This window comes from Panthera pardus, unplaced genomic scaffold (genome assembly GCF_024362965.1).
Source record: "Panthera pardus isolate Hobbes unplaced genomic scaffold, ASM2436296v1 HiC_scaffold_1, whole genome shotgun sequence".
Classification (NCBI taxonomy): Eukaryota; Metazoa; Chordata; class Mammalia; order Carnivora; family Felidae; genus Panthera; species Panthera pardus.
The window spans coordinates 18,331,530-19,172,613 of record NW_026526654.1 but is presented as its reverse complement, the minus strand read 5'-3'; the positions used below and the strand labels follow the sequence as shown (position 1 = coordinate 19,172,613).

The 841,084-nt window shown below is 38.4% G+C and overlaps 2 protein-coding genes and 1 pseudogene across 6 annotated transcripts; 1 reads left to right on the top strand and 2 right to left on the bottom strand.

Annotated features, from left to right (window-relative positions):
- The first annotated feature begins 8,447 nt into the window (after positions 1-8,447).
- ITGBL1 (integrin subunit beta like 1) lies at positions 8,448-214,615 on the top strand. 2 transcript variants are annotated; one of them, XM_019443947.2, is made up of 11 exons: positions 8,453-8,804; positions 9,989-10,206; positions 91,103-91,249; positions 98,741-98,863; positions 102,584-102,724; positions 105,560-105,700; positions 116,235-116,381; positions 189,996-190,112; positions 205,451-205,597; positions 213,124-213,237; positions 213,722-214,615. In XM_019443947.2, exons 1-11 carry the CDS (start codon positions 8,707-8,709, stop codon positions 213,811-213,813), a joined length of 1,485 nt encoding a protein of 494 aa, XP_019299492.1. In that variant the 5' UTR covers positions 8,453-8,706; the 3' UTR covers positions 213,814-214,615. The 2 variants fall into 2 exon arrangements, with proteins under 2 accessions (XP_019299493.1, XP_019299492.1); XM_019443948.2 differs by lacking the exons at positions 189,996-190,112; positions 205,451-205,597; positions 213,124-213,237; positions 213,722-214,615 and adding an exon at positions 121,544-121,740 and having other exon boundaries at positions 8,448-8,804.
- A 396-nt stretch (positions 214,616-215,011) lies between these two features.
- Positions 215,012-831,841, bottom strand: FGF14 (fibroblast growth factor 14). 4 transcript variants are annotated; one of them, XM_019443953.2, is made up of 6 exons: positions 823,964-824,088; positions 821,971-822,005; positions 342,211-342,321; positions 336,160-336,263; positions 224,201-224,399; positions 215,012-221,098 (listed from the first exon to the last, which is right to left on the bottom strand). In XM_019443953.2, the coding sequence occupies exons 3-6, from the start codon at positions 342,260-342,262 to the stop codon at positions 220,962-220,964; spliced, it is 492 nt and encodes a 163-aa protein (XP_019299498.1). In that variant the 5' UTR covers positions 342,263-342,321; positions 821,971-822,005; positions 823,964-824,088; the 3' UTR covers positions 215,012-220,961. The 4 variants fall into 4 exon arrangements, with proteins under 4 accessions (XP_019299498.1, XP_053746380.1, XP_019299495.1 ...); XM_053890405.1 differs by lacking the exons at positions 821,971-822,005; positions 823,964-824,088 and adding an exon at positions 831,264-831,841; XM_019443950.2 differs by lacking the exons at positions 821,971-822,005; positions 823,964-824,088 and adding an exon at positions 389,348-389,601.
- LOC128776606 (U6 spliceosomal RNA) lies at positions 714,095-714,190 on the bottom strand (annotated as a pseudogene).
- Positions 831,842-841,084: the final 9,243 nt, after the last annotated feature.

Here is an 841,084-nt window from a genome sequence, read left to right as displayed (position 1 = left end):
CCAAAGCAACTAATGTAGGGGCAGAATTAACTAAAGGAATAAGTTGCTTGACCATTTCAGCCAGAGCTTGAAAGGCAAGTGTAATTTATAGTGTTGCTGTAGACAAGGGGAAAGCAGAAAGTGGGAGGAAAAATGGTAACTGAGTTACTCAGACAAGATAATGAGCTGCTCTCTTTTCAAAAACTGCCTTTATTGTTCTAGTTCTTACTCAGCTACTCAGTTTTTCTTCTTTTTAGTTACTGGCCTCATTTACCCCCTCTCCTTTTTCCTGAAGCAATTTAATTGGTATTTACAGGAATTTATCTGCATTGATTACCAGGTTTATATCAAATGAAATGTATAATATTGAAATTCTTCATTGTTCATGAGACTACAAAGTTTTGCTGACAATTGTCTTCACAATGAGAAAATGTTTGCAAGTTTCTTAGTCAAACAAATTACATCCAAGTCCACATAGTGCTTTTTTGACCCCTATAATTTCAGTTTATAAGTTGCATGTTATTGGGGGGAAATACTCAGCTCTGGTATGGGATCTTGTATCGCTGTTATAATTGCCACAGTGCTTATCACTCTCTCAGATGATACACTCAGGACAAGACTTTCTACCCAGGCTCCAGCATGCAACCAGCCAGGCATCTCTCTCCACCTAGATAATCTCCTAGATGATGTCCCTTCAGTCTGTTTATTTTTTCCGGATTTATGTAGAATGGGTCCTACTGATGTTGGAATGATGGTGCAAATAATGGAAGCAGTAGTATAATAAAATTAAAAAAAATTTTTTTTACCATTTATTTTTGAGAGACAGAGGAAGACAGAGTGTGAGCAGGGGAGGGGCAGATAGAGAGAGGGAGGCACAAAATCCAAAACAGTTTCCAGGCTCAGAGCTGTCAGCACAGAGCCCAACACGGGGCTTGAACTCACAAACCAAGAGATCATGACCTGAGCCAAAGTAGGACTGTTAACTGACTGAGCCACCCATGCGTCCCTGGATAAAAATTTTAAAATGGGGTAACCTGTGGTATACACTGCAGAAAACCCCTGAGTAGTGCTGCAGCGAGGAGGAAACCGGGTGGTTCTCGCTACTGAGCAGCTTTGTAAACCAGTCCACAGAATGCAAAAAGTCTCTGGAACAGAGTGCAAATAAAACTACACATAAATGAACTACTTTTAACTTCTGGAAACTTATGCTGTATAAACCAGCTCTATATAAAACCCCATTTACCAGAAAACTAAGTACTAATTTCCATCATTTCCATCTCTAAGATATGTATATATGTAAGCAGATATATAAATATAATGTATAAATATTCATATAATACTATGCAGAATTTGTATTATTTATATTTTATTTATAGAATATATTATTATATTATGTAAATATAAAATTTATGTAATAACATATATTTGCTTATATGTATATATACATACATACATATTCCTAGTCCTCTTTATACCTGGAAGGTTTAGACAAATATAGAAAGAAAATACAGTCACAGAAATTTAGAATTGAAGAAAACCAACATTCCCTTCAACCATGACATTTTGGAAACTGAAATTCACCTGGCTAAGGAAACCAGCCAAGATCAGGAACCTTTGGATGAAAATGTCAGCATCAGAAACCCTTCTCTGAACAAAATAGTCCAGTGTTCTACTTGTCCACTCCCGATTATAACCTTCTGGTTATTATTAATTGATTAACAGCTAAGCATGGCTTGAAGAATTAAGAGTTTATTCATTGGGATTAAATACTATTGAAGAGAGAAATCCCTTTTCCCCTGAAGTCAATGAAAACAACTTTCTAGATGTTTTTCTTTCCCCTAAAATTTCCCTTCAGCATCAACTAGAACTGCAAAAATACTCAGAAGACTGAAAGATTATTTCTTATCCCAAAGGTTCCTAATATTTCCAGGTGTTTTTACTATGTGGGAGGAAAAAAAAATGCCTCTGGTTCTGTACTAATGTCTGGAAAAGATGTTAACTAAACACCTTTTTGTTCCACAGCTCTGCCCTGGCTGAAAAGTTCTTTTTTCTTGGAAATTTAAACTTATTTTTATTGCTGCCCGGGAATACTTAGCCTTCCTGAAAGCTTTGGTGTGCCTTTTACCATTCGAAAACCTGGAAGCCTCTTTTTGGCTGAAAACACTATCCAAGTGGGTTTTGAGTAAAAATAATTATTTTTCACTTCAAATTTGACTCTAAGGGATTGAACTATTAGCTTGCCACACATGTATGGAGAGCTCAGTAGGAGCTGTTCATTTTCTGACTCTAGATTAGCATTCTTGATTTTTTTCATGACACATATAATTTTCTTGCTGATTTTTATATTTTAGTTGCCTAACTCATCTCTTAACCTATTAATTCTTTCCTTTCGTTAAACTTGAAATTCTTTCCTTTAGTTCAAATTGTTGAATTTAATCAAGGTGTATTAAACTTTTAAAACTCACTAATTCATGGGGTGACTGGGTGGCTCGGTTAGGCGTCCAATTCTTGATTTCAGCTCAGATCATGATCTCACGGTTCATGAGTTCAAGCTCCACATGGAGCTCTGCACTGACATTGTGGAGCCTTCTTGGGATTCTCTCTCTCCCTCTCTCTCTGCCCCTCCCCAGTTTGTGCTCTTTCTCTCTCTCTCAAAATAAATAAATAACTCTAAAATAATAAAATAAAATAAAATGACATGAAATAAAACAAAACTTATTCATTCATTCAATCATTTTCTAAGCAAATATTTGTTAAGATTCTACTCTGTACCAGGAACTGGAGTTATAGCAAAGGACAAGAGAGCAAAGATCCTCATTCTTATGGAAATTGCTTTTAAACAGGGAGCAGTAGGGGTGCCTGTGTGGCTCAGTTGGTTAAGCATCTGACTTTGGATCAGGTCACGATCTCACGGTTCATGGCTTCAAGCCCCACATGGGACTCTTTGCTGACAGCTCAGAGCCTGGAGCTTGCTTCAGATTATATATCTCTCTCTCTCTCTCTGCCCCTCCCCTGCTCACACACACTCTCTCTCTCACAAAAATAAATAAATATTAAAAAAAGTTTTAAAGGGGGTGTAGTAGCTTTTACATGGTGGATAAATAAATGGAAAAATGTAATGTTAGACTCTGCCAAGAAAATCAAACAGAACAGAGTGCTTGGTCAGGGAGAGCAGGTGTAGGGTATCAAGATTGTTGCAAGTGGGAATTAGGAGACTGTCTTGTATCTGAGTGATCAGACTGAGTGAAGGCTGTTCCGGAAGCATCCGGCAACTCCCAGTGAGGGGGGCAGCTGTGAACTATCAGCTGAGGATACTGAATCAGCGAGGGATGGGTGCATGGACCCTGGAGAGGGCATCTGGGTTGAGCATCCACTATGGAGATAGTCAGAGTCCAAACATAAAGTGTCTTGTGTGAAATTATTGAGTGCTTAAGCTTTGTGCTGTAAACAATGGAGAACCATTAAAATATTTTTCAATAAGAAATAGAGGTGATAAAATTTGTATGTTAGAAGAATCTCCCAAGGGCATTGGCTAAGGGGAGACACAAAAGGATGAGACTGGAGAGGCCAGCTGGGAGGCTATGGCCACGTTATACAAGATAAAAGCAAAAATAAAGGTAAAGATGTTGAAGGAGGAGGTTAGATTACTAAGAAGCAGAATCAACACGATTCAGGGGCTTACTGGATAATCCACATGAATTGTAGAGAGGAATCAAAGTAACTCTCTGAACTATGGCTATAGGAATTAGGTAAAAACTGGTATAATTAATAAACCTAGGCACATATGAAAAGGACCTGGTGTTATTCAGATTCATGTTGTACCTGTCTGATGGCAGGAGTTCACAAATGTCATCTGACAGCTGATCCAGAGTCCACTATATCCCCAGCATCATTGCTGACTCATAGATCTAGTTCACATGTTTTGCATCTTTTAATTTGTGTATACCTCCCATAGGTATTGAGTGTATAACATGTCTTGGGCACAGTTTTCGGTGCTGGCAGAAAAGGTATGGAAAACCCCAGTTTTCCCTAGTAAACTAACTGATGGGATCTGTCATAATATTTTTGTGAACAAAACAAAGACATGGGCTGATTCCAGACAACTCAGTACACTAACAAGAGGTTAGATTGCCTGTCCAAATACATGTCAGTTAGGGCACTGCTATCGTCTTGAAGAAAGGTCTCACCTACGTTTGGTCCTTCACCCATTTTTTTCAACTACGTTAGTAATTATGTGGATGAAGATGGGGGAAGTATGCTCATCATACTTACTTTTAGAAGGGTGAGAGAAATATGAAAACAGCAGCCATAATGACTTTGGATAAAATCTCCATGAAAGAGCTAAGCCCAGGTAAAATTTAATAAAGTAAACATCAACTTATATTTGGAAGAAAATACACTTGTACAAGCACATGATTGGAATGATGAGAGTGAAGAAGTTAATCTTCAGTTCATTAGTAGAAATATAGTATATGAAGTAAGGATGTTGAAAGCACCAATCTGTTCCTGTTGGAAAAGGTCATGGAGAGGACGTGACTGCTGGTAGACCCACAAGCCGGGTGCATAAAATCAAATGCTTGTCACCCCCTCTCCTGTTCTTGGAATGTATGTTTTGTCCACTGTTCCCACAGTAGGATTCGTTTTCAAGGACACAGACTCGAGAGAGCAATGTGTTGGTGAGACCATCTGGATGGCATACGTGACTGAACACAGTTAAGACCTCTGTATAAACACTTAAGATTGTGCCAGGTGGGTGTGGAGTTCTCCTTGTCCCGTGGCTCCCCAAGATAAGCCTTGTAGGTAAGTTCTTTGGTTACCACACCTGCCACCTGCCAACATGGAGTGGCCTTCTTTCTCGGTCTCTCCTTGCTTTCTGTGTTTGGGGGCCATTTTATGAAACAGAAGTTCCGCACACGTCAGACTACACTTACTTTATGGTCACACTTTACAGAAGCATCCACACCAGATACAGTAAAAGCACTTAGGAAATCAGGCTATGGAGGGTTTGAAGTTGTAACATGTGAGCAAGAGGTGATGGAAGCAAGAATGTTGATCTTGAGAAGGGTAGAATTATTTGGGGTGTATGTAGACAGGTGGTGGGACTTCAGAACACACACATTAGATCTTAAACTGTTTTGTAGCAAGGCTTATGGCCAGGATGTTATTTTGTAAAAAAATTTTTAATGTTTATGTATTTTTGAAAGAGACAGAGCATGGGCAGGTGTGGGGGGAGCTGGCAGAGAGAGAGAGAGGGAGACACAGAATCTGAAACAGGCTCCAGGCTCTGAGCTGTCAGCACAGAGCCCAACGCGGGGCTCAAACCCACAAACCGTGAGCTCATGACCCGAGCCAAAGTCAGACGCTTAACAGACCGAGCCATATAGGCACCCCCAGGATATTATTTTAAATGACCCCTTGGAGTAGATTTAAAAGCAAAGGTTGAGAACTTCAGAGCTGAAATCAGAGGGAGATGCGTTCCCTTTAACTTCTGTTTTCTTCTGAGTCTATCCGATCATTTGCCACGTGTGGTACATCATCAAAAAATTAATTTTGAACCATTCTGTCTTTAAAAAAAAAACGCTTGAACCCTGAGATTCTATGATTTTGTGACCTGAGGACTCAAGGACTCTGTTCAAGGACTAATACATTTTCAGTGCCTTTGAACTGGGTTCCAGGTGCAAGGAGTTCTCCTCCCAGCATCCAACTCAGGCACCCTCCACTGTGCATCCAAACCACCGCTTTTCCCCTAGCACTGCCCCAAGGTCTGCAAGGTCAGCGAGAAACTCAAGGCCCTGCAGGCAGGAATTGGGCAATACATCTGCCCTCATTAGGATGAATGTTGTTGAGGTTTCTGCAAACAGGGAGAAGGGAGAAGTAGACATTTCCAAGGCATTTATAACTTCAGCAGAAAAAAACACAAGTTTACTAGAGGGAGAAATTTTTAAGTTATTCTTTTTATTTCGCCAGAGTTTCTGTGGGCCCAAGGCTTTCTACTGAGTCACTAAGGCAGCCACGATGTAACTATTTCAACTTGCTGGGAGTATTATTTCTGAGTCACAGTAATATAATGATCTGAACATTTAAATGCTTTCTGTCACCTAGCACCTCCGATCTTCATGGCTGCACACTCTTAACGATGATATTCCTCACTGCACACCACAATGTATGAAAATACCACAGGGTAAAAGAATTGCCCTAATTCATGAACGAAATGTTCAAACATCAGGTCCGTATTTCACAATGATTCTTCTTTTCCCTCTCAGAAAAGAGGCAGAAAGTAACACATGACTCATTTGTTACAAGTTCCATGTTTTCACTGCAAATTCCTAGTCAGGCTTTGGAATTGATGCTTCTCTTCTACTCTTCCCATATTCTCTGAGTCACCAAGGTTTTTAGATGTTGGCAGGAGAGCCTGTTCCTACATCCTCATAGTGTTCCACGTGGCTGAGAGGGGATATAATTCTGGAAGTGGAACCAGGAGTGAGTGTAAATCCACCCTTAGATCTAGGCATCCGTGGCCCCAGCCCTGGGCCCTGAGCTTTGCAAGCCTTCTCAGATAAATTTCTCAGAATATTTTTAAAGGCCCCCTGTGATTCAGTAGGTCCGGGGTTAGGCCTGAGAACTTGCATTTCTAACAAGTTCCCAGGTGCTGCCGATGCTGCTGGTTCACAGATCATACTTTGAGAATGGCTTGTTTAGTGACTCCTTCCAAAGGAAGGATTTTAGTGTCTCTTGTTTAGTGTCTCTCCTCCAAATGCAACCCTTCACCCCCCACCCCCAGGATGAGTAGTTCATGTGACCCAGGGAACTTACCAACCTATAGCCTATGTCACTCCCTCTCAACCACACTCTTAGTACCCAGGACTCCAGAATTCCCTGTCTAGACCACTTTCTGACCCACGTACACCCTTCCCCAGTGCGTCCTCCTGATGGCAGATCCCCTCACCAGTGTGCACGTGCCTGGGCTTAAGGGTTGACAAAGGGTCAGCCATTTGGAGAAGGCTTAGCTGTGTGGGCTACTGTTGTGGCCCAGACCCCTCCTGGTGAGAAAGAGATTGGGGAGACAAGAGAAAAGGGGTAGGCTCTCAATGGAGGAACTTCTTTGCCTTCTTGCCTCAGAAAGCAAATGCTGGGGGTAGTCTTATGTCTGTTCATGTAAATAACAGGGAGATATCCCATCCTGTTATAGCTTATCTGGATGTTAAGGCCACACAACAGTAGCTTGGATGGTTCTAGTTGGTGAGGAGCCACTGCCTCTGAAGTGCTCTGCTTAGACCTAAGAAAGAACATTTTCTACCCTTTCATGCCACCCTCCACTACATTCCCCAGGTGACCACACAGTGTAGAGGACAGTGTATGGGCTTTGAGTTCCCAGATTTCAGCTGGAGCCCCCACTATAACTTCCTGCAGGAATCTGAGCAAGTCAGTCACTTTTGAGCAAGAGGTCATTTTTTGCTCTTGGTTTCTTGAGCTTGATTATGGGGATAAGAACGCTTCTCCCCCTCTTCCACCCCTTCCCCATTCCCACCCAATTTTCTTCTCTTCAGCCCTCATCCTTTAGCTCAAATGCCACCATCTTGATTAGCTCAGGCACGTCCAGCTACTCTGGAGGGAACTGCACTCTTTTTTCATTGCACTTTGTCTTTTATATTTGCTTTTGTTTGATTAATGTCCACTGGCCCACTGGATTCCAAGCACAGGGATCATGCCTCTATAATTCTCTAGTTGTGTCCGTTCCATCTGGCACGGAGCCTGGTACCTGATAGATGCTGAACCTGGGTTTGCCAAATGAGTATACCAATGAGTGGTTATTGTTGACATTGGAGATAAAATATACTAAGGGACTGGCGCATAGTAGGTGCTTCATAAGGGACACTGATGTTATTTCAGTGCAGTTGATGCCAGAATCTCACATTTTATTTTGTTTCTTCCTACTTGGTGCAGGGGGGGAGGGGGGGAAATGGGGTGAATTTGGGACAACTAAGATCTGAACCGTCCAAGACAAGAAAAAATGTGGTGTGATAAGCTACTGGCCCAAACACCCAGAATCATGACATACTTGTTAAAGGCTTAAGAAATGAAAAACCCATCACTTAAAACAAAGAGTAAAAAGTACAAGAAAAAGTTATATTCGTCCATTGCGCTGGCCCCCTAGAACTCATACCCCAAATAACACACCTTCTGAAAAAGCCCTTGGGGGAAATAATTCCCTACTAAGTGCTCACGCTGACGTCACTAGCCCTCCCCTTCTCCCCTTTCACATCTAAGGGACTATTTTATCTGTCCCTTGAATATCAACCAGCCCAAATACTCCGCATCTCTGGGGCCTGCACTGAAGAAAGAAATGATTTTCCTAAATCTGTGAACAGGACGTTTTTTTTTTTTTAATGTCAAAATAAACCATCTGCTTGTACAACTGTTTCTAATTACTCCTCTGCCTAGACTCCGCACTTGAGGGGTTTGGTACCAGCACCCCGCCCAGAGCGGTGCCGCTGCCCAAATCCTCACAGGCAGGCAGCTCATCAAGGCACTCGCCCCTCCTGGTAGAGGCCCGACCCGCGCGTCCTGGTGTCTCGTGTCTGTGTGTCCGTCTGCGGGACGGTCTGCGCCGGTGGCACCTCTCCCCACCCCCCGCCCCCCGCCCCGAGCGCCCCCCCCCAGCCCCCCACACACCGGGAGCCCCACCCTGCAGGAGCGCAGCTCGCCTGCACAGCCCCGGAGCTCAGCATGCGTCCTGCAGCCATCAGGAACTTCTTGCTGCTGGCCTCCTCCCTTCTCTTCGCGGGGCTGTCAGCTGTTCCTCAGAGCTTCTCGCCATCTCTGAGGTAAGTTTGGTTTGTTGTTCTTTGAGACCGACCTGCCTTGCTTTGTGTGGCAGGGCTTCGAGTTTGCAGGATGGCTGCCCAAAGCCAAGAGCAGTTAGAAAGTTGGCCACGGGGTAAACTCTTTCCAACCTGTTCTTATTCCTTATATGTCTGCACTGTGTGTTGCTTCGCGTCTGTCCTTTTACTTTTCCTTCGGAAAAATACAGTGAATAAATATAGATATATAATCTCCTCCTAGTTTAGTACATAGCAGGAGGAACTTCTGCCGTGAGATTGAGGAAATCCTGTGTACCTACCTGTGTGTGCTCATAGCCTATAAGGCAGAATTATTTCACAGGGTCTGCATTACATTATTGTATTGCCTTTTGAAAGGGTCTTTGAGGCACATGATAATAACTAAACTTTTTTAAAGTTTATAAGCACTGCTTAATGCAACTAGGAAAATATTATGTCCTACACTATCATAACATCTATAGCTCTTCCTACATATCCCTCTCTTCTTTTTCATAAAAGGCTGCTCCTGGCCATCAGATAGCAATAGGACTTTTTCTTTTATTTATTTATTACAATTTCTTTTAATGTTTATGTATTTTTGAGAGAGAGAGAGAGAGAGAGAGAGAGAGAGTGAGAGCAAGTGGGGAGGGGCAGAGAGAGCCAGAGACACAGAATCTGAAGCCGGCTCCAGGCTCTGAACTGTCAGCACAGAACCGGGCGAGGGTTCCAACCCACAAGCGGTGAGATCGTGACCTGAGCTGAAGTCTGACACTTAACCCACTGCGCCACCCAGGTGTCCCAGCAATGGGACTTTTTAAAGTGTACTGAAAAGTCATCCAAATGTCATGCTTTGCATTCATTTGCATTTAATCAAAATGTGCATATAAGATTCTGTGCCAAGCCATCAAGAGGCAGGGCTGGACCACCTCTGTCCACTTGGAAGGTGGTCCTTCCACTTGGAAGGTGGTCCTGTTCCTAGGTGTGCAGGTTACCCCTCAACGTTTGGGTCATTCTCTTGTGATGGCCCATGGCTGGTGCTCGCTTGGCCCCGGAGAAATGTGGAACCTCAGACTTCCTTTCTGTGAAGTTGAACGTCGCCAAAAGGGTGGTTGGGGGGAACGTGGGCTCAGAGCAGAAGTGGCTGTGTCTGCTCTTGACCATGGCCCTGCTGTGGTTTGTCGCCCTTGCAGAATTGGGCCGGGTGCAGCGTGCAGGCTGTCCAGGGCCGAATCGGAGCGCCGGTGTCGGGCGCCCGGGCAGCCCCCAGGGGGCGCTCTGTGCCATGGCCGCGGCCGGTGCGACTGCGGGGTCTGCATCTGTCACGTGAGCGAGCCCGGCGTGTTCTTCGGGCCCCTGTGCGAGTGCCACGAGTGGGTGTGCGAGACGTACGACGGGAGCACCTGCGCAGGTAAGGGGGGCCCGGCTCACCGCGGGCGCCGGGGGCGCACTCCCCGCGGGGGTTTCTGCCACTTCTCGGGGAGAGCCGGCGGGAGGGGGCCCCTAAGACAGCTCTCCAGGAGGTGACTGACTTCGCGCGCGCGGGTCCTCCTAACGCTCCTCCACTCTGGAATCACGTGTCTCAATACTTTCCTCCGCCTCAGGGTTCAAACTTAAATAGAACTAATAATGGTAAGATTCACTCAGTTGATTATAACTCTAGTTTGCCTCTATTTTAGTTCCTTATTACACACTTAAATCTCCAAACTTCCTCACCAACGGAGTTAAGCTGGTGGGCTCCTCTACCCCAATCGCGTATGTTAATCATATTTGCAGAACATAAACCGGTATTTTATTTTTACCAAGGAAACTCAGGGGGAATATTACCTTCCTAAAATCCAGCCGCGGTAGGTTGTGTCTTTGAACTCTGATTTGCCTTCTTCCTCTTAGGGTATAGTTCCCAGAGGGAAGTGCATATCAGAAGACTGTAACAAGGGAAAAAATAAGCAGACCCAAATCTACTTAGAAGTGATTGCTTTTGTGTTGTTTTAGCCACTTGGGTTTTTCAGCTGCAGTGAAGCTTGGTATTTTGGAAGGAGTGGAGTCAAAATAAATTCATTTCTCTTGTACATTTTTGAGGAGTGATTCAGGTTGTGATATTGGAATGGGTCAAGCTATCTCTTCATAGAGAACCCCCCCCAGCCTATACCACTTTCACATTTACTTAGGGCCATTCAGTTACTTAGGACCAGAACTTCTGTTGGGTGGCTGTGAATGATACAGACGCTCCTCTGTTAGTAAAAGGACAACACAATGGATTCTAACCAGGGTTTGGCAAGTTTGTGGGGGAAAAAAATCACAACGTATTTTACCCACAATGTAATGAAGAGTCCAACACTAACAGTGATGAAGAGTGAGTTTATAGCAAAATGGTTTTTTGCTTGGCACCTGGGCCCAGAAGTGCATACTGAGAATACTTAAGATGCACAATGGAAAAGTAGTCATGTAAGTCATTTGGAGGGGAACAGGTGCTTCTATGTGGCTTTGTTTACCCTGTGAAGGCTGTGGCTCAGCCCTTCAAAGGTACTGAATGCCACAGCTTGTTACTCTAACTTTGTCAGTCCCACAAGCTGCTGTATTATTGAGGACAGCCCTTTGGAATGAAAGCTAAGTATTGTCTAATATTTCGTTCCAAATTCCACTGTTACCTGACTTCTCTGGCTTGTATTGCCTCTGGCAAGGCCTTTTCAATATCACGGGTTCTGAACACATTTTTTCATTGGAAACGTAAGAAGAAAGATGCAGTCTTGAACGGGTGAAACTAGTTACAGGTGTCATCAGATAAAAGTTCCCTATTGAAGAAGCTTATCTGGGTCCTTTCTGCAAAACTATGCAGAGGGAATGCTATGGTATGTAGTGTTCTTGTTGATCTCCCGTGGAAAGTGATGTGTTGTTTCCTTACAACATCTCACTGCATTCTTTCCTCCCTGATACGAACAGCACTGAATCATGCGTGGTTTTGTTTGCATACGTGTGTGTTCCCCTGGAGGCAAAATGCTTCTCTTTATTTCAAGGCTGAATGAGATAACTGTGTTCATTTGCAGTTCTCACCTTTGTGACTGATGCCCATCGAGGCCTGCTCTCCTGGGCCTGGTGAGAATCTGTGCCCGCAAATGCTCTGAATACATCTCCCAGGCGAATGAGATCTTTACACACAGCACCTTCGAGGTGCTCACCAGCTTGCGTCCCTTGTTCTGTGCTTCAAATTGAGCTTTTCAATTCCGTCTTCAAGAACAAGTTCCTATATTATAGCGAGTAAGATAGAAACATAGCAAGTTGCCTTTTATGTTTTTATGTGCACCTGGGCCTTTACCTCTATGGTGCTTTCCAGAAATAGAGTAGCTTTCAGAGACCTCCCCCAACCCCTTTGAAGAAAAGAAAATCCTGCTCCTGGTAGTGTATCACCGAGTCATTAATACTCTGGGCTCTGGGGGAAAGAGTTCAGGAGGCCGATCCCAGCCCCACCACTTAATAGCTGTGTGAACTTTGGCAATTTCTTACACTTTCTGAGCTTTGATTTCTTCATCTGCAAAATGAGAGTGATAACATTACCTATTTTACAGGATTGTTGTGAGCATCAACACATGTAAAATACTTAGAATAGTGTTTTGCACAAAGTGCTCAGTACATATAAACGTGTGTGGATGCTTATAACGTAATATTATTACAGTGACACACAAAATGTGAACTCGTATGGATAGATAGATGCATAGGTAGATGGGTAGCTAGATAGCCTGGCTTTGTCTTTGTTGGACATTTGATGCAGTGAGAGCAGTTTGGTTTTTGTCATGTAGCCTGGGCCTGTTATTGATCCAAAGCTCAAAAGGTCGAGCAAGGATAGCTATTTTGGCCAAGCCTCAGAGCAGCTGTATTAGATACACCATGCCCTTTGAAAGTTAAGTCCTTTGGGATTTTTATACTGTGAATCATAAGAAAGATACTTATTTTAGTTTGAGCCTGCTTGAAAGTGATTTTGTGTATACTGTCATAAGTGGTTTATTTCTTCCAGTTTCCACTTGTTCGTGGCCCATGAATCTTCCTTGGACTTCTGTAGTGTAAAGATCTGGCTCAGAAGTTGTTCCTGTGTGTGTCACAGTCAAATGAGAAGTAAACTAATTTGGGTGGGCTATTTCTTTGAGAAGAGTAAAATGTTTGATTTTATAAAAACAAACTTTCAGCTAGTATTTGAGAGCATCTCTGAATAATCCCCTGAACAAGTATGATTACACTTAAATAAAATACTGTTTTTTTAAAGTTTATTTATTTTGAGAGAGAGAGAGAGAGAGAGAGAGAGAGGGAGCGTGCAAGCAGGGGAGGGGCAGAGAGAGAGGGAAAGGGAGAATCCCAAGCAGGCTCTGTGCTGTCTGTATGGAGCTCAGTCTCAGGAACTATGAGATCATGACCTGTGCCCAAATCAGGAGTTGGAAGCTTAACCAACTGAGCCACCCAGACAGACCTAAAATATTGTTGTTGGTTTTTTTTAATCTATTCGAATCATTTTTGAAATGTATCACTTAAATGAGTTTCAGTTTTAGTAACTGGGAAGAACTAATTGAATTGAATTTAGCAAATACTTATGAAGTTGTATATTTACTAGATCGTCTACTGTTGAAGGGGGTATAAAGATGTTGAAAAGAGGGGCTCAGTTGGTTAAGCGTCTGACTTTGGCTCAAGTCATGATCTCGCAGTCTGTGAGTTGGAGCCCCGCATTGGGCTCTGTGCTGACAGCTCAGAGCTGGAGCTGCTTCGGATTCTGTGTCTCCCTCTCTCTCTCTGCCCCTCCCCCGCTCACATTGTGTCTCTCAAAAATAAATAAACATTAAAAAAAAAGTTGACACAAATGCTTAGAACAGTGTTATTCATCGTAGCAAAAAAAAAAAAAGATGTGGAAAATATGACAACTTTCCATTGAATAGGGAGATGAAAAGAAATACCAAATACATGTAATGCAATGCAGAATATACTTTCTATAAATTTCTGTGAGAGTTCTATTCAGACAGGAATTAAATATTGTGGTTAAAACACTTGAGAAAGAGGTAGCTTTTGACATAAATCTTTGTGTGTACAGGGAGGTTTTTAGTCCAAAAGGTGGACTATTGGAATTCTCAGGGAAGAAAAATTCAAGCAGTGGTTTAGAGGCATAAAAGCATGTGGGTGTGCTTGGGAACTAGTGAGGTATCTAGGTTTGGCTTTGGCTGGATCTTAGGGCTGTGGGGAAACTACTGGAAGATATTTTGAGTTACAGTAGGACATACTTTTTGAGAGCTCTGAACCTGAATGTGAAGTCTGTGCTTAATTAAGCTGCATATAGGAGCCATGATGTGGTTTGAACATGGGAGCAATGGTTAGTACTCTGACCCATGAAAATTAACAGGCTGTCTGAGGGCATGGCAAGTTAGGGTAGACACTTGATGGGGAGGAACTCCATTTAGATGCTATTTAAACTGTAGCCCAAGGGAGTGAGAATAAGAACTATAACGATTTTTAAAAAATTTTTTCTTATTAAATTAAAAATTTTTTAAACCTTTATTTATTATTGAAAGACAGAGAGAGACAGAGAGTGAGCAGGGGAGGGGCAAAGAGAGAGGGAGACACAGAATCTGAAGCAGGCTCCAGGCTCTGAACTGTCAGCACAGAGCCCGACGCGGGGCTTGAACTCACAAACCGCGAGATCATGATCTAAGCCGAAGTCGAATGCTTCACTGACTGAGCCACCCAGACGCCCCAAAACTATGATGAATTTTAAAGACTATTGAAGGTACAGTCAACAAGCTTTAGTACCCACGGGTGAGTAAAATGATAAATCAGTGACTGGAAGTGTGATAGAACTGGTGGAATGAGGGTCAGGAAAAAGAACCAGATGACTCCTAATCAATGGCTAAAAATCTTTATTAGAGAAAAAACACTTCTTTGAAATCTGAAATTGCTGTAAAAATGAGGAATTATAGCTAGCCGAATGAATTTGGACTTTATTGGTGGTGGATCTAGGACTAGATGGATCATGTCTGAACTGTTAACTTGGGTTAAATTGTTTGTATCCTTCACGTTGAGCCAGCCATCTGATTTCTCTGAAACTTAGATTCTTTTTTTGGAACATCTTTATGGATATAAAGAACCTTGCATCCTGCATTGTATTATTCAGAATAATTTTTATATTTATGTATAAATATATTTAATACCCACATAATTATGCATTTATACACTAATTCATACTATGTATAAAACATTCTTATAAACATTGATTCATGTATATAAACTGAATATAAAAGTAATTAAAATACATGGAAATACCCCTATTATATAAATAGTAGCATTTTTTTTCTTGCAGATATTTCTTTTACACTGCTAAATAAATAGTATGAGGTTTTTTTTTTTTTAGTTGATTTATTTATTTTGGGAGAGAGACAGAAAGAGAGAACAAGCATCTCAAGCAGGCTTTGCACTGTCTGGGGCTCGAACTCATGAGCTGTGAGATCATAACCTGAGCCGAAATCACGAGTCAGACACTCAACCGACTGAGCCACCCAAGTGCCCAAATAGTGTGAGAATTGTATATGATTATTCATGAGAACTGGACTTCCTGGCTCTTTAGAGTCAGTCTTAGGACTCTTTGATCTGCTTTTCCTCACAGTTGTGTTTTTCTTGGATAGTTGTGTAATTCCCTCCAAGCCTATTTTGTGGAATCACTCTTTGGTTTTTCCTTTCTTAGTCATTTTCCATTTTCCACCTTCTCTTCCTTTCTTCAAACCACATTCTGTCTTCCTTGCCCACTCCTTTGACTGTGTCCAGCCTCTCCACCTTGGTATTTGCCATCATGGTTGCTTCTTTATATTCCCTCTGTGCCCCCGCATGGGGCACCAAGCATGTAAGACCATTGCCTCTTCTTTACTACCCCATTGAGTAAACGATTGTGTTGAACAGACAGACCCCACTTTCCACATCACCTCCTTTCTTGTGTTTTCATCATGGTCTTAACATGTCCTTAGTTTTGGAGAACACATTCAGGAGTTCCCCACCACTAGCTCACTCACTTCATGCAAGCCTCTTGGTTTTTTTTAGTTCTACTCTCTTAGGTTCATCCATGTTGGATAAGTACATCCTGTCTTGCCTCAAGGGACACATAAAAATGAAAGATTTTCATCTTCACTTTCTCCCATCTGTACTGCTTTATTTGTAGAGTACTCTGCAATTCAATGATAGAGACTGAAATACCTTGTCGTGGGACCAGGTCATCCCCACACCTTGTTAATCTAGAAGAGTGTATTTATGACATGATGGTGTTTAGATCAAGTAGTGTCAATGTGAGAAGTTCCATGGTTATTTTTCAAGTAGAATTTCCCCAGAAAGAGAAGGGGACATACGGGAGTGAGTTTATTTATATTACAAAATTTAAATTTTCAAAGTAAAAAAACCTCCTTCATAGGGTTCTCAGAAGCCTCCCCTATACTTTGAGACATGATGCTAAAATGGACAGCCCATGTCTCTTAATATCTTAACCCCCAAAGCTTCTCAGCTCTCTGGGTCTCAGACATAGATTGTCGAATCTGACCTTGTGATTCCTGATGCTCAAGGTTTGGAGGCACGTGATTAATTCCATAGCAGCAGAGATATTGGATAGTGTTCTCTGTCCTAAGAATTATGAGGAGTTATGAAGTAAGACATTTTCCTCAATTCCAACTCCTGCCATTGTATTCATCTTCTGTTGCCCTTATAACAAATTACCACAAACCTTGTGGCTTAAACGACACACATGTATTTTCTTATAGTTTTGTATGTCAGAAGTCCCACAGGGTCTCCAGGGCTAAGCTGGTGGCAAGTCTTTTACCCTCTGGAGACTCTTAGAAAGAATCCATTTCTTGGTCATTCGACACTGAAAGAGTTTAGTTTTATGTGGTTGTAGGACTGAGGTCGCATTTCTTTGCTGGCTGTCAGCTGGGGGTCTTCCTGAGCTCCTAGAGGCCTCTCTTGGGTCTTTGCATGTACACTTCTACATCTCAGAACCAGCAACGAGGTGTCAGATCCTTCTTGTGATGTCGTCTTTCTGAGTTTCTTCCATTGTCACATCCTCAAGATCCATAATTTTAATCACATTGGCAAGATCCCTTTTGCCATGTAAGCTATTGATGGGTTCCAGGAACAAGGATGTGAGCATCTCTGGGGGTCCTGGGACGTGCACGAGGAGGAATGCTGTAATGTGTGGATGGCAAGAGAGAGAAGTTCCAACTCCATTAGTACTTGGCTGTTCTTGTGCTGCATCTAGGATGCCAGTGCTGCATCTTTTCCTTCCTTTCAGTGCTTATCTTCATGATTTAATTTCCCTGGCCCCAGTTTTTCCCACACCACTGCTGATAAGAAACATCAGGCTTCTGGTCCAGATCATAAAAAGTGACTTATAGCCCAGCAATTACCTACATTCGATGCCTGACATTATCACTTGCCAACTGTGGGCAAGTTACTTAAACGTTTGCAACTTCTGTTTCCTTATTTAGAAACGGGGACAATAATATTATCAATGGGGGATAATAATATTATTTACCTAGCTAAATGCAGGAGTGATTAGTGAGTCAATGGAGTTAGGATGCTTACTTATGTCAGATGTCCCTCTTCTACCCTCGCTTGATACTCAGTCAAACGATATTGACTCCCAAAGAAGTGATTTTCCTCCCATGTTGTATCTTCTTCTGGATTTAAGTCTATGTTCACCTTTCCTCCTTTGACTGTCAGTGAGTTTTTGGAACTATCTCAGCTCAGTCAGCGTGCCTTCTCCATCGTGTCCAGGCTAGGTTGAGCACTCAGCCCTGGCCATCTCCAGCCTGAGACTTACTGGGTTAACATTCCAGCTCACTGGATGTCTAAGTTTTTGACCCTGGTTTCTATCTTTGGCCCAGGAGGTTGACTTTTGTGTTCCTGTCCCTGCAAACTTCACCCTGATTTATGGTTCTGGAACTTTCCTGCCCCTGCAGTCTTCACCCTGATGTATGGTTCTAGAGCCATGCCCTAAATAGTGTGTGGTTAGTCTTTGAATCTAGAATTTTTATTTTTTTTGTCATTTTCTTTACTGGAAACCCTAAGATTTCTGCAAATTTGCAGAGTTTACACTCAGTGCATTGTTGCTTCTGACCCTCACCTCCACTGAGATTTCTGAGTTTCCTGGCCGTTCCTTCATCTCCTCTGAAGCATTGATCTCAGATGGGTTGAACCCAGAACCCATTCCTTTATCTTACAAAAATGGGAGAAGCAACACAATACAAAACAAAGTCAAAACAACTTACTTTCAGAGAGTTTTTGAGTACTTAGTGAACATCGCTGAATGTTCTGGAGACACTGGAGATGGGCTTGTTGAATCTGAGGAACATAAATAACTTAAGATTCAATAGTAATCACTCTGGTTCTTAAAACTCCCACTTTTTCAACGAATCCCCTTTCTGAAAGCTAAGTGTGGACCTGTGATGGAATTCTGGTCGAAGAGATGTAAACAGAGACGTGGTGGGGGCTCCCAAAGGCAGCCAACTTGCAGGGAGGTGTTTGTTTTGCTCATATACCCTCCTTCCTGCCTCGAATGCACCTAGTTGCAGGGGCCCCCTTGCATTGAGAGATGAATATGGTGGCCACCTATAAAGATGGCTCACCCCCAAGACAGGAGTCCTGACTTTTGGGGACAATGTGGAGCTGCCACACTAGTCCTGAACTGCCTGCCTCTGCACTGTGTTTTAGACATAAAAATAATTAATTTTGTTTCAGCCCCTGTCATTTTGGGGTTTTCTGGCAGCTAAAAAATATAATCCTATCAGAAGCAGTGGTTTTATTCAAAAAGCTCAAGTCTGTTAAAACAGGGCCATGGGGGCATTTGTATAGGGGTTGAGAACTTGCACTGGTGACAATGGTAGGGCTGGGTTCCACCCCAGTTTACCTGCTGTGTGGATTCCAGAAGTTTGGGTGAATTCTGTAAGACTCAGTTTGCTCATCTCTGAAATGGGATATCGTTAATACTCTGTGGAGAGTTATTGCAAAATTTAAGTGAGAAAATACACATGAAGCATCTAATAAAACAGCCGATGTAATTGTCATTCTAAATGGGAGCTATTATTATCATTATTAAACCTAGAATCTCTAAGGAGATTATGCTAAGGCAAAAGGGAGTATGTCTTTGCTTTAAGTGTATTTGCTAGTAATCGAGTGGCCGGTTATGAATGTATATTCCCTGTACCTGTTTATATATTCAATATATACTGCTTTTTTTGCCTAGCTATTTTTATGGGGTTATTATTTCTATGCAAAGATGTAATTTTTCAAAATCTGGTTGCCAGAAATTAAATTACCGGAGAGAATACAAGCATTGTTTATGTATTTAAATGTTTTTTAAGTTTCCCATCTATTTAGTTATCTCTGTATTTAAAATTGATTAAAACACAACACATGTCTGCTACAAAAAGTCAAACAATACATAAATGCGTGGATAAAAATCAGTGCAGTGGGGTTGAATTTTATTCAGAGAACAGATTCTACATCAGCACAAAATCAGACAGTTGAAGTTTAAACATTCCCCTGACAAATCTCCAAGGAAGGCCCTGTGTTTGAGTTGATTACACCGTCTCTCAGTCTAGCACAGTAAACACTAGTAAATGAGTGTTTACTCCATGGCTGTTTCTGTGTTTACTCCATTTTTGGTTTTTGGCTGGGTATCAGAGGAGTATTAGCTGGATTGTTCATTTGGGGACCCTCAGCTGGGTGGGATGCTCACAGTAGAGACATATACCAAGGACATCAGCCCAGGGAAACACCATCTCTTTCACACTCCCCTCTTGTCCCCACTTAGGACCTCCACTCACTGGATGGAATAACAGAATCTCTACACTATTTAAGTTATGATTTCACTTTCCTTTACTAAGTATTTACCTCAACACTGAAACACATACGATTGATGTCAGGTAAGCTAAATATGTGTGTGCTGTGACTCCTCTTTAGTCTGTTCTTCGGCATAACCTCTGGCATTAATCAATATTAAATTTGGGGCATATACTTCCCTGTTTTCCCATGCTTGTATACACACCCATGTTATAAATGTGCATACACACTCACAGCCCTGTTTCTCTCCCTCTCTCTTGTTTTTTTCTCCTTAAGAATATATCACAGCTCTGATTCTAGCTTAATAATATATGTGGTGGAGAATTGGAGTGCCTGGCGTGCCTGGGTGGCTCTGTGGGTTAAGCGTCTGACTCTTGATTTCAGCACAGGTCATAATCTCATGGTTTGTGGGATCAAGCCCCATGTTGGACTCTGTGCTGAGCATGGAACTTGCTTGGGATTCTCTCTCTCTCCCTCCCTCTCTGCCCCTCTTCCCCCCGCCTCTCTCTCAAATTATTTTAATAGGTGTATAATATCCTATGGTAGGGATATATTGCTTTATTAATAAACAATTTGCCTATTAGTGAAAATTCTGGTTGCTTCTAGTTTTTGTTATTGTTTTATTCATTGATGTAGGAGGATGTTTTATTTGTTGATGTTTTATTTGTTGATGTATGTACACATACGTGTGCACATCTCCCTAGCTCCCTTATTCTTGCATGTACACACAGACATTTCCACCAAATGACTGAGTCCCAAGGCACATGTGAGGGAGTGATCAGCCAAGAGAACTGTTAATGGAAGTGTCTTCACACATTGCTGATCTTGGCGGAGGGGAACTTCAAATCAGGTGGATCTAGGAGATCCGAAACCTTTGTCCTGAGGGAAATTTAAATTCCAAGCCTGGTGTGGGATTCAAGGTCAAGAGACGTATCTGAAGGGGAGAAATATCATACAGCAGCGACCGAGAGTACCAGGGGGATTTACCAGGGCATTTTTAGGCCCCCTGCATGGGTACATTCTCAAGCTATTTTCCATTAACTCTTAAATTGGTAAAGACAGAGAGCTGCAAGGTGGTTGCAAATCTCATTTTCTTTGGAAAAGAGTGCTTTGTCTTTTCAAGGATCACATTTCCTGGCAAATAAGAAACTATATTTTGTAATAAAACTCATTCTTCTGTCTACTCTAAATCATCTTACTTAAGGCTGGGTGGAAGAATGATAGCTTTATAAAGGGAAAAGAAAAATAAGACCTTTAGAAGGATGCTCATTGGCTTGACCTTGAGTCACCTCACTGCTGACTTATGCCGGAAGACAAGTTTCTCTGCCAAGAGCCCTAGCCTCCTAATTGTATATAGTCACTAGTTCAAGCATCAAATTATTCCAAGTGAATAGTAGCCCACTCTAGTTTTCTGTTTTACTATTTTATCTGGATACTTTCTGAGGAAGGCAGGCCAAAAAAAGTTGTTGTTGTTGTTGTTGTTTTTTAAAGAGGTCGATGAGTTTTGGTATTGCTTAGAAACTTCTCCTATGGCAGGGCCTTAACGGCAAATTCATGATTTAGTCAATGGGAGAGAGTAAGGAGGCAAAATCAGAAAATCAAAACATGGTAAATTTATTTCCTAATTGGCCATTACTGCTCTTTGAAAGCTATCATTTTCTGCTGTGCAAAATACTTAGACGAAACTAGTTATTTTTCTAAACAAAATGACTTGGCCACTTATGCCTTTTCCTCTCCAAAATACAAAAGGCAAGTTATGGACTTTTTTTTTTCTTTCTTGGTCAACATCATTAGTTATATAAGCTCCAAGAGTCGTCCTGACATGAAATAATTCATTTGTTTTAAGAAGAAAAATATTTTATTTCTAGCTGTGTCCTGGATAGACTTCAATTGCCTGCTTGGATGGATTTGAGCCTTAAAATTAATGCTGTGTTAGTAATACAAAGGAGTAATGGGAAAATATCTATTTCTATTTGAGTATGCTTTGCTGGAAAATATTTTCATACATTTGAACTCTCATTCAATTCTCATATAACTTTTAAGAGGTAGTCAAAATTGTTGTTTTCCTGCTATCATATTAAGGAACCCTAAGAAAAATTTGCCCCCCAAATCCATAGGTGGCTTCTTCTTGAACATACTACAGTTGTTCTGAAACCACATATTTAGGGTAAATATTTTCATGAACTTGGAGTCCTGAAATAAAATAATTTTGAAGGACCTAATTTTTGTATTCAAAAATATATCTTCTGTTGATTTTTTTTCTTGGAAAAGCAGATTTTCATTCTCATTTCTGCCTTATGCCAGAGGTAGCAGGTGTAAAAGCTCCAATACTGGGCAGAAGAACACCTTATTCATTTAGTATCAAAAGAAGTCTCGGTAGCAGAAAGCATTGGGACTAAATGTCATACCAACAAAGAGCATTTCTCTCAGCTGTAATTGATATTCTCAGAGAGATTGCGTTTAGCACCGACTCTTATCAAAATAAAGTTCTCCAGAATCAGGAACGAGAGAAACTTTTCTATAACCTTTGATTTTCAGGGTCTATAAGAATGAAAGAAAACATAGGTAGGAGAGTTGAATATATATTTGTTACTTTCAAGGACATTAACTAGTTTTATTTTGACTAAGAAGAATAAATCACATTTGAGAGAATCTTTTGCTCTTATAAAATTATTCATAATGTGAAATCCAGAAATTAAAATACATGCCATTTTTAATATATGTATAGCCTTTTTGAGAACAAAGCAATGGGAATCAGCAGAAATGCACAGTGAGAGAATATAAGTGTCTATAGAAAAGTGAACAATTTTGACTGGGTCATCATGAGGGTGTACTTTACTCTTTGGAGGTGGGTATGTCACTCCTCAAGCTGCCTAGGATTTTTGAAATTCTAATCCTTCTATATTTCATCCCTGCTAATATGCCAGGTGTAGAATTTTAAGAGTTAGGAGTGGCAGTGCACTAATCTGTTGTTAATATAGTCTCTCGTGAAGTTAGTAATCTTTCCTTTGGGAAAGCTAAGGGAGCAGGTTTGGATAGGATGGAAATGTAGAGGCACACTGCTCTGGAGAGTGCCTGCGAATTGGAATTAAAAAGCAAAACAAACAGTTCGTTTTCCACTCTTGTTACTTCCTATGTGACCTTGCTTGAGTCACTTGCTTTCTCTCAGCTTCAGTTAGGTTAAATTCAACAAGCATTTATTAAACACCTCCAAAGAGGCGACTAGCAGAGGACAGAACATGGGTGGGTGGGAGATTGGAACCATCAGAAAACAGCAGGTGCTGAAATCCAGTGACTGCTGGTTCAGGAAAGGGGTGGAAAGATTTTCATGTCGGACAGTTGACCACTGCAGAAAGAAGGCCTATTGCCTTCAGCTTGCCTTGAAAGCTTTACTTTCTGAGAATTTTTAGAATTCTCATAATTTAATAGTTAATGAGTGCTCAATGGCATACCTGCATGGCATTCTACTACAGACATTAACATTCTATAAAGTAGACTTGGCATTTGTTAAATTCCCAACTGTCGGCACACAGCCTATGAGAATACAATAAAAGAATATCTGTGCACATCTTGAAATTTGCCCACAAAATAGATATCAAAAGCCATATCAGAATCATAATAGTCACATCAAAAACCACAACAGCCTCTGCTGCCCTCTACATGGAAGAGAACTAGTCAACCTGGGGAGAGTGTCTAGCATGAGATAGAAGAACATGTGGTGAGTGATGTGTGCGGGATTATTTGCAGGAAATAGCGACAGTATAGGAAACAATTCCTTTCAAAAGGGGCAGCGTTTTATGGGATACACTCTAGAGGGGGAGAGACAGGGAGGGAAGGAGAGTCCCAAGCAGGCTCCATGCTATCAGCACAGAGCCGGATGCAGGGCTTGATCTCATGAACCCGTGAGGCCATGCATGACCTGAGCTGAAATCAAGAGTCAGATGCTCAACCAACCAAGCCACCCAGGCACCTCTGTATGGGATATACTTTAAAAAACATCTGTTTAATTATAATAATGTATCTTACAGTGTTATTATGGAATTGAAATAAGGTAATGATGATACAGTTAATATTTATTTAGGATTTGCTCTATGCCTCTTGTGTTAAATTCTCACAGTAAACCTACTGGGTGGGTCATCTTGCCATTCTAAAGAGAAAGAGCTGGGCCTGAGAAAGATTAAAAAAGCTGTGCAGTCACTCTTGTGTTGACTTACCCTGTTTTGCATAATGCCACCAGGTAACAGATGCCCAAGAATGTTTAAATTCCTTTTCTGCAATTTCCAGGGCAGGAGTAAATGTTCCCTAACATTCTCTCTTAGGACTTTATTGCTATTGCTTCAAGAATTGCTGCAGGGGTGCGTGGCTCAGTTGGTTAAGCATCAGGCTCTTGACCTTGGCTCAGGTCATGATCTCACGGTTTGTGAGTTCGGGCCCTACATTGGGCTCTGCACTGACAGCATGGAGCCTGCTTGGGATTCTCTCTCTCCCTCCCTCTCTCTCTGCCCCTCCCCTGCTCCTGCTGTCTGTCTGTCTGTCTGTCTCTCTCTCTCTCTCTCAAAATAAGTAAATAAACATTAAAAACAAAAGAATTGCTGCATTACAAACTACCCCAAAATTCAGTGGCTTACCAAAAACCACCAAAAACAAATCTATTTCCCACTCTTGGGTGTGTAGTTCAGCCACGACTCAGCTGGGCCGGACTGGATTCCGGAGAGCGGGCTGAGCTCCCTGTCAGGGTGTGCTTTTGTCATGGTGGGTCACAGGAGGGCTAGAGGGTAAGAGGAAATGCTCAGTGGTCTTTAACGCTTTGAGTCACCTGCCCATCGTGTCCACGTACTGTTGGGCAAAAGGAGTCACATGGTCAAGCCCCATATCTGTGCTCTGCTTTCTCCTCCACATGGCAATGTGACATGGCAGGAGAGAGCCAAGCTGTTGACAGCAATTATTCTATCAGCCACAAGATTTAACATAGGTATTCCAATATCGTGGCTCCTCAGTGAAATTAGTTGATTGATGTGATTATAAATATCTGATATTTAAATTTAATTTGGAGGTAAATATGTTTCAGCTTTAAATGTAACCATATTAATTATACAGTAAATTATATTGATTTTTATGAAGGGGTAAGAAAATTAAAAAGAGAAGAGCAAAAATATATACAGAAGCTAGTATTTGATGAGGGAATTCATCCCAATCTCATAAAAATGAGTTCTCTAAATATAGACTTAATGTCCTGTGAGTCAAAGGGGAAGTGTTTCTCTCCACTGTACTTAAATATACCCAGTCTGTCATTTTTCTGACATGTTTCAATGGGTCTTTGCAGAAATGCATGCTCCAAATGCTATAAAATACGGTGGTTTGATGAAAACCAGACATATGTCATGAGGCAGATTCAATGGTTGTCTGTTTTCATGTGCACATTTAGTACACCATTGATCTACTTTTTGCTAAATTACACGTTTTAATTTTCACACATTTTCCACCTCAAAAGAATATTTTATGTAGGATAATGTGTTAGGTGACTTGAATTAGCTATTTTTGGAATTTTTTTTTTTTATCTTCTGAGAACTTCAAAAAGGCAATGGAATCAGTCAACATATTTGGTAGTATTCAGATTTCTCATTTTCAGATTTTAAACAACAGCAGAATTCAATTTATTTAAGACTCAAGAACTGGGGTACCTGGGTGGCTCGTCAGTTGGGCGTCTGGCTTCGGCTCAGGTCATGATCTCCCAGTTTGTGGGTTCGGGCCCTGCGTTGGCCTCTGTGCTGCAGCTTAGAGCCTGGAGCCTGCTTCGGATTCTGTGTCTCCCTCTCTCTCTCTGCCTTTCCTCCGCTCATGCTCTGTCTCTTTCTCAAAAATAAATGAACATTAAAGAAAAAAAAAAAAGACTCAAGAACCTAAACAGTTTTAAATTGTGTGAGCTGTCCCACAACCATTGATTGGTCAGGCAGACGTTGTAAACTGCAACACTGTTAGGTAGGTCATTAACTTAATAGAGAACGTATTTCTTATTTCTAATGAGGAGCCGTAGGTCCCTTAGGGACTAATTTTCCATAAACCTTGATTTTGAAACTCAAATTACTTACAGTTTTATTGGAAGTCCATATGAGAACAAATGTTTTTGAGAAAAATATGTGTATAATTATGAAAAACTGTGCCCGTATAAGTTAATCACTATCTTTAAGAGTTGAAACTCTGAAAATGGACTGCTTTATCATATATAAAGATCCAAGAATTTATATAAAGATAGATATAAAACAGAAGAAATACATATTGGTGTTGTATGTATATAACTGCCAGATATTTTTTAAAGCAACTACTATGAATTAGACTCTACCTTGGTAGCTGTATGGGGCTATAAAGATTAAAAGATATGAGTCTTGGGGCAGCCTCAATGGCTCAGTTGGTTGAGTGTCTGACTCCTGACTTTGGCTCCGGTCATGATCCCAGGATCCTGAGATCCAGCCCAGTCTCAGGCTCCGTGCTGAGTGTGGAGCCTGCTTAAGAGTCTCTCTCTCTCCTTGCCCCTCCCCCACTCACATGCTCGCTCTGTCTCTCTCTCTCTCTCTCTCAAAAATAAATAAAATGATACGATTCTTTTTTCTTAGGAAATGTAGTGGTAGGTTTGAAATATAGGACAATGCAGTATTAATTGCAAAGTGCCTTGCATAGGAGGAGTTTGAGCTGTTTTGAAAATAAGTAAGAGATTAACTAGTGGGTTTGAAAGGAACTGGGTTCTAGCCGGAGGGAGGAAATAAGCAAAATCTGGAGATGGGACTGAGGTCAGTGGGTGCTTTCCGAGGGGTTCTCAGGGAGAATTCTGCAGAGAACTGCGAGCAGCTCATAGGCAGCCTTTCAATACCAAAAAGAAAGGAAAAAGGACTGTGGACAGCCCTTGGCAGGCAATGGTGAGCAGAGAATTGGCTTTTCCAGATAGAAATTTCGGGACATAGATCTTGGGATAAATGGAAAGAGAAAAGCCTTTAAATGGACAGAACAATGAGAAAGCTATTTTAACAGCCAATAGTGAAAACTAAGACTATTCTGAGTGTGGTGGTGGCCGTAGAAAGAAAAGGGAAAGGAGGATGCTGGGTACATTGTTATATGCATGATGGAATTGGCAGGAATCAAGGATGGGGCTGGGGAGGTAGGGGCCAGACTTATTTGCTAAATATAAATTATTGTGGTCACACTGGTTTTTAGATACTCCAAGTCCTGGAACCTCCAGGGACACTTGGCCTCTTCATAATTGGAAATTAAAGGGTTAAGTCTCTGCCAACTAGGGAACGACTGCCTGGCTTTGGTGCTAAGCAGTGGTACTTCTTCCTCCTTGCTGGTTAGATACCTTACTTATATGCCACCTGGGAGGGTAGAAGGGGCGACTTTGGGGCCGTAAACAGGAAGTTGAGAAGATAATGGTTTTGAGGGCAAAGGGAGCAGGATCCATTGTTCCTAAAACAGCCATCTGAGGGTGGTGAGTGGTGGCCAAGGGACACATTGGCTCCCAAAGACTGCAGTTCATCCCATAATGAATGGGTAGCAGAACCGAGAAGACTAAAAATTCAGTGACTCCTGCACAAAATGTCACATCCAGATAAGTTTCTAAAAAATTTTTTTAACGTTTATTAATTTTTGAGAGATGGAGATAGTGCACAAGCAGGGGAGGGGCAGGGAGAGAGGGAGACACAGATCCGAAGCAGACTCCAGGCTCTGAGCTGTCAGCACAGAGCCCAATGCTGGGCTCGAACTCACGAACCACAAGATCATGACCTGAGCCAAAGTTGGATGCTTAACTGGACTGAGCCACCCAGGCGCCCCTATAAGTTTCTAGTTACTTAAACACGTATTTTTATTTTGGGTGTCTGGGGCACTTTGACTCTTTACATATAGATAACTATTTCTCATTAGAATTGCCAAAGATGAAGGAGAAATGAAACTATAGGTTGTATGTTAAACACTAGTTGCGACTCTTAAGTATAGTGTTTTTTACTATATCCAAAGTAAAACAAGATCTGTGTTGGTAATTACATTCATTATGTAAAAATAGCTTCAATTTCAGTCCATCGAAATAAAATTCCGTGTGAAAATATCAGAAACGTTCTGTTATACAGAAAAGAAGTCTAAGTATTAATTTTTTGTGTGTGTACCTCTAGTATTTGATTACAAGATGCTGAAATTTAACTGAAGTAGGTAAAACCCTTAAATATACTATGAAATGTATGTTATTCTGTGTAATAATTGCCTCGTGAGTTTCCTTCATATGCTTTTCATGTATGAACTCCAACATGGAATAATTCAGGCTTATTTGGGGGCCAGCTGTCGTCCATATACTCATAGATATTTCAGGTAGGACATCTTTTTGGGGTCCAAGTAATTGAAAACCCAACCCAAACATGCATAAGAAAAAAATTACAGGGGTATCTAGGTGGCTCAGGTGGTTAAGCGTCCGATTCTTGGTTTCAGCTCAGGTCGTGAGTTTTGTGAGTTCAAGTCCTGCATTAGGCTCCCTGCTGACAGTGCAGAGCCTTCTTGGAATTCTCGGTCTCCATCTCTCTTTCTGCCCCTCTCCTGCTTGTGCTGTCTCTTCTCTTTCAAAATAAATAAATAAACTTAATTTTTAAAATTACAATTTATCAGCTCACTTAAATGAAATACTTAGGACAGTGTTTCTTAAGGTGTGTTCTTGAGAACAGCATCAACTAGGTACTTTTTAGAAATGTGAATTCTGAGTCCCCCTCCCCTACAGTTTACTGAATCAGAAACTCTCGAAGGATACCACCAGGATCTACCTGTGGGCTTTGGCTCCCCTGGGACCCATTTCCAGACTCCACATTGTGGCCAGTGACAGCTTTAACTACCCATCATCACAACACCTTGTCCAGTAGACAAGAGAAATGGTTTCATCTTGAACTGAGTCTTTAATACCAGATAGAAATCTGGATAGTAACTACATGGATCAATATATATGGTATATTTTTATTTTATTCAGATCTCTTTAAAAGAGATAGTCAGAGGGGTAAGCATTTGACTACAGAGAATACCAGAAAAAAAGGGACGAGACATTAGAGAAAAGCAGGAGATGAGGTGACTGGGATGATAAAGACTATGTGAGAAATGAGAGAAAATGGTAAATAGTATATAGATCGGCAACATGGGTTTTAATATTTTAAAAATCTAGACCCCTTGCAGCTTTAAAACTTCATAAGCTATTTAAATATCATGTTTAATATCATAATCGTAATTATTCATGCTGATTGCTGTTCTCTATGGCTATATTACTGTTCATTTATTTAATCAGTGCATGTGTAACACTGTAAGGGACATACACACACAGCCAGTATTCACATCTTATTTTGGTGAATTTTACACAAAAAATAGTCAGCTTTTTAGTTTTTTTTAATGCTTTCTAAATTGCATCAACCAAAAGGGGAAGACTATATAAAAATACATAAAGAACTACCTAAATGCATTCTTAAGGTCAATATTTTACAAGAAAATACTCTTTATAATATCTTTTCATAATATTTCTTGCTTCAAGGTACTCCCAGTGATTTTGGTAACCCATCTTATTTTTTTGTGACTGTATCGACTATATCTTTAATAGATAAAAATGTGCAGGTTTACCTGAACACATTAAATTTCAAAAGAGAAATGTGTAGTTATAGCTCGAGGGCAGGTGTTGTGATCCTGTCAGATTGCTCAAGCTAATTTTGAGCCATGTCAGGTCAGTTGCTGGGAGACGTTTGAGGAGCACAGGAAATTATATGGAGCCTGTTGATAACAGCTTGTCCTTATACTGTGACCTAAAATAATACCAAACCTGCCACATTACCAACCCTTTTGTTAAAATAGAAGTCCCGTATTGGTGGTTTGCACCAACCTCACTAAAAAAGGAAACTAGAAGGATTTAAAAATACGGTTGCAATTGTTGACATGTTGACAGGGAAAATAAAGTTGGCAATTATCATTATGTTGGCAAGAAATTCCCTTAAAAATATACTTGATGTATAGTTAAATGATTTCAGTTGTGTTTTCCAAGCTTGGGTGACCCTAAGTATTCACTGTGGTGTTTTTCTGTTGTCGGTTCCTAAATCCTTCTTCTGGAGAAGTGCATTTCGTAAATGTGTCTGTCTAGCCAGTGTTCCAAGTAACGGTCATGCTCAGATGTAGCGGCAAAGCACTGGCCTAAAGTATGGGATTTGTATAGTTTTCAAGGAAGTGAATGTGGGGAACTTTTAGAAATATTTCCAACCTCAGCTTATACGTTTTATTTCCTTCCAGTTCATTCCGTTTGGAAAGAAGGGTTAACCTCCCTAACTCAAATGGTGCCTGGGAAGAAAGAGGAGTGGTCAGCTCGGTTTATGGTGTGTGTGCAGCTGACGTAGGAGGGGCCGCATACAGCCACGCAGAAAGCTGGAGGCCAAGGAGGTGGTGACAATAGACCTCTTGGGTTTGGCTGGGATAGGAGAGGGTTTACCGAGGAGGAAATTGGTGGGGGTCCCCAGTAAATAGAGATACTGATATTTTCCAAAGGATGTTTGGGTGACACAAGCCAGGTCTGTCAGACCTGGGAGCCAGCCTTGCGTTTGGCACTCAGGGGAGTGTATAATTCCAAATGAGGCTGAAGTCAAACGAGCAATAGCTTTCTGTATTACAAGGCATGGTCTTTTCAGAGCAATCTGCTCTCTCTCTCTCTCTCTCTTTTTTTTTTTTTTTTTTTTTTTTTGGTAATTTTAAAAGGAGTATAGGTTTTAGTCTGATATATACTCAACAGACTCTATATCTTAATTTAAAAGAGCAGATGGCATTTCAGAGTTCATCCCTTTACTTTAAGTGGGTTAAGGACATATACCTGCTTAGTTTTCCCATGTCCGTTGTAAAATTGAGATGCCTTCAGGGACTGACACTGAAGATTCCAGGTTATAGGCTTTGTAACCAAGAAGACTTAAGTTGACTCTTACCTCTACCTTGTAAGAGCTGTGTCAGGATGTAAAAGTTTCTGAACCTGCCCCATGGCTGTCCTTGTCTTTAGAAGAGTAGGAAATTTTTTTAAATGTTTATTTATTTTTGAGAGAGAGAGAGAGAAAGAGAGAGTGCGCAAGTGAGCGTGTGTGGAGGAGGAGCAGAGAGAGAGGGAGACACAGAATCTGCAGCAGGGTCCAGGCTCTAAGCTGTTAGCCCAGAGCCTGACACGGGGCTCGAACTCACGAATTGCGAGATCATGACCTGAGCTGACGTCAGACACTTAACCAACTGAGCCACCCAGACACGCTGAGTAAGACTTTTTTTTTACTAAAATTTTTAAAATTTATTTATTTATTCTGAGAGAGACAGAGACAGCATGAGTGGGGCAAGGGCAGAGAGAGGAAGAAAGAGAGAATTCCAAGCAGGCTCAGCCACAAAGTCTAGTGTGGGGCTTGAACCCACAAACCGTGAGATCATGATCTGAGCCGAAAGCAGGAGTCAACACTTAACCAACTGAGCCACCCAGGCGCCATAGGGCATTTTTGAAAAAAAAATTTTTTTTTTTTTTTTTGAGAGAGGAGTATGAGCAGGGGAGAGGCAGAGAGAGAGGGGGGGACAAAGGATTGGAATCGGGCTCCTAACTGACAGCAGCGAGCCCAGAGGGGGCTGGAACTCACAAACTATGAGATCCTGACTTGAGCTGAAGTTGAATGCTCAGCCACCTGAGCCACCCAGGTGCCTCAAGAATAGGACGTTTTAATTGAAAGTGCTATTCACTGAGCATATACCGTGTGCCCAGACATCATGCTGGGCATCCTATATACTGTTCATGAAACTCTGAGTCAACCTTGTGAGAGGAGCATTCTTGTGTCCTGACAAGAGCAATAACAGTATTCCTTACAGGATTTTTGGCAATAATTAATGTCACTAACACAAACAAACAAAAATCATGTTCCAAAAAAGGGATCAAATTCTACTTCTTTTTGACACAAACTGTGTACAGCTTTGAAATGACAGGGTTTCTCCCTCCCCAACTTCCACCCATTAAATTTTTATGGAACTGTTCCTCATCTATTAACACATGGCATATAAGAGGTGCTCAGTATATTTCAGTCCCCTTTCGATGTTTTGGTGTGTGACTTGGAAAACCCAGATGGTGTCGTTGAATATTTATGGGCTTCAGGGTTAGAAGAATACTGGGTACATAGAATCTTATCGATCTTGGATTGGCTGGGTGACACTGAGGGGTTCTTTTACCTCTTGTAAACCTATTTCTCTTGGGAAGAATGGAAACCATCTCACAGTGTCCTTAGGAAGATTCAGTGAAATAATGTAAGCTCACCTATCACAGGGATTGACAAATATTGGATAATATTTTAAATGGAATACACTTGAATGACAACGTGCAGAATAATTGTTTATAAACGCAAGTCTACATCCCGTAGCAGGAAGATTAGTTTTCTGAAAGGTGTGAATGTAAATAATGTTAGAGGACTATGCTTTTGAGTGATATTTGGTAAGATCCATTTTTTAAATGTTTATTTATTTATTTTTGAGAGTGAAAGAGAAAGAGATCGTGAGGGAGGGAGGGGCAGAGAGAGAAGGAGGCAGAGAATCACATGCATGTTCTGCATTGTCAGCACAGAGTCCGATGCGGGGCTCGACCTCATGACCTCGAGATCACGACCTGAGCTGAAATCAAGGGTCAAACACTCAACCGATTGAGCCACCCAGGCGCCCCTGGTAAGATCCAATTTGAACCGAGGGAGCTGGTGAAGTTTTGTTTTATTTTTTCACACTAAAGGAAGAAAGCCTGACTGTACTGCCGGGACTGAGGTCAGTGGCATGAAAGAACACTGAAATACTGATGCACACTGATAAAATAACATTCAGTTTGTCTGACTCTGGTGAAGAAAGAGAAACCAGTGAGAGGTAGACTAAAGATCTTGGTGTATGGATTGCTAGCTTTTAGAACAGGTGAAAAACCAATGTTTTCATTTTTGATTTTTGTCTCAAGCCCTTATTTAAGGTGATACCAGCATTTAATGAGGTAACTGTGTCTCATTCAATTTAGTTAGCTTTCTGTTATGGCTTGAAAGTTTGAAATTCATGTTGAAACCCTAACCCCCTGTATGATGGTATTAGGAGGTGAGGCCTTTGGAAGGTGAGTAGGTGATGAGGGGGGATCCCCCATGATGGCATTGGTGTTCTTGTAAGAAGGGGAAGAGATGCCAGAGCTCTCTTTCTCTACCATCTGAGGATATGGTGAGAAGTGAGTTATTTCCAAGCCAGGAAGAGGCCCTTCCCTAAAAGCCAAAGCTGCCAAATCCTTGATCTTGGACTTGCCAGCCTCTGAACTGTGGGAAATAAATTTCTTTTGTTTAAGCTGCCCAGGCTATCATATTTTGGTATACCAGCCCAAGCTGACTAAGACACACTTAAGGAGCTGCTTTTAGGCACAGAGTCCTCTTAAGCAAGAGGCAACAGTCCAACCCTAAAGCCGGTGAAACCAAGATGGATTAAAATGATGCTGTAAATAGAGGTGTGAGGAATTTGCTGTTCATGTATTGATTCTGCCTGGGATTATCGTGCAAGAGTACCATTTGGGTAGATCTTGAAGAATGAGAAGGATTTGTATCTCTGGGGTGTGATAGCTTTAGAGGGGTAGGAACTTGCAAATGAGTGCAGAGAAGAGTCTCCCCTACAAACAAATGCATTGACAAAACACGAAGAACCTAGAACTGTAGGGCAAGTCAAATGCCGTAGCTCTGGCTCTGTATTATCTTCTTGCTTCAGATTTTAGTCTGACAGATTTACAGAGAAAGGGAGCAGCGTTTCTTGGTCATCAGAGAAATCATCATCGAATAACATGTTCTTGTGTTGATAAGCCGGAATCCCCTAGTGTTCCCAGCATCAGCGTTGCCCAAAAGCCAAAGACATTTATTGACATTTAGTAAAGACCTTTCTAGTTTCTTTTCATACTGACTCCATTGTTCGTATGTGGTATAGTAGCATATCGCACGTGTAGGATCTTTCTTGGTTTGGGGCTGAAAAGTCTGTAGGAATGATTTTTTCTAAAGTTCTAATGATTTTTCTTGCTCATTTGTATGCACTCATATATCTTCAACTTCCAACTATGTAAATCGCTGTGAGTTAAATGTGTTTGCATTTTGCCGTTAATAAATCTCTGTCTGATTCTCTGTCTCTAATGAAACAATGTAAGTAAAATGCATTGGGCTCCTTCACAGCCTTCTCCTCTTCCAGGAGAGCAGGATGGTGGAGGTCTTTGGGGCCAAGTTGAGCATCATCTCTCGTCTTCTTAGACCATTTTACCTTCCTTGTCACAACAACTACTTACCTTATAAAGCTGAGAGCATCCAATTGACTCACTCTTTGTTTTGTTTTTGCTTTTTCATCATGAGGAGTTTTATATAAGTAGATTATAAGCTGTGAAGTTTTGTTCAGATCGTTGCATTTGAAGGGATCTTAACCTTAGACAAACTAGTAGGGGGTCCTGTCTGGACACTCATTCTAACTTCCCCCCATTGTCCATTGCCATTTTCTTAGGCCACACATGCCTTTGATGCGTTTTAATATTTCACTTTGTTTTACACTGATTTATAAGATGACAAATTCTGAGTCACCTGAATGAATGGTTTTCTTATAGAGGAATCTGGAATGTATACAGTGCCTTCTTTTTGAAGTTCAGCTGCTTCAAGTGCATGACTATATTTGTGGTCATGCCTAGCAGTTATTCATTTAGGAGGTGATTTTGCTATTTTTGGAGCAAAGGGGAATGGAATAAATGGAGTTGCTTAGAAAGTCTAGAAATCCACTTGACTTGATGGAGCTGACACACTTTATTGCAGTTTTTAGGGCCTCTTTGTAATTTACAGTGGATACTAATTTTCTTGCTCAGGTTTCCTTTGGCAGTGTCTGCTGAGTCTAAGAGGAGACTGGCAGGTTTATGTGGAACAACATCCTGAGAAGGGTGCTCAGGATTCGCTCTGTGGTTCTACTTCCTCTATCTTCCCTTCTCTGGTCTCCCTTTTCTTTGCCTTTCTTTTCCCAGAATTCCTCAGAGCTTGAAAGGATGAGATTGTCTTTTACTTCCCCTTCCTGTGCTTCTGGGAAATCCATTATCTAAAACACTAGGATTAAATCACCAGCCTTAGCCGTTGATAGGTTAAAAAGTGACCACCAAGAGAATGTAGAAAATTCTTCAGAGCTCGGCTCTCAAGTATGTTGTCTAACCATGTAGTTTTCTTTTGAATTTCGGAAGCTAAATATTAATTCCTTCTTTTCTCTTCTCTAATAACCCTAAAATTCCTTACTTTCACCCTCCAAATTCAAATGTAGAAGCCTTAGGCTGCCTAATGATAAATGCATTGATGAAGAAAACAATAATCCCTCTCTACACAGGCCTTCGCTGGGAGTAAATCCCAAGGTTTCTGGGAGTAAATCCTTTGTTAAGCACATAGTAGGTGATCTATAAAGTTTATTGCACAAATAAGTGGATAAATAAATAGGTGAATGAATGAGTGGTGGGGAGGTGGAAATGATGGATTTTGTGGAATGAACAGGTTTCAAACCGTCCTTGGAATTTTCAAAATTTGGCTCAGGGGAGTTGATATTGTAAGCTAAGAAAACATCTAGCAGTTCATAAATAAAGGGCTATTTGAATTCTCTTCCTTACCGGGTAAAAATGGAGCTCCTGTCATTTGATATTTTTCCCACTGTCCAATGATTTGATAAAGGGTGGTGAACCTAATGAAGGCTGGGAAACTTTAAGAAGATGCCGAGTTTCACCTCCTTTTTGGGAAAAACAACAAAAAACCAAAACTTTAAGCTATATCCCATTAAATCATTTGACTACGCCTTGTGTCATGTGCTCTGTTATGATTCCTGACGCTGCAGTCAGTTGTGTTTTGAGAGTGACTAAAACTTCCATTTTGCATTCGCTTATGTAGTGTGGAGTGGTTCTGACGTGGGTGGGGATGTGACGTCAGCCGCCCTCCTCTGTCCAGGACAGGCTTCAACTGCACAGCACTCTTGCCGAGTGATATGTGAACTGGGCCTTCATCACCTACTTCTCCTGCCAATATATTTTCCACTTCTGTCCTCTTAGTCACTTGAAGATTTATACTACATGCCTGATGGCAAAATGTCCTTGCACCTGGGGGACAGAAACCCGTAGAACATCGATCTCATCTTCTTCCTTTGACACAAGTCCATTAGCGTCATCTGTCTTGAGGACAATCCCGGCTCAGAGCCTATCTGATTTTACTTCTTTGGGGACCTTTCAAAATTTCAAGGTTATAGAGAAATTGGCTTTGTGTGAAGCATGTTGCCATCTGTTGCTGGTTTCTAATCTCAGATCCATTTAAGAGATTTGCCAGGCTCGATTTATATAGATGTTTTAACTAATTATGTTTCTTTCTATTTAACCCAAGAGCACATATTTAGATTTGTCTTTTCAGTATCATTTACCTAGATATCTCACCATTCAGCTCTTTTGTGAGGGGGGATGCAGTGTTTATGTGCCATTTGTGGTGAGAAGATGTAACATACAACCTGTGTGTATTTGGTAGTTATAAAATAAGAATGCACATGAATAGAGAGCCAGAAAGAAAACAGGGGATTTAGAGATTCCTCTTTCGTTTTGTTTGGCTTGTTCTGTTTAAAATGAGAAAATTGAAACCCAGAGATCTTATGTGGCTTCCCATCAAAGTCTCAGATGAAGTTTGCCTTCAATTTCTAAATAAGCTATAGCACTGAAGTGTTGATGACCGTTCATTTATTCCTCAAATTTTGCTTTATTCCTTGATGTATAAGGGATTATTTAAAAAGTTATGAACATTATTTTTTAGTAAAGATTTGAGAGGGGCCAAAATATAATGCTGTAGTCAGAATGTATAACTATGTAATTATGTAACTGTATAACCATATAACTATATAACTATAACTCTCCATATTCACATCTCTATATAGATATACACATGCCTCTATACAAATAAATGTGTTTATATGTTTGTATTTTGCTTTGTGTTATTATATTACATATGCTTCATATATACTGTCCCACATACAAAGTTCTAACCTTAGAGTCAAACAAAACAAAACAAAACAAAACAAAACACAACACGACAAAAAACCACCTCTCTTCTGGAAATTTATCCTAAGGAAATAATCCAGAGGAGGGAAAATGCTGATACATGAAGACACTTAATGAATCGATGCCTATAATAGTGAAAGTTGTAGGTGAATTGTTTATCCAATAATATAAAATAAATTATAGCACATTACCTTAGTGTGACAATTTATAGTCATTAAAATGATATGTGTAAGGTTTTGTATGTGTACATGTGAAATCAAGTTTAAAAACCTCAAACCACTATTGTAAATCCACTCTGGTCTCAACTATGGGAAAGGTATGTATGCATACATATAAACGTAGAAAGTTCTGTGAAATACTAACTGGATGGGGTTGGTCAAATTATAAGTGGCTTCTTGCTACTTTTAAATTTTTCTGCAACTTAATATTGGTTTATAATGAAGCACGATTACAACGGTATGATGCGTACCCTCAGGAAATGGGAACATGTTCGTTGAAGAGGGATAACAATGACAGAAGACAAGTGCTGTACTTCTCTAGCATCCATGACAGCATTCCTAGCTGGTCAGGGAGGGTTTTGAACCCTCAGTTGAGCCTTTGGGTCCATAGATTGATCAAGGAAGCATGGAAGGTTCTGACTATTTTAAATTCTCAACTATATATTTCAAATATATTAAGTTTTTAGGAAGATTGTTGACTTTAAAGGGACTCCAAAATATATAAGTATCAGGAATGATGGCTGACATAAAACCCCCTGCTGGTGTCCATTCCCTAGAAGTGTGTGATATTGAAGTGATGGGCCTGGTGGAGACTGAGTAAACTACCGGCATCACCGTGGAATAGCCCACATTTGTTTCTAGCCCCCACACAGGTAATGCCCTATGTCTATGCTCAGAGAGGTGAGTACCAGAGGGAAGATCTTTTTCAAACAAATGACTTTTAGTACTTCTCACATCAGGGAGGTGGAAGAGGCTTAGAAGGGTCTTTACTTGGAGTTACCAGAGATTTGTGGGATTTCATGGTCTCTTTTGGGACATGATTGGGAAGAAGCTTTCCTATTGGGGTAGTGAAACTTATATAGTTTCTATAACTGGCATAATTTTCCTTTATCTTTAGACAGTGACTCTAGGTAAAACGAATTCATTGAGCTAACGGTTAATATACTTTATCTTACAGTGTGTATTTTGTAACAGAGGAGGACATTTTCAAAAGCTTTATTTTTTTATGGTGTTTTTCTTAATGCTTTTTAATTTTCCCACCAGACTGTTTCCAGAACTTACCTACATGCAGATACCCTTGCCCTAAATCTATTATTTCCCAGTCTGTATTACTCCAGAGTTACTATTTCTCCCAGAACATTTCTACTGGAATGATTTACTAATATCTGAAAATTAACGTGTTGGAATCAGGGGTCAAAACCTATTTCTGTTGTGAAATAACAGTACTCATTATGAAATTACACACTCTCAACAAATCCCATTTGCTTCAAAGGTAGGGTGGTGGCCAACATGGGATGGATTTTAGGCTGGGGTTCCTTTTGCCTGAGCACTGCTATAGGAGCCAGCAAATCATTTAACTTTTCACACTTCAAACTCCCTGTCTGGGAAAGGAGTGGCTTGACCTATGTGATGTCAAAAGCTTCTTCACGCTTAAAAATCGTGTTTCTATGATTTTAATATTGAACAATACACATAATTGTGCTTATGCTGCATGATAATTAGCCATGAATGATAATCACCATGAATGACGATGATTAGTTATAACCTACGGAGTGGAAATGTACTTTTAAGTCTCTCCTTTTCTTATTTTATTGGGTTTTCCAATGTCAATAATCAGTGTCAGTGTCAATTTCCCTTGACATCTTACATCCTCTACTTATTTCCCTCCATCGTTTTCTGAGTCTATGTTAGGCGGTCCTCTCCTATGCCCTTACTCCCCTCCCATGAAGATACTTTAGTGGAAGCTTCCTGCCCTGTCTTGAACAAAGGTTTTCTTAAAAACCTGGAGAGGAACATGGAGGAATTAAGGAAACAGGATCTATGCAATGAGAGTGGACACTCTCGGGAGGTTGGAGCCTTGAGCATGTGGGTCACATGGCCACAGGGGTCCAGAAAGCCGAGGCAGCCTCCAGCAGCATGACAGAAGGTAAAGACCACAGTAAGAAAGAGTCTGGAACCTGCCTTCCCAATGGGAGTTCTGATGCAGTGGGAAAAGAGAGGAAAACAGCCTTATAGGGTAGAAGAATCTAGGAGTGAGGCCATCAAAAGTAAATTTACCTGACAAGATCATATTCATTATTATAACTAACATTAATTGGCCTCCACAAAGATGCAGGGGACTAAGGTAAGTACGTTAAAGGATTATTTTATTTCTCACAGTATTCATTTTAGGTAAAGTCTTTTTAAAAAATTTTTTTGATGTTTATTTATTTGTGAGGGAGAGAGAGACAGAGTGCAAGCAGGTGAGGTGCAGAGAGAGAGAGAGGGAGACACAGAATCTGAAGCAGGATCCAGGCTCTGAGCTGTCAGCACAGAGATCGACTTGGGGTTCAAACCCACAAACCACGAGATCATGATCTGAGCCAAAGTTGGATGCCCAACCAACTGAGCCACCCAGGTGTCCCTTAGGTAAAGTCTTTTTTAACTCTTAAATCATAGGTCAAGAATCTAAGGACTAGAGTGTTTAGGAAACTAAGTTATGGGCTCCTAGGTAGCAGGTGACAGAGCCAGCTTTAGGAAATGCATGTTTTTGGCACAAGGAGAAGACAGTTTCTTTCCCCTTCTGCTTTCCTCACATTACCTACTCCATCCCCAAAGGGTATAACTGCCATGTCAATTTTTCCTAATGAGGTGGGCCAGAACCTTAAACCAGGAAGGCACTGAGACTCTGAAAGTTCTGTGTAGTTGAGAAAACTAGTCCTAGAGTGAAGCTGGAAATGAAAGAAAAACTTTGATTCTGCTTGGTGCATTTTCAGTGAAATTGGCCACATGGAAGTCCTGTGCAAAGGTACTCTGTGTCCCACATGGCCGTGCCTTTGTCTTCCTGAGCTGGGAGCATGCGATGTCCCTGTTTACCCTTGTGACCATATAGCTCCCCTTAAGGGCAGTCCCTCGGATGATGACTGAGTGGTCTCTAGAGAAATTATCTGGAAATTGATTCTGATGTTAAGGAGTCCTTGAAAGAAATAGCGTTCCTCTCTTTTTTCAAAGTAATTCAGCTGAGATGGATTTTCCTTTCAGGCTGCTGCAAAATTCCACGCCATTGGCCCCAGAGATGAGGGTTCCTGATGTAGGGTTTAATACTTGGACAGTTTCAGTAGAGATGGGGGCAATTTTGATGCCAACCTCAGATTGGAATGTTTTTCCAACAGTAGCATCTGGTTCTGTTGTAGGATTTCTCATCCGTAAGGTTTTCCGTTTAGTCATATGATCTGGTACTGCTGATATTCACATCCTAATTTAATTTATCGGACCCATCGTTTAAAATTTTTGTTGTACTTCTTGTCATTTAGTACCAAAAGAAAAACGTTCTCTACCTGAGACCTCATATGACTTCTATTGGGAACGGTCTCCACTTTCAACTTAAATTTCCTTTGAAATTCCACTGGCTGGCCTTAGTTTCCACATGTGCTGATGAGAATTCTTTGTATAAAGGTGGCATTATATTTGCTTTGCAGATGTAAGCGTGCTTTTTTTAAACGTCTCAAATAGGATGCATAGTCAAAACTGTTAAAATATTATGTAAAGTGTGTCTTAGGGTGGAAATATAGGGTATATCTTTATATAAAGATAAACATTACAGCTATTCTTTTGCATATCATGTGAGACTTGTGAAATGCTTTACTACATTGGTTTGCTTCCCCAGGACCTTTGGGATGTGGTACTATTTGTGTTGGTTTATGTCTAGAGATCTGCAGTGAAGTATTCAGTGAGACTCATTTAGGATTCAAGTAATTTGGTTCACTAAGAATTTAAGATTTTACAAAACTAAGGGAATTAATTAAGAAGAGGTGAAACGTCATCTTCTTTAGAAATATACAGGTGATCTAAAATATTCATATGTGTACATGTCTGCATGGCTATGATATATGAGTCAGCTTTCTAAACTACCAATCCTACCTCCTTGAGCCCCAGATGGGGGTTCGCCTAGGTTCCCAAATGTCCATTGCTGGCTATGGCACCTTTGGTTCCTACTGTTTTCTTAACCCTCTCCCATGTCTTTACATCAGCAATTACACAGAGGCACCTGATGCAAAATTTATTGTACCGACAGCATAGATGGGGCCATAATAACTGCTTTACAGTGGAAGGCTGCCCAGTGTTTTTGTTTTGTTTTGTTTTGTTTTTTGTTTTATCTGGGGAAAGAAAGAAGACTGTTTACTAGCACTGAAATATTCTTCTCTTTATGTTCTTTATGCTCCTATTTTCCCCTTTGCTTTCATTATAGAATGCTTTGACCAAATTTTGGAACTAAATCAGAGAGAACAAAGGAAGTCATCTAGAGTTGCCACTCCTGGCTTGGACAGGAGATTTCTCATGTTGTCCGCATCCCCTTAATGTGAATCATACATAAATGAACAGTCTTTGGTAGTTGATTTTTCTGCTTGTAATCAGATGCTCCCATAGGGATCATTAATGGATGATCCTAAAAAAAAAAATTATGTGTCCTTGGAAAAGAGAGGTGGATCAGGGTTTGGGTGTCTGTATTTTAATTTGCTTCTCAGATGGAGCTTTGTGCCTGGTACACACTCCCACTTTCTGCTGTTTCAGCCATTGTCTCTGAGACCTCCTTCCCCTCACTTTGGCTATCCCAGTGACCTCCTTGTCACCACTCTCTACCCCTGATGCCATCTCTGGGCTACAGCAGCACCCAATTTCACTCAGCAGAAGTGACCCACTAGGCACTCAAATTCTCTGTGGTCTCTCAGGATATAACCAGTAGGATAAAGACAGTAGTAAATTCAAAATAGCCTTTATTTGATTTGTCATGGTTAGCATAATTTTTCACCATTGCCTGCAGGCTTGCACTAACTAGCATAAAGTTCAATAAAATGTATCATGAAGTATCTCTTTATAAATTGTTTCCTTGAATAGTTATGAACAGAGCTCTTTGGATTCTTATTTATAACAGTGTGTTTAATGTAGCGAATTTCCTGCTGACCAATATTGGAAATGAAAGTTTCACTTATAAGGATGCAATTAAATAAAACATTGCCAAGTTAAAAATGTCACGTTGCTCTTTGTCAATCAGATTCATTATGCTGTATTATTATATTTGTATAAATCCTTTCTTGTAGGGACCTTAATGTTCCCTGAATATTAATTGCCACAAAATTCTTGTGAGGTTATTATTATTCCAGATTACATAAAATTTACAAATCATTTACTAATTAATCCTTCGGCATCTCTCACAAGTAGAGAGAACTCAAGCAGATTTACCCACTGGAAAAGGAGGTCCCCTTTCCAATGTTGAGTTAGACAGAACCTCCCCCACACTTACCTTTCATTTCAATCAGTTGTAGATGCAGAAGAGGCGTCCTGATGGGGAATAGCATTTTACAGTCTTAAACAGCTTTTTCCAAACAAATAATAATCAGAACTACTTGGGCACATGTATATAAGTTGTCTAAGAGAGGGATTTGAATAGACTCCAGTATCTAGCCTGGAAATGCCTTAGAATTGTTTAAGATAAAAGCAAATAAAGCTTGGAATCCTACCCCAGGTCATTACCCAGTTGAAATCCCTCACAATTTAACTTAATTGCTCTTCCTGCTTCCTTTTGACAGTAAGTTATTTTTAAACACCAAAGTGGTATATATCTCAGTGGTTATACTGTGATTACTACCAGGTGCCTCTGGTTCTGTTTCATAGAAGAGATGGAGTTTGGTTTGACTTGAGTTCACCTCTTGGCTCCTGCCATTTGGCTTGAAGTCTTTAGCCTGTCCTGCGTCGCTTACATGGTAAGTCCTGGAATCTGTTCCAGGCAGGATTCAAGTAGCCTGGATCCGATTACTCTTCTGGAGGGAAAGTGGGTGAAACAGGGAAATGGTAGGAAGTCCTTCCAGAATGCCTGGTCTTTTGTGGCAGCCCAGCCTTCTGTAAACTCCTTCATGCATTTCTTTACTGAGCACTTCCAACAGGGGTTGACCATGGTGTAGTGAGTGGTCAGGCTGTCCCTGCCATCTACTGTTAGCCCTGCCAACCATACTTGGCCACCTCACCCTCTGGATCTCAGGGTCCTGATGGATGTGACTCTGTGGCATGCAGTGCCCTTCCATTCTTCTAGTGACTTAGTTTCTAGGCAGAACCAAGGAAGAGCTTTCCCATTGGAAGTCCAGCTGTCTGACAGTGACAATCTCACTTGAAATACATTGATCTTAGGAGACTAAAATGAAATCTTGTGCAAAGACAAATGACAGATACTACCCAGCAATAAAACCACATTGGTATGGAGACTCGTAATACCCCACAATGGCCCCTAAAGTCATTCCCCACTTAGTTTCTGGTTGAAAGATCTGTAAGTGCTGTATGTCCTTAGGCCCTACCTTCCAGTGGGATCAGTTCCATTCATAAAATATGTTGTACTATTCACTGTTGGGTCTCCATGAGGTCAAGATTTCTCCAGGGTCTGTCCCATGGACAAGTTTTTGGACCAGTGGTCAGCAGACTGCAGCTCAAGGAGACGTATATTGCCTAATCAGCTTCCCGAAGTGGCTCATGACCTAATTTTTGGAAATCCTTTATCATAAAGATGAAAAAACTGAGGACCTAGGATCACATATAAACCAGTTACATTCTGCTTACTCTGCATATATCCCTTTTCTCAAGGGCTCCAGTGATCTGCCTGAACAGAAAGGACTACTTGGATTAGTCCCATTAGTGGAATCAAGTGGATGAGGGCAAAATAAAGTGACATTGTGGACTGGGCCCCAAGAGGACACCTTAATGTAAGGATTGATTGGATTTCATAAGTACACACTTAAAAAAAATCGCTGCTCTTTGACAGATGGCCTTATGTAAAATAAGTACTTAAAGCTTTTAACAGTCTTTAATTTTTATGTAAATTAGTATTTTTATTCTCCAATTTAAAACATTGTGTTGTTAAATAAAACAAAGATTAAGAAAATCACACAAAACCATGTATGACATAATGCGATATCAGAAGGTTCAACTCTTGGAGCATCCAGGTGGCTCAGGTGGTTAAGTGTCTGACTCTTGGTTCAGCTTAGGTCATGATCTCACAGTTTGTGAGTTCAAGCCCTGTGTCAGGCTCTGTGCTGACAGCATGGAGCTTGCTTGGGACTCTCTCTCGCTCTCTCTCACTCTTGCTCTCTCTCTCTGGCCCTCCCCCATTCACTCTCTCTCTCTCTCTCTCTCTCAAAATAAGTAAACTTGCATTTTAAAAAAAATAGTATAAAGTTAAAAAGAAGGTTCAACTCTTAGGCTAAGAAATTGAATTCTGAAGCCACACCAGAAGCTATGTGCCCCATCCCAAATTTGACCTCATGCTCTTGCTTCAAAAGTAATCAATGTCTTGGTAGCCCATTCCTTCATTCATTTATTCATGATCTGGCAAGCATTTGTAGGGTATCTGGCATTCATCAGCTTTTTATCTTCCATTTGAAACATTTGGAATGGCATTTTAGGTTTCTAAGACATAGTTGTAAATATATTTGATTCTCCTGACCTAGAAACTCCTTCTTAAGAACTGCTACTTATTATTCTGGCATAGATAGGCTAGTTAATATATTTACTAATTAAATATATTTTTATTGGTAACTTTTAATATTCAATGCCTTGTGTTGGCATTTATGAGAGACAAATATGAATAAATCAAATTTTTTTTCCCACAGTACTTATACTGTAAGGCCAGAAGACATAATGTAGAGGGAATGTTACTAGTAAAAATGTCACAGGCTCTTTTCCCCCCCAAATTCTCATATGCATGGTTATAGCATTTGAGACAGAAGGAAAAACAAAAATGATTTGGGATGTTTCTTTTCTCCACCAGCCATTCCCTGGGAGAGAAGAGAGAATGAGGTAAAATGAATTGGATTGTTCCTCAGTCTTTTTCCATTATACCTCTCCATCTACAGATTATATTCTTTAACAATTTCCTTCCTCTGATTTAAATGCAGTGCTCCTGGGAACTTATTTTATGTGTACCCAATAAAACAGCATTAATCTGATAGTAGTTTGTTCAAACTGGCACAAAATTTGCAGCAAGTGCTATTTTCAATGTGCCAGATGTCATATTTGGTCAAAGAAATATGGGAGAGTCAATTTTAAAGTCTCTAGGGTTTGACTATATTGTAAAATTTAGGGAAGTAAAAATCAGGATACAGGCAGAAGGATCCAGAACACCAGAGGAAATAAAGTAGTGTTCTTAATGGAGCTAAGAGCACTTTTCCCCCCTAAATACGTGAACCCACTATTTTTAGGACTTTGTAGTGAGGGTTGGGGGGTAGGCTTTCATCTGTATGACCACTTCAGACACTGGGATATAATAGCGATTCACCAGCTACCTGCTTCCTAGAAGGGGCTCTTGGACCTGTGAGAAAATGGTGACAGGAATTTGAGCTGAGAGGCTACCCTCAAGGGATGGGAAGTAATATTCTGAAATAATGAAGGGAAATAAACCATGTTCCTACCATGGGGTCTGGGACCAAGAAAAAACTCAAAGTGAGTTGGGAACCCACCCTTTACCTGGATGGAGGCACCATGTCTATTCATGATGAGCAGAGAGCATGTCTTTGAATGTGACACAGTTGGGCAGCTCTGAAATGACTTCTAACATGGCCCCAGGGGGATGCACCTCAAATTTACCAAAATTTGAGGAACCACTAGAAACAGAGAACTGGTATCTTTTGGGGTGCTTAGTTCCTGGTGTGGAAAAGTCTTCCCTTAGCTTCTATAGCTAAAACCATGGGAAGGTGACCAATGACAGTGCTGAGACTTTTGCTGTTAAAGGTGACAGAATAGAGTCTTTGGGTATCAGAACAACCAGTAATTAAACAGCAGCACATGGTGGATGGTCACTGGGAAGAGGGAGACGTATTCAAGTCTGGCTCTCTGTAAATCTTGAACTTATTGTTCTAACCTTGATGGCCATCTTAGCCTCACGTGACATGGAAAAGCAAGGATTTTGTGAAGAAACTTAGATTGTAGCTAAAATATGGGCATGCCTTCAATCTTTAAAAGATACAGCCAATTAAAAAAATTTATTGTAAAAGAAAACATTTTTTGATGAATGTTGGAATAATCCTTAAAAATATTTTGCTTTATAAATATGTATTCCCAGGACAGCTGTCAAAAGCACTATGGTTAGGATAGATCCATTAAAAAAATGAAAAGATCTATTTTTGTTATAAAACTTTTCATCCCTTCAGTACTTGACGTGAGCTGCTGGAGACATAAAGCAGATGGAAAGGAATCATGGCTTCTCATAGAGTAAGTCAAATCTCAGTGAGGGGTTTGAACATGACAGTCTGACTCCCAAGCCCAGTCTCTTAACTACTATTTTTATATTAAGTCTCAGGGTTGTTTTAAGATTAAATAAGGTAACAAGAGTGCATTGTAATGTCATACGCAAGTAAAATACCATGAACTAATAAAGTGAATGTTTTGTGCATTTCCTTGAAAAGTATATTAAAGTATTCATCCAGAACATCAGACTGCTAATCACTAGTGTTTACAAATCAACATTTTCACAAATTTGTTTTAGAAATGCAAATCTCAGCATGTCCTGCATATACATTTTACGTGAGAGGAGAGTATTAACAAAACACTGAAATCACAAATGGTGCTTGATCATTCCACCTTTGCCAGAAGCCTCTTCTACCTATTTTGCAGGAAGAGAATTTGAAGAAGCCCAAGTGGTATATGGCAAATAAGAGCTGGCTGGCTGACTCATTGCTTTAACTTGTTTGGTACGTGCTGCTCCTATCTTGTCTGTGTTTAAGGGGAAAATATACCCAGCACATTGCTCTAATGTGCACTTTGCTATACTTGCAGGAAATCACATATTCACAAAATGTCAAAGAAAAAACAGCATTACACAGCATTTTTGTACAATTAGGGATAATTCCACGTAAGTGGAAGAAGGTGAGGGCAAAACAGAACGTTCAGCGGGGCACCTCTCCATGCAGTGTTTAATACTGAGACATTCTGGGTTTCCATGCTGTGCCTTACGCTGTTACCAACTCGCAAGCCTGCCTACTTATTTATTATAAACATTCAGAGCTGAGACCTTCACAAAAGGCCACAATTAACAGTGAGTGCATTCACACAAAGAAAATGTATTTGAATGAGATGTCTCTACTGTTAGATAGACTGTCGGTAGAATTGTCTAAAAGCGTATTTATACTTCCTTCCCCAGTCATTTGTCTTTGACAGTCAAGAACATGAAGATTCCTGTGGTGGAACCGTGCACATAAATGGCATTTTTATCGGTTTAGTGAATAATTTTTGAGTGCCTACTATGTACTAGGTGTGTATGTCTTTGAAGAGTTCATAGTCTAGCAGAAGATATAAACGAGAACAGATGTTTAGGGTACAATGTGATGAAACATTTGAGAGAAAGAAATACTCTTTGGGCCTTGGGGACCTTATGTGAGTTATAGCTAACTCTGCCTGGAGGATTTAGAGGAATAATAATGATTAAAATAATGCATATTAAAAATATTCTAATATCGTTATTTTATTCAGTCTTTACTGAGTGCTTTAGTATATGTCAGGCACTGTATTTGGTGCTGGAAACACACTGGTGACAAATATAACAGTGTCAAGAATGGAAAGGACCTGAGGTTTTTGCTTCCTTGAAAGTTAACAAGTTAGCCTGGCAGTGTCATGGGTGCTGACAGAAGATAGGAGTTTCCTGGGTCTGAGACAAAGAATTTTTTTTTTAATAGGAAATTTATTGTCAAATTCGTTTCCATACAACACCCAGTGCTCATCCCCAAAAGTGCCCTCCTCAATACCCATCACCCACCCTCCCCTCCCTCCCATCCCCCATCAACCCTCAGTCTGTTCTCAGTTTTTAAGAGTCTCTTATGCTTGAGACAAAGGATTTTTATTATTATTCATGTCAAAGCAGGCAGGCATAAATTCCATGTTGATATAAGTTCCTCTTGCTCCCCAGATCTTATGGGGAATTGCAGTGTGGGTCCAGGTTGATACTGAGCACGCTCAAGTATGAATTCAGTATTTTCTGCTTCCTAAGTAAATCCTATGAATTTATACTTTATCTCAAAATTACTTGTTACATTGAAATATTCAAATTGTGTTACCACTGAATTACTGTATAGCTCTTTATTACCAGTAAAAATGTTTTGATCTGCATTTACTTTTTTCTTTTCAACAATAATTTTATTTCATATGATCTTAGTTGTTTTTTCATCATAAATATCTGAGTCTTTTCCTTTGGTTAGATTTTAAATAACATGTTATTGAATGTATTGATAAATTTTACTAACTTTGACCAACTTATTTTCTTTCTTTTTATATTTTCTTCTGCTTTTATTAAGGCTTTGTGTTATCTAAATTTAGAGCTTAGTTGTTTTCTATTCTTTTAATTCATAATTGTTTAACACCACGGATCTCATTGTATACTGATTTGTTAGCATGTATATTAGGCCACAAGGTTTATATAAAACATCTTGCAGACGTTTATGTACTCAAATAGAGACATATAAACCTCTGAGTGCTTAGAATGGCATTTCTATCCTGCCTTTTGCCCTGATGAGTAGGCTTTTGTGATCAGGGAAATGGCCTTTTTCTTTGGATATAATAAATTGAAAAATAGGTACCGAATGAAATATATTTATTTTTGTACAGATCTTCCTCAACTTATGATGGAGTTACGTCCTGATAAATCCATCATAAGTTGAAAATTCATTTAATACCAAACATCATAGCTGAGCCTGGCCTACCTCACAGCAGACAGGCATAAATTTCAGATTCTCTTGCTCCCCAGATCTTATGGGGAATTGCAGTGTAAGTCCAGGTTGATGCTGAGCACACACAACTATGAATTCAATGTTACATATTAAATGCATTTAATACCAAACATCATAGCTGAGCCTACCTCAGAAGGTCTGAAGAACTGTCCTAGCTAGCTTTACTATCCTCTCCCTGCTTGCTGACACTCGAAGAAGCCAGGATACCACTGTTCTGCTCCACTGCGGAGCATGTGGACAAGGGCACTTTCAGGAGGCAGCAGTTCAGTTCTTCAGAAATGATTAAATTGATGGCAGAAGAAACTGGGCTTGCTGAGACTCGGTCTGCTGATTTCAAAGTTGTTTCTGTGGGCCAGTGTCTGAGTTCCCTTCCCTGGCTGCTGCCAGCCCCAGGATGACAGTACAGCAGGGACATGAGAGAGATCTGTTGCCAAAAGGCTCAGTGACTTCTGAAGAGGTGGGTTTTCCTACCAAGTGAATATTCTTTTGATGATGGGCCTACTGCAATGTGCTCGATGTGGAACTAACCGAAGGACATCTGAGAATACTTCAGATGTCCTGAAATGTGATAATGCACTGCTGAGCTAAACAAGACATTCCTGATGTGTTGCATTCTACTCCTCAGTTTGGTTCAGGACAAAATAACAGGAGGCATGTCTTTCTACTTTTATATAACGTCTGTGACATTGAAGATAGAAAAAAAAAAAGTTGATTGTTAAAGACAAACTAAAAAAGGTCGACTACAATGGCCTATTTTCTTCATTTTGCTTATTTTGGGATAAATTTCTGGAGTCATATGTGTCCGAATAGCAATGAGATTTTCATGGTAGGCCTTTTTTACCATAGCAACTGTGAAGGACCACAGGCAGCAGGGTATTGCTATACTTGGAAGATGTGCCAAATATTCAGAGTGAAGTAGCAGGTGCGTAAGCAGGCAAACAGGGCACATTCACATAGGCAGTGCTGATGTGTCCCTGTTCCATCTCCACCGTCTGTCTCAGCCTTCACAGAACATCTCCAAACCAGAAAACACAAGACACTCTTTGACTATGACACAGTTTGCCTCGGGTTCAAGGTCTCCTTTTTTTTGGCCTAGGACTTGCTTTTGGTTTCTGATTCCCTTCGACTTGTGTGACATGTAGGATTCTTGTCTCCTGAGACCTCTCATGACTCTGAACTGATCACCTGTGTGACATGAAAAAACGATCGGCTTTCCATTTCCAAGGACTGTGGATTTTAAAGAGAGTCGTTGGTTTGCTCGGTAGACATCATGGGTTTGAACGTGTAACTGGGAGAACGAAGCTTTTCTTTATGAGGAAAGGAAGTATAAAAACACTGGAGGAGGTCTGGGAGAGGAAAGGACTGCCTGGTTTGGAGAAGAGGGAGTGAAGGAAGCCCGGTGGCTAAAGAAGACGTTTGAAGTCTGTGCCCTCTTTGTGCCCTGGTTGGCTTTCCACATAGTGGACAGAGTAAACCCTTCTCCTCCTGGTTTCATGAAATCTTTAGGAAGACACTAGTTTCTCATCAATCTGATATGAAGTCAGGGCTATTTGTTTTCTGCTGGCCCCACCAGAAGTTCAACGAAGGGAGGCCAGTTTATTCTGGTCTCTGCTTCAACCCCAACACCAAGCACTGTGCTTGGCACGGAGTGGACACCCAGAAAATACTTGTTGAACAAATAAATGACTTATTTTTTTAGAACTGTAGTTATTTATATGATCATATGGAACAGATAAACTATTTTTTTTCCTGATTTATCATCCCACTTCAAATAATATGTTTCTAATACAATGCACTTTTCAAGCCTTTGCTTAGGATAAAAAATATAAAAATCCTTTAATATTTTTAAAATACAGAAAAAGATGTGAGACAGGGAAAGCACAATTTACATCTACCTTGGGAAACCACTAGTTCTTTGGCCTATGTCTTTCTAGTCATCTTTGTGTATGTTTTTATACAGATGATGTTAACTATAGCATCATTCTCACACTTAACTCCAGTGCTTTAAGGAGATATGGATATAGAAAGCTCACAGAAGCATTGACACAACTAAGCTTTCAGAAGAAAGCTTCCTCTTGATCCTATTGTTTTTCTAATCTGCTTCATAACAGGTTCATGTGTGAGGCATTGCTTGCAAGGGAGTCTGGGAAGTGTAGTTTTTAACACACCAAACTCTTACCTGTCTATTGGTCCTTGTAATTCTATTTCATTTGTCTAAAACCCTCTTCCTACTACTATTCACAAAACTGACCCATATTGACATATTTCAAGTCTTAGTTCAAAATCACCCTCACAGAGAGACCTCACCTGTCCAGTGAATCAATCACACGGGATCCCACCACCCAGTTCATTTTCTTTGTAGCATTTCTGACAATCTAATTATTCACTTGTGTCCCTTGGCTTTCTCCTCCAACAGAATGTAATCTCTGTGAGGGCAGGGACTTTGTTTCATTCACTATTGTATCCACCGTACCTAGCACTCTGTCAGGGCTTTAACACATTAAAAAATTTTTTTTGGGGGGGCACCTGGGTGGCTCAGTCGGTTAAGCGTCCGACTTCGGCTCAGGTCATGATCTCGCAGTCCGTGGGTTCAAGCCCCGCATCGGGCTCTGTGCTGACAGCTCAGAGCCTGAAGCCTGTTTCAGATTCTGTGTCTCCCTCTTTCTCTGACCCTCCCCTGTTCATGCTCTCTCTCTCTCTGTCTCAAAAATAAATAAACGTTAAAAAATATTTTTAATAAAAAAATTATTTTAATAAAAAAAATTTTTTTAACGTTTATTTATTTTTGAGAGGGAGAGAGGAGTGGGGAAGGTGCGGGGCAGGGCACAAAATCCGAAGTAGGCTCCAGGCTCTGAGATGTCAGTGTAGAGCCCAATATGGGGCTCAAACCCACAAACTGTGAGATCATGACCTGAGCCGAAGTCAGATGTTTAACTGACTGAGCCCTCCGGGTGCCCCAAGGCTTTAACATATTTTATATGTCTATTATATTATATAACATATAATATATATATATATATATATACACACTATAAATTATATAATATATAATATACATTATACATTATATAATAAAACAATATATAATATATAACTTATAATTTATGTATTACATATATTATTATGTTAACATTTTATATGTCTATTACATAAAATTTGTTATGTAATAGATTCACCCAAGGTTGTACCTTCAGTTTCTTTCCAGTTTACTATCATATGAACTGCAATGATACATGTCTTTGCACAAAAACCTTTGTCTAGCTTTCTGACAATTTCCTTGGGTCAGTTAATAAAAAGGAGAGATAGGATGGTCAAGTCTGGAACATTGTACATTTGCCAAACTACTTTATAGGAATACTATTTCAGTTCACTTTCCGGTCAACGATGTGTAAGAGCTTGCATTTTATCACATCACCACTGGAGCTGGGTATTTTCATGTTTAAACATTTTCTAGTCTTTTACCAGTGAATTTTAGAGTTTTTTTCCTTATAACTATTTATCAAGTCTTAGTATATTTTGGATATTCATTATTGGTCATATTTTTTGTAATAAAATTTACATTGTTGTATTCTATGCTAGAGGTTTTTAATGTCTGTGTAGTTGAACTGATTGATTCTTTAGTGATTTCTTCCATTGTTACAGTTTTTGTCCAGAGACAGGATGAACATTCTATTTTTAATTCATTGATGTCTTCAGTATTTCAATTCTTTCCGATACTTCCTTTTTATTTTTTTTTTTACAAACTACATTTTGGGGGCTTTTAAAATTATCTTCTTTATCAAATTTGAAAGTGACTCATATTAGTAGGTAAGAGAAAACATTACAGGCAAAAAGAAAGACCATTAAATATGGTTTTTATCTTATGTATTTATCTATTTTTGTACCTGTAGAAAACAAGTACGAAAATCACATTCAAGTACTCATCTCTTGTTTTAACTCTATTCACATATATAATTGTGCTCTTGTTTTAAATGGAATGATGCCATCAAACCTGGTTTGTTTAGCACGATGTTGTGATTTTTTTCAATATTAATTATTATTAAGTAATAATATTATCAGTTGGTAAAGTTTGTACATGGACCTGATTGTAGGTTTGAAACTGATCATTTGACTTCCCATAGGCTAGGAGGGATGGAGGGGAATTTGATTTTCATGATGCAGGAAGCCAGTCATCCTTAGTGTCTGACTCCAGAGTGGATAGAAGTAACATGCAGTTCTGTATTTCCTTCAAAATACAAACATATCCCTTAGCTGAAGCCCTTAGACTAATCTCTTTGAAAAGTACTCTTCTCAAATTTCCTGTTCAGGTGACAATTAAATGACCAATGTTTTGTAACTGTGATTTGTTACTATAATAATTGAATTTAACAATATGCCTGCCTAGACATAGATGATGCAGTGACCTGGAAACAACAAAGAATACTAGAGAAATTGAATCTGCCCTATTCTGATTTCTTAGTCTTCCTCACTTTTTGCCCCTTCCTTTTTTTTTAAATAGTCATTCTCTTCTACTTTAATTTGAAAAACAACAACAACAACAACAACAAACAAAAAACAAAACAAAACTCCAGGAATAGAATGAATGGGAGATTATTTTAATTTTCAGAAACTATGGGTTTACATCTTTGGGTATTACAAATGAGAACTCTGGAGGAAAGTGTAAAGGAAGAGTAAGTGAGTGTAAAGTAGTGTGGCAGACAAACCCTGAGGGAATCCTGATGATTCACACCTTTGCATAATCCATTTCCCTTGAATGGAGCCTGGGAGTTGCCTTTAACTGGTAGAATATTGCAAAGGTGATGTCACTTTAATGATTATGTTAATGTATGTGGCAAAGATTCTGTTGATGTATTTGTTCCCATTCTGTTGTCTTTGAGATTGTACTAAGGAAGATTGTACTAAATAGAACTGAAGTAATCAAGTTAGTCCTTTAAAAGAAGGTCCAGGCCTTCTAGGAAGTTAGAGTTTTGAAGCAGCAAAACTTTCCTCCTCCTTTGCTGGCTTTGAAGAAGCAGCTGTTATAAATCCAACAGCCACAGTAGAATAAATTTCACCAACAACCTGAGGGAGCTTGAGGGTGGACTCTTCCCTATCTGAGCCACCAGATGAGAACACAGCCTTCATGCCAGCCTTCTGAAATTGGAATAGGAGAATTCAGCTTAGCTGCCTCCACCCTGATCTATAGAAACTGGAGAAATGGGTGTTGTGGGTTTTTTTTCCCAATGTTTATTTATTTTGAGAGAGAGAGCAGGGGAGGGTCAAGGAGTGGGAGAGAGAAAGAGAATCCCAAGCAGGCCCTGCGCTGGCAGCACAGAGCCTGATACAGGGGTTGAACTCACAAACTGTGAGATCATCACCTGAGCTGACATCAAGAGTCAGATGCTTAACTGTTGGAGCCACCCAGGCTCCCCGTTAAGTCTCTCTGTGTGAATTTGTTATGCTGTAACAGAAAATTAAGGCAAAGAGACTCCTTGATGGCATTAGCCAAAGGAAGGAGAATTCCTTCTCTCAGACACAAAAATGGGCAATTCCTGTCTCAGTTTGCAGGTTAATTTGAAATTTTGTCCATGCCTGAAGAACTGGTCTGGTACGACTTCTTTCTTTGTAGACTCTTTTTTATTAAGGGATGCTGATGAAAACACCAAAGAGTATTCTTGACTTAATCCCCCTCTGATTAATGCCAGCACTTATTCCTCTGAGTTTTGAGTTTCCCTACAGTTTAATTTAATTTAATTTTGAACTAGATGACCTTTAAGCGCTTGAGCCCTGAGGTTCTATGATTTTGTGACCTCAGATTCAAGGACCTACATTTAAGGATGAAGATGTTTTCAGTTTTGTGCTCAACAAGTGATTCTGCATCTCCCCACTTCACTTCTACCTGGTCAGCATGGTCATTTCAGCCACCCTGTGTTCCTCTTTCCATTCCCATTCTGGATCCACTCCAGATCTCTGTGTCTTCCGTATGCCACTCAACATCCAAGACATTTTTGTCTCCTTTTCTCCTTAAGATTTACCTCCATTTAAGAATTTCTATTTTCTGCTTGACAGGTTTCAAATTTAGAAATGTGGAGCTAGGCCCATTCCTTTGTGAAATTCATGGTTTCCTGTTTATTTTCCTCGAGAAGAGGTGAACAAATGTGCACGCAGCTTTGAGTGACTGTGAAGTTTGCCTCCTTATTGGATATGGATCTTGGAAACATCCTGCCTGAGCTCTAGAACTGTGGGACAATTATTCAAAGGCTGTGAGTGAGTGGGCAGACCATTCCTAGTGGATGTGCCATCTTTTAAGAGCCACCAGCATTGCAGGGAGAGGTGGTTATTCTTTGACCAGAGGACATCTGCTATAGACTGAATGTCTGTGTCCCCCCAGATTCACACATTGAAAGCCTAAACCCCAACATGATAGTATTTGGAGGAAGGGCCCTTGGGAGGTGATTAGGTCATGAAGGTAGAGCCCCCATGATGGGGTTAGTGCCCCTGAAAGAGATCCTGGAGGGGCGCCTGGGTGGCTCAGTTGGTTAAGCATCTGACTTCGGCTCAATCATGATCACATGTTCTGTGAGTTTGAGCCCCATGTTGGGCTTTGTGCTGACAGCTCAGAGCCTGGAGCCTGCTTTGATTCTGTGTCTCCCTCTCTCTCTGCCTCTCCCCAGTTTGTGCTCTCTCTCTCTCTCTCTCTCTCTCTCTCAAAAAGTAAATAAACATTAAAAAATTAAAAAATGAAAGAGATCCCAGAAGGCAAGCTTGCTCTTTCCACCACATAAGGACACAGCAAAATGACAGCCATGTATGAACCAGGAAGTGGGCCCTTACTAGATACCAAATATGCTGGCACATTGATCTCAGACTTTCCAACCTCTAGAACTAAAAAAATAAAAATAAAAAAAATTAATTTGTTATTTATAAGCTACTCAGTCTGTAGCTACTCAGTGGTGTTCTGTTACAGCAGCCTAAACAGACTAAGACAACCTCCTTTCTGCTGCGAATGCTCTGGATATGTGGCTTCTCATCTATGATGACCTTCCCTTAAGTTGATCTGCATGCCACGGTCTCTCCTAGTCCTCGCATCTGTGCCTCATTGTCTGAAGCTAGGATTCAGAATATATTATAACTGAATATATTATAAGAATTGCTTGGGTGTTTCCTGCACCAGGATATAGCAGTGGCTTGGTGCTCTGCCCATTGGTGTGGCAGGAAATACTTTCATTTGTGCTGGTGAATTCATTTTGTCTGGGATTTCTTCCTTCACTAAAAATCTTGCATTCTTTGACTTAACAAACAAGTAGTGAGTAAATACAGCATTCCAGGGAGTGTTCAGAGGGCTATGGAAGGTATAAAGATTAAAAAGAGCTGCCTTTCTCCTGCCAGCTGTAACAAATGTGAAATATATTGGGAAGGTGACACTGATGTCTGGTGGGTATACATCTGCTGCGTCAGAAGGCTGGTGCATTGCAAGACTCGCTAAATGAGAGCTTCTGGGTATAGAGTCTGGAGACCCCAAAAGCCTCCAGTGTGATTCTTGTGTATACTAAATTGTAAGACCCTTATTACCTGGTATCCAAATAATGTCATTGTTGATGATGATAAGATAAAATACCAAAAAGTCCCCCAAGTTTTTATTATGTCTTTAAGAAAATTATTATCATTTCAATTAAAGGGACATCATATACTCCTTAAAATTATTTTTATTAACCAAAATGAACATTTGGTTGAGGGCTAGAATTCCTGTGTCTTTCTAATTCTCTTGTACTTGTAAGCCTAAGGCTTTTAAAATGGTCTTTCACAATTATACTTCAGCTTAATGGAGAACCATTGACCCTGTGAAATCAAGTTCTGAAATTGACCTACAAGTAATGAATTTTTAATCAGGATATATTATTCACATCTGCAGTAATTATTTTGGACTAATAATATTCTAGATTAAAATGATCTTGGAAAATGTCTCACATGCGATACTTCCTGATCTCAAAGCACAACTTTCTAATGAATAATGTACAGTTACCTTTATTTTCCTGCAGTGCCTGGATGAGGTACTGCTCTGAGCATAGGTAGAAGTACATTTTCAACATTCGTTTGTTTGTTTGAATTGAATCAAATGAAATTAATACCCTAAATTGTAATACTGTCTGCATCATTACTTATTGCTCTGTATCATGAGATTTTAAACATGTCTAATGCTTAATAGATATCCTGTGTTTTCATGTGCTGGTATATAAAAGAGGACCCTTCTAAAATTAGAAGCAAAATAGCCTGTATCTAAATTTTCCTTCCTACATACCTCCATCTTTCTGCATTATATACAGCAACGTGCTGATTGCTTTATGTAAGTTTAATAATTAAGTATACATTTATTTCTGGATTGAAGATAAAGGGAAATATGTGCATCTGAAGGTGGCCAAAACATTGTTGACATCTCTTAAAAACTTGCTAAGTTTCATCATTGAAATGACTTAATATCCTCCAGTGTATAAACGTCTCCTCTGGAAAAAAGTAATCACTTTTGGAAGTGCATTAATTCTTCCAGGTCACCAAGGTGCTCCTTAATGAATCACCTCTAATCATTAGTATTATCTTTTTAGTTATGAGCTATTTTTAAGAGTTAATTTCCTAAAGACTGTCATTTCTTCTTTTGGTGTCATTTGTGCAGTGAGAGATAAATATTTACAAGTTATGATAAATATAAATTAATTATAACTATTAATATTATGATATCCTCAATTTTTTCTTTGTAGCTGTCATCGAAATCACCTGCATTCAATATTTGAAGTTCAGTTTTTCTGATATCCTTTTCATATGAAAGTCTAACTCTGAGTCTGAAACAACCACTGAAAATACTGTCTTCAAAACATGAAGATGTGAGCACACTCTTACTTACCTGAACTTGGGTGACTTCAGTTCCTTGCACCCAACTTTGCTCCAAATGCCCCAGGCTAGAGGAATCTGGGTTGTACTAAGGAGCCCATTAATATTGGCCACCAGAGGGCTCCCATATTCCTTCCAAGTATAAAAATACAAAATGCAACTAACATAAAGTTCATCATCAAATAAAAAGTCTTGCAGGAATTTATGATATAGTATCTATAGAGGAGAAATGTCCCCAAACCACTGTGTACTTATGCAAAATTATGCTAATGAACAAACTTGAGAAACTAAGCACTTTCTGTAGAACAAAGTGATTAAATTGTGTGGTTGATGTTGGTTTTGTTTCTGGAGCCGTGGTGCAGACTTAAAATACTTAATATTGACAATAGGAAAATTGGGTGCAAACCTATTATGTGTTTATGAATGATGTAAAGTATAGCTGATTCTAGTTACGGGAGTACAGTTTTTGATCACACACAAGCTATATAGATTATCCTGTTTTTTGTTAGCCCAGTTTTTGACATTACACAAAACTTTATAGAACCAATGGTTGGGTTTTTTTGGGTGGGCATTGGTGGTAAGAGGAATAATGTCATAAACTATGGACATTTCCACTGGAGAGGGAGAAAAGGATTGCTTCTCCTGAGGGCTCTTCCGCTAGTTCTTGTTGAGTTGTGTCGGCTGAGAACCAGTCCCCGGAGCTGAAGCTCCACAGGATAAGTCTCTGGGTTTCTGGAAGCAGCAGAAGCATTTGTCGTGTGTCTCTTTTGGTATGGTCGTTTCTGGCTCTGACAACCCAGGTGTTGTCCATAGAGTTTATGTAGGCAGGCGCATTGCTGCATTAAATACAGAGTAGAGTCAGCAGTTAATGGCAATGTTATAATCCACAGCAGAACAAACTTTGAAAACAGTATCTTTAGGAACTCTTTGAATGCCGGTGAAGCACTTCAAATGAGTCATCAGATTGGTCTTCTCTGTGATGTTTTTAAACCACAATTCATTTATCATCAGTAGCTGAAGATGCTGTTTAGCCATATTCTACCTCTTTCAATTCCTTTTTTTTTTCTAGAATACATTAGTTATTGCTGCACTTAAATGTGCATCAAAGAGAATAGCAACGTGGAAGGCCTGATTAGCTCAATTATACACCCACACCTAGATGCTGTCTTTTTGACTGTAAGACTGAAATATTGTTGCAGAAGAAAATAAAACAATCTGTTCCCCCCTTTATTTTCCATTATGTTCTTCTGGTCTAAGAATTATTTTGTGTTTTCTTTAGAGAAAGAGAATTAAAAAATAGAGCTAATTTTGGTTTATCTTGTACTTCTTGAAATAGTTTAAAGCAGTTTTATGAATTCTGTTTCAATCTGGGATTTTTGATGCTATTTCTCCAAGCAAGCTTTCTCTGAATCCCCCTCTCCTATCCATTGCTTTCCCTCCATAAGACCATGGTGATTAAAAAAACACTCTACTCCTCAGGCTTAGATTACCATGTCTAAATGAGACATAGATATGAAATTATCAGAGTGTAGAGTCTATTTTAGAAATTCAAGTGGAGTTGGTGTTATTTACAACCACGTAGTAACCAATCTAGTCCAGCACTTCTCCGTGATTCACCGGATTTGGATTTGACTCCATTTATGTTCCAGGAAACCCACAATATTGCAGCTGGTAATTAACTTCATTTTAAGACCATTGCTAATCTTGAAGATCAGTTGCTAAGTTCAGACTATGCATGAGCAAAAGAAAAGATGAAATTTTTTTTGATAGTGACTGGGTATCACAATAACCCATGAGCTAATTATACTATATTTCATGTTTGTCATGGAAGTCTTTGAATTAAAAATCAAGGACATTTTTCTGGGTCAGATAGATAGATTTTGTTCAGTAAGGTCTTTGCTAATTGCCATACTACTTCTAAGTTTCTATTTTTTAGGAGTAAAAATATCTGGAAACATTTTAATTAAAATGTCCAAACTATTTCACATACACCAATTGGTTCCTAGGTTTCTTGAATAACCACTTAAATTATGAAATTCAGCATGTATAGATACTACTCCAATTGTAGGTATTTACCTTTTAGAAAGAAAGTTTGTTCCTATCTAGACTTTGTGAAGTTGAATTGGCATAAAATGAACTTTGGCTCAAAAGCTTCTGACATTTATTTGCAAAAGTTTCTATGGCCGGTATTCCTGTAGCTGAGGTGACATTAAGCCTTGTTGGTCACCAGGGAGGAATGTGGCTTTTCTCTTCACTCATTCTGGGTGTGAGAAGAAAGGAACTACTAGTGGATATGCCAATCTTGATATGCCTCTTTCTGCCCCTAGCAATACTTGATATTTACATTTCAGGCAAAAGATGAGAAAACTGAATTCCCAGCATAGGGAGACAGTGATCAGAGAGAGAACCTGCCTTGCCCAGCTCTTAAAACCTGCATAAGCAGCTCTTTTTAAAGCCACTAATGATACCTAGAGGCCTTCTAATCTCAAGATGTTGATATATGTACTTATTTCCCCAAGATTTGGTGATGTCTTTAACAAAAAACAAAATATAAACATTACCTTAAGACACTGGTGCTCAGTCTTGTCTGCTCATGATAGTCATCTGGGAGTGCTTCTAATTCCTAAGGCTCAGGCTGCATCACAGACCAGCTAAATGATAATGTCTGTGGTTAGAACGAGGCATCAGGTTTGTAAACCTCCCCCAGGTGACTACAGTATGGAGCCAAGTTCGAGAATCACTGCCTTACAAACCAGTATCCCTAAATGATATTGTAATCGTACATCTGAACATGTGTAGTGGACAAGGATCTCAGTCTCCAAGCTCAGATGTTCCAGAAACACTCATTATTTTCTTACAGCCTAATTGAATTTTGATTATGAGTTGCATGCCAACTTCTATAATTCAACCAGTGTGGTGGAGGATTGATATTGGCCCATTTAGGATTCTTTCTTTCCCTGGGATTGCAAGTGGCTTACATGGTACTGAAATGTTTGTGGGCAGGACTGGAGAGGGCTGTGTTCTGCATTGCTACTGAAACACACACCAGCACTGTCCCACAGTGGATCGGAGGTCCACCGAGTTTCCATAGCATGGCCCCTCCACCCTGTTCCAACCCTTTCCTTCTCCGTGTCACATCCTGGTGTGAGGCACTGAGGTGAGCTGACTCCAGTCTGTCTTAAAACACCATCAACACTTTCTCCTTCCCCATCTCCCCACCCTTGGGGAAAAGGCTAAGCATTTGCTGTTTCTAAGAGACTGAGTGTGATGTTGAGGGAAGATGTTAAGAAAGGAACCAGTATTAAACTGCAGCTTCTGGTCGGCAAAACCAGTGTCTCTTCTTCTTTATGCAAAATCCTATAAATTTCTTTTTAGTTTATCAAGAACCATGAAATGATGCCTCTTGTCTTGAAACAACTTTTTAAACATGAATTGTTTGGTTAAAAATGATCATTAACAAGTATATTCACATAAACATTCAACTCCAAGTTATTTTGCCAGATAAATCTAATTTGTCTCTGTCTTCCTCAGGTAATTTTGTCATCTGTCTACACAGTATGAATCACCTTTAAAATTGTATCAACTGGTGCCACCACCCTAGCACAGGGCAAACTTGTCTTAATCCTATCAGTGCTACCTCTCTTGTCATTCAGAACCTTTCCTTAATTATTGGTTTATATTAATTACTTCAGTGTACTGAACATTTGAAGCCAATTCAAGGGGAGAAGCACAGGTTATTGATGGGTACATGACTGAGTACATATTCTCAGTTTGTCTGATTTAGGAAACCTCCAGATGTGTATCACCTTGGCCCTAAGAAAATATGATTCTTGGAGTGCCTGGGTGGCTCAATGGGTTAAGTATCTGACTCTTGTTTTTGGCTCAGGTTATGATCTTGCAGTTCCTGAGATAGAGTCCCACATCGGGCTCTGTGCTCACAGAATCCCCCTTCTTGGGATTCTGTCTTCATCTCTCTTGGTCTCTCCCCTTCCTCAAAATAAATAAATAAACTTAAAAAAAAAAAAGAAAATATGATTGTCCCTTACAACGTCCAAGTCAAATACTCATAGATAGAATTTGTATTACCATCATTGTAACAACAACATCCATACCATGTTTATGCCTAATAGAAATTGTCTTGTCTAATTTGACAGTCTTCATTTCACAGATTAGGAAACTGCTCAACCCACTTGTTCAGGTTCACTCAGCTAGTTAATTGTAGTTATGACGTGCTTCATCCACCCTCTTAACCAGTATACTTAGACATACAAACTGAAGACAATTCTTTTTTTTTTAGCTTTTAAGTATTAATTCCAGGATAGTCAACATAGAGTGTTACAGTAGTTTCAGTTGTACAATATAGTGATTCAGCAATTCTATACATTATGAAGACAGTTCTTGATGTCCAGAACTGACTATTATAATCTCCTTTCTCATCCACACATGATAAAACAGTCCTTTTCCTAGAAGGTAATAAACTTAGAAAATAAAATTAGTGACATCCACTAAAAATAAATATGTTCAAATTCATGATGGAATATCAGGAGAAGCTTGGAAATATTTTGGGAGGAAACCTTTCGAAGGGAATATGATAGATGCTATCCAGGCCACCACCAAAGTATCTTGATACCCGCGTGTCAGATAGAGGGTACTGTCCTCAGGAGACCATGGCCTAACCCAATGCTGCCTGATAAAAAATATATGCAGTGATGGTTATTTATTAGCACTGTCCAATATGGTGTCCAGTTAACCTCTCTCTCTCTCTTTCACACTTTTCTTTCTTCTCATTTCCTTTCTTCTCTTCTTTTCTTTTCTTTTTTTCCTTCCTTCCTTCCTTCTTTCAAATAAAGGGAATAAATACAAGCTTTGGAGTAGACAAATGAAAGTTTAATTTCTAGTAAGAATATGAGCAAATAACTGATTCTTTCCTTCCTAAGTGTGCACAGTAAGTAATAGCATTTACTAATATGGTTATTTTATGATTAATGGGATGATCCATGTAAAGTTTCTAATGGTGATCCTGTTGTAAATCATCTCTTGATGATTTGGTTATGATGATGGTCGTACCGATGCTAATAGTGTGTCCATTTAGCAAAAGGGATGAAAGTGTCATCTGTGTCTCATGTGTTACGCTGTATATTTCCTCATTAATATAGGAATATCTCACGTGCTGTTAATAATGTCATGTGTGTAAACAGTGGCTTGTGAACATGGAGGAGTTTGTCATCCATCAACATGCACATGTGCATTTTGAAGTAAGAGTTGAAATATTAGGCATATTAGCAAGAGAAGGATTTGCTGCAGATCACATGGGACCTGCTCTCAAATTTCCATCTTCTGTCTTCATCTGCTTTCCTCTCTGCACTATCATACTGCCTCTTAACACATAATATGGAAGAGTCTAATGCTCACTGAAAAATAGAAATGTTTGTGGGACTTCACTAAAACTCTCTGATATGAAAGAAGGACAATAATTTGTTAGAATCAGTGCTTCAGTGTGATCAAAAATTTCAGACGAAATGATTTTTCAGAAACATCTTCTGTTTTTTGAACAGACCGTTAGCAGTGTTTTTCAGAGGGAAGCTTTATTTTGTTTTGATCTTACAATTGGAAAGTTTCAGGCCAAGCCCTTGAAATGAGCAAAATAGTGGCAAATGGTAGAGAAAATCCAGTGTTCTTCAGGGATAAAAATTAAAGACGCAGTCTTTGGGCCAGGACACACGCCAAGTCACGGGTCCACTTCCATCTTGCGCCATTGTCATAGCTCCGTGGAGGAGACAGCGTCTAATCGTGTTCTTAAAGGGTAATCACTGTCCTGTTCAGGATGTCCTGCTGACTCCACGGGGATGCTAGCAGGATGTGAGAGACATCACAAGGCTGACTCACTGAAACCGAGGGATTTAGCAAATGCAGGAAAGGAAAGCAAGTTTAAGCTGAGAATGTAAGTGATTTGCTGAGAAGCCAGAGCAACAGAGAAAACCTTTCTTCACAAGGGTGCCCGGCGCATTTAAAACAGCTCTAGCTATTAGAATTTTTTTTTCTTTTATTAAGCTGAAATATGTTCATGTGGTGGGGCTCTTAGGTGGTTCACTGATGGGGGTTTATTCGGTCAGCAAATATTGAGTGTCTACTCTGTGCTAGTATCTACTGTATCCTGTCTGCACAGTTCTGGGTCTCAGGAGCAAGTCGGGGGTCTTTGCGCTCATGATAGTTACATTTAGTGAAAATAACAAAAAAAGTCAGATTTGAGAAGCTTTAAATGCAGACACAGGAAGACATTGTTTGATCTAGGCAGACAGGTGGCAAAGAACAGAAGCAAAGAGGAGCAGGAACATAAGGTCTTAGGAAAATGAAGCAACATCTTCAAAGGAAAAGAAAGCATTTGGTTGTCCAGCTGCAGGCAAAATAATGCTAATGGACAGACATCTCGATACACGTTCATTTCTCATCCAAAGATTTCATGCAGAGCTTCCCCCCCCTTTTGTGTAAACTAAATGGAAATAATGCTGCTTTATGAAAATCGACTCTTTAACTACCTTTCCCAGACCATAACTGTTCTGTGAAACAAAAGCAATTGCTCACCCTAGATCCTTTGTCCTTGAAATAAATATTTGGTCCTACATCCAAGATTTTTTAGGAAATTGATTTAAGTGCTGGAACTGTTTCAGTAATCTGTGAATGACCCTAAATTACCTATTCATGGGAAGAGAAGGCCAGGGCTGGATGGCAAACAAAGTAGCCTTTTCATTCCTCCTATGACTTCCTCTCCTTGGCAAACCATCCTGTTCTCTTCGCAGGAGCCCGGCTCCCTGCCTCTCTGGCCCACGACGCTGGTTCAGAAGATGGCCTGGAGCGCATGGCATGCCACCCACTATATTGGAAGCTGAAAGTGTTTTTGCTAGCTGAATGTCAAATTAATGAGGTTTTACTATCTAGATAGCATGCATTGACAAAAATACCATGTACCTTTACTGACAGTGAACCTCCTGTTCTGGATTAATGCTAATCCAAGGTTGCTTGTTTTTCATATTAGAAAACCATGGCCTTGTCATTAGCGCAGGTGACTTCTCAAATGTCAGAAATGAAACACTTTGCTTATTCACGGAAGCAGTGTGCGTTGTTCATGTTCAGGGTCACTTATTTTTATTTTCTTAACGGCACTTTGAACTTAAAACAGATGTGCACCAGGCAGCTCTTAGAACATCTGTGGCTGTAAAAGAAAATAATGCCATGCGCTCCTGGGTTGCTCCATTATAGAGATCCTCAGTTTTGTCCCTGCACCCGTCTGCGTCACTCGCAGTGATTCAGGACCAGCTTGTGGGAGGGACAGCCATTCCACACTGCCGTGAGCAATTGCTGCAGACTATGATGGCTTTCCCCAGAGCTTTCCTCACTGCTTCTCAGACTGGTCTGCGTGGTGGAGGCAAAACTCGAGGGCTGAGAATTACAGACTGTGGCCAAATGAGTTGTCACTCCCTGGTCCAATGTGGGCGAGAGGGGGGAGAATGTGACAGAACCATTTTTACTGCAGTTAAGTGTGATTAATCGATGCCTTTCTAATGAGATTAAGGGGGGAAAATCTTTTTTTTTTTTCTTTCTTTTTTTTTTTTTTTTGCCAGCTCTCCTCTACTCTGGGAGTTAATTTAATGCATTCGGCAGAAGCTATATGGCAGGGAACAATTGCTCCCTTGCTGGAAATTCTCCCAATTAAGCATAGACTATCTTAAACAACAACAACAACAACAACAATACTATTGATGATATGCTTTAAATCATATATAAATATGATCATTTCACATTGCCTCATCATGATTTACTTTTTTAAAGAGGAAATAATTCCATTTTTTTATTGGTGAGAGATTGAGATAGATTGTAAGAGTCAGTGTTTTCTCACTCATTCCTTTTGTAATTATTGTTCAATCAAAACTTAAAATATGACACTAGAGCTTGATACCCAGAGTATGGAATGTCAAAAAAATGAAGCCATCTCATGTCTGGGAAAGATATTGATGGTCATTAGACAAACTGATTATTTGTATAGTTATCACCATTGATGTAATTTTACATGTGTTTGTGTAATTACTTGATTGCTAACTGTCTTCTCTACTAAAGTATGAGGGCTATGAAGACAGGACTCATAGATGTATGGGCTCATCACCTCTTTCAGAGCATCGAACACAGCCCTTGGTATAGAGTTGGCACTCTGCTTTAATGTCTGTTGAATTAAAAGAATGAATGAATGAACCTAATACCTATGATTAGAGTTTTACAGAGTTTCTTTTAAAAATGCTTGTCTAAACTTTTTTGAACACCTCTAGCAACAGAGAAGACCTTTGTTCACAAGGGGACCCAATGCATTTTAAACAGTTTTGGCTGTTAGAAAGTTTTTTTCTTTGGTTAAACTGAAATATATTCATGTATAGACTTTACTATTCAAAAATAGAATCTGATATTGTGTAGAGTAGCATGAGTAGTCATCAGAGACCATCTTCTTTATGTCATTTATGTCCAGATACATTTGTTTTTATTGTTTGTTATTCCTTCACGTCATTTAAGCACTGTTCACAAAGCTCGTTTAGTTATTAATTACAATTAGCTAAAACTGTTTTTTTAATTTTTTTTACATTTTATTTATTTTTGATAGACAGAGAGACAGAGGACAAGTGGGGGAGGGGCAGAGAGAGACAGAGACACAGAATCCGAAGCAGGCTCCAGGCCTGAGCTGTCAGCACAGAGCCCAACGCGGGACTTGAACTCACAAACCATGAAATCATGACCCGAGCCGAAGTCGGATGCTCAACCGACTGAGCCATCCAGACGACCCAGCTAAAACTGTTTTAAGAAAGGATTTTGTTGGGGAAAAAATGTGGGTACTATATAAAAGTCATTCGTAATTAAAATGAAATTGGCTCAAAGCTACGTTTTCTTAAGCTCTTTTTCCTACCTGTTTTCCTGGCCACCTTATTTTGTCCACAGGCTACTCTGCCAATACAGTGGTTCCTATTTTAATATCTGGGAAAAAATTAGGTCTCTTACTCTTCCATCATTCCAAGTGTATTTAAGTTCTGTTTTATTTTCAAAGCATTAAGTATTCTGAAGAATATATGTCAGTTCTTTAGAAGACAGAAATGGCTGCAATTATATTATTTCTGTTTGCTATATTTCTATATTAAGAATTTCTATATTGCTAATTTCTATATTAAGACAGGTGATATGTGCACATATGAAAACATTCTCACTATCTGACATTAAAACTTTACAGATAAAGCTAAAGACCTCTTTAAACAGTAATACCTCATTCTGTTTTCCATCCCAGAAATAAACTAGTATCAATTTCATGTTTAGTCTTCCAGTTATTTATATATAATTTAAGTATATAATTTATAGAAATTAAAGATGTTATATATAAATTATAAATGATATATAAATTATATAAATATAGTATATAAAATATATATACTATATAATTGATTTATGGATTATTTTATATTATATATATATATATATTTCACATGCATACATGCCCACACATATACATATGTACATATATACACACAAACACACGCACACCTACTTGTAAGCAATAGAAACCAACTCTTGTTTTCTTTTAATTTTTAAAAATTTTTTAATTTTTTAAAAATCTTTTTATTTTTGAGAGATGGAGAAGGAGAGACAGAGTATGAGCGGGAGAGGAATAGAGAGAGAGGGAGACACAGAATCTGAAACAGGCTTCCGGCTGTCATCACAGAGCCTGATGTGGGGCTCAAACTCATGAACTGTGAGATCATGACCTGAGCCAAAGTTGGACACTTAACTGACTGAGCCACTCAGGTGCCCCAGAAACCAACTCTTTCTCACGAAATTCACTAATCAACTAAATTTATTGAGGCATATCATGTGCTAGGCACTGTTGTAGGGACAAGAATATGGCAATGAATCAAGTGCCTGCTCTCATCAAGCTTATATTTTAGATTAGGAGGGCAAAGACATAAGCAAATAAAGTAATTTCAGAGAATGACTCTTCAGAGAGTGATACCTATGAGAAATTTCACGACAGAGATGTGACCGTGGCAAGAAGAGCTACTTCTGAGTGGCTGATCAGGGCAGGTTTCTCTGAAGTGACACTATTTTTATTGGGAAGTAAATTGTGACAATGAGCTGGGCCTGCTAATGTCTGTGGAAGGAGTAGTTCAAGCAAAAAGAACAGCAAAATAGGAGACCCTGATGCACGCATAACTTGGAATGTTGAAGGCATAGAAAGGATAGTAGGGCAGGAGCAAAGGAGAGTTAGGATAGGAAATCAGAGAATCCATCAGAGTCTGTTTGCCTCCATCTAGACAGGAAATTTTTGTCACAAGAGTAATGGGAGGCTATTAAAGGATTTTAAGCAAGAGTGTGTTGTTACAGGATCTGATTTGCTTTAAATTTATCACTCTGGCTTTAGTGTAGAGATAAGAATGAATTTTTCTTGCTTATTTGTCAGAAATCAATTGACCATGTGTTTGTGGGTTTATTTCAGGACTTTATTCTCTTTCACTGATCTGTGTTTCTTTCTTTTTGCCAACCCCACACTGTTTTGGTTAAGGTAACTTTATAGTAAACACTGAAATTATATTATGTAATTTCTCCTGGTGGTATTTTGCAATTTTTACTGTACATGCATTTAGCATTTGGATACTATTCTAAATGGATTGTATTATTGGTTTCATTTTTCAGTACATTGTTGGTAGTATATGGAAATATATTCAATTTCTGTGCATTGGCCTATGTGCTACATGCTACATTCACTTAGTTTTAGGAGCTTTTTTTTTTTTTTGAATTGAAGATTCCTTAGGCTGTGACAACCTAAACAATCACGTTGTTTGCAGAAAGACAGTTTTCATTTTTACTTTCTTATCTGGATGCTTTTAAATCCTTTTTCTTGCCTCATTACATTGGCTAGGACCCCAGCATAATGTTGAACTGAAGTGGTGAATAGATATGCTTGCCTTGTTCTCTATCTTAGGAACTCTTCACCATGATGCATAATGTTAGCTTCAGGTTTTTGTAGGTGATCTTTATCAGGTTTAGGAAGTTCCCTTCTGTTACTGTGATCTTCAGAGTTTTTGTCATGATTAAGTGTTGAATTTTTGTCAAATGATCTTTCTGCATGTTTTGTGCTGGTATGTGGCTTCTTTATTCTGACAACTTGGTAAATTATCTAGTTTTATTTTTGAATTTTAAGGCCAGTTGAATTCCTGGGATAAACCTCAGTTTATCATGATGTATTATTCTTTAAAAATATGTATGGATTCAATCTGGTAATCTTTTTTCATGAAAAATCAGTCTGCAGTTTTTTGTTCTTGTATCTTTGGTATTTTTATCTGTGTTGCTGGCCTCATGAAATCAGTTGGTAAGTATATCTTCTTTCTCTATAAATCAGAGAGTTTACATAGGAGTCATATTTCTTAAATTTTTGATAGAATTCACCAGTGAAGCCATTTGGTCTGGTGTTTTCTTCATGCAAAAGTACTTCATTATAAATTTGTGTTTTTACCAGGGCTATTAAGATTTTTCCTCTTTTGTCAGATTTTGTTGTTTCTATCTTTCAATGAACTTATCCATTTCATCTGCTTTTTAATTTATTGACATCAAGCTGTTCATAATATTGTCTTATTTTCCTTTTCGGCATTCAAAGAATCTCTAATTGTGCCCACTCTAATTTCTGAGATTCTAATTTGGGTATTCTTTGTGGTTTTTTTTCTTAATGTTTGTTTATTTTTGAGAGAGAGAGAGAAAGAGAGAGAAAGTGAGTGGGGGAGGGGCAGAGAGAGAGAAGATGACAGAGGATCTGAAGCAGTGTCCAGGCTCTGAGCTGTCGACCCCGATGTGGGGCTCGAACCCATGAACTGTGAGATCATGACCGAAGCTGAAACCAAAACCATGACCAAGCTTAACCATCTGAGACACCGGGTACCTCTTCTTCAAGTTTTTAACAGTGTACATCGTTACTTAATTTCATTGATCTTTCCAAAGAACTCGCTTTTGGTTTCATTAATTTTCCCTATAGTTTTTTATTTCATTTATTTTAGCTCTTATATTTATTAATTTCTCTGTGCTACTTTGCACTCTTCCTAGCTTCCTAAGGGAAGCATCTATTGTATCATTGATTTTAGAATTTTCTTATTCTGTTTTGTTATTATTATTTTACTTCATATATTTCTAATTTGTTTGTGATTACTTGATGCATGGTTTCTTTAGAAATGCTTATTTTCTAGATATTAAATTTATATCATGAACATTTTCTGATATCATTAAGTAGTTTTTAAAATGAAAACCACAGAAGAGGGATCTCTGTGAAGGTAGCAAAGATATTCTGAACTTAAAAGTTATGGAAAGAGTAATTTTCTATTAAAATTGAGACCAAATTTCCTCATAAGATATTGTAGGACAAAGGAGAATAAAGAGAAAAATAACATCCTTAGATGTAATTAAGAACAGGTCAGATGGACCAGACAAAAATTGTAACTTTGTATTTCAAGATTAAGACATTAAGAAAATAATGCAAGACATGGAATGATATTATAAAACAATTAGGAAACCAAGAAATTAGGTACGAGGACATGGAAAAATAGAAATAAAAAATATATTTCAGAAATGAAGACTAAGCTAGTAGTATACCACAGGAGCAAATAAAAACTTAGACAATGCCTTAAGAGAAACTGAAGGTGAAAATTAGGAAAATTTTGAAAATGAGAAATAAATGAAGAGAGATAGAAGAATTTGAGAGAAAGTAATATGTGCTGCAGAAAGGTAAATAAGTTCTGAAATATGGGTAACAGGAATCCCTAAAGAAGAAAATGAAAGCAAGGGACAGAACAGATTGTAAAAAAGTATAATTTGAGGAGAAGTTCCTGCAGTGAAAAAAAGAAAGAAAAGATTTAAAATACATATTGAAAGAACATACCGAGTATCTGAGATTATTGAACCAAATGAACCAAGACCAAGACATGTTTTAATATAATTACCGAACTGCTGAAGAAAAAGAAACTTCTTTGGGCATCTGGGAAAAACAGTGACCTGAGGAAATGAAAATATGATTATCATCAGAATTTTGACAGCTGTGTCTTATTCTAGAAGAGAATAAGGTAATATATTAAGATAATCAAAAAGAGAACATGTCAACCAAAAATTTTATACTTAGCAAAACTGACTTTCAAATATCAAAGACACAAATTGTTCTGTTTATGCGAGAACACAGAGAATAATGTTCTCATGAATACTTCTTGAGTAATCTAATAAAGAATGAATCTCAGACAACCAAAATGACAAGAAAGAAAATTGATAGGTGGTAAGCTTTAAATTTATTGTTACCCATGTTGAATAAGTCTTATTGCCATACTAAGACTAGATTAGAATGAGCCCTAGTATAGAAGTATGAATAAATGAGGTTTGAAGGAAAAGAGTATGGTGTGTAATGGCTATATATTTATACAATGCATTACTAGAGAATCAAATGACATTTGTAATTCCTTTTGTGTATGTGTGTGTGTGTGTGTGTGTGTGTGTGTGTAATATATAGTAATGACTACAAGTAGATCTTATACTTCTTAAAGAACAATTTCAATGATACTGGTAATTATATTCTTGCTTTTGCTGTTTGGAATTACCTTCCAAAGCATAAAGGAATTCCAGGTATCAGGGTGATACTTCTTTCCACACTCCTATTTCTGCACAGGTTTTCATTTAGATAGTTTCTCCCCTAAGATTGTTTTTGCCATTATTTCCTAGCTCCCAGAACCTTCCCTTTTGATGGCAGACCTCCAAAACCAGGACTGAAAGTAAGATTTGTTTTACTAGTGTGTATTCCTAGGGCCTTTTCGTTGTAATAGAAATTAATATTATTTTTGTTTCACATGCTGATATTTTTAATATTTTATTCAACATTGTTTGTATATGTTTGGTAATTTCATATATAGCTCTCAGTTTACAAAAAAATTAACACAAGAATGGAATCTAATTTACTTCCTAAATTTCATATAATCTGTAACTCAGCATATATGATGGATATTCATGACAAACTGCATGATTTCACTAATGCTGTTGGCAGTTCTTCAGAAAGTTAGGCATGGATCTGTGGAATATACTGATGAGATTTTGACCCATTATGGTGGTTATTGATCTAAAAACACATTTCTGGGACATGTTGTATGTGAGTAACAATAGTTTCCAGTGAGTTGTTCTTGGGCTGACCATCTGTTCCAAGTTCTTGTAGGGCAAACCACACATACGGTGGTGTTTGGTTGGGCCTGGGCTCATGTCAAAATAATGACTAAGAAAAGTCAAATCACATGTTTGAAAGCATCCTGAAGATTGTTTTTTCCCTTCCCTCTCTCTCACTCTTTCTTTGTCTCATTTTTTTTTTCAGTATTGAAACTGCTAGAGGAGTTCCAATTCATTCTATAAAGATATATTATAGGAATATTCTGTTGATTTTCAAAACTTTTGGATGTATATGAGATAAACTATAAATGATAGCCAAGTTCATGAAATTCAACTGAAATATCTAAATTATATACTTAGCTTCAATTGTTAATTAAAAAAATCTTATAGTAGTTTGTTTAAATCAGAGCTCTTCAATATTACTTCATATCATTAAAAATTGACTAAAAACCTCAGTATCACTTCATGAAATTAAAAAGTGACTAAAAGAATTTAGAAAACAAATAACTGTTTACATGGTAAGACTTCAGGGCTTGCTATTTCTACTAGGCCACTACTGGACTGAAATTCCTTCTTGTATCTTACTTTCAGTGTTAGCTTTCCACAGTCATTACTGTTCGTTCACTTATTCAGTTGTCAAGTATGTATCCAGGTCTTCCTATTTTTTGGGGGGTAGATACCATGTTTCTTTTTTCATTTTATTGAGCTATAATTGACATATAATGTGATTATCAGTTTCAGGTGTGAAACATGATTCAATATATGTATATATTGAAAAAAGATGTCCATAATCAGTTTAGTTAACAGATACTGTGCTGTTTTAAAGTATACTGAAAGGGATAAACATTAACCATCAACATTATCTTGGGAAGGCAAGCTCCTTGGGTGTGTTTTCACGGAATTAGAAGGGTGATGTGTACTGAAAACAGGGATTGTTGGTGTCTGCAATACCCATTTACTTCATAGTTTTGTTGAGAATGTACCTTAATCTATTAAGTAATTTAGGCACTTCATTAGTGATTTGGACTTTTCTTGAAGGTTTTATACTTTTTAATTTGCTCTCAAAGATTCAAGACATGTAAAGTGTACATCTGAAAATAAGGTATACACCTCTATTTAAAGAACTAATCTTTTCAAATTATCCCCTGGAAGTAAGCTGTTTATTTGAAGAGATGTTAATTTTTAAAAAAGGATTTGAGTACCATTAGGTACAGTTTTAAAAACCAAAGGTAAATAAGTACAAAAAAATCACTTGCAATAATTCTCTACTTATCTAAGAAGCTAATTTCTATTTTAAGAACATACAGAGTAAATATTCCATGTGTTATTTGACAAGTGGTGTGTTTATTCATGGCAAATTAAAAATCATCAAGTTCACAATTGTTCTGCTTAATAGATACTTAAGTATATTTTAACAGATTCCAAATATAGGTTAATGTACATTTTTGGAATTCTGTGTCAGTACATTTTATGCTAATTGCATAGTAACCTTCCTTTCTTTCTAAATTGTCAGCTCCATAGATTACAGACAGCATTCCTGTTGCAGATTTTCTAACTAGTGTTCTCCTTAGAAAGTCCTCTTCACTCCCTGGCACTTAAGATTGGAAAGAGGAAAAGAAAGTTGTTGAATGTATGAAATTCTTCCCTGAATATGAAGTTATAAAGTGAGAATGTATTGATGCAAAACAATTTTAAACTGTTACCTTGCAAAATGCTTTGTTTTCTATTACACTGTTTTAATAAGGTGGAAAGATTGATCAAAGTAATGAATCTAAATAATAGTGTTATCATAAAGATGATTATAGTTATCGGTGGGAATCTAGAAATATTAGGTCCTAACTCCTAGCATTAGGTCCAATTTTTATTGCATGATTATTTGAAGACATATAATTAAAGTAACCTACAATAATTTGGAACAGAAAATAATAAAAAAAAACTCCTCTTAAAAGCAGTATTAACAATACAAAATTGAGGTACCATATTCAATGGATATGTGTTACTGTCAACATTCAGCTGAGTTTAACCCAAAGTTGAATACCATCATCGCTGAACAAGCTTCCAGAATGACAAGAATCAATCTGAAAATTGACTAATTAAAATCAAAATGATATTAATTTTAATTATTAAAAGTTTTAGTGGTCAAATTTGAAAAGACATCCTGTTCACATTTGTTTAGTTTGAACTTTTAGCCCCTTTCCAAACATCCTTGAACCCCTATGAAAATCATGACTGGAGAAAGTTTTCTGTACTTCTTTGACTGCCAGAATCTAGGCTAAGTCAGTGTGTGTCTCTGTGGAAACCATTTACACTCTGTCTGGGTCTAGACTCATTCCTTAAGGATATGACAGTTCTCCTGAGTACATGAGATCTGTCCAGAACTAAAACAAGTTGACACACATTGCCATAATCTTCACAAACAACAGCAACTACAACAACAATAAAAATAAAATATGTCTCAGGATGTCCTTAATCTCTTTGGAGACAATTTGGTTTCTCAAAACTTAAGTAGAGAGAATTACAAAAACATTTTCCTTGCAACATTTCTCAATTCAAAGCCCTTCTTCACAATCATGCTGCTAAAAGTTCAAGCTGAATCGTTTTATATGAGTCTTAGGAGCTATAAACCAAATATCGACAGTAGGTATAATTTGTGTTGGGACAGAGTTTCTGGAGTGTTTTTCCTGGTGAGTTATGTGTTTTAGCTTCTTGACATAGATTTTGCATTTGGCCTTCAGTTTATTCCCTTGTACTTAAATGTGGATACCTAGGGAAGGTTTGTGATCCTAAATTTATAAAGATTCTGCCTTAGCAAATAATTGGAGGATAAAGCTATAATTTTTTCCTCTAAGTTCAATGTTAACTGCCCTTCTTTTCCCAAAGTCAGGATTACTACTAGAACAAGGTTGCATTTTTTTTAAATATCTAGAACCATGCAGTTTCCAGAAAAAGAAATACATAAAATGATGTCCATTTTCTCTAACAAAGCAATCAAGGTAAGATTAAATAAAACAATTTCTCAACAGACATAATTTTAAGTACCCAGCCATGGCAGTGTGTGCATTCCTGAAAGTTATGTTGGAAAGAGGCAAAATTGATAGTGATTGTTGAAGGAAGTGTGGTAGGAAAGACAAGATAATGGGTATTGGGTTTGAATCAAATTTTATGACTTGAGACAAGCCATTTGCTCTCCCTGAGCCTGCATGTTGGCGTTCTCTTTCTCAACTCATAAGGTTGTAAATAATTCATTGTGCTGACCAATGGGTAGGATCTAGTATAGCCCCTGGCATATAATAGGTACTCAGTGAAAGTTAGCTTCCTCCTTTCTTCCTTTCTTACCCTTGTTTTTTTACCTTATCTGCCTCATGAAAATTTCTAAATAAATTGATGGAAGCCCTGTATTATTTTCCAATATGGTCATTCACTAGCTAATATCATCTTAAACACAGAGGGTGATTTCTGGTCAAATTAACTTATTTTAATCTCTTGTTAATCATTGTTCCCTGAAAAATGTTTAGGACAGATGATATTTGTGCATAGTCAAGAAACGAATGACACTTAATAAACTTGTAATATATAAGCCTTTCTTTATTTATTGCTACCACCTATGAACATAAGTGGATATTGTTATCTATGATTCACATAATCTGCATTTTCAATAAATTATTTCCTAAACCTATTCTAGTATCCAGTGTTTCTCTTCCTAACTGTGATCATAAATATTACTAGGGTGGTGTGTATATAGAGGTGACAATGTTAAAGTGGTACCTCCTTGTTGCATTCCATGATCAGTTTCCTGAAACATGTGACATTCGTAATATTCTAATCAACTTAACTACAAACAGCCCTGACTATAGAAAAATGATATCAGCTCTGACCATTGGAAAGCACATTTTGGAAGTCAAAGACTTGCTATCTGGGATATTCTATTTGAAAACAATAAGAATTAAAATTTTGGCGAAGTAACTTAGCTAATATTTAAAATATTTAAAACCAGGGATAGAACTATATTAGATTAAAATAATTTTGTATACAACTTAATCTTTGGAGATCTATAACATTTCAAAGAAAAGCTTTGAGTTCAACCATTAGGACTAAAAATATATGGCAGTTTGGGGTGTTGTTGCCCATGGTGTGACTTTGGCAAAAATTATGTTGAAATGGAAGTATAAATTTTAACAACTGGGCAGTTTACTTCATTCAACATGCAGTAATATGATAATCTCACTGAATTTCCTGGATTCAAGGTTGAACCAATGATACTAATTAGATAGTAAAATTAAATTTTACTCATATTTATCTATAGTTGCCTAGTTGGCTAGATAAAACTATTGATTTTAAAACACACATATCTTTTCATATAAAGCAGTAATATTCCTCTGCTTTCTGAGAGAATTAAAGTTGTCCTATGGATCACCAATTATTAACTTAGTGTAACCAATCTCAGGCATTTTATCATAGAATTGACTCTAAATGTAGTCTGTATCTTCATTTGAAGAAGAAATAAGAGGTTCTATAAGATTGTTTGCATGAGGAGCAATTGAATTTTACTCAAAATTATCTAGAGTTGGCTAGTTGCAGCTTAATCAAAAACGAATTATGCAGTACTTTCTCGAGGGTTTATTAATTCCATGGCAAACTTTGGTTACACAGGTAGAAACTATATTTGAACCAAGCTGTAAAATCTCATAAATTAAAGCTTATTATTAATATCTATGCAAACCATATACCATAATTTTATCAGTGTTTGGATGAATAAGGGTCATTTGCAAGAGTCATGTGAAAGATAATTATGCTTTCAAGTATGTAAAACAGATTTTGACCTAGACTCGCGTCCTTTAATTTCTATTGATATAACGTAGGAAAGTTATAGTGAAAAAGAACATGATTTGTATGGGAAAAACTGGATTCAGATTCTACTTTTACTGTTTACAAGCGGTGTGAACCTGGACAGTAATTTTATGCAACCTTTGCCATTTATGTATTTATCAAGTATTTTGTAGGGGCAATTACTATATTCCAGAAAATTGGGTGGGAACCAAGGATATAAAATTAAGATGACAGAGTCCCAGTTCTAAAGAAGATAATAGTTTAGCAGGGAGAGAGCCACGTAAAGAGATAATTATGGGTTAGTGAAGTAATAGATATGTAGTTGGTATAATGGGAGCCTGGAACAGGTTCCTCTCCCACTTGAGATTCACAGATCTTTTCCAGCAGAAGGAAAGCATGCACAATGCAGGGCAAGAAGAAACACTGAGTTAGAACTGTTGGCAGAAACAAAAGTCACGTACACCATTTTAGAAAACATTATGGCCATATCTATTCAACTTACATATTCATGTAACATCTAGTTCATCAACGTTACCTTTAGAAATTAATAATCAAATATTTACCCACAGGTGCAAAGAAATATTCATAGAAAAAGTTCACTTATCCGGTTCCTTTCCACATTATCCTTCCAAAATGATGGATATGATGAATAATAATTGAGAAATGAGCATGAGAATTGTGAAAAAGATAATGCAAGAAAGAAATACAGAACATGAATATAACAAACAAAACAGATAGTCAATACCTGAAAGATGATCGTACTATGGAGCTGATAAAAAATATGAACAATTTTCATGTTATGAAATTAAAAAGAAAGAGTTCTGTATAAAAGTAGCTAATGTCTATATTGCTTCTAGGCAACAGGAGCTCAGAGGGAAGATGCAAGTATTCAAGGATAAAATTACAATAAAACAGAGAATTGTAAGGATTTAACAAATACTCGTATAGTGTTTTATTATGTGACAGGCACTGTCTTTAGCACTTTACAATTGTCTACCAATTTATTCTGTATAATAACCCTATGTGGCAATTATTGTTATTGTTCCCATTTTACAGCTGAATATTCTGAGATACATAGAAAGATTTAGTAACTGGTTCAAGTTCACACAGTAGTTACTGAGCGGGGATTTGTACACCGGCAATACAGTTACAGAGTTTGTGACTTTAAGTTTTCTGCCCTGCTGCCTCTGAAAAAGTAAAAGGAGCTGATGGTGTGTGTATGTGAGAGGATACAGGAAGAAGAAACAACACAGGAAGGAATACAGAGAAAAAAAGAAGAGATGCTTCTCAGGCCAATCAAGAACAAAGAAAATTAAGAAAAAAATGAAAAATAACCAAGTATTATACCAATGATCAGAGAGGAAATAGCATATTAAAAGGGTGAAAGGGGATCCAGCATAATTGATGTACCTATAGAAGAGAAAAAACATGAAATTGAATGATTTTCAATAATATAATTCAGGATTACTTTGTTGAGAGTATGGGCGTGCGCGTTAATCTAGGGTAAGAGAACAACATATCCTAGAAAGAAATACAGATCAACCAGCAGCAAAATATAATATTGGTGAAGTTGTTGAGTTGAAAGATAAAGAATCCTGGGGGAGAACCAGGCTAAATACAAATAAGCAAACAAAATTCAACTTGTTCAGGGACATTTATGTGATCAAAATTGTTCAGATATGTGTACAAAAGACAGATATTTTCAAACACGTAAGAAATGAGAGAATATATGCTCATAGCATTTTTTGAAGAAACCATCAGAGGGAAAAATTCTGTCAAGGAGTAGACAAGAATCTTTAAGAAACACCTTTCCTCAGCACTGTAGATACAGCAGTGAACAAGATAAAACTTTCTTGGTTTTCATTGAGCCACCATTTTAGTATATGACGGTATAGAGAAAAATAATCAAAGAAGAGGAATTCTACAGTATATTCAAGAATGTTTGTAGTCAGGGCGATATTCAACTAATCTGTGCTGATGAGATTATAACAGTTGTTAATATTGAAATACTTCTCTAGAAGTTGATAAAAAGATGTGGCCCCGAGTTTCCTAAAATCCTCTGCCTTTTTGTCCACTGCAGGCCTTCCCCTGGAATTTCTCTATGATCTCAGATCTGTCTGTGCTCCAACAACTGAGGTGTTAAGGCAGAAGCTAGCAGGGAGCTTTTGGGTTGGGCTGTGTTCTGATGGGTTATTCTAGTGGTTAAAAATTTCAAATATTTCACCTGTTTTAGTCACATTATTGGGATTGACAACCACTGGAAACAAACCCAAAGTCCAAAAGCATATGAAAGCATAATTTAAAAAATAATCATGTAATGAAGTGTATTAAATGAAAAGAGTGAAACACAGTCATATATGACAAGATGGATGACTCTTACAAACATAATATTGAGTAAAAAGTATGTTATAAAATTAAATATAACATTAAGTGACAAAATTGATACAGTATTCTTTTATAAAAATCAGAAAGTATTTGAAGTTAAACCATTGTTTATGCATGTATACAGATGCAATAAAATTACAAAGAAAAGCAAAGAAATCATAAACAAAATTCAAAGTAGTTGGTGCAATTGTAGTAGGGCATAAGCGGTTCAGTACTCACTATCATCTTATTCTTCTTTATCTGGGTGGTGGGTACAAAACTTTTATTTCATTGATAGATGTTAAACCCTATGTAAGTCTTATACCCTTTTTTGTTTATGAGATTGCTTAACAAAACAATTCACATAGCAAAAAATGAAACCAACGGAAACAAGCTGAGAACATTTTAAGTGCCCAAAGTTAAAGTAAGAAATACAACAAAAGAATAAAATAAAAAAAGCAAAAGAAAAAGGTAATGAAACAGAAAACAAAAATAGAATAAGGGTGCCTGGGTAGCTCAGTTGGTTAAGCATCCAACTCTTAATTTTTTTTTTTTTTTTTTTAACATTTATTTTATTTTTTTTTTGAGACAGAGAGAGACAGAGCATGAACGGGGGAGGGGCAGAGAGAGAAGGAGACACAGAATCGGAAGTAGGCTCCAGGCTCTGAGCCATCAGCCCAGAGCCTGACGCGGGGCTCGAACTCACCGACCGCGAGATCGTGACCTGAGCTGAAGTCGGACGCTTAACCGACTGAGCCACCCAGGCGCCCCAGCATCCAACTCTTTATACCTGGTCAGGTCACTATCCCGCAGGTTCGTGGGTTTGAGCCCTGCATTAGGCTCTACAACTGACAGTATGGAGCCTGCTTGGGATTCTCTCTCTCCCTGTCTCTCTGCCCCTCCCCTCTTGCATGCATGCCCATGTGTGCTCTCTCTCTCTCCCTCTCAAAATAAATAAATAAACTTAAGAAATTAAAAAAAATAGTAGAATAAAGAAAGCCCAATATTAAGTTTTTGAAACTAGACAATCCTTTTTTTTAAAGTTTATTTGTTTATTTTGAGAGACAGATCATGAATAGGGTAGGGGCAGAGAGAGAGGGAGAGAGAATTTCAAGCAGGCTCTGTGCTCAGTGCAGAGCCTGATGCAGGGCCTGAACTCAGGAACCGTGTGATCATGACCTGAGCTGGTATCAAGAGTTGGACACTTAACAGACTGAGCCATCCAGGTGCCCCGAAAACTAGACAGTCTTACTTATTGCACACATGATCAGGGAAAAAAAAAAAGCCGAACTAGTAACGAAACAAACAAATGAAAAACAACAAAGAAACAAAACACAAAAAAGAAAAATATGTTATGAATGAAAATGCATACATTAAGTATAGAATTAACATAGTTTTAAAAACATAGTGAACAATGTTTCTCCAGCAAGATTGCAAATTTAGATGAATCTATCAATTTCTAGAAATAAAGTTTATCAATCTGATTTAAAAAAATAGGAAATTGCTCTCTATCAGGAATGAGAGGAGGATGTTCACAACATAACTCTAATCGGTATTTTACTTAAGGTGCCAGTAAGTGATATAAAAAAAATAGTATTAAAATTTGAAACAGGGGCACCTGGGCGGCTCAGTCAATTAAACGTTCTACACTTGATTTCAACTCAGGTCATTATCTCACGGTTGTGAGATTGAGCCCTGCTTTAGACTCTGTACTAGTGTGGAGCCTGCTTGGGATTCTCTCTCTCCCTGTCTGCCCCTCACCCGCACGTGCTCCCTCTCTCAAAATAAATAAATAAACTTAAAAAATTTTTGAAAGAAAAATAATTCAGAAATATTACAGTCAGTTCTCTATAATTTTAAAAATAAAAATCAATCTAAAGCAAATAAAACACAAAGCAAGATCTTACTGACTATAAGTGTTAAAAATCTCTCTTGAAAATTTTTCAAAAAAGGAAAATAAACTCAAACTTTAGACTACCAAGACTAATAATCAAAATACTCAATATTAGAATTTTGCATATATAAAACCTATCTATGTATCTTTTATGTACTAATTCAGTGATTTATTTACTTTTCTCAGAATTTGTTGCTAATTTTTCCTTTTTCCTTATGTATTTTGTGAGCATCTATCTTGCATATTTTTGTATTTATCATGATGGCTAATGGCTTTGACTTTTTACCAGCTATTAATTAGCTCACTTGTTTGTGTGACTATTTTCTAATTTATTAATTCTACTTTCATCTTTAATGGTCCCTTCCTTATTCTTTCCTAAGGATTGTTATTTTATGACTTACTTTTTAAAGTAAAAGCTTGATTTGTTTGTGTTCTTTGTTGCTTAGTATTAAAGATATTCAAGGAGTTGTTTTCCCCTTAACATTTGTTTACATATATACAAAAGGATCTGATAATGTAAAACAACATAATATCTGTCCATATAAATTTTAAAGCCTAGATGAACAAAATAACTAAATACATGAAAAATAGTTATTTTTATTTAATTTAATTCAAATCTTATATATCTAAAACAAAATAAGACAAAATAACCATCTGAAAAATAATTCTTGTAAGTAATGAGTAATAAGTAATCAATTACCTGAAATTGGCATTCCTTTTTTATATTATATATTAGTGTATATCTGTGAATTTATCCTAAGTTGACCTTAAGTGTAATTAGCTCCTCTCTCCAAAAAAATAATTTTGTTTATAAAAAATAATTTATAAACCAACAAAAAGGTTGAACTTCATCCACAGTTAACACATGCCAACAAAAATGTCCATTATAATTTTTAATGCTCAGATTGATACAGGTTATTTGATAATACTCTGTGTTATGTGTTGGCAAGTGTATCCTCACACATTGTTAGTGATAATGTATTTAATATAGTTTGGAAACAAATCTTTCTATATCTATTAAATTTTTAATGGTATGCAATACTATTTCATCTATAAACTCCACCTATAATGATTTATCCTATGATATATTCATACTTCTGCACAAAGATACATGCGTAAGGAAAAATGCTTATGATGACTTTGTTTATAGTGCCAAATGATCAAAACTAGCTGAATGCACACCAATAAAGGATAGCTAAATTATTGTGGCTACATACAATTGAATATTATGCAAAGAGTAAAGAGTTAGAAAGAGTAAAGTAGATTTATACGGGCTAAGATACTAATATCAATAGCTGTAGGGAGATAATTCTCCATGGATCTCTTCTATTTCTGTACTTTTTAGCAACAGAGACACGGATTATTTTTATTATAAAGTGTCTTTTCATGGATATTTGTACAGACAGCAGGCTTGGAAGATAGACTTAGTGTCTCCCTCTGGAGCAAAGAAAACTTTATAGCTTAGTATAATAAAATAATGTCTCCTTCTGGGGCAAGTTCAGGTGTACTTACGGCCCATTATAAAAGAGTCATGGTCCCTGTCTCTTCCATTGTTCGCCTCCTCTAACAGAACCCACTGAATGTGCAAGCATCATATGACCCTCACTGTGTTGTCCTGTGGGAACTGGCATTTGGTAAGTGACTCAAACGGATATTTAAGTTACTGCTATTGATGAGTAATAAAGTCCTTTGACTCTGACCCAAGAGTCTCATGTCTTCTGCCAGAAACCGTGAAACTCTAGCAGGTTAATTTGTTAGTTCCAAATAGGGTAAAATTGAATCTAGCCCCACTTCAGATTTCTTGATAGAAGTTCTCCAAGATGTGTTTTAGACTTAAAAAGAATTAAGACTTAGAACAATGTAAATGTTTTATTGCTAATTTTAAGAAAACTGATAAGTGTGTATATGTGGCAGATTTAACCTTACATTATTTATCTTGCACCTTGGGTATATGGATATGCAAAAGAAATATTGCTTGTAATTCCTTTTTAATTTTCTCTGTTATTCCTTATGAGCCTTCCTCCTATTTTCCAACTGCTCCCTGAATGACAGGGGAAAAAAAATAAAACATAGTTCAAGCTTGCTTAAAACCTAGTATGATTCAGAAATGTAAAGACTATCAGGTTTAATGAAGTCTCTTCAGAATAAATGTGCCAGAGTTTTTTATTCCTCTTATTTACCTTATCTTTTCTCAGATGCATTGGGGAATATGGATTTTACTGATGCTATATCTTTAGGCATGATGGAGGGGGACAAGGAGGCAGAGAAGGACATGGCAAAGAATACATCAAAGAATAGAGAAGGAACAGATAAGATAAAGACTTAAATGTCAATTGATTTAAGGAATAAAAAGCTTAGTAGTCATCTTAGACAAATGTCAGTGTGATGGTGGGATTGAAATCTGATTGTGGAGAAAAAGTGAGACTGGGAGAGAAAACTACCTTTTTGGAGATTGGAATCAGAAAGGAAAAATGAACAGGAATAGAGATTAAAATTAGAGACACACGTTTAATAGAGGCAGTCTTGATTACATTTTGTAAAGAAAGAACAGGACACACTTGCTCAATTTTATGGTATAAAGGGAAGGTGCTAATTAATGAAGCTGAGGCTGAAATAAAGGAGAGAGAGGGACTATGCCTCCAAAGGACCAGAAGGCAAAGCAGTCAAGTCTTCTTGAAAGGAATGGACAGACCTTAATGTGGCCTCTGGGGCTGGAGAGAAGGAGACGAAGTGGATGAGGCAGGTGGGAGGAGGCAGGACAGGAAGTCTGGGGATTTCACTCTTGCTCCTGAGTCTCAGGGTACATGAGCTGAGTGGGAGACTTGAATGCTCATTAAAAATTTGGAGGAATCATTTAGAGACATGAACCAAAGATTTCCTCTTCTGTAAGTGAGGTTGGTAATACTTGTTTTCTACTTTTTCATGCCATTTTGATAATCAAATAAAATATTATGAAGTAAAGTGATATGTCACTCAGGAGTTTAGTATACATTTGTTATTTTATGCATCATAGTATACCTTGGTAAAGCTATTTTCCAAAGTAAATAAATATCTGTTTGCCAGTCCCAAAAGGAAGATGAGACACATTATCTAGAATGATTAAAAAGGAGACACTTTGTAAATTTAATGATAGGTGAAGCTTATCTATCATACATTATGATAGCTGTAGACTTTCAGAATGGGGAATGACATGGCTCATGAGTCAAGAACAGGGAGGGCATTCTGGACTGGAGTGCGTCAGGTTTGAACTGATCATATTTTCACATGAAGATATTCCCTTTGTTTGGAGCCATTGCCACCACTGTTGTCACACTGTTTTTCTACTTCTCCAGATGGTTTGGCTTTAAAGGTTTCAAAATAAACTGAGTGAACTGGCTGTTACAGCTACCTTGCCTTTCCTTTTGATCACCTAAATGCACACCTCAGTACAATCTGCCTTTCCTCCTCCAGGATACATGATTTCTAAAAGAGTTCTACTTGTCAGATGAGCTGTGTCTAGTTTTTACTCCTAAGGAAATGAGGTAGGGGTATCCCAACAGAGCAACAAAGTATTATATCCTAAAAAATAAAAAAAAATTTCTTACCCAATGGCTTTATTCACAATTTAATTTTTTTGTCTACCGACTTAGATTTTTAAAAAATTTTTTAAAGGAAATGTAAAATGACAACTCATTTTTAAGTATTCGTACCTTGTCCATCAATTGCTTTTTAAATTTTATAAAATACTTCTTGAGTTACTGAAGAGTTTTAAAAATGAATAGTAATGAGCTCAATTTAGTCTCCATGCCAGCTACTGATAAATATTTTTCTGGTGACTGATCTTTATATTGTAGAAAATGCACGATTTAATGTCCTTTACCTGCTTGAAGAGAAAGTTTTCGTTTTTTTCCCCAATCAAGTCAACCAAATTGTCAACAACTTTTATTAACTACCTACTTTATAACAGCTTAGAGCAGAGGTATTGTACCCTAGGGAGTTACTGAGTTAATAGAAAAGGAAATCATTGCAATTAGCAGATTTATAATAAAGTTAACTGAACATACAATGTTTGTTAATTTTTGAACTGAGAAGGAAATAAAAAAATAAATTGTTGCCATCTGCTCCTTTTTAGTTGTATGAGGAAAAAATAACATTCCAGAGAATTGCTTGATCATAACATTTGAGGATTATGAGGTGATCATAGATAATCTGTGATTTTAGCCCTGGCACTGACTTATTTAAGGAGCAATAAAAGAGTTCTTTATTAAAAAATAGATTTTATAAAAAGTAGACTTTACAAACACTCTTTATAAAAGTTCAGACTTTTTATAAAAAGTCTACTTCTTGGGCATAGCTTGGAACCTTTATATGGGGGACAGTTTGCACAGCCCACAGGAATTTAGTAATGCAGTTGGGCCAGAAGGAGAGGTGTGGTATTCTTTTCACATGAAGGAAGTGGTTTTATTTTCTAGGAAACATGATTTGGGGAATGGAGGAATTTTAAGTAGAATGAACAGAGATATACACCATAAAGAATCATTTGGCCTGTTTCTCAGTGATTGCCTAGGGAGTGTGTTTCATTAGAGGGGGGATTTCTACTAAATTGTTTTCCTATCTCCTTTGGACACAAGTTAATGGAGAGCAATATATACTGTTGTTCAGAGATTTTTGCCTGGGAGGTTCAGAGATGGCCTTGGCCTCAGCCATTATTTATGGAGTCATCTCTGAAGCGTATGGATTAAAATTACTTTTCCAAGCCACAAACTCAGACGTGTAAAATGATAAGCCTTTATTTTTCTGTAATTCTTTGAAATCATTCCTTGAGCTCTCCTATATTACTCTGTTAGGACTGCTATAACCAAGTACCAAAACCAGATGGTTTAAATTACAGACATTTTTGTCCCTCATTTCTGGGGGCTAAAAGTCTCAGATCAAGGTATCAGCAGGGTTATGTTATGAAGGAAATTTTGTTTCATGTCTCTCTCCTGGGCTTCTGGTGGTTTGTGGTGAGCACTGGGGTCTAGAGAAGTTAGGTGACTGGGGCCTGAATTCTTTTATCTACCAACTTTAGCATTATCTAATTTTAAAGAGTAAAGTCTGATAACCTTACTTTTAGGAGTTCTTTCACCAAGGATTATCCATAATCCAGTTCGGGGCCTGTGAGTTCCAAAAGGAAACGGCAATAAGTAGACCAGTAGTGTCAAGCCACCAATCCGTGGCTTTTACGGACACCACCTTTGCTAGAACAAAAAGGGTCCTTTCAAGTCTGTTGCGGTGAAACTAAACAGATAATGTTGGCTGTAATGGAAAAAACACAGCTTTTCAGCTTGTAAACTATGTGACCTTCAGCAAGCTAATTATACTTTAGTCCTCTTCTTTGTAAAACTGGGAAACAAAATCTCACTGGCTCCTTATGAAAATAAAGCAGACTAGCCTGTATAAAGTACTTATGGTACCTGGAAGCTAATAATTACTGTTGTCCTTTTCCTCTCTTCTAATTTCCTGATCAGGGTCACGTGTCTGATTAATGTCAAGGCAGGACTAGAGCCCAGACCTTTTATTTTCTAGGGCAAAGCTCTCTGTTACACAGAATTTTTCCATTGTTCTCTGGATTGGAAGCAGAAGTATCTAAGAAGTCATGTTTTGTTGGCCTGAGAAGCAAGTCAGGGACTGGTGCCCCTGTCCTGAAAAGGGTCAAGATTCTATTGCAAACCATGAAATAATTATAATATTCTATAAGGGATCCTTTCACAATCTTTTGTTAAATTCTAGGTGTGGCATAGTAAGTTCTTTTGTTTCTTATACCTAGAGAAGGCTGGGGAGCGTATAATGGCTCCGAAAGAATAGAAGAAAATTTGAGCCTATTAAGTGAGCTTCTTTGAATATTCTGGAAAGTAGGACACGGTGCAGGTCATGGGAATTTGCCTATTTGACCAACACAAATAGATTTGCAGGGCCAACTGAGTGCCTAAATTAAGATAATCTCTTTTGAGGTTACCATGAGGTTCTAGAGTGGTATACCTAGCTTATTTGACCCCCAGAGAGAGTCAGTTTTTAACATCTAAATGTTAAAATCTAAATGATAAAGTTTTTGTTAGTAGTATTCATGAGATAATAATTAATAATCAGGATTTTCCCAGTTTTGTTGCAATGTAATTGATAGGTGACACCGTGCAAATTTCAGGTGCATGATGACATGACTTACGCGGGTTGGGAAATGATGACCACAGCAAGTGTAATTAACATCCATCATCTCATACAGGTACACAGACAATGCTTCCTTGTATCCTAGTCCTCGTGTTGTACATTGTATACCGAGTACTCCTTCTAACTAAATTTGTACCTTTTGACCACCTTCCTCCAACTTTCCTCCCTGACCCCCTGCCTCTGGAAACCACAAACCAGATCTCTTTTTTCCATGTGCTTGGGTTTTCTTGCTTGTTGGTTGGTTGGTTGGGTTTTTGTCTTTTGTTTTTTGCTTTTTTTAGATTTCTCCATATAAGTGAGATCATACAATGATTGTCTTTCTCTTTTGGATTTAGCATAATGCCCTCAAGAACCATGCTTGCTGTCCTAAACAATAGGATGTCCTTCTTTCCCATGACTGAGTAACATTTCATGTATGTATTTTTATCCATTCATCTTATACCTATACCTACCTATATGTACATCTATGTACGTATGTATGTATGTATGTATCTATCTATCTATCTATCTATCTATCAATTTTTCCCCTTTTGAGACTTGAAACCACAGATATATGGCTAATCTGATAGGCACATTAGTTTCAGCAGTTTATTTTTACCCAAAATATCAGTAGACTTGGAAGAGAGTTCATTGCTATCTTCTTTGTCTCTATTATTATTTTTTAATTTGGAAAAGGTAGGTACAATTCTTTTTCATTGGTATATACAAATGGCTAATAGATTTTTTTTAAGTTCTTCAATCCTGGCAAAGTCTTTATTTCCATTTGCAGTTTGTTTTAATTTAAAAATCAAAAGCAACCACTTCTGCATTGCTCACTAATGTAACAAATTTGTCACCACTGCCCCTGGCATAAGTTAGGCTTCCCAAGGTAAAAGTGATCCAGAAGTAATGGTGGAGCTGCTGATGCGTGTTAGAGAATCACAAAAGCAACTTTATTCTGTCTTTGCTGGGGTGGTTTCCTTTATCAGTGGAGATCGAAGCAAGGCTTAGCTCACTTCAGGGAAGCACTGGAGAAAGCAGGCCAGGCCTCCACATTCTTACCTGAATACGATGCTAAACTACTGGATTTTACCCTCCACTATGGCTTGTCTGTCCTTTCCAGCAACTGGCTACTCGACTGCCAACCTGGAAACAGCAAGAATGGCCTTTTACTTTTTCTTCCTTGTTACTTTGGCAGGAGCTGTTTTGGCATTTCTGTGACATACTTGTTTTGTGTGTGTGTTTTCTCCTGACTCCTTGGGAACTTATTTGAAGGGCAACAGACATATTGCCAAGCATCTTGGATTGTTCATTTTAAGACCACATTTTATAAGGGTTCTCTGGAGAAGAAACAGACCTGGAGAGGCCTACACAGCCAGAACGGTGAATGCTCTGGTGGTTAGGATTTCAGATGGCTGGCAAAGACTACTCTTCAACCTTGGACAATAGGAGCCCTCTTCTGGGCCTTAAGATACAGGGGTTTTGCTTTGGTTCTCCTGGGCCATCATTCCCAGCAGATAAATTATTTTGAAAAATGGAATGTTTTTGAAGCCATATTGTTGATGCTGTAATGGAGATGACCTATAATATAAATACAATAAGATAGCAACCCTATTCCTTGGGGTCTGCTCAAGAAATTATTAACCAGAGAGAAAGAGTAAAAAAGGTCTGAAGATTTTCTGTCTTAAAGAAATTATATATTTACCTCCAAATTAGGTCATGCAGGGTATTACTTGATAATTCTTGACAGTGAAAAAAATTGATTTCTACTCACTTTCCTAAATGGGAAAAAGTGAATCAAGGACACCTTTACTGGGTATAAAGTTTAGAAACAATATAAAGGCATATGACCCTGTCCTACATTGACTATCTTCTTCACCTCTGATCAGATGCTAAATGAAAAGTTGAAAGCACATTATCTAATAGAGTGTTGCTCCAAGTGTGGTCTAGGAAATTTATGTGCTTTATGAGAAAAAGAGGCATCTTAGTAAAAAAATATTATGTATTCTGAGTGAAAATTAAATAGCTTTTTTATGACAGGACATTAAGAAGCTTCAGTGTGCTGATTTATATCATGACACACTAAATATATAGTGGGACTCTTTCCCATGTTTATTTTATCACAGAACCTTTTATGGAAGAAATTTCTGAACCTGGGCCTCCATGAGCTAACTTTGGGGTGTAAGCACCCTAGAATATTGCTCCCCCTAATGCTTCTTTGGGTCAATTTGAGATGGAGGGTCCTTTCCTATCATCTGTACATTTTCCTTAGTTTCCCTATATTTTTAAAATCTCCCACCTTTAAAAAATCTGTAACCTTTGGCCTACCCACCACCACCCATCTCTGTTATATATACCGTTGGTTAGGATCCGAAATGTCCCATCCCAAAGAAACATTGAGTATTCTTTTATTCCAGATTCAGCAAATCATTGCTACTGCATTTCATTATCTTCTAAATCATTTCTATTTTCTCTGCTGTTTAGATAAAGCCGTTTTATTGAGATGAACCATAAGAAATAGCTGGTATTAAACTAATAATAATGGTGATCTCATGTGGTTCAGCCTAATACGCTAATATTATAAAAGAGTAATTACAGTTACCGAGATACTTCTTTGCAAAAAGAGACTTAGCCACTTCAAGAATTTGGCTTAATACTTTTATAAATAGACTGGATGGTTGGCAGGAGAGATCACTTATGCTTGTAAATGATACCAAGTTGGCCGAGATTGACAATATCGTGTAGGGCCAGACAGGAATGCAAAATGATACAATCAATTTGACAGTAATGTGCACTGGATAAAATGAATTACAATTAGGGTGCATGCAAGGTTTTGTTTGCAAAATAGAATAATTAATTTGAAAAATGCAACAGGAATAGAAACATTTACATGGACTGGGCAACATTCAGAGGAGTTTTAAAGTCACAACCAATCATAGATTCAGGCTCTGCTGAACATGCCCAAATGGGACACCTCCGAGTCATTCATTCTGACTGGCCATCTGGACCTCATCATGTGGATTTTGGCTGCCACACTGAATGACTGCTGGCACTAGATCAATGATTCCATTCCACTCTGGTCTATGAATTTCAGGCATTGGGACATAGCATTATTATTTTGAGTAATGTAAGAATATTCTCCCTGCAGCCCATTCAAACTCTGCTCACCTTTCAAGGCTCATTTAAAGGTCAAGAAAGTTCACAGAATCTCTCTCCTGTTATTTCTATAGGAGACTATATTGCTCCACACAAGGTCTGACGAATATTTCTGGCTGAAGATAACCCCATCTTTGTTTTTTTTTAAGTTACTTTTTAAGTTACTTGAGGACAAGAGCCAAGTATTGTACATGTATTACACACTTGGATCTGACTAGTGTGTAGTCAATATAAACATTGGTAAGATTCATTAACCAAGACTTAATAAAGTTAATTATCATAAGAATAAAAATAGCACAATGTTGACTCAAGAACATGAAAAGTTGAGAAACTTCTGTGGAGGTAGATGACTATGGCTCTTAACCCTTTTGATTCTTGAACCATATTTTCTTATTAAGAAACAAAGTATGTGCTTCTTTTTCATGTCAATCTTATCCCAAGGTGGTATTTAATATGTCCATTAAACTTTATTACATGCTAAATGCCAATAAATCAAAGGCCAGTGTTTAGTTTAGTGGAGTTTCATATAAGACTTGTTACTCAGAGTGGTGGCTTTAAGTGTTATAAAATGCAGTTAAATGGAAATAATTTTTATTGGGCTGTTTTGTCTTAAATGTGGAGGTACTAGACGTATCTTTGTTTTTTAGTGTTAAATTTTCTGACAGAAATTATACACTGGAAGTGTATAATTAAACTTCTAGTTTATGGTCTAGTGTCTCTACAAATTAATTGATGGTTTCAGAGTGATTTATCAACTTTGGTTATTGAAATAAAATCCACATATTCCATTATACTGTATGCATTAGCATTACCCCTCGGCCTCCATAATGTACATGTTTTTGAATTCATTGTAACTCAGTCCTGAACCAACATCACCCTTAAGACTTTCAGTTACAATAACGGGTTTCTCTGAAAAACAATTTGAGTCTGACTGGATGTTGTTAAATCCTCAGGCCATGGTAAGTGTGACTGTGGCAAGTGCAAATGTGACGAAGGATGGTTTGGGGATGCCTGCCAATACCCAGCTCACTGTGACCTGACAAAGAAAAAGAGTAACCAAATGTGCAAGAATTCTCAAGATGTCATCTGCTCTAATGCAGGTAAGAAATCTATGACAATCCTTAAATAATCAAATTTGGGTTTTAATGGAAATATGTAGGCGTCAAGAAATGTGGAACCTCTGAGAGAGAATGCTTTTGAGTATATATTTTTGAAATGAAATTCAGATAAATCAATAGGGAAAAAATGTCATCTTGCTGAGACTGGCAAGTTTGATGCTCTCCAGCTGTTCCAAATGCCTTCTTCAAGCAGGATATTCACAGGAAACAACACCCCAACAACATTTTATGTAAATTGTGAGCTATGATTTTGAATGCTGGATTAAATCTTTTTAAAAGGATTTATATAAACTGATTTAATTATTTTCTATTACAGGTCAAGGGTGCTTTGAATTTATACCCTAGTATCAAATAGAAGCAAATCTTTTTAATTTGATAGAAGCTTTAGATGCACATAGAAGAATAGAGTGACGTCATGATTTTACATTTGGCTAAAATATTTTTGCATCTCACAGAAGTCATTTAAAAACATTTTTTAGAAAGTAATAGTGAAGCTGTTAAAATTAATTACCAAAACCATATAAAACAAAACAACTGGTTTTGGTTTCAAGAATACTAGGATGGTATTACTATAATTTAATACTCTTTTCATACTTGGGCGCATGGAGCCTCAAAAGTCAGCTTTTCTCAAAGCTGGCTGAACTTGAGAATGCTCCCTTACAATGCTAGAGGCTTTATTTCAGTTGTTTTGGTGGGTATGGTCTGGCCTGAGGTGGGTTTTTAAAGCTCTCCAGGTAATTCTTATGGAGATCAATGGGCATGAGCCATTGTTTTGTGTGCTAAAGACAAGTATTTGACTAGAGTGAGAATCTTCCCTCCTGAAGTTCCTCCCCTTGTTGGTAGAGTCCTTCTATATTCAGAGCTAGAATCTTTCTACAGTCTTAGATTGCATTGAATTGCTCTGTGTAGATTAAATGCAGTAAGAGGGTTTTGCTAGTAGAAATCAAGGCCATACCCAAAGCAAGGTGTGAGTGGATCGGTCAAGGACCATGATAAATGTCCTTAACAATCAGGTCACTTTTCGTGTTCACTGATATTCTCCTTCTCTCCAGCACATCAGTCTTTTCTGTCTTCTCAGGAGGATTTTTCTACCTCCAGTTCCTAACATCCACCCCTCCCAACACACACACACACCACAGAACCTCTTCATTTTGAAAACGTCCAGCTTTCCAAACTTCTTTCAGTAGTAAGACTTGAATTCTGTTTTGTTTGTTTGTCCTTTATTTTTGGATTTATTTATTTTTTATTGCTTATTTTTCAAATAAAATCTAGGTTTTTTTCTTTGTAATAATACATTATAACTGAATAGGGGTTAGACTAGGAATCCCAGTGTTTCAACATTATGGGAAAAAACATGTGATTTGCTACATTAGCATACCTTAAAGGAGAAAATTTACAGAATTGTTTCAGTAGATGATCAAACATATTTGGTAAGATATAGAATGCAGTTTTAAGATATCTGAGTCTCTATCTTTTTTTTTTTTTTTGTAAAAGTGATGAAATTCTTTTATGTAATCTACCGTCCATATTCCAGTTTCGTTTATTGGCCCAACAATGTCCTTTACAGCATTTCCCTGCCTCTGTAGGATCCAGTCTAGGGCAGAGTTATCTTTAGCTGTTATCTCTTGTTAGCCTCCTTTAATCTGGACCATTTCCACAGACGATGGTATTATAGCATTGAAAATTTTGAAGAAAATTGTCTCCATCCTTTTTTTTTTTTTTTAAGTAGAATGTTACTCATTTTGGCTTTGTCTGATGTGTCCTCATGATTAGATTCATGTCATACATTCTTAGCTGAATTGAAAGATAGATTATTTTGTGTTCTCAGGATTTGTCATCTGGAAATCTATGTTACCCATCTGCTCTCAGTGGTGAGGTTAATTTTGATCACCCGGTCAAGGTGTTGTCTGATGTCTCAGCTCTGTAATTACTGATTTTGCCTTTGTAACAAATGAGCAGTCTGTGGGGAAACACTTAGAAATTATAAGATATCACATCCTTGTCAAAATTACCCCTGATTTACCATCCATTGATGACTTTCACCTAACCCAGTATTTACACTGGTGATTGAAATATGATGATTGCCAAACTCCAACATTCCTTCCATATTTACCAGTTGGTACTCAACATTCTACCACAATTAAGAGTCTTCTCTCATCAACCAGTTATTTGGTATTTCATTTACTTAGTGATTTATTATCACTCCAGTATCATAATTCCCAGTATTTCAATGGTTTATTATTCATTATTGCACTCAATTATTCTGGTGCTCAGATTGTCTCAGATTAGGCAATTGGAACCCCTTCAAGATAGCTTCTCAGTCTTTGTGATGTGCCTCCGTTGTTGTGTTTTATTTTGTTTCAGCAAATCTTTCCTTTCTGACATAACAAGATATTCCAGAATCATATTGTATCTGGCTTGCCACAGCTTTGGAATCAACCATTTCTCTAAAGAACCTTGGTTTCTTTAGGTTAAGAACGGTATTAGAATAAAAATTGTGAGCACTAGGGATGTTTATTTCTACTGGGGTGAATTTGCTTGTTGACCCTTTCTGCAAACAGGCTAGTAAACATGCATGAACATATATATATATATATATATATATATATATATATGTACACATTCATATGTACATGCACATGTATATGCATATACATACACATACATATTTTAGAAATCATGAATTCACACCAATACATCCAACTTCAGTCCACCCCCCAACAGGGTTACTTCCTATTTTTTCCCCTTCCATATTTGCATGTCTCATTTTTCATGGTGAGAGGACTCTGGCTTCCAACATCATGGCTATATTTGGTCATTTGTTCAGTCTTATGCTACACCTAAAATTGTTTTTAAAATTGCTTCATGCATACCACTGTACAAAGCAAATCTACCAAAAAATTTTAGGATTTGTTGGCAATTGATCTCCTCTCCCACTTCCACCCCACACCAGTCATGCTCCAGATTGGGATACTTAGTTAATTGCTGTGTTCATAAGTTACTTGGATTTCTTTCTTTTTCTCTCCCTTTAGTGTAGTGATTGTACTCTTTTGAAATACATTGAGCTTGTTTACTTCAGATGGCTTTCAGTTTTAGAGTTTTTCCCCTCCCTTCCGTCCTCACTGATTTTGTTTTGCAATATGTAGAAGATGAACATGCTTCCAAAAGTCAAAACTATATTAAAAAAGCCTTCTTAATTAATCATCACTCTCTTGCTAAACCTTCCCTCCTGCTTATTTTCATACCTGATAGGTAACCAGCTTTACTGCATTCTGCTTTATCTGTGTATGTGTTTATTTTTTCTAAAGATAAATAGATGTATTTGTTATTATATTTTTAGTTTTTCATTCATTCCCTATACAAAAAAATAGCATGCCATATATGTTCTTTTGCACTCTGGCTTTGCCACTCAGCATCTCCTAGAATTCACTCCACATCAGTACACAGAAATCTTCCTCATTCTTTTTTTGGATGTATAGGACTCAGCTCTATACAGGTGACATAATTTATTCACTCAATCTCCTATGGTTGGGCATTTAGACACTTTCCAATATATTGAAATTACAAATATTAATGCAGAGAATAAATTGGTATGTGTCTGTTTTCATATTTTTAGAGCATACCTTCAGGATAAACAACTAGATGTGAGATTCTACACCAAAAGGTTATTCATATTCAGTGTTACATTTAATCTTTTCTCTCTTACTGTCTATTCAGTATAGAAGCCTTTCAAGTTGACTTTAGCAGGCTGTGTCGTACATGGCTTCTTTTTTTAATGTCTATTTCTACCAGCCTAGTTCTGGACCACTCCCCTACAACTGCATTAGGCTCTGAGTTCTCTCTACTAATATTTCCCCTTATATTATGATGTGGTCTCTGGAAGCAGCTTGGAGCAGAAGGGGAAGAGGAGGCACCTGACTGGCTGGAAGACCGCAGGGCAGGATGAGATGGAACTGGGTCTAACGGCATTCCAGAAGCTGACTCTACAAGGGTGCGGAAGGCAAGGCACAGTCTGCAAAGTGGGGCTCCAGCACCATCGCACAGGAGTATGGATGGTGGTCAAGAGAGGGAAGTCCTCCTAGAGAGAGTTCAGCTGTATTAGTCAGAATGAAAAGTCAGAGCAAAAATAATCTAGCATAAATCAGAAGACCAATCCCAGAGCCCGAGCTCACTGGCAACCAAGAAGAAGAAGCAGTATGACATAACATGAACACAGGAGTCTGTCACTTTTGCCTGGGCTTCCATATGCCATATCTTGGAGCCTCAGTTGTGAATTCTACTTGGTGGGTGAGAGAGGAAGTCTCTGAGCTGTTGTAAACGTCCCACATTAGCCAGGAATGGTTCAGATGTGTGGATGGGAGGGAGCTTGCCTGTTGGGGTGTCAGTGAGATATAGAATTCAGAGGTAGAGGCTGTTCCTTCCTGTCTTTCCTGAAAACAGCTTACTGTGTACGCTGCCCTGACAAGGTCACACCTTGCTCCCAAACCATGAGAGGCTCTTGGTATTCTGACAGAGAAATTCTAAAATCCTTAGCCAATATTCTTGATCCTCTACTCTCTGCCTTAAACTGACCCTCTTCTCCAAACTCAAGCCAGACTCTGCCCTGTTCTTAAATTCCACATCCTTTTTCCTTAGCCGAGCCTCCTTCCTCAATATCACAAGCCTTTTCTCCATCTCCACGTGTTGAAATTCTATCCATACACCAAGTGTCAACTCAAGAACTTGCTCCTTTACTGTGCCTTTCCTCCTTTGCAGAGCCAGACTGAGGTTTATACTTTCTATATAGCATCTGTCACAAATCTGTTGCAAAGGCCCTTGTGTCATCTGGTCCCATATGTATGTGTAAAAATTATTGGTCTTCTAACTCTATCTTCCTGCTCTATGATTTACTTAGTTTCAACTTTATGCATCTTAATATCTCCTATAGCACCTGGTACTTTGCTAACAATATAATCGGCAGCAAGAAAATGTAATGAATGGACATGTGGATGGGTGAAAGATAGCATGAATAAACGTGAAAATGAAAAGGAAGGGTGATAATTAGAGAGAAAATGCGATGAGACAATATCATGCATTACAGAATTTGATTTGAAATGAACTTTTATAAATTAGTTTTCAGGGAAAAAAACAAAGAAAGTGAAATTTAATAAATGTAAAATTCATATGAGTATTCTCAGGGAAGAAAAATAATTAGCTCAAATTCTGCAAAATCACCGTTTCTATGTAGCTGTGAGAGAAAAATCTCTTAAATATAATATCTAATTGCAAGTGACCCAGGTGACAGAATCATGCGGAGCATATGGAGACAGGACGTTGTGGGGCCTATCAATATAAAGTGAGTCTGGAGGAAATGTTTGGGAACACGACTCTTATACTCAGTATCTTCATGGAAGAAGACGAAGATCTCAAAGTTTTCTGGAAACCTATGGCATAACTGGACAAATATTGTTTTCAGAAATATGGCTGGGTGATACACTTACCACTGGGTTCTCATAACTGCTCTATGGAGCAGATGTTATTTGCAGATAAGGAATTTGAGAGTTAGAGATGAACATAACAGCCTCAGAAATGTATAGCTACTGATTATTAAAACCTAGATTTGGATACAAATCCCCTTTATCCATGTGTTTTGGGGCACACCACATACAGACTTGCGAATACCCAGTAGCTCAGTCCAAATATCAGTATCATCTTTGGTTCCTCCTGATTCTTCACCACATACACTCAATCACTGAGTCATCTGTTCTTTTCCCCTGAAGATACCCCCAAGGGTATTTGCCTCTTTCTAACTCACTGCTGTCACCCTCTTCTGCCTCTGTCTTCTTTCCTGCAGACAAATGTAATAACATGTCCTCATGTCCACTGTGCCTCATTTCAGTTCATTCCTCATGTATTAACTAGAGTAATCTGGTAAAAATGCATGCCTGATCACATGACCCCCTGGTAGAGAATATTTCTGTGGCTTCTCATTCTTCCTGGATTAAGGTTGGAAATCTTTAACATGACCTTATAATAAGACTTCCATAAATGGCACCTTTAGTCACCTTATTCATTTTATGCCTCTTTCCACATCATTTTCTATGTTCCAGCCATCTTTGACTTTTTCTTCTAATTTCCTCTTTTATCACAGAGCCTTTGCTATAGTCTCTTGTGGGAAGTGGGCCTCTCCACCATCTCACTTCTCTTGCCTATTATTTTTACTTTGCTCTCAGTTCCTTATTTAGGAGCTACTTCCCCAGGGGCTCTGTCTGACCGCCATGTCACAGTCAAATCCCCTGCTAAGCTCTTCTGCAACATTTTGCACTTTTCCATTTATTTTATCATATCGGTTTACTCATATAAAACTCTGAGAGGAGGATTATGGCTGACTTGGTCTCCCATTGCATTTCCAAAGTCTAGGAGGCTATCTGGTGAGTGGTCAGGTCTCAGTGCATGTATGTTGATGGCTATGATTATAAATTACAAATGGAAAAATAAGTATTAAAAAGGAAGTTCCTTAAATGGAAATTCTATTTTTCAATATCATTTTAATGCTGTTTTACTGTCAGTGAAATCACTCTCGAGGGTTGTAGTCAAATCCACACACACACACACACACATATATATATATGGCATATATATATATATATATATATATATATATATATATATATATATAGTAAGTGGTAGACCAGATGATTCCAGAGCCTCTGTGTCATCCTGAGCTGCCCTGAGGTTTTGGTGAGGTTCCAGAACTCTATACCTATGAAAACTTGCCCTGGTCCTATTGTCATAAGGATGTATGTATCAGTTTTAACACTGTGCAAGTGAAATTACTAGGAGATTCTAAGTTTGTAATTTATGCATTTGTTAATGAATTCCACAAATATTTATTAATAAATGTTATGCTCAAATATTGTGCAAAGCATTGAATAAATACTGGTGAGGAAGATAAGCGATGCTACTTCCCTTACAATGCTTAGAATTTTCTGCTTTAGTTCACTTCAGACCCAGGTGTAATCAGAAGATAGTCATTCATGCATTGATTGGATGGCCATGTATAAAGTAGCTCTGCACTTGGGAAGGTCATATTTACATTAATGAATAAATACATCATACATTAATGAAACTATTAGAGGTCAATCATAATAGTTATGTGTCATAAAATATAATTGCTATACTATAATCACCAAGAAAGAACTTTGTTATCTATCTCATCATACCCACAGTAATACACAATTGAAAATTAAATTGATTTGAATTGTCTCTGTCTTTGAAAGAGATAGATTAAAAAAAACCATTGGTTATCAGGGTGCCTGGGTGGCTCAGTGTGTTGAACATACGACTCCTGATCTCAGCTCAGGTCTTGATCCCAGGATCATGAGTTCAAGCCCCGTGTTGGGCTCGGCACTGGGCGTGAAGCCTACTTAAAAAAAATTCATTATCATTTATATGCACCTAACAAATACTTTTTGTTTTGTTTTCATGGTTTAGGTACATGTCACTGTGGCAGGTGTAAGTGTGATAATCCAGATGGAAATGGCCTTGTTTATGGCAAATTTTGTGAGTGTGATGATAGAGAATGCATAGATGATGAAACGGAAGAAATATGTGGAGGTAGGTACACTATGCAGAAATTAGTAAAAGTAACTTGATTTTTGATCTGTTTTCTTATACTTTTATCTCTCTATAAAGGTTCTGCACTAAGTTTACTCATTTAATCTGAATTTGTGTTTATTTGGAAAACACTTCATATGAGGCATTTAGGGTAGACTAGAACTTCATAAATGCAAAATCAGACTGCTTCCAGGGGAGAGCCAGATCATTATGACAATAGGCAACTGTGTGGTCCTGAAGTCGTCCTACTGGTACTTTATCTTCTCTGCTTACCACGGCTACTTTTATTCTGTCTCTGCTCTCCCAGTCTCTCAGTTGCATGTTTTAACTTCATTCCATTTCCCTTTCTAAATCATCAGCCTTTGAGTAGTCTCATGTCCTATTGGAGACATTGGAGGCCAATAGAATTATTAGCCTAGAATCTCTCCCTCCCCACCACATACCTAGATAACATTTTTCATGATCTTTGCTATGTTCCTATGGCATTTCTATGAACAGCACGAACAGTTTTCTGTTGTACCAGTTATTATATGTGCCACACTTGCTAGTGCCCAGCACTGTAATAAGTTCTTCCCATTCACTAGGTAATGCACCCAGGGTCATTCCAGCAATTGCATAGACTCATGTGTCTGATACTGAAGACTGTGCTCTTGACCCCTCCCCATGGAGAATTGCATCAGGGCCCTGGAGTTTGGATCTCCATGAGAAGAGCCCCTCCTTATCACCCAAAGTGTCTTCTTCTGCTTACCTGTCTGCCAGCCTGTTCCCAGAGTTTACATTTGCAACTATGGGTAGCACAGGAGAGGAGAGGAGAGAGCAATGAGCATCCCTTCAGTTTACATAAACTCATCTCTGCTGTTTGTTAAAAGTTTTAGCCTGGTTACCCCTGGCCTCATCTCTTCATTAATAAGCAATTACTTATTTCATTTATCTCTGGCAAGATTCCAATCCATGGAATCCTATTCTGCCTGCAGAATGAGTGATTTCAGAAGAGCATTTTCTGTGGAAGGATCAGGGGCCAGTGGGGCAGGGGGAACGAGAGAGCCATAGGGAAAGTGTCACTGACTTAGGACAAGCGGTCCCTCTGTGTGTAAAAAAAAAAAATGCAGCTTCAATTCTTGTGATCATTCAGATACTCTTATTTTAGGTCTGTTTGGCTCTCTCTGGCTTCCTTGCTGTACAACCCACCAAAATAAAACAGACAAACACAAAAATTTACATTTTTCAAGGCAGTGACCTAAGCTAGATGCTGCTCAGACAATTCTGCTAATGGACTCAATCCAAAATAATTAGAACAATTAGGTAAATCCACCCACAAATATTATGCATTTATCCTCCTCCTGATGTTTCATTTCCAATTATTATGGACCAAAAACAAAGAGGAAGGGAACATGCTTGGGGCCATTGTGTTCTGATACACATCACCAGAGCAAAGTCTATTTGCATGTGTAAATACAAACATTTAACATGAAGTCACGCAACAGGAAATGTTTAACTCCCAACCTTGCCATTTACTATTTCCATTTGTTTGAGGCTTAAGCTATTTCATGGCGTAAAGGTTCAGACCATAGACACCAGCACTTCGGTAAATATCCTCTGGGAGTGACTTTGACTGGGATTGTAGATCTTTCCACATATCATTCATTCGCATGAAACCAATCTGTTAAGAGGTGATTCTACAGCCCATCAGTAAAACAATTTAAAAGGAGATTTTCTTGCTCCATCGGTTTACAGAAAGCAAAGAATGATATTTATTGTGAGGAATGTGTATTGCCCCAAGCTTGTATTTTATCTCCATTATCCAAATGTGTCCTGTTAACAGTATTTTCATTTGGGTTGTGAGGATATCTGCTTAATTTTTCTGATCTACATCCAAGTGTAATTTCACATGATTCTTCTTTCCTTATTCACCTATATCTCAATGATTTTTTAGTAAGACCCTGATTCAATTATGAATTTTATAAATATACAAATAATTTGGATGTAAAGAACATAGATTTGGGATTATTTGTTAATGTCATGGTAATCCTTACATATGTGGCACCTTATATAAATTTCCTGAAATTACAGAGGAAATAAATTCTAGTTTAAAGGTTAATCAAGTCTTGAAAAAACCAACTTCTAGAAAAGCTTTTAGCACACAGTTGTCTTGCTATTTTCCAGTGTAATCCTCAAGTTCCTGAGGACATAGCACTGGGATGTGATATTTTGTGTGGGTACTTGAGAGATAGGTACTGTTGAGTTCATAAATAAAAGGTATAGCTTTTATATTTTATCACTGATGAAATAATTTAATATCCTTTACATTTGCTTCAGTGAACAAATTAAAATTTGTTGTAGAAATGATCATTGACTATTCGGTTAATAAGAGGTTTTCCATGGACATCCAAATCACAGCTCACTTAGGTAGAAAACATGGCATCTTGTGCTTGGTTCCCTGTGTCTTTCTTATATCTCACTGTAGCACTCTTTTTCTCTCTCTCTTTGTCTCTCTGATGTGTGTCTGCTTTTTTTCATTGACAAGAATAGGGTAAGAGACAAGAATATTCTATTGTACATTCCCCTTTCTTATGTGAGTTCTGCAGGCCCTACTGACACTTTTGCCATGAGCCAGAAATGCCATAGTGTTTAGGAAGAAAAAATAGCCTCACGTTGAGTTTCCCATGGGCCCTCTGAAATTATGGCTGCAGGAGAAGAGAGAGGGAAGAACGACTTTAGCTACAGACTCTGAGAAAACATAATTCTATGAAATGGAAAGAATAGACTAAGCAAAATCCAGCGTGGCCCTCGTTTTCATCATATTTACAAGAACAAACACACATTCATGGTTGGGTGAATACATAACTATACTCCTAGGAATTTACATAACCACAAAAAGGGAGGATCTAAGAAGTAACTTGAGGTACATAGAATTACCATCTTTTGGGAACTTGTAGGATTGCTAGATAAGGATGCAGAAAGTGATGATGTGACAGTTCAATAGGGGTTGCTTGGATGTAAGTACAAACAGGCCGGGTAAAATTTAAAACGAGGCAGGAGTTGAAGGGGTGTGGTGGCATCAGAACACAAAATGATGGGTCATCCTGTCCCCTTGACGAATAGGAGGGGCTTTGATTGTGAGGCCAGGGGTCCATGCTATTTTATTGGCCTAAAGGAGTAATAAACACTGGTTTAACTGAAAACCTCTTTTCTACGTGGTGGAACACAACAGCTTGTAGGACACAGTTGAACGAAAAGGTGAAATATCTCCTCTGGTTTAGGAAGCGTTCAGTCATTAATGATGTGCTTCCAAGTAAATATGTACCACTGGTTTCTCAATGGTTGATTTCAAATGAAATCCTTGGATGACTAATTCAAGAAATGCCCTTAGCATGAATGCTTACATACATTTGACTCTGATGCGTGCATTTGAGATTGGAGGGTAGTAGACCAGCCTGTCATTTCTTCAAATTTCTTTCATTTTCACCAGCTACCTGGCTAGGACAAGTTACAAGACACTTGCTCTTGCTTTTTGTGTATGATTATGGAGGTATATGCGCACCCATGGTGTGCGGGGGACAGATCTATAACTTGACTGTTTTAAGCAAGGATTGTAGAACTGGTATATTATTTCAAAAGGCAAAAATGATCACAAAGAGGTAGAAAGTTAATTTTGCTTTTAAAAGTTGCTTTCTCCCCCCCCCCGCCCCCCTCACTCTATAAAATTCATTTTGGGTAAAGGCCATGGAAAGTGTTACTGTGGAAACTGTTACTGCGAGGCTGGTTGGCATGGCGATAAATGTGAATTCCAGTGTGATATCACCCCCTGGGAGAGCAAGCGAAGATGCACATCTCCAGATGGCCAAATCTGCAGTAACAGAGGTGGGTCATTCATCCACGTTACTATGAATTGGGAGGAAAACAAAGCTCTTCATCATTAACCCTCCTTTTCCTTGTATTTCCTTGGGTGTGGGGGGAAGTGGTCTTTTATAGTGTTTGACTTCGATGTAAGTCAACATTTACAATGCCAACAGTCTTCTCTTTCTTATTCTTTATTGAGTAACAAAGCAGAAAGATAAGAAAGTTGCTGTAGTTATTTAAGCTTCACTGCACAAATAGTTAACATAGGGACTGTAATTTCTTTGGCGGCCATCCAGAAATAGCATAGTACAGCTAAAAGGCAATTCTTGTAGATACTTCTGTTAAATGTCTCTTGACTAACAGAACCATCTACAGCACGAGCATCTAATTATCTAGAGAACATTCAAGAAACTCTTTTGTCTTAATTATGAGTAAATCGAAGGCTTGGTTGTAATACTGAATTGATCTGGAGTCACTTTTATCTGCAATAATAAAAATGATATAGAATAGGTATAGAAACTGTGTCAGACAACCAGATAAAATTTAGATTGACCTTCGATATGAATTTTAAGAATATGTTGGTATTGCTAAAATGTCCTTTAAAGTGAGTTAACTAACTGTTGATATCAAATCAAATTAGTTTTATTTAAATGCTTTTTAAAACTCCTTGAAAACACATGGGGTCTGGGTGATTCAGTTAGTGAAGCATCTGACTCTTGATTTTGGCTCAGGTCATGAGCTCACAGTTCATGGGTTTGAGCCCCACCTCGGGCTCTGCACTGACAGCATGAAGCCTTCTTGGGAGTCTTTCTCTCCCTGTCTCTCTCTGCCACTCCCCTGCTCTCTCTTTCAAAAATAAATAAATAAACATTTTTTTTAGAAATCCTTGAAATTACTTGTCATTTTCCAGCTGGACCATTTGTTGCCTGCCTGAAGATATATATAAGTGACCATATTTCCTTCTTCTTTTTTTAAAAAAATTTTTTTAGTGTTTTTATTTATTTTTGAAGGAGAGAGAGAGAGAGAGAGAGAGAGAGAGAGAGCATGAGCAGGGAAGGAGCAGAGAGAGGGAGACACAGAATTGGAAGCAGGCTCCAGGCTCTGAGCTGTCAGCACAGAGCCCAATGCAGGGCTAGAACTCACAAACTGTAAGATCATGACCTGAGCCGAAGCTGGATGCTCAACCGACTGAGCCACCCAGGCACCCCCATATTTCCTTCTTTTAATATTATAAAAGTCTGGAAAGTTGGAAAATTATATTTTTTTAATTTCTGTAAATGAATGGTGCTTTTTATCAGGTAATGCTTATGTGGGAAACCTTAACATACAACCAATTTTCTCTTTTCAAAAAATGGCGTAAGAAATTAATGCAGAAGAGTAAAATGGGCCAAATTTCTATACATAGGGAAAGGAAAGCAAAAGGCCTGAAGTTGGAAGAAAAATTATAAAGAAAAGTCCTCTTTTTAATGTATGCAGAATAGGTCTGACTATATATCCCACTAATTCATGTTATGTTTTCCTTTTCTATATAAGGACGTGTTTCTGTCTGCGTCCTTCTTATTCAGTAGGTCCAGTCATCACTGTCATGATGTTAGTATAGGAATCTTGGGCTGTGTTCCCGTGAGATGTTGAAAGGAAAGAGGAGAAAAATGGCAATGGTTGGGCTGTGGATCAGGGCCGGTTCTGCAGCAGGGATATGTGGGCTCTGAGAGAGACACACACTACTCGCCAACCCCTGAGGTCTCACCTTCTGCCTGTCCTTTCCTGCACTTGGAGCTGTCTGATTTGGAGATCTGGCAGAACAGACTGGGAGGCAGCATGCTCAAATGAGGCTGGGTAGCAGTGAGATTTCAGGGGTTCCTGAAGGCAAGTCGGGAGGAGGCACAGCAATATGTCTTTTTTTTTTTCTCAGAAGGTACCATCCGCGTCTCCCCTGGCACTCTTCCTCATTATTGCTTCCGGGGCGGGGGGAAGGTGGGGGGCGGGAGAGAGACACCAATCCCTGCACAGGCTTACCTCCTTTTCCTTGTTAGCCCATCTCCAAGGACCAGAAAACCTTTGTTGTAGACACAGCTAATCAGGGATAGAACAAGTGTCCTGTATTGCCTAAATCGTTTATTCAGTGTCAGGTTGGACTCACCTTAGCATATACCTATCCTTATCCCCTGCACCCACATCAGTTATACTATTACGAAAGCCAAGGGTATTCATTTTTTAAAATATAGATACAGATATTTATTTATTTTTATTTTTTTAAATGTTTATTTTATTTTTGAGAGAAAGAGAGAGTATTTGAGCATGGGAGGAGCAGAGAGAGGGAGACAAAGGGTCTGAAGCAGGCTTTGCACTGACAGCAGAGAGCCTGATGCAGGGCCCAAGCTCATGAACTGTGAGATTGTGACCTGAGCCGAAGTCAGACGTTCCACCGACTGAGCCACCCAGGTGCCCCCAGATACAGATACTTTAAAAAATCCAGGCACAACCACCTTTTACATTTTGGTACATGACCCTACAGTCATCCAGTAGCTTTCTTTTGTCAGATAGATTGCAGATTTCTTGAGGGCTGGGATTCTAACTCGTATTCATTGTTTTGATGCTGTTTTGGAAAGAAACCACTACTGTGCTAAGGGCACATCCCACAACCCACACAATAATAGACACAGAAAATAACTTTTATCTATTAAAGAATCTCTGCCGTCCACATTAGATGGTGTTTTTCCTTTGTAGAATGTTTTTATCCAATATATGTATTTTCCAAATACACAGTAAGCAAAAGATTTTAAAAAGCAACATGTAAGATGCTTTCTTTCATGGTTTTTCTTCGCTAAAACCGTATACAATTGTTTTCTCATCTAGGGACTTGTGTGTGTGGTGAATGTTCTTGCCATGATGTTGACCCAACTGGAGACTGGGGAGATATTCACGGGGACACCTGTGAGTGTGATGAAAGGGACTGTAGGGCCGTCTATGACAGATACTCTGATGACTTCTGTTCAGGTATGTGCTCTCCTCGCTCGCTTTTTTAAATTAAAAAAAATTCATTTCCCTATTTTCAAGCTTCTTTCTGATTCTCACAGAAACTGTAAGAGAACTGAATCTGTGCATGGAAAGCGTTTGATATTCACAGTGCTCCTATTGGTGCCTTGGAAAGTCTTCAGAGAATTTACACGTTGGGCAAAGACAAGGGATGAAAGGGCTCACTTTCCTAAAATTAGTCTAACTCCTCCCCCCAAGGAGAGCCATCTGCTACAGATATGGGTTGCTCATCTCTAGGCCTACGAAACCAGCAGTCCAGGTGACAGTGTCCAGGATGGAGACCGTGAGAACAGCTACAGTCATATATTACAAAACTTCAGATAATATGGTTCTCATGGGTATTTTATTTTATTTTTTAATGTTTATTTATTTTTGAGAGAGAGACAGACAGAGTATGAGTGCAGGAGGGCAGAGAGAGAGGGAGACACAAAATCTGAAGCAGGCTCCAGGCTCTGAGCTGTCAGCACAGAGCCCGATGCAGGGCTTGAACCCATGAACCATGAGATCATGACCTGAGCCGAAGTCGGACGCTCCACCAATGGAGCCACCCAGGCGCCCCTCTCAAGGATATTTTAATGAATTAATTCCTTAGTATAATTTATATATTAAAATTATTCCGCAGATTAGTGTAGGATTAAATATCAATAATTGGATTCCAAAATTTTATTCTATAAACATTTATAGAGCAGACACCGTTTACCAGGGTCTGGACTGCATCTGGGCTCCTGGCTCTGGCAGTGAAGGAGACAAACATGACCTCTGACTTTACAGAGCTTGCAGCCTGAGTGCAAAGGCCAAAACACACTCTGCCAGAACTTCTAACGGTGCAAAGGAAAAAAAGAAAGCGGTTGGATTTGTTTGAAAAAGTGTCACTGAGCAAAAATGGAGTTATGGATTTTCAGTCCGGTCATATTTGACAATCCAGAAGACAGAGACATATATACATACATCTTTTTAAGCCTGACTGCTTGATTGGTGTGTAAGTAGATAGGAAACTCCACTGTCTCCTGAAAGTTTGCCAGCAAAAGGGAAATGAAAGAGCTGCCCTATTTAATCACGATTCCACAGCCGCAGAGGCTTGTCTGGCCTGGCTGAGGGAAGCCTGCTGCTAACACTGTGCTCCCAGAAGGGTTTCCCTGTTCTGATGATCCCTGATGCTCGGGAGAGTCTCCTGAACATTTTGTCAACACTGTTCTTTGGGGGAAATGCCCTTTTCAGATTTTTCTCTGTTATTCATTATATACGAGTGTTCTTTATTATCCCCATCATCTGCACGATGGAAATGAGACAGCTGGCATCTCTTGGGTAGGTCTCTATGCCAGACACTGTGCTAAGCACTTTCCAGGTCGTTGCACTTATTTTTCTTAAAAGTCGATGAGGTGGGGATATTTTCTCATTTTACTATTGGGGTTATGGAGGTTCGAGGAAGTTCCATAACTTGCGGAGGGCCTCACAGTTAAGAGACAAAATCAAATGTTAAAGAGGTCTGTGAATCTGAAGAAATGTAAAGGTTCTTTCCTTACTGAAAAAAGTCTTCGTTTAAACTTGAATTTAATATGACAAACATTTATGGAGAGCCAACTATGCTGGAGGCACTATGTGAGATATTATGGTACAAAAATGCAAACACAAAAAATCGTAGCTTCTACCTTCAAGAAATTTACTGTTTAGCAAAATATGAAACAAAAAAAAACCAATAATGACATGGGGTGCCTGGGTGGCTCAGTCGGTTAAGCATCCAACTTCGGCTCAGGTCATGATCTCATGGTTCATGGGTTCAAGCCCCATGTCAGGCTCTGTACCGACAGCTCAGAGCCTGGAGCCTGCTTTGGATTCTGTGTCTCCCTCTCTCTCTGTCTCTCCCCCACTCACACTCTGTCTCTGTCTCTCTCAAAAATAAACATTAAAATTTTTTTAAAAAACAATAATGACAAAACTGCCACATAAACATGTAATTTTAATACACGGTGCTATGGGAGATTTGCTTAGTCATGCATTTGTTACTCATTTGGCCATAATGCTGGGGATATAGCAACAAACACAGATAAAATCCCCCCTCTCATGGAATTTACATCCCAGTGGGCTGGAGATGCAACAAATAAACTGAATAAGTGAGATATGTTAGAGAAAGTTGGGCGTGGGCTTATTTGACACTTTACTTAGGGTGATGAGGCTCTTCGCAGAGGTGGTGACATATGGCTCATGCGTTGCTGACATTTTTGTATCCCCATGCACATGTCTACCCCTACCCTACCTCAAAGGTAGGCTTACACGTAAAAAGAAATGAGAGAAACATGTCCTAGGCAAAGAGAGTAGAGGTGTGTGATCTGTGCAGGGGACTAGAATCATCTTATTTACTCCCAGAATGCCCAAGTGACGGAAGGGAAAGCTGGCGAGACACAGAACTGGTGGTCTTTTTACCTTGCTGTGGAACTGGACTCTATTCCAAAGGCAATGGGGAGCTAATGATGGGTTTAGGCAGCAAAGTGCTACAGTCACAGGTGCCCAGTCTGGTTGTCTGGATAAGAGTTGTTGCCATTTACTGAAATGGGGAACATAGCAGGAAGTTGTCAAGTTCATTTCTAGATATATTGAGCATAAGGGACCAATGGTGACCCAAAGTTGATATATTTTTTTTTCAGCCTGTTGAGTGTGTGAGCCTGAAGGGTCAGGGCTAAATGTGAGGTTGGAGTCATACACATGGAGTGGGTAATTAAAACTAGACTGGGGTTCAGGAAGTGCCATGTAAGAATGCTGCCTTGAGCTTGTCTGTGAGATAAAACATGAATTCATACAATTTTAAATGGGGAAATGAAGGAGATAATCAGGCTATCTATAGAAAGTTATAAAGTTTGGGACTTTCTGATAGAATGTTTTTGTTTTTGTTTTTGCATAGGGGACGTTCATCCTTGATCAACCCATGACCTTGCTTTTGGAGTGGGGTTGAAAAATTCAGAATTGCTACATTACAGTGACTGCTCAGGGTCCCAAGTGCTGTTCTGTTTCACTGTGAGGGAGGGGGCTCACAGGGTGAAGATGGACAATGACACTTCAGTGGACACTTCAGTCCTTTTATAAGAGCACGATTCCCTACTGCATGTCATTTGGGCTCTGTTACCCCAGTAGGTTGGGCAGGTGAAGGTCATCAGGAGGCCTCCTTGGAACCTGAAATTTTCCCCTTCGTTTCTTCCTTCCCTCCTTATTCTGCCCAATTTTCCTCTTTCTCACATTTTCCAATCCTCCCTATCCTTGGAGATTTCAGGGACAGTGAAGCAGTTGGGCAGTGATGGCTGTGGTTGGTCAGGTTTGTCGTGGGAGGAGCTGAGGAGGAGTGCTTAGCCCTTTACACGGGGTCTCCATGCTGCGGGGGTAGACCCCTGGGTGTGGGAAGGGGGGCTGGTTCAGACATCAGTCTGCAATCGTGACTTTATCATTCTTTTGTTGAAGTGAACTGAACATGGCCAATGCCCACAGCCAGCCTCCCACATTTAAAAGGAGGAATTTGGATGGGGTGCCTGGGTGGCTCAGTCGGTTGGGTGTCTGAAGTCGGTTGACTTCGAGCTCTGCGTTGGGCTCTGTGCTGACAGCTCAGAGCCTGGAGCCTGCTTCACATTCTGTCTCCATCTCTCTGCCCTTCCCCTGCTCACGCTCTGTCTCTCTCTGTCTCAAATATAAAAAAAAACTTTAAAAAATTTAAAAAACAAAGGAGGAATTTGGGGCTCCTGGATGACTCAGTGGGTTGAGCATCTGACTCTTGCTCTCGGTTGGTGAGGTCGAGCCCAGAGTCTGTCTCAGCGCTGATAGCGTGGAGTCTTCTTGGGATTCTCTCTCTCCCCACCTCCCCCTGCCCCTCCCCCATTCTTGCTCACTCTCCCTCTCTCTCAAAATAAATATATAAATGTTTTTGTAAAAAAGGAATTTAGGGAAGAAGAAATTTGCTTTGAGACTCCACACTTTTAGTCCGTTTCACACACCTTATTCCATTTTACCTTCACCCTAATTCAGAGGGGGAGACATTGTTACCTGCATTTTAACAGGGGAGGAAACAGGTTCAGAAAGATTAACTTGACAGAGTTCATGTGGCCATTAAGTGTCATCAGGAAACACATCCAGAGCCTAAGTATTCGTGTAATTTAATCTCCAAGTGATGCAAACAAAATTCTTCAATTTTACTCCGGATGCTCAAATTCTTATAAAACTAAGCTTCTCTGCATGTCATTATGATGTGAGGCAGGTATCCACCCCCAGTATTTTTTCATTCTCATTAAATCTGTTGAATTCTGTACATTCTGTTTAGCGAATTATTAGTCTCCACAATTTTCCTAATTGCCCGTCTGAGTTGCACCACAGAAAGGGTGCCACGTTGGTGCCTCTGTGTTAGGAGACAGAAGTAACCCAACTATGTCAATGTTCTCTAGTGATTTATGTAAGGCTGGAAGGTAATAAGGCTCAGCTGAAATGCAGCTTTATTTTTAGCTCCCATTGTTACCATCCTGACAGTGTTCGTCTTATTTAAGTCCCAGGGATTCTCCTGGTGGGTTGCTCTTTTAATTGACATTCTCATTGTATTCATTCATTTCCACCTGTCCATTCATCTATTCAGTAATACAATGAAATGTGAATATTTTGTGCCTACTACATCTGCTGCATCATGGATACAGAAGATAGTATTTTAAAACCTGCTCCCTGCTCCAAATAAATCAGTTTTATTTATTTCTTCTTTCTTTCTTTCTTTTTTTTTTAATTTTTTTAACGTTTATTTATTTTATTTTTGAGACAGAGAGAGACAAAGCATGAATGGGGGAGGGTCAGAGAGAGGGAGACACAGAATCTGAAACAGGCTCCAGGCTCTGAGCTGTCAGCACAGAGCCTGACGCGGGGCTCGAACTCACGGACCGCGAGATCATGACCTGAGCCGAAGTCGGCCGCTTAACTGACTGAACCACCCAGCCACCCCTCTTTCTTTCTTTTTTAATGCATATTTATTCTTGACGGTTATGGGGTGAGACAGACAGAATCCAAGGCAGGCTCCAGGCTCTGAGCTGTCAGCACAGAGCCTGATGCAGGGCTCAAACCCGTGAACTGCAAGATCATGACCTGAGCCCAGGCGCCCCTCTTCTTTCATTTCTATTTGTTGCTCATCAACCACATAGTGTGTGTGTGTGTGTGTGTGTGTGTACGTGTGTGTGTGTGTGTACCAATTCCTTCATACACAGATATAATTCATGCACACACTTGTGTACACACACATCCACAACAACTCAAAGATGTTACTGTTAACAGGATTTGAGTGTCACTAAAATGACCAGGGCATGACCAGCCATCCTGAAGTGTGCCAACTGTTTGTTTTGTTAGTTATATAAGCTGCTGCCCCCCGGAATTTACTTCCTGATTCTGAAATAACTTTTATTCCCGATAGCTGTTTACACTCTGGTCTATTTCCCCAAATCCCATAATTGTTAAAATATGTTGCTGTGTGACCTTAAACTTGATCTTTCAACTTGTCTTCTCTACCCGAAAAAGTACTGGCTTAGAGTTCCATTAATTTGGAAAGTGGAATCATTTGAAAGAACTGTATTATGTGAGGAAATTTATCATTGTGGATTACCAAAGCATTATGGAAAGAAACTGAAGGAAATGATTAAGTATATTCAGTTTGCATTATCTTGAAAGAAAAATCAAATATGTCAAATGTAGCAAGTACTAGTTAGATCTAATTTATTCCCCCAAACTTTTCCTATTGATGGTCCTCATATTACTTTGTAAGAAGCTACTTGAAAAAGTCAGATTGCAGTTCATGAGCAGTCTTGATCATTATAAAAGAAAGAAATGTCCTGTACAGCAAAAGAACATTTGTCTGGAATGGATGCAACTACATTTGTCCTGGATTGATATTTCTGAAATGGCTTCACTCAAAAGAGCACAGTGATTACAAAGGAAAAAACAAGTTTCAGTGTCAACACCCTCTCCTGTAATGGCCTGAGAGCCTTTCCAGCTCCTACACGCTCAACGTGGCCATGGTGCCACGTAGTGTCTAGCCGTGCCGCCCACTGCCTGACCATGTGGTACAGACGGGGCTACCATCCATTTACCAATGCTAGGCACCGTGTTGTTCTTCCATTGCTCTGTGTGTGTGTGTGTGTGTGTGTGTGTGTGTGTGTGTGTGTGTGTTTAATGTAGGTCATAGGTCTTCTGAGAGCTATTCTTTAATGTGAATTCTTCACATGTTTTGTATCAAGGATAAACAACAACATTCTGTATTTGTTGATCCTCTGTTTACAGAGTTTCAGAGTTTAGCGGAATACTGTTTAGAAGCCATGAAATTAACTCCTGGAAGCCATATCTATCTACCTATCGATCGATCAATCAACCTATATATTTAAAAAACTAACACAGAAGTATGAAATTTCAGTTTGGTAAAATTCACTTCTAATTTTTTCATTTGAAAGATAAAAGGAGATAAGGGCCAAGAGGTGGACTAGTGACATATTTAGATTAAAAACACAGATGTAATTTTTTCTTTTATGCATCTTTCACTATTTATTTAGAAAAGATTTGTTGTAGTATATTATGGCAGTCTAAAGGATTTTCATGCTAAACAAATAATCATTTCTAAACTCTTTTTTATATATCAAAACCAAGCATTTTCATCTTTTTCATTTTATCCCTATAAAATAATTCATTCTCTCCATCTTTGGCATAAGTTTTATACTGCACTTGAGAAACTAGTAACTCCAGGAGAGAAATTACTATTTCATTTTACGATTTCCTGTCTCCTCTGAGAGGCTCAATACCGGCTTCAGAATCTGATATCAATACCATGCATTTTTAAGTGATTTCCTAATTCCACTGATGAAATATCATAAAGGATTTTATAGAAAAGGTACAATTTCATTTAAAATGAGATCCATAATATTCTGAAATATATTTGGACAGCACATGATTTGGAATTGTTGAAACATGTAGGACATAATCTTCATTACTGTGAAAGTAAAAGTTAGGTTGATGCTTTAACTTAATTGCTAATAAACATTTAGATTCACAATACTGCTGTCAATACTATTTTTCATCATATTAAACTAGAATTGTTTAAACCTTGCTTTATTACTTCCACATTTGCTTCTCTGTGATCCTCACTGGGATATTTGATTGAGGTGTTTCTACTTTCCCCAAACGATGGAACCTTTAAGAAACGGTCTATATCCCTGCTATCACCATTTAGAGCCGTTGCCGTACATTTTCTGACTCTCAGTAATTTCATTCATTATGGATGGTTGAAATATGAGAAATATTTAAATATGAAATATGATTCATATTTTAATAACTCTTATTTCCTCAGCCCAAACTTGTTCAATTTATATTGACTTCAGATGGCATAGTGTAGAGAAGACTCATAAGTGGGTGATTTGGGGAGGAGCTATGGCCATCCTGAACTGGATAATATTCCCCATTGTGATACTTTCCTATTTAAAGGCAAAAGCTTTCGGTCTGCAACCAATCACAGTAGTGATACTGTCTCATTAATTCATTCCAGTGCATAAGCAACAGACTACAGCGGGGTTCCTGAGGGTCAATAACCCTCAATAACACTCGATGACTGGGTGAAGGCTGAGGCTGGGGAAGCCTCCAGAAGTTAGGTAGGGCTCATCACACAAGTGGCAAAAGTGAGAACACATTGTATGTGTTCTTCCCAGTTTTGCTTGGAGTTGGTGATGCCTGGGGGTGATGCATAACTTTATAGGACTCATTCTTGAGAATGTTCATTATGCTGCTCTAAATGCACAGGAAATAGAGATATAGGACCACATAGGCTGCTTCCCCACCCACCCCCACCCCCAGTGATTGTATTAGAGCACAGAGATAGCAAAGGGATAGAAAAATCGCATAACATTAGGGAGGAAAGTGTAGAGATTAAACACTGAGTGAGGAAAACAATAAGAGAACAAAAGTGAATTTGGAGCATAAAGGTGAAAGAGTTTCAGAGATTTCGTCTTCTAGGTCTAGAGCAGCCGCGTTGTTTTGTTTTTTTTTTTTTTTTTTCAAACTGTGTCACTGCATTCATAGCTCGTCCCACTTCTTTTGATCTTCATTGGACCAGATCTTAACTCTAAAAACTTCTTATTCATAACTTCTGACTGTCTTCATGAATTTTTTATTCCGCCACCAATTTTGTTTGAAATGTTGACATGTGAACAAACCTAAGATAGAAAACAGTGGCTGCTCTGAAGGCTGTATTCCAGCTACAGAACTTGAGAAGGGTCTGTCTTCGGTCACTGCTTTCCCTCCACACAGGCTCCTGCTTCGTTCCACGCCTGGGGACCAGGCCTCCCCACCAGGTGTGTGAGGGCATTCTCCTGGGTAGTTAGGGATTGCCTGGCATCCTTGCCTACTGAGTGTTTTCTTCTAACATTCCCAGCTACTTCAGACTTTTAAGAGTAAAGCTTTTTTCCCCTTTCACCACAACCCTGTTGTTCACTGTTATTGTTAAAGTGTCAGCTCGTCTCTCACAAATGGCAGCGTGTTCTGTTCTTTGTTCAATATCCTCATGACAGATCTGACTGTCCTCAAAATGAGACCTCTTATCTCCAAGAATTTGGCCTCTATAAAAAGCAGGATTCGTTGTACTTCAAATGTTGAAATCTGTTTTAGCATTGTTATTTATCTATGTTTTTGCAATGTGGCTCTGTTTAGAAATTTGGCTTTAAATTACATGAGGGTTGAGAAGAAGGGTAAGGACTTCTAGGATAATAACAAAGAGCCACGAAGTCCAACAACCTCTGGAATATAACTGCCAATAAGTTAAACTAGTACAATAGAAACTCTGATATTTGAAGGTTTAAGTGACCCCATTGACATGTGATACATATTTATTAGCAATCTTAATTTTCTTTTCCTTTAAAATGATGATCTCAAAGGCAGAGTACTAAGGACAACAGCAATTTGTTGTTTAGAGTCTGTTACATAGTAAGTGATCAATAAATGTATGTTTAATTGGATGTAGCATTGAATGCAAAATTTGGATTCAGTGATCCCTAAGATCTCATTCCACTTTGACCTATGATTTTATGATTCGTTCCATGATGAACCAGGTTAATAGGTGGTGAAAAGCTTCCAGATATGTGGATTGTCCAATTCTTCCAACTCAAATGATAGATATCTGCCCACACACCTCACAGACTATTGAGAAAACACACTAGTCTTCACTGAAGGACAGTTTCCTTATTGTATGGTTTATATTAATATCAGATGCCAAAAACGAAAGAGCATGGAATTTCATTCATTAGTATTATCTTTGATTTACTTAAAAAAAGTACAATTCCACTTCCTTTAAAATCTTTCATGCATTTTTTGCAGCAATTATAGAAATCCACAGTGTTCTGCATCTGTAATAATGAATATCTGAATGCTGATTAGGAGTTAAGGAAAGCTCAACTCTGTTGCTTTCCTTTCTATTCCTACTTGTTTACATATGTGGACTCAAATGAATAAAAATAACAATAGCTCATTTTTATGTAGCATTTTAAGATATATTATGTACTTCCTGATAAATGTGGATAATGTATTATTATCTTCTTTAAAAATGAAGAAACTAGGGTCGCCTCGGCAGCTCCATTGGTTAAGAGTCCAGTTTCGGCTCAGGTTATGATCTCACACACGGTTCATGAGTTTGAGCCTTGCAGTGCAGAGCCTGCCTAGAATTCTCTCTTTGCCTTTCCTCTGCTCATGCGCAGTCTCTCAAAATAAATAAATAAACTTCAAAAAAATGTGAAGAAGCTAAATCTCAGAGAAGTTGACGTTTGACCAGCCCTACCCTATAGATAGCAGGACCAGGATTTAGATCCACTTGTTTGATTGATAACGTAGGCCATTTTTTGTTTGTTTGTTTTTTCGCTTTACCACGCCACTGCTCATCACAATTCTTTACAGGCCCTGTGACCATGTGTAAAGAACTTTAATATCTTTCCTGACCTCTTTTGTGTATATTACATTGATCTTCAGGGAATGTGAACTCCACAGACGTTACTTGTTTTAGACTAAGCGTCTCTAGGCTAAGCATGTCGTGTGTAGAAAAATGGTAATGAAAATAAAGTGTGGGGGCCTCTACAAGATAAGACCTGTTTCAAAAGCAAATTGTTTTCAATTTCCTATGGCTCTCCTCCACATGAATTAATTACCAGATCCATCACATACTCCATTTAGGCCCCAGCAGACCAATGCCATTGCAAGCACCTGGATTTTGATGGATTCAAGTTTATAGCCCTACGAACCCATCTATCTTATAGGGAATTGTTGCTTTTCTTTACTCCTCATGATCAATCAATGTAAACCAGGTATTAAAGAACTTGAGAAAAATGTGCCTTTGCTTTAATGTTTAATATGGTGTTAACGAAGATCCTGGTTATTTGTGATATTCACTGTTGAAAAGAAAACATTCATTTCTGACTTCTGACTTCATTGTCTATTTTTTCGTATTTTTTATACTCTCATTGTGAAGGTCACGGCCAGTGTAATTGTGGAAGATGTGACTGCAAAGTAGGCTGGTATGGGAAAAAGTGTGAGCACCCACGTTCCTGCCCACTGTCAGCAGAGGAGAGCATCAGAAGGTGCCAAGGAAGCTCAGATCTACCTTGCTCTGGAAGGGGTAAGTGAGGGCTCTCAGGCCTGTTACCACCTCCTATGAATCAAATGCACTCAATTCATATATATCTTATTTAACAGATAGCTGAGATCCCTGAATATGGAAAGGTTAGTCTTTTCAGAACTAATAATACATCCAGTTTGCATGACTGAAAGTACATGGAGAAATATAATATCTCTCTTTTTCCCTCTCTATTGTATGCGTGCAGGTGCACACACATGCCCACACCTACGTGCTCTTACATGATCAGTTTAGCTTTGAGGTCTGTTCAATTTCAGTTCAGTTTAGTTCAATGCTACATTAAAAACAACAACAACAACAACAACAATAACAAAAAAACAGTTTTTCCCAGGAAACAAAACAAGCAAAACAGAAAAGTAACCTACTGAAAGGAAGAGGAAGAAGATATTTGCAAATGATCTATCCATGAGGGGTTAGTATCCAAAGTATATAAAGAACTTGCACTCTCAACACCAAAAAAACCCCAAACAAATAATTTGACTTGAAAATGGCCAGAGTATCTGAACAGACATTTTTCCAAAAAGACATACAGATGGCCAACAGACACATGAAAAGATGTTCAACATCCCTCGTCATCAGGGGAATACAAATCAAAACCACAATGAGATATCATCTCACACCTAGCTGAATGGCTACAATAAAAAAGACAAGAAATAACAAGTCTAGGTGAGGATGTGGGAAAAAAAGGGAACCTTTGTGCACTGTTGATGGGAATGCAGATTGGTACAGCCACTGTGAAAAATAGAAATTTAATTAAAAATGTAAAAAATTAAAAATGAAATTATCATATGATACAGTATTTCCACTACTGTATATTTACCCAAAGGAAATGAAAACACTGATTCAAAAAGATATATGCACCACTGTGTTTATTGTGGCATTATTTACAATAGCCAAGATATGGAAGCAACCTATCAATGGATGAATGGATAAAGAAATGGTATGTATGTATGTATGTATGTATGTATATATACATATAAAATGGAATTTTACTCAGCCATAAAAAAGAATGAGATCTTGCCATTTGCAACAACAGGGATGGACCTATAGGGTATTATACTAAATGAAATGGATAAAGAAATGGTATGTACATATGTATGTATGTATGTATGTATGTATGTATGTATATATATAATGGAATTTTACTCAGCCATAAAAAAGAATGAGATCTTGCCATTTGCAACAACAGGGATGGACCTATAGAGTATTATACTAAATGAAATAAGGCAGACAGATAAAGACAAATAGCATATGATTTCACTCATGTGGAATTTAAGAAACAAAACAAATGAGCAAATTAAAAAAGAGAGAGAGAGAAACAAAAATACCGACTCTTACAGAGAATAAACTGATGATTGCCAGAGGGGTGAGGTCAGGGATGAGCAAAATAGATAAACGAGAATAAGAGTACACTTCCTAAAAAAAAAAGTTTGGACATTTGCTCAAAACTTTCTGAATGAGACATTTAATTGTCCACTGACATTTCTGAAACTCATTAACGTTACATTGAGGAAGTTGTTGACTTTTGAGAAAGCATTGTGTAAATAGATGGCTGAATAAGCTGATGCTGTTTTAGAAGGCACGTAGCCTCAGGTGTGGTCTTGGTTCCAGATCGGTGCACCCTGGAAGAGGAGAAAAGCATCTAGAGGAAAGCTGGTTCCATTATTTTCATTTATCAATATAAGAAATAACAATTTCACCTCTCACATGAACATGGCAAAGTTAATATGAAATATGCCTTTGGAGGAACTAATCATTGAGATTATTACAGATTTTGTTCATGAAAGAGGAAAATGAGAAATACTTTCTTTTACCTGAACGCTAGACCAGAAATTTCATTTTGTTTTGCAGTTTTGTTTTTGGAGAAATGAATTTTTTTTTTATTGAGATATAATTCAAATACCATAAAATCCACTCTTTTAAAGCATAAAACTTAGTGGGTTTTAGTATATTTGTTTATTTATTTTAAGTTTGTTTATTTTGAGAGAGAGAGAGAGAGAGAGCCAGTAACCCTGAGCAGAAACCAAGGGTTGGCCGCTTAACCAACTGAGCCCCCCAGGTACCCCTGTTTTCAGTATATTTATAAAATTACGCAATCCTCACCACTACTTCATTCCAGGGCATTTTCATCACCACTAAAAGAAATCCCGTCCTGTGCCTCCTCACCAGTCACTCCCCATTCTCCTTCCTGCTCAATCCCTAGAAACCACGGATCTACTTCCTGTCCCGAGGGATTTGCCTAATCTGGGTATTTCAAAATATGTGATCTGTTTGTCTTTGGTTTTCTTTGACTTAGCATAATGTTGTCAGGGTTTATCCATGTACATCATTTCTTTTGCTGGCTGGATAATATTCATTTGTGTGGATTTCCACGTTTATTTATCCATCCATCTCTTAGTGGACATTTGGGTCATTTCTACTTTTTGACCATCACGAATACTGTTCTATGAACATTCACAAATAAATTTTTGTGCGGGTATGTGTTTAAATTCCTCTTGGACATACAGGTCAAAGTGGAATCGCTGAGTCATATGGTAGCTCTGTTTAACTTTTTGAGGTACAGCTAAACTGTCTTTCAAGTGGTGACACCATTTTACATTTCTACCAGCAGTGCCTGAGGGTTGCAGTTTCCTTACATCCTTCCCATTCTTTGTAATCATTTGTCTTTTTGACTACTTAGAGTTTTCTTTATGTAGAAGACAAAGTCCTTAAGATTATTTGCTCTGTAGGTATTTTCCCATACTCTGATATGTATCCCTAATGGTTATAAGTAGAAGGTTAGGGCATGGGTAGAAGGAAATTTTCATTTCAGAGATTTTATTTCTGACTTGCCCCATTTTCACCAGTAACCCCAGAGGGGAACTACTGTTCTGTCTGCATTAATAAAATATCATCAGGGTGCCTGAGTGACTCAGTTGATTGAGCATCCAGACTCTTGATGTCAGCTTGGGTCATGATCTAACAGTTCATGGGTTCAAGCCCTACATTGGGCTCTGTGCTGACAGTGCAGAGCCTGCTTGGGATTCTCTCTCTTTCCCTCTCTCTCTGCCCTCCCCCACACTCTCTCTCTTTCTCACAAAACAGCAACAACAACAACAACAACAACAACAACAACAACAAAACACTTTAAAATATTGTCATTAGAAAGCTTGAGTAAGCCTGTCATGCTTTTAAAGGAACAAAGATTAAAAATTAATGTCCCTCACACTACTGTCATCCATTCATTCATTGTTAAAAGTAACAAATTATATGATAGAAAAATAAGAAAAGCATATAAAGTATCTCTGAAACACAGAACATCACTCTCTACATATTACCAGTTGTTTCTCATTTGTCTCTAAATTTTTTAATGCAGTGTTAGTGCAAGAAAAGTCCTGTGGATTTTAATTATTGTGGATGTCAGTCTTCGATAACTCTGACAAACACGTATTTGTCTCTTACCTTCCTAGACAGTCACTAATGTATCAGTTACATATTTATAGCACATATTTAAAGTTTATCTTATTAAAAAGTAGTTGAATAAATGTATAGAATTATGATACTTTTTATTTCATTTAAGCTTTTTAGAGTACTTTAGAGATCAATAATAAGCTTCCCTAGTGTCCTTGCAGGGAAAGGAAGGTATTGATGAGTGGAGTGATTTCCCAGGGAACCATCACAAAATATGAGGATTCTGAGAATGAAGACCAAGGATTTAGGAGAGCCAGTCCAATGCTCAGACCAGTGATCAGAGACCCTTCTTTTCTCACAGCTGCATCTGCAAACTCATTGGCATTGGATGCTGTAAAGCAAATGGCCAATCTGAAAACTTTTAAAGGATTAGTTTTGCCATTTATGAATGACAACTGCAGCTGTGGTTACATGAGTGAAGAAAGCAATTACAGGGCCCAGCAGTTCTCAAGACGGAGAGCCTCAGCAGCTTGCTTGCTGAGGCCAAGGAAAAAAAAATTCTCCCAGCAGAATGTATTGATGCTCTTCAGTGTAGTCCACCTGAGGGGCTAGGTGAAGGCATTTGTGCACCAGAAATTAAATTAGATCACTTGCTTCCGCTAGGGATGACTAAGTGTGATCATTACATCTTGAAAATAGGGGAATAATTTAGATAATCTCTTAAACTCTCTATTAATCCTGTTACTCCTTGATTGCTTTTTTTTTAAAGTGTATTTATTTTTGAGAGAGACAGAGTGCAAGCGGGGGAGGGGCAGAGAGGGAGGGAAAGAGACAATCCCAAGCAGACTCCGCAGAGCCAGATGTGAGATCATGACCTGAGCTGAAATGAAGAGTCAGACACTCAACTGACTGAGCCACCCAGGCACCCTTATTACTCCTTGATTTCGATTCCTTATTGCCTATATATATCTTTGTTTAGAGGACTCTCATCTAGTCGATTTGAATACACAGTTACTCATCCTAATTTCTGCTCCCAGGGACTGGAGCTAGGAGATAACTTTCTCTAGTCTTATACCAGCGTTCTGCTCAAAAACTTGAAATGGCTTCTGATAGGCTACACATTACTTTTAAATTCTCCTTGACCTAAGAATAAATTTTTATTTTTATTGAGTTTCTCCTTCTGAGTAGGTGTCTGGCTTTGGCCAAAACGTGTGAGCAAAATTGATGTGTGTCGCTCCAGAGCAGAAGTTTGAGAGGCAGTGAGAGATTTGCCATCCCTCCTGTCCCCGTGTGGGGACTTGCAGTGTTTGAGATGGTGGCTGATTCGGGAGGCGGGGTCTCTGAATGAGGATTGAAGAGACTTCTGCTGACCCCTGAGGAACTGTACCCCAAGTGCTGTCTTAAGCAGCTGAGATATTACGGTTTTTTGTTACTGCAACAGAACTCCTGACTCATACTCTTGCACATCCAAAATTTAGCGAATGAAGTTAAAACAAACAAGCAAACACAAAAAATCATGCTTAAACTCCAAGAGATCAGGAGAAAAAACAGTTGAGGTTTATAACCATATGCATATCTTATCACTATCAATAAACGTGTATATTTTACAAATGATGTATTTATGCTATTCTGTGAACAGCATTCATATGTACTTCTTCAACAGGGAAAATGGTAAGAACATTGAACGTATTGTCATTTGTTAATATCCCCCAAACACAGTGAAGTAGGATGTATAATTATTCTTCTTTTTACAGAAAAAGAAACTGGAAATTTGAATAGTTTGCCATCTTACATAGTAAGTGCCAGAGTTGCAAGTTTTTATACAAACTTTTATTACAAGCCGTCCAACTCCAGAACTGTTGTTTTAGATCGTGTATTCATTCTTTTAACATGCCAATTGGTTGAGCGATATGTAATGACTACATTTCCTTGTTGAAAACATTTTTATGCAAAATCGTTGATGTTGCTGCATCGTATTCCCTAGCATAGTTGTAGTATAGTATCTATAGCATAGTATGATAGGATAGTACATAGTGGTAATGTAGTATAGCATTTATACTATAGATTTATACTATAGATTCCTTAATATAGTTTAGTGTAGTATCTGTAGTATAGTATCTACAGTATAGATACCCTAGTATAGTTGTAGTATAATATCTATAATATAGTATCGTATAGTATAATCAATTCCCTAGTATAGTTGCAGTATAGTGGCTATAGCATATTATACTATGGTATCTACAGTATAGTATAGTATCGTATGTTATCTATAGATTCCCTAGTATGGTACAAGTATAGTATCTGCAGCATAGTAAAATATAATATAGTATAGTATAGATTCCCTTGTATAGTTGTAGTATAGTATCTATAGCATAGTAAGATATAGTATAGTACAGTATAGCATAGCATAGCATAGTATAGTATAGTATAGTATAGTATAGTATAGTATACTATCTATAGTATAGATTCCCTAGTTTAGTTGTAGTATAGTACCTATAGCATAGTATGGTATAGAATAGTATAGCGGTATAATATAGTATAGTGTAGTATTTATAGTATAGATTACCTAGTATAGTTCCCAAGTATAGTTGTAGTATAGTATCTATGGCATAGTAAGGTATGGTCTGGTATGGTATGGTCTGGTATGGTATGGTATGGTATAGTATCTATAGTATAGATTGCCTAGTATAGTTGTAGCAAACAAATCTAATCATTCCTCCTCTATTAGATAATCTAAATCATCTCTTACTTTGTTCAAGTTCTAAATGCTGTAATTTACATTCTTGTAGCAGAAAATTTGCACAATTTTTTCTTAGATGTAGAATGTACATCTAAATGTATACCAATATAATAAATATTTTCAATAAAAAAATTACCCAAACAAATCATTTTCTCTAGAAAAAGTGGACTAGTATACCCTCCTACCAGGAACATAGCAAAGGTTCCCTTCACTCACCAATGGTGACAACTGCAATACTAAGTAAGCTGTTCTTGATACATTTTGCTCTTAGTTTTATGAGCTCACCATTTATCAAACTCCTTTCATTGACTTCTGTAATCATCAAACAAATTATGTATCTACAGACATTATTATTCAGAAGCTTGTGTTTGCTGTATTTGCCTTTTTGGATCATCATTTGTCCTTGTGTCTAAGTCATCTTTTTGTTTGGTCTGTTCTCACATGTTTTTACTTGTCCTCTCTGCCCTTTGGTTTTCTTTCATCAGACTTGTTCTAAGAGGTTTTGCGTATGTTTTAGTCCTTAAACACACATAAGCATTTACTCCCACAAGGGAAAGTGGGAAGTGGAGGAAGAATGATAAATTAAAGCTAATTATTTAATATTGTAGCTTTTAGAAAATAGAAACTATGTCCTCATTTTTATCAATTAGTACATTTTAATTAATGAATTAAGCAAGTTGGTTCAATTCCCTTAGCTAGAAACATACTTTCAAAGAATAATAGCATGCCAAATTCCCACCATCTGGAGATTTTTCAATTTGAGAGATAATTTATCTCTTTTACTGGCAAAAGACATCTTTAAATTTTCGTTTTATTTTATCAGAGAAGTTTCCCATTAGGCATGTATTTTTTTAACCTATGTGATTTTTACTCTGACTTTTTGACAACTGAAGCATAATTTTTCTCATTCATGTGCGCAGAGATGTTTTTTGGAACAGACAAGGAAAGTCCTCCAACGAACGTATTTTAAAGACTTTGCTTGGGAAGGTGGATCTTTGTATATTTTTACTAAATTATTTTGTAGCTTTATTGAAGTATAAATGATAAACCAAAAGATAGCACATATTTAATGTAAACAATTTATTGAGTTTGGACGTATGTATACACCCATGATGTCATCACCACAATCAAGGTCATAAATATATCTATGCCTCCAAATACAGTAAAACCTTGGTTTGTGAGCGTAATTCATTCTGGAAACATGCTTTTAATCCAAAACACTCATCTATCAAAGTGAATTCCAAGAACTATTGGCTCAGTTGTGATCATGTGATGTTGGGCATCACATACTACTGGTATTTGCAAGTCATCGCTCGTGGTCAAGTTAAAATTTATGAGAAATGTTTGCTCATCTTGTGGAATACTCACCGATTAAATTGCTCACAATCCAAGATTATGTCCTTGTGTCCCTTTGTATTTGTGTATTTGTATTGTGTCTACATGCGTGTGTGTATGTGTGTGTGTGAAGTGCATTCGGGATACTTAACATGAGAGAGATGTCTACAATAGTCAAACTTATAGGAGCAGAAAATAGAGTGGTTGTTGCCAGAGGGGGAAATGGGGACTTGTTTAATGGGTATAAAATTACAGCAACACAAGACGAGTAAGTTCTAGAGATTTGCTGTACTGCATAGTGCCTATAGCAAACAATACAGTATTATGGACTTACAAATTTGTTAAGAGAGTAGACCTCCAAACATTTAAATTAAGCACCACACCACCTATTGTGATTTTTGATTCTATTTTAAAAATTCTCAGTGGCGTAATTAAGTATCTTATTATAAGTTAGCTGCAGTGAGAAATGCCCGGTTTTCAAGAGACAAGGGAACCCAGTGTGTTCTTCCCGCAGTATTTCAAGACAGCATGCAGGATTCAGATTTACTCTGTTCTAAGTGTTTAGATGGATTGATCACTACATCATCTGGTGCTCGAGGAATAGTCATGGTAAATTATAGCATTTCAAACATAGTTGTTAAGGACCGCAGCCAAAGGAGAAGAAGAAATAACCCTGTAACATTAACGTCTTACTCTTCCTTATCCAGAAGGAAAGGAGCTGATTTTAGAGATGTACCAAATGGGGAAAATATCAGTGAATTGGTAAATCGTGCCAGAAACAAGTCTGTATTTTGTCATATTAAATGATGACAAATCAGTCTGTGGATCCTCAGGCAGTCTTCCATGGATCTCTGAGCACATTGTGCTGTCTACTATGGCTTTTAGTTCTATTGTCATGGAATGACCCATAATAGTAGGATGGTACCTAGGAGGAGAAAAGCATGTTTATTATTTGCTTTTTTTGTACTTAGGCACACTTACTGGAATGTCTGAAATTGTATATGCATCCTATATTTCACAAAACCTCAGGAATGTAAATGTTATTTATATGACTTTTTATAAGATAGTGCAGAGACAGAAAGTTTGGGATACAGAGAGAAGTAAAAATGATGCTTCCAGCATTCTTTCTCTGTGTTCCCATGAGGTGCCGGGACTTCTGTGTGTTGGGTCATTTTCTATCCTCAAGGAGGCCAAAGATGCAGGTGCCCAGAACTGGTGGCTTCCTGGAAGGCCCTGATTAAATCCAGTGTTAAATCTCTCATTTATATGAAAAAGCAGCGTTCACTAAAGGCATAATTTGCATATATTGAAGAGAATTGCTAAAAAGAATTTAAAAGAACCAAATTTCATAGAAATGACAATCTCATACAAGGTGATTGTTTAAGGACTCCTTTTTCCAGTGGGTAAATAATTATCCTTGTTCCTTATTCCCCCTTCTTTATTTTATCTTGCCTTTCTTCTTGCTATTTTTATATTCCACAGAACCTAGAGGAGAGGAAGAAATTCAGAAGTTGAAGTTAATAATTTTGAGTTTTTAAAAGATGGTAGAAGATATTTCAATGGAAAATTACATAGTATTTTTTTAATTACCTGAGATTTTTCTAATCTGTAGTCCAGAATACTGTATCACTTCCAAGATAGTGTGAATATTTTTTGTGTGTTCCAGTCAACAATCTTGTTTAAATGTTTTATCTATGGCAACAGAGCATATTGTGTCAAAGATAGGAATTGATCCAAATAAATAGACAATTTTTATTACATTTTGCATAATTTTTATGTGATAAATTGAAAACCAGTGAAATTCTTTGGCAAAGAAAACTTCCTCATAAGGCCTGCAACAAATATTGTCAAAATCTATTTGAAATGAAAATAGAAAATTGAACATGAATTCAATCCCAATTTCTTTAAGTGAGCTTAAAATGAAATGTGTGACAACTATGACTATTTTGTTACTACAATTATTTATTTGTTTCTATTAAAACACTAAACACATAGTGAAAGAGGTAGTGTGGTGCTCTAGCAATTATTTACTTAATTTTATTCAATATAAAAACGCAAACCAGATAGTTTTAATAAGAAACAATCTGGTCTGGCTATCAGCCATAATCTTCACGGAACCATATACTCTACAGATTTTCTTTTTAAATGTTTTTTTTAATGTGTATTTTTGAGAGAGAGAGAGAGAGAGAGAGAGAGAGCATGAGCGGGGGAGGGGCAGAGAGTGAGAGAGACAAAGAATCTGCAACAGGCTCAAGGCTCTAAGCTGTCAGCACAGAGTCCGACGTGGGGCTCGAACTCACGAACTGCGATATCATGACCTGAGCCGAAGTCGGATGCTTAGCCGAGTGAGCCACCCAGGTGCCCCTAGATTTTCTTTTTAATAGAAAGCCAATGAGCCAGAATTTCATCATTTTGTCTAGGCTTTAAGATCATATAGCTGATCAGAACCCTGTGATTTTCCTCTTGGACACATAAGATATTATTAAAAATTGATAGGACTGGCCCTTGTGCAATATTTGCATAATGGATGTATTCAATATATAATCATATGATAGCACATAGCTAACCCATACATCCTACTTTCATTAGTGATGTTGTTTATAAGATTTAATCAACCTGATTTTTACTGACCACCCTACATTGTATTTCTATGCTAACCCAGAGGTCAGGAAACTAGGACCAGGAGGCCTGCATTCTGTGTTTACAGATAAAGTTTTATTAGAACACAGACAAGCTCATTTGTATGCATATGGCTGCTTTCTTGTTATAATGGCAGAGTTAAATAGCTGCCACAGAGAACGTATGGCACACATAGCCTAAAATGTTCACTATTTAGCCCTTTGTAGAAAAAGTTTGTTTGCTGCTCCCTACACCAAGTATTTGTGGTAAATGTGACAAAATGTGGTGGGAAAGGGGATTGAGTACCTTGAGAGTAAGAGGAGGAAGATACTCTTTTCTAAATAAATTTGGGTGCAGATATGGTTCATGAAGTGAGTGAAGCTGGAATTGAGTCTGTAGGGATGAGTAGCCTTAGACAGATAATGATTTTGAAAAAAGTGTGTCCCAGGTAGAGGGAACCACATGAAGAGAAACACTGAAACACTGAGTTAACCAGAGAGTAAATTTTGCAGGGAACAAGAAGAAAATTCACTTTTGATGATAAATAAAGAAAAAGAAAATAGTGGGTGACAGCCTAGGGGCAACTGTCATCCTCCCTCCCCCACTTCTCCCCATGTTGTGATAGGTTTGAGACAGAAAAATCAACTTCTTTGCAGAGCTCTTGTTCTCATAATTTTCTTAGGAGGTTAATTGTTAGTAAGAAAGACACACATTGTAAACACAGATTGTAAATATGCTAAAATGATGTCATAGAAATGCCAGGTTAACCTTGCTTAGTGCCCACTCCACCGTGTCATTGCTGAAATGCCAAGTTTAACATAACTACAGTTACCAAGATTCGGATCTTTCCATGAATGAGACAAATATGTTAGTGTCTCTCATGTATCTTTCTCTCTCCTTCCTGCCTCTCAAATCAGGTTTACTTATTTACTGACAGAATAGGAAAACACAAGCACAAATCAAAAGTGGATGTTTTATTAAAAGTCATTCATGATAGCAAAGTAGTAACATGACAGGATTTTAGCAACCAGATTAGTATCTTGAGGGACACATTACCTGTACTGGATATTTATACACATACCCATGTGTTTTATTTTTAAAATATTTTTTTCTTGAGTTTTTATTTAAATTCCAGTTAGTTAACATACAGTGTAATATTAGTTTCAGGTGTAGAGCTTAGTGATTCCACACTTGCATGCAACACCCAGTGCTCATCACGACAAGTTCACTCCTTAATCCCCATCACATATTCCACCTATCTTCCCTTCCTCTCCCCTCTGACAACCATCAGTGTGTTCTCTACAGTTCTCTCTGAGTCTGTTGTCTCTCGGCATCTTTGTTTTTTCCCCCATGCTTGTTTATTTTGTTTCTTAAATTCCACGTATGAGTGAAATCATATGGTATTTGTCTTTCTCTGACTGACTTATTTTGCTTAGCATAATACCTTCTAGTTCCATCCACGTTGTTGCAAATGGTGATATATCATTCTTTTTTATGGCTAAGTAATATTCCATTGGAGATAGCTATATATAGGAGATATCTATCTATCTATCTATCTATCTATCTATCTATCTAGATATATCACATCTTATTTATCCATTCGTCACACCCATGTGTTTTAAATGGCAAAGGGTCATCATGTCATGAAGCAAGATAGTAGGTTATTGGTATGGAGGTAGGTGACTCTAAGTGTGGGCCCTACCACCAGCTAGGTATCTGAGCTAGCAAGTCACAGGCTAAAGTGGCAGCAAAACCCTGATGGTGACTGTGGACTTAACTTCTTTAGGCTACTTTCCCTCTCCTTTCTTTTCTGTCCACAGGAAGTGAACTTGACTGTCTTCTGACTCATTTGGATGCTTAAATTTTCTGTCTGTTCTCATGGGCTCCATGCCTTTATTTTCTGAATCACCTTCACAACAGACTCTGGTTTTGCATAGCTAACTGGATAGACAGAGCTGACTATTCCTCACGAGAATCAGGTGACTAGCCAAGTATTCTTCTAGGCACTGCTTTCTGCAGAGTGACTGTTTGGGGTACGAAGTAATGTATTCTTCACTTATGGCATCCTTTCATTTGGAATATAACAGTTAAGATGGATGAGATATTGGTTCTCCATAAATATTTTTTTCTCATGTGATGCCTTTTATTTGGATAAAGGAGGAAAGGCGGGATTCTTTGGCTTCTTATTTAAGTTTCTAAATAATTCTGGCCTCTATGCTGCTGAAAATATCCATGCCATGTGGATGCTTGTAAATAGTACCAAATGGTCTGGCATAGTACAGTTGTGAGCCATTTAAGGTTTGAATGGTCTCAAGGATGAAATAGCAAATATTTGAGGTCATATGTAAAGTGCTTTATAAGGACATTAAATTCTTTGCTAGGATGTCTTTCTCTGGATTTCTTCCTAAGGCCCTATATTGTACAATAGTTAACCGAAGGAGTTTAAAAGAAATATGAGTCATATATATACATATATATGTATATATGTTATATATATAACATATATATATGTTATATATATGTTATATGTATATATAACAGACTCTTAACTTAAAAAATGCAAGCAGATGTGAAGTATATGGTGACTGGAAAGTCTCTTATACTGCTTCATTTGATTAATTTGCCAGAAGTCTGGGTATGATTAATGTTACTATTCAATTATAGTCACAGTGGTGAGACAGACTTGCATAACTTTATGCTCTTGAGTGTGGTTTAATTATGAAAGAGTCAGTAGCAAAATCCAAGTGGCATAATTCATGTTTGAGTCTAGATGCACTCTTCTGGATGCTCCTACTACATAAAGAGAAAAATCCAGAGGGATCGCTGGGAAATGAGATCTTAGTTTTGCTGGGAAGCCTGAGGTCTTGTGACTACACAAGGGTGGGAAGAGGGTTGCTACAAGCTGACATTGTTCAACCCTGTTCCCAAACGTTACTAGGAACAGGCATCGGTTTCTACTTGTTTGGGTAGAGAGGCTCACACACACTGCCACCGTTGTGCTTCCTCTCTGTATCTATAGCGTTTCGCAGCCGGCCACCTTCCTTGTGAGGACATGTGCCTCTGTAGGGGCAACAATTAGGGAGATGGCCGTATGGCTCATGACACCTTCACAGTGAAGATGTGTTCGTGCCATTTGTTGTTTGTGTGCCCCTGGAACATTTTTTTTATAGCTTTTTGGACGCTCAGTTATGTTAGCTATAAAATTAGTGTTGTAACTTCTCTGTTTCCTCTAAAATGTTGTTGTGAGGAGCAATTAAGATAGTGCATATGAGATTGTTTTGTTAACTTTAATATGCCATTGTAAGGGATTACAAGGGTTTAACTAGACATAGTAGATGAACTCAAGGACACAGAATTTAATAGAGAAAACAAGATCAATATTTACTCACTCATTCATTCATTAATTCATTCACGCATTCAACATATACTTATTGGCATCCTGTTATGTGCCTAGAACCAGTCTAGGTGCTGAGGAAAGAATAATAAATAAGACAATTAATGTCAGGGCCCTCAGCATTTCCAGTGAGTTTGGCTGGAGAAGTTAAATAAGAAAACAATTTCCATTAGAGCCAGAAGAAGGAAGTCAAGATAATACATTGAGTATCTGATGTAGAGTTTGGGATAAGGTGGTCAGGGAACTTCTCTGAGGGGGTCCTGTGTGGCCAGATCTGAGTATTGAAAGGGAGCCAAATGAGAACAGAGGGAAGGTGGCCGGAAAACAGGAAAACAATGGTTTATACAACATTTCAGACGCAGATGATGGTCGCCTGGAAGAGATCCAAGTCAGGTGGGCTTTGTCCTTAAAGAATCCACAGAAGAGACTGAGAGCTTGTTGAAGAAGAATTTTTAAAATGCCACTGCGAGCTCCTACCTAATTTAATTTGTTCGTGATGTACCCCGGACATCAGGGATTTTAAAAGCTCCCTGGTGATTCTACTATGCAGTCACATTAAGAATCGCAGTTCTGCAGAGTGTATAATGGACAGTCCTGCAGCAAAGGATGGGCTCTTTTGCTTTTGCCCTACTTCCCACAGAGCAAACAGGGCTTCAGGGAGTGCTAGGAATTGCAGAAAAATTACTGTCATGTGGGGTCTTTTCCTGATTTCTGTTGAATAGGTGGGAAGGCAATGAGGCAGAGGTAGAGGGGTATGCTCTCGGAGAAGGGGGGGAAATACTGGAAATCACCTCAGGAGGCACAGAAAGATGAAAGAATATGGTATGTTTGTTCAAGGACTTGCTCCATCCCAGATTTTGTATATCTGCATTTTTAAATAGATCTCCAGTGTAATTTTGAAGCACTTGGGTATGAATGCTGGGTTATATCTTTTTCACAAAAATGTCCTTCCGTGGTCCTCAATTACTCAGAACCCTTAGAGCTGCTTTCAAACTTCATAGATTGTTTTCTGAGAACTAATCTGTGGTGCTTCCCTGACCTGAATAATTTGTATTGTGATGAAGGATTTTTGCAATTCTCTATCAAGGGATTCTTAAGCTGGGATTCATGCAACTCTGGAGGTTTATGGCTGAGTATCAGGGCAATACGAACCTCTTAAAATAACACAAATATGTTGTGTGTACCTTTTTATATTTTTATGAAGAGAGGGTCCACGGTTTCTTTTACCAGATTCTAGACGGACTGCCTACTGTCAGTTAAGGGTGGCAGTGACTTAGAAACCACTGCGTACAACCAAACAAACCCTTTTAGAGAGAGATCACAGATTATTGAGGAACATATTTTGAGCTGGCTGTGCCTTAGCTATACACTTATAGCTTAATAATTAAATCAGTAAATTATATTTCTAGCAATCAAATATAGAAATGCTTTGTGGTATCTAGTTGTATATGGAACTTATGATTTGGCTTATTTAAAAAATGTGTTCATAAGATTTAAATTTGGAATAAAAAGTGGACCAAACCCAAAACCATTTTATTCTACGTCATGAGAATTTATCCACTGAAGCTTCTCATTAGGATAACTGGGAACACAGCCAGAAGTTCAAGCAGAGAAAAAAAACTTCCATTGCTGTTTTTCTGTCAGAACAGAATGTCATTGCTTTGATAATGCTTTAGATTTTAATCTCTAGCCATGAGAGATGCCCATTCTGATTAGTAAATGTTTTAAGTATTGGATGCTTATAAGAGTACAACCTGGCATTCTAGGAATAACAGGAGTATGTGAATAAGAACAGAAGGAAATTTAATTTATATGCTAATCAGTTTCATTAGGAATTGTTTTATGGAGACCCATCTCATTATGTAAAAATAAAGTCTTTTATTAACAAATATAAAAATTTAATAAAGAAATATAATTGGTGTTTTCCTACATGACTCCAAAGGAAGACTTAATGAGTCTATAAACTTATTTCCAGTTAACATTCAGCCATATTATTATTGCTTTAACTTCGGCTAGTTAATGTGTATGAATGTCTGTGAATCTTGGGAACGTGCGGGATAGAGCTAAATTATCAGAGAAAATTCCAAGCAGTGTGACAGAGCATATAACCTGAGGAAAGAGTGGAGCAGACAGATGGATAGGTCATAAAACAGCAAGAACCATTGGTTGTTAATATTGAATGATCCGGGGCTTACTTCCTGGGCTTACAACTATTCATCTTATATCCATTCATATATTCATTTATTCATTCAATGCACTTAATTACAGTGGCAATATAAAATGACAAGGAAGGTTTCCCTAATATTTACCTTGATGACGTAATTTGGGTAGCTGTCATTTTACTTCTGATGTTGCTTTTAGCTTCTGGTTGAATCCGAAGGCTTTATTTTTATGTTATAAACTGGCTACACTAGGGAAAAGATGTTTAATGAGAATATTTGCTGTTTGTTTAATGTAAGCGATAAATGTGGAAGGTGTTCAAGAAACTGTAGCTGATACCGTAGATCAAAGATTGTCAGTAACACAAAGGTGTGTAGCATTGTTGCCTCCAGATCAAGTGCCAGTTTTAAATATCTTAAGAGTTGTTTGGGATTTGCATCCTAAAAGAAGTCTAGATTTTCTGATTATGTTTTTAATTCGTTTGTCATTAATTACAGCGCTGAACATATAACAAAATTACACAGCATCTATTTTGACTAAGAGTCTTTTGGGTACAAAGGACAGAATCTTAATTCCGTCAGAAACAAACAAATGAGTTATGTGCTCACATAACCAAGAAGGACAGGGATAAAGATGACCCTCAGGATGGATGTAAATGGGACTCAGACAACCTCACATCGGCCTCTCTTTCTCTCTCTTTCTGCCCCCTCACCCACCAGTCCACACATTTCTGCTTCTGCCAGGTGTTTGGTTTTAATCTTGCCTACTGCAGATAGATTTTCTCTGTGTAGGAGGACATGGATTTTAACCTCACCTAAGGTTATGTTTTGACTGTGGCCTGATCAAGGAAGATGAGAGGCTCTTCCCTGGAAATCCAAGGGATGGGGAAAAAATCTCAGGGAAAAACTCCGATTGGCTTAGGTTGGAACCACAATCAATTGTGAACCGATACCCATGTCCAAACAGAAGGATGATGGAATATTAAACTTGGCCCTCCTTGGAGCAAATCTGAGGTGGTGATATGGAAGATTTTAAGACTTCAAAGAGCCCTTCTGAGCAGACAAAAATAATTTTTATTGGCTACAACTGCATCTGAGATTGCTATTGGCCTTGAGAATCTGTGATTACATGTAGAAACTTCTTGGTGTAGCAAGGATGATATATAGCATGTTTTCAGATTTTAAAGGACAGCACCACATTACGAGGCAATTCATTAATGGTTGTGGTACACCGAAGAAGGGTCCACAGAGACATTCATGTCCTGGTCTGTGGGACCTGTGAATATGTTATATTATACGGCTGAGGAAGAAAGCTGCATTTGGAACTAAGATTGCTAATCTGGAGATTGTAGTGGATTATCTGGGTGGGCCCAGGATAATAACAAGGGTCCGTACACGTGGTAAAGCAGACAGAAAAAGACTCAGAGTCAGAGTGATTCAACCTGAGAAGGACCTAACCTTCTATTGCTGACTTGGAAGATAGGAGAATGGGGCCAAGAGCCAGGGACTGTGGTCAGCCTCTAGGAGTGAAAACACAGGGGAATATTTGCCCCTAGAGCCTTCAGAAGGAATGCAATTCCTTGATTTCAGCTTAGTGAAATCCATTTAGACTTCCAATCTCCAGAGCTATCAGATAATAACTTGGTGTCATTTTGAGCCACAAAGTTTGTGGTAATTTGTTATAGCAGCAGTGGAAATAATACAGTGATCTGTGAAAATATTCTTTGCTATAGTTAATAGAATATACATCAGAATCTTTTCTGAGTGAATGTATTCCTGTGAATTGTTTTAAACTTTTTATAGACAATCCGAGAAAGAATAATATTAAAAATATTATTTCTTTTACTGCTAGTACTTCATCTGTCAGCATAAACATAAAAAGATTAGCTAAGATATAATTTCCTTGTTGAATTTTCTCTTGCATTATTTTAAAATAATGGAAATTAGTTTTAAAGTAATGGAAATTAGTTTTAAAATAATGGAAATTAAATACAACTTTTCTGCACTTGATGAGAGCTTACAGATTATTCCTTGTTGTAATATAATGTGGATACATTGTTCTAATTGCTGTATACTGTGTTAAGGTATTTTGAGCAAGCATAATATACATCTTTATTCCCTTATTTAATACATTATTCTACTTAAATGGCCCATGAACACAATTATAAGATTTTAATATTATGGCCTGAAATTTTTTTCTATTTCTGCATTGTAATTCAACATTGTAATTCTGGATGTACATCATTATCCAGAATAAATAAGTAGATCCAAGTTTTGCAGGGCCTAAATTTTGGGAGCCTTTCATAATAAAATGAATGCAAACTTACAAGTACAAAATTAGTTAAGGTGAGTATTTATTTAGGATGAAAAGGAAATAAATATACACTTTTTTTTAAGAGAGAGAGAGAGAGAGAGAGAGAGTCTGTTTGCTCATGCAGGAGAGTAAGGGGGGGGGGGTGGAGGGAGAGGGAGAGGGAGAATCTTAAACAGTGTCCACACCCAGTACAGAGACCATCACAGGGCTCGATCTCACAATAGTGAGATCATGTGTCCAATGCTTAACCTACTGAGCCACCCAGGTGCCCTCAACATACATTTTTAAAAGCAGATAAATACCACAAACATTATGAAATCCAGAATATTATGTAATTAGAATTTTATGTGTCTGTTGTAAATGGCTCTGTGTATTTCAAAACCTGTTTCTTTTCAACTTCCCAAGTGTGGGTTGGGCTTCATAGAAAACATTCAATATTATGACTTGGTTTCCGGTCTCACATTGTCATGAGCCAGTATTTACTTCAGGAGTATTCCTAGAAGCCATTCCTATATGGCCAAAAAGCCATAAAAGTGGCTATACCCCACTAATCCAAAAGTAAACGTATCCTCAATTCAACTTCTGTCTGGCCAGATCCCCAAGATGCCCAGAGTTATTCCAGTGTCACTTGACATGAGCAGAAGTATGGCTAAGTGGAGGTTGGAACAGAGAGTGTAGTCTTCATTAAGTGAAAATTTCTTATTTTGGGAAATTTTCCAAAATATCTATCACCTATTGCCAGGGTGCTCGCTAGCACTGTGGAAGGGACCCCCACAAATAAAAAAAATTGTGGATTAATTGCCACTCAACTCCATGGCCAACGTGCCTCTGACTCTTGATGGTCGACACTGAAGAACTGTACTTGGGGTTGTAGCCAACGTAGAAAACAAACAGTGAGTTTCTACATCCTCTCATTGATTTTGTGTGCTTTCCTCTCCAAAAGAATGATAAGCAGATCATTTGCTAAGGTGGCACACTGGCTGTGGCTTCAGCCTTTCTCCAGATCACTATCAAGGCAAAGTCTGTTGTAACTATTTATGATGCTCCCCCCAAGGATGCTTGGCACTTTGTGGCCTGGCAGCTGTCCGTTTCATGATGTTGATACGAACATTCTTCTGAACTATCAGCAGGGAAGTATCTGCTTAGATAGACAGTTCTGTGTATGTGAGTGCCTCCAGCCCAGGCAACTTTCCATTCCCTGGGCATGTGTGGAATTAGAAGTATTTGTCACATTATCAGCTTCCAAATACATTTAAAACAACAACAACAACAACAACAACAACAAAAAAACCAAAAAAACCCCCTGGAAGTGGATAGCCTGGGGCCTCAGTGTTTCTATTTCTGTTTGTCATCCAGAATACGTCACTTCTCACCTGAACCCTTTGCAGACTTCAAATGCAAAATGTAATAATTCAATCATGACCTTGAGTCCTAGTTTCATACTCCATAAAGAACTAGATTTTGTGTGATAGAAATTCAGAGGCAGAGCCCTCCTGACTATTTTTTCCTCACTTAAAAAGAGATAAGGAAGTCAATCCACCCCAGATTGATGCTAAGCCTAAAATGAGCTTTGCATACTCATTGAAAAGTGTTCCCACACTGTACAGTCTTTATTCCATCCTTTTAAATGCACTTGTCCATCTCTTCACAAGACTTTGGAGACAGGGGATTTTCAGAGTCTTAATGATGATATGAAGATGAACAAAAAGAAAGCTTTCTCAGAACTTTTTTTACCCTCTGCGACATCTCTCCGGGAAAAAGCAGACCTTTAGTTTAGTCAAAAGGGAATAAGACTGTTGGCAATGACAAATTAAAGTTTCAGGGGATAATTGAAACAAGGAAGTGGGAAAGTTTGGTGGACTATCCCTAAAGCTAGAATCAGACAAGGAAATAAAGCAGAGACAGCACAGATTTAAGTGAAGATGTGTGCTCTCAGGTCAAGCACCTACACCAGTTGGGAGCAAAGAGATAGAACAAAAAGAAATGAGAGGAAATGCTTTAATAGATTGAAGACAGTGGTGTGTATATATATACGCAGGGCTTTTGCAAGCTGAGGATATGCTTTTTATTTCTTTTGCCGGCACAGAGCCCAGGAATGTACTAGAGGCTTATGTGTTGAGTGAATTAACCTTTCCCCATATGAGAAAATCTGTATGATTAAGCTTTGGTTCTTATGCAGTGCTTCTAACACTAGATTGGAGATTTAGTGGGTGATAGTAGTTAACATTTAATAAATATTTTCTATGTGTGAGGTACTGTGCTAAGTGATATATCTCATTTAATATTCTCATGACCTCGTGTGTAACGGTGGTATCATGATTATCCCTACACCGCTAAACAGCATCTGTCTCTCTTTCTCTGTCTATACAAATTCTCTTGTTTCTGTTTGCATGGATACTATTCTAGTCCAAGTTCTTGGGTGTATCCTCTCTGCCGAGGACATCCACCGACACATTGTAAGCTAGGGTAAATCAAACCTCACATGTAAATGTAGTTACATTTTTCGTGTCACATCTACACCTGTGTACACATTCATTTCTGCATTTACACTACTGTAATATAACTTTTTGTTTATGTTCTCTTCTGTTGTTGGCTCCAGGAGTAGTGGTGTTTTTCTTTGTATTTCTAGAATCTAGCATCAATCAAGTACCTGACTGAGCATAAAGAGCAGTGATTAAGTGTGCAGTACATGACTAAATGAGTGCCCCAGATGAATCCACTGTTTCTTCTTCTAAGTAAATGATCATGTGCAACCAATTAAAGAACTGATTCTTACCATGGTTCCTAGGTACCTATAGACCTAGGAGGGGAAAACCTTTATTTCAGTGGATAGAGAACCTCCTTCCCGTGGGTCTAGTTCTGAATTCTGTCACAGTGATCTGGAAGGGAAAAGGAAAACTGAGTCCAGAATGAGGTTGGGGTGTGTGTATATGTGTGTGTATTTTCCTGTACTGGTGATCAGCTGGTGATCATATGGGAATCAGTGATAATATGGGAATTTTCTACTATTTATGCTTTTTATTCTCTAATTGAGAGATTATATTTTTACAGAGAGATGAACAAAATTTTAATTCATTAATAATATGTAATTTCCATAAATCACCAACATTTGATAACATTAATGAAGATGGGATTTTATTCTCCATTTAAATTGTGCGTTTTAATATTTTCTGTTAAAAATAATTCACCACAAATTTGAAGAAAACTTTAAATATGAAAACAGTAATGCAACCTATTATTTATTACTTTAGCTTGATCCTGTGATAGAGTGATCCAATATTTAGTATATGATCAGCAACCTGTAAGAAATTTTTAGGGGTTACATCTTCTGTTTTTCTAGGGAGATAACTTTTCTCTATAAGGCAAAAAGTTTGTTAAATGAATCAAGTCTCATATTTTCTTATTCTGAAATGATTTTCTTATTTCAATGCAAATCCCTAATATGTAATTCTTTTTTATTTCTCATTCCACATAGAGAAACACTATGTCATTATCTTAAGAAGAGGCATATAAATACATTTAGTTACTCCTACGTGGATGGTTCTGTATAAATTCCTGACAAAATTATAAAACCCAGGTCTCCAGCTGACTTTCATCTGAGGACAGATAATGAAGTTCATCCATGAGTCACCCTAGTTCCAAAGATGTAAAGAAATCTCTTGCAATCACATGTAACCTTCATATAGTATGGACTTAAGGGGAAATGCAAGATTTAAAAATGGACAGTTAACAGAAGAACCTTCTCTTTCACCTTGGATGAGATCATCAGGGCAGTCTGGCTAATAGTCTTTTGATAGAGCATTTTAAAAGAATGAAATAGTGTTTTCTGAATATACACTTTAGCCTTTTGAGCCTGCTTTAAATCTCATTTCAAAATACCCCATAAGATAAAGGAACAAATTTATAACTATTCCATTAGACTGGTTAAACATGCCCCTCTGCCGTCTGTTTAGAAGAGCAATGTATACAGGCCCTTGCTTTCGTTCAGAGTAGTGATTTGTGCAGGGTGTCCTGGGACCCCAGGGTTCTTAGGTCACTTTGGAGAGAGAAAAATCTGGGTCTGTTGCACTTTGCTCACCGCTACCCCTTGCTTCTGCCAGACAGATTTCACTTTAAAAAAAAATTTTTAACGTTTATTTATTATTGAGAGACTGAGACACACAGAGTGTGAGCAGGGGAGGGTAGAGAGAGAGGGGGAGACACAGACTCTGAAGCAGGCTCCAGGCTCTGAGCTGTCAGCACAGAGCCTGACGCGGGGCTCGAACTCACAGACCACGAGATCATGACCTGAGCCGAAGTCGGACGCTCAACCGACTGAGCCACCCGGGCGCCCCCACGTTTCACTTATTTATGTTTTATTTAGCAAGGATCTTTTCATGATTTCATTTGGAATACAATGTTTCTGCTGGTTGCTTGTTGTTATTGTGGTTCAAATGTGAAAACCTTTGCTTTCGTGAAAAGCAAGCACCATTGCTTCCAGAGTCACATCTTCCCTCTGAGCAAACATTTATATTCTATGCTCCAATAACTGCAACACTTTTAATTTTCCCTGCTCTGAGACTTTAAGTGTCCACCTGAAAGCATTTAAAAATAGCCTGTCACTCCAAAAGGAAGTAAGTGTCCGAGGCAGGGAGGTGGGTTCAGGCAGGGTTCAGGATCCCAGGTTTACCTGTGGTTGGTCATAGATGGAGAACAACAGAAAAGCCGAGGTAGAATAACACCAAAGGGAGAAGAATCAGCAGTTATACCTTCTTTTTGTCCAGTGCTGACACCTGGCTCATAGACACTCTGCATTTTATTCCTGTTACATCATTGACTTCACTGAGAACTAGGTGGGAGAGCTGAGCATCAAGGATTTCCTCTCGCCTCAGATCCTGGTTGCTACTAAGAGCTGGAACCACCCACAGATTCCTTTTGTTGATAAGTGGTTCAGGAAGGTAAGGGAAACCCTCCCCATCAGTAGGCTGCAAATGAACGGAACTGCAGCCCCGTTTACAATGTGTCTAACATTTACCCTCGCTTTTGCAGGGGGTGGAAAAGGTATTTTTTCTAGTAATAAAGTGCAATCTGTGAATCCTGCCATGTACCAAATTAAAAGAGCTTCTGCCGGTACAGCAGTCTGGGGAGAGAAGAAGCAGGTAATTATTCAGAGATGACGCTTCTGCAACAGAATATTGTCACCGCATAATGGTCCCCTGCTGATAGATAAATGTAGAGGCAAAGGCAGTGTACTTATTTTTTAAAGCAAGAGACATTTTTTCGGTGACACAATTGCAGCCCTTGTGATTACCTTTCCTGTTTTACCAAATGAATAGTTGTATGGTTTAATCATCATGCTTCACGGAGGGCTGGTGGCACAAAGTGACAGTGGTGAGCCCAGTGACAATAACCTGCTGTGTGCAGATTGACTTGGTAAACACTCTTGGCACAGACTTTAGCTGCCGAAGAGCTACTTTGTTATAAATGGGTAGATTCCTGATTATTAGTTATATTCCTGCCAGTTAAGACTTAATATGTCTTTCCTTTGTCAATGAAAAGTCAGCTAGCCTGTAACATACAAGATGATAGTTTTAATTTGATTTTAGGGAATGACTTTGTTTCACCTGTAGGTTGAAGTTTCCATGTAGTGGCTAGATAGTTCTAAAACTGCCCCGTAACGTTCATCTGGTTCAACTGTGTATTTTATATCCAGTGATAGTAATAGCCAGTTTTTACTGAGCAGTTAAAATATGTTAAACACTATCCTAGGAATTTCACATAATTTTTACATTACTCCTGTATCATTTACAAATCTGTGAAGTATTTTTTTTAAGTTTGTTTATTTTGAGAGAGAGAGAGCGCCTGCGTGAGCACATGAGCAGAGGGGGTGGAGAGAGGGAGAAAGAGAGAATCCCAAGCAGGCTCTGTGTTATCAGCTCAGAGCTGACATGGGGCTCGAGCCCACAAACCATGAGATCATGACCTGAGCCCAAATCAACAGTCAGACGCTTAACCAGCCAAGCCACCCAAGCACCCCCAAATCTGTGCTGTATTTTATTCAGGTCAGACATAGGAGAAGGTTGGTGATGTGGTCAGAGATGGGATAGGAAGTAGGTGCTGCTAGGTCTTGTTAAGGATTTTTCGCTTTTACTTTGAGTTACCTGAGAAGTCATTTAAAGGTTGAGAGCGTAAGTGCTGTGAATAATTAGTTCTAGCAGACCGTTCTGGCGATTGTGTAGACAAAACACAAAAGTGGTCAAGGGAGGAGAAAGTTGTAAATTAGGAATCATGCAGTATTCCAGGCCACAGATGACTGTGGCTTGAACTAAGTTTGTGGCATTTTGGGTGAAGAGAGTGTGTCGGGTTCTAGATTTTTCTTCTGAAAATAATAGGATTTCCTGACAGAACATATAGGGAATATGAAATAAAGAAAGAAATCACAGATGGATCAATATTTCAATCTAAGGCCTTAAGCAAATGGAAAATGGAGTTGTAATTAACTGAAAAAACAAGAAACCCCCAAAACGTGCAGTAATTATTCTCGTTTTACCCAGGAAGAAATTAGAACTCAGGGGAATCCGTTTTCCATTGCGGGGATAGTATTTCAACTCATCATTTTGAACAGACCTTGAAGAAACATAATATTGCATGGTTTCAGATATCATACACTGAAAGCAGCGAGTGCAAAGCCTGTAAAATAAGCCTAATTATTTTTGTATTTCTTAATATTACTTTTATTGTTAACTTTAATTATTTGAACACTCGGTAGAAATGAAACTGATCTATCAGGCTCTATGACGCTTGTCAACTTTAATATCACTATCCTAATAAAGTAAATCTGAGCTGGAGTATTCAGTGAAATAACCACAAACTGAAACTTTGAAAACAGGTAGAAATAAATGGATATCAAATTCTGATGACAGTTGTCTAGAAAGGGAGTGTGGAGGTCATAGCGTGCCCACATGCCTGGCATAAGCAGTTTCCTAGAATTGAGACATTCGGTGATGATTGGCAGTAGTTGAATAACAGGTTCCAGGTAAAAACACTATATAAAATGTCCACATTAAAAAAAATTCAAAATAGCAAATATCTATCAATTTATTATATGCAAAAAAAAATAAATTTCATCTAAACTTTCTTCATAAACAGTGTCCACAAATTGTTCAGAAACTTTTTTTTGCTGTTTTAAAATATGCCTCACTATGACCCATACAATTTTATGACCTTTCCCATAATCCTTAATCTGTTAAGCATTTGGAAAATGGCAGTATAATTTCATGGCCCAAGAAAAGATTAGCAGAGTTCTGGGGGCATTTCAATAAAAAAAAAATGTAATTATAAATGAATAACAATTTTCTCCAAAATAAGCAGCTTACCATAAAAGTTAATTCACATTGATTGGTGTTAGTACCTGAGTCACAGTCCTTTTGAAGAATCAGTCACATCTCTCACCTAGCTTAAAAAGTACCATCTACTCCAGGAAACTTGGAACTTTTCTCCTGACTTTGCATTGATTTTTGTTTTGCCTGATAGTCTTTTGCAGGTACCATAACTTTCTTGTGGTTCATTGCTTCGTAAAGACATTTTAAACACAAATGAAGGATTTGAATTTAAATTAAAATCCAACTGCACACATTCTTAATAAAGTTACTAATTCAGTTAGGAAGATCTTAATCAGTAGGCGTTTTCCATTGATGTCCATTTGCCGATTCTCCAGCAATGAAAATACATCATTTTTCTTTTAAGAAACCATTTTAAGACTCATCCTACATCCTAATTTCACAAACCTTAAAGTATGAAAAAAAATTTTTTAGAATCAAGTAGGGCTTGGCTACTTAAATGCTTTCCAATTACCATCTCAGTCATTCGATAGAAATCACATGGAGTATCTTGAAAATCATCCTGGAATAGGAGACAAGATCTGGGTTGAGGCCCTGCTTCGGCCATGTTTAGGCTGTGTGACTTTGCAGAGGTCACTGAACCTTTCTGAATCTCCTTTATCTTGTCTCCAAATAAGGATAAAAGTCTTACTAGGATTAAATGAGGCTGAAGTGGTGGAGTTTTCTCTTCTGTTTCACTAATCTCTCTGACAGGTTGTATGTTTTACTTTCTCGAGCTTCTCAAAGTCTAGTCTGAATTGTAGGAATTCTCTTTCATTTCCATTTGGCTTTGTTCATTTCTTCTAGCTTTATGGTATTATGATCACAGAATGGAGCTTATAGCAACCCTGTTTGGGAATATTCCACTGATTTTTATGTGATGTAGTATAATGAGATATATATAACAAGTTTGGGTAAACATTCTATGGATAGTTTAAATTCTATTTAATGTTTATTTATTTTTGAGAGAGAGACAGAGACAGAGCACAAGCAGGGGAGGGGCAGAGAGAGAGAGGGAGGACCAGAATCTGAAACAGGCTCCAGGCTCTGAGCTGTCAGCACGGAGCCTGACGTGACTCTCAAACCCATGGATCATGAGATCATGACCTGAGCCTAAGTCAGACACTCAGGTGATTGAGCCACCCAGGCACCCCCTATGGATACTTTAAAGAAAAGTAAGATATTTAATAAATTAGCCGTATTGATTATTTTGTCCAGATCTTATTTGATCCTATTTAATCTACCCAACATGGAAATAAAAATACTAAAAGTTCCCATACCAATAATCAATTTCTCATTTTGTTTCTAGCAGCTTTTATGTCACATGTATTGGTAATGAATGACATGGACCAAAAATTCATGGCTTTACAGTAATCATGAACGTTGAAACGTTAAAAGAAGAAAATCATGATCTTCTTGTTTAGTTGTTTTGTATTAAATTTTACTGGGTCTGAATTATATTTTACCATCTGCCATTTTTCCTATGTACTTGGTAAATTTTTGCCAATGCTTTTCCTTATATTCTTCATTCTTTTGAGTCAGATTTGCCCCTTGCGAGCATCACACTCTTGGATTAATTATTTTGTTTTTTTAAATCTAATATGTAAGTCTCCTCGATAGGAGGGTGGAATTAAGCTATCTGAGTTAATTATCCTCACTGGTACATTTGATTTGAGTCCTGTCAACTTGTTTTATCTTTTCTTCATGTCAGTTTTTAGTTTCTGTGTTTTGTTTCCATTCCTGTATGAAACACACTTTATAGGTTTCAGTTTCAATGCTTTGCAAGTAACTAGATTTGTTTTTATTTCTCCTAATGGTTATTTTATATTAATTTAGAAACATTGTCAGTGTTAATTCTGATAAGGGTCTCAAATTAAATGGCATCATTTGCCCATCTATTTAAAATGGAAAATTTAGAATCTTTTTATTTTCCTCTTGTCTTTACTCTCTAGAAATTATTAATGTACCTTTGGATTTTAGAACTAGGTAAATAAAATAAAATTATTAGCGTATAGAAATGCAACTGATTTCTCTATACTGATTTTGTACCCTATGACTACTGAGTTCATTTAGCAGTTCTAGTAGTTTTTCAGTAGAGTTTTTAGGGTTTTCTATATATAGTATCAGGTCATCTGCAAATAGTGAAAGTTTTACTTCTTCCTTACCAATTTGGATACCCTTCCTTCCTTCCTTCCTTCCTTCCTTCCTTCCTTCCTTCCTTTGATTGCTGTGGCTAGGACTTCCAGTATGATGTTGAATAAAAGTGATGAGAAAAGACAACCTTGTCTTGTTCCTGATCTTAGGGGGAAAGCTTTCAGTTTTTCATGACTGAGTATGATGTTAGCTATGGGTTTTTCATATATGGCCTTTATTATATTCAGGTATGTTGCCTCTAAACCTACTTTGTTGAGGGTTTTTATCATGAATGGATGTTGGACTTTGTTAAATGCTTTCTCTGCATCTATTGAAATGACCACATGGTTTTTATCCTTTCTCTTGTTGATGTGATGTATCATGTTGATTAATTTGCGAATGTTGAACCACCTTTGCATCCCAGGAATAAATCCCACTTGATTTGGTTTGCTAATATTTTGTTGAGGATTTTTGCATCTGTGTTCATCAGATATTGGCCTGTAGTTCCTCCTTCTTTTTTTTTTTTTTTTTTTTGTATTTGTCTCTATCTGGTTTTTGATATCAGGGTAATGCTGGCCTCTTGGAATGAATTAGGTTTCCTTCCTCATCTATTTTTGGGAATAGTTTGATGAGAATAGGTACTAAATATTCTTTAAATGTGTGGTAGAATTCACCTGTGAAGCCATCTGGTCCTGGACTTTTGTTTGTTGGGTGTTTTTTTGATTACTGATTCAATTTCATTGCCAATCTAAGATTATTTTTTCTGTTGCCCCAAACCTGAAGATTAGTTTACCTTTGTTAATCAATATCTTGAATGATAATATTTCATCTCTAAATATATTATTTTATTTTCATGTATTAGTTGTAAAATACCTGATCCTTTGTAGGTGATCTTCATTTATTTCCCATCTATATATTTAAATTCTTCCATTATGTGAATCTCTTTTAAGTGATCTTTCCGTGGATCATGGTAAATGGGTCTTAGCTTCATCTTGAGACCCAGTTTTAAATGCAATATGTGTTTTTCAGTGATTTCTTCAATTGCACTTCTGGTACTGCTGTGCCTGACTATTCCTGGGGAAGACCCATGCTTGTTGGACGGGTACTTCTACATTTAGCAGAATTTAGTATCACAAAGATGTTTTACCTTCTTTGCTTCACTGCCTTTCTCACCCTGTTGCCTGCCTCTTAATATCATTTGGCTTTCCTGTGTGGCTTTTCTTTTTTTAATTGAAGCTATATCTTTTTTTTTTTTTGCCATCAATAAAGACAAAAAATCTCCTTTTAGGGCTAAAACGCTATTTAGAAGCATGTGTTTTCTTGATTTGATTTGTCGCTTTGCTTGTTTTGTGGTTATTCTTCCCTCCCTACATTGATTACTCTGTCTTCTTCTTAGAAATACCCAATGCCCAGGGCTCCAGGGTGGCTCAGTGGGTTAAGCATCTGACTTCAGTTCAGGACAGCTCGGAGCCTGGAGCTTGCTTCAGATTCTGTGTCTCCCTCTTTCTCTCCCCCTTCCTCTCTCTGTCTGTCTGTCTGTCTGTCTCTCTCTCTCTCTGTCTCTCTCCCTCTCAAAAATGAATTAAAAAATGTTAAAAAAAAACTTAAAAGAAAAAGAAATACCCAATGCTCATCAGGTGGTTAAAGTCACTAATGCAATTCCATAGTAGGAAAACTCTTTCACTCTGCCTAACCCAACATCTCCTAAAATTAATTGATCCTGGAACTTTCTTTCATGAAACAGTTCACAGAGTTAGTGTTTCATGAAATTATAGTTGACCACAAACAGCTACAAATATGCCATTTTATAATTTGCAAATATTATGAGAAATCCTGTGGCCACTATAATTACCCACCGCTACTCATTTCCCTGCAAGGACAATTCATTATAATTTTATATTTAGTTATGATTTCTTTACAAATGAAAATAAATGGTGATGCGCAGCTTCTCATTGTTTTTTTTTCTTATTGTGTGAAAATAATATGTAGATGTTAAGTATGTATCTTATAATTCATTTAATGAGGTTTTTATAGACACATTTCAGACACCCACATAGAGAAACCGCTAAAGAAAATTGAAAGCATTTATCACGTGTGTTGTATTATCATAAGTCACATTGAAATATTGCAAGGGAGTGCTAAAAGGTGTCAAAATTAACTAATTTCAGGCTGTGAACTCATGGTTGTGCTTATATTTGTCAGTCAAACAACTCTGTATGTGGAGAGGGAGTGTTGCAAAGTGTCAGTTGACTTAATTTGTGTGTATCAAAAAAACACGCTGTATTACTTTGTAACTACATACACTATGAAAGAGGTTTACGCAAAAACAAATAAAAAATAAGAGTGAAGAGAGTCTCCACAACTACAGCTAGTCATCATGGCAAGCTAAGGAGGACAGGACGCCTTTTCAACAAATGATACTAGAACAATGGAATAAATGTATGAAAAAGAACGAATGGACCCCTGCTATGCAGTGTACATAACCAAATGTAAAACAACAGAGTTTCTAGATAAAAACAGTAGAAAATATTCTTGTGACCTTGGGTGAAATGGAGATTTTTACAGGAGACACAGGAGGCACAAACCATAAAATAAATGTTGATAAAATGAGCTGCTTCATAATAAAAGCAATGAATTCTAATTATCAAAAGACACTATTAATAAAATGAAAAGAAAGTCACACATAAAATATTCTCAATACATATATATATCTGACAATAACTTACTTATACTTAAAATATATAAACAACTTTTATTACTCAGTAATAAAAACAAAAAGAACCCAATTACCTAGGAAAAAGACTTGCCTTGACCTCAAAAGAAGACACATGCTTGGCATAACCATATGGAAAGGTGCTCGGTGACGTTACCAGGGAAATATAAATGAAAACTCTAGTGAGTTACTCCTGCACAACCAATAGAATGGATAAAATTAAAGATACTAAAACACCAGGTGTTGAAGGTATGAAGCCTGGGACTCTCATACATTGCTGTTGGGAGTATTAAAATAGAACCCGTCCATTGGAAAAGGGATGTTCTATTCTATGACCCAGCAATGACACTCAGGTGTTATCTCAAGAGAAATGTCTGCAAAAAAATACTAATAGGTACATAAATGATGGTAATGTATAAAATGAAATGTAACTAAGCAGTAAAGGGGAATACACAATACACCCCAAAATATGGATCCTGTGGAAGATGAACACAAGTAATATGCATCCATGTACACAGCTTTTATTTCATCTCTCCTCATCAAAAATAATTTTGGGAGGAAGAGATATTTTTTTCTTTGCCTGAGATTTTCTTAATAGACACTATCAGGTTTTCAAGTTTGGAGGTAAGAATGCTGCTGTTGGAAAATCATCGATTCAGAAGAGGGGAATTCCTGAATCACAAAGTTCAGCCTTTAGTTTAATTTCACCTGGTAGTATAGTGTTTTTATCTGATAATTGCTGTTAATGACAAACCAGTGGTTCTCAAATTATACTGTACCTCAGAATCCCCTGGAGTTTCAGATTCAGCAGGTCTGGGGAGGGGCCTGAGAATTTTTTCTTTTTTTAAGTTTATTTATTTATTTTGAGAGAGAGCCTGAATCGGGGAGGGGCGGAGAGACAGGGAGAAAGAGAATCCCAAGCAGGCTCTGTGCTCTCAGCACAGAGCATGACATGGGGCTCGATCTCACAAACCATGAGATCATGACCTAGGCAGAAACCAAGAGCCGGTCACAACCAACTGAGCCACCCATGTGCCCCAAGAATTTTAATGTCTAACAAGTTCCCAGATGAGGCTGATACTGCTGGTCTCAGAACTGCTGGATAACGGGCTCTGGGGATAATGGGTGAAGAACTCAGAGTCGTTAACTTTCAACTTTGTATTTCAGAGAAGACACAAATATCAGAGTATGGTGGGGGCATCTGCTGAGTCCTGGCCTTTAAGATGTATCACTGATCTGACTACTGAGTCAGTTCTTATAAACTGCTTAAGGCACACTCATAATGAATGTATCTTCTTTTGGTCAAAATTTACTTTTTTCATCTCTACTTGATCTGAGAAGAAGCAATTGTGAAATGTTATTAAGCCATGTCATTGATTTATTGAAGGGGGTGGGATGTTGTGGTAGATTTCATTACTGTATCCAATTCTTCCTTCCATGCTTGCTGCTGTGTGACTTACACATTGCTGGATGAGGGGGAGGTACCTGGGAAAGGAAATTTTCTCACCTGACAAGCTTAGTCATGTGAGTTGTCTTGGCCAACGAAAAGCGAGTGGAATGTCCAGTTCTGAGTATATTTGGGAATCCTCCTGTGATCTTTCAACTGTCCCCCCACACCTGCCAAAAGAATGGCATATCATCACAGATAGTGTCTGCTCCTTTGGCCAGAGTGAGAAAAAGACACGCAGGAGAGTTGCGGCCAACATGGAACGTGAGCAAGAAATAGATATGAGCAAGAGATAAATATCTGTTAGTGTATGTAAGTGAGATTTGGGAGCTATTATTATAGCAAAATCTAGAGAAAATCGTTGAATACTCCATACCTCATACTTGATGTCAGGTGTTGTCATCAAGTATGTTATTTTAGTTTTAGTTACCACAGTAATCCTATTAGTTAGATGTTCTTCTTCAAATTGTAGGGAAGAAATTAAAGTTTACAGAGACTATACTAATTCTGGTAAGAGATTTCTTTCAATTATACCATGGTGTGGTAATGCGTAAAATGGTGAAATAGAAGTAAATAAGATGATGTACATAGACAGTAAAGTTTAGAGAGTATTAAGAAATATTATTTAACCTTTCTCATCCCAATATCTTAGTCAATGGACAGCATTAATGCAGCTACAGAAAATAACAGAACTGGGGCGCCTGGGTGGCTCAGTCGGTTAAGCGTCCGACTTCAGCTCAGGTCATGATCTCGCGGTCCGTGAGTTCAAGCCCCGTGTCGGGCTCTGTGCTGACAGCTCAGAGCCTGGCGCCTGTTTTGGATTCTGTGTCGCCCTCTCTCTGACCCTCCCCTGTTCATGCTCTGTCTCTCCCTGTCTCAAAGATAAATAAAACGTTAAAAAAATTAAAAAAAAGAAAGTAACAGAACCTCATCCATTGGAATTGGTTTTTCCATTCAAAGTTGTTGAAATATGTTTTTAACCCCTCAAATCGAAAACTCCAGTTAAAAACATTCACTCTTCAAAACTCTAATTTAATTGTTTTTGGGGGGAAAGTAGAGAAGTTAAGATTTTGATGTTTGAAAATGGAAGGTAGACCCCAAAAAGGTGAATGAATGGAGAGACATTAGCCTATTAAAGACACATTTATTAGAATAAATAAGCGTAACTTGATAGACCATTGAAAGATTGATTGTTAGTGAGGTAATAAATGAGAAATGCAAAGGAGAGATGATAAAGACCCTGGAAAAATCCGAGTTTGTGCCGGTCTGTGTAAACAAAGAGTCTAAACTTAAAGATATACAAGGCAAGGTATTTACCCCTAAGATGGGAAAGACCGCGATAAAGATGTTTTATGAGGAAAGATTAAAGAATCGACTGGATAGTCATATGGGACTAGCTTTCTCAAATGTTTCATTTATTCATTCTTTAAATAGTGTTTATGGTGCACCTGCTCTTTACTAAATGTGCTAGGTGTGGATTGTACACAGTAAATAGGAAATAAACCTGTTCTCACAGATCTCTTACATTCCAGTAAGGGAAACAAAGAAACAGAAGGACTAATCTTTTGGAAATCATAAATTCAGTGGGGAAAATGATAAAGGAAGATAAGACTGAGTGCGAATATTTGCAGGAGGAAGAGAGGCAGTTGGGGCGAGGAGAAAAGGACTTTGATGAGAACCTGATGCTTGAAGTTCCGCTAGACAAAGGTCTAGGGGAAGAGTGATCCTGGGTGGTACCAGAAGGGACATGCCTAAAGGCAGCAACCAGGTCCTCAGTTTCTATAGCACGAAGGCCTATGTTTTCTACATTGAAAAGCATATATAGATGTAGTATCTATCTATATATAGATATAGATATAGATATAGATATAGAATCTCTATATAGATATAGATTGTTTTTTTTTTTTAATTTTAACGTTTTTATTTTATTTTTGAGACAGAGAGAGACAGAGCATGAACGGGGGAGGGTCAGAGAGAGGGAGACACAGAATCTGAAACAGGCTCCAGGCTCTGAGCGGTCAGCACAGAGCCCGACACGGGGCTCAAACTCGCAGACCGCGAAATCATGACCTGAGCCGAAGTCGGCCACCCAACCGACTGAGCCACCCAGGCGCCCCATAGATTGTTTTGAATACAAGGATGTGTGTGTATCTGTTGTTGGGCTCCTTTAAAATAACTAGTTTTATAAGCAAGTATGCTCAATTTCTATTTTAATTTCCTTTTTTTCTTTTTCTTTTTTAGCTTCATGGGCATGTCTTCACTCTTACAGCTATATTGGGAACATGTTAAATTGTATATTATATAGTCAAAAAGAAAATGAGAATGTACAATTATCTGGGAAGTTTCATATCACTCATATAAACTTTTGAAAAATAATTTTAGTTGCCTAAATTATCTGTGCTGCCTCTGCAAATAAGAGTTTCTCAAGCTTTTATGGCACAAAATATTCTATGGAGCAAAAGATTTAGTCACTGGGCTATTTCTACCCCTGATCCCCTTAAAAAAAAAAAAAAAACTTCCCCAAAAAACAAAACAAAAAACCTCCCTCAAACCAAAGAAAATAAAACACATGTTAAATATCTATATAAATAAGCCAATAAAAGAACCAAAATTAATGTCTGTTTCAATAGACTGAATATGAATATTGTCTCTTTGAAATAAAGTCCAATTTAGTCCTAAGCAAATTATATTAGTCACAACAATATTATTCCATGTCATATAGTTGTATGCAGAAAAAAACATCTGTCTCAAAGCTTATTAAAGGAAGTGTAATTGTGTTATATGTTTAAAGGGTTAGAAATACATAAAACCTGGCCCCATTTCAATTAGTGCCATTGTATAAATACTTTGCTAGTGCCTGTGGTATGGACAGAAGACACATTCCTTAATCGAAATGCACTCAGGTAGAGAAAATTAAATGTGAAGCTCTTTGTGTATTTGGATTAGCTCCAATAACTAATGTAAACCTGAACTATATAGAATATAGTGATTGTATATGAATGAAGATGAGCATATTAAGGTTTTCCAAATACTTTAAATAGTCCCTGGGTTAATTTTCCATTTTGATATGAGGATATGAACTGAAGACAATCCAGACTATAAAATGCTTCACTATTTTTATTTATCATAGGTTAATTTTGGCATAATTCAGTCAGTATCAAAAAAAATTGAGGAAATAATTATTGTTGATCTAACCGCCAACACCAAAAAGAGAAAACCATGAAGATATTAAGTGACATATTTTCCAATGAACTATTAGAAAATATAGAGTATATAGAACTCTAAAAATTTATTTACTCAATGATGAGATTGAACATTTTTTCCAATGTATAAGACAGTGCATTTTTGATGCTTTTCCTTCCATTTTATTCTTTTCTGTAATACATTTAAAACTTTCAAACTGTGTTTCCTCTTCAGTTTGCCCCCAGTGTTAGCCAAGAGATTCTCAATAGCAATTCAAAACAGAAGAACATTTAAATCTAGACATAGTTTGGGCATCAGAACCTTTTACAGATGCTTTTTGGGAAGAAAGTCTATTTTCTAATTAGCCAGTGGCAAGTTCACCTGCTCTTCTATCATCTGACATATATCTGTTTAGTGGGAAAGTTACCTTGGGTTTATTATCATCTGATCTTATGACTCATTTTCAAGCTGAATGCGTCAGAAACTTGTGTGACCTGTTGTTTAATGAAGGACTAACCAGAGAAACCATAGTACCCTCCATAAATAGATTTTCTATATTTGATTAGAAGCCTCTTCAAACATTTATAGAGCACAGGCTTGTAAATATATTACTTATATCTCCTCCGTATTTTTTATAACAAGAAACTCTTTAAAAATTAATTGGAACCTTTTCATTGACTTTCTTTGGAGACACTGAGTTCTAATCCTAGATTAGCAGAGTATTTTTAAGTGCATTGAGCTACTTAAAAATAACTTCAGCTGTGCTCTGCAGAGGTGGGAAGGAGAGGCTATAGCAGATCATTATTCCTCCCTTTCAGTGTGTAATAAATGGTCATGATGATTTTTAATACCTCAGAGTGCTCTAGGACTTCAGAAGGTACTGGAAATATCATGCCATAGTATTTGTTTGGATACCAAAGGTTCAGTCTACTGCTTTGCTAAATTTTGTCCTAGCTCATTACATCAAATATGTTTTATGAGGGAATTTAATTGGAGTAATTTTATATGTGATGTGATTAAATAATCATATCCAACTTAATTCTGAAATTAACTCCTTACTGAGGCTAAGGTTTGAATCTGCTAAATTTAGACAATTCCATGGGCACTAATGAGAAGATTTCCTTTTCACAGTCATAAAGAGTTTTTTTCTATTGATTACCAAAAATAACAACACGAGAAAATGCACCAGAAGTGGTTCAGAGCAGCCTTTACTAAACCTGGCTTCTCAGTACACGCTGGCATTATCAGTGACTTACCGATGATGTTTTCAAGTAAAATCAATTTAGACCTTCAATTCAATATATATTGTATGCATACATAAATATATGTATATGTATATATATGTGTGGGGGCATACATTTGGCTTTGAAGTCAACTCAATGATGGGGGAAGCAAAGTCAAAATGATTGGGACAGTTTTAAGACCATCAATTATTGTTATAGGGGCTGCATCACGCAAACAGAAATACTCCCAGTAGTATATGCCAAGTACTTCTCTTATCCTTAATTTACATGGAAATCCCATATCTAAGTATGCAGAAATACATTTCCTAGGAACGGGTAGTACACTTTCCCATTGTCCAACACCACTAGCACTTAAATTAATCTGATACCATTTAGCAGTTCGTGGCTGAGCTGAGTTGATTTTGTTCAGTAAAGCTTAGTTCCATAACAAAAACAAATCTTCGAGTACTTGTGCCATTTAATTATTATTGAATGAAAACTTATTTACATTTCTATTTAAATAATTTATTTAAATAAATCCCATTAAAAGGAATATTTCTTGGGTGCCTGGGTGGCTCAGTTGGTTAAGTGTCCGACTCTTGATTGTGGCCCTGGTCATTATCTCACAGTTTGTGAGATCGAGCCCTGCATCAGGCTCTGCTGATAATGTGGAGCCTGCTTGGGATGCACGCGCCTGCTCTCTCTGTCTCTCTCTGCCCCTCCTCTGCTCTCTCTCTGCCGCTCCCCTGCTCTCTCTCTCTTTCAAAATAAATATTTATAAATAAATAAATAGGATATTCCCAGTATAACAAAATATATTACCAAATACTAATGTAGATTTAGAAGAAAGGAAAGATCTATAATGAAACAATATATCAGAAAAGGTTTTCACCTGTCATTGCACACAATTTCAGGGTGTTTTGAGAGGTTCTGATGAAAGTGTATTGCTCATCTTTGGAAGCTCAACTCCCTCTCTTCAAAGAAAGTCAGTGGCATTATTTTATAGGTTATTTGATAGGAATGAAATCTAATTTAAAGCCACATAAAAGCAAAAGCATAATATTTGCAATTACTCCATGGTGTGTATATTACAGCTGCTGCTGCCCTTAAAGGAAAGCATTTGAATTACAAAGGGAAGAGAACACTGTGTTACATCTTAGTGTGATGTGAGGATTCAGTGAACTAGCACACAGCCTGCGTGCATTTAGTTTTCAATATCTGCAATTGCAAAATAATATTTTCTCTAAAAAGTCCGCCATGGTTTGGAATAATTATCATGAAGTGCAAAATGAGCCAAACTGAAAATCTTTCACAATAATTTCTTTTGGAGTAAAAAAGTAATTTTGTTTTTTAATAATGAACAGTCCTCGTACGGTGTGTTTTACTTAATTGTTTGCACACATTAACAGTTTTTGAAGCATTACGAAGACTAACCGACTTGGAAAAGAGAGAAGGGAAGTGAACACAGTACTATATGCAAGTAGATGATTCGGTTCACAGCGTATGGCTCTCACTCTGAGGGTCCAGCCTGTGTCCCATCTGGGAGACCTACCACTGGGAGCCCACATCTCAAGATCAAGCTCTCCTTCCCTAAGTCAATACCTAAAATAGCTGTTTACACTTGGAAGATAGTCTTCTAAGTATCTGTTACACCTGATCCTGAAATGAAAAAAGAAACTTTTTTTTTAAGTTCAGACATCTCATAAATTTTTATACCATGTTTTCCACTGATGGCCAGTGACCCCCTAAGACAACATTTTCTTTTGTTCTGCGATTCATGGGGTAAAATTGCTTGAACAAGTGCTAATTTGAAGGTACTGATTAATGTTTCACAAGAAGCAAAAATGCACGTATTTCATTGTCACTGGGAGTTGGATGAGTCATCTTCACATTATTTAATATGAAATATGATCAAGTCAGTTACTTCAACTACAGCCTACAGACGTTCCTGAAATTTCTATCCTATGTTTTAACAGGAATTAAATCTTTACTTTTAATATTTATTCTAAAACAAAATTTTACTACATTGAAGACATGAAGATTTCAATTTGGATTTTTAGGTATGAGGAGGGTTTTTCTCCCTGGATTTTTAAGTTCTATATAGTATATCTTAGAATATTTGTCTGCATTTCATGCACAATCTTTGTGCATTTCTGATTATGAGACATCGTTTTGTTGGATTCTTTCAGTCTTTTACAGCATTTTGTTTTTGTTTTTGTGTTTGAAATATGTTGTGGTTGCCTCTCGTCTAAAATGCATTAATGCAATTTCACTTAAACTTCAGATCATCCAATTATCAGAATAGCACTATGTAGACAACACATGAAGAAATGAGTCATTCACCCATTTCCCGTCTTTTGTTTCCTTTCCTGATTGAGGGGCTCAATAAATTGCTTTGGCTCATAATGACTATGAAAGTTACATACTATTTTTATCCATTCAGCTGGATTTTAAATGCAGCATTTGGACCCATCATTCTGTCATGGGCAGAAGCTCTAGAAATTCTTGACAGCTTATAATCTTCCTTGTTCATATTCACAAGTGAAAATGATTATACTTAAAAGCAGGAACTTTACACACTAATTTCTGAATCAACTTTCAGAGAAGCAACCGCCCTATAAAGATCAGTGCTCTCTACTGCTTTGGGGAAAGTTCTTAATCGTGGAGAACAAAGCATTCAGGATTTAGGAATTAAGTTTATTACTTGTTATAATTTAAGAACAAAATATATGAAATCTAATTATCTCTGATAACACTTGCTTAACTTATGTGTAAATGTTCTAAGATTAAAGCTGAGTCAAACATTTGGGAGTCTATTTGGTAGCAGACATTATTTCCACATTAGGAGAAGAATAAAAAATCCCAGCCCATTCAACCCAACTTGCACCAGGCCCTCTCACTGTTTATTCTCTACCCTGTTGTGTGTGTGTGTGTGTGTGTGTGTATGTGTGTGTGTGTGTGTGTAATTTTTTTAATGTTTATTTATTTTAGAGAGAGACAGACAGAACATGACCAGGGGAGGGGCAGAGAAAGAGGGAGACACAGAATCCTAAGCAGGCTCCAGTCTCTGAGCTGTCAGCACAGAGCCCAACATGGGGCTTGAACCCACGAACCTTGAGATCATGACCTGAAGTAGGACACTTAACTCACTGAGTTAAGTTCCCTGCTGTTAAGGCACCACGTTCCCTGCTGTCTTGAAATTCTTATACTTTTTGAAGTATTTCATTGGGCTTCATATTTCCATTTTGCACCAGGGCCTGCAAATTATGCAGTCTGTCCTTTGGCAGGATGTTTTAAAGATTAATTTTAATGAATTTTAATAATATTATATTACAAAGTATTTAGAATAATATTTCATTAACAATGAATTCTCTTTTCACTTATTTCCCTCTTCATTTCCTAACATGTATAGATTTGTGTATTTCTATAGAATATTCAATAATTCAATGACCAATAGTTGTGTAAAATAATAATCATGGACTATATATAATACTTTCCTCAATGATTTGGAAACCTTTCAATGTGGGAAGACAGCAGTCTTCTACAATTTAGTTAGGTACTTAGAGTTTTGCAAAGGGCTGATTATTTCCTATTGTTTATTATTGAAGGAATTGCAGAGAAACAGTATTCAAATTTCCTTTCTTAGGATGATGGCTAGTCTTAACCTTTCTCATTGAACCATTTCTTTCTGTTTTCTATTTCTGTATTCATATCCTGTATTAAACAAAGTTATATAATTATATATTATATATTTATAAATGCATATAAAATAAATGGCTGATATAATATGATACTACAAAAACAACCATTAATACTCAAGTGTCTCTTTTCCATGTTAAAATAACATAAAATGGAAATAAATATAAATAATATAGTTTAAATTAAGCAAACCTAGACAAAGTCTTAAAAGAGCATAATTACAAAATAAGTGATAAGTATAAAGAAATAAAACCAAAACTTTCAACTCTATACTAGTGTGTAATGAATAAAATAGAACAAACAAATATAATAAAAATAAATCCAAACTAAGGAATATGAAGTGTCAATAACATAAGTAAGTAATTTGAAATCTGTTAAAATCCCAGAGAGCTTTGCTCTTGTAGCGTAGTGAACAACAACTTCTGTTGGAGCCGAGCAAATTCCAAGGCTTCACACAGTCTGTTCAGGACATCTGAGCCCAGGGCTTCAGTTGTCTTGTGGACTTTGGACTTGATCCGCTGCTCCTGCCTTCAGAGTCTGGCCAATGGTTCCTAAGAGCCGCGCTCTTCCCTGTGTGTGGCTCAGGGTGTGGGATGTTAGTGGCCCTTGCGTTCTCCCTCAGGAATCAGTGAAAAGTGTGGCAGTGAATGGGTGTAATTTCTTGGTAAGCACCAACATTTTTTTTCTCCTCTTCCTGAGGTTGTAACCCAGTGATCATCCAGATAGGCCCATGCAATGTAAGCTTGATTTCAAAATCGGGATCATCATCTAGAGTTCTGGGAACTCACGAAAAAGCAGATCTGGCACAGTTGGCTTAGATCCCTGACTGGCCACATCACTTCAGCCAAGAATGGCTGTATGGAAGGTTACGTGCCTTCCCCTCTGGCCCTGATCGTCCATGCTGCTTCCTCACCTGAACTTTGACGGCAGCTGCCCTTTGTCTTCATACTTGCTTACAGTCGAGAGGATGAGGAGCTCCGGGGCGGCTCAGTCGGCTAAGCGTCTGACTTCAGTTCAGGTCACGGTCTCACATGTCAGTGAGTTCAAGCCCCACATCGGGCTCTCTGCTCTCAGAATAAAACACACACACATTTAATAAGTTAAAAAAAAGAGTAAAGTATTTACTGTGCACATTCACTTAATTCATAGGCTTGGTCATTGTAGATATCTGAGTTTGTCCTTTCCCCACCACAGTGCAAAATAGTGGAATTTTATGTGTGAACTAGAGGGAGATGGTTAGGTTTAATTCTATTCATTTTGTAGCATTTGGAGGCTGAATGATGTTCATGGAGAGAACAAGGAGATTAAATAATAGAAGTAGTGTCTAATAATTACTACAGACAATAGTAATAGTAAACACTTGTGATATATATAGATACTGACGTAGCATTAAAGTATTAAGTAAAATATTCTCAGATTTCTAACTACCCTATACTATAATGAGATTACATCTAAAAAATAAAATTTACCAGCTTGCACTGAAAAGACCATTTTAACCTCAAATCTGACATACAAAGATTCAAATTTGTCTTTTAGGGATTCAGCAGTCACTTAGAAATCAAAGCCATGTTTGTATGTAAATCGTTCATAGTGGGGAAATACAACCTTGTAGTTTATGAAGGACTCAGTTACTATTATATCTTCTGGATATCTTCCCGATTATAACACCAATTTATTCTCCATCTTTTTTCCCCATTCCTGAAATAACCATGCCTCAGATTTTCTGTTTCATAAAAATCCAGTAACCATTTTCAGATGAGTAGTCAGTATTTACTCATTTATGTAAATAAGCAATTGACAATAAAGGAACAAATTAGATGAAATAAAGTAACTGATGAAAATATTAGCACAAGTAAGAAGGATTTCTGAATTATGTGATACCTTAAGCACTAGATTCTAGGAGAGAATATTTGAATATTAAATAGAACAAAAAACATAATCAAGATGAAGAGGATGCAGAGAAAAACAGAGACGAGGTTGTTAAGTGAGTATTTGGAAAATTGCATGTCAGGAATAACTTTTGGCTGTGATTAACAGATGTCCTTCCTCCCAATCAAGTGGTAGTTTAACCAGATGTGGGGGAGGTCTCATTTTAAAGAAGTCTGGGAACACCTGGATGGCTCAGTTGGTTAAGTGTCCGTCTTCGGCTCAGGTCACAATCTCGCCGTTCGTGAGTTGGAGCCCCATGTTGGGCTCTGTGCTGACAGCTCAGAGCCTGGAGCCTGCTTTGAATTCTGTGTCTCCCTATGTTTCTGCCCCTCCCCCACCTGTATTTTGTTTCTCTCTCTCAAAAATATAAAAATATTAAAAAATAAATTAAAAAATGAAGGAGTCCGAAGGTAGGCAGTTTGGGATAGTATGACAACTCTACAATGTCATCAGAGGCCCCAAACTTGCTTTGGTTCTGAGATTCTTAGGGTAGGACCACCCTTGCCCTCATGCTCTTAGGGTATCTATTGAAACTCCGGAAATCATGTCTGTGTCTCAGGATGGAGTCTAAATGCCAAGGGAAACAAAGTTGCTTGCCAACTTAACTTCTTTAAAGGAGCTATCTCAGGAGCCTACCCAGCTTGTTTTGCTTGTGTATCATTCTGTTATATCTCATTGGCTTGTATCTCTTTAGAAAGGATATTAGCCTTGCCTAGCCATGGGTGAGCCTTGGAATAGAGCTTTTTATTCAGACATCTTGCAAACATGAGTAAAATAGGAGTTTCGTCAGTAAGAAATGTTTAGGGCATCATGTTGCATTTCTCTCAGGGTGATTATATAGTACCTTGATGCATAGGTCGAGTTGGCAGGCTCTTTGCAAGAACTTTATCCGGTTTGAGCCTGGTGGGAGCGGTGGGAATGACTCAGAACATTGAGACACAGGCCCTTTAAAGAGAAAGTTCAGGAATGGGCTGTAGCATGGCCACCACATGATACAGACCCTGGGACTGCCTCACACAGGAGGGACACATGATCTTTTCTGACACTTGTATAAGGATGTTGAATTTTGAAAAGTGAGTTTTGCTAGTGGATCTTTCATTTTTCATATTTTGTTTGCTGGAAGAGTTTCTTTTTTTTTTTTTTTTGAAATTTACATGGGAGAAAAGTTTATTATGTAGCTTTTGATGGTAAGGTTTTCTCTTTTCCTCGGACTGAACCTCTCTTCCACCTGACTCCAGGGGCAGAATCTCATTTTGCTGTAGGAGCAACATAATGCTGTTCTCTCCTAATGAAAGCAGGTAATCATGATTAATGCCTGTGAGTGTGTGCTCAGTGGGAAGAACAGAACTGCTGGATACTGTCCTCAGCTGTCCATTAGATTGATGTGTTTCCATTGGCTTTAACCCTCCACTTCCTTACGTCCACAGCACTGTGAACTTTAAACACTGTATTGACAATAACTTGCCTTTTGTTGGAAGGCACCAAGTAACATGTATTCTACCACTCCACTGACTTTTTCGATGAACAAAACACTCTTAGGGTAATTGGTATAATTACTTTCCTGGTGGGAGTTGAGTAGAAAAAAAAATGTTATTCTTAATATGAAAAAAACCGTAAATTTTATGTGAAAAATACAAATTACATGAAAAAGTGTGGTCAAAGAGCTTAAACAACTTACCTAAAGGAAAACGTAAACTTAATTAAAAGTGTATGAGTCAAAGTTCTTTTGAATTGGTAATTTGAACTTTTTGACATGTAAATTAGGAGTGTTTTTTCATGATATCCAGTGTTGCTAAGGCTTCACTATGAGAGCATGCCTTGGCTTAAAGGCTCTTAGGGTAATTTGCCAATGTGCATTAAAGAGCCTTAAAAATCTGTACCTAGTTTTATTCAAAGTATTTACCTACACAAATACCCCCAAATGCAAAGATGTGTATATGTGAAAATACTCTTTAGAGTTTTATTTCAATGGTGGAAAAAAGAAAACCTAAATATCGAATAATAGAATTAAATGGTCAAATGCAGTAGAATTCAGAGCCACAGTAAAAAATTAGTTTTCAAAGAATACTTGAAAGACATGAACAATGGTCATGGTATAAATAAAATAAGAAAGATGTAAAATACATTCTTAAGTTTTATAATATATATTAAATATAATCTGTTTAAAAGAATAGAAACAAATGAATAGAAACAAATACACCAAAAATTTCAAAGGGATCCATTCTGAGTGGTAGACTTATAAGTTATTATTTTTGGTGGGGGATTGAGAGAGAGAGAGAGAGAGAAATAATATTAAGCAAGCTCTGTGTTTAGCGCACAGTCTGATTTGGGGCTCTATCTCACGACCCTGGGATCACGACCTGAGCCAAAATCAAGAGACAGATGCTTAACAGACTGAGCCATGCAGGCACCCCAGTTATTACTATTTTTGTTTTTCAAATTTATATTCATTTAGTAATTAGAATATGATGAAATATCTTGGTTAGCATGATGTTTATTATTCATTGAAATATTACATGGCAATTTCTAGAACAAGTGATAGCAAAAATATCACACGATTATGAGAACTAGGAGGGGTTTTAAACCTCTATTTGCCAAAGTTATGTAAATCAATGAATGCCAAGTTTGTGTTTCAGTAGCAATAGAAATTGTTACCTCTTTTAATATTTTACACTTTCAAAATCTTCTGTGATGAAAAAAAGTCATGTTTGCCTACAATTAACTTGTAATGAAGTATAAGATTTCATGCGGCAAAAATTCACTATAAATATTTTAAAAATTAATAGTTTTATTTCTCACTGTGATGGAATCATTTTAATAGACCAATGCCGTGGCCAAAGATAACAGGAAAAGCTGGATAAATCTGTCTGCAGGAATTGGGATGCTATTGAGACAACCAGGGTTCAAGGAGTCGAGATCTCAAAGAGAAGAAAAGCTAATTTAGATGTGAACCTGGTATTCTTTTTTGCTGATTTTTGCCTTGTACAGGGAAGGAGGGTGAGAAGCCAGCAGACTGTATAAAAACACAGAACTTCCTGGAATCTTAAAAGCGTGGATACACAATACTTAATGTTGAAGCTGCTGAGACCACCAGGACCTGAGGGGTCAAATCTTGGAGATAAGGGAGGTGCAGAGAAGTGAGCCAAGTACTCCACCCTAGTTTTCTTTCCAAGGCACTTGCCAGTTTATGGGCAGTAAAAGATTAGAGAAGAAAGTGACTAACAAGCTAACAGCTTTAGGGAATCATGGTGCTTAAGAGACAAACATTGAAATTTCAGGACCCACTGGGAACATGGATCCCACATCCTCATAGAAACCTGGAGAAGGGGGACGCCTGGGTGGCTCAGTTGGTTAAGCATCTGACTTTGGCTCGGGTCATGATCTTGCAGTTCATGGGTTTGAGCCCCACATCAGACTCTGTGCTGACAGTGTAGAGCTTGCTTGGGATTTTGTCTCTCTCTCCTTCTCTCTCTGGTCCTCCCTGACTCATGCTTTCTCTCTCTCTCTTTCTCTCAAAATAAATAAGTAGAAAGAAAGAAAGAAAGAAAGAAAGAAAGAAAGAGAAAGAAAGACCCAGAGAAGTGTTTGTGAATCAGAGACAGATCAACAAATCGAACCTTGCGAAGATTACAATTAATTGGACTCAGCTCAGTTGGTGAATTGGGTGGGATCTATCTCTAACATTGATACCTGCTAGAGAATAAGATAATTTATCTCAGGAGAAATATTACACTGTTCAGAGCCTCTTTAGCATCCTGCACACTCAGTGAAAATATGTCCACACAAACAACACAGACAAACAACAACTAGCTGGGAACATTTGGGAACATAGACAATAGAAACAGACCCATAGGGGACACTGGAATATAAGGTATATGTGATCTGTTTTTGCAAAAAGAAAGGACAAGATGTAGAATTTCAAAGTATATTTAGAATCAGTATGGGAATATAGTTACTGACAGCAAGAGCTCAAATGGACTTAACAGCAAATTGGGCATAACCAAAGAAAGAATTGGTCAAAAAGAATGAAAAACATGTATTTAATGGTGAAATGTTGAAAGCTTCCCCCCCAAGATTAGGAACAAGACAAAAATGCCTGATCGTACTACTGCTATTCATCATTGTTGTTGTTTTTTTTTTTTTTATAAAAAAGCATAGGGATGGAAAAGAAAAAATAAAGCCATCATTGTTCACCATGAAATGAATATGAATGTATGTGGCTGTATCTGTATATATCCAAAGGAATTTCAGGCAAACCATTAAAACTATTAAATTTGGAAAGTTCCGAGAAAACAAGAATATTAGAAAAAACATCAAGTGTATAAGTTTATTCCAGCCACAGTGCTAGACACAAAAGAATATATCCCATATGATCCATTTACACAAATCTCAAAAAATTGATCGCTAGTAATGGACGCTAGATTAGCGGATGTGTTTGGGGGCCGATGAGGGAGGCAGAAGAGGGATGTCTGGAAGCGTAGGTGATGTTTTATTGCTTCATTTGGGTATGACATGGATATGTTCACCTCATTCATTGGGTCACACGTTGATGATTTGTGCACCTCCCTGTATGTGTATTATAATGATTCTGGGATTAATATGCCACAAATATGAGACACCTACATGAAATCTTAAAGTTTGAAAAGAAGAGCCATAATTAAAATTATGCTTAACACATTTTCCCCTCTTAATAAAAAGGAGTATCCATTAGAATCAAAAAAAGGATAATTTTAGTTTCAGAATCTTATTGGCTTTTGAACATCTGCTCACTTTTGTCGTTCACAGGTTTTTAATGTTTATTGAAATTCAAATGTGAAAACACATCTGTTTCTCTGATTCATATTTTTATGGTGAATTCTGAAATGAGGCAATTGTTGTGAACCAAGAAACCATTCAAAACACAAGTACGTGTCTTCATATTATTTATGGGAAAGAAGTGTACAATAAAGTCCTGAAATCAGCAACTTGTATGTTGGCTTGTTTACATGAGAATTTATATTAAATATGTACTTTTCTACTCACATATTTACTTTTCATTTAGAGTATAAGACCAATGTAAGTAGGGTCCCTAAATAAAAGTGAAAAAAAAAGGAAGCATGAAGAGCTGGGTTATCTTTTGAATTAGAAGTAGATTTTTAATAGTGTAATATATTGGCCTTGTGGATGATAATATTGCTTGTGGGAATTTTATAGTTCTTTGTACATTCTCCTTTCGAGTCAAATGAAGAAATGTCCGATCCGCTGCACACTGCTGTCATAACCTTAACGTGGACCTTAACATAACCTTAACATCATCTCTCAGTGTGTTGCTCTAAGAACCTGTCACCCCGGGGGGCACCTGGGTGGCTCAGTAGGTTAAGTGCCGTCCAACTTCGGCTCAGGTCATGATCTCACAGTTCATGAGTTCGAGCCCCACGTTGGGCTCTGTGCTGACAGCTCAGAGCCTGGATCCTGCTTCAGATTCTGTCTCTGTCTCTGTGTCTCTGTCTGTGTCTGTTTCTGTTTCCTTCCCCTCCCCCACTCATACTCTGTTTCTCCAAAACTAAATAAACATTAAAAACAAATAAAAAAAAGAAAAAGAACCTGTCACCTGGTTCCTCTGTTACTTGTCTTGTGCACTTTGATTTATGTGTTCTCCATACTGCTGTCAAGGCATTCTTGCCAGAATCCAAGTTTAATTTTCGAATTTTCCAGCTTAAAGTGCATTAAGCCTTCAGGAAAAGTCTAGACTCCTTTCCTCTCCCACACCCACTTAGGTGGGCTCCAGGACTCACTACAGGTGCCACCTTTTCCAAGAAACTGGCCAGATCCCTGTTCCCCCAGCTGCTTTTGCCACATTCTTACCATATTTTGCTGTAACAAGTAGGCTTCTTTGTCTGCTTAGCCCAATAAAGTGGGAGATGCCTGAGGAGTAGAGAGAGGAGAATGGGAAAGAGAGAGACTGGGAGACACAGTTGGCAGTTTTCCGAAAAATGCATGACTCTCTTGGGTTCACAGTGCTAGTGGGCCTCAGTTTTGTCATCAGATCCTCAAATGCCCAGGAGATTTGTGACTAAGGTAAATACAATTGATATCCCATACCATGGTTTTATATTTTGTCAGATATATACTCATAACATTAGAGGTGTGCCTTATTTTCTTTCCTTTAAGAAGAAGCAATAGTGTTGGTAGAAGGATGGGTGAAATAGGTAAAGGGAATTAAGAGGCACAAACTTCCGGTTATAAAATAAATAAGTCTTGGAGATAAATACAGTGTAGGGAATATAGTCACGAATAATGTAATAACATTGTGTAGTGACAGATGGTGACTGCACTTAATGTGCTGAGCAGTACATAGTGCAAAGAATTGTTGAGTCAGTGTGTTGTATACCTGAAACTAATACCACATCTCATGCTCTTAGACTTCAATAATAATAACAATAATAATAATAATAATAAAAGTGTAGGGGCAATAGGTTAGTTTGTGTGTAAAATGAGCAAACTGGTTTGTGAATATGTTTGTAAGGACAATGGAATAAAGTTTATTTCTCCTATACTTGATAGTAGATACTTGGATGTTTCGTTAGACATTTCCCCAGTCCCTCCCTTTGCATTGAGAGTGACTTTTATAGCATGACCCTTATTTCATTTTGAAAAGCAAGAAATACATTTTATGCTGTTACTATTAATTACTTATTTGGTGGATGAAGGACTTAATGTGAGACAGGAAACCATCAAAACCCTAGAGGAGAAAGCAGGAAAAAACCTCTCTGACCTCAGCCGCAGCAATTTCATGCTCGACACATCTCCAAAGACAAGGGAATTAAAGGCAAAAATGAACTATTGGGACCTCATCAAGATAAAAAGCTTCTGCACTACAAAGGAAACAATCAACAAAACTAAAAGGCAACCGACAGAATGGGAAAAGACATTTACAAATGACATATCAGATAAAGGGCTAGTATCCAAAATCTATAAAGATCTCACCAAACTCCACACCTGAAAAACAAATAATCCAGTGAAGAAATGGGCAGAAGACATGAATAGACACTTCTCTAAAGAAGACATCCAGATGGCCAACAGACACATGAAACGATGCTCAACATCACTCATCATCAGGGAAATACAAATCAAAACCACACTGAGATACCACCTCACGCCAGAGTGGCTAAAATGAACAAATCAGGAGACTGTAGATGCTGGTGAGGATGTGGAGAGGCGGGAACCCTCTTGCACTATTAGTGGGAATGCAAACTGGTGTAGCTGCTCTGGAAAACAGTGTGGAGATTCCTCAAAAAATGAAAAATAGACCTACCTTATGACCCAGCAGTAGCACTGCTAGGAATTTACCCAAGGGATACAGGAGTGTTGATGCATAGGGGCACTTGTACCCCAATGTTTACAGCAGCACTTTCAAAAATAGCCAAATTATGGAAAGAGCCTAAATGTCCATCAACTGATGAATGGGTAAAGAAATTGTGGTTTATATACACAATGGAATACTACTTGGCAATAAGAAAGAATGAAATATGGCCTTTGTAGCAACGTGGATGGAACTGGAGAGTGTTATGCTCAAGTGAAATAAGTCATACAGAGAAAGACAGATACCATATGTTTTCACTCATATGTGGATCCTGAGAAACTTAACAGAAGACCATGGGGGAGGGAAAAGGGGAAAAAAAGTTACAAAGAGGGAGGGAGGCAAACCATAAGAGACTCTTAAATACTGAGAACAAACTGAGGGTTGATGGGGGGTGGGGAGAGAGGAAAGTGGGTGATGGGCATTGAGGAGGGCACCTGTTGGGATGAGCACTGGGTGTTGTATGGAAACCAATTTGACAATAAATTATATTTAATATAAAAATAAACTTAAAAAATTGCTTATGTGGGGCATTTGTCTAAAATAAAGAGTAGGTATAATCTAGTTCTTTAAAATATACATTTTAAAATATACATATATAAAATGTACATTAAGCCAGATAGTTGATTGAATCCTGGCTCCACTATTTACTGACTGAATGACTGAGTAAATTACCTAAACTTTATAAGTCATGTGTCTCATCTGCAAAAAAGGGACAAAATCAAGGCCTTATTCCATGAGGTCTTGGTGGAAGAGAAACAGCGGCATAGAGTATTTAGTTCAACGCCAGGAAACTGGTCAAATGGGCATAGTCACATCACTCCCTCAGTGTAGAACTATTTTCTTGCAGACAGTTAACTTCAGGACATTTGCAGAAATTTCAGTCCCAGCCACTGATATGTGGAAAACATGTGGAAAAAAATAAACCATTTATTTAACATCAGTGAAGGTCTCAGTGAATGTCCACTCCCTTACAAGTGCTTTGTTATAATTATTTAAACATATCGGCTTCTAGAAAGGAAAAAAAGTGAGAGAAGGTTCAGGAAGTGTTCCCTCAGAAACACAAAATGTATAAGAAGGAAATGGGCTTTCCAAAATTGCCACTTTGATAACATAGATAAGTGTTTGGTTTATCTAATCTGTTTTCTTATGTGGGAGGAATGGACATATTGCAAAAAGCAGTTGTTAGACATGCATATTTAAATGTAATAAAAAGCGAGGTGGTAGACGAGATAAATTTAGTCAAATTAATGCACTAATAATTTATCCTCAGAAAATGCAAATCCTCTTTATAGTTCTCCTCCTGCTCTACAAATGTGATTAAAGCATTGATAAAGCAGAAAAGTCACAGAACTGGAATTGAGAGAAATCTGATGTATAAGAGAAAGAAGCATTGACAATTTTAAGTTCCTCTCTGCTCTGTTTCTTAATTAATATCTCTTTATCTGTAGACCCAATTTTCACTTTCCCTTTCTCTGAAATGAATCAGTAGATCTTATCTCTGTCCCTACATTTAAAACATCCAGTATTACTTCTAAATTCATTTGCTTCTCCTTTGTCAAACCAGATGGTCACATCTTACAACTGATGGGCCACAATGTGATGCATGAGCTGACTGGTTTAGTGGCAGTTCTTGTTACCATGGCCACGCCTTTCCCCACTGATTGCCACAAGTGGTAATTGGTAATGCCCTTAAAATAAGCAATTGGAAACCTTATTATCCAGAAAATGTGACGCATCTTCATAGAGGAGCTTAAGGATCACCTTACTTAAAAAAAAATGTTTATTTATTTTGAGGGGGTGGGGAAGGGCAGAGGGAGACTCCCAAGCAGGCTCCACACTGTCAGTACAGAACCCAATGCAGGGCTCAATCTCACAAACCATTAGATCATGACCTGAGCTGAAATCAAGAGTAGGACCCTTAACTGACTGAGCCAACCAGTTGTCCCAATACTCTACTTTTTAAAAGGTACTCATATTCTAATTTGTCTGCAATAGTTGACATTATTTTCCTCTCCTTTATGGAGAACTAGCCCTCGACCTTACTGAATATGCTCTTTGAGTAGCATAATATTTTTATTGCAGTTCCAAGTCTATGTAATATATTTTCACATCCTCCTCTTTTATTCCCCCCTTTTTGTCACTAAAATACATCTTAAACATATATTCGAGCTACTTTTTAGCTCAAATAGTGTTATGTTTATTAAAATATGTTTCTTGTATCACCACTGATAGAAAACCACCCCAAATGCAGAAAGGAAAGCACTTTGTCCTGGCCATACACATAACGAAGCTGATATAGTGCCCATTGAATTTGAACTCTGCATATGAATATAATTGCTGTATTTTTATTGTTTGAAACCAGTGAGCTTTTAGAATTATGGGGGCACCTGGGTGGCTCAGTCAGTTGGGCGTCTGACTTTGGCTCAGGTCGTGATCTCGCGGTCCGTGAGTTCGATCCCCGCATCGGGCTCTGTGCTGATAGCTCAGAGCCTGGAGCCTGCTTTGGATTCTGTGTCTGCCTTTCTCTCTGCCCCTCCCCCGCTCATGCTCTGTCTCTCTCACTCTCAAAAATGAATAAATGTTAAAAATTTTTTAAAATTATGCTTAGCCTGGTTTGTCTTCAGTTTTTAATTCAAATTGCATGAAAATTTATCATTTTGTCTCTTAATAAAATTATTATTAACATTTCATTTAACTCATTGTTTTAGGCCATTATCAAGTGTGACCCCTGTCTGCTGATCTGATGATATACTGACCCTGGGTAAACAGTCTAGTTGAACACATATACCAAGTCTACAAACAAAGTCTAACACATACACCAAGGGTATGATTCTACCTTTGTTCTGAACTGCTCATCACACAAAAAATAAACATTGTAAAAAAGCATCTTATGATACATTCTTATCCCCATTCTGCATGTTACTATGGGTCCCTTTCTTTGACTTTGATGTATTTTATCATATGGAACTCCCCTTACACATTAGCTAAGTTTACCCAAACTATAGTAGTGGTTTCCTTTACAGTTAATAATATTTTCAGGTCCATTTAGCTTCTGCAAAAATTGGAATTCATACCGGAGTGTCTCTTTCGCCTCCTTGAGGCCATCAGTCTTTGTAGACTCGTTGGTTTGATTTAGAATTTGGACATTTTCTCCCCATGTTCTGTATGGTACCTAGAATGCTTTCCACATGTTTGAATATTAATGATTGTCTTTACAGATGATAAAGCAGAGTTCTCTATTAACTAATCTACATTAGAACAGTCCTGAGTGAAGGGAGTATAGAGTTCCTCCAGATCCCTACATCTCTTCTTATCCCTTGGGTAGCACCAAGACAAAGCTCATTTATGAGAGTCCATGGGCAATTTTAAAAAAGTAATGTAGAAAGATGATTTTCTTTTTTCTTAGAGATGGCCTACTTACTGATTTAAGTGACTAAATCAGCGGTATCTCTCCACTGGGAGTAAATGCCCAATTAGTTAAGCTTTAAGTAAATTAATCTACACTTGAAATTCTGTCAAGGGGAATTCAAATGTGTGCAGCAGAAGCTTTGGCTGGTACTAGGTATATCTACTCCTTTAAAAAAAATAAAACCATATTTTGGGATTAAGTCCAAGCACAGCTTAGGTCGTGAAACGGCTCCTGGAAGAATGAGCTTAATTAAAATGAGTAACTTTCAAAGTGTTCCTAACTAAAATATTTATGTTATAATTTAAGATAAAATTATGTTGCATTGTTTACTCACATATGTAAAAAGAGGTGTAGACGAAAGACTGGAAGGAAATTCATTGCAGCATTAACTGTAATCACCCCCGAGTTTAATGGGAATTTTACTGCCTTCTATGTAGGTATTTTCTCTTCATTTACATTGACCCTGTATTGACTTATGATTATGTATTGTTTCGATAATAATATGTTTATATCATTTGAATTTTAACTTAAAAAATAAAAGGCACTCAGTATTCTAGTGCATTTATATGTGTGTATATATAATATTTTCAAAATCTTGATTTGAAACTAGGGAAGAGATTTTTTTTAATAGATGGATAAGGGGAGTATACATTAAATAATATAATGAATGGGAGTCTTATTAGGGGCATAGAAGTGATAATGACTTGCAAAAGCACTGCATTCAAGATGCAAATAAGCAGCTGAGATTAAAAATTATAAAACAGACTTTAACACCATGCAGCACATTTTAGAACCATATCTGTTAGACTAGAGCCCTGCCAAGGTTCTATTTTAAACATTTTAGTGATACCTAAGTCAAGCCTGAAGTAGTGATCAAATGCAGTGTTGAGGGAATGGCAGGCAGTGCTTCTTAGAGGAGGTAAAAACCATTGGTCATAAAGGATAAGTGTAGACTTGGGTGAAGTAATTTTCAGGTGAGATATGACGTATCTGTCATATGTATGTATGTGCATGATGCCAGTGTGTTTGCACTTCTTGGGGGGGAGCAGTAAACAAGGGATAATGAACCCAGCCTTAGGTGAGCTCTGTTGCTAACTAAATTAAGGAGATGTGTCCTCACTGTTTTTAGCAGCCCAGCGAACATTTTGAACTGGACAGTTCTTTGTTATGGGGGCTGTCCTGTGCTTTGTAGGATGTTTAACAGCATCCCTGGCCTCTACCCACTAAGATGCCAGTGGCACCTCCAACCCGTTGTCATACCCAAAAATGTCTCTAGACACTTGTTGCCTGGGATGAGAGGCTGTGCTCTGTCTGGTTATCAGAGGTTAACTATTTCTAGGAAAAGACTATCACCCAGAAGCTCTGTAATCTTTTCATATATAGTTCATGACATTCAACCAAAGAAATAGGAAACAGGACTAAGGAAATGAACAACAGGCAACAGAAACGGATGCATAAATGTCTCCTAGTTATTGGGATTATCAGATACAGATATTGGAATAACTATAACAAATATATTCACAAAAGGATATGTCAAGATGAGTAGTTGACAATATCCAGTTTGTAGCAGAGAGCTAAAAAAGGTTAGTTTTTATTTACTTTCACTCATGGTGGTTTGTTTCCTTGTGCATGCTTGTATTTCAGTCATGTGTTTATACATACTTAATCTTAGTTTCTGGAAAATCTTGAAGCCTAATTTCAGGACACTTTTCTTCTGCAAAGATTTGTGTTTGTTTCTCACAGGATACAATTGATCTTGGGTCTCTTTATTCCTCTTTATCCCTCTTTTCATGGTCCCCAGATAACTTGAGGAATCTCAGGTTCAACTTCTCTACTTTTACTGCTTCAAGTTCTCATACTTGCTTTGGGGTTTCTTAGAGAATTATATATCTTGTGTACTTCATTGTAATATATCCTTTGTAATGCTATTTCAAAAAGTGAAAATTAATTTTAAAAAATCACATTTAAAATCACATGTCCCCACCAAAACAAGAATTAAAGTTGAAAATAAGTGGAGCAAAAAGAAGAAACTAGATTTGGAAAAATTTTAGTTTAGAATGTTTTGTTTTTTAAGTTTATTTATTTATTGAGGGGGCGTAGAGAGAGTTTATTTATTTATTTTGAGACAGAGTGGGAGACAGAAATTCCCAAGCAGGCTACACACTGTCAGCACAGAGCCAGCATGGGCTTACAAACCGTGAGAGCAGGACCTGAGCTGAAATCAAGAGTTGAATGCTTAACAGACTGCACCACCCAGGCACCCCAAGTTTTAGTTTAGAATGTTTATTAACTATACTTCCCACAAAGCAGTTGTCATTTTCTTGCCAAAAAAAAAAAAAAAGGGAATGTGCAAATTAAAATTGCCAGGGGAATTAATGCAATATCTCTTTACATAACACATCATGAGCAAGCAATCAATCCCTTGGACTCTCAGGCAATCAGATGTATTTAAGCCAAAGATGATTCAAGATAAAAGTAATCAGGGTTCCTCCAACACTGCTTTTTGTGTGATGTATTATTGTTTAAAACATCTAATCGCTTAGCCTTTATTTGTTTTCTTTTATTACCTCATTTCATTCCCTGAATAGCTTTAGCAGTAGTGATGTTAACTATTATTGCTGGAACTGATTGAATAGTCTCTTTCTTTTGATACATCAGGTGAAAGCAAAAGTCATTTTACTGTCAAGCTGATACTGCAATTTCCTGTTACTTCAAAGAAGACGTTGCTTTCAAACAATGGCATGAATGTTTTTGACAATTAGCAATTACATGTGATTTTGTTTTGTTTTGTTTTTATTATCCCGTATTCACTTTTTGATTTTATTGAAGATTTGGATGAGAGACACTTATAAGCACAGTTTAACTCATAATATAAAGGGACTCAAAGTAAGCTTAGTTTCTATTTCAAACAAATGATATTTATCCTACATTTTCCATAGTCAGGGAGATGTGAAGGCTTGCATGAAGGACCAGCATTGCAAATGCCTTTATTTCCTGACATTTTTGCCATTGCAAATATAGACAGGTAGTCCCATGTAATTTGAGTGTTCTTTTTTTCCCCAACATTCTCCTTCTCTTCCTCTTCTCTTAATTGAAAGAATATTTCCCTCTCTTCCTCCACTCCTATCTGTAAAGTACCCTTTTGATATTCTTATCAAAATTGAATGTTTCCACTTATTTGGTAGAATCCCAGGAATGTAGAACACCCTGATTTATCTGGTCATCATGCAGGTTTTCTAGGCAGCCAAGTTTAGCCGTGGACGTCTTTGTGGTCTCTCCTCTATTTAATTATCTTGAAAGTGAAAAAGACGCCAAGCAGTTTTGTTCTCATGTCTTCCCACAGTCTCTGAACTGTTTCCATGAGTTTTAGCCACGTTTTTTTTTTTTTTTTTTGCCTTTACTGGCAATAATCATTAGGACATAATTTGAGAATTTATATATTTCCATAAATGTGGATCACTTATGACCCCAGTAAGTTCCATCGTTTGGAATTGTATTTCTGTTTAACTATTTTTACTTCATAGCCAATGGCAGGAAGTCTTTCTCTATCTTAGTTTATCTAGAAAAGAAATTGGGAATCACAAGCAGTTGGCTTTCTATTTGTGATGAAAGGCAACAATTTTAATATCTAAATATAGGTTGATTAAATTCATATGATTTTTATATGTGCATTGCATAGTAATATTCTTAGAGGAGAATATTGCTGGTAATACCATAGTAGCTGCCATTAGAGTCTAACAAATTATCCAACCTGGTCAGACATATTTGGAACATTTAACTCGAAAACAGAACTGGTAGCTATAACTGATGCAGGTTTGTGAATGAAATGCTATAGCTACACTTGAGACACTTTAGAGATCATTTAGTCTAATGACTAAAGATCATTAGTCATTAGACTAATGACTAAATTAGACTAGACTAGAGATCATTTAGTCTTTGCACAGAGAAGAAGAAACTGAATCTGTGAAAAGCGAAAGTGACTAGTGCAGGCTAGATAAAAACATTTATTGAAAAATAAACCTTTCTCAACTGTAATGTGATGTCACCTCTGTCATAAGTCAACTGGCCTTATACTGTATAGGTCTTCTTCCAGTGTTTTCATTTTGTTCCATTTGTCTATTTTTCTGGTATTTTATCAGCAATATATTCTTAAATACCATAGCTTTATAGGAAGTCTAGTATTGTAATCTCTTCACCCATTTTTCTTCCATAACAATACTCTGGCTATTTTCATCCCTTTGCATTTACATACTATTAATGATAACTGAATACTTAGGGATGCATTAAATCTATACAACAATTGTTGGAGAATTAACACTATTAAGGTCCTAATTAATTAACATAGCATACCTTTGCTCCTACTTATATGTTCTTTAATTTCACTTAGTAGTTTATAGCTTTCTACATAGGAGACTTAACATCTTTCACGAGTATTCCCATTTTATGTTTTTTATGCTATTAAAAATTAAACCTTTAAAGAAATTTCATGTTTATGCTATGTTAAAATGCAACTAAATTTTAAAATATTAACCACTTATGTCTTATGACCTTGCTAAATTTACTTCTTAATTTTAATGGTTTATATGTAGTTTTTTTTCCTACTAGTGTAGTCACTCCATAGGTGAATAATGACAGTATTATTTCGTCCTTTTTTATGCTTTTTAATTCTTTTTCTTGCCTTAGAATACTCTATAAGACACCTGTATGATATTTATTAGAAATAGAGATAGTGGACATTCTTGTCTTGCTCCCAGTCTTTGGTAAAATGTTTTCAGTATTTTGCTTCTAACTATGATGTTTGCTATAGATTTATTTTAGATCATAATCAAAATAAGGAAGATAAGAAAGTTATCTTTTATTCTTTATTTTTTTTGCATGAAAGAGTTCTGAATATTATCAAATATATAATATGTACCTATTTAGATGACAATATTTTTTCTGTTAATGTGATGAAATATTTTGATTGATTTTTAAATGCTAAACCAGCTCTTTAATCCTGGACTAAACCCATTTGGATATGAATCTTTTTAAAAATGGCTGGATTCCATTCTTCACAGAGCTAGAACGAACAATCCTAAAATTTGTATGGAACTGAAAAAGACCCCAAACAGCCAAAGCAATCTTGAAAAAGGAAACCAAAGCTGGAGACATCACAATCCCAGACTTCAAACTATACTACAAAGCAGTAATCATTAAGACAGTATGGTACTGGCACAAAAATAGACACTCAGATCAACGGAACAGAATAGAGAAACCAGAAATTGACCCACAAATATATGGCCAACTAATCTTTGACAAAACAGGAAGGAATATCCAATGGAATAAAGAGTCTCTTCAGCAAATGGTGTTGGGAAAACTGGACAGTGACATGCAGAAAAATGAACCTGGACCACTTGCTTACACCATACACAAAAATAAACTCAAAATGGATGAAAGACCTAAACGTACAACAAAAAGTCACCAAAATTCTGGAGGAGAAAACAAGCAACAACCTCTTCGACCTCAGCCACAGCAACTTCTTAATTGACATATCTCCAGAGGCAAGGGAAACAAAAGCAAAAATGAACTGTTGGGACCTCATCAAGATAAAAATCTTCTGCACAATGAAGGAAACAATCAGCAAAACTAAAAGGCAACCGACAGAATAGGAGAAAGTATTTGCAAATGACATATCAGATAAAGAGTTAGTATACAAAATATATGAAGAACTTATCAAACTCAACACCCCAAAACAAATAATCCAATGAAGCAATGAGCAAAAGACATGACTAGACACTTTTCCAAAGAAGACATCCAGATGGCTAACAGGCACATGAAAAAATGTTCAACATCACTCATGATCAGGGAAATATAAATCAAAACCACAGTGAGATACCAGCTCACACCTGTCAGAATGGCTGAAATTAACAACTCAGGAAACAATAGATGTTGGTGAGGATGCAGAGAAAGAGGAACCCTTCTGCACTGCTGGTAGGAATGCAAACTAGTGCAGCCACTCTGGAAAACAGTATGGAGATCCCTCAAAAAATTAAAAATAGAGCTATCCTAAGACTCAACAATTGCAATACTAGGTATGTATCTAAAGGATAAGGAGTGCTGATTCAAAGGGGCACATGCACCCCAATGTTAATAGTCACACTATCACACTATCAACAATAGTCAAAGTATGAAAAGAGCCCAATGTCCATTGACTGATGAAAGGATAAAGAAGATGTAGATTTATATATATATATATATATATACACACACACACACACACACACACACACACACACACTCACACACACACACACACATACACACAATGGAATATTACACAGTGATCAAAAATAACGAAATCTTGCCATTTGCCACAATGTGGATGGAGTTAGAGTGTATTATGCTAAGCAAAATAAGTCAGAGAAAGACAAATTTCATATGATTTCACTCATATGTGGAATTTAAGATACAAAACAGATAAACATAAGGGAAGGGAAGCAAAAATAATATAAAAACAGACAGAGAGAGAGAGAGAGAGAAACCATAAGAGACTCTTAAATACAGAGAACAAAGTGAAGGTTGCTAGAGGGGTGTTTGGTGGGGGAATGGGCTAAATGGACAAGGAGCATTAAGGAGGACACTTGTTGGGATGAGTAAGTGATGAATCACTGGGTTCTACTCGTGAAATCATTATTATACCATATATTAACTAACTTGGATTTATTTTTAAAAATAAATAAATAATAAAAGAAAATGGCTGGATTTAAAGTTTGTGAGAGATTGATTTGGAACATCTGTTTTCTATGATGTCCTCGTGTGATTTTGTTGTCAAGGTTATTATACCACCATGAAATTTAAATTCTAACCTTTGACTTTTATAAGAAATTACTTTGATTCTATAGACATTTTTCATTTATATTTTCCCCTATATTTTGGGCTTTATTTTTCATTATTTTAGTGTTTATATTTTGGATCATTTTCATAGTGTGTGAGAAACTTTTCTTTAGTATTTTTTCTGATAAGGCTCTTCTGGTCATCGCTTCTTTTAGTTTTTGTTTGTCTGGGGGTGTCTTCATTTTGTAATCAAATTGGAAGGATATTTTTGTTAGGTATAGAACTGTAATTTGACAGTTTCTTTCAGAATTTTAAATGTCATTCCGTTGCTGTCTGGCATAAACATTTATTTTGATTATTCAGTTGTCAGTGTTCTTGATTTTTTTCTTTGAAGGTAATGCATCTTTTTATCTCTGACTACTTTTAAGACTCTCTCTTTGTCTTTCAGCAATTGACTATGCTGTGTCTCACCTAAGATTTGTGGTTTTCTATATATTTATTCTCCTTAAGCTTCATGAAGCTTCTCGAATCTATAGTTCAAATTTTTTGGCACTTGTTTTAGTTTACTAGGGCTGCCATACTAAACTACTACCAAGTGCGTGGCTTAAATAATAGAAATTTATTTCCTCACAGTCCTAGAGGCTGTAAGTCCAAGATTAAATGGGATCAAGGTTGATTTTTTCTGAGGGTCTCTCTCCTTGGCTTGTACATGACCATATTCTCTCTGTGTCTTCACATGATCTTCCCTTGATGTGTCTATGTTCTAATCTTCTCTTTTATAAAATCACCAGGTTTGAGTCTCCCTTGAATGGCCTATTTTAACCTTAATTACCTCTTTAAAGATCCTATCTCCAGATATAGTCACATTCTGAGGTACTGGGGATTAGGAATTCAACAGATGATTTTTTGGGGGGGAGTGCACAATTCAGCCCATATTAGAAATGTTTTCTCCATGATCTCTTAAAATATTACTTCTGCCTCATTCTATCTTTTATTTCTCGGAACAATGCATGACATATTATTTCATGTCCAGTAGGTCTTTTATGCTCTCTTCCCCTCATTCTTTTTGTTTTCTATGCTTCAGTCTAGGTATTTTCTACCAACTTACTTCCACTTTACTGATCGTCTCTTCTATGTCTAATCTACCATTGTATCTCTTATTCAATTTTAATTTCATTTACTGTATTTTTAAACTCAGAATTTCCATTTAATTTTTTTACATATAATTCTCTGGTTGATTTCTCCATTTAGTAACATAGTTTCTTGAATATATTAATCATAGTTATTCTAAAATCCACTACCGGTAATTCCAGTTTAGTCATCTGTATCATTTTTGGATCTCTTTTTATTGTCTATTTTTTCTTTTTCATTTTTGGTCACTCTAGCCTATCTTTTGACATATGTGGGTTTTTTTTTATTAAGCATAAATACAGTTTAATAAAATTGGTAGAATTTTGTAAGTTATGCTATCTTTCTTGAAGAGATTTTTTTTCTAGAAGACATGTGCGAAAGAAGATAGATAATATTAATCCAATTAGGATTTGAAATGATTTCTAAAGTGAAAACCTGGGATGTTTATATGACGTCTGTCAATGCCCTCTTTTTCAAAGTTTCCTGAATTCCAATTGCTATTTTTCTAGTTAGATGAAGTCAAAGCTCTGTTTAGTTTATTCACCTGTTAGATGTTGCTTTTTCCTTGCCCTAAAAAGTTTCAGATTTCACAATACAGGAAGAGGATTATTTGCAGAGAAGGTGGAACTTACATCCCTCTGGTTTCTTTTTCTTTAGGTTGTTGGCCACTTAAGTCCAGGCTGCCTTGGGAGCCTTTGACTTAATCTTATAGCTGGATTTTTGCTAGTCAAAAATGATTATTGAAGCTAGAGACAAAATGGAGACAGGAATTTCAGGTGCAATAGGGTTTTGTTGAAAAGTAATGCCATTATAAAATCCCTTTTAAAGAAATAGCATTATTTAATATAGAGACCATGAGTTATCTGAAAGATATTGTTGGCAGAGGAAAAAAAAAGAAATTGGAAGTTCATACAGAGGTAGAAGCATATTAGGCTCTGAAAAATGGAATACTACTTCCAATTATATAAGAAATATAAAAAAAATTATTATATATGTGGATCTATTTAGGGAAGCTTTTTACTCTTTAAGTTACATGTTTATTTAATTTTGAAATGTTAAATACTGTGCCACAAACCAACATCATAGTGGTACTTAAGAAACCCAAACGAATACTTAAAAATAGATTTTTATTTCAGTATTTTTAGAGGTACTTATTAAGTAGGTATTCCCAATTTTGAAAATTTTTAAATTGATAGGTTAAGTTATTCCCTAGGTTATTAAGCATATAAGTAGTCAGTATTAAATTCTGTCTTGGGTCTTCCTGAGTTAAGAACACAAACTCTTAACTCTTATCAAAGATTCCCTTCTTAGGGAGCTAACCCCTGTCATGGCAGTGCCTTCCGTTAGGGAATACTCTGACAAGTAGGATGTTATTTATTACAGTATACTAAGCTCTGCTTCCTTATTACTCTAACCTATTAATTCTGAATATGCTAACTGTGCTGTAAAATACCGAAGTTCAATAAGTTTTCTATATTTATAAATTTTAAGTTTATTGAATTTCTAACATTTTTGGCTGTGCAATTCCCAGGCCTTGCATATGTTTGACACTGCATTATTGAAAAAATTGGCTTAAATCCTGAATATGATGTTAAAGAATATTTCCCAAAACTGAATGTAAAATGCGTGGGTCGGTATATGCATAATTATTGATAAGACTTTAGTTTTTAAGAAAATTTAGCTACTTAGATACATTATGTCTAGAGTTTTACTTACATATGTTTAAATTTTAAAATATTTTTATTTTTAAACAATTTCAAACTTAGAAGACCTAAGAATAGTGTAAAGAGCTTTTTTACATGAACCATTTGAGGATAAATTGCTCACAAGGAGTTCTGTCACCTTCAAATTTAAATGTACTTGTATATATACATTCTCATATTATGTATACACTTATATATATACACAATGTTTTTTCTAATGTTTTATGATTTGGTGAAATCAGTATTAGGAAGCAAAAATAATACAAAAAAAGCTATCATTAGGAAATATTGCTTTTTGGTTAATTTTTTCTAATTTTAAAAGCCTACCTTGTCATTCATGGAAAATGTATTATTTATTGTGACATATATTTCATTGTTCAATTTGTTAAATAAATTTCCTAATTATCTCTGATGTGGGGAGAAAGTTCACAATTATTTCAAATCAATTTAATTACCACTGAAATGTGTATTAAGGAAGTGATATATTCACTCACACTTTGGAATTTTTTTTTAAGTGACAAAACCCAAGGATTTAATAGTGACTAGGGCCTGATTCCACACTACCCTTCCATTGCCCAAATAAAGTTTATTTTCAAGAAACTTTCTGTAAAAACATTTCTTTGATTCTATCAAACACAGCACTCTCACTGGTGAATGGCAGTTGTTGCCTATGACTACCCTATGGCATTTGTCCCATAGAGTCTTTCATGGTGAATTACAGTTGTATGTGTTTATTTACGACCTAGAATGGGATAATTAAAGTCAATGCCAAGAAAAGGCCCTGATATGATAGGATTTATGTTTGCAGAATCTCCAGATCTTGTTTCTTAAACAAGGTACTATTCATTGTCTAGCTAATAGGTTCACCCGCTAGGAAGAAGGAGATTCTTATTTTAATTGATACTGGGCACTTCATGATGGGCCACACTCATCAATTACTTAAGCTCCATATTTTTTAACCTCAGTCATTCACTGACTTTTCAAACCTTTGACCTGCTGCAGAAGGTTTCTGACTTACGTTGACAAATGAGTGTGATATTTCTCCCTAATTTATAAGTGTCTTTGTTAGAAAAAAAATGAATCTTGAGTAATTGTTATTTTAGAAACTATCTTAAGGTTGAAACAGTGCCATAATCTAATTTAGAAGCCTAATGGATGTCCTCAGTGATGCTTTGTTTGATACATTGGAAAATATTTAGGGAAAAGTGAGACCTGGTACACAATTTCCCATTTTCAGTTTTAGGCACTTTAGGGCAGGCAACAGAAAATTATATTAGTTCTACGTTTGCTTAAATGTCTCATTTCCTCACATATTCCATGATTGATTACTCTAATCCTCGTGTACTAAGACAGTACAAACAGAAGAATTGACATTTATCCATATTTTTAAAAGTCATGAGCAACTCTTCCTTGGCTGATAATTGTGATGTCAATGTGGCTTGAATTATGAGAAGTCTCACCTCCCATTTTGGGAGGTGAAACGTTCTTCTTCCCTTTCAAATGTCTGATGGGAGATTACTTCATTCTCACACACAAAATATTTGTACTCAGATGAAATGGTACAGAATATTATAGTTCTCAAGTGTTTAATTCCATCTCATAGAAATTTCAGGAGAACTTAGGATGCATTTGGCAGGAGTTTTTCTAGTGCAATCAGGTTGCTATGGTAAACCTATTATTTTAGGCAAAGGAGGACTGTGTTAGTAAAGTGCTAATCTCTTTTCTGTTTTATGTGAGCCTCTAATTACTATCTAGCTATTGAGCATGTACTGCAAGTGTGGTTTTTACCATTTTAAAAAGTGAAAGAAAATAAGGTCATAGAGAGTGTGCCTGCTGTTACTGCACTAACAGGTGCATTTGAGAATATAGTGCTCTTCCTAGTTAATCTCATTCTGGATCAGGAAATACAGGTGTTTGTTTGTTTGTTTGTTTGTTTGTTTAGAGAAATGGAATAGGAAAGGAATGGATTTTATGTGAGTAATTGAGATGCAAGCCTCCCAACATGTTTTCTATTGTAAAAATGTAAGTAACATCTATTGTTTATTGAGCACTTACCTTGTGTCAGGCCTTGTCTTATGTACTTTATATGCACTACAACGTTTAGCATTTGCAATAACATTGTTACCAGTTTTATTATTATTCCCATCACACGACCACAATAAATTAGCTTTAACTGATTCTTCCAAGGAATTACATTTAATGGTGGACATGCCAAGATTAGAATCTAAATTTATTTAATGTCAGATCCCATGCTTTTAGTTGTATCTGGGCCACAAAATGTATCTCCCTTTCTCTTTACCTTACTGACATTTAACAAACACTTTGAGACTTATTGCCACATCCAGGTCACCTTTATCAGAAACTTTTTCTAACCTTGTCAGGTGTGTGTGCTTGTATATTTCACCTTTAGTCCCTCCACTAATGAAAGTTTTTAAATGTTCTCCATTATTTTGTATCTTCCGTAGCTAGCATAATACTTAACCCATAGTTGATATTCAAAATGTGTTTGTTGAGTGAATGAATGAGGGAGTGATCAAATTGGTACAGATATTCAAGGTTGATGAGCCCAGTTGAATCTATTCTTGAGCACGAACATGTTTTCTATGCGGTATAGTTTGAAGGAAGTGAGAATCATTCTCCACCTAAACACCTCAAATGTCAGCATATAAGGTAGAAATGATTTTGTGTGTTTGGTTGTGTGTTGTGTTTTCAGTTATGGTCGCTGCAGATGTTTTCAGTCTTTGTTATTCAGGTCCGTATATCTAACGTGCGGTGTCTGAAAATTTCAGATTATAATCCTGCACAAATGCACAAGCATATTATTGGCAGTAATGGAGAAGATTCAGTTGGTCATTAGCATCTAATGCAGTATGGGTTTACCCAATTGGTTTATGAAGGGGCTCTTCCTTAACTGTTAATACATGAGATGAGGGATTAGTGTCTATCTTGTTTATCTTTGTATCTCCTCATCTAGCATATAGTAACTAGTCACTGATGGTTTGAAAGCTGTGCCCTGTGGAAATGAGGCCTTAAAAAGAGAAGTTTGAAAAGAGTGAAGGGTAGGAGAAGGCAGAGTCTAAAGATTTAGAGATTTGTCATGGTTAAGATTGTATAAGAAGAGGAATCCAAGAAGAAAAGAAATTCCCAGAAGAAAGAGGGAGGGAACAAACATGGTGTGTGTGTGTGTGTGTGTGGAGAGAGAGAGAGAGAGAGAGAGAGAGAGAGAGAGATGGAAGAGGTTCGTTGGAGGACAAAGAAGGGAGTAGAGGATGAAGAGGAGGAATAGGAGGTAAAGGAAGAAGAGATATATAGTCTAAAACATAAATGTCACCCTCACAGTTTCACATTTATATCAGTTTTGGGAAATCAGCTTCTAGCAGAGATAAACACCTTTTCTTCAGACAATGCTTGTAGATCTCTCTCCATTTTCATTTGGAAAGAGTCACCCAAACATCCCTAAATATTAAAAAGGACAACCAACAATAGTTCTATAAACAATTGAGGAATAAGAGTTGACCTTTCCATCCCTTCACACACTCTGTGACCTTGAGAGATAACCTTTTCACCCTGTGTTCCTGAGAAAGTAACATATTATCTCATTCTCAGAGACTCATTTTCCTTATCTGTAAATTGTAGGGCTAGTTGGACTTGATCATCCTCCATGATTTTCCATCTCTAACAATCTCCAGTTTTATGAAATAATTAAACGAATATTTCTACCATAGCTGTGCTCTGGTAGTTAATAAGGATGAAAACTAGTGAGATTAATAAATAAGGAGTATTTTTTAGTTTTAAATTTTTATTTAAATTCTTGTTAGTTAACATATAGTATAATATTAGTTTCAGGTATAGAATTTAGGGATTCATCACTTACATACAACACCCAGTGCTCATCACAACAAGTGCCCTCCTTAATACCCATCACCCATTTAGTCCATCTCCCGCCCACCTTCTCCCTGGTAACCATCAGTTTGTTCTCTATAGATAAGAGTCTATTTCTTGACTTATCTCTCTCTTTTTTTCCCCATGTTCATTTGTTTTGTTTCTTAAATTCTCCATAGGAGTGAAATCATAAGGTATCTGTCTTTCTCTGACTGACTTACTTTGTTTAGCATAATACACTCTAGCTCCATCCACATCATCGCATATGGCAAGATTTCATTCTTTTTGATGGCTGAGTAACATCCATTGTCTGTGTGTGTGTGTGTGTGTGTGTGTGTGTACTCACACCAATTCTTCTTTATCCATTCTTCAGTAGATGGACTCTTTCCATAATTTGGCTGTTGTTGATAATGCTGCTATAAACATATTTATAAATAAATAAAGTTTTAATCTTTTAATTTCTAAAAATGTAAATGAGGCAATCTACCTTTTATAAAGGTATCAAGCTGCTCTTTTATTTCATCTTATAATTTAATGGTACGTAGCTATCCTATAGGTAGAAAGAAAGTCCTATTTTCTCTTTCTACTTCGGTATTAAAATAAAGGTATTTTATTTGTCTATTCCTTGAAGCATCTTGTGAGTAAAATCTAAAACACCGTAAATTAGGGTTTCTCCAGTCTATATCAGGTAAAATCTTATTAACTTGAAACTTTCGGAGCTTTCAAATATTTTAATGAACCAGGTGACTTCCCTTCAAAGTATAATTATTTTAAATTTGCAGTTTATTTCCATGAGATTCACTAAGAGATATAAATAATTTATGTTAATACTGATCATCATGTAGTATTTCTATTTTGAATTATCCATTTTGTCCTTAGTCTGTTTTTCTCATGGGTGTGCATTATTGGTAATTTATATATGAGCTCATATGTATAGTCATTTTTTTTGAGAGAGATAGAGAGAGCATGCGCTTGGGGGAGGAGCAGAGAGAGAAAGGTAGAAAGAGAAATCCCAAGCAGGCTCCACACTGACACCACAGAGCCCAACACAGGACTCAAACCCACAAACCATGAGATCATGACCTGAACTGAAACCAAGAGTCAGACACTTAACCAACTGAGCCACCCAGGTGCCCCATATAGTTATTTTTTATTATGTTTTATTTGTGCAAATATTTTGTCTCCATTTATTGTTTATGTGTCAGTCTTATGTTATTGTTTTAAATATTGTTTATGGTAAAACTTGTCAGTTTTTTAGTGTTTCTGGTTTGTTGTCATGTTTTGGATAGTCTTTCCCACCCGAGGGTTATGAAAACTCCCACCTATATTCCTGTCCAGGATTTTATGTGTTAAACTTCTACATTTAAATGTTGAATACGTTGGGAATTTATTTAGTTGCAATGAATGAGTTAAGTAAAGGGTCTGATCTTTTTGCAACATAGCTCACTGGTTGTAGGAGACTTGTTTGATAAATAATCCATGATGCCCAAGAAAATATATAGCATATTAACTTATAACATTATGAATCGTTACAAAGTAGTAACATACAAAGCCTTGACCTGGGTGCAAAAATAGAATAATTCCAGGATCCCAAGAGCTCCCACCCACCCCTCCTCAATTACTACCAACACCCTCCTCTGCAAAGATGACCATTATTCTCACTTTTAAGGTGTTCTATGCCTTTCTTTAAAAAAAAATTATTTTAGAGAGAGTTGGGGAGAGGGGCAGAGGGAGAGAGAGAGAAACAGAGAGACAGAATCTTAAGCAAGCTCCACGTGGAGCCTGACATGGGGCTTGATCCCAGGACCCTGGGATCATGACTTGAGCTGAAATCAAGAATCAGACACTCAACTGACTGAGCCCCCCAGGAGACCCTCTATGCCTTTCTTTAAAGTTTGCCTCCTAAATATATATCCCCAAACACTATGAAGTTTAGACTTGTTTGTTGTGTTGTGAAATATTTCAAACAATATATGTCATTTCGCGGCTAACTTCTTGCACTCTACATTATGTGTTGAAGATTCAAGCATGATGTGGCAAGTAGCAGTGTCTCCTTCACTCTAATTGTTGTACAGTGATCCCCTTAAGAATATAACTGACACTTATATATTCTGTCACTGTTGGATATTTGAGTCTCCTTTGAGACTCTTAGGAATAGTGTTGCTATGATTGTTCTGGAACATCTCCTGGTACAAATGAGTATAATTTTCTCCAGTGAATATGACCAAGAATTGAGTTGCTGGTTCATAGATTATGCATATTGACTTTACTAGATAATGCTAAGCAGTATTCCAGAATATTCTGCCAACTTATAACTGTACCAGCTGTAAAAATATGCCCTGTGTTTCCACGCCATTTTCAAAACTTGTTACAGTCAGTTCTTAAATGTTTGCTCATGTGGTTGGTTTGGGATAGAATTTCAATATGGTTTTACTTTGCATTTCCCATATGATTTAGAAGGGAGTATCTTTTCAAATGTCTACAGACCGTATGAATTTTCTATTAAAACAAATATTAAAAATGTTGCCCATTCAGTTTTGTAATTATAATAGTAAATTTTGTCAATAATACTCAAAACAAGTGTGTAATATTTGGAAATATCATTCTCCAACACTGTTATTTGGAGTTAATACCTTGTGAAATGAAATAGGATATAGAAGGATAGCAGAAATTACAGACTTACATATCCCTTGTTTAGAATTATACTCCCATATCTGATTAGGTGCTTCACACAAAACAGATCCTTCATATTTGCTGAATTTCAGATGTGAAACAGTTTGGAATCTGTCAGTTTGGAATAAGTGCATGAGGGTTTTAAATTTTAACATGGTACTTACAGAAAAGTATACTCCAAGGCCAACATATGCACGTGTTTAGCTCTCTTAGTGAGTGTAAGAAAACTTAAAGATGATATTAAAGTGAGGTGTATTTTATTTGTTAAAATGACTAGTTGTGCATAGCAGTATGAACTGCATTTTGTCAGTCTTGGAGTGTTTCTTTATTGCATGGAAGTGTCAAATTAGAAATGTTTAAGTAAAATCTTTTTAAATCAGAACTTCTAGATACCTGCATTAGGTCATTACTCTATGCTAATGTATAAGCCTTAAAATACAGTACATAAGGATTGCCATACCATGTATCATTGGACTGACTTTTTGTGTGCTCTTAAAGGTTATCTGCTTTTTTAAAATGTAATAGGAATGGACAGACTCAGTGTAAAGTTCACGTAAGTTTTGGTTGGATGATATTGATGATATTGGCTGAATTAGTTTCTTCTCAGATGGTTATTTCTGTCCTTTCCATCTGTTCTTGAATTATCTTTTCAAAAATTACTCGGCTTATTTGTATTTCTTTGAGTGTATCTTTCATTAGATTCTCCTCCCAATTTGTTATACAAAATGGCACTTATTAGTACTAGAAGTACAAACTTCCACCATCCTTCATTCTTACTTCTGTGAATACTGATAGTCATTTGAGAAGCTACATTTATATCTCCACAACACTAAAATAGCCATTGAAATAATAATATCATTTAGCAAATAAAGGAAGGAGATTGGATTCAGTCTCTTGTTGAAAAAGTGAAAGACAATAAATCTGTCAGTGTTTCCTACTCCATCAACAGAGAACTTTGCTGGCTGCCAATAGGTTATTAATCTCACTGTCAGCCTGGACCACAGAGAGTTCAGTATTTGTGGTCGATTCAAGCATGCGCTTATCTAGTATAAAGTTTACATTCAGTGATCTACTAGGGGTGTGTACAAATTACTGTGGGATCAGAGAGAAAGAACAACTCATTGAGGTAACCCAACAGGGATGGCGAGGAAAGTTTCGTAGAGGAGAGGAGATCTGAGTTGGCTGTTGAACATTGGATTGGAAGGTATAGAGAAAGTGGTAGAGTGCACAACAGAGAGAATAAGTGGAGCAAAAATCAGTCTCTGAACATGAGTGTACTGTGAACACTGGATGTGTACTGGGAAAGGTGAGTTGGACCAGGGGTGGAGAGCTCTGTTGAGGAATTTGATCTCTGCCTTGAAGGTCCCGTGGAACCATTAATTGAAAAAGGGTTACATAATCATAGACATGTTTTAAGAAAGTGGATCTGGGGCGCCTGGGTGGCTCAGTAGGTTGATCCTTGATTTGGGCTCAGGTCATGATCTCATGAGCCATGAGATCAAGTCCCACATGGGGCTCCACACTGACAGCATGGAGCCTACTTGGGAATCTCTCTCTCCCTCTCTCATTGCCCCTTCCCTGCTCATAGTCTTGCTTCCTCTCCCTTGCTCTTGCTCTCTCTCACAATAAACAAATGAACTTAAAAAAAAAGTGGATCTTATGAAATTTCAAACTGGAAGGAGAAGAATAGCTTATTAAAAGAAAAAAGGAATCAAATATATATATATCAAATATATATATATTTGATATATATTTTTGATATATATATCAAATATATATATATATATATATCAGATATATATATATATATTTGATATATATATATCAAATATATATATATCAGATATATATATATATATAAAATATATATAAGATTTGGTGACACATCAAATGATGGTGACCTTCTCCTGATAACAGGATACAGGAAGAGAAGTAGGTTTGTGAATAAAGGTGATGGGCTTGCTGTGGGACATATTTCACTGATGTAACTATGGGAAGCACAAATGAAGTTTTTCTGGCCAATTGGAAAGGCATATTTATTCTGGAGGAGACATTCTAAATTTAAGTTCTATCATTAAAGCTCATGTGTTGTGGGAATATTACTAAACTATTTACATGCAGTGATTGTTTAGTGCATCTGTTCAGTAAGTATCGATTCAAACATCATAAGGACACACAAGAAGGTAGTTGATTCTGCTGTATTTGAGAAGGTACATGAGTAGCAGGGTGCAAGTATCGTGGATTTGGTGACATTGGATATTGAAAGATGAGCAGAAATTTAACTGGCAAGTATGTGTCTTGGTTGGGACTGGACTGAAGCTGTGAACTAAGACAGCAAAATAAGGCACTTTAATATGTGGACTGTATGAACAACTGACTCTTCATTAATTTTCTGTAATAAATTAGCCTGTCTTGATTTATGATTTTTTGCCTTTCCATATGAAGTTTCTATAGCCTATGAACTGTATTACAGCTGTAGCTATAAAGTAAGTCAGCTAACAGTTGGCTTGATATAGCTTTTTAAAACCCCAACAGATTCATGACCAAAAAAAACCCCAAAAAACAAAAAAACACACCAAGAAATGCAGAGTGGCTAATTATTCTCCAATATTTGAAAAAGGATACCTGAATTATAATCTGCTAGGGAAAAAATGAACCTAGGGCTGAGTATGAACACTTTTCAGTGTAACTTTATAGAAGAAATACAAGACAGAAACTGTCCATAATGAAATAAATGAAACGTTGATATCCGAATCCATATGCCAGCATTTCTGTCATCCTTTCCAGAGAGGCACAGAAACCAATAATGCATATCTGGGAAACTTCCCGAATGCCTTAAAATGTTAATAAATTATCACCACAAATACATATGCCCTCAAACTTAAAAATTGATGATGATGTGATAACTGGACTGCATTCCCTCTCAGGAATAACGTGGTGGAAGGTTCCCATATCTGTCCATGCAGGACTAGTTAACAGTATGTGGTTGTGCTGCTGATGGTTCTGTGGTTAGTCTCTTTGTCTCCACAGTCAAAAAAATGACATTTTTTGTCATTCACACACACACACACACACACACACACACACACACACACACTCATAATGAGGGCGGATGTGTTTATGTACACCAGAAGGTAACTGGGGCTCAGTAAATCTGGGTTCCGGTACCAACCTTGCTAATGTCTACTTTGCTGGCCTTAAATAAATCATTTAGCCTCTGCTTGCATGGGCTTCCTCATCTATTAAGTACACTGCAGAAAGTCATGGATCCTCTTGACATTTTATAAAAAAATAAATGAGTGCTGGTGTATTTTTCCAAGGAGAGATCTGGGGTCTACCAGTTAGAGTTCTTGTCTGTGGACAACAGAAACCAACCTCATTAACTGGGATGGAAAAGGATTTTATTAGAAGGGTTTAGGTGCAGAGTGCAAGCTTGGACAACCAGTTCATGCAACAGCCCAGGGAAGCAAGGCCCTGCCGAGAACTAGCCCCTGCTGCCATCACTTTGGAACTGGGTGCCGAGTTCCTCCACTCGTGGACACTCATTTCTGTGCTGTTGCTCTTGCAAAGTCTGCCACAGACCCTGTGCCTTTTCTTCCACCCTCAAGAATCAAAGCCCTGGCCAAGACTGTCTGGTGTGTCCCTCTTCTGTCCACCAGTGCGTAGGAAGAGGGAGTATCCCTGGGGAAGGGGAAGAGCTCTGCCTCCTGCTGAACCTGGACCCATCTCCAAGTAGGAAGACAGGTTGAAGGGCAGCCAGAACAACACTATCTCTTGCAATGTCTTCCACCAGATTCTCAAAGGGACCATGACCCCCACCTCTGCTGCCAGAAAAGATTATGAATCACTGCATTAGATTATCTTTAATTACAGCTCTGAAATTATATGATTCGAAATACTAATTTTCCTTTCTTCCATCATCTACCAACTCAGAATTTCTTTAACAAGATACAAACGCAGCAACAGAATGACTAACAACATTGCAGGGTCAGCCCCGAAGCATCTTATGATCATTTCAGTGGGTGTGTAATTATGATGGTTGGGCTAATGACAGAGAGGAACAGATGTCTTGGAGTAGTCACCCAGCTGAATTTCTGCCAAACCAGCACCGATTCCTCAGACAAAGGGAAATTTTCTTTCTTGTATAGCCTCCCGGTGCTGCGTTGAGTATATTAAAATGCAGTCTGGCTTCATGGCTAAGTGCGCAAATTTTAAGGTTAATAAGAATGGATATAAATTTTGAATCTCTTCCTTATGAGCTGGTTCACCAGGGAAAGGAACTTGGCGTCAGTACGTGTCTGTTTCCTGTTTAGTAAAATGATAGTAATAATGCTGGTCAATGTGTGGTATGGTGAAAACAAAATGATGGGATTCAAAGAATTGCAGTATTTGACACGTAGTTACAGCTCAAGAAATAATGATGAAAGCCATAACGATAGTAGTTAAGGAATTCCCAAACTTTGAATCCAACTCATTGCAAAGACCGCTTATACTTTAAAATTTCAAGTCAAGAATAATACTGGTATTAAGGTCGTGCACTTTGATACGTGGTCCCTGTTAAAATGAGTTCTCTGAATTACAAAATTGATGCCCAATTGTCAAAAAACATCACCTCAAAATGTACCTATGAACATCGTTTGCTTATGTGGCCGATAGAGCCCCAGTAACAATACATAAAATATTTTTTTTAAATGACAACGTTATCCTAAGTTATGTCAAAATATGTATGATTTGGTATCATCAGACTAAGTGGAAGATGAAACGCCCAGAGGGTTTAATAAGAGAATTCGTCTTGAAAACCGAACGAAACAAAAGCATCACTCCAGCTCCCGGCCTCCTCGGCACTTGGCCTTGGTCTTGCCGGAGGCGGTAAGAAAATTATCTGTGGAACTATTTCCAGGCGCAGCAGGAACAGGCTTCATGGTGTGTTAGTTGTCTGTATCCTTTGGAAGCCTGGCCGATTCCATGACCCTCCTAACAAGTGTGCCCTCCCTGTGCGTTTTGCAGGTAAATGCGAATGTGGCAAGTGCACCTGCTACCCTCCGGGAGACCCCAGGGTGTACGGCAAGACGTGTGAATGCGACGGCCGCCGCTGTGAAGGCCTGGACGGCACGGTCTGTGGGGGTAAGCACTTCTCACAGCTTCGCGGCCAGCTTTGCCTGCCTTTCTTACCCTACTTCTTCTTCTTCTTCTCCTTTTTTTTTTTTTTTAACAGAAGGAAACTCTGTTAAAAAAGAAGATAAGATAACCTGAAGGCAATATACAAGTAAACCTAAAAGCATTATACAATTCGGTTTGTAATGATCTTTATTTTCTTGGACTCTTGACTTAGGGATATGTGAAAATACGCAGCCTGCTGGTCACAAAAGGTCATTGAGATTATGCTAAATCTTGTGAAGATAGTGACAGGTTTTGCTGCACCTGCTCAGTGAGAAATGACGTTTCTTGCTCTGCTAATAAAAACTGGTAGGGGAAGCATGTATTACCTGCAAACGTGGTGGTAAAATCACACTCTACTTACAAAAGCACAGAAGATAGACATTCCATTTCCATGATGGCTGGGAGACCCAACAGGAGCTCACCGAAGGTAATAATCTTCAGAGCAAGGGGGACCTAGGGAGAGGCCAGGCAGCAGAGGGAGTGCAGCACAAATGAGGGTCCTTGAGGGCGAACGTGACAGTGTCTACCCGAGCTTCGTGCAGCCAAGGGGATGGAGCCAACCCTCATTGTCCGGTTTCAGTCTTGCAAAACTTCATGTTGTAGAGATGATGCCTGCAGACTGCAGCTCCGTGCAGGTGTCCAGAACCAGCAGATAATGATTGTAATGTGATTGGGTGCTATTATCAGGAAAAAACCAAAATGCACGGACAGCTCACTGAAGGCGGGGATGCCATCTACCTGGCATCCCTGTGTGTCTTTCTCTCTGTTCTCTCTCTGACCAACTATAACACACTGGTGATTTGAACAAACATCCTTTGTTCTTTTCTTTCTCTGTGAGCCAAGGGAAGAGGCCCTTGCACAGCCCCAGAGATTGCTCCTGCTTTCTGCAATTCACAGATGCGACAGGGAGTGAGGTTAGAGGTGTCAGTGTCCCAAAACTAAAAAGTGGCAGAACCCAGGATGTGGGCTCTGACGTTCAGTTCACAGATCTTTCTCGATACCACAGTTTTCCCCAGGGTGACATCAAACTGTTTGGACTTTTTGGCAATATTATTTTTAGTTTAGATTTTTTTTTCGTCATTGGTATCAGTTACCAGAAATATCTAAATTGATTATAGTCTTTTTATTTTTCTGGTAAGTGCTCTATGTTTACTAACTCATTTAATTATTATTTTTAAGAATCTTTATTTATTTTTGAGAGAGAGAGGGAGACAGGATCCCAACCAGGCTCTGAGCTGTCAGAGAAGGGCCCGACATGGGGCTTGAACTCATGAACTGTGAGGTCATGACCTGAACCGAAATCAGGAGTTGGACACTTAACCGATTGAGCCACCCAAGTGCTCCCTAACTCATTTAGTTCTTACAGTGGTATCTAAAGCCCCTACAAAGAGCCACATACACATCTTTGCTCTTATTATTAGCATTGTCATATCTCTGACATGGAGCGTCTATCTCACATGGGTCTCCCTGCCCATCTGCCTCAGTAACTTGGTTGAAATGGCTGATATTGTAGAAACCTATTGCATCTACATACCCATAAATTATAGGCCCCCTCCCCCCAGTGCATCTCTCTCTACAACTTTGGGGAGGAAATCAAAGATGACAACAAATCTGTATAACTCCCTGCTAGATGAAATCAAACATGTGTTAGGTAAGTGAGAGAACATCTCACAAAGTAATTTTTTACACTAATACTTGACTCTGCTTGTCTATACTCTCTGTATTTTGTCCATCTGCCCAGAGTTATCTGTGCCCCCGGGAAAACTGATTTTCACTAGCTAAACTAGTAAAACACCAATGTATAAACCAGGATACCAGTTACTTGACATCCAACGAGAAATGTAATTGTGCTGGAGACTAGAACACTTTGTAGGGGAACTCAGTGGGAAGTAAGATTCAGAGATAAGGATTTGAATGCAAGGAATGTATTGAAAAGGTGAAGGATACATTGTAGGAGAGTGGGTGAGGGAAGGCAGTCAGTTACGATGGTGTTATCAATCCAGTTACCACGGCGGTCAACTGTAGCTTCATCCAAGGACAGGGGATGAACCTCTGGGAGCCCAAGTGAAGCACACAACTCTGATTTTTCCATCAGTCATTGGTCGAGGACTGCTTCTAGGAGCCATGAGCTCGCCTGCCACATCCAGTACGCCTCAAAGGTACACGCATGATCTCAGAGCAGTCTTCTCTGGCTAGAGACACCCTTGGGGCCGAGAACCCCAGGTGGCACCGGGTGGAAGTCCCCAGAACAGTAAGGATGATATTGGTGGGCCCAGCTGCGGCTGCCAAAATACATCTGCCAAAGGAACAGACCACTCATGCCAGGTGGCCTGAGTGTCTTCTCTGGATAGTGCAGCAGACAAACCAGCACAGTCTTATTCTTCAATACTGGTTAGATTCTGCCAACCATCCGATCCAGCCTTTCTTGATACAGGATGTAACACAGTAGATTAGACAATAGCTGTAGACATGCTAACACCCCTTATCTTCCTGCTATAGCCTTGGTTACAACTTGGAAGATCCTTACTCACACAGTGAGAAATTAATTCTTAGGTGGTTGATCTCACCGAATAGAGATGGTATCATGGAACTTAATTATCAGAGGACAAAGGCATTTTTGAGTTTGGACAGAACTTTGCTGCTGCTCCCGTGTGCTCAAAAGAAGAGCACAGCCCAGCCAGCAGCAGGCACGTAGCAGCCAGATATGCATAGTATCTTTGATCACTATAATCTATAATTGGATGCATCGTCTCAGTGCTTTTTTCTTAAATTGTAAAAACCAGATCTAAAAAAAAATCACCTATGCATTTAATTTCATATTTTAAATCTTATTAAAAACACTTTATCCACCAAAGATTTCCGAATACCTTTCAAGTATGTAAAGGAAAACAATTCTTGGACATTTCCCTTGAAAATATTGTATGTTATTCATAATTTCACTTTCATATGTGAATAATGTCCTTGAGAGATTTAGGGTTGGGTAATACTGGTATTTTAAAAGATTGTCTTTAGGTAACAATGACTTGTTTTTCCTTCCTTCTTCTGCTTCATCAAAGCTCCTTGAGCTGACCAGCCCAGTTGACAGTGTGGGACATTAAATTCTGCCACCATTTCTTCACTAGGACTTCTGCATGCATCTTTATACATACAAGTCAGTGTGTTTTCTGCTTTTCTTGTCATTTACTTGAGTCTTTACTCTGGATGGTCAATCCTATTGTTTGGAGAGGGATAGTTCCAGGACGGAGAGGGAGAGATTTCCCCATCAATGGCCTACTCATGTTTATCCTAAGTAACATACAGCTAGAAAAGCTACATATAACTCACAGCCCACACACACACTCTGTTTAGTATTCCCCAACAAGGCACTGTCTGGTCTTCTCATTCATGGTAGCTATAGTCTATCAAGTTTCCGTGAACACTGAATTAGCAAATACTGAATCATTGCTCCTAAGAAAAATACGGGGCCAACTTCCTGCCTCTGGTCAGAGGATTTTTCATCAACAGATCGATAGATACCATTGTATTATGTTTATTTCTGTTTAAAGACCTTGTATAATGCATACTTGATTCATTAATATGGAACTCATGGCCAACAGCCCTATGACTCACGCCTGAGCAGAGATTATGTGACAGGTGTTTTCTCCGTAAGGCACATTACAGCCTTTTTGCCCTTAGGTACACGAGGCATTTCAGCACTATACTTAGGGGACATCTCAAACATCAAAATCATCAACAAAAAGCATGAAAATGTGAAAAGCATAGCCCTAAATACACTGCAGAAAGGACACTTCTTTACAGTGTAAGAGCTAACACAAGAGGCAAAGCGTGATCTTCTTTGGCCTTAGCTGAGAACGTGAACCATTCTGCCTGTGTGCTCAAATGACCTGGAAAACTTTAATGAGTATTGATTTCAGGGATACAAATACATTTCAGTGAGTAAGCAAATTCTCAAATACAGAATTTTCAAATAATGAGAATCAGCTGTAATTCATGTTCTCACTGGGAATATTACCTCCCACCGCAGCTTTGCGCGTGGGCTCAAAGTGGGATTTCTTTAGGACAGCTAATAAAGGTACTGTGATTTTAATTCTTTTATTGTCGGAGCACTGCTTTAGGGGAGGAATTACTTGAGCCTTGGTTATCATAGTCTTGAATTTCATCTCTGTCTCCGCTCTTCTCTGGAAAGAAAATACAAGAGACATGACATTAATTGACATGTTTGAACCTGTGGTAACTTTGGTACTAAAGTATACAGCATACTAAACCAGTGGATGAGGCGATCACAAGTTCCTGTGTTTTTCATGCAAATGCAAATGTACTTGAATATTAAGAAATATAAATGGCAATACGGTGAAGCAGTCAAGACTACAGATGGGAGCATTTTTTCCCCAGCCCTGGCTCTGCCACTTACGAACGATTTTACTTGAGACGGTTTACATAACCTCTACTTCTCACTTATAAAGTGATAATCATAATATACCTCTTTTGTAGAGTTACGATAACATTAGTGGAGTTAATGCAGATAAAGTAGCCAGCATATAAGTGTATATATGTATGGCATACACTTACATATGCACACATCATGTATTATTACTGGTGTTAGATACATATAAAGAGAATGGCACACATAACAAACTCAGGCAGAAGTTTCTGCTGTGGACTACAGTAAACCCTAAGGGATGTGTAACAGGGCTCCATGTTTGCTTATTAATGCCTTTTGTAAGATCAGTTTATTATTCAGAACTGTGACTTTCTGATGTTCCGTTTTAGACAGAATGAATGTTTTCTCCTGTCTACTTTTTGCATAAAGCCGTCTTTCTCCTCACACTTGACACTGAGCTACCAAATCAAAGTGGCCGCCATATTTTTAGTGGCTCTCACTCAGCAGTGCAGCTTCTGTGGGGGAGCTTCTCATAGATTTTCCCAAGCATGGAAGAGCATAATTAACAAGACACTGGCCATTGGGGTTCCTCGGGTCACAGTATGCATTACCAAAGTTTCTGTATTTCTCAGTCTTATCTAAAAATATCCATTATCCTAGTGAAACCCCTCTTATCATGTATATAGCACATCACAGTAATTGAGTCAGCAAATACTCATTGCATGCTTATTCCCTGTAAAGCCCTGCTCTGCCCTTCAAACCCACACATGCCCTTAAGTAATTTTATCTCCTTGATACCATCCCCTCTGGCCTCTAAACTTACAGCATTCCTCTTGGTTCAGTGTTAAACCCATGTAAACTTGGTCTATCCTCAACGATTCCACATAACTGACTCTCCCTAAGGTTATGATAAGTCCTAGTCACGCACATCCTTGGTGATTTTCAGTTCTCCCAGCATGTGACCAGGTGTAAACACAGAGTTGTGGGTACTCTAAAGCCCCCATTGAAATGGTCTCCCCTCTGAGCCTCGGAGACCCCTGTCCTACCCATTTCTTCTCCCACTTCTCTTATAACCACTTTATTTCTTTCCCTTGTTCTTCTCCCAGAGCCTACCAATAAATCTTATATTTCCCTTGAAGTGGCTCCTGGATGTCTTTCTACTTGCTGTGTGTTGCCCTTGAGCGATCTCAGCATCTCCCACGTTGATGTTCAGGACAGTCTCTCCAGGTGATTTCTTTGCTCCATTCTCCTCAGCTTCAGACTCTTCTTTTCAAACTCTAATTAAATGTTTTCATATGGAAATTCTTCCAACCTCTGCCTGGTTGAAGCTGAAGTTATCATTTATTTCTTCATTAATTCATCAAATATTTATTGAGCCTCCACTATTTGCCAGCACTGGAGATTCGGTGGTGAGTCTGCTGGGGCTTACAATTAAATTTGAAGGGCAGACATTGACAAAGGAATGACAATGAATTGGGTCCTGCTGAAAGGAGAGCCATGGGTTCAGTGGGAATATACATAATCGGGGGCTGTAACCATAGACTCTATTGCCTCCATATCTGGGTAACACTATATGGTGCACAGTATGTGCTTCACATGTATTAATCAACCGAATGTGACAACCACCATACTTATAATAGGCTGCATACAACTTAGCCAGGTGCTGGCGGCAGATGTGACACAAACAGTCACAGAGAACAGCACGTGCGGGGCATCTGTGGATAAAGCGAGAGTGATGTATTCCAGGAACATTTGAGAACCAGAGAGAAACCCTGGCTGGTTGGAGATTGGAATGCAAAGTGGGGAAGGGTGCAACATGTTTTGAAAACCATATTAATGATTTGAGGCTTCCATCAAAGGATGATAGGAAGCCATCGAAGAGGTTTAAACAAGGCAGTAACATGACTCCTGCAGTGAAAAAGTACCTCTAGCTGTGGGGTGAAGCGTAGATCGCTGGGAGGAGTTTGTTCGCAAAAGCTGGCGGGTGGAGATGTTTCCGAGAGGAGACCTGGAGAGAGGTGAAGGCGGTTCAGCCAGGCAGGGGACAGTACAGATGGAAAAACTTGCTAGTACTGGCGACAGTATTAGATGTGGACAGCAGGCTGCCAAACCCTTACTTTGCTACAAGAGATGCTGACCCTCAAGCTCCTGGCTTGGGTTCCCTGGAAACAGATGAAAATGGTGTGTGCCAGGGTTACCAGAAAACACTTCTCATGGCAATAGTGACCTACGATTAATAAATTTCAACCAATTTGGGAGGGATTATGACTCAACTATGAATGTCTGATGGGGATGTCATTCCTTCGTGGGATTTCTGGGAGCTTATGCCCAAGGAATCATTAGGAGAGGTTTTGGCTCCTCTGGGACATAAGGCTTCCTCTAAGTCAGGGAAGCCTCAGCACCTGTGCAGTATGGATCTCATCTCTGGACATCTGGGCTGTGTTATCCGAAGAGAAGGAAATCCCCACACCGCTATATTGAGCTGTCACCCTCATGAATTGCTCAAGGACTGGCATGGAGAGGAAAGCCTGGTACCATCCTGCTGCCAGGATGGGGTTCCTGACCCGTTTCCTTCCTGGGAGATTGGTGCTGAGTGTCAGCCAAATGCTTAGACGGACCTCCACTGCCCCAGGAGTCTGAGCAGCATTTACAGAAGCCCATGATTAAAGGATGTGAGTGAGAGCGGGGTAGGTTCAAGGATGAATCCCAAGTATGAATCCCAAGTTTCTGATTCGAGTAATTGGATGGGGGGAAGGAGACAACGCTTTTGTGGCACCAATTGTCTTCATCTCATTTTAAAACAATGATTTCTTCATGGAGGTCCATGGAGATGGAGAATTTTGGATGTGTTATGACTTTGTCCCTTTTACCTGACATCATATTCCTTATCTTTGCTTCTTCTGGAACAACTCCTCGTCATTCTTCTATTCTTCCATCAGTCTTCCAAATTATCTCCTTTAGAGAACCTTTCTGAAATTATTCTAGACTTCCTCCATACTGCAATACCTTCATTATTATAACATCGTGACATGTCATTGTAAGTGTGCTTATGTGTCTTTTCTTCAAATGTGTACACTTCCCATGGGTGTAATGAAAGTCTCTCTCTCTCTCTCTCTGTCTCTAATTATTGTATCCTCAAGCTTAGGATTAAGATATCAAAAAGTTTTTTTTCTTTGAATAAATTAGAAATTAAGAGAACCACAAATAAGGGAGGGAGCGGTGGGCAGGGAGAGAGAGAGAGAGAGAAAGACAGAGAGAGAGACAGAGAGATCTCAGTTTGAAATCAGAGAATTCTTCAAGTTGGAATGAACATCTGACTGGGGCCTTGAACAGCAAATATTTAGATGTATGAAGCTTGGGTGTGAAGAACATTTTGGGTCTGGGAAAGCTAAGTGAAGGCACAGAGATGAAAAAATATTTGACATGTGGAAGAAATATACTGTTTCATTTTCTTACATCAGAACTCTTCTCTACTGCTCTTTAATCCATCCTTGGGAAGGATTTTTTTCAAACTACTCATTTATCATTTATGGTATAAATTACTTCACTTTGTTTATTTTATTTTGCTCATCTTTAGATGTTAAGACATTATTAAATATTTCACTTTGCTTTTTTTATTTTTCAACCTTTAAAAAAACTAAAATATAAAGGACAAAATAAAAATCACTCATAAGTCCATCCTTCGAAAATGATATCTGGGAATCTTTTGTTGTATTTCTACATTTTTTTTGGAGGGGTAGAACTTTTTAAAAAATCTTGGTTTATGAATCTTCTGTGGGTATTTTGATATTTTGTCTGGAGAAAGTCCACAATCTATGGTGTGTGTGCGTGCACTCTGCTGCATTTTTTCAAGGAAAATTTAAGTGAAAGAGGTCACCATTTTCTTGGAAGCTAAGTGAGCAGTGCCACACAGCAAGCTGAATGTGAACTTCATACTCGACCGACCAGGAATTGGATTCTGGCTCCATTTCCTACTAGTTGTAGTAACTTGGGCAGGTTATTTGGTCTCTCTGCCTTGGTACACTCATGTATGGTAAGGATTATAATGCCCACCTATTGGCTTTATGATGAGAAGGGGACATAAAGAATGAAACGTGACTGGTATTACATGCCAGGAAGGCATCAATGCACGCCCTGGGTACTAGGTGGAGAGTGAAAGATTGAAACGTCCATCTTCAGAACAGGAGAAAACAACATGTCTGTCTTGGCTATCATAAAGCATTAGCTACGGAGGTTTTGGAAGGAAGTTGGCATCATATGAATCAGCAGTCCTGTGCCTCAGAGGAGTGAAGGCTATGTGTTCAAAGCTTTTAGCTTCCCCATGCTGTGGCAGCCAGTGGTTGACAAATATTACTACCATGAGTACGTGAAACTCCTTAACATCATCCCTCTGGTGTGGCTTCAGAGGAGAATGAAGCAGAATCACTAATTCGGGTCATTTTCTCAGTGCACTACCAGACACAGAGCTATAGTTCACACGGTCTTTCATGGGGAGGAATGAACTAGAACCCTGTGCAGCCAGTGTGTGGCCAGAGAGCAAAGCAGGGACTGCCTGAGTATTTTAGCAAACAAGGAATAAGTAAAATCAAACACATCCGTAAACCTACCTAATCAGCATGCACCTGAGAAATAATAACTAACACTGTTTATCCCCTCCTAACAATAACGCTGGAGAGGATTAAACCAGTTCTGGTAGGCTGGGGTAAATTAGCAATTGTACCTGAAGGTGAATGTAAGTAATTACATAATTTTAAGCGGTTCCGTTTTGATTACACCAAAATCACGACCTGAAAATGACTGGCAAGCGGAAAATCAGTATGAAGTAAGACCATTCTTCATTTAACTAAATTATTGGTTAGTCATGTTCAATGATCATAGACCACATGTAGACCTTCTCAAAACATCTTTATTAACAATAAAAATTGTGTGTGATCTGTAAATGCACGGATTTTTTTAATCAAATAAGTCACTACTGAAAAGAAAAACAAAAATGCTGAGTCCAGGGTGATAGTCCCTAAGTATTGCTCACTTTTTAGTGGATTATGACTTTAGGATTTCATAAACAAAATATATATCCACGCATTGGCTCAGGTGTGTCTAATTGTCTTAGCCGAGCATAAGCTTAATCAGAGACCTCCCTCCTGTCCTCCATTTACCCAGGATGAGAATAAGAAATGGACTGCTTATTGCTTTCCTTCTTTCCTCTGTGCTCCTGGAATAAATGCTGCCCATGAGTCCAGTTGAAGAACAAGAAGGGGTAATGAAGAGCCACCTCTTAATTACACAATCAGTTCACATTTCTCCTGGGAGTTGTTTAGTTCAGAGCTGCAAATTAGAGAGCATACCGCCGAGAATATGAACGTGGCGACCCCCAGGCACTGCTGGGTTGCTCACATTGGCAAAGGCCTCCACCCACTGACTCAAGCCAAGCCTTTCGTAGCTAGGGGTCGCAGTGCGATTTGCATCTTAAGTTACTGCAGAGATAGATAAGGAGGTGACTACCCGAAAGCCATCAATGTCCCACACACCTTCTGTATTCACTTCTGCCCTTCCAGTGTGACTTTTATTGTCATGCTCAGAGAAAGCCTCCTGTGTGTCTATCAACTAGGGAAAGAAAAAGGGGAGAGAGAAAAGGGCAAAGACCAAAGGACACATACATGCTGGCTGTGTCCCATCGGGTTTTCTTTGGAGGACAGCAGCTATCCTAGAAACTAGGAAGGGATTTTCTCTTGTATCTCACTTATTAGAGGTAGGTCCTAGGTCAAAAGGAGCCTGGGTAATCAAACATTTTCAGATGGGCATATTATCACCTCCCTGAAAAAAAATGAGTGTCCTCCTAATATTAACAAGGGGAAAAGCATATGGGGCAGGCAATATGTAGTATTTGATGCAAAGAGATCCACTCCTGGGTCCGTTTCCTAATTGAGAAACATCATTGCTGTGGTTTAAGGAAATGTATCTCAGAGCCAATGAATTTCACTGGGAAAGGTCTTTGTCTAGAGCAGCACTGTCCGATAGAATTTTCAAAGCTAATGGGAATGTTCTGTATCTGTGTCATTCAACACAGGAGCCACTGGCCACATGTGGCTACCAAGCACTTGAAATGTGACTTATGCACCTGCGAAACTGAATTTTAAATTTTACTTTAATAAACTCAAACAGTCATGTGTGACTAGTGACTACTATACTGGGCGACACAGGTCTAGAGCATCCTTGGTGAGAGAAGGGAAGAGAATAGGAAGAAGAAGCAAGGATGAGGATACCAGATGCAAGGAGGTAAGCATCTGGGAGAGGTGAATGGCTCTCAAAGTGAAAGTCCAATGGAAAATTACTCACCTATGTGAAGACTTGAGAAGTCAAGTGGAGGCCAATTTAGTGTACTTCATATGGTTTATTAGGCTGGATCTTTCTAAGGTTCATTCTAGAATGACCCACTATACATTTATTATATGAAGATAACTTACCATTATGGATTCTGCCACCCGGCAGGCATGTTCTTACTGAAAGGTGTGCACGATACTCCAGTACATCTGCCACTGCTAGGTGTTTCATTTACGAGCCTAAGCGACAGCGTGGTACAGTTGGTCCGGCAAAATCTGACTGAAACTACTATTATGGTCTTTTTTTTTTTTTAACTCTCAGTTTTCAGGAACATTGCACTCAGTAGGCCTCCTTTATGGAATACTTTCCTTTGTCATTTTATAAAATCATCTCGTTTTCCTCCTTCTTTCCTAGATGTTCCTACTTGTCTGACTTCACCTCCTCTACCCTAGCCCTAAATATGGGAGTTTCCCAAGATTTATTTCTTCCTAGATGGGTTCATGAACTTTCAGAGCTTTAAGTGCCATCTATGTTTGGCAAGTCCAGAATGTATAAGCTTAGCCCTAACCTGTCCTCTGAGTACCAGATTTGTGTCATCTGATTACTTGACCTCTCTACATAGTTGTCTTCAGAGTATCTCAGACACACAAGATTCAAAACAGAACGGATTTTCTGCTCCCAACCTCTCCGTCCCGCAGTTTCCATATCTAACAAATAGCATCATTGTTTATAATATTTCTCTAGCTAGAAAACTAGTCCTTTCTTTCTCACCCGCCACGTCCAATCCAATAGGCACCTGCCACCAAAGTGGATCTCTGTCTACCTCTCTCCATTAGTACTGACACCACCTCTGTCACCTTTCACTTGGACCACTGCAACATCCTCTCGCTTTCCCCACACTCCGTGCCTCCCAACACACCTTAACCTCTCTCACACAGCTGCCAAATTGAATTTGCAGATTGTGAGTTATATCATCTCACTCTCTCGCATAGCACCCTTCTATGATTTCTCATCCCTCTTAGAATTGAAACTTTTTACCAAGAACAAATAATTTCCTATGCTCTCATTCCTGAACATTTCTCCAGCTTTGCTATTTATTCCATTTTTTCTTACTCAATTTTCTTCGAACACGTTGACCTTTTTTTCACTGCCTATAACATGCCAAGCTCTTTCTTATTCCAAGAACTTTCCATTAGCTTTCCTAGAACATTAGCTTTCCTCTCTGGCTTTGTGTCATCCCTTGGGTGTCACAGAGCTCTTCTCTGACTACTCCAGTTAACAGTGTTCTCACTGTTGAATACAGTAGTGTCCTTTTTAGTTGTCCCATAGCTCCAATGCATTTGTTTGTTGGTCCTTGTTTTCTACCCTTGTGGGCTATAGGAACCATGAGAGTGGAGCTAGTATGGTGCCTGGTACCCGGTAGTTTCTTGAATGGATGCCTATGTTATTAAAGCTTATTAAAAAATTTTTTATTGAAAGGTTTTCAAAATTTTTAAGTAAAGAGAAGCCATGTAGATGGCAAAGCAAAACATTTGAATACCAATGCATTCTGACCATTGTCTGGGCTAGATGCCAACTTAATTTTGCAGAAGGATGTCATGAATGGGCTAATAAATGAAAAACAATCTCCTATTTCCTTGAATATAAATTCTACATTAAATTACCTGCTGTGAGGAGCCATTTAGTTATTCTCAGTGATATCCTAAGTTAAAGGGAAAATGGCTTTCTCTGCAATAGGGATTAAATGATTCCAATTATGTCCAATTGATGGTAATTCCTACTAGCCCAGGGTCAGTAAGAAGCAAGAGCATTTGGAAAGTCCATAGCTTGATGTCCGTGGTCCACAGAAGCTCTTTCTCAATTTTTTGTATCCCAGGTTATCTGCCTCCAGAGATGGACAATTTTTTTGAACATCTTAAATAGATCTCACTTTAAGCGGACTTTTGTTTTATTGGTGAAGTCAAGATATAATCAATTTAGTAACTATTTTTTGTGTATGTAGCTCCTAGGGGGCACCAATTCTCTAACTTCACTCCACCCTACTGAACACAAAAGTAGAACAGCCATCCAAAAACTGTCCATTGTCCTTCAGTGGCCTATAATAATGTCCTGGATTCAGTTTATAGTTCTAATTTGGGATTTGGGGGTGGAGGTGAGGGAATGAGAAGGAGATTTAAAAAAAAAAAACAAATTATTTCAATCTAGAAGATCTTTTTGTTTGTTTGTTTTTTTTTTGAGGATCCACTATGTCTAAGGCAGTGTGCTTGGACTCTGAAGGATTGCAGTGATGAATCAGAAGTGATTCCTATTCTCAAGGAATTCACAGTCAAGTAATGGGTTTATTTGATACATAACTGGGTATCGCAAAGTGGAAGACACTGTTCCACAATAGAAGCGAAAAATAAAGTAGTATAGAAATTCAGAGGAGAAGATGAACTTTACTTGGTGACCTTAGAAAAATCTTCACAAAGGTGTAGTCACCTTCCCTGAGCTTTGAAATTTATCAGGAGCAGGCTGTGTCAGGTTGGAAGAATGGATTCCCATCTCAACAAATGCAAGAAGTCAGAAAAGCCCTGGAAATGTACAGGGACAATGAGCAGATCAGTTCAAATGGTGAAGTGCATGAAAGGGGAGAAGAGGAGAGAGAGAGAGAGAGAATGAGGTTGGAAAAGTTGGGTGTGTTTCAGGAACCTCAAACATAAGCAAGACTAAAGTAGGTGACCTTCATCCCACAAGCATTAGGAAGCTGCATGGGGCTGGTTCTCAAGGCTGTATGTGAGTAGACTCGTGCTGTGGGGAGCGGGGAGCACAAATGTTGGAGAGTGACCTGATAGAAGGTACTCTCAAAGGTTGATGATGGTGACATGGTGGACATTTTGGAAGGTAGTTTCAACAGGTTCTGGCAACTCTTTAGAAGAGGGGAGTAAGAGAGATTCAAATGTGATTCAAAACGTTTCGAACTGGGTAACTGGAAGCAGGGTTGTGCCACTGAAAGAAATATGCAAAACAGAAGAGCAAGTGTGGGAAAGAAAATTGCATATGCAAGTCTAGAAGTATCAGTTTGGATACTAGTGGAATACAGAGTAAGAATCATGGGAGTGGCCTTTAGGAGGAATTTAGAGGCTGGAGATATAGCCCAGTAATTATTGCAGTTATCTGACAGCCTGTGATTTATGACTTTTTCAAAAGAGAGATCAGAGAAAGAGAAAAGAAGGTTAAGAATAGACAGTCGGGGTGCCTGGGTGGCTCGGTTAAGCATCCGACTCTTGGTTTTGGCTCCAGTCGTGATCTCACAATTCGTCAGTTCAAACCCCATGTCGGGCTCTACGCTGGTAGCGTGGAGCCTGCTTGGGATATACTCTGTCTCCCTCTCTCTCTGCCCTCCTCCACTCACTTTGTCTCTGTGTCTCAAAAAGTAAATAAATGAAAATAAAAATTTAATTTAATTTAATTTAATTTAATTTAATAAAATTAAAATAAATAGAAGAGACAATCAGGGAACACCCACATCAATGGGATTAGGGGAAAAAATGTGGAAAAATGGGCAAAAGAGAAGTGTTGGAAGGAGACGGGGGCGTCCAATGTCATGAAAACCACTCTAGGAGAGACTTTTTAAAGAAGAAAGTGCCCATGAATGCCAAGCGTATACCTTAAACTGTGTAGCAGTTCAAACTACCTGTCATCACTGCCGTGCTTGATTTGGTATGCCCTGGTACCTAGCAAAATGCTCCGTTCATAATCAGTAAAATTTTGCCAGACATATAGTTTTTTGGTGGTTCTGTCTGGAGATCTGGCTGTAAGGTGATGTGCATATAGGTAAAAGAATAAAGCATTGGTTGGAAATAAGAAATTAAAAGGGGACGATGTGACAGTGTAATGGGGGTGTTGGCGGCCATTAGACAGACTTCTATGCCGGTGTATGACTGTCATAAATACGGTGTTGTATACACACCCCAAGACAAACATCCCCAGAACTGGGAGCCAATGACAAAAACAAGTGGAAAAAAATTCCCAGACAGGAGTCAAAGCCTCAGGCTGTTTTTAACATCTGTACCATAAATCTACTTACACTAACATCTGTTCTTCTTAGTAAGGGGAGAGGTACACAAAGTAATATGGCCATAAGCCATTCCCCTGGAAGTTAACCTTTTGTTTTTTATTAGTAAACAATAGGAAAGCAGTCAATAAATGCAGCAAGCGATGGTGACGTGACCAGCCTTGCAAGCTGGTCTGGACATCCCTGGTGTGTACAATTAGGAAACGCACCGAGACGTCGTACTGACAAAAATGCAAATGAGGAAGCATTTGGTACCAAGAAAGGTTGATGAAACTCCATTTTAAATTGTCTCAAGGTTTCTTTCTTTCTTGGTCCATCTCCTATGCTGCATTCAAATGTAGTATGTTAATCCGGAACTCCGTTGTGGAGTTCTTTTCAACAATGACATGCCAAATTGAGTCTGTATAAAGGAAAGCACGTTCGCTTGACAGGAAATGAGGTCCTATGGTTTGCATATTTCTTTCTTAAAAACTGTGATTCAGCTGGATATTTACCCACCTCCCCCTCTCGCCGCCCCTCCCCCACCCCGCGATTGCTTCGCAGGCCACGGCACGTGTTCCTGTGGTCGCTGCGTGTGTGAGAGAGGCTGGTTCGGGACACTCTGCCAGCACCCGCGGAAGTGTAACATGACGGAGGAACAAAGCAAGAGTTTGTGTGAATCAGCAGATGGCATATTGTGCTCGGGGAAGGGTGAGTATCTCCTGCCGGAGCTTGGACTGGGTCCCTGTTCTGACACATGGTCTGTACAGCCGCACGTACAACCTTTCACACGCCTGCGTTTTGCAGGAATGGAACCACTCTTGCTTGTACCAGACTTCAGACTTGAAAGGTAACCGCAGGAAGTTTGGGATCTAAGGAAATGAAACGCGTGGGAAGGTTTTCCTGCAAAAAGGGCCTCAGCCGCTTGTATATATCCTCATTGCTGAGTGACACAGAACTAATAATTGCATAAAGAAGAAAAGGCAACAAGATACAATGAGCAATGAATGGAGTGAAAAAAAGGCAAAAGGGTAATTGTTGAGTTCACCTGCGACGTAGCACAGCCCAGAACTCGGAAAAGTGATCACAAGTATCTGAACTGCCAACAAGCACGACTTTGGGAACTTCAGAAGCTAGATTAGGTAGATGGGTGTGTGGAGGAGGGGAGGCTTGAGGGTGGGAGAAAGACACAAAGAGAAATAAATATTTTGTTTCATGAAAAAAAGGAAAAAAAGCATATATGTATCCCCAAATTCTGGTGTCATTTTCTTTGGCCTAAAAATCATTAATATTCCAATCAAACATGTATATGTGTGTGTGTGTGTGTGTGTATACATATATATATGTATATATATGTATAGTATATATATATGTATAGTATATTTATATGTATAGTATATTTCACAATATATATGTGTATATATGTATATACACATGTGTATATATATATGTATATATGTATAGTATGTATATATATATATTTATATATGTGTGTGTGTATATATATATATGTATAGTATATATCAAATTAAGCTTGCATGGAAGTTGTAATTTGCAAGTCAATTGAAAAGGAGCCACCAGCTCAAACATTTATCAGAGAAACAAATTCCAGAAGAAGAATCTCACCCATTGCCCCCACCCCACCCACCCCACTGCCCGAGAAAAGCAGAACAGATTTTTTTTCTGAGACAGAATATGAATAAATTACATTTCAGATACCTTGATGTTGATGTTTCTGTATAAATTCTGGAAAGGACTTTAAAAATTCTCCTCTCATAGTGCATATGGGCCCGTCTAGGAGGCTGTCACGTTCCTCCCTGCCAGTGCCTAGAAAAACACCAGGAAGGCTCTGGAAGCTTGCCTGATTCTCAGTAATGTTCTGGAGCTGCCCTCTGTGGAACTAGATGGCATGGAGCAGACCAGCTTCTTCAATGCAGCGGCCTCCTAGCAGAACAGACAGCCCCCTCCCTCTCCTTTTCAGACAAGGTGCTACTGGACATGAAACGCCTACCCTGGGTCTGGAATAGCACGTAAATATCTTTCTGAAGGAGACAGAGTCAAGCAAAGAGAATGGCTGAATAGGAGGTAGGGGTTTCTGAAGCAGGAGGTGCTGTGGGGCTGTGCCCCTGGACAGTGGCTGTTCCTTTACCCATCGCCAAAGGCCAACGCTATCAGGTGCAAAGAGGCTTTTTGGCATAACTCCAGAGATAAAATCAGATGGAATGCTGTGACCACATGTGGTTCCTGGAGGAAGGCTGAAAATTGGAACAGGCTCAATTTTAATAGACAGCCGTGCTTGCCCTTGGTTCCCAGGAACGCTATGTTTGAGACCTTGTGCTTGCCGTGGTCTGCCAAGGAGGCCATGCCTTCAACCTAATGCAGTGACAGCCGTCAGGTGACAACCCAATGGGTTTAAAGCAACCTCTTTGTTCCCCGGTTATTCTCTTAACAAATTCATTCTCATTCCAACTCCCCGAGGAATCTAGCACCAGTTTGGCTCTCGGGGGAGGAAGGGTTTTCAGCTCCTGGAAACACTTGCTTTAGGTTCGAGCTCTGTTGGGAAAAGCAAAAGTGAAGGAAGGAATGGTGGAGAAGGAGATTGACAAAGAAAACAGGAAAGGAGGTGGGATGGAATAAGCCTTCGAGGTTGGAAGAAGGAGGGAAGAAAAGAAATGTTACCAGATCAGAAGGTAGTGTCCTGCATATAACAAAGCAGTGAGAATGACTAACCTGAGTTAGATTTCTTCTTTCTTTTTTTTTTAATGTTTATTCATTTTTTGAGAGAGAGAAACACACACACAGAGTGTGAGTGGGGGAGGGGCAGGGAGAGAAGAAGACAGAGACTCTGAAGCAAGCTCTAGGCTCCAAGCTCTGAGCTGTCAGCACAGAGCCGGACACGGGGCTCAAATTCACAGACAGTGAGATCAGAACCTGAGCCAAAATCGGATGCTTAACCAACTGAGCCATCCAGGTGCCCCTAAATTTCTTCTTTCTGAGTACAGCTCCAAACACAGAGCCCTAAAGCTTAGAATTTTTTAGTTGGTCTTCCATAATGCCATTATCATTGGAATACGGATATTAATTTTTTATAGAAATTGTACAGAATGAGGATGCCCATCTGCATTGAAACATTAGTATGCTTGGGGCACCTGGGGGGCTCAGTCAGTTCAGTGTCTGACTTCAGCTCGGGTCATAATCTCACGGTTTGTGAGTTCGAGCCCCGAGTCAGGCTGTGTGCTGACAGCTCAGAGCCTGGAGCCTGCTTCAGATTCTGTGTCTCCCTGTCTCTCTGCCCCTCCCCCGCACACGCTCTGTCTGTCTCTCTCGCAAAAATAAATAAACATTAAAAAAATTAAAAAAGAAAACATTAGTATGCTTGTTTATATTTGTTGACTTCAAAAATCAGCCACTTTGTGTGTGTCTGTGTGTGTCTGTGTGTGTTTTACTAGATACGCTATTGAATCATCAACATTGTCCACGAGCAGGCCTTGGCTAAGTCATATCCAGCTACAGGTACAGGAAGAAAACACAAAGCCAAACATCAGTAGCAGTCTGTCATTCCTACACGGAATTTCATACAAAGAGGAGTAGTTTCTTTTGAAGAAATGAACATCCTTTTTAAAGCCATTACTTTCTGAGCAGGGTCTTACTTTCCAATATCATAAATGTAGAAAGCGCAAAACAAACAAACAAACAAACAAAAAATGTTGACTAAATATTGACCCAAAGGCATCTCCTCGAAACAAAACACAACAAAACAATACAAGGAAATCTCTCTGTGCTTGATGCCTTTTCAAATTGTTTGCTTTGGGTGATGGAAATATATCCAGAGATCAATGAAGGGTTGAAAGTATATTTGTCTAAACTGTTTATCCTTCAGTGAGTGGAGAGGTTTAGAGTCATTAAACTCAAAGGGGAATGTACAAGCTGCCTGGAGGGTGTACTTTTTGAGGCTGGTGTTAGTGTTGATGGCGGACGTGCGTACTGTAGGCAGCAGCTGACTGTGGGCTTCTTTCTCTCCTCCTGTTCTGGAACCATCAGATTATAGAGGAAGGGTTATGGAGGAAGAGGGGTCAAAACCAAGATCATGAAACCGTAGGCACAGAGGAGAGTGGGGCTACAGGAGTTTTTCCTGTCCCCACGAAGGATGCCACCCCATCTCCACCCCAACAACCACAGGAGAAGTAGTGCAGGAGATAGACTAACATAACAGCCTTCTAACATGGTGGCGAAAATGAGAAGGCTGTTCCAAGGTACTTGACTAGGGCCATGTATTTCTCAATCTCATGGACTTACCAGAAGTGTATGTACTTTTTCTCAAATTTGTAAATGAAACCCCCTCACCCTGATTATCACAGAGGAAATTGGAGCCCTTCTTTTTGTCCGCTTATGATGGGACAGAGGCACCGGGTAAGCCTGAGGTCACAAGGCTGCCAGCTCACAGCCCAGAGCCAGCCGGGTGTGTCCACCAGAAAGACAAGTCCAGAACGTGCGCTTCCCGTGAGCTGTGAATAAAGTTGTCACCCCCGGAGACGATGAAGAAATAGCGTTTATTTCTTTACAAATTGATAGCCAAGACAATAAATCACTCCATAGAAAAATTTAAAACAAGATACATCGTTGTGACCTTCATAACAGATGGAGTAGTTAGTACAATAGTGAAAACTGCCTGCGGGGATGTCTGGTTGCAGCATTTTGTCAGGCTTGATGAATGGAAAAGAAAATCCAACTTTATTAATGGGGCAGCTAACAAAGGTGCCTTGCCCTTAGACTCAAGTTGTTTCTGTGAATGACCGAGGGATGAGCTTAGAGCCAGGTCTCCCCTGAGTTTAGCCACCTTTGCAGAATATGTGACATAATTCATAGGCTCTTTGGGGATTTATTTATTTGGATCCAAGAGTACACAGTAACCTTTTTATGTTCATAACTTCAAGCTAGATACAGGCTGTCGCCTGTAGTACCCTTAAAGATGCTGTTGTGTGACAATGAGTGTAATTGCAGATCATTGACTGTCTCCTCGAGCTCTCCAGGGGTACACACTGAGTCCCACATCAGCCCTGGAAGTCCACGGTGCTCACGCCCACCCACCTGTCCCACCATCTACCCCACCCCTGCTCATCCTCCACCACCAGGAAAGGGAAAGGGTACCAGTGGCACTTCAAAACCCACCTTGGGCTGGTTGCCTCACCCAATGTGGCTGTCTCGTCAGAGCCGAGAACACACAACTTATTTTCATGAAATGACATGAAAGTTTTTCCTGTGAGAGGCATTACGGATAGATAGGTAGATGGGTACAAAAAAAGACCGAATCAGATTGAAATCTTGGGATAACTATTGTTTCTGGGCCATGTGGTCATGAGAAATCCTCTTCTCCTTCCTGTACTTCCATTTTCTCATCTTTGAAGAAGGCAGAAGAATTTGATTTCCTTCTCCTTCTTAAGTCCTAAGGATGTTATGAAGACAAATGAGAAAATGTGGCTGGTTACCCAGGAATGGAAGCCAGTAAGAAGCACAGAAGGGAGATTGGAATTTTCTTGGGGGCCTTACACGGAGAAGGAAAATAAGTGGGTTAGTGATGTTGTGGTCCTGAGGTAACTACCTGAGAGTCCTACCAAAATGGGCCGGCTGCACCCTGTGGCTGGACTGGTCTCATGGGTGTGAGTGGGTGCTGGCCAGCTGAGCTCAACACTTGATCACCTCTTGACAGTCAGGTGGCCTATGTCTGTCTGACAGAATCTTCTCCCTAAGTTTTTCCCTTTGCAAAGACAGGCAATTTGACCTCTAGCTATTGGTGAAACCAGCCAGAGCACTCCACAGCAAAGGCTATAAGAGGTCCTGATAACTATCCCACTGTGTATTTATTATTACATGCTAGGTTATGCCTAGTCTCACCAGCCATAGAAGAATTTCCAGCCTCTAAGTTGCACTGAGAATTGACAAACGGGAAGGAACAGCACAGCTGGGGATGATGCTGACTGAGAAAAGCTATTTTTCAGAGAACACACAGAAATCAATGCCCATTTTTCATTCTAAGTATTTCAGTAACTAGTAGACGTTGGGGACTGAAATTTACTTGTCAAACAATCTATCAATGTCTACTATATTGACTTTAGCTGAGCTTTCCAGTTAGGAAAATACTTTGATATGGCTGGAAGCTAAGTATTTCAGCAGCTATAGCAGTAATTAGAAGAGTTCCAGAATCAAGGGAAAAGTTTGAAAATGAAATGTGAGATCTTCTCATGAATTGTGACCAAAAAAAAAAAAAAAAAGATATACTAGGTGTGATACATGAATATCACGGATATACAAAGTCATTTGCTTCTGCTGCTTTGTAGAAATAATTTTGCAATGCAAAGGAGGTACTATTTTAGAAACAACTAAAAACAGTCAAATTCTTCAAATAATTGAGCTTCCTCTACTCGTGGAAGTAAGGCACTAAATATGGTGCCTTCTGAAGAAATTTCAATGAAAAGTCAATGGCATGCCCCAAGTTTTCTTTGTTGCAGATAGATCGCTAACCATGTGCTAAATGAGCAGTTGAATGTTGAACATTTCTGTGCCTAAGAAAATTGAAAAAAAGTCTTTAAAATGAAGATAAATAAATTTCTAAAGGAAACACTGTACCTTGACATGACCAGGAAGGAGCCACCCTCCCTCACAGACGGACCAGCAGGCTCAGTGACTGGCAGCAGCCTGCCAGTCACTCATCAGAAGTGACAGTTGTCTGAATTGTACTGAAGACTGTGTAGATCAACCCAGACCCTCAGGAAAACAGTCTAGACTAAATGAAATCATGCTGTGGTTAGGCAAGAAGTTAATCAGTGTAAACACAGTTGTCAGCGTATCACTAATTCTGACTACTCCCTTACCTTGAGAAGTGTGACAAGGAATGTCACACATTTAATTTGGCCATTGGGGATTCTTGTAGCTAAATGCATATGCCAGTTTCCACGTGAAATATCACAAAGTGCCTAAGGCCTGGGACGCGTTTATACAAATCCTTTGATGATATCTGTGACAAATGCAAATTATTTTCTGTAACCACTTTACCCTCCAGCTTGCTAACTCATTTTGCAATCACTAATGTTTCACGGAGGCACTAATTCGTGATTGGTCCCAGTACGTTTTGAACTGAGCAATATGGAATTTTGTTAAACATGTCAAAATACTTCTTCTCCTTCACATTTTCCTAAAGTGATTTTTGATCTGAAAAATTTAGTGATACCCTTCATTTAGTAAAAGGAAATCACACTGGGAAAGAAAAACCAATCCAAGGAAACAGAAGAAAAGGGGAGGTCCTTTTTATATGTGCTTCTGTTTTAATTTTAAAGTTCTCTACTGCTGCTATGTAAGTAATTTTGCCGTGTGAGGGTTTTTTAGCCTGTTGTGTAAAGACGTGTAGACCAAGAGAGCTTTCTTCTCTTTGTGACATCATTTAATTCATGTATATTCTTTTCTTTTAAATAACCGTTCATAAAATTGTTTTCCAGTAGGTCAAAATAGTTTTAATAACAGAAGAGGATGTTTTTCATTAGGGAGGAAGGACAAAGGGGAAATGGGTGAAGTAATGAGAAAGTTGGTTAGACCCAGAGCCTCGGAGGAGATGAACATTTTGGGAGGATCGTATGTCTCCTCGACCATGGCAGGAGGCCCCGAGGGTGAGATCCGATAAGTCACATGAACACAAGTGAGCGTGTGTACGTTTTGAGCACTTTTATGAGCCACCCTATGCAGCACTTTTACGAGCCACCCTAAGAAAAGCATGCAGGCAAAAATCCAAAAGGAGCAGCACAATAATTTAGTGGTACTTTTAATTATAAAATGCATCCTTATTTAATGGACCTTACCATTCAGTTCCTTTGAAGAGCAGACACTTTTAAAACATGATTCAATTAAGGGGGGAAAAAAGAATAAAAGAGGGAAAAAATCATGTATTTTTGAACACCTTTTCGGAAGGCCATCTCTAAGAATCAGCACATTCTGCTCTTATTGACATTTCAACCAGCCCGGGCCATGGAACATTTGCTCAAGGCTAATTGCAACTGTCTAGATCCATAATGAAGCCTTTCCCAGATGACCTTTATGAATGACGGTAAGTAAAGCTCCCCTCTGAGCAACAGGCTCTTCGATAAACTTTTACCTTTGGAAGGTGGGTTATTAGAAGCCCGTTGTCCGTGTGTTGCCGATGTTCTATTCTAGTCAGAAACCCTTAGTGATGATGCCCTTTGTGATTTCAGGTTCTTGCCACTGTGGGAAGTGCATCTGCTCTGCTGAAGAGTGGTACATTTCTGGAGAGCTCTGTGACTGTGACGACAGGGACTGTGACAAGCACGACGGCCTCATTTGCACAGGTGCAGTGTGACCTGCTTGGTTTGCTCCGCACTCCCGGTTTGTGAGAAAGACAAACGGCCCCCCACCCCACGGTGCTGCCCGTGGCTGTGTGTGTGGTAGATACTGCTGTCCCAATTACCAAGTCCTGATAGATGGTTAGACACGTGTGCTAGATAAGTTAAAGGCGAAGTGGGGACGTAGAGAAAGTTCAGCTGGAGTGATACAAGATGGTCACTGCTGAATGGATACTGCATAGTTGGTGCTACCAAGTAGGTGCTGTTAATCGTTTGAAGGATCAGAGGTCCCATAGCTGTTTAATAAGTTAATAGCAACATGGCCATGCAGTAAAATCTGCAGAGGATGAATGAAATGGTTTTGGTTAGGAACGGTTATGGTTTATAGTAACATACTTGAACTTGGTGCATGGTTTATAGTAACATACTCGAACTTGGTGCCTTTCGGTCATGATGATGACCCCCCCCCCCCCCCCGTATTTTATTGCAGGGAATGGAATATGTAGCTGTGGAAGTTGTGAATGCTGGCGCGGATGGAATGGAAATGCGTGTGAGATCTGGCTCGGCACAGACTATCCTTAATGACCCCGTGGGACAGGACTGCATTCTTATGTTTGTAGGCCATTAGGACACATAAACGCAAAGGAAACCATGTATAATCACCACTAGGACAGGTCAAATAGACTATTGCATGTTTTTCTATTTCTGAATGCCTGAGTGAAGGCTGGGCACCCATTAAAAAACAAGTTAGGCAAAAATCTGATGTAAGTAAGGCCAGAAAGAATTTTTCCTCCAGAATTTACACCTGTGGTTCTCAACAAGGGTGACTTTGCCACCCCAGAAAACATTTGGTGACGTCTGCAGATAATTTCGATTGTCACACTGGGTGGGCTGGCAGGGCATGCTACCGGCCTCTAGTGCATGGAGGACACAGATGCTTCTACGAACATCCCACGGGGCACAGGACAGCCCCATGACAAAAAGTTCTCTGACTCCAAATGTCAATAGTGCCAGAGTTGAGAAACACTGAATTACATGGTGGTTAGAAAGGCCACAAAAAAAGTGGTCACGAAAAAAAACACATTTGAATCGAAGGAAAAGATATATCCTCACATAAATCCATCCATCATATTTTTTCAGATTCCTTATCACTCAGCATTTCCATTTGGAATCAGTAAAGACAAACGGGCACAAGGGCTAGTGTCGGGGGTGCTAAAGGCTGGATCACCAGTGCTTTTTAAAGAAGAAGACTGGTCAGGTTTAGCCAGTAAGTCATGCGTCTGGTCTCACTTTAAATTCACAAAAGAAGATTCCCTTATGAAGGAAGTATGAAAAGTGTACAATTTAACATTTTTAATAAATAGTGACGTTAAGTTGCTTACAATCTGTGTCAATATATATTTACCTACTGATGATTAACAACAACAACAACAAAATGAATTGGTATTCAGGGGCACCTTCTGTTACTAGATCATTTTGTAAACTGGGCAGGGAGGGGTTAGGTGTAAAAGGAATTTGATTTCTCACTATTTTAAATTGCGTCATGGTAACTTGCCTTTTAGAAAGAATATCTAATTGGACATAGGATGGGCCTGAAATATGCATTCATTTCCCTTAAAATATTCTTATTTCTAAGCATACATTATTTACTGAAAAAGCATCATGCAAAGAAGTCAAGAAGAGATACTGTGATCAAATGGCACCAGTCTCAAAGCTCAGAGGATAAAAAAAAAAAATCTAGAAATGTCTTAAGTAGAAATTACAAATATTCACTCAGCGATAGGAACAAAATGTTTATTTTCTTAATGGTGAAATTTTGCTCTGTATGAAATTCACATTGAATTATGAAAATGTACAATAATTAGGACTTCCCTTACATATTTACAGTTAAATCTACTTACACACATTAGTTTAGGCAACCTTTAATTATTTGGAGCTAAAAAAACCCACTTTTTTTCTAAATGTGAATTATATTTTGTAAAATCCTAGAGTAATGTAACAAAATCATTTCCGCATTGTTTAAGATGAAAATTTTTACTTGGAAATTTTACTTGATGATGTAAATATCCTAGAGTCATGGCTTGGACTTTATTAAGTCAAATCACCAAAAAATAAGGAAAATATGCATTTGCCGAGTTACTTAAAAATTTAATATTGAAAGTTATTTAAGAGAAAATTTGTCTGATGCTGACTTTGATAGTACTAATAGTGTTCTCATACTTTAATAGATTTATAAAATTGTTATCTCTATCCTGAGATGATGGAAGTGCAACCATATTAGTTGTATCTCTATTATTGAGTATGTCCGTTGATATATCAGTTTTGTAAAACGAGGGAAATATAAGCAGTTCAGAAATCATATAGATGATATTCTTTCCTCCTCTCTCTCTAATCATTTTTAGCCTCAAACAAACATATTGTAATTATTCAGTAGCAGTTTTGATGACCGGACGATGTGCAATCATCAGAATTCACTACATCACGCACACTGCAGAACTCTGCTTTCCATAAAGGACCAGTTAGTCAATACTTTAGATTCTGTGGGCCACTGACCTCTCTGTTGCGTGTTCTTCTCTGTTTGTTTGTTTTTAACACTTTAGAACTATAAAAGGAAAAACGGAACACTCATTCTGAGCTCCTGGGCCATACAAAAACAGACCGCATGCTGGATGTGGCTCCCAGCTGAGCAGTAAGTAGTTTGCCAGCCATGTTCTACTGGAGATGCCCTTAATTCATTCCCTTTGTCTTATCCTGTATTCCTGGGTGCATCTTAGTTTTCTCCTAACTCCCTCTGTTTGTTATCCCTTTGTATTAACAACTAAAATGAAAGGGCTTCAATTTTTATGTTTTCATGTAAGGAAAATGTCCTCAGCATGTATGGTTTTTTTTTTTTTGTTTTTTTTTTTTTGAGAAAAGGTTTCAATATGGAGAAATTATTATACTATGAAGATTGAAATGTGATTTGTCCAAATTTTTTGACAAGGCTGAAAATACAGTCAGCTATATTCCGGGTTCATTTAGCTACAAATTATTGAACCAAAACTGAGTGATAGCCTAAGTCACATGGTACCTAATCTCTAAGGAATATTTTTCTTTTAAAACAGAAATATTTTCTTTTTACTTCTTTCTGTCTGCTATATTTCATATGTGTGTATGTGATTTTGACTCTAGCAATGCAAACATCAATAGATATATTAAGAAGTTATTTAATTTACATGTTTAAATTGGAAAAAATAAAATATAGTTACATGTAAAGACGTAAATCCTACCCTTCTTCAATGTGATTTTGTATTTTGACTTTCAATCCCGTTACTAAGATAAAAACTCCCTCTTTCAAACAAAGGCAGGGCAGGAACCAACTTGTAACGGGTGAAAGGGGAAATGTGCGAATCTCTTCGGCTTGTTCGAGTTCCTGTGACAGGGAGATTAACGTCAGTTGGGAAGGGATGTGACAGGACACGTTTGCTGCTGCTGTTGGCACGCACCATGCTTGTTGGCAAACCATCACCGAGGAATTCTTCCCCAAGGACTTTTCAATATAATTCGAATTGGGTCCTAAGACCCAAGAGGACATTTTACCCCATTTTCTCCCTGCACCCTTCAGCTAATCCAAATGCCTGCAGCACCTTGAAAGGAACGGCCTCCACCACGTCAAATACAAACACAATCTCTGCCAGCAAACATCGGGATTAGACCAAATGATACAGAAAACTGAGAACAAATCAAAACAAATCACAACTCAGCCTTTGTTTGCAGACTCCCTGTCAAAACTTTGAAGCCCTACTCAGTATCCAAGGGTCCACGGGCCCTGTGTAACCCCCTTGTAAGCTAAGAAACTTAAGCTGGGAATTGTATTTTTCTCCAAAGCGATACAGTTCTCATCCGGATGTTGGTATATCGGCATTTAGCCAATTGCTTTCCCTGGAAATAGTCTTGTTCTGAAATAAAATTGGAAATAGTTTTCAATTATTTTCTTTCTTTCTAAAACGGAACTCTTAGTCAATCTCTCCCTGAAGCATTAGTTCTCTCTGTAATATTAGGACTAAAACCTTAAGTGAAGCGATACGCACGTTCTAACTTAAGGAACAAGAAGTTTTCGTTGTTTGTTTGGGTTTGGTTTGTAAAAGAAAACCAAATCTAACATTGGTCATCTCGAAAACATCTGACTGTTTTAATGCTTTAGGCATTAATTGAGCAACTGGGCAGGTGTGCTAAAACTACTCCCTCTGCTCACTCTCCAGGAGGTAAATAACGAGAAGGATTCCCCAGGAGGTAATGAGAAGGACTGCAGCAGGAGTCTTGCAGGCCCCATGTGGAGCTCCTAACGCCACCTCCTACCCCAAAACCCTCCGGGGAGCACACATTTAGAGCAAGGATCTCTAACATCTGCAGGATTTGTAAGGACATGTTGCTCGGTCCCATTTTACTCTTTACACAGGGTGCACCACCTGCATTGCTTCTGCAGTTTTTCCAAGTAAAGTTGTAGCAAAACATTGTAGAAAGCAAACTTAAAATAAAACCGGTGTCGCCTGGAATATCAAAACAATGAACATTCCCGAGCATTGCTGAGGGATGGGTGAAGCCATCAGCTACCATAACAGATCAGTAGAAATAACCCTCCCCTACCAGATATGCATGCAAAAGGAATGTGACATTAGAGACTCGATGCAATTGACATATGTACATGGAGGTACAAAACACACAGTCTGTAGATACAAATGAATTCCATCGGATTTACTATACAGAACATTGATAATGACAGACTGCACTTACTTAATAACAGCAAACTTAATTTTTGAGGGGAAAACTGGTGGAGTCTTATCCCAGAAAAATAGCAAGAGAGGTATCATCAAAGAGCTAAAATTTTCTTTGGCATGGTAAAGGGGGAAATTGAGTGTACCAACTTATTTACATGATATTTCTCTATATTTGTGGGTGAAGCGATGCCATTTTGTTACATAAAGTTGTTTGATGTTTTGTAATATGCCTTCATATCAATATTTTATTCAGTATGTTGTATGTGTGAATACAACAAATGGTATTAAACACAGAAACTGTACAATGCAGACAAACTCTTTGTATGTAAATTGAATAATACATACCACAGTTCTTGATACGTAGGTCCTACTACATGCAGTTCACCAGTGCTGTCCTTGTCCCATTCAACAGGTGAGACCAGACACAGAGGAAACGGTCTAATTTACAAATAACAAGGACCCGTCTGCAATATGTCTAAACATATATTAGAAGAAAGTATTTGACATCCATTCATAGGGATAAATGCCCTTAGAGACAACTCATATAAAAAACAAAACAGAGATGCACATTTACATAAGTCTCAGTCATTTACAAAAATAAATCTTGTCTTAATTTTAACCAATTAACAGGCTTGCAGTGGGAAAAAACCAGCAAGTAGGGCTGATTACCAAAAACAAATAGGTGGGGTTGTTTGGTGTGTGTGTGTGTGTGTGTGTGTGTGTGTGTGTGAGAGAGAGAGAGAGAGAGAGTTGGGGCGAGCGGTGTGTATAAGCCCATCTAATTGGAATGTCAAGTTAAATAATTCATAGTTTGCCACATATTATAGAATATATGTCTTCCCTAAATAGTTGGTTCATGAAACTCATCTAACATATTTTAACTCATCCTGTTGAAAATGATAGGCCTTAAGATGGTGTAACAGGAAATCAAGAATGGTCAAAGGAATGATTTTGTTATGTTCGTACTTTAGCATTATTGACAATAAATCTACCCAAACGTTATGCTAACTTTTTATTTATTAAAATGAAATCCAATATGAAAATGAAGTAAGGCATAAACAGTTAAATTTATACTAAATCTTTAATCAGCTAAGCAGGCCAAAATTTTTAAATGCCGGGCAAGGGCTGTCATGGAGACTTAGGAAAGCAGTGACAAAATAATTTCCAAGAAAATACAGTGCAGATGGGGGGAAATGGCGACTGGGTCAGCCTTCCACGTGGAAATAATAACAAGAGGCCAGTACATAATCCCACATAGAGTTTTCTATAAATGAGGTTCAGTTTGGTCTCAGTTAACTCTTCGGAGGAGAAAACATTGAATTTTATTAAGTATACACAGAGCTAACAAATATATTTCCAAACAGTTTCGTATCAAACATTTTGAAACTCTTTATATCCAATACCGAACGTTTTGCTTGGTTTCTTCCTTGTGCCGTCAACTATATTCATGGCCTTTCTTAGCAGTTGTCTTCCCTAAGCTCAGAATTATGCAAAAGGAAATTAAGAAAGCAAGATAAAACAAATGCAAATCAACTGAATGGACCGAAAACCTGATGTGTGAACGTGTTGGTTTGCCTTGAATTTTATCCAGAATAGTTCAACAGACTGCATTCTGAGATCATGGCAAGGCACCTCTACCCCAGCCACTGGGCAACTGGGGCCCCAAGAAGCTGAGTTACAGGTTTGGAGTGGCGAAATACACAGTACCTGACTCAGCATGCTGAGCTAAAAAAAATATTTTTTCCTAATAATATGTCCAGTTTTAAAAACTTGTCATTAAACACCAAAAATATTAAAGTCTAATTTATAACTAACGTTTGCATTGCTGCTGCAGAAAAAGAACACAACAGCCGCCTTGCCCATGCTCTGCTGAGTATGAGTGGAACGCAGCCAAAACTGGGGATGGCATTCAGTTCGGTTCATTAAAAACAGGTAGGATTATATCTGAAATGGATTTAGGTAGCGCAATTCTTGTAGGTTGTAATTATTGAATTTTCTTTTTTTTCTTTTTTTTTCCCAAATAATGAGGATTAGTAGATGAAAAAATGAACCTTAATCAGGCCTACAAGGCCTACAGAGTTCTTTGGACCCACTTTCTCAAAAACCAGTGGGTCTTGCTCGCTGGGCAAGGCAAATGTTACCATTAACCAGTAAGCTTGTGATATGTATAAAACACACACACACACAAAGGAACTATAGGGGGGTGTCAAACACATATCTTTAGAGAGCTTCCCCTGGACTGTGTTTGACCCATTTCTCACCCCGGCCACGCCGACCAGAGGAGCACAGTATCTGCTACTGGACAGAGCATATATGTGTGTTTAATTGAGAGTGGGAGCCGGAGACAACACTCTTAATCTTTATAGATGCAATTTGTACTAATAGGTTGAGAAGGCTTCCTGATTCCCTGATCGCTCTCCGAACTAAGCCAACTGCAACATTTAAGATTTAGAGGAATACAATCCCCGCAAAAGGTCACGGACAGTGGAGCGGGCAGCCCTGTAAAAACGGGGGGAAGAGAAATCCATAATAGCACAGGTTTACAGCGTCTAACTAGAAATTACTCAATAGTATTTGTGTGCTACAAAATTGAACTTAAACACATGGATTTCGCTGAAACAGGACTCAAAAAGGATTATGGGTAGCTGTCAGCAGGCAAGGTATCGAGTGTACTTGTGAAGTATGTCATTCACATGAAGTGTCACAGTCACAGAAAAGATATTAAAAAGGCATTCCATATCTGGTAGGGCATTCCATGGTCTGAGTTGAGCTGGTTGTCCAGGTGTCTTCTTGTTCTGGGGGTGCAACAGGTTGAAGATTTATCCACTTGCAATCAAGAAGTTCGAGACAGCAAAGAGCAAGCATTGGCTTACTTCCGGCCGCTCCTCAGCCTCGGGAGCAGGAATGTCTGGCAAGGATAAATCACTCAACTGTGCTCAGGACGAGTAAGTCACAACACCTGTGAGGATCTGGCTATGTTGTCTTACTTTTGTTGACTGGTTTGCCTCCATTCATTATTGCCGACGCACTTGTGCTTTTACTTGGCGTCACCCCGGCCTTCGGGACCGTTTCTCCCACGTCGTGCAAAGATGGTTCTCGGTACATGGCAACTGGGGATGGGCGGCGGGGCGTGAAGAAGGGAGGAAAGGAGACATTAGGGCGGTTAGGCTCAAGAGTGGCCAGGCCTGACACACCGGAAGTAATGCAACCCCTCGTAGAGGGGACGGAAGACAGTACTTCCTCCACATTCTCCAGCTTGTGTAACTAATATGTGCACTTGAGTGAGTGTGGGTTTTTGTCTAGGAGAGAGGGTTTAAATAGGAGCAGTGGCCTCTTTGTGGGGCTCAGATATAAAGTACACACACACACACACACACACACACACCAATGGCAAGCACTTAGATAACATATCTGCATATCTCCTTTAGGGGGGGGCACAAACCTGGTTCTCTTTGTCCAGTCAGGAAGACTCACACTTCCCTTCCACTGCACCCTGTTGTCAACACTGAAACCCCTCACTCCCATTCATCTTTTCGAGTCCTGGTATTTACCCTCTAGATCATCACGTTATTTTCCACTCAAGTGGTTCAAAAGCAACATAATCACACTCGCGTCAACTTCAAAAGCTATCCAAAGCAATAATAACTCACTTTCCTTACACCAGGGACTGTGGGAGATCATTCTTTAGATTTCCTCTCCCACCATCATGGAAAGAGACCCTTAAAAATCTGAAGGCATGTGTGGGGCATTTTGTATTTTTATGTCTCATTCTGATATGTTATTAAAAACCTAATAATTGATGTCATATAAGGCAGAAGCACAGAATGGCAAGAGTGCATGTGGGAAGGATGCCCGAGTAAGTCCTGAGCAATTGCTTGAATAGTGTCCAGTGGCTCAGTTAATCACAGCAGTTCATGTGGGTTTTTGGAAAATAGTTCTAGGGAATCCTGCAGAAGGACATTTCAGGGGGACTGATGCTTGGGGGAAATTAGCTGAGTTAAAATCATCTGCTATCAGAAATACTCAGGAATTAGAGCTGTCTAACCTGCTTTTTAGGCTTTGGAAAGGGTCTGATATTTTATGAAGAGACTCTATGTTTGGTCAGGATGGACCACCATATGCGTTCTCCATGCTCAAGGTGGTACAACCTCTTTTGCATCAATGCAGCATGTGGATTTTCAGCAGCACACACATTTGAAAGTGCATGTGTACACCAGACCTGCCTGAAATGACTTGGCAAGGTAGTAAAAGGGATTAATCCATATCCTTGAAGCACTGTCCGATTTCTCCTCTCTCACTACTAATTCAATTAGGAGACAATAGCAGCAAAGCATTAACCTTGATTGTCTATGTGGTGAAGTTGTGTAAGAGATAGGAATGCCCCAGAGCATCGATAATTAATCAAGTACCTAATTTGCCATAAACATTTCCAATCATATAATTTACATCCTGTAGGGGTTTTGAAATTAATTCTCCTCTATAACTTACACTACGTGATAACCTCTGTCATTATAATTAATACCCCCTTAATTGTTCTTAGAGTACCTCTGTCTGCTAATTATTTGAAAATACTGTTCCTCTTTGCCTGAAAAATACATAAATGCACAACACACACACACGCACACACACACACACACACACACTCAACTCTTCAGTGTATGATTCAAATACCAAGTGATATTATTACACCTCATCTCAGTCTCCGATATTTCCTGCTAGATATACAAAAATAGCAGGTCTCCAGATTTTGCTTCAGTTAAGAGACATAAAGTCCCTTTTGATTTTCATTACATTTATGTAGCTAAAAGATAAGATTTTAGAAATTTGGTTAATTCTCATCTGTTCATATTCAACACGAAAGTTAATATAAAGAGACAAAGCGAGATGGCAAATAAACCAAGATTTTTCTAGAACTGCTACGGACTTAGTTTTTTAATTTTTCACTTGCATTTGAATATTGGTGAGTCTGATGGTCTCAAAATTCATCAACAAACATAAGGCCAAATCATAGAGGTGTTACTCTGGAAGAATAGCCAAACTCTCTCATTTCTTATTTCTACTCTAATTGCCTTATGATCTATCATATAATGAGAATAATTCACTCCTATTTCAGATTCTGGCATAATTCTTCCTTTCCTAGATGGGCCATGGTGGCTAACCAGTTAGGTTTCAATGGCTTTTTCTGTAGGCAAATTGAGTTAAGAGGACAGTAAGCCATTATTGATGAAATCATACAGATGGTATTAACCAGTAAGAGTGGTTTTCCAAACTTAGGCGAACTGAAAGCTGAATTATGCATTCACAGATAATTAATAATTAACCTTTAATATTCCAAATTATCTCATTCCTATATAAGGAATATGGATTATAAAAAACCAGTGTACATTTTCTCTTGATGGCTAAACCTTTCTTCTGGGAACAAAAAAACAAAAGGAAAATCAAACTAAGTTAGATGAAAGTGTTTATTTAGTTACTGTAGATCTGCTTTTTTGTCAAAGGTAAGCAAAAGTATTTGAATAGACAACGCTTTTGAAATGCCTCCATGTCAATTTTTTTTGTAGTTCTCAAAAATTATGTAGATAAGGTAAATGGAACTTTTGGCAGAATCCTTAATGAGAAAGGCGCAGATGCTTCTGATTAATTATCAACACTTTGTGGTCTGCTCTCTGTGAATCTGATCAAAGTAAATGCCAAGGCTTCATTGTTTTCAAGTGAATATATAAGAAGGTGGTACCAAAGTTTACTAAACAATTTCATAGTTGGAAGGGAGATCTGTGATATCAACACTCTCTCAAGGCCAAGTGATTAACCCTTCATTTTCTGTAATTACAATAATTCACAAGTATGTGATTACTTTCAGCTAAATACCATCAAAATGGGCAAATACTGGTATTCCATAATTTTCAAAACAATTGTGTATGTATATATGTACGTATATATGCATATATTTTTATAAACCCCATAAATCTTTATATCTATGTTTATGATCTATGTGTATGTGTATATATATACATCATACACGCACATATGTACAGTAAAGTGTACAAACCTTAGATTCATGGCTAAAGTAGATATCTGTGTGATTACCACCCAGATCCAGGTACAGAAAATCTCCACCATTCCATGAAGTTCCTTGCGGCCAATGTAGAGTTAGCAATGGGGAAAATAAATGTGTGGTAAACTGAGAAGGATAATGTACACAGAACACTCACCTTCCAATGGCTTGGGTAGAAAATGAGCTGCTGGTTTGGTTTTCTTTACTCTGTTTCCTTTCATGACTTGTCCTTCCTTATTCAATCCCAAAAACCAGGCTCTACCAGATTCCTGTTGTCTATACAGCATAGATGAGTAGATGACATAATAGTTTTCAAAAACAGATTCTTTAAACTTGCATTCAGGGGTAAACAGTTCCTGTTGAGACAAGAGGAAGAAAAGACAGTTAGAGGAAGGAATGGAAGCCTCCCCAAAATTTCTCTTTATTCCTCCAGAAATTTGTCTGCCGGGGATGAATGAGATGGGCAGAGATGACCAGCCTCACCTCGTATTTGCACACTTTTTAAATATGCAATGAATATTTGCACACTTTTTAAATATGTAATGAATAGAGAAGAATCTGCTACTATTGGAAAGATATACAGAGGCAAGAGTATGGATGTCCTTTTGCGAGAAAATAGGAGACACGCACAAACTCAGAACAGTCTCAGTGAAACAGTATACAATTCAGCCAGAGTACAACCAGAAAAAGCACAATACTCACAATATGCTAAACAAAAATAAGATTTATACTTATGGAATTTGTTCATCTATTTTCACTATTTCCATAGGAATAATTATATGCTCCCCTAGTAGCTGCTAGCCATGCATTAGATCATTGATATGATAGGGTGTTATGTTTTACCTACAAAGAGACAGACCCAAAACTCAAAGGAAAACCATGACAATCAGCTGGCACACAAGCCAGCCACGGGAGTTGAGGATGGGTGTTGTGTCAGCTGCTCATAGAGATGGGAGCTGGAAATAATGACCTAATTCCATGCTTTGGAGACCCACTGGATTTATTATTTTTAAAAAAAATTTTTAAAATGTTTATTTATTTTTGAGAGAAAGAGACAGGGCACGAGTCAGGGAGGGGCAGAGAGAGAGGGAGACACAGAATCCGAAGCAGGCTCCAGGCTCTGAACTGTCAGCACACAGCCCGACGCGGGGCTCAAACTTGTGAACTGTAAGATCACAACCTGAGCCAAAGTCAGACACTCAACCAAATGAGCTGACCAGGCGCTGCACCCCAGCTAGAATTTTTGAAGAGAAACATTAAAAGCTGCCCTGACTGCAATCCACCTGGCTTTTCTGGAAAGGGTAAAGTGAATTAAGTGCCCTGAGTCTCACTGCCATGATCTCCACCAATGACCAGCCCAAAGCTCCCTACTATATGATTATCATTAATGACATAAATATTCATAGATGACTTTTACACACTTCTTTTTTTTTAAATTTTTTAAAAAAGTTTATTTTTGAGAGAGAGAGAGAGAGAGAGAGAGAGAGTGTGTGTGTGTGTGTGAGCTGAAGAGGGGCAGAGAGAGAGGGAGACACAGAATCCAAAACAGGCTCCAGGCTCTGAGCTGTCAGCACAGAGCCCAACGCAGGGCTTGAACCCAAGGACTCTGAGATCATGACCTGAGCCGAAGTCGGATGTTTAACCAACTGAGCCACCCAGGGGCCCCATATGCACTTCTAAACTTTAATCAAGAAAGGCATTTCTGACAGACTTCTATTAAAAGTAATTTAAAACTTCAAGCTTCCTAGTTATACACACAGAAATGACTTAACTAGTCTTTGTGGCTATTTTAAATAGTTCAACACTGTGCTATTCTATATATATATATATATATATATATATATATATATATATGAAATATAGATGCAAAATAGAGGTTTCTTGTCATTGACCTTTTAAAAAATATCACTGTACTTGAAAAAATTTTCACCTGAATAGATTTTTATGACTGCAGAAAATAACTTGTTTCTTTTTTTATACATTGTTTTCTTTATGCATTCTGAAAAACATGTCCTTTAGGGACCAAAAATTAAACCTGTAAGAGTTAAAGTTATGCCAGCTATAATAAGGAATGTGACATTACTGCCTGTGGAAAGGTTCTTTCAATATTTCCCATGAGAGTGTGAATTATCAAATGGTGTCCCTTGCAGGATACAATTAATTCAGAGTGCCCCATAACTTTAATTCACTGAAAGCTAATAGTTTTCCAAGGGGAACAGGTTTTGTTAATGGCAGACGTTTTTCATGACAAAGATAACAGATCCAAAAGGTGATTCATTTGATGAGATGAAAGTAGCCAAAAGGTGGGCTTAGCCCCTCCCAAAGGAATTTCAGTAGGTCTTCATTTCTTCTATATGATGCCAGCTCAGGTTTGAATGAGATCCCACCCAAATAAATATTCTGGCCTTCTACAATATCTTATTTTTCCAAATATCCTCCCATTAGTTCTCTTGCTAATAAATGACAGTCTCTGAGTTAATCAGGCCATGCTGTAGAGGGAGGACTGACTAAAGGATGCATGCTCACACATTTGTGGTGGGGAAAAATAAAGTGGAATGCTGTAAATCTGGCTTGCCCTCAAAAGACTAATGAATACAACATACTATTTGCATGTGCACCTTCTATGACAAACAAATTAGACTCTGTGTGTCGCTGGCCTTTTATTGAGACAGGCCAAGGCATCCGGTTTTACCTGTTAAAACCTGTCTCAAAACCAGCTGGGAGGGGGGTGGAGAAGAGCTGACCCGGGAGGCCACTCCGGGGTCACAGGAACTGGCACCTGCCATCTGGGATAGCCAGTCTCTGCCCAGAGCCTGGCTCACCTTACTGACAGGATTACTGACTGGCCTTTCCCTAGAGACACCAGGGCCTCCAGTGTTGGAAAAGTAGTTACACAGAGTAGTCAATCCCTATCCCCATCTGATCCCCACTGCTCAGAGGACATTACCAATAGCAAATTAGGAACGTGTCACATGGTCTCTACCCTAAATTATATATGAAAGAGAATGAAGATCCTAGATGTGGAAGAAATCATTTGTTCTTAGAGTATACTTCAGGACCTCGGACACTAGGTCTTTCTCTTTTTTTACTTTAAAAAAATTAATTAATTAATTATTTTTAACATTTATTCATTTTGAGAGAGAGCGAACAAGTGGGGGAGGGCAGAGAGAGGGAGACAGAGGATCCAAATCAGGCTCTGCTCTGTAATCACAGAGCCCAGTGTGGGACTTGAACCCAGGAACCGTGAGAGCATAACCTGAGCTGAAATCAAGAGTCGAATGAGCCACCCGGGTGCCTCTGACACTAAGTCTTTTTAGATAAAATGTTTGCCTCTGGCCACTCTGAGGAAGTCATTCCACATCCCCCTTCTGTGAGGTGGGCCAGTGACTTCACAGATATGTGGATAGGAAGGTAGATTAGGGAAATGTGAAGGGTTTTGGACACTTTGATAATTACTTAGATTCCTTATGAGCAAGAGGTAGATATGCAGACAGCCCTTCCTGAATAAGCAAGGGAATAATAATTTAGTCTGGTATTTTGCAGACACATATCTGTTGTCAGTGTGGAGGATGGTTCTGAGACATTAGTAACACTTATACTCTGATGTGTTGAAGCCCAGTCTCTTGCAAAATGGACTTGAAGATTGTACATGCATATATGTGCGTTCACCTTAATAATCAGTGTTGATATCATTATCAGAGACACACAAAGTAAGAAGAGAAATAGCACCGGAATTGTGACACATTGCTAAATTGAGTTATGAACTTCCTTGCAGCCCAGACAAACAGAGAAAGGCTCTATGTTCTAAAAATTATTGAAGACAGAAACCCTTTTCTTTTTCTTGGTCCTACCTTCTAAAAGGTATTTCCTTGCAAGGGAAAACTGGCATTGACCAAATGAATAAAACATAACCCATAAACATACCTGCTCTTGATAACGACTATGCAATTAACATGGCCACAGTGTTGTGTCTGAGTCCCACAACATGCTTTAGGAGGACAGATGGAGTGAATAGTCCCACAGGTGGACATTGTTGCTGATGAGATCCCTAGGGGACATGTAGACAGCAGGGGTCACAAACTCGGTACCTCTACTGACCAGGTAGACACAAGAGTGAAGCTGGCTGTTGGAACCCTGGCACCATTATGAGGCTAAATGCTCCCCAACTCAGGCTCAGTGTTGAAGAGACAGAGTGGTGGAAAGAATGATAAAAAAGAACAGCTGTTCCTCACACGGTTCTCATGTGAAAATAGAAACCTTAGAGCTTTAGTAAGCCCGGTTTTCCAAAGGAAATAAGACATCAGGTTTCTAGATACAATTTCCTTTTAATAGTAGCAACTATTTCTTAATTCTTGTTTTTGTTTTTCAGTATCAGATAGACCCAGGGTCAGAGATGGGCCCATGAGCCTGTAGTTTGAGACCTCCAATGTAGAGGAGCAGAAACACTAAATGAAGAAGGGAGCCCAGGTGGCTTAGCAGCACAGCCCTAACCTATCGTATGGTTTTTATACGTTTGAGTAATACGATGATTGTGCCAGTGAACTGCTCTAAAACCGGCAGTGATAAAATGAGAATGCTTATTTAGATGTAAGCTTAAATAGAAACTCTCCGAAACTGCCAAAATGAAACAGATAAGGAGTTTGATGTGTCTTTTTCTTATCTTGCCTGCCTATATTTAGAACCATCGATACCATAACAACATCAACAATGGTTGAGTTCCAGCAGAGGCTTAAATATTAATTTGTATCATTGCCAAACTAAATCGTCAACTCATAGAATAGAAAAACAGAACAATTAGACAAAAACTTTCTATCTCCTTTTATGCTGTGGTTGTTCTGAATTGAAAGCACCATCTGTGGTGCACTTATTATCTTAACAGTAGGGGCAGAATCCCTCTTCTCAGGGAAATGCCTTTGTTTAGGAAAATACCCCGATAAGCCATTTGCATATACTAAGGCAGGCTTCTGGGTTCTGGATGAAAGAAGAGGGTGGAGGGAAGGGAAGGCCTATGTTCTGTATTTCATAACTAATGAAGAGCTACGAACCCAGATAATTAAGGAAAACCATAACCAAAGTGCTGAAAGTGACCGTGAGGCTGTAAGTCAGTGGTCCAGCAAGCTGTAGCCCAAGGGACAAATGCAGCTACCATCTCCTCTTGTAGCCCACATTCCGAAGTTCAGGAGTGAATTGTTGAGACAGATTGTATGGACCGCGAAGCCTACAACGTTTACTGTATGGTGATTTGCCAAAAAGTTTTACCAACTCTGATCTAAGGACTTCCCAACCTAGATAAATGTGGAGGGGTTGTTCATTAAAATTCAAATTACTAAGGAGCTAAGTGTTGCCAAATTGAACTTGGATTCTACCTATTTTCACATATACAAGCGTAAACAATTTCAATCAGTTTCATGAGTTTGTCCCTGGAAAAGCCCATACGGTGTGTTGTGAGCTTGGGTTTCTGGTTAGGAGACGCAAGTAGTTAGCTCACAAATTCCTTCAGTCACTGCATCAACTAGGAGAAACGCAAATTTGCATTTGGTTAATATCTAAGTGTTTGCCTACCACCAGCATCACCACCACCTCCGCTGTTTCAAAGGAAAATATATAAACAGGCATTCCAGATAAATGTACAGCATCTATTACAAGGTAAGGCAAATCTAAAATAGATTAAAAAGAGAGGGTAGAGAAATGATATTAGATAGACACTAGCAAATAGCACATGATCAATGCATAATAAATAATACCTGTTAATATTATGTTAACTTCTATATTTTCAGAGTCATCAAAAAGCCCAGTCTTCTCTCATCAATATCTCAGTAATGACCCTGACCCTGAACTTTGGAGTGTTTCTCCCCAGACTTAAACAGAGAAGGAGGGAGCCAGACTCCAAGTTCTTCCTCGGAGAACAGTAACAAATCATAAAGGTTTCTTGCAAACCTCAAATAAGATAATAGAAGTGCAAAATAATTGGTAAAGTGTACATTGAGCTGTAAACTATAGGCATATTTATATTTATATGGGTAATTATATAATATATAGAACTCCAATGTTCACTGTTACTATGGCCAGGGAAGTAGTGACTTAATTATTCTTCACAGCTTTCAGTACAATAGACATTTCTACATACAGGAATCCCAAAGATCCACGTGACCTGAATTCTCAGGGTTTTTTTTCTTCCTTTTCTACTCCTCAGAGACATCACATACTAGAATTTATCCTGAGATCAGTAGAGACCTACCTGCTCTCCTTCACCTTCTATGGTTTCAAAATCCATGGTTTGCATTAATGATACTGTTCTGATGCTACTCAGCTCTTTAAAAAGAAACTGTGGGTACCCTGAAGACTACATTTAAGGAAAGAATATTCTGACCTTTTAGAAGAGTTTACAGTTGTGAATCTGGGGATAAGACAGAACTTGTAGTTAACTCTCAAAAACAGACAACTGAGGTGACTAATGTAGTTATCTGAAACTCTACATAATCAAATATTCATAATATTAGACAATGACTAATACCCACAGGAAGAAAAAAAAATAGTCAATTGTTTGTGCATGTACTTCAGAATAAAGCATAATTACATTTGTGTTTAGGAGACAGCTTTTATTTGATTGTAAGACCCAGTGGTTTGAAGTATATTGTTACCAATAAAGCAGGCTCTCCAGTGCTTATATTTATACATCCAAAAGCTCTTCCTGAAGTAGTTTCTAGAGAAAAAAATTGCAAATGAAGACCCTTTCTTTCTTTCTTTCTTTCTTTCTGTCTTTTCTCTTCTTTTGCCAGGAAAGACACTATTTGACATTTAGAGATGTTATTATATAAACACAGATTTATCTTTAGACATATTGATTTATTTATTAAATATATTTTTAACTTATTATATTGAATAAATATTTTCTTTTTTATGACTTATTGACATATTTGTTTAGAACTGTGGCAAGAATGTAATTTGTTTATTATACTAAATAATTGATTTAGTTAATCTATTGATTTATACAACTATGTACTTTTATGTATGTTCACGCATGTTATATATACACATATATAAAATCTTTAACTATCCATAGGAGAATATATATATCTGCTTGCTATTCAGGGACCAAATAGCAACTTCTTCACCTGGGAACTTGTCAGAGATGCCAAATCCTGGGCTCCACTGCAGATCTACCAAGTCAGAATTTGCATTTTAACAAGACTCCAGATGATCTGTATGACTATTAGAGCTTGGTAAATATTGGAATATGTTCCTATTCCCATTAGTAAATTAATAAATGATCAGAAAATTTTAGGAAATATCAATTAAACTGGTATTATTCATAAGCTTACTACTATTTCTTAACATTAGTATAACATTTATTAAAGCAAGAAAATGGAAACAAATAAGAAAGTAAGAAAGTTTAAGATTAAATAAAAATATATGCCAACTGGTTCTAGAATGTTAAATCTGTTTTCTCTAGAATATAGACATGGATAAATCCCTAAAATAATAATGCTTGTAACATGAACAGATGGTATCAGTGCTATAAATATTAGCAAAAAAATTACAAAATAAATATGCTTAAGAAACTGCGGATCCAACTGTACACCATCCTCACACATTTTTCAGTGCTCAACAGTGAAATCTTTACCACAATAATGATGATAATAATACTAATGTTAACAACTTTTACTCTTACTTAAATTATGTATACTCTGCATCAGGCACTGTGCTAAGCACTTTACATAATCAATGATTTTAATCTTCACTATCATTCTACAGGATTGGTGCCATTATTATCTCCATTTTAGAATGGAAGATATTGATCATGGAGAGTTTCGTAACGTGCCCAAATACATTTATTTTCATCAAGATAAATACATCTAACTATTCCTACTCATTTATCATGGAATTTAGCTGAAAGTATTTCTTCTTTTAGGTATGCAATCAATTGCCAAAATGGCCCAAATGCTTCACCCTCCCCTGAACAATGCTCTTTAGCATGTAATTTGACATGTCCTCCCACCGTGAGTCAAGGTGAAGAAAGTAGAGGTCTGATGACCTCCTGCACAGTCTCTCCTCCTCCTGCACAGTCATGACAGCATGCCTGGCTAGCCTGCTTGAGGAGAGACATCGGTGGAGTAGAGCCAGCTGTTCCAACCTAGGCTGGCCCATTCCCAGACACACAGTCAAGTCCTGCCCGAGATCTACAGAGTTGCTTAGCCAAGCTCCACCTGACCCCCACGTGTACAAGCTGTATGCACTTAACAGTTACGTGCCACATCAGCTCTTGTGGTTGTACATGGTGTCATAAAGGCGATTGATAACTGATACAGATAATTACTTTATCCTTCAGCTAAAACACAGAAAATATGTATCTTATCTGCTGATCTTTATATCTATGCCTGCATGCAAAAGAAAATATAGATGGAAAACAGTAATGAGTGATACATGCTATTATATTGACAGAGGTGACTCATCTCTCTATATTATTGTACAGAGGGAAAGAAAGCAAATTCTTAAGAGAGTGTAAAAAAAAAAGAAACAAGAAAACATACGGGTACTCAAAATGAATCCCTTCTCCCCTTCGCCCAACCTGTATACAACATTTCTCCCCATTGATCAGTTAAAGAAACATTGAACAAAACAGAAATTGGGTTGGCTGCCATCTGTTGCCAACCATCCCCCCAGAAAAACACAGTCCACGGCTGTCATAAATTCCCAAGGAAAGGGCTGGAATCGGATGAGGGTGTCATAGTGGATGATGTTGTGAGTAAAAACTGAGCTCTCAGATCAACTGTGTTCTGGTGTTTTATCACACATCAGCTTCCCAACGGTATACTTCTCCAACATATGTAGGGTCATATGCTAACTGTACTGAACTTTGCTAAAAGAGAAATGTAAAACCGACAGTGCATTATGTGAAGGGAATCACACTGAATATATGTAAGCAAATCCAGAAAAAGTGCTGCTACAAGTTTTAAAATCTTTTCTGGACGATCTAAGTGAATGATGTCAACAGATAACATATGCACACAGTGATATGCAAGCTTCTTGGTCTGACAAATACAGGCTTCATCAAAGCAGAGATTTGTGGCATCTCAATGTCAGATTATCAGCATTGCCTCATCCTCCATTTTAAGGATTTTACAGATTCAGTTAGTGATTGGTACTTTTGTTACAGCAGAAATATCAAGTGAAGTCGAAGTTGTAGATAAACCAATCATGACAATGTCAGGGAATATTTTAGAACATTTTAGAAATAGGGTCATCTCATTCAAAAGGTAAATGACAGAATATATTACATAGTCTCCATCATAGGACTACTTAAAGTTTGGTTCAGGGACCTGTGCCCGGCTACAAATTATTTATTCCCTGTCTGCAATGAAACAAGTACAGAAATTGAGCAAAAGCATTTTTAAATTTCTGTAGCAATTTAAGAGTATTTGTTGAATGTAAAATTAAAAATGCTGCCCTTTTATTTGTATTTTTAAAAATAATTTTTTAGTAATTTAAAGTTCTTATATTTTATGGAAATACCTCTCTGCAAAAGATTAAAAATTAAAAAGATAAATACTGCTGTCTACCACAGATGTCTAGGGAACACTTCTCTATTATAGACTGGGTTAAATGTGAGTGTAAATCTAATTAAAGCAGAACTAAAACGCATCTTAGTAATAATTAACACATTTTCATTTATCAGTGTAAGTTGGTCACAAAGCTAACTGCTTTACATGTATGATCTCATTTTATTCCTTTTAGCAAACTATGGCATTAAAGTTAAGCATCTGGGTAAGAGTTTGTGCAGAGCAGGGTTTGATCCTCAGCTGTCTGACTCTATGGCCTGGGCTCTAAATCACTAGTTATATCATTGGTCAACCCAGTGTAGTTCTAAAAGGGAATCTAAGAGAGGAATGTGACTTGATAACAACTAGGGCGACCACAAACCCAAGTTAAGAGAGTTCCAGAACAAATGTTCTCCTTCAATTGAATGACCCTCAGGAAAGGACTGGAAAAGATTATTAAGTAAATTTGGATAAAGTATTTAAAAATTATCAGCCTTGGGGTACCTGGGTGGCTCAGTCAGTTAAGCATCAGACTCTTGATTTCGGCTCAGGTCATGATCTCATGGTTTGTAGGATTGAGTCCCACTTGGGAAGTCTCTCTCTCTCTCTCTTTCTCCCTCTGCCCCTCCCAAGATTGTGAACACATGCACTCTCTTTCTCTCTCTCAAAAATACATAAATAAATAAATTAAAAAAAATTATCAGCCTTAGCACTTGTTTTATTCTTAATTTATTACTCGTCCTTAATGTCTCAGGAGTGTTGGGTTTGGAAAGGAACTTGTAACTGCTCTGGTCCTGTCAGGTGTCATATTTACCTGAGAGAGAATAAAGAAATGCAGGGAGTTAGCATTTAAGACATAAGATGGCACAATTAAGGGCTTCCAAAATAACTGGAGGGGAAAAAAACAACAAAAGCCTGTGTTCCCAGAGTCTGGTGCCTCTGGCCTTGGTGAGGGTGTGAGTGGGGGAGGGGTACAGCAGAGACATTCCTGAATGGGACAAAGGCTGCTGCGGAAGATATTCATCTCTTTTACACCCAACAAGACAAAGGCATTACCACTGACGGTAGCAAACATTTTCAAATCATTGCACTAGAATTTTTGTTAGCCAAAACAAGCAAAATTTGCTTTGCAAAAAAAAAATAATAATAATAATAATTAATTTTTAAGTTAACATAGTTAGAATAGAGGTATTCAGTATCTCATCATGCCCTAGCAAACCCAGTCCAGTTGCTTATTCTTTCTTTATTGTGTTCTTTCAAAAGGTACTTTTGAATGTACTTGCTAGCCCATTCTGTCTTGACTGAGTATAAAATGTCAAATACTTAGCTGTGACTGTTATTCTGCCGAATTCTATGAGTGAGTATGTCCTTGTTTTCTTCCACTTACCTCCTTGAACTGCATTTTAATACTATTTCTATGACTGTTCATGTTTCTTTCTTTAGGCTAATTTCAACACTCACCTGCAAGCTTTTTCTTTTTCCTTTTTTCTTTTTCTACTTTCCTTTCTATAAACCCCATTTAAACTTTTTTTATTAATTTTTAAAAATGTTTATTTATTTTTGAGAGAGAGAGAGACAGAGTGCTAGCAGGGGAGGGTGAGAGACAGAGAGAGAGAGACACACACAGAATCCAAAACAGGATCCAGGCTCTGAGCTGTCAGCAGAGAGCCCCATGCGAGGCTTGAACTCATGAACCATGAGATCATGGCCAGAGCCGAAGTCGGATGCTTAACCCACTAAGCCACCCAGGTGCCCCTAAACTCTAAATTAGACCTTTCCATTAAACTTCTATTTGGTATTAAGTGCATGTGTTGTCGATGTTTCCTAATAAGACATACCTAGTCAGAACCACTTACCTGTATAAATAAAAAGCAAACCAAAGCAAACAATCAAAAGTACCAGTTTATCCAACCTTTAAAATGCAAGCTTCCATAGAAAAATGAGTGAACTATAAGCAGGTTCTACAATACTTCTAAAATGCTGTATTTACTGAATAACATTAATTTATATTGAGCCCTAGGACTTTCAAAGATCATTCACACATATTTTGTTTGAACCAAACAAATGGAAAAGATGTTCTTATTTCTATCCATTTGACATTTTACATATATCATACTGCTACTTAGAAAATATTTGTTCGTAATAACAATGTTAAAAGTATGGAGTAATTTGAAGGGGCTTAATTTTTTCCCAGAGTATCCAATAAATCACCTTGCTGGACTAAGAAGTCAGGGTCTGATAAGAATCACCAACAGTGAATGTATGAAATACAGAGGAAGCCCACATCACACTAAGATGAAAACCTGAGGATTATCTTCTCTTGATTTTGCTTTATTAGCTAGTAAGACATTGGGCATGATTTCCCAGATTCTGAAACAACTTGTTTGATGATTCCAAAGGTTAACACACAAGGACAAACAGAGTCCAGACAAGTATGAAAAGATACAATACCTTCCAGGGAAGCAGAACAACCAAGGAGAGAAAAATGTCAACCTATGGCTAACTCTTAACTAGGTGAAGCCAAGGCCACTGAAGCTGGCCTCCTATGGATTCGATTCTGTCTAAATTTGCACTGAATTATTTTCATATAATATCATGAAATTTTATAGGCATTAATGAGTTGCATTATCTTACTTTCCAGGTTGTTGGTTGAGAATATGACACTATGAAATGGAAAGAATTATATATGGAAAGAAAGAAAGAAAGAAAGAAAGAAAGAAAGAAAGAAAGAAAGAAAGAAGCCTACCATGACAAGTACTAAGTTTCCTGTTTCAGATATGATATAATACATTTGAAAATCTGAGTACTTTGACCATATGGAAACAAATTTGCAAAATTCTATACTTAATGATATGTAAAAGTCGTGCATTCATTGATCCATAAAAAAAAAATCAGTGAGTTTCTAGTACCTGCCAATCACCTTTCTAGCTCTTGAGACATTACAATGAGCAAAAACTGATACAGGCTGTCCTCTTTTGGAGTATACAGTCTAGTGGACAACAGATATTTACACTAATGATTATATCATCATAAAATAAGTTCTTACAAGAAAAGGAATGATTTGTCTGAGAACATACAACAAACAAATCTGATCTAGCCTGGGTTGGTAAGGAAAAACATTAAACTCTGAGCTGAAATCTGAAACATTATCAGGAGTTAACTAGGCTTAGAGCGAGGTGAAGAATATTCCCGGGAAGGGCAATATCATGTGCACAGCCCTGGGGCAGGAGCAGAGACAGATCATTTGAGGGATAAAATGAAAACAGTGAAGGAGGCAGCATGGAAAGTTATGATGTGGAGGCTAGACATGAGCCGAAGCAGGTGGTCATGTTCAAGGTTTTAGTCTTTCCCCCAAACAAGGGGAAGATTTTCCCCCAAACGAGTTTAATGCAAGAGCATGCCGCAGTCGGTTAGGCATTTGAAAAGACCACTCTGGCTGAAGTGTGAAGACTGGGAAAGAAGTGAGTCGCTTTGGATACAAGAATGCTGATTTGTCTACTGCAGTGCCAGAACAGACTATTGGCAGTGGCTGGACAGAAAAGGTCAGGCTTGAGAAGTTTTTAGGAGGTCAAATAGCCCGTACTCTGTGATCCTACGTGGTAATGAAGGGTGAGGGAGTGTCAAACACAATGTGCATGCTTCTTGCTTGTGGAAATGGCTGACATTTGGCGTGTGTTCCTTGCTGTTTCCAAAAGGTCAGACATCCCAGTTTTGTATTCTTGAGCAAAATTAAGTTTACGTGTGTAACAGAAGTTTACATAGTACTTTCTGTCCTTTTATAGACTATTAATTCTAATATCTATAGAGTACATTTCCACAATGTTGTGTTTTTTCATTTTTTTCTTCAGTTGTGTGTGTGTGTGTGTGTGTGTGTGTGTATGTTTTCAATTCCCAATTACTTGATAAAACTGAATGCATTCCTAAAACAAAGACAAATCGCAGTTGAGGAACTATTAATAGTTGCAGAGCAAATGGAATTGGAAGAGAAAGGACTGGAATTTAGTGGGGGGCGGTTCCTTTAATTTCTTATAGTTGTACTCCTTTTAAAAGAAGTCTCAGTCAACAAGCAAAATGACTCCCAAATCACCACTAAAACATAAAAGCATGACGGCCATTATAGACTTCTGGGTGGAGGGCAGAAACATTTGCGAAAGGTTTGCCTCATAAGTTTACTATGGCAGGAAACTATTCTATTCCCAGTCTGTGAATTAGTTAAATACATAAGAATGACCCCAAAACTGCCAAAGGAAGTTACATTTGTGACTTTTTCAGAATACTACAAAACACAATTATTCTTACTAATGTCAGGGCAAGAGGTTAGCAGTAGGCTCCAAGATACTTGTTTCTTTAATAGTTGTTATTTATCATTACTCATGAACTCACCTAACTCTTTTAAAAATGATTTTCATTTTTATGTGGTAATACAGTAAAACAACAACACAAATTCCATCAGTACATCCCTCTGCCTTCATTAATCTATACACTTGAGCCTACACTTGCCACGTTTATCTTTCCAGATTGAACTGCATAAGCTTTTAGGTCTCGTTTCATAGATCAGTTCTTCCATTCACTCTTTCAGTCCAATTTGCTGTCACAACTAAAAAGGCCAAGCAAACAGTAGGCCCTCTGAGGAGGCAAATTGAAAATAAATTAACAAGTATCACCACACCTTGTTACAAAGCTCTCATGAGCCTGCCCCTGAGGGACAGTGTGCTCTCAGAGTCACTACACTTTTAAGGACAATATAAACATGCAAAGAAAGACAACTCAATCAGTTGAGAGGTCAAGAAGTGGTTCGAAACAGATCAATAAATTTGAATGAGACGCATTGAAGTCATCAGGAGAGAAAAGTACAGATGACAGTCCAGTGATCATTGTGTATCTCCCCGTCCCCAAGCACAGTGCAGGGGTTAAGTTTGAATATTTGGAAACTAAATAGATCTTTGTACTTACTCTGGCCTCTTAATTAAGAATGATCTTGGAGAAGTCACTGAACCTGCAAAACAAAATACCTCTCTAGAGGCCAATGTTTCAGTGCAGGTGGCTGGAGACACCGAGGCGAACCACATATGTGCGCCTCCCCTGCCTCATGGTAGCCATGTGTCAAAGAAGCTTGGCTTCTTGTTGCCAAGCATTCTAACAGAGTTCTGTCCAGAGGGTATCCTTTCTTGGTGCCCTCTAATTATTAGCGTTTTTAATGCTTTGGAGCCACATAGTTAGACTACACCTTTAATAAAGATTAAAATTAAGTTGCCTTAAAAAAAAATCTGACATTGCCCATGATTTCCACTTTATAAATGGAGAAACTGACAATCCCAAATGCCACTAATAATGATAAAGAGGAAGATGATAGCTCTTGCACCTGGTGAAAAATCAGTAACTAGTTCTCCTCATTGAACTATAAAGTAGACTTAAGATATGCAGTGGGATGCACTTGCCCAGACAAATGGACGTGAAGGTAAAGTATGTAGACAGGAGGATGGATATGCCACATCAGCACTGTTGGAAGAAAACCTGGAAAAATGAATGTCTAAGTATGTACATATAAACCTACACAAATACCACAGAAACATCACTACTTACAGAAATCATAAAAATGCCTGGAAGCAGAAGTGGTTGAAATTATTTCTGAGTTTTGTCCATAAGGAATGCAGAGGAGGGGTGCCTGGGTGGCTCAGTCGGTTAAGAGTCCGACTCTTGGTTTCCACTCAGGTCGTGATCTCACGGTGTGTGAGTTTGAGCCCCGCATCGGACTCTGTGCTGACAGCGCAGAGCCTGCTTGGGATTCTCTCTCCCTCTCTCTCTGCCCCTCCCCCACTCACTCACTCTGTCTCTCTCTCAAAAATAAATAAATAAAACTTAAAAAAAATTTTAAAAAAAGAATGCAGAGGAGACATTTCAGTAAATATTTGGAAAAGCCGTCATTTCTGGGGCACCTGGGTGGCTCAGTCGGTTGAGCAGCCGACTTCGGCTCAGGTCATGGTCTCGCGGTCCCTGAGTTGGAGCCCCGCGTCAGGCTCTGTGCTGACAGCTCGGAGCCTGGAACCTGCTTCTGTTTCTGTGTCTCCCTCTCTCTCTGCCCCTCCCCCATTCACGCTCTGTCTCTCTCTGCCTTTCAAAAATGAATAAATGTTAAAAAATTAAAAAAAAAAGAAAAGCTGTCATTTCTACGTTTTCTCACAATGATGAATGAGGCAAAAACTAAACGAGATAATCACCCACACTATCCATCCACCCTGCTTACCCTCACATAGTCTCTTCCAGTAGCTTTCTGTATGCCTGCCAGCCCCTTAAACTTCACCTTAAAAAGGAAGAGTCCAAACAGTTGGCTGAAAATAAATAAATGAAGCCCTAAACTTTCAAGGAGTTCAGAAAAAGTTGGGGCAATCTCATCTTCAAGTGGGGAGAGAACTGAAGACCCTCTCTGATTGGTTGCTCTCCTTGTACACAGGAAAGGTCAGATCTTAGCAGGGGACAACAGACAGGGGTGTGTGTTAGTCATACAGTTCAGCCACAGTTCACCATTGGAAGGAATGTTTGAGGCGACCATCATGAAGTGATTCAATGACATGTTCCTTTTCCAATTCTAATTTGCAAAGGAGAGTTTAACTCCCTATCATCCGTAAGCTGGCGCAGTTGCAAGACTGCACACTTATGCATCACCCCACAAAGCTGTCAGGAGTGTTTTCTATTGTTTGAAAATGGAAGTTGTTTAATTAATGGAAAAATACCTGATCTTAGACATAGCAGTAAATGTTCACAGGTTAAAAAATGCATTAACTGGAGAGAATTGTAAAAGTTATTGGAATAGTTCACACCCATTCCGTATGAAAACACACGCAATTGTACATGGATACTATTTTAGTATGAAAGGACAGCAGGCTTATTTTTCTGGAATAAAGGTTTCAATTCAGGCTGTGATCTGTTCCCTGAAGAATATAATAATGATAAAACCACCCATCCTTCAAAGAAAGACTACCGTCTTTCCAAAGGCAATCTTTCCTTGTAACCTTAGATGAAAGTTAAGAATTAATTGAGACTAACTCATGCCACAGAAAAACTTTCTTCGTATTTTAGTAGTTATGCATTTCATATGACAGTGTTTTTCTGGTTTATGGAGGTGGATAAAAATGAAAACCATTTGTATCTAAAAGTCCTGGCTAATTACTGTGGTCTTCTTTTACATGAGGTTAATTGATTTTCTTCTTGGTAAAACAGCTATCCAGTGTTCTAGAAACATTCTTTACAATAATCTGAAAAAAGAGGAAAAGAGTACAACCGACGTGTTTTAATTCAGTTGGCACTATCCCATGCCAAGCTTTTTTTTCCTGTTAAAATTATTAAAAATCAAGGTAGAAAAAAATCACGTTAGTAAATCAAGCATCCAAAATACATAAATATCACTTGAATTCACAGTGTTGAAAGTTTTGAGTTAATTTTACATGCTACAAAGAGATATTTATTAAGATGGTTTTTAAAATCACATTGAACTCTGGTGTCTAATTGAGATTTTTAGCAGAGTTACTAGTATAACATTTGCAAATATATTACTTCCTAAATCTAAACTGTGGAAGGGAACCTAAATCTGGTGTTCAATATTAACCTCTTAGGGTTGGATCTGAACTGCACTCCTTGATCATGGCCTGAACATTCTGATTGTGCCTTTCCTTGTTCTTTGGTATCTAGAGAAAATACTGGTCTCATGTTTAAATTGCTACATGGAACTTAACAAAATCCTCCGGCCTCTTTTGTTCTATTTTGTTTCTAAAAAACAAAGACATGGTTGTCTTTTCTCATATGTTCATTTATGTTTTGTTTTTGTTTTTTTCTGAGGGTGGGGAAGAGAGGGTATTTGAGAAGCAGAATTAAAACAGATAAGAATTTTAAAATTGAGGCATGCATTTATGAGTAAAGAATTTGCCCTGCGATCCAAACCGAATGTAAGCAATGGCTCAGTTCTAAATGTTCCCAGCAAACTACTGGGTTGTTTAGAAATGGGCAGCTATTCAGGTCTGAGTCAGCCTGAAGTGGTGCCTTGGGCCTCTCTCTCACTTTGAATAAACAGCAGCACAAATCTAATGCTGAAGAAGCTGCTGAGGACACCCTGCGTTTATCTGCGCCCTGCCTTAGATAAAGGTCACCCTCTAGTGGGGTTGACACGTATTTCAATCTCAATCCTCACTCTTGGAAATGTCACTTGCCATGAATTTGAGTCACAAAATGAGGCATTTTGAAAATCGAATGCAAGTTCAGAATCAGGGATTTTTATCTGGGTGAAATAGATAAAGAGGTAGAGATTATGGTATTTAGCCCTAAGAAACCCTGGGATTAAGAAATTGAAAGACCCACTAAGCCTTGTCAATGCCATGTTGAAGTCATCTGTGAAGAAGTCTTGAAATGGCTTTAAATGACAGTAGAAAAATGGACAGGCTGGTCCTCATTTTAAAAATGGGAAATAAAAAAACCTCATTTTTCTTGTCAAGTGCTACAGCTTTACAACATCTGGATCCCTTCATAACCTTTACATGTGACTTCTAACGTGACTGCTTATATAGGCCACCTATGGATTCACTGGAAATCAAGCGATTAGAACCTTGGAGCAACATCAAAAAATTAAATATAGACTCTTGGATACTTTTCCTGTGTATCAAATCCTTTCTTTAGGCAAAGTGATTTTTTGCACATTAGCTTAGTTTTACAACAATAGAAAATAATGTAGGATATTATTATTAAAGGATAACAATGACATATAAATTATTATTTTTATAGCATGGATAAGGAAGCTTAGAGGAGCCACTCTCAAACTTTGGTGTGCGTCAGAATCACTTAGAAAGCTAGCCGAAACAGAAGTCTGGGGAGAATTTACATCACATCAGGGGATGCTGCTGATGCTTGCCTGGGGACCATACTTTGCAAATCTAAAGTCGTGACAGCTAAATAACATAATAAACTCTTAAGAGCCAAGTTGGCATGCACGTGTGACTTTTGGCATAGAAATTTCTTCTGCACAGATGTATGATGAGTGCATAGTGAGAACTTAATATACTTTATATTTTAAGTTTTTCTGCCCTTGCAAAGCAGAAAGACATAGTTGCTATAAGGAGATAGTAATTACAAAGACAGTAACTAATCACAGGGACTTGGTACCCAGGAATCCAAAGCTAAAACTTTCCCCCATTTCTGGAACTAGTTACAGAACTTTCTAGTTCTCTATGTGATTGACAACAAGTCAGAGGAGTTAGTGAAAGGATGTAACACCTTACCAACACATAGATATTGGGCCCTGAGTAAATCAATGGTTCTCAAAATTCAGTATTTAGACCCCACAGATTTTTATTCTACAGTTCTAAGTTGGGATAAGGTATTTGCTTTAATAAGTATGCAGATGATTCTTATGCAGGCAGTATCTTCTAACACGCTTTGAGAAACTCTAGCTTATAGGCTTAACAGGTGTCTGGTTGCTTCTGAATGAGAAAAACAATAACAGTGACAATAGTCACGAAAGCACTGTTCCTGTTAGGGCTGCACTTCTGAGCCAGTCTTGGTTCAGGCTGCCCGGGCATGCCCTTCCCACGCCCGGTGACTACTTTCCATGTCTAGTGCAAAACAGAGGTACTTGCAGAAGTCTACAGAGCTTCACTGTGTCCTTGTTGTTGTAACTACTCCAAATTTGGAGAGAATCTCAAGATAGACAAGGGGAAGGGACTCACCTTCTCACCACTCCACCCACCTCCCTGTCCCCTTCTCCCTGCCCTCGCCACTAAGTCATCACATATGAGCTATGGTAGCCAGTTGGATACTCTCACATAGAAGTCTGAATACAGAGGGAATGAAGCACAGGCCCAGTGTACTGGGAGGCAGGGTGGAGTAGAGACCGAGGTGGTGAGTCAGAGAGTGATCGAGGTGGCTAAGGACCATCATAGCATCAGTGCACAGTCAATGGTCAGTGAAAATGGCATCAATGGCACATTCTCATATGCAGACTGCTCCTGGTTGGACTCAGGGCTTGGTTATCTCAAGGTGTTCGACACCCTGCCAAACCTCTGATCCCTAGGCTGTGAGGCAGGTGTTCTTCATTTAGTGAACAATTTGTCTGACTTATTTTAATTTTACAAGAGACCTTTCTACGTGCGTTACTTTCAGGGAAATAATTTAATCTTTTACTCGGCTGTAAACTTGAGAGGAAGGACTCGATGATGTCTAAGACACTTCCCAATCCTCAAGATCCCATCCTATTTGGTCTTAGAATAAATTCCCTTGGGTGGGAGCTATCACCGTGGAGGAGAGAGGATCAGATTTATTATCTGGCTCTTTTCTGTAGAAGCAGAAATGGAATTTAGATAAGTGGAAGGATCAGCCTAGAACTTTCAGAGGCTGCTTCCACCTCTTCTTTTGGGCTAAACTTAGTGGCTGCTAAATAACCTAATAAAATCCTAATGGGGAAAAGGATTTCCCAACTGCCAGGGAAATCTCATGTCTCTTCATCTAATACCAAAATAGGGGTGATGTGAATGGTTCTTTTTGCACAGACTATGGCACCAGCAGCTCAGGGGAAAATCTACTTCTTTAGTCAAGGTAGGGTGACAAAGTGTCCTTAGATGAAACTATTTTTGACAGAGATAAATCTGAGTGAAATATGAACCAGTACCTAGAATGAAAGGCAAGACTATGCCAATTAAATTCTTTGGAACCATTTCAGTCCCTGGAGTCTGGAAAATAAAATACATCTCTTTGGGGCTTATTCTACGTTCACTGCTCGTCTCTCTTCTACCTTTTCTTAAAAAGGCTTTTGTCTAAGACTTCGGATTGTCTGGTGACTTAATATTCTCTCTATCAACACCTATTGTCAAATGTTGCCTATTTACATGATAATTTTCATAAACAGTATCACAGGAAGATTTAAAGTGCTAAGAAAATCTATGAGAAGTAAGCATAAAGTGTATCTTTAAAATGGCTTTCCAATGCTTTGGGTGCTCAAAGCACTGTTCCTGCTGTTCCCTTGATCAAAAGCCATCAGTGGCTCCCGCACCTTCAAGCACAAACTCTAAATTTCTTTTGACATACGATACACAGAAACTGCCTTAACCAACCATCTCATACATCCGTGTAGTCATTAAAATGCTAACAGGTACTTATGGAGCATCTATTGTATGCTAATTGCCTGCTAAGATTATTTTTCTTTGATTTCTTCTACCTCACCCCTGCCAGGACATGGCACTTTCTCATTACCATGTTTCCTTCCACCAAAAAGTTCTTACTTTCAACAACCACAGTGTTTCAAGCCTCACATCATGCCACCTGCTCCACAAATCCCTCTACAATGTCCCAACTATATTGAAAAATTCTCTGAGTTTTCCTGATAATGGTCTTATAATTGTATTATAATAATAATGGCCATGTTCTGAGTTCTGTCATATTTATTACTACATATGTTTCATCTCTAAATCTGAATTACACATTCTTGATTTACAAAAAGAATATCTAGTACCTGTAAATGGTAGTTTGCAAAATCAATTTCACTGCTGGGTATCTTGAAAAATCATTTTATTGAGGCTAAGGTAGGAATTACATAAATTGTAGCCCTATAACCAATTTTATAATATTTCTCTATCTTAATTTCCTTGATGAGTACAATAAAGCCTTATCTTCTGATTTTTCATCTTCTATTAAAATGAAGGGATGGAGCCTCTGGGTGACTAAGTCAGTTAAGCATCCAACTCTTGGTTTCAGCTCAGGTCATGATCTCATGGTTCATGGTTTTGAGCCCCACATTGGACTCTGCACTGACAGCATGGAGCTCGCTTGGGATTCTCTCTCTGCCTCTCTCTGCCCCTCCCCTGCTCACTCTCTCTCTCTCTAAATAAATAAATAAACATTAAAAAATAATAAAGAGGGTGTTGGAATTATAGTTCCAATTCCAAAAAATTTATGTTAAAAAGTCATGACTGCCCTCTAGAAAATGACCAATCACACTCACTGTTCAAAAGCAAGTCTAAAAAAATCAGGGCCATAGAAAGCCAAGGCCCTACTACTTTAATTTTTTCTTAAAACAATTGCTTGAACAAACTCTAGGACTTCCCTGAAAAATTCTAATACCATTAAATGGCAAGTGACAATATTATGTTAAATTTCATTTACTATTTTAATGACAAGATTTCTAGTTTCCTATTGTTAAATTTTGAAGGTCACCTGGGGAACAAAATGAATTCCAACAAATACTAGTGTTTAACTATTAATAGTTTTCTGTTTTATCAGAAAAACAACTCACACACCATCCCTGGTCTTTGTAGATCTGTGGAAATCAATAGTAACACCGGAAAATCAAGACAGTTCTACATTTCAAAATAAGAAAAAATGGATCCTTTAACTATATGCTAGTTATGTCATTGTATGGTCTGAGCAAAAAATCTAGAATTGATTATCGAAAGGTATGGTTTGTGAATAAATGAAAACTGTCAATATCCATAAAACCTAGAAATGTACAACAGAAGAAATTACTTCAGACGCTCCTAATTTCTTTCAAGAGGATTGCCAGACTGTGGCATATGAAGGCATCCATGAGGCATATGAAGTACAGCACATGAGACCTGTGACTAAGGAATTTACCTGCTGGAAGTGAACAATAGCTTGCATGATCTCATCTAAAGATCTTGAATCTGTATCAACCTGAGCAGGGCTGATAGTAGCCAGACATAAAGTTCCATCTTGTATCCAATCCACTTTAACACTTTTCCTAGTGAACATGAGATATTAAGCAAATTGAAGATATCATGAGGCTAAGAGTCTTGGTAAATATATTGAATGATAGAATCTAGATCTAAAAAGATTCTAAGAAGTTGGAGTGATAGGTTAGATATAATGAGATTCACAGAGAATAAAAATGAAGTCCTGGCCCTGGGTCCAAGTTCACTCTTCACAAGTCCCTGATGGGATACTCATAGAGAAGAGAATCTGAAACACATCAGAGGTGTGTAGCTGATGGTAGGCTCAATGACTCAACAGAGGGCTATACAACTGCCCAGCCTAGAATATACAACCTTAGTTAGGCTCTACTTGTAACAACTACTGTTAAAACTGCACTTCTCTGAGCACTCACTAACTAGATGACCTACTTGGGAAGTAGATTGGCAGTTGTAATGTTTGCTGAGCCTGCCTATCTGAGAAATTTCTTCTAAATAACACCTAAAGTTGTTTTTAACTCAACTCATGACTTCATAAGGATATGACACAGGTCAATGACAAGAATGAAACATGTATTTGTAATTAAGACTCTTTGTGTCCTAATGGATAATTTAATCTCCATGTATCTTACCTGCCTTTCAGCCTATGTGAAAAGGATAACTCCATTCATTCTCCACAAATCAATCCAGTCTACATCTATCCTTAAACCTTCAGGTCTTGGTTCCTCACTCTGAGATGTTAGATGATGCGAAAATAACACAGGTATTAGAGAGAAGGTAACATTCTCAGTTTATATAGTTCCATACACCTTCAACAGCAAGGGCCAGCAAATAAAACTTACATAAGAAAGTATTTTCTGTCAGCTGTCTGAGATGTAACATAGAAGTTCATGATCAGAAGGGAGAAAACCATGTGTCATTAATGTGGTAGGAAAGAGAGGTCAAGCATTTGATGAATGGTCATTGTAGGTGGTATATGGACTGGATGTTCATGCCTCCTCCAGCTAATATGTTGAAGTCCTAATTTCCAGTGTGATGTGACTTGGAGATGAAGCCTTTGGAAGGTAATGAGGTTTAGGTGAGCACATCCCCTCAGGATGGGATTGGTGTCCTTCAAAGAGGAGGAAGAGACCTGAGAACATGCTCCATGCACTCATACTGAGGAAAGGTCATGGGAGAACACCATGAAAGGGGAGCCATCTGCCAGCCAGGAAGAGAGGTCTCACCAGAAACTGACCATGCTGGCACCCTGGTTTTGGAATTCCAGCCCCAAGAACTCTGAGAAATAAGTATCTGTAGTTTAAACCACATAGTCTATGATGTTTTATTATAGTAGCCTGAGCTAAGATGGGTGGCTCTCTTCTGATTATTCTATCATTTTAATACTTCTCTATGGGCCTTTGTATTTGCTATTTCCTTTATATATAGCATTACTCTGAATGCTCTTCCACTCATACCCACAAGGCCCACCCTACTCCATGTTCTTCATGTCTCTGCTCAAATATCTCCTGCTTAGTCTTTCAGAATCACCCTTTATAAAATATACCCCTCCTCTCATCCCTCACATGCCCTATCTTGTTTACATTGCTTTCTTTTTCTCTTGTCAATCCTCACTGTGTGTGTTTCTTTCAACTTGTTTGTTGTTTGCTTCTTTTCACTAGAATTTCAACTTTAGGATAGCAGTGATTTTATTTATTCACTGGTATCCTAAGCATCTACAATGGTCTTTAACTAGTATTTGAAGAGCATTTGTTGAATAAATTAAAAGGCGTTACAAAAAATTCAAAGTCAGCACATTTGGTACTTTGTAGAATTAATTATTGTCTTGAAAGAGAAAAAATTGCATTATTTCACTCAACCCTCTATTGAGAATTTATGCCTTACAATTCTAATATAGTAATCTTACCTCTCAGACCAAAATATAAATTAGGTACATTCCTTTTCTAGTATTATTTATTCATAAAGACTTCTAAAGCCGGAGGCCTTAAATCAGTGACATTTGTTATATAAAAACAACAAAATAATGCTGTATATTTGTGTGTTTAATTTGTACTAAAAATAAATTAAAATTTTTTTGTAATGTTTTATTTGTTTTTCAGAGAGGGAGACAGAATATGAATGGGGGAGGGGCAGACAGAGGGAGACACAGAATCTGAGGCAGGCTCCAGGCTCTGAGCTGTCAGCACAGAGCCCAAGGTGGGGCTCAAACTCACAAACCATAAGATCATGACCTGAGCCGAAGTCAGATGCCCAACTGACTGAGCCACTCAGGCACTATCAAAAATAACGTTTAACTGAAATAAATACATTTTGTGAATCTCCAAATAAATCACAGAACTTGTAGGGGGAAGGCATAAACCAAACTCTCCATTCTAGTTTATATAATGTTTAAAAATGACGGGGGAAAAAAACAACACAAGATAATGACATATACAGAAATTTTCTAGCTAGTTGAAAAAAGATAAAGAGATATTCATACCACAATCTCTGTTGTACTTTGGCATATTTTAAAGACCCAAGTGACTACTGTCTGTCACTTGGCCAGCCAAGGAAAAGATCAAGGTTTGGAACCTACCTGACCATGGGTTCCTTCTATCAAGAGTCGTTCAGTGTTCTGAGCGCTACAGGAAAGCCAATGGCAGACACATGCTTATTTAGGTTTCTTGGTCAAGTACACAGCAATGAAGAGCCTTTCTATTCTAGTAGAATAGAATTCTATTTCTCTGCATTTCTCTGCAAATATTTAATTCACAACCCAATGGCTCGAAATCACAGTTAAAATCTCCCATCTCTGGGGAAATACCCCAACAGAAGAGTCACTGAGACAAACTGACGAAGAGTTAGCATTGGGGAGAAATCTACTAACTCTTGTCATTTTGACTCTGATTGCAGGTGACAATGAGCACAAAATGGTATGTATTCTTGATCTGTGTAGGAAGCAATATGACGTACCGTATTGTACTGTAGATAAAGCATTCTAGGTTGTTCCATAGCTACGAGACTTGAATAAACTCAAGGAAGCTGAAACCCAAATGGTAGGGTCATTTTGTCTGATTCCTAATAGCACTCTTAAAAAGGTTTTGAAAAAGCTTAGAGATGTGTGTTTACCTTGAGAGGGTCAAGTTACAGAGTACTGCATTAAATCTCACCCAGTAATAACAATGTTTTGAAATAGCATGCCTTAAATAGGAAATTAGTGATATTTGCCTTCAGCTGGGTAAAATCTTCAATGAACTCTTCAAATCCCATTGTGTAAAGTCTAGACTTTCTGAGTGAGTTTGAGATTGCAAACAATAAATTCACTAATTTGTTACAACAAAATAGCTTTTGGTAGAAGCATTATACTCAAGTAAAGTATAAGGCAGGCATCATTGTGCTTTTCACTCCACACGTTTTAATCTATCCATTCAAAGACTAACAAGAAATACAACTTTAGGTAACACGTATAAATAGAACGCCAACTGAGTCAGCTGATGTTCATCTGTGTGGTTACTGGTAACATGGCTGAAGACATTTTATTCATGTTTGTTTGTTTGTTTGTTTGTTTTGAGTGAGGGGGGAGAAAGGGAGGGTCGGGGAGGCACATACACACACACACACACACACACACACACACACACACACACAGGTTCAGAGAAAGAGAGAAAATCCCAAGCAGGCTCTAGGCTGTCAGCACAGAGCCCGACAAATCCCAATCCCGTGAACCGTGAGATCATAACCTGAGCCGTGTTCAAGAGTCAACTTGTGCTTGAACAACTGAGTTCAGTGCTTAACCAACTGAGCCACCCAGGTGCCCCTGAAGACATTCTGGAAATGGCAAGATCTAAACAACTTGACCCATAAGACACTGTTGTAAATGCTCTCCTAGTTAGATGGAGTTAATCATAGTGTAATCAACACAACTGAACGCTTTTTTTACACTTCAATACCTGTTGGGAGTCTGCAATGTGCCAGTTTCCATTGAACTGCACAGCATTAGCAATTGTCACATTTCATTTTCCCAAATCTGTATCACGTCAAATCCTACCTCCTGCCTTGTCATATATTTCCTCTTTCCCTGAGGAATATTTTCATGCTAGTCAACGAGTTGTACTTTGGCAGGCTGCTGACACAGCCATGGGGAATATCTCTTAGAGCTGCACCAAACGCACAGCCTGAATCCAGCCTCTAGCCTTCTGTCCCTTCGTGAAAAGGTCAGAGGTTGTCTCTCAGACTACCAACTGCCATTTCTCCTTCTCATCACAAGGAGAGTCAACATAGGACAATGGGGTCTGGTGGAAGTTTGTAAAATGCACAGAAGTGAGAACACTTGGCCTAGAGAGCTTGGTGGAGCTGGAATGTGAAAAAGCAATGATCGGGGACATGAAAGGCACAGCACAGGGACCTGTGATCATAGTTATAACACACTATTTTACCTGTGACAAAACAGAAGACCTGTAATGTTTCCCAGCCAGTCGTCCCCAGCTGTGGCAAAGCCAACAGAAAGTCAGGAAGAGATTTCGGTATCACTGATTGGAGTAAAAAAGATTGGTTGACTCAATTGGACCCGATGTACCACTATTAATATGTAATCTGCCCAACCTGTTGGATTTTAAGGATCTACTTCTTTCCCTAAAATAGCATAATACTTCAGTTATAAGCTTTAGACTGGAATAGTGCAGGAGCTTGTGTGTAGAGACTTGAGATGTGAGATTTGGTCCTACATCAATGCATTCCTAATGCCTCTCCAGTTTCATTTAGGGTTGACATACTTACCCTCCTAAAGCAATGATGGACCAAGGTAGGAGGGCTGGTAAGAGGTCTGTCTCATTGGAAAAAGTGTTTCTTCCCTGACATTGTTTAGAATGGTAATAAAAAGCAGAGAAAATTTTGGTTGGTTTTATTATTATTTCTTACATTTCTACAGACAAGGCTCTCTGCTGTTGCCAGAGCCCAGGGACTACTTCCACTGACCTGCTTCCTCCCTTTGGCGGGTCTCAAAGCTGTTCCAAGCTTCAGTGTTCCAATTTGCATGTGGCAATTTTAGTACCTGTCCCCACAACCTCCCAGAATTGTGAAGATGAATGTATAATGGCGAGAAAGTGTTTGTTAATTGTCAAGCAAATTGGAGCAGTTAAGCTCTTGATTATCTCAAGGTGTGGAGCAGAGTGAAAGAGAAGGAAAATGGTAGCTCACCAGTGAGGTCCCAACCCTATCTTTGCCCCTGGTTTAGAAGAGTCCCCCAAACCGTAAGTGAGTAACAATGCATGAGATTGACAAGCCTGGGGGCCAGCTTCCTCATTCTCTGTGCTTTTTCTAAAGCAGAGGATCTCAGCCTTGGCACCACTGACATTTTGGACCAGATAATTCTTTGCTGTGGGGCTTGTCCTCTGCACTGAAAGATGTTTAGCAGCATTCCTGGCCTCTACCCATGAGATGCCATCTGTATCTCTGTCCCGAGTTGTATTAATCAAAGGTGTCTCCAAGTATTGCCTAACGTCCCCCGGGGGCCGTGCCAGAAGCCTAGCCATCCAACCAGCCTGATGGCAGGGCCCCGGGTGGTGGACGGATCGGGACTACAGGGCGGCCCACCGACAGTGAAGCTTCTTGTACTCCCGCTTTTATGTAATTTGGCCTTAATAAAAGTACCTGGGGAGTTGTCTGTTGGGGAATTGCCCTCAACAGGCCCCCTGGGAAAAGAACTACTGGGGAAAGAAAATAAGGTTCTGCAAGGAAATTGTGCGGCCCTACATTTAGCCCTTGCCACCCCCTATAAAGACTCCTCTACCTAAAGGAAGGATAGCCTCATACATTTGCCAGCAAAGGAGGAATAAATGGATTTAAAAGCCCCACTCCAGCAACAAAGGAGTGTATCTATGGGCACAAGTTACTCCAACCCCTAGGCCCACTTGGCCCCCAGGAGGCATTCCAGATGATGATTGAACCTAGTCAGTTAAAGTACAGAATGGTTCATTAGTTCCTAGGTGCATTGTCTCTCTGAGAATGTATAAGGTGTGGGCTCCTAAAGCCCTCTTGGCCCCCTTCTAGCACCTCGGACCCAGGCGAACACTTTTGTTCCTCAAGCCACAAGTGGTTCAGGGAAACAACTAAGAGGTCATGTCCCTGTAACTGTTCCACTTGAGGTGTTGAGGGATAGGTGACCTTTCATGAAAACAGCAAAGCAAATGCTTTATAGATTATAGATAAATGTAGATACATAATGAAAATAATGAAAATAATATGAAGAAATTAATCAATAAGAAAAAGGCAGGAGGGAACTTTATGAGAAAATAACCATGTTATTCCTTAAAGGGTGTTTACACATAGGAACATTTCTAGAATTAGGTAATGCCAGAAAACATAGATGATGTACACTTCAAGGAAATTGCTAACAAATATAATGCCACATTTGCCACAATAAAGCGGCCAGTTCAACACACTGCTGTTGTCTGTATCCATTTTTATTTATTTATTTATTTATTTTATTATTTTTTTTTCACTTTTTCGCTGACACCGTTTATCCTTCGGGAACCCCTGGACCTGCTAGAGCTGGACTCCGGCAGGACGGGGGTTGCAAAATCATCCCAGGTTAATAACTGCTCTAAAGTAATGTCACTATTTAGAAACAAGATGGACAAAATTGAACTAAGAGAATCTGGAAAATTTTCAAAGTATTTATTTCCAAATAACCTCAAATGTACTTTTTTTAGGTGAATAATTCCAAATTTTTAAACTGCTTATGTGGAATTTAATTTGACCTTGAGTGAGAATTAGCATTTTAATATGCCAAAGTGATAGCCATACCCCAGGGTTCAATATAATCACTCCTAGACAGTAATTTCCCCCATCTAGATTCTCCCTGTATCTGCCATAAAGTGATGCTTTGTCCACACAATATATAATTGGCATTTTGTGAGTCAACAGCTCTCATCGTTCCATTTTGGTTTGGTTCATACATTTTACAATATATATGAAAGCAGTGGCTACCAGAAAACTCAGACAAAAGAAAAAACCCAGAAAAATAGCTTGAAAACCTCCTGTATATGACAATTATGTGCAAAATCCTACTTGGCCAAAGGCTGTAAATCCATGAAGCCTCTAAATGGCATGATCCAACAACTGAAGATGTTAGTCACTTATACCATTGCCATGGATTAGGATAATAGTAGTAAAATAATGCTTTGCTCTCAACCCTCAAAATGTTTTAGAAGATAAGGGAAGCTTCTATTACCTGCTATATGTTCCCACTCTTTCCCTGATAGAATCTCTATCTGCCAAGTCAATGTTTTACCCTACAGATTCCTAAGTTATGGAATGGACAATCACATAGATGGATCAGCATATAAAACAAAGCTTACTGAACACACATAGAAGCCTTTTACTTCTTAAATAAATCTATGGAGAATATGTTTCCAAAAGTCATGAGGTTCAGTAATTTGAAAAACAGGTCTCACTAGCCATTGACTTGGATCTACATTTGTATAACTAGACACTGTACTAGATAGCACACTATATTTCAAGTATAAGATATTTGACATGGGTAATGAATACCAATATTAAAAAAAATATTTGCAAGAGGCTCACCAAGGGAAGGTACGCTGATGTTTCCTGATGATGTTCCCTGTGGGGCAGGCTTATACCTTGTGCTGTATGCAAGTGAGTGGCCACGCATTCTTCTCTCTCTCTCTTTCTCTCTCCCTCTCCCTTTCTTCCAGTGCTTACCAAAGACTTGCATGAACCAGCACAGGTGCTAGATGTTCACAGACAAACCTGAATAAGTCATTCCCACCTGCTCTCAAGGATTTCACAAACCGTGGGAGAAAAAGGTATACAACGGACTTTTGCAGTGTGTTGTTAGCGGCATTATGACAGAAGTAAGCAAAAGATGCAAAATATACACAGAAGACATGTGTGGGAGAATTAGGAAAAGTGTTGAACAACATCAAAAGCTACAGAGAAGGCAAGTAATATGAGGGCTCAACAGCGTCCTCCCAAAATTCATGTCCACTTGGAATTTCACAATGGGACGTGATTTGGATGCAGGGTCTTTGCAGATGTAATTAATTAAGTTGAATTCAGGTCACACTGGATTAGGGTGGGCCCCCAATACAACTGACATCCTTATAAGAGAAGGACACATGAAGACATAGACACACACAGAGGGGAGGAGGCCATGTGAAGATGGAGACAGAGATTGGGAAGCTGGATCCACAAGCCAACGAATGCCCAGGATGGCCAGCAACCACTAGAAGCCAGGAGAAAGGCATGAGGCCGATTCTTCTTAAAGCCTCCAGAAAGAACCAAGCACACAGACACCTGGATTTCAGATATCTGGCCTCCAGAACTGTGAGGAAATAAATTCCGGGTGCTTTAAGCTCTTCCATGTGTGTGGTATTATTTTACAGCAGCCTAAGGAAACCAACACCAGGACTGAGGGGAGCGTGCTCTCTAGTAGCCTATGTTAGGCATATCCTCAATAAAAAAGGAGAATTTTCCTATCTCCAACATGACAGTCCTTACTTTACTGAGCTAGAAATGCAATTTATCACTCTGCTGGAATTTTTGTCTGTTTATCCTCTCCATTTACATCGACAAGGGATAAAACGAGAGCTCTTCCCAAGTGCCCTAAATCATTGCAGGCTTTACATCTCTCTCCTGTTGTTCTAATTTTTTTTCTGGACACCTATGTGATGATGAATTAATATAGACTATGATTAATACTTATAAGGAAGCCACCTGTTCTATTGTATGGTGCCACGGTTGGCCACCATCACTGCATTTGAGAATCACCCGGAGAACTGTTTTAAATACTGAGACCAGAATGCTAGCACCTGGAGATTCCAATTTAATTGGTCTGGTGTGATACTAGGTCATACTTTTTTTCTTTTTTTTTAAGGCTCCCCAGGGTTTCTGAAGTGCAGCCCCCAGTTGAGAACTACCAATATAAAGCAAGGCTTTCTATACTAGAAGCAGATAGGCTGAAGCAAAGAATGTTAAATGATTGTCTGAAAGCACTAAATTGAAAATACAAATCATATCCAAGAATAAGCTCTAAATTCACTGAATCTCTGTTACAAACTCATGCAGTATGATTGCATTGTTTTACCCCAATATGACTTCAATCCAAATGGGGGGAAATAGAAGATCATGGAATGAGATCTGGATCAAAGTTAGCAATATCATTGATTTGGGGCCACAGTTGGGGGTAGAGAGACTTGTCCTTCCAGACTAGTGGAAATAAGGGGGTGAGGGTTTAAAGACAATAATAAAATCACTATCATCATGCTACCCTTTGGAGACCCTTTGAGGACAAGCCTCTCCAGATTAACCAACCAAACAGAAAAAGGAAAATAGTCACTTTTGTTACCAAATGCTTTCTTCTAGAAAAGATTATATTGCCTTTTTTTACATTTTTAAGTGTGGATTTAAATTTAAGTATCTTGTTATACAAATGAGGTACTTTTACATACAAAATTGAGACTATATCCTCATGGTCTAAAATATCTTTCTCATTTCCTCTTTGATGCCCACATTTATATTTTATTGCTTTTGCAATTTAGAAGAAAAACACTGTTGTTTCTAAAATGAACATAAAAGGAAATCATAAAAGTCAACAATATGTAGACATTTTGGTGTGAGCAGGGAGGTCTCTAACTGCACATAAGATAAAATATCTGTTATTTTTAGAACCATGCATCCTTAAAAAACATTTTACTCCAAATAGAGTGCATCGAGCATTTAAAAATGTGACAAATATCCACATAGAAAGAAAATGTTTTTTTTAAAGAACATTTTTAAAGATTATTTATTTATTTATTTATTGAGAGAGAGAGGGTGGGGGGAGAGAGAGAATGTGAGTGAGGGAAGGTCAGAGAGAGAGGGAGAGACAGAATCCCAAATAGGCTTTGCGCCCAGCTGAGGGCCCAAACCAGTGAACCATGAGAACATGACCTGAGCTGAAATCAAGAGCTGGATGCTCAACCAACTGAGTCACTCAGGCGCCCCTAAGAGTACATTCGTGTTGAGGTTTTTATTCCTGCGAATTTTCCTACATTCAAGATGGTAGAATCCTTTATGAATGGTTGAATCTGACCAGAACTTTTGTCCAAACTATTCACTAGTTGGCCTATGTGTGTTGATATATTCAGAATAAACGGTATCAGTAATTTTGTCATCTTTGCCATATATTTGTTTAATTTCTTCTTTTTTAATGTTTATTTTTGAGAGAGAGAAAGAGAGAGAGAAAGAGAGAGAGAGAGTGCATGAGCAGGGCAAAGAGAGAGAGGGACAGGACCGAAGCGGGCTCTGAGCTGACAGCAGCAAGCCTGATGTGGGGCTCGAACTCACAACCATGAGGTCATGACCTTAGCTGAAGTTGGATGCTCAACCGACGGAGCCATCCAGGTGCCCCAGCCATATGTTTGCATATCCATCTCATCACAGTGCATATTAGTAAAACTTAAAGGTATTCAAGTATTTTAACTGGAATATTAAATATTATCTTATAAGTGGGTCTTATTGAAACAAACATTTGAATAGTATGTGACAAGTTAAATTGTATTCGATAATTAAAAAGTTAAATACTACACTGTAAAAAGAAATAGCCTGAAATATTTGTGTTAGTCCTATTGTCTAACCTCAGAGTTGAGAAGAGTTAAATTATCAATTAGACAAAACATTCCCCTCTAATTATTTTCTTGTATGAAGTTTCTGTAACTACAAGAAAGCATGTATATTCTATATTGGTAAGTAATTACTATTAAATTGCATAGTCTAAAATACCAAGTAAGAAGCTTAAAAAACCTACAATGACTTAATATGATGATTAGATATCAACCATGATACTTTAAAATCTTTTTTGTTGATTTGAAAAACGTGGATAGAATACACTGCATTTCTAAACAACCCATTTAATAGTACTCAAATATTGCACTGTGCCAGGAACATTATTTGAAATCAGATACTGACATAGAACCGACTATCAAGGAACTTACTGGGGAAATACACAACAAACAATAAGAAATAGAGACAGATCTGAAACCAAATGAAAATAAAAGCAATGCACCAAAAGCATTTTTAAACTGCCAATATACAGGTTTCCCCTAGTATCTGAAAGTAGAGCGCTTTTATGAAAACTTTTGTATGTTGAAATGGTGTAAAGTGAAGAAACAATTACCATTAACGTATATGGAAAATTTTTTGAGCATTCCCAGACCCAAAATGTCACCTCTCTTAGGTTTTCTGATACCTTAGAATACATCTTGCTAACAGATGCACAAAATAAATCGACATAAAGCCCAGATGCTCACAGACACAGTAAAAGCTCTGGTGGTCTGATCTTGAGATGCGGAGTGTGGTTCTTGGGGAAGAAACTTGGCGGGGCTACTCCTGCTGCTGGGGATGCCCGCAGTCTCTACAACGGCTTGCTGTGAAACCAACGCTGAATGCTATTTCCATTTTTTGCCGTTTTTTCATGAAAGTGAAAATTCTCTTCGTATTTGTTTCAGTTAGAGAAAACATGTACTAAGTTAAGTCTTCCATAAAAGTAAAGCTGTGTAACCAGAACTTTTGAAAAGTGGGGGATATTGAAATACATGTTGGGTCTAAGGAATTTTAGAGGATGCTTAGAAGTGCATAAACATCTTAACATGGCTGTAGTGCTGAAAGATGTTTTGGTGCAATCGTTGTGGATCTACATATTTCCCCAACAGGTTGAAAGAGTTTTCACAATAGGCTCATCTTCAGTTGGTATGTCATTAGTATCATGTTAGCATTCTATTGCCACATGCACATTTCACAAAGAGGGTTTAAGGAAGCCTCAGCAAATACATTGAGTGTAGTAAGACACACGATGAAAGGTTAATGCCATGGGCTACAAAGTTTTAATTATTTAATATGATAAATAGCCCTTTATTTTTTTCAAGTATTGACCGGAGAGAAAAGATTTCTTCTCATTATGGCTAGGCGAAACATCAACACAAGAGCATTAGTAGATAATTACCGTTTATGTAGAGCAATGTTACTAAACAAGAAGTCCATTCACGGGAGCCAAATGAAAACTTTGAACACGACATAGAGAACTTCAGTGAAATTATATTCACTCTGAATTGTGGACATTAGACACACATCTTTTTACTCAATTGGGGATGTTACAATACTGACTATTTACTTGGTACCCCATATATAACATATAGTCATGCTCTCTGATCTATGAAGTTAAGGCATGGCTTGACAAACTTTTTCAGATAAAACTCTCAAGTTTTCATCTTGAGTTTTGTAAACTCTAGGTTTTGCACATATTTGGTCTTTACTTCTTTTTTTTAAATTTTTTTAAACGTTTTATTTATTTTTGAGACAGAGAGAGACAGAGCATGAACAGGGGAGGGTCAGCGAGAGGGAGACACAGAATCTGAAACAGGTTCCAGGCTCTGAGCTGTCAGCACAGAGCCCGACGCGGGGCTCGAACTCACGGACCGTGAGATCATGACCTGAGCCGAAGTCGGCCGCTTAACCGACTAAGCCACCCAGGCGCCCCTTTACTTCTTTTTTTAAAACATATTGTTATGACTTTCAAAATAAAAATATAAAAAATTAGGGTGCTGGGTGCCTCAGTTGGTTAAGCGTCTGAGTCTTGGTTTTGGCTCAGGTCATGATCTCATGGATTGTGAGTTTGGGCCCTACATCGGGCTCTGTGCTGGCAGCGGGCTCCAAGCTGGCAGCTTGGGATTCTCTCTACTTCTCCTCTGTTCATCCCCTGCTCTCTCTCTCTCTCAAAACAAACAAATAAATAATTTAAAAATATATACAAAATAACTTAAAGGTAACCAACTTTTAAGAAATTCTTAAATTGTTAAGTATTTGTACCATTTTGATTTGCATATACATTAAAAAATAATGCTACCAAAAAGATGTTATTTGATGCCTGCCTTTGATCGATTTCAATAAAATAAATAAAGAGATAACATATTAAAATATGGCAGCATCTTACATTCACAGGAAAAGAGGTGTTGTTGAAAGAGGGAAGGATTATTGTGTCGATGAGGACATGGGATGCTCCCCAGACCAGACAGTTGACTGCATCATGGGAAACCTTCATAGAACTAAGAACTGTAGAGTGACAGAAGAAGGTTTTAACCGCAAAATCTAAAAGCTGATTCACTGTTATTTGTTAATTAATCCACCACAGTTTCATATAATTAACACGAACTCATCTTTGAATGGAGATATAAAAGTTTTCCAATACTGTTCTCACAGATGTGCCTTCTGAACAGGCTGTCTTTAAACCACTGTATCAGGACAGAACTTTCCATGCAGAGAAGAGTGGGGTGAGTGTTTTCTTTTCTCTTCTCTCAGGATAGAAAGGCTGTGGTTGCTATAATTACTTCCCATTTATCCTTAGTTGAAAGTGGGTGAAATTGCCTATTAATTAAATTTGAATTCTCTCAAATTGGCAAGTTTAAGACAATGACAGGAATAAATTGTACCACATATTGCAATCAAAACAAGGTTGATGTAGAACAGATACATTATGTGACTTAATGAAGCAATATTAAGAAAAGAGAATCCACAAATTACTCAAGTTAAAAGCATAAATAAATTGTAGCATTAGATAAGTTAGAAAACAAGAATTCCCTTTTATTGGGCACATTTTTGAAAGGAGCCTGGCAAGGGTGCCGCTTGTAGAATCAAAGATAATTTTCTTGTATAGAAGAAGAAAAGGAGACTCACTAAAGACCCAAGTGACAGACTATTACTAAATAAAGAATTTGGCTTAGTTCTTTATAACCAGTCTAGTCATTGTTGGTGTCTAAACATTAAAAAAAATACATAGCAGAAGGGTCTACTGGCGCATCATGAAGCCCTTGTCTTAGATTAAGGCACATTCTGACAACTGTTCCACTTTCACTGGTCATTTTGTATGGCTTTTGGACCAGTATTTATTGATTCGCTTCTTTCCATTAGTGTAGGGGGAGGTGATGCCCATTGGTTTATACCAGTGTATGTCCTGCATTTCCTCCTCTCCACATCCCGGAGAAAAGGATTTTCAAACTTAGCATAATCCTTTAAAACATATTGGATCATAAAACTTTCAATGTATGGAAATCCCTTTGAAATTCTCTAGCCCTGTTTCTTCATTTCACAGATATGCAGTCAGATGCTCTGGAAGAGGATGATATCTGCCCATGGTCACTTAGCTAAGATATTGGAAAACAAATTCACAACCAGTGACAAACGTATGCTCTTCTGTTCACGCCAAACACTTGTGGACATCCTTTGCCAGTGATATAGGTGAATAAATTTCACAAAACTTGCAGATGAATGAGAGGAAGAACGAATATGTTAGAGATGATCAAATAAGAGTTTGAGGGAATGTTGGCAGGTTGGAGCAATGGGAGAAAATGGTAAAAAAAAAAAAAATTGAGGAACTCGGATGTGCCATTTTCCTCTAAGTTGACCGTACACATGTGGACTATGCACCGTTCTACAGCTGCAGAATGGAGAAGGTCAAGCTTAAGAAAAGCTCATGCCAGAACAACTGATTGCCAGAAAGACTAATTTAATTGGACATCAATACAAGTGAATGTCTACTTGGTGACAGGAGTGGTTCCTATCACCAGGAACAGGTGACAGGCAGGCAGAAGACTTGTGCTAAAGTTCTAACTCTGTCACACTTATGACTATTGTCTGAGCATCATCTGTAATGATTTTTTAATCATTTGCTATCTCCACTAGATTATAAGAGCCACAGGGGCAACATCGTATTTGTTTTATTCCCTCCAGCATTCCAGGATTTTGCACTGTGCCTGGCACATAGTAGACACTCAATCAGTCTCTGCTGAGTCAATTAGTAAGGTATGTGACTTACCCCCTCTGTGCCTGGGCTTCTCATGTAAAATTAAGAACCTATAGTTGCTTCTGTGAGTGTAAAATAAGAAAGTATGTGGAAGGGCTTTGGAAACTCCAAAGAAATGACTACTATTGTCAATAAATACTACCAGTGAGGCATAAGTAAACAAACAATTTTAAAAACCTGAGATTAGTGAAATATTATAGTTGTCTCTAATCATTTGCAGAAGTATTGTACTAACCAGAGATTGGACCCACTTTGTGTACTGCTCCAGAGGGGCAGGCCAGGGGTCAACTGGCCAGGCAGATATGTCTTAATGTAAGGGCAATCTGTAATTAGAATGCAGTCTATAATTCTGTGTCAGCAAAAATCAGTTGAGACTCCAGAGTTTCTCAATATAGGGACTTAAAGGTAGAGCAACCTGGTGGTAGAGTGGAGTAGGGGGTGAGAGATCCATCTGGAAGCAAGCCCAGTACATCATGTCATAAGTACAATCTTTTACTTAGCTTTGTATGTATTTATCATGGCCAGAGGGGCTGAAGGAAATTATGTTGGTTCTGAAGTCCTGCCTACCCACTGCTTCCACTCCCGTCTCTGGCCTCACTTTGACATCATTATGGGTGAAAATGTTTAAACAGAGGCCAATATGGATGACAGAGTGAATCTTGCATGGGACAAGCATAGACCTTTGAACTTCAAGGTCACATCCAACTGTAAGTCTCTGGATACAAGCTAGAGAACCTAAAAATTTTGTATTTGGTAGGAATAAGAGTCTTAAAAGAACTGGAAAATAAGGGATATAAACTCCTTTTTTTGCTTCCTTGTAATCGAGAAAACAGAGTTTAAGCAACAATTTATATTGGTTACACCTCCCACCTTCCTGCAAAAAATCACTGTATAAAATTCTATATAAGAAATAATGTAATTTTGTATTAATATATAAACATGATTCTTTGTACATATAATACATAAACATGTAAAACCAAACACATATAACACAATAACATAGACGGTTCTCTAATTCACATATTTACTTTTGGCATTTATGTGAATCTTTGTACATATAATACATATACATGCAAAACCAAACACATATAACACAATAACATAGATGGTTCTCTAATTCACATATTTACTTTTGACATTTATGTGAACTTAGTTGTCAAGTATATTAACACACAGAAAACTCTTGAGCAATTTGATGAACCTTGAATCCACTGAGAATCTGTCTTCTCAAAAAAAAAGTAAAAAAAAGAGTGTATGTTTTTAGAAAACCATTTGGCCCAAAGATAATATAAGGGGAAGCTTTTTCCCATTTAAATAGCTGCTATTTTTATAAATGGAACCAAATCAACTTCTCCATAAGGAAAAAACACATTCTTATGAAGAGCTGAGAAATTCTGAGATGTGGGAAAAGGGGGTGTTAGAGTTGCCAAGGAGTTTTCTCTTACGTTTCAGCAACGTATCTTAGGGGAAAAGAGAGGCACTTAGACTTATTTCCTTGCCCCTGTGTAGATTAGTATAGCAAAGAGTGAAGTCTTAAGGGAGGAAGGGGATACTGGGGAAAGTGCCTGAAGGGTCTCACCAAAGTTGGCCAGTAATGTGAAATGAAATTGGAAAGGTCATTCCCCTCGATGCCAGCATACGCTTTCCTTTGATATTAATAGTCACTGAGCCAGGGAGGAAAAGCATCTTTACCCTTTACAATTATTAATTACTACCAATGGTAGGCACCGGCTAGAATGCTCAAGCCACATACACACACATCTCCATTGGAAACACTGTTATTTCCTTTAAAAAAATTTTTTTAATGTTGTATTTATTTTTGAGAGAGAGACAGAGAGAGACAGAGAGAGAGAGGGAGAACACAAGTGGGGGAGGGGCAGAGAGAGAGGGAGACACAGAATCTGAAGCAGGCTCCAGGCTCTGAGCTGTCAGCACAGAGCCCGATGCGACGCTGAACCCATGAACCATGAGATCATGACCAGCGCTGAAGTCGGACACTCAGCCGACTGAGCCACCCAGGTGCCCCTGAAACACTGTTATTTCTAAGAGTAATTCTAGAATATGTCACATGACAACATTTTTCCAGGACAAAGAAATTCATGAAAGCATTATACAACTCTCCCAGTTTAAAAAACCAGCCCAGTCAACAGGGACTGCTTGCTGAAGTTCCATTCTCATATTCACACGACACATTCAGTAGGCACATTAACATAGATGGAAATTACACACAGGTATCGGAGGAAAAGATGTCTCAGCCCTCAGCGCTTCCCGTGATTATCAGTGGGAGCGTCGAGGGCAGTTTTCCCTCTGCATTATTTCTCTTCCTGAGTGAAAGCTTGTTATTTAACTGTATCTGTCAGTCAGTCAGTCAGAACGTGAAGATATTAACATTCAGGCCTGGGCTCCAGAAAGGTAGCTGTTCCGTGAAACACCAAAATGAAATTTGCCTGGTGTAATTACGGCCATCTTAACTTGAAACCATAATTATCAGGACGCGTTTCTCAAGGGCAGTGTCCAGAGAGCGCATAGATAATAATGAGAGTTGATTTTCTCCTGAAACTTGCCGTTCAGGGACTCCGATTTCAGCTCAGGGATATTACACTAAATCCCCTCCCAATTTCTACAGATCAGTGTCAGATCTCAACTGGCAAAAGGCGGCTTTCAAGCTGACCTCTTCAAAATGCAGAAGGCCACCGCTCCAGACACAGTCACTGAAAGCTGAGAAGCGCTGAAGGAAATCCTAGCCACGGAACAAAACGCACACTTCAAAGCACAAGCCCGTGCTGAGTTCTGCTCACCCTCGACGTGTTCTAAAGCGATGCTTCTGGGTCCCCCCAATACTTCCTGTGCTATAGAAAGCCTTGAAACCTGCAACACTCCTCCTATTGAAACTTCTGTAATTAGAGGCCAAAGAACAAGGGCTACTGGCTACCGACAAAACAGCAGGCTCCAATTTCTTTCCCGGCCAGCTCAATGTCCAGGCCATTGCAGACTTTAAACAACATTTCCATGAGTCCAACTGCTCCCCAGAGGAGGTGTGAGAGCAAACGCATCTTTTCCTATCTACAGACGGACATGGAAAAAAAGTGACGGAAAGAATGAGAAAAGCATGCTTTGGTTCATGAGTTCCTATACTCCACAGTTTATTTAAAACAAGCAGGGGGCACCTGGGTGGCTCAGTCGGCTAAGCATCTGATTTTGGCTCAGGTCATGATCTCACCATTCTCAGGTTTGAGCCCTTGGGCTCACAGCGTTGGGCTCTGTGCTGACAGCTCAGAGCCTGGAGCCTGCTTCGGATTCTGGGTCTCCCTCTCTCTCTGCCCCTTCCCCCCTCACACTGTCTCTCTCTCTCTCTCTCAAAAATTAAGTAAACATTAACAAAATTAAAAAAAAAATAAAACAACAAGCTAGAAAGGTGATTCTGATGATCTACAGCAGAATAAAGCAAACAGCTTTATTTCTGAAAGGAGAGTCCTGATGTGGTGAGCTCTTTTGATGTCACACTTACACCACAAACTCTCTTTTTCCTGGTATTTGTCTTATCTCCTCATCTAATGTCTAACTTCCTGGAGCCGAGCCTCCCTGTCCTGTGGCCCCTCTTCCACTGAGATGTCTCTAAATGAGAGTCAGTGGAAACCTGCTTTGTTACCAAAAGGATTTGTTCTGTCCTCGTGAACCAAGGAGGAATGGTCGTGAAGGCTGGTCATTTGTTAAGCTGCTGGTCTTTGTTACGCGTTCTTTGTAATATCGTAATTGGCAAAACTCAGAAATTGATGTGAGACCTAGCGTAACCATATTACACTCCAGGGCTGTCACCCAAGAACCAGGTTGACATCTGAATTTAACTGACACCGTTTGCTGGCTCTGAGGCTGCCTTCCCATTGTGTCTGTGGCTGCAGATGACAACGGCTCCCTGGGAGAAACCTTTGGGATCACAAATGCGTAAACATCTGGGATTCAAATCTCTTTCAATTACATTAATGATCTACTATGTGCAGGAGAAAGTTTTGAGTTTAAAATAACAATTAATTCAATCTCAAGGTTAGAGGGAGAGATTTTAAACTTCTTCTAAGCCCCAAATGCCCTTTGAAGCCCCAGAGGGGAAACATCTACATGCACTCCTGTAATGAAACTGTGATTAGGCCCTGTGAAGGGAAGCGTATCCTCGAGCTTCTCGGTGACAGTAGCTGATAAATCAAATGGCTGTGACTCCGGTTTCCATAAATCAGTCAAAGGACAGTCTAGGCTGCCAAATTATTTACTTAAGAGGCGGTCATAATATGTCATTCAACCCTATAGCAATTGTTTGTCTACCCTGGCCTTGTGCTCCAATACAGTTCAATTCTGCTGCCTTTTTCTTTTTTTGAAATTTTTTTGAGCAAATGATGTCCATTGCCATCAGCCAAGCCAACCTCTTGCCCGCCTTTTGCCAATACCTCCCATGCCATGTGACTGTCATGGTACCACTTCCAGCAGTCCCTTCTTAAGTAAACGGTCCACCTATCAGAGCAAGCTTAGACCTTACTCAACCAGCCTCATCCTGCAGCCAACGCTCCTTCACACCACCGTGCAGGCAGCCAGCCCTCCTTGCTGACCCCTTGACGCTGACATGCAATAAACTCATTGACTCGAGTCTCTGCACCTACCTATGCCCCACCTCACCGACCATCATGCCCTTCTTGTTCTCCCCTGGTCCCCATTATCCAATGCTCATCCTTCTCAAAGCCTCCTTCATGCTCTACTCCATCAATGATCCCAGGCTCTTTTGATTCACACAAACTCTCCCCTTCTCTGTAAAGTGTTTACAGACTTTACGTAGGGTTTAAGTGTGGTTGTACATGTTTGCGAACATGTGTAAACATATGCATATTTATAGAGAGACACAGATTGTCATTTCTGAAAGGACGCAAATTCTTTTGTTTCTTCCTGAATATCTAGAACCAATGTGTGAACTCCTCTGTCTTCATAAAATAAGCCTGACAACCATGGGTTATATTCTACTACGAATTAGCAGAAATAAATGACTACAAAGGTCATAGAAGAAGTCAAAGCACCATCCCTTCTTCCCCTGGCCTCCTATTCCTGCCGCCTGCCTTAGTTTCCTCACCCCTTTATATGATAGTAAAGGATCCTTTCAAAAATCCAGTGATGGAAGCTGGGGTCAAAATGTCAGGTAGACAACAGCATCATTTGTACAGAGCTTCCTTCCCAATTTAGAAGCCAGAACATGGGCTCACTACAATAAAAAAAAAATAACAAAACTAACTGAAAAAAAGTTTCAAACTGTCAGTGTTTTAATCTGTTTCAGGGACTAATACAACTTTCAAAGAAATAACAATCGAGGGGAAACTGTGCCTTGCAATATCCTTAGACAGCAAACTGTGCTTAAATTAATATTAATTCCATTTTTAAATATTCTCCAAGTATTTCTTATATATGTAAAAAACCCTGAACATAAAAGGCATGCAAATCAGAGAATTTGCATGTGTCTAATACAAAGTTATTAAATATTTCGGTTTAAACTTTGATCTGAATATTCTATGGAAAAAACTCCTGTCATTATTAGTTTAATATGCTAATTTAATATTTATTTTAATATGGTGTTCAGCTTATTTAATATGCTTTAATGGTAGTTTGATTTGACTATTATATTTACAGAAAGAAAAACTAGCACCTTCTTCTCTAGGAAATAATAATGCTATGGAGGAGAAATGAGATAAACTATATGGGCCATGTGCTTCTCCAATAAAATATTTGGAGGGGGGAATTTAAAGTAACATCTCTTTATTTTCAATAAGTATATTACCCTGGATGGGGTGCCTGGTTGGCTCAGATGGTTGAGCATCCAACTCTTAATTTCTGCTCAGGTCATGATCCCACAGTTGTGGGATTGAGCCCCGTGTCAGGCTCCAACCTGAGCGTGGAGCCTGCTTGAGACTCTCTCTCTTTCCCTCTGCCCCTCTCCTTTAATTGCGCTCTCTCTCTCTCTCTCTCTCTCTAAAAGATAAATAAATAAGTATAATCCCCTGGAAAACCTCCCCACCTACAATTCTGTGTGAAATATCAAGGAAACGGACTCTGGATGAGCTTAAATTCAAGTTTTGGTTCAGCTCCTTACTAACTGATTGGCATTGGACAATTCACTTAATATCCCAGAGCATCTGTTTTCATATCTGGAATAAATAGGGTGGCAGTGTTTCCAGACTTACTATTTAAAGTTAAGATAAAGCTAAGATAAGTGATCACTAAGAAGTTGTCCTAGTCAATTGATGTATAGAATTACCATTAGTAGCTAAAGGGATACCACTGCCAAATTCCCCCAACTCTGTGCAGCTATAAAGGCATCCTCATTTCCTTTGTTATCCTGTATCTTTTAAAAGTTGTTGTCACAGTATCTCAGCAGCCAGAAATATTGCTGCTGATTTTGTGGTTTTCCAGCAGGCACTTGTGAAGCAACATATGCTCTAATTTTTTCTAAGAATTTCCTGCAACATTAAAAAAAATAGATTTGCTATGTGAACACCAACCTACAACTTAAAGTCTTTGCTACTTTTGTTCTTAAACATGAAGCCAAACTCTTTTTATTCATCATTAAATTAATTCTAATGACTGGTGTCTTCATCTAAATAGTAAAGCTGTGTGTAGTGATGTAGAGTGGGCTTTGTTTTTCTGTTATAATTGTATATTTGAAGTAGGGTAAGGAAAAGGTGTGGCACCCTGGAAATTTGTTTGTTTGTTTGTTTGTTTGTTATAGAAAAAAACAAGCTTTCCTAAAGCCTTTAAAATAGCGTTTTTTTCCCCCTCCCTTCAGACTTGGAAGAATCTTGGCTGCAGTTCAGCAAGAACAGAACTCACAGCATAGCACTGATACACAGGCTCCAGGGTAGGGAAAGAAATAAGAGGTTTAGAGAAGCACATCATAGAGGTTTATTAAGTATTTCTTTAACTGAATTTAGAAACTCTAACTTCCCTCCAAGGCAGATGGTGTTATTCCCTTGCCCTAAAATCCCTAATGGCTTCCTATCACTTTTAGCAAAAATGCAAACTCCTTTGGGCTCAGAGAGCCTACGTGATCTTCCCCTGCTGACAGGTCTGACCTCCACCCCTTGGCCATGCCATCCCAGCCACAAGGACCTGCACTCTTGCTATTTCTCACACCTGCCACCCAGCACAACCTCATGGACCACGCTTCTCTCCTCAGTCATCTTGCCATGGACAGTGTTCTCTCTCATTTCAATCTTGTGTCCCTTAAGCGTCGCATCGAAAATACAGACACCCCACGCAAATCTCATCATTCTTAGGCTGTCTCATTTTACTTCAGAGAGTTTATCACTGCCTGAAGTTACAGTATACATTTTTTTTTCAGTTTACTTGTTTATTTTTTCATTCTTCCACTAGTCTATGAACCTCAAGAAGACTACACTCTGTTTCTTTCTCTGATGGATCCTCCACATCTGGACCATGCCTGATCAAGATAAGAACTCAAAGACTAACTGAATAAATGCATGGATGGGTGTTATACACAAATATCAACCACTGGCCTTGTAATGCTGCATTTCCTAAGAAAGTAGTAGAGAATTAAATGCATCACCACATTTAATTTCTTGTATTAAAAAGAAAACATTGTGGAGCATCTTTTGTCCTCATTTTATTGCTGAAGCCTCATATTTTAGAATTTACAAAACTTGCCCAAGTACATATACTTAGCAAATGACTGTCATGATTTGAATCTTAGTTTCTAGATTCCAAACAATTTTGGAATTATTCCAGATAATTTTATCTATAAGTGACACAGATGTAAAAATAAGTTCTAAAGATGCTTAGAGAGCTTGATAGAATTCATTAATTTTTAGTTTAATGGTTAGTATCACAAGGAAGCTCTGATTTGGAAGCTGGGATGAGAAAGAAAGAAGTAAATGAATGTTTATATAAGCAAAAAACCAAGCAGCAAGGGAATTAATAAAATCTAGTATTTTTCATTCTTCTCTGGGTCTCCTTTCCAATATCCCTTGAATATCTGTATCTTTTAAAATTTAACATGTGTTCTTTTACATCCATAGTCTTCCCTTAGAGAACTCATCCTTTTTATGGATTCATAACCTTAATTCTGCATTTCTAAGACTGACCTTCCATTTAAACTCCAGCTCTGTCTCTTAATATCTAGTGAACATTCTCACTTGTGGTCTAACCATCATGTCCCCAAAGCCAGTATTTCTACATGTCCCCCGCTGGCTCAATGCTCTGAATTTTATCTACCAATGGTATCATAGTCTAGTCACTAAGGATTAGCCTTATTTAACTATTTAACCAAAAAGTGGTCATACTTTATCAATTCTTATTTAAATCATGTCTATGCCTTGTGTTCATCTCATCTTTACTATTCTCACTGATGATATCATATTTCAAAGTCATGTGTACTCACTGGGATTATTAGTTTCTTAATTGATCTCTGTTTCCTGTGTCTCCTTATTAGAGTTTATCCTGTACATCACTGCCAAATTATATCCCTTAAAGTTTTTTCAAAAAGTCATTGCTTTCAGTTCAAAGTTTGTATTGTGTGGCTTAGAAGTAGCTATCAACTATGTGGTCTGTGGAGGATAAGCTTAGGAATCCCCCAGGTTTACACCAATGGGTTAACAAGGCATAAAGAAATACAGAGACATAAAATGCTCACATTCGAGTTTGGGTACACCAGATTGGCACCCTAAGAATAGGGGGGTGCAAAGGCACCCAGAGAATACGGAGGCACAATGGTGCCAGGAATAGGGAGGTGCAAAGGCACCCCAAAATAGAGAGGGGGTGCAGAGCTCCCAGAATAGACAGGGAGAGGCAAAGGCCTAAAATAGGAACTGCACAAAGATGCCCAATACATAGATATATGAAATAAACAAGATTAGATATTCAGGGTGGAAGCACCTCCAATTTAGTACTATAGCAGAAAAGCTGCTTTCACAGGAGGATAGGGCCAAGTTAGGTAAATTGGTGAATTGGACTTTGGACTACAATGCTGCAGGCAAAGCAGCCCAGAGTGGAGATGGTTAACAAAAGAAAAGGTGCCTTGTTAACTGTGAGATTATTTCCTCTATCTGCCTTATCCCCTAGGTAAGATAAGCAGAGGTGCTGCCTCATGTCTGCCTTTAACAACAATCTACCCATCTGCCCGGGACCAGGATTTTGTTTTATATTGACCCAAACCCCAAACACTCTATATCTTCAAAACCCCCTTTCTCACTCATGTCCTCAAGTTAATGTTCACAGTTTCTTTGTCTCTTTATACATGCCTATCACGTTTGTAAGCCTTCTGATCTGAATAAATATGGGGCAAGGACCCTTATTTGGGACTCTTGCCTTTTCCTGGACATTAGCCATCTCTCACTTTAATCCTGTGTCTACTCTTTTGCTGGCCAAAAAAGAACTTTAGACTTAGAGTCTATGACAGTGGTCCCAATATGCCCTTTCTCCCTATTTCTTACTATTTCTTAATAACTTCCCAGTTAAAAAGGTCTTACAAATATTGTCTGTTCATATTTGTTGTCCAGAATTTTCCCACACTCTGGCCACTTCTAGGAGTAGAGTCCCTTCTTCTCTCCATTTATTCAGATCCCTCAGGAGCACCTATGACCCATCATCATGAAGACTTTTCTGATTGGGTTGCCATATGACTTGACTCCGGGAGATACATTAACATATATATGTGTCCTAGGATGCTCATTTCTTTTTCACTGTTGGATATTAGCACCTCTTCCTTTTAGCCTTTAATCTTATGGAATGCTTCACTGATGTCATTCTGACAATTCTTAAATCATTTCAGTGTTTTTATTATACCACATCCTGAACAGATCTCCCCAGTCCCCATCTCTTTGTTCAGTCTATCCAATCTTTCTCTTCTTCTATTTGCCAATTCCTGCCCTCACTTTTGGGATGGGTACATATTTATTAAACACCTGCTGCTTACCTTGGATTGTTTAAGGCAATGGAGATACAGCATTGAACAAATCAGACTGATCTTTGCTTTGAAGTGAAAAAAAAGCATCACTCATATCATTATTCATTAGTACACTGTTCATTAGCAGTCTACAGGACCAGGTGCTGAGAGGGAGAAGTACCCAAAGCTAGAGAAGCTGAGCAGTAAGCTGACAGGGTCATGAAAGCTTTAGGCTGGGTTTTAGCCATCTATTTCAGGAATAGCTCTCAGGATCACCTCTGGCTTTCTTCATACTGTTCCCTGTAAAGAGGGAAGAGTAAACTACACATTTGCAAAACATATCCACTTTCCCTAATTGCCCCCTAGATTCTCTTTCTATTTGAGCAGATAAGAAGTACAATCATTACACCCTCCACATAAAATTACACCTCTCCCCAATATACAAATGGAATGTGCACATGGATGTAACCTTGACATATCCTTAGTTTTCAATTTTTTGAATTATATATAGATCTGTAAACTACTGGAAGGCAAGGAGCATAACTTCTTTCTGCTTTGGAAGACACATTTGCAATGGGGGTCAGCAACCCCAGCTGATGGGGACAGCCTCTGTTTAAATATCCAAAGTTTCAAAGGCCAGCTTCCCTTGCAGTAGAGAGAAAAATAAGTCAGTCAAAAATGTAAAGTAAAACAATACTATTTCTGAGTGGTGAGCAACTTGACTTATAGGTTTTTGTGGCTTTAAATGTCATTTTAAGCCATTTTTAGAATTAGCTTAGTAATTAGGCACTGTGATTAGACACATCTATCTTTAAGCTAAAATGTATTGTATACTACAACCTTATCCCATTACCAAGGCACCCGGCTTGATAGCAATATATGTGTAGAATTCCTTCTTCCTTTTTTTTCTTAAATTGTTTGTGGGTCTTTTCTGGTGGTAGAAACAATCAAGTATAAGTGGTATTAAAGATTAAGTTAATTTATAGTGTTTTTGGGGGGTTTTTTGGCTATCAACATATTCCTAATGTTCTAAATAGTAACACCATGAGAATTCTACTGCCCATGCTTGAGAATATAGACCATTCACAACGCTTTGCTGAAGTTTCATTATTACCGACCATAGAACTCTAATGGACATAAAATTAATCAGTGCTTCCAAAGACCCTGGCTGTTTCTACCATCTGGCAGACTCCATGAGCCAGTTTCCAGGAGCCTAGCTGATATAACCAGCTGCTGGATGACACCCACTAGACAGGACTGGCTGATGTTACATGCCCATCACTGTCCTGATATTCCAGTACCAAGGCCTTGGCTCCTGGCCCAAATATGCATTTTACCCCAATTCACAGAATTATGAAAGCACTATTATTCACTAAGTCTCATGAACTGTCTATCCATGTTTGGTTTATCCATTTATCTACAAGAATAGGGATTTTACTTAGTCATTGACTATTTGAATATGAAGGGTTCCATTGATTCTAAATATGAAGAGAAAATACTTTCTGTATTAGTTTGGTACAGCTACCTTAACACAGTACCACAGAGTAGGTGGCTTAACCAACAGAAATTTATTTACCCACAGTCCTGGAAGCTTGAAGTGTAGATGAGGTTGATTTTGTTTGAAACCTCTGTCCTTGGCTCTCTTCTCCCTATGTCTTCCTATAATCTTCCCTCTTGTGTTCCTATGTCTTAATCTTCTCTTTTTATAAAGATACCTATTGTATTGGATTAGGGCTTTTCTCAGTGACCTCATTTTAACTTAAATACTTCTTTAAAGGCCATGTCTTGAGATATAGTCACATTCTGAGGTAGTGGGGGTTAGGGTTTCAACATATGAATTTAAGCGAAGACAGAATTCAGCATAACACTTTTCTTTTTCCAGTTTATCTGATTCTTGGGTTTCCTACTATGGTTGCTAACTATTAAGCCAAATAGCATTTATATAGGTTGTTATAAGGTTAATGGTATGCCTTTCAAGAAACTTAAAAAACACCAACTGTCTCCATCATGGATTTTATGACATACTTGCCAGGGAGGACAACACTGATAACTCAAGTCACGTTGCCATTTAATCCTGACCCACTGACTGCCATTGTGCAATCTGTTTTATCTTTCCAATTATACTATGTTATGTGCTATCTAAAAGCCAGAATCCAAGACTAATTCTGGATTTTATCCTCTAAGTGGATATTCCAAACATAGAATAAACACTGAACTATAATTCAGAAAATGTGACATCATCCACATTACTAATTAATGGTGTATCCTTCAACATATTGTTCAAGAGTATACTGCAGGGGTGCCTTAGTAGCTCAGTCAGCTGAGGGTCTGTTGACTCTTTGTTTCCACTCAGGTCATGATTCCAGGATCGTGGAATCAAGTCCCATGTTGGGGGCTCAATGGGGAGCCTACTTAAGATTCTCTCTCCTCCCATGCATCTCCCCATCCGATTCTCTCTCTCCGTCTGTTCCTTTCCTAAACCAGCTCTCTCTGTGTCAAAAAATTAATTAATTTTTAAAAAGAGTATATTGCAAAACTAAGCCAATAGTACTTTCCTTAACTTTCTAATACAGTTTTAAAAAAGAAAATTAGAATCTATAGGAAAGTCTCTTAAAAGCCATAACATATTGGATAGCTATTATTATCCCTTTTTATGATTCTTACTGTGAGTGAATGGATGACCCACTATTTTTATGCATCAAACTCAGTCATTTCCCGCCCCCCCCCATGTATTTCCATAACACTCTCCCTTAACTTTATTATAATTTTCATTATCCTATGGGGTTTTTTTTTGTTTTGTTTTGTTTTAAGTAGGCTGCATGCCCAGTATGGAACCAAATGTGGGGCTTGAACTCATGACCCCAAGATCAAGACTTGAACTGAGATCAAGAATCTGATGCTCAACCGATTGAGACACCCAGAAGCCCCTCATTATATTACGTTTTAATTGTGAATTCACTCATCTTTTTTTTCCCACTGGATTATAAACCCTTGAGGAAAAGGATCATGTGTACGTTAAGTTCTGCTTCCTCAATGCATAACCCTACATGGTTTTCAGTAGAAATTCGCTGTGTTTTCTGGTTACTGACTGCATCTCCTCAGAGCACGTCAGCTGGATTTTCATTCTGGGTGGCAAACATCCTGTCCTCTTTCCATCCTCCTCCCCAGACAGCTCACAGCCTCCATCCATGAGCAGTGGCTGTCTAGGCACACTTCCAACCCTCTTATACTGTCACCTCAAAGTGTGTAGGATTGTAATTGGGCTTGGTGTTTGTTTTCACCCCGTGCTCACCTCTGCCCACTGAGAAGATTAAATCACACATAAATGCCTGGCTGTTTCCAATTACCTTTCTTTTTCTTTTTTCTAAAATCACCAGGGCAGTTCTGCTGGTATGCAGAACATGCAGAATGCAGGCGCACTAGTGTTGGGTGCCTCAATGATTTGGGAAAACCACAAAGCTAATTTGAGGTTGCTGAGATGTCTGCCTTCTGATTTCCCTATCCAGGCTGCCACTGTCAATTTAGAGCAATTAACTGGTAATTACGATTCTGAACAGGAAAATTAATTTGGGGGACTGTAATCACCATCCTCCCTCCAGGAAATCTACACGTGTGTGTACGCACTGAAAAAAATTCTGAAATATTTGTCAGTGTAATGAAAAGCAGTAGCCTTGAGACAGAATACTTGGTTAATGAATTTATCATGAATCCAAAGCCTGTAATTATCAGAGAGACCTAATCGATTCTTTTAATGTGACTTGGACATTACATGCTTGCCTTCTTTGCTCACTTTGAATGTGATCAAGTTCAAAACCAAATGCAAGGAGGAGAAGATGCAGACATTTAATTGGATTTTTCAGAGTGTGTTTTCCAAGTAATTCCCCATTTTGGGGTTAGTAATATCAACCAGAAGGATTTGCTTTTCGGTTCTATAAGTATCAATAGTCTCACCTGTCTAAGGTTTTGGATATTTCTTCACCTTTTTTTGACCTCCAGGATGCTCCCTAATTTAAGGGAAATCCTACCCTTTCATTATTCTTTGTGCCTTTTTTGTCTATACATTTTTAATGAAAAAAATTAATGTTTGTTTATTTTTGAGAGACAGAGAGAGAGAGAGAGAGAGAGAGAGAGAGAGACATAGAGTGACCAGGGGAGGGGCAAAGAGAGAGGGAGACATGGAATCCAAAGCAGGCTCCAGGCTCTGAGCTGTCAGCACAGAGCCTGACACGGGGCTCAACTCACAAACCGTAAGATCATGACCTGAGCTGAGCTTGGACCCTTAACCAACTGAGCCACCCAAGGCCCCTGTCTATACATTTTTAAAATCTACATATTCATTGTAGGATCTTCTTTTCCCCATAGAAGGACCCATGATTTGGTTTGCTCTCCCGTCTACACATACACTGCTTTAGGGGTTTATTCACTAGCACCTTTCCAGTCACATGACTCACAAATTATCTCTGATTTCAGACCTTCCTACCTCTCCTTCCCTGTGCTGAACATATCCAGGACTTTTTCCATTTCAGTGTTTCAGTGGCCAGGATTGTGTCTGGAGTGGAATTCTCTCCTTTAAGATATCACTTCTCCTATTTTTTATGCTTCCCATCCCTCACATTGTTCTTTTATGTCCCCAAGCTTAGACTTCTGGAATCCACTGGGAATTCTTTCTCCCTGGCTTACCCTTGACCCTCAACAGGCACCAACTACCAAATATTATTTTCTTTCAATTTCCAACATTATAAGGTTTTTAGAGTTTTGCAAGTGCCTTCATGCCCCAGTTTCTGATCTCTGTGTTGGTTTTGTAAAGACTGTCTTCACTTCCCACCTCAAATTGTAACTTGTGACCCACTTAGAACACCACATTCTTTACTCTCCATCCAATCGGATCTGCTCTTCAAATCTTCCACAGATTTCCTGGACATCATGAAATCTCTTCATATATGTATTCTGAACTCTTCTCTGGTCATTTGGATAACTACAAAATTTAAGCATCGACTGCTATTCATTTGAGATTCTTGTGTTCTCCAATTTTAGAAGATTCCAGTAAAATTCTGAGGATCATAGGAGCCCAAGATACTATGGAAAACTGGAGTGAAAAGAATACTTTTTCGGAATAAACATATAAAAGCCCTTTTAGATATTATTAGTTTCATAGGATGGAACAATAAAGAGTACATTAAATTAAAATAATATGTGACATTTTATACACTTCAAATTAACAATGCAATTACTCTGTATTAAAAGGCACTTACCATTCTTTGATTCCTGTCTTTACTGTTTCAATGATTTTTTTTGCTCTATTGCAAATAACACACTTCTAGGGGCTCATCTTCCCTGCTTTTAGCCTTCAAGCAGATGTTAAATGTCATTCTGATGCCATGACCCTTACATTTTGCCTCCTGGCCTCATTTCTTCATCTAAAGTATTTCAGCTTCCATGGATGAAGGTCTAATTCTAACATTTTCCCAATCATTTCCCTTTTTAGGTTTACCTCTCATTTTTACAGAGCTTTGTTTTATTTTTCACAATAACCTCTTTTCACAATAAACTCTGCTGTCTGCTCTACCTCTCTTGTTTTCTTTGTAATTCAGGAGTCCCTCCTTTTTCTCATTATATCCTGCAGAAGTTCCAGCAATAAATGTGTAAGCACTAATCTCCTCATGTCCAGATAGGACAGTCAATTGCATTTGGGTGAGGCAGACCAGAACATGGGTAGTGTTATCGGCTGACTTTATTTGTTCTCTTGTAAATATCTACATTTGTTCCAGAATTTATTCCAGTACAAATTCCTCCTAACACATGAAACACCTAAACGCCAGAAGATAGCTGTATTTCTCAGGCCTCGGTGTGCTTCACTGTACCTTTTGGATAATTGGACCCACCATAGGGATGGTGGTTAAATAGTTTTGGGCTTATGCTCATGAATAAATATATTAAATAAGGATCCAAAGTGATTTTGACACAACTTGACTTTGGAACATATTACGATGAACACCAGTGGAGGACAGAAAAGAACAACTAGTTGTACATCTTAAGAGTATTGGCAACCTGTCATACTTGTATCATTATATTTATATATCATTTCATTACACAGCTATATTGTAGATTTCGGTATGGATGTTTTGTACCCCAAATTCCCAAGTTCTTTGCATCTGAGAGCACTCGCTCAGTCAATAAGCCAAATGAAGTTAGGGTTAGTCGTGTTGATGGAAAATATTTTCTGTGACTAACACACAGGTTAGCTATTCCAGAGGGTGGCTGTGAAGGAACCTCAGGTAGCAAAGAAATCCTGTCCTCTTTCCTGGCCTTCTTCCCAGTTGGGTGACCTTTGATAAACATAGAATATGTCAAAACTTGCTTCCCCTATGAGTGTAATATGGGAATGTCACCATTTACTTCAAAGTGTTGTTTTAAGGATTAAATGAGAATGTGTTATGAGGTGCTGTGAACAGAAAACAAGCCTTAGGGAGCATTAATATGTCAGGTGTGAAGCATCGGAAGATGTAATATAGTATGAGATGCTCTGGCTTTCTGCAACTGACGATTTTACCCTCGTCTTCATACAATTCCTCTTCCCCTTTAAATTATATATTTTTTGTAAGTTCAGAAAACTCATCTTACTCCTCAGGAGCTCTCTGAAAAATAGAAGTCTGTAGAGAATAAATGTTTCAAGTGAGTAATTTTACAAGCATACCTACTCTTCAGTAAATATCGTTTGCTAATGGTAATGCTATATTCAACTCCTTTATCCAATATCTCCTTATCAGAAAGGGGATTCTTTTTAATGAGTCTATCACAAACTCTTGCAATAGCTCAGACACAATAAGATGGCAGGTTTCTAGAAGCCTAGGCTCCAGTCAAAAGCCTTGATGTTGCTATCTTACATTATACCCATTTATGTAAAATTTTAACATTTTTATGGCCAGTTTCATGTGAAAGTTAATAAATGTGCACTGAAACCCACAGCGTAAAAAGGTGTCCAAAATTTAGGATTTACTTGCTCTAAGGAAATATTCAACTGAATATAACTCAGCCATTTGGAAAGTAAAGTTCCCTGGATGTCCAAGAACAAGCTGGATATGTTTATAAATTGGCATTTAAAAATAAAATTAACACAATATTAACTCTTCCTGAGGAATGAGTGTAATTCATTACAGCACCCAATAAAGGTAAATAGAAAATATTTTTTAAGCTTTGCTTGTTTTTTTCTTATCTGGCCTTTATGATAAATGAGAAAATAAACAGTCAATTGAAATGGTTACTGAAAAAGATCTGGAATTGTCACAGGGAATATTATTGAAACCAAAAGCCATCTTACTAACAATGCAGAGTTTAAGAAGAATTCAGGTAGAATAAGTAAAAAGAAAGAAAAACAGAAAAGAGAATCGGCAAGGGTTATCTAAAGATGAACAATTAGAGTGAATGTAAGCTACTTTCCTGTTGTCAGAGGAAATCTTTACATCAGATGTAAAGAGCCCTGATTCACACATAGATACCACCATCACTTTGGATCTCTGAAACAACAGGAAATAAAGGAAAGAGGTTTCTGCTAAAAAATGACAGCTTTTCATTTTAGTGTCATCTGGGTTGACAATTGTTACACAGGACACATGTCAAAACTCATCATTGCTTATCTTGCAGATATGGGCCTTGGAAGTTTCCAGCAAAAAATGAAAACTCTGAACAACACAGTGAAATCCTATTTCATGAGATGAGCTCAGACCAAGGTGATTTTAGTGAAGGAAAAAAATTATAGAAAATAGTCATTGATTTATGGCTCAGACTGCCATCATAAGAGGGCCATCAAAATTCAGGCTTGTTGTTAGTTGTAAATCCAACATCCTAAAACAAAGCTCATGCACAAATATTTTCTTTGCCCCATATTGTTTTTTTAACCAATGGGACTCATGTTTGAAAAGCAGAACTCACATAAAATTGAGTTTTCTAACTAACTTTGAAAAATCTGATTTAGCAACACAAGCCCTATACCTATGCACCTTTGACACACAATCAGAAGAAGCTGAACAGGAAGCTGCGTCTCTCTCTTGCCACCAATGCCTATTGCTTCCTCCTCCAAGACTGATTTCCTCATTTGCCTGCCTGAGCTCTTAGACACTTGAGTGTGAGATCCTTTGCTAAACCCTAAATAGGGATGTTTTGTGATTAATGGCCTCTACATTTTATTATGAAAATGATCAATTAGCTATACTTATTAGTGGAACTCTAATGTTAGCAGCTCTGTTGATTTCAGGTAATCAAGCTTATTGCAAGGACACATGGAGATACAGGATAGGTAAACACACTGAGAACCATATGACTCCCTCTGTCACACACACACACACACACACACACACACACACCTCCAATGTTGTATCAGCAATTGGAAATGTGTGTAGTCTGCCTCTGACCACCTTTACCATCATTCTTGTGACTTAACCTCTTTCTTTGCTTTACTGTTTCTACTTTATTTGCTCTTCCTTCCCATCCTTTATCCAGCTCTTGCCCCCCACCCCCTGCCCCGTATTTCCCTTTTCTGCTAACAACACCCAGGACTCTCTATAAGTCTCTGGTCATTCCTGACACTTTGTAGTCTGTCCTTTTTCCCTCTAGCTTTCAACTCTCCAGGGGAAGCACTGCTTTGGCCAGCAGTCAGATGGGATGCAGTGTAGAATGCTCCCATGGGCAGAGTTCTCATAGATGCTGCTGGGGAGCCTGAGATGCTATTAAGTAGCTCAGCTACCAATTCCTGGTCCCAATCAGAAGTGACTAAGATAGATGGCCTCACAGTGCAAAGCATGTAAATTTAGGCACAAGGAACTGCCTGTGGCTCCTTTCTCCTTATTCAAGTAGCAAGCATTTTGACACATGTCCATTTAATATATGGATAATGTTTCTCTGTTTTATCAGCAGCTCAAAGCTTCAAATTTCTTTTATTGTTACCATGTTTGAGCCCCTGGGAACTTCCTAGCAGCAGGAGAGTAAAAAATAAACCAAAACTATGATTCATTTAACTGGATATTCTGTTTTTTTTTTTTAATTTCAGCTTTACTGAGGTATAATGGACAAATAAAATTGTACAATAATTTAAAGTGCACATTGGTAATGTGATATACGTATACACTGAAAGGATTCTTTCCCATCTGGTTAATTCACAATCCATTACCCCTCTTATCTATTTATTTAGTTAGTTATTTAGTTAGTTACTAGGTGAGGACATTTTATTTCTATTCTCATAAATTTCAGTGATATAATACAACATCATCAGCTATAGTCACCATGTTTTACATTAGATCCTCAGACCTTATTCATCTTATTTATGAAAATTTGTACCCTTTTACCAACCTTTCCATATTTTCTGCACCCCCCAAACCCCTGGCAACCACTTTTCTACTCTGTTAATTTTTTCAAGATATCACATATAAGTGATACCATAAAGTGTTTTTGCCTTTTCTCTCTCTGCCTTATCTCACTCAGCATAATGCCCTCAAGGTCCATCATGTTGTCACAAATGGCAGGATTTCCTTCTTTTTCATGGCTGAATAAAGTTCCATTGTATGTATATACCACATATTCTTTATCCATTCCTTCATCCACGGACATTTAGGTTGTTTCCACCTCTTGATTAATGTTTGTTATTTCACTCCTCAGCAAATGGTGTGGAAGTGTTTCCTGGGAATTGGAATAACAAACATAAACAAAGGGCAGGTTTCTAGTACAATCTTTACAAAATATACTGTGAGGCTGAGGAGTGGGAAATGGATGCAACAAAAGCTGATTGCACAAATATTTATTGATTGATGACTCATGAAGATGGACCCCATCACATCTGCAGGCTGACCAAGCTTGGATTTCAGCCTTTGCTTTTTAACGTTTTGCACCTGCTTTGAGAATAAATTACACTCCACTTCTTCACTGGAAAACTTTGTTATCTGACCAAACACAATGATGATTATCAACCTCAGGGATAAGCTGAAGTAATTGTTATGAATTGGTGTGTGTGTGTGTGTGTGTGTGTGTGTGTTCACACTCAGTAGAAATACAGATGTTTAAAGTCAGTAAGGAAAAAATATCTTGGAAATGATAAGTCTCAAAAAAAACACAAAGTAATCTTTGCATTGTCTTGAAGTTGTTTCAAAAAGTAGTCTTTTCTTCAAAGACAAAATAACTATAAGGAAAGGCTGAATTAAGAAAATTCATAATGGTTATCAGTAGATGGTAAGATTTTCCAAAACTATGAAAGTGTGTGCTAACGGCATTTCCTACCCTTAGATAATCTCTGGTGTGAAATTTCTTCACTTCTATTTCCTCTCAGTGCTTTGGAAAGTATTCCTTCCTTCCTCCCTCCCTCCATCCCTTCTTTCTTTTCTTTCTTTCCTTCTTTTTTCTTTCTTTGGTTAGTTACTTGGTGAGGACAACGATTTGGTTGTTAAGGATCTCTAGATTGTCATGAAAAGGAAGCCTTGACTTGAATAGCTATTTTTTCCTAGAGCAATAATTAAAAAAAAAACATACGAAGAAAATGAAGCACACAGTTTAATTCCACACAGATGTCTTGTTGTGTTGTAAAATCAACAAATAGGGGAATAGGGGAATAAGATTAGTTTAGTGATGTATGCTCTAGAACAGCTCTGGTAAATTTTTTGGTTTTTATCTGAAAAAAATATCCCATGATAAAATCATTTGACATAAAAAGAACTCAATTGGGGCACCTAGCTGGCTGTTAGTAGAGTGTGCAAATCTTGATCTTGGGGTCATGAGTTTGAGCCCCCATGCTGGTTGTAGAGATTACTTAATAAAACTCTTTTTTTAAAAAGAACACAATTATGTTGATTCATAAACGACTGATTTTATTGACATTGTAAGTCATATGACACCTTGTTCAGAAAATAATAGGTGATAAAAAAATCTAAGCTGAAGTTTGAATAACACTATTCCACATCTCAGGTGTCTAACTGGTCTCTGGGGAGGAAATGGTGGTCAAAATTGAAAATACCGATGCAGGGCATATGGGTGGCTCAGTCGGTTAAACGTTCAGCTTTTGGTTTTGGCTCAGGTCATGATCCTGTGGTCCATGAGTTCGAGCCCCCCATTGAGCCCCACATCGAGCCCCACATCGTGCTCCACACCGGCACTCAAAACAAATACAAATTTTTAAAAATTTAATATGCCTATAGACCAATGAACAATCTTGCTATGAATAGACTAATACAAATTTTAAGTCATACACATCCTGCAAGTTGTCATTTTAAGTGCTGTGTGGGAACATAGGTTCTGTTCCTCTGTATCTAAGGGAAGACAGTTCAGCTATGTATCTAATATAAATAACTAAAATATGGGATTAGATAGAGGTATGTGCATGTGCATTACATTTATGATTGTGTGGTTTGGAGTGGATGGAGAGAAAGTCAGCATAAGCAATGACACTGGCATGACATTTGTAAAATTTTGAGTTAACTTCAGTTTTAAAGTATTGTTTCCTAAAACTAGTTACAGTATTCTACTATTAGATAGAGGTATGGTTAATTAGAACATTAATCACTTGGCAATGAGTTGATCTGAGGTAAAGATCATCTTGTACGGATAGGGTAAACACAAAATAACTATTTTCCACATATGAAAGACACCAGTCAATTTTTAATGCAACGTGAGTGTGCAGAATTGGTACGCATCTACTCAAATCTCAATGTTATTTGGCTTTTTACTGAACTCAAGTCCATTTGGGGATGGAAAGTTGGAGACATTTTTTTCCCTGTCTGATCCTTCTCATTTCACATTCAAGCTGTTCCCTCTGATATCCCTTTTGTCTTTCAAATCTGAGGTTTCTTAGAATATATAAGCCCAAAGGATAGAGAAGTCACGTCAATGCCTTGGTGTGACATTGACGTGATGTCTTATAAGCCTTTCTTCTCTCCTTTCCAGACTCAGCTGTTCTCTTGAAAAGCAAGGGAGTGCCTGCAAGCAGTGAAGGAAAATGCACTGCTGAGGCAATTTGCTATAGCAAAGATCTCTTTTCATAGTTAGTGCTGGGGAAAAAAAAGATTTAGAGCAGAGAAACATGGCTTAAGGTCAATCTGAATAATATGTGGCACTGCCAGACACACTAAGCAGTCAAATGTTTGTGGGGGAAATTAATACATATATGGTGTGTATGTATTATTTTGTAATTGTCATTACTTTTTCTCACCATGTTTATTTCAGAATTTTGATTCTGTTCTACCTGGGAGACACTCATTTCCCACTCCCTTCCCAAAGTGAGCTATTCTTTTTTTTTAAGTTTATTTATTTATTTTCGGAGAGAGAGAGAGAGAGAGAGAGAGAGCGAGCAGGGGGAGGTCCAGAGAGAGAAGAGAGAGAGAATCGCAAGCAGGCTCTGCATTGTCACAGCTCAGCCTGACATGGGGCTTGAGCGCACAAATGGTGAGATCATGACCTGAGCCGAAATCAAGAGTCAGATGCTTAACCAATTGAGCCACCCAGGTACCCCATATTCTTAAGCTAATAGAAAGACTATGTAAGAACAGTGAAAGAACAGTAGTATAGTAAAGCATTAAAAATAAGGCCTTTATGAAAATGCTTAAAGAGAATAATTCAAGGAGAAGACAACTAAACATTGTTTTCAGAATTGTCAACAGTAATCATTTCATAGAAGCTACATGGGGATTATAAGATACCATATATAGGAAGCATGCATATGGGCACTAGCAGCCTTAGCAGCTAGTGGGGGCAAGGAAATTGCCTTTAGGTAAGCTTTAAATAGAATTTCTATTTTTTAGGACATTCTCTGCCTAGTCCTCCACAAAGACTTTGAAACAGTGCCATGACACAATAAGCTTTTACTTTAATGAGGTAGTACTTTAGAATTTTCAGACACAAAGGTGTCTTGAATAAAAATTGAGTATCTCAAAAATCACCATTAGCTGCATGTCAGCTACAAATGTCTTTTACTTTCCTATAAGATGGCCTTCTCTTTTACTATTACATGGTTTTCAAAATGATTTATAACTCAAAGATTATTTCAACTCCCCAAAAGTGATTTAGAAGTATGAAATGTAAACACTAATGACAATTGCTACCTATTCTTCAAATTTAACTGCTTAATATAATAATCATAAATTTATATATAATATATATCAGCATATATTATAATCATAAAGTATATCCAAACCTAAAGACACTTATTCAACTGTTGGTTAAAACAGTGTAAATACTAGTGTAAAAATCTGGTCCTCAGTTGTCCCTGAAAATATAAAAAATGTTTCCATCTAGAAAATAGATGCCTGCTTCACCAAAATGAAATAAAATTTATTGGCAATTTTTATATTCTGTGTGTCTGTGCACTTCCAACTGGCATATTTTGGTGAAGTAGCTGGCAAGATAATTTGACAAAGTACAGCTTAGCTGTATCATGTGTAAGCTTCTACCTCCTTCTAGAGAGCTTTATTCAGAAATAGCATCTTAGTAGAACATCTCTTACAACTTTAATCAAAAGATAGAACATGTTGGATCTTTACAAATATTTACTTAATGACAAAACTGCCTGGAGGATGGTCCATTAAACTGCTTTAGAAAATCTGACATAATACCCTGGCTTAATTCCCTTAAAAGGAACATCAAAACTGGGTGTCAATGTACTTCTGAGTGGGGGACAGTGTCTCAGTCCTTTAGGGTTGCTGTAACAGAATCCCATAGCCTGGGTGGCTTATTAACAACAGACATTCATTTCTCTCACTTTTGGAGGCTGGGAAGTCCAAGGTGAAGGCACTGGCATATTTGGTCTCTACTGAGTGCCTGCTCCCTGGTTCACAGATGGCCACCTTCTTGCTGTGTCCTCACATAGCAGAGGGGTGAGGGGACTCTCTGGTGTCTTTTCTATAAGGGCACTGATCCTTATTCATGAGCTCTCCACCTAATGACCTAATCACCTCCCAAAGACCATAACTCTAAATATCATCACATTGCGCATTAGGATGTAACATGAATTTCTTTTGTGGGGGTTGGGGGAATGTAAACATTCAGTCTACAGCAAACAGAAGTTGTCCCCAAAAGAGCACACATCTGAAAGCTACTTCAAATAACTCTTTTGGGGGCTCTGTTATCACTGATGCTAAATGCATAATGGTTTTCCTTGCATGATTGAGTTTTGAACAGAACACAAAGTCTGAACTGAACACGAGGTCTTTGCTTAAGAAAAATTATAAAGACCATGTAGAGTCCAGGCAGCAGGGAGGCCTATGCTGTCTTCAGTGCACAGAACACACAATAATTCATTAAATATTTATTGTATATTTAATATTTACTGAATGTAGAGGTCAGCAAACTATTTTTTTACTAAAGAGATGGTAAATATTTTAGGCTTTGCAGGACATAAAGTCTCTTTTACAACTGCTCAACTCTGATGCTGTAACATGAAAGCAGCCATGGATAATACATAAACAAATGAGTGAGGTTGTTTTCTATTATTTCTTTATTTATAAAACCTGGGGACTTTCTAAATTTGGCCCAAGGGTCGTATCTTACAGACCTTGCTCTAATGTATCAAAGAAATAGGAAGGATAATATGAGATTTGGATGTTCTTGCAAGCTTGCTCTGACTAACCTGTTTAGAGCACGTGAGAAAACAGTTAAGGACTAATTTGCAGTAGAGACTCCATCAAGGGCAGAGGCTGACTTGGACAGGCTACCTTGTTGATGGTGGAAATGGAGAAGAGTTGATAGATTTAAGAGCTATGTAGGTGGTAAAATATACAGAACTTGGTTACCAGTAGACTATATGATCTGGGAGAGGTGTTCTGGATGGCACCCAGGCTTCTGGCACGAGGAATTGGGCAGATGTTGCTGCATTTACTGAGCCAGAAAACACTGGAAGAAGCCAGGTTTGGGGCAGAAGAACATGAATTCGGTCTAACACATACTGCATTTCAGATGCAGATGAGGCATTGGTGTGGAACTTTTGAGTAGGCAGTTGAATTAATATACAAGTTTGGAGCTCAGAAGAGAGGTCTAAACTATAAATGTAAGTATAGAAGCCAATGACATTGAGATGGAAATTTCAACTATGGAGGTAGATGAATAATATTGGAAGGAGCCTAAGATTAACCCCTAGGGAACCACAATAGCTGAAGTTTAACTGGAAGACGAGCCAGCAAAAAAGTCAGAAATGAGGGAGGAGCATAGAGAGGCATGATGCTGTGGGGGTCATCAAAGTGGCTCAGGTGGAGAATGAACGATCTTGTGTCTCAGGCAGTTGAAAAGTCAAAGATGATGAACACTCAGCAACTTGCAGTCTGCAGGAAGCTTTGTGAGAATGGTTTCCAAACTGCTCTTTGCATTCAAGCTGGGTAGGCGAGTAGACAGTGGAAGTCAGATTCAAGTGGGTGGTGGAGTAGATAGAAGGTGATAAAATTAAGTAGAGGAAGAAACATTCATGACGGCGGTAATTCAGGAGGAGTGCAATGCATCCCAGAGGCATTTTGGAAATTTATTGGTGCACAGAGGTTAAGTGCTACTTGCATTTAGCATGTAGGAGTCACGAATGCTGTGCCCCACAGTGGGTGAGGTGGTTCCACACGACAAGAGGGATTATTCTGCATCCTACACAACTGTTCAATGTCTTACAGGACATCCGTGCAGATGAAAACCTATTTATAAATATCTGTCTATAAATCACAGCTCCATTTCACACACACATACTCACACATATTCACCTCTTCAGAGTGATTTATTTTCCTTTTTCTAGAATAAAATACCAGTTAAAGCTTCCATGAGAGCTTCTATCCAGCCTAACATAGCCTGCTAAATTCAGAAGGAGCAAGAGGCAGAGAAGATTACAAAGAAAAGAATAATAGGAGGAATGGCACAAGGAAAAGAGTTGAGGAAGGGCCTTACTCTAAGTTCACTCCAGACAGCACATCACTTTTAGTGGAGTGGCCTCTAATGCTGAACATACAATTATATTTTTCATCAGTCCCTGGGACATAACCACTACTCATTCCCATTGCAATTATTGAGGAAACTAGCAATGCATTTTACCTCATTTCTTGAGCAAACCCATAAACTGATAAATGCCCCCCAGTTGTGAACCCTGCTGAGCAGAATCACTTTCTATGTTAGTAAAGAAAGTTAGTAGGCTCCATGGATTCATAACATTCTGATTTTTCTTAGAATTAGATGACGATTACTCGCTTTAAATGTTCTCTCTGAAAGCTAACAGGTATCAAAGCAATAGAATTCACATACTCACATACTACCTTCTAATAAGCAGGCTTCTTTTTTTTTTTCTTTTTGGTTCTAGCATTTTTTTGTGTGGGCTTTGAACTAAAGCATCGTATATTTCCTCTAGTATTTTATAATTTGGAACAAAATACAAGAAGAAGAATGTGCTGTGAGTAGGCACATAAGACTAATGGGCTAGAGAAAATAATTGCTGAATACCCATAATCTTTGAAACTGGAAAAGTATACTTATTTTACATCACCTGCAAACAAAAGAGCGGAAAGGTAGTAGTTGGGATCACAGATTTAAATGTGTGTGTGTGTGTGTGTGTGTGTGTGTGTGTGGTGGGGGATTTGGAGAGATTTTTACTTGTTGCCAAGTAAACAGGATATTTCAATTATTTTGAGCTCACCATTTTGTCTTTTGTAACTTTCACAGTAATATATCATGGAAGTAAGAAAAATGGTAGACTCCTAGGCCCTGAGCTGGGTGTTACCTGGTACAGTAATAATATTATTCTGCACAATGGTGGTAGAGCCTAGGAAAAAATATATGTCTGGTAATCTATTCTTAGTGGGGAATATAATGGTTTAAAGGTTAGCAATTAAAAAGCTGCAAATAGTCCCTTATGCTTAAAAACTGAAAACAAACAGGGTTGATGGAGGGTGGGGGTGGGTGGGTGATGGGTATTGAGGAGGGCACCTTTTGGGATTAGCACTGGGTGTTGTATGGAAACCAATTTGACAATAAATTTCATATTTAAAAATAAATAAATAAATAAATAAATAAATAAATAAATAAATAAATAAAATACTATTTGAAATTTCTCAAAAAAATAAACGTTAAAAAAATAATAAAAAGCTGCAAATAATGGATAATGAGCAAGAAATATGCTTTGTATTGTTCTCCACAGAGTTTACTGCTGTGCTTTCCATCTAGCAGGTACAATATATTTTAATGGAATAAGTGAAATAAATTAATGAATAAGGTTTTCAAAATAGCAACTCATAGCTCAAATGATTTGCGATGTATTATAAGTAATTAAATAAGAGAACACCATTTATTGTAACTTGCAGGTATGTGTGAATCTCTAAATATATTTCTATCTTTCTTTACCTCTCATCTCTAGTCCTTCCATTGTTCTCTTTTCCTTTTCTTCTGTATTTTTCTTTTTATGTGCTTCTTTACTTATTACACTTCTACTTTAATTAATCATTATTTGGAAACAAGGTGGTTCATTAACTATTTTTAATCTAATAAAAACTTTGCAAACTCACACTTAATTTTACAAAACTATTAATTTAATGTTTCCTATATCTTTAAAATTACAGTGAAAATTCATTTGAGATTCCTTAATATATTATAAAAAGTATTACCTTCACTACTGTCCCACGTGAGCAGGGGAGAGAGGCAGAGGGAGGGAGAGAGAGAATCTGAAGCAAGTTCCATGCTCTGTGCAGAGTCCCACACAGGGCTCAATCCCATGACCCTGGAATCATGATCTGAGCCAAAATCAAGAGCTGGATGCTCAACAGAACGAGCCTCCCAGGGGCCCCTTATTACTCCATTATTAATATGGGGAAACCACACTGATAAGATAGAGTAATTTAGTCTATGATATAATTCACAATTTCTTCTTTTCCGATATCATGTGAAAATTACATTTTGGGTCCTTGCATACAATCTTGGATAGTCTGCTATCAATTCATCTTACTCTCTTCTACTCTTAGTAATTACGAGAATGGACACAACATTTGAGTGCAAGTTTTACAACCCTCTGGAATTCTTGACTTTGGTAAATTGGGGAACTGGTCCAGTGCTATTTCACTTGCGTACTTGTCCTATATTAAAAGTATGACAGTGACACCTATATTTTCACAATTTAGGTAAAAATTTTCACCCATTTCATGTTATAGTGAAATTATATGTTAAGATGAATTGATGATAGTATACACAATTAGAAAAACACTTCATGTAGAAAATAGAGCTTAGTGTAGATTTCAGGATTTTATTTTTATTTTCAGAAAATATGATTAAAAATCCTTAACCACGTACTTTTTGACTGATGGCCAATAACCATCACAGCAGTCAATGGCCCTGTCACACAGACACCTAGCTGTCCCAGGTCCAGGCTCTGAAGGGCTTATCATAAAATCTAAGCACAATAAAACCCACAACAGTGAAACAGGATTTCATTTGCCTTCTCTAATTCACAGTTACATTATCTTACAAATGAACACAGAAGGCTGTCCTCAGTTGGAATGACCCAAACTGGTAAAATTAAACAGGTTAAAGGGACTTATAGCAAAGCAGCAACAACACATGACAATTTCACACTCCGGATCTAGGGTAAAAGATTCATCTAAGGTGCATGATAGACTAAGGGATTTTAATACAAGAGCGTGAAAAGTTCATTCAGAGTTCTAGGACTCTAAGCTTTGCAGTTCCTTAAATGCAGACTAAGTCTTGGCTAAATGGGTCATGGTGTCCATCAAGAGCTGCAATCCAACAAATGGGGCTTGCTGTCCAATAACTCATGTCGGCCTTATCAAAGCCTTATAGGCTGTTTCCACTATAATCCATATTTTGTAGAGGAAGAGACTCCCTAGGGCCACACACTAGTTTATCATCTAGTGAATTGGCAGCGTCTGTATTTGAATCAAGAGTTTGACCTCTTAACTAGTTTAGATCGTAAGTTTCTTGAAAACAGAATCCATATGCGATTCATTTTTGTATTTCTACAGTATTTACAAATTATTAGGCCCCTGGTCATTGTATACATTGGCAATTGTAACAAGATACAACTTCAAAAATACCACTTTGTCACTGCCTCCCAAATGTCCAATTATGACAGTCACAGCTTCATCCCTCCCCAAATTTATTTCAGGTGCATGACACCGTCATTCGCATTACATGCTGAGCAATCTAAGGACACAGAGGCGCTCACTGTTCCTACCCTACCCTGTGGCTTAGGAACCTCCGCTCTGCCAGGCAGGGTCACTCTCTTCTTACCAGGTGTCCACATCACTGCAGCTCTCTCATCCTGACTTGATTCAGGCTCTGCCTTACAGATTCCTCCCTCCCATTCCAAACCTGCTCAGACTTCATGTACATCACTAACCAACCCTCAAGGGGGCTCTTTCTTTAGGTTAGTTCACAATCTGTTCCTACAGACATTGGGCTTATTTTATAGTTGCCAAACTATCCTGTTCTCAAATATTTCTGTTTATAGAGACATCTCTGAATCTTGTCCTTTCTGTGATGAGACGATGATGGACAAAATCAGAAGAGCCTGGGCCATCTTCTAACTATGTGACCTTGGGCATGACACTTTATAAACCTCACTTTTTCAGCCACAAAATGAAAGGCGTGGCCTAAATATTTCTGCTTATCTTTCGGGTCTACAGTTTGAAGGTCTCTAACAAGTTATTTTTTTTTTAATATTTGAATAATACAGAGAAAGATAACAAGCAAATTCCAGTTATTTAATTTCCTAAATTGAAAAATGATATAAAAAAGAGTTCCAGAGATGTTCAGGTCTAGCTCCAAAGGATTTATCACTAACCAGCTATAGGACTTCTGCTACACTGCTTCAGGTTTATCTAAATTCCCTCATCTACAGTAAAAGAGATGAAAAGACATTCTATTTTCCCGGTAGGCTTGTTCTCTGGAAAATATGTGAAAGCATTCTAAATTATTTAACCATGTTACATGGTTGGAAACTCTTTAAATTATTACTCAAATCATCATCAGTCAATTGCTACATTTTAGATGCTGGAGAGCTTCCAGGGAAAATATTCTTAATCCAGGACCACAGACTCCCAAGCAGTGAGCAAGCAGAATTCAGAGGATTCACAAACCGAAGTGCAAAATAATGCATCTTTGTTTTCATTAGCTTTTTACTCAGTTTTAGCATTTTCTTCCACTGTAAACACAAGCAGTAAACCACAGTGGTATTGTCAATACCTAACATTTTGTTATTAATAGAAATTACAGGCATTTTATTTTTATATTTAGTTGCAGAGATTTCAAAGTATGTATGTTCATCACTACTTAGGTTTCTTAATAGATCTTATTTAATATGTTATCTTGAAAAATCACACATATTGCTACATCATTTTTTTATACTTTGAAAACTGTATTTCAATTTAATTGTTTTCCTTACCAATCCTATTGACTTTTATTTTGTGCATTTAAAAATGCTTTTCTTAGGAGGGGTTTAAAGACTTCAGCAGACTGCCAAAGGGGAGAGGTCCAGGGCAGAAACATTTCCAGTGTACAGGTAAAGAGAGATGTGATACCATCCTCACCGTAGCACATACAGAAAACAGCATAACCTCTACCTGAATCCAGATCTCCTGAATCAGAGTGGTGCTCTTTGTGCCATGCCAAGCCTTTCCTCTAAGTTCCCATTACAATGCCCTGGGTCTATGAACCCTAAATGCTGTTTGGTCAAGAAAAAAAGAATTTCAAATTGACTCTGTATAAAGTTCCTAGAAGCAGATGTGTTTAAAGTTAAAATCAAGGTTTCAGGTATTTGAATTATATTACCTCTAATGGAAAAGTGTAGTAGGTGAACTTCTCCTTCAGAACTGTGTTCTCAGAGACACTTGTTCCTAAAAGTCTTAACAACAGGTTTTTGATGAGGAATCAGAGGAACTAAAATGATCTTCAGTTTAATTTCAATGGCCAAGGAAAGCAGTACAAGGCTGCAACAAATATTTTAAAGGTCAAAGGACCTAGTACTAATATAGCTAAAGAACTTAGTCATCAGATAGGTTCTTCCCATCTGATAAGTTGTCATTCTGCTATCATGGAAATCGAGTAACCCCTACAGGCCAAGCAAGTGGAGAAACAACTAAACGCTCCCTCTGAAAATGTGGTCCCCAGACCACAAGCATGGCCATCTCCTGGGAGCTTGTAGAAAAGCAGAATCTCAGCTTCCACCCCAGAACCCTGAACCGGATTTGCATTTTAGCAAGATCCTCAGGTGAGTTGTGTGCACATGAAAGTTCAGGAAAGATTGTCCAAGGAACACTGGACTGAGGGGGAAAAAAAAGGTGGAGGGCGATATTTAAGTGAAAAAAAAAATAAAATGCAACTATGCAGAAGCATAGTTTTGAAGGACTTCAAAGAATGTATCTCCACAATTTTAACTGCTTTATTGAAGCAGAATTAATAGGATAGAGTTTACCCTTTAAGAGTGCAATTCAATGAATGTTAGTAAATTTAAACAATCATGCAATGATAACCACAATTTAGTTTTAGAATACCTTCCATCATCCCCATAAGTTCCTCATACCTCTTTGCAATTAATCCTCTCTGCCTCTGGATAACTTCTGATCTGCTTTCAGTGGCTATCAATTTGTCTTTTGTAGAAATTTCATATAAGTGGAATCATATATTACTTAGAAGTTTTTTGTCTGACTTCTTTCACCTAGCATGATATTGTCACGGTTCACCTAGGAATCAGTAATATGTTCCTTTTTATTGTATATCCTTGCATGAATATACCACATCCATTCACCAGTTGATGGTTGTTTTCAGTTCAGGGCTTGCTATGAATAATAATAATGCAATGAACATTTGCACGTGAGTCTTTACGTCTCCACAGTGTTTTTTATAACTATCAATGAGCAATCCAATATACAAGTGATGAGCAAGTAAAAAAGATGATAGATAGATAGATAGATAGATAGATAGATATCCAGACTTGTTAGTCTCTTCGACAGTTATTCTTACAATACCCATTTGGGCAGCAAAGTGGACATCTCCTAATCTAGAGAGAGCCGATGATGTCAAGTGAAGAAAAGAATAATGTCATGTTGTGTAATTCTAGAAAAGGATTAGAGAAAGTTTGCCTTTACTACCAGATATGGAAACTAATATTTGGGCTGATGTAAAGGAGGCAAAAATAGTCTATATTAAGAAGCCATATTTGTGGGAAAGTCCATAATTGGATTGATGTGTTAAGGGGGTGAAAGGGTGAAGTGATCACAAGTCTGGGAAACAAATGACAGATATTTGTGAAAGGCATCAAAAGAAAGGTTTCAGGAGGTCATTGTGAGATGAAAGGTAGGTTTACTACCAGTGTCCAAGCCCTGTGTCTTTAAAGAATGCTCATTGAGTGAACAATATGGCACCCCCAAGAAGCTAATCATGGAGAACCTCCATTGGCTCACTGATGCTCACCTGGGATTCTTTTGGGACACAGCAGCTACCAGGGATGTGACTCAAGGTACTCGAGGCTTCCGTTAATATTTTCAGAAGCACTGGACACAGGGGAAGAACCAATTGGAGATAATGGCAGAAGCAGATGATGAAGCCAATGAAGGACATCACATTGTTAGTTCCCTCCCCTACTGACTTAAAAAGGATGTGTCTGTTAGGCAGCTCACTCAAGATGTTAACCAGTTGCAGCTTGAGGAAGAGGATAATGGAGTCATTGGGGTAGTACTCCTTTATATAGCTTTCCCCTAAGCACTTTTCCAAGAAAAACTAGGTGTTAGCTGGGATGAGAAGGTTGCTGGTGCCTGCGTGTTAAAGTCAAGGAAGACATGAGAAACTATGCAGTGTAGTGCTAACAGGCGGGTAGTGGGTTATCAGCAGGAGAAGGGATAAACTCTCTCAGCCACAAACAAAAACAATTGCTTCAAATTTTACACAGGTGAATTCAAAACCTGATTATTCTGTCACGAATGTGAAGACTATTAAAAAGTTGGCTTACCTGAAACATAATAGGAGGTTTAGAGTTTACAAGTTTTGTTTGACATTTACCTCTTTGACTTTGAGAACTTCTTGCTCTCCCTTCCCTTCCTGACATGGTGAAAGAGAGGCATTAAAAATCCACATAAGAGAGAAATAACATAATTGACCAGCAAATAACATAATATCAGTTTGTTCCCTGAGATATAATTACCTGGGTCACCGTTTTGATCTAAGCCATGTACTAAAACAAAATTATGTAAAAGCCCTACAGCTACAGAGATCTGCAAAAAATTACAGAGCATAAACAGTACTTTAGTTTGACTGGATTGAAAAAATCAGTTTATCTCAGCATGATTTTTGCATATTTTAATAAGGAAAAATATGCTATTTTTGTTCTTCATTAACCTTCTTATACCCTCATGCATAAGTGTCATTCTATTGTATAGATGTCTCATTACAAAACTCTGGATTAGAACAAAGGGGAAACCAACGTGGTGTTAGAAAATAAGTCATACCTATTCAAACACACACACACACACACACACACACACATATATTTTTTAATGTTTATTTTTTGAGAGAGAGAGAGAGAGAGAGAGAGAGCGAGCAGGGGAGGGGCAGAGAGAAGGAGACACAGAATCCAAAGCAGGCTCCAGCTCTGAGCTGTCAGTACAGAGCTCAAACCCAAGCAGAGCTCAAACCCATGAACCATGAGATCATGACCTGAGCTGAAGTCAGACTCTCAACCGACTGAGCCATCCAGGCACCCCAAGAAAGCATATTTTTAAATGATACTTATTCCTACAACATAAAGATAACCACTTTTAACAAGTGCTAAAATTCCTCCACTGTGATGTTAAGCATAATTGTTACTTTGCTAAACTTAACTTCTTTATCAATTTTGACTAAATGGGCCAGTTTTAGAAACAATGTAAGGTCATTTTATCTTCTTTCAAAAGAAACATGTTTAAGGCCACATCTCACCTGCCTCTTCCTCTCATCTCTAAAGAATTTTGTAAGAGGATGAACAGAAATTTCTTGTTAGATTTTTTGGAGAACTTAAATAAATGGCTATTTCCAAAAATGTACGTGGGTTAGCCTGTGGTAGTAATCTTCTCTCAGGATCACAGGGCATGGATTCTGTGAACATCTGGAATACCAACAACATTCAGGCCACATTCACTTCATGTAATGATGAAGTTCCTCTGCCTCCACCAGCCTATCTTTCTAGTTTCTTGCCTTTAATAAATAGATGTCAAGTTTGTCTGCCAATTAATTAACAAAAGAATAAAGTGCTTGAAACATAAAGAAGGAAAAAACACTAAATAAACTTTAAATACAAAATGTTCTCTAAAATATAAGTCTTGGCTATTTATTTGGGTTTCCTCGAAACATAAAAAGACAAATGACATGTTATCAGAAGAGCAAGTCACTCAGTCAGTCTGTGCTCACACCTTCTGTCCATTGTATCTTTTGAGTACACAATTTCATCATTACAAATGCTGCTACTTGGTTTGGCAGTATCTTCTTTGAAGAGGCCCTGAAATTAATATTTTATTTTTCATTTTAATTCATTTTTTCCCCTTTTACTGGCAGGGAATTGGAGAAATAAGTGGTTCAGTCCAACCTCTGAAGTTCTGGGTAAGGGTATTCTATGAAGTTCCACTGCCTGCCTTTCTTCCTGGAAACATCACCAGCATCCTGGATGCTATCAGGATCCAGCTGCTGTGTGAGCAGGAGTTTATATAAAATAGAGAAAATGAGTAAAATTTGCCTCGCAAACCTAATAGTCTGAGAAACATCTTTTCTCTCTGATCTAATAGAGTACTGTCAGCTATGGTTTTGGTGATGAAAGCAACAAGACAGAGAACCAGACATTGTAAAGATATTAGTCCCCACACACAAGCGCACAAAACGTAGATGCCCTAAATGTAGTCATCCTCCTCACTCTTCACTCACTTGCTCATTCATTCACCCAGTCAAGATGGATTTACTAAGTGCTTGTTATACATTAGGAACCATATGCAAGGCTCTTGGAAAGTCAAGGTTACCAAGACATGAACCATGAATTGAAGATGCTCTTGCTTTCAGCTTCAAACAAAAGCCTTTTGTCTTGGGGAACATACTTGCTGACACATGAAACCTTCAAAAACTCAATGAAGCCTGAATCCACTAAGAATACTGTCAGTCTATCAGGAGTGAAAGATTAGTTTTTTCTTCTTTTGTTATTTAAAAAAAAACTTCTTTAGATTTAAAGATTCTTGGACCAAACCCAAACTCAGCAATTCTGATAAAGAAATCATTCTCAACCAAACTATTCATTTCTCCATCAGCTTTGGCTCTTTCAAAGGACTTGAGCTTAGAAGCCTGCCAAGGCAGATCCTCCCTCTGTTTTACAGGATATTTTGGATAATGCACTACATTCTAGATTCTATTAATCCTCCAGCTTTCTTATAATGGTGAGTTCATTGAAAAAAATGTATGTGTGTGTGCTACTGTCAACTCAAGTAAAAAGGAAACCAATGTGGAATCCCTGCTACAACCATAACATAAATTTAGAATACTCTTGGATTTTTGGGGGGTATTATAACTATACTCTTGAATGCTTGGTTTGGAGAGTTTAATCAATACTTACTAATGAGTGTCTTAGGCAGAATTATAATCCACCAATAACATTTCCCAATAAATTATATTGCTAACCATTCCAGAACAGTTTATAAACTTTGAGAGAATAACACAACTTAATCAATTTAAGAAAAACAAAGGTCTATTTTATCAGAGGAAGCACAACATGAATCTTTAAAATATCAGGATGCCTATGAAGAGCTAAGCCTACCAATTTGTTCTTATTTAATAGGATTTCCAATCTACCTACCTTTCCTAGCCCTGGCTTGTCTGGGCACTACCCTTCTATTACTCCAAAAATAACTTCTTTATTCATTTCTCCAGCTCCCTTCCTGTGAGGCTTACCCCAAGTCATCTTGAGCAGCTATCAATTAAAAAAAATATGATATAGTCATTTATTGAGCACTTACCTCATGCCAAGTATTTTGTACCCATTTATTCCTCCTAATAAGCCTATAAGGTTGAAAGTATTTATCCCAAATTGAGAGGAGAGAAAACCAAAGCTCAGATAGCTTAAGAAACTCTTCTAGTACTACAGAGCCCTTACATTAATTGAGGACTTAAATTAATGGGAGACAAATTAAAATTTAGAGAAGAACAAGAAAAAGGTGGAGGGAAATAATGGAGAGAGAGACAGCCAAGACCCTTCATTTATAGTCAGTTAGTTTTCTTATGAAAAATAAAATAAACTTAATCAAAAGACCCAGAAGTGGCATAAATTAATGCAGAAGTCTGCTATGAAAGCCATGTACAGCAGTGGGAAGGCTCACATCAAAACTGGGTTCAAAGATTATAGGTGAAGAGGAGAGAAATCCATGTTTCGTAAGGAAATAACTATCTACCTATCATTATATTCTACCTATCAATAACTTGAAAGGTGATCTAAATTGCAGGTAAATAGGAAAAGAATATTATGGTATAATTCTGATGCTCAAAATAATGTGAAATTGAATCTTTCAAGTAATAACTGCACCACCCACGATCAGCTGAATTTAAATTCTAGCACCAAAAACGATGCTGGCATCTGTATCTTTTCTAGTATTGCCCCCCACTCATTCCCCCAAATCATCATAATAATGAATTTTTAGAATTTTCATGAAGATACATGATAGATCAACCACAGGTCTTATGACTAGACAGAAAACATGCCGGGGCGCCTGGGTGGCTCTGTGGGTTGAGCGACGGACTTTAACTCAGGTCATGATCTCGCGGTCTGTGAGTTTGAGCACCGCGTCGGGCTCTGCGCTGACAGATCAGGGCCTGGAGCCTGCTTTGGATTCTGTGTCTCCCTCTCTCTCTGCCCCTCCCCCACTCATGCTCTGTCTGTCTGTCTCTCTCTCTCTCTCTCTGTCAAACATAAATAAGCATTAAAAAAATTTAAAAGAAAACATGCCTTTACAGCTTCTATTTTGGGACGTGAACCCCTCACTTTGGTAACATTCCCCTCTCCCTCTGATGCGGAGGCCCTCATTGATGTGAGTGACTGACAGTGATGCTGGGCAGGGCACGGGCTGTATAATTAGAAAAAAAGAACACTACTTGAGTCTCAAGTGTACACTCATCATTTTTGTCATCAAAGAGCCACAAGCTTTGGAGAAATCAGCTTTTCCTAGCTAGTTCTTGGCTGACAGCAGGTGAAAAGATTTACGATGAGAATTAATTACACTGATACAAAGCTACCAAGGGACATGCCAATGAGAGATGCTCATTGGCCCCAAAGGATATCAATGTCAGAGAAACAGCAGTGGCAATATATCAGCAAACGGATGTTTCTGATGCTTGACAAAACACATTATATCAATAAAAGATGTGTGTTCTGTAATGAGATTGTGTAAGAAAAGAAACCAGCACCACTTTTTTAACAGATATACTATTTAAGACAAAAAGGTTTCTTCATGGATAGGACAATGGTGAATAGATGAGTCCTATAAAGTTTTAATATTTTTGCTATTAGAAATGAGGGAAAATAGATTAAAATTTAAAAAGCATTGAATAATAACAAAGTTAAGATTATAAAACATAAGCAAAATTAATATGTCCAAGAGGAAGGTTAAGACTTCAGGTTTAGTTGGTGCTTCTGAGTTGGCCTATTACAACAAAGTCCCAGTTAACACATAAGAAGAAAGCTTAAAGCTGAATTTTGAAAAAATACACTGTATCTCCCATACCGAAAGCTTATCAAAATACAGTCATGCCATTTTTTTTCCATGTAACTGGAAAAATAATTTATGGCAATGCAAGAATGATTGTGAAAAGAAGCACTGAAGGTGATTTGGAAGCCACACTTATGCTCTCTTTTCTCTGTTCTATTGAGGTATGCCTGCATGTATTAGAGCATCCAAATATGAAATTTGCATCTACAGCTATGTTATACACATACACACATGCAACACACACACACACAGGTGTCAGATCAAGATATAAGGCACTTATAGCACCTCACTTGTACTCCTCCTAATTAATAATCTCTCCTCAAAGGTAACCACCATGCTGACATCTATCATCAGACTGGATTTGCCTGTTTTTGAATTTCATATATATTAAATCATTCAGCATGTACCCTTGAGTGCCCAGCTTCTTTTTCTCCTTTTATATCTATAAAATCACACATAGTTTAGTGTGTTGAGTTTCACTGCTGTGTGGTATTCTATGACATAAATATATGGCACTTTATCCATTCTACTGTCAATGGATGTTTTGGTTGTACCATATTGAGGCTATTATTAATAATGCTATTAACATTCTCATACATGATTTTTTTACTAGAAATAAACATACATTTATCTTGCTATATAGCCAGAAGTGTCAATGCTATTCTTTAAGATATATTTATACATATTTATTTAACATGAGTAGACCTTCTCAAAAAGTTTTCCTAAATGGTTGTACCAATTGGCACACCAGAAGCAATATATGAAAGTTTGTTTTGTTCTGTTCTACATAATTGCCAACACTGGATATTCTCAATAATGTTCATTTTATCCATTCTGATCAGAACCTAGAGGCGCCTCTTTGTCATTTTAATTTACATTGTTCTGATGAGCAATGATGCTGAAAGCCTATTCATAAACTTTTTGGCTATTTCAATACCCTCTTTCATGAAATTCTCTTCGCTTCATTTGCCCATTTTTAAGTAAAAGATGGCATCTTTTAAAGAGAGGTTTTGTATAGCACTAGAAAATGTCCTTCTTTACATTTAATATGCACATGGTTTGGTATTGATGACAAAACAGTCACCAGAGGTAATACGAACAACAAAAATTCAGCTCTTAATTAATGAAGAATAATAAAAAGTTATATCAACCTCCAACTGTGCCAGTAATTTGGCATTCCAACTTAAACATTTTTACATTTTAAAATATATTGTATAATTCTTATTAATAGCCATCTAAGACCTGCTTTCTATAAAGTCTCTTACAAGTGCTTTCTATACTTTCATTCATCTCCAGAAAGAGTAAAGATCTTTATAAGACATATATATATATATATATATATATATATATATATATATATGAAATCCATGATTACAATTATGTTTGTGTAGTTTATTTATAAAAACAGGTTGGACACTGAAAACAGTATAATTTAGCCTAGACTGTTTTATAATCCAGATTGCCTATCAGTTTAAGACTATTCATGGTAACCATAATTATGAAATACAAAAAATGATCACTGCTCACTTACTGGTAGTAAAACCAAGGTACAATGTTTCACTTTATTTTCATTGCCTGAATCAAGCCAATATAGATCTTTACTACTATAGGCACCTTCAACTGCTTAGAGACATGAACTTGAAGCATTGTAGGTAAACTTAAGTCATTCTCCTGCTACTCAGGGTAATTACTAAAAACAAAGAAACAAACAAACAAACACGTGGCACTGTGGCATGTTGACTCTAGGAATGTCGAGTTACATATTTTACTGTCATGTCTGAATTATTATGCAGTCAACTCCTTTATTTTCCTATCCCAAGTATAGCTCATTCAAATAAATTATTTATACATTACAAATTAAAGGCATACACAGATATACATCAGCATGTGCACGTAGATCCCATATGTGTATATTATCCTGACTACGTTTACAAGGATAAAAGCTGCGATGAGATGATATGCAGTTGTTTTAATGAAGTAGATGCATTCCCTACTACATGCCCATTTGCAAACCTCAATGTGTCCAAAATGCCAATAGTTTCGCTTCTACGTGGCTGACTCCCACACAGCACAGTAAATAATGCCCATCAGACTGACTTGGAAGGGTTCACTGAGAATGCGATATCCTCACTGGACCCTCCAAGCTGTTTAACACGAACATATTCATCACTGATAGCTGCTTCTGTCACCACACGCTCATTAACTGTGGAACAATTCCTAGAGCTAATTCAAAGATTTTTAAAAATAAAACACGGTTTTGGGGGCGGCGAGGATCTGAGGGAAAGCACTGTTTGTAATAACCATTCCTGAGTTCATCTGGTGATCAGTGTTATCATGAAGTTTCCACATGGAGGGCTAAGAGGATGGCTCATATCTTTAGTATTCAGCACAGCATGCTGAGTTCCACATGGCCAACACTGATGTTTAGATTGGATCCATAATAACCGGGCTATCCCAAATGGATGGGTTTAATCCATGGATTAATTCAATTCCTTACATGCTCTAATTTTATTCCAATTATGCTTGCTGGGTTGAAATAAAAATATCTCTGACTTCAAAAAAGGAGGAACACATTTTAAAGAAATTGCTACTGATTGGCTTTTGATGTGTTTATTTTTATATACACACTCAGAAAGGGAAAGCAGTGTGGGATCCCACGCTGGTTCTCTCACACCTTTCCTGCCCTCCCATTAGAAACCAGTGTCACACTGGCCAGTAGAAACTCCTGATGACAAACTAAATCAAGGGGAAGGAAACCTGTTGGTGGTCTCTGCCCATCAGGGTCTACAATGCTGTGTTCCTGGTGTTTCCACATTCAAACCTTTGCTATTTATCCCTGGGCTGAGACAGATCTAATTGCAGGTGAGCATTGACAACCAGGGAAAAGAAGGAGAATCAAGGAATAATATTATTCCCATACAAAGTCTTCACAGAAAGTTCAAATTAGTAAGTAAGTTGCAAAACAAACAAACTAACCAACAAACAAACAACAACGACAACAACAACAAAAACAGCTAGCTCATAGCCAGCCTGGTCTTTAAACATCCCTGTGAGGGAAGCATGTGTAAAGTGCAGGTGAGGTATTACAGAGCAGAGAGATATCAACTTTGACTGAATCTGTGTGAAATCACTTCTACACAATGCTGTAAGGTGTCATCACACGGTTCTCCTGTGTTCAATTTATAATGAAATGTCAGCCACAATAAAGGAAAGAATAGAAATTATATAATTACAAATAACAAAAGCCTGAAAACAAAGGTTTATATATAGTGGTTTAAAAGGTAGTGAATCACATTCCTTGGACCAATTCAGAGGACATTAACCAGTCAGCATTGCCAAACACTTGTCAAACTGTTCTATTCTTCAATTGTTCTGGAGGTATTAGGACCAAATGAACATCTGTCTTATTTAAACCCATTTCCAGCATCATTAAAAAAAAAATCCATGGTTCATTACAGGAACTGATGACACAAGGCTGAAGCAAACACCAGCATTGCTTTTGGTTGGGAGAATTTCATAAATAACTGAATGACCCCATCACTAACCCACAGTAGACTCATCCTCTAGAGGATAAGATTTCAAAAGTTATTAACATCCAGTTAACTTCTAATATGAGGCAAGTTTTTTTAACACATTATCCTATGTAATTCTTATAACTAACATGTGAGGTGGGATCTTTATTTCCAGTCTGTCTTTAAATGAGGCTTTAAAAAGATGACGTGATGTTTCCATGATCTTTTGCTAATAAGCACTATGACTTAGAATCAAACCAGCCTACAGACTTCAAAACCTTTGTCATTTTTATTGTATCCCAAGGCGCTGGATGAGGAAAACAGGTGTCCCTGTGACCACCTCCCACCCCTGGAGGATCTGAGGAAAGCTACTGAGTCTCCCTGAGCCTCAGTTCTCTCCCATGTAGTCTATAAATTAAGGACCATCTCTGCCTACTGCATAGAGTCATGGTGCCTGAAATAAAATACTGGCTATAGTTGAAACTTGAGAAAGCAAAAATGAGCTTCTAAGAAATATAGTCTTACCATTTAATTTTTCCTCCACATCATTACAACAATTTTGGAAGAGGCTCTTATAGGTATTTAGGGAGTAGGGAGAAGCAAGCAGTAAGAATGAAACCACCATGGCGAAGGATAGAAGGGGAAGAGGAGCAGAGATTTTATGTCAGAATCACCAGCTAGAGGTAGATCCCCTATCATTTGCCAGGTTCCCTGGGAGGTCAAGGTCTGTGGTGTGCCTCAATCTTTCCTGGCTCACAGCTTCTAAAACTCTTGGGATTTCCTAAGTGCTGAGAGTGATAATGGGTCTTTTGCTGTATTAATGAAGGTGATTGTCAGGTTCCACACAAGGGTGGGTGTCAGTGGCCAGAAAACCCAACTGTACTTGTAGAGGTTTGGAACGTTTAGTCCCACCTCCTCCCAACACCCAACTCCAGGGAGAAGAGAGGGCTGGAGGCTGAATCACCTGGTGATTTAGTCATAACTGTGTCAATAAGCCTCCATAAAAATCCAAAAGGATTGACTTCAGAGAACTCATGGGTTGGTGAACACGTGGAGGTGCCATGAGAGCAGTGGTCCAGAGAAGTCCTGGAAGCCTGGGCCTTTTCCTCATGCCTCACCGTATGTTATTCTTCATTTGGTTGTTGATTTGGATCCTTTACCATCTCCCTTAGTAAACTAGCAAGTGTTCCCCTGAGTTCTGTGAGCCGCTCTAGCAAATTAAAGGAACGTAAGGAGGAGGTCATTGAAATCTGTAGCTGGTGAGTCAGAAGCACAGGTAACAGTCTGGGACATGTGTCTGGGGTCTGAATTGGAGGGTGGAGGGGCAGTCTTGAAGGATTGGGCCCTTAACCTAAGGAATCTAACGCCATCTCCAGGTGCCTAGTATCAGAATTGCTTGGTCTTGTGGTGGGTGTGTGGGGGGAACCCTCACAAGAGTGGAATTTAGGGTGCAAGAACCCTAAAGAGTTGGTACCAGTAGAGAGCCACAATCGTTCCCGAGGGAAGATTGTAAGAGTAGTGGGATGAGTTTATATCACAAAAATTAAGATGAGGAAAGGCTGTGACCATGAAAGGGTTTGGAATTTATATGAAAACTTCTCAATGTTGCTGTTATCCTGAGGCTTTCTTACAAATTCTGGTCAGTTATATGTAAGTAAATGAATTATCACTTTGCCTGATCTCATTGACACCACTGCCAGAAAGCACCAGAAAAGCAGTCGTTCACTGTCCTGGAAGTAGAGGTTTAGCCTGGAAACCTGGGTTCACTCTCCTGGGAATAGGGGTCTAGCCTGGTAACCTGGCCTCACTGTCCTGGTAGTGGGGGTCTAGCTTGGTAACCCAGAGCTGAGGTTGTTTTCCAATCCTTGCTATCACTGAGGATGGCTGTGTCAGGCCAGTTTGGGGAAGAGGTACAACGTTTACACGTAGTATACAAACCCCTTTTACATCTTTCCAAAGAGGCATGGCATTAAAAGCTTATTTGCTTTTAAAGTATAAAGGCAATCATGATTCTAAACTACTTTTATATGAAAATACTTTTCAGAACTGCAAGCTTTTGTGTGGTAAGTGGCTATAAAAGACAGATATTTAGTAAGTACATTGCTCTTTTATATCCAGTTTTCCTTTTAACTTGTGAGGGAAATGAAGCAGGATTCCCACTTAGGAAACATTTTCAACTGTATTGACTGAATAGTTACTATGGGCATAAACTACCCAATGCTTGGGGGATATAGAGATGAGGAGGTTAGGGTTCTTACTCTCCTGAAAGAAAAAAAAATACAGAAATGTAAATTTAACTAATTTATAACTTGAAGACTGGAAGACAGTCTCTTGCAAGTTGCTCAAGTTGCAAGTTGTTGCATTTTTAAAAGTACTTGCATTTTTAGAAGGACTATATAGAAATTATAGCTATGTATCTATACAGGGAGAGATATCTCAGTAGAGAAAACCATAGACTTTATGGTGGTTAGTCCACACACAATTTAACTCTGTAAGTAATTCATCAACTCCGCTGGTTTAATTACAATTCAGCATCCTGCCAATTGCCATTAAAATTCAAAGCGTGTTGTTGTGTCTTGTTGCTTAATTGTAGACTTCAGCTAACTAAACTTAATGCTGAAGGCAGAAGTTAGCAAACCTCCTAAGCTGATAAATGCACTTTGTTATAGCCTGACATATATCCAAGAAATCAAAGGATTGTTCTACCCAAACAAGATCATAGTCCTAATTCATACATAGTGCTATTCAAAAGAGAACACCATAGCTACTTTATTTCTTAAACCAATAATATATTCCCCTAGTGATCAAACAATTGCCTCCAAGTGAGAGTATGGAATAGGTAGAAAGATGTAAAACATTAGAACTTGAGCTGAAATGCTAGAGCGTTCCTAGAAAATTTTGATCTGTGGGTAGCATATCTTTACTTGATACCCAATCTCTCTGATTTTACAAAATCCATTCATCTTATTTAGCAATGGTCTGTTAACATATCATAGCGTTTAATCTCCAGGTACTTGCCACGTTCTCATGAAAGCATTGTTATAGTCTAGGCATTTGGGAATGTGGGTACCCAGAAGATGTCTCCTTTCACAGAAAGTGAGACATTCCAAATCAGTAAGCAAAGAAATGGAAAATATGTGGTGGTCCATGGCTATACATAGGCACTACCTGAAAAAAGATCCACGCTTTTCATTAATTCAGGATTGCTTCATTAAATGAAGTCAAAAGTTTTCCAAACACCCATTTATATGTACTAAGTGGCAAGTAGTATGCATTGTTATTTTCAGCACTCACATAATAATACTGACTATCCTTCATGTTAAAATAGGACTTCAAAGAAAGATCCAAGAAAAGAACTGAGTACTTTTCATTCTCTATTCTCAACAGAACACATGGGATATAGTTCTTTCTTTTCATTACAGACAATTCAAGACAAAACAGGAAACATTGTAGAAGGCAGTCAGTCACTGACAACATCCTAGAGGTCAATGATGGTAAGCCCCAAAATGATTATATATTTTTACAAAGCACAAGAGTCATATATGAAGACTGCGTTAGGCACCTAAATATATTGGTTAAGATATCATGGCGCCATAACTTTCTTGCTAATCTTGATCAAGCCCAAGTAAATATGTAACGTTTCCATAACTAGTTCTCATATTTATAAGCCATACATGGACTATAAAGAAAAAAATATTTGTTGCTGCTTCCACAGGGAGATTCAAAGTTGAACTACAATGCATATAGACATTTGAATAGAGAAAGAATAGGCATAGAGAAAGCATTTTGTTAATTGTGACAAAGAATTACACTTGAAATCATGATAAATCTACATTCAGTTTCTCTTACTTATTTCAAAATAAGAAAGCCTCAAATCTGTTTTTCAAGTAGATGCACAGGGATGAGCAATAAACTTTTCCGAAGATAAATGGAGAACATTGAATCTACTCAGCTTTCCTAGGTGTGTGTGTGTGTGCATGCACACGGGCGAGTGCGCACGTGATTTGATTTTTTTCTTTTTCAATATCCTCAGTGTTTAAACAAACTACTTCTAAATTAACCCAGTCAGATCAGTTTAGATAACAAAGTTTTTGGCTCCAAGAGAATCATAAAGCATTGTGAAACCAAATATGACTTCATAGAGACCATATAAAGTTTTCCAAATTTATTTTAAAAAAAAGATAGAATTAAACTATAAAAGGACTAAAAAAATGTAGAACATTATTCCAGCATGTCATAAATCAGCTGCATTGGTGATAAACTGTACAGCTTCAATTCCAATCTCCCTTTGGATTGGTATCTCTCCCCCTCCCTGTATGCACACACAACACTACACATACCTATGGGGTCATGAGGATAATGATGTATCCCTATTCTGGTCACCACTGTGCCCTCAAAACTAGGAAAAGTGTCTGACACATAGTAATTATATAAGTATATAAAATATAAGTAAGTATTTGGTGAATAAATGAGGGAATACATTTCTCTGTATAAAGTCATAAATTTGAACATGCAAATTACACACGTTGATTGTTAGAGATAAAGGTTTCATTTGTGTTGATTCCATAAAAGAGGCAATAACTTATCTGGACTTGTTTAACTCCCTGTGACATAGGAGAATCCTGAAAGTTTTTATATTTTTCTTTTTTTTCCCTTTGGTATACAATTAATGGTATACGTTTGACTTTTTAAAAACTATATTCAAGTGAATGTTGACTGTCTAAATAGCCATTTATGAACATAATGGATTAATCCTAATCATGCAGCCATTAGGCAAAATATTTAAAATCTATTTCTCCCTCTTCTCTTTCTGTCCTTCTCTCCCTCTCTCCCTCCCTCCATTCCTCTTCCTCCCTCTCTGGCTGTCTCTGTCTCTCATCTTAATGCAGGCAATTCTGAAGATACTCACCCAGTCCTGTCCTCTGTCTGAACTTCCATTCCACATTCTCACTGCTTATGGGAGAAAGTAGTGCTAAGCTACTGCATTCTAAATATAAGCATTACCAAAATAAAATGTATTGTGGAAATCCTATGAATACTTATGGTTAGTCAAATACAGGTTATTCACAAACTGAACTCAGTCTTAATTATCAACTAAGTTAAAATTTCTACAGCAGGTAACCAAGTTCTTACTCTATTTATTCTATGTCTATATATCTATATGTTTGTTCTGATTGAATAGATCAAGTATATCAGATAGGTCTTATGTAAAATACTGAAAGATTGCACTCATGGGGACTATATGAACTTTTATTTGTTTCATAACAGAGGAATCTTCTTGAACAGGAAGACCCCGTAAAGCTCCAACAAACCTTCTATTGTTGGTTCATCAATTTCTTTAAGCTAAGATAAAACATCTGAGCTTACATTCTTTATCAATAAAAAAATCACACCACATATGAAAAAAACATGCAGTGAAAGTCAATCCAGGCCTCGATGAGCATACTATAAACCACCACAGTAATTAGTGATCTAAGGAATATTCCCCAGTTATTGCCAGCTGGGACCAAAAACATCTTTTAGGTTCCAAACATGTAACAGCCTTACATTTCGGAAAAAATTGCAGCAAAATGTTAAGCTATAGTCTGCCAGAATTCTTTGTGAAAATAAAGCACTTTTGCTCTTTACCATATCTTAAAAGAAAAAGAGATTATTTCATCATTACATGATTCAAAACAAATACAAACAGTAAAACTATATAAAACCTAACACAAACTATTGCACTTAACCATCCTTCCTCCCCCGCCCAGTAATATGTATTTTAATAGGAATGGTTTTAAAACACCAGGTGTTTCCAAAATATTCTTCTAACCTTTTTCTCAACTATAACAATAACCAATTGCAGAAAGGTAGATGAAGAAGGAATAAAAAAAAATTTCCTCTTACCCAAAGAACCCCCCCCCCCCACACACACACATACACACACACTACTTAAAAAAAAAGGAAACATGGAAAGAAATGCAAAATTCCTAATGCTGGATCAAGGATTCATACTAAATTCTCTCAATTGCCAAATTTCTTCATTTTCCTGAATTATTTAATTACTGTAAACTAGAGAATCAAGGAACACACTTTGGGTGCCTTCTACATGTAAATTCTGTGTTGGGACACAAATAACGTGTTGGACATACCTAAGTGAAAAACCACAGATTCTGAAATGGAAATGACCTTGTAAATGAAAGTTCTTAATTTTGTAAGCATACAACCATACCTAAACTTTGCATAGTACTTTACAAAGTACACAGTACTAGCACGTATCTATTGCCTTACTCAAATCACAACTCTAAGAGACAGATATTAAAAACCACCATTTCACATATGAAGAAAGCTCAGGTGAGAAGCCTACCCAAGGCTAGACAGTAGTTGCTCGACTTGGACTTTCTGAGATTGTTTAAGGAGCCTACCTCTACATCACAGAAGTTGATTAAATACTGCCAAGCTATTTAGTGGCATATGTAAAATTTCAAAACACGTATGCTCTATCATACTACCTTAAGCCAAATTGAAAGGTAAGCAGCAAAAATAATGCCTGCTATATGCCTGAACCTACACATACTGAATAAACACAGATGGTGGTTAAATAAGAAAAAAAAAAATAGCACCATAAGTATTTATACCCAAAGTAGAGGAATCATGGAAGCAAGGACAAAATAGTCTAAAACTAGAGTCAAATTTTTCACAGGAAAGCCAGTGGTTACCAACTTTTTGTGTGTATTTGTATCTGACATGCTTCCTAAAATGCAAACTACAGGGGCGCCTGGGTGGCTCAGTTGGTTGAGCCCCCAACTTCGGCTCAGGTCATGATGTCGTGGTGAGTGGGTTCAAGCCCTGCATCAGGCTCTCTGCTGTCAGGGCACAGCCTGGTTTGGATTCTCTTTTTCACTCTGTTTGCATTTCCCCCACTCATGCTCTCATCACTCTCTCAAAAATAAATAAACATTAAAAAAAATACAATCTACAGGATTACACACTCATCTGGGAAATCTGATTTAATAAATTGGGTAAGACATAACTCAGTGGTCCCCAAGTTTTGTTGTATGTGAGAATTACTTGGTTGCTTTCTTTTTAAAAAAATTTTTCTAATGTGTATTTATTTTTGAGAGAGAGACAGAGCGTGAGTCAGGGAGGGTCAGAGAGAGAAGGAGACACAGAATCTGAAGCAGGCTCCAGGCTCTGAGCTGTCAGCACAGAGCCTGACACCGGGCTCGAACTCACAAACTGCGAGATCATGACCTGAGCGGAAGTCAGATGCTTAACTGACTTAACCACCCAGGCACCCCAAGAAGTATCTGGTTGCTTTTAAAGATCCAATGCCCAGACTGTACTCCAGGGTGATTAAATCAGAATGTCAAGGGGTAGGAACCACACATCGGTATTTTGAAAGTATTTTTCTCAGGGGTTAACTGAGCGTTAGTATTTAAATGTTTCAATTTGAACAAAAATGGGAAAACTTTATTCCAAAATATATTTTAATTGTCCTCAACGGGAATTTCACCCTAACCCTGTTGTTCACATTCCCCCGCATGAGGCATCTTTGTGACATCACAGCTTTTCTCAATGCGCGGGAGTTTTGTTCGATTATGTTCTACTTCTCTGAAGAGACCTGGAGCCGGAGGGCTCCCCAGTGATTCCTGTCACTCCTCTGGTTGCTCTGTTCCATCCTTGACAAAGATTCTGCTCCAGGCACAGTGATTCATCCTGAAGCCTGAAGCCAAAATGTGCATGGAAATCACTTTCCGAAGATTAAAATTCATATTTGAAAGAGAAATGGTGGTAGAAATGAAGAGGGCTTATGCAAAGAATTTTGGTTGCTTGGCAATCACAGCACCTTCAAAAGAACCCTTCAGAGGTCAAAGAACTTTTTACCCTTTGCTCTTGTAAGGATCTAAAGTAAACAAACAAAAGGTTGTGGTGCTATGCAAAGCAGACCCCAAATAAAGTCCTGTCATAAATACACTTTGGTACAACATGTGCTTTCTTTTTTTTTAAATATAATTTATTGTCAAATTGGCTTACACACAGCATCCAGTGCTCATCCCAACAAGTGCCCTCCTCAATGCCCATCACCCACTTTTGCCTCTCCCCCACTCCCCCATCCACCCTCAGTTTGCTCTCTGTATTTAAGAGTCTCTTGGGGTTTGCCGCCCTCTCTCTCTCTGTATCTATTTTTCCCCCTCCCTTCCCCCATGGTCTTCTGTTAAGTTTCTCAAGATCCACATATGAGTGAAAACATATGATATCTGTCCTTCTCTGACTGACTTCTTTCACTCAGCCTAATACCTTCCAGTTCCATCCACGTGCTAAAATGGCATGATTTCATTCTTTCTCATCGCCGAGTAGTATTCCATTGTATAGATAAACCCAGCAATAGCACCACTAGGAATTTACCCAAGGGATACAGGAGTGCTAATGCATAGGGGCACATGTACTCCAATGTGTATAGCAGCACTTTCAACATGAGCTTTAACGAAGCAAGCAACTCAGGGACAACACAGTTACTCAGAAGGAGAAGTAGCGGCAGGTTGCAAATGATTTCTGCCTCGTTAGCACCCCCACAGCATTCCCCCCAAAATGAAGAAGTTGATAAAGAATGCCCAGGCAAAAGTTCCAACAGACATGTGTGATTGATGGGTCACAAACTTCTGTTTTCCAACTGTTCTCAAAGAGGTGTTTTGGGTTTTGTTTTGTGTTTTAACTTGTCTACTCTTAGAGCCAGAGGCAGACACTATTAGGATACCTACGGAGCTTTTGAAATGATCAGCCACAGATGCTCATACCCCTTCTCAGACCAGTTATATCATATTCTCAGGTGATGCAACCAGACAATGATATATTTTTAAAGTTACCCGAGGGACACCAAGGCTGAAATTCAGTTTTAGATTAACCTGAAAGATATAATACTAATAATGGTATATATCCAGAAGATGTTAACACTTATCTGTTTATCTGTCCTGTGCATTGTCTGAGGAAATATACAATTTTAAAACAGCATTTCAAAAGCTTTTTACGAACTTTAAATCGAATGCAAAGTTAGGTTCTCTTTGGTTCATTCTAGCAATAACGGCCTTTGAAATACTATGTGAAATGTAATTTGTAGCCCATATACAAATGTGATCCTGAGAAAAGCTTAGGTTTTTCAATTTAAAGGAAAAATTTCAGGGGCACCTGGGTGGCTTAGTCACTTAAGCACCCAACTCTTGATCTCTGCTCAGGTCATGATTTCACAGTTCATGGGTACGAGCTCCACATCAGGGTCTGTGCTGATGGTGCAGAACCTGCTTGGGATTCTGTCTCTCCTTCTCTCAGCTGCTCCCCTGCTTGTGCTCTCTCTCTCTCTCTCTCTCAAAATATATGAATAAACTTTAAAAAAAAATAAAAAGCTTCAGTATATGGAGAGGACATTTAGAAACAAAGAGAAAGATCAAATTAAGACTCTCATAAAAAGGTAAGATTAAAGTAAAATGCAGCTATCAGTGCTAGCTACCAGCTGGATAAAGGCCACCGCAAACTGAAAGGTGAGTTCAGGATAGTCTCGAGAAAGAAAATTTGAATTCAAAGCTTCATCATAGGTTTTGTCTACTGTGTCTTCCCATTGTCTCTCTTCTTGTTTAAACTGAATTCTAGATCCTGCGGTATTAAAGAAAGCCCTAAGTAAATGACACATCATTTAGAATATCACTCCCTGTGTACAAACTCAAAATGAAGAAATGTATATATTCACTGTAGGGATGCGTTTACATAGAGGAGTAAGACAAGAACCTGTTTTCCTGGACAGGGCCGGGAGAAGTCAATTCTACTCAGGAACAACTGCTGATAATGCTTTTCTATCCCCTTAACACTAGTAGTTTAATAAGTACTTGTGATTCAGTAAAGACATTTTTGAGCGAAGCCCACACCTCAGTCTCTCTGGCTAATGAGAAATAAATGTTCGGAAATGTAAATACCAGCTGAATCAACACCCGTGTAAAGTGGGTACCTGCTATTGCAAATCTGCTTTTATAGAAGACATAATTACTATATCTGTTTTTGAAAGATGCTAAATTTATTTTAAATTGTGGAATAATTTACAGTTCCTCTAGCTTATTCTTCAATTCATAAAACTTAATGTGGTCATTTTATATATGTCTTTTAAAAGACATATGGAAGGTATTATGCTGAGTGAAAGAAGTCAGAGAAGGACAGATATCATATGTTTTCACTCACATGTGGATCTTGAGAAACTTAACAGAAGACCATGGGGGAAGGGAGGGGGGGAAATAGATAGAAACAGAGAGGGAGGGAGGCAAACCATAAGAGACTCTTAAATACAGAGAGCAAACTGAGGGTGGACGGGGCAGGGGTGGGGGAGAGGGGAAAATGGGTGATGGGCATTGAGGATGGCATTTGTTGGGATGAGCACTGGGTGTTGTATGTAAGCGATGAACCACAGGAATCTACCCCAAAAACCAAGAGCACACTTTCCACACTGTATGTTACCGATTTGACAATAAATTATATTTAAAAAAAATAAAAAAAAATACATATGGAGAAGCAATTCCTAATTTCTGATATCTTATTTTTGTACTTGAAGGCAACTTTTCCTTATTTCTTAGTTACTTAAAAGAGGTATCCTAAGTGTCAATTATTTAATTTCTGTCACAATGTACAAGTATTTGTGAGTGTCTGTTCAGTGATGTGCAATAACCCCGATCCACTGATACAATGACGTACCTCCTAGTAAGGTGACCATATCTGTGATGTAAATAAAGATGTACATTTATAAATTTGTAGTTAAAAGATGCACAGAAGGATATTACTGAAGTAATACTGAAAGAAATCACGGGTTTAAGTCAAAGAATTTGACACTTATATTTAAATATTTCATGCAAAGTAGCAAACGCAGTGTTTTATACATGTGTAGCAACCAAATAGATAAAACACATAGGTAATTACATACATACAACAGATAATTTTTTTCTTTTTTTAAAAAATGTTTATTTATTTATTTTGAGAGAGAGAAATAGATAACGATAGGGGAAGGAGCATAGAGAGAGGAAAACAAAGAATCCCCAAGCAGGCTCTGAGCTGTCAGTGCAAGGGCTCGATGTGGGGCTTGAACTCACAAACCGTGAGACCATGACCTGAGTGAAACCAAGAGTCAGACACTTAACCGACTAAGCAACCCAGGTGCCCCAATAGAGCATTTCTTTTTCTAAAGTATCTTCTACATTTTTGTTGTTGTTGTTGTAACCTTAACTATTCAAACCTATCTATATCCAGAAACAATCAAGAATGTGTGCTTTTATGCTTTAATACACATTCTAACCATAGTTTAGTAGTTTAAAGTTTTTTATCTCTAGATAAAAGATGGACTGACACAAAGATATCATTAACAGGGCAACTGTCACCTGGATCTCCTTGTAATAAGGAGTTTATGGTTGCAAGTGTGGAACTGTTTACAATTTCAAGTGTGGGGCTCAAACAGAAAAGTCCTCCTGGGTAAATATAATGAATTAACTACATTTTCCAGTATGGACACAATGCATCCCATTGGTGTTTGCTATTTCTGCCATTAGTAATAGTTATCCTTTGATTTAAAACAAAACAGAACAGGGACACCTGGGTGGCTCAGTTGGTTAAGTGTCTGACTCTTGATTTTGGCTCAGGTCATGCCCTGAATTGGGTTCCACGCTCACAGTGTGGAGCCTGCTTAGGATACTCTCTCTCTCTCTCTCTCTGCCCCTCCTCTGCTCTTGCATGCATGCATGTGCACTCTCTCTCTCTCTCAAAATAAATAAGTAAACATTAAAACAAAACAAAAGTCTTATATGGCATATACAATAAGCACTGTTAACAAAATAACCTTTATGTTATTTTATTTTATTTTTGTCCCTTTGCATGATGTCATTCACTCAGAATACAATGGGAGCATAGGCCACGGGGATAGTGGTTTACCAGGAAATATCCCAACAGGCTATTGATTGAACTGAATAAGATAATCTCATATACTCTTATACTACTTTCAAATAATCAAAGCTCTGTGTGGATTTTGTTTTCAGAATCTAAGGTGCTTCCCAACTCAAAGAGATTATAAGTAAGCCCACGTTAAGTTACATTTTTAGCTGGTAGATTTGTTTTCCAATGTGACTTACTATTAAATGTACATACTATTTACTTTTAAGCATACACAATGCAAAATCCCATCACGTTAAACTCAAACAAATAAGAGTGTCTTCCCATGAAGTCATGAAACCTAGGACTAGTAGCAAGATGAGTATTCAGAGAGGGAAAGCTGGGTCCAGTGTTCATTGAGCCTTGGAATGGTAAACTATGTTCCTAGAATTAGTAGGTGGAAAATCAATAGTGACCCTGTGGAAACCGCAGGGGGGCCAGCTTCTCAGGACTCCTGCTCCTGTAGGACACACAAACTGCCATTTCTGCCAATTCTCTGAATCATGCCTCATAACTTCTCTTGGAACAGTGAATATTTTGATCATCCGAGGGCCCCTGAATCACAAATGCAAGAATTCCTGCTCCTTCCAGAACAACTCTGCCTCTCCTACAACAGACTCCAGAAATGTACTTTTTTGCAGGGGGAAAGAATATTCACTGTAGCCATTTATGTGAATCACCTGATTACTAGCTAGGATACAGCCAAGTGTGCATATAACTAAATATATACCAATTTTTAAATATTTCAAGTTTTCTTTCATGACGTTAGGATGTGTCTGTGGCAACACAGCTACAGTGTATTGCTTATTTGGTGTAGTTTAGGTTTATATCTAAACTTCCCTAGGAACCTCAGATGCAAAGGGGAAAAAAGCAAGCAAGCTCTGTAGGGCGCCAAATTTCCCCTGCCCTCCCTTCCCATATTCCTCTCTGCCCTCAGCAAACAGGCCTCCGCGATTATCCCACCATTCTCCTCTCTTCTTTGTGTATCCTCTTTCTACTCTCCATCTTGATAACATATCCGGACTTCGTCTCCCTTCTTGCTTAACAGTGCATTATTACCTATTCTTTTATAAGGGATCCTTTTATAAGGTTAAGCTTCACTTGCCAATGTTATTACCTGTGAAATATTAGTTTTACAAATGGCAAATGGAGCTATAAAGATGCTTCTGGACACAGAACCCCGCAGGGAAGGAATACCGATAGCCCCAGTAGGTCATGCAGGCCCAGAATTGACGGTGGGCGAATAAATGTCAGAACACATCCAGGAAGCCCCAGGGTAAGTGCTACTGGATGACTGGGTAGGAGATGTCCAAAGTGCTTAAAGTGGAAAGAAAAGTGCTGTAAAGGAGTGTTATCTCAGCATGAACAGTAATGGTGCTCATCTCTACACCATGTAAGGAAAAGGAGGGAGCTGACAAGAGGGACAGGATGGCAGGCAAGTGGGCACGTCTTGACCGATGTGGCTTGAAGTGCAATGAGCTTCACTAGGCAGGTCCTACCACATCTTTCGACCAAAGTTTTACTTATCCCTATTGCATCATGTGTGCCAATACTCAAGTTAATTACAGAAACAATTTGAAATGTAATCATACTGAGGGTGACTGCATAATATCCTCTAAACTGGGACACCTTTAAGAATGAAAGTGGCGCTATTCGTGTTTACACCAAAACCACTTGTGTGAACCAGAGCTGTCCCACTCAGACTAAGACAAATGGCTCTCCTAATTACTATTCTTCACTATGGATGCATACAATTGAGGCTTTTAATAACACATCTGTATTCCATACCTCTCATATGCTGGATGTGCAACAGAGTTGAATCTAAAATGAGAAGTGTTCAGGTTTTAAAATTAGCAAGCAAGGCAGAACTTAAATTTAATCAAAATTATTCTTAAGCACTTTTTAGGGCTATACCAATTTTGGAGATTAATATAGCATTTCTATATGTTCAACAGAGGCAGTTTTCCTCCAGCATTAGAACCAGTCACTCTAGGGCACCTGGCTGGCTCAGTCGGTTAAGAGGCCAACTCTTGATTTCGGCTCAGGTCATGATCACACAGTTCATGATATTGAGCCCTGCATCGGGCTCTGCGCTGACAGCATGGAGCCTGCTTGGGATTCTCTCCTCCCTCTCTCTTTGCCCCTCCCCTGCTCATTTTCAATCTCTCTCTCTCTGTCTCTGAAATAAATAAACATTTAAAAAATAAAATAAAGCCAGTCACTCTGGTTTTACCTCCTCATTGGGCCTCAGGAGGCTTGCATTTGGGGGCCAAAGTATATTAAAGTTTCCCATTGTTACATATATTGTACAGGGAATTAGAGTCACTGGACAGATACTCACAATATGAGTGCTCACAGAGCTGAATCTGACAAAAGGAAAGCAGACAAATGTCTCCCATCTACATTCAGTCTGGGCACATGCTCAAATGTCCCCACGCCACTTGTTAGGATTCCAAGTCCACATGTATGGTGGCCTTTGCTTAAGTTATGTCTAACGTGGTACTACTCACAAAGTTGAATAACGTATACTTGAGTAGTGTAGCTCTAGTTTTAGGAGGAGATAGCACGGTTAAACAAATCCTCATGATAAAATATAATAAGGAACAAAAGGATTATGTATCTCGATATAGGGAAAAACTAATTACTTGCTTCTGCAAGTTCAGGGAAGAGGCCCTTTGTCCTAGTCCATGACCAACGAATGGAAGTCTTCCTGACAGAGAGAATGAATGGCAGCTTGGGGAGGGGAAGGGGTGATACTGAAAGAGTAAATTTATATAAAAAGGAGCTCTCTCAAACTCTGTGAGACTTAAAATAAAAGCATGGGACATAAAAATGAAACAAATAATGTCAGTTGTCAACATAATTTTAAAATTATGAGAAAGAAAGAGCCTTCATATGAAACTTAAAAAATTAAAATGTATAGTGTCCTATTGTAAAAGCCTGTAATGGATGAGATAGGAAAATAATTTAAAATAAATGAGTGTATAGGGACAGTGAATTTCAGAGGTATAGCCATTTCAATTATGAAAAACACTCTGTATGTTCCTTTAAGTCTATCTACTACCATTGGTAGTGGACTTTAAGTCTATCCACTACAAATTGAAGCCATTAAAATAAAACACTTTTTTTTCTTTTCTTTTCTTTCTTTCTTCTTTCTTTCTTTCTTTCTTTCTTTTTAGAGAGAGAGAAGTTGGCACATGTGCAGAGGAGAGGCAGAGGAAGAGAAAGAATCTTAAGCAGGCTTTATGCTCAGGGCGGATCCTGACACAGGGCTCGATCTCACAACTGTGAGGTTACAACCTCAGTCAAAATCAAGAGTCAGGAGTCCTACCAACTGAGCCACCCAGGCGCCCCTAAAATAAAACATTCTTAAAATCATGACAAATAAGCGATAGAAAGAAGATTCTTGTATGGCTGATGATTATAGATATTTGCTAAAACCAGCAAGACCAGATACATAGAAAGACTGATGTCATCAGTGATTTTGACGTTACATCTACATAGACTCACTGTCTCCAAAATAGTGTCCTCTGCATTCTCATTCTCACTAAAAGACATCATTCCTTGAAACTGGCTTGAAGAATATGCATGAGAACACTGTCTTCTATAAGAACCTTTTTTGCTTTAGAAGCCTAGTGAATAAAGGACATATATTTAAAGCCCATTTTATCATTGTAGCCACATATTCACAGGCTCTAAGCCTTTTGTTCAACACATTTCACAGTTCTCTTACCATATGGTTAAGTTACTTTTGTTTTTGAATCTTTGCCTTTGACAGAACAGAATTGCCCATTTAAAAATGTATGGTACTCTAGACTTAGCATAGGTAGCGCCATTAGGAGTCTCCTCTTTTATAATTTCCAAACATTCAGTGATAAAATGCAATCACTGCATACATTCTCAATGTACATTCTCATTGACTTTTGCTTTAGGAAGAACGTAGTTTCCCTAAATCGCATGTAGCTATTTGCTTGGGAGATATTTCCACGGAGTTGTACAAGTGTACTTGAACACACCTTGGCAAGTCCAACAATGAACTCCGAGCATGGAGTTATGATGTTGGAAATCTACAAGATTGTGTTGTAAGTGCCAGGAGACCAATTTTCCAACTCCACTGACATTGCAGAAATTAACGGGAATGGATTTAGATCCAGAAGATCTTTCATTTGGGTTGGTTCTCTCTGCATTTGGTACAATAATGGCAAATCCCCATGATCTACTTAAAATGCGAACTTCTAGCCTGGAAGGACTTGTCAGATGAGGTACTTATCACCATACATCATCTAGTACTTTGTAAATGCCATGTAAGGACAGCAATGCAGAAAACAGTCAGCAAACGAAGAAGCGCATTTACAAAGAAAATCCTTATGCAATAACAAATATGATATTTTAGAGTTTAGTGATATTTTTAAATATCTGTGATATGAAAATTCACTATGGCACTTGGAACTAACACAACCTTAACTGGTGAAAGCAAAGTATCTTTAAAAATGTAATGTTGGTCAAAACTTAGACGTGTGTGAGATTTTTCAATAATCATCTTTCAACAGCTTTTCTGGCTTTTTGCATGTAGGAAGCATTTTTAATCCAAGACCTTAAATGTTTGCTGAATAAATAGTTATGCGCATACAACTTGCAAAACAACAAATAATGGCTCTAATGTGATATAAAAACTTGGGGAGCCAGGGGCACCTGGTTGGCTCAGTTGGATAAGCGTCCAGTTTGGCCCAGGTCATGATCTCATGGTTCATGAGTTCGAGCCTTACATCAGGCTCTCTGCTGTCAGCACAGAGCCTCCTTCGGATCCTCTCTCTCTCACTCTCTCTGCTTTTCCCCTGCTCACTCTCACAAAAATAATAAGTAATTTTTTTTTAAACTTGGGGAGCCATTCCTCAAATTATAATAGCTGGGTAGGGTGAATTGTTCCTGGCGTGGAAGAGAATAGACTTCTAATGTGACCATTTATAAAGATACATGTAAAGGGGAATGGTTAACTTGAAAATATCCAGTGGCAGAAACTAATTATAACTTGAAGGTAGTGGTGAAGGTCACACTGTAGAGACAGGGAGACAGGAACTACAGTGCAGGCATCCTGAGAGAGACAGGGACAAATCAAGGATGAGAAAGAAAGAGGTGATTATGGAAAAGGGTAACGAGGAAGAATCTGAGGCTTATAAACAAATGTCTACACGCAAAGGAAGAATGGCATCAGAACTATTAATGAGGTATGAGTCACATACCTCTGGGATGCTTCCTCTGGGATGTGGTAGGGATAAGGGCAATAGATCAGGGAAGACTTCACAGGGTATGTTGGCAGAAAGCTTTGTGTTCTTGGGAAGGAATCCTGAGTGTGGCAGAGATCTGAGTATAATTATAATAGTATGACTAGTGAATATATCTGGTCAACGCGCCAACAATCTGGTCAACATGCAACTGTGTGCATAATTCCGACATTTCCTCCTACTGCTCTGTGCCGCTCCTTTGAAATCCTGTGGACAGTAGCTTTATCTAATAGGACTTGTGTCTAACTTATTTGCCAAGTGTACACAATTCATTAGCAATGCTATCATGATATCTATACAAGCTTAGACATACAAGCTTAAAAAAAGAATACTAGAAACAAACTAGGTGGTCCAAGAAGAATGATATAAAACTATACAATCTGAAGTAGTGCCTCATTTCCCCTGTGAATACCATATTATGTTGATCATGTATCACAAGTGAAAAATCACTAACAGAAGATTATAAGTAAAAATCTGCACAAAGATTAAGTGCATAACAAGTACTAACCTCATGAAGGGTCTTGGAAGGAAGGAAAATGGAAATGGATTAAAATATTATTATCTGGGTTCCATCCCCTTTTAACTTGTAGGAAGTTTAGCTGAACTAACTAGGAAATTTTCCCCTTAATATTTTTCCATGTCTTTTACACACACACAAAAACTAACACTTCATTGATTCCGACAATCTGAATATCCAGAAAATTCCCTGATTATTTCATATGCTGAATAGGCTGAAAGTAATTATACACTCCTTCATTATGACAGAATTACAAGTGTTAAATGGGAAATATACTGAAACCCTGAGCGCAGCTAAATATGGATAAAGTACTTTTTTCATAATACATATACATCAGTGACTTGAATACTAGTATATTCTTCACAACATCATTATTTCTTTTATGCAAATATAAATAGAAATGTGGTAAACTTTTTAGTAGACGATCACTGTCAGGGAGACCCAGAGATGTATCATAATTAAGAATCATATTTTCAAAATAATCAATGTCATAAAAATACATTTATCTCTCTAAGATAAATTGGTTGTTTCCAAATGACATAAGATACCTATTGCCACAAGTTGAAATAAAAGTTTTACTGAAATTACCATCAAAATGAAGTCAAAGTCTATCTTTAAAATATTAAAAGCCACAGAATAAATGGATTTAATTGGTTTTAAAGTCAATAAACTTAAAAAGCAATCACAAGTTCCCTTTAGAATTATGAACATGTTTTTTAGCTTTTTCATGTTTTTATTTCTACTATCTTGACATTTTATCTGGCTTCAGGACATAAATTCATGGCAAGGAATGTTATTTTATGGGATCTACTTTCACAGGAATTTTTCTAGGTCACTTCAGTGACAGAGGGAAAGCCATCTGACATTCACAGAAAGATAGTAATAACAGTTGCAGGCACAAGATAAAGAAACCCTGAGGTCTACTAGTGAAGGGAACTGAGTTGTAAATCTTACCAAAAAAAAGAAAAAAAAATAAAGATTTTGACCCCAAAGCTCCAGAATTTCTTTCTTATGGGCTAATTGCTTTAATGATGGGAATACTACACAAGCAAGGCTATTTCATTTCTCTTGAAAACTCATTAGACTTTTATGAAACTTAGAAAATGTGGAAAACCATTACATCTGCAGCTCTCTTACAAGTATTCAAACCTATGTGATCATTCATGTGAAGGACCACGTATTTGAACGTAATCTTTACTCTGTTGGAGACTATAACAAGTATGTATATATGCTCACAGATAAATATAAATACCCTTTGCAATTATCATAATTTTAGTCTTCCTAAATTCTGAGGAGGGATCTTAAGATAGACAAATAGTGGACAAATAGAATCCACTCATTTCCTGCTGCCCCAGTATTTCAACTCTGGGCTTGCTCTGTGGCAGAAGAAGTTTCAGAGAGATTACCGCCACTGGCACTGTGCCCACCAGGCCAACTGCACAGCTGGGAAAATTCTGACTTGTTCTTAATGTGTATATGATAGGCATGGCGATGTTTGCTGACCTAATGTAATTAATTGCCATCATTCTGCCAGAACATAATCATAATATCAGAAGATTAAAGAAAACATAATTGAGTGTTTCATCTATTCCTTGGAAAGCATTTCAAATGTCATCATCACGTTATAAAAAGTCATTCAGAATCCTCAAGGTCACTCCGAGTGTCCAAATGCTTAAATTCGTGCTGGTGGCATTGCCAGATTTCATCTAGTCTTCTGAGCTGGCTATTTTCCCCTCACACTGTCCACTTGTCCACTTCTCAATCCCACTCTGTTGTCCATCTAAGAAACAGACTGTAAAAAGCATTTTCCTTTGGAGAATTAACAATAACAGGAGCTGGGAATTATAGATCTTATACAATGTCCCTAAAGGTGGATTTTATTTTCATAGCACTTCACAAATGAATAGGCAGAAAAAAAATGCCTAGGCGATAATGAAGAGAAAAACAGGTGCATGTACGTATCAGGATACTAGTTTCTATCTGTGTGCCATTTTCACTGGGTGGGAAAGAGTACGTCATAGTAGTTATGATTATAGAATAATCATACACGAATACACACACCACACAGAGCACCTAGTAAAATAACTATTTTTTCCCAGTGGTAACATAATTCAGATTATTCAGTTACCCTCAACAAACTCACTTGGAAGTGGGACTGCCCAAGAATAACTCATTAGGACCTTAAAACGACTCAGCTTTGCATACCCTACATTCACAAACTTCGGCATTATGTTTCTTTGCCATTGTATTGCTATTATCACCACTGTCTCTTAAATGTAAAATCACAAATAGCCGATTTCACAATTTACCACTTTTTCCACAGTAAAAAGTTATTTTCAAGCACCAATTGCTTCTTGGTAGAACACTGACATCAATAGAAAATGCAATTAGGTATTGAACAGAATGGTTAAGGTAATTTTAACATGCTACTATTGGATCAATTAGTAGCCAGTAATTTCCAAGATATGCAGAGCTTTAGCAGACCCTTAGGCAAGTCTCTTGTTAAGAAAATGATTGGGATATTAGATAATTGAAATTAACTACTGAAACGTGCCACATTTCATAGTGAAATTAACTACTGCAAAGTGCCACATTTCATAGTTTTCCCCAGTCATATTAGAAACACAATGTATAATGAAGTTGTTATTCATAAAAAATTTAAATAAATGATAGTTAGGTCCTGCTAGTTAATGGTGTAATGAGTCTGAGGAATTTCCAACTGGTCCCAAAGACTGACCATCAGGAATAAAATAAAGTTGAGGCTGGATTTTGTGACTCAGAAAATGAAAGTATGATTGAACATCCTGTGCTTCTTAAACAATGAGCTATTGCTGACACGGTTTCTTTCTTTCCTTCTTTTTTTGGTTATTGTTTTTCCATGAATGATGCATAAAAATTAATAAGAATTTTGTCTGCATTCAAATTCCTACAAGGTGTTATTTGATTTTTTTTACATAAACACAAGGGAACTATTGCCCAAGGCCATTCTTCCCATTTCAATGTGCGAGCCTTCTCATGTAATGTAATTTTAAATTAAATAAAGGTTCACTGCTATTTCTCCTGGGTATATATTTGGTTTTGCTTCGTCTATAAAACAGTCTTTCAAAAGCCTCACACTGCATTAGGAAAATAGCTAACCCATTGATGGTACCTGTGGACCAATTTCTTCCTCCTTTCCTCCTTTATTTTAATATGATATTGCACATTAGAGTTTATTTCTCCATGGACATTAAGAGAATGCCTCTTACCTTGTCTCTAAGTAAAAGTTGTCTAGAGAACTTCTGAACGGTTTAAAAGTTGAGTCTTCTGTTACTGATATTGCTAGTAATATAGAATTCTAACTGATATTGGAATAAAAACAATGTAGGAGTTAGGTATACTGGCCACCATTCAATGGTATGTAAAGTTATCCAAGTTGCAAATTCTTGATAAAAAAATAATTTCCTATTGTTTTTATTGATAACCTTAACTGATGGTTAGAGGATAGAAAGCAAAATGTTACATGAAAGTATTTAAATAATAATGCAGTAGATGCTCTGATTTTTTCCAAAGTTACTTAACTTTTTAATCATCATTTTACCATTTAACACAATAGCAAAAATAATATGAGTAATAAGTCTTGATTATAGAGGAGGTTCTTGTAAATTAATTTGCATCATTGCCTTGTGGACATTTAATGTCATTTTTAAGAAAAAACAATGTTTCCCATACCTCAATAAATAGGCAACTCTCAAGGTAACATATCTTCATGTCATAATTTTACTCTTTATTACCTACGAGTAAGAAAGAAAATTGGTTTTTTTTCAAAGCTGTGTCTGCGTACAGCCCAGGAAACCAAAACTCTTGAACTATAGCAGAGGATTGCTCACCATAGAAAATAAGTTGCCGTGACAAGGATCTCGGGTACTGAGTCTAAGGTTTATATAGTAGAAACAAAGCTTTAAAGGGCTCATGACTGAGAGACAGATGAGTTAATTGGAGAAGTTTACATTAATGGGGAGTCATTGAGAATCAACCCCTTTTCCTTATCACCTGGTGAAGGGCATTCAGAGTTAATTTATTAAATAGCATGAGTAAACACTTCTCTCATGACATAAATCAACACTCATCATTTGTCTGATTAGTACCATTATGTATTATTTGTACCAGCTTAAAAGTAGAATGTTTCCTGCTTACCCACATAACTATTTCTGCTAAACAGTGGCCTAGATCTAAGATTAATAACCAAATAAAATATTTCCACCTTGTTAAACATGCAGCACTTCCAAAAATATTTTGTTCCCATTCAGTCTCTACCTCTATAGGGACAGCAAACAGCACCCAATCATGATGCTTTTGCATGGCTAGGACATGTCAATAAAAGTGACTTATGTCTCTTCATTTCATATAGTCATTAGACCTTAAAAGCAATAAATATCTAACTCCAAGCGAAACTCTTAAGATCTACTAAGTCCTTGCTCAAGAAGTGCATCATGTACCTTTCCATAAACTTGCATTCCAAACTGAATACATTACTTTAGGACAAACAGACAATGTTCAGTGAAACCCTAAGTAGCTCAGAGCACGTAACACACTTCCAGAATCTAAACAAATCATTCAAAGTGAAAATGCACTGTGTATGGACCTTACATTTATAGAGACTGTAAGTTCCATGAGGCCAGGGGTTGTGTCTGCCTTTTTCATTAGGTTCAGGAATGTGTTGCATCAATATTGGTCAACAGGTAATATCAGAATGGAAATATGGCCCATATTTTCAGTCAAATAACTGGTCATCAATCTTTCAATAAAACTATAAGTCTAAAACCAGTGGAAACAAAAGACATAAAGAAGAGGTAACAAGGAAAATTATCACCAAAGGAGTGATTCTTATCAGTTGTTTGCATATAACATGTGGGGAGGAACAGCCAGTTAGGCTTTTCAAAAAAAGTTGCTTTAGTTCTTTCTCAATAGAAAAGAAAAAGAGAGTAGTTTTCATATTGCTGTGAATTATTTCATAAATTATTTTTCATTTTTATTCCTAAGTGAATAAAAACTTGGATGTAAATGATTGGGGCTGCATTGAGGAAACTGAAAGAAACACCCAACTCATGGTTCATGAATTCTCAGAGTCCCCGGCAGGTAGCTCACATGCAAGAAGTAGGAAGAGGAAGAATCCTCCAAAAGTAAAAAAATCAGAAAGAAAACTCATCCACTCAACTTGGATGGGTGATGTGTATCAATTTCAATCATGAGTCTCCCACATATGCAAACAATTTTTAAGGAAGCAGAATTTGGCCCCAAATTTTAATAGCTATTAACTATTGCTTTACTATTAGAGCTGGTTTGCCATTCACTATATGGTATATTGGCTTTGGCGTGTATATAGTTTTTGTGTAATATTTTTTTCATGACGTGGAAAATGAAAGCAAAGAGATAGTTCATTCTCAAATATTGTTTATCTATCATTTTAGGTAGGTATTGTTTATCTATCATTTTGAGGTAGTCTTTAAAACTCCTTACATGCAAACATTTCTTTCATTATCTCCCACCTATCATCTACCCTCTACAAATACAAATTTTGAAAAAGTAAAACATTTCAATCAAACATAAATTTTGTTACTCTTTACAGTATTTCATTTTGCTCTGGAGAAGAATCAAGATAAAATGGCAAACTTCAATGGTATTTTTTTTCTTTGACACTAAAAGGAAATAAAAAACCAAAGTATTTGATGTCATTTCATGGACATCTGTAAATAATAAAATCCTTTCTCTAATTATGATTATTCATGTGCTTGTTTTAGAATTTTTTTAATGTTTGTTCATTTTTGAAGGAGAGAGAGGCAGAACGTGATCAGGGGAGTAGCAGAGAGGAAGGGAGACATAGAATCCAAAGCAGGCTCCAGGCTCTGAGCTGTCAGCACAGAGCCTGACGTGGGGCTCGAACTCACAAACTGTCAGATCATGACCTGAGCTGAAGTTAGACGCTTAACCGATTGAGCCACCTAGGTGCCCCCCATGTGCTTGCTTTAAAATGTTCAAGTTCAAGTGCTAGCAACATTTACCAGGAGTCAGGTTTTATTTTCTTGCTCCAAGATTCTCTCATAAGGTGAAGACATTACCACTCACTTTATTAATGCAAATATAACCATGTTAGAGTGCAGACATAGCATATCCAGTTCTGTCTCTGTGGGTTTGTCATGCTCTTTCAGGAAAAGAATGGGTAAATAGTGCTTTTCTGCAATTCTAGCTTGAGAAATAAACAGGCTCCTATGTTCTTTGCTGATGCTTAATGTTTTCCAGCGGGTAAAAAGATAAATGACATTCATAATAAATATCATGAACAGGAGGGCACTTGAGGAATAAATTAATAAAATCTACCGGTGACATTTATTCCACCTTAGCAATAATCAATCAAAAGCTACAAATTAAAGACCTCCTACATATCCATCACTATTGAAAGAGTGATAAGAAATGTACAGATACAATCATGGAATCATAGAGTCTGAAAAAAGATAGGAGCCTTAAAATTCACCTCATCAAGATGTACATCCTATCCATTGGATGCTCAGGGGTTTTTTGTTGTTTCTAATTCAGCCCCATCTGATTATCTCTGAAGCCCCAGCACATACAGCACATTAGCTGTCAGTGGAAGGCATCCGAAAGTGTTTCTTGAATGAGTGAATAAATAAATTCATGATTATAGACATCCCCACCAAGTGCTTGATTCTTCAGCCCATATTTAAGTGCTAAGTAATTATATTGAGTAGAAGTAGTTTTCCACATATTTCTTGCAGACCCTTTTGTAATTAGACATATGCGTTTAATTTTTGTGAGGTAGGTATTATGGGCTTTGTGTAGTTAAGAAATCTGTAGAATGATGGGTCCATACGGGATTAACTCACTCTCTGTACTGGACCTGGAAAAGGAGTTCAAAGGTAGATCAAGCACAGGGACCTGCCGCTCACCTAAGAGGGAGGAGGAAGTCTCTCTAGTCCAGAAATGAGACTTGTGTGGAAAGACCCTGCTTAGAGGAAAAAAAAAATGTCTCGGAGGAAATAGGGGTTTAGGAAAAATAAACAATTTATTAAATAAAAATATTTACTTCATTAGTAAATTTTTTAATCTTAAAAGAGTTCATTTCTGAAGGAACCTAGGTTTGTTGTCTTTAGCAGCCTGCTCTGACAGGATGCCCTTGGCCTGAATTGGCCCTTCAATTCAACAGGTGCCCTGTGGCCCCCAGCTGACTGTCTCAGGCTGATTTCTCCCCTGAGCTTTAGGTGATGGAGACCACTTCTTCTTTTCAGGACTATAAACCAGCTGCCATTGGTTTGAAATTCAGTGTCTTTGTTTCTATTTTCTCAAGTCTCAGCAAAATAACACCTGTCCTTCCACATATTATCTTGATGCTCAAGGACACATTTCTTGTCCTATTCTTCCCCAGACTGAGTGGAGCAATCACAGACAAGGCTTTTCTCTTTGTGTATCCTCACAGGCCAGCTCACCTGGTCAACAGGAAAGGTGAGCACTACTTATGGCCATGTCTTTCTGCTTACTGCAGGGGCCTGAACCAGGCCGTGAACTTGTAAACATCAACATCATCATCATCATCATCATCACCATCATCATCAATGGTAAATATAAAATCATTTCATCTCAATGCCCTGGTTCCTGAGACACTGATGTAGACCCATGTTTATCAAAGTGTGCTCCTTCAGACATCTGCACTAGAAATGCCTGGGATACATATTCAAAATTCTGATTCTGGAGACGCACTGGATTCACTGAATTGGAATCTTTCAGGCTAATGTTCTATGATCTGGTTATCTGCACTGCTCTCTGAGTAAGTCTTAGGTATCTTATGTTGAGGGTTGTGAACCACTGTGAGAATATCTGAAGGCCTGATACTTCCCTCCCATATCTTTAGCATCATTTTTATACAGGTTAGGAATTTAACTCAGTCCTCTGCTTTACTATCCACTGTCCAAAATTGCCTGTACAGATGCTGTATACTTGGGAATTAATTAAAATACATTAGTAAGCCTTCTCAAGAAGTGTGTTATTTTATAAAGTTCTTTCTAACATCTAACTTCACTTATGCTGATGTCATTCACCTCATCTCTTCATTTTCTGTCTCACATTTGGGATGAAAAGGAAAATTATCACCATCCATCATAGAACATTCTTTCTCTATCTGCACGTCATTCTTAAAGACAGCCCTGAGACATGATTATTCCAGAATAAAGAAGCTTTGTCATCATCCAGTAGTCAACCAATAGGATTATAACCCACCTGCATATTCCGGGGACAAACCGAACACTTCCCGAACTGAATGCAGCAGGTTCGCCACCCAAGTATCCTCCTCCTTCTGGGTTTTGTCCTCAGTGAGGAGTACCACCGAGCACCAGGTTCTGAGCCAGTCCTCCCAGAGCGAGCCCACCCCGATACCCAGACCACCACAGACTTCTTTCCGTATCTCGTCAGAAAACACTCAAAATATCTCTCATCCGTTCCAATCCCTTAATCCAGAGGTTGCCAACACCACCATCTCCAGGTCCAGAAACAAAGTCAACATGTGCAGCATCTTCCTTTATAAAATTAAGGAGAAGTTGTCACTGTGGCTAAATAGTAGACTGAAGAGTGCATTCCCCGCCCCAGATCGTATGTGCACTTAATGCTGTCCAAACAGAACAAACATTCGTAGTTTGCAAGCTCTATTTGGTTTCTATCTTTTTTTTATCTCTTCTCCCCCTGTTCCCCCACCTCCCTGACCCTGGTAACCACTGCTCAAGTCTTACTTCTATGTATTTGATTTGTTTAGATTCCACAAGTAACATCATGCAGGTGTTTTCTTTATGTGTCTGGCATATTTTACTTCTGCGTGTTGTTGCAAATGACAGGATCTCCCTTCTTAAGGCCGAATATTATCCCTTTGTATGTCCTCAGCATCCCTCACCTGGCCTGTTGCAGTGCTTGTCACACCATCACTAGCCTCTTTCCACTAATCCTCACCATCACAGGCATAATCCTGTGGAAGCCAAGTATGGCCACACTTGCCTAGAGAATAACCAAGCACAGCCAGCATTCTGGAAAGGGGGCTAAGGGAAGGGAAATAGGTAAAAGTGGTCATGGGGCTGGAGCAGACAAGGTATTTTGGGTGTGGTCTGAAAGCCTAGACTAGGCTTCACCAGGGAGGGTCTTGTTTTCTCCACCCCAGAGTGGTGGGAGTCAGGGAGTCCCAGAAAGGTGATGGAGTGAGCACAAGACATGGTCCTCCCTCTCTCCTTTCCTTGTAACATGACTTCCCTGCTTCCTTCCCTTTGCTATCTGCTCCTCTTTCTTTTCTCCACTCTTTCCCTAACGCTGCCTAGTGTATCTCCCCACTGCTGGTTTGTGATCTCCTTTACATTTTCCTTTTCCCCCTCTTCTTCCTCTTAAGCTTCAGTGTCTTCTCTTCCTCAATCCCAGCTCCTGCCTTCACACTCCTTAAAATGACACTGGAACTTGGATAGCCTAAAAATACATTTAATTCTTTGTATAGCCTACTATCAACCTAACATAGGGTGTTTCGTATCTTTCTTTTGCCCAAAAGGCTGCTTAAAATTAGTTACATGTAGTTACCATTTGCATTTGTTCCTCAATTGCTTTTTCCTTCTGGCAAGTGACCCTAAGTAGAATGACAGCATCCTTGCCTTTGTCATAATCAATTACTCTGTGCATCAGTGTTCAGTGTCGTGGGAATTACATGAGCACTGGAGTGAAATTAACTAATGTGCCATACTTGCTTCCTTGTTACTATAAATTATCTTAGCCAAAATACCAAGAAAGGATAATAGCCATTTTCAAATTGGGCAATATATCCAACTGAGTCATAATGCAACAGGAACCATAGGGAAACTTAATGAAAAAAGAAATATTTTTTAAGCATAGCAAGTAAAGCTTTAAAATATGTGCAAATTTGAAAACTATTATTTAACATTTCATAAAAAGAAATAAAAACACTCTGACCAAAAGTATAATCATGTGAATAAATGTGTGCATAATTTAAGCACAATACCTAATTCCAATGAAACACACACAAATATATATGTGTATATATATGTATATATATATATATATGTATATATATATATACATATATATATATATTTATGTATAGTCTCAAAAGGTGTTAGAGATTGTGCAGAAGAACATGCATATCAAGTCAGAGATTGTTTGAAAATCAGAGATATTAATAATCATTTCAAATTTAATACACTTTTTAAAATAAAGAAACTGACCCATTCAGAGAGATCAACACTGAAGGATGAAAGGTGGAAACACTTCCATTCTGAAAAGGGCATCTCTGTGTATCCTGATGAACTTAGATTCCTGCTTGGTTTAGTTTTGCCTCCCTACTCCCAGGGGGCAGAGTATAAAAGGCTGGTCCCCAAGGTGAGCAGTTTTCAGATGCTACTGAGGCCCTTGGTTTAGGGACAAAGGATATTGATGGCCATTGATGGTAGATGTAGCTCAGATTACTTGATTAACCCCCTGCCTAGAGCCTAAATTTAAAAAAAAAAAGCCAGGAGGCAGGGACAAAGTACCTTAGCAACACTGGGATACGTAGTGAGCCATTTCCTGAGAATGGATGTCCATAGATGCTAGAGATAGGATGGGTATCAAGGATGGCCAAAAAACTCACACAACACCCCAAAGCATAGAAATATGGGTGAATGATTGTGTGTACCATATATGAGTAACTCTCAGGAAAGAATAGAGAAGCTGGAGGGAAACTGGGCACCACACTGTGAAAAAACAAGTCAGTTCCATTTCTAAACCCCAAACCTGAGTGATGAACAGAAGAATTGTCAAGAGGAAATGTCAAGAGGAAATAACGTTGTTCCGTCCAATTTTATGAGAGCGATGGACTCTGTAGGAAGATGTATGATTGATGGGAAGTGAGGCAGGGACTCTGAGGCTTTCCTGTCTGGGATGCTTTGGGACATTGAAGCAACACAAATCACCATATGTAAGAGACGCCTGCTGGCACAGAGGTAGGGAAGCAAAACCACCTTCTCAGAAGAGGCTCATGAAAATATTTCTGAAGGATGGGAGTACAATATTAGAAAACTACCTCATGTATAATAGATAAGATTTTGAGGTCCTTAAACGTGTTTTTGCAGAATATATGGCGTTTACCTTGTTTTCCTGAATTAAAGACCATTTCATACCCCCTCCTTCCACATTCATTGTCTATCGATAGTTGGGTTGCTAATTTAGTGAAGAAGAGGACAGAACTGCTTCACATTTCTGCAAACTTCAAATTAGAGGCAAAGGAAGTTAGGAAAACCAAACATTTTATTCTACTCAGTGTCGGGCTCTGCACCTAGGTACCTGCCTACCAACTCTACTCTTACTACCTTAACCTAAAGCTACCATCATCTCCCCCAGCAGCCATTTCAAAAATAATTGCTATATGGTTGGTGATGGTTGAGCTACCAGCTTTTGACTTACCCACTAGTGGGTGGACAGGGGATCCTTATTAATATAGATTCCTGGGACTCCTACTAAACCCACTGAATTGAAATATTGGGAGTCTGACCCAAAGAATCTACCGTTTCTCCCTCTTTCCAGGTGATTCTTATGAGCCCAAATATTTAGAAATCACAGTAGCAGTGTTACTTTTTTTGATTCATTTAACAAATCTACATGAAAAAGGATTGTCTTCCTCTCCCGTTGTATCACTTGGTTAAGAAACTCAGAGCAAATATTAATCTCAGGAGAGCCCCAGGGCTTACTGCCTCCCCAGATGCCTGCATTTGGGTAACAGAAATATTTATATCACCCTTTGGAATATGATATTCTCATAAATGTCAGCCTGTGATAAGATAGCAATAATGAGTCTTTATACATTTTATGTATGTTGCTTATGTCATCATTCAGAAAAATCAAACAGACTAAAACCAGAATTTTAAAACCCCCAAATTAACTTAAGTATCCAGGGAAACATTTTAATTGTATAGACGAGAAGCTTGAGAGGCAGAGACTGGGGCATGAATGACAACATGAGCCTTGGCTGGATCCGGGGTCCAGGTGTCCCGAGAAAGCCCATGGTTCTACTCACCATTAGTGTCTTTTCCTTCCTCGCCCCTCCCCCTTTTCCTCTTCTCATATCAGAAACACATTCTGACTTCCACTCTTCTCTATCTGTGCCCCAATGATGAACAATCCTTTCCTTCATTCTGAGTTCTTCAGTATTCAGAATTTACCTTCAAACCATGTCTCTCTACAGAGGATTTTCTTAGTCTTTCAAAGCTACAGATTGCTTGAAAAAAAATTGTTCCTCGTGGTGCTATAGACAGTTTATAGTTGTTCAAAATACATGTATTTCCCCAAATCATATTAAACTAATTCTTTAATGTAAGTATTCCCTTGTCAGTTTCTGTTCTACCATCTTGCAGCTTGTCTTCTACCTTTGAGAAAATCGTTCATATCTGACATTAAAGCTCTTGATATACATCTCTGAGGAACATATTATAATCATTATGACCACAAAAGAGACGACTATTGTCATATAAAAGGAAAGATTCCACAGGGAACATGTGCCTTCAGCATCAGAAATGTGTTTATTTTCATTTAGTACTTTTTTTTTTGTCCCACCTCCCCTACCGGAGGTGAAATTATCTGACAAATTGAATATCTTTATTTGGATGGCAGGGGCTTATGAGAGTTACTTCCTGAAATGCCAATAGAGAAATATGCACCTCAAATCAAAACTCTAATGTGATTTTCATTCAACAGAATTTATTTTGAATGATCTGTGTGTTTTATTGCCTAGCTCCTAAATCTATGGATCCTCAGTAAAATTGGTCCCATATTGGGCACTAGTTTTCACTGTGCAAACATTAAGTTGATCTTTTTAAAGTGGGCACAAACTTAAAACAGATTCCTTCATTTCCAAGACTTTAATCTTTATTACTTTTTTCTTTAAACCTGAGGTTGACTGGAGTTTTCCTTTTAAAGCATTTACTCAACTTAACTTCAAAACCTCTTAGCTGAGTTAGCCATGTGTGGCATGGCTTTTTAAAAAAATTTTTTTAATGTTTATTTTTGAAAGAGAGACAGAGACAGAGTGTGAGTGGGGGAGGGTCAGAGAGAGAGGGAGACACAGAATCTGAAGCAGGCTCCAGAATCTAAGCTGTCAGCACAGAACCAGATTCGGGGCTCGAACCCATGGACCATGAGATCATGACCAACTGGGGCTGAAGTCGGAGGCTTACCTGACTGAGCCAACCAGGCGTCCCCGGTATAGTTTTTTTAAATTTAAATTTCATAAGTTACATGTAATAAATTTTAATATTAAATGCTTAGTACATAATATCAACTTTTTCCCAGAGAGATGCAATTTTCTATGATTTCTTTTTTAAGTTTGAGAATCTCCAAAGGAAAAGGATCATGTTTCAAATTACACTTCTTAAAAATTGAAATGAAATCTGTTCCCTAGGTAGCAAATCCCTAAAGGTTTTCCTTACATCATCATGTGTTTATAACTTCTTGTTAGATAGAATAGGTGCCAGACCATATGATGAAAAATGTCTGGCACATAGAAGCATTATAGTGAAATAGTTAAAATGTAAGCTAATGAGTCAGACTATTAATGCCCAAATCCTGTGTTCTCTATTTACTACCTGGGTGACTGCACAGATTCTTAAACTCTCTGTGCATCAGTATCACCATTTTAAAAGCATTTGCTCAATAGGATTAGATGAGCTAATACTGGCCAGTGCTTAGAACAGTGTTGGGCAGAGTTTACTATATAAATACTAGCCATTATTATTACTATAGAAGTAGATCTATTGTTATTATATAGTATAGCAATTGTTATATTGTGTTGTGCTATATTATTAACCTAGTGAGTACTCACTACTTATGAAATAGAGGACTATGGAAATATATTCTTTTAATTTTTTTGAATGTTTATTTATTTTTGAGAAAGAGAGAGACAGAGTGCGAGCAGGGGAGGGACAGAAAGAGAGGGAGATACAGAATCCAAAGCAGGCTCCAGGCTCCGAGCTGTCAGCACAGAGCCTGACGCAGGGCTCGAACTCACAAACCATGAGATAACGACCTGAGTCAAAGCCAGCCGCCCAACTGACTGAGCCACCCATGTGCCCTGGAAATATATTCTTTTTACTGAAATATTTTAAGTTCACATTTCATTACATTGAAATAAATAGCACTTTAACTATGGAGTAATAGTAAATATTGGAAGTTGCATTTGATTTGCATTGGAGTCCTTTTCCTGAAAGATGGCTGAGGATTATAAGGGCCTGGCCTATGCAGTGGGGATCTCACAGGGTGGGGGATGGACAGATAGAATATCTTTTACCAGATCCTGGATTCAAAGCAAAGAGTCAAGATTGGTAGAGAAGAAAGGCAACATCTGTAAGTCAAGAATCAAGGCACCAAAAGGAAGGCACAGATGCCAAGGAACTGGAGAACCAGGGACACTGAGAACAGAAAATAACGGGTCAACAATAAACCTGAAGTTGTCACTGAAACAGATTGGAGCAGATGCTGTCACCCATAGCTAGCCTTATTAGACCTGATTCCTGGGCAGGAGGCCGTATGGACCAGCCATTAGTCCCTTCATCACTTCTATTACTGCTGCACTGTTTTCCACCAAACACAACCTGAACTTGCATTTTCGGCAAAGACACACACTCAAGATGATATTCATTACCTTAAAAAATGGTATTCGTGTGCAACTTCATCGCAAAAGAAATAGAAAGCACCTCCCTCAGTAGCAAAAAGATAAAATAAACATTCACATGTCCCTCTGACATCAACACATGTATCAGAGCACAACAAACAACATGATAAAATCATCAACAGAAACAGAGACCTAGAAGTTATGGCAGATACTGCAACTAATAATTTTTAGTTATGTCAAAGATGACCTGGGGGGAAAGAAAGAAACAAAAATAACAGAACAAATGTCAAATTCATAAAATTGACTTGTATCTGAAAGAAGGCATCTCCAGAAAGTGATCTTTATCTGAATCATACTTCTCTGAAAGGGGAGGATAGGGAATTCTAGCTTGATCTTGCTCTCAGTCTGTTGAATATTCATTTTGGGCAACAGAACACAATTTACATCATGTGAGGCTCAGGTCTGTGTGCAGGAACACCCTTTAGGGAACTCAGATGAAGCTTCTAAAATAACAAGAACATTTTCCAGTTCACCGCAGAGGGAATCCGAAGCTCGAATTTCATTTTCTTTGACAGGTTTTTCCAGATTTGCTCAAGAAAATGCCCCAGAGAATGATTCTGCTTAAGTTTTATGTGCGTGTGTGTGTGCATGCGGGCGTGTGCGTGGGTAATGTCTCTATACATGTTTACATGTAGTTTTTTGATGATAATATTTAGCAATAACAGAGTTTTAAAGAATTTAAATGAACATGACATGCAAACCCAAATAAGAGCATTTTTCTTTGAGGTACCATGAATTTAACCTGTCAACTTTTGCTCAAAGGAGAAAAGAAATACTTTCATCTAAGTCTCTATTGTTTGGTCCTATGGCAGAAATTAATTCTGACTCCACTATAATGTATGGATATAGCACATCTGAATGAGACTTATGTGCAAATAATAAATATTGCAGAAGAAGTCATATGGCTAAAAAGGTGCTCAACTTCTAGGATACATTAACACAAAACAGAAAGACTTGCTTAGATTTAAATTCGATACACGTTTTATAAGTATTTTTGCCTGCAAAACATTGACACAATTTGAATTCCTGGTTTCAAAAGAACTACTCTTTTTAAATTTTATTTTTTAGAATTCATAATAATTCTGTTTCTTTTTATAAAATCATCTTTTCAGGAAACTCTCTAAGACAAGTACATTTCTAAATGGAAATAAAAGATTATATTAACCTCAACCCTTTCAAAATTATTCAATTTTCTACAAACTAGCTCATTTTTTTAAAATACGCGAATGCACAATTTTAAGAGGTAATATTACTCTTCCACTTGACATATATACTGATATTATCAGACAGTGATGAATAATAAAGAAACAGCCCTTACAGCACTGTAGTAAAGATCAAATATTAAAGCCAAGATGGCAGAGTCAATAGACATAGATCCTTCTCATTTTTGTTGTTGCTACTACCGTTTTGGTTTTTTTTTTTTTGCAAACATTGAATGAATGGCCAACACCTTTGGCATGTTACTTACTGATGGGTAGAGGTAACCTTCTCCATTCATGGCTATATACAATCCTGTCTTCACTCCCTGGATGGCAACAACGCGCAGTCCCACTGGTATGAGGTTGAACAGTGCTGTAAAGATAAACATGGCCTGTCACAAATGGGCAGGGGAAGCAAAGCTTTGCCATCACTTTTCTGTCTTTCATTTCTTTTATTGAAAAAAAAATCATCTATGTTACAACCTTCTGAGAAGTTCCAATTAATTAAGTTTTATTTCTCTTTCTAATGAAGACGTATCTTCAATGGGTAAAATCAGCCCTTGAGCTTCAACGTATAGATATCAGCAGTCCACCTATAGCATTGCAAAGAATTGGTGGACCAATACACAGACTCAAGCCTGTAATCATGATTCCAGTATCACAGTCTCTGACATCATTTGATGCCAAAAGAAATCAGCTGTGAAGATTCTCAAAGAGTGGAATCAAAAAAGTCCAAGTTGAATGCTTAGTCTGGTCTTTCAAGTAGAAAGCATGTTTTATCACTGCAATGTAGGACAGGCTAGAAGTTTAAAAGGTAATTTCAAAACTAAATTAGTGTTGCTGAACCAACATGAGATGCCAGCAGAGCCCAGAAAAGGTGTGTACCTGCCAATGTGCTCAATTTAGAAAGAATGAATCATACTGAACGGCATGCACATTTTAAAGAGAGACATTTTTTTTTACTAATATCTCATAAAACTGTGAGTGATAACTAAAGTAAAAGAGGGGAAAGTGTTCAATTTTACCCATCTGTGAGATAAAAACTCATTTATGTTTCCATGTTTCATTTCTTCCCTTATTGACCAGAAAAGTATTTTTCTATTATTTTACATAGTACAGATAGCAATGTTATCACTGAGTTTTAAAAAAAAGTCTTAACATTCCTTTAACACATTGTCATCCTGGGGTTACATGTTGACTCTTTTGTGGGTATTCTAGCACCATCCTCAGTATTAACTGCTTCATGATTTGGGGGACCTTAACGTAAATACATTTTTAAGAGAGCTATTAATTATCCACAGTGAGGTTATCTGCTCCCACTCAAGGTCTTAATTCCAGAGTAGTTCCAACTAACTGGATCAGGCCAGAACAGGCAATGACAACCCTGAAATGTTGAAGTAAACATGTAAACAAAATACCTGAGGTTTAGGTTCTCAAATGTATTCCACAAAAGACAAATAATTTGAAAAGTGTGGGTAATTTTGGCTTCAATCTATGGGTCTATTCAGTGTATAATTAAAAATGTACTTTATAAATTAATTTCTATTTAATTCTGAGGCATCACATTTTTTCTCTGAAGGGTGGGGGAAATTTATAACTTCTTTTCTAAGTATTACATGTTACTGATCCCAAGATGTCAAGATGCCTGTGATGAAAGGAACATGGCAGGCCATGGTCATAGATAATCATCCCTAAAGGAATACTCAGGGACAAAATGATTAAGTGGATAATAGCTTTCATGATTTAAGCTATCTTTGGACTGTTTTCCATAGGATTCTAGAGGCTTATGTTATAAAAGAATGAGGCTTATGCTTGCTCACTTCTATTACTTAATAGTAAACATGAGTGGGAGTCATTGAACAGTACATGGTACTTGTGTCATTGTAACTCAGTATTTCTTCTTTGTGGAACAGGACCATTGGCTAATATCTCTCTTAGCCAGAACACCTAAACTCTCCTATCTCCCTTATATTTTGAAAGGATGGGTACCATAGAACAATTCCTGATTTAGGTGTAAAAGTTCTGGAGAAAAAAAACATAGTTGGATGCCTGTCCTTGAAAACTATTCTAACTTAACCCATTCATTCTAATCTTTACACACCTTTAATGGTATTTGTAGGTGCCATATATTTGATAGAGGCCAGATGGTATAATTCTAGAAAGTAAGTATGTCATGAACTCATCAAAATAATATGGTATAGGAAAGAGAAAAATTATAGATGATAGCCTAAAATGACCTTACCAAAAAATAGGTTTTTTTCCCTAGGATTTTGGTTGGGACCTGAATTCCAAAATGTCAGTTATTATCATTTACAGAAAGACAAATCAAAGCTAATCCATGTAACCACTGTCATGTGGAAGCCCATTCAGAGCTGATCATGATGAATCCATGGTGCTAATTAAAACTACAGATACCCATGTTAATTGAGACATCATTATATTTTCCATTCCTTTTGTATTTTATATAATTATAAAGCAATGTCACAAAGCCTAGGGGAGTTCAGAATAATAAGATGTTCATGCTACTTTATTTATTTTGTGGAACACTCTAGTTTTCCGTACAGTAGTGATTTTCAACCCCGGCTATACTTTAAAATTAGCTGTATTCATAAAGCAGGATATCCATGCCCAACCACAGACTAATTAAATTAAATAAGAATCTCTGGAAGTGGGTTTAGGGTTTAGGGCATAAGGAAATTTTTTAAAAAGCTCCTCAAATGATGCTAAAGTACAGCCAAGATGGGAACAGCCATCCCAAGGCCTGTAGCATGGTGGTAGCTGTGAGTGATGGGCAATTTTTACACATCAAATTATCAGGTCAGGAATTTCTAAGATGAGAGGGGTCCTTGTAGCATTTATTAAATCTGGTGATGGGAGCAATTAAGTTTAAGAGCACAGGAAAACCTCAGGACATCCCCAAAAGCAAACTAGGGGAAAAGAAAACTACACCCTAATCAAATGCCATAGTTCATGGTAAGGCTAATGTTGAGTAGATAGATGGGAAGCTCTAAGAATTTTAAATGAATATACCCTGAAAATGAGTGTGTGATGAAGTAACCTGTGTACTCATTTCTTTCTGTGAAAGATCTCTCCAGGGCACATAGATGCCAATAGTAAGCAGTCAAGTTGCTACAGTATCTTCTCTATTAGGACCAATCACCCATCATCAATCACTGTCATGGCACTTTCCTTCCCGGAGATTTCTAGATCTCGGGCTGGAAAACCCGGGGAGGATGTTAGGATCAGGCTCACCTGTCTGCTGGCCTTTCTCTCTCTTCTCAACTCACCTAAAAATCTTGACAAAGGCAGCTTAGTAGGGTCGTTCTGACTGTACCTAGTTCTAAATAAGCTCATGTTCAGTTGTGGGGATATGTGTCCAACTCAAATCATGAAGATTTGAAGGCTCAAGCCTCAGTTTTGTCATATAGTAACTTTCAAGGTGGCAGCATGGTGACCTTTAGATTATTTCTCCTTATTTTTCCTACTTACAGATTACTAGTCTTTGGTTTGGATTCAGAGGATTATCAAATATCTGGAATGCATTTGTGAATTCTTACATCACACCCTTCGTCAAACCAAAAGGGCAGTGCTGCCAGGATCCGCCTGCCAGCATCTCTAGTGCTCACCCTCATGTTTATAGAATACTTTTCATGGCTTATGATTTTCTGAAGATTCATAAGACTACTGTAATGAACCAGAGAAAAGAAAATATTCTTAAAATTCCATCTAAAAAATGTGTTTTTCTACTACAAAGTGATGACACACAAAAGTAGAGTGAATCAGTAATTCCCACGGCTTTTATAAAACTACCGCAGTCCTGCCATGTTTTATTAAGTTTTATGGTCGTATAATTTTTAATGGCCTTTTGAGGAGAGAACCTGTATCTCACCCTGTTTCTCTCTATTCTGCTATGTTTTGGAAAATGTTGAAATGGTAACAGAACTAACCCAACTGGCCAAAAGGGCACATAAAATGGAACAGAAGGTGTGGGACAGCTCTTTGCACAGGAATGCCAGCCCCTTGAGTGTGGGCACTAGAACTTGGTTCTGTGGCTTCTCTACAGGAGATCCTGTCCCCTCTTTATTGTTTAAATTGTTCCTCGACAGTATTAGGGGGATAAGAGAGGACTGCAAGTGCTGCCAGACTCTTGTTCCTTCAAGTGTGGTTACACAGTAGGAGAAAACAGGCCCCACACATTTAGAGAACAGAAGGTCGTGTGTCTTTTGGTGTCTAATCTCAGTTTTCCAGTTTGGTGTTTAATACTGTTTGCGTAACCAGATACAATTGTGTGTGTGTGTGTGTGTGTGTGTGTGTGTGCAGATAATGTATAAATCTGCACTTTCACAGTTTAGAAAATATTGTGCTCCTTATTCAATTCTGAAGCAATACGCTTTTAAAAGATAGTGTCTACCTAACACACCTTAATTTGATATTGATTCCCATCGTTAAAAATAACCAACTTGTTTGGCATTACAAAAACCAAAGAAGAAGGTAGGGGAAAAATGCATAAAACCTGTGAAGAGAATTATTTTTCTGAGAAACTAAGCAGCATTTTCATATAGCTATGGTTTATTTCCTTTCTTAAAAACTTTGTCATAAGGGATGGCCTCAAACTCTAAGTCAGAATGTCATAGTTTTTGCAGTAATCAGAGTTATGGAAAACTATTCCTCATGCTCCACTGGATTTTGGTCAAAGGAAATCAGAAAACATTGCAGACATCAGAACTTAACAAATCTTGAGAGTCCATGACTCCCACAAGTATAAGACATAAGAAAAAGAGAATGCCTTTTGTCAAAGAATGGGTAAGGAGATAAAGATAGGGAGAAGAAAATGAACAGACACACATGTATTAGTTTGAACCAGAAGAAACTGGCATCTTTCATAGGTCAAAGATGGTCAAGTCCTTACAATTTTAAAAAGTTCAATTCAATATCAAAATCCCAACAAGCAAACAATGGTTGACATCAGTCTTAAGAATAAAAATGCTTTCTCTTTCTTCCTTGTGTTTGAATTGCTTTACCTTCTCTTTTCTCTAAATCAAAGAAGGAAATAAACCACTTGACAAAAAAAATCAATGAACAAATACAATAGGGAAAAGTTTAAAAGGACAAAAGGACAACATAATAGACACAAAGACAGAAAAAGATCAGAGATTGAAAAGGAAGAAAATGCAGATAAACAGAACATTTTTAGGTTGAAAAAAAATTTAAATGATGCAAGGTCCAAATTCTAAAAGGTAAACACAATGGCTAGAAAAATATTGACACTTCACATAGTGACATCAAATGCAAAAACAGTCTGCTTTATATTATTAGATGATCTTGGGGCTACTAAAAATTGGATTACTAGAACTTAAAACAGAAAGTGCCTATAATTTTGTTATACGTATTCAAATCCTCCCTTCTTCTCATGGAATGATGTTCTATAAATGAAGGGCTAATGTTAAATGGAGGAAAAGATTCATATGCACTCCTGATCCACTGTTAATATGTGAATAAATATCTCCAATAAAATCAGTTTTTGCTTTTCATTCATTCTCCCAAGCATCGGAAAGCGTCTATTTTAAAACTGATGTGCTAAATTAAAAGGACTTCTATGCCAGAATAAACAGAAAATGGGAAGGGAAAACACAAACAATTAAGAAGAGACACCAGAATGAAAACCCAAAGAAGAATTATATATTAAAAAATAGTAAAGCGAAGGCAGACACTAATACAATGGAGGGTCAGTGGCTTTTCAACTAAAGAAAAATCATCACAGACCCAAATATATAATGTAAACATTTTGTACAATGTATTTAAAGGTACAGAACTTTCGCATCCTCTCTACAAAAAAGATACTATCTTTTCTGGTTGAATGCAAAGAATTTGAAAAATTCCATTTCCATTATTTGAAACAACTAATCCTTACAGCTCTTGAATTTCCACAATTATCATTAAAAAGCTACAAGCCTGATAAAAACAGTATTTCCAAAGTAAACATGGATTCAACTTTCATCTGGATGCACTGGTGTCCTTATTTCACTTTTAGGATAATGAAGATTAAAAGTAACAATAATGCTGGATGTAACAATCATTTTGAAAAAAAGAGAAAGAGAGAAAATAACCTCTAATTATCTTAAAATGATAGCTTTCTTTTGTTGCTGTTAATGTTTTCATCCATGTGGTCCAAGTACAATGGTAAATGGCATTCTAGTGTGTAACATTTGTAAAAATGAACCAACACAACAAGTATTTGTAAATGTATTTTAAGAAGTCATTTAAGCAGCAGCGTAGCTTCTACCAACTGTGTTAACGGGTGGCCTGAGGTTGTCACTTACTAGAATTAGTGCTGTCATCCTTGGTTCCATCGAGAGCTCCATCGGGATGCATTTGCAAGTAGTAGCCTTGCCTGCAATATAACCTGGTCACTATACCCTTGAGCTGGGGATCTGAAAGGCAAACATAGTTATCATAAGCCTCACAATGTGTCAGAATAGAGTTTCTTTTTTTCTTTTTCTGATTCTTTTCTTTCTTTTTCAGAAGAGGGCATTGGATAGAAGTAGCACCTTTCACTCTCTATCTCCCAGATTCCTCTGTCTGAATCAAACTTAGAGCATATTGATCAGTAAAGGTGAGGAAAAGGTAGTCATAAGTTGCATGTGTCAGCAGCAGAAAATAGGTCCTTTTATGAAACTAATGTGTGGATTTAAATTATTAATTAACACATTTGAGCTACTTAATAATCTATTCGTTTAATTATTAGCTAAGTCCTAAACTAATTAGTCTAATAGTCTAATATCATTCAGGATGGTAGTACAAGAGTTGTGCAAACTTCTGCTTCTAAGAAACCTTATTAAAGGCTTTTTAATGGATTTTTCTTTTTACTTAATTTGACAAGTAATCCCAAAAGGTGAAAAGCCTATAATAAAAAAAATCATACTAACATTTTGATATGCATTCTTAGAAAAAGCCCCATTATGGAGAATGCCTCTTTGATGTCTAAAGGGTCAGCCTGACTGGCATGGAAGCATCTAGTACTCATGCATGACCCACAGAAAAATGGGACAGTCGATTTCTGAGCTCAGGGTGAGGCACCATAACAAACCTATGCTGTCAGGTCAGCTCTGTGGCCATAATCTGGACGAATTAGACAGCTTACACACATTTATAACTAAAAAAGAGTGAAATTATATAACGTGGATTTTGATTCTTAGCCAAAAGGGCCAAGGATAGAGGACAGTGGAAGTTTATTAAAGCAAAAAGGGAAATTATATGGTAACAGACTTCTCATTTGATGATTCATTGAAAAGAAAACCATTCAAGTGACCCAGGCTTCAAAAAGAGCCAGCTGTACCTTTGAAAATAAATATTTACATGTGGCTTTTCAAAGGCCATCCTTGTTTTATGACTAGATATGATGTTGGACATCATATTCATCACCATGGCAACTGGCACCTCTCCACAATCGCTGAATGGGACATGCAAATACGATCATGCTATCAAACAGTAGAATGGCACAGAACGATGAAGGCTACCATCTTGTAATTGACAGAAAATTTGCGGATTTGCCAACAGGTGAACACAAACAAAAAAACACACATGTCAAAAAAAAAAAAAAAAAAAAAGTTCTTCCAAACCAGAATACCCTTAGTCTTTTGTTTAGTCCTCAAGAAACTAAAGACAATGTCAATATCTATTATTATGGACATATAATATAACTAATAATTTGAGAAATGACTTTTTGGTGCTTAGATTTTCTTCAAAGATCATATGATAGTGAAGAAAATCTGGGGGGAATACTGCATGAACACCACAGCATCACATCAGTGTGACTAAATATAATAGATGCTTCTAGAAGACTAGGATTAAAAAACAATCTAAGTTATTATTGGGATTGTGTGACATATGCTCCTTATTCTGTAGTATATACCTTTAAAAATCACACAATTCTAAGAAGTGCATTAGTGGGAAAAATTACTCTTGCACCTTAGTCTGCCATTCACTCAGTAAAATTTGACTGGGTTATTGACCTTCTACGTATTGAGGACTTCTTTTCTTATTTATGCTGCATTGTATTTATGCTCATCACTGCAAATAAATGGCATGGAAAAGAAGAGAACAAAGGTAAAAAGTCAGGTTTTTAATTGCCATGAGGACATACAAGGAATTTCAGAGATTGACAATCCTCTGTAAAAGCTTTATGTTTTGAATCACTTAGTGTTAATAATTCTACATTTTAGCTACTACTTGAATTAACTAGGTCAGGCAAGGCAGTAAAAGACACATAACCCCCACAAGCTCCCTCGCATTTAAAGAGAACACTTCTTCCTCTTCTTTTTTTTTGTTGCTTTTCCTATTATCAAAAAGACAAGAGATAACAAGTATTGGTGAGAATGTGGAGAGAGTGGAACCCTTGTGTACTGTTGGTGGGAATACAAATTGATGCAGCCACTGTGGAATACAGTATGGAGGTTCCTTCAAAAATTAAAAATTAAACAACCAATCCGCTTGATACCGCAATCCCACTTCTGGGTACACAGCCACAGGAAATGAAATCGGGGTCTCAAAGAGATCTACAGCCCCATGTTCACTACAGCATTATTCACAATAGCCCAGATATGGAAACAACCTAAGTGCGCATCAGCAAGTGAATGGATAAAGAAAATGTGGTATATGTGCACAACAGAATATTATTCAGCCTTTACAAAGAAGGAAATTGTGCCATTTGTGACAACATGGATGGGACTGGAGGACATAAGTCTGAGCAATGTGTGAGCAAAGAACGAAACCATAGTTTTGAGTTCTCACTCAATTTCAAAGAAATGAAACCAAATTGATTTCTATGCATCTAGTTTCACATTATTTGATGTTCTCTTTTTGAGGAACCATAATAACACTGACTGTGCTCTTCCCAGGCGCCAGGCACTGTGGTAAGTACGTCACAGGATTAACTCATTGAACAAACCACAACTTACTTATTAGAAATCCCACTTTGAAGACGAGAAGGTGGAGTCAGAATGATGGAGTAATTGACAAAGAACACAAAACTGACAAGTGCTCCACTGGGGTTTGAACATGATCTACATTTTAACCACTAAACTGTGTGGCCTCTGGAAGTTGAACAATTGGCCCCAACCATCTTAAGAATCTAAACTAAAATGCAAACCAATCTTGTTTTCTTTTTTTTAAACTAGATTTTAAAGATTAACCACAGCTGTATATAAACCCAAACCCTGCATACCTAGGGCCAAATCAGTGATTAAAACAATCACATGAAGTTAGAAAGAATCAAAGTGCTTGAAAATCTCTTCTATGATCCACCCCACTTTGCCATTGGCCACATTCACAATAAATTTCCACTCATGAAACCCTCACCAAAGTTGCAGATTTAACACTGTAGGTTTAAACTCATCTGTGTCATTCTCCCTCCTCCACCAACTCCAGCCGGAAGGTACTTGTATCGCTGACTCATCAACTCATGTGAAAGGTCTCAACACTGTGCCTGCCTTTGTCATTCAGCTAAAGAACTGCTCGGTTTTTGCAGATGCTGTCTTCAAGATCTCCCTCACTTGCTCCTTGTTCTATTTGCACTGCCAGCAGTTCTTCAGGCCCCTCATTGCCTCTCCTGGGTGGTCTTTGCACCTGCAGTGGGCCCTTTCCATCCAGCAGATCAGTAAACATGCAGGGGCTCTGGCCACTCACTGAACTACTCACATGCCCTGCATTGTCTTCTACTACTCCACTCCATCCCCTGTATAGCCCAGCCCCGGTCACTGTGGGCTGCCTACAAATATCCCATAATGTTCCACATTTATCCTGTCCCCTTAACCTTCCCTGTCTCTACATAAATATGCCCCCTTGCACATCTGTGTGCACATACCCACATGCACACATCTTTGAGTATTTAACTTCTTTTTCTCCTTCTGAAGTTCAGCTCCATCAATTCTTCTTCTGGGGCACTTTCCTGATACCTCAAGTGAGTTCAGATTCCTTCTTTAAACACTTTCATGGCAGCATTCTTCATGGGCATTACTTATTTTTAAAAAACTACAGCATTATTCACATTAGCCAAACATCAAAACTACTTCATTTTGAAATGTTTTTAATATATTAAAAGGTACAGGAAATAATACAACCTAAATCTGTGTTAACCATGGAGGTTAATAAATGTTACTATTTTGCTTTATAATTCGTTATTTGAATTTCACATTTATTTGTGCAATTATGTGATTGATGTCTATCTCCAAACTGTACTCTAAGTTTCACAAAGAAAACTGAGATGTATGATATGCTCACTGTTACATTTCCAGGGTCTAGACAAATAGGAACTGGGCAATATAGATTTCTTAAATGAATGCTGACTGGGTAATTATCTAGTCATTTCATATATTGCTAATAAGAGTGAAAATTGTAATAACATGAAATCCAGGATGGCAGTAAAGCCTAAAAAATGACCAAAAGTTTTGACCAGGCAATTGTATTTTCCAGACTTCTAACTTAAAACTAAATCCCCAGTATTATAAACTTTTGTGTAATGACGTATGTGTATATAATATGAGCATGACCACATAAGAAATACTATCCATAGGGAAAATACATGGGAAACAACACACAAAAATGTGAAATATAAATATATTTTGCTGGTTCCTATATGTTTTTCAGCATTTTATTATTTAAAAAATCTCCTATAATTTTATAATGAAAATGGAGATTTTTTAATAAAACATATTAATGCCTTTTGACAAAGGATGTGTAACGATAACATTTCATACATGCTTGCAAATAACCTAAATACATATTACTGTTGTAGATTAATTCCATTTGGGTTGCCCCAAATTTTCTGGAGTCCACTTATTAGTTTCTCTTTGTGCTTAGCCACATGTCCATAAAACACTCACTATGATCCTCACTAATAAAACTAGCCATAGTGCAATATCACCGTTTATAGCATGAGGTCACTCTTTCAAATAATTAAAACAGAAGGAAACAAGCTCTTTCCTCAAAGGCCAAAAGTATGAAGCCAAATATCCGTGACAAACACAAAAGAAAACAAAACAATTTTCCTGAGAAAGCAAATCACAGCAGCTATATGTGGTCCAGCAACGGCATGACTAAATTTCTCGATCTACCATGTAGAGGACAACATAACCCTCCATGTTTTCTCTCTATAGCAAGACTCAACTTCAGCCTAATACGTGCTGGACAGCTCACTTATACGTATTATTTCATGATTCTGTGAGGGAAACATTGACAGCAAAGACCAAAAGTATCTCACATGACTTCCAGAATGGACAAGAACCAGTCTGGGCAGCTGCAACAGGAGTACAAGTCTCTAAAAAAGAGCATCCATCATGGGCTGCCTCTCTCCCAAAAAGAAAGGAAAGGCAATGCAATGTAGCGTGTGAAGACCCAGTATTAGAACTTCCTGTTTGATTGTTATCCCCAAAACTGAGAAAGAAATTAAGCTTTGCTAATAGTTTACATGGATTGACTTTGGAGTCTTCAGGTTCACATGTCATATGAGGTCCTTGAAGTACCTGAGGCAGGTTCAGGGCATTCTCTAGTTCTGAGGGACTGGCACAGTGTCCTGCTGTCAGTCATTGTTCCCAATAAGTGCTCTGCAAAATGCAGAAGTTTATGTCTTCCTGGTTAAGTAGACTTATAAGTTCTATTATCTAGTTTAACTAAAGTTAAGATATTTTAGGGAAAAAATCTGACAGAGATAATATGGATTAATAGTGATACTCAAAGAAAAAAAATCTAACGCCAAGAAAACAGCAAAGATGACAATTCCTTCACAAGGATTATGTGGTTGAAAACAAGTCCACAAATGAGTAACGGAGCAATGACGACCTACCTATTCATATCTAACATGAAGTCAGTCAAAAGTATTTGAAAACGTTAAGAATACATCTACTATGATAAAAACAGAACATCACCCCAAATTAATAGTATGCTTGAATATAAAACAGTGAAAATATTACATGTGTTAAACAAGCTTATATTGATGAACATTCTCATTTGTTTTTCATAAAAATAATAGGATAAGAAGGTTTGGTGACATTCTTCTAGTGAATGTTAAAAATAAGCCCTTGTTTTCAGTACTGATATATCTGAAACCCCTACAAACTCGACTCTCAATTAATAATTGAAGGAAAATAAATATCTGAAATCCCACACTTACATTTTAGCTAGCCATGTAAAAAAATGCAAAAATAGTTTTCAATTCATAAGACTGTTAGAGTTCTTTATTGTCTTCTAAGATACACATTCAGAATATTTACTCTGCTTAGGAAAATATGAAAACTTTGTTTTAATTATCCTTTTTCCTTCTGTTTTCTTTTTTAAATACTGACTGTGCTTGCACATCTTACTAAAAATGTTTTGAGGATACTCCTTGTTTGAAACTCTGTACTAACTATGCTCTCTGACATTAATTAAAGTAGAAATAATGAAAGCTAATGTGCACATATTTCAAAAAATGTTTCATAATATATTAGCCTCAATACTCAGAACTGAGAGAAATGCAAAGCAGTTCAAGTGCCTTCAGATACAGGAAAAAAAAATACCCAATATTTTAAATGAAAACAATCACTCTCTCAGAAGTGAGTTCATTTAAATCAATCACTGTCACAAAAATTGTTTTCACGCAATGTGCAGACTGACAAAAGAGAAATCAGGATAATCCTTAGAATGATGGATATATTTGTAATCATTATTTAAATTGAAAAATGCACAATATGGCATGTGTTTTTACACAGAAAATATAAAATGTATATACATCACACATACCATGTTTGTTTACACATAAATTTCGGTACTAGTTGGTTATCAGTGCAGGTTCTTAAATGTCACTTCTCTATTAGCTATGGAAAAATCACATGTTTTTTATAGGGTAAAAAGCAACTTTTGGAATAGACATTTTTGTGGCAGATCTAATTAGATTTTGGCACTCTTAGTAGCAGAAAATAGCATTGTGAATAATTTACTCAAAGCCATAAATTATCATATAATTCAGCCATAAAAATAAACCATGTTCAAGAGCTCTTCCAAAGGGCTGAGGGAAAAGGGTGCGGTAGGGACATTAGGAAAGTGATAAATAAACTAAAGGTATGTGAAAACCTGCTATGTTTTTGATAATTCCTTAGGATGGCATTCAATCAATTTCCTCTGGAAATTGCCCCCATGCTACCCCCAGGGCCCAGCCTCTAAGAATCCTGTGTCAGCTACTTCCGAATGGTTGCCTGATCACCACCCCAATTCAATGCATTACTATGTCTGTTCAATTTTAACTGCTGATTCTACAAACTATAACAGGCTCTCCACCTCTGCCTACCAGAATCTTATGCCTGCAGGCACTAGAGATAGAACCTTGCATAAAAAAAAATAGTTCTTGCCCTCAAAGAGCTTGCTGTCTACTGAGGGGGGTAAGGGAAATGTATAATATGGTTCCATGCCAATTAGTCATGTGTGAAATTATTGGGTTTATGTGTCTTCCTGTCCTGCAAGTACATTATAAACCCCTTGATAATTTGTATCATCTGTTATTCAAAGTAGCCTATCACTATTCTTTGCACAGAGTAGCTGTTCAACAAATATTTAATGACTGAATTTATTTCATTCGTCTTTAAAAAGAATCTATATATAAACCCTAAATGGCATTCGAGGCAAGATGCATTTTTTATATCTTAGTTAAGAATTGAAGGAGCAGAGCATGCTTGAGATAAATGTGGGTTTTGAAATGGAAATTCTAATAATTAAACAAAAGATTCCAAAACAATTTGAGACAAAAAAAAAAAATCCCTCTTAGTAGTGTACATTAAGGAAACAACAGTGGGTAGAGCATCTTCTTGGGGAAGACACTTAAGAAGATGACTAAAGGGAAGGCAGGCCATAATATCTTGCTTAATATGTGACCCTCAACTCCAAGGAGCATACAGATCTAAGAGTAATTCTTGGGATTCCTAATGCAGGGTTGAACTATCACTAGCTTTGTGAATATCCAGTGTCTACAAGCTCCAAAAGGGAACACATCTCTGGATCTCAGTTAAAAGTATCCTCTTCCAATACTATTTTCCATTGAGGTTCTCTAATTGCAAGATTCTAACATATTAGAAACACACTGGAGGTCCTATGACCCCAACATAATTTGGAATTGAACAATAAAATGGCCAAACATTGAATCTACTGTTTCCCTTTATTTATTCATCACTTACAAAGATAAATAATGATAAAATACGTGTGTTTTGGTTTGCTAACATATTCCTTCTAAATTTTAATTATATATTTAAAAATAAATTATAAATGTTAATTATGTAATTGCAAAAGATAATATAAAAAATTCTTGTACATATTTAAGAACGAAAAATGTGTGTCCTTCAGTGACAACAAGTAGGGTTCAAGTCAATCATTATTATTGTTACATCTAAAGAAAGCTTTGCTGATAACATATTCTGTCAAGGATTCCTAATTTATCAATTATTTCATTTCCTCCTGGCCAGAAAACATACACGCAAATGCAAAGAAGTGGTATGCTCTGTCTCGTTCAGTGTTGATATGTCACTCTGTGTGGAGTCTGAAACACTTACAAATATGAACACATCATTCATGTTCAAATTCTTCATCAATGACATCAAATACTAAAAGAAACTTAACAATATTTTGACGATATTTTATAGCAATTTCCTTACATTAGCCTAGGTATCAGAAATGACCATGCTGCTGGCTTACTGAGGACATAATATTTCCTAGATTGCCAAGCAAATAACTAAGCATTTTACTTAAAATTTCAAATGCTATTGTCATAGGAAGAGTGGACTCTGAGATACTTAAGGTTAGTTGCTACCTAAATAATATTTATTTTTTTAACTCTATACATTTTGGTTTTTGTGTTCTTACTGCTGCTTTCAGACAAGTATCTCAAAGGAGTGTTCAAAATCTTAGCAATATATTTTCAATAAGCACATAATACTATGTATTTCTAGTTAAATTACTAGACTATTCCATGCTTATTCAACCAGTCTCTAAATGTTCAATGATAACTCTTCTTTCTATTTCTTCATTACAGGATTTTTTAAATTAAGAAAACCACTATTGGCAGTAACTACTACAAACCTCTTTGGAATTCTGAAAGGAAGCTGTGCCATCTTGAAATACTCACAATTTGGAAATTAAACTTGTGATACTCTTTTTCACAGTGTGGCATGCACACACACACACACACACACACACACACACACACAAGTACCAAAGTGTGGGACCACTTTGCCACTTAAGTGGTCAAAACGACATTCTTTGACTTTGATAATCTTTTCACTTCTTGCAGCTCATCCAAAAAGCCTTTTTATACTTATTATAAGATAAAATATAATCGCATATTATAAATATTAATCATGCCTCTCTCTATGTCCTTCATAAAGTTTGAAGTTAATCAAATATAACTGAATGGCTTGAGTAACAAAGGCCCAAGAGTAGTATTAACACTTGCTAATATTTTATATTCAAATACTATTACAATAAACAAATTTTGGTGCTGGAAATATGAGTGAAAAAGAATGTGAATGTTACATGAACTATATGGCATAATCTGAGAGAGTTTCATAATTATGCAGACTTTCTTTAAAAAGTGATTTTTACATCTAACCAAGATAGAGTAACAGGGACCAGAAGCACTCTTTCACAGGAAACAATAAAAAAATAACAAATTGAATTTTGCAAGACACTGGACATCAGGAAATGAAAAACAGTAGTCCCTGAGTGATGGTAAAGAAATAAGGTGAGTCCTATTATTTCCTGAGAGAGATTCCAGGGCATAGAGAAGGGCAGGGAGCCCAGTGGACTTCCTAAATTGAGGAAATTGAACTTAAAGTCCAGAGAGACCAAAGTAGATGGCATACAGTAGATTGGGAAAGAGAGAGCTGCTGAAAGAGAGAACATCTAAGATCTGCAGAGGGTTCCTGTGAGTATTCAGCTTTGTATTGATCTACAGTTTATGTGGGGAAACCATCCCTGTTTGGGGAAAACCATCTGAGAGGATTAGAGGTAACACTGCCTCAAAAACACACAGGACTGTAAACACTACCTGTTCCCACTAGTCAGACTGGAAAAATTCATAATTCATGGGGATTGAGCAGAGTATAAATAGGGTCTTACTTCAATAGGGAGAAAAATTAACCGTAGTCTGAGTCCTGCATTAGTCTCACCTAAAAAATCCTAAAAACAAGTACGAAAGAGTATACCATTTCAAAGGAAATTAACTGCATCCCAGAATAAGCTCAAGAATATTTATAGGAATACAAAAATTTTGAGCACTCAATAAAGTAAAATTAAAAATATTTGGAATCCAATAAAAAATTACCCATGTTGCTACAAAAGGCCATATTTCATGACAGTAAATTTCATATATTAAAAAATTAAAAAAAAAAATGTAAAAAAAAAAAAAAATTACCAAGCATGCAAAGAAACACAGAGATTTCACCTGTAACAAGGGGAAAAATCAATACATCAAACTGAACTAGAACATTCTCAGATGTTAGAATATTAGAAAAGGACATGAGGTCATTATAACTGTATTGCATAATTCAAAAATTAAGTAGAGACACAGAAGACACAAAAAGGGCCCCAAATGAACTTCTATAGATGAAAGGCACAAGTTGTGAAATGAAAAACAAAAACAAAAACATTGGTTGTGTTTAATTGTGGATTCCAAATTGCAGAAATAAAAGGGTAAACTTGAAGACATAGCAATAAAAATGGTTCCAAATGAAACCCACAGAGAAAAAATAATTAAACAAATAAACAGAGCCTTAGTTGTGTGATAACTTGAAGCGACAAGAGGCATGTTTAACTGAAGTCTCCAGAAGAGATTATCAACAGGACAAGAAGGAAAAAGATTTGAAGAAATAATGGCTGAAAAACTTCCAAATTGGTAAAATGTATCCAATATCCAAATAGCTTAACAAATTCGAAAGACAGGAAATATGACAAAAACTACATCAAGATACATCTTACCGGCAGTACTCAAAACCAGTGATAGAGAAACAATCTCTTCCCCCCCCCCCGCCATAAGGAAAAACACATTACATAGAGAAATAAAGACAAGAAAGACAGCGGATATTTTGTTTGTAACAATTCAAGCAAGAAAACGATGTAGCAATATCTTTAATGCACTGAGAGAAATATTTTAAAACTCTAAAATAGTGAACATATCTTTAAAAAACAAAGGTAAAATAAAGAAATTTTTAGACACACAGAAAAGAAAGAGTATACCATCAGAAGGATTCCATTACAAGAAATGTTGAGGGAAGGTACTCAGAGACAAAGAAAATGATATCAGAGAGCAATATGTATCTAATCTAAGATAATGAGCACTGGTGATAGTAAATGCACAGGTCAAGACATACATTTTTTGTTATTTATACCTCTTTAAATGATAATTGACCATTTAGGCAAAAATCATAATGCAATGTGGGGTTTATAACGTGTAAAAGTGAAACATAAGATGGCAATCGTATAAATACCAGGAAAGGAGAAATGGAAATATGCTACACACACTTAAATATATACTATATATGCTATTAGAAAGGCCCCACTTTGGTTTAATGTTCTGCTGATACCATCTTGAAATTATTATCAGTTTTTTTTTAACCATAGGCCTTGCATTTTCATTTCGCCCTGAGCTCCTTGAATGATATACCCTGTCCTGGCCTTAGAGACAACACCAAAAGCATGATCCACTGAAGAAAACATTGATAAGCTGAACTGTATAAAAATTCAAAAACTTCCACTCCAAAATAAACTGCTAAAAGACTTTAGGACAAGTCACAGACTGGGTGAAAATATTCACATGGTTTGTACCTCAATAAAGGCTTGTATCCACTAATACATAAAGACTTAAAACTCAATAATAAGAAAACAAGATTCCAATAAATCAAATGCACAAAACTATAGAGAATTTTATCAGAATATTTGTAGATGAAAACAAAGTTCATGAAAATATGCACAACATCAGTAGTCATTGGGGGAATGAAAATTAAAGCCATAGCGGGTTACAGTTACACATATTACAAGATTAAAATTAAAAAGAGTACCAGACAAATTGTTGGCAAGGATGTGGATAAACTGGAACTCACCTACACTAATGGGAGGAATAGAAATTACTCCACTGACTTTAGAAAGCTGTTTGCAGATTCTTAAAATGTTCAACATAAACCTGCCTACATAATTCAGCCATTGCACTTGTAGATATTCACTCACTAGCAATAAAAGCTTACGTCCATTCAAACCATGTATGTGAATAGTTATTTGTAATTATTTGTAATAGCCCCAAACTGGAAACAACCCAAAGGTCTATTTAACAGATGAATGGGTTAAAAAAAAAACAACACCAAAAAACAAACAAAAAAAAACCCCTGTGGAATAGCCATACAATGGAATACCACTCAGCAAAAAAAAAAAAAAAAAAAAAAAAAAAAAAAAAAAAGGAATGAGCGATTGATAAATGCAACAAAATGGATGGATGCCAAAATAATTGTGTTGAATAAAAGTCATATAATAATAATAAAAAAATGGGGGCGCCTGCGTGGCTCAGTTGGTTGAGTGCCCAACTGTTGATTTTGGCTCAGGTTATGATTCCAGGCTCATGGGGTCACCATGGGCTGCGAGCCAGGCATGGAGCCTGCTTAAGATTCTCAGTCTCTCTCCCGCCTGTGCTATCTCTCTTTCTCTGAAAAAAAAAAAATTAGGAGCACAAAGAGGCATAAGGAAATTTTAGGGTGATGGACATATTCATAATGTTGAGTGTGATTGTGGTTTCTTTTTTTTTCTTTTAAGTTTATTTATTTATTTTGAGAGAGACAGAGCATGAGCAGGGGAGGGGCCGAGAGAGAGAGGGAGAGAGGAAGAGAGGGAATCTCAAGCAGGTTCAGCACTGTCAGTTCAAAGACTGACCTAGGACTCGAACTCAAAAACGGTGAGGTCATAACCTGAGCCAAAACTAAGAGTCAGACACTCAACTGACTGAGCCACCCAGGTGCCCCATGATTATAGTTTCTTATGTCAAACTCATAGAATTGTACACTTTAAATACGGAGAGATTATTTTACAACAATTACACCTTAGTAGAGAGATTAAAACAAAAAACAAAAAGATAAAAAATATATATTAATAAGGACGAAAGAGATCTCAGGGTAAAGAATCTTACAGTGGATAAAGAGGGATTATTTCATAATGATTAAGGAGTCAGTTCATTAAGAATACATTAAAAATCCTGAATGTTTATGCACGTACTGACAGTTTCAACTACATGAAGCAAAAATCAATGTAACTTCAAGGAGAAACAAAAAAGTATAAAATTATAGTCAGAAATTTCAACTCTATTCTCAAAAAATTATGCGACAAATACACAGAAAATCAGTAAGGATATAGAGGAAAAAAGCCTAAGGCTTAGAGTGTTATCTGTGAAATTTAATATACTCTGTTAAATCACTACAAGGTATGATCCACTTCTCTGAGAAACTAGAAATGGGATTTCCTAAACGTAAGAAACCTGAAAACTAGTATTTGATTCATTCATAGAATTTTCACAGCCAGTCAGACCTATAGCAGGTTGTATGAATTTGCTTCCCAGCTGTGATCACATTATCTAAAATTGAGGATTAGCAGGACAAAAAGTATGATGTTTAAGAATCAAGAGCATCTGTCAAAATTAAAGTATCTAAAGGCTTCCAGTGAAAGTTATGTTGCAAACAATATAAAGTGTTGCATTAACCATGTAAACAAGATTCACGTTAGATGCATAGTTTTCTTAGCTTTCTTAAGAGAAATTGTAGAGGAAGAAACTGGGAACTTTACATGAAAAAAAGTGTTTTTGTCTTTTGAGCACACATTTGCTTCAGGGTCTGGACGCACTTTCCTAAGTGTACTATGCCAGGAAAATAATCAGGACCATAGGTGAATTTAAGAAAATAACCACATAACAAGGGCTGATCAATGCCTTCTCCAGAGCTTAGGCTCACACATTTGAGAAATAGTATTTCAAAGCAGGTATAATCTCATTTTGCCTGTTCACTTCTAGGGCTACAGAGAGATCTCCACCCAATGGTCAGAGCTGGCTGTAATGAACTTGTTGAAAGTGGTACTGATAATCCCATAAGGCTGCTTCTGTTTAGGGAAGGTACAGACATCTGAGCTCTCTTCCCTTCAAAGTTTCTGCTTCAGGAGCCTCTGGGTGGCTCAATCAGTTGAGCGTCCAACTTCGGCTCAGGTCCTGATCTCATGGTTTGTGGGTTGAGCCCCGTGTCAGGCTCTGTGCTGACAGCTCAGAGCCTGGAGCCTGCTTCAGAATCTGTGTCTCTCTCTTTCTTCCCTTCTGCTCATGCTCTCTCTCTCTCTCTGTCTCAAAAATAAATAAACATAAAAATTTTTTTTAAAAAGTGTCTGCTTCAGACATTTGTCTTCCAGATGCTTCTAGGAGGAGATGAGAGTCATAAACTCTTTTGTGAACCAAGGCTACTCTCTCCAGAACCTCTAAAGCAGCAGGGGAGGGAGGAGGAAGGAGAAGGTATTGAAAGATACCTATTCATCACAATTGACATGGACACTTCCAACTAGAGAGGTAAAACATTTAAACCAAAGGTCATGAAAACAAAACAAAACAAAACAAAACTGGAAATCAATGTGGAAGTTCCATAAAGGATGATGCAGAATTTAGTCTTGGTTTTAGAGTTCAATTGTGATGAGGTATGTGTATGTTGAAAGCCGAAAACTTCTGCATAATTTATCAGGAAGTGGTGCCTCTTATCATTTTTATTTATTACACTTAAAATAAATGACATTTCATAACAATTTCTTCAAAGAATCCTTAATGGTGCATCCATCACTGAAACTCCACATAGTATAGCTCCAGGAATAGATCGATTCATCTTGGAAAACAAGAGAAGAAATCCTCACCATGTTCTGTTTAAGTGCATTGCAAAAAGCCAAGATATTTAACTGGCTCACTCAAACAACTACTCTGTTCCAGGCTCTCTGTTAGGAGCTGAGAGGAATTTACAGTCAAAGCAGATTGCTGTCCATTATTCCAAGCATCAGCAAGCCAACATATGATGTGGGTCCTGAAATAATGAGGCTGGGCAAACAGAAAGTTTCAACGCTAAATGTAACAGTAGGAAGAATGACAGCTGTCATCTCCTGAGCCCATACTCTGGGCTGGAAACTACTCTAAGTGCTTCTTCCATATTGAGTCATGAATCCTACAGCAAACTTTTGAAGTAGGTGGCATTATTATCCTCACGTTACACATAAGCAGACTGAGGCTAAGAGGGGTATGTGCCTTGCCCAAGATAACACAAGAAGGGAATGATGGAGCTGGCATCAGAGCCTCTGGGGTCTGGCCTCCTGCCTATCCGCATTCCATTGAGCCGGGCTTTGGCTGAGGACCCTACTGTATTCGGAGCACCCAGAGGTCACAGTGATTCACTGAAAGCACACAATGAGAGCACTGACAGATTAGAGGACAATGACTGACATGGCGGGCCCTGGCAAAACTGTATTAGAGAACGTTTAATCTGAAGAAGGTGGAATTTCATTGTTTTCCAAAATGTATGGGGTTGTCACGGAGTCAGATAGTGGATTATTTAGTCTTGCCCTGGATGACAGAAATAAGACATAAGTAGAGTGACATCAAGATTGAATTTATGTGAAGGTGGTGGTGTTATCTCTGTGATAACTACTATGTTCCAGGGACCTAGAAGGGTGTCTGTCATATACTAGGCGTTCAATAAATAATGACTAACTGAATAAATGAATTAATAAGGGGGGAGAAATGCAGCTGTCCAGTGAAAGAAAGAGTGAACTCTCCCACGAGGTCACGGCTTCCCCTGCACTGAAGCGTTCAAGAAGTGATTAGATGGTTATCTATCCAGGGAACTGGGGAAAGCATTGCTACTTCGCATGCCCTAATTTCAGGCCTGCTTTTAAAAAAAAACAAAAAAAAAAAAAACAAAAAAAACAAACATTTATCTGAAGATACAAGACAAATATGAGAAAAGGACAACTTTATCTTAAAAAGTGGAAGCCATCATCATGGGCAAAGGACCACTTTAGGACCATGGTCCCTCCCCTCGCACACAGGCACAAGAATGGCAAGCTTCACCCCTTTCCTCTCCTAAGGGGTTGGACTGCTCACAATTAGGAAGTGAGGCAGAGTGGACACCAGTGAGGAGACTGGAGTGAGGGGGGTTGGAGGGGAATTTCTTACTAAGCTGTTAAAGGAAAACAGACAGATCTTGCTTATTAGAGCAAAGTTTAGAAGATGGAAATCTATAGCAGGTGAAAGATTGAGAATATGTTGATATGTCATAAGGTGAACCATGGGGTGCTGAGCTGTAGGCGAGCCAGGCATATTTCTACAGGAGCGAGACCTTCTCAAGTCTGGGAGGAAATTTGCAGGAGATTTTGTATTCAATTTAATTTTTTTTTTTTTTTTTTTTTTAGTATTTCAAGTTTCTTTAACTTTTACTTTAGTTCACAAATATAGTTGCATGGTTACAGCATGTTTACTCAATAACCAGTCCCATGATTTGGATACATTTTCAGGGTGCAGTGTAGGCAGGAGGAAGAGAAGCGGAGGCTGGGCGAGGATCTGATCCTCCTGCCCTCCCTATCCCTCCCCTCCTGAATGTACACTGAAGTCCTAAGCCTCAATTTTAAGTCCTTTGCTTAAATTGGATTTATGGTTTGTAGCTTTGGCATCAGATCCATATGTTTAACATCTAAAAGAGAAAAACAATGCTGAGAAAGGCACCACTCAGGCAGCCCGGCTCCTTTCAGTGTGTGAAGTTCCTCTTTGCCCAAAAGCCTTTCTGACCTGTAACTGAGCCAGAATGGGCCCCTGAAAAAAGTCACAATGTCCTAGAGAAGAGCCAGAGAGGCTGGCGTAGCTGAAGCCTCAAAGGAGAACGAGATCTGGAAGGTTTGCAGTCACGCCTCAGTGAGGCTAGTTTCAGATGACAAATAGCACGAGCAAAAAAAAAGGAAAAGCAAAACTTTAAAACACTACAGTCAGAAACACCACTTAACCACGTCCATGCTCATGTCTGTTATTTGCTCTTTTCTTTGACAATATAACTTCTTAGGGAACAGAAATCCCAACATTTTTACTAATTTTTAAATCCTGGTTCAGTCCTTGAACACAGATGTATGGAAGCAGATTTAAAACTCCTCCTTCAATTCTAACTCCATACAAAAGCCTGAAATCCTAGTGGATTTTGGTTTGAAGGTGTTTTATTTTTTAGGGAATTTACAACTTTATGTGGTCTTCAAGTTGGATAGGATAGAAAACAGATCAACAATAATAAAAGACTTAAGTGTTCATTCAGAGAATACCACCAACCAAAGAAGAGGGACATCTTTTGTAATGAACTGAAACGTGTGGTATAGACATAACTACTAAGGGCTGGTTATTCTAGCCTAGTTGGTTAGTGGAAGGCCTTGGAGAGAGTGTGAGGTGTGAACAGAGTCACAGATGGCCAGGATGTGGAAGGTGGATTGAAGAGAAGGGTTTTCCAGGTAATGGGAATATCCTTTTGGAGAAAATTATTTCTGAAGACATGTTGATGGACAGGATAGGGTTAGAGGACTTTGGGATAATGGCACACCAGGGTGACCACAGTCTGCAGGCAGCTCTGGGACATATGAAACACAACCTGAACAGTTGGCACATTAAACAGTGCAGAGATAAGAAGGTGTTGTGTCTGGTTTTGCTTAATTGAGAAATGATCTATGTTGTGACATTTTAGAGAACATATTCAACTACAGACTACTACTCTACACACAATGAATCCTCAGTAAAATAAATCTTAAAAATGTAATGTGAGAAGTGCATTTGGTTTGGTTCTAAATTTCCAAATTCAAAATTCTAAGCTTTGCTGTAGAGAATGTTAGCAGTGTGTGTGTGTGTGTGTGTGTGTGCGCGCTGCGCGCGTGCGTGTGCGCACATGTAATAAAATTTAAAGACTGGTTTTGTTAAATGCTATGACTTTGGGTCTTTAGGTCATTCAAGATTGTTCCCACTGACATTTCCGCAGGGATTAATTTAAATAATACTTTAAGCAAGAATGCTCTTGCTTCATGAAGACAGGCTATGTAATAAGATCATTAATAGAAAAGCAACAACAAAAAAGCCTTAAATTCTTATCAGTATTTCTCTGAAATACTTGTAGCTAAACAAATTGCTGTAGTATCTCCCTAATCAACTCAAAAGCAGACAACTTAAAAGGCCACATATTCTTTTTGAGATAACCTTCTGATGAAAGACAACAACAAAATACTTCTAAAAAGATATATTTCTACTTATGTACAATCGTGAGAAAGCGTCAAAGGGAATATCAATTAAAAACAAAGTTTAAGTATCATGATAATTGATTTAGTATAAATACAGATGAGAAAAATCCGAGCTGCAATTTTCACCTCCCTGGATAGCTGTTGTCTTTATTCATGTACTAAAATATTTGAAGAAATGAATTTGCTGTAAATTTTGTGCCGCAACATCAGGACTGTAATATATCTTCTAGAGCTTAATATTTAAAGAAATTATAAAATTATTCTATGTGACCAAATCTAATCATGGGATGCAGAAATAAAGAGACAAGACACAAAACTGAATACGTTTACAAAACCACACTTGGAGAAATTCCTCCATTTCCATGCTGGGAAACAAACCATAAACACTGATCAAAAGCAAAATGTCAAAATGATGTTTCATCAGATAAAAGGGTAATAGAGCTTTACTATATGCTTATCTGACCTAGAAATTTGAATGCACATTATCTATTTCAATCTTTAGCCCATAGTTTTCGGGGTACAGTGTATAACATGTATTACCCATGTTATATATGAAGAAAACTTGGATCTGAGAACATACATCATTTGCCTATTATTGTTCAGTTAGTAAGAGATGGCATTGGTTCTTTTTTTTAAGTTTTATTTATTTATTTTCAGAGAGAGAGAGAGAGAGAGAGAGAGAGAGAGAGAGAATTCCAAGCAGGCTCCATGCTCAGCACAGAGCCCAAGATGGGGTTCGATCCCATGACCCTGGAAAATGACCTGAGCCAAATCAAAAGTCAGATGCTCAACTGACTGAGCCACCCAGGTGCCCCAAGATGGCATTGATTCTAAATCTCACATGTGTTGGGCTTTGAAAGTGCCTTTGCTTTGTGGGGCTGTTATGCTTATACATCCAAATGTTCATTATACGCATATGTATTCAAACTAGCTCCAGTGCCTCTGCACCTGTCAAAATACTGCCCTGTATTAAGGCCTTGTCTGGACATCCCATTATGAAATGGTCTCTTTTCCTCCAAGGGGAGAAACAGTCTTTCTTTCCTTGGTTTGGATATTTTATGAAACCATCCTTGTTGAGTTTTAAAACTCAATTTATTTATACAAAACAAGACAAAACATAGTTTCTCTATAGTGAAAGTGTTACAGTTAAGTTCTTTTTTTATTATTTACTTATTTTCCCAGTTAAGTTCTGATATAAATCTTGACTTATGCCAAAGCCTGAACAAGGTAAGAAGTGTTTATGTGCAGATCCAAGCCTTTCTTGGGAGGAAGTTTTGGTGTTCTCGTTTCTGTCCTCACCAGCTCACATCTGTAGAATACCAAGAAGTTCCCTTTGCAAAGAGCACTTCCTGGCTCAGCTGAGAAAACATTGATCTTGTGAAACAGACTAATTCCAACTTCTCCGGACTCCTTTATGAAAGCTTTATGTCTGCTTTGCTCTGCAGTGTACCAGGGAGAGCCATTTGGTGACTGCTGTTCATTTAAATCCCTCCATTAAAATGAGATCTGTAGTTCATAAGGTCATCCCAGAAAGACAAAGCTTTAAATAAAATTGGAACTAAAAAAAGAACCCTCAAATCTCAGAGAGGACAGAATAAAATAGGTTTATAACAATATGGGTTGTAACAATGCTCTACTCCCACACAGCCTACGTGCTGGAACAAAATGTTTCCCAGGCGGAGAAGAGGATTTATGCCTCTGTACATTCATGAAAGCAGACAAGATCAATGGGAACCCTGTAACCACCCTGGTGATGCCACACACAGCAAAACATCCAGCCAGAAAGGCGCATGTGCTGCCGACAGCCCTCTGCTCAGACGTCTGCAGGACTGACTCCAGATAGTATGGATAGTATTTGGGGTGGAGGGTAAAGCCTGGATTTGGGGCAAAGGTGGAGCCAGTTACCCTCTCTCCAGATTGGTGAGTTGGATAAGTGCCTAACCTTTCAAAGCCCATTTTCTCACCTGCATGAACATGAGTGAGATCACGTCTACCCATCACAGTAGGACCACTAATGAGATCAGGTATATACAGATTTGAGAACTATAGCTGGCATTTAGGAGAGGTTAAATGGGGTTAAATTTCCCCCCTCTTCTACCATTTATTGTCATTGCTCCTTTTATAGGAATTTAAATTGGAATACCTAATATCCAAGTCTTTGGTGAAACTGGAAACAATAATACAGCAAGATAGGTAGTTCGTAGAGAGACCATCTACCATCTCCTCTGCTCCTTTTCCCCCCACAGGACTCCTACCCCCCAGTCACCATACTCTTGATGCCTGGACCCTCACAATACCCTTGTCCATCCCTCTGCTCCGCGTATGAAAAGTCACCTGATTCTAGATGCTCCCCAAATGGTGCCCTGACTCTGCATTCAGATAGGATCATCCCAGAGGAACTTTTCAGAGCTGCCTCTTTCCAGAAAGCTCCATCCTGCTTAGAGATACCAGGATGCACCCTTGTCCCTCCCCACTCTCTGTGTTTCCACACAGAGGGCAAGTCTCATGTTCTGCTCTGTATCTGCCGACAGGGAATAGTAGTGGTGATGGTAATGGTAGTAACTATAATAATGATAACCATCATTTAGTCATTATTCAGTATGTGCCAAGCACAATACTCAGAATTGGATAAACATTACTTAACTACTTAACATGATCCTTAGAAAACTATACAAATCAATTATTATCACTCAAATTTTATTTACTTAAATACATATGTATAATGTGAGACTTAAGCAGATAAGGAATTTGACAATGTTCAGATAGTACTTTGTAAATCTAGGTTTTGATCCCTGTTTGCAAAGCTATTGGATGTAGTAGTAAATAATTACAGAGTTTTCATGTATTCCATGCCAGTCACAGAGCAATCTTATGATCTAGACTTCCGGTGGAGGCAAAGGAGAGATGAGGCAGAAGATGCAGATGAGAGCTTTACATGTAAGCAAAGAGCACGAGAATGTGTATGTCATAGGTAGAGACTGAGCCATAGACAAAGAAAAGTCATCCAATCATTTGATAGAAGTTATAATGTCATTGTTAATACTATCAATGGCTAAGGTTTAAGATATCTAGAGTTTACAGAGCAGGCCAAAGAAAAGAAGGAAATGGACATCTCAACTGTCAATACAAAGATGCAAAAGAAACAGCTTCTGTTTTAGATTTATTTGCTTTTTAAAAAAATGTATCCTTATTCAAACTCATCACTTACCCCTAAGGAAAAGCACCATGTATTACAGAAATACTTTTGATATGAAGATTTCCATATCAGTTCTCTTCGTATATTCTTTAAAAAGTGTTTTAGAAACAAAGGAAAGTGGTCCTCACCCTAATTGTTTACCATTTAGCCACATATATTATTTGGGCATCAGAATAGGCTTAGTAAAAGCTAATTAAGATCAAGACATTCTTAACTTGATAATTCCCTTAACAGCAGAGAGGAAGTGCTATGCTTTGCAATTACGTGGGCCATTGAACACATGAAGTAAAAGGGATTAAACTTGTTATGACTCATGAACATGCCCCCAAATTACCCCAATCCCGGTGTTATCTGGTTTAAGGGAAAATGAATTTGCAGAAAACAAAGAGGTACTTTGTCCTCGAATCCCTGAGATCTTCAACAACAAAATCTGCAGTTTGACAGTGTACTGGCCTGACCACAGGGCAGTGGGAAGAACTCTGGGGGCTCAGCCATTTGTTGCCTGTCTGGTGAAGTCATAAGTCATAGGCTCCCAAATCTCTCTGTGAAGTGGACATAAAAGTACTTGGCCAACCAACGTCACAGGATGCTATATGAATCTCACACATTATTTTAAAGAAGTAAGAAGCAAAATCACGAACTGAGGCTGAAATGGTGGGTAAGCGTCCAAATCCTGAGAGGTGTAGCTAATTATGCCAAAAATGAGTTTTGTTCTGAGAATATGTAGTTCAATAAATTAAAGCAGGCAAGTGACAAGATCCTATGGAGATGCTTAAAGTATTGCTCTGGTCACTAGACTGCTGGATGTGAGGCATGCAGTTAAAATACCATCCCTGTGGACCATGCCATAGGTGGCAGGGCCTTTTTCTGAAATGGCAGCAGCAGGACGGTGACAAATGCACAGATGTGAGAGCTGTGGAGGAGGCAGAAATGATAGGATGAATTCTAACAGTGGCTTACTTTCTGCACTGGCTGCCTGCGGCCTAAAGCTGGCCTCTGCATCTTTTCCAATGTCTGTTTCCTGTTCACCGTCATCACCTCTCCATCCAGAACGTCCTTTCGCAGGTGTTTCCTGGCCCCTGCACCCAGAGCCACATGAAGTCAGCTCGCCTTATGCTCTCACAATACCTTTTGGCCAAGTGCTGCATTGGTCAGTGTTACATTACATTGTTGCATTAACAGTGTTGCATTGACAGTGTTGCATTTTGCCTACCTGTCTGTGGGATTGTCTTGCTCTGACTGACAGCGTAACAGTTCCCCAAAGACGTCCACATTCTATTCCCTGAAACTTGTGAACATGTTACCTTATATGGCAAAATGTTCTTTGCATGAAGGGTTAAGTTAAAAACCTTACCATAGTGAGATTACCCTGGATAATATGGGTGGGTCCAGTGTAATTACAAGGGTGTTTGTAAGAAAAGTAAAAGGGCGATATGACTATGGAATAATCATCAGACAGATGTAGTGTTGAGGACTTTGAGGCCGGAGGAATGGCCATATGCCAAGGAACCCAGATAGCCTCTAGATGTTGGAAAAGGCAAAGAAATGGATCCTTCTCTAGAACATCCAGAAAGGAATGTAGCTCTACCGACACCTGGATGTTAGCCCTATGAGACCCAGGTCAGAATTCTAACCTACAGAATCATCATGTAATACATTTGTGTTGTTTTAAGCCACAGAATTTGTGCTAATTTGTTACGGTAGTAATACTAAGTGATGATACTTGCACCAGACGGTTAGCATCTCAAGGGGAAGGACTACATCTTTGATCTCCTGAGGCATCCCATACATAGGCCCTTTGTGTTTGTGATATCACTTTCATTGAATACCACAGCCTCCCTCTACCTTTCCTGCCCTTTTAAAAATCATTTTCTTGGGGCACCTGGGTGGCTCAGTCGGTTAAGCGTCCGACTTCAGCTCAGGTCACGATCTCACAGTCTGTGAGTTCGAGCCCCGCGTCGGGCTCTGGGCTGATGGCTCAGAGCCTGGAGCCTCCTTCCGATTCTGTGTCTCCCTCTCTCTCTGCCCCTCCCCCGTTCATGCTCTGTCTCTCTCTGTCTCAAAAATAAATAAACGTTAAAAAAATTAAAAAAAAAAATAAATCATTTTCTCCCTTGTAGAGATATGGAAAAATAATTCAGGAAGTGTGTTGATAAACACAGTCTTTGGTTTCCTTTGCATTTGGAATGGCCTTGCAGCATTTTAAAGGTGCTTTCACCTTTAAATCCTCAATGGAAGATTAATTAATTAATTAAATCCTCAATGGAGATTTACTATCTCCAGCTAAGAGTGGACTTTATCCACATTATGATTAAAATAATGTACAAATAGGGGCACCTGGGTGACTCAGCATCTGACTTTGGCTCAGGTCATTCTCTCCTGATTCTTGAGTTTGGGCTTGCTGCTGTCAGTCTGTCAGCACAGAGCCCGCTTCAGATCCCCTGTCCCCCTCTTTCTGCTCCTCTCCTGCTTGTGCTCTCCCAAAAATAAATAAATAAATAAAAATAATAATGTACAAATAGGGCAGAGAATGTAAAAAATGAAAACAGTTGTGTTGCATGAGAAAGTAAAGCTTTAAATTTGTTTTTGTGTGGGGGCCACCTGGGTGGCTCATTGGTTGAGCATCCAACTCCTGATTTCCGCTCAGGTCATGGTACCACTGGTCGTGAGACTGAGCCCTGAGTAGGGCTCTATGCTGACTGTGTGGAGTCTGCTTAGGATTCTTTCTCTCCCTCTCTCTCAAAATAAATAAATAAACATTAAAAAAAATAAATTTGCTTTTGTGTGGTTATTGTAACAATACTTTGTCTTGTAGCCAGTACTGCTGCTGAAGGAACACCACCTTCATGGGCCCTTGGTTTATAAAACACTTGCAGTGGACAGTATCTTAGGGGTTATCTACTACTGCAGTGAACCCCCCAACTTTAAGAAGAACTGAGACCCATCTTTGTCTGCAGTAAAAGAAAGCAGGATCAGAAAGTCGTGCCTCACACCCAAGGCTAGTGGTCTGAAGCTACAAGTAGGAAATGTCAACTCTCATTTACTGCCTGTGCCAAGATGCTCTTTATAACTTTATACGGCCTGCCATATACCTGTTGACAGATGCTGCCATTAATTAACTTAGAGTGGGTATTGGTTGGGACATTGAGCTTCTCAAACTTCCTATAATGGTTTTGGATATTTAGTAAGTTCTCCCTTCACTTTAAGATTAAAAAAAAGGAAGACGAGGAGGGATTCTACTCAGTAACAATGGCGGCAGTCACAAAGACTCAAATACATTTGCATTTTTAATCTTGCCTTTTGGCACAATTCATATTTGCGTCATTGAGACCCTCTTCTGGAAAAAGAAAAAACATATAATTTCTAGTGTAACCTAAGACAACAAAATAAAAGAGATGACAAAACATTTTTTCCCATTTAAGGGTCCCATAAAGAATATTCATTTATCCACCATATAATTTTTTTCCAAATCACTAAATCTGAGACTTTTAAAATGAATTATATTTTAAAATACACTTTCGATATTTCGACATTAGAGACTCAGTTAATATTAATATCCATCTCTGGATTTCCTTACATTAAGGTCTATGCATATTTCCTTTTGTCAGAGATTTGATGTGGGTATACACTTCAGAGATTTTACACACCATTAATCTTCTAATGACTGCTTTTGAAGGATAATTTTATTTTTTCCAAAGTATATTAAGTCATATTTTTAAAGAAGCCATTGGATTTTCAATGATTTTTGAAGTCTGATAATTTCATTTCCTTTCCAATGCCTTGAATCCTTTATAAATACAAAGTGAAGGTCATCAATTTCAGTACATAATTCCATCAGGTGAAGGGCTTCATACACTTCTCTACTTCCCCCTTTATTTTCTCCCCCTGTTTATTCATTCAAAGTTGGTTTTTCATAGTACAAATGCTTGTTCTTATCCTGGATATGAATATCATGCATTCTTTCACATTAGCCAAAGAACCATTCAAATATATGAAACCTTTTAAAGGCAGATGAAAAATAATTATGCTCATTAGAAGGGGCACTGAGGTACAAACACAGTTGTCCAAGAGAAGTAACTTCAGCAAATTAAAATGTAGAAGGTAAGAATGCATCAATATGCAAAGAAGGAACTTTCTATACTTTGTATTGGGAATTAGAAAGGGCAACATCTGATGTTTGATAGTCAAAAGGCCAAAAAGTAAAGGGAGGGATTTGTGAGAATTATCTAAGGTGCCTAGGCATATTTTACAATACAAATTCTCCAGTGATTCTCAAATATTAAGTACTTTCAGTGGTAGAGGAAAGTAAGTAATCATGTTTACTGGTGAGTCTGAGGGATATAGTCTCAAATAGCACCTCATTAGTAGGAGTTCCTTTGGAATCTTGATTCTACCCAAATTCTTTAAAATTTGAATTTTGAAATTTTTATTCTAAATTTTAATTTGATATAAAATATTTTAATATACTTACCACAGCTAAAATTGATATTGCACAAAGATATACTTATGGTTTCTCATACCCCCATATACTGCTCTGTTTCCAAGGGTATCCATACACATTTGCAAAGGATGCTTGCCTCCAGAAAACACTTGTCTGCTATTGAGACAGAAAAATAATGTCCTCTGAACATTTTTATCATTTTGAGTTTATGTCACCAGGTCAGTCTCATCTACATATTTTGCCTTCTATTTTCTAAATCAATCCTCCCTCCACACCCAATGCAAAATTTAAACCTATCACTCACACTAAGGTGTTGAATCTTTTCTTTTCATACTTACTTACATTGTAGAGTTCCCTTTTCATTTTCAATGTCCTATGCATTTCACCTCTGCTTATCTAGCATCACTCTCCAGGCATTACACCATTCCTCAAATCTGTACAGACCCTATTCACAAACTTTGGGTTCTAACTGTCAGATTTTTCTCATAATGTGACTCCACCATGGAGAAAAATAGGTTAGCTGAGAGGCAACAAAAAATTCCAACAAGAACATACTAATGCCTCACCAGAGAGACATATGAATGCAAAAGAAATCCACATTGAAGTAGAGAAAGGAATGAGAAATGAAGTCAGATCTTTTCACACAGCTTGAGGAGAGTTTTTTTTTTCATGTGTGTATGTGGGTGCACACAGGCAGACATATGTGTGTATCTCTGCATGTTTTATCCAAAATGGTACGATGTTGTGCCATATTCATAGCACATCAACACTATGAATAGGAGAATCCTTTCTCATATGGCCCTAGCCATGACAAACCATGAGACCATAATAGGGGAATTCATATGCTGAGGTATTTGTGGTTTAGCTATAAAATAAGATGACTGAACTGGATGACTTTTAAAATTTCTTCTAGGCAAGACAGAAAAATACACTAAAGCACAAATAAAGATAAGAAATAATGAAGTAAATAACCAAAAACCTTTCTTTACCTTTTCCTCCCACTCTAGATGTTCAAACTGACTTCTGTTGATATTCCTAAGAATAAAATTAGAAATATGGTATGCTGGGAGATGTGTTGTTATGTGTGTAGAAGAGAAGGGCTCTAATCAAATAGATATGCTGAACATTTTTACCCAGGTCCAGGGTTTGCCCCTCATTGTGTGCATGGAGTGTGGTAATTTACAAAGCACTGTCATATGCATTATCTCATTTGAGGCCAGCGAAATAGACATAGTGACATTAATTTATATGACCAATAAGGACTAAAGATTAGAATGACCAAGTCATTGATTCAGAAGTACACAACTCTAAGCCAAAGGAGCTCTGCAAGACTAAGGCAGTTTGGATGGGGCCTCTGTTAATGCTGGCATCAAAATGTGCCATAGAATTCATTAGGAGTACTTTGATTTCTTGTCAAGACTATCCTAGCCTCTCCAGAGTATTTGTTAATAAGAATAAACCTGTTGCAGAGTATTTATAGCAGCATGGAGCATGGGCTTCTCCATTTCATCTTTCTCATAGACTTTTAGAGCTAAGCCAAAAATAGGACACATACAAATCTTTATTACTCTTTGTGAGGTAAACCTTCATGTTTTTAATATTATAGCAGGTGTTTTGATAATCTACAATTTGTTGCTGTTAGCAACTGTCAGGGAATAAATATGGAGAATGAAAGAATAACCCAATTTTTATAATAGAATACAAAAGGCTTAAAATAATCCCAGCTGGCAGTATTAGCAGTATAATAGCATGGCACATACAATATACAAAGATGTATATCTAGAAACAACTATTGACAAAAATATCCATCTTTGTCCCAGATTTTATTAGAAATTGGAACTTAAAATTAGTTTTAGTCAGTAATGTTTCAAAAAATCAAATCAGATCAAATCAAATCAAATCAAAACTGGTCAAGAATTTTCTCTTAAGAGGGGTACCGGGGTGGTTCCAGGGGCACCTGAGTTAAGCATCTGGCTCTTGATTTGGTCCCAGGTCATGATCTCAGGGTTCATGAAATCAAGCCCTGCATTGGGCTCCATGTGTTGACAATGCAGAGCCTGCTTGGGATTCTCTCTCTCCTTCTCTCTCTGCCCCTCCACTGCTCCTGTTGCCTTCTCTCTCATAATAAATACATAAAATTTAAAAATTAAAAAAAAAGAATTTTTTTTCAAATAATTTCTTCCAAATGACAAAAAAGTTGGGAAAAAATGGTTGGAACTGATGATTTGATCATACTTATAAATCATAAAAGTTCTCTCAAATTTGGTCAAGATACTGATTTCTTTTTCTATATTCAGGATACGTTGATTTAAAAAGAAGATAATATTTTCTAATTGCCAGTTTCTCTGAGAGCTAGGATTTAAAATTTGGAAAGCAATTTCACTGCTAGTTATGACCAACTAACCAGTATAAAATCAACTCTCTTACCAAATATGAAAGCTAGGTACTTTAAAAAAGAAAAGAAATGAATTTGATTAAAAGTACTATAAAGCTTCCTACACAATTAGGACTTGAGGGGTCAACATCTCAAAGAAAAGGAAAACACATAGAGGTGAGCACATTATTATATATCATTCATCCTCTTAAGAATTTGCTGTTTCAGAAGTAGAGAAAGGCAAAAGGCTGAAAATCAGAGCAAAGCTTTTGGCAGTCCACAATGCTGGAGACAAAAATTGGAGACAAAATTGGAGATTAAATTGGAACTCTAGTGTGCCAATGAGTAGTGCCCTTGGTAAACATCCAGGATTTCAATTGGAACCCCTAGAAAGCTATCCCTTAGCCAAAAAGCAAGCTAGAAATAGACACGCTAACACACACACACACACACACACACACACACACACATACAGGAAAAACAACTTCAAATATATTTCATGCTAGGATAAATTGGGATTTTCTGTCTCTACTGTAATTACCTACACACACACACACAAATCTCCTCTCCAAGGAAGATACAATCATAGACAATCTCTATGGATTTCTACCTAAAATGTTCAATACTCAAAAGTTGCCAAAATTTTTTTTACATGCCAAAATTACAAGAAGAAATACAAAAAGATCCAAGAGAAAAACAGAAAATAGAAACAGATGCTTAAGTCATCCAGATAGACATTAAAAGCATTAATATGTTTAAGAAAATAGAAGACATGATGGAGATCTAAACAGGGAACTAAAATAATCAAATGTAACTTTCAAGATTGAAAAAAAATATATAATAAAAAGGAAAAAAATCAGCAGATGAGTTAACAGCAAAAGGAGAGAGGACTAAATAACTGGAAAATATCTCATTTGAAAATATCTAGACTAAAGCACATATACATAAAATCTAGAAAATAGAGTAAGAATATGGGAGACATAATGAAAATTACTGACATAAATGTAATTGAAGTCCCAGAAAGACAAATGATAATGGTGAGGAAATATTTGAAATATGTTAATATAATAAAAAGATTCAGAAGCTGCCATAAAATCCCACATCCTAGACTCAGAACATGCTGCAAACCTCTTGAAAGATAAATACAAACAAAGCAACACCTTGGCAAATCATGATAAAATTACTGACATAAAAAACAAGAGAAAAATCTTAGAAGCAGCCATATGTACTCTTAGAAATGAGTACATATACCTTTCAAATGAGAAATGATAAGATTACCATGGAATTTTCAATAGGAAATAATGGAAGCCAAGAGACAATAGAATGATGGGGGGGGGGGGGGGGAAACCCCTCCAATCTAGAATTCCACACCCAGTAAGTATGCCACTCAAAGACGAACTACGAAATGTTCACTCAAACAAAACTGACAGAATTCATAACAAGTGGACTGCACTAAAATAATAACCATTATAATAATAAAAGAGATGTTTAGGTTGCAAAGAAAAGTGTTTCCCAGGTAGAACCCTAAAAATGTAGAAAAGAATAAAGAGCAAGGACCAATACTTTAATACGTATTGAGTCTATTACATAATAAAAATAATTTTATTATGTTTTATATACACATGGAAATAAAAGCATGACAATAAGAAATAAATAAACAACAAAAACTAGAGAGACTAAGTGATAAACCATTGTATTAAATGTGGTAGGTATTCAAATGTGTATCATACTCTATTAAGTCAACATTAAATGTGGTAATATCCAAGGTAATCACTAAAATATATTGTAATGGATTTATAAGCCTCAGGCTAATAATGGTGGAAAATGGAACAATAAATAATATTCTTGACACATTAAAAGAATGTAAGAAAATGAAGAAACAGGTAAATAGAATAGATTGGATGCTAGAGAGAATGTGGAGAAACAGGAACCCTCTTGCACTGTTGGTGTGAATCCAAACTGGTGCAGCTGCTCTGGAAAACAGTGTGGATGTTCCTCAAAAAGTTAAAAATAGACCTACCCTATGACCCGGCAGTAGCACTGCTAGGAATTTACCCAAGGGATAGAGGAGTGCTGATGCATAGGGGCACTTGTACCTCAATGTTTACAGCAGCACTTTCAACAATAGCCAAATTATGGAAAGAGCCTAAATGTCCATCAACTGATGAATGGATAAAGAAATTGTGGTTTATATACACAATGGATACTATGTGACAATGAGAAAGAATGAAATATGGCCTTTTGTAGCAACGTGGATGGAACTGGAGAGTGTTATGCTAAGTGAAATAAGTCATACAGAGAAAGACAGATACCAGATACCATATGTTTTCACTCTTATGTGGATCCTGAGAAACTTAACAGAAGACCATGGGGGAGGGGAAGGAAAAGAAAACGTTAGAGAGGGAGGGAGGCAAACCACAAGAGACTCTTAAAAACTGATAACAAACTGAGGGTTGATGGGGGTGGGAGGGAGGGGAAAGTGGGTGATGGGCATTGAGGAGGGCACCTGTTGGGAAGAGCACTGGGTGTTGTATGGAAACCAATTTGACAATAATTTTCATATTAAAAAAATTAAAATAAAAAAATAAAAATAAAAAATAAAAAATAGAATAGATCAAATAGAAAACAAATGGTAAAACTGGTATACCATTAATTTCACTAAATGTAAATAGACTGGATATTCTAATTAAAAGGCAGAGATTGTCAGAGTGTAACTAAAGCAAAAATTAAATCAAAATAAAAATAAAGTCATGCTTACAAGATGCCCACCTTAATTATAAGGATATAGACAAGTTAAAGGTATGAAAAATAGCCCCTACACAAACACTAAACTACATAAAGCTGATGTAGTTATACTAATAGCAAATGAAGTAAATATTAGAGCAAAAAGCAAGATGTTACGATAAAAGGGAATGTCCACCAGTGAGATATAATCATTTCCTATTAGCCTATAAAGAAGGCAAAAACTGACATATCTAAAGTAGATACAGAAAAATTCATATTCATAATGGGAGATTTTTAACATAGCTGTCTCAGTAACTGACAAAAGTGGAGACATACATGAAAATCAATTTTTAAAAGAAAATTTGAACTACACTGTTAACAAATTTAATATAGTTGGGTGTGCATAAATTGTTTCATCTGGCTACTGAAAAAAATGTATTTTCAATCTTCATATGTCATTTGTTCTCAGATTATGGTGGGTTTAGCCTACAGATCTAGTAATTTATTTTTATGAAAAAAGATAACTAGACAATTCCTAAATATTTGAAAATTAAGTGAGAGCTTCTAAATAATCATGAGTAAAAGAATAAGTCACAATGGGGATTAGAAAATATTTATCAAATGCAAATTAAAACATAACACAACACAACTCATGCAATGCAGCTAAAGGGAAATGCTTGGGGTGTCATGATTACAGATAAATTTACAGCACAAAATCAAATGTATGCTTAATGGTCTACAATTAATAAGCTTGCAATTTGTACACTCAAGAAGTTAAAACAAACCAGTAAATTTAATCTAAATAAAATAGAATGAAATAATAGTTAAGAACAGAATTAATAATGTGGTGTATCACATTGATTGATTTGTGAATATTGAACCAGTTCTGCGGCCCAGGAATGAACTCCACTTGAACATGGTGAATAATTCTTTTAATGTACTGTTGAATTCGATTTTCTAGCATCTTGTTGAGAATTCTTGCATGCAAATTCAGGGATATTGGCCTGTAATTCTCCTTTTTAGTGGCTTCTTGGATAGAGAAGACGTGAAATACTCAGTGATGAAAAAGAATGAAATCTTGCCATTTACAACAATGTGAATGGAACTAGAGGGTATTATGCTAAGTGAAATAAGTCAGAGAAAGACAGATTTCATATGATTTCACTCATGTGGAATTTTAGAAACTCAACAGATGAACATAGGGAAGGGAAGGAAAAATAAGATAAAAACAGAGAGGGAGGCAAACCATAAGAGACTCTTAAATACAGAGAACAAACTGAGGTTTTCTAGGTGGGGGGGGGACAGGGGGGTTAAAATGGGATGGCCATCAAGGATGGCATTTTCAGGATGAGCATTGGGTGTTTTATGGAAGTGATGAATCACTGGGTTCTACTCCTGAAGCCAAGACTATACTGTATGTTAACTAACTTGAATTTAAATTTAAAAAAGAGGAATAGAATTAATAAAACACAAAAACAGAAAATAGAAAAAAAACTGAGCCAAAAGCGGCTTCTTAAAGAAAGGTGAATAAAATTTAATACATGTTAACAAAACTGTTCGAGAAAAAAAGGGAAAAGGAAAAAATTATCAATATCAGGAAAAAGGGAGGATATCACTATAGATGTGATGAAAAATTCCCAGAGATAACAGTCATGAATCTCCAAACACTGTTAAGTTAAAGAAGCCGGACTCAAAAAGCACATGCTAAATGGTATCATATATGAAGTTCTGAAACGAACAAAACTAATATATTGTGTTAGTAGTCAAAACAGCAGCCACCTGTAAGGTTCATTGTTTGGAAAGCCCTGGGAGTGGGATTTCCGGGGCACTGTTCTGCTCCTGTTCCAGGTAGTCTCTATGTCAGTGTATTCTGCTTGTGAAAATTCATTAAGTTGTATGTGATGTGTGCACTTTTCAATGTGTGTGTTATAGTTCAATGAAGTACCTATTTTAAAATAGAGATTGTGTTGTGAACTTAATAAAACTAATATAAAGTTTATGAAATAGACACATGTCATCTTCAAGATATGGGTCACTGATAAACCTGCTGAGTGTTCGTGCCAGGAATGTTTTAATTCCTTCAGCTGTAGTCTTGCATGAGAAACACTCAATGATTTTCTGATCAACAGAAAAACAGTGTCTTAAAAAAGGAAAGCTAGGGACGGACAAAAAGAAGAATAGTAACGTTTCCCAAAAGCTGGGGAAGAACACTTAATCTGTTAGATTGTCTCCTGGATTTTATAGTCTTGCAAATTTTATGAACAATAAACATGAACAAAGTCCTTTTAAAAAAAATGGAGTGAAATTGTTTGTAATTAAATTGAAGCATGTATAGGAAAGAGGACGTGGGACCAGATAAACCAGAACTGCAATTCTTAGCATCTCCCTCCCACTTCCCAGGGTGACTTCCAACCCTGATTGGAAAGAATGTTCTCAAACTTGCAGCTTGTTCCCTACCTGGAAAGAGTGTTCTCTACACATTTTTCCTATTCATCATCAAGAAGACTTCAAGGAAGATGGTAGTTGTATCATAAAGGAACAGCCCTCATGCTAGATATCCAAAAATATAGGGTTGTAATCTTATTACATACCCTGATCATACAGACTGTAAGACCCAGGAAAAATTACTAATATCTGTAAGTTTCCATTCTTTTATTTATAAAATAGGCATAATGTTGCCTATGTTAAAGAGTTTTTGTGAAGCTCAATGTGGATGACGAAGGTCAAGTTTGATGAGCTAAGAAATGTGTTGCCTTATATTTACTCGCAACAATAGGAATATCTCAGGTTTATCAGTTTAGCAACCCCTTTAGATTATTCAAGGTAACAGATACTTAAACAGAAGCAGATACATACAACCACGTTGCCAGGGGAATACCTACAAAGTCTCAGCATTAAGACTTCTGCTTGTTGGGCCCCTGCATGGCTCAGTTAAGTGTCCGGCTTTGGCTCAGGTCATGATCTCATGGTTCATGGGTTCAAGCTCCACATTGGGCTCTGTGCTGACAGCTCAGAGCCTGGAGCCTGCTTCAGATTCTGTGTCTCCCTCTCCCTCTGCCCCATCCCCTACTTGCGCTCTATCTCGCTCTGTCTCTTTCTCTCTCACTCACTCTCTCAAAAATAAAACATTAAAAAAAAAGAATAAACCCAACATACAAGTATCAAAAATTCCTTTTTGTGTTATATAGTTTCTTAACTGCAGTTTGAAATCCCATATCAGGATACACAGTATATGGTTCATCCACATTTTCCCTCATGAAACAAGATGCTTGCCGCCAATATTGATACCACAGCCATGAAACCAGGATGTTTAATCAAATCACTTGTGTGTAATGCACTCTTTAAATGGAATCACCTTGGATACAGTACCAATAACCACAGAATAACCAACTCCCTGAAGCATAAAGGAATCCTCTTGGCTTATAATTATTTTCTTCACTAGGAAAATTACTATTTGCTGAGATTTTAACAAACGAATGTTTTTCCTGTTCCAAACTTTGTCATAGTTTTTGAGGCTCTGAAGTTTCATTAGCTCGTCACTAATTAGAAGCACCTCAGCCTGGCCTACTTTCCAAACCAGCACTTTTGATACAAATCCGATTGCTTTATTCCTATGTTTGATAAATTCAACTTCTTAAAATTGAGAACCTCATTTCTTTAGTGCTTTTCTTTCTCTTCCAAAGCGAACTTGCTGTTGCTGTCAATTCTAATTGGTTAATATCAACGGTTTTATTTTTCTTGTCCATCCAATGCTGCCACCTAGATTACTTCCTATTTTTTTTGTTTGATTTCCTTTCCTTTATTGCTCTCTTTAAATACATGCTGGTTGCTATTTAAGGGCATGAGATGCTGTTCTTTAAGAATATGTTCAATATTACTTAACAGAACTTAAAATGGAAGATTGAAATTCCTATGCACACCTTAACATTTGTTCGTGTCGCAGATTATGCTTGTGGAGATGATGATTGTGACAGGTATATATTTGTGTGTGTGTGTGTGTGTGTGTGTGTGTTCATTTTGTTATACCTTTCTTTCTAGACTTGTCACTGTTTCTATATTTCCTCATTGAAGCTTTAATTCCTTTCAAATGGGTTTTAGCTTACTTGTTAGTACGACTGGGTCTTATGTGTTAAAGCTGTAAAAAAAAAAAAATTCTGTGCAGATGCCAACTCCAAAAAAGTTAATGAGGTTTGTTAAGATAAAACAAATCAAATTATCTGAAACAACTGAGTTCTAGATGTACTGGGAGGCATTAAACTGACATTTACTAGAGACCTGAGCAGTCTTCTTTTTTTTTATTTCCTGTCTTAGTATTCACACCAGTGCATCTAGGAGGATAGTAGCTTTTATCTGCCAAAGGACAGAGTGGAATAATTACAGGGTGGGGGATGGGAAGCTGAGCCACCAATTTTTAAAAATATATATATTTGGAATTAAACATACTTAGTTCTTTGTTTTTATGCTTCAGGTTGTATCTGTATCACACAGCATTTTTCACGCGAATTTTCTTATTTACACACATGTACAACATACTTTTTCACTTGCAAACACACACACACAGTGAGAGAGGATTCTTAAATGCGATTGTTTCAAACTTAACAACAGACAAGATTGTTGGATTGTAAATCTTAAGAGGCAGAATAAATATAGTATACAGAAATAATTAGCCAACTGTTTTCAGGCTGTAATTAGTCAACTGCCAAGAGGAAGCATGGAACCAAAGTAAATCAGAAGGCACAGGGCTGAGGAAGAACTGAGGAGATGGGATTCTGGGGCAGGGGAATAGGGCAACAGACACTGAGAATAGACCATTGAGAGGATTGGTTCTGTTCCATAGATGGCCTTTTAATGTAAGCACAAACCCGTGCAAAGGAACCTGTCTCTGCCTTGATTTTTTAAGGCTCAGCCCATGTGGGCTTCTAAACAAGTGAGAAAAAGAATTTAAAGCTAAATGATATCTCCCAAATCATCTTGTCTGAGCTGCTGGTTGCATAGAAGTCCCTGTACATTCACAGACTCCTCTGAGTTGCTCAGCCAGTAGAAGTCAGAGGGAGGCCTTCTGTCTGGTGCCAGAGTCCACCCTCGTCCCATTAAGACCAGGGCATCACAGAGCCACTGTGCGTAGGGAGGGCTGGGCTGTACAGGGATCGAGGGAAATAATAGTGGCTAGAGGCAGTGCAGGTGAGATTGGGGTATATTTCGTTGCATTCACTTTTTAAGAAAAAAATCAACGAGCCTACCTCAGAAGATAATGACAGGCATCGTGTAGGGGGAGAAAACGAGGAAGAACAAACAGGATGAAGCCAGACAAGAACGATAACATTTCAGTTCATGTTAACCAGCTGTGATGTCACAAAGTGCTGTGTTTCCTTTTTCAAAAAGTGAACAAATAGGAATATTTATGCTCTAAACTAAGAATGTAGGGAGATGGTGCTAAAGTAATCTCTTGCTACTGTCATGGGGCAAAAGAAAAACCCACACAGACATGAAAATTTTACCTTTAGGCTGATTTAGTGGCATAGACCTTGCAAAAAAGTGCTTAATATTGTACCATGAGTCTGTTTCACTTGACCACACAACAATAAAGCATCTGGAAAGTAAAATGAAAACAGTCATGGGAGCATTTGGATACCAGGGACATTTCTAATGATTAAAAATTGTGTTAGCTCAGCAGCAGTAGCAGAGAAAGAGGAAAACTTTGCTTATTAATTCCATATTCTCGAAACTTCAGCAGCTTTTATTACTTTCACAATTTTCCAAAATGCAAAGGCCTGGGGATGAAGAATATCAAAATTGACAAACATAAAATATTCCAAACCTTATAGGAAAACTTCAGCATTGCCACGCAGTCTGTGGTGGCTCATTCCAAAAAGAAAATCTAAGAGACTACAGACTACGGAATGAATGTGTCTGAGCTCTGCTGTTCTCTACAATGTGTTGACCTGGTGTCCCAAGCATCATATGGAAATGGAAAGTAGAGGCAGAGCCAAAGACACACTTCTGTGGGAGGTGGTTATCATGGGTGTGACAACACTGGCCCTGGCAGCCACTGGAGCACCCATGTTCCCCCATCTGGAACCTGTAAGAACGAACAGAGGAAAACCTTGTGGTTGACATTCTAGCCCATCCGGGGGATAAATCTAGGAAGACACTGGGATATAATGCTGAAAACTATTATCATCTAAGATCCGCTGGGTCAATTCTAAAAACATACACCCTATATCAGTTAGACCTGAACTGCATTCAAATACTACTTCTGCCAAATACAAGTCTCTGGAAAAATTACTTCATTTCCTCTCATCCACGAAAATGAAAATAATACCACCTATTTCCTATCACTGGGAGAAGTAAGAGATGTAGGATATAATGCTTCTAATCCTAGCAGATGCAGTAAAGATGTTTGATTACTTTCCCTGCTTTTTCCTTTAATTGGTCAGGCATGAAGCCAAGACAAATACTTCTGTCTTGTGTAGACTTGTCCAATTTCCTCATCCCTCCATTCAAGGCAGAACCCAGCCCCAGAGAGAAGGGAAATGGAAGATGCCATCTTCTCCGCACCAAGGCTGGCCTCAGCATGAAATTCTCTTCATGAAAACAGCTTCCATGTCATTTGCTGGCATAAGGATGAGGTAATTATTGAACAATGTAAGCCACAGAAATGATTAAGGTGCTCGTGGCATTTACTTATGCAGAGAGATTAATAGAGTTAAACAATTGTAAGTTGGCCAAATGGTAAGGAGGATAAAAAGCCATGAACAAATATTTAAAGGGCATAATGTAGCTAGGACTAGGAAGAAATTATTTACATAAATTTAAAGAGATAAAATGAGGCATGTGAAGGAATAAAAAGACATCACGCGATGAAATTCTGACTATTTTAAAGATGTTTTCAAAAAGGAGAAAATTATTGGATTCTGAAGAAAATGAACAATTGCCCATCAGACATTCAAGAGTTTCCTGAGAAAAGACACTGTATTCACGTTGTAGTTACTGAACTCGGTTGTACATCTTGCCTTGGATAATCTAACAAGAGGAAATAATAGAACTCTATGAATTTACTCCCTGATTCTAATTGCCAGCACTTTGCACTTCTCCTATCTCAAAAGCTGTTTGTCATTCCAACAGAGGATTTTTTTAATCAAAAATGCAAATGTAACAAAGTAACCTTAACTTTGTCACCAGATCACATAACTGTGTATCTACATACAATAGGTAGATACGTAAGAGAACCCATTAACATTACTTAAAACTGACTATATCAGTGAAAGCATTTCATATACAGAAAATGAACTGTTAAATGGCCCTTCTTACATTTATAACTATTTCCTTCTGTATAATGCTTGAATATGAGTGATGTTTATCATTAAGCAAATTAACCAAATATTTTAATTTTCCAATCACTACTGGCTATGCTAGTAATTCAAGATTTTGTAAAACAGTGGTTACTTAATCACAAATCTATTATATTTGAACGCAAAGACAAAAAAGGAAAGACTAATTCTTAGACGATTCAAATTCTCTGTTTTATGAAGACAGGTTGCTCGGGCCCAATACAAATATATGTGATGAAAATAATGTTCTTCCCAAGTAAGGAAACATTAAGCATTGCCTTCTAATGAATGTACCTGAGTGCCAACTGAGAACTAATAGGGTTTGGCAGGGTGTCATGTTGTATGATCGCAATAGTTAACATGTTACCATAATTGTAAATACAGACCTATCGTAACTGGGAAGAGATGATCAGCACGAATGGTTTTCATGGGGTAAATGATATGTTAAAAGTATTTTGATGCTGACTTTACCTAATTGTAGTAAAAACTACAAGTTTATTATGAAAAGTTGAATTTCAAGTGCTGTACAAATAGGATTAAGGGCTAAAAGATTAAACCCTTGGGTCTGACCACTTGTAGGTTGTTGGAGACCTTAAGAAGAACAGCTTATTGGTGGGAGCAAAAACCTGATTTAGAAAGGGTTCAAGAGAGAACAGGAGAAGAGAACTTGGAGATCTATTTTTCAAGGAGTTTTGCTGACAAAAGACAATTGGTTTAATAGCTAGAGAAGAATGAATAATCATGAGGAGATTACTTTTTAAGATGGGATATGTCACAGCATATTTATATTTTGATGAGAATTATATTGTAAGATATGAAGATTATATGATGCAGAAGAGAGAGGGGCACTATTGCACTGGTGTCCCTGAGAAGGAGAAAAGATCTATCCCTCAATTTGATGAGGTCTTAATTTTAAATAGGAGTATTAAGAGTTCATCCCCAAGTTCAGGAAGAAAAAGGAGTAAGTGGTTAGATACGCAGATAGGCAGTAGTGAAGTGTGTGAAAATTTATTTTTCATTATTTCTATTTTCTCAGAGAACTATAGAAATATGCTCAGAGAACTAAGAGCATAGTTGAGAGGGGTATGGGGGAGGAAGTACAAGAGACAGGGAAGAGAGAAGGTATGAAAATCATCTGGTTAAGTAGAAAGTGATTTTTTGTTAAATGTCCCAAGGGCCCACTTGATGTAATTGACTACGAACTTAAAGTGGGAACAACCCATGTGTATGCATGTTTTCTCTTCAGCCGAAACCATCTGTGTATGTGCAGACACAAAGTAGGTTGACAGTTGGATTAACCAATTCATTTCACCATGTAAGTAAGGTAAACAAGAAAATAAAAGCCATGTAAGTCAATAAAATATCCAAATAACATATGACTAGATTTGTAAGTTTGTTTCAGAGATAAATATTCACCCATGTGCAATTTTTATAAAGCGAATAATACAATTTACACACAAATTAGACTTGACTACCTTATGTTCTTCTGGCATCAGTATTAAGAACAAAATCTGAGAACTCATTAGAAAATACATATGAACCATTGTGTTAATTCAAAAGCAGCATACAACACACATTATCTAGGTTTCTGACAGTCTGAAATTTTCATGATTAATTTGTGACTCTGTAACCTTAGTGGTTTGCTTTAGTTTATCATGTACAATGAGGCCAATAAGGAATGTAACCAATAAACATCTCATTAGAAATGAGAAATGTCTAAAATATATAATCTAGGAAAATTAACAAAAAAATAATGAAAGACTTAACATGAAATTCATTATATGCTAATGAAAGCACTCCAAATTAATCCTTTTCAGAGTTTCAGGTCAATGTTATAATTCACCAAGGAGACATCAACGAGTGTCTCATGCAAACACTTTTTGGGAAATGAAAGCTACATCCCTATGTGAAAAATATCATGGCAAAATTGCCAAAACCCACAAATGTCTCCACTTCCAGGCAAGCTTTCTTACACCCTCAATTTTAAAAAGTTAATAATACACTATCCCTTGAATCCACTCAACAGATATATATATTGAATGTCTACTACATGCCTTAAAGTTAGGTGTCTTTCATTAATTATGAGTTCACAACATTATGAAGAATGGGAAGGGTAAAGTAGGGGGAGAATAGACGATTTAGGGACAGGCAGATTTGTTTTTGAAATCTGTTTGTGTTATTTGCTCGGTGTTAAGTCTTTTGGCAAAATGCAAATTCCTTGAGCCTCAGTTTTCTTTGTGCTGCAAAATGGTGAAGTATCTCACCTAATTGGGATAAGAAATAAAATATGTGACAATTGAGAACTGGGATTTGTTAGGAGCAGGGACTCTGGTGTCAGCCTGGCAACCTGGGTTTCAATCTCAGCTCCACTCTTTGAAGATATATGAACTTGGGCAATTTACTCAAACATTTGTTTGTTTCAGATTCCTTATTTATAAAATGGATGGGTAGATAGTATTAGTGTTTCATCCATTAATAGGTAATTTAGGGTATCAATGGATAGATAATGTAATGTACCTACCATATAGATTTGTTATAAGGATGAGATAGTACTCTGTGAGAGTGCCTGACACAGAGTGCCATACAGGCAGGTGATAAATGTATTAATAAATGTCCAGTCAATGATAACCATTGCTATGTGGGCAGTGATTTCAACAGTCACTCTATGTTACATGTATATCCTGAGAAATAATACAATTTTTCATTCATTTAATGAATTCTTGTGCAATGTTATTTATATGCCAGGCACTGGTAAGACACTGACTTTTAAGTGGCTATACCCCATCATACATATGATCCTGTCATACCATAAGGGTCCCCGTTAAACCTGATAGCCAGGAACCATGAGAGTGAAGGTTGAAACACATATTCCACACACACAAAAATATTTCACACAATACAGCTTTATGAAAAGAGTCTTTTGTCTGAATGACAAAGTAATAACTATCATAAAATGTTTTTATAAGGTGTCTAGATTCCTACTACCACTCCTTACTGCTATCCTTCCAGTAAACATTAAATAGTAACATAGCCACATAATCTGAGTTTCTTAAAATGAACATTGGAATCTTTATAGGTAAAATTTCTAAATTAGTTGTTTCTAGTCATGCTAACACACTGTGATTGACTTTAAATTGCATCAATCTTGCTAAAATTGTCTTTTATATGTTTGAGTTTACCATTATGCTTTTGTTTTTGTGTTTTTCCACTTGAATGCTAGTGACAACATTTAAAACATCATATACAAATTTTTGTTATTGAAATATCATAGTCTGTTTTGGCTAAAGTTTCTCACTATTGGGGGAGAAATTAATACAAAATATACCTAGAAAGAAACCTAGATTCACAAAACTAAATAGATTAATCAGACTGAAAAATGTCATCTACCTTTTCCCTTGAATTCCTGCCATTAGTTTGAAGCTAACAAATAAAATCTAAAAGACATCATTTTACACTGAAGAGAGGGGAGGAGAGGTTCATGTCTACCTGAAAACAATTTTCTTATGGTAACATTATATAGATTAAAATTATTATGAAAATAATAAAATTTGTGGGCTAAACATAGAACTACACTAATAATTCTAGTAATTTGAAATGTAAAGTGAAACCGGTAATTAATAATGGTAACCTGGTGGGGAATTTAGGGGGACTGGTGCTCCTGAAATCTTTTATTACAAAATGTCAAAGGATTTCTTCACTACTAAACAGTATTATTTTCTCAATACACGTAAACTCAATCTATGACTCTAACTCAACCCAAAGCAAATCATCTTACCTAAACTTACTCACATCTTACCTAAGTTACTATGCTATCTTACACTTCACTCACTGCATCATTTCTTAATTTATTGCACCACGATGGTATTGACCATTTTCAGACACCTAGTGAAAATGTGCAAGGTTGAAATTACAACAATTAAGAAGAAATGCATAAGCAAGCAAGGTCAACTTTTTAAAAAATCTCAAACATTGTTTTGTTTATCAATTCAGCAATATTCCCAAAGATCTCTCATTTAGGAAATGTAGGGAAAACTCTACATTTGACAAAATATCCTTGTTAAAAAATTAGACGTCTCAATTTAGAAAAAAAACTATGACTTTGTCTTACCTTAATGCAGCTAACAAATAATAAAATTCTGATTGTCAACAGGTTAGCAACAGGTATTATCAAAAGACAAGTAGGAAGACTCCCATGTACATGACCTTAGAAAACTAAAAAAAATACACTTCCCAAAGAAAAGAAGGATGATACGTAGGGGGGAAAATATTCTCTTGTTTTATTTTGACCTAAACAGCCGACGTAAGCATGTGGTCTGTACTTTCACGGGGTAATGGCTCTGAAGCAGTAGCACAAAGAACAATGGTCTTTTGATTGATTACTCTTTGCTATTGACTATTTCCTGAGAAGGTGGTCACACCTTCCCTTACATAACATTTGGTAAGAAGACCACTTTTATAACTGATGGGTTTCACTATCCCACTAGAGCAAAGCAGGTTTGTTGATGTAGGTGTACAAATATTTATGCTTTTTACATTACAATAACTTGAAAACAAATTTTAAGTAGCTCCTTTTCACTCCTTGTTTCTTAAGACATCCTGTAATTTATTTTAGGTAAAATGTGTTTGTAAGAAACCCACACAACTATTGATTAAACCATACATGACACATGATACCATGGCTCCTATGACGGTAGCCAAAAAAAAAGTAGATTTCAAGAAACAATTGTATTAGCCACACTAAAAAATTTGAAAGGGTATTGCCTTACAAGAATAAAGTTTTTTGTTTTGGTTTAAAAATTAAAAACAAAAATATAGAACTTTTAGGATAAAGTGTTCATTATATATCATTGCTTGTAGTTTCTATTTGAATTTTCACTTTCAATAAAAAAAAGTTAAGATTCTAAACAAAACTATTTACAAATTATTGGTTTCCTTGTGTCCTCTTCTTTCTTTAGCTAAATTAATAGATACCATAAATATCTATTTTCATAAATTAGTTAAGCCTTAAAGTGAGGTTGGTCATATTCTTGGATTTTTGAGAATAACTCACAAATATGTAATCACCCTAGTCCCTTAAAAAAGGAGATAAGTTGTGTGTGTGTGTGTGTACGTGTATATATATATATACATGTATATATATATATATATATATATATAGAGAGAGAGAGAGAGAGAGAGAGAGAGAGAAGAGAGGGAGAGAGAAAGTGAAAAAGATATAAAAACTTGAAAATATATACTTTTAAAATGGTCTATTTAGAGCACTGTGGTTCAGTGACATTCTTTTATCTTTGGATCTGGTACCTTCCTTATTTCACTTCAATTCAAGGGCAATGCCAAGTACCTAGGACATGGCAGACACTCGATCAAGATTTGAGAGTCTATGAAAGTGCAGAAAACACAGACTTTGCTCTGAATGACAATCAATCACATCTTGGGATGTGGCACAATTAATTATTTTCAGGCATAAACAATGGCAGTGAGGTATAAAATGCCACGAGAGGAGTATTCTTACTTCACCACAATGAGGGAAGACTTCTTAGAGGTGATGGCATTTTCTCTAAGCTTTAAGAAATGGAGACAATTTCAACAGGTGAAAATAGAAGACAGAAGGTTCTATACACAGAGTAAAGCACAAACAAAAGAACAGGGATTTGAAAGCATGTGGCTAATTTTGGGAACTTTGAAAGGTGTTTGGAGTCTATGGAGGTAAGGAAGGTAGAGAGATAAATTTGGAAAGGTGGGGTACTCAGGGTTCCCACACAATCACCAAAGCCATCTTGTAAATTCCTGTCCTTTACAAGAGGACAAAATGGTACAACAGGTACTCAATTGGTACAAAAATGACCCTTCCATGGTGTGGGGGGGGGGGGGGGGGCGGGGGGGGGAGATGATCAGAGTGGGGGATAGAGCTAAAATAAAAACACATAAGTAAATATAAGCCATATCATTATATTAAATAAATTCCTAATTTAAAAAGCATGAAAAGGGAAAAAAGGCCCTACATTTAAGACATATATGTCTATTACTCTTCTCAAAACACAAAATGTGGAGCAATTTTTTATTCTGTTTGCCAACATGTCAAATGTATTTGAATTTACCTGTCGAAATGTAAACTTCAGCCAAAATGGCCTACAATACAAGATGACAGTGTACTTAGTGTCTATACCTCCTCTGCTTCTCTCGAAGCCCCAACTCAGTGGCTTCCATTGTTCTTCTCAGATGTCAGCTCTCAACCTGGAGTTCTCAGTGTGGCCCACCCTGCATACTTGATCTAATCAAGTTTCTCTCCACCTCCCTTGCCCCTGAAGCCTCCACCTCAGCCCTCTTTGTTCTTTATAGGACATTCAGTTTCCTAATTTCTTATTAATTTGTTCCTTTCCATATGCAATGACTTTCTACCCCATATTTGTAACCTTCCTGATGGAAGGGACTTAATTTGTTCTCCTCACTGCTCTATACAGAACACCTAGAACAGAACCTGACATATTAAGAAGATTCAATAACTCTTTGTCAGATTAATGACATTTCAGTATGAAGATATATGAAATTGTTGTACCTAAAAGTGGTATCTTTAAATGAACAAATCAGATTTTTAAAATTTCCTGAGGGCAATTCTTACTCAAAGAGTGAGTTTGGAGGTAAAGGTAACTTTGCTTAAAAATATTTTCTTAAAGATCATTTAATTAAATAATGAAACAAATATATATATATATATATATATATATATATATACACACACATACACATATATAGTTATGGTTATATGTAATAAAAAATCATATAATTATATATAAATATATAATTTATATAATATAAATTTTAATATTGATTTTGCTTAAATTAGTAATAACAAATTAATGTTTGATGTTCCAGGGATATATCTATATTTTTCTTTACAAGAGAATATATTTCTTTATATATGAGAAATATAAAGAGAATAAAAGGAAAGGTCTTGATCACATTTCTTTTTAGCCTATCTTCTGTTCCATTTTCCCATGGAAAATAAGAGAGCAAAAGTGACCTCAAATATGTTTTTCTTACAGATCATTGATGCACGCATATCATTTTGAACTCATGAATACCAAGAGAGCAGTCAGGGTTGAAATGGTATAACAGACCATTAGGAAACTCAGATATCTTCCCATACCTGGAAAAAAGTATATCCCCATCTTATAATACAGAAGCGTAAAGCACACCCTCCTTCATTACTATGACAAAACATGTATTGTCCATATTTATAAAATTATCTGCTGGTTGTATATTTAAAGAAGACACAGTAAGTTTTAATCATTGTTTATATCAGAGTAATCTTATTTAGAAGAGAATAGGTTTATTTACTTCAAGTAGATGGCATATTTGGAGCTCTACCTGGTAAAAACTGTGTTCTAAAACATAATCTGATTTAAAAAGGGGGTAAAGCAAACACTCTAAGTCATGATAATGTGACCCTTCATGGATCAACAATGTTTAGAACAACTGAGTTGCTCTTATAATACAAAGGTTTGCTGGATAAGGCTCTAGGCTAAAGTGGAAAATTAAAACCCATTTTTCTTAATAGCTTTTACACTCATTTGAAAATATTGTCCCCAAATACTTCATTAAGTCATATTATATTTATGCAATTAGGTATTATATCTGTATAATTTTATCTCCCTTAGAACTGCCATTCTAATTTTCCTCCAATGTTTGCCTTTTAAGTTTGATTCTAAGAGCAAATAATCTCCAATTTCCAATGTCATGATAAGCTCTTGTCCTTTAAAACCATATAGCTATGGCCTTAAAAAAAAAAAAAAAAAGAAAGAAAGAAAAACAAACAAGCATTAAAACTTTTGGTCATAAATTTGCAAATGTGTAGAACACACACACTCACATGGATACACATGTAAAACATATGCTTCTGTCCCCTGTGTTTGAAACAACAGGGTATTTAAAACAAATACAGCTGGGCACCAAGAATATAACGTGCTGGGCAAACATATACTCCTATTAATGTAAATATATTCTTCGATGTTTCCTGCCAAGCCCCCTTAGTTATGAAAAGCAAGCAAGCCCCATTTCTCCCACAGAACACCCCACATAGTCTCAAAACAATCGCCCTTAGCAACTGGATGTGGAAGCAAGCAGAGATGAACAAAAGCCGCGGGGTTCCGGCTCCTAAGTTGCCTTCTCAGACCCTGACATTTTACAGCAGCAAAAGCAGGTCATGCTGGGCACTAGTTGTTTCTCGAAAAAAAAAAAAAAAAAAAAAAAAATGTATAGTAAGGCAACTATTCTAGTCATCTGTATGTAGTAACTGCTTGTTTTGCCTCATGTAATTCGTGAGTCCTTGAATTTAAACTGAAGCATGTTAGGGATGTCTGTACCTCGCCAACCCCCCTCCCCAATTCGGGCTCATTATTCCTCACGCTGCGCCCCTCTCCGCATCCCAAGATGTGACCTCAGGCTTCAGCGCGCTCAGTGCTGCCCGCTTAGCAGCGTTTGGGTAAATCTCAATTGAACCAGCCCTTAGTTCACACACACCCTCTACTCACTTCTCAGACACCGGCCCCTGCGGAGGGCGCGGTGGAGATCGCCACATTTCGCCAAGGTCTGGGACCCTAGGATGTTTCCAGGAGAGCTGGGAGGCCAAGTGAGGCCAGACACACAAATTCATGACCCCTCGGATCAGACTGGAAGCAGCCAGCGAGACCCCGAGGTGCTGCGGAGATCTTTCCCTAGCATTCTAGACTCAGACGCTATATCCCCGGGGGAAGCCAAGACCCCCCAGAGTAGAAAGATTTTCCCTGGAAGCCAGCCCACATGAGACTCGGGGAGCAAGAGGCAGCCGGCGAAGAGCGGGCCAACTTGCCGGCTCCTGGCGGGGTTTTCAGTGGCTACAGGTTGCCTGAGAGCAGGTTCCCAGCTCCCACGGGCAGGCGGAAGGCGCTCGGAGCGCTCGGAAGGGGACTTAGGGGGTGTGGGGCACTGAGAGACGGAGGGAGGGAAGGGGGAGCTCGAAGAGGCCCCAGGCAGGTGGGGAGATGGGAGAGATCCGGGGGCGCACCTCCCAACAGTGACCCACACAGACCTTGGCGCCGCAACCTGCGCTTCTTGAGGCCGAAGATGCGCACTTTGGAGAAGATATCCACCAGGTTGCCGTTGCAGAGCCCGCGGTTCTTGCTGGGGCTGCTCCGCCTCCTGCTGGCAGACGGCCGGTCCCAGTGCTGCTCCCGCGCCTGCCGCTTCTGGCGGATCAAGCCGCTGGCGATGGCCGCGGCCATGGTGGCCCCGGGAATGGGTCCGGGGAGGGAGGGGACCGAGGGAAGGGGAGCTGGGGACACGGGAGAGGGAAAGGGCGGCGCAGACGGCGGCTCGCCCTGGACGAGGCGGGGGGAAGAGGCCCGAGGGGCTGGGGAGAGGGGTAGGGGCGCTCAGTCCCGACTCGGACCCATCGCCCTCTCCGCGGAGCGCCGGGCCGGGCGCGCAGGTGCTCCCGGGACGCGGCGGGGCGAGCCCCGGGAGCCGAGGTCGTATCGGCCGCCTCCCGGCCGCGTCGGAGCCGGGAGTGGGGCCGGGGCTGCGGGCACCGCCTCTCACCGCGCGCCGCCGGAGCCCTCTCGAGGGCCGCCACTGCCACTCGCACTGCCTTCTTGCCTCGCCCCCCTCCCGGGCTGGAGGTAGAGCCCGCTGCCTTCTTCCAGGGCACGGGATGGAGGGCAGGTCCCGGCCGGGTCTCGGCGCGTGCGTCCGTCTAGGGCAGGCTAAGCAGGACTCAGCGCCGGGCTTGCGCTGCCCCCCGGCCGGTGCCGCCGGTGCCGCCGCCGCCGCCCGCTCTCGGGTTCTGCCGGTGATTGTCAAGTGCTTTGGAAATCAGCATCTGGGGAGAGCAATCTTCTCCCCGGAGATCTCTAATCAAAGCGCTTCGTTCCCACCCCACTACACCTCCCTCCCGTTCCCCTCCTATGTCTTTCTTCAGAAAGAAAAAAAAAATATATATATATATATAGTAATGATTTAAAATAATAATAATAATAATAATAATAATAATAATAATAATAGAAAGCTAAAATGGATTCCAGGGGGTGGGGTGCTAAGAGGCTGAGCCAGAGCAGGTGGGGTTGAAGGAATATCGGTGCGCTTTTTCTTAGATGAAACTCGCAGGTTTCCGAGGCTTCCGCGGCTTGGCCAGGGCTTCTGAATCTTAACGTGTCTCCTGGTCCCCAGAAACTCTGGGCTGCGGTTGGAGGGCGAGGTGGTTTCCGCCCTCCCTGCTAATCCCTTCAGCGCCGAAACCCCTCCACCCCAGGAAGGAGGGGGAGGAAGCAGGGAGGAGAGTGTGTCCCGAGGAGGGAGGCGCCTCCACTCCTTATCCAGTCTACCCAAACTTGCTGGACTCTCCCTCTTGCTGTCATTTTGAGACCATAACACCGAGCAAAAAGGAGGGGGGTGGGGAAGGTGAGAAGCTATGCTAAGTTTGTACGTATGGAAAGACCCCTTTCCCAAATTTGCTCTCTAGCACTCAGAGATGCCAGCCGCTGTAGCTGCTACAAAGCAGCAGCTGGAGAGGATAATTGCCCGATAGCACACTGAAGAAGTCACCGCAGAAATATTAAGGGTGGGGGACGGTGTCACAGTATTCCAGGGACAACAAAAAGCAGCCAGACTGAGGAACACTCCAATTTGAGCTGTTGTCTTTGGCGTCCCCGGGTAGAGAAGCTCTGTCAGGGAGCGAAGCCATATGAACTGTGTCTGAAATTCAAATACAACAGCTGCTGCCTCCTCCCCTTGACTTCCTGTCTGTGTCCTGGCAGTGTTCTCTCTTGGATAACTGAAAATATAAAGGTCCAAGAGGAAGGGAGCAAGTGGAGGGCACCCTAGGAAGGAAGGTTGAGAGAGAAACACTTCATGCTTGGATGAATACAGATCTGTGGTTTCTAGGATACACTCGGAGTGACAGAGCCAAGTGTAGAATTTGCTCCTGTGGTTTAGTACCTTTTCCTCTTCCCTTTAAGCTGTTTGGCTTTGTCATTACAGGAAGGTAAAGAAAAGAAATGCAAAAACTAGACTTCTCACAATCCAGTGTTAGGAAGGATGGAAGAAAGAAGATTCATCTGGTAATCAAGAGACTTTTAACAATCACTTCGGTGGTGACTGTTTAGAGCTGGAGAGAGGAGAGGCACACTCTGGAAGCAGTCCTAGGAACAGTTCTGGACCAACACACACGTTCTCTTTGTCTCAGGAATAGGCAGTTAAGTCCCACAAAGACTTGCAACCAGGCAAGTGGGAGAAGCTCATCCGAGGGTTGATTACAGACTAGACACCTTCTGCTCTATAGAACTTATCCACAACCTCTCCATGTAAGCAATTAGTTCTCATCTGTTACTCATTGCATTTACTCCACATTAACTAGTAAGTTTCTTTGGTGGAAGAAAATTTAAAGGAAGTGTGTAGATTTGGGTCCAATGCAATTATCATTGGCTTTAGGATGATGTATATTTTATTTATTTATTTATTTTATTTTTTTTAACGTTTATTTATTTTTGAGACAGAGAGAGACAGAGCATGAACGGGGGAGGGGCAGAGAGAGAGGGAGACACAGAATCAGAAGCAGGCTCCAGGCTCTGAGCCATCAGCCCAGAGCCCGACACGGGGCTCGAACTCACGGACCGTGAGATTGTGACCTAAGCTGAAGTCGGACACTTAACCGACTGAGCCACCCAGGTGCCCCTATATTTAACATTTAAGAACGTACTCTGTAAGCTCATTTTCAAAACCTTGCTGTGTTATATCTAGAAAACAACCACAATTATTAAAAGGAATAAGCAGAAGTAATTTTGCCAGAAATTTGTAAAGCATAATAACCCATGAGATAGTAAAAGTAAAGAGGTGTTTTAACTATTTTGCTCTGTCTCTACCACTTTGTTTTCTGTTTTAGTGTCTGTGTTCTTATATTTTCACTAAGTGTGTATGTATGTTGTTTTGCCACGTTCCTGCTAAAAAAGGAAGGGTCATTCTGCAAAGAATGGCTATTTAAGTGTGTCTTTTTAAAAATTCACTGAAATAAATACCAATGAACATAAAGAGTAGGTACTCCTGCCTTACATTATTGAAGAAAGGTCATTTGGACATTTCAGACTTTATAGATTGGAATTTCCAAATGACTTTACAATTAAAATAAACATATTTATCTAAAGCAAGTGGTGAGTTTTTCAAAGAAGCAAAACGTTAAGTACAGTGACCTCTTACATCTAGTACAACATAATCTAGTTTGCCTTGAAAGGTTTTTTTTCCCTATGACATATGTGTCTGCTATATTAATTTGGACAGATTAACATTAAGCTTCTTCTTATTATATCTGTGTTAATGATTTCCTTTCCAGGCATTTTCTTATAGTGCAGTCTTTTCCCCAGCTCTTTGGATTGGGTAATTAATTGGGAGGTCGGTTTTTTGGCTCCTTCAGACCCCTCCTTTCACTGTTCAGTACCCTCCGGATAAGGCTGCGATTCAGCACCGCGGACAGAGATCCTGACCCGGCCCTGGGGTAGCTCTCTTAGCAAAAGCAAGTTCCCCTGAGTGAGGAGCGCTGGCTGGCTAGGAGAGTCTCTGATACTCTTCCTCTCTTAAAAGCAGCTTTCCACCTTTTTTTTTTTTTTTTTTTTTTTCCAAGGTGGAAAGGAAATTAATCCTCACAGCTTCCACTAACATTAATAACACTCCTCGTAGCATCAAGCCTTTCAGCTCTTTGATAACGAGAAATACTCTTTCTTTCCTGATGCTTTCCGCCCTGGCACAGCGTGGGGGACCGCAGGCTCCTCAGACTCAGGAAGTCTATGCAGACTGAATTTCACAAGCCTTGTGTGTGTGTGTGTGTGTGTGTGTGTGTGTGTGTGTGGTTTCCTGTTTTAAGGGAGCTTGGGGTGGAGACAACATTGGGATAATCAAGGTCCTTTAGCTTAATTCCTGTGTTTTTCTTTTACCTCCCCAAAACGCTGTTTAGTTGTTTACAGATCAAGGAGGTAAGGGAAAGAAAACGCAAGAGAGCCATCTGCTGTTTTAAGCTGTGATAAAAGTGTGTGCAAAGCTAGGGTGAAAACCCTTTCTGGGAGGGTGAATACAAATTCATATCTTGCTCTAATTCAGGAAATGATTTCTCATTCATGAGAACCACCCTCCCCCCCCCCCCCGGAGTTATTAATTTCACCTTTGACTTTGTAAAAACACACAAAAGTACCTTCTAGGTAGAGTGGCTTCTGACCAGGCTGTCAGGAGTCTAAACTCTGATTTCACAGCTTTGGTTCATTTCCTAACTCTGCTACTTCCCGGCTGTATAATGACCTCTAGTATGTTGCCTTAGTCTCTCTCAGCCTCAGTTTCTTCATCTCGAAAATTGAAATGATAATAGAATCTCCTTTTAAACTCTTGTGAGATCAAAGTTAGTAAATGAATGTAAAGATCCTAGTACAGTGTCTGACACTGTTAAGGTGCTCAAAAATTATAGCTCTTTTCATCATTATTATTTTCCAGATCACTCATTCCTATCTTGTAAATTATTTTCCAACTTCCATGCTTTTTTCAATATAAAATTATATGTATTTTCAATTGTATTTCTTCATGTCCTAAATGGGTTCATAATAAGATTTAAAGTATTCAGTGTATGTATGTATGTGTGTATATATATATATATATATATATATATATATATATATAGTATGTATATATATATAGTATGTGTATACATATATATACTGTATGTATATATATATACTGTATGTATATATATACTGTATGTATATATATATATATATATACAGTATATATATATATATACAGTATATATATATATGTTTTGGAGAGAGAAATGTGAGTTCAAATCTTAGTGTGTAATTGACTAAATTTGTGAACTTGGCCCTATAAAGCCATTTCCCCACCCAATGAATACTGATAATAAAATCATTTCCCGTCCTCATAGAGATTAATGTGTGGCTATGAGAACACAATTCCAAAGCTGTAAAGAATTATGAAGCAGTCATTCATGAGAAGGTAATTATTCAAATATCTTCCCTGGGATTGGAGGTCTCCTGAAGATCTCATGCTCCCTTTGACCTCTCTACATTGCATACATTGTTCCCTCTACCTAGAATATAATATGAAACAGTTGCTAAAATCACAGTTGGAATAAGGCAATCATAGGCTTGACTGTGTGTCCTTGAGCAACTCATTTAAGCCTCTCTAAGTGTCACTTCCCTCTTCTGTCATAATAACACAATAAGGTTATTATGAGAATTCAATGGCAACATTATGTTAGACACTTAGAGTGTGCCTGTCACACAGGAAAGTCAACATATAGTAGCTATTGGTAAAAACTCTTCATCACTCCCTTCTTCACTTTTTCCATCTTTAATAAGAGGTCTCACAGGCATCTCATGCTTAATGAGGCCAAGATTAAACTCTTAGTCTTCCTTCTCAAACGTGTTCTTCTCCCATCTTCCCTATCTGTGGAATGACAACTCCATTCTTCTTGTTCCACAAGTCAAAAATGTTGGCATCATACCAATATCATTTCTTTCTTTCATATGCCATATGTAACTGCTCAGAAAAATCTACTCAGTCTATTTTCAAAATACATTCAAAATATCGTCACTTCTCCTTTCCTACCACTGTCTCCACTACTACCTACCACCATCATCTTTTTGATTATTATAAAAGCAACCTGACTGGTCTCCTAGGATCCACTTTTGCTCTTCTTTGATATGCCCTCAACACTGTGGCCAAAGTGTTGAAAATATAAGTAAGATTTTATCACATCGTTGTTCAAAATCTTACACCTCAACAGAAACCAAAGACCTCATGGTGCCTACAATATCCCATATGATTTGTTTCCACATCTGCCTTCACTTGTTCTCTGACATAATGTCTTCTTCACTTTCTTCACTCACCAGTTCCTGTTCCTCACACCACCTGGCATGCTCCTATCCTGTAGCAGGACTTTTATACTTTTTCTTCCATCTGACTTTTTCAACCCCCTCAATTCTTTGCTCACATAGTATCTTTTCACGTGAGCTCTTCTCTTACAAATCTATGTAAAATAACACAGTCCATCTCTTCCTTTCTCCGTTTTATGGCCTACACAGCATTTACACCTTCTTAAAATTCTATATATCTCCTCGTTAATTTGGACTGTCTTGCTACTTTGAAATATATGAGGGAACATATTTTGTTTCTTTTGTCTACTGTCACATTATCTAGCGCTTAAGATGGTACCAGCGTAGGCACTCAGTAAATATCTGTTTATTGAAAGAATTAAGGAGTTGGATACGTAGATAGGCATTACCAAATAAGAGGAATAGGAATCATGCTTATCCTAGGCTGTCAGGGATGAATTACTCCGTGGTACTTGATCTCTTTAAGCACCAAGGTATCTAAAATTCTATCTGGATTACACATAATCTCAACACCATAAAAAGGATACACAGTGAGTACTTGAGCTTTTGCTTGATGACTTAGACTCAATCTATGATGACATGTAGTTTGAATTCTGAATTCTAACAGGGATACCCTTGTGCTTTACTGAAAGATATGAGACTGATTCTACTTGAACTGGAGAGAACTGTTCTAGTGATCTTTTTTTTTAATCCAGTATTATTAACGTAGAGTATTTTATTATCTTTCATGTGTACAATACAGTGATTTAACAATTCTGTAAATCACAGTAAGTATACTCTTCGTCCCCTTCATCGATTTCACTTATCCTTCCACCCACCTCCTTTCTGGCAGCCACCATTTTGTTCCCTATGTTTAAGAGTCTGTTTTTTTTTGTGTGTGTCTTTCTTTTTTCTTTTTTTTTTTTCTTAAATTCCACATATGAGTGAAATCATATGGTATTTGTCTTTCTCTGACTGACTTATTTAAGTTGGCATATTACCCTCTAGATCCAGCTATGTTACCCCAAATGACAAACACACTAATTTGAAAAAATATATGCACTCCTGTTTTTATTTCAGCATTATTTACAATAGCTAATATATGGAAGCAACCCAAGTGCCCATCCAGAGAGGAATAGATAAAGAAGATGTGGTATATATACACAATGGAATATTACTCAGCCATAAATAAGAATGTGCTACTGATCTTTGTGACTTATCCTCCCATACCCAATTTTCTTCCTCACTTTCACATTGCCAGTTGACAATATGCACCTTTTCAAACTTGATACATGTAATCCATTATAAATTAGAAACATTTATGGATGTATTTATCAGAAGTATCTGTAAATATAAAAGTAACTGAATTTTAATGGAGGAAAGTATATAAACAAGAAAATAAACAAGAAAATTAGTCTTATTAATATTAATTTCATTAGCAATGGTGCTTTTTCCTCCCGACTTCCGAGGTTTTGCTAAGCTCTAGGGGACTTTGTTGCATAGGCTGCTTATGTTCCAATGGTTTACTTAAAAAACGGTACATAATTTTTGAGTTTGTTTCAACTTTAAGTAAACAAAAAAGGCCAAAGAATATATTTTGTGACCTTGATATCTATATTAGATGCTATTTTTCACGAAGTAAAATTTTTGTTTTACTTTTGTTTCTGCCATTGCCACAGCCACTGTTCCAACTTAACCAAATCCATCAAATCTGCAAAACCATTGATTTTAGGACGCATTATTATTTTAAATATGACAATAAAAGACAAAGCTTTACTGAAATATACCATGCCATACATGATAAGATGTATACCACTTTCAGAGATGTTTATACATATAGTGTATTTGCATTTTATAATCAATGAAGTATGGTATAATGGCACCATATAACTCTATAAGTGAGAATTATACTCTTATAACCCTGTTGTATTCCATATTTTGCTTAGACATCACACATCTTCTGTTTAAAACAGACTGTGCTTCAGATCACCTGTAGTCTAAAACATCTTTGGTTTTATTGTTGTTGTTCTTCTTGTAATTTCTTTTTTTCTCAGTGTGTCTGAATTGGAGGGATAGATAGGGTGGAAAAATATTCTCCAAATATTTCCTGTTTACTTATTTGATCATCTGTATACAGTGAGTGACACATTCCATTTTGTCATATGGTTTCCCTTGTGAGTCAATCACTTGTGGACATTTTAAGTATCTCCTAAATTAAGGATTAAAATATGAGGATCCAACATTTTTTCACAAATAAATTATTGCAAACTAATTTGAGATGAGCTAAAGTGGAGTTAAAAAGGATATATTGGCATCTATGTTTTTATTCTTTTTTTCTGGATAAATGGGTTCTATTTGAAAATGTATAAGATAATTCTGATAATATAGTCAATACTGATGTCCCTCTTTCTTTTTTACTCATTTGGAAGAACATCAAAAAGTAATGTTAAGATGCACTTGGGACACATTTCCAGCTAGTTAATTAAGATTAAATACCTACCCACTAATTAAAGTTCAAATTCAAAATCATATTTTTTTTTCTGTGACAGTATTATTGACTTTTATTTTAGATTCAAAGAATAATCTAAGTGGTTATTAAAGTATCTTAAATTAATTTTGCTTTACTTTTGTTTCTGCCATTGCCACAGCCACTGTTCCAACTTAACCAAATCCATCAAATCTGCAAAACCATTGATTTTAGGATGCATTATTATTTTAAATATGACAATAAAAGACAAAGCTTTACTGAAATATACCATGCCATAGATGATAAGATATATACCAGAAATAACTGATTGCATTAATGTTAGAACAATCTTACTGATGCATTTTGCTGGATACATTTATTTCTAGTAAGCAACAGATTTCCATCTTCTAAAAAAACCTGGAAGGAATTTTATTGTCACTTAATATTTTGATTCAATAAAGAAAAAGTGAAAAGTATTGGTACCAAAAACTTGTGAACATTCTTTCCTATAGAAGCAATACCAGATTGATACTAGCAGATGGTTTAACTTTACAAATCTAGCGTATTTTTTTAAATCTGACTAATACATTGGAAAAATGTTCTCAGTGGCTTCCAGCCTTCTATATTAAATTAAACCCAAAATGTGCATAGCATTCATTTCAGAGTTGTGAATATGGACATATCTTTCCGTACTCTAAATAAGTAGTGGGAAATGATAACAACACTAATTTTAGTAATATATCGGTTAATTAGTTTTTTTTAAAAGACAAATATCTTAAAAGAAAAAAATATGTCCAAAAAATTGAGAAATAAACATGAATTTATAATCTCAGTGCAAAGATTCTGTGTGCACATATATATAATCTTACCTATAGTTGACATGGTAAACAATATCTGTGCAATGATTCTTAGAATGGCCACTTTGACAGCAATTAATTGCTCTAGACTGATTTTGTTCTTTGTATTTAGTATATACAGGCTAAACACATACATAAGCATGTGTGTCTGCACACACATGTATACATGTACACACACGTGCACATAAGCATGTGTTCAAAAACACATAACTCGATTCCTCACTCTGGCAAAAAGAATTATGAAGCAATTATTTTCCAAAGGAAAATGACTTGCAAACTCTAAGAATCAACTTCAAGACTCTTAGAAAACTAGTTTCATTACCACGTTAAGAGTGGGCAATATCTCTCTAAATTTACTTTTGAATTATTTTCGATAGTGGTTGAGTGGAAATTAAGGATATATTTATAGATTTTAGTCATAATCCTTTAAATGTAAATTAAGACTACATCTCTCTCAATTCTTAAAACACCGAAATAATATTTGCAGTATAGTCTGTGAAGAGTTTGCTTTACCATGTATTGAAGTAGGTATCCTGATCTCCATTTAGTAGAAGAGGAAGGTAAGCCCCTGACGTGTTAAATGAGTCCTGTGTTTACGCTGGTAGGAAGTGGAGGAGTCAGATCTTAAGCTCCTGCTTTTCCTACCACACTATGTCCACCCAGCACTCAGCTATTGACAGCGTAAGTCTCTGTCACAGCACCAAGTCTAGTAATGGGGACTCATATGGGATCTGAGGACTTTCAGCAGTTTCATGGATGGATTTTGTATTATCTGTGATTCCCCTGAATTTATACTAAAAGGAAAATGATGGTATGCAAGTGGACTTTATGCCCACTGGCTCACAGTGTTCATCCAATTCTTTTTTTTTTAATATTTTTAATGTTTATTTATTTTTGAGAGAAAGAGAGGGGGGCGGGTAGGGGCAGAGATAGAGGGAGACACAGAATCCGAAGCAGGCTCCAGGCTCTGAGCTGTCAGCACGGAACCCGATGCAGGGCTCGAATCCACGAATGGCGAGATCATGACCTGAGCTGAAGTTGGACACTTAACCGACTGAGCCACCCAGGAGCCCCAGTGTTCATCCAGTTCTTAAGGAGACCTCGTCTAAAGCAAGAATAAGAACCACAAGTGTAGAAGGAGGCAATAATAATAGTAATAGTAATATAACAGAATGGGCACATAATACCCATTGATAGGTTTTCTGACTATAAAAGTTATACATGCTCATTGAGAAATAATTGCAACATAAAAACAAATGATAAATAAAAACCAACTCTGATCCCAACATGAAAACTTTTAAGTGTATTTTTTTCTGTTTTTTTTTTTTTTTTAAATCATTACATGAAAATTTGCTACCCTATTTTTGGCACAGTTTAGTGACTGAGAAGACATAATTGAGTAAAAGCCAGTGTATCAAAGCATACATTTTAACTTTTTAAAAAAATGTTTTTATTTTATTTTTGAGAGAGAGAGAGACAGAGCACAAGCAGGGGAGGGGCAGAGAGAGAGGAAGATACAGAATTCGAAGAAGGCTCCACGCTTTGAGCTTTCAGCACAGAGCCTGAAGGGGCCCAAACATGAACCATGAGATCATGACCTGAGCTGAAGTCGGGCACTTAACTGACTGAGCCACCCAGGCGCCCCTCAAAGCATACACTTTAATTATATGACCTGGAAGTCCATCAGAAACTACCATACTCTAAACACCGGCAAAAACCTCTTACAACTCAGAAATCACTTTCTTCTAAGTTTTGCTGTACATGTTCTGAACTCTGGGACCAGTTCTCATCTTAGTGTTCAGACTTTTAGAAAGTCTAGCTAAATATCTTAAGCCTTAGGTTTCTGGAAAAGTTTACGTGAATCCTCTTCTGATCTTATAATCTACCTCCTAAGATGACACATGTGAAAATAATTTCCAAAGTACAATGCACCTACAAAATGTTATAAATCGATGCCGTATTCTTGAGCCTTGTCCTATTTAGTATGTAAGAACTAAAAATTTAGATCCTTAAATTATTCCCTTGAATCTTCCTCAATAACCTATATGTTTCCTATTGTTTCTATAACAAATTACCATAAAGTCAGTTACTCAAAACAACACACATTTATTCTCTCCCAGGTCTAGAGTTAGGAAGTCTTCAATCAGTCTCATTGGGTTTAAGATGTCTACAGAACTGGTTCCTTATGGAAGCTCTGAGAAAAGAGTCTGACTGCTGGCTTTTTTGTTGTTGTTTGTTTTCTAGAGGTGAACTTCATTCCACTGTTCACAGTCCTTCCTTGTTTCTGCTGTCACATATCCTACTATTGATTCTGATCCCCCTGCCTCCCTCTCACAAAGATGACGTTGGGCCCACCCAGGTGATTTGGGATAATCTGTCTCAAAATCTTTAGTTTAACAACATTGCAAAGTCCCATTTACTATATAAATTAGCATAACCACCAGTTACATAAATTAGGACTTAGACACATTTGGGGGCTATTATTCAGTCTACCAAACCTACCCTGTATCTAAAGCACATGGAAATAGAGCCCTGCCTACCACTTGACAATTACCCACCCAGCCCCAGTACCACAGACAGGATAACTGCTCCAGAATGACAGATTTTAAATTACAGTCCTGTAAAGACACATATATATACATATATACATATATATTTCATATATATACATATATATTCATATATATTCATATACATATGAATATATATGAAAAATATATATGAATATATATGTATATATATACACTTAATACCAACTGTTTGCTTGATTGAATCTCTGACTACCGTCTGCTTCTGTATCTCAGTTGCTTTATTCCCTGCTCAGGATGATGTCTTGTCATTGGCCACGCCTCTCTGATACCACCTGCTTACCTGAATTTCTTACGACTTTAATTATTGCATCTCTCAGGGAAAAAAAAAAAAATGTTGTTGAAACAGAGCCACTGTGCTCCCCCATGGGTTATGAGGATGCATTTTCTGAGTCCCACATAAATCCATGAAAAATTTAATTTCTTGAGTTTAAATCATGCCTTTCATGAGATTTAGGGCCATGGAATCGAGCTGAATAAAACTAAGGCCAGACATGTGATGCTCTACAGGATGAGGTTTGGAGCCTAAGGCTATCACCAAATGAAGGAAATAGATTCTGAAAGCCTTTTTTTTTTCCCTATTCCATTTTCATTTTTATGTGGCTGTAGGGGTAATAGATAATTGCTGTTTCCTTGTAGAAATTTAGACTGGCTCCTTAGGTAAGAATTTGCTTTAACTGTAGATTTGACACTAACTACAAACGAAAGGTATACTTCAAGTCAAAGATTTTTAAAGGAATCAAATATTTCCCTGAGCTTGATGTGGACAGGGAAAAAGGAATCTCATAAAAAGAACTCAGGCAGAACACAATGGAGAATTTTGCATAAGCAAAGTTTTGGGCCCTGGTCTCTAAATTTCTCTCTGCCTGCTCCTTCATCCCTGTTGCCCTTTCTCTGAGTTTCTCTGAGCTTTGAAACTGGTTTCCAGAGATGAGGTGCACAATGGTTGCAAGAAGTTTTTGGCTGTGAGTCAAAACCAGTAGATACACTGCTTTGCAGGTTTCATATTTTTATGCCTAATTGGCAACACCAAGACATATCAGCAAATGGATCTCTCCCCGATGGGCAGGGATGAACCGTTCAAACAATTATTTTTTCCCTGGATGCAGTCAGCTGGGCTAAGGAGAAGACAGCTCAGGCCACACTCACAGGCCAGTGCTCATCCCTCCATAAAATAGGCTTAGAGATCCTCTCAAGAGATTTCGTTCTAGCAGGAAAAGTCACAGCTTAGTTCGTACCAGACATCTTGGACTATAGACAGGAGACAGCAATTTAACAATGTTTATACTACAAAATTTCCATTTTAGCCCTTGGTGCCTTACTGAAAGAGTCAGACAGATATTCAAATGCTGCTTTCTGCTTTTTAGGTATGCTTTGGCAGAAATAAACCAGGTATCCTCATTCTCTGACATTTGTTGTAGCTTCTGTTTCATGACTGTAAAGTGCCCCTTGACATGCCCCTTTGAAAGGGGCATTTGACCTTCCCTCAGTGAATTCATGCCCCCGGTCATGGGGATAAAAGGTAGAGAATCTAGTGAAGGGTACTGTGATAGCATTGTCTGGAGACAGATGGTGGCTACACTTGTGGGCACAGCATAGCATTTAAACTTGTCAAATTACTGTGCTCTGCACTTGAAACTACCATAACACTGTGTGTCAAATATACTTCAATAGGAAAAACAAAAGTTCCTGCCCACCGACTCCAAGCTTCTCAACCTCCAGGGATGATCTCTTGGATCCTTAGCACTCCCAGCCATCCCAATGCAGAGCTCCTGACTTCAGAGCCTCGAACATGCCCACACAACACAGGTACTGGATCAGTGTTAGTCAAAGGGAGGAAGAGAATAAGAAAGGAATAGCCTTGGGTTCTAGGCTTTTGCTCTCATTTCCCCACTCCCACCATCTCATGGCAGGTGACATGGAAACTTTCTAAAAACAGTATCTTCTCTAAAGGAAGCTACTCTTACTCTTGGAGCACGAAAAGAAGAATGAGGCATGGGGACGTCCTCAGATCTCTGAATTTTTGCTAATCTCAACAGACATGGAAAATCACTATATGTGCATCAGAATTACATCCTGTTTCTCAGTGCTAATTATTTATGGATTTGAACTAAAATCTTAATTTGTTATGTTATATCCCTCTTTTCCATCTTTAAAAGTTAGAATAAGGAGTAACACTAGAGATGATTGAATTTAATAACCCCATTTTACTAATCAATAAACTCAGGCCAAAGGAAATTAATTAATTTAGTAAGTTAAATAAGAGTTAATTAATAAGCTAACTGGCCTGGACGCCATAGCTCCTGATGTCTTGTGCAAGGGCCTTTCTTTGCACCCTGCTACTTGTTCCAAGAGCTTGGCTTCACTGGAGAAAAGTACCCACCACACTGTCTCCCTTGCACTTCTGGAACACAACTAGCCTCTCTCCCTTCTTGCTAAGAAACAGACCATTATTTTTTTCTGTCTAGATCCTCATGTGATTCTTAAATAACCTGAGTTGTCTATGAATTACAGTTGACCCTTGACCAGCGTGGGGGTTATGGCTGTTAACTCCGCACACAGACAAAAGTCTGTGTTTAACTTTTGACTCTCCCCAAACTTTACTAATAGCCTATTATTGATGGGAAGCCTTACCAATAACACAGTCAATTAACACACACTTTGTATGTCATATGTATTATATACTGTATTCTTATAATAGCATAAGCTGGAGGAAAGAAAATGTTATTAGTAACATCGTAAAGAAGAAATACATTTACAGTTCTGTATTGTATGTATCAAAAAAAAATCTACTTATAGGTGGACCCATGTACTTCGAACTCATGTCGTTCAAGGGTCAATGCACTGTTATTTGACATTTGCACATAAGCTCATATAGGTCAATATATTCTTAAAAGAGATTATTTTTATAAAAATATATATTTGTTTACACGATCAATCTACATTTGTGCATCCATTCATTAATTCACTCAATTAACAAATCTATTGAGTACTAATTTTCCACCACTATGCTTGACCCCATATTCTAGATATTAGTAAAAAGTGCATCTACACTCGAGCAGCTCAGAGTATAGGGGAAGATGGTTGCATATGTGTGTGAGACCAAGTGTTACAGATGCTGTGTGTAAGGTCTTTGCAAGAAGAGTGGAGAGAAAAGTCAATTCTACCTGTGTGGGCCAGGAAGGGTCTCCTGAAAACAGTAACACTTCAAGCTGAGTTTTAAAATATGGGAGGGGCTCCTGGGTGGTTCAGTGGGTTGAGTGGCTTCAGCTCAGGTCATGATCTCACAGGTGATGAGTTCAAGCCCTATGTTGGGATCTGTGCTGACAGCTCAGAGCCTGGAGCCTGCTTCAGATTCTGTGTCTCCATATCTCTCTGTCTTTCTCTGTCTGCCTCTGTCTCTCTCAATCTCAAAAGTAAATAAACATTAAAATATGGGAGTTATTCACCAGATGAATGAAGGGGACATAGGGATTCCAGAGAAAAGATGTCAAATGAAGGAAATGTCAAGTTAAGACACCTTAATGTGTGAAGGCAGGTGAAAAAGCTCCGTGCACCCTAACCATCTAGTCTGTGTTGGGAGAGGGGTACAAAGAGCCTCAGCTGGTGGCCAAATTGGGAGTCATCCGTCATTTGGAGAAATTTCCACCAGCTGTAGAACCAGCTGAACAAATAAATATTATAGACTGAGTCACAGAGAAATGCTCTTCCATATAGATTTGTAACATGACCCATGAATTTACCTGTGTATTTTCATGTCATCTTACTATCTTCACCCTGTGCTTTCCCCATACTTTCCTGTTAATCTGAGCGGCAGGGTCGTTGGAGTTAAAATGTGCACAACATGGGATATATGTGTGATATGTGTCGCTCAACACATACATAAACACACATAAAAATAGACTGAAATGTTTATCAATGTGTGGTGGGTTAGCACTATTTATTTATTTTTATTCTTTGCACTTCCTCCCCAGCTTTTCACAAGGAGCCTGTGCTACCTTCATAATCATAAAAGGTTAACATTTTTAACAGAGATGTTTGTTTAGAATAAATAGGAGGACAACACATACATAAAGAAGAAAACCTTTACGTTGAGCTGAGGAACTAGCTGTGGACAGCCATCATATGATTAGATTATTCTTCTAAATTTCATACAAACTTAGAAATCCTTTCAACGTGAGAGCATCTTCTATTTTTGTGGTATCTAAAGCCTTGCATTTAGAATTCTTAAACGTCAACATTCTTCCCTTTCCTTTCCTGCTTTCAAAGATGTAAAATATTATTGTTCCAATAAGATTGTTTGAAACAAATAAAAAACCAAGAAAAACAATAACATATTTTTCCTTGAAAAATCAAGATTGCAATCTGTAAGACAGCCTTCAATATGGCTTTTTAGAATCTGAGTAACATTATTTATGGGTTGAGAGTATTTACAAGGTCTGGTGTCATAAACAGCAAATTTAATTTCCTGTAATAAAGTATTGCTCTCTTTAGGGCCACACCTTGGCTCCTTGATAAACAGACCTGATTTTATTTATAGCACACTCATGTCCCCGTATTCCAATATTAACATATACTGATAAACACAAATATAATCTCTGTCACTGGGACACTCGGTTCTCATGATGCCTTCTGTGTGGTTATATAATCACACAGGTTCTTTTTATTTTACGTAAGAGGGATGTAGTCACTTGCAAACTTTTCTCTGCCAACTTTCCTGGTTAGTTGGTATCAACAGTTCAATTTTATTTTCTTTACAGAAGTAAATTATTCTATACTGTGACAGTCCTTGCGCATTCAGTTTAGATTCACGTGTGTGTGCGCGCGCGTGCACACACACACACACACACACACACACAGACATGTAAACAAATATTGTTAAACACATTGGGTCTGTCAAGAAAAATAAAAATAACTTCTTCTACATAGAGTTCCAGAGACTCGATTGTTCAATTCATATTACTCTTCTGCTCAGAATTTCCTAGGAAGAAACCTTATAATCATCTAGTCCTATTTTGTTCTCATAATCCTTTTAAGAGGTCATCTGATTTCCATTTGAACTCTCCAATGACTTAGGATCCAACAGTTCAAGAATCCTCTCCTTTTTCACATGGCTTGAATTTTAGAAAGCTCCTCTTAGGATTGAACCCAAAGCCCGATTTTGTATTGCCCACTGGAATGAAATACGATTCCTTCTTCTACATGACCGTCTTTAAGCATTTTATCACAACACAAACCGTCTGTATTTCTGTCCCTCTAGTTTTAGTGCATACATTGAAATAACACTGACCCACCCATGAGAGCTATCGCCAAGGTCACACAAACCTACAGATGTTTTTCTGCTGGTCTCTAGAGTTCAAACAAACCCTTTCACTCTTGCCTTCTCTTCTTCCTTGTGTTTGGCTTCCTAAGTCCTTATACCTCCCCCCACATTGTCTCAGTTTCAAGACTTAACACGCATTTTTTTCTCTAGGCCTTTCAGGGACATTTTAGTTAGTAGTATATGCTCACTTTCCTTGGCACTTCAGAATATACATTTGGATATTCTCTTTAGTTGCAAACACTGAGACCTCAAAATGAAGCTGCATACATCCTAATTTTCTTAAAAACACTGAACTGGCTGTTCACCTCTCTCCTCCTCCATTATGTTTGAAAGATGAGGGAGATTCTTAGCTTCCCTCAGTCTTGTCTGTTTTGTTCACTGCTCATACAATGTGCCCCCAGAGTCTGGCATCATGCTTGGCTCACAATGACTCAGTGACTGGTTGTTGCATAATTTTGGAACATTTATTTCCTCTGGGTGAGCTGGACAGGGTGTTGATGGCCACAGTAAACCCTCAGGTCAGAGACAAGTGGGGTAAAGACTGCAGTGGGTATGCACCCATCACTGTGTCCAGTGGCTGAAGGAAATGGTTGATCCACCCTGAACCTTCCCAATGCATCCATAGTCTTTTTCATATCACTCCCTGTTATACATTTATTATTTTAGTCCAGTAGAGCTTACAGCTGCTGTTTGTGAGAATAACATAAGAAACTCATCAAACTAACCTCTGGGGATGGGTGGTCCCCAAGCATAAAAACCTTTTCTAAAAGCTCTCTGAGATCAATATTAAATTCTATGATATTATGTAAATGATCAGAACATTTCATTCAAATTAAGGGCACATTTTTTTCGAAGGTTTTGTGAAAACATATTTCTTTCATGTGCTGACCTGTAACCTTGCTCTGTAATTTTTCTCTTAGCATATGGAAAACAAAGTTCTTTAATGGAAGACAGTCTGACACTTATTTTGAACCCACTGGAAATGTGCACGCTGTTCTTTTCATCATTTTTTATATAGGAAATCATAATGTAAAATAAAAAATATCAAACATAATTTCATCAGAATAGTTCTGGGGAAACTTTGATTCTTGGGTCTCACGTAATGAGTGGCTGAGTTGAATTAATTCAAGCTATGGGCAAACTTCCTAGAATAAAGCATTTTTTTAAAATAATAAATTTTTTGTCAGTCAGTTATCCTTACCCACTTTTGCTAAGTCTCTCCATTTTTTTTTTATTTACAGGAAGTTAAATTAAAAAAAATAAAGCACTTAGGAAAATTTCTAAGGGCAAGAAGCAGGTTCTAAAATTCTAGGCCAAGACATTTTTGTCTCAGTTTTTAACACAAGGGACAAATTTAGAGGGAAGATAAGATTCCAAACAGACGATTTTTGTGGTCAAATTTGGTGAAGTGGATGTTAAAATCCAAGGGTGAAACAGGACCAGCTAACCAGCTATAAGTGACAACCTGAAGTACTGTTTTCTGTCATGTGTTTATTTTTCCTTTCTTAAAACAATGTTTTTCTTAATCTTAATTTTTCAGTCCATCAATCTCTCTCTCTCCTAATTGGTTCTTCAAAACACAACAGAAGGAAACAACACAAATGTCCATCAATAGGAAAATGGAAAAGAAACTGTGATATATTCATAGAATATAGTACATTAAAAAAAATACCAAATCACTGCAGTACACAATAACAGAATAAGTCTCAAAAAAAAACCCCCACATTATTTTGAGAAGTTAAAGAAGGTAGACAGAAACAAGTAAAATTGTGACTCCATTGAAAAAGTGCACCTGCTATCTGTAGACATTAAGAGTCTCTGAGGTAGGGGGGCCCCTAGGGGGCTCAGTCGGTTGAGCGTCCCACTTCAGCTCAGGTCATGATCGCACAGCTCGTGGGTTCAAGCCCCACGTCGGGCTCTGTGCTGATAGCTCAGAGCCTGGAGCCCGCTTCAGATTCTGTGTCTGCCTCTCTCTCTGCCCCTAACCCACTTGCATTCTGTCTCTGTCTCTCTCAAAAATAAATAAAACATTAAAAAAATTTAAGAGGCTTTGAGGTAGGGATTGGCTGGAAAGGGGTAGGGGGCTTTCTGGGCCACTAGAAATACTCTCTCTTAATTTGGGTAATGGTTATAGGGATGCATACATTTGCCAAAATTCATTGAGCTGTATACCTAAAATATTAGCATTTTTATTTGTGTATGTTATACTTCTATAAAGTCTTATTAGAAGAAAATTTAAAAAAAGCAGCAAAAGCAACCACTCAAAGGAACTGGTAGCTCTGAGCACAATTACAGCACATGGAGTCTCTCTGAAAGTCCACATTGCCTCACTCTACACCATTATCTCCATTCAAGATCCTCTGACTGTGGGCAGAGATGGGGGGCGGAGAAGGTGCAATGCCCCCCTGCCACAGACAGACCCCAGGTGGTTGGGTAATTCCATAGTCCAAACAGTTACAAAGGAAGCCCAAATCTAGCTTTTGTATTAGACTCATGAAGCTACAAAAGCACATTATAGAACCGTAGATCCAGTACATTGAAATCAAAGAGAAGGAAAGAAAAGGCAATTATTCCCAAGAATACATTTTAATAAAACATTTCCTGCTGAAGTTGAAAGCAGGAAGCTCATCACTTTCTATAAGTGGGTTTAGGCAAATTGTGACTGAGTTGATATAAGACAATTATGCTCCTTCCAACCCCTTCAGGGCTGCCTCCAGCAGCTCCTTGGTCTCCCGACATCCACTTTTGAGTGCCTACTGTCCAGGCAAAGTTGACCCCTCACATCCCACTAAGGGACTGGCCAGGTGCTTTCTGGTCTTCATGCCCGAACTGCTTCCAATCACAACCCCAGCATGCACACATTTACACAAAACCCAAAATGCACACCGATGTCGGTCCAGCAAATTGTTCCTTTTCCCCAAAGGGCTTCTTAGTTATCATCTAGTTATTGTGGTTGGTTCATCTGAGAATGCATGAAATGCATTCCCTTTTCCTGCTCAGGTAACGTGTTTTAGTTTTTTAAAAAAGATCTTTAAATGGTGCATAAAATCTCAAAAGAGTAACATATTGGTAGTCAATGAAGGAAAAGATTTTGAAGGCTGGAGGGTGATGATTGAAAGAGTCCTTCCATGATCCCAAGTATCCTGCACAAACTAATATTTATTGAGTGCCAGGCACCAACAGGAGCGGACCCTTAACATATATCATCTCTTTTAATCCTTGAGACAACCTTGAAAGGAATGATCCTCCCTTCCATTCCCTAGATGGGGAAGCAAGGATACTGCAAGGTCACAGCATCTGTACTTTCTTGAGGCCAGATCAAAACTGCTTTGTAATGCCCAAACCATGAAGGTTATGGGCATTTATGTGGCAAAGGAATAAAAAGAACTTCACAGTATATTTGCTTGGAAGGATACTTCTAGTAGGGATTATTGAGAAGAACTGAGTTTTGAGGGATGCACTAATCTGCCACTTGCCCCCAGGGGTTCCTAAAGTCATGTTTGAGGCCATATCTGTTCCCAGACACAGCTGTCACCCAGGTCAGGGACACAAATCACCCATCTCATCCTTCTAAATATGAGGGGCAGATCACTGTGGATAGCCAAACATGGGCATCTCAGGGGCATGTTAACTGTTTGTGGAAACCACGGGGTAGATTATTTTAGTGTCTGACACAAAAGATCTAGAATCTAGGGCCACATGCCCAGAAATCAGCATCATAAATCTATCCTCAGGAGCTTAGCTGCTCTCTTCCTATAGTTCCATTTCTCCTGTTTTTCAGAGCAGAATGAGTCATGTTGTCTGCCACTGTCTCCCCAATGCCCAGTACATACAGAGTGTCCATAGTATTTGTTGGAAGAATAAATGAAAGATTGAATGAATGAGAGAACACACCCATAACCCTGATCTAATCAGTTCTCCAAAGCCTTAATCTACGCTCCATGAGATGTTTGCAAATGCATGTTCTTTCTCTAGACATGACAATTAGTGAGTATACAGGGGTAAATCAGCTCAGCAAAGTCAGATAAAAGGGGTTGGATAAGGGTTACTGGAACCAGCAGAATGAAGGCTGCTTTTATACAACTCATATCTCTGTGAAACACACATAAACACAGCACCTCCAAGCCTGCCTCAGCCCTGAATAATGTGGTTTGAGAATATTTTAAATCCACTGTCACTGTGGATAAGATTCCCTCTCTGCATCTATCTCCTTGTATGGGTTAATGGAACTAATTAGAGATTATGAACATATTAGAATAGCTTCCCATTTATACGACATTAACATGCAAGCTGTTTGTTACAGCTGGAATTTATATGTTGAAGTCCTCACCCCCACTGCTCCCAAATGAGGCTATATTTGGAGCTAGGACTTTTAAAGAGGTGATTAAGTTAAAATAAGGCCCTTGTGTGGACTTTAATCCAATTGGACCGGATATTTAGACACAAAGAGAGACAGCAAATGCACACACGGAAGTAAGGCCACTTGAGGACACAGGGAGAAGGTGGCCATCTGCAAGCCGAGGGGAGAAAGCTCCAAAGAAATCAACCTGGCAGACATCTTGGCATTGGACTCCCCACCTCCAGAACTGTAAGAAAACTGCTTTCTGTGATTGCAGCCACCCAGTCTGTGGTGCTGTGTTAAGGAAGCCCTAGCAAACTAATATACTATGTGAAAACAAACTCACTCTTGGCAAAGGAAAACTCAAGTCAGGAAGGCCAGCCTTCACTGCTTAGATCCGTGATTGCTTTTTTACAGGCTCTCCTCCAAGGTGCCCCTGAGGCTGGGCCCTGCACGGGGCCTAGCAATGCACTGCTGTGCCAATATCCATGGCTGCAAGAACATGCAACTAACTCATCAAGTTTTCATTTGTGACGTCACAGTTCGGTCTTGGAAGATAAATCTGTTTGTGGCTCTAAAGCACCACCCCCATGCATCCAGAGACCACTTTCAGCTATTTGCTGAATGCGCAATAATGAATTTCATTGGCATACAGTGTATTTACCAGAAATGATTTTTCTTAATCAAGCACTGCTACAACTAATTATGGTGAATATCTGATGAAGAATGTCTTTAGGAAATTAATGTTTACCATGATTCCTTCTGCTCTTATCTCTTGGGTTGATACTAGATATAAACAGAGGAAGAACATTTATTTAGTCCCTAATAAAAATTGCTACTAAAAATGACACCATGGCATGTTTCTCCTGATTTAACCCAGGCAGAAAAGAAAACCTCACCAAAATAAAACTAGCATAGTTTTCTCTGTTATCAGTCAATACGAATTACATAACTTGTTTCCCTTCTAAATGTGTGTCCTTGGAATCTCAAAGTTAAACTTATTCTTTGACTATACTTGCTATCTTCAGCCTTACACATCTAGGATGGAGTGCAGAAGACTAGTTGAAAAGCATGGTTGGGAGGTGAGACGAGGTCACCTGTCCCTCTGGCAGTAAGGAGGGAAGCGATGTTTAAGGAGAGAGGAAGGGGGGCACAGGCATTTAGGGAAGCCATGATTCTCCACTGAGAGATAAATGAGAACAGTGCTCCCTGCACTCACCTGTCCCTTCAAGGTGAAAAGGAAAACAGCACAGGGAGATAGAGTGGCCTACTTTCTATTCTTTCAACACACAAAGCTTGAGGCTTTGGCACAAATTGCTCTTTTCTTTCTGAAATACTTGGTAGAACCCATCTTTTCCTGTCATTTAGGCTTCCACTCCGGTATTGCCTCCTCACAGAGATCTTCCCTGCCCAGCCAATCTAAGTAACTGTCTGCCCTCTTTAGATGTCATCTTACTTTCCTGGTCTGCAGAGATCTTTTCTCAGAGTGATAGCTTGTCTCAAATTTTTGTCTTTATGCACTCGTGACTTTTCTCCCTCCATGAGAACAGAGGCCTCGTAGGTCTTGTTCGTTGCTCTGTTCCCAGGCCCTGGCACAAAGGAAATGTCAATAAATATTTGTTGAACGAATAAATGCTTCAGAGATGCTGTAAATAAAATGTGCTTGTGGGAAGATCTGGAAGATAGAAAAGGGAAACAGAATATGGTAAGAATAGATAAAGTTCCTAGGGAGATAATACTCCCAGTGGGTGATGCCTGTAAGATGTAGAAAGAGGATGAAGTTTGATTTTGCTGGTCAAGTGACACCTGAAGAGTCAAGAAAGAAGAGCCTCATGAATTGAAAGCAGAAAATCGTGCAGAGATTGATATTATTAGCCTGCTCAGTTCTGGTGCCTACAGGCCAACAGCTTCAAATCTCAAAAACTGAGATTTACCACAAAGCAAGAACAGAGGAACAGGGACTGAGTTACAACATTTCCATATAATTTAACAATCTTCATCAATGTGCGTCGTCTTCACCTAAGGCTTTATGGTCCCTTTCATAGCTGTAGCTACCCAATCTTGAAGCTGATAAATACTGAAATTCTATAGTAGCTGTTAACTAGCTAAATGAGATTTCTTTCACTAGAATAAACGGCTATTTGTTGATTTCCATAAACTATACCAGCATAAGACTGTTTATCCGTGCATCCTAATGCTTTTTCTTCATACAGCAAAATAAAAGCAAAAACAAAAACAAAACAAAAACAAAAACCCACCTCTATCTTTCACTATATACAAGTACACATTTTAAGAAGAAATTTAAAAGAAGAGCAACGTCTGTCCTCGGTTTCAGCAAGTCTCCTGATAGGTAAAATTTGCTGGGCCCTCTGCTGCCTGTTTCTGGCATTGAAACCCATGAAGCCTCTCTAAAACTAGAAATCTTGGAAGAGAAGCCATCTCTAGTTAGGCTTTTATCCAACTGCCCAGTTAAATAGATTATATTCTTAGATTACAAAATGTGCTTCAGAGATTTAACAAGCTAAATTGTCCTTTAATATTTTGAACAAATTAATAGGAAAAAATTTCATTTCAGTAGTCTTCTCCTCCTCCTCTTCCAAATCTATGATGAATGTACTAAAAAGGATAAATCCAGGTACATTTTTGGTGAATTATTGTTCGAAATGATCAAAAAAATCCACCATAAAATTTTAGTTGACTCTGCTTATTTAACAACACTATGCATAATCTTTCTGGGATAAAATTATATTTTCTACTTTCTTAATACATTAAACTTCAATTATCTTAAAATAATGGTTACTCTGTTGTATTCTTAGATTTATAGAGTCAAGTCATTAATTGATTATTGAACTAATATAATGCTAATCAAAAAAACCCCACAGAGGTATCCTTTCAGAATATATGCCTTGAAGCTCTTATGTGAAATTGCATCCTGGTAAAGGTAAAATATTCCTTACATATAGGAACTATACAAAGTGCAGTGTACAAAGTGTGGTGCAATTATCTGATTTGCCAGTAGTGGGCAGTGTTACTCTAGTTATCACCACAGAGTGACTAGGGAAAACCCTGCTAAAATCTCAGAAAGTGCCTACTCTATTTCTTTAAATAGATCAGAGTCTGTAACATCGGTGACTATTCTGAAAAAATAATAAAATAAATTTGAGAAAACGATGTCAGTGTTGTTCTTGGACACCTGAAGACTATTAAGAAATAAATATTTACATTTAAAAATAAAGTTCTCATTTGATTTTGTCTTTTAATTTATAGGATATATCTATTAGCTGCCGATAACCCAGTAATTATCATTCCCAAGTATGCCTCATGCATCTAGAAAAGATTTCCATCCAAGAAAATGTTGACGATAGGGAAGAAACACACTTAACTGACAGCAGCCAAAGCTTCAGTTCTGGGCTCCCGCAAACTAGTTTTGAAACCCTAAACAGATCGTCAGGCTCTCTGATCCTGGTCATCTCCTGACTATAAAGGAAGTGCCTAAACTAGCAAATCACCAAAAACTCCTACCCCAACGTCTGTGTTTCTGTGAGTCTCAGGACAGACTCGAGCAAAAAGCTTTTGCTACAATTGTGCGATTATCGGGTAAGGTGTTATGTATTTAATTGCCATCCCCACCCACCCCCCTCCACACACACACACACAATATTCTTATAGAGCAGCTATTCCTTCTGCAGTGAGCCTAGAAACATAAACTCCAGCCCTCAGGGCAAGTATAATGAAAATCAAACTGCAGAGCTAATGAAAATCAGGCAACGGGCTCAAAATAGAAGCCACTTTCTACCCTGCAGGGCAGAAGAGTATAATTTGCAATGATCAGGGAATTTACCTTGTGCCAAACAGGTATTATTAGTATGCCCATTTTATAGATGAGGAAACTGAGGCACAGAAAATTAATATCTAGTCCATGGAGAATAGCTAATAAGTGCTGGCTCTGAATTTTGAATCTAGACAATCTAGTTGTAAAACCTATGCTTCTAAAACCACTGCGTTGTGCTCTTTTTAAGTTCCATACTGACTCTTGGCACAATACAAATGTTTTCTGCCGCGTGCTAGATTGGGAATCGCTTGAGGATAGGAAAGAGAGCAGCACGGTGGAAAGACACAGACCAGGGGTTCTCAACTCTGTGTGACATCACCCTCCCCTCAAGGGACATTGGTGATATCTGGAGACATTTTTGGTTGTTGCAATGCAGGGAGAAGTGTTACTGCCATCCAGAGGGTAGGAGTTAGGGATGCTGCTACACATTGTATAATGTTCAGGACAGCCCCCGCAACAAGAATTGCCCAGTCAAATTGTCAAGGATACTGAGGTTGGGAAACACTGCTTTGTAAGAGAAGCTGGGTTTGAATCCTGGCTCTGTCACTTACCAGTTGAGTGAACTTGTGCTCTTTATGAACTTGATCCCTGAACCTCTAAGTCTCTTCCCTTAAAAATGGATATAAAACAAAACAAAATAAAATAAACAATAAAATAAATCTATATCTATATTATCTGTCTGACAACTATTGTTGTGGGAAGGACTGATCGCTTTTTTTTAAATGTTTATTTATTTTGAGAGAGAGCGTGGGTAAGGGGCAGAGGGAGAGGGAGAGAGAGAGAATCCTAAGCAGACCCCGCACTGTTAGCACAGTGCCCGATGAGGGGCTCAGTCTCACAAACTGTGAGATCATGACCTGAGCCAAAATCAAGAGTCTGGACGCTTACCCAAGTGAGGCACTCAGGTGCCCTGGACTGACTGCTTTTTAACTATGAAGTTATTTATATGATTTTTTCAAAGATAGTGCCACAGAGTCTGAAGAGCAGAGGTTTTGGGGTCAAAGAGGCATGAGTTCTCAAACCTTCCAAGCCAGTTTCCTTCATCTGCTTAAAAAAAAAAAAAAAAAAAAAAATCGTGGATTTCTCCTGACAGTTTTCTCGGCATTAAATGAGGTGATGCAAAGAGCCTTCATAGTTTAACTCCACTCTCCACAGACCGCAGGCCTTCCTTCCCAAACCCAATCCAGTTTTGTTTAGGTATCGACCTTAGCTCGGGCAACCAAGTGCCTCAGGGAAAAAAAAAACCCACCCCTAAAATTCAGAAATCAACCTCCATTGAACTGATGCAATATCAATCCAGTGTAGTTCTTAAGTGACAGAATCAGTATCAGTCATGTGACCTAGTTCTGGTCAATGAACTCAGGGGACTAGAGAAAGTGGTTTTCATTCCTAGGAAGTAGGCCCAGAAAGAGACAACCTCACTTTCCCCCTAGATGTTACTTCTGTTTATGGTGCCAAGAACTGCTGTAGTCACTCTGCTACCAGGCTGAGGAGGAAACCAAGCCCACCGATGGCAGGAAAGGGAAATGGGCAGATCTGCCCGATGCACTTTGAGAGTAGAGTTGAAGTACGTGCCAGCCACATAAACTGGGTTCCCTTTGGACTTGCTGCAATGTTTAAGAATAAATGTCCTTATCGTTGAAGCCAATTTGATTCAGAGTTTTTGTTAGCCGAAGTCAAAAACATCCAAAGTGATACAGGGGGAGCCTAGGCCCTCGCCTCTGTCCAAGTCACCTGCACTACTCTTGGGGAATAGGTTTCCCTCCATTTCCTGCAACAAATGTGTACACCCAACTAGCCTAACAGTCATAATAAAACAGAATTGGAATAGAGCAGTAGTGAGGGGCCTTTTGCCCTTTTATTCAATATTTTAAAAATTATGGTAAGATATACATAAGATAAAATTTACCACTTAACCATTTTTAAGTGTACAGTTCAAGGGCATTCAGTACATTCACACAGTCCAAACATCACTACAATCCATCTCTAGAATTTTTTCTACTAGCAAGACTGAAACTCTGTGCCTATTAAACATTACCTCCATATTCCTCCTCCCCCAGCCCCTGGCAACCACCTGTCTGCTTTCGGTCTCTGTGAATCTGACCACCCTAGGCACCTCGTTTAAGTGGAATTATATAGTATTTGTCCTTTCGTGACTGGCTTTTCTCACTTAGCATAATGTTGTCAAGGTTCATTCACGGTGTAGGATGTCACAGTCTCCTTCCTTTTTAAGACTGAATAATATCCCATCGTATGTATGCACTACTTTTGTGCATCCACTGATGGGACACTTGAGTTGTTTCCACTCTTTGGTTATTGTGAGTACCGCTGCTATACCCATAGGTACAAACAGCAAGTTTTGATATGGCAATCCATTTTTAATCTTTAATGCATAGTTAACAGTCTAAATCTGGGGTTGTCAAACCATGACCCTTAAATTAAATCTGGCCTGATAATTGTTTTTATAAATAAAGTTTTATTGGAACACAATCAAGCCCATTTGTTTACATATCATCTAAGGTAGCTTTCCCCCTTACAGCCCAAAATGGAATAGTTATGACAGAGACCATCTGGACCGTGAAGTCTAACATATTTACTATGAGCACTTTTACACAAAACTTTGCTGACCCCTGGTCTAAATGGTATTTGATGAACCAGACTGCTAGCTGATCCTCTGCCTCCCGTATTGTTCACCTATCCCTCCTACCCCCAGTTCACCACCTGTAAGACTATCAGACTAAGTTTTCTAAAATGCAAATTCTACTCTATTAATCTGCTTTAAGAACTTCACTCGGGTCCAGCCATTGGCAAAGCTGGAGCCACAGCTCCTTGGGACACCATCTGTAACACCCATGAGCCCACCCTAGCCACTTCTCTCTGTGTCAGTGCGACTTAACTCCATCTCGAGTGTATCGTTCCCTCTAAAAAAGATTTTCCTTAATTCTCAAGAACCTTGCCTTGCACATAGTATTTGTGCAGCCAATGTTTATTGAATAAACAAGTGAATTCATAATTTTTACCATAAGATAGCTGATTCTTGGAGAGGCTGGTGTTTTGTTTTTACCTTTTTATTACTTTGGTATTTTTTAAGTTTATTTATTCTGACACAGAGAGAGAGAAACAGAGAGAGAGAGAGAGAGAGAGAGAAAGCGAGTGCATGCAAGTTGGGGAAGGGCAAAGAGAGGGAGAGAGACAATCCGAGGCAGGCTCCATGCTGTCAGCACAGAGTCCATTGCAGGGCTCAAACTCACAAGCCATGACTGATCAGAAGTCGGACGCTTACCCGACTGAGCTACCCAAGCTCCCCTTACTTTGGGGTTTGAATGATTGTCCAAGCCTGCTGAACATGCCAAACAGAAAGTGCATGAAAAAGACCAGGGGCACTGCTAATGGGCTTCATCATCCTTAAGGTCCTTAAAAATCAGAGTGGTCACTTAGAATGAATCTTTCAGAGATGGTTGGATGATATATGTTTGATAATTACCTTACATTTAAATGTTTGTGTTTTAGGGGCGCCTGGGTGGCTCAGTCGGTTAAGCATCCGATTTTGGCTCAGGCCATTATCTCATGGTTTGTGAGTTGGAGTCCCGCATCTGGCTCTGTGCTGACAACCCAGAGCCTGGAGCCTGCTTCATATTCTGTGTTTCCCTCTCTCTCTCTGACCCTCCCCCACTCACGCTCTGTGTCTCTCTTTCTCTCAAGAATAAATGAACATTAAAAAAAAATTTAAAAATAAATGTTTGTGTTTTAAAATTATATTTTCTCAATACAAGTAATAAGTATTACTCAAGTGTTTGTTCTACTTTGAATTCCATTCTTTGCCCTGAAAAGCAAACTGCTGCATAATATTAGGATTTAATACCATATCATGTCAACATAGCTGCACACCCATGAAATGCACCTGATAAAAATCTATGTTGTGCATCACTTCAAACTATAACATATTGTTTGTTATTTATGGCTGTTAAAATACTATTATATTATCCAGAGAGTTAACTTTAAAAAAATTTTTTTTAATGTTTCTATTTTTGAGAGAGAGAGAGAGAGAGAGAGAGCACAAGCAGGGGAGGGGCAGAGAGAGAGGGAGACACAGAATCTGAAGCAGGCTCCAGGCTCTGAGCTGTCAGCCCAGAGCCCGACGCATGGCTCAAACTCATGAACCGTGAGATCATGCCCTGAGCCAAAGTCAGAAGCTTAACCGAATGAGCCACCCAGGCGCCCCCAGAGAGTTAACTTTTACAAGTTTTTAACATTTATTTATTATTTTTGAAAGAGAGAGAACATGGGGAAGGGATGAGAGAGAGGGAGGGACAGAGGATCTGAAGCAAACTCTGTGCTGACAGCAGAGAGCCCAATGCGGGGGTTGAACTCAGATCATGACCTGAGCCAAAGTCCAATGCTTAACTGACTAAGCCACCCCGGTGCCTGACAAATATTTTTTATGTTGAACCTAGTAATGTTATTATGTGTTATTTCTAGAGTAAGAACTCTTTAGTTCCCAGAATTTTTAATCACTTAATGCTGAGATTTTTTTAAGAAAGTAGGTTTTCTTTAGCATGAGTTGTCTCCAAATACATAAAAGGAATAATCCAAGGGCGCCTGGGTGGCTCAGTCAGTTGAGTGTCCAACTCTTGATTTCACCTCAGGTCATGATCCCAGGGTTGTGGGATCAAGTCCCACACTGGGCTTTACACTGAGGATGGAGCCTGCTTGGAATTCTCTTCCTCCCTCTGCCTCTTGCCCCTTCTCTCTCTCTCTTTCTAAATTAAAAAAAAAAAAAAGCAATAATCCAACAATTTAATGGTGGGAAAAAAAAGACACTTTAAAATATGACAGTTCTTTCAGGACAATTAAAGAGTATTAATTCAAATAAAATTTTAAAACTTTTGGAGTGTCTGGGGGGCTCAATTGGTTAAGCATCTGACTCTTGATTTTGGCTCAGGTCATGATCTCACAGTTTGTGGGTTCAAGCCTTGTGTCAGGCTCTGCACTGACAGTGTGGAGTCTGCTTGGAATCGTCTCTCTCCCTCTCTTTCTGCCCCTCTCCTGCTCTTGTGTGCTATCAATCAATCAATCAATCAATCATCAATCTTCACTTTTAAGGAAAGGAAAAGTTTGTTGAGAAGCATTTATGTCCAAGTAGGCCATTTGCATGCATTTCCAATACAATTTTGTCTTTTGTCAACTCTGAGAGTTGTATTCAAGAGTTCCTTCCAACTTTGCTAAAATTGAGCAATGACTTATAGTAAAAATCAAGATGAAGCAAAGACACATGGTCATATATGGAGAAGGCATATTATGAAACAGTGTTGGAGTAGTTAATTTATTAGTCATCAAAATGACTACATTGCCCAAGGTATAGCATAACAAATGCACATTGAGAATTAGTGTTGTCAAACAAGTATATAGGGATGATTGAGAGAGAAAAAAAGGAGAGAGAGAGAAAGCTGCACTGTCAAAGGGGCAGACTTCTAGATTCTTCTAATGATGTCAGCTTAATTACAAATACTGATATTAAAATGACTTCTTTAGCAATGATATTAACTAAGTCCCCAGCAAACAAGCCTTGTTAATGACAAAGAAGCAAGAGTTACAGAGATTTTCTTTTTTAAAAAAAGAAGAAATTAAAGGAGTTTGACACACAGATTTCACATTTGCCTAAGTTTTTATAATTAATACAATCACGAAACACTCATAGAATAGGACACATACCAGCTCTAATTTGCCCTGAAATTTTAAGATACAAACATCATCTTTCTCCAACTTTGCAACAGGTTTTTTTTTTTTTTTGACTCAGTGTTCCATGCATTAAATCCAATTCAAGTGACTATGATGATCTCATTTGCAAGAATTTGAAGACATGTAAAAAAGATTAAAATTGATTTCCTTTCTCTTTTCATTGTGTGTGGGGGGAGGGTAGTGGGGGGGAAGTTACAAGAATTATGTGATGGTCTAGAATATAAGAACACTGTTCCTACCTCATCAGTGATTTTATTAGCTTACATTTAAATTAAGATTTCAGTGCCTCAGTTTCTCTTCTTTGAAATGATCCATGGACTTTCTGTGGAGGAGATTGAATTTTGGCCATCAATTGAGAACACAGGCCAACATTTCTCTCTGCCAGGAAACTTCTGTCCTAATCCTGAATGCAATCACTGCACAGTGTGTATGTCCATGATGTTATGGTCTGATGAGTACTAGTTGGCAATCTTATGTATCTACAGTTTCTTTAATATTCTTCCCCAGTGCTCAACTGTAGGCCAGCAGAAACCTGAGGGACCTTGCTCATAGCTCTATGGGGCCCCTGGGGTACTATTTAGCAAATGAATGCCATTTACAGATACTATTAATTTGGTAAGTGCTGAAAAGTAAACAGAAAACAAATCCAATAAAGTCACATTGGTGCTTAGAAATGCATGCCCTTTTGTTATTGTACCATGGGGATTTAATTCATGCACTTCCCCAAACGCCTCAATTTTCCCCCAGAAAGATGTTAATTTCAAAAGGTTTTGAATTGCTTGGTGTGGGAGACACAAAGTTTTCACCCAAGAGTATCCCACCCATTTTTGTTAAAAGAATCCTGATTTTATTCACTGTACAATATGCTCAGCCCCAAAGAATGAAACAGAGTGGCTCTAAGCCAGCTATGGCCAGCCCACTTCTTTCTTTGGAGAAGTGAGCAGCTATGGGACCCAATTCATTTTTAGATGCATGTTGTAGAACATAGTTACACTAGTAAAGAGGTATTGTTACCAATATGGAGCACAAGTTAAGAGGCTTTACCAGTTTGAGGAGAGACAATGAAAGTCCAAGCATAGACCATAGCAGTGGATATAGAAAGAGAGAAAATTTAAGCTCCTTTGCTCAGTTTTCTCAGTACCTAATTGTAATCTATAAATTGAACAATTTCAGAAATCATTTTAATAAACAAATCATTGTTTGTGTGTTAAATGGAGTCTCAGAGCTTGGAAACATTAAGGAATCAAATAGCAGAATTAGACCCAACATATATTTCCCAAGAAAATGAATATCCTGTTTCTTTAAAAGAGATGAATTTCAACATTTAAAGATCCTCTTAAGAATGCTCACACTTGGTGGTTTTCAAACTAGCCAATTCTGAGCCTTCAGATTTCACCAATATACAATTTGACATCATCCTCAAAAAATCAGGATTTTAATAAGAACTTTCTGATTTGGAATTTAACTGATAACTATGTGACCTTGTTCTCACAGCAGTTTGGTGAGTCATCATCATTATTCATTTATCATTATTGTTGTTACTAATAACATCATAACCCAGACTATTTTAATGCTTTCAATTATTCTTAAAGTCTTTAATATCTGAAGGAGAATAATATATCGTATTAAATTGTTTAAATCATCTATTTAATATTTGACAATGGCCAATATATCAGATCTACTATGTGTTTTCCAATTATATCAATAAAACTGCTCTAACTTTGTTTGATATAACTTGTGTTTCATAAAGTTGGTACAACTTATTTATTTAAATCCAGCCAACATTTATGAGATGCCTACAATGTTAAACAATGGATGATATTTTGTGTATATTTTTTTCTTTTCCTTAAAATAAGCATACAAACTCTGTATTATTACTCTACTTCATAGATAAGAAAATTACAATAACTTATCCATAATCTTATAATAATCAAGAGCTGGCTTCCTAGTCATTTCACCGCAAATTCAATGTTAGTTTATTTGCCATACTACATGGTCATCAAATGTTTCCCTTTGTGTTACCCCATGAAGCCAGCTTTGAATGACAGGGCTTCTCTACATCCATCTGTAATGCATTTTCCCCCCTGTCCTCATAACTTCTCCTTTATCCCTTTTATCATTTTCCATTCTTTTCTGCCTTCATTGTCTGAAAAGAAAAAGTGCCAAGCAAAAAATAAACTACATTCTAGATTCATTTAATCTATGGTATGAGAACAATAAATTTGAAGGATGAAGTGACATAATTGCCAAAAATAATTCCCATGGTTCTTTCTACAGATAGTTAAGGGCGTTATACTGAGAACCTGCCTCCACGTAGCTCTGGCTGTCTTTTATTTTCTGACATGTGATAGAACACTCCAGTTCCTGGGAGCAGTCAGAAGTACACAGCCTCCCCTAGATTTTTAGTCCCTGTACTTCGTATAATATAAGGAGTAGGTAGAATAACTTAATTAACATATGCAGGAAAGTCATGTAAAGGAAAGTCATTGTAAAGGTATTTGATCATGGTTTAGAATTCAACAAAACAGCCACCATTTTTATTTACCTCATTATTTGTATATTCTATAACATTGACCCTATAACATGTCCATATTTAAAAATCTATCCTTTTTAAAAAGAAAAAAGCATAGTTCTATATACATCACCCATGCCTGTGTATGGAGTGTGTATATTCCCTCTCAGCCGCCAAGCCTGGAGTAGTGTGACTAAACAGTAAGCCTTCCCGGCTCACCCAGAGATTAGTGTTCACCAGGGAATGGCCCCCTGCATCACTGTCATCAAAGGGAATAAGCACCTCTCCACAAATCCAATCTTATTAAATGGTAGGCAAATGACTACCACCAAGGAAACCTGGCACTGAAATAAACTGTACCTAGACTATTCATGAACCGATTTCTGATGAATGGGGCAAAATAAAATTTTAAAACATATCTTGGAAACTTGTGCAGATAATCCATTTGTAATCTTCAGGTATGACTTGGCCAGTGTCAATAGCCTTCTATATCATTTTGAGGAGTTTGTCATCATCTCAGACTTCCTTTTCTTATCTTTATCTGTTATGTTTCTGTAGATGGAAAATTATCATTCTTCAGATTCATATGTGCACAGTTTTATATTCTCTTGACTTTTTACTTTTTGATTCATTCCACTACTTACACATCTCTCTATTCAAGCAGGGTGGTGAACTCAGCATCCTGAGTGTCTCCAGGGTTGTCCTGATCCAGCAGAGATGAATGAACTTGATAGCAAAGTGACAGATGACCCCACTCTTGAATTTCAACTAGGTAATGTCACATTCACTTCTGGATCCCCCCTTGTCTAAAGGCTCCACTCACTACTCTAGATGCCATGAGATGCTGCTTGGCCAACTGCTATCTTGATAGATTTCATCTATCTGTTACTATGCATTTCAGTTCACGACATCCATCATCCTCCATCTGTGTCTCAACCAGAAAAGACTAATTGAATTCGGGTGAATAACTACAGATTGTTCTGATAGTTTTTACTTGTTAGAAGACAGACATCCTCTAACTTCTTGAATAAGCAGGTAAAAGCAAGACTGGATTAGGTTTTACTGCTAAGTATTTAGTGTGGAGAGCCTTCCTATAGAACTGAATGTGTCATCTAATCATTAGAAAAGCAGATAGTGTCAGATACAATCTACTCACATCAAGGAAAACCTGACCTGGCTTGACCTTGAGTTGTTCAGCTCAGTAAAATTAGTTGCTCTATAAATATTTATTGGAAGTAGGAACAATTTCAAGTTATAATTTATGCTTTCAAGAAATTGTAAATGAGGATATGAAACACGTTAATGGTGTCGATACTTATCTGTAGACCACTTTCTTCAATAAAAGGTTAGGGGAGCGCCCAATATGTAAACAGAGATAAACTGAGCTATGTTCCCATGGCCCCTCTAGGAGACTAAGCAGAACAGTTTAGAATTCACTGGAAGTGTGCATGTACATGTGCACGGGTGTATTTGTACATGCATAGTCCATAAGATAAGCACATATTACATGTAACAAAACAGTGGTACAAATGCTAATGGCTGTAGAAGCTCAGAGGATAAAGAAAAATTATTGTATTGAAAGCAACTAGGGGCACCCAGGTGACTCAATTGGTTAAGCATTGGACTTTGCCTCAGGTTAGGATCTCATGGCTCATGAATTCAAGCCCTGCATAGGGCTCTGTGCTGACAGCTCAGAGCCTGGAGTCTACTTCAGATTCTGTGTTTCCCTCTTTCTCTCTGTCCTTTCCCCACTCATACTCTCTGTCTGTCTGTCTCTCTCTCTCTCAGAAACAAATGAAACATTTAAAAAAAGAAAAGAAAAGAAAGTGACTATCAGGCTTCTCAGCTTCATGACATTTGGCCTGAGTCTGGAAATTCATTCAGGATTTGAATAGATTTAGCTTTGGAGGAGAATGTTTTAGGTAGGAGGAACAGAGTTAGATACTTTGGTCTCTATTGACTAATCACCCAACTCCCCAAATTAAATGTGAAATGAGGACTGTTTCCAAAATAAACATACTACAGACAATCTTGCTGTGGCTTTTACCAACTGTTGGCTAACATTCCTCACTTCCTTCCTTTGAACAAAACTGAGCTCTTGAATAGTGTTGGTTGAGGCAACCCCAGTGGGAAGCCAGAATTAGCAATCTCAGATATGATGGCGTCCTATCACTCTTGTTTTAGATATCTGAAATTGCAGCAACACTCTAAAGTTGTTCTCCTCATGGAACTCACTTTTTTGGGGAAATTCTTGAGCCAGTAAGAAACTGCCAAGAAATTAGTCTACACTGCAGGTGGTTTGGCTTCTAAAAGGAGAACCTAACATGGCTTCAGTGATCCTCATAGCCACTGGGTCCACAGCCTTCAAGGCTGTGGCTAGGCTCGATGGCTTGCTGTCTCAGCCATAGATAGCTGGCTCTTTGTGAAACTACAAAGGGATACAAATCTCGAGGCAAGGAAACAAATCCATTCAGACATAGGAATTAGCTTTCAAAAGGATTCATTCTACTGCTTCAGGTCAATAAAATGGGAAAGGACTTAAAATAGCATAAAATGCATATGTATTTAGATGTCAAAGTTGTATGGGCTTTAATGATGGACAGTGTTGAAAGTGCATTACACACCACCCTCAAATTCAAGACCCTTGAAAAGAAGGATGAGTCATAGTGGCCAATATTGAGCAGAAACTATGTGGACAACCCATTTTATAGTATTTTCTATAGTAAAAATTCTTATAATGGCATAGGCATTTCTGATATGATTTCTTCAAAATCAAGATTTTTTTTTGCTCCAAAATAATAGGAAGCCACATTTGATTTATAAACACTTGTATGGATATTTGATAGAGCTATTTGCCATCAAAGTTAACTTCTATCCAAAAACTGAATTTTTACACAAAATTAAACCTCACATTAACACATCTAAACCAAAGCTAGCTACTGCCTAGCACGACTCATACAAAGCATAAAGTAAAGAAGCAACTCTCATATTTTTATTTTTATTTTTCATTCAGATACCTGGCAAATAGATTCATTAGTGAAGATACAGGGAAAATATATGGAAGAAATTAAGTATAGCCTGTAATAATATTATGACTTCATCATCTCAAACCACCTCATCTGTCCTTTGTAACCCCTGCAACTCCCTAAGAAAACAAGTCAATTTTACTAGTCTCCCACACAAAAAAGAACTACGGCATGAAAAGTCTCTACTCAGGTAAAGCAAGTGGTCCATTGGTTCACAAATTCACATGATATATTATATTGCTAACATGGATATTGAATCTCTGATAGATACAGATCTTATTATCTCTTAACATCTCTCTTTATACACACACACACACACACACACACACACACACACACACACATTTCTATGGCATTTCATAATATTGTGTAACTCCTGGGGCACCTGGGGGGTTCAGCTGGTTAAGCGTCCAACTCTTGATTTCAGCTGAGATCATGATCTCACCATCATGAAATCGAGCCCTACATCTGGCTTTGCATTGACAGCATGGAGCCTGCTTGGGATTGTCTCTCTCCCTCTCTTTCTTCCCCTTCCCTGCTCATGCTATCTCTGTCTCTCTCAATAAATGAATAAACATTTAAAAAATATTATGTAGCTTCTCTTCCAAGTTTAGATTATAAAATTATATTATAGTAGTAATGTTGTTTTAGAGTAGTGAATACTTTTTAAAGCAAATAGAGGAAATTTGAATTTGTCCAATAGCTTTATTAGCAAGCAATCATGCCATGTGGCAGAATGCATGAGGCTTGAGATTTATTGGGAGACTAGCAGTTTATTGCTGGTTTCCCCACTCACCAGCTAGATTATCTCAAGAAATTTACCTTAGTTTTGAGCTTCAGTTCTCTACAAAACATAAACAACGAGGTCCAACCTATATATCTCCTAGAGTTGATGACATAAAAAACATAACAACCACATGCTACTGAAATAGTGAAATCTCCTGTAGAGTAACGATTGTAACTATTATTTGATTTGCAAATAGAGTGACAGTGGGTGGTCTTTAAATGAAAAGATCCCTGATACACTTCACTAATTATTCAGTTTGTAAGAGTGAAAGAGAGAGAGAGAGAGAGAGAGAGAGAAAGGAAAGGCCAAGTATTTTTAACGCCAATCTTCAAGACTATAAAGAAATAGGCGGCTGAGAAGCTCTCACAAAAGAAGAAAAAGAGATAAAATATTCTTCCTCTGTTCTTATTCTTTCTCTCTCTGTGTTATAGATTTCATTATTTCATTTTAGACATAGAAAAATTAAAGTCTTGCTACAATGGCATACTTGATTGTGAGACTAATGAGACCATAGCTAAATGTAATCAATATTCAAGAGAAGCAAGATAATATGTAGGAATATAATCAACAATCTGCTTCATGAATGCAGCTGGGTTCCAAGCTACAAAGAATATATGAACCCCAAGAAGCACCTATATGCCCAGTGTTTCCAGGTATTCAAATTTGCATTTAGATGTGAGAATTGGAATACAAAACAAAATATAAAGAAAAGAGATATGAATCGATATACCTTGAATGCTGTATTTGTCTTGTCTAATTTTAAAACTTAGGTCTGCTTTTTAGATGAAATACAAAAGTCACTGGGTTCACTAAGGTTATCCTTCGTGAGCAAAGAAAGCAGAGGTGAGAGTGGAAGAAGGGAGAAGAGAGACCACATGTGTCACACAAGCAGGGGAAACGAAAAAGAAAATATAGAACCTTAGGAAAAACTGAATGAGAGCTAATAAGGTATTTGACAGTCAACAAATTAAGTAAGTGCAAAGACAAACTGAGCCTTGCCACTCTTAGTGTGGTCTCCAGACTGGCAGTGTCCCATCACTAGGTAACTTGTTAGAAACACAGCAGCTCACCTTATGAAATGTATCTAATCAGAATTCACATTTTGAGATCTCCAGAGGACTCATATGCAGGTTCACATTCGAGAAGCTCTAGATCAGAGCATCTTTTTTGCCTGTTATGATTTAGAACCCAGCCTTTCCCTCTTTCCCATTGTTTCATAACCAGATAATCATTCCCCATAGGCAATCTTTATGCATTTACACAGGCCTATGATTGTTTATATGCAAGTGCATATGAGGCTCCATTCTAAAGTAGGATGTGTGGCATGGCTTAAGGAAATTATTTTCACTCCTTGATCCACATCATCTATGAGTACTTTTATGTTCACAGAGGGTCATTTCCTCCACCCATCTGACCATGACAAGAAAAAAAAATTGTCAAGAACATAGACTGGACATAGACTAGAAGTTCCAACTTCTCCAAAATCCAATGGCCCAATGAGTTAAAACATAATAAATAAAACCATGCCTGTGGCAAACCTGTTAACATCCCCAAACAACTCTCACCTGACTACGTATTAATTGGGAGTGTTGCCTTCTTCCTACCAGTTTCAGGGAAATTAAAACTTCTCTAAAACATGTTCTTCATCTGTGAAGCTTGGCAGTCTTTTAAATAAGGTGTTTCTATCGCTTCAGAATCAATATTCAGAACGAACTTCGAAGAGAGGGGTTAACCAAAAGTGAGTCAGGATCAGCAGCTCCTAGTGTTTGTGGGGATTTTAGGATGTCAAGTGTGTAGGAGTGCTGCAAGTAACTGGCCCAATTGTGAATTATTCCATCACACTCTTTACTTTGCCTCTCCTTCTTCCTGTCCTGCTTCAGAGTCCAAGGTCCTGTGGATCTTCCTAGACTCCAATGGGCTTGTACATTTGGTCTGACTTGGCCTTATTTCCTAGGTGGACTATTGCTACATTCTCTCCATACCTCACTGGGAGCTCTCCAAGGCAAAATGCAGTCAGGAGGTACTAATCCTTAGCTCTCAAGTTTTCCATCATCCTCTCTACCTGCAGAATGTTGTTTTAAGTATGGACAAAGAAAAAAAGAGGATCACCGACACTTAGAAGCTAGCCTGGCACTTAGAGCAAGGCCATGGTATTCCCTTGTGCATAAGGAATCTTACAGAAAAACCACCTCAGATAAAGGTTACTCTGGGACCATAATACAGTGAGACAAAGCAAGTGTACTTCATAGTTTTGTCTAAGAACTGACAAAAACAAGGCCACTGTTCTGCCCCAAAAAATACCAAACAGCACCTGTTGTGGTCAAAATGAGCACCTGCTGCTGCTTTCCCAGTTGCATTCCCATCTCCATTCAAGATTCCCCTCCCTAATTGGTAAGACTTAGTGAGCAGCCAGCCATAGACCTGCCCCCACTTCCTGACAGCATCCAACCCACATCACATCCTCAATGGCTTACACTTTCCCTCACGTCACCCAACCAAAGCTCAAATCCTATAATGGTTTCCTTCCTATGGAGATGCTCCCATAGTCCCCCATGGAGTATGTCCTTCCTCGATGCCACATGCAATAATACAACTTTTTCATCTACAGGTGTGTTTCTGGGCATCTTTGGCTGAAGGACATCGTGATGAATGATTCCCTGGCTTAGCTTTACAGTACTCTTCAGTCTCACATCCATCTTATTAGACTACTTGTGTTTCCCTCAACATGCGCTATATTTTTGCATCTCTCTTTGTGCTGAGCTCTTATTTCAACTTGGAGTTTCCTTTCCCTAACTCCTAACTATCAAAACCTTGTTTAGTTGTCAAAGCTCAGGTTAAACTCTACAAGCAAGTTTCTCTATTTTTCCAGTCAAAACCTATCACTTTCTCCTCAGTGTTTCATGCATATTTCATTTTTGACATTTACTCTATCTTGCACTTTAGTTATTTATCTACTTTTTTTCTTCTTCACTAGGTTTGGAAGCTCCTGGAGAATTCCAATCATGCCTTATCCATCTCTCTTTTCCCTAGGGATTTCCCATCTCTCCACCTGGTGTATAATACAATCATAATAAGTATTTGCTGAACTGGATTTGTAATTGAAGTTTCAGATATCTGAGTTAAAGTTGAGAATTCTGAAAGATAGATATGAATTCATGTAAGATTCTCAGCTGCTATCCTTATAAGAAAGGGAAATTGGAGCACAGAGACAGATGTGCACTCAAGCAGAACATTATATGTAGATGAAGGCAGAGATTGGGTGGTGATTTACAAGACAAGGGATGCCAAAGGTTTCCAGTGATCAACAGTTACCTCAAGAAACTACCTCCCAAAGAGGAAGGGGTTCTTCCATTCAGGAAGGAGAACAGCCCTACAAATGCCTTGATTTGGGATTTCTGGCCTCTTGAACTGTGAGAGAATAAGTTTTTGTTGTTTAAACCACCAATCTGTGATACTTTGTTAGGGAAGCCCTAGAAAATGCATACACAAAGATTATGAGACAGTTGGTTATTATTTGCAAATTGCGTCAGGAATCCTGGTCAGATAAGGGACTTAAGAACTCAAAGAAATAAAGAGAAGAATGGTGGTTGCCAGGGGCTCAGGGGTAGGAGAAATGGGGAGATACTGGCCCAAGGGTACAAACTTCTAGCTATAAGGTGAATAAGTTCTGCGGATCTAATGCATATCTTGGTGACTATAATAAATAATATTGTATTTTATACTGAGGTTGTGTAGAGACTAGATCTCTTCTTTCCTCCAGCTTTACTGAGGTATGATTGACAAAGTTCTAAGATATGCAAAGTGTACAACATGGATACACATATACATTGTGAAAGGATTCTCCCCATGGAGTTAATTAGACATTCATCACCTCACATATTTACCTTTTTATGTATGTTTCTGGTGAGAACATTTAAGCTTTATTCTCTTAGCAAATTTCAATTACACAATACAGTTTTATCAACTATAATCACCATGTCTTACATTAGATCCTCAGACCTTATTTTTCATATAATGGAAAATTTATACCCTTTTACCAACCTCTTTATATCCCCCCCCCCACCTTCTAAACCCTGACAGTCACTTGTTTACTCTGTTTCTATGAGTTTGATTTTTTTTTTTTTTTTAGATTCTCTATACAAGTGATCTCACTCAGTATTTGTATTTCTGTGTCTGGCTTATTTCACTTAGCATAGTGCCCTCCAGATCCATCTGTGCTATTGCAAATGGCAGGATTTCTTTCTTTTTAAAAGGCTGAATACTATTCCATTATATATATCACATTTATCAGTGGGCACTTAGGCTGTTACTATATGTTGGCTGTTGTGAATAATACTTCAATGAACGTAAGAATACAGATAATCTTTTTGAGACAATGGTTTCATTTTCTTTGGATGTACACCCAGAAGTGGAATTGATTATTCAAGAGATTATATCACCACCTCTCCCCACAATGGTAATTATATGAAGGGCTGGAGGTGTTAACAACCTTACCGTGGTAATCACTTAGCAACACATACATGTACCCAATCATCATGTTGTACACCTTAAGCTTACATATGTTATATGCCAATAATGAAGCCAGAAAAAAGAATACAATAAAATTTTAAAAAGGAAAAGAGGCTTGAAGGGATGCTTAAGAAAATTATCCTAGGGGCGCCTGGGTGGCTTGGTCGGTTAAGCGTCCGACTTTGGCTCAGGTCATGATCTCACAGTCCGTGAGTTCGAGCCCCACGTCAGGCTCTGTGCTGACAGCTCAGAGCCTGGAGCCTGTTACAGATTCTGTGTTTCCCTCTCTCTCTGACCCTCCCCCATTCATGCTCTGTCTCTCTCTGTCTCAAAAATAAATAAACGTTAAAAAAAATTTAAAAAAAAATAAAATTCTAGAAATATAAGTTTGCCCAATCAGTTTAAACTCACATCAATAGTTAATTAACCCAGTCATAATAAGAACCAAGCATCAACAAAATACTGTAATGTTTAGTTATTCAAAAAATAGCACCAAGCTAGCATTTCCATGACATTCATTAGGTTTTTCTATAGCAGAACATCTCTGCCTGTGGCCAGTTGGCTTCCTGCATCAAAGTCACATGGAATGAAGCTTAGCATTCATATTTCCAAAGTTATTCCAAGACCTACTGAATCATAAAGAAAACCTGAGAGTGGGGTGTCCTCTTCTATTGAATAAAAATGTATGGGGTGGGGTATTCTATTGAATCAGAACGTCTGAAGATATGTTTAATTACTCTTAGGTAATCATTGTGCATGTTAAGTTTGGGAACCACTTTTCTATATTTTTCTTGATTGTTTCTATGTTTCCCTTCTTACGACACTAAAGCTTAAATGTGTGCCAGTATCAGTTTCTGAAGAACAGGTAAAGCATGATCATTTCAAGGTCATAAGATGGGAAATTTTATGTTGTGTGGGAGGAACCTCCTATTCTTTCTCACAAATAAACTGCAAGAAAAACAATGGAAACACTAGAAATTATAAGCAAGAAAATACATTCTTTAAATACATTCTTCTTTCATAGCTTCTTCTAAATCATAGCTTTTCTTCTTCAAAGACTCTGCACATGCACCTGTGTTTTCACTTCTCTAGGATACTGTCTTCATGAGTGGGGACCATGTCTTGGCTTGTGATGCCTTCACATCACTTTTGAATCCTTCACAAATTCTATCACATGCCTTAGACACACACATTAAGAGCCCAATAAATACCTGCTGCCTAACTGGCAGGAGGAAATCTGATAAACTAATACTCTTGGGGTAAAGTGGGGTTATGGCTCAGACACACTGGTGACAGAAGATGACACTATTGTTTTCTGAATTTAAAGCTCACCTATGACTGTAGTGGAGATGAGTCACTGGGTCAATGGTTATATTGTGAATTTTTAGCTCTCTGCCAACATTTCCAGATGATTTGTACAACAATCTTCTGCATTTTATTAGCTCAGATTGATGACTTAAAAGGGAAACTATAATTGATGACATACCACAGCCAACCTCTGTTACTCAATCAAGTGAAAGTGCAGCAATAAGTAGATAAATATTATCTCAGAAATGAAGTTAAGTGAATAGAAATGAATGAAGGTGAAATTGTGATGTAATGGTGATGCCTCATTTATTAAGAGAATTGTCATAAACCCAACAAGAAGTCTGAAAAGTATTACCAAAAGGTAACATATCATTCCGACTGTTGGCTGTAGAAAATCCTGTTTTCTTGTAACAGCTATTGGACACATTTTATTTTTAAGATTAAAAAAAATAAAGAAAACATTTAGCAAGTCTGGAAGACCCCACTTCTCAAGACTTCTAATATTTACTATTTCAGAATACCCCATTGGCAGAAGAATCAGAGCACATAGCTGTTAACCTAAGTTTTCCTTACTGCTCCTTTGCTTCTCTCTTCATTCATTCTTGAACCAGTCATTTATTCATTCATTCCATCAGCAGGCTTTTTTTTTTTAATCTGGGCATTTCTTGAGTCGAACAGAGCTGGGAGTTTGAAAGTCAAGAGGGTACTTTCAGTGAAATGGATTTCTATAACTAGGTTGCTTTCCATCCAAAATTTCAACTTAGGATCCCCTAAGATCCTAAGAAGAGAAGGACATGCCTGGGGTGAAGCTATCAAAGAACTTATCAGTTGACAGATACAAAAACTGCTCAGGGAAGAAAGGGTGGGCAACATTTGGCTCATGGGCTACATGTTTGGAGACATTCATGGAGCTTCCTTTGCAAAGGGATAGACTTCCCAGGTCTTCTTAGCTACCTTTCCAAATACCTAGTGTATAGCTGACACTTATACTATGTTGGTAAGTTGCTAAATTAAGCTGGATGACATACAAAAATTCATCTGGTCTCATGACTCTGGCTGAAGGGGAAGACATAGGATAGCCTACTGCTTCTGGCTGCCCTCATTGGGACAGTCCTAGGTAAATCTCCTGCCATTGAAGTTCCCTGGTTCCTTGTACACATTCTGTTTCAAGGCAGCCAAAGGATGAGAGTTCAAATGAATTATGTGTGGAATGCAACAAGCTTCGGTTAGCCCCCTTTATTCCTTACATCACTATCTGCACAAAGCCCACATAACTGTTTTATTATGATTTTTCACTCCAGATTAAACTCAAAACTGGCATATTTCCACCTATTTAAAATTTTGGCTTATGTTAATTTTTATATGAAAGATTTGCTGCCTAAAGTAGAAAAGCAGTATCCAATTTGGCACACAGGAAAAAAAAAAGGATTCCTTACTTGATAGGGCACTGGGTGTGGTGACTGGCAATGAGTAGGAGTTGGGCAGAGGTTGTTCTTTGTTCTAGTGCACAAAACATACTACATCCCAACAAAGCTTCACCTCAAAGGGCCACAATGGAGTGTTCTTTTTTTCCCATTATTCATGCATGCAACAAACATTTATTGTTTATGGGTCAGGACATTTGGATGCTTTTTGTCTGGTTTTATCATTAGTTTGCTTCATAACAATCTCTTGCTCGCTCTTGACTCTCTTTTATTCTACTCAAAATGAATACCATAGAGCTTTCTAATTGGTTGCATTGGCTGTCAGTTATGGGGGACCACATTTGGGTCTCATATGTTGAAGATGAGGGCACTGAGGTTCACAGAAGATACTTATTTGTCAATGCTTATGAAGACAATATATGGGAGACTTAGACCTTGAAATCACATCCTTTCTTTCTTGTTTCTATGTTCAGTACAGCCAGGAAACATTTCTTGAACTCAATTTATTCTCAGTATGTGTTTGAAAGTACATCTCCCTACACACCATATACTTTACTCTTTGCATATGGTCCCTTGTACAAAAACACTTTTATATTCTCTTATAATTTGCCTGCCTAGAGGATCTGAGTGACATTTAAGGACTTCAGAGTAATCAAATATGCAGATACTGGAATCCTGGATGAGAGAATCGCAAAACATTGATTTTATAGCTTTCTGTGGTGATGTCTCCACTTATCCAATGGGCCACACAGAAATTGTCTATGCAAAATTAAAGTTTAGTTCAGTTAAGTGTTTTTTTTTAACTATATAGCACTTTTAGGCTGGGAGGAAATGTTTTATCAAATAATTCTAACACAAAATCATAGTTCAATTATAGTGGCTTCTCTAGTGAAAGCATGTAAGTGATAATATATTGCAGCAAATACATAGCCTTTGAAATTTTATAGTGTAAGCAAATAGATAAACATGTGTATTCTATACAGCAGGGGCAAGGGCCACACTTCCTACCTTTGCATTTTCCATGGAGATGGGGATCCTATGTGGGAGTTTGAGCTAAGGAACCTAAGGGGTTGGGAAGCAAGTGCCATTCTCCCAGCAACGTTAATCAGCAAATTCCCTGATGAATCAATCAGACTCAATACATAACAGGTGAGTATGATTATTCACTTCAAATACAAACAAGTGTGTTTCAGTAGTGCTCTGTTCTTTCATGGGTGCGGTGCATAGATTTCCTCCATCTGGTCTCACTCACACTCCAAACATCAAGGCAAGTTGGTGGCACAGTAGCAGCTATGCATGGGGCCCCATGAACACCTACCTGACTCAGGCTGTTTCAAAGCCACCAACTGGAAACATTAGAGCAAACTCAAAGGTCTCGTTATCTAGTTATGTGAGGATTGGCAACCAATTTCACGCCATTGTTTTTGCCTGGGGCTGAAATATTTTGACATAAAGAAGGCAGAACTTGGAAGCCAGGATGTAACTGCCTCACCTCTAGGATTGACTCCCTTCAAAATTTTAATTTCAGGATGTTTCAGAGTGAAAATGCCCTGAGAGGTCACAAAATCCAGCTTTCTCTTTTCACAATCGCAAAAGAAAAAAAAAAAGAGATTCTTCTTTCACCCTTATCACTCATTGCAATCTTCTTGACAGAGTCTTTCTTTCAAGGCATTTTGGGGTTGTTTTTTGGAGGGAGGGGTAAGCCAAGCCTAAGAATAATGGCGTAAGAATTCCTTTGCTGGAGGAGAGGTTCAGTTGTGATTAGAAAGAGTAGATGTGTCGGATAAGCTTTGGCAAAGAAAATAACAAAGGGGAAATCTGGGATTTATATTCAGAAATACCGGTGATGTGCTCGGTGGGTGGGACAAATAACCCTTTAGCATTGCAGTTTTTCTCCCTGTAAAAAGGGAAAACTTTCTCCACCTTCCTCATACACACTTTTCCTAGCTGACAGAACACTTCAGAAAGCACACTTCATTTTACTTTATTTCTGTTTAAAGTTCTTGAGAAAGCATTTAACCAGCTGGTTTGGTACATAATGTGAACTGAATGATACACATGCATGTTTAAAAAAAGTTATACCCGTCCTCCGGAGGTCATTGTCATAGAAACCTTGTAATACCTTTAAATAAAATACAGCCATTCTTTGAAAGGAAAACTTTAACATCATTTACAAAGATAAATACTTTTTGAAATAATGCAGGTTGGCTTGAAGATATTCTTTGTCACAGTAACTATTTTGCCTTCCATTGTAAACTTGGTAAAGGAGTCTCATTTTGGTGATGGTCGTTGTTCAGTTTGGCTAATTACTCTACTAGTTGCTTCCTTATATATTCCTTTCAAGGTCTGAATTTTTATTATCAGCATAAAAAATCACATTCAATATCATTCATTATAACCACTGAATGCTGTACTCTAGATGACCCTGAAGTATAGTTTATAAATGATATGTGTCTTATTTGCCCATTTTGATATGTTATAGCATCCACATCTAGTTGGGAGAGAATGTGTCTATCTCAGGACTCTATAGGAATACTCCTAGGACTCAGATATGGTTCCTAATCTTCATAAGAACTTTCAGAATTATGTATTACTTTCTCCATTTTTCAGAAGAGGATGTTGAGGCTCAGAAAGGTTAAGTAACTTGTTCAAGGTCACACAGCTAGGAAGTGGCAGAGCAGAACTACCCAGGACTGACTCCAAGGTTTACTATGCAGCATGTTTCTCATAGTAGATTGCAATCAAATACACCAAGCATTTAAAGTGTATTAGTATAAACTAGCTTCAGTGACTGGGGAATTCACATAAGAAAATACAATGCTGGGGTGCCTGGGTGGCTCAGTCAGTTAAGTGACTGACTATTGATTTCAGCTCAGGTCATGATCTCATGGTTTGTGAGTTTGAGTCCGCATCAGGCTCTGCCTTGACAATGCAGAACCTGCTTGGGATTTTCTCTCTCCCTCTCTCTCTCTACCCCTCTCCTGCTCACACTCTGTCTCTCTCAAAACAAATACCTAAAACAATATAGCTCAGGTATCTGAAATAGAGCCACCACACTGCACAATTCTGGGGCATCATTTACATCATATTCCATAGGAATGACCCCTCTTGGAGTCATGGACTCTAGACCCTGCATAACTCCCATGACCATCCTGATGATAAAGTCTTCCTGACTAACTGGTTAAAAAATAGCCCCATGAGTATCAGGGGAAAAAAGAGAATAACAAATAGTACCACAAAAATCATTTATTTTTGATAATTCTTAAGTCAAAGACCCAAACAATGTATTTTACAGATGTTCAATAAATTCCTGTTGAATGAATGTGTATGTCCAGGCTCTGACCAGAAATAAGAGATTTCTCACTGAAGGTGATGGATAAATAGGCCAAATTTCTTGCAGTAAAAGCAGTGAAATGTAAGAGAAGGTGTCAGGGACACAAGCCCAGGTACAGAAAAAGACAGCGAGAGCGAGAGCAGGCAGGAAAGGAAATGGGGATAATGAAAAGCATAAAGTTTGAGAGAGGACAAAGTGACGAGTTCTTTAACATGTCCCCGGTTTCCTGTATGCCTTTTCTGGGTATTCCCTCCACAAGACTGAAACCTCCCCAGCTCTGTTGAAGATCCTCAACTACAAAATTAAACCCAACCTCCAGAAAATACTAATTAACATCTACCCCATCTGGCTCTGGTCGTATTAACAGCCCCAGGTCAAGTTGCTCTGTTCCGCCTTCCCACCGCCTTCCAGCATCAACGATGCACACCTGGGCTGCTTCCTCCATGTGGGCCTGGCTTGCCTGTCATATCTGCCCTTCCTCAGCTGTGAGCCCTTGCTAAGTCTCTTCCCTTCCCCTCAAGAGGCTTCAACTCCACCTTTGCCTGGTGAGGTCCACTCCCACCTCAAACCCCACCATGGGCACCATCTATCCCAAGGAGGGTTCTCTGTTGGGGTCAGTCATCCTTATTCTTCTCTGTTCTCATCACACTTAAAATCTGCATACAACCACCCTCCACTTACAGCCTTAATTATTTAACGAGGCCCCAGCTCCCTTTATTGCATCTTTTTAGCATCTTAAAGACAGATTCAAACCATTTGAATCATGGTTTTAGCTTCCAGAGGATTGAGCATAGATCAGACATAGGGTAGCTATATTATAAATACTTGCACTGACAGTGTCTTAAGTGTCTGTCCCATGCCAGGCTTCTTGCAAAGTCACATTGAAACATGGGCCTTCTTGGCCTCCTTCTACCATAAAGATACTGAGTTTCAGAGAGGTAACTTAGTAAAACCAAAAGGTGAGTGCTAGAACTGGAATCCTAGTATAAGCCTATCAAAAGCCCATGACCCTCCCATTCCTTTATCCTGTTTTTCTGACAAAGGGAAACAAAAGCTTAATATCAGCCTAAAATATATACATGTCAACAGCCCCCCAAAGCCATTTTGGGGTCCTTTGAGCTACAATGTCTAGCCTGGTTCCATGGTGAAGCATCTGCAACTTGTGCTAAAGTCAGAAGTAAGGTTTGGTATTAGAATGATGAACCTGGGTTAGTATAAAAAATATTTCATCTGTTAAATATGCTCTACTTTACAAGGCTGGGGATTTTATATCACAGATCTTAGTTCATTAATTTCTTGACCGGATTGGACAGCAGTCAAACAGTGGAAGCCAGTCTCCCAATCCAAAAATAGCATAATCCAGTGATTCCCAAACTCCTAAATGTCTTAGGTAGGTATCTTGGTAGCCTTTTCACTATCCTCTAGGCCTAGAGAAAAACCTAACAGTCACGTTTATTAACAGCACATAATTAGGTCCAAACATCTTAATTAGCATTGATGTCCTAACAATTTCATACCAAAGTAAAAAAATAATAATACAATCATATTTTTATTTTATTCTTTGATAGTCATAACTACTAACAGGATATGTGTCTCCTATTAGGCACTGCACGACTTCATAAACCTTGGAATCAGACTGTACACCATGTCCCCTCCATTTCCTATATCTCATTGATTTTTCATGCAGTGTTTGCTTTTTATCAAAGCAACTTTCAACAAACCAGACTTTCAAAGACAGCATATCATCACAATGAAGATAGCATGTTCTATGCAAAAGTTCTAGACTACTCCAAGTTGGTAGTTTACAGTGTTCAGTAGATGTGGCATTTTCTGGGTATCATTCAAAATTTTAAAATTGCCCATGGCAACAAACAAACAAACAAACAAAACAAAATAAAATAGTCCATGGCATCAGTGTGGATTTGCTGTGGCATACTGGGGTGTCTCAGTGCATTTAGAACCTTGGTATAGTCATTGTATTTTATGTAAGTTATTTTATATAAGTAACTTTACAATCTGTTCTATTCCAAGTTAATGTTTCTATTTAATCTATTTACAGAAACCTAGTTAATACAGCAAGGTATAAAAATCATAAACATACAGCTAAATGAATTTTCAAAAATGAGTATATCCATGTAACCTCTACCCAGAGGAAGGGATAGGATTAACAACACTCCATGAGAGTCCCTCATGCCCATATCCTGCCCCTTCTCCCTAAAGGTTATCACTATCCTGACTTGTAACAATGTAACTGATATTTGCCTATTTATGAATACAAAGTACTTTTTTGAAATATAGCCATTTTTGAATCTCAGCCAAGAATACGGTTACTTCTCAATAGTTTTCCCCACCCTTTCCCCATGGCAAAGCAGCTATGAAGATTAATCCCAAATTGGTCTAATGGCTCAGGAATAGACTTTTTATCTAAACCAAAACCAATGACCTAATCTCACTGGGTGGCTGACCAAGGTGAGCAAGTGATCTAAGATGACCCAATCAAAGAAAGGTCCCAGAATTTCCCTCCCCTCTTCTTCCTTCCTTTCCTTTTCTTTCTTTTTTTTCTTTAATATGACACTTTCTCTGTTAAGCTGAACAAGAAAGTAGGTGACTTCAGGAAATTTTAACAGAAATCTTACGATTGGAAACCAAGCTTGCCTTTAAACAGAGTCAAAATCACAGAAGGCAGATTGGAGAAAAAAACAAACAAACAAACAAACCCACAAAAACAAAACACCTTCCCTGGTATGATTTTAGAGTCAGTGGGTCACAACTGGACTTTACATGTATGTGAGCCAATAGATTCTCATGTTGTATAAGTCCATTTGAGTTTGCGTTTTCTTTAACTTACATGCTTAACAAATCATAACATCAGCTAGATATCAGCTAATTGGAAATTTCACTAATGTTAAAACAACCCAGTTCCCAATGTAGACAACTTAGAATATAATTTTTTTCAACAGGAAAAAAAAATGCTAGTGAACTAAAATTCTCATTTGAGACAAAAATCAGCTTAGGAGGTTTTTGCTATAATTACTTTATCTTTCTAGGGCTCAGTGATTAACCCTCATCCCTCTTGCAAAGGAGGGAGATTTAAAATGATCCACAAAAATTAGGGTACTTTTTGATGGGTTTAATTATTCTATTTAGGACAACCTTCTGGCTGCAATAAACAAATCTCCTCTTTTACCAGAGTTACATTTTCAGAGCAAAAACCCCTCGCTGTATTTATCTTGCTAATGAAGTTTTCCATTTACCTATAATCTGTATAGAATGGGGATATTTGATGTGGGATTTTCTTGACATTCCTATCCTATTGCAATCACACTCTTTAATTGTGTCTGCCTTGTCTGCATAGTAAAAATGACACCTCATCCTAGTTTCTGATTTTAATCATAATTCCATGGAGCCAGAACTGTCACCAATAACATTCAGAAACCACTGTTATCAAGGACATTTTCCCAGTGCTTTACAAGGTCAAAGCAAACTATAATTTTCTAAAAAAAAATATGCCATTTGCATATGTGGCAAAAGAATAATGGCTCTTAAATTAAATACCATATAGGCTTGCTAAGCATTAAAATAGGTACCTGTCAAAACAGGCTAGGATGCATCTCTTAAATTATGGGGCTGGTAACATCATCTGAATTCATTAGGTATTTGTGACAACAATGATAATTCTAGTAAATGCCAGATCTACTTTAAGAATATCTCTGTTGAATAGATAATTTCTGTCAGGCCACTAAGAAATACTATGATCCTAAGCAAAATGATACCTCTAATGGACGAGCCCTCCCTTGCGGAGGACAATTCATTTCCTTTCACTCTACAAAGGCCAGCTGTTGCTAGACTTCACAGCACACCTGCCACAAAATGATGCAAAGACTTCCTAGGATAAATGGTCAATATGTGATAGAATTCTAAATGGAAGAAACAGAGCCAAATGATGCAGGACAGGACTACTGGTCAAGTAAGTGGCCATGGGAAGAAATACATACAAGAAAACATGTCACCTTAAAACCAGTTCTTTTGAGCAGGGAATAAAGAAAAGGCATGAGCCTCAAGGAGGGGGTCATGATGTGATTGGGACTATGACCTTGGAGGCCAGGATCTTCTACCCCAAATCCCACTTGGGGCCATCACTAGCTTCAACATGATGTTTAACTGCTGTGTGGTTCAGTTTTCTCAAGCATAAAAATAGGAAAATTGACAGAACCTATTTCTCAAAGGAGCTATAAGAATTGAATAAGCTAATATTTAGAAAGTACTTCTAACACAATTAAGTTTTATATATGTGTTTGGTAAATACATAAATTGGGAAGTAGGACTAACATTTCTGTGGCTTTTTTTTTTAACGTTTATTTATTTTTGAGACAGGGAGAGACAGAGCATGAATGGGGGAGGGTCAGAGAGAGGGAGACACAGAATCTGAAACATGCTCCAGGCTCTGAGGTGTCAGCACAGAGCCGGATGAGGGGCTGGAACTCACGGACCGCGAGATCATGACCTGAGCCGAAGTCAGCAGCTCAACCGACTGAGCCACCCCGGCGCCCCTTCTGTGGCTTTTTATGGCAGCTTTACCCTTTTAATTGTCCCCACAAAGGGGAAAGAATGAATATGTGTTGAATTTATTCAGTAAGACATATTTTACTTCCTCTGTCTGATTAAATTCCTCTTAACACATTTCAAAATAGGTATTATTATTCTTATTTTACAGAAGAGAAAAATGAGGAATAGAGAGTTTAAACAACTCTCTCCAGCACAGTATGATTTCCATCCAAGACTCCATGGCTCTAAAACCTGACGTGTTGTTTTCCACTGCAGAACCTTAATTCTGGAAGCTAGGGTAGCATGGGGAAGGCCTGAAACTGAAATACAAAAAAAGGATAAACAAAGTGAAGCAGATTAAGACAAATACTAAATAGGCTGAAGACAAAAGAGGATGGTCTGTCGATTCTATTGCCACGATCCACACTAGCATGCCCCATGGAAGAACGAAGAAAACACCTCTTTGTAGAATGGCTTAATGATGAAAAGAAGATGCCAAAAAGAAATCGAAGCAAGAACAATATGGGAATTCACGTTAAAGACAGTGCAGAACCATGTGCTACAAGCAAAAGGCAAAGTAGAACCAGTGAAACATCAGAAGTACAGAGACCTTCAGATTCTCATCTAAACTGTCAGTCAACATTGAATTGTTGACTGGAGAGAAAGCAGCTGACCACCATCAATAGTAAGTCAATGCCATTTTAAAGGACTTCACACTACAGAGAAGTGCCAAGACTCATGGTGTTATTGCTACTATTTATAAAGAATAAAAGGATTAATTATCTACAAGTAATGCCAGCTTATTACTTCTGGCATCCTGTAGGGGGAAAAAACACCTTGATGTTTCATAAACAGATAAATGTGCAATAAAGTCTGATTTAATTAAGGAAAATTGCAAAAGGGCAGATAGCTATTTCCAATAATTTCAGTTACCTAAACAAAAAGTATAGATAAAATAAAAGGTAGGATACTCATTCTGACTTATGGGGGTTTAGGAGTTAGTTTTATAATATTACTCGTTAGAACAAAAATGACAAAGAGAAGCAAGATATTTTAAGGTTTTCTACTATGGGAATGATTTGAAAGTCTCTGCATATATGAGAATGTAAAGTCTACCAAAAGTGGGAAATGATAATATTGAAACTAGAGCATCCTAATGATTTTTGATAAACTTTGCCATTAGAAAGCGTTGGTAAGGGAATAACTCCAAGTGTGGATCTATATTTGATTTGTTTAAAAAATTTCAGGGTCTCAGAAGAAAAGGCTATCTTCTCAAATATATCTCTCTTCCAGACTCTAAAATATTCAAATACATTTGTGGCAGTGGATCACGTCAGTATCTACAAAAAACATCTCTCCCCTATCAAATGCCACCATACCACCAGGGAGCATTACCACACTCATGTGTAAGCCCTAATGTCACACCTAAGTTCCACAGCACCAGGCAGGACTCAGAATGAATGGGAATCAAGACAAAGATGCTTTGGGAACAAACTTATTCAGGACATGGGACAGATACAGAAAATTCAGGTGAAGTCTAACCAACAGCCTAGTAAAGCAAACACTGCAAGGACTTTAGGTTTATAAAAGATGAGAGGATAAAAGCCACAGGAAAGAAAGTAATGAAAAAGATAAACTCAAAATTCTGTTAGGGTGGGGAGAGGAAACATAAACCACTGATTCTCAAGTTTAATTCAAGTTAAGGTCTTCAGGGGTCCACTGAAGATTAGGAATGCTGGTGAAATGCATCAGGCCAAGTTAGCAAGGTCAAACTTTGCAGGAGCCCATCTTGAGTTCCACAGACTTAGTGACCATGGTTAAGTCCCGTTTGTGGGATCTCAGGGAAGAAAAATGGTCGGGAAGGAGGCAGAGGGGCTTCAGAAATGGACAAACCTCCTCATTGCCCAGTGTAGTCACTGGATAACATATGGGTGGCAACCAGTGAATGCCTCTAATTTTACCAGTTAGTAGGATGATCGTCACACTTGACATTCAGAGAGAACCCTTTTGAGAAGTGTTGCTGATACACTTATGGTGGGAATCAGGGGTATTAAACAAACTGGACTCACTTCTAATTCCAAAGCTTATTTGATCCAGTTTGCTCCATCGTAGTTACAGAACACATAAATACATATTTCTAATTGACAAGTAGTTTTCAATTATGTCTTTCCCTTTTACACAGCAGGTTTTGATGTAAAAGTATTTGTTCTCAAAATTAAATTCATCCTAAAAATATTAAGGTTTGGCACCATGATCTCTTTAAAAATGTGCTATAACCTAAGACACAATCACAAAAGATATCTCCAACGAGGCTTTGAATACTGGAATACTCTGGAATAATGGTGTACGCATACTGCTACTGCAAAGTGATGGGTTAAGAGACAATATCTTTTATATGGATGTCTACCTTGTAGAATACTCTCTAAAAAAGTAGATCACAACAATTCATATATTATCTAAAGTGCAAATTTTCATTTTAAATATGGGAGCTAGACATGCTGAATCTCACAGAAACGTAAGGAATATGTTATAGAGACAAAACACCCTATTATTCATGTTATTTGAGATACTCTGTGAATATAGGTGGCCTTCCCTGTCCTGGAAAACAGAAAGAAAAATGACAAAATAAAACCTATTTATTGTCTGATCTAATTTCCTATCTTTGTAAGTCTGCAGACATTTCTCTTAAGTTACTTTACCCAAGCCAATCCCCGGTAAGCAGATGGAAAAGCTGGAAAGAATATTTTCCTGTATAAACCCATGTTACTTAAGAGACATGAGATACCTGAGCTGTTCAGATGCAGTAATACTGTGGAGTAGCCCCTCTATGAACATTCTACCTAAAAGTTATGGGCATAATCAAGCCAGATGCCCACGCAAAAGCATACCAATTGATTACCATCAACTAGTGATAGTTATTGTTTGTATTACAGTGTCTCTTCAGAGTTATAAATAAATGAATTGATAAAAAGCCTTTCAGACCTAACTTGTTAGGATGCAAATAAACTTTGTACAGCTACTTATTACACAGAGTCATTCATAGTCCCATTTCCCCCAAAACCAGCACTATTATTCCAGTATTCTTGACAAAGGAATTAACATATATAGGATTATTCCTTTTCTGTAATTCCTTCTACATTTCCTACTTCTATATCTCTATACCAGAATTATAAAAGATTCCACTAAATATTGAACTATCTGTGGGATTCATTACATTCTTTTACCATTAAAATATTTCCCAAGCTGTGTCATTATAGTTCAAGACTCGGGCTAGTTTTCAAAAACTAGTTGAAAGCTAATATTAATAAAAAGTAAATATGGTATCCTTATTAGGAATAGGATAAAATAATCAGTAATAAATTCAAACCAAAAAAAAAAAAAGAAAAATATTTTCATGTCTTTGACTATTATTAGCCCTGAATCCACTCAATAAGGTAGAAATTCGGACCCCATTAACTGCATTTTCTGTGGGCAATTTATAGTTTTCCTGGCCTTAGATTCCTCATTGGTTAGAACACATTATTTCTGTGACCCCAGGAGTTAACCCCCATATTTTCCCCAAGTGGCCATGAGGAAGCATTGACACAAGAAATATTTCAAAAAACTTGAACCCAGAGGGGTACTAAGCCATTTCTGGGTAGACATCAATTACGGGCTTGGATAAGGATTGGGCTCTCCATTGTCCACCTGTCACACACTCTTGTGAAGCAACTCACAGGCTGAGTTGTCCATAAGAGGAGAGCTTGACAACAAGTGGCCATACAGGTGATGGTGTTTCCCCATGATCTGGGTCCACTGCTTGGTCATGATTGTCCGTCTATACTTTGGAGTCAGTGACATCTGAATTCATTTATTATTATCACGTCTTATTCTTGCGAACTCAGATAAATTACTTAGCTTCTCTTTTAGCCTGTTTATCCATCCAAATAATGGAGATAATATCTTCCTCCTGAAGGCATTGTGTGGGAATCAAACAAGATAATACATGTAAAGTAACAGGCCCTCAAAAATATGACGGTCTTTTATACTGATTTCATAAAAGTCTTAGTAAATAAATCCCAAGATTGGCATTGTGATGCTTTTCAGTTTTCTATTTTTCCCGTAAGCATTTCACACCCAAAGCATGGGGGAAAATATTGCATCTAAAAGCCATTTTTGCAGTCATACGTTTTCTAAGAACTGAGCTGAATACAATCTATCATCTGTCACCATGAACTTGAAAAACTATAGATAAATCAAGTTAAAAAACTCCTTCTCTTTATCTATCTAGTACCTGCTTTATATAGTCTCCTCAATCAGATAAGGGTAAGCTCATGGAATTATATTCTTTGAAATACATATAAACATATATATTCAAATATATATATTCAAATGTAAATGAATAAAATGGATTCAGTTGAGCTCATTTTCAACTGTAAGTTTTAAGAATACTTGAAAAAGAGATTCATTCAAATCTACATTATTCAACTAATGCTAAACCAAAGTTATATTTTTAGGCTATCAAAAATCACCAACTCCTCTAAAATGTAGTACTGTCATAGGCGGGAGCCCCGCTTTAGGGACAATCAGAATCTCTATTCCCCAAAGACACACAGAAATTGAAAAACAGCTCATGACAACTACATTATATTAAAAACATGTGTTCATAAAAATTTAAGAAAAGTAGCATTTTGGGGAAACAGGCCTGAGTTGTTATAATTAAATATTATAATTAAATTAAATTAAATTAAATTAAAATTAAATATTATAATTAAACATATGCAGACAGCATCATAGACTCTAGAAAATCTATAATAAGAAAAGCATAAAAATATTTTTAAAAATATAAAGTTTTATAAAAATCATTTGAGCTATGGATCAGACTCTGTCACTTTACTATTAGGAAAGATAAACATTTAAAATGTTTATGAAAAATAAATGTTATAAAACATAAGTATATCAATCAGCCTTTTCAATAGTTCTGTGTGTCTAAGAACTAATCATGAATTCAAGATTTTCAGCACAACAAAATTATCTCAGAAATATGTTTTAGTAAACAGTTTTTCTAGTTTCTATATAAGCAGACCATCACTTCTAAAAGGACTTACCCATGAATGGATGCCTAGCCTATGGAGGGAGTTCCCAATATACTAGCAATTTTTAAGTTAGCTTAAGTAAAATGGTTGAATTCCCATATGTGTGTGTGGTTTCTGTTTAGAAAAAGAGGAGTTAAATTTCTTTGTGTTTTATTATTTTAATAGAATTCATTCTCATGTTAAATAACTTCTAGAAATAAAAAAAATTAACACACCCATAAAAATATCCCATGGACCATGTGTTAAGATGATTGCATTTCTAAAATGCAGAAAAATCCCATTATTTCAGTATCTTGCTGTGTTTCCTGAATCATCAGCATTAATCATAGATGACACATTCCTAATGCATTAGTGCTGTCCTTCATGGTGTGAGAACATCTTCCATGGAAATAGCTTTTTCTTTTTGAAAAAAGAAATCTATGGTTCAAATGAAGGAACCTGAAAATATGTGTTTTTCATCTTTATCTCTGGCTCTTTTTGTAGCTCCAAATGGCATTCTGTAAAATGCTATGCATAGATTTTTGAAGTTATTACTATTCAGTTCACAATAAAAATTACTCAAAGTATAAGCTGAATAAGCACAGAGACTTTGATGCAGCTTAAATATTTTAAATTAGAATAAAATGGTATGCCAAGTTCCCATTTCCTCCCAGATTTTGTCCAAATAGCTACTTCTTAAGATCTGTAATGTTCAACATTCCTGCCACATCTGCAAGGTTTCAGAAGACCTTCAACTTCCACCCAAGCCTGGGGTTACATCCATGATTCTTATGCACACAGAAGACTGATGAAGCAGAGAAAATCCAATTTCAAGGTTAAGAAATTAATTTTGCATCCCCCTCCCTTCCCTGACTTCAATCTGTCAGGAAATTCTGTGAGCTCTACCTTCGTAATATATCTAGGATTTAAGAATTTCCCATTACTTCAACTGCTACCACCGTACTCCAAGACCTTAACACGTCTGGTTTGGATGATCGTGAAAGACCCCTAACTGGTGACCCTAATTCCACTCTTGTCACCTACAGGCTGCAACCTGATCTCCACATACTATCTTTAAGAACATAATTCAGATGGCACACTCCTCTATGAAAGATCCTTTCATATTCACCCATTCCACTCAGGGTAAAATCCCACATTCTTGCCCTGAGTACCATTTTGACCCTGTCTCCTACCTGCCTTCTAGTTACAGCTTGTCACCTCTTGCCCTTCAACTCCCCGGAGGATCCGATTCAAACGTCACCTTGTCAGAGACAGTATGGCTGACCACTATATATTTTATTTCTTATTTTTAAAGTTTATGTATGTATGTATGTATGTATGTATTTAGAGAGTGTGTGCACACGTGAGGGAGAGGCAGAGAAAGAGAGAGACAGAGACAGAGAGAGAATCCCAAGCAGGCTCCGCACTGTCAGCACAGAGCCTGTCACAGGACTCGATTTCACAAACCGCGAGATCATGACCTGAGCCAAAATCAAGAGCCATATATTTTAAAAGTCTTTATCTCTTCACTCTCTTCCTCCTTCCCTGCTTTAATTTTCATTCACGGCAACATTTAGCCCTTAATTTTACAGATTTATCTTTTTATTAGTTATTATTTTCATTTTTCCTCTATAAAAACGTTAGATCCATGAAAGCATGATTTCATCTCCTTTTTCTTTTTCAGTTATCCTCAGTACGTAGAACAACACTTAGCATGTAGATGCTGAATTACCCACTGTGAATGCAATATTTAATATATTTTTGTAAAGAAGTATCTAGGGAGTCTTTTAAATCTGTTTCATTAGGATTTTTAAAGGCAAAGTCACAGTAAACATTACCTGAGTCACTGATTAAATGATCATCTCTCTCCATTAGAGTATAAGATCCACAAGGATGGGAATAGATTTTATCCTGCTTGTTGATATATCACCAGTGACTACAACTGATTGTGGCACATTTGTTAAATGTTGAGTGAATAGCTGTGATTTATTTTCATTCTTATCCTAGAGTCATCAATGAAATGCTTACAAAACAATATTTTTTTTGCACAAAAAGCCATAAGTAAATCTCTCAGAGATGCTTCCATTTAAATGGGAAACGACAATAATTCAGATTTGGGAAGATGAGACAAATCCTGAGTCATTAGCAAAGAAAGAGGATGAATCAGGGTCTTAGACGGTTGTAGCAGAAATGGAAACAAATGGTGATCGGATCAGCAAAAGTTAGCCTGGTGTTGAATAACAAAACAAGAGGACAGTTTAACTGCAGAGATGGTGACCACAGCCCAGGAGACTTGTGTAGAAGCTGGCCAGGGGGAACACAAGCTAGAGGCTGGGCAGTAAAAATAGCCCAGAAAGAAGAAATGAAGACAGGGTAACTAACTAATGTCATGGATAGTGCTAAACAAACCGAACTTATCCAATATGTTCAATCCCACACAAATAAATGCTTTTTATCAGCAGAGAGACAGCGTGTACCTGAAGACTATCCCCTGAGATAAAGCTTCATTGCTTTCAAAGCATCTGAGTGTATCACATTGAGTCTGACTCCCCAATGTCAGGAAAAGCCTGAATTTCCCCGATTGCTTGAGAAATGCCTTGTAGATCACACTTACCAGTCTTCCTCGGTCCTACAAGTTTTCTGATGCTACAGTGATTTAAAAAGAATCTTTTGATAATCGCTTACTTCACTTCAAATGTACTTTTTCCAAAACAGCTATATATGCTTACAGAGTTAACAGGCTTTACAGTAATCAGGAAATTTGGTATTATCTCTGGTTGTTTGTAAATTTCACTGTGTTAAATGTATGCGAAGTTGAAAATTTTAGTTTATAATTATTAAAAGCTCCAACTCACAAATGAAATCTGTCAGGTGGATTTTTGTGCCTTTCATCTTCACCTCCTACCTACAAAACAATTACCCATGAGTTTTTGCTTTTCTGAAAGACTACAGGAAATTCCCTACAGATTATAAAGAAGGGTGTTGTACTTTTGGCTTCCTACATCACAACATGTTTCCTTCTACTTCATCAATACTGGATGATTCTTAGTCAATTTCATAATGGCTATTTTCTAAAGCCACTAGACAGGAATAATTAACTGACTGGTGATCTTCTACAGCTAATCCTTCAATAAATGAAGCTTGCATAGACCATGCAATATATGCATGCATATGTATTTTTGTGTATGTAAGTATATAATTATTGGTTTGACTTATAGACACGTCACTTTGGATCATTTTTCATAGGTTCAGTGATATTTTTTAATTAATAGATATGTCTTAGTCTTAAACTGTTTGGTAAACAAGTAAGCATAAAAATTTCCCCCTACAACCACTTATGAGTTTTAAATGGGTTTTCTAGCATGGAGCTTCCTGTAAAAGGTAATCAGATATCTCACTGCACCTATTGTTTTTCATCCTTTTGGACATCATCCAGAAGTTCTTTCACTAAGAAATTCTAACTATAATCTCTTGCCAGCTTCTCTCTATTACTCATTCTAAACATAAGCCAGATTTATCAGAAGATTAATAAATTAGCTCTAAGAAAGCTCTGTCTCACAGTTTCTTCCAAGTATTTTTTGTCGATTTTTTTATTTGAGAGTAACTTTTCAAAATCATATGAGCTGTAGTGCCCATAAAATATTATGAGCCCAAGCTCAGAACACAAACAAGAAACACTCCAGTTGAATCTATGTCTACATTTCACAATTGGTGGCCTTGCTCAGAGTTAGGGCTGGCACATATAGGGTTTGAGTGCTGCCTCTTCCTAATCGGCAGACATGGTCCATGAATGGTAAACCTCTTTTGGCCTCACATTCCTTCTTCACACAGAACCACCGGCAGCTGTTAGAGATTGATTGGATGGATTTGCACACGAGGTGACTCCCTCTCGCTCTCCCTGAGCTAGCACCTTGATTCAGAGCTTAGTGATATTACCCTATGTGGTTAAGAGAAGACATGCTTTTCAACAATAATTTAGGATAGGTGGGTATCAAAACTCTTTTATATGTGTACTCTAGATTTTGTTCTAATTAAATGTCTGTTCAGATTTACGCCAAATTCTGTACTTATGTCTCAGTTTATTGCCCACCTCAAAGCCGTTTTGTACTTAGGAGTGATTGTAGTTCAGGTATGACATGATTATGAGTCCAAAAGGCGACAGTCCTTGGCACTGCCTTAGTGTGGGGCTGTGGGTGCCTCTACTGGACTGGATGTGCATAGGTTTCAGGGGATGCTGACTTAGACAAGTAGGATTGCAGCAGTGGGAGAGAGACAGCACCATAAATTAACAACAAATAACATTATAATCTGAGAAAATGGTTAAAATCAATCCCAGCTCATCAGGAGACACACGATCTTAATTATACTATTTTTAGCATCTCAGTTTTTCACATGTAGCATTAAGATAATAAAACACTTCACAAAGTAGTTATGATAATCCAGAAAGATAGCTTAAGTAAAATCAGCAGAGATCCTAGCACAAGTGAATCTAAATTTGAGGGAAAAGAAGTGATAGTAATGCACGTATATTAATGCTAATGCACTTCTTTAAATATGCAATCACAATACTTTGTTTTGTATCTTTCATAGAAGGTTAATTTATCAAGATTAATCACATACCATCAATATACACCTTTCTAAAAAATTATTTATGTTTATTTTTCAGAGAGAGAGAGAGAGAGACAGAGTATGAGTGGGGGAGGGGCAGACAGATCGGGAGACACAGAATCTGAGGCAGGTTCCAGGCTCTGAGCTCTCAGCACAGAGCCCGATGCAGGGCTCAAACTCACAAACTGAGATCATGACCTGAGCTTATATCGGACACTCAACCAACTGAGCCACCCAGGCACCCCTCTAATACATACCTTACGAAAGAACTTTATTGAGACACAATCTACTCACCATAAAATTCACCCAAAGTGTACAAATCAATGGCTATTAGCAAGTCACAGACTTGTATAACCATCGCTACCCAAAATGCAATATATTCTTGAATTTCCTTTGCAATATCACCAAAGGATGTCCTTACCATGAGGAAACAATCTGAGAAAATCATAATGTAAACCTTGTACAATGCAATTGGTGATGACATTTTTAAAGAACTTTGAGTTCAATTGAATAGTTTCTAGATTAAGGTGGCTACATGGGCATAATAACACTGATTGGTTCCTTGGTCACACATAGAAAAGTTTCTAATCTGACATACAATATACTTAAAAAAATGTCATTCCCACCCTCACAATAAGAAAAAGTTGAAGAAACTGATAACCAACAACCCTTCATAGATTCATCCAAGAATTGAGATCACAAGGCAAACTGCTTCCCTGAGAACTGGAAAAAACAGGTGTGTACAGAGAATCATATATTTTGAGAAGCAGAAGCCCAGGACCAGAAGTCCATAGATGGGGCCAGTATGGATAGGAACACTTAAACTGTAGTTGATGAATTGCTGGAGGCTCTGTGTGGACTAGTGTAAGACTTAAACACTCTAGGAAGTAGGGGACATAATTTCCTGAGTTTTACCTCCAGAAGTTGCACTTGGTTCTCAGAGAAAAAAAATTCACTTGGACTTTAAGGAGTTACAGGGGAAGTAACAATTCTGAAATATATCCAGAACTCTCTGTGCTCCTTTACAATGTCTGCCCTCAAAGTAAATTATTTTACCAGAGGCTAACCAATTGTGGTTTTACCAAATAACCCAAGTGGAGAAAGGGAAATACCCAACTCCTGTCCCTTCAACCCTTCCCGTGTCACCTATTGGGAAGGGGATTTGAAAAGTACTTATAAAGATGATAAGCCCGGGGAACAGGTTCACTAAACACAAAGTTCTAACCATAAGACTGTATAGAATGCTTCTCCTCCCTCTATACCTTACCACCACATTAATAGGGCTCCTATATAGAAAGAAGGGATTAAAGCTGAAAGAACTGCAACCTACATAAGAAGAAGTCTCAAGGGAAGTGCAATGACATCAGGGGAGAGAGGACAGTAGAAGAAAAGTTAATCCCTGACACCATAGCTATAGCAAAAAGGACACACAGCCTAAATCCTAGGCAGATAAATAGAAAAACCCACACCAAAGGGCCCTCTAATTCAGTTCCTTCCACTTGATGCATCATGTCTGGTTTCAACAAAAAATTACAAAGCATGCTAAAAGGCAGTCTGAAGAGACAAAGCATCAGAATAAGACTCAGATGTGGCAGAGAATTTTAAACGACCAGATGGCACACCTGGGTGGCTCAGTTGGTTGAGCATCTGACTCTTGATTTTGTTTTTTTTTTAATTTTTTTAACATTTATTTATTTTTGAGACAGAGAGAGACAGAGCATGAACGGGGGAGGGTCAGAGAGAGGGAGACACAGAATCTGAAACAGGCTCCAGGCTCTGAGCTGTCAGCACAGAGCCCGACGCAGGGCTCGAACTCACGGACCGCGAGATCATGACCTGAGCCGAAGTTGGCCACTTAACTGACTGAGCCACCCAGGCGCCCCCTGACCCTTGATTTTGGCTGAGGTCACAGTCCCAGGGTGGTAGGATTGAGCCCTGTATTGAGCTGCAGACTCACCATGGAACTTGCTGAAGACTCTCTCTCTCTCCCTCAGTCCCTATCCCCTCTCATGCTCTCTCTTTCTCTCTCAAAATAAATAAATACATAAAATAGAATGACCAGAAGTGAAATTTAAAATATCTGATTAATATGCAGGGCATCTGGGTGGCTCAGTCAGTTAAGCACCTGATTCTTGATCTCAGGTCAGGTCATTGTCTAACGATTTTGAGTTCAAGCCCCATATTGGGCTCTGTGATGATGGCATGGAGACTGCTTGAGATTCTGTCTCTCCTTCTCTCTGCCCCTGTCTTCCTTGTGTACTCTCTCTCTCTCTCAAAATAAATAAATAAACATCAAAAAATTTTAAAAAATGCATTAACTATAAATGTATATTACAAACTGTGGGCAACCACAAACATTTGTAAAACAAAAGTCTAATTGATAATCAAAGAGAAGAGAGAAGCTGGGATCATATACAATGCTCAGTTAAAACCTGAGAAGGCAGTAAGAATCAAAGAAGAAAAAAGATAAAGAAAAGAAAATCTCTGAAAGAAATGTTTGGAACAGTTGGGGAAATAAGAGTATGGGCTGGGTATTGTTTTATGCCATTTCTTACATGTGATATGGTATTATGGTTACATGGGAATGAGGTCTTATTCTGAGAAGATGCACAGTGATGTATTTAGAAATGAAATGCCATCATGATGTCTGAAACTCACTCTCAAACGACTCACAAGTGTGTGTGTGTTTATACACAAAGAAAGAGATAAAGAAAAAGAGAAAATTCTGATAATTATTGAATATAGGTAATGGTTAGGTAGTAGTTCCTTCAACTTTCCTTTGTATTCAAAATGACTAAAAATCATTTAATAAATTAAAAAATGAATGAAGGAAATAATAGCAATATATACCTCTTGTTTTTGTTCTAGGGTTGGCTGTACAGCAAAGATCTTGATAAAAATCTACATTTTAACTTTTATGATATCCTTGAAGAATCTAAGGCAGAGAGAATTTATTGTTAGTGAGCTTGATGAATTCTGTTCTTTAACTTTACAAATAACAAGATCTTTTGTGTGTGTGCTGTGGCTCATTTTTACTCTTAATTTCCAGAGAAATTGTTTTGGGCCACAAGAGATTATCAAATCATTAGCTACAGGTCACTTAAGCCCATAAATCACAAGTTGTGCAATTTTTATTTTACTTCCTAAGTAATATAATATAATTGTATAATGAGAAGTAATCTGAGGTTTATAGGAACTGCAGGAAATAAAATTAGTAGCATGTGAAATTAAAAATGAGCTAATAAACATATTTTGCTAAATTTACAATTATATCATGCTACTCCTCATGGAAAAACTTAGTGCCTCCTGAGTCAATTGCCTAGTTATTTGAAAGATGCTTTGCAATTCTATAGTACATTCTCACCATGATTAAAAGACCAGTAACAGCACCATCATGAATTGTTATGTAATTAGGCATGACACATTAATATATGGCTAATACAACTACAAGACCATTATAAACACGTATCTTTCTCCTTTAAATTCTTTGTACTAGTATCTTAACCACAAGATGAAAAATAATCATAGCAATTTGAAGAGAACATCTGCTAGTTAAAGGAACATAATATCTGTTATCAACTGTCATGTATAAGTGGTCAAAAAATCTGAAGGGCGGTAATTTTCTAAAAAATGCATTGAAAGCTTCATTTAGTTTTTTGCTTTTCCATCATTTTTGAAAGAAATTCATTGCATGCATGTTTTGTGTATATGCTATTCAATATAAAATGGATATGTGAGGAATTTCTCTAAGCAGCATGACCCTAAACCAAGAAGAATCATATTTTAAGAGAAAGAAAAAAGTTCTTGGTAAATAGAACTTCAGAAATATGAACGTAATGTTCAGGAAAGAGAAAATTGTTTTCCAGCCTCAGTGGAATAAAAGTGTGGCAGTACATCAAATATTCTGCTACAGGAAGAGCTAAATCATGTTTTTATTTTATAACATATAGCACACCAACTTCTAATACTTAATTAAATTCAAGTTAACAAGTACTTACATGTGTAACACTGTGCTAAGATTTGGAGTGATAGAAAAATGACTAAAACTAGTTGTTCACTCTAAAATAAGTCATAATGTAATTAGGATAACATATAAATCAACACCGAACTGTACTACAAAACTAAATACTAAATAGAAGAAAAACCAACTTGCTTCAGTAGAACAGAGAATACCCTCTTTTAGTTGGGAAATCAGGGAATCCTGCATGGAGAAGCTGGCATTTGAAATATACCCTGAATTTAAAAAGGAATTTTGAAAACTGGGTGAGAAAAGGATGGCTTATTTGGGTTTTGAACTGGTATAAGTTGTAGAACAGATGGGAAATGAGAGTGAAAATTAGTTTGAGGCCAATTATAGAAGGTCTTGACTTTGGGGGTGAAAAGATTGGACCTGAGCATTGTGTCAATGGAGAAACTTTTTGAAGAGGATTGTGACTAACACCCATGTTTTTGGACTCCAACTGTAGTGGGTGATGAGCTGGAGTGGACAGAGACTGGAGGCAGGGACATGAGTTAGGGGGGCTATTAGAACAATACAGGTGAAAATGATGAGAGAAAAAAGAGAGGACATAGTCACAGAAACATCCAGGGGATACAGCTGATGAACTTGGGTGTCAGACTGGAGGGGAAGAGAGAAAGAAAAGAAACAGGATCAAAGATAACTCAGGGTTCTGGTGTGATGGAACTCTTGCCCTGAAATGGAGCACAGAGATCTGAGAATAGAGAACTGGGCTTTATGAATTCATGCTACAGCCAGCAGCCACCCCCCAAATCCAGTTTGCAAATAGCTTAGGGATCAGCCGCTAGAAAATAAAAGGCACTCCTGATGCTCTACACTGTCTCTTCCTGGATTTCTTTTGTTCTTATTTCCAAACTTATGAGTGTCCAAAAAAAAAAAAAAAAGCTGTTTTTACAAAATAACTGTTGCATGGGTCTATCTTTTCCACCTTGCAAACACAGACCTACCTACAGAACCCACCAGCATCTAATTGCAAAACAATGCAGGATGAGCCTGATGCCTCCAGGCCTTTGTATCTGCAGTGCTCTCTGCCAGGGACACCAGCAGGACTGAAGGGTTGACATGGGGCATCTGTAAGCCAGCTGAATCAGCAGTCATCCCCCACCCCAGCCACTCTGCATCCTGTGACCCAGCTTCACAGCGCCTGATAGGACCTCACAGCACTGGTCTTGACACTATATGCTACTAAACATGGATGTATTTGATCTGCGTTTGTTGTCTGTTTTCCCCCAATAGGAAAAAAAATAAGAAGAAAAAAAAAACACCCCTGCTCTATGAGTGTAGGGCCTTTGGTTTGGCCCACAACTGTATCATCTTCTAGAATGGGGCTCGCTATGCAGTAGGTCCCAAATAGAAATTAATTGAAGGAATGTTGCTTTTATTATGGTCTTGGAGCTATCAGACCTCCTAGTATCAAGAGTCCTCAAGATGATTAATTACCACTTGTGCAAGTCTCAATCACCTGCACATATCATAAGGCAGCTATGTTCTTTTTTATTTACTCAATTTAAATACAATTATGTTGCATGCATAATACTATTTTTCTCCCAGAGACTGCCAATTTGACAGTTTCTTGGCATTACAGCAGTGGCTTTCAGACCTGAGCGTGCTTCATGGTCCCAGTCCTAGAGATTGTGATTAAGTGGGTCTGGGATGGGTCCAACAAGCTCCCAAGGGATGTTGATGTTGCTGGCTGGGTGACCACTCTTTAACAACCACTGCCGTTACCAACTGTAACATAATTTCAGCAGAAGCAAAGTCAGGGAGTTGAGATGTTTCAGTATTTTGGGAATGGAAGAGTGGGTCACAAAGGGGAAGAGATCACTGCTCCCCTGTTTGCAAGGCTTGCAGCTTTCTAACCTACTTTAAAAATACCTCAAAAGCCTTTTGGTTTTCCTAATTGGATTAAAATGTTACACTCCATTTCATTCAGTTGCATTACACTGCTCAAAAGAACTAAATTCACATTAAAAAGCATTGAGGGTGTAGCAGAAACTAATGAAAGTCATTGTTAGAAGGAAAATGTCCCATATGACTTCTAGTTACTATCAAGACAAGAAGGACAACATCAAAGACTGTCAGATATCCTGATGCAATTATGCCTTGGGATTTAATGTCATCTCTTGGGCCCTTGTTGATTTCTGACCTAGGACCATACAGACTTTAATAATTGATGACCAGTATAAATAGAAAAATCACATTATTTATCACAGAAACCAGGGCACTTTGGAGAAAATAGTGAGCTATTAATTTCACTGGGTTCATAGCTATCAAAGAGGACTATGGCAGGGGATACAATCATCCTAAATACAAAAGGAAATTATACTAGAGGAAAATTGGATCATAAAAATTCATTTGTTGTTTACTGGTTGGTTTTTGTTTTATCATTCTTAAGGATTTTTGAAATTAATTTACAACTGCTGTGTAAGACTTTCAGAAACTCTTCCCCTCCACCCTCACACACTGCAAATCTTCAGACATGAATAAAAGTTGGACCATCCCATTGCCATATGCATATGATCATGGTGCAACAGAAAGAACTTTGGAGTAAAGTAAAACATAGTTTACATCCCAGCTCTGCCGTATGGCCTTGAACCTCTCTCCACCAGGGTTTAAGTGATGGACAATGATACTTACCCCACAGAATTACTTATGTCAACAAGCATGAATCACCTAGATTCGTGGCTGTTTATACATCATGCTTAGCAAACATTCATTTCTTTTTTTTCCCCAAGATGTACATAAGGCAAAATTTAATCTTACTATCCTAAGAGATGCATATAATTTCTTAACTCCAGGGTGACATTTCAACTGTGCATCTGAGGGTATCTGAGCACAAGGGATAGGAGGGGGTAAGGTAGATAGAGGCATAATTTAGAAAGTAGCAAATGAGAAAACCTCAACTTTGTTATCTAATCATCTGCAGTATTTATTTTCTAATTTGAGATTTTATTAATGGAGAATATAAGTTTTTAAAAATCAAAACCCATTTTTTATTGAAGTATAATTAGCATACAATATTATATTAGTTTCAGGTATGCAACAACTGAGTTTCTGGATATGTTTCATAAAAGATGAAGAGAATCTACAAATGTGTACAGAGTCATTTAGAGGCCAAGGAGCCACAGTGTGATAAGCAGGTCACCTACAGTATCATGTAACATAAGCTGGTTCTGATTTTTATATCTTCTCTATTCCATTATCATCTTGCCATTCTCTAAAATCATCAAACTAATGTTCAAAGTGGATTCTTTTGGTAGAAACACCTGCCTGCCGAAGATGGGGGTTGGGAGGACAGCAGAATTCATTAATGGGTGGGGTTTGGTAAGCGGGACAATTTTTATCCTCATTCCAGGACCTTCGCCTCAAGTTTCATATCTCTGGGCTTCCATAAGAATTCCAAATATTCTTTATGCATTATCCTCAGTCACATAGAATTTTAAAAGGCCAGAGCTGAAAGCATCTAACAGGTAAACTAACCCAAGATTCTAATTTTATAGATAAAGAAAACCAATCCAGAGATGTACAGTCCCTTATCCAAAGTCATATAGATGATGAGTAAAGTGCCAGGCTTGGAAGCCCGTATCTGGTTCTTTTCAGTGGCTCACACTCCCTCTCCACCTTAGCCATTAAAGACCAACTCAAAAGGGCTCTCTCCGTGGGTCACTCAAATGGGTCCTTGGATTTCATGAAAGTTTTTCTTAAATGACCTAGACTTCCAACAATAAGAAATGTGCTAACTAAATCATGCAAACCTATATGCTGAACCAGTTTACACACAAAAAATTATATTCTACACTATTTCACAGCATGTGAAGACATTTATGATATATTGTTTAAGAACGTTACAAAAGGCAGTTAGTTATGTTACGATTCAAATATTTGTAAACATAAAAGAGGAAGTATAATAGGTTACACACAAAAATACTAACAACCATTAATTCTAGATGTTCATATTGCAGGTAAATTTGTAGTTTGCTATGATTTCCATATGTTTTTCAAAAGTATGTATTATTTTTGTAACTATAAGGGAGGAAATAACAACTGGATGGCAAGTAAATACATCTTCAAGTAAATATTCTGAGGCTTTATTGATCCTTTGTTATTGGCTTTCTCCCTTTTTCCTTGACCCTGATCTCTCCCCAGATTTTCAACCCTGAGACCTCTTATAACTGCTTTCCATATTTCTGAATACAAATGCTTATACCAACCTTCAGTTTAGCTATATACTACACTTGTAATCTCAGAGGAGCACAGCGCTCCATTATGTATTCTTATAATCTGACTATGCTAGGACATTTCAATGGAAATGTCCCGGAATAAAGTGAAACCATGAGTGAGAAGCTAGGGCTGAAGATGAAGACTGGAAGGTCACCTATGTGCAGAGAAGAAGAAGTCAAGAGAGAAAAGCCAAGGAATTCCTTAGAAGGCTAAGAGACTAGAACAGATATTCAAGGCTGGACTTTAGGGAGAGAGACACCATTGGGGTTGAGATGAAGAATTAAATCGGGAAACAAAGAGAAAAACAGCAAAAAGGGTTCTTATGGAAACCAAGAAGAAAGATGAACAGTACTGAAAACCGTTTATTTACATATAGTGGCAGAATAGGGACAATTAAAAATTAATTTGAAAACATTTAAAAGGAATGATGGCCCAAACATTGTTTTGATCATTTAAGAACATAGAAAAAAAAAACTCCAAAGAAAATAAAACACTGAAAAAATTCTTTATGTTGTCTTTTATGATTAGAAATGAGGAACATTACCCTAAACATAATACCTGATTCCAGAAACCAGAAAAAGGATAAAATCCAGGAAAGAAATTCTGTCTGTCATGGGTGGTCATCAAGGAAGCCTTATGCCAGGAAAACCAGCAAGCATTAGGCTTGGAGATTCTACTGACAAACATTTCATTGTAAAGAAGAGTCTTAAGGGTAATAGGAGACTATGGAAATACAATGCTAAGCTAAGAACATTCATATTTTGAGATCATGGACCACAATGACATCAAAGATGTCATAACCAAGTGGCTGCTTTTCGGTGCAAAAAAAGTTGGCTTGTTGTTGTTGTTGTTGTTGTTGTTGTTGTTAATGTGGGCATAGGAACAATTGGAAGCATGGTTACTATTAGAACCTGGAAAACACTCTAGCACTAAGAAACACCTGAAGGAGAAATGCATGACCTTTCCTGTGCCAGCTCTCTTTCTTCTGATTTCAAAAATGGTAACCTCTAGCTGAGACCAATGGATTTGTCAAACGTTTCTAATGCCCACTTGTAGGGGCAAAATAGACATTAAACTCAACAAAGAAACTGAAGTCACCATCCTGTTAATGATCAAGTGGAGTACAGAGCTCAGCCCTTCAATTCACTATCTGGTGTTTTTGTTGTCCCCTCTACTTCACTGTTCCTCTCCCTAGAGAGGTAAACTGTGTATTACCCCACTGACAGAAAACCACCAAGTTGAATCAAGCAGCGTGAGTCTCAGATCTCATCAGGGGATTTGGAGCCCCTACTTCTGCATTGACTGGCATTATTCGAGCAAAGGTGTATATGTAACATATTTGCTCATCAGGTTGGGAGGTAAGGCATCCAGTGCCTTCAGCAGGGGGAAAAGGAATTCCATATAGGCTTATACTTGAAAAGGAACTACATCTATTCCAGACATTTCCTATGAGTCTGGTTATGTTTGGGGAAAGAAAAGAGATGAGTCACTTTAGAATGTTATGTTTATGTGATTCAACACAGGAGTAAAATAAAGTTGTTTCATCAGGTCAGATGTGAATACATCAAGTTTGCTAATGTATAGACTAAGTCCGGGCATAAACAGATGTTTGACCTGGAACCTCCTTTTGGAAGCAGTGAGCCTTTGGTCAAAGCACACCCTAATCTCCATCTGAAGGCCTGTCAACTACAGCAGTGTTCTCCCTCCTTGACAAAGTATCTATCTGTGTTCATGGCCCTTCCAGGCATTGATCTGCCTTTGGAGAAACAAGCATTTATGTAGAAGCATCAATTCCTTTCCAGAGAAGATACTGCATTAGAACGTCAGGCAATGAATGATGTTTTGGTATTTTGGACATTTGATTTCATTTATTCCTGGGATTTATTCTAAGGAAGCAATCCAAAATTAAATGCAAATGGTGCTCGTTTTGCTTTACAATCTATTTTCCACGGAGAGGACTTCTTTTTAGTTCTTATATCCATTTAGGGACTCTGTTATAAAAATCTCCACATAGATACATAATCAAATGCAAATAAGCCTAAGAAATGATGATTTTGCTTTTGAATTACAGCGTTCTCTATGCAAATAGTAGCATTTAAACTCACACAGAGCTTTCTCTGTTCAATGCTGACACCATACAAAATACCTTAATGTGGCCTCAGCTTCAAGATTTCTTTCTTTTCATCTTTTTCTTTACACACAACAGGAACAATATCAGCTTGCTGATCTTTCCAATATGCTATGTGTGTTTTTTTCTGATTGGTTTTTGAAGGGCAGTGCACATCAGCATATGCTCTACCCTGGTGACGTGGCTAATGGCAATATTTACAAAGATGACTCTTAAATAAGAGTTCTAAAGCCCGCTGAAAAAAGACATTAGGTGGCACACATTCAATGGCTTCTCATTACTAACCAAACTTGAAAAAGTTTTATGATGTGAATTAATCTTAAAAACTAACTTGTAAAATGTGTTATGCAGATATCACATACGAGATAAATGTCAATCTTTCCTGACAGATTATTCCTGCTATAACTTGTATGTAATCAATTTGGAGAAATGAACCAACTTCTAGCTCTCTCAAAGTTTTAGGTAAAACCTTTGCATACTAAAGCCACCATTATAATCACCTAGAAAATAAATGATAGCATGTTCCTGGACTTGCCATTCTATTAGGTAGGTGCTGTGTTGTATTTGTAATAATTACAACAACCACTCTTGTTTATTTATAAAATACGAATCAGCTAAAATGTGCTTCTCCAATTGTCCATCTACCCTCCATTACTGAAATCCAATGAGTAAGTAAAAGGTACAAGTACTTAGTGCTAAGAGGGGTTTGAGAAATGAATGAGGCATATTGTATCCACAGAACTGGGGACAATGCAAAGAGAAACGCTAAAGAACGGGCACACATGAGCTCTCTGCACTGTCTCTGCAACTTTTGGGTAAAACTGAACTTATTCTCAAATAAGAAGTTTATTAAAAAACATCTTACTGGGGAGGGGCACCTGGGTGGTTCAGTTGGTTGAGCGTCTGACTTTTGGTTTTGGCTCAGGTCATGATCTCACGTTTCATGGGTTCGAGTCCCACATCAGGCTTCACACTGATAGTGTGGAGCCTGCTTGGGAGTCTCTCTCTCTCTCTCTCTCTCTCTCTTTCTCTCTCTCTCTCTCTTTCTCTCTCTCTCTACCTCTCCCCTGCTTTCCCTCTCTTTCAAAATAAGTAAATAAACTTAAAAAAAAACTAATTGGGCAAATAAAATACTGATTTTACCACTCCCTGAAAGTAGAGCATTCCTATGAAACCTTTTGTAAGTCAAAGTCGTGTGAAGCGAAGAAGCAATTACCATTTTGGAAAAGCAAAAATCCTCTTTGGATTTCTTCTGGTTAACCAAGACCAGTACCAGTGTAGGTCTTTCATAAAAGCAAAGTGGCCTAATGTGAACTTTCGAAAAGAAAATTATTACATGCAGTTATAACGAGTTAGGATATAAAGACCGATGAGGAAGGTAAATAGAAGGTGGCTGTATTTCACTGATTAATCAAGAACATCAGCAGTGAGTGATTTGTATTGTTAGATTAGATTATTTTATTACTAGATTTTTTTTTTTTTAACATTTTTTATTTATTTTTGGGACAGAGAGAGACAGAGCATGAACGGGGGAGGGGCAGAGAGAGAGGGAGACACAGAATCGGAAACAGGCTCCAGGCTCCGAGCCATCAGCCCAGAGCCTGACGCGGGGCTCGAACTCACGGACCGCGAGACCATGACCTGGCTGAAGTCGGACGCTTAACCGACTGCGCCACCCAGGCGCCCCTATTACTAGATTTTAATGATAACTTTTTATTTAACAATAAGTTCAGGTTTACAGAAAAGTTTCAAAACTTCACCACGTGAGGGCATCTATTTTTAATCCATTATAATTATGCCGTGAAACTCTGATAGAAAAACGATTTTATAAATACCACAAGTTGTTATAAAAATCTGATAGGAAATTCTCCACCTTTTATAAAAGGTGGTTCCTCCTTATCCTACCTAAGTGCAGAAACATACCAACCAAAAGTAACCAAGCTGAATTTTGCAATTTATAGGCCTTTTGATATCTGATATCAGGCCAAATAAACAACCAAAAACCTTGGAAAATACCAAGGTCTGAAATATGAGTCACAAAATCGTACTTCTAAGAGGTGGACAAATACCATTAGGTTAAATAGAAATTAATTTCCTAAAAAACTTAGGATATGACACTTAAAGAGTTTTTAACTGACATCCCCAGTGCAGTTATTTCAGCTAGCAAAACTGTGTGAATTTGTTTTAGAGGAAATAAAAAACAGAAAAGGAAGAAGGGCTCTCATGAATAATGATGAACTCAGGTTTCACTCTCTCTGAATCCCAAAATGGCCAAAACTGGTTAAAATGCACAGGGTCCAGTATATGTGTTCAAGTACCTCTGAGGCAAATGTGCCCACTGATCCAAGAGTCATGAATGTGTTTATAACACAATATAGATGTAAGAAATGGGATGAAGATAAGGGCGGGCCAACTACAAAACTGTGAGCATGTTTCTGAACTGGTAGTGAGTGAACAATAAGGCACCTATCACAGCTGGATGGGGAGAAGTGAGTCCCATCACTACTCTAATGCTATCCAACAGATAGGGACATTCAATGACTCAGTGAATCTATTTCTTTATCTGTCAAACAGGGTTGATCAAACTCTTCCCATCAATCAAGCTGTGCAGCAGTGAAATGCCCAAAGAGTTCACCTCTGTGAGGATGTGGGGGGCACACCCTACAGAGATAGGACGTTGGAAAATGCCTATGATTTTGTGATTCTTTTCATAATAACAACAGGTGGTTATTGATCTTTTACTCTGTATTGTTATATTCCAAGGACGTGATCCTCCTGGTGATGTACCTAAGTTAATGTAATACTGAGAGAGCTATAATGAGATCCTATTGTACTTCTAAGACATCTTGTTATCTGTTAGAGTAAACTGGGGCAGAAGAAGAAAGAAGAAGTGAGAGAAGCAGGATATAAAGTGATGATGAGCCTTGGATCCCACTGAGGGTCAAGTTAGAGAGGAGACCAGACTATAGACCACAAGTGAGTCATCCTATCTCACTGCATCTGTGCTTGTAATTTATGTGAAAATTACCACAAAAATAAAGAAATCAATTGTATGGAAGTTTAGACATCCTCTAATTCCATCTTATGAGACAATATTTTCATGATCACCAATAGAAAATTACAAGAAAATTGTATTACCAATTATCATCTAATTGGTAGTAATTGGTACGTGCTGGGTATACACCAGCTCCTGGGGACTCTAGTGAAAATCAGTTAAAGCTATGGAATGGTCTTCTGATCTATTTCTCTTGAAAACATGTTGATCCATTCTTTACTGCCCACAGTTACTGAACTTCTTCTTATTTCTCAAGTTAGGGTAGGGCTCTCCAAATCATTCTATCATTATTAAAATCATTTCTTTGAATGTCCATTTAATGAACAGACTTCAGTGCTTAATGGTGCTATTTATGCACTTCCTAAGGTATTCTTTAATTTTATTTTGCCATTAAAGAAGTCTTACCATTAATCAATACATATTTTAGGAAAGGGGTAATAGAAAGACCTGCCATATTACACTGGGAAAATACAACAATGCTGACGCTTAATCATGTAAATGTCCTATTGCCTTTAGGTCACATACTAGGACAACAGACTGCCTTTAAATAGCAAGACAATTGGTATATTTCTCAGTCCTTTCCATATGATGGATGATTCAATTGCTCTGTTGACCAAAGAAAGTATGTATCTGGATACATAGTAAGTATGTATCTGGATGTAAATGTTAGTGTTTGGTAGAATGTGGACAAATGTTCTCTTGAACTTGTTATGGGAACTCACCTATATAACATAATTTAAACACGTGTTCAGTAGGGAGATTTGAGATCAGTGAAACTGATATGCAACATCACAACCTAATTCATTTATGGAATTAGGTGGAAAAGATTGAGAGTCATTCGTCAGTTATCTCTGGTCTAGAACTTAATTTTATAAATTCTAGATCTATATTATATCATCAATGAGTATCAGATATATCCACCCTGATTTACAGAAAAGTAATTGAAAATTTAGACAAATTTGAATATTTATTGGTTCTGAGGGTAAAACTACAAAAAAAAAAAACCTCCCTTAATAAAAAAAACCCCTCCCTTAATACAAATGCCATATGTGTTCTTTGAAATAAAAATGGAAAGGAAAGTTTAATGAGAAAGAAACCATAGTTCCATATATATTACATTTTTAACACCTGATATATTCTTTCATACCTTTACCACATATAGTTGTGTTTGTATAAATAAGATCATATTGAATATTATATGCTAACTCCCCTTTAATAATATATTGTAAGTATCTTTCCATGTAAAAGACTCAGCTAGCTAGCTAGTTAGCTAGCTAAATAGATAGATAGATGATTGATAGATAGATAGATAGATAGATAGATAGATAGATGATAGATAGATACAACATCATTTTTTGTTGGCTAAATAGCATACTATTCTATTGGTTAATTTTATAACCAATTTCCTTTTGTCAATTGAAGTTTATTCTTTGAGTTTAGTGTTCATGAGTTTGTGGTTTCATTGGGCATTGCAGTAAACATTTGTACTTATAACTGTATACATGTTTCAAGTTATTTCTTTAGGATATGATTTAGAAATATACTTTGGTCAAAATAGACGTTCTTTAAACTATTTTTATAGAGACCTTCAAAATTTTCCACCAATTTTACACATCTATTATTAGGATAGGAGCTTTAAAAATGAGTTATATCTTGCTTTAACATTCTGATGCATTAATAATTTTAATAAAAGATTCAACTTATTTATAATTAAGTGTACTGTAGACTGATAATCAGATTCCTAAGGGCAGTGATCTAAACAAATAAGTACCTTGTCTTCTGTTTTCCTCTCCTTCCCTAAATACATACACTACAGTAAGATAAAGCTTATGAGTTAAGTTTTCCAAAGCTAGACAGAGATGATACAAAGAACATAGTCCTTTCCAATTCTGTATAGAAATGCTGCCAAAGTTGAGCACAAAATTTCATAATCTAAAAGCTCTCAAATTTTGAGTGATTAAAAAATATACCTGGATTGAAGTGGAGGAAAGAGTCAAGTCATTCTAAAATTAAGCGGCATTAGAGTAGAGAAAAAGAAAATGGTGTGGCTGCTACCTCAGGGCCCTATTTAGTTACTTTCACACTTTAAATGAACCATCTCTTTTTACTAAATACATTGTTGAAATAGCATAACTCCTCACTTCAGTTTAGAAACAGAACATTCTCTCACAGTGGGTTTATATTATATAACAGGTTTGAAACAAAATGAAATTGATGTGAAGCCATTAAACCAAACAGTGAAAATGGCAGCAGATGGCACCAGGCATGAAGGCAGGGGCCATTTCTCCAAAGAGAGAAGGAGTTTCAAAGACAACTTCAGCCTGGTTTAGTCTACATTTCAGAACACACAGATGTACCTATTTCCACAGAGAGAACACAGCTGGGTCTAGTCAACAAGTGTTCTGTCCAGAATTTACTTTTTCTCAGGTGTAAATTCAGAGAAGAAAAGAAGCTTGTGCTTATCTTTTACCAAAAAAAAGGGTTTAATTCATTTATTTATGTATACAATAAGCATTTACTAAACACTTTTTAACGTTTCCAGTGAAGAAGGTGATCCTGAGGAACCAACACATCTCAGTATGTGGAAGAAGCTGGGTTTTAAAAGTAAGAGACTTAAGTCCCAAACTTGGTTCTACCACTTACCAAGCAGTGCTTGCATATGTTAACTTCTCTCAAGTTCAGCTTTCTCTTTTGCAAAATAAAGATGATAATAACATTGCTTTCCTTGCAGAGTCACTGTATTAAAAATAATGCATCCAACACAGGGTACAATAGTGAAAGGAAATAATGAGATGGCGTATCAGAGTGACAACCATTTGCTGAATTTCCATCATCTGTGGGCAGGGAGGAAGGATAAGAAAATGTGGAGAAAAACACACTTAAGAAAATCAAAGTGGGTTTTTGTTCTCTTAACATTGCATATATAAATCAGAATATGCTAAATTTAAGAAATGAATATACTTAGACTAGGTTTTCTATTTTAATAATGTCATTCTTCATTTTCATGTATTATTTTGGTGATGTGCCCTTTACAAGAAGCTGAAAGTCCCATCTCCATGGGAACACAGTTTAAAAACTTGAAGACATCATCTTAATTACAGTGCATTCTTTTGGAAATCACTTAGAATGGCATTATTATAAAAACATTTTATTAATTGCTTAATTGTTCATTATATTCTCTAAATACTATATGGCTATACTCTATTAGCTTAGACACAGAACTTAAGGAACAGCCCAAACAAACACGGGCAAGAATTCTGCAGAATGCTTAAAAGATGTTTCGCTCTCCAGATAGTGGGAATCATAAAACAATGTTTCTGGAAAGACCATAGGAGTGCAAAGTCTTCAATTTCCCAGCTTACAGAGCATTTTCTGAGGTGATATGGTGGGGCACACTGATCCTATAAGTAATCACCTTCAGTCCACCATCTGCTAAGGAAGTATATTTCCTGCACCTGAGTTAAATGGAGAACAGCCTCCCTAAAAAATGGATGGAGCAAATCATCTATCTTCAGCTGTCACTCACAACTTTGTTCCAATGAATGGTAATTCATGGCAGTGTATTTACTTCTTTTTTGCCACCAAAAATAAATATTGTTTGTTGAGATTTTTCTGGGTTTAACTTGGAGATGAAATCAGGAACAGAGGTAAAATAGTAATGATAGCTTATGCTGCTGTAGGGGAGCAAAATTTGTCACCCTGTAACATGTCTTTTTGGCATATGGATTATTTTAAGCTAATTATTTTTAATCAAGAACTTTTTCTTTTTGACTCCCCCACAACTGCCTAAAAGAATTTAGATTTAGACCTGTTTCAGGAAGGGAGCTATAACCATAGATAACTATAGCATAATATGAATGAGGTGTGGTAGACAGGGAGGAATTTAGCAAAGTCTCTGTGTTAAAATTCCTGTCTATGTCCTGTTGGTTTTGGATGGCCCAGAAAACATTCGTTTACCAAACATTTACTTGTCCCATTCTTCCTATAAATTGCCTTCCTTCCCATTGTAGCCCCAGACCCCTACCCCCTTCTCCTTAGTCCAGAAGGGCATATATACCTCATTCTGCCTGTCTTTGGAATCTCTCTTCTTTATCTGGACTCCTTACACATATGTAATTAAATGTGATTTTCTGTTGTTAATCTATCTCGTGTCAGTTGAATTCTTCAATGAGCCACAAGAACCTTAAAGGGAAAACAAAAAATTCTCCTCTGCAACACTGCCACTATAAGAAATATTACATTAAGCCTTGAACAATTTCTAACCATTTAATGTAAATCAAACTCATCAGTTTGCCTATCTAGTGATCTGACAATGCCCTATGGAACAAGATAAAAGACAGGGATGGAAAGATAAAGAAAAGACCATGGCCTCAGCTACACAGTGCCATGAATATTATCAAAATTAAAATGTTACTATAATCATATTATTTCTCACTCTTTGTATTTGAGTGTGGAAAGAGAAACTGAGGTCTTTGATGTTAATGACACAAGTAGCTACTCTCATAATAATTTAGATCTCTTTGTAGGGCATTGCTATTTCTGGGATGCTGGGAAACTTTTTTCTAGATTATTTTATCTGCACGTGGAAGGTTCATACACACCCTTCTGCCAAAGCTAGTGATCCAGAGAAGCAGCTGTGGTCATCAGGATATAATAAGACAAATAGGAAATAGTTGATTAAAGACAGACAAGACATAATATCACATTGTTTCACAGTATATCGGTATTTGCAGTGAAATAAAATTGTCTTAAGAGCAAAGAAAATAAAACAAGTTAAATAGATTAAAAACAAAGTCATGTGGTAACATAATAGCCTGGGCTTGCAGAACTGAACAAAGTTAAGATGGTAAGAGAAAAAAGAGGAAGGGGTTTGTGAAGACGAAGAGAAGCTTATCTGTGCCACCATCTCCCTTTCAATTTTCAGCCTCTCCATCCAGGGCCCCTGTTCTGTCTCCTGTATGAAACCTGCCTCTTCTGGGTGCCCCATCCCACGCAGTAACCCCTCTCTGCTTATTCTCTCAGGGTGATGCCAAGTAATTAACTACTGATGTCATAGAAGTTGACGTGCCAATGGTGTGATGAATCACTCTTTCAAAGTATCTTATCATCCCCTTCAGAGGAAGAATACAGATATTAAAACAGAATCACTTGAAAACACATCCACCCCAAAACCTGCATGTGGATCTGTAGCAACTTTATTCATAACTGCCATAACCTGGAAGCAACTAAGATGTCCTTCAGTAGGCAAATAGATAAACTATGGTACATTCAGACAATGGGATATTATTCAATGTTAAGATTAAATGAGCTATTGTGGAAGGAACCTTAAATGCAGATTACTAAGTGAAAGAAGCCAATTTTAAAAGCCTACATACTATACAATTCCAACTATACGAAAATGTGAAAGACAAAATTATGGATATAGTAAAAAGATCAGTGGTTTCCAGGGATTCCCAGGGAGGGAAGAAGAATCGATGGAGCATAGGATTTTTAGGGCAGTGAAAATACTCCATACAATACCATAATGATGAATACATGTCATTAAACATTCATCCAAATTCACAGGATATGCAACACCAAGAGTGAACCCTAATGTAAATTATGGACTTTGGATGATTATATGTGTCAATGTGGGCTCATCAATTGTAACAAATGTACTATTGCAGTGAGTGATGCTGATAATGAAGGAAGCGATACATATATGGGGGCAGAGGATGTATGAGAAATCTCTGTACGTTCTGCTCAATTTTGCTGTGAACCTAAAACTGCTCCAAAAAAAGAAAAAATCTTAATAAAAACTTAAAAATAAAAACAGAATCATAAGCATGGAGAAGAAGCAGGAGGAGGAGAAGGAAAGAAAAGCAAGAAGAAAAAAATATTGAAAGTTTTATTAGCCCTACATTCCTAGAATTTCCAACTTAGCTGTGCTAAACTTTAATCTTTACAGATTGGCTAATCATAAGCTTTTCTGAGAAAACTATTGGAAAAAATGTCAAAAATACAGATACTTCAATAACGATTGCTAATTGGACCTATTGATGTTTTTCTAAGGATCATCTTCTTGGAAAGAAATGTTCTCAAATGGTACTTTAAGTTTCTATCATAAATTTTGACTTGCTCACAAATTCTCTGCTATTCTGCTATGGAGCTGTTTGAAATTTTCCATTGAAACATGAATTTATAAATAAACAGATTCTTAAACCCAAAGGAATTGTGCAATTCTTGAATTACAGATTCCACCAACTACATAATTTGACAACTTAAATGCAATGAGCTTAGATTTAGCCATCTTCCCTCTTAATCCTACAGGAGAAATGCAAATTTGCTTGGAAGGATTTATTTTTGACATTTTTTTTGTTTCATACATTTCTTCACCTTTTGTTCCCTACTACATACCAAGCACTGTTGTATGTTCCATTTTATTTTGTCCTTAAAACAATTGTATCTGGTCAAAATGTGACAAGACTTGCTTAGAGTCTAATAGCTTAATCAGGTTTACAGAAAATGTCTCCCAAAAAAAGAACAAAAAGGAAGATCAATAGCTAATATTTATTGAGTGTCTTCTATATGTCAAGTACTTTTAATGTAATAATAATTTTAATCTTCACAACAATTTTATTAAGTTCTATAAAAGTAGGGGCGCCTGGGTGGCTCCGTCGGTTGAGTGTCCAACTTCAGCTCAGGTCATGATCTCGCGGTTTGTGGATTTGAGCCCCACATTGGGCTCTGTGCTGACAGCTCAGAGCCTGGAGCCTGCTTCAGATTCAGTGTCTCTCCATCTCTCGGCCCCTCCCCTGCTCATGCTCTGTGTCTCTCTGTCTCTTAATAATAAATAAACATTAAAAAAAGTTTTTAAAGTTCCATTGTAAATGTGAATAAATGTGGCACAGAGTAGTTAAGAATGTATCTAAGGTCAAAGAGCTAGATGGTGGAGCCTGGATTTGAACTGTGGCAGTGTGACTCCAGAATCACCACACGTATTACACATACTGTCCGAACACATGAATGGAGAAAAAAAAACACAAGTCAATAGCAAACATTTAAATAAACTGTGCTAACTTCAAAGCTTTCTCGTTATCTTTTCTTCTCTAACTTTTTTTGGGGGGGTAGGGGGTGTTGTTGACTGACATAAGTAGAATGCAAAAGGCAACTTTTAATTTTTCAAATGAAACATTTATTTTCACGAGTTTAACAACTTTCTAAACTGTACTGTAATCTTACTTAGGTATACATTGATAATCCCAATAATGCACGTAAAAAATTTGAAACTCCTAGGAAAGAGTCCTTTCTAGAACTGCAAGGAATCAAGAGGAGAGGAGTTGTCCAATTCAGTGGCAAGACATGCTCTTCGTAAATATGTCTTGTGAGCTGGAAAGTGCTGTGTTCCAGTACAAGGGCTTGTAAGCTGGATGTCCTTATAAACCCTATGTTCTTCTCTAAGCATGAATGTTACAGTCTACAAAGTGGGAATAATAATTTCATAAGACTGTTCAGAGAACAAAATGAGAACATATACTCAAATGCACTTCAAAAACTGTTGTATACAACAAAAATATGAAGCGTTGCTATACACATTAAGGTGTTCTCCTAAAATATCTTCAGTATTCTCACCAGCCCTAACAGAGAAGCTCATAACTATTCTCTCCATCAAAGTTGTTCTGTTAGACCAGAAATTCAGATTAGACATTGTAAATATGGTTACATTGTCTATTCCAGGTATTAAACTCTAAATAAATAATGGATTAAGGAGAAAATGTATGAACAGAAAAATCTATAATTTATACAAAAAATATGTAACACTTAATCACTGAAAATGTGATCAGATAATGCTTTAAACAAAAATAGGTCAACCTCTATAAATTACAAGAGTTTTCAAACTCTTTAGTATGTGAATATGCATTGTGAATCAGAATGGAGTGAGAAGAGAAAGAAGGAATGAGAGGAGGAGGAGAAGAGAAAAGGAGTGGGGTGGCAAGATAAGAGAAACTGATAAGGTGTACAGATTTTCCCAAACTTTAACATCATGGTCCCTCAAAAAACCACGTCCCTTCATTAGCAATGAACATTCTGAAGGAGCATTATATCTAAGTGGCTAAGTATAAAAAGTAACCAAAAAGTCATGAAGAATGTGTCTATATATCTATATCTATATCTATATCTATATCTATATCTGTATCTGTATCTGTATCTGTATCTATATCTGTATCTGTATCTGTATCTATATCTATCTATCTATCTACACACACTTACAGAGAGAGAGAGAGAGAGAGCTTGACAGATAGATATCATGGCAAATGCACTGACCTGAATCCCAGGTCAACTAAACCAAACAAAAATAATGAACAATTCAGAGGGGCTGGTCATCAAAAAGTAATTTGTACATAGTTAAACCAAAACTACATTCTTCATCTCTTTGCTCAGTCCATAAATTAATAATTTGAATTTTAAAAATACATACAATGCCTATTGATGATTCAAAAATGTAAGCCTTCATTTTCTCTTGTATGATAATTCATTTTACAAGGTTATGATTATATCATAATAAAGAACAGGCAAAGAACACAATAAATAAAATATCACAATCTTGGGGTTTTTATTGCAATTGCCTTGATTCTTTGTAGCAAAATATGGAAACAAGTCAGAATTAGGAAAAGTCATCATGTGTAAAATATGTTTGAAGTGTCGATCCACTAAAAAAAATAATAATAACTACTTTTTTCATACTAAACGTCACAGTGAGGAACACCAGCAAAATTTGGTCTTTGTTTACATTTCAAACCACTTTTATTCATCAAATATTTATTCATTCCCTACATTGTGCTAAACAGTAAGGATTTCTTCCTTGGTGTTATTATAAGAATTTTTGTAACGCATAAATTTACATCAATCATCACAGGCCCCATAATTACAAACACTTGGATTCTAGAAAACTCACAGTGGAATAGGAATAAGTTTAAAAAATTATCTTTAAGCCTAGCAATAAAAGTATGTTCTATCAATTATATATGAATAGGTCTTCTTTGTCATGGTTCTCATGCATAGAAAGTCTTCAAAATACATTATTTTGAAGGGGATTTGTGATAGGCTGTTTCTAAGTGTTTTGTCCCTGGATATGGCATATAGGCTGGTTATCACAAATTTCTTCATGCACATCAAACATGGAAGCAATCTACGTCCAGACTGTAAACATCCTGTGAGGTCAGGGCATGGAGGATGATGTGATAGGAATACCACCACCTACTTCTGTGCTATTTTCCAAAGAATGTGAAGCAGCATTCTTAATAAAATTAAAGCTCACTGCATGCTGTTATCCGAATGAAAACAAATTTGGCTAAGAAACACAATTTGCATTTCTCCCCACAAAGACTCTGAAAATAGTCTTAGTTCAAGTTTATTTTTTTCAGCTTCAATAGAAATCTCAGCAAGAAATGTACTATATTTTCAAAAAATCCACCAAAACAAATAGAAATATTCTTTCAAATTTGATACTTCATTAGTGCTCAACACTGAGCTGTTAGCATATAGTCCATCATTCCAAAGCTCCCTCTGGAAGACAGGTATAAGGATTTTGGCATAAATAATATCTTTTCTCAATAAAAAAAAGTGAAATCCATTACTGTCATGAAAAACAACTAGCATTTGAGTGGCCTAGATAGTCAAGGCAGCATTTTAAGTATTTAAATGGGTGAGCTCATTTAATCTTAAAAATGACACTATGAAGTAGTTCAATTTTAATCTCCATGGTTCCCAGTTTACAGGTGACAAAAGTGAGGTATAAGGAGGATAAGAAAAACTCTGTATTTTTTCCTCCCACATTGTAATGTGTATGACAACACCTACTCAGAAATTTTAACTAACCTACTCTTAGGATAATTTGAAAAGGCTTTGAAATTTTGAACATAATGCAGAATAAACACTTTAAAACTGATAAATTGAACAAGGCCACCAAAAAACAGAGAACCATGTCAGAGAACTGAGATTAGTTATTGCCACAGCTGGTTTTCCTAGGAGTTTCATTGTTCTCAACATCTATACAAATACATAGGCCTAAATAACAGCATCATCTGTAGTGCACAGGTTCTAGAACCAGATAAAATATGGCAAATATGGCAGCTCTTTGTAAAGGTGGTACATCTGAATCAGTTGTAGAATACACAGAATTACAGACTCCCAAGTTACTATTCTAGATGTGCTGAATCAGAACTGCCAAGTATGGGACTTAAGCATGTACATTTTACAAATATCCAAAATGACCTTTATCTTCAAAGCAGAGAACATGTATCATTATAATTTCCACATTCCAGTGCTTCCTTATGTACCAATCCTCTATAAATGCAACATGCTAAGAGAATAGCACTAGGTTCTGGCTCAATGAAGACATTTTGCAGGGCATTGTAACAATATGCTTAGCTCTGGGGTGAGCCAACCTGACACAGCCATGACTTCAAGAATATAATTAGTGGGGTCAAGCTCTCTCCTCATATTCTAACCCCTCCCAGGTCTTCATCTTGAGCTTCAAGTGAATTAGAGGCAACCCAACCTTCCTCAGGAGAGAACATCAGTAATTCTTGCCCTACCACCCAGTAGGGTTTATGAATCATTTCTGTTGCTCCATGAACTTGAAAAATATGGCTCTGTCCATACTACTTCCAGGCATGACCACTGCATTCCATGTGCCTAACCATCTGCCTTCTGATGTTCAAGTCTTTCAGGATCCTGGGTTCCTTTTCATAGAGTCCTTCATGCCAGCCTTGTGCCCGTCTCCCTGATTCCCATGAGAGATAATCTTTCCATCTTTCCCTGATGGTCCTGCCTCTCCACTGGAGAAGTTCTAACATGCTTAAAGTCTTGTAAGGAATAAATTATAGAGCAGGTATGCAAACTCAGGTCTCTGATTCTCAAGGTCGTACTCTTTTAACTTTTATACCATTCTGATTTGATATTTATCTCAAAAATGAGATGTTTTAACAAAGCCTTTGACAGGTGGTGAATCTTAGGACATTTATAATTAAATTTTCTCTGTGTTGTGCTTCTATTTCAGGTATGCTTTTTTGTTTGTTTATGTAATAACTGCACACTTTAAATGCCAGAGCTGGGAGAGGCAGAATTGTCCTTCTGTTATAAGAGGATAAGACCTGGATTTGTATTCTTCCCCAGAATAAGGGTCATCTCATTTTAGCACAGGTCTTGATATTGCAGATATCTTCAGTTAAAGATGATATTTAGCTTAAAAAGGAAGAATAATTTTATTTTTGCCAGGTACTTGTTTACAGCAAAACAAATAAAAGCATGAAAGACTATACTATGTAAAAAATATTTAGAGAAGACATACATTTTAATCTTACTAATTTATAGAAAGTGTCTCTGATGATCATAATGCTAGTGATGATGAACAATATAAAATACACAGTAGTGTAAGTTTTTTGAGAAAAGGATGGAATTTGGAGGATGTATAGAGGGAATGGCCTTGTTGGAGGGAATATATTCAGTGGTAAAAAGTTGAGAGCACTTATTTTTTGAGTTTTCTCTAGGAACCAGGAGAGTTTAACAGAGAATAGTGGAAATGTCAGACATTTAAATAGTAGAAAAGTATAATAACTAGAGAAATGAGGCAGGATTTTGGGTATTGATGAGGGTGCAGTCAAGGTTGGTCATAATGAATTTATATTTTCCAGTGTTCATGACTTTCTCTACTAGCATTTGGCATTTAGTTCCTGGAATGCAGCAACACTGAAAATGGACCATTGGGGTGTTCTACTGTTGCAAGTGTTGCCTGACAAGGACAACAAGTATTCAGTAGCAAGTATGTTTAGGGCATTGCACCAGAATCATCAAAATAGTATATAGGAGAAGTATAAGAAGATGAGGTGTCAATGAACATGGAAATTCTAATAAGGTGGAAGAATGGTCTCAGGGGAGAATATAAACAAAAACTGGAGGGAGAGTATTGTGGTCAGAACCCATGATATTTGAAGTAGTGGTTTTGAAAGTGGGTAGTCTTAATGATCATAATGCTTGGTTATGACCACTGGGTGTGTGTAGTTTAAGTGGAATGAAAAAGATACTAGGAATGAGGGATTTGAAGAACTGAAGGCCAAGAGTATGATATATTATTTACCATTAAAGATGAAGAAGAACTTTGAATTAAGAAGACCATGAGTCTGATGCCAAAGTACTGGGTAATTGAAAAGCAGAAAATGGATAGTCTGTAGGTCTGGGGAAAGAAGAGGAGAATAATGACATGTTTATACTGCAACTATCTTGAAGGAGAAGAGGGTTTTAAAAGAGAATGAAGTGGTAATGGTCTCGCGATGGGACGTTCAAAATGTATATCAATTCACCTCCTGAATTTGGAAAGAATGTGATGGGGAGAGAAAGAGCCCTTGAGAGATCTGCAGAGGAACTCAGCTTTTCTAAATCTCATCCTTCTGTGATTCAGTCCTTTTGTGAATAGCTCTACACTGTGTTTCACTCAACAGCAACCCTGAGTCACAGAACACAGACACCAGACACCCTGGCATAATTGAAGCCAAGGGAGGGACAATCCATAGAAAAGGTAGAAAACTGGTGTGCTCTAGACCAAGCAGGGGAAACTGTTGATCAATCAAATTCAACAGATATTTACCAAAAAATTACCCTGGCAAAGAATCTGCAGATGGGACAATTCATATCCACTTCCCAAAATGCTGAAGTGTTTCCCTGAGTCTACCATCCTCAGAGTCCAATGCAATCATCTGATATACAAGGCAGTGTGTTTTCTTAGATTCTACAGAGGGAGGGACCAGGAGCTGTGACTCCTATCATTGGTTCTTCTACTAATAGATCTTGAGCACTTAGATTTCCTGAACCCCTGGCTCCCCACCTACAAAGTGAGTGATAATTGACCAGATAATCACTAATTACCTTTCGAGTTCTCAGAACCAATGACGCCATTCATGATTCACTGGGAATCCCAAGATTGACCAGCCACATGTACTTGACTTCCACTTTGGCAACTACCCTGGCTGACTTCTACCCCAGTCCACAGTTCCCTTCCCACAAACATTCAGAGTCCCATTGGCTGGGGCCGTCTTCACTTAGTGGTCTTTCTGCACAGTCCAGTAGAGCCTGCCTTTGTGTTATGGGCTAGGGAAACCCCTCTATTATTTAGAGGACAAAGCAGGCTACTGCTCATGGCACTCTAAAAATTGACAAACATGCAACACACATTTCTAGTGTCAGAAATAATCTCCTCAAATAAAAAGAAGAGGAGAAGAGAGAAAAGTCAAGCAGTTGGGAGATTTCCCAATAGGCCTTAAAAATTCCACAAAAATAGGTGGTCTTTTCAGATCATAAGAGCAAGTAGGCCCCCCAAACCAAGAAGAGGAGCTAAACTCTCTCAAATAGATTGTTAATAATATCAATATTTTTTTGTTGCTGTTTTCCCCCCTGACTCCATCTGCTCAGAGGAACCATATCTTCCTCTTGGATTGGCATGGAGACGCTAGATAATTAAAAATAAATGGGAGGGAATTCAGGGGAGATAAATAGGTGAACAACATGGTCTAGGATAGCCAATAATTTTGCCTTTACTCAATGTAACCCCCAAAGGGAAGGCAAAGAAGTCTCTCATTTAATATGTCTGAAATGCCACAAAATGCTAAGAAGTATAACATAGTAGGGATGCCTGCGTGGCTCATTTGGTTGAGCATCTGACTTCACTCAGGTCATGATCTCGCAATTTGTGAGTTTGAGCCCTGCATCAGGCTCAGTGCTGATAGCGCAAAGCTTGCTTCGGATCCTCTGTCCTCCTCTCTCTGCCCCTCCCCACTTGTGCTCTCCCTTTCTCTCAAAAATAAAAATAAAACATTTTTTAAAAAGTATATCATAGTAAAATAGTATTAAAATAAAATATATTCTAAATTCTATTTTAAAATAGAAAAAAAATCTTTGGATAAAAATTTGGATATTAACTTTGGATTCTATATAAGTGCTTTAAATATCACTTTTCACAATGTACATTCAAAATGTCCTTGTTTCCATCACAGGCTTTTAAGCAAATTTCTCATCTGTTGACAAATCAGAGCAACCATCTTGTGTGAAACCCTGTGCTGGTCCCCCTAGAGAATAGGAAAGAGCACAAGGTAGGGCTTCTGATCTAAAGTGATTTACACTCCAGTAAGAAAACTGTGCATATGTAGTAAAATGTTTTCAAACATGCACACATACACATGCCCATGCAAAATCAAGTAACAGGTTGCCAGGTAGTGCTTAACTGATTGCCAGATGGCTAGTAAAGAAAGCAATAGTGATATTTCAGAGATGGGATAGAGCAAATTGGTGTGAAAAGATCTCAGAGAAAGATTTGAAATAATTATACAAATTAACCAATTACCTTTTTTATTTAGTAGCCACTATGTACCAAGAACTAAAATAGATAATAGATAATAGATAGATAGATAGATAGATAGATAGATAGATAATAGACAGGCAGGTTGATATATAGATGAATTCTAATTTACTCTAAATATTAGCCTCCCAAAACTCATTTGATTGAATAAGTAAATTAATTCTCCAGGTTGTGTACTTGGTAAGAAGCAAACCGATATTTGAACTTAAAGTCAAATTTGATCTTCTTTTCACTGTACTGTGTTTCCAACCTAACTTTGTACAATGAAAAAGACTTGCTTTTCATTACTAATATATATATTAGTATTAGGATATAGGGTTCTTAATAAAATATTATAATTTTATAATAGTTTTTTGATATATGACTCACATTTTTAAAAATTGCCTTTTTAAAGTACAATTCAGTGACCTTGAGTATATTCAGAGCTGTGAAACCATGACCACTCTCTGATTTTACATAATTTGCATCACTACAAAAAGAAACCTCATACTCATTAGCAGTCACTCCCTACACCATGCTTTCCTTAGTCCCTGAGAGGCACTCATCCACCTCCTTTCTCTATGAATTTGCCAATAAACTAATATGCATGATATTCAAAGAAGGTTGTATCTTTGGTCTGCTTCCCTTGTCAATTCCAAAATCAAGATTGGGTCTAAAGTCACACTTTCAAATAAGAGTAACCCAGTAAATCAACTCTGTAATTCATGTTAATTCATTCTTATTAATATAAGAAATAAAATGAATACTCACACAGATACACTTACGACATACGTATATTACATACATACACATACATGCTTATAAAATAGGATAAAGTATGACATACATATAGCTATTAGAGTCCAGCAGAGGAATATGTTTTCCTTTTTAAGCTTAAACCACAAACATTCTTTTTCTTTTAGAATAAATGGAGAGTAAATGAGGAGAAAAGGAGATATGTAAGCAAATTTCCTCTAATCTATGTCTTTGCTAATATCCTAAGTAGCTAGCAGGAAAGATCATTCTAATGATACTTTGCACATTCACCATCTTCCAAAGGTTACAAGGATCTTGAATGTCCCCAATTTTCTTATTCTACACATGAAAAGTAAAAATGGCAGGTGAAATGTCCTAAATCTATGAAAAATGTCAAATCTATATTAGAAGCTTAGATACTCTTTAGCATACAGCTATCTCATGTTTTGAACTATCCATCCTTGGGGCACCTGGGTGACTCAGTCGATTAAGCATCCAACTTTGGCTCAGGTCATGATCTCATGGTCCATGGGCCTGAGCACCTGTCAGGCTCTGTGCTGACAGCTCAGAGCCTGGAGCCCGCTTCAGATTCTGTGTCTCCCTCTCTCTCTGTCCCTCCCCTGCTCCCCACCCACCTCTCTCTCTCAAAAATAAACATTAAACAAATAAAAATAAATAAAAATAAACTATCCATCCTTGCTTGACTTAGTATAACCTGATTTACCAGTTACAGCTTTTTAGAGAAGAGTTTAGATACACATAGAATTCAGGTGTGTGTGTGTGCACATGTATTTGAGTTAGGGTATTGGGTCACTCCTTCAAAACTCACATTTATTTATCATAGGCCAAGCTATAGATATTTCTATAGCAATATCTTTCGATGGTTATCATATTTTGTGTCACCAAAGAAGGTGACAATCTTAGGTAGAGAAACCAATAGAAGCAGTTATGTTTTCTTATTATTCATCACTCTTTATTTGGAAAAAAAATTCTGGGTTTTTATTTAGTATCACTTGATCCCAGGCATACCTACATTTCTCTCCTACTTATTCACAACTCACAACTCACTACAGTACACTACTTACAAGACAATTCTGTCAACTGTTACTAGTTGGTCATTCCCAGAAGAGGAAGGATAAGGGAGGAAGGAAAGTGAAGTGTATCTTTCAAAACAGCTATGTCAATACTTTTTCTTCCTTCCTTCCTTCCTTCCTTCCTTCCTTCCTTCCTTCCTCCCTTTCTTCTTTCTCCCTTTTTTTTCTCCCCTCCTTCTTTCTCCCTTTCTTCTTTTCTCAGATGCTTACTATGTAAAAATAAATGCTCCGTGCATTCTTCTTTTCTCCCTTCCTTCTTTCTCCCTTTTTTCTCCCTTCCTTCTTTCTCCCTTTCTTCTTTTCTCAGATGCTTACTATGTGAAGGTAAATGCTCCGTGCATTGAGGAAAGCATGAGAAAAATAGCCATTTCCCTGACCATTGAGTCTTGACAGTAGGGTTTTCTCTTTTTTAAGCTTTAAATAAAACAGAAGTCCTTATTTTAGAATAATTGCAGATTGAATGAGGAGAAATATGAACATGTAAACAAATCTCATCTAATGAACCATTTTACCTAAAACCCTCTCAGACTATTAATCCTGTGGACAGTGTCCAGGTTTCCCAGGCTTTGTGAGTCTCTTGCTTTGTTGGATCTAGGTTCTATGAGACAAGAAGGAGCTTTCTCTCCCACAGGAGAAGGAGCACTCAGCTGGAGACAAGCCTCAGCAGAATGCATTCCCTGAACATGCTAGAAATCCACAGCTCATCAGTGCAGAAATCAAACATGTCTGATTTATATACAAACAATGGTGACATGATTGTCACAGCACACATGGTGACTTCACTGGCTTGGGAAATTATCCAAAAATCAACTAACAAGCACTTCAAAGAGAGGGGCAAAGTAGGATTCTTTTGTTGTCTGCCATTAGTGTCTTTCTTCAAAGTCAAGTAGCTAGATCTAATCAGAACAGATGTTCTTATGTCTAAAAAGGTATATTTGCTTAATTCAGTGCTATTATGCACATCAGATATACTTCTTTTTATAATAGTATAACTTAGAATACAAAATTCCCTTAATCTCATCCTCATTAACTAGATCCTCTATCTAGTTCCCTCTGTCCATGGTCAATATGTTGCAGAATAAATCTGTAAAATGACACAAACATTCATTATGAGGTCTTGTAGAGCCCAATTGATTTTTGTAACATTTGGATCCAGCAGATATAGAGTTTGGTTGCTATGTATTCTGAAAAGCTCTGGGGCATAGGAGGAAGGTAATCAGTTTAAAACATTAATTTCATCCAATCTTATGATCATTATAAATTTCTGGAAATGAAAAAATATTGTCTATTTGAAAATTTATCTTGAAAAACTGAGTAAAGAAGCAACACAGAAAGAAGACCTCATCTATTGATCAAATAGTTATGTCATAAATATTTTATTTTACACTAGATAAGATAAAATCTGGTGTACTTGACACAATATCTCTTTCTTGCCTCTAACAAGAACATTGTGTGTATGTGTGTGTGTGTGTGTGTGTGTGTGTGTGTAGTTTGATCTAATCAAATGAACAAACTATTTCAAAATAATTACATTTGATAAATGAAGCAACCAGAGTCATTATAACATCATGTATGTAGACTGACACAAATTGTGTCATTACAAATAACTCTGAGCTCAGCAACATTAATCATCTCTAATCCCCATTGAAGCACTTCATTCTATGATATAAAAAACCTAGTCCAGAGTAGAAACCTACAGAAACATTTGACTTTGAGATTTTATAAGAGGAAAGAATTATAAATCTTTTTTAAATTTTTTTTATTTTTTAAAGTTTTTATTTAAACTTCAGTTAACCTACAATGTAATATTAATTTTAGGTGTACAATTTAGTGATTCAACACTTCCATACAACACCCAAGTGCATCACAAGTGCACTCCTTTTCAAAACAACATCTGGTATATGAGTAGTGACTTTTCTTGTAAACTAATAACAAGGCTGCATCTATATAAATCTTTCAAATAGTGTGATGAGTCAGTCACTCTATTTCTCTTTCCACTCTCATCAATTATCCACATAGAACAATGGCAAAAATGGAAATAGCACAACTATTTAATATTAATGATGGGAAAACGCTCTAGATTGTTTAGTTCATTAGATTATTTACCATATATTAAGCCTCCACTATGTCCTAGGCTCGACGATATATTCTAGGAATATAGGAGTAAACAAAAGAAAAATGATTTTTTTTTTGGTTCCCATAGAGATTATATAAGATCTTGTGTGGGAGAGTCAATAAACAAGGTAACTAACATATATATTCATCACGAACTCTCTTCCTGTTAGAAGGCATAAAGAGGTTATTATGTGTTAAGTACACAGTATAATTGTTTAAATATTTTTTACATTTATTTATTTTTGAGAGACAGAGTGAGACAGAACACAGGGGAGGAGGGGCAGAGATAGAAGGAGACACAGAATCTGAAGCAAGCTCCATGCTCTGAGCTGTCAGCACAGAGCGCAATGCGGGGCTCAAACCCATGAACCATGAGATCATGGCCTGAGCCAAAGTTGGACACTTACCACTGAGCCACCCAGGCATCCCCACAGTATAATTGTTTAAAACACTATATCAACTATGTTAGATATTTCCATTCATATTACCATTAATTATTGAGGCCCCAAAGAAGAATAAGAATAAATAATACACTTTAATAAAAGGAATATATCTTTGTCTACAGGTAATTTGTTTTCAGACAAACTTATTAGAAGTGAAAACAAAAGGTATACCCTGACTTTGTAAAGTCTACTCGATGGTAAAAGTTAATGTGCTAATTTAATTGATCCACCCAGTTTCCAAAGATCAATGTTCCAAGCAGGACATACCACCACATCCCTTCAAAGATGAAGCAAGGAGAACAGGGGATGGTTTGTGCAGACACAACATTGTTGAGAAACAGCTGTAACCAAGCAACCAATCTTCAACAGAAAGGGCTGCCAAGACCCCAGGGAGAGAGTTAGCTAGGGAAGGTCACCAGGCAGCGAGAGAGGGCTGAAGTAAAGGTATTCAGGGGAAAGGTTAATATAATCTTTGTGGTTCCAGACCAGAAAGGGTCTTTGGGGTAGTTTCTGACCCTTTTCTATGTAAAATTTCAAACTGTAAGAATCCATTTAAGAAGAGCTCATTCTCTGTCTTGCCAATGTCACAGGTCAGCCTGAGTACTGCGTCAGGACTCTGGAGCAGCCTGGAGGAAAAGTGACCAGGTGGAAGCAGATACAAAAGTCTCCACAGCTCCCCTACCCATTTCCCTCCTGTCCCAGTAACGGTCTTGCCCCTGCTCCCAAAACAATCCAGGCTTCTGAAGTGATTCTCAGTTGAAAATATGTTTTAAATGAATACCCAGTGTGAATTTCAATGGGATCACATCACAATTCTGTTCTTACAGGGGAAAATTAAGATCCTCATTGCACAGAAATGCACTAGACATTACTATCTCCATGTGAAGCATGACTTAAGCTCAGGGTGTTTGGCAACAGCTTTATAACAGAAGTCAAAATAAAATTGGTTTCCATGCCTCCCATATAGTTACATAAAAATCATAAGTAGCAAAAATGTTCATGCTTTACATTTATGGCTTACCAAGCCTTTGTGCATTGTCTTATTATGTAACCACCCACAAAGAATATATAAACTGGTTAATTTTCTCCCCTTTTATATACTCCTTTGCATCTTTTATAACTGGGACCGGATTGTGAAAAAGAACCAAGCATATAATATTTTCTGTAGTGAAAAATGAAATTTAAGCTGTGCTTTGTTGGAATGAGGTAGATTTTGACTTACAGTTAACAATGCATTGCACACCCTTTACTGCTCACAATGAGATAGGTATTATTCACTGATGATACTTGAGGCTCAGAAATGCTAAATAATTAGCCCACATTTGTATAACTAGTTCTGGGATTAGAACTCAGATCTGAGTCACCATGAAACCTCTTCACTAAAAGTTAGTTCTTATTCCTAATTTATTAATAGTTTTCCAAGTTTGGCGTGTTTATCCCTTGTTATGAAATTAGAAATGTAAATACTCCTCCAGATGAAAGACTGGAAAAAAAATCTGTATTGTCTTATTTGATTGGATTATGGCTAAAATTCCAATAGAGATACAATGAAAGCATAAAACAGCCAAAGAAAAGTACAACAATATCAACATTCTCCATTTGGGACCTTTGAACGGCTTTGAGTCCATAAATGAGTACCAAAAGACCTTAAGAATTCCTTAAGCCTAAAAGAGTGTGTAGAGCCCATAACAAATATCTATGGCTAAAATCTATTCACATAAATATTTAATAAAACATTTTATAATGAAATGAAACATTAATTTAAAGAATCATGATGGTGAGGTTTCCATTTATTCATCAAGGTTTTTTAAGGGTAACAATAAAATTAACATAGTTTGCTGTATGTTTCTAAAATTACAAATCTGTTAATTAGCTTCCTAAAAACAGAATCATGAAAATGATGCGGGATGGGAGCGTGAATTCATAACATCAGTATAAACGTATTATACATCTGCTACTTTTGATAATCTATACAAAGACAATGAGCACGGGACTCCACAGCTCCCTCCACATTCCCTTCACGCCAAGTAGCTCACAACACAATTTTCCTGCCCACCGGGAGCTCATATTAAAATGGAATAAAAATGCCATCAGCCTTTCCTGTCCCCTGCCCACTAGATAAGATTTCTGTGTAGCTCTATTCAGTTTCTTCCTTCTCTTCCCTTTCAAGAAGGGTCCTGGCTCGTGTGCCTGGTTGCTGCGCTCTGTGACTGAATCACAAAGAAACAGGAAGAAAATGGAGAACAGGATGGGTAAAAGGATGCAGCTGGTGGAATTTTACAGAAAAAGAAAAAAAAAACCTGGAAAAAAAAAAGAGAGCAGCCACAGTGCATGAAGGCAGTTGATGGGAGAGAAAAGGGAATAGACCTTAAGATATTTTGAGAAACTATGCATTCATTCCCTTTATAGTATTTGAGAGATTCCAGTATAGATCTTGAGTCATTTTGGAATACGTTTTGTTTGTATCTGCTGTGTTCTTTAATGCTTATACCCCCCTAAAGCTGCACTACATGAGTCGCTGGTACATGTGTTGTGCAGGTTGAGCTGTGGGGAACCAGGAGTGGGACAGACACTGTATGATGTTCTGCTTCTCTCCAGGAGTGGCACTGCCCCTCAGAGTTGCTTTGTCACAGCCATATCATGACGACATCATAGTGAGCCATCATCAACTAGGAAAGTCCCAAGGGAAGACATCAGCACTCCCGGATGTGCCCGACTCATGCCCCTCCTGTACATTCCACTCCCACCAGACAGGGTTAATTTCCTGAGAGTGTCCTTTATGAAATCTCCCTGAGAAGGAACAGTGACTAATTGCTTAGCCAGCAACTTTGGTCCAAGACTCTTAAGAAGAATAAACCTAGGGACAACATTCAAGACCTCACTTGACCCAAACTATGGATTTACTTTCTGGAATTTCCTCCTACCATTAAAAATGCCTTGCAATAAAAAAAAAAAAATCCTTGATTACTCTACTCACAGACTTTAAAAGTTGGACTCTCTTTCCATGAAAACACACGCTATTAGTCTACATTTTCATTGCATGTCAAACATTCTCTGGTTTATGGTACATTTGAATCATGTGTGATGATAACTAACCATATAAAACCATAAGGTGTGCAAGGTCACATAAGAGAAGCAAGAGTAGCAAGGTCACATAACAGAACACAAGTGAAATAAAATAGTTCTATAATAGGATCATCAAGAAGTGACTAGTTAGTGGAGCACTTAACAAGAAAAGGTTTAGGTTGGACCAAATCCTGGGAGAAAAGGTTGCTTTATATATTTTAAGAGAATACTCAGTTTAACAGACTCATCCAAATCAATGTTTCAGCCTATCTACACACACACACACACACACACACACACACAAGCACGCACAAAGCCACCATACCATTCAAAGGGGACTTAAAAGGCTTATGCACTTAGGCTTGTCACATTGGCATTACTTCCTCTTAGTAAAGCCCCTTTCAAAACAAGATCTGAGCTACCCATGCTGAAATACATGCTCAAGAAATGGGAGGAGGTACGTGGGCTGTATTAAGATGCAGTGTCTATTCAACAAGAATCTTCACTGGTTTTAAGGCATTTATACCAGTGTTAAGGTTTATATGCAAAGAATCATTTGGTTTCAGCAAAAACACAGACTGAAACAATCTCACAATTGCAATTCAATGCACTTGAAACCAACACATCCTATTGACTGTTCACCCATGTGGAGATGTACCTTATGGAGATGTGGGGCCCATATATTGCAGACTATCAGTACGCTGTCTGCCTGGAAAGCAAGATGTTGCATCTCTGGAGAGTGAGTCTATGACAATGAGGCCCCACATCAGAGGAAATGCAAGCTTTGTTTTTGCCTTGATTTCAACAGCTGCCCCTCCCTTCATTCTGGGATCGATGCACTCTTTCATCTAACAGCAGGAAAGGAGACGATCGTGTAATGTGGCAGCAGATACAAAAAAAGAGAATGTTAATGCAAGGCTACAACTCACTCCCCTAGAGACTGTACCTTCCAGGAGCCCAGGACTCCAGCATCCGACAGAATGAGATAGAGCTGGCTCAATCGAGCATGACAAGTCATTGCATTACAAGTCAGCTGGAGCCCCTAATGGAGTCACAGTATTTTCTGGTTGCTAGGGAGAGGACAGTGAATGAGAAGGCCCTTCAGAGTTAGAAGTGTAGCTATGAGGCCGGTGATTTGTACAGACAACTCCTTCATAATGCTGGCTGTTGAGGCAATCAAAGGGCGACAGCAGCAGCATTAGTCACTGCATCAGAACTTTCTGTCTGAAATAAGGAAAACACCCTTTCTCTTGTCTATCCCTCTGACCAGGGCAGGATGAGGCTGAGGCAAGTGAGGTATTAGGCTTGGGCACAACATTTAAGGGTAACCAGAACACTCAGGATCAAGGTAATATTCCAGTACAATGTTTTAAATGTAAATTAATGCAGAAATATCCATGATGAACAAAATATGACAACTTTAATTAAAAACAGGCTACAACCAAAGAAGAAGGAGGAGGAGGAGGAGGAGGAGGAAGAGGAGGAGGAGGGGGAGGAGCGCAAGGAGGAGAGGAGGAGGAATAGGAGCACATGGGTGGCTCAGTTGGTTAAGTGTCTGACTTCGGCTCAGGTCATGATCTCACGGTTTGTGGGTTCGAGCCCCGCACCAGGCTCTATGCTGACAGCTCAGAGCCTAGAGCCTGTTTCAGATTCTGTGTCTCCCTCTGTCCCTCCCCTGCTTAACTCTGTCTATCTCTCTCTCAAAAATAAATAAACATTAAAAAAAGCAGGCTACAACTCTGTTTGTGTACCCTTCAGCTCACCTGGCCCACCATCGACCTGGTTGTGTTCTTTGGAGGGATGTTGGGAGTATTAAATGAAGTGTATGCCAGAAAGTTCTGTAGGAAAGATTACTATTACCCTTGAGCACCTATTACGGTCTGTGCAGGAGACTACTAGGCTCTTTATAAAAAAGTATCCCATTTCATCCTTGTAAACTTTTGAAGTCACCTTTATTGTTCCATTTGACAGGTGGTGATAATAAGGTTCTCATAAGTCAAGTATCTGAGCGAGCGCTTCACCCTGTGTGTCAAACTCCATCTCCTGTGCTCTTTCCACCCATCATTCATTATCCACCAATAATGAAACTTGTATTGAAACTTGTTTGATGCATTCTAAATCCTTGAAATATTCCAGAGAGGCCAGGTGGGGGTTCTCTGATACATGAGCTGATAGTTAAACAATTGAATACTCCCCACCTTCCTCCAAAAGAGTCCTGTGTGCCATTAAATGAGCCTGTCAGCAAAATCCTGGTCAGAAATAAGACTCTAAGGAGACTTAAGGGTGAAATCTGATTTGGGTACAGGTAAAGAAGGTAGAAAAGAACATGGGGCTCCATTTTCATGTTTGTTTACTTATATTTTTTTTCTTTTGCAACAATGTGTCTGGATGAAGTTTGGTACAAAGAAAGAAGGTAGAATTTATGTAAATGTGAATCTTCCAGGAAGGCGCTCTCATCCCTTGCCCCATCTGTCCTGTCCTGAAATGCTTTCTAATACATTCAGCAATTTCTGATCTAGTTCTCCACTGGGCTAGCTTCGGGTTTTAGACTGCATGTGGGTAAAGAGGCCCCCATGGCTGGGTAACATCTGTGAGCACTGCTACCCAAGAGGTGGCTGGTCGTATTGCCAGTGTTCTGAGGGCCACTGTGCTAGGTCCTGCAGCTGACTCAGGGCAGTCAGTAAATCAGAAAGCTGACCCTGGATCTGTGCCTAACATTTTCATATGCATGGCATTGCTAGCTTTCATTTCTCACTGCCAGAACTATTCTTAGCCTCTCCTAGTCTCACGGAGAAAGAAGCTAGGTTTTTTGTGATAACATTTTAACATTTTTTAGCACTTTATAATCATTTAAATTCTTTCAGTCCACTATCTTTCTGTTGAGTCAGAGAATGAATATTCCTCACCCCATCTGTGTCCTAGGTGAAAAGACAGTTGCTCTACACGTGGAAATTTGTGACATCTGACCTGAGAGTCACCAGTGGTCTTTCTAGCTCTAAAGTTCTGTATCTATATATCTAGGAAGATATACAGAGGACAGAGACAGTAGAAGCAAAAATTGGAGCACATAAAGGGGAAATGAATTAGAAATAACAGCCTGGGGCGGGGGGAGGGAGAAATCACTCCCCATGTCATAAGTTAAGGGCAGAGGGATTAATTTTTAACAGGAGAAGAATAGCCAGCTGCCCTGTAACCTGGGCTGGGGTGGGGGTGGTGGCAGTTAGGTAGATGAAGGAGAGAGACTATTTTAGATATTACAGACACAAGGAATATGTTTTAACAAGCCCTTTAGATGAGTATCATGCCTGCTGAAGTTTGAAAAACACTGGGCTAAAGCATAGAGCCCATGCCTTCTTAGAAGACATTTCCATAAAAGTATATGTGCCAATATCAAAGCGATTATCAGGGAAGTCAGGGGGCTCTACGAAAAGGTAAGAGTATGGTTAGAGTTCTTGGCAAATGGGGATGTGACAGCTGGTCTGCATACCCGTTTCACATATATCTCTAGGAATGTGGTAAGCATGATACTCCTCCCACCATCTTGAGGTTAGATGAGCAACTACTGATCTGTCCCAAGATGGTGACTCTGTAACCAATAGGAAGGATAAAGTTGACCTCTCACTGCCTAGGGGCATCTCTAAAAGCCAGAGGAAGGAAAGCAGCTCAGGCTCAGTCTAGGTTGGCTGTGATGAGGAAAAGCAATTTTGAAAACAACATCGTCCAATGCTACCACTGGCACCAACTGATGTTGTATTTGTTGTAACTTATGAATTTATCTTAAATTCCTGAAGAGATGAAGAAACAATAACAAATTAAAAGTTTGGATTAAATAAAAGAAAGAAAATGAGAAGTAAACTATGTTCTCCGGATTCCCTACTGAACAAGTATAAAAGCATATCATGCCTTGAATCAAAGTTATGAACTTCTACATTCAGCTTCTGAGAAACACAAAATGCCATGTCGCAAACACGTTTGAAAGCAATGAAGAATGTTAATTTGAAAAAAAGGGAAAAGAATGCCAATGTTTGCTCTTATTTTTTAATAATCTTGGGAAGATGAGATTGAGAAAGAAAGGAGACACCCTTCCCTCTTACTAATCAGAAAATCTGAGAGCTGCCACATGAAAATACACAGAAAAGCAAATTTCCAGAAGGGCTTCTGGTCTGAATTCTATATGCTCTTCATTCTAATGAGTAACTATGTTGATCAGGTAGGCATTTTGGAAAAACCATCTCTTGAGTCCGTGAGAGTTTATTAGTAATTTATTATTATTATGGATCAAAACAAAAACTATAACTTTCTACTAGTTTTCATTATTAAACTCTGTCCTGCAGCCTTACTCTATTGCATTCATTTCCTGTTGTTGCTGTAAGAAATTACCACAAACTTAGTGTCTTGAAACAACATGAATTTTTTTAGCTCATAGTTCTGTATGTCCAAATCCTGATGGAGGTCTCACTAAGCTTAAATCAAGATGTGGGAAGGTCTATGCTACTTTCTGGAAGCTTAACAGGAGATTCGTTTCCTTGTGCTTTTCAGCTTCTTACGTCTGCCCACATTCTTTGACTCATGTCTGCTTCTTCTATCTTCAAAGACAGATACATTGCATCTTTCTGTGCCTTTCTTCCAAAGTCACACCTCCCTCTCTGACCATTCTTGGGAAAGGTCATCCACTTGTAAGGACCCATATGATTAGACTGAGCCACCTGAATAATCCAGGATAATCTCTTTATATCAAAGTTCTCAACTTAATTACATCTGTAAAATCCTCTTTGCCTTGGGAAGTATTATATTCAGAGGTTATTGGGTCCCAGGTATTAGGACATGGATATCTTTGCAGGTGGGGCAGGGAGGAAGAAGCACATTATTCAGCTGACCACATAGGCCTGCTTTTATTTGTAATAGATGACATATTTAGTTAACTACTATTTCTAATGAGTATAATGTTTTAAAACCCTATCCCCAAATGCTTAAAATTATGAGTTCCTAAATAATTCTACCCTGAAATAAAATATTGGAAGATTGAAGACAGAACATTCATCAAGCGATAGGAGAAAATAAGAGAATGGGGAAAAGATCATAATTAACTACAACTACCAACACTGAATAAGTAGTTAGTGTATGCTAGATTGTCTGTGAGTCAAAAGTCAGTGTTTTGATTCAGTCAGTGATTTAGAAGAAAGACACGTTCTAAACTGGTTACATAAAAACCTACTAAAGATCAGTTGCATGTTGTAAACCAGCAGCCAATGAATTGTGCTTCCCAATGAATTCATGTCCTTGAATCAGTGCTTAATTTGCATTCATGGTCATCCCCACAGAGTGAGTAACTCCATGACTAAGAGAAGGATCTCTTACATCAAACACTTACTGTTCCTCCATGTTTTACCTCCAATATGAACAAGTAAGCAACAAAGGAGAGATAATGCAAATGAGGCAGAAACATGAGTAAACCTGATTTCCTGCACCAGTCAAAGACAAGTGAGGGGTAGAGGGACATAATCCAGAATCGGAGATGACTGAGAAGCCACCTGAAGCTTTCTAGGCTGGGGACCCACAGCACACTGTCATCATTTTGCATGAAATGTTGCAATATTCAAGTTCAGGAATGCCCCTATTGAACTGCATGCTCACAAATTCATATGAAAGCCAAATACCAATGGTTTTGGGTTGGTCACCATTTAAAGTATCCCAACTTCTTTGATTCCAACATGGAAAAGGAATAATACTACTCGATGTTGTAAAGTTTGTTTCAGAATACATGTGATTGGTAAGCACAGCCATTTCAAGAAATCATTACATTGCTCTACACTAGAATCATGCAATCAAAACTAGAGCATCTTGATGGAAGCTCCATTCCTAGTTCATGAAAACCTGGAAAAATCAACATAAAGGGCATTTTTCATGAGCAGTTGAAACATGAACAGTTTTATTAGCTCTTTAGTTTTCTTAATGCTTTAAGTTCCCAATTATTACAATGTGAACCATAAATTTCCATTTCATTCATCACAGATAACATGTATTCAACAAATTTATTGAGTTGGGACTTGTGTTCACAGGAATGCAAGTGATTTCTTCTTATTTTTGCTTTATTCTCTATCCTACTAAGCTTTAGCTGACTATGTTTGATATGCGCACTAGTTTTTTACCCCTGCATAGGAGTGACTGAAAGACAGGCAGATCCATAGGCCTTCCTGTGTTATACAGAGAGTAAAGGCACTATCTGTTAACACAGTATGAAATTTCCAACATTATATCTCCAAATGATTAAGAGAGATGTACATTTTATTACAATTTTACCTATTAATACTTTTTCTTAGGAAACGAAGTGCTTTTTAAAAATATTACCTTAGGGGAGCTTGGGTGGCTTGGTTGGTTAAGCATCCAACTCTTGATTTCAGTTCAGGTCATGATCTCACAGTTGGTGAGTTCGAGTCCCATGTTGGGCTCTGTGCTCAGTGTGGATCCTGCTTGGGATTCTCTGTTTTTCTCACTCTCTGCCCCTCCCCACTCTCTCTCTCTCTCTGTCTCTCAAAATAAATAAATAAACTTAAAAAAAATTATTACATTAGCAGAAGCCTTATTATAATGTCTTTATAAACATTGCTTTAAATTTTAAAGTCATTTCTCTTTCTGTCAGTATAATGTATCTTACACAGAACATTCAAATGAACTAATTCATGTTCATGTAAACCCTTTCCCCCTGGTATTTACAGCATTAAAACAAACAAACCAGCAAGGATAGACTAAATAGTTATCTTTCTCAAAGAGTGATCACCAGACCAGAATCAAGATCTCCTGGGAGATGTGAGAACGTAAACTTCCAGTCCTTGAGGCATCTCTATTAAATCAGTGATCAGTCACTAAGGCCAACACCTAGCGCTTCATTATTTTATTCATACTTTTGGGACTAACTTATCTTTTTTTAATATTTATTTCTTTTTGGGAGAGTACAAGCAGGGAAGGGGCAGAGAGAGGGACAGAGAGGGGGACAGAAGATCCAAAGCGAGCTCTGCACTCACAGGCTGACAGCAGTGACCCCAATGTGTGGTTTGAACCCACAAACTGCAAGATCATGCCTGAGCTGAAGTCGGACACTCAGCCAACTGAGCCACCCAGGTACCCTTAACTTATCTTTATCTGATAGTGTGTGTGTCAGTGATCCGTGAACCTATGGTAACATCAGAGTCACCAGGTGGTTTTGTGCAGACACAGAGTGTGGGGCCAACCTCCAGAGTTCCTTCCAAATTAGGCAGGGAGCTCTGTGTCAAGTAGGTTCTGTGTGTACAGTAAGTGACAGGTCCCCTCTTCCAGATCCTTCCCCCTCTTCTTCTCACTGAGGGATCCCAAACCATCATGACATTACTATTACTGTCTTATCACTGTGGTCTTAGAAGTTGCTTTAGAAGCTTCTCCTGCAGCTTGGACCTGGTACCCTGTTTGGCTGTATGTGCCTACAGGGTTTTTTAGCCTAAAGGCAGAAACCATAGAGAATCTGAAGTCGCTACGCTTTTCTACGTCTTTCTGTTGATGGAAATGATTAAAGGCAGAGAAAACTTCCTTACAATGTGGCCAAAACTCCCAGAATGTAGCTAGATGAGACGTAAGTTTCACGGAAGTGACCCATGCAACTCAAAAAATCAAAAAGCGTGTGCACACCAGGACAAACTCAAGCACAGCCAGCATGATTGAGGAGGATCATGTTACGGGCAGAGGGACAGAACCAAAAGTAGTTATTTTTCCCCGAAGAACAGGTTTACCAAAACTGTTTGGAGCCTCTGATGAACACTTCCATATAAAGAATTTCTCGTCCCCAAACTGCCCCATCTATAAAGAATTACTTACTTATCCCCAAACTTCCCATCTACACTTGAAGAAACACATCCAATTAGGAATTGTTTCACACACAAAGCCACAGGACTGAGGAGGCTGAGCTCAGATTTGGGCTCCTGAGTTCCGGGTACAGTGGAGAAGGGGAGGTCTAACCCAGGACCTAACCGTGCACAAATCCTGCTCACTATCTCCTCTAATAGCATACTTTCCTCTAATCCTATCTCCTCTAATAGCATACTTTTATTTATGCATTACCAATGGTGGGTGTCCACAAATCAGATCAGCCAGACCAGGGGGAGTGACTGGCAACAGATGGGAACCCTCATAAGGGGGTGAAAGACAATTCCATCAACAACGGAACCTCATCACCTGCCCTTGCCACTGCCAGAACCACAATGGACTGTGACCAGGTAGAAAAGGAAACATAAGGAGACAGAGAACTAGAGCAGTTCCTCGTAAGAGGCGATGCCTCACCCTGGTGTTCAGACTTTATATATATATTTTAGTGTTTATTTATTTTTGACAGAGACAGAATAAGCAGGGGAGGGGCAGAGACAGGGAGGCAGAATCTGAAGCAGGCTCCAGGCTCTGAGCTGTCAGCCCAGAGCCCTACCTGGGGTTCGAACTCTTGAACCGTGAGATCATGACCTGAGCCGAAGTCTGCTGTTTAGCTGCCTGGGCCACCCAGGCACCCCCAGACTTTAAATCAAACCTGCCAGAATTTGTATGTCTGTCTCCTAGCTAGTCTTTCAAGGCCCTGTACCTTTCATGGGGGCTTCTAGGAGATCCTTTCTTGTCTTATAAATAGTGCTTCTGCTCAAGAAATGCTACCATAAGCACTGCTGGGTCACAACTGTTGTGTACCCCACATCAGGTGCTGTGCTTCTATTTACATGGACCTGCTTTTGTGTGCACAGTGGCAACTGAGACAGGGCCAATTATCTTTACTATTCAACAGGGAAGGGACCTGAGACAGGGTAAAGGACACAGATGGGTCTCTTACATGGTACAGTAGCAAAGCTACCTGAATTCAAAGCTACTTGAATTCAAGTCCATCTGATTTCAAAGTCCATCCTCTGACCCTCACACTATGATACTTTCACTGTTTTGGGTGCTCTCATTAAGGAAGCAAAGCTTTCTGAGTCACTCTGATTCTTCCTCCAGTTCTCCTGTTTCAAAGAAATGTGCCTTTCCTTTCACAAGGCAGAAAAAAAGACCAAACCCATGGAGCAGTAGTTTAACCTGGGAAGAGAAGATGCCCATGAGTACCATTTTGGTCTCCTAGGACTGCTGTAAGGAAGTGACTGCGTGGCTTAGAACAAACAAAACTTAGCCCATGGTTCTGGCAGTTGGAAGCTTGAAATCAGGGCCTCAGCCAGGCTGGATCCTCCTAGAGGCTCTGAGGGAAGATCAGCCCCATCCCTCTCTCCTGGCTTCAGGTACTTCCTCAGTGTGTGCAACCTCACTCCAGTCTCTGCCTCTGCCTCCATGGTGTTCTCAGTGTCTGTGTCCAATTTCCCCTCTTCTTTTAAGGACACTGGTCATATTGCTTTAGGGCCCACCAGTACAACTTCATCTTAGCCTGACGACATCTGCAAAGACCCGATATCCAAATAAGGTCACTTTCATAGGCACCAGAGGTTAGGATGTCAACGTATCTTTTGAAGGGACAAAATGCAACCCATAACATTTTCTTACTCCCTGGAAAGAGAATGAAGTTCTATTCGGTTTTACTACTTTTGGTGGCTTCACCAGCCACAGAAAAGCATCCTTTGCATAGACTCTAGAATTCTAGAACGTCACTCTGCCGTTCAAAGCCTTCATCCGTGATCTTTTTCCTTTCTGGAAAATCTCTTATTCTAGGATTTCCAAAGTCAAACCAAACTACTGCCCTCTCTGAAAATTTCACATGTGATTTGTTTCCTCAGTCTTGTCAAAATCCTGTGCATGTTTACAGCTCTTTTAAAATTGTGATCTTTTCTTATCCTAAAATTTTCTCTCTTGCCTCTCCATTTCCTGGTGTATTGTTTTCTCTGGGAGGTTGAGCTTTTTCTGTTCTGCCCTACAATTTCTGTGATCAAGTCTTTCTTCCTTATCATCTTATGTTTTTCTTGAACTCATAACAGAGATGAGCATTCACATCTGTCTTTGTATCTCTTACAATTCCTAATGCACAATACCTTTCCCGTAGTGGGTGCTGATTAACTGTTGGACAAGTTGACAGATATACTGTCAAGAATTTCAGAAAATTTTCCATTTCCACAAAGATAGTTGCTATTGAGAGAATAATGAAGAATCTAATGTCACTGTATAGCTTTGAACCCTGACTTTCAAATCCTTAAAATATAGATAACAACATCCACTCCACACTGAGGTGACAAATATCAAGTGAAATACCAGTAAAATTTCCTCCTAGAATACATTGCACGTGGTAGGTATTGAACAAATATTCGTTAGCTGTCAATGTGTTGGTTCCTGATTCTGTTACAGTTTGTTAAAGCCCTGAAAATTCTTTAAAAAAATTTTTTAATGCTTATCTATATTTGAGAAAGAGGGAAAGAAACAGAGAATGATGAGTGGGGGAGGGACAGAGAGAGGGAGACACAGAACCCGAAGCAGGCTCCAGGCTCTCAGCTGTCAGCACAGAGCCTGACGCAGGGGTCGAACCCACCAACCGTGAGATCATGACCTGAGCCAAAGTCAGACACCTAACTGACTGAGCCATCCAGGCACCCCAAGCTCTGAAAATTCTTGAGTCTTGACAGAGGCATATCAATGAAAAGGTACAGAATGCATTGTGACTACTTTATCTTCTTTCTAGGCAATCAGGCCAGTTGGACTTAGAAAAAAGAATCATAATTCTTGCCCATTGTTTCTGTAGGATTAAATGGCTTTTCATTTTATTATTCCTGATATCCAGATAAAGTCACTTTCATAGGCACCAGAGGTTAGGTTTACTATCTGATTCATTTCATAAAGTCTGTGACGTGGCTGGCTACCTATTGAGATTTAAGGCCAGCCACCACCCTTTATCTCCTATTAGGAGGTAATATAACTTCCCATGCCAGACCAGGTTGCTTGCTGAGGGCAGAGGTAGTGTTTATTTAGCCATGCTACTGCACCCAGCAGACACTCAGTAAGTGATGGACGGAACTGAATCTGTGGTTCCTCTCTAGCAGCCCCAGTGCCTTGTTTTAAAAAACAAATATTGGGGCACCTGGGTGGCTCGGTCGGTTGAGCGGCCGACTTTGGCTCAGGTCATTATCTCACGGTCCGTGAGTTCGAGCTCCGCGTAGGGCTCTGTGCTAACAGCTCAGAGCCTGGAGCCTGCTTCGGATTCTGTGTCTCCCTCTCTCTCTGCCCCTCCCCCGCTCATGCTCTGTCTCTCTCTGTCTCAAAAATAAATAAATGTTTAAAAAAAATTTGGGGTGCCTGGGTGGCTCGGTCGGTTAAGCCTCCGACTTCAACTCAGGTCATGATCTCATGGTTCCTGAATTCGAAAGGAGCATCAGGCTCTGTGCTGACAGCTCAGAGCCTGGAGCCTGCTTCGGATTCTGTGTCTCCCTCTCTCTCTCTCCGCTCCTCCCCTGCTTGCGCTCTGTCTCTCTCTCTCAAAAATAAAAATAAAGATTAAAAAAATTTTAATGAAAAACCAAATATTTTATATTGTATCTGTTTGCTGACCTGAAGTAAAATTCATAGAACTTTCCCTCACACACAATTTTTTTAATTCAATATAATGCTATAAATAGAATATAAAGGAGCAAGAGAAGAATAATTACTTTAAATGAAGCCAGATGTATCTCAGTATATAAATGATTAAGTATGACTATTCTAGAAGAAATAATAAAGAATCTGATACCTCTTAAACTACACGTTCTGAAGTCACAGAATTGCATTTAGAAACTTGGGGAGGAGGGAGTCACATTGGAGGCCTCAGATCTATGTGGAGAATCCCTCTGATGGTGACAGTCATAAATTCAAGCTGCTACACTTATCTTTAATGAGTGCTGCCATTCATAGTATGATTTTCCAAAATGGTGAACAACTCTTCATAAAGTTCTCAACAAAAAGGTAATGATCTTTGGGGTGCCTGGGTGGCTCAGTCAGTTAAGTGTCTGACTCCTGATTTCAGCTCAGGTCATGATCTCAAGGTCATGAGATTGAGCTCCGCATTGGGCTCCACAATGGGCATGAAGCCTGCTTGGGATTCTCTCTCCCTCCCCCTCTCCCTCTCCCCTGCTTGCGATCTCTGTCTTAATAAAATAAAATAAAATAAAATAAAATAGGTATGATCTTCTGATGTACATGGCAGGGTGTTCCTGAAAATTTCAGCTACTGTTAAAACCATCAAAAAATTACTTAGTATTTATAGTTTAAAAAAAAAGAGTTAGGCACAGACAACCCGATTTTAAAAATGGGCTGAAGGCCTTAACAAATACCTCACCCAAGGAGATGTGTGGATGGCAAATCAGCACATGAAAAGATGCTCTATCTCATATGTCACCAGGGTAATGCCAACTAAAACAACAATAAGATACCAGCAACCACCTACTAGAATGACAAAAATCCAGAACACCAACAACACCAAGTGCTAGTGAGGATACGGGGCAACAGCAACCCTCTTTCACTGCAGGTGGGAATGCAAAATAGTACATGCACTTTGGAAGACAGGCAAGTTCTTATAAAACCAAAATCATCTTACCATGATCCAGCAATCTTGTTCCTTGGTATTTACCCAAAGGGGTTAAAAATGTACATGTATACAAAAACCTGCCCAAAGATGTTTATAAAAGCTTTCTTCATAATTGCCAAAACTTGGAAGCAACTAAGATATTCTTTAGTAGGTGAATGGATCGATAACTGTGGTACATCCAGACAATGGAATATCATTCATCAATAAAAAGAAACAAGTTATCAAGACATGAAAAGACAGGGAGGAACCCTAACTGCATATCTGGAAAAGGTAAAGCTATAGAGACAGTAGAAAGAGCAGTGGTTTCCAGAGGTGAGGGAGGAGGAAGGGGTGAACAGGATGAACGCAAAGGGTGTTGAGGGCAGTGAAGCTATTCTGTATGAGACCACAATGGTGAATACATTTGTTTAAATTCATAGAATGTACAACACCAAGAGTGAACCCCAATTTAAACTATGGGCTTTGAAGGTTATGATGTGTCAGTGGAGGTTCATACATTGTGACAAATATACTACTTTGGTGGTAATGCTCATAGTGGTGGAGGCTAGCCATGAATGGGGGCAGGGGATATTTGGGAAATCTCTGGACCTCTCTCTTATTTTTCCTGTGAACCTAAAACTGCTCTAAAAAAGTAGAGTATAGGGGCACCTGGGTGGCTCAGTTGGTTGAGCGTCCGACTTCAGCTCAGGTCATGATCTCACAGTTTGTGAGTTTGAGCCCCGAGTCGGGCTTTGTGCTGACAGCTTGGAGCCTGGAGCCTGGAGGCTGCTTCAGATTCTGTGTCTCCCTCTCTCTGCCCCTTCCCCGCTCATGTTTTCTCTTTGTCTCTCAAAAATGAATAAACATTTTAAAAAATGTAAAAAAAATTAAAAAGCAAAGTATATTTTTAAAAAGAGTTGGGTTGATTACTATTAACAAGTGTTTTCCCCCATTTGAAGTACAATAGGAAACTTGACAGTCAGGATATGCAGAGCAATTAATTCTTCAGTGTGTAGGATTGTCCTCCACTTTAAAGACAGTTTGGTGGGGAAGCTCTTAACATTGTCAGAAGTCCTTCTCATGCTTCCTCTCAAGTGTCCAGCCCTCCCCTGGGACGGTAGTGCCCCCATAGAGAATCACTGGCCAAGTTCCTTCTGACACTTGCTCTCTGCATGATTTCCCAACCTTTCATCCCTATCCAAGTGCAAATGACTTATTTCCTTCCCATTTCTTCCAAAGTCCTATTACTTGAGGATACATATCCTAACACCCTCACAGGCCAACCAAAGCTCAATAAGGAAACTTATCTTGATATCCAACACAACAAAATTTATGACCAAAAATTGGACACACTTGAGAAGAGAAAACTTCTCTTGTTGAGTCATTTCCTTTTGCATAAAATAATTTTCCAAACCACGGAATCAATCTTCACATATGAGAGCTGGCTCACACACTATCTAGCACATGGTAGGACCCATATGTAAAATAAAAGATGACAGTGAGTTTGTTCACATTCGCATGACAGATGTTTTATGGTATGCAAATAAAAATATGATACCAGTAAGACAGGTCATCCATGTGTGATGCAAAACTACTAAATGTGTGGTAATTAATCTCACTACCAATGAATTAGTGCAATGTACTATTTTTCTCTTACTCGTTAGTCACTGTGGTCTGCCTAGCTCAGTGAATTGAGAACATCAAAATTATTGTTTGTGACCTTGTCTATTCTCACTCCTTGATATTCACTCCAAGAGGCATAGTAAAAACACTCCATCCACTGGAATAAATTCCAATAGGACCAAGTTTTTGGTCATTTCATTATGTTCCAGAATCTAGAAGGAATCTGACATATGATAGATGCTCAAAAAATTGTTTTGGATGAATGATGAATGAGGAAGTGGATATTGTGACTAGCATGTGTGAGGTACTGCGATAAAGAAAAAGTACAAAAACACAACAAAAAGTCTCTGCCCTCATGGAACCACCTGTCACCTGCGGAGATAGATGCTAATACTAGTGATGTACATGCTGATATGTATTGTGTATATTCCTAGGATAATATCAAGAACAGAGAACTGATACTTCCTGTGGGTCAAGAGACAACTAACAAAAATTTATTTATACTAAAGCAGGCTATCTTACGCTCAGCATGATTTATATTTGGGGCTGGATAATCTTTGTTGCAGGAGGCTATTTTGTGGACTAAAGAATGTTTTGTGTCATCTCTTGCCTCTACCCAGCAGACGCCAGTAGTGGGGGCAGATAAGTCAAATGAGGCACCCAAGGTCAATCTTAGATTTTAGTGGTCTTTGTCCTTTTCAAAATTTTCCTTCAATATTTATTGCATTTTGAGCCACACTGACCACTCAGATTACTTATTCTTCCAGTCTGTGTCTGTCTGTGTTAAATCACAATTGTTTAATAACTTCAACCAATAGACTGCTTCTATCCCACATGTTGACTCTATGCCAGACACTTTGCTTCATGCTGCAGACAAAACTCTGAGCACTAGGTTCTTGTTAGAATGGCAAATCTTTGATGTTGTATTGAAAATGGGGGCATTTTCCCCGCAAGGACACAGCATAGGGAATATAGTCAATGTTATCGTAGTATTGTTGCAAGGTGGCAGACCATAGCTACACTTGTGGTGAAGCACGGCATCTACACACAGACTTATGGAATCACTATATTGTATTCCTGAAACTACTGTAATATTGTTATGTCAACTATGCTTAAAAAAATTGTGACCCAAAAGAGGAAGGTCTTATAACTCTAAAATCAGGTTTGGAGGAGAAATAAAAAAGAGAAGAAATGTAGTCTGGCACATGAAAACTGAGCTACTTCTCAAATCTGGCCAGAGAGTGCAAAGCAGGATAGAAACAAGTACCTGACCAAGAATGACCCATGTAAGAGATGGGGGGCTTGATGAGGGACCCAGAAACCTGGCTTCTCCTCCAGCTGCTTCACTGTCTAAGTTGTTGATCTTAAGCAAGTCATTTGTCCTTTTCAGGTGTCATTCCAGATTATCTAGACCCTTACCTCTCAGGCAGTTTAACTGACATGGGATTGTCATTTCAGTGCATTTCCACATGCTACCTGGCTGCCGGGCTGTTGTCACTGCTGCTGCATTGTCCTTGTCCAGTGAGGCAACTGGAAGGAACTCCAAGCTCACAGTTTCAAGTTCTGTTTAGCTTTGACTCAGGGATGTTAGAAATGGGTTGCACAGAAATGACACTGTAATGTGAAAGCCGACATTCAACACAGAGTGGCTCCAGCCAGCTGTGCTAATTGATCTTGAAACCTATTTGCACAGGCTACACCTCCAGAACAATTGTGCTTCCCTGACTGAGTCTCACCTGGGGTCAAGATCAGGATGGCCAACTGATATCCTTGTGACTCTACAGGGAGTATTTTCTAATTGGATTCTCCACTTACACAGCCACTCTCCTCTTCCTGGCAGGCTCTGCCTTAATTGCCAATTATCCAAGAGAAGATTTCCTTCTTTTTGCTGCCTCCCCATCCCAACTGCAAAAAGAGATTGAAACTCTGAAAGCTGCTTTTATTAAGTAAATTACATGAATGTTCTATTTTGGGGAAGAAGGAAATATGTAAATAAACTAATATGTCCATAAAAACATACTCTATGTATTTATTGCAGAATGGAAATTATTTTTTAGATCATTGATCCTGTTGAGAAATGGATAAAACAAAGACACCTCTTCCCACCCCCCCCCCAAAAAGGCATATGCATCACTATGTGTTACTTCTAGGTGATATAGCTATACTCTGAAGCTTTGATTTAATCCAGTTTTGAAAGTGCTGCCTTGGCTATTGTAAAGAATGCTGCCAAGATATGGGAGCAATTCAAGTGTCCATGGATAGATAAATGGGATATAAAGTATGTATGTATGTATATATATATGTATGTATATATATATATATATATATATATATATATATACACACTATATATACTATTCCATTATATATACTATATACATACATTGTAATATATGTAAATGTCACATTGTATATCCTATATATATATATGTGTGTGTGTGTGTGTGTGTGTGTGTGTGTGTGTATATATATATATATATACACACACATATATATACACTATGTGGATACATAGCCATGAAAAATTATTAGATCTTGCCATTTGTGACAACATGGATGGACCTTGAGGGTATTATGGTAAGTGAAATAAGTGAGACAGAGAAAGAGAAATACCATATGATTATACAGTTTTTTGGAACCTAAAAAATAAAGCAAATGGACAAACAAAATAGAAACTGACTCCTAGATAAAGGAAACAAACTGTTGGTTACCAGAGTGGGAGGGATTGGGAGGGGGGCAGGCAAAATATTTGATGGGTATTAGGAAGTAAACATTGCCAGTTATGAAATAAATAAATCATGGAGATGTAATGTATAGCATGGGGAATATAGCCAATAACATTGTAATAACCTTGTATGGTGATGGTAACAGGACTTACCATGGGGATCATTTTATAGGGTATAAAAATATCAAATCAGTATGATGTACACCTGAAACTAATAGGATATTGTATGTCAATTATACTTCAATATAAGTAAATAAATAGAAACAAAAGGAGAAGTGCTGTCTTGAAGTTACTACAATGTTCATTATTTCTAAACTCACGCTCCCTCAAAGCTGTTTCACTGTTGCACAAGTCACCTCAGACTACTCTCCACTGTTCAGGAGCAGAGAAATATATTGTTAGTCCTCTACAACTCTCCCACATCAAATCGCAAATACACTATCTGACCAGATACATGCAGATCACTTTTAGTTTAATGAAAATATGGATAAAATGTGTCAAGCAAAACGTTCCAGATTTATTGGAGACACACTACTGATGCACTCTGACTCCCCACAGTGGCCTGCAAATCAGGATGTTTTCTTATCATCATGCTTCACAAGAACAGAATAGCAATGGTGACAAAAACATGTGGCGGTACCTCACTGACATTCCACATCCGTGTCAGTGAAGAAGCTGTCTTCAGAGTCTGAGGTTATCAATGGCTTTTGCTCATCTGATCATTGTTCTGTTCCATTTGAGTAGTTGAAATGTCCTCTGGGGGCGGGGGTGGTGGTGGTGAAGCTCCAAGAACTGTCTCAGATGTTTCAAAGCACCCAGGTGAGGACATAGGTAGACTAAGAACATCACAACATCAGCTAAATATGCATCCTTCAGGAATGATTTACAGGGAAATTCCTGTGCAGATAAAGGAAAGCTGTAACCCAGACCAGAATACATGTCAATACACACAGAAGTTTTAATCTCGCAGAACTCCTGTAACAGGAATGTTTGATCTCTTCCACAAACATCAAGTTTTTAGAACTTCACAGTGATGAAAATATGCAAAGTGGCACAAGGCTGAGATAGGAGGACTCCATTAAGATAAAAAGAGACCTTTAGCATAACTCATTTTCCTGATTACTATGCAGCACTGTAGTATCTATCATGTTACCCATCACGCAAATTTCTTAACAAGTTGGAAAATAATAGAAAGGAGCATGCAGGTGCAGGATAATGGGGCTTAGCACACAATACTGTATATTGTTCATAGGGAACTCCTAAAAGGAAGAACCACACATTTCATGTATCTGATTAGCAAGCACACTGATCCCTGATATAATTTGGAGAAGTGCAATGTGTATGTACATCTTTTTCCCCTTGAATCTGGTTGTATGTTTTAAATTGGACAAATAAATCGTATGATTCAAGTATCTTAATTCAGTCTGAAAAATCTTGCTCCTTGAACTCTAGATAACCTCGCTGGTAGCCACATGGAGGCTACTGGAGCATGAAGACAGTCATTCAGGCAGAGGGGTCCAGAGTCTGACAATCACGTGGAATAAGGGTAAAAAGAGCTGAACACCATGGTTCCTTGCCAATGTGTCCTCACAAGTGTGATCACTTAATAATCACTAAGTAATTACTGTCTTCTCCCTTCCCACTGAGGGACTCTGTTGATATGTCTACATCACCCCTGTAACTTCCACTCAACCTACAAGAATGAAAAAAGTGCCTTCTACCCTTGCACCGATCAAGACACCCTGATTGTCCAGCCATCCACCCCCTGACCCCTTTTTCCAAAGCCTGTCTGTGGTCTCTAGCTGATTGCTAGAATGATATTCAGAATAAAATTATCATAAAAAAGATACATCCATATAATATAATTACAAACACAAATGGATTGTGTTTAGCTGTACCCACAAACAAACTTTATTAATGTTAAAATTTGTCCACAATGACTAGGAAAAGTTAATGCATATATCCAGGAAATATATTTGAGTTTCATTAATACAAAGAACACCGATATAACAGCTCTCACAGTTATTAGTATTTTATAGGAAAATGAATTAAATATGAAGAACTACAAGGGCAGTAGTATGATAATACAGCAGATATGAAAAGTAAGCATAGATGCTCAGGCCCAAATTTAGGGACTTAGTCATCAAGCTTTATTTGACAGTTTAACTCATTGTTGTGTCCAACTACCATTTCACTCAAATGGCACAATGAACAAATTGTGAGTACTCTCTTTGATAACCAAAGAGAGTTGCAAAGCACAAGATAGCGTTGTTAGATTGAAAGACTTAATTTATTTTCTACCATCAGAAAGCAAGAAATAAAAAAAATAAACATAAATGAACGGATTTGCTTGAATGGAAGCATGATTTTCACATTGATAAATTAGTTCAGAATAAATGTTGCTATCCCACTAATTCAGTTCTCTCCATGACCACCACTGCCTGCCATATTTAATTTGGAAAAAAAAATCAATTGGGCCACCAAACCATCTTATCAGATGGATCTTTTTGGGTAGGCATCAGGTTAGTGTTACATTTTAGCATTAAACTATTAAGAGTATGTTACTTTATAGCATCCAAAGAACCAAACCCATGCAACTGTAGAGATGAATTAGAGAACTATATTCAGAATGCAAAATTTGCATATCAAAATAGATAAATATTACATATATTATTCTTTTGTTTGTAGTCTCCATAAGAAGTTAATGCTAAGACATTTAAAGGAGAAATTTAAAAGTGAAATGCATCCAGATAGCACGAAAGACCATCCAAAGGCTATTTTTGCTTTTATTAAACAAAATTAGCCAGTTCACGCCCCTCCACTCCTCTCTCTCTCTGACACACACACACACACACACACACACACACACACACACACACACGTATCTTGGCAGTTTTTAACTTGTGGTTTATTTTAGGAATATTTTAGGTGACAGTGCAAGCCTGAATGCTTTTCATTGTAATGATTTCTTCTCTTGAGAGATTTGTCAAGATACCCACTTTTTATCACTGCCTTCTTGAGGGCAAGAAGAATAAGGATTGGAATGTTTTAAACATCTGCATCTTTACAAGTATTTTTTGTTAACATTATAAAGAAAGATAAATCCATTCTCTTTATGCCTTCTATTTAGAAGTGAAAAAATATTTTCATAAGAAAAGAGAATGGGGGCACCTGCGTGGCTCAGTTGGTTGAGCATCTGACTTCAACTCAGGTCGTGGTCTCATGGTTCGTGGCTTTGAGCCCCGTGTGGGGCTCTGTGGGGACAGCTCAGAACCTGGAGCCTGATTCCGATTCTATGTCTCCCTCTCTCCCTGCCCCTCCCCTGCTCACACTCTGTCTTTCTCTCCCAAGAATAAATAAACATTTAAAAAATTAAGAAAAAAAGAAAAGAGAGTGGATGTCTGTAGTTTGTATGGTGACATTCCTTTGAGATGAGATTTTCTTAAGGCCGGTTTATTATTTTGTCAGTTAAAAGAAATGGTAACTGATATAAAGTTTTTCTTTTTTTAAATTTTATCTATCTATCTATCTATCTATCTATCTATCTATCTATCTATCTAAATTCAAGTCAGTTAACATACTGTGGAGTATTGGTTCCAGGAGTAGAGCCTAGTGCTTCATCACTTACACACAACACCCAGTGCTCCTCCCAATAAGTGCACACCCCACACCCACCTCCCCTCCAGCAGCCCTCAGTTTATTCTTTGTATTTAAGAATCTCTTACGGTTTGCCTCCCTCTCTGTTTTTATTCTATTTTTTCCTTCCTTTCCCCTGTGTTCATCTGTTTTGTTTCTTAAATTCCACATTTTGACTGATAAATGGATAAAAAAAGATGGCAATCAACAAAAAGGAAATCTTGCCATTTGCAACAACATGGATGGAACTAGACTATCGGAGGCTAAGCAAAATAAGTCAGTGAGAGAAAGGCAAATATCATATGATTGCATTCCTATGTGGAATTTAAGAAATAGTTTTTCTTCTTTAAGTGTTTTTTAAATGTTTATTTGTTTATTTTGAGAGAGACAGAGAGAGAGTGAGTGGGGAAGGGGCAGAGAGAGGGAGAGAGAGAATCCCTAGCAGGCTTCGTGCTGTCTGCACAGAGCCAGATCTGGGGCAAGAACCCATGAACTATGAGATCATGACCTGGGCCAAAACTTCAAGTTGGACACTTAACCAACTAAGCCACCCAGACTCCCCTAAAGTTTTTCTTTTTAACCAAAGTTTACCTTAAAGAGATTAGGAAAGCTTCTAGTCTATGAAATTACTTACTCTAGGCTCATATAAACAGATTTTTTTTTCCCAGAATGGCCTAGAACACGCTGTTTAATGATATGTAATAGTGGGAAGAAACAAGGCTTTAATGACAAACTCTGGGCATGCCACTTATAAGCTGTTGTGACCTTAGGAAAACTATTCAGTCTTATTTTTCTCTTCTGAAAAATGGGGTAATAATAAATATCTACACTGCATGGTCACTGTGAAATCTTATGGGATAATGAGTATGTGTAAAATAAGTATCAGAATGCCTGATATATTGTAGATTACTATATGGTAACTGTTAGGATGTCCTTGGAACCACAGTAGAGGGGACGGCCATCTTGCCAGCACAACCAATGAAAAGCCCCTAGTAGCTGCCAGAACGAATTGGAGGTCAACCAATCACCGAGCGACTGCACGACCTGACGCAAAAAAGGCCCACCCGGACCTAAACCCGGAACATCTGCAGCTTAAAAACCCCACCCCACCAGACCTGGGGGACTTCCCTGACTCCTCTCTCTCTCTCCCTCCCCGAGTCACGAACCTCACCGGAGACCTTAGTTCCCAAATAAAGCCTTTGACTGCTAAAATTTTTTAGCCTCTGACTCCTATCTTTACCCTGCCTTACGCCTGACCCTAACAGCAACTACCACTGTTTTATTCCCAGTATGGTTTCCCATGTTTTATGCTCACAGCATCACTAGGAGATTGATTATAATCTCCATTTTAAAACTCAGAGCTTAGAGGTTCAGTGACTTTCCTATTGTGTCATAAAATTCCTCTGCAAGTCTTTGGATTCTAAATCCAGAATCTATTTTCCCTGACTCATCCTGCATGGACTATGCCTTATACCAGGTATGTGTTAGCCAGGGACAATGATGTGCCTCTGTGTGACAAAGAAGCTGGCCCATGTTATTTGGCAACTAATTTCATGGAAAGACACCAATGAGGCATTGGCCATTGGGAACCCACAGTAGCCAGAGCTAAAGTCCAACTATAGACCTAGGTTGTCCTTGCTAGGCACATTTATAATATTAAGTGGTCTTTGCTTTACTAGCTATGGAGGAAAAATAGGTTCATTACTCTGGATTCCAACTTTTATTCCTCAGATGCTGTCACACTAATCATTTAAATCTGAATAACTAGCTGCCCTAAAACAGCAGTGTTTGGCATTTTTGTCTCTCTGCTGATAATGAGAGAAAAAACTTGGATTTGAAGGAAAGGCAAAAAAAATTATGATACGAAATTTAAAAAATAAACCTGTGTCTCCTGAGAAAACAACATGAAGAGCAACTCCAGTCAATCACACAAGAATATTTTAGGAGACAAACGCAATCCATACAAATCTGAGAAAATATTAATCTTGAAATTGCCAGAAAATCGTTATAGGCCATAAATAATTTATAACAAAAGGCACAAACATTGACTTGCACAATCCAATGCTCTTTCCTTTACCTCCACATTCTTGAGTTTAATGAATCAATAAATGTGTTCTTTCTCCATCTAAACAAATCACAAAATCCAATTCCTTTTTACTCTAAAATCACTGTTCCAGGACAGAGCACCCAGACTAGACACATTGTCATGGAACTTTGCTGTCACTGTGAGCCCTTCTTATTTCTTTGGATGGGCTTCATAATTTTGAGTCTTCTAACAATTTGTTCAGTTACAAACAAAAGGCTATTTAGAGACATAAATCAGTTTTTAAATAGTCCAATCCTCATAAACAACTGTTGTTTGCCTGCCTGCGTGTTGGGGTTGGAATTATGACCCCACCAAGATTCATGCATGTATGGAAGTCCTAATCTGCAACTCCAGAATGTGACCTTAATTGGAAACTGGAGTGCTGCACATGGATATTGGAGTATGGTAGACCCCTCATCCAGTATGACTGGTGTCCTTGTAGAAGGGAGAAATTTGGATGCACATACACAGGTAAAGGAATACCATGTGAACATGCATTCAGAGATCTTGGAGAGGCATCTGTAAGTCAAAGGACATGGAAAATTGACAGAAATCCACCAGAAGCTTGGGGAAAAGCATAAAACATATTCTCCTTCACAGCCTCAGACAGAGACAACCCCTCTGACGCATTGGTCTTGGACTTCCAGCCTCCAGCACTATGAGACAACAGGTTTCTGTTGTTTAAAACCCCAATCTATGGTACTTTGCATATGACAGCCCTCCTTGTAAACTAATACATGAAAAGTTGTCTTGGTCACAGGCTGCTGGGACTTGGTGTTCTGTTTTCCAGTTTAAAAAACTTAGGATATACATGGAAAACCAAGAGAAAGTCCAATGTAGTTTATTTCCTTTCAGGTCTGCGTAGATGATACAAACATGTTAAGAGGAAAATCAATGGGAAATTCCTGGGATGTACTTATTCTTCCTCTGTATCAGGAGCCAGTATAAGTCAATAGATTAATAAACTCATATACTAAACACTTTCTGGATCATATGCATCAAACCATCTTGCAAGTTGAGGGAAGCTCTCATAGCAAAGAAACAAAACAATGTAATTTGAGAACCATACTTCACTTGATTATACTGTAATCGTATAACCACTGACTTTTACAGATCACTGTAAACCTTGTAAAAATGCACCCGCACCTAGCACACTATAGACATTCAACAAACTGATATCCATTAGTGTACCTATATCTATTTTAGAAATAGATTGATATTTTTACTGATAATGGGGATTGGAAAATAAAACTGGTTGATAAATCCACTTAGTCTGTATCTTAAGAGGCAGTATATTAAACAGATCATGAAATTAAATGAAAATGAATTAATCTGTAAGCAACATATCATATTTTTTCAAAAAGGTATCATATGAAATGCTTCTTTTAAAGGTTAATTATAGAGTATTTTGAAAATTTTCTAGTCAAAACTTGGCTCAAATATTTTATCAATAGGTATCTGGTTCTCTTAAAAGTGAATAATTATTTAAAAATGAAATTTAGTGAATGATTATTTAAAAATCAAGTATACTCAAAGATGAAGCCATATGTTGTGATAGTTTAGATGACAGATCATCCCACAACCTGTGACATTAACTATTTTCCAATCAACCCTTATTTTTTTTTTTTTAAGTTTATTTGGAGAGAGAGAGAGCACATGAGCAGGTGAAGGACAGAGAGAGGGAGAGAGAGACTCCCAAGCAGGTTCAGTGCTGTCAGCACAGAGCCCGATGCAGGGCTCGATCCTACCAACTGTAAGATCAGAACCTGAGCCAAAATCAAGAGTCAGAAGCTTGATCGACTGAGCTACCCAGGCGCCCTGCAGCCCTTATTTTGATTGACAATGCTTTCAAGGAAACTTAGCACCTTGATGCTTCCTTTTTTACTTTCTATTAAACTATGGATGGTGGGACTCCAGTCTCATATTAGAAATTTTAACCTCCATTTGCTTTTGTACAACATAAGACTAAACAAACAAAAAACAGCTTTCAAAATTCATTTGTTTGGAAGGGTTATTTGTGGTACATAAATATGTAACTACCAGAATAGTACCTGTCAGGATCACCCTACATCTTTCTAAAAGTTTCACAATCCTATATCTACAATCAAAATCCTAAAATATCTGAAAACCAAAAGTTTTTTATTTTTTTAAATTTATATTCCAGTTAGTTAACATACAGTGTAGTCTTGGCCTCAGGAATAGAACTCAGTGATTCATCTCTTACATATGACATCCAGTGCTCATCCAGAAAAGTGCCCTCCTTAATGCCCGTCACCCATTTTGCCCATTCCCCACACACCCCCACCTCCAACAACCCTCAGTTTGTTCTCTGTATTTAAGAGCCTCTTATGGTTTGCCTCCCTCTCTGTCTGGGGGCAAAATCTGACCTGAACAGATGTGTTGCTCTTTACAGATCTTACTTATTCCACTTAGCACGAGCAATTATAGTTTTCCTGTGCATATATTAAAGTGTTGGGTTTTGGGGTGCTGACCAGATCCCACCAGTTATATATAGTCTATGGTACACTATCTGTAGCATATGGCAATATTTAGATACAATATGACAGGTACATCATTTTTTTAATCTTAATTTTAAAACATACCTTTCTGCCCCACGGTTTTTGGATAAGAGACTATGAATTTCATATTCTTTTAACACTGTCCTCTTCCCCCCAATAAAATAATCAAATTCTTCTTGGGTATCTATTTTGTACTAGATTCTTCAAATAAGACAGTCTTAATTTATTAACAGTTTACAATGTAATTGAGGTAATAAGACATAAAACCACTAAAAGAAAAGCTATGCTATAATAAATGTCATAGATTGTCCTCGACTAACTACCAAACCAGAGATGTAAAATCTGTTTTTCTGTTCCTCGTCCCTGGCAGCCATCATTCTTCCCTCTGAGAGAGAATTGCCAGAAAATACTCCTAAACTAGGCAATCTTACTTTGCACATAAGAAGAACCTATCTGTCACCCTTAGACAAATAAATGTAGAAAATAAGGTTATCAATTCAAAACACAATAAATGTATTAGGCTGACCTAAGTTTAACCAAGACCCATAAAGGTCCTATAGTGCTTAGCGCAAGCTTCCCCCACTCTGCCTCTCTCCCGTGAAGCAATATTTATTCTAACATTTTCTAAGTGCCAGATACTTGCTCAGTGCTTTATAAATGTTATATCATTTTAATCATAGATATAAATTATATTCATTTCCCAGAGGATAAATTCCAGAGAAATTAAACGTCGCATGCAAATGGCCTACAACTTGTTATCTGTAGAGTTGGGATTTGGAAATGGATTGATACATCTGGCTGAGAAGTTTATACTCTCTCTGCCACTTTCCTCCATAGATGACAGTCAAAGTGTATTACAGGGAAAAAGATAGAAAAGGTCCACCTTACATAATTATACTTTGAAACTCAGATCTTAAATTTACCCCACTTTACAACATCTCCCCTACTGTGACTTTACTCAATAGTTGTATCTTTACCTACATAAGTAAATAGAATTTCAGTTCTGTTTTTTGGTGTGTTCCATTTCCTTCGTTTTTACTAGATTGCAAATCACTTGAGAACAGAGGCTCCCCAACACTGAACACAGTGCCTGGCACACAGTACTCATTCAGCAAGTTTTAAATGAATGAATGAAGGAGGTTTCAGAGCTCAGGACCACAGACATGTGGACAACATGAACTTAGTGGCTGATGCTTATGTATCCACAGCTATGGACATTTACTCATGCTTTTTGCAGCATCCTTGGGAACAAGACAAGACAAAATGAACTAAATTTAAAGCAGTAAAAGCCAATCTGTTGTCACTTATGCAAGAGAATACTGAGTTACTTTTTTAAAATGTTAACTTGAAGTGTAAGATTTTGAGAAATAACAGTTAACTGTATTAGAGGTCTGCCAACCTTGACCACACGTTCATGGTATGAGCCATCATACTAGTAAGAATAATGCTTATTCTTACAAAAATAAAGTTTTAAAGATCGGTATACTTAGAGATTTTCCCCTCCTGGGATTTTAGCATCCCGTTTATAATGGGCATCGTTTGTAGACTATACATTTAAACTACACTTAACTAAACACCAGCCATTTTGTAATGTGCGGGAGAGGCTGATGTATCTGTGCTTGACCGACTCCCCTGTCACATAAAGGATGAGACAAAGTGAGCTGCAAAATTACTCCCAGGATTAGAAAGTGTTCAGTTGCTTAATCTCCTCCCCTCAGATCATCCCTCATTGGTTAGTTTTAACCAGACATCTGTTCTTTGTCCTCTTCTTCGTCTTCTATCTTTGCCTGGATTTTCTCAGCCTCTTTGATGACATGAGCTGCTATCACTTCTGATGATTCCCCCAGATTTCTACATCCTTATCTTCAGTATCCTTCAGGACACTGCACCTGCAAGACAGCCACCACTATCACCAGATGCCACGTCTGGTATCCAAACCATTAGCTGCCATATTTCTCTCCACTTCCCACCACGGAACAAGATGTCGCTCCTTCTACATTCCCTACATAGTTATCGGAACCATGCCTCCTTTTAACACATGCTCAGCATGAAACCAGACAAATAATAAACCGAAAAATGAGACCTGGCCTTAACCACTGAAAGGTGCTGCCAGTCCCGATTTGCTTCTCACAGTCCAGTGCCCCAGACGTAGCATAGACCAGAGGGTTTTCTCATCTGATCTCCTCCCTTGCACACATGGAAGGTTTTTCTAGCCATTTTGAATTTTTTTAATCATCTCTAATATTTGCTAGGCCTTTGCACATACTTTCCCCTGTGCCTGCAACACCTCTCCCTGCGTCAATGTCTGGCAAAACCCAACATATCCTTTGTGACCCAGATCACGTGTCATCTACTCTGAAAAGCTTATTGATTTCCCCTGGAAGAGCTAATCTCTATTCTTTTTTTTTTTTTCATTCTGTGCTTTCACAGGACTTCATTTATTCCCTGAACAGCAGTCAGTGGGATCACTCTGAAACATAACCAAGATTATAACACATTCCTGTTGACACTCTGCAATGGCTCTTTAGCCTACCTAGAATCAAATCTAAACTCCTTTCCTTGCCCTACTGGAGAGCCTCCCTTAGAACTAGGCAGTGGGGCCTCTGCCCTGGCTCCACCATTCAGCACATCAAAAACATGCTCATGGTTCATTTATCAAGGGACACATGGGTGCCTCTGTCACTTGGATCTGGAGTCAGTGATGGCATAGCAGCCAATCCATTCATTTACATATTGTCAAAGCTGCTTTTGTACTACAACCACAGCAGTAACTAACTGGTACAAATTGTATGGCTCAAAAAGCCAAAAATATTTGGCACTTCACAGAAAAATTTGTCACCACCTGGTGGGGTCTGTAACCCTGTGACTACCAACCTGCAGGCCCACAGAAACACTTCTCAGCTTCTGTTTACCTTTGCCCTCAAACGAAGGCTACTTTTTGTCCAAGTGGTGCAAAGAGCTGTAGGCTATGCGGCCACCATCATCAGCGATGAGCACTTATTTGGGGACCAGAGAGGATTTGAGTGCTTTGGCGAGAAGCCTCATTCATTATCCTATCAGATCCTTCCTCTAAGAGAATACAGATACAATAGATACTATTATATTATTTCCCCAAAGTGCTAAGTGTCCATTTACTTAACTTCTCTTCATGTTCTCATTTGTGATTCCAGAGGCACTCACGATTTGGCACATCATATGCAGCAGTCATACATGGCAGCCAAGAAACATTTTGTAATATTGAAGCATTCATTTTTGTCTTAAATTTATATATAAGTTGGCTCAGATGTAACATGCATGAAACATGATCCTGATTCTTACTCTCACAGCCTTTCAACAGTGCATACCAGCATTGTATTATAATTATAAAAAATTATAAACATATTATAAAACTAAAATGAACATAATTTATATTTGTATAAAATATAATTACATTTTAAATAAATAATTTTGCTACACATGTATCATTATAATTAGTATTTTCCCTTTTCTTATAATAGGTAATTCTGAATATTTTAGAAAAACATTTTTGAAAATATATATAAACATTTTTCAACTTTTTAAATTTGCCTCGACGTGTATTTTTGGTGACATATTTAAATTTTGTACAGTTTGAATACAATTATATTTTATTTTTAATTCTTCAGATGATTGCTGCCAATAAAATATGTTATGTGACTGTTTTTTGTCTAAGCTTGCTTAATTAGTGATTCTGCTAAAATGAAAGCAAGAAAGATAAAATCGAAGGAACAACAGTATAATTGCTTAGAAATTAGGAATGTTTTTATTATCTTATGAAAACAAGATCACTGACTCATTTACAGACATCCAAAAATAATTAATAGTAATGAAATTTCATCATCTTGAATCTTTTGCTAATACTTAGTCTTATGAATCTTATAGTTTTAGGAATATTTTAAAATTTGTCTTTGTGAAGGCATATATGCCAAGGTAGAAGAGGAGAACAGTTCAGTCAACAGTTTGTGAGTCTGACCTGTAACATTGGCTCTTCAGACCTACAGCATGTGGGTCTCCATTTGTGCTCCTGGCCTGAACCCCATAGTTAGACGGGACTGGTCTGCCTCTGGGGCTCGGTGTGGCCCCTGATCACCTTTCACCCTTCTTCCTAGGTTCCTGTCACACTCCTAGCAGTTTCCGCCTTGGAGCATTTGCACCACTGTCCCCTCTACTGGAGGGGTAGATATTCAGGAGGCTGGCCTTGTTTGATATTCAGACCCCAGGTTAAGAGTCAGCCTCAGTTTTCTGGAACAAAAGGGAGTTCCCTAGACTCCATATCATATGTCTGTCTCATTTTCCTCGCAGCACCCATGGCAATCTGATATTTCCTTATTAATTTGTTAACTTAAAGTCTGCCTCCTCCAGATAGAACACAACAGGTATGAGAACAGGAATCTTATCTGTCTTGCCAAACTGTATTCACAGTAACCAATGCAGTATTTGAAATATACAAAGCATGTAATAAATATTTGTTGAGTAAATACCTATTTATAGCACGAAAACATAATTATCTGCATCCATGAATTTCTCTTGATTGACACCAACTTCTGTCACTGACAACAACTCAGCATAATGCAGTGATGACTCAGAAATATGTCTTGAATGAATAAAGGAGTAAATAAATGGACTAATTATTGAATGGATTCATGAATTTGAAGGAGTATATTCCCAATTCAATTAAAGGAGCATTTTAGACTTGGATTAATTCTTTCAGCACCATAGTTTCTCCATGTGCTGAATCTCGGAATCATTCTCTCCAATCACCAAACATGTTTTTAACTTCATTTGTGCAAGCCCATGAAACTCCTCCGCTGATAATCATATAACTTTATTATTGTTGTGTCTCAGCCACCAGCTCAGAACATGTCCTTTGCCAAGAACATGTTCAAAGCAGATGGGCGTGAAATCTGTGAAGCTTCTATTATTTTTATTCACACTTGTTATAAAGGACACGAGCCGCTGTAATCAAACATTGCTACAGAGAGGCTGTGGCTCCCTGACAGACGCAGCCACACCAACCCCCTGCCTGACTTTGGTTGCTACTCTCACAAGCAGAGAGTTTAGTTGAGTGCAGAAAAATAAGGACTATTTTATGAACAATTTCTTGGCTTTCTAAGAACTTCCTTGCCATGCATGTGGAAATTGTATAACATGAAAATAAAATCTAGACACACTTAGAGTTCATTGGTACTGATTTTCTCAGTAACTCTGACTCCTTTTCTATCAGATAATAGACCAAAGGTTTACACATCCTTCATCTTTCTTAGAGGAAAATTAGCTACTTAACTTTGCATCAAGAGGTTTCACATAATCCCACAAAGTTAAGAAAATAAATTCTTTCTTTTAAAAAATAACATCAATAGCTTATTTAAAAAGTAGTATATGTGCAATATAGAAGATGGACAGATATGGAAAATGTACAAACTGAAATTAACACCTTCTCTCCATTTGGAGATTGCCACTATCACGTCTCAGGGTACGATTCCCCATAAACACACAAGGGTGTATGTATTTTGCTTTTTTTTTTCAAAATAAGATAATACAGTACATAGATTTTGTAATTTTTTTTCAATTAAGGAAGTTGATATCTCCTTTTCATAAATTCTCACATAATCAATACTGAGCCTTTTTTAAACTTTCAATTTACTCCTAAATTTCTGCTAGTGCTCATTTGTTTGAATCAGGATCCAATGCAGGAACATGCTTCCTTTCTAGTTGTCATGTCTGTTAAGTGCTTTTAAATCTACCATAGTCGGGGCTCCTGGGTGGCTCAGTCGGTTAAGCGGCCGACTTCGGCTCAGGTCACGATCTCGCGGTCCGTGAGTTCAAGCTCTGCGTCAGGCTCTGTGCTGACAGCTCAGAGCCTGGAGCCTGTTTCAGATTCTGTGTCTCCCTCTCTCTGACCCTCCCCCGTTCATGCTCTGTCTCTCTCTGTCTCAAAAATAAATAAACGTTAAAAAAAATTTTTTTTAAATCTACCATAGTCACATTTCTTATGCTATTGAATTGCTAAGGAGACCAGAGATTTTTCCTCTCTTAACTCAGAAGAAAGTAGGGGATTATTAAGATAGATAACTATTTGACCACAAGCAGATAACTCCATCCCATCAAATTCCTGATGAAACAATCAACAGGATTTCCCAAAATGGAGATGAGGGCTCTATCTGTTCTGAAAACTTAATGATGAATGCTACGTTCCGTGCAAGAACCAATAAAGAAGGTCTTCTAGACATAATGTGGATTGAATGGGATCAAAAGAAGGCATGCCTGGCAAAAGTCTAGTATGTCTAGGAGGTAAACAGAAGATACTGTGGCCCCATAACCCTTTGGAGCTAGACATGGGAACAGTCCTCAGTATAGTAGGGCTCCCTGTTTGGCATCTCTTTTGTCTCTGTAGACCAGTAGCCTGTAGAGTACACTCGTCCCACTGGAGAACAGAGGACTCACTTCTGCTGTGAGTGCCCACATCAGGCAGAGGACAAGCCATGAATCTCTGAAAGGAAAATACCATGGTTCAAAAGCTACCCCAAAACTCAGTTATTGTATAGCAATGCAGAGAGCAACAATAAACACTCATGCAACACTTAGAAAATGCACCACCTAGGAATGCTTCCTAAATAATCCAAGTGATGATCCATGCCAGAATAATAAGAAATAAAGTCAAGTCAGTAAAGGAAGAAAGAAGAAATAAAGCTATTGAGAAGTCATGGGGAGCATGAAACAGTTTAGTGTAAAGAAACAAATCCTAACAAATGTCCTAAATGGTGTTACAAAATTAATGTTTCACAATGTTTTGACAGAGATCATTATTTTTAAAAAAGTTTCTATCACTCTATATTAAATTAATGCAAAATGAGAAATGAGCAAAAAAGTCAGGGAAAACCCCTAATCTTCCAAACAGGAGACAAAAAAATTAGTGGGTTTTAGTCACTTTTATAGATGGGTAATATATGTTTAAGAACTTTTCTTTAACCATTAGTTATTATCTAATGCCTATCGTGGCAGATAACATTTTCCAAAAATGGTCACAACAATATATTTCCTATCCCACATGCGCTTCTAGAACCTGGTGGGCCTTTTTGATTGCCTCAGCTAAAAGAATAAGATGAAAGTGACCCTAAGTGACTTCCAATGCTAGGTCACAAAAGGCAACACTCCATCGTTCGTCCTGCACTTGTTCTTGGACCCAGGCACCGTTCTGTGAAAAAGCCCAGGGCACAAAGAGAGGTCAGGCAGGTGTCTGGGCTGAAAGCCCTGATGTGGCCCAGCTAACATCCAGTATCAACTGCCAGAGAATGAGAGGAGAAACACTTGAGAACTCTCTAGCCTCATCCACTATCTGACTACAGCCTCCTGAATACCCAGAACAATAGCCACCTGGCTGAGAGAGTCAGCCCCCTAGGATCATGAGGCATAACGATAATCAGCAACTGCTATTGTTTCATTCCATTCTGTTTGTAGTGGTTTGTTATGCGGCAATAAATAATTGTATAACAGCTAACAAAGAGTCTGTGCATAAAATAAAATGGATAAGAAGCAACAGAGAATCTAAAGTACAGAAAGCATAAAAACTATAAGCCAAGACCCAACTAAATACAGTTTTTAAAATAAATGCAAATAGTATAAATATTCTTATCAATCAGAAAAGATACTCAGACTGAGGTAAAATAGGAAATCCACTTATCAGATGCTGTTAACCTGCCTCCCCTAAATTACAAAAAGATAAAAAAATAATAAAATAAGGGCATTTGGCTGGCTCAGTCAGTAGAGCATACAAATCTTGATCTGAAAGTCATGAATTCAAGCCCCATGTTGAGGGTAGAATTTACTTAAAATACTACTACTACTACTACTACTACTAAAATATGTATTAAACTCAAGAAGAAATAATTTGGGCTTTTGTTATCGAACTGAAGAACTTCTGAGTCTATAATACAATAATGTACATTATGAATGTATAGAAACCTGTGTCTTCCAAAACTTACTATAAAATGCTTTGCTCGCAGAATATTATCAATGTGTTATAAAACAGTGGAATGAAGGACCGTAGGGCACAGTTTAGAAAATACTACTATAAACCAATTTTACTTTGATTTATATACTTTGAACTTAGATACAAAATATGTCAAAAAAAAGTTAACATTAAGGGCCGCCTGGGTGGCTCAATCAGTTAAGTGACCAACTTCGGATCAGGTCATGATCTCGTGATTCCTGGGTTCGAGCCCCGCCTTGGGCTCTGCACTGACGGTGTGGAGCCTGCTTGGGATTCTCTCTCTTCCTCTCTCTCTGACCCTCCCCTACTTGCTCTCTCTCAAAATAAATAAATAAACTTAAAAAAAATTTAATGTTGATACATCCCTATTCATAACATCTAAAAATTATACCAGAAATAGATACTTCTCTTATAAACTGGCAACATCACTCTTAGTGCTAAAACATTACACACAATACCATTAAAATCATAAACAAAATAAGGATGTCTATTATCACTAACATTTTATTTTGATCTAGAGATCAAGGTAATGTAAGATTAGTAGATTATTAGAAAAGAGGGATAAACTGAACAGAATTTGCAGGTGATACATCTATATACTTCCCCCAAAGCAAGAAAATCAACTGAAAAATAGGGTAACGATATCGTGCCAACGATGAAGTTGGCATATCCATGTGACAGGCTACTATGCAGCCACTAGAAATAATGTTTTTGACATTCTCATTTAAGTGGGAAAAAAAGATTAGGAAACTATAATTGCTTAATTCCAAGTTTCTTTTTCAAAGACAAATTAAAAAATCAAGGAAAATAAAAGTGATGTCAAGTTCATGAACTTATAGGTGATTTTAATTTTATTATTTATACTTTTCTGTATTTTTCATATTTTCTAAAGAATACACTACTAGTATAATCCATTTCTTAATTTTTATTAAAACAAATATTTTAATTTGGCTCTTTATTATATCCAATAACCCGTTAAGTGTAGTGTCATCTATGGATCTTTTCTTGATGTTCTATTTATCTCACTGTATGTATTAGGTGGCCTTTTTCAAATCCATAACTTCAACTACCCCATATCTACTGATGGTCTACATCCGAATATACTTAACTACTTTTCAAACATCTTCACTTAGTTAATGTGGATATAAAAATAATGTATGTCCAAAATTGAAATAATTTTTCTTCTAGAAGCCATTCTTCTTTTCTAAAGTTAACTATTTCAGCAAAGGACATTTAGTTTACCTGGACACCCAGGCTAGCAAAAGGATGTTGGGAAATCACTATATTATTTGAATGAAAGATGGATTTAGAGAAGAAATGACAGATCTGAAAAAATGACTAAGGTACCACCAGGTATAAAAGTGGGACGTGATTTGCTCATGAAAAAAAATGCTACACCTCATCAGAGGCCAAAGTAAAAACTGAAGTGAGGCATGAAGATAAAGCATCTTTAATTTGCGGTATCTAGAAGCAGAGATGATTGGCTTCAGAGGAGTTGCTACTTAGAGTATATTAAGCCAATCACCAACATCACTGAAAAATTACTGCTTATGCTCTTGAGTCACAGTGCAAAGTGAGCTCCTGCTGAGAGTGACCTGAAGACATCCTAAGCCTCACCTTTTCTTTCAGAGGTCTGAAGACCATGTGCTCCATGCAAAGACTGAGAAGGGGCTTAAATATCCCTTGAAATCTCAAAGGAGATTTATTGCTTAGGCTGATTTCAAGACGATTATACATAAACACTTGGATTCTGATATCAGAAAATATTCATCTTATATTGTCTTTGCTTGTATCACATTTAATACAAATTGAGGACCCTCTTCCAGACAGTTTTTAAGCAGGTCAAAAGAAAAAAATCTATTACCTCTATTATGCAAATTTCAAGAAACAAATATCATTATTATTGAAACAATTAATCAGTTTCAGCTCAGTCTACAGATTCATCATCACCCATTAGGCCTGGACAGACTTCATGTGAAGGAGAAAGAAAATTGGATTTCTAGATGTTTCTAGCATAGAAATACCCTTTCTTCTATCTATCTATCTATCTATCTATCTATCTATCTATCTATCTATCATCACTGTGAAGGTTTACAGTGTCCAACTCACAGGTCAAGGGAAATCATTGGTATTTAACAGATAATGTTCTGTCACTAGAAACTGAAGTCAAATGCAGCCCAGTACCCTTGGCTCCTCCTATCGTAACCTATTTCTTTTTTTTTTTTTTTTATAAATGTTTATTTATTTTGAGAGAGAGAGAGAGCAAGCAGGGAAGGAGCAGAGAGAGAGAGGGAGGGAGAGAATCCCAAGCAGGCTCCATACTGTCTAGGCAGAACCTGATGAGGGGGCTTGGCCCCAAGAATCCTGAGATCATGACCTGAGCTGGAATCAAGAGCCAGTCACTTAACAGACTGAGCCATCCAGGTGCCCCCATAACTTATTTCAATCAACAGGGAGTTCTGAATATGTAGCAGCATAGTTTAAAACACTCCTCCAAAAGATTTCTTCTACATTAGCTTCTCTGCAATTATAAAAATTCATTACAAAGATAACAGAGCTTATTTTAAAACACATGAAAGAGCAATAAATAACACATTCCTGGATAAAAATAAATATACATAATAAAAGGGTCACTCTGATTTGACCAGGAATTTACCAAATCATCAAGTAACTTAATAACAAACTATCAATCATCTTAAATACTTATGTATGGATATCTAATCTAATAAAAGAGTACTCAGGTGGTTCTATGTTCAACACATTAAAAATCATTTTCCTGATGAAGATTTTGAGTAGAGGAATGTAGCTCTTGGCTCTATCTAACTATATATTAGATGTAGCTAGTTAGGAAAGCCAGCGCACAAGAATACACTTAAATAATACATTAATAACATTTGGCTTAAAATATACTCTAATTTTAAGCAGGGGATTATTAATGTATTATGAATCCATACTAATTATCATGGTAGAATGCCTAGAATTTTAAATAGGAGGCCAATTCATAATAGTAATTTTTATTTTTTTAAAAATTAAGCTTAGTTCAATGTCTAATAAGTACCTCACCATGTATTTAATGTTCATTATCATTGTTACTGTAGTACATGATTTGAGAACATCTTAAGAACCTACTGCTTATTCTGACATCTAATTTGCATCAGGTTCTTAATATTCAACTGGAAACCAATTAGGCACTCAAAAACAGTAGAACCAGTGAAATTATCAGCAATGATGCTATTTTACCAAAGACAGTAAGCACTAGACACCAACAGGCATGAGTTTTCCACCATCAAATACATTTTACTCTTATAAGTTTGTGTTTACAAAGCTCCCACCAAAAAGCTTATGGGGCCAAAAACAAAACAAAACAAAAAGAAACCGCTTATTCCCTCCAATATGTTTCTTAATTTCTAGAAGAAGAAACATTCAAACTGTGTTTCCAAAGTTTCCAGAGGGAAATATTTCTCTTCACACACATTTTTCTCCATATTCTATGAGTCCTAAGTCTCAGTGTCTTTCTCTAATTATAGGCTAATTATTATTGAATCCTAACTGTGCTGCCATTAAAATCTCTCTTGAATCTGCAGAAAACCTTGCAGAAAGCGCTTGGTCCAAGCGCCTATTACTTTGTACCTAGGCTATTGCAGGAACCTCCAGACCCCTGCTCCTGTCTTGTTCCTCCTCAACCACACCATCCCTTGGTTCATGCCTGGATCATGAAATACGCCTGCTCAAACTCTGCATGGATCCCCATGGCTTTCAGGGAGAATATGTACACTCAACGCTGTCCGTGGTCTGACACATACTTGGCTTCTGACCATATCCCCTACTGACTCCCTCTTCAATCTTTGAAGCCATGCCTCCAGAACCTATCTTGGCTTCTTCTGAAGCCACAGGCTTCTTCGGGCCTCTAACAGAAATTTGCTCAATATGTATGTGAAGTTTGGTTTTATTCCAAGTCATAGGATCATCACATTTCTACCTTGAAAAGCCCATATGAAATTGTCTGGTTCAATTCTCTCATTTTATAAATATGAAGACTGAACTGCAGTGTAAGATATGAAGTAACTTGTATATGGACACCCAGCCAGATATTGATAAATCAGACTCAGAATTCTGCCTTCCAGATAACTACCTTTTTTGGTTATTACATATCATGCGAAAGATTTAGAAACATTGCTAATGGTGATGGTTAAGACGTAATGACATGCTTTCTCTGCCCATAGGAAAGTTGTTAAGACATTCTTATCTCAACTCTCAATCACTATATTTGAGCTATTACACAGAAAATGTTTCCACTTACACTGTAGGAGCAATATTTTGACACAGGAATTGTATTATACCAGTGAGTTTTCATGGAATATAAGACAACTATAAGGTATAAACTTAAACACAACGTGTTTTTTAAACAGGATTTAATTTTTGCTCTGTGGTGCATGATACAAAGACCTATTTTCATACCCTGTCTTCATGAATAATGCTATAAAGTCAAAACCTCATACAAATGTTAACTACAGTTGGTAACTGATTCTCTAAGAACTGCAAACTTGTTAGCCTTGGGGGGGGGTGCGGGGGGTGGTTGGAGACCAATGGAAAATTCTTTCAGCAAATCTGAGGAGAAAAGCACATGGATCAAATAACTTCCAACTGTAATACCAAAATTAGTAAGAGATCACACTAACAACAAAAACAGTCAGCCTCATTCCTATCTAAGTCATAGGTAAACAATCACAGGAGGAGAAAAAGAAATCAAAAGGCAGGCGTTATTTCCTGCCCTTGGAAGCTTTTGTGTGTAGACAGTAAGTGGCAAAATAACAGCAAAACAACAGCAAGGAAACAAAACAAAACAAAATAAAATAAGAGAGAGAATAGGATCAAGATGGTAGGGGTAGGTTTAAACATAGTGTCTTTGTAGATAAGTGAAGAAAAACTACCAAAGCAATTCTTCCATGACTCACATAAATCATAGTAAAATGTGTTTCAGGGAAGTTTGGGGTTGATGATCTGGTGCTCCAGTTATCTTCAGGAGATACTCAGTTTTAAATTAACGGCAGTAATTTATCTGATATATGACTTGCCTCCTTTTTACTTTCTCCTGGTCTCCCTCTGTTTACTATGCATCCCACTTTTCCTCTGTCTTTGTAACATTTTGTAGAAGCATCATGTCAAGAGTCAACTGCAAAGCACTCTCTCAAAAGCAACAGTAAACTGAGATTCATCATTGTCTTCCTTGTGTCGATCTGTATGCACAGTTTTCTCAGATGTAATAAAAAAGGATCAATTTATTTTCCCCCTTTCTGCATCCCATCTTTGCATACCAATGGTAGGTCACTAGTTACAGATCCACCCTATCCACCCCTATTCTTTATCCCTCCTTAGACAGTACCTACTGGTATAATACAGTGGCGATAGTTTCCATTTTTTATCATTGAAGGACAACTGGAATTCAAGAGATAGGAACAATAGGGAGAGAAAGAAGTCCAAGTTAGTCCTGAAAAATAACAATAAATGAAGGAAGTGTGGGAATGGCATGCTTGTAACAGACTTACTATTGGAAAAACGTAATGGGGCTAAATCTACTCCCCTCTACATACACAATGCAAATAGAAAATATAAATACAATGGTCACCATGCAAGCTAGGAGAAAATCCTGAAAACTGAGAGACAGAGCCCACAGCTGTGATACAGCCCTCTCATAAGGATGCAAGTAAATATAGTCTTTTGGAAAGAAGAACAGAAATCCATAAAGCAGGCAAAGGTGTACAATAAAGGCATTATAATAAGAAGCAGAGATCAGTGGTGAAGAGAGTGTTGAATTTCATGACACAGAATTGCCATCCTCGTTGAAGGCAGAAAAGAGTAGCATTAACCCTTGGGGCAAATTGAATCACTGATATAGAGGACAACCCACAGAACTATTCCTAGAAGTTACAGAAAACAGAAATTGATTTGTGAACAATACAGCAGAAGGGGTTGAAAAAATAAAGGATGGAGAGCAGAATCTCACCCTCAGGATTATAGGATTACTCAGTATCATCAAGAACAGAAGCAATAAGTGAAAGCCTAATGAAAGAAGTGTTTCCTAACTGATAGAAGTCCTTTGTATACAGGATTCTACGAGTTCTGAACAGAATTAATAACACTCCCCTCCCCAAATCCTTCCAGCATTGTCAACCAACTAATATGGAACAATGGAGCTTCGAGGCAAAGCTTTTACAACTCGGTAATCTTACACACAGTTGAGTTGCTTTACTGTGTGAGGAAAACAGAAAGACATTTTTAGGTAAGCAAGAACTGGACAGAATATCACTCATTTACACTTCTGGAAAAGATTACCTGAAACCTCACTCTGATGATAGAAATATAGAAACAAGACACTTATGGAATAGGGAAATAAAGTTGTAAATTGAGGTTTCAAAAGCAAATGTCTTACTGGAAGAGGGCCAGTAATATAAATGTGCAAATTGGCTGTTGCAAAGCTGAAGAAGTAGTGATATTTAGGCACACTGGAAATCTCATGCCCCACCTAAAGTCATGAAATGCTAATGCTGAAAATGCACCCACTGCGTTTTTCTAGTCAGAAGGGCATCATTGTTTGACCTCTGGTATGAAGACACAATGGAGTTTTCCCTCTGTGGGTCCCATTACTGAATGCAGCGGTCAGCCTGGATCATCTGGAGGATGTTTAATGTCACCAGCAACCTTTGGCCCTGAAGCATTTCCTGTTTGCCCCAGTTCACCATCCACCCCTCACTCACCATCTGGTGTGCAGTTGAAGAAGACTTTAGTACCACCTTTGATGATGGTTAAAGTAATCACAGGTTTTGGTCTATTCCAGTACTAGCTAATAAAGCCCACCATTTATACATGATTGGGACACTCGGTCAGGAAATTTAAAGATACCTGACAAAACATATTGCCCCCTTTTAAAGCTGCATAGAGAGACACTATTGTCAATAACTGCAGAAAATTTTTGCAATACATTTAAAATCAGTGATTCATTGGTTCCTTAAAGCTGATATTGATTGGCTAATTCTTTTATGCTAATTGGGACAAGCAGTAATGATCAAGCAGAAGATCTCTCTGGTTGTATAATATCTTACACCAAAGGCCTGACTGTACCTGCATTAATCATGTTTAAAAACCTATGTTAACAATTAAATTCGAGCTATGTAAAAATTAATGGAAAAAGAAAGACTAAGAAAATATAACAAAGTATCTATTTTATAAGATTCTGGGTTATTTTCTATATTAGTATTTCTGTGTTCAAAATTTCCTGCATATGTGTTTTATGTATAAGACAGATTAACATTTTTAAGTATTGTTCTAAAATTCTGGCAATGAATATGGATTCTCTTAAAATGGTGAAGTATCTTTTAATAACTTATTTATAATAATTTATCATGTAATAAAATAAGGTTCTAATCTAGTCATTGAACATGTAAACACACCATTTTCTTTTGGAATATGCTGACTTGAATTAATGGTATAACTGTGCATTCTGAATATCCCAAGCCCTAATTAACAGTCAATGTGTGACTGTTCAAAATTCTTTTCTTTTTTTTTTTTTAACAATTATTTATTTTTGAGAATGAAAGAGAATGAGCAGGGTAGGGACAAAGAGAGGGGAAGAGAGAATCCCAATCAGGCTCCAGATCTCCAGCACAGAGCCCGATGCGGGGCCAAAACCCACAAAACGTGAGATCATGACCTGAGCCAAAATCAAGAGTCAGCGCTTCGACTGAGCCACCTAGACACCCCTCAAAATTATTTTCTGAAACACCACCAGTGGAAAAGAAATGGTGAGGCATTGCCTCAAGCCTTTTGTGAAAATAAATTCTTAATTATGAAAAAGTTAAGTGTTAAAATAAATTAATGTATGTAAGAAAAGGTGAATTGGTAAATATATGTATGCGACCACATTACACATTCTAAGTGTAAACCAAAGGAAAAGGACAGAGAGTGAAATATCAACATCAGATGTGACAAATTTTGCTATCATTATTAGATAAAATCTTTAAAGATCCTTAAGATACATATCACAATAGGAAAGCATACAAAAGACATAAAAACAAATTCAGATAGGCACCAGCTCAAGATTCAAATTAAACATCAATACAATGCCCTTTTAAACATTGTTTTGCCTAGAATATTGGCAAAAGAATTTTAAAATCTTAATATTTTATTCTGGTAAGTACACAGAGAGTTTGATCAGTGTCTATTCTACTGATACAGAGTAAATTGTTATTTTATGAAAGCAACCTGGTGTGAAGAGTCTCAGATTCTCCTTATAGCTTTGGATGAGTAATTCTATATCAGGGAACTCATACTAAGGATACAGTCAGATCTGTACCTCTATTGCTATCTCTATCTCTCTCTCTATGAAAGAATGTTTATTGCAGCTTTTCATTTTGATATTTTAAAACAGTATATAGGCATCCAAATGTTTTCAAAATAATTGACTAATGATCATGGGAAAATCTTCATAATAAAATGTTAAGAAAAAAGGTGTATGTTTTTAATTACATAAGCAAATACACCAAAATTTCCATCATGGTTATCTCTAGGGAATGATTTGCTAGAAATTTTTTATTGTTTTTTTATATCCTTAAATATTCCATGATGAGCATCCCCAAGTTCTATAATTGTAGGCTTTGTGTGTGTGTGTGTGTGTGTGTGTGTGTGTGTGTGTGTGTGTAGGGTAGATCTTTCATTCATTCATTCATTCATTCATTCATTCACTTTATAAATAGTGTCTGAATGCTGGGTAGAATTTAACACCAAGTTCCAGGTTATAAAGTTCATTATTCTGTGTCTCTAAATTAAATATCACTAAAAGCAAACTCAACTATGACAGAATTAGTCCAAATTTAAAAGCATCAAACCTTTGTTATTATGATCCACTCATACAATAGAATACCGCTCAATGATAAAGGTGAGAGAGCACACCACTGGAACATGCAACAACATGCATGAATCTAGCTCTGTGCATTTAAAAAAAATTTTTTTTAAACGTTTATTTATTATTGAGAGACAGACACAGAGTGTGAGCAGGGGAGGGGTAGAGAGAGGGGGAGACACAGAATCTGAAGCAGGCTCCAGGCTCTGAGCTGTCAGCACAGAGCCTGACGCGGAGCTCGAACTCACAAACTGTAAGATCATGACCTCAGCTGAAGCCAGTCACCCAACCAACTGAGCCACCCAGGTGCCCCTAGCTCTGTGCATTTTTAATATTTATTTCAATCAAAATTATCCTGACAGTAATATTAACACCATGAGAAAAACATATTTGGAATGAGCTGATTGTTAAAAAATAATGGATTACAGGAACTTTAAGTTTTAGTAGTTTTAAATTTTAAAATTTGTGCTTAGCCATGGAAGATGCTTACTAACAGAATCCCAGGGCTCGTAAAAATGACCAGGAAAACAGTTCCAGAGGATCTGGAAATAGATGAATCACATAGCTCTCCTCCTAGTCTTTTCTTCCATTAGATAAACTATCGTAAAATACATGAAATACTGAAGAGAGGTGAGAACATCTTTTCCAAGTGCAGATTTGCTGGCTTTGCCTTGGTGAACCTTCAGGACATGGGGAAGCAATGCCTTAGGCCCTTGCCCTGCTCTTGGTCCAGGTGTGCTGGCCCAGATCAGGGCTTAGAAAGTAAACAGTGGTGGGCATATGGGAAGCCACAGGAGAAACTTTGGGTCTACTTCCCAGAGTGAGAATTTTACTCAGATATAAATAATTTTAGGGTATTTTAGAGTCATACCAAAATGGATATATTATAAAGTATAATTCAAAATCCATGCATGTTATTAGAATAGAATATAAGCTTTCAGGTACCACTTGGACTCTCTATCCTGATCCTGAAAAAATGAACAAACATTTCTTTCCTTTGCATCAGCCACTGGGGACCTTTGCAGAGGAAAAGGTATGAATCATACCCTCCGCAAGAAGGTGTCATCTATGATATGAGGGAACCCAAAGCCTTACCCACCACAATGTGATGTTCTGAATGGGGTACCGGGTCACTCTGGGGAAGCTACATGGGGTTGGCTCAGGTGCCCAAGCCAGCTTCAGGTCTCAGACTTTGTATGTGTGCAGGTGGTCTCAGACTTTGTGTGTGTGTGTGTGCGCACATGCATGCATGTTAATGTGCTGTGTGTGTGCCACATAGAAGCACTTTAACCAACAGGCTTTGTCAGTGGCAGTGTAGAGACTGCCAAATGATAAGGTTAGAGAAATTCCCAGGCACAACCAATTTCCCTTCTCCTTGATACTTGGCTTTCTGGAAACAACAGGTCTGCCTGCTAGGGTTCAACAATGTGGCACACAAATGTAGCATGACTAAGACTGCTTTTGGGAGTGGGCACCAATTTATTAGACATGGTAGCACTTAGCACTTAAGAGTGTTTCGATGGATTTATTTTCCTCCTTGAAAAAATTACCATTTTTTAAAATCTCTCTTGAAATTTATTTCTTTATTTTGAGAGAAAGAGAGTAAGAGAAAGAGGGGGGGAGTCAAGGGCAGAGAGAGGGAGAGAGAATCCCAAGTGGGCTCCCCAATGAAAGAACAGAGCCCAATGCAGGGCTTGAACTCACTGATCAGGAGATCATGACCTGAACTGACATCAAGAGTCAGATGCTTAAAGGACTGAGCCACCCAGGCACCCCAAATTACAATGTTTTACCTTATTAGAGAACATCAAAATTGCAACATATTTCAAAATTTAGGCAGCTGATTTTATGTAATTTTGACAAGTCAGTCACAATTCTGACAACTACAACCTTCTTACTAGAAGTTGCGTATTAGGGAGTTTTGGTGAAGTATCAGCAGTGCCTCATTCTTGTGGGTGTGTGGCCTACGTGTGAGTCAGGAACTTTGAAGCCTTACACAGCGTCACCCAAGGGACTGGTGTGACTTCATCTTTTGGGTCTCTCTTGACTGCTCCAGGCCAGTGCCTGTATGCACTCACATTGTAAGTTGTGTCTACCCCAGTAAGATGGCTAGATAAAATACAGGATGCCGGGGAAGATTTGGATAACAGATAAACAATGAATCATTCTCAGTGTAAGTATATCTCAAATGGTGTCCTGGTAACCCTATCAAGTGGCATCATCAAGACTGTAGAGGCATCACCAAGACTTCTCTTGCTGGTGAAAAGAATCACTGGTCCTCAGATCTGCAGGAAGAAGCCCACGTCTGAATTCTACCAGGTATACTCTACTGTGGATGGAGTGCTTGTATTGCAGGAAGCCGCCGTGGGTAGTGGATCCAGGACTATACCAACTCCTTGCTCACCTCCAGCCCCTGTAAAAATATGAATGTCCCAGAGGATAGGCAGAGGACCCAGCCTCTCTGAACACTGCCATTGGTCAGTGGGGTACAGGACCAACCTCTTTGCACATGAATCAGCTGTACCTTGCCAGTAGAGCTAGATGCTGACACACTGAAGAAATTGGGACTATGCTGTGACTCTGAACAGGAATCGGGCAATATTCAGGGCAGTTAGCAAGGAGAGGCAAAGACGTTGGGAATGGGAAACTCAGAAAATGATAATCAAGTTGTTCTCTTGGTGTCCATTCAAGCCTGTGAATCTTCCCTGTGGGCTGAAGAGCAGGGAGCTAAGAGTTTTGAATAAAAAGCCAAGTGACTCTCCACTTGCCCACCCTCAACCTCATCCACTGTCCATCTCTGTTCTTCCTGCTCTTCCCTCTGCCCACATAATATATGCAGAGATCCCTGTGGATTGCAGCACCTGGGCTTCCTTGGCCTCTGACTTCTAGCTTGGCTTGGCCATTGGCAGGCAGTTGAAGAAGACCAGAGTACAACAGGAGGGAAGATTAGGCTATTTCCTGCTCTGCTTTCTCCTGGCCATGGTCTTGGTAGAGGATGCTTTCCTCCAAGGCCTTTGCTTCTATAAATGGGCCCTCTGCACAGCTCAGGCTCTCACCAGCCCCTGGTCATGGGGCTGAACTCAGAGACAGAGGCTCTTTACCTTGCTGATTCCAGGGTGTTGGTCATCCCCTGCATGGAAGTTCCCTCAGCACCTCCACACCTCTGCAGACAGGATCTTCATCAGTGAACTTCGAAGTCCCAGCTGAGTGGGCTTCTGTTCCCTGTTCGGGGCATGAGCGATACACCATCCTGGTTGAGGCCTTGATCTGAAGGGGATGGAAGGTCTTCCAGAGTCAAGGAAAGACCCTGGTGAGAACTGTCTCCAAGGAAGGATGAATATTTGTATCCCTGTTTCATTTATCCTCCTTTCTGTTTCCCCAACAAGATTCAGGACAAAATTTCCCCAGAGAAGAGTCATTCTCTATTGGCCCCAAGTCTACAAATTTGTTTCCAACAGGGGAAGTCTTATTTTTTTTACCCATCTCCCTACATGGTGATATTCTCCTAGACTGTGAATTGCAGATATTGACACGTGGGGAAACAAAATCATTCATTCAAGTCTTGAACACCTAATATGTGGCAAGCATTGTATTAAGCACTGGAAACAACTGTAAATAAGGCAAATTGAGTCCACACCTTCAAGAAACAGAGTACAGAGGAAACACCAAAATGTAAACATGCAATTATAATACCAGGTGATCTATGCCCTCTGCATTGTAATGTATGATGCTAATGGACTCATAAAGACATCCAGCTCAGCTGAGTTTGTATTATGGAAGGTGTCTGATACCTTCAGATCAATGTTCTGAGAGAATATGGCTCACCTGAAGAATGTGAAAGGCTCGAAGGACAGTGAGCCATGAAATTAGAAACCCCTGTAAAATGTGTTAAGAACTTGAACTTTATTCTCAGGTTACAGGGGGAGCTCTGAGTTGTAACCAAGGACATGATCTCATCACATTCACATTTTAGGAAGAGTTCTTCAGCCCTGGTAACAAGGAAATGAAGCAAATTTGAAATTTTGGAAATCTGGTGGTGAGAACCTAGACAAGAGATCTCATGGACAATGAGAAGTAACAGGGAGGATAAAAAAAATGAGAAAGGCCACAGAGAAGTAAACCTGACAGACTCAGAGCTTCTCATGACATCACTGGATCTGAGTGGTGGTCAGAGCTGTCCCTGCCCTTCTCCTGATCTGAGGCATTTGCTGACAGTTGCCGGGAGTGCTCTTGGGTAGCTCATCTCAGTGGTCTTTCCCCAGAGACAGACAGGGACTCTTCCACTGGCTCTTGTCTGTCATGCTCCCTTTTCTGTTAAAATTTCCCTTCATCAGCACTTATGGTCTCTCAAAAGTCACTGTTTATGTTTTTTCGGCAGAATAAAATACAATTCAGTCTGAAACTTTCAAGGGTCAATAGAAAGAGGGAATTAACATGTTTTCATTCCCAGAGAGAATCATATTAAAGATGAAAGTAAGTTATTTATTGATCTATTCAATAAATAATTATTAAGAGTCTATCGTATGCCAGGCTCTGTTCTCAGTGCTGGAGCACAGCAGTGAACAAAACGGAAAGAGTTTGCTCCCATGGAGCTTCCATTCTCTAGAGGAGAAACAGACAATATAAATATGTGTGCATATATAATATGTATACATGTATAATTGTGTATATGTAATATACCAATATATAATGTGCCAGGTGGTGATAAGACAGGAGGTGTTGCTATAGAGAGCCAGAGAAAACCTGACTGTGAAGGTGACTTTTGAACAGAGACCTGAAGGAAGTGACAGCAGAAACACACAGATATCTGGGAGAAAAATAGTCTAGAAGCAGGATCAATAAAAGGTAGCCTGCCTGGCATGTGTGAAAAATGACCAGAGGATCATTACAGCTGGAGCTGAGTGAGCAAGAGGGACAAGGCCAGGAGATGAATTTAGCAAGGCGGTGGATAGGGTGGAGAGAGTTGATCGTAAGGACTTTGGCTCTTGTTCTTATGGACTTGGGAAGCCATTGGAATGTTTTGAACAGAGACGTGATGCCATCTGAATTGGGTTTTAACAGGTTCCATCTGCTTTCTGGACAGAGAATAGATTATGGAAAGACAAGGGTGGAGGCAGAAAGACCACCTGGGAAGCTTTTGCAATAATCCAGGGGAAGATGGTGGCTTGAGCAAGAGTTCTCATGATGGTGGCAGTCAGAAATTGTCACAATCTGAATATGTTCTGAAGTGTTCACAGATGTTGCTGAAAAAGCCAAGGTGGGGTATAAGAGAGGGGAGTCAGGGATGATACCAAAGCTTGGTGCTGTAGTCATCTCACATAAGTCTTTATACAAGTATGCTAGGGCCTTCCTCATGTCCTCCAAACCTGCTTTCTCATCCTGTGTCTGCTGGTCCCCTACTCACCATTTTCACCCGTCTTTTAAGACTAGCAAATTTGAACACCATTCTCTCAATTATCTATCCCATCTTCTTCCAAAAATCAATGTCTACCATTCCAAATGCTACAATGTTTGGGAAGGCTAAGCTATCTTTAAAAGTATTATAATTGAATAAGACCTAAAAGGATAAACGTTGATGTTTCATCTGAAACATCATCTGAACAAACATCTGAAATGTTTCTCCCCTCCAGAACTAATTCTCACTGTAGAGACAACAGAATAAGGAATAGCTTGGCTCCAGAGGAGTTTATCATGTTCTAAAGGTAAGGATCTAATTTACCCACATTTTTTAAAAAGTTCATTTATTAGATACATCATATTGTGCCATCAAATCAAAGACCAGATCAAATAAAACTTGCCTCCCAGCAAAAATCTAGGAAAGCAGAAAGCATCAGAAGACCACCTGAGGGAAAGCACTAAGCAATCAAAGTCAGAGAGGACCTGGTTGTCCTTCCATCTCAGAGGCAATGACCTATTCCTTTGGATGAGGATGCTCTGATGAATTTATTCTGCCTGGAACCTTCTTCTCTCCAGGACCATTGAAAACATTTTAAAGAGCAGACTAAAGTAGCAGGAGGGAAAATGGTAAAAAACAAACCATTGAAACAAAACCCTGAATTAATGTACATGAGGATGAGAAAGATCCCTCATGTATTTAGCCAAAATTCAGGTGTTCTTTCTCTCCCATCATTCAGCCAAACATAACCCTTCAACTAGGCAAAAAAGAGAATTGATTTTTGGTACCTTTAGAGGTCCATAGATTCCTTGAAGCTCTTAGTAGAGGCCTTATATGCTTTAAATATGTATCAAAGGCTTCAGAGAAAGCAATGAAACTCTGATTACAGAATTTAGTCATCAACCAATATGGGAGATTTCTAGGGGATCCCAAGGAATGTCCAAAACATTTTACATTTTACTTTGCCTTCACTCAGATTGCAATGTTTTACTCAGATCAACTCAACATTATTCAGCTCTGTGCAACTGCTCATCCCAGTGACCCCACTAACATTTGCTGAAATATTCCCATTGATATTTCCTACCACCTTTCACAACCTTTGATCAAATGCAACCTTGCATCCTTTTAATCCTTGTCTATTACAACCTAATTATTAATTTCAATAGATGCTCATGTTCCAACATTTATGATCATAGCAGCGTCACACAGTTATCATTTAAGTATCATACAAATTTTTTCTTACTTAAATTACTATGAATACAGTCCTTGACTTCCTTGTGAAGCCACAAATTTTTTATATGTAGGGACAATATCTGATTGCTAATATGTGTCAAAACTGAGGTAGTGCTATATAGATCTACATATTAATTGCAAACAGGAATGGTAAAAATTGCAAAAGCAAAAACTAGAATGAGTCTCCAAGTGTAAAATTATAATGTTTTGGACTTAGTATCTATAAATGTAATCCTATAGCAATGCTGTGTTTCAACTGAAATCTCTAAAATAACAATTGCTTTTTAAATTAGCTATAATTGTTCAGGCAAACAAAACAAATAAGGAAACCAGATATTCCATTGAAAAGGTTTGAATTTACTCATTCTGTTATTACTATACAGGGACCACAATTAAAATTATGGTCTGAATCTAAAATGGAAAAAGGAAGAAACAAAATTAAGACCATCACATCTTGTCAACAGTATTCTAAACAGATCATGATACAGATAAATGTGAAAAATTATTGTGAAATGCTATTGTCTGATAGCAGGGACTTAAAAAAAACACAAATAGAGTATACTTCAGTTCAGTTGGAATTCAGCAAGTCCTGATACAAAGCTAACCCTTAGTGTTATTAAAAACAAAACAAAACAAAACAAAAACCACACACACAAAACCCAGAACCCACGTCTTCTCTTGTTGGCTTGTGTTCACTGCAGAAGAGCAAGCTGTGATAAGAGACAAAATAGAACTGGAATTTGCCAAATGACTGTTATCTATCTTTCCAAAGAACAGTTCCCATTCATTTAAGGAACGGAATCACAACCAGAATATCAACAACAGAATCAAAACTCAATAAACAGCTACTTAAATGATGGGCTCCGAACCCTGTTCAATCCCAAACTGAGAGATGGGGAAACATTAAATACAAAAACTTATGTGTAAATTCTTGTGCTTTGATAAGTAAAATATTCTACACTCAAATTACTAGTTAATTTCTTGGAATACTCCCCAGCAATTTAGGTAATAATTTAAGTGAACCCATTTTCCTACAAATTCACTGGATGCATCAGTTCCTTTATCCAGTTTCAATAACCTTGCATGTATGGAAGCCAAGAAACCTGGATTCAACCTTGATGACTTCTTATCTCTCAACGCTTACACCTAATGCATCAACAATTTTGTCTACTCTACCCTTGAATATATCAGAACTACTTAATCATCACCTTCGTGGCTACCCCTCTGGTCCTAACTTCTACCGTCTTTGATCTGGATTGCTAAAGAAGGTTCCTATTTTCACCTTATTCTCCTTTAGTCTTTTCTCCACCCTGCAGCCTTTCAACAGCTGAGAAGATTGTCAGTCTTTTGTTGGAAACCATGAAATGGACAAAATAGTTTTCTATTTCACTCAGTGTAAAAGCCAGTTCCTATAATGGCCTTAAAGGCTTCTTAAGATCAGCGTGTCCTACTCTCATAGTTCAAATCCTACTTTTCTACCTCTCTTTTCTCCAGTAACGGTCCTCATTGTTTATATAACTCATATCACATCTTGAAGCCATTGCTCAGAACATTCTCTCATTCAAGACTGTTCCTTCCACTTGCCCACAAGGTGAACTCCTTCATGACTTTCAAATGTTCACTCAAATATCATCTTCCCAGTGAGGCTTACCATATTGAAAACCGCAACTTTCCCACATTCCCCAACTGCTTGCTCTGTTCCATTCTTTTCCCTTTCCACTCATCATCTTCAAATATATTCTATACTTTTCTTATTTATTGTGACTGTCCTTGCCCCATTAGACTATAAACTCCATGTTGATAGGATTTTTTGGTCTACTTGGGTTCACAGATATATCTTTAGCACCAAGAATTATTTGTCAGGAAGTGTTTGTTGACAAAAAAAAATTAGTAAGTGAAGGAATATCGTTTTTCTTTCTTTTTTCCATTTAACTTTCCTACTAACAAGCATTTTTAGTTTCATACTTTCATGTTCTAATAGGCATTCAGGAAGAAAAAAATTATAGACTAGTAATTAAAATGACTTGTGTTACCTGCTGATTATTTCAAGAGAGGGCATGAAATTAAGGCTGGCTCAAACACTGAGTGGAAAATATCATCATAATAATGGTGTGAGTTATATATAGTCAAAAGAAGCAGGAAGTTTTTGAGGTAATCACAGAAAGAAAAATGGCACAGGAAGGGCTTTGAAGATGTATTCCCCAGATAGCTTACAATCAAAATCAGCACAAGAGAAATGCATTCTGAAGGAGAGCCTCCTTGCCCAGGTGTGAATTCTCTCATTAGCATGTTAGTTGGATTGCTTTTTAAGTGAAATGATTATGACAGTCCTTACTACATACAATGAGCTGGGCTTTCAGAAATGGCTTCCCAAAACATTCATTGACATTGATTCCCGATGCCTCTACTATAACAATTTCTGGCCTTAATTCTTTAAGTGGAAAGTTCCCACAAATCTCCCAACATTTATCCTTTAACTGCATTTGAAATTCTTACAGGAAATACCACTGACCGAATATGAGACAAAAACAAAGTTAAACATAAGAAGTAGTGTGATTGGCCTTGTTTAACCTCCCCTGCCTTTTCCTCAGCACACTTCGGCATGCACTCTCTATACATTTTTTAATCAGGTAAATGCATTCTATTTGAATTAAAGCTAAGTTTCTCTCTCTCTTTCCCCCCCATCCTCCCCACCCCACACACGTGTTTGTGTATGCTTGTGTGTGTGAGTCTGTGTGTGTGTGTGTGTGTGTGTGTGTTTGTGTGTTTAGTGTATGTGATCTAGCAAGGTAGACCTGAGCTACCATTTATCAACCTCTTTGTATGTTGTATGTCATACTTTGTATGTCATACTTAATCCAAGTTTACTTCATCTGAAAATAATCCTAAAACAGAGGTTCCTTTGGCCATAATCCTTCAACTGATAAGTGCTGGAGAAGTTGTTTGATCTGTTTTCCAATTTACAATTTTATGTGATTTTTCTAAACCACCTTACTGTTTTGTTTAAAACAAAAGGGGTGATACAAGTCTATTTGCTTGTTAATTATTAAGAAGAGAACTCTGAGGGAATAAACAGTGACTATGACAATATGTAGGGATGGAAGAAATGGGCAGAATAATTGATCTCCAGGACAATAAAAGTGAGTTCACTAGTTTCCTTGACAATGTATATTCCTAGGGAGCTAACTTATATTTATTAAGGTGAGAGTAAATGTCATCAGGTGGGTAGAACAGCTTGGGCATCCAGTGTGTAATGAAACCAACAACCTATCTTCTTTGGCCATTGGAAGACCAGAGGTGCTACAATAGACTTTTTTCAACTGAACCTTAAGATAGTTGTAGGTTGAAATTTTTGAATGAAAAATCACTCTACCTCATATAGAGGGGAGAAGCCAAAGACATGGTAAAAACAGAGATAAGAAAGCACTTTTAATTTCTAGTCCTGGAATTCTATTCTAGGACCTGTCTCCATAATTGAGCCTCTGATATTTTCACAGCTCTGTTAACTCAAAGCTAAAAACAAATGGTAGTTTCGTATGCATTTACTATCCAGGGTCCCTCGAGCAGTTAGGACAGGCTACTATTTGGAAACCCCACACAGAGATTAATCAATAGTCAGAAGGGCTCTTACTACTGAGCTGTGCTGAATGATAAGTCTTGATTAAAAGTTAAAGAAAATGCTTTTCTTAAATTTAATTTTCATGGGCTGTGGTTAATCTTAACTTTAAATGCAATTTGCTAGTTAATTTCAACTCAAATTAAATATAATGTCTTAGGAGTTGAGAGGTACCTCAGGCCTTATTTTATCAAATCTCTTTATTTTACAATGAGGATGTAAATAATTTTTTAAAGAAAATTACAAAACAACAACAAAAAATAAGCAAATATGTATTTTTCAAAATCAGACTTGGAAGATCACAAATACTAGGATTTTTGGATATTAGATAAAGAATTGGTTCCTTTATTTCTTCCTTTTCTGGTTCCAGGTCAAATAATCTACCCAATTTGGTTGAAATTCAACAAGTACAATTGTAACCATCTTTGAAGTTAGGTTGACATACATAATTCTGTGCATTATGTTTTTTTAAATTTTTTATTGTTTTTTAGTTTTTATTTTTGAGAGAGAGAGAGAGAGAGAGAGAGAGAACATGAGCAGGGGAAGAGAAGAGAGAGAGGGAGACACAGAATTTGAAAAAGGTTCCAGTCTCTGAGCTATCAGCACAGAGCCTGATGCAGGGCTCAAACTCGTGAACCATAAGATCATGACCTCAGTCGAAGTCAGACACTCAACCAACTGAACCACCCAAGCAGTCCTCTGTGCATTAAGTTTTTAAGACTTTCCAGAATTATGTAGGCTGAACAAAGGCCTAGGCAGGAGGTAATCTAATGATGTGGGGTGAGTTGTCAGCCAGAGCAACCCCAGAGGTTACTGCTGCTGACATTCTGTATTACCTGGAAACTCCTCTACAAACCAGACTTATAACATCTAAGGCAGAAGGAACCAGTCTTTAGGAAACAGATGTGTCATTTGTCAGGAGCACATGCATTCAAAAATAGCCCTGCCATAATTTAGTTCATGGGAGTAGCTGGATCAGGAAATAGGACACAGGACCAGCAAAAGTTAACAGGATTGGAATTACAGAAGGTCAGGGTGCATTTCTAGCAATGATTTACTGGGTGGGTCCTGAAGTGTAAAGATGGGTGCAACCCAGGGGCACCTGGGTGGCTCAGTCAGTTAAGCCTCCGACTTCGGCTCAGGTCATGATCCCCTGGTTCAGGAGTTCGAGCTCTGCACTGGGCTCTGTGCTGACAGCTCAGAACCTGGAGCCTGCTTAAAATTCTGTGTGTTTCCCTCTCTCTCTGCCCCTTCCCCACTCTCTCTCTCTTTCTCTCTCTCTCAAAACTAATTTTAAAAAAAAGGATAGATGCAACCCAAAGTAGATGCAGTGCTGAGAAGGTGACACTCCAAAGGAAGAAAAGAACTCAAACAAGGAGGGCTTCCCAGCAGCGTGAACTGGGGCGAGTCTCCACATGTTGACCTTGCCCAAATGTAGTGAGAATTAAAGATTGTAAAGGTTGTAACTCTGAGCACAAGGCCTGGCACAAAGCAGGCAGGTTGTGAAAACCACATTAGAAGGTGTCGGGTTTTTGCACCTTCTCTGCTCCAGACACAACACTGAGCATTTTGCACACAACTCATTTACGACAACAACCATCTTACAGATGGAAATGTAAATTTCAGAAACAAGTATAGAAGACAGTATTTATACAGATGTTTGCCTGATTCAAAACCCCATAGCTTTACTACTTCTCCATATGTGTGTACAAATAGTATTGAGAATTAACTTACACTATGCACTTACTTTGCCTTAGATCTCTCATTAACACCTCTAACTGATAACTTTGAAACTATTATTTCCATTTTACATAGGAGAAACTAAGGTGTGCAGAGGCTGGGTCACATGCCCAAAGTCACACTTTAGTGAGTGGGTTAGTTTTCCATTCTTATTTGGGTTCATTTCTCCATGACATTCAGCTAACACAGGTATCAATCTGTCAACCTGAAATGAGCCAGACACCAAGTTTCCCCTCACATTTTGTCAAGTTTTAGAAATGCTATATTTTAATAAAAGCTCCTTTAAGAACAATCACCTCTGAGTGGGGAGATTTAATGGTAAACATTAAACACACATGGTAAATTTAATAATCAGAGAGATTCCTTTATTTAGTATTAATAAAAATGGATGTCAAGTGTAGCATATATATGTACCATGACTTAAAAAAAAGTTGGTGGTAAAATGTACAACGTACAATACTAAGAAGTTTAATGAAATTAAGTCACCAATGGAGTGTTCTTTTATTCCTCAAAGTACAAAGTGCCACTTGTAAGTGTTGTATATTGTCAAGCTTTATGATAAAGATGCTCTACTGTAATATCTCCTTCTTGAGAAATCAGTCAGTCCATAAGATAGTTGATATATACAAATTGGAAAATATAAATATGGCTTAATTGGACACATCTAAAGATGTGAAATCCTGAAGTCTAACATTTAGAAACACACATATCTTAATTAAAATGATTGTTTTCATATTTGAACACTTAATATTAAAAGACAAACTTGTTTATGTCATAAAACTCTTACCATAGCAGACATGGTAGAAAAATGCTTACCATAGGTCAAGTACAAAGATAAACACTTCATGCATATATACATTTAATCCTCATAATTACCATTTAAAGTAGATAAGGTTTTTTATTTATATTTCCAGCCTAAGAAACTAAGATCCTAAACCAGAATTTGGATCCAAGTCAGTATGATGTGAAAGGTTGTGCTTCCATAAAAAGCCAATGGTCAAACCTCTTTTGATTCAACGTTGGCTATGTATATTTGAAATATTTGTTCACATTTGTTTGAGCATAATGGGTAGAGTGTACCTTGTATGCTCACAACAAAACCAAATTATATTCTCTTATCAAGTATTTCCACTTTCAGAGGTGAAGAAGAAATTGTTTAGTCCATATGTAAAAACAGCAGATAATTTCTGTAAATGTATTATATTCTATCCAGAAGAGGGCACTGGCAGACATTCAACCCAATATCTGATATTTCAGAGAGAGGAAAGCAAAGCTCAAATAAAATAAGTGCCTATTTCAGCAAGATGTGCATACTTTTATGCCCTGCAATGCGACTGTAAGGAACATTAATACATCTGGGTAAAATGATGTTTTGAAAACCGACGCTAGTATTTTTAGCGGCAAGTTAATTTTAACAGCCAGCAAAACAGTGTGATTCTAGCCAGTGTTACTGCCTAAGGGTTCCACATTTTCCCCAAGCTTTACTTTCCAGGAAGTTTACATTTAGCATTCAGTTACAAAAGTCCTTTCTATTCATAACAACACAGTATTATGTAAGGTAGCTATAATAAAATGTTCATCATGATATCAAGGCTTCAGAAGTGATTCTGCTTCATCAAAGCTTAGAAGACACAGAAACAGAAAACAATGGTAGTTTTCATAGGTCTGATTTCCTGAGTGGTTGAGACAAGTGATTTATCAATCACATAATTGCCTCAGTTCATTTTAATTAATGCCTTTGTCTTCTAAGTAATTCTTTTCTGTGCTGTATAGAGATGAAAGAACTCATTATTTTATGTCCAAGGTTTATACTTGGAAACTCTCTGGGAATAACTGTCATTTTTAGGGCCTTGTCTCTTTTTCTCTTGCATTGCAAAATTCCACTTGCCATATGTGAGGTTCATATGAGGGGAGACCATATTAGAAGTGTCTTCTAGTGTTGGGTGGTTAGCTTTACTAGGTATGTCTGGCCTTTTAGAAAAGTTAGAGAGCTAATTCACTGAAGGTCAAAATGGATCAACTTGAAAACTATCATCATGACAAACATTTTTATCAATATATTAATATATCTTCAGCATAAAATAAAACCTTGGATTGCAAGTAACTTGTTCTGTGAGCGTTCTGCAAGACAAGCAAACATTTCTAATAAATTTTAACTTGATAAATGAGCGAGGTCTTGCAATGTGAGTAGTATGTGATGCCAAATGTCACATGATCACAACTGAGCCAATGGTTCTTCTCCCTCTCTCTCTCTCTTTTTCTCTGCGGGATTGTGGGTGATCACCTCCCATGCTGGGATGCTTGGTCTCAAGCTGCAGTGTTTGGCAGAAAGCAGTGATTTTTCAGAACGTTGGAAGGTGCCCACAACTGGCCCACATAGTGTATTTTTTGTCCCTTCAAAGCACCTATGGACAGTCCTTTGCTTTTCAGTACAAGAGTGGGCTTAGGAATGCTTTGCTTCATTCTAGGTCAGGCTGCCTGCAGATACAGACCCTTTCTTCTGCCTTATTGCCAGTTACATTCAATACAGTCTATGACTAGAGTTTATTAATACTGTAGACAACATCCACTTCAGTGTAAACAATGGCCCCCATGCAGGGAAGATTCCACTGAGTCAAGAGACAGCAGTGATTCCATTAGTGATAGTGAAAGTTGTCCTATACAATAACCCTCTTCTCTCCTGTCTCCCTCACAACAGCCACGAAGGATTTCAAAGGTAAGTGCAGGTTAATTTGTTTATTTTTCTTTATATTTTGTATTTTCTTTATTACTTTATATTATATGACAGTATTGTAATCAATTTTATATGAATTTTTTGGGGTTGTGGAATGAATTATCTGAGTTTCCATTATTTCTTATGGGGAAATTCACTTTGATATATAAACGCTTTGGATTATAAGTGTGTTTCCAGAATGAATTATCCTCGCAAACTAAGGTTTTACTGTATATCTACTGAGATTCTTATATGTACCAGGCATTTATATTATGGGTTTACTGAATCTTTCAGTTGAATAGTGTCAACTAATCTGTCAAGTAATTATACTGTTTGCAAAAATAACCCCTCGCATATAGCTAGTTTGTGTCTTGTGTTAGACTCGGGAGGCAGAGTGGAAAGGGGTTATAAGTTCTAGGAAACAGTCAGAGTGGAGCTGGGTTCTCTCACTTACTAGCTGTGCCGTCTTAGGCAAGCCCCAAGGCCTCTGCAGTCAATTACCACATCTATAAAATGGACATGATATTTCTTTCTTAGAAATTGTTGTGGGTAAACATGCTGTGTGTGTGACCCCTACCATAGTATTAACCGCTGTCGAAGCTCAACAATTGTTAGCTATTGTTATTAGACACAGTGTTCCTAAGAAGCTCAGGCCCTGACTTCAATGAGCACTCAGAATACTGTCACTGAAATAGCAGAGGTGGGAGCAGTGGAGAATGTCACTTCCCCCACGTGCCCTCATAGCATTGAAAAGTAGCACTGAAAAGCTAAGGACAACCAGGATGATGGCTAGGATTCCCATTCCCGTTAACACATGCCCACTCCAAAAAACAAAAGAAAAAGAAAAAGAAAAAGATCAGTGTATGGGAACTGGGAGCTAGTGTGTTCAGTGTGATGAGAATCTAAAAGCATGTGAAGTCCTTCTCATATCCAAGCCTTGTAGCTGAGATCAGATGGCACCGTCACTGAGTTGGTGAGGAGCCAACAGTCTAAACTCTAAATGTGTATTATACCATCTGAACCAAGATGAGGGGGTGTCAATACTGCCAGAGTCAACAGCCATTTTTTCCAACAAATAGTTATAATGTCTCCTTTGTTACCTGAAATGAAATTATTAACTCACTCTAAACATAACTTTAAATCAAGTTAATGGGCTTATTGTAATATAAAAGAATAAGAAACTGGGGCGCCTAGATGGCTCAGTCAGTTAAGCATCCGGCTTCCGCTCGGGTCATGATCTGACGGTTGGAGCCCCGCGTCGGGCTCTGTGCTGACAGCTCAGTGACTGGAGCCTGCTTCAGATTCTGTGTCTCCCTCTCTCTCTGACCCTCCCCTGCTCTCTCTCTGTCTCTCTGTCTCTCTGTCTCTCTCTCTCTCTCCAGAATAAACAAACATTTTTTAAAAATAAAAAAAAGAAACTAACACATGAAAGTTTAGTATATATGTAATATGCAAATGCCTAGCTACAGTGATACTAGGTGATGGGGTTATGAGTAAGTCTGGATTTAGGAAATGTATGCCAATAGCCATACGTGCCAATTGTTCACTCGTTGTCTCTCAGCTCCGATGTTCCTCTCCCGTCCTCTGCTTCCCGAGGCACAGCCTGGAACCCTGCAAACCACATTTCTGCCTTTGCCCAGTGTTTCCCTGCCAGGATCTGCCACTAGAGGCGCTGCCGGAGGACGAAGCAGCCGGCTCCTTCCCATCTACCTCCGGAGCCTCTTGGCCTCTCGCGGCTCCTGTGAGCATCACCCCACGATGCTTCATCACCCCAGAAGCAGCGGATCCTTCTCGTGGCAGCTCCTGAGCACAGTTCCGGGTTTTGTGGGACACTTGGAGAAGCAGCTTCATCGGCCCGCCTCCCTCAGACACCAGGGCGCCTTTGCTCAGCCATCTGGATCTCAGCTCTGAGGACCCTCCTTTAAGCTCAGACACACCAGCAGAAGCTCAGACACACCAGCACCAGCCCAGCAGCCCTACCCCCGAGGGGTCTGTGTTTAAGATTCAGGAGGTCATGCTTCCAAGTTTCTAAGTTTTTCCCTTTCCCCCTCAACTTTAGTAGTGGTAGCTGCTTCCTGAAACTGCTACTTGCATGATACCTTCGAGTTTCTTTTTTACCTTTTAAATTACCAGCTGACAGCTTTTTAGCAATTAAGAATTCTTTGTATTACATTTCATCTGTTCAAATAACTGGTGTCATTTCTCTCTCCTGGCCAGACCGTGACTGCCACATCTACTGAAGACTGTCAAGATTATTTCTTTTTACTTGAACATTTGAAATAAACACCAACAAATATGTTTATACGTACACATAAAATGATCATAAATACCAAGTGCAACCCATGTGGACTGATACGGGGGTGACACGCTGGCGATTGATAAGCCACTGTCTCTTTCAAAGGTGACGAAGGGCTCTTGACAATGTGCTGAACCAATCTCCCCAATCACAGTGAACTTTCATTCCAGGGAAATTGAGCACATTTATTAAAACAGTGAAAAAATGCTTTGTATTTATATGTAAAACACAGTCATGTGAGATACAGGCAAATTCGTTGTGCGGGACAGTCATGAACTGCTCTGCATCTGTAACGATTCTTACTCCGGGACACTGAGTGCCCGTGTACTCCCAGCCGTGAGCGACCATCGTGGTCCCCACAACCTCTGGAAACACCCCTAGGAGTAAGACCACATCTGCTGAGAATCCAAATGGCAATAAGAGGCAGGTGAGAAAATCCCCTTTATGAATTGACTTGCGGGGCAACTCACCCCAAAGTCCCTCCACAAGGACAGATGCCCTCTTATGTTTCTTTCCATGTGACAAGAGTCTGAAAGTGTGACTTAAAATGAAGTTGTTTTTCTAGGAGGGATAACATACTAAAATAAATCATTAGCTATCTATAAACAATTTAAAAATCATTTCTCACGTGTTAATTTCAATAGGAGAGAAATGAAACTACTACCAAAATACAATATTAATAATATCGCGTTAATATTATTATGAATGTAGTATTGGTAATATGAATGAATATTTGTGTTAATGCATAATAATAGTATAATATGCAAATACTTCGGCACAACTACATCCGATCCTGAGAGTGAATATGCGGATCAATGTAGCTGTCCTGGAGGGCAGGACACAGGACACCAGAACGGTACTGATGGATTGAGAAGGGAAAGGAAAAAGACAAATAATAATACTTTACAACCATGGCAAAAACTATGATTACACAGCCAAAGTGTTATGCATAGGAGGCAACATGGAAGCATACAGTTGGGTTAGGGGGCCCTAAAAATGAAGGTCGAGTTGAGTGAGAGCACATACATGCATGTGTATATCAATATATGTGTGTAGTTTAACTCTGGAAATCTAATGCGGACACAGATATATACATGTCGAATACAAATTGCACACATACCTTTACTTCTCTGGCATACACAGGATTTCAGTTTTTGTATCTTATTCAAAATTGTCAGAGTTGGGATATAACACTTTGTATATCCAGTATATTAAATACATGAAAGAGGAGTTATTAGGGCAGAATAGAAATAAAGATGGGTTTTAGCAAAGCCCAGATCATGAAATTATAAAATCAGGAATAAATGACAAGTTATAGATGAATGGTAGTGAAATGAAAAGAAACAAAATTGTGAATGCTGAGGTTCAAGTCAAACTGCTGCCCAGATGATCAGCAAGAGATAGTTAATGGTGAAGCGCTAATCTCACTTAGACACTAGAATTGGAGTTTAGACTCCATGAAGAATGGTGACCAATCTTCTGGTATGCCAAGGACAATGCTGATTTATGCCTGTCCTCCTGATATCTATTAATTTTTTTCTAAAACAAAACAATACAAAACCAAAAAAACCCTGAAAGATGGTCTCCCTTGCTTGAAAACTTAAGTTTAACACAAACAAGTAACATTCACTGAAAACCTAAGATGAGCCAGGGACTATACTTTCAGGTTTTCACCTGTGATCTTATTTACTCATTGGCACAACTAAGCCGGGAGGGGTGTTTTACCCTGTTTTACATCTCAGGACCCTGAGAGACTCAGAGAGGGTAGCCGACTTTTCCAAGGAGTAGTTTCCAACTATGAGAGGCAGCGTTCCAACCCACAGCCATTGGACTCCAAGCTGCCACTTGATGTGCCTGGATTATTCTTTCTGCACAAAGGGTGGGTGCCAAAGACAACTGACCAAGAAATGCAGACTTTTAGGTGGGCAGAAAGGCAAGAAACTGAACCTCAAGAGTGAATGTGCTTATTAATCTAGTTGTCTTGCAGGGCTTACCATAGGACACCAGAAAGGTAGTTACGATTTGAGAAGAGAAAGAGAAAAACCAAGACCTTGTTTGAATAATGACAAATTAAAAAAAAAAATTAGGAAATCATCCACGAGATACATTTTAAGCCAGGCTACTTTATGCCACTGCCAGCACCCGTAATCCCTATTTATATTCATAGCTCCCCCTTATCCGTGGAGGATACGTTCCAAGACCCAGTGAATGCCTGAAACCCCAGATAGTACCAAACCCTATACAGACATTTTCCTATACGTACATACCTATGATAACACTTAATTTATAAATTAGGTACAGTAGGAGATTAACAATAACTAACAATAAAATAGAATAATTATACTGTAATAAAAGTTCTGGGAATGCGGTCTCTTTCTCTCTCTCAAAATATCTAATTGTAGGATATTCACCCTTCTCCCTGTGATGACGTGAGATGATAAAATGCCTATGTGAGGAGCTGAGGTGGGGGAATGATGTCAGCACTGTGATGCACCTTCCGGCTACAATTCACGTTCCAAGATTGGCCAGGAGGATCATCTGCTTCTGACCCCTGCTGAGGGCAGGCAACTGAACCCCAGAAAGGGGAACCAGGGAGGGGGACTCCAGTACAGGCAACTGCATATGAGTACAAGAGTACCTAGAGTACATACTTGTAGTAAAACAGCTTCTGTCTGCCTCAGGCAAACAACCAGAGAGCATGTTTTCACCTTCATGGGATTGGGTCATAAAAACAAAAAAAAAGTTATGTTCTTGAATGTTCTTCCCAGGTAGAACTCCAAAATCCCAGAAAGTTGCAGCAAAATGCCTATGACAAACTTCCATTGCTTTGCAGTTTTGACTCTGTCAAACTCTTAGGTGGTCGGCATGTTCCTTTCAAAATACAGTCATGCATTGCCTGTTCTAAAATGGCCAATGCTTTTCGAGCAGAAAGATTCAGAATCAAGCATTTTCCCAAATCTCCATATAGTAACAGACAAGTGTTGGAAATCTACTATCATTTGGTGAATCTGTTTAGGAGAAATAGTTTTCCAATAAGCTTCTGGACAAATTTATGGTGAGTTTAATGAATGCTTTTGTCTACTTGATCAAAGTGTCAAATCAGATATATTTACCATGTCTCCTTTTAGTAAGCAGCAAAACAGACATGGCTGACACTGGGCCATATTCTTTATGATACAAGTTACTCCAAGCCCAATATCTTAGACCAAACCAATAGCACTCAGATGCACAGAAGCAACTTTGGAGCCTAGGGCCAAACTGTTGACATCAAAAACTCCCTGGGATATAAAATGATTGAAAGAGTTGGCCACCTTCCCCTTTCCAAATTACCAACCTCATCTCCTTCACAGGAGAACTGTTTCTGTCCCAGAGCACATCTGTCAAACATATCCCCATGGAATGTTTGAAGCCACTCTGTGTGAGACAAGCAGAAGCCAGTGGAAAAGATGGACTGCTGGTGTGTAAAGCTCACTACTGACTGAAGTCAGTGTCCAAACCATGAGCCAAGAGCCCTGCCTCCACTCATCACCATGAGCAACCAACTGAAAGAAAGCCCAAGTCTGGGAGACCAGCCGCTTACTGGAAAGCTTTACGGTTCCCAACACAGCCCAAGCTGCATCTTTAGAGTCATGTGTTGCTCTCTCCCTTTTCAGGTGAGGACTGAGTCCCATCCCCAGCATGACCTGGGCTTTTCTGCACATTTTTAAAAAATGTTTATTACTTTTATTTTTGAGAAAGAGAGAACACAAGCAGGGAAGAGACAGAGAGAGAGAGGGAGACACAGAATCTGAAGTGGGCTCTAGGCTTGGAGCTGTCAGCACAGAGCCTGACGTGGGGCTCACACTCATGAACCATGAGATCGTGACCTGAACCGAAGTGTGACGCTTAGCCAACTGAGCCACCCAGGTGCCCCCCTGACTCTGCACATTTAATGAAAGTACCCTGAAACCTAACTAGCTAGCTCTGTGTACCATCATCAGGAACAAGTAAGAACTTCCTTCTTTCTGCCTCACACACCCTGAGTATGCAGAAAACAAGCAGACAGTCTGTCACCAGTTTGCTTTTTTTTATTTAATATCCTATTTCCAAAAAGGCATGTCCTTGGACATTCATACTTAGCATGAAAATATGGTTGATATCTAGGTAACACCTAGATAATCTTCTAAGATTTGTTTCTCACAAAGGAGATATTGGGTTTTTTTCTGAGCAAATTGCAGAAATATGTGTGGACTTTTTCAGCAATTTACATATAACTTTCATGTTCTTATGCTGAGGAGGTATGTGACAGTTCAGAAATATGTTCTATTTATAGTAATTAATAATTTACCCTTGCTACATTTATTGCAATATTTATACAAATACATTGTGCATAATTAGTTTGATTAGGTTTAGATATTGAACTGTGAAACAAGCAAGAATGTATTCAGAAAGCAAGAGATGTTAAAAATGTTGCTGTTATTAAAAATGATTCAAACTGGTAGAGGTCAGAAGCAGCATATGAGCTGAATGCTGTGGTCTGAGTGCTCAAGGCAGGCCCTTCGCCCCTGCATTTGAGCTGACCTATCATTGGACATCAATTAGCATGCTTTTAGGACAGAAAAGACTACCTTGATGCCCAGGTGACCTCCAATGGACCAGATGTGCCTAAAATTATTTCACCAAGGGCAAGGCCTTTTATACCAAATTAAACTAGACTTCAAAATATAAATAACCTGAGAAGAAACATACTGACTTGAATCCACATTAAGATGTAAAGGGCAAAAAACAAAAATTGTTTCCTTCAGTTCTTTTTAATATTTTTTAGTTTATGATTTTTTTTTTGAGAGAGAGGAACAGAGACAGAGGGAGAGAAAGAATCCTAAGCAGGCTCCACACCACCATCAGCCCCTGATGTGGGGCTTGATCTCAGAAACCCGTGAGATCATGACCTGAGCCAAAGCAAAGAATCTGTTGCTTAACTCACTGAGCCACCCAGGTGCCCCATCCTCTCCCTCAGTTTTGATTGAATTAGGGTGGGAAGTATAAGCTACCGACTATAAACCTGGTAGAAAGGGGACCTCTAGAAAAAGATAAGAACATGACCCTAAGGGGCAAGACTCCTCAGAGCAGAGAAGCAGCCACCTCAGAGTTTAGCCAAGGAGTAAGGGATTCAAACTCAGCTTTCTCTAGCTCCAAAGCCAAAGTTCTTTCCCATCTGTCATACATACTTCCATGATCCAATCTCTTATTTGTTAATAAAATGTCCTATTTGCTATTAAATCATTTGTTAAATACAGTGGGATATTACTCAGCCATCAAAAAGAATGAAATCTTGCCATTTGCAATGACGTGGATGAATCATACACTTATGATTTCACTCATGTGTGGAATTTAAGAAACAGAACAAACCAGTAAAAGGGAAAAGAGAGAGGGAGTCAAATCAAGAAACAGACTCAACTACAGAGAACAAACTGATGGTTACCAGAGGGAAGGGTGGGCAGGGCGGGGTGGGGGGGGGGGTGGCGGGAATGGGCGAAATAGGTGATGGGGACTCAGGAGGGCACTTGCCATGATCAGCACCAGGTGTTGTGTGGACGTGTTGAATCACTACATTGTACACCTGAAACTAATATAACACTGAATATTAACTGGAATTAAAATAAAAATTTTAAAAAAGATTTAAAAAATTATTTGTTAATAAATGCATGTGTTTATCAGTATTTCATTTGCTGATAAGTTGTTTAATAAATAATATTTGTTTATAAAAGTATCAACAAAATAATGATGATGATGATGATGATGATGATGACAATACATGTAATTATTTGTCATAGGATCCTACTGGTGTGAGATTTGATATTCAGATATGTGCAGGTAAATTCCTCTGCCTAGAATATTTATTCATATCCACAGATTTATATAGAAGCTGAGGAGCCTTTTGAAGAAAGAAAAACTGTAACTCATATCTTTAATTGAAGCTTAGGTGTACATAGACATGCTTGATGTATCGAGATGAGCAAGTTTTTACATATCCTGGGGAAAATAATTCATCCTAAGAGAAAAGTGTGGTACAATAAGTCAGATGCAACACCAGAGCCTAAGAATCAAAGGAAGTGGTGAGTCGGGTAGAAAATGGCAGATGCCATGCACCACCCATGACCAAGTCATGAAGGCAAGTTGTGTATCCCAGGAGACAAAGGATTCTATGTGTAAACTAAAAGCCTGTCTTTCTAAAATCTGCATATTGGGTCACAAGCAGTGCTGCTGTGGGACCCTCCCTTCAACAGGGTAACACAAGGGTAGAGCCATTTCTTTCCCAACCTTCAACACACTGCCAAGCCACCCCCTTCGCCCACCATGTTGTAGAAAAGATGCTTGATTGCTCTAGGCCACAGCAGATCTCTGGCTTTGTAGAGCTGAAGGTGGTGCTTCCAAACTTACCATCCAGCTAACATTGTCAAGTGGAGAGAGAGGGCTTATCAGTGGTAGCAATGATATCAGAGACCCAAGACGAGCCCTAAGTGTCTGAGCACAAGGAGCTCACTACTCGGGAAGGCCAATATTTTGGTGAGAGTCAACAAGAGACAAATTGGGTCTTGGAGCCCCAACAATTTAGCTTCCAGTTTAGAGAGTCTTCCTCTATACCTCACAGGAGGTGCTACACTGGATTATGTACGTACATTAGCTCATTAAATTATGCAACAATATTTTAATGACATCAGATCATCCATATCTTGAGTAAGCTGCAGCTGAAGAAGATAAATTGACTTGCCTAAATTCACACAGCTTCTCCTCTTATTGCTGTATCATATGACCTCCCATGACCCTTCCACTTAGACCCTGACCTTCTAGCAATAACCTTTTATACAGAAAACGATTATTTGGGATCATGTCCTTTCCCTATAATTATATTTGAAATCAATAGAATATAATATGGTAAATAGAAAACCAAAGGTCAAGATGAGCAAACAGACACATCATGGATACACTGACAAAAGGGAATGGAGCACAAACTCACTATTTACATCCTTTTTAACTGCCAAATATGAGAATGGTGGCATAGTTTTCAGGCGCCTGGGTGGCTCAGTTGGTTAAGTGCCTGACTCTTGTTTTTGGCTCAGGTCATGATCTCACAGTTTTGTGGGTTCGAACCCTGAGTCTCTCCCTCTCTCTCTATGCCCCTCCCCGACTCACCCTGTCTCTGTTTCTCTTGAAATAAATAAGAAAACTTAAAAATTTTTTAAATAATTTTTTTTAAGTTTTTTAAGTATTTTTTTAAAAATTATCTTTGAGAGACAGAAAGACAGCACGAGTTGGGGAGGGACAGAAAGCGAGGGAGACACAGAATTCGAAGCAGGCTCCAGGCTCTGAGCTGTCAGCACAGAGCCCAACATGGGACTAGGACACACGAACCTTGAGATCATGACCTGAGCTGAAGTCGGATGCTTTAATGACTGAGCCACCCAGGCACTCAAAAAATTTTTTCAAAAACAGGATTATGGTAGAGTTTTAGAAAGACAATAGGGCATGCTCACTCTTAATCTCAGAGAAGCTTTGTGTTTTTTCCAAAGAAAAGTGCACTTCCAGGGGCACCCGGGTGGCTCAGTTGGTTGAGCGTCTGACTTCGGCTCAGGTCATGATCTCACGGTTTGTGAGTTCAAGCTCCACGTCGGGCTCTGTGCTGACAGCTCAGAGCCTAGAGCCTGCTTCGGATTCTGTGTCTCCCTCTCTCTGCCCCTAACCCACTCACATTCTGTCTCTGTCTCTCTCCAAGATAAATAAACATTAAAAAAATTTTAAATGTTTTTCCAGACAGTATGAAAACTGTAGATGCACTTCCAGACAGTATGAAAACTGTAGATGAATAAGAATCAGGTGTACAATACACATTCCTTAGGAACAGTAACTATGGACGTTCTTCCAGTTTCCTTTGTGACAGACAACCGCCAACAGAATTAAGTTGTCAAATACTTATTGTACGGAGCATCCTTTCAAAGGACAAAAGACAAACTCTACTGAAAACAGCTCATAAACTGAGCGGGAGTGATTGATTTTGCGCAAACGATAACATATGTTTCAGCCATTTTCTAAGTGCTCCCAGTTAAACCATTTTAAGGGAACTCTAGACCAATAGTAGCAGAACAAGTGTAAGAAGAAATGGCAGGAAAGTGTTTTCTTGCCCAAAGCCTTCAAGACATTTAATGGAGTTAGAAGTGTCCTCCTTACCTTCTGGACGGCTGCCGGGCTGACGCCTGACAAACTACCCATGGTATCTGACAAGCACTGGTAATGGAGGTGCTCTTTGTCCGGAGCCAGATCAGCTTGGTCCTCAAGGTAGGGAAACGTTGTGCTTATTTGCATGAAGAAGCACGGTTAGGGGGAGCTCTTTTCTCAGGGGTTGGGGACAGAGGCCAGCTTGCAACCTTGCAAGTCCTCATTCTAGTGCACTGGCAGGAGGAAAGAGATGCAGGAAAAGAGCTAAATCACAGGGGACTCGCTTTGAAGTCTTGCCAGGCAAACTGTCATTTCTGCAAAAATTCCATTTTTCAGAGATGATACTGAAGGTCTATTTGCCATCCTTAAAAATCAGGTGCACTTTGCTGAGGGGGGGAAGGAACAGTGAGGCGGTGGCAGTTAAAGAGTCCCCGATTCCACTCTCTGTAAAGGATCCACGCGAGAGACTGAACAGCGATGGTGAATCATGGGCTCACAGTTCAAGAACTGCTAAAAATATCTCTTCTCTGAAAGAAAATGAAAGTTCTTGAAGCAAAGAAACGTCACCTTTCTCACGGCGTAATGCAAATAACCGCATCGTCTTAGATCACAAGCCTCACAGGGTAGAAGGGAAAAGCTTACCCGATGACAGACTCGTAAGTATTTTGACTATTTACATGAGACCAACATGCTGGCACTCTAACGCTCTGTGAGGACATTTGTAAGGTTTTATTTGTTACGAACTGAATCCATACTCTTTTTGACTCAAGAGCCTCCATTTTCAAGTAAAAACATGTTTCTGTACCCTCCCAGATTTGATTGGCTTCTGTTAACAAATCATCAGTGTTTTAGGGGTGGCTGCCACTCAGTGTGGTCCTCATTAGCATCACCTAGGAACTGGCTAGAAATGCCAATCATAGGCCCCCACCCAGACCTGCTCAATGAGAATTTGCCTGTTAAACATCTTCAGGTGGTCTGGATGCACCTTACATTGGAAACACACTGTTTCAGAGATCCTTTACCTGGGTAGGCAGGTCCTCACCTGCCTTGCTGGAGACTTCCCCGTTGTCAGTCATGGAATAATGCAGAAGTCACCACCCATCTAGGAATCAAGGATTGCTAGCTATGCAAAAGTCCTTCTGCATTATCAGGGTCCAGGGACATTTACCCTGACCTTACAGAAAGTTAGTGATAGAGGCGGAAGTTCACTCTTAGTTCTCTAGCTCCCTAATTCAGGGATCTTCCCATTTATCACTTCATTGTTTGCCCTTTCTGTAATACCCATCCCCCCACTACTGTTTCATAGCCCAAACTGTAAAACAGTACATTTATTTTCAGTATACTCAAGGGCTAAGGATCCTTCTGGTACCATTCTTTCCCTAAACCAGTCATCAGCGCCATTGTCACGATCCTGCTCACCAACAAGATTCTATCAAGCTGTGAAGAAGTTCCAGTAAGAATGAAAGTAAGAGCAACCAACATCTAGTAAACACAGTGTTTGTCCTGGCACTCACTGAGTTAAGCTCCTTCCTGACTTAATCCTCATGATATCTCCATTAATGAGTGCTCACAATAACAGTTAATTATCTCATTATATTTTATAGGTGGGAAAACTGAAGGTAAAAAACTAAAGTCACTTGCACTAGGTCACACAATCAGTGACATTTATTCATTTATCCCTAGCTGGAAGTGACTGGTAATTTAGGTGCTCTCTCCCAAAGGCATTTGCATTTGAACAACATTAAAAACCTTAACAGAAATGTTGAGACTCCAGCAGCTACCAGCACGAGGACCTTCTTTTACCCCTGACGTCACAAGCCCTACAACAGGGCCTGAAGTACAAACACAAAGGGAATAAATCAAGAATAAAACCCATTTCCCAGCAAGGATTGTGTCCAAAACCCACCTCCAGGGTGTATGGCAAGAGAGAACGTATGCAGGGAAAACATCAATTTTCCAATCTAAGGAGGTACTGCTCTACCACAACACCATTGCCACGTGGCTTTGCTTGAGAGGACATTTGCTAAGGAGCTCAGAAAAAACAAGGCAAGTGGCTCATTTCTCATTGTCGGTAAACTAATGATTATGTCCTGAAGGCAGTCCGTGTATGATGACCTGCTGCTAGAAGTGAGAATTCTACATTTTGACTGAGAAAGGAGTATTTTTCCATTGTTTCAGGCAGTCTTTATTCTTTTTCCAAGAGAAAAGAAGAAAATTGCTGCCAGTATTAAGTAGGTCTAGAGGAATAATTAGGTATTTCCCCTGATCATTTAATTGACCATGGTTGACCTCTATTGGAGCCAATTAAATTTCTTTCATGAGGAACCACTGACCTATTTTATCCCATTTTCATGTATCCCAATATTTGACAAGATGGTGAAAAAGTCTGATTTGTTTCTAAATGTTTATTAATCTTTAATTGCTAGAAATTCTAATACATCTCTAGGCATTTTTATCATTGATAATCACTAGCTTCGATGGAGAGTTTTCTGCATTATTGGAGAGTAGGTTTCTAAAAGCATGAAATATTACAATGTTAAATATAGCTAACTGGGACATTTATTTTGTTTTTCCAACAGGGCTTGGCTGACACATTGTTCTTACAGTACACTCGACGATCCAGAACCAGTAGTTTTTTAAGTGGAAACAATTAAATGGGAAGTGCTCATCATTTTGCAAACTCAATTTTCAGAGCATTTCAGTGCGCTCAACCAGATGTGTTAGGTGGTCAGAATATCATGGGCGATTGGATTAAACACAGAATGTGTTTAATTTGAAATGATCAATGTCATCATTTGTTAAGAATGCTCAAGTGCCAACATATATTGCCATATATGATAATTAATATTTTGCATATTCAATGAACATTCCCTGAAGATGGTGATGAATCCCAGATTGTAGTAAATACATTGATTACAGGGCCTATACTGATATCATGTTACATTCAAACAGATCAGTGGCTTTTTGCATTGGATCACAAAACTGCTGAGAAGCACTTTAAAAAATGGTTCCACTTCAAAAAATTTTCTAGAGAAATAAAAACCTCCTTTACATAAAAACACTTAACCTGAATATTTTTATTCAGTGAACCCACGTAGTACAGAGTGATTGATGCCAAGATACACAAACAGCTAAGAATTAAAAAAAAGATCTAATGTTAAGTCACTCTTAATAACTGAAAAAGCTTTACCCCTAAAGAAAATGATCACAAGGTAAATAGCTGTGTGCAAACATTTCTATTTGTGTTTATAAATAGAAGCCTTACATATTTCCAACAGGGCTGGCTTAAGAGAAAATATGCTTACATGCTTTCTAAAAACATAGGGGAAATACATTATGCTTTTGGTTAATAAATAAAATAGTTACTTGCATGCTCAGTTTATCTTTATTTATACAAAAATCATATACCATTAAAGTACATATTAGTTGTGAATCAGAAAAATAATTCAGGTGGTCCATGCCTATACTGAAGATGATCTGAATAGCTTGTAGAACCATTTTTTAAAATGCATCCATGGTGTGGACTGTTCCAGGATATAAGCAAGACAACAACAACAAAAGAATATAAGCAAGACACAATATTCTGTTCCTTTCTCTCTTGATTAGGCCTTGTAACAAATAATTTGAAACTTTGGCAGATTTTACCCTCTCTTGAACTTCATTTTGATAACTACTAGTTGTATTTTGTATAAGAGACACAATTTAGGGACAACATTCATAAAAATTGGTCTGAAACAAAGTTGGATATAGAACTTTGTCAAAGTCCTAGGTGCTGACCCTTTTGAAATCTGGTTCCCTGGTATTGTTGAAAAGTTGTGGTAAAATTTATGTGAATGGCACAATATTTAAGTTTCAGGTCAAAACTGATAAAATCATGATGAAAAAGTAGGCTTGAATTCTACAGAAAAATAGCTGGAAATTTGCCAACTCTCTTTTGGTTTGATTTATGCAATTGCATCTTGACAGGAACATTTTTAATAGTGAGCAAATTCAATTCAATACACATTTTAAGCACTGTGGGGTATTCAAAGATGAGGAAAGCACAATGACTGATCTCTAAGAAAGAGAATAAGAGAATGAAGCTAAGGAAAGTGCTATATTTATTGAGCACTTACTATGCCTTAGACACTTCCAAGCATTTGTTCTGATTTAATGTATAAAAAGAGATGTAATGAGTGCCTGGGTGGCTCAGTGAGTTAAGTGTCTGACTCCTGATCATGGCTCACATCATGATCTCACAGTTTGTGGGATCAAGCACCAAGTCAGGATATGCGCTGACAGTGCAGAGCCTGCTTGGGATTCTTGCTCTCCCTCCCTCTCTCTCTGCTCCTCCCTTCCTTGTTCTCTTTCTCCCTCTCTTTCTCCATCCCCCCAAAATAAATAAATAAACTTTAAAAAAGAGAGAAGTAACTGTTGACGAATGTTTGTATATGGTTGGTGCAAGAGGAAAGGAACACTGATGTCTTACGAAGTAGCTAGTATTTAGACTTACTTTAAAGATGAGGTGTGATTTCAGAAGTAGAGAAAAGGATGGCATTCCAGGAGACTAAAACTACATGAGTAAAGGCATATACACAGCAAAAATTACAGAACATACTTAGGAAACAGTCTTCTGGTTTGACTGTGTGGTTGGCACGCTGGAGCAAAGAGAGAATTTTTGCCTTCTTTACCACCATAGAGTTATGGTGTGTAGTAAACAAAAAGATATCTCATTTGGGAATTCAGTATATATAAAATATTCCCAATGACTTTAATAGATTAAGTGAATATATTTTTATAGCATTTCTTTGGGACATTTATAAGTTATTTAGACTAAATAATGATAAAAAGTTGAATTACATTAATAGTAATGCATTATTCAAATTTTTTTTTTTTTCAACGTTTTTTATTTATTTTTGGGACAGAGAGAGACATAGCATGAACGGGGGAGGGGCGGAGAGAGAGGGAGACACAGAATCGGAAACAGGCTCCAGGCTCCGAGCCGTCAGCCCAGAGCCTGACGCGGGGCTCGAACTCACGGACCGCGAGATCGTGACCTGGCTGAAGTCGGACGCTTAACCGACTGCGCCACCCAGGCGCCCCAGTAATGCATTATTCAAAATGAATTCATTAAATATGAATTACAGTTTATGTGATGATCTCTGAAAATGATCAAAATGATTTTTGTGCTCTAAATTGATTTTCTTTTTAATTTTACCTATTGCATCAATTTGGGGGAAAGCCAATATGCTTTTCCCTATTTTCTTTCCATACCCTAAACTTTGTGTTACGCATGTAATTTCCTTCTTTATGAACCACCCAAATGTTCCTACTTTCATACAACAGGAGATGTGGTTTGTCTACTATTAAGTTGTCATCTGTTTGCTTCTGAGTAGTTTGCCCCAGAAAACTGTGCCTCACACATATTTGTATTCCTAACACTGTATCTGGAAGACACAGACCTTTGTAGTAGTAGATCCTGGCCAAAAGAGCAAAGGATTAGGAATATTTGCCGGATAGGAAATATTTGCTAAGAAGAGAATTGTGTTCAAAAAGCCAAATCTGGGATCAGATTGGCTGAACCATGCTAAGACACCATATCAGCTCAGCACATACATGTCTATTCTGTTCTCTCGTCCACCATGTTTAAGTTTCTCAGAGCAGAAATTGCATCGTATGCCGCTTCACATCCTCAAATCTTAGCACAGTGCTTTGGGCAGAGTTAAGTGGGAAATATATATTTTACTTGTGGTGAATATTAACAATAATGATAGCAATTATTGAATACTTAACTATACACCAAGACTGTATAATAGAGAATGGATTTCATAGGCTCAACAAAAAAATAATTAAAACAAAACCAAACAAACAGAAAAAGACCCAAATCTCCAGAATCTTATTGTCAGTCAGTTGGGAACATAAAAGTAACCATAAATTAAATTGAAACCAGTATGAAGAAATATATCAACAAGCTCAGAATGCTTTGGACTTCATGTTTTGAGAAGAAAGAATGAGCGATCAGAGTGAGATGAATTTAGTCAGCACAGATTTCTGTGGAAAAAGCAAAAAGGGTGAGCAACATGGATTGGGGAGAAATTAAATGAAAACATCCTTAGTAAAAAGGGGAGGGTGGATTCCAATGAACCCCCATATCAAGAAGGAATGGTCAACAGCTAATTGCATCAGTCAGTGTGTCCTTACCAAAACCTTACCTCTGCATAAACCAAAATGTGTGAAATCACAATGTATTATGCATTTTATCATCTACTTCATCTCCCAGGTCTACAGAGCCCTGCCTTACCCCAAACAGTGGCTTGGACCATTTCCCTTGGAATCGTCACCTCAGCCCACAGGCAACACCTCATGGTTCCAAGCACCTAAATTTGATACCAGGAATGTTCAACCCAGCTTTGCAATACACTTCTTGGGGAGCTTTTAAACATACTGATACTAAGGGTAGAAATCTACTTCGCAGATATAGTTCTAAAAGCAATGTGAAGAACAGTATATGTCATTTTTTGTAAAAACGGAGAATTTTGACTTTAAGTCATGTAGAGGTATTATACATCTTCAAGATATAAATTGTAATAAATGACAATAACCCAAATTGGTAACTAATCACAAGAGAAAATAATTATTTCAAGTGACTTTTTAACACAGAAGTCTGAACATATATTCAAGACAAAAGAAAACCTAGTGTGAAATTTTAACGTTTTTATTGTTAGTAGTAACACTGAAATTGCAATTTTGAAATTATAGTATTTATACTTATATAAAGAATATATATATATTTATATATGGAATAATTATGTAAGTATCTTGTTATTAGGAACCAAGATTATAAATATTAAAAAGAGAGAAAGTTAAGAAAAAACTTGTAGTTTTAAAGTATCAACTTTTTATTTAAAAATAAAGTTTTCTAACCTGACAACTAAACGGGCCTAGATGATTAGGATTTAAACATGTCTGTATCATGAGTAGTTTTATAGGGAGGAGATCTATCAGAGGAATTCAGGAGCTGGAATTCAGGGGAACGGACAGAAAAAGTGGATATACTTAGTCCAATAACAGTGCTTTCACCAGAAGAAAAAATAATTTTGGAAGTAGCACAGATGCATGGTGTGTGTTTCCAGATAATCTTCTGCCTCAACCACATCCCACAAAGCCTTCGTCCAGAACCCTGGTGAAATGAGGCTTCTCAAATAATTGGTTAATAGCTCAAAACCCATAAAAGATTGGACAGTGCAACATGGTGTTGCCTTATGGCTTATGTACCATAGAGAAGTGATCTTTAAATTATGGGATGTGTACCCCGGGGCATACACAAACACTTCTTAAGTTACTCCGGGCATGGATGGTGTAAGGAAATCAGATTCTGAATCCTTAGCCGCCACAGGAACGCTTTTCTAAAATTCTCTGCCTGAGACAGCACCTGCCTTGGAGGTCTCACACTATTCTTCAACTGCTTGCCCACTGCCCCCTCCCACGAATGGGCTTCCCCCACTGCACAGAGGAGAAGCACATCTTTCCCTGACCAGGAGCCTTCTGTGGCACATCACCTAGAGGTAAAACTCTGGTCAAGGTGCAATTCAACATAGCGGTGTCCTCCAAGTTTCTTTCACCATGTCCACACCCTCCATCCTAGGAAAATCCGCATACCTAAAACTTTCAGGTTTTCTATTTAGTAATTATCAATTTTTAAAATTAAAAAAAAGACTCAATTTTGAGTCATTATTTATTATTAATAATTGTAATGGGAACTCAGTACAGATGATTTAATCTGTGGAACCTTATTTCCCAAGAAAATGTTTAAATTCAGTTGTCATTCGTAATCATATTTTGTTGCTCAGAACTGTATGCTATAGGCTGTTAAGTATTTGGGTGGGAATGTTTGCTTACATTAATCTATACACCCTTGTATTTTACCCTGAAAATATTCTTAATTAAGTGTATAAATTGTGCATACCCAAATACTCCTCAGAATTTGTTAGATTCAGAAATGCCTTTGATTTGACAGTGGGAATGTAATGGGACCACTTTTGCTTTATAAAGCGTATTGAGAACATAGCTAATGGGGTGTCAGTATCATTGAGGTCCTAATCAAAGGTCTGTCTTGTCTGGCTTAAAGGCAACTAAATATCAAATTGGAGACATCTAACGTAAGCAAAACTATCAGTACAGCTTGCTTGGGGGGGGGGGGGTGCAAAGAAAATTGTTCTCTGCCATGGGAACCTTATTTTGGCATTTAAGAGTTATGTTTCAATTGGGAGAAGTGAAATATAAATTGACCAGGACAGAATGAGAAGTCACTAGTGACTGAAATATTGTTTGTAGTCACAACAAATCCACAGGCTGTATTAGAGTCACGAGTTTTGTTCTGCTGGGCTGTTTTTTTGCATTTAAAAACAACAGATTAAAAAGCAACTTATTTTATTCACAAGCTTACCAGAGCAAAATGTCATCCAACACGGTGAGGATGTCTAAATATTCTGGAATTTTTTTAGTTTTCCAGTATTCTATCAGCCTGCTATTTCTATATCAGCTCACACTGACATGTGTAGTAGGATTTCTTTCTTTTTTTTTTTTTTTAATGTTTATTTATTTTTGAGGGAAAGAGAGAGAGAGAGCACAAGTAGGGGAGGGACAGAGAGAGAGGGAGACAGAGAATCCCAAGCAGGTTCTGGGCTGTCAGCGCAGAGTCTGATGTGGGGTTCGAACTCACAAAGGGTGAGATTATGACCTAAGCCAAAATCAAGAGTCAGATACTTAACCGACTGAGCCAGCCACGTGACCCTAGGATTTCTGATCTTTGCTGGCATCGCTCTTATTATCCTTTACGCCTCTTCCACCTTTCCTCCCCTCACCACCTGGACCTTCAGACTCTCAACAGGCACCTTCACCTTCTACCTCATGACTTCCTGACATTAAGCCCCCAGAATTCATTTGTCCACATCTACCACTTCCTCATCTACAGATACAATGATAGCACGAGCCCCTCACTATAAACGGTGATTCTTTTCCTAGGTTTCCTGGGAAAACCCCTTTTAATGTCTTAAGAGACCACCCCTCCAAGGTTTGCAGTCTTTACCTTAGTGTGAAATCCAGTGGATATTTTTCAGTCTTTATGAACCCTGATTATTTGGTAGCATCTCATACTGCTAAAAATCAAAATGCAACATCTTATAAGCATTCTGATCATTATGGAAAGGTTTAGTTATTTCCCCTAGATTGTATCTATTCTGGCAGGAAAGTGAACAATTTGGTTTTTGAAAGATTATTGAAAAATAATTTTGCAATAAATATTTTCAACAAAATAATAATAATAATAATAATAATAATAATAATGACAAATATTAAGGACTTAAATGTCCCAAGGCACATTTTTTAAAAATATTTATGTATTTATTTGGGGAGAAAGAGAGAGTAGGGGAGGGGCAGGGAGAGAGAGAATCCCAAGCAGGCTCCATGTTGTCAGCACAGAACCTGATGCAGGGCTCGATCTCACGATGGTGAGATTATGACCTGAGCGGAAATCAAGAGTCAGACACTTAACCAATTGAGCCACCCAGGTGCCCCTCAAGGCCTATTTTAAATGCTTCATATTTAATAATGCATTTGACCCCAAAATAACTCTATGAGATAGGTCCTCATATTTTCTCCATTTCACAGGAGCTAAAGAGAAATCTTAATTAAATTGCTCAAGGCCATAGAAGTGGCATGTATATGAACTCAAACTGCTTGACTCCAGAACCTGCTCTCCCACCCACCAAATGATGTTATAACCAATAAAATTCCCTTGACCAGATGCCTCATGCCCAAGAAAGCACATTAATTGGGATTTGGTTATAAGGTATAGCATCTAAAAAACTGACATAAAGACGATGATGAAGAGAAAGGAGGAGGAGGAGGAGAGGAGGAAAAAGAGAGAAGGGAGGAAGGAAGGAAAGAAGGAAGGAAAGAAGGAAGGAAGGAAGGAAGGAAGGAAGGAAGGAAGGAAGGAAGCTTGGTAACAATGAGCTAATAAAGAAGCACCTCCATGTCAGGTAGCTTCCAGTAAGTAGAGCAAAACCAAAGCACAGAAAGAGTAAAGAATTTGTTCAAGGTCATAAAATTAAGCCTGCAACAGAGTTTTCTAGGTCATATGCAGCCGACCATGCCTGCTACCTAGATTGAGAAGAACCAACATTTTCTTTTAAGCATGTTGCTAAGTACAATTACAAAGATGGTAGAAGGAAAAATGAAAAGTTAATCAATAATTTGATTAAGTTAGAAAATGAACTTTTGCTTAAGAATAAGATACTTGAGAAAAGCATTAGGACAATTAATTAAAATGCATATAATGTTGCTGCTATAGGAATTTAGCTCAGAGAGGAGGATTAAGTAAAAATAGATTTTTCTTCACAGACAGAACATCGAGGGGGTACACAACAAAGAAATGGTAATAATTTTTTTAAAACCAGATGATCAAAGTTTTGCTCAATTTTCCAAATGCAAACAATGGGCAGGTTTCAAAGTCCCTACGCAAGGTCCTTCCGTTTTCACAGGGTCCTTTTACTTTTCTTTCATATTACTCTACATCTTTAAAGCAGCTTTTGCATCATGTGGCTGATGTCACCAACTGTTTTAAGGGTGAATGATCTTTGTTGAATCTCATTCTCCTACCCCCACCCCCAACCAGATTTTAAGCTCTTTACATGCTGAGACTCGGTTTGGATTCATTTTCAAAGACCTACTGCAAGGCTCTGCACCAAATAGGCAAGAAACAAGAAGGGCAACAGTCCTTTGTATGAATTTAATATTTTAAAGTGGAAGTGTTTGGACCTAGATATAAGTGACCTTAGTTCATGGAAACACTGCCATGCTTCAGATCATTCATCATTTCTCTAAATGCAAAGTACATTTTAGACACAGATAGTACCAATGAGACACAGCTTTACATAGGGATAAAGGATACTCTCCAGCCTATTCTCTAAAACCCAGGGAGTAGCAGTAGGGCAGGGATAAGAAAGAATGGTGACCAAAAAAGGATTTGAAGGTAAAAAGCAAGAATGAAAACTGTTCATGGGCAGGTAAATTCTGGGGAACAAGGTCTGTGCTATAAAAGGAGAGAAGAATAGAAAGTAGTATTAATTAACAGCGACTAAAAATTAAAAAGCTGCCCCATTTGAAAGTATTAACTGGGTTACTAAAAGAAACCTGGAAAAATTACTGTGGGCTGTGAAGTGTGGATCTGGGACAACAGAGAGTATAGGAAAATGCAATTTATAGAGTGGAAAGTTAGATGGGATTTTTTAAAAAGAACATTCAGTTTGACCACCATGATGGAGATATTTATGCTCTCAAGAAGAGAGAAATGTTGAGGTATAGCCATGTTGGGGTTCTGTCACAGCAAAAGTAGAAGACAATGGAATATTCAGCAGTTAAATTAGGGGAGAAAGGCCCATTTTCTTTACCAACAGATTTATTTGATATTTACTGAAATTAAAGAGATTTAAAGCAAAAGGGAAATCAGGCTCCTCTTACACTTACGCATGGAATCAGATCTAGAGATACTCTGTACTGCTCATCTGCTCAAACCTCTAATATGCTGGGCAGATTTTGCTTCTCCTCACCCAAGAGCAGGAGGGCTGGTACCTTCCTTACTTATACTAATCTGATGTTTCCAGTATTTCCTTTTGTTTTTTCTACCATGACTAGCTTTCTCTTGAGTCTACTTCCTTTTGCTCCATTTTCTATGTTTATGTCTATTCATCAAAAAGTCCTTTTTAAAAATGAAAAGTTTATGCTGGTAAATAATAATGTTATCTTTAGCTTCCTTTTCTCTATATTTAAAAATAATAATTCCTTTACCCTTTACACTTAGAAATAGTACTTTACACTTACACTTAGAAATAGTACTACTTTAATGTCGAGAACATGTCTCAATTTCTCCACATTGTTTCTGAAGGTCAGCAAACCATATGAAATTTCAATAATTCAATGTAAAATGTAATAACCATATAGTTCCATAGATGTTGTTATTGTTTTTAGTTTATCTCTTTATTGGAGTTATAAAACACTGCCTACTTCTTTTACTAAATAAAACCTTCAGATATTACTGTTTAATATGTAAACTTGATCAAATTTGCCCCATATTATTGCATCTCATCGATAACTTTTTTTTCCTAAGTTTGTCAAGCTAGTTCTCCAATTCACTAGTCAATTAGAATTCTTTGTTGTTGCCAAATTGGAAAGTTTTATCAACTTTTCTTACTATGTATGTGTTTATATTATAAAACAAAACATACTCATAGTAAAACTGATAGAAAATATATAAAAGTATTAAAAAGTCACTTATAGTGCCTTAACCTATAGATAGCCAGTGTTGATATTCTGCTGGGCATCACGTAGAATCATAGCGTTACTTCACAAAGACTAATAAACAAAACACTTGCTGATATACAAAGACCAGTCCATGAATTAGGAAGATGTTGGTTCATGGTAACTGTTGATGCAAGTGCATCCTGGCCAGCCATTGGATACTAGCCACTCTGGCTTGGGAGATCTTCCCTCAGGAAGATGGCAAGACGAGAAAGCCATTTTGCAGTTGGCTGTTTTGACCAATAAAGCAATAAACACTTGAAAAACTATTTGTGGGGCACCTGGGTGGCTCAGTCGGTTAAGTGTCCGACTTCAGCGCAGGTCATGATCTCATGGTTCATGGGTTCGAGCCCTGTGTCAGGGCCTGTGTTGACAGCTCAGAGTCTAGAGCCTGCTTCGGATTCTGTGTCTCCCTCTCTCTCTACCCCTCTCCTGCCTGTGTGTGTCTCTCTCTCCTTCTCTCAAAAATAAACACTTAAGAAAAATTAAAAAAAAAAAAGAAAAACTATTTGCTTGTTTGCTCTTAGTTTTTATTATAGATTGCAATGGATTGGAATTATTTCTTTTTAGAATAGATTTTGCATAATATAACATGGTATAATACACCCAAAAGTATTTCAACAGCTATTTATTGTCTAACTTTCCTTTGGGCAACTGTTGATGTGGCTATGAAATGGGTTAATATAAAAGTTTTACCTTATTATCAAGAGCTTAGAAGTTATGAGATTTCATTACTGTTCTCAGCTCTCGGGGAAAGCTTGCGTGGGGATTAGGCTGTTGGTTTCTCACCCAAACTTGCTCTTCTCCTTCAATTCCCACCTGGATTGTTAGCACCACCATTCAGATGGTGACCCACGCCAGAGAGGTCTTGACATTTTCTTCTCCCTCATTCTGACATCTGTCTCATGCACTTGCTTCACATCTTTAGATCATATCCACTTCTCTCTTACAATGTCTGGGCACTGTGTTTGAATGACAATCATCTCTCACCCAAAAGTCCTCACTGCTGCCTCTCTGTCTCACTCTGTTCTTTCTCCAAAAAAAGTATCCAGAAACAGATTTTATGATCTGCACCCACTCTGATCATGTCACTGTGGCTTAATGCTTGTCACTGATTCCTCATTCTTTGCTCTGTTCAAGATAAATTCCAAACTCCTTAGCAAGACACCCTGGGCCTTTTAATATATGACCTCTGTTCAACCCCCACGTTTTTCTCCTTCTACCCTCTAGCCTTGCCTGTCATGCTCCAGCCTTACTAAACAAGCTTGGGTCCTTGGAATGCAGGCTTTTTTTCATGATGTTGCCTCTGCCTTAAGCACTTCCCCTTTCTTCATGGCCCCCCTCTCTCCATGTGTGTCCTGCTTTGCTTTGCTTTGCTAATTCAGTATCAACCTCAAGCTCTGTATTTAGACATCATTCCTCTGGGAAGGCTGCTCTGATTCCCCACCACCACCACCACCACTGTAACCTGGAGACCTGTGCCCTCATAGTCCCCTGACTCTGTCCCTACTGCTATTTACCTGACCAGAAGGAGCTCCTTCTCCTTCCAGAAGGAGCTCCCTGGAAACACAGAGAGAAATGTTACCTCCCTGTGTCCTTTCACCCAGCACGATGTTGTGCTAACAGTAAGAGCTAATACGTATAAATAAGTTAATTAAAATTATTGCATTTCAATCCAATACCACTTTCATTATTAATCAGGATCACAATCCCATATCCTGATTCGTATCAACCAGCAGTCATTTCAGGGGGATGCAAAAGAGATGGGTTTTGTGATCAAAAACACAGCTCTTCCATCACCATGATGAGTGATTAATGGCTCATTACTCAACCTCTCCAAATTTCATTTTCTGTAAAATGGAGGAAACTAATACCTACCTCATAGGACCAGCTGGCAAATCAGACAGTGAAGTAGAGCCCCCACTTCTGGTCTGGATTATTATTTAGACACAAACTATATTGTCCACAGCACCCCCACCCCCACCCCCACCCCCACCCCAGTCATGTGCATCCATGGGATGAAAATCTGCCATTTCTTCAGTCAAATGCTCTACCCCTGGGCTATACCCCCAAGAATCTGCTGCTTCTGAGTGTTAGATGGTTGGTGTTTATTATTCTACTTTCTATAGTTTTCTGTATATTTGAAGTTTTCAATAAATAAAATAAATAGGTTTTTTTTTAACCGAAAAAATGAAATGGTAACAATTCTTCCTTTCCGTTGATGGGATTGAAAATAAAACCACCAACACTGAGCCTGTTAGGTCAAACATACAGTTGAAGTCTCTGTCCTACCATGTTAAGTGTAGTTTCTGTGCCCTTCATGCACTAATATTTTTCAGAGATTAAAATAGAATAAACAAGCAGCTGGATTAATATATTTTATATTTGTATCAATTTAAATAAAATAGGTATTGAAAGTTCTGGTACATGCTAGGTAGTGGTATAGGAATAACTTGTGTTATATACCTTTATAATTCACATACTGTATATTTCATGATATATTGTCATGATTTCATTTAAATCAAAGATAAATGTTTTAGAATATTCATATATCTTAATATAATCCATTTTTAATATATTATCACTCTTATTTTTATTGTAGTAAGATACATAGAATATAAAAGTCACCACTTAAACCATTTTTAAGTGTACAATTCAGTGGTATTAATTACATCTAAATCCTATGCAATCATCACCACTATCTATTTTCAAAATGTTTTCATCATCTCAAATATAAACTCTGTACCCATTAAACTCCCAATCCCTCTCTCCTGTCTGGCCCTGGTAACTAACCTCTCACCTGCTTGAGGTCTCTATGACTCTCCTATGCTAGTGACCTCATCTATGTATGGAATCATAAAATATTCACCCTTTTGTGTCTGGCTAAGGTATATGCATGTTGTAGCCTGTGTATTTTTACTTCATATATTTTACTTTACCTCACTTTTTTACAACTTGGATAAAATTCCATTGTACATACATAACACATTTTCTTTGTCCACTCATCTGCTGGTGGACACTTGTTTCCATCTTTTGACTGTTGTGAACAATTCTGCAGTGAACTCTGGCATACCAGTATCTGCTCAAGTCTTTGGGTATACGCCTCAGAGTGGAATTGCAGATCGTATGGTAATTCTATACCTAATTTCTTGAGGAACTGTCAAACTGGTATCAAGCATAGTCACAACCATATTCCAATTTTATGTGACAACAAATTTAATAATAGTAGTAGCAACACGAATCATGTTACTAAAAATGCCAAACTTTTATAGAGCACCTCCTCTATGCCAGCATTGCATCTAATTTTTTCAACAACTCTGTATTATAGTTATTAGGAATAACCCCATTTTACCATAGTTATTAGGATTAAGCCCATTTTACCAAAGAGGGAACGGGGGTTAACAAATGAAGCCATTTGTTTACATGGTGCTGAAGATGGAATGAAATCTCCTTCTCTATGAAACCCCTAAAGAAGATCTGACCGTTGATATCGTGTGGGTAGACTCAGAGTCCCAGTGACTAGAACAACCTGCTCAAGGTCGCAAGCTGAGTACTGCAGGGTCTACACTATGACTCACCGATCGATGACCTGTCCAGTGCTTTTCATTGCACCTGGCTACCTGCCCCAAACTCCTCAAATGTATAACATTATCATCCTTTTATATCTATAAATTTATATTCTCTTTTAAATGAAGCTCTGTGTATCTCATCAGGAGAAAATAAGGACCAAATTTAATAAAATAACAAATACCTATTTATTGAGCAATGTCTTTGTACTAAGCATTAGACCAAGTTTTTCACACCTATTTTCTCATTTTAACTTCACAACAAACCTATGAGCAATGTATCATCAATTTTTACTTTTCAGGTAATGTGTAAACTAAGTCTCAGAAAAGTCAAAGAACTTGCCCAAGGTCACACAGCTACTAACCTGTAAAGCAAGACTTTGACTCCTGGTTTGCTTAAATTCGAAGTCCATTATGTTAACTCTTATTCTGTAATACCTCTCCATCATAAAGAAAATCAGATCAAGCATCATGAGTATAAATCTTTACGTTCAGAACAAGAAACCATGAATCAGAACCACCAATGCTTATGGCTTTATTAATAAAAATCACTTGATTTCTTAAAGTTCTACTCTTTTTGTTACAATTGTCAAATTCGTGGAATGTTGGTTGATCCTAGATTCCTTCTGGGCAAAGCAAAACGGGAGAAATTTCCACATCACTGAGCAGTGCCAATGACTTGCATGAAGGACAGACTAAAGAAACAAATGAATGAGGTTTACAATAAGATTGTTAACAGAGCTACAGGTAAATAGTAATAACTATTTTCCTGTCCTGTTATATTAAATGGTCTCTGTTTTCAGCTGTCATGTGTCTCTCACTGTGAGTGACAGAACAAACAAGCATGGCTAAGCTGTTAGCTGTTCTAGTGCTTTATTCCTCTATCCCCCCTCTTGCAATGAACTTGCTTCCCTCACCAAGACAGAAGGACCGTTTTGGGAACACTGCCCACCTTAGCTGTCCTAGAGAGGCCATGTAGTGATCAATAGTGTGGTTGTTACTTCACACCGCCCAATACCAAATCCTGGCTCCATTGCTTACTAACAAGTGAAACTAGACAAGTTGCTTGACTTCTCTGCGCCTTGGTTTCCTCATCTGTAAAAAGGATAATTATAGGATTGTTTAACTCATCTAGTTGTTAAGAGGGAGATCTTTGGGGGGATGCGTCGGTGGCCCACTCTGTTTAGTGTCTGACTTCAGCTCAGGTCATGATCTCACGGTTCATGAGTTTGAGCCCAGCATTGGGCTCTGTGCTGACAACACAGAGCCAGCTTGGGATTCTCTGTCTCTGTCTCTGTCTCTCTCTCTCTGTCCCTCCCCTGCTCGTGCTCTTTCTCTCTCTATATTCCATAAATTAATTAAATAAATAAATAAACAAACAAACAAACATTAAAAATAAAGAGGGAGATCCTTGGAAGAGTAGCCTATACTAGGAGCTCAATAGTTGTAAGCTATTATTACTATTATTATTATTATTATTATTATTATTATTACTATTACTATTATCCCTTACTACCTTACAGAGAAAAATCAGTCTTTCCTGAACTCTGGCTTCTGTGAGAAGCTGGCCAAATATGACCATGTCTGACAAGAAGGTTGGCCAAGTAGGAGGCAGAAGGCCCCTTAGTCCCCAGAGCTTGCTGTTAACAGAAAACTAAGCAGGAATTCTATAATCCCCATTTGACTCTGAACATAAGTTCCACAGAAAGGAAGTTTGAATTAGTTCTAGTAAATCAAACTTACTAGATTTATTAACAAAGATGGGCCACATGGCTCACTCTAAGGTGACTGTTGATTTGGTAAAAGCCCATTCTCACCCTCCCATAAACATTTGTTAACACCTCCATGTCACAGAGCTGAAGGAAAAAACAGAAAATTTGAATCTCATTCTCAGGATCACTGGTCAATGTGTGGGGGGTCAATGCGTGGTCAATAGGTGCTTATTTCTAAAGAGAAGTGGCTTAGGGTGGGAGATATTAATGGCATTCTCCCCGGCCATAGGCAGGCTTTTATTAATGCTGAGTTCTCTTACAATTTGAAAATTACAACTCTCCTTTAAGGAATCTTTTCAATCTGTATTGAACCAATTTCTGAATACTGAGGTTCATTAATAATGTCATTGTGATATAGTTTTGTATCTACTTAGAAGAACTCCACAGAGTTGGGAAACTATTGACCAGGTGCAAATTCGTCTAATTTTACCAAAACATGGAGGAATCCCATCACAAGTAGAATAGATTTCTATTTGTTACCAATCAAGAATTGTATATTACATGAATATTTCCATTCCCCAATTCCTTATAATATATACATGCTAACCATTCTTTTTGGGAAGACAACAGCACAATGAGTATAGTAACACATTACTCTTACTATGAGTTCTTACTAACAAAGGATTAAAGGACAAACTGACAAACTGAAGTTTCCCATTTCAGATCTATTCTATTGGGTTATAACACATGATTTCTTTGACCTCCCCAAAAGCAATAAAGTATTATATTAGTTTTCTGTTCCTCCTGTACCAAATTACCACAAACACAGCAGCTTGAAACCACACAAATTTATTACCTTATAGTTCTGGAGGGAAGAAATACAAAATAGGTCTCATTGAATATTGTCAGGGTATCAGTAGAGCTGTGTTCATTTTGGTGCTCTAGAAAAGAATGGGTGTCCTTGGCTTTTCAAGCTTCTAGAAGCTGCCTGAATTCTTTGGCTTTTAGCCCCTCCTCTATCTTAATCAGAAATGATGAGCTGAATTGTGTATACATCACATCGCTCTGACCTCCTCCTCTGCCTCTGTCTCCCACTTTCAGGACACTTGTGATTACTTCAGGCCCACCTAGATAACCCAGAATAATTTCCCTATTTTAACGTCAGCAGGTTAGCAACTTTAATTCTATCTGCATATTTAATCCCCCTTTTGCCATGTAGTATTACATAGTTATAGGTTTGGGGGAATTAGGATGAGGACATATTTGGAAACATTACTCTATGTACTACCAGTATAAAGGAAATTGGAAGTGAATACAGGGGAAAAGCAAATGCCCTTAAATGACACTTACAAACATCCCATCCACCTGTCTTGATCTAAACTGTTAAAGCACACAAAAAGCTGAGTGCATGATATGCTCCTAAACTTCTTAAGGGAAGGTCACGCTCTGGTTAGCCTCAAGGATGAAATCCACTATACCTGCAAACTGTAATTACAGAGCAAATGCTTAGGGACTTTACTTGGAAAGGTTGTAGAAAAGGTCAATGTTGTCCCAGAACAATGAAACATGTTCGCCCCTGCTTCCTGCTTGCTTAGATAGAATTTACACAAAATGAATACATGCATAACAATACTAGGTGCATTCTTGCATTGTGGAGAGTCAACACATTCAAAGAGAGCAATTTAGAAATAATTTAAATTAAAAGCAAAAATCTCTAACTGATGTGTTTCTGATGGCCTCATTTAGACATGCATTCCTTCCTTTGCCCTCTTATGTTTCTGCCTAGAAGGCTAAGTCCTCTCTGCAAGTGAGCAGTTGACAAATTGGTATATGTTTCTGGTGTCCTTGCCACTTGTAAAACATCCCCCCTTGTCTTTTCAAACCGCGGAGGAAAAGCTAATTTTTATTAAATCAATGCCCTCACGTGAAGAAACCACGATAGCTTCCACCGTTTAACAAACATAGTTGAAAACAAAGCTTTCAGTTCCCTCAATCACATGGCTTCTTCCTTCCTGCTTCAGGTTCTCTCCTGCTGCCTTCTACCCTAGTCCTTTTCTCTCCCTGGTCTGTCCGCTCACCTTTCCACACACACTCACCTCATCCTCACCTCCTTGATCTCGCTCATGTTATCTGGCCTGTAATTGGTTCCTTTTCTCAAAACCATTGCAACATCCAGACTCCAATTACTTTAATCAAATAATACAACACAGATTAATCTCATATTCTGAAACCCAAAGTAGTTAAAGACATCGAGATTCCTAATTTGTTTCTATTTATTTTTGCTGATCTTCAAGCATGTCCTAGGTTTAATTACATTACATCCCACATCTTGTTTTATATTTCTCCCAGTACTTAAGACAGAACTAAATGCTCTAACTCATTAGTAGTCACAGAACCACAAATTACAACAGTGAAAAATAATGACACATTAGATTCATCAAAATAATAGAAGTTAGAAAAGTTGATAGTATCAACTATAGATATGAAGAGTCTAGAACGCTTATGCCTGTGTGGATATAAAGTTGCACAGCCATTTGGGCAACCAAATTGGCAGGATGTATGAAATTAAGAATTTGTTTGCTTTAAAAGTACGTCAATCTTACTCCTGGGTGTGTATTCCAGAGACCCCACAAATGTCATCAGGGACACAGATGAAAATATTTGCCGTGGACTTTAAAGTGGGAATGGGGAGCTGCAGGTGGCCCCAAGGTCCATCGTGAGGGGGCTGAACAGTAGGCTGTACTGAAAACACACTTTATAATAGTATGTAGCATAGAGAAGCAATATGGCAAGATAGTAAACACATAACGTTGCGGCAGAGGGGGTGGCAAAACCTTACAGCATAATGTGGTAGAACCCCTCCCTAATGAATATGGTGGAGGCCTTCTCAGAACAAAGGAAGGCAATGAGCAACGTGGCCCAATCAACTCCTATACACGTATGTATAACTGTGACACAACTCTGTAACTCGGACCGTGTCCAATCAGACTATATGTGTCACATATGTGGAAGACAAAGAAGTAGAAATTGCATAAAGGGCTACACCCCGCTGCACTCGGGGCTCAGCCTTTTGGGGTCATAGCCTGCTGAGCCCATGTGGGCATGAATAGAGCTGCTTCCTGGATAGAAGAGCTTCAGTGTCCTGTCTCTCTGTGCGAGAATCCTGCTACAATAACATTACTCCTTTAAATTTAAAACATATACACACTTATGCTAGGCAAAATAAGTCAGAGAAAGACAAATATCACATGATTTCACTTATATGTAGAATTGAAGAAACAAAACGAACATAGGTGAAGGGAAGGAAACATAAGATAAAAACAGAGAGGGAGGCAAACCATAAGAGACTCTTAAATACAGAGAACAAACGGAGGGTTGCTGGAGGGGAGGTAGGTGGGGGGATGGGTTAGATGGGTGAGTGGCATTAAGGAGGGCACTTGTGATGAGCACTGGGTGTTGTATGTAAGTGATGGATCACTGGGTTCTACTCTTGAAACCAATGCTACACTGTATGTTAACTAACTTAAATTTAAATAAATAGTTTTTTAAAAAATCAGAAAAAAAAACATATACACACCAAAACATTACATATTGGTATATTTTATATTTAAAGACAATGAATGTGTGCATTAGGAGAAAATAATAAGTAAGCAGATAGATGGTGCTGGATCAGATAAATAAGATAGATGAGTGACCTTGCAAAGACAATTTTTAATATACAGCTATCAAGCTCGGGCATGATTAACTAAATCTGAGGTCAGAACTAAAAAAGCAGATGAGACACAGACAGGTGCAGATACACAGACTCCAGAAATCCTTTATTTAAAAGTTACAAGCGGTTTTCTGTCTTTTAGAGGGTTTATTTTTGGCCAAAGGTACCATTATTTACCCTTCATATAAATCTAAAAGTGACCAATGAAACATTTTGTAGAACTGTTAAAAAAAGGCTTTCAGGTGTTTTGTTGACCTAAATATATTTCCATTTGAGCAGCTGCATTAACTTCTGAAAACATAGCCAGCAGGGAGCTTTGAAGCATCTGCTATCAAAACCATCAGAACAGAAGGCCTTTCTCTTCTATCTCCTACAATTACATTGAAATGAATTCCTGACCATTATTTCCTACCCTCAACACATTTAAGTTTCATCAATAGTCTCCCACAAGTATAGCGCTATAATATTTTAATGGAAGGGTTATTTTAAAATAATTATTTTTAACTGCAATTCTATGTCTGCACTGCTTTTAATCCAACAAACTGTTACAAATAGCTCCTTGTTCATAGTTATTATGCAAAATTTAGAGTAACATGACCAGTATGGAATTGCTTCTCTTAATTAAACAAGTGTGCAGAGAAAAGGGGCATAGGAAGGTTTGCTTATACTTTAATAAAAAAGAATCATGGACTTACAAAAGTCTTATCAAAATGGACTATAATTTAGGCCAGGCCAAATCAGTTCTCTGTAATATTTATAGATAGATAGATAGATAGATAGATATAGATATCTCAGTTCTCTATAATATTTATATATATTATATATATTTTTCTCCCAATGCAGTGTTGATTACATTAATATATATATATTATTTATATATATTATTATATATTATACTCCTAAAATATATATATATACCACTATATATCTATATGCCTACATTTACTATAGAAGACTATGTATATGTTAGAAGACTTCTCTATAGAATAATATATAAATTAAAAGAAACACAAGAAATGGAAATTGAGAAGGCAGCATTTCCAAAGGAAAATTCATTCTAATCTACCAATCATGATTCACTGATTTGAAAATCTCATGACAACAGTCCTGACATTTTTTGAGGAGTTAACTGACAACTGATGTAAACAGGAGGCAGGGTTAACTAGTTAAAAGTTTGACTTGGTTTCACTGAAAGTACATTTTTAGTTCTGTTTGTCACACAGCAGTGTTGACCAGGGGCTGCCTTGTTTGGAACTCCCTGATTTCTGCATGTGGGGGTTATATCCACATCATGTGCGTGGGGAATAGGCTGTGTACATGTTTCTTAACTAGTATGAGAAATCGGACACACTTCACTTTCCTTGATTTCTTTCTGAAAAAAAGCACAAATTGAGCAAATGTCTGAAGCTTCAAAAAACAAAAGCCACGAACAATAAATTTCAGTTTCTTTTGTCAACTTTTTTCTCCCAGTGCAGTGTTGATTACATTAAAACACTCCATTGTCTGTGCTCTTGAACAAGGCACTGGGCTAGACATTGTGTATCAAACACAAATAAGATACAGCCCTGCCTGGGGAAGATTAAAATCTCATCAGAAAAATGCAAATCTGATGCATTCCAGAGAGGGCCATGCAGAGAGGAGGCTGTATACAGGAAGGGCGATAAGTCAAGCTCTGGATTGTTTCAGTCTTGTCTTGCATGCCTCCTTAGTCTTTCCAGTGCTTAGGAAAGAAGATCCCCAACCAGCATCATCTGACCAGATCTGTAAGCGTTTCCTGAATGTGCTCAATGGCACAGGCATACATCTGCCACTTCAAGAAAATCAAGTCTAGTGGGTGGAAAACAGTACTTATGACTGGCATCTCCATAAGGCACACATCTATGCTCCATAGTACTCAGTGATTAAAGTAATTATGGGCATCAGATATTATTTAGCCTGTTTAGGACTTATGCCTTTGCACACAGCATAGTTAATAATCTTAATCACTTTAGAGTAGAAATTGTGAGAACCCACTAACAGTATAAGCTGGCAAAGAGGTCTCTTCTCCAGGGACAAGTGGGCTAATTGGTGGTGGCTGTTTGGAGCACCATGCTGAAACTCAACAATATAAAGTCATGAATGTTCCTTAATAATGATTGAAATGGCATCTGAAATGGAGTAACTCAAAATCAACAATTTGTGGTTAGCCTTTACGAAGTTGCTTCAATTAAGGATTTTTAACATTAGAGGCACCTGAGTGGCCCAGTCAGTTAAGTGTCCGACTCTTGATTTTGGTTCCAGTCATGATCTCACAGTTTGTGAGATTGAGCCCTGCATTGATCGAGCCCTAACAGAGCGGAGCCTGCTTGGAATTCTCTCTCTCCCTCTCTCTCTCTCTCTCTCTCTCTGCCCTTCCCATGTCCCTCTCTTTCTCTCAGAATAAATAAACTTTTTAAAAAAGTATTTTTAACATAAGTAAAACAAATGTCTCTGTTGGTACAAATGTTTCCTGGCCATATCTAAATCCTTAAACTCAAACCTCTTCAATGTATCCTTAGGCCAGTTTCTCTGAACTAACAAATCACAGAAGAAAATTCCTAGAAACTGCACATATGCTAAGAACAACAACAACAACAACAACAAAACGATAGTTGTCTCCTCTTAGAGTCCTCATTCCCATCTGACCCAAGTGAGATCTGGTATTAAGTCACTCATTTAAAACTAAGTCCACTTGCACCACGAAAAAGCTCAACAACATTTAGTTTCTATATGTCACACGGACACAGATCACACTTGAAGGAAAGTGATTACAAGAACACTTTATCTGAGCTATATTCTGAATTCTCTTAAAAAACCCCTTTAACTGGCGGTTTTTATTACAAGTAGCATAAAGAGAAATAAAAATGAGTAAGATACTAGGACTTTGGATGGCAGCTTTATAATGGAGTCTAGGATATTTGGAAAACTGCCTGTAAACAGTACTTTTCTACATGTGGGATTTGAAGCTCAATTTCAGTGGAATTTTAAATAAGACTAGCTATAATTCTTTTCTCTTATTTCACATGTCTCAATGCATTTGCATTGCAGAGCTGTGTTCCTCCCAAAAAATAGGATCTCCAAAAGTGAAATAGATCTTAACAGAGAACTCTTTAGTCAATGATAGTCTTTTTTTTTTTAATTCAACACTCCATCCCATATCATTTTACATCTTAACAACAAATATTACTCATCTGGAATGCAAACACTGGTAACTGATATTTATCATGTATTGATTAGACTTGAAACATTGCATTAACCATTATATGTCTTTCATAACATGCAATCCTCACAGCAATCCTATGAAGTAGGTATTACCATCACTATCATGATGTCTATTTTATAGATGAGGAAACTGAGAAACAGAAAGTTCAAGTAGCATGTCCGCGGCCATTATGTGGCAGGACTGAAGGCTGAATTCAGGTAGTCTCATTACAAGTTTGAGCTCGTGACTATTACATATTAATCACAATGACAAAAATTCACAAAAATAATCGGTTCCAATACACCCACAGCATTGCTTTGAAAACAGACCCCCCACCCTTATTCAAAAAGCTTTAATTGCTAAAAGCACTATAGCAACCAGAGTGGTCCCGCGGGAAGAATTAGTTCTCCCAGGATCAATATAGTCAGCAAGTCTAACTCTAAGGCAGCCCACAGATCAAATAAATAAATTCTAAGAAAATAAGCTGAGATTCATAAAGTGAGTTCACAGGCTTGAACACATGAAATAATCCCAAGAAGGATGACTGATATTAATATGAAAATTTACTATGTCCAGTGAGCGACCCCCCATACATAAAAAATACCCAAAAAGTAACTTAGTTTTCTCCATGATTGTTATCTTAACTAGCTCATATATATTTGATTTATTCTAGATAAAAATAAAGTAATGATCCAATGACATTCTCTTCTTGTCTCCCATACTTGGCAAATAGACCGGCGGCTGTGGAGTCTTTATCAAGGCAAGGATAAATGCATGGACATTAGATTCCAGTGGTCCCCCCCCACTCCCTCACCAATGGGGATATGTTCCAAGACCCCCAGGGGATGCCCAAAACTGCAACCAGTACTGCACCCTACATATGCTCTTTGTTCCTGTACACACACACCTCTGCTAAAGTTTCTTTTAAAGAGATTAATAACTAATAATAAAATAGGGCAATTATAACAATATACCATAATAAAAGTTATGTGAATGTGATCTCCCACTCTCGAAATACCTTATTGCACTGTACTCTCCATCTTCTTGTGATGAGGTGAGATGATCAAATGCCTATGTGAGGAGATGAAGTAAAGTGAATAATGTAGACATTGTGACATAGCGTTAGCTTACTATTGACTTTCTGATAGGTCAGAAGGAGGATCATCTGATTCCAGACCATGAAAAGTGAAACCACAGATAAGAGGAAGTACTATACCTATGCAGACAATATTTATAAAATTTGTGACAATGAGAAGAATCTGAAACTAGGCCACTCTCCCCATTATATTTTAGAAACAGCAATGAGGTCACTTCTAAACTCTGCTAGGTTTTGGATGCTAATATGGTGCCCTTGCTTCACTGTGTGGTTTATACAGCCATACAATCATTCCTTCAGTATCTGCTCTCTGTCTGCCACTTTTTAATAAACTTAATTTTTAATTGTTTTTCCAGTGGTTGCCATGTATTTGTGTTGAAGGCAACTCATCTCAGACATCTATTTCTCTTAACAACCAAATCAAAATAATTGACAAAGGTTAAAAGCCAAATTTTACAACCAAGTAATGCTTACTATCTTCACAAATTAACTAAACTTTATCCTCTGAAAATATAGTCTGCATAAATAAAATTATTTGAGCAAGAAAATCTGGAGGCTGCAATTAGACTTTGGATTATTCCATCATAATAAAATAATATGCAGCCAAAATATTTGTTCATATGTTTGATGTGTCCTGGATAAGACTGGACTCCAGTATTTTTTAACACTGGATGAGGAGTTCTTCGGAAGGAACTGCTTTAGGCTTGGTGCAACCCAGTTTTCTGGACTGGCACCCCAAATCTGTAGGCTGATGCATACATTCCAGTTTTTGTTTGCTGTCCTGGCATAGCTAGTAATATCCCTCATTTCACTCTCAAACATCTTGATTTGGGGGATAAATTGTATAGTCATCATACATCAGTACCCTACAGATCTGATAACCAAACTTTGACAATTGTACAGATGTTGTACTATTGTTTTTTGTCTTAGTAAAGCCAGAGGTCAGGTCCCATTCATCAGGTGGAGTGAGACTGTCTGAAAGGAATGAACGGTCTCATTGTCCATCAATGAAAGGTGTGAGTCCTGGGATAAGATGGGGTGGCACAGGAGGTGGGCCTTAGGCTAGGGTGACAAGGGAGAAAAGTACCAGACCTAGAATTGAGACTTCAGCCTGGCTGGACACCAAAGTACTGGGAACCTCTTATGGTAGAAAGTGGACTACCATGTGGAATAAGTCCCAAGTTGAGAATGGAGGCATGGCAAGACAAAAGCTGTGCATTATTCCTTTGGTGATCCTTCTGTCCCTATTATCAAGAGACTCTTCCATAATTTCTCATTGTTGGTTTCAATGTGGGAATTCAGGAAAAGAGCCTAGATATTTACATGGAAAACCATGTTAAGGTGGATGCCTGCCACCCACGGCTAGAGCAGCAACGGTGGGAATGGTCACCAATTCTGGGTACATCAATGCCTCCAGCAGCTCATTAACTGAGGCAGCCCTCCAGTGGAAGGACACAGGAGAAGGATGCCAGACATTAGTTCCTGAATACAGTGGCAGGCACACTTCAAAGGAAGCTAATTTCTTGCAATAAATCCAAGTCTCTTGCTCCCTTAATCAGTTCTACTTTCAGAAACTCCAGGGGAGGATTCCAGTTGGTTTGGCTTGGTTTAGATAAAAAGCCCATTTATGCACCAATCAGCTTTGGCCATGTAAGAAAATGGACATCTCCAATGAAGGCAGTGGAATTTCAGGAAGAGAAAAAAGAACTGGGCATTAATCCAGTAGAAGTCTACGAGAGCCATGAGGCCAGGATCTACTGCTATCTGGGTATTTTCTATCAGAGTCAATTCTTGCTATGTTAAACAAGACCGTTTCTTTTTTCATCTAGTTCTTTAAGGGTACTCATCAATACAAAAATAAGAAACAATTTATGGCCTAATGCATCAATTTAAAGAGTTTTCATAAAGTGGATTTTAAAACAAGAAAATGCATTTGTGAAAAATGTGCTTGCTTTTTTTTTTCAAAGAATCACAGCATTTTGCTGGACAAATGGATCATAAAAATCATAAGGAAATAGACTTTTGTGATCTAAGAACTTCCTCTGGCCAGACGAGTGGTGGGTTTATTTTATAAATATGTACTTTTGATACATTTTAAAAACATATCAAGCTCAGTCACATAAGATTTTTCTCTAAGTATGTGTATGGGTTAACATTATTATTTAGCTGTTTGGATGCTGAATCATTATGCACCGAAAGGAAGAAAAAAAAGCTTTCTCTAACTTCTTGCATAAATTTGTGTATCCACCACTAGAGGGCACAAATAAGGCTGCTTTCTGGGGAAAAAAAGGTTTTGAAAATGACAAAATTCCAAATTTGGAACAGTGACTGAGTAAGATATAAAGATATTGCATGTTTTCTTTAAATCTGAGAAGAAAAATCAAAACATACTCACATTTAAACATAGACCATTTAGTTCTGTTCTCTCCCTCTCTTTCTCAAAAAAAAAAAAAGTATTTATATGTGAGGAGAGTAAGAAATATCAATGGCTCACAAAAATATAGACATCCATAAAATTATTGAATTGAAATAGCTATCAAAAAATAGACTAAGATAAAATTACTGCTACAGCAATATGGCAAAATGCCACAAATTGACAAAAGTACTCATATTTGTCCAAACCACACTTTGAACCTTTGGGGTAATTCTCTCCTAAAATCATCAAGCACAATACAGTTCACAAAACTGATTCTAAACCTTATAAATATCAGGTATACATTGCATGTCTTCTTAGTAAACATGATACGGTGGTAAAAATAGGGTATGATTTGCTTGCTGTCTTCACACAATAATGTGCTTGAGTCATGCTTGTAGAATACCTCCATCTTCAACAGCTGTTTTACTCCTTTAAAAAAAAAAAGGAGGAAAAAAAACAAACAAAAAACAAAACCCAGCCTCACCAGAAAAAAAGCAAACACTCCCTAATCTTGTCACCCTAGATGTTTGACAAGTACTAATCACTATGGTTAGATATGATGTCTCTCTTGATTTGTTTTCAGGTATTTTGAAGAAAATCTTTCTAGAACCAGTGATTCTACTGGAAATAAAAGCAAAGGAAAGTTTGCTGAGATGCCTTTAGGTGGAGAGAGGGTGGTGAGGTGAATGGCACAATGATTTGACCTTAGTGACAAAAGTGAAAATGCTCCAGTGTTTCGGATAAAAGTGATGGGTGGGCAGTTTCTATGCCTTTTACATCTTGAATTTCCACCTGATACATTTCAAATCACTAATTTTCAGATAGCATCAAGAATGTATCAAAATACAGGTTACCTTCGCTTGATTGAAATTTCTCTAAAACACAAAATTTTAAACATTATAAACAATGACTTATTGATTTTCATGAAATTGCTCAGCTTAGTCTCTCCCAATGTCCTTTTTAAAAAACACACTTTTAATTATTTTTTTAAAGGTCCCATTCCACAAGCAACAAATCCAATACCTTCTTCAAATGTTTTCCTCTGCTCAAACCCTGCTTCCTTTCCTATAGGAGGACACAAACTAAATACACACACACACACACACACACACACACACGTATACATACACACTAGAAGACACATTATATATATATATGTATATATATATATATATGTATATATATATGCATATATATATACACACACACACACACAATAATGTTAATAATAATGTGTTATATATACATGACATATATGTTAGCATGTATTAGTAAGTTATATATAAGTAGGTGTGTGTGTATATATATGTATATATATACACACATACAAAGGCAGTGGGGCAGCATGGTTTCCTCTAGACCCTTAAGTATCTAGCCTGAAGGATGTTTGTACTTCCTGTCTTTACTGTCAAACCTGGAGTATCTAAGTTTATGTATCCCATAGGATTACCTAGGTCTTATAAGATAACTATAATTATTATTAAATAGTTTCCTACAAAGTAGTAGTGGGTCAGATTATCAGTAAAATGCCCTCAAGTCTTAAAACCAAGACATTATGCATCATGCATTTTATGATTAAGGAACAAAATAATCATATGTTACAATTTAGTTTCTGATAGGGTCTATTGTATCCATCATTACCCATGATTTTGTTCCTAAAACACACTTGGTTAAATCACTATATATAAATATAAGTGTAAGTATAAGTATATATATAAATATAAATATACAATCACTATATATATAATCACTATATATATAAAATCACTATATATGTGTGTGTATATATATGTATGTATATATATGTATATGTATATATGTATGTATACATATGTATATATGTGTATACACACACACACACACACACACACACACACACACACACACATATATATAGTGTTTATTCAAAGGAAAACATAAGTAGAGATCCAGGAAATAAAATTATTAAAGTGGTATTTGATTAATATAAATTAATTTTGTGTATACATACTTATGATGGCTCTTTACAGAATAAGTAAATTAAAACAGGATCCATATTTACAAGAAAATTTTAAATACCTACAGTTTTCCTTATGTCTATTCCTCTAGTTTATTTCTGGATTGTACCTTAGTCGTAGAGAGTCAGAAAAAAACCCTGAATTATTCAAGTAAGTGCTTGTAAATGGCAATAGTGTTTTTTTTAGCAGTTTGCCTTATAATTGGAAAATTCTTCAATTATACTGATCCAGGGGGCTCTCAGAAGAATATCGAGAAATGTTCTGTCTAAAAATTGAATCATTACAGTGTCTATCATCTAGTGTAATTCCGTATCATCTGCTATGGCGTGAATGTTTGTGTCACCGCAAAACTTATGTTGAAGCCCTAACCTCTGACACAATGGTATTTCAAGGCTTTGGGGAAGCAATTAGGATTAGGTGAAGTCACGAGGGTGAGGCTCTCATGATGGGATTAGTGACCTTATAAGAAGAGGCACCAGAAGCTCTTGCTCCCATGCTCACTCTCTCTTTCTCCCTCTCTTCCTCTTTCTCTCTCCTCACCATGTGAGCACACAGCAAGAGTCGGCCATGTACAAGCAGGAAAAGAGCCCTCACCAGAACCCAACCACACTGGTTCCCTGACATCAGACTTCCAGCCTCCAAAACTGTGAGAAAATAAGTTTCTGGTGTTGAGGCCACTCAGTCTATGGTATTTTGTCATAGAAGCCCCAGGAGACTACTACATCACCATTAACACAAAAGACTACTAGCACTCAACACCTTAGATAAGCACATAGCCACCAAAATTACAACAGTTCCATGATGTATGCATGGGTATGTGCATGGGCTATGACACAGAGTGCCCAAGGCTTGCCTGGCATCCGATTAAGCAAGGTGTACATAAATTGTAGTAGCAAACTGTACCATTTTACACACATGACAAGGGGAAGCCCAAATGAAGAAAAGTGAGACCAGTGTAAACTCACAACTTTTGCAATTAATGCCAGTACAAGAAAATCAATTATATGCAGTTATGTCTGAAGTCATGTATTAATAGGTTTGCCCACCAAAATAATTTAACCGGCAGCATGAGCTGATGGTCTCCAGCATGTTACCATTTGATATGTTATACATTACTGTGTGGCATTTATTATGGTTTTAAATACATTTTAAGATGTGCTTCAAAATAAGTTCAAATACAGTGTTAGCAGAATCTCTGAAGCATTTCTTCAGAATTGTATTATTTTTTGAAGTACAATTTGAAAACCCCTCAGTGAGATGATAAGTGTGGCCTTTCATGGCCATCGGATGGTCAACATGGAATGATACCAATTTCTATTTCCATTATTCTCTGTCCACTCAGGCCCCCTAGGTGAACCACATGTATTCATAAATACAGTATTCATCAGTAAGTCCCAATAACACTTTCTAACTTAAGTGCCTTACCCAACCCAGCACACTTTGTCCTCTACTCTCGATCTTATGCAACTCAAAGCTTAAGTCACCAATACCAAAGATACAGGTGCTTTAAACATTTTTCATCTGAATGAGCATCATGCAAACAAAGAAGGAAAAAGGATTCTAAAATTATGACCTAAATCAGAAAAAGTTAAATCATTTGAGCAATGAATATCTATCATCTACCTGTCTATTCAAATGAATACATGACTACAAAGTAATTTTCCAGTAATATCTTATACAAAAATTCCAAAATAAACATTTCTGGATTTTGTTATGCTATTTGACCAGTGAGACAGATGATCTTGATTGCCAAGAGCTACTGTGACCTTTTTTCGGTTCTAACAGAACCTCAATTTTGGTCAAGGTATTGTGAATAAGGATATGAATTGTGCCACTCACAGGAGACTGAACCCCTTTTTAGTGCTATTATGTGAATTATGACTAAGTTAAGGCAATGACTGATTTAGGAATTGGCTTAGGACCCACTTCTGATGAATGAGCTATGTGAGAAGCTCTACTGGGGATGGAGGGTGTTAGGTGATGACATCAGGGGATGCTGCATCCATCCTGCAGTCATGAGGGGAGAAGCCAACCCACCCATGTAACCGAGTAGCAAGATGGAAAAAATAGATCCTAGTGAATGTCATTTTGCTGCTGAATTAACTAATTCCAGAACTTCCCTACCTCCTGACTTCTTATTTATATTTAAGCAAATTTTAATTGGGTTTTCTAATTTTTCATTTTGAAAATACATTAAGTCATACGACCCACATCTATTATACATATGTACTCCCTTCAATGGACAGTTAAAATGGCTAACAGTCTTTATGCTCCAAAGTTACTGTCGTGTGCATGGTACTCATGAATAGGAGATGTGATAAACTTCTCCCCAGAGCTACATAGGCCCCAAAATCACCTCAGGAATTACTGCCACATTAATAAAATTAACCATTATGCTTTTACCCTAATACATTTTTGGAACAGAAAATCCTGCCAAAAGGGAGAAAGAGTATTTAGAGAAGTATATAAACATTATTTTATTTGCGTACAAGAGATATGAAATCCATTTACTGCAAAAGAAACACACAAGAAAACATCCTTGCAAAATCATTCCTATTTATTTTTCAGAAATGTTCTACTTAGGCTCCAAAGATTGTGCATCAGGGAAAAACAGCAAGTATGTCATAAAAGACCAAGTCCAACCTAACACTTCCAGAAGCAAAGCAAATTACTGAATTCAATTACACCAGAGCTTTTATATTCTGCAAGCCTTGTTCTTGTGAGTCATAAAAGTCTTCCTGGTTGCATATCCAAAGTCACTTCATGTTGACTATCAATGTCAGTGGGGGAAAGGGGGTTCTGTTCTGTTTTATTTTATCCTTTACAGTGCAACATGTAATTTATGTGCAGCACATGGTAGTTTAGATTGATTCTAGTAGCTCTTGATGGGGCCTTGAAGCATTAACCAGCTAATGAAGGGGATTTTGGTGGTTAACAAGGCATTTTGTGGGATGGCCACCAAAGTCATATTAGTTCTAACAGAAGCATAAATTGGGCATGAGAGCACTATTTTCCCACTAGCACATTTTAAAAGGTGGCCCTTTGTCTCTGTTTGACATGTGCTAGAGAACCCATATACAGAAATGTTTCATTAATTCCCTAATTCATTCAATGAATGTTTTGAAATTGCCTCTATGACAGGACTATAGAGGGAAAAAATATGATAGTTAGAAAATACTCTTTTCCAAGTCCATTATAAGTGGGAAAATGGAGGCCCAATGAGGTGAAGTAATTTACATCAGTAACATCAATACAGCTATTTAGTGGCAGCATCAGGGCTGGATTCTAGATCTCTTACCTCCCAGGCCACTGTTCTTTCAACCACACCATGCTGCTTAATCAATAATAAAAATCCTTCAAATGGTGGTCTATACTCAACTACAATGAAGAAAAACATGAGCTTTGAAGAAAAAGAATAAAATATTTTTTTCAAACTGGTCCTAATTACCTGATTCATTCATTAAAAATGTTAATGAAAATGAATTGTAGGAGGCACAGGGAAGACCATCACATAAAATAACAGTGGCCGGAAGGGAAAAGAGCAATATCCAAAGTGCTGATAGAAACTTAATTCTCACTCCTTGCTTCCATTTTCACTTCTGCCAGTGGGTTGTGTCTTAATCTCTGACACCACAAGAGTTACCAATGATGCTCATTGACCAAAGCCGAGTGATGAATAAATAGCATCCATTGTGACCCCCAAGAATGAATTACCTAAGCTATAAAGTATTTTGTTGAATTATTTTAGATCACATTTAGACAAATATTTATTGTAAAGCATCTTCCTCATGTCTAGTCAAGACTCTTTATTAGCAGATGGAGAAAATGAGAATCAGAGTGAAGCAACTGACCAAAAGTGAGCCAAGAAGTAGACTATAGAATTCCAGTTTGGGTTTTCTGAATTCCAAGTTCACATTTCCTTCTGTCCTGAGTTTGAACAGGTAAGATTCATGGGCTTATTGCAAAGGCAGGCGAGGCCTTATCAAAATATGCAGGGATGTACATTTACAGCGCAAACCATTTATCCTGCATTTCCATGTGCCAGACATTCACTCCTCAGGGCATGTGATATAAGGAGGAATAAAGCACAGTGTACTTTCAAGGAGCTTATGTGACAGAAAGGAAAAGAGACATATAAACAGGCACTTCATTATCATGTGATAAACATTACAACAGTGGAGCTAAAAGATTATCGAAAGGACAACTTTTAAAAGCCACCCGTCCTGCACATGTCAAAAATATTATCATCAAAAATATCACTCTTTTGTACTAATCATTGGCATACACATTGAGACCTTTAAAATGCAAATAGTCCTGGGGCATCTGGGTGGCTTAGTCAGTTAAGCCTCTAACTTCACTCAGGTCAGGATCTTACAATTCTCATGAGTTCAAGCCCCACTTTGGGCTCTCTGCTGTCAGCACAGAGCCTGCTTCAGATCCTTTGTCCCCCTCTTCCTCTGCCCCTCCCTTGCTCACGGATTCTCTCTCTCTCTCTCAAAAATAACTAAACATTAAAAATAAAATAAAATAAAATAAAATAAAATAAAATAAAATAAATAAAATAAAATAAAATAAAATAAAATAAAATAAAATAAAATAAAATAAAAACAATATAAAATAAAATACTCTGCATAGAGCCCAGAGTCTTTAGGGCTGAGGGTAGCTGGTCTGCCTGGCTCCCTGGAAAGGCAGGAGTCAGGAAAAGGCAGAAAGGAATAAGGGAGTCAAAGGTCACTTAATTCACCTTTCTGTCTGATCTCACACTTTCCCTGTGGAAAAGCTGTACATGTCAAAACTGGTTCTCTTGTTTAATTTTAGAGGGAAAAAACATGTGGGTTTTAGCCTATTTTGTATGCCACACCATGCTTTTCAAGAATTGCTGTGCTCACTCACAATGTAAGTAATAATCACTCTTCAAAATTTGGCAAATGCCCAAAACATAACAATTCTCACAGACTGGAAGGTGTGTGATTGTTAGCAAAATCTTTATCTAATAAATTGGAATTAAAATGTTTTACCAAACGTAGCGCCTCCAAGGCTATGATGGATAATGTGTCAATGTTCCCTGCATCAAAATTGTAAGTTTCACCATACATAAAAATGTTCATTTATCTTCCATTCAGTTACTTTCTAAAATCTTATGTTAAGATTCAACATAATTTCTGGAGAAGAACAAGTTATTTCAGAACTTCCAAATGAGAATTTGGTTGAATGATCATAATTATTTAAAAAAAATATATATATATATATATATATATATATATATATATATATACACACACACACATATATATATATACACATATATATATATATATATATACACACACACACACACATATATATAATCACATTAGTTCTCTTATTGACTTGCACACAAGAATTTTTGAACCTGATTTTTTCAATTATACTTTCTTATGTGTTTTTAATTTGATTATAATTTGGGCCAATATTGCTCTTTATAAAAAATAATGAAAAAATTATAATGACATGTAGAGTGGGGACTCAAGTATGTGTTAGGAATAGAGTTTTTAAGAAAAGTGTCACAAGACACAATTTGCTTTGTATGCCCTCCATTCCATTTTCATGATAATATTTTGAACAAATAAATATTTACTGGTTATCTGGACTAGATTCTAAATCGGAATCTAGATGGCGGTGTTCTTTGTGGTACTAACCAGCATATACCTTGAATATGTGATTGGTATTGCACAATCACAAGCAAAGTGAGCATGCGCACGCATGCACACACACACACACACACACACATTAGGATGTGATAAATTGATCATGGAAATAGAGAAAGCTGCAGTATTATAAGTAATATTTCACATTCTTCAAGTACCAACTCCATGTCAGGTTGGCTGCTAAATCCTTGTCCTGGATTATCTCATTCCTTATAAGAATGTAATTTGGTCAAAATAAAAGTTCTAAGGCCACATGTCACTAATAAAAATAATTGATTTCCAAATGGATGTTTGAAACATTTATTGACATAAAATGATGTCTCCTCGGCTAGATCCTGTGAAACACTAGTTTCTTTGACTACTACTAAATGTGACTTAAAAAAATGTTGTGATGGTTAATTTTATGTGTCAACTTGACTGGGCTAAAGAGAAGCCCACATAGCTGGTAAAACATTATTTCTGGGGGTGTCTGTGAGGGTGTTTCTGGAAGAGATTAGCATTCAAATCAGTAGATTGAATAAAGAAGATCCACCCTCACCAATGTGAGCAAGCATTATCCAAAATCCATTGAGGGCCCAAATAGAAGAAATAAACAGAAGGATGAATATTCTCTCTCTCTCTCTCTCTCTCTCTCTCTCTCTCTCTCGGGTTGGGCCTTGCTTCTTCTCACATTTTTGGACATCAGATTTCCTAGTTCCCAGATCTTTGGACTCCAGGACTTAAACCAGGGGTCACCTCCCTCCCCATGCCACACCATCCATGCCCCTGGTTCTCAAGTCTTCTGACTCAGGTTAAATTACACCACCAGCTTTCCTGGTTCTTCAGCTTGTAGACAGCATATGGTAAAATCTCTCAGCATCCATAATCACATGGGCCAATTCCCATAAAAAGTCTGGTCCCCTATATATCTATATATTTACAGATATACCTATTATATATATACATATATATATAGTATATATATTGTATATCTTCATATCTGTAGATATAGATATAGAGAGATATCCTAATGGTTCCATTCCTCTGAAGAACTCTGGCTAATACAGATGGCAAAAAAATAAGGTAAAGCAAGTCAGAGACTGCTCTGTACCATAGCACAACTGCATATGGAATTCTATGGGGGAGAGGGACTGCACACTCTGATGTGCACACTCACGCCAAGGTACACACTCCATCCCAGAGCATGTCTCCAACCTAGTGCCACAGAGCACACTTTTGGGAAACATTAATACACAAACTCAAAATGTAATATCGTGTCAGTGTCCAGTGGGCAGGGCATGTTCAGGAAGGAGATTAAATATGCAATCTGTTTGAAAGGAGACGTTCGGTCTGATTGATGGAAGGAAAGGGGAATGATAAGGACAAAGGCACAATGGCGGGCAGGACAAGGCAGATAAATGGAGGTAAGATAGCAAAAGCAGACCAGGTCAGATCCAGCAAGGCCTTATAAATCAAATTAAGGAGTGAAGTAATAAAGAAATCCTATTCTTATACACTCCTTCAAACCATCTCCTTTCCTTTACTGGAGACAACAGAAAATTACAGGACCCTGTTCAGCGGTCTCTATTCAGTTGTGATAAAAAGCACAGGACTTTTAATCAAAAAGTTTATAAACCAACTCAGAGACAAAAATCGCCATTGATTTATACACTTACAGAAGAACCAGTGTTGTTGAATTGCAGGTGTTGCTATTACCTTAGAATGGGAATTGAAGGGAAAGGCTAACTTAGTTTAAAAAGTATAAGACAGCAGAAAGAGCATCGACCAGGAATGGAGAAATTTGCTGTGGTCCTGGTTCAATCATCTGGGTGACCCCCCAGGCAAGTCCCTTCATCACTGAACCTCACAGGCCTCACCAAAAAAGGCAGACATTGTGGCTGGGTGGTCTACAGTTTGATGGTGTCCGAATAATCTATGCTTCCTAGAGCTTGTTTTGTTTATTTTTTAAATAGCAGCAGTGTTGTGATATGAAATGAGAAAGATAATACCTACCTGGAAGAAGTGCTACAAGTGCTATTTAATGTAGAAGATGAAAACCATCACGTAATTTGCTCCATTATTTCTTTAAGGCAATCAACTTTTGCTTTGGCTTTTCCATGTACCTGCCACATGCCACTTACAGACTTCCAAGTCACAACTCTCCCTCCATGTCCTGGGGTCACACCTGCCCCATCTGTCCCCATTCCTCTTGCCTCCTTTAAACATGACAAGTTGAGGAATAAGGCATTAGGGAAGAGAGACAGCACTGGATGGAGAGGACAACTAAAGGGGCAAATACAGAGTGTTTCTCATCTTGGAATTAGCCTGTTCTTCTCTAGGATTCCTCAAAGCATCATTTCCTTGATTGAGCCCAATGGTTCTCAATTGTGGGTGATTTTTTTTCCCTCCAGGGGAGATTCGGCAATGTCTGCAGACATTTTTGGTTGTCACAGCAGTGGGGGGGGGGGGGGGGGGGGGCGGGTGTTCTAGTACCTTGTGGGTGGAGACAAGGGATGCTGCTAAACACCCTGCAAAGCACAGAACCACCCCACACCTGGGCACCTGGGTGGCTCAGTAAGTTAAGCATCCAACCCTTGGTTTCAGCTCAGGTCATGATCTCACAGGTCATGAGTTTGAGCCCCATGTTGGGCTCTGTGCTGACAGCGCAGAGCCTGCTTAGGATTCTCTCTCTTCCCCTCTTTTTCTCTCCTCTCTCTCCCTCTCTCTCTGCCCCTCCCCCTCACATGTTCTCTCTCGCTCTCTCTCTCTCTCTCAAAGAATAAATAAATAAACTTTAAAAAACAAAAACAAAAAAGGAACTGTCCAGCCCCAAATGCAGCAAAGCCAAAGCTGAGAAATTCTGCCTAGTTGAAGTGAGTTCAGCAAAGCAAAGACTGTGTTGAGGATGTAAAGGAAAAGGAAACACTAGCAGTAGGTAGCAGACTTGTGAGGAGGATACCTTTTTTTTCTACTTAGCTCTTTTACACTTTAAAAAGTTTTTTCATGAGCTCATTTTAATTTTTTCCCCTCCTATATGGTGGAGCAGAGAAAGAAATACTGTTCAAAAGTTTCATGCCTTTTGTGATTTTTATGTTAGAGCACCAGGAGACAGATCACCAGACACGGATTTTCAAACTCTTTCATTCTTTTCCACTGTAATGAGCTATAATCCATGGAATAACCTCTAAATCCAAATGGAAGTGGTAGCTGCAGGCCATGTTGATTATGTGATGTGGAGGGGGGAAGCCCAGCACATCTGGAGTGAGGTTGTGAACCCCATGTTCTCTCACATTTGCTGGGACCTTCCCACCATCTTAAGCCTTTCTTAAAAAGTTAAAAAAAAAAAAGATGAGAGAATGTAACATCCATACTAACGTTAAATCATATGCTGAAGATAAGCTGAGTTTCAGATGCCTCCAGTTCTACTTTCACTGTAAAGCAAAGGGTCCACGTGAAATAATGACTCACATTATTATATAACACTTATATAACATTTACATTTATATAACTTTATCATTTACATGGTGCAGTTTTCATAGCCATTAGCTCACTTATTTCTCACAACAGCCTTACAATACATTATTAGCCCATATTCTTAAGGAGAAAACATCTAGGAAGTTCAAGCTCACACAGCTCACGGGGTCTTTAAGCAAATCCTGATTCCCAAGGAAGTGGCTACTTTTTCACACTGCCCAACATAAAGCACAGACGGGCTGATACATAAGATATTCTACCACACTCCACACTCAGGGACACAAATTGGTTTTCTACCCTGGAAAATGGGTAGAAATTCTGATTTTCTACCCTTGAAAATGAAAATGGTGGTTTTCTTCAGCAAAGCTAGGTGAGTGCTACTGCTAACAAGCTTTCATCTCACGTCACTGAAATGTAAGACCTAGAAAAACTCCTAAACACCATGACCAAGGCTTCTGGTCATTAGCTGCCTTAGTTTGCTGGGACTCCCATAACAAAGTATCACAACTAGGGGCCTTAAAGAACAGAAATTTATTTCTCACAGTTCCCGAGGCTGGAAGTCCAAGATCAAGGTGTTGGCAGATTTGGTTTCTCCTAAGACCTCCCTCCTTGGCTTGTAAATGGCCGTATTCTTCCTGTGTCTTTACATCATCTTCCCTCTGTGTGTGTCTGTGTCTTCTTCTCTTCTTAGAAGGACACCAATCATATTGGATTAGGGTTGAAGCCAATGACCTCATTTTAACTCAATTATCTTTTTAAAAATTCTCTCTCCAATACAGTCACACTCTGAGTCACTGGGGGTTAGGACTTCAACATATGAATGTGCCAGGGACACAAATCTTCCTGTAACACTGGTGTCAGAAGATTTTTTAGAGCTCAGATCTGGGTCCCATGCATGAATAGCTAAAACCTCAATTCCAAAATAGAAAGATCTTTTTAGAATTATGCCATGTTCTGCTTTCACCTATAATTTTTTTAATCTGTTAAAAAATACCTAAACAGTGCATTTTATTCTTAGAGCTTAGCTTTGTGCAGTGATGTAGAAAATGTATTGACATGTTAATCTACTAATGTTTCAAGTTCTGCTGAACATTTAATTTTAAAAGATGTGAGGGGGTTGTTCAAGAGGTCTGTTTTTGGCTGGTGGGAAACCACTTTTGACTTTCTATGTGACTTCTCTCTCCCTCCTACATCTATCTACACCGTGGCAGCCCTGGGTCCTTGCTAAAGTCAGGCAGTGCATAGCTTCAGTGGGAGCTTCTGGAAGCAGAGAGGTTCCTGCTCTCCTTTCTTCTAGGTACATTAACCGAGGTTCTCCTACATAATTCAGAATTATCTCAAATAAAACAAAGCTTTTCTAAACACACCTGACATTTTCCCAAATTTTGGGAGGCTGGAGGAGAGAGAAAGAACATCACAGAAAAGGGTACAGCTGAGGTTAGGGCTGCTCTGTTGATGGAGAATGAAAAAGAACTAGAATTTTACATGTATATATCTCCTGATATACACATGAATGTTTCTATGAACTAAAGATGGTAATTGATCTATAGAATAACTGTAGAATGACAGCATAGAACAACAGTAATTGTAGAAATAGAAGGAACTTAATTTGTGGATCATAAAGTCTGAATTATATCCCCAAATCTGCCATTTGTTTCTTTCATGCCCTTGGGCAAATTACTATCCCTCTTTGAGGTTTGCTTTTTCATATACAATTGGGTGGGTAATAATCTCAGTACTGCCTATTTTATTGGTTTCATATGGATCAAATGAGGTACAGTATGTGAAATGCTAATGCAAACTACCACCACTTTAAGAATGTTAGTTAGCAATGTATTTCTGGAAAGAGTAAATTCATTTTCTACAGCTTTTTCTCATTTTCTTGAAGACAAATTCTGTCTTAAGTAGCTAAACATATACCGTAAGATTTTAAGCATAAGCTCAACCCCAAATGTAGGGTAGAGTTTAAATGAAGCTTGTGTTTTCAAAATAGAATGGTAGGAATATTTGGTGCTCTTTTAAGGAACAAATTTACCACTACGGAGATTAGGGTTTTCAATCTTGCAATGGCTTCCATTTTTCTTTTCAACTGCGGGTACTGGGAGTGTGGCAGAGGGGGAAGGGCATTAACACAAGGTTGCACACCAAGCACACCAATGAACTTACTTCTTCTTCCTCTAGTTGGAGATCCATAAAATCTCAAAGAATGAGAGAAAAGAAGGAATTATATATACTCTTAAAGGAGATTATAACAACTGATACTTAATAACTTCTTACTATGTCCAAGCACTGTATTAAGCAATTTATAAACATTGTCTTATCTAATCCTCACAAAAACTTTTGAGGTAGGCATTGCTCTTCTTTTCTAGCTCTGAGGAAACTAAACTGACGTTTAAAGAGGTAACAAACACATGATCTGTCTACCTCAGTATCCCTGCTTTTAGATCCTACTAAAAGTAGATGTCCATGAAGAATGACACCTTTGAGAATGTAAACATAGTTAAACCTTTGAGATCAAACAGTGACTCTATTTTAAGGATTCCAATATGGATGTGAGGATCTACAAATTGATTTATAACTTTATATTCTGAGTCAGAGTGAATGCATACGGAAACTACAATAAATTATTTAATACCAATCAAAATTGTATTTTTCCCATTATTAACAAAATTCAAACTCACATTTGTTTCCATATGACATGTAAAATGCTAGCCACAATAGAATATGGCAAATTTAATAATTAGTGATATGAACAAAATATTATAAAGGCAAAGAGAAGGCATTAATTGAACCTGACACTGTCAAGAAAAAATTCATAGTAGTGGCACTTTGAGGCCCTCAAAGGAGAAATAGGTCTTCTCCAAATGGGGAAAGGGTACGGTAGCAAGAAATTAACATCAGTTCAGAGTCCAGAACTAAGAGATGGATGGCATAATGCCTTATTAATTATAGCTTAAATTGTTCCCCAAAGAAGATAACAGCTATTCTCCATTATTCTTCAGTGGGTTTGCAGGAAATCATGTCTACAATGGAATCTTAGATCTTCTATCAGCAATAAAATCAGGGATACATCTCATTGTTCACTTGTTATAGCACCCATCAAACTGTAGCATAATTATGTGCTTACTGCTTTATGAGATCCTGTCCTATTTATATTTGTATGCCAAGCACCCTGCATGGTACCTGACCCACAGTGGAATTTAACATACATTTGATTAATTAAGTGCCAATTGCAATCTACAGTCAATATTGGCTGAATTTCTCTTCAGGCTTTACTTTCTCTTTTGAATTTGTACTGTAAAACATCTTACAATTAAAAGCTTTCTCTGTCAGATACCAAGAAAATTAGCATCTGCCACCAGTTTACTGAAGTGCCTCATCTCAATGAGGTATACCCTTGAGCTTTGTATTTTCCTAATTAATATTCCTAGAAATGCAGTGTCAACCCTCCTTCTGTGCTGGGCAGAGTATTCGGTTATTAAAACTTCATCCAGGTAAGTTTAAAACTTCACTGTCCTTGATTCAAAGTTTTCCCTCCCCCTGAGCAGGACCACTGTGCTCTTGGCATACCTACTTCCTCTTCAGTTTTCTAGGCTTCACTGCTGAGACTCCAAAAAGGGAAGGAAGAATGGCACACATTGGGTCCTTTTTTTGTTGGTCCTTGCAGGCAAGGGAAGGCAATGCATGTGAGGCCCCCCTGTACAGTTCCTGGATGTGGGAGGTGTGGTGCATCCCCACTCTTAAGCCTCCACCATGTAGGGTCCACCCACTGTTTCTTGATATTAAAGTCTCTCCTCCCAGGGACAGTTCCCTAGATAGTCTCATAGTGAGATTGTTCTAGCCCAGCTACAGTCCACACCATCCAGCTCACGCCCAGGAGACTCAGCATCCTTGCCATGCCACATGTAGCAGGAGAGAGCTGGCTTCACCATACAGCACCTACCCTATGCCTGTGCTCCTCACATCCAGCTTTCTTCCCACCACTCCCTACTTCAGGGAGATATAGGGCTACATGAACTGGTCTCTGCTTGAGCTGATGTCCAACTAGGGAAAGATATATCTCTCCTTTCTGGCAGATGTCCTATACTTCACAAGGGCTTCTCTTGGAACCCCTCTTACCTAGCTTTGGGAAGATGAAACATGCCCCTCCAAGATGGGAGTTACTTCCCTTTCTTTAGAAACACAAACAATCCCCTCAAGATCAACAACCCCAAAGTCACTAGAATAGAAGAAAGGAGAATTCTAGAGAGCGCGGGGATTGGAGAAGAATCCTAAGGCTCACTGTCAGGCATGGCGAGGATGTGATTTAGAGCACACGAACGCCACAGTGCGTATCTATTTTTGGTGTCAAAAAAAGTGGTTATAAGGTGGTAAAACAGCTGGTGAAGAGCCTCTTCCAACCTTTACATCCAGCTGTAGCTCAAAGTGTGTTGTTAAATTATGACTCAACAGAGGAATTTAAAACTAAGCTTCAGTGCTTCAGCTGGACGATCTTCAAAACCACATCGGATCATGTATGCATTCTGCTCAGAGGACATTAAAAGTAATACTGATAATTACAATTATCATGGAAAAATTAAGAGAGGAAGATAAACAGAGGGTATTCCCGAGAGAGAGAGAGAGAGAGAGAGAGAGAGAGAGAGAGAGAGAGAGAGAGATGGAGGAAAGCAGAATGTAAAGGAGAAACTGTTCCTCAAAATTCAAGTGCATAATTAATACAAGAATGTCTTCTACAACTTACTAGGCATTAGGTAAATGTTTTGAAGAAATAAATGCATGAGTAAAATAAAAATAAACATAGAAAGGATGAAAGAAGGGAGGAAAAGAAGAGCGGTTGCCAGAATTCCACATCTAGTTTTCCACGGAAGATTCTCCTCACTCTAAACAAGGAAGTACTACCATTCTCAGGGGAAAATTGAGCCTGTTTCCACTCGTGTAACTGACTGTCTTGTCACCACTGTATCCCTGGTGTCCATCTAGCTAAACAGATCGGAGAGCAGCAAATACACCCTTCCGGGGAGAAATGCTACAGTGACAGAGTCAATATCATCGTGTCTTCACAAATGAAGGAAAACCATCAGGGGGAAGCTTTTCAGGAAGTCCTTTATATTTAATAATATTTTAGCTGTAAATATCAATATGTATGCAACCAACTTTCTGTTAGTCATATCATCCCAAGGAAAAGAATACAGATAATAGAAAATTGTTTAAGAATTCCTCAGCAAAGCTGTAAGCTCCATGACAGCAGGGACTGTTTAATTAACCCCTATATTACCAGCATGGTGCACCTAGGAGATACTAAAAAATATATGTTTGGAGAGTTAATGAATTCATGAATGATATTGCTCACTCTAGACATTGGCTTTAATCTTCTTATTAGACAAATCATAATTTTGCATTTTCCTTCATCCTGAAGGTAAATTTTGGTGGTTCAAAGCATGCCTCTATGAGCATTTCTGCTTTCTATGCCTCTACAACGTAATCTAAATGTAAAAACTAAATGGAACAATAAAAAACCAACACAAGGAAGACATCTTCATTATAAGCATTTTTAAGTATGCTTATGTCTCGTTTTTTTAAGAGATACTAAGAGAAGGAATTAGAATGAGTTGCAGGTTTCTTCACGTGGAACTACGTGAAAGCTAGTTAGTAGCTTTCAAACAATGCTGTTTTAAATGGCAACTAAAGTTTCAGCGAACACAGAATCTCTGGGTGAGAGGAGGAACAAGGCTTCTATTTTAGGCATTTTGTGATAAATTATAAGAATGGATCACATGAATAAATTTACTGGAAAGCAATTGAAGAGAAAGCTTTTAGAAAAACAGATTTTTGGCAAAAGCAGCCATGAGCTATTCTGGTCTTTGGCATTATGAAGCCCATAGAGCAAATTTCCAAAGTAATTAATATAAGTGAACATTACATTTTAAGAAATCAATGCTTTTATATGAAATCCAAGGATATAGAGCCTATAATCTAGACTTACAAATGAGCACTTTGCATCTTTAAAAGTATCACAAAGATTTGAACCAAAGGAGCCAATCAAGTTTATAATATTAGTAATACTGCAAGCATTACTGGACAGATGCCCTAATTTTCAAAAATAACCAGTAAAGTTTCTGGCATTTCCCAATGTAACATGAGACTCTGTTATGTGTTAATTGAGAGTGAACTTTGATTTAAAGATGGAAATAATAGAGACAGTAAATTATCCGGGGAGCCAGCTATGGTTCCCTGGGTCTCTCTTATGAGAGAGAGAAGGCTGTCAAAAATGCGCCCCCATATGAACTATGTTTGTGCTCCATCTTTGTGCGTGAGAAGGTGTCCAGCTTCTTTCTATTGTAAGTTCAGTAAAGACTTTTCTGGGGAGATGTTTTAAGTCTGTAACTCTATCTCTGGTCAGTCACAGTGGCTAGTGGTGTCTCTCTCATTTGTATGTAGGTTGGTGGTAAAGACAATAAAGGATAACGTGAGTGACATTTACAATTCTTAATTTTTTTAACATTTTTTTTATTTTTGAGAGACAGAGAGAGGCAGAGCATGAGCAGGGGAGGGGGGAGACAGAGAGAGATCAGAATCTGAAGCAGGCTCCAGGCTCTGAGCTGTTTGTCAGCACAGAGCTCGATGAGGGGCTCAAACTCACAAACTGCAAGACCATGACCCGAGCTGAAGTCAGACGCTCAACCGACTGAGCCACCCAGGTGCCCCGTGACATTTCCAGTTCTTAGAGAAACACACTTGCTTTGAAAATGTCTCTAAGTAAATAACTATGCTGTAAACATACATCCATATATTTCTTATGGAGGGATTCATAAAAATTTCCTGAAATATGTGAAACATTTGATTTCCCTTTTCAAAAAAGCTCATCTTGTTGCCAAAGTGCATAGCCTGGACTTCCAGTAAATGTAAATACTTTGAAAAACTTTCCCCCCAGTTCTATTAATGACCTTTCACAGCTAAGTTATATCTGTGGTGACAAATAAAGGCATGCTGGATAGTTTATGGGTATCATACCAATTTTGCTTTAATTTTATAAATTATCCTCTTCCAAAGAGATGTTATACACCAGGTGCATAATCTTGCGTAATATGTCATGTTTTACCAGATAAGAAATTTTTGCCATCCATCTTCCAGAGAGGAAGTATATATGAAGCATCTGCTGTGACACATACCATACTAGGCGCTAAGCTTACAATATGAGTAAATTAGTGTCAAGGCTATGTGGTTAAGGGGCTTTAGAGCAATTGGAAGAACAGCTATGTAAACACATGAAGAAATGCTACAGTTTCAGAAATGCTATAACAAGAGGTAGGTACTGTGTCTTACAGAAACAACAGTGAGGGTTCAACTCTCTCTGCAGGGCTGCTGGCAGTAATTCCCAAGTCATTTTGGGATAGGTCTCTGCAGGATGGTTATTGGGCATTGGTATTCTAGTAGGTGATCTGGCCCATTCCAAAGTCAGGCGATCCAGGGACATAAAACCACAGGGTATACAGGTGCAAACATGACCAAGGGGAAGCTGGATTATGAAGATTCACAAGTACTATGCTTAGGAGTTTAGAGTTTTCATAGAGGAAATGGGGAACCTTCCAAGGCTTTTATGCAGGGTGATGAAATGATCAGATTTGCATCCCTGCAAAACATTCTGGAGGCTACTTAAAGAAGAGTCTGGAGCAGGGAGAGATTAAGAGAGACGGATTAATGAAGCTATTCCAGAATTAAAGGGGAAATAGTGAAAGCTTAATTTAAAAATCTGATTTTTGTTGTAGATTGTGTTATTTTTCACCAACTCTTCTAATGTTCTCCATGCAGGAGGGTCATACATTCCCTCTCTGTTAACCCAGCAGTGGAATGTCACTTACAGGCACAGGTTTTATGAGGCTGATCAATCAGCAAAGACACTGGATAGAGTTATAGCCAGGTCACAATGAGGGTAGGGCATTAGCAAGAAATGAATCTTTGCACACTGCTGAGATCTGGGGGTGTTTATGTTCCTAGCCTACCCTGACTTCCACAAACCCCAAATAGCATACATTTTATTTTTATTTTCTTGTGCTGCAAAGCATTGCTGACAATCATTCAGTAAATATCTGTTGGATATCTACTTGGTATTAGACAACATTTTTACTGCTGACCATTTTTCACCTTTAGAGACTTTGCAGTCATGTTAGGAAGAGACGACATTAAATAAACCAGTATCTGTGGGAATCCGAAAGCATACAAATCCCTTCCATCTGGATGGGGTGGGCCATGGGTGGTTTCCCTCATGGTGGAATGTGAACAGGGAGAAATAAAAATGGTAGGCAATAAAGACCAAGATGGGGAACAGAGAGATAATGAAGTTATAGAGGTAAAGGCAAGAAAGAAGAAATGTGTGAGTCACCTTTGGGATAGAACGGATAGTCCATTCTTAGTAGGCAGTTAATGTCTGTGGCAAACAATATGTTGGCTGGTGCCAGAGTCCGACTTAGTGATTCCTCAGTCACACTAGCATGGTTCCAGTGCTCAACAGTTTGAGGTAGCTAGTGCAGGCAGATACAGAACATTTCCGTCATCACAAAAAGTTCTAGTGGACAGCACTGGTCTGTAGGAGAATAGAGCTATTGGATATTCTTTCCTGCTTTGTCAAAGATTAGTTGGCCATACTTTTGTGGGTCCATTTCTGAAGTCTCTAGCCTATTCCATTGGTCTATGTGTCTGTTTTTGTGCCAATACCATGCTGTCTTGAGGATTACAGCTTTGTAGTAGAGGCTAAAGTCTGGGATTGTGATGCCTCCTGCTTTGGTCTTCTTCTTCAATATTACTTTGGCTATTCAGGATCTTGAAATAAGTCATACAGAGAAAGACAGATACCATATGTTTTCACTCTTGTGTGGATCCTGAAAAACTTAACAGAAGACCATGGGGAAGGGGAAGGAAGGAAAAAAAAAAAACAGAGAGGGAGGGAGCCAAACCATAAGAGACTCTTAAAAACTGAGAATAAACTGAGGGTTGATGGGGGGTGGCAGGGAGGGGAAAGTGGGTGATGGGCATTGAGGAGGGCACCAGTTGGGATGAGCCCTGGGTGTTGTATGGAAACCAATTTGACAATAAATTTCATATTATAAATAAATAAATAAATAAATAAATAAATAAATAGAAAAAAAACAGAAAAATAAATAAATAAAAGTAATTGAAAAGATTAGTGATAGTGAGAAGGAGGAATAAACAAGAGACAAGGCTGTTGAGGGAGAAGAATGAGACTTTTTTTTGCAGTGAAACTGGAACTGAGTGACAGGGATCTAAATCAGAATGGTGATGGTAAGAATAGGGAAAAAAAAAAAAAAGGAATACAGTCGATTCTCATTATTTGAAGATCTTGTGTTTGCAGATTTACCCAGTGACTGAAATTTATGTGTAACCACCAAATCAGTACTTGACTGAAATTTATTTGTAACCAGCAAATCGATACTTGCTATACTTGCATGGCAAGCATACACCAACTGGTGCAGAGTGGAGAAAAATTAAATCGCTTGGTGGCTGTGCACATTTCCAGCTGAGGTTGAACAAAGTGATGTTCTGCCTTCTCGTTTCAGCTCATACTGTAAACAAGTGCCCTTTTCGTGGCCTATTTAGTGGCATATTTTCCGCATTTTTGTGCTTTTTGATGGTGATTTCACTGTTCAAAATGGCTCCCAAGTATGGTGCTGCAGTGCTGTTGGGGGTCCCTAAGCACAAGAAGGCTGTGATGTCCCTTACAAAGAAAATACATGTGTTGGATAAGCTCCAGCCAGGCTGTTGGTCATGAGTTCAATGTTAATTAACCTACATACTGGAAATAAGGCATCTTTAAACAGAAATACAAGTAACACCAGGTTATATATTGATCGGTTGATGAAAATGTTGAGACCAGAGGCTCACAGGAACCTACGCTTGTATTTCCCCTAGAAACAATGGTTCCATGTTCATGAATTCCATGTTCACAGTGACTCTGTAGACACTGTGAATACTGGGAACGGTGTGGAAGGGGTTGTGACAGAAGCTGGGCACTAGGAGGCTGACAAAGAGCAAATGAATGGACACCTCAGGTTGTACCCATTGAAGCAACATGGCACCATGTCCAGACCAGAATTTTCTTTCAAGTAAAGTGTAAGATATTCTCACACTCACTGGAAAGAAGCCACTCGTGACCGACTTTTTTGGCATGCATACTCAGACTATTCTTTAAATTTACTACTACTGACAGTGCAAACAATACTTTTAATAGTTCACCTTTTAAAATTTTTTTTCCACGTTTTTTATTTATTTTTGGGACAGAGAGAGACAGAGCATGAACGGGGTAGGGGCAGAGAGAGAGGGAGACACAGAATCGGAAACAGGCTCCAGGCTCCGAGCCATCAGCCCAGAGCCTGACGCGGGGCTCGAACTCACGGACCGCGAGATCGTGACCTGGCTGAAGTCGGACGCTTAACTGACTGCGCCACCCAGGCGCCCCGTATAGTTCACCTTTTAAACTTAAATAAAAATTGGATTGGGGACTTCTAATTTCTAAGTCTCTATGTGAATCATTCAACCTGTCTTAATTTTTACACTATTTCTCTATCTGAGTAGTTAGCAAATAAAAAGTTCGAAAAGTAAATGAAACACTGAACCCACTGAGCTAACAAGAATATGCATGTGGGACTTTAGTTCCAAAAAGCTTTGAAAAATCTATAAGAGAATCCTCATTAAAATATTAGAAAATATCTGAAATACCAGATCTTTTTTTTTTCAAAATATGGTTTGGAAGATGGTGAACATATTTAAGGAGGAATCAATTTGTAAGAGAAACAAAGGCCATAAATTGTAATCCTTCAGGTGATGAAACAATAAAATTAAATAAATGTTAAGAGCTGGGTTATTCTGCACCAAAAATAATCTGTAATTCAATTTTCTTGCCTTTATTCCATAGCTTGTTAGTGTATATGGCCACTGAATCCCTTTCAATAAAATTATAGTTTCAAAAACCCTGAACCAAAATTTAAGTTTCTTTGCAGACCGTGAGTAAAAATATGAAGCAAATCACTGCCTACCCTTAAACATCCCCACTGCTTTTCATTAAAGATGAAAGTTTATGTTTGCATAGTGTTGCTAATTTGCATATCAATAGAAATATATGCTTCTACAGTGTAAACAATTCCTGGAGAATGAAGAAAAAAAAGCATGGGGTACAGAGGGGCAGAGGTTACAAATCCCCAGTGTCTCATCAAACTCCAATCATTCTTCAATATCTGTGTGAGTCCCAACACCTTGTCAACTGGCCCATCACAATCTCATTCATAGCTCCCTGGGATCACCCTTCCAGATTCTCATGACTACTTGAAATTTTACAGTTGTGCACCTGTGTAATTAGTGATTCTCTCCCCAGTAGACTGCCAGGAGAGCTGTTTTGCTCACCACTGCGTTCTCAGCATTGAGCTGAATATCTGCACACAGTAGGTGCTTTCTCAAGGAAATTTTGTTCAGTGAATGAATGAGTCCATGAATCAGTGAATCTCTGTACTCTTTATGTAATCTCCACTCCTCCCGTAGGCTCTCATATGGGAAACAAAATAACACAGAAGGAAAGAGCATGCCTCATACGATCAGACTTACAAAAAAGCAGGGTTGAAATGTATGCTTGCTTTGTGTGACCTCTTCTGCCCAACTCAGAGCTAAGTGCACAGACCTCAGTAAATGGTGCAGACATTCTTATGTATAATAGTTGTTTCCTGGAACTCTGATGAACACGCATATTCAAAACTGCCCTAACTTTCTGAGCTTGGCTTCCATCCCTCACACCCAAGAATAGACTTTTTAGTTGAAGCTTGCTTTTTTTTAATGTTTATTTATTTATTTTGAAAGAGAGATAGAGAGTGAGCAGGGGAGGGGCAGAGAGAGAGGAGACAGTGAATCCCAAGCAGGCTCCACACTGTCAGCATGGAGCCCAACGAAGGGCTCGAACCCACGAACCATGAGATAATGACTTGACCTGAAAGCAAGAGTAGGATGCTTAACCGACTGAGCCACCCAGGTGCCCCTTCCCTCTTTTCCCCTGAAAAGAAAATATGGTTTTTAATTACTCGGGAGCATGAAGCTAACTAATGTGGCAAAAGAGTCAAGCAAAATTGGGAAAATGATGCATTGTAGTCACTTAGAGCTAAGAGGCTTGTTCCTCTGTCAGGCTAGAAGTACTCAAGGTTGGCATTTGGGTCTCAATGGAGAAAAGTCAACATAGATCATGAGGTCACACTCAAAATGCACAGCAGCCACACATTTAATTCCTCAAATGCTAACAGTCTTCTATACATCGTATTTTTTTTTGAGAGAGAGAAACAGTGCTAGAAGGAGAGGGGCAAAGAAAGAGAGAATTTTAAGCAGGCTCCACACTCAACAAAGAGCCTGATGTGGGGCTAATCCCACAACTCTGGGATCATGACCTGAGCCAAAATCCAGAATTGGATGCTCAACTGCCAGAGCAACACAGACACCCCTCTACACATCATCTTAAAAGGAAAATTATCTGTCACTTATTCTAGAAATGGTCTTGTGAATTTAAAGACACATGCCACATTTCCAAGTGCATGGGACCAGATAATTTGAGATATAAATAGCATTGACCTCTTACTCAGCTATTAGCATGCACAATGAGGATTATGCTCGTCCTTTTCTTCCTCCATCGAAATTCTCAAGGAATTGCCGTTCGTATGTCCTTACCTTTGACATTTTTGCTCATTCTGACACAGTTTGGATATGCTGGGAGGAGAGATAAGGCTTTTCTCTTTCTCTCTCTCTCTCTCTTTTTAATGTGACCCAAATTTCCACAGCCTACTATTTTTCCTTTTGTGGAACCGTGCCTTTAAATGTTGAATTAGAGGCTTCAGCTCTGCTAATCAATATTGTTCTCTCCTCCGTGAATAGCGCTGCCAACGAAGGACTGTGCACCCAGAGGAACTTGTGCAAAAAGGACTCTGAAAATCTGCGTGTTTAATGTGGCAGCGGAAACATTCATAACCGAAAATCAACCTGAATAATAAACAGTTATCGCCCCACTGCTGAACTAAGATAGGCCAGATGAGTGACAGAAACAAAGGAAAATGAGATATATTTTGTTTCATGAGAAAAAGCAGCTGCCTTCTTTATCATGCTAAAAAAAAAAAAAAAGAAAGAAAGAAAAGAGAAACAAAAATTGTAGAAAGGGAGCCAGACGCTGCTTTCATTTTATTATTTTTAGAAGTAATGAGCACAGTTGTGATAAGTCCTGTGAAGTCGGGGGGGGGGGGGGGGGACATGGCATCAATGCCATTAATTATTTCCGTGGGGCTGCATCAGTACAGACTACGAAGCAGAGCTCCCCTTTGGTTAATGTGGTGAAACAGTCTGTACGAACTGGAAAACACTTTAAGAAAGCTTTGTGTGAATCCAGTGCGCAGAGCGTGGTAATCGTTTTGGATTTCTTACAGAGGATCTTGAGCTCTTTTTCCCAGGGACCTGAAGCTTTCAGGATATGCTCTCTTGACTTCTCACTGTGGCCGATGGCATCAACAAGACGCACATTTGCTGAAGGCAGGCCCTTGCTACGCACAGCTGAGCCAGGGTATCAGGGCTTCTGGATGAGCAGAGGGAGGCTGACCAAACCCAGTGAATATGCTGCAGAGATTCTCAGGGGTGGGGGGTGGGGGGCAGTGGGAATTGTGGCGATTCCTAGGAGAGAATAACCCCTGGACCGATGTCTACTCCCTTTCTGAACTGCTTCTGTCAACAAACACACACTTGAAGATCAGGCCTGTGCTAAGTATAAGCTGCTGATTTTTAGCTTAAGATACCACATTATAGTGAAGAAAATAACAGAATTAGAGGCAGATGCTCAACTGCATCTGGAACAATGCAGAGAGTGAAGAAAAATACACGCCCACAGCCTACTCCTTCCCTTCTCTGAGACAGAGATACTGCTCTGTCATTCATCCTGATTCCTCCCTTTGGGTTTAGTCTGTAATGTGCAATCTTTAGACAACAAGATTATGCCAAGGGGTCTCTGCCTTTAAGCCAGCAAGTCTGCTCTCGCTCACAGCCTCGGCTCTTTCACAGACTCGCTGATGGAGCTATTTTGCCCTCAGTTTTGCTTCACCACATTTTCCTGACATCCTCAGTCCAAGAGCTCTCGCTTCCTGCTGCCTCCAATCTCCCACCCAACACCCGTCGTCCCTCCCAGCCTCCCTGAGACACTTGTCCTTAGAGCCGATGCCAGTGTCACTGAGGCCCCTGAGGACGGGATGCAGATCCGATCATCAGACCAAGTTTTGCGTGTTTCTTAACCGAACCAAGTGCAAAGGAATTAAGCCCCAAATGGGAAGTTATAAAAGGAGAGGCAATCATTATTAAGCATCATCCCCGTGAGATATCCCAGAAAGCAAAACTAATGACAAAGGCCTCTCTCTGCAGGGAAAAGAAATCACCCAGTTCTCTCAGTTTATATGACCATATTTGCAAATTCACACTGCTGCTTACAGATGTGCAAATAAAAAAAATAGTTTTCCTGTTTCTTATTATGGATCTAACCCTGCTTAAAAGCCTCAACCGAAAGTAATCTAATTGGATGACCTTTCAGGAACTCAGCTTCCCCATGAAAGCTTGAGACCAGCAGAGTCCAATAGACCTTCTGTGATGAAGGAAATGTGATGATAGATCTGTAGCGTCCAACAGAGAAACCACCAGCCACACATGGCTACTGATCACTTGAGAAGTGGCTAGTGAGACTGAATTCCTAAAATTAATTTAAATTTTTAGAGCCACATGGAACAGAGATACACATTTTAGAGTCATCAGGATATACACGATATTAAAACAATGAAGAAAAACCCACAGGTTTGATTTAGTCAAGGGGTTCTGTGAAAAGTTAGGTGCTTTGAGAGACCCCTTCACTATCCTGTTGATCTGACACCACAATAATGGAGCATTTGTTCAGGAAAACAAAAATCGATGAATTAATTAATATAGCCATGTGTGGCTACCAGCTGCCAAATGACCAACATGGCTGTAGAACATAAATGCGGTGCTACGGGTGTGTGGCTGACACAAGGTCATGGAGCCTTGTCCTAGAACAGTGGGCTGGACCAGAGCAGGCAGCTAGGGCCTTCCATTCCTCCTTTGGCATATCCTGTCTCACTGAGAATTGGGTAAAACTGTGTGATAGAGTTGTCTATATCACACAGGAGGTATGGTTACAGGAAGAGGTAAAGTAATTGAGATACTTTTTTTTTAATGTTTATTTATTTTTGAGAGAGAGAGACAGAGTGTAGTGGGGGAGGGGCAGAGAGAGAGCGGCACACAGAATCTGAAGCAGGCTCCAGGCTCTGAGGTGTCGGCACAGACCCTGACATGGGGCTCAAGCCCGTGAACCATGAGATCATGACCCGAGCCGAAGTTGGATGCTTAACTGACTGAGTCACCCAGGCGCCCCTAGATTATACTTTTCTTTTTTGATAGATCCTGCTATCATGTCTGTTATCTTGACAAGAACACAAAACTCCTATTATAGGATATCAGCTCTTCTTTTAATCTCTCTTATTTATTTTATTGAGGCCTAATTAACATTTAACACATTAGTTTCAAGTGTACAACATAGTGATTCGATATTTGTACACACTGTGAAATGATCATTATAGCAAGTCTAGTTACCATCCATTACCATATGAAGTTACAGGGTTTTTTTTTCTTTTGAGGAAACTTAAGATTACTCCCAGCAATTTTTAAATATGCACACAATATTATTGACTCCCCACGTATCTACCACTCTCCCCTCCTCCATCTCCTCCTCCCTTCCCTCTCCTTCCCCATGCTCCTTTCCTGCTCCTCCCACTTTTAGAGCAAAGATACTACTTCTGTCCTCAGCCCAAGCAGATGGCTGTCCTGGTCTAACTTACGGAGAGAGCCGTTTATAGACAAATTCGGCAGAAGACGCAAGGTATGGTATCTCTGAACACATCTTCTGCCACAATAGCATCTATTCTACAACCGGTTCATTGTTGCATTTCGGTGAAAGACCTCTGACGACCAAGACTAACAAAGCAGATTTTGTTATCATAAAATGATATGGGTAAGTCAGAATGTTCCTTGGCAATTGTTTTTAAAACAAAACAAAACAAGAAGGCTTCAGTGAAATTCTGCTACCCAGCATTATATTCTCTCAGACTATACAAACCAAACAAAGGTAAACCTTTGTCATGGCAAAGGGTATGGACTGTTGAGCTTAAAGCACTAAAATTATTCAGAAATGACAAGTGGTAACATTCTTTTAACATCAGACTCTTCATCAGAGTGCAGAAGAAAGTTTCTTCCTTTGACTTAATGTTTCCTTGATTGGAAAATCTTTTCAGGAAGAGACAGAGTCTATCCTTTTTAAGTATATGAATAAACAAACAAAATAAAAATTGCAAGTCTTAATGTCTCTTATTTCTCATTTTAATCTTGCTGAAAAACATTTAATTTGTATAAAAAAGAATGAATAAAATCATTGCAAGTGGCAAATAGTTCTTCAAAAGAAAGTTTCTTTTCTTTAATTCAAAAAATAATTCTATGTGTTACTGAATTAAAAAAAATCCATATTGGAAAAGGCTTACATTGCCCATCAATAAAACATTTTTAATGCCACTCTTTAAATAAGATTTACTATTCTCTTAAGAAGCACATCAAGGGGAGCCTGGGTGGCTCGGTCGGTTAAGCGTCCGACTTCGTCTCAGGTCATGATCTCACGGTCCGTGAGTTCGAGCCCCGCGTCAGGCTCTGTGCTGACAGCTCAGAGCCTGGAGCCTGTTTCAGATTCTGTGTCTCCCTCTCTCTCTGCCCCTCCCCTGTTCATGCTCTGTCTCTCTCTGTCTCAAAAATAAATAAACGTTAAAAAAAAAATTTTTTTTTTTAAAAAAAAGAAGCACATCAAGATAGCCCCCATGTATTGATGACTGGACATGCCCACCCTCAAATTATTCTTCAGTAAATAAAATTTTAAAAATCTTTCAGTTTTCTGTTTTGTTGCTGCACTGTATATTTTAAGAGATTTCAAAATAAATTTTGAAAAAATGTATAAGTGCATTTACCTTTTAAAGTTAAACGTATGTGTTTCTAAGTCATTATCATAAAATATTTCTATTTAACTTTAGGAAGAAGAACATGTTAACATTAAATCAATTCCTACTAGTTATTTAAAATAAGCATTTCTACTCAAATAACCCAGCCTCTCCCCTACACTAGTTTGGAATGATCTTCCTTTACTACTGTATTTTTAGACTGCCCTGGTACCTGAATTGGAATCAGCTAGAGAAATTTGGTCAGTCATTCTGGAAAAATGTTCCAAAGTCTCCTAATATGACTTTGCTTAGTCTTTTGGACACTTGTCCCCCTGAATGAACTCATCCTTTCGGGATGGCCTGTAGCTGCTGCCCTGCCCGCTTGTCACAGTTCTCTGCAAAGTGTTCAGCCCACAATTAAAGAGCGTGAGTCTGAAAGGCCCTTGTTTGTTCACATAAGATAGACATTTTCTCCATCAATACCACTTGTACTTTTTGCCTGAAGATCATCTTGCTAACAGGAGGCAAAGTTAGAGAGGCTCTGAAACCCAGGTGCACGCCCGGGTACCTAGCAGGTAATCTGGGAGTACGATTCAGCAAGCATCGTCAAGTATCACTGGCGGGGCACTTGTGTGGCTCGGTCGGTTAAGTGTCCAACTTTGGCTCAGGTCATGATCTCATGATCCATGAGTTGGAGCCCTGCATAGGGCTCTGTGCTGACAGCTCAGAGCCTGGAGCCTGCTTTGGATTCTGTGTCACCCTCTCTCTCTGCCCTTCCCTCACCTGTTCTCTCTCTCTCTCTCTCTCTCTCTCTCTCTCTCTCTCTCAAAAATAAATATATCAATCAACATTAAAAAAATGTTTTAAAGTACCATTGGCCTTTGTTATGTCAGTTACCAAGCACAAGGGACACTCAATATGTTCACCAGCACATAGACACAGAAACCAGTCAGTTTTTGCTGCTGTGAGTGGCCAAACTGGGGCATATCAGCTACAGACCAACATTGGACAATACTTTCTCTACTTGGATTTCCCTATTCCAAAGAATCCTATAGCTTAAAAACAAGCATAAACTGGAATAAAAAAATGTATCACATCTGAGGCATTGTGGACGTGAATATTTTTTAAAATACTTCCACAAATCTAAATGTATTAGTTGTCCCCACATTTTGCATGCTCACCATGTGCTGTTGCTGTGTCAGTTTTAAAAAAGGAAAAGTCATCTGTGAGCAAAGCGTTCACTGCTGCATCAGAACAGTACTGAATTGATGGATGAATGACTATGTGGCAAAGCATGCACAAGTACTTGGAGCTACTTAGCTCAAATCCAAAGCACACCATTGATTCTTAGCAAGGGACTGGTCCAGTGGGAACTCTGTCCTTCTGGAGCTTAGAGTTCAACAGTAAAAACAAACTGATTTGAAAGATTAAAACTTTCTAGAAAATTGATATTCTTTTTTTATTCATTTATAGGGTAGAGATGATAGTCAGACCTTGAGTCTACAGCTGGATCCCTCAAGAAATCTGATTGGAATCAAGCTAAATTCAAATGATGCCCAATGGTTACGATCCTAGTGTCCTTTCTACTGGTTCATGATGTGTCTGACATTCTCCGGAGTGCAGGCTCCTCGTTTTACTGAAAGAATAATGGTCAGTGCTCCTTTCCTTTTTTCAAGAAAAATCATTAGCTTTTTTAGTCAATATGGGACATGGTGACTATTACTTTTCAGAAATACCATCCTTTTCTGCATTGCCTCTTCTTCCCGATTTTGCATCTGCTGATGTCTGTGTACTGAATCTATCTTAAACTGTTTTGTCAGCAAGTTATTTCCAGAAAAAAAAATTGCAAAACTCTCAAAGGGTATTTGAGTGATTTCTCAGGAACCTATGGCTCATTGGAATCCTATATTCATGCAAAGGGGAGTCTATTACTAAGAGCTATTCAAAGGCAAGTGTGACACTGAAGAATTTATAAAGAAAATGAACTCCCATCTTAGAACAAAAGTGCCCTTCATTTCATAATTTCATAATGCCTGATACCACCACACTCCTTTAAATCTATTATTAAAGAAAATAGACAAATTTTAAATCATATCCCCAATTAGCATAAATGACAATAACACAAGCCATGGTATTGGCTCATCACTTCCAACACATAGCACCCGTGTCTCTCAGCTCATGCCCCATGCCTCCCCTGAGGTGAAACATAGCACCTCACATGAGCATCCTAAACCAGCAATCTCCAAACATCACACCCTCATCCCCAGCACAAATATAGGGCCAAAGCCTCCTTGACCATCTTCCCCAGCACCTTGACTGACCTATCCCCTTCCCTTGTCCAGAGTCTTGACTTCCAGAATGCCTGAAGTCCAGTGCCCCTGCTCTGCTTCAGTAGCCTGACAAAAGATAAAGTAAGGACTGCGGAAAGCTAAGAAATTGCCATTGGGGGTTGAAGAAACACCATTATGGCCGATGAGGTTGGAAAATGAAAACTCTGCAAACTGAATCATAATCCTCCCATTGTGTAAAACAAGGACCCGACAACTGCTAAAAATCAGCTGTTGATTTAAGTCACCAATTTTACTCAAATTCCCCAGTTCTCCAATATAACTATGAATACTCATGCATTTGTTATTTAACTTTAATTTTAAATTAAATGTATCATTATAACTTAAACTCAAATTTAAAATTTTATCTAATTCCCTTTGATCATGGAAGTACATATCCTCTGGGAAATGGGTATCATGGAAACAGTAAGTGATGAGGAAGAGATGCCAAGAAAATCACGTTATGGAAGGACAGAAAAAAGAAAAAAGAGGAGGAATTAAAGCTGAAAGAAACCCAAGGGTTACCTGCAGGATGGAATTCAGTAGGGCAGCCTATGGCAATAGTGTAACCACATATCAAATAGGATACAAGTGTGTCTGTAACATGACGTCCTCACTCTCTCTTGAGCGTCCTACAGCATGTGGTGAAGAAATGGAGATGCCATGGAGAAATAGCCAGTTTAACCCAATAATCAGTGCCGTCCATGTAATTGCAGAGGATGGCCCAATCTCTGCCTCCTCCACCATCCAGAATGCTTCTGGTCCCCATAACGGTCCTAGCAACCACTTGATGTGATGAAGGTTACGGACTGTTACAGGGTTGAATCATGTCTCCAAAAAGAGACATTGAAGTCCTCATCCCCATTATCTGTCAATGTGACATTACTTGGACGTAGAGTTTTTGCAGGTGTAATCAATTTAAGATGAGGCCTTTAAGATGGGCTCTTAATCCAAGATGACTAATATCCTTGTACGAAGCCCAAAGAGACAGAGACACAGGAGGGGAGAAGGCCATGTGATGACAGAGGTAGAGAGTGTAGTGATGCACCTGCAAGCCAAGAAAGTCCATGGATTGACAGCCCCCACCAGAAGCTAGTAAGAGGCCAGGGAGAATTCTACCTAAAGTCTTAGAGGGAGCATGGCCTGCCAAAATCTTCATTTTGCATTTACAGTTTCAAGAGCTAAGAGAGTAAATTTTGGTTGTTTAAAGCCACCCACCTTGTGGCACTTTGTTAGGTCAGCCCTAGGAAACTAAGTCACTGGGCTTCAGATGGGAAGATTGTCTGGATCATCTAAGTGGGCCCAACATAATCACATGGACCCCTTAAAGGTGGAGAACCTTTCCAGGCCATGGTAAGAAGGAGAAATGTGATGGTGAAAGCAGAATTAGAGAGATGGCACATTGCTGGCCTTGGAGATGGAAGAAGGTGGCCATGAGCGAGGAACACAGGAGGCTTCCCAACTGGGAAAGGCAAGGAGGCACACTCTATACCAGGGTCTCCAGGAGGAACGTGGCCCTGCCAGCACCTCAGTCTTAGCCCTAAAGAGATCCATGTTGGACTTCTGCTCTCCAGAACAGTAAGATAATACATTTGCATTGTTAAAGCCACCAAGTATGTGATAGTTTTTATGTTTTGTGACAGAAAACTAATACAATGGCCTATATTACAAAACAGTGTACTCAGTGACCATTATTATTGTTATTATTTGAATTTCATCACATTTTGTGGAAATCTGTCTTCTCTCTTGTTATGTAAGTACCTATTTAATGGCCTCAATTTTCCATCTTGGCCCACAAAGCCTAAAATGTTCTCCAGCTGGCTCTTTACACACAAAGTTTGATGACCCCCCATTTTTGATTGTTAGCAAATTTCAGGTTAGTTAAAAGGAAAATACTTAAAAAACATAAATTTTTCATTTTTCAATATTTCTTGCTGAATAGTTTCCTGAAGTTCAGATTTGAGAAGCAGATTTATTGTAAAGAGCTGTATAATTATAGCTTCCGGAAAAATCAAAACAAATGTACTCACTCTTACTATAACTATATTTATTCATTTTTTAAAGCCACTGGGGCTGTTTGTGATGTGCCACCACGGTGCCCTTGGAATGGCAAACATGTGAGTCAAGAGTCAGAAGAAGGTTCTAGACAACATGCAGTGAAGATGAGGACCGACTTCTATTTCCAGAGACCCGTGCAAGCCCACTCATGCCAGACAGATGGAGAAGATGCCATTTCTACCCACAGGTGGCTTTGTAGCACTGGGCGTAGGCTAGCTCTATATAAAAGCCAAGTATTTGATAAGAGTGTGCAAGACTGAGGAAATAATAAAAACTTTCCAACTTGAAAAATGAGATCTACCTATAATATGTTCAGAGTTCATTCCCCTAAGGATTCTTCAGAACTCAGAAATTCCAAATGAGATAATAAGTAAGTTAAATACAACGCTGTTCTCGCTTATTAATCATCTGTTCAAAGAGTTCAAAACTTATTCATCTTAATCACACCATTTGGAGTTTGGTAGCCTCATTTGGAAGAACTGGAATTTAAGAAGGTGTAAATGGATTGCTGAAGACAGACTGGGTCATTCATTAAGAAAAGTGATTAGCATTGCCAGATTGTCTCTGCCCCACAGACCAGTTAACCCTGTTCTTGTTTGAGAGAAGACGGTAGCTTAATGAAAAGCATCTTTTATTCAGTAATAACAAATAGCTGTTTAGCGTCTACCATGTGCTGGGAACAGGAAAGCCAGACTTGCCCCCGCTCCTCAGTGAACTCCGTCTTCCGCTGTCAGAACAGAGGATGTGTTTAACATTTGCCTCCCTCACACCTCACCACACCTGACCCCTCCTCACATGCGTCAGTCTGTGTGCCACATTAGCAGACAACAGGCACAAGCAGAAATATCTCCACCTATGGCCAGAGAGCTCAATAAATCCAACAGAGAGGCCATACATGTTCTTCAGAGTCAGACTTCAGTTCAAATCCACTCTCTCTATTGGCAAGGTGACAGTGGGAAAATAGTCTAACGGGTAGGCAGCAGTTTTCAGAACTCACACATAAAAGAAAGAGAATAGCATGTCTTTCACGGTGAGCTATGAAAACACAGAAGTTCACCCAGCTGGCTACCATAGAAGGTCATCAGTAAAATTTAGCCACCATGAATGATTTTGAAAGAGATAAAGTAGATGTAAAGAACACTTAGACTTCTTTGAATAGTTCCATAGGACTCTTGTTTACTAACTAGGTTTCTGTCTCAAAGGCGACTCAGTAAAGGAGCCCCTGATATATGCATAGGCATCTCCCACATAGACATGACAGAAACATCCTGGGACAGTGAAAATGTGCCAAGAAAGGGCAGAATGGCACATTAGACAACTCAGAACAAAGGCAATGTGTTGACCATTATCTCCAGAGACACACATAAGCCTACCAATCTCAGTACAATACAAGCATGTCAACAACTTTAAATTGAGAAGAAACCATATAGTGAAAGATGCATGGAAGGAAGGGAGAGAAAAGCAACAGGGTGAAAGGGCCACACAGGGACACAGGAGGCAGGCAGGTACACATCTCTAATTATGTAGAGCACACAGTACGATACCTCCATCCATCTGCACTCACGTGTATAGTGAATGGGCAACAGTCACATGTTTGGGGAGTGGGCGACCACACTCACTCTGCCTCTGAAGCTCTGTGATTGAGAAGATTCTATTCTTTGGAACTAGAGAAGTGATAAATGATGATGGAGAGGTAAGAAGGCAATTTAGACAGTTTTCAAAATAAGATAAATGGCTAGTAAATGTGAGCAAAACAAATGATCCATATTTTTTTAATAATGCAAATTCAGTCAGTGTGATGCAATGTTCACCTATCAAATGAACCAAGAATTAAAAAGCAGATGAGGGCAGAGTGAAACAGAGGCATTGAGACATTGCTGGAGGAAATGTAAATTGATGTTAAGAGTTTGAAAAGTAATTTGGCGATATTTACCAAAATAATTTGGAATGTTCATACCTTTGACTTATTAATTCTTCTTAGAAACAATCATAACATAGTTATAAGGAGATACAAAATGCTCACAAAAAGTTCTGTACAGAAGTGCCATACAACCGAGAAAACTGGAAATCCCCCAAAGTGTTCAATACTAACAGGATGCTTTAAAAAGCCAGAGCATATCCATATGCTGGGATACTCTGTAGCTATTAAAAATAAAGGCTTTTCAATAACACAGGGAAATTTAATAACATTAAAAATGTCAAGTAAAGAAAGCATATGTTCTCACATAAGCTAAAATGTATTGAGAAAAATACACCAAGAAATTAATATTGCTAGAATTATGAACACACATTTCCTGATTCCTCATATTGTTTTTCAAATTTTCTAAAAGCACATGTCATTATCCTTAAGTTCAGGAAGGACATAAAGCTAAAATAATTACCATAATAAGAAAAAAGATCAAAGGAAGCTGTTCTTGTCTGTATTCTTTCATAGTTCTGAGGTCTTGTGTTCATTGGAAAATAAGAAAATGACTATCGGGAAAAGAATTTTATTTATTGGCTTCAGAAAGGCCATGAGACAGTAAGAAGAGAAGTGAACAGGTGGCCACATAAATTCTTAAAGAGGGAGCTGCTCCTAAGAGAGCAAATTTTCTAAACCTCTCTTCAAAATAATGCTATGTAATGTGGCATTTTTCATTTCCATTTTCCAGACTTATTTTGATTGAAAAGTTACGCAATAGGGCTAAAGCTTTAGAATATACCTAGGCTATGCTCTCTTCCTAAATGCATTCTAAAGTCATTTCACCTCTAATATATTTCTTATAAGTTAGGGAAAGAAAAAGTTTCTGGCATTCAACTATGATATCCTGGGGTCCCTCAACTCTGACAGCAGAGACCTTTTAAAAAATTTATTTACTCCTATTTTCTTCCTCTATTGCTTGACTTTTGTATTTTAATCTGAGTTAAGGATCTGTCATATAGTACTGTGTTTTACCTAAATTCTTTTTGGTAATCACCATATATACATACATAGACACAAACAGAGCATATATGATTACATATATAATTTGTTACTTACCATATAATGTTATATGTAAAATATATATATATATAGTGACAACAATAATAATAATAAACTATATCAGGTGCAGAATAAGAACTTTTCTCGTAAAGATATCCATATGAGTTAATATCACACCTTCCCTTTAAAATTCCATTTCTATCCAAAAATTAGTTTAAATGTTATCTATAGAAACCACATGATAAAGTAAAAGGAGTCTGAAGCTGAAGCCCACAGACCGGTATTCAGAGCTAGATCCCCCAAGTTTATTATAGGGACAAATCACTCAATGCCTTGGCCCACACATTTGTCATCTGCTAAGTGGAAATGATACAGTCCTCACAGCATAACTGACATGAGATAATACATGTAGGAGTGAGTATGAATTGTAAAGCTATTATTTTAACCCCTTCACACCAAACAGGGGTAGGAAGCCTTTTACAGGACTTCTCCACTCAATTAACATGCTATATTTATTCAAATGGAGAAAAGATCCAAAAAAACTTTTATTGACCCACTCTGGAAGACGTTCTTAGCCTGGACTCATTATCTTGAATGCAGACACAAGAATTTACCAGTATTAACAAGGTGTAACTTTTTCCAGATAAAAGAAAATAAGTAAATATGTCGATAAGTAAAGCTGACAATTTACAAAACAGAGATGAAGCTATAGTAATAGTGAATGTAGTGAATGAAATTTTGCCATTAATAAGCTTAATATTTCTCTGGGTAACATAACCATTATTTTCTTATATTTGCTCATTGGATTAACAGATTAGGACTTGCATGCACTGCAGAATAGAATGGTATATAGTGTTTTTCATACTTAAGTAATGAAAAGATCTTTAAAGGAAAAGATCTTCTCATTAACTGCAAATGTTGACAAATCATGTTCATAACAATATTAATATATAAAACTTGGTATAATCTGTCTGCCGTATCCATATGACTTGTTTACAACTATAAAACTAAAAATTGATAAATGGAAAGCAAACAAAACTACAAAAAACAGTATGAAAAACAATAGCATTAATGTGAAATACTATATTGTTTGCTAAAACTAAACAACCATTCTCATTGTGAGTATAATAATACACACACACACACACACACACACACACACACACATTCACACACACATTTAAAGTCTGACATGTCTCTATATGCAATGTTCCTAACATTTTTCTCTGTTCAAACTTCTATGACATCTCCACTGGGATGGTACATGCCTGAGTTACACATGCACTGTCCAGATGGGCACACACCTGGGTTGCTCATGTGAGGTGCATGGGAAGCACATAGAGGCACACACTTGAATCACACATGCAGTATACATAAGAAGCATGTGCAGACACATGACTGAGCTACACGTGGAGGACAACTCCAGTCTTTCCCCATTAACCTAGGATAAATAAGTAGCACTCCTCAAGCTATAGTCATATGATCAACCCAACTGAAAATATGGGTAATAAAATTGCATGACCAAACTCCATTAGGAGTAATCTGACACATGTTCATACTATTTTTTTAGACTATAATCCACATGAAAGTATAAAATTAGTCCTTTTCTTGAGAAACACGCAAGCACTGGGAAAACGTTTATACATTCCTTTTTGAGGAACTCTAGTATCTATATCATAACTTAAATCTAAATACTTTGAAAAGTTTTTTATTAAATAGAATCACAGAATTACTGACTTGAATAGAATTGCCGAGGTGCCAAAATCTGCCATATCTGACATTGATTTTTGTTGCTGACTCAGACCAACGACATCAGCAACAGCATCCCTGGGTTGGGAGCTAATTGAGTCTAGTCTCCATCCTTGCCAACTATCTTCTTTCTTAGTTTCTCTCTTTGCCACCTTAGTGTCCTATCCTTGCTCTTTGTAAATAGCACTCATTTGGGACAAGCAAAACAGACACACCATTGAAACAGATTTGTTTTCTTACTGACAGCCCATAAAATAACTCCTCTGTGGAAGAAAAGCCACTGTTACAGTCAGTTGCATACCTAGAGATTCCAAATTCTTCTGTAAATATTTAAGACTGAGGCCTTTTCTCTGTTAACCACAAAACAATAGACTTCCAGGCCTGCTCACCTGCGTAAGTTAACACAAAAAGTAGTGGACATTCCTCATAAGTAGATGCTTACATAGCCTGCTCTTACTCACATAGCTATGGTCTCATAAGAGAAGCACAAAGAGAAATAGACACCCAACAAGCTGATCTACTGAATTTTCAGCAATTCATTCAATTTAACAAATTGTTAGGTGCCTGTTATCTGAAAAATACTATGCAGCTTTGAGTTTTTTCTTTATATCAATGATGAAATAAAAGAACAAGATACCTAGGCTCCAAGTTTTATTCATCCATCTCCTTTATTTAAAACATATATTGATCATTTATCATGATGTACTAGGCATTGTGTTGGATTCAGCAAGAGATTAAAGAGGGGAGAGATCATTTCTCAACTGAAGGACTGGAACACATGTTATAGATGAACTGGCATATAACTTTAAACTAGAAAACATCAGAACTGCAGCAGAGAGAAATGAAGAGGGAAAATAAAGGGGAGCAAAGAGAAAACAATGTAGTATTGTGGTTAAGAACAAGAATATGGTCAACTGCAAAGATCCAAGTTCATGTTCCAGTGTTTTCAATTACTATCTGTATAAGCTGGAGAAATTATTTAACCTCTTCAAGTCATAATGTCCTTTATGTGCCAGAAGGTGAAACAGAAGGACTTAACAAATTCATTTTGTTGACATTTCATTTTGTTTTTGTTTTGAAGAATTAAATGAGATTAAGTACAATATCTGGCACAGGATTAGTGCTCAATTAAGGCTACCTTTTTGAATTGTAATTATTATTTTAAATATTCTGGTGTCAAAAATAGCATAACAAACTTCACAGAGCCAGAAAATGTAGAACCTGCTGTGGAAATGATGAACATTCTCCTTTGGTTAAAGTTTAGAACTTAGAAGAAAAGCAGAGGCTAATAGATTTGAAAAGTTAATTCTGGTCACACTGAAAAAAAGGCTGAGAAGTTGGGTTTAATGTGTAGATGGTACAGAGAGAGACCTTGAAACTTCGTCAGCAGAGTAGTAATATAATAAGAGGGGTGCTTTGGGAAGAAGCTGGTAAGTGAGCTGAAGTGGAGAGAGGTGAGAAAGAGAGAAAAAGAGAGAGAACATTTCATAAAAAGTATTTCAATTAACCAATTAAAACTTACAAGTAACTAAAGATTTGAAGTGATGAAAAGGAGGGATTGGATGTGGGAGAGCCATTATGAAGGTAGAATCCCTTCCAACTTTTAGTGATGTCTTTAAGTTAAGAAAGTTTAACCTAAACAGTTCTTAAATGAAAACCAAAGGTCATAGCATTGACCCAATTGGTGTTGTAATAAAAACTCTAAATATCAGCTGTATGTCAACTGTGTGCCAGGAACACACGTTAGGTACCATTTTAGCTTCATGCTAAGGCTGGATACCCAATGGATTTCACATGCTCACACAATCCAACATAGAAGGAAAAAAGGAAACTTTTCCTCTCGTTGTTTCCAGCAATCTTCCCTCATACCTCCTTGGCTTGAATTGGTTATATCTCCATTCCTGAACCACTAACTGTGATCATGGGATCACCATGTTCTTTGAGATAAGTCCTGTTTGCCTGAATCAACTGTTTTGTCTAAAAGAATGAGACTATGTTATTGTGGTGATAATGGTGGTTTTCAACCAGGGGCAAGTTTGCCCTGCAATGGACATTAGACAATGTCTGTTGTCAAACAAATACTAACTGGGAAGGTGTTACTGGTATCTACTGGGAAGAGTACAAGAATGATGTTAAAGATCCTACAAAGCACAGGACAACCCCCACAATACAATTATTGGACCCAAAATATCAATAGTGTCAAGGTTGGAATGTCAGATTAGGGGAATCAGGGATTACCTCTGGATCTGATCATGGGATTGACTTCGAATCCAACTTCACATTCATAGAGAAGGGTAAAGTCAATGTTAGAAAGACAACCATTAAGTCCATTAAATTCATATACTAATCAAAAATTAATTGGATGGGAGAGCACTGCAAGAATATTAAATAAAGACTGCCACAACTATGCACCTTTGTAAAGGCAATGAGAATGAGACAACAAGCAATGTTGGCAAAATCAACTTTTTAAGAACTTTGGAAATATGCCACAAGAGGAACCGAAGTAATGTTTATTGAAGAGAATAAATTGAATCTCAACTGGAATAGTGAGTTTTGTGGTTTTTTAACTTGCCCTATTCCCATTCTCTCTCCCCAGATCTACAGCTGCCATGAAAACAATAGCTTTGCAAATATGATAACCATGAAAATGAGCAGCCTACCAGCTACTGGAGAGGGCAGAACAGGTTTGAATCTCCCAAAAGCATCATTACCAGGTATTGTTATAATTTGACCTGTGGCAGTTTCCTGAAAACATCCATTAGCAGGGCTTGCCTTCAGTTGATCTGACTCACATATCACTCACTGTAAACAATCTTTCTCCAGGGCTTTTTCAAAAACAATCAAGGGTAACTGTTTAACATCAGAGCTGCCTCAGAAAGTGGAGCAAACAAGAAGCTGACCAAAAAAACTAAAAAGAAAGTTTGGTGAATGAGTCATCCACTGGGTCTGTCTTAGTCTGTGTATAACCGCCATTGAAAAATAGCATAGAGAGGTCTTTGAAAAGTTCCAACATATTTCTGGGAATCTAGAAGGCCACACATGTGTAGGAAGCAGAAAGACCAGAGGATCTGAGAAGGCCCTAGTCTCTCAATTCTTTCTGAACTGGAGGCTCTGAGCAAGCAGTAAGTGAAAGCTATTGAAGGAATTGAAGGCATTCTCCAACCAGAAACACTCAGGAAACACTCAAATATCAAAGGAAATATCTTGCCAACCATTAGCTGACTATAAGCTAAGCTGCCACACATTACAACACATAGAAATCATTATGCCTTTACTACAGGAAAGTCACAAAACAAACAGCAACAGAAACAAATAAGAACAGCAAACATAGACAAATCGAACTGTGGGTGTAGGGCAATCTGATTTCCAGGGTTGCCACATTATTTTATTTAACATATCCAGTTTTCAACAAAGATCATGGGACATGCAAAGAAATAGGAAAGAATGGCCCCAAAATAGTAAGAGGAGGAATAGCCAATAGAAACTCCCTGAGAAAGCACACATTGGAATGCTTAGATGGAAGATTTTAAATCAGCTAATATAATTATGTGCAAAGAACAAAAGGAAGCCATGAATAAAGATCTAAAGAAAAATATGAGCATGTCTCAGCAAACAGTATCAATAAAAGCATATCTATTTTAAAAAATAGAGATTCTACGGCACATCCCCAAAGGCAAGGGAATTAAAAGCAAAAGTGAATTACTGGGACCTTATGAAGATAAAAAGCTTCTGCACAGCAAAGGAAACAACCAACAAAACTAAAAGGCAACCAACGGAATGGGAAAAGATATTTGCAAATGACATATCGGACAAAGGGCTAGTATCCAAAATCTATAAAGAGCTCATCAAACTCCACACCCGAAAAACAAATAACCCAGTGAAGAAATGGGCAGAAAACATGAATAGACACTTCTCTAAAGAAGACATCCCGATGGCCAACAGGCACATGAAAAGATGTTCAACGTCGCTCCTTATCAGGGAAATACAAATCAAAACCACACTCAGATATCACCTCACGCCAGTCAGAGTGGCCAAAATGAAGAAATCAGGAGATTATAGATGCTGGAGAGGATGTGGAGAAACGGGAACCCTCTTGCACTGTTGGTGGGAATGCAAATTGGTGCAGCCGCTCTGGAAAGCAGTGTGGAGGTTCCTCAGAAAATTAAAAATAGACCTACCCTATGACCCAGCAATAGCACTGCTAGGAATTTATCCAAGGGATACAGGAGTACTGATGCATAGGGGCACTTGTACCCCAATGTTTATAGCAGCACTCTCAACAATAGCCAAATTATGGAAAGAGCCTAAATGTCCATCAACTGATGAATGGATAAAGAAATTGTGGTTTATATACACAATGGAATACTACGTGGCAATGAGAAAAAATGAAATATGGCCTTTTGTAGCAACATGGATGGAACTGGAGAGTGTGATGCTAAGTGAAATAAGCCATACAGAGAAAGACAGATACCATATGGTTTCACTCTTATGTGGATCCTGAGAAACATAACAGAAACCCATGGGGGAGGGGAAGAAAAAAAAAAAAAAAAAAAAAAAAAAGAGGTTAGAGTGGGAGAGAGCCAAAGCATAAGAGACTGTTAAAAACTGAGAACAAACTGAGGGTTGATGGGGGGTGGGAGGGAGGGCAGGGTGGGTGATGGGTATTGAGGAGGGCACCTTTTGGGATGAGCACTGGGTGTTGTATGGAAACCAATTTGACAGTAAATTTCATATATTAAAAAATAATAAAAAAAAAAAAAGAAATTGTGGTTTATATACACAATGGAATACTACGTGGCAATGAGAAAAAATGAAATATGGCCTTTTGTAGCAACATGGATGGAACTGGAGAGTGTGATGCTAAGTGAAATAAGCCATACAGAGAAAGACAGATACCATATGGTTTCACTCTTATGTGGATCCTGAGAAACGTAACAGAAACCCATGGGGGAGGGGAAGGGAAAAAAAAAAAGAAGAGGTTAGAGTGGGAGAGAGCCAAAGCATAAGAGACTTAAAAACTGAGAACAAACTGAGGGTTGATGGGGGGTGGGAGGGAGGGCAGGGTGGGTGATGGGTATTGAGGAGGGCACCTTTTGGGATGAGCACTGGGTGTTGTATGGAAACCAATTTGACAGTAAATTTCATATATTAAAAAATTAAAAATTAAAAATTAAAAAAATATATAAATAAATAAAAAAATAGAGATTCTATAGTTAAACAGTATAATAACTAAAACAAAAATCCATTAGAGGGGTTTAACAAAAGATTTGACTTCAAAAAATAAAGAATTAGTGAGCTTGAAGATAAGTAATTGAGACTGTCTAGCCTAAGGAATAGAAAGAAGAATGAAGAATAACAAACAGAACCTAAGAGGTCTCTGTGACATCATCAAGCATAACAGCACACACATCATGAGCGTCCTAGAGGAGAGGTGAAAGAAAGGGACAGAAAAAATATTTGAAGAAATAATGGCCAAAAACTTACATCCAAGAAGCTCAAAAGATGTATGTTGGATAAACTTAAAAAAGATCACATCTAGACACATCATAATCAAATTGTCAAAAGTCAAAGGTAAAGAGACAATCTTGAAAGTAGCAATACAGAAGTGGCTCATCATATAAAGGAGATTTTTGATAAGATTAATAGCTGATTTCTCATCAGAAATAATGGAGGACAAAAGACAAGCAGATAACATAATCAAAATACTGAATGAAAAAATACTGTCCATCAATAATTCTATATCTACTTGCAATTTCACTTATATGAGGAATTTAAGAAACAAAACAGATGAACATGGGGTGGGGAGGGCAAACCAGGAAACAGACTCTTAACTACAGATAAAAAACTGAGGGTTGTTGGAGAGGAGGCTGGTGGGGTAATGGATTAAATGAGTGATGAGTATTAAGGAGGACACTTGCAATGAACACAAGGTCGTTAAGGGATGAATCGCTAAATTCTAAACTTGAAACTAATACACTGTATGTTAACTAACTGGAATTTAAATAAAAGCTTGGAAGAAAAAAGAATTCTATATCTAGCAAAACTATTCATTGAAAATGAAGGATATATTATTGCCAGATAAACAGATAATTCATTGTTCATAGAGCTATCCTGTAAGAAATACTAAGAAGTCCTCCAGACTAAGATAAAAGGATACTATACAACAAATAGAATCCACATGTAGAAATATTAAAAGTACCAGTAAAGGCAACAATTTAGGTAAATATAAAAGATAATATAAATGTACTTTTGGTTTGCAACTCTTTTCTAACTGAAAGATAACTGCATAAACAAACAATTATAAAACTGTGTTGCGGGACTTAAATAAATATTTGTACTTAAAATGCACCAGAGGACAAAGAAGGGGGAGGAATGGAGCTGTGTAGCAGCAAAGGTTTTATATTTCTGACCCAAACTAGATCTTTAAGTTAAGATGTTAATTGTAATCCTCAGAGTAAACATTAAGAAAATAACTCTAAAATATAATTAAAAAACAATAGAGGAGTTAAAATGATATGCTAGGAAACATTAACACAAAAGAAGATAGTAATGGAGAAATAAAATGAAAGATAAAACATATAAAATACAAGTAGAAAAATGGCAGATATAAAATCTACCTTATTAATTTTATTAAATGTAAATAGAATAAACACTCCAATCACAGGCAGAGATTGACAGAATAAACAAATATCACCCAATTATATACTGTAGTAGAAATACGTTTTATATTTAAGTCACACATCGTTTAAAAATAAAAAGACTGAAAAAGATATATCATGTAAACTATAACAAAAAGACAGCTAAGTGACTATATTACTATCAGAAAAAATATACTTTAAGGCAAAAATTGCTATTAGAGACAAAGAGCATTTTATAAGAATAAAACTTTCAATCCATCAAGAAGACATAACAATAATAGTACATATGCACCTAATAATAGAGCCTGGAAAAAAAAATGAAGCAAAACCTTACAGAATTGAAGGGAGGAATAGACAATTCAGTAATAATAGTTGCACACTTACATAATAGAACAATTTGGCAAAAGAGCAACAAGGAAATAAAAGACTTGAATAACACTATAAAACAGCTAGATCCAACAGACATACATAGATCAGTCCTTTTAAAAACATCAAAGTACAAAATTTTCTTAAGTGCACATAGAATATTCCCCAGTATTAGGTCACATATTAGCTCACATATGCAGTATATGACCATAATGTAGTATTAGGCCATACATGTAGTATATCCATATGTGGACAACTACTCAACCATAAAAAGGAATGAAATATATATGTGCTACAACATGGGTGAACCTTAAAAACATTATGCTAAATGAAGAAGTCAGACAGAAAAAGACCACATACTGCATACTTTCATTTATATTCAATGGTTACTGCAGGCAAATCCAGACAGAAAGTAGATTTGTGATTTGCCAGGGCTGGGAAAATGAGTAGGAGAATAGTGACTGCTGATGTGGAAAACACTTCTTTTTGCAAAGATGAACACTTTCTAGAATTAGGATGTTCACATGGCTTCATGAAAATAGTAAATGCTTCTGAATTACAGACTTTTGAAAGGGTGAATTTTATGGTATGAAAGGTTGGTTGATAAAAGAAAACATTGAAGTAATTTATTGAAAAACAAACTAACTGTGTGTTTTATAATGGCAAAAAGGACATGAATATGATGATGGTGATGATGGTGATGATGATGATAGCTAAGATTAATTAACCTATACAAAAATTCTATGCAGCAGATATTTTTTTACTCCCATTTTTTTTCAACGTTTATTTTTATTTTTGAGACAGAAAGAGACAGAGCACGAACGGGGGAGGGGCAGAGAGAGAGGGAGACACAGAATCGGAAGCAGACTCCAGGCTCTGAGCCATCAGCCCAGAGCACGACGCAGGGCTCGAACTCATGGACTGTGAGATCGTGACCTGAGCTGAAGTCGGACGCTTAACTGACTGAGCCACCCAGGCGCCCCTACTCCCATTTTTTAAATTAAGAAAATCTAGCAAGGAAGCCTGCTAAAGTCATCCAGCTAGGGAAAAATGTAGCGAAAATGAAATTCAATCCCAGGTCATTAGCCACTAGCAATGATGATGTCCCTACTCTTGAGATCACATTTTACTGGTAGAAAGAGACAAGTAGACATATAATAATAGACAAATGAAAAGAAATTTGTAATGGAGAAAAAAATAAATGGGGACAACACAAAGGATGAGCCCAAGCTTCTCAGGCAGAAAGGTCAAGAACATTCCTGGCAGATAACTGGAGCTAAAGTCCTACAACAAGGATTTCAGACATTTTCTTGATGAATTTTGGCATCTGTTCTCCCTCCCTACTGCCTTAACCCACTGCACTCCCCCTACACCACACACACACACACACACACACACACACACACAGGAGCATGGCATAGTCAGTTTAGATATTAGCTGAGCTTATAACTATATAATTAGCTGACACATGCATTATAAGGTGAATTGGTTTCTTAGCTTGGTTTAAAGGCTGTGCTCACATACTTTGTAGACAACCTTTAGGTACAGAGGCCTATCTCCTGAACATTTGGAACTCTTTCAAGTTCTTGTTTGAAGAGTTAATTGAAACTCATTTTTGCACACAATTATTAGTAGCCTGTGCAATAAACTACCATCCCTACCCTGAACAAAATGTATGTAAACAGCTATTAACCGCATAAAAAGAATAGCACCAAAAGTCTACAGAGACAATAGTCACTGTCTCAAACACAGAAAGAACATCACATTTGGATAATGATTTTTCTGATTAAATTTGTTGTAGACAGACAGAAGACAGAATTAGATCAGTGGTGAGTTTAGAGCGTAGCATTAACAATGAGAAAGGAATTGAATCCACAAATATCACTTTGGAGAGAGGAAGCAGGAGGTATACGTCCTCTCTTAATAGATTAATTAAGATAAACTAAACAGCATGTTCAGAAAGTTTATAGGATTGGCAAATAATGTTTTGGTAAGGTCATTATAAACCATTCAATGGCTATTATGATGGTAATTTACAGCCATGACAATTGTCTAGACAAGAAAATTAAGACATTACTGGTTCCAATTTTAATTTGAAACAAAGCTAACCATATCATATTAAGTGTCCTGATCTTGTGGCCTCCAGCCACTGGTTGCAAATGTTAAACTCATTTGCTGTTTTTCCCAGAACTGCTAACAGGACTGGGCAGAGACAGGAGAAAGAAATGAGTCAATTGTAAAGATATCTGGATTGAAGAAAAAAGACTCAGGGAAGAAGAAAGATTCTTCCTGCACAGCAATGTTATCCAAACAGCAGCGTTCTCAGATTGTCTGGTAGTGGAGGACATCCCATAAACAGCCTCCGGTAAAGAGAAGGGTAGGTGTTTCTCTTTGAAAAGAGTCCATAGCTGGGCACAGCCTCTGTTTCTCCTGCCCTTACAACTTAACCTTAAAGCAAAGTGGAGGGCAGTGATCTCTATGAATAGGAGAGAAAATAGAAGGGAAAGACCCATTACTGTGAGTGGGATCTGGTAGGACAGTTCCATAGGATCACAGTTACGGGTATGCGATTGTTAGACCTGGTATTCATTTGCACTTGATAGCAAGTTACTGTCACGTAGGCCTCCAGTTGAAGTTCTATGGACTCTCTAAAGGCAATTAGAGAAATTCTTAACATTTCTCTATTGGGCCTTCTACAGCGGATATCAGGTCAGAGTTAGAGGTGGAACATTTCGGAATCACCCTTAGGGTGTGCTATCAAGATCCACCACAGCCTCTCCCCTCTACTGTGCCAGACTCAGGGGTAGAGTGGGGGGCGTCCTGGCCTGGAAAGAGCAACGTGAGGTTTAGACAGGGTTGTGCCTTCTCCTAAGACTCTGCTGGCCCTCAGTTTCTTTATCTGTAAAAGGAGGAAGGTGAATTTATACCTTCAAAATTCTGCAGCTTTAGATGCCCATTCCATATGAAATAAATTCTTCAATTCCTTTTAAATAAATAAATAAAATATAAATATGTATTTACAGATATGTGTATACTTACTTATAAATATATGACGTAATAGTTTACATATAATAATACCAATTTATATGTAATTATATTACAGAGCAGAACATACCCAGATACACATATACCATATACACAAAATATATTATCATAAGGGTGTTTTCAGTCTCTAGCCCATACAAAATAGTTTTAGGTCAGTACAAAATTATTTTCAGTTGCTTAGAAATCATAAGACGGAAAAGCCTCACAGCACACAGTAGCCCGCTCCTGCCTCAAGCTGGTAGTTAGCCATGGGAAACCTCTAGCTGAGCAGGAACCAATGTTTGAAACATGCTGTCCCAGTAGGAATGGTCTCAGACATGGCGGTGAGATAGACCACGTTTTTTCCCACTTATCCACTTTAGCCCTCTCTTTATTGGGCACCAGCTCCTTCCTGCTTCCCTGGCTTTCCTCACCACCCACATGCCCTGACTGGGAATTGCCATCTTCTGGTTCTCAGTCACACTCCCTTCCTCTCCCTCACCCTTTGAAGTCGACTATGGCGGCAGCCGCCGCAGCAGCAAACCGCCATGCTTCTCTGAGACACCAACAAGAGCCAAGGCACATGCTAGACGAGAATCAAAGGAATTAACAATCTTCTGAGCCTGAGGGTCTGTTATCCCAGCTGGAGGAGGAAGTGACACTACTATGGTAGGTAAGTTCTCTTCCAACTATATAATTCCAGAAAAACTCAGTCCACACCGATGCCAAAATAGAACACATATAAATTTTAGTCGGAGCCTTCTAGAGAATATTACCCAGCCGCTGTTAATAATTCGAGGAGTGGATATTTAGGGTGCGTGGGCTTCTCTGCTTCCACTGACATTATATTCTGTTGGCAGCAGCCTATTCCTCTGATTGCCTTTAGGAAGCCATAGGAGACTGAACTGCAGTAGGCAGCCAGGCTATTCATGCTGAAATTGAACAGAGCGTTCTTCTGAGTGGGGACAGGGGGCAGGGGGGTAAGTTCAGTTCCTCCTTCCGAAGACCAGAGACGATTTCCATTCCACCTGGTAAATTCCATCTCCTTTTGGACTTTTTAAATATTGCTCCTGGAATGGACTGTTATTTATATATTGAGAGGAAAATCTGCCAGAGTGATGTGCTTATTGAAATGCTTTAAAGAATCACTAAAACACTGATCCTGTGAGATGAGAGGAGCCTCCCTACCCTTACTTGAGGCCTTCCTCCTGCAGTCTTTGACAGAGCTAACAGACATCCTCAGCCTGTCCATGGGGATCACATGTTTGAACTCACAGTGCAAATGGAGAGCACTTACTCTTCACTCTTTGCCAAACTCTAAATCTAAAGTTACCTCACTGAAGCCCCAAATTACCCTCTTCTGTCTAAATGTCGCAAGAGTGACAAAGGTCTTGTGATATACAAGGAACCAGCTCAAGAACACAAACACTATTATTCCACTATTACCTATCTCTTAAGAGATACATGTAAACATGTGTAGGCAGTTGTCTACTTTATTACCTTGGCACCCATTCAAATTGAAATAAACATTATCCACAGAGATGGCAGGTATTGGTTGCTTATTAGAACAGTCTAGTACCATCATTATTAAGAGCATTGTTCCTTCAAAAAATTAAAACACTCATAATCATGTGTCATTTTTTTAAATCTTACCTCTGCAATTTTACCTTTAATAGTAGTTACAAATACATATCTAACAGTTAATGAGGGTTTTCTAAATGCTAGGTCTGAGTTAAGATTAGCTTTGTGTGTATTATTTCATTTATCTTCAAAAGAGCCTGATAAAGCAAGAACTATTATGACTTGGTGAAGATAAAACAAGTTGTCCAGGTCACAAAACTAGTTAGGTAGAGGTAGAATCCCAATATTTTTTTAATGTTTATTTATTTTTGAGAGAGAGAGAGAGAAACTTTGAGTGGGGGAGGGGCAGAGAGAGAGGGAGACACAGAACCCAAAGCAGGTTCCAGGCTCTGAGCTGTGAGCACAGAGCCCGATGCGGGGCTTGAACTCATGAAACAGGAGATCATGACCTGAGCCGAAGTCAGACATTCAACTGACTGAGCCACCCAGGCGTCCCTAGAATCCCAATCCTTAACACCAGACTAGCTGATGGATTACCAAGTCCTTCAAAAGGGTCCTTATATTTATCCACCTTTGCCCATTGGCATTTCATGCCTGGAGGATGCAGAAGTCCTAGAACTCATCTCTCAGGCTCCATGCTGTAACCTATTCCACAATCTCCCCCAATCCTCCTAAAGTGCCAATTTCATCCTGCACCATATTACACTAGCTCATGTAACCCAATCCTTTAGAAAAGATCCAAACTCACACACTCTTCGCATTCACACCCCAAGTACCAAAACATTAGATCTTACTAGTTCCATGTAAAAACATTGAGTAAGTGTCTTTCTTCTTTCCCTAAATCACATTCAAACCCTATTGCATGCTCTTCTCCTTGCCTGAGATCCCCTTCCTTCTGCACTGGCCAAATCCTCAAGCCACACTTCCTCCAAGAAGCTTTCCACATAACTTAGCAGTTATATGGCACTTTGGGGACTCATCTTTACACTGGCTTAGGACAATAATTTCTGCTTCAACAGAAAGAGCATGGGGCTTGGAATGCAGAGACCTGTGCTGAAATCCTAGTTTTTGTGATTTTATTTAATATCCTTGTAGCCTCAGGGTTTGCATTTCTGATGTGGAGTCATTACTCTCTGTGTCACAAGGTTGCTATAAGGATTAAATGAAATTATAAATACACACATGTATATGTGTGTCAGCATATATATATATGTACATATATATATATGACTTATACATGAATATATGTACATATGCTTTTGTACACATACAAATAATAGCTTTGAAAGCTATGAAATCCTCTAAAGAAGTAAAGAAGCATCACTGTGTTTTAACTGGTATATAGAGGTAGAAAGAGATAGATCAGTCTTAGAGTCCTAGAGGGTAGCAAACTTTTTTGTTGATATCCTTCTCAGTTTCTAGCATAATGCTATATGTAATAAAGAATACTGAGAAGAAAGGCTTGAATAGGAATTTTTCTAAGACTCTAGGGAGAAATCACTATTCCTGTATTATACATTAGAAATATTGCAAGGCTAGACAAACACATGAGCGACCAGCCAACTAGTCGGTGGCAAACATAAATCTTTGAATTCTCACTTGAGATTTTTTTTTTTCAACCGGGCTCTTCTGTCAGCTTTTTCCTTGATGAATCGGACTTCATGTTTACTAATGACATTCAGAGAGTGTACTCACTGTTTGTGGATAGCACCAAGTGGGTGGACTGCCAACCACATTTGGAGAGTGTCACTGCAATTCAAAACAATCCTGACAACTTGAAGATGTGGGCAGATATAAACAACGGCATTGAGAAGACCAAACATTAAAAAAAAAAAAAAAGACTAATGTCTTCTTTATTGAGTCTCCTCAAAAATGTTTAAAGTGCGAACACTGAAATTTCAGATCTAGCAGACAACCTCTCCATGCTAATAAATATTACTTAGGAACCTTTGAACCTGTGTCTATTTTAAGATCTTCCAAACTGACAAACAGAGAGAATATGGAGAGGGTTGGAAAGAGAATAATAGCCAGACCTAATGGGTTAGTAAATTATGTTGGCAAACATACAGCTCACGGGAAAAGCAGAGGAAATGGTCTAATTGTACAAAAAAAAAGAAAAACAGCTACTGTCTTTTTCATATCCTTCCAGAAGGGTCTCTGAGGTGTTAATTCCACAATCTCAAATCTTCTGTTGTATCATCGAACATCCCTTCCAGGTCAGACCATGAAATCTCTTTTGAACACATGTATCTAATTGTTTTGCAAGAGTTTAGAGGACTCTGCATGGATGGTCCAGAGGTTGAATGATGAGTGATTGAGTATATTCATAAGAAAAAGTAAGAAAAAGTAGAGAAGATAGTGGGGGGAAATATTTTTAAAAACATTAAACTGACATGGCTGTGATCCTGAAGCTGAAGACATGGGGGACAAGTACCCAGAAAGAGGTAAGGACTGTACACTCAAAAGTAGCACCTATTTTGGTCACCGGTGACACAGTAACAGCTGTGCCTCCTCTAAGCCAGTGCACCAGAAAAAGCTATCACGGTCCCTGTTGTACTCAGCCAGGCCAAGGAGCCTACAAGTCTACCGATATTGACTAGCAGGGGCCTGCGGATGCTGATAAGACTTGTTCTCACTCACCTACGGGGAAAGGAGTCTCATTAGCAAGAAGCAAGGTTATGATACTCCATAGAGGTTCTGGGAATGTGGTGTGTGAGGGTGATTGCCAGGCGACAGGAGGAATCACAAGACTTCTAGAATCATCACTAACCTGTTGTTATAATTACATAAAAACAATCTTTTTTATGACACATTATATTTTGCTGTATTAGGAAAAAAAAATATTTTTTAGCTGTTTTCCCAGAATGAAACTCTATCATCCCAGCGGTATGACTGTTGCTGACTTCACAACCTTCCTGGTAAGGGCAAACTCATCTTGGAAAAGGTCTGATCCCAGTGGTTTTAGAGTTCTTGTTTTTTGCTTATAATGCCAGTGCTATCCTTAAGGAATAGACAATTTGGCAAAATCTCCATTTCCAAATTCATGGCATTACTCTGACCACTGGCAACAAAAGGACTCTTGAGCCAAAATACTGCAATGCTGATATTTTTTTTTTCCTTGCTCTGTCCAAAATTATCTGAGAGGTAGAGAATGAGGAAAAGAGCCAGTGGGCCTCTTTGTCAGAGCATCAGAGGTAGTACTCACCCAGACATTGCCTCAAGCCTCCCTGAAATCCCTTCAATCTCAGTATAGCTATCTCGTAACCAGATTAGGATTTCCCTATGTGTATCCAAGGCTGAGACAGAACAGGTAAGATAGGAGGCCCCAGTCCAGCATGCTTCTGAAGAGCTGCAGCTAAAATAATCCAAAGCACAGAGCAAATTCTACTTCGGTTTGACACTGTGAAATAATTCACGTTTTCCTTTCCTTTGATAGCAGTATATTTGCCTTCTCGATTCTGTTTTGTGTAAGTGAGCACTGTAAAAAATTGGTTTGCGTTGCCCAAGAATGTGTCAACTACGAATGAAACGAGGCAGCCCCCAAAAGGTCTGGATGGTGACCAAAAAATATCTGCTTTTTGCGTACATATTTATAAATCCAAAATTGAATGATGTATATGCAAATTTTTGGTATAATTTTCATAAGAAAAAATAAAAATAACTTTGGGAAGGTATCAGAGCAACTATGGAGTCCTCACCCCTGGAAAAAGGCACTGGGTGACTCTTCTCACATACTCAAGTTTTAATTTAGTGGCATGCATCTATTACCTCTGAAAAGATATGACATAATTCACTTATTTTCATGAAGAATGAGCCCAATGAGAGAACATTAGTGGAGTTAAATCATATTTATTATATTTCTCAAATCTGAGATGCTTATATTAAGACATACAATTCTATTGAAATAATGGATTTTAAATATTCTTCCACTTTGCTTTTAAGTACATTTCATGGAGGCTAATTTTTTTTTCCTTGTGGAATTGGGTTACAATTTCTTATTTTTTTCCTCCCCATTAACACAGTTTTGACACCAATTTGCAAATACAAGTTAACTCAATGCGACCTTTTGCCCCTCCCCCATTAAGTTTTGTGCAATTGGAAATAACTGCTAATTTAAAGCTTAATTGTTACCTACAGTGCACTTTCCACTTAATTAGATAGGTGGCTTCTGTCAGAACAACCAGCTTAACTGTGCTCAGTGGGAAAGGCCATATAGTCAGGTACTGCAGATGAGTGAGTCTTGCAGGGTTTTGATTGTGTGCTCCAATTAAAACTTTTCAATTAGAACAAGGCAAATTGAATCAATGGCAACAAGAACCACAAATGAGATTGGACTCAGCTTTCAAATTCAGGTGCCATAGGACCAACGTAAAGTGGGAGGTAGGTACTTTTTGTTCTTAGCACTCTGCCCCCTGACTCACTTGAGCCAATCTTGTCACACTATGATCGTCCCCAAAGAGCTTTTTCTTGGCCAACATAGTTCTATTTTCTGGGGAGACACACAGCTCCCCCCACCACCCTTCCATCTCAGATATCTCAGTTAAGATTTGGCCTGGATGAACAGAACATCCTTACTTTCCACCCAGCAAAACTACCACCTCCCTGGGCCATGCCTCATTTTAGTGGTCAGGAAAGCACAGGGATATAGAATAGGAAGAGAACAAGTTGGGCATGACACCATCCATTTGGTTGGTGTAGACTCAAGTATTGTTTTTATTCATCTGGGGGAGAGGTGTCTTTCTAATAAAACTGAGGGCAGGAAGGAACAAATTTGTTTTTAGCACAACAAAGCCACTGGTTGTATCACAAGGTGTAAAGTTAAAGTCACATTAACATGAGGCAATAAATTAGGTAATGTAAGCATGTCCTACAGAAAAAAAATCAAATGTCTAAGTGCAAGGTAGGTTGATTTTGCACTTCAGGATAAACTGATACAAATCAGATTGGAAGTATTCACCTTCTCTGCATACACTCACTCCAGCTCCATTGTGAAGACAGTAACAGAATAGCTTTCTTCCCTTCTGCTTATGGAGCCGGCAGAAACTGAGAGAAGGTCTTTGGCTTGCAGTATTGGTCTATGTGTATGTGTGTGTGCACAAGTGCATGTGTGCTAACTGGAGTTATTTAACCTCCATCTATAAAGTGGGGATTATTTCTTTTTTTTAATGTTTATTTATTTATTTTTTAGCGAGTGTGAGAGAGCAGGGGAAGGGCAGAGAGAGAGGGAGACAGAGAATCTCAAGCAGACTCCACGCTGTCAGCACAGAGCCTGACGTGGTGCTCAAACTCACAAACCAGGAGATCATGACCTGAGCCAAGATCAAGAGTCAGATGCTTAACTGACTGAGCCACCCAGGCCAAATGGGGATAATTTCTATTAGCGACCTTACAGAACTGATGGAATGACTACATGAGATGATGCATGTGAAATGCCTGGCAGAAAACAAGGTACAAAAAATAAAAACTCTCAATAGTACCTGTTACTATTATCATAGTTAATGAAAAGTGCCTAGAGATATTATACAAAGACATTAGACATTATATTTGTATACTATACTATTTGTGAGAGAGACAAAGTATAATACACGGTCTGTGACCTCAATTTGCCTTCAAATAGGGAGGAATTTATAAGACCTAGGAAGAAACTGATGATCTGAACTAAATTTCCCATATAGAAAGTGTCCTCCCCACATGGGTGATACTGGATTAGAAAATGATCTTCAGAAAGAAAGAGAAACAGGACAGCATATTGCCATCTCTTCCCCAAGAAGCCTTCAGAAAAAATCCACCTAAAGTTCTTCCGTGATCCAGTGAGTCTATAAAAATGTTTAAAGTGGAAAGTGAGTATCTGGCAAGCTGAGACTGCCACACTCCTGTTGGAGGCAGTGAGGATTACTGCCCCCCCCCCCCCACCCCACGGGGCTAACTTGCTGGAGATCCATGAACAGCGCCCTTAGACTTTGCTGTGGCTGCTACAAAGGTTACAGCACAAACCCACTTAGGTGTTAAGATGAAAACAAGTTGTTTAATTCACAGTAGTAAAAATTCAAAATAACACACACACACATACGATTATAAGGCGTTTAACTGACTCACACCAGTAAAAATTCAAGATACACAAACACACACACACACACACACACACACACACACAAACACACGCTCGGGTGTTTACTTTTTCCAAGAGGAAGTTGCTAGACCAAAAGAATTAGTATTTTCTGTCATTTCAAGGCAGTATAGAAGAATTATGTGGGGCATTGTGTCATCCTAAATTGCCCCACCAGCTACCTAAATGCCAATAATTCATTAAAGCTATACTCGACAAAATGTTCAGAAACAGACCTTCACCACAATTTTGGATTCACGTTTGCCAAATTCAGACTCCTAAGAAGCCTTCTTATACCTCTTAAACCTCTAAACCCAGGAAAATTGTCAGAAGACAATCATCAAAGAAAACAAGCAAACTGACCTCTTTCCAGACTGCTGTGATTATCCAAAAAATGAGGGAAGGCAGGCTTCTAGTTATTTTAGTAACCTTCTCCAAAAGAAACAGAGAACCAAAATAACCAAAAAACATCTGGGCTGGAAAAAAATAACAGGGAAAACAATTTGGACAATATTCTTCCTTAAGAAAGAAAAGAGGGGCACCTGGGTGGCCCAGTTGGTTAAGCATCTGACTCTTGGTTTTGGCTCAGGTCAGGATCTCACGGTTTGTGAGTTCAAGCCCCACATTGGGCTCTGTGCTGACAGTGCAGAGCCTGCTTGGGATTCTCTCTCTCTCTCTCTCTCTCTCTCTCTCTCCCCCCCCCCACCCTTTCTCTCTCAAAATAAATAAATAAACTTTAAAAAGAAAGAAAAGAGAGTCTAGTTTTTTTTTTAATTAGATAATGTTCATCTAGAACACAATTCTCTTTGGTAGGATACTGCCTTTACTTTATGGAGAAGAAAAATGTGTTTTCATGTTTTTCCACTAAGGACACTCATTTCACTAAGACTTTAATTTCTAAGGTAAGTTCCAAGGTTAGTACATCATTTGAACAACATAAAAGCAATCCCTCCTGGGGCACCTGGGTGGCTCAGTCGGTTAAGTGTCCTACTTTGGCTCAGGTCATGATCTCACAGTTCATGAGTTCGAGCCCCGCATCGGGCTCTGTGCTGACAGTTTACAGCCTGGAGCCTGCTTCGGATTCTGTGTCTCCCTCTCTCTCTGCCCCTCCCCTGCTCATGCTCTCTCTCTCTCTCAAAGATAAATAAACATTAAAAAAGTGAAAAGCAATCCCTCCTCATTCAGCTGAGTCAACACATAGTCACTGAGAAGCAGTGCTGGTCAGCAGTGAGCAGGAGGAAGAATCACAGTACTCCAATCCATTCTTGTTGTTTGCCATCAGAAACCAGTGCTGGCAAGCAGTCTGAGATCCTGGAACTGGTAAGGCACGAATCAAGTTATCGCTCACTTAAAAATAAAATGCCTGGATGCGCACAAGTGTCTTTATTTTTTGTGTTGCTATTTTCTTTTCTAATCTTCCCCATCCCTGGAGTCAGTACATGACATCATTCTTCCATAGAAACAGTCATTAAAGCACTTAAAAATATACATATTAGCAGATCACACACTCCTATCAGTTTATCTTGTGAATATCATAAATATCATGCACACAACAGATGGAAATGGCATAAACAGCAAAATTCTGCATTATTCATGAACTATAGTTAGCTTTTCCCTAGACTCCATGCTACTGAGGAATACGTGTACTTGGATATATGTTCCCTGTTAGGAACCAAGTCTTCAACAACAACAAAGCTTTTATTGGGGCAATTAACATTTGAGGTTTATGAAATTATTAATTTTGAGTATACAACACACTCCAGTTCAACCTACCTCTCACATCAGAATGAAAACAGATAATCCGAAACATAACCAAAATATTTTCGGTCATTAGGAAAATATCAAGGAACATATTTGTTAAGGATGGGTCATTTTTTCAACAGCTTTCCTCCTGTTAAATATAGATATTTCATACCACCAACACCACAAAAAAAGATGCTACCAGAAATAACCACAATAAGTGAAAGAAGCCCACTGTATTATTTCCATCCAAAATAGAGTGATTTTTTTTTTACTTCCTTCTGCAGAATCACACTCCTGAAGTGCAAGTTAACAAACGCATGTTGTAGGGTGGGTTTCCTGGGGATGGATTTGGAGATGGAGAGAGACAAGTGGAGTAGGAGAGTTGTTCCCAGGAATGCGCCTGCAAAGTGAGGGAGGCAGGATCCAGCAGAACAGAAAGTAAGCCCTCCGTACAGTAACTCCGAAAGCCTCAGGTCACTTCCACAGGGAGCTCTGGAGCTGGGATGACCCTGCAGATCTGTCCCCAAGTGAAGCAAGACTTTGTACCTCTGTACCAGCCAGATATTGGCTGCAGCTCTGCATGCTTAACCTGGGGCCAGCCAGGTCCCAGTAGCTGAGGACAATTCCAACCAAAGGGTACGGCCATGAGCCATCAGTGGCCCATGTTGCCAGCAGCTGAGAATGGTCCTTCTGACCTGAAGGAGTGATCTACAAAGAACAGGACAGTATCACCTACAAAGGGGGTTTTTCATTGTAATAAGAACCACCACATCAGAATTCAAACTTATGGCAATCTTGATTCAAACTTGGAAGACCTACAATGCTTTTTAAGGATGCCTAGCCAATGCACACGAGTCTACTCAACAGGAAACAATAACAATTTTTAAACTAAATACAAGGCAGAAAGGGAGGATAAATAAATTTTTTTATCAAGTCATTTATATGAACAAGTGTTCCTCAGCACCTAAAACTATAAAAATTAGAACTGACACTGAAACTTTTCTTGTTGTACCAATAAGTAATATTCACCCCAGACACATGAAATGATTGAGATTTTTTTAAGTGTATTTATTGATTTTGAGAGAGAAGGAGAGAGAAAGAGAGAGTGTGCACAAGCTGGCGAGGGGCAGAGAGACAGGAAGAGAGAATCCCCCAGCAGGCTCCGTGCTATGAGCACAGAGCCCGACATGGGGCTCCAACTCATGAATTGGGAGATCATGACCTGAGCCAAAATCAGGAGTCAGATGCTCAACAGACTGAGCCACCCAGGTGCCTCTTACTGAGATTTTTTAAAGCCCAGTCTATTTCATTAAGACATGCATTTTAATATAACTTTAGTTTTCATGTTCATTAAGCATTGAATACATAAATTATGTTGTTTTGATCAATAATTCTAATGAGAACCCAATTTAGAAAAAAATATTTTTAAGTGATATAAAGATTGTCATTACAGAAAGTTATGAAAGGCTAAAGAATAGAAGAGTTTCAAGCATGGATATGTGGCTTGAAGTTCTGTGCAAAAAGTTAAACAGAAATAGGAGTTCATGGAGGAAAAAAAAGCTATGGAAAGTCTCTATATGTCAAAGCAGATATTTTTTAAATGGAAAATGGTGATTAACAAATTGTTGTAGTTTCCAGGTATGATTGTTACTCTAAAAGGAGTGTGGTTATACTTTTATCTTAAAATGAAAATATTTAAAATATGCCAAAAATCATATACTTTACAACTATGTTATAAAATTTAGGCCTCATTGTAAATGGGCAAGGAATGGACAGATTTTCAAAACTTTTGGGGTGAGTGGTATGGAAGCAAAAGAATTTAAAGAGTCTCTCCCAACTGTTGGCCGCTCGTAATTATGTCCCTACAGACCTGAAACTCCTACTTAGGTAGCACCTCAGAACTACCAAACAGAAACATGTTTCACTAAATGTCAAGGAAGCATTTTAAGAATCCTACTCAGCACAGTAAAGGAGTGAAAATTGATCACATCAGAAACAATCGAGGAGAGATGGTCACTGAAAACTAAAGGCTTTGAAGGTAGACAAAAATCCCACTGGTCTAAATCAAGAAGGCCAAATGGTGCACTGTACTGAGTGAAAAGAATCATCCTCAGCTTCCCAACCATGTTGGAAGCCCAATTCGGTGTTTTTTATTGTAATCAGGCAAGTCTTGCTTTAGAAGCTGAAGGACCTCTCGGGGAAAAAGGTGGAACCCCCGAGTGACTTTGCCGTGGGTAAATGCAACCTCCTATCACAGCTACCTTGTTTATTTAGTTTTCTTGTTGTCCTTCCTCCCTTAATTTTCTCCTTTTCTTTCTAATTATCCTATTTCCTCCTCCTCTTCCTCTTCCTTCTCTTGTGCTCTCTCAAGACCCTGATCTCATTAAAAAAAGAAAAGGTTATGATTATAATGTAAAATGAGCAAATAAAAATCACTCATTATTTTGCCAATGCGAGAGACAGATTGGCCAACATAATTTTATGGGAAGAAAGGATATATTAACCACAGACCTTGATACGTCTCTTAGATCCTCACACATACCGATTCCTCAAAGCACTAATTCCATATAAACAATATGTATGTGATTTACCCCCAGCCTTATCTAACAAAACATTTAAAAATGTCTTGCCTTATTGCATATCTGTGTGCTCCTCTCATTCTGATCAGAATTTATATGTTGATGTCACTCCTTTATTTTCTAAGATTATTTTGGTGCCTGCCATTTTAGCTTGAAACTGATCAGATTTGTAATGCAATGACTTCTAAAATTTTTTGAAATTAGTATTAGGGGAAAACCCACAATGTCGGCAGATTTGCCTGGCTTAGTACCTCTTTTGCTACTTGGATGCAGCAAGCCCATCCTGATTTCCCATGTGCCAGGCACCTGCTAGCCCAGAGGAAGCATGGCTTGCAAATCTACTCTAAAATTTAATTTTGTTTAATAATTTTTCAATAAAATTTGTTTCCTCTTTTAAACTCTAATGCCCAAAGAGTTCAAGATTATTGATGTTACAGGACTCTGTTCTTAACCCAGAACAATTTACCAGATGGAGCCAAGCTGGAAGAGAAGCATCTCAGGTGGTCACCAGCTGAGGGTGTGTTTCAGACTAGCTTTCATAAACAGGCCTTTGATTTTGAGACTTACTTTTGTTATGAATGCTTCTTAGTTCAATTTGGTGTGCATGCAGTTTTGTCCTATTTTCCTATTTCAGTCCTAAATTCCTGTTCTGTTAAGTCAAACACTCTGATTTTGCTTAGATTTCCTTTTCACCATTGCTTGGATGTTTTCTGAGCGAGCATTTAGGGCCCCTTAATTTACAGGTTTTCTCTTATTAGAGGACATCAGGGGTGAACAGATGGCACAACTCTAATTCCCTAACTGGTTCCGTAATGCGCCTTCCCAAAGATCAGCCTTTGTGAATTTTATTCCACACCAGTTCCCAATGACTTTCTTCTCTGCACTTCCAGGCCACCTCCAAAACCGTGGTTGTTTATTTATTATCACGTGCTTTCCTGACACCACTAGTGGAGGTCAATCTGTTTCCCAAGCCAGAGGCAAACGGAAAGAGAGTCTCTGGATGACACATATTTCTTGCACACTGTCAAGTCTAAAATGCAATAGCTCTGAAATTTGCCAAAAGGAGCTCAAAGCATCCCTCAGCCTGGATCCCCCGCTCAGAGCTGGATGGTGCTGCCCTCCCTCAGCGGTGCTCTCCACCTGACATTGGGCTTACATCAGCATAAGACTTTCTCTATCACCAGACCTTTAACCTTGTTGAAGTGACACTATATCTTCCGTCCTTCTCTTGACTACTTTGTAGCTACACATGAAATACTCTGCACACAGCTTTGAAATATACATTGAATGAAGAAAACAGCAAATTATGATTCTGACATTATTATCAGATGAACAAGAATGAATTACAGGACTGACCATTTGGAGAAAAAGAAACCCTATCTTCCTCTTCAGAATGAACAGGTACTCTGAAAAGTTTAGGAATTGCAATACATGTTAGTGTAGTTGAAGCCAGACGGACTTTCGCCAGTACTGCGGGGCAAGGCTTCCAAAAAGCTCTGCCCAGGTAGAAGTCTTTATTCTAAGCAGGTAGTACGCCACAACTAAATCCAAATAAAGTCTGAACCTCCACTTCCCCCCACAGTGCAAACCACTCTTAGCTTTCCATGAAAGGGACAAAAAAGCAAGCTGAATACTGCCAGCCATCAGCTTTTTTTTTTTTTACATATTATTGCAACTGCCACTTCCAAAATTATTTAACACCTTGAAGGAAATAGTGACAAAGATGGGAGATTTCTTGGAAAAGATCTCTGAAGCAGTCCGCTAAGCAGGAGGTACAGGCCTGAGAGCCAGCGTTCACCCAGCCTGCTTTGCAATTTAAGGATCAGTATACACTAAATGAAGTGAAGTGCCCGGGGAATTCAGCCATTACCGTTTTTCACAAACAGCATAAATATTAACAGAGCTTTACTTCATTTCCATTCAAGAGTACTGCATGTTAATACAGAAATCACACCGGGGAAAATATGCATGGAAATGTTTAGAAACTTGTGCTTAGAAAATAACATCATTCCTTCTAGAACGTTCCTTTCGCTTTTGGATCTTAAAGCACTTTGCGTTCCCCAGCTACTGGTAGGGCTGGGAATAGGATCAAAGTAGCATTTACATGGTAGGGGAAAGAAATGTCATGGAGCATACATGTCAAGTTGATTTTTAGGTGTCTGTGAATAGATTCATTCAGTGACTTTAAAGTTAAGAATCTGCTGGAGTAACCACCAATAATCAGGGACCAAAGGAGAAAGGCCTTTGGAAACCCTGAAATACTGTTCATATCTAATAATCATTATTGTCATCAATGTTAATGAAAAAAGCATAAAGGACAGCATTAATGAGTGAGAATACACTCAACAATTTAAATGGAATCATTCTCTTCACCTTCCCAAATAAGCAACCTCAGCAGCATCTGCTTCTGCCTGTCAGACAACCAAGCCAGCTCCGAGAACACTGCTGTCTCTAAATAAATTCGTAGGTAGTTGAACTTCTTTAGACTGTACTAATGAAGAACAGCCAATAGTCTTCCCATCTCCTTGAATTAGAAAGCATTTCAGTCTATGGAACCAATCAATAGGCTTTGTTTAGAATGTCCCAGCCTCAGAAAGGAGGGAAGTCTTTCATCTAAGAAAGCCTGCAGGTAAGAATTTATTACTCAGAGTCAGGTCCTATAGATAATATGCCCCTTTCCTGAAATGACTGACAAACTGGGAAATAAGCATGGAGTCCATAATGGCAGAATGGTCTTTAGACTTGACCTAGCCTTTGCCTTCACTGTCTTGAATTGCATTGGGTAACTTCTACATTTTTATTTAGTTGCACTTGGCAAGATTACCAATGTTGCCCTATTGTTGTCTCCTTGGACAGACCCTTCCACTTTCTACACTTGCTCATTAGTTCCCTTCTTTTGCCATTAATTAGTTATAATCTAATGATGAAGTATTTTCATTAGAAAAGGTTGGGTTTATTCTGAAGTCATGATTAAGAGTCATTTCATTGTCTCTTTTTATTCTTAATTTGAGGATCTGATCCACCATTCAAGATTCAGAAGCTTGGGGCGCCTGGGTGGCTCAGTGGGTTAAGCATCCGACTTCAGCTCAGGTCACGATCTCACGGTTCTTGAGTTAAAGCCCTGTGTCGGGCTCTGTGTCGGCCTCTGTGCTGACAACTCAGAGCCTGGAACCTGCTTCGGATTCTGTGTCTTCCTCTCTCTCTGCCCCTCCCCTGCTCATGCTCTGTCTCTTTCTCTCTCTCAAAATAAACATTGAAAAAAAATGATTCAGAAGTTTTAAAAAGTTAGCTTTCTTTTCCTATAGTTAAGTCATTGGGTAGCCCCAAGAAGGGTCCACAATCTTCCGTGAAATTAGGAGAACAAGTTGGTCATCACACAGTAACCATGAAAAAACACCCATTCTGTTCATTGAGTTCATCCATCATACTCTCTTACTATCCTTTAGTCTGAGTCCTCAGCACTCCCCGGTGAAGTCAGGTAACCATCTGGAATGGCCTCCCCCACTAAGTTGTTACTAAGTTCGTTATTTATAATGTATTATTTCCAGATCAGGAATTCTCAACTAGGTGTGTCTTTGTTCCTTTTACCCCAGGGAACGTGTGGCTACTGCTGAAGACACTTTGGATGGTCACAACTTGGGGACTGCTCCTGGCATCTAGTGAGTAGAAGCCAGCAATGCCACTCAATATCCTACAGTGAACAAGATGGCCCCCAAACAAAGAATTCTCCAGCCCAAAATGTCAATAGCGTCAAGCTTAAGAAAGCCTATTGTAGATATTATGTCTTGCCTGCCTTGTTCATATTTGTTGTGAAAAGACTATTTTACTCATCAGCCTGAAGAGTTCCCATAAATCCTGAAAGAATGACTCACTTATAAATAAAGGAGTGGGAAAAAGATACACTCTTTGGTGAGAACTGAATGTCACCACCCACATTCTCTGAAGGAGAGGCATTTCACTATTCACTCTTCTAGGAAAATTAGGTTTAAAATTTCACAATTTCCTTCTTTTCAGTTCACATGCAAATTATAATGTGCGAAAGATGGGAGGCACTGACAGGTTAATTGCTCCCACTCCTCTGGTCCAGGTGCACAGAGGAATCACAGAGCAGGAAAAGGGCATCTGAGAGGGTCAGCGCGCTTGGTGCATCAGTGGCACCTGATACAGTGCTGAGTTAGAATGACTGGTAACATAAGACACATACTTAACCTTCACCGGTTTGATTCCAGCTCTTTAAAATGGTCTTTTAAGAAGCTGGTGCTGCTTTTACTCCTTTATTTTTTCCCTGTGATTCTTAAAGATAAAATATAAATGCAACATATGTTTCAGGCAAATTGGCTCAGAACTCCAAAAAAGGTAAAAAGAACTCTCCCAGACAGCCAGTGCTCTCAAATAAAAATCATCTCCAGTCCCCATGCCTGCATTGAGCCTTTCTAGTTACACAATACTTGGTCTCAATATCAAGATTAAACCATCACACATTTATCTTAGTCCCTAGTCCCTCCCTCATAGCCAACAAACAACATCTTTATCATCCATGCTGCCATGTATGTTTAGGCTATTTATATAATTCTGATTAGAACATTTTGTATACTTCTTGAAATGATGAGCTTTTCAAAAGAAAACTGAGTTTTTGAATCATCTCAAACCTTCCTTTTGCAAGCACAGGGTTATGTATACAATACTCAACACATGTCGGTTGATCATTTTTATTTCAGAGTGGAAAGGCAATAGGGATGCTGTGTACATTACTTTAGCCACATGCCTCCTCCTCTTAAAGCACTGTTCTTATTCAGGACTGGGTCTGAGTTGATATTGTAATATGCAACCGCTTGGTATAACTGGAAAGAAAAGTAAAAGTCAGAGAGGGTGGTGTGGGTTCCAGATCAATCCAGACATGTGAACTGAGAGCACAAGAGAAGCTGGGCTGAGCAGAAGAATATTCACAGAAAAGAGCCAAGACACTAGACAGTGCATAAAGTTAAGGGGTGGGAAGAACAGAAACCATAAAACCTACACAAGTTGGCCGGAGAGAAAAGAGGTATTTGCATGGCTTGGAGATACCCAGTATTCTCAGGTGTCATGTCAATCTCTCCAGACAGACCCCAGATCTACAATGTGCCCCATTCTAGGCTCTCAGTATAGCTTGGAGATAAAGCAGAATAAAGTTGAAGAAAATGATAACCACTGAACCAGGGAGAACAGATGCCAATGGCTGCACCACCTGCGAGCTGGGTAACGTCAAACAAGCCACTCAAAACTCCCCAAACACCATTTCCTCATCTTTAAAATTGGGACAATCATGATTACATAACAGGGCTGAGGTGACATGTGTAAGCAATTGGGTGCATTAGCAAATGTTCTGTGAAATATTTTATCATCACAGCACACAGTTCTCTAAGTACCTAAACCAAAACATATTAGTGATAGCAAAGGAAAAATTTGGATTATAAACATTCTTAATCCAATGGCAATTTAAAACTTCATGGGCTAACCCCTAAGTCCCAAAGGAGAAAACATTTTCTGAAGACTTTAAAGCACTACTATTATATATATGTAAATAATAGTCATGTATAAATAATATTTCTATTACATAGACATATGAGAAAAACTGTTTTCCTGCTATTTCCTTCCAGGAATGAAAAACAAGGCACTCTTAAAACCATCATAGCAGGACATTTCTGTTCTAAACAGAACAAGTCCTTTACAGAAATCTCCAAGCCCAACATCAGTGCTATATCCACTGTGCAGAGAATACTTCAATTTATTACTAGCCACAAAATTATTTGTGTATCTTAAGAAATCATGTGTTAAAAATGAGATGAGTAGACATTTCAATCCTCAGGAAATAATATTTCATTCTATCAATGAGTATCAAATAAAAGCCTACTCTGTGTGGGGTTTTTTAAATGTTTTATTTATTTTTGAGAGAGCACAAGCAGGGGAAGGGCAGAGAGAGAGGGCAGAGTATCTGAAGTGGGTTCTGCACTGACAGCAGCGAGCCCGATGCAAGTTCAAACCCACGAATGGCAAGATCATGACCTGAGCTGAAGTAGGACACTCAACCAACTGAGCCACCCAGGTGCCCCACCTACTCTGCTGTTGATATTAGAATTTAAGTTCCCAGAATAATGGCAAACATGAAACTCAGGGAAAGAAAATATTGACTCACAAAAATAAAGATAATTCATAAACAAAAGTCACCCCACCCCACCACCACCAACACAGCTCCACGGACAAAGCAACCTGCAGCCAGCCCCAGCAGATTCAAGGCCCTACTGTCAAAGCCTTACAAGTTTGGACAAACCCTGATGAAGTGCCACAATTAGCCGCCTGCGGTTGGCAGGGATAGAGAACCACACCCACTGGAGGAGGGAGTGAAAGCCTGAAGGACTGAAGATAAGGTTCAGAACCAGCTCAACCCAATCATGGAAGAGCAAGTCAATATTGCAGAGTCAAAAATAATGTTTAAAAATTAGCACTTAGAGGCACCTGGGTGGCTCAGTCGGTTGAGCGTCTGACTCGGATTTCAGCTCAGGTCATCGTCTCACGGTTCATGAGTTCAAGCCCTCCATCAGGTTCTAGGCTGACAGGGTGGAGCCTGCTTATGATTCTCTCCCTCCCTCTCTCTCTGCCCCTTCCCTGCTTGTTCTCTCCCTCTCTCTCTGTCTCAAAATAAATAAATAAACATTAAAAAAAATAGCACTTAAAACAGCTTAGCAAATTCTCCTCAGAAACAAAAATCTGATCCTTTGTCATGAGAGCCCGTTATAACATTCATGTGTTCCAGTTTTCAGTAGCTCTATCAGCTTTGGGGACCTTATCAACCCCAGCTTTACCCAACTCTGCAAATGCAGCATCGATTCTGGAGGAAATCAATTGCAGCTTGAAGTAAGATCTCTCATCAGATCCCCATTTTTCTCCTTCATGCTAGAGCCCTACTTGAATGAAAATCAGGGGCCACAAAGCAGGATTTCATTCCATCTGATTTTCTCAGCAGATATGACTGAGAGCTTAAGCTCTGACCGCATCAGAATGGCCCTTGGCCAAGGGACAGGGGGCCAGCACACCCACACCTGACATGCAGCATGTGGTAGAGCCTGTTTGGGCACGTGAAATTGGAATTGCAAGTTAGAGAGGAATTTTTGGTTTGGAAATTGTAACTGGGATGTGTAGAATTCCTAGCTGAATTTCAGAGAGCTCAGAATGTTCTGGGTAGTGCAAGAAAATTTAAAAGAAAGAAAATATTATATATTAAGGGGAAAAAACTCAGAGCTTATGTTTAGTTTGTGTTAAAAAGGCATCAGGTTAAGGGGGAGAGCTAATGACGCTCAGCCTTCTTTATCTTTTCTTTCCCCTCACACCCGTAGCTGCCAGTACCTGCTCTCCTCCCGTCCCACATTACCATCTTGCATGCTCTCATCCACACCTTTACACTTGCTCATAAAATAATATGCTGGCATATGAGTGTGTACAAATACACACATGTAGAATGTTCTTTCTCTTTACAAACCTGAGGTTATAAATAGATCTTGTCAATCAAGAGCACATTTGTGAGTAACTCATAATTTCATTACCGCCTAATATTCCAGTCACTCTTCTTTTTTCAAAAGTCTCTCTTACTTCAGAGGAACTGTACTGAACCTTACCTCAGAGGAACCGAATATTATCGTGTGGTTCATGAGCTCAAGCCCCACATCAGGCTCTGCACTGATGGTGCAAAGCCTGCCTGGGATTCTGTCTCTCCTCCTTTCTGCCCCTCACCTACTTGTGCTCCCTCTCTCTCTCAAAATAAATAAATAAATAAAGTTTATAAACAAATAAATTATATATACGTATATAATATACATGTATAACATATACATACACACGTGTATATATACACATACAATATATATACATACATATATATATATACATACATATATATATATATATATATATATATATATATCACCATTGTCCATTGTCCTTGTCGTTAAGTGTTGCTTTATAGATAGTCCATGCCCAGCACCTCAAGAGTCTGCCCACTGCCTCGAGACATGGAGACAGATTCCTTCATAGTGATTCCTGGCATCATTCCCTCCATGCAACCAATGGCCCAGACACAAAAAAAGGAATTCTTAGGTCCAGATTCTAATCATGTTCTCCTAGGTTGCCACCATCAAGTGAGATTGCTCTGTGCCAAGTCTTGTTACAATTGGTTGTTGACTTGAACCCTCTGAACTTGTTGTGAGGTTGATTTAGAACTTGGATGCATGATGTCCTTAATCATGAAAGAAAAAGTAATTTACTTCAGGTAAGAATTTATAATGTTTACCTTTTAACTTCTTTCTAGAAGTCTGGATTGCCATTTAGGTGGGTGCTACTCAGCTGTTGCAATTGATATTAAAATGCATTCACTGTATAAATCTCAGGCCCCAATTCACAAATTGGAGGATTTGATAAAATACCTCCAGCACAGTGCTCAGAATAGAGTCAAAAATGGCAATTAAAAAGCAGAAGATTTCCTTTTAGTTAAACCTGAGCCATATTCAGAGGTTCTCGAGAAATATTTATTCGTGTTGGGATGAGCATTGGGCGTTATATGTAAGTGATGAATCACTCAATTCTATTCCTGAAACAATTATTACACTATATGTTAACAATTTGGATTTAAATTTAAAAAAATGGGGCGCCTGGATGGCTCGGTCAGTTAAGCATCTGACTTCGGCTCAGGTCATGATCTCACAGTTCATGAGTTTGAGCCCCGCATCAGGCTCTGTGTTGACAGCTCAGAGCCTGGAGCCTGCTTCTGATTCTTTGTCTCCCTCTCCCTCTGCCTTTCCTCTGTTCTCTCTCTCTCTCTCTCAAAAATAAATAAACATTTTTAAAAATTTAATTAATTAATTAATTTAAAAATATATTTATTCACTGAACCTAATCCTGGGACATTACTTGTACTTTATAGCTTGGATATAGCTTAATTTATTTAACAGTTGTATTACTATAAATAATAATCATATGAAAACTATAAATGCATAACTTCTGGCAAGTGACCTTACATTATAGGTTTTAATTTTTTCCTTCCATAAAATCTAAAAGTTGGATGAGAATCAACTTTCTAAAATTTCTTCGTATTTTGCCTTTTTGAATTCTAAATTTCTAATATCCTATGACCCAGCACTGTACAGAGAAAGATACTTTTATCTGAGGGGTAATTGTAGTACTTCTCCTAACAAAAATATGTGGCTACCATTGTCATTTAAGAAGATAAATAAAGTATTATTCAAATAATTCAGAATCCAGATAGAGTTCAAAGAAAAAACTCACTTTCAGTCATCGGCAGGATAAACTCTAGATCTACACATGAAATCTAACATTGGATATTTTATGTAGTCTTTACTAAAAACACAGATGCAGAAATATAAAGAAGAGAGTAAATATCTAGAAGTTTCAAGACATTAAATGTATTTTTACTTATGATATTTGTCAAAATACAGTTCAAGTCGCTAGAGATTGTTAACATATTGCTATATTCTCCTCCGTAGGCTTCCCAGCCTAATGCACAAAAGTAAAACATCGGGTCATGTTCTTGTTGTAAAACACAGCAGAATTTTTCAAGGTATTAGATACATTTTTCAAAAACACATTTCGTAGGTTGCTGTAACTTGGCATCAAGAGGCACTTCCCACAATGTTCTCAGCTACCATTTACTAATGTGCTTCCTTACCGAATTCATGGCATGAGCACATCCCACAGCATGAGGGTATACACACTAACATCACTATTTATGGATGGCATTAGAGGGAGCTCAGAGCTGAACCCCGCTTGCTGGTCTCTCAGCTCAACCCCTCGTTAGCCATAGAATCTCAGACAAATCACTTTATCTCTCTGACATTTCTACCCCTTCTGTAAAATCAGGAAATGCACAGGCATGTGGGTATTGAGAAACAGCAGTAAAAGTGAAGGCAGTTTAAGAACTCTCTGTAAATGGGTTACGGTAGCATTAACATTCACCATGCTAGAAAGATAGCATGCATGCTGCGGATCCTGTGGAAGAAGTTTTCCTATGCATCCTTAGTTTTTCACGACCACCTAACTCTAGATAATCCAGCAGTGCAAGTAAGTAAAGAATGGATTTCTACAAACACATCCATATGACTTTAAGCAAAATTGCATCACAGAGGCAATTATTATCAGAAGAGAACTAGGCTTGGAGGTAAAAATGATGTTTTCCAGATGGAAATTTTATAAAATAAATCCAAACTGCCCATCACCTAATGAACCCAACCCACCAATAACAAAGGAGGAATGTTAAACTTTTCAAAATATAGTTCTTACAGGTAAAAGAACAAGTAAGTTTGTTGAGAGGCTAACTCTAAACCCATTGCCTGCCACTGCTCTGAGCAACGATCCCAAAGAAACAAGCTAGAGCCCCATCCTCAAGAAGCTGAGAATCTAAACAGGAGGCACAAAAATCCATCAATGAGTAAAAAGAAGACTGTACACCCCAGAAACTTATGCATGACCATTTCAGCCTTTCCGAATCTATATACTTCAGTTCTGGGGTAATGGGGATGATATCTTGTGGAGATACCACATGGAGAAAAATGGATCATCAATGAAAATGTGACCACACATTCTTTGAATTAACACATAATTTGTAAAGATGTGGGATGGAAGTCAGAATGGAAGTTCAAATGTACAATTGTGGTGCAATAAATGATTGTTAAACTTTTCAGTGATTATTTATCTCCTATCATTACTGACTTTGCCAACTAAGACCATAAGTTTCTTGAAGGTACATGTTTGTCCCTTGTGTTTTGTATCCCCACTACCAACTAGAAAATATTTGGCATCTAATAAGTAATGGTTGGCTGACTGTCTATCCTAATCACTTAGTTGTGCAGGCAGTAGGAATTTTTATCACGGGTTCAGAGATGATTAGGAGGCAGAAACGCCTTGCTTTTCTCTTCAGCAATAACGCTTTTGCACGTTCAATCACAAGCAGGAAAATTATGGAGTTGATTGTGGATTTCCAAAGCCCTCCCACCCCACACCAACAGTCACTGGGACCAGAAGGCTCAATTACACTCTGAGCACAGGACATAGTGAAAATCCCTGTCACTAACACGATAGGTGTGTAATAAATACTTGATGATTTCACTAACTACCATTCCCTGGGTCCTCCTGGGACTTCGTTTATACTGTTATTACACCACTTCTACCATTTCATACTTAGTCTTATATATGTCATTTCCTCCAGTTAGATTTCTAAACCTTTTGCCAGGTCCATTTTTTATTCAGCACTTTGTTTTATAGCACTAGTACAGGGTCTGGCATCCCCAGGGTCAGCAAATAGCTGTTCAGCAAATTACACAGTTTTGAAAAGGGGAAAGCATTGTTTAAAAGACATGCATTGCCCCCTGCTACCCAATTAAGAAACTCAGGCCAATAGTTTGCCAGCCCCGATTTAAGCACCTCCAGCAGCCATAACCCCCTGAGACAGCCCTGGTCATTGCAGAATTCTCTTCTGAGCTGAAATCGTTCTCCTTGTAGTGCGTGCCCTACTGGCTCTCTTTGTTAAGAGAAAGGCTGAATAGCTTCTTCTACTACTTCTAGAGGATGTTCTGTTGAAATATAGGTCAGCAAGACATTTCTTCCCCCAGAGTAAGTGCTCATTTTCCTTGAGTAGTCCTTGTGCTATATGGTCTCTGGATCAACGGCCAACCCAGTCATTTCTCCAAACACTCCTCGAACGAATATCCTCCCTGAAATGCAACATCAGAAAGGGACACGGTCCTCTTCTAGGTACTGATTACACACCAAAACCCAGACATAAGTCCTTCATTAACACAGCCCAAGACCCCACTTAAGAGAAAGAGAAGACATCAGTTTAAACCATATTTGAGGAGGCTATTTGGAAATTGGCTTTCAATAGATGTCTTTCATCATCTATTGGGATGCTATCTGGGTCAGTTAAACTATCCTGGAATACGCTAGCTTTCACTTTGTTTAAAATCTCATTTTCTACAGTTCTAAATATAGGTTTCAAATTATCTAGAGAAAAACCACCCTAGAAAAATGCTAAAGCCACACATGACACCTTTACCAAAATTTGGCACAGGTGAGGGTTAGGGTATATGTAAGACCACTTTACTAAAAGGTGACTGACTCAGTGCAAGCAACATCAGTGATTAGCCACAGAGATGGGTATTTGGCTGGGGGCAGAGGGCAGTGCCTGGAGACAGGGGCTTGTCAGTGCAAGAATGACAACTGTCACAGTTCCTGGAGATGCAGAAGGAACCAGAATCATCAACAGTTTTTATAGCTTCCAAATTTAATCTGCTTTCAGTGCTGACCCTCAGACTATAGTAAGTTCTCTTGACAGTTTTGTGGTTTAAATACTTTTAAGAAGGACTAGCATTTGTTAGGACCCCTCATCTAAATAGGATATGATCATTTTACTCTGCTTTCTTCCTCTGTACTGTGGCACTCATCTATAATGGTGATGGCTTTCTAAAGAGTTTTCCCCTATTTTTAAAATACTTTTAAATCATCCAGGTCTTGCCCTATCTCTTTAATATACTGTCATAATTAATATTTATACTGTTTCAGTCTCTATCAACATCTATCCCACATTTTGCTTTTGTGGTTTCCCAGCATAACATATAAAATGTTCTACTTTTGAATATGTTACAATATTTTTTTTTCATTATGTTGTAAAGACAGAATAATATAATGGTAATGAGAACTTGCACTGAGTTGCAGGTTAATCAGGATGGTGACAGGTGAGGTCCAGTCTTGAAAGGACACTTTAATTTTATCATCTGGCTTCTCTTTTCATACATAAACACATTGAAATTATATTGAAAGAATAAAAACATTTGTATGCAAAATGTTATGAAAATTATTTTCATCCTGAACTTCACCCCATTATTATTAACAGAAAAAAAAACAAAAAGATATAAAATATATCTCCAAAAATGTTTTCATGCATTAGTGTGCATTCAAATAGACTTCAAATTGAAAGAGGCTCTCTCCTGGGTCATACTAATGGGCTCTAGACAAGCTTGCAAGGAAATTCCAGATTAAAGGCTTTTCGTATTATGGAAATATGATTTCAGAAACACTTCTTCAATGGTATCTCTATAGGAAAACTTATTTTCTAAATAAGAAATTCCTTTAATTGTACTGTGTTATGGGGTCTTGGGGTATTGCACCATTATAGGATACTCGATTGTTGCTATGGTGAGTTAATAGATTCCATTTATCATTTCCACAGGTTGTCCTAGGACAAAGAGAAAGCAACATTCAGGGTCCTTTCCAACTGAAATGGAGACAAAAATAATAACTTTTTAAAGCACCAAGAATTGCAGAAGGCAGTATTTCTAGATGGTAACTTGTGTTATGTCTACCAAATAAACTTGAAGCTAGTAGGTAAGCTGCTTTATGTACTCACACCTCTGAGTCGAGCCAAATGGTACTACGCAATATATTTCCATCAAATATAAGACATAATACAACGACTCAAAAATTAACGACAGTTTCATCCCTTTGAGTAAATACTTTGATGATCAATAATTATGGCTATCTTAAAAGATGCTTTGGAGAGGAAGTGTTTTGGCCTGTTCTCCATCTCCCAGTTATACCTTTTTATACTATGTTCTATGTGTTTTGTTACTAATAAGTGAACATTTATAGTTTCCATTGTTTCCCACTCCCCAATGTCCATAGAGAAAAGTAACATTCTATTTAACCCATTCCCATCTAAGTTGATGTTTTAGATCTACAACTTGGTCCTTAATGCTGAACAGAAAACATATCACTGTCTAATTGATTCCCTTTATTCACAGAAATTTTCTCAATCTCTTTCTGCTTCCCAGTCCAAATTTGGCCCCAATTCCCAGCAGAAGAGTCAGTTCTTTCCTCCCTGGGAAGAAAGAAGCCCTTCTGAGGGTAACAGCGGCAGCATCCTCAAGCATTCACTGCCCAACATCTGTTGACTTTCCTCTTGCCTCGAGAAGCCTTCCTCAGCCCACGGACAAGACACTTCACTATCCACCTCTTCAATGTCACATTTCTAGACACAGTAACTATCACCTCTGTTTTTCACTGCACGCTCCCTGGTGTGAGCACCCTGGACCAGCTAACAATTTCAATGCCCTTTAGTTCATGATTTCCAGAGGAGACAAATTCCATTCATGCAAGCTGCATGCCTCTCTGTCCGTTCAAAATAGATTTATTTCACACACTCAACTTATGCAACTGTTAACTGATTTAGAATCGCCTTTCATCTGGCACTTTCTCAATCACCTCTAATTAATATGAATCTCTTAGAGTACACACTAAGGATAGAGGTAAATTACTGATTAAAAGACTGATTCAAAAAAAGTCTAAAATTTCTTCTTTTTTTTTAACTTTGAGGTCAGCAAAATATGTCCTTCCTTTGTTTTTCTCTTCTTTTAACAAACCAGACTACTTCTTGGAGGCATACTAAAGAAATTAATATTCAGATAATAAAGTATATCATGCTTTCCTTGCAAACAACATTCTGCCATGCATTTGTTTGGTTACAGAATTGTGACCAACAGCTCACACCAACTGTCCCAACTGGGACAGTCCCTGAGTTGGAGCTGGAGCCCCATATTTACACCTTTCTGCTTGGGGTAGCAGCCCCAGAAGAATGTTGTCATACAGCCACTTGAAACCCCTGTGGACTTCCACAGATTCTGTCCAATTGGCCTTGTGTCAATTACACAACAGTTCATGTGCACATCAATTTCCCCCAAATTGGCCCATCCTTTGCCACACCATCACACACGGCGTCACATCCTAACTTGCCACAGTCAGTCGGTAAAAGTTGGGCTCTGCAGCCAGACAGCATGGGTTTTCATTATAACTTAGTCATTTATTAGCTTTATGATTTGATGAAGCTGTTCAACTTCTCCATGTTTCAACTGGCTCAACTGAGAAAAAAATGGGTTCATAAGGAATCCTATTTCTTTGGGACCTTATAAGGATTTAAGTCAATGCCCCAGATGCCAAGGAAGGGCTCAATGAATAATTAGTTATGTTACTTTTAAATTCATTATCCTGCTTATCTGTGAAAACTATTATTATTATTGTCTGTGGGATGCCCAATCCAGTATTCTCTTATTTCTTATTTTTCCTATTCAATTTGTTTTATAACATGTAGTATTTTGGAAAGTGGTATTTTTGAAATGTTCTTTGACATTTCAGCTTCAATACTTCATCAACAATACTTCCTCCTGGTTTTTCTCCTTTGGTAAGTTCTGTCTTCATCCCTGACATGTACTTATTCCTTAAGTTTTTGTTCTTGGCCTTTTTCTTCTATTTGTACCTGAGCTGATCCCTTTAGGCAAAATCATCTACTCTCAGGCTTATAATTACTGCTGGGATTCAGATAATTCTCAAACCTATGTCTGCCAGCCCACTTAAACCAAGTCTTTATTTCTAACACTTGGAGCACATTTCCTCATAAATGGCTACCAGAATTAAATTTACACTTTCAGCCAAATGTTTGACCTTCAATCCTCTAGCCCCTGCTCAAACCTTCCCTCCTTCTGAATTACCTGTCTTGGTTAATGGCACCGAGTTTGTCCTACATGTCTAAGCCAGGGACAAGAGGGTCCTATTTGACTCCATACTGTCACTGATGTTCACATCCCCAGTATGCCCTTCACAGCCAATGCTCTCTCTACATTCTCAGATTCTACCATTTCAAGCTCCTGGGTGTTGCTTCCCAGCCTTACAGTCTGTGTCTTCCTGTAAGTGAGCCCCTGGTCATTTTCTACACTTCAGTTTAATAACATTGAACAGATTCCCATTTCCCTCAAAATAAAGTCTACATAATTATAATGCCTTTCAAGGCCCACCACTATCACCTTTTATCCCCTGTTGCATCCACCATGCAACCCACATGGGGGCCCCTCTAGGCTACTCCTTCAAGATTATCACACACTCTCTTGCCTCGTGGAATTTTGCTTTTTTGTTGTTGTTATTAGCTTGGCATGTTCTGCTCTGTCCATCTGTGAAGGGAGACCTGCCTATTCATTTCTCAATGCACAGGTCAAATGTCTAGTTTCCAGCAAAATTAATGACACAGATTTGAGGTGTTTGCAAGATTTTGTATTTTTAATATGGTGTCTTCTTCCACTACCTTGCAATCTCTTTGAGGGCAAAAATATACATACCTTGTATGTTTTTGTCTCCCCCCCCTCCAGCTGTTCCCCTCCCAGATATCATCACAATGTCTGACAGGTAGTCGGTATCCATGTTTGGCAAACAGAATCACAAATTCACATCACCACAATTACTGGTCTATATCACACAAATCTATCCATGTCAGTCATACATCTGCTTCCAACCAGAAAGTTTTACTAATCCTTGTCTATTTATAAAATTGTATTCTTTATCTTCTGCCTTCCCAAAAGGACTTGTTGCAACATAGAATGATACAGGTAATATAGAAACATTAAGTATTAAAAATAAGAGTCACCAATGAAGGGGATGTGAAAATCTAGGATTCTGCCCATTGTGTTCCCAGAGTAACAGGTGGGTGCTGTCTCATCTTGGGTGCCATTCAATCAAGCATACATACCATCTGGCGTCTTGTCTGCTGAGCTACGTAAACCACCCGCCCTTGTTTTACATCATATATTGCATGCACCGCAGTTTTGACTCCTAGACACTTGCAGATTTCTTTATTTGAAATATGCTCACAAAGGGAAACTTTGCATATGACACTCTCCATTGCTCATTGAGTAACAGCCAACTTTTACTGAGTGTTTATGTTGACCAATATTCTCGTTCATGTTTACTAACTGTAAAATTAAAAAAAATGGAAACATACTTTTTTTGTTGCTTCCTCATGGCAGTTTTTCCTATTTCAAAGGTGTGTTTTCATCAAAAATAAGTAATGCTAACTGTATCCTACTGTAGTTATCCTCAGGTAAGTTAGGTGATTTTACTTCTTTACCAACACAAATGTTTTCTAGTTGTTCAACAGGAGCTTTAAAAAAATTAAGATTCATTACCACGTGGCAGAGGTGCCACTTAGGAGATGGCAAAGTGGCGAAACCAACAGAGATGGTGAAACCAACAGAGTTCTAAGTCATTCAAAGTCCCAGTCCCTTCCTTTCTATTCTGACACTGAGAACGGTTAATTTACTCAGAACGGTTAATTTAATCAGATGTATGTGATTAAGAAAGGTTAAGACTAGAATTGCCTAGTTAACACTTAATATCTATTTCCCTGGGATTGAAAACAATCTCTGTCTATCTAACTATTGGTCTATCTATCCATCTATCATATTCTATTATCCTAACAATATCAATACTGATTAATCCTTTCTTATGCACCAGGACACTCTGTTAAGTTTTCTGCTAATATTATTTGATTTCATTCTTATAGTAGCCCAGTAAGTTACCTATCATAACTCTCACTTTACACATAAGAAAACTGAGGCTTGGCTAAGTTAAGAAACCTCCCATGATCACACAGTCAATATGTGCGAGCACAGGGATTTTTTGTCTCAGGTTTTACTGACTCTAAAAATGTGCTCTGAACAGCTCTGTTCTACTGCCTTCTAAACATAGCACACCTCTGTCCTGTGCATGCTGAATATTAAAATACAAAACCTCCTCCTCCATCATTAAGTGTATTTTTAAGAACAGTCTCAAATATATTTTGGGTTCATTTAAAAATGCTATTCTCAAGAATTTGATACTGAATTTGATCTTCACTGACTTCCTCCCCGTATCTCTTTATTTTCTACCCTTCTTCTCTTTGGAGGTAAAAAAACAAAAACAAAATCAAGAACAGCATTAGTAACTAGTGCTGATTTCACACTGACAATGTGGAGGGCCCCATGCAGGAAATTTCACAGGACTTCTCTACTTTCATCCCAATGACAAGCTAATGGCTTAGGAATGACTATTAACTCTGTTTCACACATGAAGTGAGGCTGACAGAAGAGATGTCTAACGAGGACATACACTCGTACTCTGTGGTCCCTGCCCAGTATTCCTCCCAGCTAATGATAGGTACAAAAGATTCTGAAGTTGTGATTAATCAGGATTTACTGACAAGCCATGGTCTTTTCCTGAAAACATGCTGCTCTCTTGGTGCTGGAGACCCCACTCCCCCAGCTGTCTTCCTCTCTTCCCAGTCGCACCTTTTCAACCTCCTCTTCTGTATTCTCTTCCTTTTTGCAACCTCAGGTCCCCTAACATCACAAGCTCTGCACTTCCCACACCTAATGGCCCTGATGGGAGACTCGGGGCCAAATAAAGAATAGGAGCCTAATTCCCAAATGGCCAGATGAACTGTGCGTTTTGACAGTAGATAGATGAGATGTAAACTTGGGTGAATGTCTGTATATACTGTGAATGGCTCAATCATGTGAGAAAAATGCTGAGTAGCCCTCAGTTATTCAAAGAGTACTTACTTATTTGTTCTAGACATTGTACTGATCGTGATCAGTACTAATTACCAATAAGCCAAGATTATTGAGATATAACTTTTGTCTTTAAAACACTCAAAGTCTTGGGGCACCTGGGTGGCTCAGTCTATTGAGCATCAGACTTTGGTTCAGGACATGATCTCGTGGTTCATGAGTTCGAGTCCCACACCGGGCTCACTGCTGTCAGTGTGGAGCCTGCTTGGGATTCTCTCTCTCTCCCTCTCTCTCCCTCTTTCTCTGCCTCTCCCCCAACTTGCACTCTCTCTCTCTCTCTCTCTCAAAAATAAATATTTAAAAAATCAATAGGGGTTCCTGGGTGGCTCAGTAGGTTAGGTGTCCAACTTTTGTTCAAGTCATGATCTCATGGTTCCTGAGTTTGAGCCCCACATCAAGCTCTGTGCTGACAGATCACAGCCTGGAGCCTGCTTCAGATTCTGTGTGTGTGTGTGTGTGTGTGTGTGTGTGTGTGTGTGTGTCTGCCCCTCCCCCACTCACACTCTGTCTCTGTCTCTCTCTGTCTCAAAAATAAATAAACATTTAAATAAATAAATAAAAAATAACTCACAGTCTATCAAGTAAACATATAAGTATTAATCAAAACAGAAAGAGTCTAATAATCGAGCTCTAATAAAGGTATAATGGGGGCACAATCTTAACAAAACTTTGGATATTCCCTCTCATACCTGTTCTTCCACAGTTTTCCCCATTTTAGTATGTGAAAGTTCCACCCTTCCAGTGGCTCAGGCCAAAACTGCAGACTCAGCTTTCTAAGATTTAGGCAAATTCTGTAGGTCTTTACCTTCAAACTATGGTTCACCCCCTTTATCACTACCAGCCTGATCCAAGCCACTGAACATAGATCAACTGAATCTCTGAAGCAGTCTCCTGACCTCCACTCTTGCCTCCTTCAGCAGCAGACTGACTCTTCTGAAACTTAAGCCAGATGGAGTCACTACTCTGCTAAGAACCGTTCAGAGGCTCCTGTCTCATTTCAAGTAGCGGCCAAAGTTCCATAAAATTGACTACAAGGTGCTACCTGCTCTAGCCTTCTGTTACTTCTCCAACCTCACCACCTTCTCCTCTCCCCTCACTCTTGACTATGGCTCCAGCATTGTCTTTGCTGGTCTGGGCATGTGCCAGGCTCCCCCACCTCAGAGTTTTTGAACCTGCTCTTTCCTCCATGGGAGACATCCCACACAGCCTCTGTCCTCCTCTCCCTGAATTCTTACCTCTCTCACCTTCCCTGATCCCACCTCACACCATCCCCTCTCCCTTTCCTTCTTTGTTTACTGAAGCATTCCTCACTGTCTAATACATGATATCATTTTTTTTTTTAATTTGGCTGAATTTTGTCTAGCTTCCGGACTCTAGAATGAAAGTTCCCTGAGGACAAGGATTTTTATTTGTTCTTTTCACAGCTGTCTCCCCGGCACCTATAACAAAGCCTGGCCAAATGAAGGGTTCAAATTAAATTGCTGGACAAATGAATAAACTTAGAAAATCATCTCTGGTTCAACCCCCTAGTTTTGTAGATGAAATATCTGATCCTCCTACCTGAAAACAGAGTCAGATGTGAGAGTCTCCGTGTCATTCTGCTTCCATGATTTCACAGAAAGCCTAGAAACTTCAACACAACACTTATCGTTGTTGACATGCAAAAGAATAAAGTCCGTGATAAACTGGGTTCTTGGATCTTTGTCTTGCATCATGCTGACTTTTAATCTGTTTTTTAATTGGTTTCCTGTCAAGTTTTTCAACATTTATACTCCAACCATTAAATAAACTATGTATTTCCATTCTTGACTACAAAAGTAGTAGACAAATTTTCCACTTGTATGAGATACCTAGGAGTCAAATTCATAAAGACAAAAAAGTAAAATGGTGGTTTTCAGGGGCCGGGGGGTGGGGAGGGATAGGCATTTGTTGTTTAGTAGGGACAGACTTTCAGTTTGCAAGATTTGGAAAGAGTTCTAAAGAGAGATGGTAGTAATGGCTGCACAACAATGTGACTGTACATGTAAAAATTATTAAGATGGTAAATTTTATGTTATGTGTGTTTTAACACAATTAAAAGTAAACATAAAAAAAATTAGAAGGTCATTTTCAGCACTTTTTAAATGGCTAGGTATTAAAGAGTTCAGAATTATTCTCTCAAGTTCTATATATATTGTATTTATACATACACATATATGTGTCATATATATGTATGTCAGACATATTAAATGCATATTACCCATAAATTATATCTGGGATTACAAAAGTTAATGGCTTGGTATCTCCCCAGTGGAGTACATGAGTTATAATATATTGAAATTTGGAATCACACTTAATTTTCTGTAGCTAAAGAGTGTATACAAAATACCCTGAGAGTCAGTGAAGATTTAAAACATTGTTGAGTGAGAGAAATCAAAATCTTCTGTGATTCTGACCAAAATGAAATAAAAAATATCAAAATTTTTTATTCTCATTTTTCATGTGTATCTATGTCAACAATTTAAACATACAAGATACTGTCCACATTCATACTGAGAGAGCCCCAAAGAGGGAGATCTCTCCTGTCTACTCAAAACCATGTATCATGTAACCATGTAATTTGATAATTATCTGATCCATAAATTTAGCTTATTCACAAATTCTATTGCATATATACACAGCAAATTTCTGAAACAGAAGTCAAAAAAACATTTGGCAGCATTTATTCATTTGGAAATTATATCTTTGGATTTATTTATATTTCTTGTAATATTTAATCGTGCCAAAATAATAACATTTATTAATCATGTAAGATAATATTAAAATTCCAACATGTCATTAAAGTTTTACAAATGAATAAATTAAAAATCATGAATAATTCATACATTTAATCTCCAATGAGCTAGGAATATAACCAAATAAAATTATTCACTGATCACCATTGTTACTCAAAGCTTGGTCTGGGGGTCAGCAACACCCAGGTGACGTGGAATATTTGTTAGCTGTAGAGAATCTCAGGATCCCCCAGACCTCATTTAGCAAGAGTCCCCATGAGATTTGTGTAACTCTAAAGTTTCAGAAGGACCACCCCAGGGATATATAAAGATATATAATGAAATTTTGATTTTTTAAGTGGTTTTCTTACCAAATTTATGACCATAGGGGATATGAATCAAAAAAGGACATTTGTTTATTTTTCTGATATCTTTATCCCTTATTTCTTAGCTAGTAAAACAAACTTTCTGGAGAAAAGTGTGTCTGTTTAGCACAACTGGATATTTTGACGTAGGATCCTTGTCCTTGAACTTTGGGATAGTCAGGTTGGAGATGAGAATAGGGAGAAGTAATTAGGAAGGGCCTAAAATAAAGTTTTCTCCAGAAAGAAAATGCTTCAAGAGACTCAGGAAGAATTCTACATATAGCAATTAACCCATCAATACTTACCATTTTATTTTCCTATCCTTGTTGTAAGCATACAAATCGATTCAAAGAGTAAAAATCCTGGCAGGAATAGGTCAAAGTGCATTGCCCTGGGAAACTGGACAGTACTCTGAGGGCTTTAAAATAAGTAGAGCTCTCCTAAAGAGTGGGAAGAAGAGCCTCAATTCTGGACTGTTTGCCACCCCTTCCCCAGCATGGACCATGGCATCCACAGTGACCACATCACAGGCTTACCCCAGGACCATCCCCCTCTAGGAAAGAAGTCCTGTGAGATAGAGTTAGAAGTGTGCCTGGTGCCCAGGACAGACTCTGAATAAAAAGAAAGAGGGCAAGAGCATTTTCTTTCTGCTGGTATCAATGGCTGTGTAGCATGTCAGCATGGAGAGAGTTCCAGAACCCTCCGTGTGCTGCCCAGTCTGCAGCAGGCAATGGGGACACTTAGTTCACTCGTGCTCAACTGAGTTCATCAGACACCAGAGAAAACTGGGCTGGTGGACACTGTGCTATGCCTCCACTCACTATGCCTCCCTACTGGAGGGACGTGGGAGGGGCAGTGGAGGAGTACAGGTGCGCAGGGCTGCAGGAGCTTGGGGCAGTGGCCCATCCTCCGTCTCCTGTGTTGCTCCCATGACTCCAGTTCTCCTGTGTGTCCTCATTTGGCAGTTCTCTTCCCAAATAAGACCTAGAGGAGGAAGTGCTGCAGGCTGCACTCTTGTAGCCTGTCGGTGCTCAGCCTCCCATGAGGAAGACTTTTCTCACACTTCGTAGCTCCTCAGAGACCTTCTTGCACACGTTTACCCATAATTAGGGACCCTAGACACTCATGTTCTTTCTCTGAGCACATCCGAAAAAATTACTCCATACAAGCCATGGGTTTGTGGGCACGGGTTTTCTGCAGAGGGCATTGGGCCCCCAGTGCCTTTCTCCGGTGCCAGGGAAAGTCCTGGAGAGATTCTGCAAGGGAGTAAGTCCAATGGCATAGTGGCCATTCCTCATCAGTGCAAGCAGGGCACTACCACCCCTTTGAGAAGTAGTGTCACACTCTAACTTATTTTGAAAGGGAGGGACAACCAGCTGGAGCTAACTGTATTTCTTCCTTCCTTCCTTCCTTCCTTCCTTCCTTCCTTCCTTCCTTTCTTTCTCTTTCTTTCTTTCTTTCTTTCTTTCTTTCTTTCTTTCTTTCTTTCTTTTTCTTTCTTTCTCTTTCTTTCTTTCTTTCTTTCTTTCTTTCTTGTGCTAACTGTATTTCAACAGAACCAGTATTTGCACCTATTTCTAAACCATCTGGGATTTTTCCCTTTTAGAAGGAAAGAATTCCAAATCTGATTCAAATCAAGCAAGAAAATTTTTTAAAAAGGTAATATTACCAACAATATTTAAGTCATCTAAGCCATAAATGAAATATATTTTTAAATTGCTTTCAGTCTTTCAAGGTAAAAATTTCACAGTGTAGAATTAACACCCAAAAACTCTAATCTTCTACAAATTCACAAACAACAATTACAAATCTAAAACATCTCTTAAAAGTAAAGTGTTGAATTCAAGAGCAAAGTGATTTGATTTACAATTAGAGATTGTGATTTGGATCACATATAATGAGAAATCAGTGTGTTGGCATCCACTCTGAACTTGTATTAGGGACACATATTACCTGAATAATCATGTTTCCAAGATCTACTTAAATTTTAATTATGCAGCTATTTATACTCCTCCCAGATCTAGTTAATCACCACTTATGTGCCCAGCTTGTGTATTAACGGGCGACACTTTCTTTATCATCATTAAATTGTCTCTTAACTAAATTGACATGCTTTACTAAATGAAATAATTGGGACATAAGAAATTCATACTGTAAAACTGCACCAGGTCAAAATACTGTGAATTATACTAAAGAGATTATTTAATAAGAAAATATGACTGCTTTGGGGCACCTGAGTGGTTTAGTCAGTTAAGTGTCGGACTCATGGTTCATGGGTTCAACCCCAACATCAGGCTCTGTGCTGACAGCTCAGAGCCCGGAGCCTGCTTCAGATTCTGTGTCTCCCTCTCTCTCTGTCCCTCCCCTGCTCATGCTCTCAAAAATAAATAAATGTTAAAAAAAAAAGACAATATGACAGCTTTAAGAGAATGAAATAAAGGTTAAACCAATGATTAACAAATACCAAACTTCAAGCTAAAACAGGTTGCAGGCACTTTTCTAGAGACAATTAAAAATGTGTTTAATATAAAGAATGTTTCCATCATCTGTACTATCTTGTATATCCTGTCTTTCTCCGTCCATGTAAGGTACAGAGACATTTTCTTTCTGGGATGTTATTCTAAACTACAAAAGATCCACATTTCATCGACATGCCTGGCAAGAGATATTTTCCAGTGAAAATTCATTTACATATCTCCTATCTAAATCAGGTATCTTTCTGATATTTCAGAAAAAAGCTAAAATTCCCTTTGCCTTTCTTGAAGACATATTTATGGACATAGTTTATAATAATGTAAATACTTAGAATGTGTCATACTCATACCTTCACCAGAAGTTTCCCCATATCGTTGTTATAGCCGGAAGTGAGGTTAGAAATAGACACAGGTGATCCAGCCAACAGCCGGGGTCATTGATTCATTTTTAGAGAAAATTGGCAAAATATTTCTTTGGAAACTTGTTAATGTAATTTAAACTATGAAAAGAGCTTACGAATGCTTTTACACGGATTTTCCCTTAGCTCAGATACATGTCTGTATGGCTGGTTTATGTCTGTACTTAGAAAGGGAGTACACAGAGAATAAAATGTAAGTAAGCTATTGAAAAGAATACCTGACTGAATATAATTTGTACACACATGAACTATTTTGCTCATCAGCGTGGCATCATGGAAGACAGGGTGGGGTCAAAAGACTATGGAGCTGAGAGAACACTTCATTTCAGCTGAAGGTGGGGAAAAGGATAAATCACTTGCTGGTAATGAAACTGGTAAGTCATAACACCAAGATTCCAGCCCAGGTTTGCCAGGGTGCAAAGCCCTGGGTCAGCAATTGCAATGAATAAATTTCTATTAACTGGTTACTGTAGATTCTTCCCATTCATCATATTCTGGGAAGCAGGGCTTTTTTTTCTTTTAATACATCGATACATATTTGATGTGTTATTTTTCAAATGAGCTAAAGACAATAGACATTAAGATTCAAGTTATATCTGGTCTACTCGTGCTGCAGAACAGTGTTTCTCAAACCTTAATCCTGTTTAAATGAATCTAGAATGTTGATCCACTAGGGCTAGGGAGGAGCCTTCCTAGCAAGCTCGCAGGTGATGCTGATGCTGCTGGTCCAAGAGCCACACAGAGCAGCAAAGCTATGGAAGACTACAACCAATTTTCCGCTTTGGGATTTGAAGGAGGTTGACTTAAATTGCTAAATTGGGTGTATGCACTTGTAGCATTAACTGCACATCCAACACAGTGACCACCTACAAGCTGAAAAAGAGACGGAGTTAATGAAATAAGGCTCTTATCTAAGAGAGCTTCCTTTGGCTTCCAGAACTACTCCAAACAAACGGAGCCGCTAAATGGCCAAGAAAATCTGGACACGGTTTTATTGGCGTCTAAAACGCATTGTTTACTTTTCTTACCGCAATCCCTCCAACATTTTCTTAATTATTTTTTATTCTTCACCCACTCCATTAGGCCACCTTCCAAAAGGGGGAAAAGAAACTCCTCTCCTCCAATAAAAATTTTAAGAAAATACACCTTTGAAAAAATGTCAGTGGAAGCAGGAAAGTCTTCCCAAAACACATCATTAGGACTGAATAATCTAGAATATAATTTCACAGGGAGGGGCGCCTGGGTGGCTCAGTTGGTTGAGCATCCGACTTTGGCTCATGTCATGATCCAGGCCATGATCTCGTGGTTCGTGGATTCCAGCCCTGCGTCAGGCTCTGTGCTGACAGCTCAGAGCTTGGAGCCTGCTTTGGATTCTGTTCTGTGGCCCCCTCTCTGCCCCTCCCCTGCTTGTGCTCTCTCTCTCTCTCTTTCTCTCTCTCAAAAATGAATAAACTTTGAAAATTAAAAAAAAAATCACAGGGAAAACACAAAGGATATATTAGTATTTTACTCTGATTAGAAAAAAGACCCTTTCTTTCAAAGGAACACTCCCAAAATGTGCTATTTTACAATGGAAACTTTAACACAATGCATCTACCACTTCAACAGCATCAGCCAGCCCATCTCAAGGATATTACCAGAAATGCTGGTGTCTTTCTTGTACCTGCGTTATCATGTTTTTATCAGCCTCCTGGGGAGAAAATCCTTCTTACAGATAACATACATAACTTTCAGCAAGATTGTGAACAGGAGCTCAGAGGTTACAGATAAAATATCTCTATGTATAGCAATCTTAACTCAAGACAGAATATAAAGCATATGGCCAACCAAATGCAGTCATTCTGTTATCCTTGCTACGCCCTGCTCCATAAAATCATGCTTTCCTTGTCTCACACGTTATATAATAGAGGCTTGTCTTCACTCTGAAAAACACGTCTTCCCTTCCTACCTGTCCTATATAACATTGCCCAGCTAAAATAAACATATTCAGCAAATCTGAGAGTGGATATTTGCATCTTTTAGAAACAATAGACCACTGTTGTGTGTTTCCCACTACATCCAGTCCCAGTCTCTTCTGTCACAAAGTAGCATCATAGGACATGCACAGCCTTTAAGTCCAGTGATGGCAGCCCCAGGTCTCCCCAGCTAGAGACCATTCTTTAGGTGCTTCTGGGTGAACGGCTACAGGGAAGGAAGATGAGGAAGGCAAGTAAACCCCTACCACAGGATAACACATGTAAATTCCAGAAGGCCTGAAGATTCTAACATCAATAAAATTAGGAGAAATAATACATTAGAATAATTTTTACCCTCTTACTGGGGAAAGTGTTATCAAAATATATAGAAGTCAAATGTTTAAGGTCTACAACAGGAAAAGCACTCACTTCTCCACAAATCATTAAGAGAATGGTAAACAATGCAACATAAAAATGGGCAAAATTTCTGAAAAGATAATTCCCAGAAAAAAAAAAAAGAAATGAAAGGGTCCAGTATAAAGAAGTAAGATTTTCAGTACCACAAATGTGGAAAATATGAATTAAAAGAATTGAAGGCCGTATTTCCCACCAGATTGACAATAACCTACGTTGGGTGGTTCTAGAGAAAGAGGCATTCTCACACATCCTGGCTACAGGACTGTCTCTCTCAGGCAACACAACGCCCATTTTATTCTTTGCGTAGAAAGAACAGCCTACACACGTGTGTGAAGCACCCTGCAATAAAGGGAGCACAGTTCCAAACTCCATATCCCTTTACCCTACAAATAAGGAATTCTAGGGGTCGCTTGATACCTTCACTTTCCCAGGATTGTCCTGGAATTGCACCCTATATGATCCATGCAGCCAAATATGGCAACCCTCTTCTTTCCTCATCATAAAAGTCCTCTTTAGAAGAAACAACAATAAAGTTAAAAGATGCAGATTTCTTTGTTGAGTATCAGTCAAAAGGAACTGGGACAAGCAACAAAGACAGCTCAGAATCTCCCTGGAGTTAGGCTAGAGAGAAAATATCTGTCCACCTGCTTTGCTAATTTGAGCTCAAGAACTTCAACATGGAGATAGTCTATTTTTTTCAATTATTAAAAAAGTTCTTTCCATGAGTAGCAGCCAACCTGTCCTCCCATTACCTACAGAACAATCCACTTAATGAAGAAGGAAAGTGTTTGTTTGGAGTACAATGAGGATAGACAAACCACTGGAGACAAGCCTTTGCCAATGAGAAGCCCTAAAGCTCTGATCCAGCAAATAGCTCCTGCCAGGGAGTCTTATTTTTAGGTAGGAAATAATTTTCTACAAGCCGTGCAAGTTTTGCTTGCTTCGTATTTAAGATTTAAAGAATCTTTATTCCTGGCAATCTGAAAATGGAAAATAAACTAAATGCTCTCTTCAGGCCCTGAGACCCCAAAGTGGTATTGGTAGCTTTTGATGACAGGAAACCAAGCCTTTCCTCCTTCCATTCATTGGCCTTAATTTCAAGTCTAAAGCATTTGTATAATGAGCATTATCAGAATAACCTAATTTGAGAGCCTAAACTAAAATGAAATACATGTAAAAGATTTGTAAACTGAATAAGTAAGTTTTGAGCTCACAGAGGTCTTAGCCAGCCCCACATCCACCACCTCCTCTTTCTCTTTTTCCTCCTCACTCTTCGTGCAATAGTGGTAATATTACATTTAAATGTCATATTTAAATGTTTATTTACATGTTAAATATATTTAACATTTAATATTGAAAGGTGCTTAAATCTGTGACTTTGACAAAAAGAACCTGGTAAGCAGGAAGAGCCAAGCCCTGGCCATGCCACAAAGTGACATGATGGCGTTTCCTCTGGTCATATCCACTTTGCATATTTAGCCTTTGCCCTTTCTCCCTTTCTCTTTGCTTGGAAACATATTTGTTACACCAATCGTATCTTTTTAGAGTAACATTCCTTCCATTGTGTGGCAGATTGCTAGCTTTGCATCGGAATCAATTCTTTGCTCTTGCCCTGGGCACATGGCTGCACAGCTAGATTGTATTTCCTAGGCTCCTTTGCTGTTGGGCACATTATGACTAATTTCCTATCAGTGGAAGGGAGTGGCAATGCATGCCACTTCCACATCTTGGCCATAAGACCATGGGAATGCAATCCACCATTCTTTCTTTCCCATTTCCCACAAACTAGAACAGGGATATAACAATGACCCAACTATAACCGTGAATATCACGACAAACCCCAGAAGAGATAGAGTAACAATATGGAAAGAACCTGGGCCTATGGATAACCTCCCAAAGCAGAGCTACGCGATCACAGGAAATTGGTTGGACTATTACAGAAGAAGAAGTAAACTTCTATGGTCAAGTGACTGTCGTGTGGAGTCTTTCTGCCATAGCAGCTTCTCCTTTACCTTAACCCAAAGTGTGGTAAAATGGTAAGGAGGCAGGCTAGCCATGGTTTAAATTCAAGCTCTCACAAATACTAGGCATGCTACTTAATTTCGCTGTAATGCATGTAACACAAGGATGAGACCACCCAGCAGAGGATGCTGCCGTAAGTGTTTAGTCTGGAAACCAGTGGATACTAGGCATTCAGCAAGGGTGGAGCTACTAGAAGCTAGTAGTTAGCTCATTAACCTTAATGAACACATTCACATACAACAGCTGTAAACAAACAACAGTCCTTCTCACCACAACACTAGTACAATCCTTTGACAACTATGTTGATGAGAAATCCTTCATTTCAAATCCCACTGTGGCTCCTACTTTTGAGTCATCTAGACTCCACTGATGCTACTGAGTGCTTTTCTTACTCTCATCCATACCTCTGCACTGGGATGTTTTCTTCCCCGTAGAAGCCCCTCGCCATTATATTTAGAAAGTGCCAATTCTTTATCCGCAATGGCCTCAAAGTTTCCCCTATGTTCTGGGTGTTTAGTGAGAGTTCTGTTAAAGGACACTTATATCTTCCATGTGTCCTGTGAAATCTAAACTGGTACTTGTTACTCTGGGGCCATATTTTCTCAGAATTTGTAGAGCACTGAAGATCTGCACTGGGTCTGAATTCTGCTGCATTTTGGATTCTGTATTTGGTCCTGAGTTCCTCCTCCATATGAGAAGTGTAACATGCAGGTTGGTTGTGAAATAAAAATCTCATCTACTGTGCGCAGGAATCGGGAGGCAATGGCCCCTTCGAGGCAGCTCCCATATCTGGTTTCTCAGAACTTCACTCTTTGGCCAATTCACACACACACAATTACATGATGTTAAAAAAAAAAGCTCAGCATTTTAAAGTAAAAAAGAAAAAAGTTGATCTTAAAATTATATTATCAAATTAAAAAGTTTTGAAGCTTTTTGCAGAAACAACAGATGAAAGAGCTGAATGTAAATACATCAGGGGAATCTATGAATTACCTTGAGTCCTTTAGGCTTTTCATACTATGGCACACAAGAAGATGAATCTTTTAATTAGGTACAAATTAGGGGTGTCATTTGATCATTCATTGATTACTTGACTACCCATGGCTTTGGGAAGCAAATATATCTTCTTGTAAAATAAAAGATATTGAAAATAACAGTGAAATGTGCCTGATCCCATGCAGTGAAGAAAACTATGCCCCAGTCCTGGCAGAATCTGTGTGGACAAGTCCCTTCCTGTGAATACCCTAGGACAGAAGAATACCCTTTCTGAGGAAAAAACATATATGTGTCTATATGAACACACGTAAGTGCACAAGGAAAAAAAATGGTTAAATGCATCTGAATCAGGGAATGAAATAACTTCACAGTAATAGCCCTTCAAACACATGGCAGAAAAACCACCAATTTATTCTTATTACATGAAATGTGGAAACTACCGACTACGTCTAATCAACGTCAAAAGGAAAGAAAAGCAGTTGCTCCCCACTTAAGGAATGGCACAGAGATATTTATTTCATCTTTTCTTCAGAAACCCCAACAAGTAGGCAAATCAAGCTTGCATGCTCCCCTTCTTTAATTGATAGCAGTGCTTTCCCCTGCCTGCCTGAACTTAGGTGAGTTATTTAGTCATATCTAAAAAACAGACATGATCCGATTTGAACCACCTCTCCCAAAGGTTACTATAGGAATTACTCCAGAAGAGTCAACAGAGGTATGTCTTGGCAAACTTAAGGCACATTAAGTATTCTTAACACAACAAAAATAATAATAATAATAAAAGACAACCTTTAGTTAGAAAGCACAGAGAACAATTATTGAAACTTTTCTTTGAAGTATTTCTAGTGAGTGTTCACAAAATGTAGACTCTTTCACTAGGGAAGGGACCATATTGGTCTTATCTACATTTGGATGACTAGGGCTTAGCAAAGGGCCTGATATAGAGCAGGATTTGATAGAATGGTTCCTAACTGAAGGAATTAATTGATTAAATAAGTCATGACCTTGGAAATAGAAAAAAATTACTCATAATGTCTAATTCAACTATTCTTAACATTTTTGTATCATTTCTTCTAGCTTCTATTACTATAGGGCCCTTATAAAAAAAATACAGAATATGATAACAATAATAACACTTACTGAACACACATTATCCACTAGAGTAAATCAACAGCTGACAGCATTATCTCATTTTATAAACATGTGTTTAATAAACTGCACATGTTAGAGCCTTCTTTTATCCTCAAAAAAATGGAATTGATATATGGATTTAAGGTATCATTGATGCCCCAAATCTCATCTTTTTTCAATATTCAAGGTCAGAGCCATGTGCAGGAGGGATCCACTGCATCCAATTCAAAAGTGTAATAAGGAAAACATTAACTTAGCAGCTTAAAATCAATTAAAATTTCATACCTTCATTTTTTCCTACTTACTACTTGAAAAATACCTGCAACTGAATATAGTAATAGTATATAAAACATTACAAATGTTTTGTTTTCTTCCTTTCTTTTTAAAACAGATTATGTAATAGGTGAACATTATCATTTTACTTCATCTTAGAAAAGAAGTGGGACACAGAAAGGTCAAGGTATCTTGCCAAGATATCCAGCAGGCTGATGGGAGATTTATTCCCAGAATCCATCTCTCCTTAATTTCTAAACTACTGCTTTCATTGCATGACCTCTCAAAAAAGTTAACAACAATCATAATAAAAATGAGCACTGAAAAAGCCAATGTTCATCCATGTTGTAAAGTTGCAGTGAAGATAATGTTGTTGAGATTTCCAAATATCAATTGGTTCTCAAATGTTGAACTGACAAAGGAAAGCACACAGTACCTCACAAATGTATGCGTCAGCTTTTTAAATCAAAATGAGTTGGGAAACGTTCATGTTACTCCACACGTGTGCAGAAGCACTTGAAAGACATGGAGGTGGCTCTGGTAGAGGAGGCAGAGCAAAAATGGAGACAGAGAAACATGAACCCCAGTTACCCTTGGGGAAAAGTGAGGACACTTCCCACCCAGGTTTGTTAGACCAATTATGATCAGCTCTATTACGTTTCAATCAATCAACATTAAATAAGCATATACTCCATTTGCAGGGAACTGCATTCAGCATTATGGGATGTATATAGAGAAGTAGAAAACATTTTCCTGTCTTCTAGACTCTTAGAAGTTACTAATGTGCACTTCTTTACCAACTAAAATAAAATGAGGAAACAGACAAAATGAGGAAATGCTATAGACAGTCACAGTTATAGAAGTCTAGAGTTCTTGTACACTCTTTAAGATATTCAAGATTCAATACTCAAGAGGAGAGTGCTGGGAAACAGACTTCATGTGTTCTGTATGAAAATGTGGAGGCCCGTGTGACTCCAGCACAGTGTCTGCATTAAAGAATAAGTGAGCGGAGCTTTGGATAGGAGAGGAAGGTGGGGCCAGATTACAGAGTTTTGCTTTCCAGGCTAGGTTTTGACTTAATTTGAAAGGAAATTGTGAGATATGTTTTGAACCAAGGATGAACAGAATCAAAGTTATGTTTTAGGTTGATTTCAAGTAAAACAATGCAAAACATCTTAGGTGCAGGAAGAAAACTGGAAGCAGAGAAAAATGTGCAGACCAGTCCCTCGGGATATCAAAAAATGACTGAACAAGATATGGAAAGAAAGAAAAAAGCCAAGAACTGTTGAGACTTCATGACTGATCATATATCAAGCAAAGAAACAAAAGAAGTCCAAACACTAACATTTCAAGCCGAGATGAGCAAGAGAGAAACAGTGCCACGGACAGACTAAGTAGCCCTGGAAGGAATGTCCTGGGAAGGAAATAATTTGGTCTAGGATATATGGAGTTCTAGGAACAGCAGGGCATCTATTCAGAAACATGTATTGTCCATGGGACATATTTATCTAGGGCCTTGTAAGTGGAAACCAGAAGGGCCTTCAAGCCCTGAGGTGAGAATTAAGAGCATCTATTACAACAGGTGAGATTTCCAGGAAAAGCAAAAAGACTAGCAAAGGACTGAGAGATTATGCTTGTATTATTCCCTTACTGGAGAACAAAAAAAGAGAAGACAAAGTGAAGTGGTTAGAAAAGTAGAGAGAAAACTTGACAGTATACAATGTCACAATTGAAAGGGAAAATTTTGAGATAAGTACTGAAGATAAATACACAGACCAGAAAGAAACTGGTGATCTTGCAAATAGCAGTTTTGCAGAACAATGGTAGAAGTCGCTGAGGACTGAGGACAAAATAGATGGAGAGAAATGGAGGCTATGTGTGGAAATCACAATCTATTCAGAAAATTCCAGTATGGTACTGAGAACAGCATGCAAGCGTGTGTCTTTCAGGAGGTACTTCTGTGGGGAGATACATGACACTGGATGTTGGAATAGGACTTCACCTGTGTCATCAACCTGGCAGTGCTCAGATAACCAAGTGAGCGAGAGGGAGAGGGTGCCCTCTCCCTGTCCCCCAATCCCTAAGCAGAATTTAAGAAGAGAACCATCCTAGAATGCTCATCCACATCTCTTAAACTGCTTGGTGACAGTAAAGATACAAAAAGGATCTTTTCAGAGTTAGAATGTAGTAGCATTTCCCTCTTCTTCCCCATGAAACACCTGAAATGGGACCTAGAAATGGTCATTGTGGGCTGGGAGAATGGCTCACCATTTCCTATGAAGGCAGACCTAGGGTGACCCAAGCTCCCAGACTCATTGGGGAAGGGAGGCATGGGTGCTACCTCCAGACCAGATATGAGCCAGGCAGGAGAGCAAGCAGGCCTTGGTCCCATCCACATAGGCCTCCTGATTGAAGTTTGCCCAAAGTTTGGGAAGAAATCACCTCCAGGCAGAAAGAAGCGTGTGTTCCGTGTCAGTGGAACAGAGGGAGAGGAAGCCTACGAAAGTACCATCAGGGAAGAAGATGAGCTTTAATATAGGCCAAGATGAGAGAGAGCAAAGCAAAGAGCCAGGCCACACCTGCCTTACCTACCCCCTCACCTACACCTCACCCTGTCAGGAAGTTCAGTGGCAGCTGCCAAAGGGAGCTGCTGAGCAATAAGGACAGCCACCACTTTCCTGGGACCGAGGCATCCAACCTGAACCACACCTGCCCTGAGCGAAGTCCGGGACTGAGTTACTGTACTTGTTTTGAAGTATGTTGCACATATGCTTTCTGAAATAAGTCTGTTTTCAATGCAACCAGAATTTTGTCACCTAAGAGTGATCAAACATCACGGCATCCAGTACCATCTGGATCTCCACCCAGAGGAGGAGGAGATCACCCCCACTAAATTTGGAAAGGGATGAGTAGGCAAAGTAGAGATGAGTTTTAATCGTGAGTTTTTACATGTGGCGGATGTTCGTATTACATTCTCTTCCAGGGAGCCACGATGCATGTTAACATATTACAAGCCCTAAAAAGTCTTACAACAAAGAAGTGTGTTTACTTTGTTGATCTTAGTATCTTCCAAATTCATTTATCCAAGGAATATGTTTTTTCAGAGAACTCTGATTAATGTCCTCATAATCTAATATGTCACTGAACAGATTTTGAGAAACATTGTTTGGGACATGTAGTGTGTTACTACATCTCTATCTCCAAAATGTATTTTGGAATATTTAATTATTTAATGGTTCATTCTGAAGGATGAGCTATACAATGCTATTCCTTTACTTACAAATGTTATAACAAAATGATAATTATACTACTTTACCCTGAAATTCTTTATGTATCTAATCTCATCAAGAAACTAAACATCCTAAGTAAGAGAATGTTCAAGATAACTAGAACTTACTCCTATACATGTTAATATTTTTAAATGCCAACCATTAAAAAATAAAACCTCTGAAAACAGTTCAGTGCTTTCATATACTTGGGGTAGTCATTATAAATATGAATGTTGTATACAGTCATTATTTGTTGGTGTAGTATCTATGCCCCATGACTGTGGAGGTAAAATAAAGGTAAAAGGTTCCTTCAGGCTGCTGACTTTTGAAGACTTGAGTATCTGTCATAAATTTTCTTTTGCCTCCTCTCTTGCAATCAATCGGTCAGCTGTTACTTGCAGTCAGTAGGTTCTGAATGGGACTGTTGGCATTTATGGCCCTCTAAGAGCCTGGCCTTTGTGAAAGCTTTGTTGGTTACCCAAGAACCTTTTCTGTTGGCTTGTTGGTTTTTGCTTTTACTCATTTCAAGATTCAATCTTTTTAAAATGTTGGGATATAGAATCTCATGATGAAACTCTTTCTTTAGCCCTCAGGCTACTGCATACAATACACAGTTCGTGCACTGTGTAAAGGACTGAGGCCAGGAAGTGAGTGAGACGAATATCTACCAGGGGGCCAGCCATGGAGTCCTGAGCTTGTGGGACTTCTTTTTTCCGGATTGAGCCCTGCACTCACAGGACTGCACTCGCAAAGGGGTATTTTGTCCAATTCACCCAGAGGCAGCCCACAGACTGGAGGCAGGCACACAGAGTGGATTGGGGAAAAAACCCCAGAAGTGCTGGGGTTTCAGTCCATATTAGCTGCCACTCCCTTTACATGAGTGTTTTTAGACTTGTCTTCCAAATTCCCCCAAATGAGGTTGCCAAAATTTCCTTCTGCCAAACCTCATTTAATCCTCAAACAATATCCCCTTTATTGGCAGAAGTACACCATTATCTAAGTACTGCTGATAAACTACAGCTGAAATATACCCATCCACAGAACTCATTTTCCTTGTTCTTCTGTACCAGCCTACGCAGGTTATGACCAACAAATGGATAAAATTAAGTCAACATAATGCTAGACTGGCCCAGTCACAACTGCATACTGATCCAGACACCTGAATATCTACGAGGCTAATCTAATCTGCCTGGACCATGTTAAAAAAGAAGGGAGCTGGCATTATGCACAGTTGCAACCAAATAGAAAAGATGAAGCACTTGCCAAATGCAGGTCGCATTGAGAGGCACTGAAGCAGGACAGATCCTAAGGGTTGACATGCACTTCTATGGAGGATCCACCGAGGTGAGGTCTAGCTCTGCTATAGTAGGAAATTCTCTGGTTTCAGAAGGAAAAGAAACCAGTGATTAGGTTCTCATTCTGCCACTCAACTACTGTATAACTTTGCTGAGTTTTAGTTCCCTCCTCAATAAATTGGGGATGATAGTTATACCTGTTTCCTAAGGTGAAGATTACTTGCAATACCAGAGGTGAAAGCTTTGTAAACTGTATAATAAATACAGTAAGACTCTTAAGCCTGGAACCTTGGTAATTAGAAGTAACCTGGACCAGGGGTGCCTAGGTGGCTCAGTCAGTTAAGTATCTGACTTTGGCTCAGGTCATGATCTCACAGTTTGTGAGTTTGAGCTCTACTCGGGCTCTTGTGCTGAGAGCTCAGAGCCTGGAGTCTGCTTCAGATTCTGTGTCTCCCTCTCTCTCTGACCCTCCCCAACTCATACTTGCTCACTCTCTCTTTCTCAAAAATAAATAATCATTAAAAATTTTTTCTGAAAAAAGAAGTAACCTGGACTAGAATGGCTTCCATTCATTATGACAGATCTCTATCCCCACAGGTAAATATGATGCAGATTCTTTTCTCCCACCTCATGTTTTGACATAATGAAGGTCAGGCAAGGGTAGATGAAACACAGCAAGTGTTGATATCACCTGAGTGCAAGAAAGATTTCTACCCCCAGCAACAGAGGCCAAGGGTGATCATGTTGGTGATGGTGAATTTCTCCATTATTTGGAAAAAATTATTATTATGTTAATGGACCCCAAATAACCCAAAAACTTTCAAAAATATATTATGACTTTATAAAGCTAATCCAATTAATACTGTTGTTAGTTAATCTGATGGTGAGTGCCCATGGCACAAACCCAGAATCCAAGGTGTGTGAAAGGGTCTCGAAATTGCTCCAAATTCAGGAGAAAGGCAAAGTCATTTGGGGGTGGGGGGGGGGGGATCTGCCAGGGTTCTGAATCAGTTCTGAGGTAACTGGAACATCAGTCACAGGTAGTCTCAGGGACTGAACAAGGATCCTAAAACTCCTCAGCACTGGGTTTACAGGAGATTCCAGGGGAATGTGGGAACCCCAAATAACAAATCACTCCCCAAACTCCAAACCCCAGAAGCAGTTTCCTATCTTATTAAGATTCCTAAAAAGCAGTGATGGCCACAACTCTCCAGAAGATCTCTATCTGAGCCAAGAGAGACCCAACATCTTTTCAGAGCTGTTGATACCACTCAGGGCTTCTCAAGAGCAGCACTATTGATATCCGGGGCCAGATAATTCTCTCTGGTGGGGCGCTCTCCTGTGCACAGTAGGATGTTTAGCAGCATCCCTGGCCTCTAACTACTACATGCCTGTAGCAGCATCCTCCAATTATGAGAACAACTAAAAATGTCTCCAGACATTGCCATATGTCCCCAAAGGAGCATAATGACTCCCAGTTGAGAACCATCAGTGTAGCTGAAGTCCTAGAGAAAACACAGTAAAGAGTCCATGCCACTGAACAACCTGCTGTATTTTGTAATTCATTGTTAATAGGCCATTTCAGGAAATGGCTGGGTGACACCTCTAAATCACTGATCATCTGAGATAGTTCCATTTAAATTGACCAAAATAGCTCTAGCTTTGGAACAAGAGTTCAAATTCTAACCCCTTTTATTCTGGCCATTGTTCTCTGTGCTCTGTTTCCATCAATTAGAACAGAATCATTTTGTTCTTGTCAATCAGAAATACAGTGTAGGCCACCCAGAATTTCCCTCTTTCAGTGCTGCCTTCCTGAAACAGCAAATGATTGTCCTATAATCTGCAACTCTTTTAGCCATTTATTCTGATTAAGTTTGAGCAAAACTTGAACTTGAAATGGACTGAATGAAAAATCAAGACCAAGAGCAAATACAAATGTTCAGCCATCTTGCATTAATAAATACAATGATAAGAAAACTCTACTGAGCTATTTTCAGGCAATTAAATGCATACATGCACACACACACACACACACACACACAGACAAACACACACACACAACAGAGACAAAAGAAATAAAGCAGAGTCGACAAAGAATCAATCCTTTTAAGGAAGTAAATTAGAATTATAAAACAGAAAGGAAAACAGACTACTGTGTACAGTCAGTTGTCTTACTAACCCGCAGGTAAGGACATCATCAGAAAGATGCTCTGATGGGAGCTGATTTACCATTGCCTGTAAATGAGGCAAGATTACAAAGTAATGTAATTTCCTAGATAAGTTGTAAGCAATTATCTCATCAAAGAATTCTGTTCCTGGAGGGCAATTAGATGAAGAAATACAGCCTTTTCTCTGTCTCAAAACTTCTACTGGGAGCCCAAAGGCTACCACCTGATACACCGTGTGTCTACTTAGGTTAAAACCAGATGACTGCAGAGAGAAAAAACACCACCCACCATCACCCAATCTCTAAAGGGCTTATCTTGTGACTCAGCATGTTCATCTGGGATGGTAACTCTTGGTCCATCAATGCATACCTCCTCTAAATTTTCCCACATCAGGACACCTTTACGAAGCATATTTGTTGTGCGACACATTCTGGCAGAGTAGGTAGGTTTTAGAAAAAAAAAAATGGAACTTGACAATGAAAAGAAAATATATTCATTGATTAGAAAAGTATCCAAGACCAATTGTTCTGCCACCTGAGATGAAAACTCAGGTTGGGCATGGCATTCACTCAAACTCCAAGTTATTACTGAGTGGTATTTTGATTTGAGAACATCACAGGATGGTACAAGTTGATGGAAGAGAGGTAGAAATGAAAAGACTGCGAACCTAGTCACACACATCCAAGGGGTCTTTAAAGAGTAACTGAAGTAGAAGCCAAAACAGAGGTGCAACTCATCACATTTTATTGGAATGGTATCCAAACTTCTCTTGGGAACCACTGTACTGGACGCTGTAAAGAGTTATCACATCTCCTGGAATTTCCCACGTCTTAAGCAGAACTTATGGCCTCCCCATGATCTGGTATAAATGACTATATAAATTACTAGCAATTGCTCATACTAGAGCATAAGAGAAGCTTAATAAATGGGTGGTACTGTTTGATTTAAAATAAAAAGCTGACACTGATAATAGAATAATATTAGTCGTTATAGAATATAGTTTGACTTTAAGTTATGTTCATGCAGTATCAAGGTTTTAAATTAAATTTAGGTAGTTTGAAATAAAATAGAACACGAACTGAAAATTTCTTGGAAAGATAAATGGTATTTTTTCCCAGTGAAATAACATTTATTTGCCTTCATTTTTTAAATGGAATTAATACATTTCTATCTAAATTTAATGGTTTGTTTTGAACTTGTTTTCTGGTATATAAAAAAAGAAAGACTGGCTTGCATACTAATTGGCATAATAAAGACAGTAAGATTATTGTACAATTAAGCATTGGCTGGCTTAAAATTGACATTTTTTTCAAGACAATAGCATCAGACTAAACGATGGTGGATATATGCAGTTTAATCACTACCAAAAAAAAAAAAAAAATACCCATCAACAGATAGAAACTGAGTCTTCAGAATAAAACCATTTTTCTACAAGTAGATTCTTTCAATAGTTACTAGAAGTAGATTCTTTTAATAGTTTACTTACTGATGAGTAAGTAAACATTGCCTGTTTTTTTTTTCTTTTTTCCTTTTCTTAGGCATGTGCATTTCGAATCAATAGAGTCCCCAAGTACCTATCTCGGGCTGAATGAGTACTCTTTCCATCTGTACTTCCATTTCTCATAACTGCTTCCTCTAGGCCACAAGGGAAGGGTAGAGCTTGCTGCAAGAAATACAGGATTTTGCCAACACCACCAGTCTGCAGTGTTTCTAGAGGGACCCCTTTCAGTCTTCCCATTTCTTTTCTTCCTCCCTGTTCTTCAAGTGTCTCCCCACTCCTGCTCCAATCCCTCAGCCAGTTATCCTTATAACTAAGAGCACAGACACAACTTCAGCCCACGTACAGACCAGGGGTGGTAATACATTACTTCTGTACCCTCCCCAGAGGTAGAGCCAGGAAGCAGGGAAGCCATGAACCCTGCTTGCTTTTCACACCCCACCATCTATCTACCACCCCACCTCATACCCCACCCCTGTTTGCCCAGTGTGCTGCTTCCTTTAATGATGCTCTCAGCTCACTCCATATTACTCCTTTGTATGATGGCACCCTTACCCTAAACACTGGTCTGCTTGCCTAGGATGCTAAAATCTTGCCTACTGCTTGCCAAACCCTTACTTTAGTGGACACATCTCCAGCCACCTTGTACCTTCCTTCAGTCTAGGGAGTGGGAGCATATGGAAGGAATATGGCAGCATATGGCAGTAGATTGATGACTCCAGCAGGCCCTGAGCCTGAGCCCCTAGAGTGACAGCTATCTCAATGAATTATTTATTCCACCTATTTTATGCTGTGGATAATGTCAGAGGGACTACACATGAACTTGTAAGAGATGTGCTCTTGGTTTCATTAACTGAATAGAGAATATGAAAGGTAACAGAAAATTTCAGGATCCATTAAGTAGGTTCAGGACAAATCCCGCTGAAGTAAAACTAATAAGGAGACTAAATATAGAATGTTAGCACTGAGAGTTCATCTACTGTGATCAATGGATGGGCTTCAGTGGCTCTCTGTGAACCCTGAAACTGTATTCAGGTATAATTTTACCTGTAGATGCACTTTTTATGGAGATAATTTTAATATTTAATATTTTAGTATTCTCAGAAGACAACATGATCTGAAAAAGTTGGAAGTCATTCTCTTCATTCATCTATCTTCTCATTTTATAAATGTTGCCTCCAATGCACAAAGAGATTGTCCCAAAATGAAAATATAATTATCCCACTCCCTATTGAAAAGATTTCAGTAGGTCCCTATACTCTCCGGATAAAATCCAAAGCATGACACACTTGGCCTGTGTGGGGATCTGGCCTCAGACACCCCTCCACAGTCACACCAATCATTCACCAACATGCCTGCCTTTTGCAGACAGACTGAATATTCACAGTTCAACCTCTTTGTGAGCAGCTGCCCCCTTCTCCTACATGACTTCAACGGGTCCCTATAGGCTCACCAAGCATCCTTTCCTTTGTAAAACCTTCCTATGGCCTCGAAGCTCCAGTGTCCATTAGGTAACTGTCTTCCTTGTTTTCAGCCTGTGAATACCTCTCTCATAGCACGTATCTTATCCCACTATTAACATGTATTTTCTTAACTCTGGATTTATCACTCCTGTGGAAGCCCTCATCCCCACCCAGCTCTTTGAAGGTAGAAGTTTTGTGCTTTCACGTTCCCCAGACCTAACACAGCTCCTGGAACCTTCTAGGTTCTTCACAAATTTTTATTCAACAAATAAACAAATGAATAAAAATTGAATGATAGGATATTAAAGATAGAGCACTGAATATTTTATACAGTCCAAATATTGTATTTTACAAATAAACCAGTTCACCCAAGATGCAATGTAGCTAGACAGAGCCAGAACAAGGAACCTACTTCTGAGTCCAGTGATATTCCTCTTTGGTGTCCTGGTGCTTTATGCCTTTATTCTGAAGAAAACATCAGGAGCATTTTTTCTGCATCTTTTAAAAACATAAAATGTAACTGCTGGCTCTGCAGACCTCACCAGACATTGACAGCTCTTTCTCACCTTCTCACCTTCTCTACAAGGCTGACTCCCTGCCTGAGCCCTTTTCATGGGATCTCTAATTTGAAAATTGGTTAAGAGTGAGCACATCAGTAGAAAAGCCCTTGATCTTCAGTGGAGAGAGAAAGAGAGGAAAAAGGAGGAGGAGGAGGAGGAGGAGGAGGAGGAGGAGGAGGAGGAGGAAAGGAAGGGGAAGCAGAGGAAGGAGAAGCAGAGGAAGAAGACAGAAGAAGAAGAAGAAGAAGAAGAAGAAGAAGAAGAAGAAGAAAGGAAGGAAAAAGGAAGAAGGAGGAGGAGGAGGAGAAGGGGAGGGGGGAGAGGAAGAAGAAGAGGCAGAGGAAGAAGCAGCAGAGGAGGAGGAAGAAGAAGAAGCAGAGGAGGAGGAGGAGGAGGAGGAGAAGGAGTTGGGGGAGCAGGAGAAGGAGAAGGAAAGGGGAGGAAGGAAAGGGAGGAAGAAGAAGGAGGAGGAGGAGAGAAGAAAAAGGGAAGAGGAGAGGAAACAAAAGAAGAAAGGAAAGAAGAGGAGAGAATAATTTTAGGTAAATTTTCTTAAGATACCAGTTGAAGCCTAATTACCTTTTATATGGAAAATTATAGGCAAATCCTCAGTTATTTATATCTCAAGTCAAAAACAAATCTCAAGTTATCTCAAGTACAAAGTAAGTTGGGTCACCATTGATCATGGCAATTCAACCATACTTTCTGAAGAACAGTGTTTCAGTATCAAATGAAGACTGAGCAAGTGTAGAGCAAAGCGATACCCTACAGACACCTTGATGGCCATATGCCAGTGTGCTGGGCTGTCCTGGGCTACTCTGCACTGAGCTTTAATGGCAGTTCCAAGGGGAGTATCACCAGTCCTGCTATGTTTTCATTCCTTCTGCAAACCTTCAGTTGCTTCTCTTCTCCAATTCACTACAACATACAAATCGGACAAGTAAAGATTGAAATGCATCTTCTCTCTCTGTCATGTTAGTCCAACTATGGTTCATTGCACTACAAGATGCCAAGAAGTAGAATGGACACCAGCATCGAGAGGAATATAACTGGCCAGATTTGAAGACATTCCATGAGTGCACTGAATCTTAGTCAGAATTTAGAGTGTCCCCGAGGCAGCCTGACCTTTCTCAACCCCCGTGTGGTTCGATGCACAGATCCCTCTGCCTCCAGTGCTCTTCGCTGCCCCATGTCCCTTCTCTGAATAACACTGATTTGACCTCATGTCTCCACAGAGAAGTTACTTCCCCAGGAAGGCTCTTATAACTCCTCAGGAGAGCTAGAGACCCCCACCCCCACCCCAAGCTGGGTGCTTCCGTAATGCCGCCTATAACACTTGCCCCTTCCCAAGCTTCCCTCCCAATACATTGTCAGCTACTCAGGAGCAGAGACTATGTTCACAGGAGACATTCAGAAACATCTGAAAAGTAGATCATTTAAACTGTTTGACCAATAAAATTCACGCAATTTTATTCTGGATGAGTATCTAGGTAAATGGCATCCCCTCTCAGGAAAAGGGCAGAGATGTCCTAGTAATATCAGTCAGGACTATCTTACAAGTGGACACAACTAATCACCAAAATCAAAGCAAACATTCTTCAAGAGGCCAATTAGAGGATTTTGAGAAGTATTTAAGGAGCTTTACCTTTAGCTTCTTTGCTGGTTTAACAAGTTTTAATTCAGCTGACTGCAGGTTGTAGAGAAAAATCCTTGAGATATTTAAACTCATAGCTGTGCTCCCAGTTATAAAGAAATAGGAAAAAAAATGAAAGTAAATGAAAACCGATATGAATGTAGCATCTTTAAAGAATAATAAATTAGCTGGGAACAGCGTCCAAATAGCAGTTCCCAAGATGTCACTATGTAATTATAGCTCATCAGCGTATGTCTTGCATATTCCAAAATAACCCGTTACACTACCCTCTTTTCTCCCCAATTGGGGAAAGGAAGGTGACAGCAGGCCTCAAAAATAATAACTAAATGGTTTCTTACTAACAAGGGAGGCTATCAACTTTGAATGTCCAATATTTTCTATAAATACATCACACACAAAGAAATCTGAAAGCATATTCCTAGAATTCAAATTACCCTTCGATGATTTTCAAGGATTTTCATAATGCTTTAAAGACAAAAATGATTTTTCCTGTTGAATTTCAAATAAAGGAAGAGGTTATTACCCTAAAAATAGAGGGTAACTAACAGGAGTTGGGGATACGGAGGAGTCTTTCTGTCTGTCACCTCTTTGATGTGATTATCCAAAGTGATTCTCAGATTATCCAAAATGAATGGCTTCATTAGCAAGCAATACCAGGAACCATAGAGAGTTGATGTCCACTTCAGTTCCCTGGTGTTTGACAGCGTGATTATCCCTAGAAGTAGTGGGCTCATGAGTTCACTCAGTAGCAGCTGTGGTGGAGTCCTTGGTAAATTCCAGTGGACAAACAGAGCAAAATGTTATAAAGCAGATGCTGATCTTCAGTATCAGATAGTTGGGAAACACTGCTCATCATGGATAGTACAAGAAATATTGCACTGTTTTTAGTATTGTAAATGCTTAGGAAAAAACATTTTAAGGTTTTTACATTTAAAAAGTGAAAATTGTAAATGCTTAGGATGAAATATTTATGTTACACATGCTAAAACTTTTCAGAAGTAATCATTTACCAGCTAAAATGGAAACAAAAATCCAAAATCATTATTTTCTATTTATTATTGCTTGGATCTCTCTCTCTCTCAAATGATGAAACTCAAAAAAAAATCTTACTTTGTTCCAAAGACACCCAGATGGCCTAACAGACACATGAAAAAATGCTAAACATCATTCATCATCAGGGAAATACAAATCAAAACCACGATGAGGTACCACCTTACACATGTCAAAATGGCTAAAATTAACAACTCAGGCAACAACAGATGTTGGTGAGGATGCGGAGAAAGAGGATCTCTTTAGCACTGCTGGTGGGAATGCAAGCTGGTGCAGCCACTCTGGAAAACAGCATGGAGGTTCCTCAAAAAATTAAAAATAGAATTACCCAATGACCCAGCAATTGCACTACTAGGTATTTATCCAAAGGATACAGGTGTGCTGTTTCGAAGGGATACATGAACCCCAATGTTTATGGCAGCCCTACTAACAGCCAAAGGGTATGGAAAGAGCCCAAATGCCCATCTACTAATGAATGGATAAAGAAGATGTGGTATATATATATATATATATGTATTTTATATATATATATATGTATTATATATATATGTATTATATATATATATATATGTATGTATTATGCTAAGCAAAACTAGTCAGAGAAAGACAAATATCATATGACTTCACTCATATGTGGAATTTAACATACAAAACAGATGAACATAAAGGAAGGGAAGCAAAAATAATATAAAAACAGACAGGGAGACAAACGAGAAGAGACTCTTAAATACAGAGAACAAACTGGGGGTTGCTGGAGGGGTTTGGGGTGGGGGATGGGCTAAAGGGGTGAGGGGCATTAAGAAGGGCACTTGTTGGAATGATCTCTGGGTGTTATATGTAAGTGGTGAATCATTAAATTCTATTCCCGAAATCATTATTACACTATATGTTAACTAATTTGGATGTAAGTGTAAAAAAATTAATAAATTTAAAAAGAAAGAAAGTGAAAGAGAGAGGGAAGGGAGGGAGGGAGGGAGGGAGGGATGAAGGAAGGAAGGAAGGAAGGAAGGAAGGAAGGAAGGAAGGAAGGAAGGAAGGAAGGAAAAGTTAGTACTATGATACTGGGGCAGAGATGTAAACTGGAGCCGTCCCAAGCAGACCAAGACAAATGGTCACCCTTTCTACAAGGGATTAAAAATAAAAATAAAATTTAAAAAAGTCTTACTTTGTATCCCATGTTCCTTCTGTCTCTGTAAGGAGCTATATAAAAGGAAATGGTGCCATGATCCCTATCTCTGAGAACCTTCCAGTCTTACTGTTTCTGCATGGACAATTGTTTTAGATAGTCTTCCTGAAACTCCCAACAGGAGTGATTACTTGCGACGGATTTTTTTATGCAAATGTAGCACTAAGAAAGCTTCATGTGCTCTTTTATTAAAGCATGTAATAATGACCCAATATAGCCAAGTATAGCTAAAAATTTAGCATCTACCATACGTTAGGCACTGGGTATTGGGACTTTTTAAAAACCCTTGATGGCTCATTTTTCCCTATATTGTATTGATGTTTTCATTCCATACAATCTTAGGAATCAGTGATTTATTTTTTAACAGGAGATTTGATAGATACTCCTGTGAGATTGGGTGGGGTAGACTTACCTTCATTTTAAAGATGGAGAAATGGAGCATGAGCAGTGAGGGATTACATGGTATTATGATTTGATGTGCATAACTAAGATTCAGTCCCAAGTGCTTCTGTAATACCATATTCTCTTCCTCACTCTTCAAAAATCATGAGGCACTCACAATAGCAATAATATTTTTGTGCATGAAGATTAGAGAGAGATTATAAGATTAATGAATGTCAATATTCTCATTTTATGCCAATTTTTATTCAAACATACAACTAACAGCTTTTTTTTTACTTTATCAGTATTGATAATTTAAACTCAGTGTATTTTCATGGACTCTGAAATGATATTCTATTTTTAGACAACAAATATTAGTAGAGATAAAAATATTCCTAGTACAGTGCTTCAGAACATAATATTGCCTTGAATTCATGAACTATCACTAAAACTCCGAGTTTTTAAAAAAGTAGCCTAGAGGGAAAATCACAATTAACACTCCCACAGAGTGAAATAATTTACTCCCTGGTATATGTCTCTGTTTAAAGTCATAGCAGAATGTTCAAACTAAAAGACTGGAAAAGAAAAGTTTACTGTCATTTAAAAGCTGAACCAATAGGAAGCTTTAGCTCAGGTTTTCCAAATTTGGCTGCATGTCAGAAATGCCTGGCATGTGGGGAAGAGGGCTAATAAAAACATATCCACAGGCTACACATCCAGAGATTTTTTTCATCAGATCTGAGGTGGTCCTGGCCATCTGGATTTTTAGAGCTCCCTACGTCCTTCTTAGGTACAGCCAGTCTGGGGAACCAGCTTTTGGTAGACTGAGATCAGAAGAGTTCGAGTCATAGCTTTGCCATTTACCAGGTCTGAAACATTGGGACAGGCAACTTAAGACTGTCTAACCTTCATGATACTCATCTATAAGATGAAGGAAAAAATACTATCCTTGCAAAGGTCTTACTAGGATTACATAGGATAATGTAATGTTGAGCACTGATACCAACATAAAATTGATGCTCAAAAGAGGTTTATGTCCTTTCCTCTTTTTCCTTAAAATTGGCATCTACTATTGACATTGAGGCATACTTCCTGTTCTATAACCTGTGAAGTAATATTATAGAGACCCCCATTTAAAGCATGGAATCCGACCAAAAACAAATGCTCTGCCCGTTTCCGTGGGTTGAGTTATATGGCCACCAGGCCATATGTGTTTGCTGTAGGCAAATTCCAGACACTATAAAAATACTTACACAAACTAAAATCCAAGGGCCTCCCACATGGCCCAGTATCATTCAGAGTTCCAGGAGAACACGATACACCTAAACTGGGTAACTTGAGAAAAGGGGGTTTATAAAAGAACGGTTTACTAGAGTCTGGGCAAGGCACACAGAAACCACAAGGGACAGTGACAGTACCCTGGAACTAAAGATGGGGGTCAAAGGGCTACAACCACACCTAAGCCAAAGGGGTGAGGCAGGGCATGGTTGTTCAGACCTGGAGTCACAGTTGCCCCACAGGAACCTGGATGAAGGGACACGGCTGGCCCACAGTGACCCTTCAGGATGACAGTATGAGGCATAGGTCCCTGACCTCTCTCTTCTCCCTCCTGCTAGCTGCTTGGTAATGCTCTCCAAAGGTCAGAAGTCAGGACCAGCCTCCCAGGGATGGGGTGAAGAAGAGTTAAGAGTGGACTTGAGCAGAAAAGGGAATTCATCCCACGTAAATCCTAAGTCGTTCATTCAGTATCACAACGAAACATGTTCTCTCACCCCAAGTAATTAAAAATAGTTCTAATATTTACTTGTAGCTTTTGAAAGCATTAAAAGAAATCCAATTCATAACCAAAAACACAAATTAAAATGCCTTTTCTCTCTTCCTCTGCCATTCACACCTTCCTCAAAATCTCCCTCCAGAATGCCGCCCTCACCGCCCTTTATGTGTGGATTACTTTTTCCTGTACATAAAACTGGCTCCTTCTGGTACAAACTCCCCAACCCCACTTCGGTTCCCTCCATCCCCAGCTCTGCTTTGCAAATGTGCAGAAACAGAACTGGCAGGCTCATTGTCTCTTTCAGCAAGCACAGAGGAAGGTGAGCTTAAAGGGAGGGGAACTGCAAGCAGGGACACGTTGGCATGTACTTTGTTTATCTCGGACTTAGAAAAAAATAGGAGCTCTTCTGTGGACAACACAGCAAAAAGCAAATCTGGGAAGGTCCTCTCTGTGAGCCACTCCTGGCTGTTCTTCCCAAGTAACTCATGGTAATATAACTATCAACTATATCTGGTACTTGCACTGGAACCAGCACCATTCAATATTTTCACGGGTTTTATTCTCCTTGATTGTCACAAAATAGTCCTGTGAGGTAAGTAGGAGTTTTTATTCCCTTAAGACTGAGGAATGCTAAATTACTAGATAGAAGAATCACAGTGAAAAGTGTGAAAGGGAAAATGCTAGACAGAATTCAGTTAAAAAAAAAAAGGGCTTAGGGTGCTTACCATGTTTTTGTTTGTTTTTTAGAGAGAGACAGAGCATGAGTTGGGGAGAGGGGCAGAAGGAAAGAGGAATTTTAAACAGGGTCCATGCTTAGCATGGAGCTCAATGCAGGGCTCGATCCCATGACACTCAATGGACTGAGCTACACCACCCAGGTACCTCAAAAAAGGATATATATATATATATATATTTGTCTCTAAGAATTGAAAACTCTCATACATATATACATATATATGAAAACGCTTATTTTTATTTTGCTTTATTTTTATTTAAAACATACACATATATTGATTTAAAACATATATATAGTTTTAATTCAAATTATTTTGATTTATTAAATAATCAAAATAATTTAAGTTAAAACACATATGCAATTTTTTTTTAATATTGACTTATTTTTGAGAGAGAGAATGAGAGAGAGAGAGCAAGTGGGGAAGAGGCAGAGAGAGAGGTAAACACAGAATCTGAAGCAGGATCGAGGCAATCAGCACAGAGCCCAATGTGGGGCTAGAACCCACACACCGTGAGATCATGACCTGAGCCAAAGCCAGATGCTCAACCAACTGAGCCACCCCGGCACCCAACATATATAGTTTTCAATCAATATAAATTCTCATTTCACCTGTTTTAGAGCATACAAATGGAGATTTCTAGGAAATATAAGAACAAAAATATTTGTTTCCTTCCTGCATTGCCACTCACAAACATTAGCGGAAGTAATTTAAAAATAAAATAAAATTGCAATGACAACAAAATCAGGAAGCTATGAGAACTCCATTACAAAGACTAAGAGGACTAGTGCAAAATACAATAGAATTGGAACAAAATGAGAGAACTCATGGGCAATTTATATTTCTCTAGATCTTGACCAAACTGGACATCTAATTAGTGATCCTTTAATTAGAGTGAGAAAGACTGGGGTCAACTTCTGCTTCCCTGAACAGCACAGGAGGCTGGACTAAAGGTACACGTTGCCCATTTAGATTTTTCCCACTAAGACTCCTAGTGCCAAGAAACTTCCCAAAAGGGAATTGGAAGGGCAGAAGGGAGAGGATCTTCCCCTCTGAAGGCATTGCCCAGACACATCAGATGAATTATAAACACTAAATTACAAAATTTTTAAAAAATGTGATTTATATGTTCAATAACAACAAGCCTAATCTTTTGAGTGGGTGATCTGCTCACCCCAAAGAGAAAATATAGGATATAAAAGAGAGAAAGAGAGACGGAGAAAGAGACAGACAGAGGCAAAGATCAAAGTAAATACTACATTTCAGGAAAGAATTGCCCCCAATAAACAAAAGGAAATTTAAATCAAATGATACTCTTCAAGAATCTAAAGGGAATGTGGATTCTGGGCAAAGAATTTAAGAAAGATATGAAAGAGATAAAAGAAGATAAAAGGTAACAAACAAAGATAAGAAGGGAAATGACCAATTTCAGGAAAGAAATGGAAAACAGCACAGGCAATTTCCATATGAAATCTATATTTGAAACAGCAAAGAGTAGAATATATACTATTAAAACCATTAAGAAACACAAAGGGCAATCTTCAAAAGCAAATTACGTAAAACAAAAATAAAATAGTGAAGGTACAAATTCATTGTAGAGAAAATAATAGACAAGAAAAAACAAGTTTAAATGTGCAAAACTTATTCCTGAAGAAAAATAATGGAACAGAAAAATTCAGAGATTTAGTGCGAAAAATCTTTCTTAAATAAAGGATAACTTAAAATTAAATAGTCATACTATATTTACAAAGAAATTATGCAGAAATACTAAGATTGAATATTCTGGTGAAATTTCTTGACCTCAAAGCAAAAGGTGAAATTTCTATTCAAAACTAATGGTTAGAATGATGTCCATAAGCCAGACAATTGATTTGGAACTTGACCACTCCTATTCTAGGAGCTTTGCAACGAAACAGTCTGCGATATTTTTCTATCCTCCAGCACCTAATACGCCCTTGGCACAGTGTAATGTAGGAAAAAAATTAGCATTTCAGACAAGTCTTAGATATTTCCACTTCAACTATCAATGACTAACTCAGTGGAGAAATACCTTCAAAATTCTAACAGAAAAAAATATATGACTCCCAAACTTTATACTCAGCCATGTCTTTGAGTCAAATATATAGATAAGAGAAATTAATTTTTAAGCATTCATGGGCATGAGTAATCAATTGGTGATTCTTTAAATTTATATAAATACTATGTGTGTGTGTGTGTGTATATATATATATGTATATATATATATACATATATATATATACACACATCCAAGTGATAAATCAAAATAATGTGTACTATATGAAGGATCAGTGCTAGATCAATATAAATTAAAAACTAGATCTAAATGCATATGGTAATTATGGTTATAGAACAGAATGTGAATGTTATAAACCTTGAAATGCAAAAATAATAATGTATAACACTTAGGAAGTAAAGGAAAATGTAAACATAGCAATTCTCTCATTTTTCAAGGCAGGCAGAAATTGTATAAAGTTAATAATCAAGAAAGAGTTATTCAAATTTATTATTTAAGAATATTTTAAAAACCACTAAAAGAAATAGGTTAGTTCAGCTGATACTTTTTTTGCCCCCAGAAGTGCAAAGAAAAATACAGGCAATTTAGCTAAAACTACGTAAGAAAGGAAGCAATAAATTATGAAATACAGCATTCTAAGACATCAAAAGACCAAATACACTTGTGAAGTCAATAAGTGTAAATGGAATAAAATCAATTCTTTTAAAAAACATTGTAATAGTGAAAAAGTGAGAGCAATATAATGCTCATCCTTAAGGGCACAAAAATGTGAACACCGGGAACAGAGATTTTGTCTGTCTTATTAATTATTGCATCCCTAGCACCTAGCATACATCCAGACACATCACAGGAAATCAACATCATCAACTATTGTACTGATTTCATAATAAACCATACAAAAGAATAATGTGTAGCTGTGAAAACGCTCTAAAGAACTAAGAAAGGTCTAAAAGTGACTGATGTGAAAAGTTTTGCGTGATGTTGTAGTAAGTGGAAAGAGAATACTGCAACACAATATTACACTATGATCTCCTTTTTATTAAAACAAGATATATAGATATTATGTAAAAGTTATATAAGTAATAATACATTATGCATACATAGAATGTTTATACAGGAAAATGTCTAGAATATAAAAATATATCTGAAAATCTCAACAGAGGTGCTGATGGAATTATAGGAGGAGAGAAGCAGAATTTCATGTTTCATTTCTGACTAGTCTGTTATGTTTTAACTATTTACAATGAACATATTAATTTTATAATTTCAATCATTTAGATTAAAAATAAATAAAAATGACAATGTCATCTGGAAATGTCTATCACTAATCCTTAGATCATAAAACATATGGGGAAAAACACATTGCATTATTCAAATAGAGACAAATTAAGAAAAATATTTACATCCAAAGCCTAATGATAAGTCTATCGATAAACCCACTATGGCAAACAATTTCATCTACTTCCATAACAAGAAGATGGTTCTTTGGTCCCTGAGAAGATAGAGATGTCATTTATGCTGGTGAGATAAGCTCTAGATTTTAAATCATATTACCTAATAGAACAATCTGGAGAAACATAACCTAAGTGTCCAACTCATACTCATATTCTATACTCATATTCTATACATATTCTCATACTCATTCTATATTCTGAAAAGAATATAATCAGAGCCTAATGTTTGGTTCATACAGAAAAAGTGGACTGAAACAGGCAATAAAAGATTTTTCAGGCACAAATATGCATAAAAATCAAAAAGAATTCAAGAAAAGCAAAAGCCCCATGGTACGAGATGAAGTCCAGCTGGACGTACGTAAAGTCGATAGTGGGGCAATTTCCATAAATACATCACAAACTGCATGGATCAGCAATTGACTGCAAAGGTAAAACTAAGTCCTTCTTGTTAGCTCCAAAAATGTCTCTCAATATGGATAGCATGGGATGGGGAGGTTATGTGGAGAATGTAATCCTACTCTTTACAGCAGGTAGGTTACTATATAAAGAATGGTAATCAACTTTTCATCATCTCTTATGAAGATAATATCAGGAACAATGTGTTTGAACTATGTAGTAGAGGATTTTATTCAGATATAAATAGGGAGGTGCTGAGTTTCTTGGATAAGTCAAATGATCATCCTGGCCATCTTTGAAAAATGGATGGATATCATCTGTTTAGCGCTCCTAGGTTATAATGATGTCCATGAGCTAGACGCCTGACCAGGGGCTTTGTACCTGGCCACACCAGAACCTGGGAGCTCCTCAAGGACAAGGACCAGGTTTTTTTCCATCATCGGCCACAGGCACCTAGTACTGTGCCTGAACAAGTACAGAAACAAGTCTCTGGTGTTAAATTCCTACAATAACAGGATTATTGTAATTATCAATAATTATGATTTAAATAAATCATTTAAATATTAATTAAATATTAACAGGATTTAAAATCCTATTAATCATCTGACAAGAGAGATGTAAATACCAGATAAAACTATATGTTATAAAATTATTTCTTATTCGAAGAAAACATGGAACACTCAGAGGGGAAAAAATGATCCATATCTCCTCACCTTAAAACAACCAATATAAATATCTTCAATTTTAGTCTCTCTGCCTAACATATTTCATATATTTTAAGCTTAGACATAATTTCTACCTGATTTTACATCAAAACATTTCCCATGTTATTACATACTTTCCACAAATCTTATTTGAAAATCTGTATCATAATACATGAAGTGACTTTACCATTGATTCCCAAAACGTTTTCTTATAGTTGGAAGTTTAAGTTCTTCCCAATTCTTTACAGTTTACTAGGTTTGTTAACTTAGAATACATCCCAGAAACAGAATTACTTAGCAAATACATAAAAACTTTTAAGGATCTTTATACATATCATCAAATTGTTTTCTAAGAAGTTAATTTGATAAATAATACAAGTTGAATTTTACTTTACACACTTTCAAGTAAAAGTTAGATATATAGGCATATAGAAGTATAGACCTATATGTAAATATTATATATCATATATGTAATATATTATATTGCATTATAGGTTTTAGCCTTTTATTTTCCCTTCTTTCTAAATTGTCTGCTCAAATTCTTTGTTCATTTATTTGTGTCTTAATGGTTTTGATCATGTATTGTTGTGAATTCATGATACAATAAATATATTAGTCATATTTGTAGCAATATATAATGTTTGCATATATACTTTGTATAAAAAGCTTTCAAATATTTTTCATGTTCAATAAATTTCATATAATGTCAGTATTATTGCTGTTATCATTGAATAAATACACGAAAGTATTACTTCCATGCTTAATCTATTTTTTTAAAAAAATGAGTAAATAAACTTTTGTACAAGTAGTCAGCATAACTATAATGGACAAATTTTATGTACTCATAAACTCTGCATGCCCTACAAAGAGATACTATTGGTTTTACCCTGTTCCATAGAGGAGTGATTTGGTCAATTGCCCTTGGCTGTGTGGTAAATTCTCATCAGAATTAAAATGAAGATAATAGCTATTGACTCGGTATTTGGTGAACTTTTTTTCTTGATAAAATTCTAAATCTTTGTCAAAGTTATATATATAACTATATATGTAGTAACTATATATACAAGATTTAGAATATAGTTATATATACATATATATAAATGATAAATATAATATTTGTTTGCCAATTCCTCAACACTTTCTTTCCTGCAAAATAAAACCCTATCACAGACAACCTTCTCTTCATAATTCTCCCTTTTGTCCATCTGGTACATTTTAGTCCTATCAGTTGATGTCCTTCTCCCCAAATACACCATAAATGTTCACAATTCTGGGTCGTGCTCTTCCTCCATTCTCTACCTACCGTGCATTTCTTCATTCCTCAACATAGCAAACCCCAAGCTATCATTTGAGCTACAATCAAATATCATCCCTTCAGTGAATTCCTGTGGATAGCCCCAGACAAGTGAGTTACTGTGAGTACTAGTGCCTTTTATTCATACACACTAAAGACATTATCACATTGTATCATATTAATTTTAATGTGTCTATTTTCCCTACCAGACTAAAACTTTAAATCTCAAATAGTGACTACAGTGTCTGGGTGTTCCATAAACATGTGATGGATTGTAAGTGCTTTCAGCAAGTACTTTTTGGTGCCTGTCTGACAGGTGGCCGAGTAGAGGGCATGGCATAAAAATAATCCAAAACTGTCATTGGAATCTTTCTTTTTCTATCTCTACTCGGAACTCCTTAGACCTGGTCGCCATCATTTCTCACCTAGCACACGTTGGTAGCATCCTACCAGTCTTTGCTTCCTTGTTTGCTCCAGCCAAATAGTCCTCTCCACTCAAAACTCAGAAGAATCATTTTAAAATATAAACATGGTCAGTCTTTTCTCCTTAATGGCTTCCAGCTACATTTAAGTAAAATCCAATTTCTTATCCTGGCGCCATGTCTCTCAACAAGCTGTTCCTGGCCAACTTTTTGACTCTCTACCTTTTGCCCACTCCTTCAAGCCATTCCCTCCCCCTATAATGCTCTTCCCTCTGACATTTTCTTGGGTTGGCTTTTTATTCCTATAAAGATTTGAGTTTAAATGTCACAGTCTCAGAAACTAAAGTATCCCCATTTTTTCAGTCTTAATACTTTATGTTAATTTATGCATTTCTCATTGTTTATTTGATTTTTTTTTTTTTTTGCTTACATATTCTCGCTTATTACTTGTCTCCTACCAGTAGAATATAAGCCCTAGGAGAGCAGAGACCTTGTCTATGTGTTTTTCATCACTGTAAGCCCAGTGCTTGACACAAACTAGGTACATAGTAGATAGGCCTCAATGAGTACATAGGAATAGTGGTGGCAGATTACACACAAAGTTGTGTTCTAAATGCTTCATACATGCTAACCCATTTATTTTGCACACAAACACATACACCCACGAAACTACACACTAGGAAAGGCAGTCATTGTCCTCACCCCATTTTAGAGATGTGAAAACTGAAAAGCAGAACTGTTAAGAAACTAACCCAAAGTCACACAGCTATTACTGAAGGACATAGCCAGAATTTGAATTATGTCACACTGACAGGGAACCTACTCTCTCAACCACTGCACTATTATATACATATCATTTTAAAAAACAAAAGTGGCAAACTCATTAGAAAGATTTTTATATCCTAGTTTTAAATCTATCTTGATTTAATTAAAATATGTTGTCTGTTGGGATGCCTGGGTGGCTCAGTCGGTTGACCGTCTGACTTTGGCTTGGGTCATGATCTAGCAATTCACAGGTTCTAGTCCCACCTTGGGGTCTATATTGACAGCTCAGAGCCTGGAGCCTGTTTTGGATTCTGTGTCTCCCTCTCTCTCTGCCCCTGCCCCATTCACACTCGGGTGTCTCTCTCTCTCTGCCCCCGCCAAAAAAAATAAACATTAAAAAAATTTTTTAATATGTATCTGATGAGTTCAAAGAAGAACATTTTAAAAAATAAAGCAGATTAGGTTATCACTGCTGAAATCATGTCTTAGGACCTGCCATGAGATGAATAAAAACCAGTGACATAAGAGCTAAATCCAATGTCTGTCCCTAGAAAAAAGGCAGACTTTCTTTCCCCGAAAGAAAGCTGCAGGGAATGCATGGGACTTCGCTGCACTGCATTATCTTGACAAAAATGTAGCAACCTGGACATATGGTGTGGCTCAAACCCGTGCTGAGTAACTTTTGGACAGGGACACTGAAGAATATACCTAGCCTGGTTAATAATAGCAAACCACTGATCCGTCAACTAATGGTGTTTATAGGAAATAGAATTCACGAGAAAAAGAAATAGCAGCATGAGACAATTAATCCACAACATGTAATTTCCTTCTCTGTGCATAGCCTTCACCAAGAGGAAATCTGAAGATTCACCACCTGTTCAGATGTGCCTTTTCTAAGATTTAGAATGGCCTCCCGCCAAAATGACTAAAGGCATTCATTTATACCACATAATAAAAATAAACATGGTGTTCACTGCAAGGTAAGTTCTGTGGTCTAAGAGAGAATGAAGTGGAAAATAGCAACATTCTCAACCCTCAATCTCCTAATTTTAGTAACAGGTATTTTATGTGTACTAATTTAGAACACCTGAAATTTAACACACAAAAAGTAGTGACTTCTAGTGCATTTGTTATGACCAAGCTGTATTCCCAATTCATGGCGAACACTCATCTTAAAATTTTTCAGCTTTCCTTTCTTTTTGTACAGGTCCAATTTTAATGCCTCCTTCAACTAAATGTTTCTTTCTCTCCTATTTTCCTCCCTCTTGGTTCTCTCATGTATTCCTAATAACTGTCTACTCTGCATGAAACTGAATCCAGTCAAGGGGCAATGTAAATCGGATCCAAATCCAGTTATCACCACTTCTAACCACATAACCATAAGCAAATTGCCCAATTCCTCAGGCTTCATTTTCTCATATGAACAACAGTGAAAATTATACTTACTCCATGGGGTTTTGTTAAGACTAGCACATACTTTGTAAAAAGCATCTGGCACACAGTGAATGCTCAGTACTGTATCTGTCCCTGCTGCCACTGACCACACCTGTCTACATGGTGGGCATCCCACTTCATGCTATAATCCTCATTATCATATAGTCTACCTAAACATTCTTTTTGGGTAGTTGTTACAATAACACCTCCAAATCTATAATGGTTTTAACACAGTGAATCTCATATTGGGGTACCTGTTCCTCTGAGAGGTAGAAATATTTGTTTTAGTTCTAAAAAAAGTTACATATATTTGTGAAACCTTGCAGAAGCCAACTAAAATCTCAAGGTTCCTTCCTAGTAAGTCTAGAATTTTATCAGTTGAACTATTTATTTGACACACACACACACACACACACACACACACACACACACCCCAACTATAATATTCATTGAAGTAAGGATGCTCTAGTAAAATGTAGGTGATCAATAAGTAAAAAGAATAAAATGCCAATTTTCTAATGTTGCTCAGAAGCTCTGATTAACACCTGTATATAATACATTATTTTAAGAATGCAACTTATTTAGAGGTTAAAAATCTATCAGACAAAGGATCCAAACACACACACACACACACACACTAAAAGGACCACTTAGTAGAAGAAGTATTGAAAACCACTTAACCCATTTAACCCATACTCTAGTTATATCTGACTTGACACACTATATCTTTAATTCTCAGCTACAGAGAATGATGCCTATACACTTTGTACCCTATGTGGAGTTTTTTGTTTTGTTGTTACTCATCATAATTTAATAAATTATTTTGATAATGGTAATAATAGCTTTCAACTCATAAATAACTGTGAAATCCACAATAATTAAATGCATATTGATTTTCCATAAGCACATCAAGATTATATGTCACCTATAACAGAATCTTAGCATACATTTGAGTATTTCCTCCAGAATGATTTTTGTTATGTCCTTGTATCTTCATATCAAATGACAAAGATTAACTATTTCTCTTCATGGGTAATACTTTCTGTAATATCCTGCAGAAACCATTCATCTGCTTCTTGAGACATCTCTTGTTTGCACTCAAAAATTACAAACAGTTCATCCTTGGTCTTTTGTATAAATTAAAAGATATGCAAAAATATACTGTCTAATGAAGAATTTAAGTCATGATGTCTGGACTAGAAGCATTCTTTTTTTTTATAATCTCTGAAAAAATTCTTGCATTTTCATTTAAAACATGAGGAATCTCCCTCTTAATCCTTAAAGTAAAAACAGCTTTTGAAATATTTGAAAAGTAAAAAAGGTAAAAATGAATTTGAGAGCAATGAGCTAAGGATTCAAACATGAAGTCACTCCATTGAGAAACACCTTGTTGATAATCCCAAGGGTTTACAGATACAGAATTTGGGTCTCAGACTTTTGTGATTGATGAACTCCTAGGTTTAGAACAGAAATGGTACTCACTGCCCTGTGACGTGAGTCCAAATACTGGATCCTTAAAGGAAATTCCCTTCCCAATGGTCACCTCTGCTTAGCCCAATAAAGTGTGCCTTCAGTTGAACTCCCTCACAATCTTCTCAAAACTAGTAAAAAGGCAGGGATATTTTAAGTGATTTTTAGCATATTACATTTCAGGTGTTCTACATTCACTTTGCAAAGTGAAATGAATAGATATGATCCTAGGTGTGTATCATTTGCATTATCAACCCAGATGATAATGACCAGGATGGACACAGTAAGGATGATATAAGGACACCACTGAATGGTCATGAGTAAAAACAACACATTCTCAAATTGAAGAGCAATAAAACAGTAAAAACAAACAAAAATCTTGCAGCATACCCACTTCTTGAGCTACCATCCTGCTACTGTGCAGATGGAGGGGATATGAAACAACTAGGAACTTCCAAGTCAGACTCAGACTGCTTTGCAACAAATTACTCAGTCTGAGATTGAGTTTTTGTTACTAACTTGGAGAGTCCAGGTTGTCTTCAGGCTTGCACCAGACGATAGAAGTGAACATCCATGCACAGTGAAGGTTCATTAACTGTGCTTTTCCCTTAACCACTGAGTTATACTAACTAGGGCTTTCTGGGAATTTCTGGCTGCCTACCTTGGAAATTGATACATACATGTAAAACATATCATTATTATATCGTGTTTAATTCTAGCCACTGTACCAAATAGTATTCAAATTACTATGCAATACAGGTTTACACAAGGAAAAGTGTGCCTTTTGTTATTTTATTTTTTTAGCATAGAAGTGCTAGTGTCTTATTTAAATAAAATTATTAGAGGGGCACCTGGGTGGCACAGTTGGTTAAGCATCTGACTTCGGACCAGGTCATGATATCACAGCTCGTGAGTTCAAGCCCCATGTAGGGCTCTGTGCTGACAGCTCAGAGCCTGAAGCCTGCTTCGGATTTTGCGCACGTGTGTGTGTGTGTGTGTGTGTGTGTGTGTGTGTGTGTGTGTGTCTTTGCCCCTCCCCTGCTCATGTTCTGTCTCTCTGCCTCTCAAAAGTAAACATTAAAAAAATTCAAAAATAAAAATAAAATTATCAGCAAAAGAAAAATATATAAATTATAAATTTGTAAAATCATAAATTCACAGAATTATGAATTTGTAAATTATATTAAACAATACCTATATATTTCTAACAGTATATATACACATATATAACATATATAATATTATACATATTGTTAATTCATGATCACTAAATCAAAAGCACTTCAGCGAAGATCTCAGAATCTTCTCTAAACTACTGACATATTTAGAATGGAGCCTTTCTTATAGATTATTACATTTACTGCAGGCCATCAAACAAAAATTCTGCAGCTCTGAAAAGACTGTTCACTGTCAGTTCAAAGAATTCTTTATCCTTTTAAGAGTTTTGAAGTCTTTGGTGCATTATTCAAGTTGCCTGAAAAACACATAACTGTCATAGCACACACAGTCTTCTCTCTGGAACACTGAAGAAAGATGTACGTGTTTGGCCCTTCATATTTTTGGAGAATTTTTTATTTAAGCAGTATCTTATATAAGCAACTAGAAACACATGAATGATGTGTTTAGTTACTAACATGACACTTTCAAGTTGACAGTAAATGATGCAAAAAATCAGAGGCTGCAAGGTCTTAGTGTTGCCATTAATAACAGGAGAATGTGACTTTGACTAATTTGGTAGTGTGTCTGTGGTATCTGTGCTGATAGTCACCCTTATAAAATTAATGGAGGCCAAGATGTATACATTGTGAAGTCAGGGATGCTTGCTAAAGGTATATCAGAAATGACACAAGGGTTAATACTTCGCCTGACTTTTTTTTTCAGTTTTAATTTCAACTATTTTATTTGCAGATTCATTTTATCAACTGCCACATTAGTAGAATATGGCCAATTTTACCAACCTTATTTTTAAACAGATGCTAGACAAAAGAGAGATTGTGCTTGATGAAAGTTTATTTTGGAATGCCTGTCAAGAAAATCTATTTTCGAAATCATTATTGACTTTATATTCCTATTTTAAACAACTGCAATGTGACTTTGCCTTAAATTCATACATCCCTGTTTAATTCTAAAGTTGTGTTTAAGCTGAAAGTTAATGCAAAACTTGGACAAGCCACCACTCGCTGTCATATAGGAAAGACTATATCAATCTACTTTCTGTGTCAGACTCCCCTCCCTCCCCTGGGGAGCATGCCATGCACTTGATCCCTCCAGATACATGTGGGAACAGCACTGGGGCCCATACTGTGCCTATGGGGGTCACTTAGAAGCTTTCTAATCAGCTTAACTCACCAGTCTGCTTGTGCCCTGCAGACTCACTCTTCCATTTCCCAGAGGAGGGACTGGGAAGGGCTCCAGGCAGGATCAGGAGGCCAGCCCCAGGCTCTGCTCTGTTGCTCTCTATTATCCCGCTGGAAAGCATCCCATGCTAGGAGGATCCCAGGAGAGAAAGGACCTTCCATAGCCTCAGTCATTTACCAAATCTCACCGAGGGGAAAAGGGAATAAAGTCGAATGCTAAATACCCTTTTCTGTGAATTTTACAACTGTTCAAACTCTTCCTTGATGCGAGTTCTCATCTGCTAAAGTGAGCCCACGGAGGTGCTCCTGCACTCAGTGACTTCTTAGCTTGCTTATGTAACCGATCTAATTTAAGGCATGTATTTTTAAAATTTACATCCTTCCTGTCCCTGTCCGGGTCATTATTATCTGAGTTAGACTGGAAATTATAACACGGCCGGGATCCTATCTGTTCAGTTCACTTTACAAAATGATTGGCCCAGAACCAGATGTGACCCTTAGAGTAAAATGCTTCTGTCGGGCTGACAGTGGTCTTTGAACATCCCCTTCGAGAAATGCTTTCCAGGTGGGGGCCGCTCACCACTCAGCTTAAGTGTCTCTGCTACCAGGTTCCATAACTGAATTCTGATGAAATCGCACACGAGCAGCTCAAGTCCTGTCGGCAACCCCACTAATGCCTGCAGCCCATTTAAAAGAGGCTTCCTGGTCACAGGCTAAGATTTCTGAAGTGTCCCTTTCTTCACAGAAGAAGAAACAGAGGCCCCGGAGGTAAACTGGTTTGTGCGGAATTGCAAAGCTAATTGGCGGCTGTCTCCTGAGGCTCAAGGGTTTGCCCACCAGAGAATAAACAGTGGACAAGTTAAAAATTCTAGAAAAGTAGCTTCTAAGATAAGAGAGAACAAAACAACAATATATACTGACATCAGCTCCTAGCCATCCCTAAAGTTACTCTTTTATGAGCTAAAGCATTTAATCAGCATGCTGGGTAGTTAACTAAGTGGCTGGGAATGGATTTAAAATGCATTGTTCCTTCAAAAAATAAAAACCAAGATGCTCTAAAATGTAGAGTTTTCAACCCCCAAAAGTAAGCTTCACTCTGCATGTACTTTGTGTGCAAAAAGAATATATTTCATTAAACTCCAGGGTATGTGTTAGTCTGCAAAATTCCTCTCTGCTATCATAATGTGCCTTTGTTAATTTTCAAGATAAATGATTGAAAGCAAACAGCAATTGCGGAATTACATGTCACCAAATCCATCTGCTCTAGGGTTTAAAGATGAAGTGCACCGTGAACCCACCTGTAAACTGAGTGTGTCTGAAGCCCCTTCTGCAAGTGGTCTGCACAGCGTGTACAAGGAAGGAAGATGGAGTGACAATCTATGTTATAGACTTTGTGACTTATACACCAACTGGGCTTATTTTTTATTTTCTTTTAATTCGGGGGTTTTTCATAACTTTAAAAGTATTAAGAACTTATGAAAAACATTAGAAAAAAAAATTACCTGGAATCGCTTTATTAAGAAATGACTATTATTAACATACAGCTATATTTCCTCCCAGTATTTTATATGCATATGTATAGACAGACACATAAATAAAGACAGATAGATGGATAGATAAGATTTATTATGGTTTATACAATGTTTTAATCCTTTTCCACACAATACATTTATTTTACTAGCTACTGTCATATATAAGCTTATGTATTTCTTTATTGTTAGAGGTTTGGCTTATTTCCACTTTTTGGCTATTAAAAGAACACTACCATTAGCAATATTCCAACAAAATTTACATGTTATATTTAATCAATTCATTTCTAGAGTGTTCTCTTTTTTTGAAGTTTATTTATTCATTTTGAGAGAGAGAGAACATAAGTAGGGGAGGCACAGAGAAAGAATGAGAGAGAGAGAATCCCAAGCAGGCTCTGCCTTACCAGCGCAGAGCGTGATGTGGGGTTCAAACTCATGAACCACGAGAGCGTGACCTGAGCTGAAATCAAGAGTCGAATGCTGAACCAACTGAGCCACCCAGTCACCCTGCCAAGGTGTTCTTCCTATTCCAACTGAGAGTTCTGTGTTATATGACTGTCTTTATTGTCTATTGTCCCTCATCAACTTATAACACTAATAAACTTAATTGATCTCTTACTCTATGCCAAACACTGTTCTAAGCACTTTTCATACATTTGTACATTTTAATCTTTGCAATAACTTTATGAGACAGAACTAGTATTATCTTTTATCATCTTTAAAGAGAAGAAGAAACTAAACCACAAAGAGAGCCCTCTGTAACTTTCCTAAGGTCACATGGTTAACATGGGATGATCGGGTATTCGAACCCACGAGTCTGGGTCCCAGGCCCTGCTTGGAATCGTGAAAGCATATCATGTCTCTAAAGGATAAGATTGCATGTTTATTAAGCATGCTCTTTTAATATATTTCCCATTTTTAAAACTACCATGTAAGAACAGGAATATTCATGTATTGGAATAACAACTACTTTTTGAAGAAAATAAAGCATAGGAAGGAAATTGTCCTAGTGACTCAACCTGCTTCATTAAAACAGCTTCTTTCTGAACCTAAATGTCCATCAACTGATGAATGGATAAAGAAGTTGTGGTTTATATATACAATGGAATACTACTTGGCAATGAGAAAAAATGAAATCTGGCCATTTGCAGCAACATGGATGGAACTGGAGAGTATTATGCTAAGTGAAATAAGGCAGAGAAAGACAGATACCGTGTGTTTTCACTTATATGTGGATCCTGAGAAACTCAACAGAAGACCAGCAGAGAGGGGAAGGGGGGGAAAAAAGTTACAGAGGGAAGGAGGCAAACCATAAGAGACTCTTAAATACTGAGAACTGAGGGTTCGTGGGGGTTGGGGGGAGGGGAAAGTGGGTGATGAGCATTGAGGAGGGCACCTATTGGGATGAACACAGGGTGTTGCATGGAAACCAATTTGACAATAAATTTCATATAAAAAATAAAAATAAAATAAAATAAAATAAATAAAATAAAATAAAATAAATAAAATAAAATAAAATAAAATAAATAAAATAAAATAAATAAAATAAAATAAAATAAAATAAAATAGCTTCTTTCTCAGTACAATTGACATTTGTCTTACTTCTCCTCTTGCAGAATCACAATCTGCAATGTCTCATATTTTTTTGAGAGAAAGACTATAAAGTATAGTTCAAGAAGTTTTAAGTTTATAATATAAAGTTTTAAGTTCAAGAAGTGAATAATGGAGCATTGTGATTCCCATATTTGGGACTATCCTGGCAAGTTGCAGCTGAGATGAATTCTAACTTGACCCTTTTCTAGGCACAACCATAGAGGAGATGCTTATCTCTCTACATGCCACATTTCTAATCTGAAAATAGGGCCGTTAACCTCTCCCTTGGTGCTACGGTGAAGATGAAATCAAACACCACAAATAAAACCACAGGCACAGTGGCTAATGTATACTAAATGATATTTTTTTTCGTCTTCTGCCTTGTTCCCTGAAACAAAGCAAACAAAAATAAAACCCAGTTTTAAACAACACAGTTTAAAGTCTAAGATTTTATAACATAACGAGTACTGTCTCGTTGAGAATAAATCCTTCAGGAACTCCATTTGAAATGTCCCTAGCCCCGCCCCCCACCCCCGAAGAATATGCAAGCACCCCTTCTCATTCTCCCAGTGAATACACAGGATGCCTTCAGAGTCTGCTCCCAAATGTTACACTGTTTACAGAGTTTACATCTTACTGGAAACAGATGGACTCAGGACGTGATGCTCAGGGACCAGGCCTAAAACTGTATTAGGTGCTTGACCTAATATATCAGGGAGGAAGCTCTCTACATGGTAAATACCCATTACAAGCATCATTTGAGTCTATTGTGGCTGCAGCTGTATATGTATTAAATAATTGTTATTTCCTTCATTCAGTCTGTTCAAATAATAGTCCCTCCTTAGGCCACATGCTGCAGGAAAAATAGGCAATGATTTCAGCAGTCTCCAGGCATGTCAGCCCTGAAGAATAAATAACATATTTATCTTTAAAAAATTATGTAGCAGGTTGAAAAAAATGTCATTTTTAACAGCCGGCACCAGAGCTCCCCTAAGGGAGAGAACCATCTAAGAAAATACCTGGATAGACTGCTTTAAGCAGGGAGGAATGACCTGAGGGAATGCTCTATGTGAAGACAGCAAATCCAAGACTGCTCCATGAGACGTTAACAGAATCTGGGGGGGTGAAGGAGGCATCTAGAGAGGAGAGTGGGCGAGGCATCTGGAAGAGTGGAGGGGACGGTGGATAGCAGCAGGACAGAAAGGTTTGATCATGCAGAAAAAAGTGGGTAAAAAACAAAAAACAAAAAAAAAAAAAAACAACTCCAAGTGGCAAGGAAGTCAGGGCATTGAGTTATTCACTAAGTCAGAGTTTGGTTCTGCGACATAAACCGCCTTTATCACTGCGAACCTTCAGTAAAGCTGTCATACACACCAATGTCTCGTTTGAACAGTGGTTTTGGTTTCACTTCTGAGCATGCGAGCGACAGAAAAGGAAGAAGCTCCAGCGACTGAGATAAAAATCAGATGGAGAACTCAGCGGAAATATGAAAACACATCTAGGGTGAACATGAGAACATGAGCCCCTAGGAAATAAGAGACACTGGGGGGAGTTGGGAGTTTAAGTCAACTTTCTGTAAACTTCAAAGGGACCTAACATAAAGTCTACATGAATGAAAAGAAGCACTCTCCAGTTGACAAGCATAAAAAGAATAGGACAAAGAGGCACTTTCCAAGGGACTTGGGGAAATGAATTTAGACTTCATCTATTTCTGTTGCAGCCTTGTATTTTTTTCCAGATGCTTGAGCTTTCAAGAGTATGACTTATTATAAAATCATTTTATATGCATTCTAAATGAACTTAAGTCACTGTTTTGGTGAAAAGTAAGGCATTCCTTCTATAAGCTATGAACAGAGTGGTGTCAAAACTGAATTCCCTGGATGCAGGCTCTGAGTGTGCTCAGAAGGCAGTAAGTGTGGCCCATGGTGCTTCCACTGTTTCTTGAACACTTGTATGGAATTAGAAATGGCCACTGAAGGGTGGCTCCCTCTCTGAAAACCCGACTCAACAGCCCAGCGAAGTATGCATGTGTCACACACACAGTATAGCATTTCTGGCCTCACCTCATCTCTCTCTTCACAGTTATCCATCCTTCAAAGCAAAGCAACAAAATCCTCACCCCCTCCGCCATTCCTCTGACCTACTCCACCATGCTCACCAACAACCTCCTAATTGTGCACTTACAATCTGTCCTTTGTCCCCATCCCTTTCCTTGTTCCCTTAGTCCCAGAATATTAACAGTAGCCCTGTCATTAAACTAGTTACCCCAGCTGGGAATCCTTGACTTTGTTTTCATATGCATCCCATGATTACTCTGATCCTAACTTCTCAGTCATTATGTAGTTCTTCTTCCTCCACTGAAATGCTTTGTGTTTCCCGATCCGGTCCTGCATTCTGTTTGCTTACTCCATAAGCATGCCATGTTTCACCTGTCACTGAATACCTCTCCAGATATCTAATCTCTCCCAGATCCTAACCTCTACTTCCAATCTCTACTTCCCAAAAGCATGCTGCACAGGTCCCTCTAGGTATCTCATCAGATAACTCAGTATCTCCATGTCTGGACCAATGGAGACAACAAGAGACACCGTGCCAGGATTTAGCCTTCCTCCAACCAGGTGCATCTCAGAGCTATACCAAGGAAACAAAATCAGATATTTGGAAGGCAAAAACAGTATCTTCCACTAGCCATATAATAATGGATAAACTCCACCCATATGTGAATTAAGAAGATGCCAAAGATTCCAATCTTGCTGCCCCACTTGTCCCTATCTCATTATAAGTCATCACTTAAGCAACCATCTGAGCCACCTCTGTTTTTTAAATTTGCATTTAAATTCCATTTAGTTAACGTACAATGTAATATTAGTTTCAGGTGTACAATATAGTGATTCAGCACGTCAACACCCCCTGGCGCTCATCACAAGTGCTCTCCGTAATCCTTATCACCCATGTAACCCCTCCCCTCACCCCCTCCCTTCTGGTAACTTATGCAGTTATGGGGGCTGGCTAGCCAAGTCCAGTTCCTTCTTTATAGTTAGCAGTCTGTTTCTTGGTTTCTCTCCTTCCCTCTCCCCCCTTTTTCTCATTTGTTTTGTTTCTTAAATTTCACATATGAGTGAAATCATATGGTATTTGTCTTTCTCTGACTTATTTTGCTTAGCATACTATACTCTAGCTCCATCCATGTCTTTGCAAATGGCAAGATTTTATTCTTTTTTATGGCTGAGTAACATTCCATTGTGTATATATACCACATCTTCTTTATCCATTCATCAGTTGATGGACATTTGGGCTGTTTCCATAGTTCAGCTATTGTAGATAATGCTCTTACAAACATGGGGGTGCAAGTGTACCTTTGAATTAGTATTTTTGTATTCTTTGAGTAAATACCTAGTAGTGCAATTTCTGGATTGTAGGACCATGTCTTATTTAGAAATTATTTCATCTATCTTAATTATAATATCATAATTAACTGAGCAACTGTAACAATAATTGATTTCCCTTTCCTTCTAGAAAAATATATCTTTATCTCCACTACACTTGGTGCTCCCTAACAATATGTTTAATAGAATGGCTCTGTAGACCAAAACTTCCTCATACCCACTCTACTCTCAATGTTCTACCCTCAACATTTATCTTAAGCTCAGCCACTAAGAGCTTCCCAAAGTTGTGGTTCCTAAAATTTCAGTTCTCAAAATGCATTCTACATACACAAGTCCTCATAAGGTGCTCCATTTTTAAAATGATATTCATAATTAAAAAACCAGATGAACATAGGGGAAGGAAAGGAAAAATAAGATAAAAACAGAGAGGGAGGCAAACCAAAGAGACTCTTAAATACAGAGAACAAACTGAGGGTTGCTGGAGGGGATGTAGGTGGGGGGATAGGCTAAATGGGTGATAGGCATTAAACAGGGCACTTGTTGGGATGAGTACTGACCACACAGAGCCTGCTTGGGATTCTCTGTCTCCCTCTCTCTACTTCTCCCGTTTGTGTGCGCTCTCTCTCTCTCTCTCTCTCTCTCTCTCTCTCAAAAATAAATAAATTTTAACAAGGCAAAGGAGAGTCACCAAAGGCATAAAAGAAAGAAAAAAGAAAGAATAAATCCTGGATGACCATATAATTGGACTTGTTTATTCATTTAGAAATGACAGCTACAGGGGCACCTGGGTGGTTCACCTGGTTGAGCATCCGACTGCAGCTCAGGTCATGATCTTACGGTCAGTGAGCTCAAGCCCTGCATCGGGCTCTCTGCTGTCAGCTCAGAGCCTGGAGCCTGCTTCAGAATATGTGACTCACTTCTTTCTGTCCCTCCCCCCGCTCACACTCTGTGTGTCTCTCTCTCAAAAATAAATAAATACTAAAAAAATTTTTAATATTAAAAAAAGAAGAAATGACAGCTACAAACTTGTATCCTCCTGATGTCAGATAAAATTTTTCATAGAGCAAAGAATAATATTCATAGCCCTGTAATAGTCTCTTTAGTGATTTGATGAATGTTCTTGGTACACAGAATAAAACCATTCTTTTGGTTGTGAATGTTGCTTCAAGGGCTATTTCACTACTTCATTAAGAAGAATTTCCAGATTGTGTTATATGAAATACATTCATGGTAGCTGTTTTTCTAGAGATGATAAAAAATCTAGAAAAGTAACTTTTGTTGGAATTCTTTACACATGTGTATTTCCAGAAGCAGGGTGAGCTAATGATTGGTGTGATAAATGCTTGTTCATATTTTTATCAGATCAATAATAAACTTGGTTTCTGAATAACTTGGAAAGTTACACTAAGAATTAATATCGCACCATCTTTGCACAGAATTTTTCTCTATTTTGTTATTAGACTGAGAGTACACTATATTCCAACATCTCTAAGGATCTTCTTCATAAACTCTCCACTCTTTTAGGCCTGTGTTTAGTCAGGGAATAGATAAGCCAGAACCTTACAGACCAGCCAAGGGGCGCCTGGGTGGCTCAATCAGTTAAGCATCAACTCTTGGTTTCTGTTCAGGTCATAATCTCATGGTTCATGAGTTTCAGCCCCGTAGCAGGCTCTGTACTGACAACATGGAACCTGCTTGGGACTCTTTCTCTCCCTCTCTCTCTGGCACTCTCTCTCTCTCTCTCTCTCTCTCTCTCTCTCTCTAAATAAAATAAACATATGTACATACATACATAAGCCAAAATAATACTTTGATAATTTTTTGTACTTTCATAGTGCTTAGTAAGTTCCAGGCACTGTTCTAAATGTTCTTAACACTTACAACTCCTAATGAGGTAGGAACTATTGTTATTCCCACTTACAAATGATAAAATGGAAGCACAGAGAGGGTAAGTAATTTGCCCAGAGTTACAACAGCCAGTATCTCAGGGCATGAAGCCAAGGTAGAGGCTTCAAAGCAAACAATGGTAGTTGCAGAACCATGATCCAAGGTAGGGAGTCGGTTGAAGGATCAAGGAGAGGGAATGCTTCATGGACCAGGGTTCAACAGCAAAGCAGCAGCAGAAGGAAAACAAAAAACAAACAAACAAACAAAAAACTAGACTGTATGTCTCTGAGCCATGGCTTAAAGATTCTTAGAACATTCTCTGACTGAGGGCAAAATTGGTCTCATTGTTTAGGGCAGGCTCCAACCTTATAGATGGTATTTAGTAAACTCACTTGGGGATGTTTTACTTTAAGGGGCTAAGGATCCTAGACAATCACTGTGTATCTCCTAACCAAACATGTCTATATCCTCTCTTCTGACTGCATGATGAGCATTTCCTCCCCTCAATTTTAAGAATGAGCTGTTCCATTTTCTCCACTATTGCTCATCTGTCCACCTCGAAAGAAATTCCCTGCTCCTCAAAGTATCCCCATCACACAGAATCTGATCAAGTTACTCTTCTTCCATAAAATCCCTCTTTTCCTTTTAAAGGAGGAAATAGCCACAATATTTATTATCTGCATATTGCACACAGTCACGTATTTCATTGAAATGTTTTGTTTTTCTGCATGAGCATCTCGCCTGGCAAATCTCTGTGGCCAAAGACCATTTAGGATTACTTACCTCTATGACTGACTCATAATGCTCATTTGTGTGGGTAGCTTGTACAAAATGCCTAATGGGCATTTGTTAAATGAACATATCAATGGAAAGCATAATTTATGTGTTACCCTGCTTTTTCCATCAACCCATTCATGTGTGGTCCACAAAAAGTGCCCAATAAATCTTGATTGATTAATTCCTTCGCTGTTGAGTCAGAAATTGTGGAATTAACAACAAATACTATTATTGCAATCTAGTATTTGTTATTTTAAGTGAATAACAGTTAACAATATGAAGTGCCTCAACTGCTTTGTTTAATTGCACAGAACCCATGCTACAAACACTACCCCAGGGATTCATTTCTAAAGAAGGCAAACACTTTCTTCCTTCTTTCACGCCAGGGAGGACACACGGCATATGTTTTGGTCCTAGTTGGTCTTCTCTGTCTCTGACACATAGCTGACAACAGTTCATAAATTTGAGTTTTCATGGTGATAGCAATTAGAAAGAAGGCTTGTAACTCAAGGCTACCAAGTCCCTTTGCATCAATATATTCTGGGTTTGCTTTGACCTTTTTGAAAACGTTGCATATGTATGCTGCATGTTTGCATGTATTCTTTCTGGCATTACACTGAGACTGTGAAGTTAAATGTCATTGCAGCCTAGATATCCAAGCCACCTTATCATATGACATTATTTGGGATATAATCACAATGAGCAAATCTGTTCCATAGGAACTGTTTAAAAGGTAGGCATGTACCTTTTTTGGTAATTCTTTGTGAAAACATCTCTACTGATGCCATGTCCTTTTTATTCTTCTCCTCCTCAAATACTTTTTTACCTTATTTATTTAAATTTCAGACCAGAACTATAGGGCAAGTCACATAACAATTTATATCTCTATAATGAGAAGAGATATGAGTTGATCACACGTCTAATACTGAACGCTTAATTTTAAGAATGCTCTTACTTTTTAATACAAACGGACAAGATGACACAAAAATACACCAAATAGGATTTTAAAAATGAGACACTTCTAAAATTATTGTTACTATGCATAAAATATTAGTCTTTTTACTTCCCCCATTAGACCACTCGCCCCCCTCAAAAAAATTTTATCTCTGAGAGAATAATTCTTTGCTTGCTAGAAGTTCTACTTTTTTCCCTCTGTCTTTCCACTGCTCAAGCATGCTTGAAACTCGCTTTAATCATCCTCTATGCCAAGCATCAGGCACAGTGCCTGGCACACTGTAGCACTCAGTAATTGTTTGATCAGTGAATAAGAGAGAATCTTTTGAAGTTACACAAACGAACCAAAATCTTTCTTTTGAGGATGGATGATAAAAAAAAAACATTTGCATCAAAGGATAAAGTACTCTTTCAAGTTGAATCTGTCTACGAATCTAAAAATTCAAAGGCTCTAGTACATTACCTCGGCATTTTATTTTTTTTCCATACCACTTTGAAACAATAATTTTGTTTTATCTAGCTTTTTAATTTCCTTCAATCACAATCATGAAAAACTGAGAAAGTAGTCTGTGTTCATGTTAGCCTGAAAAATATAGCATGTTGCAAACTCACGAAAACAATCTGCCATAAATAGGACAGTGATAGTCTCACGTATCTTCATATTCTCAGTAATTAAGAGGAAAACCGATTCGAAGTCCAAAGCTGAATTCACACTGATTCAGTTTTGTATTAATTCTAAATGCAGACCAAGATATTTACTTCCTTTTTTATATAAGATTTTTTTAAATGTTTTTTTAATTTATTTTTGACAGAGAGAGAGAGAGAGACAGAGCATGAGCAGGGGAGGGGCAGAGAGAGAGGGAGACACAGAATCTGAAGCAGGCTCCAGGCTCCGAGCTGTCAGCACAGAGCCTGACGCGGGGCTCGAACTCACGGACTGTGAGATCATGACCTGAGCCGAAGTCGGTGGCTTAACCAACCGAGCCACCCAGGCGCCCCTGCTTCCTTTTTTTTTACTACACCATAATAACATTTTTTAAAGTTTACTTATTTATTTTGAGAGAGAGACAGAGAGAGTGAGTGGGGGAGGAGCAGAAAGAGGGAAAGAGAGAATCCCAGGCAGGCCCTGCACTGTCAGCCCAACACGGGGCTTGAGCTCACAAACTAAGAGATCATGACCTAAGCTGAAATCAAGAGTCAGCAGTTAACTGATTGAGCCACCCAGGCACCCCGCCCCCGCCCCCCACAATAACATTTAGAGAATCAAAAGTACTTCAAAACCCTCGGAAGAAAAGTATTATCTAACTTGTAAATAGTCACCTCCTCACACTGTAGCGACCACTTTTTGCTTATTGATGGAGTAAAATATATTTCTTTCATTTCATATATGTGAATGGGTGGTGTCTTCTCATTTTTATAAGTGTGTCCCCTTGGACATTTTTCCCTATAGTCTGAATTTGGCAATTCTCTTTTCCTGTTGCAGTGCCCGTAAGTGCCAAGGTCATCCCCATGGCATGGTACTAACACCACCACACCTGCTCCCCTACCAGCCCAGCCTCTGGACGCAGGACTCCCCAACCCTGAGGTCCAGAGCAACAGCTCATCTTTGGCTCTCTGGACCCAATTAACTTTGGTTTTGTGCCAGCTACCAATTTTCCCATTAAATTCTAGTGCTGTCCCTGAATCCAACCCGAACACAGCACCGTGTTTCTCTGCATACGCAAGTCTTGGCTGTGGTCGTGAACTTACGTCTGGAGTGAGTGATAGGGGACAACCTTGAGCTAGGTCCAAGGCCACGTCACCCTTCCCTAGCAGTTTCACTGCCTTGTCCCTCCCCATCCTCCCTTTAAATCACATCATTGCTCTACCCTATACAGTTGTCACCAGCCCTAGAGTCAACCTAGCAGTGGCAGAAAGCCACCCTGCCAGTGAGTACTGCTCGGTGGGCCAATCCAGACCTATATAGTTGGTAATTGTCCTTTAGTGGAACGTATACTGTTGCAGAAATCAAATAGAAGTCATCTAACCAATAACATTCTAGAAAACAACATCATTCTTTTCCACTCTGTACCGCTTTCACATAAAAATTTTGCCTGTCATCCTTGGGCCATGCTAATCTTCTCAAATTGTTACAATTTTAGTAAATGTGCTGCAGAAGCAAGTGCTCACAGGAAAAAAAATTTTAACTTTTTTTTTTTTGAGAGAGAGAGAGAGATGTAGAGCATGAGCAGAGGAGGGGCAGAGAGAGAGGGAGACACAGAATCTGAAGCAGGCTCCAGGCTCTGAGCTGTCAGCACAGAGCCCGACACGGGGTTCAAACTCATGGACCCCGAGACTAGGACCTGAGCTGAAGTCAGACACTCAACCGACCAAGCCACCCAGGCACCCCTTACATAAAAATTTTTAAAAATCAAAACAAAGAGAGGGTTGAAATTGCACAGTATTATTTTTTACTAAGCTGCATGTTTTCTTGGGTCTGATTCTAAAAGCAGAAAAAACATATGCTCTTGCTAAAAAAGGTGATTGATACAGATTCTCTAACTTTTTCGCTACAAACTATGGGAAAGTACTTACCGACTCACTAACTCAAAATAGCCTTATGAATTCCCTACATTCTTATGTGAACTATCATTTAAAAGGTAAACTAGGCATTTTTCTTCTTTTGAAATTTATAAATTTCAGGGCATTTTATACCCTGGGCTTGATCTTTTCTTCATAGCAGAGAAACCTTCTGAACCTTCTGAATATGCTAGCAAGTTCTTCTGTGTTCCACTGAGAGCCCTAAATACAGAAGGTCTGGGAGAAGAAAAGTGGGGAAGTTTGCATGGTGTTGCTAAGAGAAACCTAGTGGAGTTTATTAGTTCTCTGTCTCCAGAATCTGTTATCTGTTCACCAAAATATATAAATATAAATTAAAATAGATGGATTGATAAATAAAACTTTCTAACACAAGATAATTATCAACCACAAGCTAAGGGGCTGCACATGACATTAAGCTACGCTGGAGAAACTGAGGCCAAAATTTCAAGAACCTAATGTGAATATAGTGGGATCCTAAAGAATGAGGCTGGCAAAAAAAGACAGCACTCAGAAGCCGATGGCTACAGTGCGCCTGGAAGGATTCACGTTCCCAAGCAGGTGTCCGCCCCCTCGCTCTGGTTCTGACCACCATGATCGGCCACCCCTCCTGCTGTCCACTCGGGCTTCTCTGGCCACAACCTGGAAGCGCTTGAAAGAGGAGAAAAATGCTTCAGAGTCGCTGCAATGACTCAGCACATTAATGCTGACTCTACGGTTATCTGATTTAGAGCCAGCCTGGCTTGTGACCCCGGGTCACCCAATCCCAACCACTGCAGACTGACCAGCTGGCCATACCTGGTGTAAAACTTGTTCTTTGGGCTTGCGTCTCATGAGTTCGCATGAGTCAGTGCTCAATACTAAACTAGCCTTCCTGGGTTTTTTAAGCCTTTTGTCACACCAGAGATTCATGGATAGGTGTTTTGAAAATGGCTTGATAATATTCCACTAATGGCTCTACATTTTGTGGGGCTGTGCTGTTGTTAATAAAAGGTCTGTTTTCCATGAGTTCAAATTAACTGACAACAACTAAGGGAGTTTAAAAGAAGTCAAATTTTACCTGCCAAACATTTCCTACTATATGCTCCAGAGCAAAATAAATATGGAAATTTCTATGTGTTTTCAAAGCAGAAGATTCAAACATATTATTCTTCTCGAGGGTAAATCTTTCACCCTATTATCTTCCAGAATTTCAAATGTAACAGGAAAATGTGAGATCAGTATCCTAAACCACTTCCACAGGTAAGATCATATTACTATTTTTTTTTAAGGATTAGCACATCAGCTTGTTCTGGGTTTTCATATATAGAGTATTCACTACAGTGTCAACTACATGCTAAGTACTCAATAGACAAGAATTCTGAGCTTTTCCTTTAAGGCGTGGGTAAGACTTTGTGATTTCCAAGACAAAAGTTAGCAAAACAGGGACTCCTGGGTGGCTCAGCTGGTTGAGACTTCGGCCTAGGTCATGATCTTGCTGTTCCTGAGCTCGAGACCTGCATCAGGCTCTGTGCTGACGGCTCGGAGCCTGGATCCTGTTTCACATTCTGGGTCTCCTTCTCTTTCTCTGTCCCTCCTCAACTCACACTCTGTCTCTCCCTCTCAAAAATAAATAAACATTAAAAAAAAAGTTAGCAAAACATACACCAGATAGAAGATATCACTGTAGCTACAGCAGTGGCTTGAGACTCAGCAGGATAAGAAACATCTCTATAAGAACACATTTTTTTAAAGCATGGAGTCAACCAATACAATGAATGGCAGGGCAGGTAGAGTGCAAGACCACAGTGAAAACCCAGTGTGGTTCTGGCATCTCTTAGGAACACAGCAGACCACAGCAACAGCTCTGGTTTCTTTGGAGGACACGTGTGACTTTGGCCCTCTCTGGGAGATTGAGCTCACAGCGCTTTGAGCAGGAGTCACAGACATCAGCGGCACATGGATTGTACTCATCAGGCTGAGATGAAAATGACCTTTGCCCAGGGCCAGCCCTTTGCTCATGGTCTTTCCAGGGTCAGCAAATAAGAGAGGCAGTTTTTCAGGCAATAGGAAAAGAATCCACACATTGCTGTCCCCTGCCAACCCCACTTTTCCATCCACAAACCCCTGTCAACAGGCTCCATGTTTCTTCCTCCAGAAGACGCTGCAGGTGGGAGGTCAGGTGTTCAAAACGACTTCAGAAGGCTCCCTCTTCTCTGCTGTGACATTTTCTGGCATCCTGTCAGCTGGCTACTGAGTCTTCGGCATTCACTTTGTACAATGAGTTAATGTATAAGAAACTTGCTGATGTTTGCAGGCTCAGCACTCTTAATATTAGAAAATGACAAAACTTACTTATTGAATTTGTTTTTTTAATTGTCCTCCTTTGGAGAAGGGAACCTTCCATGCCTTCCATGCGCCTTGTTACTACCGCAAGGACTAAATTCATCCTGACTGGCCTCTTCCCATAAAGGGCCAGAGCAAAAGCAAATGTACGTGCGCGTATCATATCATGATTCTCCGGGAAGGGGACTGCTTACTTCCAGGGGTGTAAATGGCTGGCACCTGAATGAAATCAAACACTGAAGAAAAATGCCACTTGAGGCAAGAGAAGAGAAGGGGCACAAGGCCTCTGGGGTGGTATCTATAATGTGCTGCTGAATTTCACGTGACTTTCATGAACCACGAACTGCATGCTTTACAATATTTTACCAAGGCATTCTTTTTTTTTTTTTTTTTTTTTTAATATATGAAATTTACTGTCAAATTGGTTTCCATACAACACCCAGTGCTCATCCCAAAAGGTGCCCTCCTCAATACCCATCACCCACCCTGCCCTCCCTCCCACCCTGCCCTGCCTCCCACCCCCCATCAACCCTCAGTTTGTTCTCAGTTTTTAACAGTCTCTAATGCTTTGGCTCTCTCCCACTCTAACCTCTTTATTTTATTTTGAAGGCATTCTTTTCTAACAAGCATCATTTCGTTTTGCATCCTTTTTGCTGTATAATATGCAAAAGAAAGAGAAGCACAATCGCTGAAAGTTCCGTCTCTGGGATTTGAAGTGCCCTCACTTGCATGCTGAGAAGGGTTATAATGAATATTTTTGCCATCAGCTGCTGAGAGCAGCTTGGTACTAGCAGCGCTTGATTCAAAATGTCATATGATACAATAATACACAAATTGAGTGCACAGAGGGGAGAAAACATCATGCAACCTGTCATAGGTACAGCAATTTCTCGTGAGTATTCAAGGAGACAGAGGTAGAAGTAGAAACTTGAAATCTGAAAAAAATCAACAGTCAACATCCACAAATGCTAGAAAAACATTGTTAACAAATGGAACATAGCATTTTTTGCGTAATTGTAATACCAGTGGTTTCTTTAGTCAAAACCGTAGAATTCATTTATGAATGATCTGGTACAATTCAAGTGCTAAAGTCAGGGGCGCCTGGGTGGCTCAGTCAGTTAGGCATCTGACTCTTGATTTTGGCTCAGGTCATGATCTCACGGTTTGTGGGTTCGAGCCCCTGTTTGGGATCCTCTTCTTCCCTCTCTGACACTCCACTGCTCATTCTCCTCTCTGTCTGTCTCTCCCTCTGTCTGTCTCTCTCTCTCTCTGTCTCTCTGTCTCTCTCTCTCTCTCTCTCTCTCTCACACACACACACACAATAAACTTAAAAAAAATTACTGAAGTCAATGAGAAAGCATATCTACTTAATATAATCAAATACATTTCCTATTAATTTTTAATAACTGATTTTCTTAAAATAGCAGCCCTTTTCTCCACTGCTTAATTTTTGTTTTCAACTGGTCTTTCTTCAGAGGCAGATTTAAAAAACAAACAAACAAAAACAAAACAAAAAACCCTACCTATTCCTGAATACAATTTGGGTAACTATTAGAACTGCCTTATCTAAAAAATCCCTAAATATTGGCTATGAATTATCTAATAGCAACTTTAAAAATAAGTACATTCCAAATGTTAATTTCAAAGACAGTCCTTGAACACCATGGTGTCCCCTTGTCTCGTACTTTCTCATTTGTGTTTGGACATTTGGGTAGTTACCATGTTAGCCATTCCTCTTTTTATTTCCAGTGTTTTTCTAATTGTTCGGCTACTTCTGTTCCTTGCGTCAATTAGTGACATCTTCCCAAATTAATTTTTGTTTCATATTTATTATATCGACTACCTTTGTCCAAGTGCTGGCTCCCCAAACCAGTTGTTTTATTCAGTGTAGTTACTCCCTCCCTCTGTGCCTCAGTCCCCTTGTCCTCATAAGGCTTTGGTGAGGACTGATGAGCTAGGGGGGCTCTTACGACTGCATCTCGTGCATAGGGAGCTCTGTGTTCCTATTCCCATCTTGAAAGTGGAATTTTTTTAAATGTGAATACATATTATTAAAAGTATTTTAATATATCATTTTTTATTTGTTTCTCCCCCATGGGTCTACAGATTACTTCCGTTTAGGTCATTGGTTCGATTATTTTAAGTTGGCCATCTGTAGAATTTTAAAACAAGGAAGAATCCTAAAAATCATGTTTTCCAACTTTCGTTTACTATAGTAGGTTCCTAGTCATCATGATTATTGTCATCAGGCTTTTGTTAAACAACTAATTACACTACTCAGGGACTCTGATGCCACTAAAGTGCATTTGTCATCTAAGCTTTGGGCCTGGAGATGTCCTTGAGAGTATCGACTAATTCAATCTGTCCTTCTGATTCATTGTTTTCATAGCATAAATCTTCACCACATACTGCACTGGGATAACTAGTCATGGTATAGGTAGGAAGGATTCCTGTAGGCCTTCCTCACCCCTATGCAGACTTCATTCATTCTTTTCCTTTGACTGTCCAGCCCAACGTGGCTTATAACCCGTTCGCACAATTACCATGCACTGGATCCTGAAACCACCTTTCTGGAGGTAGGGACAAGGCAGCTATAACTGCCTTTTCTTCCTCTTGCAGGAAACTGGGAGTCAAAGGTTAGGATCATGCCCAGGGACAGAGAATTAGATGTGCCACAGGGATCTGTAAAACCCAGGCCTTAGGATTTCCCTTCGTAACATGTTTTTACGGTGCATGCTATTTCTCCCCAGATGTGTCACTACCACGTCAGCAGAAGCAAATATCCTAGTGAGGGGCACAGAACCAAAACAACGTAGAAACGGAAAAATGATGCCTGATTGGGCAGTAAGCCATTCACTCATTCAGCGGTTTAAGGTTAAGTTCACACTGGGGCTGTCTATACGATGTAGATATTGGGGCAACAGATGATTGAGTTCCATATTCAGCCAAGATGTGATTGAAAAAGAAAGTCCTTTGGGGTTATAGAAGAGAAAACCTATAAAGAATTGGCCTCGACCTCATCTGCCTATAGACAACGTAGGTGTTAAGTTTAAACTGTTGGGACTATGCTTTTTGTTCTTTACTGAGGGTTAGGAAACGATTATTGCGTAAATAAGGTAAATGAGTGTCATTTCTAAAATGAAATGTTTTCACATTCTTATCACAAAAATTTCAGTAAAAGGAAGTCTGTGTAATATCCTCATGATATCTCCAGGCCCACAAAGGCAACAGATGGTCTCTGGGTTTTAGAGATCTCTTTGTGTTCTATATTAAAATGTTTCCAAAAGATTGACATAGTGTAAGAGTCTGATTCCTTATTAAAAGATTTATTCTCAGGTTTTGTATGACTTCTACAAAGTATGAGATATGAGCCATTGTGGTTTGTGGCTTAGGTTGATGGCACAAACCTTTTCCCTACACCATACCGGAATTATTTTCCATCTCCCTACACCATATTGGAATTATTTGGTCTGCAAATAGGGCAGTGATTAGTTGCCAGGTCAATGATTAGTAGATTAGTGGTCATCCACTGATATGCTGCAAGGTGATTATCAAGTACATTTTTGCTAAAAGCACTCAAGAGCAGAAAAATGTTTAACTGCCATAAATTCTAACCACAGGATGAAACAAAACTGAACAAAGGAATGGTAAATTTAGTCTCAAGCTTAGAACCCTGAAGCATACAACTGCAGAAGCACAAGTGTGTGACCGTGGCACGCCATTTTCCTTCCAAACCAATGCCAAAAACAGCCTTGGAGCCTGTGTTTCCTTCAGTCAGATACTAATACTAAAGCTCAAGAAATGTAAAACAAGACAGCAAAATGGGAATTCAGTAGGAGTGCTGAGATGTCAGGAGTGCTGACATTAAGTGTATTTCTTTGGCTAGTCACAAAATCCTCATCAAGAGGCCAAACTGTCTAATTCTATCATGAGGAGAACATGGATGAAAGAACTTAACTACTGCACATATTCCCATTTCAATATGGTAAACCATCTGAGTATAACAGTCACCAGAGGCAATGGAGAGAAGTCTGACTACTAACTGGGCCAGGTGATGAAGGTCAACATTGACAGCATTACTTCATATTGGTAAGTATTGATAGGTACCCTGCATACGATGTGATGAAAATGACACCTTACATCTGAAACCTTCCTCCCCAAAATCCATAATCCTAGGCTAAACATGAGGAAAATGTCAGATAAACCCAAATTAAGGAACACGCTACAAAACATTTGACCAGTGTCCCTCAAAACTGTCAAGGCTATCAAAAATGAGGAAAGTTTCCCAAACTGCCCCAATGTAGACAAGTCTGAGGGGACATGATTAGCAAATGTGATGTGGTATCCTGGATGGGATCCAATTACAGAAAAAGAACCATAGGTAAAAACTAATAATATCCTAATAAAATACAGACTTGTATTAATAATAATGTATCAATATTAATTAATTGTCACAAAGGTACCACATTGATGAGATTCTAATAGGGAAAACGAGGGTATGGGGAACCCCCTGTATTATCTTTGTGACTCTTCTGTAAATCTAAAACTATTCTGAAATAAAAGTTTTCTTAAAAATAAAAAAGTCTCTCCTTCAATTCAACTGATATCTGTGGATCAGAATAATTCAAGTAAGCAACTATTTTTGTATTTCTTCTGCTTCACAGAGGAATGTGATGGGAGCCATGGGAAGCTGCCCGTGCAGCCAGGATGCCCTCACAGACTGCCCATGCAATGGATATCTGCTCCCCCCCTTATAGGCCCCCCATTTTATTTATGCAAGTTGGCCTTGTTATTCTAATTATGTAATTTAATTATTTTTGAAATCACAAGCATAATTGCAAAAGAGAGAGTTGCTATTTCTGTGAAAAAAAATAGATTGAATGATTTGAAAAAACTTGATAAAGGCAAATGGCTAAAAATACTCCTTTGAATATGGGTGTTCTTGTACCATAAAAGATTGGAAGAAAATGTCATGAAAATCAAGAAAGATTCTGCACTCAGATTGCTTACATCCTTCAAGTTCTGCTCCACTTAAAGACACCAAAATTAGAAATCAGAGATCATGGGTGTGATTTCTACAAGAACTCAAATCAGTTCAACCATAATCAAAGAAACCCCATGGGGGTCAAAGTACTGGTGAATGAGCATTAACATAAAGTGAAATGTTGAAGGCACATGTGTATCATTTTTAATAATTGCCCTGTTTTATTGCTTTTTTCATTAACTTATCTTTTCAATTAACCAATTACTACTGATCCCAACTGACTATCCAAGCCATTCTACTGAAGATGATTTTTACTTTCATCTTTTATGCCTTAATATTTTACAGCACATTTTCAGCTTTCCTTTAACTGGTAAGTTCAGGTTTTTATTTTGCACTGTTTTATAATGAGCCCATTGCACAATTCTGTCACCTTCCCCCCCTCCCACCCGTGGACTCTAGACACAAGGGCAATTGCCTAATTATGCTGTGCTGCTCTAAGAAGCACAGTCGTTAAAGCGCCTTCTTAGGGGAATGATGTAAAAGTGCCAAGGGAAAACTAAAGACAAAATCCCCAAGAAAAAAGAAGCTTATTTTTTTAATATAAATTCAGTGTCTGGGAAAACAATATCATTTCCTCTAAGTGAGTCTGTTTTCAAAGACCTCTAAGTTAAGAGTCGAGCAGAGTACTGATTAAATGTGACATGCTTCTCTCTTGGCTTCTAGATGATAAATTCTGCACCAGATGATGACACTGGATGTGAATCTGTTTCTCATATCGTGCTGAGAACAAGATCACTAAGACATACTTTACCTTTCCCAACAGAATCCATCTTTTCAACGATGGTGACAAAGCTGTTTCTTCCTACGTCAGTAGAAAACTCATTCTGATCAAAGTTGAATAGTACCAAGGGGTTAGAATTTTCTAAGTAAAAGAACAGCAAGATGCCCTAAGGACACAAAGAATGGAATTAAATGGTTATTTTCAAATTCAGCTATTCACCAAGTATATATTAAAAATTAGTGTGGTCCTGTCTGGAATATGCTTCAGAGGAGTAATTTTAAAAATAGGGCATTTGTAAGAATACAGTTGAGAAAGAAATTGAGGAGTTGAGATGGATGCGAACTATCCCTTAGGAATATAAAGCAGTGCCGAACATCCAGAAATCAATGCTTCTTGGGATTAAGAATTGTGCAAGTTTAAAGGTTAGGATTTTCAGCACGCACATAGGTTCGGTTGGACTTTTTATATTTCCATTATGAGCACTGTTGCCATAAATACCAGCAGGCAAGTAGACAAGAGATCAAGAGGGAAATCAAACAGGAAAAGGACTATTGAGGCTTTCTGGACTTCAACCCATGACCTCCTGTCTCTCCCAGTTTAGAGGAGGGGATGGACAGGGGAGCAGAAACTGAGTGGTAAAGACGCTGGGTGGGGGAGGGGGTTCTCCAGGAAGCAGAGCAGCAGGAAGGCCAAGGTTCCTCAATTCTTTCCTCTTCTTTGCTTCCCACAAGAATTAACCTTGAGACTCAAAGCACAACACAAAAGGGAAAGAAGCCAATGAGATGAGCTGGGCAACATAGCAGAAGCTCCCAAAGACCGAGGGAGGTCAGATTTTGAGAACTCATGTGCTAGAGTAACACACAATGTGAGCACCCCCCAATAACATTGTAGAACACCAAAGGGAAAACGAATCCATAAGCCAAACACAAAAATCCAATAAACTTTAAAAGCTCGCAAATCTGATCCCCAAACTGCTGTTTGCCTAGGTATTCCATCTTTCAAGTGCCTGAAATTAAAATTTATTAACGGATATTCTTAAGGTTACCTATTCTACCTTTAGAACATACGTCTATCTCCTGCTACATTCTCATAGAATTTCAAATCTGCCGTGTGAGGAAAACACAAACTTTTAATCAAAAGCAGAATCATACACGTAAAGGAGACCGCGCTGTTTTATAAATGCAGCAACGAAGAGCAGCCTTCGCTTCACAGCCTGGCTCATAACTCAACTCTCCCCCCAAGCTTCTTTGTTGGTTCCTCACATCCTTCTTCCCTGCACCTAAACTTACAGCAGCAGCATGTATATTCTCTGCCTTCTCACCCAATTGCCACTGGATGCTTCCGTACAGGTGTCTGCATGGCATGCATCATCTAAACCAGCATCTTTCCCCAGACTCTGTAGTCCTCTTGTTTTCCCTAAATGAGGGAAGTCAGCATCATCTGCTCAGGATCAAAACTTCCATATGATCTTCCATCACCCTCCCGCCCTGATCTCCCACGTGTGGTCAGCCACGAAAATCTGCCCACTCTGTCTCCACACCAATTCTAGCTCACAGCCCCATTTGATTTTGAACCTTATGATAATAAAAGTTTTATTTTTTATCTGTTTTCCATTGCCGTAGCCCCAGCACCTAGTACAGCACCACACACCCGAAGATACACGTTACATATTTGTTAACTAAAGTTATATAGTACTAGACCTCAAGACAATACTTTTAGTTTAGTTTTAGCCTTTTATGCTGGCCATAGTCACATACAGGATATTTTTTAAGAGATCCTTTGCCAATCACTCTGACGTAACAGCTTTTATATTCTATATTCTCCTCCTGACTCCACCAATCCCCTACCAACGTGCACACACATGCAAACACATAAGCACATAACTGTAATAAACACATAACTGTAACAAACACATAATGTAACTGTAACAAAATTTCAAATTGATAACCATTGTCAATATATTATTTTCAAAAGAAAAAGGTGACTGCCTTTCCTTTTTTATCTTCTAGGCTTTCCTCAAAATAAAACAGAAAACTGGCAAGCATTAGGTCACTTTGACTAAATGTACACAGGTCAAATCAAACAGTTCTAGCCAAATACCTTATTGAAATATTTTGTCTCTTCCATCTACTTAATTGACAAAATAACCATGTTGTCAAAAGTTTAATTTACCTCAGCCATGCTGATACATCTATAATCTAAAGTAGCACTTTGGAGCAGAATAGTTCCTTATACGTATTTATATGGAGCTGGCTTTTCAAAAAGAATTCTCAATAAAATTTCACATAATGTAACTGATATATAATGACTAGGAAAGATATGAAAACACAGTCCAATTGACAGTTATGGATTTCCTACCTTGGACAAGAAAACTGCTACAGAGTAGATTGAAAACATCAAAGAATGAGACAGGGGCTCACAAGGAAATGGGCGAGGCAGCGATAAATAGAAATTCATAGGGAAGGTAGGTTAGAGTCAATGGCAAATGGAAACAGGGAAGGCTCTGATTTCCAAGCTTCCCTCTTCTGTCCTCCTGCCCGACACCTTGCCTTTCCCACTTCGATTCCATAGTGGGTTGTCAGAGTTTCCCTTCCCTACCTTACCCCCTCTTGCTTTGACTTTCGAGCCAAAACCCTCTCCACACCTGTGCCTGTGGAGCTGCACATAATGGAGAGACACATGCACTTACCCCAACACACTCCCGTTATAGCCCATGACTGCTGACCTCGAGTGGGTTGCTAGTGCAATCTTACAATAGTCCCAGGAGATTCTTTCATACTTCTTTTCTTCTCAAAATTCCGGCACTCTTCCCCCCTACCTTTCCCCTCAGCGAATGACTTTACTTGTGACGTCACAGAGAAACCATCGGGAAGAGGACTACACGTTCCCGCCACCGTGTCTTCCAACCACCTGCACATGTGCCCAGACAGCCTGTCCTCCTTTCTGCTACTTTTGTTGAAATGTCCAACCTTTGACACAAACCCTGCCACTGACATCCCAGACCCTTTCTCATAGTGCCTGTTCAAGAGCATTGCCGTTGCAAGTTTTCTCCTGGAGTACCCTCTACTTCCTTGCCAGCTCATAGAGAATTAAAAAACCTTTGAAAATATGATATCTAGCACTTTTCATTGTTTTCTGCAGAAGATCTAAGGGAGTGCCTGGCTCACCATGTTGCAGATATATTAATGGTTAATTCTCAGTCATCATCTCACCTGATGTAACAGCCCTCAATATAACTGATCTCTGTCTTTTCCTCCATGTGGCCTCAGGAATCCAGCTTTCTTAGTTCTCATTCCTATCAGAGGCTCTTCCTCAAATGTGTGTTTTACAAACATGGGCTCATCCTCACTGCCTTCCTCTTCCCCTTCTACACAGATTCCCCAGCTGTGAATTCAATCAGCTACTTACAACCCCCAAACAGAAGCCCCCCCGCCAACACTGCCCCCTGAATTCCAGACTCAGAGACGCAATTCTACTCACCACCTCCCCTTAAATGTCTCCCAAAAGCTTTTCGAACTACGCAGGTCTGAAACCACACTGGTGATCCCAGCCGCCAGGCAATCCTTCCATAAACTTCCCCATCCCAGTAAATAGCCCCATCCCTCCAGTTGCTTAGTACAAAAAACTTGAGTTCTCCCCGACTCCTGTCAACTCTACTTTCAATACACTTCCAGAATCTGGTCTCTTTTCTACACCTTCCACCAAAACCTCCCTCATTCAAGCAACCATTATTTTGTACCTAAGCCATCTTATTAATACACATCACATTTAAACACTGGCCCCCAGTCTATTCCAACACAGCAGCTAGAGTGATCCTTATAAAATGTAGATCAGATCATGTTACTCCTTTATTTAAAATCCTCCAATTTCTTCCTTTCCCCCTAGGATTTAAAGGCAAACTCTTCACTATGACCTACAGAACCCTAAATGAGTTGATCACCAGCTGCCTCTCTGACATCATCCTCACCACTGATTTACCTACTCTGCTTCATCTGAAGCGGACCTCTATGTTTACCAATGTGCCAAGCATGCTTCTGCCTCAGGACCTTTGCACTTGCTTCTCTCTGCTTAGAATGTCTTCCAAGATACCTGCACAAACTCTTTCGTTCACTCTTTCAGCTCTCTGGGCAAATGTCATTGAGGATGTCTGTGACGATTGTGTATAAAATAGAATTCCCCAACCCCCACCCCCCAGACATAGCACTTGCTTTCATCCTTCTCTGATTTTCATTATAGAGTTTTTCACAATCTTACATACTTCATATTTATATTTTTGTGCTTACTTTATAGCTCTAAGCACCACACCGTAAGGATAGGGATCTCAGCCATTTAATTCACTTGTGTTCCCCAGAATCCAAAAACATACCTGGCAGATAAAAGTCAATAAATAGTTATTGAATAAGTGAATGAATTGAATTTTAAGAAGGATATTTATATGAATAATAGGAGCTAACATTTAGTAAGTGTCTCCTAGCAGGCATACTGAGTGCTTTACACGTACGGCCTTACTAAATCCTCACAACAGTCTTTGAGGTAGATTCTTTAAATCCCCAATTCCAATTTTACAGATGAGGAAATAGAGGCTTAGAGAGGTCAAATAACTCACTCAAACTCCCAGAGCCACTACGTGGTAGACTCGAGACTGTTTCTTGAGCCTGATTGACTCCACAGCCCATTGCGTTTCTAAATTGACTCCACACATCTCATAGCTGTGTTGCTGGGATGAATCTCAATAATGACCTGAGTGTGCTATAAACACAATAAATGTCAGCACTTAGTGTCACCAAAAAATCAAACACTACACAGTAGGTAGAACACTAAATGATAACTTACCAGATTCAAATAGCTATGTAGATTGCACCACGTTTTCCAACAGAGATTTTAGACATTTAGTATAACTTCACTGCCTTGTTAAATGGAGAGACGCCACCACTGTAACTTTGGAATTAGCACAGCTTCACTTTAGCTCCCAAAAGCTACTTGCTTTTTGTTGATGCTAACATTTAAGTTGTTAAACTCTATTTGCCAAGGTGCTACTGAACCCAGTTCTCCAGCATCACATGCACAAACCAGGGAAAACAATTAGATTAAATATCTTCGCTGGGATAAAGAGCAAAGTGTACCTCTTGCCCTCCTCTCCAGGACCCATTCCCCCCAGGACCTGTCTTCTCACCTAACCCCACAAATCCTCTTGCTCAAAGGAGGCAGTTGCCCTGAGATGTGCTTGGTTCAACACCTACTCTTTTCTGGACTTATCTCCATGACCCAGATTCCTGCTGCTACTCTGATTCTGAATCCAGTCCTACTATCTCCAGTACCATTAAACCTATGTTCTCTTAACTCCTGATGTTTACCTTAGCTGGGTTCTCAATTCAAGCCTAAATAAATAGAAATTATTTTTTCTAAGGATGAAGAATCAGCAGTTACACATCCAGATAGGCTTAGGGAATAAGAAAGAAGAATAAGTGTATGACAGCTGGCCTCCACGAGGACCCCAGTGATCTCGCCTCTGCATATTCATTCTTTTAAAGCTCCCTCCCATTTTTAATAGGGCAGACCTGTGTGGCTGGGGCTAGGTCCTGAAGGAAATTATAGGGTCTGCCTTATACTCGTAGATCATTCTTTCCGGAGGACACCCAGCAATTGTGTCAGGAAGACACTAAGGCAGCCCTGAGAAGTCAAGGTAGGAAGGGCTTATCAACGGCCAGCACCAGCTTGTCATCCACATGCATGAGCCATCTTGAAAGAGGATTCTTCAGACCCAGTCAGCTTTCAGATCACGGCATCTGCAGCCAATATCTCCACTGCAACCCCTCGAAAGACCCTGAGCGACTACTACCCAGCCAAGACACTCCTGAGCTCTTGACCCACAGAACCTGTGTGAAATGACAAATGTTTATTCTTCTTTCAAGTCGCGGAGTTGTAGGTAATTTGTTATACAAGAAACTGTGACTGAAACAACATGCATGCAAAATCTATTTGTAAGAAAAGTAAGCCTAGAAAGTCATGAGCTGTATAAGAAGAAAAACTGTGTATAAATTCAACCCACCATTCAAATATATGTGGTATATCAGACAGATATAATGTCTTTTTACAAAGCTTAGAGTTTTGATTATGGGTTATTTTTTTTTACAAAAAACAGCTATTAGCTGACTTTTCCTGACCTTTAGTATAGTCTTAAATGTCAGAATTTCAATAAATGTGCGTAATAACACAAATATCTTCAACTATAGAAAATAGAGCTCTAAAGACTTTGAACTTTGAACTCTGAGAAACATTAAGAACCATTATTTTCTGATATTAATGCAATGACTCTTTTTAAAAATATAATAATAATCAACTGAATTTAGATGGTATAGGACAGAAACAGAAGATTAAAGACAATGCCAGGCCATAACTCTGAAGAAAATATCAATATCAGGACCAAGAGAGAAACATGCACCCTAAGGCTGAAAATTTGGTGTTAATACCAGAATTGCATTGTAATTAATTAATTGTAATGGCTTACTTATACTTTTTATATAAATATGTTTGTTTTGTTTTGGGAAACTAATTAGAAATCTAAACATAAGTCATTCTGTATATGATATCAGTCATTCTCAACTAACCCTTCTGTTGCCTGAGTTACAAGACTGATGCTCCTTGGACTAATGTTAAAAAGAGTGACCTCTACCAGGTGAACTCAAATTGCCAACTGCAGACAATATTAAGATATTCAAGTAAGCGGGGTGCCTGGGTGGCTCAGTCGGTTGAATGTTCAACTTTGGCTCAGGTCATGATCTCATGGATCATGGGTTCAAGCCCCGCATCGGGCTCTGTGCTAACAGCTCGGAGCCTGGAGCCTGCTTTGTATTCTGTGTCTCCCTCTCTCTCTCTGCCCCTTCCTGCTCATGCTCTCTCTCTGTTTCTCAAAAATAAATGCTTAAAAATTTTAAAAAAATGATATTCAAGTAAACAGATGAAATGATGTACATATAGAGGCACCTAATATTGCCAGTATTTACTCTGACCATGATACATCATACATTACAGGAAAAAAACATGTTATAACTCTGAAATTGAAGACAGAAGACCTGAAACAATATTTGGCTTCCATTTTGAAGTTCTGGAAAAGCATTTCATAGATAAGAGTTAAATCATTTCAATGGCTTCTCTTGCCCTCAAATAAAGCACTTAGCATTCATCTCTTCATGGGAATATACCACTCATTTTGTTAGATGTATCACTTGATGCTTCCTTAGAAATTAGGCTGCAGACCCCTGGGGTGCCAGAACTGTGTCTATTAATGTCTCTGCCTCTGGTCCCAAGTTTTGCATCCTGTGTTTGGTCAATAGATAATGGTTATGTGACAGATTAGAGAAATCCTACTCTTCTAACCAGCTCACAGAATACGACCCACACATTTTCCCTACTTACCTTCTGCCAGCCACTGTATTTGGCACCAAGGACACAAAGGAGTTTAAGGAACCATCCTGGGGATGAAGGTGCTCAGAGCGCAGCAGGAGACCCAGACGTGTACATAGACCACTGCCAGGGAAAACATGTCACAACTGAGGGAACACAGATGATGGAAGCTAAGACAGAGAAGAATCCTAAATGCTCAAGAGAAATAAGGAATAGACAGGCTGAACAGAGCACTGCAAAAAAGGACATGATGGAACAATGACCTTTGATCTTGACCTTTAAGCAGAAGGGCTCCTGATGGATAGTTGACTTTTCACAAGGCAAGAGTAGACAGTATGCCACAAACCTGAAGCTTCTATGAAATTAGACTATGTGCTAGAAATGTCTCTAAAAGAGTAAGCATCAGATAAATGTGTCTCTAAGGGCCCATAAGACCAAAAGAATGAAGAAAGAAATTAGCATGTTTTCTGGCAAGGTATTAAACAATGAAATTTGGAGCTCATGCTATACTTACTTTGAACTCTGCACAATTAATGAGGTCTTCTTTATTTTTTTATGTGTTTTAACTGTAGTATCCAGAATAATGCCTCCCCACCCCAAAGATGCCTACATCCTAATCCTTGGAATTTATGCATATGTTATCATACTTTGCAAAAAAAGACTTTGAAGATGGGATCAAGGTTAAGGACCTTGAGGAAAGGAGAATAGCTTGTATGATCCAGGTGGGCACAATCTAATTACATGTGTCCTTTAAAGTGGAGAATGTGGAGCACCTGGGTGGCTCAGTCAGTTAACATCTGACTTCAGCTCAGGTCACGATCTCGCGGTTTGTGAGTTCAAGCCCCGCATCAGGCTCTGTGCTGACAGCTCGGAGCCTGGAGCCTGCTTCGGATTCTGCGTCTCTCCATCTCTTGGCCCCTCCCCTGCTCATGCTCTGCATCTCTCTGTCTCTCAGTAATAAATAAACTTTTTTAAAAAATAAAAAATAATAAATAAATAAATAAATAAATAAATAAATAAATAAATAAATAAGGTGGAGAATGTAACCTGGCTGTGGTCAGAGAAATGGCGGCACAAAATGGCATCTGGTACTCTGCAGCTAGATGTGAGATATAACCAGCTCCACGCAAGGAGGGAGAGAGGCCCTCACTTTGCAAGAACCCAAGTCCACAAAATTTAAAAACAAAAACAAAAACAAAACCCACACAAGCCACCACACCCACTGAGCCTTTAGACAACACCATCTATAAGAATCTCCAACCTCATGACTAAGAGCCAACAAGCAAGCGAAGACCCAGCTCCCACAACCACATGGAACTGAATCCTGCCAACACGTGAGTGACCTCTGGGAAGGAATGCAGACCACCACCTCCTTGATTTTAGCTAGATGAGACCTTAGTCAGTAGGACTTCCAACCTACTGACTTGTAAGATATTAAACTTACATTGTTTTATACAACTAAGCTTGTGGTAATGTGTTACAGCAATAATAGAAAGCTAATACACCAACACATTCTCTTTTTGTCTTAAAGAGGGAGTAACAAATACAGACCTATAACCTGTCCCACTAAAAACAAATGCTGTTCAAGATTCAGAAATGTTGATACAGTGATACCACTTAGTTTTATGGACCAGTTCTTCTAAAAGGAAAGAACAGATTAAAAAAATAAGAAGAGCTACTATTTATTGAGTTAATATCAGGCACTAATTAATGTACAAAATGCTCTATATAGCAAGAATAATCACTGATATTTTTTAATATGTGTGTATGTATGTCAGTAGGTGATAAGCATTGTCCTAAGCATTGTACATGTATTGATTCGTTTAATCTTCAATGAGGCAAATCCCATTATCATCCCCATTTTACAGATGAGGGAACTGAGACACAAAGGATGTGAGTAATATGCTAAATTCATGCAGATGGTCATCACTTAATCCCCAGAGCAGCTCTCTAATATCAGTGAGCATTTATCAGGAGCCTGCTGGGTTCAGGCACCAGGCCATGCAGCTCCCATTCATTCGCACACGGCTGCCCCAACAGCACCCTGTTTGGCAGACGAGTAACCCGCAACTTAACAAAGGCTCAATAACCCACTAGGCATCTTACAATGAACAAACAGCTGAGGTTGGAACTGACCCCGGAACAGAGCCTCTTAACCATCCAGTGTGTGCTAGAGAAGCCCAGTAAGTCTGGGCCAGCAGCACAAATGTACGGCTGGCTGCTCAAGGATGTCCTTTTCTGAACAATCTTCAGAAGAGTGTTTTAGTTAAAGCCTTTCCAAACACTTGAATCAAGCCAGATCTCTCCCGAAGGACACTCGAGATCCTCTCCGATGGCAGATGGTGGGCTTCAAATATGCCAAGTCAACAACTGGGAATATTTGTATTTAACAACAATAACAAAAAGCTTCAGTCATTTTCCCACTTGTCATTCAATCCTGATGACAAAACTGATTCAATAAACATTTATTGAGTACCTACTATGTGAAAATCAGTATGATGAGCATTAAGAAACACCTGAACAGGTATAATTTATCTGAGTGTATTGATTCAACCTTATAATTTTGAAGAGAAGTTAAAGGAGCTTCAGTGATCTGTTGGGTGACAGCCAGGGCCCCAAAGAAACTTACAGGATATATCAGGGGAAATTCAACCAACTTCTCATAATCTTCTAGAAAAGGCCAATGCAGTTATGTCAGAAAAAGAATCGGACTGAAAGTCAGCAGAGCCAGGTCTTAAATGAATGACCTTGAACAAGTCATTTCTCTTATCCACCTCCGACTGTAAAATAAGAAGACTGGTCTATGAAATACCGAATATCTTCTTCATTCTGACTTCTATTCTGGCACCAGAAGAACGTCTAGATTCAGGCAAGGTGCTGGACAGCAGCACAGGAGCAGACCTTGTACCTGGTGCCAGAGCCACTCACAAACAAACTAGGAGGGTTTCCTACGTATATTTAAAAAAAAAAAAAAAAAAAAAGACCCTGGAAAAAGAGCACTCCAAAGTATCAGCAAAAATGTAGTGAATTTTCCAAGACCTGAATAAAAATGGGACACCAGAAATAGTAACCCTGCTAAGTAAGTAACCTCAGATGTACTTGACATTTGGTTAATGGGATTTAAAGAAAAGTAAACAGGCACCCACACAAATGTATGCATGCATATAATACACACACATCCCCTCGCACATAAATGAGTGAGTGCTTCCCACTCTCTCGAGTGGAGCCATGAGCAGATCCGAGCATGGCCACGGAGCTATTACACAAGCGTGCTGCACTGCACCAAACTCCCTGAACACACAGCACGCCTAGAAATGCCACCACGTTTTCCTACGAGCACAAAGGAGGCCCTGGAACTCTTCCAAACCCGATGCTGTCGTCAGCTAGGTAAAGACATTTATTTAACCGGTTGAAATGACAGGACTACCGGCTGGGACTCAGCAGCTCAGGGAAAGGCAGCTTTTCAGCCCACTCTGCAGTACGGGAGAGCAAAGGGGGATTCTGCCTGGATCCTGCTAGCAATCCAATGATGGAGAAAGTTGAATTTTACTGCCCATAGGTGATATTTCTTTACACCAAAGCATCGTGCAGTCTGGGGACAAAGCATGAATCACAAGAAGGTAAATTCAATAGTAAATGGCAGAAATGGGGAAGAGCAGTGAATGTTTAGCAAACAGAATGCTGAAACCAGTGTTTCTATTGCAAAATTGCAGAAGTTGCAATAAAACTGTATATTCGCCCATTAAAGGGATGATATGAATGAAAATTCTACAGAATTAAATAATCATAAGCTTCCTAGAGCACAGATCTCAGTTCATTCCCCACTGTGCTCCTAAATGATGCCAGAGGCCTCTCTGAACCTTCACCATGCATTTGGCTTAGTCTTCGAATCTCAGTTACTGTTGAACCGGTTAAATGTGAATCCAGCATTCAATGGAAACCATCAATAAGGTCTTGACAACCTTCAGTTTTTTCACCCACACATAGATCTCTCTCACTAAATATACAGGGTGCTCTCTGCCTGCAACATCTCTGTGCGACCCTAAGTTTTCACTTCCCCAATTTAGAACTCATTTTCTTACCCTATAAAATGAAAAGTTTGTTTCCTTCGAGTTCTATGATGATTATATTTAAATGGCATGGCTTTTAAGTGGGGAAACCATGGAAGGTTCAAATCTAATGAGTCCAGAAGATGAAAAGAAGGGGAAATGAGAGCATAGTTTTATTCTTGCCTGATTTAGTCCTGGCTAAAGTGAAACACACACACACACACACACACACACACACACACACACACACAAATATACACCCTTTTCCCTTTCCTTACTTAGAGTCTTTTTGTTTTCTATTCTTTATTTGGATTGTCAGCTATTGAAAGTTAAGAATCCTAACAGACAGAATCCTAGAATTTGAACATCAGGAGTAACCTTGAAGAGTGCAAGAAATGAATGGAGCTGATAAATATTAGAGAAGAGAATTTACTTTTTAAAATTAGAACCGAGTCTTTCCCCTTTGAGTCTGAGCCATGCTTCCCTATGTGTCTTTGTTGCCGCTGTCCTCAGAGTGTGTGCACATGAGGCACAGGAGAGTGTCTTTCTGGGCCAGGAGATAGAGGGAGGCAAGGAATAAAACCTCCTGTCTTTCTCTGTTGTTCTCTTCAACTGCCAAGAGATACCTGCTTCCTCTGCCTTTGAGGTTACAAGCCCCCAAGTCCTGGTGAAGGAAGGTTGGTCTCCATCAGGCCTGAGGTTCCTTCTTTTAGGAGTTAACCAATCATTTGGGTCCAGATGCCAGACCAGATTGTTCCCCCTTGGGGGTGGGAAGTGACTGCCAGGGTTTCGTCTTCAGGAGCTGAGAACTGCATCCAGGGCATGACCTAATTCAAGCCTGTGTCCTTCTACTATGCCAGCATTACCTCTGTTGATATTACCAGCTGTGTCCCATATGGCCCACTTCCGTTCATTTACACACACATACACACACACACACACACACACACACACACACACACACACACAGACTTCAGAAAAGATTTGGTCAGCCATCTGAATAGACTAGCTGCATCTCTATTCATTCTGTTCTGTGTGGTCCAAGGCAAGAGGTTAGCTCTTAAGGGTATGAGGACAGATGCATCTGAAAATGCATTCCTTAGGGAGAACGGAGACGTTCTTTTCTAAGAAGGTCATAAACAGATCACATTGCATTAGGAGTTTCTCTTGCCCTGGTTTCTGGACCCTGGAGAGCTGAGCTTTATGAACTACAAGGTACAGTTATCTGATTAGTACTGAAGAAAACATCTTTTCTATGAGCTCTTAAAGCAAAACTAAGTTTCGTCAATGATTCTCCCCAGAAAAGTCCGGTATCTTTATTTGAGCTATAAGGCCTCTGCTGGCAAACATCCATACTTTCCCATAGCTGCTTCTGGCCGATTTAAAAGTCACCTCATGAATTGGGGACAGGACAGGTTGGAGGTATGGAAAAACACTACCATTGCAATTCAGAAGTACTGTCATACTACCAATAACCAAAAATAAAGCTGTAGAAAGGAGAGGAGAAGGGAGGTAGGCAGAAAAAATCAAGGGACTGGCAAAGCAGAGCATTAAAAAAAAACCTGTGTATAAAACAGGATGTTTTAAATGAACACAGCACTGAGCTATTCTAAAGCACAACAACAAACATACACTCTTCTGGAACATCTGGGAGCAAAGATGAGAGAAAGTTATGGCCTTTCTCTTCCTATTTCTTAGAAATACAGATGATGGATCACAACATTTACCAAATAAAACATAAGAATAAGTAGAAAACCTACCAATGTGCTTAAAAGTTTCTTTTGTCTAATGAAGCAAGCCAAACAGAAACAAGTATTTGAGTATTATCAGGGTCTCATACTTTCCAACATTTATTTAATATAACTCACACAAGAGAGCTTACACCCAAAAAAAGTGGGGGATGGAGATCCTCATTCCTATTTTCCAAGGTATTAACTACATTTCCCTCTTTCACGTTTATGGGTTCATAAAAGTTGCATTTAGGAAACAAGCGATTCGAGGGGCGCCTGGGTGGCTCAGTCGGTTAAGCGGCCAACTTCGGCTCAGGTCATGATGTCACGGTTCATGGGTTTGAGCCCCATGTCAGGTTCTGTGCTGACAGCTCGGAGCCTGGAGCCTGTTTTGGATTCTGTGTCTCCCTCTCTCTGACCCTCCCCCATTCATGTTCTGTCTCTCTCTGTCTCAAAAATAAATAAATGTTAAAAAAATTTTTTTTAAATAAAAAAAAAGAAACAAGCGATTCAACTTTTAGTTTAGTTATGCTGCGAAGGACTGCTTGCCTTTTTATAAGTTTCAGTTTGCCATCTGCTGAGTAAGGACTCCAGTCTTGGTGAGGTCCCCCCATCATTTACAGAAACATCATTGTCCTCCTTTTAGTACTCACCACATCTCCACCAGATTACATAACAAACCATGCACTAGACCTAGACAAAGAAAGGTAAGCCTGGCTTCTTAAAGCACATGAAGCAAGAAAAGGATACCTTAAGTGGGAGAGAATTTAGAACAGCATACATCTGGACAATACTATTATTTTGTTTTCAGAGCCTTCACTGACATAATGTCATTCAATTCTTACAAGAGATTCTGGAGCCTAAAGGTCATCAATGTTTCTGGGGCGGGGGGGCGGGGAGGAGGAGGGAGGGAATTCAGCAATTACCAAAGGTCAGCAAAAACAAAAATCTTTTATAAAAAAAAAATAAATAAGACTGAAACTTGGGCAGATGGTTTGAAATGTCTGTATATTCTTTAACAAATCAAATCCACCAGAAATTGTATTTCCCACAGACACTGATTGCTAGCAGTAAGTCAGTTCACTATCAATCCAGTACTGTTAGGTATTCCAACTACATCCTGGATAGTTTAAAACTAAAGACACTCAGTGCTAGCCTTAGGAAAAATATAACAGTGGTTATATATACTTGGAAGAGTTTATTTTTCTTTTCAGGGCACACAGGTTTGAGAGCTGCCTACAGCAGGAAGCTATTGCTGATTATTTTTGGTACCAACAATGTCCCCAGAAACATATAGAGAATAAAGAAACTAGATCTTACACCAAAGCACTGTTCCTGTCCCCATGCATGGCGTCCCTGGGCTGTGCGGAAAGAAGGTAGGTGAGTAGAGACGCAAAACCTGAGAAAAACGAGGGGGTCCTCTCCTTGGCCATACGACTGCATGCAGACCAGCCCTTCCCTTCCTGGGCCACAGCCACAGGAGCAAATTTATATTTAGTTCAAGGACAAAGGAGAATCTGCAAAACATTGATAGCTTTAGGTTTCTCCAAGGAGAAAAGAAGTAGCAAGCAAGGCTCTATAGCAAGCTTCTCACTAATCTAGCCAACAGTAAGTTCAACAGCGTATTAAAGCTCAGCTGTGAAGGGCACTTTGCCTTGAAGGTACAACCCACCATAAAACACAATCAGCACCAGAAAGAACTCACAGGCAGGGAAGGCCAGCAAGTAGTGAAATTACAAGCATGTGCTTGGTTTCTTTGTAAATTACAACAGCAACAGCTAGGAAACTGTCTAAGACCTGGAAGGTAACATTTGAGCTTCATCTTGAAAGATGAGTGGGAGTCTATCATCTGATCTGTGACAAAAGCATTGTACCTACAGGGAAAGGCATATAAGAATGAATATCAGCATTTAGGAAAGAGCCTAGATTTTATAGGAAATGGTGAGAGGTTTAGTGTGGGAATTGCAGAGTGATCCAAAGGAGAGATTCTTCAGGGGTTCTTTCAGCAATGCACTGGCTACATTGTTGGGTCACAGTGGGGGGTGAAAACACTTATAATTTTTGGTTTTAGCTGATTTTTTTAATGTTTATTTATTTTTGAGAGACAGAGAGAAAGAGAGAGAGAAGAGGAGGGGCAGAGAGGGAGACACAGAATCTGAAGCAGGCTCCAGGCTCTGAACTGTCAGCACAGAGCCTGACATGGGGCTTGAACCCACGAACCGTGAGACCATGACCTGAGCTGAAGTCGGACCCTTAACTGACTGAGCCCTGGTTTTAGGTGATTTTTAAATTAATCACATACCCTGGTACCCTGGTTTTAGGTGATTTTTAAATTAATCACATAATGACATTTAAAATGTCTATTTCTTTTTTTTTAATTTTTTTAATGTTTTATTTATTTTTGACAGAGAGAGAGAGATAGAGCATGAGCAGGGGAGGGGCAGAGAGAGAGGGAGACACAGAACCCGAAGCAGGCTCCAGGCTCTGAGCTGTCAGCACAGAGCCCAACGTGGAGCTCGAACCCAGGAACTGTGAGATCATGACCAGAGCTGAAGTCGGATGCTCAACCTACTGAGCCACCCAAGCACCCCTAAAATGTCTATTTCTATCTCCAACTCAAATATATTCTTTTCTTTTAATGAAAGGAGATATTTACTAAAAGCTTCAGATTAAATCCTGTGAAAAATCATCCATAGTCATCAATCCTTATGATTTCTTCAACTATTCAAATTAAAGAGTGAAAATATAACACAAACACTTCCCAAATCGCCCCACAAAATAATGCATGGCTATTCAAGACAGGGAAAAAAATATGCTTTAAAAGGAAATAATTAAACATGGATTTACCAAATATCAGTTCTTATGTCTGAAACTACCAAATCTGGTTTCTCTCATCACTCAGGAAGGAAATGCAGCAATTAAACAACAGCTTTGCCAGACTGAGGCAGAAAGACACAGGTGCCATGCAAATACCAAGATGTTTATTCCATTTAAGAAAACGCTCCATGTGCCATGCAAGCCATAGTCACAAAGCACTACGCATTGAAGAGAAATGGCTCATTTTACAAGAGGTCAGTTGGGGAAAAAAAAAGAGTGAAATGTCTTTTTTGCTGCTTATACAACAATGGAAAATGTATCTTGAGTTAAACTCAATTAGCAGCATGTGGTTTGCCTGACACAGTGATACTACAATTGAAATTATTGATAAAGTTACCAGCATCTCTACAACCAATCAACATGTATGATCACGTTTTAATCAAATGAAATAGTCCTTCTTCCCATGGATTTTCCAAGAGGTTTATTATATGCAAAATCAAGCAGCACACATCTTATTCTGACAATTTATTACTTCCTTCTGAGTATGACCTCAATGGATGCCATATCCATTTCCTGAAGTGAAGGGGCCATGTCCACACGTCTTCACAGCACAGGTCACTTCAACCAACCAAACACATCTTGAATGTCTATGTTTTTCCAAATACCGTACAAGGTACCAGGATCCAGCAATTCATCAGAAACCATTTCTGCCTGAGAGAGCTGGCAGCCTCGTTTTATTATAACAGTTACTCACAAAGCAATTATTCATAGTTAGCACCAAGAAATACTGGCTGAATAAATGGGTGAATATACATGTAAGTAAATAAATGCCAACTGCTATTTCAAAAATGTTTAGAACAACAGAGTTGCTGCTTTTATTTTGAAAGTTCGTTTCCATTGTCAGAAAAAAAGAATCATCTCATGTGTATTGACTCTTGGGAATTTCCCACCAAGCTCTGATCAAGCACTTGCTCATGCCCTGCTAGGAGGGTTTGGTGTTTGTGGTTTCAGGAGTGAGTATAATGTTTCATTGATCTCACTTCTATTAGCGTTAGCTACAAAATTACTCGTATATATAATGTATATATTAATATATATAATATATAGTATCCAAATAAGGCACATATATGCATACATATACAAACATATATATGCATACATACAAATACCTTTCCTAATAAAGAGGTCAAAGAAATCAATGGTAGTGGTAAAAAGAAAATATAAAACCTGCTCTTTCCCCTTATTACAAACTTTCAGGATCTTTGCTAAAGAAAACACACATTGTTTTAAAAGTCAGTCACACTTACATGGACATAAGAGACCTCTTCCAAGGTGCCTCCCAGACTGCACCCTGGTCTAAGCAGAGAAGGCCACGGTGATCCTTTAAAATCCTACTGCAAGTTCAAGAACTGTCATTTGCACAATCCCTCTCCTATAGGCAGAACTTTTAACATTTCGCTGCATTCTTTGATGGTCTTTTAACTTGACTAAAGTCCCTGAGGGCTGGTACTATGAACCACTCATCTTTAAATGCTTGCTACTCAGCATAGTCCAGGTCAGACCCCACCAGTGCAGGAAAGGAGACTCAGTGATGAGTTTTTGTGTATTAAATTAAATTTAAAAGGCATTTTCTTTGGAGATATTTTGTAATCCCCCTTGAAATAGCTGAGGATCCCCTAGCATATCACAATACAAGAGTTGGAAATTTCTGTCCCAAATATCATGCTTCTAAAATATATCAGCTTGTTCCTATGTACCTTAGGGAGAATCCCAGGCCTGAAATAAACTAGTAAGACCTCAAATACAGAAGGCAATGAGCCTAACACAGATTTATTAAAGCCTTAATTCCCTTCTCTTACCTTTCTAGCAAATTACTCCCCTTTACAATATCCCAGGATATTAAAAAAAAACTGTTATATATTACATTACACTCTTTCATGAATATACCAGTACTGTGAAAGAGCAGAAACTAGGACATAACTACTTTGATACATAGTAAGTACTGTGTGATCCCACAGCTACAAGGTTCAGGGAAGAATAAAACATTTGCCCAGTGCAATCTAATTAAGTGGAAATATGCCCTTCCAGACACAGGGTTCCAAACCAGAAGTCCCCCTGAAGTTCCATATCAAACCCCAGGGATTACAACATAGTGGAAATTGGCACAAAGGTTAGCCTTGTACGGGTAAAAAAATTAACTTTCTTAAATCCTAAATTCCTGATGCTTCAGCCATGGTACCCAACCAAGTTTTCATGACACACTACCATGGACGTGCTACTATAGGTGGGGGGAGGGTGTCAAAAACAAAGCTACCAATAATACTTAAAATATTAAAATTCATTAATAATGTATTTTTGATAAATTACGGCAGGTTCAAAATTATCTCTTCAACATCGTTACTGCCACTTGCATCCCAATAGGTTTTCTTGAGTGCAGAGAAGAGAGAAGAGTTATAAGCACATCAAGGATGGACCATGCAAAAGAGAATTCTTGCAAGAGGGTTCCTGTTTCTACTACTCGGCAATGAGAAAGAATGAAATCCTGCCATTTGCAACAACGTGGATGGAACTGGAGGGTATTATGCTAAGTGAAATAAATCAGTCAGAGAAAGACAGATATCGTATGTTTTCATGTATATGTGGAATTTGAGAAACTTAACAGAAGACTATGGGAGAAGGGAAGGGGAAAAATTGTTATAAACAGAGAGGGAGGCAAACCATAGGAGACTCAAATACAGAGAATAAACTGAGGGTTGATTGGGGGGCGGGGAGGCAGGGGAGAGGGGAAATGGGTGATGGGCATTGAGGAGGGCACTTGTTGAGATGCACACTGGGTGTTGTATGTAAGTGATGAACCACGGGAATCTACCCCCAAAACCAAGAGCACACTGTATAAACTGTATGTTAGCCAACTTGACAATAAACTATATTTAGAAAAAAAATATATTAAAAAATAAAAATAAGAGAATTCTTGCACATATGGGTTGCCATGTATCATGGAAGTTCACTGTGAAATTAAATACATTAAAACATTGAGAAACACTTAGAAAAATTAAACAAAATATACTTACAGATTGTCTGAAGCAATTCTCTTGGACTGTGTGTGTGTGTGTGTGTGTGTGTGTGTGTGTGTGTGTAAACATGGCTGAAAAACAGGGTGTTAGCATTTATAATATTTTTATATGCTTTTTGCTCAGATATCTGAGGCAGACCCCTTAAAGAATCATAATTTGTTAGAATTTTAATTACTTTTTTTCTAAGGCTGATCCTATAACCTCTGAGACACTGAAAAATTACAGTAAAAACAGTGTAGCCCTCTCTCAAAGCAAATATAATGATCATCAGTTTTAAACACTGACTTCTTCTGGAATGGCTGAGATGTGGAAGGCAGTTCATCTGTATGAAGTGAGTCCAGAGCATTGTACTTCTTTGGGTTTTATGGCTGCTTCTCATTGTTTTTGTGGGTCATTCCACATTCATTAATTCAATTCATGGAATCATTTTTCAGACACGTGATATAGAGAGAGCAGCTTGCTGTCGGTATACATGCCTCCAGTCATAGAAAATTCATTCTTCCTCAATATGGATGCATTCTTACTTTCTCTGTAGCTTGGAGATGTGATTTCTAAACCTCCTGGAGTGCCTGGGTGGCTCAGTCAGTTAAGTGTCTCACTCTTAGTTTCAGCTCAGATCATGATCTCGTGGTTTCATGAGTTCATCTCGCGTGGGCTCTGAGCTGGCAGCATGGAGCCTGTTTGGGATTCTCTCTCTCTCTCTCTCTCTCTCTCTCTCTCTCTCTCTCTCTCTCTCTCTCTCCCCCCGTGTCTCTCCCTGCCCCTCCCCCACTCATGATGTCTCGTCTCTCTCGAAATACATAAATAAACTTAATTTAAAAAATTAAACCTTCTTGGTTTCTTCTACAAAGTCCCCAAAATGTAGGAACAAATTCTCAACATGCTTGGGAGGCTTGGACAAGCACAGGAAGAAGAGAATGAGAGCTGCTGACCACTTCCCTCCCAGGTAGGACCCACTCCCACTGTCTATTGAGGAAGGTGCATCCCACCCATCTGACTTCTATTTCGTGCCTGGACTTACCTGAAGAGCCTCGCTTACCTGAACAGCCTCTTCCCAGCACCTGATTTCTCATCTCACACCCACGCCCCTTGGCTGCCACCCAGGCTCCAAAGTCCAGTTTGTCCATGAGAAACCCTTGTTTCATTCCTGCCAGGTCCTTTCAGTAAATCCCTCTATTTACAAGTGTCTTTCCTCAACTCAGGTAAACCCTCCCCTGCCCAATCTAGCCTCCTACAATTTTTTTGCAAGATTGCAAACTCCTGCAACAAGGAAGTCTAATGCTGTAACTGAGCCCTGCCTTTCACTCTGGATCCTTTAAAATCAAAATTGACCCCAATCATACTTGATTTTTTTTTTATGTTTGGCTTCTTAGACTGGTGTTTCTCCATTCTTTCACCATCAGGCATCACATAAAAATTGATTATAGTATTTGGCATTCTCTGTAAATGGAAGAAGCAGGAGGCTCCAGGAGTTCTGTGGTCCTTCCCAGTCACCTTGAAGGGATAAATACCTCACACTCCTATGGGCCATTCAAGGCACAGAGGTGGGAAGACCTAAATTGCTAGAAGAAGCCAGAGTTCAGCTTGGACTGTATCCACAGGAGAAGCCCCCTGGACACTATATTAGCTGCCAGACCTGAGGGTTTTGAGGGTAAATCCTGAAACTTCAAGTGCCCTTCCCAGCCCAAATTAGGCCTCCAGCTGTATTCATCTTCTAGGGTTCTCATAACAAAGTACTGTAAACTGGAGAATTTAACCACCAGAAATGTATTGCCTCACAGTTTTGGAGGCCAGAAGCCAAGGTCAAGGCATCAGCACTGCCAGTTCCTTCTTGGGTTATGAGGGACAATGTTTCATGACTCCCTCTCCAGCTTCTTCTGGTGGTTTGCTAGCAATTTCTAGTGCTCCTTGACTTATAGAAGCATCACCCCAATCTCTGCCTTCATCTTCACATGTGTCTCTGTGCCTAAATGTCCTCTTTGTATAAGGACTCCAGTCATTTTGGATTGAGGACCCACCCTACTCCAATATGACTTCATCTGAACTAATTGCATCTGCAATGACCCTATTTCCATCTACGGTCATATTCTGAGGTGCTGGGTGATTGGACATCAACATATGAATTTGGGAAGAATACAATTCAACTTATGACACCACGGATGACATTAACCAACACCTGTGGATTACCTGAGACAGGACCTGGCATACTGCAGGCGGTGTCCACTACATCCGGAATAAATGAAGACATGAACGCATAACCCTTACTGCAAGAACTCACTCAGCAAGGGCTGATTATCTGGTTTGGGGCGATGTGGTTTTCTTGATCACTACTGATCGCTGATTCCTACTGAAGAGAGAAGTACTTCAGTGGAAAAGTTGCTAAGACTGTTTCCTGAAAACTAGAGGCACTCCTTGCTATCTGATCACAGCAGAAGGCTCTGAATTTGAAGTTCCAGTGCTATAAATAGCAGTTAATCTTATCCTTCAAAATGTCATATATACTTATAAAAAAGATCTTAGTGTCATAGAAGAGTCTCTGAGTAATTCGATTTATAGGAAAAGAAGGCCAGAGAGAACAAACTATATTATAATTAATTACACATGCAAATGGCAGACTAAATTTAGATGCACAATTACATGTCTAATCACAGGTGGCAAAAGCTGGAAATCGCACGCTTGGACTAAGAAGTGTGCCTCCTGCTCCGCTCAGGTGCTCAGACACCATCAGTCACCTCGCTTAAGACCACTCTGGCTCTGGATGCTAAGGGGAAAACCTGGGAATGTAGTCCCAGAAGCGCCCGCCCTCCTGCCATGGTGACGTCACTTGGTCTCTCCGCAACTCACCCGCCCCAGCACACGTGCAAATATTGCACAGCGTGGCAGTTCTGCAGTGAGGACTTACCCCCGACTGCAGCCACCGGGAAACGAGGGGAGATAACAACTTTGTTATCACTGCTACTGGCCAAACAGCTGTGATTGTGTGCAACTGCTACTTAAGTGCAAGAAATGTCAGGAAAGACCTTCTGGATCCAAGAAAGAGAGTTTTCCGTGCACTCAAGTCATATGGCAGGTGGCCTTGTGTCCTTCCCCCAACTCTGAAACAATTAGCTCTGTAGGATTATGCTGATGGCCACAGTGCAGTCTGTGGAGGACAATTGCTAAAAATAGTGATTGATACACAGATATAAATATGTATGTGCTAAGCACTGTGTGTGTGGGTGCACATACACAGAGAGAGAGAGAGAGGCTGATGAAAGCCACTTTGCTGATATCCCCAAATCATTGTGCTATAGCTTCCAAGTGTACAAACCAAATTGTTGGCGATTTTTCTGAGGGTACCTACCAAAGTGTATCTGTGAACAGATACACACCTGTATGGTTTCCACATTCAAAATGTATGCATGTGCCCGTGTGTGTGTGTGTGTGTGTGTGTGTGTGTGCGCGCGCGCGCACGTGTGTGTGTGTGTGTGTGTGTGTGTGTGTGTGTGTGTGTTCTCCCAAAACAGCTGTAAGGTACTGCAAAGAATAATAGTTCGGGAGTTAATCAGGAGTCCTGATTTGAGTCCCAGTCCTGCCACTAATGAAAAATGGAAAGAATGATTTCTGCCACCCCAATTGTGAGCATGAAATAAAAGAGATCGTGTGAGAGCATGTGATAAATTGCAAAAAACAAAATGACACTCCTGAGTCTCACAGGTAAGATAAGAATCATGTGAAAGTTTCAGGACATTTTGTGCTCTTCCAGGTGGTGACATGATTGACCCTTCCGGACCCTGCAGACACTTTGGACACATCCCCAGCTTGCACCCAGTTGGTGCCACACTGGATTATCCTATCCTGAGACTTTGCTGTGGGACTGCAGTTATTCTAGAGAAAATGGTGAAGAGGCCAAGTTTCTCTTCAATGTTTTACACCTTGCCTTTTCATGCCCCTTCCCTCTTTTTTTTGGAGGCTCATTCTCTCATGCAACCAGAGAAGAGAGGGACAAGAATGTATCCCCCACTTACTGGCAAGGGATACCTCCCAAGACCCTCAGGGGATGCCTGAAACTGCAGCTAGCACTGAACCCTATACATACTGTTCTCCCTGCACACACATACCTATGATAACATTAATTTATAAAGAAGGCACAGTAAGATATTAAAAACAACTAATAATAAAATAGACACACTGTAATATACAACATAGAAATAATTGTTAGATACAATAATATTGTTATATAACAATATACTGTGATAAAATTTACGTGACTGGTCTCTCTCTCTCTCTCTCTCTCTCAAAATATCTAATTGTACTGAACTCATTCTTCTTGTGGTGGTGTGAGATGATAAAGTGACCACATGATGAGATGGTGTGAGGTGAGTGACGTAGGCATTGTGACCTAGCATTAGGCTACAGGAGGATCATCCACTTCCTGACAGCAGTTGACTGCACGTAAGTAAAACCATGGAAAGCAAAATCGTGGATAAGCGGGGTGGGGGGCTACTGTAAGAGGCTGCAGTCAAGATGGTATCCCTATTCGGAGCATGTGTTCTTTGAACAGGTGTCTGCCAGGACAAGCCAGGGAGCACAGGAGTAACGCTTACCAGCATTTAGTGACTCACCTTCATGCCCCACACCCGTGTAACCCCCACACCTACGTAATCCTTGAATGGGGCTAAAATCTGGAAAAGAGCAATGCAAGATTTGATGAGGCCATGTTGATTATGCATGTTGATTATGAACCCTTTAGGTAGTGAGACATCATTTCCTATTCCCTTTGTTCCCTCTACCAAATTCTTACCAAACTCTACATAACAGAGACTCCCCATGAAAATGAGTAGGGTTGTATTCTAAAAAGCTTTTATCAAATATGGGCTCAATTCATAACCTGGGTGGTTTATGCAGTTCAAACATACAGAAATTTGGGGCCATTCAAAAGTGTTAAAATTTTTTATTTTAATTTTTTTCAATTTTATTTTTTTAATTTAATTTTTTATTTTCTGCTTGCCACACTATAGATAGAAAGGGCACCAATGTGCAAGCCAGAAGGGCAGAGTGCCCTTCTCTCCTTGTCTGCAAACAGCTGGATGACCTTGGGAAAACCTACCCATGCTATGAATTGCATCTGTCTTCAATTAAATCACTGAATTGAAATCTATCGTTCTCGTATTCTTTGATTCAGTATTAATCAGATAAAGCAAATTCCTGTTGATTGCTAGAAAATTAAGTTATATAGACTATTTTAATTTCCCTAGCATAGATAAATAAGATGGCAAGGTATTTTAATTAACTTGGAGTTACCATATAATAATGATCAATTTTCAAGGAATTATAATACAAAAAAAATAATGTTTTTAACAATGCAACTACATCAGCATATAATTTTTAATGAATTTGAAGTTTAATACCCCCCAGGGTCATTATAAGTATAGATTTTCATTTACTGGTGAATCTTGAAGTTAGTGGACAATTTTTGATAATTTCATGTACATGTGCATATGAGATTATGACAGGTAAAGGTCATTTGGACTACTGTCAAAATGTGCTTACATTTCACTAATTTTGTTTAGGCCTCAATGTGTTTCCTAAAGCTGGGCAGGACATACTAAATACAAAATTATATTCCACATCTGATTCATAACCAGGAACATTCCAGTAGTTTGTGATTCTGTAACTAATAAAAAAATCATGGTTCATCCTTATTAATTGGTTCAGAATAATTTATACCCCCTCCTCATCTCACATTTTAATTGTCTTCAAACCCAAAGGTTCAAACTGACCTGAAATTTCTAAAACTTTTTTCAACCCAAACCATACCAGGAACAGACCAAATTTCCTAAGGCAGATCCGGGCCAGAGTGGTCTGATCCAGGCAGGGTTAGATGGAGCCCAGGAACACTGGGATCCAAAAGAAGCACCTAGGACACTAGGTGGCTCACCAAACACTTTCCCTTCCAGCATTCACTGGGATGAAAAGCTAATGGGCTGGAGTTATGCCTTCTAGGAAGAGCCTGAGTGTAACTTTTCTAAACACACCTACATACTGCTTTCTAAATGTCATGCCAACACACACAGAGTATTGCCATGAAACTCCTTGAGCAGTTAACTCAGTGGCTTGATACTCACAATTTAGCAACTTTAAACTGTAATTGCTTATAATATGCTTTACCTCCAAGACTGAGTCCTCACCACGGTAATGGAGGAAATCAATAAAATATGCCCGGGCATGGAGTACAGGAACACATTTATTACAAATAGGAAAGACCTATCAGGCCTGTCTATCACAATGCCAATATATAATGTATCCCTGCGGCTTTGGGGATCCCATAACTGCCACGATTTTAATGGTGGTGAGTCATGGGCATTTATGAAGATGGAATACTTCAGTGACTATGACTGGACCCTTGAGATGCACACACTCTTTAATTTTTTTTTTAATTTTGAGAGAGACAGAGACAGAGTGTGAGTGGGGGAGGGGCAGAGAGAGAGAGAGACATAGAATCTGAAGCAGGCTCCAGGCTCCAAGATGTCAGCACAGAGTCTAATGTGGGGCTTGAACTTACAAACCACAAGATCATGACCTGAGCCAAAGTTGGATGCTTAACCCACTGAGCCACCCAGGTCCCCCAGGACACACACACTCTTTAAAAAATTATCCACTTTGCCTAACATTTTAAGTCTACTATTTATAAATAAAGGTTTGATTTAACATCTCCTTCCCTGCCCCCTGCATGATTTCCCTTAGGTGCAATTATCATGATTAACTTTGCAAAAGTAATGTAAAACAGAAGGCCACATGGAATTTCCAGAGTTTCAGAAGATTAATGCACTTGTTGTGTCATACTAAAACGTGCATGAATCATTCCTAAAACAGACAGTAAAACATGGGTTCTAACCCCAGATAGCTATTAAAGAAATGAATACACATCCATTCTCCTTCTGTTCAGTCTCTAACTCTTCCCAATTCATCTTCAAGCAAACAAACAAAACAAACAAACAAACAAAGCCCTCAATATGGGATATTAAAAACAAAACAAAATAAAAGCTGGGGAAATGTTTTACTTTGACCTCTTCAGTCCTTGCTTTTCTCACAGATGGATCCTTATGCCAGCATTTCTTAACCAGGTAGGCAGCACAGATGTGAAATACGACCCCTGTGGTCTCTGCCCATAACATCAATTTGATTCGCATTGACTCCATTGATTTTTTCTATTTTTTTTCCCAAGTATAAGGTTAAAAAAGTTGCTGCAATGTCAATTTATGAATTATTGTTAATACTGCGTCAGCATTTGACATATTCCACTATATGAGAAATACTGAGAAAACTGCTACACGTCAGTCTGAGACCTTTTGAGCTGCATTAGTCACAGATTTCCCTAAGAATACCTGGAATTCTGAGTCTTCAAATGAGAACAGGATCACAGGTAGTTACAAAGGAGTTATAAAATCGTGTTTTCTATACTTCATTAACCTGCTCCTTTTTATTTTGTTTCCTGTCTTTATTGCTGATGAATAAGCTAACTGAGTACACTTAAAGGGTCTGTTTCATAATTTACATATGAATTATCTAATTAAAAAATACATTAAAAGCTGGTTTAATATTCATAAAGTATTGATATGACATTGGTAAGGACAAAAACCTTATCTTCGAGTCAAGTTGATATCATATTATTTGTACCGTAATCTAGATTAAATTTACCAAGAGTCTTTTCTTTTTAAAAAATTCTATCAATATAAGCAGTAAGTCCTTACCAGACATCTATTTTTTTTTAACTTCGAGCATTAAAAAAGATACATGGCCTACCATAACCGATATTTTATCAATAATCAAGGGAAAAAATACTGGAATAAAACTAACCTCCTAGCAGCAATAAAATGTTTTACCTATGGGGGATTTAAATCCAGGTTCTGATGTTAATTTGCCACTCTTTCACATGTTACATACAACTGAAGGAAACAAATTTAGTCCAGATCGGTGATTACTTCACGGAGCCTTCAAACTACCACTCAGCGGGACCTTAAGTGAGTTACATAGTATAAGAATCTTCAAAGGATCCCAATGCGCAGCCCGTGCATGTGTGCTATGTGTGTGTGTTGCTGTACGGGAGCATATGCATATGTTCAAAGGCATTACCATATTTACCATCGGCTGATGTTATGGGCCAAACAGAGACATGATAATATTTTTACACCCAAGGACTATACACATAGCTATTAAATTCACTGTGCCCAATGCTATATCTCAATCTGAAATAAAGGTGGAAAGGAGCGGTATACCTAACAGAATGGAGGTTGAGAGCCGTGTCTCTATTGCCCCACATACAACACTTATAAGAGCCTGCTGGTGTCATCATTAGGAACTTGGGCTCTGGGGCCAGTCCGTCTGAGTTCAAAATTGGGCTCCACCATTTACTCAGTGTGTCCCCTTGAGTCACTTATATGACATTTATAAAAATCTCACCAAACCCCAGTTTCTTCATCTGTAAAATGGGCTTTCTTTTCACTCATTCAAAAAATACGTATTCAGTGATTTATATGTGCCAAGCACTATTCTCCATGCTGAGTGTAGTCCAGTGAATCATACAGATGCTATTTCTTCTCTCAAGAAGCTTTCATGAGGATGGGAGCAGACCATGGATGCAAAGTCTTTAGCACAGTGGCTGGAACAGAGCAGGCCCTTGATAAACGTCACTTAACAGGATTATTATTTGGCCAGGTACCAGACACCATGCAAGACACTCGCGCACATGATCTCCAGTCTGCAAAATTAACCCAGTTTCATGTGTGAGGAAACTGAGGTTAAATGAGGTGTGGCATTTGCCCATTCCAGCTCTTTCTTTTTTCTCCATAAAAGACAGATACTACTCTTCTATATGAGAAACCCTGTGTGTTCTAAGCACATTACAAATATTAACACATTTCAATAATAGCTCATTAAAATCCACCATTTTTTCACTCTACCACATTATTTGGTAATCATTAATTGATATTTATCAATTTCTAATTTGATATATATAATTGTCATATGTGTTATTTCTGCTGATAATTTTAGAAATAGTAAAGGTAAATTTTTTAAAACTTTACTGATTCTCAACCCAATATCATAAATACACAGACACCCAGCACAGTCATAAATTAAAAAAAAAAAAAAAACAAAAAAAACAAAGAAAAAAAAACAGGAAATATCTTTGAAATCAAAGTACATCAAAGAGAAAATGCTTAAAGGAAATGGAAGGAACCTGAAAAAAGGAAACAGGGCCAGATTTCCACAAACAGCTCTCAAATATCACCAGCAGAAACAAGGAATAAAGGACGCCAGAGAAAGATGAAAGGGTTATACTGGGTTTTTTTTTAATTTTTTTTTAATGTTTATTTATTTTTGAGACACAGAGAGAGCACAAGCAAGGGAGGGGCAGAGAGGGAGAGGGAGACACAGAACCTGAAACAGGCAGGGCTCGAACTCCCAAACTGCGAGATCATGACCTGAGCCGAAGTCGGACACTTAACCGACTGAGCCACCCAGGTGCCCCAGGTTATACTGGTTTTTAATCATACCTGGAATTATTTTTTTCCAAAGAATTTTGAAAGGAGCAAAAAGTGTCCAATCAGATCAAGATTACCAACAGAAGAAAGTGTATATATATACATATATATATATATATATATATGTGTGTGTATATATATGTGTGTGTGTGTATGTATGTATATATGTACTTTATATGTGTATATATATGTGTGTGTGTGTATGTATGTATATACGTATACATATGTACGTATGTACGTATATACATATATGTATATACGTATGTATATACGTGCATACATACATACGTACATACGTATACACGTATATATGTATATGTATACATGTATACACGTATATACATGTTTTTTTAAGAAAAATATTACAAGGAAATAATTTTTATCTCTTGTTGACAAGAAACACTATTGACAGTCCACACAGGACCGCTTTGGGCCATTCCCAGACAGATGCCTCGCTTGGATAAGATCTTCCTTCTGAGGCTGTCTCCATCACACTCTCTTCCATTCTGCCCCTCAGCTATCCTGGCAGCCCTGGTACTTATCATCTGAATGTGCAGCCAGCTGCTCTCTGGCTGTTACCCCCACCAGGAATCTGTTTTCCAGATCCTGTCCTGGTGAATGCCCTTACCTTCTTGGAGAGACCTACCCCAACATTACTATTTAAAATCTAAAATCTGCGGGGTGCCTGGGTGGCTCAGTTGGTTGAGTGTCCTGACTCTTGATTTCAGCTCAGGTCAAGATCTCATGATTCATGAGATAGAGCCATGCATTGGGCTCTGCTCTGAGAGCACGGAGCCTGCTTCGGATTCTCTCTCTCTCTCTCTCTCTCTCTCACTCTCACCTGCTCTCTTTCTCTCTCTCTCTGTCTCTCAAAATAAACAAACTTTGTGGGGCGCAGTTGGTTAAGCGTCAACTTTGGCTCAGGTCATGATCTCGCAGTTCATGAGTTCAGGTCTGCGTCGGGCTCTGGGCTGACAGTGTGGAGCCTGCTTGAGATTCTCTCTCCCTCTCTCTCTGCCCCTCTCCTGCTCTCACTCGAAATCTCTCAAAAATAAACAAACATTAAAATTTAAGCAAATAAATAAACTTTTTAAAAAATTAAAAATTTACCACCTCATCCTCACTCAGCACTCCTAATCCTACCTACCCTGCTTTCCTTTGTTTCATAACTCTGCCATCCTCTATCACACCAGATACTGTACTTTACTATGTTTGCTTTTCATTTTGCCTATCCCCACCTCCCCCCACCAGATGCCTACTCCAAATTGAATATAGGCTCAATGGAGCAGATTTTTTTTTTTTGCTTTTGTCCACCTGTTCATTGGTGCATGCTGAGTGTATATAAACAGTACTTAGTGTAAACAAACAGAGAGTATTCAATAAATCTAAAATGCCAATTTTTTTTCATACTTGCTCCAACGGCCACAGGTGATGCTTCAAAGCAAAAACAAAATAAAACAAAATTAAAAAAATAGTCCTTGTACGTTTGGTTGGGCTTTCTTGAGAGAAAAGGAAACTTATACTCACTATTGTTAATGGGATTGAAATGTGAAATGATCCGCAGCCACTCAGAGTATTGTTTAATTCAAGTTTTAGAGCATAATCTCAAATAACAAATGCAAAACGTAAAGAATAAGCCCAGAGGCTCGGAGCAAATAATCAACATATCAAATGCAAATGATTGAAGAATAGAAACTTCACTGAAATTAGGGCAATGAAAATATTTTTTAATGTCATTTAACATGCTAGAGCTACAAACTTTCACAATGCCAAAACAAAAACAAAAACAAAACAAAACAAAACAAAAACTCAGTATAATCAGGCCAAACTTAGGAGAGAATTACTGCATAGTCTAAGTTACAGGGAAATAAATAAAAACTTAAAGAAGAATATTGACCCCCTTCTAATGATTTCTTTAGACTTGTAAGTTATTGTCCGGGGACAAGTTAATGATTAGCCAACAGGTGGGGAATAGGCATACCTAGCACTGTCTTCTCATCGCCGACAGGAGGCAAAAGTACTCAACTCTCATCACATTGGTTATGAAGCAGGGTTGGCTAACAGGAGGGACAGGCACACAAGAAAACCACTCAAAGTGACTATAAAGTATTTTAAATTCGATATGCTACATAAATCCTACATTTTAAATAAAAACGGGAAGGGAGAAAACACTAAGGGAATGAATGGTCCTGGGTCCTAGAGATTGTGACTAGAAAAGAAGTCTAAAGTAAAGACTTTAGTAAAGACTAAAACAGATAAACTACACACCCGTAGAAGGTGAATGGAACAAAAAGTCAGGGTAATAATCCCAATCATTCCTCCACACACGGTGGACCTCAAGTTTCTGTTAAACCATAATAATAGGTCAACCTAGCCTAGGATAAACACAGCAAAATCTAAAGGCTCCAACTAAAGAAAGTTAAGTAGATAATTAGCCTCCCAGCATCTGTGCTCACATTTCAAGGAATCTTCATCAAAATAAAGTCGAAGAATGCCAGGCAATCCACATGCCAGCTTAGGAAGGCTTCCGGGTCCTCCAAAATCACATAAATTATTTCTTTGCCTTCAGCAACATTGATGTTAATACAAAATTGTGCACACAACCCCTCATATTTGGCTGCTTTGTGATATGTCTGTTACAATCCAAAGGTTCAGACTATTTGGGAGGAGAGGGGTAAGGAGGGGAGCTGCTGAGAACAACATGAAGGCACTTCAAAATCAACACTAGTAATTATGGTTATCTCATAGAAGCTCTTGTATCAATCTATGGTGTATGGCAAAGTGTCCGTGAAGTTACTAAGAGATGTCTCCAACTAAAATGATTCTCTTAATTTAAATAAATATGTCCAGGTAGCCAAGTCACTTCTATAAATGTCTTTTATATGGTCTTTTATCTGATAGTACAACGGTACTTACCCTGAGAACAGAGATTGGGCTGATTTCCAAATAAATAAATAAATAAATTATAAGCAAAAGGCAGCATAAAGGCAACTGGAAGGATCAACAAAAAGATCTAGAACAGCCACCAGGATGTGATCCAAGGATCTATGACCCAGGAAGAGCCTCTCTTCACCAACATGGGTAACAAGTTAAAAGGACATTTCCTGAGCTTCCTCCCTATTTTCACCAATCAGAGAGTCTCCTGTCTCCTGTTGTCCATTCCCCCTTCTAGAGTTGAAGGCAATGAAGTTCAACTGCTTCATTCTATACTTGAATTGTAACATCAAGAAATGTTTGCCATTTATTCAAGTTAATAATCTTAAAAGTTGAAGACTTTCACAAGGACTTTATCAATCCATTCATCTATTCATTTATTGATCAAAAGTATTTTGATACTTTGGGGGCACCTGGGTGGCTCAGTCAGTTAAGCATCAGACCAGCTTAGGTCATGATCTCACAGTTCTTGAGTTCAAGCCCCACACTGGATGAGATCGAGTGCCCCTTTGGGCTCCACGCTGACAGTGCAGAGCCTCTCTCTCTCTCTCCCTCTCTCTCTGCCCCTCGCTCACTTGCATCCTCTCTCTCGAAAGAAAGAAAGAAAGAAAGAGAAAAAACAACAAAAAATGAAAACAATAACAAGTGTTTTGAACATGTACCATATGTGAACATTGTGAAAAGTGCTACAGAGCTTCCCCAAAATCATTCTTTGCAGGTGGCTGTAAAATTTTGTTAATGGTCTGACAAAAATGGGTGAAATCTGTCCCCCAGATTGAATGTTCTGTCTTCCATATTTCTAGGTAAACTGACCTCTAAATATGTTGTTATCTCTCCCCTCCCCCGTGCCCCCCTCCCCTTATAGATAATAGGTTTGCAGTTAATTGTCGTACGTTTGTTATCCTTTGTGATTTTCTTCCTTTGTGAGCACAGACTGCTACAGGGGAGAGATCTGCAGTTGCACAGCTGGGCGTCCTCACAAATGAAGAAAACAAGGTCCTTGGTATAAATGCCTAGTATAAATTAAGAGTGCTCTCTAACACTGCTCATGTTCTAGGAGTTAGAAGAGCATTCCAGATATCCTGGTGCTCCAAGTGAAACTGATTTTCAACAAGTCTTAACACCCTTGCTTGCAGTAACAGGAAAACCCCAAAGCCTATATGCTCTTGACAGACCTCCCTCCCTCCTCTCATCACACCCAGCCTCACCACTGCCATCTGCCTGGAGCCATGGCACCTAATTTGATTTTCCACGTTTAGGAAGCCCAGGACTTCCAGTTCATTCCGTCTCTGGGACTGCCATCCCACCCGGCTCTCCACCTGGTGGCCCTACCCACCATGCCCCAACTCCAGAAACCCTTCCACTGTGTCCACCCTAGCTCAGTATCCATGCTGATGAGCACAGCCCCTTCTTGCTCAAACCCTTCTCTGACTCTTCCCACTTAGCTTTTTGCTCCAGACTGAGAGCTGGCTCTCCTCTGAGGGCTCCACTCCTTCTTAGCCCTGGGAGTGAAGGCTGCTTCCTTTTACGCACCATCCAAAGGAAGGTGCCAAAAGCAAGGTTGGTGTTCTCCTCTCTGCCAGATGATTCTACCTTCCCTCCCTTCCCAAAAGACCCACAGCTCCTCAGGATGGCTTGTGAGCGAGACTCCGTGTGAGCAGACTGTTCTCCCTTAAAATGTATCGACAACCTGCTCCATATAATCATTGTTGACCCGTGGCCATGACTCCTCTGTTGTTGGAGTTAACTTTTTAACTTGCCATCAATCTCAAGAAAACCTGAAATTGGGGCACCTTTTCAGGTGGCTGATTTAGAGATTTAAGCATCAGTGCTTTAAGCATCCAACTCTTGATCTTGGCTCAGCTCATGATCTCACAGTTTGTGAGATCGAGCCCCCAATCACTCTGTGCTGACAGTGAGGACCCTGCTTGGGATTCTCTCTCTCCCTCTCACTCTGCCCCTCCCCTACTCTCTCTCTCTCTCTCTGTCTCTCTCAGAATAAGTAAACTTAAAAAATAAAATATTTTTTAAAAAAGAAAATTTGAAATAATTATTGGTGACTTCCCTTTCCAGGTAACTGTGGTCTTTCAGGCCCTTGCACCTTTTCCCCCAATGACTCTGCTCCCCACCCCACCTCAGTTGCTCAGACCTATGTTTCTAGCCAGGAAGACTTCACCATCAAGCATCCCACTGCCAGCTCCTTTTTCCCACCTCAGTCCCTCACCCTCAGGCCCTCCCAGGGCTTACATTCCATGAATCTCATCACCCACCCTCCACATCCTCACTTCCTACCTTTCCAGCTTCAATTTCATAATTATTACCTCTTTTTTTTTTCTTTAAGTGTACACTTTATTGAACTGGTCTCAAGTCAGTGTACAGGTGAGCCCTGACTGCCTCTACACCTCAACCCTACTCCCAGGGAGACCAAAAGCCTTCTACATTTCAAGTTGGGGAAATTAAAAGAAGGACCATGATGGCAGACCATTCAAAATAAAACAAAAAGAACAAGTATTCAAGTGAAGATTTAAAAAAGTTTGGACTACATAATTTATACAAAAACAGCACTCTGGCCCTTCCCTATGTGGACTTAGGCAAAGACTGGCCCTTCTCCTCAGGGAGAAATGGCTGCTTTGGGGAAGGCAAGGGATTTCCTGTAAGAATGCATCTCACAACATTCAGAATGACTGCTAAAAAAAAAAAGAAGAAGACCAATTTACCATCAGAGTTCTCGGCCACATTGTAGACCTCTTTATTACACTCTTCCAGCAAAACCCTGACCACATTTAAACCCAACTTCCCATCTGCTCTGTGCATCCTGATCCGGTGAGATGCATGCTTGCCCCAGAAATAACACTCTAAATGCACAACCGCAAACCCCAAGGGGACCCTAAACCTGGCAGGCAATGAAACTGTGGAGATGTGCTCTGGCCACTCTCCCACTCTTCCAGAGGACAGCTCTCGCTGTTCCCTCCTCGGGCTTCCAACATAGCCTCCCCGTCCGCACCCTCAGCTCAAGATCTGACTTCGCCATTTCCATGAGGAAACAGGAGCAATCAGAAGAGAAGGCCCTCGACCCCTACACATTCATCCCTCGGTCGGCCAGCACCATGCTTCCCTCCTATTTTCCACGTTCTGATCTGAGATCAAGATGCCCCCTTCCGGACTAGGCCCCATCCCATCTCCTCTGCTCTGGAACACTGGGGGGATCAATTCTCACATCTCACTCCTGCATCAGCAGCCAACTTCCCTTCTCTACTACACTGGCACATTTAGCGATTAATCACACACTGATAAAAAATAAAATCTTCACAAATAAAAGATCTCACACCCTTCCTGACCCAAGACCAATTTGTTGGCCCGTGACTCCAAGTAGTTGTCTCTACTGCTGCTCCCTCTGGTTCCGGTCTCTCCCTGGTTTCTCATGCCTTTGCTCCAGTGTGACCTTCTCAGCAAGGTCTTCCCAACTGCCTTACTCAAAAGTACCATGTGCAGGCCCATCACTTCCGACTCCCTCCTCTGCTTCTCTGTTCTCTGAGCTACTGTCACCATGCCTTCTCATGTGGCATCCTCAACATTCCACCCACTTCTTCACTCACCTTCTCACCTGTAAGAACAACAGTCCCATAAGATCAGGATTGTCTACTTTATTCTCTGCTTTCCTGGCATCCCAAGCAGTAATGTGCCAATAAACATGTGGTGAATAAATGAGTGGGTTGGGGAGAATTACAGCAAAGTGATTAAGAGTGAGGATTTGGAAGCACACAGTCCTCAATTTAAAACAGCAGCATCGAGTGCCTGGACATGTCGTTTCACCTTGCTGCAGCTCGGTGTTATTTTTTTGTAAAATGTGGATAATCAACTGTGCCACAGCGTCATTCAAACGAGTAAACAAAATGTTCTATGTAAAACAGTCAGCAAAATCCTTGGAACATAGCAAACAACCTACAGACAAACGGCCACCTTTGAACATTATCCCCTGTCAGAAGATACAAAGCAGTTCGAATGATTATATTCTGAACTGGTCTGTTTTCTAATACTTTAATATCCCAAGGCACCAAAAAGACATAGTTCCAGTTTATGCAATTTAACAGAGATGTTGGCATAATCCCAGTACCTTGGGCCCTGAATACAAATGTCATTCTACTCCATCACATATGTGCCTCATCAGCTTGTATTTATTAGCTAAACTTTTGCCTCATTATTATACATTCACATTTCACTAGGCCCTGAGGACAATGGCTCATGATGCTGCTGATGTGTGCCTGCACACACACCCGAAATGGCACAGAAAATCAGGACAGTGATACGAAGCCTGGCTTGTTCACAACATGGGACCCAAAGCAAAATGCACTCAACTGTTTAAAATAACTGAACCCTTCCTTTGATCACTGCATCAGAGAGGGACGTTGCAGCATTATTTCTCATGCCATCTTCAAGAACAAGGTGAAGCAGAAATAAGCAAAACACAGTGTGATGAACATAGCTACATGAAATGCACAATGAAGGATTTTCAGGGTTGAAATGTGTTTTTCATGTATAATTGATTAAAGGGTGATGGAGAGCATCAAGAAAGTCTGGAGCTGGTAGCACAACATCCTTGATTTATGAACGAGGAAACCGAGGAGGTCCGCTGAGCTTATGTGAGGAGAAGGGGCACTAAGAAAATGCTTCCCTGTGGAAAGAGGAGTAACTTCCACAGATCAAATCCCCCAGAGGAGACAGGCAGGCAGCATAATGGAATAGAAAGGTCACAGAAATAGCAACGAGCGCGGCATCCGGTATAATAAATATTTGTGCGAGAACTGAACTAAGTGACCTGAATTCTGGTCACGGTTCTGCCCAAATACTCCTTGAATGAGCTCCTTCACCTCTTTGGTCTCATTTTCCTCATCTTTGTACTTACATCACAATCGGGAGGCTCCACCAACTTACAAGCATGTGAGGTGGCTGACTGTCATTTGGAGGGTAGGAAAAAATAGAAGAGAGATTTTCTAAGTTTTTTGCACTAAGACTCACAGGGATGTTCTGAGATATCAAGGCCTAAAGGGCACATTCTATTTCCATAAATAGAAAATAAATAGGGACACCTGGCTGGCTCATTTGGAAGAGCATGTGACTCTGGATATCAGGATTGTAAGTTCAAGCCCCACATTGGGTGTAGAGATTACTTAAAAATACAATACTTAAAAAGAAAAAGGAAAAGAAAAAAATAAATATTTGAAAAAAGAGCCCATTACCCCAAAGAAAATGCATATGTGAAGCAGAAGTGAAACAACCATTATTTTGAGATGCCATTGTATGCTAATATTTTTTAAATGTGTCTTAAATCTGAGGTAACATTTTTAATTATCACAGATTTTATTCTCACTTGTGTATGTATGTGTGTGTGTGTGTGTGTGTGTGTGTGTGTGTATGTGGCATTAATGAGAGTCCAAAAATGCAAAACAGTGAGGATCCCTTCTGCCACATTTGTAAAGCTAAGGGAAAATTCCATTTTCCCAGAATTTAAGGCTGCAATCCACGACTTCTCCAAAAGAGCTTTACCAACATTTTTTTTTATAAATTCAACTGCTGTGCATCATGTCCTCAAATACATCATCCACAGATGATGACTAACTCACAGCAGACCTGTCTCTTCTCGAGCACTGGTAGAAATGTTGCCATCCTACTTGACAGTTCTAAGTATTTCAGTCATTAATAATAATTTTTACATATAAGCTCCTTACCTTTTATAAAGAACCCCCCCAAAGCCTCCCAAGTTAGACAGTTTTACTTTGCATATATATTTTAAGCATTAGTGAAGAGACATTATAAGTGATATTTCTCAAGAAACAACTCAGTTATAACCAAATCAGAAATGAGGCCAGAAGACCCACTTTGAAATCTCTGACCTGACTGTCCCATAATGCTTCTAGCTAAATAGTGAGACAACTTAAAGCAGATTACAACACAAAGGTCTTATGAAGATATTTCTATTTATGGTATTTCTAGAAACATTACCAGTTCTATGTGTCAAGCTATGTAAAATTTAGGAACTAGATTATCATACTGCACTAAGTAAGTCTTGGGATATCCAACATGCCACCCACGGGCCATATGAAGCTTTCAAATTTGAGAAGCCATATATATATCAGATTCATTCCAAAAAGTTAAACTTCCCTTCTACCTTAACCCAACATGGCTCTCGCATATGTGAAATGTTTATTGTTTGAAAACACATCAAGGTCCATGATTTATAGCTAGAAAATCAATTTGCATCTGTGAGAATATGAGGCATAGATTCGTAAACAAGGTAGGTGGGTCTTTATTCCAAATGAAGGGAAACTAAGCCTTAGAAACTGTCTAGTTCAGGGTCAACTTGTTAATATATCAATGATTAGCATTTAATCATGCAATGATTCTCAAAGTTTAAAAAATGAAAGATCCCACACTGTCCTGATCCAGGACCAACTTTTTGATGTGCGATTCTAAAAAGTTGCCAGGCTCAGGGTCAATTTGTTAATATTTGAAGATTACACAGGAACTGAAGTTTACATCGTTGGCCTTAAACTGAGTCCCTTGCTATACAGTTTCCTTTGAACTCAATGAGAATCAGAAAGATGGAAGTTACACAAGAAAAGGCCTTAGTACAGTAGGAACACAAAGGCACTGCCAGAGATATTCAGCATGATTCCTGTTGATGATTTCCTGTGTTCTAATGATGGGAGATGTAAACAGTTACCAACCAGTTACCAAAAATACTGAACCCAGTCACAAAGGACACAAAGAGTCTGGGAGTGAATAAACAATGCTCCCTCCAAACCTGCTGTTGTCCATTCAGTGCCAACATTTGGTCCCTGACAAAAAAAATGTCCTTTCTGAGACACAATTTGGCCATTTGTTATGTTAATCTCCAGTGTGTGAAGGGCTCTTCCTATCAGAGAAATCACCCAACAGCCACCACAGGATGTTTCTTATTTTGATGACTGAAAGGTACACGCTGGGTCTGGAGGAGGGAGCCATTGATTTATTTTCACCACTTTTCCCTGGCTGACAGCAATTTAAAAGAGAAGGAACAAGCCAGATCACTCATCTGCCTGCTTGGCATGCCTGGTAGTCATGGGAGCCCACATCGAGGCCATCTGTTCAGGTCCCAGCCTCTCCAAACACACACAGAAAGATGATGTCGAAAGGGGTGTGCTCCAGCCCTGCTAATGAGCCACCTGAGGTAAACCAGAAGACCCAGCCTGCGCAGTGCACCCACTCAGCTTCTCCCTCAGCAGTCCAGTCCAATCAAGTCACAGATTTGAACTGGCACAATTATCTTTAAGTTGATTTGCCTGAACAAGTGTTAAGTTGATTCAAGCATTTCTGGCTTAGTCCTATCTCCTAGATACATACATAGGCAGGTAGATCCGGCGAATCAATTGAAATTCACCTTGCACACAACCTACGAAATGAAACCAGCCTCAGAAGACGTCATGTTCGGCGCTTGCCTGATGGTGTATTAGTGCACTTTCAAACTCAGCTCTCAGATGCCCCTAAATCACTGCAGCCAGAAAGGCTGTCTGCAACAAAGCACGCAGAAGATGGCCACTCTTTGGAAATAGCAACGTCACGTAGCTCTACTCAGTGAAATAAAACCAAACAGGATGTTCTCTCTCGCCTCTAACATCACCCTGTTGCATGAAGATTCATGATCTGTTACGAAGAACTGCCAATCACTACAGATTAAGTTGGGATGAAAGAATGCATTTGTATAAGGTTTTTGTGATCAGAATTCTAACTTCATATGTCATGCACAGTATTTGTAAACTCTACTGGAAATAATTTCTCTTTCAAACATATTTTGAAGTTTGCTTTTTTGTACCCTAAAATGTGTTTTGCTTTTTAAATTATCTTTGGGCTGATCATGGGAAGGATGTCCTAGATTTTTCACAATAGCCCAGTATGACAACAAGCACACTTCTGGGATCTGGGGCCATTTTGGGAATCGTGTTGGTGGCACCCCTCCATCCCCAAGAAAGCACCATTTTTCACCCACACTGACACCTGGAGCCACCAGGCAGCACCCTGTCTAGCTAGAAACCACAGTGTTAGAGCCATCATCACATGCCCCCCCACCGCCACCTACTTTCCCATCTATGCCCATCATGATCCCATTCCTTCAGGGGTCTTCCTATATAACTCACTACAGAAAAAGCATTCATCATGACATGTGAATAGTGTACATCTCTCAGTGTATATATCTGTGTTTCCAGTTAGGTTGCCTGTTTACATAGCCCTATCTCTGAAGATACAGGAGACACAGAGAACAACTCCATCATAAATACACTAAAGCACCATAATGCTGACCTTCATTTCATTATCCTGTGATAATTTCCATACAGACTTTTTTGTTTAATCCTCCCTGCTGAAACTCCAATTGGTCGGATTTTGAACCTCATGGATTTTGTTCTGTTTTGTTTTGTTTTGGAGAGAGAGAGGGAGAGAGAGAGAGAGAGAGAAAGAGAAAGAGAAAGAGAAAGAGAGAGAGAGAGAGGGAGAAAGAATGTACAGGAGAGAAAGAATCCCACACAGCCTCCATGCTCAGTGTGAAGCCCAACATGGGGCTTGATCCCACAACCCTGGGATCATGACCTGAGCTAAAATCAATAGTCAGATACTCAACCAACTGAGCCAACCAGACACCTTGAACCTCATAGATTTTCTAAATTACTTCTAGTTGAGGTATCTATAACCTATACACCGATCTATTCCATATATAACCATAAGGCTTCTCAGTAAGAACAATCTTTTTTTAAGGTCAAATAGTTTCAGTAGACATACCCCAAACCTTATTCCCAAAAAGGAATGAGATGCAGCCAAAAATCTTCATAGAAGAGGAAAGTGAAACCCAAATACTACTAAAGGAGGGCACCTATGGGCTCCAGTTTCCCCTGCAGAGCCTAGAAAAAGCTCAGCAGTTGGAAGCACCAGATAGAATGTAAGGAAATTATATACTGGAGTAAGAAGGTTGAAAACGGGGGGATATTTTGAAAGTCTCTATAAGGAATATTTATTCTTCTGCATCCCAACCTCCAAACCAACCTATTCAATGATTACCCATCCCTCATTCCCACAGGAGTGTTGAGAAACATTCTATGGAAAAATGTAGTCTGAGAATCTCAGGACTCCAGGACATCGGGGACCGCAGAAGGTGGGAGTGAGAAAACACTGAGACATCCATGCCTTCCTCCTGCCAGCTCTGTGACGTCAACAGCCAGGTTTATGCTTCCTTGAAGGGAGACTGGAGGATCCCGCTCTAAAGAAATGAGGAAAAGATATGCACGTAGTGACTTGGTTCCTAGCCAAGAATAACGTGGCTGGTCACAGAAAAGCTGGGCAATCAACAAACCCACTTTTCCCACAAAGCTTCTCATCAGTGTTGAAGCACGAACATGAGGGGACAAGCAAGAATTACCAAGCATTTGAGAAGTCTCCAACTGAGAAAGAATAAAATTGAGGGTTAAAAAAAGGTAACAAAAATGAACATTTCAAACAATCGATCACTGATATCATTGTAGATATAAGACATTATTGATCCATGAATTAAGAACAAAGTGTCATAAAAGAAAAATCATAAAAGAATAAAACAGAGTTCTTTACAATCAAAAATATGAAAGTAAATTTTTTTAATCAAATAAGGGAATAAGAAGATTGAAAACAAGGAAAGTTGTCCCAAAAAGGTACAAAAAGACAAAGAAAGGGCTTATAAACAAACAAAAAAAGAGATGGGTAATTTAGAAAATCCATGGTCCAAAACCTGACTAATAGGGGGGTGCCTGGGTGGCTCAGTCAGTTAAGCGACAGACTTTCTTTCCGCTCAGGTCATGATCTCACGGTTTGTGGGGTGGAGCCCGTGTCAGGCTCTGCACTGACAGCACAGAGCCTGCTTGGGATTCTTTCTCTCCCTTTCTCTCCCTGCCCCTCCCCAGTACTCTCACTCTCCCTCTCTTTCTCACAAAATAAATAAATAAACTTAAAAACACTGACTAACAGGAGTTTTAGTAAAAAAGACCAAATAGCAGTCTATCTGGAAATTATCAAAGAAATACTATTTTAAAAAACAGTTGAAAAGTCCTTGAAAATGTGTCGAAAAACCAATGAAGATCCACACCATATACTTAAAAATTCCAGGAGGTAGAACAAGAAATAAGTCCCCATACAAAGAATTAGGAAAATTGACATCATATTCTCAACATTAACTTTGGAAGCTAGAAGATAACGGAGTGATGCCTTCAAATTTCTAATGAAAAATAATTTTCATCCTAAAAGTCTGGACCTGGTAATTCATGATGGCAAAATTATCAGCCCAGCATTAAGGGTAGAATAAAGACACACACGGTCACACATTTTTCATTTCTCAAGGAGTCACCATTGTAAGGAGTGGTATGAGATCCCAAAGATAGAGGGTCCCTATCATAACATAAAAAAGGTTAAGGAAGCTTCCGGCATGATAACATGGACTACATAACTCATAGTAAAAAAGAATAAAAAAAACACACCACGTGAAGGGTGTTGAGTGTCTAGCACGAGTCGTGTTCCATTTTTACTAGTTTGATAGAAGGCAACCTCAAATTTGAGGTAAAAGGCTCACTAAACAAGGAGGTTGTCTACTTAGATTTGGATAAAAGCTTAATAGAATTTCACAGGCACTTTGACCAGTTTACTTTAAGAAAATATGTGACAGAACAAGAGTGAGCATCTTTAGATCCTGGTAATCACGCAAAAATTCAACCAAATTCAGTTTGTTTGCAATTCTACCCACAGAGGCATGGCTCTGAATTGCTTTCGGATTTTTACTGTTTTTATATTCAAATTGCCCCCAGCCCAACCTTTTCTTGTTATTGTTGTCATTTTGACAAATCCCTTGAGGGAGTCATGTAATTTGGAATTAAAAGCAATTGTACTTCATACGAAAAAAATTTTTTGAGAGAAAGAGAGAAACCAAAGAGGAAAGCATCACGGTAGTAGTTTTAACCTTGCTTCTGCTTCTAGTTACATGTAGGATTATTAGCAAGCCTGGTCTCAGTGCAAACACACACACACACACACACACACACACACACACACACACTCCAAAGATGAATGTTAATGAGTTCTAAAAGGTCGACAAAATATGCAAGCCTTTTACCCTGAATTTTTGTTATGCTTCCCACAATATCTTTCAGAGACGCTCTGTTACCTAGTCAGTCCTTTTGTCTATCCATCATGTTTCCTGATTCTGAAACAGTAACTCACAATGAGGATGGTCTTCTTTATACGGTAAGGAATATAGTGATGTGTCCAACAAACAAACCTTAAAATCAATATATGGATCAAAAAGGCAGTCATAAAGATGCAAAGGGCCTCTTATTGTAATAGCTAAATCTCCTGTGGGAAGAAAAGGTAGTCAAGTAAATTAGCATGATGAATGTTCTATTGTGGGCATTCAGAGTCCTTAATAAAATGACAATCAGATTTAGTCAAAAGAGTTAGAGTCCCTCATATGTCTGTAATAGTTTAGTCAATTGAGTATTTATTAATTACCTACTGTGTGCCCAGCCCTGAATTAGATGCTAAGTATTTTTTTAATGTTTATTTATTTTGAGGGAGAGCACCAGAGGGGGAGGGGCAGAGAGAGACTCCCAGGCAGGCCCCAAACTGTCAGCACACAGCCCAGCTCGGGGATTCATCTCACAAACCTTGAGATGGTGACCTGGGCCAAAATCAAGAGTCTGACACTTAACCGACTGAGCCACCCAGGCGCCCCATAGATGCTGAGATTTTTTTTAAGGTAAAACATGTGCTACCAAGTTGCCTCCTGTAAATGTAGTAAGAAAATTAAACAAGCATCAAGGGAAACAGGAGTAAAGTAGAATAACCTTCATGGAGGAGGTGTTGTGGGGGCTGAATGTAAGAGGCAAAATTAAGAAAAGTAAAGGGGAAGAGAAGGGTTCCTCAAGCCTGGAGAGAAAGAAGACTTTTGTCTGTGACAATTGTCAAATCCAAATCATCATAATTAGAGAAACCACTTCTCAGTTATATCCCTACAATAAGCAAATATTAGAAACCCCCTTGCCAGGGAGTATTCTTTTTCCCTTTGAAAGAGCTCAGATATTCATCCTCAATGAGTTTCAGCCAAACTTAGCAGAATTAACAGGTCACTGGGAGGGATGGTGGCAAGCGTGTACCACACTTTTAAGGAGCTGAGTACTGAACAAGGAGAAATGGTATGTCAGGGGGTCTGGCCTGTCAGGGGGTCTGGGGTGCCCTGAAGGGGCCAATATTAGGACAGCTAGAGAGGTACTTGAAGGGTTGGGTCGCACAGAAGTAGGATGGAAAGTAACCCCCCCCCAAAAAGTAGATAGCTTTACAGAGAATTTTTTATAGGAGACTAGAGAAGAACAAAGAAGATAATTCTTGGGGTGCCTGGGTGGCTCAGTCAGTTAAGCGTCCGACTTCAGTCAGGTCATGATCTCGCAGTTTTTAGGTTCCAGCCCCACATGGGGCTCTGTGCTGACAGCTCAGAGCCTGGAGCCTGCTTGGGATTCTGTGTCTCCCTTGCTCTCTGACCTTCCCCCACTCATACTCTGTGTCTCTCAAGGATGGATGGATGGATGGATGGATGGATAGATAGATAGATAGATAGATAAAACAAAAATGTATAGTTCCTTAGATAGATAGATAGATAGATAGATAGATAGATAGATAGATAAAACAAAAATGTATAGTTCCTTCCCTTGAAGTGTTCTGGAAGTATAATTAAAGGCTGTTCTTTTCCCCTCCCCCAACCCTATCCATTGTCCGCTCATAGCAAGAAGGCTGACAAAGCTGCTATTTGAAATACTTTCATGATTGAAAGGACTACCTTCCTGCAAGGTTTTCCAAGGCTGGGCATTTTTCAAGAACGTTTTATGTCCTTCCAGCTATGAATAAAAGGCAGGAAGCTGACACAAAGCTACTGTATTACTTTTTTTTTTTTACTTGAAATTGCAAAATGATTAAAGCCACCTAGCAACAATAGTTGACCTATTGAAGAAGAATGCCAGCTAGGTGCCAGGCAGAGATTGGTGTGGAGATATATTTGGAAAGGACTCCCAGGACTATTTGCATCTGTCTCTGAGGTTGTTTTCCCTCCCTGGTCTGTTGTGAACCTATCTGTAGCTCCATGTTGCTACCCACGCTGACCCTGCTCAATATGGAGTCTCAAAAGCCATAGGGGGACACAACAGGCACACCTGCCAACAGAAGTAATTACAGATTTCACTCACTCACGGAAGTTTCTGGTAATTGATGTAGGAAAACAGCGTTTGGGACACTTTTAAGTCATCCCCTTAAAGTGTATAGACACTTTGATAAAGCTAGAACTTTTTTTTAAGTTTATTTTTTTATATATTTTATTTTTTACATATTTTATGTATTTATTTAGAGAGAGAGAGAGAACATGAGCACATGGGGGAGGAGCGGAGAGAAATGAGGAGAGAGAGAGAGAATCTCAAGCAGACTCCATGCTGTCAGCACAGAGCCCAACACAGGGCTTGAACCCACAAATCATGAGATCATGACCTAAGCCTAAACTAAATCAAGAGTTGGATGCTTAACTGACTGAGCCACCGAGGTGCCCCAAAGCCAGAACTTAATAAGGCAGTTTTGAGCTTCAATCTCTTAGTTGATTGAGGCCTAATTACTCATGTGGCACTGTTGTACAGGGGACAATAAAAAAATCAACGGAGAGCAAGCTGCAGTGTAACTCCCAGCTCCAAGCTGGAACCTCCTGAATAGTCCCTGCCCTGTGGTGCCAAGGGAAGATCTTCAAATACAAAAGGAAGGGGAGTCATTTGGAAATGCTTTGCATGGGACTCAGTGTTTCTCTGGCTTTGCCATGAAATCCTAGATAAGTGACTTAAGATTCTGGACTTCAGCTTTCTCAACTTTAAAAATAAAAGGGAGATGGGGCACCTGCGTGGCTCCGTCAGTTAAGCGTCTTGACTTCAGCTCAGGTCATGATCTCGGTTTGTGAGTCTGAGCCCCGCATCAGGTTCTCTGCTGTCAGCCCAGAGTCCGCTTTGGATCTTCTGTCCACCCCACCCCCCACCCCCCTCTGCTCCTCCCCAGCTCATTCTCTCTCAAAAATAAACATTAAAAAAATAATAATAATGAATAAATAAAAGGAAGATAAGCAAAATTAACTCAACACTTTAAGATTCTATTTATGCCCAGGGATGGTATCCATTCTTAAGCCTGTAGACAATAGCAATGACTGATTCTATAACTATACATGATACCTAACATGCTAATCTATGACTTTGTCATTGAAGTAACTCAGACACAACAATCATCCCGTAATCAAGATTAGTGACAGCTCAAGGAACAAAATAACACTGAAGCACTGTAAATCGTTAGGAATCTAGCTAAAAATGGTGATACCTTTCCTATCATATTTCATCTCCCCCAAATCCTAAACCCATCCCAAAACACCAGTGGAGGACAAAATGGGTGAATGGGCACATTTTGGAAGTGTGAAAATTAATAAGGGGAAACCTCATTAAAATGGAGTCGGAGGCTAGAGCAGGGGGAGATCCCCCCCTCGTACCCCCACGACTCTTAGTCAATTGCAGACCCACCAGGAAGGGATGGATTTGATCTTACAGAAACTTGACCTTGCATGTGGATACTACTATACTATCCCAGTGGAAGGAAGAAATGCTTTCCTTATCCCCACCCCGCCATAGCTCAGCCAATGACAGGCCACTGTATTTCAAACTCCCAGTTTACTCCAATAGGCTTTTAATTTCTAACAGCCTTCCCAACTTTTGTTCTCCAGACTCACCTACCATTTGCCACAGCTTATTTTTTCTGGATTGCACTTCTCTTTTATTCCTGAGTAAACCCATTTTTGCTGGTAAAATAACTAGCAGGTTTTTTTTAAGGTTAACAAAGGACACATTTCATGGGGGGAAAATAAGGTCAAAATTGAGAATTTTGCTGACCACCTTGGTTTTCTTAGCCTAAAGTATTTTCTTCTGCAAGAATGTAAGTATTTGAGGAAGAATTGAAATTAGAAACCAAAGCTACAGCTCTCCAGTGTTTTCAGCTACAACATTAAAACAAAATCAGTAAGTGTAATAAATAAAAGCTCAGGAAAACATCCCAAGCTGGAGGACATTTACGTCACAATTGTTGGCAAAACTTCCATGAAGGATACTGTTTTTAAGAGTAGGTATGTTCAGGGGCGCCTGGATGGTGCAGTCGGTTAAGCGTCCGACTTCAGCCAGGTCACGATCTCGCGGTCCGTGAGTTCGAGCCCCGCGTCAGGCTCTGGGCTGATGGCTCGGAGCCTGGAGCCTGTTTCCGATTCTGTGTCTCCCTCTCTCTCTGCCCCTCCCCCGTTCATGCTCTGTCTCTCTCTGTCCCAAAAATAAATAAAAAAACGTTGAAAAAAAAAAAAAAAAAACTTTAATAAAAAAAAAAAAAAAAGAGTAGGTATGTTCAATTTGTCTCCCAGGTATCAGCGAATCCATTAATAAATCTATTCAACCAGGTGCCATGCAGAGATAATAAGCGCTTAGAGTCTAAGGAGGAAGGGTTATTGCACACACAAAAAGATTAGGAGTAGCTTGGAGGAACAGTGCTGTAGAGGTAGATTATGGTTGCAAAGGAGGCACTGGTCAATTCCCCTGGGGGCTGCACAGAGACCAGGCCTTCCAGGCTGCAGGGATGGTTGCATAATAATAATAAGTAGCCAATGGCTGAGGGGTTCTGGGCACCGGGAAGGGCTCCTTAGAGCTCAAGCATGGATTTTAAGGGCAGTTATTACAAGATCTTTTTAGGGAGGACATATCCTACCAGGCTAAGATGTCTAGATTTCACTACTAATGGGCTTTAAACAGATGAATCACATAATCAGATTTGCCTTTAGAAAGATAACTGTACCAGCTGTATGGTGAATGGACTGGAAGAGTGTGATATTAGAGACAGTCAAATGCAAAAGTGGTGGCTTTCAAACCAAATTTAAGTGACCCCTTTCTACACATTCTATGGGTCAAACCTTTGGCTAAACATAGCTCTCATATTCTCATATTGCCTCTTTTAGAAGCGTAGCAAAATCTAAACATATTTGGTAGGTTAATATGTTTTTTAATATCCTGTTAGATTTCCTTAGCTGGAAAAAGAAAAGCCACGCAAGACTGACATTAAGATACATTCTGTGAGCAGCTGTTTTGATCATTCTAACCCAATCTTTCTCTGACTATACTACTGAATACAACGTGGTTAAGCTTTTGCAGGGAAAAATTCAAATAACCATATTCTCTGCCTTGTGTTTTTCATACTCTGTCACAGAAAGAATATGGAGTGCTTTTTAAGCTGATTATATAATTCACAGCAAGATCTGTTCCATTCTTAGTTATCAGTAAAATTATTAAGTTAGCAGCTGCAATCCACATTTTTTCTATTTCTACCAGAAAAGAAGGAATGAAATTCATCACTCATAAAATGATCTTCCATGAATAAATTATCCTGTGGGTATAATATTTTTAAACTCCCTCATACCTACTAAAATCTAAATTAATCAAGTCACTTGGATGTCAGAATGTTTTAAAAGATAGATATTGTCAAAATGCTACGATTTCTGGTAGATTCCTCCAACCTCTTAAGTTTTCTGAATTCAAACAGAACTGCTTCCTCAAAGAACCTTACTAAACCCATTAGCCATTGAAATTGTAACCCATGTTGCTTCTGGATAAAAAATACTCATGTTTGCCCACCTGGGCAAAGTGCTCATTAGATGTATAACAGCACAAACAGTGGCTATTGCTAAAGTAATCTTTGGAAAATTGTATTTTCAAAAATCAAACCAAATTTCTTTCTAAAGAGAATATGCTCTAAAAGTGTTTATTTGTCCGTTGACTTAGACTGACCCTCACCTCCTGTTTGGTACAGACAACCTGTCAGTTTAGCCCACTTAAACAATATGGGAGCCCTCACTCCGGGTAACATCCTGGGTGTACAGAGAATTTATAGCAGGGGAGAGGCACAGAAAGAGAGAATTGGAACATCAAGTGCCTTGCGATGCCAAAGTGCTAGGACAACCATGTATAAGCCCTATCCAGAGGTTCAAAGAGGGCTTCCTGGAAGAGTTTGATACAGGTAAGAATCTTCCAGGTAAAGAAAGGTGTGAAGGTCTCTTTACTTGGATGGACATACACAGACATTTACTTGTATGGACATATACACACAGGCATGGAGCAGCATTGGCATGGGGAAAACTACTGGCAGCTTAGTGTTCCTGAACATGAGCTAAAGTACAGAGAGTAGTGGGAAAAGGAGGCTATGGAAGTAGGTGGGAACTGGATCCTGGATGTTCTAGAACCAGCTACTTGGGCCTGGCTCACTCTCCCAGAATAGAAGGTGAGGAACTTCTACTAAATTCCAGGTGAGGATCCTGCTAATATAACCTCTGGTTTATGGTCTTAATTCCACTAATAACACGCTCTGAACCTCTGGGGAAAAATCAGCCTTTCTATGCCTCTTTTCCCTTTTGAGAGGTACCCTATGAACTCACTGAGGTCTATTAAAGAACTAAAAATGATAATGAGTGAGAGCATAACCACAATATTATTTAAAAGTCTTATGTTATTCTAATAATAATTATTATGCATAGAGTGAACCACCCCAGGTAAACATGAAATAGTAAACACATACAATTTATAAGATGTGTGGGCAGCATTCATTATGAGCATCTAGTTCTATAATGACTTTATTGAACATGGCACTACCATGGCATGTCCTTTCCTACAGTTTTTGAGATACAGTGCTGTCCCCAGGGAAAAATAATGAAGCAAATAAAAACTCTCCCCATCCTCCAACCTATCTTTTTTCTCCTTTCTTTCCTTTCTCCTTCCAAAGCATACCTTCCCTCAACCCCCCATCCCTTTCTAAACAAAAAGGCTGCAATGGATCTCTCATATTTTTATGTTGGTATGGATTTTTGCTATAGATTTTCCTTTTCCAGAGGAAATTAATGTTTTTAATCACCGATCCATAGCTTCTATATTATTAATAAAAATGTCAAAATTTCAAGGAGCCAGTATGAGGCCACTGGAAATTCATCAGACTAATCTAACTTTATCTACTTTTATGAAACTCTTACTGGACATACTGAGAAAGCCACAAAGATAATATATAGCTGACCCTTGAACAACACGGGTTTGAACTGTGTAGGTCCACCTACATGCAGGTGTTTTTTTCAATAAAGACAGAACAGTACTATACAATGTATTTTCTCTTATGATTTCCTTAGTTACATTTTCCTTTCTCCAGCTCACTTTCTTATAAGAATATAATACATATAACATACAAAATATGTGGTAATTGGCTGTTTCCCTTATCAGTAAGGCTTCCTTCCAGTCAACAGTAGGCTATTTGTAGTTAACTTTTGAGGAAGTCAAAAGCTATGCTCAGATTTTGGATGGGGCAGTGGTTGGTGCCCCTAACGTCTGCACTGTTCAAGGGTCAACTGTTTTCTAATTCCATCAGGGCTTCTGGCAGGATTTCTCTTGCCCTTGCTTGGGACCAGAGAAAAGAGACTGATCAAGAATATACCAGAGGTGCCTGAGTGGCTCAGTTGGTTGAGCCTCCTGCTCTTGGTTTTGGCTCAGGTCCTGATCTTGCAGTTCATGGGATTGAGCCCCATGTTGGGCTCTGTGCTGACAGTGTGGAGCCTGCATGGGCTTCTCTCTCTCCCTCTCTCTTTGCCCCTCCCCTGCTCGCTCTCTCCCTCTCTCTCTCTCTCAAAATAAATAAACTTAAAAAAATAAATAAAAATATATCAATCAGTTGGATTGATTCAACACTCAGTAACCTTAACCAAATCTGTTGGTTAGTGGATTAACATCCCCAAGACAGAAGCACCTGGGTGGCTCAGTTGGTTAAGCATACAACTTCAGCTCAGGTCATGATCTCATGGTCTGTGAGTTCGAGCCCCGCGTCGGGCTCTTGTGCTGACAGCTCACAGCATGGAGCCCGCTTGGGATTCTGTGTCTCCCTCTCTCACTGCCCCTCCCCCACTCGTGCTCTGCTCTGTCTCTCAAAACTGGTAAACTTTAAAAAAAATTTTTTTTTAAAGAAAACATCCCCAGGACAATGCAGCGAGGGTGTGCTACTGCAATGATAACAATGATAAAGCATGTAGTTCTCTATTACATTTACTATGTTCAACGCTTTTATCTGTAAATTGGATTAAATGTCTGATTATTAAATTTGTATATGACACATAGATTCAAGAGATAAATATTGAAAAGTATTTTTAAATTATCCCAAAGCCTGAAATATTGGGTCGATATCAACAAGATAAAGTTTAACAAATATAAAAAGATGAAATCCAGCTTTAGAGTTCAAAAGTTAAATCGTAGGATGGGGAGACAATCTAAAGATGCCATAAGTTGACATAGCCATAAAATGAAATGCTATATGCTCTATAAACTATATAGCTATTAAAATTTATTACATGATATAACTACATAACAGAAATTCAGAAAAGATAAGTAACCTACCCAGGGTCATATACCTTAGTAAGTCATAGTGGAACATAGGGCCCAGGCCCATCTGGATTCATACACATTGCTTCTCAAGGCAGAACTGAATTATATTTACTAACATGAAGAGACTTTGAAATAGATAACAGAGTACAGACGTATATATATAAAATGAACACATGAACTCATGGTATACACAAATACAAATACATACACACACACACACACACACACACACACACACACACACAGCAGCTCCTGGGAAAAGTCTTTAAGGTTATAAAATTTTAATATTGGATATTTCTGGATGATGGCATTATTTGGTGATTTTAAATTATCTTTTTTCATCTGAACTTTCTAGTTTTGTATAATGATCATATATTGCCTGTATTGTTAAAATACATCATGCAAATAGCTAAGGCACTGCAGTGATCAGTTTTAGTATTAGTCAGCAGTGTGACTCACATGGTAAAATCATTAAAGCAGTTCTGATGTGTATTACAGAAAGACCGTGCTCAAATAGAGGAAGAGAGAACTTCCATGTGTTTTGTGCTGATACCCAGAATGCTGTTAACTGAACATCCAAAGTGGGTAGTCAGGACAGTAGGAAGTCTAGAGACCATATCTTAAGAAGAAAAGCTAAGGAACTGAGCAGAGTTAGGAAATGAAAACAAAGGAGAAAACACAGAGCAAAAGTGATCACGGACAGTCAAATGGAAAAGTTTAGAAGGAAAATTCTATTTTTTTAAAGTGTTATTCCAGAGAGCACACAGGATGAATAGATTCACCAGTCATTAAACATGGAAGTCCCTCTAGACACCAGGCCCTATGATTGACACCAGACACTTACAGTGACCCAAAAATCAGACACTGCCCCTAGAGAATTCACAGGTGAGTTATTCATCATATTACTACGAATAGTTACATAAGTACAGTGTGCAAAGTGTCCTGAAAGAGAAGTACAGGTGCTCCAGGAGCAAATGGCAGAGCAGCTTGGCCTGGGTGTCATGGAGGGTCTCTCTGTGGTGAAAAGGTGGTCATGTACAAGCTGACACTTGAAGGATGACCAGAAGTTGGCTTGGTAGAAGGGGGCAATCCAAGTTGCCCTAGCAATGAAACACACCTGAACAAACATGCTGCAAGATCCAGAGTGACAGAACTGTCAGTTTGTGGTGATTCACTGGGGTCAGCTACAGAGGTGAAATCTGGTCTATGAAAATCAGGTGGAGCTCAAGAGGAAATAGTCTACTTTTGACCCAAAATTGGAATGAGATTGAAGGGTAGCAGAATATGCCATCCCAAAATATGCCACTTTGGTATAATGATTATTTTTAGCTATAGACACTTGAATAATAACAAATGCAGGGAGAAGTTTTCTCCAAATTCCTCTTATCTCCTTGAAGAGAGATTTTCCAAAAGGAACTCAATTGTCACAAATCCCCTTCCCTGCAGTTTTACCAACCAGAGAGGATTGATTCTTACCATGGAATGGAGACTAACCTCAACATTACACCCAGGCAAACTTTGTCACAAACCATCATACCTCCCATCTATTCTTCTAAGGGCCATTCATCTTTCCTAAAAATCATTTAGTGTCTCCTAAGATACCTACATCCTCACCCCCTTTCCCTATTAAGATGGTATTGAAGTCTAAATTCAGGTCTACCTCTGGGAGTTACTCATTTCTCCCTGTCTCCCATGTACACGTGAGTTACACCTATTAATAAACTGATTGTTTTTCTCTTGTTAATCTGTCTTTTATTACAGGGGTCTCAGCTAAGAACTCTGAAGAGTGCAGGGAAAATTTTTCTTCTCCTATTGGATCATGTGATTCTGATTTGTCATAGATAGGGAGTCCATTATCAACATAAGCAAAGGGAATGGATACTTAAAAACATAAACAGTTATGATCTCCTGAGGGCTAATCTATATCTATTTAAAACTGCAAAACATTTTAGTGATTGAGAAAGGATAGGATACAGTAGTATCTCTAAGAATGCAGATAACCCTAAGTAATCTTTACTCGGTAAAAAAATGCAATCTGATAGGGACATCTCAAGAGGACATGTGAATGAGCAGGAAATTCAAAGATAAGCTCTGATGTGGGCAACTATAAAATTATACATTTATGCAAAATAATAAAAATGTCCCTTGTAGAAAGATGAGTTCCAAGAAATCAGTTAGAACTCAGAAAAGGATCTAAAAGTCAGATATTCCCTAAAAATGTGTTACTACAATCCAAAGAGCATATCAAATGCTAAGTGACCCTGGATTTTTGACAACTGTGGCATATGTAAGTAACCTATCCTTAAGCCACAGATGTCCTGAAAGAAGGGAACCTTGAGAGATGGCATGAGATGAAGCATGAGGGAAACCGAGTCTCACGTGGTTTGAAACAAAGAAAAAAATGCCCAGGAAGAGAAGTAAAAGAAAGAGGAGGTATTTTCCCTTCATCCATCAGTGCAGAATGTGAATTAAGGAAGAAAAGGTAGGACCATGAGAAGTAAACAATGCAAAAATTAAATAGAAAGAGCAAATGCAAACAAACAAAAAAGAATATCTAAAGGAAGCAAGCCTGAGCATGAAAAAAATTACAGAGGTAATCAAGAAAGATCTACCACCAGATAATGCCAAAGATAGTTTATTCTAGAAAATTGGTTCTCAAAATATGGTCTCTTTGTGATGTAACAACATCATCTAGGAATTTTTAGAAATGCAAAACCTCTCTCAAAGCCTCAGATATATTGAATGAGATCTACTGAATCAGAAACTCTGCAGCCCAATAACCTGTGATTTAATAAGCCGTCTGGATGATTCTGATGCACACCCAAATTTGGGAACCACTACTCTAGAAACCAACAGCTATGAAGACACCATGAAACTTAAGAAGAGCACCCCCACCTCCCAGGTCTGGGTAGTAACCAAGGAAGTTGGGTTTATAGGCATCCTCATCAGTCAAAGGGCCTTTGATATTACTTTAGCAAAAAGATACTTCTTCCTCATCAATCTCTTCTTACTGCAACCTTAAATACAGGTTTCTATCCTAACACAATGCTTCCCACAGGCTATGTCTAGACCAGTGATTCTGAACTTGGGCCATTTTGCCTCTCAGGAAATGTATCACATAATGAGAGATATTTTTAGTTGTCAAAACTGGGGAGTGGAGGGGTGCTACTGGCATGTACTGGGTAAAGACCAAGGATGCTGCTAAACATTCTACAATACACAGGAAAGCCCCCCACAATAAGGAGCTATTCAGCCCAAAGTGTCAGTAGTTCTGCAACTGAGAAACTGATGTAGATCAATTGCCTGGGAACAAAATTCACACCAAAACTCATCTATTTTCTCCTCCATTCCTCCAATATAAATTGGTTTCACTACAATTTGTGAGATCCTGGTTCCATTGATATAGTCAAACCCCACTTTTATATCTGCCCTCCATCTATTCACCTTAATTATATATGGCTTTTCTCAGGTGATACAACCTTCCATGTCAACATTCATTCTGTCATTTAAAGATCCCGAAAGAGAATTGATGTCATGTTATTAGCACTTCATTTTTTCTGACTTGAACATGTTCTATCAACATAGAAAGATAGTTTCCATAATAATGCCACTTGGTAGGGAGTTGTAAAACTCTGCAAATTTCCACTCCACAGAGATAATACAAAATGTATACTTCCACAGATTTTTTTTTCCTTTTCATCAACAGAAATTTCAAAGCCAGGAAGCTGAGAGTTGAACTTTTCCAGGAATAAGGTTAAAAACCCTGAACACATCTAGTTCCTTGGTTTTACCTAAACATAACATAATATGAACCCACAGATTTGGGTTAAAGTGGGATACATTCTGAGTACTCTATGGGAATTTGGGTGCAACAAACCTGTAAAGTATCTTAAAAATAATACTTCCACTAATCAGCAGTCCCATAGAAATAATAAACCCTATTTTTCTCCTTCAGAGTGAATACTAAGTGATACTAAGGAGATATATATAGATATAGATATAGATATAGATATAGATATAGATATAGATATAAATTATGTATATATATATACACACACACGTGTGTGTGTGTGTGTGTGTGTGTGTATATATATATATATATATATATATATGCATCTAAATTAGATATATATATCTAAATTATGACCTATTTTCAGATAGAAGCCTGAGAAGGGAATGGAGGCAAGAGTGAATACAGACTATGGGTGACCTATTAAAACCACATGCTTGTGAAAATATTCATTAGCAGTGAATTAATACCATATTTACCAAAGCCCCTTGTGATAGCACGCAGCAGGAAATTTAACTTGTCAGTAATCATTTTCATCTGAGCATAGAGGTGCCCCCAAATGCTACCAGAACCATCTGCAAAAATTTACCTCTTCAAAGGGCTTAAAGAAAGAAGCTATCAGAGCATTACAGAAATTATCCCTTGAGCCCATTTGGAGCAAGACGGATTCATCTCTCTACATGCCAGCCTGGGTAGAAATTTCTGATGCCTCTCATTTTTAACGAACTCTGCATTCCTATATCACATAGTATAACTTTTACATCTTCCCTGGCAAATGGTAGAACTTACTGGGACAAGAAGGTCCTCTTTGTATTTAGAAAAGTCAAGTGCTCGCTTCGGCAGCACATATACTAGAAAAGTCAAGCTGGCCTTTATACAGAACACACAAAGGGGCAAATCAGTCCGTTGACAACCATTTTCTAACACTCCATGTATTTAGGTATACAACAATGACATGAGAATTTAAAGGAAGCTAGGTGGGAATAACAAAGTAAAGAGTGGTATAACATTCAGCCATATTTCATAAGTTAGTTTTCTACACATGTATGGTCATGACCACTGCCTCTTTCTCACCAACTTAAACTCAAGGTCATTCCAACCTAACTTGCCTCAGGGAGCAATGATTCTTCCCATATTTTCAGCATCAACATCACCTTTGTCCTTTTTCAAATGGACTTGCATTCACGCTGTTCTCCTTTCTTCTGTTTGTCCTCCTGCAGCCAAATGGCTTTCACTCCTTCCTTATACTTCTCTTCAGCCCCTTCTTCCTTCCTACCCCTCTTCCAACCATCGCCTCAGGAAAAGTGTTCTTCCTCTCCCACTTCTCAATATCTTGCTATGATTCTTCATTATGTGAGTCAAAGATAAAGTCCAGGATTTTGGTAAAATGTTGTAAAAATACAGTCGTAAGTACAATTATACACAATTTTAAAAATTGGAAAAAGTCACTGAAAATCCCCCAAATTCCCCTTTGGAATCTTAAAACAAAACAAAGCAAAATAAAAGTCCCATCTTCTTCCTGGTCTTTCTCTAGTTAGATGTGCTTTTTTCTCCTTAAAAATATGTTCAAATCATATTCTTTACACAATTCTACAATGTCTACTTTGCTTAAAATCATATTTTTAAATAGTGTTTCATGAGAAATTTTCAGAGTATTCCAGCTGATTAAACAGGGTTGGGGGGGGTGTATTAGTTATGGGTAATAAATTACTACAAAATTTAGTGGTTTCACAAGAAACAGACTCTTTCACTATAGAGAACAAACTTATGGTTACCAGAAGTGGGGGATGGGTAAAATAGGTGATGGCGATTAAGGAGTACACTTATCATGATGAGTAGTAGTAATACATTGAAACTAATATAACACTGTATGTTCACCACACTGGAATTAAAATTAAAAACTTAAGGGGCGCCTGGGTGGCTCAGTCGGTTAAGCGGCCGACTTCGGCTCAGGTCATGATCTCGTGGTCCGTGAGTTCAAGCCCCATGTCGGGCTCTGTGCTGACAGCTCAGAGCCTGGAACCTGTTTCGGATTCTGTGTCTCCCTCTCTCTGACCCTCCCCCGTTCATGCTCTGTCTCTCTCTGTCTCAAAAATAAACAAACGTTAAAAAAAATTTTTTTTTAATTAAAAACTTAATAAAATTACTACAAAATTTAGTGGTTTAAAATAACAAACCTTTATTATGTGACATGTTCTGTTGGTCAGGAGTTCAGGAGCAGCTTATCCGGGTGGTTCTGGCTCAGTCTCTCGTGAGGTTGCAGTCAGGATATCAACCAGCATATGACTTGATGGGAACGGAATAGTCCACTTCCAAGATGGCGCACTCAGAACCTATTTGCAAGAGGCCTCCATTCTCCATCATGTGGGCCCCTCCACAGGCCACCTAAGTGTCCACAGGCAGCAGGCTTCCCTCAGTATGAGGAAACCAGGACCAAAGGAGAAAAGGGAGTCAGGTTGCCTTTTATAACCTAGTCTCTGAAGTCACATTCAGTCACTTCTGCTTTTTTTTCCCATTCCTTAGAAGTCACCAAACCCAGCCAGCACTGAAGGGAGAGGAATTAGGCTCCACCATTCAAAAGAAGTGTCAAAGAATCTCTGGATGTATTTCAAACCACCTCAGTGGGCAAGGCTTGAATCCAAGTCCCACTTCTGATATTATTTTCCCAGGGGAAAAACATGTACTGTAATCTACCTACAAGCATATGTTTAAAACTCAACTTTTCCGCAAGGGGGATACACCCCATAATGGTAAATATGGCTAGGAAGTTGCCAAATATTACAATGTGGTATTGAGACTTTTAAACTTGAAAGCTACAAGTTTATAGCTTTCACATTACAAAATAATCAATATTTATATCTATATATACACACACATCTCCAACAGTTTAATTCAACAAGTTAATCTGAAAATTAAAATAACTATAGAACACCAGTTGGGTTCTAGAGAAAATAACGATCAGATGACTTGTGGGTAAAAATAAGGGGAAATTTTAAGTACCAAGGAGACAAGTTGTTTTAATAGTTCATAAACCTTGTCTACATTTACTCTAGGACAAGTCCATCATTAGCCATCATTGATCACATAATCACATAATCAGGGGCTTCTTTTAAGATACAGTGAATAAAATAATGTGACTCTTGGAGATTAAAGTTTTCCTCTCAACATATCCTCTCTTACAATATATTATTCTAATGCCCACTTCCTTCCCATTCTCTTTTTCTATCTTTCCTGTCCTGGAGGGAAGGAAGGTGCCTTGAAACAGAAGAGCTTGGATTTACTTTCCTCCTCTAAAAATACCACATGAAAGTCTGGTCTGAATTCTAAAATGTCTTGCCTAAAACAATTGGAGTCCAGTGTCCTTCTCACAATGAATCAAAAACTATTCTATCTAAAAATAAAAGCAATATACCTGGTAAGAAGGTATATTTTACTTATTAAAAAATATCATACAAAGCCCATGAAAGCATGAACATTTAGGGTGCTAATAAATTTTTTCTGTCTTTCCATATGTTCTCTCTCAATCTCTTTTGGGGGCTTTTTTTCACCATCCAGGTCTTCACTGTTGGTGTTACTTAGGGTTCTGTGTATGGTCCCTTCTCTTCTTATTTAAAATGCTTTCCTTGGTATCTTGTCAACTCCCATGGCTTCAATCTCAGCTAAATGTGACCATTCCCAATGCTGAACCCCAGCTTCAGTCCCTCCTCTAAGCTTCTGACACAGATATCCAACTGCCTATTGAAAAGCTTCACTTAGAAGCCCCACAGGTCCTTCAAACTCAAAATATCCTAACCTGAATGTTATCTTCTCCACAAAAACTCTTCCTCAGGTACCAACTGGTACGATTACCCTGGATTCAAGCTTCCCTCTCACACCTCCATGCTCCCCCTATTCAATCAATCACCAATACTTCCTCACTCTACTTTCTGTCCAAGTAGATAGATCAGATGGATCTTTTCAATCTACTCCCATCTCCAGGACCCCCATCACCCTCCACTTGGACTGCATATTACAGTAGCCTTTTAACTAACGGTCCCTTCTTACAGTCTTGACTCCTCAAATCCATTCTTCACATTGCAGCTAGAGTGCTTTTCCTAATTTTACTAGTTGTCTACTTAAAATCTTCTGTGGCTTCCACATTGCTATAGACTGACTGTTTGCATCCCCCTCAAAAAGATTCATATGTTTAAGACCTACTCTCCAAAGTGATGGTATTTGGAGGTGAGACTTTGGGAGCTCATTGGGTCATGAGGGTAGAGCCCTCATGAGTGGCATTAATGCCCTTATAAGAAGAGACAAAAGGGAAAAGATCTCCGTGTCTCTCTCCCTCCCTGCCTCCCTGCCTCCCCCCCCCCCCCCCCCCCCCCCCCCGTCAGCCATGTGAGGATACAGCAAAAAGCAGCTGCCTACAAGTCTGGAAGCAGGCTCTGACCAGACATCAGACCTGCCAGGACCTTGATTCTTGAACATCCCAGCCTCCAGAACTGTGAGAAATAAATGTTCATTGGCTAAGCCATTCAGTCTATGGTATTTTGTCATAGCAGCCCAAACTGACTAAGACACACTTCAACCATCAGACAGAGTCCAAATTCGTTTTCCTAGTTGTACAAGGTTTGCTTTGGCCTCATTCTAATTTCTCCTCTATGTTCCCTTCCAGCAGCTTCCTGCCCTTACCTCTCCACTGGTGTCACAATTGGTAGACACACTCAAATCAATATTATTGAAAGAATTAAATACACACCTCTGTGTGCATTCCCCCTTTGGAGATGAAGCCTTTTCCCTCTCATTCATTTGGTGCAATCTGCTCCCCCTCTGAGACTGAAGAGTTACCTTCTTTGTAAAAATGTCCTTGACCTCTCCTCACAACCCAGCACAACTGACCATTCCCTTCTCCATTTCATCATTGACCCATACCCTTAAACATATTCTCACCTTTTTCTCACTGTAATGTAACTTTTTTGCCACTTTGCCAGCCTTGAAGAAAAGAAGCATGTCTTTTTCAGCAGTATCCTAGTATCAAAGACCTATTACTTACAAGATCCCCAGTAAATCTGGGGTTGAAGGAAGGAAGTAGCAAAACCAATAAGAACAGAGCAACAGACTAGCATGTTTTCTAACAGAGATGCTGACAAAACATGGACTTAAGTAGATGGTGGGAAAGGAACAAACGTATTTGGCTTTTAAAGTCCCATTAGCATAATTTGCAATGAAATTCGCATGACAACTATATTTCACAGGTATTACAACACTGAAGTCTTCTGTACAAGTTTGCTTGGGTTCTGGTGACATGTTCCAAAGGATAAGTCAGTGGGGTGAGTGCAAATGTAATAATAGGGTTTGCTGTGTAACAGGATGTTGCTGTGCTGCTATTGCCTCCACCAGATGGTGAGTCCTGCAAAGTATACATCATTGGCTGGAAGTTGAGAGTGCTGATACAGTGGGAATGTTTGCTTAAGGCCAATTTAAAAGCCCCCTCTCATATGAGACAGGATGTGTGGAACTGCTACGTGAATTAACACAGTCTGCACATCCTCCCCAATTTAGACAAACATGAGTATTCTACAGAAGGAGTAGAATTTTAAGTAGTTCTACTCTCTAGTGTTACAAAATTATTATTTATTTACAGTATATTCCCCAGTGTGTGACTTGTCTTCAGAATGTAATACACTTTGAATACAATGTATTTATAGAATTCTTTATTTGTAAGAATTCTTCCTTAAAATTAATTTTTAAAAAAAATCACAGGAAAAGCTCATAGCAATTTGACAAAATGCAATAATAAATTACCTTACGACTAATTCAGTCCTAAGATTTTCGTTCCATCTCATGCCACTTTGCAGAGAGAGCACGTAACAGGGCCACGTCCCCATCCCTCCTGGACATCAATTTTATTGCCCCTTAGAAGTCACTTGCTCAGGATATAATTTATAGAGCTTTTCACAAAATGGTGTTACTACCTGAAGTGAGGTCAAAGCAGACTTTTAAGTAGATAATTGGAAAAAAAAAGAAAGTGATGAATATTTCAACAAAGGATGGAGACTTTTATGAATCCTTGCTGGGAAGCAATTGAAATGTCACAGCCATCTCAGCTGAAGGTAAAGGCAGACCCAGAAAGCATCACCTCTTCCTTAACACAACTTTCTGCTACTTACAACAGGTGAGACCTTATAGACCCAACAATGATGCAATGTTCAACAAGATTGCCAAGTTCCTTCCAAGAATAACTGAAGCAATTAGACATAAACTTGGAACTTCAGGTTTGAAATCCTTTTATTTGTCTGATCTTTACCAAACACAGTATTCAAAAAGCTCCTATCCACCTCTCACCTGACAAAAGAAAAGTGAGAATTAATGAGTCAAACATGGAGACTCCCCTAAGTTGTGTGTTACATAGAATCTATCATTAATAACGAGAAACCTTAAAAATTTTTCCATGTGGATAAAGATCTAGCAGTCCAAAGGGCAAAAACATACCAGCCTCAACACTTGAAAGTACGATTATGCCCCTTTACCCTAAATGTCACATATCCCACTGTCCACTGTCTCACTGAATGACACAACTGAAACGCAATTCCATTTCCATTAGTAGGGGACTGGTTAAATAAATTATCCTATTACTTTAAATACTATTTATTTTTATATTTACTTCATCTCTTCTAAGTAGATTCCTACAGTGGGAAATTGGCAGCTATTTTAAAAAATGATCCAATTCTCAATATACTGATATGGATTTCTGAAATTGAAATACAATTATAATTTATTAATTGAAAAAAGAAAATTTCATAACAATTTATAAAGTATGATTTGATTCTATAAAATACTAATATATATGTTTGTATATTCATTATAAACTATATAGAAAGAGAGGGAGATTCATTTGTGTAGATACTTATAAATATCTGCAAAATTGCATTTCAAACTGTCAAAAGTGGCTATCTCTACCAGTTGCAGAGGAACAGGGACCAATGTATGTTCTACATTGTAAATCTCAACTGTTCCATTTTAACAAACTTGGACTACTTTTATTATAGTGTTTTTTTTTTAAATATAAGTGTCCTAACTCTTGAGCAAGGTAAATTCCTCACACACCATCAAAGCCAGCAGGTTGCGTTCCTCCAGAGCACAGCTCACCACGTGCATTGTATTTATGTCCATGCCATTCACAGTGTACCATGTAAGATCCCCTCCAGGAAGACAGGAGAGGCACCTGCACACACACTCCAGAGATTTCTGGAGTGGGGACACAGAGGTCTACTGAGAGGGCCATTATGCTGTACGAGGTCACTGATCCCATGATACAGAAAAAACCCACCAATAGAACAGCCAAAGGTCCAGACATAAAAGAATACACTGCTTAATTCTGGAATTCTTATTCTTGCTCTAAAGAAAGCAAGTCAGTGTAGCAGTTAAAACAGCCTGTTTGAACCCTGAACCTGGGGGCTAAGCAAACTGCTTCCCTGTGCCTTCTTTCACAGCCTGTAAGCTGAGGACATTAACGAGGACATTGTGAGGCAGAAGTGAGTTAGTGCAGAGAAAGTGCTTAGAACAGTTCCCGGAACATATTAAGTGTTCAATAAACATAATTTTTTGATAGTGTTCTTGTCTCTATGCCAACAGGTGGGGGGAAGGGGTTTAAAATGGGGCTCCCCGAGTGCAGCTACTTTATAAATGTCTCAGACTAGCCAACTTCAGAAAGAAACATTCACATGAGCCCACAAGATCTGTCTTATCATTCTCTAGAGCTAGATGTGTATATCTGTAGGCATATATTAAATATATCAGCAATGACATGCCAAAGAATTGTATGATCAGGGGCGCCTGGGTGGCGCAGTCGGTTAAGCGTCCGACTTCAGCCAGGTCACGATCTCACGGTCCGTGAGTTCGAGCCCCGCGTCAGGCTCTGGGCTGATGGCTCAGAGCCTGGAGCCTGTTTCCGATTCTGTGTCTCCCTCTCTCTCTGCCCCTCCCCCGTTCATGCTCTGTCTCTCTCTGTCCCAAAAATAAATAAAAAAAAAAAAAAACGTTGAAAAAAAAAAAATTTAAAAAAAAAAAAAAAAAAAAAAAAGAATTGTATGATCAGAGATGTCAGAATGGAAAGGCTTTTCATCAACAGCACCCTGATCGTTTCTATTTTGATAGGAATATCTCACATCAGGAAAATCTTATTTCTAATGGGCAAAGGCTGAACTTGGTACAAAGAAAATTAGAGAGTGGCATTTGCCTTTGAAAATGATCATTTAAATTAACCGTAAATACCTTTGGTTTCTTCCACATAGTGACTGCCCATAAAACAGTTGACATATGAATCATTAACAAAAATCTGACCTGTGAATATATTTTCAGTAATACATCAATTATACGAAACAAAGAATTCCTCCATCATGACTGTCTATGAACTTCACTAAGGCTCAATTTAAATAAGTTTTTGATAGTGGGGTGCCTGGGTGGCACAGCCAGTTGAGCACCCAACTATTGATTTCAGCTCGGGTCATGATCTCACAGGTGGAGAGATGAAGCCCCACATCAGGCTCTGTGCTCACAGTGCAGAGCCTGCTTGGGATTCTCTCTCTCCCTCTCTCCCTGCCTCTCCCCATGTGCTCATGTCCTCTGTCTCTCAGAATTAAAAATTTAAAAACTTAAAAAAGTTAGTTTTTGATACTTAGTAGGCCAAAATTATAAGAATTTTCTAAAATATATTATTCTCTGGCAAACTTAGTGGATTTCCTTACGTATAGGCTCTTTACCATATACTGTCTTGCTAGGAGGCTTGATTATAAGCTAATGTTAACAAAGATTCAAGGGGTGCAGTGGAGAGAGTACACAAGCTGTCAGGACTCAGTTCAGCCTATGATTCGAGCACCTTCATGAAGGTTAACATACGGTGTGTGTATATGTGTGTGTGTGTGTACATGTGCAGGTATGTGTGCACACGTGTGTGTTCTTACCTGTCCACGTGAAAACACAGTAGGTGTGTTTTGGTACACATTTGCTTCTACTTCCATGACATGGCATTCTCCACATGGGCCACAACACAAAAATAGATTCCTTTCTTGGAAAAAAAATTTTTTTTGTTAATGTTTATTTTTTTAAAGGCAGAGAGAGACAGAGCATGAGCCTCACCAGGGAGGGGAAGAGAGAGAGGGAGACAGAGAATCCAAAGCAGACTCCGAGCCCTGAGCTGTCAGCACAGAGCCCAACACGGAGCTCAAACCCACGAACAGTGAGATCATGGCCTAAGCTGAAGTCAGATGCTTAACCGACTGAGCCACCCAGGTGCCTCCAAAATAGATTCCTTAACCCAAATTAGAGCTCTATAATGAAGGCATTGAAAAGAAGGACTCAGATGACAAAGTTTCCTTATTCAAATTCTATAAATGCTTATCTGTACACAACAATGAAAACTAGTTAAACCCTAGAAAAACATCTGTTAATCAGATTCAGATAAGATTTATAACCACCTAATATGTGCCAGACATAATGCAAAAAATATACTTGTACACACTGCAGAAAAGCATATAAACTAGTTACACCTTAATATTCCTCTCCATAGTCTTATCATTTTTTTTCAAAAATTTTTAATGTTTATTTATTTTTGAGAGAGAGATAGATCATGAAAAGAAGAGGGGCAGAGAGAGAGAGAGAGAGAGAGCAGAACCCGAAGCAGGCTCCAGGCTCTGAGCTGTCAGCACAGAGCCCGACTTGGAGCTTGAACTCACAAACGAGATCGTGACCTGAACCGAAGTGGGACACTCAACCAACTGAGCCACCAGGTGCCCCACAGTCTTATCATGTTTTCTTAACATTTATTTATTATTGAGAGACAGAGAGACACAGAGTGCAAGCAGGGGAGGGGTAGAGAGAGGAGGAGACACAGAATCTGAAGCAGGCTCCAGGCTCTGAGCTGTCAGCACAGAGCCTGACACAGGGCTCGAACTCACAAACTGCAAGATCATGACCTGACCCGAAGTCGGTCGCCTAACCAATGGAGCCACCCAGGTGCCCCAGTCTTATCATTTTTAAGACATAAAGTTCTTTCCACATTTGATGATTTACTCAAAATACCATAGAAACCTGTGTTCCTATATACCTTGCTAGTCTTCAGAATACACAAACTGGATTTTGAATAAAAATGTCATTTCAACCCAAAATACAATGATGTTTTCTAAAACAAAGCTAAAGAGCTATGAATCCTAGAAACAGCTATAACACACAAAATAACGGATTTATAAGCCACTTGCAACTTCAGCCATCCAAACTCTGCTTCTATGGAGCAATAATTACTACTACATAACGCAATAACTTAGCATACGTGAAAAAGGGAAGTGTTGTGTTTAAAAACCTGGTGTGAAGGGGAATTAAAGCCACGACGCATCATGTTCTTTATATGAAATTACAGACTACATGTAGATACAATTATAAGAAGACTTTCTTAGGAACATTCTACAGATTTAAAAACTAATCTATAAAATAATTAAAGTATTGACCCCCAAATGGGCACTGCTTGTACTACTTGAAGGCAAATAAACCCAAGCATTTTGGCCTGGATGTAAATATCTTGATTCAAAATTTTTAATGTCATGGAAGAGGTGGAGTGGGTTAAAAGGGAATAATAGAGCTTGTCTACAGCCTTTAAAGAGTAGGGAGATAATTTTAAGATAAACTGGTATTCCATGAAGTGCCAGTTACCTAGTGAACTTACTGCCCCAGGAGGTAGAAACCCCAGATGAAAATATACTCAATTGTAAATGATAAAAATGCAAACATCTCTGGAAGTCAATGTCAAGGAGGAAAATGGTCACTCGCCTTGGCTAACCATTCATATCTGTATGAGAAGACCTCCAGAGACGGACAGTGTTCTCCCTTGAAATATGATTCTGTTCTCATGCTTAGCCAACCCAGTTCCCCCCATACTCTATCCTAGATGTTGCACAGTCTACACACACATACACAACTGCACCAGCTGCAGACATGTTCCTTCTGATGTGCACAAAACCCATCTGTCGTATAAGTGATGAAATGGACCATGAACACCAAGACGTAAGCTATGGTCTCCACACCTGGGTCATAAACTGCAAAGCAAAGGAGATATTGGATTTCTGCTACATTTGAAGGTGATTCTAAAATGTCTCCTAGTCAAATTGTATCATTAGTCTAATTTATAGAATTTATAATGGAAATAAAAGGAGAGTGGGTGAAGACCTCCATTCAAAATTGCAGAAAAATCATATCTCAGTGTCTTAATAAATTAAGGGATAACTTCTAACATACTACAGCAGTTCATTCGCTCTTTTCAGAACATCCTATTTCATGATAGACAGGTCAGAGCAATTCCCAAAGAAAAATAAATTTGTCAACAGCATGTCAAATACTCAGCATTCTTGTCCTGCAATTATCTGTGACCCAGGAGGAGCATAAGTTTAAACATGATGGATTTTTTTTTCTCTCAAGTAACAGTCCAAGCGTAAGCCATCCAGGGTTGACATGGCAATTTCATAGTGTCAGGAACCCAGGCCCCTTGGGCTTCTTTGTCCTTTGAATTCATGTTCTCTCCTCTATTCCCATGACTACTGTCTTTAGTTCAGGACTTCATCTTCTCTTATTTGGACTATTGTCATGGCCTTTTTTCTGGGATCATTGCTTCATGGCAGCTTCCTTACTACTTCCAGAAACTGGTCTAATCTGATTATTTCCAGAAGAGTCTAAATTCATTACCAGGAGAGTGAAAGCCCTTCAAAATTATGGCCTGAGTTCACCATTTCTTCTCCATTTCCAGCCATTCTCTCCCACTGGATGTATCACCATTTTCCAAACACTTCACAAACTTTTGCTTCTTCCTCATTTTGCTAAATGGGAACTTCCCTCTTCACCTCTATTCTGTCCTTCTTCTGCTCCCTTGTTCTTCAAGGCACATGCTGAATGTTATCTCATTTGCTAAATGTTATCTCCTCTATGAGCTCTTCTGACTTCCGCCCACCAAAACTGAATTCAATAAATATTTAATGAGCATAAAGTAATGTAAGGCTGAGAGATCCTGAGATAAAAAACAGTGCTTCCACCCTAGAGGTTAAATATTTAGCAGATGAGATGGAAACTTTACTCATCATAATAAAACATTATCAACAGGATAGCTGCAATATGAATGGAATAATATGGGTGCACTTAATCTTGCCCACAGGCAAAATCAACTGTTCTATGTACAATAGCACTTTGTTCACTTAGTACTTGTATGTTCAATAAACATGTTTGGATCTCTCTTCCCTGCCGAATTACGAGTTTGTTGAAAACAGAAACCATGCTACCCACACCATTATTGTATTAGTTGCCAAAATAAATAAAATGGATTTCATTTTGACACTCACTTATAAACTCTGTACAATTACAGGGAAAAGGTTCAAACTTTAACCATACTGTAATGTAAAAATTTTAAAACCAGATTAAAATAATACTGAGTTATCTTTAGTCACATCATGAAGGGAAAAAAAATTACCAGTTAATTAAATACAAGTGGAAAAGATTTCTTTTCTGAGGTATTGAAAGAGAAAAAGAATTTACCATAGGAAAAATAGTTAAAAATAATGAACATGTTAAGAAAACTAAACCTTTACACACAATGCTTTTCAAGCTACTATAGATTGATTTGACTTTATCATCACATGAAACACAATACAAATTGGTTGCTTGAAGAAATATATACATGTTAAAGAAAAACATTTAAAAATCAGAGATATTTATGGGCTGCCTGGGTGGCTCAGTCAGGTAAGCGTCCGAGTTCGGCTCACGTCATGATCTCAAGGTTTGTGAGTTCGAGCCCTGCGTAGGGCTCTGTACTAACAATTCAGAGCCTGGAGTCTGCTTCAGATTCCACGTCTCCTCCTCTCTGTGCCCCTCCCAAGCTCATGCTCTGTCTCTCTCTGTCTCAATAATAAATAAACGTTAAAAAATTTTTTACATAAATAAAAATAATAAAAATCAGAGATATTGAGATGTAATTCAAGCTCTTCTAATCATATGCAAAACTAATGTACTCCAACACTCAAATAGTTAACTGACTTAGCATTTAGATGAGTAGATTGTGGACTTCCATTATTGTTGTTGCTAATTTATTTCTAGAGGAAACATACTCTTATTCATTTATTTAAAAAAAAACACTCATTTAGGTTGGCATTAATTTCCTCATTTTGTAAGAAAAAGAAAGTGACTCTGGGAGAGGTTCAGCAGTTTTCTGCATTTCGTATGGTAGGTCAACTGGGAAATCAGAAATAGGACTCCAGCCTATTCCACGAGACAATAAATGTTCAAAGAGCTTTGTAAACTATAAAGAGCTATAAAAATGTGGGTTCTGTACAAGCTCGATTAGAATACCATGTGTTCAAATATACTTCAACTAAATTATTACAAGAGACTCCTTTTCCCATAGCATGATACTGCCATTAAGATGACTGTGTATTGTTACTCCAAAAGGAAAAGCAAAAGGCATTCCCTTGAACTGAAGAAAATACGTGATTTTTTTTTTTTAATGTGATGTTTCTATCATCCGCTTGTGACAGCTGCTGGAAGCTCTTTATTTGTCCTATTGCCATTTTGAATGGTTTGATTGATTTCCTTTCCATCCACCCCCACAAGGTGATAGGCAAGATTCCTTATCCTCATATTTAACATTAAACAAGGAGATAATTCCATTTTTCAGGGGAATGGAACTCGGTGCCCTGCAGCATTCTGACAAGAGTCTCTCAGTGTATCTTGCTTTGAAGGAAGGTCTTACTGTGATTTAACTGCATCTGAATGTCTTAGCCCCAAAATATACTCTCAGCTGAGATGGAGGTAGCCAAACGAGTGATTTTAGATCCTTTGGAGACCCTGGTTCCTGGTAGTGAATCTGAGGGAAAGAATGTCATTGTTACTTTTTTATTACAGAGCAGTTGCTTAAGCACCCCTGGATTTTGTTCTCAGCTTTTCAAACTAGTTGCCGACAGCACGAATGTGCCCAACCATATTGATGTGATAGCACTGATTTCCTTAGGAAACACTCAAATGGTCAAGAACAATTGTTGTTGCAAAATACATTTCAGGGGGCCATGCTTGAGGTTAAGGGCAGTCAGAGAGGCTTTGCCCTGACACTACTTTCACACTGATTTGTTCTTATGGTTTCAAAAATTTTCTAGCAGGCCAAAACCACACAGCAGACTCCATTTAACCTTAGAAAGTTGCTAGCACATTCACAGTAACTCCGACTGAAGGATTCTTCTGTAGGCTCCATAGGTTCAGCAGTTTCAGATCGTAGCCCCTCTTTAGTTCTTCAATGTTTCATGCTTCAGTATGTCTACTATTTACTACTGCTGAGAAAAAAGGAATTGTGGCAAATGAAGGACTTAATAGGCATTTCCGTATTTGCCACTTAAACCTAATAATATTTCATTTTTGTGAAAATGAATCTTTGGATTTTGGATTATAAATGGCACAAATGGGCCCTTGACAACAAACTCTAAGCTTGCTTTCAATAAGAGGCACCCAGCCCTCACTGAAACCATCCCTAGCCCCACACTGACAGTGGCCCGGAAACCAGTCTCCCGAACGCCCCTGTTCAGCTCCCCCACCGTTGGTCAGCAGCACACAGCAGATGCAGACCCCAGTGTCTATGGGAGAACAGCCAGAAGGGACCTGAAACCCCATGATATGAGCAAGCTGCAAGCCTTATGTTTAGTCACAAAATCCACGTGGCCTAAGTTTTTAGGTCTGACCTGTTTTCCCAACTGGGGTGTGAGCTAGTCCAGCCCCAAGGAAAAGATCTCTGTTAAAAATTCACTCAATTCCCACACTCTTGCTCTGTTTTCTTCCTTCCTTCACACCGCCGGTGCCTCCACTCTGGGAACGCATGTTTCCATGATCTAATTATTAAGCAGGACTGGCCCTCGTACTACGTCATCCTCTACTCACACCGGCCAGACATTCACTCGGAAGAAACAGATTTCTTAAGCTCTGTTCAGTCATGACTCCTTGCCATCTTAGTACTCCAGGGATACCCAGAAGGCCATCCAAGGACCCCGAGCTGAGGCCTTGGAAATGGAAAGATCCGTAAGTTTATCTGGAGACAGAACCCCCAGACTCAAAGTCCAGTTTTGTCCCTTACAAACTATAAGGCTCTAAGCAATCAGTTAAAAACCTTTGCAGTTTTCTCATTTACAAAATTCTTGCTATCACCACCTCCCTGGGTTCTAACAACAAAAATTGTTATATACATCAAAATTTTATAATTATGTATACCTACGTAGCATAAAGTATGTCTTTTATTTAGAAACCTTGGAGTTATCTTTGAGTCATTTTCATTTATGTCCCCAAATCTGTTTATGCTCCTTCAACGCATCTAACTTTGACTTACCCATCTTGCTCCAGTCCTTATCTCTGAACCTCATTCTCTGCTTCCCAGCTATGCAATGTTATATATGAAAAAATAAACATAAATGCACACATACAAAGTCTCTATGCCTCTGTATGTAAACATATGTGAATAAGTATATGTGAACTTATATTCGTATATCCCCCTGACTTGGCTATGTTTCTGGTAGATAACCTTGTTTCCAACAATAATGCATTGTTTGATCTAAACAATGTTCTCTCTCTTATCATTTGCCCAAATGGCACAAAGTAAGCCAAGAGAGAAAATTTAGAGCATGTATATAAAGAGAACATATGCTAATAGGTGGAGGGAGGAAATGGGCATGAATAAACAATGAAGAGGCTTTTGTTAGGAAAATCTCCTCTCATCCAACAGAACTAAGATTTTGAAACAAAGATATTAAGGAAACGTTAAACAGAATAGTATCCTGTTGCCTTTAACAGGGGTTCACAGACTACTGACTCTGGCAAGAGCTGACCCACAACCCAACTGTCTTCTTCGCAGTACCTTGGGAAACACGGGGATCCCCAGCTTCAAGCCCACTTCTAAAAGACTGTGCAACATTCAAGAGTAAAATATGAGCACTTGAAAGACTTAAAGGCAAAATAATATTATACATCCCATACCAGCGTTCAGAATTCTGAATTGCGATATTTCTGAAATACACTTATAAATATGCCATGTTCGTTGATTAATAATCTAACCATCAACAAACAACAATATACAATCACATAAAAATGCCAAGGCATGGCATCTAGGACATAATTTAATCTGTGACCCACGCATAGATTTGGCGAATATTTTGTTGCATCAGTGGCGCCGGAATAATAGAGCTGACACGTGGCTGCCTGCCATCCACTGCAACATTACCCTTTTTACAAACCCCACCTTTCTTCTGCCCAGCAATGCCGCACTGACTGAAACACTGAAAGTACTGAAAACTTGTCCTCGCCAAGCAGCCAGCACCTCTCTCTCTATCCTACAATAAACTGTTAATAAAAACATCCTGGCTTGTTCCTCCTCAGAACTTCAACATGTGACTTAAAACATAATCTCAAGCAGGTAATACCTTAAAGCAGAAAAATACATGCGTTGGAAAGTAAATTACAAAACTTGTCTCTTCTGAACTTAGCACGGGGTTATCATTTTTTAGTACAGACCTTTACATTGAAGCTCCCTGAAACCTACTAGACTGAATAATCAGGCTTATTCAATTACATTTCCTTAAGATACTATTATGTGAGCATCACTGTGAAATGTACTCCTTTATAATTCGGCCAATTTTAAAACTCACTGTCAGAAATAGGAAGAATCCCAGAGTTGAAAGAAAAATATAATGAAAGGAAGCAATCCAAAAAGGCCTGTAGTGTCTATTTCTGCATGACAGACCACCCCAAAGCTCGGCAGCTTACACTAGCAGTAAACATTGATGGTCTTACACAGTTTCTGTGGGTCAAGAATTATGTCGGAGTATCTTTAGCCCAGTGGTTCTAGATCACAGTCTCTCATGGGGTTGCTGCCAAGTGACCTCAGTCATCCCAAGGCTGGTGGGCTGACTCTTCTTTCAAGACGGCTCACACTCGTGGATGGCAGGTTCTAGGCGTAGGCAGGAGGCTTCAGCTCCTGACTCTATGGAAACCCCGTAGAGCTGCTTTAATGGCCTTACATTATGGCAGCTGGCTTTCCCCAGAGCAGGTGATCCAAGAGAACAAGAAGGAATCACTAGGTCTTTTATGACCTAGTCTCCAAAGTCATACTTTGTCATTTCCGCAAGACTGTTATTTGTTACACAGGTTAGCTCTGTTGACTGAGGAAGGAAAATGTGTAAGGGTGTGAATACCAGCTCGGCACACCTCAGCTTGGAGGTTGGCTACCACAGATCCACACGTACCTCCAAACCACCAAAATATGCAGTACGTGTGGGAGGGTGGAGATAGAGGGTACAGAAATGTTCCTTGGGCTGGAAGAGACCTCATTTCAGGAAATAAGTGAGTTATGCCAATTACTAAGTGAGCAATTGGGGAACATGATCTAACTCCTTTGAACATCAGTCTTCTCTGTTTTACAATGAGGTTATAAGATTGTAGCAGACCCAGTACCGTTCACCACTGCCTATGTGCTTTCTTACATTCCCATCCTCCTGACTACGAGGTGGGACTATGTGACTAGCTCCTGCCAGTGGGTTTTGACGGAGAGTGATATGTGTCACTTCCAGGCTGAGGCCTTATAACCATGCCTGAGTCTCCTGTGACTTTTCCCCACCTCAACAACCGCTAACTCCAGACAGCAGAACTGCAACACGGTGGTATTTTCCCTTGACCCTGACTGGTAACAACCACAAGGAGAGACCACCTTGGAAAGTCAACCTGGCACCATAGTAAATTTGGTCTGAGTGAAAAACAAACCTTTATATTATCTGGCCACTGAGATTTTGGATCTGTTTGATACCATACATATCTAATTCGCATACCTAAAATAATGAAATTAATTTTGAGAATTAAATGAGAAAATACATAAACTCCTAACACAGTATCTAACACATGATAGGCATTTTACCATGTCAATTCCAAAAAAAAAAAAAAAGAAGTAATATTTACCTCACAAGATTAAAAGAAATAAAATAACTGAAAAATACCTGAAAAATTTTACCACAAATGAGGTAATGTAATAATAGTTTAAAATATAATAACTTATACTATAATATATAATATAGTAATAATATAATAAGTTTATAATATAATAAAAATACCTGAAAATGTTTACCACAAATGAGGTAATAAACTTTAGGGAGGTTTTTGTTTTTTCCTTCTTTCTTCTCACTTGTGATCAGAGGTGATTCACAAGGTCTTTTTGCTCTACATTCAAAGCTTCAGAGTTCCTGGAAAGCTAACATACCGCGCTTATTTGATAGTTGCAGCAAAATATCATGTTTTCTATTAGAACAAAAAATGCATGAGAGAAATGATCATAGTTTCAAAGACTTTACCAATGTTGACAATAATGCAAAGGCTTCATTTCAGAATGGCTCTAAATTAGTCATTATTTCCTTCCATATAAAGAAAACGTCATTCACTCTCTTTCTAATGTTGGTAAGTGCCACCCTTCAGGGCTTTTGTCCCAGGAGAACTACGTAGAAAGTGACTTGACCTATGGCACTTCTAAACTCAGTAACATAAAAAGGTGAAGTATAATTGGATCCTCGGGATCTAAATCAACATAAGACAATAATGAGAGTTGTTTTAAGAGAATCCAGCCACTTGTATGCCAACAGTCACTACGCCATTTCACAGGATTTGTTGCGGAGAAATTTCACCGAGAATGTATTGTGAGCTCTCAGGCAACACACTAGTACAACTCATCTGCTTCCTCACTGAAACACCAGTCACACGTATCTTTGCGATATAAGCCACGGGATGGTGAGCCCATCTGTCATGTGCCCAGACCACTCAGCCTACCAATGAAGCATTGGTGTCAGTGGGGTGTGGCTTCTCAGCCACATGGAGGCTCAGGACACTTCGGTGTTCTTCTGTCACGGTGCTTCACGGAAAGCTGCAGGCCATAGCCAACATGCCCACTGCAGCACAGACACAGACTCTCCTCAGCTCAAGTGAAAAGATAAATTGCCCAGTCCCTTCTGCTTTCCCCTGTGGTAGCCCAAGATCAAGGGAAATGAGAGGTGACTGTTGAGAATGCAGGTGCAGCATCTCAAACTCTCGGTGATCTGACAGACCAGCGTTGCTCTTTTCTGTGTGTTCCTTGTGCTGTGAATTCAGTGTGCAAGTGGTGCTGAGTCATGGTGACAGCATCTTACTGCAGACATCATCAAATGGGATGTTACAAGGTCGTGCTCTCGCCCTACTCTGTGGCCATGTGGCTCTTTACCTGTTCAAGGTTAAGCGCTCCCGCCTGAGGGCCTGGGTGTTTGAGGCCCTATTCAACACCTTCTCCACTGGTGTGCTTACCTTAATGCACCAATGTCAAATGAAACTTACAGTCAAAAAGCATTAGGAGGCATCTCAGTGAAAAAACTTGTACAGAAAAATAGAGTATAAGAATGCATGTGTAATGGTATTTAAATAGTGCATTGTTCTGTGTATAAAGTAATACACTTCTTGGAACATGAAAGGCCTTCTATTAGCATCACTGTTTGTTGCTTCTTTGTCTCAGGTTTTACGATTTAAGCATTGAACCATGAACTCAAAGTCCACAATTTGGTATGTCTCAAACTTCCCTAGCACTGAATTCTTTTCATTGCAAAATGGAAAGAACAATTGTATTGGCCCATCAAAAAATTAAAAGGACTGTAGACAATCACATTTTAAGGTAAATGGTAATAATTACAAAGCATGAAACATTATTAAACACAAAGATTAATTTTAATGAAATCATTATATTATCAGACACCTGGATTATTCTATTTAACATCAAATGGGGTGAAGAATGAATTTCCCATCATGCATCCTAGGTTATTCCTGTAATACTCAATAGATTTATCAAAATGATAATAAAGTACTGATATACAAATATGCCCTATCTTAGGCATTTTGTGTTTCTTGTTTAAATTTAACAAGAATTTACTGGGCATTGTTTAATGTGTTGTGGGGAAACAAACAAAAGTGTTAGGAAAGGGTTCCTATCTCTAATGATGTTAAGGGCTTGGAGAAATAATATACACACACACAGACACAGACACACACACACACACACAACTTATCTCTACCTTTTGTCCTCAAAACTTCTATCCCTATGCCCCCCCCAAAAAAATAACCAAAAAAATTGTTCAAATCCTAATAATTCTTAGAAATGTTTCCTACCCAAAATCCCTCCACTCTTACTACAACTGCTCTATTCCTATGTCTTCATATAATTGCCTGTAAACTATTGCAACAACTGGCCACCTGTCTTTCTATATTCCAGGTATGTTCCTGAAACATTAGCAATTAGGTCTTGCTGACTTAAAACTTAGGGTAATTCCCCATTGACTACACAATAAAATCATCAAAACTTAGAACCTGATATAAAATGTCTCTGTGGACTCATCTTACCTGTCTTTAAACCTACTATTAACTCCACATTCTATGCTGTTTCTAGAACGCTCCCTCCTCCTCCCCATCTTCTATTAACCAGTTACACCAGGTTCTTTCATAGCCTGGGTTGTTGGGTTATTTTTTTAACTCTCTCTATCTCTCTCTCTCTCTTTCTCCCCTCCCACTTTCCCCAAATGGCTTTAATTATCTTCTTGTCCAGCAAACTTTTATTCATCCTTGAAAACCAAGTTTAGACATCACATATTTAGTGAAGCCTCCATCAAGCTACTTTTTGTGGATCTGGAAGCAATTCATGCCATTTGTTATAACAGTTGCCACATGTTATTATAATGTCAATTTCACCTCTCTCTTTCTAGAGCTATACTATGAGTTCCATGTGGACAATAATTCTGTCTTACTTATTTTTATATCCCCAGCACTAACCACAATTCTTGGCATAGGGAAGATGCTTAGTCATGTTAAATGAATGAATAAATAAATGAATACCAAAGTAAGGACTTCAAAGGTTTACAGAAAGGTAAAAAAATAAAATTTTAAAAAGTTTAAATACTAAAAATAAATAAATGCTTACAGAAGTGAGAATTCAGTATGTTCTGCAGTGTTCAGGAATTGCTACATTAAAATAGATGTAAATAAAATGTTTGTCCATAGTATGTTTTAAATGCACTAATAAAATAAATTATTCAGAGCATGAATAATCATACTTTAACCCTTTTTAACTTCAGACTTTCTCAAAATAGGTTATACTTCTGCTACGATACATGCTCTGTAATGTGCTAGAAGTATATGGTCAGAAGAGTGTTAGGTTTCGGATTCACTTAAATCCTTGAGATTAGAGAAGTAAGAAGATGTTCTACCTGCACCATCATTGTCTAATTTTATTTATTATTATTAAACTGTAATAATTATATTATAGTATTTCAACAAATTAAGCCATTTTAATGCTATACTTTACCCTTTTCACTTATGTAAAGAGTATTTCTATTTCATTCAGAAATACTCCCATTTTACTTTAAAAAGCTACCAAACATCTAACCCAAAGAATTCTTATAGCATGTAGGTAGCATTGCCAGATTTAAAAAGGAAAACAAAAATAAGAAAACTACAGAATGCCCAGTTAAGTTTGAATTTCAGATAAATAATGAATACTCCTTTTACCACAAATATATCCCATGAAAAATTTAAGACATACTTATACTAAAAATAAAATTAGTTATTTATCTGCAAGTAAAATTTAAGTGGATGCCCTTTATTTATAATCTGACAACTCTACATGTAACATACAAGAAGACTAGCAATAAATAGATGCTGGGAGGGTCTTAGTTGACCAAAGAGTGCTACCTGTAAGGCTAGCTTTCCCAGTATCCCCAGGAAAACCTAAGGACCTCAACCATCACCTATGCTCTGTGACCTTAAAGAAACCCATCCCTACCCATGAGCCTCTCATGGGGCTCTCATGAGAGCTCTCAATAAAAAATTCAGTTTGGTGGAGGCATAATCCAAGATCATGTCTGAGGGTAGTTTTTTTATAAGGAAGTGCAAAGGTGATGTTCTGAACAGAACTAGTCTCAGGATTTTTTCTATTATTGTCTTAAAAGATCATATTTTACAACCATTGTAATCTACCCAGTAATAGTGATTACATACAAAAAACCAACAGGTATATGAAAAGGCACCCAGCATCACTAACCAAGGAAATGCAAATGAAACCACAACGAGGGGTGTCTGGGTGGCTCAGTTAGTTGAGCATCCAACTTTGGCTTAGGTCCTGATCTCAGGGTCAGTCTCGCTGCTGTCAGCGTGAGGGCCCGCTTCAGTTCCTCTGTCCTCGTCTCTCTCTGCCCCTCCTCTGCTCTCTCTCAAAAATAAATAAACATTAAAAAGAAAAGAAAGGAAACCACAATGAAATATCACCTCACACCTGTTAGGATGGCTATTAATAAAAAACAAAAGCTAACAACTGTTGATGAGGATATGAAGAAAGGGGGACCCTGGAAATAATGTTGGTGGGAATTTAAATTAATGTGAACATTATGGAAAACAAGTGTGGAGGTTCCTCAGAAAATTAAAAATAGAACTGCCATATGATCCAGCAATCTCATTTCTGAGTATTTGTCCAAAGGAACTGAAATCAAGATTTCAAAGAGAAATCTGAGTTCCCATGGATATGGCAGTATTATTATTCACAATAACCAAGATATGAAAACAACCTAACTATCCATTAGTGGATGAATGGATAAAGAAAATGTGGTCTGTACATACACAATGGAGTATCATCCAGCCTTAGAAAAGAAGGAAATTCTGCCATTTGTGACAATATGGATAGACCTGGAGGGCATTAGCTAAATAAAGTAAACCAGACACAGAAAGGCAAACGCTGTACAATCTCATTTATATACGGAATCTTAAAAAGTCATAATGATAGAAGCAGAGAATAGAATGGCGATTTCCAGGGGCTGAGGAGAGGGGGAAATGGGGAGGTGATGGTCAAAGGGTACAAAGTTTCACTTATGCAAAATAAGTAATTTCTGGGGATCAACTGCATAGCACAGTGCCTATAGCTAACAATGCTCAATTGTATACTTAAATTTTTCTAAGAGGACAGGTTTTAGGTTAAGTATTCTTACTGCTACTACTACTAATAATAATGGGGGCAAAAGGAAACTTTAGGAGGTGATAGATATGTCTCTGGCCTCAGTGATGGTGATAACAAGTGTGTTATTTATCCCCAGATTCATCCAGTTGTGTATAATATGTACAGCCTTTTACATTTCAATCACGCCTCAATAAAGTGGTACAAAAATAATTGAAGTTAACAAGCACTTCCTATAACCAAGGAGAGACTCACTACTTTGAGGCTTTTTCTATGCATTATCACTATTAATCCTCACAACATCCCTATAAGACATGTGCCAGTATCTCTACTTTATAGAGAGACCGAGGCTGAGGTGAAGTAATAATCTGCTATAGGCCAGATAGTGAGGAGGGATGGAAATGAGACTGAAATCCAGGTTTGTCTGGCTCTGCAACCACTTGAATATTTGATAATGATATCATATACTGACCTTTAGTGCCCCGATTCTACTAAAAACTAAAGGAAATGCAAAAGTGTTTAAATAAGTTGACACAGAGGTAAATGGTCTCCATATAGGCAAGCTTCTAAGCAAGAATATACGTGTGTGTGTGTGTGTGTGTCTGTGTCTGTGTGTGTGTGTGTGTGTGTGTGTGTGTGTGGTCAAATACAGCTTTCTCTAAAAATTCTTCTCTAAATGTGTTTTACAAAGCCGACTATCACTATTCCCCTAAGTTCTTTCATTATGTTTGAAGTTTCCTGAATGGCACATTACTGCCCTAAGAAGCGAGCACACTTCCAAAAGGGCCTACCCAACTTTTTGCTAGAAACGTTGTACAACAGTAAGGCACAGGCAGATAAATACAAAAACAATCTGCTCAGGTACCAGAAAATGAAATGAACATAATACTCTAAGAGCAGAATGTTCATCTGAGTCACACCAAGTAACCTGATTACTGTTAAAGTAAAATTTGAAAATGATTGAAGTGATTTTTATGATCAGCCTTTTGGAAGTCATTCAATAGTGTTGCAAAACTACTTCAAAGTAGATAATTCAAATTTAAATGCCACTCTCTCCTTGGTGTTGTTTATCAACAGTTAAGCATTAAATTGGTGAGCTTGATTTGTTATGTAATTCAACCTGTATATAATTCAAACATTCTTATAATTAAGTCAATATTTGAATAAATGGAATAAACACAAAATCAGACTCGAAAACTATTTGGGAGAGATTTTATAAAAACAATGGCTTTATAAAAACAATGGCTTTTAACCTTGAGTGCACATTAGAATCACCAAAGGAGATTTAAAAAACACTGATGCCTTGGTCACCTGTGGAGTCACCTGTGGAGATTCTTATACAATTGGACTGAAGTGGGCCCAAGCACTGGGATTTTTAAAGCTTCTCAAATCATTCTAGTACATGGCCAAGGCTGACAGCCAGTGCTTCAGCAGGAACTCAAGCATTGGGTGGAAAGTTGGGATGCACATTTCAGGACCCTTCCAACCCTGAAGTAAGTCTGATTGTTATGACCTATGCTATAATATTGCACTAGACTAGACCTGAAGTTTGTGTAAAGTAGGAATAAATTGTTGCAGTAATATTTTTTTTGCCACAGGTACTTTCAAGTACAAATAGGATGCTACTTTATTTACACCTCCTTCTCAAAGGTATCCTATCTTCTCCAGGTTCTGAAGAATTGCACATTGAAGAAATATTAAAACAAAGTTATTCAATGAATTAAATTTTTAAATATCTATTGAACATCTACTACCTGCAAAACACTCTTCTAGGTATCAGACATTCCATAATGAGCTAGCCAGAGTCTCAGATTGGGTTGGAACTTACAATTTAACAGGCACATATGGCTGTAATACAAAGGTAAGGTAAATGTGTTTGACATCTAAGCGCAGGATGGTTCAATTTAAGAGATTACATCCAGCTGTGAAGAAGGGGGAATGCAGGGAGGATTATGCTTTTAAGAGTATAAAAGTCCATACCTTATACATTTGATTGAAGGAAAATAAATAGCAAAGTAACATCTTAAAGTTGTAGATCAGATTTCATGAATATCCATAAACAGAGGAGGCAGGCTCCTCTCTTAACGGCACCAAACATTTGCTGACAGGAATTTTGTCACCCCAAATCAAACCAATCCCTTCTAGAGATTCTTTCAATCAAAGGCTAAAGTGAACTTTTCTAAAGTGACCCAAGATATATTGGCAATCTGTGCAATCTAACCAAATTCCCAATACCTTGAAGCAATTTCGTAAAAATACAAGCTTGCTGGTGCATTATGCTGATTCCACAGTAGAAAGAACACTTGAGAAATGAAAAAATGTCAGTTAATAAACAGATGTTTGCAAACTTCCATTTCAGACAACTAACCTTACACAAACCAGAGTTTAGAAAGGCAAAGCAATACATCAGATCTAGAGTTTAAGGAAGACTTGGACAAAATAGCCTATAACATCTGGCCAGGCATTTCAGCCGACTCTACCCCAATAGAACTGGAAATTTGGAGAGTGATAGGAAAAGTCATCCACTCAGAAAAAAAGTAATACCTCTGCAGCCATAATTACACCCCACACACAAAATCCACATCCATACATAATCTTACTCCTCATTACTAGTTGAGGATCAACCAAGGGGCAGGTGCTCAGCGGGAACCAGAAGTACGTTGTATTCCTCCTGCTCTAATAGCAGCAAGGTGTGCAAATCACAGCAGTGATCAAACCACAGCCAGCAGAGAGTGTGATTCAAATAAAATGTTTTAGCTGAAGGTATAAGATGTTGGAGTGTACTAATGATCAGTAAGTCAAGTCTTTGACACAAATTATAATTCTATAATGATAATGATGCAGAAGACTGAGAAAGGTTTTTTCACTTAAAAAAATTAAATTAAATCTATCATATAAATAAATCAAATCAAATAAATAAATCAAATTAAATCTATCATATAAATTTACCTTCTAAGTGAAGTAAATTAAAGACCTGATGTTCAGAAGATAAGACTGCATATATGAGAAGCAACATTCTGAAGTATAAAATTCAGTCTGTAATTTAGAGCTGTGTCCTCCAAATTCCATTAATGAAAAACATTCACATGAGTTTCCTTCCACACAAGATAACCAATCCTTAGTCTTAAGAAAACCCAACCTCAAATAAAATGTCAATAAAAAATTCACTGCCTTCTTTTTTTATTTTTCAAATCTGCTCCTTAAAAAGATCGAAAACAGGGGCACCTGGGTGGCTTAGTCGGTTGGACGTCTGACTTGGGCTCAGGTTATGATCTCATGATTTGTGGGTTCAACCCCACATCGGGCTCTGTGCTGACAGCTCAGAGCCTGGAGCCTGCTTTGGATTCTGTGTCTCCTTCCCCCTCTGCCCCTCCCCTGTTCATGCTCTGTCTCTCAAAAATAAATAAACATTAAAAAAAAATGATCAACAATAGATTAAAAACTACATGCATAAAGGCACAAATCATAACCAAAAAATAGGGTAGCCTAATGTACCTCCTTTTTTAAAATGTATCTTCTCTCTTTATTGAGTTCAAACCTAACTGAAATTTAAAAAGTCTGTTAATTCTGAAGCTGTAGTATCTAGAGTCCATTTCTCACGTTGATATTCAGATTTTAAGGAATAAGTCAGGGACGCCTTGGTTAGCTCAGTTGTTTAAGCATCCAACTTTGGCTCAGTTCATGATCTTGCAGTTTGTGAGTCTGAGCCCCGCGTGGGGCTCTGTGCCTACAGCTCAGAGCCTGGAGGCTGCTTCGGATTCTCTCTGCCCCTTCCCCCAACTTGTGCGCTCTCTCGCACGCTCTCTCTCTCTCTCTCTCTCAAAAGTAAATAAACATTAAAAATGTTTTTAAAAATGAATGAGTCAGTGACTTCTCTTGTCAACAAAAAATACCTGACTGATTTCTATGGCTTAAACACTGGAGTCTGTAAGGGGCTCTGTTCTAAGATGTCTTCTGTCTCTCCTCTATGCCCTCTTCATTCCTAAGCTTTCTGTTATTGGCCACACACGGGTGATGTCACCATGTCTTTATGTAGCCCAGGCCTCTGTTCTGACTAGCAGATACAATTCCTTAGTCTGTAATGCTCTCAAAACATGTTTTTCCTCACCCACAGCCTTAGAAAGAACTCCCACTACTATCAAGTTCTAAATAAATAGCAAAGGAAGTACAAAATAACTTTAAAAGAAACTTCATCATCTTGGTGTTATGTAAAAATATTCAATAGAAAATCACTTATTGTAGTTACTTGACTGACATTTTGAATCAGGCCATTCACCTTCACTTGCTAGGTTCGCAACTATACTTTCTCAGCACATTGAAATGTGTTTTCCCATGGCATTCTCAACAAAAAGAAAAGTCTGGTATTCCTTGCAGCTCCGGAATGATAAGTAGCCATCACAACAAGCCCAGTGGTGCAAGGACTTAGAAACAGCCTCAGTCACCTGATTTCTGCAGTGGCAGGTGTGTTTGCTAGGTCCAAACTCTTCTCCCACCCAACACAGGATTCTCATGAGGCAGGGCATTTCTTAAAAGCCCTTGAAAGAGGCAAAATCAAACTAGACTTTAAATATCTAGGTTATTTTTTTTCCTAAGGAGAAAAATGGAACAACAGAGCCCAAAGTCGTTAGGTAGGAACAAAGGAAAGGGCTATGATTTTCATGAATAATACAAAATTGACAAGACAGCTATTTATAGTGTTTGGGTGTGAGCAGCATCACCAACAGCAAAACAAAGAATTAAATACACAATAGAAGGGGAAGTGTTGAAAAAAAAAATAATAAAAGCCCAGTAGCAAAAATGAGAAGTTCAAAGCTACAAATGAGACTTTTACAACCGAAGAAGTAAAAGTAAAGAATAGTCGGGAGGCAAATCTCTTAGATAGCAAAACAAAGGCACACAAAGTTCACTTTAAAATGTGCTTTATTCATTCAGAACCAGGGTAAAAACCATTAGAGAATGAGAACAACCCATAAAATTCACTTCAAAGTTTTTGAGCTAATTACTGTTAGATATAAGCAGTTAAGGAAGATAATAAGAAGAATGAAGTAAAATATACGGAAGTTTAAAAATATTTTAAAATATTCATTTCGCTCTATAGAGATGATGAAGGCTCATCTCTACAATACAGACAGGAAAAAAGCAGGTACTGTAAAATTCTAGCACAGATATTGGACAACATTCTTTAGCTCAAGAACAATATAAGGACTTCATTTGGAACAGTCAGTCCCACTCTGGGCAAAATACAAAATGTTCTAGGCTCCTTTAGGCCCTGGAGGCTTAGGAGCAAAGATCTGGTTGGGCCCTTTGTACAAAGGAGGCTTAGTGAGTAAACACCTTCTACTAGAGCCTCTAAGTCTGTCTTCCTTCAACCTTTACTTGGACACTTATAAAAAATTTATTTATGAACCCTATAGCATTAGCTACGGGTAAAAGCTTGATAACATTATATTAATTAAAAAATAATAGTTATTTTAGCATAGGTCACCCACTGGAAAATCTAGGAAAGAAACTTTCTGACTAAGACGTGAGGGGCAAGGAACAAATAGGTAAGTGTGTGTGTGCTGGGTATTGGGTCAGGTACTTTACTGATTTATTCTCTTGTAGTCAGCACCAATATGTAAAGGAGATATTCTCCCTCCATGACCAAACACAAAACAAACCTAACAAATAAAAACAGCTCTGAGGTCCAGAGAAATCACAGCTAGGATATCAATCTTTATCTAAATCCAAAGTTCACACACTTTTACTGCGGTCTTTATCAGGAAAAAAAAAGGCAACAAAAAATTTTTTTTGAATATACAACTATCTAGCGGTCATTGTCAAAGGAAAACAATAACCACACAGAAGAACCGAGTGGCCGTTAGACAGAGTAACCCAAAACCAGCCCACCAGACTGATAGGATTGGGGACATCCTGGCTAGCACGAGCCAGAAGAAGAGAAAATCAGCTGGTTTGGACTTGCTTGTATCAGAAGATCCTTCTCTAACATGGAGGAAGGCATAAAGGACTGAAGTTTTCTATGCTTCCTTTAAGGAAAATGCCCAGGCAAATAAAAATCCAGATTTTTAAGTATTTCCTTTTTTATTTTTATTTTCTTTAATTTTTTTTAACATTTACTTTAATTTTTGAGAGACAGAGAGTGACAGAGCATGAGCCAGGGAGGAGCAGAGAGAGAGGAAGTCACAGAATCCAAAGCAGGTTCCAGGCTCTGAACTGTCAGCACTGAGCCCCACCCCACGCAGGGCTCAAACTCAGGAACCACGAGATTATGACCTGAGCAAAGTCAGATGTTTAACCAACTGAGCCACCCAGGCGCCCCAAGTATTTCCTTTTTTAAATATTATAATAACACCATCAAAAACCACTGTTAAAGCGGTTATTTGTACCTAGAGCTTCACTCCCAAATTTAGGTTAGAGATATCTTAATTAAGAACCTTAAGAAAAATATCACCATTACTTTCAAGGAAATCAAACTTGTTCTAACCTGCATCCATACAGCAAACCTACTAGGTGAAGCAGTATGTCTGACACTGGAGATGAAGAAATAGCAGCGATATCACTGTGGTATTCATTTGTATATCACCCGTACACATAGGTAATGTGCATACACACACACACACACACACACACACACACACACACACACCATTTATTATATGTTTCTAGATGTTAAATATGCATATAGATTAGGCAAAAGAACATCAGCATGCTCATATGCTGACGTTAACAATCCTACCCTGTTCTCAAGTCTGGGGACCGTACTCTAGCTAGAAAGGTGAAACAAAATCATCTCACATAACTGCACTCTTCTCTGGCAATGCACTTGAAAATAAAATATTTTTTTGATATCATCAAACAAAAAAATTAGCTTTGGAGAGAAAAACTATTATGTTCCTTAGAAAATAACACCAGGAACTTCCAAAGCTTTCACTGGAAAGCCAGCCAGGCCTTTTATAGCCTCAGTTGTGCCTCCTGAGATTCATCTCCCCTTTGGGTACCTCACTAATGATGGCCTCAAGGGAGAGAATACTGACATTTCTCTGAGTTTCATACTCTGGTTGAAGCAAAAGTAAACGGCCCTTCTCCTAATTTCCCAGCACACAGTCAAGGCAAGGCCATAATACTTAAATATAAGTTTATTAAATACTTGGACATAACACAAAGAGAATCAACCTAGAATGTCATGGAATCAGATAATCTAGCATATAGTTTACCTGTTTTCAGTTTAGAGTTCAATACATGAAAACCTCCCTACTAAGCTTCCAACCTGCCCCAAATGCCTAATTACTAGTAACCTAATAACCAAACCCAAGAGAAGCATTAGGGAGACTATGAAGTTTCTTTTCCTATGTAGTTTACTCCCACTCTCAAGGCTCAGGTTCATGCCAGAACCTTTCCTCAGATCATTGGACCTGAGAACATCCACCTGCTATGGGAGAGGCTCTACTCACACATGATGACAGGGCTTTGCTTTACTAGAAAATAGGGTGATTTTTTTAATGCAAAGCCACAGTAAGCTGTAGGAGCAGGATTGTTCTGTTACAACTCTAGATGACATTCATATCAAGGAATGTTTAGGTTTTGCGTGAGATATTTAAGAAGTGAACCAGAATATGTTTAATTTTTTTCTTTAACGTTTATTTATTTTTGAGACAGAGAGACAGAGCATGAACAGGGGAGGGGCAGAGAGAGAGGGAGACACAGAATCGGAAGCAGGCTCCAGGCTCTGAGCCATCAGCCCAGAGCCCGACGCAGGGCTCGAACTCACGGACGGCGAGATCGTGACCTGAGCTGAAGTCGGTCGCTTAACCGACTGAGCCACCCAGGCGCCCCAAACCAGAATATGTTTAAATAAAAGAAGTATAATTTATATCTCACAGTGACTTCTCACCTTCATTGCATTAAGTAAGCTAAATAGACAAATTAAATGTAAATATAGTATCATATTGTCAATATATTAATGAAATGCCCATGCTTTGAAAATAAACAGATGAGAATAGAGCAATATTTCAATCAAAGATAAATATATAAAAGTTGTTCATTCTATATATCTATAGCTAGTCTGTGTTCTATTTTCACAAGGACATGAATATCTTAAAAGTGTTTATAGGGACGCCTGGGTGGCTCAGTCAGTTAACCATCCAACTTTAGCTCAGGACATGATCTCGCAGTTCGTGAGTTCAAGTCCCACGTTGGGCTCTGTGCTGACAGCTCAGAGCCTGAAGCCTGCTTAGAGTTCTGTGTCTCCCTCTCTCTCTGCCCCTCCCTGTCACGTACTCTGTCTGTCTGTCTGTCTCTCTCTCTCTCTCTCTCAAATAATAAACATTAAAAAAAGTTTATGTTTCACAGGATATTAATTTTTTAAGTGTTTATAAGCTAAACTACAGTAAAAGTAGGCATGTATTGCTACTAAAAATTTTCACAGTACCCCTATTATAGTTTCATGTAATATACAACAAAATTCAATTCTTTGAAATATCAAGACATTTTACATTTTAGTTTGTTTTTCAGTAAAACAAATTAAGCAGAGTAAAAAGTTCTTTTGGTTATATATTAATTTAAAATAAGATTTATAAGTCTCATGAGATTTTCAACAAATACTACTTGGACAGTTGAATGTCCACAAGCAAAGGAATGAAGCTGGGCCCCTACCTTACACAAAATATGAAAATTAACTCAAAATGGACCAAAGACTCAAATGTAAAAGGGTTAAAACTCTCAGAAGAAAACTTAGGAATAAATATTTAGTTAGGAAATGGTTTCTTAGCAATGACACCAAATACACAAATGACAAAAAAAAATAGATAAATTGAACTTCATCAAAATTTAAAATTTTGTACATCAGAGGACACCATCAAGAAAGTGAAGAAACAGTTCATAAAAGAAAATCATTTGTAATTTGTAAATCATATACTTAATAAGAAACTTATATCCAGAATATATAAAGAACTCTTACAAATCAAAAATTAAAAAATGAATAATCCAGTTAAAAATGGGAAAAAAAAACTTGAAAACACATTTCTCCAAGGAAGATATACAAATAGCCAATAAGCACATGAAAAGAAGTTCAATGTCATTAGTCATTAGAGAAATGCAAATCAAAACCACAATGACCTACTACTTCACACTCACTGGGATGACTATAATCAAAACAACTGACAATAACAAAAGTTGGCAAGAATGTGGAGAACCTGAAACCCTCAGCTGTTGCAGGAGGAAATGTAAAATTGTGCAGCTGCTTTAAGAAACAATTTGGTGGCCTCTAAAAGTATTAACATACAATTATCATCTGACCAGCAATTCTGCTTCGTATATACCCAAGAGAACTGAAATTTTTGGGTAAAACTTATACACAAATGCTCATAGCAACACTGTATCTAGTAACAAAAAAAAAAAAATGGAAACAACCCAAATGTGCATCATGTGAAGAATGAAAAAATGTGGCATATCTACTACACAATGGAACGCTACTGGATAATAAAACAGAATGAAGAACTGATATGTTCCACAACATAGATGAACCTCGAAAACATTATGTTAATCAAATGAACTCATAGATTGTATGATTACGTTCATATGAAATATCCAGAATGAGCAAACCCCACAGAAACAGCGTATGAGGGGAGGCAGAAACAGGGAATGACTGCTGTATGGAGCTTCTCCGTAAGTCAATGAAAATGTTCTTAAGTTAGATAGTGGCAATGGTTGCAGTTGCACGATACCTGAATATACCTAACAGTTATTGAAATGTACACTTTAAAAGAGTAAATTTTAAAGTGTATGAACTATATCTCAATAAAGCTCATAAAAATGAGATAGGAGAAATACATTCACAACTATATTATAGTTGTATCACAAATTATTTTAGATTTCTTCTACTACAGAAAATGTTCTTCAGTTTTCTTATTAGTCATTAGACAAGTATGCCTACTGATAGCCAAGTAAGCATGTTAAGAAGAAGAAAAAATGCACAAAGACCCCCAACGGCATTTCTGGCGGGCCTTGTGGGCAGAAAACAATTTCCAGTCATAACATATTTTAGTTGTTACAATTTTTCATTGTATTTTTCAACTTAAAAATGTACCCTGCCTAACACGAAATGCTATGTAAGAACAGCCACGGACTCTGCATTCTGTCTGGAATACTGTAGCCCAAATCTATCCCTCATTTGGTCCAACATACAGAATCTCATGACACAACTGGCAGTGGCAAAGGGAAAAGGAAACAGGAGAAGAGGGGAAGGAGGATAATCAGTTCATTCCTCCACCTCTAGCAATATTGCTCCTTTAGCTCCAGGACTGACCATACCCAGCATCCTTTCTCTTTACCCAACCTTTCAATCCCCTCTATCCCCCTAGAAACACTAAGACCCCGTCTTCATGAATCATCCTCTGGGCCAAGCACACCATTCTTCATATAGAAGGAATTCAGTACGTCTTAGGTGTTGAATTGGCTGCCTGAAATGGGACTTCATGCTTTGAAAATGTTACCAAAAATTGCGATAGCTTCTTTTGAAAAAGGAAACGAATCCTCAGACATTAAAATCTAAAATATCAGTTCTCAATCATGGTGTCTGAATCACTCATATACCATGATCAGCTGTACAGTGTTGCTCAAGTAATTTGTTACTAACAACAAAGTAACAATATTTGTCAATGATTGACTTTTTTTAATGTTTTATTAAGTAATCTTTACACCCTACGTGGGGATCAAACTCACGACCCCCAGACTGTGTCACAGGCTCCTCTGACTGAGCCAGCCAGGTGCCCTGACATTTTTATATAATTAAAATATATTCAAAGTTATTGTTCTAATAATGTCCCTATTATATTAATTCTAATATCATTTCTTAAATAGAGAAAGGAGTAAATGACAACTAGTGGGCAGAGACAATTATTCAGAGAAGTGTATTAGACATGAGGATATTATCTATGGTGACTCAGAGTTTGATTCTTTCCAGAAAGCCCTCCGTGCCCTCTTGTTAGCCCCATAGCATCAGAGCCAGGGAAATGAAAGATCACACTGTCATATGACTACACCCTACAATATTAATCAAATAAATTACTTAGATGTTATACCCTATAGATACATACTAGAAGCCTACATATTTTATTTGTTTTATTAAACTATAACTTTGAATCCAAATGGGGGTCAGTCCCAAAGTGAACACAGGTAATTAATTTAAAGGAAGTCTTAGAATCAGGGCTATTATCTCCTCCTTCCTTATCAAATGAAGTAGTCAAAGGAAAACAAAACAACAAACAAACACAATAAACAAAAAAATAATTTAGATGTGAGAGCATCTAAAATAACCAGAGTTTCCCCATTTTATTTCTTTAGATGGATGTTTAATAAGGCGATATGGAAGAGTCATAGCAGCCTTTAGGAGATTATAAAGTAAAAAAGTATTGGCAACTACTGGCAAATACAGTAGCCCCCCCCCCCACCTTACATGTAGGGTATAAGTTGTTGCAACACCTCCAGTGGATGCCTGACAGCGTGGACCCTACCAAACCCTCTACAGGTGATTCTTCTTATACACACAGACGTAATTATAAACTAGGTACAGTGAGAAATTAACAACAATAATAAAATAGAGCAATTATAATAATGTACTATAATCAAAGTTGTAGAAATGTGGTCTCTCTCTCTCTCAAAGTATCTACCTGTACTGTACTCACCCTTCTTGTGATGATGTGAGATGAAAAAATGCCTACGTGAGGAGATTAAGTGAGGTGAACAACACAGGTGCTGTAACACAGTGTTAGGCTACTACTGACCTTCTTACAATTGGTCAGAAGGAGGATCATCTGCTTCTGGTCCACAGCTGAAACCTTGGGAAGCAAAACCAGGGATACTCAGGGACTACTGACCGGCTCACCATGGACAACGGGAATCAGCGATGATGGATATCTTAAAACTCCTGCATTGGCCATATGAAGACAACAGCCACAGAAGTCAGAGTGTTTTTCATTTCCTATTAGTAGGTTTTTAAATAGCCTAAAGTCCTATTCATTATATATATTTTTTTCTTTCGTGTCTTATTTTCTGCTTTTCATCTAATACTTGTCCATACACAGGGAAATCATGATAGAAAACAACACTGAAACCTATAAAAAACCTATAGTGGTAATTTAATATACCATATATTTGGAGGTAGCAACTCTACCTACATGGTCTACTTATCGGAAAGCAGTTTAAAGTGTATCAATCCTTAACTACCCAATACCAAGATGACTGACTAGCCAGCCTGATTTAGGAAGCAGATATGCTTTAAAATGTCTTGTTCAATCATTACATCCTATGCTGCAGATCTTGGTATCTAATTTTAATTGCAAATCATCTCAACAACAGCTACTTGAAAGCCATGAAATGAACTGGTGAAAATATGAAACATTTTGTTTTTTAATTTCAAAATCACAAGTTTAAAAACACAAAATATATAATCTAGTATTTTTATATTTGTGTTTCGTATTTGTATTTTGTATCCTACATCCTAGCTATTTTTTTTTCTGCTTTCAAATTGCTTTTAAAATGAACCCTTCTCTAATGGCTCTCTTGGGTGAAAGATTGTATCAGCCTACAGATTGGGTAAGTGTAAAAACATCCAGGATTTAGTGATAAACTAAAATACCTAGCATACCTTCCATAAATACATTCAACACACTTAGTGTTTACCCTTCAAACTTAAAAAATTCAAACCACAATTTAGTTAAAATAGTGTATCACTATTCAGCAACTCAAAATATGGATATTTTGCCATAATGTAAGATAGCAGTTAGGAAATAAATATAATGTGTATTACCCGAAAATGACTTTCATGCAATTTTTTGAAATTCCTTGTACCGGTATTGCCATATTTATTAGCAGTACCAACTTCTATCATTTTCCTTAATTTTCTTATAATTCTGAAGTGTAGATAAGAACTCCTAACGAGGGCCACCTAGGTGGCTCAGTCAGTTGAGCATCCGACTCTTGGTTTTGGCTCAGATCGTGATCCCAGGGTTGTGGAATCGAGCCCCACATCAGGCTCCATACTGAGTGTGGAGCCTGCTTAAGATTTTCTCTCTCTCTCTCTCTCTCTCTCTCTCTCTCTCTCTCTCATTCTCTCACTCTCACCCCCCCCCCGCCCCTCTCCCTTGCTTACTCTCTCTGTCTCTCTCATTAAAAAAAAGAATAGCTCATAATGAAATATATGATATTAAAAAGTATTTCTAGCAATTATAAATTTAAAAGAATACAAGAAAGAAAGGGTCAAGGATCCGCCTTACATTTAAACTGTTACTGCAAAAGGAAAAGCATGGACAGGCAAAAACCATTACCAACAGTCACAGAGATAACACCTCCTTCTGTTTGGGATAATACAAATAAGAGAGGAAGGTTATGATTCACAGAGTGCGTTCAGTGGCTCTAATGACCTTTCTCAAGGCTCTCACAAACACATGTTATTGGGCACCAGAAAGACTGGATAAGAAAGTGTGCACATATCTGTGCGAATCCTTAGGACGCAGTGTGGATTCTGGAGTAGCATCTTTATATGCAAAGGGTGTACATTTTAATTTTTTATTCAGAGCTATGCTAATACAACATTCAGGCCCTTTACTTAACTCTGCAGTATTCTGACCTTTCGCGTGGTACAACCATTACGTTTACCCTAATTTGCTAAAGGTTTGATTAGCTCATTTATGTGCGAATCCAGAGAAATGACAGAATTCAGGTTTATGCTACCAATTTGCTCCCGGTGCAGGGCATTTACTACTACTATCACCACCTAAAACGAACCCATTCCCCTTCTTGTATGAATTATGCTTGTGATCCTGTAAGTACCACTCTTACAAACTGTGACCTTTAATAAGGATCCCAGCTCTAAATCAAAGAAGCTGAACCTGCTGCTTTTAAGGCATTACTAGGTATGTTTTTATAAAGTTTGAATAGCCATTAATCATTTAATTAATACTCTTATTTTAACAAAAGTTACCTTCCTTAAAACATCAGTTTATAAAGACATGCAAGAAAGAGATATTGACCCCGAAAACACAATTCAAATTTCACAACATAAAGTGGAAAAATAAAATTTATTTCTAGCAGTTGTGCTTTTAAAAACTATTCCTTAATGCACTTCCCCAATAACCCTTGATCCACTAATGGTCACTAAGGACTGCCAAGACACATGTCCACTACCAGAGCTTGAACAGCACACTGTATCAGGACTCTTATAGAAAAAAATGTGGTCCTAGTTGTTGAAATATCCAAATAGCCTTATATCCAAATAGCCCATGACATTTTTAGTCCTTCCCAGCATGGTGTTTCACTGGAAAACATCATCATGCAGAGAAATAAACTGCTGTGATGAATACTTAAGTACTACCAAGTTGTTCGGCACTCACCTTGAAAGAACTGAAGGTCATTCTCACCTTATTTGGAAAGGCAATAAAGCTACCAGAGCTAGAGAATTTAAACTGGGAGTTGGCCTTAAATTACGTAAGACATGTGTTTGTCTATGTATCAGCAACATGCAACCTTCAAAGGTATATTAGCTACATTTCCTGTCACATTCTCAGCAAATCATCGACTTCAGGGAGTACACTGAAGCCACCTAGAGCCTCCCCAATGACATCTCTTTGTCCCATTTACGCCTTTTATTTCAGCCATCCCTCATTTTTTTTTAATTTGTTTATGTTTATTTACTTGGAGAGAAAGAGAGAGAAAGAGGGTTGGGGTGGAGCAAGAGGGACAGAGAGAGAATCCCAAGCAGGCGCTGTGCTTGCTGTCATCACAGAGCCCAACATGGGGCTCGATTCCACAAACTGTGAGATCGTGACTTGAGCCAAAATTGAGAATCGGGCACTTAACCGACTGAGCTGCCCAGGTGCCCCCTTTTAGCCATGCTTCAAAGCTCAGAGGACGCGGTGGCCTTACTGTTCCAGAGTGTCTAGATGTGTCTTTGCTTTATCCCTTCCCAAGCACTGAGACCTAGTGCTCGCTGCAGCAGCACATATACAAGCAGAGACCTATTTCAGCAGCCCACATTCAGTCATACTCAGAACCACACCTTAATCCGAGCTTTGTTTCCCATATCCAAGTAAGAAAGGACATTTCACTTGACTGCTTTTTACTATGAAAGGCCTCCCTCTTCCTAGTGCTACCCTCCCACAGCCAGCTCCACCAGTCACACTTTCCAGCTGTACTGGAACAATTCTCAAGCACGTCACTCCCCCTGCAGAGACATTCTCTAGTTCACGCATTTTTACCACATCCAATCTAACTCCTCTGCCAGGCTTTTGGACTCCAAACTATGAATCCTCTAATCCTTGAAAATATGGTTTTATTAACATTCCCATAAATTCCCAGACATGTACCTTTCCCCCAGCCTTTGACTTTCACTCACATTACTGCCCCTGCCAGGAATACACTTCTTTCTCTCTTCTGCCAACTGAAACGTGCATTCAAGAGTCGGCTCAGGTCACACTTATCTAAAAGATTTCCCTTTCCTCGCCTTACATCCCATATGGGTCTCCTATAGCACCCCAGTTAGCCTTCAGTTGTTTAGGACTCTCTCATTTCTAGTATTCTCCCTACATTTAGCTTAAGTACTCATCGGCCAAAGACCAAATCCTTACAGGATGCTTTAAATCTCTCCCAGTAACTAACATAGAACTTACCACATGCTATTTAGTAAATACGGGTAAGTTCATTGTATAGGATGATACATTGTCTATCTTCTCAAAACCTCAGGATCACTTTTGAATTTCCAAATAACAGATATCCTTCTATAGACTAACTGCATCTTTGGAACAAAAAAAAATAGCAGTCCTGAGAGAAAGAGAGGGAAAGAAAGTGTTGCTTTTCAGACACAGATTTAAATGACAACTTATAACTCATAACAGCTTTTGTCTCAGACTCTTTGCAAGGATGTTACAGCCTTGGAATCCAGGGATAGCGCCTCCTTCCAGGTTACAAGACAGATTTATTTCCTGACCGGGAAAATGAAGATAATGCCTCCCCACAGGGCAAAGGTTGGGCAGCTTTGCAAAGCACTTCTTAAAAGACAGGGGATTGCCTAACCTTGCAGTTCCTAAGCTGTGACACAAACCCTGTGTGCAAGCATCCACCTGGGTCACTCAGCATTGCCCCTGGAGAATTTGGGGCCAAGGGGAATCGATTAGAACATGAAGCTCATGCTGCCTGCTGTGCCCTAAGTAATAAAGTCCTTTATCTCTGACCCAGGAGTCTCCTGTCTTCAGCCAGCATCTATATAACTGGGGCAGACTAACTTGGTAGCCTGCAAACTGGGTCAACTCTCAAACCCTTTGTAGTTTTTGACAACTTCTGGCTGTTAGCCAAAAGCAAGTCTGTTCAATTAGGAGTTTCTAGTTTACAAAAGAAAACAGAAGCTACCACATCAGTCTACACATCTAACACACAATGACATGGGTGAATCTCCAAAACAACATGCTGAGTGAAAGAAGCAAACTCAAAAGCGTGAAGACACCATGATGTAATGATATGAGGGTCTACAGCAGGCTAACGTAAAGTGGGAGACATCAGAATGTGGTTGCTTCTTAGGGGAGTCACTTGTGGATAGAACAGGGAAGGAGTTTTCTAGGGTGATGGGAATGTTCTATGTTTTGACTGGGGTGGTGGTTACAAGGATACAATAGTCAAAAGACATCAAACACTACAGTTAAGAACTGTGTGCTTTAATGCATGGAAATCATGCTTAATAAAAAAGCATTACAAGTTCTAAATATCCAAACACTGAATACATTGAAGTCTGTTTTAGTTTCAGGATATAATGATTCACAGACCCACTAAGACAATACTGGTCACATTCTTTGAACATTGTCTTTAGAGAGGCAGTTACAACACAGGGATTTAACAGTCTGCACTCTGGAGTCATACTGCTCAGGTTTTTCGTTAGCCAAGTACTGTCAGGCATCTTCCTTAGCCTCTTCATGCCTGAGTTCTCTCCTGTTAAATAGTTTGACCTTGGCACAACACCTGGCTTGCAGGCACAGACCCCCTGCACAGCCAGAACTCCACGTTCAACTTTCGACCCCCCAAAAACCTACCTACCAATAGCCTGCGGTTGACTGGAAGCCTTACCAAGAAGGTAAACAGTTGATTAACACATATTTTGTATGTTATACTGTATTCTTATAATAATACCTAACTTTTTCTTAAAATTTTTCAGTCTTTCTAAGCTACACAGTTTGTCTGCCGGGTTTTTTTTTTTCCAATTGTCACAAACCTCAAAAAAATTTCCAATAGATTTATTGAAAAAAGTCCACATAAGAGTAGACCCACACAGTTCAAGCCCATGTTGTTCAAGGGTCAGCTGTATAAAAAAAAGTTCCTACCTGTGGTTATGAGAACTAATTAGGTAATATAGATAAATTGCCTTGTATGTAGAAAGCATTTACTAAAAAATTGGTTGTAATTATTATTTATTTAAAGATCATGATAACACAAGATTCAAAGTAATTCAGAAAAGGAATTCAGGATATTTATGTTAAAGCAGAGGAGCAATATGCTTTTAAAAATGTGGTAAGTTTAATGTACATTCACTGGTGGGAGTATGAGATAGAATATTTACTAATAACACCACCCAAAAGTCATTTTTATTATATAATCTAATAAAGCAATAGATCCAAATCATGTTTTTACATGATACTGAAAGCACAGAAAGAAGAAATTAAGCCAAATAAATTTCACTTCTAGCAAATATCTCAAGTCCAGATAGAGGTGTCTCATTTGCTTTCTGACAGCTGTATTGTTAGCCTTTTTTCCCCTAACGCAATACATGTGAAAGTAGAAGATCCAGTTGAATCCTAATCCAAACCTTGCCTAAAGAGTAAATTAGGACAAAACTTGTGAAAAACAGGCCTAAGGGAAATATGTGAAAGGATCAAATCCTGGGTATCATCGTACAAAGACAGGGAGAGTGGGACAAAGGGGTGAATTCGCAGCGATGGGAAAGCACTTTGGTAAAGGACAAAGCAAATAGGGATCAAACTTCATGGCTCTGCAGATCAGGCCACACTCTATCTTTAGTATATATGCCACTGGTTAATGTCCCCATCAAAAGGCACGTGTGCCACAGAATCACCTCAGCACTTGTGCTCTTTAAGATTATTCCCAAGCTTTTAAAAGGACGTATAATTAGAAAAGAGAAAGTAAACAATAAGCAATACTGATGTAAAATTTCTATCCTTTTAAAATTCATTTTTTAAATTGCTTGTTACTGCATCATTAAAATAGTTCTAACATTTAGTATCTACTCCATTAAAAGTCTTTCCAATATTTCATATCCATTATTATATGTATGACACGTGAGGAATTTTATGTCACTGAATTGGCATATGAGTAGAAAATTTCAGTGTAAAAGAAAATATAATGAAGTCAATGAAAAATGCAAATTCCTAGGAAACAAGTCAAGTCTTTGGATAATAAAGGAGGAACGAGCATATTGGGTTAGTGTTTTCAATCTGCCCCGCCAGGAAAATGTTGAGGCAGAATGGTGATTACTGAGTATTTAATTATGGAACTGACTCAGGCCTCCTGGCAAACAGAATCATTTCTCTGCTTAAGAATTACAATACCTGGGGTACAGCAGTAACACAACTGAAGATGAGTTTCAGACTTTGAAATAGGTAGCTACTAAAAAAAAATAAAAACCTACGATTATTTTCATCTTTAAGCCTTATTACATGTTTCTTCTTTTTTTAAAGTACAACAGTAGCGTGCCATGAGCTTCACCCAGGAAGTGGAAAGAATAGAAATTAAAATCCCTCCCCAACCACGATTTATGTAAGAGGCAGCATTACAGAAGAGGTTACCACATACTTCAGTGATCCACTGTGATCATGCAGACAGCAAAATGTTACAGGGGGAAAGGCATTTTAATTATAACTACATTCATTTCTATCTAAAAAGCAGGTGCACACACTTAACATATGTAAAGTCCATAAAGTTCACACTTCCTTTTCTTGCCAGACCTGAAGAGTTCATCTGAAAAAGTGGCATTTAATTGCACTCCTTGACTCCTCAAACCGAACAAAGTATTGTGTACAAAAACATCTACTCTCGACAAAGAATTGTACATAATCATAAAAAAAAAAAAAACTTCTTGGCTTTTCTTCATTGTAAAGAGCTTTTTTCCATCCCTGAGGACTTCCAGCTTTGAAGTGAAGAAAATGAACTTTCTATCATAGAGTGACCCTCCTACAACTGCCTATTTACGTTTTGATCTAAAAAGAGAAACTTGTCAGTTTTCTACCTGCTAATCACCGCTACCACAGCCCTCCTAATGTGGACAGTCTGGAGAGAGCCAAGTTTTTACCCCATGTTTCAAGGAGATGGAAGCATTCTATCTGGCCAATGGTCAGTGAATCCGGATCCACAGGCGTTGTCCAAATCAAAAACCTGTGGTCAAAACATTCTAGACTCCTCCCTCTCCTGCCTTCCCCAGTTCAGATTGGCCACTGAAGTTGACAGACTGCCCTTTCTCTCCAGCCCCTCTCACTGCGTTATTTTGGACCTTACCACTTCCACTTCAGTTGCTTCCTTTGTGGCCTTTCTACCTTCAGTCTTGCCCCACTCAAAGCTATTTTCCACGCTGTCGCCATAGCAATTGCCTAAAGAATAAATCTGACCGTGTCACATAACACATGATCTGTTCCTGACTACTGATAAAGTTTATTTGTATCTCAGGACCCACAAAATGGAGGCAGGCCCAGCCACCTGGTCCACATCACAAATCCAAAACTTAAGGCATCCTGCATGTAATGGGAAACACCTGTCAAGGAAATCTAACATTCACTAATCACAATCCTCCAGCTGGGCTTTAGCTAGCTTACTTTACCTTAGAAAATGGGACCTCCTAGCCCTGTAAGGGAATCCCTAACCTCCCAGTCAATCATGCTTGTTTCCTTGTTGCCTCTTCCAACGCCTCTTAAAACTCACACTTGCCCAAAATCCCTTGGGAAGAATGATCCAACTACTTGTGAGGCACTGTACTCCCCCAGTTGAGGATTGTTCTCCCTTGAAGAAAGGACATCAAACTGATTATAAATTGTTTCAGTTTTGTAAATTGACAGCTTGGCAATGAGATGGGCCCTGAAGACAGCTGCTAAAGATTCTGGGGATGGCTTCTAGAAGCAGGTGATTGTACCCACAGAGCCATTTTATTTGCTGCCTCTCCAGCTGCTCTGGTAAGCTTCTCTCTGATCAAGCTCTGCTTATTTTGCATTCTGAACTCCTCAAGTTTGTGCATCTTAATCCTTCCAGGTGGAAAACTGGGGTGTGAGACTCCAGGGGGTTTTCTTCACAAGGTGGAAAACTGGGGTGTGAGAGACTCCAGATTTTCATGGTGAGACTTAGTAGGCCACATATTTAGGTTTGTAGCTGAACTCATCTATGATTAAGCACGTTGTGGGGGGTGAGGGGCTTTCAAGTCTCAGGAACAGTGCACACAGGCAGTCAGAAACAGTAAGTCTGGCTGAATTATGATGGCTTATTTCAAGGGAAAATAATGGTTACCCTTCAATCTAAGGAAAGCAAGTTGGCAGCCGTTGGGGGAGCAGGACTCACAAAACTCAAGGCAAGTCCACAGCACAAAGTGCTAGGAAGGTTGGGGAAATAAATTAACACAAGAAACTCAGACTTTTCTGATGAATGGCACATCAAAATCTAAGTACGCACAAGTTGGACCATTAAAAGCCATTAGACTATCCACCACTACAAAGAAATAACAGATCTAGGGGTGCCTGGGTGGCTCAGTGGTTAAGCATCCAACTTCAGCTCCGGTCATGATCTCACAGTTCGTGGGTTCAAGCCCCACAGCAGGCTCTGTGCTGACAGCTCAGAGCCTGGAGCCTGCTTTGGATTCTCTCTCTCTCTCTCTCTCTCTCTCTCTCTCTCTCTCTCTCCTCTCAAAAATAAATAAACATTAAAAAAAGAAGAAAGAAATGCCTCCTACTACTCCCTTCTACCCTCCTTTACCTCAGTACTCAGTCTACTAATCCTCTGTCTGCACTGCCTTTCCACTCTAAACACACTGCAAGACTGTAAACAAAAACCTTCCAAATTAATGGCCTATGTCCAGAGGCCCTTATATCTACCCCCAAAGGAGGGTCTCCACATGGGCCCCTCTCAGGGTTGATGGGACTCCAAGGGATTCTCCAGTAAATCTCCACCAGTATTCCCTTAAACAACCAAGGGGAGACTAAAATAAAATTAATTTAAAAAACTTTGCCAAATTCTGGTATATGCCCAACTTCACTCTCTACTTTAAACCCCACTCACTCTGGAGACTTGGAGAAAACTGATCAGGGAAACCTGAGAGAAGCCAGCAAAGGGTGGAAATTCTTACCAGAATCAGCTCTCCTGGATCTCTGTCTGTAGTGCCTGGTCAAGAGAGGAAGGTAAAATTTCATGTTATCTCTTCCTTTTCAAGATGCATTGGTTATTGATCCTTTCTCTCCCAAGGACAACTATTGCCTTCTTACTTGTCTCATTTTGTGTTCTGACAACTGGGCTTGGCAACCATCAGGTTGGGGGCCCTCAAAAGATAGCCAGACAGAAATAGAAGTTGCATTGCATTTGTGGCTAGTGCCCTACAGATTATTGCCAGCTTTCAAGGGAAGTGGGTCTTTGTTTCAGCTATCTTTGGGAGTGGCTCTGGATCTTGGGAGAGAGGTATCTTTTGCACCTTCTTTGGGAATGCCTCTTGCATTCAATAGATTGTTCAATACTGCCAGGAATATTTACTGCTTGTCCTGGCCTAAACCTGACAAGATATTTAAAAGGATGATTTTTTTTTTAACTAGTTCTATGGTTAGAGCTTTGCCGATATTGGAGGCTGATATTCAGAACCTCATAGGAAATTTTTTAGGCCTTCTGTCCTAAGTCAAATGAAACTATGTACCCAAAAGGAAAGAAAAACATTCCAAAGACAAATAGCTCTAAATCTAGAACACAGGAATCTTTTGATTTCCACCTTAGTTGAAGAGCTTCTCCCTGACCTGAAGAAGCAAAAAGAAGATCTATAGTTGGATGGGTGGTCAGCCCTTTGAGATCATACAGGTTGCAATACCAATTGTTTGAGGAATTACAAAGAACTGTCCTTATCTTGTAGATTCAGTCTTTACAAGAACAGAATTGCAGCTCTAGAAGCAATTCAAGACCCATCTATCATTTTTAATCAATCCCCAACTCTCCCCCACCCCCCTGCCCTGGCTAATCTATTAAAGTTTGTAGGTATTGTGAAATTTTGGTTTAGGGGGCACTTGGGTGGTTCAGTCGGTTGGGTGACCGACTTCAGCTCAGGTCATGATCTCACAGTCCGTGATTTCGAGCCCCATGTCAGGCTCTGTGCTGACAGCGTGGAGCCTGGACCCTGTTTCAGATTCTGTGTCTCCCTCTCTTCCCCTCCCCCACTCATGCTCTGTCTCTGTCTCTCTCAAAAATAAATAAACATTAAAAAATTTTTTTTTGGATTTAGGAAACATGTCCTTGTTGGAGGAGCTGGCATTCTTTCCTTGTGCCTTTGCAGTGTAAATGTTCTACCCACTCTTCTCCGGGACCTGAAGGCCACCTCTTTGAAAAGCTAACTTCAGGGAGGTAATTCTTATCAGAAAGAAGGAAGAAAAGATAGAAAGGGACGGGAAGCTATCTGGAAACTAGGCCAATGAAAAATCTTTAAAACGTGTCAAGCCGTCTGAACAAGTAACCTTAACTTATTCCATCAATTTGGATCCAGCCGTTCTTTTATAATCTAGCAAGTTTTTCATTACTGTAGCCTGGAAATCATCTTTTTCAATTTCTAAATTTACAGTGAAGTTTTTTTCTTTTTTTTTTTAATTCAAAATGCCTGTCACCTGTGATTGTCCCCCAATAGCCCAAAGATAATAGAAGCCAATAGAGAGAGCCTCTTCCCTCCCCCAAAACGTTTAGAGACTGCAGGAAAAGGCATCTGGAGAATATAATGGTTATAATGGAAGGCCATCTATCTGTTCCAGCACCAACCACACAACTCTGTGCAATGCATGAAGAGCTCTTGGTGGTGTCACCGGTCAAATACGACGTGTTTCTCCTTCCAAGGCTCAGAGCTGCGGTGCCTCTACAATTCAAACCCGGCTCTGGGCACAGTCTCTTCCTGCACTGGGAAGGAGTCGCCACACCTCTAAGAGGGGCGGGTCACTGAGGATCCAGACGGGGCCCCTCCCTCTCTGACAGTCTCCGATTTTAGAATGCAATTTAAATATACTCAACAGAGTTCGGGAGAGACACAGGGGAGAGGGGAGAGTTCACTTGGAGCCCGGGTCGGGTGGAGGATTACGGAATCCTAGAACCGGAGAGCTGACCTGAGATCATTCTCACATTGCGGCTGAGGGAACTTGAGGAGCCAGCCCGGGTCCTTCCAGTAGCTAGTGCGGAAGCTGAGAGCCCGGCTCCGCTCATCTGCTCCTGGTCCTGAGCCAGGGTGCAAGCCCAGTCCCTTTGCCTCTGGGCCCCGCAGCGCGTTGAGGGGACCGCGGGTGCAGGCGGCCACCTGTGGGCGCAGAACTCATTCCTTCGCGGCCCTTCGGCCGGCGCTCCGAGGCGCAGCTGCGCGGACGCCGGCAGACTGGCCCGCAAACGTGCCGCCTCAGGGGCCTGGCCCTGCCCCCATTCCGGGTCGCGCTAGCACCCGCCACAGGCTGCCCTGGTTTCCATAGCAACATATGCACGAGTTCCCCAGAGGCGCCCCCCAGGGTCAGAGGTCATCTCCGTGACAACGGAAGCTTCCCGCGCTACGGCGGCTCGGGCGGGCCGCTTCCGCCGCATTGCGCTGCGGCGCGCCGGGTGCTCCTAGGAAGGGAGCGCGCGGTGGCCAGTCCCGGAGCCTCGGGCCGCGGATCACACCCGGAGGAGGACCGTGCCTGGCCCGCGTGCCCCGTCTCTTCGGACTCAATTAGGCAGACTCACAACCCGATTTCGGCCAGGTCACCGAGGGGCCCGACTCCTGGAAGCGGATCGGAGCCGCAGAGTGGCCGGCCCCGGCTTGCAGGGAACAGTGACACGCCGCTCCGGAAAGCAGGGGCTCTTCCCCCGCCCTTGCGGCCGGCCAGACCTGACACACTTAGCGCCTCCCAGACAGCGGCCAGTGGCCCAGCGCCCTCCGCCTTGACAGTAGCTCCAGAAAGGAGAAACTACCTGGATCGGCGTGGTTATGGGATGTGCAGGGAGCTAGCGAGTTTGAAGATGACTGCTTTAAAACTGGAAAGAACAAAATATTAAGGGAGGGGGGCACCTCCTTTACAAGCAACTGAACTAGAGGCTGTTTAGGTGCTTCCCCTCAAGAGAAAAATATGCCACCAGGGAGGGTCCCAGTTACCACCTTCAGATAAAGAAGTTCGATAAAGAAAAGAGGAGCAATTCATTGAGCTGTTTTTGCGGAACGTCTTCCTTTTTAAAGAGAGGCAGATTTAAAATTAGAAAAGAAAATGAACGGGGCTCTTGCAGAGGGCACCTGATGGCACCCTACCATTCGCTATTTAAAGGCTGAGAGTGCCAGATGGGGAGACTGTGATTGGTTCCGTGAGCTTGTATCCTTGAGTAAGGCCTCAAGTTTTGAGATTTAAGAAAAGGGTATTATAAAATGTGGGCCTAGGGAATGTTTGCAAGTGGTGTTTCAGGATGCTTTATCATGGCGGGATGAAGCGCTGAGAAGTCCACTAAGGACTTTTCTTCTCTTTGTTTTATCATTAAGAAACCAAATTCTTGGTTGGCACTGTTGGGAAGGAGTAAGCATTAAGTGACCTTAACCAAGCTAATTTATGATACCCGCTGTTACATTCTCACAGTTAACTTTCTCAGAGAATCCTGTTTTCACTATTAATTCATTGACTAAAAATGCATTGAAAACCTGCTCCGTATCATAAGTAGAGCTTATGTCAGGGAACAATAATAAAGGCAACAGTGCCCAACAATTGTTGGGTGACTTTCTTAGATAGTGTTAGTAGGTTAAATAAACCAAAACCTCAGTTTCCCTGCAAAACCTGTCTGCATCATGCCTCCCTTTGCCTTCATGTTTATTCCTTCTCTGAACCTCCCTTCCTTTTGTCACCCTGCCTTTTTCATTCTGAACAAAGCAGAAAGTCAGTTTGTAGCAACTAGAGAAATACACAGGGGAAAACATCAGGAAGTACTTGGTCCTTAAAGAGCAGAAGAGCAAAAACATTAGTGCATCTCTAGAGGCATATGGAGGAACTCAGAAGTCTCCCTCAGAAAATTCTCTACCCTTCAGTGCTCAGGTTCAAGTCTTATAAGGAAATATGGAATGTGGTACACAAAATGAAACCCTAAACAACACAGACTATGGCACTGGGCAGGAAGAAGTGTCCGTTGTATTTCCCTGACCCACAGTCCCTCCTGGAGATGATCCTAAGGCTACACTCAAAGGTTTTATTACAAATATAGACACCACGATGTAATGTCTGGTTTAAAACTTAATAGAGGGGGAAAAAATAGAGGAGCTTCAAATATACTGTTAAATCCCAACTGTCTCGCCTTAAGGCATAAAAAACTATTTTGAATAAATACTTCCATTTTGAGACATCTACATGGTATTTATAGGAAGATTATGAGTCAATTGACTGAGTTATGATGCCAAAATGTACAAAGAAGCGAAAATTTTGATTGTTGTCCTTGTTGCCATATGTATTTTAAAAAACCAGAAAAGTCCCCAGTGTTTGTGTTGCTAAAACATGGAAGACGGGGTTTGAACGTTAAAGAAATGGTTTCACGTGGGAAATGTTAAATACAGTATAGAATTACCTTTGGCACCTTCTGAAAGCAATGCATCGTTTGAAAAAATATTCTCAGTTTTAGATGCTGTGGAAGATGAGACTAGGCTGGATAGGAGTACACCCCATCATCCTTGTGGTTAAAACCGAGTTTAGATTATCATGCATCGGATTTCACACTTGTTAACTTGGATTTCATTTCAAAAAAGAAAAATCCACTCTCCCAGAAAGTCAATACTTGGAAGCCAGTCTAAAATACTGTCCTTTGGTTCCTGAAGTGCCCCTGCTCTGCAAACTCATTTTGCTACTTCAGTAACTAAAGCTTCTTGGATGGAGTCCAAGGCCAACTCCGATTACACGGAATCCCACTCTAAAGGCAAGCATGTCAGAAAGAGAAGAGCCTCACACCTGTTTGGTGTTGCAGCCATGCAGTCTGAATTTGATGTCTCCATTTGGTACATGCTCAGTGTTTAGAAATGCAGAGGTTATGGCCAATTTGTGGCTCACCCAGCTCTACAGGCACCCAGGATGAGTCGGCAGGCTGAGAAGAGGAAGGAGTAAAAAAATGCTTACTTTCTTTTTTGCCCGTCTCTCCCTATTTTCCCACTTCTAAATGCCATGACAGCCCTACATGTAAAGCAAGTCGTTTTAAAAGAATAACATATATTTAAATGAGTAACAGAGGCGTACCAGATGTTTTTGGCACCTAAAACAGCTTTAGCGAAAGGCAAAAGCAGAGCTGAAAGACACCAGAACAAGTAGGAAATAGCAAGTGACAATGAGTTCTACCAAGCCTTGCTTGTATGATCTCCAAGTTACCTGGCAGAGAGAAAGACTGCGTTCAGGAAAGAAGATGCTCGGGGTCATAAGTTTGTGAGATCTTCTAAATGTGCTCTGCGGAACTAGGTCCAGGACATCTGCTTCATACCCTCCTTGCCACTGTCACTGGTACTTAATAAAATTATCTTTGATTACAACTTATCTTAAATGCTATGCTTTCCAAAAACCCTATCAAGCCATGGAAGTTTGGGCATCTCATGAGTGTGGTTCAATAAGTGTATCTATCTAAGGGTCTGGGCTTCCTTTGCTTGTTGTACATTATGTGTCTTGAAGAGATATCCATGACATGACCTTAGTATTTACCTTTGTTGTGGATTTTTTTTTTCCAACCACTATCCTTAGCAGCTGTCACTCAAAGTCTAGCGACCTAGATTAGTACCCAACTAGCCTGTGATACACATTGGTCAGTCCAATCTATCATTGCTGGTTTAACGAAACATATCAAGCCCTCCTCCAGGCTGACTAAGTGCCTTGGACTTAGTATTCCCTATTTAATGATTTGCCTAAAATACAATCACCTTGCATGACTCACAGTGAAAGTTGAAGCAGGTAACATTTATTCTAAACATACAGCCATTGCTCAACTAGGAGAATAGGGGACAGTAGGACATTTAAGCGTGAGTGTGCATGTGTGTGTGTGCTCTCTGTTAATAGTTGTATTGTGAGACACTGGACGTTTCTATGAAGACGGTAGATTTACATTATATGCACGATTTTCAAGCTATTGCAATTTATTTTAACAAGCATATATTGTGTAAGTATAATCTTCATGTTCTTTTCCAGTTAAATCTTACATAAAAGCAACTACAAAAAGCCTTTTAAATTAACACCTCTTATTTAAAAGCTAATAACTTTGGGATAGATAAATAACTTTCTCCTTAAGTGCATGACTCTATTTTCACATCAACATGAGTATATAGCAGTGTTTTAAAAGTCCTCCAACGAGCCTTGACCAAACTACCTATACTTCTTGACAATTTAAAAATTGGGAATAATCAGTAATTTGTTCTATAATTTGCAAAAGTTGGGAAGAATTATTAATCTACACAGTCTTCACACTGAATTCCTGATCCTAGCACTGGTACTTGGAGGGATTCTGCCAAACTTCTTAGTTTGAAACCCGTTAATTGTCCTTATTTTAGATTTAAGATAACATAATAGGTAGTAGTCAATCTGTTCTCTTTGGTTTTAACAGTTAAGAGGATGTTAGTCTTTGTTTTATTTTAATTACCCAATTAACTTCTTGGTTATACTGCTATCTTGGGATCGAAAACCTGCAAACGATTTTAGGCTTCATGTTAATAGCAGAAGGAGAATGGAATCTACCAGTTACAATCCTGAAAGGGAATGGTTAAGCATGGATTTGAGTCAAGTTCAAAAAGCAAAACTTTTAGAAGATGAGATAGTGTGACACATTAATGTCACATTTTTAAAACAGCTTACAAAATGCTCCAGTTCCCAGGTTGGAACTCTAACTTCTAGCAATGTAAGACTACACTATCCTATCAGAATAGTTGGTGATGTCGTTAGACACTCTTTGAATTAACCTATCAATTCACACCCAAGTACTTTAGCATTCATAAGCTGCAAAATAAATTACTCTAAAAATAACGTGTCATTTGACACCTTCCAAAATGTCTTGGAAGGAAAAAAAAATCTTCTTTATTCAGAGAGAGCAAAGTGGGTGGGGTGGGGGAGGTGTAATAAAAATATCTTGAATCGTGTATGGGGGGAGGGGAATTAGTGTTTCCAGTAAAATTGTTTACAAAAACAAATTATAAAGGCCAGTAAGGAAACTTAGTGTCCCCAGTCCACCCTCCAGTACTATGGAGGGAGTGACTTTATGGTCCCTAGACTAATGGCCGAATCAAAAAAAAAAAAAAAAAGCTTTTACAGTATTCCTTTCTCAAAAGGGGGCTAAATCTTTTCACAGGACAGGAAAAGGCTTCAAAACCACCTATTTGCACTGCGTGAAGGAACAATCCCTCTCTCCCAACGGCAGCCCTTGACTTGTCCCACTTGGGTAAGTCTCGCAAAAAAGGTCTTCACATTAACTTGTGATACAGTAGTGCTGCGGATCTAGGCATCACCGAAACATCAGCGAGTGTTGGGCCGGATGCGGGCTTGGGGTACACCTCACAGCTGAATTAGAAATGCGGGTGGTAAGGTGACAACATGGCTTTCTCCTTGGGCAATGCTCAGGATGGTGTTATCAGCTCAGAGTTGCTAAACGCTGAGGAGTTGGGAGAGAGAAGGGTAAAAGGACAGGGGACTGAGGGAGGGGGAGGAGGGGGGAAGGAGGGGGAGGACGCCACAGAAGGGGCCGGTGAGTAAGGGGCAGAGCCACAGCACAGGGATGAGAATTCCAGGGCAGAGGCACAGAGCCCACTGCAGCACAGCGCCCGCGGGCAGCCAGAGACTTCCCCCAGAGCCTCCACAGCCACCCAAACGTCCCAGCTGGGGCAACTGCCCAGGTGTCCTCCGCCCGCAGGAGGGCATCTGCCCTTTCGGACGGTCTAACAACTCGCGGTGTCCCTTCTCCTGCAGCGGTGGGGGCCTCACAGGGTGCTCAGCCTCCACACCCACCGCCTCCATCCCCGCCCACCCCCTCCTCCCCCTCCAATCCCTCCTTCCCCTCCTCCTCCCGCTCCTCCTCCTCCCCCTCCTCCTCCTCCTGCTCTCACTCCAGGCACCCGCAGACGGCAGCCCCCTCGGAGCGAGCCGCCCCAGCTACGCTGCATTTGCAAGGTTCGGAGGCAGGGAGGCAGCAGCCACTTGCTGCCCGACCCCGGCGGAGCTTGGGGTGTCAGGGCGGCCGCGGGGAGCCATGATCGACTACACCGCAGTGCCAGCGTCAGGAGCCTCCAGCGCCCCGGCTACCACTGCAGGACGGCCGGTGCCCCGCCCCCGCCCCCCAGCGCAGCCCCAGACACAAACACAGGGCCCCCGGGCCCTCCCCAGCCTGAACTGAACCCGGGGACGCCACACACCCCCGCTGCCTACGCGCGCGGCTCCCAGACTGGCTGCGCCCAACCTCCTCGTCGGCGCGCCGCCGCCACCACGCAGCCCTCCGGCCCGGCCTCCCTGGCGGACTCGCCCACAGCTTCGCGGCCGCCCCCAAACGCCTCAGATGGGGATACCGGGAAGTGAACCCCCGGGACTCGACTCCCCGAATCACCTGCATTTGCATTTCTTATGTAATGCACTGCAAGTTGCCCGCTTGGAGCCTTTGGAATAGGGGAGCATGATCACCACAGCCTGAAGCTGGGACCCACGGTCCGGTTCATCCGCACTCGTGGGACTCAGGCGCAGGGTTTTGATACTGTTTTGCGGGGGGGGGGGGGGGGGGGGCGTTAAATTACATATATTAGAGGGGCTGAGTTTGTCTCTTCGGTCTGGGGTTCCCCCAGGCATAAGCCCAGCTCAAGCATCCCCAGCAGCAGGAGGTGTCAGAGGCAGACGGGGGAATGAGTTAATACTCGTGCACGGAGAGCTAGACGGGGGAGGGAGGCGGGGGCTGACGGAGAAGCGGGGCCGCGAGGGAGAGGGCCTCTTTTACTTCGGTAAAGGTGATGGGGTGGCGAACATTGTGCAAGCTAATCAGAAAGTCTAGAACAGGCTCTCGGCACGGAGCTACGTCCCTGAACCTGCAGCCCAAGTACGAAGAGCTCGCGGTTCCTTCTCCTGGCAACTACCGAAGCTTCAGCCGCCTCGGGCAAAACCTTAAACCACAGCCCTTCAAATATTCCACCAAACATAGGCAACCAAATACATTAAAAAAAAAAAAAAAAAAGTTTCCTCCTCCCTCCTAGTGATGGATGTGTCACAGCCAAGAGATGCTGACCGTGGTTTTCGGGCTCAGAGACGCCGATCCAGCTGTTACTTGTTTATTCATGCAACACCTCTATATGCAACACTGTCCTGGTTCCTTCTCTGTTCCCCTGCCTTCCTGCATAGCAGGACTGCATATCTAGCTCAATGAGCAACAGACAGGTTATTATGAGGAAAAACATAACATGATGCATGTTTTGCTTACCAGTTGGGTTCTTGTTTTTCTTAAGACTCTTGCCACAAAGACACTGCAGCATATGCGTTCCTTTGCTGAAAATGTTCCAAAGAAACCACATTGATTTGGGCGAAAAGCAATCCAGCAGCTTAGACACCCTGAGAAAGAAGAGATCCTTGTGGTTGCATAATAATAATTTGAAATCAGTTCTCCTGAAGAGGGGCACCGGTTTTACCATAGGAAAAACGATAATATTCCGGATCTTCTCCCAGTTTTTTCCCCTCACGTGGTATATTTCTTTGAGACTTCTCAGTGATTGTTTTTTTTCGGCCAGGGTGAATGATTTATCCCCCTCGATCACCACTGGATTATTACCGAAGGGTTGGAAAAAAAATCCTTTTTCAGCATGAAGCCAAACAAAAAAGCAAAGAAATCCCAACAGAGACCAGAACTAATCAGAGAGAACAGTAATGCACAAAAGATCCCCAAAGAGAAAACCATAGCCTTTTACTTGATCGCTATGAGGATGGGTGGGTCTGCAGAAGGCAAAGCAGGATTCATCTCACTGAGAGAAGACTGCCATTGTGTAGCCCCTAGGAGAGAAGGAAAAAAAAAAAAAAAAAAAAAAGGAAAGAAAGAAAGAAAGAAGAAAAAAAAAAGAAAAAAAAAAAAAAAACCAGCACACGCACACACACCAAATACCACCTCCGAGATCGAGTCTGACAGCCGAAGACAGAGCCTCCCTTCTCCCGGTGTCGGTTTTTTTTTTTTTTTTTTTTTGGTTGGTTTTTTTTTTTTTTTTTTTGGTTTTGTTTTTTTTTTTTTTTTAATAATCAATCGCCAGTGCTCAGTGGGATCGGATTGAACCTGCCGTTCTCAATCACCACGAAGAAAAGATGCAAATCCAGGTGCCCCCTCCCCTTGTCAGGCTTGTAGTAGGTAGAGAGCGCCACGGATCCCCTTCCTCCTTCCTGTCACTCTCCCAGTTTCCAACAACGGTGAGCATGAGGAAAATCTCCCCTCCGGATTCCTCGCCCAGCCTCGGATGTGAGTTACAGGCATTAGAGGGAGGAGGAGGAGGAGTTGAAGTTTGCATTGAAAAGACTGGCTTTCCATGACGTAGCCACGTGCTTTCAGACCCGTCACCAGTGAGATGCTTCAACCCGCCCGGGGAGGGCAGTGTCACTGCAGTCCTCCGCTACTTTCCCCCTTGGAAGTCCCCCACCGCCGGCACCCAGCCCCAGCCCCAGCCCCAGCCCCAGCCCCAGCCCTGGACCCTTTCCCTCCTCTGCCCAGCATGAGTCGGCTGGCAGCTCGCTCCAGGAGCCATCTAACAGAGCCTTGGGTTAAAAGTGAATTCTGAAAAGGAAAATTAACAATTATAATTAGCAAACCTCAGAAAATACAACAGAGGGAAGGGGTTTAAAGACAAACAGTAGTTTGGTACCACTCCTCACGGCCAGAATGAGCTCCACCTTACTTAACATTCGCAAAAACAGCACCTAAAGCATCTGAAACATTAAGGAAAACTCAAGCTCCTTTAGCTCTTATTATTTGAATTCTACTTAAACTGCCGTTTGAAAAAATATAGTCTAGGTGTATGCCAAATATGTACTTGCAGAAATAGCCTGTTAAAGGAACAACTACTAAAATCTAGGTGGCAGAATATATTTTGGTGGAGAGGGTCATATGTACATGAGAAAAGTTATGCCTTTTCTAGATAGACAATCCATTATCTGCAAATAGTGTTTTTGAACAGAAAGCACTCTGCTTAGATTACACACTAATTCATTGCTTGTTTCTGCACCCATTAATTGAGCAAACATTAAATTCACCCTCATTCCATTCTCATCCACACTAATATACAACCTTGTCACCTGCCATCACCATCTAACCTAAAAAAAATGGACAGATTTTCTATTTCACCACCATATAACCCGGCTTCCTACTTTCTCAGAAAATCAAGACTTAGGGTGCAACTAAAGAGTTTGTCTTATTTGGGAAAAAAATACAATGCATAAAATAATACAAACTATTACAAAGAATAGTATCACAAGCTCCAATGTGCTCACTACTCAAATTAATAAATGTTAGCATTTCAGCATACTTGTGATGTGAGCATTAAAAAGTAAAATTGACCACTCTCACTCTTGTTAAGATATTATGGCCACTTATTTCCATCTTATGGAAAATTGACATAAAAAGTTTAACTAATTTAAAAATATATTTTAGAAGCACCATTTCAATTCCAAAAAGTTAAAACTGCCTTTACTATGTGGGATATCAAACTATCTTATAAACAAAGAGCTATAGATTTATTTTGTTGGGGCATGAGAGATGAACTGACTTTAAAGAAAATTAACTCCTTGATTATTAGTTATCAAAAAATTAAAAAATAGAATAACTTTCCCACTGCTACAGTTTTCTAATATCTAGGAGGCATTTTCAGATGTCAAAATTTGCATCCAATACCCAGAACCTTTTTGGGAAACATTAGTCCATTTTAGTTAAGATAGAAGAAGAATGTAAAACAAGTAAATTCTATTAAAGCTAAGAAACTGCAAAGTTAAATAGCGATGCCCTCAATGTGCCAAAAGCATCATGTCACAAAGCTCAAAGAAATTACCAAGATTAAACTGCAGTCTAAATAAAGTTTGGGAAGTAAAGAAAGAGGGAATACCAAGAGTCCATGAATTTAGTGCCAAATGACTTAGGAGAAGCAGACTGAAAAAAAGCAATGGAGAGCAGAATTCTTTTTTGAAAGAGGAAAAATGAGATAGCACAGCCAAGTAATTAGGAAAGCATTTTTGATATTATCAGAGACAAATACCTCATGCTTCTACTATCACATTCTGGTGTCCTGTCATGGGTTCCAGAACATCCCAATATACTAACCCTGGACAGGCGCCAGAGAAACAGTTGAATAAAAAATATTCTCCAAAGAGTTCTTCTGAACTCACATAGCTCTAAGGTTCTGTAAAAGCTTGCTGAGTTCCCCAAGGTCTTTCACAAGCAGAGTAAAGTCTGGGGAGATGTTCTGTAATTATTGGAACTTTTCACATGCTCAGTTTGTGTAAAGAGAACATTTCTCATACTGGTTCTCCGTGCATTTCCAAATGGGACGCTCTTCTTTACATTACGACAGTGAATTTGATCCCTCCTAAAATAAAGAATTACTGCGAGAAAGCTATGGTGTGTTTTGCTAGATGCTGGTGGAAAACTTATTGCATCTTTGTCCTATAACCTAAGGAACAACATAAAAGGTAATTAACTGTGACTACTATTTATTGAGAATCTATTATGCCAGGCACCGTGTTAGTCGCTTTTCATCTTTTATGCTACTTAAAGGAAAGAGAAATCTTTTAGCACAATGTATGTGCAAATCTTTTAGTACAATGTCTTCTATATTTATTGATACGTTATTTACTTACATTGCATAGGCTTTTATTAACATTACTAAGCAAACAAACAAATGAAAAATACCAAATATTTTTATCTGGAAAAGATGGCCTACCTGATTCAGGTTACTTTCGGTCCAAAGGACTTGCAATTTCTGATGCCCTCGAAGTCATCCAATTCAATTACTCAACCAATATTTATTGAGTATTGACCCTATGAAAGTAACTGTACAGGAGTCCATGTTGCATGCTAACTCATAAAATTAAACCAGCTCTCCAGTTATACAATAAAGAAGACCAAGAGGCAACAGAGGTTTCTGGGGGCCTTCAGTTTAGGGATGATCCGAAGATCCTTACACTGGCTTGAGTTCAGACTATTATTTAAGTTCCATTTTGGAAGACATCAAAATTGTTAGTTACCCTTTGCCATGCTACAAATCAATATTAGTTGACAAAAACTAAAAGTGTTAGAAAATGAATGCAAGCTTTGGAACACATGTGAGTAAAGATAAAATGAGAAAAGCCTCATCATAACTATAAGAATTAACAGCAAAAGCCGTAGTGTATTTAGGCAGAAAAGACTGCGTTTTTCATTAGACTGAGGTCAAATAAACCCATTACTCTTAACCAAGTACATTTAAAAATTAAATTTACCTTCAGCATATCATAGTTAACTAACCTAAAGGTAAGTCTAATGACTAGAATTTCAGAACACAATAAAGTACACATTTTATTATAATACAGAACATGTGAACGTTCATGAAATTAGTCATCAAACGTCTTTGTAATGGTCTTAGCATGCTTTTTCTAATTGTTCCCACTAGTTACTTTTCTAATCATTCTTTCTTTCAGTAATAAAACCCCACTCGCCACCACAGTTTGAGAAGGGCACACTGGTACCCAGGTGGAGAAGAGAATTCCCAGCCTCCGTTCCAGAGAAGTTATGGTCATGTGACTGGATTCTGACCAACGAGATGTGAGCGGAAGTGACGGGTTCAACTTCCTGGTCACATTCTTCAGAGGAAGTTGCCTATCTTCACTTCTCCGTCTTGTCTTCCCTGTGAGCTGAAAGTAATGGTGTGAGCATCTCTGGCAGCACAGACAGGAACACACCCCAGGAATAAAGTACCGAGATAGAAGTAACTTGGTCAGAATAGCCAACCTGTCCTTGACTGCTGCACTTTGGATGACAGAGAAAGAAACCTTTGTTTGAGCCACTGTACTTCGTGTGAATTTCTCACAGCTTAGTCTCTCTACTAGCTTATGGACTGGTCTACAATTAATAACAACACATTTATATTTGGGGTTCTTATGTTAAAAGGATAAAGAACACAAGTACATCACTTATAACCTATCACTTTATTCACAGCCTGTGATTTGATTCTCCTCTCCATTCACTGAAGCAGCTACTGATCTCTTAGCTGCTTTTTATAAACTCTTGCTTATCTCATTGTCAGATCTTACTCCCTTTGTCTCCTTCTCTGTCCTGCTCCCTGTCCATCAGATGTAACCCATGACAGTTTAGAGCTTAGGACCATGACAATAAAGCTTTGATCACTGAAAGGAGAAGAAAGACAGAGGGCAAAGTGTTGGGAAGAAAGAGTAGGTCAGAAAGAGGAAAAGAAGACCAATGTGTACACCGGGACCTCCATGTCTATATTTACCTTGTAAACTTTTTTCAGAAAGATGGTGCCTTTTGTCGTTTGCACACTTACTCCTTCTCTATTTTGCTGTTAACAATTATTATCACTTTTTAAGGAATAATTCTAAATTTCACACGATGGTACTACACATTAGTACCATTTTCTTCCTCTCCCCATGTTCCTACACTGGCTGGTGGCACAGAAAACCTCTGCTCCCCTCCCCTGGAGGGAACAGTCTGGAAAGGTAACCCCAGTCCTTCTCTCTGCCCCCTCCCAATTTCTTAATGAAGAAAAGAATGACCTAAATGGGCCAGCCCCTTCTCTCTTTTTATTTGGATCTGCCTGCCTGCAAGAAGTTTGCAGACTCCTGGGGCCCCTGGGTGGCTCAGTCGGTTGAGCTTCCAACTTCAGCTCAGGTCGTGACCTTGCAGTTCTGAGTTGGAGCTCTACATCAGGCAGGCTGCTGTCAGTGCAGAACCCACTTCAGATCCTCTTTCCTCCTCTCCCTGCCCCTCCCCCATGTGCACCCACTTTCTCTCTCTCTCTCTCTCTCTCTCTCTCTCTCTTTCTCTCTCTCTCAAAAATCAATAAACATTTTTAAAAAAAATTTTTTCAGACTCCTGTCCTTCAGCTCCTCTCTGTGGAAAGCATTGTCTTCTAGAAGCAGGTCTGGAGCTCGGAATCTCTCTGTACTCCTTAGGGGGCTTGGAGCAGACATCATCAGTGCCCCATATAGATCTCTTTCATCCTGCCATATCAGTGTGTTCTGTTTGATTTCCGGCGTCCGGTATCTCCATCTCTGACCCTGAGGAATTTTTGTCCACATGGAAGTCCCCTCTGTCCAGGTACTCATAGAAAAGCTTGGGCATTAACGCTCCCTAGGAGAATTTCTCTGTGTTCTCCATGATGAAACACCCCAGCTCTCTTACCTCTTAGGAGGGATAATGATGAGGCATGTGTTTTCCATCCTTTCCCAGAGCTTCCCTGTGGGATTAAGACAGTCTCCCACTGGGATTGTTGGCATAACATACTATTGGCCCTCTCCCCTTCCCCGTATCCATTCCTCATTCATCTGCTATATTCTTTCCCCAAAAACTACTTCTACTACAACCTCTGTAAAAACTCAACTCAATACAGGTTGAAGAGAGAAAACAGGGGTTCTGGATACATGTGCCTCACTTACAGAATCAAACTCTTCCTTGAGTGCTCATTGAAGTTTCCAGATGTGAAGGTAATATTCAGTGAGACCAATTATTGTCCACAGGTTATGTTTTGCTCCCCAAAACAACCTCATCAGTAATGAAACTAATATTTATTTCTATCTTTCTAGCTTGTGTGGCCATATTCCCTAACTGAATCTGAACTCAGAAGTGGAGAAAAGAGGCAGGATTAATTCCTACCTTGTAGGACCCCCAAATACAAGAAAATAATATATGAGAAAAATCCCCATCTTTGTTCCTATCATGTTCAGAGAATATAATCATAAAACAGTGAAGAACCTGCCAAGAGATACAGGAAAAGCAGATGAATTCCCCTGAGTTCTCAGAAATATGAGCTTCTCTTGGCAAAATGCCACAAAGCTTCGTTTCTCACCTAAAGGAACTTTATCTCAGCCCATATGGATTAAATATGCCTTGCAGTAAAACCCCAATTTCCTCCACAGCCTCAGTAAGAATACAGGAGACCCTTCTCTGCATCCTCCGAGGCAGGTGGAAGTTGACCTTAAACAAGCAGGATTGGCCTTGAATAATTGGAAGGGCTCTACAGATGGTCTATCATATCAATGTCTCTAGACCCTTACAACCATGCCCCCTATTTAAAAACATACCAAACCTTCTTTAGCATGATTTACATTAATATTAATTAAATATCTTGACTAAAACCAAATCAAAGCAATGGCAACTTTTTTAGACTACTTCAAACTACACTCCGCTTTCTCCCCATTAACCCAAAATTCTCTTATGCCTTACCCTGAGGAAGTGTACCTCAGTTGAAAACCATTGCTGTCTATGGTTTGAAGTGTTCTCAAGGGAAACAGTCTTTTCTGTAAATAGGATCCTGTTCCTTAATCCCTAGAACTCTTAAATATGACAACACTGGATATACCATTTTTTAATTTACAGGAGAAATTTGTCACTGAACTTTCTCAACTTGGGAAGAGACTTCTATAGTCAAAAATTCAGAATATTATTTATCCCAGACAACAGTTCACTTTCTAAAATTTGTATAAATGGGGAATAAGAATTAACATGATCGAATACATGCCTAGTGAGAAGAGGTACATCCCTCTGCACAATGAGCTGTGTATGGTCAGCTCGGCAACCGCCAATGCCCCATTCCAAACTTACCTGGAGAAGCCAGGAACCCACTTCCCAAAACACCTTTTCTGTGTGGCTTCAGGTTAGTTCTCTCTAATGAGAGGCCCTCAAATGAATTTGGAAGCAGAAGAGGAAAGGCCAATTCTCTGAAGGCAGTTGCTGGCCAGTGCAAGATTCACGGTGGTTTCTTGGTGCCTTTGTGAGAACCATGCCTCTAAGAATCCTAGTCAACTCTTGAGAGTGCCCACTTCAGTGCTTCAGGCTAAGATAATGGGTAAGAGTTTACCTGACTTTGAGTTCCAGCTTTTCCAACAGCCCTAAATCCCCAATTCCCATTTTAAGACACTTGGTTTTTGTTTTTCAGGCTTTTTATTATTATTATTTATTTTTGATAGAGAGAGTGTGACAGAGGGGCAGAGAGAGAGGGAGACAGAGGATCAGAAGCAGGAGCTCGAACTCACAAACCATGAGATCATGACCTAAACGAAAACCAAGAGTCAAGTGTTCAACCTACTGAGCCCTAAAACACTTTGAAATCTGGGGCACCTGGGTGTCTCAGTCAGTTGAGTGTCCAACTTCAATTCAGGTTATGATCTCAGGATTCACTCACTGCTATCATCAGGGATCCCACTTCAGATCCTGTCTCCCACTCTGTCTGTCCCTCCCCTGCTCATTCTCTCAAAAATAAATAAACCTTTAAATCACTTTGAAATCAGAATGCATCAAATGGCTTCAGTTTTCCTGATTTATTTTCTCTGCCTAGGATCTAAGCCTTTACAGGTAATTGGTATCTGTTGATAAAGAATTTTCATTGAGTTTGTGATGGTTTATTTGATACCTAAATATCTAGTATGACAATGAGACCTTCAATCCAGGATCCACATGTTTTATTACACACTGTGGAATATAAACTCGGGGCACCTGGGTGTCTCAGTTGATTAAGACTCTGACTTTTGATTTTGGCTCAGGTCACAGTCTCTTGGTTCATGGGATCCAGGCCTGTGTTGGGCTCTGCACTGACAGCACAGAGCCTGCTTGGGATTCTCTCTCTCTCTCAATCTCTCTCTCTCTCTCTCTCTCTCTCTCTCTCTCTGTCCCTCCCCTGCTCACACAATCTCTCTCTCTCTCAAAATAAATATTTTTTAAAATAAATAAAAATATAAACTATATGAACAGAGATTATTTCTTCCTGTAAGTATTCGCTGAGAAACCTACCTAAAACGGACTTCCGACAGGCACTTTGAATTGATAAAAACTGCTTAGTTGGGCTTATTTCTTATATTTCCTCAAAAAAGAGGTTCATAAAATCAAATTCAATTCTTATATAAGAAAATTCATGGGATTATTTTACTTGTAAACCAAAATTTCCTGTCATTAATTTACAATGTGTCTTTTGCAAAGCAATTTATCAAAATTAATGTAAAAATTGCAATTCAAAAAAATGTGTCATATATACAAACATTTAGATAACAAAGTAAATGAAGAAAAGTGCCAACTCAGAGAATTTACACTCCAACAAATAAATAACACAAGTTTGTTGGACCATAAATTTCTAGAGGTCAAAAATCGAAGCTACTTAACTTGCTTAATACAGCACCCTAATAATCTCGATGTATACATGTTTAATTATTTATGTCCTGAATATGTGATTTCCACAAAAATTTAGATTCTGAAGATTACACTATGAGAAAAATATACCATTTCTTTGTCCACATCAATAGACATTCTCATGAACATTTACAATATTGTAGATTTAAGTGCACATAATTGAATTGCTGTCCATGCAGGTGTGAAAAATGTTTAAAATACTGTGTTTGAACATTAATTTGGTTTAATGTACTATTGGCATCTGGACAATAATGCACTTATACTTTATTACTTGTCTGAATGACATAAATAATAGAATATATACACATATGTATAATGGCTCAAGATAACTATTACTTAGCATTAACTGTGTTTTTTTTTTAAGATAACCATAGCAATAAACAATACATAAGTACTTAATCAAGCATACCCAGGCCAATATTTTAGGTTATATTTAAGGAATGTATAACCTGGATAAAATTGGAATAAAAATATACAAAAATCATATTTTAACCTCAATATCAACCACTTTCCTTCGATCAGGATATTGTTCAAGCTCTGATACACATTAGGTTTTTTTTTTTTTTTTTAGCTTTCTAAATAAGCACATACTTTAGGTAACCATTTCCAAGTTTGGGGATGTGTTTGTCTTGAAGCTCCATTAGTAAATTGAGTATGATATCTTATTCCATTAAAGCAATATTTTAACATAAGATTTTAAAATATGTTCAGATAGTGGAAAGTGGGAAGCCTTGATGCATAGTACAGAGACACATGATAAACTGTTATAGCAAAAACTTAGTCACTAAACATAATACTTATACCATCTTCATTAGGTTACAGTATGAACACTGGCAGTGGCAGGCACCAAAATCTCAAGTTGAATTTGGGAGAAAAAATAAAAT

What these genes read in the sequence shown, in the direction of transcription:
- ITGBL1 (XM_019443947.2), top strand. Translation starts at nt 8,707, where the DNA reads ATGCGTCCTGCAGCCATCAGGAACTTCTTGCTGCTGGCCTCCTCCCTT. An exon ending in CTCTGATGACTTCTGTTCAG is followed by an intron (nt 105,701 to 116,234) that starts GTATGTGCTCTC and finishes CTCATTGTGAAG; the next exon opens with GTCACGGCCAGTGTAATTGT. An exon ending in CGACGGCCTCATTTGCACAG is followed by an intron (nt 213,238 to 213,721) that starts GTGCAGTGTGAC and finishes ATTTTATTGCAG; the next exon opens with GGAATGGAATATGTAGCTGT.
- FGF14 (XM_053890405.1), bottom strand. Translation starts at nt 831,471, where the DNA reads ATGGTAAAACCGGTGCCCCTCTTCAGGAGAACTGATTTCAAATTATTA. An exon ending in AAGGTTACCTCTACCCATCA is followed by an intron (nt 224,400 to 336,159) that starts GTAAGTAACATG and finishes TTGTCTCAACAG; the next exon opens with GAACTGTTTACCCCTGAATG. An exon ending in TCTACCCAAGCCATTGGAAG is followed by an intron (nt 221,099 to 224,200) that starts GTGAGTGTTCTG and finishes GCCCATCCCCAG; the next exon opens with TTGCCATGTACCGAGAACCA.